This window comes from Melospiza melodia, chromosome 2 (genome assembly GCF_035770615.1).
Source record: "Melospiza melodia melodia isolate bMelMel2 chromosome 2, bMelMel2.pri, whole genome shotgun sequence".
Taxonomy (NCBI): domain Eukaryota; kingdom Metazoa; phylum Chordata; class Aves; order Passeriformes; family Passerellidae; genus Melospiza; species Melospiza melodia.
In genome coordinates, this window is record NC_086195.1 from 57,936,784 (window position 1) to 58,964,505 (window position 1,027,722).

General features: G+C 42.5%; 18 protein-coding genes, 1 long non-coding RNA gene and 1 gene segment (V, D, J or C); 12 read left to right on the plus strand and 8 right to left on the minus strand.

The window, feature by feature from the left end:
• Positions 1-6,311: 6,311 nt before the first annotated feature.
• On the minus strand, positions 6,312-17,467 carry LOC134414973 (cell surface glycoprotein CD200 receptor 1-B-like). The gene is made up of 3 exons (XM_063150300.1): positions 16,886-17,467; positions 15,829-16,083; positions 6,312-6,373 (listed from the first exon to the last, which is right to left on the minus strand). The coding sequence occupies exons 1-3, from the start codon at positions 17,175-17,177 to the stop codon at positions 6,312-6,314; spliced, it is 609 nt and encodes a 202-aa protein (XP_063006370.1). The 5' UTR covers positions 17,178-17,467.
• Positions 17,468-26,280: 8,813 nt separating this feature from the next.
• Positions 26,281-31,087, plus strand: GTPBP8 (GTP binding protein 8 (putative)). 4 transcript variants are annotated; one of them, XM_063148304.1, is made up of 7 exons: positions 26,281-26,594; positions 26,899-26,997; positions 27,475-27,605; positions 27,940-28,039; positions 28,443-28,561; positions 29,009-29,132; positions 29,734-31,087. In XM_063148304.1, exons 1-6 carry the CDS (start codon positions 26,301-26,303, stop codon positions 29,091-29,093), a joined length of 828 nt encoding a protein of 275 aa, XP_063004374.1. In that variant the 5' UTR covers positions 26,281-26,300; the 3' UTR covers positions 29,094-29,132; positions 29,734-31,087. The 4 variants fall into 4 exon arrangements, with proteins under 4 accessions (XP_063004374.1, XP_063004375.1, XP_063004376.1 ...); XM_063148305.1 differs by having other exon boundaries at positions 29,737-31,087; XM_063148306.1 differs by having other exon boundaries at positions 29,836-31,087.
• Positions 31,088-32,458: 1,371 nt separating this feature from the next.
• On the plus strand, positions 32,459-34,763 carry TAF13 (TATA-box binding protein associated factor 13). Its single transcript, XM_063148309.1, has 4 exons — positions 32,459-32,544; positions 32,669-32,747; positions 33,208-33,305; positions 34,141-34,763. Exons 1-4 carry the CDS (start codon positions 32,518-32,520, stop codon positions 34,309-34,311), a joined length of 375 nt encoding a protein of 124 aa, XP_063004379.1. The 5' UTR covers positions 32,459-32,517; the 3' UTR covers positions 34,312-34,763.
• A 541-nt stretch (positions 34,764-35,304) lies between these two features.
• NEPRO (nucleolus and neural progenitor protein) lies at positions 35,305-40,786 on the minus strand. The gene is made up of 9 exons (XM_063148308.1): positions 40,660-40,786; positions 40,347-40,501; positions 39,500-39,576; positions 39,261-39,392; positions 38,823-38,900; positions 37,616-37,977; positions 36,962-37,023; positions 36,254-36,504; positions 35,305-35,797 (listed from the first exon to the last, which is right to left on the minus strand). The coding sequence occupies exons 1-9, from the start codon at positions 40,769-40,771 to the stop codon at positions 35,401-35,403; spliced, it is 1,626 nt and encodes a 541-aa protein (XP_063004378.1). The 5' UTR covers positions 40,772-40,786; the 3' UTR covers positions 35,305-35,400.
• A 2,012-nt stretch (positions 40,787-42,798) lies between these two features.
• Positions 42,799-58,227, plus strand: LOC134414974 (protein spire homolog 1-like). The gene is made up of 14 exons (XM_063150301.1): positions 42,799-43,033; positions 43,810-43,841; positions 44,273-44,437; positions 45,210-45,335; positions 45,622-45,687; positions 48,587-48,748; positions 50,950-51,018; positions 51,492-51,627; positions 52,061-52,185; positions 53,878-53,956; positions 54,503-54,651; positions 55,716-55,847; positions 57,174-57,238; positions 58,065-58,227. Exons 1-14 carry the CDS (start codon positions 42,799-42,801, stop codon positions 58,186-58,188), a joined length of 1,665 nt encoding a protein of 554 aa, XP_063006371.1. The 3' UTR covers positions 58,189-58,227.
• Positions 58,228-124,178: 65,951 nt separating this feature from the next.
• Positions 124,179-178,616, plus strand: BOC (BOC cell adhesion associated, oncogene regulated). 2 transcript variants are annotated; one of them, XM_063148310.1, is made up of 19 exons: positions 124,179-124,708; positions 155,803-155,970; positions 156,339-156,617; positions 164,200-164,346; positions 164,629-164,772; positions 165,179-165,472; positions 166,294-166,566; positions 167,116-167,414; positions 169,862-170,024; positions 170,608-170,718; positions 171,923-172,129; positions 172,955-173,136; positions 174,251-174,356; positions 174,540-174,662; positions 175,294-175,515; positions 175,891-176,117; positions 176,699-176,778; positions 177,416-177,609; positions 177,935-178,616. In XM_063148310.1, exons 2-19 carry the CDS (start codon positions 155,886-155,888, stop codon positions 178,117-178,119), a joined length of 3,321 nt encoding a protein of 1,106 aa, XP_063004380.1. In that variant the 5' UTR covers positions 124,179-124,708; positions 155,803-155,885; the 3' UTR covers positions 178,120-178,616. The 2 variants fall into 2 exon arrangements, with proteins under 2 accessions (XP_063004380.1, XP_063004381.1); XM_063148311.1 differs by having other exon boundaries at positions 169,865-170,024.
• A 1,170-nt stretch (positions 178,617-179,786) lies between these two features.
• CFAP44 (cilia and flagella associated protein 44) lies at positions 179,787-221,066 on the minus strand. Its single transcript, XM_063148312.1, has 33 exons — positions 220,961-221,066; positions 216,610-216,677; positions 214,771-214,942; positions 212,502-213,757; positions 211,968-212,184; positions 210,462-210,576; positions 209,783-209,947; positions 208,557-208,712; positions 207,877-207,924; positions 206,991-207,090; positions 205,673-205,767; positions 203,812-204,018; positions 202,776-202,886; positions 201,011-201,163; positions 199,048-199,266; positions 198,449-198,591; positions 197,322-197,592; positions 195,388-195,443; positions 194,802-194,964; positions 194,338-194,468; positions 193,186-193,403; positions 192,641-192,806; positions 191,163-191,340; positions 189,653-190,138; positions 188,035-188,238; positions 187,114-187,309; positions 185,993-186,103; positions 184,384-184,514; positions 183,131-183,247; positions 182,353-182,554; positions 181,511-181,671; positions 180,613-180,747; positions 179,787-180,109 (listed from the first exon to the last, which is right to left on the minus strand). Exons 4-33 carry the CDS (start codon positions 212,629-212,631, stop codon positions 179,975-179,977), a joined length of 4,920 nt encoding a protein of 1,639 aa, XP_063004382.1. The 5' UTR covers positions 212,632-213,757; positions 214,771-214,942; positions 216,610-216,677; positions 220,961-221,066; the 3' UTR covers positions 179,787-179,974.
• A 1,207-nt stretch (positions 221,067-222,273) lies between these two features.
• On the plus strand, positions 222,274-239,896 carry ILDR1 (immunoglobulin like domain containing receptor 1). The gene is made up of 8 exons (XM_063148313.1): positions 222,274-222,328; positions 225,194-225,364; positions 227,307-227,456; positions 228,086-228,205; positions 228,349-228,495; positions 232,783-232,914; positions 233,899-234,704; positions 235,850-239,896. Exons 1-8 carry the CDS (start codon positions 222,274-222,276, stop codon positions 235,889-235,891), a joined length of 1,623 nt encoding a protein of 540 aa, XP_063004383.1. The 3' UTR covers positions 235,892-239,896.
• A 1,711-nt stretch (positions 239,897-241,607) lies between these two features.
• On the plus strand, positions 241,608-244,811 carry LOC134415102 (apovitellenin-1-like). The gene is made up of 4 exons (XM_063150409.1): positions 241,608-241,728; positions 243,149-243,246; positions 243,617-243,776; positions 244,378-244,811. The coding sequence occupies exons 2-4, from the start codon at positions 243,186-243,188 to the stop codon at positions 244,475-244,477; spliced, it is 321 nt and encodes a 106-aa protein (XP_063006479.1). The 5' UTR covers positions 241,608-241,728; positions 243,149-243,185; the 3' UTR covers positions 244,478-244,811.
• Positions 244,812-247,953: 3,142 nt separating this feature from the next.
• Positions 247,954-265,215, plus strand: LOC134415104 (uncharacterized). 2 transcript variants are annotated; one of them, XR_010026937.1, is made up of 3 exons: positions 247,954-248,088; positions 249,022-249,117; positions 263,699-265,215. It is a non-coding gene; the product is annotated as an uncharacterized LOC134415104 (long non-coding RNA). The 2 variants fall into 2 exon arrangements; XR_010026938.1 differs by lacking the exon at positions 263,699-265,215 and adding an exon at positions 252,646-252,721.
• GPR15 (G protein-coupled receptor 15) lies at positions 257,569-258,693 on the minus strand. The gene has a single exon (XM_063150410.1). It carries the CDS (start codon positions 258,667-258,669, stop codon positions 257,569-257,571), a length of 1,101 nt encoding a protein of 366 aa, XP_063006480.1. The 5' UTR covers positions 258,670-258,693.
• A 907-nt stretch (positions 265,216-266,122) lies between the features above and the next one.
• On the plus strand, positions 266,123-274,046 carry CLDND1 (claudin domain containing 1). Of its 2 annotated transcripts, none has more exons than XM_063148314.1 (6): positions 266,123-266,139; positions 266,526-266,703; positions 270,539-270,833; positions 272,057-272,164; positions 272,559-272,696; positions 272,788-274,046. In XM_063148314.1, the coding sequence occupies exons 3-6, from the start codon at positions 270,545-270,547 to the stop codon at positions 273,006-273,008; spliced, it is 756 nt and encodes a 251-aa protein (XP_063004384.1). In that variant the 5' UTR covers positions 266,123-266,139; positions 266,526-266,703; positions 270,539-270,544; the 3' UTR covers positions 273,009-274,046. The 2 variants fall into 2 exon arrangements, with proteins under 2 accessions (XP_063004384.1, XP_063004385.1); XM_063148315.1 differs by lacking the exon at positions 266,123-266,139 and adding an exon at positions 266,339-266,389.
• A 19,236-nt stretch (positions 274,047-293,282) lies between these two features.
• Positions 293,283-304,680, plus strand: LOC134415106 (phospholipase A2-like). The gene is made up of 4 exons (XM_063150411.1): positions 293,283-293,405; positions 296,522-296,687; positions 301,275-301,381; positions 304,453-304,680. Exons 1-4 carry the CDS (start codon positions 293,363-293,365, stop codon positions 304,614-304,616), a joined length of 480 nt encoding a protein of 159 aa, XP_063006481.1. The 5' UTR covers positions 293,283-293,362; the 3' UTR covers positions 304,617-304,680.
• Positions 304,681-306,970: 2,290 nt separating this feature from the next.
• On the minus strand, positions 306,971-313,942 carry LOC134415107 (Ig kappa chain V-II region 26-10-like). The segment is given in 4 exon segments: positions 306,971-307,093; positions 308,120-308,261; positions 309,780-310,223; positions 313,878-313,942. Coding segments are annotated over 4 exon segments (600 nt in total).
• Positions 313,943-316,923: 2,981 nt separating this feature from the next.
• GRAMD1C (GRAM domain containing 1C) lies at positions 316,924-368,395 on the plus strand. 6 transcript variants are annotated; one of them, XM_063148316.1, is made up of 18 exons: positions 316,924-317,097; positions 318,351-318,479; positions 334,186-334,270; positions 337,018-337,121; positions 338,875-338,970; positions 340,122-340,202; positions 346,482-346,600; positions 347,806-347,926; positions 351,712-351,871; positions 358,288-358,434; positions 359,213-359,331; positions 360,422-360,564; positions 362,150-362,253; positions 362,943-363,122; positions 364,583-364,640; positions 365,394-365,504; positions 366,328-366,433; positions 368,185-368,395. In XM_063148316.1, exons 1-18 carry the CDS (start codon positions 316,924-316,926, stop codon positions 368,260-368,262), a joined length of 2,115 nt encoding a protein of 704 aa, XP_063004386.1. In that variant the 3' UTR covers positions 368,263-368,395. The 6 variants fall into 6 exon arrangements, with proteins under 6 accessions (XP_063004386.1, XP_063004387.1, XP_063004388.1 ...); XM_063148317.1 differs by having other exon boundaries at positions 316,924-316,998; XM_063148318.1 differs by having other exon boundaries at positions 316,958-316,998; positions 368,137-368,395.
• Positions 368,396-369,456: 1,061 nt separating this feature from the next.
• Positions 369,457-376,786, plus strand: ZDHHC23 (zinc finger DHHC-type palmitoyltransferase 23). The gene is made up of 4 exons (XM_063148323.1): positions 369,457-369,578; positions 369,799-370,494; positions 371,171-371,338; positions 372,159-376,786. The coding sequence occupies exons 1-4, from the start codon at positions 369,472-369,474 to the stop codon at positions 372,424-372,426; spliced, it is 1,239 nt and encodes a 412-aa protein (XP_063004393.1). The 5' UTR covers positions 369,457-369,471; the 3' UTR covers positions 372,427-376,786.
• A 3,042-nt stretch (positions 376,787-379,828) lies between these two features.
• Positions 379,829-401,062, minus strand: CCDC191 (coiled-coil domain containing 191). Of its 4 annotated transcripts, XM_063148324.1 has the most exons (16): positions 400,964-401,062; positions 398,798-398,939; positions 396,418-396,546; positions 395,337-395,515; positions 394,606-394,829; positions 393,679-393,826; positions 391,671-391,861; positions 390,688-390,934; positions 388,954-389,417; positions 388,366-388,460; positions 386,763-386,845; positions 385,586-385,687; positions 384,415-384,558; positions 383,191-383,343; positions 382,649-382,803; positions 379,829-381,149 (listed from the first exon to the last, which is right to left on the minus strand). In XM_063148324.1, exons 1-16 carry the CDS (start codon positions 401,060-401,062, stop codon positions 381,017-381,019), a joined length of 2,688 nt encoding a protein of 895 aa, XP_063004394.1. In that variant the 3' UTR covers positions 379,829-381,016. The 4 variants fall into 4 exon arrangements, with proteins under 4 accessions (XP_063004394.1, XP_063004396.1, XP_063004397.1 ...); XM_063148326.1 differs by lacking the exon at positions 400,964-401,062 and having other exon boundaries at positions 396,435-396,546; positions 398,798-398,928; XM_063148327.1 differs by lacking the exon at positions 400,964-401,062 and having other exon boundaries at positions 396,435-396,541; positions 398,798-398,913.
• Positions 401,063-401,125: 63 nt separating this feature from the next.
• QTRT2 (queuine tRNA-ribosyltransferase accessory subunit 2) lies at positions 401,126-414,327 on the plus strand. Its single transcript, XM_063148328.1, has 8 exons — positions 401,126-401,423; positions 402,398-402,453; positions 403,675-403,751; positions 406,362-406,571; positions 407,496-407,695; positions 410,213-410,364; positions 411,852-411,969; positions 413,011-414,327. Exons 1-8 carry the CDS (start codon positions 401,227-401,229, stop codon positions 413,249-413,251), a joined length of 1,251 nt encoding a protein of 416 aa, XP_063004398.1. The 5' UTR covers positions 401,126-401,226; the 3' UTR covers positions 413,252-414,327.
• Positions 414,328-420,719: 6,392 nt separating this feature from the next.
• On the minus strand, positions 420,720-434,677 carry DRD3 (dopamine receptor D3). 2 transcript variants are annotated; one of them, XM_063148331.1, is made up of 7 exons: positions 434,607-434,677; positions 432,105-432,396; positions 427,077-427,189; positions 425,733-425,875; positions 424,497-424,693; positions 423,286-423,631; positions 420,720-422,456 (listed from the first exon to the last, which is right to left on the minus strand). In XM_063148331.1, exons 2-7 carry the CDS (start codon positions 432,384-432,386, stop codon positions 422,260-422,262), a joined length of 1,278 nt encoding a protein of 425 aa, XP_063004401.1. In that variant the 5' UTR covers positions 432,387-432,396; positions 434,607-434,677; the 3' UTR covers positions 420,720-422,259. The 2 variants fall into 2 exon arrangements, with proteins under 2 accessions (XP_063004401.1, XP_063004399.1); XM_063148329.1 differs by lacking the exon at positions 434,607-434,677 and adding an exon at positions 433,178-433,325 and having other exon boundaries at positions 432,105-433,090.
• A 45,458-nt stretch (positions 434,678-480,135) lies between these two features.
• Positions 480,136-954,818, minus strand: ZBTB20 (zinc finger and BTB domain containing 20). 22 transcript variants are annotated; one of them, XM_063148343.1, is made up of 13 exons: positions 926,295-926,410; positions 913,002-913,082; positions 868,333-868,389; positions 865,458-865,669; positions 834,371-834,492; positions 793,812-793,887; positions 711,863-711,926; positions 642,783-642,883; positions 597,324-597,379; positions 515,884-515,980; positions 509,009-509,196; positions 486,804-488,411; positions 480,136-481,640 (listed from the first exon to the last, which is right to left on the minus strand). In XM_063148343.1, exons 12-13 carry the CDS (start codon positions 488,389-488,391, stop codon positions 481,222-481,224), a joined length of 2,007 nt encoding a protein of 668 aa, XP_063004413.1. In that variant the 5' UTR covers positions 488,392-488,411; positions 509,009-509,196; positions 515,884-515,980; positions 597,324-597,379; positions 642,783-642,883; positions 711,863-711,926; positions 793,812-793,887; positions 834,371-834,492; positions 865,458-865,669; positions 868,333-868,389; positions 913,002-913,082; positions 926,295-926,410; the 3' UTR covers positions 480,136-481,221. The 22 variants fall into 22 exon arrangements, with proteins under 22 accessions (XP_063004413.1, XP_063004412.1, XP_063004406.1 ...); XM_063148342.1 differs by having other exon boundaries at positions 868,333-868,392; XM_063148336.1 differs by lacking the exons at positions 865,458-865,669; positions 926,295-926,410 and adding an exon at positions 954,763-954,818 and having other exon boundaries at positions 868,333-868,392.
• Between the last annotated feature and the right edge of the window lie 72,904 nt (positions 954,819-1,027,722).

The window sequence follows — 1,027,722 nt, forward strand, 5'->3', positions numbered from 1 at the left end:
CTGGGGGGTTCCAGATAGTCCAGAGGTAAAGGTCGCTCTTCCAATTTTTGTACAGGCTCATTCTGTCACTTTTACTTTTTATTGTGAATTATAAACATTATTTTTGTCTCAGAGAAGCTCCACTCCCAAGGCTACATATATTCCATACGTACAATGCCTGTGCTATGATGGAGACACATAAATTGGAAATTGAGAACCCATGGGCTTCTCCCATGTAAGCAGACTTGCTAACCCAGCAGTTCTTTATTTCTGATAGTAACATACAACAAGAAATCAGCCCTGCTTGCTACAGCAGAGCAAATGAGGCCTATCTGGCACCTACTGGTGGTATATGCCATTTCTGTGATCTGGAAAATAGAGCCTGGATATCCCTGAAAACTGAAAAATAATTTCTCAGCTTGCTGTCCACTATTCATATCATTGCCAAGGAAATGCATTGGCTTGGGTTTTGCTCATTGTAACAACAATGGCTAAAACATGAGCTCTCAGAACCATATGGCTCCATCTGGAGCAAAATTCCTAATATCACTTAATTTGGGAACTTGGCAATACTGACAACACTTTGGGTGAAGAAAAGAACATGATGGTACAACGCTGGTAGTGACAATAAATTTGGGGTTTTATGTTTTAATCAGGTACGAATTTTTAAACTAGATACTGCTGAATATGAGTGATGACATTTGACATTTTCGACATCCTAGCACTTGGCAAACTTGTCTGAATAGCAAGAAGAAAAAGACAGTGAGTCAAAAGGTCAAAAATTGTAATTTGGGGATGTGCTTCCTCATGCTGCTCTGTTCTTTCTTTAGAAACTGCTGTAGCTACTCTTTGAAATAAAAAAAAATGCTGAAAGTAGAATGAAACAGCACTAAAATCCAGGAAATGCTGCAACATTAATTTTGATGAGACAAGTGTGGTACTGAGTGAAGCATTTTAAGCTTCCCAGTTTGGGCTGCCTGTCTGAACCCTGTGCCATTTGATTATAAAGGGAACTTACTGTTTACCCTGATAAGCTATAAATACCAACAGTAGCTTACTAATGAGTTTTGCATGGCTTTCAGTGAGTAGGCAGCAAGAGCATGGCAGCTTTGTTTTCTCCCCAGATCCCCTTTTCAATATATTATTGTGATCCAAATAATGTCTGAACAGATAATTAAATCTTCTGTGATTAAGAATTCTGCTTGCTTTCAGGGTATGTTGGGATGCATACATTTACTTCATTACCCAGACCAGCTCAAGCTTCCCAATTTTTCCCTGACAAGATTTGGCTCAGTAATACCATCTAGAAAAAAGAATGACTGTATATGAAATGGCATAGATAGTTAATGCCTTGAAACCACAGAGGTTTTTCGGCACATATTAGTATTTGATTTCTTTGAGGATCAAAGATCTAAACTTAAGTCCAGAAGGATCAGAACAAACAGAACAAAAGTCACTGGAGAACACTTGCAACATGGAGTTCAGCCCAGGCTCTGTACCCTACAAATGCATCAAATCTTTTTACAGGTACTGTCTTGAGTAAAAAAAATTATCTGAGAACTCAAATCATGAAACTGTCTTAAAAATACCTGGCCCAGGCAGCTGAAATAATTAATATTTGTTGTATTGGACTTTTAACCTGATGAAGTTGACCACCCGTATAATCTGTGAGAAGGAATCAGTATATTTACCCTGCCTTTTCTCCTTGCTTGATATATCTGCTGAGAAATGTGTCACTTGCTCCTGTTTCACCAGAAATACTGAAAGACCAGAAATTACTTTAAAATTAATCATTCTATGTTGCAGAGTTCTCCCATTGTATCTATTTCCATCCCATCCTAGTTTTCAGCTATTGTAGCAGCAGGATCTGAGAGATGGGTCTTTTGTTTGTTCCAGAGGAGAAAACTAGACTTTTCCCTCTGTTCTAGCCCCTGGGTATTGCCAGAATCCACCGAGATCCAAAATGTCTCTTTCACAGCTGTTTCAAAACATGTTGTCTGATAATGCTTATTTTCCTCATTGTTCAGTGCATAAGACCAAGCAGTTGGGAAAACACACATTTGACTTGAGGTTGATTTTAGTAGATTAAAAAACCTATTCCAGTTACCCTTTCATCACCACCTTGTGGTCATTCCAGATGATGCTGTAATGTTTCAAATATACATTAAAATGAAATTGAAATAAAATACTTTATTCAGCCCAGAGCCCAAAATTTTATTTGTTCAAAGGAGTAGAATGTGGTGAAGGTTATGTGGTGACAAAATATTTTTGAAGGTCTACTTTTTGTGAAACTTTAAGAGAAAGAATGTACCACCACATGATTTTTACCTAATGTAATTGCTTGAACAGATATGGCATAATAATTGGTCATCATTATATGCAGGTTTGTCTTAAAGTATTTAAATTGAAAATTTTAATTAGATTTTTTTAAATCCATACAGACAATCACCCCTATTTAGAGTACTGTGAAGATTCATCTTTTTAAAGTAAGTTTATTCTTCTGTACATTTGAGAATAAGAAAAGTGACAAAATAGAATTTAATGAGAATTCTTTTCACATTAAGTCTAAAGATTTAAGAATTTAAGCATTGTAAGAATTCATGCTTCAACCCTATGGCATAAGATCTGAAACAAGCAGAATTGAATCAGGGGAACATTGTCTCTGTACTTGATAGCTGTAATTTAAATCATTGTTTTCAAACAAACATTGAATTTGTAGTTACCTCTCAATAAATGGGCCAGAACACAGGAACAGTTTTTATTGTGATAAGGTACATATAGGAAGGAGTTTGATAATTCAATATTTTTCCTGGTGTAATGGGCTGAGACTCATTGGTTTAGAGGGTTGTTTGTTGCTTGCCCTGTCTCTTAACATGTTGTGTTTAGATGACATTTTCAGGCAAAACATGAAATGAATAAACTTTACTTGATTCAATGTAAGATAAACTTCTGATGTAAAGATATTAAGCAAATCACTTAATAGGGAAAAGTTCACATGCATGAGTTGAAATACCAGTTGCAGCAAAAATAAGCAAGGGCCAACAAGCCTGCCATTGAAAGACAGCAGTAAGAGAAGATTAGGCAGGCACCATCATTTTTGTATTGTTCCACCAGGTGCATTGTGAGCATTTGCAATCTTATCCTGAGGATTTAACACCAGAAAGTTCCAAATCTCTGAGATCATCCCAGCCAGATCTTTTGCACTGTTTGTCAGGCTAGAGCTTGTAGATTTTTAAATTCTTTTGCACAGAGATAAGTAGGGCTCTCTCCAGGCTGATTATTATCCAAAGAATAATCCAACTGAAGCCAAATCCAAGTATGATTGTGAATAAAAGTCTGGATGCTGACAAAGTCTATATGAAGCCCTAGCATTATGTGCATTTTAAATGCAGCCCTCTGAACCAAGGATGTCCTGCTCAGTGGTAGCCATGAGTGACACACAGCCCATTTTATGATCCTACAAACAGCAATTTAAAAAAACCTAACTCAAATTTGTTATTAGCTCCCTTTTACAGCAGATATTTGTGTAGTTGAAATTCTGACCTTTTATTCTGTTGTAAACAGGAGCTAAATCTGACTCCAGTAGTGTTACTGTGTTTGCAGTCTCATTACTGAGAGAAATCCAGATGAAGGAGATATATGGGTGTCTGCAGACCTTGATAGATACCTCATAGCCTTATGGCTGTTCTGCCAAGCTGGGCACTATAAAAATCTTTTAATAGTAGCTAAAATCTTCACTGATAATGCAATAAAGGATGGTGGCTGCATTCTTATGACATTAGTTCTTCAGCAGTTCTTTTTTTTTTTTTTTTCTAAAGGGAAAAAAAAATGTCTAAATCACTGATACAATTAGGACAAAAGTTTCCATTGGCTGTTAGAATTATGTATCTGAATGAGATTTCAAGGCTGAAGACAGTTAAATTCCAGAGAACTTAGATCTCTAGTCAGCCTTTTCTGTCATATCATCCAATTATCCTGGAGCATGTTTATCTCTGGAAGAGCAGTTCCAAAGAATAGTCTGATGTGCCCATTGCACTTGTGCTCCTCTCATACAAGGCACAAGCAGCTTTTGCACTTCATATTCAGGCTTGATCTTGTCTCTGTCTCACACAGGTCTTCCATACAGATGGCTTGTGCCATATTCCTGTTGTGCAGTACATCTTCAACAACCAGAGTCAAGGCTCTCTCTTCACTTCTGTGCCATGACAAGCCCATTGTTCTGGTGGATTATTAGGTCCTTGAAGCTGGGCAGCTTCCACCCTGTGTCATTTTGCAGAGCTGGGCTTCCTGTACCTTCTTTGCCCTGCCTCTGTTATGGGGCTGATGTGTGGCTGATAAACCCCACAGCAAATCTCAAATGGGGTAGCTGTTTCTTATCTGTGTTTCATCAGAGAGATTTTTCTTATTCTGAGCTTGTGGAAAAAACATATTCTTTCTTTAGGACTGAAAATGTGAAAATTACACAGCTTCTCTCCAGTTCTTCTACAAAATGGTAACAATATATGGTTTCTTAAGTTTGTGGTGTTGATGATTTTGCAGGCAACTGGTACTCAGGCATTAGCAAGAGTGGAGTTCTGAGCCAGTGTCCTGAAACTGAAGGCCTCCCAGATACTTCAAGAGAACCTAAGGAATGGAGCAGAGGCCATGGACACTTGGCACATTTTCCTCAAGCTTGGCAACTGGTACCAATCCTCTTCCACATGCCTCTTCTAGTGCATACTGTCTACCTCTGGAAAATTCAGCATCATCAGAAGCAAAATCACACAGCCTGGGGGAGCTTGGAGCACTTGTCAGGCCTATTTGTCCATTGAATACTTGCCTACGTGAGAAGCTGTGCTGGAAAGAACCCTCTGTTATTGTAATTTGCTCCTGCCACTTCTGGCAGTTATTGGCAGGCCTGACAGGATATCCTAGGTTTGCATTCTTTGCTCCCCATCTCTAAAATACTAAAACAATCTCATTACTTTTCCCAATGGTAGAGAGTTAGTTGCTTAGATACATGCTCAGCATTCCCATTTATAATAATCAAGCACCTTTTTGCTGCAGCAAGACCGCTTTCACTGCAGATTTGATCTTCATGTTAATTTAAAATATATTCAGGGCAGTGTAGCTTTCTGCTACAGGATTCTTTGTGGCTTTCAGTCACGCAGTTGCATTACCACAAAGAACTAATAGCAACCCCAATCTAGTTTTGTGAAGTACTTACTGTGCTACTTCTCAGTGCAAAAGGAAAATGTTCTCTTTGCTCTGATGTCTGATTTACACACCACACTGTCTTTTTTTCAAGAAACTTTCAAAAACCCACTTTTTAAAAAACAGTTTACATTGCTTAGAAACTCTAGTGCCGACACAGGCACACATATAAGCCTGCATGCCTAGCTGGTGCCTCTTAGTATGTTTATAATTTCTCAAATTATTAATAAAACACAGATGGGTCTGTGCAGAAGCTTCTTTTAGCTAACAGTCAACCTACCAATTGTATTAGGTGGAAATCTTACTTTTGCCTGTGCTCTTCAGATGTACTGCTGACAACAGAGTGGCTGTGAGCGGAAAAGCGTAAGAAATGTCTGGGGCACAGGGAATGTCAAAACCTCCAAAATCAGACCACAACAGGTTTATCTCTGTCTCTTGCTGTATGTAGTCATCAATGTGGTCATTCTTCTGGTCATAAGAAGAGAGCTTGGTATGTCAAGGCATGCAAAAAGAAAAACAAAACAAAGAGGTTTTTTATCCAATGCAGACATATTATGGCTTCTGTGAAAATTCCCAACCCTGGTTGCAACTTCATGTGGCTCAGTGATACAGGACAAAATAAAATGGAAATAAACCTATCCAGAGCATCTGCGTGTTTCCAAAGAACAATTCAATTCATTTATATCCCAGAAGCAAGAACAACCATAGAATTTTTCTGTAGAAAAAGCATCCTTGCAATGTCTCCCTTCTGGAGGTGCACACTCATTGGCAGATTTGAGGCCTCCCAGAGAGTGAGTGAGATACAAAATACTTAATGAAATTAAGGTTTTCACATGGACACATGTAATTCCAGTAATGAAACTGTGCATTGCTCCTTCTCATCAATGGCTAGAAGGGGCCAGCTAGAAGTAGTTGCCACTGGTCATGGTGTTGACACAGCTAGAGGCAAAAAGCAGAAAGAAAAGCTGGCTCATGACTTTCTGCTTCAACCACTGGCGCTGCTGGTTTTGACCCATTTTTTGAGAAAAGTGTCTCTACATGGAATACCTCTGTAAAGTGGAAGCCAAGGATCTCAGTGCCACAGGCTCTCAGGACAGCGACTGACCCACATAGGGCAGGTAAAGTTAGACTTTGTTTTTTCACAGCTCTTCATCTTTTTCATCTTTCTGGCACACAGAATTCTCTTTCAGGATTATTTGATCTACAAGGAAAAAATTCATAAGCAAGTTCCTAAAGCAAGTTCATTCTGCATGGGGCATATGGACTAAATGGTGTGACAAGAGTGACACTTGCTTGTCACTCTTCCTCAGTTTCCTTCCTGCTCTTCATGACTATTTGGGATTTGGTTTGATGGTCATGGCTATAGGTTTCTTCTTGAGATATTCCTATGGGACTTTTCCTCTGAACCCTGGAGGCTCATGACAAATCTAGCAATCCCAAATCCCCCTGACTTGGGAAATGCAATGAGTCTTGTTCTCTGCCCTGTTACTCACCTAAGGCTGTGTCACTCTTGCTCCATTTCCCTTTTTGGAAATGGCAGGCCTAGCCCTTTGTTTTAATTTGCACCTAATTAAAAGCTTATAATTGGCTTGAATTTCAATTTATACAGATATCTTCCTGTCTCCAGTAATCTTTCTGTTTCAAAATTATATAATTGCTTTTCCCAAGACTCCTAGGATCTGGGTCTACACTCACATATCTGAGTATAAAATCTTATAGCAGCACTGGACTATACCTGTGCTTTCATTCTCTGGATGTTCCTTTGGGAAGAAAGGAACATACAGGACTGTCTTCTTTGGGAAGAAAGATTCAGTGAATAGTGCACTGAATATATGAATTGTACAGTTATGAAGTCTTTATCTGCTGATTAATTCTGGCCAGGCCTTTATGAGAACTCAGCACTAATAGAAAGGCAAAGACTACAAAACATTTACCACCAAATCTCAGATATGTCACTACTTCAGGTTTTCAGATGAAATATTATCCACACTTTCTAGTATGAGAAAAATGTTAATCTAAATGAAAAAGTAAATGAAAAAATATCAGGCTGAGGCAGATATTTACCACAGTGAATTCCAGCCCAGACTCATAACATTTGATAATAATATAAACTGAGACTTTTATAACGGGAACTCTTGCACAATCTTAAGAGTTGATTGTTCCCATCCTATCTACAAGCACTCACTCATGATTCTTCACAGGCTTGCCTAGAGCCTACTTGTGAAAAGAACATGGTATAATTTCACCAGACTAAAAGGCTTTTTCTCCTATTCATGTTTCAGGACATTCTTTTCTGGAATAAAGCTTTTTAGCCTCTCCTTTTTAATCTAATCTCTTTCCAAAGTGATACATTTCACTAAGCAAAAGGTCCTGAAGCCACTTCTATGACTTCCATTAGGCCCACTGCATGAAAGAAAAGGGTCCCTGGATCAAGATGCCACACTCTGTAGCCTAACCTAGGCTCAGCCTTGTTTCAGATTTCAGACTTCCTGTTTTCTATTGAGCAGGTAATTGCATGTAGTTTTCTAACTATAATCCTATGCATATTAGAAGTGCTATTGTGAGAGTAAACATGCTGAAGATTAAGAGGTGCTTACCCAGCAACGTATTGCTAACGTAGGATAAATAGAACAGAGCTCTCTGGAGAGCTGACACACTGAAAATATGGGGGTGGATTTCTCATAATCCCCTGATGGACAGATACATTAAGTAAAACTTAAAAGAACCTGTGGTCACAGATTTTCTCCCTTGCAAATAAGCAATCTGTGGCAGGGGAAGATTTGAAACTTACTGATCTCTCTTTTGGTAATGGAAAGTTAGAAGCAATGGCTTGTTTTCTCACAAGAAGCTCCACCTACTCTTTGTTCACTTTGCACCATTAGTGTGAACATACTATATACTATATCAAGATGATGATAGGAAAAAATAGCAAAGAAAGTTATATGTTAAATGCACATTATTAAAGATTTGAAAATTAGGCAATTAGAAGCAGTAAGAAAAGGCCCAAACATTGCATAGCACATGTGCATTATTTTACAGTCAGTAATTAGTCAGAATGTGGCAGTGTACACAAACCACAGGGAAAGACTATGCAGAAAGAATTAACAAGGGACTTTGTTATTTTGACCATCTGTGGCTGGGCCTTCACTGGAATGACCTGCAGCTGAGGCAAATGGTGTCTGTAGGAGAAAAGAAACTGCAGGGGAAACAGCTTTATTAGAAGGTCTGGTGATAGCCTTTCACTTGCTTGACACTGACCCCGTGCTGGAACTTGGAGTAGTGTCTTCTCCTGGTCTGAGGTGCACTCTCCTTCCTCCCGCAAGAGAGTTCAAGAATGGATTATCTGCAAATGGGCAAAGCTCCAAAGTCTGTTTGTGATCCTGTGGGTTCCAGGATGTGATGCTGAGCCTTGCTGTCATTGAGAGAAGCAAAACCTGTAGCTGGGTTTGTAGAAAGGAGCTTCTAAAAGAGATGCTACTGCTTTCTTTTCTCTCATGCTCTGGCTGGATACCCCCATCTGCAGTGATGATGTTACTGCTGCAATCTCAGCATGACAGGCCCTAGCAGGGAACGACCAGAGCAACTTCTCTGTGGCACTTGGAAATTTTGATCCAGACTAGTGATGGCTCCTGGCTGTACCAAGTTGCTTGGGCTCAAAGTTGAATGAAATGTTCAGAACAAGTACACTTGTTAATGAGGTGAGTCCTGACAGGGTGTGCAAAGCTCAACTGATTCAAATCTGTTGAGTGGCTTCCATTGTGCTATATTTGTTTTCCTACAGAAGCTCACTCACCAGGGCTACTACAATACATTTCTTTTATTTCTGCACATAAGGGTGAGGTAAAGGCTAGGTTTGAAGAAGAAACAAAAGCAATGATCCAATTAAAATAAATTCCAAGATTCTATATTTACATGGCTATTTCATTTGTCTCAAGTCTCAGGCTGTACACTTCATCAGAGCATTATTAGGAATGACTGTACCATAGAAAGTAATTCACCCAGGACTACATTCACCAGCATAATGCCAAGTGCTACATGAGTACAATATTTTGCGGCTGCATCATGAGTTGACATACAGAACAATTAAGCAGCTGGGTGAATGTGGGCGAGAAATTATGTTCTTTTCACCTCCAACCTTTTTTCTGCTTCAAAAGTGGACTGAAAATTCTATTTCTCTTACATTTGCATGGGAATACATTTATTGGTAAGCCTCCAGATATTTTTTAATCTGGTTATTCATATCTTGGTGCATGAGACTACATAGACTTGCCAGTGTTCTTTCTCATGTGTTTGTTACATGTAAAACCAAGGTAACAGTTCTAAATATGCTATCTATTCTTTAATCTCTGTCTTATGAATCAGGCAAATAACAACACTTATCTTTAAGGGCAGACAGAGAGTTTAAACTAAGCTAAAACAGTACTTGATTAACTGTGGGATTTTGGGGTTTTTTGGGGGGGGGTTGTGCATTTTTTTATTTTTTGGGTGACTTCAGGGAAGATTCAAAGGTCTTTCTAAATGTTGAATCTGAATACTTAATTCTAAGGCATTTTTGGTTGAAGTAAATTGAGGAATTCATAAATTCAACATTAATCATAAGGGTGTATTTCCAGCTCTGCAGCTGTACATCAATGTCACTGTGCACTTATTTGCCCTTATTTTTCCAGCTTGTCCATAGGAAGGCTGTAGAAGATCACGCCAAAAGTCTTTAGGAGAAGGCATACAACATTGCCTGCTCTCCCTGCTGCCCAGAGCAAGTCAGTCCCTACCTTGGTTACACAGTCACTGCTGAAGGCCATGCTACCACTAGTGAGAGTGCTGCAGGGGCATGCATGAAACACCAACAGGCCCTCACAGAAGTATTAATTTCCTGGAGTGCACAATTTCTCTCACTTAAAATGTGCACCTCTTTTTGTCCAGAAAATGCTTTTGTTTTTCTGGATGATTCCCAAATCTGGTATGCCTTGTTGAAGGCATGTAATTCAGCCTGTGTCTCACTGGGCAGGGGCCCCAAGCAGCCACTTGGATCTGCAGTCTGCTCCAGAACAACCTCCTGTCCTCAACTTTACATGTCAGTAAAAAGCACAGTTTGATGCACATTGCTCTGAGCAGTTTCAGTTATGAGATTTTATTAATATGAATCTTTTGCCTACCTATTTTTTTTTTTGAGGAAAATCTAATTATGAGTGCCCAAACACAGAGAAATCATCAGTTTACATCAGGCCAAAAAGTCACATAAGAGCAACTGGCACACATGGATATGTCGCTGGGAACCTCTAGATTTGGGGCTTCTTGTTTTCCTAACACAAGATGAACATTTTCCTAAGCTGCTTCCTGCCACTTGTTGTCCCAAAAACAAACCCTATGACATTAATTCCTTTTTCCCATTTCTTCCAAGAGCATATGAATAAAGGTCATTGTGATACTTTCTCTGCTGTGAGTTTGCAGTGTGACCTTGTGACAAGGAAATCTGAAGTCAACACTCTGACTGGCCCTGTCCTTCTGGAAGACTTCCAATTCTTGGAGAACACAGGCCAATATCATCATACTGTAGCTCCTGCAGTGAATATTCTTCTTTTATTTTTCCATTGAGCTGCTGATTAGCAGCCTGGTTCTGATGCAAGTGTCCAACAGCAGTGGGGACCACAATGCTAAGAAGCAATTGGTGTGCATTTCCCTGACCTCCAGCTCTGACAGCGCCTTGCTCCCAAACAGGTCAATCCACGGGGTCATGGATGAAATAGCAAGGGGCATCACTTTTGCCAACAACCTGAATTTATTAGAACCTATTTCCTTTAGTTGGTATTAGGGGTTTTGGATAGTTTTTTGTTTGGGTTTTTGGGTTTTTTTACATTTTATTTTGTTTTGGCTTTTTTTTGAGGAAGACAATAGTTTAATACTGGTATATGTAAAAACAACAACAACAAAAGACAGGTACCACAAAAAAATGCATGCAATTTTTTTCTGCTGTTGTGATTTAACCCTGGCCAGCAACTAAGCCTTCTGACAGCTACTTGCTTATTAACAACTTGCCCAGGTGGGATTGAACAGAGAATTGGAAGGGTAAAAATGAGAAAATTTGTGGGTTGAGAAGAAAACAGTTTAATAGTAAAGCAACATTACATGTGTAGAAAAGCAAAACAAGGAATTCATTCACTACCTTCTATCAACAGATGGCTGTTGAGCCATCTCCAGGAAAACAGGGATCCATTAGGCATAACAGTGGCTTGGGAAGACGAATGCCATAATGCCAAATGTCTCCCAGGGTGTGCTGCATGCTGATTAACAGCTGAACAGCAGTCATGTCTATAAACTCAATCTAGCACATGCCAACCAAATTTGTCATCATCATGTAATGAACACACCAGCAAGAAGGGCAGTGTTCAGTGAGAGGAAGGAGAGATGCTCTTGTCTGCTCTGGGAGTTGCCCTGGAGCCTGTGCTGGAACTCTGACTCCAGAATGCTCAGGTTGTTGTATGCTCTCTCCGGCAGAAGGATTTGGAATGGCTTTGAGAGTAAATAGAACAAGGAGAAGGGGTAAGGCTTGTTACAGAGCCCTGTGGACTCTGGTATGTGAATCTGATCTCTTTTACCCTCATGGAGGAAAGAGAGACCCTGACTTATTTGAATGGAAACTGTAACAAAAGCTAAGAGCTATTTTTCCTTCGGGTTGGAGACTGGGCCAGTCTGGAGAAAAGCTAAAGACACCCAGTAAGTGGAGCTCACAAAGAACATGTCCTGAATACCACGGACACTGATGGCTGTGGCTGACCTAGGTCACATCTTTTGCTGATATCTCTGAAACTGTGACGTGCCCTGGAGCCTGTGAAGAGAGGGAAGGGAGCTGACCCTCTCTGTGTGGTCCCTTTGTGTGTAACACAGCCCGTGAGAGCCGTGAGAGCTGCGGCTCTGCGGACGGCCCAGCCCCAGGGCGAGTCTGCCAGCAGAGAAGCTCTGAGCACCAAGCTGTGCAGGGGCAGCTGCTCAGAGCTCTCAGCTGCTGCACAGAGGAGATGGAGCTCAGCACGAATTGCAGGCAGGCAGCTGATGAGAACTCAGAACCAGGAAAGCTACAAGTACCTGCTAAAGTCCCTGTGGTTTTCTGCTTGCTGGCCTCCAGGTAGTTAGGTTATCATAAAGAATTAGCAGTATTGTTTTTAGCTTCTGAATTGTTTATTCTTCTAGCTCTTATCTCTGGGTGCATTCACATTGCGTGTCAGCTCTGCAGAATGCAGACTGTGCTGTGACCAAACAGCTCCATATGTTAACAGATGGACAGAATGGAGCTGGGTCTGTAAATGTGAAAGGAGCAATAACATGGTGCTGAGCCAGCAGAATCACCGTCTGCATCCTGCTGGTGTCCTGCAAAAAACCTCCTCAGGCAGGGATTACAGCAGTGTATTGGCTGCACCAGGAAAGGGTGAGAGGCAGCAGGGCAGTGGTAGAAAAGCTGCACAGGAGAGGGAGTGCAGTGATACAGCATTTCCTCTGAGGTATTAAGCTGGATAACTGTTGCATACGTTACTGTGCTGAGGCTGAAAAGTAGGATTTTTTGATCTTCGATGTTTAGATGAGGGGTTTGGCCCTGAATCCTTCAGTAGCTGATTCAGATGTGAAATGACGCTCACAAAGCTTGAGAGATGGGGTCAGGCCTGGGTAGAAGCAGTGAAGGAACAACAAAGATCTAGGTCGTGTTCCAGCTTAGACTTCTCTGGTCTCTGCCCTCTCCTCCTCCTTGCACTTGTCCTGCAAACTAACTCAGCCTTAGACAAGTATTCTTCCATGGTTCAGAGGCCTAGCAATGGCAGTATGTCATCAGATGAACAATTAAACTCGAGGGTTCCTTTGTGACAGGACCAGTACGATGTGTTTAAATAATTAACATTCAAGACCTGTGTTCTGTGGGCTGCAGCTCTCTGGATTATGCAAAGGAATAAATTAGAGTGAGCCTTAGATCTCAGGATTGGAATAATTTCTGTGCTTCGTGTAGCACAGTAATAACTGCTCAAGCTCAAAAAGATTCTCTCTTTTTTTTTTTTGTTTTTGTTTTTGTTTTTGTTTTTGTAGCTGGTGGTGAAACACTTCAAAATTTTTATTGCAAAAATGAGAGCTGTTCAAATTTATCTTTAGTCCTGTGTGGTCATCCTGGGAAAGCTGCTGCTCAATTACTACACTGTTACGATGCAGGGGAAACTTGAGATGCTCAATGAAGAATTAGCAAGCTTCATTTATTAATAAGAGCATCAGACATTTATGCACAATAAGTAATAAGTTCATGCATATTCTGTAAATTAAGCAGTCTATTGGTTATACTACAATATCAGCTCTTCCTCATACCTTAGGAGTTACATCTCTCTTTTCTCATATCTCTTTCCTAATTACTGCATCTTGTTATCACGATACAGCCATGTTTCAAGGCTACAATGGCTTTGCAGGTGTAGGAACTAGATTAGCTGGTTTCGGTACTTTTCCAGCCCTGAGTCAGCTAACATGAAAATGTCTAGGTGACCTCTGTCATGTAGTCATTCCTCCACACTACACACAAACATTTTTTCTGGATTTTTTTTTCTAGAAGACATGCTACTTAAATACTAGAATAAAAGGTACCTGAAATGGAATGAATTAATTTAATACAACATGAGTTAATTTCCAATTGCATATATGTTAGATTTGACCTTATACAGAAAGATTGATACTTGCATGCATGGTAACAGCACCTGTAGTTGCACTAGAGAGAGGAAGGAAGACAGAGCTGGCAGGGTTGGGGAGGATCCAGCTTGCAAGCTGTGCTTCTGCACAATTACACTGGCTGCACTGTAGATGTTTGCTTCCTTCTTCTGAGAGCTCTGGTTCTTGCTGAGTTCTTGCTGCAGGCTGCATCACTGACATATAACAGCACTTTCTTTCATCTTTGCTCAAGCCCAGACACCTCTGCAGGTGGGAGCTGCCTTGATTTGCACCAGTTTGACATTGTCCTAGGAAACAAGGCACCAACACCATAAATGTGAGGACAAGGCTGTTGTGGGAATGCAGTTTTGGTTTCTAGGACTGTAAAAACAGAATTCCTCCCTTTTATTTGTTAGAGAAACCCAGTATCATAAGGCTTCATGTCTGTGGTCTCACATGAGCATGACCAGAGCTGGTCATGATCCAGCCAGCACCCAACGGAGAGGTGCCAAGAGCCCTGGCACAGAGTGGAGCTAAATTGTGACTCAAAGACAGCAGTTAGTTCTGCCTCTGGTGTTTGCAGAGGAATTCGAGGCAGCAAGTGCACCTTGTGCCAGAGGCCAGCTTAGACAGACTAATCGGCCAAGCTGCCAGAAATCCCCAGCAGTTACAACAGCAGCAGACCTGTTCAGCTCTCATGCAGTATTTCCTGCCTTTCTATACTGACCCTGCCTTCCCTGGCTTGCTTTGCCTAGCAAAAAGGAGGCCAAAAGACTGGCTCTGAGCTCAGATGGGTATTTTGCTGCTTCTTTAATCTTCATTGCCTGGCAATGTTTATTCAGATCCCTCCATCAGGTGAAAAACCCCTAACCATTCCCTTTGTACTTTTTCTTCTGAATGATTTATGGCAGCAGGAAGAGCCAGGTGTGGACTTCCCTCCCTCCATGTCTGCCTCAATGGAGCTGTCCCAGTCTTCGGACAAAACTCCATGAACATGTACAGGACTGATGGGTTTGGGACAGACTGAGGTGACTGTGCATGCCATTAATTAGTACCAGAAGTCCTTCGAAGCTCCTCTGGACTGGCCAAAGGGGTTTATGTGTATTGTGTCCCATACATACCTATTAAAGAAGATGTAAAGCTCAAAAGCAGCCAGCAAGAACAGGAGACTCAAAAGGCCAATAAGGCTGATGACACAGGGAAGAAAGAATCCAGTCTTCCCTAAGGAGAAACAGATGCTCTTTTAGGTACATCTCACAGACCCTGCTTCCCTTGTGCCTCTGCCAGGATGGCATCTCCTGGACAATACTCTCTGTGTGCTGTACTTCAGAGCATGACCTAAGACAGCTCAAATACAGTGCCAGACACACAACTGGGACCCCCCCAAGTCCTTCATGGAGGAAGCTTGTCTTTCACTGTAAGGCCACTCCTGCCCCAGCACTGCTGCAGGCTTTGCATGTGCATCCCAGCAAATCTCAGCTCTCATTCTCTTCCGGATGAGTATTTCAGTCAATTACATATGGCTGCACACAACTTCCCAGTCACATCTTAAGATTCAGCCTCTAAAGCCTTCACCTACCAACCAGCTTTGAGAGCTGTAAACTGGCTTTCAGTCTTCCTATCACAACCCATACGTAACCAAACAATTAGCAACACGTAATGGCACCACTGGATTACAATACATTGATCTGGGTGATCGTACCATTGACACATTTGTGTGTCATGACCTTCTGAATTAATCCCACCTTTCCATTCATCCCTGGAGGTGGATGGCAAATCCACTGCATCCATCTTTCCTACAACTTCACAAAGGGTTTTATAGTTCTGACAGTACCGTGTTTATCCTTCCCCTTCCCAGCAAATTTCTTACTGGAAACTCAGCTGCCACATTTCCTGTTGCAATCCTGCCAGTGCCACTCATGTTTGCATGGTACATGAACAGAGGGCTGAACAGGGCTCTGAACACTAAAAGCACAAAGGGAAGCTCACCTGAGGGACAGCAGGCTATGGACTGGCTCCAGTTCCCAGCTGGGTGGGACACCATGCAGGTGGTCACACTGGTGACACTGGTGCTACATGCTGTGAACTTGCTGAGAACAGTCACTGTCCCGTTGTCGTGGCACCTCTCCTCTGCAGTGGAGCTGCCCTCTGGGGCCCAGGAGAGCTGAGCCGGCGGCTTCCCCGCCGCTGCCTCGCACACGGGGCTGCCCTGCTCGTCACAGGACAGGCTCAGCCTCGGGGGGGCTGCAAAGCACCAGCAAGGGGACAGGCATGCAGTTAGTTTGGCACAGCCGGGCTGGGCTGGTCTTGTCCTCTGCCCAAAATGAACCTGAACTGAACCCAGTGAAAAGAGGAGAATAAGGCTGGGCTGTCATCCCATCCCATCCCATCCCATCCCATCCCATCCCATCCCATCCCATCCCATCCCATCCCATCCCATCCCATCCCATCCCACCCCATCCCATCCCACCCCATCCCATCCCATCCCATCCCATCCCATCCCATCCCATCCCATCCCATCCCATCCCACCCCATCCCATCCCACCCACAACATAGGCCAAACACACACGAGATGAAGAACAGCTCTCTTTTCCCTTCTGCCCAACTCTCCCCCATCCAGCTGAGCCTCATCACAGCCATTCATATCCTCTGTGTGTACATGGGAAATTCCTTTGCGCCTGTCATTTCTAACTGGACAGTGGAAAAAGGGAGCAGCAGAAGGGAGAAGAGTGATGGGAAAGGAGACACAGAGATACTCCCAATGAAATACATGCGTTTATCCCAGCAAGAATCACAGAATGGCTTAGGTTGGAAGATCCTCTAGTTCCAACCACCTTGCCATGCAAAGGGGCACCTTCCACAAGACTGGGGTGCTTCAAATCCCACCCAACCTGGCCTTTAACACTGGGATGCCGACAGCTTCTCTGGACAATCAGTGTTCCAGTGGCACTATCCTCACAATACTAAATAGCTTCCTAATATCTAATCTAACCCTACCTTCATTAGTCTAAAAAAAAAACCAGCTCCACTTTTGCACATTCCTTACCCTGCACGGTCAGGTGGTACCTTGTGTGCAAGTTCCCTTCTGCTGATGCCACATCACAGCTGTAATTTCCCTCCTGGGCTAGTCCCACTTGCCGTATCTCAAGGTCAGGGGGCAGATCTGCTCTGAATATCAAGTTTATGTTGTCACTGCAGGTTGTTCTGTGTGTCTTGTTCTTATCAGCCCTGTATACCAAGGTGCACAGGCCTCCAGCCTTGGGGGTTATTGTCCATTTAAGCAGAGCTATATTTCCTTTGAAAGAGCAGTTGAGAACTGAGCTGTTACCTACAGTCATCACTAAGGCTGAGGAATTGTGCCCTGAGGAGAAAAAAAAGAGAATATGTGAGAGGGAGCCCAGGAGTTGCGATCTGGACTTCACAGGGAAATGTCTGCAGTGCTACAAACAAGCGTGAGGCCATGGCTGTGCTCATCTGCACGTTGTCTGTCATCTCTTCCTACAGCCGTGGATTATGGATCCAGTGGCCTGTCACAGCCAACCCCTGCAATACAAATTTCCCACTGAGGATCATCTTAGTGGATAAGACTGGATACTGGAGCAGGACCCTACTCCTGCCCATTGTCTTCAGTGGTTCCACATCCAAAGGCTGTGCTTGTGTGAGCAAATCCTCCAGTGGGCTGCTCACGGGGCCTGAAATACAGGAAGGTCTCTCTTGCATCTGGCCACACGACAGTGGCTTTTCTCTTAACTGTTGCTGCCAACAAAATAAACAATTTTTACTTCTGCATTCATGTGAAATCCCATACAGTGGGATTTGGCCTTGTCTACACCTTTCAGGCATTACACAGGTGCACATAACACTGGTGGAGCTTTGTGTGGGAGGGAAGGAAGGATTTTGCCTCATGGCACAGGGTTTTCTTATATGTGCATTAGCGTTGCCTACATGTACACAGGCAGCCTCTTTTGTGAGGTGCTTGTGACACTGAGAGAAAAGAAGTCTGAGAGCAGGTTGTAATCCAGTGTGAAGAGTAGCTGAGGGAATGGGACTTTTGTGTCCTCTGGCTTCTGCTGAAGTTAAAAGCAAGCAATCCCTAGATTTCACAATGTTTGTGAATGAAACTTCACAATTATTGGGTTTATAGGAATAATACCCACAGCTGTAGTCCAAACAAACCTCTCTTTATCACTTATTTCCTCTTTTAGTTGGTGGCCATTAAACTTTGGGACAGTAAACCACTGATCTCTCAGTTCTCTGTCAGTGGTGTAAAATGAATTGCTCTTTCCTTTGGCTGAGTAATGGCTTTAGTGACAGTCTGAAAGCTGTGTATGAGGAGAACATCTCTCAGGTTTCCTTTTCCTTCAACATCATTGCCCCGTACAGCAGAATCAAAGTTTGAAAACATCCACCCCACTTTTGTTCTGGACATAGGCTGTCCTTTTAATGTAGTCAAGCACAGGTGACAATTTCTGCCCTGATGCTCCATAGCTTCTAGTAACCAATTTCCTTGATTATAGTGGTGACAGATTAAATAGTTGAGGAGTCCAGGGCATTCCACTGGAGAGAAAACCCATTCCTGTTTGCTGCTAGGTGCAGAGATCCTCAAGAGACTCAAGATCACTTTGTGACCTGTTCCACCTGTGCTAACAAAAGCAAACTAGAAAAAGAACCAGGAATTTGCATAATTAATGTAGATCAAGGAGGGAAAAGGATTATAGCTGCATTCTCAGATCCCATATTTTTGGAATTTGCTCTTCTAAGTCTTACTGAAACTTTCATTCTGAATCTTGTGTCATAAAATCTCATGATACCTCACTTGTCAGCACAAGTCACTAATACCTAAGAGTAGAGCTTGACAGGGTGATCATACTGATCATAAAACCTCGCATCAATTATGTTTGTAATAAATTTGTTAATTATAATGAAAAATATTATAATCCAAGAAAATCATTATCAGTTTTCAACAAAGCATTGAAAAGCCCAAGTTCAGCACATTATTGGTCGACAAGTGAAAAAATCTATTTGCAGCTAGAAACGTTTTGATTTCCAGATTATTGGTTTTTCCATCAAAAAGTCTCTTCAGCAATTTGTAAAGATCCCTTCAACCAGGCTTTTCTTTCCCAAAGCAAAGTTGAGTACATATCATTCTGATACCCTGCCTTTTCCTCCCCTGCCCTTAACAGAGAGGTGGTGCCAAAGTACCACCAATACCTGTAGTTCCTGTGACTGCAGCAATAGTGAGAAGGACAATGGTGCAAATGCTCTTCCTGACAACTTTCAAAGTAGCTCTTGCTTTTGTGGATGAGAAGGCTTTCTTGCACTGTCCAGCTTGCTGTGAGCTCCCCAGCATTCCTGCCAGTAATCCTGAAGCCAGAGCCACTGTTCTTCCTCTACTCCTGAGAGTCCCACAGTGCAGCTACAAAGAGCTGATTCTTCTTCCTAGCATGAGCCTTTCTCTGATGAGAATTGGTGAGCAGAGAGGAAGTGGTATTTGTATTTGCTTTCTTCCCAGCAGTCTTCCAGCCCACCGTCCCCAGTGTTACTGTGGAACGACAAAGTCTACAGCAGAACTTGCGCAAAGCCTGACCAGTGTGATTTTTCATGTTTCGCTTGGATCTGGCTGTTAACAAAAATTTTAACACAAGGCTCTCGTCTACACTTGGCAGGATTATTGGCACAGATCAATTATGACATCTGGCAGTTCAAGCTAATGACCTCAAAAGAGGGTCCAGGCACAAAGACACTCCTGAGCAATTATACCCTTACAATTTGATTCCCTATCCCTCACATGACAGTCTAGACCCAAAGCCACATTAGGGTCTGGGATCTTCTCACTCTTTACTGGCTCTCCATTTCATTACCAAGTGGTTGCTACATGATCATCTTCACATCCTCCCACATCAGTGTCAGTGGGGATTTGGGTCAGCCTCATAGTCCTTGTTGTAATATGGCTGTTACAGTTCATAGCACAGAATCATGGAACAAATTAAGTTGGAAAAGACCCCCAATATCATCGAGTCCAACCTGTGACTGATCACCACCGTGTCAGCTACACCATGGCACTGACTGCCATGTGGTTTCTTCATGCCCAGTGGTTTCTTCAACACCTCCAGGGACAGTAACTCCACCACCTCCCTGGACAGTCCAATTCAATGTCTAATCACCCTTTCTGTGCAGAAATTCTTTGTGATGTCCAACCTGAACCTCCCCTGGTACAGCTTGAGGCTATGTCCTCTTGTCCTGTGGCTTGTTGCCCAGGAGAAAAGGCCAAACCTCACCTGGCTACAACCTCCTTTCACATACTTAAAGAGAGTGATAAGGTCACCCCCAAGTGTTTTCTTCTCCAGGCTAAACAACCCCAGCTTCCTCAGCCTCACATGACTTACTCTCCAGAGTCTTCACCAGCTTTGCTGCCCTGCTGTGGACACACACCAGCGCCCAATCTATGGGCTGGCCACTCTTGCTATTAATATGAAAGTAATATTTAAGCTCCTAGGCTTACCAGTCATAACTACCTTGAATATTCAAATTATTATCTCCACATTTCACTACAATTCTTCTTCAATTTACACAACATATTTGCATAGTTCAGAAAAAGCTCAGTTTCCAGCCTAACAACTCTGTGTATTTCAAGCAAACACCTATTTCAAACAACATAAAATTTTCAACACTCACATAAGAATTTTATCATTGAATTAGGGGAAGGATATTTTTAGTTAACCACTTTAAGTATGCTCAACATAGTAAAAGCAAAATCTCTTGACAAAAATCCTCAACACAGCTTCTGCTCCAGCACCGTGTGGTTTAGCAGTGAAGTGCAACAACCATTACTCGTGATTCAAGGCAGGTCCAAGGTGCAAAGATCACATGTAGATCCCTGTGATGTGAGACATACCATAGTTTCAACCATACAGTCTGTGGTTAAGGCAGTTCAGAACTATCTGGCAGAGGCAGCCTGAAATAATGGTCCAAGTCATGAAACTCAGAAGATTTTAGGGTCCTAATCACTGGGGGTTTAATCAGGAGCAACAGACCCAGGCACCTGGAGAATGTTAGGGTCATTTTAGAAACTAAGGCAGGAAAACTCCTGATAAATGGGGAGAATTCCTTTCAGTATGGGAGCAACCTAGTCTGGTTATTTTGGGGAAAGGCCTAACGGTTTTGGGTCTGGGGCTTTTTGATAAAGATTCTCCCTCATATCTGATATTCAAAGTGATAGCTGGAAAATCATGTTGGTCCTTCTTTAATTAGCCTTTTGGGATTTGAGTCTCTGGATTACAGTCTGTCCACATCACAGAAACTTATTGCATGACTGTGGACAGTGGAAAGGTAGTCTGTGTGTGATTTAGCAGGGGGAGGACTGCTGGGAGGTTTTTGGTTTTCAAAGCCCAGACTCTCAGTCCAACACTCAAACTGGAGCCAGACAGCCTGGCAGTATTGTTTCAAGAAGACCACTGCTGTGTCCTGGGCAGTGGATCCAAGCAGCTGTGCTGCTGGACCTGGTGGCTCTCTAATCACCTCCAGCACAGCCCTGGAACTGGTTTCAAGTGTCCTTTGCTGTTAGATTGTTTTGGTTTCAGCTCAGAAGGCTTCTGCGTTCTGAGACCCTGCTTTAGTTGAATTCATAGCTCACAGTCACCATGACATCCTGTTTCCTTTATGTTTTTTCTGGCTCTGGACGTACATCACACCTCTGGGAGAGTGACTTAGCCTCCCCCTGAACCCCCCATAACAAATTCTAGTTTTAGCTGCCATCCTGGACATTTCAGAGCAAGCTCCTAGCAGTCATTAGTGATTCAGGCCCCAAGAAAGCAGAGTTTTGCAAAGATTGGCTTCATGCTGCTGCTGACCCATGTTATAGCTGTGCTCTCTTCTCCATCTCCTGCTCAAAGCAAGCAACAGCACTCACCTTGAAAAGTTCTTTTTCTTTTCACTTAACAGCCAAAACCCCCAAAACATTTAACTTTCAGTGTCACTGTGATATTTTCTAAAAAATCTGTTTACCAGGATTTCTTCTCCTGGGAAGTTGAGAAGCCTCAGAGAAAAATGTAAATAATAGTTATCTGATTGCTTCTCCTTGTATTTTCCTGCTTTGGAATGTGGTAGGTGAGTCTTTCATTGCTTCCATGTGAATTGTGTTTTCTTAATGACCAATCACAGCCAGCTGTGTCAGACTCCCTGAGTCTGTTACAGGTTTTTATTATCATTCTTGTCTAGCCTTCTGATGTCTCCTTTCTCTTTCTTTAGTATAGTTTTAGTATATAATATAATATAATACAATATAATACAATATAATACAATATAATACAATATAATATATAATATATAATATATCAGCCTTCTGAGAACTTGGAGTCAAATTCTCATCTCTCACCTCGTCCTGGGGACCCTCACAGCACCACAACACTTTCAGAGATGTTAATTGGGTTTTCTCTAATACTGATGTTATAAGTTTGGGTCCAGGAGGAAAAAAAAGCCCAACAAATTTAACAGATATTGAAAAGAGAATTTCGGTTCTGTAAAACTGGTGGAAACGACTCTTCAGCTGTGGCTAGCAGTGTTAGCTGCCATATGAATAATAATGACTCTCTTTCATTTCTTTACTAAAGAACCTTTAAAAAAGCATTTTCCACTAATGTGTATAATGAGCATTTTAATTGTTTAACTATTTTTTGTTAAAGTCTCAGAATATCCTGCCCTTGAGACATCTGTGGCCTTGATTTCTTTCTTGGGACTAGAGACACTTCACCCTGCCCCCAATTGCATAGTTTGCATAGAGGAAAATGCAGAGCTTCTTAGCATTTTATACAAATAATTTGGCCTTTAAAACTCCACACCCTAGTAGATCTAGTTCCTAAACCACCTTCCAAGTGAAAAAAAGATAAGATGTACGTTAAGAGGAGGCACAGATTCAGACACAGTCAGTAGTGCTGTTAACGTCACAAAAGAAAGCAGGCAGGCTGGTGTGTTCGCCCTGTCCTTTCCAGCGTGCTTCCTGGTGACGACATTTGATTCACATTTAAGGAAAGGGAAATGAAGGGAAGGGAAATGAAGGGGAAATGAAACTCAAGAACTCGGCTAGTTTAGGTTCACAGGACGTAAACCAACTGTCCCAAATGCACCTCACTGCTCTCCCAGAACTCCATCTCCAGCTGGTCTCACAGCTACACTTCTCTGACACGTATCTGAAAGCAATGATGATTTGATCTGTCTGACAATGCTGGGATAGACAAGATCAGACCAGACAAGACAACTGGGGTTGCCACTTCCTTCCAGCTCCATGCTCTTGACTATTGTTTGGGATTTAGGTCAGTGTCAATGATTATAGATCCCTCTTTCAAACTTCAGAGGAATGATTGTCAGAGTTTTTAATGTGGACTAAATTACTTTTGTAGCAATTCCCTAACACTTGAACTACATAACCAGCAACTGAAAAGAGACATCTGCTGCCACAGACATGAGCCATAGGCAATGTCAGTGTAAATGCCTGATGTTTGGCAGTAACATGCACAATAAAAAGCAGAGTCTTTCAGGGGAGATACAAAGCAGGCTTAAATGTTGGCAATTTACCAGCTCTGTCCATAGTAACCTGCCATCTTCCATCTCCATACGATCTGCCCCAGAGAACCTAAACTGCAGTTTGGTCCAAGAAAAAAACCAACACCTTCTACTGAAATGTACAGTTTCAGTCTACAGATTTTAGATATGGTTTTAGTGGATGCTCTCAGCTAAAATTAGAAGTACTCAAAAGGTCCTATACCACCTTAATTTGTTCCTTTTACCTATATAGTCACATTTAAAAAAGACTTAATTAGTGGCTGGGACCCTGGCCAGTGTACTGAGCACCTCTGTTCTCACCATCACACCTGCAGATGTGGTGTTAAATGGGCTGAGCAGTTTCTCTGTGCTGCAGAACATGTGCCTGCTAGGGGAAACTATTGCAAGGTGCTTTGAAGCTGCCCACAGCTGTGAGCTGCGTGGGACTTTGAGGCAAAAGTAGCTGAAAGCACTTGTTCTGCTTCATGTGTCACAATTTGGCATGTGGCACAGAAATGTGGAAATCTACCTGCTGGTGTGGTTATGAACACATCATTCTCTGGGCAGCGAATTTTTCTGTTAATAGATTCACCACAGATTTTAATCCAATTAAATTGCTGCTTTAGTACCCCCCCCCCCCCCCCGCCAAAGGATTAGAAGTGTTCCTGAAGTAATTCTTGAAAGTTTAGCCTTTTTTTCCTGCATCTACAACTATTTGTGCCATAGGCAGTGACAGGAAAGAGGCCTGTTCTGTATAAATAAAAGTCATCTGTAGATTTATTTGGGAGCACTCTTCTAAGCATGCATGTACAGCCAGTGATTGCTATCTGTCCTGAGCTATGCACATTTGAGTTCTGTCTTGCTGTAAAACAAAGCAGGTTTTAAGAGGACTTAATTTACAGGACTGAGGTACAATACAGGGGGTTTTCCCTAGGCTTACCCTATTAACCTTCCACTGTTAAGCACTTTCACTGATCATAAATTTGAGAAGCAGCTTAAGGATTTCAGTAGAAGTTTGTCTTACTAGGAATTATTCAAAGCTATCTCTGAGAAACATGTATGTTGTTAGCGGCCCTTAAGGGATTCTTAAGGGATCAAAGTTCTCTCCCTATAGCTTTGTAACTGAGCTCTATAGCTTTGTAACAGAACTCAATACAAAGAAAGTAGGATATAGCCTCTGTTATCTTCTAATGGTCCTTCCTGGCCTTGAATCTATTCATTGTAATAATGGAACCATCCAGACTTACAGGGGGTCTCTGTCTCAAAGGAAAGGCAGTGTTCCACAGGATGTCCAGGCTGGCCTGGGTGTGAGGTTGAACATCAGAATATTTTCACTTATTACTTTTATGAATATACTGATGAAGTTTACTTTCATTTGATAGTGTTAAAATTACAGTACTTTGAAATGGACATACATTTATTTCTGTGGTTTTACAGCCCTATGAACTGCAGTCATGAAGGAGAACAATGTAAAAAGCTTTATGTGTATTTTTTGATAGGAAAACAGCACTCTGATACATATCAATGAAGTAGTAAAACTTCAGGGGTCTTCTTACTGTGCCTGTGTGAACACAGGTGACAACAGTTTTATGGTTGCTTTGGGTTTATCTTATTCAAAATAAAACTGACCTCTACATAGTTGTCCTTGAAAATATGTTTTGTTGGTTCATTGGTTGTTTTTTTTTTTTTTTTTTTCCTGAAAAAACTTAATTTTTTTACTTATCAGAAGAGCTCTTGGAAAACTGGGGGCTGCAGCCTGGAGGTGGACAGTGCTATAGAACAGGGCTGCTTTGCCCTACTCCCTGGCCAAACAGGGCATCAGCACATGGAGCCCTCAGCAGCTTGACAGTGTGGCTGGGCTTGGCCTGAGAACACACATATGAAGACACGGAGCTGAAAAGATGATACAAAACTTGGAGGAGCTCTTGACTCCCTCAAAGGCAGATGTCCTGCAGAGAGACCTCGATAAATTAAAGGACAGGGCAATCGCCTACTGTATCAAGTTCAGCAAGGGAAAGTGCCAGACTGTGTATCTTGAATGGGGCAGCCCTGAATGTATGGACAGACCGGGGAATGAGTTGGAAAGCAGCACCATGGAAAGGGACCCGGGGGTCCTGGTTGATGGAAAGGTAAACCTGGGCCAGCAGTGCCCTGCAGCCAGGAGGGCCCTGTCCTGGGGACATCAGGTCCAGCATCACAGCCAGGCAGGGGAGGGGATTGTCCTGCTCTGCTCTGAGCTGGGGCGGCCTCACCTGGAATATTGGGTGTAGCTCTGGTCACAACATAAGGAGTGTATGAAGCTGTTAGAGAGTGTCCAAAGTAGGGTAATGAGGATGGAGGAGGGGGAAGCTGTATGAGGGGCAGCTGAGGTCATTTGGGCTGCTCAGCCTGGAGAAGAGCAGACTGAGGACAGAGCTCCCTGCAGTTACAGCTTCCTTGTGAGGATGAGAGGAGGGGCAGGCACTGATCTCTTCTCTGTGCTGAACAGTGACAGGACCCAAGGTGATGGCCTGAAGCTGTGTCTGGAGAGGTTTAGGTTGGATATCAGGAACAGGTTCTTCCCCCAGAGGGTGGCCGGGCCCTGGAACAGGCTCCCCAAGGAAGTGGTCACAGCACCAAGCCTGGCAGAGTTCAGGAAGTGTCTGGACAACACTCTCAGGCACATGGTGTGATTTGGGGGTGGTGCTGTGCAGGGCCAGGAGTTGGACTTCATGATCCTTGTGTGCCCTTCCAACTCAGCATATTCTGTGATTTTACAAAGAGCCCGGCCTGGGCAGCACCGGCGGCTCTTGGGTGCGGGTGCGGACGGCGAGCGCTCACCAGGCCCCGACAGCCGCCGGCCCGCTGGGGGCAGCCGCGGCACCGCCCCGCAGTCCCGCCCGCCGCCTTCCGGGGCCGGCCGGGTCCCGCCTGCAGCCGCCGCGATGCTGCTGCCCCGGGTGGGTGGTGTTGCGGGCCGGGTCTCGCCGCCCCTGGCCGCTCTGTCCCAGGTGCTGCGGCTGGAGCGGAGCCGCCGCACCGCGATCGTGTTCCCGCTGCAGAAGCTGGAGCGGTACCTGGCGCCCGGCACCGACACGGCGCCGTTCCGCCTCTTCCAGCCCGGGCTGGCCACCCTGCAGCGCGCCGAGGCGCTCTTCAGGTCCGACCGCGGGCACCCCATCGACTACGTGAGCTCCGCCGTGCGCATGGACCATGCCCCACCGCCGGCCCTGCCCGAGGTCAGGCGAGCGCGGCCCCGCGGCCGGGACCGTGCCGGGGCAGCGCCTTCCCCCGCGGCCGGGCCACCCCAGGCTGGGCTCAGCTGAGGGGGTAAAGGGGTGGTGGGGTGGTTGTGCAGCTCTGTCAGAGCGCTGCGCAATGTGCGGGGCACTTAGTGCTGCTTTTTAACAAATCGTTTATTTGTTGTTGTTATCCTTGTGCATCTCGGCAGCCTGGCATGTCCGTGGCTGGGAAGTGACCAGGACTGGCTGCAGCGAGAGGTGGGCAGGTGTACATGTGCCTTCTCTGCCTCTCCCCCGGCAGGTGTGCTTCATCGGCCGAAGCAATGTAGGGAAATCATCTTTAATCCGGGCCTTGTTTTCACTGGCTCCAGAAGTGGAAGTTAGAGTGTCAAAAACTCCGGTGAGTCACGTTTTTAACTTCTCTCCCTTTGGATCATAAGCTGGTACCAGTCCAGAGGATAGGGCTGAGAAGGGTGGGAGGGAACAAGCTCTTGAGTAGCCTGAAATGACAGAAAGTGCCGGCTCTGGTAGCTGTCCTCATGGCCGGCACTGGCCTTGCTCTAGCCCAGGAAGAGGCAGAAGGAGCCCAGCCTAGCTCTTCAGGCAGATGAAGGAGCTGCACTACCTGAGTAGGTGTGCTGTAAAGGCCTTTGAGAAGAACCAAGCTTAGAGAGCCATTAAGGTATTTTTAGTCCATTTTATGATTAGAGCCATGTAGGATTGCTACACGGGTAGGAGACTGGGCAGTTTAAAGCATTTGGGGGGGGCAGGAGTCTGGTATAGAGATATTTTGCAGAGCACCTCCTAGTACACTGCTTAAAGCAGCTTTTTTGGAAACCACCCCTGTGCTTCATCTTGCCTCAAATCCTCTCTTCAGGGCCACACCAAGAAGATGAATTTCTTCAAAGTAGGGAAGTACTTTACTCTGGTGGATATGCCAGGATATGGCTATCGCGCCCCGCAGGACTTTGTTCAGATGGTGGAGGCCTATCTGCAGGAACGGCACAAGTAAGGGACCCACCTGTACCTCAGCACAGGGAAAGCCAGACTGACACCCCTGTACAGCATCATGTAATGACGGGAGAAAATGCAGAGGTGTTGCTGCTTCCATCCATTAGTTCTGACATCATTTATGCCTTGTCACTCATTAATGCTCAAATAGGTCAAAAGAGCAAGAAAGATTGAGGTGCTGCTCCATGCTGACCCTTAGTTTCCATGCATGACTTTTCTTGGCTCTTCCTATCCCCAGATCCCATGTTACTTGTTTTTGCTTATGAATTTGGAAACAACAGAGCAGGCATGAAATAATGGTGACAATTACTGTTGCTTGTATTTCTGGCAGCTTGAAGAGGACTTTCCTATTAGTTGATGGTGTAGTTGGACTCCAGAAAACAGATCATATTGCAGTAGAGATGCTGGAGGAGTTTGGGATTCCTTATGTGGTAGGTAATGGTTCATTCTTGGGTTGGTTATAAGGTACGGGTAATCTAGAAAGGTACTCTCCACCTGAGCTTATGCAAATTGACCTACCTAAGCAGTAACCCTTTATCGTTAATAAAATAGGTTTATAATGTGTTGAGGAAGACAAATGGGATTTAAGAGGGGTTTTTATGTGGTTTATTAAATAGATTTTTTTTTCAGTGCTCAGCTTGAGCAGCTTGAAAAGGTGCACTCCTTATGCAAGCCATAGTTTTGGTGAACTGTGTTAGACTATTTTTCCCCTAGATATGACCAGGGCTTTCAGACTGCTTTGTAAGACAATCTAGGACTCTTACAGTTGTTCCAGCTTAGCAGCAAAATAATCTTACTTTCTTCTCTGAATCCTCCCTTTCTGGATCCATGCAGATGGTGTTAACCAAAATTGACCGAGCATCCAGGGGATTATTGTTAAAGAATGTACTGGAGATCCAGGAGTTTGTAAAGGAGAACACACAGGGATGCTTTCCTCAGCTGTTCCTGGTCAGGTAAAGTTCCTCTCCACTGCTGCTGTTGCGTTTCTGGTGATGAGTTCAGTAGGGCAAGATACCAGCACAAGTCTGTATGGTCTACAGGCAACACCTCTTTGTGCCCCAAGGACAGAGGGTGGGCTGCTGAAAGAAGGGAAATGTCCTTTCCCTTCTTTCCCCCTTCTCTGCAAGTGAGTGAGGTTTGTTTCCAAGGGTGCTTCTTCCTTGGGCCTTTCTCAAAGCAGGGCAGCAATTCCTGTGCTGCATGGTAGCAGGCTTTCCCATTTTATTTGGAGCTCTGGTAACAGTAAGAGCTGCAATTGTTGGATTACATAGCCAAAGTGCAGGCTTTTCCCAAGGTGTACTCTGAGACGTGTGACTGAGCACAGCCAGTGGCTGTTTGTCTTTATTACTCCAAGACACATCAATATGTGGCACTGAACATCTATGCCTCTGTTTCCACAGTTCTGTGGAGTTCTCGGGGGTTCACTTGCTCAGGTGTTTTGTAGCCCATGTTACTGGAAACCTGCCCACTGTAGAGGCCAGCTGAAAAGACCTGCTGATCTGCTTGGCTCATCAGGAACAAAAGGTACCAAAACCAGAGGTCTGGGGTTTTTGTTGCAAATAGCCCAAGTTACTATATGGTATTTTTGAATAAATTAGTATTTATAAAGCTATTTTTTTTTCTTTATTAGGTTCATCAGTTCAGGAAGTTTGCAATGTGAATTAATCCAGGTTATTATAAAACTGTTTCATAAAACCTACATGATTGTGCTAAGGAGAAAAAAAGTAGGTAACCTCCATAGAGAAGGGAAGTTTTAATACAGCATTTCCTCTCCCTACACTGAAATGTTCAAAAATCTGCTACTCCATGCCTAACCTCCACTATATTTAGGGTACTAGAGACAGTCTAGTAATATCATTAATAAAGAGGCATTTAATCTAGGAAAGAAAAACTACAGCCCTAACATTAAGCGAACTGCGTTGCTCAGTTGAACTGTATGATACACAGAGATTTACTTCTCACAGCTGGGGTTAGGGTTAGGATAGCAGGGGCCACAAACTACCTCCTGTGCAACCTACCTGCTCTAAGGCCATGCAGAGTGCAAATAGCCAACCTGTTTTCTGTGAAGGTGTGTTTGATGTCTTGTATATTTTACTTTTGTAACTCTTCTGTGTCCTATGTTCAGTAGGTGCAGCAGGATAGCATGCCTTGCTTGCAGACATTGAGTTGTCCCTGTTCTGCAAGGATGAAGGAAAGAACACATCTTTTATGGGATCTGCTTTTCTAGGAGTGTTGGCTTGAAACAGAGTGGAATAAAAGACTGACATCTAGAGGAGCCCTATCCTGCACACTGTCATGAGTCAGTGCTGCATCTACCTTCTGTTTTGAGATCCAGCATGAATTTCTGCAGCTCCACGTGGATGAAATGCCAGATCTGAGGCACATCATCCATGATCTGTATCAGCTCTACCCTGGCAGCTGAAGCACAACACTGATGTGTCCTGTACACTTTAGGGGAACTGCTTCCCACAGCAGCTGTGTCTGTCTAAGAGCACTCCAAACTGTCCAGTTACAAGGCAGAACTGGACAAAAGGACAGCCGTCAATAGCAGCACTCATACAGGAGAACTGAGTCTGAAGCTATGAAGTGCCTGTGTCAAACCCTGGCACTCAGTCTTTGCTATGTCTTAATGTGGCCAAGGCTGGTTATGCAGTTGTCAGTTACTTGCATTAAGTGTTTAAACCTCAAGAAAGGAAAGTGCTTTTCTAAATAACTCTGACAGTGCAAAAGGACTAGAAATACCACTTTCTTTCACTGTGCAATTTCTTGTAACGCACTAGACACGAGACAAGATCTGTTTTCAGCATACATGTAGGAACAGGAGCATGTGATGAATGCAGTAAATGTGTCTCTCTAGCTTCTGCATCTTAGTGATCAAACTTGTAATTCTGTAATCCTAAAATGCTGCAGGGCAAACCAGCCAAGAGATGCATGATCCTAGAAATGGAGTAGTGGCTATACAGATGAAACAGGTGAAAGTGAACACTTCAGGAAGGGCCTTTTTGTGGAATCTTTAAACCACAATCTTCCAGAAACATCAATCTTGTCAAGGCTGTAATTTTCAGGGCCTCAGCCTTGACTGAAGAGCCTCTGAAAATAACCCTGAATTTGCAAAAAAGTGCAGTTCTAGTTTAAGTCCTTCCTCAGAACAAAACCCCTTAAATTTCATTACAACCCCTTACAATGCTAGGAAGTCTTTTACTAATCGCTTAAATACATTAAATATGTCCTGTTAATCCATTTGTACAAACAAACTGGATGTGTGTGCATGGAACATTAGGTACCATCTTCTCCAGAAGAACCAGTTTTACCTCCAGACACATCTTGGTTTTATTCAGAAGTGCTTCAGATACTGGAATAACTCCTGCATTTTGGTCAGCCATTTGCAGGAGCCAATACTGCAGTTTGATTCTTGAGTGTGACAATGCCCCTGTGACAAAACAGTAAATAAAATCAAGTCCTCTCCCTAAAGAGTAAAACTTGGATTTAAGTGCCTTTATGGAAATGGGCTTTGGGAAAGCTGGTGTCTTGACACACTACTGGACTTTTTTTTTTGCCAGGTTCTTAAGGAACCAGCTGAATTGCAAGGTGAGGAGCTGCACTTTCTCAGGCCAGGGACACAAAAGATCTCCCTTTCTTTCCCCCTCATGATGAGTGGGGGGGTGGCCTGGCAGCATACAGATACAGTAGAGCTCATTTCAGTTTTAAATTCAAATGTCTTTAGTTGTTAGCAGTGGGCAAGCTTTACTTAAGGCTCCTGTCATTATGTGGTAAAGCTACGCCTATTCTGCAGCTGTTGTTTACGGAAATTATGTTGCGTATTAGCTTCATTGGAAAAGGATTTCACCTTGTGCATCTTTCCTGGTCTTTCAGCAGTACAATCTCCATTTTCTTCCTCTACTCTGTCATGTGTCTGGTCTGGTGTGTCGTCACAACCCTGACACTACAAAGACAGTATTTTTGCAAGTGTCCAAAATGAGAACGCTGCAGTCTGGACAGGTGCGCTAGTAGCTCAGTAAAAACTGGTAAATAATTGAGCTCAGAGCATAGAAGCCAATGGGTCACACACCTGTTGCATGGCAGTTACAAGTGGAACACAGCCCGAATGTATTTTGGAATGTGTCCAATTTAACATCTTTATGAGAAATCTGGAAGAAGTGCATTGCTATCAACGTGCCTAGGGCACCAAACTGGGGGGAACAGTGGACCTGCACAAGGGCAGGGCTGGAGCAAAGGGGTTGACAGCAACTATGAAATACAACAGGTCTGGAGCACCTCCCCTACAAAGACAAGTTGAGAGAGTCGGGTGCTATCCAGAAGGTGGAAACCTCATAGCAACCTTCCAGTACGTGAAGGGAGCCTAAAGAGAAGCCAGATGGGGCCCATCAGAAACTCTAGTGCTAGTACAAGGGGGAATGGGTACAAACTGAAAGAGGGGACTTCCCTTGGGCAACCTGGTCTCATGGGAGGTGTCCGTGTCCACGGCAAGGGGGTTGGGATTAGATGGTCATTAAAGGCTTTATCCCTACTCTTTTACATTCTATGATTTTGTGAACATGGGCAAGTGTGCCTCGCTGAAGGGAAGGAAAAGCCCCTGCCAACCTTACAAACCGACTGTGAAAAGCCACCCTTTCTGACCTCGTGGCTGACCCTCTTTCGAGCAGAGGGGTTAACAGACACCTCCCGAGCTCACTTTCAAACCACGCTATGCCGATCCGGCAATCCAACAATGAATGTCATATCCAGGTTTGGGGAGGGCTACCAGAGCTACGCCGCAGCCGCACGGCGCTGCCCCCCGCCCAGGCACGCCCCGCAGCGCCGCCCGCTCCGCCCGTCTGGCCCGGCGCGGCTCGGCGCGGTCGCGGGGCGGGGCCGGGCCGCCGAAGCTGTTCCGGGCCGCGGGGCAGCCATGGCGGATGAGGAGGAGGATGTGCCGGTGAGTGGTGGAGGGGCTGCCCTTCCCGGGGATCCGCAGCCCAGCCGCGGTCGGGGGAGCGGCGGGAAGGGGCCGGGGCCAGACGGGCGCTGACCGCGGCCTCCCCGCCGCTGTGCCCGTGTAGTTCGAAGAGGACGCCGAGGACGCCGGCGGGGGCCTGGACGGCGGGCAGGGCAGGAGGAAGCGGCTGTTCTCCAAAGAGCGTAAGTCGGGCCGGGTACCCAGCTGAAACCCCGAGCTGACAGCTATGGGGTCCCAAAACTCACTTCTCCTTAGCAAAACAGCGGCTTTCATAATGTGCCTTGGCTGCAATTGCAGAAATCTGCCATGTAGACCCCCTCAAAAATACTGCTAGCGTATGCTCTGGACCTAGCTGTGCCCAAAGTTAGCTGCGCTGTCACTATGCAGTGCTTTGCAGCCTTAATGAATATTCAGAGAGCCTGTCCTCCGACATGCTCTTCTGTATGCACAGTTCCTGTGCCTACAGGAGGACTTTTGTTGGCTTCTGTTTGTTGTAATTTCCTGTATGTTTCCTCAAGATTTGTCTTGCCTGACAGATGAGAGGGCCGTCCTGGTGCAGGGACGTGCAGGCTGGTGAGGTCTAACTAGATGCATGCAGCACTAAATGGATGAAAGCCTCATGCTGAGTGTTTCTTTGTGCAGTAAGATGCATGATGTATGGATTTGGAGACGACCAGAACCCTTACACAGAATCGGTGGACATTCTTGAGGACCTGGTAATAGAGTTTATCACTGAAATGGTAAGTCAGCTCTAGATGGCATGGTCAAAACACCCTCAGCAGAACTTTAGCTTTTTGAAGGTTAATGCTTCTGACTCAAATACTGCATTATACCAGGCCCCAAACTCATGGCATTAGTAGGAGAAACATAAACTTGGATTTTGTTTTCCCAGTATTAAAGCAAAATTTTATGCACCTCACTCCATGTGGATTTAGAACACTGAAGTCTTTAAGTAGCACTTAGATTAGTATTGTAGCAGGGGAAATACCCACCTGACTTTGGGGTTCACTGTGGCATCACTGTATGTGCAGCTGACAGAAAATTTGGCTCACATTTGAAAGGCTGTCAACTTTTTGTGTTTGCCCAGTGTCTGTACATGGATGGGAACTTAGCTCTGCCCTACAAAAGGAATGCATTCTTGGGCCTGAGACCATTTCTCTTCCAGACTTGGATACCATTTCTAAGTATCCAAACATTCCCCTTTCTGTTGAAATGCTGGTCTTTCCTATGCTTATCAAAATGCCCTACACTGTCCTCTGATACAGTTACCTCACACTGCTTCCAAATCATGCCTAATCTTCAGCCATTCTGCAGGCTGGGTGTCCTATGTGTAATCTGGCCTTCGTTTTGATACCATTAAGTGATGTATATGTAGTGGTTATGTTCAGGGTGTAAGTGACAGCAGAGTAAGTCCATGGTTTACTGGGAAGTTCTCTTGTGACTAGGATGATGGTGCCCAGAACCTGCAATTGCTTACTTTTTTATTATAAAATGACAGGAACTAAAGTGGAATTGAGACCTTAAGAAAGCACCATGGCAAAGGAATACTGCTGACTTTCTTTTCCCCTCTAACAGACACACAAGGCCATGTCCATTGGGCGGCAGGGTCGGGTGCAGGTGGAGGACATTGTCTTTCTAATACGCAAGGACCCCCGGAAGTTTGCCAGAGTTAAAGACCTCCTAACTATGAATGAAGAACTGAAACGAGCCAGAAAGGCCTTTGATGAAGCAAACTATGGGTCTTGAATCTGTGCACAAGCTGCGCTGGGGCATTATTTGGCCACCTGCTGCCCACTAAGAAGGAAGATCATGCATGTTGTTTGGAAGGGTTTTTTAGGATGGAGGTCACTGCTGGGATGTCTGCCCTCACTCCCAGCCTTTTCTGAGAAATATTAGTTGAAACATTACCTGATTGTATGTGGTATACTTAGGTATTTTTATACCATTTGAGGAAATGAGGAAAAGACCTCTAAAAATTCCTGCAATCGGAGGAATCTGTTTCAAGTGTTGCATCAATTGGCTCAAGGGCTAATGATTCCTGATTCTCTAAAATTGTTTCAGTTGTCACTGGGTATTCCTGTGACAGGAAACCTTGAAAATGGGTCTTGGTTATGTGTACAAAGACCTTAAGCCCAAACTACTAACAAAGTTGTGCTCTTTGCTCTGTGTATGCATTTTGAATAAAACATAAGTCTGTGCCCACGTTTCATAACTAAATGTACATCGATCAGTTCATATAAGGCAGGTAATACAGGTCACAGCTGTGCTTTTCCCTACTTCTGGAACAGCTATGGGGAGGTAACTTCAGTTAACTCCTCATTTCAGAACAAGCATAACAAATGCTGAAACAGCAATAATACTGCACATCAAGGCTGTCCCCTCTACAAGCAGCACAGAAGGAAGAGTGTAAGGGTTGGAAAAGTTTTGGCAAGTCTTTTGTCCAAAGCGGCAGTGAGTGATCAGCTGCAGCCTTTCTGCCATGGATGGGAACTGTTTGCACTGTGGATTTGACAGCAGCACTTAACATGTGGTCAGGCAATAGAGAGGGAACATTGAGTAAGGGTAACAAAGTCACTGTTCCTGGACAAGGGTAGGTAAAAGGAACGTGACTATTCAGTTATTTGGAACACCCTTAAAAATGTAAAAATCAGCCATTAAAAAAAAGCTGGTTTACAAAAACATAATAAAATAGTTGTTACTTTCTTAACAGAATTCACAATGTGAGTTACTGAGACACCATAAGGGTTCAGAGGGGTTTACTTAAAAATAAAAACAAAAAAAACCAAACAACAAAAAACTAGAATGACTCAACCCTTTCCTCCTTCAAATCCAGGATCACACACCTATTGCTGCAAAAATAGAATCAATATCTGTGTTTTCAGCAGGTTCTTTCCACACAAGGCCAGGGCTTCCTTCCAGCAGCAGCCGCTTAGAGGTCCCTGTTGTGCTTAGTCTGACACGTCCTGTATCAATGCTAGAATGTTCTTCCTGACTTGGAGACCCATCTTGGTAAGCTGGGAGGATGAGTGATGCACTGTTCTCACAGACCCCAAAAAGCTCAGGAGGCTTTTGCCCACCAGTCTTTGGAGCTGTCTTCAAGAGCGCCGACGACCTGATCCTCCTTCGGCAGCAGCGTGCCTGGAGGTGCTGCCTCGGCCAGCGCGTGTGTTGGGACCCGTACAGGAGGTGTTTACAGACAGATGTTTTCACACAGCGCAGCTTTTTCTTCAAGCTTAAAGGGAGCAAAGTTAGAAAACAGAACTTTATCAGCTACTAAAGTGTTACTTCATTTGGAGTTTGGAGAGATTTCATCATTACCCATCTATAATTTTCGTTAGCATACCAAGGAAACAGAACAACACCTTGTACAATAGTAGCCAGAGCAGTCTGAATAAACACAATCCTTGCCTCATACATTTGTTACCATAAAACATGCAGATGATTTAAGTTGCATTTTCATCCTCCCTCCTAAGTAGTGTACATTTGATAGCCTTTTAAAGCCTTTTGAAATCACAAGTGACTGAAACTAAACAGAATGCCCATGGTCAGAGCACCCAGTAACCTGAACTAGTGATCCTGAGTTTTAAAATAATGGCTTAGGCCACTGTGTTTCACTATACTATAGCAAAATACATAATACTAAAATACAAATGTTAGACTCAGAAATCCCATACCCATGCAAAACTACCTGCATCCTTGAGCCTCCACATGGTGTAGCCGGTTGCTTTTCAACAACTTGTTACGGAGAAAATAAGCTTCTGATTTGAATTTGTTGGTTTTGCACCACAGAATAGCTTTTCTGAGTGCCTCTGACAGCTCCTCAAATGATGCAGCTGTTTGGACCATCTGTACAAGAGATCCAGTGTGCTGTGATTTTACTATCTGAGATGAAAGTGGCGATGACTTTGCTTGAAGAGGTGTTGATGCAATGCTTAGACCCTGAAACAAACAGTAACAGAAAGAGTGTTTTAAAAAGATGATGTGTTTGATCCTTTCTGCTGGAAGGGAGCAGAACACAGAATGTTGTGAGAATATTCCTTATTTTCTAAGGAGAAAAGGGAAGAGCAGTCTTGTTTTGTGGAATACAAAAAAGCAGAGGCAGTTATTTAGAATTTGTATTTCTGTCTACTGCTGAATTGGTCTCTGGTCATTTCACTTGACAAACCAACAAATGCCCAAATTCCCAAGCAGAAATAAGTAGTGATTGATTTTCTGTGCAAAGCTTCCACACTAACCTGAGTTGAAAGACAAGGAAAAATAAGGCAGGAAAAGGGGACATTTTCAATCAGGGATATCGTGTTTTAAGTGTTAGAGTCTTTACAATACAAAAATAAAAAAACTTGTGTACAAAAAACCCAAACCACCAACCTAACATGTGAAACAATGCCATACAAACCTCTTGTGTGGGATGTCTGGATGGCCTAAGCAAGCTCTTCACATCAAACCCTGGGTGCTTCCCTACAGAGAGAGAAAAGAGTTCCCATTAAAACACTGAGATAGTTTTATTTCTTTGCACAGAGACACCACAGAACTCTCAGCACGCTCACAAGGGGACTACACTAGTTTTGCATTGCAGCTGGCAAGGAATGAAGAGCATGCAGAGATTTACAGATGGCTACAAAGGAGAACTTAATGGATAAAAGCTTCACACAAACACATGGATGGCTGCAGTAACTGGCCATAGCCCTGACTGCAGAGGAAGACTTGGGCACAGTTCAGAACCAGCAAACACAGGATACTTGCATCCTCTTCCTACAGACCTACCTGCTCTTGTATGGGCTATAACTATTTTCAGGACCTGTATACTGTATTCATTACCTGCTTCTCTTTTAATCAGGAAACAGCCTTGAGAAACACCCCCCCAAAAATCATGATACTGACATTATCCACAGCTTTATAAAGGCAAGGGCACATGCAGCATTCTCTTCCAAGGACAGGGAGTTTGTACAAGAACCACCCTGTAGGTAGTAGAAGTGCTTGGCCCTGTGGGACAGAAGTTGCAGTCAGTCTCTGAGATGTCAGAAACCATTACACTGGCACAAGGCTTTACCTCTCCTGGCTGTGGGCACCACAACTGTCTCTCCAATGTCCACGGGGCATAGGATGCTATGGTTTTTCACAGCACTTGTACAGGTCTCAGATTTTCTCTTTTTCCCAACCTTTGATACTGCCTCTGGCATTGCTGGGAAGAACTTTGTCATCCAGCTGGTAGATTTTTTTGCTGTAAGCATTTTAGCCTTTTGCTTCTTTGCTTCAGAAGATACATTAACTCCAAGGAAGTCACCAACATCAGAAGGGAAGGTAAACCCCTTGATATAAGGGGTCTTCTGGGTTTCAGATACCAGCTGAAGCATTGTTGACAAGACACTGTACAAGGACATGAGGGTCTGCAATACACACCTGTACTGGACCCTGTAGACAGAGGACAAAAAGGAATGAAGTCTCCTCTAGCAAAACATAATGCTCACTGAACAACTACCTTCAGCTCAATGGTCCTTTCCTGTTTCCCCTCAGTACAAATTTACCTTTTTACACTCCATCACCCTGCATTCCTTAAGTCTGAGCTTTAAGGAACTATTCCAGATCAGAATGCAAAAGTGACTTGAAAATTCCTGAGCCCCTCTATTTCCATAGAGTTTTGCTGAGTGCCACACTTGGGACCCATCAGGTTGTTGGGTCACATCCGAGGTGCCATGAGGTCTTCCCACAAAAGCACCCTGCACCAGCTCAGGCCTGATGCCATACAATTGCCTGCTCTACGTTTCCTTGAGCTGGAAGACTTCTTGTGTCACAGAAAGTTATTCTAGCAATGTTGTTACTCCTTCAGCTACAGACAGCAGTTATTCTCCGAGACTGAGAGAAACCAGAACAGCCAATTTCCCTAGAAAATTCAGTAGTATAATAGAACATGTTTAACCCAGCCTTCCCATTCCAGCATGAGGCAGGACTTACTCCTTGGTGCCCAGAGTACCAGGTGTTTGTGGCAGACTGACACTAACACTGTGATTTCATTAGAAGTACATATAGTTTGAATAAAGAAGAATAAAGCCTTCCATAAGAGCATGTAAGAAGTCTGTCTCCACTTGCACAACTCTGCAGGTTCTAAAATCAAGTCCAAAGGCATGGAGGGACCTCCCTTCTCCTACTCCCAACTGAATAAAGCTCCCTTAGCAGCAAGGCCTAATTACAAGCCCTTCTCCCTGACAGGCACATCAAACAGACAGACACAAACCAGACAGACTTTTGAACACACAAACCAGAGCCGGCTCAGGAGCCCTGAAGCCACAGTATTCAGGAGTATGAATTCCTTCGAGCAGAGGTGTTTCACGGACAAGCTGAAGATTATAGCAGTTAAGGTTAAAAAAATAAACAGCATGTAATGAGAGTTGCTGAACACACCAACTAGGGGCAATTCACAAGGCAATATCCGGGAATAATCTGGGAGATGAGTATCCAAACTTTGTTTGGATGCTGTGCTGGCTCAAGGCCAGAACAGCTGCTCGCCAGACAGCCTGAGGTTTCCACATAATAACTTGAAATGAAGGTTTCTGGCTATCAAAGAAATTTCAAGTTGCACCTATGAATTGCACAGTTGAGTCCATCAGCAATGCAGGGCCTACACAAAACCTCGTTTTGGTCTCCTGAGGTGCTACTGGTGAACTCTAAGATAATGTTTTTGTGGTAAAAAAGGATACAGAAAAGCTTTACAGCAACAATCCAGTAGACGTAGTATGAGCTTGCAGCCTCCCAATACCTTCAAAGCCACAGTTTCCAGAATAGGTTGGCTGGGAACCGAGCATTCTTCCTGGGCTTTAGATGCGTTTTTCCTGTGGTGATACAAGGATGAACAGTTGGTTACAATCTAGCATCCTCTTCCTTTAGCTCTGCAGACAGATTTAATGGACAGTACAAGATATGGGATCATGCCACTTACTTGGGAATCAGTCCTACCAGAGTTTCCAGGCAGCCCACCAGATTCATTTTCCATAGGCGCTTTAAACATTGCGCTACCTAGGAGAAAAGAAAACTCCTTTGACTGGTCTTTTGAGAGACTGGTCTAAGAACTGTAACAGATATATTAAAGTGTCATTATATCATCAGTTTAACAGCCCACACTGGAGCTCTGTGTGATGGGATGTTCTGGGACATTTCTTTATTTGCACAATGATGAAAAACATCCCTTCATCACTCTGCATTCTAAATATAGAATTAAGTGAAGGACTGGAGCAGGCCATGTTTAATTGGTGCTGCATGATTTCCCTGCTACATACAAGGGCCTTTACTCTTAGATATCAAGAAAAAAAAACACATAAAAACTCAAGAAGGTAAGTGCTATTCCTGGTCCATTTCAAAACAGTTATTTGAAAATGCTGACAACCACTTCCCTGGAAAACTGGCAAGGTGTTCACTTTTCATCTTAAAACAGAAAATATCTAATAAATAGGATAGGATTTTTATTCCTGCCTCCTATCATTGCAATTATTTAAGAATGACGTCCCTGTATTATTCATGTATGCAAAGGTATGGAATAATACCTATTTCTGGTCTCAGCGTGAGTATCGAAGACCAGGGCAGGAAAACTGAAGTTGCAATTGCTGCAGAGGGCCAAGAAACCCACTGGGCTCAACCATGAGAAAACAAAAATGCACCTGCTCACAAACTTTTTTTGCACGCTGCGCCGGGCGCTAAGTGCTACTCGAAAGGCCTTTCGGGGAGTGGTGACCGGGGACCGGGAGCACCCAGCGCCGGGTCCCTGCCGGCCAGGCGGGGTTGGTGCTCACCTGCTGCAGGGCCAGGTAGGGCCGGTGCCGGAGCAGCCGGCTGTGGTACACGTAGAGCACGGCGCGCAGGACGCGTCCCTCGGCGGCCAGGCCCGGCCCCGACAGCCGCTTCCCGGCGATGTCGCAGCGCCGCCGCAGCGCCGACAGTAACCCCACTGCGGGCGAGACCCGGGCAGCGCCTCAGCGCCGGACAGCGGCACCAGCGCCCGCCGCCGCTCCGGCCGCTGCTCCGGCTCCCACCGACCGACCACCCACCGCAAACACCCGGGAGCGGCTTCGAACACCCCCCAACCCCTCGGCACCGCGCCGGGACCTGCGGGATGCTGGGCCGCCAGCGGCACCGCGGCGCTGTTCGCGGGCCAGGGCACGTCCAGCCGGTTCCAAGGCTCGTCCCGCCCGTCCCACGCCGCCCTGGGCGCCGCCATCTTCCCGCTGCGCGCGGCAAGCCCCGGCGTGGGCGGCACCATCCGGGCGGGCCGGCGGGGAGAGTCGCGGGCCGGACCAAGTCACCCCGCGGGGGTGCGTCGTGGCCCGGGGCCTGGCGCTGGTGCGCTGCATTCCCAAATGCTATAAGCGAGAAGGGAAATAACTATAAATCATGAGTGTTACTCACACTTTCTAAACCTCGCAATTGTCCACTGTGCGCCTAGGGATCTGTGGTCGTTGTGAGCCAGCGCAGCAGCAGCCGTGAGGCGGTGCAGGCGTGGTCCTGGGGGTGAGCCCAGTCCCCAGCCCTGCAGCTGTGCCCTCCCATGTCACAGACAAGCCTCAATGTGCTGAAAACGCTGCGTGATCGGCTTCACACCAGGAGCAATTCACATCCAGACTACGGGATATAGTCTTAAAATGCACTGGGGAAGGTTCAGGTTGGACGTTATAAAGAATTTATTCACAGAAAGGGTGATCAGACATTGGAACAGACTGCCCAGGGAGGTGATGGAGGCACCATCCTTGGAGTGTTTAGGGAAAGAGCAGACGTGGCACTCAGTGCCAGGGTGTAGCTGACACTGGTGTTCAGTCACAGGTTGGACTCAATGATCTCAGAGATCTTTTCCCACCCAACTGATCCTGTGATTCTGGGATATTGGCATTCTGGGCAAGGAAGGGCCTTGCTGCCCTGCCCCACGGCCATCCTGATCGCTCCATGCTCACAGCCCCTACTACTGGATTTTGCTATGGGAGGGGGCCCATGGAGTTTGTTATAAATAGACCAGCTCCTTTTAAAAAGCCTTTAAGACATGTCTGTGTGAGGAACCCGAGGGGTCATGCACACCACCACTGCTCCCACTGGACAACACTGAGGAAGAGTGCAGCTTTGTCTTTCAACAAAGCTGGAGCTTTCGTCCCCAGACAGTCCTGAACAAGGCAATAGTGGCTTGTAGTCCAGGGCTATCCTCTAAGCTGTGTACTATCAAATTGTGGTGACAGGACGGGATCCGGCTCTAGTCAGGAGTGGGTGACTTAGTGTGGTTCTAGAGGGTTAAAGTCAAAGTTGATGTGCTGGTTTGTTGTTTTGAGAGGGTTCATATAGTTCCCACAGCCTCTCACTTGAATTCAGTCCAGGTGCAAGGCCTCCTGGGAGCAGGGGCACAGGGGAAGTGGTTCCCGACGGGAATGGTTACAAATCCGGGGTGAGACAGAAAGGGGTACAAATACAGAGTATGATGGGGAGAGATACAAATGCAAGGTAAAATAGTAACATCTAACAGCGGCAACTAAAGGCAAGTCTTAGAATTCTAACATTTCAGGTTTAACAACAGACTAACACGGGGTACAAATACGGAGTATGATGAGGAGAGATACAAATACAGGGTAAAATAGTAACATTTAACAACGGCAACTAAAGGGAAGTCCTAGAACTCTTAACATTCAATGTTTAACAACAGACCAACGCTTCAAATTAAGACCTTATCAGCTTCATTAACATCAACTACCAATTACTACTCTGAAAAAGAGCTCTCATCTCCAAGATTTCATTCCTCGCAGAGTTGATTGCTCTGTAATTTATTAGTGCTGTTGGAATAGTTTCCTATCAAAATGATTTTTATAGTGTTCTCAGTTCTCCTCCCCCAAGTACATTTCCTGCCTCTTTCCCTCCCTGCCTGAAGCTTAATGTACTCTTCTCCTACTTGGAAACATTGGTGCAATTCATATATTTGTGAGAAACAATGGAGTTAAATTGAGCACAATTTTTGTACACTTACCTTCTCTTGATTCCATTTTGTTGTACACTTATTCTGTCCTTTTAAGAAATCTCGTACAAGTACATATAAAGTCATGTGCCTTTAAAAAGACAGAGCAAAAGTTGACATTAATGGTTGCACCTGTAGGGAAGGGAGACAAGAGCAAATCAAGAGAACCAATAAAAAGCTGCTGTGAAGGCTTGCCTAGCCTGGGGAAGGAAGTTTTAAGCTTCCTAGGCTAAAAGTGGAGGCTGGAGGTGAAAGGAAAAATGGAACCACCAGGGTGTGAGCAGAGGATTGCAAAGGTCTCTGTAGCTGAGCTCCTGAGGTGTTTTGAGCATCCTTTAAGTGAGGAGCAAGCCTGGGCTATCTGCTTTCAGTGTTGCAGAAAAATAGAGCAGTTGGCCCACAGCCTACCACTCCGTTCTGTGTATGTAAAGGGTTCTGAGAGCATCTTTATCCATGCTGATGGTACTGCTTCCTTCCAGGTCTACCACAAGTCTGGTAAGAGCATAGGTACCTGCAGATGCCAAGGGAAATTTCTTCTGCTTTTTTTGTTTTGCTTTTCCCCCTCTCTTTTCTGTGTATGTTGTCATGAAGCTATTCTCCTACCTGTACTTCATTTCAGAGGACTGTGGATGAGTGATAATACAGATGCATGACCTGCTAAATTCTCTAATAGTGCTCTATTGAGTCATTTGGTTCTAGGGAATAGCTGTGATGAAAGCTTTCCACCACTTATATTATTTGAAATTAATAGTCTGAGGTTTTGCTATGTGTTCTGCTCTGTTCATCTTCCAGTGTATGGTTCCTTTGTTATGGTAACTCTCACAGCAGATTTATGATTGGTACTTTCCCTTTTTTTGGTCACTATGTGTAGCCCAGCAAGTGGTAATAACTCGGTGTTATGTAGGGCTGGGTTGGGCTGCAGCAGAGGTCAGTGCTAGGCTAACTCTGTAGGGACTACAGGGGGTAGTAAAGAATAAAGGTAAAGATCCTGTGCCTCCCCTGGAGGGTGGATATCAATTAGCAAACAATAAAATGCAGTATCTGTTACTTTGGGCTGATGCTCACAATAACATGAGTCTCCCATGGTGTTTTCCAGGACTCCCCAAATACAGGCCTACTTTCCCCAGGTAGGACTGACTTTAGTCAGAGGAGTTAGTTACCTTATTACAAACAATGTGTCCTGTTCCCCTCTCTTGAAAAGGGTTCTAAAAGCTGTTTATCAGTGCCTGTACAGCTGTCTTTCTCCCCTGATCCTTGTTTTTCCCTTTCAGATTTTGGCAGCATTCAGCAGTCAGAGGACAAGGTAAGCCTGTGTATTTACCTTCATTGTGTGTGCAGATACAATCCTGTTGTAGTAGAAGGCCTGCTCAGGAGATGCAAATGTCTTGGAAAATTATCAAGGTGCTTGAATTTGCTGTGGCCTGTGAGAGTGACTCCCCTGCAACCTGGAAAAGGAAACAAAGTGCTTGGACTGAACTCAAGACAGTGGGACTGGGAAACAATGTGCGCAGATGTTTAGGCCACAGTCTTGTTGTCCTAATGGCATATATCTTAGGGCTGCCAGTTAAGGCCATTTAAGAACTTTAAACCAGCTTAAATGGAGGTATTTCTCATCCTGAGAGATGTGTTCAGTCCTCAGGAGCAGAGGAGTATGCACACATGGCTGGAAAATAAGAGCTGTGATGTTCTCCACAGCGCTTTGTGCTATATTGCTTCCTTGGTCTCTGCCTGCAGCTGTTGGAGTACTTGGGAGGGGTGATCTATGAAGCCCTGGACTGGGGAATCGACAGCCAAATGGAGCAAGAACTGAGTGATCCTTTGGAGCAACTGCTATGCCTCATGTTGAAACTGGATGACAGGCCAACAGAACCTCCAGTCACCCTGCAGGATGTTATCAAGGTGTTTTCTTCCCCCTTAGTAAATACAGCAGCTTTAGAGGAGTTGGAACGGCACTGTTGGCCAAGAGGCAAGACTGTTTCTGGGAAAAAGCTGGGTGGGCTGTTGGAGGACAGAGAGGGAATATTGGCCTTTTCCCATGAGAGGGAAAAGGTAAAACTATTTAAGGTATTCGTAAGTGTCCATGGAAAATAATTAAGAAGGAAGACTGAGTACAGCTCTCCCACAGCTGTACCTACAAAGTCCTTCTGTACACAGTCTCCAAATTCAATACCTAGAACACTATGGATATTGAAAAACTCCCTTTCCATAGTATTTGGCTTCTGCAAAGGCTGGGATTTGAATGTCTCAACTCAAATAGATATTTTTCTCTCAGCCATAATGTAAAGGTATGAGAAACTTCCCATCTTCTGTCTGATCAGGACAGGGAAAAAGAACAGAGCAAGTGACTCCCTCTGCTATGAGTTGTTGTTCTTTGAAGTGGAGGCTTCCTCTTTCAGGTGCTTGTTTTGAAGCACACCTTATGGAAAACAAGATAAACAAATTACACAGCTACTTCCATAATTGTACATAAAAGATTGACTGTCTTCCTTCTTTGTTCCTCTGTATCTGCAATAGAAAAAAAAATATAAAGGGGCAGTGAAGAAGAAGATGATTTTTAACCATGGATTGAGGAAACAGAATGTTGCTTTATTCCATCCTACCATGTTTTGTTTTTGTTTTTGTTTTTTTTTTTAACTTTAAGATCTTTTTTAAATAGCTGCACTTCTTTCAGGCCTGTGAGGAGCACTTCTCCACGCCTTCTGAGGCTACCAGCTATTATGAAATGACCTGTAAGAATCTGTTTACTGACTATATGGAACTACAGAAGCTTGTGACCATCATCCAGACCTCCAAAGAAGTATGTTTGGGATTACCCATTAGCTGCTATTCCCTGTACCTTCACACACTCACCAAGTTCTAAAGTAACCTTCTCATTGCACTAGAAATGGAGCACCTGGATGAAGTTCTGTTTTCACAATGTGAATAGCTGCTGTCTCTGAACCATTTTTATTTATTGTAGCATTTGAAAGTTTAAGTGTTTGTAGCTTCTTGGCTTTTCAGATAAACATTAGTAACTTATGCTGACTAGACAGGAAATCACTGAAGAGTGTAGAGTGATAACCTCATATGCTTGCCTTTCTCAGAGGCTGAGAAAAATGGATGTGGAAGATTGGGTGCAAAGTCCCATTCAAAAGAAGAAAACCCATGGTGTAAGAGATTTATCTTCTTCATTATGGGGAACTGGGGTTTTTTGGTCAGCGTTGGCTCTCTGAGGCTTTCTGTTGATTCTTCTATGAAAAATAGAGCATGAACACAAATTGAACTACTTAGGTTGTTCAGGAGCCTGAGTAGTTAAAGACTTGTTTGCAAAACAAGCTGGGGAGTGAACTTGAAGTTAAACTATTTCATATGTCAACCTCACGTGGGCTTTTATTCTACCCAAAGATTGTCTTTGTGGTACAACTTAAACCACTTCTAAAAATGAAGTTGGAGGCAGTCTTTGGAGTAAATGCCCACAAATAGTTATGCAGGCTGTTTCTTCCCGCAAATGAGCCCCAAATTCTAGCTCTTGGCAGGAACTGACACCTGCCAAAAGCAATCTGCTCCTTTCTCATAGCTGGACTGAAAACTCCTGGAAAACTCCTCTGTTGTTGATAGTCCTGGGGTGGACTAGTTCACTCTTATTAGGTGGGATCTCTGTTGGTCAGGACTGGCAGGGACTGAAGGCCAGTAGCACTGTCCATCTTTGTGGTTGTGCAGCTCCAGCAGCTCAAATAAAAGAGTGAAAGAGAGTGAGATGATGTCACTCCTACCTTCTGTGCACTGCTTTTCTTGTCTTTGCCTTCTGTGCTTCCATAGATGTTGGACTGTGTGTTTGGGGCAGGGAAGGCCACTTACTGTGCTTTTTTTCAAGGCCCTACACAGTCGGGGCTCAATCAGAAACAAATAGCTCTTCAGGCTGGAGCTCTGCCCAGCATAAACAAATGCTCTGTAGTCTGGAGTCTGTGGAGACAAACAGCAAGCCCCGAGAGACTTGTGGACTCGCTCCCTTTGTCTAAATAGCACTTGCTTTGAAGCGTGCTCAAACTATTCGTATTAAAATGTTTGTGAAATGTGTGTTTGGGCATATTCTCAATTTTGTGATCTATTAAAATAAACTGGCAAGCTATCTTAAACCACAAACTCATCAACTGCTGTAGCTCTTTTCTGCAGGGAATACATGAATAAGTACATGGCTTTGCCATGTGGCCTGAAGGCCAGTGTATTTGGCCTCTGCTCCTTCAGGAGGCATGAATTCCAAAAGCTGGATGTCTGTTGTGAATCCTCTGCCTCTAATTTCCAAGTCCCCAAGCACCAGCTGATTGCATTGCTCTGACAATATCTTAAGTTTTAAATAACCAGGATGCCAGCTTCTCTGGGGTCCCACAGATTAGAGCTGGTGTCTTGAGTGGTGCTAAGCAGGTAAAGTGCTCTATGAGCCACACTTTTTCATGCTGACTGATATAAAACAGATCAAATGCAGACCACAGCCTGACAGCGTGCAGTGTTGTACAGTTTCAGCAGAGCTTACGTGTCCCAAGTTGATGGATGTTCACCTTGAAATCTAAGCAGTGAGACTTGTTAGAAACACAGCTGTCTTAGCACTCACCTGTTTGAACTTAAGGTAATGGGTTTATAGTATTGTAGCATTTTATGCTCTACTTAATAGGTTGTGGAAAGTTTAGGTGGTTTTTGACAATACAATGGATGGCAAAAATAGAGTAATTGCAGTGATCCAGTCAGTAGGGAAATAGAAACATGAGGGATAATGATGTCACGAACATCTGAAAAATGTTTTGGGTGTTGCTCTGAAATGGTCAGCTGAAGGCAGTTCTTGTCCCCAAACTAATGTGGCAGTATTACAGTACAGAAGTCTCTCTAAGTCAGGTCATGTCTCTCAGTCAAGTTCAGTCACCATGTGAAATACAACTCTATAAAGTGCAAATGTCTTGGGGTAAGCTATTTCGAAAGACTCTAGTACTGATGGGTTTGCCCAGACACTTTTGTATGTTCTCCCACACAGTATTAAATGTAGCCTAGGAGATATGGCAAGTGTTTAGTCATACTTTGAGAGTTCTAGTTTTCTGGAGTTGAGGTACAATTACCAAATCCAGACTAAAAGAATCCAACAAAAATATCTGTCTTCTTGAGGGCAGCCATCAGTCTGAGCTTGCATAAGACTCTTCTGTAATTATACCAAGATATCTGAAGGGATAAGTAGAGAGAAGATGCTTCATGCTGTAAGTAGAAAACAGAGAGAAGTCTAAGTCAGATACTTTGTTCTGAGGCAGTTTTCTAAAATGCTTTGCTTCCCTTTCACTGTTTATAATACACTGGCTTGTTCTTTCTCAATTTGCCACTGGGATCCAGATAAGCTGTTGATTTAGCACTTCCATTACAATGTTGTCTAAACATGCTATTGAGTTGATTACTTTTTTTTCCTGTCTTTAGCTTTTGTTGGGTTATACTGCATGCCTGAACATCCTCAGATACTAGTACAGAAACAGGATGAGCAGATGTCAGGGTTTTCAGCTTGTGTCTCTAGGCTGAGACTGCTAACCTATGCTGCTGTTAAGTATGAGATCCCTTGCCTAATTGTCTTCCTCTTTTTTTTCTGCACACTTCAACCCCTTAGTTTTCTGAAAATTTGGAGGATTTTAATGGTAAGATTTGGGATTTCATTTCCAGTGTTTCCTAGGAACCAGGAATAGGAAAACACTCTGGCACTTGGAGCACTTGCAGAAAGAAAATGGGTCTATTTATTTACCTGGCAGCAAAAGCTGTATTTTGCTGAAGTACATCCATAAAGTTAATGACAAATTTTGGGAATGAGCCTAGTGAGCCAGCTACAAGTTCCCTTGTTGTAAATTAACATCTGCAAATAAAAGCAATTCTCTGCTTTGGTACTGCACCCTGATCTGGAAGTGAGTAGAAGGGCATGTTAAGGACACCATTCTGTGTTTCTGAATGACTCCAGCTGCTAAGTGTGCCCTGTTACATGGAAGGGAGGGGATGCTGCTCTGTGAGTTCTAGCCAGCTACTGACTTGGCCCTTGCTGGTTTCTCCAAGGCATCCCTGTTGCCCAGTGTCATCTGTGAGCTGCAGGCTGGTGTGAGGCTGCGCAAGGCTGCAGAGCGACCACGGCGCTGCGTGTCTCCAAAGGAATGTCATCGCTCTCCCTATGAGCTGCTTTTGGATGACATTCAGCACAAGAGGTACACCCTGCGGAAGGTGAGTGACTGCAGTCTGCTTTGGAAACATCCTCTTTACTTCCTTTCTGAGCAGTGTGTGTTGAGACCTCTTCTCCAAAGGTGTGTCTTTTTCAAAGGTACATGGAAGTCCAGAAGTGTTTGGGCCTCCCTCTCAGCTGCAGTTCAACATTATATCACTCTGTTTGTCTACCCAAGTACTTAATTTTCAGTAACTTTTCAAGTCAGGAGTAGCCTCAGTTTCATGAATTGGAGCAGTAAACCTCTTCTCCCACCAGGGTCAACCACTCACTTCCCTGCAGCAGTTATTCTGCTTTGCACATAACAGTTTCATGGAGCACACTCTTGCTGCCTTGTGCTTTCTACCTTGGGCACTTGTGTCTTTCCAGGCTCCTTTAGCTGAGCTGCACCTGGAATCTTTTACTTGTTGCTTTGCCTTCCCAGATGCTGTGCTGTGTGTGCAAGGGCAGATGCACTTCTGAGACAGTTCTCTGCTCAGCCTAAGGCAGAGGCCTCTGGGCAGTGTACTCAGCTACTGCAGGAATTTAGGGTAAAAAATGTTGAGCCCGTCACAGGGAGGAGCAGAGACTTCCACCTTCACCACTTGGTTGGTGAAGATGACCAGATGCAAAAACGTCTGGGATGTCTCTAAAGGCTTGTGGTGCTTTTTGCTTGCTGCAGCTTGAGCTGGGAATGATGAGCAGATCTAAAACGTTGGCACAAGGCCTTGTGGCATTGGCGTGCTTTGCAAACAGACGTCTTGGCAGAAGATGAGACACAACTCTTGTAATAAAGAGCGGTATTACAAAAAGTGAAAACTTTGCATACTGCTCTAGACATCAGCTTTTTTTCCTCTTTGTTGGTGCTGCTAGAGTGTAGCAGGTTTAAAAGCTTCAGCTAAACCATGCACCTCTATAAAATCCCAGCTCTTACCAGCCTCCAGGTAATGCTATGTCATGTGTTTGCAAATGGTATCTTGATGGATATGTAAATAAATAGTATTGGTAAGGAGAGAGTGCATCATAACTAGCTTGTATTCCTTGCAATGTACTATGTATCAATGCACTGTGCAGTACACCACCGTAACTCAAGGTGGCAGGATGATCTGGGTCTTGATTTTCCTTTTTTTTTTTTTATTTTATTTTTTTTTTATTTCCCTTTTTTTCTTTTTAGTAACTTTTTCTTTGGTCCACGAGAAGCACAAATATGTTTGAAGAGTAGTAGGCAGAAATGCTGAAAAAAAGCAGAGTGCTACTGCTCAAGTCTTTGTGAAGGCTCTTAAACGAGGATTTCCCCATCTGCAAAGCTATTTTAAAGCTTCTCTAGCAAACAGTGGTCTAATTTGCAAATGAATGAAAGCAGAGCTACTGTGGGGAGCTGAAGTGTTGTTCTACCTGCACTCCCACGTGTTCTGAAGTTGTACACACAAGTGAAAGAAAATGGCATAGCCTCAAAATACGAATTAGTGAACAAGGCAGCTAAAGACATGCATGTGCAATTGACTTTTTTGTTAGTTCTCCCCTACGCAGCAAGCACAGGGCTTGATGCTTCACATGAATATCTGCCCTGCAATTCTGTCTTGCTATTGTTCCTAGTTTATGTCAGACGGTAAGCCAGTCTCTAGGACTCTGGCTTAGGCACACAACTGCCTGCTGCTACAGTTCCTGTTACAGCCTTGTTAACCCGTTCACTTGCTCTCCTTCCTGGACCTGAGCTTTTACTGATGAATTTGACGTGACCATGGTGCTTTTTGGGATCACTCCTGACACTAATATCTATCTGAATGCAGTGTTTTCCAGCTGCTTCTCAGAGCAGTTGGGGGTGGAAGGCTTTGTGCTCCTTGTGCAAGCCTCTAAGGGCTGTGCAGTATTTCTGATTGCCTCTGGTCTGCCGCGGGCAACTCTTTCCCTACCAAAACCCCATACGAGGAAACATCATTATTCCACACTTCCCAACTCCTTGTTTTTGTTTTGGGGGGTTGTTTGTTTGTTTTGTATTTATTTGGTGTTTATGGTTTTGTTTGTTTTTTTTAAGGTGGGGTTTTTTTGTTGTTTTGGGGGGATTTTTGTTTGTTTGGCGCTAGTTTTGTTTTGTTTTTTAGTGCCTTCCCCATCTCCCCTGTTCCCAAATCCTGACTTGTATCATTCACTGTGCCGCTGAATTGCAGAGTGTATAAGGAGCAGACAAAGAGCTATTTCCTAAGCATCACTTCTGCTCTTTCAGGTGACCATCAAGCAAAAACACAGGACCCCCAAAGCTGATGTAGCTTCTCTCAAGCCTCACCAAAAGCTGGTAGGTGACCTGGTGCTGCATCTGATGATAGCAAAACAAGGTAATTCTGGAGGTAACAAGACATTTTGAAGCAATATAAAGCTAATACTTCATCTACTGGTTTGTATTTGGGAGGGGGTTATCTTAACCATACTTAACTTTTGAATTGACCCTCCTGCCAAACATGGTACTAGAAAAACGAGAGCTGACATCTTTGTAGAAGATGATCAATCTTCCTACTTACTCTACTGCTTCCTTAATTTGCAACATTTTTTGGTCTTCAAAGAGCTCCTGGAGTTCTTGATTTCAAATTTGAGAGTTGCTAAGGTATTCCGCTATGCATAGTGCTGAAGGCTGTCTCATGTGCAGGGCCCAGTGCCCTCTTGGGTGACAAGCACTTGTAAAATGGGGCCATTGCTGATGCAGTCGTTCTGTCACCACTGGTCTCCTTGCTCTGTCCAATGGCTCTTTGTGGTGCTGTGCTTTGCCTGCAGATGTTGAAGGTGAAGCTGGAACAGTGTGTGCCACAGGAGCCCAGGTGGCATGAACAGCTCATGGCAGAAGTAAAACAACCACTGAAGCCTTGGGCAGCAGCAGCAGAAGCACAGGAAAAGAGGAGCAGGTCCAAAGGTACCTGCTATAGAGTGACCTGGCAAGCAAGCAAGTGAAGTCTGCGTTGGCTAAAAATAATAGATGGCCTTGGAAATTAAATCCCACTTATCTTTTCAATAGCATTTGTAATGTGACAGGTGGTGAGAAATACAAATGTTGTGTGATAGAGGTAGTATGGCATGAGAATAGTTATTTCTAAAAAAATCTGTTTGTGGCTTATTAAGTCTCAAAAGACATTTCAACTTGCTCTTTTTTTATGGATGTCCACATTTCTCTGTCAACTAAATGAGATTACAGGACTTTGACCTAAGAATAAAAGATTACGTAGCTACCAGGACAAAGCCTGGTTAAATCTTAAATTCCAATGTGTTCCAAATTTGTCATTTTCTTGTCCCAGATCTATCTCACGTAGTCTGTGGGTATGGGTTTTTTGTTCTCCCTCTCGCTGCAGAAATGCTTGTGGCATCAAATACTGCCTTGAACTCTCAAAGTGACAATTTCTTACATCTCCAAGATGCCACTACTGAGTTTGAAATTGCCAACACTAAAATGCAGCAGCTGGGAGCAGGAGCTCAGGTAAGGCTTTAGTGGAAGGACTATAGAGAGACATGCCTACTTCAGGAATTAGAGCTGCAAGCATATACATAGCCTGCCTGGAAGGGCAGGAACAAATCCTGGTGTAGGAAATCTTGTCTCAGAAGTGAACAAATGTGGTACTACTGGGTTCACTGAAGTCCTTTACTCTACAGAAGCTCATTTCATTCTCAAACACTTCTGTTTGTGGCATGACTGCAGCCTATAGGTACTGATCTCTTCTCTCTGACCAGTGACAGCATGCAAGGGAATGGCCTGAAACTGAGTCAGGGGAGGTTTAAGTTAGTTATTAGGAAAAGGTTTTTCACCTGCAGGGTGGTTGGGCACTGGAACTATCTTCCCAGAAAGGTGGTCACAGCACCAAGCCTGCAGAATTCAAGAGGCATTTGCACAATGCTCTCAGGCACATGGTGTGACTCTTGGGGTGGTCCTGTGCAGGGGCAAGTGTTGGACTTTGGTAATCCTTGTGGGTCCCAACTCAGGATATTCTATAATTCTACAGAACTGACATCTGCTCTGGTCTCTTAAAACTAGATCCTGCAGAAGTTATAATGGCAGGGGAGTCTGGCCAATGTGGACCAGAATATTCCTACTCTTACCTCACAGTGAGGCATTTGATGCTAGATGTATTGACGTATTTTGATTTCATGTGGTATATGAGCTCATGAAAAGAAAACTTACTAATGTATTTTGAGGAAGGAACTTGATGGGTGAATTCCCACTTGTTTGTCTGTGGAGTTATTTTGGGAGCACTGTTCTTGAGTAAAAGAACCAAAGGACTGTGTATTATGGTTAACTCCTGGCTCTGTCATGAAAAGCTTGACTGCTTGGTTCTGGGATTCAGTCTGAGCATATTCCGAAATTCTGTGGAACAGAACTTAAGCCATAACACATCATGTCTGGCACAGATGCTCTGGCATACAAACAGGAATCTGTTTTCTGTAAATATTTCTGCATGAAATGCAGTTGCCTAACTGAGGAAAACAGATAATCTGTTTTAAACAGATTATCTGTTTTAAACAGATAATAAAAGCAGAAAATCTTAGCTTTACTTGCCCAGTCTGAGCTACCTGGAGGAATGTTCAGCATTGTGGTTGACATATATTACTGCTGAACTAGAAGGACTTTCATGTAGACACTAATATAATAAAATTTGAGGGGTTTTTTTGCTTTTCTAGACAAGATAGAAACAATGCTGTTGAGATAAAGCATTGAGTTTGAGTTGAATTCATGAGTTGGATTAGTCACAGTCTCTTGAACTGTTCTCCAATATTGCTGTGTGTGAGCTGAAGCCAAGAAAATGGTTCTGATGTATTCCATGGGTTGTGTGGGGATGATTATGCCAAGTTGGCTCCTGAACAGATGCCACTTTGGTACTAGTATCCACTGCTGGAGTTGGGCAAGAGAGAGAAACAGGTGAATTGGAAACTTCACTAGCTTAGCTGGAATTTCCTAGCTGTGGAGTGCAGGGGAATTAACTTTATATTCCAAGAAGAAACAAAGTTTGTAAATACATCCCACTGATTTTTCACTTTCCTCCACTTCTGACAGAGTTTTGAATATTTCTGATCAGTCATGGATTTCCTGGGTTTTGTTAGGCAGCAGTACTTCTGATGAAGTGGCCTTGGTGTCTCTTACATGCAGATTATGAACATCCTGTCCTCTGGTCTACAGGAAACCACTCCCAAGCTGCCTGCCAGCACCTGCCTTTCTTCCACCAGGCCATCAGGAGTATCCAGGAGTATCAGCACAGGTCAGTGCACTTCTGGCTGCACAGCTAAACCAGGTGACAGAGTACAGCCAGTGGCCTGATGGGCTCCCAAACCCTTTGGCTGGGCTCAATATATACTTCATTATCACCTGAAGATACTTTGCAGGACAAGCTCTAATACTAAATAAAGAGTCTGGGGAGGTGCCCTTAGAAGATAATTTCTCTGCAGTTGACTGAAGCTTATGTAGCTCCTGCAGCTTCAAAACAATGATTGCATGTCCCCAAAGGCCTGACTTGGAATTTGCAGTAAAAGCTAAATTAGTGGTTTGAATATTCAAGTAGAAAGTGCAGCACTTCATTTTATTAAACTAAATGGTGCTAATGAAGCCTCATCAGTTACTACTGACAAGCATAATTACTGTAACCTCTGCTTTTTATGTGATCTGAGCAGATGGGTTGGAGGGGGAGAGCTGTATGCTGTGCTACCTTCAGAAGGCAGTGTTGTGCTTTTGACTGTCCAGCCCCAGGGTGAATACTTAGAAACTGATAATGGGTTTTCTGTACCCTAAAATTTCTCTTCCTACCCAGGTCTTGCTGCAAATTGCACTCCTCCCATGAGTTCACCCCTACCAGGAGACATTAAGCCCAAGTGTTTCCTGAGCACTAGCCAAAGGCAGCTGCCTCCTTACAGAGGAAGGTCCAAATCTTTAGAGAGAGGCCTTCAAAGGAAGGAACTTGTAAGTCCAACATGTCAGCAAGCAACCCTGGTCTGATGTATCTGGTAATGACTTGCACCTTGATCCTCATGAAGGCAGTAAGCATGCTCTGTGGTTTTTGTCTTGGAACATATGATATATCCATCTGAAGTTGGTATGCTATTCTCTCCTTGGAGACATCTTAAGCGAAGACTGGATGCTGCAGTGTCCTTGTGGTGGCTTCCCCCTTTTAATGATGTGAAATAAAGTTGTTTCTCATACAAGAAGAGGGAAATACCATGCCATACTTGAAAGTGTCCACCAAGGCTTCCTCAAGCAAACTGTAATTGAGAGTGGAACTATCCTGGTTTCTTCATGTCCACTTCTTTTCTCTAGATTCTGATATGCTCACAAGTATCTTTTAAGACGCAGTAAGGGGCAATAAGTAGTTAACAAAATGTGGATAGCACAGCATTAGTGACTTTTAAATGTATAATATATGTAGAACTGAAGTTATCAGGCTCTGAATGAGGGTTGTGGGAGAAATACTGGAGTTGCATGGTGCTTCCGTGCAACCCTCTGAATTATGGCCTCACCCTGTTCTGCTCTGATATAGTATGTTGGTATGGTATGTTGTGCCCTTGTCTCTTTCTTTCCTTCTGCACCCCTCCTTGCCCCACCTTGGCAAGTCTCTAACTGACCTCCCTGATGCCTCTTTGTTCAGCAGTGTGGTGGGGGATGCAGGTGTGTTGGGGATTAAAGCACAACTGTCTCCTGGCTGACCACAAGCCTACAGCTTCCATTTGTATGGCACCAACAGGTCTTGGCAAAGAGAAGGGCAAGAGAGTGTTGTGCTGTGGAAAGCAATTTTGTATCCAGGAGAGGCCAGGGCGGCGTGTGTTCTGGAATCTGCTTGAAAACTGTAGCAACCTGCCCGTAGTAGTTTGTCTGCTGGTATTGTCAGTCACCTGATACTCCCCAACACAAGCAAAACAGGGTTTTGGACAAAAATGTTCCTGATTCTTTGAGACCCAGTTTTGAGATGACCTCCCCAAGTAGCTGCTTTCTTCAGCTTCATCTGATGTTTAACTTCTGTCGTTCAATAGGGCTGTCCCTTTCCTACCAAGTGGCCATCACCAACCATTGCTGAGCTGCTTGGAACCAGATGTGCAATGATGGTGCTTGAAGAGCGAGGCCTCTTCCGAGGAGGTGGTGATGGTGTCTTGCCAAGAGCAAAGGTACGTTTCTCCTCCTTCTCTTGGTGCTGCCCTTGCCTTTTCAAAAGCTGGCTGGTTTCATGGCCCTCTGTGCTGAACTGCAGCGGCACCTTCTGCCTCAGCTTATCCTCTTCATAACAGCTGATCTGAGTTTGGCCCTGGGCTGGAAAACTTTTTTAGTATTTCTGCAGTGATGGCTTCTAATCTAGTTTAAGCTGTATAAATTGCCTAGAAAGTAGCCTAGCCCAGCCTTTGCTTGTTGCTTCTTGTCTGATTTCCATGCAAGCAGAGCTGACTGCCATGACTACTGATCAGCTCCAAAATCCCAAAATAAATAGCTGCAATTTGGTACTCCTAAACAGTGAAACAAAGGTGCTTGACTCAGGCTCCCACACCAGAGTTGTGCTGACTCAAACCACCTTGCCAAGTGGACATGAAGGTAGGGGAAATGAGGGGGACAGGGAAGGAGCTGTATAGCTCAGGACTGTTGGTGGTTTGCATTTATCAACTTCTGCCTTATCCCTGACTCTCCTTTAGAGGGAGTGAGGCAACCACTCCTCCTGAGCAGATGTCCTGAGTACAGGCCCTTTGCAACACAGATGTGAGAAGTCTGTGCCTCTTGGCTTTTGGGTCACTTTTTTGCCCTCATTTATTTAGCAGTATGGACAGAGTCAAAGGTTCTACTAGCAGAGCCATGCTACTTGCACAAGCTATCTGATGCTCCTGAGACTGAATCCTTGTTTTCTTCTCTTCTTACTGACCCTGCTTTAACTTGCCTGCTCTGACTATTCTAAAATGGCTTTCTTACCCACTGCTGTTTTTTTAGCTTTCTCAAGTTCTGCTTCTCAAGATAATATCACTTCTGACTGCCAGCTGTGTATGAATGTGCTCTTTTTTATAAAGTTCAAGCGACTCATCAGCTTCCTTATGACTCATTTTTTGCTTCAGGATTGAATTCAAATTTGCCCTGATTTAATCTCTTTGGGATTGCTGCAGTCTACCTCAAAGAATGTCTCTCTTCTTCCTTCTCTCTTAACTAGCTACTGTTACACTCTTGCACAATACAGCTATTGTTTGCTCAAGAGCCTTTTTTTAAACTCCTGTTGTCTGGCAGCTGCCCCAAACCTCTGCATTATAAAAACACTGGCCTACAAGTGAGAATTTTTTTTGCCTTTTTAGCTTTTAAGTCCTGTGTCTTTGCTATCCTTTATTGGACCTCTGTTATTGTATATGAATCTAAAGCCTTTAGAAAGTTTGTTTATGTGCTTGCTTTTTGGCAGGCAGTGGGATAGTGTTGGTACAAAGATGCTTCCCATTTGCATTCACAAATAACTTTCTTTTCCACAGATTTGTTTCAGCTGCCATAAGCAGATGTTTCTTAAGTGGCCTTACAAATGTTACCTCTGCAGCAGGTGAGCTGGTACAAAAGGACTGAATGAGGAGGGAGGGAAAAAGTGATAGAACAGGCTGAGAATTCTCAGTAGTCACTGGCTGTACTACTGGATAGGACCAGGTTGCTGAGCCCTTCAGCTTTGCCTTACTGCACAAGCCAGGCTAAAGTGTCTACAGCTGGGGAGGATGTGGAAAATCTTGTCTCTGAAGTAGTATCTCAGTTTTAACTCTTAGTGTCAACTCAGCAATAGCCAGATTTCCTGTGCCAGTATGAAATTAGTTTCTCTGAGATCACCTTCTGAAGGTTTGCTCTAACTTCAGCCCAGGGCTTGAAGAGGTTCTGAGACAGGGTCTACACCAGAATCTTCTATTAAGGACTGAAAAAGAGAACTCCAGACCTTGTGACTGGGAAAGGAGTTGAGCCTACTTGTATCCACTTATTTGTCAGAGGCTTTCTGTTCATGGGAGAGTGAGAGAGGAACTTCAGGCTCATTAAGGCTCACTTAAATCTATTTGAAGCAGTTGTGAAGCACTGAATTGATTATAAGCAGCAAGTAAACAACCACTGGAAATTGAGCAACTGTCTGGTGGGTGAAGTGTAATGAGCATTTGCAGATAAAGCCTTGAAGCTATGAATGTTGATACATTTCAAATTATTTAAACTACCAGAAATAGGAAAGCTGGCAAACTGAATAGTGGAGTTCTCAGCTGCTTCACTTTGCCATCGAGTGGTTCTGCCACAATAATGGATTCAGACTTACTTTGGAATTAGCTACTTTGTAGCTGCAATATTGGTAGCTGCTGAGCTTTACTCAAATGATAATGCTGGAGATTTTTGTCTTTCAGGGTTGTCTGCTGTGACTGCTGCATTAAGGCGAGTCTAGTCTTTACAACAGTGTATGGGATTTTTACATTTTCTGCTTTCCCTCCTCCTCACCTAGTCATAAGAAGCTTTCCTTCATCCCACTGATAGCTCAAATCTACCCTCCAGTTTGTTTCTAAGAAAATAGAAGAGGAAATAGTATGACATGTAAAAGTAACCAGGGTGACACAGATATCTCTTGTCATATTCAGCTAAAACAACTCTAGTTCTTCTTTCTTTCATCCTGTGTAAAGTGGTTTGGATTACACTGGGCTCTGTTTATACATGGGTCAGAAAGTTCACTGCATTAATGTCTACCTTTTAAGTGCTCCAATAAATCGATTGCATGGCATGCAAATTGTCCTGATAAGGAGGAGGAGGATGTGTTTCCCTGAGAACTCAGGTGACTTGTGTTGTGATTCCAGATGTCCATGCCCTTCAGAACATGTGTACATCTCCCACTTCATTTCCTAAAATTTTTGAGACTGTCTGGAGAGGAGGATCCAGCTACTCAGGAACAGAAGAGCTCCAAGTTGCTACATGAAATAGAGCAGCGGCAGTATTTTGGGTAAGCTGGGACAGGGTTGTTCTATTTTTACCTTGAAAGATGTCACCATTTACTTATACAAAACTGCAAACATGCAGCAGTATGTAATATTGGGCTGGTCAGCAGAATGCTCTGTTGAATGGCTGGTTTTAGCCACTGGTCTAACTAGTCCACAGTTCTCTGGAAGTGTTGTTTATTTTAGATGACCCAAAGGAAGGAAGTGTAGGTGCGCTGAAATGCCTTTTCTGTTTTAACTGTCAGGTTTGTGACATGGATTTAGAAGTGTCTAGAAGTGTTTTATGCCCAGACATAAAAGGTTCCTTGCAATAGCTTCATAGTATGAGAATTTCCAGACCCCATCGTGTTCTATCCCCCACAGCTGAAGGTCTGTCACTACAACCCAGAATTAGCCCCTTTCTACCTAGACGTGAAATACTCTAAGTGTGGCTCAGGTGTAACTGACTGAACAATGATGCCACAAATGGTTTCTCAGTTCCTCCATGTATATACAGACCCTTTCCTTTTTGTTCCCTGAAAATTAATTATTTCAAAAAGTTCTTGACAGTTCTGGATGATAAAGACAACATGCATATAAGTGCAATATACAGGACTGAGAACATTTATGTTTTCTTCTTTCCAAAGCAGTTAAATCTTCTATTGGGCAAACTGGTACCTTCTTTTTCTTCCTGTGAAACCATTCTTTAATGTAGCCAGAATAAAGACACAATTGTTTCTGGTTCTAAGGCTGATGCTTCAGTTGCCAAAAATCAGGAGTAGTATTCATTGCTGAAGTTAACTGCATGGGGCAGGCAGTGGTTTGGTCTGTGTTGTAATGCAAGTGCTGCAAAAGAGGCCTAAGACTGCATTACTGTCATACTGCAGGATGGCAAAAATAAATCCTACTGCATAAGGATGCAGCCATAACCTTGGACCAGACACAGATATCCATTAGCCCTTTGGCTGACACACTGTCCATAGAGAGAAGCTGCCAGCTGTTCTGGTGCTTTTTAACTTTCCTAAGTGGTGCTGATGGCTCTTTTGAACCTATGCATTTGGCTAAATCACTTAGCAGCCTGACAGAAGGATGGAAGAGCACCATGCCCTCTAACAGAAACCTGGGTCAGCTTTCCTGCTTTTGTTTTTCTCTGCCCCTCCAGTGTACCTGTTGTTTTGGAGCCTCGTGGCCTGGCACAGCCCCTGTGCTGTTACACAAGGACCATGGCAAACTGGCTGACTGCAGACATCTGTACATGGTGTGAGCAATACTTCTTGAATGTGACTTCTAGTCAACAGCACAGCATCCATCTAAGGAGATTTTCCTGGGCTTGAACCAAACTGTAATGATTCTACAATACATTTCTCCTGTCACTCCTTACGTACCTGAAATAAATGAAACAGCTTTATGCACCTACTGACATAAAGGACTGAATGAAAGACCTCCCTGCTGGTTAGTCTAAGCAGGAAGCACAGTTAGCATTTCTGTATTGTGAAGTATTCTAAAACCCACAAAGCTTTAGAAATGTTGTAATTCTTTCTGTGTCTTGGGGAAAATAAATGTTGAAGCATTATCATGCTTCTAGCATTTCTTTCTTTGCACCTGCAGCTGTCATTGTTCTGTGGCACTTTTTGCATTCATTGCTGAGCAGACTTCATCCAATGTACTGAGCACAGGGAAACTTTTACCAAAAAAACCCATATGTGAGAAGCTTGTAAAGTGGAGCTCTCAGTTAATATGATCACTTCACCCTGCATTTTGCATACACTCCTTCCTTACTACTCATAGCACTTAAAGCTCATAGCTTTGGTACATGTAAAATGACAGTGATAGCCGTTCTGTCCACTTGCATCAGGAAGCTTGTTTTGATTTTTTTTTTTTCTGTGCATTATTGTGCTTTGGCACCAGACCTTTCTGTGCATCTCACAGAAATACCTTTCAATGCTGGTATCACCTGAAGGGCAGAGAGTTGTTCTTGAGAGATTCTTGCTCATTGTCTTGGCCTTAAGCCTTTGCCTTGGAATAAACTGGACTATTGCAATATTCCATAGATTTTTGTGTGTGTTTAAAACAAAACATGAAAGATTGCACAGTAGATTTATTTATCCCCAGGAATTGCCTGTATGGAAGGGCCTGATGGAGTTTACCTTGGTGAGTTTTGCAGGGCCTGGATAGTCAGCGTTGAATGGATTGTAGCTGGAATGAGTCATGCCGAAGAAAATAATGGCTGGGAAGGGCCAGTTCTAGATAGAGGAGAAGGGAAGAAAGACATGTTTAAGCTGAGCCCAAAATTTGCATCCAAACTGCCAGAAGGGTCAATACCTCCAGCTGACTTGCACTGGCCTGACTCTGCTTCCTTCCAACTGCCTGTCTGTAAGCTGATGCCTCCTTGCAGGTTTAGGCAAGCTCTGCAAGTAAATGAATGTGGGGAAGCTGGAGCCTGAGCTTCCTTTTGGAGCAAGCTCAAGTGTTCCTCTTCCTTCATTCAATTAGGAGGGGTTCAGCCTGCCTGCCCAGGTCCCCTCCTGTATGTGCCAATGGCTGGTGCTGCTGGGAGGCACATCCTTATCAGGCAGGTGGGCTCCCTGCAGGCTGCAGGGAATGGCAGCCAAGCCACAGGTGCACTTGCTGGCACGATGGGCACAGCGTGGGGCCAGGGGCATGAGGTGCTTAGAGACGCTTGCTGACTGGGGTAGTTTAGAGAGAGTAGAAATGAGCTGAGATCAGCCTGCTTTGGGTAATGTGGAAGGCCAAAATGCTGCTCAGAGCCTGCGTGCAGCAGGGAGAGAAGGTGTCCCTAAGGCATTGAGGTAAACTTGAGTTCACCTGTGGAGCAAAGGTAGTTCTTGGTTCTGTCTCTTGCATATCTGTTGTGGGGTCACATGGGCTTGGTTCACTGCCTTTCCCTACTTTGTGACAGTGACAGGGGTGATTAAATGCCCTCACTTGCGAACAGACAGGCAAAGGTGAGTGGGGGAGTTTCTGCTAAGGAGCAGCCTGACCTTAGCTGATCTAGCACGCTGGTGGGATAGCCCCTGTTCTCATCATTCCTGTCAACGCCAGCGGTTGCAGTGGCAGCGGGACAGTGGCAGTGGCATCTCTGTCCCGTGCCCGGGTGCCATCGGGGCCCATGTGAGCCGGGACACCTCCCGTCCGCCAGGGGGCAGCCGCGGGCCGCGCCGCCCGGGGCCGGGGCGGCAAAACAGGGCTGCCTCAAAAATAACAGGGATTTACCTCTAAAATAACACCGGTTTTACCGTCCTCATTTATTTTTATTTAATTTTGTCCTTCCCACGGCACTTTCCCAAGCGGGGCAAGGTCCTGCTGGCACACAGGGCCTGGGTGACAGCCGTGGGGAAGGTGAGGGTGTGCGGGTCAGAGGCAGCTGGGACAGAGACACAGCACCACAAAAAGGAGATTTTAGGCGCAGGGGAGAGGTGGAAGAGCCTGACTGCAGTAACTTTGTGTGGCTGTCAGAGTAGTTCAGTGTTTGCTGTTTGAAGCCAGCTGGGGAAACGTGCTCTAGTAGAATCACAGAATGGCTTGGGTTTGAAGGGACCTTAAAGAACATCTCATTCCAACCCTCTGCCATGGACAGGGACACCTTCTACTCGAACAGGTTGCTCCAAGCCCTATCCTGTCTGGCCTTAAACATTTCCAAAGGAGGATGGTGGAACATCTGGAGGGGAAGCCTTTTGTGGAGTGGCTGAGGTCACTTGGTACAAACCTGCTTGAATAAGCTCACCCAGGGCGCTGCTGCCAGCACTTTCTTGTCCAGGTTAAAGCTGCCTTTGAGAGGGTTTTCACCCTACATCTGGTTCAGTTTGGCTTAATTTTTTGGTTATGTTTTGTTATAAAGGATAAACATATAGGCTTCCATTTTACACATGAAATAAAACTGTAGAGGTAGTGTTGAGCAGGATTAGAGTTTAAAACTATGTGGGCAAATTGCAGAAATGGTCTGGAAGAAACAGAAGGCAGTTGAATAAGGAGAAGTGGAAAGTTGTACACTTGAGCAATAATATGAACTCCCAGAGTACAGAGGAGGGAGTGATGGGTTAAGCAGCAATTCTTCAGGAAAAGGATCAAAAGCTGAATGTAAGTCAGCTATGTCATGGTGTTGAGGGGATGGAAAATAAGCTAAGGGAAGATGTGGAATAATTGGATCCAGCCCAGCAGAGAGTAAGGGAGTAAGCGGAAATGGAGAACCCATTACCTACCAGGGAAGCCTGAAAGAACCAAAATTCTCTAACCCAAAGGAGGAGAGAACTGAAGTCTTTAAGCACATAAAAAGGCATAATCATTGCTCCTTGTGTGTGATGGAGAAGGGGAGAGAAAAAAAAAAGAAAAAAGAAGGCTTAAGTCACAGCAGGAAAGGCTCAATTTAGATGTTAGGAAAAACTTTCTAATGACAGGGATAATAAAGAATAGACTGCCTAGGGAGTGGAGAGCTTTAAGATAAAGTTAAGCAACATCTGTCAGGGATGTCCGAGGTTTAGGTGATCCTGCTTGGGTTAGTGGAATGGACTGGTCTGACCTTTCAAGGTCCCTTTCAGCCCTAATTTTTCAGTGGTTCTGTGGGCTGACATTAATCTTCTTAATGGTATTTAAACAGTCAGCAGCTTCTCTTAAGTAACTGCTAGCAAGTCTCTTCTCTTGCCTGCGGTTTAAAATTAACTTAATTTCCATGCATCACTTTCGCCCTCCAGCTCCCAAGTCCTCTATAGCAAACCAGCAGCTGAATTCCTTGACTGCTTGTCAGTACCTTCCTTGTGGCTCTGCAGCTACACACGATAAAAAAGAAGGGGTAGAAATGCTGCATATTGGTGGCTATGCCATCAGTGTGAGGGTGCCCTCATTTTCTATGCAGCAGATATGGTCCCCCTTGAGATAGCCAAGCCTCATATGTGGGTATTTCATTTTGTGTGATCCGGGGACCTGCACTTCCATGTTGCCTGCAGCTTTCTGAGGCAGTTTGTCTTGCCCTGCCTCTGGCCAAAGCTGGCCTGTTTCTGAAAGGAATCATGTCAGACCATGGGCCTTTGCTGTCGGTTTGTCACAAGGGTCTGGAGCACAATTCTTATGAGGAGCAGCTAAGAAACCTGGGGATATTTAGCCTAGAAAAAAGAAGGCTCAGAGATCTTATCACTTTTCACAGCTGCCAGAAAGGAGTCTGTAGCCAGATGGGGATCAGTCTCCTCTCTGAGGTAGCAAGTAACAGGACATGAGGAAATCACCAGGAGAGGTTCAGATGAGGAAAAAAATTTCTTCACTGAAAGGATTATTTAGCCCTGGAATGGGCTGCCCAGGGAAGGGGCAGAATCACCATCCCTGGAAGTGTTCAAAAGCCGTGTGGATGTGGCATTTGAGGTCATGGTTTAGTGATGAAGATGGTGGTGCTGAGTTAATGGTTGGACTCGATGATCTCAGAGAACCTTTACAATTCTATGATAAGGTTTGAGTATCCAAGCCCAGACGCTGCCCAAGTGTAACAATATGTACAACAACAGGCATTATAATTAACACATAGTCCACAAGTGATCTCTTTCAAATGGTTCAGACTCAAGAAGGGCCTGAAGTTGGCCCTGGGGCTGGGTCCCCTGAAGTTACTAATGAAGGTGAATTACATTTTTCATGTGCTAGCAACAGCGTTAGAGGGACAGAACATGTCAGGCCATGATGAGCAATATCTGGCCCTTGGACTAGTACTGTTGGAAAACAGGAAAGGTGGCAAGTGTGTCCTGAAGGCAGCATGTCTGCAATTTTGTTTTTTGCTGAAAACAGAAAAGATGGCATTTCCATAGCTGGGGAAAACTGTCCCAAAAGAGAGAGGGAACCACTGCCTGAAAGTCCTCTCCTTTGAAAAATAACTCTCTACCAGGCACTGAACTGCATGTATGGAGTGTGGGGGAGTGTTACCATTAAAGCTGGGTGAATATAGCACCAAGAGGATCAGCAGTACAGGAGATAGCCATAAACCAAAACAGGTTATCCGTAGTCAGGAAAACACGAGGTTTCCAAACCTTTGTTGCATACTCCTTAATTACTTATCTAAACCAGAAAAGCTGACGTTTCTATAGCTGAGAAAAATCATCCTTGATGAGAGAGGGAACCACAAATATTTGCTCACAGAGAAGCAGTCACAATTTCTCCCACTAATCTTACCCAGTGGTTTTAACCAGCCAAGATAATTGTGGGCCCGATACAGGTGCCTTCACATTTGCTTTTGTTAATAGAGCAAGATCTGTCTTATCTCTGCATGACAAGCATTAAGAACTTTATTTCATATGTATGAGTAACATATAAAGAAACGGAGTGGCCACCATGCAGCAGGTTGGAACACAGGGCCTTTCTCTCTCGGCTCTGAGCTCCTTCTCCAGACTGGGCTGCAGCTCCCAGACGCGGCGCGCTGTTATTTATACGTGTAGTAAAACACCACCTGGATCAGCTGGAGTCCTACCTTTGAGCAACGTTAGCACACCAGGGACTTTATTTACAGCTTTTTCACTTTGCCTCTCTTGATGCTGGGAATGAGAGCTTCAGGTGTGCTCCCCTTCTAAAAAAACACTGTGAAATATGCATATGTTGAAGCGGGTTGTGCTTTTGTGGAGCCTATATCCCAAGCTATATAGTAGCTGCTTTGTGCACAGATTTTACAATTCCACTCCAGTGAAAATGTATTTGTCAGAACCACAACAGCATGAATCTGACTCATTAATAAGACCTCATTTTTTTAAGGGAATGTTGGGAGTAATACAGACAGCAAGCTTATAAGGGGCTTGCGAGGAAAGGGTGAAGCAAGCTTACTCCTTAACTGCTGCAATTTGGGAGAGGTGTTTTTGGAAGTGCTGTAAAAATTACAACTTTCTAAAGATATTCTGAATGCTGCTGTATCCCACCAGATTTGGGGAAAGGATGAGATTAGCCACTTAAATGTAAACTGATTTGAACAAAGCAATTTATGTGAAATGCAGCATGATTTTTCAAGGTAAGAGAAAATCATCACCTTTTTCATTTTTTACCCAGACACCTGGGAAACTCAGGACCAGCTACACTTAAGCACTATGCATTTCAGGCATTGCAAACTCAGAAGTTTTCCAAGTGAGGGGTGCTGCCAGCTGCAGTGAGCTTGATCTGCGCTTAGCTCTGGAGCTGGAGCCAGACGGAATGCTGACGCAGTATGGCTGCAGGCCTTTCTGCTGTTTTTACTCTGTGGAGTTTTTATGAGACCATATCTGTCAAACGTATGTGTGAAGATAAATCAAACAAGCACAGCCACGGCTGTTAAATAAATGTGAAATCTGAGTGGCTTCCACCAGCCCCTCGGTCCCTCCCCCTCAGCTGCCGTGTGCACTGAGTGTTTTATAGACACAGCACGGTGAAGGATGGCTGGTTGTGAGAAAGGGAAAGCAGCGGGGAGGCAGCTCCAGGGAAGGAGGTGATCTTGCAAGGGGAAGCAGAGAGCTACGAGATGGGTTTGGGGCTCATGCTTCTGAAATATTTGGGTCTGGAAAGAGCCTGGTTTGAATCTTGATGGCTTTTGAAGAAGGAGAGACTCAATAAATTCCATCAGGGATGTGGTCTGACTGCTGTGATGGCATCTAAAATGCAATGAAGATGGGGATTCAGCAGAGCAGACAGGAAGACACTCCATGGAGAAGTGCAATAAGATAGATCACGTTTAGAGCTAATGCTGTGTGAGCACCACTAGGTTCCTGCACCTTGTGAATGCTTGAATACCAAAGCATGAGCAGGACATCGAGTTTCTGCATGCCTCACAGGCTGTCTTCTCCTGGAAAATAAAATAATCTTGACCTGATCACCACTAACATTTTCCCGCTATTCCCCAAACTTTTCTTCCCCAGGGAAGAGGGATGGTGCTTCCAAGGTCAGGGTTGAGGTTACTGACAGGTCAGGGAGGGCAAGGTCAGGCTTGAAGCTGACTCTCTGTACCAAAGCTGTCCCACATAGCGAGAGGGCCGTGCAGTTTCCAAAGCCATCAATCTCTTCCCCACTTTCACCAGCTATTCACCTCTCCCAGTTTTAAGTGGAAGAAAATACAGCCAACCTCTTCAAGTCCTTGTGTTGCGCCTCTGGGAGCTGCATTCCTGCTCTCAAGTGCTCAGTCACCGAAACAGAATAGCCAATATATCACTCCCATTGTTTTATTTGGGGGTTGAAGTTGGATCCATGTATCTGAAGGCTACTGTAACCAGGAAATGATTCTTCTGATTTCTGACAATGGGACTGCTTCTGCCATGAGAAAGCATTTGTTACTTCTCCCTGGCTGAACTGGGGTTTGGCTGAAGGTGCTTGTTGTTCCTGGCACGCAGGGAGAGCATCCTTGCCGAGGGGATGGGGGCCCAACAGGAATCAAAGCTCATGAACCACATGGCAGCAAAGTGAACCAAGCTGGTGCTAAGGGTGAAGCAGAAGGGGCTATGCCATGTGCTCTGGACGTGGCCTGGAAGGCAGGAGCGTGGGACAAAATATTTGATGAGGCTCCTGTTATCTGTGATAACATTGTGCCTCCCTCTGTTTTTAATGCTGATTGACATTAGGAGAGGACTTGACTCATAGTAATATAGTATGCTGCACATAGCAGCTTTTAGGGCAGCTCCTGGTCCTTCTGTGTATATCACCAATGTTGAGATGAATGAAAATAAATACTCAGACATGAGTTTTGCCAGTAAAAATACACAAGGAAAGAGAAGGCTAATGTACTATCAAGTGCATTTCTGATGATTTGCTAGTGCAATGTAAAATTATTATTAGCAAAAATTATCAATGCACATGAAATTGCCATTGAACAAATAATCTGTTAACACTCAGAAGGCCAGGAAAACACTTACAACAAATCTTTCTTTGAAAGTAAATAATTTAGATTGGATTTTGTGAGCTCATAGGACCAGGTTGCTTTGTTGATATGCTGGCACTGTTACTTTCAATAAAATCTAAATCAGCCAGTTTACACAAGCAGAAAATCTTATTCTAAGTTTTCTATTGATCATCAGAGTCATCATTAAAGCTGAATATTTAAGAGAATAGCTTTTCATTCACTGTTGGATTTGGGGTTTTTAAGAGTGTGCTGTAGGTCCTAGTGTATAGCATAAACCTGCAGTTCCAAGTGATTCAGCTGAGACTTACCAGCTGAAAATCTGAGTCTATGCCTTCATGTCAATGGGGAACAATGAAATTCTGATCCCAAGTAACAGAAACACAATCCAAAAGTCCCAGAGCATCATCCTCTGTTGACACTGCTGCCCTGTAGCCATGGTAGGAACCTGGCTGAGATCAGGCTAGAGGTACAGGTTGGCTTTGACATCTGCTCTCTTGGTTACTGGGGGAAAGCCTCTCACGCTGGGATGTGTGACATCCCTGAGGCACAGGCAGCACGAGCAGTGCTCGGGTGCCAGACCTGCCACCTTTCTCTTTGCTTAGTCCAGAGGAGACGGGCACTGGTGGTGACACGGACCACGAAGGTGAATCACTGGTGTCTCTCCTCCGGCAAGCCTGTCCCTCCATTCCTGTCACCATGGGCAATGCTGGCTGCAGGCAGCTTCCCTCTACAGCAGCAACAGCTGCTTCCTCACCCAATCTCTCTGGCAGCAGCAGGCCCTGCCTCCAGAGCTCTCAGTGCTCTGCCATCTAGCCTTGCACCCTTCACCTTCCCAGGACAAGGTTGGTCTGGATGGGTGCCTCCTGATCCTCAGGCATTCGGCAGCAGCTGGAGAAGTACAGAAATCTCAGTGGCACCTGCTGCAGATGAGGGACTGCAAGGGGAGTAAGGGGAAACAGGCCCTGTGCAGAGGGAAAATGAAGGTTTGGGGGGCAGACTGAAGAAGGAGGAAGGAGAAACACCCTAGTATTCCTCCCTTCCTGTCCTAGTGAATACTCCTAACAAGCCTTCCACATGGCATGGGCCCTTACCACCCCTCCCCATCAGCTCCCCCAGGAGAGATTCAGCCTAAACCCAAATCTCTGTTCCCTCTCCAAACCCCCAAGGCAGGACACTGCTATCATTCCTGACAGCTACACCATGTTCTTGAAGCTCTCCCCTTAGGGAGCCTTCATGCCTGGACACTTTATGCATTGCCTCCATCTATTTGTCCTAACTTTCTTGTGACATCAAGTTCGAATTTTCTTGCTTGAGTTTAAGCCTGTTATTATTTCTGAGTGTCTCTGTTTTGGGCAGGTAGACGTGACTGGCCTTTCTCCCCCTGTTGCAAACTTTCCTGAACTTACAAGATTTGCTGTTCTTATTACAGTTTTTTGCTTAAGGTTAAGCTTTACCAAGACTTTCAGATTTTCCTCCCAGATCACATTCTCTAGACTCTGATGATTCTTCTTGGTTTTGTCTGGATTGTATTTATTTAGCCCACTTTTTTTTTCTTTTTTTGCTTTTCTTTTTCCAAGAGTACTGCACTGATGACAAACACTTCAGGTTTTAATCTGCATTAAATCCTAAACCTAACCATGACCCTAAATCTTAGCTCCAGTAGTTCCACGTCCATATTTGTGCAGTCAGTTATTCCTCAGTTTGGACCCTCACATGAATTCCTACTACATCCTTTCATTTTTTTCCCTGATCATTTCTTGAATTTGTCAGGCTGTTGTTTGCTTTTTCAAAAAATTCTAATCCCATCTTTGATGTCCCTGCAAATCCTTCCAGCTTTGGGCATTCTGCTAATTCAGTCATCTTCTTGTCCACAGTCCAAGTCCCCAAGAGACTGCAGTTGGAGGCAGAGACCTGTACACCTCTGTTCAACAGGTTCCTGTCTGTGGAGAGGGCAGTCCTGCTCACAGCCTCCTGACTGCCAGTGCTGTGTCTGCTCTGCATAGATAGACCACACATTCCTTCCAGGCTTATGAGAATTCCATGCAAGACAGTGTCAAAGAACCCACTCGAGTCAAGATACTGACATCTGCTTCTCCTTACTGGCCTGTGAGGTCTGTCTGCTTGTTTAAAAGGAAATGAGATGTGTTATTCAAGACCAGACTATGAAGCTAATATTGGTTGTTACATTCCAGTTTCTTACAAAAAGCTTTTTTCATTACTAATTCCAGAATTTTTCCTGTAATTGAAATTGAATTAATTAGCCTACAATTCGACATATTTTTTTTTCCTAAGGACTTCGCTATTTTAACTTGCCTGGCTTTTGCTATGCTTTCATATTAACTCTTAGTAAACCAGCCTAGATTTCACTCTGTATAGATGTCTTCTTTATGCTCAAGCTCAACAGTGTCATTCTAGTCAATCTGTTCTTTTCTTGTATATTCCTTTCTCTACACTGGTGTAGAGCTTGCTTGGGCACAACTTGTCTTGCTGCCTTCCTAGGTCAGCATCCAGCTGGGTGCAAAAAATCCCCTGAAGTCAGGGGACAGGACATTTGTCACAATGATGAGGCCCACACCTGGTGACCTGTAGGCCACCCTCTGCTGTTGATGTTCCTGTTCTCTCCCTGAGCTGTATTCACTACAGAATTTCACCTGGCAGAAGTTCTGGGTCACACACCTCAGTGCTGGTGCCATCTTCTTTCTCTCTTTTTTTAGGCCTTGTCAGAAATTATTGGTACGAATAAGACAGCCACCATCTCCTGCCATGCCCAGCAATTATCCATTCCAGTTACTCCACAGGAGAGGGAAGGAATACTGAAGACCACTGGCAAACTAAAGTCTCCCCACTCAGTTACTTTTCTTACCCTTCAAAGCCAAGGTTAGATCTGCATGACCATACTGGCAGCGAAGCCCTAGTTGAAGCCAGCTTTGGATAATGTTTGCTCAGGTGTAGTATCTTGGAAGTGAAATCATTGCTTCTCCTTTCCCAGAAAATATAGTCATTGTTTGCCACATTTAATTAAGTTTCCCCCTCTGTTCACACACCCTCCACCACACAGATCTGAAGTTAGTTTTACAGTTTCCTCTCAGCCTTCTCCTTTGATCCTAAAGTAGCTGTCACCTCAGTACCTACAGCCCTTTCTTTCTCACCTTGGCCAGCATAAAATGTGTTTGTGTGTTAATGGCTTTCTCCTCGGGGCAGCTGACTCTCTTTACCAGTCATCTGGATGCTGGATGAAATCATTCTCTCTGCTGCTTGAAATATGTCACACATCTATATTTCCCTGCCTATGTTTTATGTTCCATCCCGACTTCATTCATAGGAAATGGTTCTGTTTGAGTTCATTTTGTTTTGGAAAGTGAATCCATTGCCAGGGGAATGTGAGAGATTTCCAGAGACTAGGTCCAAGTTTAGTGCAGGAAGGTGCTACATAGACTTTGCCACCCACAGCCTGCTGCTGCCACGCTGCAAGAAGCTGTTTCTTTCTTAGAGCCTCCTCAGCACCAGCCATACTCAAACCAATGTTTCTTGGGTTCTGTAGAGTCTCTGCTCTGGTCAGCTGTGTCTGTGACCTGCTGTCTCCACCTTATCTGGCTTCTGTTAGCCAACTTGCCCTAGACCTGAACTAGAACTAACCCTCAGGTCTGCACATCTGGGAAAAACCTGCTTCAGTAATCAGAGCATTATTACAGCAACCAAAGCAGGGCAGGATCAAGCCTTCAACTTATAGTGAAGAAAGTTTAAAATAGAAAAATAAGGCAACACAAACCCACTTGACATAAATAAATGACAAAATAACCCCATGCTCAAGATCTAAGTGCAATTATGAGTAGTACCATTTTTAGACTGTTGGGATAAAGTTCTGTAACAAAAGTTATTAATAAATGCTTCGCCACGAGTGTGGCTTCAATAGCGTGACTCAGAAACCTCAATCCAACGACAGCCTGTCTGCTGTAGAGCCTAATATGGATGCTGCATTTGGCCATGCCACAGCAGGCTAGATTCAAAAGTGCTGGATTAGTTTGATTAACCCAAAGTATAAAGCAAACTGCATTTTCTCTGGTATGCCGTTGAGTCAGAGCTGTTCAGCTCTGGTACTGGGATGGGACAGATCAACAGGATCCGTCTTGTGGGCATGATGTATGAAGAGGGCTAATGGAGGAGAAGGCTGATTTGAGGTTTGGAAGAGCAAATCTGGAAGGGAGGAGGGACAGCATGTGGAGTGAAGTGCCAGAGCAGAGCTGTGTGCGGCTACACACAGGGACCCCTGTGTGCTCCCCCTCAGCTCCTCAGAGGTAAAACCTTCAGCCGCTGTAATCAATGACAGATGCCGGCTGCTGAACCAGAGCTCTGCTTCATCTCAAGAGAGGGAAGAGAAGAAGGCACAAAAGATGTATGTTGAGTGGTACACAAAGAACTGCTACAGATTGCTGTCTCTGAAATGAACAAATGTTGTTCTCTAGTGTTTGCTATAGATTAACTTTCAATAAAAAAAGAACTCACATTTATAGGGAGGAAAGTCTAGAGGAAGTCTCTGTGATTTTGCTTTTTTTTTTTTTTCCATCATTTTAGTTTATTACTATGTCAACAGGCTAATTAAATCCTACTTCTATGGATCATTTTAAAATTCATGCTTACACTGCGACCCAAAAGAATGAAGGAAAAAAATACTTCCATCCAAAAAATGGCTGGCAGAGGTTGAACAAAATGTCTGCTTTGGGAATGAGCACTGCCTCTCCCTCTCTCACATGTACGCACACATACTCTTGCTGGGCAGATCACTGCAAATCAAGATTACTAAGAAGAGTTAAGGCCAAATCTGAAACAAGGAAAAACTCTGTCAGTAGAAACAGCTCAGCAGATGCACATTTATTACATTCACTGCAGCAGCACAGAAAACAAAACAAAGCAAAACAATTTCTTGGTGCCTGTGTCTGATTTGCCTGCAATGACCTCTCTTTCCTTCAGTCCAAGTCCTTTCTTTCTGCAGATCTCCATGTATGGTTGGCATTCCACAATTAGGGAAGCATCAATAAATCAGTGACAGACAAGCAAGGACCTCAGCTTTCCCTACAGCCTGCAGTGCTAAAAGTTCATCTCCAAGTGCTCCCTCTTCATTCCAAGCAGCAGCCAGGGTGCTTAAGGTTTGCGAATAGGGAGAGCCTGGGCTCAGTGCTGGCCAGGCTATGAAACTGGACTGGGAGGGGGTAGACATGCAGATAATATTGGGTTGAACTGAGCACCATTAGATATTGGGCTACACAATGAGCCAAGAACTTGGGTGGTAGCTGTTGTTGTGAATCATGGTCAAGAAATGTTGTTATTACATCGGGCTTTACATTGGGCTGGGGCCTGATGCAAACCTTGGGGATTCAGCTTTGCAGAACACAAAGACCAAAGAAAGGCTCACGGAGTAATGGGGCAGAAATGCCTGTAAAGAAGAGGGTCCAGTGTGGCAGAGAGGATCCTGTATGAAGCATCATTGGCAGGGTTCAGGTGCATAGGCAGCTTCTGTGGTACAGTACGCCTGTCATAGAACACCTCAGGTGAGACAGGACCTTGGCAGGCTCCTACTTTGGCCCCCACTCACAGCAAGGCTGTTTTCAACAGGTTGTGTTGTTTAGGTTGTGTTGTCCAGGACTCTGTCCAGTTCCATTTTGAAGATCTCCAGGGACAGGGATTTCACAGTCTCTCTGAAACCTGTTCCAATGATGAAATATCCTTCTAGACAAGATTTTTTTTTCCTTAGCCTCAATGAATATTTCTGTGGTTGCAACCTGTGCCTGTTGTTTCTCGTTCTCTCACTGGCCTCCTCCAAGAGTAGCCTGGCTTTGTCTTCTCTTTAACTTCTTTTAGCTAATTAAATACTGCAAGGATTTCCTTTTTCCTCCAGTTTAAAGAGGTCCCTTTCTCTCAGCTTTTCCTGATACCCTCCTTTGTAGCCCCCACATGTCTTACTGGGAAGAAATTTTCCTCTGTCCCATCTATTTGGACAGTAAGATCTTTGGGATGGGTATTATCATTTGGTACATGCATCACAAATGGAGTGGGGAGGCATGAGACATGAACAATCACTTTATAGCCTTCTCCTTGGAGTAATCCTATTGCCTTGCCTTGCTGGGGGTCAGAAAGGGGCTGTAATTAAAGCTGTGGGTTCACTTGGGGAACAGGACAGGGAAGAGGTGCAGTAGTGAGTGCTTGGTTATGGTCTCGTAGATGCCCTCGTCTTCTGAAGCAAGATTTGCTGTACCTGAACCCTTCCTGACAAGTGTATCTCCAGCTCACTGACACTGCACCCATGAATGAGAACCTGCAGTGTCCCTTATCAGCTCCAAGGTTTCCCTGTTGGCCTAAATCTTTACTGCAAACCAGCCCCAGCTCTCCTCATGCTCCTTCTTGGACTCTGCAGTCTTCAGGACAAGTCCTTATGAAGGGCTGTTAATGCTCCCTCTTAGTTTTCTCTTCTCCAGACTAAACAAACCCAATTCTTTCAATCTGCTCTCATAGATTTTCCAAAGCTTTTGTGGAGCTTGCTCCTGCATCTCAGAGGGCTCCCTAGTTTGTTTACCCAGTTAGAAGAGTCCTGTGCCCAGCATCATCAGGGCCAACTGCAGCACAGTCATTTTCTCCTATGCCTCCCCTATGAATCTCTCATTAATGGGTCCCATTAACCTGTTTTGAAACAGCATGACACTGTTGACTAATTTTTTGTCTGCAATCCTGGGAGCCTTTCCTGCAGCACTGCTCTTTATCCAGTTAGTCCCAATTTTACATTTGAGTTCCAACACCTCACTGTGGTATTTTATGCCTGCTCTTGTGTGATTTCCATCCTGCTGATTTGAGACCAATTCTCCAATTTATCTAGATTGTTTTGAAATCTGCTGCTGCTGCCTTGCCCTCCGCACAGAGCCCATGGCTGCAACTCCTCCCAGCTCAGTGGTGCACATGAATGTTATCCTGATTTCTCCACAATATCCCTGACACTGTAGTCCCCATTATCTCCAGTTCTGTGGTCAGGCAAGCTGTTGAATCGCCTGGGGCTTGGGGCTGAACCCTTTTTGCAGCAAACACAGTTGTTAACCTTTTGGGACAATGTTACAGAGTGCTGAGCACCTGCTTGTGGCAGGATTTCATGCACCACACACTGCTGGTGGTTTATGAGGCAGTTTTGCAGCACACTGGGTATTGCTGAGCCATGGTCTCTCCTGCTGGGCCTCTGGGACCAGCACTGCTAATCACAAAGGATTGGGGAAAAAAAATACCTTGAGGTCCACAGCTGAGAGAAACTGAACTGAGAAAATTATCCAGAGGGAAGTATCAGGCAGAAAGATGTACAGAAAATCAGGCAGACTTCTCTTTATATGGCTTCATAAATGCCTGAAATACCCTGGCCAGCTGACCAGGGAGGTTATCCCAGGGTCCAGCCTCAGGACCTGGGGACTTGCACCAGCCCTCCTCTGGCCTCACAAACTCTTGGATGACCCAAGAGCCCCAGGAAGCACCAGCTCATGCCTGGGACCAGGGGCTTCCCCACAGCTGAGCCTGGATCAGGACCCCTTCCCCGCACTCCCTTCGGTGCCTGGCTGTCTCCAGGCCCTGGCTGCCAGGCTGGGATGTGGGTTAGCAGATTTTTTCCACGCTGTTTCTCTGGGATCCCTGACAGAGCCCATCAGAGCTGCCTTTTATCAGCACTGCACGCCTTAGTGAGCCTGTCATGACTCACACACAATGTGCTCTGTGCCGGATTAATCCGGCTGGCTTTCATGCTCAGGATGTGGGCGACGGACTGGGGGGCGGGGGGAGATGTTGGGGGGCACAGGGACAGATGCAGGGCTAGTGGGGGCCCAGGACATGGGCAGACTTGAGGGCAGTACTGGGAAGGAGAACTTTGTTTCAGTATGATCTGGAGGGACAAAGAGACAACAAGCCCACTGGCACAAAAATGAAAGGAGAGCAACAGGTGGCATGCTTCCTTCCAGCTGCAGGTCCTTGTTGCTCTGACTTTTTAGCAGGAGCCATGTCAGGGATTTGTGCAGAGGTGTTCAGCCCCATCGGTGAGTTTGTTTGCTCTGCCACACCCTTAACTTCCTTCCCTTAGCTTTAACTTCCAACTTCCCAAAAGTATCTGAGTTTAAGCCTGAGGGAGTCAAGGGTGGAAGGCAACTCCTGCCACATACTTTACATTCTACTTATAGAATGTGCTGAGTTGGAAGGGACCCACGAGGATCACACCATATCCCTGAGAGCATTGTCCAAACGCTTCTTGACCTCTGTCAGGCTTGGTGCTGTTACTACTTCCCTGGGGAGCCTGTTCCAGTGTCCAACCACCCTCTGGATGAAAATTCTTTTCCTGATATCCAGGCTAAACATCCCCTGACTCAGCTGCATCTTGTTGCCTTGGGTCCTGTCACTGGTCACAAGAATGAAGAGATCTGTACCTGCCCCTCCTCTTCCCCTCACGAGGGAGTTGTAACTGCTATGAGCTCTCCCCTCAGTCTCCCCCAGGCTGAAAAAACAAAGCGACCTCAGCTGCTCCTCAAAGGCTTCCCCTTCAGACCCTTCACCATCCTCGCAGCCTTCATTTGGAGGTGTTCAAAGCCGGGTTGGATGGGGCTTGAATAGCCTGGTCTGATGGAAGGTATCCCTGCCCATGAAGGAGCTTTAAAATCCCTTCCAACTCAAACCATTCTGTGATTCTACGATTCTATGAAGAGCAGCAAATATAAGACATTGCATGCAGCTACTATTTATTTACACAGTATTTTATAGGTGGAATTGATTAAGAGCACAGTTAACATTTTGTCCCAAAGCCATGAGTATGCTGTCACTGTCTGGCTTTGATTGCCTCCTGCCACTTCTTGAGTCCCTCCAGCTCCTGGCATATCCCATGTTATTTCTTCCACCAAATCAAGCACTCAGCCAGCCATAACTTATTCCCAGCTTGTGGGCTCACATAGTACTAAGCATGTATGGAAGATTTGCTGCAGCTCTGCTGCTCCAGAAGCTCAGTGTGATACCGGTCCTGCTGGGATCATGCCTGTATGTTGCTGCAGGTACATGAGTATAGTTTGGTGTTCATCTCCGTTACACAGATCTATCCAACCCTAAGAGAAGGACAGATGGATTATTTGCTAATTCATGTGCAAAAACTTTTTTTTGAGGCTGTTAATACTTTTAGATGTGACATTTCTTTGATATCGAAACGCATCTGTTAAAGCAGACCACTCAGGGGCTTATATATCTGTCAAACAGGTATGTCTGAAGCCTTGGTCCATGAACTGAGGGAGGATATTTTTTTCAGCTTATCTTTCTTCTTTTTTGGACTGCATTTCCAAAGTAACATTTCTCAAAAATGTACTGTTTATGAAATGGATGTCTTCAGAAAGCGCTGCCACAACAGTTCTCCCTAAAATGCGTGGGAAGACTGAGGCAGGCTCTTCCACTTTCATCCCAATTATTGTATGCCATGCAAATTTTGGATCTTTCTGCTTATTTGTAGAGAATTATTTTGTCTCTGAAATAAAGAACTGTGAAGGGGAGCTGAGAGAGTTCTCCTAAAAGTCAAAAATACTCAGTAATTTATGTTCCCTGCATAGTTAATTTCTGTGATTCCATCATCATGGGCAATCAACATGTCTCCTAAATCATGTTCAAGCTATGGCAGTTCAAGAGGAGTGCAGAAAAGTCATATTTGCATCTTCCAGACTTCTTTGGAGCAAGTATTCCCATGACAAGAGCTGGAACCCGACTACTGCCTTTTGGTGACAGTCACAGCAGCTCAGCCAGGCACAGAGGAGGGAGCTCGACCCACCTTCCTGGTACTGACACACGTTGTAGGGCAGGCTGTGGGCATTGCTGCTGCCTATTCTGCTGGCACCTTCCTAGTGGGAACACCACAAGAGGCAGGGCAATTACAGCCTGCAGTTTTCCTACAACTTATCACATGAGGGTTTGGGGGTATCAGTCCAGCACTTGGTTAAATGGTCTGGTTGCTTTTTATATGAAGAGGTGTAAATTTGCTCAGGGGGCCCTGATCTGCACTGACATCTTGGTTAATGGTTTTGAGGTATGCAGAATGGAAATCAAACATTACTGTGCCTTTCTGAATAAAGACATATGCTTCATATCCTAGTCCATATAAAGAAGAAACAGGAAGGAAAATGCAGGAAAAGTGTATATATTTCTTGCCAGTTAAAGGTATTCATCACCACATAGCTCTTTCTCAGTGGTTGATCATTTCATCTTTAGTCACCAAGTAACAAGGATTTTCATTCATCTTCATTAACTGTAGAATGGAGAACCTAAAATGGTTCATTGTTCCAAAAGCTGCTCTTCTGTTCTGCTTTGTCAGCTTATCCCTTTCACTTTCCTCAGGTGCAAGACCATGATGCAGCAAGGTGTTTAAACATCTCTTTAAGTTTAAGCATATAATTAAGTTTATTCCTGCCCAGCAGCGCCTCTAAGCATGTTCTTAACCATGTGGTCTAGTTGCTCCAGTCACAGTGAAGTAACCGAGGAATTAAGCAGGTGCTTTGCTGAAGCAGAACCTCAATGACTACTTTTAGTGCTTTGTAAGGAGGGGTATAAATCCTCCTCCTGACAGGGGTGGGAGTGGGGAGGGATGTGTTTTATTATCATCCTCCTCTTTAAAGCTTGGCTTGGTCTGGCAGACTTACCCAGGTCCTTCCTTGTGCTGGTGGCCAGCTGGTAAGCGGCTGTCACCTCTCTGAGAGCTACATGGCCGTGTACAAAAAATTCAAATTTACAGCAACAGTGACAAGATCATCATCCCTTTTATGGAAATGCAGGCTGGTGGCAGGGATGTTGTGAGCTGGCTTGTGTTAACCCAGGCAGGGAGAGGACAGCAGGACTGCCCCAGTTTACACCTGCTGAGGATAGGGCAGCAAGGGAGGGAAAGGTTTTCCCTGGTTTTGTTTTGCACCACCTTCCCACAGGGGCCGCAAAGCCCTTCTGTGGTCACTGTGCTGCTTCAAAATGAACACTGTCTCTGTTCAATTTTAATGCAGCCCATTAACTAAGCTGCCTCACTGCACTTTGTCCATCTGGGTCGTCCCATGCCTGCCAGAGTTTCCCTTTCGTATTATTCCCCATCGATTCAGGAGGCCCTTTTGACTCACGCCCTCCCCTCCTCCTCTCCCCAGCCCATCAACATTGTGTTGCTCAGCCATGGAGCACAAGCTTGCAGCCATCCCTTGTGTTCCACTGCCAACACAGAGAGGCATCAACCTGTGCAAGCAGAAATTGTTCCCCCTGCCCCAAGCAAACAGCTCTTGCTGTCATAAGAAAGGCAAAAAGCACGACGCAGGGAGAGACCACAGCTGTAACACTGCACACTTGTCAAGCAGGAAAAAAATGGAGAAGGAGGAGGAGGAGACAGAGGAGCGTAGATGTAGCAACACCAGGGGCTTGGGCAGGAAGGGGTCTGGCAGCAAGGGAGGCAGCCAGACAAGTGGGGTCCCTCTGCTGATGCCATCAACCATAGGGCCCAGGGCCTGTTTGCTGCCATTGCTGGCAGCAGGGAGAATCAGGGTTTGCTTTTTTGTGTTCTTCTTTTTGCCTTCTTTTCCTGTTTTTGTTTGTTTGTTTGTTTGTTTTGGTTTTGTTTGTTTGTTTGGGGGTGTTTTTCTTATGTGTGTCTGTGGTTTTTAGATTGCTTTTTTTTTTTCCCCCTTGTGATATCTGGGCTGCAGTTCAGCCAAGGAGGGCTGGGGCCGGGGAAGGAAGGGTGAATATGGGATTTTGCCCAATCTGCTGATTCTCAATGGAGGCTCTAAGTGACACTGAAGGCGCTGTGAGGCAGCACTGGCCTGAAGAAAGGAACCTTCATGTGCTGTGGGCGGGAAGGCAGGCAATGGCAGGCATCCCTCCCACCAGGTGAGTGGGAGCCCAGCTGCTGTCCCCTTCCCTCAGTCCTATTGCCCAGTCAAATCTCCCCGTGGAGACTTTGGCCCCTGAGCTCCAGCCAGGCAGTTGTGCAGTTCTGTAAGACTGAAATGGGTAAATAAATAGAGTGTACAGAGCAGACCTTTGGCTGGAGGCAGGCTGGTCTATGCCAACTGGGGCTGTACGTGTGAAGCTACACATATACATGTGTATATATATATATATACACATTCCTGCATGGATCATGGTCTGTAAGGCTGGTGGCAGTGGCAGCCACTGTGACTTTCCAGCTTGACCCTGCATGATTCCTTCCCTGAGCCTGCCATGCCTGGCTAGGTGATATCATCTCTTCCAGGAAAACATCTGGTCCTGATTTCAGGCCTGCCGGCAACCAAGCCACTGCTGGCCTCCTAGGCAATATGCCCTACAGATTAATTACTTTCACAGTTGAAAACGTGCACCTTGATTTTCAGTCTGAATTTGTCTGGCCTCAGCTGCTGGCAGCTGGTTCTCATAAATGCCCTTTTCTGCCAGATTATAGAACCCTTTGATATCAGGACTCTCTCCCTTAAGGTGCCTGTAGATCAAATCGCTCCTTGGAAGAACCAGGGAGATAGTGCCTTTTTAAATTGCACACTGTAGGGTGGGTTGTCCAGACTTCAAACCTTTCCATATTAAGCCATATGGCATTAAATATCCTTTGGCATCCACACCTGTTCCTGCAACCCTCACGGGCACTGTGAAGGGCTGCCTGCCAGCCCGGGATGCCTGATGCCTTCAAGATGCAGACACAGCCATGCATGGACCAACAGAGGAGCAGAGATTTGGGGGAGACCCGACTGATGCATTTGGCCATAGAGGGGCTGCTCTTCAGGTGTCAAAGGAGCAATGAAATAAAAACTTCCACTGTGTCTGCTGCTTAGGAAGTCATGGCATGCTGAGGGGGTCAGACGAAGTGAGGCTGAGCCTCACTAGTGGGAGGGAGATTGCAAACTGGCCAGCACACTGTGTACCAGCAGCCTTGGAGGAACAGACTCATCTCTTGGTTCGAAGGGTGTTTGGCCACAGAAGTCTGTATATGGAGAGAAAAAAAATTTGTTGTCTTGCAACATTGATTTTTCAGATTTAAGTTCTTGTGGTAGCATAGCATAAAAGTGGGAAAGGCTTTGAATGAAGCCTCAAGCTCACAAAGTGCAAAAACTATCTTCCTGCCCAGTTTTGCAATTAAAAGGTGTTTGTGACAGCAATGGAAAGGAGACCTTTTGTTTGTTTGTTTGTTTGTCAGCTCTGCAGCCCAGTATCATGTGTTTATTACGCCCAGAGCTCATGCAGAATTTCATATGCACCTCCACTCGGCTGCTGAAGCGCCACAGTCTGTAACATGCAGAGTCTGAGATGCTGAGACACTGCAACTCCACCACACTCACAACTCCCTGAGGCTATCACCAGCTGAGATTACAGCCAGTTGGGTACAACCAGCGCTGGCTACAACAGCTGGGAATATGAAACACTGTCCTTGGCTAAGTCATTTGCAAAAGGTCACCCAGAACATCTGTGGCATGGCAGGATCTGAACCCTGATCTTTTAACTCCGGCTCATCATCACAGAGCCCTCTCTCAGGTGAGGCCACTCCTCAAATGCTTTAGATTAGTCAGAGCTGTCTAGGCAGCCTTTCCCACTAGACTACATTTCTAAAAAACAGGATTAATTTCTCACAGTTGTGTATTTTAATCAGAGCTTAAGCTGAGGGCAAATCAGGCCCCCACTGCCTATCTGATGAGACTGGGAAGTAAATCCATAGTGTATCTCAGGAGAGCACCACAACAGACTAGTCCAATGCAGACCACAAAATTTTTCATCAAAACCTGGATTAAAATTCACCTTTTAGGAAGATTTAACTTATTTACAAACTTGGTACAGTCTCCCATTCTGCAAACTAAAGCAAATGGTAAAAGTCTCTTTTACCATTTGCAAGGACTAGTGCAATTCTCCATCCCACCAGGGTGCTAACTGGTAGGATCTTTCCAGCAGGCCTGAATCTCCTTCAGGAGAGCTAGGGAGAGCACTTTGGTGTTGTGACAGACATCAAACTTTTTTCTTCCCATGTGGTGCTCAGTGCTAATCGGAATGTAAAGGAGAAGAAAGATCTTCTTTCTTGCCTCAAATCCTCCTACCCCCCTGTCCCAGTCCCAAGGGTCCTGTGTGATACGTGTTTTCCTTTCATCCTTGCCTGAGAAACTCATGTTTCAGCATTAGCATGCAAGATGGAAGAGAGCCAGCATTTCTGGAACGATTTCATCCCAGAGATTGCTTTCACTTTTTCCTGACTGCTTCCCCCACACTGACTGCAGCAGAAAACCCTGTCAGTTTGTTACCTGCTCACGCCCCGAGGTGGTGAGCTGCATCTGTCACTCTGTCAGTGATGCACTAAGATACAGTGACAAGCACCTCTCACCAGAGGCCGATTCGGCAGCTCAGGTAAGAGGGACTCTATGGGGTGCATGGCAAAGGAGGGTAGAGAGAGGAGGTGGCTTCTTGTCTCAGCCAGTGAAGAGGTGTTAATTAAAGGAGTACTTCAACATTTTCACGCCCTGACATTCTTTGTCAGCCTGATGAGAACGCCCATGACCCAAGTGGCCTCCCAGGAAGCGCTGTGTGAGATCCACTCTCCTCGCTGGCCACTCTTCATCCTCCCCCCTGCACCATCATCTCCCGCCCACCTCCCACCTCGGCGCAGCTAATGCGTTTCCATTATTTATGAGACATCCCTTGGTGCTTCCAGCTCAGCCTTTCTCATTCTTACGGCTTTTTGCTTGGCATGTTGAGGTCCATGGCCCAGAAGTCAATATGGCTCAACACTCATCTACCAAACACGAATCCCTTGAACTTTTCCTTTCTGGCGCGGTTTGTTTTAAATGAGTGATCATTGTACGTGCTTGCACAAACAAAGCAAAAGTCACAAGTTTTGGATTAATGGAAATGAAGGCCAGTGCCTTCTCAGGCTGGCTGTAAAATTTGTAACATACTATCAGCAGCAACACAGACCAGAATCATGTCAAAAGATGGAAAAGAGAATTCTTTTTTTCAGACGCACTCTATTTTTTCGGGCACTCTCATGTTTTGATGGTTTATCAGTGAGGCAGCCAGCTGGTGCCATCATGATTACAGGTTTCTTCTGCCTTGCTGTGCACAAGGAAACCACCTAAGACATGATCAGTTCATTTCTCAGGTGCTATCATCTGACAAATCCTTGGCCATCACCAATCCCTTGCTCAGGATACAGAGCATTTTGTTACTGAGTGCTTGCTGCGTGAATAACCCCTTCCGTGCAGCACAAGTAGGTTTGAACTCCTTGTAGTGAGATCACTCACTGCAGTACTGCTCTGCAGGGAAATGGGGACTGTATTACTGCTTTTCTCAAGGCCTGCAGTTGCATGCTGACAGAGGAGGCCCAGAGGAACACTTCCTCACCAGACAGCAGCCAGACCTTGGCTGTATGACCTTATGGCTCGCAGACAGCAGTTTTACTAGCGCATCCAAAACAAACCTATCCTTTGTCCTGATGCAGAAACTGCACGGAGGCTGTTTCATTTAGAAGCCATTCCTTGGACAGCTTATTCCTCCAGTGGCCTGGGAATGTTGTCAGCCTCTCCTGTGAACTATTTACCACATCTGCCTTTTGTAACACCAAGTTATTTTGCTGCCTTGTTCCCTCCCCAGCCCCCACAGCACAAAAGTAATAGTGCACACCCAATTTAAGCCACACACAACACTCCCAACATCTTCTGCTGGCCTTCAAGGATGTCCATTGGTTTTCCTACTGCGAGTGAAGGTTTCTCATTCCCACTGTAATAGCCCAGAGCTTGTTCTCTAAATCTGATTTTGAATTAGGCAAGGGTCCATGTTCCATGTCAATGCCAAGATGTGGGTGGGAGTGGAGAGGAGGATTTTTTCCTAGGGATTTGAAATCTCTTCTTATGCTGTTTCTGAAAGATTTCATCTCTCCAGGAAGCAGAAGTCTCTTGAGATGAGCTGTTTGTGCAAGACTCTGCCATGTGGGCTTGAGCTGGAGCCTTCAGATGCAGCCAAACCAAAAGACTGCTTTTTTTCTGGGTTGGGACCAGTCAGGATCCAAACTTCAGGGGAAGGAATTGAATCTGAGCTGCTCTTATCTTCAAGTGTTTCAGATTAAAGGATTGTCTGAGCCAGAGAAGGCATGTGAAATGCAGTCACCCTGGCTTAGTTGTGGCTCCAGGCAGGCAGATGTGATGGGACAGTAAGGGAAGCTGCTCATGGCTCGGGTGGGCGCATGATGAAGTGACTTGACAAGGGATACACAAATAGCCCATAGCAGAGACAAGGAAAAAATTATCTAAATATTGTTTTGTTATCCCTCTTTGATCCAGAGAGACTACTTTGGCTGGGCCAAATCCACAGCTGGCATAAGATCCTCCATATTATCCAAATGTCTAGGAAAGATACAAACATAAAGATTGAGTTAGGAGTGAGTGATCCCCATTTCTAACTGGAATTTATGACAGGAGCCAAAGCTGGAGTTCACATGAAACACATCCCATTTCAAATCACCAAAGCCAATGCCTGCGTTGGATTTTCTTCCATACCAAATATCAAGGCTGAAAGCGTGGGAATGCCTTCTCTTGAAATATATCTTATTTCCACGGTCTGGCTAAAGAGGTCCCTCACTCCCAAACCATTACAGCTTTTGTTTCTTTCCGAAATCTCATACCACCGACGTTTGCCGTGAAATCACTGGGTCAGCGTCCCCCTCCTGGCTTTACCCCCCCCCCCCCCCCCCCCATTCTCTGTGAGCTTGCTGAGTTACACTCCAGGTTACGCACAGGAGATGAGCTGAGAATCCCCAGAAGCAAGAGATAAAATGCTGCCAAGTGAAACCCACACTTGTTGCAGAGTCGTGTTTTAACCTCGTCCCATCCCTCCCCTTCTAGAAAGCCAGCCTGGGTGGGAAAGTCGAGGAGAAATAAGATGTTATATTCATCCCAGGGAGCGGAGAGACGGGGGATTTGTAACTGGAGACCAGGATGGAGGCGGGGGAGAAAGAAACACTCAGAAATATTGATGACCCCGTACGCGGGCAGGTCGGCTGTCCCCGGCGCCCCTTTCTCAGCACGTTTGGCATCTCTCGGCGCCACGCATCCCTCTGCGTGCCTGCCCCTGCCTGCAGGCGCGGGCGGTGGGACCGGGGGGGCGGCTCAAAAAGCCTCGCTGAGAAAGGTATTTCTTGTGGGGAGAAAGACGCGGGGGGAGAAAGAGGGCAGGCCCCTCGCTCCCCACTGAGTCCATTTCTCCTGCTTTGCCGGAGCTGTCAGCCTTGAATCCCGGTGGCGTCCCGTAACTAATTGACAGCAATGGGAGCCTTTGGGAGCCGAAGAATACGCATCCTTGCTGGGCGAGCGCTGGAGCAGGGGCTGCGCGGGCAGCTGTGGGGGATATAAAGGGCGGCTTTGAAAGCCTTTGTGCCTGCCCGCAGAGCTGCGTGCGTGTGTGTGGCGGGTTTGCGGCGAGGTGAGCGAGCCGGGCGGGGGCAGCGCCGGGAGAAGGGAGAGCGGCTCTCCCGGGAAGACGGGCGGGCGAGGAAAAAGCCCCGAACGGCGCCAGGAGCGAGGTGCCCGCGCTCTGCGAGCGGGCTGCGGGCTCCGTGCGAAGCCATCGGGAAACTGCATCTCTGATCTCATCGTGCCCGGGCCCAGATGTACAACACGACCCGCCGGCACGGCCGCCAAGCTGCAGAGCGAGAAACAAAACCCTGCCGTGGTGTTTCGGGGCTTGGGGAGCGGGCAGAGCAATCTCCCCTCCCAGGTGTAACCCGGCAACTTTGTCCCTGTGGTCATTCTACGCTTTCCTGAGGATGCTTTGATAGCCACCAGAGGAAGGGCTAGATTTTTAAATTTGTTTGGTCCCGAAGCCAGTTGCACAAACATGTCCCAGTGCCGCAGACAAAATATCGTCTGGGAGACATTTTTATGTTTCTGGCTTGACTCATGCAAAAATGCCCCATTGTCTGTGACATTTTAAGAAACAATCTCTGATAAAAGTATTTGCACATTTACAGCTGGAGAGAAATAAATTAACTGCTTGCATTTCTCTGGGGTCTGTCACTTTTGAATTTATTAACAGAAGCAACCAAACAGGGACAAGTGTAGAAGGAACAGCTCCCAAGGCATCTGGGCTAGGGTGCAACTACAAGCAAGCCCAGCACAAATGTGGGGACAACAAGGGACATTTATATTTTAGACTGAATCTGTACCCAGTTTTTGAGAGAGAAAGTGAAGTGTTTGAAAGATGAGGCATCAGTTCATAGGTTTGAAGGCCAAAAGATATTATTAGACCAGCTAGTCTGATTTTCTTTGTTATAAAGACCCCAGGATGATACCCAATTAAGTTTATATTGAGCTAAATGACTTGTATCTGACCAGTAGTCACTTTTTGTTTTCTTTGTCAGAGTCCCTTTGTCTCTTTATTTCAGCTAGGCCCTATGCAAAAAATGCTTGCACTCAGCCAGTCAAGAGCTCCTGGGAATTTGGCAAAATGCATTTTCATTCTGCATTTGCTTCACTTAAGTAGATGCTCTATTTTTGCTAGCTCCTACCTGTGGCAATACAGCATGGGAAAGCCAGACCCTCTCCTGTGTGCTGGCTGAGCAAGGCTAATTGCCCAGCTCTAGGCTAAAAGAGAGAGGTGCCCAGCTATCTCCCAGGTCAGCTCCAGAGGTCCCCGAAGTGCCCCAGTTCCCAAAACTGTTGATGCTGTGGGTGAAGCAATGAGTCCTCACTCTTTCTGTTGCCTGTGAGTTACACACTACAGGAAATGGGATCTGCATTTCCTGGGAATGATAAATACCTTTTTGCTTAGCAGTAGGTTAGTGTGCTAAAGTTTCTCCATGAAGCCAGAGTGGGCATTTCAATGCAGGGAGAAGAGCAGGCCCTGGGCAGGTGGTTGGGCTTGCTCAGAGCATCCAGCCTCTCTGGTACCCACTCAGCAGCTGGCTAGTGTCTCTGCTCATTTGAATTAATGGTGTTAAAAGGTGGCTGATCAATCTGTGCTGTTGAAAGAGGAGAGATCCTTGACTATCTGGAAAAGCAGTTCGTTGTGTTGTTGTTTTTTTTTTTTTTAAGAGGTAGAGAAAAGCATAATTATTAGAAAAGCATATTTATCAATATTTTTGAAACCTTTTTTCCTGGTTTGTTTTTAGTCACATGGGTGATGGTGTTTGTTTCTCCATTTCCCAAACTCCCCTGGGGCCTATACAGCCCTGTCCAAGCTCTGAAAGATGATGTTTGGCCCATCTAGTAACCGCTGTCTGGAGCCCAAGCTCCCAGTGAACTCAGTAAAAAGATTGACTCAGCTTAAAAGGGAACATGACCTTAGTCTGTACCCTGAACAATAGTTCAGGAATGGCTGCAGGCTGCAGTGACCTGTTGCTGCTTGTGATAGTTGTGCTGTGGGCAGCTCTGAGCATCTCTAGGCTCCATGTTTGTAGAGCACCCAGTGTGGAATCAGTATCAGTTTTCCGATGGATGCTTCCACCCGTTGTGGCAGCAGATAAGTGGTATAGCAGAGCCTCTCAGTGCAGTGTGCGCAAGGATGGCACTGCTCTTCCCCTGGGAGCTCTGGAATTTCAGGCAGCTGTTTGGTCTGCGGAGGGGTCGCTGGTCTGTGTGGGAAGAAAGACTGTGACTGCTGGCAGAGGCATCAGTTCAAGCCTACTGATTGCTCTCTCTTAGCTGACAGTAAAAATAATTCAGTTTCAGATAATACAGCGTTGTTCTTTGCATGTGGAAAAATCAGAAAGGCATGCAAAACTCTCCCTTTTTTTCCCTTCTAATTGCCTTGATTTCTGCTTCCACATTCCCAGCTGCTGCTCCTCTTCAGGTTGCCCTTTTTGACTCCCCGATTAACTTCTTTGTCCACCCGTTTACCACTCAGGACATGGCGACCTTTGGATGTAAATCTGGGCTGACGTCCCTCCCATTTGCATGCTTTTGTTGGGCCGACATCTGCGGGACTCCTTGTGGTGGAGATGGGAGGGAGCCAATGTGGGATCTGGGCAGTGCCCTCCCCTGCCAGGACAGCTGCCCACCTCCACTCTGTGCTGCTGGCTTCCATCCCAGAGCTCAGACCTTAGCCTGGCATGTAAGGATCACAGATTTGGGTCTGCAGCTCCCAGATGAGACATGACTGCAGCCTTCGGCCTCTGCTGGCTGCTGGCTCAGGAGCTCCTGGGTTGCTCATGGCACAGCTGGTTCTCACCTCCTCCAGACACAGACAATCTTTATTTCAGGTTAATTTGGACAGGCATTCTTGTGAGAAAGCCCAGCCCACACACAGTGCCCCTTGTTGTGCCCTGGAGCTGCTGCTTTTTGAAATGGGAGGCTTGTTTGGAGGATACCCCCAAAGCCATGACAATGCATTTGCTCCTTGTGTTGCCTCAAGGGGCAAGACGTCCTCCATGCACAGCAAATGTCTGACAAGTTTGCAGCTATGAGGGGGCCACAGAGCCTGGCTGTGCACCTCGTATCAGAGCTGACAGGTGGAGTGGACACAACACCATTTTCCAGGAGCAGGGCCTTGTAGATTTTTGAAGCAGAGACATCTTTTTCCCAAATGATGTCTCAGCTGCAGCATAAAGGCCTTATTTGCTGTGAAGTGGGTTTTATTCTACACAGAGTTTGACCACTGGGATGTGGAATGCTGCCTCCTGGGTCCGTTGTGACTTTTGGCAGTATCTCCTGAATCCTGCTCTGAAGCTTTCTGCTCTGAAGCTTTTCCGAAGTCCTGCCCAGAGCTTCCACCAGAGATGTGAGATTCCAGTTAAGGTTCAGCTTTCCAGCACTGCACAGGGCTTTTGGCTTTAATTACACAGAGCCCCCTTCCCCCAGCCTTCCCCTTGTTCCAGCACAATGAGGTCAGACACCTGCAAACACTGAACTTCTGGGGAAATGGCCCTGGAGCAGGACAAAGGCGTTAGGCAGTGGGGGACGGGGACGTGAGGGGCAGGCCAGCAGCTGCAGCGGAGGAGGCACAGCTGGATCCCTGCACAGCTCTGCCTTCCTGCTGCCCCTGCCCCATCTCCTTGGGAAAGAAGAGAGGTTTCTCCTTGAACTCCGTGGTAGCACCATAGCTGCCATGTGAGAGTCCTTGGACAAGCTTCTTGCTGAAGGCCTCTTTGAACAGTTAAGGCAAGTGGTCTTGTTTAATATTTTTTCGCTGAGCCCTTTTCTTCTTCTCAGTTTTACCCAAATGGAGAGAGACAACTTTGTGGGGGTTGAAATAAATGAGCTCTCCCCATCCTAGTATAGATCCTAGGAATGGGCAAGTTCTGAATCCCTGCCTTGCCTCGCTTAGATCACAGTCTTTCTTCCTTCACTGGAGTTGGAATGCAGATGGCATTGCTGAGCTGTGTCCAGATGCTTGAAAGATTTGGTTTATATAATTTCCTAACAAAAGGAACAATAAGCATTGCAACTGTGCAAAGTGATATGAAGTTGTACTTACATGCTCAAGAAGTCTGTGAGCTTTACAGAGCACTCTGGGCAAATGAGTTTTAGTGAAATCATACATGGGTTCAGCTGTACTAGGGGTTTTTTGTCTCTTCCCACTCAAGAGAAAGGAAATAAGAGGGCATATCCATTCCTTAAAAATGGGGGGGGGGGGGGGGGGAAGAAAAGGATTTAGAAAGAAGCAAAGAAAAAATAGAACAGGACTAAGAGGTGACCTATGTTCCCATCACCAGTATCACCAGTCCACTTCTCTGTGTTCCCATATGTAAAATGGGAAGAAAAACAATTAGTAGATAATGAAAATGGGATGACAGATAGGGTGGAGTAGGTGGATAATGAGGGGAAAAAAGATTAAAAGGGTCATCAGCTCTCATGCTTATGGATTCAGCTCAATATACTAAGTGCTAGGAGAAAATCTGTAGATTTTCTGTAGCTGCTTCCAACAAGATTTCTCATACTTCCTATTGACATCAGGCAAGTGGATCTTGCCCAATAGTACCTGCTTTCATACAGCACTTCTCCCTAGGCGATGGAGGGCATTGTATGAGCATCGCATGAGTATAAGAAAGCATCTCTTTAATAAGAGATGACTGCTTGGAAAGGCCAAGTGAATTCCCCACCCCACAGAGGCCTCCAACGCAGCAGTTACAAGGCAGTAAGTTAAGCCAGACCTTGGGACAGTGTTGGGTTGAGGATTTCCAGTTTAGTCTCCTTCTCCTTTGGGAAGGGTCTGTTCTGCCCTGTAAGGGTGTCAGGCTTAAAGCCTTCTCGCCTCCCTGGCACACTGTGGGAATGCTGCTGAGGGGGTTCCGTGCCTCCCACCATCTCTCCTGAGGTACAACCCACTGTGTTGCTGCCTGGGCTGAGAGGTGGTGGTGAGGGGCAGGGATGAAGGGGAGGGGGCAGGGGGAGAAGCTGGTGAAGAGGGTAAAGGAAGCAACTTTTTAAATAAAAAAAAAATAAGTGATGAATAGATCGGCTAATCCCGGGAAACCTTGAGAATATAGAGCAGCGTCTGTGGAGCCTCCCTTTTTTCTTTTCTTTTTTTTTAATTTTCCTTTCTTTAATTTCGCTGCAGCACGTATAATCAATTATGGCTTGAATTGGGGATAAGGGGAGGGAAAGTACTTCAATTCATAAATCAATTTTATACGGTCATCAGTCAGGTTGTGAATGCAAATACCTCTGTCGGTTTAGGTTATTCAGAATTAATTGACTCCCACCGGGCTGGGCTGCAGATGGAGAGAAGCTTTCTCACAAAGTCTGCTCAGGCTCAGCATGGGGGCAGGCAGGCGGGCTGGGTTCCTCCTTCTCCTCTTCCTCCTCTTTCCTCTCCTGGAGCATTATACTATTGGCGTTGAGGAGAGTTTTGTGTGTGCGTGTGTGTGTGTCCCCTCTGTGAGAGGGAGAGATGCTTGAAGAAAGAAAGGGATATGCAAAGATTAAAGTCACAAGCCCCCTCTTCAGCCCTGGCCTGTGCAGACACTTTTATGTGATTAGGAATGCTTTGCTTTCAAGGGTTTGCTTTTAAGCCTTGAGCTTCTCTTGAACTTCTCCAATAAGAAAACAAACAGCAGTGTCAAAGCCTCCCCTGTGCCTGGAATTTGAGCTCGAGTTGTGTCATTAAAAAGCCACTTTGCTACTGGGACTTTGGCATCTGAGTCACTGTTTCAAAGCCAGTCTGGGGCAGGAGAGATCGAAAGTCATTAAACATCTAGTGGTTGTTTTGGTGGCCTATTGAAAAATCAGGTTTGGAGGGTTTCAGGGCCACCGGGAGGACACAGAACAAATGCTGCCACCTGAATCCTCCCTCCTCCTCCTGCACCTTCTCTCCAAGGGCTGCATGGCTGAAATATCTGGCAAGTGGGGGCTGATGGAGAAACCCCAAAGGATGGATTTTCTGGAGGGTGAAGAAGGCTGTGACCTGCAGCCCCTCTTTTCCTCCCCCATTAGCAGTAACCAGGTCAACAAATTCTGGGCTAAATGGTGGGGCAGAGCTGGCAGTGCACTGCAGAGGGGGCTCTCAATTTCCTCACACACACCCCTACACCCCAGTCCTCTCATGGGACTGCACTCAGCCTGGAGGCTGTCACGCCACGTGGTACCCCAGGGCTATCACTCCACTCCTCTCCTGGCCCCATGACCCCTTCCCCCCTCCCTGGCCCACTCCCTTTGTCTCACTGGGTAGCTGATGCCATGAGTTCCCCCACACAAGGGACAGTTGTCCTGGTTTTTGCATGGTCTCACCAGCCAGTCCAGGGCTCAGACTGGCTGGCATGTCCCCCACATCAGCCTCTGGATGTTTGTATCTGGTGTTGCCCCTTCCCGGACATCACACTGATGGAATGGGTGGGGAACACCACTTCATGACACCCCCTGGGAGAGATAATTGGTATTAACAGCCAGGTACATGCCTTTCCCTCTTTGTTTTGGCTTGTCACACCTGGGCTTTTTCAGACCAGGACATATCAGCATCAAACTGCAGGAGCTCATCTTGAGAAGGAGGCCATCAGACATGCATCAGTAGATACCTAACTATGAGATCAGTTGCCAAAACCAGTCAGAGTATATAACCCTGTTTTCTGCCTGGGAAACTGAGGCACAGGTAAAGATGTGGCTCAATCCAAAGCATCCTACTTTAAAGAGTGGCATAGCTGGGAATAAAGCCTAGGTCCTATTGTCTGCACTCTTGTAATGGTGCACACCAGGACTCGGAGAGCAGACTACCAGAGCTGAGGACGTGGGGCACGTCCATGCCCTCTGCTGCACAATTGGCTAAGCACATCAGGTTTCAGCGGGGCTGGAGGCACTGGCACATGAGTCAAGTGCTGGAGATGACCCAGTGGAGCTGATCCCCACAATGCCATGGAAACAATAGGTCAGAAACACCAAAAGCTCAGAAGAGGTTGTGGAGGTAGCAAGAACTGGAGAGGAAGCTTGGCTATGCTTAAAGCACCTGGGAGGAGGAGGAGGCTGCAAAGGAAAATGAAAGGAGCTGTCTGTAGCTGTCTGCAGTTAAGTGGGGAGGTGGGAAACAGCTTTGCAGTTCTTCAGCAGGAAGCGTGGGGAGCAGGTCTTGGCAAAGGGAAGCAAAAGGGAGAAGCAGAACAAAAGAGCTCTGCAACTTCCACTCAATGCTTTCCTCCATTTTGGTCAAATCTGCTATTTGAACAGCAACCAAAGAGCCAGGTGCTTTGGATGGTGTTCTACAAGGCTCTGCCAACTTTACAGCACCCCTCAGCTGCAAAATTCTCCACGAGTTTTCACAGATGCAATTTTGTCAAAGCCCCTTCCCACGGCCCACTCTGCCCCCTGTGCCTCTGCTGCAGTCACGGGTGCTCCTACTCACACCATGCTGCCACCCCATCTCCCCTCAGTGCTTCCCCTTCACGACACACACTGTGGACAGTCATTGATGAGAATATGAATGCCCCGAATTCCTCATCCTGTATTTTTTAAAATGAACTTGGCCCATAGTCTAGAGAAGGGAAACATGGGATTGTTAGCTCCAGCACCAACCTGGAAGCCTTAGGGAATTTACCACCCCTACCACATGCCAAAGTACAACCCATTAGGAAGGATGGGCCTTGTGTTGGCAAGCCTGTCAAATCTTTCACACTGAAAATGAGAATTATTCAGATGAATCAGGCTCTCTTTTGCTGAGGCTGTTGCACTTTGTAGGTTCACCATGGCCAGCATGTTGTCTCTGCTCCACTTTCTCCATATGGCAGTGCCAGGGGATGTCCTGCTCTGGGGCTGGCAGTGACTGGGGGCACAGGACAGGAGCATATTGTATGTTTTGTGCATGGTGTGGGAGTACTAAAACACTCTTGCTATATGGCTCTTCACATGTGAACCCTGTGGTCCCTCTTCCTGTGACAAGCACCAGGAAACCCATGCAAAAAAAGTGTCATGATGGCCTTCTGCACATCCAAGTCTCATCCACCCACCAGCCTGACAGTAATCAGGTCTGACTCTTGCTAAACACAGGTCCCTGGGCCAAAAGCTGGAGTCTGTGCTGCCTCTGCTTTGTCTAAATTCCCTGCTGAATATCTCTGAGAAGATCTGCTTGGTGTTCATCAGGTTGGAAAGCAGTTAAAAAAAAAAAACAAACATCCTTTGGGATCTTCTAGCAAATCCTTAATATGTGAGAATTAACCTATTTTTAATGCACTGCCTGCTTTCCCCACACTCCCTCGCTGGCCCGAGGCTGGTTCATCTTTCAGAGCTGAACAATGCTTCGTGTGTTTCTGTTTGCTCAACATTTAGAGGGGAGGCTTTCCTCTCTTCAGTGCTTTCTTAGCATTTTTAAATCATGTTTATAAAGTCAAATACCTAAGTGACCAAAAGACCGGCAAGAACTGCTTCTCTGCTCTGCAGGGTACTGAAATCTCCCCTTGAAGTCAATGGGGAGGGCCATGCTCTGCTGAAATCTTGATCAGAGCTGGAGCTTTAGCAAAGGGGAGGAGTGAGACCCTTGCTTTACTACACAGCTCCTTTCACAGAGGCCCGAGGAAGGAGGGGAGAGCTGGCGGGGGGGGAGAATCTTTACACCCATGGTGGGACTTCTGAAGAATTTACAGTCATCTTTCCTAGAGACACTAAAGATTTTATAGCCTTGGTACCAGTGGTTACAATGCCCTATGGAGCACAGAGCTGAGTGTATGCCAGGGACCCCTTCATCTCACCAGAGGCTGGAAGGTGGCCAGGGGCTTCACACGGGGAAGTTTATTTCAGAGAGAGAAGGGAGTGAGGAAGCGGGAGGGAGAGAAGAGGGGAGAGAGGCCGAGCAGAGGGGGAGAGGGAAGGGAAAACAAAAGCATGTGAGACGGGAGAGCGGGGGAAAGAGGCAGGATGGAGAGCAAGGATGGGAGAGCAGAGGGAGGCAAAGAAATGAGAGGATGCCAGTGTGGGAGGAATGAGACGAGAGACCTAGAAAGGAGGAACAGAAGGGAGAAATGAAAGGGAAGGAGAAAAATATTTTAGAAGTGGCAGAGGGAGGAAACATGAGACGAAGGAATGACAGAAAAGGAGTCCGAAAGAGGGAAAGGAAGAAATAGCAAATATGAGTAAAGTTAGAAAGCAAAACGGGTTCTGAGAGCAGGTACAAGGGGGAGGCTCAGAAGCACCTACAGTCCAGTCTCCCAGACAAACCCAGCACAGAAAATGAGGCTGTCCTCACTCTTCTGCCAAGTCTCAAAACTGAGAGGAGCCAGGGAGCACTTCTGCAGACCCAGTTCTTCTCAGGCCTACAGACCCAGGGTCCTCTTGGGCACATATTCACAAAAATGAATATGCATCTATATATGCATGTTTGTGTGTGTGTGTGTATGTGTATGTATCCTTACACATATGTGCAAGCATGTCATATACTCAATGCTATGACATCCATGCTTTCCTTCTCTTCACAATACTGTGCACCTGCTGTGCACATGCAGACTATCTCTGTGCCTTCTCCTGCCTCCACAGCCATCCACACACCCAGCCTGAGCTCCCCTCACTCCTCGGCTGGCTGCAAAACAAGGCTTACACTTTGTGAAAAATGCTGAGGTTTGGCTCTTTGGGTTCATTCCATGCTGGGGAGAAAATGAGCCTTTAAGATTTTGGTTGTGCTTTTTTTTTTTTTTTTTTTTTCTTTTTTCATGAGGGGAAAAAAAATCAAACGGAAGAAGCCAGCAAGTGCTCCACCCCAGAACAAGAAACATAGACATACATTTAAGAAATGGTTTCTCTGACCTGGTGATCTGTGAATGTAGATTTAATGACGATTGTGGTGGTCAATTATAGCCTGGTCATTTACAGCCCTGTGAGGCTATGCTTGAGGCCCCATCCCAGGATTTTCATTGCTGTCAGAACATTAGAGAGCTAGTTCCATGTTCTTTGTCGTAAGTCCATCAAAGTCAATATGCTGGCATGTCTCTGGGTGCAGTGGGGTGATCTCTGAGCTCTGCATCTGCTTGGTTTGCAGAGGGGGAGTGTTTGCCCTGGGCTCCCACAGAGTGCTGTGCCTCCTGTGAGGCTCTGGGGCCAGAGCGGATATCGAGCTCCTGCCAACAATCCCGTGCCCATCCTTGTGTTCCTAAAGCACAGGGCGCCAGCTCAGCCTCACCGAGGGTCAGTGGCAGTCCCTTAAAGTGAACATTGCCCTCATCAGGCCTCTCTCTCATTATAATGGACAGAAAGGGGCTTGTAGCAGAGATTTTCTATACTTTTCTAGGTGTTGCCAGAGCCTAGAAAGGGTAGGGAACCAAAGAGCGAGAGACCTAGCAACTACACATTGGGATGAAGAGGCAACAGTGGTTTAATATTCTATTAAAATCACTCCCCACAAGCTGTGCAAACTTTCTCCTGTTAGAAAAACACTGCACAAGGGCCCTGGGTGATACATTGTTAATGGGTCTCTCTCCTCGGGACAGTAACCACAGCTCCATGCTGGCAAACCTCCAGACTCTGCAACCCCCCAGAGGAGGTAGATCTGTGCATGCCACCACTGCAGGAGCATGCCCTGACAGCTGAGCACCATGGCAGGGCCGTGAGGATGGCAGGGGAACATGCTCTCCATGTCAGTGTTAATGTCACACCTCCTGGGGGACAGCTGCATGTTCTTGGACACTTACGGGCATGCTGTCCCCTGCCATAATTTGGCACCAGTTGAGTGTATTTGACTTAAGATAGATGAAATGTAAAGAGGCAGACCTCCAGTCAGACAGCTCTTGGGGAACAGCTTGAGGAAGGGATGTATTTATTTCAAGACCTTCCAGAGGCACAATTCCTTCAGCTTGCAATTCAGCCTTTCACTTGTTTGGTGGTGCTAATATAATGCCAGTGGTTTTTACAGCCTCCCTGTGAAACACCACTGCTTCAGAAATGCTCCTGTCCCTTCTCTCCCCACATTTTCTTAGAATTATTTTGCTTTCCCATAGAATAACCAAGAAATGCATAGGGTATAGTGCCTCTGGCAAGGCAGAGAAAGCACGAATCAATAGAATAACAGGAGTGCAAGCTGAGCACATCTTCTATACCCAGCAATGGAAGTCAAATTTACTCTACTTTTTCTGTTCTGATTTGGTCATCAGAAGCAGCCGTAAAGTCAAGGCCATCTGCTTTGGAGATGTGTGGTCATTTCTGCTAGGAGAGAGTACTAGCAAGCCTGAGTGCCAGGGCAGGAAGAGAAAGGAGCTGGCCCTTGTGCCAAGACTTTCTTGGTAATCCAAGGAATTCACGCACAAAAAAAAAAGCTAAATTAGTTCAAAGTATTGTTCAGAGGTGCTCTGGCGTCCTCAAGCTATAAACAGAGAAGAGAAATGGGTGTGATAAAAAGCCACATTTCTGGTAGGCTTGGAGGAATGCAATGTGCTCAGTACACGAAGGGAATCTGCATGGCTGTGCACAGGTCTTTACTCTGGGGCCATGCACTGCTGACTGGTTAAATCTTTTACTCCTGCTGGTGAATAATTATCTGCCTGACCTGTTCCACTGCAGGCAGCAAGAATACCCCATTAGTGACTTCTTCCCAAAAAGATCACTCCTCATCTGGCTCTACCTGGCCTTTGGCAATGATGCTTAGGCCAGAGGTTTCAGTGCCAGGTGCTGGGTGCTGACAAGAATGTCCCCAGGTTCAGGGACCCCTGCGGGAGACCTGGCTCTTGCAGGTGGGGAGAGCACTGGCTCCCAAAGGAAAGAGCTTGGCACCTTGGGAGGTGTGGCCCAGGGCCTTCGTTCTGATGTTATTCTTTTCCTTGATTTTGGAAGGAGCAGTGGAAACAATTAGGTCTCTTAATTTCTCTGAAGCAAGATCCAAATACAGAAAAGAATACATCTCCCAGGCAGGGAGAAGTGGGGAATTAACTGCCTTTTTTTGGATGAGATCAGAGAAAGCTGATTTATGAAGCAAAGAGAAAGCAAAGTGCTTTTATGGGTAAAATGTTCCCTGCTTATTTCCTTTCTGTCAGACTACGTTCCTCCCACGCTTCTGGCTGCAAGCTTACTCCTTGGAAGCCTGTTTAAGCATTTCAGCATGTGATGATTTAACTGGGCACGGATTCTGACAGATCTTTGCAAATAACATCACAGGAGTTGCTGGAGGTGACAGCCTAACACCGACTCGGGGCACGCTCAGGAGGACAAGGCTGGCAAAGAGAAACCCAGCCATCCCTGTGTGTCCCCAGCCCCTGCCAGGGCCCCTCTGAGCATCAGGCCCTGGGAGACACCCCTGGCCACGCGCTGAGGTGGGGTGTGCCTGGCAGCCTGCTCTATCTGCCGTGTCCTTGGACAGACGGGGAGATGCAGCACCGGGGGCTCCAGAGCTGAAGCCTCACGGAGAGCGGGGGCGTTTGGTTACAGCTCAGGCAGAGCGAGGGAAAGCAGAACAGGACAGAAATCCAAGAAGTTGGGTGTGGAATGAGAAAGTTTCTGCAATTGAATTTCCACACACGAGGCTTTCAGCTCCTGCCAATGTATATATAGGAAGGGATGAACTCAGGGGAACTCAGGAGGCTTATTCCTACTAAGGGAGAATGTAGCAAGCAACTAGCACTGAATTATAGGGTACCAGACCTACACGTGGGACATCTCAAGTGTTGATGGCCAGGCTGTGCTCTCTGCCCCGGTGGCATGGTGCCTAGTGACAAAGACACCCACCCGTGACAAATCTAGTGCAAAGCCGCATCTGCTGCGCCCACACGTGCAAGTACAGCCCAGTTTTCACTAATAAAGGTGGGGCATCAATGCTGTCTGCACTGTCCAGAGGAACAGCAAGTGGAACCACATTGGTGGAGCAAGAATGTGGAGCAATTCAATGCTCAGATGTAGTAGGTTTTGCACACCCAGCAGACCATTCTGGGGATTGCTGGAAGGTTTTGGTACCACTGTCTGTCATTTCTGCTCAGGCACCACCCTGTTGATGAGATATCAACCAGAAGGGATTCCAGAGCACCCCCAAGGACACCAAAAGGTCCAGGAATGGGAACAGTCAAACACTTGACATACCTTCACAGGAGAAAATTAGCAAAGGAAGTGAAATGAAATCAACCCCCTATTAAGTCAGGCAAAACAGGAAAATATAGTTTAATAACCAAAAATGATACAGAGAAGCCCCCACATTCAGACCCCAAACTGCGGTAGGTTTACAGGGAGGAGGGGAGGGCAGGGGTGGGAGCTGGGGGTAGGGAAGAGAAAGCTGTACAAATTGACCTCTTTCCCCCCTGCCCCCTCCTTTTTCTTTAAATCCCCACCTAGTCAGGAGTGCTCATTAAGGATGGCTCTCGTTTCCCTAATTAGGCTGCCCCCTTCCCTTCACAGGGCTCCAGACCTCTGCCATTCAGCAATAACAAGAATAACAAGAAACTCATTATTTTACAACCTGGGCCAGGGAGGAGGGGAAGAGGGAGAAGATGGCTTTGTGATGTGCTGCTTGGAGGAAAACAAGTTCAGGAAAACCTGGGTCGAGGGAGGAGTCCCTCCTGTTAGGGATACCTTGTCTCCTCTTAAACACTCTCTTGCCCTAGTGCGTGCCTGCACTAGAAGTAATCTATAAGGAATGAGGATTTCTTTGGGATGGTTTTTCTCCTTTTCTGCAGGCTCATTTGTGAAAGTTGTTTTTCTTCCTAGCAATCATATGTACGTGTACTTGATTTTATATGAAAAGTAACCTCTGGGGACTGTGACAAGGCAGGAGCCACCCCAGCCCTGAGCTGGGGAGGAGGAGGCGGCAGCAGTGGCAGAGGGACACTCCGTGTGTTCTGTGCTCTATATTTGGCATTGTCAGCCTGAGGGAGGCTGTGATGGTTTGTCTTGGGGAGGGCAGCAGCAGCCTGGTCTCAGCCTGGCTTTCCCAATTCCCTTTCCCTCTCGGATGCCCAGGCTGTACACGAGCACACAGAGCCAGCCCAGCTGTGCCCATGTGTGCGAGGTGCCCCTCCAGCCATGCCAGCCTCCCTGCTGCCATGGCCCCTCTGTGACTTGGTCCACTCCGTTCTGCATCCTGCTGCTGATCCCCTCCAGAACGGCATCCCAGCAAACCTCCTCACCAGCAGATGTTTGATTTCCAAAGCTGCTGTGGAAAAGAATTAAAAAATATTAAAAATACAAAGAAACCTGCGCCTTTTTTATACCCGTGGAGCAGAGATGGAAGGTGAGTGAAAGGAGGGCTCCCGGACAGACTCCTTAGGTCCCCATTACAAGGGGACATGTCATCATGTCATCAAGAAATGAACTTTTCTGGGTGTTGTGTTGTGTAGCATCCCACCCCAGAAGCAAACAAGCCAAGTCAGCACGACCAAGCATGTGTTTAAGTGTTGCTCTGGATGAGAGAAAAAAAAATAAATGCTCACTACCTTGCAAAATCAGACCCGCCCTGAGCATTTGGAATTAATTTTGTCAAAACCAGCTTATCATCTCCATAAATTGTCACAAATACACTCTGTTTTGCAGAGCTAAACATTTCAACATTTTATGCACATTACCAGTTGCACCATCTTTGCTCAATTTATGCCTCATTTAAATAACTTATTACATCAGATACAGGGGTTTTTTTATAGCTCAGTTTTAAGTCTCTTTCTCATACTCTCTTTTCTAAGTCTTTCAAGATGTTCTTTCAAGCCCTCAGACCAAATTAAAACATCATTCACTGCAGCTTCCACACTTAGCAGTTTCTCAGAGATCTGGCAAATACTCTTTGAAATACCTTGGAAGGAGAAGAAATGCCAAATAATGTCTGACTTAGCTTACGCATTGACATTTGAAGCATGAATATCCAAAGCTCTGCCTCAAAAGTAGGTGCAGCCAGGTAAGCAAGGGATCTTGAATTTTTCTGAGGTGACAAATACCCCATAATAATGTCTTGATGGATTTACTAGATCAATTACTTGGATTTTGCCTCCAAGCCTTTCTTACAAATGATGGTTCATATTGTTTCCTAAATTCATGTTCATGTCTTAACTCAGTTACATCTGCTAACGGGTTTGGATTGTCCTGGCTGTAAATAGACAAACAAGTATGTATCTGCTGGGACTGAGATTTACTGTGCCAAACCCTTTTTAAACGCTCTTGTCTTCCTCCCACAAAAAAAAAAAAAAAAAAAAAAAGCCAAAACTCTCGAGGTTTAGAGGTTTAGAGCAAGGAAAATTATTTCAGCTGAAACAGTTTTCTTGGAGTAGGATTTTTTGTGCCTAACGCCAAAACTTTGGGTCACCTGAAACATTTAGCAAACTGACATCAATTTTGCTGAATTATTTTGCCTTAAAGAAAAGGAGCCTTTTCTGCAGGGATAAGAAACACCCAACCTCTTGCTTAGTTCTTCCCTATTTTTATGGGAGTAAAGTGTCACAGCATATCTGTCAGACTTAGCAGACATTGTTGTTCAGCCTTTGGCTTTGATCAGCTTGTCCCCCCCAAGAAACACTTAGTGAGTGCGTGGGCTGGAGGGAAGGTGTGTTACAGCTTCACCAACAGCCTGGGCTGCTGAAGCCTCTTCCAGACTATGGAAACATTCAGGACTTTGCCTTTTCCTGCTGGTAAAATACATCTTTGCTTTTCCAGCTACCCTCGCCCTCCAGCCAAGAGGGGAACTTGGATATTTTGTCTGTGCTGACCCTCCAGCTGGGGCCAGGACATGTCTTGGCCACAACAAGAAGGAAGAGAGTGCCCCAGATCACATATCTGCTTTTACATCTCTCCTCACTTCTGTTTCAAGCAGAAACACATGGCAGGTATCTTTACAAAGAGAGGATATCTGCATTACACCAGGTGCATCTGGATTGCACTTGGAGGGCAGCCCCAGTCTTGCTTCCAAAGGCAGACTTGATGGCTGTACTGAAGTAGCGGACGTGGGAGTGCGGGAAGGACACGGCATGCTGATCTGGGAGGCATCAGCGTGATTGCCCAGGGGCTGATGGAGAAAAGCACCTGTGTTGAAGCACAGCTAGTGAGACACATTTCCCAAGAGGCCAAAGTCATGCTTGTGCCAGTCACACACTTTTCATTTTCTCCTTAGTCCACTTGTTAATTATGTGCTGCAATCGCATCTGGGTGGACCAATTGCGATCACAGCTGCTGGAGTGAGAGGCAATCCCAGCAGATCCCACATGTCCTGGAGGTGGAGTTAGAGGTGAGGGAGATCTTACCTTCAGGCAACTGCAGCCCTGGGCTGTAGGGTCACCTATAGCACAATGCCAGCCACGCCGTCTTTCACACATGAGAGCACAACAGGAAGCGAGGCATTCCCAGCTGGGAAAAGACAATTTGCAGCTATTCTGAGCTGTACTGGTTGGAACCCTCTTGTGAAAACAAACTGAGAAGTCCCTGGTCACTATTGACTAGCACTGCTAGGACAACACAGGCAGCTTTATTTGGTGAGAGGGGAGATGGAGGAAAAAGCCCCAAGTTTTTCTTCCGCCCTGCTCTGCTCCATCCCTGGTTCCCTGGGGTGCATTGTCCTGCTCTGTCCCCGAGAAGAAAGTGTTTCCGGTAGCACCACGGTTATTTTTAGGTGGACTTGGCCAGCATCCATGGTGGTGGTGGCTTTGGTGAGCTGGGAGAAGCAGACTTTTCTCTCTCTGCCTTTCAATGTTTGGAAACAGTGAGGCTGCCAAGGCAGCCTGTCTCCTGCTCTGCACTTCCAGCCTCTGGAAAGTGAGAATGAGCCCTGAAAAGCCTGGCAGGCTGTCTGGGAGAGCTTGCCAGGCAGCCGGCAGCACCCTGCCAACACCAACGGCCCTTTGCTGCCATCAGCCAGGGAAAACTGGGGCAGGGGGATGGAGAAGGGGAAGTGGCAGCGGAGGGAGAGGCTGGAAAATTGCACAGGTCCCTCTTGGGAAGAGCCTTTTCATTTCCTGAGCCTGACTCTGCATTTGTTATGGATGGGAGCAGCATGGGAGGCTGGAGCAGGGGGAGGTGGGGAAGGAGAGGCATCCACTCTGGGATTTCTGGTACACGTGTTTGGGACTGGGTCAGTCTTGCTCAGGGGAAGGAGGCTGCTAGCATTGGCCAGGCTTGGAGACCAGAGCAATTTGCAAGTGGCAATGCAGACAGTCTGGGCCAGGACACTTGTGGGGCTCCCTTTGCCTCCTGATCCCTGGAGAGGAGAGACATCCCTGGTGAGAAGGGGCTGAGACATCCCTAGATGGGACAGAATAAAGAGGCAAAGGACTGCTACAGCAAGGGATGCTGCAGGCCATGAGCATGGCTGCATTGTGGGCAGCCCAGCAACGGGATAATGGAGAGGTGTTCTATATCCCTGATGGAGCAAAGACCAAGTCTAACACAGTCAGCAGACCACTCAGTCAGCTGACACTGACACCGCTACTTTTGCCCCAGCTACTCAAATCTCACCTCTGAATGAAACCAATTATTTTCTTGAAAAGGAGCAGGAGGCATGTTTTTCTACCAAAAGCTTTGCAGATACGCTGCCTCAGCAGGAGCAGTTAGGCTCTTAGCAAGGTAGCAGAGGCATCTGGGTCTGAGGGACAAGTCTTTCTGAAATGCTGGCATCTGTTTCACCGCAGACTCTTGTGGGAAGGCCACTCCATGGGGCCAGCAGCCTCTCCTCTCCTGGCTGCATGCCAGGATAGCAGGTCCAGGGCGGTGGCTGGAGTCCCCTTTTTCTCTCAGAGCCCCTCCATTCCTGGCTCTGAGCTGTGCCACTGCCAAAAAGGCAAAGGACTCCAGTGTTTGAAGGGGAGGGAGAAGGAAAGGAGGAGGTGCAAGTGCGTGCGTGTGTGTGTGTGTGTGCGTGTGTGTGTGTGTGTGTGTGTTGGGGGGAGATGGAGACATCGGGTAAGAACAGAGTAGCTTTCAGAGTTTGGCTAACACCCTCTCCAGCCTCTTACTCAGTGTACGCAGGGTCCCATGATCTGAGTAGCAGCCCCTCTCAAGCCATTGTGTGCCTGACCTGCTTAAATAAACGGTGTTATTTTAAGCAAGGGCAGTCGAGCATTTGCTGAAGGTCCTTCTCTTTCTTGCTCCCTTTCTCCCGTCCTCATTCCCCCCCTTTCCTGCTGCTTCAGTTTCCCCTCCCACCCCACTTTCCTTTACACAGCACGATTAATCCATCAAACCGAATGGGGGGGAGGAGGAGGGGCAATGAGCCCGCACTCCACTGAGCACTGAAGAGGCCCCCATTCATGGGTCAACAAAACCAGGGAGGACTCTTGGACTTAATCAGCCAAGGAGCGCTCCAGCCCTGGAGACAATTAACATCAAAGCGGTGCAGGAGAAAGAGGAGACGGGACAGCCAGGAAGCCTGGAAACCCACATACAAATCCCGATTAAAAAGGGAGGGAGGTTAGGAAGGAAGCAGAGAGAGGGAGGATGCTTGGCAGCATGCGGGAAGAACTGATCCATGGCTGCCTCCAGGAGGGGGAAACTGAGGTGCGAGGAGGAGGCAAGACTTGCTTGAGGCCGATGTGCAGGGCAGCAACATGGGCTTGCTAAGGGCAGGGTCCTCTTCCCCTGAATTCTGCTGAAAGCCCCTTACTGAGGCTGCCCTGGGGTAGGAACCGGCATCCTCAGCAGCTGTGGCACATATCCCTTACACCAGCTGAAGTTTCATGGATGTCAGTGGGGCTAGGATTAAGAAGCAACATGTGGCTGGGTGTTGCTAGCCTCCCACACCTCATTTTGAAGGTTGTTTCCAACAGCCTTGTCACAGTATTGTCACAATCCACATAATTGAAAAAACTTAATAATACTTTATAGTTACCTTTGGGCACTGCATCAAAGACTGCGTGCACCTAAACATAATAATCATATTTTGCCTTTGTACCAGATGGCCACTTGGCTGCTAATGTAAACTGGCAGTGGTCCCACTCAGTCCTGGGGAGCAGCAGGGACTCTGTGGCAAGAGCCTGGCGCTCAGGCTGCATTGCCCACGGGGAGGGACAGCCAAGCCTGGAAACTCTCCTTGCACTGGAGCCTGGGGTTTAATTGCAGTTTCCTTTGGAAAGAAAAGCAGCAGATGAAGTTATAGGTGAAGAAGGAGCAGCTCCTGCCCCCATGGCTGTGGGTCCCTACACGCACGAGTGCGCTGAACTGAAAAGAAGGGGATTGCACACTGCTGAGAGGAAAGGTAATGGCAAAGCAGGCTGCAGGGCAATTTTCCAAAACTTTTGCTGCTTCCCCCCTTCATGGGCCTCACTCTGCAGAGATCTTTCCACACCTCAGGAGCACCATGAGGAAATGTTAGGCTGCTAGTGAGCTGTTGCAGTTGCAATTTACCATCTTCTTGAGTTACCATGGGATTATTGAATGGAAAATCAGATCCATGCCACAGCTTGCTAGCACATTCCCACTTCTCAGCCCCAGACTGTTACAATGTCTTCTCCTCAGATCTCTGCAACAGGTAGTGCTGTCGCCAGCTACAGCTGTGCTGAGATCTTACAGTCTGTGTCAAAGTGTCAGCTATGATGGGGTTTGCATTACCTCCTCTACCATCTACCATACTGACAAAACATCATGGAGGTGCCAGAGCCCTCCTGGAAGGGAGCAGGGTCTGTGGGCACTGTCTTGTTAAACGCTGGCATCTCAGGTGTTCAGAGAGCAGAACATACAGTGCATGCAGTGACTCCATTGACATTTCCCCCAACTGCTCTTGCCTGTTTGAACCAGTAAAATATCTGGGACTGGGACTTTCTCCTGTGGTGGGAAAGTATAAATCCTTGCAGCTCAAAAGTCGACACAAACCCACTTGATTAAAGTATGAATAGTGGAGTGCACAATGCGTCACGATGGTTGTAACTCCTGATTTTGGGGGAAGGGGGCATTCTGGTTCATGACGTTTGAGGAAGCTCTTAAGACGTACAATTCCATTGAAGACTGTGAACAAAATCATGGAAAACAGAGTACGGAGACCTGGAAAAGCTGGACAAAAACATTGCCAGCAGGACCTACCTCTTCTAGTTGAAAGATGACTTTCATATAAAGAATTGCTAGGTGGCCCAACGAAGCACTATGTTTCCATACCAGTATTTACCTCAGAGTATATCACCAATTCATATTATGCTTTTCAATGTGTAAATATTTGCTCCATCCTTCTGTACGCTTGAAGCCCTCATCTACACAAGTGTTACTGTTCAGGGGCCAAGCTGACAATCTTTCCTGATGTTGATCTATGTAGCTTTGAACAGGGAGTGAATATCCCTGGGTACAGGAACAGGGCTAAGTGTATCCTTCAAAAAGTGGGACCCTGAATGATGGGCGTGGATCAACATCAGGGCCCTGGGCTGGTTGCAAGTGGTGCACCAGGTTCTGCAGGAGTAAGGGCTCTTTCCAGAGGGGCTGGGGCCACAGACAGAGCAGGACATGAGTCAGGTCCCACCACCTCATGAACACATACGTGGCAGCATGGGCAGGTCCATGCAGACAGTTATGCCTCAGGGGAGAATGGGGAACTTGGAAGCAACCCATATTTCACACCATTAAAATTCCCTGTCCTGCGGGTTGCTCTGGCCGGGTTTGGTAGCCACACAGCAGCCCTGCACAGCTGGGTTCATGCCTGGCATTGTTGCCACCATGGGCAGACAGGCGCAGAGGAGGTGAGGGAGCACCAGCACGAGGGACCAGCTCTGGATGTATCAGTTACATCTTAATTGCAGCTGTCTGGTTGCAAGGAAGAACAGGAAGGGGAGCAGAGAGCCAGCCTTAGCTTTTGTTTCATGCACTGAACTTTTGGGCTCCTCTTTGCTTTCTTCCACCCACCCTCTTTTGCTCAGATACAGCCATCCACATGCTCACATCACACTCACTCATGCTTTCTTGTTTTGTCCTGTCATGGCTCTTCTCCAAGAGCTTGGAGAGTCTCTTGAAAAATAAGGAAAAGGGGAGAGGGGGGTTGTGTGGCGGTAAAACACTATGTAGCACATTCCTTCACCTTCCTCCTCCTCTGCGCTGTCTCCTGAGCATCCCTCCCTCTTCCTCAGCAGGTACCTATGGAAAGTGACACTGTCAACAAATCCCCAGCAGGATCAGCCTTTGGTCATGCTCAGGCAGCTGGTTCCCATTAAATGTTCTCAATCGTGGAGAATTCTTTCTCTCTCATCTGAAATATTTTATTATTGCTTTTCCTTTCTTTCAGTTTCCTAAGGAGAAGGGAGGGAATTTGCATGTGTGCATGTAGTGAACTAAAGGAAGGGAACTTAGAACTCAATCTTACCATGCTCGTTAACCAGCTGCTGTGGCATTTATTCTTTCTTACACACACACACTGAAATATTGCTCAGATTTTCAATCCCCCTCTGTCTCAGGTGGGGTCGCCAAGGATGAGAAAGGTGCTGTTTTCTGAGCACGGGCCCCTCCATCTGCTTGGCTGCAACTAAGGCAGGCCAGGATTTAAATTGGGTTGGGTTACCTGCAGTGAGAGGCTGAGAGCTGTGGCATTCCCATTTTGCCCAGGTGCCACTGGTTTTGGAGGCTAAGAGGAATTACTTTGCTGAACAGTTTGTCAGCACCCTCTCTCCTGAGCTGCCACACGTAAGACCACTGAGTTTAACACATGTAAGCTTGAGAGCTTGGAGACACAGTCCTGGGAAACACAATGGGGCTGAGAGGTAAAGCTTTCCCAGTGCAAGAGAAGAAATATCTCTCAGTCTTTCCCAGGGCACCCCAGTGGTACCCCTCTGCCTTGCACGGTGATTCTTTTGGCCAGCAAGTTCTCTCATTCATGCCAAGCACAGACAAGTGATTTCAAGCCTGAGGCAGCTACTTGCTAGGTGATTCCTCCTCGCCTGTAATTAATTCCCAGAGCTGTCACTTGTTCCTGTGGAGCTCCTGCATTCTGGGGCCTCACACAGGGCAGGAGCCACCTCGCTCCACACCTCAGATCCTGCGTGGGGTGGGCCACGTCAGATTGCCAAAGTTTGCCACAGGCTTCCAGCACTGTGGAAACTTCCAGTTTCCATTGGGAGATGCTGAAAGGAGCAGTAGGATCCAACAAGGAGGACTATGGATTTGGGTGGTTAGTAGACAAAGAAGGGCTCCTTAAGAAGAGAAAATTGTATAAGACTGTGTAAGCCCATGGTTTTTCTGAGACTGACTCATGGCCTAAATGGCACAGCTGATCCCAGGGCTTGTTGCAGAGCTGCCTCAGCTCCAAATGACAGAATGGGTTACGTAAATTTTCCCTGGTTGTTGTTCAACCTCTGTTGCTTTTGAAAAGACAAAGAACACATGAAGCCCCCTGCTCTCTAATGAGAAAATGCCTGCACTTGGTTTTCTCCTCTGGAATTTCCACTCTTTCCCTACGCTGTTTGTTTCCACCCTGCTGCCTGGCTGTGGCCTGGTGTGATGCCTGCAATCTTCCTCCTGGGACAAGAGACACGTTTCTCCTCACAGCTCATTAGTAGCAACCATCATATCATCTTCAGCCATCTGAGAAAGTGTCTTCATCTCCTTGCTTACAGAGAATCCTGCAGCTCTCCTGCCTTAACATGGACACATGAGAAACAAATCAATCCCAAGTGCTTCACAGTAGGGAGGTAGTGCTGGAAGGGATCTCCTATTTTACCATGTCTTGGCCCTTGCTATTGTCAGCAATCACATCGTGCAATCTTCCACACAAATGTGAAGATCCAAACAATCCTAATAAGTTTTAAGATTCTCCCACTACCCCAATTAGTAGACTCTTCCAGAACTTGACAGCTCTGAGGCTTAAACCATTCTTCTTATTTCCAGTCTCAAATAATTCCTGGCTGGAGCATGCCCACTTGTTCTAGCGCCAACATTGTTCCAAGGCTTAAATAGCTCTGCTCTCTCCCTCTGCTTATCCCTCTGATGTGTTTACCAAGAACAATCATATCCATTCTCAGTCTGCATTTCACTGGGCAAAATAAATCAACTGTCTCCTGCCTCCTGATATGCACTCTCTTCTCCTGACCATGCTGCTAGCCTTTGTCAGCATCCCCTCTCAACATTTCTCTTTCCAGTGTAAATGGTGAGAAGTGGAAACCATTCTCCATCACCCGTGTTCTAAATAAGGTCCTGCGCAGCACTCCAGTTTTTGTGGGTGTCCCAGTGGCAAAGAAAGCCTGAGTGTGGGGATTATTAGAGGCACAAACTGTTTTTCCCAATGGATTCTGGTTTTGACCCTTGAATGCTAAGTAAAGTAGTGCCTCATGGCAGTATTTTGACACCACTTAGGAGCCAGCAGCCCCACTCTGCACTGAAGCTGTCATGCATGCTCTTGGTAAAGCATGCAAGACTTGCTCCAAGAACTGTAGGGATAAAGTTATTCTTTATCCCTACAGTTATCCCTACTCTTGAGGTGTCACTCTTGAGGTTTTGACTCATTTGGTGGCACTAGCTGTTGAAGTTGGATCTCTGATTTCCCAGCATAGTGAGGCACCCTGAGCTGCATCACTGGATGGGCTTAGGAGAAGGTTTTGTAATCTGGTTTTCTTACAGTGCAAGAGGTCCACGTAGGTTTCGTCAGTGATGCTTTCCTGCACATTCAGAATTCCCGTGAACATGATATTGAGAGGCCCAAATAAATTACCTGAGTGTGAGTGTGCTTTATTCATAATTTAGTGTGTACCTGATCACTTCATTTCTCACTTATAAAAAGTGTGCCAAGTGCAGATGACAGATTTTTAGGCTAGGATATGCTGCAGTAGAAAGAAACAAATAGGTCTACATTTCAGTTAAGCCAAACCTGGAATTCAGGGAAAAAAAACCCAATCAGTTTTGGCTCTTCTAAGTATGAGAACTCAGCCATGTTCCTAATTTTCCCTTACTGACAGCTGTCCTTCAGTTTCATTCAGTTCTGTTCTGTAGATCTGAAACACCACTTCTTTTATCTTGGTGAAAATCCTTTTTTGACTTTGCTGGGTTCCAAGGTCTCAGCAGATATATTTTGTATAGAAGCAGCACAGCAGAGTGATTTCTCTCTTGATGGATTGACTCCCTGCTTGAGAAAATGTGACTCTGACATAGTACCTGTGGCCCAAACTGATTTGGTTCCTTCTCAGTGCCAGAGAAGTGCTAATGTTGTACCACAGCACGTTAAAGAGAGGCTGAGGTGTAACAGAGAAAAAATACTCTAAAGCTTAAATGGCTTCTTCCCCCCACTAAAGTATTTTGTTTCTGAAACCAAAGCACAGTAAATCAAGGGGTTCTGCCTTAAATGAACTTCAAGTGCTCTTTATTTTAAAAAAACAACCCCCAAAACAACCAAATCCCCAAGTCCCCAAAAGGAAGAGGAGGAGGAAGAAGATGGGACCTCAGGGAGGATTTGTAAATCACGTTGCCATGGACCTGGTTCCTGCCTTCAGCCCACCAGGCAAAGGCAGCACCATGATGGGACTGATGGGCCACGTGTGCATGCAGGCAGAATGCAGCTGACTTGGAGGAGATGTGCTCTCTCTGGCACATACAGCACATGCTCAGTTCCTGCTGTGGCCTCACTCGGTCCCTCCTGCCAAAAAATAAACAAGCCGGATCAAACCTGCCATGGCCTGGAAGTCTTCAGCTCTCCCTTTATTTTAACGTGGTGCACACGGTCTGGTTTCCCAGCACTTAATGCTTTGGCATAGTGCTGAAAACCTGTTAATCTCCACTTCTTGGACTGTGGCTTCCCACCTGGTTGTTCAGGGTGTGCCTGGACCCCAGGCAGCAAGAAATTGGAAGGAGGGGAAGAAAAAGGCCAGGCATTTCTCCAAAGCCAAACCTAGCCAAGATTTTCTTGGGGAACTTCTTGCAGAGCTGCCTAGGAAGCCCCAGAAGGGCAGCACCTAAAGTCCAGAACACCACTGCATGACCCCCATGCCCTGAAGCAAAGCAGCCATGGGCTGAGGCAGCATTTGGACACGCAGAGCCAGCAAGGAGCACTGCGGGCCGTGGGGCTGGGCATGCCCACCCCACATGGATCCAGAGACACATCAGGCTGTGTGCCCATCCCACATGGATCCAGAGACACATCAGGCTGTGTGCCCATCCCACATGGATCCAGAGGCACATCAGGCTGTGTGCCCATCTCCTGGGGCACAGGCTGCTGCGTGCTGCCACCGCTTTGCCTGCACATCAACTGCAGACGCAGAAGCATGGTCTGCCCCCAAATCCTCCATCCCTAAGTGTCCTCATTCCCATCTAAGCATTTTGAGGCTTCTTTCTCCATTCTCCAAGCAACCAAAAAGTCACAGATGTGAGAAGGTAACAGCTCACGTGTCATCCAGTGGCCATGTCCTCCATCTGGGAACAAGGGAAGTAGGTGGCAGATTGAATTAAAGGCCAGATTTTTCTGTGGTTTCCCTCAAAAGTAACTTTTCCTATTGCACTCCTGAAGCCTTAAACGCTTCTGTTATCAGAAATGGCATCAGGATGTTCACAAGGGTTTTCCCAGTGTCCTTTGGTGGACATTCACAACAAGAATATTGGAAAGAAGCTAAATCTAAGTCCTAACTGTTCTGCAACAAGCTGCAGAGCAAGTATACTTTTGTTTCCTGTGCATCTGGGTACTGACCTGACAGTTCCCCATGCACTGATGAGTTCACAGACAGGCACCCCCCTTGCCTTTGGTCCCCCAGAGGCACAGAAACAGGCTAGTGTGAGTGATTTGGGCATGCCAGCATGGGCTATTATATTTTTCTTTCTTTTTTTTTTTTTTCCTTCTTTTCTTTATTTGTCCTTATTTCAGGAGGAAGGAATCACTCTCATTGGGACTGTTTTGTCCTTTGTGTAAGGAAAGGGAAAGACAAATAGGGAATTCCAATGGGTTTTGGGGCAGCCAACACCTGGGTGGTGCATTGTGCTTAAAATGGTCTCCAAAAATAACTAGAAGCACAAAAGGGAAAAAATTAATAAGGATAATTAACTGGTTTCCATCTCCAAGTGCTTCGGAGACATGAGCTAATCAGTCTGTAGGCCCATCCAAGCACACACAATGTCTGTAATTAGTTTGCTCTTCTACTTCCTTACCCCTTCCCCCATAAGATTGCCCACCAAGATTCCTATCAGACAGAACAGGTCTCTTTCTGCCCTTTCTGCAGAGGCCTGACAGTCTTGCCTCCTCTTCTCAAAGTACACTGTCTCTCTGTCAGTCTGTCTACTTCCCTCCCCTGCTGGCCATGATCAAATTTCATTAAATGAATCACAGTCTAGTGGAAACTCCCTCCCATCTTTGCCAAGAATTGCAAAGTTGATGAAAATGGGACTCAGAGCCAAAGGCATTTTAGCACAGTGTCTTACCAGTTCCAACCAACTGGATTCCCATTGCAGTTGGTTGCTTCTGGTTGTCCTGTTTCTGCTTTCAGCTTGGCTCCTTTCCACCTGGAGCATCTTTCCCAGGATTATCATGATGATTACTTAATGCTGAAACACACCTCCAGGGCCCTCCTGGCAGCTGCAGGCTTCCTTCCACCCCAGTGTTCCCTGGTTTTGGAAGTTTTTTCTTCAGTGAAGGGGACTTGTTGAGACCAAGTGCCCATCTATCCCGATCACTGGTGTGGGTTTATGTCTGGTGCAGTTCTGCTCTTGAACCTTCCTTCCTCTCTGACAACTTCATGGCTTTGCTGGGTCTTCATGCTAGACCTTCATGGTCTAACAGAGCAGGTACCCCCGACTGACAACCACAAGTCATCTCCTAGGTGGGACCTGGATTCTTTGTGAAACCCAAGGCAATGTTACTTCACTTTTCTCCACCAGTAAAGTGAGTGTAATAAACTCCATTTGGGAAAGACTCTGGATTTAGTGCTGGAGAGGTATCTCAAAATAGACCAGGAACCACTCCCAGTTCTCTGGGGCTCTCTAGCACACAGAAAGGAGATTTCTTCATGCCACCCTTAAGCTAACTCCCAAGGACTTAGCAACAACCTAGTTCTCAGGCCCAGGCTGAAATGCTGAAGCAAAATCTCTTTGTGTTGGTGTCATCCAGAAACAGACCTGTCCTCAGGCAGTTAAGCCTGGTGAGACATTGAGGAATAGTCCCTAGACATTTATGTGTTGATAGGAAGTTTTCCATCCCTGAGGCTCTGCAGGGAGGTCCCAGGGCTCCATATGCAGGACAGCATGCACAGTTCCCTTTGGGGCTCTCAGAGAGGCTGCAGCCCCGTCTGGCTGCTAGCACAGCCTCCCCAGCCCACAGTGTGGCTCTTGCAAGCTGTACAGGAGCAAAAGAAAACATGTTATACACCATTTCCTTATTCTCCAGCCTTCACATCTCCTTCTTGCCTTTTCTCTTCCGTCTCTTGCTTTTTCCATTTGTGGTACCTACTAGTCTCTTTCCTCTTCAAGCCTCTTTCTTTTCTTATCCTTCCTGCTATCAATCTCCCCAACCCCCTTCCCTCTTGTTTTCTCTCCTCTCCACCTCTGATCCACATCCAATCACTCCAGCTGGCTCCTCTTCTCCTGGAACCCACCAGGGATGTGAGACAGATGCTCTGGATCAACAGAGAGCCACGGCTCAGCCGCAGCCCCCAGCTGGCTCCCAGCTCTCGTGTCCCAGCTTCCCATCAGGAGAGCTCAATCCCTGACCAGTCTGGGAAGTGATAAGGCCCAGGTGTGCCTTGCTGCCCTTCAGCCTTCCCCTAGGAGCAGGGAGCAGTACCCCAGCACAGGCGTGGGCTCTCTGACAGGAGAAGGCAACATGCCTCTGCCGCCTCCATCCCACACACCACCTCGGGGGACAGCCACAAGCCCTTATCAGTATTCAGACCCTTGCTGTGAGAAGGAGGGATCGTTTTCCTTTCTGGGTCTCCCTGCTCTTCCTCTAGCCCTCCTGCTCTCTCCTTCCCTCTCATCCATTTCCTTTGACACTGGTCCCAGGCCCTCTGCCAAGTCTCAGATCCATTAGCGAGGTGCCTTGCTGACTGAAGCACAAATCAGGACGGATCCGGGTGCAATTAGCAGCTTCTAGCACCTCATCTGGAAGGCATTAGCTTGGCGTTTGGGGGAGGGGGTTATGGGTTGGGAGGAGAAGAGGGAATGGATATAGATGCCAAACAGAATAAATAAGCTATTTCTACCACTCCTAGGAACAACCATCAAACATCCAACAGCAATGCCTGAGCACGTGCAATAACCATCTGTGGGGGACACGGTTACTGTACCAAGCTGGTGTGACCCGTAGACCTTCCCTCCTCGAGGATGTGGTTATCATATCCAGAAGGTACTGAGATGGCATGAAGGTATGCACTTAGCCACAGCTTGTGGGTGATATCCCTCCTGGTTTTCCCTCACAAACAAAGGCTTGTGATTATGGTATCTGTAAGTGGACTTGATCTACTTTGCCTTTCATCTGGCTCCCAGATCATTAAAATAACACGATAATGTAGTGTCTTATGTGTGAAGAGCCAAGATAGGCTACCAGGTATTAGTTATCATGCCCTGTTTGTGTGGTCAACACAGTCCCCAGATAAAATAGTTCTCATCAAGATCAAGATTCTGTACAAAATATATTTGCCTCTGTTTTTTTCACCCAGCATTATAGATATCTTTTAGGAAAACCTTGGCATTGCTCTCTGCAAAGACCCAAGGCATCCCCTGCTCTCTTGCCAGCTTGCTCCAGGTTACAGCTTGGGTGCATGGATGCACAGGAGGCTGTGACTCTTAAGTAATCTGAGTCCCAAACAACAGGACAGAATAAACATACACAAAGTGCGGCCAGAAAGGTCCTGCTCTTTCACAGGCACAACAATACTGTCACACAATATGTCTCTGAGGGATTCCAGTATTACTGATCATTAGAAAAGGTGACTGTCAGAATGAGAGAACCAGAGCCAGCCTGTTCATTACCTTCACTTTTCCTTTCTGATGGATCTCAGTTTGGGAGGAAGGCAGGGTGGGAGTGGGGCACTTGGGGGCTGTCCTGGATCCCTCTGTGGTGACTGAGCAGTCTGCTGGGACATAGGACCCTGAGGGAGACAGGGCTGCTGGCAGCAGGTGGCTGGCATGAAACAGTGTGTGTTGAACTGGGAGCATTCCAGGGGAAAACCAAACACCGATCCCAGTCAGCTCTTGCATGAGAACTCCCCAGCCAGCAAAGCAAGGGGGCTGGCTTTTATTTATTCATCTGTGTATGATGCCCATGCCCACATGCCAGGTCCCCCTTGCCAGAGCACGCACAGGCCATTCCACTGCCCGGGGCCACCTGCTGATGGCCAGGGGCTGGGGAAGCCAAGGCTTCCTCTGAGCCAGTGATCTCATGTTATTTCTGTGCAGGCAGCAGCTGGAAGTAGCTGGAAACATCTCTAACAGTAATTTTTCCTACACCGGCTGTTGCCAGACGATGGTCTGTGAGGCTCTGCTGGTGAATGAGCTCATGAAAAGTGAGCTGCACCTGGGCACCAGGGCCAGTCATGTCCTGAAGATTTCCAGTCCTGAAACTGTGGTGACATAGGTGGGGGAGTGCCTTGTTGAGGGCTGATGAAATTTGTTGGTTCAAAGAGTTGGGCATATGTTATTACCTTCTCTGTTCTCTGCTGGTTACCCCAGTAGGTACAAGGTAAAGCTGGTGATGGTTTATCCTACCAAGAGAATGGGGACCAGCAACAGATGATGCTGGGTTAAGTTGGAAGGACAGTAGCTGGAAGGATCATGTGAGTGTTCTCTCTGGTTTTTGTACAAAGAGGCAAAATTGCAAGGCATGAGAGAAAGCCTGCGCATCCTCCCACCCCATCTATGCCTCTTGCTTGCAAGCTGTGGCCAAAGTCAGGGATGGAAGAAACATGGCATTCATCCTTTCAGCATCCTTGTTCACTGACCCAGTGTGACAAGAAGGCAGCCCAGTGGTACTTGGTGTTTCCCAAAGAGCAGATGCACAATGCCTGGAGGATAGTGTACAACAGCATGTGGGAGCCTCCTCTGGGTGACAAACACTGCACTAGATGGGAGAGAGGCAGAAAGGGGCAGCGGATGTGCAATAAAGGGTGTGTGGGCAAGGGTGTTGGGAAGTGCATCCGTGCCACTGCCCTGGGGGTGCCACATGAGCAAGTGTCTGCCCCCCCTCTGGCTGTGAGTAGCTGTGCCTTGCCTCCACCCTTGGAGGCAGAGGAGGACAGCCGTGCACGCTCTGCCGGTGGCTGCCTGCACGTCCTCTCTTGTTTTCCTGGCTGAGGCAGAGGGAGAAGGCCTGGTTTCGGTTAAGCCTTGGTCACACAAAGATGCCTTTCCTATTACTCTTTTGTTTTTCCTTCTAAGCAATGTTCCCATTTAACTCTTCCAACTCTCCCCTGTTAGTGTAGCCTGCCCTGGCTGAGGGCTGGCCCAGGTCAGAGATAACTCAGGAAAGGAGTTGTTGGGCTGTGGGGCTGAAAAATCCTCAGCCCTGCTGAGAAGCTTTGGGAACCTCAGCGTGTAAGAAGGATAACACTGCTGAGATCTAGGAGGCCAGGATGAAGATACTCCAGTGGTGTAGTGCTGAGCATGGTAGAAATACCTAAAGAGTCAGTCATGGCATTATCATGACTGAATTTGGCACCAAACTTCAAATCCACAGAGGGGGAGTGGGGGAGGCGGAAAAGAAAACATGCAAAGGCCTTTTCAAAACTCAAGACCACAAGAAAAAACTTCCTATAAACAAATCAAATGGAAATATTTTTTTAGTTCTATAAACATTTCCCCTTGAAGCGTACAACCCAAATATTGCATCACTGTGCTAAGACATAAACAAATCTTGCAGTGAAAGAGATGCACACCAACAATAGACTGGTCTGTTTGCCTTGTCCGGGCTGAGAGAAGTGCAAAAAACAAACAAACAGGGCAAAGAGTGACAAGAAAAAGAGAGATGTCTTAGGAGTACTTGTCTGAATATTCAAGGGAAAGAATCACACACCCCACCCCCCAAATCCCACTGAGCTTCAAAGAGGGAATTCATCTCCTTCAGGGTCCCTAGAAAATCACAACTGGCAGGTTAAGGACACCAGCCAAACGTGTCTTTCAAAAGCAAGGTAGCTTCTGATTTTCCCCAAATATATTATTTTAAAAAATATATATTCTTTGACATGAATATCTCTTGGTTAAAGATGTATTTATTTTTGGAGTGAGTATAATGGGACTAAACTGGCGAAGCTGTCCTGTGTTTTACACCAATGTTGTACTTCCTATACAAGGAGCCAAGCCACATACCTATTGGAAGACTTGCTCTGAGAAGTAGTTGGCAGCACTTCAGCAGGAGGCAGGGGTCTGGGTCTCGCTTTCAGTTGGCAAAAGTCTTTAGAGGCACTCTAGAAAGAAGAATTTGGTGCCAGATTAGAAAATGTGAAGTACCCCACAAGAAACACCCCTCTAAGGAACAGCAGCAAAAGGTGATTTTGCTCTATCAGAACTGCCATTTGCCCTACCTCATGTGTAGGTACCTCTATCTGGCTCTATCTCCTCCATTTCTCCCATTTTTGGGATGCAGTATGACCAACCCTGTAGACATCATACCTCTGAAAGCACAAAGAGATTTGTCTCCAGCCTCTTCTCTTGCTCTTGTGCCAGGGAGAGCACTGTCCCTGTGTGGGAAAGGAGAGTGGACAAGGACATGCTGAGTGGCAGTGGCAGTGAGGGACATGGTGTATTCACCATGGCATAACCGCACTCAGCAATTTTTGTGCTTCCTGGTGTCGTGTATTTCGAGTCATAGTACCGTGCTGGGACAACTATTTGGCTCATATCTCAAACAGACACTGTAAGAGCTGCCTGGGACCTACTGGCTTGGTCCCTCTCATCATGAGACACAGGCAAGGAGCTGCACAAGACACTGGGATGGGAGGGAATTTCATTCTTGTTCCAGCTCACACAGGAGACACTGTAGAAAGGGCGACCAAAAAAAGCTGCTTAGCAGTTCAGTCTCATGGGAAAGTTTCACTACCAAAAAGCTAGTATGAATTGAAACCTCTTGAGCAGATGAACTGGCTCTGTATTCAGCTGAGATGAAACAGAAACAGGGTTATCCATGGCTCTTTGGCTGGGATCATACTGCAACAAGTAGGCACAACTATGGTTTCTCTGGTGGCTTCATGTCCCCCTTCCATGAGCCCTCCTGGTGTTGAGCCACGCTGAGCGTGTTCCTCACGCTCAGAAACCCTGCCTGAGCTGCCTGCAGCACTGCAGGGAACAGCAAACCTTCTGAGACCATTTGATCTCCCTAAGCTCTTGAGAAAACCTTCTCCATGCATGCTTTCTTTGGTCTTGAGAAAATGACTTCAGGTGCTGGTGTGAGAGCTGATTTATGAGGGGAGGCTGACAGAATAAAGGGCCTCACACACTTCTCATGTTACATTGCATCTAGCTGGTGTGAATTCAGAGACATTTACACTCAGCTAGCTGAGGGAGAATTGTGCCCAGACCCAGTTTATCTGTCTGACAACAGAGAGGATTAAAGACCTGCAAATGCTAAGCAGGGGTGGTCCAAAAATATTAGAATCAGAAGTAATGGAAAGAAGTATACAACAGTAAAATTTAAATTGTAGAGAAAAGATTACAGCTGACATCCATTCCCTAAGCCAAGTGTTCTGCCTTCCACAAGATGCTTCTAGGTATGGCTTACATCAGTCAGAAAGGGGGATTAAATGGGTTTTGGGTTAGCATGGTCTGGCACACAGCAGGCAGACTAGAATGGGAGTATTTTGAGCACTGGTGTCTTGCAAGACTTCAGAAGGCAGTCTGCAAGTGGATTACAGCATCCTTCTCCAAATTCCCACCCATACAGTCATGCCTCATGCAATATCTAACACATGCAGTCAAATGAAATGGTGACAAATAAAAGCAGCTGGTAGAAATGAAAAATGAAGAATTTCAAAGCTTTGCCTGATTTTTATTTGCCTATAACCACTGGCTGCTGCATTGTATCACGCCACAAAAGAATGTGTGGATTTCTTTTTTCCTCCCTGAAAGGTTAGTTTGTTATTTGGATTAAAAAAGGACCAGAAACACTAAGTTATATAACTTTTTAAAGTTCACCTAACCCTTGTTCTCAGAGGCTGTAAATTCCTGAGCACCATGGCCTTGGTATCAACCATGATTCTAAGAGAATCCTAAAGTTTCAAAGAAAACTCCTAGTTTCGAAGAAACTCCTAAAGTTTCAAAGAAATGATTGGTAGGTGCTCTGCTATCCTGGTCTTAAAAATGCAGTAGAAGTGTATTTGTGCACAGCCTAATGAAAAGACAGGGCATATATGCCCAGAGGCACAAAGCTGTAAGACCAGCTCTCTCTTTTTGCCTTTGCCTGAGTCTCCAGATTGCAGTAGGGTGATGGCATTCAGTGGACACCATACACAAGAAGAGAGGAGAGTATGAAGAGGATACTGCAGATAGGCGATGCGTAGCCTGGCTGACCAAAAGGAGAGGGACTCATAATCACTCAAACATCTGTGAGTGTCTGCAAGGCTTAACGCCAGAGAGTTGAAGGTACTGAGGAAGATGATATTAAAGGGTCATATGAAAAATAAGGAACAAATAATGGGAAAGTACAGCTTGGTAAAATAACACTGTTTTGAGAGACATGTTCTCCAAGTCAGACAAGAGCAGTCTCCTTCAGGCTCCCCTAGCAGGGCTAGCCACTGGGGCAGAGCAGGGGAAGGTAGGTTTAAGGAGAGTGACACCTCTGACATTGGAAGTCAGGACTGTCCTTTGGTCAGACGGTCAGCTGGGCAGAGAGAGGTTATCCCAGGATGCATCCTCACAACCTAGAGGCTTGCATCAGCCCTCCTCTGTCTTCATGAGCTCTTGGATGACTCCAGAAAGCACCAGCTCACACCTGGGACCGGGGGCTTCCCCACGGGCTGCGCCCACAGTGGGACCTGCCAGCGGTGCAAGGCTTCCCTGCGCTCCCTTCGGTGCCTGGCTGTCTCCAGGCCCTGGCTGCCAGGCTGGGATGTGGGTTAGCAGATTTTTTCCACGCTGTTTCTCTGGGATCCCTGACAGAGCCCATCAGAACTGCCTTTTATCAGCACTGCACGCCTTAGTGAGCCTGTCATGACTCACACACAATGTGCTCTGTGCCGGATTAATCCGGCTGGCTTTCATGCTCAGGATGTGGGCGACGGACTGGGGGGCGGGGGGAGATGTTGGGGGGCACAGGGACAGATGCAGGGCTAGAGGGGGCCTGGGAGACCGAGGAACCCCAGCCTTTTCACTTCCTGACATTAAGGACTTGTTTGAGGGCTGTTGCAGAGCACAGGGTGAGCACAAGCCTTAAGCAATGAAAAAGAAAGATGGAAAGGCAACAGGTGTGTGGGAAAGTGCTAAGGGAAGAGAGATTATGGGTGAACAATAGGTGAATAAATGGACAACAACAAAGAGAGAATGTGATGTAAAGGGAGATCTGTGTGCCTTAAAAGGTAAGCTCCCTTGTTGACAGACATGACAGGTAGCTATTTCCTGCAGATATAATTATCCAGGGACTACACTCAACCTAAAGGGATCTTTTCAGTCTTCAGCATTAACCTGGAATACCTTTAAGATGCCTCCTCATCTTCACTGTTGTTGTCTGTAAACTTGCACCAACCTACTACAGATTAGGGAATCATAAAAAGTGTGAAAACCTAAACCAGCGGAGTCTGTACTGATTAGAATAAGATTCCCATCAACTACTGTAGTACCAGGTCTCCCTGCATAGTCTCCACAGAGAAAACGAATCTCACATGAGAAGAAAAAAACCTGCTTTTTCCAACACACCTCTACAAAGCTAAAAATGGATACCGGGGGAAAGGATCAGTCAAAGCCAACTAAGCCAACTCCACTAAAACATCTCACACTCTGCCATGATTTCCAGCTAAATGGGTTGCACACACACTAAAAAAAAAAACCCAAACTGATTCTTAAAGAGCTGGTAATGCCGCAACTTTATTACATACATATAATTTGAATGCATATGCTAAAACATTATATACATCTTTCCTCCAATTTGAGATTCATAACACTCACTTGAAATGATTCATTCTATCTAATGCTTTTCACCCATGAAAGTTCTATTTGCAGCACCTACTGCCCAAGTTCCTATCTCCACTTGGAAAGGTGAACTACTTTATAGCACCCCATCCTGTCTATCCACTGTACATGCATTCAAAAGTTTCCAAATAATTTCCTGCTCAAGGATGAGAATAAGCTTGCCTGCCACTGAAATATCAGTGTCTCTGGATAAAATACAACACCTATTTAACAGCACAGAGCAACATTGTCACTGCAAAACATGACATACATGGTCTTGGTTTTACATCCTGTCCATCAGGGGAGCATTTCTTATCATTCTGAGATGGATTTTGGCAGTGAACCAAAAGGCAGGAGGGCATGTCCTACATCTTTCTGCACACAGCAGGTTCATCATGGTTCTCTTGTGTTCAGTCTCAGGACTTCCCACAGCCAGCACTGGCAGTGAGGTGTGTGGTCATGATCACAAATGTGGTTATATTGGCTTTCACTACAAGAGAAGTCTTAAACTGTAGAAGAGGAGTTGCTAAGTTCTGAGGAAGGAAAGCAGGATTCTAGAGGGGTGGAGGGAAAGGCTGTTTATTTAGGGCATTGTCTGATCTCCTTACTCAAGCAAATAGTTTTACCAATTGCCTTTGATAATTTCTCATTAACAAAACGTTTTCTTAAAGACCCCGTCCTCCACTCAAAATATTCAGTTGTAAAACATTTGCCAAACACAAGAGGATCTCTCTGACTGCTGATCCCTGAACATTTTAAGACAAGGAAACAAATGGACCTGAACCAAATCTCCTCATAGACTTGGGAGCCCACTAACTCTCTGAGTATTTCCTATTAATGACCTGACTACAAACAGAATAGTAGTTCTTTACAACATCCCCTGTGCATATGTGGCATAGAACAGGCACAGCTGTACCCATATATAACACATTTTAAACCAACATATAATATGCTTTATACCAATATATGTATCACTGCAAGAAAAGAGAGTGATACCTTTGTGGGGCTGTGTTTCTTTTGTATTGTTTTTATTATGTTTGAAGCAGGGACAGTACTAATAAAACTACCTTGCTGCCAACCCCTCTCTCAGAGGGAGAAGCTAGCACTGGTTCACTGCGATTTTTTTATTTCAAAATACTTATGTTATCCCTTGTGTGTGCTTGTGTTGATGCATGAGGGGTAACGTACATATTCTGAAATAAAAGAAACACCAGTGAACATATGATATTTCTGTCTGACATCAGGATGAGCTTGTCACAACCAAGTCTATGTCCCTGACTTGGAACCTAGTGGTAAAACTAAACTGACATCAAGTTCGTTTAGTTTACACCAGCAGAGATTTCCTAATATAGGCAGGCATATCTCTTGTCCTTTCATCCCACCCCCCTCTTTAATTTGTCTAAGTTCTGATGACTGAATCACTTCCCCTTTGTTTCTCTGATTTCTTTCTTAATCTTCTGCTCCTGAAAGATGCTTAGTTCCTGAATCCCTATACAAATACACTTTCCTTTCTAAGCTTCTCACCAGCCAAACAAGGTTTTATTTGTTTATTTAATTTGACATGCTGTAGAGAAATGATCCCGTTTCCTATGGATTATCAAAGTAACAAATAGCTTTACAAGAGGGTAAACAAAGTAAAACTCATGCTGAAACTCCTTTGAACAGGGGGCTTCCCTTCATCATGTGAGTCTTTCCCCTCTCCTCTACACATTACACAAGATGACTTTCTGGTCACTTTGGACCATGGCCACTCCTGGAACTGAGCTAGTCATCAATTCCTCATCCATCCTTCCACAAACTTATCTTGAATTTATCACAACATGGCCAGACAGCTTTGAACTCACTCTATGATGGAGCATTTTATTCATCTTGCCTTTGCTTCACAGTGCAATTCACCCCATCAAGTTTTCATTTTTGCAAAAATGCAGAGCTGGAGGAACCTGGTGGTGAGCCTGGGAGGCTCTGTGGAAGCAGGCATACCATGGTGATTTTTACTGGCAGTTTGCCTAACTCAGGCGGCAGACATGGTACGCCTAAAGCAGCACTCTGCAACACATCTCCTGCAATGCACATTTCTGGAGAAAAATAGACAAAACAACACAACTCAGGTTTGAATCTAGGCTAAAATTCCAAAGGACTCAGAGTCAGAGCTGCTGAAGAGCAGCTCCCAGGGCAGCAAACCCCAGCAGTGTGCAGCTGACATTTTTTCAGGGCACTTAGGGTTGGTGGCTAGGGACTGGCTGGCTTCCCCCCACCCCCAACATCCCTTTCTGTTTATTACTCCTGCTGTAATTGGGAGGCATGTGTGGATGAATTAAACATAGCAGGACAGATGAGAAAACTCTCCCTCTTAGCTGGCTGAATGAGCAAATTTAACTGAGCCTGTTACCCACTGAGTATCGCGCCGACATGCCAGGGTCCGGTTTCCTTTGAGCTCGCCCTTTCATGCGGAGTCCCTCTGTGCCCCCTGCCTTGCTCCTCACAATATCAAACAGCTGGAGTTTCAGCAGCCCCAAGGAGAGCCTTTGCATCCGACAGCAGCAGCAGTGGGAATTTTGTCTGGGATCAGAGAGGGACAGGGCAAATATGGGCAAATTGGTAGCCAAGGATCAGGGGCGCTCTGGCATCTCCAGAAGGAAATGGGACACCTCTACCCCCCAGCCATGGGCTGTGCTTGGTCAGTGCCCAGAGTAAAAGTTTTCTTATGCCTGAGGAACTGGGGTTAATGAGGGGGTTTTGGTTTTCACACTACTTCGAGCTGCAGACAGGCCAGGGGCATCCAGAAGTCAGTGCTGGCAGTGAGTTTGAAACAAATGCCTAGAGCAGGCACTCCCAGCAGAGCAGCAACAGAGCTTCCTGAGAGCAGGACTGCCACTGGCTTGTCCAGGGATGCCAAGGGGACGTGGCTGCACAAACCAGCACCCTGCTGTGTCCCAAGGCATTTCTTTTGGGAGGCAGATGAGAAAAACAGTATATGAAGGGCACTGCTGCATCCATCTATTCCCTCAGGCCCAGGGATAAACAGGGAATGTAATCCCGCAGGGCTGCAATCTTTCCTTTCATACTGTTTAACAAACCCTGGGGCACTTCTTTGCACATGGTAGCTCTAATTCTGCTCCCTCACCTTTTTCTTCCTACCTCTGTAAGCCTAAAACTACTCAGGGCTAATTCAATTCCTGCTTTAATTTAGGAGAGTTTATGACTGCTTTAAATTAGGAAACCAGCATTTTTCAGACAAGGCAGGTGCTAGAGGTCTTAGCACTTGTAAAAATTAGGCCACTTAGTGAGGTGTCTACATATGGATTTAGCACCTGAGGAGTGTGTTACTGAGCAATATAAGGAAAAAACTTGGAACCTTGGAAACAATACTTTAAAAGATAATTAGAGAGCAAAGTTAACATTTCAGAGGAAGGAAGTTTGTGTTCAACCTAAGTCTTTGAGTTCAACGTCATAAGCTTACCCACTGAAATGAAATTTGAAGAAGCCACCTTCACACACTCCCTTGGAACACAAAAAATCCTTCAGAAAAATCAGTTTTAATCTTTTCAGTACCTGTGCAATAAACCAAGGAAGTAAGAACCCCAAATATAAATAGAAAAAAATATTAAATCCTTTGCATCATTCTTATGAGAAATGAGTAAGGTGGGAGATCAGAACTCTTCTAAAGTGCCACTAAGCAAGAATAACTCTGAAACTCAATGATGACATGATTAAAAACTTCAACTCTTTCACCTTCTTTGAAGACTGAAAGACTTCACATTTAGAAACTACAGATCATGTTTGCCATCTGTGTTCTTCTGTACATGGCAAAAACATGAGAAACCTATCCTGACCTTTCAGTGACAGATTTGTTTCAAGATAATCTTTACTGAAGGGCCTTGAAAGACCAAAGATTTCCCTGCACCTCTGGGTGAACTTAAGTTTTGGGGCATAAGTTCACTCTTTGGTGCAGGGAGATGCAGTGAGGAGGAAGTGATGGGGTTTAATCTCAGGGAGCGGTGGCACTGCTTTTCCTGAAAATTTGTATCCGAGACACTTTCCGTAAGAGCAAGCACCTGCTAGGAAGGGATGGCTGGAAGAAAAGCCCTTTTCATCCTTTTGGTATTTATTACAGGCGATGACCGCCGAGGATGGGGCGCCCATGAGGGGCGGCCGGGGGGCTCCGTGAGGCGCCGGCGCCGCTGCAGCGGGCGCTGCCAGCCCGGGAGCCCCGCGGCCGGGCCCCGCAGCCCTCGCCCCGCGCCCCGGGCCGGCGGGGCCGCCTCCCCCGCCCACAACAAACTGTTCGTCCCAACTTCGCCGCTTCCGCCGGCCCGGGAGCGTGGGGCGGCGGGGAGGGCCCTGGGGGCCCGCGGCTCCCGGTTCGCGGTGCTGGGGGGACGGGGATGGTGCGGGGAGGGAACGGGGCCGGGCCGCTGCCCAGCTTTGGGGAAGGGGTTTTGCTTGGAGTTTTCTCCCTTCTCTGGCTCCTCCTCTTCTTCCCTCCTCCTCAGGGGGAGGGGAAGGAGGGAGGCTCTTGGGGCAGGAGTAGCCAGAGCAGGGAATTGTTTGGGAGTTCAGTCATCCAAAAGCCGTCTCCCGTATGGAGGGTCTGGCTTCCCGCATCCCGGCGCCTCTTCCCTCCTCCTCCTCCTCCTTCTCCTCCTCCTCCTCCCGCCGCGCCTGAGCTCAGCGCGGCCCCCCATCCCCAGCGCCAACCAGCAGAAAAAGCACAACCACCACCCTCAAACCAAGGGCCCCCTCACTTTCCCCTTCCCCCCAAAACAGGCTTTCCCCCCTCTTTTTCTCTCTCGCTCCTTTTTTTTTTTTCCTTTCTGTGTGTGTGCGTGCGTGCGTGTGTGTGTGTGTGTAGTGAATTCCCCGCAGATCCGGCCTGGAAGTTCCCAGCTCCTGGAGTTAAGCCTCTTTGTTGCTTCCCTTCGTTTGGGGCATCTTTGTGTTTCCCCCCGCCTGCTCCACTGGAGACCGCGGTGAGTGAAAGAGAAGGGGGCCCGGGCCTGGTGGCCCTGGCGAGGGGCTTGGGAGGACGCACGGTGGTGGCGGGCGATGGGGCGCAGGGCTTTCCCCCCATCCATCTTCAAGCAGCGGCAGAGTTTGGGAAGTTGGTGTGGAGATGTAAGGAAGGGGGTCTGACCAGGGATGTAGGATACGTGACAAGGGAGTAGTGGAGACCCGCTGGTCCCCACTGGGCGCTTGTTTTGGCGCAGGCAGGTGAGATGTGGGGGCTCGGATGTTTCCCTCCAGCTCTTCCTCGTCGGCGGCTCGGCCAGAACTAATGGAGGGCCCAGGGCACGCACACGCTCCCGGGCTCCCTGGAACTTCCCCGGCAGCCTGGTCCACGACCTTGCCCCGTCCTCGCTGCCGGCTGGGCGAGGAGGCACGGTGAGCAGTGAGGGAGAAGGAGAAGCTGTGCAAAGTAAGGCGCAGATCCATCCTCCATTGCTCCAACTCTTGTCAAAAGCTGCTGGGAGTTTACAGACAAGAGCTGTCTCTGGCAGATGCGAAGGCATTTCGGTTTGTGCTCTGTGAAGGGGCTGCTGCTGCAGCAGAGAAAAGCGGGAGTGGGTACTCTGTCTGTTAGAATTTTTGTCCTCTTCCGTGACCGTAGAGTTCTTAACGCTGGTGCAAGGATGAGGAGTGATTTAGGTCAGGGGAAGTAATTTTCTGCCCAGCAGTGGGATGTTGTGGGCTTTGTGCACGCGTGCCTCCTTGCTTGGACTGCAACTTTGGCAGATTGTCTGGATGGTGCCTGTAAATAGAAAACAGGGGAGAAAGTGAGATGCTGAATTTGTAGCTGCGTCCAAACAAGACTTTTTCAAGTGCTCTGAAGATACTTTGGAAAATAATAGACTTTAACCAGTACCCCCAACTGGCAGAAGGTACTTAATACAAATCTGTGTTTGGGCATTTCCCCAACTGATTCTGGTACCCCAAGTGTTATTTCACTGGCATTGTGTGAAAGGCAGTTCACATCTATTAAAGATGGTCTTTTTTGTCCTTGCTTGTTTTAAAGAAACTCTCTTGACCTCTCTGCAGCATTATGTGAGTGGGATAACAGGAATCCATACACACACTCAGAGACCAGCATGTAATTCCCAGCATGTCTTAAATGTTTTTCTTGGTGCCCAATTCTCTTAATTTCTACATCTCTACATTTCTACAATTTCAGTTGTTGCCAGAGTGTCTTTTTGATATGTCCATTTGCAATCTGCTAAAATCTGTTACAATTTCTTTTCCCATGGGCCAAAAAACTACCATGGAAAATATTAGAAGAATGTGGGCGTTTTGTAAGTAGAATTTTATCTTAGTATGTTTTGAAACTAACTGACTTAGTGTGCCTGCGATTAAGAGGAGGGTTCCTCCATATTTATGCCTATGTACTTATATGGTAGACACTTTGAATTAATGGATTGAATATTGAGGTTCGTGTCGTGGGGAAGGATTTCAGCAGAAACACATCATGGGTTTTCAGTGAAGATTCGTTCTGTTTATTTAAGTGACCTAAAGAAATGAAGGTGAAATAAATTCCCATGCTGCTAGGAGTCATGTGGGGATCTTCTGAAGTAAGTAGGACAATTAGGAAGGGCTGTGAGCTTCCTGCTGGGTGCATGATATTCTCTTACAAGAAATGAATGGAGTTTTGTTCCAGGTCCTTTTCTTAATTCTCCCCTTCAGATACAGGGACTCATCCTGCATATACCAAGCAGAAGAGGTCCCAGTAGGTGTTTACTGTGAGGGTTGAAGTCAGACACAGTGCAGTCCTCCCTGCTTCCTGCTGGGGAATGTGAGGCAGGTTCATATGAGCAGTGCACAGAGGTTCTGTGCAGCTGGGAAAGGCAGGGTCAGTTTTCTCCCACTCACACACACACACACCCACAGGACCTTTATTTGAGAGATATCCCAGCACAAGAATCTACACATTTCTTCTCTGCTTGACACAACGGAGAAGCATTGGAGCTGCATGATTCTGCATGTGTGTGCTCCAAACCAACATGTAAGTTGTATGAGTTCTGTGTATCCCTGCAGTCTGAAGAAAGCAGCTTTTCTGTGCCTTCTACTGACATGATACAGAAGCACAGAGCGAGAGGTTCTTTGAGACTGCAAAGTGAAACCCAGTGTCTGGTGTTTGCAGACGTCTTTCCAGCCCTCAGAGTGGGAGACTCTTGGCTTGGAGGTTTGCTCCATTGAAGGACAGGTGAATCATTGCTCACTTCACTGCATGCAATTCTGCTGTGCCCTCAAAACTACCAGCACACAGATCCCTCCAAATCTTCAGAACCAAACTGGCAGCCCTGAAGTACCTTCATGATGCTGGTACAGCTCCTCCTGGCTTACAAGGGCCAGCAGAATTGCTTCTTTGGAGCCAGCTGGGGCCTCCTGCCGAGCAAGGAGCATCACGGGTGGGGCTATGAAGCAAGCAGCCTGCTTTGTCCCCACACTCCCCAGTGCTGCAGTGGAGAAAGTGCCTTTCCTGAGCTGAGAAAAGTTATTCATTTAGCGCAGACCTGATTTTTTGTAGTTTCTTGTGATTGTTAGTGAAACACTCGCCAGATCTACCTGCCAGTGTTTCCTGGCCTATTTCTGAACCACATGCCCTTAGGAGCACAGAAACCTTGCAATTTGATAACAAGCATAGGAAAAAAAACAAATATTGCTTCTTCTGCCTGGGCTGTGGGAGGGAGCATGGGTGACAGGACAGGAAAGGCACTGCAGTTGGAAGCGTGTGTTGGGAAGTGGAGGTGTTTGGGCTGGGTCTTCAGCCCATGCACAGCATGCCCTATTATGAGCTTGAACTTTCTCCACAGCCCTGTGCCTTACTGTTCCCGTGCAGAAGCTGGAACTGGGCCCTGTGCTGATGGGTTGAGCACTGGGAGGGGGGGCAGGTATTACTCTCTGTGTTGGCTCTTGCCAGCTGACCTGTACCTATTCTAATCTCTCTCAGAACAGAACTCGGGTGCATGGGGATTACCCTCTCTGTTGTGCTGGACCTCCTCAGGACTAGCACAGGGCTGGAGAGGCCCTGTGCCTCCAAAATCACTCTTTTCCCAGGCAAAGGCAAGCTGTCTCCCAGCACCCCACCTTGTCTGCCTCATGGAGCAGGGGAGCACTAACAGGGAAAGGTGTGCTGGGGACCATGCTGGTTGTTTTAGCCTAGGTTGGCCGGCAGGTGGGTTTTTGGAGACTTGAGCTCAGCTAGCTGGACTCAGTTTAGTCACTCAGCCTGCAAGGTGTTGCAGCAGCAGTAGGCTGAGGTAGCTCGAGGTTAACAGAAGTTCCTTTGGCAGTAAATAATGGTGGGTTGTTCATTTTAATATCTGATGCCGAATGCCTCAGAGATGTGAGGTACATTTCCCTTGGACTTCTTTAATGTGCAGAGGTGACTTTGGTATATTAATACTGGCATGTTATAGACCAAGGCTTGCAGATCTCTTGCTCTAAACCATTACCTCCCAGGCTAAAAATCTTCAGTGTGAATTCTACAGCTAGGATGGGATATCCCACAAGGGAAAAGTTCTCTTGCAAAATCTTTGGAGACTTCCTGTTTCTGGTTAGACTGAAAACATCCTGAGGGAAAAAACCTGCTGCTGTGTGTTCTGGTGCTCCTGTGGTCAGTCTCGGTTTAAGAGGTTGTTATGTATTCCAGTTCCTAGGCCACAAGAACAATTTAAGGTGAATAATGACTAAATGAATTGCAGGTCCTTAGGTGGAATGGGGGTGAATATCTTCCTTCAGGTTTCTAAATGTACTTTGGGAAATTGTTCAATGCAAGGTATTGCATGCTTCTTTTTCTGTTTCCTGATGCTGGGTTTAGTTCCCCTTGGCTCCAAATCATACGACATCATATCTGCTGCTTCACTGGCTGAACACAGTGCTTGAAGCCGGTTCTCTGGAAGGAATGCTTGCAGAAAGGGAAGCTTTCAAAATTTGCTTTGTATGCATATTTGTGTGTAAGTCTTCTAAAATCTCTCCACAGGAGCGTGTGCTCCAGCAACACAGCTGTCTGAGTGTCCATGGGAAGCTAAGACAAAAGGAGTATGGATGCAGTGGAAGCAAGTTGGCCGAAAAGCTCAGAAGGATATTTATTGCAGGGAAGAGAAACCACTTGGTGCTTACACAGTCCCAGAGCTGCTGCAGGCGCTGCAGAACTTTCTTAAGCTGTTGTTCCCTGCTTAAACAGGGAGCCACAGATCCCTGCCCTGAGGATGTTACATGCTCCTTTTGTTAAAATGGCCTCTCTTCCCTGCAAAAGGACAGATGGGATGGGAGACTCAGCTCTGGGATGGGAGCCTGATGGGGTTGGTAGCGGAGCACCTGGACTGGGTGCCTGTGTGGGGCTCTGAGCGCTGCCATTGTGTGTTGTAGGAGCTCTTGAGTAAGAGGCAGTGCCAGTTTGTTTTGGCCCTGGTGGCATTGATGGAGAGAAATGTGCATCAGGGAGCGTGTGGGACGTGCTCGAGCTTCTTTGCCCTCCTTGTGGGCAGTGTGCCAGCACAGAGGTGAGAGCCAGACTTGCTTTTTGCTCTGCTGCTCTTGAGAGGCTGCTGCCCTGTGTCCAGTCATCTTCCCTGAGCAGCCATTAGATGTGAGGATGGTGACTGTGCCTTGTGCCTTTGCAGAGTGTTGGAGGCTCGCTGGGCAAAGTCCAACATGTTGCCCCTATGGAAACCCACCATTGTCAAGTTTGCAGAGGTTTTGGGCTGTGGTGTCTCTAGATGTGTGTGTGAAAGCCAGATGGTGTTTTGGAAAGCGATCATTTTTCATTAACTTCTGTGCCTGGCAAAGGCAGTCAATGTTTTCACCCCAAGGCCTGCAGCAGCAATACCATTTCAGCTCTCTCAGGTCCACTCTGGCAGAGAGATTAGCTAGCAGGTTGTACTTTCATGCACAGCCATAGACCCAGGGCCCTGCCAAGTGCAGGGATGTGTTCACTGGTTGTAATGTCAGCGAGTCTGAACAAGCTTGTATATCTGAAGACTGTGCATCAGTCTGCCTTCAGATATATGTCCTTCTGCTGTTCTTTAAATCATGAGTGTAGGGGGAAAGGGTGTAAAGATTCCTGTCAGAACTGTGTTGTCACCTTTCAAATACAGAATGAGGTTACTTTTTATTTTCTTTTTAGTTGATAGAAGGACAGGTTAGACAGATCCCAGTGAATTAATGTGTTGAGTTTAGTGTGGTTTAGAAGGCCTGTGGTAATACAAACATAGTGAGGTAGTCTTTTGAGAAATACACCTCAAATATGGATACATTGGCCTGGAATACAGCATTTATTTGCAAAATTCAGCTTCTTCTGGTAATGTCACTGTAATTTATCCTGGTAATTTTAGGGAGAGCAGCCACCTTGCTTAGTGATGCCCATGTTTTAGGTTGCAAGCCTGGGACGTGAGGGCAGCTGCGTTTGATTCTCCTCTACACCACAGATTCCCCCCCAAGCTGGGGCAAGTTGTTCTTTGCCTCAGCTCTCCACCTGCAAAACTAAATGGCACTTCCCTGCCTCCTTGTGGTGTTGAGGATAGATCTGCTGGAGATCAAGAGAGACCATAGATTTGCTGGCCCTCCAAAACCCCTTGGATGAGGAGCACAGTTGGTTTCAGCAGAGAGCCTCCTGTGGCGCTGACAGCCCAGTGGGCGGCTCCTGTGGTTGCCTTTGGGACGTGTGCCCCTGCTTGCTGGGTGGATGGGGGCTCTGTAGGGAGTGCAGGATGCTTTTGCTTTGGAGGGCAGGCTGGTGTGCAGCTACAGCAAAGGCCCTCTCTGAGCGTGACCCTCGGGGAGCCTGGCGTAGGTAGCAGCAGTGCAGCTGCAGCCAGCTTCTGGCTCCAGCCAGTGGTGGTACAGAGAGGCCATTGTAATCCTATGTGCTGTGCACTGTACATCTCAACAGGCTAAGTGGCTCCAGGGTTGGTTGTTTTTCTTATTTTTCCCCTCCTCCTCTCCATCCCTTCAAATCTACTTTATGAAGTTCCTCCCCTTAAATTGAAAATTTGGCCTTATCTTCAAAGAAGCCCTTTAGTGCCAAGCTTTTAAAGGTGGGGAGGAGGCGAGAGCAAAAACATCACATCCATTAACAACCCAGTTGCCAGAGAAAATGTTTTTTAAAACATAATCTGAAACCTTAGTGTTTGGGAGCCAAAGCCAAGATTGAATACAAGTATGGGCCTTGTCCCTAGAGAGTCGCAGTGCTGGGAGTATGCTGGCACAAAGACAGACCATGGAGCGAGGATTCTTGTGCATGCACGCACACAAATAGACAATTATTTGGAAGCCGATAGTGTTCTGGATGTTGAAGAAATTTATTCTGGTGCCTTCTGTCCCAAGTTGCTCCTTGAGCTGTAGCTGATGTGGAGAGCATTTTCATTGCTCCAGCACTTTTCTGGATGGCAGTCCCTGCTGGAGCAGGAAGATTCCTGCTATTTGTTGACCGTGGGTGGTAAAAAGAACTGTCTGGTCCAGCTTCTTTAGAGCCTGCTGCTGTCAGTGTGAGATTTCTTTGGGAACCCTGAATGGTGATGGGCATATGATTTTTGTGTTTTATTTTTCCAGAAGAAAGCTGCTTGTTCGACAAACCCAAGCACTGTCAGATTGAAGGGTTGGGTTTGAGTTTCAGTGTCAAGAGATGTTTTCAGAAACATGCTGGGTGGGATATTTCAAAAACACCTGGGCCGACTTTGATGATACAGTGAGGAGTCAATGGGATTTGTGCATTGAGATCAGCTCCCCCTCTTCACTTTTCAGTACAGGGTCTGAAAAGTGGTGGGTTTATGGGATGGTCCCACTGTCACCAGTGTAACAGCTGCCCAGATTTGCCCTGACCACGTAGTCCTGCATGGAAGGCACCCTGTTTTGTTAGTGGCTATTCAGGCACATATCCAGGCTTGCAAGCACTTGAAGTGAAGTTTCTAAGCCAGAGTTATCTGGGCAGAAAGAGAACAAGATGGCCCCAGTTAACCAGTTGCAACGGGGTTTGTATCCAGCGAGGAACACCTCATTACTAACTTCTTCTGGGCATGGCTAGCCAGACCACAGCAGAGCTGTGGGACCCTTGCAGGAGGAGGGCTTGATATCTACTGGCTCTTGAGTCCCTCTGGGGACTTCCATACCCCTCAGCTGGCCAAGCAGGGTATCAGGCTTGTAGCTGTCAGGAATTTCTGCAGCTGGAGGCTTGTAGGGTGAGACAAGCCTGGGAGAAGCTGGTGCATGAAGAGCTCCTCAGAGAGGTACGCCAGCTGCTTTAAATGTATCCATCATCACCTTTTGTTACTCCGACTACCCTTGGGGTGTCTGGGACTGGCCTGAAGGGAAAAGATGTCTACTTTGCAGCAGATGAGGAGGTGAGCTCCTGGTTCTGTGCCAGCTTGTGCCTGAGCACCTTTGTAATGCCATAGAGAAAGAGTCCAGGGCCACACAAGGACTGGTTGGCGTTGAGGACCTTGCTGCTCTGGGTGCCTGAAGTGCTGTAAATGTTGCAAGAGTAGTTCAGCTATTGTCACCCCAGCTCCAGATCCTGTCAGAGGTGTCTGCCCAGGCAGCAGAGAGGAGGAAGGGCTTGGGATCATGATCAACTATGCCAGATGACCATGCAGCCCATTAGTTGGATGATGGATGCTGAGAAAGGGAGGTCAGTACCAAGGTACAGAGCTGGGGCTGCTGGAGCCTGGGTGTGTTTGCTGACCCTAGCCACCTCTTGGTAGGGAGATAGGGAGCCAGTTTCAGGAAGCCTTAGGGAAGAATGATCTGGTTTACATGGCTACAGCAAGACAAGCCAGCCCTGTGTCTCACAGGACAGGAACCAGTCTACTCCAGCTTCCACTAGAGCTGGCTGTGCTTGCCTGGTGGGGAAATGTGCAATACAGGCTATGGGATCCTGCTGATGGCATCATGAAGCCTGTGGTCTTTTCTGGAAGGAAGGGTCTACTACTTACATCATGTAGCAATTTAGGCAGGAACATAGTTGCTAAATATACAGTTGTCCTGTTTTTCTCACAATTGCCTGGGCTGCAGGTTTGGGGAGAAGGGAGTAGGAGCACAAAGACGCCAACATCAAGAGCGAGTGGCAGGCTGTGTTTATCATTGATGCCTGACTCTATAATCTCCTGGGGATAGCTTTGGACATCCCTAACCTCTGAGCCACTTGAAAGAACTACCTTAAAAAAAAATTCCCAAACTAGTGACCAAACAAACAAGTGCAAATTTCATCAGCCACAAAAATGTGAGTATAACCCAGTTTTAGCATAGTTTTAGCACTGAAGTACAGGTTTCTTGACTCTCTGGATTAAAGCCTGGGAAAGGCCTGCTATTGCCATCTTCCCCCATCACCATATTCCATAACCTAAATTACTGTTTGTATTACAGTTGTGTCTACAAGTTTTAACCAAGGTTGGGACACAGCTATGACAGATACTATGTTAACTGGTAGCGGGAGACTGTTCCTACGTTCCCATTCAAAACAGTGAGGCAGATGTGAAAGAGGAGATAAAAATAGAGCATGAAAGGACACATGTACCTTGGAGTGACTGGCAGGTCAGGACTGCAGCTAAGTACAGACCCCACCATGCCTGATAGTCAGTCTCATGTTGCATCTTCTATTGTGCCCTGCTCAGAAGAGTCAAAGTCCAGTGTCAGTAAACCTTGACTGAAAGTTGTCCGCCTTGAAGCTGAGTTGTCATAGCAGAGGCTCATCTTCCTTAGCTTTCAGTTCACATCAGTGGCTGCATGTGCTCCAGGGAGTGATTTCCCAAGGGGCACTTGGCACTGCAGGTGGTGTTGGTTCCGTCCTGCTGCTGTGCATGCCTTACATTGGGGCAGGCAGCATGTCTTGCGGGGCTGGGGAGCTGCAGGTGGACAGCAAGATTTTGTGGCTGAAGGGAAAGAAAAGGAGCCAGTCATGTCTTTAATTCTTTCCTGTCAGCCAGTTTTCAGTTGTGGCATTGTGCTTTGAAAGGTAGCTGGAAGAGGAGAGTGCCAGTTTAATAACAGTGCAACGTGCAATCTCAAGTTAAACCGTACCATTACATAAATACTGCGTGCCTTCTTTCCACAGGGGGTCTGGGACTGTGCTCCTCCTGCTCTGAAGGCATTGCCTTGCAGTGCACAAGCCAAGAATAAGCTCTAACAGATGCTGCTAAGGCCAAGTCCATGGCTTGTATTGTGCCCAGGTGCAAGAGGAGATGTTCAGGTCAGCAAAGAGGTACCTTACACTGTAAGGAGGTGCAGGAGCAGCAGGGAGGGACAGCAGGGTTACTGCTGCTAAAGAGCTGCTCTTCCTGAGCACACTGAGCCCATGTCTGGGGACATACAGGGGTACCTGAGTGCTAATCTGACCCCTACAGGCACAGGCAGCCCAGTAGGGAGCAACTGTGTGGACCCCAGTGGCAGGACATGAGCAAAACTTGGCTTGATGCATTAACTGGGAACTCTCTCAAAGAGGATAGGATTGCTTCAGTGAAACCTGAGCAGGTTCTTTCCCCCCTCCTTTCTTGTCTGACTTAGAGCACTGTTTGGGTGAGCGGGTGGGGATTCAGATGCATCCTCTTCTGGTATCCATTTGCAAAAAGCTGCAGGCAAACTGTCTTGGGGGACTGCTCATGGCCATGCCTTTCTACTGTCTTATTAACAGCCTGAACTGCAGTCAGAGGCTTCTTGCTCAGAGGAATGCTTTGAAACATACTGTTTTTAATGGCACTGTTGCCAAGGGCTCTTTGTGTCTAAGTGAAGGGATGACTCTTTGCTCTACTCTCCAGGAAGAGGAGCCTATCTGTAGCAGGACTCCTCCATTTGGCAAGTGTTTTGATCTGCTCTCTGCAAGCTAAATAATTGAATTACAGAGGAGATCTCAGATGAGGTGTTTGTGCCCTTGCAGTCAGTGCCTTGGGAGTGGAAGAGTGGTGGGAGATGTCAGACAGCTGCACAGTTACAGTTTTTTCTTCTCTGTTGATCCCAGGACACTCCCTGTGCCTGAAAGACTGCGAAGAGGCCCTAACATAGCTGCTGCCTTCACTGCTGTCCAGCTGAGTTAGACAGGGCATGGGATGGAAAAGGCATTAAAATGGATTTGTGCCACCCATCCCTCCTCATGCTTACTGTGTATAATCTCTTTCTCTCTCCCAGCACACAGCCCCCTTTCAGTTTTGCCTCAGACCTTGCAATGAGAAGGGAGAACAGGATTGCAGCTGAGGATTCTAGCGTGGCCCTGTTCCCTGCGTGCATGCTGCCTCCCAAAGGATGTAGGTGCCTCTGCCAGGTCCTTGCACCCCCTTTTCTCCCTGTTTTCTGTCTTTAATTTCCCCTTCTCTGCCTGAAGTCCCAGCGCTGCCAGCAGCAGTTGCTGGGGCTGAGAAAGGCTTGTTGGGCCATATCCTGTGTGCCCCTGCCCTTACTTGTTTTGGGGAAGGCTGATAAGGAACAACCAGGGGTGCCTCCCCAGGCACCAGCCCGCTGCCGCAGAGATGCTCCCAGGCCTCGCCGAGCCAGGGCAAGCGCCGCACGCTGCGTGTCGGAGCGGGCCCGGGAGCCCTTGCCTGGGCACGGTGGCTGCCTGCAGACACAGGCTGGCTGCTGCCTCCCCACGGGTTATTCTGGAGAAACGCCGTCCTCAAAGTGAGATCCACGCCTCTCCTTCCCTTCTTTCCCTTCAGCTGGTGGACTGCGGCTCGAGGGTTCAAAGGCAACATTTTGAAGTCCCCACCAGCATTTCTGATCTCACAGCACTTTGCGGGCTAGGAGGGTTTTGTGCTGACCTGCCTCCTTACAGGCAGCCAGGGAAGCAGTGGACATGGCATGTGCTGAGCTGCCAACATCTGCAAGGGGCGTGTAGGAACCAGGCCAAAAAGGATCAAAAGCTGTTAATGAGCCACAGATGGTCAGCTTTATCTTGGAGCCTGGTGATTTGGGCTTCTAGAGCTTTCTGACGAAGAAATATGTGAGTAAAAGCTGGTAGCAGGAAGGAAGCTGGGAAGGAAGACCCTAAAATAAGATCCTTAGACATATATGGGGGACCTCAAGAGATCATCTCTCCTAGAGCTCATCATATTTTTTCTGAAGGTCTCCTTAACTACTTGAACTACTTGTATGCTGCAAAAAAAAAAGACTAATTTTCCATGGGAGAATTTTGTAGTCAAGAGGTAAGACCAGCAGAGGTTTTTCTGGGGCTGTTACAGAGGAGGATCTCCAGAGGCTTTGCTTGAGTACAGAGCCCCAAAGGCTGCGATGGATGTGTTCCTCTCTTGCACAGGGCAGGATGCTCCCAACAGATGTTTGTTATCGGCAAAGTAAAGTGAAGAAACAGAAAAACTTCAGCTGGCAGTAAATGCAGAGGGAAATTATAATTGTTTCCGTGTTGTGCTTGCTGAGAGAATTCTTGAAGCTGCTTTCTGTCCCATTTTTAACATTTTATGTTTATATAGCTTATCTCTTTCATGAGGAACTATTAAATCCTGCAGCACGTTGTGGATGTGACTATATGAAACAGCTTGTTTTACCCATCCCAGGGAGAGTGTGCCAGCTGCACAACTGGATTCTAAAATTATGGAGCAGTGTTTTCACAAAACTGAGTGCTCTTCTTCCTGGAAGAGTTTATTTTATTTTCCAAGTTAAGAAATGGTGAATGATTTCCCTAATGGTATTTCTGAGATTGTATTTCCCTTAGATAGGTGAGTTTTCACAGTTGCTAGAGGGAGAGGAAAGACCTTATTCCTTCCCACTTCTAATGCTGCACTTGTGGTCTGTAGCAAGTGACAGAATTTAATGTAATTTGTAGGGTAGGTACTGCCTGAGCTGATCTACATATGGCTTTGCATTGAAGAGTGAAAGGTTTTTCTGGTGGTGTTCAGTGCTGTGGGACAGTCACAGATTTCCCTTCTCAAAAAAGGCATTGACAGTCCCTGTAAGCAATTAGAGATAAATGTCCTTGAGGCAGAGCTTGGCTTTTGCTGAGCACCTGCGTTCTTAAAGGAGTCTCTGTACAATAAAGGAATCTAACACTCCTTATGTTCCTTTACTGGATGGTAATATAAGGATTTTTGGAAAATCCAAAGAATTCTAGATTTATATTTCCTGTAGGCAATCGAATGTCAGGGGCTTGCTGTGTCCTCTCAGAACACTGCTTGGGTGAGTCTTTAGAGAAGGCCATCTGATCTTTCCTGTGAAACGTTTGCTAAAACCTCTCAAGCAAAGGTGATTTCTGCATTGAAGAGGCATTCTAAAATGATAAAGCAATTCACAACACAAAAGCTTCTTACTCCTTTGCAGCAGAAGGCAAGTTAGACTTCTTCAATTAGATTATTAGCATATTAGACTTAGGTTTTAAAAATGTTTTAGGCTGAGCAGAATGCATTGATAGATGGAAGAATAGATTAGAATCTCCTGTTGTCAACCCCAAAGCCCGGGAGCTGGTGTCAGTGTTTATTCCTGGTCTTTTACTGCTTACAGTTTTCTCCAAAAATGACTAAACATAAAAAACAAGGATTGGGTTTGGGGTTTGAGGTTTCTTTTTTTCCTTCCCGTGTTCTAGGCCAGACTCTGACCACAGTCATGTATTTGTTTTTTCTCTCTCTTACTTCCAAATGCAGTCACATAACAATAGCCTGGAAAAAAAGTACTGGAAATGATTTGTTCATGAATTTATTTCCTTTTTTGGGCTACAAGGAGTGGGTTAGCATTTGGGTAAGGAGGCTGGGAGCTCCAAGCCATCTCTTTCAGGATTGAAGAGGGTTTAAATGGGAACCATCCTGTTAAAATGAGAAGTACTGTAGAAAGGCAGCCTTTCTGGAGCAAGCATTTCCTCTGCTCCATGTGCAAAGCCTCACGCTTGGGGCACCTCTTCTCAGCTGAACTTCATTTGCTATTTATGTAACAGAAGCTTCTCGTACAGACACTACTAAACAGGCTTTGTCTGCCACAGCCAGGCAGGGAACGACTGGAAGAGAAATGCTCCTCCTGTCTTGGGCTCCTTCAGAAGTGGGTGATTGTTTGCTTTCCTTAACAGTCTACTAATAGGAGGTAGTGGGTGGTGTTGTCTTTCTTATTTATTTTATGTAGGATGTCATGACAGATGGTGATTTTGACTGTTGTCCTCAGCTGTAGAAACTGCTTTCTAAACCAAGCTAGCTATGATGGAGGCATTGTAGCAGGATGATCTGTGAAAGAGGAAAGCTTATCAGAGACATTAGATTCCCAACTGATTGTGTCTGTCATCTCTCTCCTAAGAGCAGGAAAAGAAGTGTTTTGCAGACAGGTTTAGGAAATAAATTTTTAATGTCTGCATCTTAGGGTCCTGGCAGGTGACATCTCTGATTGCAGGGAAAATTAAAAATCATCAGGTGGGACAACAATGAATATGTGACTGCTGTGCTGGTCAGGAGGGTGGTTGTTAAAATATCAAACAGTACAGGCATTGAAATCTTGATATTTTATAGATATTTCAATGGATTTGGTCCTTACAGGAGAGAAAGCAGAAGCAAGTAGAGTTTATGCATACTGGAGAGGGAACATAATCTGATAAAGGCCAGACCAGTCAGTAAAATTTTCAGATTGCAGGAAATTTCCTCAAAGTATTTATTTATTTATGGCTTTGCTAAAAAATTTTCACCCAGCTGTGTTTAAAAATATAACAGTAATGAGATACTTAAAAAAGGAGTTAATCTCTCCCTCTCTTTGACATGCTGCAGAGCACCAGCTGTAGCACAAGCAAGCCCTGGGGAATCCAAGTGGCCTGGCCATGCAGCCTGCAAGCTGAAGTCACACCTTGGGAAGCCAAATCCTGGAGGGAAGCACTGGCCTGTGGCAGGTCATGGGGATGTTGACCATTTGGCCATCCTCCAGGGGCAGCAGGTTTAGCCTTTGCAGCTCTTCAGCTCCTCAAATCTCCCCAGTTCTCTTAGATCCCAGTCACTTGTTCTCAGGGCAGCAAGACCCAGTTTTGTCTGAAGTACTGGGAGGCCTTGAACTGTCTCTGACACCCCCAATGGGGAAATGCTGGAATGAGGAGGAAGGGAAACCAAGGGCTTTTGTACTGAAGGAACAAAAAGCATGCTCTGCGTGTCCCTGGGTTCATCTGTTACAGACTACAAACCAGACTGGGTTTTTTGTTTTGCTTTTAAATGCTTCTTTGGCCAATGTGGTTTTTTAAAATTATTTTTTCTGTCTGTCTTTTTTAAAATTATTTTTTCTGTCTGTCTTTTTGGGAGACAGAGCCAGTCTGGGACTCTTCATTTGGCCCATCCAGCCTCTGCACAAATCATGCACAAGCCATCTTCTCCAGGCTCATTTCCCCTAGGATTTCCTATGGCTTTGCAATGGCCAAACCTTTGTATTTGATATCAAGGTGGAAATGGCAGGCCAGCTGTGCTGTGTCCTCTGGTCCTGTGCCAGCAGGGCTCAGTGCTGGGCGCAGGAACTCTGTGAGAGCTACAGCTGTGAGAGTAGTAAAAAATGTGTGTGGTGATTGGCAGAAATTGTTTTGAGGAAGCAGATGCCTCCTCCTCTGATGACGATGATGGTGTGGCACATGGTAGACTGGAAAGGCAAAGCATGTTAATTTTGGTCCCAGGTGGAGGATTGTGTGGAGAAGTCTTGTCTCCTCTGTGCCTACTGGTTTCAGCTTCAAAAAGCATATCTCAACAGAAAAATCTCCTCACCCCTGCTTCCTTTTTCCACCACTGGTAGGTAATCAAGATTTGGTTTTAATGACTTCCCTCTACTCTCTTTGTTTCCTCTCCCCTGCCCCACACATGCCTTTTTTATATTTTTTTATGCATTTCTTTTTGGCAGAAGTTGAAACGCAAGAAGCATTTGGAGCAAGATGAAAACAGTGGAGGAGCATGTTGGGCAGTGCAGTGCTTTGTTCTGAGTTCAGGGGGACGCGAGGGGGGGACGGGATGTCATTTCCCAGATGGGGACCCTGCCAAAGATCTTCTTGCTTCAGAAAGCAAGGAGTGATTTTTGAGGCTGTACCAGCTTAACCCTTTGTTCACCCGCTTCTGCCATCAAGGGAAACAGCAAAGGCATGGACCAAAAGTGGGATGGTGTCGTGCTATGTGGCCCAGGTGATGTGAATGATCTCAAACCAAAGTCTACTGTTGTGACTAAATGCTGTCAGTGGTCTGAGGTTCTTTTTCTCCCGTTGGAAACCCTAAGGAGTGGATGAGCAGTCTGCACTTGTTTATGAGTGAGAGTCCAACACCAGTGCCATTGTGGTTGAAAAAATGAGATCAGCATGTTCCTTACAGGGGTTAGGACTGCTGTGCCACCTCCTGCCCTGCCAGAAGCACCTGGTCGGATTTGGGATGGTGCTGAACTCTGCTTCAGCCATTCCCATTGCAGGACAGGGAGCACTTTTGCCTCATGATGCTTGGGAAACACCTTGTCCTGTGACCAAAGCAGCCCTGCACTGCTGGGACTGCAGCAGCAGCAAGCCCCAGGTAGCTTGTGGCTGTGCTGGGGACCACTGGCTGGTCATAGCACTGGCTCCTCCTGTCTGTTTTAAGCCAGTCTCCCATGTGAGAAAATTGAAAGTTTGGAGGGTATGGAAGGCAGAAAACCTCTGTAGGCATGTATTTTCTGCCATGTTTATAGCTTCTTGGGCTTTAAATACTGCATTGTGTAGGCTGCTGATTTAACTGCCCAAGGATTGCTGCACAGTAGCAAATTGAGGGTGAGAATACAGGAGGGGAGCAGAGAAGAGAAAGTTAAAGCAACTCTGCCTCTTTATTAATATCTCTTCCAGGTTATAAATACTTGGAGCATTTATGTCAGGACTCTAGAGGAGGTCATTTAACTCCTGATGAAAAAAACCTCAAGGTTTTTGTCTGTGGTACTGGACTGTTTCTTAGTATGGAGGTTCAGCCTTTTAAATCTGGATGGAGTTCTCCTGTGGAAGGCCACCCTTTTCCCTCAGAGCTGGAGTGAACCAATGCTGTATGCATCAAATGCATCAAATCCCTTTGTGTCAACTCAGAGTCACTGTTTGTCACAACTAAACCTGCAAGCCTCTTTTTCTTTGGAACCAGCAGCCTCTCTGGGTCCTTTGATCTCTCTCAGTCCTTCTCTAGCTAGGAGGAGGACAGCTTTCCTAACTCCCCCCCGTGAACCTCCTGCACACAAACACAGTCTAGGTACAAAGGTGTCAGTAATTTTGGGCTGCAGAACCACAAACTTCCCAGCACCTTTGCAGCATGAGAGTTTTTGATCACTTGTGCAGAATGCAGGTGGCCACAAACATGCCAAGGAATGGTTTTACCATCACTACTGTTGGTGCGTCCATGGCCAGTGACTCATAGAAAAGTGATGCATCCAGTGCTGGCCTTGAAGCATGCCCTGTGTCTGTTACTCTTCTTTCAGACAGCCAAGAGAGGTCTGATCTATAGGAAATTAATATAATGTCACTCTGGTGTCATTGTTGGGACGAGGTATAGAAGAATAGGGGCGTGTAGACAAAAGGTACGTTTGTAGGATTGCCTGAGATGGGTTTCAGCTTTGTTTTTGACATGTTCAATCTTGAATGCTTTCCCAGAGAGGTCAGCAGACCTGGTTGGAAATTCCACGTGTGTCTTACTGCACAGCATGTCTAAACTTGTGTATTTTTCATCCATTTTCTTGGATCCCTTAAGTCATCCAGGTGCCCCTCCAGCAGTCTTGTGAACCATGGGAGTGAAGGCCTGACAGATGGATAGGCACTTAGGTGGGAAGCAGAGACCAGTGTTTCCCCTCACTTGCCCAGTGCCACTAGGCACCCTTGGCTTCAGGGCTGGGATCAGCTGGTTTGCCCTCAGATCTTTGGCCCTGGTTTCTGGCTCCTCATAAGTACAGTAAATGCCACTGCAGGCTTTCAGGTGAAGTGGGACTAAAATGCATGGTACCAGAGCTGTTGGGTATTGCTCACTGTCTTGGAGGACTAATTTCAGCCTGGACCTTGTCTTTATTTCATGTGCCCAGGTAGTTGCATGTGTGTGGTGCAGGAAGGTGTCCACTGAACCACACAGACTGCTGTACTTATACCTGCCCAGTTCTGCAAATCCTATTCTAGATGAAAACATTTTGAAGGTGTGAATTTCTCGCTGTTTGTCCACCCTGGTGGTGGGTCTTCCTGCAGTAGTTCATCCCGTTGGCTTCACTAGTGCTTGCTGATGGGCTCAGTTGGCCTGTGACTGATGATCATGGGGTATTTGCAAATGGTGCCACATTGGCTCTGCTACTTCTCCTTCTCTGTTTACTTAGTTCTTGGCAGCTGGATGTTTGAATGTTTGCTTGACAAACGCTTTCCCTAAGTCTCTGATTTCAGAAAGTTTAGTCTGACAAACCCCAATGAATTATCCTGTTGTCAGTGGTATCTTGTCTCCCTTAACCACAATATTTTGTGTGCGCTGCAAATTCATATTTTCCCCTTGTTGCAATCAGCATGCCGCTCCCTGTTTGGTTCAGTTACTGAGGCAGCATCCCCAAGATGCTGACATCTGTATTTTACTAATCCAAAAATCCTGGGGCTACCAGGAAGCAGTAGAGATAATAACACTACATACCTGTCTAGCACCTTTCTATGAGAATCTGAAATTATCTGACTCATGTTCATCTCGTTACTGCTTGTACCAGCTGGAGTTTGCTGTTTCCGTTCTTGCAGCCTGGAAATCTGAGACACAGGGAAGGGGTATATTTTGTCCAATAGAGGAGGCAATTCCAGAAATGTGGCATCATAACCTCCAAGACTATAAGTTTCTATCCATCTCTGTCTTGCTAATTTGCCTCCAAAAGGGAGAGAGATCGGAGTGGGGTGATTGAGCAATGCTTTATTTGCAGTGATCCATGGCTGTATTAGGTGTCTCAGTAAATTCCACTCCAAAACAAAAAGGCAGTTGCAATATTTCTCCAGGGTAGCTACCTTCCTTGCCCGTGATCAGGGGTCCATAACGTAGTTCTCAGGAAGAAAACTATCCCAATACTGTCTCTTGTTGTCAGTTTGGTGGTTTGGAGTGATGCTGAGGGACAAGTGTACACGGCTGGCCTGGAGAAGGTAAAGTCCTTACTGTGTTTCAGGGGTGGTAATGAGACTTGTGGAAACATGTCTGCAGGTGTCTGGGTGGTCAGGCTGGGCTGTTAATCCATCCAGCTGCTGGCCTGTTTTGGACAGGGTCCAAGACCAGGTAGGACACTGCTGCTTTTCTTACAGCCTCCAAACACAGCTGAGGACCTTCCAAGCAAACCTGGGCTGGTTTATGGTTTTGGGTGGAAACCACAAGCAAACCACGTCAAATCACTGGATTCTGCCCCAAACCAGGCAGAGTGCATACGTTTGTTTCATTTTGCTTGGAGGTGATAGGGAGAGGGAGGAAAACCTGCATGGGTCCAGTGTTGATGTAAGGCCATAGGTGATCTATTCCTAAAGCCTTCCAGTGCCATTCCCATGGCTAGACCAGACAGATGAAGGCAGAATAATAAATAATACCCGAGCTAACGTCTCCTGGGAGCTTGGGTTTAAGAGGAGGGATATTTTGTCTGAAACCCTTCCAGAAAGGGACAGTTGGGAGAGGGATTAATGTAAATGTGGACCTTCAACATATGTAATCTCAGCCAAGGTGATGGGGCAGTTGGGTCAGGGTTTCCTGTGCTGTGGGGCCCTGCAGCATAATGTGCAATGGAAATAGAAACCCTAAGAAAGAAAGAAAGGGGGAGAATTGCATGCCCTGGGGGGTAAAAGTGCATTTATTTTTCACATGTTGCATCAGAACACACTAATTTTTGCCCAGGAGGGAGGGCAAGCACATGCAAAAACGGTTCAGCTTGCTAGGGAAGGGGTGTGGAAGTGTGATGCCAAACAGCTCAGGAAATGTGCCTGTAGGACTGTCCCCCCCTCCAGTTCCACGCAGGGCACAGGACCCTGCAGCAGGCATGTGCCAGGGCTTTGTCCTGGAGTCGTGCTCTCCCCTTGAGCCCAGGGCACCCCCGGCTCCCCAGTCTGTCCCCTTCTCCCACTCCCTCTTCTCTCATGTGCTTTTATTCATTCTGCAAACAGCGTATGCCAAATCCAACTTCACAGCTGGCTCTGCTCCACGTGTTTGTTTTCTGTGCCTGCACGGCGCTCGCCAGCTCCGCTTGCGCCACGGCTCAGAGGTGGAGGCAGCGGGGGGAGAGCAGGGCTGGTGGGGAGGGAAACGGGAGCAGGCTGCTGCTTGCCAAGCCCTTATTTGTTTAAAGCTTAAGCCTGTTTGAGAGAGCCTTTTTGGAGTGAGGGGTAAGTGGCAGGGGTGGGATGCGGGGGAATGGAGAAAGTAAACTGTGTGTCAAGGAAAGCAAACTTTACAGCTGGAATTGCTGCTGATGCTTGTTGTGTGAAAGGCCCCGGGAGGGGCCTTGGGCTCTGATCTGGTGCTTCTGGCGTGGGTTCGAGTGTGAACGGGCAGCGGTGACAAGTGGGGAGCCAGGGGCAGGTCTGTGCTGTGCCCGGTCCTCAGAGCCGCTGCTGCTGCTTGTCAGGCCTGGCTGTGGCACTTACTGGTGTGTCCTAGGAGCTGGCTGGGACACAAGCAGGTGAGTCTCCCTTCCCAGGCTCGGAGGCAGCAGCGTTTTGCCATCCTTTTGTCATGGAGCATCCCCTTGTCGACAGAGAGAAACCTTATGGCAGCCCTGCCCATCTGCATCTCTTGCTTCATCTCCTGCCGTGTTTGGCTCACTGTCCTCAACGGGACTGTCATTTTTGGAGAGGTGTGTTTATTGTTGTGCTGATAAATGGGGCAAATCACATGCAAACACAACCTTTAAAAAAGCCTAAACAATGCAGCCCTCTCCTCTTCATCTCTGGGGAGAGGGGAAATCTGTAACCCATCCTTAGACCCCACTGTGAGTGTGTCCCACATGATTTTTCACCTCAGGGTTGGCCCCATGGGGGTTTGGAGCAGCGTGGCAGCTGCTGATCAAAGTAGGGCTCTGGCTCAGCCCATCTGGGTTCTGGCACTCGGTGCTGATCCCTGCACCCCACCTTAGGCATTTCGCACAAGCCAGAGCATTTGCTATGGTCATTTCTGTCCCTTTGTTTTGCTAGCCTTGAGCTTCCTCTTGTGTTTTTTGGAGTAGTGACATGTCTTCCAGTGGAAATTTGTCCCAGCAGAGAGTTCTAGAGGCTCTTGACCTGCTCCCATAACGAAAATTATTATTGTTAGTGAAAAGCAATTTAGTGACAGCTATGGAGAGTAAAAACTCCCATTTATTCTCAAATTTAGGAAAGAAAAAAAAATCCCCAACTTTTAAATACCGTCTTCAAAGGGCAAGAAAAATGGGCTTATGCTCTTTTGCATCCCAGCAACAAGTCATTGCTGAAAGGAGTGCAAACTAGAAGGCAGTTTCTCTTTATGGTGGTGATGGGGATGTCTCTAAAGCCAGCCATCTGGGGATTAAACTTTGTATTGACGTTACTGGCAAGTACTTTGTCCTGTCTCTTTTGTGTGCTCTTCTGGATTTTGATGTCAACTGTGTTAAACTAGCCTTGTGCTTGTTAATGCAGTTTCTGGGCCTGCTCCCATTGAAGTCATGGCAAAGATCAGGCTGATTTTGGTGGCAGTAGAATCAAGTCCTCTGTTATAATCCAGGGGATGTGTTGTTTTAGCAGGTATTTCTCCTGTGCCACTGGCTTAGGTTTATGATAAGCTTGGCTAGTTTTTGCTGCAGCGGTTGTAGGCACCCTTGCTCTTCAAGTACATACTGGAAGAAGGTTCAGAGCCTAGGAAAGCTACCCAAGTCTCTGCTCTGCCAACAGGAAAATTTCCCCATAGCAGCTTCCCCCAAGGAGAGCTTAACAGTGTCACTGGCAGTTTCTGTGAACTTTTCTGGTTTGTGGTTTGGTTTTTTTTTATTCATGTATTTGTTTCGCTCTATTACTGTTTCTAATTGGACATGGACAAGATTTTTCTATTGTTCCTAGACAAAGATTATTTGGATTTTTTTTTTTTTTAGTTTGACACTTAAAGGTACCCCATAATTAGGCATATGAAGATGTGGGCTGCTCTTAAAAAGTGTCCATAGCTGCTGTGTCTGGCTTGTGATCTATTCTGCGAACAAGAGCTTCTGAGTCTCATTTTGCAGGTGGCCATAGCTGATAGACACTGAAGTGTGCTTGCTCCCCGAGCACTCCTGCTGTGCTCCATGCAGATGCTGACTGGTGGGGTTTGTCCCCCACTCCTCTGTGCTTTGGTTCATGTTATACAGAAAGAGGAGTGTTTCAGCTGGTGGCTACCAGCATGAATGGATGCTGGGATATTTATTGTCTGTCCTGTTGCAAGCTTGACCCCATCACGTGACAGAAACAATAAAATAGAGATGGGTCTTTTCAGGGCAGCTCCATGTCCCACCTTTGCCATGATTTGTGGCCTTCCTTCCCATTCTTGGCCACTGCTCTGGCTGCAGGGAGGCCATAGGGTGATATTAGGTAGCCTAGGGTTTGGGGTTTTTTAGTGTTGCTGCGTCATCAGTGGCAAAATGATTGTTCTGGTCAACATCTTGATGTCCTGTAGCCAGGGAGTGAGAGTTCAAGAGCTGCTGGGGAAGCGATGGAGAGTGAAAACAGCTTTGGATAAGAGCATCCTGAAAGGAGTGCAAACTAGAAGGCAGTTTCTCTTTATGGTGGTGATGGGGATGTCTCTAAATGGCCATTTTGGACATTTAGATGTCCATTTTTCCATGGAATTCTCGATGGAAGAATGCTGTTTCACTGAGACCAGGGCATGCTGCAGAAGTCTTAAGCTTTTGTCTCTGAGCAGCAAGGGGTTTCTGGTGGAGAGCAGGAGTGGTTTTCCTGCTATTCCAAGCAGACCACATTTAAATTAAGTGGAAGAGTATCAGCTGGGGAGAGAGAATTGTTTGAGAGGTGATGGTGTGAGGTGACAGCCCCTGCTCAGAGGAAACCAGGAAAAGGACTTGAGCCTGGATATGCATCTGTCGAGTGAGCTATGGCATTGCCATGTCCTTGCCCTGAAGCAGTGGGGACAAATGCAACATGAGGAAATCTGCCAAAATCCAACTCCTCTGTTTCTTCTTTCTTGACCCTGTAATCTAAATTTAATTTTCCTGCGCTTTATTTTCTGTCATCTTTATTCCACACTTCCCTTTAGTATCTCTGAGGGCTTTTGCCTGGCATCACTTCCTCTACATCTGCCAGGCCTGCCTTCTCTCTGACCTCTCCCTAACCCAAGAGGCAATTAGAATCTCAACATCAGATTTCAAAGTTTGGGGTTTTTTTGTTTGCAGAGGATGAGAAGGGAAAAACAAAAGCAGTGCCCTGAGTAATTTAAACTACCCACAGGCACATCTGTGCCTGTGTGATGACAGCTCCTGGTGGGAACTGCCCATTGCTCCCTGCACCCTCCTCCACTGCAGCTGCTGACTGGGAGGGAACAACCTGAGGCCCAGCTCATTTTGGTGTTAGGATTCAGAGTGGTGGAGCCCAGACCAGAGCCAGCTGCATCAGTTGGCACTCGCCACCCATCCTGTGGGTCCCACTGCATCAGTTGCCAGCAGAGCCATTCTCTGGGCTTTTCTTGTCCAGATGTACATTCTCACTTACTCCCAGCTCTCTCTATTACATGCTTTTCCTCTTTGTCCAAAGAGCAAAAAGGTACGCACAGGTAATTTTTTTTTAGTGCTTGTATCAAGCATCCTGAAATAACTAACTCTTCTACCCAATGGTGTGAAGTCTAGAGGACATGGAATTGTTCTTCTGTGTTTAGTACAGCATCTGACTGCATTGACACTGATCTCCAGCTTTAGTTGTGATGGAATGATAAAGCAAGTGTTGTTTTGATGTGGCAAGAGAGAATGCTTCAGGCAAGCAATACAGTGCACTAAATCCCTTTCTTCTGAGACTGAAGGTGTGTTTTCACATCATACAGGTATCAGTGGGTGACCCCTTTCCTGCTGCCTCCTCTGAAATATTTCTTACAATGAAGATTCAGTGTTGTTCCATAGCAAAGCCTCAAAAAAGGAAGACTTTGTTGCTGCACATCAGCTGAGTTTATTGCAGTTGTGAGGAAAACTGAAAACACTCCAGAGCAAATAACTCATCACAAGTGTTACTACATTGATGTGGTTTTCAAGGGGATCCTGACCCTTTTTTCCTGACACCAGCCTTGGCAAGAGAGTAGGTTGAGCTGCACCTCTGTGGGGCCTTGATCTCGCACAATCTTGATAGCAGCAATTCTGCTGGTTCTGTGCCATTTGAAAATCAAGCTCCTGAATGCAGGGCCTGGGCCCTTCTGTAAGTGCTGCAGATGTACACCCCTTTCAGGATTCCTCCGCTCCCTAAATTGGGACCTTAGCTGCGAGGCAGGAGAGTCTGCAGGTGGATCAAGAATGAGAAGGATGGAGAGTGCTGAGGAAAAGTTGCTGTAAAACTGTGGCAGCTCTCCCAGTTTGGGAGTGATTCTGGACTGAAAGGTTTTGAGTGGAGACACAGCCTGTCCCAGCCACGGGGGCAGCCCTGGCAGCTGCTCCAGGGCCCCTTTCTCCCGGCACACACTTGGGAGAAGGAGCCAGAGAGCAGCCAGTAGTTCCAGGCTTGTTGCAGCAACAACATCTGTTTCCTAGGTGCACTTTGTTTCTGAAGAGGCTGTGCAGCACGCTCCATCTGCGCCCTTCTCTCTTTTTTTTCTTTTTTTTTTTTTTTTTTTTTTTTTTTTTTCTCTTTGCCGCTTGTGCCGCGTTCGGGGCGGCCCTTAGGGGAGGCCGGCGCTTCCCGGGAGGACCCTGCGCCAGCTCCGTGCCAGCGCTGCCTATCGGGCTCTTTGCACCCGGAGCAGTATTGTCAGCATCTTGACAGCTGGCCGGCTGCATGCTTATTAGTAACTACTTTCCTCTTGCCCTCCACCTCTCCTTCGCCTCCATAACCACCTCCACCCTCTCCCTTCCCCCTTCCCGTTCCTGCCCCATCGGCTGGCCAGCCCTTCGGGGAGCCCCCAGCCTCTCCAGATTAGAGCTCTCCAGGGACTTCGTCCTTTTGAAAGGAAGAAAGAAGGAGGAAAAAAAAAACCAAAACAGAAGGAAAAAAAAAAAAAAAAGGAGGGGGAGAAGGAGGGGAGGAAAAAAATTTATTAAAAAAAAAAAAAAAAAAGAGAGAGAGAGAGAAAAGAAAGAGGGGGAACAGAAGAATGAAAACAGACCCAAGGGGCAATAGTCCCTCGAGCCATTTCACTGCATTACAATGAATATGGACTCTATTAAGCTCCGTTCTGCCTGTTAGTGTTTCCCAGGGCAACACAGCTCCCATATGGCAAGCATGCAGCAGATTAGGGTAGGCCTCCGGGCTTCATTGAGGGCCCGAGGCTTGACTGGCAGTTGAACCCCATCCTTCCCCCCCCCTCCTCACACTTGACACTGCCTGTGTTTATCTAAAGCAAAAAGGGCCCGGGTGGGAGAAGGGGGCATTTGGGGGGTTATTGTCCCGGGCAATGGGAGAGGGCAGGGAGAGGGGTGGGGGGGTGATGAGGGAGGGAGGTGGGATGGAGGAGAAAAGGGGTGGGGGGGCGCAGCCCCTCATACATATTCAGGAGGTGTCTTGAATGGGCAGAGGAGAAATAAAGCAGATGGAATTCATGTTAAAGAACAGCCACAATCGCCCTCCAAAAACAAGGAGAGAAAAGCGGGCAGCCTTAAAGGAGCGTAGGGAGCAGCGTTTATCCAATTAGCAGGGTTGTCAAATTGAATTTACTCAGAATGGAGGGGGAAGCCGGAGGGGGGGGGGGGTGAAAGAGGGAAATTAAGTGTCTAGGGCATGGGGGGAGCATGATATTGAAGAAAGGAGGTGGATTTTCTTTTTTTCTTACGCTTTAGCCTTGTCTTTTCAAGGACTGGAGCTGCTTTCAGGGCACGCCAAGGGGCAGCAAAAGCCAGTGTGTATACTCTGTTTTAGCACAGGCTCCTCTCCCGGTAACTGTGGAAAAAAGGACGTGTACCTGTGGGGCAAGGCCATCCTTGCATCCGTGGCCTGCCCGCACTAGAGCTGTCCCCAGCTGGCAGGTCATGCCACCCTGGGACCACCATGCCACAGGCAGTGCCCAAGGTGAGCCTCACCCATGGCGGTGCCACTGCTGTGGGGACACTGGGGAGCCTGTGGCAGATGTGAGGGTGGCATTTCTTCTTCAGGCAGCCTCACACTTGCTGGCTGATGAAATGCCAACGTGAAGGGGTTTGCTGGGTCTCAGCAAAGTCAGCCTGATCAATGCCACCTGGAAAGTGGCGCTCAGTTCAGAGGAGCTGTTGGATGGAGAGCTGCCAGAAACTGCAGGCCTTGGGTCCTCAGGGATATGAGCAAAAGTCAGACAGGCTATGAGAAGGCTTTGCATCCTGTTGCTAATTCAAAGCCAGCATGCCCAGTCCTCTCCCTGGTGATGCTGCAGGCTGTTATGGAAAGAAACTGCTCAGGGAAGTAGCTTCATCTTGAGGAAGACAAAAAAAGTTACAAAGATGTTTGCATGTTTGGTTTGTTGCTGGTTTGGTTTGCATGAGCAGTTCTGTTCAAGGAAAAGAGATGTTTTCCCTGCAAGTTTACTTTACTTTTTAAAGAGGTGTCTGTTTCTCAGGACTTGCTTGAATTAAAACTGTGATTCTTTTTAGGGTCACCCAGATGCAGTTTTTAGGCAAACTCACTGATCTCTAGTGGTTTCGCCATGCCAGGTTTTATTCTGGATATTTTCTTTCTGAGTATGAGCATGAATTTATCCCAGGCTTTCTCTGTTGTGGCTTTTTGATGGACTCTCTGAGCTCACAAGCAACTGCTGAGAGAGTCTTTTTGCCTAATCACTTTAGAAAAGGGAGAAGGCGACCCTCTCATACAGTTAGTCGAGGGCTACGTTAAAAGAGCTAATGCGCTCTGAAATCAGCTCTCAGTGCTACAAGAGAGAAAAACAGGCAAGCTTTTATCCTTGTTTCCACAAACACTGTGCTACCTCCTTGACTTCAAACATAGCAGTATAATATTGGTTTCTGCCTTTCTGCCCACTCCTGATACCAGCTTTTTCCCATTTGGGATCCTGCCACTCCCTATGGCATCTGCACACCCATCCCCATCAGCGGCCCATGATGTTCTGTGGGAGAGGAGCACCAACTTCTGTCCTGCACCAACCTGTCCTTTTTCCCAAACCCTTTCAGAGAAAATGAGCCTAACTTATCTGTGTGAAATTAATACTTTGAAATGGGGACAGGGGTTGGGTAGAGGTTAATTTTGCCCTGTGGGATGTTACTGTTTGATGGGTCAGGGAGAAGCAGTCAGGGATGTCCAGATTGCTGTCCATGCCCAGGAATCCTGCAGGGACTTTGCAGCTGATCTGCTCAAAGATGTCACCTGGACAGTATTTTTGCACCTAGAGGATTATACAGTTGTACAGTGGGATTTTTCAGAGGGGATGGAAAGCATTTAGCATCCAAGAACAGCTTGCTTGATAGGATGGAGGTTCCTATCAAAGAGCTTTTGATTTCCAGCCCCACTTGCCACTGCTTTACTGGACAACCTTGGGCCAGGTTGGCTTCCTCTTCTAGCCCTCAAGATTCCTCAATTTGTAAAACAAAAGGGTGCTGTTGCCCTTTTCTTTTTCACGTTTTTTTTTTTTCCAGCGGTTTTTGCTTTAGGCAGGAAAAAACTACTGTGTTGTATTAAAAAGTAATGATTACAAGTAAAATTGGCTCATAATACTGTGTAAGACATTGATTTTTCTGAAAAGCTGAGGTCTCAATGTATGAAACAGAGAGCTGGGAGTTTCACTGTCCCTACTTGACCTGCTGGAAACAGAGAGCAGCTGCAGTGAATTCTCCAGCGTCACCCAGGGTGTCCCCAGCTGGTAGCGGGACTGCAGTTGCTGCAGCCTTTCCCTGGGTGCAGAGCAGTCCTTGCCCCTTCCCGCTGTTCCTGCCTTGCAGGAAGGAGTTCCCAAGGTCCGTGTGAGTGACACAACCCCACCCGCTGCCACGTGCGTCGGTGCCTCCACACAGCTCCCGGCCTGCCTGGGCATTCCCGCAGCCTTCCCACCATCCGTGCCTGGGATGTGTGCTGCGGGATGCTGCCCCGGAGCTGGAGCACGGGCTGGTTCCTATTTGGGAGCCTTGTAAATTACCGGCAATGTGGCAGTAACAAGGGCTGCTTGGCTGGCCCTTGTTAAGCAGGAGGGGGCTTGGGGCTGTGAGCTGCATTTCCTCAGTAAAACCTTCAGTTTCTAATCAGCAAACACCTCTCCTGCGGCCTGTGCTTAATTCAAGTCCCTTTTTCCTTTCGAGATTTGTCACCCCCCCGCGCAGGCGCGGGCCTTTCTTCCCTTTTATATCCTCACCTCTGGTTTTCCTTGCTCGCTCCGCCGCCTTTGCCGTGCCCTCCGCCGCCGTGGCACAGCTGGGGCTGCAGGCAGGGGCCTCGCTGGCCTTAGGTGTGTGGTGGGAAGCTGAGCCGACAGATTTTACACCCCCACCGCCCCTCCTTAACTGATTAAGCTCTCGTTAATTTTGTTCTCTTAATGGCCCCTCTTTTGATTTACTGGGCTGTCTGAAAGGGACTTAGAGCTCCACCGACAGGAAATTGTTATTTTAACCTGGCAGGAAAGAATTTAAAATAAATAAACAAACAATTTTTTTTTTTTTGTTTTCCCTCCCTCTCGAATCTCTTTAAATTAATTTAACTCTTTCTTTTCCTAGATAGCAATTAAGCAGGAGCTGTCAGGAGTGGTGTTATTGGTGGCTGCAGAAGTGCTGCAGCCAGGGACACTTCACAAGGAACCTGCCTTGGGGAGAGGAGGCAGCAGAGCAGGACCCTGGCATGCAGCAGCCCTGCAGCCCCTGGTGCAGCCTCTGGGAAGTCAGCTGGGGTGCCTGGGGTCTCCTCCACTTCCCACCTCTGCCTTCTTTCCCACTGCAGTCCACTCTGGTGCTGCTGGCAGGACACGAGGCAGATCGAAAGCTGTCTGATTGATAAAGTTCCTTGCTTTGCATTATTGCAGCCTGCTTAAGGACAGCATTTTCAAAAGAAGTCAGCTCCCATTTAGGCATCGAAGTAAGTTGGTTGCCTATTCAGGAGTGCTCAGCATGTCAAGAACTGAATGCTTTTGAAAATCTGGCTTCAATTGTAAAAGCTGAGAATTTCAAAATCTGGCCCCAGATCCTAATAGTTCTTTTGGAATTGATGTTTTCATTCATTTTCCTCATTATTTTTATGCTGGCCATTTACTTTTTGTACTTCACTCAGCTGTGAAAGAAATGGCCACATGTCCCTATTTAGAGCTTGTACTCTTGCCTGGAGGTTTGGGGAGGTACCATGCATACACTTGTTGCAACACACCTTCTCTCCTCATTCTCTGCTCAATACTGTTCAATCTGCCTAGTGCTGTGGCCAAATTTTTTGAGCTCCCCTTTTTTTTCTCCCCACCTATTGCTCTTCATCTTTTCACAGACCTGGGGGCAGCCAGTTCAATCACTGCATCCATGTGCCTGGGTGGTCCTAGCTCACGAGGGGTCTCATGCACAGTGCTGTGCCTTTGGCTTTGCCCTTCTGGCCAGAGGCTCTGTGCAACGCAGAGCTGCGGGGAGGTCTGGTTGGGAATATCTTTTCCTACCCCCTCCCTCAGCCTGGGCTCTAGGGAGCAACTCCTTTCCATCCAGCATTTTTCCATCCTGCTGCCAAACCCATCCAGATAGGGGGAATGAGTCAGCTTTGCTCCATAGGCTTCCAATGCTGAGGAGCCAGACAGTAAGTCCTACCCCAAAATGTTTCTTCTGCATCAGTGAAAGGCTTTCAATCTCCAGTAAACGTTAGGGTGTGAGGTGTTTTTAAGCCTGAACTACCTCAAAGTCTTTTCCAGATGAGTGTAATTAGTGTGACCATAACTTGTGCATCAGCAGTGGTGTCAACAGTGCATGTTGTGGTATGGACAGACCCAGGGCACTTTTACAGCCACCATCAGTGGGGACTCCCCGTGGTGGCTGTGGCATAATGAAGGGTGCTTTGGTGGCTGTCTTACATGGAGAAATAAACTTGAGCAACTCAGATGGGTCTCCAAGTCAGTCAACTAAAGTGTTCTGATTGACTTGGAGCTGTCAAGTCACTATGTGCTGGTTGGTGGGGGAAATTTTGAGACTCTTCTCAGGTGAGGAGAGTGAACACCAAGAAGAATGAGGTGTGTGGGAGGGAAGTTGCTGTCTTGTCTCTGGCACTGGAGTTTCCCCACAGGGATTTCCACATGTAACGGGGCTGTGGCCTGCAGTAGCTGGAGTATGGCCTAGGTTCTCTCTGGATGCCTTCAGGATATGACCAATGTCTGAACTCCATCCATGCTCCTGGATGCCTGCAAGCCACATTGGGCCATGCCAAGCTTGACTTAATTTATTCTGCCTCTCAGTAGGGCTTGTCATCTTGGCCTCACAGCTACTGTACCCATGTTTCTGTAACTCCTGTAAAGAGCTGCCTTGGGCCAGCCAGTGCCATGGATTCATACTGGCCTGCAAAGGGCCATGTAAAGATGCTCTTTGTGGCCTTTCCAAACTCCAGCAGCATGTTGCTTTGCTTGATGTTTCTTCCTTTTGAAATCACCAGCTCTGAGGAGGTTTATCTTTCCTCTTCTCAACTTTATGTGTCTCTTCCATAACTTCTCCTTCAAGCAGAGCTCTGGGATGTGGTGGGGGGGAAAGGGGACAGCTTGTGAGGCTGTCAGAGGGACATCCCAGTTTGCAGAGAGGCATGCAAGCCAGCCCGCTGGGTTCTTGCTGTTACAGTGTGCATCCCAGCATGCTGGCCATGGACATTGCCCTATGCTGCACTTCTGCACCTTTGCTGTCACCAAAAGCCAAACAAAGTAATTTGAGAGTAGCTTGGTGATATTTCCCCAAATATGTGTGGTTTCCTTGCTAGCAGTAATCAGCATTGCCTTGAACAACTCACCAGGCATCTCAGGGGGAGTATGTGTCAGTCCTTACTTCAGGAGTTAGGAGGTTTAATTTTGGGGGTTATGATTGAAGGAGCTTGTGCCCTTTTTTGACTGAGATTGGTATGGAGAACACATGCTCAAACAGGTGATAGCTCAAGCAGTGACCATGGTGGAAGTAGGAAATACCACCCTGCAGAGTCAGGTGCTCCTGAGGATGGTGACTGTGGCTAATGAGCTGTTTGCTGCAGGGGGAGCAGACAGTGTAACTGCTCTTTGGGCTGGCTGCCATGGCTGCTTTGGGTTTGGTCTTGGGCTTCTTCCCTCTAGACATGCCACGGGAGCAATTCTGCAGTGCCCTAAGGCTTGCAGGTTGTCTTGGTGCTGCAGCTGAAGAGAGCTCAAAATCCTATGGCTGCATTGTGATGCCAGTAGAGGGAAATCTCCTCTTGACTTCAGCCTATTGCCTTTGATTAAAGATGAACTCAGTCTGACATCTGAGGTGTCTCTTGGGGCCGCTGCTGAGGTCTTTAGTCCCCCTGATCTGGCTTGTCTGCTTTAGTGTTCCTTCATGGGTCTCCAAAGCAGCTGCTGCAGTGTGCAGCTCTTCACAGCAACCTGGGTTGTGACAGGTAACCTTACATTTCTAGTTTTTTGGGGCTAGTTGACACTTTCAAGTATGAGCCTGGTGGTTTGTGTAGAGTTAAAATAGGTGGTGTGTTTCAGGCAGAACTGTTAATCTGAACTATTTTCATAGGTTGAGTCTCTTAGAGTGGACTTGTACTGCTCATTTACTTTAGTGTTCAAAATATAATATATTCCAGACATAAACAAGAAGTGGCAGCAACACTCAGTGGATAGCTTCAGTGACACTTTGTTGGAAATGTTTGTGTTTTGCTCCTGAAGATTGCCCGGTGTGCATCACTGTCAATCACTGTGCCAAGTACAAAATGGGGCAGGAGACTGTGTGTCTGTGTGTGCCTGTGTACTTAGGATGGGATGTCTTGGGAGACTCCCAGCTGTGCCTGGGCGAGAGCCTGGAGAAGAAAATTGATTGCATCAGCATCTGTAGTCTCCTCAGGCCACTGGCTTGGTGATCTGGCAGTTTAGGGATGTTGGTAGAGAAGCCAGGCAGGACTGCCAAGCAGAGGGAAGCCTGAGGGTTTCATCCATCCTATCTCTCTTGTCATCCACAGGAATCCGCTGCCACAAGTCCACTGCATCCCCTGCAGCAGCTTATGGGACCCTTCCCTGGGCAGCCCAGGTCACAGCACATGGGATGGCAATGACACGTGGAAGGAAGAGGCCCATGTTCCCCGTCCCTTGCCTCGTGCTTGTGGCTGCCAGCTGTTTTGCCAAACTGAGTGAGTGTCTTTTCTTATCCATTCTGCTTTGCCTCAGTGCTGTTTAGCGTAGCCATGCCTCACAGACAAAGAGGTTTCCTCTCTCTGCTGTTCCCTGAGTAGCCTTGACCAAAGGTCTAGGTTCAAACCCTCTTCCAGAGGAGGATACATTTGGAGTCGAACATTTCTCTCAGGCGGTGCCAGGAAGAAATGGGCTGAGGTTCATCTCTAAGAATTAGGGTGGGTGTATGAGGACTCCAGGGGATGCTGCAGCACAAGGAAAGGCCATTTGGAATGCAAATAGTACAGCACTGCAGCTTTTTCATCTGTCCATTCTATTGCTGAGTCTCACAGAGCTTTCTTATTCCCGTTTTTTCCCCTCTGTGCAGGTGAATCTCTGCAGGTCACAGTGCAACCTGCCTCTATTGTCCAAAAGCTTGGAGGCCCAGTCAGCCTGGGGTGTGTGGTGGACCCCCCCCGAGTGAACCTCACCTGGAGACTGAACGGGAAGGAGCTGGCTGGCTCAGACGAGGTGCTGGGAATCCACGTGGAGCGAGGGAAGCTCAGCATCACGGCTCTCACCAACCGCACCGTGGGGCGCTACCAGTGCATCGCTCGTGTGCCTGAAGGAGTCATTGCCAGTGTCCCTGCAGTGGTGACCTTAGCCAGTGAGTAGCTTCAGTTCTCTGACACCCCTGCCTTGCTTGGGCCATCGCTCACACGTCTTGAGAGCTCACCCATTCTTGCTTGCTCGTGCTGCCATCAAGGGATGACTCCTTTGGCATAGGCCCTTTTGTAGCATTTTTGTCATGGACTGGCTGACATGGTGTGGCCCAGTCTGACCCAAGCTATCCTCCTTCTACGTGATAGGCTGCAGATCTGGCCTTCAGGGAGAAGTTCTTGCAAGACCAGGGAATGCCTGAGCTGTGGGATTTGGTTTCCTGTCAGTTAGGCTGCCTCCTCTGGTTCCTGACTTATTGATGGAGTTTGTAAGTAGTACCTGCTGGAGCTGATGGCCCAACTGCTGCTGGGGCTGATGCCCACACAGGGTCAGTGTGTGCTAAGTTTTACTGCCTTCTTGAGACACAACTCTGAGCAAGGGGCTTTGCTCCTATTCCTGAGCTTACACGCTCCTCACTGCTGCCTTCTGGCACTGGGAGACGTGTGCATGGCCAGAGGTGTCTTAGGTGGGCAATTTTTCTTACAAGCACCTGGTTTTGGCCAGATGTTGTATGTATTTGGGCAGAAGGGATTGTATCTCGATGCATGTGCAAAAGAGCAGTGGAGAGCCCCACCTTCTCAGAAATCCACACAGTGTTTGGTGGAGCAAGTGTGTGCAGAGGAGGCTGCCATTGCCTTGCAGTGACAGTCCCTGAGTGTAGAAAGGGCTTCATCTTTCCCAGCAAAAGGGAGTTTGGGGCTAAGTCTTAAGAAAATGAAAATGTGAAGATGTTTGTGCAAAGTGGGGCCTGGCTTTGCTTTAAAGCCAAGAACTATTGGCTTGTCACTGTTACATTAATCAGGAGTGAAATGTTTAGGCCAGACAGGGTGGGAGGAGGAGGCCAGGGAAAGCAAGGAGAGAGTTGCTGAACTCTGAAGCAGGGTGGGAGGGGGGGAGTTGTCACGGGGCCGAATCTGTTGGGGGATTTGGCCTGAGCCCCATGCTGAGATTAAGTTTCGGAGAACACATTCCAGAGCAGAAAAGGGGCTGTGTGTGCTGGTGGCCTGATAGAGAGAAGGAGAGGAGGGGAGAGGCGGATGGGATTACCAAGGGCATGATTTGAATTTAGGAGAGCAGGGTGTGCACAGCTCCTCAGCCTGATCAGCTCCTGCTTAGCTGATCCCCTTTTCTTTTTTCACTCGCGTCCCAGCCTGCTACCACCAGCTCTGTCTCCTGGGAAAAGTATGTCTGACCTATCTGACTGCTTTAGCAGGGAATGGGGACAGGTCCTAAGGCACCAGAAGGCCCCATAATGTCCTTCAGGACGAATCAAAGCCTCTGAGTAGTGCATGAGCCCTCTCCAGGAGCCAAATCACCTTTGCCTAGTGTGTGCAAAAGAGAAGGACTTGGCCATTGCTGTGTCCCTGTCATGGCAAACGCAATTCTGGGAGGAAGTCAGGAACACCACTCAGTGGAGCTCACAAAACTGGAGCCAGAGGCTGGATGATCAAGCAGCTAATCCATTGTGGAAAACCCCTGTGCTGTGCTGTGCTGCACGGGTCCGTCATCCTCAGGGGTAGCTGGGGATGGCAGAGGCTGCATCCCACACACCTGGATAACCTCGGGTGATAGAGAGCACCCAGATGGGAAAGATATAGCAGTCAGTGAGTGAAGAGAGATAGGGCATCCCAGTGAAGGTGTGGGACTGAAGGTGTGGGAGGAGAATCTTCTGGAGAGGTTCAAATAACCAGTCTCATGTTCATGAGCTGGAGTCTGCTTGCCGCAGTGGTGTTGCTCTGAAAGAACAGGGAGCACCACTTGGTGGTGGGACTGAGTTTGAAAGCTGTGGTAGCAGCTGTGGCCCAGGCTTTCTGTCCTGCTCCAGACCTCCTCTATAGGACCTTGCTCAGAGCTGATTCAGTGATGACCATGGTGCGAGGAAAGCTCCTGGCAGGTCAGCTTGCAGTTGATAAATCTCCTCCAGATAACCTTCAGGGCTGAAAGAAAACCCTCTGAAAGTCTTAGTTCCACCCAAAAATTATTTTGGGGTGGCAAGGAGAAAGTGAAACTGGAATGTGTGAATGAAAGCGGTGGGGGGAAGGAGGGCGATGGAAACATTTTCAAGGCTTGGGTTTATTTTGGAAGAGGACCTGGAGTCATTGGAAGAAGTGACTTGCTAGGTTTTGAGGAGTGTAGGTAAAGTTGTCTGGCCAACTTTTAGGCTATTTCCCCTCCTTTCTTTGGGCCTTGTTTGAAGGAAGGAGTCTGGAATGCCCCAGGCTCTGTGTGCCCGGTGCCCTGGGGCCTGCTGTGCTTTGCTGATAGTCAGCAAGCAGATAGCCATCACTGCAGTGCTGGCAGCCACGGTGTAGCCCTGGGACTCACACCTCCTTCTCTCATCTGAGCCAATGAGAGTGATGCTGAGGCCATCTCTCTTCCCCCTGGCTCAGAGTGCTGGTTGAAACTTGCACTTAATTTCTCCAGCAGAGATAAAATAACTGTTGTTATCCAAGAGGTAGAGGGAGGAGGGATTTGCAGAAGGGAAAGATTTCACAAAGTGACAAAGGGAGCAGCACTTCAGGCATTACTTGGGCACCACTAAGTCCAGTTAGAGATGAACTGGAGCTCCACAGCAGTTGGAGCACCTTGGCAGCCCATGGCATGTCAGTGCAGGTCACACCTACTGATCGGTGCTGGCCTGATTGTGGTGCACAAGATCAGCCCTGCAGGCCCCAGGGCAGCACTGCAGTCTGGGACAGGAGTATCCCTGGTTTTCCAAACCAGGCTTTAAGCCTTGGTATGAATGAAAGCTGCAAAGAAGAAATGTTTTCTGTGCCTGATTCTAGGTGGCAAAGTTGCCATCCTGCCAGAAAGCCCTGCCCCAGCCCCTCTCCTGGGCAGAGGTGCTGTATGTAAAAGGCACAGCTGCAGTGGGCTCTGGCGGGGCTGAGTGATTCCACCATGGACTTGTACGTGGTGCTGAGGGCTGGTTCTGTAACAGCCACAGGCTTGGAAGGTCAGGAGCTCTTCATGGAGCTCACAGGGGCTACTGAAGTGCAGGGCTGAAGCAAGGCTGATGAGCAGAGGTAGCTGTGTAACTCCCAGAACTCATCTGTAGGCATAGAAGATCAGGGCATCAAACACAGCAGCAAGCCTGACCTGGATAGACATGATATTTGAAAACAAAGCAGAAAAATAGATGAGGGGTGCAGTAAAAGAACTCCACCTGTTCCAGTGTCCCTGTGGCCGGGGGTGTGGGGTTGCAGGTAGCTGTGTCCCAGGAATGCAGTGGGCAGGGGTGGCTCATTGCCCTGTTCCCTCCATCAGTGCCATGGGTGAGGTCAGTCCTCGGCCTTGTGGCAGCACGTGTGGGGAGCTGGGCCTCACCATGTGGAGCTTGTGGGCAGTGACCTTGCACGGGGTCAGGCTGGGCATCCCCCAGGAATTTGCAGCTGCTTTCTGAAGACAGCCCCATTCATTTTCCTCCGCTAGGGCCTCTTGGCAGATACTCCCCAGAGGGAGGGAGGAAGGGAGGGAGGGAGGGATGGAAGAGGATAGCTGCCTGTTGGAAAAGCATATGCAGAGCAGGCACGGGAGCTCTGGTCCCGGGGGCAGAGGTGATGTGAGGAGGGGAGAGAAGGAAAACACAGGTGGAGTTTTGTGAACCATCAGAGCTGTGGCTCTGAGGAGTGAGATGGCCCAGGGCAGGGGTGATGAGCTGGGGTGGGTATCAGTAGGCTGGAGTCCGTGGGGCTGTGCCTGTCTCAGCAGGGTGGGAGGAATCTGGTGATGACAGCACCAGTGCCCAGGCTCCTGTGGTGCTGGCTGGACGGGGAGTGAGAGCCATAGCCCTAGGCTGCTCTCACAGCTGAGGGGGGAACAGTGGAAGGTGCCTGCCCCCAAGCTGGAGGACCCTATTCCTGCCTATTCCCCTTCCCTCCCTTTCCTCTTTCACTCTTCCCTTTGTCAGGGAAACCTTTTACCTTGGGGCCATCATTTCATTTACTTTTGCTTCTTCTCCAGATTTATTTATGGTCTCCCATTCATTTAATCAGCTCTGTCTTGCCTGCCTCGTTGCTTGGCCCCCAGCCCTGGGACTCAGCTGGTTTCCCTCCCCAGTGACAGCAGCACAGTTGGCTGCAGAGCTGCACCCCAGTTCACCCCATCATGCCTCAGAGCTGGCTGCAGATGGACATGAGCAATGGCCTTTGGTTGCACTCCCTCCTGAACAAAAAAAGGGGGGGGAAAGCCCTCTTGTCCCAGCACAGCTGGGATTGGCACTGCTCAGTCTGTCTGTCCGCAGCACCTCCCGGACAATGGCTGGGAGATGAGGATTTGCTTCACTGTGGTCAGGCGTGTCTTTTAAGGACAAGAACATGGGCTGGCACGCTCGGTGCTGCCATGCGAGAAGGAAAACCCAGCCAGTGAGAGGGGATGTGGTTTCTCCCAGCTGCAGTCGTTGTTAGACTCCAGTGCAAATTGCACGTTAGATGTGGGGCCTGGCTGCCACTGACTGTGCAGCTGAAGGGGCAAGTGCTGCATATCCCCCTGGCATGGATCCTGTCCTCCAGCCCTCCCTGCTGGTGGGGGACATGCATGGTCCCCCCACAACTCAGAGGCAGCTTGTTTGAACCCCCCAGGATGAAGCTGGTTGTCTGAGCTTGGCACTGTGCCCTCTGTTTTGCTGTGCTGGGGCCAAATGCAACAGGATGTGTGGGGGAGCTTGTCCCATGCACAGAGGAGGACAGGGGTGACCCTGACCACCCCTCACCAGCTCTGGCTGACCCATTGGCCCTAAAGGATGGCTCTACATGCCCATACCAGTGGTGAGCGGGGCAGTTGAGATTGCCTGTGGCCAAAATCCACTGGCAAGTCAACCAGTCTTGTTCTCTGTGGGGAAGCAGGAATTTAGGAGAGTAGTTTGGCAGGAAGCTCGTACACTTGGCATATGAGAAAGTAGTTTGTCCCAGTTCTGCTATTTTTCCCCTCTCCCCTGCCAGCTTCACTCTGCTTCTCCAAAGGCACCTGGTTCTTGCTCCCCCAGCCACCCCAGGATCCCTTCCTTTCCTCTGTTCTTTCCCCCATTGTCTATAGTTTCACCCCTTGTCCCTCACTTCTGGGCTTGAGGGGAAGCCAGGAAGAGCTGCAGCTCCCCACTGTGGGGCTGCACCACGCACAGCTGTGAGATGTGGGCCGAGCCACCATCTGGGGGGCTGCCTGGGAGAGGCCCCCACGCCTGCCCAGCCCACAGCCACCCCAAGGGGTGCCCTGGCACAGGGTCATCATTTTCCATCTTCAAGACGGCTCTGCTATGCCAGGCCCTTGGGTTTGCTCTTTTTCCAGGCTCTTGGGCCCCTTCTTCTCCTCAGGGTATGTGTGCATGTACACGTGCTCGTGTAAGTGTGTGTGTGCAGATCCCTGCCAGCATTGCTGGAGCCTGTGCCTTGGCTCCAAAATCTTAATTTGGCTGTGATGAATCCAGACCACCAAGGCGCACATTAATTTTCCTGATGCTCGTTTATATTTTGTTGATCGGCAAAACATGCGCAGTGTGGGCAGGCAGACCCTGGGCTTTCGCCACTTCTCCACCTCTTTCCATTTCTGTGGCTCTCACTGTTTTATTCCTTGATCAAATATAAAAAGCAAAGAGGAGAAAATATCCATCATCGTTCCCTGCCCTAGCAGTAACTTTTGTTGGAGGGGGAGCATGAGGCGCTGCCAGCTTTTCACAAGTTAAGAGTTAACTTTCATCTGGCTTTAATATCCAATGGAAACATGGCTCCCCTCCTCAGCTTGTCTTAAAGGATTAATCACATTTCTGAAGTTCACCCGTATCCCTTCTTTTTATTATTTTTTTTAATTGAACAATGCCAAGAAATTCCAGAAGTATTAAGCATGTTCATTGCAAATCATTTTTATGACATTGCAAAACCTCCCCTTTTCTTTTCAACCTCCTCTCCTCCCCTCAGATCTGGGCCCGGGACCGCTGGCTCCCCCAGCAGCCGCCCGACAGCCCCTCCGCACCGCGCTCGGGGAGGCTTTCTCGATGCCTTGCCAAGAGAGCTGGTTTTTATTTAAACTCCATAAAGGATCTTGCTTTAATCAGAAAGTCTGCTTGAGAAATTTCATGTCACTTTTCCATGACTGTGGGTGGGAGAAGCTTGGAGCCAGAGTTGTCTTTTGCTCTTGGAGCGCTGCTGCATTTCCCAGAGAACAAGCCCCGCATTTTTCTGCTGGCTGGGGCTGCCAAGGGAGGCTGCCTGCCGCCCGCCCGCCGCCAGCTCTCCTGCTGTCCCCCGGCCCCAAACTGCCCGAGGGCACGGCTGCCACGTTCTGGGATGGGTTCTGGGGCCGAGGGAGCTGTCGACAGCACGAGGCTGTGCCCTGGCTGCAGAATGCAACACACTGCATTAGACTGGGGTCTGATCCAGAATTAGTGGCATGCCATTCAGGAGATCTGTTAGCCCTTGATCCTGGGAAGAGGCAGCAACCTGAGCCTCGATACGACAGTGTGACCTGTCACCTGTGACAACAACCAACTGCGGGATGTGCTGTTTTCACTAGGGGTGAAAACACCTGGGCTGGTGTACAGCATTGTAAAAATGTACGAGGGACAAAACCTCCTCCCTCACAGCACAGGTGTCTGAGACAAACTTCAAGCTTGCAGTGCATCTGCAAGATTTGCCATCATGCCCAGAGAGAATGGAAACTAGTTTTCTCTCTGAAAAGTTTGTTGGGGCCAGGTTGGCATACTCCCTGCCCTTCCAGATCCGTGGGGTTTTGCTGCAGTCCTCTCCTCCTGCTTTAAAAAAACTGGGAAAACAAAATGTTAGGTACCCCTTCTTCTTAGTTCCTGTGCTTCCAGTCCTGCTACCCACATCAGCCCAGCCAGGGTGGGAACTCCCGTCACAGCATGGGCAGAGGGATGTGGTGAGACAGGGTTTTCACAGCTGCTTTAGGGAAGGAGCAGCTGTGCCATGTTGTGGAGGAGCTGGTTTTCCTTGCAAGTCCCTGTTCTGTTAACTGGAGTTTGGGCACATGTGTGGTTAACCAGCTTCCAGCTGCAAGATATTTGATTGGAGCAAGAGTGCCTGGAACAGAGATGCTGATTTCTCAGGTGTGGGAGGAGCTCAGGGAGCATCACACACTTCCTCCCACCTGGCATCTGTACACCCTTGAAGCAGGCTGGGCTTCCTGAGTTATGACTACAAAGTCAGCTTCTCAGTAGCAGGACAGCAGCCATGTGTGAAGTAGCAGGCGGCAGAAGGACCATTTTTGGCTGCCCTTCAGTGCTACAGTAAGTTGGCTTATTTTTTACTCTCAGGCCAGGATTTTTCACACCCAGTTTCCCAGCCATGGAGCAGGCAGTTTCTCCAGAAGCTGTGTTTTAAGTTACTCATTTTGTAGGAATAAAGGGGGGGCAGGGAGGGGGAGTCGTGAAAGGAAGCCAGTTGCCCTAGCTGCTGGGGTCACAGCAGTCCTCTGCCGGCACCACGAGGAAACAGCCCCGAGTTCATGGGGAGAGCAGGAGCTGATGCTGAGATGTTTAGCCAGCCACTGAGATGCCTTGTCTTCTGCTCTCTTTGCAGATCTCAAAGATTTCAAGTTTGACGGCCAGCATGTGATCGAGGTGGATGAAGGGAACACAGCTGTGATTGCCTGCGACCTGCCTGAAAGTCACCCCAAGGCTCAGGTCCGCTACAGTGTGAAGCAGGAGTGGCTGGAGGCCTCCCGAGGTGAGCGCACAGAGGTCTGTCCCAACAGGACCCTCAGTTTCACCCTTCCTTACCAGCAGTAGCTATCTCTACCTGCTGCCTCCTTGTCCCTTTGCCACCTGTCTGAACACAAGTTACTTCAGGGTCCCTGGCATGATCTCCCTGATATCCATGCTGCCTGGGACATCATGGTTTTTTCTTTCCCCCTCGTCCACCTTTTCTTCCGGACACTGCATGTGTTCCAGGAGGCTGGACAGGAGTATATCTTGTGATCATGTGCCACTTTCTCTTCTCTCTCTCTAGACAATTATCTTATTATGCCATCTGGAAACCTTCAGATCGTTAATGCCAGCCAGGAGGATGAGGGGACTTATAAATGTGCTGCCTACAACCCCGTGACACAGGAGGTGAAAACTTCAGTCTCCAGTGAGAGGCTCCGTGTGAGACGTAAGCCATTCTCCCTTCACCGCACATCTCCAGCTCTGGGGGCTGTCTGGTACAGCTGGCTTTCTGTGTGAACCATTATCAGTTGCTGAGAAAACTCCTTTCCAGCAGCAGAAGGCCCCAAGGGCTGCTCCTGGAGTATGTGTATGCAGCCCTGGGGTTGCCATGCTTCCTTAGGATTGGTTCTTGGTGGTAGGCGGGCAAAGGCCCTTAGCCCTTTGGCAAAGTGGCTTTGGTGTGTGCAGAGAACCCTTACAGAATGTCCCTCTGGTCCTGCATTGCCATTTACCATCCCAGCAGAGGAAAACAGCCTGCCCTACCATTGTCCCTTCTTACCCACTGCGCAGGATGCCCTCCCACCATCCGCCTTCTTTCCCACGCACCTCCTTCCTCCATCTCTCCTCCCCAGGCTCCACAGCGGAAGCAGCCCGGATAATTTACCCTCCTGAGGCTCAGACCATCATTGTCACCAAGGGCCAGAGCCTGATCCTGGAGTGCGTGGCCAGCGGGATCCCCCCGCCACGGGTCACCTGGGCCAAGGATGGCTCTGGCGTCTCCGCCTACAACAAGACGCGCTTCCTGCTCAGCAACCTCCTGATCGACCCCACGAGCGAGGAGGACTCGGGCACCTACAGCTGCACCGCCGACAATGGCGTTGGGGAGGCCGGCGCCGCGTTCATCTTCTACAACGTGCAGGTGTTCGGTGAGTGCTGCTGGAGCCATTGTTTCAGAAAGGACTTGGACATCTCATCTTCTTCTAGGGGAAGATACTAGCGCTGAAGCACTCTTCTTCTCCCTGGACAAACCACAATGTAATGCAAACCCCTACTTGTGGTTCCAGTTTCTGGGAGACCAGACTAATTCTTTCTTCAGGGCTGTAGTTCCTCCTTCTTGGCTCCCACCATGGGCTGAAGATGATGGATCCTCCTTTCCTCTGCAGAAGCTCTTACCCTGTCATTTGTGGCACTGCTTTTGTTCTAATACTTTCTAGTGGAAGCCTGATTGCTTTTTCGACATATTTGACATTGGCATAAGGAAGACACTGGAGTGTCTTTGTTTTGTTCTGTTTTTTGTTCTTTGTAGGGAAGCTCTATGTGGAGTGGAAAACGTAAGGGATACTACACCTCAGATATTTCTACCAAACATAACTTCCCAGTCTCACAATTTTTAGGGAGATTAAGCCTATGTTTCACAGATTGCATTTCATCAGGTGCCAGTGTGGTGTTGTGGCACAAGCACAGTCTTGGCAGAGTAGCATTTCAGCTCAGAAAAATGGCACTCGTCTGATGTCATGTGAGAGGGCAGATGGCCTTGGGCTACCTCTCTTTGCAGCTTATGTGGATGCTGAAGGGGAGGGGCACTGAAGCAGACCCATGTGGGCCCCCACAAAGGGAGTAGTGGGACTTTAGGGTAGGAAACAATCACTCTGCTCTCATTCCTGTCAGAGAGGAAAGTGCAAAGCCATGACCGTGCCATGCTCCCAGCCAAGTGGTGCTCAGCTGTCTGTGTTTGTTCCTCACACAGAACCCCCGGAGGTCACCATGGAGCTATCCCAGCAGATCATTCCCTGGGGCCAGAGTGCCAAGTTCACGTGCAAGGTGCGAGGGAACCCGCAGCCCTCGGTGATGTGGCTGCGCAATGCGGTGCCGCTGTCGGGCAGCCACCGGCTGCGGCTGTCGCGCCGGGCACTGCGGCTGCTCAGCGTGGGGCCCGAGGACGAGGGCATCTACCAGTGCATGGCCGAGAACGAGGTGGGCAGCGCCCAAGCCATGGTGCAGCTGAGGACAGCCGGCCCGGGTAAGCCCCTCTCCCCAAAGCCATGGCCATTCAGTCACAGCCTGACAGACAGGACAAAGACACGGGAAGGAAGTTGGGGTGTTGCCCCTGCTTCTTATTTAACCTGCGCTGCAGGCGCTTCTCTGCCTGAGGTCTCCATATCTTTCTGTGGGAACACGTGACACTAGTTTTGCTTCTAAGGGTGGGGCTATGAGTGCACATTTGGGTGATCTCTACAGAAGAGACACAAGACATCTAGGTGTAGTGCCTCACCCCATGGCTTAGCTCTGTCTCTGAACTTGCACTGAGCAAGAGCCTAAAAACTGAATTTACCTGGAGTAGGAGAGGCACTACCCGATTCCTTGGACCCTGTTGAACTTACACAGTTCAACTTACCCGAAGAACTGCAGAGAGATAGAGAACCCTGTGGTTTATAGCAGGGGAAGGAGGGATTGTTGCCAATACCTTTTTGAGTGGTAGAGCAGGCAGCACCGCACAAGGGGCTCACAGCTGTGCCTTAACCACAGACTGGGATAGGTGTTTACCCTGCTGTGACACCTTGTCTTCCAGGAGCTCCACTCAACCCTGGGCAAGGTGCCCAGCTGGACTCAGCTCAACCTCCAACACCACCTTCCAGGGACAGTGCCTTAAAGCTGCCCTTGGATACAGCTGGACTGCCAAAGCCTGGGACAACCCCTCTAGCAGCATCTCCACAGTGTGCAGCCAACAAGGGGCTGGTGACTCCAGCCGAAGCCCCCATCATCCTCAGTTCTCCACGGACATCCAAGACAGACAGCTATGACCTGGTGTGGAGACCCCGGCCTGACAGCAGAGCCCCCATCCTCTACTATGTGGTGAAGCATCGCAAGGTATCCCTGTTTTGCCCTGCTCCCATCTTCCCTCTGCACCATTCCTTGGGTGGGGTGGTGGCCTCACCACGTGTTTCATGCTTTGTGGGCAGGGGCACCCATCGCTCACTGGTGGCACTGGTTAGTGGGACCTCCTGAGCTGCAGCCTCAGCCTGCTGAGGTGTGATGGATACAGGCTGTGACAGGAGGTTTGCTGAGCTATCCAGAAAGAGCCCAGTGGCAGTGCCTGCCTGCCTAAGAATGCAGAAGGCACATGCACACACTTCCCAGTAGCTTCCATGCCCAATTCCCAGTTGTGTGTTTGCACAGGTAGGAAGCCCTGAGGGCAGGTTGCACAGTGACTTGTTCTGCACAGTGACTTGTCTTGGCACAAGCCACTGGAGCACCTCTGCCTTGAACGGGCTGCAGGACACAGAGCAGCAGCCTCTCCGCTGCATGTGGCTGCTCTGCTCAGCAGCACTGAAGTGCCCATGCTCAGTGAGTGTGAGGAGCCAGCAGAGAACTGTCATAGCCGTGCTGAATCCTCTGGGAAGGTCCTTATCCCCCAGATTTATTGTTGTAGCTGGAAGCAGTGCATTGTAGTGTGCATTGCTTGCAGGTGGCACAGTGTGAGCACATGGTGCACGGCCAAGTCCTGCTGGAGCCCATGGGCTCCTCCCTCTAGGATGTGTCATGGCACCACAGGCACAGTGCAGGCACAGCTGTACCCCAGCAGTTTCTTTAAAAGGTGGAGCATTGTTGAGGGAAAAATTCTGGTTTTGAGTTCTAAAGTATCTCATCCATTTTGCTGGGGATAAGTGGGAAAAAGAGGCTTGAATTTTTTTGTCTGCTGCTTTTCTTTCCTTTTGGGTAGCTAGGGCATTTTTTAATTAAATAATACTCAAATAGGGCAAGCTTAAATAAGCTTAAATAAAAAACAAAGTTGCCAAAAGCATCGCCAGACTATTGGCTCTGGTTATCTGCCAAGGAGAGATCTATTCTCCAGTGGTGTATCATGTAACTACCAATTCTGCTTGCAATCCTAACTTGCAGCCTTGGAGTTTGTCCATATTTGATTTGTTTTTCAGCGCTTCACCTGGAAGGGGCTGTGGGGCAGTGAAGGTTACCATGGGTCACTGCAGTTTGCAGTAATATGTTTTCAGTGTAGTCCAAATTCTCAGCTGGAGACTCTTTCTTGGGATGCTTAAGGATTGTGTGGGAAGGAATTAGTCCCAATAACCCTTAAACGTGTTTTAAAAGAGTCCCTTTCTATCCAAGATTCTTAGGATCAAGTAATGATCTGGTTTTGACATTTCTGACTGGAAAAGCATGTGTGTGGAGAGGGAAGGAATCAATTTAGCAACAAAAGAAAAGGCTCTTTGTGTGGAAGACAGCTGTAAAGAAAGTTAGACCTACTGACAGGAGACCCGCATTTGTGCTGGGCAAGGTTCTGCTTCTTCTCTAGAAAATGTCTGTGAATGTCTCTTTTTACCCTGTTCCTACACTGCCCCAAACTCTCAGCAGCCTGCAAGCAGTCAGATGCCATGCAGCCCTTATTTTTGTTTCTTAAGAATTTCTCTTTCCCTTTCCTGGATATTAGCAGCCTTTAGGGCTCCCCTCCTTGGCCTCACAACTTTGCAGGCTCAGGAATAAAAATAAAACAAGGCAGGCATTAATCAGTCAGTGTCAAACGCTTGGGGAAGATGAATGATACAGCAGAGTCTTGGCATTTCCGTTCTGTTGCATTGCCTGCATTACTAATTCTCCTTTTGGCACCGGGTCACTTCAGTGTCCTGCCTGTTTGCCTGCAAAAATATTATCTTTGCAGCTGGGGAGCAGGAGGAAGGTTCCACCTTCCCTCCCCCTCTGCATGGGGCACTAGGGTATCACAAAAAAAACCCCTTGTGTTTCCAAGCTTTTCTGAGGGCTATGGCCATGCAGTCTCTTCCCTGCAGAAACCTTTGCTCTAGCATTATGGTTCTTCATTTCAGCCCCAAAGTAGCAGGGGTGAGGCTCGATAAAACTCATTAAAACAAAGTTGTGTCTGGGTACCTCATCCTACAGAAATGGCCAGTGTCTAAATGAGCAGCTCAGCAGCTGGGCTGCAGGAGAGATTTGGCTCCTAAAGCAGCTCAATCCTGTGGCTGATGCTGCATTTTGGGGGCCGCTTGTGCTCTGGAGATTTGCACACATAGAGTGTGTAAATGGTGGTATCAAAGGGAACCAGAGGATAGAACAGGGCTGACTGAACCCTGGGGTCAAGAAAACACTCTGGGGCTTGGGTGACTTGTCCTGCTTATACCTGAATTGCTTTGTAAAATCAGGCTGGAAACATCTCCTTCCTTTGCCAAGAAGGACGAGAAAGGAGATGTGGTTGGTACACAACTTACTAATAAAGTTTCTGAGCTCAGTGCCCACAAGAAGCCCAGCCTGCCCCAAGCTCTGCAGCACCTGCATTGGTCTCTCAGCAGGTCACCAACGCCTCGGACAGCTGGGCTGTGAGGGATGTCCCAGCCTCGCAGCACCGCCTGACCCTCACCAGGCTGGACCCTGGCAGCCTCTACGAGGTGGAGATGGCTGCTCACAACTGTGCTGGCGAGGGACAGACAGCCATGGTGACCTTCCGCACCGGTAAAGGACAGACCTTCCCTGGGGTCCCTTTTGCTCTGAGTCAGGGAGTGGCCCTCTGAAACATCCTGTCCCAGCCCTGAGGCACAAAGCACCAGCCTTTGGACAATGGGAGTGTTTCTGCTCTGGAAACCCATCTGTCCTCAGCTTAGAGCAACTGTCAGAAGGGAAAGTGGAAGGGTAGGATGGGGAAAATTCTAACCCATCCTCTGTGTGAGTTGGAATAAGTCCCTTCTTGCCTTGGTGTCTCAGTTGAACACCTGCAGAACTGTAGAAAATGTGTCTTGCATAAATGTCAAGAGATTGTTTAATTCATCCTCTGCCTGGAGACAGAAATCTAGCAACATTTCAAGAAAGCCAATTAAAAGTTGTAGAAAATTAAATTTGAGGGGTATTATTAACAAGTCTGCCCCTTTAGCTTTTGTTCTTGCCAGCAGGCTGAGTGCTTCGAGCCCCTAGGGCTGTTAGAGTCCAGGAAGTACTTACCTCCACATCCTGTCTGGGAACATTTGCTTTCCTCATCACAGCAAAAGTTAATTCTGAGTGTATCTCTCTGTTACTGATGCCACCTCTCCTTTCTGCACAGGCCGGCGCCCAAAACCAGAGATTGTTGCCAGCAAAGAGCAGCAGATCCAGAGGGATGACCCGGGCACGAGCACGCAAAGCAGCAACCAGGCCGACAACAGCCGTCTGTCCCGTAAGGCCCTCCCTGAACTGGCACCTGGGAGGGTGGGGGGTGCTGGGTCTCTTGTGGGTGGCAGTGGCCAGGCATGTTGGGGTTGAAGTCTCCGCCGGGTAAATCAAGAGTGCAGTGCTGGATGAGTGGTTTCTAGCTTCTGGCAAGGAGAGGTCCTTTTGGACACCCCTGCTACTGGCCTTGGCAGACAGCAAGTCCTGGAGCGCAGGCAAATCCCACTGCCTGGCCCCACCTTTAATGCAAGGACGTCTCAGCAACTCTCTGCCTTTTTCTGAGTTCCACACAGAGAGTTTAGAAAGCCCTGTCTTGGAATCTGTGAATGTGTGAGGCACAGATGAAGCTCAAACTGCACTGCACTAGTGGTGCTGAAGGAATGTGAGGGAGGAACGGGGACCAAGTTCCATCCTGCATGTCCTGGCATCCTCCTCTCTCAGCCAAGCCCTGGCTAGGGGCAATTAGTTCCCATTCTACAGGTGCAGAGTGCTCCATTTGGGTATCTTGCTGCACTGGAGAAACATCAGATCCCTACTTGTCAGTCTAATTTCTTGTTTCCCACCTTGTCTGTATCATGACTATTGCCTTTATCATTTCTGTGAAATTCTCTCCTTCAATCCTAATCCTGTGAGGTCCCATCCTTCAATCTCCCCCATACTTATTCATTTGTTGTCTTTATTTTCATATCTTTAGCTCCATTCATCTGTTTTCCTCCCATCTTTTGATTGTTTTCCTGTCAAATTGCATTTCCACAGTTCAGAACTTTTCCTTTTTCCTTCTCAGCTGTTCCTTCTCAATCTCTTCTGTTTCTGTCTCCTACGCTTGGTTGTCCCTGCATCAGTCTCCCCCTGCTCGCTGCTTGCACATCACCCAGGCTTTTTGCTCTGTCTCCAGCCCTGCATCCACCTCTCACACTGCTTTCCCTCCCATGATGGGTGATCACACCTGAAAGTTTGTGTCATCCCACTTGAGCCGGGAGTGCAAAAGCAGCAAGATGTAAGCAGGAGTAAAAGGTGCTTGTGGGCACAAACTGAAAGGCCTGAGAGTTTGGGGGTGCCAGCTCTAATGAGGAGCATTCAGGAATTGCAGAGCATGTGGCTGGGTGCAGTGTAGGTAGTCCTTCACCTGCATACCACTGAGCCATAGGATCCTCCAGACAGGGTGAGCAGAACATGTTTCACGTCCTGATGTCCTTCTGGGTCCCTTTCAGCTCCAGAGGCACCGGACCGTCCAACCATCTCCATGGCCTCCGAGACGTCTGTGTACGTGACCTGGATCCCCCGTGGCAATGGCGGGTTCCCCATCCAGTCTTTCCGCGTGGAGTATAAAAAATTGAAAAAGTTGGGAGACTGGGTTCTGGCCACCAGTGACATTCCACCCTCTCGCCTCTCCGTGGAAATCCCAGGCCTGGAGAAAGGTAGGCAGGTGCTCTCCTCCCTGCTTCCTGGAGGTCTGTAGGAAGGCTGCAGGGTCCCTGTAGGATGGTTAATGATCTGTCACGTCCTGCTCAGCCCTGGCATGTGTGAGCAAAACAAAGCTTCCCTGACTCCTGCCCTAGGTGCATGGGGAAAAGGCTGCAGATGCTTCTCCAATTTCTCCAGCTGCAGAGACCAGCATAGGTTTGACCTCCCTCAGGGAGGCTTAGGCATGTTTTTCTGTATTACAGGATACAGTTACTAAAGGCATATGCTTTTGCCTTTTACAAGACAGGACAGAACTTTCCTTAGTTACAGGCAAGACAGATGGGCACACAAATCCTGTTGCACTTCACATGAGAAAAGATTTCATCATGGAGCTGAACAGCTTAGAAGGGGAACATAACTACCCCAAACTAAAGATCAGTAAAATTAAGTTTGAGTAAAAATTACGTAGGGTTTGAGTTTTGAACTGATGTTTATGTACTTAATTCCCATGGAGTAGAGGAAGAAGATGATGTTTTCATACCTGCTTTCAGGCCAGGATATCCTATCAGGCATTTCTTAACTCCCTGCACACCTTCCAAAACTGCTGTCTGACCTTTGGACCATCCAGACAGGAATTGGGGAAGGTAAATAAAAGCAGGCTGCATCTAGAACATGGCTGAAATGTGGCCATTCAGTGTATGTACTTCCACAGCAAACTTGCTGTAGGCTCTCTGCTTTCTGGAGATGTAGCCTCTCTTCACAGTCAGGGTCATGCTGACAGTAGAAATCTTGGAAAACTCCAGTCCCTGCAACCGCTTCATTTCCTATTTTCCCCACAGGCACATCCTATAAGTTCCGTGTCCGGGCGCTGAACATCCTGGGAGAGAGCGAGCCCAGCGCGGCGTCTCGGCCGTACGTGGTGTCCGGGTACAGTAACCGCGCCTACGAGCGCCCCGTGGCCGGGCCCTACATCACCTTCACGGACGCCATCAACGAGACCACCATCATGCTCAAGTGGATGGTAAGGCTCCTGGGGGTGGAGAGCGCTGCAGGGGCAAGAACCAGGTGTGTGGGTGCTCCTTGCACAGCTTACACATCCTCCAGGTTACCACACTGGGGCTTGTCACCAGCACAAATGGATCTGAGATCCAATAGCTGTGTCCGCCAAAGGAGGACTGGCCTTGGGACACATAAAAGGGCGGGAAGTCACAGAGCCTAGGAAACCCTTTCCATCTGAATCCACGTAGTATACAGGAAGATTTCAATGGATAACTGTGGGGTCTCGACCATTTCGTTCAATAAGCACAGTTGAACAATGCATGGGGCGGCTGCTTGCTCCATTAGCACCTCCTCTCTCCTGGTATTTTCCAGCAGATATGTCCTTCACTCTCATTTGCTAGGTAACAATCCTAAATGTTGATAATCATTTACAGCAGACCACTGCAGAGGATTTTTAGGAGTGGGTAGGATCTTTTGGATAACAAGACCATATCTGAGAGTTTTCAACAACTTAGAGCTTATTCAGAGGGATGCGCTGCTCTCCTCTCCTAGCTGCTTCTAGCCAGAAATTGCCACAAGGCAGGATGGGCACTGCTGTTCATTTAAACTCAAATAGTAGCTGGTAAAGCACTGGGTGAAAGACAGCAAGAGCACACGGAGCTGGGACAGTACTGCCCTGCGTGTGGGGGAGGAAGAGAGCTGACTTCAGAAACACAAAGCTCCTGCAGTGACCAGTTCATGGCAAGACCCAGTTTCTCTGGAAGCCATGAGCCTGCTGAAGTCAAGATGATGGTGTGCTTGCTCATGCCCAGCTGAGTCACTGTTGTTCAGGAATTTTTTTTCTCTTGAATCATTGTCTGAGGCTGCTGAGAGGGAGCAGAGCACTGGTTGCCTGGAGTGACAGGCCCAGATTCACGGCTTGTCTGTTACCTGAGAGAAGCAAAGCTTGAGAGTAGCAATTAGCACTGAGCTTTTGTAGGGAAGCCCTCATTGTGCAAACCAATGGCAACACAAAGAAGGTCCCTCTGCTAAGTTATCTTCCTGTCCCATCCCATTTATCCCAGCTGCTCCTCACCTAGTACAATACGAGCATGGACATCTCTGCTAATTTCTGCTCTCCTTCCCATTCTCTGCAGTACATCCCAGCCAGCAACAACAACACTCCCATCCATGGATTTTACATCTACTACCGCCCCACTGACAGTGACAATGACAGTGACTACAAGAAGGACGTGGTGGAAGGTAGGAGACATAGAGAGACTGGGCCCGCCACTGGTCCCTGCTAGAAGACAGCACAGCCAAAAGAACCCTGTGCACAAAAGGCAGTGACTGTCCAGGCTGCTTTACCAGGCACTGCTGCAGAGCTGGGCCAACTGTCTGTTCCCTGAGGAAGTTCAGAGCTCCATGTGGTTTTTTCCTCTTCAGGAGATCGCTACTGGCACTCCATCAGTCACCTGCAGCCAGAGACCTCGTATGACATTAAGATGCAGTGCTTCAATGAGGGAGGTGAAAGTGAGTTCAGCAACGTGATGATCTGTGAAACCAAAGGTAAGTGGATTCCCAGGGCAGCTCTGGGAGTACAGCTGCTGCCTTCCCTGCCTGCAGCTGTCAGAGCACAGCAGGGCAGGAACCATCCCTGCCTGACAGTACATTACCCAAGCTCCAGTGAAGTGGTGGAGGCAGCACTGAAGAGAAGAGAGACACAGGGTTGTCCATGCTGTTGATCAGTGTGCCCAGTCTGTGCTCACCCCTTGGGCAGAGTCCATTGCTGTCCCTCAGAGCAGCAGTTACCTTTTGTTTGCCTATCGCATGGGTGGTGACTGGAAGCAGAAGGGTTCACTTTCCCTTGCTGTGCTGAATTCCATGTTGCACTAGGAGCAGGCCCCATGTTGTCTTTGAAGCAGTCATGACAGTAACAGCATTAAGTCCAAGTGTGTGCTTTGGAGAAGCTATTTTGGATTTGCTTTTTCTTGAGCAGTCCATCAGCAGATCTGGCAGAGCCATGGGCCAAGCACAGAGGCCTTGTCTATACTGCCATATGCATCAGCCTAGGATTCCTGTCATCCAGCAGTGCTTCTTTAAAGCCACCATAGAAGTCTGGCCGCTCCACAGCAGCATTAACATCCCTGCACTGCTGTGCTCTCTGCCATGTCTCTGACATTCTCTCTTCCTTCCACAGCTCGGAAGTCTCTTGGTCTGCCAGGTCGTCTTCCCCCCTCCCCAGTGCCCCCTCAGCAGCGTCCCCCACTCAGTGGTGGGCACAGTGGCCTGGGGACAGGAGCCATGGTGGCCCGTTCCAGCGACCTGCCGTACTTGATTGTAGGCGTTGTGCTGGGATCCATCGTCCTCCTCATTGTGGCTTTCATCCCCTTTTGCCTTTGGAGAGCTTGGTCCAAGCAGAGTAAGCCTTGTTCCTTGGGGGCTGATATGGTTTGCCTGTGGATTAAATCTCACCCGGGGTGTAGTTGCATCAAATACCCAAAATGTGAGGGAGTTGTGGGAAGCAGGGAAGGGATGGACAGAGGGCAAGTCTCAGATGTCCTGTGGAACCCCATAAAGACAAAAGGCACTGTTTGTCCCTTGTCCTGCTTGCCTTGTTGCAAGGAACCTCTGGGATTAGGGGGAAGGGCTCCTTTTCACCATTTATCTCCAAGAGTGCTTTGGATGCCAAAATAGCTGCCTGATAGGACAGCCTAACCCTATACATGCTGAGCTTCAACAAGCTTGACTTCACCTCTAATTTTTGCCTCAGACTTTCTTTTCCTTCCCTCTGCAGAGCAAACCATTGACATGGGCTTCCCAGGAGCCGGGCTGCTGGTGTCATCCTGCCAGTACACCATGGTGCCTCTGAGAGGCATCTCTGCTCCTCGTGCCAATGGACATCCCTTTGCCAGTGGGCAGCCCTATGCCAGCAGGGCACATCTGAATGGCATCTGCACCTCTGCAGGAGTGGGGTACGCAAGCACCAAGCCCCGAGATTACAGCCCCGATGAAATGCCACAGGTGAGTCCACACCTGGAATCAAGAGCTGCTTTGTCATTAGCTGGAGGCCACACTTGCAGTGAGAGGGCTCTCCAGGCGTGGTGGCAGACTTTGCAGCATGTAGAAGTGGCAAGGCTGGTTTCCCAAAAGAGATTTCCCCTTTGTAGTGAAGTCTGAGACATGGGGGGAACAGGAAGGACTCCAAAACACAGATGAAGGGGTTGTTTCTCGGGCCAGGTGCCTCTTAAGGCAGGAGGAGGCAGTGAGGAAAAGCAACTCTTATGGGAACAGTTCCTGTCCCCTGAGCAAAGCTCACAGGGAACTGACAATGCTGAGGACTCTGTCTCTAAAAGGGTAAGAGGCAGTGCCAGAGCTGAGATGATAAATTGCTTATCTCCCACTCATTCAGCAGTAAGTGTAAAATGAGTTTTTCAGTGCTCAGTTTCGTTGCCCTCAGTAGCAAAAGAAACAGTTTCAGCTTTTTCTGCCTTCTGCTTAAGAGCTTCAGTGGTTTGCCCCAGGGCTCTGACTCACAGATCAGCATGTGCCTCTTAATGCTGCTGTGTGCCAGTGCTCTGCTAAGAATCCTTCTCTCCTTCCAGTCACATGAGGAGACCAATGCCTTGCTGCAGGCAGGAGTGCTGCAGAATGGGAGTGCCCAGCAAGACTACCAGCCCTCCAGGTGAGTTCTGGCCTGTGCAGAGAGAGGGTGGAACAATCTACTGGGACCCATAAGACTACATCCTTACAGAGGCCTGCCATCAATACACTCCTGTCTGTCCCAGCTCTTGAGAAACAAGTCCATGCTCCAGCACTAGGACACCTTGGTCTAAATTCTCTTCACACAACTCATTCCTCTTAGGATTTCAGGAAGGAATAATTTAATTGTAGAGGTGGCCAAGACCTACTCCCCTCTGTCCCCTTTTCCTCCTCCTGTTTCTAAGTGGGAAACTGAAAAGCAGGATGAGAGAAGCAAATATCTGTGATTGACGCTGATAAACAGCTGCCCCAGAATCTGCCCTCACACAAAGTGAGTGCTTTCTGTCTCACTGTTCAGACATCCTTCATTATCGTGCTCCCTCCTGTGTGAGGCACTATTCCTCTCAGCTCCTGTGGCATTCGCCAGCTCTTGGGTCATGGATACCAGGTCTCACATCACCTCATTCCCATACCACTGGCACATCCCATTTTCTGCTCTTCCCTTCATTTAGGAATGTTCTGTGTCACAGCATTGATGAACTGGCTGTAACACATGAGTTAGATCTTTCAAGGAGGAAAGATCTGTAAACAGCACTAAACCTCTTTGCCTGCTTCCCCAGATTGTCCAGTTCCAGAACAGAAGACAACTCTTTCCTCTACAGTCTCCCAGATGACTCCACTCACCAGCTTCTTCAGCCACAAGATGATTGTCCTCACCTTCAAGAGCACTTTGTTGGCCTCCACCATCCAGTGATAGGAAGCAAAGTGGGAGGGCCTAGCCTGGATGCTCGACGGGATACCCTCTTCCACCAAGGTCAGTGGTTTGGGAAACTCCATGCCTCCTTCATCTCATCATTTTAGGCTGCTCTTGAGGGGAAATCTCAATGCAGAGCCTTTCTGATGGCTTGTATTCAAGTGATATGAATCAATCTCCCTAGGACCTAATCCACCCCTGTAGTGCAGATCAAACTTGTTTTGTGTGATCATGGCATCAAATTCCCACACAGACTTTCAGAATGCAGATCTTCCTCTTTGATCAGAGTACTCCTCCTCATAAAGTGAACTGTTGACCTGAAACCTCCCCTGCATGTCCCTTTCCAGTGTGCATTGTAATAATTTCTTGCTCCTTTCCCCCTCAGGAAGCCCTTGCTGCTTAGGGCTAGTGCCAGTTGAAGAGGTAGAAAGACTAGACTGCTGCCAGTCCAGAGGAGATCTCCATGCACAGAATCCAGTGATCACATCTTTGGGTCAGGAGCTACCAAGACATCTGAACAGCAGCCCTCCACCACTGAGACCCTTAGAGACTCATCCTCCCACCAGCTAGGGACCAAGCTGCCTTTTGCAAAAGACTTATTCTAAAGAGAAAAAGAGAAAGGGTATTTATTTTTGTATAACACCTCTATTTATATATTTATGCACTTGTATATAGATGTATATGTGCCTTTTATAATGCTATGGAGACAGAAGGCATCCTCAGCAAGGTCACAGGAGGACCCAGGAAACAAGGCAGCAGCTCCCAGTGGCACCATCAGAACATACAATGGAAATAGCTGGACAAGGGACACTGCAGGACATGGGTCCAAACAGAGCTGCCAGCATCCTCTTGCAGCGAGGGTTTCACAGCAAATAATGCTGCCCAAAAGGTCTTTTCCTTTCCCCCACAGGAAAAGTTTGTTCCAGGAACATGCTCCTGTGAATGGACTGGAGTTATGCACTCTGCCTAATCAACTTAAACAACCTTTCACATACACGCCATGTGCAGCTGCTTATCTGTAAAGACAAATCCACGCTTTAACATCTAAAATAAAGGCTTTAGTCTTTGCTGTGCCTGGCTCTAAGCTGATTCCTCACACAGAATGAGCCCTTTCTTTTTCACTTGCAGACATACAACAAGCAGGACATCTGGGGAAAGGTGACATTTTCCTGCAGTTGGAGTTTTCCAGATAGACACTGGTGATGCTGACTCTGGGGTCTTGTTCCCTGTCTCCAGCTGAGTCTCTAGGAATGTGGCTACCCAGCTGGCACTGTTTATGTCCTTGCCCTTTGTTAGGCAAGGGATTGGTGCCAGACAGCCCCTCGCCTGGGCTCCAGCCATTTCCTACCTCCCAGGGCACAACCTGCAGCTGCACAAGAGCTCCCAGCACCAGGTGCATTCCTCAGCAGGGACCCCCTGTAAGGGTAGGCTGCACGAGCACCATTCACACACTTGTGCTGGGACCAGCAGGAAGTTCTTGTGTCTGGCTGGGATATGGCTGGAGGCCTGCTGAGTGTACACCAGACAGAGACACAAAGACCTGTGGCAAGAGGTGGGAAATGGGGAGGAACAGCAAGAGCAGCTGGAGGTTTTTTAATTTATTCAATTAAAAATTAGCATCTCAGGAGCCTTGCATGGGAAGAACACAACCCCTCCAGCCTGGGGATGAAGGAAGGTTTCACAATCAGGCAGGGTAAGTGCTGTAAATGATCACATACTGCCACCACACCAAAAGAGAGAGGCAAAAAAGAGCAATACCTGGAAACACAGAGCTTGGCCCTCAGACGGATCAGGCGGCTGCAAGCCAGTGGAATTACGAGCTGACTTTCCATTGTTACACCCTCCTCCTGCCAGTAAATGCCATGTCCTTCCCTGAGGAGAAAGGCCCCTTTGCTTTCTCCTGGCCAGTAGTGTGTCCCTGGACTAACTAGCTCAGTTGGCAGAGCAGGGCCACTGCTGCTCAACAGTAACAACTGCTTGCTTGAGGCAGATTTCTTTTACCATCTTTGCGAATAAATATTTGCCCCAAGGAAACTTCAAACCAGCTTCCCACAGCCACTTGTTTGAAGATAGACACAGACATAATCCACACACATGGACACACACAGCACACCTTGTCCAGTGCAACCCTCTGCAATGAACTGATAACAGTATTTAGTAGTTTTATTTGCTATTTTTTATTCCAAATATGTTGTTACAGTCATATTTTGATTAAAAAAACACATATAACTCTTTACAACTAAACCCCTGGATAGCCAAAACAATTATTTTTGCACTTCCAGGCATGACTGCTGCCACAGTTAATTTTAAGGGTGACTTGGATTGTTAGTTACTATTTCTGAACAGGGAGTTTGAATCTCAGAGTCTTGTGCTAAAGCTTGTAGAAAGAGGCACCCACCTTTTCTGCTAAGGAAAGCAAGTTCTTTCACATCTCATCTACTCTGCCCTGGCTGACTTCCTCTCTCAGAAGGGCCACCTCACAAGTCATGTGCATGAGTCGTGACTCCAGCCGGGCTGTCTCTTTGATGTCAGCACTTCGGGTGCCCTCAAATTCTCCACCCTGCAGATTAAAAAAAAATTGAGAGGAAAATAATGGCTCCTAGAAAACATGGAGAATTAACAGTGGAAATTTATTTCAAATAGGGAAAGTGAAGCTTGCCAAGAACCAGGACATACCCATGACTTTTCCCCACTTTAGTCAGAACTATGTGAAAGACTGAAGGTTCACTACTTAGACTTCCTCCCTGGTACAGAGCAATAAATCCAGTTCTCATTGTAATGCTGTTACATGATTGTAATATGACTGTTTCCATGTAACAAAGGAATATTCTTTTAATTCCTTCAAGGCATATTTTAATTAGAAATTAGTTTGTTTCAGTCTTAGAAAGCAGCAAAGTGAGCAATTGCAGAGATGGTAAGGTAATTCAGCCTGTCCACTCCTAGCCCAAACCGCTGACTGCAGAGCAGGATGTGAGACTGGGGAGCTGGGGAGGGCCACATGATCACTTACCCATTTCTGAACAGTCCCAAACCTGCAAGCACTGCAGTGGCTACAAGGCTCACCTGACCAGTTGTCAGTGATTCCAGCTCAGTTTCAAGCTGATGCTTTTCATGGCAAAACCTGTTCAGCTGGTGCAGCTTGCTGGTGTTTTCCCTTGTCAGCTTTGCTAGCTGATGCTGCAGGACCACAATTTTTTCCTAGAAAGATGTAAAAAGTCAATCTGGGAGGAGAGAGGACAAAAAGTGTGGAGTGGGGAAGAAGTTCTAGGCACAATGTAAATGTCACAGGTAAACAACAGACTGATCCTGCCACACCACCAGGCAGGATCTGACGCACAGTACCTTTAGTGCCATGTCATCTTTTTGTTTTTAATATATCTAAATTACAAATGCCTAAGTAAGTAAAGCAGTTAGGCAAAAGTGTAAGGAAAAGAAAGCTATTACATACATAGTATTTCTGTACCCTCCTGTGCCCTTCTGTAAAGGCAGCATAAGTGTGTTGCCTGCTTGCACCACAGCAGCTGAGCCTTAGGCCCCACCAAAAGAAGACATGAACTTTTCAGACTGCACAGATTGGCACCCCAGGCATGAGCCAGAGCCTGCTCTGTACTCAAAGTCTCTCACCAAAGGCAGTAAGAGAAAGCAGGAGGTGCTGAATACCACCTGAGAACCAGAGAAAAGCACTCTGCAAGAGCTTCATGTAGGGAATGTGTTTGAGGAAAGCAAAACAGAGAGATCAACTACCTCCATGAAAAATAGGATGTGCACCAGCAACTGGAGCAGAGGTAGTAATGATGATGGGAAATCGGAGTTGAACACTATGGTCTATTAAGGATAAGTGAAAAAAAATCAAATATGAGCAAGTTGACAAAAGATTTTAGTGTAACTTTTCAGTCCCCAGGAAAATGAAGCCTTAACAGACCATCACAACACGTGTCTTCTTCCTCTTCCTGCTACTTACCTCCCATTCTTTGAGCTCCACAAAATGCTCGTACTCTTTCTCCATTATTCTCACTTTCATCTGCTCCCTAGGTATATTAACAGAGTGTACTTGAACTTCTTCAAAATCAACCAGCCGACCAAACTTCTCCATCATCAGATTATTGCACCTCTCCTCCAGTCCTAACAGAGGGACATGGGCACAAATGGCAGCACTGTCATTCATTGGTTTACAAGAATTTCTGCCTTATCTCAGCTTTTTGTCTGAGCACTTTGGTATTTGCTCTGTAATAAATAATTCACATAAAACCACACAGAGCTCACAGCTGAGTCATGCCATTTGTCCTTGCCCATGATGATGCCTGTGTGGTCACTAAGCCGGTCCTAGTAAACCACTCTCACACCACAGGCTGTATAGGGCCTTTGCAGGTCTGGTGGTGCTAGACACAACTTTGGGTTTGCCTCTTGGGAAACTGTTTTGAATAGGCCTTGTTTCCTTCTTCAGATGTTCCAAAGGGGAGGAAATTACCCAAAAAAGCTTATGTATCTTTGGAGAAACTACTTTTATCCTAGGAGTTCTGGTTTACAAGCAGAAATAGCAAACATGTGTCCAGACTTCCAGTGTCTCATCCTAGTCAGCTCTACTTATACTAAGTTCCCAAATTGGCACAGCCTGATGACTGTGCAATGCTGGAAAACCACTACTCCATCAAAACAGTCTACTTGATCTGTTCTATTTTCTGCAATTACTCTCTGTGACATCCATGCAAGTATAGAGCCAGATGCTGTGAGTTACCCACAGCCAGTGAGAGGGACAGAAGGAATATTAGCAATGCTGTATTGTTCAGAGTCTTTGTTACTCACCTTGAATCTCCATCTCCATCTCCTTTTTGTCCTGGATAAGCTGCTTATGTTGCTCCTTGGCCTTCTTATGAATCTCCCTTTGCATTATCTTTTCATTACGTAGGTCCACAATTCTCTTTTTCAGGTACTGCAAGGACTGATTGGTAAATACTAAAGTCTGGGAGAAATCACGGGGCATCTCCCCATCATCCAAGCACTGCACCTGCAAAAGCAGCCAGAAATAAGCAAGGCTGGCTTTACTTCTTAAGGGCGATGGAGATGTCTCTTCATATAAAATGTGTGAGCAATAGAGAGTTAATGAGTGGGGTGGGCATGGGCACAACTCGTTTTTTAGGCCAGGGAATTGTGTGAATGAATGCATTGTACCCAATCTGGCATTATTGAACTGGGCAGAATTCCCATTAATTTCAATACTTTTTGGGGATTTTTTGATTTGTTTTTCTGGGGAGGTGTTTCATTTTTTTTCCCCCAGGAGAATGAATATCAGTAATTATGGACCTGAAAGATAATACCATGCCAAACCTATACAGCACTTGAAGACTATGCACATTTCAACTATAGGCCAGCCTGCCTGTCCTTACCTCATTTCTGTCATTACAGGAGAAGGGAAAAAAAAGGGAATTCTAGAGGAAATAGCAGCATGAAGTTCAGTTAATGGCACTTCCTTCCCAGGAGACTATAGTGAATCAGGAACTAAGAGCCCCAAAGAACAGTAACACTGTTGTTTAGTTGTACACAGGCTACTCTGCATGTGCAGATGCACAGCATCTTGAATTACCTGATGGAGTCTCAAAGGCACAACTACATCCAGCTCATTCAGTTTGTGCAGCTTTTCCCACTGAAAGGCCTCCAGTTCCCTGTTTTTTATGTCCAGACTGGTTTCTATTTCTTTTGCCTGCAGAAAGACAAATTGTGGACAAACAAAATCCTGTGATACTTAGAATACACAAGGCAACAAGGTTCTGTTAGAGTTCCTGATCCAAAGAGGAAAAAAGTATATAAAAATGTGGGTTTATTTAAAACTACATATAATAATTTAAAACTACATATAATAGGGGAGTTTCATAGGCAAACCCAAGGATTATCTACATATATTCAAGCAAAGTTCTAACCTGAATACCTCTGCACAGGTGTACACTTGTGAATGTCTCCTTAGAGCTGCTCTGTATGTATCAAGAGACAGCTGCTTTGTTTAGCATCTAAAACACTTGTACATCTACAGAGCCTGCAAGATAATTTTTATTGTGTTATGCCTGGAAATGCTTATTGATTCTGCATGAGAAAGAAACAATTCAGACTCAAATGTCATGCCCCAGGGTGAATATGTGGCAGCTGGCACTTAGGAAAGCTTTTAAAAACTAAAAAATTGTTGTATGTTAAGCATGCTTGATGGAACATCTTTGAGACAAAAAAAGCACAAGACTTGCACAATGCTATTTCGGTAGCACCCTCTCTCTTCCAGATAACCCTTCAAAATAAGATATTTTTTAACGAGTAGAAATCAAATTTCTTAATGAATGCAAGAGTTCAAAAAGGCAAAATGGAAAATTTGTACCAAAAGTTTATTCAGTGGTTACCTGTGACAAAGAGCAACGGAAAATAACTAAAAGCAAAAGAAATAGATGGAAGAATAGAATTTTTATGCATTTATTTTAACCTGGATTTGTGTTAGGGTAAGTATTCTTCAATCTCTGTTCCTGTACACACACACAGAGGATAGGCCACACCACACCATGTGTTTCATCAGAACCAGAGAATCCAGTTCCTGCTGCTGCATGAGGTTAGACAGCTGGGAAGGAACTGATCTAAAGCCTGGATCCAGCCCCATGAAAGCTAGGGTTGGACCAACTAGATTTACCCTTTCCAGGTGACCCATGTTGAGCTGCCTCCTGCCTCTGTGCTTCCACAGATATCTCTTCCCAAACGGAGGCCTCTCGGAGAGTTACGGTTCTGTTTTTAAGTCTTAGACCAGCACTAATCACTAGCACTACATTGAACATGCTGATGCTTTCTGAGAAAACACTAAAATACCTTTATGGCCAAGGCATTATATTCCTTTTTGAGGTCAGCAGCAGCTTTCTTCTCCTCTTGTAAAGCTTTCTCAATGCCTATGCGCTGCTGCCGGAGCTGGATGGTGTTCAGAAAGAGATCCTCACTGCAGCCTGAGAGGGAAAGGGTCAAAGAAGAGCTTACTTTCACTGTGACTACTCTGGAATTACTGATTAGAGCTGGTACCTTCTCCTGCTGTGCACATTCCCAGCATTGCCCATAATAACACCATGGGTTTGGTTCCCTAGAGCTTCCTTAAACATAAACCCATGGGCCACGTGCCTCCGTGAACAGGTGACTGTCTTGGATGGATCTTTTTCTTCTTTACATTCAGTCAAGGCAGCTTGTTTCCAGAAGTCAGATTAAATGCATCAAAGCCAGCATTAAAGGCAAGTGCTCAAAAATGAGCTTTTGTAAGCAATGCAGTTCCAGTAGTTAATATGTGTTGCAGTAAAATCTTCAATTATGTGCGCACATAGTTGTTTCTCCATAGCCCCCTTCACTATAAATTATGAACTTGCTGTAGGGATCATTTATAGCTCTACTTGTAAACAAAGCTGTATTTCATGGAACCTGTGTCATGGTAAGGAAGATACGTGAATTTCTATCTAATACTGTGATTTCAGTAATGCTTAGCAAATGCATAATTATGCCCAAATCAGCAGGCATAATAATAAAAAAGAAAGCCCAATAAAGGCAAAAAAAAATCCACATAAAGGGACAAATATGAAGGTACTAATGCAACAGGTAATTACCCTATTAAATTAGCAATCTGGACGTTTTAAGCGAGAAATAAAAATCTTTATTTCTTCCCAACATTCCATTGAAAAATGAGATGAACAAGGAGTTAATAAAAAATTCAATTTGTGGAAATGATTTTAAAATCCAATTTAAAAAAAAAAGGGAAGGCAAATTGTTGGTAAGTTAGAACTTGAAAATGAAGCAGTGCTGTTGCACGGTCATTGACACATCACTCAAAGATTTAAAAAAAAAAACACAAAACAAACATCTGAATTAGTTAAGCTTGTACAAAAGAAAAGGAGAGAGAAAGATTGCCTGCCTTTTTTGAATGCACAAATGAAGAGGATTCTGCAAAGTAAAGGTACTTACTTTTCAGAGCAGCCTAGCAACAGGCAATTGCTGCATAAATCCACGAGGTGGTAACAAAGAGCTTCAATTACCAGTATGAGGATCTCCTCAGAAATTCCCTGAACAGAGAGGGATCCAGCCAGGCCACGCAGCTGGTTTCCAGAGAGCGCAGCCATGCCACTGCTCCAATCCAAAAAGGAAACTTTTCTCTCCAGATAACAGCCATGAATGCTGTTTACCCAAAATAATTAATTCTTAGTGCTTAGTTAAGTTTTATTTTTCCAAACTTTTTTAATTAGGGTAGTCTACACTACCAGCAGTTTTATTGTCTTGACCAAAGTTTCCCAGGGAAAAATGCTGCACACAGAAGGGGTACACAAATTCCACCCCTTCATGACTTTACCATGCAGTGAATAATTTTAAAAATCTGTGTTTTCTTTCCAAACACATGATGCTGCCCCTAAAGCTAAACAACAAGACAAGGAAATAACAGCTTAGGTACCTTCTGGGCAAACTGAGTCATCAAAGACTATGCGTTCAGATCCACCATTTTCTTCATCAGTCTTTAAGTCAGGCTTTTCATCATCCTCCTCTTCATTCTCATTTTGTTCACCTGAAAGAAACAGGCACTGGCTTGCAAAATGCTCCAGACTCACCAGCCATGCATTATGCCAATGTGCTGGTGAACACAAGCCCAGCAACCCATGAAAGATCACTCTGGTAATATGTGAATCCAGGCCCCTTGTGCCTATTGCTTTGATCTGATGTGATGTTTTCACAGAAAGGAAAAAGAAAAAAGGGAAAGGGAAAGAGCAAGAGAGAGAGAGAGATCACCTAGTAGTAGTACAGGCACAGATGCAGCCCATGTTTTTGGGACTTATCTTCAACATATTTTCTCTCTTTATAGGTGTTAGGAACTTGAACAGCGTGGGTTTAGCATTCTACCAGAGAGATTAATCAACCAAGCAGAATATGGAAGCACAAATCTGTCATAAAACATCACCATTGCCTGCACTTTTTGCTAATCATGTCCCACTGGAAATCAAAAGCCATGTCAGAGAGAGCACAAGTATTTTAGCTCAGTAGGACTGCCTAGCTTTAACAGCTTAAAACTGAGTCACTAAGATGAATGAAATCCTTTTGTAATAGGTTTAGTCCTGTGAGTAATAGATGATTGCAGATTAGGTTTATGATCTCTCATTAGTCAATGGACAGATTAAAGCAGAATGCCACAAATGTGACAGACTAATCACTTATCCATAGCTCCCATTGATAAAGCATGGGAAGCACCTATTTAAAGCTGTGCCTCTTCCTCTTACCAATTACCAGTCCTCGGTATTGACTTACAGGATGTAAATTGCAGGAGCTGTTATCAGACCAACTGCATCATAGTTATCATTCATAGAATTACATCATAGTTATCATTCAAGATGACAGCCACAGAAGACATTGTCAGTCTATAAACAAATCTGGGTAGATTTGACCTACGGGCTTTTGAACTGACTGGAGTGTTGTGTGTACTCAGGGCTCCAGCTCAGGGTTCCAGCTAGACCGAGAGACGTACTTGACCACACGGAAATATGTATAACAAATCCATAAAGCAAAAAGAACAAAATCTCCAACCTGCTTTTCTTCTTACTTCTTCTTTTTCCACATACACAACTTCCTTCTTTAAAATATCTGTCAGAACATCAGCAAATTCATTGTTTTCTCCAAGGGATGCTTCGAAGCTGGCATAAAGAGCTTTCTCACGTTCCTCAAGCATTACAATCTCAGACTTTCTATCCTCCATTTGTGCAAGGCAGCTCTTCAATTTTGACTAAACAAACAAAAATCTCTTTCAGTTAAAAGGTACAGCTCATGTGTACCTATATAGGATGCATTTGTGAAGATCTGGAAATGCAAAACTTGTCTGTCTCTCTTGATTAAACCCATGGTTCAATCAAGCATCGCCTAGGAATATGTTCTTAAAGGATGTGATTAGTCACTTATGACATATCATGAAGGATCTATTAAAATACAGATGTTAAGATTATTAAAAAATTAAGTATTGGAAGTTAGAATGTCACTTTAGGACACGAAACAGATGGGGACACTGGATTTTCCAAGGCAAAAAAAGACTTTTAATTTTTGACTCCAACATTTATAGATTTCTAAAAGTGACAGCGGATTGGAGGGTAACAGTGACACTATCACTCTCCAATGAGACTGGATAAACTAACAGTCTATCAAATTTCTTTTCCTCCGTAAAAGAATGCGAAACAGTAAGTTATTTACATAAAGTGTGCAAGAAAGTTCATTACAAGAATGTAAACATCTAGAAGGCTTAGAAAAACTTAAAAAACAGGGCGACATCAGAAGTGACCATCCTATTAGGCTGATCATCAACAGTTTTTTGTTTTTCAAAATTTAGCACTAGTCACTGGATTGGTGCTAAAACAAAGCCAAGGGATGTCACCATTTAGTTTATGGTTTACTTTTGTTTCAAGCCATGCACTAATGGTACTGTTAAATTTAAATTAATGTTACATGTGATCTACTTACATGTATGTCCTCCTGTTTACTGATGATGGCACAAATTTGCTCCTCAAGAAGGTCCTCATGTATCTCAAGTTTCTTCAGGATAAGCAGCTCTTCGCAGCATGTGATGCAGCGCAGATCAGCACTTTTCATCTGCACATCCATCTTCAGTTTCTTGTGCCGCAAAAGGCGGAGTTCAGCATCGAAGTTGATCACCAGTGTGTTGATCTGGAGCAAAGTAGTGTGAAATCAGAAACAGGAAAAGTATTTCCAGTGCAGTTAAACATGCAAAGCCAGAGAAGGGAGCAGAAGGGAAAAATTCTCTCTGCCAAATCAACAACTCAGAAATGCTATTTCCTAGAGAGTAGCGATGCACTTTGAAACACAAAGTTAATCCCAAGTCTTCGGCTTTGTTCTCAGCATAATAGTAAAAGAATCACCAGGGCTTCACAGGAATCTTTCACTGGATCCCCTCCATCCCTGGAGTATTTTAGTCTTCAGAGAATGTTTTGGAGTAGTCTGCAGTTTACAGTAGTTTATATAACAATCCCAGATCCATCAATAAATAACTCTTCCGTCTTGACAGACTTCTTTTGAAACAGCTGCCAGCTCTTCACTTAGACATTTACAGCAAAATAAGTACTAGCAGCTGCTAACATTAACTTACAGGTGTGTGATGTTCACAGCAGAATTTGGGTATTCCCTCATAACCTTCATACACATAAACACAAGGGTGTCTGTGCTGAGGCAGACCAAAGAATCAATTCCCAGTAGCAGATATTAGAGGAGAGATGCTAAGAAATGGAGCAAACAAGCGAACAGTGGCATACCTCTGCTATACAGCTCTCTTAAACTCTGACTTAGGTGCATCCTGAGCTTGAAGCAGTATACTTGTGTTCAACAGCTTTGAATGGATTTTTTTCCACACTATCAAATTATAGCTTCCTCATGTTCTAGCGCTGAGCTCCAAAGCTTAGCTAATTGTTGGACAGGAAAACTATTTTCACTTGCATGCTTCAACCTTTCTATGTAACCATTTCATTTGATATCTCTCCTTCTTTTAGGACATGATTCATACTCTCCTTTTCTATGCTATTCAGAATTTTATCACATCTCTAAAACCATTTCAGTTGCCTTTTTTGCAGGCCAAAGATACATTATCCACTTAGATGTACCTTTTAAAGAATGTTTTCCATGACTAAGCATTTTGGTTACTCTCTTTTGTACCTTTTCTAATCCTACAAAGTAATTTTTAGACCAGAAAGTTGAGACTACAGTTATTGAAGAGCTGAGAACATGAATCTACAAAGTTGTAGTGATGCTGCTTTTTAACTCTGTAATTTTTCAAGTTATGTCTAACATTTTACTTTTCTTTTTTTTCCCCTTTTTTTTGGCCACTAAGATCACAGCTTCATGTCACAATCAGTAAGAAATCTAAGATATCTTTCAAGTGATAATAGTCAGAACACAGGTTATAGTTATGGATTTATACTGATTTCCACTGTAAATTTGCAATAGTTAGCATTTTCTGGGACTGCAGAAGGGCAAGACTAGCTGCAATCCTGAGACTGAAGGGGTTTTGGTTTCATTTATGAACCAGTGGGATTTTTTAATCTGACAAAAATAACTTTCAATTTCCTACCTTTTTAATCAAGGTCTCCTGCAAGTACAGATTTTTTATCTTCTCTCTCATTAAAATTTCCAGTTCCATTTCTGTTGGCTCTACTTTCTCCATCTCATAAGCCTCCTGCTTCCCTGTGACCACAGCTGATGCATCTCCAGTCTGTACCATGGCATCACCCTCTTCCACAGGAGGAGTTTTTAGAAACACGTGCCTAAATGCGCGGAACGAGGCACATCCTTCCAGCGGCTCCTCCTGCTCTGCCTTGGCCTCCTGCTCCTCTTTGAACTTTAGGAGGACGTCACTGCTGCACTCAACTATCTTTTCAGGAACCTCATCTGGGTGTAACTGAGGGATCGGGGGAATAGGAAGATGTTCTGATACATCTAAGTTTGCCTGTATGGATTTGACTTCCTTCACTAAACTTTTGATTTCATCAATAGTAGAAACCTTGAGATCCCTCAAAGACACAATCTCTTTGTTCATATTCACTTTCGTCTTATGGATCTGCAAAGGGAAAACTATTTTAGTAGGATTCTCCACCACAGGAAGCAGTCTTACCCAACTCAGGAAGGCTAACATTAGGATTATTAAACATTCTGTGATAATGGGACACTCTATTAGTTGACTCTTTTTACATAAAATAATAATTGTGATCTATTATCATTAGATCTATATCAATATAGATCTATATCAATATATATATATATCTATAGAAATCGATCTATTTGATCTATCATCATTAATATTCTTGGGAGAAACTTCTCTGATCTTTATAGAAGAAAATAACACACCATCCACCTGAAGCAACTGGAATTCCTCATCTGTATAAACCCAGAATTTATGACAAGAACTATTCCCTTTGTTTGCTCTAATGAATTGGGTTAATCACTGGCTATCTGACAGCATCAGAACTACAGAATGAGACTAGTATCACTCTTTTGCACTCCAGCCAAATACAATTAAAAACTATTCCTATGAGAAGGATAGGGGGGAAAATCACAGGGAAAGCAACAAAAATACTGCACAACATTTGAACTTATTGTGTCTTCAACGTTGAAAGATGCGTGGTGACTGAAGGAGTTCCACCATAGCAAGGTGGGTACAAAAAACCTGGTTTCTCAGGAAGATTCCAATTCCAGGAGCAGCGACTGCCAAAGTGCAAATACAGAGAGGCCACACTAGAACACTTGTCCTCACTCATATCCCTGTTTTTGTAAAGGTATTTCATGGCCCGGGTTATTTAGCTCAGTGTTTTTACTAGATTATAAGACTTGTAATTAAAAGAGACAGATGTTCCTGCTGAAACACAAGTAAAGGTAAATTCTCTTTCTGGAATGATTCCGTTTTGGGTTTGCTGAAACACAAGACAGTTCACAAGAAAAGGGCTGATTTGTAACTAAAGCTTACTCAAAACAGCCAAGGCCTATTCCCACACTCACTTTCAATTCCTTTAAAAAAATTTCTTCAGTGATTAATACACTATCCTCACTTCCTCTCAAAAAATGGGGCTATATACAGTTTTACATACCAAGTCTTCCAGGATTGCAAGCTGCATCATCTTCTTTTCAGTGTTTATACGCTCATCTTCAGTGAGTGTGTAGTTAGTGGCACTCTTCAGCCTGTAACATCCTATAGTCTCCCGTGCTTCTTTGATGTCCTCAGCATCTTTGGAATTCTCATGGCTACGTCTAGGTTTGCTCTTATATCTGGTAGGTACAAAATAAAGCTGAACTTCAAGACAGAAAACATACAAATGAACAGTCACTTCATACCCTCTTACTTGTGCAGCAAAGTTTGGGAGGTGAAAGACTGATAATATCTCTTTCAGAAAAGAATGGCTACTTTGGAAAGAATATCCTGGCACATTTAAATGAAAATCCCAGATATTTTTTCCCCCCTAAGAACTCTTAAACAGCTCTGCCATGGGAAAATTTAAACCTTCACACTCAGACTGAGTTCTGGGTTAAGTGAGCACATGCTGCTATCAATTTCAGGGAGCCACACATCAACAATCTACCAGTCTGTAGCACAGAATACTTGATCCCACACTACATTGGTAAACACTCAATAACCTTAAAAGCTTTGTATTCTGACTCTACATTGGTCCTATTCCCTGCCATTCATCTCCTAAGGAAGAACTTTTGTACTTCCATGAGCATAGAATGGTTTGGGTTATAAGGGACCCTAAAGATCATCTCATTCCAGTGCCCCTGACATGGACAGGGGCACCTTCCACTAGACCAGGTCACTCAAAGCCCCATCTAACCCAGCCTTGAAAAAGTGGTCATTCAAAGATAAGGCTTAGGTTAGATATTTGGAAAAGGTTCTTCACTCAGAGGGTGGTTGGACACTGGAACAGCCCTCCCAGGGAAGTGGTCACAGCCCCAAGCCTGACAGACTTCAAGGGGTGTTTGGACAATACCCTCAGGCACAGCGTGTGACTCTTGAGGCTGCCACATGCAAGGACAGGAGTTGGCCTTTGATGGTCCTTGTGGGTCCCTTCCAACTCAGGAAGGAACTATGATTCTGTGAAAGATGTCCTGTCCCCTTTTCCTGCTGCTCAAGATAAAGACCAGCATGATGGAGCTGGATGACATATCACAAACACTCCCATGAAGGCTGAGACGCTAAGACTGCTGACCTAACCCAGCTGTTACAGTGTCTGCTCCATGAGGGGCTGGCAGGATTCACTTTGAGTTGACTGTAATGGTGTAGGTGTCCCTCAGTCATGAGCAATTTAGACACATTTTACTCCCTATCTGAAAATACAGCTACCGAGCTGGATTCAAATTTGATAATATTTTACAGGAACCATAGAAACTAAATATATTCTAATGCTCTCTCGAGACTTGGAAATACATGAAAACTCATCTGTTTTAATTACAACCCTTAGGAATATAAAAACCTAAGCAGGGAGATTATAGTGCCATGTGACACCTAAATGGCATTACTAGACCTCAACAAGAAGCAGAACTAAAAGGGAACAGAGTCCAGTTCAAAACTCACAATTCATGCCATTCTGCCCTCCTCTTCATGATCTTGGCTTTCAGTGCATCATATTTCTCAATGAGCCTTCTGATTTTCTGACGTCTGCTTTCTATATAACGCGTGGTTGGCTTTTGGATGTCTGGTGTCTTCAGCCTTTCAGCCTCATTCTCAAAAGCTACACTTCCTGAAACAAGATATAACCATGTGAAAATGTAATACCATGCAGCACAGTGCAGTTCCAGCCACTGGAAACTCCCTCGGACAACTCCTGTAGAACTGATGTAAATTAGTTCCATTGTAGTGGATGTTTTGTAAGTATTCGGGTTCTTTGACTGACTTTTAGTCACATTCTACCCACACAGCTGACAGACAATTGCTGAGATTGATCTAAACATGGAAAACTATGTTTGAGTGTTACTTTGTACGTAGGTACTAAAAAAACACATTACAGCTATATTTCTTTACCTGCACTTACATGTGTATTTTTAACTTGGACTCAGGAACACAAACTGAGTTGAAAGACAGAAACCCTATTACTGAAATATTTAAATAGTTATCATTACCTCTGTGCACAGGGCTTGTCTCTCTGGAGATCTCCTCTTCTGCTTGTTCTGCCTCTTTAAGTCCTGTCCATTTCTCTTTATGTACTGCCCCCTTGCTGTCCTCCTGTTTCTTATCTTGGGCGTATTTCTCAGACACTGTTAGAAGGCTGTAGGTCGAAATCTGATGATTGCTTTGAATAGCATGAACAGTGAGAGTAAATTCCAGAGAGTCCTGAAACCTGGAATCACAAATTAGACAAAACTGTCTGATGTCAGTGGGCACAACATACCATTTTACCTTGACCAAAAGGGCATGAATAGTGTAATTTACTTATTGCACATGCAATCCTTACATATAAATCCACAAGTCAGTAAGTAATTGCATAGCAGAATGACATATGACACTATCTACTGGCTTTTATGCAATCTAAGAATGGAGATGATCAAGAATAAACACATGAAGACTTTTCCCAATATTGAAACTTATACCAGGTTCTTCATGAGAGTAATTTTCATCTTCCACTAAGGACTTGTCAAAAACATGCTCATTCTATCTTTTTTCCCAGTTACATACTCTGTGTACCTAAGGTGGTTTTTTAATTGTGTGTTTATTTTATTAATTAATGTTTTGCTCTTACCTAGATCTATGAAAACCAACTCAAAATGGACCTCATGCCTAAACTTTTGTTCTTGAGAAAGTTTGTTTTGTAACTTCAAATTGTATAGAGAACATTGTGTTAGCAATGACATTAAAATACCTGACAGACACACAACATGTCTTAAAAACAGGCAGTCATTTCCCAGGTTGTTTTTCAACACTTCAGTAAGAGTTCTTGGTTCTTATTGAACTTACTGGTAAAACCCCAGGCAAATAGTCTCAACCAGCTTTCTTCACACAGAAGTGAATCCAAATGAAGTAATTTCCTTCATTTGACTATCTGCATTTTTACCAAAGATTCAATAGAAGTAATTACAAATAAATATGAACATATACTCTTGTGTATGTCCCAAGAATAAGTAAGATTCTTAAATAAGAACAGAATCATAACAGAACAGATTAAATACTGATTATATGAGAGAGAGAGAAAAAAAATCACATTCTTTTTTCTTGTGGGAGGTACAACTTCATAGACAATTAACCCCATGGAAGGTCAGAAGAAAAGTGGTAATTACTGTTTTTGTAGTTTCTGCAGTCCAATGAATTGTTTCTCGTGCTCCCAAGCCAGCTGCTTTTGCACTAACTGGATTCTCTGTAGTGTCTGCCTGTCCAGCTCTTCAAAGATCCTACGGTCCATCTCAAACTCCTGCAGGAAGACAGAAAACCCAGCATCACATTATTTTGGCTACTAGATCTTCATAATAAATATTTTTACCTAGGTGCCTTAGTTGCATGCACATCAACACTATCCTTTATTTCAGAAGCTATCTCCACAGAGAACCAAATTATTTTCCTGTGCTTCTTGATTGGCACAAATAATCAGCTGTGATTAAGCTGTGATTCAGAAGTCCATCAATTTATATATTCTTAAAACTACCTTAATCCAAAGCATCGGACATCTTTTGCCCCAACATGGTATGTAGCAACATTTTAGAAGGTGCGTGTAAATGTAAATGATCCTAATAAAAGCCAGGTGTACCTCTCTGTGCAACTGCATGTGCTTGGGCAACTCCTGATTCTTTTGAAGGAGCAAAACAAAGTCTTGTCTCAGTGCACTTAACTCCTCTCTTTTCTTATTTTTCTTTTCTTCAGCTTCCTTCATTTTCCGTTCATGCTCCTCTTTCTGCTTGTATTCCTCAATACTGAAAATGCATAAAAAGGAAATTATGTTATCTCAATGCAAGAGTGGAAAGGTTACAGTTTATATGACCTTTTAGATTTCCTTGATAGTCTTAAATTCCCAGTGAACTCAATGGTTCTCAAGGTAACTTAAAAAGGAATAATCTTCCTGTATATTTACACACTCTTAACATCAAGAGGCTTTGACTTTTTGCTGTCTCTGTAGTACGAAGTTAACTGCCTCATAGTATGATATTTGAATTACTTCCAGAGAAAAATAGATGAAATGGAGAGAAAGCATGAAAAAACTGTGTGTTTCACAAATAAATGACCCAAATTTTGGGTTGATCAATTTGTCCCTCTTCTTTGTAGGCAAAAAGAAATACATGTGAAAAGAGCTACCAACACTTGAAAATCCTTTTCATCATTATCTATGCATCTCTTACTTGTAGGCATCAGGATCCTTAATGTCTTCAGTAGCCTTCTCCTTCTCAAGACCTCTCTGGAATAAAAACATTGTCTTGTCTTTAAACAAGCAGTTATAGTTCAGCTTTCATAAAGATTAAGACAGAGCTTTCACCACCTCTCACAAAAACAAAAGAAATCTTCATTTTCAATATTACTATCTGGCCTTAAATATTACGTTGTAATGTTTCAAGCAGAAAAAGCAATGAAGTTGGTTTATATGTAAAAAGAACTAATGAAACATTAGGGACAGAGAACACAAATCCTATAACCTCCCCAGTGGCATAAATCATTACATCATTGCTTGTCCTAAGTTCACTCTGTCCCATACCATCTTTGGTTCTCTACCTCCCAGCCCAGTTCTCTTGTCTCCCCTCACAGCCACATTGACAGAGTCAGTGTGTCACGGGCTAATTCCAAGTTACTTCTGTAATTAGTCTGGTTGGCTTTTGCTGACTGCATAATGGATTCACAATTATTAGCTGTGAAGAATGGCAGATGGATGGACATTGCAGTAGCACAAGCCTCATTTCCCTAGGCAATCATTCTCTGACAAAAGAGGGGGGACTATCACCCAACAATTTAGCTGTACTTAATTGATCTGTAATTTAACTCAATTAGTTTCAGATGATTTGTATTTGATTCTCTAAGAATCTCATTAAGTTTAATGAAGATAGAATTTTTTAAATCTTTCACATGACTTAAAACTAGAACAGATACTTCATGAAGATATACTTTGAAAAGGAAAAACTCTATTAGAATGTTCATTAAGAAATGTTGTTAGCCTGAACAACAGAACTGACCATAAAGGTCTTTATATAGAGCTACTTACATATTTAAAACTATAAATCTGAACATATGCTTATAATTGTATATTAATAACTTCTTGTAATATTGGAGTTAGTAAGGCTCTGATATCAAAGGTTCTAATCATTCACTTATAGAAAGTAACTCTGGCTCTATTCTCAGTGCCATAACAATTTAGCTAAATTACCAGAATCACAATTTCCTCTGTCTCCGTTGCCAAGCATCCTTCAAAATGTAGTTACTAACCAGTACTAAAACATATTTAAAAGTTTAATTTGTTTTATGTTGACACTTTCAAGATTTTTTAACACTATTGAATATATGGCCACTGTAACATTTATTGTGCACAATGGCATTTCTTTACTCAACAGGTCTCACTGCTTCTTTCAAGTTATATTTATTTAATTCAGACACTCTTAAGACTTTTTAAAAATTCAATGAAGTCTGAACATTTTAGTTGACATCCCTCTTCCTGTGCATTATCAGTAGAACTGCTTCTGAGTTCCAGCGTCATCCATTTAAATGTGCTAAAGATGATCAGTTCTGCAGTGAGCGCAGGACACCTGTAAATTCATTACTACTAATGCTGCCCAAGAGTGAAAGAGCAACAGCATCAGCATCATGTTGTGCTCTTTTGCAAATGTAAAAAAATCCATTGTGAATTTTAGATGAATGGAACTAGATGTATAGAGAAAGTACATATATGATATTTGCCAATAGTATTTCTAGAATCCCCATCCAGAGCAGAATCATACTTTACTGGAATTAAACCCAAGAAACGTATGAAGTATGAGAAATCCTTGCAATTTTTAATTCCAGGAATATGCATGACTACACCTTTGAGTGGGAAAGCACTAGCAGAATATTACGCATGAATAAGACATACTATGTTTATTTGGAGAAAAACACAAAACACTGAGTAGGAAGAATGCAGTCCCAGAGCCAATTTATTAGGGAACATTTTGTAAGAGCTATTCTTCTAAATAGCTGGGGAAACTTCAGCTTTTGCTGTGAAAGATCTTTAAGAAAAATAATTGAACCACGTTTGCCCATCTGGATTGCTTCATTCCAAATAGGCCTAATTCAGTGAAAGAGGGTACCAACTTACCCTAGGAGGGGGGATCATGACTTTTAGCTCTTTGGGAACCTCTTCCTCTGACAAGAGGTCAAATGTAAAAATGTTTCCATCTCCACCACAGGTAATCAGACACCCATCATCATGGCTACAACAGATCCCCCGGATCTGCCCATTATCGTTGTCGTGCACATTCAGGTACCAGTAGTCCTTGAGGGCACCCTCAGAGATGCCTTCCTCCTTGAGAGGATAGGCACGCAGGGAGCCATCCTGCATCCCACAGAACATCAGCGGGGGCTGGGTACTGGTAAATAAACAACAAGAAAGAGTAATAGCAGCAACTTCTAACAAGCAAGCTCAAAATATTGAAAGAGCTGATCTCATTTAATAGAAATCACTTTCCCAAGTCTGGAAGCTGAAAGCAAAGTATTTGGATCATTTAAAGTATATGTGATTCTACTATGAAGTGTTTTGCAGCTAATTGGCTGCACTTGCTATGTATCTTAGAACTACTCTTAGCCCTGAGCTGGGCAGTGTAGCAGACACAAAGTTAAAAACGAGAAAAGCAGATTTTTAGCCCTTGCTCCCCATTTAGTACAGATGGTGGTGAATACAGCCAGCAGTAGATTAAACCCTGAATTAAACCTGCCTCCTTTTGATGCAGAACATGCATATTCTTACAGAGAACCTAATATTGGGAGTCTGAAAAGAATCCAGCCTTTCCATTCATACAGTTCACAGAATGTCCTGAGAAGCCTATATTCTTAGCACTAGAGGGATGGACTGACTGCTCCATGTTCTAATTCTCTTTGTTAACTATGATAAAGAACTGCTGTTCTGTTGATCACTATATGCAGGGACTTCTAAGGGTTCTCCTAGAGTTCTACAATGTAGGGTGGTTGAGTTCTAGTCCGTACTTACTTAGAAATCCCACTTTTTCGTCTTTGAAGGTCTTTTCAAATTATTCTATCGGACACATGGCTCAGCTATGTCCATTAGGAATTTTAAGTGAAACTCAGTACCAGGAAAATCAGAGAGAGTTCGTGTATACTAGAGTTGAGCCACAATTGAAAAGGGACAAAGGAGCATACACTCCCCCTTCCAAGTTAAATTTCATCAAGCTTTATCCCAGAGCTATTTCTTACATTACAGTATTTTACCAGAAGGAGATTCGGTGAATGGGATTGTTCTCAGTGTTCTTCATAGGAATCACTTCAAAAGGTTCATCCTTCCTCTTCTCAGGGTCTTCTTCGCCACCATGTGAGAATTCGCAATGATAGAGAAACCCTGAGTCGTATCCACCCTGAAGAAGAGAAGGACTATAAGGAAATGGTGACAAAAGAGAACTGAAGCAACTGACCAGGAAAATGCAAATTTCAGAATAATTCTTCCTTTCCTAAGGACCTGTGATAGGTTAGAAAATGCTACCTCCAAACACCTATAGACCCTATTTATCCACAGACAGAAGTCTGTCATGATCTCTGGCATTAAAAGCCATTCTACCACTATGCTAAAATTCTACCTTCTGCTTGTGAGGGAACAGCTCAGTCTTTGTGCCCATTCAGCCACCACCAAGAAGGGCACCTACTGGATATTAACCAAACAATCTGAATCAGAGTGGTACTACTGGTATACTTCACAAAAACCAGTGAAACCAGTCAAGGATGAAAGGAATTGGATGTCCTAGGGATGACAGGTTTCAAAAGGAAAGGATGTCACATCATGCAACCCAATCAATACGAAGTAAAAACTGATTTACCAAGGAAAGCCAAAATTTTCCAGGTGCTGAATAAAAGCCACAGAGGATGGGACTGGGCTCCTCTGGTATGTAGACAGGTGGCAATGGCTCCTCTTCAGCTTCTTCCTCTTTAGTTTCTTCTACCTCAATTCCCAGCTCCTTTTGCTGCTTTATCCATTCAAGCCTTGCCTTCTCCTTCTCTTCCTTTTCTTTCTCTCTCCGAGCAATCTCATCTTTCAGCTATTACAACAAGCAGAGAAACACCAAGACATGAAACCAAGGCACTCCACACATCACTGACTGAAGGAGTCTCATACATGAAATCCAAGGTGGTCCTGGCATTATACATACAAAATATCTACAGAAATCTCCTGTCAACTTAGCAGAGGTCAACCAGAATTCAGGGGACTCGCCAGTGAAATTCCCCCCTTTCCCTCCTCTGAAGTATCTACTCTTGCTCCTTTGAAACAGAAATAATTTTGAATGACAAGTAGATTTCAACATTTTTTCAGAGAGATTATTCCAAATCTTCACCACTATGCTTACTCCTGCAGAAATCCTAAGTCTTGTCCCCTGCCTGCCCTGGAGAAAGAAAAGAACTGGAAAGCTGAACTCGAATAAGTTCTAGTGCATGATTGGTATGGAGCAAAACAGAGAATCTGTAATTGACTTAACTTCTGAACAATGAAGGAAAGATTTAGCAAACCTTCAAAATTCTCTTCCATCCAAGCCTACTATAGCATAAACAAATACCAAACATTCTCTGAAAGAATAGCTTCCTAAGAAGATATTAGATAGCTGAACCAGCAAGCCCTTAAATATTATCAGCTGATCTTTGTCTAATATACCTTTTAAAAAATCTCCTGTTCTAGAGATAGGAATAATAAAAATTACTTTTTTTATCACCACCCTTACTGGGAGAAATCTTTCCTTGCATTAGAACATCCTTTTTGTAACTTATTAATTATTTATCTAATTCCAAAGTAAAAAGAGAGCCATTAATATTCTTTCTCTCTGTAGAAACATTTTTTATTTTTAGTGATTGTTTCTCAACATTATTCTTCTAATTTGACTAAAAAACAAAAAGAAAACCAACCAAAAAACAAACAAACAAGAAAACCAACAAAACTCAATACATATTATTTTAATCTTTCCTTTCTCATGCATGCTTTGTGATCATTCTTATAGGTATTGCTGTGAAAAAGCATCTAGAGATCTTGCTCCTGCATGCTGACTTCCTCCAAATTACAACACAAAATGAAGCTTTGCCTGACCTTCAGTAATATAGGAGCAGTTAACAGAGAAGGCAGAGAAATCACAGGTTAAGAACAGAACGAGAGAGGCTGTTGCATTGTAGTGGATTGAGTATGGAACTGAGAGCCTGCTCACTGGAGTTCTCCTTCTGAGTCTAACATCAGCTTGTTTTTTAGTTTCACAAAATTAACTGTAGCTGTGACTTGACATAACTCTATTCCTTTGGCCCCACACAATCTTTTTAAATACTAAGTACCATTCAGAAATTAAATGCACACCTTTAAACGTAAAAGATTTTTTAAAAGCCAGAAACACTGCTAAAAAAAAAAAAAAAGATGTTTCATATTTGCTTCAAGGTGACTACCTGGCAGTTTAATAACTGTTGAAAGAAATTTCCTATAGGGTGAATATCAGCCACAAGAAATAGTGCTTTTTGTCAAAATTACCAAAATTAAAATATTTTGAGAACTAATGCACTACCTTTCCCTTTCTCTAATGCTGTCTTCTAATTATAATCAAAATTCACATCATGCTTTCAGTGTCATGTAGGTTTGAATAAACCAAAAACAACTTGTAATTTCAAGCCACAAATGGCTTTCACCTTCCACTCCTTTTCAAGGAGCTTAGCAAAAACCCTGTGATGACATACAGGGACTAGAAACTCTTCTGTGTAGTTTGGTCACCTGGCACAATGAAGAAGATGAAATTCTGCCACAGGAGAGTTTTTTACCTTGATTTGGGATTTAACACTATAAAAATGGAAGTACTGTGTTGGCAGATCTACTATGTGATAGGTGGTCGCTGTATACAGCTTCCCATGGTGAGGGGCAGGAACCTGGACAGCAAAGCCATTCTCACAAAGGATGAGCAGCGTGCTCTTGTCCTGTACAAAAACACAAAGAATGGGGCAGATGTATAAATGGAATCGAGACAAACGGGAGGAAGAGTTGGTTAGGCAGATGCATAGGCATAAAGCCAAACTCCAGCCACACTTACCGTGCTCTTATTTCTATGTACACTTTTAAATGGACATCAGAAGTCAGTGAGCTTCTTTTATGCTAGGCAAAGCTAAGGAATTGAGGAAACACTTGCTGTGTCCAAACCAGCTGAAATTCTGACACTGCTTAGCTTGAAAGCAGTAGGATGATCTTTTGGAAATTTGGTTAAATTAAAAGATGGATTTGACCCATGACATAGTAGGTTTTTGGTTGATAATTTCATATTTCCATACTAATAAATCCTTTATATCATCAAAACTTGGCTCAAAGTCTTGCCAAATGCTACTTACCTTACAGTTTGTTTTTTGTTGGCACGTCACAAGTCCTTTAAAATGGGAAGTTAGGAAGAATAGGTGAGGTGAAGGTAATAATTATTCAGTGTTTTGAGTTTTTAAAAGAAAAGTCTGTATTTAGTTTCAATTTTCATAAACTAACTGGAGAAAAGAGAGAGAGGCTTATTTTATCTGACCTATCATTAAAAATGTGCAAAGAGGACATTTTAGAGTTGCTATGGAAACCCTAACTAGGAATGATATGGTTCCTGTGTCCATAGGATGTCAGTTTAAAAATGCATTCATTAAATGTAATGTATTTAATAACCAGTGCTTCTTTAAAACAAACCAAAAAAAAAGAAGAGGTGTGACACTCAGATGCTGGCACTGTGTTAAGCAGATGTTCTTATCTAGCAATGGAGGCCAGATACAGGTAGAGAAACTTACTCAGGCAGAATCCAACGGCCAAGACACAACAGGTGCTTGTTTTAGTAAGAAGTACCTTGTCTTTAAGGAAAGGACTCAAAATACAACTGTCAGATCTGTTGTTTCTGCAGTAAGATAGAATTCATACCGACAAGACTTATTTTGCCAGCTTTTAGAAGTGGAAATAACCACACTTTGCCACTATGCATCTGCAAAATGTATCTTGCTAGAATTTTAAAATAATTAATAGTCTCTCCTCTAAATAAGGTTACTGGACCAAATAAAATTTCAAATGTTATCCTAACCCTAGAGCACTTTTAAATATTAGCAAAAACCTACATTGGTGTGTCCTGACACATTTCAAACACAGAATGTGAATTTCAAGATCCAAAATCTTTCTTAATGTCAAAAAGCTTTTCAAAAGCCTGTTTTAATAGGGGCAAGAGTCACAGACAGTAATGCCCAAATAACTTTTTGACAAAGAGAATCAGTTCTTCCAAAAGCTAAGGAATAAGATTGTTTCCTCAAGTCAAGGGCTCAAAAAGCATACCAAAACCTTGTAGTTTGCATTATCCAAAACCCAAAATATGTCCATAGTGACTGAACCAGAGATTTCGCTATACAGAACCTTTTGTCATGCTAAAGCAGCATGAAGAACAAAGGAGCAAAACATTATTTGTATTGTCTATAGAGGACATGACTAGAGTCGTGGATCTTCATCTATTTTGATTGGAAATTCTTTTTAAAATTATATGTTAACACTGCTGGGAAGGAAAGAAAACAAATATGTGTGACTCACATGAGAAGGTGGAGACCACTGTAATGCCTGTACAGGCCCAGGGACACAGATGAATCCAATAGGCCTGTATTCATTCTTAACAGCAAAAAAGAAAACTGTTTTGTCTTTACTCTGAGGAAAAACAAGCAAACAAGCAAAGATGATGACTGAATCACAGCTGACCAAAAATTCAAAAGACTGTAAGTACTTCATAACATAGGCACACACTTCCATTCTTTTGTGTTTAAACAGGGGAGATTTAGGACTGGATTTCCATGATGATTACTGGGAGGAAATAAAAACCCTGCCCACACTATTCCAAGAAACATGTTGCACCCATATCTCTTAATGGCCTCTTTTGGCATCACCTGCCATGTGCATTCTGCCCATTGCCCCAAGAGCTCCTTTAAATATCAGGCTCAGGCCTGATTTTTCAGATAAGGCAGCACAAGCTGATTTCCCCAGATAACAAGAAGTTCAAAAACTGGCACACAATATGATTCATTTTACCTTAAATCCTACACTAAATTAAATGCATGGGAATTCAGCTTAAGAAACGTGTAACTGCAAATGCAAACTGATCATGGCTAAGGACAAGCTTTTAAAAAGAGACACCACATTAACTGGAAACCATCTCAAAGACCACCAGGCATAATGACTGACCGACCCTGTGGCAAGGCCAAGCAGTGCTGGGTAGCAGCTGGATTGCTGCCAATGTGGTGTACCAACGGACTTGCTTTTACTAATTCCGAGATCCTAGTAAACTAATTCCTGAACCAAATGAACCAAATCCATTTTCAAAGGGAATTACAGAATTCACACTAAACAGTCCAGTAATTCACAAAATTAATTGTGTGAATTGCATGGTTGCTTTCCTTCAGAAAAACAGGTGTGAATGCAAACAGATCCTTCTCCCTGCACAGAGAACTACAGCAAGCAATCAATAGCAGCAACAGAAGTAAAACTGCATTGTCAGTAAACAAACTTGTACCTTATCTCCTTTTAAATGCTCTACATTTGTGGCTTAATAAAACCAACCAAACTGCATGATACATACCCCTGTGGCAAACACATATCCCTTTGGTTCATATGCCAGGGCTGTGACGGCAGCAGCATGAGGTTTGAAAACTTGTTTCAGATTTATCTCTGCAATCTCATTGGCCTGTCCTTCATGACCGGGCAGCAGTGTGGGATCATAAACTTCAATCATGCGGACAACACCATCTTCAAACCCCACAGCAATTAGACCTCCCTCAGGACTTACCTTTAAGTGAAACAAAGAAAAAAAAAATCACAGCGTACATCTGAGAGCTTCAAAGAATAATCCATATTATGCTCTGTTGTTTACCTTTAAACTCACCTTATGTGGAAGTGTTGCTAAAGCACAAAGAATATTGCATACATGGGAAATGTCATTTATCATCTCTAATATGATATCACAAAGGAAGAGAGAGGACTGGGGCCTATTTTCGGGTTGGATTGTGTTTTAGTTTTTTTAGTGATAATATGTCACTGAAACTGAAGACGTTAATGAGAATGTGGTTGTAATGTCAGAGGAAGAGGTAATTCATACTGACATAAAGATATATCAGTAGCTTCTTAAGCAAAAGACCTGAAACTCAAACCAAAGAATTATGTTTCCCTGAATATAATATGGGGCACCAAACGTAAGTATGATTTTTTAAGAGCTCAGGGAACAGGCTTGGGTCTGGCTGAGTCCATAGAAAGTACAGCAGTCAACAGGGAATGCCACTTGAGATGGAAAGGAGGAGGAGTCCTTACTGTAAGTCCTGTAGGTAAGCCAATTGCTAACAATTAAGAGAGGCTTGAACTGTGATAAAGCTTAGCAGAGACAGGCCTGTGTTTTAGCTGGATATAGCTGGACTTGTGGATTTAGCTGATATTTTGGCATACGTGGTAATGTTTTGAAGGCGATTACGAGCTGACATGTCACTATTCACTTATCTAACAAAGACACTGCTAGCTTGCCTATGAGGAGATTATGGTATACAGATGCTTCAAAGTATGTTGGACTAAGTTTTCTTAGATTAATAGCAGAGATTTGAAAATACATTTGCACTTTTTAAATTGTGACCAAGTACCTAATGCAATTTTAAATGCAGCTGGATAGACTAAGTGCCTTTTGTTTTTCAGATTGTGTCAAGTAATAAATTTCATAAAACTGAACTGAGTCAGTTTTGTGATGCTGTACAATTTATTGTGGCAGACATCTTGCCTCATGAAGGTACAGGTAACCACTTAACAGCATCTCTGAAAGCCTGCATGGCCAGAATTACATTTTTATAAAATAATAACTTTTATAAAATGAAGGCACTCTCCCAGTGGAACCCTCACTTTGAACATTCAAGTAATTATTTGCCTCCTAAATTTGCTTGTTATTAATCCACCAGGCTGCTATGTTTTCTCAAGAACATGACTAGACACTACTTTAATTAAAATTAGCAAATATGCCTACAAGTGATAGACTCCACATTCCACAAATGATCAGTTCTGGCAACAGTTTTTAATGATTTATCTCCAAATGTTTGTGATTTGTCTGGGCTGTCATTTCAAAATGTGTTAACTAACTTATGTTAATTGACATTTGCTCTGTGTGGGTTAAATAGAAGCTGTTAGTCTAAAAACTCAGACTACTTCCCATACTGCACACAGAAATCTGATTTTAAAATTTTAGGAAGGCACAAAGCAGGATACATGAAAACCCATAGTAAAGTTAAACTGTTCCCATACTGTATACAAACATACTACCCCACAAACTTATCTATCCTGCTACAGTGAATTTCACCATGGCCTAACAAGTGAGCTCTAATGTCTTGTTTGCTGAGCAGCTTCCTGGATGCTGGCAGGCTCATAGGCTCCTTGATGAATTTTTGCTTAAGAGGCTAGGAAACACTCACAATAGCCGGTGCCCATGCCAGCGCTGTTCCTCCCTGTTTAAACTTGATTAAGCTCAGTTGGCTGTTGCTGCTGAAATCATAGATGCGCACTGTCCCTGTGTGGAAAGGAGACAGTAAGAATTTATTTCTTGCAATGTCACTTACATGTTAGGATTTATGGAGAAATGTCTATTTATTTGAATTAAAATCTGGATTAAATGTATGTTTTCTCTTTTGAGTAACAAAATGTTGGCATGAAAGATGACTGATGGTTACAGAGCACCATAGCTAACATGGTGCTCATGAACAAAATACATGATTTCTTCACTCTTCAACTCATACAGAACAAAGAGTTTTTGAGGCTGAGGGTTGTAATAAGAAGTCCCAGGCTGACAATCTACATGTAATTTTCAAGTGAGCACAGAATTGTGGCATACTCTACAGAAAATCTGTACTGACAAAATAGGAAAAGATGATAGGCTACTATTTAGAACTGCCTAGGGAAGAAAACATGGGAGATTGTCCACAAAAGACCCGATTTCATTAGAGGGAAAATAACCAGATTCATAGGCACACATACTGATTGCATAAAATTCCCTTCCAACTAGCATTTATGTGAAACGTAGTTTGCTCAACTGGTAGGAGTTAGTCCTCAGGCTAGAAGAATATCTGCATTGCATAATGCAGACGAATTACAAGACAGCACTGACAAGAATTTAATTAAAAGACCTTGTAATGTTTTCTGAACAGTGTAAATGACATTGTTAGTGTTCTGGCCAGTAGTTCTTCTTTCAAAGCACAATAAAGCTAACATTGAGAGGCCTAAACAGCAACATCTATACAAGTTAAGTGAATATGTCTGTAATTGCTTGTTATCTGTTCATGAGAGCATAATAGGTATTGCATTTTCTAAGAAAGGCACAAACATTAATATTTGCAATGGCTTACACAATGCTGCAGGTGCATGTAATTCCTTACAAGATAAAAATCCCAAAACTTATTGAACCCCAGCATTGAATACAAGTACTGTTACTCAAATCAGATGTCTCACCTTTCCAGCCATTCCTTCAGAACAAACAATTCATGAAATTTCTCATTAAAAACTTCCATTGCTACAATCCCAGGTTTTTAGGATGAAGGAGTCTTAAAGTATTGTTTCAAAACATTCATGGTTTGCCTTAACTATTAAAGAAATGATCCCAGGAATAACAATTGGATGTACAGTGACTTTGCAATAGCAAAAGCACAAAACCCAAACACAGTAGCTCCAAACCAAGCATCATTGCCCTTCAAAACCAATAATGGCAGTGGCATGAGAGGAAAGGAACAGTGCACTCACGGTCAAGAGCTGTAGTGGCCATCAGGCATGTAAAGGGAGAGACACCGATGGCCTCAATCCCCCCAGAGTGGAAGGTACACACACGCTCTGGGTCATGGCTCTGCGGTGCAAAACAGAAGAGAAATTATGCTGCATTTTACACTTGTGCTCACCAGTCTGAGCTTATGCTGCCTGGGAAATAATTTAATCATCCAAGACATTACAGACTTTGCAACTTTTTTTTTTTTACATTAAATACAATTAGTTTGTATAGTATGTGTATTTTATTTACCGTAAAATTCTTGGAACATATTTTACTTTTCACATTAGAATTCTATTCCCCACAACGGATTGTTCCTATTAACTTTATTATGTTCCAGAGCAAAAATTAAATACCACTTTTTCACCTCTGTCATCTATTTCTCCATGAAAAACATCTCCAGCAGTAACACTAGTTACTAGTAGGATAAAACCCTTCAAATGTGTTTCATCTTCTTATTTTTTTCTAGTTCTTTCTGTCATTTAAAGACTACAGTAAGGATTAGTTCTAACACCTGTCTATAGAGAAAATAGCAACACTCCTTGAACTCATTTCTTGCATCCATGCAGCTTTCATTACCAGTTTACAGAATTAAACTCCTTTAAAGTAACTTGAATTTGACAGCTGAAATTTCAGGATTCAAAAATCAAATTCCTCTTTACCATCCTGCACAATCATTACAATCAATTATGTTTGAAAACTTTAGGAAATAAAGTATCTGTTTCAATGCTACAAGTTTCCACCATACAACTTCACAAAACACAAATTTCATTCCCAATGGAACCATTATAGTTACAGGATGTCATAGGACATGGTTCCTATTGCAAATGAACTGAAGATATCAGAAGAAATAAAAAACAAAATTACCATATTTGAAAAAGTCAAATCCAGCTTCCATATTGATCCACTTGTATCCTGAAGAAAAAAACACATTAATTGAATATTTTCAGACTCAATTTGGAAATAAAAGTGCACATGGTGACTTCTTAAAAAGTCCTTAATGATTATCACTGTGAAACAAAAATTACTAAATGCAATTATGTTGGTCTTAAGAATCCCATTAATCACTTTAAAGTAATAGAACTTGACAATACCTTTTGGCATTCTCCTATTCTTATACCAGAGTCTCACACATTACTATACACTAAAAATACAGCACAGCATAACGTAACATAATTCAATTGGAAGGGACCTGCAAGGATCATCTCATCCAATTGCCTGATCACTTCAGGCCTGACCAAAATTTAAACTATATTATTAAAGTCCTCTATATATGCCTCTTAAACATTGACAGGCTTGGAACTTAAACAACCTCTCTAGGAAGCCTGTTTCTGTGTTTAAAAAAAAACAAAAACAAACAAAAACAAACAAACAAACAAAAAAAACTGTCGGTAGGTAGATAAGAAGATTATTTTCTATATATCTAGAAGACTGAATTCTACTAAAAAGAAACACTCTGATTTGTAATAGACTCCTACTATTACTTACCAGCATGTTCCTCATTTTGTGTTTCTCCACAGAGATGCATGTACCTGAGTGTGTCTTACCTGAGCCAACCAGAAGGACTGTCCCTGGTCATGAAATTTTGTAATGAAATTCAGGCTGACGTTCTTGCCAAGCCAAAGTTCATTCATAGGCTCCATCTCCACTAACCCTGTGTCATCCACAGGATCAGCAGTATCTACTATCTCAAAGTTCCACATCTTCATGGCATTGGAAGCATTAAAAAAAGAAAAAAAAAAAAAAGCTTTTTTTATAAGACCCGGTGGTTTTCATACACAATAAAGATGGAAAATCAAAATTTTAAGAAATCAAAATCACTGCTTTGAACATAACTAGAAGAGTGACTGGAGCTTCAATTCAGCCTTGACGCTAGCAGAGCTGTACATGGCGACTTCAGAACTATGCAGAATAAATGGTATCTGTGGGCACTCAGCATGGCTCATACTGAGGCAGCACAAAGTAATGGGAAGTCTAACCCTTCCATGTTCGGCTCTGTACGATAAGGACACCACACCAGTTAGCATGCTTATAATCAAGTGAATTTTCCTAAGGGAAAACACCAACCTATAAAATACAACAACAACAGTGTTTGTAACCCTCCACTGTCTATAGGTCAGTATACCATTGATTATGCTGGCCATTCCACACATCAGCAGAAGACATATCATGTTCTCCCTTAAAGAGCAGGGAAATAAGATTGCAAAATTCTTGATCATTGACAGATGAGATCAGAAAGTGGTGTGATGCATAAGGAAAACATTTTGACCTTAATTTATAGAATTATTTGTTAACTTCAGGATGCTTTTTCTTTAATTTTCTGCCATTTTAGGACATGTATCTTTGAGATGCTAGTTAATTACTGTGTTATTTTAACATTAATAATCTGAGCTTTTAAACATGCAGAAAATTAATCTCAAATATTCCTGTAGCTTGTTTTTTATCTTTTAGATAACACCACATGTTAATAGGCCTGGAAGTTATACAATGTTAGAATGTAGTCAGGAACAAAGCTGTTAGAAAACCACTGAAGATTGTTTTGATTTACTGAAGTAAAAGCTGATTTATTTATTACTATTAAACAAGGAAAACTGCATGCCATGCTATCCAGTTCAAACACATATACTGTGGAGATATGCTCTTATTTTCTTCGTTATACCAAATAATTTTCGGAAATAAACTATCCTCCAAAAATCTGGTAAAGGAAATACATAATACTTACCTGCTGACCATACATGTGCACACCTAAAGGCAGAGCAAAAGAAAAACTCACCCGAATGACACCATCTTTTCCAACAGAGTAAAGGTCTCCTTCATCAAAAATTAACTGGCTGATAGGGCCCTCATGACAAGGCTTGTGTCCAACTTGACAGAGCTCTACTTTAATGAGGCCACCTTCCCAAAGCAGCAAATTGCCCCACTCAGTTCCCGAGACAACCTTCAATGCAAATGAAGATAAGTATGTAAGCACCTGCATGTAATTGTGCAGAAGCAGGCAAGAACCCAATCAACATTTGTGGCTTCCTTCCATGAAAGCATCAAAGCAGTGGCAAAGTACAGACATTTGAAAGAGAAGATGTAAAGGGTGAGGAGGTTCAACTTTTTAGCAATGTGACGTAATTTGCATGCACTGAAATTGGTGAAGATTGGGACCAACAGTCTCTTTGTATTTCTGTACACTAATGTTTTCAAATTAGAAGACACTCTGCCCTAAGCCAACCCAGATCTTTTTTCTGGGAATTACAACGCTAACTATTTTCCAATTATTACAAAGCAAGACTGGGATTTTGGGCAAATTGATGGCAATATTTTCTTCTCAGAACAGTGCATCACAGGCCTGATTAAAAACATTTTAAAGCAAATAGTAACTCTCTAACTTACAAAGCAGACTTTATATCAAAGCCTAAAAGGGTACATAATATTTTTGCATTTGGCCACTTTTTCTCACTTACCTTCCCATCAGGCAGCTCCACAAAACCTATAATGTCAGACACTGCTGTTTTCCCAAACCTGCCCAAAGCTCCTTGCAACTTGAGACCAGTTAATGTGAGAGCCATCTTCCAGAACCTGAGTACAGAAAAAAAACACCCCCCACTGATACAAGATTTCCTAAACACTGTTCAACCGCTCTTAGACATTGCAGTACTCTTACCAGGCATGCCTTGCTCATGTATTACTCCTTTTTGCAGGAGAACTTGGGGTTGTTTTTTTGAAAATGACATAAAGCTTTACATCTACACAAACATTTCCCTATCCCACTCCTACGAAAAAGCTAGGAAAAGGAATAACCAGAATGAAGATTAAACTACTATTAAAAATTAAGAAGTGTAAAATCCACATCTACATCTTTCCGGCTCATACACATACTTAGGAATATCTATTTTATCTTTGCTGTGGGGTGTATAATGCTCAGTTTTGTAAACCCAAGGCACTAAGGACTTCATTAAATGTCATCCAAGTCCTCTTGTGGAATTAAACTCTACTATAAAATCTCACTGAGGCAAAGGCTTTATCCTAAATGTTAGTGTCTCCTGTGTGTGCAGGAGACATTACTTTTAAGATGACTGTTGGAAACTGTAATTTGAGTCCACATTTGGGTGAAAGGTCGTGTTTATCATGTAATAAAATCTATATCAGAGGTTATTTGTAGTATTTCAGCTCAAAAGAAAGTTTATAAGAGATTTTGTTTAGTCAGATTTCTAAACTACACTTGTTCTGTGTCTAAATAAATCATTTGCTATTTCAGACCCACCTTCCAACCAAATTATAAAGCAAATCTCAGATTTTTATCTGATTTCCCCATTAAAATACAAAGAAACTTAAGATGCATTATCATTTTAAAGATATCATTTTTATTACAACAGAATCTCACTCATAGCATAAGATTCTGCTGTGTTAACATTTGAGTACTGGCTAAGCACAGAACACAGAAAGAAAGTTTAAAGTCGTTGGGTGTTTGACCCTGTTTTATAAAAGAAGCCATGAACTAAGCAGGGAGGGGAATGTATGGAAACATCTTTTGTAGGCTTTTGGTGTGATCAGAGGGTTTCTGATCTATGACTTGGCAACCAGCTCCAATGGCTGCCCAAGGAACAGATCTCAAAAATCAAAGACAGAAAGCCCAGAAGGCACAAAAGGTAAATATCCTATGTTACCAGCTAGAAGACATACATACATTAAGAATTTTTCATTACTTCCCAGTGCTTGTTGAAATTTGAAGAATGGAGCCAGAGGCACTGACATTTAACATCAAGCATCATCCTATTTGGACAGCAAAGATATTGAAAGACTTGTTTGACTGGCTGAAGAATTTGAAAATCCTAATTTTTGTAATTGTAAGGGCCAGGTAAAATAGCATTCCTCATTGGTATGATTGCTAATGATACATTCTTGTTAATCATCTACTATGTATTATGACTGCAGAGGTGTTATGTATTAATCCTAAACAGCAAACCTACTTGATGTGTCCTAATCCACCTGTAGTCAGATGCTCTTCATTCTCAGCAGAAAACATGACCTTGTAAACATCCTGGGCAAAAGCTTTTGACCTCAACAGAGTCTCCTCTTGTGTCCAGTCCCAGATGGTCAACATGTAGTCAGGGCTGCTCCCAACACTGGCCAGCAAAGAGCCAGTACGGTTGAAATCACCAAAAACATAAGCTACCTCTGTTCCACCTAAAGAAATGTACAAGACCCAAAACACATGCACAGGAAAGAGGTAGAAACAACACAAAAATCTACTCAGAAGGAGCTCAACATTCACTGAAATTATTTTTTTATTCAATAGGTAATGGCTTTAGGTTGGCTATCTCTATCAAATAGAAGTTTCTTCCCATGCAATAAAAACTTGAAACCAATGTTTTCTATTTTTGCTGTGAAGGACCAGAAGATCCTATTTCCTTCTAAACTAAAAATGATCCACTACTCCATCTGCTGGGATCTTTAAACACTAGTCCATCTGTATAAAACAAAAATAGAACGTTTTACACTACCTTTCAGTATTCTGTAGGGCCTCACCAAAGGATATGTGTAGATGACAATGTTTGGCTTCTTTCCTTTTTCTCCTACTGCAAAGTACTCCTTACTAGGGTGTGCCTTGAAAAAGCAGAAGTCTTGTTGCATGCTGTAATAACACCTTTGTCTTTATCCTGATAGTTACTGAGTTATTGTATTCACCCACTCATTAGTCAAAACATACTGCCATAAATACTAGATTGCATTTTTCCGTGTGTTTATTCTGAACAACTGTCAATCTATTGCTCAATATCAGAGTGAAGCCACTATGCACACAAAATGGTATATCCCACATATACTGTGGAATCATCACAAATGGTAAAACAATCTACTTTGTGATGCATCCTTTTACGATTCCTACCTCACTCAACCCACTAGCTAATCTTTCCATAGCAGCATTTGTGTCAGCAGCCATCTACTTCAGCAGACAGCTGCAGAAGAGCTATCCTGAATGACACTACTCTGAAGGTCTAAATATGTACACTGATTCCCCAGAAAAGGCTGCTTATGATGAAGCAGGACTACCAGTCTGAAGCTGAAAGCCTTGCTCATGTGCAATAAAACAGAGATAGCAGAGCTTTCACATGGTAAGGTACTTCAGAGACAGAACTTGATACTTCAAGCTTTTGATAAGTTTATTAGAGTGAAACCAGATACTTTTTCTCTTTATTTGTCTGGGAGCTTGATTTTCTAAATTTTAATTGCAAGTAGGACTCTATATTAGTATCAGTTTTGATTAGGACCAATGAAGTGTTGAAAAAATAAAAGAATTGCTATGAGCCAAAAGATTTAAATAAGAATGTAAAAATAATCCCAGCTGGACTTGTCAGTCCTTTTAGGTAGCTGAGCCTGGGACTAAGGTGTGCAGATACTTGTTCTCTGCCAATTATATAGATGGGATGAGAAGCCCATGCTGCATGATCCACACATTCCTTTAATCAATACCATATACTTTCTAATGTATATTAAAGTGCAACTGTAGAAGTCTCCCATACCTGGCAACCACAACCAAGCAAACATTTTCTCTCTAGGAAGTGACTCAAGTTTTTAAACAAGAAACAAAAGCCATACTGTGATAAACCCAATGCCACCGCCACAGCTGCTCCGGACGTGTTTCTGATGCTTAGTACTCAGGTTCTGGAGGATCACCTGGTTGCCTGCTACATAACCTACAGTATCTCTATCCATTACCATCAGGTTTACAGGTCTGGTACAGTCATATCCAAAAGAATGTCTGGGAACCGTCCAATAAGGAAAAGATTAGACACTGGTTTTCTAGACAGTTTACTAAGTGGATAGAAATGCTTTAACTGAAACTGAAATGGGAATACTGAAACTAGTGACTAAGCCTGATGGCAGGAGATAATTTTCTTCAGTATACAGTGAGAGTAAAATATATCTTGACTCTATAACTGAAAGGAAGGCACAAGTAAAGGCTTTCTGAAGTTCATAGTCCATCTTTTCACCTCCACTGTGGAGGTGTACACCTCTTGCTTCTGATCATTTGGGGCTGTAAGGAATTCATATTTTATCTGTGTTCTCTTTTCAAATGAAATGTAAAAGATGTGCATCAGATTACCAGGAACTGTTATACAAAGATCAAGCAAGTTTTCAAACTCACTTCTTGTTTACAGGCAGATGTAAAAAAGGGAATAGCAGTCTTCAATAGCAACTGAACTGTGTCTGCAGAGAAAACCACCAGCATAAACAAAAAGTCACACATCATATCCTACCCTACTTGACCATACCTACCCAAGAGCTTATTGTAGCTCTTAACTGATGGGCACCACTCCCGTCATTCTATGAGTTTAGATCTCCCGAGCACCAGAATACAAATCTACCTGGTTCTTTCCCCACTTCTCCTTTATGAGGTATACAGGAGCTCTTCTGCTCTCCCCTCAGCTTCCTGGGGAACACCAGCGTGGCTACAGAGAAAGGGAGAGTTTTGCAGGGTGTATTCTTATGCCAGTCTTGTGCCTGCTCACATTAGCTTCTCCATGATCTAGTTCTACAGGAGTACTTATGACAGGAAGCACTATGCCCAGTAAGAAATCTTTATGAGGTCAAGACAATACTTAAGATTAAATTCACTCAGGACCATAACTGGCCAGGATTTTTACCTGTGTCTCAACCAAAGGTATCCCACTAATGCCACATAGGCTACTCCAAATTTGACCAATACAATTTTGAGAAGGTATATTAAATATCATTAGCTTTGAATTCACCCAAGCTCAACAGAAAGGATACTTAAAAACAAGAAGGTCGGTGGATATCTCAGTGTCATTAGTGACATATGGTCCTGAATATACATCTTCATACGTGTAGAAGAAGTTTTCATTTATTTTCTTTTTTACCTCCGCAGGACTTTTTTCTGGTTTTGAAGATATTTGAGTATTATCTTGTTTGTCCAATTTGGCTTCTGCACCTCAGAAGTGAGAACATAACAGAAATTCATATTCACCATATGTTTTGGGTTAGTTGCTGATATTTGCACCTGACCATAAAAAGGGAAGGAGTCACAACTCTTTACCCCCTTTGATAAAGCAATCAATACTTCATAGCTCAAAACAAGGGTTCCATGTCTTAGCAACTACTTGTCCTGGAACACTGCAACAAACACTCCCTCAGGCTTTTAAAAACTTTACTGTAAATATTCAAAATTGAAGGATTTAAACAAAAAAAAATTTGTTTGAAAAATACTGATTTTAAAACTTTAATACTTACTAAAGCAGTTCAGTTGAGGTTTGTTTGATATTTAGGTCTCCACTTTAGAAACCAAACAACTTTTAAAGCGTCTGTTTTCCGTAGCTATTGAATGCACATTTTTTTGTTACACAAAACAAGTATTAAAACCACTTATAATGGACCACCAGAAGACACCCCTGTCCTCAAGAAAGCAAACTGCCAATGTGTGACCCAGTGTAGCTCCTCACTGGATTGCAAGGCACAATTACTGTCAACTTGACTTCCAACTAGTCATAAGCACTTGCTAAAAGAAGTCTCCAGTTGGTTATCTCAGGTTAAATCTATTTTGTAAGCACTGCATACTATCCTGACTGTTTTCTCTTCTGGGTGGGCCATGAGAAACAAGCAAAGGGGGCAGAGACCAGCCAGGCAAGGAGCAAAGTTAAGCCAACTGACAGGGAGCAGAAATACTCAATCACTGTAAATGAATACAGTCTGAGGTTGTTAGGCTGTTCCTAATAATAACTGTAAAAACAATGAAAACTAGAACATACAGGGGGTTTTATGTTTGTACCACCATCTCCTCAGTGAACACCCATCCTCAGCAATGCTCTCAATGTCCAATTCCACTTGCTCCCCTTCTTCCTCCTGTTCCTCTGCAGGTGGTGATTCACTTGAAACACTAGTTTTGTTTTCTTTTGCAAAGTATAATTGGTATCACTCTCTTAGGTATGAATTCCTTTGACTAATTTGCTCATACATGCCATATTAAATAAATATTTAGTTCTGTAGTAGTAAAAGAACCTCCTCTGTCCAACAACAGACTTCCTGATGCTTAGCACTAAGTGTCAGGAGAAGTTTACTTCCAAAAACCAGTAATTTAAAACTTTGGGCAAGGAAAGAAACAAACCTCCTATAACAGAAAAAAGGTATAAGAGGAAGATCAAACAAAAGCCAAAAGTAATGCAGCAATGCATCAAAAAATCCTTCCAAAGTGGATTTGTTATTCTTGCTACCTGGATCTAGTGTGTTAGATGACATGTAGGACAATTCAAATAGACACTGGACAGCCATTTCAAGATGAAAAATATGTTAAAAAGAAAAATACTGGCCTCTGACTGAAAGAGTCTGGTGGACTTAAAAACCTGATTTCAGTATTAGCTACAGAGACAGGTCTAAGCAGCAAAAATTTTCAGGGAAGGGACTTTGAGAGCTGAGGCACAGCAGAGGCACATGGCTTGGTCCAGACCATCACTATGACTAGAGTGAAAATAAAATTTGGAAACACCAAGAGCAGGAACTGGAGTTGAAGTAAGAAAGGGGTGGTGGAAAATGGTGGAAGAAACCAGAAGTTACTGTAGGTTCAGTACAGAAATCAGGACATAACAGGGAAATGCTCACCACTGGGTTCTGCCTCTGCATCTTGTGCTGGTTCCTGTTCCATTGGAAAAGGTGGATGTTCTCTCTCCCTGGCAGTGGTAAAGACAAACCTTTAGTATTGTTGCTTTTATTTGCCATTTAGACCATTCTCATTTCCTCTCAAATGCTTTGAGATTCCCAAAGATGCTCTTTGTCTTCTGCCTGTACACAAATATGGATAACCTAAAGATATGTCCTACTTAGTAGAGTGAATTCATTGGCTGAGGTTTTAGGACTCCAGGATCTGAATAAATTGCTGCAGCAAGACTTTCATCTAAACACTGTGTAATGGTGGGAACTGACATGATTTAAATGTGTTGAGCTTCTCTTTAATACACTGGGATGAGATCTGCTTTTGAGACAACAAGGCTATTCCTTCATCTTTGTGATGGACTTCACAAAAATATCTGGAGATAGACATTCTGAGATCACCTAATATCTTGAATGGAAAAACAAGAGAGATGAATCCTTGAGAAAAAAAAAGCACTTTCTTCAAAACATTTTATGATAATAGAAAACAAATCTAAAAGTTAGTACCATTTTTTAATTAAACAATTTAATAACACCCCTCCCCCACATGATTTTTATCTTTCAGATCATCTTTTTCAGGGTGCTACATTTTTCACTAGTTACTATTTTCCTCTGAAGTGGAAAAGGTCCACATCTGTCATATAAAAACCACACACATTGACCATTTTTACAAAAGTCTCAAAAAGAAGCAAAAAAGCATAAGCATTGCTCTTACTTTAAATTTATTCTGCCTTTTGATTTCATATGTGTTCTCCATTTTCAAATGAAACACCTCAAAATGCACATTGGAGCAACTTTACAGCATGAAAAGAACTATCCAAAATCAGAAAATTCAGAAGTTGTATATAAAGAAACATGAATACTCAGAATAAGAAATATGAGCAGGATGCAAGCAAATCCCTCTTCATTTGTAATCATGACTTGATACCACTAAGTCCCTAAAAATGCATTTCCTGTTCCCAGCTCTTGGTCAGAATCCATTTGGAAAAAATATTTTGAGGAATTTCAGGCTTTTCCAATATTTCAGGAAATGCAAAGTGTCTTAACAAAATGCCACCCATGAGAAGGACAAAGAGGACAAAGAAATATTTCAGATATGTCATTCTTGTTGTTCTATGGCCAATCTTCATCCAAGAGTCCTGAGCATCTTCCATAATCTGACTTTCCTGCATAATTTCACATAAGAATTATGAATGAGATTTTATCCTTTAGGAATGGTGAGAAAAACTTGAAAACAGACAAGCAGAAAGTTTTACATTTAGAAAATAAATGAAAACAATTGCAATACATCTCAATATATTTAAATGAAATTCATGAGTTTTTAATGAGGTAACACAACTGATATCACTGAAGTTGAAGAAATAGTTATAGACTATTTGCATAAATAGATAGTGGAGTGTTCAGAGGCCTGAATTCTAATTCCAAACCCAATAATGATGTGCACAATTTGTATCAGCCATTTTACCTCTGGCTGTCTCAGTTATCTCCTGTGAAAAATTAGATAATAATACTTACCCATCTTAGCAAAGTGTTTTGATATCCACAGAGAAAAGAGCTATAAAATTTCAAATTATTGTAACTAATTAGCAATCATTTATCTTCTAAAAATTAAGACTATCATAGTTTTCATTATAAATTAATTCCTATCTGGAAAATGCTTTAGGCTGAAAGAGGATATGAACATTTCCACTTGCATTGATATCTGGGTTCTAGTTAAAGAAAGATACTGCAATGCCCACTGTGCACACTTTTGTAATGGCATTCAAGCACCAAAGCAAATTCTGAATTTAAGGACTCAGAAGAGGCTCAAGGGGATAACTTTGTCTACTTTGGCGGCAGATTCTGGCTTTCATGAGTTGGCTGATCCTGAAAACTCTTGTGCAGGCTCACCATGACAAAGGCATGCATTTCTCTGAATGTTGATTTTATTTTCCTGGGGGGAATTGGCAGGTTTTTTTACAACAGATTTCCTAAATCAGAAAGATTTAAGCCTTTTGGTACTGAAAACTGAGATAATGACAAGTAGAACTGGTGTGATAAGTCTAGTGAGAAAAAAAAAAACAGCAATCATAATTTTTCTGCCAATGCCTGACCAGGGCAGTACATTTTCCTCCGGGTCCTGGTAAATCAAGACACTGACTTGAAATACTGTACCAGATCCACGTCAGTTTCATCATTTCCAAGAACTCAGGAACTTATTCCCAGTAAGGACTGAATTCAGGTTATCCTTGTTTCAGTGGAAGTGCTACAAGCTGGGAATTTCAGCAAAGTTTCATTTTCTTTCAAACTGCCCTTTTCTTAGCTATGTTCTCAAAAGCCACAGAATGGAGAAATGTGTTCATTCAGGCATATAACTTCAGTTATTTCAAAGCTAAAATGGTTTTTTGTCAATTTTGCTGCCAAACAGAATCTTTATATATGGAAGCCTCTCAAAAATTCTCAGTAAATTTGGACATTAAGTGATTTCTCATCTCAGATAATTGTCTCATTTATTCAAAATATACCATAATTAAATCAAATGGGTTTTTATTTGCTAACACATAAACAAATCCAGTGAGATCACACCACTTTCTTTCTATTTTGTCATCCTACACTTTTCTTCTTTCCAGAAAAAAAGGTGTTTAAATGTGTAGACCTCATAAATGCAGTTCTTGCCATCATAAACCTTGTGACTGACACTTCAACTGCATAAAATACAAGAAACTAAATAATTATCAAAATGCAGCCTACAGTTTTACTTTAGAAAACAGAACATATCTAACAATTATTTTAAGGTGTCTCTCCCCATCATGAACTGTTTCAGTGTGCTTAAATGACATCACCTATCAGCTTTTACATCCACAGAAGAGTGATCATAAGTTATGACCACTAATTCAATTTGTGTAGAAATAGGGAACTATTACTGCAGAATAAAACTGCAATGCTATTAGTACCAGCAATAAGCAAGAGATTAAAAAATTATCTCTACATTGTGCTACTTCTGCTGGATTTTATTTTTTTGTTTCCTTTCAAAATGTGTTAATTTTTTTGTAGAAAAGCTTTACCCATTGGTGGGCTTTGGATTAAAAAAAAAGAAAAGATAAAAATGAAAAGACACTTGGTCTTTCTTTCAGCAGAGATTGTTATTTCTTTAGCTGTTTTCATTCCACATGAAGGAACTCAGTTTGTCCCAGGACTGCCAATCCTGACTCCTCCTAGCACTGCACTGTGAGCCTTCCAGGCTGCACTCTTTGCTCTCCCTGACCTGGGGGGTAGAACTGATCTAAAACACAGCTGCAGCTTTTGGGTTTTATGGGGGATGTCTGCCACGAGGAACGCCATACTGATCATCTCTCCTAGGGTAAGACTTCTTCTTCGAGTCTAGCTCTGCTTTGGATGTGCCAGGTCTCTTCCCATCTGCCAAGTCCTATTTTTTTAACTCACTTTCAAACATGGTCTCCTCAGCACTTTTTTTTGAATCTTTCATCTGTTTTTGAAAAACAGCAGACCATCAAACATCTCTCTCAGCACTCATTTTTGCCTCAGGACCACATCAGAGTACATCAGCAATTTACTGGGCTGCTGATGAGTGCAAAATGGGCAGGAGAGTCTTGTAAAACTTAATTTCATTTAAAAAAAAGGAAATTAAAGTCTTATAGTGTTTATATACAGAAAGAAAAATATCCAAGTGTAAATCAGGCATAGAAACTAGTGCTGTCTGTATATCATTATCCATCAGCACTAGAAAATTAGTAATAAAAGCCAGTTTAGGTAATCAACCCAAGATCCCATGGAAAAAAATAAAAAGTACTAGAGAATATGGCTGCTCTTACAACATGTTGAAGACTTGAGAGCAAGGAGAATAACAAAAAGTATCAATTCTCATAGCAGTTAAGTATATAAATTATTTACTAGTCAGAGACCAAGACAGCAAGGATAAAGCAGGATTTAGACACATTAGCTTTATCATAGCCCCATTGTCTCCTTTCTTCCACATCAGAAAGAAAAAAAGAGATGGATTGGAGCCCTGCTATTTTTCTCCTCACTATTACTATGTTGTACACATGCAAAATATTTTCCTATTTCATAGGAGAAATAAATCTAACTCAAATTTACAATCTTACACCTAAAGTAGCCCTCTGTATGATCCAGGTATCCTAGCTCTGACACATGCAAGCAAAAGTTTCAAGTCTATTAAAGCTGTCCCGTGAATAAAGGTTACCAGGTTTCTACTAAGCAGAAATAACAGCAGGTGACATCACTAGTTACTGATTAACTTACAGCGTTTAAAAAAAATTCATAAAAATGAGTATGAGAGGATTACCACAAATGCAACAGGCAATAAAATTAACTGCCTCACAGATGGCGAAGAAAACCCAACAAGTCCCACATTTCAGATGAAGTACGGGACGGTCTATCCCTGTTGTGGGACATTCCTTGCTGTTTAGTGGGGATAGCAGAGGGCAGGCAAGGGACACCAGGTGCTCCGCGGGGCTCAGGGGAGGGAGCCTCAGCGGGGCCCTGGGGAGAGTGCGGGCACAGAGGGGGCCCTGAGGAGCGGGGCTACCGGCAACAACCCACGGCACCCGCGGGCCCGCCGGGGGCGGCTGTGCCCAGAGCGGCCGCGGCCTCCCCACAGCCCCGGTACCTGGCCCCGGAGCGGCCGCGGCCTCCCCACAGCCCCGGTACCTGGCCCCGGAGCGGCCGCGGCCTCCCCACAGCCCCGGTACCTGGCCCCGGAGCGGCCGCGCTCCCGTCTCCAGGCAACGGCGGCGGCGGCGCAGCGCCCCGAGAGCGGAGCCAGCGGGCGGGTCGGCGGCGCTACCGGGCCAATTGCAGGGGCTGGTGGTTGTTTTACTTCGGGTTGTTCGGTTTTTTTTCTTTAAAGTAACCTCTGCTTTGGCCGCGGTTGCGGTCCTTTCAGCACTCAGCGGGAAAATTAAATTAGCGACAGATCTAGAGGAGACGGTCTTGAGCTGCGCCAGAGAAGGTTTAGGTTGGACATTAGGAAGAATTTCTTCACAAAAGGGATGATCAGATATTGGAATGGGCTGCCCAGAGAGGCGATGGGGTCACTGTCCCCAGAGGTGTTTAAGGAAAGACTGGACGAAGCACTCAGTGCTTCTAGTTGACATTGCGGTGTTTGGTCAAAGGCTGGCCAGGAGGATCTCGGAGGTGTTTTCCAACCGAACCGATTCTGTGATTCCGTGAATTCCCCAGACGTTCTTCCCGTTCTATACTTTATATATATATATAAAGTGTATATATATATATACTTCAATTTTGATGCAATAAATGCATGTTTTGGAATATATATTTTTTCATTATATGTATATGTATATGTATATGTATATGTATATGTATATGTATATGTATATGTATATGTATATGTATATGTATATGTATATGTATATGTATATGTATATGTATATGTATATGTATATTAAAAGCAGTTCTTGAAACTGCCGGCTGGTATTTTGTCTGGCGTTCCGGCGGAGGGTGCAGGTACAGAGGGAGTGGACTGCAGCCGGCGGCAGCGCCCAGCCCAGGGACAGGTGCCACGGAAGGGGAGGGACAGTGGGTGCGACGTTCCCGGGCGGAGGAGGAGGAGGAGGAGGAGGAGGACGAGAGCGCGCCATGGCCCCGCGCGGGCGCTGCCGGTGGGCGCTGCTGCTGGCCTGGCTGCCGGCCGGTGAGTGCGGCCCGGGGCTCACGGCCCCCTCCCGAACCGCGGCCCGCCCTGCCCCGGGTCACCCCCGCGGCGCAGGGGCCGGGACTAGGGAGGCGCCCTCGGGTTTCGCCCGGGGTTAAGGTGGCGCGGGGTCGGGGGAGCGGCGGCCGCCCCGCGGTGAGGGGAAAGGGCAGCTCGGTCCGGCCTGACGCTGTTCCCCCGCGGTGCCTTTTCCCGCCCGCGGGGCTCTCCCGAGCTCGGCGGGAAGCCGTGCGGAGCCAGTTTCGCTCCCCAAAGGTGCGGCTGACCTCTCCTAGGAGGAAGTGGCCTCCCGCTTCCTGGCAGCCTCCAGTATCGGTCGCGTGCGGCCAGCTCGGCTGGGGCCTGGGCGCTGGGCTCGGACATGGGGGGATCCCCTTTGGCCTCTCGCAAACGCCCAGCCGAGCTTCTGCTGCTGGCTCGGGAGCCTCAACCTGTTGGGGATTTCTGGGGTAGCTGCAGTGCTGCTGCACCTGCTGGGCACCTGCAGGAGCTCCCCTCGCTGCCCACTGGCAGCCTTCAGCCGGCAGTGTTCACTCTGCCAAGCTTTGCGGGTTGCCTGACAGCTTCTAACCTCCCCTTGGAAATAAAGCAGCCATTTGGCTTCTTGGGTGCCTGGGTCTTGGCTGATGATACGGCTTTAAAGTTAATTTTTTCACGGAGAGCCACTGAAGGAAGCAAAAAAGTATGGAGGGTATGCTTGTTTATTGTCTTGCTTTTTAGCTGTGTTCCTGGGAGATGCTCTAGCCAAAACTTGGCTATACTGGCTCCAGAGCTTTGTGTCTCCATTGCAAAGCCATAGATGTAGCCAAAACTTACTAGATTGGTGGTGACCATATTTATTCTTTCCAACTAGAATAAGAAAGATACTGTCCTGCAGCGGAGTAATGCAGTCCACATTTAGGACCCAGCCTTAATTTCAACAACTTTTTCGTTTTCTTGGAGGAGGTTAATGAGAAACATTGAACATGCAGCAACATCTGGAGAGGAACAGTAGATTTTCAGTCTCTTTAGAAAATAAGGAACTTACCCTTCAACTCTAGCTGTTTTGCAGAACAGAGGTAATGAGAAAGCATCCCTTCCATAAAGAGATGTGGGTCTTGTTAGTAAAAAGCACACAGTGATTTTGAGTGTTTTATTCTTACTGGTGAGATGCTGTTGTAGAAAATCCATGGAAAGCTCTGTTCCCATGAGCCTTGACAAGTCAGAATTCATACGGGTTTCATTTAATTGACACTCAAATCACGGTTTTGCCGATCTTGAGAGTTTGAATTGGTTTCTTGTGATTTTCTTCATTAAGACCCCAGAGTCAGCTATTTCACTGTGAAAGCTGAAACAAGATGAGTAGAACTACAGAGCTTTTGAATAAGAGCAACTGTAACTACCTTTCAGCAGTCTGGACCTTGCAGTGCTACAGCATTGTAAAAATTTCGTTTATCAAAGGTTTGTACATCTGCTGCTCTGTGTTTAAGTGCATGTGTGTATATCTTATTTTTCAGAAAAGCCTTGGATTCAGGGGTGTCCCTGGCTTTGCCCGTGTTTGTGTGGTATTCTTAAGGCAAATGAATTTGCTCTGCTTGTGCTTTCAGTTGGCTGACAAGGAGTCCCATTTCAAACTAGAAACTGAGCAAGTGCTGCTTTGACAATACCCTACTGCAGAATGACTTGCTGAGGCAGCATGCACCTCTGCAGCATCTTTTCCACAGTGTGGAAACTGTGTGAGCTCATATTTGCCTGGAATGAAGAGTGGAGGTGGCAGCCTAAAAGGACACTGAAAGATGCTTGACAAAGAGTGGTGTTTGCAGTTGTGTTCCAGATGTTACTACATAGCAGTAGCAACTTGTTCTCTTACTCTCATCCTGAAAACATGGACTAGAGGGAAAATCTTTGAATATATGATAAAAATCAAGTGTTGGTTCATGGAGACCTGTACAGTTGGTACCTTCAAGCATCTCACTTTCCTTCCTGCCTTTTCTTGTTGTCGTTTTCCACAATTAAGAAGCAACTAGTACAGCACTGCAGTGCCTGCCTGGTTCTCTGGCATGTATTCCAAACAGGGCATCCCACACTTGCCCTGCACTGTTTGTATTCCTTTATCAAAGGCAACTGGTGATAACTTTGCTATTGTTAATGACAAGCACAACTTACTGTACTATCAAAGTTTAAATAAGATAGATATGTTTCTGGAGTATAGCTGAACTGCAGCATAACTTATGAGAAACTTTGCAAATCCTCACTGAGTATGTTCAGCTGCTTGGATGGAAAGCGCTGTGGAGGTTGTTGTAATGAATACATAATGATAGCTTTATTTAAAAGGGTAAAAGGTTGATGTGTACTGTTCTGAAGTGGCAATAAACAATTAACTGCAGTGCTACAGCCTGAAAGTTGTATTGTCTTAATCCTCGTCACCACTAGATAACATTTGATGAGTGTCTGAGCAAGACCTTGATAAAATTAATTTGGTGTTTATACAAACATAAGGCACTGCAGAAGTTTTCTGATTAGGATTAAAAGCCAAGGAGGTCCCATCCCATGTGCTTCTGGGACAGTTTTCCCTATGTAGAAGGAGAACACAGAGTGATGTGCTGCACAATGGCTACTCGTGCTTTGGAGAAAATAATTCAGTGTGTAAAGAGGGCCTTTCTTCTGTCAGGGGAAGATGGGGCTCCTGTTCCAACCAGGGTTTGCAACCCTGGATGACTTCACCAGAGGCACTGGGAGGTTGGCAGGTGCAGGTCCTGCATGGGGCCAAAGGAGATGTACTTGGCTCATTGCTCTGGTGCAGATACTGTGATGGGAGGCCTGAGGAGTCTGAGAGCTGACAGCCTCCTGTGTTCTTGTTTGCAGGGTGCCTCTCACTCCTGGTGACAGTGCAGGATGTCGAGCGTTACACCACCTTATTTGCCACTGTCATCCTCAAGTGTGACTACACCACCTCGGCACAGCTGCAGGATGTGGTGGTGACCTGGCGCTTCAAATCCTTCTGCAAGGACCCCATCTTTGACTACTACTCAGCCTGTAAGTGTTAGGCTCATCTTGCAAGGAATCCCCCTTCAAGTGGGAAGAAAGTGGAAGGTAGACTTGCTGGGGTAGTACAGGTTTTTCACAGTGACCCCTTCCTATGCAAAAACCAGGTTGTGACATTTCCCTGCATTCCAAGGAAATGCAGGTCATACCTGTGATTTCCTTTGAAATGTCAAGGCCTTATGAGATGACAGAAATCCCAACCAAAGCAGCTCTTTTGTCCTCCTTGTCATCAAGTCAGAATACAGGACAGTTCAGCTGTGGTTGACACAAGTCAACCACAAGGGCCTGCAACAGGTGGGCTTTAGGATTCCATGGGGGTCCTGTGGTTGGAGCTGCATACCTGTGACCAGATGTTACTGATTTTAGGAAATAGAAGAAACACGTGCATTTTGAAGGGCATGAAGACTTCTAAGCAATAGCATTTAGTAGTGGTGGGAGCACTTCATGTGCAGATGTTCTGGTGCAGGCAGCATTCAGGGGGGTTTAATATGGTATACAAACTGTATCCCAGGATAACTACTTGGTCCAAAATGGTGATGATCCCTCTATGTTTAGTGTTGGTGTGGCCTCAGCTGGAGTATTGTACGTGATTCTGGGTCCCAGGATTTAAGGATAATAAGGTACTTGAATGCATCCAGAGGAGGGGAACAAAGCTGATAAAATATCTGGAAGACACATCTGGTGAGGAGCAGCTAAGAACTTTGGGCTTGTCTAGTTCGGGAAAAAGGAGACTGAGGGGTGACCTCATTGCTCTCTACAGCTCCTTGAGGAGAGGAAGTGAACAGGGAGGTGCTGCTCTCCTCTCCCTAGTATCCAGTGACAGATGTGTGGGAATGGCTCAATACTGCATCAGTAGTACACTACTTAACATTTTAGTCAATCCTAAAGTGATCAGACAGTTGGACTAGATAACCTTTGTACATCCCTGCCAACTGAACTATTCTGCTCTGTTCTATTGTTTGTAAACCCTGCAGAATGTTTAGCTAGCCAGCCATAGCATAACCGTACACTTAGAGCTGAGCTCACAGTGGGTACTGTGCCCAAACTCTCCTTTATGCAGTCTGGATGGGTTGGGTAGGCACGTTTCCAAGTGCTCTAGAGCCTAGTTCACAAGCAGGTGGGTCCCTGGCTCAGCTGATCCCAGAAGAATGTGAGTGCTTTAGGCCCAGGCTCAAGCTAATAGTCCCCAAAAGGGACTTCATACTCCATTTTAGGTATAGCAGTGAAATAGCCTTTGACAAGCTTTACCCTCATCTCTCTTCACTGTGAGCTCTTTACAGAAAATGCTGAACTGAATCAGCCATTTCCCCAAATCTCAGATCCTAAATACTTGGAAATTCAATGTTGGTTTATGATGTGAGTCTGTCAGAACAGTATTGTATAGAAATTGCCTCTAGCTCTCCATTAATTCTCTTGTGCATCTTTACATTTAATCCTTAGCTGGAATCAGGTGATGGATTGTTTTCTGTCTTCATGAGCTCCACAACATGTAATGGGATACAGGAGGGAAAGGGAGACAGTCCACAGAGCAGTTCATGTATGTGTGGAGATTTTGCTTGGTAGATAAACACCCTTTTGTTTTAGTTCTAGTACTCCTGGGTGTTTTATGACTTTTTCTTTTCAGCTTCATACTGGGAGCTGCCTTCCAGGCTACCACCATTAGCTTCTTTCTGCTGTTGTTCTTTCAGTTGTGAGTACAGGAGGCATCTCCTCTGCAGCTCGTGCATTCTCAAAATCTCTGCCATTCCTGTGGCTCTACCTCTGTTTGTTTTTGAGTACTCCAAAGCAACTTTCTGGTTTGAAGCCATGGTTTGTTTTGCTAAACTAAAGCAATTGCACACAATGTACTCAAGAATTTCTCTACTGCTCACAAGAGGATATAAATTGCCCTTTTGAAATAACTTTTGCCATCTCTGATGATGTGTGTTTGTAGCATACCAGGCTGGTTTAGCCCTTGGCCAGGACCCCTCAGACGACTGCAATGACAGCCAGCGGAAGGTGCGCATTGTCATCCAGAAATACGGGCAGAAGGACCCTGTGCTGGGCACCGACTACCAGCAGCGAAAGATCACCATTCAGAACCGTGAGTGACTTCCCAGGCAGGCAGTGAACTCAGGAATTACCCAGTATCTGGGTCTGCTAGGTGAAGAGAAGCGTATACATGGCTAGTGTAATCTGTAGCTTATATACTGCACATGGAAATTGAATAAGAGCAGGGAGGGGCCCTGTCCCCAGCTGGCCTGAGGGTGTTTGGAGGCACTACAACCTAAGGCTGAGCTGAGGATGCCAGAGCATTTTGCTGAAGAGCACAACAGCTGAGGAGCTCAGAGGCTAGAAAACAGTTCATTCTTCCAAGTACTGCATAATTGTCCAGGTGTGTTATATGCTCCCTGCTGTCCATGGAGCACTAGATATTGCTCCACCACAAGAGCCATTGGGATTGCTGACCTAAGAGGGACAGTGATCTGTGTTCCAAGACCAGTAGGGTTGGCTTCCAGCAATACAGAAAACGTGGACTGGCAGTAAATGCTGTTTGTAGGAGTTCTCAGTGGACTGAAATGAGATAGTTTGAAGGTGAATGGCTATGCTTGGGAAGAGGGGGGATGCAGTACTCTCTGTCTCCAGCAGGCAGAGGGCTCTTTTTAGGAGAAGCCTGAAAGTAGTGTCTGTCAGTCACAAAGAGCCCACTGACCTCTTGGTCCTCTCCCACAGGAGCAGACCTTGTCATCAGTGAGGTCATGTGGTGGGACCATGGCATGTACTACTGCAGCGTGGAAGCACAAGGAGATACCTCAGGTGATGCGGACAAAGAAGTTAAGCTGATTGTTCTCCGTAAGTGCCTGTGCTTTGTTTCCAAGATATCTCCTCCTGTTCTCCTCCACCCCAAGACATCTCCAGCAGTGGAGAGGTGCTCAGTAAGCTACCATGGCCAGATGCACCAGGATCAATCCTTTTTCTCTCTTTTTTTCCCCCAGACTGGCTCACAGTACTCCTCATCATTCTCGGTGGTCTCCTCCTCCTTCTGCTGATCAGTATCTGCTGGTGCCAGTGCTGCCCCCAGTATTGCTGCTGCCACATCCAGTGTGGCTGCTGTCCAACACGGTGCTGCTGTAATCAGAAAGGTGAGGTTCAAGCAAATGTGCATCCATTTATAGCTTCTGTCAAGACAAAAGCTTGGCTGGGAGCTTGCTGAGCTCCACTTCCTTTCTTTTGTTTAGCATCTGTATAAACTGAGACATTTCTTTGGCCAGTGTGACCTCCAAGACCGGCTAATCTGAAATTCAAGGAGGGGCTCTCAGATAGATGGAATCTATCTTGCTCCTCTGTGTCCAACTATCAGAAGTTTCTCCCCACTCACACCTTGTCACCATCCAGAGCACAATCAGTTCCCTTGCCTGAGTAGTTCAGGACTTTCTTTCATGTCTTGTGGTTCATATGCCTGTGCATGTGAGAAAGGCAAGAAAATACCTTGGTACTAGTCTCCAATCTAGTCTTTCTTTCAAGTATGTTGCTCTGAGAAAAATTACATAAAAATTGGAAATTTTTTATCTGTATGTTTCTTCAGAGCTGTTCCTTCTACTAGAAAAAGGTTTGGTTTGGTTTTCCTTGGAGAAGGAAGTGAGAAGAAGGTGGAGAAAGATGGTTTCTCTTGCTGGTCAGCCTTGCAAGTGCATTCTGAAGTTTTGAGGGTCAAAAGAAATTTTCTTGTCTTTGCTTTTATCAGTAATAAAGTTTCTGAAGCCAGACTCTGTTCTTTTAGTAAGAATTTAGTAAGAATACAGATTGAATTTTGGCTGTTAATTTCATATAATCTCTGCATTCCTGTAACTGAAACTTGGTTAGCAACTAGTAGACTAGTCACCTTGAAGCTTATACAGTCTGACAGTAACAAAATGCAACAAATGTTTATTTATCATTGAAATCCCCAGGTTCTTTCCCAGATGCTACAAGGAGAGGATTTATGAACAAGGATCTCTGATTCATATTTACCTTTACCCTCAAAACAGCTATTTTAGCTTGGGTGTTAGTAAACTGTGAGAGTTTTAGATTTAAGCTTAATTTGCTGAGCCCTTGCAAAGAGTGAGCAGAACATCCCTTCTGTTGCTAAAACTGAAACTAAACATTGGAGGCCTTACAGGTTATCATGTAAAATGTGTAGTGTTGAGAAGGCTATGGAAATCTGGCAGAAAAATCAATTTCTGTGAAGGGGGAGAGAGGTGATGGAGATGAGAGACTCACACCTCCAGAATTCCTAGTTCTCAGCAAAAAAGAGATTCAGAGTTTGCATGAGCTCTTTTCTGTTTTTCTGTGCTGCAGATTATAGCTCACTCCATACTGCTGCTGTTATTTCCTCCTGCTAAGGAGGAGGAATTCTTGCAGGGTTTCTAAACCTCTCCGTGTTCATGAGAGAAGGTACAGAGAGGTCCAGCCTCCTTGACTGGATGCTGGATTCTGTCTGTGATTTCCATCCAAGCTGCCTGCCCTCTGAATCCACTTGGCAAAGGATCCATGTGTCTGCTCCTCCCTGCTAATACTGCTAAACTGCTTCTCTTTCCTTCTTCCTGCCTCTTACTTTTTTGCACTCCAAGAAATGAACTGGAGGCCTTAAAAAACCACAAGAAGATAGACTCAGGGGAATCTTAAAAACAGTGCTGAGGAATGACATTCCACGCAGCTGAAGAGAAGGCAGAAATCCTCACCTGTGTAGGATCACAGGGTGAGTATGGGTGCTTCCTTCCCCGCCGTTGGCCACTAGAGGACAGCGTGGATCTGCTGAACAGTCACAGGTGCCAGTGAGGCAGGCGCAGGATAATCCTGGGTGCTGTGAATCACGCCATTAACGAGCATGGGTTTGAAGTGAGCGATAAAAGGAGCGCATTGTTTGAGTAATTCAGGATTGATGTACAGAACTATTAGAAATGCCCAGGAGCAAGCCAATTACATTCCCTGTGGAAAGCTCTGAGAAAAGCCCATCAGAGTAAATATACCTACAGACCTCCTTCTGTTCCTATTTGTTGCTTTTCTGCTGTGGACTTCTTCCAGTAATGAATCAGGGGAAAATAGGATATACTTGCACCTGAGTATCACTAAGTTGCAAAATATTTTATTTTTATAGTTGGCCCAGCAGCTGTTAAAGTCTGTCAAAGGTGGAGAACAGATTTTTCCAACACAGTAAATGGAGGGAACAACACAACTTTCTGGCAAAGCAGGGTAGGAGTTTTGGAATTAGGGTGAATCTGACCTTCCTCAGATAAATACGTTCACTTCAAAAAGATCTGTGACTTCTGTTTTGAAAATGGGAAATCAGAGTATATATTGGATTCAAATTGGAAGGCAAAGTATCTGGGGAAGGAAAAGGGCTGATGGTAGTGAAGGAAGACCAGGGCTAATTCTGGATTTGTTCAGCTGTAGGGAGAAATCAGGAAATGACAGGGAGAGGATGACTTTGGTCCTAGTGACAGCCTTCCTACCTTAAGAGGGGGAATGCTAAGCAGGTGTGCCCACAGGTGCTGGGTCTCTTACTCCTCAGGCAAAGACCAAGGTCAAAACCCCAGGACACACACTCAGCAGGCTCTAGGGTATTAGAAGAATAGGAGAGGGAGAGATAAGGCCTTCCCCTTCTGTTTATCCCACTTCTTTGTATTCTTTCTCTCATTCTCTAAATTTGAAATGTAAACTGGAAGGATATCCCTTGGAACAAAAAAAAAAAAAAATCAACTTTGACATAAAGTTCTTGGAAGCTCCTACCTCAGACCAAACAACTTTGAGGATACCAGATTATTAGGATTAAAACTCCTGAACCTTCCAGCTTTGTACTTCCCTCTGGTTGAAGCCAGACTGGGCAGAGTGAGGGAGTTTGCAGTGGAGAATTAAGTGGAGCTGGAAAAACTGTGGAGAAAAGGAAGGATGTGTTGAGGGGCATGATCAGTCGTTTTGCTGCAAGTGGTGCTCTGGATAAATCCAGTTAAACAGCTGAAGGAGGACATGTTTAATAACTGGAGTGCTACCTAAAGTGGAGGGCTCAGTCCCAAAGATTGTGCAGTCTAAATGTTGCCTACTGCAGTGAACCCAGGGGACAGAATTAATTGGAGCTTAGCTGTAGCCTGGTTTCTTAAAGAAGTAAATCTTACGCAGTCAACCTGTCTGTCTATCCCTAGTCTCTTTCCCTCCAATAGCTTTTAATTTCATCAGCCAGCTTCAGCCAGATTGATCAGAGGGGTAAAAGTCTCAAAGGCAATTATGTTCCTATCTGTTTCTTGACCTGTAATGTTTTGTTCATGCCTGACCAGACAAGAGGCTGCAGTAAAAAGTCTGTCACTTCTGAAACTCCAGGCATACCATAAAAGAGAAATTTTTTAAGGCACTGTTGCTGAAAAGCCAGTAATAAGAGACAAACCAGGCTTTGTAAGATCAGGGACTTGCAGAATTTACTTGCTTGTAAACTTAAGTTTTGATTGATTGTGGTAAAAGAAGTAAGTTTCTGTAAGATGTTTTTAGGTATTCCCCCAAGAGAAGCAGCAATGAGCTATGCTCTGAAGGCAAGTGAGCAGTTTATTAGTTACTTGTCTGTGTTGAGGAGGTGAGATAGAAATGATGAAAAAAGGGAAGTGAAATTGGAATCTAGCCCCACAAATAGATGTCTGGAGTTAGCAGTGGTGGAAACTCTGTGAAAGAGAGAAATTTCCACTGTTTGCTCTTTTGGCACCCTGGACATTGCTGTTCAGAGCAGGAAATTTAGTTGTTCACCCCTTTGACCATACTGTCTTAGAGGATTTAATTTTAGCAGTCATTCTGAGGTAAATTATGGAGTGACAAGAAGAGTGGTCAAAAGACTAGAAAGGGAAAGCTGGACAGTGCACCTCTGAGTGCCCTCTTTGTGAAACAGAGAGAAAATGATGAAGTGTAGAGTGGAAAATATGATCTGGACAGAACCCACATAATGGTGGCAAGGAAAGGTCTCATTTACTGGGAAATCAAAGCCAAACGGGGAAAGGACCAGTGATGAGCAGAAAGAATTTTGAGAGAAAGAAAACTGTTGCATGTCTTGATTTAAGAAACATTGTTTCCCACCTTTCTGCAGCTCTACTCTGTAATGACAAGGCAAGTAGAAGTTTTAACTTATTGTGTGCTGCATACTTAATCATAGTGTTATTTGTTTCCCAGTTGCTACGACTGGAATCAGAATGTTGGGCAGTAAAGCTTTTCTTCTATTTTTGGTACTTTTTTGAAGATATACAACTTTGTATTGGAATTCCCTGTGCTGTTTTACCTTCATCATGGGGCGGAGAAAGATTTTAATTTTGTGAACTTGCTGTATCCAAAGGCTACAGCCTTTAAAGCAAAGTGGTGTGTGATCTGCAAGCTGTGCCCTGTGGAGGAGTGCTGTAAGCTTTCTTTTTCTTTTACAGTGCTGGAACGGCACCAGTTCATGAAGCGGGCTCAGGCACTTGCACCTTGGTTATCACACAACATGTTCTACGGAGCTGGTGACAGGAACTCAAAACTTTCCTCTTACCAGCTGAACCCCCTGCTGCAACAAGGTGAGACCGTGGGCATCATTTCAGAGAGAAATCAGGGTGAGAAACAAGTAACTTCTTTGGGCAGTTGAGGCTTTAGCCTCTACAAGAAAAGAGAGAGAGATGTACCTAGCACGACTGCATGTCCTAGAATGACAGCTCTGCCACATCTGCAGCGCACCATAAACTTGTCTGGGTACATAAAACCAGCCTGTCATCTTAAGTGTCTTGCTGGGCTCAGTGCTGGGTGGATCAGTTTAACACTAACTAAGGTGTATCTGTGCTACACCCCAGTGACTGCAGGGTAAATATACCCAGCTTATCTTGCTTTGTGTGGCAGAGGAGGGTACTGTCTCTTTGTTCTGCTGTGCTGGTCACGGTCAACTCCTTATAGCCAAAACTGACAGGACAAGTGAGGTGCAATTTGTTTGAGTTCTTATCAAATGTCTAGTCTTCAAATGATTAAGGGCAAACTGCCTTCTGTGCAACAGATCTAGCCTGCATGCAGCAAAAAATGAAGGACTCTTTAATGAACCAGGAAGAATTTTCTTCTCCATTTGTTGCTTATATCTGTACGTATGTGTATGTATGTGTGCATACATATAAACATTTTCTTATTTTTGCAGTATTTCTCCCAGTTCAATGAAATGCAAAAGGAAACACTATGGTCTTTCTTTGATTATTTGTAAATAAAATATGGTTTCTGTAGCCTGGAGGAAAAAAATGTTCCTCTAAACACACAGACTATATTTCCAGGTTTGCTGGACTTCTTACCTCTGTACTGCCTAAAACATGTTAGGTCATGCTGCAGTTTATTAGTTACTACTCTTTGCACCATACCTCATGTGGTCTGGATGTGCTGGTTGTGGTGCCTGAGACTTGTGCAGTTCTGGCAGTGAGGTGGAGCAGGAGAAGAGATGCAATTCAGCCAGGATCATGAGTGCAGAAGGGCCTTCTCTTCAGTGTTTCCTGTTGACTTGCTGTGTTCTCCTGTCTTTTTATCCTTAGATGTATCTCTGCAGAACAGTCTTCCAGTGGTGCAGCCACAAGCCCAGCTTTCCCATAACAACGGTGTTTTGGACTATCTGGAGTCTGAAATCCAGAACCTGAACATGTCCCAGCTGCGGCCGCCCTCCCACCAGCGGCAGGCTGTGCAGCCCAGCCTGCTTTCCTCGCTGGGCTCCGACATCGTGCCCCCTCCTCTTGCCGACCACATCTCCTCCATCCATGGGAGCAGCAGCTCCTCACGGCCACAAAGAGCTGCCCGCACCCCCAGGCTCTGGGACTCTGCTGCAGAGGACAGAAGGGAAAACCGGAGGTGGCCCTTGCCTTCCAGTGGGGATTCTCATTCCAGCTACAGTCAGGAGCCCTGGGACAGGCAGCGAGAGGATCATCCTCAGAGGCAGAGGGCAGGGGGCTACAGTGGCAGGCCCCAGCACTCCAAATGGGATGTGTCACCCCCACGCCAGGCCGAGAGGGGCAAGGGCAGCAGCAGTTTCTATCCAGAGGAGACCAAGGAGCGCTCCGGCCACCATCGTGGTGGGAGGCAGGAGCCCGGGGCAAGGCGAGAGTACGAGCACCATGCTGGGAGGAGCAATTACTCTGGCCAGAGGCGGCACAGCTACTCCCCGCCCTCGTCTCGCAGGGGCTCGTGGAGCTCCTCAGAAGAGCACGTCCGGGTGCCGGTGTCAAACCGCAGGCGGAGGAACCGCAGGTCCCGGGAGTGGCCAGAAGAGAAACCGCCCAGTTACCGCTCCCTAGAAATCATCCCAACTCAGGACAAGAAGCACAAAGGCAGCGCAGGGACCCGCTCAGTGAGTCAACTGCCTTTGTGCTTTCCCATCTGAGGGAAAAGGTGGAGTTTAGGGAGTGAGAGGGAATGTTTTCTACTTTCTGTAGTCTGTTGTCTTTCAAACAGAGGTGAAGGAGCAAGGAGCTCTGCACAGCGTGGTTCTGAAGAGGCTGCTGAGTACCCAGGCTGCCCTGGCTGCCTTTTGACAGGCACTGCCTCCATGTAGTGCGTTTAGGGGCAAAGTAAAAAGTCAAATCCCTGGAAGTATTCCATGCCAAGCTGGATGGGGCCCTGAGCAACCTGGCCTAGTGGAAGGAGTCCCTGCCCAGGGTGGGGGAATTGGAACTAGGTGATCTTTAAGGTCCCTTCCAACCTAAGCCATGCTACGATTCTGTGATTCTGAAATAAATTAAGTCCCCTACAGGGTGACATGTTATATTCCTGTCCCCATCCAGAGGCTTTTGGGAACCTGTGTATATATTGGTGTTAAAATAGCTGTTTTGGTACTGACTGGGGAGAAAGCACTTCCAGACTAGGCAGCAGCATCCATCCCTCTGTAACCATCTCTGGTGCTGGTTTACTTCTGATTTCTTTTAAAATGTGCATGATATTTTTAATATGGCACATATGGGAAAACATCCATAAAGCTACATGAAATAAGCTTTAAGGTCATGGGTGGCATGGATGAAAAATGTGTCATTCTGTAGGTGAGGTGGAGAGGATGACTCCTTTGTTTGGACTCCTGAGAATTGGACATACCTTTTGTGGGCAGTCAACAGCTACTGTTCACAGCTCTTCTTGTCAGTTTGCACTGGGATTATACTTCAGGTAGCAACCTAAGTCTGAAAAGCTTCATATCCAATTGCTAATCTCCAAATTAGACAGTGTATTCCTCCTGAAAAAAAATGAAGATTCTTTTAAATCAAAAAATGTTAAGTGTCCCTTATCACACGTATGCAGAATTTTACCAAGTGGGAGTATTTTGAGGGGCTGTATGTTGCACATTACCATTTTCCTTTCTGTGTTGTGGAGGGAAGAGCAATTCTAGTTCCAGCTGGAAGGTGTATATGTATAAATGGTTTCTGTTATGGTGCTCAGAGCAGGTAGGAAGACATAGGATTTTCTTTCATCATTCCTTGTTCCTGAATCTTTTTTTTTTTCTTGCAGGACAGAGGAAGTTCCCACAGTGGAAGAAGCATTGTCATTTAATGTCAGTACGGGAAGAACTAAGATTCCCATTGGACTCCTCCTAGTTTTTCTACTATTTAGGTTGGCATGGCTGCCTTTGATTGAGCAAATAAACAGCAATAAAAGGTTGGGCCAACGAACCCAATGGTTGGGTTTGTTGAAAACATTCTAGTAGAAACAGCAGGTTTTTAAAGTAAACAGTATATTCCAGTCTTTAAAGAGAGATAACAGTTCTCCTGATTAAGTGCAGTGGCACTGCTATGAGCCCAATCTGTACAATGCTGGTGCAGGTTCCAATGTTCATGGAGTTGTAAAGTCACAAGACAATAGAATAATTTAGATTGGAAGAGGCCTCTGGAGGTCATCTGGTCCAGTCCCCTGAGAGCTTTGTGGGGGGAAGCACAGCATCTTTCTAAGGCCCTTTGTTGTGCTTCAGAATGTGTCATGTTTGTTGCTTCTGCCTGGCTGCTCAGCATAGCTGGGACAGTGGCTTCCTTTTGTCCCCACTAAGCCTCTCTCCCAAACAGGAGGATCATGGTGTCATAAGGTCTCACTGGCATGTCTGCAAATTGTCAGATATCTGCTCTTTACTGACTGAGAGAACCTGTTCTACTTTGAGCCTAGACCTTGTGCCTTAAAAGATACTTGTTCTATCTTTTCATCCAGACTTGAATTTATTTGTAAACTTAAAGGGCTAACTTTACAAAGATTTGTTCTTCCCTACAGGGACTGAGCAAAGTATGACTACTGTCCTTTACACCATGGACCACAATTTCCTTTACCTCAAGGAAGCATGGTTTTGGTGAATATATCTTGCCTCAGCCATGTACTCTTTTCCATACATTTTATATTCTCCCTTTCCTCTCCGTGCCATGTATCATATACATGGGGTGGGATAAAAGACTCTGAAGAAGTCTTATATCACGATTTTTACTACTGTCCTTGGTCTTTACCCTGACACACCAACCCTGCATGGGTGGTGCATCTGATCTGGAGCTGCACTGTAGGGTTTCCTCAGTTCTCACCCTGACACTAGAATAGAGAATTTCTCTATGCTTTGAGACCACTTGTGAAGGAGATCTTGTCATTTCTCCTTGATGAGATTAATCCATTGTTTTAATTTAAAATGTGCTGAGAAACAGAAGCTGTGTGGATGCTGGCTGCTTCCAGGAGAAACTGTCTTGCCAGAGGCACTTCTTGGATTTAAGAAACTCCAGTTTGGCAAGGAGCTTTTGAAGAATCTCGTGAATTATTTTGTAACCCAGAGGCACTGGAGATTGGCCAGTACTGGTGACTGTCTTGCCTAGATTATTTCCCAGCCAGTGCCACATGGGACCCTGCTACTGTTTGTTCTTTAATGTCCTAATTACTGATGTGCTTATGCTTTTCCCTGGAAAACTTGGAGAGACTTTCACTTTGTCCACCTCCTTTTTTTTTCTTTTCTTTGGACAATGATGGGAAACATCACACTTTGAACAAATGGTCCTAAATGGATATCCAGTGCAGTTGCTGGTTGACCAGGGCCACTCCAGGGTGCTCATCTTCCTACAGTTTCTTGGCTGGACATGCTTATTCGTAATTCCTGCCTATGGAGATAAAGCAGAAGGACGAAGGAGCTTCTCTGGTTGACTTTGTATCAGCACTGAAGGCCTACTTTTTGAAGACAGATGGTCTCTTTGCCCACAGCTGATGACTATTGCAATTTTTTTTAAAAAGAGCTAAAAGAGTAGCTCCAATGTTTGAATTCAAGAAAGGAGGGCTGTAATTAGCATAGTACTTGTCTGCATTAGGTCCAGACTGAACAATGTGAATGGACCCATGAGTCACATTTGAGATATAGGGAATTGTGTTTGCAGAACTTGCAAAGCTAGGATCACTCTTGAGTCTATCAGTCACTGTCTGTGGATCATTTTTTTCTAATTTTATGACGTGCTTAGGATTTTATGAACTACCTTTTTGTATGATGGACTGGTATTTTTATTAGTTAAGAGGCATTTATGATGAGTAAAATGACAGAATATTATATGGGGTTGCTTCTTCCAAAACTAGCAAGCAGTTTTGACATTTTGACCCTCTGCTGACTTTTAGCAGATAGCAAGGGCCCTGCAGATTCTACCCTTGGAAGCTGAATTGGTTACTTGGAATTTGGCTCTGTCCTTGTGCCTCCAATAGGTTCATACATCATGCAAGAGAACTTTTTCCTGTCCTAGGCCAAATGTCCAGGTTTCAGGAAAGGACTGCCCCTTTCTCCATCAAAGAGCAGAGGCTATTTGAGACCTGTGGTGAGATCCCAAGATAGTTGCATGGTAGGAGGTCACTTCTTCACATTCAAATGTGTACAAGCCAATACATATCCAGCAAGTTTTCCCAAGAGCAAGAAGCTGCTTGCACTGCAAGGAAACCAAGATGACTCTCTGTAACAGGAGCAGTTGCTGGAGTATGAGCATGCTAACAGCAGAGGTGGTGCTTTCTAATCCACATCTATGAAGGAGCCCTCCATCTTTATTTGTTCCTCTACTTCCCATAATTGAGATAGGGTGACTAATTGTGGATTGTGAACACAATTCACAAACTGTGAAATATGTGAGATTTTATCTATATCATACTTGATTTCCTGTTCAGTCACTTTGTTCATGTTTATAGAAACACTAAACAAAACTCTTCAGGGAAGATTGATTGTATCTCTGTGTTAATTTTGTAATTTCCTAAATTGTGACAGAAGTAGATTGGGTGATCCAGCAGGGAAGCAGAAATGATAGCAGGCTCACTGGTCTGCAGACCACTGTGGTTCATAAAGCACCAGTTGGTGGGCTGTGAAATAACGACAAAGGAAATGTGTCTTTGCGTGCTTTACAGCTTCAAGCAGACAGAAAAGTGGGAAGGAAATAGGCTCAGCTTTAGATGCTTATTTCTGATTTTAATTGGCTATAAATGAAACCCATTGTGGCAGCATTGCACAGTACAATGTGGACCCTTTTCCTGTAAGCTCACAGGGTCTTTGACTTTTTAAGAGAGAGAGAGAGAACTGAGCAGCTCCAGTACAGCACATTGAAAGAAATAACAGTAGGAAATATCCTAGCCTCATTCTTTCTACATTGCAATTTATTCATGATTCATTTTTTAGCCATTCCAGAGAGCTGATGTTCATATGTCACCTCATTTGTGATGGAAAAAGTTGAACATTTCACATATGGGAGTTATTGCTGTTCTAAACTTTTGTTCTTCTATTCTTGTTGAAAGAACAAGGAATATATCTTACTCCCAAAGAATGAATCTTCTGTCTTAGATAAAGTGCCTTCATAGCCACCTGTTTTTGCCTAATTTAAAATAATGTAATGAGTAAGTGACCATACCACGCAGGGCCAGATAAGGTCACCCATGCTGCAGTCAGCTGCTTTCTACCTCAGACAAGAGATGCACAAGAGAGATAAAGAATCATGTAATTTTTCTTTGAATAAGAAAATACTTGCAATATCTGGCTTTCTTGCTTATTTGCAGAGCACCCTGCCGTTCTGGAATGCCATTCCAGGAATGGGGGGCAAGGGCTGCTTCTGTGCAATCATTGATATGATCTTGGCAACTGCCCATTTGGCAGTAGAAAGTGCTGAAACACCCAGTTGCTATCTCTGGGACTGTATTCATGATAGCACTGCCTAAAGTTAGGGAGACTTCAGGGCCAGGGAACTTGCCTTGTATGATGACAGCCACAATGCAAAGCTCTGCAGCAGCATGAATCACCACACAGGGCAGCTGAGTCCCTTCTGTTACTACCTCCTGCAGCACATCAGTTTAAAACACCCACTCAGAGCTTCCCATTTGTTGACCTGACATAAGAAATAAATAACACTTGAGGTTTTCTTAAATTAACCCCTCCAAGTAATGACTGCTCATTTCTGTTTCTGCTAAGTGTAATGTGCCTTGTGCTGGTCTTCTGAATGTTATTGCAGCTGTAAAAGATTATAAATCTGTAGATTCTCTTCAATGACTGTAAAATGTATAATTGAAATATAAGAGGACTTTCAACCAGTTGCTCTAGTGTGTTCTTCCTAGGCCATAAATTGCTTTTTTAGTGTTTGCACCAGAAGTGGAACTGAAAAGTGTCTGTTCTTATTTCTTGAGTTAACCTTTTTATACATCAGTAAGAATCTTCTGTTGTTAATTTTTTGGACAAAAATGCAAAATGGTTTGTTTGTATGTAGGATTCCCCCCCCCCCCCTTATTTTGGAGACTTTTTTTTTTTCTTTATTTTTCTAAGAAAAAAGGTCATTTGGATAAATAACTAGAGAGTGGAAAAATGTGTGGAAATCACTAGCAGCCCTCTTCAATGATGTGACTCATTGTAGCTTGGCTGCCATATCTGTAAAATGTTTGGTTCTAATGCATTTGGAGCACCATGAGAGGAAAAGTCCTCTAGAAATCTTGTTTGGTTGATAAATGAAGGTACTGGTTGAGCTTTTCACACTTCCCACATGTGAGAGTCACCTAAAATAAGTGGTCAACATAGGAATGGAAATCTGTTTGGTCTCATACAGTAGGCTTAATTTGCGTCCTCCCGTTCCCCCAGCTGATGCCCTTTGTAGTTCAGTGTTGCAGCCTTTCTGTCTCTTGCCCCTGTCTACATGTGCCAAGCACAGGTGACAGGACCTACTGGAGACCCAAGGGGCACTTGGAAAATGAGCTATGGGAAAACATTCCCTACTGCAGCAATGCAGCCACTTTCTGACTGGGACTGGGGAACCTCAGGAGATGTTACCATAGAATCTTAAGAATGGAAGGGACCTTACAAGATCATCTCAACCACCCTGCCCCTGCCTTAGGCAAGGATACCTTCCACTAGACCATGTTGCTCAAAGCCCCATCCAGCCTGGCCTTGAGTACTTCCAGTGTCCACAACTTCTCTGAACAACCTGTTCCATTGTCTCACCACCCTCACAGTAAAGAATTCTTCCTTGCATGCAATCTTAATCTACCCACTTTCAATTTCAATGTTTTCCTTTCTCCTGTCAATACAAGCCTTGGTCAAGTCTTTGTGTTTCTAATAAGAACCCTTTAAGTATTGAAAAGCTGCAGTAAGATCTCCCTGGAGCCTTCTCTCCAGGCTGAAGCCCCAGTTCTTTCAGCCCTTCCCCACGCGAGAGGTGTTCCAACCCCATGATAATTTTTTGTGCCACTCTGGATCCACTCTAACAGCTCTGTATTTCTTGGGCTGGGGATCCCGTAGCTGGATGTTCCTCCTGGTGAGGTCACAGAATTCTCAGAATAACTAGGTTGGAAGGGACCTTAAAGATCATCAAGTCCAACCCATAGTTTTGACAGCTGTCTCAGGTGTATTCTCATCTAGTCAGCCTGTGCAGAGTCGGTCACAGGGAAAGAAGCATGAGAGGGGTGCACACCTCTGTGCACCATTTGGTTAATGCATTTGCTGCAAATGGAGACGAAACTGATTGTAACAGCTGCAGGTAAGTGCCAACAGAGCAGTGGGGTTAGAGCACAGGAAGAGTGGGAGCAAAATTTAGCCCAGCTGTAGCTGCTATTAATGTGGAGTCTGGTCAGTTTATGAAAGGGGCCTCTATGACATGGCTGCCTGCAAAAGTAGGGGGCTCAGTGACCCAGAAGCTGCCTTCCACAACTCTTGGGCTCAGGTCAGACTGACCCTCCATTACCAAATCTCAATAACAGGTCCAGAGTCCTCCACAGCTTCTTGCCTGTCCCACTGAGCTGGATGTGCTTGCAAAAGAGCACATGGGGAAACAAAGCAGGACCTTTGACCCCTTGCTACCACTATATTAGCTCTGCATAAATGCCAGGGTCTCACATGAGCACCTACCTCAGCCTGAGAAAAAGAGGAAGCAGGACAGGTAAGAGCTGAACTCTGTTCTGGTGGCTTGGACTTTGTGACTGGTGTATCTAGCTCATAGACGAGTGGAGGTATCTTCTAATGTGCCCCATCTGCTACTGTGAACTGAAGTGTGAGCCCTGCTCACACTCCGTAGCCAGGAATGGTGCTGAAATAGAGGAGGGTGGGAGTACCTTCACCTGCTCTGAAGCTGAGTGATGGATGCTCCATAAGACATGGATGCTCCATCAGACATTCACAGGAGGGTCAGGCCCATGGTGGGAGTTGCAGAATTTTAGTGTTGGGAGATGCATTACCTTTTCCCAGGTGCCTTCACCACAGGGACTTCAGGTGCTAAAGCGGGTAAGAGCATCTGTTCATGCTCCTGGGAAGCAAATTTCTGCCTTTTGTGTGCATGGAGAAAAACTGGCTTGGGGATTAAAAATCAAGGAAGAGTAATAAAGGAGCAACTGTGCAAACATCTAGTGAACTGGGTGGTAACTTTTGGAGGTAATCTGTGCAGAAGGAAATAAAAATGAATGGAAATCTCCTTACTGGGGGATAAGATGGAACACTGACTTGTAACCACCTGGTACAGGATTTAGCAAAGCAGTCATATATAATAGACTTTCAGCCTATTTTGCCTTTACAATTCCTATGCTCAACGTTTCATTCATGTTCCTCTGAGTGATGCAGCCCCCTAACTGGGGGCATAAATAAATTTTAATTTCTAAACAGCTTTTTAAATGCAGTGTGTTTGGAAACTTGTTTAGATGTAATGTCATATTTTCAGTGTGCCAAGTAGCAAATTCTGACTTTTTTAAAAGACAAAAGTAAAGGAAGTCAGATGAAGCTAAATTTTGCATTCATTCCCTTTTGGGAATTTGTTCCACTTAGGCTCCTGTCTGCTACATTAATCCCAGAGTGAAAAAGACAAGGGAACCTAGTTAGCTACTTGGGATTTTCCTCAACTAAAGCAAGACAAAGTACTCAGATCACTGGGTCACTAAGATGATCATTGTATGTGATGCACTAACTAGCACAATGTTCTTTAGAGCAATTTACCAAAACAAGTCAAACGAAGAAATCCCACAATATGAATTTTTCAGTTGTACTTGAGCATTTTGGAAACCTATTCTGACTTCTAGCACTTTTACTGGTTTGCTCAGTGCTGAAACGGGATTTTAGCTCTCATATAAAAGAACTAGCTTTAACTGCCCGTATTTTTTTGGGTTCTGAAAGTTATTATTGGGGATATTTGTGAATATACAAAGAAAAGATAACATTTTTATACTGCCTTTTCCTCACTTCTTCAGAGGAAATGTGCATGATCTTTCTGTTCTGATCTTGTTTATTGGTTAGGTTTGTTGCAAAAATCTGGTGTTTAACCAATGTTTTATTTCTCTGAAAACAACCCAAACACTGTATGCTGATTCCTGCAGGTCTCTCTGCGTAGAGAGCAGAACTGGTACTCAAACCATGCTGCAATCCAGGGCGCTGGTGATAGCTCTGATTCTGCTCCTTAGCACCACTCTCCCCGGTAAGTCTGAAAAGCTTTGCGGTTTATCTGAGACAAAGCTCAGCTCTACAGGTTCTCATGCATCATGAAGTAGGAATGAAGTCAAATAATTCGGTTGAAGACCATGAACACACAGTGCTTGGCAGCGTGGAACCAGTCAGTAGAGACCTGGCATGGAAACTGCCCATACTTGGTGCAAATACTCTGCCGTGGAAGGTCTATGACTCAGATACCCATGACTGGGTGAAGAGAGTGTGCTGAATGCTGTAGAGCAAATTCTGGGAGAGGTTCTGAATCTCAGAATTTCAAATCTCTTCCCCTGCAGCTGGGGGAAGATACCAGAGACACAAGAGACATGAGAAACCTCATGGGCCTTTACCTTTTTTCTCAGAAGTGCAGTCAAAGTCCATCTTTGAGAAAGACCGTCGTGAGTTGCTGGCCATTCCTGAGACTATTGCGTCTTACTTCTATGAAGCTGTGAACAAGGTGTCCCCTAAAGTCAGCCAGTTCTTGTTGGATACTGTCCAGAGTCCAACAGTTATTGCGGCCAGGTATGGAAAGCTCTGTCCTAACACTCCCACAGCCATGTGTGAAAAGGGAGAGGGAGGTGTGGGAGAAAGAACAGCTATCTCTGTGGAGAGATCCAAGGGGAAATTAATCAGCAACAAAAGCCTGATGTACCAAGGGAGCGAGGTGCTGGAAGGGGGGGTGAGGAGATATGGTCTGCTGGTGAAAGCTCTTCCCAGGGAGGCACATTGCACGCAGTGTTCACAGGGATGGCAGGTACTGCTCTTTATCCATGGGTAGTGAGAGAGGAGGCTGCTGGCTGCTGGGCAATCAGCTCCCCTGGAAGGGTGCTGCAGTGCTGTGAGGGGCTGAGTACTCAGTGACAGACCTGGCTCTAGCTGTGCATGTGTCTTGCTCAGCGTAGGGGAATGAGTTTCCTCACAAAAGGAAGAACATATCACCCTAGAGACAGTTCCATGTAACTCATGGCACACAGGTACTGCCTATTCCTGTCTTCTGAGGAAAGCCCCTCTAGGACTGCCGGAGCTCTGCACTCCTGGTGAGAGGCAGAGTGGTAGCTGCAGCAGACGGGAATTACCCTCACATACTTGTGTGTCTTACCACATGCTCTGTTGTCTCCTGCAGACAGAGAATCGCCAAAGAAGCGACCAAAGTCAGTATAATGTTTGAACAGCTGATTGAAAAAATAAAGAACCTGTGGTACACAAGAGTCCTAGGCTATTAGCCAAATTAAGACAAGTCAGCGTTTCCTGATGTCAGCGTGTAACACCTTCCAGCGTCCTCTTTCCCCCGGCCCCCCCCTACGGACCAAGATCAGTCAATAACACAGAATCGATGCTCCCCTTAGTGCCGCTAGAGGGAACCCACCTTCAAAGACCAAAAGATGGAAGGCATCTGCCGAAGGCATCTGCTGAAGCCTCCCCAGAAAAAAATCAAGCAGCTGGGCATGGGGAAGGCAATATAGAGATTCTTCTGTAGCCAAATCTTGAAAATTAATTCCTCCTGAATGGCTTGGTCATTGCCCCTCTAATAAAAAAAAATGTTGGTTGTTACACTTCCTTAAGTCTGTTGTTTGTATTGAGCATTATGGAATCTGACTCGCCTCGGCAGCCCATTCTGCTGGGAATGTAGCTGTGATTCACAAGAAGTGTTTGCAGGCGATGCTAACAAACCCTGAGTGTTCAGGCACTTTTAACTAAGCTCAGATTTATCTTGGGTGGAGGAGGCACTACCTGAGCATCTCTTAGAGTAGCCACAACCGATTGTGCTCCTTGGTTAGGTGGGAAGCAAATAGGTGCACCTGTATCTCATGTCTGAAGATTTCAGATAATTTGGGAAAACAAATGCCAGTAAATTAAACTGTCCATCAACCTAAACTGGACTTTGGAAGTATATCTCATTGGTCAGAGAGGCTACTGAATGAGCTTTTCCAAAGGAGAAATGAATGGAAAATTTCTCACTATCTTGACCAGTTTATGAGAGGCATCTATGCCTGGCACTGTGTGTGAAGACCTGGCAAGTCCTCGTCAGTCCTGTGTAACTGCATCGGCCCAGATGCCCACACTGCACAGAGAAATCTATCTTCTTTCTCATTAAGCAAGCAGAAGCAAGTAGGCAATTTTTCTGAATCACAGCAGGAGACTGTGGCATAGGCTACAGCAAGCCAATTGTTTTGTTGTTTTGTTTTGTTTCTTTAATTATCAGTCAGATCAGCTATAAGCTTGCTCTTAACCACTTGCCTGGAATAAAATCCCCTAATTTTCCATTTTCTTTGTCCCAGCAGCTCCTTTTTACCATGTGCAATCATAATGAAATCAGGGTTCCCGTGCAGTGCAGCAAGTTCTTCCTTCTCTGATGGCTTCACCAGTTCTGCAGAGATGTTTTACAGGTTTATTAATTGCTGCTTGTATTCCTTAGACAGTCTTTGCTTCTCTGGCCCAATGAACAAACATGTATTATGTAAATGGACGTGTATTTAGGAGGAGATTCAGAAAAGCAGACTGTTTTGCTGATAAGAATATTTACCACATGAAAAAGCCAGGTGGTTTAGCTCTTTTGCTACAGGGATGACTTCCTGCTTGTTTCCCATGTGTCTGTTCAATCTTTTCTTTTTTTTTTTTCTCCCTAAATATAACACTTAAAAGGAGAAGCCCTGCAACTTAAATCCTCTCTTGTCCCAAGGAATAGTTCAGCATTCTGAATTTTCTCAGAATAGAGCTTGTTATTCTGTCATTTCAAAAGCACTTCTTTCTGACAGAGTGAAAGTTATGAGTATATGAAAAAGCCTGAATATTCTCTTAAGAATTTGGTGTCCTGGAAATGGGCATTTCAGCCTTTTCAATCTACTTGTATGCCCTGCCAAAAAGAGTAGGAAAAAGTTTGGAGAGCATAGGGGTCCTCATGTAGCATTTTGAGCCTGTTGTGCGACTTCACCAATGCAACCCAGTGATATTTCTGTATTGCATCACAGAAATGCTGGAGCAGCACAGTAGCTGGTATGAATTCTGTGCTAAAACATTAAAAAGTTGACATTTTGTTAAGTGCACCTTATTTTATCTTTTTGCTTCTTTGCAATATGACCTCCATAAAATCCACGCCAGATGAATCCGAAAGAGCAGTTTGATGTCTGATTTTAGCAGATGGGCAAACAGAATCAGACTGCAGATCTCTGTGTTTGTTTGCACTCAATCTCCTCACCATGTAGTTAGTTATCTATGCATTTTTATGCTTGAAAAAAACAAGTCGAAAACCTTCCAGGTCGTTAATCTCTTGTACAATCTACAACGTGGGGAAACTTATAAAGAGCAAAGTAGACAACCTTCCACTGCCACTTCTACCCCTATGTTACCAGCATCCTTTAAGACAGAAACTAGCAGCTGAGACAGCATTCAGGCTGGGATTGGGTAGAGGAAAAAAAGATTTTTAGCCCAAAAAGGACCCTGGGGCAAATTCATGGGACATGTAATGAGTGGGCCATTTTATATCTCAATGTTAAACTATTTAATATCTACTCTCAATTCTCAATTGGAATAAGCAGATTAATCTGTAATTTCTTTTTAAAATATGTACAGAAATCACTTCCCAAGTGATGTCTGTTGCAGAGTTCACTGAGTGCTTCAAGATTCTTGGAGAGGATTTGTGAGTGAAGCATTCATTTCAGTGAGATTCATGTCATAGAAACTTTCTTGTTGAGTAATTATCATTCACTTTGCAGATTTGGAAAAGCTTGTGGTGTAACTGGTTCAACTGAGTCAATTAGCATGAAATCTTAAGAAATGTCAGATTTCTGTTGTTTCTGAGATGGGGGAATAACCCCTTGCGTGCTCACGATTTCTGCAAAAAACATCCTTTCTTGAAAAATATTTTTTATGGTGGGTACTTTACACCATTTTCAGTGGCTCGGATTGTTGATGGCATTTACACTTCCCAGCTCCCCTCCCCTCTTTAGCGCTTGGAAAAATCACTAATTAATGCTAAGGGAACGCAGGCCTCGGGCTCTGTGCTGCTTTGAGCAGTGGTTGCTGCCCTTATCGACGAACAGCCCGAGTCCTTCGGCGGCAAAAAAGTCCAGTGCAGGATGTTTGAGAAGGCAAGGACTGGAAAAAATGTTGTAAAATATTTGAGACCTCCGGCTGGTACTCACACGCAGACATTCCATCTCAGTACCGCAGTTTTTGTCCCCTCGTGAGGGCCCTGCGGCCAGGCACAGCGAGGGGAAGGAGCAGGCTGCGATGCTGGACGCGCACTAAGGCGCAGAGCTGGCATCGTTCTGACGGCTCTGCCCTTCCCCACGGGCTGTTGGCAAAGAGGCTTTCCCAGGTTTTAAACATGAACGCCAAAATCACAAACGGGGAGCCGTGTGTGCATGGGTGCGTGAAGTCAGTAAGATCAGAGGGGCACAGGGCTGCGGCGGGGGCACAGGGATGCGGCGGGGGGCACAGGGCTGCGGCGGGGGCACAGGGCTGCGGCGGGGGCACAGGGATGCGGCGGGGGCACAGGGCTGCGATGGGGGCACAGGGCTGCGGCGGGGGCACAGGGTGCGGCGGGCTCGGCGGGCAGCGGAGCCTTGCGTGCCGGCCGGGACCGCTCAGCGCCGCCGCTGTCGCTCCCCGCCGGCCGCAGCGCGGGCGCTGACTCAGAGCGGCACCGGCGCTTCGCACGCGATGCGCCCGCGGCCCCGCACGGCACGCTCGGGGGGCGGGAGCTGCCCGGGAGAACATGGAGCGCCCAGCCCGGCCGGGGATGCTCGGGGAGGCGGGAGGCGGGCAGGAGTGGCTGGAGGAAGGGAGGAGCAGTTTTACAGCCGTAATTCCACTCTTTGGTGAGGCTGGACAGGTAAATTCCCCCCTGCTGGCCGCCTGAGCCCGTGGAATGGGAAGTGTGTTTCGGCATGGGCCGGGCTGGGGCTGACGGGCTGCAGCTGGGCCGGCGTTGGGTGGGGAGGGTTTGGATGTTGTTTCCGTAATGCACAGAAAGTTTTTCTCATGTGTTTGCTCGCTTACCTGCGTGCTCACCCGAGAGGTGGGGGCTCCTTTCATCTGGGTGTGTAGTGACCGCGCTGCGCTTTGCAGACGCAGTTTTTTTGTGGGGGAGAAAGGGTGTGCCGGGCTAGATGATCCCGTGTTGCAGATTTGGGGCGATATGCGATTAGGCCACTTGTCAAAGTGTTTATTTGTGAAATGTTTCTTAAAGTGTTTTTGAGTCTGCTATTAAAAAACCTAGAAAATTGCAGTATAAGTACAAGCTAACTGTTTTGACAGCAGCTGTGTTAAAACTGCTTTATTAAAGTTTCCCAGTGCCGTGACACGGTGGTGTTCAGATCTGCACCACAGCATCGCGTACACCCCGTGCTTCGTGGGAGAAGCATTAACCTGCCCACTGCCACACAGGAGTGTATCTGGAAATGGTTTAAAGAACATTTGCTATCGACCCTGACATGCACTGATTCCTAAAGATCTTAACAGAATAAATATTTACAAGTACAGCTGCTGTACATGTCAGTGAAGAGTGCAGATCATTTATATTCACCTTTATACTCACAGCTGCCTATCTTCAGGTTTACAGTAGCATCCTTGTTAAATGGATTCAGATGTTGGTTTTGCGGCTATTTTATTCTCAGTTCGCTTGAGAGAAAAAAACTTCAGATGTGAGGGAAAATGTGTGAGTGACCCAGTGTTTGAAAACAAGTAGATTAAGTTCCCTGCTTAGAAAAAATACTTCAAGACAGTTATTTTTTCCTGATTGTAACATTTTCTCTTCTTTCCAAAGGCTTCCTTGTCTCTTGCATTTCTCAGGGGTGCCTGATGTTAAAAGTCCTGCCAGTGAAGGATTGCTCTCTTTGGAGTGGAGCACAGATCCTCCCAGGTAACCTTCCCTTCAGCAGCGGCTTCCCAATGCTGTGCTCAGATGGGCTTTGGTACTTGGAGGGCACAGGACTGTAAAACAGCCAACGTGGCTGTGTCACCTGCAGGAGTAATCTGTTCTCAGCTGTGGTCAATTAAATCCAAAGTTGTGTTGTTTTGTTGGTTTTGGATTTGTTTGTTTTCTTTCTTTTTTTTTTTTTTTTTTTTAAGGAAGGAAACCCACATAAATCAAACCTTTTTAATGGCCACTGGCTGCTTTGTCCTTAGTTTAATTCTGCCTTTTGTCAGTTAAACTGCCACTGAGGCTGTTGGCTAATTCAGCCTTTCAGGTTGCCCATATTTCTGAGCAGCTTTGCTCAGCATGAAAATGGGAAGTTTCCTATTTCTTCTTTTTTGGTGACAAAAATAGTTGGAGCTACATACAATTATTTTAGCAATCTAAGTAACTAATTAAGCCTTTTCTGGTCAGGAGAAGGCTTGTGGTTTTTAGATTTCAAATGAGCTTTTATTATTCTAATAATAAGGTTGACTTGATAGAAATCCTATTTTGTAAAAATAACTGGTAGATTTTGCTAGAGGGAGAAAATGATAATTTTATTTGGAATTACCTATTTTTCCAAATAGTACTTTGATACCCCAGAAAACTAAAATCTATTATATAAAATTAACATATGTATACATGACACGTAATATTTAACTATTTATTGAGAAGCAATGCTTCATCCAAAACAGTCATTAATCTGATTAACTGTGTTTCTAAAATATTCTTTGTTCATACAAACTCCATTCTTCTTCTTTGGACTTCTTAATAGCAGTTAGGTTTAAAAATTTTCCACTTCAATTGTAAGCGCCTTTTGCTCCATAATATATTATTTAGGAGGGTTCACTGTGGGGAGGAAGGAGTGAGGAAAAGAAATATTTCTCTGTTGAATTGACTCCCCATAGGTCAATAATTTTTGCCAGCTCATGTGCAGTGTTAGAAATATGGTGCAGGCAATTGTCATCTGTAAACCTAGAGAAAAATTCTTGTATCAAAAGACAAAACAAAAGAACAGTAGGCACTGTTAGAAGTTTTTTGGGCAGCTCATTGGCAGCTATCCACCAGACAGGGCTGGCAGGTAATGCAGACATTGCAGACTCTTGTCATAACATAACATCAAAATATGGAGCACGAATGCAGAAAGTACTTCAGTTTTTGACATGCATTTCCCCCTACAGAGTACCAGGGTTTATGACTGACTCCCCTGATGAAGCAAATCTCAGACCTGACTTAAATAACTGAGTAAATAAAAAACCTGGTTTTGAAGCACCTAAATTGGTATGTGGCAGCATGGCTGTTCCCTGAGTGGACTGACTAATAGGTGGTTTTACCCTCAAAACTCTTCAGCTTTCCTTTTAAAGGAATGTTTGTTTCCCTTCCAGTGTGTGTAAGGAAAGTGTGTGGTTAAAGGGTAAACCTACAGGCTAAAAACCATGTAACAGGAACCTCTGAATAGATTTGGCAATGCATCTCATGATTTTCAGTGAATTTGGTGAGTTCTGAGGATAAAGGACAGCTACCTACCCTTATGGGTTTTGACAGATATGTGTGAAAAATAATCTGTTAAATGTGTGCTCTTAGTGAACCAGATGATTGCCTGCAGTCTTCTTCAGCTGTGCTGGTAATGGCACTCGTTAGAGCACGAGTCAGAACACAGGCTTGCATTTTTCAGATAAAAAGGAAGATGCACATCGCTATTTGTGCTCTCCGTGAACATGAGACACTCTATGTCAAAGCCCAGTAGTTACCCTGCAGCTCTCAGCAGACACTTCAGCTGCTGTGTTGTTATCCCACACTTTATCCTGTCCTTACAGCCACGGGAGAAGAGCAGGGAGCAGAGGTGCCTAAAGCAGAGAACACAGATGCCCAAATCACTGTGACCTTGTCCTGTGCTTCATCCAAGTTGCTTGAAGGCACTTTAAGGAAGGTGCAGCCTGCAGCATCAGGAAACCCAGTCCAGCAGCACAGCTGGGAGCACTATTTGGGTGGCTCCTCTCTCTATGTGAGGCCACAGAACTACGAATTTCATGGGTCTTCAGAGCTTTTGGAGATGAATCATTAGCATGAATTCTAGGAGACAAATCAATCCAGTTGGGTTCACTACTGGGTAGGTAGTTTGTGAGTTAGGCTTTTAGTCTTCTCAGCCAGCCAAACCCCAGCTTTCTTGAAGTTAGTCATATAAAATTCCAGTTAATTTTCAACAAAACCAGCAGTTTCCATACTGCCAGTAATTACTTATTTGGACAACAGTGGAAATAAGGACTTATAAGCATCACCAGTCTATTTGCACAAGTACTTAAAAATTAGAAGAGTAGGAGAGTTACCTCTAAGGAGAAGGTACGGTTGAAATTAAGGTTGAATCAGCAGGGGTTTCAGACATTTTTAATAGCTTCAGGAAGGTCACAGCCTCTTGAGTGGCTGTGCAAAAGTGTGTGTCAGGGCACCATCAATGTGGTTGCCAAAACACGACTCCTGGAAGCTAGGGGATTATAAGGGTTACTCAAGGTTTATTCTCTTCTCTTCTCTAGCTCTAGATTTTTCCAAAGCCTTCTTCTCTCTTCTGGTGAGGCATCTGAAAAAGTTTTTAAATTACTTGGTTGTGTTCCTAAGTGGTCAGAAGTACCATGTTCTCTGATCAGAGTTCATAACCTCTGACACCCTATCTAGAGCTGAGGTTTTGGGCACACCACTGCACTTCTCAGTGCATTTGTTGCCCTCTTTGCTTCTCAGCACCTCTCCATCCATAGTGTCCTGGCTGGTTACGAGGAGAGCAGCAGTTTATGTATGTATATGTGTCTCTTGAAAGCTGCCAAGCTTTTACTCTTACTTGCACCACCTTTTAGGTGGCACGATGGCACCCATGGTGGGTAACTCCCACGGGTTCAAACACAGGCAAAAGCAAATACACACCTGCCTGTATTCTCTCTTTTTTTTAATCTTCTTTTTTTTTTATAATGGCTTGCATGTTTTCTCTGTGTGAGACATAGGTAGAAGTTTCTGTGGCTGCCAGAAACTTCTGAGGAGTGGGTGACAGGGGAAATGGTGGTTGTGGTCAAGCACTTGTTCAGGCAGCGCACAGAGGGAAGTCACATGAGTGGTCAAGTCAGGTGCATGGTACCATATATGGCAAACATTTGTGCTGTATTTAATTATACATGGTGTTTCTCAGTGCAAAAGCTGCTCTTTGCGTTTCAAGTCTGACTTTTTGGACATTTTGTGTAGCAGTTTTAAAGCTAGACTGAAAATTTTGATGGATTTTAAAACCACTGATCAGGTTTCATTCTCTGAGCAGATGCCACACAGTTTCACAGTCTGGTTTTCTTTGCCTCAAACTGAGGGTTAAAGAAAGGGCATTCTTTGAGAAACAGCTGTTCTTTTATATTCATATTAACTAGTTTTATCAATGGAGAAAGAAAGAGGGCATCAGATTCTGGGAACTCCATTGCACAGTAAAAGACAGAGGGTTGCTTGTTTGGCTTTTTTTTTCAGAATTGACTATTAACTTTTGGATGCATCCAGTTATTTCCTGATATTATTGAATCCACTTCGCTTTTGAAGAATCTGCTTTTTAGAAAGTGAGTAGTCACCTTTTCTCAATATCAATGCTAATACAAATGAAAGCCTCTGAATTTATATTGTGGGAAGCATTTTCTTTGACATAGGATTCTCACCTTACCTTCCCTGTGACCTCCTCTAGTCCCCAGAGCAGCTAAATTTAGTCCAAATTTCAAGAGAAACATTTGCATTTTCTTTTTTGAGGGTCTGGTGCTGAATTGCCTCTTGTAAAATCTCATGTACTCTAGAAAATGTGAGAAGTAAACAGCAGAGGATGTATATTTACTGATTAGATTTAGGGGGAGATTCTGACTAAGAATGTGGTCTCTTACTAATAATGAAACTGTTTTGAAGTTTGAAAATATGTATTTTGGTCACAATGCATTATTTAGATGATTGATATTGATCATGTTGGCTCTCAAAACCAAAGTGGCCTCAGTTTCCAAAGCTGCTGCAATCTGTTACAGAAAGATAAATGAGGTGAATTGGGAAAAAAATCCCTACACTTTAACTCATATGTAAAAAAAAAATATGAACACAAACAGCCTCGATTTGGGCAGCAATTTTTTACCAACCCAGAGGTGGAAGAATGCCTTTCTTCTTGAAGGCTGTTGGTTTTTAATCCACTTGCTTTCTCATCTCCCATATTTTGCATTCTTTTAGTTCATTATGAGCTCAAGTCTTAGCTGCCCAGATGCATGGGGCCAAAACCCCTCTGTCATTTAGTGAGACTGGGCTATTCCAAACCCTCCTGTCCCTTGCAGCAAGACTGCAGCAGTGTACTGAGCACCTGCACCTGCAAACCGAGCAGCTGCTTGGCTTGTTATTGAGAGCTAGAGTTCACTAATTGCAGGCTTTGTGGTACAGTATTAAATGTTAGATGAAATGCCATGGGCCCTTTCTGGTTTTCTAGGGGCTCCCAGCCACCTCTGTGTGTGACATTTGGTAGCAATTGTAATTACTGCTGAGACCATTTAACTCACTGCCAGTTTCCATCCGTTGTGGATTTAGGTAGCTCTTTCTTTGTTCCTGTTCATGAGCTTATCCCTTTCTCTGACAATATGCAGAATGCTGGCATATTTGGTAAATAGCCTGAGGTGATGGATTTTCCATTGCAGGATTGTGGGTGTCTGCTTTCTGTTCTTCACTTGCTGCTTAACTCGGTGAAGCCTTTTAATCCAGAGAAGAATCATCGAATCATTTTGATTGGGAAGGACCTTTAAGAGCATTGAGTCCATGTGTTTCAGTTAGACGTTTTGGGACACGCAATGATTTGTGCTCAAATCAGTTTGCAAATCTACTCACAAGTTCCTGCTGACCTCAAGAATAGAAGTGATCCTGCAGGGATAACAAATTAGTATTCCAGTAGTAATAGTAACAGTCTATCTGTTAGAAGTATGTGTAAGTGTCCCCACCCATGAGCTGACATCTCTTTGTACAATATAACCTGCAAGCACCTGAGGAGAAAGCCTCAACCTTCCTTTGTCAACGACCTTACTGTCCGTGTGTAGCAGATGACAAATATATCATTGCAACATCATTACAAAGTCAGGAAATATTCTTTTTGTAGTCCACCCTGTTAGAAACCTGAGGCACAGACAGGCTGTGAGGGCTTTTCCTCCCACCAGTCTAAAGGAGCCAGGACAAGAAGCTGCAGATGAAATCTGGATGCATCTAAGTCAGTGGAAGTTTTCCTCTTGGCTTCCAAGAACCAATCTTCACTGCACTATTTGTGGAGGGTCAGTCCACACAGTGCCTACACCACTTTTCTTGTTTTGTGGGCTGCAAGTTTGCCCTGCTTATTCTGGGTCTGAGGCTATTCTCTGTGTGACTTTCTCCTCAGTACTCTGCAACTCGAAGTTCCATTTAGCTGTGGAGCAGTTGTGGGTGTTAGCACATCTGCTGCTCAAATAAGGTTGCCAAAATTCTTTGCTTATTTAAGCAAGCATCAGGTCTGGGTATAATTTTTCTTTGTGTTGAGATGAAATACTTTATTTCTGAGAATTCCTGATTCATTCAAGCCAAAATGGAGATCAAGAGATGTATCTAACAGGCTCCTGATTTATATCAAGAAGAAAAGGCGCTTCAGCTTCAATTGTGCACACCTCAAGAAAGTGCACCAACCTCTAGACTGGAGGTGGTACTGGTGGTGTAGTTGTTTTCATTAAAAACCTCAAAAGGTCTTGATTTAATTCTAAGGCAATATAAAAGTATCTCTGAAATAATGAAAAGGGTTGTGGGATGGGCAGATGAATGTTTTCATCCCGACTCACTGACAGATTTTCTAGTAATGCTTTGCTACTTCTTCATGACAATGGAAGCAGAAGTTAGATTACAAAAAGCCAAACCATATTTATTAGCTGCAGTCATACTGAATTTATTTTAAAATAATAAATGTTGTGGGGGAAAAAAAGCCCAATCTAAATTGCTTGCCAATGTCTTTTGCAAGTGTCATATCAGAATTACACTATTTCCATTTTACATAGCAAACCAATTTACTGTTATTCCATTCTTTTAACATTGATAAAATAGGCATCCTGTTACATTATTCAAGTCTACCACATTAAACACTTTCAATCACAATAATTTTGGTATCATTCTAAGATATGTAAATGCCAACAAACAAATAATAAGTGTTAATATGGAATAGTAAAAGTTCCTGAGGTAAAGCTGTTCAAGTATAGGCTTTCTTTTCTTTAAAAAAAAAAAATTGAAAATAATATTTACCATGTCATGAAAGTGCCAAATGACCTGCGGTTCACAAGAAAATAAATTACACTTACTTGGGTGAAAGACTGAAAGAAACTGGCAAGTTGCCTCTTATATATTTTAATTCTTTGCTCATGTGGAGCATTTGCTGTGGCATTTATACATGATTCTCCTCAAGCCTGACAATATTTATCAAGTATATTTGTTATTTTCCAGAAAGTAAATCTTTAGGTATGAGATCTTGGTGGAGCTCCTCAGAAATTTTTCCAATTTGATCTGGTGTTTTGAAGTATCAAAAAAAAAAAAAAAAAAAAAAGAAAGAAAGAAAGAAACCAGCAGCTCTAACTAGAATTATTTAAAGTCTTGTGGATTGGACATATTCCAAAGTATTGTAGTGCTTTCAGCGAGGATTGAGGAAATAATGAACAAGTCTGACTTACTGGTTTTTTCTATAATAAAAATTGTATCTTAGTTGAAAAGCAAATCTTAGGCTTACTTTTCTAAAAAAAAAAGAGTCTCTTGTTGTACACTTTATTTGCAGTTTCTGAAGGTCACTGCAAATACATTTGAAACCTTATAACTTTAAAATTGGAAGTGACACTGGCCTCATTCTCAAACAGTGGCAGGTCTAGGAAGAGTTGATGCCCTTCATGCAGCTGTAAGCCTGAAAAAGGAGTTTGGCAGTTAGGAGGGGGTGGGAGGGAAAGTCTGTCATGTGGAGGAAAAAAACCAAAATCTTTTAGAAGAGGTAGTGAGGGAGGAAACAAACACATGCAGTGAAGGGAGGGGAGAGCAAAAAGCTTGTGTGTCTCAATGATACCCTTGTTTTAGTATCTCACTGTGTGCCAGAGAGCACTCCGCCACCAGCAATTGCTGAAAGACACTTCTGCCTCCCCCGAGGCTGCAGAGCCAGCTCTCCACCTGCTCTGCTAGCCAGCGCTCCAGTGTGGAACTGGCTGGGGAGCTGGGCAGGATGTGCAGATGTGCAGGTTTCCAGGTTTGCGCTGCCCTTGCGCGAGGTCTGCTCTTGTTTCTCTGCAGACATTAAACAGCTCAACTGTTCAACAAGGTTCAATGCAAAATGCAAATACCAGGATTTATTTGTAACACTCAGAAGAGTCATTCCCATTTACAGTCATTTAGAAAATACAAAGGTGTGAGAAGCCATAGTGAATGTACACGTGCTGCAGTTACATCAGAGGGATGGCACTTCCGTTGTCCAGTCTCCAGGGTTTTTTTCCTTTACTGTCCAGACAGTTTTTTCATGAGCTGTGTTAGCTGACATAGCTGTCTTCCCTTTGAAGCCTTTAGGCAGGTTTGCATGTGTGTAACCTTTCACTCTAGAACTCACTCCTTAATAGAAGGCAGTGACTCTTTAGTTCGAACCCAAGAAATCAGAAATTGTGTTGGGTCCTCAAAAAAGTCTTAAAAAGCACAAGTGTGCTTTTGTTGGTCTTGTTTTCTTTAAGAGAAAGGTTAAGTGTAAGGTTTTGCTTGTCTCCTGGTCTCTCTGCCTTCAAGTTCTGTTTTTTTCTGAAATCCGAGGGGTTAAGCACTTTCATTATTACTATTAAAACTAAAGATTTAATGCTGTAATAAGAAGCTGAGAATTAAAATGCACAAAACTCGAGTTACGAGAACTGGTAAAACACAAATTCATTAAAATATTTGATTTTTAAGTTCAAAAAACCTCCAAAAACCCAAAATTGATCATGTTGGTTTGAGGACATCGCGCACTACTTGTGGGCAAACTAGGAACAAGAAAGAAACACCGGGGTTGCTTTTGTTGCACGGAATAAAAACCTGTATATGCATAAGTTCAAAGCTTGTCTTGGAGAGGCCCTGACTGAATCATATGGTTCTTTTCTGTAGTTTGTAGCACTTGTACTGGGGTTCCAGCATAAGCATTTGCACCTATTCCTTGGTATGAAGGTTTCACATTCACACCATGCATTGTCACAGCAATCCTTGTGAAGTAATTCTGTAGTTAAGGTTTCCATCTACCTGCATTTAAAAGGAAGCAACATCCCTCCCACCTGAAGCACTGGTTGCATTACACTTGCACCTGTCTCTGTTGCTTGTTTCTCCTTTTCTTTTCCTGCTATCTTTGGGGGAAGAAGTCCCTTCCTCTGCAGTCCCAGCCCGCAGTCAGAGGGACACAGAGCGCTTCCTCTTCCTGGCGGCGTACTCCCCTGCCACAAAATTGGATAGGGAATGGCTCAGGTGGCTGTCCAGGGTATCAGAGCTGTTGCTGCTCATTTTCACCCATGGGCGCAGGCACTGGAGCATGGCTCTGTGGATGTAGTTGTCAAAGAAAAAATAAATGAAAGGGTTGGCACAGCTATTGGCAAAAGCAAAAGGGCTGCTCACCTTCATGCCCAGGTGGGCAACCGTGCCAGAAAAACAGTCGGGCTGGTTTAGGAGTCGCAAAAGGATGGCCATAAGCTTGAAAAGGTTGTAAGGGACCCAGGAGACAACAAAAGCTGCCACTACAATGAAGACAATCTTGATGGATTTTCTCAGTTTCTTATCACGTTTCCCAGCCTTCTGATAGTGCACACAGAGTCTCTTGGTGATGGAGCAGTAAAAGGTTAAGATACTAAACAGTGGGAAGAAGAAGGCCAGGATTAAAAGCGTCAGTGACATGATCTGTTTGACTTCTGTCACGTCTTTGTCTGTACAGTAAGTCTTTCCATACTGCGTCTTCAGTTCTCTGGACAAAAGGGTTGGCACCCCTAAGCAGCAGGATAATACCCAGACAGAGATGCAGAGTGCTCCGAAATAGGATCTTGTCCTGATCCGTCGTGCGACAGAGGGGTGCATGATAGCCAGGTACCGGTCAGCACTCATGCAGGTGAGAAGCAGGATGCTGCAGTACATGTTGACTGAGATGACATAGGAACTAGCTTTGCAGAGGAAAGATCCTACCCTCCAGCTCTCACCCGACACCTCCATGTCCACCCACAAAGGCAGTGTGATGAGGAAGATGAAGTCAGATGTAGCGAGGTTGATGATAAAGATGTCAATCAGCCTCCGGACCCGCCGCTTGAAGATCAAGGATGCTATCAGGATTGAGTTGCCAACAATGCCAACCAGGAACACGGCACTATAAAGGACAGGCAGGAAAGTAGACAAGTGTTGGAGGTGCTGGTACTGGCACTGGTCATCGTAGTAGTAGTCATAGTTGAAGGTGACAGTAGGCATGGATGACAGCGAGGTGAGTTCCATTTCTGGCCCAGCTGTCCTCATCCTCTCTCTGAAGGAGGCTCTGAGCCTCCCCTACTGATCCCTTCCAGATCTTTAAAAATATTATATCAGTGAGCAGGTAGGAGGGGGAGAGCCGGGAGGAGGAGAAAAGCGGTTTTTGTGGGGAGATAATTTGTATGCTTTTAACCGACGAATGAGAGTATCTGATGAGTCAAAACCCTGCCTTCAGAATAAATGCATTGTGGCTTTTTTTAAAATCAGGTATAGCTTTACTGATTCTGTCTTCCTTTTGTGTTTTTCAGCTTCAGGTTTTGCTTTTCTTTCAGGTGGAGGAAAGGTATTTTTTGAGATTCTGAACTTTTTGGTTTTTAGGAAAGTATATTGGTAGTTTGAAGAAATTTGAGATTGTACTAGCTTATAAGAAACCCAAGAACAGTGAATTCAGGTGCCCCAACCTTTATCTATATTCAAAACATTTTGTATAAATTGCTTGTCAGGGCAAGTCTGACTTTCCTGAGGCTTGGAGGTTTTTACTTTATTTGACTCTTTATGATTGTTGCTTTCTGTTTGAAAGCAATTCACTCATATGAATATATATAGGGAAAAACATTTAAAACTCCTATATCCATTCTGCCCTGTAGCTGGTTGTTCTTTATCAGTCCCAGGTTCTTGGCTGCCCTGCCAGTGCCCCCCTCCTGCCCTGCAGCCCTGCCAATTCCCCTATGCCTGGACTTTCCACACCCAACTTAAGGAATGTATTAAAAACTTTGAAAATAATGTTCCAAATTGTTGTATATTCTTCTATATATATTGCATATTGAAACTTGATGCTCCCATCCCCCACACAGGCTTTCTCATCAGCCACAGTCCCGGACTCTAGAGCAGTGGTTTGTTCCTTCTCCTTCTGGCTGCACAGCCTGCGTGACTCCTGAGCTGTTCTCATAAACAGCACTCACTTGTCTTACCGAGCTCTGATTTCCTTCATCTTTCATGTGCAGTATCAGTATTGCTCCAGCTGTGGCTTACCTTACAGACAGCCCTTTCAGCGTCTCATAAATCAAACAGAAATTCTCATTTTTAAAACTACTGAATTCATTACACCTTTGTCAGTGCATACTAATTTGAAATCTGCACTATTGGTCTTCATCATCCCTCCTCTCTTCTGAAAATAAACTAATTTTCTCCTTCCTCTCCCTTCCACCAGTACATTCACAGACCAGGCAGGCCTCCAGGGTTCTCAAGGCTTTGAAGAAATCGCCTCCTGCTGTGTGCTCCATCCCTGGGCAGACAGATTGCATCAGTTTGTGTCTCCACATGCAAAAAACAATTCCAAATTGCGTGCACAGCGAGCTAGTCCCTCCAGAGCGCTCTGGATGCACTCAGATTCACTCTCCCAGTGCTCAGGTTATACCTCCCTGTGCAGCAGGTTCCTGGTAGACTTCCAGGCACCTGGAAAAGCAGAAGCTGCTGTAAAACGACTGGCTGCTGGATGGAAGAGAATTTAGGTGCGCACTGGCTCATGTGATATGTTGATATCTAATAAGTACTCACCGATACACAACTGCCTTCCTAACTGTAGAGCACTAGTGGACTCCAGCTGACTAATTTCATGGAATGTGTAAGCATTAAGTTAGTGAGTGTAATTCAGCCATCACAAACTCTGAAAAAGGCTCAAGGTGTATAAAAACACCCCAGCTAAGACTATTTGTATGCCACAGAAGTAAATGTGAACACTTAATGAATAACAGGCTAAAAATCATCTTCCTGCTAGGTCAAAGTGGGTTGTAAGCATTCACCCTAAAAATGATTATATTCTCTTCTAAGCAAGAGGCAGTGACTCTGTTCAGAGTAAAAAAAACTCCATAGATTTGTAAAAGGCCTTGTTGTTATTCTAGAAGTAACCTCCTGCACCTGATTGCCTGAAATACAATTCTTATTTTTAGTGAAATGTAAAAGTCTCTTCTGTGGTGATTACAGTGAGTAGGTACTGTTGCTGCAAGTCTTTTTCTTTATGAGAGACTTGTCAGTGGTCAGTTACAGAATGGATTTGTGTGCCAGCTTATTTCTTCCCTGGCAAAGCTGGGAGAAGGAAGCACAGAACCAAACTCCTAAAATTCTAAAAATCAGGTTGCATTGAGGACATTGCAATTTGCATGCAAGTGACATCAAGTGTAAACCTGCAAGAAAACACAGGCTAAAAATCATCCTCTCACCATCTGAAAAGTACAAAGAGTTTTCAGCCAAGACTTGTGTAAAAGTGCCCAAGTAGCTTACACTTTACAAAAAACAATGGTTGATGAATTCAGTGCAGCGGTGAATTTTGTGTGATCTTTGCTTATTGCTGCTCCAAGGAATGTGTTTTAGTTTTGGTTTGTTTTGGTTTTTGTTTTTTTTTTTTTCCAAGAAGCACTGGGAAATAGAGGCATTCTCTTTCTATTAGTACTAGGGCAGGAGACCAGCTGAACCCTACAGTCAATTCTATACTTGTTCTGCCTCTCTTGCAAAGGTGGATCTCCGTCTTGTTTTACTCTGCAGTTAGAATATAACAGCTTACATGCTTTAGAAGTCAGACACAAACTTCTCTTCCCTCCATTGCACACTACTTTATACTCCTTGAAATTCACTCCTTCCCTCTCTATCTCATCGCAAACAAAAAAATTAATAACTTAAAAAAGCTTAAAGGCATCATAAAGATACTTTTATATATGTGTATTCCTGTGTTTGTTTCTTACTTTGTTGTCTCCCTTTAGATTAATAGCCTTACTCACTAAAATAAAAAATTAAATAGTAAGCCTTTTCCAACAGGGACCAACTCTTCTGTACTGAATTTGCTGTGTATTTCTTGAATGCTCTAAGCAGACGTAGGGATGTCACTGCATGTTGCCATATTCCACATGTGACACTTCCTTATCTGGGCAGAAGAGTTGTGAAGATAATCTAAAGCATTCTTATGAATAATAAAGTGATGTGTAATTATCTGAGTGGAACAGCAGCAGGCATATTTGTCCGTAGTCTGGGGTGTTTTTATGTGATAGGGATTCACTTAGGGCATCATGTAGGGTCTTACTCTTCCCACATCTCTTTTTCCTGAGACAGAGCCAAGCTATCAAAAATACTGAGTACATGGAAATTCCTCTCCTAACACCCCTGTATAGATATTCCAGAAAGTTCAGGAGGACAGACTCCATCCTCTCCTCATCCTACTCCAGTATTCCCACAGCATTTTCCTCCTCCCAGGATTCACCAGATACATGTAAACACTCTCCCCCCCCGAAACTTCTCGGAGATACCCATCTTGTCCAGCCCTTGATGCAGATCTGGAAAAAAAAAAAAAAAAAAAAAAAAAAAAAAAGAAGCTTCTGGGTTCTGAGTACTTTTGAACCTGAGAACCAACTTAACTTTTGTAACCAGACATTCAGAGCAGGTATTGATGGTGGCCCTGCATTTGGCCAGATCTGCCTTTGGCTGTGTGTTTCTCTGACAGTTCTGCCTCTCTCAAATGCACCTGTGAGATTTGCCAGGTCAGAGTTTGCATCATTCCTCAAATCTTCCTCATATGAATGCGGAGGTATTTCCAACAGCAGCAAGGGAAAAGCTTTCGTGTCTTTGTTCATGGTTCTGCACTGCCTGTGATACGTGTATTGTGGTAAGAAGTCATATAATTTGTGGGGAAAATATCTTCACAGGAAGTAGGCAGTGTTGCTGATTTTCTTTTTTACATACACCACCCCCCCTTAGAAATTTCTGCAGCTGAAGCATTTCAGGTAGCAAGGTGTGGATTTGGTTTATTTGGTTGTTTATTTTTTGTTCTTTTGTTGCTGTTGTTGTTTTACACCCTCTGTTTTACTGATAATTTAAATGTCATTTTATTCCAGCTTGTACATGGACTTTTATATAAGCACAGTCATCTAGATAAAATAAGCTGCATATCTGTAAATTATTAATAGTGATAAATGCTGAGAAGGACAGAGGTTCATTTGGCTGTACAATAAAGTGTAGTCGTTTCTGAATGATTTTACTTAAAAACCATGTAAGAAACAGACTTAATTAAAAAAAGAAAAAATCAAAAAGCCTACACTAAATTGGCTGAAACTGTCCTATTATGCTATGACTAGTTAAAGGCATGCTCAGAGGCAACCACATGAAGGCTAACCAATGGAAGTTTCATCCCTCAACAAATAGGAAAGGGTGGAACCTATTTAGGTAAAATTGTGGCCACCGAGGGCAATGCATCAGGATAGACTGAAATAGTTTTGTGCTGAGAGCAGCGGTCTAGAAAATGCAGTGCAGGAATAAAATATTTTTGTACACTTATTTTTTAAATATTAATTATTGTTTCTTGCCATTTATCTCATCCTTTTTTAATTTATTTTTTATTGTTTTATAATGTACATTATATATTGGTGTGGTAGTACATGTGTATACTTAAAAAAATATTTACATTATTAGGAGTGCCTGCTCAAAAAGATTTTACTGATAAGGTACATGACAAAAAGATGTGGAGACCACTGACATAGAGGATGAGTATCATTATAATGCCCCAGTGCTATTCATGGTATTTGGGAGAAGTACATCTAGAAGGCTTTTTGTCTGTGAAAATTATACTACTGTGTCCTGTGCCACAAAAAGAAAAATAAAGAAGGCAGAAATAAAACCAGGCAAACTGCATAGAGAGGTCTGAGGGGAATCAGAGGATTTTCTGCTCACTCAGGCTGTGTAAAATGCTCATAGACGGTACCTAAAACTATTTTTATTATTGCCAAAAGAATATTTCTTGTGGGAGGTGGCATCTTGTAAGTTGACTCATAGTTTTGGAAAAAACAGGCAGAGACTTTTGAATGCCTTTTCAGATCTGAATCAATAACCCCTGGTGTGAATATGATATATGAAGAGGGTTTTGTTCTTTTTTCATCCTATGTCAGCTTCATTTAATACAGACAGTGCCACCTCCTACAAATGTTTACTTATTTCCTTAGATTGTGAGAACTAAAATTACAGACATTTTGTACTAAACAATTTAATTATTTTTTGCAACATATTGGGGTTTTGGTTTTGTTTGTTCTGTTTGCAGCACTCTGATGTTAACCTCTCTGTCAGTGCCTGAGAAGTGAGTAACGCTTGTGATCCAGGTCTGCTAGCACAGGTACTTTTGCAAAAAGCAAGAACAGCATTTATGCTATAGCCCTCAGTATTATTCCCTTTGTGCTTGTAAATTAAGCAAACTTTTACTTTTAAAACTTTCCCAACTGATGCTGTTCTGTAACTAAACAGATCAGCCAGCAGTTCTGCTGAGGCACATTGAGGAGGTGTGAAAGGAAGAGAAAAAAGAAAAAAGATAGTTGTTGCAAGGAATGACCCCGTGCATTCACTTGTAATGTTTTTACTGGCTTACTCTTAGATATAGAAGGGTATTTTTCCAGCAAAAAACCCATCCATGTAGAGAGTATTTGATTATAAGTAAATAAAATGAAAATGCATCTCTTCAGTCTGGATGCTTTTGAGCAGCTGCACATTTCACATTGATCAGGGCAGATTAAGAAAAAGAAGAGGTCACTGTAGCCTAATTTAATAATGCAAGTAGCAGTGGCTGCAAAGTTTTTCAGAATTGATTTTCATTTTTACGAAATTAGATCTTTTAGGAGAAAAACTGAAGATGTGCCAGTGTTAGATAATTCACTGCACTTTACAGTAAATGGTTCAGACTCTGCTTTTACCATGGCTTAGAATACACAGGGGTTTTGTTGAATTTTTTTTCTTTTAATGTTTTCTGGCTTCAAGCTGTGATAGCTTTTCCAGGTATACAGAAAGAAGTTCCTGGTTTTTTTCTTCCCTATTGCTACTACACATATTTTATAGTCTTGCAAGTCCTTAGTTCAGTAACTTAGCTCCTTAAATAAACTCCAGTAAATAAAATTGGCCGACCTTGGTGATATATTTCATTGAGAGAGATTTTCTAATTGCTCAGTGATTTTCATATCCCTTTTCAGGTTTATCTCTATTTTGTCAACGTATCAAAACTAGATGTGCTATTTCAGAGTCAGCAGCAATTCTAGATGTGATACCACATCTTTCCTCCTTGTGATTTTTCAGTTTGTACATCTGAGGTTACAGGAAAGTTGGGGTTTTTTGTGGGAGGGCCACTTCTTGGCAGTTGGTACTTCACCAACATTTTTCCTTTTCATTTTTCATTTCCCAGGATAAAATCTCAGGTCAGGTAAGTATAGACTCCAGTCTTTGCTTTTAAATTAATGAGCTCATCAATGACCTTATTGAAATGCATATTTGCTTGCCCCAGCTGCAACACGATCAGGTCACCCTGTCCCAGTATCTTCTCCATGTCATTATTTACCCTTCCCTCGTGTCATCTGTGAGGTTTATCAGCAATACTCTGCTTTCTTCCAAGTCACTGATAAATATATCAAGTATTTAGAGTCCAGGATTAATCCCAGACAGACCCAAAATATGCCTTTGTAGACAGCTACGTTATGAGGTGGTGGTGAGACAGCTTCATGTTCCAGAAAGTGGGGCATATAGACAGAAATTTCTTAAATCAAATGTAATTTCTGATTTTTTTTAAATTAAAAATTAATGTTGCATCAAACCCAAGAAGTTTCTTCTGTGACTGCTTTCACCTTTGCATTGTAGTTGCTAACCTGGCTGCAACAATGCTCCCTGGCTGTTTGGTGGAGGAGTTGGACGGGATAGTTCCCCAGAACTCCTCAGAGGTGTGAAAGCCTCAATGTTTCTGGGGGTTTTTTCTGAATATTTCCTTGTTTGGAGATTTGTAAAACCAAGACTGGGTGGGCTGGTCTCTCAGCCATGGAAGTTGTTAACCACTTCTAAGAATCTCTGGTCATTTCCACGGCTTTGTGCATCGGGGTGGAAGGAAACGGCCACCTTGGGGCATGGAGCCAGTGTTGCCAATTTTTGCAATTTTTCCCGATTTTTCCCCCCCTTACTTGGTGTTTTCTCGAGTCATTCAGCCAGGATGTCATATCACCAGTTTTTACAAGCAATCAAGAGAAACAGAAAGAACTAGAAAGGAGGGTGCAGCCAGGTGGGGATCAGCCTCTTCTCCCAGGTAAACAGCGACAGGAGGGGAGGACACAGAGCCGGGGAGGTTCAGGCTGGCCACGAGCAAGAATTTCCCCACAGGACGGGCGAGGAGCCATGGGGAAGGGCGAGGAGCCATGGGGAAGGACGAGGAGCTATCAGGAAGGGCGAGGAGCCACGGGGAAGGACGAGGAGCCATCGGGAAGCACGAGGAGCCATGGGGAAGGACGAGGAGCCATCGGGAAGCACGAGGAGCCACGGGGAAGGACGAGGAGCCATCGGGAAGGACGAGGAACCATCGGGAAGGACGAGGAGCCATGGGGAAGGACTGCCAAGGGCTGCTGAGGCCAGCGCCTCCAGAAGAGGGCAGCAGAACTACATTGCCCAGCGTGCCCCGCGCGGGCGGGCGCGGCGGGCGGAAGCGGGGCCGGGCCGGGTGCGAGGCGGCGGCGATGGGCGGTGGGTGCCGGGCCGGGCCGGGCCGGGCGGTGAGGGGATGTTGGGCGGAGACGGGAGATGGGGCTGAGGGCTCGGGCCGTTCCCCTGGGGTTTGCTGTCGGTCCACAGCTGCTGCCCCCCGCGCGGGGCTGCCGCCTGGGAGGCCCGAGACCCCCGGGGGCGGTGGCGCTCCGTGGGGATGCCCGCCCGGCCCGGCCCGGTACTGGGCCGATCCTGCGGGACGGGAGCTCTTGGCCTGAGAGCTCTTCAAGTAATTTCCCCTCTCCATCTTAGCTTTATTATTTATATTTTTTTTCGTTAATGATAGCACTGGGAGATGTGTGTGAAGTAATTTAAGAGTAAAATGATGATGATATCCAGCCATTCCGTTTGCTCTTTGCTTGTAGGTCACTTGTTATGAACTGGTGGTGTGGAAGAAGCTGAATGAATGGAAGAGTCAGGGCAAAAGGGAAGTTTGCGTTTCATGCTCTCCGCTGGCCACAGGACACAAACAACGCTGTGCATCTGAAGAGACCTGGAATCATCGGAGCTGTGTGTCCTGAGGGACTCTGAGCATCTCTGAAGGTAAAAAAAGTATTTGGTAGCAATCTTTCCTAACGTTTTGTTTCCCTGATCCAGCTTGGTGTTGTTTCCAGCCCTCTCCCCATATTTGCCCCTCTTTCAGGCCTTCTAATCCCTTTCTGATTGCTGGCATGTTTCCTGAGAGAATGCCAGCGAATGCACCAGGGACTCTTTTGCAATGTCACGTAAAAGGAGTTTCTTAAATGTGGTGACCCACTGTTGGCTGAAAGGAGTGACCACAGCAACAAGATAAAAATATGCATGTTTTTGTATTCCCTTCTGCCATGGTACAGTAACTTCTTACAAAGACTGTCCAGTCTTCAGTCTTAGAGTTGATTTTTTGCCAGAATACTTGTTTTTGTTCTGTTCTCTGTTTTTTCTTCCCCAACTCTACTGACTTGTCTCCTTTGTTTTTCCCTTCTTTGAACTGCATGCAATTTAGTCATTCTCTTGAGTATTGCTTCCAGTTTGGCCTTTACCTTCACTTTTTTGAGCTTTTTTCAAAAATTTTCTTAAAATGTAAAAATTTTTATGTGTCTCATTTCTTGTAAAAAATTAATATAATTGCAGTATCTCATTAAGCACTTTTGCCTGTTTACAGCTACCTAGTGTTATCTTAAATTCGTTGCATAGCTTAGTTTCAGCTGTAATTTGTCTAAAATAGCATCTTCTGCTAGGCAAAAACATGCTGTCAGAGCTATATGAACATACCTCTTAAAACAATGAAGGTTCTTGTTGACAGCCTGTGGATAAAAAGCATTTTTATTTATTATCAATCTTTATGTCTTCATAATTAGTGTAATCTTTGGTAATAGTAATGTTATTTTTTTCATAAGTAAGTTTATTCTAAAGCACCTCCTACACATTGTTCTGCACAGAATCTTTTGCAAAGCGTGGCATTAATCCCATAAACAGGCAGTGTGTTTCTTCATGGTCTTCTCTGGTCACTATTTCTTACTGACTGTGCTCACTGCTTCCTTTGAGCTCAGCTTGGGGCTGGCAGGATGGTTTTCTCTTTTAAAGGACAACTCATTTAAGGCAGAGCTTGTTTCCTGTAGATGAAGATGCAATGGATATGCACAGTGGATGGGCAGAGTAGTCAAGTCTTCTCCACTGACAGGAAAAACTGGTTCAAGCTTTGCATGAAGTGTTGTGGAGTTCTTCATCTTTTATCTAAGCATTTGAAGTGTTTGGCAGAAGCACTGAGGGGACCTTTGTTGTAAGGAATTGTGGGCCCACTCTTACCTTGCTTGTCACTGTCCTGTCCATACTGAAAGTAATTTTGGGACAAAGGCCACACAAAGCCACTCGCTAGATTTTGGGGTCTGTAGCCCCCTTGGCTGTTCTCTCCCAATGCCTGCAATAACATTACAAGAACTGAGTGTCACTAGAATGCTATCTCCCATTTACCAAGTGGATAATGAACACAGGGCAAAGCTTTAATTTGCTGTTTGGTGATTAAGCCTTCATTTTGAAGTATTTCACTTATGAACTGTTCTTGGTTGCCAGCTGACATCAGCTCTGCCGTGTTCACAGCACATCAGCTCACAGAAGGCTGGTCCAGCATGTGGTTGTTTTTTAATGGTGATCTGGCAGGGATAATGCCAGCAGCAGCGCTCTGTATGTGGCAGCAGGGATATTTAGCTGAAAGTAAGACTTTTGGGCCAGTTCTTTTCTTTCTCTGTCTTAGGTATAAATTTGATAGGGCTTTGTCATTGTCAGCATTTATATTGAAAGGTAGTGAAATCAGTGGCCCTGATTACATTCCTTGTCACCAGACACTACTCTGAGGATGGAGCTTGTGAGTTCTTGTGATCCTTCCACCCAGAGAGAACCCTTCCTAAAGAAAGGAGTGTTGCAGAGAGTTCCTCTTGCAGTAGATGTGATTGCAGTATAGTGGAAGATCCAGACCAGCCTGCTCAGCAGCCTGTTCTGCTGCTTGCTCAGAGAGTGATCTGCTCAGCTCTGAGCTCAGCTGGGCAGCAGCTTTAGCCCTGCAGGTGCCACTTGCTCTGTTTGCTTCGGGGGCAGTGTGTGAAGGGGCAGGGATCCCTCAGTTGACTCAGTGGGGCTGAATGGTGAGGTCAGATATATACAACAGCTTGCTCTCCCTGTCCCATATCCTGTGTGCCTGGAGCAAGTCACTGGGAAAGAGAAAGAGAGTGGAAATACATAAACAGGGATTAAATACTGCACAGAGAATTTGCTTCCAAGTCTGGGCTTGATTCTATGTTTTCCACGTAAATAAAACTGGATATGATGTGTTCTCCCACCCAATATTTCTATTATCTTATAAAAGTTCACAGTTTGTAGATTATTATTTAAGTAAGTTGTGGTATGCAAACTTTGCAGTATTTTAAATGGATGGTTTTTGTTAGTTCACCACAAATCAGTTCCATTCCTTCTCATTGCTAAGGGTGCAGTTCAAGGATGGATATTGCAGAGAGTGTGGCTCATTTAATATGGAAATGAAGCATAGGAAATGATATGGGAACACATAATTTCTCCTCCTTGCAAGCCAGTTCCAGACAAATAGAGGAGCAGATGGAGAGGAAAAGAAATAAGAATGGTGCTGTTAACAGCAAACATTGATGCCTTTGAAATTCGCTTCTTTAATTTGCAGTTTGTTTCTTAGTTCATAATTTCTTACTGACAAGTCTGACTTGAGGCCCTTCACTGTTTTTTCTTGTGAATGTTGAGCTTTAAGTCATTACTGTTTCCAGTTGCGGTTTCTTTAGTTGAAAGAAAGTAGAGCAAAATATTTTGATCAAAGTGTGTGGGAGAAGGGAGGAGACAAGCAAGAGACAAGCTGATTAGATAGTAGCTCCTACCACAGCCTACCTCTAGCTGCTGAGCTAGTTTCAATTTTTTTTCCTGTCAAGTGCCTCAAGCCTGATTCATAGTAATCCATAAATTTAATCAAGCACAGAAAGCACATGAGAACAACTGGCGTCTGAGAGGAGTCCTTTGGTGCATTGCAGCCACAAAACATTTTTACTCATTAAAATTATGGTGTTGTCATAAGCATGTGTGATATTTGTGTTTTCCCCATGCCTCCTTTGACCCTGAATCTATGCCATTTGGGAGCACGACCCCACAGAGGATCCTAAGAGAGGGACACAGAGCAGAGGCCTTGTGGGAACATATGAAGGCCTTTCAGTTTTGTCCCATTGTTCCCATGAAACAGGGCACCCCCCTGTGTTGTTCTAGGTCTTCAAAAATACCACAGTATATATTGTAGCATTATTGCAGCATTTACCATTATTTCCAAGCCTGTCTTCCAGTGCTTCCTTCATGTTCTGTCTCTAGTGCCTAGATACATTTCTCTCTTCCCTAAAGGCATTCCAGCCCCTTGGCATGGCTGCCCTTTGTGAGCAGCCTGGAAGGGCTTTTTCGGCATGCCTGTGGTTCTTATCTTTGCTGTAAACACAAGCTGTGAAAGCCGTATGTGGTGGCAGGATAAAAATAACTTCTACTCTTGGTAATCTCTTAAGGAAAGCTAAGTCTTCTTCCTGGGTGTTGTGGAGGGAGTCTCTGACGTTCCCTACAATCAGGATCACAAATGGCAGCGAGCTGTGTCATCTGCTTTGAGGATGAGTTGGTAGGGCGGGCAGCCAGTGCAGCGTGGCTGGGAGAGCACGCTCTCCAGGATATCATCCCTACTTGGAACGGGCAGATCCAGTGGATGCTGGCCAGCACTCAGTGTTCCTTTGGTTCCAGCAGGTAGGAAAAGGAAGGCCTGCATATCCTGAGGGGACCGTGCAGCAGGGGCTGATGAGTATGGCACTGGTGGGATAACACTGTAGCGTTGCTCACTTGTCCCTGTGTCCCCGGCCAGGGCGCCATGATGGATAACCGGTTTGCCACAGCGCTGGTGATCGCCTGCGTGCTCAGCCTCATCTCCACCATCTACATGGCCGCCTCCATCGGCACTGACTTCTGGTACGAGTACCACACCCAGTCCCCAGCCGAGAACGTTAGTGAGGCCGGGAGGAGCATCTGGGAGGAGTTTGTCAGCAAAGATGCAGATGAGAAGACGTACACGGATGCGCTCTTCCGGTGCAACGGCACGGTTGGATTGTGGCGGAGGTGCATCACTGTACCCAAAAACTCTCACTGGTACAGCCCACCAGGTATCTCCAGAGCAGTTATCACTTCCCTGGCTTCCCTGGGGTGCTGTGTGCTAACTTCCTCAGAACAGACTCATGCCACTTTGTTACTCCAGAAGGCTTATTTCTAGCTTTTGTTTTGGTTGGTTGGGTTTTTAATAAAGACAGTCCAGATTTTTAAAGAAGCAAAGGGCAAAATGGTCTGTGGCTGTCAGTGCTGCAGTTTCTGGGTTTGACACATGATACTTGATCTAAATTTAGTCTTACGAGCTTGATTTTTATTTTGTCTCAGCTGTCCAGTTGGGGATACCTTTATAGTTGCTCTACCAGTTACTGTCTTTTTAGGATAGATCCTGGGGTCTAGTAATGGAATAAAGACACTACTTTATCAAGGAGGTGCTCATTCCTTTTAGCTAGTCATTCACTTGTTTCACATCACAAATATCCCACCTTTGCATCAGCACACTTGGAATCCTTGAATGGATATAGAGTGAAATATTTGTATTATTTTTTCAAGTCATTGGGGGATAAAATGTGTGGCAAACAATTATTTTAATTGCTTCAAAGTTAATTTTGAGTGCTTGCTCAAAATTTTGAGTATATGTGAACTCCTTCATTTTGAATCTTCTTAAAGACGTACTTTAACTACATTTTGTGGAGAAAAAAACATGGATGAAATACTTTTTTTTTTCCTCTCTCATGCAAATACTTATTTTGGAAGACAATTAAACCAGTTCTGCTCAATAGTATTCTCAAAGTAAAATCTGAGGTAGAAACTTAGTGTAAAGAAGCAAATCCTTCATGTTCTTTAAATAGGCCTTTCTGTCCCACTTTTGTCTTTAACTGTTAGTATGAGACCACATCCTGCATGTGGAGATAAGCAGACCTTAGTTAAGGGACCCTGAGCTCAAGACTAGGTGACAACATAGTTCAGCATCATATGCCACCACATTACTTTGCCAGTATGTTACACATGGCACAATTATCTGTGGATAATCCATGGAAGCTTGAAGATTCTGCATGTAAGAATGCTTATCCCTTAGTGTAGTACCTCATAACAGACACATTGTGCCAACTACATCATAGGGAAACATGTACAGATCTGTTTGGAGAGGTAATTTTTTTTTACAAATGGAACTCTGAGGAGCTTCCTAGCTCAAATTATTGGGAAAGGAGGATTTGAAAGCGGGGAAGGAGGGTTGAGGGGAGACACCTAATGGCAGCTTTTTCTTTTTTTCCACCCCTAGAAACTGATATGACTACAAACTGCATCAGTTTCTCCCTCTCTGATCAGTTTGCAGAAAAGTACATAGAGCCTGGAAATCACAACAGTGGCACGGACTTGAATCGGACTTGTAAGTGTCTTTCACTTGTAGTAGATAAACAAGTAGAATTAAAAAAAGTTGTTTCTTAAATTCAGTCACTAGTGAGGAAAGATTCTGTCTCCCTTGGTCTTGCTCACCATTTATTGTTTTTTACAGGTGCACAGGCAGTAGGTCAAAGTTTAAAAGGAAGACATAGATGTGTTAGCAAGGGTTTTGCCTATGAAGGCAGTACAGGGATTTGTGAGTTAACAAATTAGGTTCTTTCTGTTTCAATGGAATCTTTGGTCCTTTTTGACTATGTAGAATGTAGAATGTCTGATGAGGCAGAAACAGCAGCGTAGAAGGGAATGTTAAGATGGTGGGAGAAGATCTTTTTCCAGCCCATTTTCAGCAGAAGTGACTGGTGTGTTTTGTTCCCATGCAGATCTCTGGCGGTTGCAGTTTCTCCTGCCCTTTGTCAGCATCGGCCTCATGTGCTTTGGGGCTCTGATTGGGCTCTGTGCCTGTGCCTGTCGCAGCCTTTACCCAGCCATTGCCACTGGAGTCCTGCATTTGCTAGCAGGTAAGTATCCTGCCATCCTCCTCCAGAAGCTCAGGAGTAGCCCTGGAGCTCCGTGGGTGAGCTCACTGTGCTTTGCTGCTTGCCTCCCCAGGGCTGTGCACGCTGGGCCTCGTTGGATGCTATGTGGCTGGGATTGAGCTGCTCCATAGGAAGCTGCCTCTGCCCGAGGATGTGAAGGGTGAATTCGGCTGGTCCTTCTGCCTCGCCTGTGTGTCAGCACCTTTGCAGTTCATGGCAGCTGCTCTTTTCATCTGGGCAGCTCGCACCAACAGGAAGGAATTCACCCTCCTGAAAGCCTACCGTGTGGCTTAAGGGCTGCTGGTGCAGTCTGGGCTTTCTGTATTAGAACCACTTCTCCCCCAGCCCTTACTACTTTTTTCTTTCAGTCAGAATTTTATCATGTACTGCATGCTTCTTGCCAGTCAAGACAATTTAGCCTGCAGGCCCTGAAGACAAAGACCTCTGGGCTAAATGACCAAAGCCTGCCAGAAGTCTGCAGAACTTGAACAGGTTTTTTAATTGGGTTTTTTTAAGAATTGTGATTATTTTTTAAGCTACCTTTGGTTCTTAACAGTTCCCCTTAGTTAGATGTACATGCCCCTTCCTAATTTTATTACCCTGTCAGCCTGGAGGAAATAGAAGTGGTGTTGTGTGTTGTGGGGTGGAAGAGAGACAAGAGAAGGTGCAGGTACGAAAGAATGGGAACCTCAGTGCACAAATAATACATAATCAGGAGCTGTCTGCTGTGTGACTGAAGCAGGCAGTACCTACAGGGAGCACCCAAGAGACATGAGGGAATTCAGAAACCTCTGTTATGGAAATACTGTAGCTGAATTAGTCTGTAGCTGGGCTCTGGATCTCCTGTTATCACTAGTTTGCTGCATTTTGTGGCATCTGCCAAAACTGCTGGAGGCAGAGCAGGCAGCTGGGGCACTGCCTGTACAGCACACCCTTCTGAAGGCACACTCTGGACTTGCTTCTGCCCAGGAGTGGGATTAGATGGCCCTCATGGAGCTCTGTCCTGCTGTAGCTCCACTGCTTCCAGGACCCAGGCTAGTTTGGTATCTGCACTACATGTGATTGTGCACTCTAATCTTAATTTGTGGTGCTTTTGCTTGATGTGGAATAAGGCTTTCTTCTCTCTTGTTGAAAATGACCTCCTCACTAGATTTTTGGTTTTAATTTGGTTTAGTGTATGTGTGTATATGTACATATATAAACTTAACTTTTCTTAAACCTCACCTGTTTATCCTGTATAGCACACAACAGGGTTTTTTAAAAGGTGCTGCTCTTTTCCCCTCTTGTTTAAATTAAATAATAATAGTAATAATAAAGACTCAGAAATTTTCAGCATTGCATGAATCTGATGGGAGGGTGAGGGAATGGTCTAGAGTGGATTTTACTTGGGGAAGGAAGAACCAGTGTCTAGATCTGTTTTCATGGAAATGTCACCAGAAACAATGACATTAGATCAAATATTTTAAATTAAAATCACTGCAACTTTAGCCATACTAGGTGACATATCATATCTAGAAAACAGTGTTCCAAGACTGAAGTGTTTAATTCTGAGGCCTTGGCTCACCTTGTTTCCTTATTTCAGGCTTAATAAATGAAGTGTGCCTTAGGAGAAATAATTCCTGACAAAATGAGGGATGGCAAAGATTCTGTGAGATACTGGTTGATGAGTATGACACAGAAGGAAGCATTTTTGTCTCATGGCTGTTTTTCTATTGTACCTTCTTGCTTTTTTTTCCTTGTAGGTGTTTCTACCCAAGCTATGTTTGCTGGGTCAGCAAACAGCCCTAGTCAAGATTTCCCTGAAGCTTGGGTATAACTGCTTGTGTAATTTCTTGTATTTTTTTTCCTCAAGTCTGTGACAGGGTTTTATAATTATCACTGTTGAAGCCTTTACAAGTAAAACAGAGATGATGAAAACCAGAATCACTGAAAAGCAGTGGCAGGCCATTCAAGATAATCCTCTTTCTCCTGCTGTTGAGTAGTTTTTTTATTTTTCTTCCTTAAACAGTCTCTTTCCTTCCCTACAATGTCTGGGTCAGTTGTAAGCTTGTGAGAGGAGGTGTGGTACTTTTGTGCAGTATCTGAGAGTAAATGAAAATCTGTGCTGCCTGATCTGTACTGATAGGCTGTTTTTTCAGAGTAATTATCCTGACTTAGATAGATAAGGCCTAACAGCTCAGCTTGTCATGTTCCTCATTTTTTAGAATTACTAGGGCACGCAAGCCTCAGCGTGGGTCAAAAGGACTGCAGTTGCTATTCTGCAGTTTGGGAGGAAACACTGCTGCTGATTTTATCTAGTACACTTTATGAGGTTTTTTTCTTTTTTTTTTTTGTTTTCAGGAGCTGGCAGAATAATTGTATTGTGTGATTTTAATCTGAGCAATGGAAATCCCATGCCCTCACTCTCCTCTTGTATGGGACACTTACTTTTCTGAAATGTAAATCTCAGTTTTCAAATTTTGGCTTTCTTGCTTTCTGTCTATAACAGAAGACTTGTTATAGACAGAAAAGGGGATGTTAGAGGTGCTGTCAGTTCTCTCTTCATAATTTTAAATACTAGCAAAACTAAGATTGCCTGCTTGTGTCTGTGCCTGAGACAAAAGAGGCTTTAATTGAGCCTCGATTTGGATCTTCTTAAGTAAAATGAGAGTTGCCTTTCAGATTTTGTGGGGGTTATTTTCTGTTTTGCCTTTTTGTAAAAATTTCTTCATCAGAGTGGGTCTTGGTGAGAGGCAAATCTCTCCCAGAAAGAGGGCTGGCTCTCTCTCTTTGGGGTGGTGGATCTGTGTATTGCTGTCTTGCTTTGTAACTGTGTGTTTTGCTCAAGGTTCTTGAGCAAAGAGTTCTTGGACTGCTGGCTTGGGTCCAATAAATGGCATTGGAGGAAAGAACAACAGAGGAGATACTGAAGATGGAGTAATTCTGTAAAAGAGGTGATTCAGCACATTAACAAATAATGAGACCCAGAGTGTGTGACACAGGCCCTTCACACTGACATGACTTGTGTTCAGAGGCTGTCTTCAAGAGGAACTTGAGGCATGTGTCTATGTTTGTGGTCATGGACATGTGTGCAAGTGCAGACACCCTTGCTCAAAAAAGGAAAAATTGCTTCAACTCAGGAGGATAAAAGGCTGTACTTGTATTCCTCAGTCCTTTATGGTCTGACCATGGAATATGTTTGCTGATACTGGTTCAGTGCTGAAGGTAGGGATGGGGCAAATACAGTCAGATGAAAATAGGAGAAAAAAGGGGCTATTATGTGTCTGTGTGCACAGGGAAAATGGCACACACCTCTGACACTGTTGTATGGGTTGGTGAAAGTGAATAGAATCAGTACCAAAGGAAAAGGAAAAACAAGAGGAGGAATCTGGAATGAATGTAAGAACTGAGGACTCTTGGCACTAGATGGGAACAAGCTCCCAGGACTCCAGCATGATCCCCATGTGGAATTGTGTAGCCAGGATTGCCAAGGCCAGCTGCTGCTCCTGCACCACTCACAGCACCGTCACAGTGGTGACTTAAGTGGGTGAATTGTCCTCTTGTGCTTATGAGAAGCTCCCAAAGGTTCTGTTCCCCAAATGTGAGGTCAGGAAGCTGCATTTCAAACAGGCCACTGTAGTTGTTTCTTCCTCACAGGCTTGGGTTTGTTTTCCTGCCAACTCTGAAACGTCTGGGAAAGCAGGACTAGCAGAAAGCTTCACAGATCAATTAAGTTTTTAGTCTTGGTAGCAGCCTCTTCTTTTTTTTCCTTTTGTTTCCTTCAAATGGATGTTTTCCCTATTCTCTCCCCATGCTCCAGCACTTCTGAGGAGGAACTGATCAATGAAGTTGCAAAGAGGGGGTTTATTACTGTGTCTGTAAGGACAGCTCCTGCTGGTTTTAGAGATGGCTGAAAACAGAAAAGTCAATCCCATTTCCTTAGTTTAATAAAAAAGTAAGGAAATAAAAAGTAGTATAGAGCAGACACAAAATACTGGTTTGTTGTGTAAAGAGGACAGTTTGTCACATACAGAAGTAATGATATATTTTGGGTGCAAGTAGTACGAGAATCTGGGATGACCCAAGAAGCCTTTCTAAATCTTGTCATGCCAGAAACTGTCTTAATCTGGTTTTCCTTCTGGATCATGCTGGCCTAGTGATCTTTCCTCAGAGCAGGTCTGTTGCAGTCTTCTTGCTATAGTGATAATGAATGCCTCCTCTCTCCTCATATGAAATGCTCTGAAGTATTTTTTGATAAGGATTTTGGTTAGAGTTTTATTTTGTTTTGTTTTCATCTGATTTTTGCTGCATAGGGCTGGCACCAAGTTGTGTACCAGCTTGCAGTCAGCCTCTTGCAGTGTTGTTCTGTGATCCAAGGCAATGACTTCTGAAAAGCTCTCTCCCACTTTTTAGCATTGTGTGTACTCAGCCAGCACCTGTTATTCAAAGGAAAATTCTGAAATGTCAGCAGCTTGTTATCATCACATCTCAGACTGACTATCCACGCACTATTTGTGTGTATTTCCTGCTTGAGTGGATTGTGTGTCTCAACTGAGAGGACAACATCTTGAAGCTGCTTTTTTTTTTTTTCTCATTTCCTCGGGAATAGCTAGAGTTTGTGCTATAGAACTTTATAAACTGGTTTTAAATAGGAAAGGATCAAAAATTTGCATGCTTGCTTTTAACTTTCCTATTGCTGTAGAATATTGCCCTAACTTTTTAAACTGTGGCTTTCAGGACTATAGAGTGACAAATGAAGCCTTTGTTCAGGTAATGGTTTAGATATATGGCAGTGGAAGAGTGACTCCTCCATAACTGGAAGATTGCATAGGTGTCTGTTGTGGCAATAACAGCCATATGCAAAATTACCATTTAACAAGCACTTGTCTGCCTACTGCTACATGCCAAGCCTTTGTACAAACCAATGAGCACTGGAAAAAAAACGTGAAAGTAATAATATATTCCACTCCTTTGTCTCCTCCTTCCTTCTAAATTTACCCCTTTTAAAAATAGCTGCAAGGGACAGTGTTTTATTTATTCCTCAGGTTAGAGCCATGAGTGTCAGATGTCTCTGCTCCACGCTTTCTGTGTACAGACAAGGGTAAAGATAATGCCTGATTTTTGTAGGGGATCCAAGCATCTCTATTGCACTGGGTTTCCTGAGGTGAAGACTGAAAATCTTCACAGAAGCTAGAACCTTTTGTTTAATAAGAATTGTTACTCAATCAGAATCCTCTTTTTAAAAGATAGGGATTTTTTTAATAGTTTATATTTTCACCCACCTTTCTCACATCTTTCATGTGCCTCTTTTAAAGTCTGTCTTACATTAAAATGCTTCAGAATACTATATTTTTATATATTCCTGTCCCTGGAAGCTCAGCCACGAGGAGTTGCATTGCCTGTGTTAGTATGGAATGTCCTTTGCTCTGCCAGGCGAGAGTGATGAGAGCCTGTCCCAGCAGTGTCCATCCACCACGTGCCATCAGTATTTGTACTCTTGGACTGAGCTACAGAGTCAGCCCTGCAGTGAATTTGGGGCTTTTCTCATCCTCTGAGGCCAAGTACAGATTCCATCTTTAGGTGATGGGATTTTTTCGGAAATTTTTCTACAGGGCCAGGTAGCTGATGCTGTTGGCTTAGTGACCATGAAAATACCTTTTTTACGTTAAATAGTTTCCATGTGAATTTCCTGGGAAACTTTCTCATTCTCAGAGGATTTGCCTGTGACAAACAGTGTAAGGCCACCTGAAGTGTTTACACTAACATTGATTTCACTGTTGACTGAGTCCACTGGGTGATCACTAAGTTGGTGGGTTTTGGAGCACTGGCTGGGTGAGAGCAGGAGTGTGCTGGACTGGCAGTGCAGAGTGGATGCTAATTTTCTGTGGTGCCTCAACTCTGCTAGAGCCTTCCTGCATGCTGGAGAGCTGTTTCCACAGCCTTTCCAAGTGCTGGGTCTCAGCCCTGCACTGCCCAGTGCTCCTTTATGCATGCTAATTCCCTAATTTAAACAAACTGCTTTGTGTGGGTGATTCTGTGGTCCCGGTGACTTAAGTAATTTCTCCAGCCCTCATAAAATTGCTTTGAAATTAAGAAAGGCATGGGGTTCTTGCCCACAAATCACATCTACTTTCTGAATGCTCTCTAGGGCTGTAGCAGTGGTTTCTTCTGCAAACAGATACCTTTTGTCTTGTGCTGAAGTGACCCATTCAACCAGCTGGCCTTGATTTGCATTTTGATGTTTACTTCTACACAATACAACAGCAGCAGTGGTGTAGAACCACGGTGTCTGCCCAGCGCTGGGACTGCTCGGGTTCACTAAAGGTCTTGGAGTTCTGGGAAGTGGTGACCCATCCACAGATAATGAGGATGTCACCAGCGGTGGCAGTAGCACGGTGCTGCTGGCAGAGGCATCCCAGTGTCCCGATGCAGAACTGGGAGGTGAGGCGGGACAAGCTGCTGGACTGGTCAGGTTGCAGTGTGATGTGAGCAGCCCTGGAGAGTGTGTCCCAGCTTCTGGAGCAGCTTCACCATCCTGCCTGAGCCACTGCAGACCAGCCTGGGAGCAGCACTGGGACAGCTGCGCCCCTGGGGTGAGGGATGGACAGCACGGACCACGCTCGCTCTGGGATTTCCCCTGCGTGCCCACCGGGGCTCGAAGGGGCTGGAGCAGCCAGGGCTGTCCTCTGCTGGGAGCGCAAGGAAGTGCGCAGCATTGTGGGGAGAGGAAGCCAGACCTGTTTGGCGGCAGATAAATTTGCTTTCCCTTCAGTCACCTTTGTGAGCTGACAAGAGTGGCATCATCCAGGTGGCAAACTTGTTCCTTCCCTTCTGTGTCTCCTTGCTTCCTTGCCCCAGCTCCTGAATGTCCTCTCGCTGATTATCCCCTCCTTGTCTCTCTTTTTCACCACATTAAATAAACTAGCTACTCAGGTCAGAGACACTTTGGGCCATCCTTGGAAGACCTTAAATCTGTCCATATTACCATTGCACACCCAGCTGGGTGCATCTGGAAGCCTAAAACCAGCTAATTGGAAATGTGAGGCAGAGGGACATGTTAGGCCAGGCAACTACAGCCACTGGCGCTCAATTTAACATGGACTGGATGCTGTTGGCTCTGCTCCGCCAGTTGCTCAATTTACAGTTTAAACTCTCTGCATCCACTGTTTAGACAATGAGAATTAAGAGCTTCATTTGCAGTAAAAGATAAGCACTGTACAGTCTGGGCTCTGCTTTTGTTACGCTCCCTGCTCTGGGTCATCTTCAACCCAGGAGATGCCAGCAGGCAGCTGATAGCTTCTTGGTCCATGGACATTGTTGGTGTTCAACAGGCTGTCAGGAAAACAGAGATCAACTGATGGAGCACTAGAGAAAATTGCCATGGTGGTGTTATACACAATGCAAATATTCTGGTCTACAGATAAAGACAGTAGGGGCTATTTCCCCCCTCCATTTTTCAGCAGCTGTATCATATGTTTAGCTTGGGTTTTTCCCCTATTGCAGGTAATTTTTAGATTAATTGGTAGAATTTCTAGAAATTACAGGAGTCACCTTTGTCTTCTCATTTGAAGAGAATATTTTCAACAAAGATGTCACAAATTTCAAGCTCTCTAACTTAATAAAAAATTATGAACGTTAGCTGAAGCAGTGAGAATGGACAAAGAAAGTCACTGAAAAAGAAGATTGAGGAAGTTGAATTTCAGGGAAAGATTATGTTTTCTCTAGGTTTCCTATTCTGGGGCATAGTGAATTGGAATATGTGTAAAAAATGCAGAAAACAATTGTTCATCACTTGACCACATTCAGCCTTAAGTGGCATTGTGTGTTGAAGCTGTAAATAGCTGGGGGTGTCCTAAGAGGAGTGAACGCCGCCTCTAGAACTTTTAGAAACCATAACCTACAGAATAGGGAAGGAAGGATTTTTGTGTGGGTCAGGTGACATTTTTTACAAAGGAAATTAATGCAGATAATTGTTGGTAGTTGTCCACATCCACTGGTGAAAGGACAGAAGGTAACCTGTAGTAAAGGAGCACTAAGCTGATGGACTGGGAAAAAAATCTCAGTTTTGGTGTGCTTGATTCTGGGTGGATGATTGTTTGTCCTTTCAGCCCTACGTTGTTCCTCATCCAAGCCATCTTCAGGAAGATGTGTCATCTACCCAAGAGCTCATCTCCTGAGTGTTAGAGAGAAAGTCTGTGGGACTTCCTTTAATTCTGTCACACAATTATTTGTGAAATACAAATACCAAAACCACTAATTAAACATGGACCCTCAAATGAGTATTGTGAAATTTGATGAAGATTCAATTACTTATTTTACCCAAGATACTGTCTCAAGATGTGTTCCAAAAAGTCTCTTACATAGGTGTTTCTTAAAATCTTTGTTTGTTGTATTTGTTTGAGATGTGTTTAATTTGGGGCTTATTTAATCTAGTTATTCAGTGAGGCAAACCTGAGGAAATGATGATGTCTATGTGTTTGTGATGTTGTCATTCCTTCCCCTTTAGAATTTACTGGCCAGTTCAAGCCATAGGGGCTGAAATACTAGTTCTGTTTCTTGTAAAGGAACCTCATGGAGGACAAGGACACTGGTGGTGCCTCTATTGAAGGTGACATCTGCGTGCAGACTAAGATATTCTAAGCAGAATAATCCTTTGTCTAGATGGCAATTCATGGTTATCTTACCCTTCTTTTTTAATCCCAGATGTCACTGTTACTCAATGAATGAGAGGTATTAAGTATCTAGACTTTTTAAAGTGATTTTGCAAAACATTAAAGAAATGCACTGGGGTTTGCTCTCCTGGATTTAGAACAAACAAAAGACCAGCCTTGAAATCCTGCAGACATTAGAGTGATGCCATGCAGATCTGGTCTATAAAATTCACAGTAACTGATACATAAGTGTTTGGAACCTTGATCCAGCATTCTAAGTCTGTCACTTACTGTAAATGGAGCAGCTCTGTTTAACTCTGACATGATACATCTCACCATATTCCTGTCCCCTTTATGGCATTTCCTGTAGGGCTGAAATGAGACCACACATATCATTTGTAGCCAAGAACAGCTGTCTCTTAGGCATTGCTGGATAATTCACAGGGACTTACATTAAAAATTTGTCATAAATAGCAGAATAAGGGCAGATGTTTGATATGGGCAGTGAGATGTCTTTTTGATGTTTATTATGCTGAATCAGGGTGAAAGTGATCAAAGAAAAGCATCAGAAATTAGAGGTGATAGAGAACTAGACAAAAGAAAAATTTGGAAAATAAGTCTGAGCTGTAAATAATAAAGCTGACATTCCTTCTGGCCGTGCAGGAAAGCAGACAGCTTCATACTAGTGACACAGGCATATCTGTTATGAGATAATATTCTTCTTCAGCTTATTCACACAGAAGTACTCATCAGCAGTTTCCCCACAAGCTTCTTTGGAATTTACCTCTAAAAATGATGGTTTTTGAGCACGATTTCTTTGTTATAGATTTCTCTTTCTTTTTACAGATTTCTAAGGCAGAATTCTCTTTCAAATAGGAAATAACTTGTTTCTCATCATACTGTTCTTCTAATAAGAGATTCTGCCCTATCTGAAGTCATTGTGTGCTTCATTCTTGAGCTCCCCTTTGTTCTCTGTGTCTTTATTTTTTAATGAAAATTCTTTCTAATGTGTGACTGATTGCTCTCAGATGAGTCCTTTGAACTGTTTCCAGCTGTGTCATTGAAAGCTGTACAGATCTTTTCATAGTGACAAAATTTACCAAACAAGAGGAAAACATTAAAATCATGAGCAGGTAAGCCCATGGAGATAAGAACTGGTCCAGCTGGAAGTAATCAAATTTGAAGAGGGTTTCTAGCATCTCAATGCCACTTTGGATCTGTGATGCTGATGTAATAGGTTTCGTATTCAAAACTTAGAAGGAAATGCTGTGAGTTCAATTCTGGTATACCAGAGTTGATCACACACTTAAGGGTTTAAAATAAATTTTTAAGATTTTAGTATTAGATGTTAATTTTGCTTCAACATATTGCCCTGCACTTATAGAAAAAATAAGGAGAGACTTTGGGACTTTGTTTCTTGCCTAGACTCTGTGTTATAGGGAATTTGTTTTGAAACCACGTTGTGGCTTTCAGCTCATGGGGTTTGCTTTGCAGCTTTCTTTGTTTTTGAGGCAAACAAAACCTTAGTAAGAGAACTGTCTCCCTAGAGATCACTGCATCAACACTTATAATCTCTAGGATTATGCTGCTTTGTAGAATGTCAGACTGCTTCAAGGTCGACAAATTTACTTCTTCTGAGGCATTATCCTATGAAGAACTACAAAAATATTAGGTTAAGAGAAAGTGTCAGCCAGCTGAACATTTCCAATCCCTACTTTTTCACAAAGCCTGTTAATATCAGGCTTCCAGTTAAAGCTCTGTAGGATGGTACAGAGACAAGTGAGCAAATAGCACAATGGAGCCCTGAATATACAAGTTAAAGTAAACACACAAATACACTATTATGCCCATGGGCAAAATATCAGTCTTGGCACTTCTCACCACATGTAGGTAGTAAGAAATGCAAATTCAGAAATCTTCTTTTACAAGTCAAATATAGTAATTATAGTCAGAAAAGGTTGGCAGAGAAGAAAGTGAAATATTTTCTTTCAAAGAAAATAAGATGTGACTCAGAAAACAATATTTTGGTCATTTCTGGCATTAACATAAGTTGATAAGCAAAAATTAATTCAGCAGTAGTCTCAGAAAAATACTCTCTGTATGAACAGTAAACAAAGCACCAAACACATAACTTGGCAGTGGTTGGAATGTGTGAAGACGTGCTCAGCGCTGTGCAAGAGAGGATAGCACACTTGCCAAGCCAAATTTAAACTAAACAGTGGCCTAACTATTGCTCTGCCAGGGAAAGCCAAACTGAAATGCCAAGGAAAATATAAAGGTTAAAATATCAGGGAATATAGTGATTACTGAGAAACATGTTTTGATTGATGGATGTATATATTTACAGTTAAACTTGCTAAACAAGTGATGCCCTTGGTAGATCTACAGACAAAACAATTGCTAATGGAAGCGCATTCATGTGATTTTGGCTTTTCTCTAGCAAAACTGCAGAAAAATTGAATGTTTTGGAAACAAAACAAGTAACATCTTCTGTATAACTTACTCGAAGAATTAGATTGCTTGTGTCACTCAGTCCAGCAGAGCTTGATGGAATTCTGTTTGAAGAAAAAAACCTACAATACATTGTATTCCTAAAGTAATAGAAGACATGGGCAAATAGACAGAATCCTTGTACTGAAGTACATAAAGCCAAGGAACCAACTGACCAGTGCCTGGATCCCTGGCAAGAAAATGGAGCACCTCACTCTGGAGACATCTCTATTCACGTGGATGAGAAGAAAATCAGTAGTAGTCAGCATGGATTCACTAAAGGTAAATGGTTGTGTTCTACAATGAAGCAATCACCTGGGTGGATGAGGGGGAACAGTGGATATTGTCCACCTTGACTTCAGCAAGGCTTTTGACACTGTCTCTCACAGCATCCTCATTCTCGAACCCAGGAAATGTGGACTGGATGAGGGCACAGTGAGGTGGATTGAAGTGAATGAACAGCAGATCCCAGAGGGTCGTAATCAGTGGCACGGGGTCTAAATGGAGATCACTAGTGGTGTCCCTCAATTCTGGACCTGGTATTAACTTCTCCGTCAGTGGAGACTTGGGTGAAGGGGAAGAGGCCTCCTCAGCAAGTTCACTGATGACACAAAGCTGGGAGGAGTGGTCAATACCCCAGAAGTCCGTGCAGACCTCAACGGGTTGGAGGGATGGGCAGAAAGTCCCCACAAAACAGCCCATGTTTGGAGCTCTTGTCATGCTGTAATACACTGCCTGCCCAGCAGAGGAGTTTGAGAACCAAAAAAATCTGTATCCTCAATCCAACAGAAGTAGGAGTAAATATTGATGGAGTTGCCCCTCAGCTAATTTCCAGGCAGAAGCCAGAGAGAAACTGTGAGTAGCCAAAGAAGTGGCACAAGCTTTACCACTGTTCACACTCATTCTTCTGCCTTCATCCTCTCACAGGTCCCAAATAGATTGAGTATTCAGTATAGCTTTGCTTGTGAAGATACTGAAATCTTCAATAAGTCTTGTGTCAAAAAGTTCAGGAGCTGATTGCAACACATATCAGAGGTGTTCAGAATGACAAGAATGCCTTCAGGCAGACATGGATGCTGCTTACTGTGCAAATATGACAGTGATAGAGATCAGGGACTTGATGTCCAGGGGGATATGCACGGATAGGAACAAGATGCAAAAAGAGACAAAATACACAAGTTCCAAACATACAATAGAGCAAAGTGGGAAGGGTGAGTGTCTAGACTGTGAGAAAATGCACTGAAGTAGAACACAGACATTTTAACTAGGGCTATCTGGAGCTGACCTACTCTGTGCTACCCAGCCTAAAAGGCCACACACCCTACATCAACTTACCCAATTTATCATTGCAGATCTTTTTTCTGCTAACTAATCAAGCATTCTTATTGAAGGCAGTTTCTTGGTGTGTTGGGAACTGGGTGAACTCCTGAACTCTCAAGTGATGGCTGGCATCCATGAAGTGATAAGACATTTCATCAGGCACAGCTTGTTATCTCATTCCACCACCTCACAACCAACAGCATTCTAGTCATACATTAGCACTTAAAATTATAAATATACTGTGTTCTTCAGTGCAGTCTTAATTTTTCTGTAAGCACTACGTCTGGTATGAGATACAGGCAAGAGAGCAAGGTAGAGATTGAAAATTTCCTATACCTGTAAGCAAAAGGCTACATGAAGTCATAATCAAAATGCCTCACCTGAATTATTCACTGACTATAAGAGAGACAGCTTGACTGAGAATTGAGATCTCCATGGGGCTGGGGACTTCCTGTGTTGGCAGCTCCTTGCTGTGTCTCAAGGCACAAGGCACAAAGTTCTTCAGCATTCAGATCACAGCAGCATTCAGCCCTCTTGTGCCCAGGACCAAACCTGATCAAAGTTGTGGGCTTTGGTCTGATAAACCCTTGTCATGTAAGGGAGGAGAGGACTGGCACTGGCACTGCAAATGTGGTCATTTACCTGCCACAAGGACAAAGCCTGAAGAGGAGATATAATACAGGCAGCATGCCCTCATCTAGGGGCTGGCCAGACAGCAAAAGCCCACAAACCTGCTGGGTGACCATAGTGACCAGCCCAGAGCATTGTGTACCAGCAGAACAAATCGCAGAGCCATCTCCTCTCTTCTTCCTGAAGGGTGGAGCTCTTTTCACTGTCCTGATGCTTTTTTCCTTGTCTTTTTTTTCCCCGAAACCTTTTGATATACCCAACATGGAACTCAGAAAACAACAATTTCCAAAGTAGCAGAGGTGGTGAGTCATGTAACAAAACAAGGTAGCAGTATTCAATATGAATGTTGGTGCAGATGTGTACATATCTATAGAAAGAGAGAGGTTTTGAAGGGCCTGTGGATGGAATGCACTGTGCGAAGTACAGTATTTTGAACTTGGGCTTGAAAATTCAGACTGGCATTGTGGAAGTAGTGAAGAGGAGTTTCTAGGGTACTTTAATTAATACAAGTTCAATTGTGTGTCTCCATGTAGGTTAACAAAATCCTGGTCTGATGAACTGCAGAGGGTTTCCAGGAATGCTTAAAAGCTTGCTGTCATGGTTTCACTTGCCATATGCAGCATTGGTTGTTGTCAAGAAAAGAGAGTAGCTAAACCTTTGCTATGCAGTGTTTCTTCTACTAAGTCTGTAGCAGTAACCTTGAGTTCATGGCCAGCCTTCAGAAGGAAATCTGATAGCAAATCATCATAGTAGCATCTTCAGAGGAAGATTTCATATTTCCTGTAGAAGTAGCAACACCACCTAAAATTTAGCCCATTATTGACTTGCTCTTTCTATACTGAGGTATCAAATATAGGAGACATTAGTCGGTACACTTGACACATCCTAATTTAGCAATCTGAATAATGGAGCAGAGGTAGTGTGACATACATCCTCTTTTCTTCAGGAAGTCCCTAATTGCCCTGCCTCTTAAAAGTGGAAGACTCAGAGCTCCCAAGTGCTCCCTAAATTAAACAGGAACAAACTGCTGTTTTGAATGGAAGCCTTTAGTAAAAAAGCACTTTTCTGTGTCTCTAGCTACCTGAGGGTGGAGACAGCTACCAGCCTGAGTCTCCAAGCGATTTATGATATTGAAGATGGAAGTGGTGGATTGAAACAAAAGGCAGAAGGAGAGAGATATGACATGGCAAGTGTAGAAGCAGGAAAACTTTTAGCAATTGAAAAAAAATGAAAATGAAGCCTGAACAGTGGGAAAATGAGAAACTAAAGCAGACAGTGCACACCAGACTACTTAGATAGGAAGCACAGGAATATATTGGCAGAGCTGAGTGAGGACAGTGGCACAGAATTGTCAGGGTTGAAACGTACTTGCAAAGGTGGAATAAGAATTTCATGTGCTGATTGGTATTACACCTTCCCCACTCAGGTCAGCCCCTCCTCTTTCTCCCAGGAGGATCTATGAACACACCTCTGTTTACATTAACTTTACGACCAGAAAAGAAAAAAAGTACCATTTTGCTCTGTTGAGAACTGCCCATGAATTTAAACAAGACTTCAAAACCCTGACACATCAAACCAGGTATTTTAATGGGCTTCTGAGTCTAGATTAGTATCATGAATCTTGGTGTCATTGGTATGAATTCGTGTCATGAGTCTTTCAGTTTTGTCTCTAACAGGGGTTCCTGTTAAATGAGCACAAACATTTATGTTAGTAATTCTTTTTCAGGGAATTTAGAGGCATTCCAGGAACTTGTTTTGGAAACCAGACTGTATGTTCATCTCCGTGTGTGGGTGTTCCCTGGTCTCCTGGTGGATGAAGCAGCCAAACCTCTTGGTGGATCTCACACACTAAAGCAGCTTGAGGGGGTGTTGGTATTGGAAGAAGACACTTTTATTCAACTTGTACCCATGTACTTTATCTTTTAAGTGGGAAATGTCATCAGGGCTCTAAATGGAAAGCCAGCTGTCTCAGGGTGCTCAGCTGATCATGTATTCCTGGCTTTTGCTACAGGCAATGCTCAATGTGGTTCCAAGGAGATGCATTTGTGGTGGTGATGGCAGCAGGTTCTGCACTGCCCGGGCATGCCGTGTTCCTGATTTCTGACTGTCTATGGCCAAGGGACATTGACTGCAGTCTTGAAAACCTTTTGGGAGTCATGGTCCCCTTGCCCTGACAGTTGCAGTGGGTTATGTGAGTTCCACCAAAGCCCAACAGTTCCTGGAGGACACAAGAACCTCTCTGCTCCTGGGCGAGCCTGTCTCTCAGGCGGCCGGCCGGCTGCTGCTCTAAGCAAAAGGCAGGACAAACAAGGAAGTGGGAGCTTCCAAAGGCCTCACCATGAGAGTGTCACTAACACCTGGGAGAAGAAGGCTGGGAAAGTCTTGATGTTCCCAGTGACAACAGGAGAAGGCTGCTGGGGCCTGTCACCACCTGCAGTGACTGCACAACAGTGGGACATCTGCACCCCATCTCTCTTCTGTGGATTGCCCCTCCGCTCTCCATGGCTTGTGGAAGGAATGTGTGAAGGGATGCAACTCTGTGTGTCGTGTGAAATGAATGGACCTTTTGTGGTCACAGACCCTCAGGAGGGCTGGATGGAGGCAGCCGTGAGGGTGGCAAGGCAGCCTGCTGGGGTGGTGTAGCTCTTCTCTAGCACACAGCCCACAGGGTTTGCCTCACATTCCCCAATGCTGACAAGGAAGAAGCTGCTGCTCCCTCAGCATATCATATTACTCTCCTGCTTCAACTCTCTTCATTTCCTGACCCCTGTCAGCTCCACCTGCCTTCCACTCCAGCAGGTTATACATGCAGACCATGAGGTCCACTCCTTCATGGGAGGAGGGCAAGAAAGTGTGCAGAAGGGGAACAACATATGTAGAAATTACTTCAGAGAGGAAGGTCCTCCACAGTCAGCTCAGAACCTTCTGAGACTGCTGGGAGAAAACTGTGACAGTGAAATCTTGAGAGAGGTGGCCTTTCACCTTTCACCAAAGGGGGATGTGTGATTATAGACATAAGCAGGCACTGACTTTGAGAGGGTGCTGCAGGCTGGAGCCATCCAGCTTCACTATTCAGAAATGACACCATCAAGAGGAGACCATCACACAGCAGCAGTGAAACTCAAGGAGATGCATACTAGATGCCCTCAAACCAGGAGGCACTTCTAGAAATTGTTTTGGGGCTAACTTAGAAACTGGAGACAATAATAATAATAATAATAGTAGTAGTAGTAGTAGTAATAATAATAATGTCTTTCCTCATTAAAGACTGAATGGGCTTTATCAGCACTAAAATATGTGCAGACCTTCCATCCAAGACAATATTAAGCAAGACTATTTACTTTTTATATTACTCTGTTAACTCTGTAACTGGTTATGTCACCAGAAGTCACATGGCAGTCTTAGATTTACTTTCTTCCTCCAGACAGCTAATGTGGAGTATGCTTCTCTTTAGAACTGATTTTCTCTTCTAATTCTGACTACCCAAACAGTCATTCTGTATCCTCCAGTCTTCAGTCTCCTGGTCTTTGCAGGGGCAGATCCTACAGGGAATTCTAATGCTCATGGTACTGCAAGAAAGAGTCCTCTGCCTCTCAAGGAATCTTGGAAATCAAGGAAAACCCTTTGGCCTGACAGCAAAAGCACCATTGATTCTTCTGGTGCTGAACAGAGAAGTCCTCTTGAGGTTGGTGGCAACATCCACAGTGGTGGCTGGGTATTTCATTTGAGGAAGCACAGCCTCTAGGGGATGAAGGACAGCCCATCTTCTACAGGAAGATCTGATAGTTTGAACTTCGTTGGGTAAGCCTTATATAAAACTGTGGATTCCTTACACTCCCCTTCAACTGAAGACTTTTCCCCAATACTGTTTTTCAACAACAAGCCCAAGAGTATGCACTGCCACCATCCCTGAGGGCCAGCTGGTTTGGCGGTACACACCAAGGGAACTGTTTTCAGCAGAGCCAGTTTATCTGAAGAAACAGCCCCCCAGCAGCACGGATCAATTGCCCCACACAAGTGACCTGAGGCTCAAAGTAAGTTTATTTTGCATGCAGTTTGGGACAGACAGTAGTGTGAGTCTGAGTTTGATGAGGTGACATCCAACACTCTCATGTGCTGCCTCTTGCTACTAGTGAGAGTGGACCTCAAACAGGTGACATGCAAAATTCACATGAACAGGTGGGATTGGAGAATTAATTTTATTTCCCTAAACAGTACTAGAAATGCCCTCATGATCCCAGTGTATTTGTTGTAACATAGTAAGAACGTGATTAGCATTTAATGCTACTTAACAAATATGCTAATTAATTTAGGCAACAGTAATCAGTACCTGCACAGATTAACAAACTTGACCAGTCAGTGGTGTGAAACAACCATGAGGATATGATATATTAACTCTGCTTTGCATTTTAAGGTTGAATTTGGGCATCCCTTCCTAATACCCTGAATAAGTCTTCTTCCAAAATTGAAGATACATTTGGCTATGACAGGAGTCTATTTCTTTATTTTGTATTTGATGCTGAATGGGGGGCAAAAAACTAATCTGTTATTTGGGGTGCTGTGAGAACATAACAAATAAAATTAATTTGAGATCTAAAACTTCATAATATCTTTTTTGATCAGGTTTATAAATCATCAAGGCTTTGGAAGAAAAAGATTAAGTGTCATTGTAAATCCAAATTATTCTGATAAATCCAAAGTAAATAAAGCAAAATATCTACCAGAATAGATACTTTTGGTGACAGTTCCTCTGGACTTGGGGACCCCAGGAATCCTGTAAAGCATCTGCAAAGGTTCCTCACAACTCCCTCTGGTCCCCAGTTAAGAACTGGGCCAGCCAGGTACCTGTCAGGGGTGGGGTTTACTCTAACAGGGTGTAGTTCAGCCCGACCCCACATGGTGTTTCAAAGCCTGCCTTTGTTGCACTTCTCCTGTGTCCATAGAGCCTTTGATCACAGCACATCTTCCTCCAGCATCCTCTTTCCGCAAACTCTCATTCTCAAGGTCAAACGTTTGCCAGCAACAGCTCCCACACACAGCAGCCCTGAGCACAAACTCAGGCTGGCTGGGGAATGGCTCGGGAGGAGCCCTGGGAAGGACCTGGGGCCATTGGTGGATGAGGAGCTCAACATGACCCAGCAATGAGCACTCACAGCCCCGAATGCCAGCTGCATCCTGGGCTGCATCCCAAGCAGTGTGCCAGCAGGGTGAGGCAGGTGATCCTCCCCTCTGCTCCAGTTTGGTGGGACCCCACATGAGGTGTTGCATCCAGCACAAGAATGATGTGAGCCTGCTGGAGCGAGGCAGGGAGGGCCATGAAGGTGATCTGGGGGCAGGAGCACCCCTCTCTCCTACGAAGACAGAGTGCTGGGGCTGCTCATCATGGGGAAAAAAGGCTCCTGGAGGTCTTATAGCAGCCTTCCAGTATCTAAACGGGGCTGCAAGAGAACTGGAAAGGGACTTTTTACAAGGGCTTGTAGTGACAGGACAAGGGGCAATGGCATTTAAATGAAAATGAGTAGGTTTGTGTCGCCCTGTTCTTCTAAGTTCTTCTAAGCCTTCTGTTGTTTACATTTTTGTAATGGAGTTTCTCAGGCACACTTTCATGTAAATAATGATTGTTTTGCATTCTTTTCTGGAGGAAGAGAAAATTGATGGACTGTTGGTTTGACCGGTGTCATTGGACTGTTGGTTTGACCAGTGTCATTGGAGAGGTAGCAATTTCATCCTCCAATACAGGGTCACTTTTCAAATTCTGTATATATCAAGGCTGAAAATAAACTGCCCTTCTTTTTTTACCTTGGAGGTTCCAGCATGTGTGTCATTTTATTTTGTGTCCAATTGTAACAGGTTTGGATTACATATTAGGAAGAAATCCTTTTCTGTGAGTGTGCTGAGGTACTGGGACAGGTTTGCTCAGAGATGTTGTGGATGCCCCATTCATGGAATCATTAAAGGTGAGACTGGATGGCACTTGAAGCAACTTGTTTGAGTAGAAGGTGTCTCTGCCCATTGCAGGGGTTTCAAATGATTTTTAAGGTCCCTCCCAACCCAAACCATTCTATGATTCTGCGATTCTATGTGATTTGGCATTATGACTTGAATAAATGAATAGTTATTGAAGGGGGCTTCGAAGGGCAGAAGCTTTGCAGCTTCTCCTGAGCCCCTCTGAGGTAGTGCAGGGCAGGGAGCAGCGCAGGATGCATGTTGTGCTCAAGCTGCCCTCCCTCCTCCCCTACTGCCAGCACATGGCCCATCACTGGGGTGCTGGTGGAAATTTCAGGCTGGTAATTGTAATGAGATTTACTCAATCCTGCTGTCTTGTTTGCCCTGTACCACAGGGCATCTCCCAGGATGTTCTGTATCTTGAAAACTTGCTTGGCAAAGAGTGACAGCAGCTGTACTGGGGCAGGTCTCAGCAGAAGGGAGCTGCATAAACGACTTGCTGATGAACTTTGATTCACTACCAACGTGTAGCAAGCAAATATTTAAACCCCTGCCATTCAGAAGGGAAACACAGCTTTAGCAAGGAACAGTCAGGCAAGGAGTGCTGCTATGATAGCCCTGGGCTGTGCCCAAGAAGGGGCAAGCAGCCCCCTTCCCCTCCTGTTCCACTCCAGCAGAGCAGCCCACCGTGCCCACACCAGGGAAGGGGCAGATGCTCAGACCCCAAGTGGCTGCTGTACCAAGGAAGGAAGGAGTTTAAAAGCTGTTTCAAGCCCAAAGACAAAATAAGTGTGGCCATTCCTCCTGCCCACATTGCCTGTGACCTCATACAGGCAGAGGCTGTGTGACAGGGAGGCCACCTCTGGATTTGGGTGCCTGCTGTGACCAGAGCCCCAGGGCTGGACCCAGCTGCTGGTCTCTTTTCTGTGGCTGGCAGCCGCATACTGACGAGTCTTCAAGAAATCTCTTGGTGTTAGTCAGGTGCAGCAACAGGCCAAGAGGGTATTTATCCCTCAGCGTGGGGCCAAATTAGCTCTTTTGGTCAGTTTATAATTAGGTACCTGCATTTAACAGTATTCTTTCTGTTGGATTTTTATAGTTTTGTCTTTTCTTTTTTAAACATGAAAATAATCAGTCTTAAAATAAAATCATTTATAAAAAAATACCCTGGGAAGTGATCTATAAAAGGACAAAATCCTTGCCAAGGGAATGCCACAGCAGCGGGCCCAAGCCACAGAAAGCCCGGTTGAAGGCTTCGCTTTGCCGCAGCTTCTCAGAGGTTACCCAGGGTCTGTAAGCAAACAGCTTAAAGGAGCCCGGCTTAGTGCCGGGCTCTCGGGCTGTCCCGGAGCCTAATGCCCTGGCAGCAGCCCCTCCCTCGCTCCTGCCCGAGGCGATGCTGGGCAAACAGGGCCAGGCCTCGCCCTGCGCTCCCGCCGCGGGGCCGGGCCGCGCTGGGCTCGGGGGCATCGCAGGAGAGGCCGTGCCAGGCGGGCGGGCGCAGAGCCATGTGCATATAAAGCCCGGGGCAGCAGCCCGGCAGGCTTGTTCAGCACAACCACACCTCGGCTCGCCTGGCAGCACGGCTAGGTGCTGATCCCCGGAGCACCCGAGCGTGGGAGCGATCTGCCCATGGGCCCCCGCCGGCTGCTGCTTCTGGCGCTGCTTCAGGCAGGTGAGTAGCACCCCTCGGTCCCTCTGCCCTGCCGTGCCGCCCCTGCCCGGGCACAGCCTCTCCCTGCGCCATCAGCTTTGCCTGCTTCGCGCCAGGACCGCCGTGTGATGCGGCCAAGTGAGGGGACAAAGTGTCACTAGGCAATCTTCAGCTTTACAGTGAGGGACAGTGTAAGTGAGCTGCCTGCCTGCCTCACTTCCCAGCCCCAGCTATGGTTTGCATAACCTGTATAAACACAGATCACCTTCTTTTTCAGTAGTTTTCTGCTACAGAGCTGTTAGTGTCTGTGTTCCGTTGAAATACCTTCCTTTTATACCAGTGTCCATGGAGTGAGCAGTTTTCATGACATCTGAATTTAAAATAGATTTTAAAATTCTGTTTATAAAAGCCATAAATGGCCACTAACATAAAGTCCCTACAGACAAAGGCAACAAAACTCTAAACTGGCACATCTGAGGTTATACCTGCAGTAGAGTTTTAAAAGAAAAAAAACAACCTCCTACCTCCATTTACAGCAAAGGCTGCCAGTTTAAGCAGGAAATAGTGCTAAGTTGTCAGATTCACCTCTGCTCACCTCTCTGCAGGTATGTTCTTCTCTAAGGTGGTCCCTTAGTAGTTTAACTAATGATTGGACATGCTGCTAATGGGACGTTTGGCTAGGAGCAGGCTGCTGTGGAGACTTCAACTTTTTCAAGGCTTTCCTGGCTGTGTTGGCTCAGCTGCCTAGCATAGAGAAAGCAATTTCAGTTCTTGGTCAAGTTATTAGCAGTGCACCTGAATATTAAAAATGTACTTGCTAGGGCTGACCTCTCAGCTGCAGCAGCGCACTGCTGGCTCAAAACCCAGACAGCTTTCAAAGAACAGGAACATCAGAGGCTGCCTGGACGCCTCTTGCAGAACACACAGCCCTAAGCACACTAATTGAGTCTTTTGGACTCAATTTCCTTTGGGGCGCTCTCTCCACTTTCATAGCAACTCTGCACTGTAATTACAGTTCCTTGATCTCCAGAGATATCCCCAAAAGAAGAATGGCCTTTCTTCTTCTGGGTGAGGTAAAGTTACCTTACAGCAGCCTCAACCATTTTCAGCCAGCGGCCAAAAGGCCCAGCAGTGCTGGCTTAAGAGGCCAGTGAAAGAGCTAAAAACGAAGTCAAGCCGTTTGTCAGAAGGCTGGGATTCCTACAAAGACGTTTTTGTCTCCACTGGAATATTTTCAGGGTCAGCAAACTGGAACAGGTTGAAAAATCATGATTTATACCCCCAAAGCCAAAGCAGCTCACTACTTGTGATTTCCCCTGAGAGCAAAGCCCCCTTCTAACTCTGGAGCCTTGCTGTTTAGACAAGGAAAATAAGTGGTCTCTTTAGTTCTCATTAAAACCCATCCAATGTGTTTTTAGCACGAAACCTGAACACTCAAGTAGTGTTTAGCTGAGCCAGCTTACTTTTTTAGGAATGTGCATTTAATCCCTGAGGAATGCCCCAGGGAGCAGACTGAGGCTATGCTGGACAGCCTGAGGTGAGGATCCCTGGGGTGAAAATGGTGGCACCCTCTCCTACTGGGGGGTCGGGCTGGGAGAGGGAGCAAAGCCCTGCCTTGTCCTTCGTGGGGAGAGGCCCTCCTTGTCTTCACTGGCATTTGGATTGGGCTCGGAGGGCAAGCTGGCCCAGGAGATGTGGGAAGAGGCCCAAGCAGGGGGATTAGAGGCTAGGTTTTAAAAGGAAAGCAACTGTTTTAATAATAGTATTGAATCCTTGGGTGGTTTAGAGGATTAATTAGCCCGTGTTTGCACAACACTTTGAAGAGGTCAAGCATGCTGCAATAGCCAGGGGCAGGTGGCAAAGCAACTTCAGTGGCCAGTTCCCAGTTCCCAGGAGTCACCTCCCTCTCCATCCAAGCATGCTGGAAAGCCCCTGTTTGATTTTGGAGTGGCTGTGCATGGGTGGGATGAGCAGATGGGTCAGGCTTTCGGGCTGAGGATTTTGATCCTACCAATAAAGCAGTGCAAAGTGCATTTGGTCCTTCAGTAAATCCAGGCATAAAATGCTCCTGTTTGTCTCTACAGCAGGATAAGAGCAACATTTGTGACTGAGCATCACAGTGGTTTGAGTATTAGGGGTAGGGTACTCTTGGTTTCCATAACAGCTACTGCAAGAATGAGCCTGTGGCTTCTAAAAAAGTTCCAAATTAACATGCGAAATCACGAGACTGATCAAAACACTTGTAACTCAAAAATCTCCAGACTGGTTTGGGTGGCCATCCACACACTCCAGCTGACACAGAGCTCCTTTCTCCTTTTTTCCCCAAATTAATGGGGCCTACCTGTTACGACTTAGGTGGAACATAATAATGGAAGCGGATACAAGTGTTGCCAGCACTTCCAGAGTCCCAAGAGAAAGTGGCTGTACATGCATCTTGGCTAATGGAGGCACTTTGTCCTTGACAAAGTATGTACTCTACAGGCTCTGGGGCATGTAGCCGTCCCTCTATGCAGATTAATAGGATTATCAGTATGTTTTGCCACCTGGAAAATGGGTTAAAAGATCCTGAATAATAGAGAAACTTGGATAATGTAAGAAATCTTGAGCAACATAGAAACTTCATTTCTTTCCACAGAGTCCTGGTTAGGTCTGGTTGCCTGGCTGTAGTCTGGGGCTTCATGTCCCAGTCAGGAGCATAGCATAGCTGGAAAACTGTCCCAGGTTTGGGAGCTCTGGGGTGCAGTGAAGCACAGGGGGCCTCCATGGTGCTGGCACAGACCCTGCAGAGCTTGTCAGCTTGGGCTCCGTGATGAGCACAGCCACGCACACTGCTCCCGGGTGCAACACAGCTGCAATCACACACTAGCACACCAGAACTAACAAGTCCCGATTGAACTAAGCTCCTGTGGAACAAGTAGCATGCTTGGGCATTCCTGCATCCAACTTTTGATTATTCCAGACACAGGCAAAGCTCCCTGCAAGACTACCTTTGGTCAGCTGAATGTCATGACTAGTTAGATTGTCAGGGCTGCCCCCAACCAACCAGTCAAAATCAAAACCCTCTCCCTTTAAGGACTGTAGGAAGATCAGTAGGAGGATGTTTAATCCTTGTGTGTAACCGTGTCCTGTCTTTGCAGTTTGGAAAGGTGCTCTGGGAAAGTCCCATTCACTGCACACTCGAGGAATCATTGAACTGGCTGGAGCCATAACGTGTGGCACAGGACGGTCTCCCTTGGCATATATTGGCTATGGGTGCTACTGTGGACTGGGAGGACGAGGTTGGCCTAAAGATAAAACAGACTGGTAAGAGAAACCTTGGCTACGTGTCCAGAAGCAGTGCAGATCTCCCTACTTTTCTCTGTTTGTGCTGCTGTGACTCCACTGACAGATTTGCTGCCTTGTGGGCAGGGAGCTTAGTATATATGAACATACTGGGGATTTGGGAGTGATGACCCATGTATCACTTGGGATTTGAATGAGGGCTTAACCTCCTTCTGGATGACACCAAAGCTCTTAGGACCTTGTAATATGTGGGGTAGAGGGCAAAGGAGAAACCAGGATGTAATTTTTTGAAATAGCTGTTTGTTTTTTCATAGAGAGCACACTCTGCCTGACGAAAGGAGTGTAATCCAAGGTATTTGGAGGGTTATTTCACCTAAATCCTTAAAATGGAAGTGATGCAAATATCACTGTTTATCCTCTTGAAGAAATCCATATAATTGCAAGGAGTAATCAAACCTGTTGCCCTAATTGGCTGTTAGTTCCCACTGAATCAAGGCAGAACAATAAGGGAGAGCATGGTGCTATTTCTCCTTTTCCTTGTTAGTGGGGAAGATGTTGGCCTTGTTACTCCCCACAAGTGTTGGAGGTTTTGCATGCCATCAAAGGCTTCTTTCCTGTACTGTGCAATGAGCATAAGAGAGTAAATGAGAGTAAAGCTGAGGATAGTGGACTCTTGTTGCTCTGAGCCTGGTATTTGCAATCCCGCCAGGTTTGAAATATCAAAGTCAAAGCACACAAGTCTATCTACAGTCTTCAGACCAGGTGCTACTAGTAAGCAAGCTCTGCTTTTAGCTGGGGTGAAGGCAGTCTGCAGCTCACTAGGAAGGAAACTGAGCTTTCCAGAATACCTTGATGCTGGGGACATTGCAGGTTGCTACAAAACCAGATTTTGCTGAATTAGAATGACAGAAAAAAGGGGGGAGTGAAGGAAGAAAAGGTGTCAAAGCTAAAGATCTCTGTGGGCATGAACGAGAAGACTAATGGAGCTGTCTTCATTAATGCAGTGAGATGTTTCACTCCCAAAGCCCTCTCATCATGTCCCTTTATTTGTCTGTGAAATATTTCATCTATGAAACAGTCAATATGGGCCTCACAAACGATGAGTAACTGCAGTAATATCTCCTGACCTCCTTATCACAGCACTTATCTACAGCAGCGTATGTAGGGTGTTTAATTATTTCTGTTATCCTTTAACAAATTTCATAATAAAGCTTTGAAAGTAAAACTTTACTTCACTAATTTGAAGCACTGCTTTTATTGAAGGGCTGAGCAGAGTGACTTAAAAGCTGTTTTCCATAGAGACTGAGTGACATCCAAATTTATGTGACCCTAGGAGATGCAAGAAGTCATCACTCCTGAAAGAGTAAAAGACGGCCACATGTTCGCCAGCCAGTGTTTCTGCTGTTGTTTAAATTGCATGGAGTATTTTAGGATTTTATCCTAAAGGCAGAAAATGAGACTTTGCAAGTAGAAATGCTTCAAAATATCAGATAGTTTGTAAAAGGGAAGCTTGATCCTCTAAGTACATTCATTGTTATTCTTTAGCTGCAATGCTTGGCTGCTGTAGAAAAACTTAAAAGTTTTATTTAGGTTCTTAGCTAGGACAAATCAGCAATGCCACATTAGATTTAGGTCTAAAAATTTCCATTTTCTGTTTGTAAGAGAAATATTGATATCTGTTACTAAGAACTACTGCAACGATTTGAGTGGTTGAGTACCCCACACCTGTCAAAATGACCACATTATTTTCCCTATTTGCCATTCTAAAAAGGAAAGGGTGGCAAAACTACTGGCTGTGAGTGACAAATACTGTTTGAAAATTATTCACCTCCTTGACCTTCTAGGTTTTTACAGAGACCCTTACAAAAGGAGTAATTTTCTTGTGTGTAATTCAGTCAATCTGTCTAGACAGGGCTAGAGTGCTTCTAAGCACCTCTCTTTTATGTGAAAAAGAAAAAAAAAGCCATTGAGTGGATAATCCTTTTATAAGGTTTATTCCACATACTGACTTTGATGTGGTGTTGTCACAAATTACCTTTTCCCTTTTGTTCCACTCTTCCACTCTCACAGTTCCATCACTTCAAGGTATAATGACATTTCTTCCACATAGACTCAATCGATTTGTTTCTCCTTTCTGTTCCCCTGGATTGCTGCAGCACCTAGGTTGTAAAGCAGGACCTAAGGGTGCTCAGCACTTCCCTGAAAACACCACGAAAGGCAGGGTGCATCCATGACTCATCTAAGTCACAGGATCCTTAAGGCTGGCAAAGATCTCTATGATCATTGCATCCAACTGTTACATCCTGGCCAACTCGTAGGGAAGAGTAAGATCTCTCCTCTGTCGCAAGGTTAAAGCAAAAGACACACAGCAGTGAGGGTGCTGTTGGTGTGACAAACACAACGTGACAAATTCCTACCTCACTGGCATTTGCTCAACAGCAGGGCTCTGGCCAGCTGATCCCTGCGGGCCGGCCGGAGCTGCCTGTAGCCACCAGGGCTGTCTCGTAGTCCAGCCGTGACCAGCAGGTTGTTGAGTACCCAGGTGACACAGTTGTGTTTGTTTGCCATCGCTGATGATGACCAGTGCTGCTGGCTGCCTCTGTTTGTGTTGCTGTAACCGAATGTTAGCAGGTCATTAAAAGCTTAGCACCACTCTGACCCAGGTGCAGCAAAGGGGGACCGGAGGGGACCATCTGAAGGTGGCAAAGGACAACAATAGCATTCCTTAGTCTTCATGCCTTGACAGTTCTTTCAGATGTTTGTAAATTAGGAGCTTTGTGTTGGAGTAAGCTACCTGTTACCCTGCTGCAGCTGTGGGGATCATCAGGAGGAATGCTGTAAGGGGAGGCAGAATTATGGCCCAGACCCTGTGGTTCTGCAGAGCTTATGTGACTTCCCCTAGTTTTGCCAAGCCAGATAAGGAGCAGCAAGTTCTCACTGCTAGCTAGAACACCATTTGCTAGTGCAAATTCAGTGCTCATTTGCTTGTCCTTGCCTGATTCACAGAAAATCTTTTGCCCCCTACAGTATCTGTCCTCACTTCTCCTACCTCTCTTTCTCTTTGTTCCTTGTGGCTCTTCATAAAGCGCAATTTCTTTCCCTTGGTACACAGGGCCCTAACACCTCCCTCTGCTCGTCTCTCTTCACATTGTTCTTCTTCCCCATACTCCCCCATCGCTGACTCATCAATTTGGCTACTGACTCACGCCCCAGACCTCAGAGACCTTTGGTTTCTATAGCTGGCACTCCCCTCCACCACAGCCTCCGGTGCTCAGTGTCCCATATATGAGACACTAGGGATGGGCCTGCTCTGCTACCTATCATTCCCCTGAGGATGGATTAGGCTTTGCTGCAGCTTCGGGGTTTTTATGTTAAATCAGCCTGCCTCAATTTTTCCCAGTTAGTAGAGTGGTTTCTCTGTAGAGTCAGTTCTTGCAGGGATGTCTTCTGGAAATACAGGAGATCACCGTTCTCTGGCTCCAGCCTCTGACCTTGCATCCTTGCTGAAACAACCTTTGTTATTCAGCAGAGAACATCTTTTAAGTGCTGAATCTTTTCTTGGTGGAATTTGAATCCCTAAATTACAAGAATAAAATTCAAGTGAGGTCAAATTTTCCATAAATTCAGAAGTAATTGACAGTGAGAATGATCTCACTGACTAGTCCATAGGACAGATGTCATCAGCTGAGCTGTTCCTCCTCATTCCCTCTCTGGTCAGTGAAACACAACTGCATTTTTCAAATCTGATGCTTTTCACCCTGTGTTAGATCTCTGCAGCACGAAAAAGTGAACTGTGGTGCAGATGTGCATAGAGAGAAGATAGGTGAATGCCTTAGATGTAGATGGTTTTTAAGGTTCTTAAGTTAACTCATATGAATTTCACCATTGAGACTAATTAATTTGTAGCCTGCCCTCAGAACCTTTATGTGCCAAGGAGCACATGGCAGGTGAACTGAAGAGACTAAGTTTCTTGGTGATACTGAGGAAGGCAAGAAACACTCCAGTTTCAAGTTTTGGGATGGGTCTAAGCCTAAACTAGTGAGCCACAATATTGTAATCTTCACAGCAGCATTGTTGTTGCTTCTCTGCCAGAGCTCCTCTCTGACCCTCTCTGAATGCCTCACCCCTTTTTATCCCAGCTACCTCCACAGGCTACAGCTGCTGCCCAATTAAGCACATCACAGTTGCAGCCCATTTACAATAACTAGAATCAGGGCAATACAATACAGAGATCTTTTACTGCCATACATATGTTTACAATACATATATTTACTCAGGCCCCTACACCACAGTAGCACAACTTATAGGAACACTTCCGCTCCTTTTCAGCCAGATTACCGTGTCTTGACCACAGATGCTTTCATGAGGGTAAAAGCTCAGAGGAAGAAGCGCAGTGGTCATGGGAGCAAATATGGCATTAATGAGCTCCTGAGACAAGCGAGCCTTCCCAGAGATGCCAGGATACTTGCACCATCGACAGATGATTTACTGACGGGCCGGGGTGAACATTGCTGTCATGAGCTGTGTGTGAGCAAAGCTCCCCTGAAGCCTGTGCCAACAGGCAGGATGCAGGAGGACACCCATTCTCTCTCTTTCTGTGTCTCCCAGGTGCTGCCACAGGCATGACTGCTGCTATGACACGGCAGAGAAGGAAGGCTGCAACCCCAAGGTGCAGCGCTACCAGTGGGCGTGTGAGCAGAACACCGTGCGGTGCGGTAAGGAAAGGCTGGCTCCTGTCTTGGGCTCCCTCCCTCCTTCCCTCCCTCCCTGCTCTGCAGGCAGCAGGCTGACCACAGAGCTTTGGAGGCCCCAGAGGCAGGTTTGTGCTTGCCAAGCTGGTTTCAAAGCTGCTTTAGGCAATGTCCGTTCTCTTCCAAGCTCCCTGCCTGATCCTTGCCAGGAGCTGGGAGGAAAGCTGAGCCCCAGCACAGCCCATTCCAGGTAACCTGAGATCCACCCAGCACAGCCCATTCCAGGTAACCTGAGATCCACCCAGGCTGAGGAGCAGGACTGGGGGCCATGGAGCCCCCAAACCGTCCCAGTTTGACAGGGATGCAGATGACTCTCTGGAGACTTTCTGCTCACTGGCATTAAGTGTGCCTCTTCCCACAGCTGTGGGTCTTCAGGGGTGCTCTTTCCATTGCAGTTCTGGCCCTCCCTCCAGCAGGGCTGTCCACTTTTTACTACCCTTAAGCACTGCTAGGGAAGAGCCAGGCTATTTAGCATGGCTGCAAGATAGGTTAAACAGGATGCCAGCCTGCACCTCTGCCCCGTTTGGGGCTCCAGCCTGAAGTCTTGGGGTTCCAGCAGGGATTTGGAACCATGCAGAATCAAATGCTCTCAAGTGCTTCAGGCAGACAGCAAGTGTGGGCTGTACTCAGCTCTACAGCTGGTACCCAGTCAAGAGGGTTTGAATTGCACAGTCACAGCCCGTCAGTGTCTCGCACAGTTTGTTTTGACATACACCAGATGACTTGAGTCTTAGAATTTGTCACTTGTGCTTCTAAGTCTCCAGAAAGCTCCTGGTAGTAAAATCCATTGTAGAAGACTTTGAAAGTTTGAAAAGAAATCGTGAGAGTAAAACTTATCCCCATAATCATCTAAGTTACTTGCTGGAACATTAAAAGACTATTTCTACCTTATCAGAAAACCATATTTTACTGGTGCAATCCTCAGCTTCACCAGCAGCTGAAGATCTGCCAGGAGATAGGGGATGGGACACAGCACATCTGCAGTTGCTCTTTTCCTAGTTCCAGAACAATCTAGTAAATACAAAGTCCTGGCAAAGGAATGTGTCGCTTTAATGTACAACTGCTCTCCCTCCTGCCATATTTCCATAGCTGACTGATATTTTCTGCTAGTCATTTTACAGGGGAAAAGTCCTGTTTCTCTTTGCTGTGAAGGAACAATCCAAGTTGCAGATATGAGATGTATCATTCAGTCCATGGCAGTGGACATAGGAGTGCAGCAGGCTGCACTGACTTGGCCAACAAGCATGAGTTAAAAAAATGTCATTAATTCCTTAACTGATGTCCAGGCAAGACCTGATGCATCCATCAACTGCTCTCCACAAGCCCTCAGCAGGCTACACTCCCCCTGATATCCCTGGTGAGGAGGAACAATAGAAATGTGTTTTGAAGGCAAATTTCCTACCCCAGGATACAGCACTGGCAGGTCTTACTGGGATGTGAAGGTATAATGTCTGATCCCATTCAAACAAAAGAGATGAAGAATTAAATTTCCAGGCATGCTTGCTGAGCTCAGGGTAATGATGTCCAGAAGTGTTATAAGCAGAACTGTTTGCACTGTAATTTCAATGCAACAGGAATTAGATGCCTGCTGCCTGACACTGTACCATAAATACAGACATTTTCATGTAAAATAAACAGAAACTCATTTTACTTGGTATTTCTCCTCTTTTTGCTACCATTAGGTAGTTTTCTTTGTGAAATGAAAAAAACTGGCAAAACTATATTCTTCAGTCTAGATATGCCATCACCTGTAGGCAAATTCCATTCAATAGATATCTGGAATATTGAAAAGGCTGTTAGTTGAGGGGTCTGGTAAAAAAAAAAAACAAACATTCCTCTTGAACAAATGTTACAAATCCAGACTTTTGTACTCACATTTGAGGAACAGTTGCTGGCACAGCATAGGAAGAGCTCAAGTAGCACAGGGGTAAGGAGAGCATCAGGCAAGACTGGTAGCTAAGAGAAGAGTGGCCTTAAGTCCTCATTGACCCTTAAAGCACTTTTAGTAGTAAATACGTGATTATTCTGAACAGCTTAGGAAACTAGGGCTTTTCTTATTTTTCTCATACAGGGTTGATCCATCAAAGTCCAGTGAAATCTGGAAAAATTCCTATACTCATTCCAGTTGGTTTTGGAGTGAAGCCCAAGTGCACTGGCACATTAAACTTTGCCTAGTGCAGGGTTTTGTGGCTGTTAGATAATCCATGGTAGCAGCCCCAAAGAAGCAAGGTACTGTGCTTTAAAATAATATTAACCCAACAACTGCATTTAAGCCACTATAGGTGGGATGAGGTTCATTAACCCAAACTCAGTAATTTGCAATGTAGCCTTCTAAGCTAGTGGCTTTGATGTTATTTATGGCCACGTAGTCATATATTTGCATTCCTGTATAGTTCCATGTATGACTTTGATCACTTTGTTAGCTGCTAGCTCATAAAAATCAGGTACCTGGCCCTGCTGCAAAGCTCCTTGGCTCCTCTGCTGTGATCAGAGAGAGACAGCAGCAGCTGGTACAGCAAGAGTGAAGGATGCCTGGTGGGTGCTCTGACGCCCTCAGCTTTCTGAACATCCCTCTGGGAGGCTCCTTCTTTCAAAGGAGTGTTTTTTTCTTTTGAAATCAGTCTGTTTTGCAGAGGGAGGAGTTAGAAGGGAAATTCACTGACTGAGGAACAGTGGAATATTTTTACCTCAGGCTAAGATTAAATAATTTTCCTTTTCAGCTTTGACTACTGAATTAAATCCTCATAGTTCACAAAGATCTAGAAGCAGGGAGTGCTCTGTGCTGAGCAGATTTTTATAAGCATTGCCAATCTACATTTAGCTGCTAATTTCTGATGCTCTTTCTCACAGTCAAGGTCAGATCTGTTGACAGAGAGGGCAGGGGAGGGTCAAATCCACCCACAACACAACATGTTAATCTGCTGCCACCAGCCTTTGACCCCCAAGGGCTGCTTTTTTCGGGGATTTTTCCCCCTAAAACTGTTTCTTGCCTTTGATACAGAATGTCTCAACCTCAGCTCACATTTTTTTTGCAGATAACCTGACAGACCGATGTGAAAAAATGGTGTGCCTGTGTGACCAAGAAGCAGCCAAGTGCTGGGGAGCAGCCCCATACAATCCTCACTTCATCCTCTGGCCAGACTTTTTATGTGGACAGACGCATCCCACCTGCCATGTCAGATATGGGGGGCCAGAATAGTCTTTTCAGGACCTTTCTTCCAACAATTTGAACTTGAAGGTAGTGGAATAAAAATTTTCCTCATTTTCCAGATCTAACAGTGGTGTGAGAGCATTTCTATCGGTCCAGGATTTATGGGGAGGAGAGACAGACAGAAAGGTGCGTTGGTGGAGTTTCCTCTCTGTGAGAGAGCACTTGGAACGTATCGAGCTCTGCCTTTGGTGGACAACAAGCAAGTCAAGATCGCATGGGTAAGGGAAAAAGGGCAGACTAATAGAGGTAACACTGTTGTGGGTGTTTGCTACAGGCCACCTCATGCAGGAGAAAGTGCATGAGGTCTTCTACAGACAGCTTGAAGCAGCCTCACAGTCACAGGCCCTGGTTCTGGTGGGGGACTTTAACTACTCTGACACCCACTGGAGAAACAACAGGTGACAAAAGTGATTAAGGGTCTGGAGTATCTCTCTTTTGAGGAAAGGCTGAGGGAGCTGGGTCTGTTCAGCCTTGAGAAGAGATGACTGAGAGGAGACCTCATCAGTGTCTATGAATAACTGAAGGGAGGGTGTCAGGCTCTGCTCGGTGGTGCCAAGCAATGGAACAAGAAGGCATTGAGTAGAAACTGATGCACAAGAAGTTTTACCTGAACAGGAGGAACAACTTCTTTACTGTGCAGGTGACTGAGCACTGGAACAGGTTGCTCAGATAGGTTGTGGAGTGTCCCTCACTGGAGATATTCCAGACCTGTCTGGACACAATCCTGTGCCATGTGCTCTGGAATGACCCTGCCTGAGCAGTAAGGTTGGACCAGATGATCCTCTGTGCCCCTTCCAACCTACCCAGCCTGTGATTCTGTGACAGGTAACATATATGATGAAGCAAAGGGAAGATTCTGCTCTGATCATGCTTTTGCAGAAACAGAGGGTTTGGTCTGTGGTGCAGTGGGAACACCTCTCCTGTCACCAAATAGCTTTTTTTTTTTTTTTTTTTTTTAATCATAGACTCATAGGGTAGTTTGGGTTGGAAGGAGCCTTTAAAGATCATTTAGTTTCAATCTCTGTGCAATGAGCAGGGACACCTTTAACCAGACCAGGTTGCTTAGAACCCAGCTGTCTTATCCCTCATGCTCCTGCATCACAGCCCTGGAGATACTTCTGAGCTGTGTTCAGGGTAAGCAGAGTTACACTGGGCTATTGCAGTTGCAAGGTCAGCAAGGATTTCTGACTTCTGCTTACTAGAGGCATACCCACACTTTGCAAAAGAATATACTCACTGCTCCACAGGCTTCAGAGCTGATACACTGCTTTCTGATACATGTAGAAGAGGGTCTCCCATTGTAGCAGCAGCAGACCCGCCACAGGAATTATGTGCATTGACTCCACGATTGCAGGAGGCTGAACAAATGCTTTATTGAGCTACACTACACTATACTATACTATAGAAAAACCCATCACCCTTGCCAGACAGTCCGATATGCACATGGATCCAATTGGTCAATCAAAACACCATCACCAGAGTCCAGTTAGGAAATCACTCTTTTGGTAAACAATCTCCATAACACATTCCACGTGTGCACAATAATAGGTGCAGCAAGTGAAGATAAGAATTGTTTCTTCTGAGCTTTCTCACAGCTTCTCAGGAAAATCCTGGGAGAGAATTAAGTCTCTCTCTGTTCAGAGGATATGTGATTACCACAGTCTCCTATATTGGCATGTCCCCCAGTCACTGACTGCCTGGGAATCAATTATTGTCACATCAGGAAACAGAGGCTGTGGAGAACATCAGTCATGTCAAGCAAATCTTTCATCTCTCCTTTTTTTTTTTTTTTTTTAAACAGTATTAAAGGCTTATATTCAAATGCAACATTTCCTTCTGGCAGGAGAAACCAAAATCCCATTCTTTCAGCCAGGAGTTGCTATGTACCAGTGGGCCCTCTTTGCACCTTTGTTACAAGCATTTAGGCTGGACAAGCCACCAGGACAAGAACCTCTCTGGGAGGAGGCACGGACAGGTGGGAGCTGCTCCTGCCTCCCCAGAAGCAATGCTTTTGACTTCCTCGGGAAGGTGCTAGCACTACCTGGATACCTGGAGCACCTGGGTAGTCTGGGCTCCTTCTGTCTGCTGAAACTCAGCTGACAAACTTTGAACTGCACTTTAAAATAAGATGGCACAGAGAGACCCAGGGTGCTTCATCAGAGTCTGAATTCAGAGATACGTGGCCAAATTAAGTGGAGTTTTTGCAGGTGATAATAATAATTTCATCACAAAAAGCTGTTTTGCTTTTTGCTGCAGGAGGATGGTAAATATGCCACTGTGGCAGACAAAGCTGCAGGAAAAAGAAGCTTGCTAACAAAAACAAAAATGCCAAAGTCAACATGTAGAGGCAAAGGCTTTTATTCCATCTAGAACTCCATTTTTTTTTGTTTATGGGGTATCAGAAGTTGTTCCATCTGCAGGCTTCGCATATCCCAGCGACTCCTGTAATGCTGTACCCTCAAGCTCTGCTGAGCAAAAAGGAAAGGAGAGAGAATGAGTGAGCAACAGAGTCAGGACAACACAATAAACTCCTTCGAGGCTTTCTGGCAAAAGAAGTTGTGAATTCTTAATATAGAGCGTTTGCAGAGGGATGCTGCCGCGTGGACAGCATCAGCCTGTGGAAGGGAGTGCGCTTCCCAGCGAGGGCTGGAAGATCCTGCCCGGAGAGAGCTCCCGGCGTGTCCCTGTCCATCAGGTGGCGGCAGCGCTCCAGGGAACTGCAGGCACAGCTCTGCCTTCAGCCCTCCAGGGAGGGGATTCTTTCATCAGGCTCAGCAAGATTTCTGAGCGCCAGGAGAAGAGGTGCAAATCACACGTCTCCTCAATGAATGCAAAAAGTCAGCTGAGCTCGCTCTGAAACGCATACCACATCTTGGGTTGCTCAAAATGGGAACTCAACTTGTTTCAAAATGCAGTGTCAGTCTCCTCAAATTAGATCAGTTAGTTGACAGAATAGAAAAAAGTAGGCGAGCTTTTGGGTACATCAGCCTCTTATTGAGGCATTTCTTTGGCTCATGTATGGTGGAAATGCCTGGTTTTCCCAACGTTATCAGCTGATCTAATAGAAGATAGGTCTTTAAGTAAGGCTTTATAAACCACACCTGTCACACCTAAGCCGTCATAGGTTTTCTGTACAAAAGCATTGCAAGAATACAGATGTAAGCACGAAATTGGCAGGAGGAAGAACCATCCTTCAGTATAAACATAAAAGAACTGAATGAGTCCTTGGTCTTTGTTAAAAGAAGCTGCAGCATCTCATTGAAAAACTCTTAGTCCAAAGTGGCAATTAAAGAAGATCCTATTATTCTCTTTATAGGTAACTCATTAGGCCCATTGGTAAAGCTCTACCCAACATAAACAAAAACCTATTTGAAAAAGTGATGGAACACAGAACCAGCTCTGTTAGAGTTTTGTTCACACTGCTTATTTTCTGAACCAGATCCCATGTCTGACCTAAGTAAATGTCTTGTCTTTCAGTTAAACACAGGTACCTTTGGTGAGACTCCTGTCTCATGCAGAGGACGCACTTCCTCAGCTGTGGGGTTAGAACAACGATCAGAACCACAATGCCTCCAATACCAGCTGCCACAACCCCAATGATTGTTCCAATGGATTCTTCTATACCAAACAAGCCTGGGGGAGAAAGGAAGGCAGAGAGAGATGTAAAATGTTTTCCAGACAAGTATATGCAATGTAGCCAGCATCTTTTCTGCAGTGGCTGCAGAGGAAGCTGCTGACTATGATGATGCTGATGTCTTGTCTGACATGAAATCCCTTCTACATGGAAGAGTGACTTGCACTACAGAGCTACTGATTTTTTTAATTCCTGTGTAGGAACTCCTAAGCAGCATTCCTAAGCTGCTATGCTATCTGGTGCTTTAGGGACAGGGCAGCCCCATCATCCCAGAAATCTCCCTCAACAGCTAGACACTGTGGGATGGTAAAGGAAGCTGCTGCTTGAGTTAATGGGACTCAGGCCTGTACACTTTATTTTTGAAAGGAAAAAAGTTATTCTGACAACTTCAGGAAAACCATTGGTCTGCCTATCTACTTCCAAGAGAGACAGCATCAGAGAGCAGAGACAGCTCCACTGGAGTCCTTTCTTTGCCTGATTGCTCTTGGGACTGTTGCATGACAGAGATAGCATAGTGCTGAAATTATACATTTCATCATCTCAGGAACACAGGAAGGCAATTATGCTGGCCAGAGTGCAGACATTTCAAGAGTAATCTGTGCTACCAAGACTGTGAGATCAAGCCAACAGGAGACCTCATTAGACACACAACCAAAGCCCTTGCAGAGGGGCATAGTTTGCTTGCTTTAGTTGTACAGTTTAAACTGAGTAATGTTATAAAAATTAGTAAATCAGGCTCAAGAGGCCAAAGGCTTAGTGAATCTTGGTGAGATAGAAGCTTTGGCGATGAAAAAGAGGAAAATGGCACTTGCATAATTTACTCTTGACACAGAAGGAGGCATTTTTTGTTAATTAGACAATAAGATAATAACCCTTCTAATGTGTTGACTTTTTGGGACTGGAATCTGTTTAGCCTATATAAAAGGAAAGTTTGACATTTCCAGCTGCTGCAGACATAGCAAGTTACCTCTTTACTTAATATGCCTGGTGTGTATCTGTGGGGCTAAGAAAACATAGCATGGCACTTCTAATGCTACTTTAATGTGAATGAAGTTAATCAGAAATTATATAACGATCATATTACATATGATCCTCGTGATTATCGTGGGATTACTTATGTCATTCAGAGTTCAGGAATGACTATGCAAGTTAGTGGGTTGGAGAGAAATAACATCAAAAGAAAGAGGTCTAGAGCTGTTCCTTGAGATGGTACCTTGTCACCTGTCACTCATGGGGGTTCTGTCAGAACTGTGAGTACAAGGGGAACTTGTCTGGCTGCTTCATTCTTTGCAGTGACTTTATTTTTATGGATACCTGTGATTGTTTATAGAGACAAGCTAGTGAATTTTAGCTGGCCTTACAAAAACAATGAGAAATGTTATAGAGCAATTACACTCCATGACACCAGGCCCTTACTGCCAGAGGACAAACAGGGCAACTTCTCTCTTTCCACCAGTGTGCAGACCAGCTTTGGAAGAAAAACAAATATGAAAAAGGTAAATAACTCCAAGTATTACCCAGAGCCCTCCTGATCCTGAGCTTTGTGCCATCTCCGGTCACCACCTTCCCGTCCGGAAGTGTAACCTCACAGAAATAAATGCCATGGTCACTGGTTGTCACATTGAGGATAGTCAGGGAAACATCCCCTTGGGACAAGTCTCCACTCATGAAGATCCTGGAATTATTTGGCAGGATGGTCACATTCTTTTCTAGCAGGTCCATCTGCCCCTTTTCATCTTCTTTGTACCATTTCACCATCAGGTTGGTCAGGGAGGGATGCTGTGGACTGTTAAGATGACAGTTCAAGGCCACAGTTTCACCCTCTTTGGCTTTCTCCTTGGCTGGTGTTTGAGTCACCAAAAGGTTCCAAGGCTCAGGTGTCAACCACACAGGCTGTGCTGTTACATGAATCACAGCTGCTGCATTCTCCTTGTTTGCACCTCCACCAGTAACTCCTACATCTGTACCAGGGAAGAGAGAGAAGAGGACAGCTGAGGCAGATAGGATGATAAATGTCCCTGCTGCTCCTGACCTCTAACCAGCACAAAGAATGGCTCCTGGCATTAGCACATGAGAGCAGTCACTGTTATGATGATAGGGATTTTCTTCTTAGTTCCTGCTTAGATTATGTTTTTGTGTACAGACAGGTCTTTTCCTGAATATCAGCTCCTTTCTACTGCCATACTAGAGGAAGGAAGATTAATGCCATTGTCTAATGGCTTTGGGTAAAATTCAGAGTCCAGCCAGCCCCATTTCCATCTGCAACACTAACCTCTTTCTTCCCACCCCAAAAAAGTCTCAGGGCCTGATGTTCCTGCCTCAACTGCTTCTGAGGCAAAGCAAAAAAAATGCATGTACAGTTTTACACTGGCAGTTCTATTTTGGAAAGTGCAGTGAATAAGTGTGCATCTAATGCAACTGCCTGTATCCCAAAACCTAATGTGGTTCTTAGAATTTTTGTCATGCACTTTCAGTTACAGGACAGGAAATCTTGAAATCATGGGAAGCACATCTCCATTACCAGAGACTGAAGCCCTAGCAGATCCCATCAGCAGTCTGGGGGACAGAACATCAGCCTGATGGCCATACTGAAGCTGAGGGTTACAGCTATTCTCTGTGAAAGGACTGTCTCCAGCTAGCTTTTGATAGAAAAACATGAACATGCCTGTAGCAGACATTTCAACCTGCCTTCTCATACTCAAGTGCTAATCATAGTATCATATCCTTGAGTTAAGAGTAGTGAGAGGGGTCTCACTTCTGGGAACAGGCCTGGGCACAGAAAATGAGAGGAATAGTTGCTGTCTCAAAAAGAGGAAAAAGCAAACGCAAAAAAAAGCTTTTGCCAAGAAATAGTTTGGAACAATTTTTGGAAAAGGCTCTTCTGTTTTATTTTCTTCAAGTGAAATAGTCTCCCTTTGAGAGAGTTGGTGTCTTCTCAAGGACTGCAGACACTTTCAGAGTGAAGGTCCTGATTTTCCATTGTCTTGAGTTTTTCATTGCCATCCACAGAGTGTGCAATGCTATTGTGGGGGTCTGGTAAAGCATCACAGTGACAATAGAAACTCTCTGCTCAGGAACAAATGTCTCGAGGCAATGGAAAACCAAACCCCTTTATGATCAGTTTGAGAGTTACTTGGACGGCTCCTCCAGGCATGCTTGTACACAAAAATCACAATTGTGTTCACAGTTATTATTATTTATGACTCATATGGGAGTAGAAGATTTCTGTCAGACAGCATGGTCCTCTTTTTCTGGGAACCTTGCAAAAGGCTGGGGTATAGAGCTTACAGTTTAACTATGAAACAAGAGAGAATTAATGGATGCAAAAATACAGGAACTATAAACTAGCTGTGAAACTAGGCAACAACAGAGCATGTGAAATACCTTCTGAGCTGTTTTGGCACTTTTACCTCAAAGTGAAAATTTTTGCCTTAGAACTGAAACAGCAACCCATAGAAATTGCATGCCTGAGAATTAGGTACACAAACACAGGTTTTAATCTAGTCCCTAAAATTAGTTCTTATTAAAGGTACCAGGCAGGATATTATCCTTCTGTTCATATCTTATCTTACCAATGAGCCCACTGGAGCTTATTGGGGAAATCTGAGGTGCAGATCTTCCCTGTCCAGTTAGATATGTGCATTGAGGTAGCAGTCATAAAAGTTGAAGTATCTTGACAAGATACATTGAGGAAATGTAAAGTATAGTTGAAATAACTGACAAAGCTTGACATACTACAGTTTTTGTGCATAAAATATTCTGAAGTGATCTATTTGGCTATTTATTAGAGTGAATTTGAGTAGTTTCATAATGAGTACTCTTATAAAATCTCAGTTTATTAATAATTTTCTCCACTGGATAACTGCTGCTTTAGCTAATGTGTGCTACTGCTACCTTGTTTTCGAGGAATGGCCACAAAATTTCTTTTCTGCTACAAGTATTCCAGTCTTGCCATATGCACCCCTGTAACACAACTGTAATTTTTATTTCTTTTAGTGATGCAAAAGGTATACTTTTTACACAGACAGTGGCATAGAAAATGTAGCTGAGTAGAAACAATGTGCTTTGATGTTGCCTCTGTTCATTGTGAGTTTTATACGCCCCTCCTATCATGAAATAATAGTCATGATATAATAATTGTCATCTGTTTTATTTCCACATCTTTTATTCAATACAAATCATGTAACTTAATTAGGAAAATTAAAACAGGAGAGGAGTAGGCTGTCTTGTTTCGTCCCAGCTCTCTTTGGGGATTTCACTGAGAAGGTCACAGCACTGCCTCTATTTTTCCCCCTTTCTTTTCTTTCTTTTTCTTTTTTAAGGCTGCAAAACTGGAACATATTAGTTCACTGGTATTCGATTACACAATGCCCTTATCGTATTGGCATCTGGGAGCATACCATGCCAAATGCTTTGCTGACTCTGCTGCAAAGCTCTTTTAAAGTCAATTGCTTCATTAGCAGAGTGATGTGTAGCTCCCTTGTCATGCGGGTTGTGGGGCTCAAGCCCATGGAGAGGAATGCAAGGCTTTGTGGTGAAAGCACTTGAGCTAGACAGGGTAAGAGAAATACAGCATGGATGATCTTGTCTAGACCTGGACAAACGATTAGATGAGCTAATAGGTCATTGTCACATGAAGTCCTTAGTTCACATCCAGTTTTCAGCCATGAGGGGAGAAAGCTCTCAAGGACTCCCTGCAATGTGGCAATGTGCTCTGCATTTGGCAGTACTAATAGGGCACCTACAATGTGCTCTGCATTTGGCAGTACTAATAGGGCACCTACCGAAGCCCTCAGCCTCTCCTCCATGTAACCTGCAGGTTGATACTTCCCTGTGTAGGGCCTTAAGTGAGAAATTCCGCAAGGCAGGCTAGAGGGGCTGGGGCGACAAAAGGAAAGAACAAAATACGGTTGCACTCTCTTCCTGTCCTGGAGCCTCAGTTAAGAATTTGGCGCCTGCAGTAAATCCGAGCGGCCCTGCAAGCTTCTTCTGCCAGCTGCCAACAGCATAGGGAAATCACAAAGGTGTGGGGAGGTCAGTGAAGAATTCTACCTTTCCAGTTTAGCCTCCTCTCCTACATTCACACTCAGTAGCTGGAGGAGGGGTTGAGGGCAAATAGGGCTCAATTTCCAACCCACAAAAAAAATCCTCTCCTGATGAAATTACTGTCTTTCAGATGGTTTTGTTTGCTTTAGATCTCAGCTTCACACTCATACCATGCTGGTGCCATGAAGGTGCATTACAAACTGTATCCAGCTCTCAGACATCTATGATTAAGTGATCAATGACTGCACATTGCTGCTTTTAATTTATATGACTTTTGCCTTGGGCTGAGGTTGGCTCTCACAAACAGATATGAATATGAACCTTGTGACAATAACTGGTGGCTAATATATCAGAGAAACAAAACAGAAATGAAGCTTCTAGGAATGACGAGACACATCTGGGAAAAGACAGGCAAATAAACTCTTTCTGAACACTAAATACAATTTCTGTGCACCCTGAGGAAGCTCACAATTGAAAGTTGCATTTTGAAAATAAAGAGAACTTCTCAAGCCAAGCTTCCAAGAACAACCCGTATTTCTTCTAATTAAGGAAGGTGGTTTAGTACTCACCCACCATCAAGAAGAAGATGAATGAAGAGATTGCAGATCTATAGAGCTTCCCAATGTGCTGGTCCATGGTTACCATCTCTCCCTCTGGTAGTATGGGTAAAAAATATGTGTGTGTGTATTATAGCAATGGGACCTCACATTCTGCCTAGTGAATGTCACACTTACTAAAGTTACCACAGCTTTGAGCTCACAGTGCTCTGCCTGCTCCCTGGATGAGAGCCACATTGTAAGTGACAACAATTATTTCCCCAGCGGCTGTTCTGATCTCTCTCTGAGAACATGTTGAAAATGCTCTGAGAGCAGAGGGAAGATAATTCATTGTTTTTTGCTTTTGGCTTGTATAAACCACAACTTTGGGCTGAGTAGAGAATATCCAGATACTCCAAAGGAGACCACTCTTGTGCTGAACCCCTCCCTAGTGATGGTGAGAACACAAAGAGCATTGGCTTAATTTTCTGAACAGCCAGACTCTAATGCACCACATTATCACCCTAATGCACCAAAAAAGGAAACTTCAGGAACTCAGTATCTTTGTGGCTATACGCACATGGTGTTTACAGGTTAAGTGTATTCCCCAAAGTGTTTTTTTAGTGCAGAACAAAACCTTTTTCATCAAAAGTTGACTACTTAAACTCTACTTATATTTAAGTAGAGCTTGTCTATGCAACTTGGGTGGAGGGGGAAACTGCTGGAGAGGGCGGCCTATCTGCAAAACCAGCAGGTGTGCTCTGAAGTAGTCTGTGTTTATAGAAAGCCCACACAGAGCAGGACCCTGTGAGAGGAGCTACAGCAACTCCAAGCCCCACCTGTACCACCCAGCCCTGCCAGCTGTGCTATGCCTGTACCAAGCATGGACTACTGTCACTATCCGGCCGACACCTCTTCCCTCAACTGCAGGATTAGGGATTATGGCACACTTTATCTAATGTCTTCTATCCATATCTTCAAAGCTCTCCAGGTAATGGAATTGTGCTTGAGGGTTCAGTAAAGACTCAATTCCATTTCTCTTAAAGCACAATGCAGCTGAGAGAGGCATGAGTATTTCTGCTTTTCTTTGCATTTGAAAGCCAAAAGAATCCCTAACTGATTCACAAAAGTTGGCTGACCAATGTCAAGAAGAACAGCCCATTCCTGGAGTCACCAGTTGTCACTTAAGCTTTGGTGTGCAGATCCCAAATCAGTGGAAGGAGTGAAAGGAGGATAGGCTAGAGGGAGTATGGTTAAAAGAACCTAGGAGACAAATACTTTTCTGAAATGGCTTGGGAGAGTGGGAAGGCCTGTGATTACCAGGCAGGAATCATATTAGGAAGGGAACTGGGACCAAGTGCAGAGCAACAGAGCACTTCAAAAGGAAGATGGAAGTTTGTGAGGGTCTTCCGAAGGAAGTACTGCCAAAGTGTTAGTGAGCAAAGCCAAAATATTGTGAAAGGAAAAGTCAGAGGAGTAAAAAGCAATAAAGAGTTTGATGAGGGAACAACTGGTAGAGTCGAAGGCACCTGGCAGATCATGAGGATTTTGGACTGAGTTACTGGTTTAGAGTGCTGATTGTGACTGTGTCAGAGGAGTTAGCGTGCAAAGATGGATTTGAACCAAAGGCAATCCAAACACTGCCTGATTTAAACCAAGTACTTGGTGTGCTTCAAAAAAACCCTTCAAGTGTGTTGTCATGGACATACCACCACTGCTCCTGCAAATGCTATTTATGTTCATGTCATCCGGAACTAGCAATTCTCTTGTGAATCCTCCATTAAGTAGGTCATGCCTGAGCCAAAGTGCCAGGGCAGCCAGCTTTTAACTGAGGGAATACAAAGGAGGTTGGTTAGTGTCGCTGGCAGCCAGTAGCTGAGCATGAAGTTTCTCTCACTTGAATAACCCAGTACGATTCAGTTTTTGGACAAGAAGAGAAATAAACTGGTACCCTGAGTGTTGTTGAAAAAAGCCCCCAAAATTCAAGTTTCAGGTGCATATCAAGAAAGCAAGGAACAAAAATGAAACAAACCACACATTCTTTTTTACACTCTCTTGTAAATTTAATTAAGCAGTTACTTGGATTAACACTGTCCTGTCTGGGCCAACAGATGGAATAGGGAGTCACCCACGGGACTTCAGGTACTTTTTCTAATGTAGCAGTGAGCAGGTATCACAGAACCCTGAGATGTCCAAAGGGAGCCTCCACGCATTTCCCAGGGAAGAGGCAGAGAGAAAGGGGACAACAGAAGGAAGTAGCATTGACACAACAGGCTACTTTACCCATCCATACTTCATCCATCCATCCATCCATCCATCCATCCATCCATCCATCCATCCATCCATCCATCCATCCATCCATCCATCCATCCATCCATCCATCCATCCATCCGCCAACTACCTAGCAATGTGATTTCTTTGCACATCACAGGGCTCTCCTTTTTCCTGTGAGGTGAGCTGAGGGTGCAAATCTGCGAGCCATGGTCGCTCTGGCTGCGTACCCTGATTTGAGGAGCCCTCCGGGTGCTCAGAGATTGGGGCAGGAACCACTGGGCGCTGCTCAGCAGCTTCAAAACTGAGACCCGGGGTTTCTGGGGTGAAAGCCCCTCACCGACTGCCCCTCATCCTCCGCTCGGCCCGCAGCCGGCCCTTCCCCTCTCCCCCTAGGAGTCCCCGGGAGCGGCCTCTCGGCAGTGTTTTCCGTCGAATCCCACGAACCCAGGATCTGGGAGCAGTTTCGCTGCCCGGGCGCTGTTTAACCGGCTGCGCTCACGGAGGGCGGCGGGCGCGGGCTCTCCTCGGGCAGGAGGCAGCGAACGCTGCCCCCCCTCACTCCCCGCAGCCGGGAGTTTTTTCCTACTACAGCCCTTAAACTTTCCACCGGCGCGGAGGCTTCCCAGTTAACCCGTGCGGAAGCCGCAGAGGGGCTGCCGCGGCCGGGCGAGGAGGGCACCGTAGGCGCCTCAGCGCTCTCCGCCCCCCATGACGGCTCCCCCTTCTCGGGAGCAGCGGCGCCGCTCGCCCCGGACAACCTCCTCCCGCCGCGGGCCGGCAGCGCGGCCGGCGCCGGCCCCTTTAAATGGCGGCCGCGGCCCCACCGTGCGCCCCGCGCAGGCAGCTGGCGGGCGCCGCGCGGCCCTCGCCCCCCTCCATGGTAAGCGCCGCGCTCTGCGCTCCCCGCCCCCCCTTCGGCGGGCTCCGTGCCCCCGGCCGCCGTCCCGCCGCCCCCCCGGGCCAGCGGAGGGCCGCCCAGGTAGGTGCGGGCAGCGGCAGCCCCGCTCCCTTCCCGGGCAGCCGCACGGGCGGGACCCGGACGGGCGGCGGCGGCGCGGCCCCGCGGGCAGCGCTGGGAAGCTCCGCCGTCCCCACCCACCTCCCCAAAGTTTTTGGGGCGAGGCGGGGCCAGGGGCAGGGGGGCCCTCGGGGAGCCCCGATGAGGGGGGCGGCGAACGCCCCGCGCGTCCCCGCAGGGAGGGTCTGGGCTCCCGGGAGAGCCGGCGGGGAGGCGGCCGCGGGGCTGCCGGGCTGAGCCCCGGCGTTTGGTGGGGAGGCGCGGGCGGGCAGCAACTGCTGGAGGTTGCAGCGAGTGCGGGTGTTGGCGTGGAAAAGCCCCGCGGGGGCCGCTCTGCTCTCAGCCCACGCTGCCCGGAGTGTCTCTGCCTTTGCCTCGCTCCGCTGTCCCCTCCGCAGCCTGTCCCCAGCCCGGGCCGCGGCCCCGGCAGCGCTGGGCGGGGTGGCCCAACACGGTCTCGGTTCTGAGCTGGTTTGGAGTTGAAACCCGGCGTTACCTCAGCCCGGCGGATCCGGTACTGCAGGCGGGGTTACTGGTTAGGGCCCTGGGCTGGTTTTGTACCGTTTGCTAGCTGGGATGGCACAAGTGACATTCCGTGGCTCAGTTTCCCTTCATAAAGTAAAACTGACTTCCGAAGTGAAGAATACTGATAACAATGGAGAGTGCTACAGAATTAGAAAATAGTGCTGCTTATTATCTTAATAGTGTTATGAGTCAAATTACTTGTCTCTGCGGTGTTTGTATTTCTGTACAATTTATAGTGTAACTAACAGTAAGTATAAACACTTGATGTGTCAGTATTATATATGTCAGTACTCTGGTAAAAAGTCAAACACCTGTATGACTTTTCTCAAGTTCTGAAAGGTGTCACAGGTTCCTGAGATGTGCTGCATGTTAGGCACCGATATCTTGTGTTGATATTATTTGAGTTCTAGATATCTGTGCAGCTTCAACATGCAAGTTGGGTGGGGGGGCTGCACTGGAAATAAAATACTTTGATAAAAAATGTAAAATATAATTAAATATAGTGTAGTCTAGGGGGAACAAAATAAAACCAATGAAAGAGATGTCTGTGGAAGTGTTTCCATGCCACTCACCTCGGTGAAACTACCATGTCAGGTTTCATTTAATATACAGCTGTTAAATGGACTAACCATCTTGTTTCACCTTTCTCCACCACTGTTGGATTACATACCTTACTTCTTTGTTCACAGGAAGTTCATGAAGTGGATCATGGTCTTATTAACCAGCTACTTGCTGATTCAGAGGAGACTCTTAATTCATGCACAGAGAAAATGCAGGGTCCTGCTCAGTATAGCTGGAGTGCTGACTGGAGCTTTTGGGTAATCTCTGCTAACTTGGCTTTAATTTATAAATATAATACCTGTCTGTTTTAATTTGCATATGTGTGTATATGTACAAGTTTTATATCCACAGTTCTCAAGTTGCTTTGTAGTCATGAATTACTAAAGTGTTCTCCACCCATGTAGTGAGGCAGGTAATTTTATCATTACTGGCTTACTGAAGTGTAAGGTGAGACTGAGAGGGGGTGAAGTTGTTTATCTGATGTCTCAGATCAAGTTAGTGACAGATCTTGTGGCTTCTATGCCCAGTCCTGTCTCTCAGGTCCTGACATGAACTCATGCCAGCCAACCTATGCCAGTGTTTCTTATGCCTATAGAAATACATTTTTGATGCTGTGATGCTTTTTAAGCATAAGGACTGAATTTTGATTCTTGGTGGTTGGTGGTTCTGAATTACGTTCCTAGTGTTCATTTTTGTCAAGTAAACATATTTGTTTTCCACAAGAGTAAATAAACTTCCTGTTTTCTGTAAGATTTGACTTTGTGAATAAAAAAGGCAGAAAATAAGTAATTTGGATTTTTTTCTTTCCGGGGAAATGCCTGACTGAAAGCATAGTGTGTAATAAATAATAAGTGCCTATTTCAGTACTTTTCTTTTGGTAGATTTTTTTTTTAATGCCTTGAGAGAAGGTGAATTGTTTGTCTAGACTTGGAGTGTATGTTTTGCTGTTAATTCAGTGCATGGATTGTTATTGTTTGATAGGGAAGGAGACCACGTGTGCATGGAGCCACAGGCAGGGTAACAGCTGATCCTGTGGGAGACACAGAGTGCCAGAGCTGTGAGGAAGGGAGTCTGACTCAGGTTCTGTATCAGGTGTCCCCAGTACATCCCTGTGCTTCAGCTCATAGAACATCATCTGGTCCACTCTGTCCTTTTCCTGACAGGGTCATCACAGTGTTCATTGTGCTTAGCAGGTGAAAGATTGAGTAGCTAGTGAAGGCCAGAAGGAGTCCATGGCAGAGCTGTGAGCAGAAGCAGGGGATCAGATTTTCCAACTCCTTGTTTATAAGTCTAGCTTGTATGTTTTCACTCCTCTTCACAAGCGGATGTTCTAATGATCATGACATCTGGTTTTGCACCTCAGGCCATAGGGATAAATCCACTCTAAATGTATGTGTACTCTTAAAAATGCAGTAGTAATCTGGAGCCAATGGAATGGGACAGGACTAATAAAATCCCAGCAGGTCATAGACTTGTGTTGCTAGATTGAGTTCTTGGGGTGTTCAGTATTTTCTTCACTATCCCTGCAGAAACAAGGATGATCCAGGGCTGTCCTGCCTGTGCCCAGCTGTGTTGGTACTTGAGTCCATAGGAAGTCATGCTGTGCAGACAGTGCAACTGCCAGCTATGTTCTTGTTAGGTGGCACATTGGATTGTGTAAGCTTGGTTTGTATACAACCACTAATGCAGGTGGTATTTTGTGAGAGGAATAAACTTGTTCAGGTCTTGGTGCCAGGCTGTTGGACCTGCAGTTAACAACCCAGTGTTTCCTTGATAGGCCTGGTGATTTAAAATAAAGTTATTAGAGTATTCTATGTGGAGAATGTAGATGTGCTACTGGCTTTGCACTCCTAGGTTTGAGACGTGCTGAAGGCTTGAAGTTTCTTTTCAGGAGAGTGGGATCCTTCAGTGCAGTCGCAGCTGCTGCCTGAGGTGTTTTTCACTATTATTAAATTATTATCTTCTGTCTTATTTATACTCCAAGACCTTAGTATGTGTTTGATGTTGGTGTTTATCTGGCTCTGCAAACATGACCTTGCAGTTAAAACAAAGTAATTGCGCAAATACTTCCCTCTTGTAAGATAATGCTGTGGCTGGAAATGTTGTAGCCTTACTGTCTGTCACTGATTAGTTTTAAAAGCTGTACCAGTCTGCTTGCAGGAAGCCATGGTGCTTATTTTCTCAGCCTCAAGGCAACTGAATTGTAAAGCAGCAAGAACCGGGAAATCACAAATTCAAGATGAAAATTAATTAATTCTATTTAAAATGTTATTGGCATCTCTCCTTGCTCTTGACAGAAGATGTTTCAATAACTTGCATGGTTGATGATCAACTGCTGACTATTAAACCAAATTGTTAAATCTCCCTGAATTGAGTCATAGTAAATGTGTAGGTGACAGCATGGAAGGCAGTGTGTGAGGTATGTGTCACTAACATTTGACAAAGGTGATCTTAGTGTCCTGTGGCAGGACCTGTTGTGCTTGTTCTCACTCTTGAGTCAGTAGAATGGAGGAATTGCTACAACAGCAGAACTAGCCTCTGGTAGCATCCAGGGATCAGCTTTGTTGCCAGGGTTATTTGCTTGGAGAGGCTGCATGTTTCCAGCAACTTAGGTGTGCTCCAAGGGTTCATTTCTTCTGAGAGTGATATACTCTTGTTTTGCTGATGATAGAAACCAGATGTGGCTGTTAGAGCCTGGCTGGTTTGACTTCAATTTTTCATGGATTGAGTGGGAGTAGGCAGTTGTGCCATGCCTCTGGAAGTCAGGCCAGGTATCATGCATGCACAATAGGTGCTGTGAGCACATGTAATTAGCAGCAGGCTGGGGTTGACAGCCTCTGGGACACAATCTCTCTCCTGGCTATGGTGAGTGGGGAGAAGGAAGGGTAGACAAAAAGCTATCGGGGAGGGAAGAAGAGTATCCTCCTATGTGGATTTTTTCTTCTCTCTTAAAAAAAAGAACACTTTGGATATCTTTATTGAATAATTTTGAGAAATAATGAGTTTTCTCTGTTACTGTTAGCAATTCTTAAACTGATAGTATTACTGACTGCTATTTTTAATGTTGGTGGTGTGTCATGGGATATCTTTTGGTTTTTGTTTTTGGGGGTTTTTCCCCCCCCCTCACCTGGAGGTGGACAAAGCTGGACTTCTATAAACTCATTGGAAGAAGAAAAAAAGATTGCTTACAAACTTAATCTCAGGGCTTTCTCTCTCCACTGGAAACTGTAAAGCTTTTATCTCCAGTTGATTAAATAGTCCTAGTTTTGGCAACTGCAAATAGATGATGAAAGTCAAAGATGATTGGAAATTATGTCTGGAATCCCTATCTCAGGATTCTGAATTCACCTTTTTATGCATTTCATACTGATATATGGTTCATTTTAATATCCTTGGAAGAAGAAACCTGTGAAAGCCTTAATTATTTTCCTACCATAGTGAAGAAGGTAAAGGTGAATGAGGAGGCTAATGGAAAGGATCCTTGCCTCAAAAGTGAGGATGTTGTGTCTGGGAACTCTAGTTTGTATTAATGAACAGTCAAAGAAAGGTCATGTTATGCTCACAGTAAGAAAAATGCCCATGGGAAAAAACCTAAAAAAGTAAGTCCTTCCCTTGGTATGAAAAGGTAGGTGGAATCAGTGGAAATCAAATGAGCATCTCAGAAAATTGCTTGTATCTGGGAGGCTTCTTAAGGAATTTGAAAATGTGAGATATCAAGGTGTTGAAAAAAAGATAATAAAAAAGGCTTAAAAAGGCAATTGATTGGAGTGCAAGTTGGATGCCAGTTTAAAGAGTTGGTCAGTGTGAAGGAGTTTGAAAATAGAGGCAAATAATTGATACAGTGAAAATAAGCCTTTTACTTTTCATAATATAAAAGCAACTGAGGTTGCACAAGATGAAGAAAGTATTTTGAATTTTTACATGCATGGATCTGGTTTCTACAAGAAAGAGCTAGTCTGTGAGTGTGTGACAATATGTATGGCAAGAGTACAGTTAGCATATATGACTCAAACCTGCACAAGGAGGGATGCAGATAGGTATCACAATTTGCAAGATAATTTATTGAAGCACAGATACAAATTGAGGCCCTTTGGGGCCCAAGACAGGTAGGGTTAAATGAAATATTTATTGTATCTATAGTTGTTTGAATCTTCCTTCCACCTTTCTCTGAAGACTCACCCCATTCTTGGAATGGCTTACTGGGCTGCTTGAAGTGGGAGTTGTTTTGGAGGCTGATATTTAAGGCCTTCTGACAGTAGCTCTCTTACATTATATACTTGGTATGTTGTTCTTATTTGTGTGTCCAAATGTTTGGGTTGTGGAGGAGATACATAAATTCTCTTCACATTGGAGGAGGATTTTTGGCCTCCTCATTATTTGCTGGTATGAAGTGGTCTGCTAAGGAGGATGAGAATTGGTTAAATTAATTGCTATAGGTCTACAAAGAGAATAAAATTCTTTAGCACATTAATGCTGCATTTTGGTGTATTGTTGGTGGGGCTTTTGTTTTTTGGTTTTTTTTTGTTTGTTTGTTTGTTGGTTTTTTTTAAAATGCCCTAGCTTTAGTACAAATACCTTTTGCTGTGGTTGTAGGACTGTCATGTTGTTTGTTTACCTGCCTGGAATCTCCAGAAACAGGTACCTTTTTTCAGCCCTGTGATAGCCCTGATTATACAGCAGCAGTATTTTAACGTGGTAGGAGGATAGACTGCAGTTGTATCCAACCCTTGAACATGGGTGATTAGGCTAAAGGGGTTTTCTCCCTTCTTTTGGTGCTGGGAATGTCTTTGGTGCTGTTGATGCAGCTCCAGACTGAGCACTGAGGTAGATCTGGTTGACATAAAATTTCAACCAATTCTAAGCAAAGACTGCCAGTGGTGCCCTGTGAAAATTAGCTTTTGCCAGCTGCAGCAGTAGATAGTTCTATATATATTAATTATTACTATACACATGTAAATTAGTCTAGAACCTGAAGATTAAGTATAAAAGGTCAGAAAGAAAATACTTCAGGTTTGTGTGGTGTACTTATTTTTTTCTAGCCACTGGGAGAAAAACCATAAGAAAGGCAACATGGTTCAGGAAATCTGCATGGATATCCTTTTAATGAAAGGGAACTCCCTAATGCAGAATGAGAGCTTTAAAAGTCAACTCTAGGAGATGGAAAGAAGATTTTTTAAAGTTTTATTTTGGCCTTAGTTGTTCATTTACAGCTTGTATTTCTGCAAACAGATAGTGGTGTAGCACTGTCTTTTTCAGGTGTGCTATGGGTGAACCAATTGTATATAAGGAGAGGAAAGAGGACAGGTAGATAAAACTGTGCAAGATGTGATTGTTTTGTGGTATATTAAGTCATTAGCAGCAGCCAGGAGAAGTTTTGGGGCAATTGCTTGGTGAGTGCCACTTTCCATAGAATTTCAAATGCAGCAGGGCTACTGGCGGGCTTAATGAGATGACCAGAGTAATTTATAGCAAAGCAGTTTATGTAATTGGCCACAGTCATTCCTGCATTATTATCCATGTAGTGTTGTGGTTTAATATGCTCCTTCAGGTTTTCACTGTAGTCCTGACTGAAAGTATTTATGTCTCCTTGTATGAGTTGCTGAAAACCAAATGGCACCAAGGGGAATTACTACCATGGTGATTGTTTCCTTCATGATGTTGTTTTCTGATCCTTGTTTGGGCACTGTTACTAAACTTAAATATAGATCAGAGGTGCAGTTACAGAGAGACAGATTTTACTGGCAGGGTAAGGAGGAAAATGTTTGCTGAAGGGTGCTGTTCATTTGCTTCTGTATTTGTCTACTTTGGTATCACATAATCTTGGTGGGACTTTGTTGCAGGTAAGGAGGATGAGTTGAGAAGTTAAGTCTTGTATTTTCTTTATTGTATAAGGCATTTTTCATCACCCTCAAAACATCTGGATTTTCCCTGTCTCTGTTAAATGGATCAAATAAGTCTAAAGACAGGCAGTTTGAACTCTTTTTGGATTACTTGGGCAGCGTGCAGCAGAAGATCAAGTGAAAAAACAGATGTTCTTAACCAATAACATTGGCTACTTGTTCCACACACGTGATATAAAAACAAATGTGAGTCAGATGAAACTGCTGTTCAGAAAGGAATGTATTTTGTTATCCAAAAGGAAATAATCTTGATTGGGCTCTTAATTGCCATTGCATCATAATACTTAGTACACTTATGGCTGTTGAAAGCTGGACAACATAGTTACAAGACTCAAAATTAGCCTGGAGAGTAGACAGATTGACTTGAGCAGAAGGGTAACTTTGTGCTGGAGGATGACAAACTCCCTTCAAGTACACTTAACTTTAAGTGTTAAGTTAGTGCAGAGTTAATCCAAACACACTTGGTTTATTTGTATTGTTTGTTTTAGAAGTTGGTGTATTACAGGACTTTGTGGTTGTATTTTGATTTACCCTTTATCTTTTTGGGTAAATCTTCATGGGGTGGACAAAACTACTAAAATAGAACAAGAAGAATGCTTGAATGCTGCATTTGTGAAGTCAAGACAGTAGATACAGATCCGCCATTTTCCCCTAAAAAATGAGAAGGACTTTGGCAGTTAGGAACCGTGTGAACTTGGCTTGTGCTAATTCTGGGGAGGCAACACGAGATGTGGTTTCTGGTGAGGGGCATTATAGGAATAGTTTTACTACCAGGTTCAAAAGTGTTATTGCCAGCTAGGGAGGTGTTGATGAAGATGCTGAATAAATCTGAGATTGGGACACCTTAGCTCTTAAAAGCAGTTTAATTTCTAATTCAGAACTGAGGAAGATGTCCAAAGTTCTTGAACTTTTTACTTAATTTTCATATTTAAAATCTAAGTGTTTGTTTCATCCAAACTCATAGGTGCCTGGTGGCAGTTATATAAATAATTCTTTTTGAATCTGAAATAATCAGCCTCCTTGCTAATTGCCAATGTCCACACTCAGGTGTTCAATCAGCTGCAGATGGTGTTATCTTATAAACAGGAAATGCACTTAAAACAGTCTGTGCTAATGCTATTTTTGAGACCTGAGTCACACTGGTACCCAGGCTCTGGTAAGGCCTTTCTGAGATCACTTTGAATCCTCTCACTGGCTTTCTGATGGAAATAAATTGTCAGTGAATATTTTTCTGTATGGATATACTTCTCAATATTCTCCTATTCCTTTCAGAACAGGAAGATTACCCTTGATATATCCTATCTTTGCTTTGGGAAAGCAGAAGAGTTACCTTGTTTTTCTGGTGAAACCAGTTCCTGCTATTTACATATGTAGCTGATCTTGACAGCAGAACTGCAGGTCCTCCAAAGCCACCACCCAGCTAGGTGCGCAGACAGCTACTTACCCTAGCCAGCAGCTGGGGCTGCAAAATGACTGTAAATACAACCTCTTTTTGTTCCATTATCTTCTCCTTCCAGACTTTCAGATTGAAATCCGAGTGATTACAATGCCTTGACATGCATTTTTCTGTTTCTTCTGTCAGTTTCCTCAGTAGGGCTGTGCTGGGAGAGGGCTCTCTGCTGCTGACTCCATGTAGTTAGTTGTGAAAATGTAGCAGACAGGTAAGGCCGGTGGAAAGGGAGAGCCAGTGCAAAGACAGCAGAATAGGTGCATGGCTGCTGTTCCCCTCTCAGAGCAGGCAGAGATCTGTTGGGCATGCAGAACCCTGCATCCCTTGCCTCTAAGTGCCTATGAAGAGCTGAGCTCTGGGTGGCTGGTAATGTACACATTTTGGGGAATTTGGGTGTACATGAAGCATGCCCTGATGTCCTGAGCTCCTGCTCTAAACCTCAGCCTGACTTAAAACAGGGAACAGTGGCTGAGTTTTGATTTGGCTCCATGCTGAGCTGCCAGGTGCAGATGTACTCTTCAGGCTGGTTCATGGATTGTAGCCTTCAGCAATGCAGAGAGGAGAGGGTGCTAGGCATTAAGTGCTTCTTTCCAAGCTGCTGTTTCCCTGGTGATAGTAGTTTTCCTCTGCTGTTCCCTTTGGGACTTCTGTGAACTTGAAGTGATTTATGCTACTGCAGTCTGCTTCCCAAAATCAGTTTTGGTGATGGTGGTTTTAGGTCAGAGCTGGGCAGTTCTTAAATGTCACCCCTGCATAAGTTTTCCTTGCCCAGTTGCTGCAATATTTGTGTGCCTGTTCTGCAAGGCTGGGGTGTTTCAGCCTGTTTTCCAAGGCAGCATGCAAGCAGAGGCTGGCAGAGTGCTAGCTAGCACTGCTGGAGGGGGGCCAGCGCCAGCTCTGAGCAAGTGGGTGAGAGAGGGGGGAGCTGTAGAGGCTTTGGCCAGGGATTTGCATGGTTTGGAACAGGCTGCAGGCAGCTAGAGGAGGTATGTGTAGGGGGTGTGTGTCTTCTGACTTTACATTAGCTTCATGTCTCAGTCAGTTTTATTCTGAAATGGGGCATATGCTTTGCTCTGCACTGTACATGGCAAGCTTGAGATTTTTATCTCCAAATCAGAGTTGTTATGAAAGTACATTGGCTGCGCTGTTAAAATGCTTTAAAACACTTACTTGCAGAAAAAACCAGGACTGAATACTACAAAACCATTGCTTCAGAATAAGCAGAGGATATTCTCAATCCAAGGTCTTGTTTTTCAGGAAAAAAGATATAGTACTAGTAATGGCAGGAGGTTTTCTTATAATTGATAAGAAGGTTATCATTTTGTTTCCCAAGCACCTTCAGCTGAACCCTGTTTCAGTGAAATGGGAAAATGAGCTAATTCTGGTGTGACCTTGCAGGAGAAATTTGTGAGAGTTCCTCACATGTTCTAAACTGAAATACTCTGTTACAAAATTCTTCCCAGTCTGTTCTACTGTTTTGGTTTGTTGGGTGTTTTGATTTTTTTTTTAATTTGTTTTGGGTTTTTTTCCTTGTTTTCTTTTTATAGAACATGAAAAATGTAATCTCTAACTGGTTATGCAACTCAAAGTTCTCTGAAGAAATACCTTTGTATTTTCAACACTAAGTCTTTTAATTTTCTTCTTGGGAAGGATGCCAGATTTTAAAATTCTTCACAAAAATGTTACCTTTGTTATAATTATATAACCTGATGTTAGCAGCATAGTATTTCATAGGATGTTAAATTTTCTTGTCTGTCAAAATCATAACTGTAACAACTTTGGTTGTGGATTTTCTAGGCTGTTTTGATAGTCATATAGGGGAAGCTGAAGCATGAGACCTTCATTCCTGCTCTTGAAAGAACACAGTGACTGGTGAGGTGTGGGAAATGACCAGGCCTTCTGTGAGCAGTATTCCAGCTCAGCCAGGTTCATTTTCTACATGGGGAAACATTTGTGATCAGGTCTCCTGGTCAGTAGTTGACCAGAACTGCTTTTCAGGAAAACAGGCTTTCACCATGTGCTAGGTCAATGCTGGCTTGGTGAGACTGGTGTCCATCTCACTTGGTGAGAGCTGGGCTACTCCTGTGGGACAGTGCTTTGATGTGCTCTACCCAGTCCACAAAATAAATGGAAATAGTCTTCCTTTCACAAGCACCTCTTTCAGTCACTTCCTTGACACTGAGTGTCAGATGTTTTCTGAGTGGGCATCCAGTATTTCAGCAGCTCTCCATAATGCAATAGTTCTGAGGAGTTTCCTTCTATGTGGATTTTTGGAAGCTCCTGGTGTTATTGGCAAGGCATAATCTGCCTAACATGTTCAGTGTGCCTGCCTGTGTGAGAATTGTGAGAACTATTTAATGGTAACACTCATCTTGGGAGAACTAGGGCTCTGTCTTTAGCCTTCTTTATGGGGTCTCGTAGGCTTAAAGAAACACAACTACCACCCCTCACTCCTCCATTCACCCCAACTCTCCTCACCCCCAATGAAACTAACCCCTGGAAGATACAGTAGCTGGAGTATTTGCCAGTGACCTGTATTTTAATGACCTTTCTTTAAATTATACATACTGTATTTCCAACAGAAGAAAGACATACTTTCACCAAAGTTCTTCTGGGTGCCACTGAAGGAGGATGCTGTTGTTTTTCTGCTCAGTCAATAAGAAATGTTAGAGTTCCTTTCTCGTTCAGCTTCCACAAAGAAGATGGGGGCTGGGCCCCAGGAGTGGGCACATAATGGCTTTAGTGCACAGCCCTGTGCCTGCCAATGGCCCTGTGCTTACGAGACTCCCCCCTCAGCAGGTAAGGGTGAAGGAAAAACAGCATATAATGAATGTAAGGAAAATATCTGTAGGTCCCTAAACATTTCCCCCTCCCGTTGTGACTAGGAGCTTGTTCACATTTCCTTGAGAGCATGGGAACTTTTGAAAAGCAGGCTTCTAAGGAATACAATGGCTGAGCAAACCCTGGCAACAGTTGCAACAGTTGCTTGGTTTCTTTTTTTTTTTTAATTGGTTGACATGCCTCTCATGACCTATCAATTAAATACAACTGTGTGGATAAGCAGATGTGATCAAATATCTCCTTACTAAAAAAAACCAACAACCAAAAACTCCCAAATACACACAACGCCCCTCCCAAAACCAACAAAAGTGAACCAAAGTAGACAGTAAGTCACCCTAAGTAATGTCATGGTCCTGTGAGTGGTTCTTTCCCCATGTAAATTAAATGCTTTTGTCCTTCAAGAGAGAAAAGAACATAAGTCACTGCTAGTAAGGCTTTTGAGTACTTAATGATTGAAAATTGTTCCTAAACAGTTTTTTTGTAATTTTTTTCAAGAAGTGGTTAGTGAAAGGAGATCACTATAACAGAGTAGATCTGAATTGTTTATGTACAACAAGATGAAGTGAAAAAGTCTGACACTTCCAACATACAGCCTAGTTAGTGCTTGGTGTCAACAGAATTGGGAAACCGTGCCCTGTAACTGCAAAAAGATAAGGCAGACTGGCAGTCATGTGGATGTGAGCTTTCACTGTGATTCTGTGCCTAAAAGCAATCTGTGATTCAGATTTATGTTTGTGGTAATTCCTGCAATGCTATATCTAGCTTTCAAGAAGGACACTGAAAATGAGAGGATTCAGAAAAGCCAGAAGAATTAGTCTGAAAAAGAACAATCTCTTTGCTGATAGGCTTGAGAAGCTTAATTCCTACCTCAGAAGGAGATATGGAGTAACTTGCTTACCATCTAAAAATAATTCACAAACTAAAGATGAAGTTAACCAAATATACTAGCAGAAGAACTATCCATAGATAGGATGGATTTTTCCATCCAGAGTAACTTTCAATTTAAAAAGGTAAAATATATATTTTATTTTTTTCCAAAAAGAAATTTGATCATTGCAGCTCTGCTTTTAAAGCCAGAGACTTGTGGCTTGTGTATTATAGATCAGATTGTATGATTAATGAACTTTTGTGGACTGGAGAAATGGCTGCAGTGGGATGAACATTTCTGTGATGGAAAGGCTTGTCAGACCTGGCACCTTTTACAGGCGAGAGATCCTCTCAGTGTGCCATAGAAAGTGTTCCTGTGATAATAAGGGAGTCTGCCTGAATCTGTCCTGGTGTATGTGAAGTCTCAAGTTTGTCTCCTTTACACTGTTAAATGAGGCTTTTATTCAGGGCTGTTAACTTGGTTCTCATCTCCCCTAGTGAGTCTTTAATTTCACTATTTCACTGAAAGTGGGATCTCTAGTATGTTTTGTTTAGGTTCTTTTTGGGGTTTGTTTTTTTGTTGGGTTTTTTTTTGGTTTTTTTTTGGTTTTTTTTTTTTTTGTAGGCTTTGGGTTGATATTTTTCCCTACTTTCACTTCCCCTAATCAGGTGCGTTTAAAGAACATTTGCAGTATAGAGGAGTCCTGTATAAAATCCAGACTTCTCTCTGACTGGGTGTTGTTCTTCTGGAGACTGTGTTCTTTTTCTTTCTCCTGATGCTAAGAAGGGTTTTATTGTTCAGTAGAATGGCAACAGCTTTTGCCAGAATACTTAATGTTTGTTTTAATAGGCTTATGTAAGATTAAAATGTACTTTTATCGTAACCTCACTAATACTTCCAAATTTGTTTTTGACCATGTCTAGAAACGTCATAGGAAAGTACAGGTCTTTGGGGAATGGTCAGATGATCTTCTATTTGGGGTTTAGAGTTAGTGGCTTGGATTTACATATTAGACAGAGGAGCAAAGCTTTAAGTTCCACGGGCAATATTTTGATGGTTAAGTGAGGCTTCTGAGCATAAAAGAAATGGTAGTTTGGGCAGCTTCCTTATAGGCTTGTTTGATTCTGGGACCCTGAGCCTGTGGTGATAACTGATTCTGAGGCTGAAGCTCAGTGGGAGGCATCTCTTGAAATTAGGTGATATGAGAGTTATTACCCTACTGATAAGTTCAACTTCCCTGTGATTTCAGCTGTTGAATTCATAGCTGCATGTCACAACTGTAGAATGCAAATCTTCAGGTTACCTGGGTTTTGTGGTCTCTCAAAACAATGGGAAAACACTAACAAAACAAATGCAGAATTATTGCGGTCATTAGTGATTGTTAAAAAATGTGCACACCATTCTGCTGAAGTTGATTGCTTATTTGCATGCTTAGTGATATCTGCAATCAAATAATTTCCTAATGATTAGGATTTTTGATGTACTCCTGAGAGAAGTTGTTGCTTAATTTTCCTCTGCAGTTTGCTAAATGGCTCAAATTGTTTGCAGTGGCTACACTTTGAAGATGTAAATGTGCAGGGAATCTGTTTTTCTTACCAGGCTTCTATCCTATAAATAACTCAGCTTAGTTCTATTTAAGTTTACATGTGTTTTTCTGGAACATGACTTTATATAGTTGAACCGTCCATTTCCAAACAAGGTATGAGAATCATTTGGTTTATGTGTCTCTAATATCTGGTTCTTACATAACTGTCTTCTGTAAAACTTCTTAGTTGTCACTGAAAATGGTTTTCTGTTGATGCTGTTTTACAGGTTTCTGGTTTATATTGTGGCTTCAGATGAAAAATGCTTAATAAATTGTTGGCTGCACTTAATAATTTCCTTGGTGATTAAATATAGCATGACCATAAATGCCTAAGATTATCCTCAGGCCAAGTGTTTGCCTGATGATTTATAATTAAACTTAGAAATGTGTATGTATTAAAAACAAGTTGCTGTTTTCATCTTGTGAGTGCCATGCTACGACCTGTTTTATGCCTTTCCTCTTTTTATATTTGGTGCTAGATTTCGTAACTCAGAGGTGGCAATCTGCTTCAAATACTGCCACATGTTGGACATTATAGTAGAGATTAGGAGAGATGCTGTATTCATAGAAATGTGTTGTTTTCTTCACTTTAAGGAAATTAAAGTTACCAATAGTGTTAAAATTGCCCCTCTTGTTTCCCAAGTTTGTTGACGGATCTCTACTCAATCACCAAGCCACCTGCTGAGTAGGTAAAAAGTACCTATTTAAGTGAGCTAGCTTTCATGCAAAGTAGGGAAAATATAAGGTTCAGAAGTTTCAATGTGCTCACATTTTTCTGCTGATGAGATAAGGATTCAGAGCAGACTCTGCCTAAGTGTCCTAGGAGCTCAGTAGAAATCTGCCATTAATAAGGTTTTCTTATAGTCCAGTCACTCATGACAATGCTTCTAAATGCCAGCAAGGGTTTCTAAGACAAACTGTAACAGGTTTTATGCTCTAGAAAATTTCAGTTCTAAGTTAAACTCAGTATCCAGAGTCTGGATTCATTTTTTCTGTTGAACTGGCTGATTCATGCACTAGTATAAATATGTCTGTGATGCTGTGATGCTTCCCTTTTCTTTGATTCCTTTTGTCTTATAACCACAAAGATGCTGAACTTCAGTGTAGCTCTTTGCTCTTGTATACATCATGTTTGAGAAACTACATTTCTCCTTAAAAGCATTGCTTCCTAAATCATGATTTCAGAAATTGTGACTTTTGTTTTCCTCTCATGGCAAACTAATTCTTTTATTCCCTGTATGCTGGTGTTGGCAATGCAAGTCCAGACGTCAGTCAGCTGAGGTAGGACTGTGTGTAAATCATAGGGACTCTGGAACTACAGGTGGAAACTTGACAGGTGTGAGTTAATTTTTCATTTTTCCCTATGTCTCTTTCCAGAGTAATTGCAAAGAACTAGATTTCTTCAAAGCAGTGCAGATATTGGATGCTTTTTTTGGATGATCAGTTAAAAGTGTGCATTTCAGGGCTGGATGTTGCAAGCCAAGAAACCATAACCCACCTACTTCAGCAGATTACGTGCTTTCCAAATGTTGTTTTTATAATCACAGAAATAACTGAAATATAACTGGAGGCATTACAGTTTAGAGACATGTCTAACATGTTTCTCTTTAGCTACACCCAAACCTTTCATGTTTACTTTTCTCAAAAGGGGAGGGGTGAATGCATTTTCTGTCTCCATCCCTTGCTGCCTTTTTGCATTACAATGCTCAGAATATCAGTGGACAGGAAATATGTACTCAAACAGAGGTCAAACATATAGACTTTCTTTTATTCATGGTGTAGATGGTAAATTGACTTATTTTTTAAGAGCTGATCTGTGTCAGAGCAACTTTGCGCTCTCACATGTTACATGCACTTGATCACTTGACTTTGAGGTTGCACTTGAACTTGCACTTGCTGTGGCCTAAGAGCTCAGTTCTCAAGTATAAGATGCCAGACAATTGTAAGATCTAAGTGTAGGGTTGTGTTCAGGGAACTTTTGAACTGCAAGAAGCAGGAATGTCCTCAGTGAAAAAGAGCAAAATGTGGGAATCTTGAGGAGGTGGGAGCAGTGCATTTGTTCTAGTTTATTAAAAGGGCCATCAAGCTGAAGAGAAGTCTGGTTTTGTCCTGGGGTTTTTTGGACAAGCACAAACATAGTGAAAGGATAATGCCAACTAAGATGCTGCAGGAGTGTGTCTAAAGTAAGGTCATACAGTCAAAATTAGTTCTTTGCCTCCTTTCTTCCTTCTTCCCCCATCCTAAATATAAATAGCAACTAATCTTATGATGGAGATGGGTTTAATGGTGAATGTCAAGTTTTGGAGTAATACGGGGGCTCAAGCAGAGAATAGCATCCATGTGCTTAAGATCTTTAGAAAGGTAAAAAAAAAAGTGTGAAAGAGGCTTTTGTAGTATATTTATACCTGGTTCTAGGAACGCTTAAAAGTGATTTCTTCCTGTAATAGTTTTAGTCCAGCTGAGTCATGGCCTTATACAGCATTTAGTTAAGACTGCCTCTAAAATAAGTGTCCAATATCTGTTAAGGAAAAAAAAAATGATCCTCTTACAACTGAAAATGAATAGTAGGACTTCTATGCAGAATATTTTCTGGAGAAGGTGCTAAACTCTTCATTTGTGTGGGAGCAGGGACATTGGTTTATAGGAGTAAGGAGTTAAAGTCCATTGAGATAGTCCTCTGCCGTGAGTTTACTGCCCAATTTGAATCTTAAGAAAATCCTAGACAATGATCTCTTTAAAATGGGGTGAACTGTAGAACATGACAGAAAATCAAGAAGTGATGGTGATGCTGCTATTCATTCTTACTGGAGGAAACTATTTTCTTTGTTCCTACAGTTCTAGTTACAGCAGCTGTTGAAAAATCCAGTGCATTGAAGTATTCCTGAAGTAATATTCCAAGGAGACATTGACGTTCTCTGTTGGGTCCTTTTGTTCTATTGGCCTCCATGAGGGCTTGATTTTTTTTCTGTCACCTCTGTGTTATGGCCTTGCTGCCTTTTCACTTGGTCTGTGCTAGAATATTTAGTCCCAGAAGGGCTCTCATCCCCTTATAGGGGGAGCAGGTTGCTATCATAGCACTGTAATGCCTTGTGACTGGCATCTGGCCTGATACAGGGAATAGTTTGGCCCATGCCAAATAAATACTCTTACATAAGTAAGCATAAAGTTACAGTGATGATCACATTTAGATACCACCTATTCTTTATTGCTCTTCTGAGGTTCATTTGTTCTTCAAGATAAAATTACACATCCAGTGTGAAGACAGTTGATGGCTGAAAATAAATCTGTTTGCATAACCTTTTACTGTTCTTTGTTGCAGCTCTCAAGTTCCACTTACAAATATAGGAGTGAGGAATTCAAGAGACAGTTTTCTCATCTGCCAGACTCAGAGAAACTCATAGTAGGTAAGAAGTAAGCACAGAAAAAGTCTTTGTCTTCTGTTTGGTGACTTCAGATTGCAGTCATGTCAAAGCATTTTGTGTTTTTTTTATGGCAAATTCTGACTACAGGTGATAACTCCCTATTCTCCTGTCTTTGAACTAGCAAAAATACTTTCAAGGAAAGCCAGGTCCATATTCCTCTCTTCTACTGCCTGCTTTGTGGGAAAAATAAAAAAGGGATGTTGTTTCTGAGACCCTGTTAACTAGGTAGATCATCTTTAGAAAAAGCTTTCCCCTTGCTCCCTGGAATTAATACCCTTTCCCAAGGCACCTTGATTAATGTGACTCCCGGGACAGAGTGACACGTGGGTGGTTGTAATTTAAAAGACTATTTTTCAGATGAATGGGAGAGGAAAGAAGCAGGTGTCAGAGAATATCAAACTATGATGCATTACTTTTCTCAGCACTGAAATACTCCTTTTCCTGCTCTCTTTCACTCCACTGCAGAATCCAAAGAAGGCAAGCATGTAACCCTGCCTCCTTTGCATAGTGATGCACCTTATTCCCTTCATCATCTGCCTGTGTTGTATTTATGTAACAAATACACTGTATATTTTCATACAGAAGTGGCATTGTGACTGTTTCAAGTTCATCTCTTATTTTATGCAACTTTTAAGGACGTGAATATTGAGAGGCTGTTTATTGTATGCTTGGAGTATGCAAGCAACAGCTCTGAAGCAGTTAAATCCCTGTGTCTTTTTCCAGTCTCAAGAGGCAGTTATCCTCTGAAATGCCTTATGCATTTTTAAAATACTTCAGTTGGGATGTGAAACAGAAGGAAAGGATATTACTTCAAAGCATTGTTTTGATGTTTCTCCTTCTGTTGGGTTGATGCAGAAAGCCATGGAGCAAACTCTGAAGCACAGTTTCAAAGGGACTGCGTAGGATTTAGAGAAAGATTTAGTAACGGGTTAATCTTAATCTGCTCCATAAGAAGCAAAGCCACTACTTTCATATAAATTTCTTTTACTCCATAAAAAGCAGTGTTTCCTTGAAAGGACTTTTTGCATCCTCCAAGCAAGGAGCTCTTCCTTTGCTTGGTGTAGAGAAACTTGGTCCAGGCTTTGCAGTGCTCCAAGAAACCACTGCTTGCTGCTGTTCATGAAAAGAATTGTTACTGCTTCTGTTTTTAAATCAACTGTTAAAATTAAGTAACTATTCCACTGTACTGAGCACTGCATGTAAATATTATAGAAAATAGTATTTTCTTAGGGAATTAATAAGGAATTACTTAGAGCTTCTAAATGGGAGCTTAAAGGAGTGCTATTATAATTTGCCTGAAAATGTTGTTTTCAAGCAACATATTAAGTTACAGTTGTGAAAACTTAAAAGGAGAAATGTTAATCTCTTCCATCTGTTTTGATATTCTCTTTTGTGTAGGTAGGTCAGAGTGGGATTGCTCATCAGTTGTCCAATGATGACCTCTGTAGGTCTGAATCCCTCTCCTAAAAAACACAGAAGTCAGATGCAAGCTTCTTAGTAATGCTCTCCTCAAGTCCTTAACTTCAAACTCCTGTTGTCTTCCTCTGTCAGCATTTTGATATCTGAGTTCTCAAATATGCACTTAGTTCTTTGGATTTAAGCTTCTGTAGTTCTAGTTGTAGTTACATCTCCAAGGGCTTGTATACATGACTCATTCTTGTTATAAGGAAATTTATTTCTGCTTGATTATTTGAGGAGGAAAATAGAGAACTTTTAAAATCATAATAAAAGCTTCTGTAAATGCAGATTCAGCTTGAAGTTAGGATGTTGGGGACTCCTGAAGTTCTTGATATTTGAACAAGGAGTCTATTAATTATGTTCCTGTAGTACACAAAATCAAAATTCTGGCTCAGACAATACCAGATATAAAGGTATTAGATACCTCTAAGGGCAAAATCACTAATATATATTGTATCAATACATACATTCTGCATATTTTGTGTACATTAGGTAGCCTTCTTTAGGTTGGACCTCGCCAAAGAAGTCCATCTTAATTATCTAGCAGCAGTTCTTCTGAAAAGTCCTTTTGTTTGAATCTTCAGGCTCTGAAACTGGGAAAGCTCTGAGATTTTTAAGAAATGCAACTAAATCCTCTGCTCTTGTTCTTATTTAGCAGGTATCTGATTATGGGTAATTAAATTGTAGATGAAATCAATTTCTCAATAGGGGTGTTTCAGTCAGAGACAGAATGATAAAAATGATAGTCAACTTCAGGAAATACCCCCTGCCTCAAGAACTGGATAGCTTCAATCTGCCTGTTAGTGTCTCACTCTGCAGATAGTTTTAGCTAGTGAAAGGCTCTGTTTAGTAGAAAACTATTATCTTGCTACAACATGAACTACTGTTACGTAGGAGTTGACAGTATAATCTGTTTTACTATAAAATATTTTGTTTAGATGCTTTGAAGTTTGACTAATGAATACTTCTCCCATATACTCCTGGTCTTGCCTGACACCTCTTCTCTGAAAACCTAAGATAGTACACAGGGGATGGAATACATAGATGGAATGCTGTCCTCACATGGATGTACCATCAGCTCTGGCTGTGGGCTGTTCCCAGAGCAATGGTCTGGATGCAAGTCAGTACAAGTCTGCCTTTGTAGACTTCTTAAAAGTGAAAGAAATGGCTTTTTATTGTATTGTAATACCCATTTCATTTCAGTTAACAGGTTTGGGTGAGCTGTGCTGCAGTCAGTGGGTGAGTAACTTGCTCTTGCTCTCTGTACACAGATTACGCCTGTGCGCTCCAGAAGGACATCCTGCTGCAAGGACGCCTGTACCTCTCTGAAAACTGGCTCTGCTTCCACAGCAACATTTTCCGATGGGAGACCACAGTAAGATCTCTTAGCTCACTTGAATCCCACCTTTTCCATGTCCTATTCTCTCAGGATATAGGATTAGATTCTCTCAGATATCATACTAGTAACTCCGGGCTGTGAAGAAAGAGCCTGCATCCCTGAGTGGAAATTCAAATCCTTGATGTAAAATAAGAGTAGCAGTGGAGGCATCTGAATGCTGAAGTAAGCCTGTTCAGTCTGTCATTCAGCAGAAGTAGTTTAGGAGTTATGCTAAAACTGGCTTTTTAGTTCTGGTAATGACAGTTTGCCTTTCCTTACCATGCAAAATTGTCCTATAAAGGAATGTAACACATAACCTCCTACTGTAAGTCCTGGGGCATGGCATGGTACATGGTGTTGCCCTATTCAGAACTCTCCAGTATTAAACCTTACTTGACATAGCCTTACATGTAAATATCAGCATCTAAAAATAGCTGAAGGGAATAGATAAATGACTTCTGCAAGTTCTCATATTGTGGTCTATGGCTTTTGAACAGTACAAGCAAAGGTAGATAGGTATTTGTGATATGTTGGCCCTTTATTTCTATCAGATTAGGTTAATGAGTTTAAATTTATTCATTCAGATGCAGTTGTTGCATCTGCTGCAGAACTTGCATGAAACAGTGAATAAGAAAATTAAGATAACCTAGCAAACAGAGGAGGGACAGGTCAAAATGTTCTGTGAACTATGAGACTGCTCATAACTTAAGTCAGTATCTCACATTTGAGTGCTCTGAAATATGCAGGACAAAAAACAAATAGCTTGTGTATTTAAGCCCGTGAGGGGCTGTAGAAATACTTAACTGAAAACCAAGCTTAATTTCATCAGATGGATTTGATTATTGAATATGTCTTATTTTAGATGTAAAATTAATTTAAAAATAAACTATAGTCTTGAATATATAATCTGTTCAAAGACTGATTGGTTTTTTTTTTTAATCCAAAACAGCATACATCCTGGTAACCTGTTTCTGCCTGTCTAGCAGGGTGATATCTTCAGCAATAGCTTTAGGCAATCTGAGCTCATCAACTACCATGATAGAGCCAAGTTTGGGACCTCATTAGCAGGCTGTGTTATTGCAAAGAGGGAGGGAGTAAGTGGAGAACTTCCTGCTCACACAGGAAAAAACAAGTTAGAGCTGTACCTTCCTCCTTTCTCTATGCTGAATGGCAGCACAGCCTTATATTCAAGAGAAGAGGGGGGGTAGGCTGGAAGGAAATAGCTTCTTGCAACCAGTCAGACCATGTTTTTCTAAACAGAAACATTTCAACTACTAATACACAAGTCAAATGTGCCTAGAAAGGCAGAATTTCTTGCAGTGACAAGACTGCAAATAAAATTTTGAAAATTGACTATATTGTAAACATCTGTGAGATAGATGAGAGAGATCAGGTAACAGACTATGTCCTGCTTGATGTATAGCATCCTGATTGGGATTGACTTTCAGATCTGTGATTTGTGTTTGGTTGGGATTGTGGCTGGAGGAGTGGAAGAAAAGCAGAAAGAACCACTTACTTCCCCAGCCCCAATGTGAAAGAAGAGGAGATGACTCTTAAGTCACCTCAGCTTCTACTTTGAAATGCTTGCTGTTAAAGCAGCAAATGGAGACAGTAATTGCCTTTGTGATCTCACCTGAATTGCATCCCAGAGTTTGGAGTTAGTTTGAGTTCTTCTTGCATGTTCTGTAACTTCTAAATTTTTAGTCATAAGTTATTTGTAATATGTCTTATTAAATGTGTTTCTGCTTAGATTTCTATTGCTTTGAAGGATATAACTTTCATGACAAAGGAGAAGACTGCTCGTCTCATTCCAAATGCCATACAAATAGCAACAAAAGGAGAGAAGGTAAAAATCTGTTTTTAAAAATATTCTTGCTAAATGATAGAGTCCTGAACACAGTACTTGTTCTAGTCTATATTTGCATAAGTACTTCCCTGTCAAATGTTTAAATGTGATTTGGATTAGAAGGCGGACTTAGATTTGGTCCCTGTGCATGTTTGCTTGCTAATTCATCTCCAGTTTGACTGCAGAATCCCTTAGTGGTGTTGATACAGTAACCAGAAAGTAAAAGTTTGTCTCACCTATTCAAAGGAAAACTAATTCAAAGCATGAATTCAGAATGTGTATTCTTCATACTGGAAAAATATCAAAGTCACTGGATTTCAAGTACTCCTTGAAGAAAACTACTGAAAACAAAAGGACTGTGATGTCATGGGTTTTGAGTAATGGAGAGATTTACCCCAGAACATGTGCTGGGAAATGAAGTTTTTAGGTGTGTATTTGAAAAACTAAAAAGCATGATGCAGAGTCTTATGTGTAATACACTTTGTGAGTAGTTCTTCTATAAATGCTTTAAAAATAATAATTATTGGCAAAGAACAGAGCTTTCCACTGTGAACCTGGAGCTGTTCTTTGGGAAGCAACTGTGATTCATCCTATTTGGCTGTTCCCTCTCAATTCATCCAGCATTAACTTTCATTGACAAGGAAGAGAGACCTCTTGGCTAAAAAAGCCCCAGCTTTCCAATGGGAAAGATTCTAATACTTGAAATGATGCATATAATTTGATCTTCTATTTTAATTATTTTAATTTCACATCATCTTGTGTGAAAAAGTTAGTAAAAGGCTTATGGGGCAGAAGAATAGAAATAGCTGTGGCCTGTGAGAAACAGGCATATGTATTTCTGATTTGTTCAACCTCCTGGGGGAAAAATTTAAGTGTGTTTAAGTTGAGGAGGGAGCTCTTCCTTTATACCAAGGGTAGTGACATGGCCAGAACAGCATGTGTCTTCATTTACTGTGTGGACATTGGGGAAAATCATCACTGAAAGTGATTAAAACTGTGGAACCTGAGGAACATGACCCCAAGTTTGTTGAATGTGAAATGAGTCAAGCTGTTACTGATGACCTTGGCCTATTCGAGATACAAGGAAGCATTCTGGGATTCCTGAAGATAGCTACATGTGAGCTTATGTTTTACTTTGTTTTTTTCTGCAGTTTTTCTTCACATCATTCAGTGCAAGAGACAGAAGCTACCTCAGTATCTTCCGTTTGTGGCAGAATGTGTTGCTGGATAAGGTAAGCTTGTCTGCAACACTACCTGTGGTTAAGCAGCCAAATCAACTTTTTCTAATGTTGACAGATGTACCTCTGGAGAATAAGAGACTAGAATTTGCTTTTCTTTTCTGACTTAGAATTCTAATCTGATGTTCTGCTTTGGTTCCTTGTACTTTAGATCACAGACAAAATTCTCATCTTTTCCTTCTCAGACTGCCACCTACAACTCTGCTGTTGAAGGAGCATTTTGTCTTTCCATATAGTTTGCATGCTTCTCTTCACTATGAGCTCAAGCATATGTTACTAAATTGATATGCATTTGCTTCACATTTTCTATGCCTAATTTGTGATCAAAAAGGCAAGACATTTTCTCAGTGAAAACTTCAAGGAAAAGAGGCCAAAACTCCTTATTAGATAAGTTAGCTGAACCTTTGCCAGCCTACTCATTACAACTCTGCTGACCTTGCATAAATGCAATAAAAGCAGGCTGTATGATATGGAAGTGTATTTTGGCAACTTTGGCTGGTTAGCTTGATTTATATTGCAATTTGTGGCTACTTAAGCTAATCTTTCTAAAAATAGACTGACACATTTGCAGAACATCATGAAAGACAGACAAGACAATTTTTTGTAAGAAAGACAATTTTGTAAACCAGTTCCTTCCTGCTTGTCTCTCATTGTTTAAATATTTCAATTCAGTTGCAATTACACACCAAAATATCCATATATAACACTGCAACGATCCCCAAAGGTTTAAAGCTGTTTTGCTACTTACACATAGTAGCTACACTTTTTTTTCTTTTTGTTGGATGAATTTTAGGGCAGACTAGAGGCACTTGTTGTCAAAAAGAGCACTGAAAATAAAGGCAAGTGCTATTTAAGGCAAAACCAATGTTTCTTGCAAATCCCTTGTCCCTCAAATCAAATACTATTTAATTGATTTGAATCCAGCCACAATGTACTTTGTCACCTTTTGATAGAAACAAGCAACTGGAAGTAACCTTGCTTTCTTTCATTGTGCAGTTTGTCAGAAATGGCACTTATGTTATTCACTTATTTAGTTTGTGGTGCTGGAGGGTCAATGTATGGACATCCAGATATACAAACCTATCCTAGGACTGGAACAGAGGTAACAAGCTTTGTGCTGTTCAGTATTAATTTTTCTTGTGTGTTTCTTCTCTGACACTGAAATGAGTGTCATGTTAGGATCAAATTTTCACTTGAGAATAGTAGCAAAAGGATAGATAAGAAAACAGGAGGCATGGAATGCATGCAAGATGAGATTAATTAAGCCAGCAGGTTTTAGGGACCAGTGCATTAGAGTAGCTTGGGAACTATCCTTATTATTTATGTCAAATCTTACTGTTAGCTTGCTTTCATCCTCACTGCAGTATGTTAAAAGATAAACCTGTTTATGAGAATTTCTGCTTGGGCTTCTTAGTTGTAAAATGGAGCATGGTCATGAGGTGTATCTAGAGCTTTTTAATATAGTATGTTTAGAACTATTATTGAAACAGGATTTCTGTTAGGTTGAGCTCCTACTTCTGAAACATAGTAATGACTTCTGATTCTCTGCTAGAATGTGTTTGAGTCACCTGTCAGCCTTCTTTATATTCTTTACTAGCTAAAGCTATAGAGGGGCACTGTGAAGTTGAAAGTAGAAACTGAAGTTGCTGGAGCTGGATCCACTGACACTACTAGAATGGCAGCTGTCTACTGAAGTAATACTAAAAGAGAGCCCTTGGTGTTTTCAAGCAGTTTTGATGTTTTCTCCCCACCACTCCAATGTCAGGAACCGCATACCTTTGGAAAATGTCCCATGCACCTGAGGCCCTGCCATGGTACGCAGCGCCTGAGTGTGCGGAGTTTGGTGTTCCTGGCTTCAGTGATCAAAGGGATGCCATCAGAATTTGTATGGCTTTTGACAAAAAACAAATGTCACTCTGGAACCAGTTCCAAAAGGAGCTGGTTTTAATGTTTCCTCTGCCAATAGCTAAATGTTTTGAAGCCTTTGAATAGCTTGTTTATATTCTGGAGCACATCTTCTAGACCTGGAGATGACATCCAACAGTTAAATTATGAAATAAAGTTGTCATCAAAAGTACAAATCTTACTTTGAGTGTCATAGTGCTGGTTTGCACCACCTGACAGTGAAGAATCCCCAGTTTTCAGGATTTGGATCCAGGGGACTGGAATTACATTTGCTTCAAATCATGGTTGTACAGAGGTAAATTTTACTCCCTGGCCTCCTCAGCACTTCTGGGCACAGATTTTGTGCTATGAAGTCTCACCTCTGAGGAGTGACCTGTCTGCATTAGCTGATTCACCTTAAGCTTTCACCACCTGTGGAACTTGTTGGTGGGGTCAGCCTCATACCCTTTCCCAGATCTCCATCTGGTGGCCATTCTGCCTTGTACCTCCCAAATATTGCATGTCCTAGGTGGTTGAACAAGTAGTGTTTTGACAAGTCTGCCTTTCTGTCAGAAGTTCTGCACTGTGCAAGAGAACCAGCAAATGGTTACATGCTATTCTGTGCCCAGACTTACTTCATCCATCAAGATGGTTCCCCGCAGCTTTGCACCACTGCTCTGACAGGACTCCCAGTCCTCCTCAGCTCAGTTACAATTTTGTAGCTTGTAACTTCTTCAGACCTTGCTCAGAATACACTATAGTGTGTTTGGTGCCCTTCAACTCTAGTTCCTCTGCAAGTCAGTGGGTACTTTCTTCTTAACACGGGTCTTTCTTAGGCTTTTTCATTTTTAAATGTCTGTGGAAAGACTTTTTTTCTTTGAAGGAAAATTACACTTTATTTGTTTTTCCATCCCTGTTGCAAAACATGTGCAGAGTGAGTCTTGTAGGCTTTTACCTTGCCATTGTGTTTTAAATGATCCAGCATCATGGAAAATAAGGAATCATTAATGCAGGTCTGGAAGAGACATGACACCGGTCTTGATAAAACAGATAGCTGCTTCCACATCCACTGCAGCTTTCAATAATACTTCAGTTTCTAAAATCAGCCAAAAATCCTATTTTGCAGTGGGCTTTCCAGATTGGCACAAGAAATTTATTCATGGCTGCTATTGACAATAAGAGCAGTGCCATTCACAGTTTTGCTTTGTTTTCCTAAACCTTACAGGTGTCAAATATCCTTCAAGTTTAAGGGAGAAGGAACAAATTAAAATGTAATTAGGCAGGTCATTCAAATCCCAAACAAACACAGCGCTCCTTATTTCTAATGGAACAAGATCTTAACTTAATCGGTCTCAATTCCCATGAGTCCTCTGCCTTAGAGTTGGATTTATTTTCCTATTGTTCTTCTTATGCTTTGCTGGGTAGAGATTTGCACCTGTCTCCGAAGACATTGTAGCAGGTAAGTCTAGAGGTGTGAGAAGGGACCAGAATTTCTGATCACCTGGGCTTCCTGTGGCAAGCATCTTCCAGGACAGCAGTTCTGCCTTCCCCAGCAGTTTCTCAGGGAAGGTTGTGAAAAGAGAGATGTTTATTTGCACCTTTGTGTACAACAAGATTAATTTGAGAGATGAAGGAAGACTTGGTTTGATTCTGAGCTTCATGTTTAGGCAATTAGAGGGGGAGTTTGCTGTTTCCCTCCCCTATTCTGCAAACAATCAGAGTTCTGTATCAGAGTTGCCTGGTATAAGTGTGGTGTGTGGTGAGGGCTGTCTCTTTAGTCAACCTGTATGGCAGGTCTTGTTCTTATTTCTGCATTTATCCATAGAGGGTAAAAATCATCAGCTTTGCTTCTGTCGGTGGTACTCTGTAGTATTGCTTGTGCCATGACACTGCTTTGTCTAGCATTAAGCAAAATATTGATGATCTGTGCTCTGCTTGAAAAGACAGAAGTGTATCCCAGCTGCTTCTTGTAGCCTTTGTTTTTGTATACAAAGAGAACTGAGGGAAAACGTGGTGTAGACCATCACCTTGAATGGGCAAAGTAATGAATGTTTAGATTCTGCCTTTCAAGCTTCAGAGCTTCTCTAAGACATCTCTCAGAAGCAGAAGTCTGACCCAGAAAATTTATGCCCTTTTTTGTTTTCAAAACGGACTGGTTCTGATACAATAAAGCAAATCTCCTTTGATCTTGGCTTGTGACCCTTAAGAACTTACTATATCTAGCTGAGCTAGGAATAATTGAGCATAGTGGAAGAATCCTGTTTTAGAAGCAGAAGTTTGTAACATTGCTTTTACAAAACAACAGGAAACAGCTTTATAGATTCCTTTATAGAAGCTGAAAAGCTTCTCTGCTTTCCTCGAACTATTGAGCTGACTGTAAAAGGGCGGACTGATTTGCCCATAGAAAGAACATACTGGCCAAATTATTAGCAACGTTAACTCTGTACCATTATGACTGGGAATCAAGGCATTGGCAATATTGGGCAACAGAAATGAAAATGGCTTTATTTCTGTCCTTTGATTCCTAGTTGGAAGGTGTGCTAGCTAAAGATTCACCTCAATCGTATTTTGAAACCATGTAATGCCCACCCCTGGTTTTGGCCATTTAATAAGAACTGTAGGCAGTTGTTTGTGGTTATGAGTTTATTGTTTCAGAAGACAGAATGCCTGGGGAAAGTAAGGCCAGCTGTAAGTGGATGCATGTGTTTCAGCACTGCGTTGCTCTGTAGAACAAACCCGCGTGCAGAGGGAGGCTGCTATGACCCTTGCTTTATAGCTGTGTGTTTTGTGTTTTAATGTTTACTTTGCCCTCGCTAGGATTAAATACCTTGAAACCGATCTCTGCCAATAGGGTTCTTGTTGCCAGCTGCTTTCTGAAAAGCCCGAAACCGTGTTGTGCTGGAAAATACCCGAGGGAAAAACCCTTCCTGGTCCCCCGAGTTGGGCTGTTTGTCCCGGCCCTGGGGGGAGCGGTTCCCGTGCCATGCGATGCGATGCAGCGCGGGGATGCCGCAGCGGGGGCGTGGGGACAGCGGGATCCCCGCGGGGCCCGGCGGCCGAGATTGGCACTGTCCCGCCCCGGGCGGGCGGCGGCAGCCGAGCAAGGCGCTGCCCCGGCCCCGGCGCCGCCGCCCAGCAGGAAGTGGGAGCGCGGCGGCGGCTCCCGGCGGGAGCGGGGCCGGCCCGGCAGCGGCGCTGCCCCGCGGGACGCGCCAGGTGGGTCGCGGAGCGGGACGGGGCGCGGGCAGCGCCGGGGCTGCTGCGGGCGCGAATTTACATCCTGAGGGCGGGTCAGCTCCTCCGTGCCTGTCTAAAATTGCGGGTGCTGTAACTAACACTCTTCAGGTGAGGCAAGCGGGTGGAGAGGATCATTTAAAGGCCTGTTAAATAATGCATGGGTATTTAATGTCATCATTTCATGCAAATAGTAAGCGCTACTTGTGTTACTGCCTCATTAGCGCAGTTCTGTTCCCTTGATCAATATGGATGGTGGCCGAGGCACATTTTCCAGTGTGGTGTCTCCTGTTTTAAGATCGCTAGTATTTCTCTCTGAGCTCTGTTAAATACAAAAGCCTTTGATTTCTTTTCTTTCTCTTTCTTTTTTTTCACACCCCCTCCCCCCCAAGTCCTTTACAGCTAAGGTGGACTTTGAAACTCATTGCTTACTTTGCAGATATGAGTGTGTCATACTACTTTCACCTCCAAGCTTTCCTGACAATTTAAGAGAACTTAAATATGTCTCGGTAGGTGTGGGAATTCTTGGAACAGGATAGAGATATTGTAGAGAAGGAGAAGACTTAGCTAGTCCTCAATCAAGGTAATCCTGAGGAAAAGCAACTACTTTTCATTAAGAGGATGCTGGTGGTACAAAGTGAGGACCTTCTGTCCCACCTTGGCGAAGTGGACATTTGGCTGACCTAGACACCAGTGTAGTGACTGAAATGCTAGCCTCCCACAATTTGTAAAGTACTCTGAGCATCCTCAGGAAACAGGTGGGTATCTATTAAACAGTTTGTTCAGAATCAAAGAGGTAATTACTTACCTTGTGCCATATCAAGTGAAGTTCAAGAGGGAGGTACCTTGAAGGTATCTATGAAAATATTGGTGACATGTGAAGAAGCAAGTAATGGCTACAAGTGTGTGTTTTCTTAAAATGATGATTTTTCTTACATTGGTATGGTTGGTTGAACAGCAGTGGGAGTGTGGAGTAGACAGGAGTACAGTTGCCCAAAATGCTGAAACCCAATCTCGGAACGTGATACCTGAATGCTTTTGGTCCTTGTCAGAATTGAGGTTAAAGGCTGTGGTGTAATACAAACTTGTTGCTGTTTTTCCTCCAGTGCCTTACTGTTCCATACCGTGGTTCTTGACTAGCCTGCTTTGTTTCAGAGGCTGACCAAGCAGGAATTCTGGCAGCTGGTGCACCAGAGCTATGGCTCTGAGCTGGGCCTGAACAGCGAGGAGATGGAGAGCTTCCACTCATCGTCAGAGGACAACGGGCAGTCTCGGTAAGGAGAGGCTGAACAGCCTATTGAAACATCTGGGGAGAAGCAGTGTCCTCTTTCTTAGAAACTCAGTTTCTAAAGAGCTGCTGTAGCCTTACCAGAATGGTTGAGCCTGTAGTATAAGTGTGCAAAGGTCTGAACTGCATAGACTGAGTGGGCATGAAAACTTAACTGTGTGAATTTGCTAAAATAGTAGCAGTGCAGCTGAGGCCCCTTAGAAGAGGAGAGAGGAACACCTTGTTCTAACCCTAGATCTGCTTGGGGACCAGCATAGGGTAGCTTAAATAGGAGCCTTTTTGCATGATGGTGCCTAGTCCATCTAGCACCTTTATGCCCTTCAACAGTTTGGAAGGTTTGCATACAATGGACCTATATTATGGTTCAGATGCTTGCTTTCTTCCTGTCCTCTGTGGAGACTGAAATACTTGTTTTGCCTTGTTCCCCCGATATCTGATGTCTTAGCTTATTTTTGTATTGTCCTCAGTTTGAATTAAGAAACAGGAAAAATAATATAACAAGCCAGAATAGTTGTAATAATAATGATGTGGAGTTTGGAAGTTTCCTTGATTTTTTTGAACAAATGTGAACTGATTTATGACCTGCCAGTGTCAATCTAATAACAGCACTTTACATATCTCTGTGTAAATAAGTATGACTCTCCAAAACGGAACAATGTAATTTGACTCTTTAATCCTGTGTTATCTGAGTATGTTTGTGAGAAAAATGTCTTGAGTTCATTACAGGCTTCAAAAGATGTTCTATTAAGTATTTTTGAGGTGTTTTTTTTGTTTGATTGGTTTGGTTTCTGTTTTAGGTTTGCTTGGATTTTTTTTTTTGTTATGTTTTGGGTTTTTTTCTGTTAGAAAGTTGCAACTTTGGAATAAGCTATGCAGGAAAAAAATTAATTTCTGACACTTTCATAATGCTTTTTCTTTCCAAACTAGGTAAAAGCTGTATGTTTCCTCATTTCTCACAGCACTCACTTTCTTGGTGTCATTAACCTTATGATCAGAAGCTGAATGTTCTAAGAGGTGGCTGAAATGAGGAAGATGGCTTGGTATTCGTGAGCTGCATGTAGGAAGAATGACTTGGTAGTTTTTAATGTTATCTGAATAGCCATGTTTTGCAATGCGAAAATCCCACGAGATGCTTTCTCGGATTTCTCAGTGCTTAGATCTCCAAAGATATCTTCTTTTTGCTTTGGACAGATCCAGCATTTGTGATGATTCTGGAGAAAGGGATGAAAAACTACCCAAAATGATTGGTTTAGTTCATGAGCCCACACTTCAAACAGAAGGAGAGTCACTCAACAGACACATGTTGCCAGGAGTAAGTGCTGACACAGCCTTTCTTACTGATAAGTGTATGTGCTTAACGTGTATGTCTGCAAACATAGGCTGAATGGAGATTGTAACTTCCAAGGAAGTCTTTGAGAACTCAAGAATGTTTCTTAAATTTGAAAATGAGCGAAATTCTGTGTAAGAGAATATTGTTGGTATGAGCTTCAGCAGTGCTCTGTCACTAATTCGCTGCGCAGCCTTGCTACAATGCTGAGGCTTATGCCCTGGTCTGTTTTTTTTTCCCCTTTAGAAACAAAACTTCTTGGTTTTTCTTATCCAGTTCCCAAGGGGACCATATTTGTGTTTTATCCAAGTGCTTTTTGAAAGTAATGCCTTTTTCACTTCCAATGCTTTCTTGCTTGTGCTTATTTGTCATTTAAAATGATATCTTCTCTTATTCTATCTCCTATATATAAGGCTTATTAAATGGTAGTTACACTTTGTCTTCCTTGCCTTCAATGGTCAGTCTGCTGTTGTGAATATATGAAACCTTTTTTAATGCTTCAGAAGGAAGGGGAAAGACCCTCCACGTGCTATAATAAAGATGAATTTTACCTTGACCTTGATGCCTTGGGTTAGTACAGCTAACAAGCATGAATGCTTGCTCGTGTTCACTCATGTTGTATGAATTTGTGAATGTGTTTGGCTAGTGTGAGCAGCAAGTGCATTAGTAGTGATATGAGATGGGCACAGTGTCTAGCACAGCTACTGGGGCTTCTGTGTGCAGCTGTAGTCCTAAAAAGTTGCAGGTATTTTCTCTTGGTTATTAGGTGTCCCAAAGGTCTTGGAAAAGAAAATAAACCGCTAATGCATTTTTTATAAGCTTCACTAGGGTTGGGTACTTAATTACCAGTTTTGCTTAGGAGAATATGTGAAGGAAGAAAGGAGATTATTTTAATAGTTTTTACTACCCTACCTTTAAATCTTCTGGCTTTTGTCACTTGCTGAAACTGACCTGGAGGTTAAGTAGGATTTAAATAATTTTGCCAAAATCCAAGTTGATGGCTAGAGATTCATATCCAGCAAAGAATATTGGGGTTTCTCAGATGTTAAAAGCATGGATGCTTGAGTGATGGGTACTCTTCATACTCCATCACTCAAGCAGTATGAAACAAGATTTTTGGAGAGTTGTAGGGGAGGCCTGAGAGTACTGAGGATGCTGTTGGAATTTGGACTGTTTGGCATAACTAAAAATCTACACAGGTAGCCTTAGTTTGCACTTGTAAATCTTACTTGCGCAAGAACAAGCCATTTAAAGATAATTGCTGTGCCTGGAAAAGAAGCCACACCCCAAGATGTCTCTTGCAGGTGCTAAATCTGATTTGGCATCTTGGTAAGGAGGAATGCCTGGGGATTTGGTCTGCAAAAATGCCAGTGTTCTGCCTTGAATAAACTGCTTCTGAAGTCTTTTAATGGTAGCGTTAAAGTGTGGTCTTGATAAATGTGTAACTAAACTGTTTACTGTTTCAGGGTAGCTAAAGTGCACAATGATTTTGTTTAGCTGTATGTGTCACTTGGCATTACTCAAGAATATCCATGCTGTCTCCACAGCCCCAGGATTGCAGCATATTTTGTAGAACCACAAGGGCAGTCGGAGGAGGCAGTAGTGCTTAGAATGTATTTATCAGAAGTCATCACAGTGATGACACAAAGCACACTTAATCACCTTCCAAAGACTGGAGGGAAACAGGCTTAAATTCCCTTTACTGCTCTGATAGACAAAGTAAGGCCCAAAGCTCTCCTAAGATGAAGATCTGAATAGTGGAGGTCTAGTATTATGCCCATCTTGAAAAAAATATTGTTAATGGCTGTCTTGTGTTGATTGACACAAGTGTACGTGGCTTACCTGCCCTCTCAGTACATGTGAGTGTGGGAGCCACCTTGTTGCCTGTTTTTGCAACCATCATCTTCCCTCCTCCCTTTATAGGGAGGCCTTCCAGTCCCAGATCTTGCTGTTCACAGGCTGAAAACCAAAAAGCCCTTGGCACAGAGCTTAGCACTACTGGACTAGCTCAGGAGAGAAGTGTATAATTGGCAATAAATTATATATCTCTAATTCCAGCTGACAGATCTTAAAATCTTTACTCTTTAGCGTGGAAAAAAATGCAAACCAACCCAAACCCCCATGAAATCTGTGTTAAACTCAATCAGTTATTATAAAAGCCCCAGCTTGAATCTCTTCTTCCATGACAACATGAAAAGCTTTTTTTTTTTTCTAAGAGCTGTTGCTTTTGTCTAATGGCTTGAGCCTGGCTTCCCTGCTCTGCTTGTGCCATAGCGGGCTGCTCTTATGCTGCTGGGGAGAACCTTGCTTCACTAGATTATGATTGTTGTCAAAATGCTATGAGAGTTCCTTGGGTTTGTGCTGGATCAGAGTGTCAATTTTTAGGCTGTTCTGTTGCGACTAGCTCCTTTTGGACTTCATCCATCTGTATTGGTATTTTGACATTTAATGTTGGTTCTGTCCTAGATCCTGTTATGTGACTGAGTATAACTTACATGGCAACTTCTCTCAATAGGAGCATTTGTTAACTGATGTGTTTTTCTGATTCCGTCTTCCTTTATATTTTTTTGACCCCGAAGGAGTACTTTTGTCTGCTTATACTGCAGTCAGATTTATGCCTGTCTCTGTTTTCCAGCCACCCACACCTAATAGCCCTTGGCTGCACAAGAAAAGTAGCAGGGTTTTATTTTTTAAAATACCCAAGAAGTACAGGAAGTACATGATGATTGTTCAAGCAGTGGATGCTTTTGCTTTCTTGAGTCAATGCTGAATACTCTTTAGGGGTGATGGTTTTGCAGATGAGTCAGAACAACTCAACTGAGGAGGCCTGATCATATTTACTGTGGTCCACACACTGCTCTTCCAGGGCTGTGCTGCTCTTCATCCCGCATGTTCCACTGGTGGCAGTGGGGCCTTGAGGAGAGGATTAGAATGAAAACTGATTCAAAGCTGGTAGCCAAACTTTTTGGGTGGCATTTTTAGATACACAAACTTTGTCCATATAGTTTCCCTGTTGATTTACTTATTTAAGTGTGCAATGGCATACGTGCTTAGCTGACAGTTCTTGTTTAAGGTGAAGAGCTGCATCATTGATTCAGTGACTGATGTTCAGAGGGATTTCCTTCTTGCTTACATATTGGAGATGGCAAATGATACTCCATTGCTTTGTTTGTGAGAAGTAATATTTTATAAGTACGATGGCTCTAGACAGTATTGTAAAACTTCTTTTTTCAAAGGGTGATGGTATCCTACAAAATAAAAACTTTTCAAATATGTAATTGGGTTAATCTAATTTTGCTGAAAGAGGGGCACCCTGCCTGTTTCGTTGTGCTTCCCCTCTGGGTTGTTGGACCCTTGCTAAACTGCTAGGAAAAACTAACCTGATGAATGTAAAGTAAATCTGTGTAAGGTTAATTAATTTATCAATGCTGGTGTTGAAGCAGGGAAGGGGTCCAAACTGTGCAGATGGGTGCAAGAGGACTGTCCCATTTAAGGGAGCTCTTGGTACCGTCAGTACGTACAAGTAAGTCTATTTCTTGTTACCAGAGTTTAGTGAAATATTTAAATAAAGGGAAGAGAGGTTGGCTGGGGTGGAGGAACAAGGGGGAAATTAGTGCTTGACTGTGTGGTAATTGAGCAGATAGAACTTGTGGCTTACTTTGTATGGCTGTCTTCTTTTATAGTAACTTTCTCTTTTTTGTTTTGTTTTTTTTTTTTTTTTTTAATGGTCTCTGATTGCTGGTATTTTTTTCTGCTCTTGGTTGTTTCAGGTGGAGGAGTCCTCAAGTGAGAAGCAAATAAAGAGTCCTCTTCCATCTTCAGAAAGAAAACCTGCTAAGCTAGTCAGAAGCAGGTCTTTAGAAAAGTCTTTGGACCTTAACGAGAATGAAAATCTTCCAGAGAAGAGCAGTGCTTCAGATAGTGAAGAAGGTATAAATCTCTTTCTTAACAGTTGAGATCTGGAAAACAACATGACTTTGGTGTTCTATCTCACTTGTGGAGAAAGTTAGAGAACTTTCTGATCTTTCGGAAGTTGTTTGCTTATTTGTTTCACAGAATTGCAGCAAAAGCATTTTTTAATCTTTGTTTCTGTGAGGGGAAAATGTTGTTGGGTGTTTAGAATGAAAACAAAGAAATTGTGGTTTTCTTTCTCTCTTTTGGTGGGTAGAGAGTTGCCAACAGCTTAAACTAAAAGTTTCTTGACAATGGGGTGGTGCTAATTTCAAAGACGTTTCTTTCATTTGTTTGTATTTCTTGGAAACTGAGGAGAAACGTTTCAGGCTGTACTTAAGTTTCTGAAAGTTTCCCCCAACCCCCTTCTTGTACTTGCTTAAGGCTTATGGGCTTCATTGTTATTGGTGGAGTAAACTGAGGAGCTTACTGAAAGCCCAAGGTTTCAGGAGAGTATAGTGCATGCTCTGAGTCTGATCTGAAAATGAAAAACCTTAGTGGATATCTTACAGAAGCTTTCACTCTCTGTGCTAACAGTGGATCCTAATATACCAACCTCATATCTCATTACCCAGTACAAGATAGAAGAAGCACAGGTACCTGGATGACAGACTTGTGCTGAGATTTGTGGGTGCTTGTGCTGAGATTTGTGGGTGCTTGTCCTGTGGTTCCACAGTAGCCCCTGACAAGCTCTCACTTTCTGTGATGAGATTTTCACTTGCCCTGGGGAGGTTTTCTGTGCCAAAGGGCTGTAGTTGTTCAGACAGCTCATTGAACTTTGGTGGATATTCTGTAATATCTGAATCTTGGGTTCTGTAAATGCTTTTAATGTGAAGTGTGCACAACCTGTATTGGTTCCAAGGTTATATGGTGGTGAGACAAAAAAGACAGAAAACCCCAACAGTAGTACCGTGCTCAGTAGCAGCTGTATATTTCTTTCATGTGCAAAGAGAACTTACTTCATCACTTGTTGGCAGGAATAGAACAGTTTAGTTAATTGAAGGCAGTTCTTAATCTCACTGAGAAATTTTGTGACTTGTTGTTTTCAGAGCTGACAACTGAAGTTGTTTGCAGGTGTTGTCACAGGGGAAATTGTTGAGGTATGCAGGAAAGCTTTCAGAGTTACAATTTGAGTTGGCTGCCTTCAAGTTGTGATTTTTGCCTGGGGATATGGTTATATTCAGTTAACTTTGCTGTTGCTCCCTCATACTGCTTCTCTGTTGGCTTGAGTTCAGATTCAACTCAATGTATGTCAGGCATTATCATTTTTGTAAATATACCTACTTAAAGAGGCTGTTGTTTATGCCATACTCCTACACACTTAACAAGCTTCAAAAATTAATTTATTCTTTCACAGGTGTATCTCTTAGAGCAGCAGAATGTTCTGGCTTTTGGATGTTTTAGATATTTTGCAGCTTTCCTATTTTTCTATTACTACATCTCTCTTCTGTCTCTGAATTTTATTTTTTATGGCGAAGGTCTCCAGTTAAACTGATTAAAAAGTAGTCCTGTTGTCTTTCCTGCTGCTAGTGCCTAAACAATAGCAGTAAATATTCCCTGTCATGCCTGCATTAATGATGTTGAATAAATAGAGCATGTTAAACTGGAGATATCTCTTTAATAAAAAACAACTGATTTCATGCTGCCTTTCTTATTTTTCTTCCCTTCCCCAAGACTAGTCTTTTTTTGTTCGGAGCAGGATTTTCTAGACTCACAACATTAATCTTTTCTCTCAGAATCTTCATGCTTAGAATTTTTTTCTTCTGTTTCTCTGTCTGTTTTCTGTTGCAGTTGCCCCACACTCTTACAAGGTGAATTCCTTCACGCAAATGAAACTAGCTTTCCTACATGGCAAAGGTTTACCCATGCGATTAATTTCTCTTGTGTCCTCTGGCTCATACTCAGGCTGCCCATGGAGGTGTCCTGGCAAATAAGGTGAGGGGCAAGCTCAAGACTGTTGTTCTTCACAGCAATAATTCCCTTGTCCTAAGCAGTTCTCACCTTGGGGATGGGGGTCTGCATCCCACTGTGCACCACTGGCCTATTGACCTGCATTTTGGTGTTTTTTTCTTCAGTTTCAAAAATCAGAGTGTAAATCCTGAGCCATGACAAACTTTTGGCTAAGCTAAACATTAATATCTGTGGCCTGAATTCTGAATTTCAGAAAACAGATTTTAGTTCAAGCATAGAATACATGTTTCTAACCCAGAGCCAGGAGATCTTTATGATTTCCTCAAGACTCTTTAGTATAGTTTGTTTGTTTGTCCGTTTTCCATGACCATGTTTGGCATGAAGTACTTCAAAGTAAGAAGGGGGAAGCAGGATATAGGGAAAACAGTATTTTCTGCTAGAAGGCTCTACTGTATGCAGGGAGATCACACATTTCTGCTCTCCTTGTGTAACATGACAGACTTACTGTGTTGTTTCTATGTGTAGTAATAACCACCTTAAATGTGTGACCTGCAGGAGAGCATAACTGCCTGCATCATGGTGCTGCAAGATGGGCACAGCAGAGGCTTGACTGCTTGCAGATACTGGTGTAGAGGGCATTCCTCTATTTAAAATACAGGACAGTTGAAATTAGGTTCAGCCCTGTATTAGTTGTCCTCCTCTTCCCCCTAATACAAAATTTTGGATATACATTGTATGTAAGGAAGAATAGCCCTGTTATCTTATTGGCATTTTAATCAAAATACTGAAAGGATATACTTTGTTGAAAAACAAAATTCTTTATTTTGGTGTTTGGAGGATATATGTTTAAGTCACCTGAAGGCGAAAATTGGTGAGGTTCTTTTATCTTGTGAACTGGAAAAAGCTAGCATTGTGCAATACTTACTTAGTAGTTCCCCAGGATGATTCTGTACTTCAAGTATAGGAGAGTTCTCTGAAAATGGTTAATACTGCTGGTACAGTCTTTAAATAGATGATGTCTGGAACATGTTCACTTCTAGGAATTGGTTTTATTCACTTGATTTCAGGTGTATTTGGTTAAAAGCTTCTACCTACATATCTTTCATGCAGCCTGTAATTTTTCCCTATCCCAAACGGTATAGAAATGTTCAACAGTGCCAAGATTTGCATACATACTTTTTAAAATCCTGATCCTCCCCCAACTCTGTGGAGTGGAAAATCAGCCTTCTTACTAATTTGTTTGATAGCCTGTGCTCTTATCAGTTCGGCTTTCTTAATTTGCGTGTGGTATGTTTAGCTTTTTGCTGTTCCTTGTTGAGGGGAATTTTAATAACAGTGGTTTTCTTACTGCCCCATTCCCCCCCATTTTCTGTCTCTTTTTTTGCACTGCAGATGTCTTTAAACCTCTACCATCTCTGCTGCATAATGGTATTATATTCAAATATTATTTTGCAGCTTGCCTTGCAGTGATGAAAATGACCTTAGGAAGTGCAAAGTAGTAGTGGGGGAGGGAATAGACCTGCTGTTGTTAGGCTGAATCAGAACACTCTGGGTAATATGCTTACTTCTGTGTTTTTGGGTCCCTAGTGATCCTTACCTAAAGTCAGAATAATCTCATGTTCTTTTAGCAGACAGCTCCAATTTAGCTATAAATGTATTCAGGTTGAGAAAGTTAGTGTTGATAATTATATGTTGCTGAGGGGTTAGAACAGCTCTCGAAGTGAGGGAGTTAAACTGATATCTCTCTATTTGCACAAAATACTTTGTTAATAAAGAGCATTCCAAGCCATTCTTAGGGTAAAATGCTTTGTGTTGCCCTACTGGTGTGAAAAACAAAGGCAAAGTTTACCTGTGTGAAATGAAACCGTAGACAAACATGCACCTTCACTTGTAGCAGAGATAAGTGGTTAAGGCTGCCTGTTCTGTTCAAATGACAAGGGTGTAAAGTGTATGCTTATTCATTGCTATGCTACTGTTTGTGCTCGCTGCTTCATTAGAATTTTTACAGATAAATTTTGAGAAGCCCAGATGGAAGTGACTAGAAGCTTGTCAAGTTCTTGGTGTATCCTGCTACAGATGTGGAACTCCCAGCATGTATGCACATATGCACCTTCCAGACTCATTGTCCAGAAAGTTTACAGTTTTCTTGGAGAGCAGCTGTTTGAATCCCAGCATCTAAAGTAGCTGATGGGCCTGATGTGTAAACCCAGGTTTAGCTTGGATTTTCTGAAAATTACTGCTGTATGTGCTAACAACATTAAAAAAACTCCTTTGTTTCTTTCAAGAGCTGAGAAGGATTGTAAATAGAAAACATATTTCTCAGTAGGTGCTCATGCACTTCATTGGCACTTAATTGACTATTCCTTATTAGAGACATGACCATATAGAGCTAGTGTAGGTAGATTAACTTAGGGGAAGTTTTGTTTAGACCTGTGGGTGCTTTTTGTTCAAACTCACTAGAAAGAGGATAGACTCAGAGTAATAGAGCTTGGTAGCAAGATCTGCACTTTGAGGTAGTAAAGCATGGACTTTGTGCATATCACAAGTTGACCTGGCATACCAAATTACCTTGCATCAGCAGAAGAATAGCAGCTGTCCTCCGCAGGTGAATGCAAAGTTGAGTTGTTTAGCTCAGGCTCACTGGGGCAAAGGTAACTTGTGTTATCTTGTGTTTGCTAAGACATATACAAGGAGCTGACAAAACCAATCTGATGCTTATCTGGTGGCTTGATCATATGTCTCGGTGTCTTTATTTTTTTTTTAAGTGGTAGCAGATTCCTTGGGCATGTCAATGTCCAGCTGAGTAACACTCAACCACAGTAACTAGGTGTGTATTGCCTGGTAGCTGATGCACAGTAGGAGCGGGGAGGTCAGCATCAGTATCTGAAACTTCCTGTCTCTTAGCAAAAGAGAGGATGTGGGTAGTGCACTCTGAAAGGAGAGATCTGTAATGTTGAGGTCTTGTTAAATTAGGTCAAACTTACAGTTCACTTGGCCTGCTTTTTATTAGAGTTAGATTCAGTTAGGAGAGAAAATTCAGTGAGTAAAAGCTGAAAACTCAAGCTGAAATTCTGGCTTCCTGCAGAATGTTTCAGCACAGCAGAATTCATATTCTACGTGTAATGACTGTGTATTGACTGGTTAAATAGACCTCTTGAAATGTGTGTTTGCTTTCTGTCCATCTCATAATTGTTTGGAATTACAATTGCATAAGCAGAACACAGCATGGAGAGGAAGTCAACCTCTTGTGCAAGCACAAAAACACAGCACTCACGCTTCTCTTTTGGGGTCCTTTGAAGTCTGATGAGATCAAGGAGAGCTTTTTTGGAGGCAGATGTTCTAGCAGGCTAGGAGCAGCACTAGAGAGGGAGTCTGCTCAGTCAGAACTGGCTTTCCTTGGGGACTGCTGTGGTTGTTCAGTCAGTGCATTTGCCTTATCAATACTGACTGCTACCAAGCCAGTAATGTTTTAAGTGCTGTAACCTTAGCCTGCAGGCAGCTTGTGAACTACAGCGTGATATTCAGGCTCCCTTTGCATTTGTGGCTGGCACTGACCTTTCCTAGCCCTGAGCATTCATTTGTATCAGTTGAAAGGTTGTGTCTGTCTGCTGCAAGATTTGCTTTTGGGCTGCTTGTTTCATTTTAGTGATGTGTGGTGCTGGGGGTGCTTGTTTGTCTTGCTGGTAATTATAGTTTAGGATTGACTTCTTTCTAAAGCATAAGCAGATTGAGTTGGGATTGGCACAGGATTGGCCTGCCCTCCAGGATTATAGTTCTATCCCTTATCTCTTGCAAGCGTGGCTGAGAAAACCACAAAGCTGAGTCATGCCAGCAACCACCAAAAAGCAGAAATAGCAAAGATCAGTGCTGCAGTCACAGAATACCACTGGGGTGCTCAGTGGCTTTGAAATAAATGGTGGCATTTGAGCCTCTCCATGCATTTTTGGGAACTGCAAAATGGAGCAGGATGCCCCTTGTGTTCCTGTTCAATGGGTATGGAGGGAAGAACTGCTTGGGAGTCTACCTGATCCCTTAGACTGTGGGCATTACCAGTATTACAACTGTTAAAAGCAGAATTCTGGAACCAGTCATAAGAAGAAAACTGTTACGGTTTTACTGTCCTTCTTTCTTGTCTTTTGTACAATAGACATACATATTAATGAAAATTATGCTAACTTTCTTTCCCCAGTGTTTCTTGCAGGATTAGTAAAATACTGAAGGCAAAATTAAAGGGATGGTAGCTTTTGCTGTTAACTTATCAGTTTGCACGTGGTGGTAGTGGTGTGTATTTGAAAATCAGCTTTGGACTTTGTTCCTGAAGGCAACCTATCTACCAAATCATTTGCTGCTATCCTTACTGGGTTTCTGAGAGCAAGAAACAAATGCTGATGCAAGCTTGGGAGAGATCTAAGCTGTAATAAAACCTAGAATGCTATCAAGCTTATGTGTAATACTGTTCTTAACCTGATTTCTGTCTTTCTTAGCAGTGAAGGAGACTGTCTCTGACAATGATCTCTATGGGAGACTTTTTATAAACAGAGTTTTCCACATCACTGCAGACAAGATGTTTGAAATCCTTTTCACCAATTCTCACTTCATGCAGAGGTTTCTTAATTCCAGGAGTATAGTAGGTAATAAACTCTTCTCCCTTCTGTCTGTTACAAGCTACCCTGAAAAATTTTAGCTCTGAGAATTGCTAAATAGGGCTGAGTTGAATTTGTTTGAAGTTTTTCCTTGCTTTAAAAGAATTTTTAAGCTTTTAAGTTTCACTATGAGAGAGGATATCTAAAGCTAGACTATTGTTTCCCTAGGTATGCACATTTTGGAGTAAAAACCTCATTTCAGTGCACCACAAAATTGCACCTTAATGCCTGAATTTTGAGTAGGTTATTAAGTTGATGCATTCTGTGGGGTATTTCTGGTTACATTGTGTCCCAGAAATAGTGAAATTTGTATGGTTGGTACACAGGCAAAAATCATTGCATCCTCCTAAACGATACTCACAGGCTTTAATTTTCTGGGTGAGTAAATTTTATTCACTGAGACCGTAAGAACAGAAAATCAAGTCAAGAAGGATAATATTTATTCAGTGTCAGCTGGGAAGGCAATGTGGCAAAAGCTTTTGATAATGCTAAAAGAATCTATGCAACTCTAAGCAAATGGGAAATGACATATTTTCATTTAATTGCTTACTCTTTTGTCAACCCTATTTCAGTAGATTCAGGCTCAGCTATCCAGAGCCTCACCTTTGTTTATTAGCAGACTACATGGGTATGGTTTTTCCTGGAAAAGCCCCACAATTAATTGGAACCAGTTTTCTGTCTTTCCCCCTACTCCTGTTCTCAAACTGTTAAGACATGATAAGATGGGTAATTTTTTATGTGAGATCTTGCATAACTTCTCATCTAGATGCTGTATCAACCCCTTGGAATAGAGACTCCAATGGCAATCAGTTGAGGACTTTGACATACACTGTAACGATTAACAATCCCCTCTGTGGGAAGTTCACCACTGCAACGGAGAAGCAGGTACTGTGTGTGTGTGTGTGTCTGTCTGTCTGTCTGGTGCCCTTTAGAGCGAGGGACAGATCCACTCTGTGGTCTGTCACAGTTCTCACTGTGGATTAAAGTTCAGTGAACTGAATGTGCATCTGGAGTTTAAACAAAGCATCTCTCAGGTGTCTTGCTGTGTCTCTCACCATTACGGAGCCAATGCTTATGAAATGAAAGAGGCTTTCTGCCTTTACAGATGTCTGTAAATTCCCGTGAAACATCTCTTAGGAACTGGGGGGTGAAAAGGTGCAATTAAAGGCTTTCAGTGTCCGCTTCTGGGCTCCCCAGTATGAGAGGTGAAGGGCTTAACAAAGGGCCACTAGGATGATGAAAGGACTGGAGCATCCCATGTGAGAAATGGCTGAGAGCTGGAAATCTTCAGCCCAGAGAAGAGAACACTCAGGGACATCTTAAAATTTATAGAAGCATTCTGAAGGAGGGTGCAAAAAATTCTGAGTCAGGCCCTCACTATCAAAGGCCACAGATTTCAGTGGTGCCCGGTGACAGGACCAGAGGTTTGGACACAAACTGAAACACAGATGATTCCTTCTGAACATCAGGAAACACTTTTTCACTGTGACGGTGACTAAGCAGTGGAACAGGTTGTTCACAGATGTTGTGGTACCTCCTTCCCTGGAGGTATTGGAAAGCCACTTGGACATGGACCTAGGCAACCAGCTCTAGATAGTCCTGCCTGAGTTCTTGACAAGACAAGCACCAGAGGTGCCTTCCAATCTCAACCCTCCTGTAATTCTGCTTTGGGAAAGGTCTCAAAGAAAAGCTGTGGTCATGAGGCAGTGGCCAGCCTTATATCTGGTACTTGAGGTGGCAGTGGGGAAGTCCTGATGCTGCTGATGTTGGCTCTAGCAGGAGGCATCTTCTCTTTTCCCACCCCACCTATACTTGATATTCTTAACTGGTTTTTATAGTGGTTCTTCAGGCTTTCTCTCTTCTTGAGTTCACTTGGAGTTGGTTGATCCAGCCCAAGGAACTCAGGCTGAAAGGTGGTGGGGGAAATTTGTGTACCATGAGTATACCTTCTTAATTGTCTTTTCTTTTTTGATAGATCCTGCATAAGCAGAGCCAGAAAGGTCAGTCTTACCAGGTAGATGCTGAGGTCCTGACCCACGACGTCCCCTACCATGATTATTTCTACACTGTGAACAGATACTGCATCAGCCGCACGTCCAGTCACAAGTGCCGGTTACGGTGAGCCTGCGTGCTGCGCCGGGGAGGGCACAAGCCAAGGCAGGGATGTTCTCATCCCTGGAAAGTTGAGATTTTCCAGCAGCACTGAGAATGTTGGCTTCTTTTATGAAGAATAAGCTTAGTTTATTTAGTTTATTAGTTTATTTAGCTGTGCTTGGATCTCATTAATGCAGTGAGAAATTATTGAGATGTTGACTCTGAGGTACAGAACTCATCTCCCAGACTGAACTGGGTCCTGACCAGCCTTGTGTTTTTTGAGTGCAGCTGTGTGAGTGGGAGAAATTGGAAAAAATTGAAATGCTTTATTAGAAGGTTTCCCAGTCATCCTTGCTAAAGGCTTGTAGAGGAGAATGTTTTCACAGGAATGTGCAGAGAAGATAGAATGTACTTAATTTTGCAAGGAGGGTACTCAAGTGAACTCTGTCTAGATATGGAATTTCCTCTCCCATTTGTTGAAAACAATGTAAGTGGTGCTGTCTTTAGTAAGAGCTTTTTTCTCAAACTTAATCAGTGCTCAGGAAGGAAAGGTTAGCAAGCCTGGATTCTATTCTGGCTAATCTCAGGCTACTGAAAACTCCCTCTCTACTGGGAGAATGGAATGAACAGTTGTCCTTGAACAACTGCTTTGGATTTTTTTTTTTTAGTGAATCGCTGTTCTTCTTTGAGACCTAGACTTGCTTCTTCTGAGACATACCACAGCCCAAGGATAAGAGCAAAAACCTAGGTGCACATGCTGCACAGAGCATACATGTATAGAACAGAAAGGCACATGGTGATGTTACAGCTGGCCTTACTAAACTGTGTTTAAAATTGGTCAGAAACTCTGTTTGAAAGGAGTTGTTTTGTTATACCATGCACAGTGGGCTTACGTTGATTTGGAAGATTACTTAAAAAGTTGAAAAAAGTGTATTCTAGGATGGTCAGTCTTCTTGACTGAAATCAAGTACTTTGTCCTTTATGAATAGCTTTGGGATTCACTCAGTTAAAGCATGCCTCTGAAGGATTCTAGTCCAATTCATTTTTATTCTGGAAGCAGTATTGATTAGCTTTACTTGAGGAATGCAGGGAATGCACAGTAGGAATGGAGGTTTCCCCTCTGTCATGCTCGTGGAAAGACAGATTTTAATTTCTGTCCACTCAGGGTAGGATGTGAGCACTTGAGTTGTGATAAAGAATTTCACTTTCTGCTATTGTAGTGCCTATGTAATATATCATGTGTAGTCATACAAAGTAAAAATCGTTACTTTATTATCTGGAAGCCTGAATCCTATTTTAAATATCTGTTAAAATGAGAATGCTTCAGAGGATAGAAATCATCTGGTAGTCTGAGCCTGAAGGAAAACATTCCAAAATGTTTCCCATAATTTGGACATTTAGATTTTGACACTTTAGCTAGAGATGTCTTTGCTACTGTCTGTTTCTTGCATTTTTTCAATGAAAGTGCTGCCCAGCTGGAGAGCAATGGCAGTTCCAGTTGGTATTGCAGATTGTAGACATAAGCTGGAGGCTGCTTCTGATAAGAGATTTCTGCTATCACTGTGCCGCCTAGAAGAGCACTTTTCCATTATTGCATTCTGTTTTCTAGGGTTTCTGCAGAAGTGAAGTACAAAAAACAGCCTTGGGGCCTTGTCAAGTCTGTAATTGAGAAGAATACCTGGGGAGGAATACAGGAAAACTTCAAACAACTTGGTGAGGCATTTTCTTCTTTGTGCTGGAGTGAGGAGCCTACCTTTGCTATGTACTTTTTTTTTGTCTGTCAAACCTGGCTCCTCAAAGAAAGGCTTGGAAAAAAAGGCAACACCTAAGCAGTCTTAAAGACAGAACTTGCTGTCATCAGCGTATCTGCCAGTTCTGGGGTATGAAAGAAGCCTTGTGGCTAACAAGGGGCTCTTGTATACCTGGCCATAATGGCTTTCAGAAGGAAACAAGAGGAGCAGCAGGAAAGCTGTTATTCTCAGCTGGATGTGCTTATCTCTAAGAATTTCCTTGACTGTGCCTATGAGAAGAGAAGCAGTGGCACTTGGCAGGCTCCATGGATGTCTGTTCATAGCCTGGCCAGCCACTGCTGCAGGCTCACAGTCTAACACAATTTCAAGCCTCAGTCTAACAGTGTCTTGCAGTGCTCTTCCAACTGCTGTCTGGCATAGCATTGAACAATCCTGCCTGGGGCTGAGTGTGCACCACCTCTGCAGAGTGTTCCAAATGCCCTCTAGAAAACAGAAAAAGGGTGGAGGTCAGGGTGTAGTTCGCCAATTACCTGCTTTAAGTTCATGTATTGGAAGGTGTGCTTGTTCCTCTCACTGCCACCTTGCATATCTCACAATTTGTCTTCAGCTTTCTTTTTGACACTTTGGTAACCTTATTTTTTTCCACTGCAGAATCAGATCTCCTAATGGAGGAATATGCAATTAACCAATCCATAGAAGATTCTGGGAAATTACTTGCTCTGAGACGAAGGCGACGCACTTTACACCGGGGTTTGGCAGAATCACTTCCCAAACGCTCTTCCCAGCATTCCTCTGGTGACCTGGGAGTAGAGTCCCAGGGCAGCTTAATAGGTAGGAATTTTTTATATCAAGTGTTTTCCAAAAGGTATGTTCAAGAAAGCATAACTTTTAAAATAGTGCAAGAGTAGCACTTGTGTATGTATTGCTCTTTTCTGTGATAGCAAATGCTTTAGCAAGTTCAAGCTTGCATAAAGTATATTTGGAGCATGCATGATCACTTTTATCATAAGTATCTCGTGAAATTAAGGCTAAGATCACCTTTAGTTTTAAAGCAAACAAAAATCAACCAAAATCTTAAATACTGCTCTGTATCTGCAAAGGTTTGAAAATGAGATTGGATCAGGGAAAGTAAAACCTGATCCATGTAAAGTTTCTGAAAAATTTTTTTCTTCAAATAACCACACACACAGGTGATGAGTTGATTGAACTTTGCCACTTGCCTCTTAGCCCTGTCATCTCAGTTTTGGCTATTGATTTTTAATGTTAAGAAGTCTGTTTCCCATATGCTTCTGTAATTACTGGGTCACTGAAGCATTTCTTGCAGTTCTACTGCCCTTAGGCAGGACAGACTTGGCCCCCAGCATATACAACATTTGTTTCACCTAGGGAGATGAGGAACATCTGTGCACTAGTTTGCACTAGGGAATGGTGGATTCCATGACAGAAGTTGGATTGTAAACAATGAGGTAGGAGCAAGTACACTTCCCTAAAGAGGGAGACAATGCTGAGTATAGATAGCACTGAGGGAATATTTGGATCAACAGCATGTGTAAAGAACTCTACCTATGTGAAATTGCTTCCTAATTACTTAATTTTGATACTGTTGCTCCACCTTTTCAGATGGGTGTGCCTCTGTGTGCATTACAGCTTTTATGTATGTCTATTGAGCAGGGCGGGATGTGCAAAATCAATTCTATTTAAAGATAAGTGTGCCCACAGTGATAACTGCTCGGTTTGGAGAGAACAGGTGCATTCTGTCCCTGATGCCTGCAGAACAGCAGGTGGCCTCCCAAAGAGCTGTTTTCAGGACAATAGATAAACCAAGCCAGTAAGAATGGGACCAGTTACAGGAAAATGTGACTGACGCTGGTTGTCAGAAAGATGAATGTGAGCAGGAGCGCAAGCAGCAGAGAGGCACTTTGCAGCCTGTCTCTGCAGTGCATGACCAGCAGCACGTTTGTGTGTTAGTAATAGATGGACTTCAGCCTTCTCAGGCAATTCAGGTTTAATGTGACCATGCCCCAGTATTGTGTTCTCCCCAGCACAGTGGGTAGCGGGAATTCTGATGGAAGAGCTAACTGTTCAGCCAGCTTCTCAGAGATGATTGCAAAAATGCCTTGGTGAATGTTGGAGGTGGTCCTATGCACCTACATGACCTGATTTTTTTTTCCATCAGAAGTTTTTGGGCTATTCTGTGTGAAGTGCTGGGCACTGACATGTATCTATCTGCAGACATCCTTTAGGAATAGTCTTTAGTACTTTTTAACCTTCTTCTCTTCCCTGCCCTATAGGAAGGAAAAGAGATGCAGTAAGTAGGACCACCACCATCATTGTAGTAATGAGTGTCTTGTAAGTACTCACTTGCATTAAAGTGTTGCTTGACTCAAGCTCATCTTGTTTTTTATCTGAATTTTTTTCTCATTTTCATGTTAAGGTTGCATGTAGCATGATAAACTAATTTGAGTGGAACATGGGGGTGTAAAAGAGGAATGGATTGACTTGGAAATGACATGTGGGATGAAAATGCTGACTTGTCAAACTAGTCTACCTTACAGGTTTACTTAGGTCTGATCCTATTAAAGTCTATAAAGTCTAGAATCTACTCATTCCTAATTTTAAAGTGTTGCTTGACTCAAGCTCATCTTGTTTTTTATCTGAATTTTTTTCTCATTTTCATGTTAAGGTTGCATGTAGCATGATAAACTAATTTGAGTGGAACATGGGGGTGTAAAAGAGGAATGGATTGACTTAGAAATGACATGTGGGATGAAAATGCTGACTTGTCAAACTAGTCTACCTTACACGTTTACTTAGGTCTGATTCTATTAAAGTCTATAAAGTCTAGAATCTACTCATTCCTAATTTTAAAAGTTCCAAGAAGAGATACTGTTGTTATTTTTTGCTATTACCCAGCTTAATGGCAACTGCTAGGAATTGTTCAGATAGATACTAATTTTCAGTATAGTGCTGCCCCACACTTTTTTTTCTCCCAGGATGCTGGGAGGATTCTGTTTCCTTAGCTATCTTTAGCCATGATCTTGTATTTGTAGCATTGCAACTGAAATTGTTGAAAAATTGATTGTTGTTCTCTTCTATCTACAGTTTGCTGCTCTTGGTTTTGCTGAATATAACACTGTTCCTCAAACTCTCAAAGATAGAGCATGCAGCTCAGTCCCTTTATCATGTCCAGCTTCAGGAGGAAAGCTCTTTGAAGTGAGTTCACAATCTTTGCTTGCTTTCTTCTTCAGCTTATGTGAGAATCTGATCTAAAAAATAAATTATAAACAATGAAATTGAGTGGTAAGTTTTCAGAAGTGACAGGGGCTTGCTGTACTTCTGTGGTCTATGCTGAAATCCAGTGACATGTCTGACTACATCTTGCAGTAATAAATTTCTTCTTTGACAAGCTGTTTTGGGAGAAATGTTAACCTTAGTTTGCATTTATCAGCCTGCTGTGACTCATCTTCTGTGAATATCATAGTGCTGATCACAGAACTGAAGTGTTTGTCCTGTGTGAACCAGCATGTTCTCAAATGGAATGTTAAAGATTCATTTAGCTTTTTAGCTTCTCTCTGTGAGTCCCCTAAATCTCCTCTCCTTCACAAACTTCCATGTTAGGTGCTTTTTGTACTCAGGCACAGAAAGATGTTGCTTCCTCTTGAATACAGTATCAAGAAAAAAGTTAAAAAACATATCCTGATTTTGAGTCTGGAAGGGATGTGGGGACCTCCCATAGTGACAGAACTGGTTAGAGTGACGTTCTTCTTAAGAAGGCTCTTGCTCCCTCAAGTGTGGACTGTACATTGTGAACATAATGTGAGCACAGTTTTTTCTTGGTGGCTGTTGCCTGTAAAGGTCTGAGGTACTAGCTTCAAGCAAACAGGTATTGGAATTCAATTGCAAGCAGCTTTGTATGTGGCTTTTGTAAAAGGATGCTCTCAGCAATGGCAGAGCAATGGTGGCAGAGAACAGTTGCTTTTAAAAAGGCATTGGGGTGCATGTTTCATGTTTCTGATGTAATCTCAATCTTTTTCAGCATATCCCCAGAAATTGTATCAAAAGAGGAGATGCCTCAGTATGATAAGGAACAGGTTAAACATGTGAAGGGAGTTTTAAGAGACTCAATTGAAATGCTTGAGCAGGTAGGTCTGAAAATCTTTCCTGGTGATGTTTGTTCTTGTACATCCTGGTGATGTTCTTGTACATCTTTTCTCCCTTGTGTTATCATAGCTTGATGTGGTCTGATGCTAGATAAAGTTTTCTTGATCTGTTTTGCCCCAGGCTTGAGTTTAGTTAACAGGCAGTGCTTATGTTTCTGATGTTTCGGATCGCTTTGGTTTTGAATTTGAATTTGTTTCTTGAAGGGTTGGTTTTTGTTTTTTTTTTTTTTTTTTTTTTGATGGTTGGTTTTTGGTTTTTGTTTGGGTTTGTTTGTTTGTGGGTGGGTTTGTTTTGTTTTGTTTTTTATTTGACTAAGATGTAAGTACCCATGTCAATGTTCTTAAACTTGTCATGTGCTTAAGAGGAGATGTGTTAATGCAGTTCTGAATCATGACAAAGCAAAGACTGGACTATTTTAAAACACATTCCCTTTTCTAAGAACACTCATATTAAGATTTGTGAAGTGTTTTCCCATCTTACTATGGAATTTCTTCATTCAGGTTTATGCTGGCATTTGTTCCCCACTACTCCTCTAGATATTGGCAAGAACTTCCTTTAGCTTTGATATCAAGGGGTTACCTAATCTCCAGTGAAAAATAAATAATTTCTGCAGACCATATGTTTCTGAGAGACTCCACAGAAGATAATCCTCCTTCACAGTAACTTAAAATTTCAGGCTCTTGTATACTACAGACAAAAAAAAAAAAAAAAAAAAAAAAGTAGAATATTGTTGTGTCTCTCTGATCATGAAGCCCATGACTGTTAAATCCTTACAATCCCTAGACTGAAATTTCAACTCAGTACCTGAAGGACAGTAAATTCATGCTTTAGTTTTTACTTACTACTCAGGAATGTTCTGATTTTAACTTCATTGATTATATCTTGAAATGTGATGGAATAAATTATTAGTTTAGGAAAGCTGAAGGGGGAGTTCACATGTACCTTTCTCCATTGTTTGCTCTTTGTTCTTCCATGAAAGTACCCATGTCAATTTTCTCCACTAAAGGAGGTTAGAAAAAGAAGCCATTTCTTACACTCCTTGTTTAGAGGTGTCTCTGCATGCACAGCTGCTATTAATCTGTTAATTAACCACCACTTTGATCACAACTTGAAAAAGCCTAAGTGCTGCAAGTTTCACTTTAGAGATGAAATTTTCTGGTTTTCATGCCATTTTTATTTTCTCGGCTTACTATTCAAACAATTCCTAATTCTGAAGCGTTAAGTGCTTTTTGAACACACAGTGTAAAAAAAGAAAAGTGAGAATTTAGCCACCTTTTTCATCCAGAATAACACTTTTTGTCCGGAAGTCCTGAAGCATCTTAATGCTTGCTGCCTTGTGTTTTCTGAGGGTTGTCAATAACCTAAACATGTTTTGTGCACCAAAATGCACTAGGAGGGCCAGGTAGTAAAAGAAAATTCATGTTGTGCTGCCATGTTCCTTGGAGTATTTGCACTGAACATTATCTGTGACTAAAAATGAGTGGAGTGGTTTATCTTCTGTGCTGTTGTCTGGTGAGGTGTTAAGACTTTATCATCCTGGACTGTTAGTATTTATAAACTCTACAGAGTGTAGCTGTTAGGAGAGCACAGTAAGCTGTTTATGGAAACAGGGAGGAGGAAATCACATGAAATCTTTAAAAGAAAATGAGGAGGGAGACTTTATTTTCCTGTCTCACCCATGCAGGAGACTGACTTAAGTAATTGGTGGCGGGGGTGGATTGTGTCTCCACAGCTGAAGATTTCCCTTTCCATGCTCCAAAGAAGCTTTGACCACTTGAACAGGACACAGAGCAGCAAGACTGAGAGTTAATAGCCACATCAGCTTTTCATTCAAGATGCTGGAAGAACAGATTTGTGTGTGAGGACTTGTGGGGTAGGGACTGTAACTGTCTCCTCTGGACTCTTTACTGTTGCACAGAATAAAAGGTTTGTGGAAGAAGTAAGTCGGGTTCTGCATTGCCATAGCTTGGCAGTCTTGTCTCTCCTGCCAGCCTTCTTCCCTGGGGAGTCTCAATTCCAAACAGTGCAGAGCTCTTGGATCCATCCCAGGGTGAGTGAGTGAGGGCAGTTGTACTGCTGGTGAATGGATCTGAACATTTCAGAGGGAAAAACACCCTTGGCAGAGAACTGGGCTTGTCTCTTACAAAATTGCAGCTTTTTATGTCAACGTAGGAAAATGACCATCAGTGAAGAGTGTTTTGGAGAAAAAAGAATGTTAGTGGATTCACAGCCACAGGATCTTCATAGGCTTTTTTTAGCCATGGGGACCTTGTGAAAGAAGTCACCATCTTAACGATGAATATGCCTAAGATTAATTAACAGGAAAGGGTTTGAGATCTCTTGCATGCTGCAAGCTTTGGCAAGCTGCCTTCTGCCATATGTTTCTAGCTCTCCCAGAGAAATTTCAGCCCTCGGTGTTTTCCCTCTATCAAGGGCTGTGCTTCAGCGTGGTGTGCCCACTGATGATGAAACTCCTTTTCATGTGCTTCAAGCGTTTTCCAAGCAGTTTGAGGGAAAGAAGATGAATACAGAAAGAAAATCCCAGAAAATGCAAGGTCCCCCTCCCTCGAGCTGTGCTAGGAGGGCAGCGCTGGCTCGGGCGGTGCGCAGCCCGTGGGGCGGTGGTGCAGACACAGGTGTGGGGAGGGGGTGCAGGGTCGGTGTGGGGGTGTGCGGGGGGCAGCTTTTCCCGGCCCCGTGTCCAGCGGGGGCGGCCCGGGCCCGCGGCGCCGCCCCGCCGGCCGCCACCTGTTGCGCTGTCCCTTTAAGGCAGGTGCCCCCGCGTGACGGCGGCGCCGCCCCCCGCGCGCCCATTGGCGCGCGCCGCCGTCAGGTGGACGGTCCGGGCGGGGGCGCCGCCCCCCGCACACCTCGGGGCGCGCGCGGCCAATGGCGGGCGGGCGCTGCGGCGGGGGCGGGGCCGCGGGGCGGGGGCGGCGGCGCGCGCGGAGCACCTGAGGCGGCGGCGGCGGCGGGAGCCGCTCCCGGCCCCGCGGGAGGGACGGGGCGGGCGGCGGCGATGGAGGAGCCGCTCTGCTGCTGCGAGTACGTGGACCGGCGCGGCCGGCGCAACCACCTGGCGGCGTGCTGCTGCGACTGCGAGGAGCTGGACGACGGCTGCGACAGGTACCGGCTCCGCGACCCTCGGGGGCCGCCGACTGTGGGACACGCTCCCGGCGGCGGCGTCCCCGCGGGGCTGCCGCCCTGAGGGCGGGATAGCCGCGCCCCGCTTCCCGGGAAACTTGTCGGGAGAGAGGAAAGGGGAGGCGGTGGGAGCGGGACGGGGCGGGGGGCGGGAGCGCGGCCGTCCCGGTGCCAGCCGGCGCTGTGCTCCCCGCGCTCGCAGGTGGCTGACGTGCAAATCCCTGCCCCCGGGAGCGCTGGAGAGGATCGCCGACACCATCGCGGACCGGCTGCGGGTCCCCTGGTTCTCGGGGGCCGTGAAGATCAACGTCAGCCTCGTGCCGCCGCTCGTCCTGCTGCCCGTCTTCCTCCACGTCGCCGCCCTGCACTTCCTGCTGGGGCTCATCATCCTGACGTCCCTGCCCGTTGTGGTGCTGTGGTATTACTACCTCACCCACCGGAGGAAGGAACGGACTCTGTTCTTCTTGAGCCTGGGGCTCTTCTCCTTGGGATATATGTACTATGTGTTTCTCCGGGAGGTGGTTCCCCGGGGCCACGTGGAGCATTCCCAAGTGGTCACTCTCACGTGCGGGTTAATTCTTATGCTTGCAGCCCTGTCTCGAGCCAAGAGGGACCCTGGCTACCTTCCCTTCCCAGCAGGCAACGAGAAGCCATCGCACCAGGGTTTGCACAACAAGAGTATTAGAGGGAGCTCCGGCGGGCTCCATGGCATCTCGGGTGCTGCCAGCAGTCGTGCTGTGAATGGGGAGGCTAAAGGTTATTGCAGCATGTCAGCTGAGCAGCCAGCAGGTGTGAAAAAGGACTGGTGCACTAAATGCCAGCTGGTCAGGCCAGCCCGAACAGGGCACTGCCGGCTTTGTGGCAGGTGCGTGAGGAGGCTGGACCATCACTGTGTCTGGTAGGTTTTGCACGGCTGAGGCTCCCCGTGTTCTCTCTCTGAGTTCCCTCCTTTTTACAGTAAGCTTCTTTTTTTACAGTCCCTGACAAATAGAGTTGCTTTTGCTATGTGCAAGACCTTATGACACTCTTTAAATACAAAAAGCTTTGTATTTACCCTTTAAAAGAACAGTTAGAATAACTGTTTATTCCAAGTGGGTTGAGCTTCTACAGCGTACTTCAGAATTGCTTTTACTTCTCTACTGTTTTTCATCAGTTTGGGATTGGTTTTGCTGTGGGTTTTCTTGGATTTGTTTTCTTTTGCTTTAGACTTGGTCTGTAGAGCACTAGTAATCCTGCAGTTAAGTTGCGTTAGCTCTGTCCTGGGGCAAGGGACCCCAAAGCTACCTTTTGGGTGTTCTTGTAGGGTGTCGTGTATCTCAGCAAAGGATACTACCCCTGCTAAAAATTTGATGCAAACAGTCTGCTGCTATTACCCTACAGGTCTATTGTCTTGTGCTTGTAACCTTTCTATATAAAGTTATAAAGTTTCCTTGAAGATTTTTCAAAGTTCTTAGCCTGTGTCGACTGCAAGTACCTTGGAAATCAGGTTCTCTGACAGCTGGGGGAGGAAGAAGAAATAGAACACCGTTTCTTTTCTTTTTTTAAGCAAAGTAATCTTTTCTTTCCTTTTGGAGGATTAACAGCTGCGTAGGGGAGCAGAACCATCAAGCTTTCATCCTTGCACTCTCCTTCTTCATGCTCACCTCTGTGTATGGGATTACCTTGACCCTGCACACCATCTGTAGGGGCCGAAGTCTGTTTGTGGCATTGTTCTACTGCCCCGGGGCCTATTCTGACTACAGGTGAGATGTCTGTCTGGGAGAGCTGTGGTGGGAGCAGGCTTGCTCAGGCAGCTTAGCTCCTGTTCCTCATTCTGCTGGTTGTCAGACCTGATCACAAAGTGTTCCCTAAAAAACTCTGGAAAGCAAAGATGTGTTTCTGCTTTTGCCAAGGTGGGCAGCCTGAGAGTTGGAGAGAGCTCGCTATTTATGTGGAAAAAGTAGAAGGAGCTAGGATTTGAAGTATTTATTGTGTTATGTATAGATCTGCTTTTAGATATGTATGCCCCTGCCCGATGCACGTAATGGTCTGACAGCTTGGAATCCACATGCTCTCTCTCTCTCTTTCCCTCTCATTCCTTACTATTTATCTAGTGAATGTCCTCCAAGCTGTCTGCCTAGAACATGCTGTCTGGCAGGGAAGGTGGTGGGAGCTATTGGACATGAGTTCAGAGACCAGCACTACCACAGATGGGCAGAGTACTGATAGTACTCAAGTGACTCTTCCTTCCTCTGCTCCATCTCGTGACCTGTAGAGTGAGAGCATCCTGGGGTCCTTAAGTAAGGCCTGAGCACCATTACAGCACGAAGAGTAAAGAGCTAGGTTGTGTGACAGCAATGTGTAAGAGTAGCTCTGCTAGCAGTAAAAGCTCTCATTAAGTAAACCCTGAAGCTTTAATTTTGAGAAAGCCTTTAAGGATTATCTGATGAAAGCAGCAAAGTGAGATCACTGTGGCAGATGTAGACAGGGATTTGAAAGGATAGTGATTACCAGGGAAAGTCACTTTAAAGCAGCTGCTCCTGTACTAAATGGCTTCCTTCCCATCTTTTTCCCTGCTGCCAGCTCTGCTCTGTCGTTCACCTGTGTGTGGTACTGTGCCATTGTAACAGCTGGCATGGGATACATCCTCCTTATCCAGCTGTTGAACATCAGCTACAACGTGACTGAGAGGGAAGCTCGGCTGGCTCTGCGGGACAACACTGGGCGCAGGCTGCTGGGTGGGTTAGTGATAGACACTGGCCAGTACAACAGGGGACTCCTGTGCAACTGGGGCCACTTCCTGAGCCTGGGGGCTTCTCCTCCACAGCGCTCTGCCGAGGACATCGTGTGACACCCTCGTTCTGCAGATGGCGTTGTGTCATGGCTCACTGACTTTGTTTAGCAGGGGAGCAGCCCCTCCCGCCAGGACTCCTCCTCACACAACCTGTCCTCGTGGTCATTATGTGGGCTATCCCCTCACTGACAACAGCAGATGTTTTTCCCGGTGGAATGGTTCTTCACATGCTGTCAGCCAGCAATAGGATGCAGAAAGCAGCAAGCCATATGTGCAGGTGGGGAGAGGAGGAGCCTGCTGCCTTTTTCACCGTGGGAAACAGCAAGAAGAGCACAAGGTTTTGAGAACTTGAGTTTCCCTTAGATGTGAATGCTGGCATCAGGAGGAACCTGCTGCTGGGCTTCAGAGAGTGCACTGCTTCCTGCAAAGGTTAAGGAATCCCTGGATTTGTACCTATGTGTGCCATTTTGGAGATGTCAGAAGAGTGAACTTTGGACACAGATAACAGATGGAGCCCTGCAGAAACCGGTCTCTTGGGCTAGAAGAGACTGTCTAGGCAGTCACTGGGCAGTGCTCTCCTCTCTGGTGCATTTATTTATTTATTTTTACTATCTCTGATTCCATCCAGCTGTGTACATGCTTCTATTAAGTGCCTTTGTGAGCTACATTCCTGTAGGACTTTGTATGATCTCTTCACGTCTTGACTCCTAAAGTTGTTATTCCATCCCTGTCTGTCTAAATGAGTGAAAAGAGATCCCGTTGTTCTTTCTGCAAGCCGGGTCTGTATTGGTTTGAAGGCTTTGCTCATCTCCCTCAAAGTGTTTCTGCTCTGATTATGGGTTGTGACACATGACAGCAGGTAAATACACCAACTAAGGAGCTTTGAAGCAACATGTGAAGTGAACTTTGAGGGCAAAACAAGAGTGCTGTCTGTCTGGTATTAGTGTAGCTTTACCTTCATCCTATGTGTGTGGGAGAGCAGGCAGTTCTGCTAGCAGCATGTTTGGTAGGTAGCATCTTGGTTGTATTGCTGTCAGCACAGTGATCTTGTCTCCTCTCGGCCCGGTTACTGTGGAGCTGCCTGACTATAGATCTGATTTCTCAAGCCAAGGAACAGATCAACCCTAAGGTACATAGGAAGAGATGGAGGATGTGTTGGAGGTGTTTGTTTTGGGGATAGATGACCTGTACTGGCAGGTAAATGAACCTGTTAAAATGTGCTCTGCAAGAGTGCCGTTTTTTCCTCATCAGCCTGCAACTGTATTATGGCCTGGACTCAAGCTTCAGCCAAAATAACAAGGTTTTGGTGGCAGTGGTTTCTGGATTTCAGGGTGGAATTTTTTGTGGTTTTTTGGTTGAAGCCCTTTATGTATGCTGTTGGCCCTACAGTAATAGGAGAGGTCTGGCTGGAAGAGCTGGGGACTGTGGCACAAGAATTTCAGGTTGGGCCTGAGTTGCAAAAGCAGATATGGAGCTTTGTTCCTAGCTGTGGTGTTTTCAGGCGTGTGCAGTGTGCATGGGTCATGCCTGCCCCTGAGTGCACGGGCATGGCAGGCAGCTGGGGGATGTTGGACTGGTGATGCACATTCACTGTGCTGCTGTGCAGTAGCTTTGAAGAATAAATGGATGGTGCATGATGCCAAAAGAAAGCAGGGGCTGTCTGTTGGGATCCCTGCCATATTTTTGAGTGCTTCTCATGATATGTCCCAGTTTAAGGTAAAGACTGTGTTGCTTTTGGCTCTGTTTGGTTTCCTCAAGTGGCATATTTTATAACCAGCAGATAATTAAGGAGCAGCTGCATTTGGAATGTGGCTATACAGTTACTGAATTTCCCTTATTTCTTTCTCCTTTTCATCCAGTAAAGCAGTTCTCTATAAAGAGGTAAAGGGACAGCTCTTTTGCTTCCTGCCTCTAACCAAGCACAGCAGAAAGTTCTGACTACTTTCTTGACTCTAATGTTAATAAAGAAGTGTGCAGCTGGACTGTGCAAAGTGTTACTTTATGACCTTCTGTTTGGAACTTGAAGCATGATCCTAGGAGTTCAAATTGAGACAAAGTTGCTTTCACTTGAGTTGTCTGTAAATGTTTTCATGGCACATATGTATGTTGTGACACCTGCTGAGATGATGTTAAGCTTGGCAACCCTGGAGATAAGGGTGCTGTGGTCTAGGAGGATCTTCTTAGATCTTACTCTGCTGGCACTGAGGAAGATAAAGGCAGAAGGACCTCCTGGGCTAAATGAACCCCTGCAGTGGAGACAGCCAATTTGTCCGTCCCTGTGTGCTGCACACACAGGAATCAATCATGCACCTACAGGCTGAACAAGCTCTGGGAGCTTTTGCAGGTTTGAGATAAGTGATTTCTCAGAGTCCTGCTACTCCTGGCTGGGAGAAAGTAGAGCAGATCACAGGGTGCTTCCCTGGCACTGCTAACCCTGTGGTGCTCACTTACTCCCACAGGCAGAGATTTCACATGTTTCACCTTTGCAGCCTGTCTGTCACTGTAGCTGTGTCCCTTGTCTCTTAGTGAGTGGGAGGTTTCATCTGAGCTGCTTACACTGAGACTCTCTCTGTTCTCCCAGGCAGTGTGGAATTTGGACTGCAGATTGGAACAAAGGACCTGAGACTGATGTAACCATTCCATACCTTGGTCAAACATGCTACAGTAGAGTGGGGGCAAAGTGCTAAAGTAAATTTCATTTTTTGCCCTGGCTCCAGGGAGAACTGAAACCATTCAGGACACTAAAAGATTGCAAGGGTGGAGTTTTTTTCTAGGAGGAAAATGCAGTGCTGTTTCCTCAGTGAATAGGAGGTTCAGGCGGCTGTTATCTGCATAGTAATGGTGACTGTTTCTTTAACATCATGGCATTGGTTTACCTCTTCTTCCTGAAAGGATTTGCTTTGTGAATGCATTGGGAGATGAGAAGCATAAAGTAATGGGATATTTTAAAGGCATCTAAATGGGCGGAAGAGTTTCAGTCCCTTCAGATGCATATGTGGGAACTCTCCTTTTAACATCCCTGAGAATTAGCAGGAAACCCTTGGAGGGTAATGCTTCCTTTCCAGTTATTGCAAGGGCAAACTGTTGTGATCTGGCGTGCTCAGGAACACTTTATTCTCTGAGTAATTTCCTGTTGAGCTTGGTACTGACCATGCTGGTAGAAAAATGTTAAAATCTAGGCACACACAGTCACTCCTTAGGCACCCTGTGTTAGTAGCTGCCTAGATCCATGCTGCCTGGGGGTTGGAGCGGTGGGAGCAGCCTGCATGTGACAGGGGACTTGTGGGTTGTGTGTGGCCTTCAGGCAAGGGCCAGTGTCTCACCTGTAAGCTGTATGCCTGGCAGTGCAGAAAACAGTACCCTGCTGGCTCTTGATTATTTTCCCTGTGTGTGAAGAGAGGACCTAAAGCTGACCAAGAGCAGGGAAGGATTTTGGTAACAGCCAGCCCTGATGTTTTTCCACCCAGAGTCTGAGAGTTAGTTTATCTTGTTTTACCCATGACCTTTTAAGAGGCATTTGTTGTTTCACAAATAGTGTGGACTTCTGCAGACCAGGCAGCTCTTAGGAGCCCAGGATTCTGGTTTTGCTGGTGTTGTAGTGTTACACCCTCCGTGTCCAAGTGCCATCACCCCACTGTTTGGTGTCTGTAGTAGGAACAGTGCCTCATTAGATACATCCTGTAAGTGGTGGCTTGGCACTCTTTAACTGTGTCTTCCTGCATTGTGCTTTTTTGTAGGCGAGTCACAGGTCCCCACGTTGACTGTTTCTCCATTTAACTTGTCCTCAAATGACAAAAGTCACTGGTGAGCCTGAGCTGGTGCTGCTTGTGACTCCTAATCACATTTCAGCCTTCATGCTATGATGGTGCTTTTTTTTTCCCTTCAAAGTAGGTTGCTTTCAAGTGTCTTAATGAAACCATTTGCTGTAAAATTTCTTCTGAAGATAAAATGGATACTGCCTCACTGCCTAATGTCTTAATAATGTGCTTGGTTTTTTCCTCCTATATGAATGTATATTGCCTCATTAGGGCAGGAAGTGTGTGTGATTATGGATGTGTTTTCCTGTATTCCTTTCAGTGAAAAATTCTACAGTTACCTAGGATTTCTTTTTTTGCCACTACCAGGAGGATCCTGCAGCAAAAATCTGTTTGCAGACAGGTGAGCTTCTTTGTGAAATGTGGGAATTCAGCCTCCCAAGATCTTGTCTTTGTGGAATTCCTCTGCTGATAATGTGAAGAGCGATGGGCTCTAGAAGAAAGTGGAAAGTATTTTTTTTAAAACCTGAGCTTTAGGAAGAAATTTTGTGAAACATTTGTGAGCGTTTTTGAAGAGACTGATGTGTGTGTTTATGTCCATTTTGCATCATGTTCAGTGTTTCCAAATGGGTATCAAGTAAATAAAAATAAATTAATGGAAATGGTCTGTGGAGTGGCCTGTTGATTTATGCTGACACATGCAGGCAAGCTGAAAGATCAAAAGCTGCCACTACCTCATGGCTATTCAGCTGAGAGCTGGACTTGGCAATAAGGGAACAAAAGGTTAAGGAAAACTTGGGAAACAAACGTTCATCCAGTTCTGCAAAGGCTGACCTTTGGCATTGTTGGTGGTGAGATGAGAGACCTGCTGGCAGTTCTCAGCATCCTAGAGACATTCCCTCATGGTAGCAATTTGAATGGTAGCAATTCATCCTGTGAGCAATGCATTATCAGTATCTGAGCAGGTTCCACGCCTTTTTATCCTGGGTCTTGCTTTCCCTCTGACACCTGCCCACATAATACACCCAGAACCCCAAAAAGGAACAACCTCTTGCTTTAAACTCTTTTCTAAGCCATATTTGGAAATTATATAGGATATTCTCCTTGTAGATAGTGGGAAGAGATGTAACCTTTAATTCTGTTGGTATCTTGGGACTGCTGCTGAAAGTCAAGATAACTTTTAATGAGTAGACTCACAGGTGCCTTTGATTTGTTGTGGTACTTCTGTCTGCTGCTCAGCTGTTTGTTTGAAGATACCTTTGCACTGCTGACAGCAAGGACCTTCCAGCAGGGTTTTGGTTGGATGAGACTGGTGTTTGCAGAAGGTTGTCAGACTTGGACACCCAAGCATGACCAGTTTTAACTCCAGTGCTGTTGATGGGGACATAAGAAACTTGTCTCCCCCTAGCTTTTATTTTTACCCTGTTGTGGCTTGCTGTGCTGGCCCTGCAGAGCAGGGCCATGCCTGGGATGGCAGCTCCTGTGCTGGGAAGGCCAAGGTCCACTGCTGGGGCAGGTGCCTGTAATGGATAACAGATTTGCAAATATGTGGGCTGTGTATCACACTGCATGGTCCATGGACCCCTCCCAGGCTAACTATTGTTCCTCCCTGCCTGGGGGGAGGAGAGGAAATTGTTTAATATTTCAGGCACCCTTTCAGATCCAGTTTGTGCAAGGCCTGGGGGACTTCGAAGTGACTGGTGCACAGATTTAATGAGAAGATGGTATTTCTGTGGTTGAGGTTTTTGGGAAACTGTTAAAATGCTGTAGGGGCAGGGGTCTTGCTAGAGGATGGGGAGTTTGCAATCACTTCAAGGTTCTGTATTTGCTGTTGTACTGCAGTAAAAGTCCTCCCCCCACCCCTGTGCAAGAGAAGGAAAGCCTGGCTGTGCAGCCACCTCCCCCTCTTGCTAAGAAAAGCAAGGAGCTGACAGGCAGGAGTGTGCCTGAGCTGTGAGTGTGGGCTGATGACCAGCATTAAGGCACTGACATCTGCATCTAGCCAAGTGTTGGAGCAGGAGGAATGCTCTGGCACAACTGCAAGCTGAAGCTGTTTCCTTGGTCTGACAAGCTCTCATGTCACTCTCCTGTGGGAGCCCAAATTTGCTCCAACATTGTGCCAGGGATTTTAGGGGTATCCTGTGCTTCATCTGGCATGGCCTTGCTTCTGCCAAGGAGATATGAGTTGTTTCAGCCAAGTGTGCATCAGTAAGGAAGTCAAGGGGCTTTTCATGTCCCTTTTGATTTAGACCATGTTCAGTATGAATTTGCCTGATCCCTGAACATCTTCCCTGTCCCTCAGCTGGATCTAGCAGAGGCTTCAGCTCCATGCTTGCACTGGCAGTAGGCCAGGGCTGTCAAAGCACAGCTCCTGGATCTTCTTTTGGCTTCTTGCTGCTGCAACTGTCCAACCAAAGAGCATCTTGTCAGGAGAATCTTTCAAAGCTACAAGGAATAGAAGGAAACCCTGGAAGGTAAGAGTATTGGAAGCAAAGGACAGTTTCCAAAGTGTTGACTGTATTTCAAATTCTTTGGAGGCAACAAAGCCCCACATAAGCAGCATTATTTTCATGGATGGTGAGTGGGAACTGAGATGAGTGGGAGCTGTGGGCTTTGAGGACAAAATGTGCATTGCTGGGGAAAGAATCTGCAGTTTAGTAAACTGGATACACCCCTGAGTAGCCAGTGGTTTGGGGCACCTTTTTAGCTGTGCAAGATGTAAATTCAATGCATGCCCAGCCTGTTACTAGGGTCAATTCCAGGCTGCATGTGGGCACATCCACTCTTCTGCTAAAAACTCCTGTTCCTCCCCTTACAGCTGCAGCATGTCCTGCCTCTGGCTGGCTGGAATGCTGCCTTCTCTCCACATAGAGATGCTTTTTCTCCCTCACCTTTTGTCCTCTGGGTCACTATTGTCCTTACACAAATCCAGGTGGAAGGTGGGCCAGAGGCCTTCCTTGCTGTGTTCATTGTCAAGCCCCGCTAGAGAGGAAAATTCCAGCAGAAAAATGGGAGTATAAGGGCTGGTTCAGAAGTTCCATGAGCTCATTTTGCACTATATGGCAGAGACTTCCAACAGGAAAGAATGTCCCAAGAGCAAGTGGATTGCTGTTAGCAGCAGGTATGGTTGCTGGCTGCACTGGGGCATTACTTTGGGAGCTCAGCCCCAGCTCTGCTCCTCCCTGGCTGTTTGGCTCAGTCCTCTGCAAAAAACGCTGCCTGCTCTTCCCCGCAACACGTGTTATCCAGCCTCTCCCAGCTCGTGCTTCCTCTCACAATCTGCCTCTGAGTGCAGCCAGATGGTCTGAGCTCGCCCACGCTCCGTGCAGGCACCTTCAGCTCCCTGCATTCGGAGAACGCGCTCGTCTGACCTGCTGCTGGTCGGGTCTGCGCCGCGCCTGTGGGAGACGGGGAATGTTTGGGTGTTGCAGAGGATGGTGTGGGAGGTACCTGCAAGTGACAGCTGTCTTCAGACCTGCACCAACAGCCTGGCTTTGTGGGCAGGGTCCTTTTTCTGGCCACATCCCTGTGTCCACTTGGACAAATTCCTGATGCTAAAGCTCTCGAATGTGCTGCTGTGCTTGGGCACCCACCCTGTCCTATGCTACTTTGTCTGCAGCACCTAATGTTGGTCTAGGTCCTGGCTCTGGCCTTTTGTCCAGTGCCATTCAGTTGGCTTGACACAATCTGCACCAACAGCTCAGTTGTATTAATTTCAGATTTGGGTTTATTGGAAACTTCCAGTGCATATATGGGTTTTACTAATGATCTGTTACAAGATAACAGTAAACTGTTGTCTTTCTGGTGTTACTCAAGTACTTCCTGTACTGCCAAATGCTTTTGGAAAGCTTTGCCTATCTTGCTGTGAGAGGGAAATGATTCCAGCTTCCTGCCTTATGTTGTTACAAAGACATAGTGTACCTGAATGGCATTACCCTGTCTGCATTATGCTGCAGGTTAAAGTTAAACAGTAGTATGGAACTTCCATTTTAATCATGTCAGCAGCTTCTGTAAAACCTACAATCTGCCTTTTTCTTGGAGTCTTGTCTTTTTTCTTTGAAGTACTGGATCAGGTGAAACACTGGATCAAGACTTGCACAGTACACCCTGAAATATTAAACAGCTTGGGAAGTGTTTAAATTACAATTGAGGCTCATAAAGTTGGGACCACTGCTTGGTACCAAAATCAAAGCACTGTGCTTATGAACTGGCCAGTGGGCAAACAAGACAGCCTCTTGCACAAGAACCCAGGTTTTAGACTTTCCATATCCAATGATATGATCTGGATCATTAACAAATATGGTTTGCATAAAAAACTCTTCTCTTTCCCCCTCCCATTCAAACCTTCCTGGCACAGTTAGCTAGAAACTGTGCTCTGGGTGGCCAAGTTCACAGCAGTAGTCAGGGGTCAGCTGACAGCCAGGTCTGTCTGTCCTCTGGACAAGCTGTCACCCTACATAGTACTGCCAACAGAAATGCACCAGGTTACTGCTTCGGCAAAAAGAGGTATAGTTTAGTTCTGTGCTTCCTTGGATGGTGGAGGATTCATGTCATTGCTGCAGCTAGCTCTGCATGTGGAAATGGCCTTGGCCTCAAAGACACCCTATGCTAGGCTTTGGTTATCTGGGCTTCATAGCCACCAACCAAGACACCCCTACAGAGGCTTAAAAGAACTAAGTTCATGAAGTGCATAATGGAATTGATGGAACTGTCCAATAAGCTTCCAGCTCTGCTTCGTTTACAACAGCAGTGACCACAGGGAGCTCCTTTTGGCTCTAAGATCCTCTGCACTTTGTAAGCCTTCCCCCTGGACTTGTTTCAGTCTGCAGGGAGATAGCACTGAACTGAACTGGTCTTGTTGCCTCCTTCCCATCTCATCTGGCTCTCTTCTGTCATGTTTGGAAGTTGGGGAGAATTTCAGCTACTCTCCTGCGTAGCTGGTTTCTTCTTTCTTCTCTTTCCCTTTCCTTCTTCATCAGCAGTGGATACTGCCTCCATGCCTTGAATGCCTTCAGTGTAATTCTCCTGAAAGAAATTAGGGACACAAGGAACAAAGTGACAACATGCAGAAGTGTACATGACATAAGTGGCAATCAAAAGAGAACTTCTGTTTGAAGGGGGAATTCAGATCTTGAAGATTTGTCCTTTCTGCTGTTAGTCAGAGCTGTCACATGTTAAATATCTACATGCAGACCATTTCATTGAAATGTCAATCATGCTGGGGAAGAATAACATATTGCTCTTTTCTATTCCTCTCCACCAAGAATTCTGCTCTCCTCTCTGACAGGATTCATTAGCTGGTGTTTGCTTAGCACTCTAAAGATGAAAGAGGTTTTCTGAAGAATAAATAGGGCCTCTGAAAGAAGTTTCTTTTCGAAAAATGCAGGCTCATTTGGTCCAAACCAACCCCTTGAGAGTGCAGGCAGCTGGGCTCATTGGGCTCCAATTCTTACCTGATTTTATTCATCCCACCAAAGGTGCCCTTGCCCTGGGTTCCCATACAGGCAATAGGGAACCACAGTCCTGTCTAAAGAAGAGTTTGTTATGGCAAGGTCTGAACTGCCTTTTGCAAGTCAAGAGAGAGATAAAGAAGAACGTCAGGTGATTATGCTCTTAATAGGAGGTCATATATAGAATGAATCCAGTCTCTTCCTGGGTCTAAACTTTCCCCTAGTTCCTCTAGTTTGCTGGCTTGTTAATGCTAAACTGTGCGCTATTCAGACCTTACTGACACAGCAAGCTAGAACAGGTTTACTCTACCACAAAAGAGATGAATTTCATTTCATTCTTCCTCTAAGGTGCTGTAGATCCTGTTGCGGCTGTGCACAGGCACAGCCTATTCATGACTGCATGCAGCTACCATGCTTCCATGATGAAGCAGGTGAACAGACTTCTGTTCTCTGCTGAACTTTGACAATAGTTTTTTCTTCCTGCTAGAATGCATTTTATGGGGCAAGGAGTGGACTGGGTGTGTCCAGCTCCAATCATGATTGGTAGAACTGACTGCTCTAGTTTTAGCTGCCAAGTCACACTGGTGATGGCATAAATATAAAGACTCCTTAAGTAGGATTTCTAGTTGATCAACTTTGGATTTGTGAACTAAATCATCTGCTGTGGACAAAAAAGTACTATGTAATTCCTACACAATCATTTGGCTTGCTATAATTGTACTTAAAGATTTTCCTAAGGCAGCTTTTCGTGGAAGCCGCATGGCCAGATCTGCTAATCAGCTTAGAAAGTTTCAGCCTCTTATCCTTACTTAGGCTTTCACTGTATTCTCTTTTTTTTCAGATTTAGAAGTCCTGTGAAGGGTGCCATTACACTTTCTTTTCCAAGCTGCATGGAAACTTAGCATAAACTTCTGCAGATGCTGTCTGTGCATATCACAAAAGCAAAACACCAGCAGTACAGAACCTGTTCCATGTGTTCCTGGGGACAAGGTGACCTGTCAAAAAGTAGCCCCTAAAATAATCTACAGAGTATATTAAACTAAAGTAAAAAGAACTGCTAGTAAGGGTATGCACCTCTTACTGTGTCCAGCAGCAATGTTCAGCCTCTCCCATAAGGCCCTTTTTTCCTCCCTGGTATGATCAAACCATGCCCAGAAGCACTTCCTCATGAGGCAGACTGTGCGGAAGGTACTCGCTCTCTCCTCCTGAGCACAGAGATAATCCTTGTACTGAGGAGGAGGACAAAGAAACAGGTGAGAATGGCTTTTTTCTTCTTTTCTCTTCCAACCTCTGGCCCAATAAATAAAACAGTGCTGAGACTGTGGCAGTGAAGGGTGGTGGGCACACGAGTGGAGGAAAATCAACAGGGAGCAGGGTGAGACAGTAGATGGTGGAGGAGCAGTGTGTAAGAGAAAATTCTGTATGGAAGAGAGTGATGGAGAGTGAGAAGCTGAGAGAAGGTCTTTGAAAAAGGGAATAATGTTGCTGGAATGGGGAGATAGCATTAACTTGGCAAAGGTTGTGCTACAGGTGAGTGAATTGGGACTGTGGTTACAGGAAAGTGTGGCAGCAGCCAGCCCTTTTGGTATCATTTCTCCACTGTGGTGCAGGCCAACCTTTAGCCAGTTCCTGAAGCCCCATCTTAGTAACATGTGGGAATAGAAGTCCTCAGCCCGAGACATCTTCTCCTTGAGACTCTGCTGGGCATCCTGCAGCCAAGTCATGAGGCATTTCCTCTGCAGGCCCAAGCTGTGGTGCCTTTGTGCCACCTTGAGTGAAGACAGCAGAGACAGCAGCTGGTTACCTGAACTGGTGACTACCTAAGTATAAAGCCACAGAAAATTGAGTGCACTAGAAAATCATCTCAGCTTTTCTGGGGCCACCCAAATCCAGATTTCAGCTGGAATAACTTAGAGGATCCAGCCAAGAGGGGTCAGCATAAGGAACAAGCGCAGTCTCTCTACCAGGCCACTGCTGCATCACTTGTAGAGAATACCCTTTTGAATGAGATGCTCAGTGTAACTGATTGTGAAAGGGGCAGAGGCATGGCCTGTAACAGCTTGGTCCAAGCCTGTCCATAATGCCGACCAGCGGGGAGGACATACGGAACAGCTTCTATCCATCTACTTCTTCCCAGCTGGAGGCCTGTGTGCATTTGGTCAAGTACTGTGAGTAGCTCCAGTTCCAGTGACTTAAATGGAAGCTTTCCAACTTAGCCCTGGGCTCTGGCTGCATTTTCAGGATACAGCTGAGTGTTATCAGTCTCTCCCTGATAAGGGATGCTGACTCAGTCATGTGCAGAAACGGTTTTTTAGCAACATTCCTGCATCGAGGTCTCAGAAGCTGCCACTCGCTGTTCTGCACTCAGGACAGGGCCAGGATAGAATCGATTGCTGGATTATCACCTGTAGTGTCCTGCCACTAGCAGTGGCCTGCTCTGTACCAGGAACTTCATAGAGAGTGAAAGCCCTGATGATAGGTTGGGGTTAACTCCTGCAGCTAAAGTTGCTTGGTGGTATCTCACTGATAAGGTTTGCTGGGGAGTAAGAAAACTGGCAGGCACATGTCATATGACTTAAAATTTTTTTTTTTTTGCTGTTTAATCCTGTTTAATCAGCTATAAATGAGGATGCCATCCCTGCAGGTTTTTAATGGCTTTTCATGATTATTGTCAGATGGGCTTATTTAAAAACTAATATAAGGTAGGGTATGCAGGGAGAGTTTTGCTTTTTTCCATCTCTACCTGGCCTAAAAGCCTATTAAGGCTTCTGCTAAGTGCTGCATCTACTTTTTCCCTTCCTCCTATGGCACCAGTCATTTCCTTTACCCTCAGCACTTACCACTAGGTTTTCCTTGGCTTGCTCCCTCAGCCTTTTCCATGGCACTATTCCTAGCTTTCTGAGAAGGACCCCCTCATAGTGATCTCTAGCCTTTTTCTGGAGCTGCTGCTCTTTCTCCAGCCTTCTCTGCTTCTCCAGTTCTTTCTGCAATACAAAAAGCAGTAGTTTTAATTCCCTCAGGATGAAGGGGATATTAAGCAATGGCAATAGATTATCATATTGGAGCTGGAGGTTCTGACTTGACAGGAATTAGGGATCTGCATCAGTTTTAGCACTGCAGACCAGACGTGACCCCATGCAGTAGAACTGTGTCCTAAAGCATCTGTCTTCTCCTGGGAGATGATGGTATTCCTGGACACTCCCTTGGGCTGTGTATCAGCACTGCAGTTTGGAGTTACTGTAACAGACATGTCACCTGCGGCTACCACAACTGCTGATGTAGCAGGAACCTTCTTTGACATCCAAAACATGTCCAAAAATTATTCTGAGTTGATGCATGGACCCCACCACTTAATCTAGCCTAAACAGCAGGGGAGGGATGTGGGTATTTCATAACTGTGTAACACTGCTTTTGACTCCTACTCAGGAATGAAGGTCAAATGTTCTAAAACACTCAATCCAAGTAGAACAGTAGTTGTAGTTGAATTCCTGTAGGATTTCAAATGCGCTATCTGGGTTATTAGGAGAACTCATTTCCAAGTAACAATAATGAAGTGCAGCTATTCCTAGGTTAGCTCCAAGAGAAAAAGGTGCCCTTGATATAACTGTCAGGCTCGTTTACTTCTGAATCATGTGTTTGTGACTGGTATCACTGCGTACATTGGAGGGGTGACAAGAGTGGAAGGAATCTGAGAGTAGGCTGAACATGCTGCCACTGTGAGGGACTTATGAGGCTGTATTTCAGCAGAGAATGTCCAGCAGCTGGGACCTCTAGTCCTGCTGAGGAGACAGACAGCATATACTTCATAGCACATTTGGGACACAGCTCTACCCCTCACACTGCCAGAAAGAGGGCAGTCTGTGAGTCTGTATTGTGGGTACTGTGCTGTGGAACTCTCCTCTACCAATGAAGACCTTCATTTCACATTACTCTGGCTGCTGACTGAGTACCAGTGGGTACTTCTTCCCTATCCCTGCTAAAGGGGAAGAAACAGGTGAGGCATTTGGTCACCAGCTTCTGCTGCCTTCTCTCCTCCCGGCGTTTTTCCCGCTGTGCTTCCTTTTCCTCAGCTTCCTTCCTCTGTTGTGCTTCCTCTTCAGCCTTCAGCTGGGCCTTGAAATGGAGAAAGGTGAAATTCAATTTGTTTCATGTGACCTTTTCCATGAACACAGATCTTAAAACTTTCCTAGTATTCCTCTAATATTGACCAGCACCTGAAACTTCAGCAGGTGAGGTTTCACATACTAGACACGATCCGTGCTCAAGAGCGAACTGTGGAAAGGACAGGGAGGAGGGGCTATCCTTTTTACTGCCTAGATGCATATCTATCTATCTATCTATCTATCTATCTATCTATCTATCTATCTATCTATCTATCTATCTATCTATCTATCTATCTATCTTTCTTTGCCCTAAGTTATAGTATTTGTCCACTATTCCTCAAAAAAAAATGTAAACCATACCCCAAGTCATTTATTGAGAACTGAAGTCAGTTCTGAATCCCTAGGCTCTGCTCTCAAGTTTCCACATGCAAAGCAGCATTACAGGTACCCAAACATTTCTTTCCCCAGACTCTGAAGATCACACTTTCTAATCCTAATGCAATTTACTAGTAATATTTTCAGTAACAGTTTAATACCCTGACTTGAAGAAGGCTCCTCTGTTGTATGTGTATCACAGAATTTGTATATTAACTATACAAACACTGTCAGTATCTTCCCTCTTCAGCAGAGATTTGCCAGAAATGTGCAGATTTTTACTAGGTGAGACTGCATGTCCTCAAGCTGCACGTGACCAGAGAGGAAAGGCAGGGAGGGGAACCCCACCACTGCCAGGTCCCATCAAGTGGATCTCTGGGTGCATTTCCACCCTTACCATTCTCAGCAAAGACAAGTTACAGTCATGGGGTAGGTGTGAAAAAAAGTGTTTGGGGGTGGTAAGGGAGGCTGTTTCTAGAACTGCAACTTCAAGATGAAGTACCTGTCTACGCTGCAGGAGGGTTGATGCTGCAAAACCAGCAGTAATTACTTCTTTTGATATGTGATGCATATTTGCTTTCTCACAAGTCATAAAACTCCTGCTTTGGATAAAGGGCCTTTTCTCAGTCCCTGACTCTGGAGTTAAATCAATATTTCTTGTAACTGGAATGATGTGAAAGACACTTTGTTTCATTTTCCACTTCCCTTACCAATTTTTCCTCTGCTTTTCGTTGTTTGGCTTCTTCTATTTTCTTCTTCTGTTCTGCCCGCTGAATTGCTCTCTCCTCCATCCCTACAGAAACAAGGATAAGGCTTAGTGGAAATGAGCTATGGTATAATGGCAGAAGTTTGGTGAACAAGGATGCATCACTCTAAGCCATGCCCCCACTGCCCTGGCAATGCCAGCACAAAGGGACTTGCTTCCTGCTGGCCCTTGCAGCTGGCAGTGTCATCAACAAGGGACCTTTAAACGTCTGTGAGATGACTCAATACCACAGCAATTACATAGGCTCAGGTATGAAAGAACGGCAGCGTTCAGAGGGTTTGTCCCTCCCTGCCTTGCCTGAGGCTCAGGGCACATGATTTAGCAGCAATTGCTCTGAGGTTTCCAGTAAGCTCTAACTGCTTATTTAAAAGCAATTTCTTGACAGCATCACTGTCACAGGGACATACAGGTACTTGGTCCCACTAGTAAGAAACTACTGCTTAATGCTTCTTTCGGAAGATAAATTGCAATGGAGTGATCTTGCTGGCCAGCAGCAAAGGTGTTACACACAGAACATGCAGAGGAGTTGGGAACCTGTGCTTGCTTCCTCTGCAGCTACAAACAAAGCACAAGCTGGAGCAACCAATAACTGGGAGGCATTGAAGTGTTTTGACCACAGTGTGTTTCCTCAGATTCTTTTCTCCTCTCAGCTGTCCCAGGATTCTCAGCCAAGGGAAAACTATTCAGTGATAACTTCTTCACTGAATTTTTTTGGGATCTTAAAACACAACTACTTGAATGCTCTGAAAAATATATTTTCTGTCTCGAAGGTGTACAGAGTTTAGGCAAATCAGGGTGAACGATGGCTTGGACTAGGTAGCACTGGAGATGAACACAGGTAGTAGAAGACAACTATTAATGCCCAACTGTCATGGCCAAAAAGGTCTGCTGATTCCAAACTATTGAAACATCACAATGATTGTATTCCAGACAACTTTTCATGCAGACTGACCCTAGGCTGCATTGATACACAAGAACACGACTGAGGGATATAACAGAACCCTGATTCTAGTTTACTAATGAAAAGGCTATGTTGCATGTTTATTGTGTCCTAGTGTAGCCAGAGAAGGAGAGATATCTTACAAAAGGCAGGGATGTGGAGTTCCTTCCCATCCTGGCTATTGTTGTCTCACAAAACCTTGACTAGGCATTTAATTCCCTCTGTCAAAGTTGGATGAAAATGACTGGCTAGTTTAAGTGTTACTTGGATGCATAACAAAGGGAATGAGACTGATGGCAAAAACACCTGTACAGCTTTTCTGAGTCTTGTCATGGCAGAGGCAACCACAGGTGTTGCAACAGCTGCCACAACAGTGTACTAAGTGTGGGCATGAGGAGCTTGCAGTGTCCCAGGTTTTACAGATGCCTGACTCAGACAAGAAAACAGCTCACCCTCTCCTCTCACAGCACTGTTAGACTGAGAAAGAAAGTGCAGAATTTTACTTCCACCATATCATCAACCAGCAAAGTTGAGGCAAAGACTGACATTTCCATACAAGCTGTTGAGAAAAATGGTCTGGAATGGTGTTTGCTATCTAGAACAATACCTTTCAGTATGGGATGAGGTGAGGTCAGCCGGCTGGAAGGCCTCCTGCCTTGCATTGCTGCCCTTGTGTTTTCTGGCCCATGAGAATCAGGTGTGCTATGAAAGAAAAAGAGTAAGGAAATTCTTCAGTGAATGTGGTCAAACTATGTCTCACACCTACCACCTATGGCCTTCTTGTTTCTGTTCTTCATTGTGCTGCATTATCCCTGATACACTTTTCTTCTGCTTGAAATGGGACTGATGATGCACCCTTACAATGGAGTTCCAGGGCTCCTGCATGGTCTGAAATAAGGGAGGATGATGCTCTTTTTATTCATAACTAAACAGATCCCTGCTGCTGCTATGGTTGACACTGGTGTTGCTGTTTCTAAGTAGATCCTGCATGGATCACCTGATGTTGAGCCAGTGCAGGGAGGCAGAAGGACAGAGAACTGTGGCCAGTCTGATACTTCCTTTGAGGCTAAGTCACAGCTGAGAGAAACAACAGATAGCACTAGCATGACTGAAATGTGCCTGGCAAATTCTGGCTCAACTTGAGTGGGATTGAGACATGATGACTAACTGACCTTGCTTTATGGAGGGTATATACCTCAAAGGGATTGTATTTGTGCATCTGGGTTCTTTTTTCTCCACGGATTGAGAAACAGAACTGTTAAACATGTGGGTTACAGCCATAGCTTGTGCTCCCCCTTCTTTATCTCTGCTCAGCTTCTGATTTTCCTGCAGTTTACGGATCAGCTCTTGATGTTTCTGCAGCTGCTGCCTCTGCTCCTCAATCACACGTTGCTGGAAGGCGTGACGGTGCTCAAATCGACTGCCATAAGCAGGAGATGTCCTTGGACTGGGTGCCTGAAACTGCTGGAGGACTGTGGCTATTTGATTCCTGTACATAGCCTGGTCCTGGGCACTCAGGGCTGCATGTTTAATTGTAATCTCCCAGGCGAATTTGGGATTTCTGCAGAAATGAGATGTGTGAACAATATCCCAACAAGACTGGTCTCTGGTCTGATCAGGCTCTTTCTGCTCTTTCTGTATAAGGCAAGTTTCAGTTGGCTAGGGAAAAACCAAAAGAAATGAGGAAAAATTGGCATTGATTAAAACCAAGCATTCTTCTGCCCTTCCTGCATAGTGTTTTTTTAAAATGCAAATCTAGCAAGATGCCTGAGAAGTAGGGTAATCTCAGCTATGCAATCCTTATCCAGTCAGGCCAGAGGGGCCCCATTATGTACAAAGTGGAGGCTGTGGGAAAGAACTCTTAAGAAGCTGTGTGCCATTTCACCAGGAGGAAGAAATCCTGATTAGACAAGAGCTTTAGCAGAAATACATCCTGACTATTTTGTTAGGGAGAACATCTTAGGACAGCTCATTTCACAGGAATTAGCACACTACCTTTTGGACTGTGCTGTCCCTGCTCAGAGCTCAGATGGAGAATAAAATTAAAATCAGTTGTTGAAGTGATCTACACAGCTGATCTACTGAACAGTCCCCTTTTAAATGGAAGAGAAGTCTACAAGGTCCTGCTTCCTCATGCCTCTTTTCCAGCTTTGATAAATGTTACCACAAAACAGGTGCACAGTGGGGAATAAGGGTGCACCTTTTTGACACATGGTCATCCTCTGAGGAGGCATCAGCTATAAGGTCTGCTTTCTGATTCCTAGGTCAAACCCTAAATTCAGTCCCATTCCTAGAGCACAAATATTACCAGTGCAGCAGAAGAAAAATACATGCCTACTAGGATAGTATAGGCACTGAAAGAATCAACATTTGCTTACACTTAAGCAAACAGAAAGCTTGACCTGTAATATGTGTGTTTGAGCTCTAATGCTGACATTAGAGTACTGATGTGGTACAGGTTTCATAGACAGAAGGGAAGGTGGGATCCAACCTGACAAATGACAAGTTAAGCCAGCAACCTCTGATTCTCCTCTCTTACCTTCCTGTGATGTGCATTATCCTGAAACAGCCAGTGACAACCTTTTTTTTCCTCCATAGTTAAAAGCAGGAAAAGTGCACTGGCATGAAAAATGTAACTAATCTCTCAGTAAAAGTGATCTGGGGGTGGGATGCTCATTGCGATTCAGAGTACATGAAGGGTTGTTCTTTGGCAGCACTAGAGATTATTTTTAAAACTCATTCATTGTCCTTCACATTTGCCTCTGATTTTTAGACTTCTCTCCTGAACAGTTGCAGGGAGGTATTTAGGGGTCATCCTGGGAAAGAAGCTTTCCTCTGAGACAATGTACTCTATTTCAGACTGCAAAAAGTAAGTACTTTCTAAGAATACTGCTATGCCAATAGGCAAAACTACATGAGAAAGATTTACCTTGTCTTGCTGTAAATCTTGATGATGGTTTACTTCTGCTGTCCCAGGCTTGTTAACCTCCAGTGGCCTGTCCTCACCTGTCCCCTGTGATATAGCCTCCAGCAGCTGCTGCATCTTTCTCTTTGTCTGCTCCCTCTTCCTCTGCAGCTCTCGCTTTTCCGTCTCCACTCGGCTCCAGCGCTGCCAGGCCAGAAAGCAGCAGCGCAGGAGGCGTCGCTGGTTGTGCTCCACAGCCACTTGGGTTTTCCTGAATGAGAAAGTGTTTGTGTTATGGCAGAAGTGAGGCTTCTGCCCAGGAACAAAGCCACATCACTTCCTCAGTCTTTTGGCTGTTCAACTCTGAAGGCCCTCTGAAAATGTACAGAGCTCCTCCAAGGAGGAGTAGGAGGGTAGAAAGGATGCCTGCTATTCTGAATTAAGTTTCACTACTTCACACTTTGCAATTTCCTGTGGCATCTCTGGGATGCAGGACAGCTGCAAAAGAGGTATCATGTTCCCTGGCCAGCAGCATATGGCAAAATGACAGTGTCTCACCACTGCAGCCTGCCAGACACCTGCGAAGGGAAGTATTTTCTCTGGATGATAGGGAATTCATCCAACAGCCTCCTTAGTGAAAGGCACTGGCCAAAATCATCTCTGTTATACATCTACTGAAACAGCAAATACATTAATCAGGAATAAATTTGGCAAGGCAGATTCTCTGGAGTCCAGAGCAAGCCAGGATGAGTTTTCTAGGAAAGACACCTACAGAGACTCAGACACAGACTTGTTGAAAAGTGCTGAAGCTCTTGTTTATATCTGTCCTCCTTTTCATCTGTGCCACAATGCCTCTGGCAGCCTGCAGGCAGTATAGCAATTTTCTCAGAAAGCTGCTGTTTCCCTCCTGCTGGATAACTGACAAGCTCCTTTTACAGTCCCTGATCACTGCTCTGTCCAAGTACAGCTGCAGTAGGAGGAATTCCACAGTAAAGGGTCACCACTACCTGTTTTGATCTTGGAGATGAGCTTCCAATTGCTCTGTCTCCTGTTCTACTTTCTGGGCCCAAGTATAGTTTCTCCAAGCTCGCAGGGCCTTCAGCTGGCATCTCCAGTCAGCAAGGGCTCTGGCTTTTCCCATTTTAATTCTGTGCTCCAGAATGACTTTCAGCCAAGCAGAGAAATGTCGCTGCAAGCACTGCATGGGAGAGTTCCAGAAAACCAATGAGAAAGATACAACCTCCTTTTTGAGATTCTTTTTAGAATCCTCTTTTTCAATAATTACCTCGAAGATTAAAAAAAAGTATTGCAGAGCATGTACAGGTCTTCTACAAAAAGCAGAAAGGGTCTAGAAAGAGACATATCAAGGGGCTTTATGCTTTGGAGTGAAATGCACTTAATTCACCAAGTATAGAGGAATGAAATGGGTGAGGAACATAAAATTTCTAGAGACACGGAAAATATTTTCTAAACTAGAAAATGTCTAAGATGCTACAGGTAAGAACACGTCTGTAAATAACTGCTGCTTTTTTTTTAAAAAAAGAATTTTTAACTTAGACAAAAATCGAGACATTTCCTAGAGTGAATTTATGACACAGCCTCAGCTCATCCTCGTTCCAGTAGGAAGCCAAACCTTTCCCCTATTGTGTAATTAGACTTGCTGCCTTTGGGAGTAATTTACACTGTACAGAGCAGCAATTTGCTGTCTAATCTACCCCATAATTCTAGTCCTGTCACTGCAGATACTGTTCATTTTGATCCTTCAAGTGGGTCAACTTACAGGACTCTGCTGTTCCCCTTTTGTCACAATGCCTTGTGTTAATTGCATTCCTCTCTCGCTGAAATCTTCAAATGGAGACTTACAAAAAGTCAATCCATTAGCTGTTTTTTTGTGCTTTAGGAAAGTAATCAAAATGTCACTATTGCTTAGCTCAGCCAAACTGTTTCTTCTTACATTATGCCAATCCTGAATTGTTCTGTGGTTTCATTCAGGCTTATCTTCACAGCTTAGACTGTGCTGGAGAGAGGTTGTGTACTGCTAAACAGCAGCCAAGCCCAAATCCAGCAGATGGGCAGATGGATTGAGCTGTGAGGAGAATCACCATAAAATCTATAGGATTCTTCTGCTGAAAAAACCCCCTAGATGCAGATATATAGACATCAACAATGATGACTGCTCTATTAATTAAAAACATTATGGGATGGATGGCATTCATACCTGCACTCTGGAAATTTATTTCCTTTGCTGAGACTGTTGAGATAATAAAAAATTATTCAGTACTAAAAGATCACTCTTTGGTAGTGAATATTTGATACACATTTAACCCAGAGCTGACCATTGTATCAGAATAATGAAGGTGAAACAAAGGAGTTCCTACTAGGAATTACTTAAGTCTGTTTGCATCAAAAGAGCTATTGCAGTAAAACAGAATATCCTACTTCACCCAGTGGAAGGGATCCTTGAGGAACCTGTTGCTGTGGATGTACTGGCATGCATCAACTCTCAGAGCCACTGCTCAAAATTCATCCCAGGTTGCAGCATTTCTCCTTCCTTTCCCTGCTCCTGAACTAGAGTGTGCAAGGCAATCTTTAAAATGTCTTCCCACGCACACAATAAGGGCTTCTCAGGCCTTTTTTCTGCCACTTTCCCCTGTTATTTCCCTCCTTGAGGGAAAATAAATCTCACTTCACTTCCTTCTCTGTATATGTCTTTATTTCTTGACTGCAGAAGCCTTTATGGTCTTATCTGTCTTGAGAGCCCTGTCTTTTCCACAATTCTAAGTGAAACATCCCACTGAATACACTTGAGGCACAGGCCCAGTGGGGTCAGCACCTCAGGATTTCTTGCTCATAGTCTTGTAACACACTTTTGGCCCTGCTTTCCTACTTTCCTGGTATCAGGAAGTCTTTGAAAAAGTAAAAAATTCTGTATAACCAGGACTTTTTACTTCAGGTTTGCAAATGGTAGACAAGGCAGGTAGCTCAGAGTCTCAGATAAAGAAAGGTGATGCTCACTCTCTGCTTACTGGTGTGAATCCTGCGAAGCAACTCCTGAGTTTTCCTCTGTTTCTCCTCTTCTTGCTCTTCTCTCTTCAGGGATGGTGACACAGCAGCCACCTCCTGCACTGACAGCTTCTGAGTTTTTTCTTCTCTCTTCCCTGCCCTGCAAAGTGAACAAACACACAGATCTAATATCATGATATACAATCTAACACTTTCTCTTTTTGGGCAATTGTAAGAGAACCACCTCTACAGCTTAGAAATTTGCTGATTATTTTAACTCAGCCTCCTTAAAAACCACCTCTGTAATGGTTTGGGGTCCCAGAGATTAGACAGTCCAGTGCATTTCCTAAACATAGAAGGCAGAAGAAAATAGTAAATGATTCCAGTAAATATTTCATTAAAGCACTTGTATAAGATTTAGGATCTCAGGGCTGACTAAGTAAATAAATGGCATCCCTAAAAGGGACATCTCTGTGAGAATACAAGCTCAGCAGAAGAAAAAAATAATGTCTCTGCAGAATTCTCAGCCAAGAATGCTCTTTATTCTCTCAGAGTAGGGAAAGTATTGCAAGGGCTAGACTTTCAACACAGACTTTTTTCTTTTATTTTTTTCTGTGTACTGGCTTTCATGTGGCATTAGATGCTGACAAGATTAGATGTAGCCACAGTTGATGGAGAGAATGCACAGTGGTGCAAACACACTGCTACTTTGTGATTCAGTGCCTATACTGTAATAATGGCAGAGGGGAGGATAACACTATCCTTAGCACACCTTCCCACTTATGAAAAACTCTGCCACTGATGTTGGTAACAGAGGACTAAAAGGTTTTGGGAGAGTTCAAAGTCAGCAAAACAGTTGTTTTGTTAGGGATCACCACTACTCTTATATTTAACAAAAGGACCTTATAAGTGGTTTTCATCTCTCCACACCCTGCTTACATTCTCCAAACTTTTGCCACAGTGCATTTTTTCTCAGCCATTTCCTTTCTCAGCTTCACTATTTCCCTCTGGATCTCCTCTTCCTCCTTCTTAGCCTGCAGGGCCTTCCTTCTCTCCTCCTCCTGTGCTTGGAGCCTGGCCTCAGACAGAATTGCTTTCTTCAGGGACTCTTCTTGTCTCTGAAGCTCTAAAGCCTTCTGATGCCTCATTCGGTTTTCTTTCACCTGGGCAGGAGAAAATTGGCAAAAGTCAAAGCAAACACCAAAGGCTGAAGAATTTGAAGTTCACTGAACACTGCCAGGGTGGGCCACAATCCACCTTTCACATTAAGCAAGAAACCTTATCTGTAGCAGGCGCTGACTGGAGAGAATTGTTCTTGACCAGCAAAACACTCCATGTGAGAGAGTGAAATTAAATCAATATTCCTTAATGGGAGCAAACTCAGATCTGACAGCTGTGGCAGCTCTTCCTGTCAGTCTTCAGAAAAAGGGGGAAAACCTCAACAGTTTTAGTGAAAGCTGATATGCAAGCTACTGCTGAATGGCTGATGTGCACACGGAAATGCAGTAAAGTTTCAGCTGAACTCTGGAAGAGTATCTTTGGGTAGTTGCTTCCAGGTCAGAGATTATTGCAGGCTCTGAGAGAATACTGGGGAGATATCACTGAGCATTTACTCTAATCCTATAATCCTCCACCTTATTCCTTTTAACTGAGCTGCCTTGCCTGCTCACCTGCTTATGTCTGAGCTCCATGATTATTCGTGGATCTGCAAGTTTGTTTTTTTCCTTGATCTCTTCAAGTCTAAGATGTTTTGCTATCCCACAGTTCACAGCTTCACTCTGCAAAAGATGCTGGAGGTATTTCTGGACAGAGGAACTTTCCATTTCACATTCCAGATAGCTGCACAAGTCTGAAATGAGAAATTCAGATTATCTCAGGCTAGTCTGAAATGAATAAACCCTTCTGTCTCAGATCACAAAGCCTAATGTAATTAAAGGGATCACTTCCCCAGACTGTGAATGCATTTCTGATGAACGCAGACACACTGACTGCACTCCATTTATCCCCAGAGTCTTAATCAGTCTCCCACTGAACAGGCTAGAGCAGTAACAATGTTTCATCCATTTTTTACAGTGCCTCTGAGCATCTCAAATGTCTGTATAAACTTGACAGGCCTCAAAAATACCTGTTCACAAAAGAAAAAAGAAATCTCTTTTACAAAGGGAGACATTGAATGTTTATGAGTCACATTTATGCAGCCCTACAGCAAGATGCTGTAAAGATCTGGGGGAAAAAATAATCACATTTAGTCTTGTTTCTACTGAGTCCACTGTCCTGGCCTCAAAACAACTGTTACCTTTCAGTCTTTCAGACAAACCATAAGGCCTGACTGTGGCAGCAGCTCTCTGGCCACAGAGAGCAACAGACAACTTCCCCAGGCATCTTCCTGGGGAAGGCCATGAGAAGATGAGGGAAAAGGAGGAGAAACAACTCTTATCTCCACCTGCTGCACCTGTTGTTGTGCACATGCGGAATGTGTTATGGAGATTGTTTACCAAAGGGTGATTTTTTAATTGGACACCGGATGGTGACTGGGGAGATTGACCAATTAGGTCAAAGCAGTATGGGACTGTCTGTAAGGGTCACGAGCTTCTCAGTAAGTATAATACAGTATGGTGGAATAAAGTGATTGATCAGCCTTCTGCAATCATGGAGGCAATGCTAATTATTACCCAGCTGTGGAGACACCTGACCTCCTTCCCCAGCACAGCCTCAAAGAGGAAACCAGGACCTGCTCTGCAGTGCTCTCACCATCAAAGTGCTCATACTTTGGAGGGGCTGCAGAAGGCTCTTCCTGAAGGACACAGTCAACTTCCTCTTCTTCATTGCTCAGCTCCAGTTGCAACTGGGACTTCATCCAGTTACTGAGCAGCTCCTGGGCTACCATGAAGAAAGAGACTGATGACTTCACTTGCTTAAAAAAACCATATGGCTAAGTGTAAACTAGCAGTAGTCTGGGATAGTATTCTAGGAATGACTGAAACCAGATCTGCAACAGGAAATGGGATAAAGCTAATAGTTCTGTTCTTATCTTCCTGATATGTAAAAGAACAGGAAGAGAAGGTGGGAAATGTTTTCCCTGTCATGTATATCACAAATTAATTCTTCTCCATCTCATTTTTACTATGATTCTGCAGGCATTTAGATCACTTTCTAGCATTTATCAAGGAGATGGAATTCACATGAGGTAATTCATAATTTAGACAGCTTTCATATGTTCTACTTGCAGACACTTAGATGGTTTCCACACGTGCAGCCAAGGCTGTCATATGCTAAATTCAAAAGAACCAAAAGTTTGGACAAACTTTTGCTTCATGTGTACAGGTTAACCCTTTGCAAGTACCACAGAAACAACTGGTGAGTCTAATTACAAGTCTGTCAGGTGGCAAACTTCACCTGGGACTCAGGGTTAAGACTGCAGCTACAGGAATGCACTCATGATGGATGTGGTACTCCTCAGTGAGCTCAAATGCCTAATGAACAACTGGGTATGAAGTCCTGCAATTCTTTTCAAGTCTATTCTTTTCTGCAGAAAAATGAAAAAAAAATTTTTTTTCAGAATTTCTTCTCAAAAGCAAGGTCAGCTCATGGGTCTGCTGCTTAAAACAAACCAGCTGGCTTTGCTGCATGGATGGCCAAGCTGCTCCTGAAGCAGGACACAGGGCTGTAAACTGCAAGGCATCAGGAGCAGCCCCATGAGAAGCAGAACAATCCTCAGCCATCTGTGTGGTGAGGATGGGCAAAGAGCCGGGATCTCAGCAGGAGTCATGGCACAGTGTGAGACACACAGTCGATGGACAGGAGCAAGCAGCTTCTCCTCATATCCACTCCTAACACACACTGAAGATGCTCCCTGGTATTTGTAAGGCAATAAAGCCTTTTTCAAATTTTCTTTGAAAATGGTGAGTTTTTGAAGAAAACATAAATCTAATGTTTGTTCTCCTTCAAATCACTTTTATTCTCTTTCATAATCTCTCCAGCAAGATCAGGAACAGGGAAATATATCTGATAACAGAAAAAGAGCAGAAAACAACTTGCCACTTGGGGAAGGGTTACTTTTTTCACTGGGATTTGTGATCTTCTTGTAACTAGAGTAAAAGTCTTCTGGCACTTCTCTTTACAAAGTTGGCTTTGTGTAGTTACTACCATTAAGTATTGTAATAATGGATTCCAGGTAAAAGAATTTTATTTGAGTTAGGAACAATTCTGAGGGACTGGTAGCTATAAAAAGGAAAATCCTAGCAGAAAAGGGCAAACAAAAATAATTAAGAAACATGAGGAAAGCAAGCAACCTTTCCACCAAAAGAAAGACAAGGCTCTTCACCACAGCAAAGACAGCTCCTTTGGAGCCATTGGCTGTATAATGCATTCAGACAGGGCACTGTAAGCAGGTAAGTGTATTCCATGCTGTTAGCTGAACCCTTGATGATTACAAGTGAAAAAGCTGACTTCCTGGACTGAAGTGGATGCTCTTAAGATGTGTCATCACGTTGTTCTGTAATGCTCACTTTTGATTCTTAAAATAATGGTTCACTCAGTTTTTAAAATACTGTCTCCTATCAGCTTTTTACACTGCAGACATACTTCTAGCACTGATGGGTAATAATCTCCCTCCTTTTTGTTTTTTAAACCTACCACAGTTTACTTTCAAACTTCAGCAAGCACTTTTGGCTGCAGGCTTTACAAAAGAAATATTTATTTAGGTAACTAGTAAGGAAAATTTTGCATGGGAATCAAAACAAAACCACACAGTTACTCATAAATGTGAAATTTACACAGAGCAAATTTCCAGAATTAATCTGCTATCATAAATATGTCACGTGATTTCACCTGGCTTCCTGCAGTGCACTAACTTGGCTTTGAGCATACAGTGTATCTTCAAGGGCAGCTCTTATCCTTGTCTTGCCCTGGTATCTCCAGGAGACAGAGAGTTTATCCTTCTCCCAGGAATGCCCTTTAAGATCTGCCTTGAACTCCAGCAACTGATCCTTCTCCATTAGATGAAAGACATCTTACTATCAACTGTTTCTTGTGAACTCAAGCTTTGCAAGAGCCTGTTCAGGTTGAACTGCAAGCTGGATCAAGAACAATTCATTTTAGGCATCTTGTGGCAAGCAGAATTTTACCTCACCTTCCTCACAGGCCTCACGATGAACTTGCAGCCGTTCTGCAGTTTCCAAACTTGTCACAGGACCCCAAGGCCTCTGTGGACACCTTGACTTTTGAAGGGAAAAAGCTTCAGAGACAGCATACTCAGAGGCTCGGTCCACTCTCTTAAATTAAAGAAAGGAAAACATTTCTAAGGATATTCATTTTTACACTTCCTATATCCACATTTTTCCTCCAGAGAGCAAACATCAGTGGGAATGTAGCATAAAAGCATGTTATAAAAGAATAGATTGTTTCTGAAGTGCATTTCTACAACTGCTTGATTGCATAAACTGGACTTAGAAGTCATTAGGCAATGAACAGTCATTTGCAATTAGTGCCAAACACAGAGACTGGAGAACACAGAGAGAACAGAAACACCCAGCCCCTAGGGGCTGGATGGAGACTTGCTGAGCTAGTGCCCAGCAACCAGCAACTATGAAATTTGATATCAGCTTTTTGTCATAGCCAGGCTGAGAGAATACCTGTCCCATATTCATCTTTCTGAAATGCTAATGGTCCTGACGTGTCACTGTGTTTTCACAAGTAACACCTGTGCACCAGACAGTCCAGATTTCCAAGCTCCTTCCCTCTGTGCTGCTGCCAGAAGCCCAGGATACTGCCTGAGGAAGCAGATACACACTCCTACCTGCCACAAGAAGCATGCTGAAGGTTGAGAGCATGGGTGTGCCCAAGGAAGCAAAACAAATAGAACCTCACCCTAGAATTAATTTTCTTTGATGTCAGGTGGTTGCAGGTGCAGGACACGGTGCTTTGGGGTAAAGCTCTTTTATTACTTGCCCAAAAAACCTGCAGCACTCCTCAACAAAAAGTTTTTTTGTGCTGTTTTATGCATAACAACACCTTATTCTTCATGGAGTTTGGATTAGAAGGTACCTTTACAGGTCATATAGTCCAGCCTCCCTGGCACGAGCAGGGACATTTTTGATAACACCAAGTTGGATCGGAATGCTGCTCTGCTTGAGGGCAGGAAGGCTCTGCAGAAGGGTCTGGACAGGCTGGATTGATGGGCCAAGGCCAACTGAAGTTCAACAAGGTCAAGGGCCAGGTCCTGCACTGGGGTCACAACAAACCCAGGCAGCACCACAGGGTGAGGCAAGAGTGGCTGCAAAGCTGCCTGGCAGAAAAGGACCTGTGGGTGCTGATGACAGCAGCTGAACACGAGCCAGCAGCGTGCCCAGGTGGCCATGAAGGCCAATGGCATCCTGGCCTGTATCAGCAATAGTGTGGCCAGCAGGACCAGGGCAGGGATTGTCCCTCTGCACTCAGCACTGGTGAGGCTGACTTGAGTCCTGTGTCCAGTTCTGGGTCCCTAAATGCAGGAAAGACACTGAGGTGTCTATTCAGAAGTCAAAGCTGCTGAAGAGTCTACAGGAGCAGCTGAGGGAACTGGGATTGTTTAGTGTGGAGAAATGGGAGGCTCAGGAAATGTCACTCTCTACAATCACCTGAAAGGAGGATGTAGCTAGGTGGGGGTTGGTCAGTCCCCCCAGGTAACAAGTGACAGGATAATGGAGAATAGCTTCAAGTTTTGTAATGGGATATTTAGATTGGGTATTAGGGAAAATCTCGTCACTGAAAGGGAGATCACGCATTGAAACAGGCTGCCCAGGAAAGAGGCTGAGTAACCATCCCTGGAAGTGTTCAAACAACCTGTGTATGTGACACTTGGGGTCATGGTTTGGTGGTGCTGAATTAATGGTTGGACTTAAGGATCTTAGAGGTCTTTTCCAACTTTAATGATTTCGTGATCTTCAACCACCTCAGGTTACTCAGAGCCCCGTCTAACCTGATCCTAAATGTCACTGTGCAAGTTATTCAGCCTTGGCCCATTGTTCCAAGCTACCCAAACCTCGGCAGGGACTAAGGAAAACCACAGCGTTCCAAGCTCCCGTGCCTCCTCCTGCACCCGAGTTTCACAATGCCAGCTTCAGCGCCTTTTCACTCGAGTCCAGCGCAGATTTCCCACCCGCCGGCAAACCGCACGGCCCCGGGCAGCCTCATCCGTGATCCTGACCCTGCCGTGCTGACCGCCCGCGATCCCAAGGAGGCGGGATCCCAGGGAAGCGTCCCGTCCCCGGCGCCGCTGAGGCGAGCGGGCCGCGCTCCCCCCGCCGTGCCCCGTTACCTGCGGGAGGCGCTGCCCGCGGTGCGGCCCCGGCCGCTGCCCCGACAGGGCCATGGCCGCGCCGGGCACCGCCGCCCGCCGCCAGCCCCGCTCGGCCATGGCAACGGAAGGGCGGAGCCCGCCCGGCGGCGCCCGCTGATGACGCTCGGCCGGGGCCGGGGCTGGGGCGGGAAGGGGCGGCCCGCTTTCCCCGCTTTCCCCGAATTCTCCGCGTTCTCCGCGTCCCCTAGCCCCGCGTCCCTCGCCGGCGCCGCGGGACGAGGATGAGGCTGCAGCTGCTCGGTGCGGGCGGCGGGCGGCTGGGCTCGCTGGCGGGGCTGGGCCGCGGCGGGGCCGGCGCGCTGGCGCTGCCCGGCTGCCTGCTCTACACGCGGACGGGCGCGGCGCCGCACCTCAGCCACGACACCCTGCGGGAGGTGCGCGGCGTGCCCGGCGTGGCGCACATCGCCCTGCCCGCCCTGTGAGTACCGGGCCCGCTTGCCCAAAGCAGGGAGGTGCGGGGGCGGGCTAGCAAAGGTGAGGGGAAGGGAGCTGGAGGGCTGCCTGATTTTTAGCGTCTTTAGGCCAAACCCATCGTGGTGACTTCACAGTCATCGTCCTGAGGTGGGCAGCAGGGCGAGAGGGGTGATTCTGCCCCTCTGCTTTACTGACACCCCACCGAGAGTGCTGCATCCAGCTCTGGAGCCCGCACCGTGGGAATGATGTGGGCCTGTGGGACCAGGTCCTTTGGAGCACCACAAAGATGCTCAGAGGGCTGGAGCATCATTCCTGTAACAATAGGCAGAGAGATTGGGGGTGTTCAGCCTAGAGGAGAGAGCCTTTTACCAGGCTTCTGATACCTAAAGGGGGATTAGAGGACAGATGGGAACAGATTTTTAACAGAGCCTGTTGTGGTAGGATTAGTAGTAATGGGTTTAAACTATAAGAGGGTATCTCTTGTAATGAGGGTGGTGAAACACTGGACCAGGTTGCTCAAAGAGGTGGTAGGTACCCCATACCTGAAGACATTTAATGTAAAACTGGAGCAGCAAGTAACTTTCAAAACTAGTTAAATTGCAACCAAAAGAAAAGATAACATGGTAAAGCTTGTGCAGCTGTTGAACAATGTGAACACATTAGTGATGGTCCCCAAAAAGTCACAGTATAGCTTCATGCTCTCCCTCCAGTCAGTGGTCCCTGGTCAGTGCAGGTGAAAGCTTTACTTTTTTGCCACAGAATTATGAGTGCCCCAGGTTGTGAGCTGTGATTCTAGAGCTCTGTGACTCCGGCATTTCATTCCATCTGGCCCTGCTTCACTTCCTGACAGCTGGATGGCAAATACCAGCTCAGTGTCAGACAATGCATAAGTATAGGAAAAAACCCTTAGTTATGAAACCACCAATCTCTCTAGACAGTTGCCTGCTTAGTTAATGTGTTCCTATATCTGGATTGCAGGGCAGAAATTCATGACGTCCTAGAAGAATATAAAGAAGGAGCTGCAAAATTTATGGGTAAAGTACAAGTACTTGCTTGTATATCTGAGAGATGATGCAGGTGGATCCCACTAGAGCATGTTCAGGTAGTATAGTAGGCAGAAAGATGTAGGCTTTGCACATTTAGGGATTTTCTCAATCAAAGTGGCACTAGGGAAGACTTGAAATTGTATGTTGTCACTAGTATGGCAAAAAATCCTTCATTTAGGCAACAGAGTGATGATGTGTCTGTAATTTCTATAAATTACCGACAGTTCTTTGTGTATGGAATCTAGCACATTTTACAAGAAAAAAAATGAGTTGCCTAGGCTTGTTTTGTTTGTTTTAAAAATCACATAAAATTTTGGGACATACATTTCATTATGTATAAAAAAAAATTATGGGTTGGTTTTCCAAAGGAAGTTTGCACCCAAATTTCAATAAACCATACCTGTTTGGAGCAACTTACTTCTTCAAGAAAAATTGAAAAATGTATTTGTCTGGAACTTCCTGGAGGCTTTACCAGTTTCAGTGACTATCTCTGAAGAGGAGGCTGTATGTCATGGAGGCATACTGTCTAGCTCTCTGACATTTGAAACCTCCAGTCCAGCAGGGATGATGAATTTCTCATTTGTGTAGTTGAAACATTCTCTAACCCTCCTGTTCTCACTCTTCTGAGGGTGGTGAGCCACTCAAGTTGCTCATGAATGTCTCATCCCTGGAAATGTTCAAGGCCAGGTTGGATAGGCTTTGAGCAGCATGGTGTCCCTGCCCATGAGGCATGATCTCTCAGGTCCCTTCCAAGCCAAACCATTCTATGATTCTACTTTGTCCTTCCTTAAAAGTTCTAGGCTTGGGATTGTTGCTAGTTTGTCTCAAGTGTCAGGTGTCTCCAGCAGTTATCAGTTGAGTGGCCAAGTGAGTCAGCTGTTGGATCTGGAAAATTTTAATAGGTAGAGTATTAATCAAGAAGTAACATAAATAAATCCCAAAGCAGCTATGCAGGCTGCAGAACCAAAGAGTGTTGTTTCATGGTTAGTGCTGCTGCTGCTGCACTCTTCTCCAGGCAGTCAGTAAAGCTGGGGAAGAAATCTCTCTTCTTTGGTGCTGAGAGATGAACAATATTTTCTTCGTCAGAAAGGGTGTATTTGTGTGGGGGACAATACCCTGTTCCCTTTTGCAGATCTGCAAGCCACATCTTTGTCTTAGCTTTGCTGTGGTTCATGGAACTCTGCTCTGGACCTGTCTCTCTGTTTTCAGGTATGCCAGATGCTGTGATCTACTGCTCCCTCCATGACCCAGTCACTCCCTGCCCCTCTGGCTACAACACTAACAAGGTACAGTAGCTGTAAAGACTTGAAAGGGTCCACCTAAAGTTCCCAAAAGAAATCTGCCCATCCTCCCTTCATCTTTGTGGGTGTGCTCAGATAGCCATAAGATTAGCAAAATAAATCTTTGCACAAAGAGGATTGTCATTTACATGCTCATACCTCTAACTAAATGAAGCTTTACATGTTCTTATTGACAGCATGTTCCCTGGATGGTTCCTGAGCAGTTGAATGGCAATTCAGGTAGAAAGGAGAACTTTGGGCTACCATGGTGTTGTGGTTTAATTGGCAGTAAAAGAAAATACCTGTGATTTGGCATGTTTGCTGTACAAGCTTGTGCTCATGCCACTGATAAGCAGTAAATCTGAACCCCTGTGTGTTTATTTACATACAGCCTGCTACAGGCCCACAAAGGGGAAGGACATCAGAATTTTTGCAGGAGGGTGGCTCAGCAATCCAGGAGTGCATAGTTGCAGGCATTTGCCTGTTCCACCCCACAGGCACACACTGCTGTGAAATCCACACATAGGCTGTTTGGGTAGGGCCACGTGTGGTGGAAGGTCACTGAGTGATGGAGGATAACTCCTGCCAGACAGCTGTCAGTGTGTATTCCTTGCTGCTGGGATCCAGGCTGAGCCCTGTCCCTCTGCAGGGAAGGAATTACCTGAAGCTTGTCCCACTGTTGTGCAGCTTTGAAGTGAGAGCAGCAATCTAAACCTGGGTGTTGGGAGTTTGATTCAGAGGTTTTTTGGGTTTTTTAAATAAGCTGGTGAGGATATCTGTCACCTTGTTGTAAGGCCTCCTGCAGCTGGATCTGTGCTGACAAATACTTATGAAAGCTTTTTGAAAGCCATGGGACAGAAAGCTCTGTGCTAGAAAGCCTAGCACTGGCTGGATTTAAATAATCACAGGATAATGCTCAGCTCTCTAAGCTGCATGGCTATTTTATTTATTAAAGCAGCTTTTTTCCTCTCAAGAACAGAATGAAGGTAACTAGATGTGATTACACTCTGCCCTTTGGCTCAGACAGCTCTGACTTTCCTCTGCCTGCCTTCACCAGCTGTTCCTTGATGCTCTCATAGTAAGAGTCAGCAGGTACTGTCTGAACATCATGCTGCTGCAGAGAAACATACAGCTGCTGTGTTTCAGTTATTCTGTAGATGCAAATTTTGGAACTCCTTTTGGAGTTGCTCTTTTTTTTTAGTTGGAAATTTGCAAAAAAATTTATTGCTTTGGAGACTTCTGGTTTTGTTCAAATTTGGTGAAATTGGCTGATAAGGCCAGAAGTAATCAGTATGGATGGATGGACAACAGGCACGTGGTATACTTGTGCAGTCCTTTTGGGTCTTTGTGGGGACCAGCCCAAAAAAACAAAAGGGCTTCTGCTCATAATTTTTGCGTCTGCTGATGAAATTCAATTTGCAAATTAGTATACATGAGAACTGCTCTGCTTAATCTGTCTGGCACAGGCTAAGAGAATGTGTTTATACCCTCAGGCCCCAAAAAGTGCCCATAACACTCCAAGCTATATGCTGTTCCTGATAGCTGAAAATCCCTTCTCATTTTAAAAGGCATGAACGGAATTGCAGATGAAAAGAGCTGACTTCTGAAGGGCTCAAGCCCTTGACCTAACCTACTTGAATACCCCTTTAAAGTTTTGGAGCAGCAGTGTCACAAGCCAATACAACCAAAGCAATGGCCAAGCTGCACTCACAGATTAATTACAGATTCTCCAAAATAGGCTAAAGTGTGAACATTTTACGAATCTGAATGTTTAGTAAATTGAATGGTGACATATGCTAGGTGTTGAGGTAAGATAACCTCCCTGTCCACATGCTTTTGTCTTGCTGTAAGTTCTTTTGAAGGTGTCACGGAGTAGCGATGGAAGATGGGGTCCCATGTGTGCTGGCACGATGGGAGGCATGCGAAGAGACAGGGAAGATCGTGTGTGAAATCCTCATGAGCCATTCCTTACATTGACTTGGTTTGGGTATTTCAGTGCCTGCTAGAGTTGCTGGATTTGGGACCTAAAATAACATGGGGTTCTAAGACTGAGTGTTTAACAAGCTTTTGTATTATTCCCAGACTGCATGGTTTATATAAATGCAAACATTCACATGTGTTCACATTCACATTATACACATTCACATGTGTTGTGAGTTAAGTGCTCAGAAGAGGAAGTAGTTTCTTGGGTTTGCATTTTGTACAGAAAACTAGCAAGTTGTATTTGCCATTGCAGCCTTTGCTGCTTTTTATAAGCTTTTGCTTACTTGACAACAAGTTTGGTGGTAATTCAAGCTTTTTTTTTTCCCAATTCTGCCATTAATTTGTATGATGAGAGGCCAGCTGCTCTATCTTGGATTTTTAAATATGGAGAAGTTAGTGTTGAGTGGGATAGTTTCACCAAAGAGTATCATAGACATTTCAGTTCAGTCATTTATCTCCTTTCATTCATTGTACCAAGTGCAGCTGATTATCTGAGCCATGCTCCAGGGGAACTTATCTAATGAGCTATCATTCCAGTAGCTGGTGTGTCACCAGACCAGTTCCTTCTCTCCTCTCACCCTTAAGATCTGCTGTCATTTGGAATTGCTGTTGGTCCCTGTTCTCCCTGCACAGACAGTCTCCCTGTGGGGCAGCTCAGGGCGCATGGAAGTGACAGCTTCCAAGTTCATGGACATCCAGCGGGCCATCCAGCCAGACTGGTTCCAGTGCATCTCTGATGGAGACACCATTTCTGGGGAAGCTGGCAGAAAAAGAGCCAAGAAGTCTGTGGATAGGTCGCTTTCCTTCTTGGATATATGCCTTCAGCTGCAAGAAAAATCACCGGTAAGCTCGCCAAGATACTGAGGCAGTATCACTGCAAGTGCTTCTTGGTCCATGCTGTGTCCTGGACCAGCCCCAGGAAATTGTAGTAGGAAGTTGGGTCACTTGTAAATCAGAGAATGCCCAGCTTACAGTCCAGAGTGGGTATAACCAGTAGCACAGTGAGTTTTCCTTCCTTCCTTTAGTAAATTGTCTTCTGCACCAGGATCACCTCTGATCTCTACTTGTTGAGGGGAACTACATTTTAAGATTTTTCTTTCTGCTTTTGGGTTGTGATGCATGTCTTTCACTTACCTTATTATTAGATGCATTGGCAAAGTGGGATCTTCTTGTTCAGATTAAGAAAACCCATCTTTTTGCTCTGAAGTCCCCTTGGTTCCAAGTGAGGGAGAATTAGTAAGTGCTATTCTTTATTTCTTCCAGCAGATTTGAAACTTTCCTCCCTCTTAGTGAAAGGAGACATACTATTTGAGTCTGCACTACAAGAGAAAACATGTGACAGGAGTTAGTGTGTGGGTCTCCTGAAAGGGAATTCCCTGTGACATCTGGTGTCTGTGAGAACCAGGATAATGGCACCTGCTTTGTATTTTGCACTGACACATCCATTGCTGAGACCCCTATCCATAAAAAGCCATGTACAAAAATGATGTGTACTTATTGCCTTCTGTAGGGAGGTGGGAAGAGTGGCATCAGAACTCTCAGTGAGTTAGTGTCAAGGCAAGGAGCAGAACCTTGTCTCTACTAGTCTCATTTCTGCCACATGGACTTGTGTGGGGAATAGTTTTGCCTGAGATGAAACCCCATGGCTCTGGCAAGTTCCTGGGAATGTGGGGCTTAAGCAGCAGGCATCTGAAGTCTGGGCTGTGAGATGCCTTTCATGTCTTTGGCAGAGCATGCTCTAACACTTGTAGCTTTCTCCTGGGACAGGAACTACAAGGAAGTGTAATGTTTGGGGCAATTGAAGGCGGAGATGTCTTGGAAGAGAGGCTCAGATCAGCCAGGGAGACTGCCAAGCGGCCTGTGGGTGGCTTTCTGCTAGATGGCTTCCAGGGAAGTGCCATGGCCAAGGAGACCAAGTTGAAACTGATAGCTTCTGTCACAGCAGAGCTGCCAGAGGATAAACCAAGGTAAGTTGTGTGGGCAACATCCCAAGAAATCCATCTGTTCTATTATGAGGAGCATCTACAGGCTGCTGTGCGGTTTCTCTGTAGGAAATAATCACTGTATTGCACAGCTCTATGTGTGCCAGGCTGCATAAATTTTACCATTGTCAAGCTGCAGTCTTCAACACTTGTTTCAGATTTTAGCTGCAGCTGGCACCAGGCTTTGCTCATACTGTGGGTTTGAGGAAAAGTTTTTAGGAAGAGTTACAGGTAGGATATATCAGGGTTACTTGCATTTGGAGGCCATGGTTTACTTGAAGTTCATCTCAAACGAAAACATTATTATCAACGTATTTTACAGGGACTTCTTCTCAGTAAGAGTGTCATTTTTCCAGTTCTCTCTGGCCTGAACTGGCAAATAGCAGAGAGGGGGCTGGCAGAACCAGCCAGTGTTTGCTACACGATCTTGGTAGCCAGCTCTGTCCTAGTACCTGAGGCACTGAGCCTGTGTGCTACCAGGGTGGTACAGGCTGGCCCAGAACAGTGCTATTCTCTTCTTTGGACAGTCTGGGGTTCACTGCCTATCTGAGTTGTTAGCTGTGTCCATCACACCCATGCCAAGGACTGGACAGGAGTGGCAGCTTTCTTAATCCTTATAACTGACTTACAGTAACTAAAGATTTCTTGAAAATGTGTGCTAATATTTGCTAGTGGTTCAGAAGTGTAGGAGTTTCTTTATTGGTTTGAGCTCGCTGGATTGTTCTTACCAGAGCAACCAATACAGAAATAATATGGTTGCTTTTTTCATCATTTCCTGTAAAGAATGACTGAGGCCCCACTCTGTTCCTGCTTCCCTCTTCTTGCAGACCATTGCTCTGACCTAATGGTGTTTAAAAGGAAATTAAATGCAAGAGCACTGTGTCTGGTGCTGTAGCTTGTTTTTGCTCAGGGGTGCCTGGGGTTTGAATTTTCCTGACAATTAGGAGGCTTGCTGTGTTGTTGCTATTCTGTCTGGTTGAGCTGCTTTAAAAGATCCCCTGGGAGCATTGGAGTCCAATCTGCTCAGCTAACCTCAGTGTCTACCCGTGCATCTGGCTCATCTATCAGATAGTTTGCTTGTCTTGTTAAGACAAGTGTTTCTGACCTCTTGGTAGGAAGAGAGCTGGTTAGCCCCGGGAATCTTGGAGGTACCTCACGTGAATTTCAGGCAGCCATTGCTCCGGAATCACCCTTGCCATTCTGGCTGGAGAGGTTGTTCTTCATTTCTGTTCTACCCCAGCATGAAATGCTCTAGAAGACAAGCAGTTTTTGTGCTCCACTCAAGAAGTGGCTGCTTTTTGTGTGATTGTAAAATGATCTTATGAGTGTACTCTTTATAAAAAATCCTTTCATGCACCTAAAGGGGCTCAAGTTACTTGATAAAATTTGTTTTCCTTTCCAATAGCATAGGAACCCTTGCAAGAAGAAATGTTTGTCCTTACCTGTGCAGAGATGAGTTTCAGCAAGGCTTTGATCATATATGCAGAGCTACTGTTTTGACTTTTGCATTTCATTTTCTCCCTGTCATGGGAACCTGAAACATAAAACACTCATGCTGTAAACTTCTCTCCTTATCTGTGCTCATCAATTTAATTGGAGTACTTAGAAAAGTGACTAAAAATGGCACCTTGTGACTTCATTTATCAGCCCCTGTGTATTTTCCTAATTATCTGTTTAGCTCATTGCCCTACATTAACTTCTACTGCTTTCAGCCTATGCACCTGCAGGGGAGCAGGCACTGCTCTACTCTCTTACACTTCACCCACCCTCGGTGAAGCTGCCAACTAAATTTGGCTGCCAGCAGGATCTCTATTACCACTGATGGCAATCCAGGAAGAGCCTGGCTCTTAATGCCATGTCTCAGGAGATGTTACAGCCCACGTTCTTGGGTAAATCATTTGAGCAGTTAGAGTGTAAACTGAAGGGAAGACTAAAGCAAGGATGTTTTCTCTTTCTAACAATGTTTTTCATTAGTATGTTCTCTCCCAGGCAGTTTTCCAAGTGCTATAGGATGTGTCTGTCACCTGAAGGAATTGTATCTTTGACCAGCCATCTCCTGCTGTCTCTGTTGAGACTCTTTTTAAGCAGCTAACAAGCAAAAGGGTCCATGTGTCTGGGAATTGGTAGCTCATTGGGTCACAAACATGATTAAGGAAAATATCTGTTCTATGGCACAGATGTTAAGAATCTAATGGTATTTATGTGTATGTGAAAAAAAATCACATACAAATCACTTCAAACACAATGAACAGAATGGGGTTTTTCCACAGTAAGTGAGGGGTTTTTGCCTGTCTCCCAAAGGGCAAATAATGAAAAGCCTGTTATGTGCTGGGTGTGTGGGAGGCAGGGAAGCAGAAGCACATGGAATTCTGAGTGATGACTGTTAGCAGTTGCAGAGATAAGCTGCATGTGCTGTGCATGACGTGGAGGTCTTTTCCTTCAGGTACCTGCTTGCTTCTACTCAGAATATTGCAGATTTTTCTTCCTGTGTGTCTTCTACAGAATCATTCATGGTGTAGGCAAACCAGATGAGGTGCTTGAGTGCATTGAAAGGGGAGTGGACATTTTTGAGAGCTTCTTTCCCTTCCAAGTGACGGAGCGAGGCTGTGCCTTGGTTTTCAGTTACAACTTCCATCCAGATCCTGAAGCAACAGGTAGGCTTCCTGATGGTTGTTATAGGGTTTGCATTTTGTATTGTGGTAAGCATAATTCATACTTGGGAGCAATCTGTATTTGAGGGCTTTGTTCCTGAAAAAAGTGCAGTGACCACTGGAAAACCTGGGATTCCACTACCACATGTTGCTTTTGAAGACAGGGTGCTTTGGTGTGATATCTGTTGAGTAAAACTTGAGGATTCTGAATGTCTCATTAGCCAAAATATGATGATTAAATATTTCTTAAGCACCTCCTGAATAGAGGGGTTTTAGTTTGACAACGTTGGCAAATTTTATGTTACTGTTAGCAGTGAAGGCTGGACCTATTAAGTGATCTCTAGGATTAAATTATTATGTGTCTGTTGTAGTAATATATTTTTGAAGTTCTTTTTTCTAGCTCTCAGAAGTTTCCCATTTATTTGGGCAGTTTTCCTCTCTGTGCTTGCATTCATAGGTTTATATCAAAAACCAAAATGCTCTGTTCATTATACTGTGAGATGGGAATGTGTATCACCCATTAAAGCACCTATCAAATGTGTTTCAAGCAGCTGTTTTGTTTTGGCCTCTTAAATGTTTTTAATACAGGGAAACATTTCACATTTTTTCTCTTGGGTAGAACCTAGTGGCTTTTCATGCCTGGATAATTCAGAGCCAGCTGAATAGAACAGAACACCTTGTTTCTTCATGCTGTCTGCTTTTTTTTTTAACCCTTTTCTTTGTTTGTTGTTCTTTATCTTGTCTTACTTTATCCTTAAGTTATGAGGCTCTGGGTAATGGCAGTGGTTTTGTCCCGTGTCCATTTTAAACACGGTAGGCATGGATTATGCAAACAGTAATATTGGTATTTCAAGATACATCTCCTTCTCCTTAAGAACAAACTCAAAAATGCAAACCTATAAAATCATGGGATAATTCTTTATTTTTCAGATAGATGCTGAAAATGCAGATGTTGACCCACCTCTTCTGAATTAGTGCTACCAGCCTCTTTTGATTCCAGGGGTTTTTTTTTTAAAAACAAACCAAGAGGTATCTAAATCTCTGAATTATCACAGCATGGAAAGTATAATGAGTGAATGCAGATGAGTTGCCTGTCTACTCTAACAAAATCTCAATAAAATCCATTTGTTCAGGTGATAGCATTCTATTCAGCATGCAGTTCAGACAAAATACTTTTGACATTTTATAAAGAATTCAGCTCAGTAGAGCAGCAAAAAGTTATACTGTTGTTTCAGCTCTAACTTTTGATTTGTTCTAGTTGATTAGTTTTCACTTGTCTCTTGCTGTTTTGATCATCTAAAAGTCTATTTGTGTTAACTAACCTACAGCAATTAAAGTAAAATACCTGCTTTCTAGAAAAGAGAGGTGGAAACTTGTGGCAGGAGTTTTCAGCTGGTAAGGAAGCAGCAGAAATATCTTCTGTAACGTTGCTACCCTTGCTCTGCTCTTGCTTTCTGTTCTAAGGCTGTTTTTTTTTTTAATTTCATCAGTTTTAACACAAAATGGGATCCAGGACCTGGAGAAGAATGGTGCTCAAGAAGACCAGGAGGAAGTATCCAAAGCTGATCCAGAAATGACACCATTTGAGATATCTCTGAAGGATAAAAAGTATGTGAGTTTGTGAGGAGGGTATGTGTGACTAAATATGATACTTCAGTCCTCTGTATTTATTTGCAGCTGGTCAGCAGCTGGATGAGAGACTTCATAAAACATGAGGCTGTTAAAGAGAGTAATTCTGGACACTGAGCAGATAGTGTTGGACAAGCATTCTGGCTTGTTATCAGGCAACAGCCTAGCTCTGAAAGCTCTGTCTTGCCTGACCTAGAGCCAGGGGTTTTCTGATCATTTATTCAGCAAATGTGGTCATCATTATGTCTCAGCTGAAAGACCATAGGTTCACAAAGGTGGTCTGGGAATCACTTTGTTCTTCCACATCTAGCTTGGGTTGTCTTGAGATACTAGATTTTATTTTAACTATGGAGACCCTCTACTCTCTGACTCAGTTTGGGCAGCTGCAGAGCAGTTCTGCCGTATCTGGATACTTCACAAAAACTTGGGCCATTGTTACCACTTGTCCTTCCTTCTCTTTGTCACAGCTACTTCCAGGCTGTCTGAGTAGACAGTGGTGCTGCTTTGCTCTCCCTGTGAAATGGTGCATCTCACAGTGGAGTGGAATACTGTTCTGTGAATAGTGGGATTTCTAAATCTGTGGTTTTGGTGCCTTTCCCCTTCATACACTGTGTGATAGCTGTCTTGCGCTGCAGCTTTTCTCCTAGGGAAGGCACAGATGGGGCCTCTCTGCTGTTAGCTGTGAAGTAGTCAGAGTTATTCTGGCTTAAATGTATGGCCTTTGGGCTCTGAGGTGAGTTCTGGCATGAGGAGGCCTGGGGCTTTCAGCAGCCATGGCCCCACCATGGAAGGTGTGGGAGTTACATGATCTTTAAGGTCCCCTCCAACCCAAACCACCTCTGATATCTGATGTCCTTTGTGCCCATGGCGCTCGTCTGAGTTGTCAGCAAATCTGGATTAAGGACCTCAGCACTTTAAGGCTTAGGTCCCTGCAAAAGGCCAGGTGGTTACAGGGGAACTCTTTATTGCTTGGATGGCTCTTCTTAGCTGTGATGTTACCCACCATTGCTTGTTCCGTAGGTACCACGATGATTTTGGCCCTGTGCTGGAAGGATGCAGCTGTTACTGCTGTCAGAGGCACACCCGTGCCTACGTGCATCACCTGCTGGTGACCAACGAGCTGCTGGCCGGTGTCCTGCTCATGATGCACAACTTGCAGCACTACTTCGGCTTCTTCGGTGCCGTTCGGGACGCCTTGAGGGACAGTAAGCTGGAGCAGCTCAAGGAGCTTGTCTTCAGGCAGGCACTGCAGAGACACTGAGCTCAGAGAGGACAGAGGAGCCTGCAGGCTGCATCCTCATCCAGTGGGACTGCATCACCTGGACCTGGCAGTAGTAAAATGCCTTTAAAATGCCTTTTTTCCTTCCTGGAGGGACCTGAAGGAGATGTGTGAAGGAGATCTCACTTCCTGGTGGGCAAGGATGATCTTGTTCAGATGCCTCTTTTGGTTAATTGGCTTGGTGCATTCTTGGTGGCTGGAAGGGCCTGGACAATTCACCAGTAAGACCAGTGTGGATGGGTTTGCTTCAGATACTCACTGTTGGTTTCCCATGTGCAAAGACAGAGTAATTGAACTTGTGATTGAGGATAAAGCAGGGCATATACTTAAAATTAATCCAGCTGCATGGAGACTCAGCAGCTGCTTTGGGACTCTTGTTCCATACGCCACAGTAATTATTTTTCTAGAAAAAGCTAGTGGTGTCCTAGTCTCTCATCATGTATCCCCTTAGTAAGAAATCCCACCTCAGTCTTTAAATACTGTCCTTGTAACCATTGCCAGCATCTGTGTCCTTGTAAAGAACTGACTGGAAGTGCTGCTGTGTCCAGTGGCACAAGGGACTTTGTGTGTGCTCCTCTCTCAGGCCAGCCGCAGTGCAGAATGTTCCCTGGGCCTGGAAGAAGTCTGCAACCTCGTCCTGGCCTTGAACACCCCTGCCTCAGGGGTCCTGTTCAGTAACATTAGAGCCAGAGAGAAAAGAAAGTGTTTAATCCATGTCCTGCTGTAGGGCTTTTTTTTTTTTTAACTCTGCACTTTTTTCAGATTTCACTCCTGTGTTAGCACATGGGTGACAATGTCTGTATCATCCTTTCCAGCCACCCTAGCACTGGTCACAGAGCAGGCTGCACAAATGTCACTGTGCAATGGAGCTGTGGAAGGGAAGTGTCATAGGAAGGGACTTTCAGAAAACATTCTGATGGGTCCTTGTTTCAGGGTATGACTTAGTTATGTTACATTCCTCTTACTCAGTTGCGGTTTTTTACTGTCCCTCACTGTGGAATCATGGATTTAATAGTTTTATATTTCAAAGCAACAATAAAATACATTTATTATTTGTTTCACTGGCTCCTCAATGTGTGACAGAGGTGGTGTACCAGAGAGTTTGAACTCAAGAAGGTATCTTGTGAAAACTAGACCTAGCAGCCTGATGGAGGACATTATCTGGGAGTATCCTGCCATGGAGCAGGTTTCCAAGTAATTTGCTTCAAAAGAATGTCATAATAGACTTGGAAGTGTTGAAGAGAGCTGCCTGTCCTTCTCCCCATAAGGACTCTACTGCCTTAATTAAGCTTGAAAAAATGCTTTACAGCCTTAAAGCCATTAAGGATTAATCTGTAGTTTGCTCTTAACAATACTTTCTGCAATACTTTAAGATTATAGTACCTCCCATCAGAATGACTTTACCATAGAGTATAAGGGGTTTTTAGTTTCCCTGTCCCTTTGGGCAACTACACAAGGTTGTCATAGTCCTTTATGCCATTCCAGCTTTATATCCAGCCTTCTCTGGCAGTTTCCAAGTCTGCTCCTCTGTGACTCTACAGGATCACAGGAGATGCCCAAGACTGGAAATGTTCCAGCAGGGTGTTCAATTTATTTCTATATAAAACTCAAGGAGATACCTTCTTGAGTTCTTATATCTATAAGGTCCAGCGGGTTTTCAGATCATGGGATTTATGTGCATAGAAAATTTAGTTCCAGGTGTTTCAGAGGTGCCTTTAAGCATTGAGTAGCTTTATTTTTTCTTCATCCCAAACCCTGTTGGGTTTTGATTCACAATGTGAGGTGGCAGACAAAGGGCTCCAATAAAATGTTTAAACCATTCTTTCAGTAATTTCAGAGCTGTTTCCTCTGTGATGTGGAAGGCATGCATTGAACAGATGATGGTGCAGGCCAGTTAAATGGTTTTATTTGTAATTCTCTGGAGTGATCTACATAATGTGCTAGGGACCTCATCTCTTTCTGGTAATGCAGCACTCCTTTTTACTACTGAAGATATTCAAGCACATTACCATCCTTTCTTTTGCACATTCTGTAGGCATGACAGGACTTTTCAGACAAAAAGAGAATGAATTTAAATCCCTTCAAGAAGTTGGATCTAGACTGGTAAAGTTGGTGCTGGGACAAAAATGGTGCACTAAAATGTTCTTGCTTTGCTGTTGCTGTTGCCAATGTGAACGATGTCTGTCACAGTACACAGTCTCCTCCCTGGGAACATATTGACTTGGAAAAGCAGCACCTTTCCTGCCTCACAATGAGGTGATGATGAACTGCCTGGCTAAGTCTACATCTGTTGTCTGTATGTTTCAATTACATTGGTCACGTGAAGGAGCAACACAGTGGGATGCTCTGTCGTGCTGACACAGCTCCTCCAGCTCCTGGCCTTGCTTACTGCCCATCATTGCAAAGTCTTTGGAGAAAGCATGCTCTGTTCCCAGCTATCTGTGTGTCTGAACATCTTGCAGAGCTCTTTGGGAAGCAGTTTTGGATGAGAAGGGGTTATGTGGTTAACCAGGATTATTTCAAGCCTCTAAAGCATGAAAATCTAGGCATCTGTTAAGTGAGGACCAAAGGTAAAGGAATTATAAATAAAGGCATTTGCATCTGCCAGACAGCTCAGGATTAACCAGCCTTCTGTCTTCCCTATGCTTCTGCTGCTGTGTAAAGCATGTTCTGGCTCAAGGGAGTGGCCAATGCACTGGGAGAGGCAATGGCAGTGGTTCATGCAGAGGCTCTGCAGGACAAGGTGTATCTTACTGCCCATACCTGCAGAGTTGGTTGATTTGCAGGGTGCTGATCAAGAAAAGACCTAAAAACTACGGCACTTCTATGCAATGGCCCAGCACAAACTTTCACAAAGAAAGGAGGGTTCCAAGGCCCTTTGGCCAGAGTTCCTGGACCCATCGCTGTGCTCTATGTGTGACACCTTGTGCTCTTGAGCTCCTGGATGTGTTGCAATGCATGACACGAAGGTGGCTTTGTAGCAAGGCTTTGTCTTCACAGCTCCCTCCTTCCACAGGAGAACATCTGGTTTGCCTTTTGATGAGGCAATCAGGGGAGGTATTGAAGCAGCCAGCATCCTGCAGGAAGTAAGCAGAGTCTACAAATCTGTCTTGAGCTTTTTTGTACTGCCCTTCCTGGGCCAGAATGGAACCATCTACAGAGTAATGTCAACTGGTACTGTGGTACTGTGTGCTGAAAAACAGCTGAAGAAACCAGCCCTTAGGAAAGCCAGATGCTTTCCTCAGACAAAGCTGAACTGGGATGAGAGAACAGACTGGCAGGGAGCCGAAGCCTTTAAAGGGATGCAGCCTCTTCAAGAAAGGGAACAGGAGATGGAGTGTCTAGGAGGAAGGAACATAGGCAAACAGGATGATTAGGATTTGGCAAAGCCAGCAAAAAAAAGGAGTGGGAGCTGTACAGTATGTCTGTGGGGAGCACTGCCAACATCAAGTTGCAGAAGCCACTGGCATGTGCCTTTACCCATCCCTTGTTTTGTGCACATCTTGAGGAGGAAGAAGCACTCTGTTGTGGTTCAGGGAAGTCAGCAATGGCTGCAAAAAGGCAAAAGGCCACGGAGCAATGCTGGTAGCCTTCAGAGCTGAGGCTGACAGAGGTACTCAGTGCTGGACTCAAATCTGGTACCTGGCTCCCCTGTTGCCCACAGCCAGTGCCATCTCAAATATTCCAGGGAGTCCCGTAGCAACAACCATCTGCTCACATCCCTTGACCTCACCCCCACAGAGAGACAGAAGTGCTGCTGCCTCTCACCTAAGGCAGAGGCAGGTGAGCAGTCCACCTGCACCACAGCCCCTCTGCCCTGACATGGGATGGCAGAAAGAAATGTATTTTTGCTTCTGTCCGGTGAAAAGTGCTCTTTATTTGGGCTGTTCAATTTGCCATGCTCAGAGCTGTGCAGTAAAACTTATTAAAACTGACAGGAGTCCCCAGGGCAGGAAGCCAGAAAGGTCTTCCCCACATCACCAAAGATACAACAAGCCTAATGCTTGTCTCACGGAGATGCTTAAATTATTATACTGAAATTAATTTTTAATTATGTTCATTTTCTTCTTTGGCCCCAGGGGTTTTCTTTGCCTCACATTTCCAGAGGCATTCAGGGATGAGACCGGTGTCTGGCAGGAAGAGATTTACTCCCAGAATCACAAAGGAAGCTCAGGAGAATTCCTGGCCTGGGCCTCAGAGAAAATCTATCCCTGTTGAAGAAAGGTGTGGTTGGCATCAGAGCTGGTGGGCTCCTGATCTGACACTTGAGGCAGTAAGGAACCAAGGAAAGGTGGCATGAGTGATGCCATGAAGGCATAACAAGAAAGGTCACTGCTATGTGTTAAGATTGACTATGTGGGGAGTAACAGAGAATAACAGGATCAGTGGCTTTTGAGATTGAAAGGCAGCGTTGCTCTGGGATGCATCTTCTACATCCTGTTCAATGCCATTCATCAAGAAGTACTTAGCTGATGCTGACTTTGAAGAAATAGAGTTTTGAATCCCTCACACCTTGAAATTCCTACAGTCTTGTGAGCCTTCCTTTGCTCATAAGGCAGAAGGACAGGTGGAAAAATACTGCCAGGAGATGACATTGTTATGTCAATAAGAATTCATTATTGTCATTAGATAAGGAAAAACACACTTCAGGGGCTCATTCAAAGGCTCATGCAGATTTGGGGTACTTGCATTGGTCAGAGAAAGAACTGATGAGCTCATTCTTCTTGTTGGATGAGCCAGGGGTATTTGACAGCCAGGGTCTGTCACTTTGTGACCAAATCATCACACACTTAGCTGAAACTAATCAGATTGCGACTGCTGTCCTCTGGGTTGTCCACAATTCCTATTTGTAGTGCTGAGTGTCACCATATCAGCAGCCTGCAGGCTGTTGATCCTGCCTTGAAATGCTGGCATTGATTAGACATTCTTCAGAAAACATCACAACAGCAATAAGCTGCAGCCAAGCTCTGTCCTCCAAGGAAGCTGCCATCCTGAGCAGGTTGTGCTGGCCCCAGCTGGGAACAGAGAACCCCCTGCCACTCCAATTCCTCTCAGAGAGGCAGGCTCCAGGTGCATTCCCTTCCCTTCCCAAGGGGGAAGCTCCCTGTGCTTAGCCCCACAGCGGGGTCCAGCTGAGCTCGGCTGAGTATCTGGCCAGGCCAGCCCAGCCCCCAAGAGACCTAAGGAGGGTTATCTGGAGAAGTGAGATTTTTCTGCAAGGTTTTGTTTGTCCTTGTAGTCTGGCAAATGTGGATTTTAATATCTGCAGCTGGGACTGTTAAAACAACGTGTCCAACAGCTGCTGCAAGGTACCTGCAGAAAACTCACTGAGCAGTATCACCTGCAGAGCACTGGTCTTTGACCGTAGGTGAAACCTACCTCCTCCATAAATTCGTTGCCTTTCCAGGAACCAGCTTTTTTCTCATGGAACATTGTTTTATCTTCTGCCCCATGGACCTCTGTGCTCTTCTGCTTAAAGATTCTTGTATGGTCTGGTGCCTGTTGTGCCTCTGACAAGGTAGAATGTTTCATGATTTCTTCTCTGTTTGTATTTTACAGTGTAAAACTCAACATTAGGGCTTTTAGTTTTAACTCTGGATGGCTCCAGTTCAGTGTCTGGTACCATTTAGGATTTTAGTAACTTGGGTAACCTGCATTTTTGGTCCTAGACCTGAAGTTTAACACATGCAACATGTGGCACATCTGTCACAAATGGGGAGCCCCAGGTACAGTGGAATAGCAAACTGAGGGATATGTGGGCTCAGTGGCTCATTGATCTGGGTTCCTGCAGCTGAGCCACAGCCCATGGCTCTGTGAGCTGGGAGATGGTGGATGCAGGGGATAAATGGTGTTTTTCAGTCCATTTCTCAGGCGTGCTGTAAATGTGTCTAGACTGGCAGCACTTGGATGGCTGCCTTGTACCTTGTGGGAGGTGGGGCTGCTCTTCCCAGTGAGTGTTGCTGGCTCTCCTTCATCTCCAAAGGGTCTTAACTCTCCTCAGCCATGGTGGAGCTGCTTCCTGGCGGCTCTCATTCACAAATGTCTTGCAGCACAGGGGCCCTGGGGTGCCCCATTTCAGCTGCTGCTGGGGCAGGGTGGAGGTGAGCCCACCCTGCAGCGCTGCATCTGCTCCCTGCCCAGCCCTGCATCACCTGCACCCTGCCCAGCCCTGCATCTGCACCCTACAGTGCTGCATCTGCACCCTGCCCAGCCCTGCTGCCACAGCACCTGGGGCTGCCTCCGAGCTCCCCTCTCCTCTCTGCAGGAGGGGAGGCTTCTGCGTTATCCCAAGGCTCTTCTAATGGGAATATCAGCATGCAAATGTGTCCCCACAGAATGCAGAGCACAGCGTCACAGCTCACCTCTCACAGCCAGTTGTGGAGTCAGGGAAAACAAAACACCAAGGAGGAAAATGTAGAAAATTAAGGCTAGTAGGAGACATTGAGCAGTTGGAGAAGGAGAATGCAGATTACTCTGCTGTAAATAATGAGTGGGGGTGTGTCTTGGGGGGGCCCTCAGCAATCTCTCTGGCTTGCTGGAGACGGTGGAGAGGCATCAACTGCCTGTGCCTGTAATTGCTTCTGTTCCTTGGCATTTTCTATAGGATCACCTATGATTGTATTGACAGAGGAAAACTGGGCATGGTGCTCAAGCTGCACTTGCGGGAGGAGACAGAGATTGTTTTGGTTCTGAGTTGAGTTTTTGAAATTGTGTGAGGGTTTTGTGCTGTATTTATTTATTTATTTATTTTTGTCCCTAGTCAGTTCTGTGATCTGGTAGTTCAGATCTTAGTAAAGAAAGGACCATTTGTTTAGATACAGGATTTTCCCCATCCCTTATTGTTGTGTGGACACGAAAATGCTGCTTAGTTTTCTGCCACACCTCCTGTTCTTACCTCTATCCTGAATCATCTTGGGGATCAATCTTTGAAGAACTGGTTCAAATTCAAGTAGGATCAAGCTGACCCCTGAGAGATGCCAGGCCAGATTTTAAAATGGACCTAGTCATCCTTTTAAAGATCTTTTAATTTCCTCCTTACTGACAATTGTTATATAAAGCAACTGGACTGGTAATCTCTGTTATGAAGCATCTTAATGAGAATTACTTGAGTGGCAATCTGTCCACAGGTTGGTTCACTTGATTCATAACTCCTCCATCCTGTGTGCTAAGTGCCTCCTGTGCTATCCAGCATTTTTGAGCAGATGGAGTAACACTACTGCAGGTCTGCCCGGTGTAGCTGGGAAACTAACTGACTGTATTTCCAGAATTAATCTGCTGGAAGTGCTTACAGAAGCCTTTGATTTCTTTCCCAGTTGCAAGGAAAATGCAAGTAATAATAAAGACTTCTTGCAGGTGTCCGGGAGGATGATAATTTTTTTACAGGGAAAGTGTTAAGAGTGCTACAGATAACAAAAGGAAGGAGGTACATTAATCACAAAGATACCAAAACTTCCAATTACACTTGTGTTTTATTGGGTTAAGGCAGTTACAATGCAGTATGGAAGGCACCTGCCCAGGCAAATGACACATGCTCTCCACAAGATCCTCCTCCCAAAACCCAGACAAACCAAAGCAGCAGCTAGAGCTCTGGCATGTGCTCTGGAGGCAGAGAACAATGGCCTAGGCCTCCCATTAGGAAGGAAAGGAAGGCCTTCCCAGATGGAGAAGCTGTGGCATGGACACAGGCAGGAGCAGCACACAGAGTTATGCCCAAAGCTACCAAACGAGCATGGCTGACAGCACAACTAAGCCAAGTCCTGGCAGTGAGAGCTGAAGACTCTGATCCAGTACAGCAGGGGAGCAAAAGGCGAGAGCCAAGCTGAGGCTCTCTGGCCCACGCCAGGTTTGTCTATATGAGGGTAAGAGCATTAGAATGCCCTGACACGAGACCAGCTTACGGTACATCAGGACTTTCTGGTTTTTTCACCCAGGAACTACTGGAGATGGCTTTGTAGAATACTGCTAGGAAAGGAGACAATGGCCAGGCTGTATTTGTCCAGCTCCTGGATGCTGGGATATACAGAAGCCATGTGTGATGACAAGAGTATTGGCAAGGGGCGTCAGGGAGAGTCCTGGAGCTGATCCCAAGGCAAATGTCCCTTCTTACTGGGAGGAATGTTATGAAACAGCTGTCCCCCAGGTATGGGCTGTAACTGGAGTTATTGCAGCAGCCAGGTGGTACAAACCCCAAATCTAGCAGTGCTCCTGTCAGGAGAGGAGCACAGGTGAAGACTGTGAACAAGTTTGGAGACAGGGTGCATGCAACCAGCTGAAAAAACAGGTTTGAATCTATGGCAGCTATCAAGAGCCTGTCTCTCTTGGTGGCCCCTGTACATCACTGGCGTGTGTGGTAGTTAAGTAATGGCCAATCTATCACTGGTCCTTGGGTCAGGAGGAGAGGGGACCCTGGGGTAGTGCTGCACTTGTCATGTGAGCTGACTACCAGAGGGAGAGCAGCCACCTCTCTACCTTGCAAGGAACAGTAAAATACAAGCTGGCAGCACAAAGGAAGATTTCATTTGCAACTAGGGCGATTTTCTCAAGCACTTAGACTGACCCAGTTTTACAGGCAAACCTTTTGATGGAAACAACAGGAAAGTTGTTCTTCTTCCATCAGTGCTCCTTTTCCAAGTTTCGTTGTCCAATTTTCACTCTTGGCTCCTGACTGAAGAGATCAGGATCCTTATCAAAGAATTCAAATTCTGTCCTCTTATTAGGACTGCTGTGCATGAGCTGGGTGCCTTCTGCAGGCTGAGGCTGCAGCTCTGGGAGGGCAAATGCATTTCCAGCATTTAGGCAGCAGAGATGAGGGATGCCATCTGCGTTTGGGTCGCGTGTGCCCTGCAAGCCTGTCAGCGCCCAGCAGCGATGCCCTGTGCTGGCTGATGTGCTGCACACCCGGGGCTGTGTCCAGCACTGAGGGACTCACTGCCTTGTCCCTGGCTGCTTCCCCTCCCAGGGCGCTGCTGCAGAGCCGTGCAGCCCCACAGTCAGCAGCAGAGGATCTTGAGGAAGGCTCTGCGGAAGTCAGTGTTGAAGGTTGTGTAGATGATGGGGTTGAGGGCACTGTTGACGTACCCGAGCCAGGTGCTGGCACTGTAGAGCCCTGGAGGCACATGGCAGGATGGGCAGTGGGCATTGAGGATGTGAATCAAGAAGAAGGGCAGCCAGCAGACTATGAATGCCCCTGGGTTTAGAGAGAGGCAGAAAACAATCCGTGAGTTTAAAGCAGCAACTATTTGGAAAGGGGCCTGCACGGGTGACCTCTCCCTCCAGCCCCTCACTATTTCTGTGTTTCACAAACACTGAAGGCCACGTTTATTCCTGACATAGAGAGATTTGGCAAAAGTTTGGGCTCCTTGGGACCAGGTTTGTGAATGTATGGGGCTTCAGAAGTGGTCTGATGACAGACAAAAGCAAGTGGCCACAACTTTGAGGGAAAGCCTCAGCTGCTTTAATCAGTTAGGATGAGGGCTGCTTTATTTTCCTGCTACTACTGAGTTAATGGGGGGGAACAGTGCATCTGGCGACCACAGCAGGTGACAGGCACAGCAGTGTCCTGGCTTCTCTACCCAGATGTATGAACAAGTTCCTCTGTGGCTCCTTGCCTCAGTTTCCCTGCTTCTCTGTAATCAGATTTAAGAGCTTCTGCATGTATGGAAACTTAGGATTGTTCCAGCCTTGCAATAGTAAAACAAAGGAAAAGGAAAAGCAAAGGTATTGGCTGTTGTTCAAGCAGGGCTTGTTGGCCACTGATTTTAAACAAGGGTAACAAAACATAGTAAATAAAACACTAACATACATGGCTCTCAACATCTGGGATCATTATTCTAGATCCCTAAATGTTCCACTACTGTCTCTCCTGAGTTTGTGAAGCAGTAACAGTTGAAGCCAAGGCCCAGTTTGCATTTTTTTAAAAATCTCAATATTGTATTAGGAGGTTTTGTATTAGGAGGCTCCTGGAAGTCCCAAATCATCACCCCCTGCACCCCACAGGCAGAATGGCTCTCACTCACCCAGGACAATTGCCAGCATCTGCGTAGCCTTCCTCTCCCGCAGCTGGATCAGCCGGGGCTGCTGCTGGGCCAGCCTCAAGCTGCTGATGGTTCCACCATTGCTGAGCCTCCGCACCTGCACTGCTGCCTTCGCGCTCCTCCTCCTCTCCTCCCACCGGCTGGGTTGGGCAGTCCCTGGTGCCTTGGTGAGGGATGCCTCGTGGCAGAAGCTCCGGTACCGCTGCAGGCCGAACACAGCGAGCAGCCTCCTTTTTGTGGACATCTCCTGGCCTGCGCATTTGAGCGAGAGACGGGGGGGAAAAGTGCCTTGGCATCTGTTTGGCAAAGCTTTCCTCTCCATGTGTTCCTGCAAAAGATGATGCCACAGAGGATCTGGAAACCATCCAAACTGCTCATTGGGCCAGAGGATGATGAGGGAAGTTGTAGGAGTTATCCTTAGCCTCATTTGCCTCTTATATTGCACCACGTCCTCTGCACTGACCTGGGGGTTAACCAGCAGCTGGCAACACTTTGCCTCCATCCCACCAAAGGAGAAGCATGAGAACAGCAAGAGCAGGAATACCTGCTCTGCTAACCTTCCATCTGTATTTTTGTGTTGGCCCTGCTCACCTCAGCATCCCCACCCTTCTAATGTAGCTTCACTGTGCAAAAATGGGTAAAAGGAGTGGATATGCATGACCAGGTAATTCCTTTCAAACCGTTGTGTTGGTTCCCATGGTTGCAGATATTTCATCTAGAAAGGTCAGTGGAACAAATGTTGCATGCACCATGAGTATTTTGACCTCTTAAGTCTGTCAGATGAAGAGGGTTTTTTATTTTAATAACAGATGTTAAAGCCTGTGAAGCCCTGAGAGTGAAGCTTCATAGAACAAAAATCAATAAATGAAGACATTAAAATCAATAAATGAAGAAATTATGCAAAAAATGAAGACTTATGCATGGCTGAGAAAATCCTGCTCTGAAGAAATACTGAAGTAGGCTGTGCTCTTTTCTACTTGCCACTTCTAGAGGGCAGAGATACACAGGGGTCTGAAAAGGATTTAACGGGAGCTTCTGTGCCTCAAATATCATGGTGTATGAGCAAGTGATGGGATGAAAACATGTCAAGTCCCTCCTTATGCTTTCTGTTCTGTGTTTTAACCCTTTGAGGAGAAGAGATGATGCATTCCTCTCCTTTTTGACCACTCCTAGTGGGTTCACGTGGCTCTTACTTGGCGTGCATAGCACGGTTTGGTGCTGGCGCTCTGGCTGCCCTGCCACGTGAGGGTTCGCTTCTTCTGCCTCTGTCTGAGCACGAGGTAAATCCGCACATAGAGCAGCAGGGTCACCATGAACGGGAGGTAGAAGGACACCAAAGAGGAGTAGATGACAAAACTAGGGTTGGATATGGAACAGACACTGGGATCCCCTGGGGAGGAGAAGAGAGAGAGAGGAGTGGCTGAGCTGATTTCAGTTTAGTACAAGGAGGCTCTGGTGTGCTGGCAAAGCGAGACAAAAGGTGGCTGGGGGCAAAGGCAGTCTAAGGAGTGCAGAGTATGCTCTGGCTTACCCAATTACCTAAGTGATGCTTAAAATGAACCCAACACAGGGCCAACAAGCATTAGCAAACATGCATCTGCCTGCTTTTCTGGCCAACAGCTGTTCTCTCATGTCTATTCCCACCCTTTCTCCTATTCCTTTGACAGCCTCTGAGCTGTCTAGATGCAGAGTGTGCATTCACTCCTATCTGTCTGAACCAGGCAGAGGGGGGCAGCAGAATTTCCCACTCCCATCCCTTTCCTGCCTCAAGCACTGCAGAGAGGACGGAGGGGGGCAGAAGCTTCTGCCTGTGACTCGGTGGGAAGGAAGGCTCCCCTGCTCCTCTGCCTCCAGGGAGATTGTGCTGCCCTAGCTAAGGGGAAGGAAATAGACCAACCTGCTTCCAAGGTGGAGGCTAAGTTGTTTGCCCTCCTCAAAGGATTAGTTAAGGAAGCAGGCAGCCAGCTGGATAGGAAGGAGGTCTCTGACAAGCAGTGCTAATATGCAATCCTTGCTGTTTAGAAATGTGTTCTGTATCAGAGTCGAAACTGTGATTCTGAACCTGTGGATATGAGCAAGATGCCATGAAGTGTGTGTGTGCACTGTATGTGCTGCACGTTTTGCTCTGTGTGCTCAAGTGATTGTTTGATGGGAATCTGAAGACCTCGACACCTTGATGGGCATTGATTTGGCAGTAGAGCAGGCAGGTTTGCCCTTTAGAGTGACAGTCACTGTCTACCTGAGCAAATGGCAAGTTTATAGACTTGAGTACATGCGGATTTTTCTCTCCCTTCATAGTGTGGTTTTCAGTTCCTTAAAATTTCCTGTAACTTGGCAAATCTGCAGACCCATGTTAAATGATCTGGCCATACACAGGGCAGCTCCACTGCCAACCCCTCCTGCATGCTATTGTTCAGGATATCACCTACCTGTAGTATTGAAGCCAAAGAGGAGAGGGCATGACACTGCAAATGCCAGCATCCAAACTATCACAATCATGAGAGAGACTCTCCTGCAGGAGCTCTGCCCAGTGCTGTACTGGTACTGAACTGGTTTCACCACTGCCGTGTATCTGCAGACCAAACCAGCTCCGGGAAGAGGAGATGGAGGAAGGAGGGAGGGAAAGGAACAGGTTTTTAAAAGGAGAAGTGAAAGCAGCACAGGGAACATGATGGTGAATGTGGTGAAGAAATAGAAAGAGGAAAGTAGAGAAAATCAGATGATGGGATCAGCAATTTGTAGAAATGGTAAGTGGGGCATTGGGGGGAGGAACAGAGGAAATCAGAGTTAGTTGGCAGCAGTGCAGAGAAACGCTCAGCAGAACTCACAGCATGCAAAGCTACAAGGTTTGGGCTACCAGATGGATCAAGAAACCCTAGGGAATCCCTGACCCTCAAGGCCCTGGAGTTATATGGGCACTGCTGTGAAAGAGCACTCTGGAGTAACCACAAACTACTAAACTCTGTCTCAGCTGCCTGGTCTGGTGTTACCCTGACAGGCAGAGGGTTGCCTGGGGGCAGGCTGTCAAGGACCTTCAGTTGCTGGGGTGCTCCAGGAGATGCAGGTCATCAGGGCAAGGATTTGGAAGGTACAGGAGTCTCATCTTTAGGAGAGCCTGGGGGCTGTATCTTGCAGACAGCCAAACTGAAATGGGGATACAGATTCCCATGGAGTAACACCGGACCAAAGCAGCACTGAAAGCTGCCTTGCATTATGATCCTTGAACTACACATTACAAAGGTACAGCATGCAGTATTTTTCCCTTCTCTCATTCCTTGGTCCCAGTAGGATCACATGTGACAAGGTTTTGGCTCCCAGCCCTCAGCATTGCTTAAAATAGGCGCAGTTTTAAAATGCAGAAAACCAGAGCAAAGCTCAAGATTACACAGCAATAATCTTCATCTCTGTCTGTGAATATGGCAGGATTTTGTTTATTAAAGCTTCATGAGTGAGATCTCCAGAAGGAGAAATCCTATTTGACACTCAGTGGGAGCTAGATGATCAATTGTGGTTCCTGCCTTTAAGAAGCCTGAGGATGTGGTTGACTATCCACTGGGGATGTTTTATTGCTTGTGTCTCCTTGCCCTCCAGTGCAGGCCTCCTCTTGCACAGCCACATTAACAGCAGCGGTGGCAGGGACAGACCTTCAGGGGTTTGCTGTCCTGAGGACACCGATGCTGTCTGTGCTCACCCCACTTGTTGGTCCCTGCCCCACTGGGGCACAGGGCTGACCCCCTTATCCAGGCTGTCCCCTGGGTGCTGCTGTGTCTCACCTGTCAATGCTGATGGCACAGAGGTTCAGAATGCTGGCTGTGCACATCATTACATCCATGGTGACGAAGATATCGCAGCAGATGCGGCTGAACGTCCAAACCCCTCCGGTCACCTGCACCAGTGACACAAAACTGTCAGCCTTGCTCTGCACCAGGTCCTGACAAGTTATGTGTGAGAAGCTGCTCTCCTCCAGGTATCTCAGCAGCTTGGAGCAGCTCCACAGTGATGGGCAGAGGGAAACTGAGGCACCAGTGTTGTGCACAAGATAACACAGCAGTAGGTCGTGGAGAAGGAGCCTCACTTTAATTTCAATCCTTTATGTGCTCTTACAGAGGGAGGCAGGGAGAAGAAACAGCAGCTATCCCTTCTCTCAAGGCCTAGCATGAAAAACTGATTTAAATTTGCTATCACTGTATTTATCCTTTGATTAATGATTATCTGAGAAAATCTAAGGGCTGAAAGTCTTTCTCAGCTTAGCTGCCAGAGTGCTCTTGCAGGCAGCGAGCTGGAAAAGTGCTGCAAATTTTTTGCATTTATGTATGAAACCGAGATCTGAGACTGAGGCTTCTCAAAAACCTTATTTGAATTCTTATCTCAGTTAAAGATTTTGATTATTAGATCTGAGTGCGAACTCACAAGCTACTCAGATAAAGAGATCTGAGTTGCTACCAAGCCGTTCTGGTTGTTCTGAATTTTTAATCTGAAGTGTGTGGTTGTGAAAGCTCAGCCGCAGCCTAAGCTCAGACTTAGCAATGGAGAGAAGTGGGTTTTGGAGCAGGCACCAAGTTCTTGACAATGAACTTTTTGATTGACAAGCATGTTCCAAGCACTGTGTGGCCCTGCTGTCCTTGGGATTGGGATGACAGCCTGATTCTGGGGGAGGTGGTCTGCCTCAGTGCCCACTGCTTGTAGGAGATGGAGGGCAGGCTGCCTCCTTGTTCAGCTGCAAACAAACCCAGTCCTGTGCCGAATGGGGGAGCAGGAGAGAAAAACGGAGGAAAGTCCATGCTTGGGAGAGAGCCTGGATTTTAGCCTTCAGCCCTGAAGATCCCGCTGTTTCATCTGGGTCCTGGGAAGCAATCAGAAACTGCCACTAGTTTCTGGTCTCTCTGCTCACATTTAGACAACATCTGGAATACTGCACCTGGTTTTGAGGCAGCAGTAGAGGAAAAACATTGATAAACAGGAGTGAGTCCAGTGGAGAGCCACGAAAACAACCCACAGGGGCTGGGGCAGCTGTGAGGATCAGCTAAGGGAGCAGGACTTTTTCAGTCTGGAAAAGTGATGGCTTTGAGGGATGGGAGACTAACAGCCCTCTGGTGCAGTGGGAGGATATTGAAAAGGTTGAAGAAGATGGAGCTGGGTTTTTCACAGCAGTGACAGCATTAATGTGGTGGGAGGACAAGAGGCAACAGGAATGAGCTGGAAGAGAGGTGCAAACTGGTTATGAAGGTTACTTTTCTGACTACAGGGACAGTGGAGCCAGTTGCTTGGTAAGTCTGTGTAGGATCCATCCTAGGAGCTCTTCAAAACCCATTCAAAAAGAAGTATCCCAACCATACTGGAGAGGGTGCCACAAGTAAGCTTGGCTTCTCAGCCAGTGGGTCAGCCCTGCAAGTGTTGGTGCCTAGGAAGGATGCTGCCCCTCTGCAGAGAAAAGCACTTGTACAAACACAAAATTCACTCTGTGAGAATTGTTTAAGAAATAATCCAGAGAAATGTAAATTATTTGATAGTGGCAGCATTCCCACACACGGGCACAGAAACTTGCTGAGGTGAGCTGTGTCTTTTGGGTGTTCTCTGCTGGACCCGGCTGCTACATTTCAGAAATCAGGTATTGAATGAGTCAGTCTTCTATTACACCCTCTGAGCCTGAATGAAGGCAGGGGAGGGAAATGGGAATTGGCTTGCAGAATGCAGAAGGGAACTGTGCTTTCTTCTCCAGTTCTCTTGATAATGGAGGTGCTCCTTTGTTTTCTAATAAAAGTAATGGGAAAAAGTCAAACCAAAATTATTGAGCTTTTCTACACAGATGAGCTACAAGACAGGCAGTCTGAAGGCTGTCCATCTGAGATTAGGGACCTGAACAGGTAGGTTCAGCTTCCTAAGAAACACTACACTGGTTTGACTTTAGTTTCAGACTTTGAGATCTGCTTGACCACCTCAAAATATATTAAAAAAATGCTGGAAGCCTTTGCAGTGGGACCCAGTAAGGGATGTTTCTGCAGTTTGAGGTAAAAAGCAATGCAATCTTTATGAGCTGTGGAGTCTGAAAAATATTTCACCAAGCCAGTGGCAGGTGTTCACATGAAAGGCAGCTGCTGCTAACCCAGCAGATGAACAAGCACTTAACTGAGGGAGTTTCCAAGGTCCTGAGCATGTTAAAATGCTGAGGTCAAGAATGGGAACCATTAAAACTGAAGAAGGTGCTGGTGGGGATGGCTCAGAATTGAGCCCTCTCAGGACGATGCTATCACATCACACCACCTGCATACTAGACTGCAGCTTGTGTAAGAGGATGCTTGACAGATCAAAATGTCTGGGCTTAAAACCCATTCTCACTTCCACCTGCCACTTCTGAAATGGGGAGTAGCTCTGCTGGAGTTGGTGAAGTAGTTAATATTTACCTGTGGGGTATATGAACCCAGAATTTATTCCAGAATTTAACAGTGAAGAAAAGCCTTTTTATTATATGCCTTGTTCAACATTTAAAAAATTCTATTTCTGATCTTCCTTTTATTGCTCTGTTCTAATCATCTTTGCTACAACAGCTAGAACCTGCTAGTCTGCATTCCTGGTTTTCATGTGCTGGCAGGATACTTCTCCTTTATCCCTCTGGCGCTTTTTGTCCAGGAATCTCAAAGGGTATCCCAGGTATTAATTGAATGAATCCTCATATCTGCCTGGGTGAGGTGGATGGTCAAATATTAATCTCTTACAGCTGATGAGAGCAAACTACAGAGAGATGAGCTGATACAATCTCTCATTACCACTCAGTGATTATGCAGCAGAAGTGTCCAGGGTGAAATCTGGCTCTATCAAACACAGTGCTCAAGATCCCTATAGACTATTCAGGTCAGGTTTTCACCTAATCTTCCTTGACAACCAGTCTGCTTTATCTGCAAAATTGTGGTGTTATTATTTTTAACTTCCAAACTCTATAAGAAGCTTTCCAGTTAATGAATGCCCAATGATTATTTTTTTTAACTTATGCTTATCCACCACTCCTGAATTCTTAAAATAAACAACAGAATCTCCACAATTCAGATACGAATGGTGATGCTGCATTGAGGAACACACAGATGGGAAAGTAGGAAACCAAGCTGCATCAGGAAATGGCAGGCATGAAAGCAGTGGTGCACCTAAGCAGGCTCCCTGCAGGGTTTTGTGCTTGAGAGCTGCCCGGGGCTGCTGCTCGCTCCTGCAGCTGTGAGATGGCTGCTCCTGGGTTTGCACAGTACAGAGAGCACTCGTGTGGGCAGCACTGCTCACAGCTCTGTCCCTCCTCTGACACCAGTCCAGCAGAGCTCCTGGAGCTCACAGAGCAGCTTAGGTCTCACTGCTCCTGTGTGAGAGACAAGATGAGGGACAGTGTGACTCCCAAACAGTCTCAGCAGACTAGACCTCAGTGACAACCTTCTCCTGAAGCTTTCTTCCCCTTTGGAGGTAGAACTGGATGTTGTGAGAAGCCTGAGGAGGGTGTTCCCAGCCATGCTGCCGCATGTCCTCCTCCATCTATGCAATGACTACATGGCATGATGGTGTTTAATGCCCTCAAACTCCAGTGGGGAGAGTACTCTGATGCCACTGTGCTGGAAACCTTGGTGAGCTTCAGCAGCCACAGCACCAGGGATCAGTAAAGAAGAGGGCAGCAATATTGGTGTGCCAGACCTACATGTTGGCCCCCAGAAGATTGCTAGACACTGCTAAATAGCACTTCTGAGCCAGAAAGCTCCTTGAGATGAGGATTTTGAGGCTATAAAATGTTCCTGATGCTGCTCTGTCACAGCCTTCCCAAAAGATTTCTCAGAAAGAGACAGTTCTGGTTTGCATGATTGATAAAATAGCACATTTCATGGCCACTGATGACTCTAAAAATGGAGTGCAAAGCACAAACTTCACAAGCAGCATTTAAATCTGAGGCATTTATCCACCTTAAGCTTTTCCATAAATAAGGGCCAGTTCTGAAGTCTGGTTTGGCAAACCCTCAGTAGATGAATAGGTATTCTACAGTTTTAGGGACTGAATGATTTTTTGGCAATTTCCAGGCTCATGGTGTATTGAAGCATGATGCCATTTCTGCTTCATTGACGGCATTGCTGATCCATAAATAGCAGCAAATATTGAAAAACTCTGGGGCTTTTTGGACTGTTTTTTAAATCTTAGTTTTCCTGGAGTCCTACAGCCCAGTTTGATAGGAAGTCCTGTGCAATGCTAGGATTGGTAGTTTGGTTTGGGATGTGTATGAGTTCTTTTCTTTGTTGTCTGGATGACTCTTGCATCAGCTGCTTTGATTATCCAAGCTCCTCAGACGGAAATTAGTCTTGAATAGGTCTACAAACACAACTAGGAAATGGACCTACTGTTGTGCTCACAAATCATGACCAAGGCTTTGTATGGGGCAGAGGCTGCTCCACAGATGTGCCTCAGTCCCACCCTGTCCACAGCAAGAGTGAGTGCCAAGTGTTTTCTAAAGCAAAGCATAATTTGATTTCATTAAGGATTGGAATGCACTTGAGCTGATAGACTATTCCAGTCTCAAATAAAATTTGACTTTTAATAATATTTTTTAGTTGCAATCAAACTGAAGAGTCGAACTCTATCTTTCTGGGATGGCTTCCCACACACACACAGACTCTTATACCTTTTTTTTAATAACTCCATGCAGCACACCCAAGCAGTACACAGCCTGCAGGACAGCTCCAGGGCTGTTCCCCACAGATCAGTCTAAATGCTGCTACAGCCTTCATTAGCACGCATGCAGTGATGTGGTTAAATTCTGCTGATCATTCCTGAGAGGTACTCACCTCCAAGTACACCATCCATGGCATCACCAAAGTAGCCACCAGCAAATCTGCCACTGCCAGGCTCACCACGAGGTAGTTGGTCGTGGTTTGCAAGGTGCGTTCCCTCAGCACAGCCAGGCACACCAGCACGTTCCCAAAGATGATGGCCAGAATCAAGATGCAGTAGCAGAGGGCGTAGTAGGCGTGTGAATGGGGCAGCCCAGGCTCTGTGGTGCTGTTTGCCCCACAGGGAATGGGGTCTGTTGCGTTAGGATGGCTGCTGGCTCTGGTGAAGAGGGCCATGGGGCTGCCACTGCAAAGAGAAAGAAAGGACTGAAAATCACAATTCTGCAATGACTGTGGAAAACAGAACCCCCTGTGGGTACCGGGATGATTTTTATACTTTCTGTATGAATTCTTCTCCAAGCCAATCAGAAAGGTATTTTTTCCACTCATATACAGGCAGAGCTTTGCTTAAAGACTTCCTTGGCCTGTTCTGTTCTTCACTGAATCTAAGCCCAGAGAAGAATGCAAGATTTCACCTCCTGTGTGCATGTGAAAGATGGATCTTACCAACCAATGCAGCTGTATGGAAAGTGGGCAGTGGTTTTGAGAAATAACAAAGTCGCAGCACAGTATAAGTCAGCTGGGCAAGAGTGCAGCCTGAAAGACAACAATTTGAAATGATGAGCAAGACCCAACACAGCTACCCAAACATACTAGGGCTTGGCCAAAATTTGGAACTTATATATTTTCTTCTGGGAAGTATCCTCTTCTTTCTCTCATCAAAAAATGTCTTCAATAAGTTCACACACTCAAGTGCTTGGCAGACTGGCAGCAAGCACCACCTCCAGAATTCCTCTTCTCCTGTAGCATGTCCCAACCCCTGCCTGCCTTGTAAAGGGTTGACTGCTGGTGCTGTTCCCATTCCATCCATACGGTGCTCTGTTTTCCATGCCTGGCCAGAAGATATGCTTCCTGTGCTGAAAAGCAAACCAGCTTGATGTCTGGGATGAAATAATGGGAAGATGCTTGCAGGGTGCTCTGCATTTCTTTTTCTTACAATAGATTCAAGTCTGTTCTCAGTAACCTACCCTTCCTTGATTTAAGAGGAGGATCTTTTTCCAGAAATATGAAAGCTGCTGTACCGAGGTTGTTCCATGACATTTAATGGCTTGTATCTTCTTTTTCCTTTGCTACTGCTCCTGTTGCTGAACTCATCATCAGTATGACAGGTACGAAAAGCAATACCAGTGGTATAAATATTACTCTGTTTCACCTCACCCCTTGAATAGCAGCATCTGTGATGCACAATGGGTATAAATTGCTCCAACCCCTTGGCATAAACTCATCCTTAAAACTGTTGCTACTTTCCCCTGATGATTTGTAGCTGGGAGAGGGCAAGGGTTGAATGAGATGGAAACTGAACTTCCCCATGTCTTGTAAACACAGATCCCTCAGAACAGGGGTGAAACAATCTCTTATGGCTTGTGCTTGTCTCCTCTATCTTTCTTCTGCCTGACTCTGACAAAGAAGTTAAGCTTTCCACTGGATCACAAAGCTCTCTTGTAGCATGAGCACTGCTGCTGGGTCCAGGACTATTCATAAAACAGTTGAGCTGCAGCCCCTCAAAGACAGGATTCATTTTACTGTGTCCCTTGCACAGACACAGTTCCCACTCTGGGAATTCTGTATTGTCTGGAGCCAGGAAAGGCTGGTACTGTAGTGCAGGAAAAAGCAGCTGCCTAGGTGATAAGCAAGGCCAGAACAGGGAATAAACAAAACATCACCAATAATATACATAACCAGAAGGCGTAAGGCATCCCAACACACAGTTTGGCTGTGGGTTTCCTGTCTTGTCTTCTGTTTCTAATATTCACAAGCCCTATTTTTGACTCTCACCCCAAAGTCAGTCTTCCCTACTGAGACCCCTCCCAGCCCCGTCAGGTCCCTCATCCCTGGACTGTCTTCAATTCCCCCCCCACCCCCAGTCCTGCTCACTCCACACCTGGCCAGGGTGCTGCCTGCCCAGGCACGTACCAGCGTACCTGGATACCCTCACAGAGAGAGGGGCGGCAGGACATCCACCACCCCGGCTAACGGGGTGACGACCTGCCATGGGGACAAGGGTGGCAGCCGTGGGGAAGAGCCGAGGGAGGGGAAAGGGGGGGAAAAGGGACGCTCCTCCCGCTGGTCTCCGCTTCGGAGGGGTCCGGGTGCCTGTCCCGGCCCTCACGGCAGATCCGGGTGCGGGAAAGGGTTCGGGGTCCGAGCGGGGGGTCCCGCTGTGGCGGTGGCTTTGGGCTCGTCTCCAGCCGCGGGTGCTGCTCCGCTCCCGCTGTTCCGAGGCTCCCGCACCCGAGGGGCAGCGGGAGCTGCGCCGTTCCCCGTGGTGCCCCGGGCCCGGCTGCCGTGTGCCCCGGGGGCTGGGGAAAAGCGGGCAGGGAGGGCGGCGGGAGCAGCGGGAAAAGGGGCTGCCGGCGCCGGGCGGGAGGGGAGCGGGAGGCAGCAGCCAGGACTTACCCCCGGCCCGTCGGGCCGTGCCGCCGCCGAGCAGAGCTCGGTCCCGCTCCAGGTCCCCGGTCCCGCCGACTCTCGGCCCGACCCGCTGCCTCTCGCCGCCTTCCCGGCGCGGAGCCGCGGGGCGGGACCGGGCTGGCCACCTCCTCCCGCCCGCCCCCTGCCCCGGGACCCCGCGGGGCCCGGCCGGGGGCAGCGGGGCCCGGGCCGTGCCCGCCTCAGGTGGCCGGCAGGTTGCCCTTCTGCCCAAGGGGCGGCGGAAGGCGTCTGGGCGAGTTTTGGCGCCGGGGTCCGCAGCAAGGGCGTGCTTGGCTGAGGGACGGAGCTGCTCCTGCCGGGAGGCGAAGCGGGGAGCTGGGGGCCCGGGGCGCCGGTGCTGGGCCGAGCGCGGGGAGATGCCTCGGCCGGGGCTGCTTGCCCAGCGCACAGAAAGTTGTCGCTTAAAAAACCAGCAAAAACAAAAAACCAAACAGTTGAAAAAAAATATCAAAGCAGAGATGATTTTAAGAAGGTTTAAAAAAGATATCTCTTTAAATAAACTGCCCTAAATCTGAGATGAAGGAGTGTGGGTAAGCGAGGAGGAAGTTGGAAAGGAGACTAATATTGGGAAGCATCCTTCTCCAGGGACCACTGCCAGCAGGCACAGCACGAATGGCCAGGGCACAGCTACAAACCCTGCCACATCTCTGCGATGTGGCTTCCTTTGAGGTCTGAGATCGAGTCCTCTGAGGCACAGTTCTCCTCAGACTGTGGTCACTGGGGTACGAGTGATGCCAGTGGATTTTCTCTCTTGAGGTTGGGTTTTGCCCACCACCCACTCTGGCACAGCAAATGGGGCTTGCAGGGAGTTGTCAGGAGGGTACAGGAGGCTCAGCAGCAGGGCTGAGGTTTCCCTTCACTGTATGTAGGACCTGTGGCCATAGCAGGAGGAGACAAAGTGCCCTTCCTCTTTATGCACCCACAAGTCAGAGTGGCCACAGGCTGGCTTGTATGTGGGCAAGGAAAAGAGGAGATCCTGTGGAGAGCAGAGCTTATCTACCTATTTCTAAGAATTTACTTCAAAATGATGTGTTGAGGCTTGGGCTTCCTGGACCATCTCTCCTGCCTGCAGCTTTGCAGGCTAAGCTCTTTGTGGGTGTGGTACGAGAGTGGTACAAGGGAGAGGCGCTGTAGAAGGACCTCATACCCATCAGGTGTGAGGGATGAGAATACCTTCTTTAGCCTGGCTGGGGATGGTGAAAGTGCCCCTGCAGGCTTTGATGGGACTAATCAGCACCACTGCCTTTACCCAAGGCTGTGACTGCCCCATGGCTGTGGATGGCACTGGAGGAGTGTGATGAGTCACTGCCCATTCCCTAGGGCCACACATGCACATGTGTCCTGCTGGAGGATATAGCTGCAAGGCTGTGAGACCAAGTGACCCGTGAAGGGCTCTCCAGCCCCTTCATTCCCTTGGGAGCCCCCAAACGGTGTGACATGGACTACATTTACCGTGCTTACATTTGTACAGTCAAACTTCTGCTGCCAGCTGAGCCATACTGCTCTCTTTTGGGGAAATGCACTCGCTGGCGGTGTCTGGGGCAGTCCAGGAAGGGGGGAAGTCCTCCTACCCATGTCCAGCAGAGGCTTTTTGGCTGTGAGCTTGGAAAGAGTCCAACACAGCCACACATGTGTGGTTAAAGCTGGAGAGGAAAGCACACACCGTGATGCTCGTCCTGACTGGCGAGGGCTGTGCAAGTCACAGGCCGGGTGCAGATGCCCAGTGAGCGTGACTCATCACAGGGGGGCTGGCATTTTAACTTCATTTTAGCAGTTTTTAAATGCAGTTTGTTTGTGGGCAATTCCCCAAGGAGTGTGGCTGGCAAAGTGCTCACACTGGCTCTAGGGTGATGGGGCCTTGCTGCTGCCAGCTGTTTGATGTAGCAGCTAACCACAGATCGATAAAGAGACATTGCCTGGCCCTCCTAGAAGGAAAGGGAGATGCAGCAGGGGGAATGAACTGCTATAACCAAAAGACCACCATTGTTTTGTCTCACATTTTTTTATCTTCAGTGCTGAAATTTTCCCTTTGCCTCACCTTGTGTGTCAGTGGATCCCCTAGTTGTGTCTCCCTTGTGAAACTTGTTTCTTGCTTTTAATTATTTTTATCTACTTTCTTAATATTACTCTGACTCCAGGAAGAAAAAAATGATGCACTCACAAAATCATAGACTGGTTTGGGTTGGAGAGACCTTAACACTCAATCTTCAAGATCAACAATCTTGAACACTTCCAGGGATGGGTCATTCACATCTTTCCTGGGCAACCTGTTCCAGTTCCTTACAATATCTTCCTAATATCTAATCTAAACCTACCCTCTTTCAGGGTAAAGCCATTCCTCCTTGTCCTGCCACTAGGTGCCCTTGTAAAAAGTCTGTCCCCATTTCCCTTTTAGACCCCTTTAGACACTGGAAAGCTTCTACAAGGTGTTCATGGAAGCTTCTCTTGTCCAAATGTAATTGTCCAAAAATAATCTAGTTGTAAATGCTTCTGTTCTACTGAAGTTCATTATCCTAAATACTCCCTACCCACCTCCTTCCTGGAATGGCTCCCTTCACACCCCCTTGTCAGGTTTTCCCAAGACTGGAAGCTCTTTGGGGAAGGGACTTAATGACTTTCTTGTGTCTGCTTTGCAGTAGAGGTCTTCTGGAGCAAGATAATAATCTTTGTGATCATTTAATTTAGACTAGATTGCACCACGCACAGAGGCAAGGCTGAATTAAAATTGCATAAGCAATCTAGATTGTGATATTTTCGGTGGGTTTTATTAACAGTACAACTTCTTTAATACAGTAGTTAGTGCAATGTCTCTCTCATAAAATTCTCTCCTCCCTACCTCAAAATCAAGTGTGTGGTGATATTTGGCCTTGTTAAACACTGGACATGTTGCAGGCCTTGGTTGTCACATCATGGTGTCACTGGAGCAAGGCAGAGAAACAGGTCAGTAGTAAGTTGTTAGAACCTCCAAATGAAAGAATATGCCAACGGGCATTGCTGAAACTCCTGGTTCTCCCACCCCTTCACAGGCTTTCTGTCTCATGTGCAGAAAGGGGAGAGGTGCCGTAGTTCCCAAACCTGATTAATTCCCAGCCTGTTGATTTGCACTCACCTCTAAGAACAACTCCTTAATTCTCCTTTTCAGTCCTATGTGCCCTCCAGCTCTTTGGTAAAAATTTCAAATAACTTGGATAAATGCCAGTGTTCCCTCTCAATATTTCCCCACCCCCTTGGCTGTCAGTCCTGATGTTCCTCTGTGCTGTTTGTCCAGTGAGGGTTTGTGCACTCCTGTTCCCTTGTTCATCTCTCCAGTCTGTGTTCGTGTTTCTTCCTTTGGTTTCCAGCCACAGTCTCAGCATCCTGTCCAGTCCCCAAACCTGTCTGTCCTTCCCTACTAATGCTGATTCCCAAGCTTCTCACTCTTCACTTTGCCATCTCTGGCTGGTTTGCTATGCCCTCCACTCCCACAGCTTAAAGGATTGTTTGCAAATTGTATTTATTGTGATTTCACAGTTGCTGTCACTACAGCCAGTATTTGAGGTGCAGTGTCTAAAATGTGCCACTCAGCTGGAATAAATCCTCCATCCTACTTCCTGCAAGCCAGGGTGCCCTCATGACATTATTGTTAAAATACTCTGCATCCATGGGGTTTTTCAATACCTGACTGCATAAAGCCCTAATTTGACATCATGGCTGACCCTGTTTGGAGCAGGATGCTGGACTAGACACCTCCTGGGTACTCTTGCCAAGCTGAGTTATCCTACACTGACATAAAAATAACCTTACCTGCTGAATGTGAAATAAACAGAACCTTTTTGGCTGGCACAACCTGCAAACTTCCAACAAAACTTTAATTCATACCCATTCCATCTAAGGAGGATATGCCTGCTTGGCCTCAGTAGCTTTACATTTTTTACAAGACTCACCTATTTTCACAGTGGTGGCCAAAATGGAGCTCAGTCAGCTTCAGGATTATCTGTGCACAGCAGCTTGCAACATCAGTACAGACTCCTCGGAGAAGCTACTGCAGCTCACATCGGTTAAGGTTCATGTGAGATTCAAATCCTGCTGATATTGATTCCCTTCTGCCCAGCATTTACCTTCCCTGTTCCCCTCTGCCAGCAGTATGGAAAAAGGCCGCTCATCCCAAACCTGCACAGCCCACAGAGATGTGGGTTTGGTCCACAGGGAGTTTTTTGCCATGCAAATCACATCTGCAATGGATTTTTATACAGCAAAACATTCTGACTCCAAGGGTGGGTGGTAGCATAATAACTCTCTCATCTGCTGGTTAGGTATTAGACTGGGGCTTTCAGGTCCAAGTCCTCCTTCTGCTTTACCTCAGGCATGATCTGGTTTAGAGGAGCTCTCTCTATCTGGCAGAATTGTGACTTCAGGCACCGTATCCCATAAAGCAGGCTGACTGAATAAAGCCAGCATCCTGCCAAATTCCTCTCTAAAATTACTGTTTTGGTTCTGTTTTGCTTTAATTAAATTTTGGTCACGTTAGAACACAAGTTTTGCAGTGTGTCACTGGAAGGATGGATCCTGCCACCGTTTTCTTCTGCATCAGTATTGGGCAATTGCTGCTGCTCATGAGGAGAGGAGATGGGGGTTTTTAAGTGATGAGGGCAACAGGGATATCTGACAGAGGAAGGGCTGTGGAGGGGGCCAGAGGATCATAATATCATGCCTCAGCTTGTGGTGTCTCCCCACAATCTTCACACTGCACCATGCCCAGGGAGTCCAAGGGGCTCATCCAGGTGAAGCAGTTTCAGGAGATAAGAGAGAAAAAATATCCATGTGAGGAAAAGGGCATCAATTTTCAAAAGTGCCTTTATAATTTTTGGAGTAACCCATTCATATTTTAATGCCAAGAAGCCATGTGGAGCAGCAGGGCTGTCATTATCTCTGTCCCTCCCTCCTTCCCCAGAAGATGATCCTGTCTGCTCTGTGAGGAGCTGTGCTGCTGGGGCTCTCGCTCCGTGAGGCACAGCCCTTCAGTATCTGGGGTTGTAAAGGTGGCCCTACATCTCAGAGAGGCTGGTTATGGTTCAGCGCCTGCCACAGACACCTCTGGGAGCAGGGAGGGAGGAGTTCTTTTCCTTTGGCATGGGACAGCTCTGCTGGAAGGGAGCAAAGTGCCCTGGAAGCAAGGCTGGTTGTGGGAACAGCTGCTCAGTTTGAACAGGAGGAGGGGTTCTACAAGCCAAACCCAAATGCTAATGCTCTATTATCTTCTCAGGCCAGTGCCCTTCCTTCCCCCATTTCTTCCCATCGCCTTAGCCTGAGGATCCTCAGCAAACAGGATCCCTTAGCAACAGTCTGCTGCAGCATCAGCTCCTTCTGTGGTGTCTGTGCCCCTCTTCTTCCCTCCCACCACCTCTATCCTGAAGGGCTTCTGTGGTCTTGGCATCATCAATACTGATGCTTTTTATTGAACATCTGAGACTCCTGCTCCAACCTGGCTGTCTGGCTCAGGGGTGTTCTCAGCTGGTGACAGGAATATGCTCATCTCACCTCACATCTTTAAACTTCTTTTTCTGTCTGAGGCAAGAGGCAGTGTGCACACATGTGCATGCAGGTGAGTTGAAAGGGGTGTTGTGGCTCCCTCCTGTCACTCACTGGCCTCTGGCCCAGTGTCCACCCAGAGTTACCTCTCACTTTGTGTGGCAGTGTTGTCACCCCGCAGACTGCTCTCACCAGGCAGTGGCACTGGCCACCTCTCCTGTGGTGTGACTGAGCAGCAGGCCTCTGTGTCCCTGGGGAGGATGCTCACTGGGGAGACCCAAAGCTTCCTAAATGGACTTGGACAATGTTAATTGCCTCTGACTGAAATGCTTGTGTATCCCACAACACACACCAAGCACTTAAGTCTCACTCAAGAATGTTGCCTCTGCCAAATTTTGACTTTCTAGCCTGGAGGCATGACCCATGAGTAGAGCAAGAACACTCCAGGAGATTTAGTTTCTATTTTAAGAAAGACAGCAGAAGATTCCATTTCCACTTTTTTTTCAGAAATTGTTGTTCCAGAAGCCTGAGCGGCTGCCTTTTTCTTCCTCATGCTGCTGGTTTGTGTGGGGCTTGGAGTAATGTCATCCTCTTTAGGTTTGCTGCTGCTCCCCCTGTCGGACTTTCGTCACTAGGCTCAAAGTTTTCTCTACAGTATGATTGAGATGGTTCAAAGTCATGTTTCCTTCAAAGAGCAATGAAGCTAAAAAGGTCTTAACCATTTTTACTTCAAAGCGCTGTAATGCTGAGCTGAGGCAAGGCTGACAAAATTATAGCCCCAACAGTGAGCCAAGAAATTAGGCTGCATTCTGGTACTCTTCATTATAGCTTTCAACTGCTATATACAGACAAACCATGAAGTGATATCAAGTGAAAATTGTTGGGGTGGATGCAGCATTTATGCATTTCCTTGGCTGTGGACCAAAGTCTCTCTGCTTTCTGTCTGCCTTGAAGTCTTATCTCCTCCAGACCTCCCCTTACTTTCCTTCACCCCCCCAGGTACCTGCCATGAGTGTTACTTGTCAAAGTTCGCTTGCCTCAGTGAACTTTGCTTTACCTATAGTTTCTTGTGAACTTTTCAATGCCAACCTCTATTCTGGGCTGTCTGCTGGGACAGAAAATGTTGACAACTGCTGCTGCCTCCCTGGTTTTCTCCCCTGCATCCCTGGAGCTCACTAGAATACGCGTAGCAGTGTAAGGTGTCGCTCAGAATAGCATCTTCCTGTCTCACTGCCATTTACATGCTGCTCAGGTTTTAAAACCTCACACTAAGTGCTTTTTCCTGAAGAAGCAAACAACAGCTTCATCAGAGTCATCTGCAGTGCACTTGCAGTCGCACAAGTGTTATGTTGCTCCAGGCTAATTTATTTATTTCTCTTAAGCCAAGCCTCTGAAAGCCAGAAATCAGAAATTCCTGTGTACAGTTATTTTCAACTTTGGGGCCAACTTAGAACTTAGTTGTGGAGCAAGTACTGTGGGCCCAGGGCTGTGGTGCTATGGTAGCTGGGCCATCACAGCTCCTTGGGGCCATGGAGTGGTTCCTTGTGGCTGGTGTGTCTGGTGAAGAGGAATAAAGAGGTTTTGTGAAGGAATATCTCACCATGGAAAATGCCCGAAAGCCAAGAGCCCAGAACATCTGGCTTGCTAGATCTGATGAAGGACAGATATTCTTTCAAACATCTGAAAGCCTGTAATACTTTCACTGTCCTCCTCCTGCAGCAGCACTTACTGCTGATTTGCCCAACACCACTGCAGAAGGTATGACCTTCTTCTTCACTCCTTTTAATTATGCTGCACATAGCAACTTTCCATGCCAGTGGCCTGATTCCCACTGAACATTTTCAGAAGTGTTAAACTGGAACTAGAACACAGGGGAACAAAATTCCTTTGTTGAAACTCTGCTCCTTAAAATTGAAATCTCCTATGATTTAGAGCTCATACTCAAAATTTGTCAAGGAATTCCTGCAGGAGGAGCCCTCTTCTTCTTGGGCTTAGTCATTTGTGTCCCAACCCAGAGCTGAGGTTGCACATACAGGTAACAGCTCATGAGCAGGTTTGGGGACTGAGGGCTCTGACCAGCCCTGAGGGTCTGTGGGCCCTGCTGAGCTCCTGTGCAGTAGCAGGACAGATCACTTGGATTATTTCAGCATCCAGGAGAGCCAGCTAAGATGAGCACCATCCTGAGCTGGGCACTGAGCATACCTGGAGTAAGAGGAACCTATTTCCCAGTACACAGGCAAGACCTACAGTAAAGGATGACTGCAGCTAGAGTGGCAGAGACTTTGTTCCTGCTGGTAGCAAGGGAGATGGGGAGCCCAGAAGGCTGTCACAGGACACATGGGGTGGTGGCACAGAGCAGTGATGACAGCCCACAGGCCTGTCTGTGGGATATGAGGGGTCAAAGTGTTGCTGCTCAGAGTGAGAACGGATGCACAATGGCTCTGGAAATGTATTTGAAAAGAGATTTTCCATGTAGCAGGTACTCCCTGGTGTTTGATACAATCTCCTGTCTTTATCCCTCCTGCCAGTGGCAAGGCTGGATTGTATCCCACAGCAGAGGGTGGCCCTAGAGCAGCATCTCCCCATTCCCTCCTAGAGCAGTGCCTCTGCCTCGTCCTGGTGGTGGTGAAAAAATCTGCACGTGGCTGCAAACCAGGACACTGGGAAGGTCTGAGCAGCCTGGCCCCACAGCCCATGGACAGCCTGGGACAGCAGGAGGGTCTGAGCAGCCTGGCCCCACAGCCCAGGGACAGCCTGGGACAGCAGGAGGGTCTGAGCAGCCTGGCCCCACAGCCCAGGGACAGCCTGGGACACTGGGAGGCTCTGAGCAGCCTGGCCCCACACAAGGGCTGTGCTCCCAGGAACAGCCTCTGCTGTGTCCTGGCAGCTGCCCTAGAGCAAACCCCAGTCCTTTGGGTGGGAGCACAGTGAGCACCCCTGTGGCTTAGCAAGAGGGGCAACTCAGAAAATGGAGAATTACAGAAGAGGTTCCTAATCCTGCTCATGACCAATGCCCCAAGGAAAGAAAGAGGTATCCTGGTTTCTCTGTCTAACACAGCTGTGTACAGTCTTCTGACTCATATAAACACCATGTATTTTTTTTTAAAAATCAATATCTACCTTCTTGGTAGCAACGATAACGGTATGGCAGTGACTCACACAGGATAATGATGGTGTTTAAAAAACAATCTTTGTCAGTGCTGAGTGTTTTCCCTTTTAATTTCACTGTCTTCTTATGAGGGAAGATTAATGCCACTGAATATCCCTAAAGAGAGGCGTTCTCAGGAAGGGGCTCTGTATGCACAGCTCTTAAGAGGTCATGACTGGACTATGGTTAGGGGTCTTTTATTCACTGCTGTGTTGTGGCTCATCCCCAGCCTAAAGTAAATCCCATACAGCCATTCACTCTCTTCCCTCCAGTGGAATAGGGAAAGAATCAGAAGAAAAAACAGCAAGAAAACTCATGGGTTGAGATAAAAGACAGTTTGATAGGTAATGCAAATGCTGCATATGCAAGCAAAGCAAAACAAGGGATTAATTCACCACTCCCCATGGCCAGGCAAGTAATCAGTAATCCCCAGGAAAACAGGGATCCCTCACATGTTTTGGGAAGATGAATACCATGATTCTTAATGGCTCCCCTGCCTCCTCCTTCCTCTGGCACTGTATGCTGAGCATGATGAAATGTGGTCTGGAACATCCCTGTGGTCACCTGGGGTGAGCTGTCCCAGCTGTGTCTCCTCCGAGCCCACTCAGTGGTGGGGCAGTGAGAGAGGCAGGAAAGGCCTCAACTCTGTGTAAGAGCTGCTCAGCAATAATTTAAGCATCCAGTGTTAGCAACACTGTTTCCAGCACAAATCCAAAATACAGTTCCATACCAGCTACTGTGGAGAAAATTAATGGTACCCTAGTCAAAACCAGCACATCCCATAATTCAGGATCCTGAGCTGGTCTGGCTACTCACAAACTTTCCCTGTGGTTGGTCTCTGGGGGACATAGCCTCAAGCTTTTTTGGTGCTTTCAGAACCAGCCCCCTCTGTAACATGTAGGGCCTGAAAAGCATTTCAGGTGCTGCTCATCCCACAGGCTTGTCCACTTGACTTTGTCCAGCAGCCTGCAGATCAGCCAGCCTCCCAGGCAGCCATAAAATCATAGAATGGTTGGAAGGGACCTTAAAGATCATCTAGTTCCCCAAGCTGAAGCCCCAATTTAAATTCCTGCTCTGGAGTAGGGTGATTACAGTTTCACTCCAAAAGGCAGAAAAAAGGAAATAAAAATGCTAGTTCCGTGTGGTTTTGCCTTTGGCATAGGAGAGACACAAAATTACATTAATGCTTCTCAATGCCTGCCCTGTTGCCTTGTGCTTATGTTACTGTTCAAGTGAGATGTGGACTAGCTATAGTGTGTTTGCATGGAGCAGCTTTGCACTGATGGGATGAATGTATTAGTCAAAGGAAGGAAACTTTCAGATACGCAGGAAAAAAGCTCCAACTTAGATTTACTATAAATATATCCCAAAAAGTCAGGCAAGACACCAAATGCAGTGAGAGAACTAGTTGTTTCTCTAACCTTTTCTCTTTCAATGCAGAACATTAATCTTCTCAGTCCCTCATTAGAGGTGTCTGTGTCTGAGTTTGTTCCAGTGTGCCTTCTGGGAGGGGTCAGAGCTCCTTCACACCAGTGTCACAGCTGTCCCACCATCTGCAGCTGTGAGGAGACCTGGGGCACAGCTGGGCTGGGAGGCCATGGGGTGTCCTGCAGCCCAGCCTGGGACTGTCACACCAGGGCTCAGCAAGGTCCCTACTCTATGCCAGAGTAGAAGCCTGGCTGTAACCTCAGTGCTTTATTTCTTGGGTGGTTTTTCTTTCATTTTTTTCACATGAGCTGTTCTTTCAGTAAAATAAAAGGCTATGAAACTTCTAAATGTCCAGAGTTTATTGCAGCACTGGTGCACCACTGTTCTTCATTCTGGAAGGGGCTGGAAAGAACTAAACTGCCCTTACTTGTCCTGCTTGCCAGCTACTTGTGTCTTGATGGGTCAGTGCTTGTCACTGTAGGCCAAGCACGGTAATTAATTTCTTGCCTGGGCCTTCCTTGGGATCCTAAATATTTCCATAAAAGTTCTTGCTGTCTGTATGCTTCCCTACAGATTCTGAAAGTATGTCAGCTTATTAGAGGGAAAGTTTAAATTATTTCAAGCACTAAGGACATTTGCAGTAAAGGAAATACATGCTTTGGTGCATAGGAGTGAGGAGTGGTCTCCTGTCATTTGCTGACATGGATTTGTAATGACAGAAAAGGGGAGATATTACTTTAGAGAATTCACCTCAAGCTTTTAGAAACCACAGGAGATGTAGTTGATAAAGATAACAAATATATGTTAGGTTCAGGAGAGGCTCCTCCAAAGGGGGAAAATGGGATGCTGCCATGCAGAAGCTGCTGGCCCATTTCTGTTGCCATCAGGAAGAGGTGCTGGTGCTTTGGTCCTGTCTGGGATGGGGCTGCATGTGAGGCTGGACTTTGCCACACCAGGGCTCAAGCTTGCCCCATGAACTCATGGCACTTTGCTGCTGCCCTGTTGGGTTTTTTGCTGGAAGAGAAAGCTGGTGGCTTTCACCAGACTTCCAACCAGCACATACATCAAGTGGGCAACTGGGGAATTAAAGCTCTGAGTTCAACGTGCACATCAAATGAAGACCACTCTCATAGGCTGGCCAGATAGGTCTATAGCTGTTTTGGCTGGAGGATAGTTTGAGAGTAGGTGCAAAAAGAGAGATATTTCTTGGTGGCCTTTCCCAAAGAGTCTTCTCCAAAGCATGCTCAGTCATATTTTTTAGAGGAATGCTTTGGAGATCAGGCCTCACAGGGCCAATGGCTTATGAACCGTTCATGTAGCTGACAAATGTGTGCTTGCAATACTTGAGTCCCTGCACACATCCTCACTCCAGACACTCAAGAGAGAGAAGGTGCAGAGGGCACCAAGAAGAGCAGCAGCTTTGCAGTACCACCATCAGTGCCAGGAACTTAGGAGGATGCCAGCACCTAAATTTCTCTGATGTTTATTCAGACATCACTCCAGGCTGGTGCAGGGTGGTTTCATAACACTTTTCTGTCTCACATATAATTGCAGACTAATGGCCTTATTAAAATACTTGGGCTTGTGATCTGATTTTCTCCTAAGCAGCTGTTTATACATTTTATTAATGGTTACTAATTAAGTTGCTTGAATGAAGTCCTTTGGAGACTGTCCAAAGATATAAACCCAAATAAGCCTGGGCACTGTGATAAAACACAGTCATTAAAATATCTTCCCAAAAGCCATGTAAACAGATTGAAAATTGACCAAAGAAATGTCTGATGAAAAAGAGTGGGTGGGAAAATATATGGATTCAGGTAGTTGTCATCTAAAACATAGGGAGAGGAAACAGGACTTAAAGGAATTGAAGTTCCTTTTATGCATGAGATTGTGAACTCAGCAGCCTGTATTTATGGTCAGCTCAGGCTCCTAATGCAGTTCTGAGCCAAGGGGCACTTAGGAGACCTCAGCCCTGAGCCATCACACCACAGCTTGTGAAGGCCACGGAGCATCCTGGAAGCCAAAAGCAGCTCTGAAGTCAAGCTGTTGACCTCAGTGTGCTGCATTGTAAATCCCCTTGGAGGCAAGACTGTCTGGCTTTATAAGGAGCTTGTGCAGGCTAGAGATAAAAAATTAAGAGCAGGAAAATTATTAGCACGTGAAGATTTGGCTCTGGTAAGCCTGGAGAAGGAGGTGGTGAGAGGTGTGAGCAGCACAAGCTGCATTTGCTGTCAGGACCAAAGGAGCCCCTGTCATGACTTTGCCCAAACTCCTGTCCTGGAGCTTATTTGGCAGCATGAAGGGGTGAATGCATCAAAGGATATGTAGACTGAGAATTGGAGTGAAGAAAAAATATAATTTGACTGATGTTGGACAGCTCCCAACTGGCAAGCCCATCCTGCAAAGCAGTGGTCACTCCCTGAAAGTTTGGAAAAGCTGCCCTTGGGCAACCTGGAGCAAGCCTTTCCAGGCAGGACTCAAAGCACAGGCCTTGGGAAGGGCTGCCACAGGTGTTCAGGGCTCAGATTGTGACTGACTTAGCAGAGATGTGCTAACAGCTTTTCTTCTGTAAAGCTCTGAGGGAATTTCAAGACCCAAGAAAACACAAGAAGCTGAAAACTTTAGAGGTGCCTTGCCAGCTTGATAGGGCCAGGACTTCGGCAAAGGCAAAGCAACTGCTGCCCAAATCCCTGGGGAAGGCTGAACTCCTGTGGGTTGCAGAGTTGCCCTTGCTGGGAGCTGCGGTGGGCATTGAGGTGCCACAAAATCCAGAGCTTTGTGACATGGGGTGGCAGGTCCTAAATTTCAGAGCATGAGGATCTGTTGGGCTGAGAGACTTTCTTCCTCCCATCATCATTAAAGCCATGAGCTTGCAGATGCTTCTCCACTATTCCTTCCCCAGGAAAACACCAAAGTGATTTCCTTACAGCTTATTGCCACCACAGGGAATGCAGGAGGGGTGGTCTCCCTCCCTGTAGCTGCTAAACTGGAGCCTAGAAAAGCATTTGCAGACAGATGCAGCTGACTGCAGGTCGGTGGCATGCTTGTTTATGTTTATTTCAGAGAACAGTTTTTAAAATATTTTCCTGTGATAGCCATGTCTGCTGGAGTGGGAATTGTGAGAACTATTGCTTGTTGCTTTCATGGCTTGGTGGCAGAGTGGCCTGGCTGCTCCTGCCAAGGGGGCTGTGCTGGTGTGTGACCAGCACCTCCATGCTTGCTTGTCCAGGTATGGTCCTAGGAGGGTTCTGGGTTATGATAGCTTTCCTGGGGTTCGGACAGGGAAAGAGAAACCCTGGGGTTTGTCTGAAATGCTGCAGTTCATCTGCAGTGGGGGCAAGTTGATTTTATCACTCAGTCCATCCCTTAATGCTACAGGCCCTCAAAATCATGCAATAAAAAAAAAAAGGAGGGCTGTGCTGTTGTCTGGGGAAGTTTGGCTCCTGTTTTATTGTTTGTTTTCTTTCCTTTGATTGCTTTGTTTTTAGTCTTTTCCAGACAGCTGGCTGTGCCTTATTCATCAGGCTAATTGATGATGGACAGTGTGGCTATATGGAAAATAGAATCTGTCTGAATAACAGGATTCTTCTTTGCTTGCTTATTTTAATGAGACAAGATGAGAGAGATGGGACTGTGGTCAGCAATACTGCCAGTGCTGTTATCATGCATTTCTTCTGGCTTGGGCAGAAAAGCCTGGCGTGAAGTCCCTGTGAAACAGCCAGGGAATTTAAAACTGGGGAAAGGCTCAGCCATGCTTTGGAGAGAGGTTCATCAGTGCTGTGCTACAAGGACAGTCCCTGGGTGAAAGAGGTGCTAAAATGTTGTTGCCTACAATTTTCTAATGGCACAAGGGGCCATGTGAGCTGAATACTTTTCTCCACCCACGTTTGAGTTTGAAGCCCATAGTGGGGTGGATGTGGGTAAGGAGCCCCTTGTCTGCTGGTTTGTAAGGCATAGAGAGCTTTTTTGGTACAGCTGAGTTTACAGCTCTGAATTCCTTGGATTAATGATATTTATGTCTTCCTTCTTATGTAATGACTTGGTCTGCAGGATACATTGCAGAGTGTTTGTATGAGAGTCGCAGAGTTGTCACTGATGATGATGAGGATAATGATCATTACTAAAGGAAGCACCTATGCCAAGGCCTTGAAGCATAGTCAACCCGACTTCACCAGGGCCACAGGGAATATGTCTGATCCTCAAAAAGATGTGCAGTGGGGGCACTGATGGCAATATTTGTTTGGTCTCTCTCCATACAGTTGTGTAAGGGCATCCTCCTGTGTCTCCTGAAGGAAATCACATTTTTTGTTCCTTTGTGAAATGATACCTCATTCTCCTACTGTGCTTCAGCCCTGGGTTTCAGTGCACAGACTCACCAGTGAATAGGTCAGCCAAGGAAAATTGCAGGAAAGCAATGACAAGCAAGGCAAAACCAGCTACATTCCACTTTCAAAAGGGGTTTGAGTTCAGCTCTGAGGAGCTGTGTAGATGTTTTGTCTCCTTTGAAACAGAGCTATGGTAGAATCACAGAATCGTCCCCATGGGCCTGGCCTTGCAGCACTCCATAAATCAGTGTGGGCTCCAGAAATCAGAGCTACTGTTTGCAACTGTTCTGCATCCCATGGGTATCCACTAGGAACATTAGGACTGCAGCCCTCCTGAAAAAACCAAGCTATTTTTAATGAAATTTGACTGTAATTTAATTTAATTTTTTTTATCAGCACTTAGAAAAAGTGGCAGGTTTAATAAAAATTACTTGCACTTTCCACATTTTCCTATGGGGATTATTCACCCTTGTTTTGGCAGAAGGAGGCATTTCTAGTTTTGTGAGAATGTTGGTCCAAAAAAATATGAGTTTCCTCTTCTTTAAAAAAAAAAAAAATTATGTTCAGTTTTCTGTACTCTGAGACGTGCAAGTGTGAAGCTTTAAATATGCATTCCTGAAAATCCTGATTTGGGAGTGGTGCTGTAGCCCGAGCATTGAGCCACAAATCTCCAGGTATGGATCTTGCATTTCTTTCTTAATATTGTAAACAATTGTACATTAATAGGATTAATTTTTTTCCTATGTGGGCAATTTAGCTATTGACTCTTAAAATGAGGGGTCTTTAGGAAATAAACAACAACAGCAACTTAAGACTGATCTTGACAGAGCTCAGCTCTCTCTGCCAGTTGCAGTGCAGCTTTATCTCCCTGCTGGTGGGCTGGGAAAGGCTTTTGGCTGCTTATGGCGACTCTGGAGGGGGTTCTTTGTCATGGCTCCTGCCTTATCACATGGCTGGGTGTACAGCCCTTGCAATTCATGAGCCATCCATCCCTTCTGCATGTGCCTGGGCACACAGGCCTGCATGGAGTGGCCTGCATGGAGGGGACTGCATGGAGAGGCTTGCATGGAGGGGACTGCATGGAGCACCCTGCATAGAGCGGCCTGCATGGAGTGGCCTGCATGGAGCAGCCTGCATAGAGCGGCCTGCATGGAGCAGCCTGCATGGAGCGACCTGCATGGAGCAGCCTGCATGGAGTGGCCTGCATGGAGAGGCCTGCACGGAGCGGCCTGCATGGAGCAGCCCGCATAGAGCGGCCTGCATGGAGAGGCCTGCATGGAGCGGCCTGCATAGAGCGGCCTGCATGGAGTGGCCTGCATGGAGCGGCCTGCATGGAGCGCCCTGCACGGAGCGGCCTGCATGGAGTGGCCTGCATGGAGTGGCCTGCGTGGAGGGGACTGCTGTCTCTGTCTTGGCTGTTTATGGCCTGGAAAGGCTCGGGATGGCCTTGGGCAACCCGCGCTCCAAAGGACGAAAAGAGTCTTCGGGTTTTTTCTCCTCGGTCTCCAGTGTTTATTAGTTTTTTATCTACAAGATTTTCTCTTGGCCCGACAGAGGTCCGCACAGCAAGCCAGCCATGAGCACACTGAGAGCCCCCAGGGCGGTCACTTATCTTTATACTCAAAACTACGTATACAATATTTACCTATTTTCCCTAATACCTTTCACCCTTATTGACCAGTGCACTTTTAGTAAGGACCAATCCCAAAGTGCCACCACCACCACAGAAGATGGAGGCTAAGAAGAAGAAGAAGAAGAAGGACAGGACATGCCCCAATTCCTCCATCTTACTTCTCTAGACCCCCCTGTACAGAAATCCTAAACCCTGTGTCTCACACTCTAATTAACTTATCCCTTCACCATTTATCCCAGTGAAATCCTCCCGTCCTCATACAGGTGTCATCTCCCGTGCAGGATCAAAGTCCAGCCACCAGACGCTTCTGGCAACATTCCAGGACCTCTGAGCCCCCCAAGGGTGGTCTCGGTGACTCGGCACATCAGTCCTGCTGTGCTGAGATCCCACAGCCTGCATGGAGGGGACTGCATGGAGTGGCCTGCACGTGGCTGGTGCTGTCGAGCCATGCCTGGTGTCAGGCACACATGGGGAACTGAGGTTTCAAGAATGGATGCTGCCACTACAAATAACATCCACTGCTCAGTTCCATGGCTTCAAGGAGCTCAAAGGTTGAGGGAAAGGCCTGCAAGGAGTGCACTTGGGACTGTGTTTAGCTTAGGAAAATGGTCCTGCACTTCCTTTGACATTCTTGCAGTCTGGAGAGGGAGTATATGCACTGCTGGTAGATTCAGGATACTGTTTCATTCAGCAGGTAAGGGAGAGCTCTGGCCACAGCCCAGCCCATCTCTGATTATTAAAATCAAGAAATACACAAGGATATAGGGCTCACTAATATCTGCCACCTACCTCTGACTGAGTGAAGTGCACGGTGAGGTGAGGAGTCCATGCAGCCACGTGGCTCTTACATGCTGAGGACAACTGGTGCAGACCCAGCATCCCAGGCTGGGACAAGGAACCAGCCCAGACCCTGGCTGAACACACCCAAGTCATGGCTGCTCTCCCTGGAGTGGCACCTTGCCATCCCAGCTCTTCACAGACAGCTGGAGTTAAGCCCTGCCAGCAGGCTCTTGGTTTTGCATTTCAAACTAAAATAAATGCCTCCTGGCCAGAAGTTGCTGTCCTTAGCAACTCTGAAGGATGGTATTGAACCCACACTAATGCTGTGCTTCTGCATCGTCAGATACAATCTGGGGTGTGAGATCCAAGTCCCCAAGAGGGCTGAGCTGAGGCCATGACTCAGGGTCCCCTGGAGAAACCTGTCTATGACGGCAGAAATGAATGTCCACATGTGCATGCCCATAAGTGTCCATGTGAGATGTTTTACATCCTTCTAAGTGTTTACTGAGGACATGCAGTGGCTCTCCAGAAGCCTATTTCTAGGCATTTTCCCAGTTTTCCCACTCTCACCTACTGCAGGTGTGATTCTGAGGAGAGGGTCATGTTGGGATTCTCATTTTAGGCTTATCTCGTGTGTGTAAGTGTGCTGGAATATCCAGCTGCATTGACCCTGTCCCACAGAGAAGCCACAGGGGAGCAATCTCTCCCTCACCAAAATGGGAAGGTACAGTCTGGGAGACTATTTCTTCCTTGAGTGGTGATAGGTTTCCTGTAGGAGCTTCTCCCTCACGGACTGTGTGACACCACTAAGGAGCACTCCAGCCTGTGGTGTTGGGATAGAGACACAACCCACATCACTTCTGCTCCATTTCCTTCTTACTGTTACGCTGAGTTCCCATCCCAAACCTCCTCCTGATACAGTAAGACCCTTGGTGTGGTCATACCAGCCCATCTCCCAAACTCACTGAAACTCTGGTCAGTAGTGGAGACACTGCCACAAAAATGGGCTGGTTTGGTGAAGAGGGAGGAAGGTGAGGCTGACAGGGGACAGCGTGTGAACGTGAGATCAGCCCTATTGTTCTAGCACAAGTTGTACTTGGGCCTCTCTGGCTCCTCCCAGGTCTGTCACAAATGAAGGTGACAACAAGGTCTCTCAGGTAGGAGCTCAAGTTCTTGATGTCTCAGCCCTCCCAGGGTGACCACTGCCAGGGACACATGGGGGACATGCCTGGGAAGGCTGTGGCTTGTGACCCCTGTGGCCCAGCAAACCTCGGTATCCAGAGTTGATTTTCGTGCATTTGCCCTCGTGACTCAGAGGGAGGTGTGAGGACTTAGACATCTGCTAACTTGGTATTTCTGCTAATGGGGGCTGACAAACAGCATTTTAGTTCCATGCTAAAACTTCCCTTGTAGCTGTTCATGCAACAGTTTATCCAACATGGTTTCTCCTAAGGGAGAGGATCCTTTCCCTTCTAACACTCATGGGTCAGAGGACTATTGGGATAGTTGTTCTTCATCTATTACGGAAAAAGAAGAAGATCATTGTAGGAAATAAAAGGCCAAATTTGGTCCTAATTTTCACAGGGAGAAAGAGCTAATAGAGGGTACTGTGGTCTCCTCTCAGGGGTCTCTGCTCCAAGCACAAAGCTGGTTATCCTAAGGTAAACCTAATTGTTTGTAGTATATGACCTGGAAACAAAATTAGGGGCTTTTCTGGATCCAGCATGGTTTGGATTATGTGGGAGCAGTGTTTGGGAAGTGAGAAGGCATTTAGCTGCATTTTCAGTTCTGGTTTGTGTAACAGTAATCATTTTCAGAATACATTTCTGGTACTGAGTGGGCTGGCAGTGGAATATCCTGCATTCACAGACTTGGTGCAGAACTGCTAAAAATCAGAAGAATGCAAAGTCTCTGATTTTATCTCTGAGCAGTATCTTGAACACCAGAACCCCAGACTGTCAGGCATGTAGCCCCAACATCAGCTACTGTTGATGTTCAGCCCTGACAATGATCCCAACGTGGCAATGTTTGTGGCTGACCCTGCAGACAGGGGCCAGCAGGACTCCTGCCATGCCCCATCAGAGCTAAGACAAATCCAAAGGACACTTGCCATCCACCTTCCATGTTCTCCACAGACAAAGAAACACACAAAGACACCTGCCACATTCTTTTGTCTTTTTTTTTAATTATTCCTTCATATTCAAACTTCACAAACAGTGTGAACTTGTACAATACCTCAGAAAGTGAAACTTACAAAAAAAGTGCTGGTAACATTAAAAAAAAACAAAAACAAAAAACCAAACATCATTCTTAGCAACATCAATTACTCTTCCACACAAAACAGAAACCTTGTAAAATTTATTTCCGTATTTTTTTAAGGCGTAATACTTCCGTATAAAGTATATGCAAGAGATAAAACTTCACAGTATTCCAAAATGTCACAATAATAATAATAATAATATAGTATAATGAAGCGCTACAGTTAATTTTCTTTTTTTATTTTTTTTCCTGTTTTAAATAACAAATACAAGTCACAGGTAAATATACGTGAGAAAAATACGAGGCTAATATTAAATGGCAGGTAAGGATACTCTCACTGTAAGAAAAAACTGGCAGGATGTGTGTATTTATTCTATATTTTAAAGCACTTGATAGAAAAGGCGTATGCAAGGTAATTTTTTTAAACAATTTTCTATTTGCTTGTTTTTGATAACTGACATACCATTTACAGAGTATAATGAGAGAAAAAAAAGGAACTTAACCCCTCAAAACTTTCGACCTGCTCTTCACATTGTCACAAACCATGTTTCTGGAGAGATGCCTGTACAGCTGGGGTGTGTGTGTGTGTGTGTGTGCACAGCGGTGCGTGCAGGGCTGTGCAGGTGGGTGGCTGTCTCATCACACGGGCAGAGAGCCATGTCCTGCGTGGGGACCTCGGCCAGCTGCAGCCAAATCCTGAAGTCTCCACCTTGGCAGGACAGTGCCCGGGGTTGCCTGGTTGCCTGCATAAAGACTTTAGGATTTAGGCCTGGCTGCAGTTTCCCATTCACTCGGCATCTATTGTCTGCTGGGAATTCCTTTAGCTCCAAGATGAAAATGTCCAATTTTTACCTTTTACATCCGCACACAAAAGCGTGTGCTCTCCCCTCCACCATTTAGCTCCCATCCACGCCACAGAGCACAGACCATCTGAGAAATTTCCGCCTGGGTCCCAGCCAGCACCGCGAGCAATGGGAATGCGGATGGCAGCACCCCCGGCCCCAGCCCTGCCCGTGCTCACAGCAGCCACTCGGCCCACGGGGAACAAAAAGACAGCAGATAGCATTAACACATCAGTAAGGTGCTCAAAGAAAAAAAGGCAGCTCCCACTCCTGGAATGGGAAGCCACATAAGGTGCTTCAAAAAGTTTTTTTTTTTCCTTTTTTTTCTTTTTTTTTTTTTCAGTTTCAGACATTTTAAAAAAAGGATTGATTGAGCATGTGGTATGTGAGAGCAAGGCCGAGAGTTTTGAGATTTCTAACATCCTCCATAAATAAGCGCTTCTTCAGGGCAGGATGCATTTTTGTTTGCTTGCTTTGTTGTTTTGTTGTTATCTTTGTGGTAGTTTAGTTTAGATGCAATTTTATTTTCATATAAACAAACAAAAAAAAAACGTAACCAACCCAATGTGTAAATTAGCATAAAAGTCTAACTGTGTTATTGGGCTGAATTTTTGTTTTTCTTTCTTTTTTTTTTTGCCCATTCATTCATTTAGCACCGTTCCTTTTTATTCTGGTTACAACCCAATTCCTTCTGTAATTATTGAACGTACAGAAAGGACCAAGTATTTGTTTTTATTTTTTGTGATCTGTTTCAAGAGCCCAACCATAATTCCTCTGCTGCTGCTGTGTTTGTGTAGCATGTGGTTTCATGAGCTTAAGGAGAAAGGTTAGTCTGCTGATTTTTAAGGTTGACATGTGTTTGTATGCATACACATTGTTCTATACATACACACTGCATGGAGTACATTGGAACTGGAGATAAAGTCAACTGGGTTCAACCACATATGCACTGTCTTCCCCTATGTATTTGAAACAGTCTGGAGCTTTGATTTGATTTTTTTTTTTTTTTTTTTAAAGTGCATTTAAAGCAAAATAACTGGCATTCACATACCCCATGGAAAACATGATTGCAGTGAAAAGCATGACCATGCTAAACTCCTTGGACGTAACAATGCCAAAAGCAAATGGGGCAGTGACAGGCCTCGGTGTAGGCAGCTATTCTTGGGCAGCACCATTGGCAAGGAGGGAAGGCAGGAAGTGGTGGAAGGGAAATTGCTTTAGTGGTTGAATATTTGAACTGTTTCCAATTCTGACACAGTCGTGTCATTCCAAATACAGCTTCCTTTATGATGATTAATGACCTCTGTCTTATGGATGTACCCATCTGACACTCCCTAGTTCTGTCTTTTATTGTGTGTGTGTGTCTCAAGTGCCAGCATCTATTAGGAATAAGGCACTGTTAAAATTACAGTTTTACAAAAGATGCAAAATAATCCAACCCTAACAATCCCAACTGCCCACACTGTTCTCCTTCCCCCTTCCCTTTTGTGGGGGGAAATATTGCATGTGCTAAGAGTCTATTCTTATGTTCTCTAAATGTGTCAAATGTAGGCTTTGGACAAATGTTTTAAGTCCCTCAGCACCAAAGATGGGTAGGAATGCACCCTTTCTCTTGGACGTATGTGCACACATGCAGACTTGTTAATTGGGAGAGGGGGAATAAAAACACCATTCCCATGCTGCTCCTCCCAGGCTTTAGAGCTGAGCCTAAAAAATAAACTTCCACTAGTCCACCCAGAATATTTACATTTACTGGATCATTTGTGGAAGCAATTGAGGGGTTTTTGATTCCACCACCCAGGTGCTACAGGTTTTAGAAGTGGATTTCTAGAAGGGCAAGCTCCAGGAAAGCCTGTATGGAGCTTCCTGCTCTGCAGGGAAACAGCACAGGTGAGCACCCACCCTTGGCCTTGTCTGCCAGACAGACAGACACCTCAAAGGGACTGCTTTGCACTGACTCTTACAATCAGAAAAGCTTCTCCAGCAAATTTGGCTCCTCTGTGGAGTCAGGGACACTGACTGCGCAGTGGGCAAGTGTGCAGAGAAGCTGGGTGGCATTTGGGTCCCTGTCTTTGCCCATGAGCAGCTGTGGATTGTGAGCTGCTTTTCCATTGTGCCAATGTGCTCTTTTCTCTCCATGGTTCTGACCTGGGAACAAGTGATGTTCCAGTAACTGGGTGGTTCGTTTGCCCTAAAACGCTGCAGTTAGCCCATCATAATGTGCATTTGCTGTGGCAGCTAATATATCCTATTCTTGCTAAAATGTCCATGAACTACCTTCCCTGTGCCAGGATCCCACTGGCTCTTCTCACCTTTCACCAAAGGCTAGGCTGCCTCATTAAGCAGAGTATAGTTGAAAATGAGAAAAGCAAGCAGACAGTAGGGGTAATAGCAAAGAAAAAGTGAGATTAGATGGTCCAGCATTTAAGTTCTAGGCTAGTCATTTTAGCCACCATCATCAAAATGGACTGAGATTAAAGGAGTCTAAACTGCTGTGGACTGGGTTTTTAGAAATGACAGAAACCTTGGGAGCGAAATGAGTTGCCTTTTTTTCTTTTAGTGGTTTAAGTCATCTTGATAAGGCCACAAACTGCATTTGTCTTGTCAATGTGACTGCTTGAAAAAGGCATGATTTGAAATCAAGTGAGTGCTTCACAAAGCTAGGATTGAAATGGGAGAGAAGAGCCACCACATGCTCACTACGGCTGCACTGTAGGAGAGAGGAGTGTCTGAGGAGGTGGTGATGGGTGTCTCCTTGGGAAGACCTGCTACGTGTGGAAAGGGAAAGGAGCTCATAGCTCCCAGCTCCCCCTCCTCTCACCACCACCTTCCTGTTTTATGGGACACCTATAGACAAGTAGCACTTCTAAAGAGCCTCCTCCTGTTGTCTCTCACACGTGTAAGTTGGGGAAGGGGAGGAGGCTGGTATAATTACAAAAGGGGGAAAAGAAGGCACATGATTTTACTCAGTCCTGACTGAACTCACATTTTGAAAGCAAGGGCAGTTTAGGTGGAGGGCAAAAAAGTGCTCAGTGGAGCAGGGGCTCACTGAGAAGAAATCTCAGGGCAAAGGAAGTGGGGGAATAAAAAGGAAAGGCAGGAAAAATGAAGGCCACATTCAGCTTTCTGTCTGCTTGACAGTCTCAAGATTTGGCTGCATTATTGTCCAGGAAGGAAAAGTATCTGGTTGGTCTCAAATATAGCCCAGTTACATATCTCCAGTTTCTGATATGGCTGTTGGTGTCTTCCTCTTTCCCTTTTCTCCAGTCCCATGAACACCTGGAGCACTGCTTTAGTCTTTGAAGCCTGTTCTTGAAATATTGAGAACATGGCACACCTCTTTGGTCACTCTCAGCCTCTACTCCTCCTCAAATCTGGACCAGTGATCAAACAGAGTAGTGCTCCCTGCTGGTCACTCCCCCTGCATGGGTGCCCAAGAAGGCTTGATGAAAAATGCAAACCAAGCCCATGGTTTCAGTGGGGTTGGTGAGTTGTTCACAAAAGCCACTAGCGGGATGAGGGCAAACCAAGGGAGCTGTTGACTGAGAAACAGATGTCATTTACAGAGGTCATTATGAGCATCATGTCTCTTAATCACTTTCCCCTTGCACACTGCCACATCCAGGTACCATAAGGCCTTTCTCATTCCTGTAGTAGATGGGAGAAGGAGTAGAGTTGATGGTCCAGCTTTAGAATTGCAAAACACTGTTTCCTAATTTTCCCCCAACTCTCTAAGTAAAAAATGCATTAAGTTTCTCTCTCCCCCTCCTGCCATCCCCTCCAAAGTTGCTCAGGAGATCATAAGGCAGAGTAATGAGAAGTAGGATCACCAACAGCTCTATGAAGACACAGGGTGGTAAAATGCTTCCCTACAAACTCACAGTCCAGTGTTTGTGACATTTCATAAATAATTTTTTTTAAAAAAGAATAACACAAGAACAATCCCTTTACTTACTCATCTGAAACAAAATAAACAGCAGTGGCTACAAACTTCTTCTTGTAACAATTACAAAAAAACTCCCAACAATACAATTCCCCAACTTTTAACACGCGCCTTGAATGTTTTTTTCATGTTAAACCTCAAAACTGCAGCATATCCTTAAGGGCAAACTTTTCAATTAGTTTTTTCATTCTTTTCTTTTTTTTTTTTTTAAATAATGTGTTCACCAAAAAGAAAAAAAAATTCCACAAAACAGTCTTGTACCAAGAAAATGCGTTCAAAAATAGAAAATACTACACAACAAAAATATGTACCCTTCCTTTCCAAAAGAGTCTTCACAAAAATGTAGAAAAATGCCAACCATTTTTTTCCTTTCCTGAACACTTAACTTTCAACCTAGGGCACAATTATTTATTGACTTATAATGTCTGTTTTTGCATAAAATATGGAAGATAAAAACCAACTATCAGGACTGTGAAGTTACAAACAACACCTCATTATTCTCCCCACCCCACATTCCCTCTTTAGAAAACAAAACACAGAAAGCCAATGTTTCAACAACTGATTGAAAGTCGTCAGGTTAGGGAAACCCATCAGCTGATATGGGGATTTGAAGATGCTGACATAACAGGAAAATCATCTGTCTTTTAAAATGTATGCTTTTTGAATACATCTCAACATGAGTCTCTGCCCCGCTGTACTCAAAGACCAGGCACTATGGAGACAGGACACTGCCGGGCACAGAAAGATCCGGGAAGAATTTGGGGTCAGGAGCCCAGGGACCACACGTGGGTGTGTGCGCGCACGTGGCGTTTCACTTGCAAAGAACTCTTTCCATTTTGAAAGACAGAGAGGATGTTTCCATATGCCTAAAAGTGCAAGGGCCATTTCTGGATCATAGTAGTTAAATATGCGAAAGTTCTACTACGCTTAATAGTCAAGTCCATTTTTCTGGCAAAGGCAAGCCAGAGATAGATCACATCAGTTCACGGCTGGGAGTGGGTAACAGCTGAAAGCTCGTAGGCAAAAAGTGTCACACCAAGGTGCATCCAGAACTGATTTATTCACTGGGAAAGTGTTTTGCCTACCTTGAAAAATATCCAAGGGATATTATGCAATTAACACAGCCAAAAGACCAACTGTTTTGAAAGTAATAAACTCTAGCAGTGGGGAGTTGGGTACTATGGGGAAGGCAGCTGTATCTGCACGCATGTGGCTAAATCCATCCTCTGTGTACCTCTTTTGACTTCATTGCAATAACATCTGCTTGCACCAGGGATGAATTTGACCCACGTGGTTCTGGATTTTATGCCTGTTGGCCATGTAGGAGACCAACCCTGCAGAACACTGTGATAGAATACTCCAGATGGCAGAGCTAGGAACAAAAAGGCTTCTCTCTTCTTCTGTTTGAGATTGTTTTCTTTCTATCATATTTTTTAAAGGATGCTTCCATCACAAGAAGGAAGAGGGGAGCTTTTTCTTAGCCTTTTCCACTGCGTGGCTGTGTGTTTTCCTTTTTTTAAATGGCAAAATGTGTTTGTGTTTACTTCCAGTGCATTTTTTTCTCATAAATTCAAAACAAAAAGGAAACATTACTTTTCCCATCCTTCAAAAGGAAACAAAACCAAAACAGACCGATAAAGTACAATACAATAAAAATCAGGCATTATAAAAGACAACATGATGTGCAATAGCAATACCAAAGAAACAAAAATTTAAAAAATTATTTATATATATATATATATATTAGGATACAGGTACGAATGAGCCAAGAAAGCTATCTAAACCCACTACTGGATGATTGGTAAGCATTGGTTAAGAAATACGTAAGGCTATTCTGAGATTTCTAACTTAACACAGTTAACCACTGCTTCTCTCACACCTTCACTTCCTAAATTTTTCACCTTTCACTCACTGGTATTTTATGTCTTGAAATTGTTTTTTTTCTTTTCATATTTTTTGGTCTACAGTAGAATTACATGTTAATTACAACAGCAAAACAAAACTCAAGCTTGTTGTGAGAGTAAGTTGGTGCCACATCCATGATGCAGAAGGAAGAAGACAGACAACAGAACAACTGCATTCAGTTTTTCACACACAAAGCGTATATGAGGGCAACAGCATAGCTGACCAAAACAAGTTTGGAGGGGCAAGCAGCAGAAGATGTAGGTTTACAACTACACCACCAACTAGAGCCTGGTCTTTCACCTTTACCAATATCCTTGAGGACAACAATAGCTCAGTTGTCGTGGCTTTGCCATTTCTGTCATTTGGAACAACAGCTAACCTGACATCTACTTCACCACTAAATGCACACCTAGTTTGATAGAAAACCAAAAGGAAAAGGTAGAAAGCTCCTAGGTGAGGCCAAGTGTATCTCTTGGTCACCTTGGCTGATGTGACAAATCCTCAGCCAGTGGGATATCAGGATCAGTGAGAGAGGGCACATGGATGGCAGGGCATTGGGGAGCAGTTCTGAAGCAAACTCAGACTGTCTAAGGTGATGTGACAGTTGCTTAGCCTCCTCCATTAGCAGAAAAGTGATGAACACCGACAGGTTACCCTGGGATCATTCCATTAGTATAATTTTTCTTAGTTCAGCAGGGATGAGAAAGCATACATTCTCTGCTGCTTTTGAATTACCTTTGTAAATGTCAGCATCTCCAGTCACCAAAAATGCATTCCCTACCAATTTGGCTACAGCACTGTGGCTGAAGCTCCATCGTGAATCCTGACATTTTCTTTTTTCTGCGGAACTTCTGAAATGTAACATTTTCCTCACGGGTAAGCTCTGAAATTACTATAATGCTGAAAATATCACTAGCATTTTCTTGAACCGTAACTATGCCACATCCCAGCAAAAACTCAAGCTGATCCTCAGTAGCACTTGTCAATGTTGAGGAAAGGAACATACAGAAACAAGATGATCAAACAGTACAGGAAAGTTCTGTTTTGGATCTAGCCCACTGGCCAAAGGGATTTTCATTTGGGATAAAAGGTGCAACAATGAAGTAGGATGACAAATGGAGAAGAATTACGGAAGTTAGTGTTTCTCCATCTGGAGAAAAATAGGGCATTAAGTTATGCGGCATCTCTAGTCAGCAACATATGTTTTGGCTTCTTAAAATAAACCTCAAGTTATCCTTGGTTTCTCAGTCAAGCACTGTCTACATGGGGCTATAGTACCATGCTGAAAAAAAAGTATTTGTGCTATATTTAAATGTAGTTCCAGCTAAACTAGTTTCAAACTGACCATGTAAAAAGGAACAACTTTCTTAAAAGCCATTGAAACTATACAATCACACTTTGCCCAGGAACTGGTGTGGTTGAGCACTGTAACCGAGTAGGAACATAAGCTAGAATTTGGCTTTTTAAAAATGGTTTGGTTCCTGTTTACATGGACTAGACAGTTCTGTTGAAACTGAGTCAGCTGGAATCTGGTTTAAACAGGCTGAATTCAAATCCAGATTTGGAGCATGGCTCAAAGCCCACTTCTTCAGGTTGCAGTACTTTTAAAAAACTAGTGCAAATGGCATCTTATCACAGCATTGCAAACATGCAGTGTTCCTCTCCTTGTCCAGATATGGTTGCCATCAGGTCAGACCACAAGGGAGGAATATGCAGCAATCAGTCAGCTGGAACAGCTCAACCTACAGAAGTTCTTTATTTTACCACAGCAGGAAAGGCACTCTGGACACAGCAGGCTCAGTAAACCCTCAGCTTCACTTTTTTTTTTTTGGAGCAGTCCACTATTCCTCTTTGACAATGCAAATCTACTCTGACAGTAGCAATAAATGCAGCTGCCTTAAACAAGGAAGCAAAGAAAAACTTACCTAAGCAAAAAACAGGAGTATTGGCTCATTACATGAATTAACGTCAGCAGACAGACTTAATTTCCTCCCATATAACAGCCCTGTAGCTGTCACTACTCTGGTGGAAGCAAATGCCACTTTACAAAATAAAGGTGCTCTCCTGCCTCTGTATTATGCTAGCTCTCAAATGAACTGTGCTTTTGTTGGGCATCCACTGATTCATTACTGGAAGTTGACCTTCCGGTGGTTTTCATCTTAGAGGGTTCCTGCAGATGGCAAAGAAACAGGCTGCATGTTCTACTGTCCCACTTGCTTTCAAGGGAAGAGTCATTCAGTAGTGAATCTAACAGTACATCAGGGCATATCTCCAGTCCTTCTCTTCCAGTCCTTTCAAGCCAGGATGGCTGGAATCTAAGAGTGGAAATCTTAAAGCTCACCAGAACAACACATCCTTAACTCCAAAGTCTCTCCTTGTTCCAGACTTGTTCCTTCCCACCCAACACCTGCCCCTTGCATACCACTCCTTCTCTAGTTCTTGACACTTTTGTCAAAGGAGGCAGCCGAAGAGACTGAGCAGCAGCAATCTGCTTTGCGTTGTGCACTCTGTGAGAGGTCTGTACTACCCATGTCTTGGTACCAATGAAGGCAAAATACCTTAGTTTCAAGTCTAACTTAAAATTCGGGGCATTAATAGATTTCTAGTCCCCCAATTACTCTAGCCTTTTCTTAGCAATTCTTTTCTTAGTAATCCCCTTTTTTGTCCTTGAAACCCCGTGGTACATTTGGCAGGTGATCCCTCCACTACAGGACCAAAGCAGATGAACTCATGTTTTACTCATTCTTCTCCCAGTTTCTCTAGAGAATGTTTTTCAGGATCCTGTTTTACCATCTGGCTAAAGTTGCAATTATAGTCTTACTGAAGAGATTCAACACAAATTTTTGAGAGTTCATAGATCACAAAGAGCTATAGCAGAGATGGATCTTGCTGCACATTGCTACTGTTTTTATTTTTCTCATAGTATGCTTGTTACAAAATTAATGACAAAGGCATAAGCCAACATGCATCTTGACTGTAAAAATACTTTCCAATTTAGGATTCTATTTGGTTCCAGCTGAAAGCCTTCACAATGCTAGACTATCTGTTTAAGGAGAGAAATCAGAGAGAAGAACTTAAAATGCTAGACAGCACCTTTGTCTAAGCAGGAGTATTTCTGTATGTACTGAATTCCACACCACCTTTTTTTTGCCCAAATGTCCCTCCTGCTTCCTCTACCCCAAAGGCTTGAGTGGAACACCTGTAATTGAGTGTTCAGAATGACTGTTTATTGCACTGTTCCCATAACAGCCTCAGAAAGACATGCTTTATTTCAGTGACCTTCCCCTTTGGTAAAGTCTGCTTTGAGACTTCACTTCTTGAGCTGAGAGATCCTGCTTTTCCTGAAGGGATACTAATCATAGTCAAACCTCTGCAAGAGATTCTATCCAACCACGCAAGTTTTGACATTGGAACTGGGAATTTGTGTCTTTATGGTGAAGCCTTATGCAAGTTACACAATGAGCAGTTCTCTTAACTTTCTCACAGCTCCAAACAACACTCTCTATAAAAAGGGGAGAAAAGATCTGTTGCACCAAGAAACTTGTGATGCCTCTTCAGTTTCTATTATAGTGCTTTTTTTATTTAACAGAAGGTATCCAATGCAGCTGTCTCAGTGTCTGACTAGTTGCTTAAAATTAAGGTAACCTCACTTGTCTTTCAACCCGGTCAGGTTTATGGTACATCCTGTTTTCTGTGCCTATCCCTTTCTTTCCTCCCTTCCTGCTTAATTGGCCCCTTCCAATCCCACCACATGTAAATACATTTCAGTAGTGCAATGCAGTGCAGTGCAGTCATACTTAGTGCAAAAATAAAAAGCCTTATCCAGACCAAAAAAGCGCAAACTCCCTCCCCACCCCACCCAGCCCCCAAGAAAACAGCTAGTATATGAATGCCCCTAAACAAAGGGGGATTTGCAGTCTCCCAGCCACACTTTCACATGCCTTGTTTTCTCTCCTCCCAGTCAATGTGGAGATCTCATTAACAGATAGGACATTTATCAAAACCAAAGTCAAATGACAGAAATCAGAAAGGAGACAAGCCATTGTTTGGGGGCTGCAGAAAGGAGAGAGAACCAAATGGATACAGCAAAAAAAGGTCAGTAGTGGTTTTACACAGAGTTGTCCGATGCAAACTTTGCAAGGGTACATCTTGCAAAGGGCATGTGTGTGGATAAGAAAAATGAAAAAACTTCCCTGTTCCAAATATACAGTCCCTATTTTAACAGTGCCCAAGCTAGGGTTCTGTAGTGCAATCAACTTTTCAAAGTGGCAGCTCTTTTTGGCCACCCTAAAACAATTGGACAGATCAACACTAACTTCAGTTTTCTTCTGCTCATGTAGGCACAAACGTAAATGAACAACTCCCTACACCATCCTGCAAATATTTGGGGATATATATAAAAAGCATTTTTTCACAGCCCATCTAGGGCTATGGTGGGAAAACCAGGAATTTTAATGACAGGCATATAAGCTCTTAGGTACTTCAAAATGAAAACTTAAAAGGAAAACAAAATAAAGTTCACTAATTACAAAGGCAAGCAGGTTACTGAATCCCAGTCAGATCATACCTCCCTTAGCCTATCTATCTCTTTTAACAAAAAAAAAAATCAACAAACCATATGCCAGGGCTTGCCACTTGTTAAGATATCACTTGGGAAAACACAGCAAAGACTTTGGGGTATTCACCAGTTTGGAGGTTATAACTTCAATTTGGACACCCACAAGAGCCTCCATCAAGAGCCTCCTCTCCTTGTAATTACAGGAGAGGAATGTGGGGAGCCATTAAAACAGTGTAAGAGGCCATAACAGAGAAGGAGGAGCAAGAAAGGGAAATGTATGGAAAATGGAACACAACAGGGCAATGCTGCTGCTGCTGTACTAATCTCATTGTAATTGCTCAGTATATAGAGGAATACTGCATGCTGCTTCACTTGGGCTCAAGCACATGCTTCCTCTTACCTTGTGCCTCTTCCCTCGCTCCCAGTCCCTTGTTGAAGATGGCAGTCCACCCCAGAATGTAAACAAAAGCAGATACCAACAGATATACCAAATTACAACCAAGAAGCAATTTTCTCAATTTTCTTTTTCTTGCAAAGATACTGCATCCTTCCCTCCAGGCAGGTGCACTGTTTCATCCCCATGCATAGAAACAAGGAAATAACCTAAGAGAAAGAATCTAAATAGGGGTGGAGGGATCCTGAATATCTACCTCTAAACCATAAAAATGCCAGACTGCAAGGACTTTTGCTGTTTATCTTTACCAATGAGCCTATAATGAAAAACAAAGAGCACATAATGGAATCACTAGGCATTGCAAAGGGACAGCACCTAAACTCACTGTCTCTGGGTGCAGAGCTACAGTGATGCAACCCATGGCCAAGCATACTTGGGACAAAAAATGAGTAACACTTGCCAGCTGTTCTGTAAAGCCTACAAACTTCAATTTAGCCACAATAATCAGCAGCAATGAGGTTTTTTGCTGTTCAGCTGCATGTACTTCAAGGGGGTCCTACCTTTTTGCTGAAATGCTGTTCATGCTATCTATCCTTCTGCACACCAAATGCAGTAGCACTTTTAAAAAATGTACCAAAAAAGTTTGTTGTATAGCCTGAATTTGCAGTTACATAATCAGATATTATAAAGAAACAAATTTACTTTACCCACATAAATATGTGGCTACCATAATAGCAAATGTGTGGCCAGAGCAATTCTGGGTAAAGCAGTCAGAAACCTGGAATCAACTCCAAACATGCAATACCCAAATGCTTTTACACTGTTTTGGCAATTCAAAAGTGACACATCAAGGGTGTAAATTAGGGAAAAGGGATTGCTATGAATCATGTATCTACACTACCTGTTGTGGCTCACTATTTGATTATTTAAAATAAACATATAATCATCAATCAAACCCAAAGAAAGATTCAAAGCTACTTAGGACTCTATGAAAAAAGCAAGTTCCAAGCCTTGTATAAAGGCAAGCAACTGTCACGCTCTGTAGGACATTTTTTAATTAAGTCTCTCAGTGAGAAGGAGAGAATATGAGACTATGTAATCGCACAGCCCTCAACACAGGCAAAATCTGCCTGGTAGAGTGAAATCAAATCTTGAGTCAGTTTTATGAGTAGTAAAAACTTTGGGCAGAAACAGGCTAAATTATGGGGAACAGTTCTGTGGCATCTTAAATAATGTACATGAAACTATTTTTCAGGACTACAGCTTTCTGTAGGAGTACATATGCTTTCTCTGTCACAGAAAATGGACTCAAGTCAACAAAAGGGCATGCGAGTCCTGCCTGCAGAATTTGGCCCACAGATTATTGGTCCAATCAGTTTTCAGGATTAAGCATGGACCTCACTGCTGGCAAGCAAAGTCATGCAGTACGTCCTGCCTGAACTGAGCAGCTTTTTTTATTATGTTTGACAAACAGAAGCTCATTATTGGTGGAGGCAATGGGAAACCAGCAATTTTCCAATTTAACTCATTGGGAGAATTTCTTTGAACCTGAACTTTGGAGCAAGGATCTAGGGAACGGATTGTTCAGAACATACAAAATTGGGAATAAATTCCACATTTAAAGGACTCCTGTGGGTTTCACAGCAGTCCAAGCTACATCCTGGCATTAGGACAAAAGAAACAGGACACCCCGAAAGACAATGAAGATACTTGTGAAGACACTTGTGAAGAAATAGTTCTGACTCCAATAAATGTGGTGACACTTCTTTCACCAATAAATAGGAATTATAAATTGTTTACAAGTTATTCATATTAAGAAGAAGAAGAAGAAAAAAAAAAAGAGCAGCAGCAGATACTGGAGATTCAGTCTTTTCCTCTAAGTGGAACAGGTGAAGAGCAAGTCCCTTGTATGGAGTTCAAGCATCTCCCTCTCCTGGGAGGCCCCCTGTCTTTGGTGCAAACATCCCCAAAGTGGGGGACTCTCCTCTTAGTTAACTTTGCAGCAAAGAGCTTTAAAATCCCTTTCTGTACCAGCACAGTAGCACAGAGTAACATTCTCTTGTACAAGGCTCTCCCTCTCGTGGTGATAGTGTTACCTACTTCAACTGTTGTGTTCCTCAGAAGCTGTACAAAACACAAAAGAAGTGAATATAAATGCTGCTGACCACTGAAACGTGAGACCATTGCTTGCATTAGCCCTGGAATTTCACTTGGTCAACAAGGAGATGGAAAATGAAAGTAATAATGAAAACCACATCCTAGAATAAAGCTAATATTTGGACAGTCTTCCCTTGATGTTAATATCATTCAAGGAAAGTTGCCAATGCAAGAATCTTTAGAACTTGATATTATAGAAATTGATATCACCTCCTGTTTTCTCTCTCCTTAGAAAAGCAGAAAATATGCACATATGAAATGAGTTTCTTAAAACATCACAATTCTCAAGATGAGTATTTCTTCAGAGAACAAAAAAGAAAGGATACATGTTCAAAAAAAGCAAGATTTCTGGAATCACAAATGACTGTCTTTTATGTAGAAGATATGTTAAAATAGTGTTCACCAGCTGATTATTTGTTAGTTTCACTTTCCCTTAGGCAATTGTATCTGTACACACTGCGTTCTAAAAGTACAATCTCTAGTGTGGATAATCTACCTGTTTGGTACCATCCTGTTTGTAAAACCACTTCTTAGCCTAAAAATATAAACTGTAAACTGTATAACATGCAAAATGAATCGAGGTGTTTAAAAAAGCATTAGGAAAAATAAAAGGCAACAAAGAAATTAAATCAAGAAACACATTAAACTAGTATTTATGCTAAATGAATTACTGAACCTTACAAAGGATTAGCAGGGCAAGTGTGGAATAGGTATGCAGCCATTTAAATGATCTGGTATTCTCACTCAAGTGGGAACACTCTCTACAAAAATATGTATGATTCAGTCAAAGGAAAAGCAAAGAGCATGGTCAGAAAATGTGGACCACTGAATCAGCACTCTGTTGCAGCAGCTAACTGGAATTAATTTGGGAAATGGCACCTGTTTGGCTTAATGGGACAAAGCCCATCCTTCACGAAATAATCTAGTTCTGTTACTTGTGTAACTAATATTGAGAGGATAGTCTCCTCCTTCCCTTACAAATGGGTATACACAGAGTAAAGGAAAGCCAGACTCAGAAATCACTGCTGGAAGACCATAACTTTTAAACTGTAAGTAGAAAGAAAAAGAATGTGGTAGTGGCCTCCACGTACGTGCAAATGGCAGATGACAGGAGACTGTTAGGAACGCCGGCACTTGATAATTCCCATTCTTGAAGTTCTCATTTTAATATCCCAAGATGTGGCATAGGTAATTCTTTCCCTCTCTTCTTACTCCAAAAAACCTTTATTGATTTGCAGTGACACAGATTTGCTCATTCTCAGTGAAAATGGTTTGTAACTGACGTGATCATCTCTCATTTCTTCCAGTCTTCACAGTTAGGAGAAATGAGACAAAATTAATACCTCCTCCACAACCCTCATCCACTTGATTTTAAATGTTTTCATTTAGGAGTGATATGTTATCCACCAAAGAATGAACATCAACCGAATTAGATGTTCCTGATATATAGAAAAGCCAACATAAAATTCCACGCTCTCATAAGTTTGCACTCTTACTAATTTTGAACCAAGGCTTGCTGCCTGAGCCATCTGTTGCAAGGTGAGAATACAGAAAGGACACCCAAACTCATGAGGCTTGGGTGTCAATCAGCTGTTTCGGGGCTTTTGGATCTAGACGTTGACATATCCCTAGTGACATCTTTTTCAGCAGTTCTGTGGTGACAATTGAAGTCCAGTGGGACTGACCCAAAATTCAACACCAACAGGAATGTACTATGAAGATGGTAAAGGGAACATTCATCTAGAAGAACTTATGAATTGAAACTAAAACTTTCAGAGGTTGTTTTCATTTGAAAAAGGGGTGATCAAGTGGATAAATAAGGATCTAATTGGAATATATAGTAGTCATGGATGGAGGTATTTCTTGTTCAATCCCTGGCCACATTCTTTGTATCTATATAGAGAACAATGTTTCTTCTACCCCACCCTAGTGCAGAGGAGAATTTTAAGAAATCTTAAAACTTAAGAGAAACAGGATTTGGAAGGAGTGAGAGACCACTTTCGGCATCTTTCTCCAAGGCTAGGAATGGAAGAGGAAAAGTCTGACATATACTTTTAGAAATGAAATAACAGGACATCATAGGAAGAGAGCTAATAGATATTTGTCTTGATTAATTGTTCTTTTGATATAAAAGGGTAGCAGGGAACAATCTCTAATTTTTTGTAGAGCCTAATACTGTTTTACCTTTTCTTAAAAAAAAAGTTTTCTACATCTTACTACATAGAGATTTAAGAAAAGCCTGAAAAAATGCTTGTGAAGACAATAAAGAAGCTAATAATATGAAAAAGCACAATAGAGCTGTAATAATTATTGGTAAATGCTTCAAATAGCTGCAGCAGTTGATTGGGTTGTGAATGATACATGTGAAAAATTATTTTTCTATGATCGTAGGCAGATGCAAAAGTTAAATGATTATACTATGTATATATATTGATATAGAATTGCTATATATATTGTGTACTGTATGTTCTAGCTTTCAGAAATACTGTATTGTAGTGTACTGTACTTAACTAAGCAGATCTAAATAGCAACTTGTCATTTTCCACAAAGTCACTAGTACTGTTAACAAAAACCAAAAATCTATTTTCTCCAGTAAAAGAAATACATACTGTTACAATCACAGACATTTTGACTATAGAGAGACAATGTACATTTAACCAAAGGAAAACCCCAAACCAAAATAAAAATCTCACCCAAAAAACAACCAGCCAAAACTGTTGCATTAAAGTCTTATTCAAAAGGGGAAGGGATATGCCACCAATCTGAGAAGAATATTTACTCACATTTTTATGACTGAAAATGAAAGAAAAAAGGTATCCCATTAAATCTTTAATTACCCTTTATGGAACAAGGAAAATCCCCTAGTCAGGCAAAAGACTTAAAAGAATAAAATGCTGCTTTCAGGGCTAGCATGATACCAAAATAGGCAGCAGTTAAACATATTCATCCCACTAACTAAATGGGTGCAAAATGGGTTCTAGAAATCCTGCAGCTCTCATGGATTACATACTGAATAATCTTACAGACAAATTTCTTCTCCTCCTGAATATCTGCTAATCTTCTAGACACATTAACCATGATTCTGAAAAGATTTTGGCAAAGACCAAGGCAGAGAACATTACTTGCTATTTGTTAGTGATTGCACATTTGGAATGGATTACTCAATCAATATGTTTCAGAGTACCTGAGGTGGGGAAAGAGCTGTTTGACACGGTGTTTTGGAAACTAGAGATTCCAGACCTGGAATATTTTAGAGTCTATCAATATATTGTGCTGCTAACTAATTAAAGGCTTGATAATTTTTTACTGTTATTTTAAGGGAGCAAACAGGCAAGTTATTTTGCTTGGACTTTATTCCTTTGCAAGGTAGACATGTTGAAATTCAATGGAAACAAGTGACTGAACTCAACAGTATTGTTCCAGGGCTGTCATCCCCCATGGATGCCTCTCTCTGCTAGTGAAGCCTGCTGAGATGAACTGTTTTATTTATTTTGTGGCTGAAAGACCACATAGGGCCCTGGGAGGCACACTTCAGCCTTCCCTTCAGAATGGATACTCACAAAAATATCCTGGACCAAATTTGGGTGTCACATTTTTAATGAGGGCAAACATCTAATTTGGGCAAACATCCAACAAAGAGCATCTGGTTAACAGACTGCTTTTTATGAATATACGTGTGCATATATAGTGTATGAGTAGTACACCTGCTTTTCATTAGTCACCTGCCAATGCTCCAGAGTTAATGCTGTAATTCTTGTTTCATCTAAAGCCTTCCCTGCATCAAAACCATGCATGTCCACACACTCAATTAGCAGCCAGTATGTAAAGGCAGGAACAGGTAACTGGCTGTCCCTGCATATGCACACATCCACATACACGCTCATACAACTGCACGCATGCACGCACACACACACACACACACACACACGCAGGCAATATAATGTGATTTTACTCAAAGATCCCATAGGTACCAACAGCCTACATGACAAATGAAAGTATAGGACTAAATGGGAAAAATTAAAAGAAAGCTGGGCAGTTAGGTAAATGTAATCCTGTTTCTTGAATGTGATGATACTCTCTGATCAAGTATACATTCAACATGAGGGCTGAACTTCTAGGGGGCTTTATATGGTTTAATGAAGAATATGGCAATATCCAGGTGGCAAAAAGAGAAGAAGCAAAATGAAATAGAAAAGGTGCCTATTTAATATCTAGATCTCAGAAAGGTATCTGTCCAGTTTGTAGGAAAAAATCTCAGAAAGATACCTGCCTGTTTTGTAGGAACAGGACACTGCAGAATCAGACAGGTGAACACAACAAGTACCTAACTGAGCTCTGCACATTCCTTGAGTGCCACTGTGAACTTGGCAAAAAAATCACCAATAAGTCAACAGTAGAAAGACTGAACACTGTAGAAGTCTGCAGTTCTGTCTGGAAAATACCTAAAGTAAGCAATGCTTTGTTACACTGGTACCAGATTTTCCAGCAGGAAAGGCTCCAGTGGGGAACTCATGAAAGCATATGGAGTACTGCAATACCTGAGCCCAGTGTGACAGAGAGCATTTATGAGGGATGCCAGTGGTGGTTGCAGGTCAGAGAGGGCTCAAGTGCTAAGAAAGTTTGCATGAGGAGTGAAAACAAAAATAAATGCCCCTTTGGGCTGAACTGGGTAGAAGTTCTCACATATGATGGGGTATTGGTAGTTCGTTTGTTTGTGTAATGGTACTGCTGTAGCAAAGGATATTTTTAGAATATGCTTTTCTTAAAAGGAATCACAGCTAAACTATCCAAAGGGGCTGTATTTATCTGCAGTGACATGCATGGAATCCCAAAAGTGCCAATACGGGTTGCGCTGATGGAAATTTAGAACAGAATTTTTCCCTTGAAAGTAGCTTTTCACTGGATTTTCTTTCATGAATTTCACTGGCACTGGAGAAGCTAGAGTCAAATCACATAGCCGTGCCCCCATATTATTAATTTGATTTAGAAAGAACATTTACCCTCCAGTGTTTTATAGGGAGCTGATGCCAACCAACCAATCAAAAGGAAATCACTTTGGAAGAGGAACAAAATTGGAAGTGTAACAAAGTAAGAAACAGCAGAAAAACACCATCCAATATGAAGAGATCACTATGCCTCACTAACATTCCTTCTTCCCTACCCTTTCAAAGAAGAAAACATGATATTTTTTGTAAGAAGGGAACATTTTAGATGAAACTTTGCTACAGATACCAAACATAAACACACTTCATACTGCTTAGATGTATTTCTGTTTTAAAGCAATTGTCTATGAGGCTGTAGTGTATTCAAGGCTGTAGTGTATTTACTTCCCAAGGAAGTATCTTAATGTTGCTTTTTGAAAAATAGTTGAGGAAAAATGTGTAAATTGGGGTGTTAAAATACAGTTAAGAAAGTATTTAGGAAGTTCTACAGAGGGATCTGGGAAAAAGGGGGTTAAAGAGGAACTCTCTAAAACTACCTGAAACGAGATTGTAGCCTGGTGGGAATCAGGCTCCTCTCCCAGCTAACAAGTGACAGGATGAGAGGATATGGCCAGAAGTTGTACCAGGGGAAGATTAGATTAGACATTAGGAAAAATTTTTTGACTAAAAGGGAGGCAAAATTGGAACAGGCTGCCCAGGGAAGTGGTGGAAACACTGCCCTGGAAGCATTCAAAACAAGTGTGGATTTGGCACTTGGGGACATGGTTGAGTGGTGGGCTTAGCAGAGCTGGGTTAATGATTGGACTCGATGATCTCAGAGACCTTTTCCAACATTAATGATTCTATGATTCTGTGATTGGTTTGCTTACCTCAGTGCTACTCTCCTTTGCCTATGGGAAACATGAAGAGTGTCTTTGGGCATATGTGGCTGTGCACAAAATTCTCAGTTCACTGACTTTGGGGAAAGTCAGTGAAGTTCATGTAGGTAGTGGTAGTGGAAGCTATGATCATGTGTAACGTGAAGAATTGTGTTAGAGCATCAGAGTTCTGCTTATCTTGAACTGGCCTCTTTTATTTTAAAAGCTATTAATGAACAATTCAAGGGGAAATTGGCATTTAAAAACCATGATTTACTTTTCTCCTGATATGACTTTGCTAGAAGGATGTGTAGACTATATTTGTCTCCTTTTATTTTAAAATAAACCTGGAAACTCTTTAGTTGAGTTTAGTTGTAGCATGAATAGCGAATTAAAGCACATTAGTTGCAGCATGAATAGCGAATTAAAGCACACGGGTTCAATTTACTTTTCAATCTTCTTCACAGTACATCAGTAATCTCTGCTTCTCCTGTCTTGAACTCTCTCTTAATGCTTGTGAGTCAAATGCTACTGCAGAGGCTAAAATACAAAAAGATCAGCAACACTGCTAAATATATAATGAAAAAATATTGATTAATATTTAACTTTGCATTTTTTTTCACTAGAAGCATAATTTTAAAATTAAAATTATCTAACAGTATCCTGTTAGATATACAGTTAGATATCCTTTCTAACTCAGAGAGGATATTTGTCCAGATACTGGCACACCTACACAGGGAAATAATTCTTTTGTTCATCAAAATTTCTCATTTGTGTAGCTCTTTCCACCTTAGGTACTCCTGATCTATAGCTGAGGGGGAGCAGAAATAACAACAATGAAAGCATGATATTTTCTCTACTCTTAGAGGCACTAGTATAATTGATTAGTTATCAGCACTGGGAATAATTAGATAGATACACACTAATACCTAACACATCTTGTTTCTCATTTACATATGTTCTTAGAAAAACAAAACAAAGATTCCCCCTTGTGTTGCCTTATAACAATAGGTCTAAGAGAGTTAAGTGTTGCTCTCTTTCAAACAGGCTGTGTCCCTCGTGGACCAAATTTCTCTGTTCTTTGCTAGAGAAGGCATAACCCACATTTTTATTTTGTCAGTTTGAAGAATATGCATATACCTAAAACTCTCTCTATATTTTCCAGCTTAGTGATCTGTGAAAATATGGGGGCTTTTTTGCTCTGGCTGAAATGAACTGGATCACTGAGTAGCTTTAAAGGAAACCAGCTGAGAGCTTATTAATTCTTGCATGAAAATAAGGTGAACAGCAGCAAGAACACTGACTTGGCATGGCTAGAACCAGCCCCTGTGCATGTGTATCCAGCATCAGGCCACCTCCATACACTTGCCTGTCTTACTGGCCATGCTGCAGACCCTTGGCATTTTCAGCACCTGCCCCTCTGCAAGGCCTTTCTACCTGCATTTGGTTTCTGTCAGCAGGACCGCCAAGTGCTGGAAAAGGTGTTCATTGCATTTACAAACTCAAGATTCCAGACTTAATGTGTTATCTGCAGTTTCCCTCATAAGCCTTTTTTCAGCAGAATTCTGATTATTTAGTGGTCAGTTGAAGACAAACCTTCTGGGAGAAGAGGAGGCTCAAAACCTCTCAGGGCCAGGTTCTCATGACTTTATACCTCCTTCATGAATTTTCACAGCCAGTAAAAGAACAAATCAGGGAATGTGAAAAGCAGCTATTTTGCTTCAGGCCAATCAGATACTGCTTCAGCTAGGCTACCTGCTGACTCTTTACTATTGTGTTTATTCCAATGGCTCAGAGGACCTGGATGCTGAATTAAAAGGGTTGATTATCAAGTCGTAGTCCTTCTTGGCAGAACAACCACTAGGTGCTAATTTGATATTATCATAGAATTATAGAGTGGTTTGGGTTGTAAGGCTCTTTAAAGATCATCCAGTTCCAAGCTCCCTGCCATGTGCAGGGGACCTTCCACTAGACCATGTTACTCAAAGCGCCATCCAGCCTGATCTTGAACACCTACAGCCCACACCTTCTCTAGGCAACCTGTTGCAGTATCTCACCAGCCTTATCATAAAGAATTTCTTCCCAATATCTAATCTAAACCTACACTCTGCCAGCTTAAGGTCATTCCTCCCAGTTCTACCACTACATGCCCTTGTGAAAGGTCTCTCTCCAGCTGTCTTGTCAGGCTTTTGACGGTCTACCTGGACCCTTCTCTTTTCCAGGTTCGTGCTATTTTTTTCCTTTTGAGCAGCAAACAATTTTCAGGAGTGAGAGCTAGAGGATTTCCTTAGCATAGGACTGTCAGGAGAGTCATAGATCTATGACATACTGATTATGTTTGAAATTATTTGGGTGCTTCTGATTTTGGATTGGACTCAACATCCCTACAAAGACTATGTCTTGTACCTTCTCCCTATGGGACTTGTTTCATTACTAAGGGAGACAGGAGATGTTGGGATAATACTCACTAAAGGCAAGAGACTAGTTCCTCCACCATGTCAGTCATGCAGCATTAATCAAGTACCTCAAGGTCAACTGAACCCAGTCAGTGGGGTTGACAAGAAGTGGGGTGCTGATGGTATGTGGGTTAACACTCAGCTCTCCTTTGGATGAAAAAGAAATCAAAAGAAGAAAAACAGGCTCCACTTGGGTTCTTTGGTCTTCGAGCAAAGGGAAGTCTCATTCACTTAGAAAGTCAATTAAATGCCACTCTTCCCTGCTACCTTACTGGGAACTTGAGCTGTTTTTGAAGATAACAGCATGGGCCAGAAGTGGGCCTAGTAGAAGCATGATGGATATTGAGAAAGTGTCCTCAGAGCAGTTCCTGAAAAACACCTTCATCTATTTCCCTTAGGAGAGACCATTAATGTGGATTTATAAGAGGAGGGACCAGACTGAAATATGATATTACAATTTACAGACCAGTTACTGTGCTGCTAGGTTCCCATTATTTATGAGTTGTTCCTGCCAGTAGCCTGCAAGAGATTGCTGTAGGAGAACCTTGCTAATGCACTTGCCCCAAAGACACGCGGACATGCTCAGGAGCTGTCCTCTCCTTGCTATTCAGCAGACACTGAGCTTGTGGTCCTGCATTCCTTGTGGATTCAGCTTCCCAGAGAGAGGCAGATCTCAATGCAATAGGCAAGATAAGTTAAATTTTGGTTCTCTGATTTGTGATTTCATATAATACAAGAATAAGGGTGTTTTAATGAACAACAAAAAAAATTTGAAAGGCAATAATTTCAACAGTGTGGTAATTAACGGGAGGAACTCACTTTCACAGGACATCACGGAGGCCATCTAAAAATGAATAAGCTAGATCTTTGAAGGACAATGAGAATTATCTGCCACAATACATAATTTTTATATGGGATAAAAAGGTAAAGCCATGAATTATTATGCCTTTAGGTTGTAGGCAAATACATGTTTTATTTGTATTTATATGTATTTTATATGTAGAAATAGCTAATGAGGATTATATAATAAATCTTCTCCCTTAGGCTTATTGCTTTGTAATAATCCAACACTGGTCTTTCATCTTCATTCAAATCATCTCTAACTTGCCACATGGCAGAGATGCAGTATTGGGTGAGATGGACAACAGGGGAGATCTGCTTCTAGCCAGTCCGACATTTCCAATTCACTTCACCAGCCTCAGCAGCAGTACAAGAAGGCACTTCTCATTCACTCCAAGGCTTCCTTTATTGCACTTATGCCTTGCAGAGAGGCCTTGACTTGTAAGCTTGAATTTATGTTCTATTTAATGGCCTTTTCCATCACCAAAGCAATATAAAGAACTTTAGCAAAAGTGAGAATCAAGCTCAAGGAATGCAGGATATTGCATGCTTCAACAAAAGGATGTGTGCTACAGTCTGCATTTTCTCATCTCTATCATTTCACCAGGTGTTTTGAAGGAAGCCTTTCAAGCATACTGAGAGAGATTCGCTCAAACATTGTCAGCAGCAGTTTCCAGATCACCGTGACTGCTATTCCTTTTGCAAAGGCATATTGTAGCAATATATGAAGCTTGAATATAGCTGTACATTCCGATATTATAGTTGTTTCCAAGTAGCAAATAAGTATTTCAAAGATGGGAGAAAGAACTGCCAAAGAGAATCTAACACTTTAAAAGATAAAGGGGACTATGTTTGAGCTTCTAAATTCAGAATGACCTGACAAGCACTTTAAGCCACATTTGCAGTCATGCTGCAAGTTGCTCCATGTTTTACAAGATCAAATCTGGAAGTCCAACAAAATCAGTTTGTATTACAGGCACTCATTTCTAAAGACCTAGGCCTAAATTCTTTGACAAGTGTTTTAGAATTCAATCTAGTTAGTATGCCTTTGCTTTACTTTAAGAACTATGTTTATTGTTTTTTTTTAATTGGCATCATTCATTCATTCATTCATTCATTCATTCATTCATTCATTCATTCATTCATTCATTCAGTCATTCATTCACAACTTATCTTTAATTCACTTCAAATTTATTAGAACTTATAAAAATTGGCATTTTAAAGATAATGCTTTGATTTAGGGAAGGATGAAAACTGAAGGATTAAAATTTGGATAGTATTTGCATTTTGGTGGATTTAGATCCTGATTCTTATTTCATGTTTACTGGCATACCTCTTCTGGTATCAGAAGTATATGCCAGAATATGCTACAACTTGACTACAGTTCACCAGGTTTACAATGGCAAATTAAACAGCTTTTCCCCAGACCTCAGATGACAAATAAGCAGCTACATATTTGTAAGTTGGGTAAAATTGTTCACTAGTTCATCATATGGGAGAATATTCTTTGATACAAACAATCTCAGGAAAAAACCTTCCTTTCCCCAAAGAAAAATCTTCAATCCTTTTGTCTAGGTTCACCTTCCTCATTTTCTTCTGCATTCTAGTCTCCAGAACGTTATTTTCTGTTTAGATTTAGTGTGTCTAAATGGCAGATATCAGTTCTCCCTCTGTGTCTTGGGCTTTGTTTTTTCATGTCTTGATTTACATGCCAGTGTTGCTTTTACCAGTGCGGTTATTAAAACAATATTTGTTAAGGAACTTGTGCTCCTTCTCCAGCTCCTTGAACTACCCAAACAAGTTGGCAACAAAGAAAGACGTTACCTTATAAAAGACTGAATTGCTCTGGCACTCACCTCAAGGTCTCTCTATGCTGCATATTGCAGCCAAGAATCTGAGCTTCAGCATTTAGGATCTCCTGAACAGTATCTTGCAGGGTACAGAAAGATTCTGAGACTGAACCACCTGTCAGGTTTTTTCCCCCAAATAAATGGTAATGGAACAGGCACAGAACATATGGATGAAGTTACCTGTACTGAATCACAGGCATCTGATAGAGAAGCCGCAGGTGTAAAGAACATGCAAAATTGTATATGGAGATCTACCAAGTCAATACTCAGAAAGCTGTCCAGCATAAAAGAATGTCTCATGTGAAATGCTCAGTGTTCACAAGCAAAAAGTTTTGTAAACTTAAGAAAGCTTAATTTAAATATAGACACAAATAAAAGCTAAACTAGCAATTTTTCTTTTTTTTCCTTTTTGCATATTTTTGTTAGGTGCTTCTTCTCTGCCTAAAATATGAAGTCCAGAGTGCAGTTGGTGTAAGTCCTCATATGGATTTCAAGCAAGACAAAGATAGTGTCAAACACTGATCCAACTGAACTAAGGACCCATGTACTTTGGGAGTTGGCTTTGGGGGAAAAATTCGTACACAGATACACAGAAGACAACTAGGGAGAACATCAGTCCAAACACAATAAAACAAAATACAAAACACCAACATACATATGCAGATCAGGAATCAATCTTTCACACTGATCCTACATTCCTTTCATAGCTTTGTCTATGCAGAGAATGTGGGATGTGGCCCTTCAGTCAGACTTTTTGCAAATGAAGGGAAGATTATTTGCAATGGTAAGGTTTTAAGTTGTTTTGGCATCAGCACAAATTACTGGGGGCAGGATCCGATTCCCACACAAATACGGAAGCTCTCTAGTGAGCAAGGCAGGGATGAGAGAACAATACAGCAGATTAATTCTTGTCCAGTGACCAAAAAGAAGGGAAATGCTAGTTATTACACACTTCAAAACTTTCATTACTTTTTCAAAGAAGAAAGACTACAGTTTATATCATCCCCAAAAACAAGGGAACATTGCTAGAAAAATCTCTTTCTCAAAAGGAAACGTCCTTCAGCAGAAATAAATTCTGAGATGGAACCAAAAAAGAAACAACAGAAGCTTGGTAAGAGCCAAAAAGAGAACCATGTAATTCAAAAAAACAAAGTAGCAGTTCAAAAGATACTGCAGGATGCACAAAACTAGTAGATAATCTCACAGATGACTTCACAGAGCCCCTCATCGACCCAGGTAATTCTTGATTCCATTAGAAAACAGAGAGAATAATACTAGAAAAGAAAATAAAGAAAACATCCTTCCTCTTTTTTAAAATAAAAATCAAGATCATCTCCCCTCCCCCCCTCTATCTGGAAGCAGGTTAGCTAACCTTAACAGTCTCAATTTAAAATAAAATATATATTTTTATATATATTCATATATATAATAAAAGAGAAGATATTAGTGGCAGTGTATGCAAAACAAAAAAGAAAACAAAGAAAAATTACTTTTAACAATCTCACTTTTTTTGTTTTTTTACACAAATACTGTTGTAAATATATTAAAAAAATCAGCATTCTATCTGGTAAACGTCACTTTTGCCCCTCTATAAAATTTTGAATTAAAAAAGTCCCAACAACTCTTTTTTTTTTTTAATTATTATTCCCCTCCCCTCCCACCCTCTATTCCTCTTTCTTCCACAAGAATAAATCCTGATGCAACTTTTTTTTTTTTGCAAAGATTGTGGGAACTAACCCTTCTCTTGTACCTAGATCCATAGGTTGCAACCTCTGATATCTTTGATTTTCCTCTGTGTTTCTCTTTGCCTTCTGTGAAAGTCCCTCTTGATTGTGCTGAGGCCCTGTGCTCAGCGAAGACACTGAATAAATTACAAAAAAGCCACCGTTGCTCGTTGTCTGAATCTTCTTGGTTTCTGCTATAAGGTGGTGGTGGTACGAGAAAAGCAGCGGGGAGGGTGCGCTGGACAGCGAGGGATGGAGCAGAATCCTGGTGAGGAACCTCTGATTCTTTTTCCTCACCCTGCAGGGACTCCACACTATCCAAGCCACACTGCCTCACATTCCCCTCAGCCCTTTCTGTGTGTTTGTGGATGCGTGTGTGTGTGCAAAAGCAGACACGTGGTGGAAACCAGCAGGGCCTTGTTTCCTCTGGTTGCTGCTCAACCAGAAGCAAAATATTCCACAGTTCTAACTGGATACTGTGAAGTCCAAAAGCGGTCAGCAATGTGAATCATGTCCATTGAAACACTGCAAGCGGTGTACTTGTAACGACAGTAGGCCTTGTAGATTTGTAATATATTTTGTTTTGTTTCTTTATTTGTAGTGCTCTTCACAAGTGAGAAAAAAAGATTTTTTTAAATTATTTTTGTCTGTTTTTTAAAATTTTTTTGTGGTTTTTTTTTTTTTTTTTTTTGTTGTTTGCTTTTTGTAGTAAAGAAGGGTTGTATTTAGAGGCCAGTAGCTAGAGATCCAACCAGTGGAGCTCATGAAGCACTACCTGGCCTTAAGGCCACCATCCAAGGGAGACTGGGAAAATTATTATTCACCCAGCCTCCGGAAATGTAATGTACCAGCAGGCAAAAAACAGTTCTTCATGTAGTACAAAAAACAACAAAACGAAATGAACCCAAAAAAAGGAGGAAAATAAAGGTAAAAATGAAACAAAAATAATTTCTTAATTTCTAGTGCCATAGCTTTTTTTGTTGTTTCTATTTTTGTTGTTCATAACAAAGAGAGAGAGAGAGATTCTACTTATCCGTCTGACACATGCATCCTCATGTGGTCGTTGAAATGCTCGATTTGGTCAAACTTAGCTGGACAGACAGAGCAGACGTACGTGGTCCCCTCCGTGCAGGCCACCACACCGGTGGGGACAGCCCTCGCGCCGGTGCCGGTGGCTCCAGGCGTGCCGTTGGTGGCACTGTGCAGAGCCACATGCCTCTCCAGCAGGGTCTTGTGGGAGAACTTCTTCTTGCAGATGTAGCACTCGTAGGACTTCTCCCCGCGGTGGAGACGCATGTGCACATTAAGGGAGCTCTTCTGGGTGAAGCGCTTGTTGCAGATACTGCACTGGTAGGCCCTCACGCCAGTGTGTGTCACCATGTGTTTGATTAGGTAATCCTTTAAAGAGAAGGAGCGCCAACAGATGCTGCATTGGTGTGGTTTCTCACCTGCCCAGTACCAATGAGAGAGAGACAGAGAGACAGACAAAAAAAAAAAAAATCATAAAATTAAACCAGCTCAGTAGAACTCTTTGCAATAAACTAATGGTAAGCCTCATGGGGGTCTTTGGAGAGGTGCTCTGGCTAACAAAGAGTAAGTCTGTTAATCAGTGTGTTTTGACACACAGCATTTTTTGCAACCACACGTTTCAAAATGCTTTACAAAGGGGGAATCAGGAATTCCCTATCCACATACAGCAAAAAGGAGCTCAGGTGATTTCTTCAAGTTCACACAGTAGGCAGACACTGACAAAGACATGACTAGAGTTAAAAGGTCCTGGCATCTGCACCCAGGTTCAATGGCACAGCCTCTCCTGTCTGTGCTCCTGTCTTGCCCCTCATGCTCATTTTTAGACAGAAAGGTCTCAGTCATGTTATTTCACCTTCCAGTGCTTCTGTTTCCTTACCAGCATGCAATAAAAAAGGGACAAATCAGTGATTACCAGACAGCTGACCTGGGCCAGACTCATTTCAGTCAAATTGCTTTCAATTTCTCAGGAGAGCAGAGACAGAGATTGTCAGAGGAATCCAACACTTTATAAGAGGTTTACATTTGTTGCTCCCTTTTCTGGTCAAATGTCACAGCTGAAGCATGTACAAGGAGTACTGGAAAAGGGAACCTCAGGATACAGAATTGCCTAGGCCAGTCAGCACCATGCAAAGGGTAACCTAACAGACAAACTTCCAGTGTAAGACACAGGAAACTTGAATGATTTGACTGCCAGTTAAATCAAACACTTTATGAGGTAAACTAGGGAGACAGTATGTATGTATAACATGTATGTAATCTTCCACATTGCCTTGTGTTCCCGGGACTGTTGTAAAATTTATTACAGAAACTCGTATAATTAAACTCTGATCATATTCAGACAAGCCAATGACTACAAGGATAAACTGGGAATAATACTTAGCTGAGCACATACACTGTTTTTTTCAGACTACACTTAAATCCTCCTCATGCCCAGAGTTCTGAAAGATAAGGCATGGTCTCATGTTTCATGGTATCAAGCAATGTTTTCGTGATATCAAGCAATGTTTTCATGATATGCTGCTGCACTGATAATGTAGCCAACAACTAACACCCTGAATGCCCCATCAAAAGCTACTTTTAATTTGCTTTCTGAATCACTTGCGGTATATTTCATGTGTGGAATCCATCATCCCCAAAGCTGTCAGGGATAGAAATGGTACTACAGCTCTCTAAGAATCAAAATGATCCTCCCTTTCACTGATCGAGAAAATGATTTTCCTGTGGTTATTCTGCCATTTCTCATATTTTTTTTCTCTACTAGACATCCTGCTTCTTTCTTTTTACAGTCTGTTTTGAACTGTTTTAAATCCTGAAGAGTCAATCTTTAGGGACCAAGACATGCCTGTGGTAATATATAATTCACTCATTGTATAGTGAGATTACCATATGCTACTTAAACTCAATTTTAAGAGGAGATAATTAAAATGGATTAGATGTGAAAGACCTACTTTTTTATCTCCCTCAAGTCTCTGTTTCTTTTTATTTCATGGTTTGCATGTATGACGGTGACATCCATGAATGAAATCCACTTGCTGTTCTTCCTTGCACTCGTGAGGAGTTTGTCCCTACTTGGTGAAAGATATTTGCTCAAAACACTAAGTCCTTGCTTTCCTGATGGCTTTGCCACACACAGTACTGTGTTGTGAGTAGACAGGTCAACATGCATGACACGTGATGTGGAAAATGATAGCGTGTCAGTTAGAATAACGTCTGATTAACTTACAAGAGGCTGATTGTATTTACAGAGCTCATTTTTGCCTTGGGCAATATATGTCCCAAAGTTTGTACTAAGTTGGTCTCCTCCACTCTAGACCCTGTTAAGATTATGCTACAAAAACATGTTAATTTTGGCCTGCTTATGTTTCTAAGATACATTGGGTTGTGGCTTTTTAATCTCAGCTTCAAAGTCTTCCTGGGATTTCTCCTCTCCAAAGAATTGCAAAACTTCAGTTTTTCTTTTTTGTATGCAAATTTTTGTGCTTCCTAAGTGAACACTGTAGATTCTTTATTCCCGTGATTCTTCATTTTCAAGTCAGAGAAAACTTTGCTCAGTGAATTAAAATGTGCATGTTCTTCCTTTTGCTTCTTTATTTTGTATTTGGCTGGTATTAAACTGCAATATGGGATGATTAGAAGAATAGGATCAGAGCATATCCTGAGTTGGAATGAGGAAGAAGCAACATCAGCACCTGGCCATGGTTCCCTTTTCTAGCCCCTGTGCTCCTGGTGATGTAGGCTCTGCGGCTCTCTGAACCGCAACAGTAATGGATACTTAGTGCTGACACTGAGGTCATGGAATCATAGAATCCTGAGTTGGAAGGGACTCCCAAGGATCATCAAATTCCACCTCCTGGTCCTGCACAGCACCACCTCAAGAATCACACCATGAGCCCGAGACCATTGTCCAAGAGCTTCTCAAACTCCGCCAGGTTTGGTGCTGTGGCCACTTCCTTGGGGAACCTGTTCTGGTGCCCACCAACCCCAACCAAAGAGTGAAGAACCTTTTCCTAATATCTAATGTAAACCTACCCTGAGACAGGTTCATGCCATTCCCTTCTGTCCTATCACTGGACAAGAGAGGAGGTCAGTTCCTGCCCCTGCACTTCCCCTCATGAGGACGCTGTAGGTCACAATGAGGTTTCCCCTCAATCTCCTCCAGGCTGAAGCCAAGTGACCTCAGCCACTCCTCAAATGACTTGCCCCCATCCCATCACCATCCTATCACCAAATTAGAAAGGTGTGGAGGCAGCAATGTTAGTGCTCTGCTGTGATCCCCTTGGCATGTGATCCTCTTTTGCAGCCTTTAATCCAGTACTAATCACAGTGTGATAGGTGGGAAAGGCAATGGCGCCTTATAAAGGGCAGACACTGCATACACTCTAGCACTGCATTTCCACAATATTGTGGGATATATTAAAGTGAGTCTACATGGAACATGGAAAAATAGCAATCTCTAATATGCTTGCAGCCATGCGAAAGAAGAAAAGGATGTCGGTTTCTGTTGCATGGGAAGTTAATCAGACTAGTTTTTGGAAGCATAAAAACATATAGAGATATAAAGGCCTTTAAGTTACTGAATTCAGGTTTATGATTAGGCTCTTCCATGACTTCTCTCGTGAGTCCTCCAAACAGAAAGATTAATTCAAACATTTGCATCTCCCAAACCTCTCATTTTTTCTGTGGATCTTTTCCAGGGCCACTTTGCCCGGCTTCTTTCAACAGGCCTAAGTAAAAGTCACCCTGACAGTGGGAACAGGTGTCTCCCCTCTATTTTTGTAATGATCCTGTCCAGCACTAGACAAGGTAGCAGACAGACTTTCTCTGGAGCAGCACACATAATTATTTTCATGAGGGTTTTTTGAAGCCTTGCTCTCTGTAGGTTAAGGTGAAATTATTCTCCCAGTAGCCAGTTAGCTCCTAAATGAATTTTGAAATGATTTATCTATCCAAATCTTTCCTTGCCACTACAGTTCATTTTTTAGGGCATTCTCAGACCCATACAAATAAAATATTAATTCATGATTCAAGATGCCTATCTATTTCCTCAGTTGGTATTACTTGTAGTAGCTAAGAATGTTTTAGATCAGAAAAATACTTCCAGTATTATTCTTTATCTGACTCCAAAACCAAAGTGCAGTGGTAGGGGAAATACAGTACCTAATCTCTGTGAAGTTATTTGTAAAACAGTCTTTTTAGCTTTTAGAACAAGAATGCAAGCAGATATATTTGACTGTGTTATGAAGGGGAAATTTTTCTGAATACCAACACTACCTATGTTGCATTTTAGTTCCTCATCCACAACAGAGAGATGGAGAACATAAACAGACACAAAGGTAATACTGGGATTCAGGACTCTTGATCCTTGCAATTATACATTTTGTACCAGTTCTGAGAAGTTGATCTTTTTGTATATGTACATGTCTGCTGTAGATGTCTAGAGGAGTTTTTCATTTAAGTGATAAATACAGGTAAATTGAAGTTAAAAGTTTACATATACACATGGAATTGAAATCTATTGCATCCAACAGAGGAATTTGGGCAATGTTTCCAGGTTCTCCTCCATGTATCACAAACCCATCATTTATTTTAAGATCTGATGTTAACAAAGGCACTGTTTGGTGAAAGAAATATTTACTCTTTCTCTAAACTAGAATGTTTCTCCAACAGCAGGAAAAGCCAAGGGCTAAAGCAAGCAAAGCACTCCTGAACCCATGACAACTCCATGTAAAATACATATCCTTGCTTTGAAGTCTCATAACTTGGCAAAGCTAGAAAAGGCAGTTTTGGCTCAGTGGCAAATATGGTTACCTATGTTATCTCAACAGACCATAAACCGTGTACTAAAGCAGCTGTAGTTTTAAACAGAAAGATGTTGATATTGTGTTCCATTGTGCTCCACATATATTCTTTAAACATTTTCTCACTGAATCCTATGTTTCTGTATGCACAGCTAGTGATGCCTCTGATTTACCAAGAGACAAGGGATTACAGCAATTAGCCTCAGTGAAGTACAGAAAGACTTTCTGACAAAACCCCACATTTAATTTCTTATAGTAGTATGTGAGATCTAGAAAATCTGTGGCAGTGTGTGTAATGTCTGGGCCTGGACCTACTGGTGCAGCTCCACCAGTAGTGAATTTGCCCTAACCTCACCATTACTTTAGCTTAATCTGTAAACCCCATATCTGTAAAACCTACAGAGGGATGCCCTTTCTTAGTAGATAGTTTTTCTTATGACCAATTAGTTTCCTCTCTTACACTTAATGTTGCCTGGTCAGCTTGCAGGGTACAATGAATGCTCACCATTTCCTTGGATGGATGCAAGATGCCTTTTACTCCAAGAGAAATGAACTTGTTTCTGCACCCTGCACAGTTAGGCCCCTATTTGGGATCTATATTTTTCTGCAGGGACTCAACTTCAGTGCAGTAAGGCTAGGAAGTGTTCAGTGACACCAGCTCCCTGGATAAGCCTTCCTTCCTGTTTATCCTGGGGCCTGGCAGGCTGGTAAACAAAATCTAAGTACATGGTTGTGAAGGGCTTTCTGTGTCTCCACATGCAAGCCAAAGGGAAGCACTCTTACCTGTGTGTACAAACATGTGCTTGACGTAGTTCTGTTTGGCGGTGAAAGTCTTGTTACAGAGAGTGCACTCGTAAGGCTTTTTTTCGCCTTGCCCACCCGCTGTGCTGTGGCCCGCAGATGGGGCCAAGGGCTGCGGGGCTGGCAGCTGGGCAGTAAAGGTTGACAGGCCGGGCTGGGACACTGTCACAAACTGTGTCTGTTGGCCAGCTAAAGGCTGGGGCAGGCTGAAGAGAAAAGGCTTAGGGCCACTGCCAGCAGACTGCGTGGTGAAAAGGGCAGGCAGGTAGGTGTTGCCAGCTGTGCCAATGACCTGAGTGTTGCTGGTCAGAGTCAGTGGCATCCTCAGATTGCTGGTGAGGGTTTCTGTCTGGCGTAAGTAGATCTGTGTGGTTGGCAATGGTTGGGCAACAGATGTGTTGACAGAAGGCTGCAAAGCCCCCTTTTCGGTGCTGTTATTGACTGTGAGCACTTTGCTGTCCATTTCAACGTCATTGCTTCTCTCTGGTGAGGAAGAGTTGGCATCTACATGTTGCTGCTGCTGCTGCGGCTGAGTGCCATCAGCAGGGACATCATTTTGATCTGCTTGAGTAGGTTCTTGCTGCCCATCCCGGCCCAGACCAGCTATAAACTGCTGCTCCATGGAATCAGGCTCAGTGCCAATGGAGGAACTGACACCCGAGTCAAAACTCTCCCCTTTGGGCTCGCTCTCAGTGCCTTCTGCTTGGTCAGTGTCCTCAGTGCATTCCTCAGACTCATTGCGCTCAAGGATCTGCACCCTCTGTTGGCCGTAGTAGTCATAGTCATCCTCCATCTCCTGTTTAATATGGATGTTGCCCATCAGGGTTTGGATTCGGACAGGGCGGGGTTGCTTCCGGCAGTGTGTGGTCTCTGGAGTGGTGGAGAGGTACCGCTCCATCTGCTGCGACCGTTCATGGATCCGGGTAATCCAGCTGGGGTCTTCTATGTGATGGTCCCTGGGGAGTCCCAGGGCTGTCTCATGGTGGCTGACCACAGCTCCACTGTAAAATGAGCGCTCCCCACTGCCATTTTGCATGGAACAGGCATAGAGGGCTGAATAGATCCTGTCCACACTGTGCTGTGAATGGCTCTGCAGGTAGCCAGACTCTGTGTCAGTGCTCTGCCCCGAGGTGCCTGATTCAGGTGTCCCCCTGGGTGTCTCTTGGCCAGAATCCTGAATCACTGGGTAGACATCGCCCACATTTTGTGAGACAATCCTTGTGCACTCATCAATCACAGTCTTGATCTGCAGGATGCTGGCGGCTGTGAGGATTTGGAGGGCCTCTGACTGGGAGACCCGCAGCACCCCGCTGTACATGAAGTCAATGAGCTTTTGCACAGACTGGACCGACACCACTGAGGGGATCTCGATGTCGCTGTAGCCCAGCAGCAGCTTGTCCTGGAAGAAGGGGCTGCCAGCCGCCAGCACGCAGCGGTGGGCGCGCAGCATGCTCCCGTGGATGCGGACCGTCACGTCACAGAAGTGGCCACGGTTGCGCTGCTCGTTGAGGGTCTCGAGCACAGAATTGCTGAAGTTGTGAAGGTTGATGCTATGAATGCGCTCTGTCATCCCCTTGCAACTGATGTTACCTGGAGCAAAGCAGGTGACAAAAGCAAACAAAAAAAAGAACAGAATGAGTCTTGTCCTCTGCAGGGCCAGAGTGAGAGCGCTGGCAAAGGTAACTTCCCACTGTGTAAACAAAACCGATCGCACTGGAAAAACCACACACAGAGGCATCGGCAAGAACGCATCATTTTGTAAGGCTACAAATAAACTTCCCTACTCATTTCCAGAAGCTCAAGTCCTGAATCTTTGGACAAAACCAAATGAAGACAGGTGTAGCTGGACCTGAATTCCAACCATACTCCTGAGTCTTGGACTTCCTATCAGTTTATCTGGCTTTAAAAAGCGTAGAGCCAGCCAATTGTAAACACTGAGCACACGGATTAAAGCTGGATTTTAGGCTGTGGATTGGATTTACGCCAGAAGAGATCAGAATCTGTAATGACCCTAAGTTGTTAATGCAAAGATTCAATGCAATGATTTCAATCTAGATTGGTATTTTAAGGAATTTAGATCATGTGTTTCACAGTATAGTTACTTGTATCAAAAAAACTGGCAGCCACTTTGTAAAATCCAAGTCTGGTTCAAGATTTAAGCTGTAAATGTTCCTAAAATCCCACGCAGAGTTTTGTCTGGGGTTGTGGTTTAGAACATTTGCTACCCAATAGTGACAAACAGTTCTCTGAAAGAACCCAAGGCAAGAAGTTAACATGAGCTGTCCCCTTCATTTTTAGCATATCCCAAGTTCTGACTTGCACCAGACCGCCATCATATAAAACAAATGTTCTCCTGCTGTTATTTACTTGACAGAAACTAGAAAATTACAGACATTTACTCCAAGGAAGATTTTGTCTTAGTTTGACTGAATAATCTAAATAGAGAACAGTTTAGAAAAGCATCTAACCAATTTGGATACAGAGCTAACATAATCAAAATTTACAAGTGACTAAAAAGAAATTTCCTAATTTCCCAATCCATCTTCATCTTGCTTGCTTTGGTTTCAATGCTTTCTCATTTCCTTTCCTGTTCTTTACCAAATTTTTATCTATTTGGATTTTGACAGGCAGAAACTATGGTTTCACATTTTAATGATAAAGTATCAATTGTCCCTTGAATGGTAAACAAATAAAACACTATTAATAATTCTATTAAGCATTTCTAGTACATGTGGCACCTTGGTTTCTAGAAAATTAGGGAAAGTAATGCTAAATCACCACTGGTATTACAGGCATTTTGTCATGCATATTCCCACCAAAGATCTAACCACTATTGCCACAATAACTTGGTAATGTGTGAGCATCCAAAAATAGAAGTTGGTAAGTGTGAGTACATTAAACTAGCTTATTGTCACTGTCTAACAAATGTAAGAGCAAATAAATAGCACTGGAAGCAGTTGATAGGCATACACAGGCCTTTTAGCCCAGCAATGTCTCTCTGCCCCACCTGAAGGAATGCTTTACATCTCATCCACAGGCAGTTGAACACTTCTCACTGCAATTTGCAGGCAAATATGGCATGTTCCCCGCTCTGCCTTTTTTTCCCCATTTATTCACTACCAACATCTCAACATCTCAAGCACCAAGAGAAACCACCAGGGACACAAGCGGTTATTTTAATTCTCTGAAGTAGCTGATGATTAAAGGGAAGCACAAAGGTCAGGAACTGGAAATCACAAAGGGGCCAAGCTGTCTGAAGAAGTCCCATGTTAACAGATGTAAACCAACATGTACCAGAAGGTTACTAATTTCCACATGTGATTAGCATGCTGAGGGGATGCTCACATAGAAGAAACAAGGAGGAAATCACTAACACCACGATGGAGGTTGTGAAATACATCTGTCTTGTTCATGAGCTTAGCCAGGAAACCTGAACTTCTTTCTCTAATGGGACTGACCATAGGACTAGAAAAATGTCGTAGGAACAGGGAGACCTTCCTTCAAGGGCATTGTAACTATTATCACACAAAATAATGTAGAGAAGAGATGTATTTCCTCCTCCTTCCTGATACAGTAATTCTCCAGAGGCCTCCAGGGCAGTTCCAGATGCTTCCCTGTCAAACATGTCAGACCATACAAGAATCCAAAATCCAGCATGTATTTAGACACAAAGTCAGAATCCTTGGCAAAAACTTCATAGATGTGGGGCAACAGAAGGGTGGAAAATTATTGATAAATAGGTGACACCTCTTTTCAAGACTTACTACAGGCCATAGCAAGTGACTGTACAGCTACCCACTATCTTTGAGTAATACCAGTGACTACCTGGTTTGCTCCTGGGACTCACTTTCACAGAAAGACATCTCTGTGTTCAGGTCTGTCAAAGGAGGTATTTGATAATAAGAAGAAATATGCAGCAGTCTAACCCAATAACCCAAAAATCCTATTGTCGGTTTCTCGGCTATTTAGGTGGCCTGGAAAGGCCCAGGGTGGCCTTGGACAGCCCGGCGCTTCAAAGGACGAGGAGAGACTTCTGATCTTGTTTCGGTCTCAGTGTTTATTAATTGTTTATCTAAAAGATTTTCTTTCAGCCCGACAGAGGTCTGCACAGCAAGTCAGCCATGGGCACACTCTGCAAGCCCCTGGGGCGGTCACTTATCTTTATACCCGAAGTTACGTATACAATATTTATAATTTTTCCCCAATACCTTCTACCCTTATTAACCGGTGCACTTCTAGTAATGACCAATCCCAAAGTGCCACCATCACCACAGAAGATGGAGGCCAAGAAGAAGAAGAAGGACAGGACACGCCCCAATTCCTCCATCTTACTTCTTTAGACCCCCCTGTACAGAAATCCTAAACCCTGTGTTTTACACTCGAATTAACTTATCCCTTCACCATTCACCCAGTAAAATCCTCCCAGTCCTCATACAGGTGTCATTTCCTGTGTAGGATCAAAATCCTGCCACCAGACACTTCTGGGAACATTCCAGGACTCCCAAGCCCCCCAAGGGTGTTCTCGGCCACTCTGCACCTCCATCCTGAGGTGCTGAGATCCCACATCCTATCTTGAATACGCACAATGTGGACTGTTCTACACACACCAGAGATGCTACAGACAGGTCACTTGATTTGAGAAAAGAAATCTACTTTGTTACTATGCTCCTTGGCAGATAAAATTAATTTTGTGAGCAGAACTCTGAAAAATGCATCCTTAGTGTTACAGATGGTAATGAGATGACTGGCTGCCGCAATTAAGGGATAACTATTGTGTGAATATTAAGAAAAGCTTTAGTGGTGTACAGTTATGTTATTATAGTTTAGATGTCCTCTGTTCTCCGCACGGTTCCCTTTCCCCCGCCCCGTGTTGTGACCATCAGAGGGCCAGGGCTGTTTAGGACAGAAGCTGTGCCATGTGCCCCTTGCATGGGCAGCTGGGAATGGAAAAGCTTGGCGCTTAGGGGGCAGCATGGCAACACCTCACCTCCAATCAGGTCACAAGAAAGCAGTCTCCACCGATAAATGGCAAAGAAGAACTGACTGACAGACTTTGGGAGGGGCCAGGGCTGGCTGATGCAACCCCCGGGGGTATAAAACACTGAGCATCCATCTTGAAGATGCACTGGCCATGTGGTATCTACAATAGCAGTTCCCAGTGCTGCAGCTTTTTCCTTCTGTAGTCCTTTGTTGTATTTTTGTTAAGGTTTAATAAATCTTTTTAAATTTTCAAAGTGAGCAGTTGTTTCTCACGCTTAGGACAACTCCTTTCCAGAAAGGTGTGACATGCATCATGAGACTGAATGACTTCCTGGGAATGTGAATTCTGCCATTTACCCACAAATCATGTACAGAAAGGAGGAAGGGCAAGGTTCATCTATAAGTTTCAACAGCCCTTCTCAGGTCCTGGCTGTGGGAACCAAGAGTAGTATAGCCACAGAGTATTTGGTCCTGTCATAGTTTAACATGGGACGAATTTAGGGAAATCCTTAGCAAACTTAATGAAAGCAGGCAGTTGAAATTGATCCTGGCTACAAAAAAAAAAGATTTACATGCATTTCCAAGAGTGATGTGAATAGCTCTCCTACAGGAACTGAACTAGAATGCTCCTTGTGGTGTAGGAGCTGGTCTGAAAGCCAACTGAGCCACTTCATAAATGGCATTATTTTTTACTGATATTAGAGTTTGCCCTAAAAAGATCCTCTCATTGTTGGAACATCTACCACTTCTTCAACTGAGAAGCAACTGAAATGTACTCCTTGAGTAGAAAGAAGAAGAGTGGTTGGAAGAGATACACAATAAATAGTAAAAAAAGCTAATACAGATTTTGAGGATGATTTTTCTAGGCCACCTTCCTTGACATTCAACACTGTAAACTATATTTATCCCAAGTCCAGGCAAAGGAATAATTTGCATAAGTGTCAGAACCACTACTACACAAGCCACATCAGTATAAAGAGCAGTTTTAACAAATTCCAGGGACTGGTCTGTAGCAAAACCTTCTGTTTACGGCAGATCCTTTCCCTCTTTGCATGAAGCTGGGTCCAGATCCAAGTTTTGTGGTCAACCCCTACTTCATGTTGTTCTAAGCTGAAAGTCCAAAGGTGATGTTGCCCACAAAACACGAACTTGCCAATGCAGGTTTGATTCTAAGTAAATGCCACATTCTGACAAAGACTCCTAGAGCCTTGGACAAGCCAGAAAGTGTGTCAGCTCCTCACAAGGCCCAGCTGCACACACACACACTCACCTACTCGTCACTGCACAGAATGCCCAGCTCAGGAAAAAGACTCCTGTCTAGGGCTCTCCTCAGGCCTGCCACTCTTTTAAACTCAAGACAGTGGGAAACTTTCTGTGAAATTCAAGTGGTCTTTGTTAAGTACTCGCTCTTTTTTTTGTCCAGTAAACATGATGTAGAGATCCCAATGGACTTATTCTGAGAAACTCCTGTAAAATGGTTTTGTCCCCTTTCTGTGAAGCAAGTTCTGATTGGAGGAGTATTCACAAACCATATAGGAAAGAATGGGTGTGAAAATGCAAAGGCTATTCTTACCCAGATGGGCAATGAATAGGCATTTGCCAGTTAAAAAAAAAAAAAAAAAAAGGCAGAAGAAAAAGAAAGGAAAAAAAGCCCAGACAACTGCACAGATTATGCACATTTGAAATCCTCCTGGGATACAATTTGAAGCTGGCATGGTATAAAGGTGAAACATATTACTGTGCAACTTTGAAAAAAGCTTCATTTGCCCGTATGCAAATGTACCGATTAAACTGTCAGGCTATTCACAGAAACATGCGTGGAATTCATCCTCAACTAGTAAGAAGGAGCACAACGTGGATGGGAAAGGAAAAAAACTTTTGTTGTGTAATACATGACTGGATGCTTAGATTAGTGTTTCCCTGAATCTCATCCACCCCTCCCGCTGACTTTTATGCTATGGGCATTCAAAATAAAGTAGGTTTTACCATGACAATAACAATGACAAGCTCTCCAAGTACAGTACCAAAGGCAGAAGGAAACAGCAGGCAGTGGACTCCTGGAAGATGCCATAGAAAACTGGAAGTGCAGCAGTGAGGTACATCAAGCACGGCTTGAGGCAGTTCGCTATTTGCCAGAGTTACCATATACAGACCTACATGAAGCTAGAAAGTAATGCCTCAAAATGGTGATTTTTTGTTTGTTTGTCAAAACCATAAAAAATTACCCCAGAAAACACACGATGTAGTAGAACCAAAAAGATGAACAGAATATTGAACACTACAGGCCATACACAAATGGCTACGTTGTGCATTTGAAAACGTGTTTTGCAAGGTTTTTTTTCTGTACAGCCACTAGATGTCCCTTTCTGCAAAGCCAATTGCTGAAAGTCTTAATGCCCATAACTGAAGGATATAGAGAATTTGATTTTCTCTAGTGTCTTTTAAAACCATGGCATCTCAAAGCCCATTGCACAGTAATGACTACCATTTCTGGAAACACAGTAGCGATGAACCCATCACAGTTACAGCAACTCAGCAGTAGCTCAGCACCTCAGCACAGCATTCACCTGAAGCAAAACTGCCTAGGATGCTGGAATCCAAGCTTTTTTGGAAACTTACCATGTGCTCATTCACAGGAATGACTAGCAGAGTGGAACCCAAAGGCTGTATTGCTGCGGTGTGATGTCATGGTTTGCCTCAGACACCCCGGGTTTCTCCCTGAAGATTTCTTCCCCAGGTGTCTCAGCCACCTCTCCCTCCCCCTTCCCTTGCCTCCTGCTGAGCACTGCCTGTCAATCCTGGCATTCCAGAAGGGTGTCGAGCGATTGGCAGAATTCAAAAGATGCCCTCCACCCCTAGACGACATTGGGCCATCCAGGTGTCATTTGTCACTTGAGACTCCCCCCTGCTGTACCTGGTTGGTGGTCCCCCTCCCGTGTTCCTTCCCTCCCCCCGGGTAAAAGGGCGAGCAACCACGCAGTTTGGGGAGTTCTGTCGGAGCTGCTGCTGGGTTCAGAGGCCTGTGGGCCATGAATAAAGCTCTGGATCGAAAACCCTCCATCAAAACTGACTCCTTCTCCTTCACCATCACCTTAAAGCTTCTCCACCAAGGTAAACCGGAGCTCCTGCATGTCTGGACTTGTCTCCATGTGCCCAGCTGCAACATCCAGCTAGCCAAAGGTGTCTCTGAGGTGAAAACGCCACAGCTGCTGCCTTTTGGTCAAGCAGCAAGGGCCAGACAAGCTCAGGCACATCCCGTCTGGCTATATTGGTAATTATTCCAATACGATATCTCGCTTTCATACTTATGGGGAATACAGAATAATTGTTCTATATCCTTGAGAACTGGTGGGCTTGCTGAGACAGATATAGATTTAGTTTTTGCCTCAATCTTCCACAGGAGAATTTAGAGGATTGTCCGGCAAACATCTCACTGATGTCTCACTTACACAAGATCAACTAGCTTGGTATTTTTGCCTAGTTTCTCTTTCTGACAGCCTTCCTAAGCTTTGCATTGAGAAGAATGCACACTTGAGAGATGGTGGAAAAGTTGGAGACATTGTATCTCATACAGAATATGGTTTCTTCATGTTTTTATTATCAAAATGACAAGTGTTTCCCTAGTTGGGAGAACACCCTGGGCTAGGACAAAGATGCAGAAGTTAGGCTTGGTAGGTGGCCTTCCTATTTCTGGAACTGCTTTTCTGTGCATTAGTAATCCAGCCACTAGTTCCTGGGAGCACAACAAACCTAATAACCTCCTGCTGCTGGAGACAAGCAGTATCATCTAGTCCTTACTCTCTTCCTCTACCATGTGTGGTTTTGGAAATCTTTAATCCTTGGTTTCCACACCAACTGTTGGACAGCCTCCTGTTTGTATAAAATGGACACATTAGGTTCTTCAGTCATCTAGTCTACTATTTCTCCTATTGTGGGAATAATTTACCTACACTAGTTCTTCAGAAATTTGTCTACCATGTTTGCAAAAACAACACTGTGGATTTCCACTCCCTCCCCAAACAGACAGTCTATTATATTTCTAGCAAGAGAGATTTCTTAGTATTTAAATTTGAAACTGATCACTCAACCCCTTCCCCTAACACATAGGGAGAGCTATTGACCATTTTCTTCTTTAGAGCACTCCCTTATATACCAGAAGGTGCCTCACTTTTCTTCTTTACACCTGTCTTTTCTAGAAAATACAAACTCAGGTCTCCAAATCATCCTCATTGTTTATAGGTATTCTCCTCCTTATCTTCTTTCAGTTAAAATGCAGCCCAAACACAGATAAAGTATTCTAGCTGAAGGAGGTCAATGAAGGAGTTGTCTATATATCATTGTCTATGATACTCTTTAAAGACCTTACAGAATAAATAATCCCAAGCAAACAAAGCCCTGTTATAAAAACAGATCTTCCTTAAGAAAGATGTATGTGAGTAAAGAATCCTTATGTTGGAATGAAGATCTCAACTCTTTCATAAACACAACAGTTCACTCAGAATGCAGCATGTCCATCACAATGTGAAAGCTGCTATAGCCCCACAATTTCTATAGGAAGTTCTCATTTCCATACATTAGTGCCTCGTACTCCAAACTTTGCACCGCAATGACTATGGGTTGTTGTCAACTTCAATTACCGATTTATCCCAATTGATAAAGCTTTATTTTCTGTTGTTATCAAGTTAGTTACTATAAAACTGGATTAACAGAGCAAAAATTCCTATCTAGTGTTTCCATACACCACATTAGTCCTGCATCAGCTTCCAATTATCTGAGACCAATTTACTGGAGTAGCATTTCTTCCACTCAAGGAAGTGACCAGAATTCAAATGCTGAAAATGTGGCAATGTGTGACTTCTCAGTGCATCTCGAAGATGGGCAGAGAGCAATTCAGCCACGTCTGCTCAGGCTGATTCTTCTGAATATCTGGCCTCATTCTAAACAGGGGCCTGCAAGAGGAAAAACTTCTATGGAGTTTCAGGAACACAGAAGAACATTTGTATCCTCAGCAGGAGATCTGACCAGGAGTAGCCCTTGCTTTCTGTTGCTTTAAAGGTTTGCTGGAGTTTTCATCCAATCATCTGCTTGAACATCTTGAAAATCAGTATCTCCTTCTATAATATCTATCCAAAACAAACACCAGATGACACTACACAAATTGCCCTAACCCTACCAGATTGTTGTTAGAATCAAAATATGTAGCAGTCTACATTTAACAGGAAGTACTGTATTTTTACCAGCACAACATCTATTAATGTGTCAGTAATACACTCTATGGAAGCAAAAAATCACTGCGTTCTGAAAGCTGTCAAACTTCTCTAAATTTTGTAGCTAATAACTACATTTGTTTCAAAGACAGAAATGTGTGCACACACAAACACAACCTTATTCTCCAAGGAGAAAACACACCAAGGAGATAGCAAATAAGAGTTTGCCTAAACTTTTTTTCAGAAGACTTTTTCTGCAGACTAGAAAATGCTCAGCACACTCCTAAAGATGATTTATTTAGTTAATTGCTCTGTCCTTTTTAGCATTTACTGAAAGATGAGATATCCATTTAACATAAAACTGAAGACTAAACCATGGCTGTTCTGTACATAAATTGGCTTCTATACCCAGTGGATATAAATTCCTAGTGTCAAGGACAAAACCTTCTATTTCAGCCTTCAGGCCTGGGGGGGACAGGCAGAGAGTCCCCTTCCTGTGCTTTGCCTGACACACCTCAGGAGGTGTCCATTGGCACTAATCCTGTTTGCTCTGAAACCACAGGTGGCAATGTCTGTGCCTCAGTTTGCCCCACACCTAGAACAGGGACAGCACTGTGCATCCAACCCTGCAGGACTGCCTGCCTCAAGGAATTGTTTTGCATCCTTGGATAAAGAATATTACAAAAGAATAAAGAATATTAATAAAGAATATTAAAGAAATATCAAGAAATAATTGAAGTTTCTTCAAATTTTATTCTCCAGGCTTACAAAAAACCTAGTTTTCTTCTCCAAGCACTCTAGCACCTTAATTCTTCCATTCCTCTTTATGGTCAGCACCCTACTTAAAATTGTAAAACACCAAGTAAAAACTGGCTCCAGTTGACAGCAGTGCAGTGACCAAAGCCAGTGTTACAGCATGTTCAGCTATTTTTTAAGTTAGGGAAGTATTACATTTTGAGCCAGGATATTTACTTTCCAACTTTTAATCCAATTTGTATATTAGCTAATTTACAAATTCCAAAGACACTTTGAAGAGTGCATAGACAAAAGCCATTTTCTATTCCTAGGCACATATCTGGGGTCCAGTCAAATATACCTCCACACAAAACAGTGTCACACATATACACACACTCCCATTATCTCAGTTCCTCTCTCAGACCTTGTCTGCAGACTATCTACAGCCATGCCATTGTTATCTCCATAGCACAGAAATGAACTACATCGATGGGGGATGCTTCTGTGGGTATCTACACCACCTCCAAGCAACATATATATCATTACAGAAGAAGGCCTGGAGGTGTCATCACAGCTGCATTAACAGGGATTTCAATAGGATGTGGCCATATCACTTCAAGTGTGTTAATTCCTGTGCCCCAATCAGTTGTAATTTATTTGTGCTAGTGAAATATAAGTTTGCCAAATGGCATTTTAATGCACTTCTTTAAAATGTAGAGGGAGAAAACCTCACAACTGCCCTCTTAAAACAAGAAACAGAGAAAACAATGTCTCCACATGATGGCACCATTTCCTAGGAAGAAAAACAACGCTGTGCTCATCCCTTCTTCAGTAGGGAACATTTTCATGTTCTACACGAAATCTGTTTCATCTACACTCTCCTGTTCCCAGAGAGCTCATGCATGATCCTGCCAAGCCCCAGCATGGTCCAACTGTTTTAACTGGCTATAAGTGTGAGGCAGCTTGGCTCTTTAAAAATCTAGGTGCATCTATTGCTCTTGGCTCTTTAAAAATCTAGGTGCATCTATTGCTCGTTTCCCTTCCCAGTGCCAGGTGCTGTAACTTGGAGTGCATGTTTCACTGGTGGACCCACAGCAAGAGAGTCACTGAGCAGGGACAGGGGGAGATGGGCCAGAAATGCTGGTGTGAGCACTCCCTACTCAAAAAAAGATTAGGGGGATGCTTCTTGAAAAAAAATAACACTTTGGAAAACATAGATAAATAAGGTGATTTGTTTTGCTATTCTATGGTCCTGATTAAAAGATTACTCCTTAAGAATACCTCCACCTGCTTTACAGACTTCTGTTTAAATCTTAATAGTGTATTTCAGACTGAATCCCCATAAGGAAAGTGGATAACGATTGCTTTTGACTGTCTTGCTGTGGGAGACTGTAAAACTTTTATCCTCTCTCAGAAACCTTGTTTAGGGAAGAGAAGAGGCTGGGGTTGGAGGTGGGAGCTGTGTCTGGAGATAAAATGAATTAAAAGGCTAACAGGTGCAAATATATTAAAATTTGTCTCCAAAAGAGACACCTGCTATTCCATGAACTCCTTCATGTTCTCCCAGCAGTGTTAGGTGTTCCCCCAGGCAGAAAGACCAGGAGAAGAAGCTTATCAACCTGAGTGTGGTTAAATACAGTAAGCCTGAGAGCTTGTGGGCTTTGGTTAAAAGCAAAATATAGATTAAAATCTCTTAAGATAATTACCTCTTCAGAAGGTTTCCATTCAAGCTAGAATCCTGTACAGGGAGTGTTTGTAGCAGTCTGTTAGGGAGAGGGTGCAGTTATGGTTGAATTTTGTGGGAGAGCCTGTGGAAGAGCACTGCTTATTTCCTCCACGATACACTGAAAGGCATTTCTCTGGAAAGAGACTTTGTTCTGGTCCCAGAACTATGGCTGATGGGAGAAACAAGGGATGGATGAAAAACTGTAAATGCCAGTCCTCAGGGCTGAAAAAGATTCTTATCTTGTCCAGTGCCTCTGTCTCAGCCCTGAGTAGAGGAAAGCTATCACATGAAAATGCTAGATCCTATTTGGTTATTTTTTCCATTTGTCTTTTTTATGTACTAGTGAAAGGGAAATTGTTAACTAGTACAATTGGGTGCTTTTTAACTAGTACAACTGGGTGAATATTTCAACTTGCAAATATCATGAGACACATATTCATAATGTTTTGGACTGTGGTTTCTTTATTTTGAGTTTATGGGACAAGTGGTCAGGCCTCTCTATAATTCAGATTTAAATATCAGTGGGAAACTGAACACACTCATGTCTACAATACTGAAGGCCACAGGAAATGTTTCTGTCCTCAGTGAGACCTCTGTAATCTCTGGGACCAGACTTATTTCCAAAACCCCCAACTTAGCTTTGACAGAAACAGAAATGTATGGCAGAACACTTTAAACAAATAAATCAAGGCAATAAGCAACATTCCTGGATGGCTTCATACCATCAGAGGGAACTCTAGTATTAAATACACATTGTCAGTTCCAATGCATCCCCCCATTCCCTGGGGAAAAGGCCCTGGAATTACATGTATATGCAAGCACCAGACACCAACAGGTGATACTAGTACAGTGCATGGGAGTTATTTCTCAGGTCTGCCTTAGGCACATTCTGCCCTCTACTCATCCAAAACCACTAGAGATGGCATCTGGGAGTTTTACTTTTGAATACAGGGAACATGCCCTGCTTTGAAATGTAGCATAGGATCAAAGCACAAGGTATTTTTGTTGAAATTGACATAGTTGCCCAAACAGGCATGAAACTACGAGAAGTCCCCTTCTCTGTTTTTATTTCCTGTATCATACCCCTTTTCACACAAAAATTGCTACTTTGTGGGTTTCTTCCTCTATCGTTGTAACATCAATAAATTACATGTTACCACTCCTATCATCTAGTTATAAAGAGCCTTTCAAGATTTTTAATAGATGCACAATATTGCTACACTTACATTTTCCCTGGTTAAGGACGTAAAAATAGCTGCTGTGAGATTACTCTTAATTTATACTACTTCCCTCTCGTGGGCTTTCAAGAAGAAGCATTTCACCACATGTCACAGATGGATACAGAGTATATACTGCACATCCCAGGCAGAGATCCTTTCAGTGCTCAACACAACAAAGCTGGGATGAGTAGGGGTGCTAGGGTTTGTTTATCTCTTTTTCATAGGTGCAGTTAATTCCTCAAGGAGGTATTTGTGCTGACAGATTCTTCAATCCTCATTGTACGCTATTTCCTGAGTGGGAGACACATTAAGACTGGATCTCATGTTATTTTAGCCTTGAGAATGACTCCATGGACAATGAAAACAGCCACAGAAAATATGAATGGATGGCACAATGATATCCCCTCTAGGAACAACAGCACTTGGTGTCCTTGGGAATTCAAATGCACAGTGCCAGCCAGAACCTGCTGCTGTGGTCTCCATGTGCCGGATGCCAGGCAAGCAGCCTGATGCAAATGAAGCTCAGTGACATTCTGATGGCTTTCAACTGACTCTCACCCATGGAGTAGATCAAACACCACACTTGTTGTGAACATGATTTTACTCCGCAACACCTCCTAGCACTCTTTATGAACATAAGTAGGTTTATAAATCCTTGGTTTTATGTTTCAGGTTCTCTCCCACTACCATGTTAAGGCTTCAGTTCAAAAAAAGGTTCAAATTAGAGAGCTCCCTTTGTTCAGTCGTTCAGTGGAGAACAACGCAAGAATTGTTTGGGCTTTCTCTAATTTGAATACTGGTTTGGCCATACCTTGTTCTAAAGTTACTGAGGAGGATCATAGCACAAAGATTACATGGCTACTCTACCACAGGTAAACAAAGGAGGAGAAAGTGACTATGGAAACTTAAGAGGAAAAGATCAAAAAGCTCCAATGCTAAACAGCTCATAGTGGTGAAAAGGAGCAGGAGGTGACCAAGTATGTTTTTACACCTGTAATTTTGGAGTTGTGTAGCTGCAACAAACCAGGCCACTACAACACCAGTCAATGTTTCTCAGTGCATGGAAGGTGTCTCCCTACAGCACACAAGGAACTAACTGTGAGAGATGCAAGCACTGAGCTGCACAGGATTGTAACAACCCACACTAGGACAAAAGGAGATGGAGATGCAGCTGCTTTAGTTTCCTTCAAGCAAGAATCACCTGTCAAACACTGAAGTATTCCTCTGAAGACCATATTAGGAAAATGGCACATTTGGTTTAGTCTTCTCACCCAACTAAGATAGAGGAGATGACAGCAGTAGCATGTATGGTTAAGACATGAAATAACAATGATTGGCATGATTACATTTGACATGCTTCAAGCAGATCTCAGAGTGACAGTTTTGGTATGTGCAACTTCAAGAAGAACAACTATTGAAAGGAAAAAAAGAAGAGGAAGTTAGTCAGAAAGGGTCTGAAAGGAAAAGATAAGGATGTAAAATCCCTAAGAACAGCAGGGAGGAGGCCTTAACAACACTTTAATAGAGTTCATATGCATATCCAAGGACAACAAAAGAAAAATGAGGAAGTAGAAAATGCTACAATGGTTAAATAACAAGGTATAAGAGTTCATAAAGCTGAAATTTTTTTCTTCCAAACATGGAAATCATGCCCAAGTGACTTTAATAGAACTGAGCATAAACTATAGCAGACTAGATGTAAACCAAAGATTAGGTAGGGTGAAGAGGAAATTTAAAATAAAACTCACTAGAAGCATAAAGAGAAATACTATAATAAAACATTATTTAAACATATCAGACAGAGAAAGTTAACAGAACAATGACTGGTATCTATGAAGTGTTGCAGACTATGTGGATTGAGAGATCAGGTAGGCAAGTAGTCGTGTCAGTGTGTTAACAAGACTACTGTCTAAGAAAGCAGTAAAGGTAAGCTAGGACATCACAGGAACTCTACTGCAGAATTTACATTATTGGTTCATTTTCAGGATGGAGCACGATGGAAGAAGGTAAGCCAGCTCTAGGGGAGAAGAGGAAAGCACTGCTCTGGGACTTAGAAAAAAAACCCTAAACTGAACCAAACACAAACCCCACACATAGAACCACACAAACAAAATCCCAAATGTTAAAAAAAAAGTACTAGAACATCTTGATACATTGAACAGTGATAGATATTTGTACGTATCCATCAGTCCCTCACTTCACAAGTGAAGCAGCTGAAATACATACAGAAGAAGGATTTACTGAAGACTATGAACATAAAGAACATGAATTAAAATCTTGGAGGGGGCTGACTCTGAAGACACAACAAAGTAAACTCAGAAGCTGACTGCAGACATCTTAATGAACAGTGAGAGTGTCCCTCACTGGCTGCAGCATGACTTATAAAGAGAAACACTACAGCATTACCAACTCAGTCACCTCAAGAATGGAAGCTATGGACCTGTGAAGAGCAGTACGTCTCATCCTTTTCCCTAGTACTTAGAAAGGATAGATACACTGTAGAAACATCTTCAAGATGTACCCTGAAATCATGGGAGTTAGGAGCATGCATGGCAGTTTTAAACCAAAGCCAAGACTATGCATGTTATCACTGACAGTTCTTTAAACAGAGAGCAGTAAGAAAAGCACTGAACACCACAACCTAACACCAACACAGTATTACAGGGGCATCAAATAACAGAACCTAATTAGACAAATTTTCAAAGGCATCTATGTGTTACAAATATAAGTAGTTTATGCATCAGTTAAAGTTGGGCTCCACAGTTGCTTCTGAAAACATACTCACTGACTTTGTAACTGAAGTACCATATGTTATGAGTCATTTCTCAAGAGACAAAAAGCCCAAGAGACCAACCTGACAAAACTCACTTAGTGCACCAATTAGAATACAGAGACCAGTTCCTACCATTAGCACATTTTTCACTGCCAGTTCTTCAATGTATTATGATGGCTTTTTCAAAAGGCAGGGTGAACTCAGCTTATAGTTTTGCATACCTGTACTTGTACCTACTTTTGTCTTTACACAATTCAAGCAACACATATCTGCTTCTATGAAAACACAAGTAATTCCTGACTCATACTCCTTTGATAATTTTACAAACAAAAATAAAAGTGCACGGGACATAGAAATTACTTACAACTACTAAAAAGAGAAGCAGTTACCAAACAAAATTTCAAATGTTGTGAAAGATGAAAGTATAATTAGTGTTGTAACATCAGTATTTGAGAACTATGGATATCCTTGCTTTCAGTTTAGCTTTCTACAGAAAAGGCCTGTATCATTATTATTATATCATCTAAAATAGATATCTAAACATACAAAATTTCTTAGGTCACCAAAAACAACCTAAAAATATTCAGCACTAGCTAAGACATGCCATACATAGATTAGCAAAAATACAGCTGGAATTACTATTTCATACTGCCTGACTGTCTAAACAAGGAAGCTGGTAGAATCAGGGGGCCTCCTGTCTTCACTGAGGGTGAAGACTATTTGAAAGCTCCAGAGCAGCTCCTAGGGAATCACAGCCACAAATTTCCAGGGAGAAGAAGAAGACCATCAGTGCATGCAACCATTCCCTTCCTGCCACAGAACCTCTAAAAGAAACACAGGAAACCTAAAAGGTAAAGATGAGGCCAAACCATCTTCAGAGCTACCCAGCCTCTACACTAGCCCCAGGCAAACTGAACTGGCAGATTCATGGGAAGGGAATGGTGAGTCCCTCTAGCTGCTCAAGAAAACAAAACCCCAGAGTTTCCATATCCACTCTCAATGCTCTGCGGAGTTCAGGAATCTTGTGAGGTTCCCACCCTGTCTTTCCCTGTCATGCTGGAAGGCTAAGAAGCTACAAAAATCAGTACTTAGAAGAGAAAAAAAGCATATACTCTGCTTCAAAGTTCCTGTCCTGTGAAAGCTGAAAAATGCTGGAATTGGACCAAGTCAGCCATGGTACTTGAGCGTGTAGGGGCAAAGAGCTCAGATGTGGTCTATCACTGACACTGTTTATAATGTGCATTCTATTTAACGCAAAAAACCAGCCCCATCCCCGGCTAAAACATAACTTTAGAAAGTCCTCCCTTATTTCGACAACCTGCCAATGATTGTTTAACAGATTAAAAAAAAATATTCATGGCTTACTTTTCTTCTCAGCTCATTCCTTACCAGAGTCTCAGGTCTCTGCAAGAATTCTGTGTTCTCTAAAATCATAAATACTGCTTCAGAAGTTTTTCAGTCATTGTCCAACCTGCCTCTCTGTCCCATGGAAACTCTCTGCAAAGATGTTGCTTTTGTCTTGTCTGGAACAAATTCCTTCACAGATGGACCATCCAATGTCTAAGAATAACTCTTTTAACTATCAATAGAGACAAAGAGATTCAGTTGCACTGTTCCCGTGGGATTCCTTTGAGTTTGGACACATCTGTTAAGATGCATACATCAGAGCCTGAATGAAGTTTTTGTCTGATTGTATCTTTGAGAACTCGTGAAAGTTTCTGCCAAAATGATCTTATCTCTTGGCATGCTTGCAAAATATATACAGTTATAGATGCTTTCTGAAAAGCTCCTGAAATAAGTGGCCTATGCAGACCAAACCAGTTTAAATACAGCCAGCTCCTGATGACCTTCTTCTTCTCACTGAAATCTTTAGAAACTTTACCTGAGGCTGTTCAGCCTTTGAACTACAGCCTTATTATGCACTTTATGCATTCTGTATCCAGAAGCAAGGAAATATGTGAAAAAAATGTGAATAGAACAAATCTCATTGCTTTCCTTTGCTTTTTTATAACCTTTCCTCAACTTGTACTTGTCCTTGCACGAGCACCTTTCTTCTGGGTAAGCAGACAGATCTGTTTGTGACAGCTGAGAAGCTCGATGCATAACTCAGCTGGAGTTCTATCAGCTCACTCTTATCATTTAACTCCAAATTAATTCAATTATTAGTGGTGGTTTTGAATCATGAGGGCTGCCAAGCCCTCCATGAAAACAGTTACCTCAGGAAGCACCTCTTCCTCTAACTTGTTTCTCCAACTGTATTGCATTTGCCAAGACTAAAAGAGATGGGACTGGACACAGCGCATCCTGTGCTCTGGATTTAGCTTCAGGGATTCATCAGTGCTGGAAATAGTGTTCAAACCCAGAAATCTAGGACCTAGTCCTACAAATTTGAGGAATAATGCAATTTCATTTTGAATAAGTGGCACCAGAAGCAGCATGTAGAATATATGCTACAGAATGAAACCTTAAATTATGTTGTGCATCACATATGACTTTACCCAAGGTTTTTTTTTTTTCCTAAACATTCATATCAGTAAGACTGGCTTTCAGACTATTGCTTTAGGCTTTCTTCACCTCTGCCTTTTACAGTTGAGGAGCAGATGGCTATCACAGAGTTTTTATTTCCTTTGCTTGGAAAAAAAAATTATCTGAATCATTCCAAAAGCACCCTGATATTTTAAAGTAGATTGGCTTCTGAACATTTCTCATAATAATAAATATGTGGTGTTGTTTTCTGCCAAGCACTAGTGACTGTGCATGCAAAATGGTCAGTGAAGATTTTAAACTGATTTCAATAGGTGGCCCATAAAATCCAAGCCTTTTTTTCCCCCCAGATACATAAATGAGGCCTTATGAAACCATCTGTACATCTGTGCATTTTTCCAAGAATTGAGACACCCTACCATACTGACTCTTTCTGGGTGCTTCTGGTATTTTCAGAGAAAATTCCTCCCAAACTTTCAGTCTAACTTTAGTTCTATAGTATTTCTGTACTATTTGCCATGCACTAGAAAACCCCTCAGCAGAATGAAGAATGTCCTTTCAAAATGAGGAATCTGCCCAGATGTGGGGGTACTGCCCAGGCAGTAGGATGGTCTGGGCAAGGGAAGAAAAACAATGTTGTGCTGTCTGAAGGTAGAGGGAAGGACAGAAAGTCTTGCTGGCCCAAAGAAGAACAGCATCACCTGGGTCCAAAAGTTGAGAGGAAGAAAGATGCGGCAATGTAGCTCTGAGGGGAGAGGAAGAGAAGGACAACGAAAGAGATTGTAGAGTGAGGGGAAAGAATTGACCCAAAAGACAGGGCACATCAGAGGTACGGAGAAAGCATTTGTAACTGCAGGGAGACCCGTTTCTAAAGTTGGGTGCCACAAAAATCAATCTTTTGTGTCCACAAACAGATTCCAGCAATCGAAGGATTGAGGCCATATGAAAATACCATAAAACATGGTAGAGAGCTACAGTAAATATGCAGTAAATATTCATCACGCCTCATTTCAGTTCATGTGGGTTCTTGCTGTTTTGCAAGGGCATGCCAAACACTAATTATATGCATATATGCATACCCTAACAAATACAGCCTGATAAAGGTCATAACCCATAATAAATAATTGTGAGATTTTCTATTGCTTTCAGCTAACAGAGATAATACCACCAGAGGTCTTACTATTTCCTGAATCTTTGCAGGACTTTAGCTATATTTTGGGAACTAAATTTCAACAATTCACAAGACAGGACAATGTTAATGCTGGAATTGCTATTAAACCCATTTTCTGAAAAAATCCCCCACACTTGCAGTGTGAAAGGAACATCTAACCTGGGCTGGCAGTTTTCCAACCTAAACAATTGTATTATCCTGTAAATAGGAGTAAAGGCCTTTGACATCATCTGGAAGGTGACTTGGGGACAGTGTCTCCTAAAAACTTAGGAGTCTAAAAGACACTGTGCACAGAACAGGTAGAGCATGAAGAGCTGCAGGCTCCACCTTCCCCTGCTGCCCTCTGCCAATATTCCTCACCCTGAACTTGGCCACTTCAGAAAGCAAAAGCAGGAGCTCATTCTCCAACTTCCCAACAATCCCTGCTGGCCTCTGTCCTAAGGTTGCTTTCATGGGTTTCCATTTGTACTGTCAAAAAAATCAGTGTGAGGTTTCAAATCCCATTTACTAATGAACTCTTTCATCTTTGTGAATGGGATAAAGGGATTCTTTGTTTGAAAATAAGGATTATTTTTTTCTTGTTGTTCTGCTCATTTTTTGCATCTTTTCACAAGCTTTTTGCTTTCAGAAAACATTACAAGACAAAACTGCACCCCAGTTTTAACAAAGAGTCTGACATCTCCAATTTGAAAAGAATTCTTGTATATACTAAATTGCATACTGCCTGCTGTTCAATTGTTTCACAGCTCTTTCTTCTCCCCAAATCACCAGGTGAGATTTAGGAAAGTCTCCCCAATGTTTACCAGCTCTATTAAAATCAAGATTTCTAGCAGAAGCTCATAATGAATAAAGTCAGAAGCCAACAGGAATGAATTGCAGCTAAAGTGATTTTGATAGTGATGATCCCTATAACCCAACTGCTTCCAAGCTTGGCCCTGAGGCAGGATTTTTAAATTAAAGAAAGAAAAGGATACACATACTTTTTAATCTGATTTTTTATTGTCATGCCCTGATTTTTCTTTTTTACAGGCTATTGCAAAATCTGGTTGGCTTCTGAGCTGTTGAAACCTGGTATCATCATCTTCTTCTCTTCCCCCCCACCTTGCAAATTTACATTATAAACCACTGCAGAAGAGGTAAACTATATATTCAAAAACTAGTGAGTGATGAAATTCACATTACCCTGCGCATTCTTTGTCAAGAGACTTCCAGGCAAGGACCTCTGTGAAATGACAATGTTTTGAAGAGCTGGCAAGGTCAGGTGACTTTCCAAAATCCAGTTTTAATACTCTCCTCCCTTATTTTTTGTATTTTTTGGCAAAATGCAGAAGAACATTTTCTAAAGGGCAATTAACCCATGCTGAGTAATCTGGAAGTAAATGCCCTCAAAACAAGGGCCTTAAGGCTGGTACAACCACACAGGTCTACAAAGATTTTCCAGCCTCTCACAGACTGATCCTCTCCACAAAACGCTCCCCTTTCTTCATGGAAACTTTACAGTCCTGGGCTGCAGAGCCAGGCCCATGTTTTCAGCACAGACTGAAACCCCTCCGATCAGGAGATACGGTTGGGTAATGAGAAGCTTGTGACTACCTGGAGCAGAGCAACAGTTCTAGTTGGACAGGGACATGCTTGAGGGGTCTCTCCTTTTTAATTTGCAATAAGCAGCAACCTGACCTAACAACACGCTCTCAGTTTTTCCTGGCTGATTGCATTATCACAATCTTACCACAAAAATGTTCTGCTTTAGATGTAATTCCCAAAGAAGGGAGAAGGTAAGCCCTGAGAAGATCCTCTTTATGACATTATGGGAAGAGCATCCAACTGGAAAACCTGGTGCACAGTAAGGGAGGTGTTTTCAGGAACCCCAGCAGCATGTTGGTGTACTCACAATCAGATGACCCTGTGTGTGCGTGCAGGTTTGTTGGTGAATGTGGAGAGTGGATGAGGGCTGGGCTCAGAGAAGGAACAGCTTCAAGGTTCAGGCAGGGAAGGCCCGGCTTGGCGCTGCATGCACCCGTCTGAGTAATCTCATTCTCCTCAGACGCCTTCTGGTTTTCAGCTGTCTTGGGTTTCTTCCTGAAAATAAACAAAGAGACCTTTGAAGGGACTGACTGCATATTTGGGAAAAGGCATTTTTAGAATCTGTTAAAGATAACTTTCTTCCCCCACCACCACCCCCCTCTCGCCTCTCTTTTCCCTTACAGGGAAGGAGGCAGAGAAGACTTTCCTCCATACTTCTTGTTTGGAAACAAGCTGCTCCTTGTTTTGACTCTGATGCAATGGCCCTGAGACTGTATTACAGCAAATAGGCCAAGCATGAAGCTCCTTATTCTGCCCCTACTGATGACATATAAAATGAAACTCGTCCCAGTAGTTTAGACAGTCAAAGCACCATTTGACAAATATTAACCAAGGCTGTAGCATTCTGAATAGAAAGAGTTATACAGAAATATAATAGAATTGTCTGAAAAGCAAACAAATATGCAAGTTCAAAACTAATCAGTGCAGAGACTTGATTGTAGGGAACAGCACTGAGGCAATTCTGAGATGCAGAGTTCATCTAAGTAAAGCATTAAGACTTGGAGCCTGAAACAGCTGTCTATGAGCACTGAGCACACGAGCTCTCAACACCTCCCTCCATCCAGAACCTCCAAGGAATTAAGCCTCAGTGGAACATCAAGCAGGTAGTGAGTCACCACCTTAGCTTCACGGCTGGAGAAGCCGAGGCACCGGGCGAAGCGGCAGGCTTTGAATCACACAGCGAACACCTGCCTCACTTCCTCCCTCCGCTACACAGGTGCAGGCGCTCCCGCGGTGCTCCCCGCGCCAGGGAGCTGCGCCGCCAGCCTCTGGAGGGGACACTGCTGCCCCGGGCCCGGGATGCGGCTGGGCACGGGGCAAACATCGGCTACTGCCGCCGCATGCCGGGGGCAGGACCCTGGGCACACAGCAGGAGCCGGGCAGGCTGGAGCCCTGCCGCTGGAACCCGTTATCTCCTGCCGACCCTCGAACAGTGCCGGGGCACCCCGGGCGCACGTCCTGCCTGCCGGCAGAGCCCCTTCCACAGGCCGGGACTCTCCTCACGGAGGGCCAGGGCGGGAGCCCCTTTTCCCCGCGTGCCTTTGCCCTCCTGCGTCCCACCCGGGACAGGGTTTGAGGGCTGCACTGGCCTCTCCATTCTTAAAGCGAGTGTCCAGCGCGGAAAGCGCCGATCCCGCGGAGGGCGAGGAAGGGCAGAGCGGGCCGGCCGCTTACATAAAGGCCTTATATAAGGGCGGCACGCCCGGCCGGGGGCAGGGCCCGGCGCGCCGCCAGAGCCTGCGGCCGCCGCCGGGAGGCAGCACCCGCACGGCCCGGCCCGACGAGCAGAGCGAGGAAGAAAGAGTAAAAAAATAAGTTAAACGGGCCAGAAGTAAACAAATAAAACAAATCCTTTCCCCAGCCTTCGTCCCGCAAAGCCCCTCCAGGAGGCGGTGGGCGCGGAAGGGATGCCTTGGGTCGGCCGAGGGGCAGCAAGAGGCGCCCGGTGGCAGCTGGCCGGGCCTCAGGGTGCGGCCGGGAGCTGAGCTGGGCTGTGCAGGTGAACCACGGCCAGCGAGGGGGTCACACTGATCACCCCGCAGCTTCTGGCAGCCCTGGTGCGTTTTGGGTTACCGGGACTGCAGTCTCCACACCACGGGATGGGCGGATGCTATTGCTGCTGTAAACTATAGCTTGTACGTGGGCACGTATATTTTAAAGTACATGGACTGTTGTGTTTGTAACAGTTTGTATGGATCTTTGGCATGATCCAAACGAACTCTGGCACACCTTCACACACCTCATTTCCAGAGCCCAGGATATTCCCATGTGCAGCCCGCATGCAGTGGGGACTGCAGGAAATCTGTGAATAAACCAGTGGGTTTTTACAGCATTGCTATCCAAGCAGCTTTCAGATAGCACACCTTTCTGGCCTGGGAACAAAGGCTGTATGTAGGCTTGGACTCTGGATGCACAAGGCAATGAAGTTCCTTGTACCCAGGAGCTGAACTGCTGTATTTAAAGTCTGTTTTCAGCTCAGAGTTAAGCCAAGTTATATGCTTGGAATACAGCCTCTGACTCCAGGTCTATTCACACACAATGCTGCCTGGCCTGGGCAGGAGACTGCTGTTTTTTGCAGAGTGGGGGCTAAGTCTGAGTAAACAAGACTTGTCAGTCAACTAGCACAGCTATAGTTCTGTTGTTAAATCAAATACTGATTGATGTTTCATCCTGTGGCTGATCCTGCCTGTGCCTCCCAGGCCTTCAAAACTCATTAGAGGGACAGGTTAAAAAACACTATAGCAACAGGTAGTGACACCAAGAAGGCTGTGCAAAGCATCCCCTGCTTCTTTCTATTCAAACCCATATTTTTTCTACTTTGCTCCTAAGGCTGACACTGTGTTATCAAGCTCTTGTGTCATCATTTTTCCACATTGCAGTCCTGCAGCTCGATGACTTTTGCTCACTAGGATGGTAGGAATATAGTAGTGGTGCTGACTGGCGCTGGAGATGACACCTCTCCTCAGGATCTCATTTCTCTCACTGTTCAGACATGGGCTGTATGTCACTACCACCTGAAAGGGATGCAGGCTTCCACAGGAGGGAAGCTAAGGAATCAGCAAAGTCAGCTAAGCATCTAAAGAAAGCTTTCCAGAAAAGAAAAATCCTGGGGATACTGTGATCAAAACTACCTATGAAGAAACCCAAACAAAGTTCTCCAGTCTGCAATGTCCAACTACTGTTGCCAGCAAAGGCAAAGTCACAGAAATCCTGCTGTTACTGTAAGTATATTGCTGTTCTTTTGTTCTACCTTATCACCCAAACAGAAAGCTCCTATTGCCATGATCTTCACCTATATATTCTAATTAAATACTCTTACATTCTCTTATATGGTCTACTTCTATTGCTATCTTTTTCCTATAAGTCTTCACAGGGAGAATTGTTAAGTACTCAATCAGGTTATGGCATCTCCATCCTTGGAGATTTTCCAAACTTAATTGAACAAGGCCCTGAATAACCTAATCCAGCTTGGAAGTCAGCTCCGCTCTGAGCAGGGAATTGGACTACAGACCTCCAGAGGACCCTTCCAACCTAATTTTTTTTCTGATTGCACACTACTTCTATGAACACTTCCATCAGCAAGCTCTCTAATATATCTCCATGGTCCAGAAGGTAAAAATGACACACAAACTTTAGAAAACTGTGAATTGTTATAGCAACATCAAAAACCCTGAAAGAACAAGGGTAGGAGCAAGAATGAAACAAGTAATAAAAACTGTTTGTGGAACCTTCCCAAATTACTCCTATGTATGTCCCATCTCTGGACTTCATTGATTGGCAATACTATGTGCTTATTTCAGTAGTAAGGGTTAATCTACCTTGCTGCTTTAGTTCCTGTGACTACGTTCTTCTCTATATACTAATCTTGGAAAAGAGGTGTTTGCTATTTGCTTGTTAGTAAGGGCAACAATGGCCATGTTTGGAATGCAAGAGACTTAGGAATGTGCTTTTGGAGTAAGGGGCTCTGTTCTGATCTCTGGTTATCTCCTTCTCTATACATACCTGGGGTGCAATACAAGTCCTTTCCAATACTGAACTCATTCTTAACATTATCAAAGGGCCATCACCATCCTTGCTCCTTGTGAAGAATGGCAGAAGGGCAATACAGCAAAGAGATGGCACTTTGGTACATGGACTTGATGCATTGAATCCCACAAGCTGGGAGCAGAAAAGATACTGACTTTCAAAATTTAGAGGGCCCATGCAGAATTTATATTCGCTATTGATTTACAGGAGATTTATCCACTTTATTTCTAAACATCCTACCTACTCTATCACTTTACATTTTCTGTCCTATGTCCACGTACTTTCCATTTGTTGGTATTCTCTTTTAGCATTCCCTTATATTTATTGTGGGGTTTTTTTGTGATGTTAATTTACACCACTTAATATATATTATCTTTTTTCTTCACTGTATGCTCTCCAGTACCTAACAGTAGGCTAACTGCCTCCCCTGTCTTTCCTGAACTGAACTGTGTGTATCAGTAGTTGTCAGCTCATGTGTAAAGCAAAATGTATACAATCACTGCCATCATATTATTTCTGTTTTCTGCCAGCATCCTCACTGCACTGAGGCATTCGCTCCTTTCCTTGTACCTTAACACCGCACTGTCACGGAGCGAGATCTCAAATGGTGGCCAACTCACAATGATGCAGCGGCTGCAATGATCTGGGCTCTGGCTGTAAACTAGAATTGGCTCATTTCTGTTTCATCTGAAGGCAGAATGGGTAATATTTTGGATGTCCTAACCTCAAAGCTATCTAGAAACTAATTACTACCTCTGAGCTTTGGAATGCCTTTAAAACCCCTGCCACACTTCCCCTTTCTTGCTGCCACTCTTGCATACAACTTTCTCTCCCTCAACCCTCCACTTGCTCTCCACAGTTGATTTCTTTGCATGTACTCCTTTGCTACCATTACTTGAGTTTGGAATGAATTTCCCCTGGATGAGTTAGCACGTTTTCACAGTGGGGCCAGCAAACCAGGTCCCTGTCAAAAATAGACAGTATATGTTGTACTTCTCACACAGCATCTATAACTAATACTTGAACCTTCCCTTACAAGGGGAATAGCTCTCTGTCCTGCAGAGACATCAGGTTAGCACTGAACAAATTAGCTCAGGTATAGGAACCAGTGTAGCTGTGCAGAGCCCACAGCAGCATCCTGGCTCTCAGGGGAAGCTATGATAATGTGACTGCATGAGAATAATACTACATAATGAACAATAATGAGGCAGTTTTCAGCCTCTGAATACAGGGAGGGCTGGGTTACCAACCAGACCTTTGTTCGTCGCATATTAAGCAGCACAGAGGGAACATGCCACAGGGCTGCTGATGTTGTTGTAAGTGCTGCTGCTGGCTGAGTCTGCCCACCCATGTTCCAGGCATTATTTCGCCTCTTCACAGCTATGGCATCACCTTATACTAAGTGCCCTCAGGTCAGAGATGCCTGTAGTGTCCAAGCACTGCACTTAACTTACTGGTGCACAGTTAGTTTGTAACCTTAGTAATTCACAGGGTCTGTGTAGAATTGAAAAAAAAAAAACCCTGAAAAAAACCCAACAAAAACCAAAACCTCCAGCTTTTCAAATCCTAAAAATAAGAGTGTGAAAATGGTTCACGTCTGATTTTAAGCAATATTTTCCCTGAGTGTTCTGCTGCACATTCTTTATCTGCCTGTGTGCGACTAACACAGCTCCTGTTATCAGTGCTTATCACTGCCAGTGTTGTGTCTCTTCCAGACATGACATTGACAATACATATTTAGAAACTGACAAAGTAAAGAGAGAGAGATGAGTACAATCAGTGAATATAAAAAAATAGGACTGAAAGAACAACAAAAACCCACTAAAATCTGCCCAGAGACCTCACCCCAAAATCCCAAAATTCAGGGCACACTGAGTGCCAGAGCTGAGGGTGAAGCTTCCCAAAACAAGCTCCCTTTAAATCACCTGAGCCATCCCTGTTTTCCTGCCAGAAGTGTTGCTTCAGTAGTTAAAAGTCCTGCACAGGCTGACTGCCTGAATATTCACACAGCTTCTCTGATGATTTTGCAGCCACATTGATCTTCATGCTGTTGCAGCTACATGACTGGCAGTTTGTTTAAAATCTCTGATTGCAAGTTTTTGTCATACAATGGAAAACACAAACTCCTGAAAACATCACCATAAAATGTAATATGAAAGAGAAATCCCAGCAGAACACTGCAAAGCAAGAATGGGAGGCACAGAAAACTGACAAGAGAGACCCAATGTTCTAGTGCAATAAAAGCCTGGAAAATTTAATCAACACAGAAAAGTAAAATAAACTCCAAAATCCCTTACAGGAGACTGATTAACATAATTAAATTAAACTCAGAGATTAACTTAAAGTAAAATTGAAATTTTCTGGGTCCTTTTCAGGCCTGAGGTAGGGTTTATACGGCCCCAAATTTGTCCATTTATTCCATCTAAACCACAAGTCTCATGAGAGCTGGGTCCTGACTACAGAGCTTGCCTGATTTGTAACATCAGGGCATGTCAGCTATGCTAAACACTGGGACAGTACTGACAATTACTGAGCATTGATCAAAAGAATTAAAAACTATTATATTTATGGGGGAGAAAGTACAAATATCAGGCAAATGGTCATTTCAGAGCATAATGAAACCACAATGCAAAGTCAGAATTCTCTCAGGCAACTTTACCTATGTAATCCAGCCAAATCTACCAAATTGTAATGGCCTTAAGTCATAAATGTCTCAGGGCCCAGAAAGAACATTGTTAACCTTTAAGAGGTTGCAGTAGATTCCATCTGTATTGCCTGAAACACCAATGAGAGATAAGGTGTCTCATTAAAAAGTAATAAGAATAAAAAAGAAGATAAACACTGCAAAGATAAACATGGATGAACCAACTAGAACAGCACGAACTAGAGCAGTAAGTAGGGAGAACCTGCCAAAGTAAAAAATACAAGCAGATCAAACCAGCCATTGCTGAACTATGCTGTGAAGGTATGACTTAAATATTTAACAGTTTTTTACTGACATACTTTTTGCCCACATATTTCCTTGCAAATTTCAAAAGCAAAACTTAGTTTACCCTCATCAGTAAGGCTCACAGGTGCTGCAGTTTGTTTTTGTTTTTGTAAGATGTCTTATTTTGCTGAACAAGAAGTCTTTTATAAGAGATAAAATATACTTACAGTGGTTTCCAAATGGTATCACTCTTCAGGTAAATTACTCCAAGCCTTGGACCTAGTGCAGACGTTCATTGGGGCAGGGAACAGAGAGAGGCTGTGTCTGTACCAGGAAGAATCAGAAGGAAAGGTCAGGGGGAAATAATAATTATTTACTGAGAGCAAGAAAACTTGCTACAACTCTAACTGGCATTCTGTGCTGTGAGTACAGCTGGCTGCAGCCTGGTAGTGCTGAATTCTCACTTCAATCCCTCCAGCCCTGGCTGCAAATGACCCCAGTCTGCCCAGGCAACCTAATCCAGTGAAGCAAGGAGGAGAGGGAGGATTGGGCTACCAGTAGGACTCCTCCAAAGGGCTACCAGCAGGATTCCTCCTCAGAAGTCTCTCACTCCAATGACATGAGCACGGAGCACTGATAGAGAGCTAGCACAAACTTGGCATTCAAGTGCATCTCATCAGAACAACAAGGCCAGTCCTGTTCTGAGCAGCAACAAACACTTCCTCAGGACTGAAGGCAGGAAAAGGAAGGGAAGAGTCCTACTTTGTGTCTTTTGCTGTCTTTACATCACAAAAAGCATGGCTTGTATCAAAGCAGAAACCCTACTTTTCTCTCAGCCACCTGGTCTACTGCAGTGACACCAGGGAAGTAACTTATTGCCAGCCTTGCAGGAAAGGTTCAGCTCAGCAGCAGTTTTATCGCTGAAATCTTCTGAGATAAACAGATAGTTGGAACCAATGGACTGAGATGGGAAGGGATCCACAGAAAAACCTCCACTCCAATATTTACTAGATGGTGATTTCCCCATCCAGATCCAAGTTTTTGGGAGTATTTACATTTTTGGGGGACTTGAATCCCTCTCTAGACTAAGAGAACTCCTCCTTTGCTAGCTTCTTATTATCCTTTGGTGGGTCACTGTGGGTATGTTGGGAGTATGTCTGAAGTTGACATCCAGGGACAGAATTAAATCCTGCTCACTTCACTTATGCAAAGAACTCTTGAGACATCAGCATATTCAGTCCTGTCCACAGAAGAGCCACTGGTGCCCCTTCCATGAAAATTGATCTTGCCTACTCTGAGCAGACCAGAAAAGCAAATAGTTGTTTTATCAAAGAAATCAAGCAGGTGAATGAAAATGGTAAGAGATGTAATTGTTATTTCACAGGTAGCTAATGTCACTGTGCAAGGTGGAATTTATGTCTGAAAAAGCAACACAAAAAACCCCACTGTTTGTGCAGCAGGAACACTTCAATAAGCACCAACAGACACAATGAGCAATTTTAGATGACACTGTAATAATGTACTTCACAAAATATACATTCAGTTTTACGTTCAATTCACACATTTTGTAATGCTGATGTTTCTTAGTGACTGGGATATATACAGGCTACATGAAACCTGGCAGCTACATTTTATAGGGGTTCAAGCAAACATTTTCTTTGATTCCAGTTTTTTTAGGTTCTCCCCTCTTGGAGTCTGCTTTGAATTGCAAATTAAGTAAATTCAAACACACACAAAATTTACAACTTAGTCTGAACCTCTGACTTTCACCAGGCTTGGAAGAGGAACCACATGCATCAGGTTAGTTCGAAAGAATTACATAAAATAGTGACACTTTTGACCAGAACTAAGGATTGAATTTCAAAGGTGCAGTAACGCCCAAGGATTCTGTAGATTTAAGTCCTTGCTAACACTCAGCATGGCTTACTTTCAGGCTCTCCTTCCCACCTCCATGTATGCTCCATCTGTTCTGTTAACGCTGACCTTGGCTTCTTACATCCACTTTGCACACATCAGTCTGTCTTTTATCTGGCTATTACTCACCTTTTTAAGGCACAAATCCCACATGCCTTAGAGACTGCCTAGTACTTCAGATAACATTTTAAACTTGTACTAGAAGCAGAAAAATCACAGGATCGGATCTTTAGTCTTTACTTCAGCAGAACTCCTGCTCACTTCACTCCTAATTTCACACGAGAGAAGCCTAAGAACTGCATGTACTAATCCTGCATATTTTGTCACCTCTCTTTTTGTGTCATTATTGCTCTTCCAATCTCTGGGATCCCAATCCAAGTGGCTCTCTCTTGTAGCACTGCCTAGCACTCAATCTGGCTTCCCAACAAGGGTCAGGCAGACAAGTTATTAGAGATGGGCTGTTGGAAGTCTTCTACAAAATCTGGGCTCAGAAATCTCTGTGAAAGGCAATACTTAAAATATCTTCATTTTTCTCCATGTTTTTTGCTGTGGCCTGGGAAGATATCTCTCTCTGTTCCAGTGTGATGGGCACAAAGCACTGAGATCCTCAGCAGTTTTTAGGCACTTTTTAAATACATAAAATCAGCAAAGCTGATGGTACTTCTTAAGACCCTAGTATTGCAACAGAGAATGAAATACTCCAAATTTTGTAAGACTTAATTTAACTTTGGGAAAATGAGAGGAAAAGGGTCTTTGACCATAAGAAGATTGGGCAAAAAGAGAGACAAGCAGGACAACAAAGGAATGGGATGTGTGACATTGGATTGAGTAACTTCTCCTCTGCATACCTGGGCTCTTCTATCCAGAGAAGGAAAGCATTATATTTCTGTTCCATGGGGTACTGTGTGCTTAATTAAGATTTTGGAGGATAAATGTTCTGCATGAATGCATTCCAGAAATGCAGACTTTATTACTTAAAATTCCCACTAATGATAGTAACTTGGGCATTTTATATATGCTCACTTCTATTCCACCTTGCTCTTTCCAAGTTTTATCTGGTAATTTAGAGGGTGTGAGGAACATTAATTGTATCAGTGTTTTTATTAAGGAAGGTCCATTTTATGAGAGTAGTGATGTACTACAGATTGTGATTTAAGATGTACACTTTAGGTCACTTTTATACTGACTTCAGTGCAGTTGCAATGGGCATTAAGTCAGGAGAAAATGTGATGCTTTACATAATAATGCTGATGATTAATGGGCTCCCGGACCATAACTCTGTATTCTGAGGCACTGATCCTCCTTCTCCCTCCTGAAATTTGTGTCTTGACCCTTTCATCTCTTGTTAGCTACCTTTCCAGGGCTGTTCATTAATCAGCACCATTGATCTGATGTGGTCTGTCATATTGTATTACCTAAAACACACCGAAGCAAGCACTGGCCTGACTCTGCTCTTTACACAACACACCATCATATTTCCTTTACAGATGACTTAAATATTATAAGCATCAACTTACTGCTGTTGCTTGGTCCTGAAACTGGCTTTTTCTAGATTAGTTCCCTGCAGGATATTTCTCTCTCTTCCCCTGGTTGTACTTCTGTCTGCTCAGAGACGCCATCAAACACATTGAGTATTCCCTGCTTGTTAGGAACACTACTATGTCTGACCAGCAAGGGACAATCAACAAAATAGGTCCTTCTCTTTGCTTGAGACCTGGCACCACAATCTTCTCTTACTGTTCTTTAGTGATTCCCAATCAAGTAGACTCAAGTTTTTATTTAATTGCTATTTATTTTATTCTTGCAAGAGTCTTTTCCCTAATATCATCAGAATGCTTCCTTCTGCCTTTCCACTGATCCCTAGTAATGAAAAAATTAAAAGATGAGCTTCTTGTGAGCTTAATTCTGATTACTCTTATTTACTATGCTGGAACAATGCTGTCTGTCATGAGGCAATAGAAAGTAACTCGCTAGTGACTCGGAAGTTAGCATGTACAGCTCTCTTGAGTCATGTGGGTTGAGTTTTAATTGATGTTTTCACAGTCATGATAGATTTTCAGACTGGGCTGTCTAGGCTAAATTCAATTCTTTTTGGTCACTTTTTCTCTCTGGGAGTAGGATTTTGGATTAAATTCTTAAGGCCATAGCAAGAAGGAGGAGATGAAAACATCAGCAAGCACAATTCAAGAATCAACTTTCTACATAAAGTGGGTTATTCCAGATATATTTTACTGTTTATAAGGAGAAAGTACATTGTCAGACTAGGACTGACTATGGCATTTACATTGTATGAACAAGGTTAGGCCATTGGCTATCTATAGGTAGATACCCAACCCCAATGTCTTAGAGACCAAGATCAACAACATATAAAAGCCACTGTTCAGCAGAAGCCAGAACTTCTGCTAAAAAAAATGACAAAAATTTAGCAACACAAGACATGTTATGAGAAGGCCATAAGCATGGATTTTTCACAGTAGTCAGGGCTTTATTTCCAAGAGGAAATGGCTAATTTCTGTATTCCACTGGGAATGCTGTATGTCCACTATCAGTACAGCCTAAAAGTCAGAAATTAATTTGTTAATGGATTAGACATTTACAGAAAGACTGTTTAAAGAGGCTGGACTGCTCTAGCCTGGTAAAGGCCAATTTCCCACAGGGACATGTTTGCAATAGCACTTGAGGAAAAAATCTCTCCCTGAAGTCCCAGAGGTACTTACTGAAATCCAGAATAGCAGGAAAGTCTACATTGTAGGAAAGTCTCCATTATGTTCCCAATATTTCACTCAGAGGCCCTCTATTACCTGTCTGCATCTGTTTATTTTTCCCTTCTTTCATGGCCTTTTATCTGATACTATAGAATTTCACTGATCCTAAGCTGCAATTCTTAAGTTTGATTTTGGCACTTGGAGTAGGCATTTTTGAGGTCTCACTTTTGTTCTGTTGATTCTTCTGATATTTCTTTCTATTTGCAAGCAGTACTCTCAGTGTAACAGCTAACCATGCCAAAGAGTTCAGGTTGAAAAGGATGACTCTTCTCCTTCTGACTTTCCTTTCCACTTCCCATGCCAAATCCCCTCCTACCTGGGGCAGTGGTACAAGGCCTCAGTCCAGAACATTCTCTCTCATTTAAGATCTAACTCTGAGTGCAACCTATTTTCCACTAATGAAGATCTCTACACGCTCAGTGTGTTGAGCGTGTAGATTCCACACCTGTGGGTGTGGCGGGTGCCCATGCAGAACGTGTGCTGCCCTCTTGGCTGCTCCTTGCAGGGGGCAGAGCAGGATAAAACCATACTTGGCAATGTTAAGCAACTGTTTGGACTTTGAACACCTGATTTGAAATGAAGATAACTTCTACTTGGAAGAGGAAACTAAATGTAAGTAGTTGGTAGGCCTAATCAGAGCAGGAGCAGGTCACCCTGCGGTAAGATTCAGCTAATGGTTTAAATGAATATAAAAATCTGTGATGCCAGACTGAACCATACCAGTGTTTCAGAGCACTTTTCACATGTGGGAACATGAAGAAGCAGTATTGTACACATACATAGATATATACATATAAGTAACCATATATTTATATATGTATGTAGAGTTATACGCATTATCATTATTTTAAAATTATCTTGTTCTGGCAGAACATTGCTGGGTATAAAACACGGAATTCTGTGTGTTCCTACTTTGGAGCCTTCACAGTTGTATCTGAATGCTGAGTGAAACCACGTAATTTTCAAAGCAATTCATTAAAGTGGGGTGTGACTGAGGCAAACAGATAAGTCCTAATTTTATTGATGTTGGTGTGGGAATATGGAGTAAATCATCTGTGCTCAGTGGAACTGCACCTACATAACCTTTCTCAGGAACAGACTGATTTGTGGGTAGTGCTTGTATACTGCGAGTGTTGTTGAATTTTGAGTGCTACTTTTCTACACATACTTAGTATTAATAGAAGCAGTTTGAGGGTATAAACAGCCTCAGGCATTTATATGCTGATGCTGTAGGTTCATAAGGCACCAGCATTATGGCATGAAACTCAAAAGGTTCATGGGAGGGGAACAAGTAAGAGGTTCAGGTTTCGAAGCCATGGACACTCAGGATGGCCAGTGCAATCAGAATATTGTCTTGTTAACAAGAAGGCAGCACTCAAACAACATAACATCGCCTTGCTGTCTTAAGCAAGATTCTCACAAAACTAAAGGTATAGTTGTGCTGCAATTAATACCAATGTTTCTGAAGCTGAAATATGAATTGCCATCACTGCAATCACCAGAGACGAAGAAAATGTGTAGAAATTAAATTGTTACAGTAATATATCCGCCTAAGCTACTGCTTTGGCTAGATGAGCCAGATTAGCTCATGACAGATGAGCTTCATGAACATTTCATTGCCAAGGAACCCTGTCAAAATATTGGTGATTTCTCTGAATCTGTTCAACATCATGGAGATGTCAAACGAAATCTGAAAGGACATTATTTTTCAGGAAGAACAAAAACAATGAAAGCATACAAAGAAAATGAGCTGAGTTTCTTCCCCTACATGTTGCTTTGGTTTCAGGAAATGCTGTCCTTGCAAATAGTTGGGCACAAACCCTGAAACCCTTTAGTCCCATAGATACTGGTGAATTGTAGAAAGTATTGAATGTCCTCAAAGAATAGATCTCCCTATTTCAGTAACCAGATTTTCAAACAGACAATGTATTTTCACTGAGGTGCAGGGACTGTGTAATCTCAGCACATAACAATTTAATCAAGATTTACACCATTGACACTGGTTCTGCCATACCCCCATCCTTCTTGGTCACAGTTGTACAGCACTTGATGCATCAGTGTCTGGCCACTGAGCTTGTGGTTCTTATGCTGAAAAATTATCTCAATCATAAGTTGGAAGTACCCTTTGATGAATATGGAACATGATACAAAATGGTAAGTGATAAAAGTAATTAAATTTTTTCATGGCTTGTTGCTTGCAGAAACTATGACATACTGTTTACATTAATTAAAGGTAGAATTCCATGTAGGACAGTGGAAATTTCAGCTATAAATTTCAATAGATTTGCCCCCTTTGTCACGGGACTATCCCCTTCAAAGTAAGAAATAAAAGTTTCTCTGATACATCTGGTTTTCTCAAGCACCAAGAACCAGGTTATCAAACAGATAAATAGAAAAACTGAGCACCCTCCTTCCTCCCAAAAAACTTTAGCATTTTTGTGATATAATTCCTTCCTCTCCCTGAGCTTTCATTATGTGACTTGTTTTATAAGGAGATGAAAATACTTACATGATTTTTATATGCCTTTACTAGAGGAAAATTTATATTGAAAATCACAATTGCATGGATTCTGAGGGGTGAAGTCTTAAGCAGGCAATCTTTTCCTTAAGTTTTAACATTTTTACCACCACTGCCTGGATGCTGAGCTAAACAAAACTGTGTTACTGTCACTTACGAAAAAATTTAAATTATTTTTAGTTTTTTTTTGTTTTGTTTTGGATGACTGTCTCCATCTCTGAAGATTTCCCTTGCCAGTCATTCATTAAAGAGTCTGTAACCAACACAGTGAAAAGACAAGGTAAGAAGCATCACGAACGTGTTTTCCCCTACCATTCTTCCTGTGTGTTTGCTGCCTCTGGCCTCAAACTGTACAAATGAAAGCTTGTTTGATTTATGTCAAAAACTATATATAAAATATCACATGGGATCCACAGAGAAACCGAGTCACTCTGGGCTTTAGTTTCACTATCCATTGAGGAATAACTGACTACAGCCTTGGAGTACATAGAACTGATCAAAGCACTTGCTTCCTCACAAGCAAAGAGAAAACCACTGTAGATTTCCTGTTTCATGCTTCAGTGCCAAAACACAATGAAAAAAGTTCTAGATGAGCATGTGAATTATTCTAAAACATTGCTCAATCAAATCTGATGGTTATGCGCATTTGAGAAACTCATCATTGGAAATGTCAAGTCACTGACAGCAGTGTCCTGAGGTGTGATATATATTTGTGATAATTATTTGCTTTTTAAAGTTATGTATCACCTGCATCAAACCAGGATTTTTCTTAAGTGTGCCTGAAATGTAGAGATGTCAGTGCCAGTTGTGTTATTCAGATCTGGGTTTTAAACACCCTGTGCCAGGAAAACACAGAGTCACGATATGACTACAATGCCATTTTTAAGCTATTCTGAGTTATTTTTCACTATTCCCTTAAAACTGTATGTGATGTGGTATGTGATGTGGCTGATGGAGAATGATTACTAACATTAATAGTAGCTGAAGTGACTTCCATGCAGTATATGCAGCATGATGCATTAAGGAAAATAACTTAGCAATAATTGTTATTCTTACTTCAGTATTAGCAAATGATACTTTTGGGATTTATCTTAATTCAGTATTCAGCTCTCTTCTGTGGCTTTTAGAGGCCTCTTCTCTGGTCATTTCAAAACTTCTTTGAATGAAACTGAAGGCAGTTGGCTCTGTTGTTGGATAAGTTCTGCTAACGTAGGAGGGCTGTCTCCTGAGTGCTAAAAAGACCATTTGCAAATCTTCAGCGTCTCTTCCTTGACAGCAGAAGTTACTATGCAGAATGGTTTAGATGATGCTGAAATGAAATTTTATAGGAGATCCACAATATTCCAAGAGGAGGCATTGTAGGGAATGGCAGTGACTTGAGGGGACCTGATAGCAACTTTCCCACCTTTTATTTCTGGAAAGTGACTCTGTAATAAGCACCGCACCAGTGTCTGAACTCAATACTTTTTCTTATCAGGAAAGAAATTCTGTGAGGAGGTGATTTGAGTTTTTGACTGTAGACAATCTGGCAGCTACCTTACTCCTGCTATTTTGTGACAGAAAATCTTATAAGAAAATGGCCCAGATGAACAAAATTATCAGGGCTCTTGCAGATATTCTGATTTCTGCCATGATCGGCAAGAAGTACCATAGGAGATGGATCAGGAATCTTAGCTGTAGGGGAGCTTAGAGCTATTCTAGTTCAATCAGATTTCACAATTTGCTCTAATGAAGAGTGCTGGCAGAAGTTCAAAGCTACTCCAGGTCTCGACTCTCCCTCCACATTACTATAAAAATGTCTGTAGAAGTGTTAACTGCAGAGGAGCCAAAAGTTGTTTTGGTTCCAGTCTTTCCCAGCAGGAGTAACTGAGAAAATAGAGTAGGAGTGCTAGTTCTGCTCACAGCTCCCTCAGCCTCCTGCAGAACACCAGAGACATTGCGGGGAACATGGCAAAGTGTGCCCAATGCTGTCACCCCCTCACAGCTCCTGCCGCCTCAACCACGCCCTGCAAACACCATCAATACAGATGTACTGGCTCAGTAACTCCAGAACTCTTTGGAATTAGCATCAGCCTCCACAGCTGATAACCTAAAGTCTGTTTGCAAGCAGAAGGTATCAGGAGGATGGCTGTGTTCAGCCAGCATTGATTTCTTTGGCCTTTTGTCTGTGTCTGCTTTCTGTCTCCTTTGGAGGTGGCTACTGTTACTACAAGTAGCACGAATCACGTCTCTGTTAAAAAACAGAGCTCCAATTGTCTTACATAACCTCTGGTAACTGCATGTCTAATAATAGCAAGCCATTCCCAGGTAGGGATTCTGTGTCCCAGACCCAGACACATCCACATGCACACACACACATATTCCTATTACTTTCTGTGCCTTGTTTCTGGTAAGGAGTGAGCTTTTCACATGCAGTATGACAGTTCTGAGCTGCAGGACATGGCAGCTATTATTTTAAAATGCCATTTTCACTTACTGCCTTGAGAAGCCAGTCTGGTATGTGCAATTTGCTTCTCAGGCCAAGCAGCAAGAAGGAGTGAAAAAAAAAGCCCAACAGTTCTGTTTGGTTTTGAGAGAACATTGAATGGTGAAGGCTATGATTGGATCCTGTCCTGAAAGCTTGAGCCTTTCTAGGTGTTAACTCTCCTTCTGTCTCTTAGGGAAGGCCCAAATTTTAATAAAGTACTTCTCATAGTTCTCAGAAACCCTTGTTTTTACACCTCTCAGTTTCCCCCTTGGAAAAGTAAATGGCAATATGCAACTCCCTCATTACTTGAAGGCTAATAGATAATGCTGCAAATCAATAATGAGGTCTTCAGATAAAACTTCTCTATGAATTGAAAATAGTATTCTTTTCATAATCCGTGAGTGGTCTACAGACAGAAGGAGTTTCTGAAGATTACTCTGGTGTCACAAGGTTCTGAACTTTCATTCAGTAGGAGGTCATCCTTGCATGACTATCTACAACTAAATCATATAACTGAGCACTGTCCAGACATTTCCTGAACTCTGACGGGATTGGTGTCGGACCACTTCCCTCGGGAGCCCCTTTGCAAATTGAGTGATTCTGGACTATTTCACATGGTTTGCCAAAGAAACCAGTTCCTTCTGACCTCTCTTACCATCAATCACCATTTCTGGGCATCTAAACCTGAATTATATGCTATTACCAATGTAAGAGCGAGATTTCAGTCATCCCAAACCCCTGTATTCGCTCATTTTAAGAGATGTCTTGGAGCCAGGGATTTAGAAAGTCAGTTCACTTCTGAATTTGTTCAGCTTTGAGAGTTCAGTTTAGGTTCATCTTTTCACACTGTGTGAATAGAGCACATGTGTGAAGAAACAGCAAAAAACGTAGGTGACATAATAAAAAATGTTCTTTGGCTTTTATTTATAAATCTATTATCTTTCTTAGTTCAGATAATCTTTCTTGAAAGTTTGTTAGAGTACTTGAAAACATCAAAACTTAGTGATCAGATGTTCAGACTCTGGTTCTATGCCTACCTCTGACCAAGGCATGTCATGCTGCATGCCTGGCAGTATCTTTGGAGAAATCCTACTTTCTGTTTTCTTGGGATCTATGGACAACAACTGACAATTTGGTATTGTTATTATAGGATCAAGTGTCTTATTTCTTATGAATCCCTGTGTCTACAAATCACCTTGTAGTAAAGTCAGACCTAAACTAAACCTTGACTGTGTTTGAACTCACAAAGTGACTGCTCTGGCCAACAACTGCAGATCGACTTTCATGGCTGCCCTCCCACTAAGTTAGTCTACAATACTCATCTGATCTCCCACAGATTTCTGTGGGTGCAATGGGGAAAAAAATTGGACTGATACTTTTATTTTTTATCAAATAAAAGCCTACAGTTCAGTAGCAATAAGACTGTACTGAAAAGTCCAAAGACCTGAGCAAGTGAAAAAAAACTAAATCAAACAAGAAACCCACTGAGTTGTAAACTGTAGTTTATCAGTATCATGCAGTCATGAGCTGGCTGTGTTACTGCCCTAGGGTAAGAAGTTCTTACCTTCTCTGTAGGAAGTCAAATTAATTTGCCTTCACTATCTAGTAATCCCTTTGTCAAGCAGTAAGAAATTCAGATATTGGCCCCTCTGTGTTACACTGCATTCTTTGGAAAGTTGAAAGAGAGAAATGAATGGAAACCATAGAAGATGCATCAGATGCTGAACTTGCAGCATTCTTGCTAGAAGAGCAGTATTAATATTTTAATTGCTGATTATAACACCATGTCCCAGATTCCAGCTAAGCATCTGAGAACACAACGGATCTTGTGCAGTCAGGCTATTTTTATTAGGACTGAAACTCCAGTAGGAAACAATTTAACTGCTTACCCAGTAAAGGGTTAAGCAAAAGTTAGACTCAGGTTTCCAAAGTTCCATCTGAACTGGCTTCAAGAAGACATGAAACATCTATGCATCTGGAAAATGGAACTTGCAATTGACTTTTCTTACCATCTGCTCTCAAGAACATTTTCTGCTTGGGAGTTGCATAAGCAATGAAAAAAAAAGCACACAAACAACTTCCTGTACCATGTTTTCGGTCACTTGTAATGACGCATTACAAAGCAAACCAGCTAAATATGCACAACTGTGCCTCACTCCAGATGACAACATGTATTATATAAGAGCAATGCCTGACAGAAAGACACTTATTTCAAGATATTGCAACACAAAGAGCACCCAAGGGGAGATATTCACTACATGTGAGAATTGGGGGCAAGAGCCAGGGAGAGTTTTGCCTCCATCTCAAAAGGCCAACAGTAGTTCAGAAAAATCAAAAAGCAGACATTTTTCAGTTTACAAAGTAAAATGACAGAACTTGTTGTGCCTCTTTCTGTAAAGGGGAGTTTAACTTGTAATTAATGGATTTTTTTGTTATTTAATGTCACTTTAATGCATTTTAGATTCAAAATTATTCTTATTCCATAAGTTTTCAAAAACATAATTTGTTTATACTCGCTTTGTTTGTCTGTTGGGAAGCCACGGCCTGATTTAATCTTGTATTGTGGCATAAATAAAACAATATCCCCAGGAATTAAGAGCAGTTTAATCAGAATAAAAATATCTACCTCTCCAAATGCGTCCCAAGCTTTTAAAACTGTGCATGTATGTATGTGTTGGCCTTTCTCTTTCCAGTGACTGCACTAATGGAATTGGACGGAGACATATGGGGAAATCCCAGTATCTGTGCAAAATGCAGGGAACTGCTGAAGAGGGGCTCTAGCCTTGACTGAAGCAGGGTGTGCAGCTAAAGGAGGTAGTTTGCCTCCACTTGGGGGTGTTTCTGAAACTGAAGTCAAGATGAGTTTCCTCACTAATGAACAGACTCAGCTCAGTCATCAGTGTAGATCTGACCTGGTTTGGGCATGGACACATGATCACGTTACTGTTGAATTAGCCTGAGTTTGTGTTGCTGCAGGAGAGCAGACGATACCTAATCCAGCCTGAAGTCACAGTGGCGCAGACAGGTGACACTTGATCTGACATCCAGCCTGCCACATAAAGATAATCCATTTGTTCTGAAAACATTCAAATCAGTGTGTGAATTTATCCTAGACCAACATTTTCTGTTACACAACTATAGCGGTTTTGATATGGTTTTATGACCGAGTTCCACTATGCAGTCAACCTACAGCTTCAGAAACTGATTTTGCATAGAAACAACCAAATCTATCAATCTACAGGGTAAATCTGGGGATGCAAACAGCTCCAGGGGAGACACAATTCCCCAACTAGGAAGTACATTGTCTTTGTAAAGACTAGCCATGGAAGAATAAAGGAGTTCACTTCCAAATCAGTATCTATTGCTTTTCCTGGGCCAAGAGGACTTAGACCACCAAATTTTCTTCCTGCCTTCAAAATACAGTGGTTTTATTGTTAATATATGGTTTCCCTAGATAATGAACACTGTAGTCTAGAATATGCAAGATTAGATAATTCTCAGGAGACTAGTCTGTCTCTAAGAAAATATCTCAGCCTGTGGCAACAAATTCTCAGGTTTATGAAAACTTCCATGATTTCAACTGAATTAAGGAGATGCACAGTTCATACTAGTCACCTCTGCATGGGAGGGAACATCAATATGTTTTCTGTGTCTGCTGTTCATTAACAGCAAAACCTGCATATCCTCTTTACTACAGCATTCTTCCCTTCCTGCCTAGCCCCCTTCCTGACTCTAATGCCTTACACCTCCATCCATCAGAAGGACAGCATATAAAATTTTGTTCATAATTACATCGGCAAGTCTCCTCTGGTTTTCATGGAAGTTACATCCTCATAAATGAGAGCAGAATTTGGCCCTCTGTCTTTTCAAAAGGAAGACTAACGATCAAATAATTTTCTCACATCTCTGTTTGCACTTTCACAGTCTGGTCACATTGATTTGTGTCCTATAAGTAGACATTTCCTTTGTTGGTTACAAATCAATGTTATAGACCTAGCCTGCCTGCACATTTTTCTCTTCCCTCTTACAGTGAGAAAAACAAAGTGCAGCTTCAATTCCTCTTGCTTTATAAATGTGAACTTCCTTGATGAAGCATGAGAGAAAAGCAGATAAAATTCCAGCTCTCCCTCAAAAAACAGGAAACGTCTGTGCTTAAATTTCTAATTACCAAGATGCTTTATGGTATGATAAACACCTTTATCATTCCAGTCCTGCCACTGCTTTGTTAACCTAGCTATAATCCTCTCTTTCAGATATCACAAGACTTCCCAGGGCAGCCCACTGTGATATCACAGACAGCTATGACTTCATGGCATGAGTAAGGAAAAAAGAGGCAAAGGTTTTAATCTGCAGCAGCACTGAGCTGCCACAAATCTCCAGGAAAGGACGGAAAAGAAAAGGGTTTGCAATTGGTGCCTGAGAGGCAATGAGATTTTTGACTGCAGTGTGAAAATACAACAGTGAAGATAGATGGGTATTTCACTGCAAATGGATACACGTGATAATAGAAAAGGAGTAGTAAGGAACAGAGCCATCAATCATATCAAGTAAAAGAAGGTATAGGTGTAAATGTGGAACGTATCAGTTTGATTTTCATTTATTAAAAGAGAAATAGTAAAGTTAAAAAAGAAGAGTCAAAGCAGCCTCAACTCAATCTCATCAATTGTAATGCTATGAAGAAGTTTAGCAAGTGACAGTTCCACCAATTTGATGGAAAACTCGTGGCTGCCAAAATGAAAATAGAAATTGTTTAGAGCTGTCAACAACAACAACCACCACCATCATCACCACTACCACTAATAATAATAATAGTAGTAGTAGTAGTAGTAATAACAACAACAACAATAATAATGATAATAATAATAATAGAATGTGAGATCAAAAAATAAAAGAAAAAATTTATATATATTAACACAGATGCCATCACCATCAAAGAACATCCTCACAAGTTAAAAGGGAATTCTATTTATTTTAAAGAACAGCATTAGGAATCAAAAAATCTGGGTCCTACTTACACCTCTTCTGGGGAATCTATGCTTGGCCTTGAGAAAGATATTTCTGTGCTCTGTGCTTCAGTTTCTATGTAAGACCAATCAAGATAATAATAGATCAACTTCTCATGCATCTTAATTTATGGGTGTTGAGCAAACACTTTAAGTTTTTTATGTAGAAACCATTAAATGGCAGGAAAGACAAAAAGGAATGTGAAGATTTGGGGAACATTCGAAAAAGAAATTCCGCAACTCAGTCACCTCCTCAAATCACAGGAAGAGAACAAATAAGGTCCTTTTTAGCATTTTATTTCCAAAGGAAGAGTTAAGCTTCCCAGCCAAATGGGCACAGAAGTTGCCCTTGCAAACATAATAATCTAAATGGTGAGAGGGATCCCTGGCTGGCTGCAGCCTTACAATGCTGTGTACATGTGCCCATTCCCTGCGAGATAACACCACACTGCTGGCCTGATGGGAAGGGAGATGAGGAGTTACGACTACTTGTAGAGTTGTTTATTCACACAGACTCTTGACACACAGTTCAGGCAAGAAACCACATTGCTCTAAGACTTTGGGCACCAACCATTTGGCCTCTCTGTTCCACCAATCCACAGCCTCAGGCACCAACCTGTTTTGCTTGTGTTTAAAATAGGCCTGGCTTTCTAAAAATTTTGAGTTTTGTGATAGCAGATATGGTAGAATAGGCCTTGATGGAGTGAACTAGGCATTAGAAAGAAAGAGAGAGACAAAATAAGAACACTAAAATGAAGAGAATTATAAAAGCAAAACAATTATTCTGGTTTGATATAACTTGGATACAATTTTGATACAACTTTTCCAAACTCTTTTATTTAGACATAAATGACAAATAGAAAATACTAAGATGCCACAAATCAGACCTGCAGAATCAGATATAATCATCAGTGTTTGCTGCAACTTCTGTCTCTAGTAAAAGTTAAGAGAACTCAGAAAACAGAACAGCTAAAACCAATTGACTGACTAGGAATATATCTACCAAAACCCCTAAGCAGTGATGTGTTACCAACCCAAAAAGACTAGCACAGCCATGCTCAGCTACAGGACAGAGAGAACTCAATATGCATTTCAACACAAATATATTTATAGCAGCTTGTTTACAGCTCATGGTGCCTTCCACTGTATTCTGCATATTTTTTCTTATCTTGCCCTATCAAAGTTACCAGACAGTGGAGAGGTATGCATCTTTTTCTTATCTTATCCTGAACAGGATTCACTAGCAAGGACATAAATTCTGTCTTTTCAATACCAAGCTACAATTAGCACAGAGGTCAGGACACTGCAGTGAGCACAAAGGTCACAAGTAGTGCTGCTACCCAGAGCTAAACATGAACCCAAAGCACTGTGGGTATATGAAAGTGCTAAAGTTTTTTTTATATGTGCATATATGCATGTCAGGGGTAAATATTTAAGGAATGAGCAACATGATAACAAAGAAACACCCCTACATCTGTAAGCATAACAAAGATCAAAATATGCAACTGACAGGTGGACAAAGTAGGTTTACCTGGTGGAGAGCACTGGAGAGAAATGAAGCCTTGCCTTTTACATTTTACACATTTTAAGAAGCTGCTCAGATTATTTGTTTACTTTAACCTGACATCCGCTCTTTTAACAGGAAGTGCCAAAGCAAAATTTGTACTGAAATACAAACACCTTCAAAATTCCAGAGTATCTCAACATGGCATTTCTTTTTGGTTCTTTCTATATAGTTGTATATATAAACATCAGAAGTGAAATATTTAGGCTCAAGTCACCCAAAGACTGGGAAGTGCTCACACTGAGTGTGCATGTTACTTTAAAACCTAGTCTCATGAAGATTTTTTACTGGCATGAAAATTTTCAGAGAAGGCTTGGATAGACTTAGCTAGCTAAAGGTAACTGCCAGCATTTCCTACACATTGGAGCAAGCAGCCTCAGAAATCCTGGCCCCACAGGACTGGCTCCAAAATCAGGTGGAACCGAACTGTTAACTGAAGTATTTGAAACACACCAGCCCTGAGAGGATTATACTGAGCTTTTTGACAGCTACACTTGAGGAAAAAGAGGGAGGAAAGGGGCTGAAGGAGCCTGAAAGGAAAATGAACAATTCAGATCAATGGAACAGGCCTGGAGGCTTCTAAAGAGAATCTTTTAAAGAACCACAGACAATGGCCACAGTCTAGACTGAACACACAGAGAAAAGTCAAGACAAATCATCACCATTAAAAGCTAAGTAATCACATCACATAACAGCAAGATACAGCAATAGTCTCTCTGTCTCTGCTCTGAGGTGAAAGCACCTGGAATGTGACATTTGTTTCTGGGCACCTCCTCATCAGTGTGATAGGAGACAGTTCAGAGAAGAGCCTCATAAGCAACCAGTGTGTGGAAAAACTGAGCTATTAGGGAAAGAAATTAAGAGCTACATCTCCAATAGCCTGGTTACATACCACTGACTATCAGATGAGGGCAAAGGGATGAAAACAAGCTGCATATAATTGAAAGGTGTGAATGACAAACTAAAAAAAAAAAAAAAAAGAAGGTATATGGAAAAAATTAAGACCAGTAACATGAAGCTGAAATTCCAAGGAGAAAAATATTATAAACCTGAAAAATAGTCTCCTTAGGGAAGGAACTGAAGTTTGTGTATTTAAAACCGACCTAGACAAAACACACTAGACATGCAATGCACACATCCTTCATTGGCCCTGGGGAGATGGGCTGAGCAGGTTTTGATTGTTTTTCCAGTTTGATGATGATGACTCCAAGGTACACTGTTTTTCTGGTCTAAAAACCATCCATAAAAATATGGAAACTCATGAAACACATTTTGGTAGGTTAGAAGATGATTAACCAGAAGGAGACTTAATTCATGTTCATTGGATAAGCCTGTGAATTAGGCAGAGTTGTATATGAAGAAAGAAGTAAAACAGTGAGGAGTAAAACCTACCACACTGAGGAAATGGCTTTTAGCATCAGGTTCCCAAAGAGGAATAGCCACACATCGTGGATTATCCAATGCATAAAAACAGAGCATTATATATGGATCAGGCAACAAGATGTGATGATGGATCTGGGGAAATTACTTTAAAGCATATGTGACCTCCTGAAGCATGAGTTGGCTAGTCTGCGGAAAGGTTAAATGCTTGTGTCAAAAATCCAGAAACCTGAGTGTGCAAAAAAGGAGCTCGTGTCTCAAGAAAGTATCCTAAGAAAGTAAACAACAGACAGAGTGAACTTTGTACTCCTTCATACTATGGACCCATGGATATAAGCCTATAAAAGAAAAAAATAACACTCCACTTACCTGAGTATTGAAACACTGCAAAAAGCTGCACACACAAACAGAAAGTATGACAGAGACATGCAGGGGATGGCAGTGAAGGGAGTGCAAGTGTCTGGACACAGAGAGATGTAACATTGCTGTTGCTTACTATCTGTAACCTCCCCAGCAGCAAGGAGTGCAGACAGGAAAACCACCAGCTAAACCCAAGACATCAAAGTTACTACATCAAATAAATCAGATCCTGACTGATTTTTCCCCGCATTGGAAATAATCCTTAGGTTTTTTTAAACTGGAAAGTAAAGACCTTATGGGTGAGAAGCAAGGGGAAAGTAGAGACAAAGAAATAAACTTTTTATTGACAGTTTTCAGCAAGAAGAACAGTCTGTCTTTGCGGCAGTCCTGTTATCAAAGAGAAAATTAGGTTAGTGATATCTTCATTTGAGTGGCGTCTGGTTTTATATTTTCTGGAAGCAAGGGGAAAAAAGACAACCTTCTTTGAGCCAGAGACACTAAGTGATTTAACTCCTCTCTGGCCTTACATAGGAGGGGCTACTTCTGATTTTATGCTGCCATGTAGTCCTGACAAGGCAGCACCTTCCTGACACTGCAGCATCTTCCTGACACTTCACTCAGCCCAAGGTCTCACAAGTACAGCACTGCTGACTGTTGGTTCCTCCCACGGTGTGAAGGGAGAACATCTCACAAAGTTTCAGGTGACACTATACAAAGATCACATTGGCATCTGAGTTAAACTTCTGCTAACTCTCCTCACTGGTCAAGACATCCAGAAAACTTTCCCTTTGCTCTACTTTCAGGGGCCCAAATCCAAATTCAACACTAGGATACATTTATGAAGAAGTTAAGCTGGTTGTACCAGCAATGGTGCTTCCTGCACACAATGGTAAACATAAATGCAGTACTGATTGCATTGCAAATCATACCCCAAGGCTGAAGGTCCAATGAAACAGTGATTCAGAAGCAATATCAGATAAGGTATTCTCATTACTATCCAGGCCATTGCTTGGGCAAAAAATTACTAAAAAATTACTCCCCGATCCCTCCAAAAATTCATGATTTAAAGAAAGATTGGTGATCACGGTTTCTAGCTTGACTCTACAAACATCTGTGCTGAGTGGGAGAGTTGTACAATATGTTGGCAAATCTGAGCAGCCAAAGAGGGAAATTTATTCAACTCTGAAGCCCATGTATTGACCAACCACAGCCTGTGCTCTTATTAGCTTTCTGCAGGTCCCTGATAAGAGTATAATAGTAACCTGTCCATCTGCAGAGCCAAATATAGGTTCTTTTAAAGAACAGAAGGAATTCCTGCTGAGCCTGACAGAAGACAAACCCACCATGCATCTGCCTAGTGCTGAGGAGTCTTGTGACAAAGGTGGCTGTGGGCTGGGTGTTTATTTTCCAGCTGATGTGCATGGATAACCTGACCTCTACACTTACAATATTCCTGTAGTAATTCATGGCCTACCCCAGCTTCCAAAGGGCCACCATCCTGAAGCCCCATGTATGTCACAGAGGACCTTCCAAGCAGCTGACAGACACTTCCAACATCATTCTGGCTAGGAAAACACTTAAATATGAGGATGAAATACAGTGTTGCTCACTCCCCTAAGTGCGAGCTAATTTTAGAGTTCATTGTGTGAGTCCTTATCGAGGGGATGTTTTAATTACCTTCAGCCTGTCCAAAGCAGCATTCCTACCCCTATGTGTATGCTGGTATGACTGACAGTTGAGAGCTTTTCTAAACACCAAGCATAACACTGCAGTCACTAGCGACTCAAACTGCCCAAAGTGGTGTGATTTTTATCACTTTGACAATACTTATGACAACTTTCTTTAAGTGTATAGGGATTGTTAAAGTTTACTAAGATTTATAAAATAAGCCTACCTAGAGGTTTCATGTGTGTATGCAAATGTTGCCTAAAATCATATACTAGGAACAGTCTGACTTTGCCTCATACCAACATTAAAAAAAGGCCTCTCAGCTCACAGAAACAATCTTGGCTCTCCTCTCCTCAGTTTACATAGCCTTCCACCCAAGCCTGGGAAAATAGATAGGGCTCTGCCGCCCAGGAAAACAATATTGGACTTTCCCCAAGGAAGGGTGCACCACTATAACCAGTGAGACAAGGCATGGAAGAGAATCAATGGCAGAGCTAATCAGACTAATTCAGATGTTAAGAAGGCAACCAAACCCCATAAAGTCCCTCAAAGGTCAAAAAGCATCTCTGAGATTCTGCCTGAGAATGACCTAGAAGTCAGTGTTATCCAAAGAGCACAAAAATATTAAATTCTATGCAAGCAAGCACTTGCTTTATATATGAGCTGAAGTTTTCAAACCATCCCCCACAGGGATAATCATAGTAGGATCCACAATAAGAACGATCTCATTATGATACCTCCCAAATACTAATGCAAACAACACCATGCTTCTATATTCAGAAAGCATCTACATCTCTGACAAGTTTAAGATTTCTCAGACCAGAGCAATAAGAGACAGTCAAATGCAAGTAGTTCCTAATTTCAAAATACAGGTATCTTGACATCCAAAAGGTGCAAAGAATTTTTTTTTCGGGCTCAGAGTGTATTAGGTACTAGAAACCTAATCTCTATTTTATGTCTGACTCAGCTCCTGCTAAAATAAGAAATGCTGGTGGACTCAAATGGGAGTCTAGGACATTTAAAAAAAATGTTAGCCCTTACTGGGCTTGGCTGGACATGATACATAAAGATGATTTTTGAGGCAGAAGCAATGAGCGTGGCTCCACCCAACACAAGCTGTGGCTCTGCTACAACAGTCCCTTCAGCAGAGATCTGCAGGCCCTCCCCTGTGTACCTGACTGCATATTGCCAGGGTAGGTGCACCTACTACTGGTGCAACAGATGTTAAATCAGACAAACCTGACTCCCAGAGTAGAGGGATTAATGGGGCATTAACATCAAGGCCCCAGCAGTCGTGGCCATTTAAATGCTAGCAGCTTTAAGTAAGTATGCAGAAATCTCGAGTTTACCGTGTGAGCCACTAGCACTTAATTATAGAACATGTGGGGCCAAAACTTGCCCCAGGGTATGTATGAAGTCATCTCAACGATGCTAATGGAAATCCATGTGCTATATATTAGAAAAGCAACTGGTTCTAAATAGGGTTAACTTAAAGGTTATCTTTTAGTGAACATACTTTTATTATTTACATTTACAAAAACAAATCATATGACAGTTGCCAGGATTCATCAGCTGGGCTTCAGTTTACATTCCCACGAAATCAATTAAAGAAAAGCTTGGTTTTAAAGCCTAGCAGATTGAATTAATGTTCTGTTAAATTTGACAGATTTTGTCCATGGTTCTTTATTGACCCTTGTACTTTTTTGACAGCCTTGTGATGCACCTTTTCCCAGCCAAAGTGTATTTCATGGTCTGGGGATGGTTTCTGACTGAGGGAAGAGTATTTTCACCTCCTCTTCACCTCCCAGAGCAGTATTTCAGGGCTCATCAAGAGGTGTGCCATTAAACCTAAAGCATGCTCATGGCTCCTCTGGCATTGCAGCAAACAGATCTGTCAGACTTCAAATCTACTGAGCAGCAGCAGGTAAACACAGCTTTTGTTTTAGCAGCTCAGTTACAGCTAAGCGAGCATCTGCCCTGGCTGTACACAATAAACCTTCTATTTCAGAAGAGTATAATTGTCATTGTATTCTCTTGTCCTTTGAAACTTCGAGTAGGAGGCTTCAGCCTGAGGGGCCACCGCAGTCTTTAGGACATTAAAACCCCCATATTCTTTGCCACTTACTATAATGTGCAATTGTAGATACCTGTGTAAATGAAAGGAATATATCTTACTATGGAAAGCCTCAAATGATCACTTGGCTTGGGATTCATCTACAAGAGGCAAAGCCATACAAGTTCAGTATTTTTACATGGCTGTGGTACTTGCTATGTGCTGTATACTGAGTAAAACTCTTTAGAGTTGCTTTAAAGATTTTCCTATTCTTGTTAACAGGTTAGGGGCCTCAAGAGAAGTGTCTTATCAGATGCTGCTTTTCAGTTCTAATGAAACTCCTTGCTAAGTGGGAGCTGAGCTGACTCCATTTGCCACTTCTCTTGTAAGAATTTTACTTACGGAAATTATGGGCCTGTTTTCTTACATGCAGCCCTTTGCTTCCTCCAAAAAAGACATCTATATCTCAATTTCTCTAAGAAATGCATCAGAACGTCTTTCTGGTTTAAGTCTCAAGGAATGGCATAGATGCAACTTTGAAAGCAAAAGTGTGGTGAAATTCAGGACAGGAATGCAGCATGTATGTGTTCCGAACAGTCTTTCCATGGTATGAAGACTGTAAAGTAAGTGGCAACTCATCCAAAATCTTAGAATGAGTAATTTGTGGCAATTTCATCTACGTGAAGTTATCTATAGCTTGTAGGGAACAAACATATACACACTTTTGAGAAAAAATACCCAACCTATTGCAATACACTGACATTGCATAGTAGATGCATAGGAGTTTAATGAAGTGTTTGGGGCATGCTAGCTTTGATTTGTAGGGCTCTAAGTCATCCAGCTCATGCTGATGTTACTGAATGCTGCTATGAATACAGAGAAGAATTTTTAAGACCATCTTGTGTTACACTCACAACCCTCATTTTATTTTAGTGCAAATTGTGTATTTAATCTCTTTTGAAGGTTTCAAAGATCCTATCACCTCTATTTTTTTGCTTACAGAATGTCATGAGAGGATGCAGTATAAATGATACCCATTCATTCTATAGTGTTTCTTCCTTTTCCACACTTTCCTTTCTGCCTGTGCCTTTATCTGCCTTTTTGGTTCTCTCTTTACTCATTTCTAGTCAGCCCCATAGCCTGCCACTTGTTCTTCACTTCCACATATTTAGTTTGTAATACTCTGTAGTACACATATTTTTTCTGTTTCTCCTACTTACTTCTCCTGGCACCATTAATGTTCCACGCCATCACAGTACCTGGGCTTTAATTTGTGTGCTTACTTTTGTAGGATAGTAGGATTGTAGGATGTACATTTAGGAGGATAACTCTCTTGTCTGACACCCTCACCTTTCATTAACTCTGGTTTCCTATCATCTTCAGTTCCTGCCACTCCAGAAAAGGCGGGAGGGGGAATGAAGTGCTTGCGGAGGCAGTGCTGGCTGTCACAGACTGATTGACAATGAGCACGGTGCCTCCAAGTGCTGAGATGTTGCAGTTTGTGGGGTGAAGTGAGACCTCGGTGCCCCGAACACCCTCCTTGATTGAACAGACATTTTGAGTGCGGCTTCTGATCCCTGTTAGCCCAGTGACTCCCTGCATTCTCCTCACTTCTTTCTCCCAAGCTGTCAGACTGGCAAGGCGCAGGAGAAATCACAGGTTTCCTAATTGCATTTGTGCCTGCACAGAGAGAAAGCTTAAATACAGGCTGGTCAGATCTGTACAGATGATGGAGAGTGTTTCGCTCCATTCTGTGCTAGTGTGGGCTCTTCAATTTGTGCCTGGCAGCTTCCTTGTTCCTGAGGACAGAAAGATAAACTGTGGCTTTGTATGGATGGGAATATGACAAAGCAAAAGGAGAGAAAAGGAAATTCATTACATTTATCTGTGCAAACATTTTTTCAAATGATTCCTGCAATTTCACATATCAAGCTCCCTCCATGAGCACATCTATCCTGGGTGGCTGTATCTTGGATTTATAGAAAAAGCTTGTTCCTATATCTACTCAGTCAGATTGGAACTCTTTATTTGTACTGATCAGTCTATTCAGACTCTTCTGACTGTTCTTTGCTCAGAGCCAAGACATCATGCACTGTTTTCAATGGCTGTTTAAGCATCAGGTGGGCTCTGGTAGCTAAGGAATCCAGAAAGAAAAGCACAGCAGCAGCCAGTCTGGACCATGACTCTGACTCAAAAGTGGTCAAGTTTTTCTTTGACTGCACAGGATAGGGCTCATTTTTAAAAGGTCATTTTCTTGTCAAACAAACACAAAAGTTGGCTAAGTCAAGATGACCCAGTGACTCCTAAGAATTCCAGTGCCTTTGGTGATGGAAGAGAAAGCAGGAGCCACAGACAGTCTTTCCCCCAGGTTAAGGGTGGCTCTATGGGCAGCCTTAGTTTATTTGGCTCAGTGGCTCATGATTACTGAAATAACAAGAAGCTTTCTTCTATTTTATTGCAAAGTCTCACGGGAAGCTTCATTTGCATACAGTGACTCAGAAAGCTGCCTGCTGAGCTGCACGTACTGGATGTCTGTCTGGAACAAGTCAGAGTAATTTGTCCTCTTGTTTACAGCAGCCTATTTATAACAGCACAGAGATGACCCACAGATACACCAAGTCTATCCCCCAAACACCCAGAAAGGGACTTTTCACACTCACCACAAAGCCCCAAATACTATAGCTCCCTCAAGTCCTCCTTCCAGTGAAGATGATCTCCAAGGGCTACAGGGAGCACAGTGGATTAGAGCATGTTTAGATGAAATACATGAGCAAGAACGTCTGTTGCATCATGATCTCAGTAAGAATCCATCTGCTTCAAGATGATACAAGGACCAAAGGATGGAGGACAGGTGTCCCTGAATACCTGTGGACTATGGCATCCATTATTACTGTTTTCCCCAAAAGAAGTTATGCACAGCCACTCCAAGATGATCTGCAGATTTCAGGATTTTTTTAATGGCTTCCAATGCTCAAAACTCCTAGAATGGAGTCTATAAAGCCACCACCTTTCTCAATCAGATACTTTCAGCTCTTTACCAGACCAAGTTTCAGAAAGCACCATATGTCATGTATGTAAAAGAAATAGCTCTGTAATGAATCATATACATGTATTCTAAATTAATTTTTCCCAGGAGTAATTTGAGTGTCCTACATTAGCATCTCCTGCTGGCTAAGGCTTCCCCCTAAGAATTAGATAAAGAATTCTCCAACCCATGCACCTTCAAACAACTGCTTCTTCCCAGACAAGGAAACAGGTTTTTCCTCTGCTACAGATATAATATTCTTCATTAGAACCACAGAAACCTAAGGACCAGTCTTTATCCAAAATTCTGTCTCATGTGCAATTTCTATTTTGCATTAGAAGAAGGTCAATGTCACTGCTTTGCAAAAGAGAGTAGGTTTCTTAATCAGACATGCCAAGCTTATTTTTGACCCTGTTACTAGACTGAAATTAGTGACTATATGAATATATCTCATATATTTAACATATATAACATATATATGTCTGCACATACACCCACCAAACCTCAAAAGTTATACATATTCATGCATGCATATATGCAAGCAACTATTTAATTTTTACATATATATATTTACAGGCATGTTTGTATACATATTTACACATGACATTTACACTGACATATGCAACTTGGAAGCATCTGACAGTCATTGAGCACTCCCTGAGCTTTGTGATGTCTCTTTTGTGATATCTGAAGAATGTGGTTGAAGATGAAGGGATAAGGTCAATTACTCTTGTAAGTACAGAAGAGAGACCCATTATGCCCAAAGCTTACCTAAAGCACTTTTCTGTTATATATGTATGTATGTATGTATGTGTGTATGTATGTATGTATGTATGTATGTATACTCCATTACAGGACTCCAAAACTTCTCCCTGCATCCTCTTTTATGTGGGCTGAGCAACACCGCTTGGAAATGGGAGATTATGTGTATCCCAAGCTCATATCAGCAAAACCATCTCTATCTTGAGTATGCCTGCCATTCCTACCACAGCACTCTCCCAAAACAGAGCTACAGGAGGTAGTGATTCTTCTGCGTTTGCTCACAAGCTTCTCTTCCACAGCACAATTTCTAATATCTCAGGTTTTTAATGCTTACAAAGAAAACAACCTCTTCTCCTGCTCCCTAATTAATTTTTCTTCTTTCTTTCCTTATTTATATCTTACCAATATCACAGGCCATAAACTAAAATGGTCCAGAGTGCCTTAGTGGCAATTTTGATTCCTGGAGCAATGACAAATACAAGGTGTGAATTTTGCAATTCATGATGAAAAGAAAGAAAAGAATTCTGTATCGAAGCAATACAATTCCTTTGATTTTCAATGAGGATATGCAGAATAGGGTTAAAGGTGGCTTGTAAGGTCCTGAGAGATCAGCAATGCTATTTATAGCAATGCTATGTACAGAAAAGCCATATATGCAATTATTCCATTATTCTGACATATGTTTACAGCTGTTCCCTATCTCTAAGGCTGGTCAAGAAGGATTAGTAGAGTTGACTGTACAACTGATTCAGAATGGAAAAATTTACCCCTTTTTATTTTTGGTAGCCAAGTCTTTATTTTTCAAGTGATGTTTTTGTTCAGTTGCATGAGCTCAGCAGCCTGGATAAATGGTATATTTCCCTTTGGCAATATACGAAAGATTCTTTTTTTACCATTTGTTATTTTTATGATGAGTCTGGTCATCTAAGTCATGTGCTTCCTGTTTTTAAATGAATGACAAACTTTTCAAGCAGGAGGACAGATTCCAAATGATGCACAAGTACTCAGAATCACAAAAATCTTCACCTGAACATTTTGGAAATGTTCATTAGGAGAGAAATATGGCAGAATAAAATAGAATCTGGACAAGTATGCATGGATGCCATTTTCTGGTGCCTTTCTGGGCCTAAGATTAAAGACTCAAAATATAAAAAGGTGAAATAAGGAACTCTTAATATTTTTGCAAATGGTTTTACTTCACAAAGAATTGCATGTCATGAGTTAGGGAGTGAAACAGGGTGGGATTAAGGCTTTCTGACACTAACATGGGCAGACTTATAATGCTAACTGATCAGAGACCTTACTTTCCAGGAAAATTTCCCTAAAATTAAATGTGTTACGCCAGGAGTCAAACATTCTCTAGCTACATCACAGCAGTGAGAACAGAAGCCTCCCAACGAATCACTCAGTGTAACCTGTGGCTGCACTTTGTTGTTTTCTGGCAATCCCACTTCAGGTCCTTGAGCCTTCTCAATCCAGAAGGAGTGGGAGAGAACTGGAGATTGGTTGAAAGCAATATACAGCTCTCTCTTCCCAGAGCAAAGATGTGTACAGCAGAATGTGACAGTAGTGTCAGCAGGGAAATACATCTTGGAGTGCAGGGAGTTTAAATGATTATTCCTTGGCCTTGTAAGAAGCAGCCTTGGGGCCCATTTGTGCTATGCTCCCTGAGCATTTCAAAGAGCTGTTTTCCCTCAAAGACCTCAGCAGGATGAAAAAGAGCAGTTTGTGGGGAAAACACTGCCCAGAGTGGGTATGGGAGGGGTGGGCAGAGGCAGCTGGCTCTGGTGCTTTGGACAGAGGAGTCAGGAGAGTTTCTGCTGGGGAGAAGCAACACCACTACATCCATCATAAATGAAACCTGTTTCTTTATAGTTATGTAGAGCGATCAGACCATTTCCTTGTGCTGCTAATGCATGGGTGGGTATTCTCAACAGAGGCTCTTAGACACTGGCTTGGAAGGAAAATTAGGGAGAAAAATACAGAACATAAAGTCCAGCCTGTCAACAATGATTTCCTCTGTTTATGAGCAGTGCTAAGATTATATGCTAGACATCAGGGGAATTTTACTTATGCCTCAATATCCATTAGATTCCAACATTCAATTGTGTGTTTAATGCATTCTGATATGAGTCAAATCTTTTGAAAACAATGCCTGAGATTGGGAGGAGAGCTGGACATCACCTTACACCTTATCAACATTCTCTTATGATGGAAGAGCATTTTGTACAACCAAATCTACATTCCACTGCTCTCAAGTTAGGTCTCACTTGTGATGTGAATTTTCAATATTTCTTTCTTCTCTAGAAGAAGAAAGGTTCACATACTTATGTGAGCCATACAGCTGAAGCCTCATCTTCACCTTCACGAAGACCTTTTTTGAGGTATGACCTTCAAATATTTTGTCTCATAAAGTCCTTGTAGGTTACAAAAGTAGAGATATTCCTAACTTCCAGGCTAGAAACTAAGGCTTGGAGATGATGTTACTTGCCAGGCTCACAGAAGAAAGCAATAAGCAAAAATCTGAAAATCAGGCTTTACAATTCCAAGCCAATGATTTAACTCTTGGAATAGTTTCACTGTCCACTTTGTGATTGAAGGCCCTGAAGACCCTTTTCCTCCTGCCCTCCCACATAATTAAATTGGACCTTGAAGCTTTTCCATTTCTCATTAGATTTTGTCCTGTGCTTTTACTTAACAAATTTTTTGCTTTGAATACTACTTTTTTTTTTTTTTTCCTTCCAGCCACTTCCATTATTCCTGTTCTGCCTTTGCTTTTCCTTTTGCATCCACTTGTTGCAACTGAGATTGGTAGAAGGTGCTGTGTTACAAGTCCCAGGAGCCAGAAAAACTACACATCTACACATGAGATTTTTAAACTTCCAGCCCTATCTTCTCCCTTTGCTTCTTTCCAAAGTTGCTTAAAATTTCATGCAACATGAAAAGCAAGTCTAGTTTCTCTGTAGGCAGCATAGACTATAGTTTGTTATGGCAGCATTTTCTGGGGCTCTCAAGGGGAGATGCAGACTTCTTGCTATTGAATTGTGTATTTCTGATTTGCTTCTGAATGCTTAGAGGGAACAGGATATTTACTAAGTCTTTCATAAACCTGAACTCTTTTGGCTACATCAAGATCAGTTTCACAGACCAGTTTGGAACATGACTGTTCCTAGTTCTGCTTCTCCTTTCCCCCCTTCTCTGCCATTCAGTCTTCAAGAGGTCTCACTATGTTGTGTTTTCCCCTCTGCTCTACTGTCTTCTGCTTGGTGGCAGACTGTCTCATGCAGCTGAGATCACTCTGACCCCATAACTGAGCACTCTTGTTTGTCAGCAGCAAGAGTAGACTGGGAACATCTCAGTCAGGTATTGTAAAGTGTGTCTGGCAGCCCCAAACTTCGTTGCACCCCTAGCAAAGGCCTTATACAAAAGGCCTCCTGATGCAAGAACCTAGACTTCCCAAATTTCTTTACAACTTCAAGTACAATCCTAGAGCCAAATTCACAGCAAGTGAAAAGTAGATCGAGGGATCTTTTCCTCATGGAAAGAAATTGTGAATGCTAGCTACTTTCAGTACCATGCACACTGTGCCTTGGCATTTGGAGACATCTTTAAGCATGGTTTTCTTGGTTTCTATTGTTTGTATGTTCTGCCCCAATGCTATTTCAGTGTATATTTTAATGAGTGAATTTATTATATAGCTCACTGCACAAAAATTCCAGTTACATTATTAAAAACTACCTAGTACTGATTTTTGAATCAGATATTTCCTGCATGTATTTTGAATCCACTCTTGGTTATTGAGCAGCTTTTCTCTCTATATTTTTTTCTTTTGGTCCTGTCTGGGAATAAAGCCTAATATGGGTCTGCCCTCAGCACTACTACCTTTTTTCCTCCCCTGTATCCCAGACTACAACATAGACCTCTCTTAAACCCAGTGAGACAAGATAAGCCTTTTCTGCCTGGCAGCATTTCAGAGACATTAAGTGTAAGAGAGAAGGTAAGTAATTCACCATGCCTCCCCATTTCTGTAATGGGGGAGGACATCTTGATACATTTACAATACTCCTCTGGGGATATTTCATCAGTTATGCCTAACTCTAATGGACAAGAATTGATTTGAACTTTCTACTTAGCACAGAGCTGTAAACAGTTTCATTCCAGGTTGCAGCAATGAACTGGAGTTTTGTAAAATTGAGAGAATTTTGGAAAACTTCTGTGTCAATCTATTAAGTAAGCTATCACTGAATGATGCAGGGTTTGCTAAATTGTCTTTTCAATTTTTTTTAAAAACAGAAAGAGCAATTACTAACCTAGGTTATACATTTTTTAATTCTAACATATCTCCTCCATTTTTTGTCAGGGTATTGGCATGATCTATCTCATTTACTTTCAGGTGAGATTTGTCAAATCACAATACACTTCGGGAAGGTATTTTATTGTTCTATTTAATGTCAGACACTTCTTTTTGTAGTTCTCAGTGCAAAAAGTCCAGAAAACTCTTTTCCTAATGTAATAATATCTGTTAATGTCTAAAGTCTATCTGTCTATCAAAAAATAGCATACAAGGATCCTGTGGTATTTCCCCACTATCAAGTTTTCTATTGGTGGTACCTTAGGCAGTTTTAATCCCAGGCATGAAAGCAAAATTCCACAATTTAACAAAAATTGGCATATATAGTATTATATCTTTGCCAAGGTTTGCAAAGTGAAAATACAGAGCTCTTCATAGCTCTGCTAGGGAGCAAATAAGCAGCTCCTGTTATCACATGGTCTATTTTTAAAAGCCTGTTAAATTAGAGATTATCTAGAAAGGTTGCATCTGGGGCAAATGATCACATCAGTAATTCATATTTTAAGATCCCTATTTCCAACTCCATCATCATGGTGAGCTATGAAAGCATTTTGTAAGGCATTAACAATTCTTTACAAATAATACAAATAGTCACAGAAAACAGATGAGCCAAAGGAGATATGTTTCACATTAATTCTAAAGTTAGAAATCAGGCAAGCATAAGCAAGAAAAGACAAAACAATGACCTTCCCAGCTCAGCCTTTTGTTCCTCTTAACTAAAGATGTCATTCTGCAAGACTGTGTTTCTGTGCTGTTCCTTTGCACTGCAGACAGAAAACTGCCCGTTTTTCGTGCATCATCATCTGGAACTGGTGCTGGAATGAGACACTAGCCCTGAAAGCTGTGCTCTGGGGCCACAGAATTGCCTCTAACACAGGCAGGGCAGAAGATGTCGGGTTTCAAAATCAAGCAGCAATAGCTGCCACCACCATCTGACATTTGAATGGGATCCCATCCTATTTCCAGCTGGTGTGAACACTGAAGCCTAATCCTCACAAGATTCTATTATTTTGGTACTCTCACTGACATCAGTGAAACTGGCCTTTTGTTAACAATTTTTCTAGTTTCTAACAAGAGATGACTTAGAGATAAATTGAAACAAAATGGCAAAATGCAAGACTGTCACCAGACGACTGTAACTTTGATACTGATTGGAATAAATAATGGAAAAACAGCCTATATACCTTCAGGAAGTTGAGAACCACAGTACTGGATGTGTAACTTCTAGATCTCTGGCATTTTAAGAGAGAAAATATTTTAATTTCCCATTGGTCCCATGTTTGAACAGAGTTTTTGGCATTCATCCAGCACAAATTTAAGGAGTTAGCTGCAAAACCTAGATGCAAGTCTAAATTTTACTCCCTGGTTTGTACTGGTACATGTTACAAACATGGCAATAGGGCAACTGGACTACTGCTGTTAACAGGTTGTGCTCTTGTCTTCAGTTTTCAAATACCTGGTTAATTTCAGTATTTCCATATTATGAGGGTCATGTGAGCTAATGTTGAATGCCAATATATTTCTGCTTATTACTTTGGTGCTTTTATTCTCTTAGAGTTTTTGTTATAGTTCAGTTTTATTTGATTTTATAACAAGAGGCACAGCTGTATATTAAGTGTTTTCTAACAAGTTGCTCCAAGAAACACATTTCTTGACCCACTACCTCAATTTAGCATCTTTCTTGAGACAAATTTGCAATTTGGGAATGGCAGAAGATGAAGAGAGAGAGGTGCTAGCACAAAGGATTTCATCTGAACACTTCTCATTCCAGCACATTTCAGGGAGAAACTGCTAAAAGGAACTGGCTCTTCTAATACACTCCTTATCGTGAAACCACAAAGACAGTCTGGAATGAATTTTTAACTTCTGTAGTGATAACATTTGCCCCATCTCTTCTATCCTCATGGATATCCTGGGAAATGGATCCTGGATGCAACACAGAACATTGCTGCTTCACAGACCAGCATCGAGCTGGTAGCAGGAAGCGGCAGAACCTCCTGGCATTTTACTGCTTCAAAAGGTGCCCAGGCACAGAGATGGCACCTGGGACCAGAGGGAGGGGCTGCTCAGCACAGGAGGCATAGGCATTGAGGCACTCAGGCATGGACAGGTTCTTCCAGCCAAGTGGAAAGAGTCATTAAAGACTAACCAGCCTACAAAAAATTGTTTATGGCTTTAACTGTAATGGTAAACAATTTATAAACCACTGAAACAGGGTCTGCCGAATTAATTCATAAGACAACTGCTTGGTTTTTCAAAGTAATTGAGCAATTTTTGAATCTCCTTGTTTCTCTGTCTAACTTTCAGAACAGATTGTGTTATTTGGTTTGTTTGTTTGGAGTGGTTTTTTTTTTTGTTTTTTTTTTGTTAGCAGCACCAACACCACTCATCCCAGCTTCCTGCATGCTCTAGGATTCATACACAACATGATCATAGACAATATGCCACTACACCCTCTGTGGAAGGTGTCTACAAAGACTCTTAATTGGCTGAAAATCATAAAGGTCTTCAATACAAACAATGATGACAAATGAAAATAAATTCTTTACAATGCTTTAGTATTCCTGTTCTTATATCCTTCTTCTTTTCTTTGATAATGTCCCCATCTATTCCCCTGCAAACTCAAGTTAAAGCACAGAACCTTTTCTTTTTATGGGATTGCTTTTTGCTTTTCCAAACACTGTACCCTTTTCTCTGTAACTTTTATCAGAGATTTATAAACCTTTCTTAAGGATCTCCTTGTCCTAAACTTGAGCTCAGTGAAAAGTGCTTTTTTGACTTAAACAACCTCTTCCACTTTTGCCCATTTAAGCACACTCACCTCTCTGCTTTCCTTCTTGCACTTTGCAATACCATGTCTCTGGTATGTGTAAGAAGTCTTTGTGAATCTTTCAATTTTGTCACCTGAATTTTATGATCTTTCTTGTATTATCTTTCTTTCCTTCTTTTCTTTTCTTTAAGCCAAAATAAAAAGTGGCTTTTCTTTAAGCCACTACGAATCTGTGCTGGTATTCAGAAACATCAGAAGTATTCTTGAAGCAATTTTTAAACACTGCAGAGTGGCCTGGGCCAAAGAGCAGTTCTTAAAAGGCATATCATAAATGAAAACCCTCTCCATAATAAATGCTATTTGCACAACCACTTGACTTCTTCCTTTGAGCCATTCACTAATGAAAACAATAATATTTCTAATTTAACAAAATAAATAAATAAATACAGGTGCAACTTCTAGTTTCTGGTGATATTTCCATTCTTACTAAATCATATTAAAGGAATGTATTGAAATGCAGTGTGATGAATTCATTTTCATGAAAACATGGATGAGGACAATGAATCTGGTAGGAGAAGATGCCAGCCTCTTTATACACAATGTCCTTGAAAACCTATCTCTTCTCATTCTGTATCATATACAAATTCTGCATTGAAATGACTTAACCCAAGGTGCTATAAGCTTTGGAATTGAAACTAGATTACTACTTTTTCAAATAATACTTAGATACAAAAAAATCTTACGTATGTTTCCTAATCATGGACTCCAATATAACACACCAAAGAAAGCTATAACTTCTATTGCTCTTGCTTCAAACCTTTTCCCAAGATGCAACCCACACATCCGATCCTGATATTTTCACTTGTGATTCTGGATACATGCAACAATTGTCTGGGAAATATTGCAAGGTCCCTTTACACAGGGTGAATTGGGTAAAGACTCAAAATAAGTGGTGCCAATCCCTTATCCATCTGGTTTATGACTGTTCCAGATGGAAGGAAGCTATTAGAACACCACTCTTAACTCCCAGCAAAGGCGGAATATAGTCTCCAAATTAATGATTTACCATATGAGCGACCTAAGCTTCGTCAGAAGGCCAAGAAAGTATTTGGCCCACTCAAAAATTTTCATATCCATCTTGAAACAGAAAAGACCAGATTAACAGTTCCTGAAATTTAGTAGCAGAAGAAGCTAGGACATCTTGACAATGGCTGACAAAAGCAGGACAGAAGTCAGCCCTTCCACTCTTACGCAAGCTGAAAATGCAGCTCTTCAGCCTACAACATACTGTAGGATGACCACCCTCTCCTGTGGCAGAGTTTCCAATTCAATAATGCAGGGGCAGCCTCTGACATCCAGTTTTGCTGGAAATGAGAAAAGCTACCAAAATGAATTACTTTCATTTTCATTCAACCTAATGTTGTGCAACTCGTGTAGACAAGCAATGAAACCACGAAGCGAGGGAAGCAGTCGCTGGGGGGTGACCAGGGGACCCCCAAGCTGCTGGGGCAGCTGAATGGCAGGGCAGGGCTCAGCACACAAAGGCACGGATGAACAGGAGGAACCCAAAGCTTCGAGTGACACCTAAAGGCAGCTGGAATAATAGAGACCTTTAAAGAGGTCTTTGAAAGTGGAATGTGGAGCGGGGATAGCAGGGGTACAGAAAAGGCATTGCTGAGGATTTTTCTCTTCGTTAAGTGAAGTAAAATACAGCCCTCGCTCATTATGGAGGCAGGCAGCCTCGCCAGGCTGATACATCTCATCAGCCTATTAATAAAGCTCTGCTCGAATCTAGTTTCACAAGGCAACCCATCAGAGTCTGTGCTTCCAACGCGTGCTACAGACACAGGGCTATGGAAAATCTCACCCTCCAGAGAGACCTGAGTGAGGCAGTCTTTTTCATTAATACCAAGTCTGCACAATGAATCAACAACAGATTCAATAAGGCCAGGAAGAGCAAAAATAGAGCTTCTGACCAAATAAAAGACATGTAATGAGATCAGAGTGAATTTAATGGGAACCTCTATTCCACTGAATAGGCAAGGTCCCAGACATCCTCCTTCCTGGGTCTCAGGAGCTAAGCCAATAGACTTCAAGTTGCATCATTAAGTTCAAAATCAGACGAACTGTAATTGAAATAAAAGTCTTATTTTTGGCTTGTTGATCAAAATGGAGCTCAGATGTGCCTGAGGGCATGATTTTCATCAGGACCTCAATGCAATCCTTGATTTCCCAAGCACTGCACCTGCAATGAATCATGGGCTCAACTAGTAGCATATTAATACCCAGTTACCTGGTGTGCAGGTGGAAATAGAAAATGCAATATTTAAATGCTTTAAAAGCACCTGCCATTTATAATGAACACAATTCTTTCCAGGCACAAAATTGCATCTTAACACACGTATGCCATTACTGAAAATCATGCCCAGTGATTTTGAAATACTATATTCACATTTGTGCCTACATCCTGATAGCCTTTCATTTCCCCTCCCTCCAATAATTAGTCTAAAAGACCCTCTTCCTGACTAAGGAAGTTAGTAGAGTCTCCATATAGTGTTCATAGCAGATCCCTGAACCTTGTGGGAGAGTATCACAAAGCCCACGAGAGCCAAGCAATGATCCTACACTGCAGCTCATTGTCAGAGACCACTAGTTAAAAACAGCAAGTGGGCCCTCCTTTAATATGTGATACAGCAGGTGATGGAGGGCTGAGAGAAATGAAAAATCTCATTCTCATGGGTGAAGGGACAGCCTGTCATCTGTCCAATTTTCCCCACACATGAGTAGGTAATAAATACCAATTAGCATCCATTGTCCTAATGTCTTGAAGCTTGGCCTCCAACTTGGTGTCACACACAGATTCAGCAAATCCTGTGAGATATTGTGGTACCTAGGCAGAAGAGAAGGTAATTTGGGAGTTTGGAGAACTGGGGCAGACAAATGAAAGAAATAAATGGCTTCTATGTTATGCTTGTTTCCTGCAGAAGAAAGCATCTGCATCAAAATGAGTTTAAACATAAGGGAATACATTCTCAATGGGTTGCACAGGGATTTAGCCACATGACTCCCATTGATGTTTATGGGAAATGAGTGAGCTAAATCCCCATGTAATAGGTTGAAATTTTGAAATTTTAGCCCAAGGAGACTGACTGTGGAGGAACTCATCAAGGTCTCTGCTTACAAAAATTGTGAGCGTATCAACCATTCTCAAATGCCATCTCTTTTTACTGGTATATAATCAAGTGGACCCCTTGAAAGGGACCAGTGAAATTAACTCTGTAAAAGGTTATTGAGAAACCTATAAAACTGCTCTACAAGCAAGTGCATGAACATGATCTGTGGGTGCAAGGGCATGTCAGAGGATGACTTTTGTGTTGATCATGTTGCTTTTTACAAGCTTATACTCTCCTGGAAGACAACAAGGGGTTATTGAATAATTTAATGCTTCAGACTTCAGCAACAAAAGGTATCTAGCAGCATGGACATCCTGCTACAAAATGCATCAAGAAGAGCTTCTAACCATAGTTAATCTCAGTAGGTCACAAGAAAACAAGGAAGATGCTAAATCCCTTGGCTGTTCTCCTGCCTTAAGGAAGATGGAGATAAGCATCAGATTGAAGTGAATCTCTTTTGTCTTCCAATTACACAGATACAGGCCTACTGCAAGTCAGAAAATTTACAGCCAAATTTGCTATATGAATATCATATTAGAGGTTTAACCAGAACATACATGTCTAATTCTTTCCTCAACTGCATGACAGCTACTGCTCAGGGTAAATCAGCAAAGGACTAGCCTATTTCTGACTAAAATATAAAGTCTGAGTAACAGTCCTCTGTGAGACCTGCATCCTTTCTGCAGCAATGCCAATGGAATTCTGCAGATATTTTCCCTCCCTGCTCTCCTGCCTGCCCACACCCAATAGGGTTTTATGGAGATAATATGGACAAAAATGAAGGGTTTTAATGTAGCAGACTAACAGATTTTATTCTATCATCCAAGTGCAAGTTTAAAGGAAAACTAGTTCAAGTACAGTTATTATAGAAAGCAGGTTCTTCACAGATGTGCAGCCAGAAAAATGATTGTTGCATGTCTTTAGTTTTTTTTATATAGCCACTAAAACCTCCTTCCTAGAGAGGCAAGTATTCATGGTTATTAACATAGACTTGAAAAATCTCTGAAGGTTGTGATTACACAATAGATTTTTTTTTTAACAATTATAAGCCATCAGTCAGTGTCGTTCCATAAAGTTTGACCAATACACACCTATTCTTCTCTGGCCATCACACTACAATTTCAAAAGATAAAATGTATTCCTCTGTGTGTTTCAACTCTGAAATACTGTATATGTGAAAATTAATCTGGCAGACTCTTCTGAAATCACAGGCTTCTGAGATGAGCAAATGGGTACAGTTTTCTTTTAACTGTTTTTTGAACCCCATGTGTTGAGAGAAAACAACAGAATGGAAATTGCTCATCAAAATGTTAACTTGTGGCACGGCAGAGCCCCAAGCAGGTGTGTGGCACGCCGTTCCCCGCGCTGACATGCCTACCACATGGCACCCAGTTCTGCCACCTCCGTCCCTTCCCTCTGGAACTCCTCCTCCTGCGAGCGCTGAAGCGCGGCTTGGCTCTGAGCTGCACACAAGTGGTGTGACCTTTCAGAAAGCAGGCGCTTTGGGAAACCTTCCTTTAGGATAATCTGTCATGGAACAATCCTTTGGATTAACTGAGGTGGCCATGGATCTCCCAGCCCAAACAGAACTGTCTCAGTGAATGTGTTTGCTGTTAGGAGCACAGCTAGTGGGAAAAGAACATGATCTTGCTAATTCAAGGGGAACAGCGAGGATGCTGACCTATCAAAAATAACTGAATTTTTCAAATTAACAAGCAGTTCAACAGACAATTCAAAATATAAATAAATAAATAAAGTGTCACAGAGCATACACTGTTCATTTATTTTGACAACTCCTTAGGTTTAAATTGTGAAAATACTTTGCAGTGTACAAGTAAATGTGCTATGATGAACTTTCTAAAAATAATGAAGCCTTCATCATCTTTGAATGAATGTCTATCCCTGTAGCTTATAGCTGGAACCGAGAGCTAATGGAGAAATTACTGTACAAAAGTGGCCTTTTTAGAGAAATTATGGGAGCAGAAATGTTCCTTTTGACTTGTTCTTCATTCTTCACAGTGTTGTGTGTATTTCAACATCACAAACCTCAAGAAGCCAAAAGATATTCTGTGTCCCTTGGATTCTTTAACTCTCTACTAAACCTTGGGGGAGGCTCACTCAGATTTCACCAACATCTCTAATGAAGAACACAGTATTGTGTCCTGGTATCTTATCCACCCCTATTTGCCTTGTGTAGTCTTGCCAGACTTTCACAATCTGATATGCTAAATTTCACATACTTTCTCACAACCAGGTTTTGGACAAAGAAATTGATTTGAAATAAAACTCCACATGAGCCTAGAATAAAATTTCACTTGCTCCAGAATTCCACATTTCTAAACATACTACCCACAATTTTAGAAGTCACTTCTGAAATATAAGCTTAAGGGTATAAAGTGTTTATCTTCACACTTTATTTTCACCCCTCTTAAAATGCAAGAAAATGTTATATTTTTCTAAGGCATAAAGACAATGTACCTCCATAAACTAAAGAGCTATACTCTTCTTCCAGCCACATCTTTGTCTTTTTCTCCCAGTAAATACAATGGAAGCAGAGGATACGTTATTGATGTTCTTTGGAAAAATGCTGTAAAACCAGTGCTATGTGAATAGTTGTCTCAGGGCTTAAACTATCCAGTAATTTTAAGAAAATCCAGATAATATCAACTGGCTGCAAGAAAGTCTGTGAGCTACAGCAGCCCGTCTTTGGTGGCCCTGGTATATTTGCTGAATTCATGTTTTCTCTTAGTTCTCAGTATGAACAACTACTGTTTCAGGTGGCAAAGAGTTACCATGCCCGGGGACACATGTGTGACACTCTTTCCAAATCTTCAAGAGGAGAAAAAAAAAAGTTTGGAGCAAAAATCCTCACAGATTCTGCCTCTAAAGAAATATGAACTCTCAACTGTTTCAGCCACTGGGTTCCAGCAACCGCTGTTTATTCCTTTCACCCACAGAGTGAGAACTGAATAACAAAAGGCGAAAAGATGGAGTTTTGTGAGTGAGATGGTTTGAGTCAAAGAGTTACTCTGAATGTAAACACACTACAGATGAAGAGGGGAGTTAGTGCGACACCTTATGCTGATAGAATGTGTATTTACCACAGTACAGGGCTGACTGAACAGGCAGCTGTCAGGGGAAGTTTTCACTCATGGGACTGGGCTGGAGAATGATAGAGGGCCTGATCCAAATTTATTAGGAAAAGCATTGCTAGTAAAATATAATGCAGCAGAAACCATTGTTATAATAGTTATTACAGAGTTAGTGTAGTTTGCTACTCAGATGTGACAATATTAAGAGGTGAAAAAGGGGCAGTTCTTGCTACATGGACAGCAGTGATGGGATTTTTAAGTTTGCCATTTTCCTGTGGCCAGAGAGGTAAATAACTCAGAGACATAGCTTGATTTCAGCCATGGAATGGCAAAGGGAAAACCAAGTCATAGCTCTGTAGATACTCAGTTGCTCCACTGGCGGCCTCAGCCTTTCCTTTCTTCTCAGGATGGAATTATTTTATGATAGCTCTGAGCTTTGACTTCATTCTTAGTGTCTGAATTTGTGTCCAAATGCCTCTTTTCTGACTGCTTAGACTAGGTGGGGGAGGTATTGCCCTAGAGGATCATGCTGTTTGAGGACAATAAACAGCTCTAAAAATTCATTACTTTCTTTAACCCCCACCTTCTCATTATCATTTTGCAGTGATAAATACAAAGTGCAGATAAGCAGTGAAACTAGAAGATGTGAAATACCCATGACAAAATGCAGGAGCATTAAAATGACACTTCCTCTGCCTTTACTTGGAACAGCAGTTAGCTGACATGACAGAAATCATAAAACTGAAAAGCAGAAGTCTTTTCAGCAAAAAAGGGCGATTTGATAATTTTTAAAGATTATTCATAGCTGTACTTCACTGGAGAACCAAAGTCCCCAGGATTTGTTAGGATACATCCTGTGTGGCTTTCAGGATGGGTACCAACATCACACTGTCAGCTGAGATGCATTAGGAGCCATATGATGCCCTGTGGTCTAACAGCAGGGTATGCAATGCAGATCAACCATTCCTAAATTTGGTGGGCATTATCTTCTCAGGGCAAAGCTCACTCACACCCACAGCATTATCCAAGACAAAGCTTAAGAGTCTTTTCTTCCCTATGACTTTTTAAAGAGTCATGAGATATGTCCTTAGAGGAAATGTTGGGATGAAAATGTTTAAGTATTATTCAGTACATTCCTGAAATTTTCCAGTGCTGCTCTTATTCAGGATTAAGTTCTACTTTATTGTGTTGTACCAACAAACAAACAACAAATCCAACCCCAAGGCATTTAGTCTTAATCCACTGGATTTTTACTGCACTACTGCTTAAGTGGGAACAGACCTCAAATGCTGCTACTCCTTTTCTGAAGGCAGAAGACCATAGCACTTGAGCTCAGAAGCTTGACCATTAATTGTTTGTATTTGCAGAGCCTATGACATACTTAAGTAGCTGAGCACAACAATAAACACAATAGCCAGTTCATTAAATCATTCTTTGTTAAGACTTTCCAAAGCTTTGGGCTTAAGCCTCTTAAAATTGAAATCATTATGCTATTTTTTTTAAACAAATGAGCAAACATAACTCACATAAAAAGGGGAAAACACAACAGAGTCTTTGATGTATGCATCATCACTGTGATGTCTTACTGAGATTAAACTATACGTCTCACACCGCTAAGAGGTTTCAACAGCTCTTTCCAAGGAGAAGCTGAAATCAGGAAGGGCTATAAAGTGCTGCCGTTGCTGTCACCTCTCCTGCAACAGCTTTCCTTGGCCTGTCACATCATGAGAGAGGCTATCAATAAACTTTGTAGAGTGGTGTTTGTGGTCCCTCTTGTGTCTGTAAGTTCCTGTCAAAACCCTGACTTGCTGACGCACCCTGACAGGCTCTGAGGATGACTAGAAATGACAAAAGGTGGAAGCAGGAATGGAGGTTTGCTGCCTTGGGCGAGTTTGTTCTTTTAACACCATGTACTAATATTCAGGCTTAGAAAAACAAGCAAACTATTCACAGCCATGAGGTATTAGGCAGACATTTTAAACAAGGCTATTTAGATATGGATAAAATACCTTAATAAAATGATACTGTGATCAGTGCACCAAATTATGCTCCTTTTAAAATTAAATAATAAACCTCACCCTTTATTTTGCTACACAGCTCTGGCTGCCTACAGCTTGTTTCTTCTCTCTGTGCCAACATTACAGCCACACTGCAAAAGAACTCGGTTTATCTTTCTCCATAAAAAAATCCTGCCCCTTTACTCACATAATATGCCATGTGCAGAATCTCTGCCTCTCCCGTCCTGTAAACACTGTTAGTATGTGAAATCACACACTATTTGCATGAGAACATATTCTAAGGGAAGCAGAAGAGATATGCAGATCTAAGCAAAGACTAAAAAGAAGAAATTGCCATTTCCCCCCCACTGTTGCTACTACCTGCTTTTTCTCTTCCCTCGCCTGTGATGGTTATGACCTTTGTTGTTAGGACCATGTCAGACTAAGGGCCAGTCTTTGATGGGTGCTGAGTGCTCCCTGGTTTTGATGGGTTACTCAAAGCTTCTAGGGCCCAGTTTCCTTTCCACAGGTATCCCTAAGCAGTTTCGGCCTGGGGAGTGTTGCTTACAGGCTTGACAAGTGACATGTTGTTCTCTGGGAACAATGAAGACAAACAATAACGGGTGTGTTGAACATCCTACTCTATCAGGGCATTTTTTAATTGCTTTTTTACATTTTTCATCATTTCTTACAATTGTTCCTAATACAAATTTCAAGACAGAGCTTACCCTGATATGGAAGTTATGGAATCATAGCCAAGGATTCTTTCTCTGTGAATTACCAGCCCCCAAGGCAGTTCTTCCTGACAAGATGAGGGTGAAGAAAAAAGGTGGGAGGGGGAGGACGCAAAGCCCAGCTTCTTTTTTCCCATGTAAGGTACCTCAGCCTGAGCATAGGGCTGCAAAATACCTGCCTAGGACAGTTGTGGTCTCAAATCTAAGACCAGGGTCTCCTTTCTGTGCAGACATAAAGCACTTACAGCTTTAAAATACATGTATAAATGAATTGAGAGTTAAAAACTACTAGAGAATACTCCATGGGATTATCTGTACTATCAAGACAGGAAAACTTTGCAGATGCTAGTGTCTCTCTAGAGGAATAAATGCTTGCATTTTAATATTCTCAGCAGCTGGTTCCTGTTGAATGCCATCAGGATGATTCAGCCACCCACCAGGAACACCAGTAGCAAGTGCACACACAGACAAATCTGCAAAAGTTTCTGCTCCCGATGCCACTGTTGTTATTTTGGCAGAGTCTGATCTGTATTAGCTGTTCTTCATTACTACCAGTGGCAGGTTTAACTTCACCCCAGGATGGTGAAAGAAAAACAACTAGTCCCTGGGGCTGCCCTAATCAATCCAACTGTCTGCTTCCTATCAGCAGTGCTTCCCACAATCCACATCATTAGCAGCTTACTCTGCGGTTACCTCACTCACTTTCAGCCTCGCCACAAGTCACATGTGCCCTGCGAGCTCAAAGTGATGGCCCAGGCAGTCTGATGTCCTTCCCCCCACCGCGGTCCACATCTGATGAAAGGGACACAACCTTATAACACACTTGGTTTCTGCATGAGACTCAACTGCAATAGATTACTTCCTCACCCCTGCTGATGAACAATTTATGTCTAAAAATACAAGGTCTGCTATCTCTCCCCATTTAAAAGGAAAAAAAAAAAATCAACCTCAGTGACGTTCTGTCTGTGGTCTGTGGACCACTTCCAGGTGTTTTATGGAGGTGCATCTGTCTAGCAGCAATAATGAGGCATTTACTTTTCCTCAAGCGGCAATGCTTCCTGACAGTTGTTGACTGGGTCAAATCACTCAATGCTTCCTCTAATTCTACTGGGACAAATTTCTGCTTCACTTTTGTCTGGCACTTCTTGGAAGTAGAGTAAACTGTGATGCCAATCTGCAGAGCCCTACCTGGAGAGGCAAGACACCACAGAAGACAGAACTAAAGAGCACAGACACTCCTGCAGACTTGTGGACCCATGGCTATAGATCTTGCAGTAGAGACAGAGCCTCTCAGTGGTAATTCATGTGATGACTGACAGCCGGAGAGTGAAAATAAACAGCTCAAATGCAAAATGGTGGGAATGCAACAGAACAGCTGCATCCATCTGGTCAATAACACCCGCTTAAGTTTTCCTCCTTAAAGCTACTGCCATTTCACTTGGCTTCATAGGGAAGATGCTACAGGTGGACAACAATGCTGTATCAACATCTATTCTAAAATTATGAGGTTTAATTCCATCATTACAGAGGATGCTAATTTCAGCATTATTCAATGCTTTGAAAAAAAAAATCATGCTTTCAACATGGAGATAAATATTAGCACTGAAAAAAATCAGTGGTGTGTTGGCCTTCCAACAGGAATGACCTCAAATACTGGTGCCATACATATAGATAACTCCTCAAGTAGTCTGTCAGAAAAATGTTAGAAATTTAGGTTTATCACCTGTGCCAAGTTATCCTGACATGGAAAACAAGCCAAAATAGATAAGTCAGAAATTGTTCATTGGGTAAGTGACAGAAACATTATGAACACAAGTGTTCTCGTGTCAGATCCCTGATGTACCCATACAGCTTGTGACACCTACTGCTGACTGCAGTGATATTCATCCTGGTTAGAAGAGATGCTATAATATTCCTTACTGGCTTTACAAAGAATATCTTCAAGGATTGGTATAATTTCCAGAATCTAGAGTCATCTCTACCATGATCTCAACTTAAATCAACGAAGTTATGGAACCACCACTTGTTCTCTCTAATAAGTGAACAGTTAAGTGCCATTCAGAGTCAGCCAGGAGTGTGTATGACTATGGAAAAGAGAGACAGGAGGGCAGCAGAAACTGAGAGAATAATCTTTCATACCAAATTAAGAACAAAACAAAACAAAACAAAACAAAACAATCAATGAAAATTTTAATGGCCTGCCCAGTTTCCTGGTATTTCATCTCATGTGAAAAACAAGAATTGAAATTCACAGAAAGCAAAATCACTGAAAATGAGGATTTAATTTAATTAAACAATAAAAAACAGTGTTTTGCACTTTTTTTCTCCTTTGGAAAAAGAATGAGAGGAAGGAGAAACAGAACATTCAAAATTTTGTTACTTTTCTTTTATTTTTCTTCCCCTCAATCAATATTGAGGTTTTTTGACCAGTTCTTCCAGTAAGCTATATCACTGGATGCGATGTGGCAACAAGGATCTGTAACTGATTGTGGTTTCAGGGCTGAGAATGCATTGGATTGCCTTCTCTGTTATTTTAGCCCCAAAGTATATTTTAAATAGCCTTAAAGAGAATGAAAATTCTTCTCATACCAGTGACAGGGAGAAATAGTTTTAGAAAGGACTTTCATATTTCTAACAGTTTTTGGGTTTTTGTCCTTTTGAATATTTTTTCTTTGCTTGCACAGATGCAACAGGATAGCCTTTTAAAAAAAGAATTTGGGATACGACACTCAGTAATCCATCCATCAACAAGAATATCCAGATATGTGTTTCTTTCAAGCAGTGAGTGTCATGGCATTTCCTTCCATGCACTTTGTTCACATCAGAGACAAGTCAACCTCACAAAACCAGTTTGAAAGGATGGGGTTTTTTTTAGATATTTTAAAAAGGATGTTATTGTTCTACAAGTGAGTCTGAATGATCCAGACTGGCCCCATTTCAGTGCTTGGCCTACAATGGCCAGTTTTGAAATCATCATTTCTCTTACTCTATTTTGCCAGATTGGTTAGGACCAGTCATGCATTTTCACAAGCAAACCAATGTCCTTGAGAAAAATATTTTTTCTTTTTTAATAAAAACTAACCAGACTTTTACCTTGGCCAGAGGATTTTATCAAGTTTTAAGAGGAAAACATTAATATCTTCCAAGCATGAACCCCTCATTACACTCACACTCAATAATAAGCATTACCAGAGATATTTCACAGGTGAAGGAGGACAGGAGAGAAATGCTACAATATTTGAAGATGCAAGAATTCTTCATACTGAACTGTGCGAAATCCAGAGACAGCCTTGCTAATTGCACCTAATTATTTTGTAAGCATTTCACAGGCCATGCTGGTGCCATCTTCTCAGCTGCCCCTGAGAAAGGAAACCACCAGCTGGTTTTAGAGTTGGCTGGAGTAATCTGAAGCCAGGGGCTAAGTGACCTGTTCCAGGCTGCACCATGAGTGGGCAGCGGGTGAGGAATGATTCCATTCCGTGGTGTTCCAGCCACCAGAGCAAAGGGAGGTGCTGCTCTGGAGAGGGCTGGAAGAGAAACAACTGGAGAAAACGAACAGTACACTTACCGTAATAAAGTGTTACCCTATTCTTTGTTCCTTTGTTGGTAGGGAAAAAAAAAAAAAAGAAGGAAAAGCTATGTGTGAGAGAAGAGCTTTCTCTTGCCTAATTAGGCTTCCCCTTTCGTTATGCCCTGAACATTGGAGTTTTAATCCTGAGCACAGAGCGGCCTTGGGCAGAAAATTTGGCCAGTCTTTTTCACAAAGTTTGAATGTGTTCAGACCTTTCAAAACTGAACCAACCCCTCTCTAACCTTCAGATTAAGTAGTGTGTTTTCAATGCCATAATGAGCTAAGCCCGCTGGCCTCCTGTGAGATGGGAAAGTACCCGCTGCTTGAGAGGCCCTAATCCAAGGTGAATTATTGCTACTTTTTGTTACATTCTTAACATACTCTGATATTTTACCATTTGTTCCGACCTTATTGACCACTGCAGACTAAATTTGTTTCTTTTTCCTGTCTTTAATAGCTTTATGATTTTCCTCTTTTCACATTTCTTTCTGTGTGTATTCTCAAGACCTTTTCTCTTTTGTTCCCATCTCTTTCCCTCTTTATGACTGAATCTTTGACTTTAGCCGCATATTTCTTTCATTTCTGCCTATATATTCAAGTACAAAAAGAAACCCACTCTGCATACTGTTTCTCTTCTCTATTCACCCACTTCTGCCACCAGTACCTCCTCACCTCTCACTTCACATTCCATTACTCACGTCCCCATTCCCTCTAACTCTATTCTGGATGTCAAAAATTTACCACCTGTTAGCCAGACCAGCAAAGTTTATTAATCCAAGCATGGGGAGAAGATTTCTGACAGTAGAGGGCTCCTTAATACATCAGACAAAGGCATAGCTGAAGCTAAGTCAAATTCAGACTCAAAACAAGTAGAACAGACTTTAAAATCTTCAGAATAATTGTCTTAAATATGTGGTCATTCCTGATAACCACATGTCCTGATTACTTAAAAACTTCAGGATTATCTCTTTCAGTCTCTGAAAGATATGTTCCAGCTCAGCAGAACAAAAATGCTTCCAGAAATTCAGTAGGCTTCATCTTGTAAAAGTAACTGGTTACGACTATTGGAAGTGCCCTTCCTGCCTGACCATCTTCAGAGATGAAAAGGCATTAGTGTCCAGTCTGTCTCAGACTCTCCCTGGCAGCGTCCCTGCTTTTCCACCTGCTAGCAGCCATTGGATAGTTTGGGACAATTCTTTCCCTCCTCAGCTACAAGGCTATTTCCCCCTGTTTGCAGGGGTTACCCCTTCTCGAGCCTGGGCATCACAGCTCTTTTAAAAAGGGTGACTGAGAGGATCTGAATGGATGTATTCCCCTAGCAGCCACCTGTACACTGAGAGAAAAAGCTACTTCTACTTTTCAAAAGCCTTTTCTCATTTTCAAACTCCAGTCCCCACCCCAGCTCCTGCTCAGGGCTTTTTCAGACTGCCTCCAGTACACCTGCCTAGTTCTCCTTGGCTCACTGAGGTCCCCAGAAGCATCACTAAGAGTCCAAGATTAGTACATTTTTCCAACTACATGTTCAAAGGACCATAGCAGCCACAGAGCTATTAGGCCCAAGATACATAAAGTTATCAAGCAATCAATTTACTTTAAATTACCATTTGGATATTTATGTTCTTAATCATATCAATGAGAATATACAGTCATATCTTAACTGAAGTACAACTGACAGACATGGAACCAATCAGCATCGAATACATGGATTTTTCAAGGTCTGTTTAAATTCAGTCTAAACTGTGGGTTTATGGCATGGCAAAAATTTACTGAAAAAACATGAGTTAATATTTGTCCAGTTCTTTCACATGAGAAGCGCTGTTACTGTTGTCAAAAAGTCTACTGTGGGCTTAAGTAGCTGTAAGAATGCAAAACAGTTTAAAATTTGAATAGCTTTCGTAACTAATAGCAAGTAGGCAATATAACAGATGGCGACTCACATGAAAGATAAACCACATCTTAATAACAATAACTTACATTCAGAGGGGTAGTGTTTCCTAGTGCTCAGAGCATGAAACTGAGAACCAGGATTCCCAAATTATTCTTCTGGCTCTGCCATTGATTTGCTGTGTGCATTTAGAAAAGTCACTTAAACATTTCTGTGCCTCAGTTTCCTCATCTGCAAAATAGAGATAGTTCTTACAGACATCACCGGACCATTGAGGGGAAGAGATCCAAGCTGTCAGATTTTATAACAAGCATTTTAGACAAATGAAGGTATGGAAGAGACGTGTTGACTGTTGTCATTGTCGAGTCAGTCATTGATCAAATTGCAAAGTGATTACTTTGAGCTGAGCTAATACAGCCGTCACAAGAGTGGGAGGTGGCAGCTGCTTAACTGTGCTCCATACCCCTGTGGTGTGGTTGAGGTCTGGAACTGAACATTGCTCTGCACAACCGACACTTCAGAGGGAATCCAAGGAGGCCAAATACAATTGCCTTCACTGAAATTTAGCCAGGACATTATGAAATCTTTAGCAGCAATCTGAAACTCTATTTTTATATCTCTGATAAAAAGGAGCACCTTAAGCTCTCCAGGTTTCTGTCATAACTAGTTGGCAGATTACTTCCTTTTGATCAGAAACAAGATTGCTTCTCACTGACTTTGCTTGGTGCAGTTCTACAGAGTTTCTCAAAGGTTCTCCAAAGCAAGCACCAGAAAAGTCTTATGGTGTCTGACATGAGCATAATACAAAATGAATATGCTGAAAATCAATGCTCCCCTTAACTTTTTACTATATTTGTTCCTTTGATGTAGTAGTTGTTGGTGTTATTTTTGTGTTTATGAGAGATGGAAGTTTTAACTGCATGAGAAGTAGAACCTACTTAGAGAGGGTCCATGTTTGCTGAGAATTTAATGAAAATAGAAGTTAAAGAATTGGATCAGGATGTTAAAAATGATTACAGAGAGGAAGGTTCCTTGTAGGGTACACCCAGGTGCTTCAGCAGTGTGCAGGCAATGGCACAAAGTAAAGCCTGGAACCAGCTTGGTGGCTTCTCTCATTAGCAAGGATGTCTGCCTCAGATCCACCCTGCTTAGCACTCTCAAGCTGTACAAGGTTATTGTGGCAATGATAATTTTCTGTGCCTTCTGAAAATTGTGGGGATATATTTCAACAAGAAAAAAAAATATTATCTATCCATTTCTATCTATCTATCTATCTATCTATCTATCTATCTATCTATCTATCTATCTATCTATCTATCTATCTATCATCTATCTACCCATCACAGTTGATCTCACTGAAGAAGACTCTGGCATCTTCATTTCAAAGAGCTTTCACTGGTATTTCCTGATTCTCCAGCCAAAGAAATTATTACTAAATCCTTTTCTCTGGGAGCACGGAACAAAAATTATTTATCACGCTGGCTTGATGGGATATGTAGTTGAGATTAACAGGTCAAAGAGTTATAGGAGTCCTATTCAGAGGACTGCCTAAAGAATATTCCATGTAACTAACTTAAATGCTCTCCAGATGGTCAAAACTGAAAAGGCCATCTGAGCAAAAATCAAGTTTTGGAAAGTGCCATGAGAAATTTCAGCCAGAGGATGTGGATTCTGCTTGGGCTGGCTTCAATGGAAACGGACTCACTCTAAATATTAAATTTTTTTTGTTTATTTTATACCCTTAATTTCTTACAAAGAAATGTCTGGAAATTCCATGTTGTTATTTTCAAAAATGATGAGCTCAAATCACAAAATCTGGATCTGGATGCCTAGCAGTGCCAGAAGTTCAGGAGAGTTTGGACCAAGAAGGCTGGCTCAGGCAAGTGTTGAGTGTTTTCCCAGGATTTTTTGAAGGCCAAGACAAGGGTTTCAAAGAGGAGAGAGGCATGTGCAACATGGCAGAGTTACAAAAAAACATCGCTTGGAATTTCCTGGGTTTTGTGAGATTAAAATTGTGAGTCTAATTAGTTTAAGGAAATTAGCTCTTTATAATTTTCATTTTGTATTGAAGAAGTAAGAAAAATTAAAAATAGAAAGAGAATGGAAAAATTAATGGGTTTCAGTAATTAGTTAATCAGAAAATGCTCCTGTCTTAGTGTGGCTGCCCAACACATTAAAAAAGAAAAAAGAGAAAAAAAAGTAACCATGACTTTCCTCATACTTTCCAAAACAGTATAAGCTTCACCTCTGAGCTTGGAACAACTACTTGACATTTCAACTCAGCTCATTTTCTAGCAGTAAGCCACTGAAATTGGTGTTTAGGTTGAAATACCATCTCACCATAACATTAATACAGACATAGAGCAAATACATATGTCCTGGCAAAAAATAAGCCAGAATTTGTTGCTCCTACTGGCCACATCACATTTACATGACTTGCATGCACTAATGAAATGTTAAATGGAAAGGAAACCTCTTCTGAGAGCAGACCTTTTCACCAAGTGCTGAACTGGGGATCTCTGACATCTGAAAGCAGCAGGACAACTTATTACGCTGTAGGAAAACACATTTCTCTTGACAGTGGTGATCCAGTCTGAGGCCTCACAAGCCACACACTGGTGCACTAAAGAGACATGTGTTAGACAAGCTGTTTTGTCCCTTGGCTATCACCCTCCCGAGCGCTGAACAGATCTGGATTGGACTGGCTTAGAAAAAAAGTCAGATGAAAGCAGTGAAGTTAAGCCAAGTCAAAACACAACTCTGGTGCAATTCCACCAAGTCCAAGTTATGCTAACAAAACTTCAGCAGCAGAGAGCCTGTCCTCCTCTGCCCAGCCCAGAGCACTTTCAGGCATTAGCTGCAGCACTTGGCTTTCAGCTCTCAGCACCTCTTTGCTATATTTATTTTCTGAGGTAGCTAAATACGTCTTTTGTAATTATTTAAGCTTGTAACATTTTTGAAATGAAAGAATCTACTCTGCAGGGATGATGTTGAAGAAGTCTGAAGAGTGTGGTTTTTTTTTTCCTGTAAATAAAGATGCTGAGCAATAATCCATTGAAATGGCCAAAAACTTGAAAGAAGCCTTTTAATTCCCACTTACATTGCTCTCTAACTTCAGCCTTATCGTGGAGCTGTTTACTGATTGTCAAGTCAACTAAATTCATGGGCGGCTACCAGAATGAGCTGACAAATAAATACAATACCCACAGCAAGGACTGCTCAGAGGGCTGGAGCACGCGTAGAGTACCAGGGAACATCACGTACCGTGCACGCAGGGCACACAATTCTTAAACATTCGTAACACTTACTTCAAAACCAGATTTCTTCCAACAAAGTCTGTAATTGCTTCCTCAGGAGCATGAACGTGCCTAAGCATGAAACGTTACAGTGAAGCTGGTTTTAAGTTGGTCAAGGAAGAGAGAAAATGAAAGAAGCCTGAAAATGTTGCCTCTTGTCAAAGAGTCTCTTATTCCTCACTGGGACAACTGGCGAAAACTAAATAAAAAGAAACGGTGTGCTGTTGAGAGCAAAGCAGACACTGGTATTTATCTGGAGGAACTGGAGGCATATACAAATAAAGTTTCAGCCTGCAGCAGTCATCTCAACTCAGCTCTAGCACCTCCACTAAAGTGAGTGCACCCTGCAGGCTCCAGAGGGATACTGTGCTGTGCAAGCACACACTGAGGTTTCTGGTTTCCAGCACTGATTCAAGGGGACTACCCTAAATTCTGACCTTCTAGCTCTGTTTTTCATTACTTTTCTCAGGAAAACCTGCACTGACTTCAGTGGGAAGGTGTCTTAGCTGAGAAGTAAGAAACATCACCAACTAGCCAGGCAACTTCAATTTACACACCTACAGTACAGCTGAAATGCAGTTGTTTCTGGATTCTTAACAAAAAACCCTCTGGTCTGTATTTGCCTCACTTACAAGATTGCTTTTGTACACTGGCCTAAGTATACACTGGAGAGGAAGGGCTAAAACTTAAAGTTCTTCAGCTGTGTTAATAGGAATATCAGCCCAAAATGCATATAAATCACACCCCAAAATCTGTCCATACTTTTCCCCGGAGCGTGGCGATCGGCCCGCACACAGCCACTGCTGAACAGCGCAACTTGGTAGAAGGACTGGCTGGCCAAAGCACCTACCTCTGGCAGAAAGTATCAGTAACTCCTTTGTGTCTCTACAGAGCAAACAGGATTTCGGCTTTGCTGATCTTACCAAATTCGGACAAATAAAGCACCAAGTTCCATAAAAATACAGCAATAATTACAGAGGGAGCAAAGTTGTGAAAAAAGCTCATTTACTGGTTTGCTTGACAAAGTATATTATGATTCAGGTTGCAAAAAACTGAAGGAAATGAACAAAAACCCGAACGATTTAAATTCCTCCGATAAAACTTAAATCTCCTTCCTTCAAAACCTCTCACTCTGGAATATTTTAAGGATTTTCCTTCCCCCACAGCTTTAAAAACCAATTCTTAACAATTCTCAACAGAAATCCTTAGTTCACAAAGAGAAATTAAAACATTGCATAGGAAAGTATCAAAACATTATAAAAACATTACCTCTCTTTTGGAAAGACAGACCTTTCTCCTTGCTACGATTTAGTAAATTTGATTTCAATTCAGTGCTTCTGTTGACATGACTTATCATTTTCAGACAAAAAAGTTTTGCAGCGGTGTTTTTCTAAATAATGCTGTACTAAAGACAGCACAAACAGGGAAAAATATCATCTTAACTAAATGTGACTCGGTATCAGAAATGCTGCTGCCACAAGGCTACTTCGCTACACACCTTCAATTGTTGGCTGCTGTCTGGCTCCCCCCATCCTATTATTAGGCACCAGAGTTCTGATGCAGGAAACTTTTACGGGCGGCGAACACAAAGCGTGTCTAATTTCTAACTCGCGCTTCATCCTCTCTTCCTCCAGCACAACGTTTCATTTTCTCACTGCCCTAACTTCCCCATTTGCTCACCTAAATGCAGAAAACCCCAGTACAGGGATCGCTGCCTGACGGCTTTTCAAACTCGGTGTGGAGAAGGTGCCCAGATGAAATAAATAAACAAACAGAGGGAAGTTTATGAAAGTGAAAGGAACGGCACGGAGCAGCAGCAGGCAGCTCTGTACTCCTCCTTAGACTGACACAGGTGTATCCCAACTTCACCCACGCAGGCAGGAGACATGGGGAGACACGGGGAGACATGTACGGGTACATATGGACACACCGAGAAGTGCCAGAAAGGGCACAGGAAGAAGCAAAAGAGAGAAATAAAGCCGAAAGGTGTTATTTATTTTTACAACTCGACAATGAACTTCAATTTTGGCAGAGGATTAAAAACAGCCCTGGGAAATGATTAAGGTTTTTTTTTTTCTTTTCTATAAAGCTTCAGCACAAAAAGAGAGATTATAAAGGGGATACGCTCACACGGGCACACATAAAATAGGGGGGAACTAAGGAGAAGGAAATGAAAGGGAAAGAAAACAAACAGCCTCCTAACAGGCCCATACTGCTAACGGGAGTCCAAATAAAGAGTCATATGATATCTGATAGTGCAGGACACGTCGCCAGGAGCTGGAGCGGATTGCCTGCAGGAAGAAAGAGCCAGTGTGTTACTGCTCAAAGAGCTTTTCTTTCCCCATTTTCTAAATTTTTTTCCCCCTCTCTCTCTTTTCTCCTGTGCTGTGAATGTGTTAGTCTCAGGTCAGGTCCACGGAGTCCCCAAAAGACAGCTATCATCCTCCCTACTTCTGGATGCAGTGATAGTCACTGGAAGATGCCTTCTAGTTGAGACTGGGGGGGCTAAATCTAGGTTTCAGCTCTGTTCTGACCTCTCTCGTATATTACCATTTCCAGGGTTGCAGATACAAAATTCTCACCAAAAAATTGTTAGATTAAAAAAAAAAAATAAAGAGGGGATGGAGAGGTCGGATGGGGGGAGAAGAAAAAAATATTCAGGCAGAAAAAACTCGAGACTGCTTATCCTATGGAAAACTTCAAAGGCCAAGTCCCATTTCTGCTCTCTTTTGCTTACTTTTCCTGTGATTTCTTTTTTTTTCTTTTTTGGAGAGAGCAAGAGAGAAAAGTCACAGAAAATATTCAGACCATGAAAAACATCAGGAGTTGGGAAAACTCTCTGGATGAATGAAGAAAGCAAGGATTTTAAGTAAAAGAAAGGCATTTGGAATTTGCCAAAAGTTTTTCTATTTGTTATGGTAGTCCATCCCTCTCGGCCAAACATTCCAGATGAAACTGGGGAGCCTGCTAAGTACTTTTAGCTTGGCATCACTATTGCTGCTGCCCATGGAAAGGCAGAACAGCTGGGTTACCTGCAGCACAGGAACCTGTACTCGGAGTGGGGGACTTCAGCCTGTGATGAGTCCCCAACTTCTGCTGGGAGAGCTATGCCCACCGCAGCTTTGGAGAGGGAAGAGTCCCAGTGAATGAAGCTGTGGGGGTGCAAGCCCTCAGTCTAGATACTGGTATGAAAACAAAACTGTGTTTAACTGGTAGTTTCACTTGTCATGGACAGTTTCCCTGTTCCCCAGTTTCTGCACGGGACATGCTGTATCCTGCAGGATGTTTAGGCACTGTAGGGTGCTGGGATTTCTAAAGCGGTGCAAGCAGAGCCCAAGGATGGATATTTTTCTCCCCCTCATCATATGAGGAAATGTAAATGGACTAATTCCCTATGTACACTTACACAATGCATAGGTGTTGCTTAAAAGCAGTGTTACAACAGATATGCGATGCCTACGAAGCTGTAACAGACAACCTCTTCTGAGGAAAGCCTGCAGCATGAAAATAAAAATCAAGGTATTGTAGTAGTACTGCAGCCAGAAAGAGCATCGTAACTCTAATTATTTTATCTAGTTTTGTGTTTTGTGTGCTGAGGATTTTTAGGGGGGATATAACATGCAGTTTCCTCTCTTGTTTTCTGTACCTCTGCTATATGATGCTGTTCTTAGATTGTCAATTTGTCAAAGCCAGGAAAATACAAATCAATATAGGAAGGAAGGCAGAATTTGGCTGAAGAAGGCACTTCCTTAAGCTACTGGATTTGCAACAGTATATATTCTCAAACATTCTAAGCACTGCACAGGAGATGCTGTAGAGAAGATCCTGTGTGCTATACACTATATGCAACAAAATTCAAATCAAACATCTCCTTACACGTGATGTGCTATTTCCTTGTAAATGACATGTGCCTTTTTCATGTACAAATAGACAAAGAGTGTATCTGTAAGAAACACATGCAGAAGAACAAAAAATCTACAGCGCAAGAAAGTCTATCCTGAAACCCTCAATCTGGGGCTTGGCTGAAGAAGTAAACTCAGAAGGTGAAATGGAGCCATTTAAAGAAGGTCCCACCTAACAAGAGGAATGAGGAAACAAACAAATAAACAACAACAAAAAAAAAAATCCCTGAGCTCCTACTAATCATTTGAGCTGCCAATGAGAGGTGACTTTTAGACAGATGGTCAGGGGAAAGCTGGGTCCGTGGACACAGACGTTAGTGCCCCATCTGTATTTTAGGATCCTAGCTTCAACAAGCCATTACCAACTTTTTTTCTAAGTGACAGAAAGTGAAAGATTTCTGTTCCCGCTAATTTGCTTCTTTTTTACTGAAACCACCCCACTTCCATCTTTTTTTTTTTATCCCAGTAAAAATTTGTTGGTTGATTTTTTTAAGTAATCAGAAACTGTTTGCAGTATAACTTCTATGCCAAAAAAAAAGAAAAAAAAAAAAAAGATGCTAGGTAAGTTGGCAAAACAGCAATTGGAATTTAAAGAGAGAGTTTAAAAAAGGAAGAAAAGAATGACATACCAAACTCACTTCTTCTTGTCCCCCTTCCATTCCTGTTCTTATTATTTCCAAATTATAATTTGGAGGTAAGGGAACTGCATTTCCTTTCAATCTATTTTGTTGCTGCCACACATTCTGTGCTTTGCTTCTCTCTCATTCTTTTTAGGAGGGGGGAAAAAAATCCCTAATAAAAATAGAAAAACATATCTCAGGCGTTAAGCTCGCTCTCCCCCTTCCTTTGTAAAGAACTCTTTGTTCTCTAGTGAAAATGCTGAAAAAAATCCCCGGGCTCCCTGAAACAAGTGCAAAACACTTAGAGGCTTTTGGGCTGGCGAGGAGCCAGAAACCCTCCCGCTGTCTGGTTAGGAGGAGAGGAAAGAGAGAGAGAGGAGAGAGAGGGAAAAAATTGGAGCTTCCTTTAATAGACATAGGAAGCAGGTCCTTTTTTTTTTTTTTCCCTTTTTTTCCTTTTTTTCAAAACTGGCGGTCAAGCGTTAAGTAACTCCCTGTCTAAATCCACCTGCTGGAAATGAACTTGGGTAACCCCCCCAGGGGTGCACAAAGAGGAGACACAGTAACACACTCCCGGCTCTTCTCCCAGCCGCCCCCTCCCCGCTGCCCTGCTTCCATTCTCCTGCTCCCAGCACACAAATGCCCACAGCTCGCACTCCCCCTGCCACCACCAACCACCGAACCAAAATAAACGCTCGCTCCATCTACTTAAAGAGCAGAGACGGCTGAGGGGGTGGGGGGAAAAGAAGGGAAGAAAAAAAAAACAAACAACCAAAAAAAAAAAAAAAAAAGGAGGGGGGGTAAAGCGCTTTTTCCATCTCGGTTGCGACAGTGATAAGGGGTAGGGAACATCTCATACCTGGTGTGAATGCTAATCAGCCAGGAGTTCTCCTTTTTTCCCAAGACAGGGAACTGTTTCCTTCCAAATTTATTAGAACCTCCTCCACTGCCTCTTTGAAAAACCTTCTTTGTCACCCTCTTCCCAAGTCCTGATACTTCTTTAAAAAAAAAAAAAAATGGCTTCGGAGCTCCTTCTATTCTTGATATTGATTCTCTCTCTCTCTCTCTCCCTCTCTCTCTCTCTCTCTCTCTTTCTCCCTCTCTCTTTCTCTCCCCCCCCCCCCACCCCTCCTCCTTTCTCCTGTCTCTGTCTCTTCTGAGTGGTCTATTGATAAGTCCCTAGAGGCACTGGGTCAGCCTGCCCGTAGGAAACCAGACACAATGCACAAATCTCCGAGTGCCATTCTGCCATCAGCAAGCAGACCACGTTTAGGAGAGAGGAAAAAAAAAAACACACACACACACACACACACAGTAGAGCAAAAGACAGAGAGAGAGAGAGAGGGAGAGGGAGAGAGAGGGAGAGTGTGAGAAAAAGACTGATTGGAACAGGAGGGAGGGAGGGAGGAAGGGAGGGAGCGAGAGAGCGAGGGAGAGAGAGCGACACTGCCAGTCAGGTTAATCATCCCTACTTTAATTAGCTGTTCGGCTTAGACATAAAACAATTGAATTTGAATGATCTGTCAGTGGGCTCGGCTGAACCAAAGGGGAAATGCGAATATTACAAAAAAGACTGTTGGTGTATTCAGATAAGCTCGCAGGGAAAATCCTCAAAGGATAACTATTAAAACTTAGCACCAAACAAAAAGTAAGATTCAAATGGCATTATACAGAGGCCATCTCCAAAAAGCTGGGAGATCCCTTCCCTCTCTTTTTTTACACATCACTGCAGCTTTTGCTGAAATAAACACCTGCACCTTCTCACAATCTTCAAAGACTACCTGTCCTGCGGGGTGGGGAAGGGAGTGCAGGTTTGCCTGCTACCTTGGCTCGCTTGAGGCAAGACCATGCTGCCCTTCAGTCAAATTCTCCTGATGGATCACCGGAATGTTATGATTCTGGAACTGCACAAGCTCCGGGAGCAAATCCTTGCCATGCATGTCTGCACAAACACAGACAAATCGAGCACCGACAGGGTACAGACGGAGATGTTGTGAAAAGGCAGTGCTAGGTATTGGGGTAAGACAAGTCTCAGGCACCAAGGGGGTGGAGAAATTATCCCCCCAAATAGGTGGCAAAGTAATCTATCTCTTCTACCCTGGGCTGCAAAATGACGTGCAGTTCAAATGGATGGTTCCTGGTGATACCCAGCGCAGTGGCAGCTCTGTGCAGCAGGCAAGGCAGAGATTTATGACACTTGTGCGAAGTCTGCTTCTTAAAAGGTGTGGGCCAGTCGGCCTCTCCCCCTGAGAAGGAAGGCAGCAGATAACACCCTGCTCTGGGAGGGAGCTGTCAGCATGTTCAGTCCCTGGACATCACACCCCTGCCCTGCCAGAACTTTCCCTTGTCAGATGGAAGGGAACTGCTTTGGGTCTCAGGACACTGAATGTCCCCTCATCGGGGGCTCAGATGTCCCCTCCTGAGCAAATAGCACCAAGAGAAGTGTTTGAATTTATTGTGCAAGGCAGGTATATTCTCTGTGTTCCAAATACATTTTCTGTATTTCATACAGGGCTGCAGCTACAACAGCAAATCCATAATTCCTGGTCAGCTCCGTGAACATCTGCTGTATATAAACTTTTAAATGGGCATGACTAACCTGCCAGTGCCACTCAAATGCATGGGAAGAAAGTAGAGAAAGAACTCACAATGCAGCTGACTGCTGGCCTTTCAGAGGGAGTGCTGGGATTCTCCCCTCACTCTGTATTTTAGGTATAAATGCTTAAGGAAGGAAGAAACAAAAGACAGAAGTTCTATCAATGTCTCTATATTAATTTCATCATTTTTTTGACATAGGTCTCCAGGCAAATCTGGCACCAGCTTTTATGTGTTTTGCTTTTAATGGAGAGCTGATGGGAGATGTCACTATTATTCATTCCTTCTATCAACTTCTGCTATGGGAAAAGGTGGGCTCCTGCCCTTTTTCACCTTTTTAAATGTTACATGCTGGCTGGCTGCGTCCCATCTGCCCACCAGCCCCACTGGGGCCCATTGACTCAGCACAGTTTACAGAAGACCCAAACAGTTAATAGGAGAGGGATGCATTGCAGAAACAATTGGGATATTGGGCTTAATGAGGTTATGCAGGAGTTCTCCCCTCAGCCTCCCCAAAATATGCATTTTTCACGAATATTAAGGAAGGTAGACATCCCAAGGAACAGAAAAGGAGATTTCAGAGAAATACAGCACCATCAAAAGCCTCGACTCCTTTTCAGATGAGATTTTGTAGAGCACAGTGACACAGACAAGTCTCTTCCCTGGGTCAGTACCAAAGTAATAATCCAACAGAGTGAAAAACAGCTCTGGGCTACATTTCTAATAAAATATGCAGAGGACCTGACCACCTTATGCAGGGATTCACTGAAGAAACAGTGCTGTCATGTAATTACAAGCTATGGTAATGGTACACGGGGCCCTCCCTAAGGTTGCACAGACAACATTAGCTGTGGCATTTCCAAACTTTTAAGTGTTTGACTTAGTAACATTAGCATTACAGTAATGCATTTTCAGTATAATTTCTCAGCGTTTTCTTTAAAAGTCAACCTAGAAGCTGTTGCAGGCTGCTGCGGAGGCTGGGGCGGGCTGGCACCTGTGGAGCTGTAATACAGGACTCCACCACTCCGGCCGGCAGCGCCAGCAGCAGCTCCACTGAAACGCCGCTGACGAGGGCATCAACCACTGAGGACTGTGAGGACACTTCATTCAGTGACTTGACAGTGTCTTCCTGACGAGGAAAGTTCTGAGAAACAGGAGCCCCAAGCTGACCCTCAAGGAGGAGAGCAAAGTACACTGCCACGGGAAGAGACTCTTTGGACCCTGGCTCCCCAAACCCGCACACCTTCTGCTGCTGTTGGATTTGCTTCTATTCCATTGACTCCACGGACTGCTGCTCCTCTTGCTTCGTAGCTTACTTTTTCTCATGTTATTTCTCCCTCCCCAGACTACTTCTTGTCACAGTCTGTTCATTATCCCATTGCCCTAAAAGAGGCATTTTCTCAAATAACTCTTCCCCCTCTGCTCTACCCCAGGCATGAATATACCCTGAGCACAGAGGAAAGCAAACTGCTTAGCATGGTAAATTAGGCCACGTGGTGTTTCAGGCTGCCTTAACTAGACCACTCCTTGCAAGACTGTTTAAAACTAACTCGGGTATCATAATTTGCAATCCACAGTGTAGACATATCAAAATGTCCTTGTTCTCATTTCCACTGCTTGCTGCCATAGCAACCCCTGGTCAAAAGGAAATTTCCATTGATATCAGAAGGAGCAGCATTTCACCCAGGTGAGTTTTTACTATGTGACACATATTTTATTAGCATGTGTTCCTGATGCGGAGATCCTCAAATCTCCTATAGCACCTAATGTGGAAAACACTACTGTTAAGTCCTGCTCTTAGCTGGTCCCCTTCTACTGGAAGCTACAGAAGTAAAGGACCTCCTGCTATCTACATGAATATCATCCAAGAGCTGATTTGTAGTCTAAATAAATGCAAAAGGCCAGGAGGAGCTCCAGAAAATGTACATCACCTTCCTCTCCTGAGATTATTATCACAGATTTAACTCAGATACATTATGATGATTTCTAGCTTTACATGGTACCCTCTTGCTTGCTCTTCTTTCATATAAATTATTCCATGTATCAGGGAGATTTAGCCAAAGGATCAACAACTGAAAGCTTAGTCTGTCTGATCAGTTGAAAAAAGTTTGCTGTTTGCTATGGAAAAGGCAATCAGTGCTGCAACAAGTTTTCAGACTCATATGTATGGCAACCTTTCTGTATGTTGCTACAGAATTGGGAGAGCTCTTTATGAGAACTGTACCTGGATTTGCCATTGGCAAATGGCAGGATTTATGAAAGGAAAAGCTTCCAGAACTGCTCCTCACTTTCTGACATACATGTATTACTTAAGGGCAGCCAAAAGCAGGACAGGGAAATGCCAGAGTACTTACTGCTTTAATGTATATAAAGTGATCTACAATGCAACTTGTAGCACTCAGTACAGCTGACAAGGGCTGACATTAATGGCAATCAACAGATCTGGGTGGCACGGAGAGGAGCTTGGTTCCTTTACAGAGAAGGAGCTCTTGTCTGTTAAGGGGCTCTATTTGAAAAAATGGAATTTAACTATGTAATCTAAGGATGAGTTGTATAAATATATTCCTCTAGATTTATTGGCTTGTCTTCATAAACAGCTGTGAGTCTGTGCTTTTTGTTCAGAGATGTAAACCAGCACAGCATGTTGGAGAGGGTGAATACACAGTTATTATTCAGTATGTAAGAAATTAGAGAAAGAGACTGGGAAGTCCACTTGTTACAGAAATCAACTCCTTACTTATCTTTTGGGAAAGCATCCTTCCTAACTTGCACCACTGTGCTCAGTAGATACCTCTGCATGCTAAAGGGAGAAAGGTACCATGCCTTGCATCTGGGTCATTTCTGTCATATATGGCATTTGATTTTCTGGGGCAAAACAAACAAGCTTGTTCCTTCCTGCACTGATTACCAGAATCAGCCCTCCCCAGCCCTCACTTCTCCCCACCTTCACCCTCCTCCTGCCCCAACTATATGGAATGTACAGGATTGTTTCCTAAAGCACCTTTTACCTACAATGTACAGCTCTCAGTTCCCAAGGCAATTCCATCCAGAGATTTGTTGACAACAGGGAAATGTAAAGGGAAACATCAGAGGGTCTCCATATTTTTACTCTCTCAGACAATCCAAATATAATGGCCTAATTTGTGGAAGAGCTTCTCTTTTTAAAAAAGGAGAAAATACTGCAAACTGGTCTATGAGAGACATGCTTCTTCTTTTGTTTTAGTGCACTACCACTGCAGTAAGATGTGCTGAAAAGTGAGCCATACCCTCCTGGGCACCAGTGCAATCCCCTTGCCTTCACTGGAAAAACAACAGCGCAACCTAGGAAAGCTCCATAAAACATCTGGTTGAGAAGACATGAGAAGAGCAGGACTCTTCTCCCTTCTCAGAGGGAGAAATGCATACTTTTTGCATTGGGTCAAAAAGTAATATTTTGAAAGTGTGATTTTACAAAAAATTAAGGAAATCTGATCACTGGTTAAAAAGCAGATCAATGAGGACATGATTTTTGCAGGTAACGTCTTCTGTACATTTATAAGGAAGTTTATTGAAGGCTCACAAAGATTTTTAAATGCTTGAAAACATTAACTCTCTACCCTCTATCATGATCCATACTATTGTTACCAATTGCATCTCTGCTCCAAAATTAAAATTATCAAAGCAGCATCTTGTGTTATATTCAGCCTATTCTGCTCTGTTCTATTATATTTTATTCTATGATTTTTGAAAGAAGCATAAGTATCTCAGGATGTCAGGAGGTTTAATTTTCTCTCATACCTTCATGGGTAGACAATTATAATTCTGATTTGAAGAACTTTAAAGCGGACGCCTGCCCCACTTCTGTTCTAAACGCTGACGGGAAACATGCTGCATATCCCTCTTGCTAACTTTGGTGCTGTCACATAGTCACAAATCTTATTTCCTGCATTTGGAGGTGACAGGTATTGTGCCTCTGCTTCCAGCCTTTCTTATCTAAAGATGCCTTGTTTCAGGAGGCTTTTCCATGGGCTCAACAGCGAGGAAAAATTGTAATTATTTTCATATTCCTCATCTAGACAAAACCTTTGTAAGAACAACAACATCGCTTGCAATGTGGGGAGCTGTACAGCCACAGCATGCCAAAAACATGAGATTGCCACCAAAATAACCCCACTGAGGCCTTTTCTCTTCTCTGTCCAACCATTAGTTTTGTCTCAGGGACAGCTGCAGGAGGGTCTCTATCTGCACATACCACTCCATCTCTCAGACTTGGATATAAATAGAGTGGGAAGACAAAAACCCAGAGGAGGGTGTAGAGTTCTGACTCTTTTCTGCAGCAGAAATAACCGTCCATCACATTCTTCACATGGGTGAAGCCATAGGGGAAGAGGACACACATAGGGTTGATTTCCATCTCCAGTCTCTCCACAGACAGAGCTGCAGCTTGCACAGTGACTGGAACACGACCGGCTCAGGAAATGAAGAGTAGCACATCACTCATTTTTCCTGCCTGTTTGCTCCTAATTATCTTGCAATACATCTCACTGGTAGTTTTATCATACAGAAAGACAGAAGGTCTTTCTTCTGGTTACAGCACATAATGAATACTTTTCAAATGGCTTTCTATTCATTCCTGGGAAAACCTGAGTCTCTTTCTCCCTGCCTCAAGCTCACTGCCTCTTCTTCTGGGGTTATTGTTTTGGTTTTGAGTTTTTTTGGGGAGAGGTAGGATGTCAATTCTCTGGTAATGTATCCTGATTAAAGGAAAAGAAGGGCCAGCAGAGGTGGCTTTCCCTTTCTTTTGATGACTGTGGCCACACTGAAAGAAATGTCAACAATCTCCATAATTTAATTTTGTCTAATACAACACCTCTTACAGGCTTGAGCTATGCAGCTCCTGTGTACCCCTTAGTACAAATCAACAGAACCACTTTTATACTTGTCTTCCAATATTTCTCTCCAACCTCAGAGAACCAGAGAATTGCTAGAGGGCAATGAACTCTCATTTTGCCACTGACATTTCTGCAATCCATCTCCCTCAGTTGGGAGACCCTTTCACAGATCCGGAACCTCACTAGCATAAGGAAGAATTAGTATAATTAAGAATTAGACTCAGGGTCTCTAAAATGGGAATCATAACAATGACTAACGTCACAAGAGTGTTTTCAGAATTAATTCATGTAAGTAAAGCACTTACAAGATAAAAATGTAGGAGCTGCCACATCAGATTAGACCAGTGCTCCTTCTAGTAGAACATCCCATGTGCAACAAACAGCAGCAATTAATGCAGGGTAGCAGATCTGAGGTCCCCCCTCTGTACAGGAAAAGGGTTCAGTCTAAGAATAGTCAATGGTAGTCCTTGGTAACAGCATTATTTTATCACTTAGGTGAGATTTTTAAGCCCCTACAACTGATTGTCACTAAAAATTAGTTGTCTTGCAATGAAAAGGAAGGAACCAGGCTCATCAAGAGTCAGGTACAGTGGCTGCACATCTGCACATGCATTTCTGTGCAGGCCAGTTTCTGAACAAGAGTTCCTGCTTATCAGTGAGAGAACCTAAAATTATTCTAAATTATTCAAAATATCTCAAGTTTCAGAAAGAGTTATTGAAAAATTGGACAGTAGTATATAAGTACTTCTAAAATTGGTATAAAGATGTATACATACATACATGCATAGATGAACAAGCTGGTTAAAAAAGTAACCTCATCCTCACAGGCTCTGCTTTGTGCAGGGCCAGGGTTGGACCCAGATGACTTAAGAAGGTTCTTTCTGATTTTTATTATTCCAGGATTCTGTGAATCCACAATTTTCCATGGCAGAGCTCTGTCATTGAACATGAAACAAATTGTGATAAACATAATTTCCAAGGCAAATATTATCAGGGAAGTTTCTTGGGTTGAGGACAGAAACTAATTCAAAGTTAAGAGGCTGCCATGCCCCCTCACCCACTGGCGGGGTCCTAGTCTTAGTCTTTTAAAAGCTAGTTTCTTTATGGAAAAGTTTCATAAGGTTTCATTCTCATACTCCAAAACTGCAAATATTTTCACTGTCTTCTGGCCAGCTCACCTATGTAACTCTGCATTCTGCAAGTACCTCCAGACCTTACATCACTGCCAACATCTGTTGGGTCAAGGGCAATGACAATCTTTCTGTGATATTTCACTGTCTTAGATGGTTTGACAACTTTATTTTAATTCTTACCGATTTTTCACTTTATGAAACAGCCTTATCTTAAAAGTAAATGGATGGGTTCAGATGAGTTTGTCCTAATCTAAGAGCTAGATTTTAAATTTTAGTTTTACTTTTGTATTAATCATTCAGTGTTTAATAGAAGCAATCTATACAATGCAAAGCCCTCCTGAAAGACAGAGCCACAATATGTTTCTGTTCATGATTCTATTCTATTCTATTCTATTCTATTCTATTCTATTCTATTCTATTCTATTCTATTCTATTCTTGCTATGCTATGCTATGCTATGCTATGCTATGTTATATTCTGCTTCTGGACAGTGTAATGAAAAAACAAATAAATTAGAAGACAATCTGTGAAAAAACAAAATCCCTCATAACTGACCGAACCATAAATGAGTCTTACATTACTGGGACTGGATGAAGTATCATCAGTGCCAGATTATTACATAAGAATATGTTAGTAATGTAGCAGCAGTCTAGTCTTTTAAGATGCGAAAGAGCGTTATCTAACCTCTCTGCAAAGTTCAGGAAGAGGAGCCATATGTCCAAATAATAATTTTCTTGCTGGTGTTTAACATGTCAGTTTTTTCAAGGGGCCTATTTCAAGTTAAAAAAAAAAAAAAAGGCGTGAAATGCATTTTGATTTTTTTTTTCCTTTGGCAAAAGCAGCTCATTTTCAAGCTTGCAAGGAAACAAGAAAAACAAAATCAAATGTCAAGTAGATTTGCTCTTTGTTGTAATTAATACGCAAGCATTTGCTCGTAGATGGTCCTGAGCCTGAAAACAAGTGTTGCCAGTTGTGATGCTATTAAAAGTAGTTCTCAGGGCTTTAAAGGGCCAAATGTAGAAGGAGTGAAAATCCCAACTCCAACCAGCAGCCCTAGGCCAGTGTCCATCAGCTGAGGATGTGACCACAAAGAAGGGCAGCACAAAGCCCTGTGGCTGAGGATGCGGCATGGGCTTGCAGCACCGGACTCTATGTGCAATGAGACAACAAAGAAAGGTAGGGCAGATTTCTTCAGAGCAGGAGGAGGGGAATGACTACCTGAAAATAAGGAAATTCCAAAGCCCCACACTGCAGACTATGTGTATGCTCAGTTTCTGGTGGAGGAAGCTACGTGAGATTTCTCTTTGAGTCAGAGCAATGTAGTGGATAAAAAGGCCCTGTCTAGCCAGGGGGATTTCCTGAGGCCATCACAGACCAGCTCCACACGCTGTTAAGAGGCTCGTTTTCATAAGAGTTCTTGTTGCATTTGTATCGCTGGCTCCAGGCCCCTAGAGCTTCAAGTGCCACATCACAGTGCTACAAGCCCAGCGCCGAATGCTTGGCACACGACCAGGCATCTTCCCTTCCCTCTCTCTGTTCCCTCAAGTCAGCAGGTGGGGCTCCAGGGCTCCATCTTGTTTTGATTTGTGTGTGGAATTTTTTTCTTGAGAAGAAAAAAATAAAGACAAAATTTCCCATTGAATATTTGCTATTCTTCTTTCCCCCAAGTTTTTCTGTGGAGGGGTTTGGAGATAGAGAAAAAAAAACCCAACATTTTTTTTTCTTCCTCAACAAAGGAGCTTGGTATTTTTCCTGAAATGGGATGCTGGAAGGGCTACTGGCTTGAGATCTGCTCCTCTTCACATCAGGATGAATCAGTAGCAATTCCAGTGAGGTCACCAGGAGTGCTCTGGCAGGCAGCTCCCCTTGCCGGATGCCAAGCCAAAACCCTTCCACAGGACCAGCCAGGGCCCTCGCCCCGTGCCAGGTCACTGAATGGTGTAAATGCATGCAGGGCAAAGAAAACATAAACCTCTACCAACTTTCCCTGTGAAATAATCATAAAAGTGCTGGAACTCAAATGCTGGAGGGAGGAATTGGACAAAGCCAGCACCACCAAAAAACCCTACCAAACAAAAGTGTGCGATACTGGCCAGGATAACAGAGAACCAGGGCAACATCTATTATTTTGTTACTTGCTTTCCCACACACTGATGTCCAATGTGTAATTCTCTCCTGTCATTTAGGTCACTGCTGGATTTAGCCCTATAGGTTTGAACAATTAATTATTTTCAGCGATAGAACTATTCAATTTTCAAAACTGGTTTGAACAGTAGATTAGTTCTAGATTAAATAATTTAACTACAGATCAGTAGTAGGTATTTATTCTACATTAAGTTGGCAAATCATTGAGCAGGTATTACTTTTTAAGGTTTCAGTACACTTAATAATTTATAATACTACATTGTAAGCTGGCTGAATAACCATCACCTTGGAACACAACAGCCAACACCTCCAAATTTAATCTCTTCTCCAAAAAGCCTTGTTCAATCTTTAGCATGGTCAGCTACATGGAGAAAGGAAGGAATGTAACCATAAAGACTAAGAAAAGAAAGCTGCTTAACTCTGTGAGAAAAATCTCTCAGGTTGCTTGACCTTAAAAAAATTGCAGTGCCTCAGTTTCTCCATCTCTACATAACAGTGGTACCTAATTAATTGATTGCTATAAACACCATGCAGTTATTTATAAGATGCTTTTCAGCAAACAACTTGAAGCAGATATTTCAAATGACTCCTCAGAAAATCTCATGAAATGACCCTTAAATTCAAAGAACTATGTGCTCAGGTATTCATATATGTTAAATCCAGATTCATTCTATGTCTCAGTTTCCCCTACAGGTAAGTGCTGAATACATGACCTTCCTACTTCACAGAAATCCAGGGAAAGCTACGTCATTAGTAACTGCAAATCCTTGGGCAGAAAGTCTTGGAGAATGACTTAATATTAGATACTATGGATAATTGAGGCAGAAGAGGCTCAGAGCTCTCATCATAGGAAGTTTTGGGGCTCATCACGTCAGAACCAAAAAGATCTGAAGTCAGTTTTGTACAGAGCATCTGGGAGCCATGAGGATGAGTTATGCTCCACTTTCAGGGGAGGGAGAAGGGCTTCAGGCTGCTCCCTCCCATTCAATTTCTCACTCACAGTGAGAAGGGCAGGCTGCTTCTCTCTGCTGTAAGCAGGGACACCACACAGATACCTCCTTTCCAAAAGGAAATGCAAGAGTGAGAAGAAGAAATAGATGGAGAAGGGATGAAGGAAAGGCAGATTTTCAGTTTTCATCATAATTTCAGAAGTGGCTGTTGGAGAATTTTGCTCAGAAATGGCTTATAGAGTTTTGTTCAGACATGCCATAATCATATACAGCTGATGGAAAAGTAAAAGGCAGCTGTGAGGAGCAAATTCTCACAGCCTGTTTCTGAAAACAACAAAAGTTTTCAGGCATGTTTATGTAAACAGCAGAAGTTCTCAGGTTGTTTTTAATAACAAGTAAATATCTTGTCCTTGGATAAGTTTTGGGAAAGCAAAAGTTGACAAACATGGAGGCCTTGAGAACTTTGATAACAGGGTGAGAAAATAAATCTTGGATTCAATAACAAACCACAGGTATTGAAAACAAAAGGAGGGGTTAATGTGTAATCTGTGACCTATGGTGAGCTCGGGTTTGCAATATGCATGAGCCTAATTAACACGGTTATAAAAACCTGCATTTTGGATCAATAAAACGGAGTTCGATGCTGATCAACAAAGATGGGTCGTCTCCCTTCTCTTTGATAAGTGGCAAAATTTCCAGAAAAGGAGAATACTGGAGATACATAAACTAAATGGGCTGCTCAAATGCCATATTTAAGTTCAACCAATCATATTATTAAGGGCCAGGGATGATCAGAAGTGTGCAATTGGCCAGCTGCACTAAATATGGCCTTTACCCTCCTGCAGTGCTTAGGTGGGCACAAACCGAAATCAAGGCATTGGAGATTAAGTTCTGAAAGAGAGCAGAGAAACTTGTCCTCCCTCTTATTATTATTATTGTTATGAGGTGTGAAAGGTTACAGACAGAGCACTCATCCTTGGAGAAGCCACGGTGTACATTATGGAAATAAACTGGAAACCCAGTTAAAGGTTAGCACATCTTTTTTCCTCCAGTTGCCATTGATATGAATGAAGCCCATTCTTGCACTGGCAAAGGGAAAGAAAAGATGAGTTAATGTCACCTTCCCTTCTCTAAGTTCTCAGATTTGATGACTAACAGGCTACCACATTTCACCATGAAAAAGGCCTGGTTTTTACTTAAGAGCCCCAAAAGTATACAGAGAAAGTAATTTTCAAGGTCAGAGGGTTGTTTTGACATTTAAGAAATACTAAAACAGAATTTGGCTTTTAAATTTGTAAACGAAAACTACTTCCTGACCTGAGAGACAATCTGCCAAATTTCTAGCTGACCCTAGGCTCTACAGACTAAACCAAAATTATCAGATATATTGTGTTGTCCAGTTACGTGCCTCTAATTTTAAAACTAAATTTTGATCAGCCTTAAAAGAACACAGTTACTGAGACCCTTTATAGCAGTAACACTCAGCCCTTGTCACAGTAACTGAAGAAGCTTTCTTTAATAACTGCTTTAGTAGAGTTTTTTTGCTTACTATTGGAGAATTCAATTGCTTAATATACACTAATAAAAAAATAAGGGAAATAGAAGCATTTCAGCACACAGAAACCAAAAACCTCCTTTTATTTTACACCAAGCCTTTGATCCTCCCACCAGTCCTGTTGCAATACAAACCAATTTCATTTAATGTTACATCTGACGAGCCAGACCTCTGTGAGATTTCAAATATCTGCTAAATTCCTGGGCAAATTGTAAGTGGGCTGAGGGGAAGGTTCACAAATTCACAAACAGCACATACATACAGGTGGACTGTGCAAACAAAGTAGCACAACCTTGCTGTGCCAGCTCAACAAAACTTTGTGCATATATGTAGTATCAAAAGGTCATCCTGTTGCTTAAGATGTGCAAGAGATTGCATTGCTTCTCCTTGCAGCCTCTTTCTGTCACAACCCATCCTGCCTGCCTTCCTGGCTCACTTGTGCAAAGTGGTCTGTAAAATAGTAATTTTATTTTAAATGGAGGCACTGTGCTTTCTGCTTTGCTCTTACACCAAAACAGCCAAACTAATTTTGCTGTTTCAATTAGGCAAGAGAAATGAAACTTTTACTTGCCTTTTCTGTCTCCTTTTTTTTCAGCAAAGTTTTCAGTCTGAAAACTTTCAGCCCAAACTGGTAACAACTTAAGATGCAGTCCTGCAAAGGCAGCTGAGCTGAAGAACATAAACCTGTTGGAGTGGAGTGGGAGCAAAGAGGATTCTGTGAAGTGTCTGCTGCTTCCTAAATGCATCCCATATGCACCCACACTGTTTAAATTATGCCAGTTCTTGTATGGACTACAATGGGAAATTCTAACACTGTTTACTAGATTTGTTTCTCCTACTTCAATCATAGTTGAAATGTAATTGCAATAAATCTTCTGTTTGTTAGGGTTTGTTTTTTTGTTTTTTGTTTTTTGGTTTTTTTTTTTTTTGGAAGTTCTGTTCATAATAGTTAGCAGGAAAGCAGAGAATTTGTCAGCCTGCAATGCTGTTATATCCAGCTGACCTGGGCATTACAGGATGCAACCTTTTCTCTAGGAAAGGATATCTTCAACAGACTACCCAACTCACTGGCTTCTGCCTTTTGGTAGTTCTTCTCCTCTTTTCTCGATGCAATCATCTTAACAGATCATCCTCTAGCCAACAAATATTTAAAATTCATATAATCTAAAAGATGACTCAGAAAGCAAGAACTGATGAGTTCTAACAAAAAGATCCATGAACCTGACACTTCCTGGTGCTTAGGATATTCACATACAAGAAGAAGAGATACACATAACAACACTGCTCAGCCTTTGAATTGTTTTAGGTATAAGACTCACAAAACACTTAAAACACAATAGTGGAGAAGTTTTGGATCAGATAATACATTTGTGAAGCTGAGGAAGTGATACTGCTAGCAAAATGAGAAGAGTGTCATTTCCTTTTAATGACCAGTTAAAGGCTGGCTTAGGCTGTGATTCTGGTTTTGGCAGTAATACAGGGACAGCTTCTTGTGAGAACCACTGCAACACTAGACAGCTCAAAGTGGAAATGATAAAGGGAAAACAAAACTGAGGCCCTTCGTGAGCAAAATGGTCAATATATAGGGCACACTGCCAAAACTTTTGAAAAGCTGAGAAAAGACTGATGACAACTGGTTTTGCCAAGGGAAGTCTGTGGAATTAGGTGCTCCTACCTAGCTAAATTCAAGTTTTTCCTCATGTAAATTAATAGTTTAGGTACAGAGATTAAATCTAACGAAATCCAAGGCTACTGCAAATGTACCTGCAGAGATGGCAATGCCTCATGATTACCATTTCTCAAGAAGCTCAGATCAACTGTGGTAAGAAAATGAAATTATGTCCTACTGAAAATATCAAAACCAAAGTCTTAATCTGAGGTTGCTACTGGAAATCTGCATAATGCACAAGGCAGCACTGAATCTTCGCTCCCAGAACTGGTGACTTTGCCAAGTGAAAAAAGTGAAAGCCATAAAAAGCCTTTTTAATTGGGAAAGTAAGACAATGACAAGGAGTGGGTTTGTTGAAAAAGTTAGAAAAGTATCTCTACAAAACCTCTGCTAATATCCAAACTTCAAGAGGAGTGGTATTCTGGTGAGCTGGGTCATGGTTCACACCATGAAGATGAAATGAGGTGCAACAACAGGACATCAAGTCATTTCCCCACCATGGGGAGGGAGCTTTACAGCTGGGGTTAAAGGGAAAAATTCATGTTCTTGCTCCTGTTAGCAAACCACAAGCTTATATTGCTTTTATACAGATTTCCCTTCACCATACTGTACTTTTCTTCTTGCTGACTGCTCAGTGTGACCATCCAAAACCACTCCTATTTGTGTTATTTTTCACACACACCACCCTGAAAAAAAATTCAGTATGAAAGTAGAGCAGTTTCCTCCAATACAGTTCAACATCCAAACTAAGCAGCAGTAAAATCATATTTATTCAGTGACTGAGGTTTCAAACAGTAAAGTTTTTGTTAGAGAGTTATAGACTGAACCATGCACTGAAAAAGACCCCAGAAGAGGTTTCTGGTGACAGGTCTCTCACCTTGACAGTCCTCAAGAACAGGGGGAGAAGGAGGAGTGTATGCACACTTGAAATGGGGGTGATACCTGAATGCAGTCAAGTTTCACGATCACAGCAGCCAGAATCTGGCAGACTTTGCCTTTGGGAATGAAGTGTGGGGACAGAGAGAAGGGAGCAGGGTACCTGAGCCCAGCCCATGTGTGTGAGAGAGGCTGTTCACCCACAAGCTGGGCGTGCCTGAAGCGGGAGTCAGAGGGAGAGAGAAGCCAGGAGCTCCCTGGTGCCAAGCACGGTCCCACACTGCCAAGCTGAGCAATCCAAAGGCACGGGTGCTAAACGTGGTCTTCTCTTTCTATGCAGACTCTGGCAAACCCTCCACCTTTCTCTATGTCTTTGTTTTCCTGTTTGAATATGAGATATTCCAATGAAATATAAATATTAATATTTGATTAGTGCTCAGCTACAAAACTTAATTCCTTAAAGTCTAGTATAGATCTTTGAAATCCTTGAAAAACTATATAAATATGAACCCTTTTATTTTTATAGCGTTACATTAACGACTGTACAGTGGAAGTTGATGAATTAAATAATCTCTGTCTATATTTGCTCATACCTTTGTGAAACTGTTACCTTTTCAGCTGCTATTTCTCATGCCTTGTCTCAATCCAGAAATGTCATTTTTGGTAAAGTTTTGCAAAAACCCATTCAGCTGCTTTTGAGTCATCCAAGTATGTAAAAAACAGTTTCCAGCTGTTAAGTTTTCCATAAGCCTTTTTTTCTCAAACATGCTTGTATAATTATAACACAGCTTTGTTTTAAAACATCAAACTTGACACGTACATAGTCCTGAAAGAGAAGTGGTAGCACTGACATGTTTGAAACCATTTGGTTTTGGAATAACAAGGTTTTTACCATATTAAAATATCTTTATTTTCTTAAAAATTCTTCCAGACACTGGACTACACATTTCTAACTGTAGACAGCCAATTGTGTAAATGACCAGTAAAAAAAGAAAAAAAAAAGAAAAAGGATTAAAAAAAGATACTATTCTTGCAATCTGTGACTGAACTGTAGCAGGAAGACTAGGGGACAGTTTTAATTACTGCATATTTGCATTTTGGTATAGAAAGGCATCAAATCAGACTGGAGTCAATTCCTCCCTTGTATTCTGCCTAGATAGAAATGCACTGACCTGATACCAAGCAGTGAAGAATCAGCAATTTCACAGAATCACAGACTGGGTGGGTTGCAAGGAACCACAGTGGGTCATCTGCTCCAACCTCCCTGCTCAAGCAGGGTCATTCCAGAGAACATGACACAGGAGTGTGTCCAGATGCTCTGGAGGATCTTCAGTGAGGGAGACACCACAGCATCTCTGGTTCCAGAGCTTGGTCACCTGCACAGTAAAGAAGTTGTTCCTCATGTTCAGGTAGAGCTTCCTGTGCATCAGTTTCTGCCCGTTGTCTCTTGTCCCATGGCTCAGCACCACTGGGCAGAGCCTGGCTCCATCCCCCTGGCACCTCCCTTCAGACACTGACAGACATTGGTGAGATCCCCTCTCAGGCATCTCTCCTGGAGGCTGAACGGGCCCAGCTCCCTCAGCCTTTCCTAAGAGGGATGCTCCAGTCCCTTAATCATCTTTGTCATTCTGCTGCCCTGCCTCCAGGAGCTCCATATCCCTCCTGTCCTGAGGAGCCCAGAACTGGACACAGCACCGCAGATGTGCCTCACCATGGCTGACAGAGGGGCAGGATCAACTCCCTTGACCTGCTGGCAGCTCTCTTCCTAATGCCCCCCCCGGATCCCATTGGCCTTCTTGGCCACAAGGACACTCTGCTGTTCTTATATAACTTTATAAGATTCCCTCTCAGTCATCTCTTCCCAAGGCTGAACAGACCCAGCTCCCTCAAACTTTCCACATAAGAGGCATCCTCCAGTCCCCTAATCATCTTTCTATCCCACTTTATTTAATCTGGAATATTTCAGGTTCTAATGTCTTAGGGAAGTAAGTGTTGATTTTGAGAATATTAATGATGGCTGAAACAGCAGCTGTAGTCTGAGGGATTATTGGATTACATGGGTTTCACTCTCAGAACTGTTTTTTATATATGAGAATATAAAGGCATATGCAGCTTTTGTGCCTTGCATGAACTACTGGCCTCAGCATGAACTCTTCTGTCAGACTGGAGGAATTCTTTCTAAGGATGAAAAAATAAAATCACTGCATGTGTAGGTTTTTATATGGGTCTCTACAGTGATGATTTGTATAGACAACAAGAGACTCCACAGTTGTTTCTTATTCAAAGTAAATAGCAGCATCTCCTGCTCCTGCCTTTCCTGGGACACATCCTCCTACCATGCAGGTGTGAGTCCACAGAAGCCACCAATGTCAGTGACATGGCAGTGAATCTGAGAGGACAGCCTGACTCATTCTCATCTGGAAGCAAAAGAGGCAACTCTGGCAAAAGCGTGTGTGTGTGCATACACTCTTCCTTACCTTACACTATTTGTGCTGCTATCAGTACACCCATAAATCAGTTGTATGTCCACTACTTAGAGAGGTTTTCTGGATGGGTTTCAAACCACATCAAACATACAAGCGGTGCTCAGCAAACAAATGCCACTGGAATACAGCTACAGAGAAAAAACCTCATGCAGTTCTCCCTGTTCTCCCTGTCTTCTCTCTGTACTGTCTGCCTTGGAAAGCCAAGGGATCAGTAAGAGACCTTATCATAAGCAAGGGGCAGAGGCAAGGTTGCTCTGGGAGCTTTCACTCTAAATTTTCTGAGTTTAGGGAGATTAACATTGCAGTCGTCACATCCATTAGTGTGCTTTTTTGTGCACACAGAACATGGCCCTAAAGGAAAAAATGTACTATTGGGTAAATAGTCTGTGCACATTCTGGTAGCTCTAAGTTACATCATGCAGTTCTAATCAATGCTACTGGATTTTGAAACTCCCCAGTATAACAATGAAGTGGGAAAAGCCATAGAAAAAGTCCAAACAAAGTCCCAAGTTACGCTGTATGCTCTCCTATTCTGAGTTTCAGTGTTGAGACAAAAGAAGAGTAAGAGTTTGCCATTCGCTAGCTGTTAATAATCAAGAGATCTGCCAGACACACTCTTTGAGAGCTCTGTCTGTCTGGACCAGGTAGATGCTGCAATGCACAAAGAGCTTCACACACAGAGAAAGAAAGAGTGTTCATGGACAATGATGCAGTGTTCTTAATTAAGATTTTCATTACTGATACATACATTAGTATTTTTCTAATGCAAGTGTCCAAGCACTCTAATGTGCAGGTAGATGTCTCTGATCCTATCTCTAGAAACCCTTTTGCACATCATTGCAAACATTCCCCAGCCAAGGCTCAAAATCAGCCCACCTGCCCTTTGCTATAATGACAATGAAAAATAAAATTGATGTTTTACTTGTCTGCCAGATGAGAACATAGCTTTTTGCAGTCATGAGAATGAATAGGCTTTTGCAAGGCTGTACTACAGTGTATTGAAACTGATTCTGATCTCACTTACAACTGTTTGATGTTGATGTAACATCAGGAGCTTCAACAGCATGAGTGCAAAAAATGTTGAAGGAAAAAATAATGGAAAAGACATGTAGGTAAACGGAAAATAGGATGAAACGAAACATGAGTTTGCCAAAGGTAGTTTGTAGTAGACTAACCTGATAACTTTCTTTGATAAGGTAACTGATTATCCAGACAAAGGAAATGCAGTAAATTTAATTTATCAGTAGAGCATTTGATACAGTATCACAAGGGAAATTATGAGTTTAGATCAAGATTTGCAAAAGAACTGGAAGGTGAGCCACTGCTTACCTGAAGGGGAGATTGAGCAGTGGTGAAGAAAGAATTATTGGGCAAGGTGAAGGCTGTACTTCCACAATTGTTTAGGTAAATAAAATAGCTTTTTCTATTTAATAATATTTTGGTGGAGCAGGTAGCATTTCTTTACATGGCCCCTCAAAGGTAGGGAGCACAGATTAGGAAAAAGTGGGGGCATGCTTAACAGCTATAAAAGGATCAATCAATACCAATAAATTGCTCATTAACAATATTTAGCTCTCATTCACCTGTAATGTTCAAGTGTTATTTTTCTATCTCAGTTCTTTGGGATGTTCCAAGATGCTGCACCTCTCTCAGCAGTTTACTTGTACATTTTAATTAAATATCTAGTTCAGTTTCGTGCTTTTAAAATATTCTTATTCCCAGAACAGGATGCCCATTCATCTATAAAATCTTGCTGAATGCCTTTGAATTCTGGACCCTGCCTCCCAAGAAAAGGCTGCTGGAGTAAGATATGGAGGAGAAATATTTGGTGATCAGAAGTGCTTACAAAAGCATTGCTTCTCCCTGAACACACTATGCACTTTTCTAAATCCAGTTAGGCTATGACACTTTGGAAATACCTGCAGTAGGAAAAGCTGGGCTGTCCACTAGCAGAGTGGCAATGCTGCACTGGCACAAGGCAGGATAGAAGGTGAAGACATTGCCACAGAAGTCACAATATCAATGTGAGATTAAATTGCAGGCTCCACAATAAAAGATTTGCCCAACGATTTTCAACAAGTTAAGAAAAAACAGCATTTTTGACACTCTTCCCTGAGGCATTTTTCAGTCTGCAGGTATTTGAGTGACTAAAATTGCTACCTTTCCATTAAAGTTCACTGGAAGAGAAGCTGCATTTTTGTTTTAGCCTTCTGTGGCATAATTTAAGTATTTAATGTCATGACTGGACCACGTTAAGGATGCCAGACATTCACTTAAGAAATTTGCCCTAAACCCCAAAATGTAAAAGATTTTTTACATGCAAAAATTGAAAAACTGTTGGAAAAGCTTCATTCTTCAGAGCTGGTTATATGCTGATCACACATAGTAGGTCTCCTTTACAACCTTCAGTGCATATTGCAGAGCATCCAGAATGTTGCAAATTATTTTTGGTCTTTTATGTAGAAGTGGATTTACTGCAAAAATTGAAAAGCAATTAATCTCTTTACAGACATCCAGGATAAGTGAACACGGACAAATATGAAATTTAAATACACTCCCAGATCCAAATGTTGCAACTGATCCTTACTTTGGTGATTGGGTGAAGCACGAATACTTCTAAATTGCATGCTATTTGAAGTTGGGATTTCAATTTCGTCCTTGAAAATTCAAGCTGTTTAGAGTATGCTTAAGAAGCTAAAACATTAGAAAACATAATTCAGAAAACTGATACAGCTATTCTATTAAAATTAAAACTCAGTACGATGGAATGGGAGAGAGCAAGATCTATTCAGATCCAAAAGCTTTTGCTTTCGGTGGTGCACAAAAATCTAATATTTTGGGCATGCAAACACATGAAATGAAAGTATTAGCTGGGGGGTTGAATTTGTGAACCATATGCAGCACGATATTATCCAAAATGATGGAAAGCTTCAAGCTGAACAAGAACTTCCGAGGAAGGAATCATTATTTTTCAATACACTGTGATCTTTAATGTCTAAGGGTTCACGTTCACACCAAGAAGCAAAACAGCCTTCACAAAGCACAGCCTGAAGATTACTCACATGTGTTTTGACATGTGCACCTGCGTAATGGCACACAAATGAGCTACCTGGCAGATGATTTGCTTCTTTTTTTAAGTGGGAGTGGTAGAGAGGAAAAGAAGATGGAGGAAATCCTCTTACGAGCTCATTTTCCATTGTGGCGTCTCACACATAGGACATTCAGCATGAACATGGGCACATGGGCAGGCATTTGGACCTCCCTGAGTATTCATATCTCACTGCCAGCTTCAACAGACAAATCTACAATGTCTTGATCAGAAGGTGAATTTTGGGAAACATCCTATTTCTGTATGTTGTTTTGTAACAACTACTCCTCCTGCCCAACTTGTTCTTGGTGCCATTTTTACCCAATATCTGAAGTGTGCACTGGATGGAGGCAGATGCACAACATGATGATAAAGCAGAGTGCAGAGAGGATTTCTGCACTAGGAGAAGGACTCAGAAGAAAGCTCAGACAAGAAAAAGACATGTGGTGATACAGCTGTAAAAGAGCAATGGGCTTGCCAAAGTTGGAAGATAATTTACCATAACTACAAAGGGAATATTCTGAGAAACTCCGCTGCACTCTAGTTGTTTCCATTTTGCACAGTGATTTTGACCTAACAAACTGGTCTGTCTTAATATTTTGATGGCCGACATTCAAACTGCTGTAGGAAATGCTGCTACTGCTTCAGAAAGGTGGTCTTTTCTGTCCAAATATATTAAATTATGCCAGTGTGGGGTAAAAGTGCATTGAACAACTCAATTTCCTCTCTGCCCCCTTCTTTTTTTTAGTTAAACCAAAAATATTATGTCTACAACTGTCTAGGTAAAGTCCATTGTTTTTACCGCTGTACTGTGTAATATTTCAAAAATAGTTAACAGTCAATGCGTTATTTCACACTAAGTAAATGAAAAATAACTCAGAACAAAGAGATTGCTAGTATGCATAATGGCAGAAAGGTGTGACATAATCAGCTGTCATGCTGTCCAATCTTGAGTTCAATCTCACCCAGCACCAGTGGATATATTGTAGGTATTGCAATTAGAAGGCAGTTTGCACACATGCCTCTACTGTAATCCACACATCAACTTCACAGCTATGTGCAGTCTTGATTACTTGCTAAACAATTTGAACGCCAACACTTAAACTAATGCCTGAATGAAAAACCGGGACCAAATTTTGCCCCTTTTTGTAAATCTGGCTACGTCTTGAGTTTTATGGATATTTGGTCTATTTTCATGACAGATGTTTTAAAACAAACCTGTGAACTTTGATAGATTTGTTTTAAATAATGAGGGTTTTTTCCCATGCACATCTATTGCTTAAGTTTATTTGATGGCTACATCTTTAGATAAAGAGTAAAGCTTAAAATTGTGGCACTGCTCAAAGACATTTATCCCAAGGTGTAGACTTGGTTGTACGGTTTCATGTCTATAAATACACCAGAGTATAATTTCAGCTCTGCTGCCATTTTGAGACTGTTTCACCATTTCTCTCATTTGCCTCTGCCCATGTTGTTTTCTTTTTTGGAACATTCCCTTCCCTTCAGGAGACACGTAATAGCTGGGGAAAAAATATTCCTTGCCTGTCTCAGATTGCTGTTTAGGTGACCATTCCCTTCCTAAACCTCCTAATTTTCATAAGCAGATCAACTGATTCTTCTGGATAATTTACATGCCTATTTATTACATTAATTATGATAATTCTTGAAAAATGCTAACTCTTGAAAGCTGTTGTAAACATAAGGCTTATTACATGTAGACTTTTTTGGCATTTTGCAAATGTTCATTTCTGATTCATGAATAAGCTTGACATGGAGGTTATTATCCTCTTCTCAAGTAAGGGAGAGCTTCTTAAGAAACCTGAGAAGAGAAAAAGATGCCTCCTCCCTGTTCCTGATGTAGCAATCACTGCTGTTGTTCCTTATCTGCAAAGCAATACTAAGCACAGAACCAGAAAACGGGATTCAGAGGGGGCTAATTAGCTGCTATTTGATGATAATGGCTCAGAGTGGTAACAGATGACAGTTTGGTGGTGAACAAGTACCAAAGCAGGGACATATACATAGATATCAAAGACTATTTGAGCATCATCACGTCTGATAAAGTCAATAAGGATTCTCAGAAACTGGCTACTGGCAGGCTGGAATACTGCTGGGTGTCTTTTGACATACAAATATCACTGACCATATGATGGATGGTTCTCATAACTATGATGAGATCAGTAAGATGCCTCTCAGCTTCCCTTAGGTCATCATTACTTGACCAAATACGTCTTCATGAAGCTGGAGAATAAATTGCACTTTTTTTGCACTTTTTCCCTTCTTTTCTTTTTCTTTTTCTTTTTCTTTTTTTTTTTTTTTTTTTTTTTTTTTTTTCTTTTTTAAACCAGGATGTCAAGTAACAAGAATTAGAATCAGTGCTCACTCTGATAGGAATGATGCTGGAGCTCAGTACAACCTAGTTACATCAGAAATCTATTTAAACAAGATGGACAGATATCCATGGAATTATGTTAACATGTCCTGCAACTTCCTTGTATCTGGATGACTTTGGCACACTTTTGATTTGCATTTACCAATGCTAACAGCAGGTAACTTTTCAATTTTGTATGGGTTCCATCTGAACAGGGAGTGCTCTGCAAGTTGAAGAAGTGTCCTGCTGTTGCTATTTATCCTCTGTAGCTATCTCTCCTATTGTAAAGCACCTCAGTAATGTCCATACTGCTACAGGCTGCTTGGAAGACTTCTTCCATGGAAAGAATGATTTTGACAAAGAATATACCTGAGTCTCTCGAAGTCCTGAGGACATTCAAGAGGAGCAGAGATCAACTGTATTCCTCTAAAGTGGGAATACAGTTTGAGGGGGAGATCTATGAAATCCTTCCACCTCCAAAACCCTGATGCCATATAATTAGGCAGATGTGTATGTAACATCTGGGAGAAGGATGAATACTGAATGAGCAGCAAGTTGTGGGAAGTTCTGCTACCAAAAAGAACCCAGACTATCAATGGCCTGAAGGACCTGCCCTCCAGAAAGAACGGGGAAGGCCAGTACAGGAAAAGACATGTCTGAGACATGGTAGGGCTCCTATGGGGCTTGCTAATTTAGGAATAGAAGAGCACCAAGAAGACCTTCTTGGCTGTGCAATAAGCCAGACCCAAAGAAGCAAGAGAGCATGTGATTCTAATCCTACACGTCAAGAAACAAAGGCAGCCAGGCAGGAAACAGCAAATGCATGGTCACACAGCAAAGCACTGTTGAAGAGGGATTTCAGCTCCAGGTTTCCACATGCCCACCTATCATGAAGCCAGCTTGCTGCTTCCACCTAACTGCCTTGCCCTGCAGAGGTAGAACCATGTTAAACTGGTGCCATTGTGCAAATGTTGAAGGCACATGGTGTCTGCCACAGACATAACTGGTTTTGCCACTGCTGTGGGAAGTGTTAACACAAGCTGTGTTAACGCTTCCCGTTCCTAAGTATCATTAATGCTTTTTATTGATATTATGAAGTACTGCAACAAAAGTAATAGGATTTGTCAGGGGCCGTTATAAACTGCCCCTGCTGGATAAATACATAATACATGATGGCAAAGGTCCGATGGGCCTTTAATCAATTGCCTTTCTGAGTCAAATAAATGTCACATTAGACATAAGCCGTGTTGCATTCTGTGGGGGCCTCTGCTCCCCTCATCTCGCAGGCCTGACACCGCCACGGGCAGCTATGGACACGCATAGGCTCCTACTTATTTGTAGCAAATATATCAGAGCAAACCTGGAGCAGCATGCTGTAAATTACAGATTTGGGACACCTTATAATGAAAGGCAAAGGAGAAGGGAAAGAAATATGGGGACACCATAGGCATGATAGGTCAACTCAAATACGTCTCCTTGGGAGCTGGCATTGTCATACCACCTTTTGCAGCCACTGCAGCAAATCTCCTCTTTTTGCCATCGGGGCGGGGGAGAAGGCAGCATGCCATTTCCTTCTGCACTGCAAAAGTAGTGGGTCAACTTTAAATGTTAAAGCCACATATTTTAGGTCTAGTATTGGGAAAAGGAAGCTTTTTTGTGGTTTCAGCAAGCACCTTGAAAAAATTATACATGTCCATTTGCACATTCACATCCCTTTAAAGAAATCCCAACAATCGAAACACAATTTGACCATAAATTTACAGATTTGCAGGTTTAATGCCCCCCCCCCCAAATATGAAAGAGCTATTTCTCTTACTGTGCTGTCTTTTTTTTTTTTTTTTAATTCCAGGCACCATTTTAAAAGTCATCTACTTTTCTCTCTGAACAGGTAGGAGACATGAATTTAAATTGCAAAGTAGAGATCTGAAGTAACACAAAGTCCAGGTATATTTGGACGTGGAGTTCTAAACCTAAATTTAAAAGCCCTTATTATTTTTGGCATTCACTACATAGCTTCAGCAGCTTGGACATCCCAAAACAGTGGCTTAAAATGCTGGTGGACATTTGGAAAACCTTGGTCTGTCTTTACTTAACTATAGTAAATATTATGAAGTGGTAGTGCTATATTTCCCCTTATATTTCAACAAGAAGAGTCATTGTTTCAAAAGCACTAGATTTCACTGCCAATATGTATGAAGGAATCCCAGAAAAATGTGAGTTTTTGTTCCAAATGCGCAAAACCATCGTGTGTCAGAACCTGACAAAATTAAAACTCAAATGATAACAAACAAACGCTCCCAAAGGCTCTATCCCTTATTACCCCCAAAAAGGAAAAAAACAAAACTCAAACCCTGAAAAAATTAATTCTTCCTGTTCTGGGTCTTGAAAACACAATTATCTGGATAAACATAGTATTTTCTTCAGTTAAAAAGGTCAGCAAATCACCAACCTACAGAGCAGCAGCCAAACTCAAGTGAATGTGACTAGGTGAGAAAAGAACCCTGCATAACACCTTCCCAAGAAATCGCTGACAGATCTTTAATCCTGATACTGCTGGATGTCAATAAGAATACAGCACATTTAATCTGCTCAGACAAGAAGAGCAGCTCAGAGAGCAGCCAGGACTGGATAAGGAAGGGTCCCTCACCACAGGGTCAAACTTCAGCATGGATAGGTTGCAATGCTAGTTGAGTGTTTTCTGTACTTGTTTTGCACTTGCACAGCATGGAATACTTTATATTTCATTCTGAACTAGAACACAACAGCACAATGTCCATCAGAACATGTATATCCCCACATATAAACAGCAATCTTCCATACTGTCATCCAGAAATGCACATATAAATTCGAGATAAATCAATCACACAATGTCACTGAACTAGAATCTGAGTCCCATAAGGTGACACTGCATTAAAATCTTGGACTGCATTGAAATAAAAATTCAGTATTGAGTCCTGTGACTATGGGAAGCAACAGAGGCCCCGGGCTGACTTTGATGGAACTTGAAGAAAAGGCACAACTTATATCAATGAAAAGTATAAAATGTTATAAATACTTACACAAGAGACAAGGAAAGGTTCCTCAAGAGAAAGGCCACAAACTGATTGTGAGTGATCTGAGAAGAGAGAAAGAAAAAAGGAAATCAAATTGTTATAAACACGCGAAATGATACCAATGTAACAATAGAAAAGAGGGATCAAGGAGATTTACAGATGGTGGCAATTCCCACAGGAGAGGAAAAAAAAGAGTTTTAAATTCACAAACATAGATCTTGGAAGTTTTGAAACTACCTGACCCCAGAACCATGTAGCTGAGAAAACTGGTAATGGCTGAGGAGCTTTTCAGTCCTGGGATGATTCCAGGCCAGCAGAGACTAAATATCCTCTGGTGGCTGTTCAACAGTCTCCGTGAAATAGGCTTGTGGCTCCTATGGACAAATGCTCTTATCACAAAAACACTGCCAGATTTGAAAGGCATCCTTCTTAGCAGTCATGCCAGATGATACAGGACTCTGAAACAGAACTCGCCTTCTTGATCCTGACCTCCACAGAAGAGGGGTTAGACTTATTATTAGGGCTGAGAATGCTTACATTACAGCTGATAGCTGCACAGAAAAATTGTGTTGTCTTAGTTCCTTCTGTCAACACAGTATCTTGGACTTGATTGATTTGTTACCCTGAGACCCCTAAGAAAAAAACGAGTGCATGAAAGTGGAATGGCTAAAGGTTTGCAAACTTCTGGTAGACTACAGGTCTACTATGGAGTATCTAAGCTTTACTGCCAACATATTTATTTCCATATTTATTTCCAAAACATAATAACCTGGGATGAAGCAATAAACAAAATTAATCAAAGCCTGATGCTCTGAATTGTAACAAGAAGACACACTCCTGTTGGACACAGAAAACAAAGGCAGATGCTCCCCAAATGTTCAAAGCTACAAATCAGTCCCGTCTCCCCTTCCCTTTGCCAAGCTGAAAAAAATGTGGGTAGTCAGACCAGACAGTGCTCTCCAGAAGATTGTTATCAGGGGACCGGGAGCACAGTGGAAAACGACCATGGGATCCATGTGGTGTACTCCAGCACTTAAGACATGGCCCTCAGCTTCTGCTTCCTGTCTAGTAACAGGGGGAGATTAGCTCTGTCATTCCTCAGAAGAATTAAAAAACCTCAGAGAGATATAAACCTGAATTAAGAGAGTGAAGGGAAAGAGAGGAGCTGTCACAGGAGAGAGAGAGAGGGAAGGCAGGCAGAAAATCTGTTCAGAGTTGTAGCTACTATTTGTGGGAATTATGGTCCTGGTAGAGGAGGGTGGGAAAGAAAGCATGTGTACAAATCCAGCGCTTGGTTTGCAAGGGAGGTGGAGAAAATACAGCAAAGAGCAGAGACAATCCTAAAAACTGCAGGGCAGGAAACAAGATGCCTATAGCATCTTTTGGACAGGCCACCCAGAGAGGCCCTTTTAATAGCAAATTTCTCTGTAAAGGAGCACACTGCTCCCACATGTAAGGAAGATTTGCATGAGACAGAAGACAGGATGGATTCTGCACAGACTGAAAAGCTGAAATGACATAAAATGAAAGGAAGGGCAAGATCAAGCTGGTGAAGAGAAGGTCACTATCTTGCTTCCAAGAATCCATTATTCTAATGAACTGTAACAGGGAAATTCTCCTGGTGGAGAAAAATTTCCTTTCCTAAGCACGTATCCCTTGTTTTCCTCTTGCATTTCTCCTGAAGACTTAACCATGGAAGTCCATGGACTCATCTGTAGTAGATGATAGTGAAGTACTGTTAGGGGCTGGTAGTTGGGTAGTATTTCTTTCGGAGTTTTGGGCAGATAGGACAGTGAGCCACAAACTAGGGAAGAACCTGAGACAAGAGGCCTGAGCCAAAGAATGTGCCTTAGAGTCCCAGAGTTGAAAAAAAAAGGAAAAAAAAGTGGGAGGCATCCAACATGGAGAAAAAAACCAAACCAGAATGGAAAATTTTAGGCTGAGGTTAGAGTTTGGCTCTGTTATAAGCAACATAAAACAAGGTCTCTTAAGGGAAAGCATCATGCAATTTTGACAACATGGATGCCAAAGAATTCTACAAATTATGGCCTGAGATTATGGAGGTGCTGAGTAATGACTTACACAAACATTACCAAGAAATTTGCTCAAAGGAATGAACAAGATTGTCCTGCCTAATTAAAACTGTAGGGTAATTATAGACAGGCACAATACTAGAAGCTGCACACTAGAATCCGGCAAAATCACCAGAACTGAAACACTGTACTTTTAAAAATTATTGCAACCGGTCTGGACACTTGATTATCAGTTTTGTTCAAAAGAAAATATATGAAAACAAAACTTTCCCTGTAAAGTACTGGAAAAACAAGATGTGTCTATGATTCATTCCAGGTTAGATAACTGCAGAACATGTATGTGGGAGAGAAATGGGCCAAATCCTGTTCTCACTGCCTTGTGCAATTATGCTGACTTAATTGAAACCATGAGCAGAACCTGAACCATTAAAATGCTGGGGTGAAAATTCTTATCATATGGCACTGTTGGTCACTAGAGACATTTAACCTAATTACATTAGATTAACACAGTAGATTTCTTCAAGACATATATTATATAACAACATAAGAAAATGAAGTTGAAGAAAGCAGACCATTTTCCCCCACATCTCTATGTTATAAACAGAATAGTTACCTGTCTCTGTTTATGTCTCTTGCTTTCAACCCACTATGGCCCTGTTTGGTGGAAGGGACAAATGGAATCCACTGAACTTTTTTTTTTTTATATTGAATTCCTAGTGTTAATTAATCATTATTACTTGGAAGATGTTTTGGCCATTGAACAGAACAGCCAAGGGCTAATCTTAAACCTCTCCTTGCTTCACTGTGGTCAGATTTTTCTCCTTTTCTCTTTCTTTTCTATATGAATAAATTCCATTAAATCACAAAGACTAAGAGACAAGCAAGGTCTACATGTTACGGCTATTTAGGAATCTAGTACCCCCATGCTTAATGAGAACAACGTTCCTAAACACGGAAGAATTTCTATTTATGGGAAGTTAAGATGGTGAAAACCAGAGGCATGAGTTACATTATATAAGCAGATAATAGGTTTATGATGCTAACTACAATTTTAAAAAGTGACTGAGGCATTCATGTTAAAGTCCACTGAAAGTCAGCAAAATTTTGGCTGTAAACTGAGATGAAATATATTACCTTTGTTAGCTTAAGCATTGCTTCCTTTCAACAACACTAACATCTTAGGTGCCAAAGTAATTTCTGCAATTGGCATTCAGTTGCTTCTTACACTTTATTCATTAAGTGGCTTGAGTTAACCTGCTTCAAGTGCCTTCTTAGCAGTAAATTGGGACAGCGATTCTGCTCCATTTTTGCAAAGTGATTTAGGATCTCTCTGATGCAATGCAGCACACCAAGGTGAGCAATGCTAGTCCTTTAGCCCCAGACTGGGAAGAAGTAGGCTTGAAGAACTGACAACAAATTTAGATAATCCTAAAATGACTGTTTTGCCTCAAAACATTTTCACCCTTTACTGATACAGAGCCAGTGAGGGGTACAGCTTTATCATGTGTAATATACTCAGTAAACCGGATCTAAGATCTAAGAGTTTTGCCTCTCCTCCCCTTCTGGGTGCACTACACCTGCTCAGTATGAAAACTAAAATTTAATCCCAGTGGAAGATAAAGAAAATAATTTACTAGAGAATTCCTCAGTTCAGAGGGAGCCACTGCCATTCTGGGGGGAATGAGCAGACTGGGCTGAAATTCAGTGGAGCCCTTTAAATTATCTGTGGGGGCAAAGAGACTGCACTGCATCTCTGACACAGCAGAGACAGATTACTGCAAAATTAAATTGAGGATTTTAGTGGATATAATTGTTGTTTTTATATATTAATGAATAACAATAATACATGATTCTAAACTGAATACCAGGTTTGACATTTAATCTGAGAGCTTATACCATCCATAAATGTTCATAAACGTCACACGACCCCTACCCTTTGATTGAATTACAATCTAGTATGCAATTTAGGAACCACGGATTAATCTACATAGATTTATATTTCTGCAGGTTACACAGTTATTTGTTGATTTATACCCTTTCCCCCTAAGTGTCCTTTCCATCGAGAATCCAGGAACGCACATGCAAATATTTAATAGGAGAGCAGCTCAAAATCCAGTGACTAGCAACAGATGGAAACTTGGCTCAGTGAAATCTATACTAATTATCATCTGCTTTTTGAAGTCACCTCTGCTAATGGCCAGCAAAATCTTAGTGGCTGTGATACCTTCTATTACCTTCACATTACTTGTTACTACAGCCAGCAATCACCTAACATGTTTCTTGGCAATGCTGTGCAATTAAATTGCCTTTCAATCAGCTTGCTGAGGAATCCAGAGATGGAAACTGCTTTAATATTAGGAGTTAATTACAAGAATGCAGAGCAAGGCAGTCAAATGTTATGTTAGCATACCAGAAATATGACAACACCTTAGCCACAAATGTCACACGCCAGGTAAGGGGCCACATCAGGAGAAGCAACGCGGCAACGTAGAGAGGAAAATGACCTTCAAGTTCCCCCTTGTTTTTTTCTCCCTGCGCTCATGCTACTTGAAGTGACCACCTTCTGTAGCAGTCAAAATATCTGGAATTTCAGTGACCTGTATTAACAGGCTTCACTGCACATTGGTGTCTGCCTGGGGACTGACAGTGACACTAGCAGTGTGTCACAGCACAGATGTGGTCCAAAAGGCACACTGAGCAAAAGCAGTTCAGCCGGAACTGACCCATGCACGGGCCCCATCCTGCTCCTTTTGAAATCCAGCAAGTCTTTGCAGAGGGCTAACAGGGCACATTCCTTTGTTGCTCTGCATCTTCATCTCTGTGTGCCCACCAAAAGAGGAAGCTCCACAGTCCAGCCCTTGTCCTCATGCACTCCTTCATTCACACACTGCTGAGGGGAAGGGCTGGCCACGCTGTTTAAGAAGACAAGAAATGAACATCACTCAGTGGAGCTAGTGCTTGGAAAGGTTTGAACTGAGGAGATGGTTTTACATCTGACAGTTTATTGCAGGGAAGGAGAAAGCTCATATGGGAGAGGACGCTGCAAACACAGCTTGAGAGCCAGTTACATGGCCATGTATAAACCCTTAGTCTGCAATACTGGAGAATCAAAATAAAATGATCTTTAGGAAAGGACAAGAAGTTTTTCTATACACATTAGAATGAACATGTCTGTATGCATTGCCACACACACATGTATTTTTGTTACGCATCATGAAAGAATTTGAAAAAAAAAAACCTACTTAACTACCACTGCATATGCTTTATTAAATTAAATAAACAGCCAAACTGTGGTTCTGTGAAGAATGCAGTGATGACTTGACAACAATTTTGAATCAAAATTCATTCATATTTCCATCACTCATTTTCCAAAGACATAGTTTGTTTAGAAGCTATAGTCCACCAAAGATAATAGAAAAGGTTTCTTCTCCTGTTTCCTCCCCCAAATTTGAAGACAGAATGTTGTAAAGCAACTATGACACAGCTCAAGCTTACATTTTCTTTCACTAGTGTATTTAATGTCAGTAGTGTCTTTAAAATCATTTTTAAATTTGGGCTGTTAAGGGTAGTAAAAGGAGACTTTAAAATTTTCTTTTATAATTAAGAATGCCTATAATTTTAGCCTTGTCTTTTTCACATTACCAATATGTACTCGGAAAAACAGACTTCAAATGGGCATTACAAATGCACACACACAAAAATGCTTTTATAAACCAGAAAACTCCACAGACCCAAAACTAGAAAACACAAACGAAAAATCTTTATGGAATAGATTTTTCAGCACACTCTGCCTGCCAGGAAGGCTGGATAATATGTTTTGATAAGACAAAAGAAATTAATCCAACCCAAATTTGGACTTTCATGTATATGTAAGCTAATTACAAAAGACATCAAGCTGACTCATTCCACAGGTAATTCAGCCCAAAGTAAGTCCTAACAGCTGTTCTCAGTGAAAACAATGAGACAGATGAAATAAGAACAGTAATCTCTTGCATCTGCAAACTGAACTCTAATTAACATCCATTGGAGGTCTCTTGCTCCCTAAGAAGAACTTCAGTCAAGAAAACCCTCTATACAAAGCACCTCAGAGGAAAACATCTTTAAAGGAAGAGCAGGAGAGTTCTCTGGAAGCAACAGCACATTGCAGCTTCAGCAGCAGTTGCTTTAAGGGGCTCAGGGTGAGGGCAAAGCCAGCAAAAAGGTGAGGAAGAAGGAAGGTTAAATATATTCTTGTTTTATAATGTAAATGTAGCATTTTGAGCATGCATCTTGACTTAAAAGATGGCCTGGAATAGTACTTCTTTTATCTTTCTGTAACTCTAAGGACTGACTACCTCTTTGAGGGATGTGTTGCAATGAGTGAAACCAGGGCATTTTGTTGGCAGGTGCTTGGCCAGGGCTGGCAGGAGGAGGCTGCCCAGCACCACCTCCCAGAGCCACAGCATGCCCTGCTCCTGCTGCCCACCACCACCCTGGACAAGGAGGGCACTGCTGGGGACTAATTCTGGGAACAGAATACCTGGGAAGGGATGGCCACTGCCAACATCACTCCCAGTGCCCCTTTCTGACTGCCCAAGGGGGCTGTGCTGTCAGCCAGCTTCACAGCTCTGGTGGCAGCTGCTGCCTGCTCCTGTCTGTAATCCTTCCCAGGCTCCTGAGCCCCTTCCCCATCACCATGTGCCTGCTCCCATCAAGAGACCATGAAGGAGCAAAGACGGCACTGGAAAAATAATGGTTGCATTGAGACTGGGTTGTTCCCGCCCAGCATACAGCCAGCTCCCTGTTCACTCTTGCAAAAGAGAGAAAAGATAAGTCATAAATCAGCTGTTGACCAGATGCGTTCTCTTTGTGGTCCAGAAGCAATTTGGGCATTTTCATTTTATAAAATAGTTTGTGTTGGTTTCTCTTGGCACTTAGAATTCAGCTTTGAAACCCTAAACACAAGAAAATAGAAAAATCTACCAAACTATACCAGGATACAAACCTAAAAGTTCTGTCTGCCTTTCAGGATCAGACCTTCAAAATTATGTCTTGGCTCTGATCACAGCTGTAGGTGAATTTTCTATTCTGAAGGAGTGTGGTTGAAGTGGCAGCTCACAAGTTGGATCTGTTGTATTATACCACAGCCACATCAATTCATGCTCTCCTTACTGCAAGGTGGATAAGCAATGAAGCATCTTTGCTTCCCTGCTTGGAGGTTTGCAGTCCTAGCGCATGGTCCCTGTTCCCTACACCCCCTCAAGTACCTGTCCTGAATTCTGCAGTTCCAAAACTGGACTGCACAGTATGAGAAAATACAATCAAATAATACCAAATTATTTAGACATATGACACTTGAGTAACCAAAATGTTAAACTGAGAAAGCAAGGTTCTAGGAACTAAATGCATCTTTATTAATAATAGCAATTAGTGAAGTTGCTATTAATAAGGAGATAATTACTATAAAATCTAGTGATACATACAAATAGGCTACTAATGTGAGGAAGTGACCCTGAAAAATGAGTTTAAGTTACTGGTTGGGCGCTTTCTACTGCTAATTATTATTTGCTTTCTGGATATTAATGTTTCTTTATCATGAATTGATAAATCCAGTGGTGTTGTGATCACTAGTCTAAATGGTGTCTTTGGATCATATGTGGTCCCAAGAGGCATGACACTCCACTGTATGTAATTTATTTCCACAGTGAGACGTGCTGACTCTCCATAATATTTCTTTCATTTTAACATCTGACTAACATTCAATTTGGGACATAAGTACTCTGATATATAATTTTCCCCTGATGGCACTGCAGAGCAGAACTAAAGGGCACTGGCTGAGTGTGTGAGTACTGCAGAATCTGGAGAACAGGCTGGGCTGGAGTGCTGGGTGGGAACGCTGCAAAGCCTGACTGGAGGGCTGTGCAGGGATTTGGGGCTCTGCATCACCCATGGCTGGTGGGCCACAAAGGGTATCAGCAGAGTTCTGGCAAGCCCTAGGCTGGAGTTACATTGGACTTCAAAAATCCAGCTTGCTCTCTCGGCTGAGAGCTGCATGGTTTAGGACTTGACTGTGAGGGTGTTTGTTAAAGCAGAAGCAAAGTGGCAGCAATATCACTGTGGAAAAGTGTGAGCAGGTCAGATCCATTGCCACGATAATTTAAAGAAATTCTCAGGATGTTTTCTTGACTGCCTATCCCTAAAGAAATCCCGACCTGACTCTATGAAGACCTATAGGAATATCTTAACCTGACAAGATATATGGAATATCTAACCATAGACAAGAGCAGCAAATCCTTGAAAGATAAGAGAGCATGTGACTTGTACTCAATGTTTAAAAATTTTTACTGCTTAGAACATGACCTGTGTTCTTGGGAGAGCACACAACACTTGGAACAAGACTAAAAGCATTACAGAAAGATTTCACTTGCCTTTAAACACCTGCAGACACACTGAAGTCACCAGGGTCATGCAGCTGTACCTCTGTGAGCAGTGTTAAGCCCTCAGCATCTACCAAGACAGGTTAAGTATGTGTTTCTTTTGAGTTTTCCAGGAGAACCAACTGTTTTCTCCTACTAGGCCATTATCAACACTTTGGAATTTATCTTTCACCTGTTTCTTCTCACTTTATACCTGTTAAAATAAATCAAAACTCCCTTATAAAGCTCTACTAAAATGGCTTCTGGGAAAAATACTCTCCATTTCATATTTGGTATGAGAAGAGTGTACTCTGTAGCATGCACTTACTTCTGTGATGCATGCCCTGAAAACTGAGTTTCAGAGCAACCAAACTTTTCATTGCTCTTTTACATGGGGATGAGTGGCTGAAGTGTCAAGAATGCAGTCTCTTACCACAGAATCTGATCCCTCTTATCACCAAACATGATGTTGTTTTATAGGAACCAGTTCCTAATTCTAAGTTTTACTGCCAATATATTCAAACCACCTCCCCTCCTGAATCCCAGTTATATCAGTTTAACCTTGATTTGCCTCCCTCCCTGACCCTCACCACCAAGGTGATGCTGCAGGGAGTTTAAGTAGTGCAACAGCAGAGAAGCTTAGATGGAATTTTTCACCAATTCTTCTATCTTAACGGGAGTATTAATTTGATAATATAGATAGATGACGAGACAGGGCTGTCAATTTAATCAAATTATTGCAAGATATAATTGAAGGGAAAAGCCAGACGTAATATAAAAGAAACCACACTGCAAGTACCTAGCACCTTCTCTAGTAGGACTTAGCTTAGGAGTGACACTCTTGTTCCATTCCTGAACTTCCTCTCCTGAACATCTTGGGCTATCTCAGCCTGGTAATTTCCTTTGCTGACCCAGTCAACAAATAGAAACAATATTTATAACGAATTGTGGGATATGTTTCATGAAAGACTGAATTTTTTCTCAGATTTTCCAAGCTTCCTAGTTTTCCCTAACACAGCACAGTTTATCCATATATATACAGCTCATCCAGAGAGCAACCAATGTGACCTAAAGTTGTGGAGTTCAATATAGATAATTTCAGGAGCTTTATTTGTAAAAAAAACTAAAAATCCTCCCTACGAGCTAAACATCACCTTTTGCTTTATGGGGGTAATTCTCCTTATTCCAATTTATGGAATGAAAAAAGGAAAGAAGAAAAGCTAAACTGATCTTGAAGCTGATTGATACTAAGGCAGAACTATGAAATGAACTCAGATCTTTTGGTGCCCAGTTTAGAACCTGCATCACATCAAATGAGAAGAAAAATCCTCACAGAAACCTGAAAATCCACATGCATGCTCCTTTCTGTGAAGAAAATCCCTTTGATTGCTGAAGCCCAAATCAAACAGCAGACACTAAGATTTTACCAAGTCTCTTAGTGGTGAGACATAGTTTGCACTACTTATCAGCTTTTCTGCAAAGCTAAGTGTCCATTTCACAAGGATGAAACCAAAACCAAACAACTCCAAGAACTCATCTACACTCAGTTTACACAGTTCACTGCATCCATTTGTTCCAGAAAGTAAAGCCCTCTTTGAGAGTTGTATTTAAATAGAATCATTATACCATTTTCCCAGTTATCCAAAAATGCAACAGCTTACCATGACCACACAGAGGTTTATAGGTGAGCCAGTTTGAGAAGGAGCACAATTGAAATGGCTTTGCAGTTTAAGAACATGTCACTTCTATAGATGGACCTGTCTCATAAGTGACTGCAGAGTTGTACTCAGAGTTAGTTTGGGAGATGTGTCGGTGGGGGAGGAAAGTCTGGGATCCAATGGACACTGTAGAGCATGAGAGCAATGCTACCTTTGTTTTGCAACCCATTATTTTCATATGAACATGAATCAGAGAGATAAACTATGCCAATTTCTTCATAGCTGACTTGTTACAGGATATTGTTTGAGTCTTCACTAATGACTCCTTGAGGTTGGATATTACTGTGATTAGGAGTTGGGAGGATAGAGGTCTGAGACCTTTCAAAGGAAACATTTTGTTCAGAACTGTTACAAGAAAATAAAGTCAGCATTACAGTAACTTTAACAACCTAACCAGGATAATGGTCTGTTCATGTAGACAGTGCTTTTGCTATTTTAAATGAGGGAGATAAAGTTCATGTAAGATGGGAAGCTGAGATACACAGCTATTCAGTCTGGGGGATCAGAAATCTGTCAGCCTGAGAAATAGGAGTATCTGTGGAAATGCACCAGACAAGGTAGGAAGGTGAAATTATTAGCAGTTGGAAAACAAACAAACAAACAAAAGAAGAAACAAACAAACAGCACTTAAAATTATGAATTAATGAATTTAAGAAGCTTCAATGCCCTTGGAAACTTACTGAGATAGATTTTGGGTTTATGCTAAAGCAGGCTGTAGGCAATGCTATTCTGCACTGACAATTATCCCAGAAAGTCTGGTGGTTGTGCCCATCACTGAGGCTGGCATAAAACATCCTACTGGCTTTACTGAGTGTGAAATAAAGAAGTAGCTCTACACCATGTTCATTTTTATCCAAAGTAGATAAAAAAACACTCCTTGAAGACAAACACAGGTTTTGTGGGATCTTATTCCCCTCTAGTCTCCTATCTGCTTTAGCCACAAAATGTTAGGTTTCCTTATTGCCAAAAACTGATATTAAAATAACCCACTTAGAAAGTAAGCTGTGAGAGAATGCATTTTAAAATAAAGCATCCTTTTCTTTCATTTTCAGCTCTATCATTTATCAGCTCCAGTTTTAATCACCAGCATCTAGAACTTGCCATTATGGCAGGATCAGAACTACCAGTGTTTCTCCAGGCTCCTTTAAAGCCTCCAGTAGTGCAAGGTATCCAGCAGAGGTATCACCAGACTATGGTGACCTTCGCTGGAGGATTTTGAGTAAACCATGTATTTGAGAAAAACTAGAGAGTTTTGTTATTCAAAGCACTCAACTATTTCCATTTCAGTGCAAGTAGAATGGCAAAAAATACTGAGAAATGTCTTGTGTTCAGAGCTTTTTAATGCAAACCTATCAACAGACCAACCTACACACTTAAAGAGCTAAGACCATGTCTCTGTCCTAAAAGAGCCCTAAAGAAAAGTCAAGGACTATACCACAGAGAAGATTCATTTACTAAGAGAGCTACACTGTGTTCCCTCAAAATATGTTTTCCTGGGGACAGGAAAAAGACATTATATGTAACCTGAGAGATGATCACTGTTTCCTAGCTTCAAAGAAGGGAAAACCATGTGAGCAAACAATCTCTCCCATGTGCACCACACAAACGTGATCACTGGGAAGGGCTTAATGGAATCAGCTTGTCAAAATGATGAAGCTGAAAAAGCTTTTACAGATTGTGTCCATGACAAAAACTTTAGCATAATGTATATAGTGCAGAGTGGTTTTTGTCATGGCAAAAAGGAAGGAATATCATTAATTTAGACACTAACCGTAAGGTTCTGCTGAAAATCTCCATGGGATAAATTGCAGAAATAGAGCCTTGACCAGACAAATGGAGCCAGGCAAGTCCCAGTTCTTGTTAGAAGTTATCGAAAGTGCCATTGAGTTTTTAAAGTCTGTCATCTCTGGTAGATGATAAGAAAAGGGTTGGGCTGTTTTCCTCAGATCTACAAGCATCTGGCTACAGTCTTGCTGGGGCATATACATGATTGGAATCGAAAATGAGCTCGTTTAAAAGTGCTTCTTAAAGGGACCCTATTCATACACAGTACTTTCTCCCCAAATCTTTTATGGGAAAAAAGCTCATTACGGTCACACAGACAAATGCTGTATAATCTTTCACCCTGTCCACTAGCAACGTGTTCAATCCAATTTACAGCACTTCCCGCTATTCTACTTCTGGACTCCCCACACAGCTCTCCTAAATGCATACCCATCCTGACCCACTGCTCCCCACCTGCTGCTCTTTCAATTTCAGGCTTCCCTGGAGCACTGACTGCCATTCATGCCTAATAGCAAGGTGGAGCAACTTGATTATACAACTCTGAAAAGTGAAATTTCTGAGCCGCTTTTAGACACAGGAACACCATAATTAAGACACACATTACTGTATGTTGGAATGCTCTGGATAGGGATGAGAATGGCCTTCACTTCAGGAAATGTCATTTTGTACCCATGACAATATATATTCATCTGAAAAACAAAACTTTCTGATTGGAGTTCCTTTAAACTCCTTCTCAGCTTGCTGACAGATCTATCCTTTCTCTTTGCATCTATGTCAGCACCAAGGGAAGTAAGGGCTGGCAATAAGAAGAGAGAAATTTTCAAGGATTCATTTACCTGGCAAGTTCATACCCCTATATGCCTTTGGAAGATGCACCTGTAGATTTCAATTTTTTTTCCAATAAAACCTATTTTTTATCTACCTTGGGCAATGCTGCTCACTAAGCACACCCAATCTGCTTCAAGTACTTGACATTTGGAGCAGGGGTGCATAGGTGGCATCAAGCAGTGCAATGAACCACATGACACAACTGATGTACAGCACTGTTTTGTATCCTGACAGCATTAATGTTAAACTTTGAGCCTTCAAACCATGTACCCAAGCTTATGCTTAAATTCAAATGTGTGAATGAAATGGGATTCAGGGATATAATTAAAATTCAACCTTTACTTCAGAATCCTTTTAACAGAATTGGACTTATGCATGTGTTTAAATGGTCTGCCTTGTAAAGACATTTATTGGGCTGAAGTAAGAATTGGGAAGAAGAGATGAAGACATCATTCTAAGTTAGGTACACACAGGACTAGAGGGAAAAAAAATGCTACTATGAAATTATAGAAGATGGTGACTCCTTTTAAAAGACAAAAAGCTTTTTTGTTGCAAGTCTAGATTTACTGATACTCTATAGCTTCCTGGTTTAAGGATGCAGTTAGATTTTCTCTCACTATTTTTCTTTAAGCTAATCCATCACCACGTGGAGAAGGTCAAGCCAACTCCTGGGCTGATTCCTTTACCTGCACAAGAGGGGTGAGAAGCATGTGCAAAAAGCCATCTCTCACAGCACTTACCACTTAGAGGGTGAAACTGAGCTGCTGATAGTTCCCTGCCTGAAAGTGTAGGAAAACCTGATTTTTCAAGCCTGCCCACTTGAATGTTTGGCCAAAGCAAACACACAAAGAGTGTGACTGGATCTGGAGCAAACTAATTTGGAAAAGTAAGCGAATACTCCTGGACTTTTTGCCTGTACATGCATTAATGTCCACACAGTTGTTCTTTTATTAGGCATAAGAGGCCTTTCTGGTTGACACTGTGAACCAGAGCATCAGTCTCATCCCAAGGAAATATCTGGCACATGTGCCAGCTTCCCTCGTCTGTCAATATGCCCGTGCACAGGGTAGGAGCAGGGGTGACTCAGAAGGACTGAGCAGGACTGACAATAGGGCTTGCATCAAAGGTAGAATTTCCCTGTCTCTCTGAAATGCAGACATTTTACAAGCCTTTCTCCCTGAAGGAATTAGGATTAGACTTCAAAGCTGCAGAACAAAACAGAGTCATACAGGCACACAATTATTGGACTAAGTCCATGGACAATGATACCAAGGGGTTTAACGTCCATGAGATCTTTTCAGGCTATTGTAGTGTCCTTTCTGTTCTGAGAGCTCTCCTGCCAGAGGAAGCCTCCGAGCCCTCTGGCAGCACTGCACAGGCTGCCGTGACAGCGCCGTGTGTCCCCAGCCTCACCGGTGGTATCATATTCCCACCAGAGAGACTCAGTATGCATCTTTCATGTTTCTTAATAAAGGAAAGGATTACAAGGTACTAAGAGTATCAGACTTAACCCCACCAGGTCCTCTTTCACCCCAATTCTCTTCTTCCAAGCTGCTCATTACATCAACTCTAAATTAATTTATCTTAGGTAAACAGCACAGAAATATTATAAACAGAAGCAACTCCTCTTCAACTTGCAGCACTTTTTTTTTTTCTTTTAAATTCTTTAGAAATAAAAGTGGGAAAAAATAATATATGTATGTAACAGAAAATGTTCTCTCACTACTTTTCCTTTTTTTGGTTTTTAAACTGTTTTTATCTTATATAAACAGTGGTGATGGAACTATAAACACCATTATTCCACCTCCATGTTAATACTCTTATTATCTTGCATAAACAGAAGTGAACGAATACGTACATGACACCAATCAATCCTTAGGAAAAAAAAAGGAGCGAGAAGTTTTTATCTTTTATAAACAGCGGAGGAAGAACTTAATGAATTCAAAATGTAGTTTTCCTGTTTATATTATTATGATCTGAAAGTAGAAACCAAATGATGTATATTCAACATCGTGCAAGCAGCCAGTTATGAAATACTTTCTGCTGACTTCAAGAGTAAACGCAGCACCAGTGAAATCTGCAGGTCCTGGGGGTTTGAAAATTGGTGGTCTGACTCAAATAACAGAGAAAGGAATCTCCTGTGATACTTTTCCAAAGTTCTTCAGCCCCTTCCTTGAAGGGCCACCCAAGACAAAACAGGACAGCTCAGTCTCTATGATGAACCCTCAGTACTTAGTCTTTCTGGTGAGATTCCCAGATATAGGGAGGCAATTAATACAGATGGGTTTGTGTAATGTGGACACCTGCCACTAGAAACTGGGCTCAAACCCCTAAGTCATTTCACAGAGGCCACCCAACAGCTGCTCGACAGTAATGACTTTGGGGCATGATTGACCTAGGTCAGATTTAAACATGTAACTTCAAGCTGATAGGCTCCATATGTCAGTACTAATCCCCATAACCACCCACGCCTTCTGCTTTCTTATTTTTGTGTGTGCTTTTTTCTGGCTGGTCTTCTAAAGCCCATCTCCAAGCCTGAAAGATTCTTCCCTCTACCTCATACATCAGTCTTAACTAGGATGAAGTGTAGTTGCAAATTTTTGCCCATTACCACAGTTTTCTGTAGTGGATCCTCCCACCTTTTGCTTTAGTCATGCAGAGTTTACCTCTTTCTCATCCTAAATTGTCAGCAATGGCAGCTGGGTTTCCCACAGAGGATGAGTAGAGGAGATTTTTTTTCCTAGGGCCTGTCTGTTTTCAAAAAAGGGGCTGCTCTTTGGGTTGATGATGCTGTTCTCTGCTCTTGTCCTTTGCAAAAGCAACATGTATTTTGTTTCAGCCAGTCTGGGCATAAAGACAAGCTGGGGTTTCCTACATAGCTCGGTGCAACGGGCAGACCAGGTGGTCAGCCTTGCATTTCTTTCAAAACCATTAGCGCTGAAGTTCCAAGACTGAACACAACTTTAACTTGTAACCTGCTTTCCCAACCCTAGCAAAGTTGAGATCTGTGCACACAAAGACAAGATCACTTGAAAAATTAGGACCCAATTCTATTGTGCAGATTTTAACAGGATGCATGGTCTGAACCACCTTGCTTAAAGGGCATAAGTCTCTTCTATGGGTTACTGTATGTACTAAGAAGATCACAAAGAAAAACTTCTGTAAGAAAATACAGAAAATCCAGGATATTTGGGCCATCCAGGAAATGCAAATCCCCCCTGTTCTAGGAACTAGAAAAAAGAATTTTGCTTGGCGGAAATCTGCTTTGATGCACCTCAGACTGTGAAAAAAAATTTCCTTAAAATTATAATTGCTCAGATAATCATGATGCACTGATCATAAATGGAGAAACGGCGTTGTCCCACCTGGTTTCCCTACTTTGATTTCCTTGTATTCCACTTATTTTCTTACAAATATGTCTATATATGTACATACTCTGAGACCCACTTAGTGACCCTTCTGCTTGCTATTAGAGAAGATCTGTGAGATTCACAGTTCTGGTCAGCATGATCCATGTCTGAATTTTCCCTCCTCACAGGCACGCTAAGTCTACATTTTGCAGCCTCTGTCTAAAAAGGCTTTTTCAAGCACCAAATTAAACACACAGAGAGAAGTAAGGCCTTTCAGAGGAGGGTAGCCAGAAATAGAAAAAAGCCCCATATTTCACCATTTGTTTTGAAAACACCAAAAATGATTAAAACATATTATAAATGAAACCAAACTAAGAAAAAAACATATCTTACCATATGAACAAATTCCCTGCCAAGTTCCATTTTTAAATCAAAGCCATTTTAGGCTCATATGTCGAAGAAGAGAGTCTTAAACTAACAAACTTATGTAATGGATTTTAAAAATCTGCACAGACGTGCTTAACTGAAATTGCCAAATCTGTTCGGACTACATGAGGAGAGAGGAGGAGGAAAGAAAGAGAAGGACGTAAAAAGGTTTGGGATTCATCTGTGCAACTGCCCCCAAGTTGAGGCTCCCTTTGAAGCTGGTTCCAGCTTCCAAGGAGCCAAGAATGCTGACTCACTCCAATTTAGTTTCTCTCCCTGCCCCCTTTCAGTAGATCGCAACATTTTGGAGAAATACAAACAAGCTTCCTCACCCATAATAAAAATTATGAACTTACATGTAGATAGCTAAGGGAGAGAAAAGGGAAAGAGGTGAGTGAATTAAAAGTAAAATACAAATCCACAAAGAGGTCAAACAAGAAGTAACAAAGGTTAGGGAGCTTTTGGGGTTGGCAGAAAAATGTAGACTGTAAACCAGGACAGAAATGAACTGAGTGGTAAGCTAAACACTGTTAAGTAACATGAACAGAAAAATGTGAATGACAATTAAATACTTGTATATCTAATCCATCTTTTGGATAGTTCTTTTTACCTAAGAAATACCAGGTTTTGCTTTAATGAAGAGGCTATCATTGTATTCTTCTAGGCAAGTAAAAGAAAATATAAATAGTAAGAGAAAGCATTACTCAGCCTCTTGTGTAGCAACTGAAAAGGCAAAACTATCCTGATACTCCAACCTCATGCAACAACACTTACACAACTTCTGTGACCTTCCCTTTGTGAAGAACCAAGATGTGAGACCTGCCTTGTACCTGTCCATTTGAAATTCTCCAAAGGCCAAGTGAACACCCTCTGATCTACTCAGAGGTGCACCTGCCTCTCTGTTCATGCCAAATTCTGGGTGGCCAGGAAGGCCTGCTTACCCTCTCTTGGACTGCCCAAGTGACCTTCCAAGTCTTCCTGGGGGTCGTTTGCATTCCTTCACCTGACATCTGCCAAGGTCAACTACTAGCAGGCATCTTTCTTTCCCCTTCAACAGATTCCCCAACTAAGTTTTGTTCCTTTCGGATTTCAGCGTTAGCAATAACAACAAAATTACATCTGCATCGATGACGGCACAGCCTTGCTTCCCTGGCACGTTTCTGCGCTTGCTTTCCGGTGTTCAGACAAGATTGTGTCTGGATCCGGGCTTAAAAACCCCTTCAAAGCTCACAGCTCGTGAGGGGTTCAGGGGCAGTGTCCTGATTTTAGCCTCTCTCTGTACTAATCTGACAAGAATGCTGTGAAGACCAAAGGGTAAAGAGTTATAATTGCTTAGTATCATAATCATAGGAGAGCAAAGGGAGTTCTGCTGCTTTTTAAAAATTAAAAATGTGTTCAAGTTCAAGAATGCTTCTCTGTTAAATTTACACAGAAAAATAATCTCAGCTCATAATGATGAACAATGACTTAACAGGAAAAATAAATCATAGCCAGAAGGCAAGTCCCAGGATTGTGCAGTCACTAGAAGATATAAAATATATGATGTTACAATAGGGCCACAATAAAATATCCACATTTGGTGGTCTAAATCACTCTCTCTATTAACTCCTCTACAACCCAGACATCCACAGATGTTTCTTCTCGTCATGCTTCTGCAACCACAAGGCCTAAGAAACACACTATCAGTGGTGCATTCTCAACTCCACTGCCTTCTGTGAAGAGCATGGGTGAGACCTAGGGAGAATTCACCTGACTGGGACAAAGGAGCTCAGAAATCACCTCAGGAATGTCTCACTACAATGGGATTTGCAGACTGTTTATACAGGCACATGCAGTACTCTTCTTTAGATTCTTGGTTTGGATTGAGGTCCCTTCATGTGAGGCACTGAAGATCTGGGTTCCAGGGAGCCTTTCTTTCCCAATGGCACAGAACCACTGCCACTTGCTGCCAAGTGCATGCAAAGGACATGGTGGTTTCAGTCTATTTTTCCCAAAAGAAAAGGCTGGATCAAGAGTTTCTTTAAAGGTCCCAACAGTAAGTGGCCGCCAGCTCAGACTGAGGAAAGTCTAATCAGAGTTTCAGTATTGCTTTGTGCCCATAGCTTTAACCTAGGAATTACCAAATGATATTATGGTTGGAATTGATGATCTTGGAGGTCTTTCCCAACCTTAATGACCCTGAGATATGCCTTCATCATCATCCACAAAGGGATGATGACCAAACCTTTAAAACAGACTGGGAACCCCTAAGGCAAGTGGCAGTGAAAGAAAATATCCATGCTAAATCAACATATTCTCATGGTCTTCCACAGCAGGAAACTTCCCTTACCTAAACTTCCTTATTTACTTCCCTAACCTATAAACACAGTGCTTCAGATTAAGCGCCCCTGAGATTTGTTCAATAGCAAAAGAAGATGGACATTTGACCTACATTATGCAACAAAATATCAGCAAGACAAGAGACTGAAATACATCTTCGTTTACACTTCCAGTTGTATAGTTGTATGAAATTTTCTATGTTGTGTGAGTAGAGGATGACTTTTGTTTAAAAGGTCTTAGATGACTGATTTTAGAAGGTCCTAATGCTTTTGGTATTTACCAGCTTCCAAGAAAGTTGTGAGTGCTCAGCATCTTATCATAATGATATGGAAAGCATAATGCATATTCAGATCTTCCAAATTTAGGAAAAAAAAATAAATTTTCAATTTTTAAATAAATGAAATATTAACAATAAACCAAAACTACAGCTCCCTCACCTTTTCTGCATGTGTAGAAGTGTCTTTCTAGGTAGAAAACCAAGGCTGTGTTAGGAAAATGAGTAATTTCCAGCTGGGGTAATGTAAAAATAGAAAAAAAAAAAAAAGAATAAGATCTGATCAAGGGAGTGATATCTTTGCCTTTCTCATATTGGTATTTACTGCCAGATATGGGAAAGCTGTGACTCAAATCTGTAAATGCTTCTGAAAACATGATGGCTTGCAATAGCATGTGCAAGCCTTTACTTACAACCATCTCCTTAAAAGGAAATAGAGAAGGAAGGATGGTCCAGGGACTGGTGAAGCTTTGCAGAGTTACCACAAAATTTCACCAGTCCTGTTATCAATGGCTACTCCAGAGCTGTTAGCTTGCCCCAGCTACCTGACACCACTGGCCTGATAGGTCAGTGCTGAGCCTTTTAAGCCCTCCACCCTCCAAGAACCTGCCAAACCCCAAACTCCCCACATTCCTGCACCCTAGAGAAAACCGAGATTATGCAAGACCTGTTTAAAACAAACTGCTAAGAAACAAGAACACTTGGGTAGTTTTCTCTGAAATCGGGGTGACCCATAGTGAGTCCCACGGCAAGTAAGTTTGTATGAACACTTCTGACCAGTTGGAGGAGAACTTGGTTTTCCACAGAGCTGAAAAAGCATGAAAAAGTACAGTAGGAGACAATTAAAATGCACCACCACACTACAGCAACACTGTGTTCTTTTAATGGGCCCATTCCTTCAACAGATGTTTGAGCAGTGGGCTGCAGCCTGCTGTAGCTGAACCCACAGAAAATGGACATGGGCATTGTTCAGTTTTTGGAAAGTGCTCTGGGGCCTTTTAGAGTTATGGTACAAATGCAAGCCATACCTGATCCCAACTCCAAGGAATGATTAAGAGCCAGTGCCAGCAACTATTCCAATTCTGATTTACAGCTCTTGTTCATATAAATACAACTGTCCTTTTCTGTCATGGGGAAGGGTGAACTGCCTTACAAGAAAAATGCAAACCAGCCTGATCTTTTACCCAGAACACTGCTGAGTAACTAATCCTTTAACCATGCCAGTCTGGGAGGGAACAACAAAGGCAACAGGCATTTTCTTCCGGGAAATCTTGCATATTTGCACTCTGAATCTTCTTCAAACTTTAAAAATGCTGATAGAATTTCTGAGCTAACTATTACTAAAAACATATAATGAACTTTTGAAAATACTTTGTTTAGACATACAATGCATTTTGCTAGACCTATGATGCTAAGGGACAGAAAAATATCCTGTTCAACACAGTTCTTAAATGACTTATAGTCCATTTTTGAAAATATAAATATTCAAAGTAATTCCTACAATTTTGGATACTTAGCTAAACTCAACTTCCCGAATTTAAGCCATAAGTACTCAAAGGTGAAGCAGACAGAAAACAGATGAAGAGTCTGGAGCTATCCTCAGAAAAGCTGGTTCCATCAGTCAGTTTTGCCTTGGATTTTGAGAAGCCATCATTAAATGTGGGATTTCATTCTCTGCTTTGATACCCACTCCATTGTATGATTTAGTTGTTTTCTGTCTCAGTTTTTCCTTGGCACTAGGGAATAAATTCAGTTGTAAAATAAACTGTTGTTTTAAAATGACAATATGTGTCTGTCACAAGGAAAAGACCTGGCTCCCTGCAACTCAGTTCAAAGAGGGTAGAAGATCCAAGTGTCATCAGCCCTAAGACAGTCAATACCTGAGATACTGAGTGCCTTAGCATAAAGGTTGTTCTTCGAATGAGCTTTCTTGCAACTTCTGTTCTTATTTCTGAGAACCAGGAATCCTTTGGAAAAGGAAAACCAGATTAAAGGAGGGCTCTAAAGGGTGCTTAAAGAAATCTTGTTTGCTGCAGCTCTCCTGCTGACCATTGAAGTTTAAATGTTTTCAGACAAACCTTTAAAAATACTTATACATTGTGGATGTCCTCAGGGCCTTTTGTCCTTTTTATATCTAATACCATGACAGATACACTGCAATAGGTACAGAACACCAGATCAGCATTCTTGCTGAGCAGATGGAGCACAGATGGAGGATGCACCTGACCTCAATGCTAGAGCAAAAAGAATTGGTATGACTTAGAATCAGTCCTAGGCACTGGGATGTCAAATGTTGCTGCCACCCAGCTCTCTATCTGCCACTGCTTAAATGCTGCCTGAAATGCTCACAAAGCAGATTTTAAAGGGCTATGGCTCAAAATTCAAGGTAGTAAAACAAATCGTAACTGGTTATGGCTTTCTTGAAAATGTTTGGTAATAAACTGGTACAGTTGAGGGGTTGTTGCTTCAAAAGAATGTCAGATATCTGTAGAGTTGGGATAGAGGTTGGGCAGCTTGGCCAGGTAGGTTTGCTTACCACACCAGTGCAAGTTGTCTGCACCAATGAGTCAAAATATACTTGGCTTTTCTGTCCACCTGAAGCGAATCTCTCCCCTTTAACCCTAGTGCCATAGCAGAAACTGTACAGCCAGAGAAATCTGGGCTTTCTTACCCCTCTACACTCCCTCCCACCCTTGCAAAGGGCCCCAGACTCTGGGCTCATTCTCTTCACCCTTTTAGGTACTTGCATAGCCCACACTTCTCAATTTTGGCAACAAATATTTTTAAAGTACCCTTTATAAATTAGAGAGATGTATGTACAGGTGGGAAATGGTGGCACAGAAAAACTAAGCCTGAGGTTTGCAATGCTATTTTCATTCCTGTTTCCTAGGAATTCAAACCAACTCTATCATCCACTTCATCTGCTAAAAAGAATGGAAGATCAATTACCTGAATATCATGCAAAAACACTAATAAGTATCTGGCCAGTAAGAGACTCAGATTATGTAGGCATTTTTCATTGGAATAAACAGGCTATAAAGGAAGCAACCCAACTTGAGATAAATGGAAATTATTCTGTATCCTAAACTAAAACAAAAATGACTGTACTTGAAGCTTTAAGCAGTGCTTGGACTCCAATCTGCTTATTCTGAAGTGCAAGCACAGGCCTCAGTGTCATTTCCACTATCACTTTCTTGTTTTCCTCTCTCTGCACCACATAGCAGACGACGGAACATATCATGAAACTGAGTATCATCTGGGTGCATACAACTAGGACGACTTGAGAATTTTCCAATAGAACATATGGCCATTGGAAGATGCCGATTTATCAAAAGTGAAGCACTGAAAATACAACAATTTCAATGAAATTTTGTTTAGGGAAAGAAAATTGAATGATCTGCTACAATCAAGTCAATATTACATCTCAATATTGCACCTTCTAGAGGGTTTTTTATTCAGATGGAATTGCACAATAGAAATTAAAAATAAAAGTAGAAGTCAGAACAAATGTAGGAAGTTTGTAATGGACTATCAATTAATTTTTTGGAGCAAAACCAGGGGCACTTATGCCAGAAAAGGAAGAAAACACACACCAACCCTCCCTCCCCCTGAACCAACTCACAGAATCCTACAGTGCTCTGAAAACCTGAAAATGAATTCTCTCTGTTCGCCTCTCGTTCTATGCACATGCTAAAAGAAATAAAAATCCGTTCAGCTTTGTTACGCAAATGATAGTGGGATACTTGGAGACAGGTCTGTATTTCCTAAATGCCATGGGGCTGCAATGTTTCAGACCATCTTGGCAGTGGCAAGTGGAGGAAGTAACAGGGAGGAAATACTGTGGCTTACAGGATCTGCTGCCTGAATGCTACATATACAAACTTAAGCACTATCAGTGCAGTCCACTGAAGTCCACAGCCACAATGGTTTCTGCAGTGGCATCAGTGTGTCTGAGGGCTGGAACAACAAAGCCCCTTGCAGGAGCTGGTAAATGGGCAGAGGTTACACAGTCCCTCTGACCTTCTGCCCGACACTGCAAGACTGGGTCTGTGAAACAGTCTTGTCTGAAGCACACAGCCAGAGGATGAGACTGCCTCCTGATGCAGATTCCAGCGTGGCCCAGGCTGTGATGTGCTGCTCTGGGTCAGGGCCAGCTGGGTCGGTGCTTCCCAAGCCACGAGCCCATGGCTCTATGCAGAGTTAGCACAAGGATCAAGGGAAGTACTCCCAACCATGGAAGCATGGCAAATCCCATAGAGAAATATAACCTGAGATTAAACTCTGCTATCTAACTCTCAAATCTCCATCCTTTAAATGTGCTAAGACTCCAGCCCTGCATTCATCTAAGCACTATGGCTCTTGGAGAAGAAACATTGTGTTCTGCTCTGACTCCATGGGGGACAGAACCACCATTCCCACAGCAATCAGAAAATGAGAGAGGACATAGTTCAGGCCTGAGAAAACCTTACCCTAATTGCTGATTACTAAAGTACCATAATGTGCTAGAGAAGAAAGGATTCCTGAGAACATCAGGACAGGACATTAGCAGATTAATATTAATCTCTAGAGTTCCAGATTCATTTCCTGTCCATGCTAATGTCCTTTTGATTACTGCAGAAAACAATCACACAAAAAAGTTCAATTACAAACATGAGACGAGACTTAAAATATTAACATTTTTGAAGCTTTCAACCAAATATGTGTAATTAAATGAAAACCTAGGCTAATGCAATGTTAAAGTTGAGATTTTAATTGTGCAAATGTCATGGCGTTTAGCATAAAAATTCATCAGTACATCTAATCATACTGGGCCAAATTCTGCTCTCAGTTACACTGGCATAAACTTACAATATCTTTACTTTAGTAAGTAAAAGTTCTATATTTTCATGCTACATCAGTGTGCATAAACATTAGGACCTTTTCACAATGTATGCAACACACAAAGCATTTACATGTGTACTAAAAGGCACACTGTAGACATGAGACAAAGCATAGTTGAATTTAATTACATTGTCTATGCAGAAGTTCAATGAAAGAAAAAGAAGAAAAAAAGCACTGCCTTTTCAATTGCACATGACTTTATCACTTGTCAAATTACTGCACATTGTCCAGGACAGCATGATGAAAAATTGTCTCCAATGCCTGCAAGACAGCAGAAGTATATTCAGTGTCCTGTTGCACAAGCAATATCTGAATCTTCACACTGAGTTAGCATCATTGCACAACTAAAGGCCTATATTCAAAAGACGGCCTCATTTTGTCTATCTACCCTTGCACTGTGCAGTCAGACTTGCATATGCAGTGCCAGCTATCCACCAGAACCACAAGGGACTGAGCTGTTGTTTTCCTGCAGAGAACAATGTGCTGAACTCCAAAAGCTTTTGCACCCATAAATAGTCCTGTTTGTGAGCTCAGTGCAGCAAACAAGTGTGCTTGCCTGCACAAAACTGCATGTGAACAAACCTTCCTTGAAGCCCGTCTAAAATCTGCTATAAAACATCCTCATTCTCTTTTAAAAGAAAACATAATTTAAAACAGGAGAAAACAGAATAATAATGCACTTTATTGGAATAAGTAGGTCATCAAAAAATAAATGCGCCTACGTTTATTGGAACGTCTAGTCCTCATAAATGGCTTAATGGATTTTTTTCAACCTTACTGAAACATTATTCACCTCTGAGCTTAGAACAAGCTTGAGAAATTTCAGCCAAAAAGGTAATTGTTTCAGAAAGTTATAAACTACCAAAGATAGGGGACTTGCAATAAAAGTGCTGTCTCAACCATAACTACAATAAATACAGCTAATGAATAAATGTGGTCTGGCAAGGACAAATAAAATATGAAAAGTCTAATGTGGCCTGCACAAAATGCAGGAAGGTAATTGAGTGAGTAAATGCCAAATGAAGGATGATCCTGTCTTCTGAAGAATTCATCTCAGGGCAAGATTCAGTGAAAGACCTCAGGACCCAAAAGCAAGATAGCTACATTTTGAAGTGAAGGAAAACCTCTCCTCATTTATTAACAGCAGTTGTCTCCAGAGCCTGCAAGCAATAATGATGCATCAAAGATCACATATTTGAACTCCCTGCACTGGTTATGTCTAGCTGAAACACTGACAAGACCCTACCTTCTTTCTCTTCCGCAGCCTCCTGTGCTCCAACAGTGCCAATCTGCACAAATACCCAGACAGTCCTTCCAGATGCAGCTCCTTCTGTGGCAACCCTCAAACCTAACTCCTGCCTTAGACGTCTGGGGTACCTGCAGTATGATCACATCCTTGTGCTCTAGACCTGTACACACAGACAGACTCAGGCACTGCTTCCCAACAACTTTACCATCTTATGACACAGTCACAAGTGCCTGTCTACATAAATGCATATCCATTCTCAAAAATCCCATACAAAATTGGATTTCAACTGCCACTGTAAACAACCAGAAGGTGTGCATTCCCTAGTGCCATCTAGATACCACCAAAATTTTCCTCCATCAATATTTCTTGAGAAATAGAGTGTAGAAATCTTGGGAGAAAAGCTAATCCTACATCACTTGGATTCAAGATACGCAGACAGAAAATTACAAGAAAAGCTTCAATATGACCATTGATTCTGCCCTGAAATCCAGCCGCCTCCATACTTCAGAGTGACCTGTTTTAGTTCAGCTGTGGAATGTGGTATTTCAATTAAAACATCGTTCTCCCCATCCTAAGGCGTCATTTGAGCAGGATTTGGCAACTGAGAGAGGTGTTGTTTACTCCTCAGCTGCCTGGATGTTATAAACTTCTCCATCAAAATAAACTAACAAAATCAAACAAATTCCCAACTGTGATAAACTATAACAAGTTGCTCAACTTGTGAAATTGTGAGTGAAAAGGAACTAGAACTCCGTTTCACAGCTGATATTTATACCTTCCAGGTAGGGAAGTCAAGGGAGAATTTGAATGAGGAAAAGATGGTGGAGTCCATGTATTATCTCAACCTTTACAAGAAAGATGTTGTTAAGGATGCTAACATTTCTTTAGACAATTCTGCTAAACTTCCTGTATTGCAGAAAAAGAAAAGTACATAACAATATAATTGCCTTAATGAGTGTTGTACTAGCAAACAGTGCCACAGTTATTGAAATATGAAAGCTTTAGTTCAGTCAAGGTATTCCTGAAATCCTACATGTAAGCAGCCTTTTTCAGGTATTTTACCAGCTAAAATCCCACAGATGTCTCATTCTGCAATTTACTCTGCCATACACTTTGTGTAGAACACCACCTGCATCTCTGAAAAACGTGCATTGGCAGTTGTCAGAGAACTAAACTGACTCTGTCAAACAGAGTCTAGGAAGAAATGTAACTCAATGCTCATGTTGCAAACATACTTTTTCAATTAAACAGTGCCCAAAACCTATTTCTTGCTATTTATAGGAGTTCTGAATTGCCATTAATGTGATTTAAGGCTCAGTGAACTTGGTGGGAATTTCTCCATTAACCCAACATTTCTTATGTGGTCCTTCTGGAAAATATCAGCAAATAAAAAAGACATATATGAAATCATGGTATTTCATCTTTTAACTATTTCCTATAGCATGCCACGTAAAGCATTTCCAAAACATTTTCTAAACTATGGAGACTCCCAAATTCTTGCAAAATGTCAAGTGTGTTGAATTCCTCCTTCTGTAACTGCAAGTATTCTATTGCTATTTGAGAGAGCTGCTTTGCTGAAAAATCTCTGGATTTTTGCTTCAGTCACTAGAATAAGGGTATCTATGGCTTTGCAATTTTTAGATTCAGATTTCAGGGGTTTTTAAAAGATATTTTGATAGTTATTTAGATATTCTGCAATTCAAAAACCCCAAAGAATGAGATCTGTTACAAGGAGTAGCATTTCCATTTGATTTGGTTTAAAAACCTGTGTTTGAAACTTTAGAACATCAACACCCCTACAGAAATAGTTAACACACAGGGATAAAGCTCTTACTTTCATGAATTATCACAAACAAAGGGCTGGATATTTTCAAACTATAACTTAGCATGTTTCAACTAAGATCTAAATAATCATACTGATTTTACAACATCTAAAAATGTGGCCAGACATTCTTTTGGCTAGTCGATATGCTATTTCAACAGCTTGGTGTTCTATCATTTCCTTCTTGCTTGATACTTAGAGCCATCTTTTCCCTATCAGTGTCACTACATGTACCATTTGGAAGCACGTAATAGTCAAAACACAGCATAAAGGAGAGCTTTTCTCTCTGCCTGGACTGGTGACGTAGGTATCCTCTTCTGAGGGGCTGTTTATCAAGCCAAGCTATGCTGACTGTTGGATGGCTCACGTTCCCGTTGCAGCTGATTTGTCTGCTCAGTATTTTGGTGTGAACATGGAGCCCACAGCCAGCCTGCTGTCCTTCAGCTGCAGCTCATCCCTGCTCAGCAAGCACAGCACGATGACAACACTGTGGCTCCCAGTGCAATGCTCATTGTACAGGCTTTCTCTACCCTTTGCAAAGTTGGTTCAGATTTCATATTTTTCTAGCTCCCTCTTAGTTATGCCCTCTTCTCAATACTTTTGTGCTTCTTGGTACTTTGAAAGAACCAGGCCATATCCCATCCTCACATGCTTCATACAGAAGAAGCCTGGAGGGCACTCACAACTCAGGTGGGTGAGCTGGCAAGCCTTGGAGGTGGCAACGAAGATCTTTAGAGAAATTCTTATAATCAAACATAACAGCAGGCAGCCACCAGAATTTTAAAAGGCACCCAGTGACAAAGGAACGGCCCTAACCTGCTAATGTACTCTTGAAAGTACCTTCAGGCAATCAGTGACATCTTTAAACATCTAAATGCTTTTGATAATCTGGCAACCAACAATTAGATCCCTCCACTGCAGAGTTCTGGAGATGGGAAAAGTGAAAACAGTATGCATGTGTTGCCAAATGCAACATACAAAACCCTGCTGTAAGGGCTGACATTTATCTCTCCTCCTGAATATCAAGGTATGATCAAGAGAGGCTACACTGTCCATCATGCAGCCGTACACTGTCTGGTTCTAGGTACCAGATCATCCCTACATGCTACAGAAATAACTGCAATCTATTTCTTTTCTGTATGAAATGAGGGTGTTTGTGGAGCTCCAGACATTATTTGCCCAAGGCAAAATTTCCATTTACTTCACGGGTTCAGAAAGCATTGTTCGTTTACTTTAGTATTGTTCATTTGCTTTATTGTAAGCATTTGTTCCAGTTTCAAAATACAGCAAATCTAAGAATTAGGAAATATGCCTAGTCAGTCAGATGTCTGGGTATCACCACAAATTGGGATGGCAGACCATTTTGAATCCCTGTTTTACAGAAAAAAAAATCACTGGCCAGGAAATTGTTTCCTTTAGCAAATAATGTTTGCAATTCAAAGGATCAAGCGAAAAATAAAACAAAAAAAAGAACAAAGCCTAAAAACCAATGATTAGTTCAGATAAGCAAATGGTTAAACCCAGTCAGAAATCGGTGTTGTTCTCCAGTTTAATTTGATTCTTTTCTCTAAAAAAGAGCACTGGCCTCTTCTCTTACAGAGAGCTAACTACCAGCTCTTCCTGAAGCATTATGAGAGTGAAGAAAGGATTCAGGAGAGCTTTCTTCTCTGAACCTCTTTATTTATCTGACTGGGATCAGGTATAATAACACTGTCATCAGCACTTGCTCAGCTCTGAAGTCCTGGGTGCATCGTGCCCACTGGCATCTCCAGACTCCCAAGGGGGATGACTGTCTGTTGAGGAGCAGTGCCAGCCTCCTCCTATTCCCCCATTCCTGCTGGCACCCTGAGGCAAGCATCTGGGATGTACGCTGCCCCTCTCTGAAGCAGGTGCAAAGAATGGTAGTCAGCGTGTTTGCTCCCCATGAGCCTGCTGCAGGCAGACAGAAAAGCCTGGAAATCCCTCCAGTAACCCTCCCGGGGGAGAATGAGAATTTAGCCAAGTGCACTTAAGACCAAAATTGTTGCAGAAAGGAGACACATACACTTGTAAAAATCCGTCTGTAACATTCCCTCCCATCCTCCTCTTACTGTGGACCGATCTGGATTTCTAAAGAGTATAATTATGTCTTGCACAATGATTATGAGCTTTGGGAGCTCTCAGAGAAAATTTCCTCACTGCACATGTGGCCATTGGCTGACATACCACACACATATCACTCTATTTTTTTTTTTAACTCTGCATTTTGCTGAGAGAAAGAGGCCAAAGAAAAAGGACAGACGCCCAAGCCCAGGCCCAGGTTCTGCACAAACCTGATGTGTCCTGAAAGCCAAAGGGAAGACCCATTAGAATGGCTTTTGTTCCAAGCACTCCTGTTCCTCTGTCTACCTTCCCACTACCAACAGCAGGACATCTAATCTATCTGTACATTACCAACAGACCCTATTCCAAGGATAATTGACAGATTCTTGATCTACCCCACTTATTTAATGTTTTCCTTTAACAGCCATATGAAATAGAGTCTGTCTCCCCTAAGGCAGATGCTTGAAATTCACTGTAAGCCCATGCAGTGACATCAAGGTTTACAATCATTGTAAAGCTACCTGGAAGCTTTAAAAAAACCCCACGGACTGACAAAAGGCTAGCAGCAAAAATTACTGTAATACACTATCCTCCTCTCTGAATGCATCACTGATGGGCTGGACATGAACTTTGTCAATGGGAGATGTCTTTGTACTGAGTACAATTAATGTTTTTATTAAAAAAGTATTTCCTGAATGAGGGAACACATTGTCCTCTCATGTGAAAATGGCATCACTATTTATCACAAATGATATAGCCAGTCAAGAATAAAAGAAATTATTTCACCTGCAAGCTGTGAAAATTTCAAGGCATGTAAAAAATAGCATCAGTCAGCTTGCACAGCTGAGGGTAATGGACATCATCTTTTTCCCATCCCAGTCACCATCTTTCCCATTTCCAAAGGGCTTCCAAAGATGAAAATGAACTTGACAATCGTTCTGCAAGGCAAACTGATCCTGATTCTTCCAGTCACTTTGTAATTCACTGCAGATGGCAAGAGTGAGATGTTTACTGGCTGGCAGGTAATGAGCCTCGTTGTAGATAATAGTGATGGACGGGCAATCTCGCCTGCTGACAAGGAGGCAACTCAACATGGGCACATGGCATTCATCCATGACTTCATGGAAAAGGATAGCTGTGACAATGCACTCAGGTTGTGAACTACCCTCCTCTGTTAATGTCAGCATGCAGCCACACTTAAGCCTTTCCAGTTCACATTTAAGTAGCATAGAATTGATTCTGATTGTCCAAGAAAGTAGAACAGTCAGATTTGTGACCTAATGTTTACTCTTCCATAAGAAGAAATTTGATCTGTTTAAACATCTAGATATTCCCTCTTCCCAGGTAATGCCATTCATCACAGCTGTCAGTGCTTCTTTAAAAGAGAAATGACCCTCAGGCACAGTATAAAACTCTGTGGAAGAACTACACACACCTTTGCCAAAAGAACAAATAGCTCCTTTTTTTTTTTCCACTGGGCTTGTATACACTTTGTGAAAGGCCTACACACACTGAATTACAAATCAGTATTTCCATTTCCCCACCCCCATATAAAGCAACTCGTATTAAGACCTACACACTGCCCTGTTTTATTTTTAATCTCAGACATAAGGGTAGTGGATTTGGACAAGCTCAGCCATTTGATGAGATATACTTAAGCAGCTGGTTCCAAGGGAAAATCAGAGTAATTCAGAAATGCAACAGAAGATAACAGAAAAGCTCTAACTCCGTTTCTCCTCTCCCTTTAACTTTATGAAGTAAAAATAAAAAAAGTCATACTCTCAACCAAATACCACTGATATTTTTTTGTTTCACCAGAATATATTCCTCCTGAACAAAGTGGGTATAGCTAATATTAATAAAATATACATTATAAAAATGCATTTGTTCACACACATACATGTAAATATACACACATTTAAACATGGATATTGTTATTCTACTGATAGAAACTTGGGCTGAGTTTTCCTCTTCAGAACTGAACATCTTTTTACCTCCTTCCCTGGTGAAATCTGATCATTTGTACTGTACCCAGGCTTCAAGACATGATAAACGATCCCAGTGCTATGCAAGTTTCATCCAAAACCTGTCTCTTCATAGATTCACTCCACATATTCTTTCTACTTTAAAGACTCATGTGATCATCGCTTTGATCCCTTCTCCCTCAGCTCTATTAGGGGCACCATCTCTTCAGGGCTTGCAGCTTATAAAGAGACCACCATATTTTGATATGCCTTTGATGTTGTCTTCCAAAGTATCTTTGATTTTTTAGTTCTGTTCAACTCTTTCACCATTAACCTTGATTTCACTTAGGAATTAATAGATCTATAGTTTTATTGGAAGGCTAATTTAGAAATTCTGTTTTCTCTGGCACTGTTTTTCCCTTCTTAGCTAGAAAGGTAGGGGAAACAGTACAAAGAAACTGACCAGTGCTTTAAAAAAACCAAAAGAAACTATAGATAAGCTAATACTTTCCTTGAGTTTTGAGTTGTTCTTTTCAAGCAAGTCTCTTACTGAATCATTAAGCTGCCAGCAAATGAAGTGGTTCTGCAGGATGATAATGAGCCACACAGACCCTCCACACGGCCACTGGTGACTGAGAGCTGTTACTAATGCATGACTACTCAGTAGGACTGGGGTCTCAGTCCTGTGCTTGAAGACTGCCTCCTCCACACAGGACACTTGCATTTCTCCTTCTTTTGACACTCAGCAAAGATACTGAAACTGTAGAGGCCAAAGGAACCATATAATTTGAAGTAAACTAAACAATAGAGCAGCAAAACACATTCTCAAGAGGAGAAACTGGCACTGTCTTTCGAGTCTCTTTAGTAGGTATTTTCAATTTTTAGTTTATGATAGTTGAAATTTATTCCCCCTCCTCAGGCACCACTAACTGTGACGGAAGATTCATTTTTGCTGGTATAAAGAGACAGATGAAGGGTAAAACCAGGTCAGCCATATACCCATGCACACTCCCCCCACCCCCTGGTTTATTTATACACCCTAACTATGTTCAGGTGACATTCAGATGCATTTCAGGTTCTTGAAAAAAAAACATCTTCTGTAGACAGAGTTTTGTATTTCACTGTGCCTTCCCTTCATTTAAAACTATCCTGCTTTTCCTCCACGACATTGTTTATTCCCTATTTTTCTGGAGAACAACTTAGTAGAATTTATCCTCTCTCCTCAGTTAAATACAATTGCTTCTGATGAAGACAAACGCACTAAGTGCTCGCAGCAGCTGGCATGGGCAAACCCACCCTCTGCAGTAACTGCACAGGGCCATCACTGCAGCCTGTTGCCTTTGCTAAGGCACCGCCACACAGTTGAAGGGTTCCTTCCCAAGAGCACTCGTAATGCCGCCACGATTATCGTGCTGGGCTAACACTCTAACACCTCACCCTTGGGACACGCGGAGCTTCCGATAAGGCGCTGAGAGGAGAGAATCCAAATGCAGCTCATCAGATCCGTGCCCTCTCCAGCGATCCCTCCTATCACTCCTCGCACTTGCTATCTCAAACATCTTTGGCACAGAAGCACAGGCTGGGCGCTACATGACCCGCTCACAGCACTTGTCACCCTCCACGCTCAAGTGCGCAGTCTCACGTTGTAGCGAGAGAGTCCCAGCCCGGGCTCTCCGCGTAGCCCCGTGGCCCTGCACAGCTCCGACTGTATCACGCCTTTCCCGGAATCTTAGCCCCGCTGGAAAGCATTCAGCATTGAGAGGACCCATCTTTATGCTGATAACACTAAAATATAAAATAATGCCAACAGCTGGTGCTACAAATGGCTTTTAAAAACGATGTTCATTCACTAAAATTCCTCTTGCTACTTTTGACATGAAACACGCAGTCTCTAATTATTCTGATCAAGACGGTGAAATACAAAAACAAACTTTAATTGTGTTTAACAGATATTTAATCAGGACTCACTGAACTACAGATTAAAGCTGAAATTCATAAACCATAATTACCCAATTGTCGCAAGCTTTTTGGTCCACATTCTGCTTCCGTCTGGGCGTCTGGCACTTTGCCCCGAATTTCTTTTAGTGTCTTCTCAGTTTCATTGCTGTTCATGTTTTCCAGCAGAGATTTAGCACAGATTATAAAATATCTGTTCTTGGCAACTTTATTAGTTGTTTTTTCTTAAAAAGATTATATCCCACCTATCCCCATTCTGGGGCTGAACGAATGGGCATATATACCATGGATATTTCTTGTCATGAGCTGTCCTTCCCAACTGCCAGGGCAATCACCCATCCTGCTCTGGGCCTGATTCCCTGACCACGGCCCTGCCACCAGAGCATCACCTGGATATTGCTTTGAGTGTGCCACGCAACACGACTACCATGAATTACTCCTCCTTTTCTCCAGAGACAGAACTGGGTACAATACTGTTTCCTGTTCTGGTAGGGGCTTTTTTAATGTGCTTGATGCTCTTTATTTATATTTAAGAAGACATGATAAAAGAAGTACGCTTCCCATGGGAAGTAGGGGGTGGTAAGGTACACATTAACCACCAGTTCCTCAGAGATGTAACTGCATGGGTTCAGACTGCCTCCCAAGCAAGTGACAGATTGTCCTTTAGCATGGAGAGAATGATTGTGCCAGAGAAGCTTGGCTGTTGACTGCAGTTTTCTGGGGACCTCCACGCATTGTGTGCAGGTTCTGTTGGTACCCCTAAGGCAAGGATTCCCTCCCCAGAAAGCATTCTCAGGACCTTGCAAGGGAAGGTTATCTGGCCTTTCAGACATAGGAAAAACAGTTTAACAAACTGTGGGTCAAGGTGGTGAAAACAATGACACTCCACCTTATCAGAACGGGGAAAGGGGTTCCACACACCCAGCCTGGTCTGTTGTGGGGAAACACAGAATTCCTCTCAGTCTTAATGCCTCAGAAATTTGTGCTGTGAGACAGAATAGAGTGAGATATGGAAAACGTGACAGTGGGAAGAAGGGATCTTAGTTCTCTGTTAAGGTACAAAAAAGAGTGAGCTTGATTAAAAACCAGGATGGCCTTCTATGTGTACTTGCCCTTGCTTTTTCTCTTAATACCCAGAGTGCTCTTGAAGAATTCCTAGTCTGTGTGAAGATATATGGAACCACACACTGAAGTTCTAGCAGAGGTGCTAGACCTTCATGGCCATTCATAAAGCTTAAACAATTTGCTAACAATAAGTATGAGAATAGAGGGTGAACCTTTACCTATTTATTTGGACTTGTTCTTAGCTAGTGTGCAATACGTACATGTCTTTTTTTTTTCTGTTTTGCATCTTCCAGAAATTTTCATCATTAAAAAAAAAATAATGCATTTATTTCTATCATGGTCATTGTGCTCTATCTCCACTTTCACTTCTTTTGAAGAGCCAGGAAGCGAACCAGTCACATATCTTCCTCATCAGCTCCGCCAGAGCAAGTCCTAAACAAGAAGCAGCCTACCACCTTAGTAGTCACTGCTGCATGTATATCAAACTGGTTTTCTGTTTGTTTGCTTCTGAAAGCTCCTCCAAGCTTGCATGACTTGACAGTCTCTGCAAGAACCCATATCTCACATTTCACAGCAGTCAGATACCAGCATGTGAACACAGAGAGACAGGGAGAAGTATGCTATTTCTTTTGTTTCTTTTTGTACAGAAGAGAGATTTGATTCTTTCTGTCAGCCACACAGTCTGAAGTCCAGTCACAGTTAAGTCTTTCCAGCCTGTGCAGAAGTCTGACAAGAACACAGGATGGCTGATGACTTGCCATACATTGCAAGCCTGATTTTTCACAGGCAAATTGTTTTCCAGTTTGGCACAGTTGTTTGTCCAACGGTTTCAAGCTCCGTATTTACACAGTGATAAAGAAATTGCCATCCAGTGTTAGTGTCATTTTTCATTCAGACTGTTCCTCTGAAAACAGCCTACAGCCTTTGAGATGTAAAATGTATCGTTTTAATGTAGTCAAGGTCCCTGCCTGCAACATTGCTAAATCTATTTAGCTGATTCTTCCTGCTATAATCTGTCCCCAGACCTGAAGAAGCTCAGTGATTTTAAGTGTTTTAAGCTAATGATAATGGTTAGTGCTGAGAACAGATGTACCTGGCTGTGGTGTGATCTATTCTATTAGACTGTTAGGAGCTGTGTATTCATATTGACTTAACATTTTATGTCTATTTTCAAGGTGTGATGGCTGCATGGGGTATAGTCTGGGTTTTTGTCCTCACATATGATATATTGTCTGCCTGTGCTTTTGATACATGGTGACTGCATGGAAGGATGAAGAACACGTGCCTGTTTGTTCTGATGCTTTCCCAAGATTTTGTAAGTCTATTCTTGCTGTCCACTGGCACGATTATGGGAAGCAATAATGTTTACCTGTATTCACACTAGACCTGAGCCCAGGAAACAGTTGCACAGATTAGATGTGCATGCAGAGAGTTTGATGACTATGCTACGTATTACAGAAATTTACTTTCCCTGGTGTGCAGGCATTGTGCATGACTGAATTCCCTATGACTGGTGGTTGCACTGATAACATGCCAGGTAGAAGCTGTTTTACTCTTCTTCTCTATCCACAACACAACAGAGTGTAAAACTCCTCAGTTGTGTCAATAAATGGTGCCTCACTTCCCTTCATCACAATGAAGTGAAATTTCCACTGAGAATGATTTTGCTGATCATGTTGGAGGCTTGGTCTTGCCATTCACAGACATTGCCACCCTCTGGGGACAATGCACTATTCTGGGCTGTGATGTAGAGGAGGTTTTGTATCTTAAGACCTCACCACAGTCTTCCAAAGACTAAGTAAACCCTTCCTACTTACGTGGACCCTGATCTTCTGCTAGTGGGGATTACAGTTCAGCTCTTGCAGAATAAATGCAACCTTAACTGTTGCACATTATCACTGTGCAACAGGAGATCTGTCTACTGCAAATGAATGCAGCCTCCTTGAACAAATCTCATGCCACCTCTTCCCTGTGAGAATCCAGAAAGCAGACACAAATGGAAACCCATGTGGGGCTCTGGCAGAGGCACCATCTCCACACTGACTAAATGAATGGGACTTTTAAAGGAAGATCCAACAAATTTAAAATCTAAAACCATTTAAATAACCTTAATCATGGGCAGGTTGAGAGATATACAAACACATGACAAGACACAAGATCTCAAGAGACATTTAAACTACTATCCTGATCTGGAAGGATTAGTTGAAGGTGCCAAAGTGCAGCTCTGGACCAGCATATCACCAGTTCAAGTTCAGAACAATACTTTGAACATTTCTTGTGCTACAGGGCAGTGCAGTGATGTGCGGTAGTGCTAGAAACAAGAGGTTAAAAGGTTAAACTCATAAGCATAATTTTCTCTGATAGTTTGGCCAACTTGACTAAAATAGAGCCCAAGTAAATGACAGGCATTGTAAGCTTAATTCTATAGCTTCATGTCTCTTAATCAAAGAATGACAGCAGTATCAAAAATTTAATTTTCATTTCAGTACAAGCAACTGTTGCTCATATGTAACTGCTACACATTCTCTCCAATCCCTAAACCATGTCCTGTGCTCTTTGTGTCTTTGAAAATAGGAATGCATTCTTATGAAAATATTATAAGCTAAATACCTAGGACATTGCTTCATAAAGCAGGTAACTTTACTATGAAAAGAAAGAATATAATCTAATTCTGACCTTTGAGATTCTGCCTGTACATTAATTTCTCATTTTTTCTCTCATTACCCTATTCCCCTCCTAAGCCCATGTACCACAGAAGTCAATTTTCCCTGCACAGCCCCTCAGAACATGTTCTATAAACACCTTCCCTTTTCCCAAACCCCTCTTTCCCCTGACAGGACTTTATACAGATGAATAGGGAAAAAAGGCCTAGCATCTGACATTTAATAAGAACCTCAAAGAGAATACACACAAAGTGCATTAAGATTTTCTCTCTGGTACTCAAAAGGAGGTGGATGATGTTAGCCCACTGCTAGGAGATTGGTCTGTATCTGAAACTGGGATCTCTGTTTCTGTAGCCAGTACAGCCACTTCTCTGTTACATTTTACATTCCAGATAATAAGGTTCATATTTTTGGTTTGGGAAGAAAATATCTTTGCTGGAAGTCATGATTGCAGAATTGGGTATTCCTTAATTAAAAAAAAAAACCAAACAAAGCAGCTTAAGTGGCAGTAATCTGGGATCCTACACACTGGGACATGACACTGTACCAGCTATCCTCAGCTCATATTTTTAAGGCATGTTCCTCAGCTATGATGTTAAGAAATTGTTATAGCTTAGGTTTTAAGTGCAAAATGCTGTTGATAGAATTTAAACTGAAGTTCATGATGCCAAACACTCTATGACAGGCTCTAAAAATGAGCCTCTTACCTCACGTCACTCTAGTGATCCTGCTCACCTGCCATTTGTTTCCTATATGCACGCGTTACCTGGGTGTATTAGACATGGGTCTTTGCAAGAGGCAGCCTGGACTCAGCCAACAGCACCTTTTAAACTACAAGGAATAATAGGGACTAGAAGCATCCCCTGGAAGCTGCAAAATTCATGACCATAACCTCTCTGGCAAAGAGAATAGCCCTGTACGACCACCCCAGGCAAGGGGTAGCATGGGGGCGTTTTGGGTAGACCAGCAGCTAAAGGGACATGTGGGGACAGTGGGAGAGGAGCAAGGAGCTGGGGGGTGCTGCTGAATTACCAGAGGCCTCAAGGCAAAATCAAAAGACAAAGAGAGACACCTTTCTACACCTCCCAAAACAGAGCTCCTGCAAGGCAGTGATTTCATCTCCACACACAGGCAAAGGACTGAATTTCTTCTCCTCACAAGGACCACAGCCCACAGAGGAGGAGTGAGGAGCACGAGGTGCATAATAAAAAGGACAACAGAAGAGACATGAAAGTCTTTCTACCCCAAAGTCTAACATGAGAGGGAAAATACTCAGCTTCCTTAAACATAACTAGACATGAGCTCTCTCCAGCAGGCAGTGAGGCCAGAGCTCCTCACACACAGATGGGGCAAGTGGCAAAGCTGGCACTGCAGCTAGCTGAGCCAGGACCTGGTCACAAACAACACATATGTGCTGTGTGGCAGGGAAGGTGATCCATGGCTTGCAAGGTACCTGAACATCTGCCTTTTCCCACTTTGGGAAGCAATTGTGCCAATTACCACCGGTGGCAACTCATGGACCAGAACTAAACCAAACCCGATGGATTCCACGACAGGGAAGGGACCAGGGGAAAGATGGTGCCACACCCACAGTGTAGGACAGGGAGGATGACGCTATTCTGTTAAGCAAAGAGGAATTGCTTATGTAACCGAAAAGGAAAAATGTGAAAATGTCAAAAGCCTATTCTGACATGAGGGAGAAAGGAAAGCATTCATTAATTTCTAATAACAGTCTTTACTCTTGTAACAAACTTCATAAACTGACCAGAGTTCACTTGTAATCTGTTTGTCAACCCAACACTCTGAAGAAACTTTTTATAAGGGAGGAGATAATCCCAAATTATTAAAAATAACCCCAGGCTGTGCTTTCAGGTTTTCGTTTGAATCCAGTACCCGCAAGAGAAACCTTTCAACAGAAGGCACCAAGGAATTCTCATGGAATAGCTACAGGATAAGGACACAAATTTCCAGTAAAAGCTGGCCTTTCTTTCCCCTCCTCCCAATCTCCTTATTCCCAAAAGATACCAAGAAAATAGAAGATTGTTGGGATTTCTATAAGAAGATTTGGCAGGTTTTTCATATTTGTTTAGATTGTAAGATACAATTTGAATTTGGGTCTTGCCTCTCTCTCTCTCTGAGAAGAAAAATGAGTTATTTGTTCTCTGAGTAAGTATTTGTTATTAGTGGATCAGACATGGATAAGGTATATTATTACAGCCACGTTTGTTAGGTATGATTTACATTGTTTGCTGCATATCATCTTAGGCTGTCTTTAATTTTGTTATACTTTAGGGGTTTTTTGTTTGGGTTTATGCATTTAGTCACAGTTGGTTGTGTTTTGAACTTTGAAAAAAATTAATACAAAGGAAATTAAAAAAAGAAAAAGAAAATATTTTCAAAATGATGTGGAAATCAAATCTATCCCTGAGTAATTTGATTTGTAGGAAATGGAGAGCAAAGCATTACAAAGCATTACAAACAGAATGCCTTGAAGTGCATCATAATTACTTACATGTGCAAATACATTGTCTACGTTTAGGAATTCAGCTAATAATAGTCATAATAATTCCATGCCCTTACACCAGGTCTTTCAGGCAAGCTTCTCCAGGTTTGTGTAAGCAATCATTAACTAATGCCTGGGTACCCATAAGGACTCTGCTGCCCTTGTGGATGGAGAAATGGGGGCAAAAGCTCTCCAGGGTCAAGGACAAACCGTGAGCTGCTCCACAAGTGGGAGACAGATGCAGATGATTGACTTCTAACTACAAGTGATCAGAGGTGCAGGAATTTGTAGCTGATCTGACATTACTACAACTTTGTGGCTCTCTAAGAACAAAGGAGTGTAACAAACATACATCTTATACCTTCTGTTCCACAAAGTCTAAAGGTTGAAAATAGACATAAATCAGATGCATGTTCCATCCTTGGTGGAACACTGGTACATACAGAAAACCTACCGATGTTTTGTATCAAAGCACAAAGATTAACAAATTTGCCTTGTTTGGAACTGTTTACCAGTGCAAATAGTTTTCATCTGAGGCTACACAAATGGTTTTCAAACTAGGCATCCTTTGTGGAAATCTGGGTTGAATGTGGAAGAAATCTGGAAAAGGGTAGCCTAAAATGTTCAATTGTTATACAGAATCCCAAACATCAATTTCATGCTTGTAGACTATTCTCACATTGATCTCTCAAAGTTTCAAGAGATCTTAACAAAGATCTGAACGTGCCATATTACCCAAAAGCTTTTCCACAATTCCAGGCTGTAAAGAAAGGCTGGATTTTACACTCTTCTGCTGTTTAATACCATGCCACTTCCTACGTGCACTCCTACATTGCTCTCTCTCACAACTCATGAGAGGAACCCACAGTTTCTGCAGCCCAGGCCCTTAACACTCCTTATTTTACAAGAATATAGGTTTTCATGCTTTTCTAGATAACCAAAATCCTAAAATGCCACATATTTTTGCTGTTTCATTTAGTCATGCAATAATTTTAATACTTTGAACTGGTACCTGCTGAAATAGCAATGTTACTGACCCACACAGACACTCAACTGCCTGTTTGAGGGGTTTGACATTCACACATCCCATTTTCTCTTATCATGCATTTCTGTGCTCCCTGTAGCTGCAACAAGAAAGTGTGTCTCCGTACATTTTTATTACCTGTTATGCTTTGCACTAATAAAAACACTGGATATTATTTATTTGTCTGGCAGACTGACAAAGCCAGGCATCAAAGCATCATTCCAGTGTCACATACTTCAACGCTCTAATCTTTCAGAACTTGTAAAGCAATCTCTTACGGCGCTTTGTGGGCTGTGAGATCACCCTGACAAACTGTGATAATGTTGGCAATCTCCAAATGGGTGTTCATTTGCAATCTTACTACAGAGGAATTGCTATGTTTCCAAATTTGAGGGCTTGACATAATCTGTCTTCACAAAGCTATCAGGGTCTGTCATAAGGCTGTCTGTGACCCTGGGATTTTATGGGGTCAATATCCATCCCCAGTGAAACCTCATTGCAAGCAGTGGAATTACCTAGAGTATGACTTTCTCTATCTATTTGCTTTCTTTCCCTTTATTTAAAATACCCCTTCTTTGTATTATATTCTTTGAAGTGCAAACGGCACCTACTCATAACATCAGAGCCAGGCAGGAGAGACTGCTGCTCCAAATCATGGCCAGTTTCTTACAGTTCATGCCAAACCCTCTGCTCCCCTCATCACACTGAGCGACTGAGAAACAATGCAAATGTCAGGTCAAGCTACAGAGCTATTGCCATCATCTCTTCCCTTCCGTATGCTCCCAGCACTGGCAGTCTCTGGGCTGCAGTCCACAGGATATCCACAATTATGGCCCAGATTGAGGGAGGGGTAGAAAAACGATGGTACTCTGCCAATTATGTCAGAACCCAAACTTGATCCATTTTAAAACTGAAGCTGGGGACTGTGGGATAGCACCGTGTTTGCTATAATTTGTGTAAGGAAAAGAAAATAATTTAGCATCTAAATAAAAAGGAAAAAGTCAGAGCTAGAGCAGAACTAATAAATGTTTTATATTTGCCTCTGAACCTTATCTTTAAGTAAAGGCAATGCTATCTGGACATAGAAAGAAGATTTTTAAAATGCCGTAAGACTGTTGAACACCTCCAGAAAAAACAAGACAGGGAGTGTCAGGCTTCACCATATTCATGAGGGCCACACAACTGCTAGTGAAGTAATTCTGTTTTGAAATGACTTAGGATTCCTTTAGAAAAGCTGGGAACACAGGATGGAAATAGAAAACTAAAAAAAGTCCATCCAGTGTTTCAAAATACGCTCCCTGCACAACACCCTTTCCCTGCTATCATCTCCTGAGGCAAATTTCCCAGGCAGTTCCTCACACTTTCCGAAAGATGTTCCCCAAATCCTGCTGAGGGAGGGGGTGAGCAGCTGGAACCTGGCCATGGTGGGGTCAGAAAGCCCATGCCAGGCAGAGGCACTAGAGCACAAGCTGAGATTCACACACTGGCTTAAATACTCTGCTCTATTTATGTTGGGATGCTTTGCTATGTTTACTATGGTTTTATGAACAAAGTTCTCTTCCTTGGATTATTCCATCTAATCGAAACAAAAGTAGCTAAAGATGCACCATCCTTTGTTTTGTCCCCATTTAAGCTATTTTCTGCATTTCATTCTCTGTGAAAAGGAAAGTCAGTGTCACTATCCAACCTCAGGAATAAGGACTTAGCTGCAATTCTACTGGGAAACTCTGGAATCCAAATAAATTCCAAATTTCTATTTTGGCCTGAATTTACAGCAAATTTGCTCCTGCTCTCAAAATGCCTACTCCTTTTACCAGAAGCAGCAATTATCCCTCGTGTTTCCTTAATCTTTCAGAAAAGAATGCACAGCCCTGGAAGGCCAAAGTGAATGTTTTAATATGTGTACTACCTTGCTGAAGTCAGTAGGTTGCATGGATATGAAAAAGAGGCTGTAAAGTACAAGGATCCACAGGCTTCAAAAGGTTAAGCAGCTTCACCAATACAAACACTGCAGTTGGGACAGTCCTGAACAGAGCAATGCAACTGGTATGTGCTTTTCCTTCCTAAAAATTCTTTCTTGAGGGTGAATGTTTTCATTTTACAGTAAATGGAAAACTGTTGACTTGCACACTAGTTTTTATTTTACTCTTTTCTACAAAAAGCTATTTTAAGGACAAAACAGCCAAAGCAAAGAGCCCTACCTCTCTGCTAGTGCCACTTCAGAAGGTTTTTGCTAGCCACAGCTGAATTACAGCAATGTTTCCCCTTTTTAAATTCCATGTTTTTTCTATTTTCAACACTGACAACAAAATTTTCCGAAAAATAAAGAAAACAGACTGTCACTGGTAGATCAGTATTTCTAGATGGAAAGAACACAGAAACATTTTAAATTTACCCTAAACAAGGGGGCTTATACCATGACAGCAACTTCTAATGTAATTAATTTGTCTTATAAATTACATTCCTGGGCATATCCCTAAAAATTAATTAGGCTAGAGAGGGAAGGAAAACAAACTGAAAACTCCTTAAAACTCCAAGAAACAATAAGTTTTAAACACAGCCGTGTCAAAAATTTCATTATAAAGTTCTTCTCTGCACTTCCCCTGTTCTTTTCAGGAGACCAAGATCCTCAGATTGAGAATCATTCCGGCACACCAAGGTCAATGAAACCATATACATTCAAATACAGAACATTTCTGAAATTGAAGATTTTGCAATCAGCTCTGTCTTTCCAAAATGCAGATTCCCTGAAAGAATTCTGAAATATAATTTACTAAAGACATTCATTGTGCTAGTGTGGCTTTAAACACAAAGCTACAGTCAGAAGATGTGGACATGGTACATTCATCACACAACAGAGAAAAGCAAAGGGGATGAAGGCAGAAGAAAACAATAAGAATTTTAGACAAATTTTAATATTGGCCAAACCCATTCTCAAATCAAAACTTGGAAGTTTTCTCTGTTCATTAGTTTCTCTACAACTTAGGCAAAAAAGAATTTGGCCATGTACTTTTTCTGTAGCACCCTGTCTTCATTTTGTGCAAGAAACAGCACCTAGATTTTTTCACTCTTCTCAACACAGTTCATGGGATTGGAAGTGCTGGTAGACATATACAAAATCCACAACATTTTCTGATTTCATTTGTAACATAAATCAAGGTTTGCACTTCCTGATGCCTGTGCCACCTTCCAGGACTAAGGGAAGAATCAAAAGACAACAAAATGCAGGGAAGTAACTGAGTTGATAGTGCTTTATCATTGAAACTTTAACAGACTGCACTAATGTATAACTCCACAGTACAGACTTCACCTGGATCATGTGAGGGCACGAGATGCCATTTCTGCCAGCCCTTCTATGTGTTAACACTAGCAGCAAGGAACAAAAGCTATCAGATAAGGAACAGAGCTTGCTGCTAGAAGTCAACACATCAAAATATATTTTTAAAACTGCATCAGAGAATTTATAATGGATCCGTGCTTTGCATTTTGAGGTGACAGAGTTCTCGATCTGGTAGAAAGTTCCCAAAGCTCAATTTACTACATTGTCAAAATATAGCCTGAGGGGACAATCTGACTTACAGCATCTTTATGACTGGTGATGAAAGAACCTCGCTTGGCTTTTAGATCCCAAGTTTGGCTCAAGACAGTGCAGTAGAGAACAGAACATCTTCTATTTTATGCTGGGTGTTCACAGTGTTCCTCTTCAGCACAGAATTAGGTTTTACTCTATAGAATTCTCATGCAGCTCGCTGATGGGTTAGAATTCACACCTTCAGATTTTGGGGATATACTTCACACCCTGCATTGTTACTGCTACTAAAGATACAGATTACACTGCTCTCATGTCATTGTAGCATCTGTAACGGAAATCTTTAGAAAATTCAGGGAAAAACTGTATCTTTTACAAGGCCACTGCATGTCTTATTCAGCCTTGGAGAGACTTCAGAGCACAGTAACCGCATTAATTGGACATTATATGGACAGCCAAGTAAAGCTCAGTTACTGTGCAGATTTTACTGCTCTTTGTCATGTTGCTTCAAAACACATTTCATGTTTTAACCAGTCATATATACATATGAAAGCATTCCGCAACACTGGACAATGCTACAGATCCACAGGAAATAATTGTTTCACAAACATGAGGCAATCTGCACAAATATAAATAGCATGGCGCAAATCTGTTCTAAATTATGGTTGTGCAAACCCATGAAAGTCAACTAGTACCACTAAGAGAATAGGACATATAAGAGCATGTAAAACTATAAAATATGGCTCTACTGTTCAGCTATTCATGGTCCAAATCCTGCCAGCCTGCCAGCACTTATATTCTACTAGTTTACCAGCATGGCTTTACAGGAAATAAGAAAAATTATGGGATTTCTTGTTCTCTCATGCACTGGAGGACACAAGTCCAAGAACATATGGGCTTAAATGTGTCAGCATCCTACATCACTCTTGTTTGAAGAATGTTATTAATTTTTGTGGGTGGAGTCCAAAATTGTAATGCCATAATAAAACACAGTGGCTGTTTCTGTAATGCGTATGTCACAGGGAGCATATGTGTAGCAGTTCAAGGACAGCATTTTAACTCGATTTCAAGTGGTTTTCTGAATTGTAATACCCTCAAAAGATGAAGCACTGATGCTGCCGGCAGGGTATTTCACAACTTTTGTCTTCACAGTTTCATCCAGTCACCTCAATTGTGACCTCCAGGATATCATGCTATTGCAGATCTGGACTCCACACAAAGCTGTTTCAACAAATCTCATTTTTCTCTCTAATACACAGCATGTGACTTCAGGATTGGTATTTTCAATTCTGAACTGAGTTGTACGAGCGATGCATGCTACTCCAGGCAAAAAGCAAGACTAATAGCAGAAGATTCTTTGCCATGCTAGCTCTAACTGAATTTCAATCCCAATCTTCTCCAATGAATTAGCCTCTTTACCAAACTCGCAGGTACAGACAGATACTGTGGGAATCAGCCATGTAACTGTTCCAACTGGATACAGTGAGGAAAGTATTGCCAAAGGCTTTTCGGCTGCAACTCAACAGGTGGTTTGGCACCGAGATTTCTACCTGTTTGTGGTTTTCATCTCTGGTTTCAAGACAGAAAATGAGATTATACCTTTCAATGCTGCATCTCAAGCAGGTTGTACGCAGAGCAAGGTTTCATTCCAACACAATCTCTCTCTCTCTTGCAAAGTTGAGGAAAACTGCCAACCACTGCTGCTCTTGACATCAACATGCGATGCAGATGTCAGGAAAGGGAAAAGAGAAAGGAGAGAAGAAAAAAGGAAAATAAAACTGTAAGTTTTATGTAAACAAGAAACTGTACTTAATGACTACATCTAAGGAAAACAAAATAAAAAGTACTGGCTTTAGTATAAGGAAACAAATAAACAAAACCTTGGAACAGCTTCATCTAAGAGGTTGTGGGGTTTTTTAACCAGCATTTTTTGGTTTTTTTGTTTGGGGTTTTTTTAGTTTATTAGAATTTTTGTTTACATTTAGTTCCAGGAGATAAAATACCTTTACGTGATACACTTAGAAAAAGAAACAAATCTATCATAGCATCAAAACTAATTACTCCATTACTGAGAGAAGAGTCTAAGCACCTTTAACAAACACCCTGAAAAGCAGCAGAAGCACTCATAACATATGTTCTTGCCTGCAAATAGCCCAGAGTGCAAGAGGTGGGTTTCATTTTCAGTTTTTAAAGCCTTCTGCATAGGCCTAACTCTGCCTTTGTTGAAGGTAGTGTTAACACACATTGAATGCAGAAAGAACCAAATGTGGGTAACTGCATATTTCAAAAAATCACACCCAATATGTTCAACTGATGCCATCGTTTCCTGAGGACAAGAGTAGGCTATGGAATACTACAAATAATAGAGAGCAGGAGTCTAAAGCAAGCTTCCCAGAACCAAGAAAGCATATTTCAATACTTTTTCACAGATAATTGGGAATGTGCATCTTCAAAATAATAGTCAAGAGCAGGTAAAGACTGTCAGGAGATGCTTACTGTGACAGAAGTCTCAGCATTTTCATAAAAGAAGAGCTCTCCAAAGCAAGTCCCAACAACCATTAAGAGAACAGTCAGTGAATCTATGCTTTTCGTATTAAATCAAGAAAAGAAAGAAAATGAAAGTGCTTCTCCACAGACAAAGATGTAATGAGAATGATTTCAATACATCAGCATTTGAGCCATCAAATGGGCCCACATTGACCGACGCAGAGAAAAGCAGAATGACCAGCAAAAACCTTGCTTTGCCCTGATAAAAACATTTCAGGAAGTTGTAAGTACTTCCATTTGTCTATGGAACATGAGACCCTCATAATGAAACTGTATTAAAACATCTATACTAAGAAAGACTGAGCTGAAGAGAATATGGAACTATCTTATCATGATGATTTAATCACTTGAGGGAAAAGGACCTCAAAATGTTCTATTCTTAAGCTGGAAGAATTAGTGAAGTGTGTCTTTTTTCCTCATGAGAAGGGCTTTCCACAAAAATACACCCCTCAGATAACCAAAACAGAATTTTGTCTTCAACTACCTGGAAAAAGGAGGGACAAAAAAAGAGTAATGAGTCTTTCAGAACCAGCAGTTAGCAAATATTTATTTGACTTTTCTTGGGTAAAACAGTTATTCCCCAAGAAAATTTTCATTTCAAGAAAAAGCATTTCCACTGAAAGACCAGTCTGATGGAAAAACCCTGGGCCACGGCTATGAAGGATAAGACCACTGGCTTCAGCCAGGGGGAGGTGAATGCCAAGGCCAGTGGACTGCGTCTGCCACAGTCCTCTTGCAGAATCATGGGCACAACGCCTCCATTTGCTGTGATGTTTGCTCTGCTCCCGTTTTTTGCCTACGTGGAGCTTCTCCTTTTCAGGGCAGGAACCGTCTCTCACGGCATGTTGTGCACAGCCTACTGCAACACGTGTGCTTGATGACTTTTAGCACTACAGCACCAACAGTGCCTTTTCCTCCTACAGCAGCTACTCCCCAATATCAGGATGAGGAGAAAAAATGTGACCTATGTCTGCAACACACTGCTAATCAAACACTATTGTATAGCGTGGGGATGTGGGGGGATGCCTTTTCACCACAGAACTAATCAGGGTTTATACACACAAAATCAGTAAACTATATAGTTCTTTCTTGTGATCTGTGTTCCAAGCTGCCAGAAATAAGGCAGGAAAGAGGGGTGAGGAAGGGGGAGTAGGGGGGAAGCATCTCCTGTGCTCATAATGAAAGAAGAGAGATGACTGGACTGAGAGCTGATGAGGTTACAAGGCAACAGCAGTGCCATGAGTTGTTTGGGCTTAAAGCCAGATGTCTTGTATTTCCTTTGATTGTTTCTAAATAATTAATGGTATTAATTTCATCATGTGACCCACCCACCCCCCTTTTAGTATTTGGCTCTGTGTACTAACACTAAATATAAAGGAGGAAAACGGTACTGTCTATAGCATTCTGCTGATGCTGTGTGTTTGGACTGCAGCAACAGCTGATACTCATATCCCTAGGATTCTATATTCCACAGCACTCACACAGTGTTTGCACGAAGGAGATGGAGTAGTATCCTTCATTCTCCATCCATAAACCAACTCAACTATGGCATATGGACACTGCATGTTTGAAGTAGTAAAAGAGAGGGTACATCGCTCCCTCTCCGCCCACACTAAGATGAACCTGCCACTACTATTTCACGTAACGCTTTCTGGCAAGCTCCCAGTTTTCAGTCATGCTGGTTTGCTTGAAAGAAACACTCAGAGGGGACTCTGCTTGTCTTGCTGTTCGAACAAACAAAATAATCACGCATCTTGAGTTAATGGCCCAAAGCTTAATGAAGATCATAGAAAAGAGGCTGCCTGTGATGGGAGCATTCCCTTCTGACTTAGCCACATAAGCCACTGCTGTTGGCAAAAGGAAATGGATTATGAGGAAAATAAGTAGCCCTGAGCTCTGGTCTAGACAAACCTTTGCTTGGTACTGTAGCAGTAAGCGCACAATGAGAACAGTAACAACCAGAAATAAAAATTTCACTTCTCCACAATTTTGTACCCCAGGCCACTGGCAGCAACATCAGGAGGACCTGTGTTTCTTTTTCATGGGAATGTTTGGGTTGAGTGCTAGGACCACTGGAATCTAACAGTGGAGTTCCAGAACAAAGAAAGACTAGTAGAGGCAGACCCCTATATGCATGATTCCAAGTTATGTACTAAGGAAAAATGCCTGCCCACCCTCCTGTATATTGCAGCCTACTTTCAGCTCCCCATGTCAAGTCTCACCCATCTTATCTACCTTTTTTCCTACCACATTCTCACTTATCTTGAATCCCATGGTACCTACCATAGAATTATAATCATAGAATTGTCTGAGTTGGAAGGGACCCTTAAAGGTCATCTAGTCCAACCCTCCTAAAATGAGCAGGGACCCCTCTCTTCAACCAGATCAGCTTGCTCAGAACTCTGTCCAATCTGACCTTGAATAGTTCCAGGGATGGGGCACCCATCACCTCTCTCAACAACCTGTTTCAGTGCTTTATTCACCCTCAGATATTCACCATCAGCCATATATTAAATGGGGCAGCTGGGAGGTAACGGAGAAAGAAATCTGACAGCTTGGAGCAGACCTTTGTTTTGTCCAGTAATGTCCCAGACTTCTGAAGGTAAGGACTAAATAATATGAGGCCCTCACAGACGTCAAAATAAGTTTCCAGAAGTCCGCATAAAGCCAACCTCATCAAAGCATACTTGTGGGGAGTCAGAGAGGGCTTGGTCAAGTCTCATTTCTTAGATTTTATCCATGGCTCCCTAGTTGGGTGTCATTCTGCAGCTGAACCATCAGACCAAGACTGGTGCAGTGACAACTCTTCAGTCAAGGGAAAGTGAAACTTGAAGAATTCTCCACTAGAAAGCCTGATCCTAATCTTGAAGGACTTGACCTTGAGATTAGGCCAGCTGGTTAGAGTATAGTGCTAGTAATACCTAGATTGTGGGTTTAATCCCTGTGTGGGCCATTCACTTAAGAGTTGGACTCGATGATCCTTTTGGGCCCCTCCCAACTCAGAAAATTCTGTAACTTGTGTAAATTTTGACTTGGCAGTCAAGGCCTAGCAATCCAAAGGCATATTCCTTCCCCACACACCCACTACAGGTTCATAGGAAGAAGTCTGTCTCATTACATGAAGATCATATGAGAAGTACACCTGAGCCCTTCAGCTGGGACTGGAGCAGCACCAAAACCAGCATTGGCCCTGCACACTGCAGAGAAATCACCTGGAGGGAGCATCACCACTGCCAAATCACAGCATGAGGCACTGCAGACAGGGTGGCAGAGTGCCCTGGGTGCCAGAGCTCAGGCTGTACTGCAAGAAAAAGCAGCATGAATACCACACTGGCTGTGTTGGGAACAAAACATCTCCCCCTCTACTATTAGAGCTTCTCTAACTTGGTTATAAGGCTGAATAAATGTATGGGTTTATTGCTCATGGACACATGCAAAAGGAGAAAACACCAAACCAGCTCAGTTAAAAGATGAGGAAGAGTAACATACAGCCAAACTTCAAATGACTCCTTCAGCTCCTACCAGCTAGCTACAGTAGAGTGGCCAAACTTGCACAAGCAAACACCACATCAGGAATACCTGATGCCAGAGTCCTCTTCCTTGGAAGCCATTCACAGAAAATGGGCTCTGTAGCTTTGAACTGGAACAGAGGAAACTGCTTCTAGACAGGAATGATCACAGAAATGACTACACTGCTTGCAAGGTAGAAACACTCCAAATAGAGAAAGATACAACTGAACAGTCACAGCACTTTATGAGCAGCCCCTGTACGTAACTGCGTGGTTTTCAGGATTTTGGGAGGTCACGGTAGAGTGTGAAAACAGCATTTTTCCTATGGCGTCAAGGATCTCTGAAAGTGTCTACATGTCAGCCTTGGCTGAGAACGTATCCTTTGTTCCTTCTTCTGCATTATTTCCCTTTAATGATAGCTTTGCAGTGAATCTCATTTGTGAGTTGCTCAAATAAATGCAAATTTTATCTTGTAAGCAATACCCTCCAAAATATAACTACCACTGCAAGTAAAAATCTGAAGAGCTAAAAGGCACTGGGTCTTCCCTAGTGCCCCCATCTCCCCAGTGCACTTGACTGCTTGCTATTATTATATATGGAGTACCAGGCAGGGTACTTGCTATTATAAATATGTACTGTATTGAAATATATAGCCCAAGTCCCCAGGGCCCAACATTCTAATTAGAACTACAGTTGTGCAAATAGCTGATTTATTTGGCTAGCTGACCAAACGGAGAACATGGAAAGGAGAAAAAAAAAAACCAACCCAAACAAAAATCACCTATGTGTTTAAAGAAACGGGTTAGTTTTTTTGTTTGTGTTCAATATATTTCAATTAAAATTGACTAAGTCTCAAAAAAAAAACCAGAAACCTTGTTCAGAAATATCAAAACAAAACCAGAAACCTTGTTTAGAAATATCAAAACAAAATCTTCTGGCTTTCCATAACTTTTATTTTCTTCTTAGTTTATCTTTTTTTCCTTGCATAATTTTGCTTAATCCATATCTGAGGTGAGCATCTTTCAGCAAATTAAAAATTTAATTCAACAGTTTTACCCAGATTTAAATCTAAGGGCTGAATTGTGAGTCAACCAGCTCTTGACTTAATGAAAGAATAGGGAAACAGGGGATGTGCATTCTCTTCTTGATACAGCCCCCATCTTTGCACCCAAGGTGAGTTATTATTTGATTTCTTTATGGTGGTCTCTGCCCACAGTTTGTCTCTGCAGTCTCTGAGTTTGTTGGGGTTACATGCACCTCCTACAGCAGGTCTGTGCAGCGCCTGAAACAATGATGAGACTGCTCATCTCAGCTGGGGCCTGCATGATTTACTAAAATATAAATAACTCCTCAACTGCAGTCAAATCTCTTTTTAATGCCAATAGTTGCACTTGCATATATTTAGCAACCCATCATGGGAACATCAGTTTCTTTTTTAATTAATTACTTATTAATAGATGTAAAATATGAACGGACAGCAAGCCTGGATTTTTCTTGCTTCATCAATTTCAGGACTCAAAGAAAGCATCTCGTTTACAGCTACCAGGAACCAACAGGGACATGTAATGAATGAAGCCTGAAACCCAAGATCCCCTCAGCACTTTTGTACCCCCATTGTTTGGGGACAAATCCTCTCTTCCCTCCAGGGAAGGAAGACTAGTTGGATTGAAAGAACTTGAAAAAGTGGAAAGCCTCACAGGCAACCTTCAAATTCCCTGTGCAGGGCTTTAGGCACACAATTGTCACCAGCAGGAATGGGAAATGAAAGTTCAGTATCTGCAGAGAGGTGGAAACAGCCGTGGGACTGCAGGGAAGAGGTGTGCCTGCCTCTCTTTTGAGGACCCCATGCATCTCACAAGGCTAGACTGCCTAGTTGAAAGACAACTGGAACTTGTTGGAAAATAAATACCATAGAAACAGAAAGGACTGCGATACTATGAACTCTTCAACACAGAGCACTCGGGGCTGGGGGTGGGGAGGCTTCTCAGAGCATACATGGCTGTCACTGACAATAAAGTCAGTCACGTTTTTGAAACACTGGGGACAGAATTCAAATGTGCCCCATTATGCCTTGAGATGTACTCCCTGGGTACACAAGGTGTGTGGGTTACGCTGAGCTCGCGTGCTCCTCTGCTGAGGGTGTGAAAGGCAGCGCAAAGCGCGCTCTGAGGAGGAAGGAACTGTGGAGCACATGGGACGAGAATTCCTGCCCTCGGGGCCTGATCGCGGGTGCCCCCAGAGTCCTGGACTCCCATGGCAGCTTTAACCTCATGCCAGTTTTCTCCATGCCTGGGGCTGCTGCTCAGCTCCAGGAGACCCCAGTGCCATTTCCCAGCCCCGAGGCTGCAGCTCAGCCACAGCTCCTGCGAGGGGCTGGGAGAGAACAGCCCGAGCTGGACGGTGCCAAGGCAGGCCTGCTCTGCCCAAGGGCAGCACCTGCAGGCCACCACTCCCCTCAGCATACATGTGTGCCCCCCACCATACTACAGGAGAAATGATTGTCATTAAAAATAAATCCTCCTCCCTGTCGATTGACTGCACTTATTGGCCATTGCTGCCATCTAGCCAGATGCATCTCCAGCATGCTCAGAAACCTTCAGCCTGTTTATTTTCTCACTGCTGCTCGGCCTGAAGCAGGGATAAATGCATCCCTTGTTACTCACTGCCTCTGCAGAAACATTTGTAAACTTTCACAGGGTTTTCCTTTTTTTTCAACAGGTGACAAAATACTCTATAACTGCAGGTGCTCTGGGACACAAACAGGAAAATGGAGATCAGACGCAGCTGTAGTCAGAGTAAGGGAAAAATCAAGATAAAGGCAGCAGATGAGACAGCGCTAAAACAAGCAAAGAAATTATCGAGAAATGGTAGTTAGCTATTTTTGCTGCCAACTTACTCTTGTAAGGTAGGTACAACACGATAATTTTGTCTATTTTGTTATCGTGCCAAATTTTTGCAGGTGCTACCAGGGAAAGTTTGTTGAAAAAAAGGTTTTTGAACATTATTGGAAAAGGATGAAGAAGTTGTCCAATAGCATTGGAGGATGTGCTGGAGGTCACAGCTAAGGAGCACTGGCTGGTGTTACAGGACTTGCAAAGTAGGAAAGATAAGGAAGTGGTTTCAGAGATCTTCTGATTCAGATATATTTGTCTAAGAATTTGGTCCCAAAATTCAGTCAGGAAAATGTTCATAATGAGGGGCTTACTTTGCCTCTATCCCTTAATCTCCTTTTAGTATATATGGTATAAAATAGCTTGAAAAAAATAGTATTCTGAGGAGACCTAGAAATGGAAAGATTCAGACAGAGTTTCATGGCCTGATTTCTGTCCAGAAGTCAACTCTAAGAAGCCAATGCAAACTTCCAGACACCGTGGCCTTTCACTTCTCTAGACAACCTGGTTTCAAGAGCCATATCCAGTAACATAATAAGCAAGACATAATAAGCACAACGGGTAAAGAGAAAATAAACATGGCTGTATCATAAAATACAGTGATTGCTCTCTAGCCATAATGCTCCAACCAAACAAAAGGGGGAAGGAGGATATCAATAAACATCTGTGAACTCAAATTTATTTTACTGTACTTCCCATTCCACCAGAGAAACAAATAAAATGTTGCATTTTGCTTCCCTGGTTTTCTTAACTCTGAGAAGGGAGGTTTCATGGATAATCCAGAGTAATATTCAGCTGTGAATCCAATTTATGCAGTGGGATAGGATTAAAAAAGGAACAGAAGGTCTGGATTCTGAACCTGCTGTAACAGTTTTGATTTGAATAGAACCCAAGTCTTGAAATGGCTTGTTTTCCACTTCTGGTTTGGAGCTGGTTGAAATACTGCCACAGTAGCACTTCCTGTAATATTTTAGTCCAAGATCCTCATTATTTGGAACTGAACTCTAAAGATTTTGGCACCATGAAATCCAAACAAAACTCTGTTCCTGACTCAACTGGCCCAGAAGTCAACCCAAGCTTAATCTGGTTCTGGGTCCAAATCCAGCTTCAGCCCATTTCCATTGTTACATAGATAATGCCATAATACCACCTCTAGCCTCAGGATTTATGATGCCCCCTCACAGGATGCATATTTGTGTGTAAATACATAAATCACATCAGATAAACAAAGCAGACATGCCAGAAAACAGGAGGGGAGGGAAGAGGAGAGATACCTACCAAGCAGTTTGTCTCTAAAGTGTTGCCAGTAGTGAAAGGACTCGTCGTGCTAATATCCCCTCACTCAGACTCTCCCGGGCGCGCTAGGAGCGTGACGGCAGGCAGGCAGTGCATTTAAGTGCTGCTACTGAGGCCCCCAAATATTGACAGAGTGCCAGACTCTGAGAAACTATTGATGTATGCAGCCGGCCGCTGCTCCAGACACCTCTCAGACAGAGTCTTTAAATGTCACAGATTAATGAATTTTCATGAAAGGGAAAATGAGAGAAAGAATTAAAAAAAAAAAAAAATATCCCATAGCACCAACATGAAAGCATCTTTTATCCCTACACAAAATTCTGCCCTCAAGCCTCAAGATTCCTAATAGATTATAACAGATTGTAAGTCTGCATGAGATATGGGATGGAGGAGGTTAGACCCTCTGGATCATGCAGAGCATCCTCAAACAAAGCCAATATGCTTTGTTTGTAAGTGAGATGTTCACTTACAAAAAATAGTGAGAGTCAAGGACCACTCAGACCTCTGTTTCATTTTAACCCAAACCACAAGTTACAAAGCTGAAGGGAGAGAGTTGGTTAAATATTTTTGATCTGAGGTACACATGGTGCCAAACTGCGAAATTGAGCTGTTGGCTTTGAACAACCCTAACTTTAGAGACATTGAGATAGAGAGATGTACTTGGATCCTCTCTTAGTATTTGATCTTGTGCTTGATCTTAGTCAAGAAATTGCCAAAGTTATGATAGAACATTTTTATGCCATGAGATAAACCAAGTATGCTGATTATTTCTCTTTTTTCATTTATATCAGGAACTCAAATATGTATGCAAGAACTTCAAATATCATTAAAATGTAATAATGCAAAATGCAGTTGGAGTGTAAATGACAAATCTATGCATAACACATCACTTAAAGAGGAAGGAAGTGAAGGGATGATGCAGATGATGTATGCAGAGGTAAAAATGGGTCATTTATACCCAACCGTGTTAAAAATACAGCTTCTGTGACTCCTTCTGCACAGAGCCACTTGTAGGTGGGGCTCCCAGAGTCATTTTCTCCCTCTTTCCCACAGCTAAGGATTCCTGCAAGGCTTTACTGCCCCCACTGCCCTGGGCTGTCCCGTAGGATTTGTCTTCAATGCAATGACAGCAAGTGGGGTGAGCACCAACACTGCCAGCTCCTCGCTGGCTGCCTCCTCCCACCTCAGAAGCACAGCAGTCTGACACCAGGAGCAGGGAAATGGAAGATGGGGACACCATAACAGCCAGGCCTGCTGCAAGAAAATCTGGGGAAGCTGACAGCACCCTGGCAAGCAATGGGAGTGCTCTAAGAAAACCAAGCAGCACGACTCTGTGGTTTTCCACTCCATTGGAACAAGTCAAGAGGAGAGCCATGAAGATGTTCAGAGGGCTGGAGCACTTCTGTGATGGCAGACTGAAAGAGCTGGGGTTGTTCAGCCCAGAGAAGAGGAAGCTCTGTGGAGACCTCAAAGCAGTCTTCTCCCCTAAATGGGGCTGACAAAAAAGATGGTGAGGGACTTTTTACAAGGGCATAAAGTAATAGGTCAGAGGGTAATGGCTTTAAACTGAGAGAGTGTAGATTTAAATTGATATGAGGAAGAATCCTCTATGATGAGGCTAGTCAGGCAGTGGCACAGGTTGCCCAGATACATTAGTCCCTCCCTGAAAGCGTTGAAAACCAGGCTCGATGGGGCTTTGAGCAACTGGGTCCAGTAGAAGGTGTCCCTGCCCGTGGCAGAAGTGTTGCAATTAGGTGATCTAGAGACCCCTTCAAACCCAAACCATTCTATGATTCTGTGATTATTGCTGCAGAAGAGTCAATGTTCTTCTGACTGAAAACTGTTCTCCTTAGTTCCCTCTCTGGCCATATGAGTCTTTGCTCACCACAGCATCTATAAAATCTTACCATAAGAACAGGGACTAGCATGTACAGTGTTCAAGAGGTGCTTGTTTTCACATAATTTTACCAGTCAGATTACTTGCATCAACCTTTGCCAAAGGGAAAAAAAAAACCCAACCAAAAAACAAAGTTGCCTTTTTGTATGTGAAGCCAAGTGGAAACAACTGCAAGGACTCCGATGTTAACCTCCAGCTCATTTAGGAATTAACTGTATCAGCCATTTGTGTTAACCACTCTTGTCAACACCCAAAGCATGTCCTCCCTCCCATCACAGATGCCATGACCACCAGAGTTGTAGCAGGGTCTCCAACACCATTATCCATTAATCCAGATGAGGCAGCAAGTTGCCATCCTTTTCCAACAGCCAGGGAGAAGACAGAGCACATGTGTGTGTAGGAGGGGACGACACAAATGACTTATTAAGGACAGGAGAAGGCAAAATGTCAAAGCCTTTCTATTCTGAGAACAATTTCTATACAAACAAAGCAAAAGAAAATCAATATGGATTTTCACACAGAGAAATATTTTACACATCATTGCAAACTTACTTTAAAACAGCTGGTACTCTTTCTTCAGGACTTTTAAAGAGCCTGTCCAATGTTACTGCCTATTCTGGCCTGTTATTTCTCCTCACATAGCCCTTTTCCTTTCTCCTTTCTTTCCCTCTTTTAAAAAAATAATATCTGAGGAGCTATCACAAAACACTAACACAGCATTTCACTCTTCAGTCCAGTAATCTTCAGCAAAGGCCAGCACTGATTAAACTGAAGGAAGATGCAAAAAACCTCTGCATTTCCTTTTTACAAAGGCCTTCATGTACCTCAGCAGAGATGACCTTCAGTCTGAAGACTGAAGTTCAGTGTTGGTTGGGATAATGTCCGAAGCACACAGAGAAGCCCAAGTGCCCAAGCTGTGAAGTTGCTATGAACTTATGCAAAGCCCTTCCTCAGTTTGCAAACAATAGAACACATAATAAGCCTTGTCCCTGTTCCCTTTGCATGCCAACATATGAACAGATGTTCCAGTTCCATAAACTCTGCACCATCTCGAACGCTGGGACAGCAGAGGTGGGCAAAAATCTAGAAAAACTGGAAGTATTAATGATTGCACAAAATTTATCGTAGAACAGAAAAAAGCAGAATAGAATATGCACAGAAAACAGCAGGTGCAAAGTAGTGAACAGACACATATGTGTTACAAAATTAAAATTATTAGGTCTTAAGGGGGGCCCTTGGAAGTTCCTAAGATGAACTTCCCTCACCAGTTTTAGGATAGTACCAAAGGCTGTTTTCCTTTGTCTCATCTTGTCCCTTTGCTTGTCACCATAAACTTTGCATCAGTTATTTAATTTCTGGTAGTAATTTCTGATTGTCTGTCTTCTGTCTTTTTCTTTCCTTTCCTCCTTGTGCATGCCTGTGCATACATCACAGATCACAACCAGCTCACACCCCCGCCTCCTTGTTAGAAGTCCCACCTCTTCTGCTGACTTACTGCACTCTTAATCAAAAGGGCAGGAGGAAGCCGCCAGGATTCATTCTTCCCCCTCTCTCCTCTTCTCTCCCTCCCGTTTTTCAAATGGCACAAATGTCAAACTTTCTAAAAGGATGTTTGGCATAGCTGAGTTCAGTCGTGTAATGCACAAAGTCGGTATGATCAAAAGGTTGCAGGGCTGCCCACTGCTAAAGAAGAGAGGGAAAAAAGGAAACGGGGATCTTTTCTGATGTGTGAAAGAATGCATGAGACAACTGTTGCCACTGGAAACACCATGTCTATTAGCAGCAGTGGAGGGTCTGAAACACCAAAACCAATGTCCACAGTCCAGATTCCCTGAAAAACAGAGCTGTTCTGATCCCATTTTCTGTCCGTGAAGAAACAGAGATAGACACAGCTATGGAATTGAAGAGTTCTTTTTTTTTTCCTATGTGCTTTTCATCATTCTATGGAAAATAACTGAATGTATATGGAAATAACAGCAGTTAGTTTTGTAGTCAAAGTTCCTGAAATTAATCAGATGGAACACAGATTCACCTATCAAAAATACATTGTCTCTCTAGTATTTTTATACTGCTACTTTTCACCACAGTATTTTCATTCTTATTCTATCCACTGCTGAAAAGGAGAGCAAATTATTCCTCCCTTCTACATAGCTAAGATTGTTATGATTTCGTAAGGTTTGCAATTGTAGAGCACTTCACAATTGCACGCTCGCATCCTCCTCTACATTTCAAAGCAACTCTTCTGGTTTTATTCATCTGTTTATTTGCTCCACTTTGCTCAGCCTTTGTGAAAATGTTTGCATCTCCTCAACCAACATCAACATTAGAGAACAGTCCAGTTATGCCACCAGCTCTTGCAAAGCATCTGCACCCCCAGTGGCATGAAAATTGGTGGTCAGAATACTCAGCATGAAGAATTTCTCCGTGAGCTCAGACGGAGTTTGCTTGCCAGAAGACAACCCCAAAAATGCAGACGAAAAAGCTCATTGTCAATATCCATTTAATAGAAAAATCTTAATTATAGATAGCTTTCAGTCCCAGAACAGTAGACGGGAACTTGAGATTAATTCCCCCTATGACAAAGTATGTGAACAATAACCAGAATTTGTAATCAATACCCAGAGGAGAGAGCATCCAAATTGTAATGGGGATTTGGGATTCATTCCCAGAGGGTGTAATATATGATTTGGAACAGGTAGACTGGGATTAATTTTTGATTATGAAATATTTGAACAGCAATTTTCAACTTTTAATGAAGAGAGGATGTGGACACCACAATTAGTATAATTTCTAAGTCTCTCCATCATATTTCAGAAGACAGAAGATAGATCACAAACAGCTGTTCGGGTCATAGACAAGTTAATGTGGGAGTGCCACCTAAAGGGAAGTGCACTAGGATGAGACTATGGAGAAAGACAGGCAAAGAGCAGAGTTGCACTTTCCCCATTTCTAATAAAACTTGCTTATTGCAAAGTCTGCATTAGAAATAATTATTCCATGTTTACTGACTTTACATGGACAATTGTAAGTCAGAAAACATCAGTATGGGCACATGGCTTTTCTCTTACACAGGGAAAAAATATAAAGGTGCTCACAGGAGAAATAATTTTCACTCTGAAGGAAAATTTCAAGGTAAGAGTGTAGAAGGTAAAATATATAGAACCTCACCATGTCCTGGTGGGAGAATACAACCCAAGTTTCTGAAGTCCCTTAGAATATAATAAAACAGATAATTGTTTGCCTAGAATGAAGATAATGAGTAAGCTGTGAATCTTACCCTTTTCTGTTAGCTTTCCACAAAATAATTTTCTTTATGTTCTCCTCATAGGCCAATGAGTAATTTTAATGATTATGAGCTGCATCTGTAGCCATGTAAGACAAGACAAATTTTGTCTATCTGCATATCTTGCCATTTATGAATGACTGTAACAAAGTGATTTTTCAGGACACAGGTTTATTGTCACAGAGGTAAGCAAATCTAGCCTCCTAGTCCAGCATTCAGTACTGCTCAGTTGGAAGGAAAGTATACAGAAGGAAAATGTCTTGCCCTGAAACAACTGAGGGCAGTTGCTTCAGAAGCAGGAATAAAGATGAGATGAACCAAAATCCTGTTTCAGCTCGACACATAATTCACTCCTAATTTATCTTTTCCACCTTGTAAAATATTTTAAAAGATGGTCTGAATTTCTGAAATGGAAGATTTACCTCCTCCATTTTATGCCTGCTATGGTAAACTTTTGGGTCTTCCACTGCAAAGAGATGAAACACCTCTGCTTCCCTGTGGGCCCACTCCTCCCCTTTCCCCTTAAGCCCCCAGACCCACATCTACCCAAGGATCATTTCCTAAGTCTCCAAAATTATATATAAGTATGCTGTCTCTGCCAGACCCTATTAATCATAAACTTCTTCTCATTTCATTTCAGTATTAAACTCATCTTGTTCAAATCTCTAATTTTCCACACTGACAGAGAAGTTCTCTATACATCATTCAGTTCTATTTCCTAGATACGTTCAGAATTACAAAATTCATTCAAGCCCATCTGATCTCTTCTCACTAGACCTTCTGCCTTGCATTGACTGACAGAGAAGAATTAGCCTTCCTCCTGTCAGGTACACACCTTTTCCCCACAAAAGTATATGAAAACATCCAAATACAGCCAATGACTCAGCTTGCCCTTGTACTTGTGTCTTTGCTCTACAGAGCGGTCATTTTACAGAGCATCAAGTCCCATTGACACAATATCAGACAGACTACTAATATTTTTAAAGCAAAACCAGCTGTAGCTGCATGGCAGGGTACCACACACTGAAAGCAGCAATAGGGATGAAGTGGCACCATCAGGACCCCTCATTCTAGTGGAAGCAGGAAATGTCACAATGAAGTCCGCTACAGAGTGACACTGCTGAGCCTAATACATCACAGGTCATTTAAAGTCATTAAAAGGTAGAATTTGCCAACTACAACCTTCCTCAGTGATCCTATCTAATATTAAACCCAGATGCAGATCTTATGCTTGGGAAGAAAAAGCATGTCAGATATTTTCTGCTCCTTCCCTGCTGCGGCAATGTCATCTATCTCATTTCTAACCCAGTGCCACAGCTTCTCTCCAGTTTTGCAAAGACACTGCAGTAGTATGCCAGCAAAACAAATTATGGTCTTGCTGTTTAGCAAACAGGAGATGGGACTAGACGAGCACTCAAGCCTCTCTCTGTGGTTTTTTTGTTTGGTTTTCTTTTTTTTGGTCTTTTTTTTTTTTTTTTTTTGGTTGAGGCAGACATTCAGCAGAAAGGATTATGCCTTCCCCAGAAGGTACGTGTAACAGTAAGTTTGGTGCTTCAGAGCTGGGACCAGTCCCTGCTCTGCCCTAGGGCCAGGTGCTGTTGCTCTGAAGGCTCTGGGTCCCAACAGCGAGCTGCAACCCACAGCATTCCCGGGGGCCTGCAGAGCCCTGCGCTCACACATCACACACAGGCTACAGCCGCCCTTCTGGAGAGCTAATCACAGCAGCTATGGCAGGCAACTCAGAGCCAGATGGGCTCCATGAGGACATGGTGTTAGATTAGTCACCTCACCAATTTCTGCCTCAGTATCCCCAAGTGTGAATTAGTTTTTGGCACTTACAAGTTAAGAGGGCGGCAGCTTTAGAAGAACTGTATGTTAGAGAGACAGATCGATATTTCATTTTAAAGAACAGTTTTTGTTCTACTATACTTTTGCTGATTTGAAAGAAAACAGACTGTTGCAGTATTTTTTGACTAAAAACCTGTAGAAGAAATTGTTACAGTCTTTTACAACCAGAATCTGGAAGGGTGTCCCATTGTAATATTTTCAAAGAGAAGTTGTGCATGCAGTATGTATGTGCATATGGTGTTTATGAATTGTTTTTTAACTTTAGATATTTTATTCATTTTTCCACATGGTACAAGTAGAACACACATCTTTGTTGGACAGACACCAACACAGTAACATAGCTTTAGATTTCAGGCACTCAAGACTCAGTGGGACAATAGGCTACTCTATCTTCATGCCAGGACATCACGTCCTGAAATTAGGATGCATGCCATGAGGCAGTTAATATCTCACTGAAGATACGCAGCCCTCAATACATTCAGTTATACTAAACGAAGGAAACTGTAACCACTTCCAGTTATTTCATACAGAGATAAGGACCATGAGAACTTTGTGTCTTGGCATACAACATCCTATTTTGATTTCACTGTACTGTGGGATCTGCTGTTATCCACAGTTTGTGGACTTCATTTTTTTTTTTTCTTGGAGCATGCACATAGCCAGCATAGTAACTCCAGTCATAACAAGTTTCAGAAGTCCCTAAAGCACAGGGAAGGGGGTGAGGAATGGCACAAAAAGACCTGGCTAGAGCTCCTCAGGACAGCAGCAGAAAGAGCACAGATGCTACTGACACCTGCAACCCTACCCCCAGAGCCAGCAACATGGAGTTCAAAATCCACTTTTGTTTGCAATGTGTGCATATGTGTAAGCTGCTTTTGCAGACTCATGGAGAACACTGAAAGCATTTTCCAGGATAACTGCCTATCCAAACCCACTAGTGCTCAAAGTCAGATGAAATGCAACTGTGAACAGTGTACCTCCACAGCTACTGCAGACTGCCATGTCTGATAACTATATAAACCTTGTTTATTTAATTTCAAAGCTCCCATTTCCCTTAAGCTGTACCATGGTCTCAGGAATCAGAAGATGGTGACATTTGAGAAGTAGAGGTAATGATTTAATTGCTTTTCCAGGAAAAAAGCTAGATTGAAAATCAAAATGAAGTTTCTTTTATAAAGAATGGAGATATTAATATTATAACTGAACACTTTATAAAAGTTTACATTATAAACCATCATTCTGTTAAATTAAATGTAAGAAGGCACGAACCAGTTCAGAGAAAATACATAAATAGTAATTTTGTTCCCAGTGGTCATTCAACACCTATCTAGTACCCCAAGGTCTTGAAAACATTGGGTACAAAAATAGTTCTTTTCTACTGTCTGGGAAAAAAGATGAGGATAAGGGAAATTAAACCTTTACAGGAACTTGAGATGCATTGGTTTTGAGACAGACAAACTAAAATGCCTATGCTGGGTATCTATGGCACACAAAACTTATCCATTATTCTTCTAAAAGTTTTTTCCAGTGCCTGGCTTAAATTTGAGGTTTCTTGACAAGGTCTAATGAATGGTTAACCTTGCTTTCCTGATAAAAAAGCAAATGCTCCCCGACTTTATTCTTTTCTTGAAATAAGTCCATATGGATGAAATATACGAACTTCTGTCAAGGCGACTGCTGCCTGTGCATTATTTAAATGCTAAAATAAAATAAGGGATTTTTTTTTTCATACTCAGGTGCAGCCAGTCCCGCCACGGAGAAGGTCAGCCCTGCTGTGCCGGGCACAGACGTGGGGCAGTGCCAAGCCCTCTCCTCTCACCCATCCCCAGCAGCGGCGCTGCCCCGGGGCTGCAGGAGCAATTCCAGCGAGGCGGGGACAAACAGGGGATGTGCTGTGGCCTTGCGGATCGCAGGTGGCACAGAGCATTCATCGTCACATGTCCGCAGCTCAGGAGTGGGAAAGGCCAGCTGTGCCAGCTGCGATGGCAGCAAAGCGCCGGGCAGCGGGCACGGGCGCGCTCAGCTCCCGCCGCAGCGGCGACCCCCGGGCATCTCCCGCCTCGGCCTGGGGATCCCTCTCCTTCCCCGGCTGCCGGGAACGCGACAGGGAGGGCGGCAGATAACGCCAGTGCTTTGGAAACGCTCTCTTGCGAAGCCACTGAAGAGATTTATTATTTATAGGCAGAGGGATGAAAACATGAAGTGCGTTCATGGGGGCCCGTGTGGGGAGGGCCAGTTGCTGCCAGGCAGTAATTTCCCTCTGAAGTTCCTATGACTTAAATAGCCACTTGAGCTCTGCTCTTGCAGTTTATGATGTCAATAGAACCCCTAAATGAAATTACAGCCTTCTGATACGCAGCGGGGTAGCTTTTCTTCACTGTGTAATATACACGGCCAGAAGAAATTGCACTATACACAGAGTTTCACTAAAGCTGAGTTTATCATAAGAATGTTCCCACTAAAATATGATTAGGCTTCTTGTTTGCCGGATAACACTTCTAATGAATCAGGGTATGCGTGATAGCCATGTTTTGTGAACGCAGACATGGACCCTGAGGTGAACTGGGCACTCCACCGCCTCCAAGCACCAGCTATTTCATTTCCACTGTAATTTGCACCTGCTTTGTTTTGCCAGCAGCACAGACCCATGCTAGCTCTGGAACTTGCCTTGGTTCCAGGAACTCGAAGCTTGCAAAGATGAAAAAACAAGCATAGCAGCAATGGGGGGGATGTACATGCTGTATTTCCAGACACATTTTTAAGCATGCCTGAGCCTGGCTAAACCTGATCAGTAGTCCTGTGAGGGTGGGGAAAAAAATTCCACTTTTCAGATGGATGAGAAATAGACAGAGGTAAAGATCATAATGATGCAGCTGGGATACAGATTCAAGTCTCCTAAAGCCTTTTCCATTTCTCTCCATTCTCATTATGTTACCCCTACATTCCCCTTCTCAGCCCAGGACAGGAAGAAAACCCCTTCAACTTACCATTCATAAACCTTGCTATTTCTTTATCCTTGAGGTAAGCACTGACTGCAGCTGATAATTAGTTATCTCTGCTTAGTGGCTGCTTTACCTCAGTAACTTGCAATCCCTTTTAGTTTCCTAACTTTCCTCATCATATGACCTAATTCAAAATCAAGTTTCACTTTCTTTTCTGAATTACAAGAAGGCAAATTAGGGCTGTTTCAATGTTGTTACCCAGGAAAACAAGCTGTTGTTCAACTTTTGGAAAAGAGAGGCTTACAATAAAAACAAGAAAAAAAATTGAGAATACCTTAAAACCCGAAATGTACTCAAAACAAGGCAGTTGCTTTTATGTACTTTATTGCAAAAATTGTCTCTGGATACTGCTTAAATTCTTGTACATCTGAAGCATCCCAATACCTATGAATCTGCCTACCTTTATCATTACATCTTTTTCTGTGCTTTGTTCTTGTCTGATGCAGTTAACACTCACAGAACAACAAGCATATCACGTCAAACAACTGTTCTGCAGAAAACGGTAGTTTTCATTCTACTACATAAATATATATTCTCTTCCCCAAAAGCACAAACTGGTGGTTTGAACATGAGGGAAAGAATAGCATTTTCTCCTTGCTTGCATCAGGCAAAGGAAGATAACTTTCCCACTTTATCTATGGGTAAAAGAGAGAGGTTTAACTTGGCAGTGGGTGCAGAGCACTTTGAGATTACTAGATAGAAGGGATGCTGTAACTAAAATGGCTACTGCTAGAAGCGAACAGTGAATGTATAAAAGAATGACCTTAAGTATTAATTTTCAATTTTTTTTAAAGCAACTATGATAAACTATTACGCAGTAGATAAAGGAGCTACTACTAATGAGACAATTTATCATCTTGCCATCCTAAAGTGTTTAAACAGACAGTTAGAATATGATTTGAAATTGCAGATTTTCACCGTAATGATTTTAGACCATAGACAAACCATTATAACCTTGGCCTACTGTCAATAAGCAGCTTATACCATAATAAGAAAGACTGATGAATTTTTCCACATCGCTATAAATAAATACCAGCAAAGACAAGTTCCTTTGCTACCAGAGAGATTTGGAGAATAAATAAATTAATGAAATAATTTAAACATGGAGACGTTTGGAACAACAGAGAGACTCTTAAAAAAAGAGATTAAACATTGTTTTTCCTTCTTGGTGAAAGATGCCAGAGTGACAGCCCTTGACTTCAGTATATCCAGAGAACAAGTGTTATACAGGCAGAAGTTTGAAGTTTCAGACATTTAGCACTGTGCTTTGAGAACTTTCCATTTCAGAAGTACTTATGTCTTTCAGACTTACACTGCCTGGAGGGAGAAAGTAAATCAGAGATAAGCTTCAAAGATCAGACCCAAAAGTGTGTGTGGGCGTTCAGTATAGCCCATTCAGAGAAGAGAAAAAAAAATCCATTATGTTTCTATCTGTGATGTGAACTGCCTGAAAGTTTGGGATGTTCTGATCTGTCAGCTGCTTTGAGTACACTGCAGAAAGGTGATGCAACAGCCAAGTTTGGATCTTAACATCAATTTAGTGAAAAGCTGGGACCATTTGGATTGAGGCTTTGATGTATGTAAAGGTTATTTCTATGTGTATGTAATACTCTTTACTGAAGGGATCAGCCAACTTAATTGCGGGTTTTGTTGAGAGCTGGTGATTTAGTTAAAGTTCAGAGAGAGGTCTGCAGCACCAGGGAATGAAGAGAAACAGCTAACCCTTGCTGCTCAGTGCTGAAAATCGTCTGCAGTCAACCTGGGGGTTGGTACATGAAAAAGGAGGAGTTCTCAGTTCTTTACAGTTCGAATGCAAAACCAGATGGAACTCTGAGGTTCTGTCTTCCACTTGAAGTTTTCAGGCTTAGTAAAACTTGAGGCTCAAACTGAAGCATGGGGAGGGACTGAAAACCCCACATGGGTCAAAACCAACAAAAACACTTGCAAAAAATTGCCGGGGAGTAAAGCCACCAAATCCTACATTACTTGCTGGTGATAAGAATTAGCAAGGACCTTAATACGGGCTGGACGTGACTTGACACTGAGCTCAGTCCTGGAGTCAGTGTCAAAGCTTCTGACAGCCCCAGTGGAGGACTGCTCACCATCAGCCCCTATGTAGAGTTCTTAGGACTTAAAATGGGCACAAAACCAGGGAAAAGGTGACTGGAATTCTCTGTATGTCACAGGTGACCAGCAGTAGTCAAAGAGGGGCTGACTCCCTGGGTGTCACAGAGACAAGCTTGTTGAAACAACTGCTGAATAAATGCTACTCAAAAGGAAGACAAGGGTGAGAAGAATGCTGCCTAGTTAATACCCTGTGTGAGATATGTTGATTCCATTAAAGATCTTGGTCTTTTGCCAGGGACATGTTTCAAAGAACAGGATAATAACTCAAAATACAAATATTTTGACTGCTACCCTCTGTTTCTTATATGCCTACTTTGTTAGAAGTAGAAAATGTTAGTCAAGAAATGATTCATTTCTTCAAGTCAGATAATATGGAAGATGATGAGGGATGAATGGAACAGCCCACGCATTGCCCGGGCCTTCTTAAGCATTACAGCAAAAAAATATTAACAGAAGTGATATGTTCAGCAGGGCAGGAGAGGACAAAAGGAGACAATCTGGGCCTGGAGCTAGAGGTGCTCATCCTACTATTTTTTTTTTCTTTTTTTTTTTTTTTTTCTGCCTTTCCCATGCAGCCGTTAGCAAATCCCTGCAGCTTTCTAAGCCTTATCTTCCCTATCCAACAGCTGAAAATAATTCCAAGTACCTTGATGTTGGCTGAGACACTCAGCTCTTTGGCATCCAAGATTTTGTATATGAAGTTCTACAAAAGTACATTTGTTTTCCTGATTCCCAGTTCCCCGCACAGACACAAAGAGAACAGAAGGGAAGCGAGAGAGTTAAAAAAGAGGAAAAAAAAAAAAAGAATCCAACCTTTCCCGCTCCCTCAAATGGACCAGCAGCCTATAAACCAACTAGTTCTTGCTATTCCCAGAGGTGGCTTCCACAGAAGCATTTTCTTTTACTATGCATCCGCTGTAGAGTTTCTTTTCTGCTTGGCTGGGCAATCAGGTATTCAGAGCATAATGTAAATGCTCAGAACACAGAGGCATGAAAACTTGCCAGACAGAAACTCCGAGCGAAGGATTAACATTCCCCCCCGCCCCGTGTCCCCGGCCGGACCGCCCCCGCCCGCCGCAGCCCGGCCGCGCCGCCCGCCCTGAGCCCGCTGGTGGCCGGGGGGACACCGGGGGGACACCGGGGGGGCACCGGGGGGACACCGGGGGGGCACCGGGGGGGCACCGGGGCGGCGCGGCCCCCCCGCTCTCCGCTCCGCTCCGCCCAGCTCCCCGCACTCGGCTCGGCGGCCGCCGCGCTCCGAGCTCCGTATTCCTTCTGCGCTCCAAGCTGATTCTGTTTTCGTCTTAAAAAAAAAAAAAAAAAAGAAAGAAAAAAAAAAAAAAAAAGGGAAAACACAACCAAAAAAAAAAAGAAAAAAAAAAAAAAAAAAAAAAACAACCGCCAAAAAAACCTTTATTTCCTGCTTCGCCGCAGCGGCCCCGAGAATAGAAGGCTTGACACATCAAATTCTGGGAGCTCACCACTCACCAGGGCTGTGGTTCCTGGTCCAAGCAGTGACGAAGGAGAATCACCTCACAGTCTCTGGAGAGTGGCAGGGCTTGGCTGCGAAGCGCGCCCTGCGCCGATGGGCTTTTTGAGTTCGCTCTGTTCCAGAGCGAGTGCCGAGGCAGAGAAATTAGGGAGGGGAGAGGTGGGAAGGAAAATCACTGGAGCCTCTTACGATCAAACTTCCACTAAGCAAGAGGAAATGTCTTATAAATAAACAACAGCAAGAGAAACAAAAAAAATCCATCCCGTCCTGCCAGAGGAATGTACATTATTGTCTCTCGACGGAAAACTTTACACCACACCAGAAAGCAAGAAAGAGCCATTTCTCCTGAAGCTACCCTCCCTTGGGTGGGGAGGAGGAGGGCAATGCAAACTTGAAAAAAAAATAAATTGGGAAGTTCATTCGATTTCCCAGTAGACAAACAAAACTGTCCACATTCAACAGACGTCACTATTCCAAGGTTTCACGCAGCACTAAATTTCTTTAGATCTGACGGTCGTCACTCCACCATTAGGACACATTCAAGGAGGAAGTTCAAGGCAAGGGGAAGGAGGAGAAGGTCACAACATATGTATGTGTGAGTGTAGATCTGTATGCATATGCTTCTATATTTGTTTATGCATAACACTGACATTTTATTAATTTTATGATTCATATTTATATGAAAAATTTTATACATGTATTAAAAACTTGAGGTACATGAAATTCTCTTCTCTTGTACCCCCCCATAATTTTTGAGATTTACAGGTCAGAGTTCCAAGGCCTTCATTCTCAGCTCACAGGACTGCAACTGTAACCTACTTAAAGCTGACTTGTTATTGTACTGCAGCTCACAAGTGACACGAGTTTGGTGATTTCAGTACAGTCCCTGGCTTTGCAAAAAACTATTGCGTGATTTGGCACAATGCACAGCAAATAGCAGTCTCTTTATGAGGAACTACAGATGGCAATTGAAAGAGTAATTCAAATAATTTATCAAGCACATTTGGAGACCTAGAATGGGGGATGGCCCGAGTCTACGAGAAACCAGTATGCTACAAGTCATTATTAGCAAGCTTATTAAACCTGCCTCAGTAAAAGATCAGAGATTGCTGATGGGAACTGAGGTGCTTGGTAGTGCTGGGTTTTGGGTCATGAATAGAAAAGCAGAGTACAGTAGGTGAGAACCTACTTGAGAGGAGAAGTGGGACACAAGACTGAAAGACCATGAGATAAGTGAAAATGGCTTGGCAATCTCAACCTGCAGTTCTGTTCTAGGGTACTTCACCATTTGAGACAGAGATGCACTGCTGAAAGAACGTAGTGCCACCCCAGAATTCAAGTCTCAAAAAAATTCCTAATCTGTTGAATTCTTGAGGACTACTGTATTCACAAGACACAAATGAAAACATGTTTTTTAAACTAATTAGTTTTACATCTGTGCGTTCTTGCTGGCAAAGTAACACTGTGATAGATTTTGCTAGCAACAGTCAGTCTACAATGCAGGTGGGAAAGGCAGAGAAAGCTTAAAATTGAAGTGTGGCTGAAAATAAAAGCCAAGAGCTTTAATGCAAAATTTACAGTAAATCACAGCTTCTTCAGGCTCAGATCTTTAGGAGAAGAGACTGTTAAAGCATTTGTAGCTGTACAATACCACGATGATCTCAATAAAATAAAAGAAGGAGGCATTTCCAAGAGATTTCTTGAGACAGAGCAGTAGAAGTGACATCACTGACACAGCACTGGGAGAGCTGTGGGAAGAACGGGAGTGTCTGATCTTGCCACATTAATTGGCAAATTGTCAATCTGACCATCCAGCTCATATGAGCTGGTACCAAAGAAGTCCTTACCCTGGAAGGGCGCTGGGTGACAGAGAGAAGCTGTCAGCAGATCTGACCTCACTAAGAAATGCTTTGCTCATTTACAAATCAGCTCAGCATTTGCTTCTCTACCTTTATGCTTACCAGCACTGCCAGAAATACTGAAGAAAACTGAGACAAATGTGAGCTCTTGCAAGTGAAACCTTATTAGTGAGAGGTGTCCAGAGAGCCGAGTGCTCAGTGAGCAGAGAGGCACACAAAGAATAATGGAACAGAATTTGAAATAATAATTCCTGTCTGTGATGAGGAAAACCTTTAGCATTTCTAAGCAGGAAACACAATTAGGAGGCTGATCAACTGACCTTAGGTTCCCAATACTTTAGGAGGTTTACATAGATGGAAGTGGGGGCAGTATATAGCCCTCTGTGTTTAGTAAGGCATTTGCTAAACAGTCCAGAGATCAATAGCAGACATTAAATTAAGCGCTTTGGCATTCTTATTATTTAGTATCATTAAGCATTAAGGATGGCTGTACTGTAAACACAGGGAACAGAAAACCAAATGAAATCTTCTATTAAAAAAAAAAAGCCCATGAAGTTTCTGAAAATTAGACTAAACAAAAAAACACATGCAGTGAACAGATCACGCAATTGTAATCAAAATCTCAGCAAATTCCAACTTCTGCCTATCAGTGTAGACTATTTCCATTACAGACTTCAGCAGACTGAATTGTGCCATTCTTGCTTCACTACCATTAACAGTGGCCACAGCCTCAGAACTGCAAAATAATAAGAGCCAGGAGGACAATAATTTTCCTCAGATTTTTTATTTTGACATTTCCCATTTGTGCTCTTTTTCAAAGTTTTAATTTGGTAAAGGCACTTTTCAGCCTGTCTTTTAACAGGTCACTAATAACTTGGGATGCAAGATCTCATATTTCATTTTTTGCTGCTGCCACCACTAAATATTTCATTTACCTTGGGTACAGCAGACCACTCTGGAAGGTTAATTTTTTTTTTTTCTTTTCACTATACTGTTTACAGACTAGTTTTTTTGACTCATTATTTGCATTAGGCTAGTTTGATTCTACCTGTTAAAGTAAATTAATAGACTGCCTATCAGAACACTTTAATTCTTTAAGTAGCTCAGTGAGCTAACTGTACTGACTTTGCTTTTTCTTGGGGATTTCCATATTTCCTATATGGAAATAACTGGGAGTCTTGGAGGTGGTACCTAGTTATAACAGAAGCTTCTTCTATATAATATTTTTTAATATTTGCAACCATCTTCTATATAATATTTTTTAATATTTGCAACCATGTTACACCCACAAATATAAATGTATACATTTGTGGATGTACGTCTGTACATGCACACATACATATAAATAAAATCACCAGAGTTTCATTCCTTGCCCCTGTCTTGGCTGTTAGTCCTTGAACCAGAAGACCAAATGCATTTTGCAGCAATTTTACATATGCACACACAGAGAATACAGGGATAAACTCAATAACCCCTAAGGGTTTCTCTGCCTGCCTTGTGTCAGTACAGAGAGGACAAGCCTCAAAAAGGGTGATGCTTTTCCCATCTCAGCAATAAAGAGAGAAGAACCCCAGCAGAGGAAGGAGAGTGCTTGGAGACCCTGACTTTTCTTTCCTCTCCTCCATGCATCCCTCCACGAGCCAAAGCTCTGCGCTTAGAGAAAGGCCATGCTACAACCAAGCCTTGGGAGGAGCTGCACATAAGCACACCGAGGTTAATTCTTCTTTTTGCTCCATTAACCTCTGCTCCACCTTTGTGACACCCTCGAGGAAGAAAGACAGGAAGACAGCGTGGCCAGGACAGCCAGGCACGTGCCAGTGGCCAGGCAGTGCTGCAGGGGGATGGTCCCAGGACAGGGCTGCCTCTGGATCCTGGGCTTCATGGAGACCTGTCTGCTTTGCTCCTGCCACTTCTGCCCCAGCACTGAACACTTGCAGGATGCAAGTATTGCCCTTCTCTGCAAGGAAAGCTTCATGGCAGTGCCCTGCAGCTTTTCCCTCTGCTCTATGTTCCTCTATATAGCAGGAGACACACAGCCTTTGGCAGTGGGTGCTAACAGATGAGATAAACAGAGATGAAATAAACCTAGTGGAAAAGTCTTCTCCAGCTGTAGTGTCTCTACCTATAAATAGATATTCTCCTGCTGTCCTCCACATGCAAACACAGAGTTGGGAATTTTTATTTTGTTGTTTTCTTGTTTAGTACAAAGCAATTAAAATGTAACAACCTCTCAAAATCTTCCTTTATTTAAAAAAAAAATAGGTCATGGACACAGAAGCAGTCAGTCATGCTTTGGAGTGGGCAAGCAAACAATTTTCATTTGATTGTGCCCTTGTTTTTGTAACTAGCTTTTCTGCTGTGACCTGCTATACTTACCCTGTCTGCTGTGCTAACCAGCAACATGCCTTTTTAATCTGCCTTCCTGGGGTCTGCATTTGATTACAGCATTCATGTTCTATTTAGATTCTTTTGAATCATGCCCTGTGGTGCTAGCACGAAAGGTGTTATTTATAAAATGAAATTCTGTTGTATTGCAACTTGGATTCAAAGAGGACAAGCAATATTAAATACTTACTTTATTTAATAATATCTTGGATTTATTAACTCAATTTCATTACAAGATTAGAGACGGTAACCTGGAGGGGGTTATTAACTAATAAACAGGCTTGAGGCAACTTTGCCCTATATAAAATAAAATAAAAGTTCATATATATGCATTTAAATTACTTCTGAGGGCCCAGATACACACCTGTGGCTTAAAAGTATGGCTTTCTTGATAAACAGTATTGCAGAGAGCTCTTGACTGGAACCCACTAAGCTCATAGTCCCTTCAGGACAGTGGGCATCCAGACTCAACAGCTACCCCAAGTGACCAACCCCATTTAGTTGGTTGCATCCCACGTGGGATGAAGTCTACCACTCAGCTGTGACAGAACTGATGCAGGCTATAATTACTTCAAACCATCGTGGGCAGCCCACCAGAGACCAGGAAACTGTGCCAACCCCTCTGCCCCTCCTTGACTTCCCCAGCACCTCAAGGCTCATGTCTGTGAGCTGTTGCACGGCTCTTTCTCTCCCAGCATCAGTCCTGCAAATTGCAGGACACACCAAAGGAGAAGCTTCCCCAAAGCATCTGGGGAGACTCGCAGGCAGCATGCTGTGTCTCCCAAAAAAACCCTCCTGAGCTATTGAAACCTTCTCTTTCCAGAAGACGAGGTGATGGAAAATTCCTGATTGTGCACACAATGTGATATGAATCTATATTCTGATGCTTGCCTTTTTTATGGTAACTTGAACAACATTTCAAACCAGTACATATTCTGTTCATCCAGATATGGCAGTTGAATTGAACATCAATCTCTTGCCCTGGTAAGCCACAGCACGTTTGTCAGCACCCCAGCCTAGGACGAGGGCAAGGTTAGGAAATTCTCCGAGGGTTGAAAGCTCCCCAGGAGTACAAGAATACTGAGATGCAATTTTTTCTCCATTTCCTAAATAAAACCAACAAATGCTAATACACTATTAAATGCCTTCTCTCTGAAACACTCTATGACAAGAAGTAGCTTCTGTGACTTTGAACCTGTCAGGTCCACAATAAAGCCTGAGCCTGACATGGGAAAATAGCACAGTATCAATGTCACAAATACTACAGGCAGGGAATTCCCACTTGGAAGTGCATGGCTGCTAAAAGCTTTCACCCCACATCTGTTGCACAGTTAGCTGTGAGTCACCTGCAGTCAGCTTCATTAGACCTGAAGTGTCACTCAAATAAGACAAGCTTATTGCTAGAACAAGAGAATTCAGCTTTTTAAGCATTTGATAGATTAAAAGGAAAGTGTCACGATACGTTAAATGGATATTCAAATACTTTAGGTCTCAGTTTTCATCTGCTTACTGATCATATGCCTTTGCTTAAAGCTGCATGGTAGGCAGAGACCAAAAATAAAGGGCAAATTATTTTTTTCACTCATGTGGTGTTGTTCATTGCAATGACTCAGTGAGGGATAAAATCCAGTGCATGAAGATCATGAAAAGACAGAAAGACTAATGGATGAAACCTGATCAGAAACAGATTTGAATTCAGAGCAATCTCTAAAATTCAGGGCAGAACACCTGGAGCATGGAGGCGCATGGATATTCCCAAGTGGAACTGTGGTTAAATAACAGAACTGTATAGAGAAGAGGTTAATTTGGGTCAAAAATGAAGGGAGATTGAGAAACAGATTTATGGTAAAACTTTCAAAGGCAAAAGCAATAATTGCACCCGCAAAAGGCATGTGCATCATTGCTACAAACAAAAACACATGCTTGGACTCTCTACAGGCAATCTGGCATCTGTCTCTCATTCCCTCCCTCCTCCTGACCCTGAGACCTTTCTCTCTGGAATTTTGTTCCATGAATATTCCATAATGCTGCACTCAGCTCCTATTTTCAAGAAAAGTCAGCATTAGCTAATAAGTGGAAGTTCACAGCATTACTGTCAATCAGTGGTTGGTTTCCATGAGAATGGAGACAGAGCTCAACAGAAAAATAGTGAGGTTCAGGCACAAGTGATATTCTGTCTACATATGTTATGTATGTACCACTTTGAAACTACAGAACTAACTTGTTTGGCACTTCATTTATTAGCAGACTCTCAAGGGTATCTACAAAATAAGCCAAGTTTAAACAACATTCTTTTGGGTCTTTTTGAAGTGAGGCAGAAACAAAATGTATTATTTGGTAAGTTAGGAATACTGCAATTTATTCTTGCTCCTACTCTCCTCACTTCTTTCTACATGCTTAAAACCACCATTAAGAAACAGACTAAAGCTTTTTCTTTTAGTGAGAGAAATTTCTAAGTGATTCTGTGGATTATAAAGGGAAACTATCTGTGTTTTAATAAAAGTATGCTACTATTCCTGAATTGTTAGTCTGTTTACAAAAACAGACTAGGCAATATGATGCAAGGGCACAGGGTATACATGGGGTAGAAATTTACACAGACACATTTATCTTCTACTATTTCTACCCACTCATCAAAGGTTTTGGCATATTCTCCCCAAGAACTAAACAAAGTAAACAATGTAAGAAAATAAGGAAGTCAGTTATTTCCTTTCTTAGGGAACCAAAACCCAGAAATCCCATAAAATGTAGATACATTTCTAAATTTCAAATGTCATTAAAATTTCATATGATTAGGTTAATTGCTTTATAAGGAAGTGCAATGAAAAGAAGGTAGCTTCATAATTTTAACATAAAGAAGGATTCAGTTTTAAAATACATGCTAAATTTAAGACTATTTAGATAAAAGCCCTTGGTCTTACTTCTGATTAAATTAATGGAAAATGAGCTCATGGTGATGGGAGAGAAGCAAACCCAAACTAGCTGACAAATACAGCTGAAAACTCTAATTCGATTCAGTTGTTTCAGTGTGACTGATCTCAAGAAGAATGAAGCAGTTCTGCTGGGACAGACAGTCTGAGTAGTGGATGGAAAAACAGGAAGAGACTCTGGGGAGAAAACATCACTTGGGTGAAGCCTGTACAAGCCAGAAATCACTTGGCCTCTCCAAGACCCACCAAGATAGCAGAAGGATAAATGGAATGCCATTTGTATGCATTCTTCCAAGTTCCCTCTCTCTCAATTTTCTTCAACGATAATCTCTGCATGTATCTACCTAAAGAAAAACTTATCTTTTTTTCCTTAATGAAAATCTAAGAAATTCATGGCACACACCTGTTTCAAAGGCAAACAAGAATCACACAATGGCCACACAGTGGGGGAATGTTCTCCTTCTTGGGATGCTCTCTTTTTGCCCCTGTGAGGTCAGCCTTTGAAGCCCACTCACACAGCTCTATAATATAATGTAAGGATTCTTTAATCAACCAGACACTAATATAAAACTGATACTTGATTTTTATACCGGGATTCAAGTGTGCACTGTACGGAACTGAAGGACCTGGGCCCAGAACAGTCGTGCTCCTGTTCTGCAGTATCTAGTGAAACCATAATTTTAAATTTTTATCCTAGCATGTTTTCAATCAGCATTCTGTGGATGGACTAGGCCCATTACAGCCATATTACATGGTAGAACAAACCAGCCTAACTCCAGGCAAAGGCTTCATCCTCCCTGTATCTCAGTTTCCCTGAGTGCCAGGCTGGAAGAGTCATTCTTTTTCACTTAATAGGGATGTCTTGGGAATTACCTACTTAACATACAGATAAAAAAAGGCTCTGAAAGGCAAACTACAGTGGGGCTGAGTGAGTAGGCTTGCTGCAGGAACATGGCTGTTGCCAGCAGGCAGCAGGTAGCACAGATCTCATGAAAGATCTCTCGTCGATTTTAAGTTATGTTCATTTTTGTGCCTGTTCCGTAGGCCCCCAGAGATTAAATACAGCTGAGTGCTATTATACAGTTAGCTCCAGCGAATGAAAAATATACTCTTTTAGCAGTTTTATTCCTTTATCAATTACTACTTTAAGAGACTTGTACTGTATTATTTTATATTGGCCAGTTGTAAAAATAATTTATTCCCTGAAGAGTTTTATTCCTTTAACATTTCAAATTTTTTTGTTCGATGTTTAGCATGTGACCATTTTTTTGACAGAGAATGAAAGAAATACTTTATTAAAGCAGCTAATATAGCTCCTTTTCTTATGTACATTTTGACCATTTTTAAAATAAAAGGTCTGAAGAGGATTTCCAGTAACACAGAAATTCCAGTCAGATTTTTCTGTTTTCAGGTTTCTTTGCATTATTGCATTATCACCCTGGGGGGGAAAAGATGGAAATCTTGTCCAGATTTCTGGTAAAGTACTGGACCTATTGAGGATCAAGTCCCTTTTCCTCCTTTCTTCTAGGTACATCTTTTTTTAAGCTTGCTCCCACCAACATGTGTATAGAAGAGAGATGAGTTCTTTACAGACTTGAAACCCTGTAGAAGAGCCATTGGCATGAAAACCCATCAAGTGAGCATAGAGAGCCACTAGAGAACTAACAGGAAAGCAAGCTTGAACACTATTCAATGACTGACACTGCCAGGTAGCTCTGTGACTTAGTTTTCTCCCTGAGTGGCTCAAAGCACAATGAAAAGAGCTGTTGTGATGAGGAAGATGCCCAGTTGGACTGAAAGGGCAAACCTCTGTTTGATTTGAGAGCATGGTATCATGGAGGCAGGAGGCCAGAGCAGCCTCCAGCTCAGCAGAGGTGTGTGGTATCACAGAACACCGTGGCATCAGTACACATGCCTCGGTTGTGGTCACACACAGTGCAGTCAATCAAGGATGAAGCCATCTGGGATGAAGTTCATCTAAGGATGAAGAGCAGAATGCACAGGGTGTGCAACAGAGCAGAGCTGGTGTTTGAGCACAGCTGAAATAGAACTAAGCTTTTGTGGAGACAGAGCTGCACAGCCTCATAAAACCTCTGCTGCTCAGCAGAAGATGTTGACTTCCTTGCCAATTCATAATTCAGATCAGATGAAGGATTTCCTGAGGTTCACAAGCCCTGTTAAGGATGGGGAGCTCGGCTCGGAGTAACCCTGGAGCTGTTAAAGTGAAAACATGCTGTATACAAGGTTTTGTACAATTTCAGTGCAAACCCTGGAGGCCCTGAAGACTCACCTGAGTTTCACTTTAGGCTACTAAACTCAAAGAAACTGTGGGAGAAAAGACTGGCAAAGCTCACAGCCAGCATCTTTCATCAGCAGTTCTCAAAATAGTTTACAAAGGGATATCCTTTTTTTATGAGGGCAAAACCACTACAGTGTGGATGAACACCTTGTTCTCATGGAACATAGTGGCAGCAGAGCAGGGACAGAACATGAGTTACTTGTGGTCTAGGCCACCATATTTCCCACAAGACACAATGCCTGAAACAAATGAGTACTACAAATTAGCAGCAAAGTTTTGTACAACTCTAATCAGCAGCCACAGAACACCAGTCCTCCACAAACATCTTCTCAGTCATATAAATTTATTCACTTGATGTGGATGAAAAGAAGTCCTTCACTAACTGGAATGACTTGTGTCAATCTTTAGCCCTTTAAAACATTGACTAATTTTAGACTTTCTGTGGCTAAACACATTTGTAAACTATTAAAAAAGTCTCCTGGTACATGGAAAACATATGGTTCCAACAGTATTATTCCTTCATGATGGCCTGTTTCTTCAAAGTTTCCTTTAGTTGTACACTAAGCTTGTTTGTTGTTCAGAATTCTTGTTTTTATAACTATTTTCCCTCCTTTACACAGCTAGTTACTGGAATGATATATATGTGCATGAGTAAATATATATATTAAAGACATATACTTTTATTGACTGAAGATGTAATGATATAGTGCTAGTCAGAAAAGAGTATAAAAGATGCATTTCCCCAGGAACCCATTTTCTCTCATAGCTGGTGCACTGCAAGTTTGCTGGGAGGAAATGCTGCTCATTGTGCAGTTTTAATTTCTCATACATTTGATGAATACATTAAAAAAAAAAAAAAAAAAAAAAAAGGGAAGCAGACACTCTGCACAGGCCAAGATCTAAACATCCATTCAGAAAGAATTCCTACATTTTACTGAGGCTACAGCCTACTAATGCAGAATGTTCATTGTTTCCTCCACCACTCCTAACATATTACGCTGTAGTTGCTCCCTGTTTTAAGTGTTCTTCCTGGGACAATTTTCCATGTCAGGCTGTAATCACCATGCTTGGCTCACTCCATAGCCACCCTGTATTTGCCTTCTCCCTCTGACCCCAGCAAACCTTCCCTGCTCTGTTGGTTTGTGAGCTTGAAGGAAGCCGTGCTTCTCTTGGGCATCCAGCCTGGCACTGCAGACTGCTGTGGGTAAGCTGGTAATATTAACTTTATGTTGCACTTCATGGTTGGAAGGGAGAAGTACAGCAAACAAGACCAGGCTAGTGTGAAGTGGGAAACAGTCATCCTTAACCAATGCTTGGAGCAGGCTGCAAACCCAGGAACTCCATGAATTCCATCAGCCTTTGGTGGAGAAAAACTAAGTAGAAGGCTGTTTCTCAGCAGCCAAGTGGGCTGCAAGGAGCAGCACTCATCCAGTTCTAAAGAACAGTGGCCTAACACCAGGCCTGAAAACATGAGAGGTGGACAAGAACAATGTCACTTACCTAAGAGTAAAAAGCCTTCTTTAAAGACATGGAGATCTGTGCCTCTTGGAAACAAGCTAGACCTATAGTGACAAACTAGGGAAAATAGCTGAGAGAAGTGAGTAAACAGGATGGAGCAGAAACAGAACTGGAAAAGGTATGGTGACAGAAATGCAGGATATAAGTTTGGTACTAGATTCTATTGCTGGATGAGGAAAAGCAAAATCCAAACAAGTCCATAAATTCATTTCAGATATTGACTGCATTGCTTAAGGAACTTCTGTTCTATTACGAGTGCAGAATAGTAATCTATAAAATAGATCTAAAAACTTTCTTCAAGGTGTTTTTTTCCCCTCACATTTTACTGCTCTTAAGATCAAATTTAGTTTTTCTGTGTGAATTTATGCTGCCAAGGCTAGGACTGACTGATGTGTACCCATCATGTTTGTACAAAGAAATCTAGAATATTGCTTATGCAAACGTGCGGATGCAACTTCAGAGGCCAGAGAGAAAACATTTGTCCACGGAATCAGCATTAATAAATTAATAGATTTATGGCTCAAACAGTTTGCCCAAGTAGCACTATTTTACCTCCAAGCCACAGACTTTCACTTGGTTATGTGTGCATTCATTCCATAAGGCAAGAAGAGTCTTTGAATTGTGAAAGCAGAAAGGAAAAAACTGGTAAGAGAGAGACCAAGGAAATGAGAACTAGACCTGGCATGGGAGAATAATTGTCAGTTAAGAAGAAGTAATGGAGGGAGAGAAACACTTGAAAGAATATGTGCCTGTACACTGACTGGAGGTACTTTCAAAAGATCTAATAAATCTGTAATGCAAATTACAGAGAAGGCAGCACAAGGATAACAAGGGAGTAAGGATATATAAAGATAAGATTTCCTTTATGCCTAAAAATGACCAAGGACATAGTAACTATCATACATACTTTTTAAGTGAGCACATTTAAACTATCGTGCTTGAATTCTGACCTCTTGTTTGATGTAAAATTAAGTTTCAAAAATGGAAAAAGAAAAAAATGAACTTGGCTTCCCAATGGGATGCTAAAAGAAGTGCTGCTTGCTGTATTTGTCCATGCACCTTTTTTGCCACTCCTGCTAGAACAGTGTGACGGGCAATTTCTTCAAGTGTAATGAAATGAGTGCCCTAATGTGAACACTTCTCAACAGGAGATCCATGACGCCTTGACAAACTGAAATGCCAGAACCCTCTGCCATCACTGCTCTGTCCGGAAACTGCCCTCAAATATTTGAGACATTCCTGGAATTAATAAATAACTGCTGATTTGGCCTGGCTGGTTGCTGCCTGGTATCCCTGGCTGGCACTGCCTTACAATGGATGGCATTGTTTTGTTGCAGCAATTCTTTTGATTTTCTTCTTAAATTTCCCAGTGCCAGCAACAGGAAGACTGATTAATTTCAACTAATGTGACTGTTGAATCAAAGATATGACTCATTTTAAGGAAGCTTTTGTTGGATACTTAGTCTATCAAACCATGCATACTTTAGATTATTTGGTTATGTAGACAATATGATCAGACAGACACAACCGTTTTTGTTGAACCCAGGTACACATTACTTTTGTACTGAAAAGCTGGACATGAACAAAAGTTATGGTGCAGCCATGTAAAGTCTACAACCTATCCTTTCTGTGCCATCTGGAAAGACATGTATAGTATACAGCGTGTTGAACTTATCACAAAATGACAAAAAGCAAGTAAAAGGGAAAAAAATGTTTGTCAGCCTCAAGTCAGTGAAGCTGTAGTACTCAGAATTTGCTTTATGCAATATGCATAAATGTCAGGTCACAATGCAAAAACTGGGAAACAAAAAGAGAGTATTTTCTGTTGTTATGCTTTTGTGCCATGGAGCAGCCCATAACACACCATTTAACTTCGGGCTCCTTGCTGGACTAAAGAGAATAATGCATTTCAAACGTTTCTTTAATGAATAAAACTAAATGTAATACTAGAGATATTGTCTCTGTTTTTTGAAGCTCACATATACACAGCTAAGTTTCAGGGGAAGTTCATCAGAATGCCTTTGGAAAACACTCGCCTAGGATAATACTGTTTGCTTTTCTATCTGTGCATTTTCATAACCAGCTTTCATTTGCAAAAATGCTTCCAAATGTTAGTTATTCAAGACTCACAATGGCTGAAATGGAAAAACAGTGGTAAAGGGCCATTGTGATCTACTCAAGGCCACAAAAAACCCCCAGAATTTTTTTTTTGTATCTGAAACATGCTTTCATTATTATAGAAATAACTGCTTGGATCACCCACACTTCTGTAAGAAAAATACAGTCCTGATCCTATTATTCAAAAGTATTTAGAAAGAACTAATTTGCAAGATAGATAAATATAACATTTATGGTCCTTTTGATACATGTAACATTCATAGTCCTTTTACAGAAAAGAAAGGAGGACTGCTCTGGGTATCCAAATTACCTTCAAGCCTTCACTACCAGGTAATTTGGCTTGAAGCTGCAAAATACATGCATAAAGTCTCCTGAATAAAATGGGAATATATGGGGGCAGATGCTCCATTTAGCCCAGTCCTCCCTCTCCAATGGAGGTCAAGAGTAGTCATCTAGAAGAAAATGCATAAAACAAGAGCAAGCCTCTTATCATCCCTCCCAGAATATTCTCCTTCTCTTCAGTGATACAGCTGAGATAACAGGGCATTTGGAAATGCAGAGAAACAAACAAAAATTTAAACAGTCCAGAAATATGGAAGATTACCCTACATTAAAACCTGTGTCCATGTCAAGCAATGTCAGCTCAGAGGAAACCCAAGAGGAAAGCTCAAATCAGAAATAAAGATCTGTTCTTTTTCTGCCTACAGACAAGTGTGGCAATGTTGGGTAGGGTTCAACCCCCTTATTTAAGCTATCTGTAAAATAAAATCTGCATGTAGACAAGAATCTGTAAAGAGAAATCTATTATATCATAACAGAACTATCAAAGCAGGAGAATAATTCACCCTGGGCCAATTTATCTTCATTTATTTTAGAGAAAAATCTAAAATTCTGACTTTCAGATTTTCAAAATTAAGCAGGAAAAGGTTTTTACCCTTAGCTGTAACTTTGACCTGTCAGCTAAGAAAATTGCTACAGGTTAGACCCAAAGGCTGAATTCCTGAACTTCAGAGCTTGGAGGAAGTTTAAATCCCAACTCACAGCAAACTTGTCAGACTTTTTCTGTACATACACATTCCTGTTTTCCTGCAGGGGAGGTGTGTGTTGGGGGAATTCCTCTAATACTTTTCTGCTGCAAACTGGTACTCTTTTTTACCTTCTCACCTGATTGCATTCTCAGTATACAGATGGGAAGACTCAAACATTTGGGATCCCTTCCTCTGTAGCTCCAGAAAGGATTTATGCATGAATCCCATTAATATTAGCAGAAGTATTGTGAAGAAATCTGCACTAAGAAGAGAAAATTACCTGAGTTTAAAAAAAACCCCACAAAGTTCTGACATCTAGGAATCCCTGTCACAAAGACAAAGAAATAAGGAATGCAGGACAACTTATTTGCCCAACTGCAGGACATCTAGTCTGATAAACTCAAGCTGCCTTAATTCAGAAGCAGAAACTGTAACAAGTTAAACATTTTAAAGGTAGTTTCACTTTTGTTTATTATTGGTTTGAATATTCAAGAAAACAAAACTGGAATAACTGACACATACACAGGAGGGAAAGCAACCCAAATCCATTCATTGTTTTAAATACAACAGAAAGTAATGTTATTCCCACTAGCAGAAATGGATCATGAAGCTACTCTTCAGTTTGTTCAATCTCTGCTGCACTCAAAGGAGAGATACAGGGGGGATCCCTAAGCATACTTTCCTGTTTTTCTCATTCCACCTGGAAAAGAAGGCTGAGCCTGTGCATGAGTTACTCCCAGTGCATCCAAAGGCACTGCCTATGGGGTTCTGCAGTGAATTGTCTGCCTACAGGGAAACCTTATGAAAAGCTTTTAACAGATTCCTGCAAGAAGAATTAAGCAGTTCTTCAGAGAACAGATGGAAGGAGAAAAAAAAAAATTTCCATTGCCAGCACCTGCTCTAGCCTCATATAACTAGATGATTATAGCATTCCTGTCTTAAATCATTCTCAAAAGGGGACCAAGTTTAAATTTTACAAACCTCAAACCCTAATTTAACCAAATAAAATACTACTCAGCCTCGTCGAATGCTTTATACAAATTCTTAAATAAAGGAGGTAGAGTTCTTCTCAAGTGAGACATCATATTTATTTTGACTTTAGACCTAACTCAAATCCTGCAACTCTGTGAATAAGAAAGAAAGAAAAATAAAAGTATTTCAAGTGCACTTGCCAGATTCCAACCTGGGTAAATACAGTTTCCTCATTTCAGCCCATTTTGCAGTTTCAACAGTCTAAGTTTTCTGCCTCTATACTTTAAGTTTGTAATGCTCTTGTTTCTTATTCCAAAAAGGGTCCTGGTTTTTTGAAGCAGATGATAAGATTCCTGTGCAGTTTCTTTAAAAATTTAAACCTGTGATTATGAAAACATGCAGTCATATGCTTAGCTTACAGCTGGTTAGCTATTCCCCTGGATTTTTAGTCCTACAGGACTAGTCACATGCTTAAATAACAAGCAGTTAGAAGCATTCACAAGAGTTTATAAGTTCCATTAGAATTTTTTCAGGTAGACAAACCTACCAGAATTCAAAATACTAATGCCAGGATTTGTATTTCTGTCACTGCTCAGAAAATATAACAAATATGTATAAGATAAAATGCATATGTAAGGTAAATATTTCCATGTTTACAAATGCAGTTCCCAGTAGAACTGAGACATCTCAAAATCAGTGACAGTCTCAAATTCCAGAAAAAAACAAATCTTTCTGAGTCATTACATATTGCAAATTGCAGTGCCCATCATAGAATTTTTATAATTCTTACTGGTAGCTTTTCATGTTGTTACTACTTTTTCCATAAAAAAAAAAAAAAAAGTATTATTGATCAGAACATCTATTTTGTTTTACATCCTTTTTAAACAAGAACATAGACTATTTTCCATAGCACTCAGACTAGAGGTAGCTACATGTACAGCCCAGCCCATGGCACACTGGAAGAATTCCCACTTAGATAAATGGTTTTTGTTGCAGACTTCTTGGGAAAGTTCCTGGAGCTGCAACAATAATTGCATTGAAGCCAATGAAAGTTCTGGGTGTGCCATTAAATGAGAAAGAAATAGGTCCACACAGGCTTGTACAAATTAGAAATAGTCTAAACAGACTGCAAATCTCCTGTTGATACTTTAATTTGGATTTTTAAACCAGAAATTCCTTCATCTGCTTTTCACTTAGCAACATCTCCATTTTATCCTGCCTTTCACTCAGAAATCTGGTCATATGTATGGTCAAGACCAGAAACATAAAAATCTAGCACTAAATCCGGAAGTACTACTTGCTTGTTTCTTGGTCAAAATCCCTGCTGAGATCTATAAAAGAGTATGGGCTAAAAAAAGCTGCTGAGAATTTATCTAACTCAAAAAAATGGATGACACATTACAACACAGTCCTGTGACAGTCCACCCAAACTGGGAGAAGTGGCACGCAAAAGGATTTCTTCCATGACCTGCCAAATGCACTTTGACCTCTTTTTAGCAATTTCCTTAGGCCTTCTGCTGGAATTCAAAGGAGTTCTCAAGTCCATTGTCAAAAAAGCAGACACCTTACAGTGCTCCAGTTTTAAATCTCAGGAAGACACCTCTGCACCTAAACCATTCTCCTCAGCCTGCCAAATGCTTTGTCCAGTAAAATGATGCAAAAGGACTGATTTGACAGGATAGGAACTGCATTCTGCAGCTGAAATTATGTATTGCTAGACATCCATAAGTAACATTAAGATTAACCTAAAACCAGTGCTCATTACTTATTTAATTTTCTTTAAGAAAAGGTATAATTCACAGAAATTATTTTATGTCCCAACAAGTTCTTAAAGTAGCCATCCTCTCCAAAGCTGCACAGTAAGAATGTAACATTTTGTTGAGTGGTACCTCTGCATTTCACATTAGATGCCACAGAAAAAGCCCAGGCTAAAAACACTTGTGGGGACAGTGGATCTCAAAAAGCAATTACAGAAACAACAGAAAATAATATTTAAAAAAAATTCAGCTGCTACCAGATGAATATATAATATATATATACGCTGAATAAATATATTAATGATATACACTGATTTAAATATATACACTGAAAATTTAGATGGCACGGTCTCTAGTCTGTCATGGAGTATGCATGAAGGAATTCTAGTGTTTACATACAGGAAGTAAAAAAGCACATTTTGCTCTTTGTATAGTCTTACATAAACTTCATAATGTCAAGGACAATACATCCTCCTGGCTAAGGGACAAGAAGAGCTGCTATTAAGGAAAGTTTGCTGAATGACACTCATCTCCTGTCACACAAAGTGTACGTCTGGAGAAGAGAATGGTGTCTTATCTGCTAAGGGAAAAGACCTGGAGTAAACAGAAGATTTCTATGTACTTCTCTCTGTAGAGAATGATCTGTTGGACTATGCAGAAGTGGGAACAAAGTGCCTTTAAACTATGAAGATCATTCTCTGGAATAAGATAATAAGGTTTCCACTATTTTTCTCCTTGGAACTTTCCTGTACACAGTTAAAAACAAGCCTACCAGTCTACTATGCCACCTGCAGAAAAATTCCATGCAGCAAAAAGATCAGAGAATCATTTAGGTTGGAAAGACTCTTAAGTTCATTGAGTGCAGCTGTTAACTCAGAACACCCAAGCCCACCATTAAACCATGTTCCCCAGTGTCAAACCCACATGTGTCTTCAGTACATCCAGGGATGGTGACACCATCACTTCCGTGGGCAGCCCATTCCAATGCCAAACTACTCTCAGACAGGACTGCTGACCCAGGATGGAAAGTGGCTTGGTGAGCACTTCAGCCAGTACCTCCACTCAGTAGGCTTGGGTGGATTTCATCTGGCCCCACAGACTTTTGTGTGTCTGAGTGGTGCACTACGTTGCTAACTACATTTCTTCTTGGATTTTGGGGCTTCATTCTGCTCACCATCCCTGTCTTCTGCCTCAGGGGGCTGGATATCCAGTGGAACAACTGGTCCTACCATTAAAGACAGAGACAAACCTCTTAAACTGCATTCAGTCAACCAAACAAGCATGCTTTGCTTCCATGGGAATCAGCATCTTTTTTGACACAATCTAGAACCTTGAATCTCTGTTTGCTGTCTCTTTACCCATTTAAATGTGCAGCTGTTATCTGTTTGCTCAGCAGACAGGGCAATGAGAAGAGACCCAAAAAATCAATGCATGTAACATAAATCTCCTAACTCTAACCTCAGATCAGTGCCAGGCCCATGAATCAGGGTATCTCCTTCTGAAAACACCAGCATTCTGGGCAGAAATACCACCTTTCTTTGGAAATGCTAATGCTATAAATACAACCTTACATGAAAAAGCTCACAGCCCCGTTCAGGTCAGTACTGTTCTGACCTCCTCCCTTACACGAGCAGTAATAGTCTTGGGCGGGCTGTCACAACTATTATGTTACATCAGACTCTATCAAGTAACACAAAATATAATAAGGATCTTGTGAATATTCCCGAGAAAACAAAAAGAAGACATTGCAAGTGATCTCTTGCTCTCCTGTAGGTTTCATGTCTCATCTGAAAATTCCATTATAACTTCTAGATAAATACAGGACCTGGATGATGATGATTGTGAATGCTGCTCTTGTGGAAGTAACACTGACTTTGCAGATCCTTAACACCATATCTGGAACAAAACAATCAGGAGTTTCCTTCTACATGGTGCCCCTTTAGTGTGCAATGCTGGGAGTGCTCATGGTGTCTTCTCAGCTGCACTCCTGAGCCATGGCAGGAAAAAGCCTCCAGCAACAGTCAGAAACCCATGGAACACAAGCAAAAACCTGTGTTTTGGAAAAATAGGCCTCACTGAACCTGGAAAGTATTACCATATCTTGCTCTCCTGTGTAGGAAGTTGTTCACCTCCATTTTAAGCAAGACAGAGCAAACAAAAGCCTATTCTGTCTCCTGTAACATGGCACCATGTGACTGCCCAAGTGTTTGCTTGTGTCTCCTGGGAGTGGGTGATGCAGATTAGACACGGCTGCAAGGGAGAAGAGTGGCTCAGAGCTCAGGATTCCTTTCAGGGGTGACCAACAGAAGATGTGAGTTTGCTTATGCACCACGTCACCCCCTTGGTCTGATGAAAGGCTCCACACCTCCCCTCCCTCCCCTCTCCTTTAATCTCTGCGTGCTGCTATGCGGAAGGTGCCAACTTGAGAATAGACAGTTCTGAAAAGAAGGCAATTAAAAAAAAAAAAGCACAGTACTTTAGAAATTTAAACAACAAGCCCTGTGATCAAAATAATTCATAAAGGGAAGGATTTTATGAAGTCATTTCACGAGCACACAATGCCTTTTTTTTTGCTTTGTTTTTTAAATAAATCCGTCAGTACACATGCCAAGGCAACACATCTGAATACAATATCAGTAGACACACCCTGAATCCCTGCGCCTGTGCTCTCCCAAGTTACAGCAAAGGCTAAAAGTTGGGCTTTTTGCCCAAATTTTAACAATTATCAATTTATTTCTTTTCATTTGGGTGCGTTAGTTAAAGTCTTTTTCTTCCCCCTCACTCCCCCTTTGTCCTCCTTTATGAGAGTTTCTTTTTCTCCTCCCTTCACAAAAAAAAAAAAAAATTCTGAAAAATAGATTTTTCTCTTACTGACGGTAAGTGTGTCTGCTTTAAAAAAAAAACACCTAAAGAGATCTAACTTATAATGAATCCCTCTGGCATAAGGAAGCCTGTTCTAATCTCTCTTTATAGGGCTTGAGTGATAGTTTTGCTCAACGAGTATTGACAGGGCCGTCCTGTTTCTCAGGCTTTCATTTTCCCTGAGTTGGAAAAAGGATACAGTGCATTTTCACATTCTCCAAGTCTGCAGTTGTTTTTATATAAGAAGCAATTTGCTTGGGTCACATCAGGTCAAATGGGAAGCCTGCCCAGCTCTTGGTTTTAAAGGAAAAACATACAGAAAGACACAAAAACACAGCAGTTTCCTTCATTAAATTCCACTCTACCTGCCATGGGCTTGCAGCCACAATGGAATTTCCCACCCTGGCTGACCATAGCTAAACTTTTTTTTCCTTCTCTCAGTAAAAAGTCTTACTAGTTTTCTTTCAAGTGAACTTTGAGGTAAGGGTTATTAAAGTCGATGCAATTGTCCTTTATAATAAATAAATAAATTAATAAAGGCTTTCATGGGACTGTGGCCAAATGCTGAAATCCTTATTGAAGCCCAGATTCTGATCTTTGTTACAATGCTGTAAGTCAAAAGCAACTCTTCTAAAGTTGCTGGAATTGTGCCTGGGTAAAAGATCAGGATCTTGCCTCAGTTTTTAACTCATTTCTTACTCAGGGAAAACCTCACTTGACTTTGGTATGAGTCTGCCTGAGTTAAGACTGCCTGTGAAGCACAGAGTGAAGCCTGTCTCTGCAATGGGTTAGGCGCTCTGCTGGGCTCTGCCAAACTTGCACTGCCTTCAACACTTGAAAGGCATGGCACCCAAATAACTGCCTTGTTTATTACTCAGTAATTGCAAAAGTTAGCTGAACTAGGAGAGCTTACTCCCAAGGAAAGGAAAGCAGCCACAGTGCACCCCCAGCCTCCCAAATGACCACGGGAACCTGAGGTGAAATTCTACCCAGAGCTGCACGAAGAGGAGGCTGAGGAAGTGACTCAGTGTGAACACTTTTACGAACAATAGATCACCAAGATGCTTCATTGATTGCAACGCAGCCCTTAGGAGAACCAGAGCTGCTTGCTTTGCTTTGACTATGAATTTATTGTACACCAAAACAAGGGGGGGGGGGGAAGAGAGAGGGAAGAGAGAGAGAAATAATGGATATATCCTGAACCAGAGGTGAGATTGCTTCTTTTAAGGTGCTAAAAGGGTGTTTAATTCGAATCCATCCAAATGTCAAAGCATTTATACCTGGCCTCTCTCTGCTGAACACCCAGTTGTTCCCACTGCTTTGCTAGTTTGCATTTAACTGCAAATGCTATAATTATGTTTGCAGAGCAGTTTCCATTCAGACTGTTTGCTCATAACTTTCTGCAAAGTTCTCCTTTTGGTCCGAAAGAAGACCAGTTCTTGCGAAGCATAAAGCAGATTGGGGGCAGGTGGAAAGAAAGCAGTGGAGGATCTGCTCAGCCTTGACAGGGCACCACAAGTGGGTGGCCCCTGCCCCTTCTCACAGTTTTCTCCACGCTGAAAAGCCATTCAGATTGCTTTTTTTTTTCCCTACAATAAATAAAAAAAAAAAAAAAAGGAGAAAAGGAAAAAAAAAACCCAAGCCCAAAACCTAAAAAACCAGCTGGCTCAGTGCCCCTGCATCCTCTCTTTTCCAGACACTCATGTGTGAAACAATGGCAGTTTTGCCTGAATCAGGGCTGAGGATTGCTGGACTTGGCCTCTGATGGATTTTTTTGACTTACTATCGTGACTTTCATCCAGAGATCACAAAGGGTTTGCTCTATTTATCACACAGGGCAGACCTTTGAAGCTGTCTGAGCCGAATGAGGGCAGTGTCCCTTCTTGCACCTCAGTGTCCTTTCCCTGGCTGTCTCAGAAACAAATGAGTTTTTAAAAATTTCATATACTCTCTTTGGCTTCACAGGCTGGCTAGTAAGATACTGCAAAGTTCTCTATTTTGTTTTCCTACGGTCAGATGGTTCTTTTCTTTTTCTTTTTCTCCCTGCTCACTCTGGTGTCTGTTTTTCTAGTTGATTCATCTATTATCCCTCTTTATGTAATTAAATTTCTCTACTCAGTGTGTCATTGTGCTCAGGCTGTATTGTGCTCTGTCACCTCCAATTCCTTTCCTTCAGAAACTCCACATCCCAATTCCTCTTAGAAGTTGCTTGCTGAAGCATTTGTTCTTTCAGCATCCCCATACGTTTATAAACTGGAGATTAGTTCACTTTGTCTGACTTCCAAAGCCATTTGCTGCTTGAGACCATTTCATGAGCTTGTCTGTTCATGTGGATAAATAACAACAACAACAAAAAATAAAATAAAATTCATCTGTATGTGAATGAGGAAGAATAAACAGCAATTGCATGGAACAAATACCAGTGAGGGTGAAATTAGTAACAGTCACAGTTTTTGCTGATGTTGCCCCTGCCTGAACTATTTTACTTTGACATACCTTCAGACAGTAGGATTTCACAAGTTAAAAGGATGATATACCTTTTTAGTAGAACCAAGTGATGTACCGTAACATTGAGCTCATGATTCCAGCATTTCTATGCTGAAAAGTCCCTAAACTCACAAACTTCTGTCTAGATGATTAATCTGAATACTCTGCAGTTCCCCAAAGCAGTCCATTATTTCCCACAAAGCCTTTAAAACTTCCTACAAAATTCAGGATTTTGAAGTGATGTCTGGCTAACAGATGTGCTTGTTCTGACACTTTCAGATATCTTCCCTGAAAACAAGAGTCCTTTCAACAATTCAAATTCAAGTCAATGGCAAAATTCCTATTGATTTAAAAAGATATGCTCAACTCTTGAAGTAAGGAACTGAGCCTGTCAATCACTTTGTGTGTAAAATCAGAATAAATACAGAAATTCCAGTCTCCATGTGTATCCATCAAACTGTTTTCAATATCTGCAGTTTAAAAATACGGCAGAAGGGGGAAAAAAAAGTTTTGAAATGGTTTACAGGAGAAATGAAGGCTGAAGTTAGATGCAGCCCAAGAAGCTATCATGAGCAGCAGAAGGGCTGCAAGAAGGTTTCCTTTCTCTTGAGAATGGGGCTTTGAGCACCCTGGTGTAGTGAAAGGAGTCCTTGTCCATGGCAGGTGGTCTGGAATGAGATGATCTTAATTTAAGGACCCTTTCAACACAAACAATTCTATGCTTCTATGATGAGATGAGACATTTATGGCAGTCTCATCAGCAGATTTCCACTCCTCTGAAATGGTCTGACTCAATTTGCAAGACATCACACAACTTATTTCTCTGCTTGAACCCCCTTGGATCTGCATTTCTGCTCACAGAGATGTACAGTGCTGAAAGCTTCCAGGCTTTAGAGTCTATACCCACAGTCTGCAGGACTCAGGGGAAAACTGGGTCATCTGTATGTAACCACAAATAGTATAAAAGCAGATAGAGGTGAGAACCAGAACTTTTTGTGTCTCTGGTACAAACCTCTACATGGTAAATGCCTCATCAGAGACTAATGATCTGTTGGAGAGAGAATCAGGAGACCAGGTGTACCACTGAAGTCTTAGAGAAACATTTGCCAGCAGAGCTTCAATTCTGGTCAGGGAAACTTAACAGCCTTAAACACCACAACTGACTAAATAAATGTCTTATAATTTTATAAATGACAGCAGGAATGACTGCAATTATGCTTATTAGCAGATAAAAATGTCTCTAAAGGATTGGATTGGGGGGGGTTTATAAAGCAAAACAGGAAACAGGCTCATTGAATACATCTGTGGTGCATGGTTAATCTAAGCCTTGCATACGTTCATTTTCCATGCCAAGCATGATCAGTATAAGACATGATTATAGTCTACCAGTTCTAGGGGTTAGAGCTTGAACTACTATGGAAAGCTAGCTTAAATTTATAATCGTGTTAAGATATTAGACGTATTTTCCTAAATATCTGCTTAGCAATTTTGTATTTTGACTGCTTCAACAATGTTCCCAGAACCAAGCCTTTAAAATTAACTACATCAATATTTGCTAAGGATTTTTCTGAAGTCAAACTAGGAAAAAAGTTGCAAGTATGTTACAAGTTCTTCTCTATAACTTGCTGGTGCTGCATTCAGTTTAATTGAAATTCCACATAATTTATGATTTTTACAGCCTTCAAGAGTGGTGGGAACAGGAAAGAGAAAGTAAGAGATATTAATCAATCATACCTCAATGATTTTGATATTTAGGATAAAATCAGAGACCCAGAAAGAAAATATTTATGATTGATTTCAAAGTCTCTAGGATTTAAGATTTCTTATTATTTATTTGCTTAAATTGTAGATAATTTAATTACTAAAGTACCTAATTGATAAAATAACTGGGCAGAGGTAAAAAAAAAAATCACTAATGATATGTTGACCACTACCAACCACCAAAAGCAATATTTATCTTTTTAAAAACACATCAAGAGCAACTAGCTTTCATGCCTTCAGAGCCACGCGCTATTCCTAATTTCTATACAGAGAAAACCATAAAACACATTTCACAGGCAAAGAAAGGTACGAGGTACGGGACCTCCTTGCAAAAAGCAATCTGCAAGCTTGGAGATCACCAACTTGCTCAAGGATTCTGCTGTTTTACTGCTCAGCTGGGCTGAGCTGGGCTTGCAGCTGGGACCTGGGTGAGCTGCTAATCTTGGCCTCCCTGGTCATCGCAGCAAGAGGGACAGAAATGATCGAGCGGCACCCGGTGCCAGCACAGCCCCCCTGCGCATCACACTCCATCCTCTCATCCCATTCCATCATCCTCCCATCACACAGCATTCATCCTCCCATCCCATTACATCCATCCTCCCATCACACACCATCCATCCTCCCATCAGACTCCATCCATCCTGCCATCAGACTTCATCCTCCCATCAAACTCCATTCTCCTATCACACTCCATCCATCCTCCCATCACCTTCCACCCATCCTCCCATCACCCTCCATCCATCCTCCCATCACACACCATCCTCCCATCACATTCCATTCATCCTCCCATCACCCTCCATCCATTCCCCCATCACCCTCCATCCATCCTCCCATCACCCTCCATCCATCCTCCCACCACCCTCCATCCATTCTCCCACCACCCTCCATCCATCCTCCCATCACCCTCCATCCATTCTCCCACCACCCTCCATCCATTCTCCCACCACCCTCCATCCATCCTCCCATCACCCTCCATCCATCCTCCCACCACCCTCCATCCATTCTCCCACCACCCTCCATCCATTCTCCCACCACCCTCCATCCATTCTCCCACCACCCTCCATCCTCCCCGCTCAGCCCTGTGGCTGCCTGAAGCTCGGAGCGCTCATGGACCTCAGCACAGCTCAGTGCTAAAACCTTCCCTACACTGGTAGGGCTGATTTTGTACAGTAGGTAAGGATACTCGGATTTCTAACTTAAATTGTACCCATCACCACAACTGAAATACTTGGATTTTTTTTTTCACATTTCAAAACCTGCCAAGGTCTTGCTTTTTAAAAATGTATTATTATTATCATTATTTTCCCCTAATGTGCAATTCCTGCATGGACAGATCTAGCTAGGTACTATGTTTGAGATGCCAAAGCTGCATGAATTCTCTAGAAAGATTTGGCATTCACTTGCTCAGAATTCAAGTTTCAATGAGATTTTCCTTGCTTTAATCGGTTTGAGCTAGCTCTTTGGCATTGTCTTATAAATAATAGAAGCTACACACTGCACTGTTATAACATCACTCATCTAAGGATCTCATAACTTAATTAAGAGGGACACTGTCAGGTTAAAAATCATATATTTTTTATTAAGTAATTTCCTTATCTATGTTACTAATAACATTTTAGGCTATTAAGCTGGAACAATTTCTTAAAATCTAATTTAACATCTACTACTAGCATGTATATATTATATATACACACATCTGGTTTACTCTCTGAGATATTAAAACAGATGTGCTAGCTTTACTTTTGCTTTAAGTTGGATTCATTTACAGATTTTCATGTGTGAACAGTGTTCTTCCTTCAGAGTGGTATAAACACTTCACAGGAACATTTATATGCAAACAAAAAACTGTATTAACATCCAAGAAAATAAAACATATGTTTTTGTTAATATAAGACTTGCAAGGATTCAACAATAAAACTTTATTTTTGGAGAAAACTGCCTAACATTGTATGGTGGTTATTTTCACTTTCTCTAAAGGGAAGGTGACAAGTACTATTTCTGTAGTGCTTAATTATGGGAGAGCACAAATCTGTTTGCTGTGAGGGAATACATCATTAATAAATTCATTCCGCTATATTTGAGCCTCTTCAGATAACCAGAAATGAGCTGTTACTTCGCTGAGGCTTAAAGCAAGGCTTGCTTTTTGATGGGAGAAGCTAGTGGTGGGGAAAGTTAGCATAATGAAGTTTCTACCTGTCAGAGTTCAGCTCAGCTCCAAGTTGTTGAAGCCTACGTGGCACTGCCACAATAGGGGACAGTCGCTAAAGCACGGCGGGGTCCCTGGGAATCTATAGACATAAAGTGGAACATCGAAAACCACACTGTGTATTTTTCCAGACTTCACTTTACACAGGGTAAAGCTAAGACACATGATCAAAGTCACACACTGAGTTGATGATAAAACCAAAACAAAAATCCATAGCCTGCACCATTCATTCCTCACTGAACTACTTAGTTTCTTCCTGACGTTTCAATGTATTTCATATGAAGAACAAGAAAAAAAGCAGAATTTTTCACTTTTATTCCTATTAGCTAATACAGCAAGAAAGATGGGGATTTCACTTTCAGTAGGCCATTTTGAGTCTCAAGAGATTCCTCCTCTTTCTTCCCTTCCCTAGGTTCAGTGATCAGCAGAGCAGGTGTTCACTTGCAGATCCAGAGCTCCTGACACAAAAGGAGTTTTATATTTCATTTTGCTTTTCAATGGTCCATTGCTCAGACATCAGTCCCAGAAGACATTCTGCCAACTACTAAACTTTTTAAGCAGGTGGGGGTAGAAATGAGAAGCAGGTCACGGAGTCAGTAGCATGAGTCTGCTCTGTCTACCATTTAAAAAGAAATCTGCAATATGACTGGAAAAAAACCAGAAATAATAAAAATATACAGCCAAAGGGCCTCTCAAGAACAAGTGAGGAGCCATGGGACCATGGGAGTGCTAAAGCTAGCACTGAAGAATGGTGGTGCAACCTGACAGTCACAACTAAACGCAACGCTGTTGTGCACAAGACTCCCTGAAATGACAAACACTAAGGTTCTTGAGCTTAAATGAGACTGCCTCCAAACTCAGCTGCAAATGCTACATGCTCACGGCTAGCACTTCACATCGCAGAGACAATATGAAACTAGGCCAAGGACCACCTTCTATGACAGGAATAATTAAAGAAACATTATTCTGCCTGAAAATGTGTTTTATGCAGTAAATGTGTGAGCTTTCAGAGGCACCCTTTTGCTGGCTGGTTGCAGCAGTGGGACTTCGGTGTATGTTTGCTTGCTCACAGCAAAACCTCTGATAACCTCTTCTAAAACCTTCATTATTTCACATTAACAGCATTTCATGTCAGGGTCAAATACAACTGCATGAGAGCCACAGTTTTCAAAAAGGGCAGGAGAGTGTATCCAGGCTGCCACAAAATACAGATCCCAAGGACAGACTTTTCATGTTGTATCTATTCAGGATCCAGGACATAATAGCTTAGAACCCATGGCATGGGTCCGAATGGTGGCATTCCTGTATCATCCACTAACCAGAAAGGTCCTTCACAGGCTTGGTTAAGTCTTTCAGATTACTGGTGTTTCAGTTTTGCAATTAGTTATGTGGGGGACTTGTTTTGAGTAACAGTGTTTTAGCACTGTGAAGTCCAACCATCATTATGTACACTCAGCCAAGCCAGCCAGGGACAACACAAAGGACGATGCTTTTCAAAACTGTATTTGTGTCTTTGTGTTGTTGTCTTAAAAGTATGAGGTCTGATTAATCTGGTATTAATGTGTATAATTGTCTCATTAATCAGCACAGACCTTTTTCAGCTCTATGTATGCTTCACCAGTGAATAAATTGAAACAGTGATGGTATTTTTTCAAGTAAGACAATTTTTAAATGTCACACACACATATCTGTGTCTGAAGATATTTGCCTTCCTCCCTGGCTTTTTGTAAAACCAGAATATCGAATTTAAAGGGAGCTTGTCCAATACAGCAAAGTCAAGCCTTGGAGGCAAGTACAGCTATAACCCTTCATGCCCACTTTGCTTGCTTTAAGGCTATATTAATGTCCAGAAAGCAAATTTAGTTCTGTGTTTCTGTGCTTAGGGATGTTTCTCTTAAAATTTAGAAACAAATCCTTAGTTCATGGATTTATAAATACTGCTGAAGTCAAAGTAAAAAGAAAAACCCAACACCTTAAGAGTTGATCCAACTTTAAGTTCACATTTACTGTAATTACTGGGGAAAAACATCACAGCAAACCAGCTGTAGCTATTTAAAAAGGAATTTAAGACTGACTCTGGGGTCCGATACCTTTCTCTCGTGGACAGCTGAGCACACAGGGAAGATGTTCACAGTATGGCATACTCTCAAACTGCTAAAACAATTAGCCAGAGTAACCACAAGCCAATGGCCTCAACCCTTTCCACATAAAGATTAACAAATTCAAGGTGACCATTACCCTGAAATTATTGCCATAACATGGTGATATTCATTGCATGTGTCCAGTTCAAAGGTGTTGCAAAACACGGGTAGAAAACTTCATTTTTCAGAGCTGAGCACTAGCAACAAAATACTTGGGTTTTCAGTGCTGATTACACAGGAAACAAAATGAGGTTTTGTGTTTGAATAGCTGAAATCAAATATGATTGCATTCCACACCTCTCTCTCCTTTGCCCATTCTTGGGCTCAGATAAACACCAGCTCATTTATGTTCTTGCTTCCTCTTGCATTCCTCCAACCTCTGTGTCCATAAGCAGTTCCCACTCATGGTTTTACAAAGTGTTTATATTCTCCCTTCTTTCTTTAGCCATGGCATGAACCTGCAGAAAGGCTTTTTCCCTCCAGCCACCACTCTGTCAGGTTGTGTCAAGCCTGGTAAGGCAATAGCTGCTGCAAAAATGCCCTGTTGGGAATGGTTCCCTCTATGGTTCATGCAAAGGACTAAAACTCCAGTCTTTTGGTCTATGTTTTACTATCATCAGACATTACAACCACTAATTATAACTTTGCCTTGTCCCTCACCTCTCCCTGAGCAGTTTCCTCTCTTCCCTGTGAGCAGAGTTAGAGACAGCAGAGTACATCCTTTGGGTATGAAAGGAAGGCCTCCTTCATTAAAAGCTATGAAGTGCTTTGCTATCCTCAGAAGTGTGGTGTTATTTAAGTGCTAATCACTCTAGTCTCCAGTATGTCCAAAATTATTTCACTTGTTACCAAAAAGCTCCATTGTCACACATTACATTGCTGCTGCACTGAAAAATAATTAACAGCCTACATTTTGGGGTCCATTATTTTAGCTGTCTGCCTGATTAGGGAATTATCCAGCATTCCCAAGTTTTCAACAGAGAAATTAGAAAACATTAAAAAGGTAGGCCAGGGAACAGCTCTATGAAACAACTCATACAAAGAATGAGAAAAGAGACCTTTCCTTCCAAACACTAAGACAAAACAGTAGCTAAAAGTCAAGGAAATCTGACGTAGCAAGCAATCCATATGGTAATTTAAGAACGTAATATTTTAGATAGAGTCCCAAAGATTATCAAACTCAAGTATTCAGTAAACCATTCCTAACCAGCAATCCTAAAGTTATGAAGAACAGCATGTAATGCTCAAAACAGAAAGTGTAACATATGGTAATCAAATTTTTAAATTTCATGCAACATATAAAATGGGATGTATACAAGAGAAACAATCCCTAATACTTGGAGCACTAGAAAATGAGGAATTTGCTGTCTCCTCTCTTGTTCAGAACCTCTTCAATTCCTTGCCTCTCTAGATGCAACCAACTTGATCATCTTGAAGTCTAGCTCATACACTGGTGTAAGTCAGAGAAATAATACCCTTGACAAAACACAGCAAAACCAGGTGTGGCTGAAACTGCATCCAAACAGACCTCAGACTTCACTGCCCACCAGGGTAAGACCTCCATCACTTCTTTATTTCTTTATGCTTCAGAGCTTTTTTTTTTGTAATCCAAGATTACAAAAAAAAAAAAAAAAAAAGGCAACAAACTTTTTGGATTACAAAAAAGACCAAAGAAAAGCCAACAAACCCATCAAACCACCCTTCCCCCTAAAAATCTCCAAACACCACAACAACAAACCCAAACCACAAAAACCCTAGGTACCAGTGATACAGAAGTACTAGTGATACAGAAAATTCAAAAATAAATAAATAAACCAACCTCCAAAGATTTCAACAGATATATAAGTAAGCTGCACAAGAACAAATCTGTAGTTGGAGGTAGAGGAGCAAATGTCTTCGAAGAGAGTACAGGTATTTTAAGAACCTGAATCTCAAGATCAAACTCAGCCTCTGAGGCACAGGAGTCTGGAAAGGGGCATCTTCCAAGGACTCTTTCCTTACATTCCAAACTGGTGGTTTGGGGCTTTTTTTTTCCCTTACTGTCTCAAAGCTGCAGAAAGTCATCTTTCTTTTCTTTCCAGCTCCAACTCCTGACTTCCAACACTGCCAGCCAGGCCAGCACCCAATGCACTCTGCCTCCAGCCACTGTGGAATTTCTCACCCTGGCACCACATGCCCAGCTGTGCTCATGGAAGTGGAAAATCTGACAACATTGTCAAAGACACAGCTTGGGATAATTGTTCCTCAGAGTTCCTCTGTCAGTGAATATTCTCATATTCCTCACACAGGAAAGCCACTATACCTTTCATATTCCTCTGCTCACAGCCACAGAATTCCTTTTTGCCATGAAAGCAGCAGTTAAATATGTTATAATGTGAGAAAAGATTTAAAAATCTTGTGCGGAGTAAAGCCAACAATGCCATAACTGTATCTGGTTTAATACGTTCTTTGTGCAGCATAAACATGGGAAGGAAAAGAAAAAGAAACCAAAATGTATCTATGTTTATGTAATACAGATGGATGTGCTTCATGCCTGTAAAATCCTTATTTTCTAAATCCAGTACATAGCTTACAGTTGTGTTAATGCAAGAAAGAAAAATTACTATTACACTACAAACACTTTGGGGTAAATTTTAAACAAAACATAGCAAGAAAAGCTGTGCAGTAACTCACAGCCAGGCAGAGATCTGATGCTCACAAAACAGACCCCAGTACAAGAAATCATTTTCACCTCAGATTCGCAATTTCCACCTTCAGATCAATCTAACCTTGGTACCTGTCTAACCTCAGTAGAAGGTTACTGTGCCTGAGCTGCCCTCCATGCCCAGTGCCTCCATCCCATCCCACTGTCCCTGGGAGGCAGAACATGCTGCTTCCCCAGGTCCTCTGGGACAGTGGTGCCAAAGTGTGGGATAGCCCAGGGCTGAGGTGTTTCAGTCTGATATGGTGTTCAGTTTTCTTCTTAAGTACACTTTACATGGGTTTGGGATGTTTTAGGGACACAGAACTGAAAAAAAGGATGCCAAAGAAGTCTTGCTCACTCCAGCAGGTTAAGGGCTGCACTTTCTAATGTTTCCCCACTGATTTTCCTCTGTTTTTCCCTGTCCCCTGCCACAATCAGTGATGTTGTACCTAATTACTTGCAAGTCATCTTTTTTTTAGTTTTTTTCTTTTTTTTTTTAATTTTTATTTTTTTATTTTTTGTTTGTTTCTTGGTTCCCACCCCCCCACCCCCCCTCATGCTATCCCAAAGCTTAAACTGTCAAAACCAGAGTCATGACTGGAGGGACATTCCCCCTGCTGCTTCCTTCTGTTCCTTTTGCTACAAAGTAAAATGCCATTGCTATTGGAAGCAGAATAAACAACATTCCTACTTTACCCATAGAACTGAAGTGACAGTTTCTCTGAGAGATTTTCCATCCTCATACCTGTGCATGCTCCTGTAAAGGCAAGTCTTATGCTGACCTCAACACTTTAGGGTGAAAGGTTATGTTAATAGAGCAAATTAAGCTACCACCCCTAGCTGGCTCCAGACCAGGCCTGATCTCACATCAGAAACAGAGATGACTTGAAACCAAATTAATTTAACCAAAGCCACTCAGGTATTACACTGGTATCTCAAAGTAGCTTCGATGATCCAGAAAACATCAATAAATAGCTGATGCTCAGTGTGGGGAGCAATGTGTTTGGCAATATATTAATACTGATATTCTTTCTTTTGATTCCACAGAACAATGCTCATAGTCTCCACCTCTCCTAGTAACCCCAATAAGAGTCCCCTCTATTTATTTCTACACAGAAGCAGGTGTACCCTATTCACAAATCAGTTTGTCTCTTCTAAAAATTCGTCATGATTTGAGGTGATTAAAAATACCTTAATGACTAAATGGAAGTGCACAAAATCCTTAGACACTCAACAAAATTTAGGCCAAAAAATATAAACCATGCATAAATAATAAATGTATTTAATTCAATGAATGCCTTTTCCTATACATTTTGTATGTTATGAATTGAGAGAAATGAAAAAACATGAAGTAGATACAAATACATGCACACACAGAGAGAAAATTATGTGGCCCTATCTAGCATGAAAAGGAAATTATTAAAAGTTGGATAAACAACAATGGAGGATATGACAGGGGCAGCTGGAGAACCACACTAGGGGACAGAACTTCTAAGTGAATCCACACAAAAAAATGTCTCCCCTGACAATCCGTTGTTCTTCAAAGAGAATAATGATTCTAGAGATGAGTTTGCATTTGTCTTCGGATGTCACAATAAATGCTAAGAAAGCAGCTGAATGAGAGTTATTATTTCCTCTGAGCAACGAAGGATTGGGGTAGACTGTCAGAACAGCAGCACCCGCAATCAGAGGGCAGACACAAAGCAACAGCAAGCTAGCAGGGAGCTCAGAATCTGTCCAGGGCCCGGGGAAAGGAAGATGAAAGAGGCCATGGGGCAAACTGGAGATCTAAGAAAGGTAGATCTAAGGATCACAACTGCAAGGCAGCTGCTAAACCATGAGGGAAACAGGAACTCTGTTTGAGAACAGGAGGCATAATGTTTTCCAAGACCAACAGAACACGAATGCCTGCAAATTGGCGGAGAATGTGCTCTGCAGAGGTCTACGCTACTTTGTTGGAATAACTCAGACAGTTTGGGGGTACTGGGGCTGCTTCCAAGTCCTTACCCTATTCACACATGTGCTACTCTGAGCACAGCAGAAGGACTTGTAACCCATCGGTGCTCAAGAGTATCGCAGCTACATTATGGGCTATCTAATCCTCCCTCTCTAATTGAGCGGGCTGGGCACAACATAAATCCAGCCCTACCTCTCAGTAACAAGATGCTTTTCCAACTGGCCTGATGGAGTACTTGGCCTGATGATGACTCTCACAGTCAGATGTGCAATCTACCCTCTGGCTCCCTGTTGGTTTGGACTCATTGCCTATATAGTCTAATACTCAAGACTGCAAGAGATAAAAGAGAGATTCCTGTTTGACTGTATAAGACAGTATGCTAGTGACAATAGGTAAGCCATGTCGTTGGCACCTACTGTTGGCAGAACTGCACACTCTTGCCTGCAGTGCTCCTATATGGAAGAAGACAACTGTAAATTACATTAAATTATCTTTCATGACACTTTAGGGCAGCTGGAAAAACATCACAAACTGACCTAACAAAGTAGGGTGTAACCTCCCACCTGGTCAGGCTGCTTTGGAGTGTAAGTGTCACAGTACTGAGGAAGCAGTTTCACTATTTGCTAGCTTTCATAGCACATCTGAATATCTTTGTTTAATCAGAACTTAGTCTAAAATGGACTGTGGATTGTGTTACGAAAGCATAAAAACATCTTCTAAATCCACAGCCCTGCCCCACGCCCCCATACCATTCTATCAAAACATACATGGGAAACTGTTTACAAGTTACAGCCTTCCAGCTAAGCTTAGTTTCCTGTATATATTTCAAATGCAATGTCTCAAGAACACACACACATACAAAAATCTAAAAATGCAGGTGGGGGCTGCACAGTGCTGAACTTCAAATTTTAGATTTGAACCATGTTATCTTCTTATCCACTGGCTTCAGTCTTTAAGTTTTCTCCACTACAGCTGGGTTACAGGATGAAGTTGAGACTGTAAGTGAACAAAGAGGAACACTGCCTTTTCTGTATATCAAGGTGCTCACAATTACAGGGAACTCAGAATCACAGTTTAATTTGGGATTTTCAAAGTTGAGATTTCTTAATTTCAAAGACTGAGGTAAGTCTGTAAATTTCAAAATATCTAGCAGATCATCAAAAACAAGAGAACAGAGCAATCACCAGAAGAGAATCAAGTGCTTAAACTAAGATAAAGAAATAACTGATATGGATATTGGATTTGCATGGCAAGGCTTTGGTAGCAAGGGGGCTATAGGGGTGGCTTCTTTGAGAATCTGTCAGATGCCTGAAGTTTCCCCTACATCCAAGAGATCCGGGGCCAGATGGCTCCAAGATGAACTCACCACTGGCCAAGGCTGAGCCCATCAGTGACTGTCACAGCTCCTCCGGGACAATGAAAAGGGGTATAAAAACTGAAGAACAGCAGCAGCACAAAGGAGTTAGAATACATGAGAGAAACAACTTTGCAGGCATCAAGACCAGTGGAGAAGGAGGGGCAGGAGGTGCTCCAGGCATTGGAGCAGCAACTCCCCTGGAGCCCCTGGTGCAGACCATGGTGAGGTAGAATGTACCCCTACAGATGGTAAGAGGTTCATACTGGAAAAAGATCCACCTGCAGCCCATGGAAGACACTAAAATAGTGCCAGAGGATTTGTAAAGAAGACTACATCCCCTTGGGAGGCCCATGCTGGAACAGAGTCCTGTCATGGCCTGTGACCTCAGAGACAGAGAAGTCCACTCTGAAGCAGGTTTGCTGTCATGGCTTGTGACACTGTGGGAGATCCACACTGGAGCAGCCAGCTCCTGAAGGGACTGCACCCTGTGGAAGAACTACAGTTCTTGTAAAGAACTGTAGCTTGTGGGAAGGACTCAGGTTGGAGAAGTTCATGGAGGGCTGTGTCCCACGGGGAGGACCCAATGCTGGAGTAGGGAAAGGGTGTGAGAAGTCCTCTTAGGAGGAAGGATGGGCAGAGACAACTCGGATGATCTGACCTCAGTCGACATTTCCTATCCCCCTGTGTCACTGCAGGGAGGGGTTAAAGAAAATCAGGAGTGAAGACAAACTCAAGGAGAAAGGAGGAGTGCAGAGAAGATTTTTTTAGGATCTGGTTTTATCTCTCATTATCCTACTTCGATTTGACTTGTAAAAAATTATATTAATTTTCCCCAAGTTGAGTTTGTTTTGCTCATGATGGTAATTGTTGAGTGATCTCTCCCTGTCCTTATCGTGACCCAAGAGTAGTATTTTCACTCCCCTGTCCAGGTGAGGAAGGGAGTTATAGAGTAGCTTTGGTGGGACCCTACAGACCAGACAGGGTCAGCACATCACAGATGGAATTGGGCTTTTCGTCACTTCACTCTCACAATCCTGTGGTAAACCATTTCACTTCATTTTTGGTTTAATTAAGGAAAAAATTATTGAAAACTCTCCTGCTCAGAATGAGAACATATTAATCTTTTGTTCTGGGTAATAAGGTGCAAAGAAATGTAGTCCTGGCAGGATACTAATTTTTGATGTTGTCAATTAAAAAACTTCTCCTGGTGCTTTGAGTGGAAAAATCTCTCAGAAAGTGTTTTTATTGAAGCACCCAGTTCCAAGTCCTGGATTATTAGGTAAAGCTCCGTCAGCAAAGAGACCAATATAAATGCTTTTCATACCATCTGCCTTGATGCCTTGACAAAAAAATAAAGAAGAGAAAATACATAAGTCCAAAATTCTCTGATTTTAACCTGTTTCCCTTTAATACAAAGCTGGGAAATTCAGGTCCTTAAAATATAAAAAACATGTGATTACTTTTTTCTTTTTATCTTTCCTCAAAACCTTACAGAATATCCCAAATACAAATCACCCAGTGCTTCCAGGACTTAATTTCTTTTTATTTTTTGAAATCAGAAAAGCAGCTTTAAGTAAGTATAGATGCTAGCAAATCATTTGCTCCACTCCCTTCTGCTGTTCTGAAGAGAGCTTGTTACCATGCATACATTTTACCTGGTGTTCATTGGGAGGCTCTATACAATTACCAGGCTTTTGATTTTCCTGTTTAAAAACAAATTAACGTGGTGTGTAGGGCCTTGCAATATTAGGCAGCAACTCCAACAGCGAATGATGGAAGACAGTGCCTCAGTGAAGGTGTTAGCAATCCATCTGGCCAATTAGAAGAGAAACTTAGGCAGAGTCCAACACTATTTCTCAGTTATGGTGGCTGTGACATCAAGACTTGAGAAGCAGTGAGATTTGGTGTGAAACAATCAAGTGAATCCATCCAGAGAAAAATCAGGGAAGAGCTGCTGGAATCCCATAGCAGATAGGAAAGGGAAAACACTATCTGCCAGACATGTACCTTGACTTATCAACATGAAAGAGGACTGGATTTCAGTAAACCAAACCAGCTCAGACATAAAACAGATACTGATAAAGTCTGTCTTCCTACAGATTTGCAATCAGAGCTGCAATAAGCAGCAGAGAAGAGGAGTACGATTGACTTTGGTTCTCTCTCCCAGAACAAAGATAATGTTCTCGGTGAGCAGAAGACAGCCTGTGCTGTGGCTCTTCTGTGCTGACCAGACAACTGTCCTCTGCCAAACATGCTTAGCTGATAAGTTCTGCTTGTTTTTCCCTCAGCAGGAGCACTACTCTGGGTTCTTCTCCACTCCTTAGATACCCATTCTGTAGAAAACAAATCAGCTTTTCAGTTCTTTCCAACTCAACTGAATGGTATCAGCACGCTCACTAGCTACGTATGGGTGTGACAGACGAGAACTGGGACAGGCCGTCCCACAAACTCAGGTGAGATAACTTGGGAACCAGTGCTCCAGAAATCAGAAGTGTTTAAAATATGAAAGTGGATCCAAACTTTATCTTAAGCCATGCCCAAGGTAAAGAGAGACCAAGGTCTTGTTCTGCTTCTGCCTTCCCATTTGGACCTTCGTGAAGCCTGAACATGCACTCCTTTCTCTCGTGGGTTGCTTCTCATGACTGCAGAAGCAGGCCAGCAGGATTGCCCACCGCCTAATCTGGAGATGGATACTGCACAGGACTACACATATTTAATATCACAGACTATTTTAAAACTTTTTTCTTGTTTTTTCTTGTCTTGCAGCTTCAAGAGCATCTTACTTGAACTCAGAAGTAAACAAAACTATTTCTTCCTGTCCTTTCCCACCTGAGAGATAACTGCTGCTCTCACTTCGAGGAGGTTAGCACAGCCCTTCTTTCTCATACCCAGTCTCCCATGTGCGCTTTTATTCCTTCCTCTCATCTTTCAGCCATGACAGAAGAAGGAGTTAAAAATCTCATGCTGTTTTCTGGCCAGTACCTTCTTAAGTATGTCACCCCTCCCCACGCACACAGGAGTTGCACTGCCCTCTCCCTGGATGGTTCCACATATCTGTTCTCTGAAGTTACAGAGATGGGAATGATTTTCCTCAACATGAAATACTGTATAAAGAGTGTGGGTGGGAAATATGCAGTGTAATGGAACTGAAACCCCATAAGGGAAATCAATGCAGGCAGCTGCTGATACACTATTTACTTGGATAAATCATCCATTTTTCTCCCAGGCCAGATGACTTGAGGTATCACCTAACAAGGATGGCAAGTGCAAATATAAATAATAAATAAAATTAACTCAGGAAGAATTCTCACTGTAATGGGGTTTTGCAGAGAACTGAGTTTCAGTTAAACTTAATCCTTGCTGTCTTCTGTGTCTCCAGCAGCAGAAACATCTGGTCGGTTTTAGATTCCCCTTGGATTCCCAACTTCAAAGGGAGTTATAAAGAATAACAAATACATGTACTGGCACTGAAAAAAAAAATTAGAGCAGCAGGAGAGAATGGTAAAATTGTCCTTATTTGACTGCTAGTGACAGGCGCCACAGGCAGAACTGTGAGAAAAAATCTTAACGGCTCAGGCAAATAAGCTTTTTGTTTTGTTTTTTTAATGACTGGCTCTCTGTACTAATGACGCAGAAAATCTATGGGATCTGCCCCATAATGGCAAGAAGCACATGTGCCAACAAATATGCACGCAAGGGTATGCAGAAAATAGATTTTAAATCAGATATGTTCTAAATAATAGCCAGGCAACTAGGAACTAAATTTTATTCCCAGCCTTTTTGCTGACAGTGCCCTGTGTGTACCACTGGCTAAACAATGCAGGTCCAATTTTGGCCCTTTAAAGTCAGTAGTTTGTTGTAAAGTATGGCCAGAAACAATGACTGTCACATGCACTTTTCAAATCCTGCTTCAAAACCTCCAGGAACAGGGGTAGGTAAGCAAACACAGTAACAGATGTCTGCAGCTCTCTGTCTTTCCTTTACTCTCTGGTGGCTGGAAAGTGAATGCTGTGCTTTTTTCATGAATGCAGCACACCAGCAACTACTTATGACATGTTTCTGCCCTTATGTGCAGTGAAAAAAAGCATCTAGCTTCACCCTGAGCTTCTGAATCAGGGCACTCATGAAATTATCACACCCTGTTCCTCACTTCATCCATGCAACATCATGACCTCCTTTTTCTATTTATTGTTTACCACTTCAGTCATAGGGTTAATAAAATAAATATAATATAAAGGACATTTGAGAATGCAGACACCTGTGTGAAGCCTCCTATCTGCTAAACATTAACTCTTGCTGCACAAACATTAACTCTTGTATGAAAGCTGAACTTGTTACTACCTTTCATCAAAACTATAGACTCCTAAATGCCTGGCATCATGTAATGCAAATTTATAAGATGGATGCCAGAGAGGAAAATTACAGAATAGGCTTTTGCAAATAGTATTAAAACCACAGCCATCCTTCCTTCACCTCCCTTTACAGAGAGTCCATAGAATATAAGTTTTGAAAGCAGTCATCGAATAAATTCCAACGATTCCTGAATCAAAAAGACTGATCAACTTGTGTATATTTGATGGGACAAGAAAAGCTGCATTTGGCAAATAAATTATTTCTTACAAATAACTCATTCAGTTCTGTTGCTGGAACTGCAACCATGACTTTTTTCCTGACCTTATTTTGCCTTATTATGTCATGAGGTAAGCGGCTTCTCATTGTTTTATCTTTAAAGATATTTCAGGATTTCTTAAATGCCTCACATAACAGCAAGATGATATCAAGATTTTCCCATAAATACAGCAATCTCATTTTTATATGAATCTTTCAGAAGTTTCAGTTGCAAAAATCTGACGTTCTTGTACAATGCAATGACTAAAGGACTTAGAAACTTCTGCAACAGGCCCCTTACCTGAAAGACCCTATTCCCAAATTTATTTCTCACTGAATACTAAAAACCTGTAAGTGAAGATGCTTTACAAACTGCTATAGAAATAGGAATTAAAGAATATACTGTGAAATTCGTTATGCCTGAGACAGGAATCAGCAATTTTTGAAGCTGCTGCCATATTTCTGGTAAACAGTTGAGTCTGAAAAGGGAATCCAGAACTAACCTAAATGCACACAACCAGGAAGACAATTCTATGGATGTGTACTGCTAATAGCTCTTTCGGAGCCAGTAGGATAAATTCATTTCTATTGCCCAAATTAACTTTTGGGAAAGTCTCTGACTTCTTGACCTGAGGACCATTGATTCTTGAAAGGGAGACTGCCTTCTTAGCAGGGCTTCATTACCTGTGTTGCTAAAATCCTCCTATGAGGAACCCTTTTGGAATTATGCTTACAATTGCCATTTCCAAGCAATATGGCCCATTTACCTCTACAAGGAAAGACTGAACAAAAAGATCAGGAGATCTCAGTGTTCTCCAAACTCATATTACCAGAGGTGATTCCATCAAGTAACACTTAAAACCAAGTAAACATTGGACATTTTCTAGCTTCTGTATCTGCAGCCAGGAGAGCTGTACTGCCAGTGCTGATCTGGGGTTGAAGGCAGCACAGGCTGCAACAGCTGGAACAAGAGTCATGGGTTCTGACAGCAGTGTGAATTGAGAATTTCCAACATGAACTTGATCCCCAGCCTGCTAAAGCCAAGGACAGAGCTTAGATGAGGCTCGATACACATTCCAAAGGAACTTCATCTGTTTTCAACAAGAATTGTGGGGACATCCACTAATAAACATCTCATGAGTTACATGCCAGAACTTCTCCAAACATCTTCCCAAATGGTTCTTTACATCCTGTTTATGGCCCATTACATTCTCCTGTGACTAAGGCTGGTAGACCAGCCATGGTCTAATAGTTTCTTGAGTACCTTTCCTGTGCTCTTACATATCTGCAGGCATCCAGGCACAATGCAGCAATTGAATAGAACCATTATAAACACAGTTCAATTCCTGACCAACCCTCAGCATGCACATATACATTTGCAAAGCATTAATGGCATGGTAAGCTGAAAACAACCATCCCAATAATATCAGCCAGCAAGGCAAGACCTACAGATGCTTTCTGTTTGCTTGGGGTATTTTACTGCTTATATTATTATCCTTGTGATGTGCGCTGCTCCACCAGTGTGCAGGAAATACTGAGAGTGTGTCCACAACATAAACTGTTTTATTTCTTTATTTACTGAACTCTGAGGTGGGGGAGCTTTTATTTTTGTACTTTTTAAGGCCTAAATACATTAATATCCCAACCCTTTATGTCCAAGACCGGTGCAAAATGTATTCCTCAGGTAAAATCAGTCTTCTTAAGACTAAATTTAATTTATGTTGATACAGTAGGTTATGTGATTAAGCATGTAAAAAAATCCTAGTGAATACAGGAAACAGGTGCTGTTCAAAGCATACCTTTCTCTCTGTCTTGCCACAGGCCTGTTTACAGAGAAATACTGAACCAACAACACTATTGCACTATTGCTCCAATATATATTTACTTAAAGCAGCTTTTCTGTATCACGAAATACCTCTTTTCTGGTTTGAAAAACATAAACAATAGGTTAGGTGGTCAAATGAATGGGGAAAAAAATGTTCAATTGGTATTACTTTGTCACCTTCTGTTTACCTCTAATGGGAGTGAGAACTCCAAAGTTAGCAGAACCACAACTTCTATTGAATGGGTGATCAATTGTTCACTGATCTATCCCAAACTTACAGAAGTTGCACTGCTGATGTTTTCAAGGAATACAAACTCATTGTATCTATCCATGCTCAAGGCAGACAGAGCTGAATAACCAAGGTATCACAAGTGGGTTAAGCAGCTCAGTCCTTCGAAAAATACGGATCATCACACTGTTCAGACAAGGTCAGATGCTTTATATTTTCCGGCAAGAGAACAATTCTTAACCATTTTCTGTGCTTTTAATCTTCACCCTTGCCCTTATGTGTCTAACACGCCCCCCTTATATTCATGTTTTTCTTTTGTGGAGTGCTCTCACTGAAACTGATTTAGGCCAATCCTGAAGAATTTAAACTTAGACGAAGCAGTAATCTATAAAGTAAAATGTCCCCAAGGCATCTACCACATTGTGGCCCTTGACAAGACTGCTGCCAGAAGAATTTCACTATTTAAGTATACAGCCTCTACATGAGGAAGAAAAATAGATAATGTGTTATGGGTGTTATACAGGATAAGAAAAGATGCAAAGCAATAACCAGAATGTGTTCTTCTAAGGGAAGGTCCCTTTTAAATCAAATCTAAGAAGTAACAAATAAAGAGAATACACTAATATTAACTAATATTAGCTTTACACTCACACTGTCATTACCTTCAACTGTTTGCTCCCTTTGCAAGCAGCTGGACTCAGATGGGCACTCAGAATCGGATTTGTAACCAGCCCACAGAGATGGCAGTCAGGAGAGCTGACACAGTATCAGAGACTTCCCAATTTGCTGAGCAGAAACACAGAATACATTTCCAGGGGAGATCTACATACAGTTAGAGAGATGGATTCTGATCAACTGTTACTGAACAAAGATAGAATAACATCAATACAAGAAGATTTCAGCATAGTCTAAGGGTCTGAGAAATATTTAGGTGGGAAAAGACCTCCAAGATCATTGAGTCCAACCTTTGACTCAACACCACCGTGCCAATTAAACCACAGCATTAAGTGCCACATCCAGTTGCTCTTTGAGTGCTTTCAGGGATGGTGGCCCCACCACTTCCCTGGGCAGCCCACTGCAATGCTTTACAACCTTTTCAGTGAAAAAATGGTTCCAAGGTCCACCTTGAACCCTGGCACAGCTTGAGGCCTCCTTACTCTCGTCCTGTTGTGTCCTCACACTTTTTATTATTTTTCTTTATTAAAAAGATTCAGTAGAATTCTAAAGAAGCACTCCTTTAAGCACCATCTAGAATAGCCCAGACACAACCCAATATTTTTGCTTCACAGGATAACTAGACTTTGAAATTTGCTTTTGTTTCACAGTTGAATTAAACACTGCATTGCAAAGTTACCAACGAAACAAAAATAAAAAATCATTTCAATCAATTGAGTGTTGTTTTGACAAAATAATTTTGTTTTGATAGCTACTCTCAGTTTTGATTTAAATTTTATATTAGAACATTAAATACATTTTTGAAATAAAAGTTTGAAACAAATGCATTTCTGCTCCACAAATGCCAAAAAGCTTTATCTGGAAATATGAATAGAAAAAACAAATAAGAATCCTGGAAGTATTTTTTTTAAATGTACTAGTATTTGCACACAAAGAGAATACTAGTATCTATTTTTTAATACTTTTAGTCCAGACCTTCAGTACACTTTAGTGAGCCTCAGAAGCTTGTGATACCTCTGCAATACTACCAATATATCAGTGACAATCTAATTATTATTAAGAATCCAGCTGATATGCTGCTCTTGTCCAAGAGCTGGTGGAGCTTACTGATGTAGGAAAGGTAAGAGGCTTTTTCAGACAGCCAGTTATGTAATAACTAACACACATCTTGCTGGGTCAAGTACCATTCATTACTGCTGCCATTTGGGGAAGTATCAGAAGCAGTTCTGAGCAGGTTAAAGCAGCAGACTGAGAGTCACAGACTGTCCTACTCCTACAGAAGAATCTGAAGTGAGGAGAAAGGAGGGGAATATCAGTTGTTTCTGCTCTGCCCTTTAACCTCAAACTTAACCAGTAGAAGAATGTAAGAGTAGTTGGGATTAATAAGATATTTAACATCTAAAATTCCTTTAACTGTTTGTTTTACCTGCCAAGAAGTCTCTTGATCACTGTTCATACATTTGCAAATTACTAAAATGCAAAATACCATGAAGTCATGTGAAGCTTGACTGAAACTATAAGACAAGTCTTAGCCTAAACAGGGAAGAACTGAGGGCTTTCACCCAGATCAGATAGCAGCAGGAGTGCCAACACATGAAACTGTTCCTTTAGGAAGACCAGAAGGAGAGCTGAAGCCCAGCCCATCATTCCCAGTCACCCCTGGCTGTTTCAGCACTGAGGTGCTTACGGGAAGTGGTTGTCTCCCATGTCATTTGGTGAGGGGTTTCTGTAACATGGTCAGAATATCAGTGAGAACCAAAAAATTTTTGTTTCTTATAAAGTGAATTTCTGAATGTAGTGCTTGGAGAAGTATTCAAACAACTGTACTGCTTAGTTCCCCATGAAAGCATCAGAACTTGAACCTGCCTACTACAACATCAGATGCCACACACTTGGCAAGGTTGAGATGGGCAAAATCTTGGAGAAAACTGTTGGGATTAACTTTCTTGTGGAGTTTTTAGGTATTAGATTTGGGGAGAGGTACTTGGGAGGAGATAAGAGTGGCTAAAATAAAAGGAGTTTGGCTTGCATATCCTCACCAATAGGTTATTAGCACAGGAGAAAAACACAAAGGCTTGTTCAAAAGCTTGAACTACAATTTATTCTAACAGAGCTTTTCCTGTTGCACACCAAGCAGACTGTTGAATTTGTGTTCTGCATACTGGACCCATGTGCTGACACTTTCCACAGTCTGAAAGGAATTGAAAACCCTGCCCTTCATCTCGTGTGTGCCTGCAGCAAAGGCTGCCTGTAACCCTTTCCTAACAGTAGAATTTCAGAGGAACTGCCTAAGGAAGATGACTGAATCCTCAACCTGCACAAAATAAAAATACAGATTTAGAGACCACAGAAGACGAGAAATACCCAAATGCATGTCCGTGCCTCAGCATCCTCACCACTAGCAGTCAATGGTCCTTGGGCTAGACCCACATCAAGTGAAAAAGGTTCCCTTTACAAAACAGCACCTCTTCTGAACAAAGACTTTCAATCCTTTTACCAGCAGCTTCCCTCTCCCTTAGCTGGTCTTAGTTATTAAAACAAACAAACAAACAAGAAAACCCCTCCCTCTGCTAAGCATCCCTCCACTCTTCTCTTTTAACTTTCCTTGTGTCTCCCTTCACGCCTCCCTGGGTTTGTTGTTTTTAAGCCCATGCACTAACCTGCTCTCTTTGTTCTTTCTTTCTTTCTTTCTTTCTTTCTTTCTTTCTTTCTTTCTTTCTTTCTTTCTTTCTTTCTTTCTTTCTTTCTTTCTTTCTTTCTTTCTTTCTTTCTTTCTTTCTTTCTTTCTTTCTTTCTCTCTCTTTCTCTCTTTCTCTCTCTCTTTCTCTCTCTCTTTCTCTCTTTCTTTCTTTCTCTCTTTCTGTTTGCTTAAAACTCCCAGCCCCAAAAGCAAATTTGGAGAAAACTGGTTTTCTCTAGTTATCCCATTGTTCTTCTCAGGCAAGATCTATTTCAGATGTTTCTATTTCAAATATTTAATGACAGACCTATTCATACAAAGACATGCCAACACCACTCCCCTGTCTCTTTGGCATGATGCAAAGCACAGAAAAAGATGGTCACAAGATACAAGGACTCTGTTAGTCAATAAAATCAAGGTCTAACCCATAAACAGTAAGTAGCAGATTCCATACATTGCCACACTTCCCAGAAGCACAAGCCTAACAAAAAGCAGTTTCAAAGGGAATGCCATGGGCCAGGCTCATCCTTTTAGCACTACCACAGTGGACCTTGGCTGGCTTCCCTTCCAAGAGGACCTGTAGAGAAGCCAAAGACTGTATTGAGCCTTGGAGAATTAACTTATTTTTGGGGTCTTGTCTTCACTGCAATGTTGCTTTTAAGTACAATGCTAATGTTGCCCCCAGCATGACTCCCTCCCACAACAGAAGCCTCTTGCTCAAACTAAATACTATTTTAAATTGACTCTTTGGTCTAAAAGCAGCTTACAAGTGGCAGCCCATGTGTTGTAGTTACCAGTGTCAGCAACACAGTGGCAACTCATCAGTTCTCTAGTTGTGAGTTCAAAGCACTGATCTAAGATCCTGCCTTGTAACTGGGGTCTAGATTAAAAACACAGAACCCTTCTTCCCAGTTATCTGCACTAAGCTCAAGCAGGTGGAGGTGATGGTCAGACATGAATAATCTGCTTCTCCTCTCCTCAGTCTCGCAGTACATTCTGACAAAGAAATTCTCAATATTTGCAGAAGAAATCGCATGCCCACAAATCAGGGTCGGATAGAACTCTTACCAACACCAGTCTGTAACCTTGCTGTAACAACCTGAGTCAGCATAGCTAAAACAATACCAGTGATAATCACTTTTACCCACTACCTCTGCCTGCCCAGGCCATTGTTTGGAGTGAGGATGGCTTTTTGCAAGTCCCTTAGAGTCACCATCTGTGAAACACAGCACAGCTGCACCAACAGGAAACATGAACACAGATTTTAGCTTTGTGTGAATTGCAGGTCTTACAAATACAGTCAAAAGCATTTTAAGGTACACGTGGCATGTGAGAGCAAGTTAAGGCGTCCATAGTCAGTTGCTGTGTGGCAACTCCAACCTTTTGCATATTGACTGTTACCTACATGATCCTTCTCTTCACTCTAATAAATTGGCATGAGATGAGCAAATCTAAGTACTGGCAACTATTACAAACCACCACAAAAGTGGCCATATTATAATCTGAACGTCTCATGCTCTACTTTATTTACAATCTCCAGGGCTGTAATCCCAGCTGGTAGTTTTAATTAGAAGTGAATGTACTTTCACAACAAATTGGACCTTCTCCTTCTTGGGCATCAGAGATCCCTTCCACAGATGACTGTGGATTATGAAGAGACAAATTTTGGGGATGTTGGGCAGACAGTTTTCTCATATCACATATCTGAAAAGCTAGCATCATTCTCTGGCTCACAAGAGGACTTGGCAGCAAGTCAGACTATGACTATCCAGAAGACTCTTCCCTCAGTGTCAGAGTAAGAAGACACATAATGGAAACTTGCAACAAAGCACAAATAATTCTATTTAGAAGTCAATGCAAAATTGTGGACTACAAGGCCAGCTGCAGGAGCTGTCTTCTTCTTGTGAGTTTTGAGCCAAAGCATGGGACAACACGGCAAGCGCCATTAGAGTCTGTAAATATCTACTCTGGCTTTTCCCAGTCTGTAGCCACTAGCAAATGCCTCACTGTGAAACTGCAAGTGCATTAGGGATTTAACAGCCTTCTTCTTCTCTTTGCTCTGGGATTTTTCTTTTCTTGGCTGTAACTAGTTGTAACCAGTTGTGAATAAGTCGTTATCCCTCTGTGCAACTCACAGCAACTAAAAGAAACCAGTGTCATTATGCAATTTAAAAAGAAAAAAAAAAAAAGAAAAGAAAAAGAAAAAAAAAAGAAAAGATTTGTTTTATGGTTAATTATCCATGGTCTATTTACAAAATAAATCAACCCATTGTGCACCACCAGGATTTGTGGCCTCATTTGAACTTTGCTTTTCATTAATCACTTTAAAATAAAAGCTAACTAGTTGATTTTTTTCTTCATTTTGGTTTATTACTTGCATCTGGGTATAAATTGAAAAAATTATGAAAGAACAAAGTATGGATTATTCACCCTCAGTTTCATGACTTACATGATCTCAGTCTTGTCTTTCTCCACGTGCCTAAACAGATGCACAGTCCAAAAATTCCAACATTCTGTAAGAAATGTAATCACAAGAAGATTGAAATATTTTTTATACCCAAACTTTGAGTTATTAAAAAAAATCATAGCAAAAAGCTTGCCTTAAGAAATTAAAAGGTGGGCAAGCATCTACAAACATATTTAAGCTACTGAAGGAGGCAAATGAAATTACACATGTAGACATCCAAGTAATACACAAATGTTTGTGACAGCTGAGTACAAAGCTATTTTGTTTAGACAAAATCTACTTGCAGGCAGGCTGAAGAAGGCAAAAAATGGATATCTGATTTCTTTACGGTGCTTACAGTTTATACAAGAAACCAGAAATATTTTTTTCTGAAAATGGTTTAATTATATAAGAAGTTTAGATCTTGTCCCTATGAGATGACAGAGGACTACTGTATTTTTGAAAACTAGCCAATGGAGAGGCAGGCAAAGGACATTTTTAGCTGCTCTTTTAATAAAACCCAACTAACTGTAATGACACTTATTTCATTCTGACAGGAAATAAGATACATATTAGCATAAAAGTGAAATTCTTAACCAAGAAAGACTGAACAATTTATTTTTCTCTACTATAAACTGTTCAAGTAAAACTGAAAAATAAGAAAGGGTGATAAACATACATGATAGAAGTATATGCAATGACAGTATAGAAAAAAATGTCATTCCCCCTTTTTTTTTCTTTTTATTCACCAGTCAGCCTTAAGTGTTCTTTGTCTTTACTGTGACAAACAGAAAGTCAGAGTGCTCCACTTAACCTCTAATGAAATGGTACAGAAAAAGTTAGGCTGTCTGGAGGTCAAAAAATTTGATTTTGCTGCACTTCAGACTACAACTTTTTGTTTCTAAACTCCTGAGCTGGATACAAGTATAAAGGTGACTGAACTTACCCAACAGGTATATCTTAGAAACTAAGACAAAGAACTGAAGCTAAGAAATTGGATCATTAATACTATGTATTATTACTAATAGGAGCTCTGAAAGATAATTTTTGCTTGCCTGTTGATGTGAAAAAGGATTGTAGAAATTTGAAAAGTTAAAGAAACCCACTGCTTCCTCCTCCACTTTGCAGATGGTTGAGATGTTTTAACTTTCATTTCCAAACATAAATTATCTCCTACTTAATGAAAGTAAAAATTTAAAGCTGCCTCCACCTGATTGCAAAGCACAGCGGCCGGGCTGGGAGGCTGGACAGGCCTTCAAAGGAAATAAAAGCCCTTTTAAGAACTCCTCGTATGAACGCCTGCCCTTGCAGCAGCAAGCTGTGGCCCTACAGCCGCTTTCCATTATAAATGCTAAATTGGGAAATGTTTAACATTCTTTGTTTAATCTTTGCAGTATAAAGAAAAAACAGCTGATTCTCAGAAACATGACAGCCTGAGCAACCATTAGTTATCTGCCTCCCCCTTCCTCAAAGCAGAACAGGCCATTTCCAGCCTCAGCGGCAACTGACCCTTTCTGATCAGGAATGTATATTTGGATGGAACGTAGAAGATGGGATTGAAACTTTGTCATTTTTTTGTTCCAGTGGTGTAAGGGGGTGAGGGCAACCAAGATATTTAATAAAAAAATGTGAAGAGAAAAACAGTTTAAGAAATATATGTAGTGGGAACTATAGACAAAGGTGGTTTCAGATGCTTTCTGCACTGTCTTCTGTTAATATCCTTTCACAATCCTTCCATGAAGGAGAGCGTCATTATTTATTTTGATTTAAAACATTATCAACGGAGTGTATTTTTCTCTCATTCACAGTGCAGTCAGAGCAGCCAGTCCATCTATTCTGCTGCAACCAGTCACATATAAATCAGCACAAACTCAGGAACGAGCAATCCTCTCAGCTGCTTACACACACAAACTCTCTTTGTATCTCATCTCTGCCAGAACTTCCCTAAAGGGGTGACTTTCATCACGAGTCCAAAAAGTCACACAAGTCAGAGGTTTCTTCGGTTGAAATTATGAAGTAATACCTCAAACCGAGTCCCCACAGAAACTGAACTAACTGAAATATTTAGGTTTTTTTACAAGATTTTACCCTGAAGCACACTTTCCAGATCATCAAGTCCAGCTCCCTGCTCTCTTCTACTACAGATATTCAAGGTCACTTCTTAAAGAGTTGTTTTTAAGCCTCTGCATCAACAAAGTGAAGAGAGCTTAAACATCCTCCCCACGCAAGCCATGAGCATTCAGTAGCTGGCAGCGATGAGACCAGACGTCCAGGGAACAAATCCATGAGCAAACAAGGATGCTCTCCTTCGCCACAGGGGTTCTGACAGACAGCACAGCACGGAGCATCCCCTCCTGGGGCTCCCTGATGGAGGCGCTCAGCCCAAGCAGAGCCCTTGCTTCCTTTGGTGCCAGCACGAAGACATTACCCAGGGCACAGAGGCAAAAGCAGGAGCAGCTAGGTGCTGGCCCTGCTCGCAGCACTGCACACATGCCCACAGCTCCTCCGCCCTGCTGGACTCGGGTGACCCTTCCCCACAGGTGTCACAGCCCACCTGCACGCAGGGGTTAAACAGCAGGGGCAAGAGCTCCGGGTTCTCTCCAGGAGAAACGAGCCAGCTGTGCTGTTTGCTGTGAATGTGGAAGATAACAGACTTGAAAAGGAGGGCTGCAGGAACATTCAGTGCAGCTAGGCCTGATAGTTCTGTTACAATTACTCCAAAAACATTGCTTCTTGCAGCATTTTCTAGGGACTTCTGCAAGGCAAAAAGACCAGTGGAACTACTGAAGGTGCTAGCAATGAATTACTGATAGTGAAGGACACAAAATTGTCATAAACTTCAACCAAAGTGTGAGAGTTGCAAAAATGACTGTTCTGAGGAAGGGAGGGAGGGAGGGAGGGAGGGAGGAAGGAAACCTTGCAGAATAATTGCTAGATAAAAAGCCTACCATAGCTAATTCAGCACATTGCTGGATACAGCAAAATAATTTAGCTAGCTATTTTTCAAAAATACCCAACCCTAAGTATGTGTCAGGGAAGAGAAATAATGAAATTTTGAAATAAAAATTAATGTAGAGCTCTTTTCATTTTTGTTGCTGTTTTTAAATCTTTAGGGTTCATATTTAACCTTTTCTCTAAAATAACAAACTTGAATTTAAGAAAACTAAGGCACAGATCTTCACAGAGACAGGACTCAAACAGCTTATGTTTAAAAATAAAATAGCAGAGTCTTTTTAAGTTGTGAAGTGAAGACTTATTCATTAAAACTGAATATTAACATCTCATTTGAGAAACTGTTCAAACCATCCCTTTTGCCTATTTTGCCTATGAATTTAGGCAGACAGAAGTTTCACAGGTTGCATGTCTAGCATCTGGTCAAGTCAAATCACCCTCTCCTCCATAAATTAAAATTAGATTTCCATTCTGCAGAACACACAAAATTCCCTCGTTCTGGTTGCTGTTCAACCGTGCATATATAACCAGAGTTTTAGCAGCAGGCATTTACAAGGGCTTTTCCCTTTTTAAACGAGAAAATACTCAGGAAATAATTAAATGTTTGTTTGACCATTAAGGAAGGTTAGTGTCTTGATAGCAGCCCACCCAAGCATACAAAGCAAAGCTGGGGACTGAAGACCTGGGAAGTTAGGGGTAACCCAGTGACACGCAGAGAAATGTCTCAGTAACTGAAAAGCAAGCAGATGCCTTTAAGAGGGAAAATTGCTTGTCTGCCATTAAAAGTTATCAGGTTTTGTACACCAATTCCAAATAAGTCTCCCATTGCAATCAGCGCCGACGAAAAACTTACAGACTGAGACTCTGAAAAGACAAGCAGAAAGTAATTTTCACTCAAAGACAAATGATCACTCTTTTGATTAAGTCAAACACTGGACTCATTACTGAGCATGTTCTCTGTAAAGTTACACCATTTAAATCTTCCAAGCATTTTATAAAGGGCTGACAGCTATGAGGGACCAGGATAAGGGATTTTAAGGAGGTTCTCTCCTCTACTGCATGCATGTTATAAACTGCTACGGATATGCTGATTCAGCCACACCTTACAAATACATAGGTTTTCAGGCCCTATAATTCCTACAGGATAGTGTTCCAGAATTTAATCATCTGATGACCAAGGTTATTTTCATTTATATATTGTCATTACATTATATAGGTGTATATATATAGGGTTATTAAATCTTATATATGGTTAGTGCCCACAGTTTGGTCTGTGTGGCAACACAGGCCTGAAATTTAAATAATTTTTTAACCTCTACAAAATATTTCAATGCCTTCTCCCTATGTATCTGAACTGATTTCACAAGAACTAATAAAATAGGTTTACTATTTTATAGTAATACTTCTGAAAGGCACAATAGAACAATATCTGTTCTATTGTGATTCCCTAAGTGATTCTATACTGAGACACAAATGGAGGCAGAAGTTTTCCTTGCCCAGAGCCAAAGCAAGGGCTGGTTTCAGAATCAGGTGTTCCAATACATTTCTGAATATATGTGTACTCCCCAGGAGTTTGGTGAAATATATTTACACAGATAAAAACATACTTACAGAGCTTAAAATATTCCACTTCCTGTTTTCACAAAACCCTGTTTCATTTAAAGCTTGTCTCAGGGATCACTATTGAAAGATGTCAGCTTCAAAATTTTTTTTCTATTATGCCTGAAGTGGGCATAATTCACAGGCAGACTCATTTTATGGCTCTTTTCTAATGCCAGAGAAACACTTTAAAATAACTGAAGATTGAGCCCTATAACTTTAGAATTGACCTAATAGACTCCTGACATCATATCAACAGAATTAGTAGCATTACACTGGGGAAGAATCTGTCCAAGAATGTGCACGCAGACAAGAACGATTCATAAAGGGCAGAAGAAAACAAACCTTGACACAATGCTCACAACCACAAACAGGTCAGATCCTCAGAGGATACAACTAGGAATAAATTGGTTGCAATAGCTACAGGAATAAATTCTTCCTGTAATATGAACAGAAAAGAAAGAAAAAATGAACTTTTCTTTATTACTGACCCATTTCTTCCCTTTCTTGAAGCTGAAGAATGCCTATTTTTTCTTTTTTTAAAATTATTATTTTAGCAGGGCTATATGTACTTTTTCTTGCATTTGATGGAAGTAACTTAAAATATCCCCACCAATTCTAATTAGAAGAATCTCTGGATCTTTATGGACATCAATCACTTAAAACAGAAATTATTAAAGTTCAACACAGCCTACAATTTCACTGTTCTTCTGCACTTGCTGCTGTTACACAGAGACTGACCTGACACTTGCATTAAGGTCAGGAGAGGAAAGAGAAAAAGCTTTCATTGTATACATCCAAAAGTTGGAGGGAGGGGGAGAAGAGAGAGGAGGAGAGAGGCAGAAACACTGTGCAGAAGCCAGGGATGTTCCAGAGCACACTGTGACAAGAAAATACTCAATAAGAATTCCTCCAGCCAAAACCAGATCTTAAACAAATCCATTGTCTTCTAGCCTGAAGCCCTTAAAAAGGCTCAAAATTAAAGTCTGTGCTGTGGGCACCCAGTCATTCTTTCCTTTCATCAGGATTTGCAGGTTTTAATACAATCTGTCGTCAGGAAAAACAGTGGAGCTGTACAGTCCAGAGAGGTAACAAAAGCGAAAGGCAGCCGAGAGTTACATAACTGGCTTTTTACATAAATATTACAGTGAGAGATATTTTGCTTTTCAGAAAGGAAAAAAGATTTAAAAATAAAAGAGCTCAAACTAATGTCAGAGAAAGCAATCCAACTTCACTTACTCCTCGTTCCTCTTTCACTTTGCAACATGTATCGAATAGCTGAAGTGAGATGTTTCTTTTTCTTTTTCATTATGACTAAACAAATAACCAATTCAGCCTTAAACACTTCATAACAGATTGTCTTGTATTACCTGAGAAGTGCACCACATCATGGAAGCTGGAAAAAATTCTTATTTTCAAGCATAAGCAAGACTGCCTTGCTTATCTGCAGCACGGGGCAATTAGAAATGTCCATGGAAGTTAAACAAGCTCGCCTCTGTTCAGTCTGAGAAAAGGGAAAAAACCCTGCAAGTCTCTCCATCTGTTATTTCCCCCTTTTTTTTTTTCCCTCTCTTGGGCTGTAGAAAAGCAAAATTATGCAAGAGCTTTTGAATGTAAAGCCTGTGTGTGCTTTTTCCCTTTTTGTCTCTGTGTACGCGGTACGAGCTATTGCGTAACCCAGCACGGAGTGGGCGGCCAGCATTTACTATCGATTTACACTACTCCTTCCTCACACTGAGCAGCGACACACACGCAAAGCAGTGCACAGAGGTGACATGGACGTGCACTAAGGCATGTGCCATGGAGAGGGGGAAAACAGAACTGTGCTTTTCTGACATAAATGCAATTTCCCCAACCTTTTTGTTTTCATGCCCTTTGGTAAAAGAGCGGATGCTCAACAAACCCCACAAACCCCTCTGTCCAAAAGTAAGGTTTCCCTCCCATACATCCATGACCAAATCCTTTTACAAACTACAAAAAAACTACCAATTAATGTCATTGTGACACTTGTGCCAGGTATAAAGATGCCTAGCAAGCTCTTACTGACCATGAAGGTCCATTAAGGTTACAAAGAGAATTATTTTTTAAAGTCATACTATATATGAACCTTTTACTAATTTCTTTAGGACCTACTTTAGGCTTTCAGGAGCACAGAAATCATAGACACCATGCATAGTATGCAATACAAAGTCTTGGGTTTTTTGAGATGATTGGGTGACACAGAAATATGAGAATTAGAGACCAGAAATGAGGGGAGTTCAACCTATTTTGTTATCTTATTAAGCCTGCCAAAATATCCATGTTGATCTCTCTTTTCCACACACCCAGAGTCATCAGTCTAGACAGACAGGCCTCTAGCTCATTAATGAGAATAATTTTGAGTCAGTAGGAGGAATTGTCTCATTCACACAGGTGAATGCCCATCACATTGCTGAATCCTCTGCCTCCAAGGTGAGACATGGTTGGGCAGATTCTGCTGGCTCCCACTAGACACTAGGTCCCACAAACCAAGGGAACACCACCAGGCTGGCATAACACTGGACTCCTGGGCATCCATTTATTAATTGGGTGGGGGATTTCTCAAATGAAGTCAGTGGGATTTCAAAGCATGTTAACATACTTTAAAGGATGCTGAAAGATTGAAGACTAAAAGGAAGTTTATTACAAGCCACAGCAGACACTGAGCCTCGTACCAGAAATGAAACCGAGTGTGCTGATTAAGAAAAAAAAATAAATCAAAAAATCAGGTATCAATGCCCTTAAAACTGCTTTTGCATTATCTTTACTGGAAAACACACATTCCCCATATTATTTTCTTCAGATTGCGTTTAATAGGCAACAGGTTTTTTCTTCACAGATCTGACATCGGACATTTTTACAGGTCCTAAAATAGCACAGTGAGCAAACAAAAACTCCATGTTATAAGACAGGCAAACCCTATTTTAGGGAAATTACACAGATATGCAATGTTTTTGACTATTCTGTTTATTTTTTTTTCTTTTACCGAGGTCCACATCTACTAACATGGTACTATCAGCCAGCATGCAGTCAGGATCTCTATCAGGCTGTTAGGAAAAGAAAACATTCATTCACTGTCTTGCACATGCTTATTCATTTTGTTTGCACATAACTGGAATTGCATTGAAATTACCCAGAAATGTTTTACACAAAAAGTCACGTGCAGCCTAACTAGTCTGATCTGTCTTAAAATGAAACTGACCCTTAAAGGAAAAGAATAAGGTCTTCATTAAATGGCACCTAGTCATGCAACCTGAATTAAGCACTTATTAATTCAGATGGGGCCAACTCAAAACATGCTCAGGCATATTCCCTCTGCTCACCAGAGGAGTGCTGGGGGAAAGAAATGAGACCCAGAAGGCAAACTCTACTTCCCTGTCATGCAGCCATTAGAAATGATGCTCCACAAGCAAACTTGGAGTGTTGCTATGCAAAGTGAGTTATTTCATGAAGGCTGAACCAGAGGACCAGCACATCAAACAATGAAAGCCTGAACTCTTCTGCCAAGACTGCATGTGAAAAAGAACATATTTTTCAGCACCATTTGTACACTTAGTCTTGATGCTTAGTATACCCTCATCTTATGGGATGCAACTTACAAGCACAAAATGCTTTACAGGATGTTATACAAAACAGATACAGAAAGAGACTCAAGAAAGAAATAACAGCTAAGAGAAGCCAAGCTCAGATATTGGTAAGGGCAGCTCCAACACTGCTGTGCTTGCTTTATCATTGTCCAGAGTACACCTATTTTTAACCCCTTCTTAGCATGTCAGATTCTAAGCAACTAGCTGTGGACTCTACAGATCAGGTTCAAACAGAGATCTGATTCACCTGAAAATATGAGGATAGAAGTAAGGGAGTTCAGAGCTGGTATATTCTGTTCTTGAGGGCTATCAAGTGAAGCTGAATAAAGTTTCCATCATAACCCATTTGCCTTCAGTCACTCAAAAATGTTGGAAACTTCACTACACAAATTTTCTGCTTCTAATGTTTACCTAATCTTAAATTTCACGAAAACTTGAATAAACAAAAGTTCATCTGTTTTGCACATACAGAATGAGAAAAAAACATCAACATCCAGAGATTTAAGGGAAAGGGAAAAAGAGAGAGCTGAAACTATCTATAGAAAAAGCACAGAAAACAACAGAAAATACGAATGGACTTGTAAAGTCAGTACTGGCTAGATTTCTTGCAAGACAAACGTTTCTACTCTCATGAAAATACTTCAACTTTTAAAATTACACACACCTACAAAATCCTACCAGACCTTTTATGAATACCATCTTGGATACACATTTAGGTCAAAAAATCCTAAAAGAACTCCCATGTGGGTGCTAAAACCCCTTGTATTTGTATCTAATTGTATATTACATTCTTTAATGTCTCTGGTAGATTCTCTCCCTACCAGAGAACATAGCTACAAAGTAATATTATTTTTCACTACGTTAGACAGCTGGTTTGGATAGATTTTTTGGGTTTTGATTCGTGAAACACATTAATAGCAGATGCCTTTTGCATGTATCAAAGATACTATAGCTCTGTATTTGCAGAAAAACAATGTGACTTCTTATTAAAGACTATCATAAGGGAGAAACTAAGGTTATAAACAAGTTATTACTCTAGGATTTCACGACTTTGTATGTAAACTTAATGTTTCTCAAAACAGATTCTGTCTTTTTAATGACTGTAGGAGGACATAAGCCCAGTGCTGGGTTGCCATGGGCTTTTAATGGCAAATTGAATAATAAAAAAATATTAAAATGATAGAGACAAAACCGAAATATACTAGGGATGCTTGCCAACTGTTCCTGCTAGTTAAAGAATCAATAAACCTTTGCAGACCTTGTGCAACATGACTTTACTTGCAACAAAAGTAATTCACAACAAGAATGCTTTTCTTGGCAATTTACCTTTACTTTTCTCCTACCAGCTTCTCTTTCACATGAATCTTTTGGACTCCACTGTTTTGGAATGACCATGACACAGCAGAAGTTGCTAAATTTTCCCCACCCCTCCGCTAACCTATTAAACATGTGTAATGGTGTTACTTCCTAATGGTTCCTACAGACTGATATATTTCCAAGAGGGTTTTAGTCAACATGAATGGCAATAAAATTGGCGAAGACTCAGAAAGCAAAGTCCAAGGAGACTAGAAAATAACTTCGAAAAAATGGTCTCTGGATAGTTTTGCCATGTCTGCCAGAACCAAAAGAATAGAGGTTATGTCAGTGTTTCCATAATAAACATCAGTTTTCAAGATTATAACTCAGCTGCAAAGATCTGATCCAGACTGAAATCAACGTGGGGTTTTAGATCAAGAGTAATTTTTTTATTTAAACTTATATTTCCCCTCCTGCAAAAGCAATCTAATGTTATAATTTAATCTGGTAAGTAGTTACTAATTTATCAGAATTAGGGAGAGGAAGCAGAAAACAAAATTCATAATTCACAGTAAATGCTTTCTGGGATTGCATAACTTTCCTTCCAGATATTCCCTGTGAGATTTTGAAAAGAGTGTATTTCTAAAGTAATTGTTGGATCAGTATAATCCTCGTCCAACAACCCTTAATATCTGTTTTGCTCCCTAAAAGCAACATCTTGTTTTGAGGCAAGTGTGACTTTTATACTGTGCAGCAGACACTGGAAAATACTAGGAGGGATTCAGAGGAATTTACAGGATAGGCCGGTTAATTTTTGAAGTACTGTAATTTATCACATTAATTCACCTGCACCACTCCTAAAACACACAGGTTTCATCTTGAGGCAGCCTGAATAACTCAAGGATATTCAGACAATGGGCAGATGACACACCTGAGGCATCCCTGAAGTGCAGAGGGCACTGGAGGTGTCAGAGCTGTGCCCAGAGCTGAGAGCATCCCCCAGCCCAGGGGCTGGAGCTGCTGCTGCCAAAGCCACACGAGCTGCAGCACCCGAACCAAGGCTGCAGCTCCTTGTTTCAAGAAGCTCAGGGACAAGAGGAAGTGCCTGTATCAGTTAGGCATTTCCCAGAGCTTCTCATTGATCATATGCACATGACTTCAAACTCCTCTTTGAGTTTGATACAAGTATCTCCACAGATACAGTAAAAACAGGCACCTTCACAGGACACTTCATGTGGCTCAAAAATCCAATTTTCAAGAAGCACCTAGATGAGAGGAAACTGTGGTGTAAACTGAGTTTGTTAAAGTATACCTGGAAGAGTTTATTTTCAGATATCAACATAAGAAAGCTGAGCAGAAAATGGCTTGCACCAAACCAAGTAATAATTTCAGGAGCAAAACCCAGATATTCTGAGCTGCCTTTTCTTTTTTTATCTGCAGAGAAAAGTGATTTTAAACTGGATACTTCAGGAAAACCTGCATTACATGAGCTAAATACCACAGTAAGCCATTCACCACTTGACATTTTAATTTTCTGTCTTTGGTTCTGTTTTGTCATACTAAGTATGGCTCGTCCAAATATGAATATACACACGCTGGTGTTTGCCTTTCCTCTGCTTTGCTGCAAGTCCCTCAGAATACTGAAACTTGACAATACTCACCAGCCAATCAGTTTATTTTGAACACAAATAAATTAATAAAATAAATAGTAAATAAACTCAGAAAGTAAATGTATTTTGAACACAAATAAATTAAGAAAAATGAATTGTTCGTAACACAACACGAAACATCATCAGCAGTATTTCCTACTGAAGTTATCCCTTCATTTTCACTCAGGACTGTCAGAGCACTTTGTACAAAAAGACAGACTATTATGAACATCCTGCCCTGTGAGTACTTCCAGTGGAATCATGACACCGATTAACCAAACAAGGTATTACTCAATTACCCAACTCTGTGACACATTTACTAAAAATTCTACTCACAAATGGGAAAATAAGTTCATAGATTCTAAAGAATTTGTGCAAGTTCTCACTCTAAGCAAGTGGTTAAGCTGGAAATAGAATGCCAGACTCAGCCACCAACCTCTTGCTGCAAACTGCTCGATTCTACCTGTATTATATAGAGAAAAATAAAACACAGCATTGACAAGTTTCAGGCATTTTGCAGCAACCCTGATTTATCTGAACAAGCTCATCAAAGAGCTATAGAATAAGAAAAAACTGACTTTTCATCCTCTGAATAGCTGTAAAGTTTTCTTTATCCCTAGTAAAGACTTTTCTGATTTTAACTACCTATATTACAGATATGGATTAGCCAAAGAGAGAGAAAGATGTTAAAACAGGCATCAGAGACTTACAACCAGAACGTTTACACACACGTATATGTGGACACACTCAACATTATTTCCGAAAATAAATTTTGCACTTAAATGCTTTCCTCAGTACTCTAGCACCCAAGTTCATCTGGAGAGACTGTAGGACCTGAACCAAAGAAGATTGGTTGTACAGCCGAAGCAGAAGGCTGACAAGCACAGTGTGTGAGGCTTATTACAAATTAAAATTAAAATAGAAACTAGAGGTAGCACTTCTTCAGACTGTGGGTCAGGATTTTTATTTTACATACTTATTTTAAGGTAAAAATTACAAATGCTATGCTTTAACTTCAGAAGAAACTACACACTGACTTATATTAAACAAATTCTTAGATATAGTAAATCTTCTGTCACAATTGCTGCTCATATTGGAAGGAAGTTTTCTTACCTTTTTACTTTGTTTGCTGAGAGTCAACAGTGTCATCCCCTTAGTCAGTGTCAGCTACTCTTTTACTACACAGAAGGCAAGTAATAGCGAAACTGTGCTGATCTGCCTGCTTTCACTCTATATAGTGTCTATATTTATAGGCTTTTGCTTCTATCTGAATCTATATTTATCTGCTTTTTCTGCCTACAGTGCATCTGCTTCTCGTACACACAGACATATATACATACACATGTGTGCATGCACACAAACACACAGACACACACAAACACACATACGGGCGTACCCAGAATATGGGTGCTTACAGCAGGCTTCTGTTCAGCAGCAACATTTGTATAAATATAAACATATGCAGTGCACACAATATAAACCGAGGCATGCACAAAGAAAATCATCAGCTATTGCATGAATATGCCTTGCTAGCTTTGGGAAGGTTTATTATTCAGCAGGCTGCCTAGTCAAGAGGATTGTATACAATTAGTTTCCTTTACATTACTCTGCTGTTGTAGCTTTGCAAGCAGTAGCAATTTATGCTGTTATTTTGCTGGGAGTTTTTTTTCCATGTAAGCATAGTTGGCACAGTTGTGAAATCACTGCCATCCTGTCAGGGGATGGATTCCCTGTTGGTACCACTAACAGTTTCCCTCAGGCTAGTCATCAAAAGGCAAGAGTTAGGCCACCCTGTGCCAGTTCAGGAGAGCATTCCCTAGAGGGAAGGAAGAAGGTACAACCTCAGACCCAGGTCAATCTGGCAAACTCTAAGACCAAACATTCCTTAAGCCTTAAAAATAAACATCATTTCCCCAAATTAACAGAGAATAAATGGAGGTATTCATCATCACATAAGGAGAAACCATCATGCCACACTTCCCCGTATCACCAGACCAAGTTGCAGGTATTCTGTTCTGTTACTTAGATTGGAGCTATATCTCACCTCAACCTTTTTGGTTGCTGGGAAGGCTTCTTTTAAGACAATGAGAGCTGCCAGGGGAGATGATGAAAGTGGAGTATGTGATAGTAATGCTCTCTGTGTTACCATAATGTGATAAAGCTTCCATCAGTTGTATAAACAGATCATAGCATGTTTCTGCTGGACAGCCTTAATTCAATACTTGATTAATTCACATCCTACTAATCCTAAGTTGCAACATGCCTCTAAGAAGGAGGAGGAGTTTCCACAATATAAGAGCAAAGCCAGGCAAGAAGTCACTGGGGATTTCTTTCTGTCCCCCTCATTGCAGAAGAGGGGACATTTTGGCTTCCCAGTTGTTCATAAGGCAGTGAAAATGAACTGATTTAATACATGACCTCATGACTCTTCTGAAAGGGACAGGGATCCCTAAGCCAAAAACTACTGCGTACATAGGCTAAAGAAATAAAATACAAAGGCCCCTCGGGGTATCAAGGGCAGCTGAAGAAGACAGTCTTACCCATAATCCTTTCTAAATCCTGCAAAACTTCAAATAGGGTCAAACAACACATCCTGCCATTTTACAGAAGTAAGGAACTATACTTAATTCTAAAAACCCAGTCTCCTCTGAAAACCAGGTAATGAGTACATTAACTTAAGAATTAACTTAGAATAAGTACATTAACTTAATGAATAAACAAATTATAATTAGGATGTGTTTAAAAACCCCAAGCAAGTTCTGTAACTCAAAATCAGAAAAAAAACCCAACCCCTTAAGAAGACTTTTTATGTCAAGATCATGTTTGATAACTAAACCAGAAATACTACTACAAAATCAAAGACTTTTGGATAATTCTTTCATTCACTTGATCACACTGAAGAACATCTCCTGTACTAATTTTATGCTTATCCGGTATTAAAGGGTCCATTTGAAAGGGTTTTTAGAAAATCTACTGACAAGATGGTATTTAAATATAATATATATAATTTCCACACAGATTTTCTATGTATCTTCATTTAATTTCTTTTAGTCTTAATATTCCCATTTCTCAGTCATTACGCTGAACTGCTGCTACTGAACAAAACTCTGTTCATGTTTTCCTCACTGTTAAAGTTATCCTTACTCTGATGGCTGACACAGCCGTCTCAACATTTAAAAAAATGTAATTCCATCATCTTAACTTACTAGGTTTTTAACTGCCCATCTCAATGTACTTAGTAACAGAGGATCCACTCTACTTGAAAACTTTTGCTGTTTTGCCATCTACAAATAAAATACCAATTTGAAAGAAAAGAGAAAGGATTTTTGTTAGCCCCTGCATTACCCAAGCACCATCAGTCTGATAGGATCTGTTATGAAAATACTAAATACTGCTAAAAATGACAGTATGTGATAACTGTAATGACTCTGCATTTATGATATCTTTAGCAGTGACCATCTAGCAACTAGTCCATTAATTTTTTTCTCAGCAGGATATTTTACAGTTGTAGAGGGTTTAAGAGCATTTCTAAATTGGAAAACATTATTTAATTATTCACATGGAGGCAGATTGATTACAGAATATAGTTTTTCTTTGAGGGTGCCCTACAATGTACCTTTATATGTATAAGAAAGTGTTCAAGCACTTCTTTGATGCACAAATGTACAAACTCCTGCCTCATTTGTTCAGCAGTCTTTGAAATTTTGTGGGTAGAACATAAAAGGAACCTGTTTAATGCAAACTCTCTCCTTTCTTATGACAAAGAGAGTGAATATTACTGGAGATCAAGAAATGTACCCTCCTCTCTGTATATATACCTTGCACTGAAAAATATAGGCTGGGACAAATGTCTAATACATCTTATATTGCTTAAATGAACTCAGCATCTGATATACATCTATCCCTCCTTAGGAATCCTTCTTTTAGATAGCTACTAACTGATAGCTAGGATCTTGCACTATATTATTAAGAGGAGCAGCTTTAATGGTATGTTAAAATTGAAACTAAAGTAACACTTTATTTCCAAATAAATTGAAATAAACAAATTTAAACCCTATCCTTTTTTCCCTAAAAAAGGACTTATGTAATTTTATACTGGTGCAATTCTATGGGTTTATAACTCAATATTACATTAATATAACCATATACATGCATGAAGTTGAACTGGTTTAATTACTTTAGTAAAAACATCAATTCTTTCAAATAGAGCAATTACATTAGCTAAAATCTAGGCACATATTGGGCCTCACTAGATGTCTGAGACCTTCTAAGAAAAATGGTAAAGACCAGCTGTCCATTCCAATGTTCACATTCCTGAATAATCTTTAAAAAGCTGAAACTGCCCAAAATATGTCAGTTTAAAAGTAAATAAATTACATGGGCCATGCACTAATGTGTTGAATCAGAATTTCAAGGACCAACGATAAGCATTTATATATTAGAGGAAAATATTTGCTCAATTTATCAACACACAAACAGTAACGAGAAATAGTAAAAAAACAGTAATGAAAATTATAAAAGAGAATTCTTTCAATGAGCTTGGTGAAATTCAAAGAATGACATGGACACTGTAAACCAACCAAGTCTGTTTAGCAGCTCTGCACAGAAGGGGCTGAAACCTCATCAGGAAGGACTGATCATTGCTGCTTTCGAACAAACAAAGTCTTAAGCCTCAGATACACAGGTGCAATTTGGCACCCTCATCATCTCTTCATGCAGTAGAGGCTTCCACATGGTCAGCAACACTTAAAGATGGAAACAGGGTGGGAGCTCCCGGTTCTTTATAGCTCTTAAATACTCTGTGGTTCCCTGAACACAGAAAACAGGCCTGTTTTTCCTTAGAAACCAGCAGAAAAAAGTTCTTGAGAAACAGAGGAAAAGAAAAAGAAAAGAAAAAATTGTGTAACTCTGTAGATTATCTTGACCAAAATAATGAATTACCTCAACAAATGCTGACAAAATCTTAAGGAACTGACTATTTTAATCCTGGCACTGATAAGTTAAATTGGTCATCCCAAATTTCCTTCAGAATTGTTGCAAATTATTTGTGTCCTAACAGCATGGAAGAAAAGTATCCTAGTCACTGCTATAAGCACTAAAAGCTATTGAGCAGGACTTTTGTAGATAATTATCTCAGAAAGTTTTCTTGAAGGCTCAGGGGGAACCAAAGGAAATACCTGGTGTGGGCCAGTAAAGAAGACCATGTTTTCCCATGGAAGGATGAGAGGATGGGTGCAAGTGGAAATACATGAAATTCTGTTTAAACATGAAAAAAAATGGTCTTGAGGGTACTCAAACACTGGAATTGCTACTCAGAGAGGCTGTGGAATCTCAAACCTTGGCGATAATCAAAAATTAACTCAGCATGGCACTCAGCAATGTGCTCTAGGTGAAGCTGCTTTGAGCTGAAGGATTAGACTATACCTTAGTGGTTCTGTGAAATCTTTGCAGATAGGAATTTAGAAGCTACACCAGAACAAATTAAGGTAAGGCTTTATTTGACTTGGTCCTGCTGAGAAATATAAAGCTTGGCTCCAAGCTGCACAGGTTAACAGAACAGATGGTAGAAGTATCGGTATGCTTTTATAAGACCTTCAGTAGCAGCAAAGGCACATCCTTCACCATGTATTTTGTTTGTGATAGCTGCTGGAGACTGATAGAGACTCAGATCACCATCATCTGTACACTATCAGATCTCCCTATCTCTGAATGACACCTTGCTTTAGAGATCAGATCTTCATTCTGCATCTCCAAAAAGCCTAAAGACTCTTTGATCCATCTGATGTAAATACATCCAAGAAGAAAGTAACAGTTCTCTGTGCTCAACTGGATGCATTTTCCTAGACTAATAGATACTTTTGCAAATCCAACCTGTGAATGAACAGACCTGACTCAACTAATGCACATCATTAAAACTTACAGTTTCAGTAAAACTTAAAGTTCTCAGTTACCCTAAATTCAGTTTCCAAAAAGTATAATGATACTATAAATACTAAATAGTATATATAAATAGATATATAATTATATATTTATCTATAACTACATATAAACAGATATATAAATAATGATTTACAAACCAAAGTTAACCAGTGATACAATTCCTGAAAGTCTTAAAAGTATTTCCATTATTTATTTTTATTTGGTATGATTAAGAATTAGAAACAAGCAATTGCAGCACAAAAAGAGATCAAGCAGTAATCATTCAATCGAAGTTTCAAAGCCAGAAAGACAGACAAATACCAACCACCATGATCAGAAAACCTGAATCTGGAGAGCCACAATTTGATGTATATAGAGCTACGCATATTAAGAATAAAAACCAGTCAAAAATGCCAAAGCAATGAGAAGAAATTTAGCAAAAGCCAGTTTCCTCTCATACTCTTGACCTCCAGTGCTCTCATCTCCTCAGAAATACAGGGAAAAGTAATAAATGGTAAATATAATAACACAGTCAGAATCCTTTGGCCATTCTACCAGTCTAGAAGATTTAATTATAAAAGACCGTGTTCTGAGTCATATCAATCTTTAAAAGCTTTTACTAGAGCACAACCCTACTGAATTTTCAGCTGCTCAGGATTAAAATTAATTTACCTTCTTATGATTTCTGTAAGTATCTACAAGTGAGAATTTTTTCAGATGTGATTGCTAAAAGATGTGATAACGCTCTACAACAACCGATTAGAAGAAATGCTTGGACAGCAGTGTAACTTAAAAAGAGTTTTTATCATTATTGTCCAATTCTATTTTAGGAAGAATTTGCATTTGGACTGTCCATTTTTACTCTCCACTCAGAACATACAGATTTCTTACATAGTCAGTAGTCATACTTTCAAGAATGCTCCTTCTGAAAGTTTAGAAAATTATTAATAAAGGCTTCAAGAAATGCTTATTAGCTGTTATAAAGGATTGAGTAGAGAAGCCAATTGATGTTTATAATAACCTACAGATAGATCTGTGATGTGCTTACAAAACATGTAATACTTACTATCCATCTCAAAAATGTTTTCAAAATGCTGATAAATCAACTATAAACTTCTATGAATTGTTTATAAAGTGTGTCATCAATATAAGTGTAGCTGGATAAACAATGCAAGATAAAACTTGCGAGGGGGCTATTCACTGTAGCTGTAAACAACGGAATACTTCATTGTGCAAATACTTGAGAAACAGTCTTCTGCTTTCACAGGGATTAATCCTTCTCATCCCTCAGCTGGTGATCCAAATCTTACCTCCCTCTCCTGCATAGTGCCTTCAGATACCTCAAACACCCAGGAAAACAGCAAATTGTACCCACGGAGACATGGGCCAGAACTCCCTCAGCATCAGTAGGGAGTATGGCTTCAGATTTTCAAAACCTTGGAGGAAATTCCAACCTAAGGAACACCAGGGAGTACATACGTAGGGGGAATATGTGAAACTCCTTAAGGAACTTAACCAGTGAATGTATTAATACTATGAACACAGGCAGGTGCTATCTATGTAATTTTTTTCCCCCCTTTACCGCTGTGTAACCATAAATTATGCATTCTGCTGTTAAATCAGTAAAAATCCTTTCATATCAGTCAAATGACCTCATATTTCATTGGAAGCAAAACCTGTCCTGAATGTCACATCAGTGAGAACACAACAACATGAAATTATCTTCTGAGAAGTCAATGCAGAATTTCATGGCATATTAATGAATCTTTGCTGACTGTGGTAAGGCTTTCACTTATTGACACATGCTAAATAGCATAGACAGCTATCAGTCCTTGCTGTCTTTTTTTTAAAGTAGTTTCCTGGTGACAAAAAAAAGGCCTATCCAGGAAGTTACACACTGTCAGGAAGTTTGCAGGAGGGAAATAAAGATATTGTGCATTAGTTCTTGAAAAAATGTAAAAATGAGGGTAGAATTGCTAAAAATGGGATTTTACCAACATTGGCACTAGAGGTCAATCTTCAGCAATGCCATTCCTCATTCATATTTCTGCAGAAATCATAGCTGTGCTTTAAGAGTAATCTCATATATTGACTGTTTTCAGTAGAAAGTATCAAGAGTATCATGCTCCAAGTATTCTACGTTTGCAGTCCTACAAAGTGAACAAGCTTGTCCATTTTTCATTGCTTTTCCCCTACTTCTATAATTTTAGGCAGTGACATGAACTGTAGTGTCTGAAATTCAAGCCCAACTTGCTATCTACCACCACCGACTGTGCCAGTGTGCTTCCACAGGTTTTCCCAGGAGCACGACACAAAAGAGTGCCATGGTTACGCTCAAGAAAAAATACCGATAACGTATTGGTTTGGGAAACATTGTCAGGTGAACACATTGCCCCACGTCAGCTCTGGTGGTGTCAGAGTAGCACATCAGGAACACATTATATCTCTGATGGGAGGGTAATGAATGCAGCAACATATTGCATTGAGTACAGGAAAAATCTTAGGGCATTGTAGAAAATCAGTAGAGACTGTTTATATAGGCTTGGGGGGATACCAGCAATTCTGAAAAGGACATTGCCAGCCATAACTGAAAAGCAAAGAACAAAGCCAACAATATGGTATTAATCACACGCTCTGTCCGTGTATGATGCCAAACTATTCAAAGCACAGAATGTTCTTTATTCACCTCACTTTAAATTGCTTGAATGAACCTAGCACTTATGAAAATGAGAGATTAAAAACATTGATATCAACCAACCTTTGGGCCAAATCTTACTTATCTTATTGATGCAAGTAGTTCCACTGATTTTAGTGGATGTAATTACTATTGACTTCAACAGAGCTACTCACAGAGTCATGAGAGCAGGATGTGGCTCATTGCTTAACCAAGCTTCCCTGACCACCATGAATGGTGCCAACTCATCATTGCTGAAGCAAAGCCCCCCCTTTTCTGGTAATGGATCTCTTGAGCAGAAACAACTGTACACACCAAATTCTGTGACCCTTTTTTATGTGAGCACAGCACCAACTGGACTGAAATGAACTATTTCACTTTCTTCTTCAGAAGCCACAGATAGAACTCCCTGACACCTACAACTTCACAGCATGGTTTCATTGTTAATTTATCCAATTTCTAAAGAATGAAACATCTGTGTGGGGCTGGAATTACACTTCTGCAAGGACTGCCTATTCTCTGATATTTATTGTGTGTTTGAAAAGGATAGTACAAACCAAACTGATTTACAGTCAGCCTCCTGGGCACAGGAATAGATTGCTTCCAGTAGCAGGTTTCTAGCAGTGGACATCCCTTCTAAATAAGATTAGACTTTTCCCCTTCTCCCTAGTTTCAGATTAAAATGCAGAGTCTCATTTATGACCACACCAATATTCTTCTGCAGTATCCCTAAGAACCATGGCAGAATGGAGGAGATTTGGGGGACAAAAACATAGAATGCAAAGAACAACATGACTGAGAGAAATAGAATGGAATCACAGTTTTTGACATCTTAGGAGTGATGCTAAGGATGCCATCTTTTACAGGCTCATTCTTTCCTCAGTCATATTGCTTCAATGGCAGAGGTGGGAACTATTAAATGTGTGAGATAGCATGACAGACATGCAAAACTCAGGAAGGCAGAAGCCTGGAACTCTTTCTTAAAGGACTCAAAGAGGCAGCAAACCAGTGTTTTATGACAGTTAAACCCAGTGGAATATACTATAAGCCAAGAATGTCTGTCTTCAATCCCAGCTTTCCACAATCCACTTCCTATTCTGAATGGCTATTTATGGTAGGCACCAATTCTAGTGTCTTTCTTATTTCATTATAAAATCTGAGTTATCTCCATCAATCTTAAATTCCTTCGTGGGCAGCTGAGATAAGAACCACTGTGAAGATGTTCCGCTGCACTAGTTCTTACTCATCGTGGTGAGACGTTATTCATTGCCCTCTGAAATTCCTCACTGGCTCTGAATGTAGTTACAGATTCAAAGATGACACACATCTATATATGTAAGGACAGAGAGCCCAGATACTTTAAGGAAAAAAGTGATCTTTTCTTACAGAGCAAAGCTCTGCATGTAGGACATTATGAAATTCTTCCTTTATAGAAATAATACAACCAGGCTTAGGTCCTATTACGTGCACACTTTTTAAACGATTATTATCTCAAGCACACAGAATAATAGTTAATATTTCAGATTTTAAAATACAGTGGAGCCCCAATTATCCAAATTCAGTGAACCCAGACAAGGTTTTGCCCCTTGTCATTTATTAATTAAATGGTAAATTGCTTCTATTACTAATTATTTCCACAGATCCATGGGCATGCAGGGCATTCTGGTTACTGGTAAACGCGATTATCAAGCCCTATTCAGTGTTCTTCCCATGTTCTTTAGATAATTGAGATTCTGGTGTACTCTGAAACCCACTTAAAATATTTTTACAGTGTATTTCTGGGAGGGCTTCCAGGTCTTGTAGGTCCTCTGGGGTAGAGGCATCCCCAAGATTGTGGGAGGCAGGAAACTTGATAAGCCACAAGACAGGGAAATGTGTCAGCCAATACATAACATAAAAGCAAAACTACTTTGTGAGCTCAATCTGACAAATTGCTAATCCCAAAAATGTATTAGTTTGAATGAGTGACTGGTTGAATAGGATGCTAGCAACTCAGCTAGTACATAAAACTTGTTCTTTTTGGAGGCTGGCCTTTATTTAGGAGAAGTTTAGCTTAAGAATCCTTTAGATGTGAGGGATCATACAAAGGAGAAATGCTGCTAACTAGGGAAGGTGAGGCAGATTAAAAATGCTGAGAGATATTAAAGGGAGAGATAAAGAGCTGTACACAGACCAGAAAAATGCAACAACTTTGGGTGAAACCATGAGAACTCTGTATCAAAAGACCATAAATTGATAAAAATCAGATACCAAATACAGCAAAGAACTGTCTCAACAGTCAAAACAAGTCTGCTTGTCACTCTCAGTAGAGTCACTTAAACAACCAACAACTCAATACAAAAACTAAGGACTAAGAGGAGTGCAAAATTAATAAAAAAAAAAAAAAAGGACATAAAAGACAAGTTCAGCAACTGGAGAAGATGTTGTACATTCCAATACTAGGATGCACTTCATAATAATCAGAGCAGGATATACAGATGAGGGATTGCTGCGGTAAATTAAAATATATATAATTAAATGGAATAGGTAAAAATTAAAAAGTAATGAAAATCTCCATGGGTTTGAACTCCATGCCTACAAAGAAAGAGCATGGTGTTAGAATCATACCACGGACCATCCTACTAAAATGTTGATAGTGACTATGAAAAGCAAATGGAAGACTTCAGAGGCAGAAAACCTAAGGAAGAATGAGCAACTTTGATTTAGTGCTAAGATAACTAAACCTACTTTAATATGTGCATATTAAAGAACCACTTTGTAATAATGAACATAACACAAGAAAATTCAGTTCTCTATAAGATTGAAAAAAATACAACAAATAATCCACTACAACAATATACAATTTCAGGAACAAAATTCTATTTAGAATAAGGAACAGAGAAGAAAGGAAATTAAAAAGAAACAGCTAAAGGTAAATGTTTTAAGATGCTACTGTTAGAAGATATGTTATCAGAGATTGACTTCTCTTACAAGTAACAGGAAAGCCTTTCTTTAGAATAGCTGTAATAATCCTGACCCCCAGTCATCTGCCTCAATAATTTTGAGGAACATCTCAGCAGTTTGTCTGGTAGACACAGCCTGAGGTACTAAAGAGATCCCTAAACAGTTCTGACTTACCTGAATATGCTGGGTTATAAACTGCCATAATTCAGTTGCCACTTTAGATGGAAAATCCTTTGCAAGAGGGCAAAAATCTCCAGGAGAAATGCAAAATATGGTTCCTCTAAATGCAAGAACCTTGCAAGTTGTACTGCAGTAATTAATTTCTACTTATAAATCACAAAACAAATGTATAGCCACGTGTGAAAACAAGAAAATAATAGGATTTTTAAAGCAAGCCAAGTGAAAGGATTTGCTTGAAGGAAAAAGACACCATTCAAAAAGAGGAAGTTATTTTGAAACACAGAAAGCAGAAAAAAAGTGCATATTTTGTTGATTTTTTATAAAGAAAATGTTGAATCAGGCAGGCACATGAAAATCTTGAGGAACAACTGTTTAAAGCCATAAATAACCTTTCTGGACACCTTACATAAAATCTGTTTCTGCCAACAGATGAGGTGCAAAAGGAGTGTTCAAAGCACAAAAATCCCAAATAAATTCCTTGCAGTACTGTTCACTACAGAGTAGTTTTAAAAGGTTTACCAGTTAAATCCCTCCCCTGGAAGGTTAAATCTCAGAAAATGTGCAGTGGAAAGAATAAATGGTTCCCATCTAACAGTTATAAAAGAAACTGTTATAAAGAAACTCAGTCACGAAAGAGCTTAACTAATAACTCTTGCACAACAAAAGAACAGAAAGTGATTTAATGGCAATAGTAAAAAAGGGCTTTAGGAAGATCCACATAGATCACTTGGTCTATAGTCTATGCCACAGAAACTGGTAGAAATTATAATAAATAATAACAGACACTTGAGTAGATAAAACAGGGAAGATACAACATGAATTTTTGCAGATGGAAATTTTGATTCACAAATCCATAGAGTTCTCAGAAGGAGGCAATGAACCTATGCTGCTAAAAATTAAATAATATGACAATCCTCACCAAAGTAATTTTCTAAAAGAAAGTTATCATGACATAGAAGAAAAAAATACTAAATATTCATACAACAAAATAGGATTTAATTTAGGTATTGCTACACTGGAAAGACATGGAATCCTTGTGGATATACCTATGAAATAGAACCAGTTCAATATTCAGAACTGATAATAAAGGAGGAGAAAAACCCTTAAAAAAAACCCTTGGGAATTATTAAGAAAGAACTAGAAAATAAAATCATAATGACATCCTTGCATTAAAATCCATTGTAGACTCACATACTGAACACTCTAAGTGGGTTTCAACTCTCAAGACAAAAGAGGAAATAAGCAGTCAGAAAGATGCAGAAAAGGGCACAAAGATGTTCAAAGCACAAAACAACTTCTGTGCAAGGACAGATTAAAAATAGTTGGGTTCTTTGCCCTGGAAAATGAATGATTGAGAGAAATATAAAGGAGCCTGATAAAATCATAACAAACAAGTACAAGGTGAACTGTTAATAATTGCTCCCTATTTCTCATTACACATTTCTAGAAAGCATCCAAAGAAGTTATCAAGCACCAGGTTGAAAGCAAACAAAAGGAAGTATGTTTTCACACAGTCTGTAATTAAATTGTGGAATTCATCAGCACAGGATGCTTTCGATGCCAGAAGGAAAAACGGTTTCAAAAAGCAACCGGACAAAATCAGAAAATAGAGCTTAGGCTTTAACAGCCCGTTCCATTAGGGCTATTAAACACAATGATGCAAAAGCAGAAAATGCTACTCCACACTAAGAAATGTGCATTTCTGTAGAGCAGAATGAACCAATCTGGTGTGCATCAGACAGCAGCTAAGCTTCTACATGGCTAACACATAGATCACAGAGATTCTGGCTTCAAAATGAATTTATGGAGCACATGGATTATGGCTGCCACTGATGATTTACTATTGCACTGTCAACATACTGGATGTTGATTAATATCCTTCCCCAGGTACAACCATAGTTAAAGTGTACGTTAAGGACAAAATGTTAAGAGTGAAACAGAGAAATGTTTGGAGAACAAGATATTCTTTTGAGAGACTTGTGATATAGAGATACAACATATTTTCCTAACTGGATGAGATTCCAATAGGTGATATTCATTTCTGAGATGAAAACCACCAAACTTATGAAATTACCAGTGATGATACCCCCTTTGGTTCTAATGGCTGTTCAGCATTCACACTATGGAGTGATTTGTGTGGGAGCTGCACTTATTCTATTGTGCCTGTTATGCTCAAAAATGCCTCTTAAAACCAAGCAAAAACATTCAGGTCACAGAGCAAAGCACGCAAAAGTATGAAAATATCAAAATGAAGTCTGTCACAACAGCTGTAGTGTTACAATACAATCTTCCATGTTATGATTGTATATTTTGTGTTCTGTATAATGGATAGCATCCAGGGAATGAGACTAATTCAAATACTCTTTTTTTTATCCTCTCTGTTCAGTGTGTGGCCTCAAGCCTTGTTTACTGAGTGGCATCCAAGTCTTGCATGAAATAAGATGGGGTTTTGTTTCTGGATTTTCTGTGGTACTCATCAATATAGCCTCTGAATATCTCAACAATCTTGCTGAATTAATCCTCACAATGTACCCTCAGATGTCTGGAATTATTTTAATTCCTCATTGATGAAAATTATGAGATAAATTATGCTAAATTTTTTGTGGCCACACAGGGAGCCTGTATCCAAGGTCTGTTCATTCTGAGGGGTGCTGAGCATCTCCTGAACGCATCTTACAGAAGGAGCACTCCAAGAATTCTTGCTCTTCCATCAGATCTGCAGCTCATCTGTAGCATGGACCTCTCCAGTGGGGTGGGATACCATGGACAGGGACCTCCTTCCTACCACACCATCTCTCTAACGGTCTGAATTAGGAACAGTGTCTCAAAGGATACATTGCTGCAAGATTTGCAAAGCCCTTGGAGGCATTCAGATCATTGGCACAATGAAGAGTGAAGTTATGTCGTTCTGTTGTTACAATCTTATGCACAAATTTCTCCTTCTGATTTGCACTCTCTAGGATTCTTGCCAGCATTAGGTATTTAAAATTATATTTTTCTAAAAAGTCTCAAGGAGGGGCAGTGGTATGGATGTAAGAAATCAACCACTGACTCACAGAGTGTTTCTGTAATGTTAAAGATTGCAATTTATAGTTGTGGCATAGGAATGACAACTTCATGAAGCACTCTTTATATACTGCACTTTGTGTTCAAAGTGCATGAAAACACATTAAAAATAGCCTTATGTTCTGCTACCTTAACGGTCTGTCTCACACCTACCACATCCAAGAAATTGAGAATAAAGCTCAGTGTCTGTTCCTCTATTGTGTTCCCTATTGTGCCTACATATTGCAGCATTTGTGGTCCGTAAGATCACACACTGTAGGAACAACTTTCAGTTCTCTGTGACAATAGGGTGAGTTGAGGACAGACTGGCAATGTTTGGAGATGAATTTCCTGCCCTTTGTGGGTTTCATTTAGACTCTCAGCATTATTTGAACTTTTGTGGTTTAATTTTCTTTGTTGTTGTTTTAATTCTAATGGCAGAAAACTACATCCCTCTGGAAGCAGTGAATCTCAGGATCTGAGGACTAAATGGCCACGTTTTCTCCTTCTGGCATTTTAAGATACATCAGCAAACAGAGAAAGGACATAGTAGACCTGTAGAATGGCAAAGGGATGTAGAGCTTCTTATTTTTTTAGTAAGGATATCAAAAGGCCTAGGATCTGTTGATGCTTAATGGTCTTCTGAAGAAATTTCTTCCCATTAGCATACAATCACAACCACAGGCTCAGAAACTGCCCACCATCATGGGGCAGAAGTTTGTTGCATGAAAGCTGCCCTTTTCTCTTTATATGTTTGAAAAAGAATCATAAAATAACTCCATTGTAAAAATAAACAAGGGACTAAAACAAATAACAAATGACTCTTCTGAGAAGAAGAACTGCCAGTTATGGGATAATAATCACTAACTACTGCCAGGAGTTTTCTCAATTCCAAGGAACATCAGCATGAGAGAGTTTTATTTAGGTCTACCTTGACTAACATATGTAGAAAGGAACATTTCTGATTCTTCATTTCCTCATTCTCTCAAGTGTCACAGCTTCCTAGTCTTTGCTTCTGTTTATAGTCATCTCTCAATATGTATTTCAGGAAAAGAAAAATCTAAATAAAGATCATAGACTGCTCCATTATGTGCCCTTCCTCTTCTTCTTCTCCTCCTTTCTTGCGTTTGTGCAGTGTTGTGGCACCTATTAACTACCCATGTTTTCAGAATGACATTATACAAGGTGCAGGATGTACCACTGTGCCCTAAAAATATCAACAACTGCATTAGTCTCACAATAATTAATGGCAGGCATTATGCAAATGACAACTTTTTCACTGCAAAATAATGACATTTCTTCATTTTGAGCAGAGTTATGCAAAACAATGAATTGGGGATGATAAATCACACAGGAGAATTAAGAAAGCCATAACGTTCCTGCCCAGGCAGGCAGAAAGACAGACAGACCAACAATTTAGAACACATTGTTTGTTCTCAAACTGCTATTAAGGAATAAATAAAAGCACAGCCAGCCGGTCATTAGAACGTATGTATAATTTAGTTTCCCCCCTTTAGGCAACTGTGCATAAGGGAACGTTAAATTCTAGCAATCGAATTATTACAAGTCCCAAGCAAATTTTTTTTTATTAACCTTAATAAGTCATTCACTCAGAGACTACAGTCATCAGGCAAATAAAATATATCACATGTCATTCTCTTACACATTAACTAATTTCTTATGCAAACATCACAATGTATAGCAATTACCACTGCTCAAAAAAGCCCCAAAGTCAGTTTCAATTTATTTTATTGCTTTTGTTCGTGGTCATTTCCTGTAGAGCTTTCTTCTCTAACTCCATGTTTAAGGTACAAAATGAATGCAAGTAACAAGAAGCTACCTCTCTGAAATGTTGCTGCACTTTATTGTGAACACTGTTGGAAGAAGATGTCGGACATCAAGATCTTCTTGTGAGCATCAAGAATCTTCTCAAAGGTAACATTGCTTGTATCTCCCAAAGGTAAAAAGCCAACAGTGACCAGAGCACCGTCCCTTCCCCACCCCTTTCTCCACTGAATGCTTCCCACCTCCCGAAAGTGCAGCCCCAGCCCAGCCCTGCCCGTGGCTCCTGCAGGGAGCCCGGTGCAGGCCAGCCTGTGAGCTCCCCAGAGCCTCCATTCCCACACTGCTCCCCAGGAGCCGGCTTCCCAGGGACAGTGGGACTGGAGGGGAGCTTTGAACTCCCCCTGCGCTCCACACTCCTCCACTGCTCCTGACAGTGTCTCCTGATGAAGCGGAAGTGGCTCTGAGCTTTTAATAGACAGCACTCCTGGATCTTTCTTTTCAGTGATTCCTGCTGGGAGAGTCTGATGTATCAAAGAGTTACAGCGATTAAAGCTGGAGAGACCTGTGGTATTTAATCATTTAGTCCCTCCTCCCCCCTGAGCTGGGGTATTCCTTATGCTATTTTCCCGATGCTCTATCTAGTCTAACTTTAGAGAGTGCCAAATAACTGGGCTCCCACCTCTTCCCTGGGGAGGTTATCCCACAGTGGCACACCATGAGACTGGAAATTTCCCAAGGTATTTGCTGTAATTTTACTTCTTTATGATTAGTTTTATAAAAAAGGCTTTAGTTTTCAGACTCCCAATACTGCGATTAGATTTTGTTTCTGTGTAAGTGTAGAGACTGAAACTGCATCAGACTTCCTCACATCCATAGCTCAGCATGACACTTAACAACAATATCCACTGAAAAATAAAGCTGGATTTGGAGCACCTAAATATTATCCAAATCCTCTTTTTATTCTTCATGGTGACTGCTGGCGAGAACTGGTATGAAAAGGGATCCAGGACAGGACGTTTACAGCCAATGCAGTGTCACCTCCTTCTAGCCGCATCAGCTGCTCCCCTCAGGAAGCACTGATGGCCATTCCAAACACACATAAAGCAGAGCATCAGCAAGGATTACATATTCCCCACGAGGAGGTTAAACTGCAGAGCTCTTGTGAAGCATAGTGAGGGGCCTGGAAAACCCACAATTCCTGTGTCACAGTGAAGAGTCAATTCCAGCTTTATCTGAACCAAGAGGAAGATCATCCATCCCTTTTTCTTCTCCCCAAATGTTAGTACCCTTGTCTCCAACAAAGACAACTAAGTCAGTCACAGAGACAGACAGAGAGAGAAGGAAAGAGAACAGTAGTGCTGGAAATAACTGGTGTCTTTGAAAACAAAGTGGTAGCAGTTGTTCACCCCCTCCCATTATCTATTTCAGGACTTTTAGGATTCAGTGTAATTCACCCTGCCTTGGAACACTGCAAAAAAATTCTCCACCTCCAGCCTCTCATCCGGAAGTTAATAACATTTTGCAGCTCTCCTTAAATAAAATCCAGCCCATCCTGGATCAATAAGACTGATGCCTATTTCCCTAATGGCAGCCGATTGCCATTTGCTATTCAAATCAGACTAGATAAATTACAGTACATGCCAAGGAACAGGCCAGTGAATTAAGACAGGCCTCCTGAGGACCAGTGATATTATTAATCTTTTAAGACACTATCATATTTCTTCTTGACAGTGTGCGTAGACGCTCAGACATGCTGCACTCAGATTGAAATATCAGCTGCTGCAAAAAATCAATAGCGTTAGAAACACAATAATTTTCTGTCTGCAGGGCCCCCAATAAGCAACACTTGTGCTTCTCCTCCTTTCCACATCTATGCTCCAAATGCATTTGTTTTAAAATCCAGGCTTCAATTCTGAATAGTCATTGTGGTGGACAACATTGCTTTTGTTGTCATCCTTTGCCCCAGAAGCCACAAGTGTGCTTCTCGATAAGGTTGTGGTTCTCAGAGACAGCAGAAGGTACTCCAGGGTCAGATACTCACCCAGTATACTTCACCCTTCTCCCCACACCCTCCTGCTCAGTCTCTTGCTCTCTCATTGAAGGCTTTATAAAGACAGATATTGCTAGAGCTCCTGTTATCCCTAAGAAAAACATCCTGGATGTGAACTGACAAAGGGAGACGGTACATGACAAGAAAGGAGAAAGCTTAAGGGATTTCTCTTCAGACTGGCAACAGATAGGGTCAATTCAAACAATTTTGATCTCTTTAGACCTGTGGATGAATTCAATAGCGGCTCTGATAGTCAAGTAAGCTGCCCCTGGTTTCTCAACTACTCTTTATGCTGAAGGGGAGAAAGAGTCTATAACTGATAACTATTCCTAAAAGGGTATTTTATGATTTACGAGACAAGTGGGCTCAGGGAAAAATGTGTAACTTGGGGGATTGGCAATAAGATGCTAAAATAAGGTTTCTCCTCACCCTTGACATGATATCGTTTTACTGTGTGGAAAAGAAAAAATTCTAAAACACAACAAAATCAGGAGTCTCCACACAGTTCTAAGCTTGAGATTACTCTGCATATAGCTGTATAAAAAACCCCAAACATTTACAGAAACAGACTAGACTAGATAAATTAGGTCCAGGTTGGCTAAGTTGCGATTTGAGATTGCCAGATTTCTGGCATCCCAGGTCAACAGTGACCAGGAAGAGTTGATGAATGTCCCAGTAGGGTGAGAGGAGTGAAGCGATGAAATCATTCAAGTTACATCACAATTAGCAGTTGCCTTCTGCCCTTAAAACATTGTTAACAGCACTGGCAGGACTGGAGACCAAAAATATTAACTCTCCTCTGACTCTTGCACAATTGTGAAGGCTTCAATTCACTTCCATTTAAAAAATGGGGCAAGCACAACCTGCAACGCAGACAGAGCCCCACCTTTTGATGAATGCCAGGGTGACCTGGCTGATGGACACACAAGGCTGGCTGATATCAGCAAGGTGCTCATTAGTAAATAGGTGGGGAGCCACTCTGTGCAGCTCTGGGGTATGCTTTACCTTCTCTATGCTGAGCAGAGATCTGGCTCTCCTCCTTCCTTGGGATTCTTAGCACCCCTCTCTCTGGTGCACAAAGTGACCAGCTTAGACAAAGAGAAGAGTGAGCTGCCATCAGGCTTGCTTCTGGGGAGAGGGCAAGTTTAATTAAGGCTGGCCAGCTGATAAGAATTTTCTTCATTGAGACAGAAATACCAGGTCTCAAACTCTCAAATGTTAAAAGAAAAAGCAACAACTTGATGAAGTACCTTCAGATCTAGACCCCCAAAGTTTTCAATCTTGATGTCACCAGAAGTGACCAGTGCTCCCATCAGCAGCATGGTGCAATTTTCCTGCAGCAAAAGAGGCTCAGGAAACACCTTAATGCCCTCTACAGCTACCTGAAAGGAGGTTGTAGCAAGATGGGGGGCAGCCTCTTCTCACATGCAAGTAGCAACACATGAGGAAATGGCCTCAAGCTTGTGCCAGGGAAGGTTCAGATTGAACATCAGGAAGAATTTCTTCACTTAAAGGGTGGCCAAGCCTCGGAACAGGCTGCCCAAGTAAGTGGTGGCGTCACCATCCCTGGAAATGTTCAAGAAATGACTGAATGTGGTACTTAGTGCCATGGTATAGTTGACATGGTGGTGTTTGGTCAAAGGTTGGACTTGATCTTGGAGGAGTCTTCCAACCTCAGTGATTCTGAGAGTCTATCATTTTCAATTAGAAAAGTAGTTACTTTGCACACATCTGAGGAACAGACTTGAGATTCACTCTTGTTCCTGATTGTCCATGAGTTGGATTTGTTTCACGCACCTGAATGGAACTGCTCCAGTATATACAAGTCTTACTCTACTTCCAACAGGTTTTGGTTGTGCCATGTGGAATCTAGGAACGTGTTGATAACACTTCAAAGTACTTGTGAAAATGTCATAGTGAGCCATGTGCATGTGGAGCTCAGCCTAAGCTGTGGGGCTAATATGAGCATTGGCACAAAACTATGCGTGAGCAAGCAGTATGAGGGCTAAGGAGTAAACATGAACAGACAGCATCATGGGTGATGAAGGATGGGATATGAGTCTTCTGCTTTCCTCTCCAATCTTCAGATTACTCCTCTGCCTGCTGCTCCTCTTTCTCCTCTAGTCTCCTTCTATCTGTGCCATGTCCTCTAACTACGGATCATTGCTGCTTTGATTTTGCACAGCAAAAATCGTTAATTCACACAGTACTATGGCTAACAGCACCATAGTTTTGCAGAAGGTGCCATGGTATCTAAGAAAACAAACCTACACATATCACTGAATGATAAAAAGAAGATGAATTCACTTCTCCAGAGCAGGTAAGGGACTAAAATAATCTATACCACCATCAACATTTTGAGATGGGTCTTCTGACAAGCTCCTATGTCAGTCCAAAGAATGGGGTGGTAGACTAAAGCTACCCCAGAACCTGTGCCACATCTATGCAGAGATCCCCAAAGGTATAGCTGGGCTGCAGTACAGCATCATGCACACAAAACTCCCCATACCAAAGCTTGTGAGAGCCATTACATTAAGCATGCCCCATCTGTGTGTTGGTAAGCACACCAAACACCTGAGTATGAACTGAGGTCCTTAGAAAGACGTGAATTTCACATCACTGTTTATTGTAACAAGGTGTTTTCACACTAAACTCATACTCCACCTGCATGTAGCTTTTTTCTCTTAGAAACTAACACAAGTTATTCTGATCAATATAGACTAATTTCTTCTTTTCTTCTTAGGCACTGTTATATGCTACCCTATGTCCCCCTTTATCCTCGCATTTGGAAAGGAAATAATTCCTGTAGCAACTGGCCATACAACTATTGTTCACATTTCCCTGATACTTTTCCCTTGGGAAGAAAGACACCAGTGGTTGTTGCAAGATGATGTAACTAAATGGACTTCTTCATGCTGAAAAATACTCTTGAGATTTAAAAGAAGCTGTGCACATCTTCCTTCTGACATTTCTGTTTCTAACAGAAAGGATTAGATGGAGGGTGGAAGTACACAGAGCGCTAGGGCCATTGCTGCTGGTCAGAGCTGCTTCAGAGAAGATTCTCTAGACAGCCTCCTCCGGATAGATCCTGCTGGAATGGAATCTGCAGACTGTAATGTTTAAACACCATTCAGAAGTTAAAACAGTAGTGACAAACCCAGTTATGTTTAAAGCCAGATTTCCATTGCAAAACACCCTGCATGCCATCCCTGCTGACAGGCAATGCCAGGCATTGCTGTCAGCCACAGGCTACAAAAGGAAGAGGAAGAAAGTAAATGTACTGCAAGTTTAAGGCACAGACACATACTGCTAACAACTGCTGTCTGCTATCCTTCCTCACCCCCAGTCTCTGCCCCAAGACATTGCTCTGATTTTGCAGTATAGAGAACTGGTCTATACACAGAAATCTGCCTGCAGGCTAGAGCTCCAGGACACCCAGGGAGCATTCACTCACCCTGTGCTTGGACCCTGCAGGTAGAAGTGCTGAACGAGCCCATTATGTGAGGAGGAAGTAGCACAGGGATTATTGTCAAACTCCAGTTGTGATTCACAATAATCCACCAGCTCATTCTACAGAAAAACAAAGGGAAACTGGGAGTGCTTTTAGGGCAGAAGAGCTGGGAGAAAGTGACAATGTTCGAACTCCATTCTAGATGGGTGGAATAAAGAGTTCGAAGAACAACTGAGATGGTAAGGAGTTGAATCACTAGATCATGTAAGAAGAAAAAGGAAGATCTGTGTGGAAATGGCCACAAGGCAAAGAAGGTGCAAAGGGAAAAGCAGAGAAAACGAAATTATAAGAAAATACTGTGAGATAAATGAGGATTTTGAAGTGGTTGGGGGAAGAAAACCTAAGCAATGAAAATATGTCAGCAAATCCAATCACACTTAACCCAACCACAGGTTAGGAGTGCCCTCTCGAAAGGATGGAGCTAGATAAAAGGTGTGTTCCCTTTTCTGGCCATGAGCATCTATGTTTAGCAATAACTTGAGAACAAACCATTTTTGAGAGCTTTGTCAGCTATTCTTTCCACACCACAACTGCAACCTCCCTCGCATGGCCAGAAAGATAACTAAACAAAACATTTATTCAAAACTTTGGATCTCTTCACCTCTTGCTAACAATCCAGCTCTGCTGAGGTCAGAAGTGAGAGGAAGGCACCGCTGTTCAGACAGCTCTGTCAAATGAGCCTGGAAAAGGTAATGAACTTTTCCAGAACAATAGTCTCTACATTACATTACATGTACATTAAAAATAAATTCTACCAATGCTCCCTGGTTGCACCCTTAATAAAAGATGTGCAGGGAAGAAGGCTTGACATCAAAAGATCAGGAGCATCCTAATTTCTCCCACTGCTTTCAGTGTGAGTTGGTGCAATGAGCTGACACAGCTGGTGGGGGTGAGCCATGCACCAGTGCAGGGCATACTATGTAATATGTTAGAGCAAGCCATGGCCTCTCTCTTTGTGCGAAGGAAAACTCCCTCCAAATCATGGCTAAATCTGCTAAGAGGGGTGGGAGGAAACACCTCCTACTGTGGCAGACCTGCTGCCTTTCTCACATGAGTAGAAATTTGATTTCTCACACTCACACGACTCCATCCCTGCACTGGAACCTCTGGTGGAGGCGCTCCCAGCTCAGTTACAGGTTTTAATTACGAAATGACAATACCGAAGGCTGGCTTTGCTTGAACCAGCATGTGTCACCAAAGCTGATGGGAAATATGTAAAAAAGAGACCCAGTTTAATTAGCCTGAATATTTTACAATGATTATTTTCTACAAGAAAACCATCCCACATCTTGATTTGTCACCTGTCAGGTTGCTGTTCTTATCCACCATGATCTCTCCTTGCTTCTTCGTGTCATAAAAAAACCAATGGTGAAAATGACAGACAGATGCAAACAAGATTTTGGTAATTACAGCCCTGTGGCTGGTGGTTGTTTGAACATCGTTTTATTTCTTCCAATCAAACAAGTCCTTGGACTTCACAGCCCTAGAGCTTCAGACAGGGGTGAGGCTGATTATATTATGACATTACAGTGCAGACTGGCAGATCAGACAAAGTGGATTTCACTCAGTAATTAAACTGCAGTATCTCTCGTCTAAAGTCCAGGACAGGATTAATCGAAAGGTAGCTCTTTATCATTGCGATTAGTGCTGGGATTTGAAGAGTGACTCCACAGATTTATAATTTGATAGCTCATCCTGGGTACCAGCTTATCAGAGACTGCACATCTGTCTGACTTGTAAAAATAGCATGAGGTCAAGATCTATTTGCCAAGTCTCATAATTTTCTTTATTTTATTTTTATTTGGAGGAAACTCAGATTGATTTAAATATTACAGTGTCCTTTGGCTTTCTGTGGCAGTACAAAGATTTCCATTTAAGACCAGCTAACCTATAACCCTGCCCCAACCCTAAACTGCATTGTATCTACTATCTGTAGTCTGTAGTCCACAGACTTACAATTTTCTCTGTACCTTTAAATTTATTCTTCAGGGTCCAGGAAAACCCACCTGATTGTCAGAAACGAAAAAGTACAAATTTTACATACAATAGCTTTTTAGCTGCTCTAAAGTGGTCTAGCAAAAGAAGTTCCAAGCTTTCAAGGCACTCCAAAGATTTACTGGATGAAAATATAGTCTTAAGAATTTGGTTTTTTGTCAGTATTGTATAAAATCCCTAACATAAAATGCCAGCTAATGCTTTTTCCCCGCCCCCCCCCCATAAGTTTCCAAAGAGCTTTCAATGCTTCTGCTTCTCCTCACAAGGCTAATAAACACAGAGCTGGGAAAACTTTCTCAGTACAGCCAGACAGTTTTCTTATGCTGCTGGCTGGGGAAGCAGCACTCCTGGCTGGCACCTGCCCTGATTTACTCACTAGAGGAAGGAGAATTTCTACAAGTAGAAGTAAGGCAGGGAAAAGCAATGGACATATTTATTTTTCTACTGCAAGAAGTCATTATCTTTAAGAAACAGAAAAATCAAGGTAAGACAAAGAAAAACACTACTTCTCCCTCCCATCAACAAAGTACAGTTAGGAATTGACTTACAATTCTGGACATACTCTCTACCTAAAATCTCTTGCAGTCAGTGCTGTTTTGAATTACACTCGATGGAGAATAGCCTGGTAAGAATCCCAAGAGATTCCAAAAGTGTATGGGAGTGGTTTGGCACTTGCCTTTAGGAAATCATATACATTTTTAGGTTCCTTTCAACAAGTTTTCAAGGCATGGCAATCACAAAACATGATGCCCCAAAGGCCACTATTACTAGGTTCCAAATTTTCCCCAACAAAGGCTGATAAAAAAAGAAATGTATTTGTGAAAGCCTCAATAAAAATTTTACTTGCAGCTGAATGAGGTTTTTGAAAGACAAATACTTTTACTGGAAAGTGAAAGAATTTTTTTGTGGAAAGAAGTTGAAAATCAAAAATATTCTATCTGAAGTCAATTCTCAGCATAGTTTCTTTAAAATTTTCAGTCTTGAAAAAAAAAAAAGCCATAATTTACACTGTTTTGTTTCATCCACAGAATAGTCCTGTGCTCACCACATTCTATACTATAATTCTATAATTCAGAATTACTTGGCCCACCTGTACAAAAGGATAATTGCCACAATGTCCTTTGCTATTTTGCCTATAGCAATGTTTCTTCTCACTTGTACGAATCTCTGATGCAGATTATGAAGATCTAAAGCAGGGGCACTCTCTTAATTTCTACCGAAGCATTTATTAGAGACAGACCCTAATTCTGTTTGGGGAATGGGTAGTATTACAATCCAAATAACAAACTAAACAATTCCCAAGGCAAAGTATTTTATTTGGAGTTTTATTGTTATTGTTATTTTTGTAATGGAATTTACAGAGAAAAAAGCCAAATTATTCATAACCATTCATTTTAAGTCTTGAAAGCTATTTCACAGCTCTTGGAGTCATAGAAGACCCTCAGTATCATGAACTCTGATTCCCACACAATAAAGAACTTATAATTCCACCCAGCAATTCCCATTGCAATTCTAATGACTAGCGTGTATGGCTACACAACATTTACAAACAGTGATGATCTTAATTTAAGGAATTAAACCAGCAGAACATCAAAAAATACCTTGGAAATTTGTTTTAAGTAAGTACTTTCTCTGCCCAAACACTTACAAGTGGAGAGAGAAGAGGAAATCTAGCCAAGCAAGGAGGCAGATGCAGAGAAACATCACACAGATGAATGACAAACAGTGCATTTCTTGGTCAGCTAATAAAGACACAGATAAGTAATACCAGACAGAACAGTCTCAGTAATCTTTGTTTAAATGGCTAGCTAAATATTCAATAAATTCTCACTGCTATACTTGTTCTTTGTAGAGGTGTGAAGGTGTGAATTTTATTCCTAGTCCTGCTGCTGATACTGTAGATACAGATTCAACTTGCATAGGGATTTCAAAGCTAGTATTCAGACCACTAAACTATTCCTCAGACCAAGCTGAAAACAAAATGCAAATGAACTACTGCGGATCCTGAGCTCATGCTGTTTCCCTCCTGCCTTTCAGAATTTTCCCCATTTTTCCTCTGAAAATTCTAAAGTTTTAAAAATATTATTAAAGAATCAAATAAGCACCAGCCTTTATATTTATATTTTTTCATTTCAGAGTCTTTGTGTTATGCTTTGATCATAAATTCAGTATCTTCCCTCCAATCATGAGGACTAGAAACTTATTTTATAAACAAAAAACAAAGAACTTGACATTATCTGTTTACTTCAAGAGTACAATCTTTAAGAAAAACATCAGCTATTATGACACTTTCAGTAAAACAGCAACCACTGCCAGCAAAGTGAAACATTAATCTAGGTGTGCACATCCTTCTGGTTTTCACATCATGCGTAAACACTGAAATTCCACAAAAAGAGCCTTGTAGTTGTGTGTTGCTCTGGAGAAAAGTTGGATAGCGTAACACGTCCATGACTTCACAAAGTGGTCAATCAGCAAGTGCTTCCCACTAAACAGGAAAGTACTCTTACATGCCAAATCCTGGCTTTGGTAACAGAGTGGTAAATTTCATATTAACGTAAACCAGGGAAAGATTTGTCCCAGTGTAAACAAAACCAGAATTAATGTTATGCTTTACAGAGTTCCTAAACAACTACAAATTTCTTCCACCTGGAAAAGGGAGAAGTACATGTCTTGCAGCATGATGTTTTTTGAAATGAAATCATAGCTGAAAGCTTGGATAAAACTAGTCAGGAGAGGAAGAGAAATTCCCAGCCATCAACACAAAAAGTGACTGCATTTTTTTCCCCAAACTCTAAAGATGCTGCCAGCACCCAGCTCCTAGGCTGTATGTTAGTAAAATGAACGAAATCGACCCATAATACTAACCAGGAGGTTACCATGAGGCCTGAAACTGTGATGCACTCAGTAAGAATCTGTTCTTCTTAATTAAAGAAGTAGTCATACCTACTTTCAGTTGAGTCACTCAGACTCATAATGTATCTAGCCTCAAAAGATATTTAACAACATATATTAAGTATGTCAAGCAGCTATTCCATTAATAACACTTTGCACTTCTATTCTGCTTTCTATGCCAGTAGACCAAAGCACTTTGTGATCATGAATTAATCAATGCTACCACCACCTGTGCACTGGAAATAGTTGGCTGGCATCCACTTAATGACCCTGGATGATAGCTGGAGATGTGATCCTCATTTTTCTACCTCCCAAACCAAGCTTTAACCAGAAGACAAAACACCAAGTAAAAACATCAAGTAATGATGGCTTCCCTAAATTCACCAAGCACTTAGTACAATCAAAATAAATCTGTCAGAGTAAGCAAAGATCATAAACTTTGCTTTCACTAAGGTAGAACATATGAAAAACAGAACTATCAAGGAAAAAAAATGTACAGATTGCAGCTTCCTAAATTAAAATCAAGTTTGCCAGGATAACAGTTTCTTATTCCACTCATGATCATTAGGCAGGTTTACATTCCCTCTCTCCTCTGCTATGCTGATAGGCAACACATAAGACAATGCCCATTGTGGAAGACTAAAAAGACTGGAGAATAAAAGAAACAAAATGATCTTGATAATTTCTAAGTTTGGTTCTAGGATTGAGTTTCATGAAACGAAACCTGTCAGTGATGATTGCCAACAACATATAGGTTTCTGTAAAAGGTTTAAACAGGACTGGCCATATTCAAAAGCTCCTCAGATTTCATCACCAAATAAATTTATGACTTCAAGTCCCTCTAAATAGAGCTCATAGTCCTGAGCTGAAATACTTTGCTAATTTTTGATTTGGTTTCTACTTAGGTAAAGAGACTGAAGTCAATGGGAGCTTTGCTAGAATAAAGTCTGAGAAAAGAGTTTGCAAAAGATTTTTTTTACAGTAAAAAAATAGTTGCAGAAAACATCTGTGCCTGAAGTGGAAGAAAAAGGTTCAAACTTCACAATGTTGCTTTTAATAAGGATTATGTCTTCAAAAAGAAGACCCAGTAGATCAGACTGATCATATCTGCTTAGTTGATATATAACCTTATGTTCCCAGCTTAGAAAAAATAATGCCCACAGACTAGGACAAGATCAACTCACGCTATACACTATCTAGATTTTTAATCCAACTGTTTAAAACATATGCTATCCACCCTGAGTAACTTCAGATGATACATATTTTTCCTTTGTGCTTCAGATTTTACCAAACTGCAGATATTTAATACTTCCCTCTCATATCCTGCACAGATTTCAGTAATAGGGATGTAAATTGTTTTTCATTTTGTTTGATATGCCTTGCAATTAATACAGAGGTTAAACAAAACAGTTCCACTTCCAAGAAACTTTTCTATGACCAGTAAGCATGAACTCATGCCAATCTGGAAACCCAAGTCATATTCATGACACTCAGCAAATGTGCTGAGGGAGCTTTTATACTGTCAGGTATAAACCACATGTTAATTATTCTTAAGTGCCCATCACACCCTCAGTACATGGTACAGGTAGAAAGAGCATTTAAAGGTAAAAATTTTGGCCTGTGGGCTCACCTAAATTGCCAGAGGGCAACTGATGTTATCAAATCAGCATTAATGAAATCAAGTATTCTTTATATTATACAGCATTTTAACAGAGTCCAACATTTCATCTAATAACCACTTTAGAAGGATTTGTCCTAAAACACTCTATGGTAGGATTATCATCAATAAATCATACCCTAGATGTGGTTTCAAGTATGTAAAGTTTGGGGGACATGGCTCAAAGCATTTGCTTAAACAGAGCTTTCAAGTGCCATCAGAGGAGCACTTTGATTTAATCACGTCTGGACACGGCTAGCAGATAGGACTTAGCACTTCTGAAATAAATGTCTTTTGGGAAAAGCAGCAGAAGGCCAGGTGGTGTATCCTACAGCATCTCACGTGTTAACAAACACCCACACTTGAGCCTTTATGGTGCACCCAGTGCATGGCTACCTTTCCATCTACTTTCAGAACTTCTTATCCTCAGCAGAAATGTTATAAAGTCAGATCGCTTCTGTCTCCAGCTAAACATAAAAAAAGACATTAATGAAAAACTCTGGTCACAAAACTTCATGTTATGTCCTCCAAGTCATAGTTGAGAAAATTCATACTTTGTCTCTACAAATTAAACTGGCTGTAATGTATGCAAAATTTCCTCTGAACAAGGGAAAATTTGGAATCGTAAGAAAGAACATCCCTTTTAAGTTTTATAAATACACTGAGGTCAATCCTGACAGGAATTCACAAACAAAGTCCTGACTGAACAAATTGTGTTGGACTGCATTTCCCCTGACTCTTGAATTTTCCTTTCAAGATTACGTGATTGAATTTTCCAGACTAGATCCTGACTCTACACTAGTGTCTTTCACCAGCCAACAGATTTAACCCACTGATTTCAAATGTTTGCCCAAATGCTGCAGGAAGAAGGTATTATTTGCCCTAGTTCTTACCTTCCTTCTTCACACACTGTGAAAGCTACCAAGAAGACAAGCTGACATGAAGAGGCTTCTCTCGCAAACCAGAAATACCTCCCTGTAAAGCTCATACAATGCATTGTCAAATTTCAAAATATGAATTTAAAAACACAGAGACTTATCCATATTTATTTAAGATCTCAGAGTTGGTAAATATGCTTAGACAGGGATTTGAAGATAAATAATATCATCTGCTGTCTCATCTTCACTCTAAAATAAGAAGCCCAACAGTGGTGGAAGCATTCAAAGTGCAGTCTATATTCTTATGACTCTACAGCTTCTTTTTATTTCACCCGTACTCGCTTTTTTCGCTGGCAGTGGTGGCACTTTTCCATGGCTGTATTTTCCCCAGTATGGCCATTAAGAGCAAGACTTTTGGTTCAGAGCACTGAAGCACTCAGCAGGGCACTGGGCACCCACAGAGGAGACATAGGTTTGGATTGGAAGCAGCCTCGGGGACCTTGGTCGGAGCACAGACAGGCTATAACCACACGCTTATTGAAATGGGACACTCCTCAAGCAGAGGGCTCCTCTTGAATTCTTCAGTGTTTTTCTTTCAGGGGCATTATACTGTCTCTGAATTCAACAAGAAATCAAATTAGGACTCCTGGGTTCCATTTCTGGCCTGCCACTTACCCATGATAAGATATTGGGCAAATCATTTAGCATAAATAAGCTTCAGTTTACAGAGCTGAAATACTGCACATGGGTGTAGTAAGGCTGATGAAAAGTACCATTATGGTATTATGAAAATGCTTTCTCCCAGATTTTTAAAATTCTTTACCAAAGGCTGTCTTAACCTGCCTTGCTGAATTTTAAAGCCTACTCACTTTCTTAAGAATCTCCTTTTCAAAGAAAAAAAAATTTCGACTGTCTAAAGATTTCCTTACAGACATTAGCACAAGACTTCAGAATAAGGCTACGTATGGTGCAAGTAGACAAAAACAATTTAAGAAATTAGTGCCCCTAATTTCCAACATAGAGTAGCATAATATGCTAGCATCTCTTTACATGTCTTTTTTCTGACTTTAGCTTATAGTTCTGGGTATGTGACAAAGGGCAGCTGTCTCCCTCTCTGTCATCTCAGTCCTGTCCCAGGAGCTGTTCCCTTCCACTTGGTTTGGTTTGTACTTGAGCCCTCTCAAGCAAGTATTGGTATGTGTGGCTTTTCCAAACCAAGGAAATTAACTTAAATTCAGTCTTTTAATGCACAAATTAATGCTCATCAAAACCTTGGGGATCAGATACAGCAGATTAGAAGTACTAACGGGAGTCAGGCTACATCAATTAATATTTAAGACCAATAATTTCATATTCAGCCAAAGTCAGGAATAGTGTAAGGTACCCATGCTGAGACATATCCACTCAATGCTAATCTCTACGTACATTATGTACATGGGAACTGAAAAGAGCTCATAAAATGTAAATGTAAACCATTTAGAACCTAACACGTAGTTGCATCGTTACAATTATGTACCCAGAGAAGTCCATCTTTTCATAACCTGTATAACCAAACATGCACAGTGCCCCCATTGCACACACAGAAACAGAAAAGTGAAGACTAACAGCTTTAGGGGAACTCCCTCATTTTGCTTACTAGGCTTGTGACAACATGCATAGAAGAATTTCCGATAACTTTTGAACTGCTTACAGTCTTCATCCAGACTTTCTGACCTATGAACAGAAGTGACCCCTTATATGAGGAAGTATTTCAGATGCCTTTCTTTGTGACAGGCCAAGTGACACCTCTAAGTGCCTAATATTCTTCAGCTGACTGCAAAGGAAGCCCAAATGAGGATGGAGGTACCTGTACCACAGGTTAACTAAATGCCAGCCTTTGACCCTGGCATTCAGAAGCTCTGAGCACTTCTGAATTTCATGAGATCCATAGAACCTGCAAGTGCTTAGCTCTTATGTGAACCAAAGATGCATAAAGAGAAGCTTTCCAGAATTAACACACAATTAATAATTGGGAGACCATGTTGAGAATTCATTAACAGTTTGTTAATTCAAAACATTAACATCATAAGCACAGGGTAGGAGCCTTACTGCTCCTGCAGGTTTGGGGTTTTTTTTAAAGATGATGTCATCTCCCCAAATAACAATGCTCAGACTAGCTATGAGGAAGTCTAATATAAAATATCCCTCTAGAGACAGCATGACTTCAGCCATGATGGACTTCTGATGCTACCAGGAAAACTTTCTGATTAGCTATTCTGCTGTGATTGCACACTCTGTACCTGCTTTAGGGCAAGAGCATTCTTCAGCAAACAGGATTGTCACCAAGGGGTTTTCTTCAGCTTTTGTGAAAATGTTGCAATTGTCTCTTTTCCCCTTCACCAGTGTACTTGTTCTTTCTTCCCTGTTCAGTGAAAAAAGAAATCTGATCTTCACAGATGGAAACTTAAGTATTGCCAGGATGGTCAATATACCCAACAGCCATTCAAACTGGTCTGATAAATGAAAGCATTTAAATAGTTGCAACCAAAATAAGCGACAGAAGGTGGGAAAAGAAATGCATAATTAAGCCAGCTACTAGGGTACTGTTTATGTTTTTTCCTTTGGAGCATTACAAAGTACAGAACACAAACTATTGCTAGAATTTTTGTATATCTTAATATCTGCATATTAAATCACAGGTATGTGGGATACACAAAATTTAGAAAAATTATAAATTACCTTAGCTTCTCCAAATGATGCGCCAGGGCTGTGAATTGGTCATTCAAACCCACTGCCAGGAAGATTGCCCAGTAATATAAAATGGCCAAAGCAAATCATGACACCACACAATCACTTTAACTCCATTCCTTATGTGATACTTCTGTGTTTGCATGCAGTACATGCTGGAAATACCAGAGGTAAACAAGATTACACAAATTAACAGAATCATCCCTCTCTTTTACATGTCACCTTGACCTCCAAGGGCCAAAGTAGCAAAGAAAAGACAAAGTAATAGTGGAGGGAAGGTCTTCACTGCTGTCCTTTCTTTCCCCTTCACTAAGTGACTTTTCAGGGACTTTCCTGCATGTTAAGCATCTTTTTTGCATTGCTTAATATTGTTATTAATAATTCATATTTTTGTCTTTCTCCTCTCACTCTGACAACTTTTATTTTTAATCAATGGGCATGTGTCAAATTGCTTTGTTATTTATTTATAATGTAAGCTGACAAAAGAATGGGATATGTGGTATAAAGATGAGACAGTGTTTCTTTCCTACGGCTGATATCCTCAGTAATAACTATGTGTCTTGTTCTAATCAGTAGGGTCCAAAAAACTAATTTTGCCACAAATAATGGGGGACATATTTACTATATTTGTACAGCTGGATGTCTCTCCTCTGTCCCCACAGTCATGCACTGACATAAAAGTTGAAAATGTAGGTTTATTTGTATGCATGCACATTGTCTTTGAGGAAGAAAAGGAGTGCACAAAGGTGTTAATAACAATGTGCCAAGTACTGATGTGCTTATTCAGACAAATGTATTACTAAGATCAATGTTCTTTGTCCCCTAATGTATCAACAATTCTCACAAGTTGTTTATAGCAGAAACCTTCCTACTCTTTTCAGCTCACAAAACCCAAACAGAATCACTAACTCACCCAAGACAGAGAGGAATTCAGTGGCACAATGCCTGCTTCAGCCCCCCTTGCCACATAACACATGGGAAACCCCTCGTGGCAGAATGCATGGGGGAAATGCATCACCAGGCACCTTCCCTCATAAAGCTGGGAAAACAATTAAATGCTTCCTCACAGAACATGTGAGGAGTAAGCTGTTGATTACAATTGGCTTCTATGTTACACACTTAGAATTGGACTCTTACACCCCCTTTCATGCACACATATTTTACCTCAACTGCTACTTGAGAGCTCATTGAGTTTCTCTCTGAATTTATTTTCGTCGAATGGTAAAAGTGTCTCTCAGCTCCAGTTGAATGGAATTCACTGTGGTGACTGCCTTGGTGTGTCCCGAGGCAGGAGGCAGCCCTGTCTGGACTGTGGAACGGTTTGGTGGGACTTGGGATTGTATTCCGCAGCAATGTTTGCCTGCTAGAAGAATACTGCCATACAGGGTGTAATTATTGTAAAATAAAATAAAGCACAAAGCCATAGTGGGGAAAAAAAAGGGGATTAGACACTTTTTAAAAATTTTAATATAAAAAGGCTACTGTGCCACGTGACTTCTAATTCAAAGGCGGGTGTAGACTGAGGTTGTCTGCTTAAGACTCCTTCTTCCTGAAAAGCTCCTACTTCCCATTTTTCTAGTCACCACCACATCTTGTGAGTGGGGGTGTGTTTGAACTTTTTCTTTTAATGCCTGCTGAGACTGTTGGTGCAATAAAGTGACATCCCTTTACGTCCTATTCCAAGCACAATGTAAGATCAGCAGAGATACCAGGTGTAGCTCTGAAAGTCAACCAAGCAAGAGGACACCAAAAATCTCAAAGCCACCATATAGGCTGGCCAGTGAATTTGAGGAAGCCCATCAAAGAAAGCAAGGTAGAGGATTAGGTTGTTAGAGAATTACGTCATTAGAATAATGGCTTGGAAGGAGGAAGAATTTACTTTGATTTTCAGAATAAATTGTCACAGTCCACACATACACATTTGCTTTTATTTTTAAGTTTGCTGGTGTTTCACTCTGTTTAAATTTATCTACTATAGAAGCGAGAATAAAATCTGAAGCATTTTCTTTGATGTTATCCTAGCCTTAATACTTTCTTTCAATGCCTCCTTCACCATACACATCATGCTGAGAATAAGCACGGCATTCAAAGTGAGGATTGTCCCTCCTGATTTACAGCTCAGGGACAAAGAATGCAAATGTCTGTTTCTTATTCTTAAAGACCAGTTGGTAACCAGATCTCCTTGTCTTATGCCTTCTTCCGATACAGTTATCAGAGAATCCAGACTCCAGTGTGGCCATAATGGAGTGGTCAGTTCACATATTTGTCATGAACACCACCAGTGAATTTCCCCTCTCTACCACCTAAGGGACCATTCGGATTTTGAGTGCCTGGGGAAATGATGGCCATTTAACACACTTTGAACAACATAAATAAAGTAAAATCAGGATAAATCTCAGTTATCATAACTAACCCCACTGCATAATCAGAGTCAGGCACATAGGGCAACTAGAGAACTCAAGAACTGGAGAATGCTGTCCTGGAGAGTTGCCCTTACCCAGGGAGAGCAACTAAGCAGCCCAAAACTTGTTACACTGCTGGGTAACTGCGATTTCTGATCTCAGAAGTCAAGTGCTCCCCTCATCAACCCTCCTCTCCCAGAAGAACCTCACAGAATTAGCTTTTATTTCTTTTTGTTACCAGCTAGGAATTGCATAAGCAAGTAGAAAGAGAAGAGTGTTCTATCCAGTATTCCAAACAACTTTGTGGACTTTAAAAGGCCAGAGGAAAATCCTCTGGGTGCACAGATGAGGTGGGCTGCAAAACAATTAAAAATCAAGCAGCTTTTAAATAAGGCTAGTGTGCTTGAAAGCATAAACTCTCACTGAGTATGAAATAATGCCCATTTCTGTTCATTGTCTTTTCATATCTTATTCAGGAACACACAAGCAAAGGTGTGTATCAGTTATTCAGTTGTTGTCAGGCTTGGTTTTTCTTGCTAGTTCAGTTTTTACTTTCATATGAACTTGGCTTTATTTAGAGGTGAGATTTTCACAATGTGGAGTACTGGTCTGTTTCAGCTAAAGTGCACAGTAAACCACTCATTGACTTCCATGAATATAAAGTAATTGCTGACTCTTGAGAAGCTTACCCTAAAAAAAAAAAAAAAAAGCAAAACCAGCCAAACAAATAGAAATCTAAAATAATCATTGAGCATCAGTATGTATCCAATGCTTATGGGTGTTCTCTTTTCTAACCATAAATTTTTCATTTCCAACCAGCTGAATCTTTTATTTTTCCTTGATTTATATTATGCTTGACTAACAGATGTAGTTACAAACTGATCTGATATAAAAGTCAAAATGTCTACCAGGAGAAAGGGATTGCCACAGATATTATCGTTACCTATTCAATACATACTGGTACACACACAGCCATATGATTACAATGTCAGTAACATGGAGTGAATGCAGCTCAAACTGTTGCTTCATGTGTTTTCAGTCTAAAATATACTAGAGATTAAAAAAAAAAGGGGGAGCTTTTCATGGTAAAGAAAGGAGACTGCCTAGAAATACTGATTGAATGACTTGGATCTTGGGATGACAGTCAAAACAACTGGATCATCTGAGGTTACACAGAGGCTGAGAGGAAAAAAACAGCTTTAAGTCTATGGACACGTGCATACTTCCAAGGACTGTGGATCTTCTGATTCTGAGCGGAAAAGGTTGGGGCATCTGAGGTTTGTTTCTTCCTCAATTGCCACTTTATTTGCTGTGTGGCCTGCTACATTTCTGTGTCTCAATCTCCAAATCCTTAAACAGAAATTGTTAATTTCTACACAAAAAGTAACACCTTGAGATGTTGTGGTGCATTTTGCTGAAGTTCTTTTGCCATTGACTGAAGAGACTGGTGTCTCTTATGTAAAAAGTAATGGCACTACTGCTGTCGTGAAACCAAAGGAAGCTTATCTTTTCCTGTAGTCACTTTTCAAAGTATTTACTTCTGCTCTACAAGCCTGCCTTATTCAGTAAGTACATTTTGAAATTAAGCATACTAAGAGGTAAGTATCCTGATTGTATTTACACCATGAGCCAAATTTAATAGCGCCATAAACACTGAGTAGATGCTTTGACCTTCAAGAGATGCCAATCAAGACACAATTTGTCTCAGAACCCTTCTCTTCCAAAGTTTTCCACAATCTTGCTCATGTGTTTTACAGTAATACTTTCTTTTTTTCCCTGTTCATTAACTATTAAAATAAAATATTCACATGACAGATTTTTGCCTCAGTTTTCCCACAGCAATCATATTTCCTCACCCAAGAGGATGTCAGGAAGCTTCATTAATTGTTTCTGAAACATTTACAACTTTTCATGGAAAAGGTAAAGCATCTGTCTCCTAAAGGAGAAAAATAATTTCCAAATGGATGAAGCATCGCAGCTCCCCTCTGAAGCACATGTATTTTAATTCTTCACTCGGAGATAAAGAATTCAAGACACAGACATTACAATCAGTTTATCAAGTTCATGTGTATTATCTGAAGACCAAAGCTTGTGTCTTTTTCCCTCCAACTCCTCTTTAATGTTAAAAAAGAGTTTCTTTGTTGAAGTGGCTCTGCAGATGGTGACAGGCAAGAGGTTATGCGAATTAAGCCAGTCATCCCACAAGTAAGAGCATCAGTGAGGTTTGGCTTCCTTTAGGTTTGGGTTCTCTTCCTCTGTTACATTCTGGTCATGATATCCATAGCGTTCCCAGTTATGACTGCCCTTTCCCACTTCTTCCTCTTTTGCTCTTCACCCTGGCCAACACTCAGAGCTCCTCCAGCTCCCTCTCCCACACTGAAGGGCTGGCACCGGCCGGTGCTTGGGAGGAGGAAGCACCAGGCCCATCTGGGAAAGACGACTGGCCCAGCTGGAAGGACAGCCCTCACACTGGGCTCTGGAGTGCACACTGCAGCCTCTCTTGAAGGCAGGAGTAGTTTCTGCCTCTGCCTCATTTTTGGTTTTAAAAAACCCCGTAGGAATTGGGCATTTCTGCCAAACTTGCTTAAACTGAGACAGTTTGAAGCCGACAAAGGAGGAGGAGGGTGGTCTGCTAGAAATGAGGCATCTTCTCATATCAGGAACCTAGGAGTGCAGACACCCCTGTCACCTTTACTTTTATTTTTCTGGATTCGGGTATTGGTATAACGAGTTTTTTCAGGCCACAATGGCAAGCCCATGAGTAATACAAAGCCCACCTAAAGTACAAAGAAATTACCAGCTGGCAGCAGCTCACGTGAGCTCATCTTACATGAGTTTTTTTAGAATTTCTTTTAAAAGTTGAATTAGAAAAATAGAAACTAAAAATGAAAACTTTGTAAGATATCTAAACAAAAAAAATCTAATGTAAAAGCATCAGCAGTTGATGCAAATACAGAAACACACTAAAGAAAGAAAAACAAAAATAAAAACACATGAACTTAAAACATATCACCAGGGATACACCACCAGAGATGCCTACCACAAAGGCTGCATTTTGCCTTTCAGAAGGTAAATTTATTTTCTTTCTTTCTACACATTAGAACTGTAGAAGTATTTTAACACTAGGTGAAACTAGTAATATAAAAATTATAAGTTGGGAATAAGCTCCACAGGTAGGCACTGAAATAGTTCTCTGCTGCCAACTAGAAAAATGGGGATTGAAGATGGAAGAGATTAGGGATATCTCAGGATTAGGGAAAGAAAAAATCATGTCAGAAAGCTATGCCTTCAGGATAGGAAGCCACTGGGAGTTTGGGGAGGATATTGAGCCACTGTTTGCTGAGAACTTGAATTAATGCACTAAGCCTCTGTAATGATCAACTTCAGTGAACATATCCAGCCTGAGATCCACTGAAGGAATGATTAGCACTGAGTTACAAATCTGAAAGCAAGAGAGCATCATACAGATATTAATCTGCCTTCATGCATAACACAGGTCCTAAAGTCCTGCCTTCTACACGGAAATCAGATGAGCCCCATGGGGTATAAAAAAAAAAAAAAAAAAAATTTGGTTTCAATTTCACAGTCACATTGATATCCCCTCATCCTACCACAGTCCTGCAGATGCCCAGTGCAGTACAGCACCACCTGTGCAGGTTGCCTGGTGCCCCTGGGCTGGGGAGGAGCCATGGCCCCCACTGCAGAACAGCTGTGCTGCCCTGATGTCCGCACATTCCCAGTCCTTGCCGTCCTCTGCTGCCATGGGGCTGGTCCCAAGCAGACTCCTTGGCTAACCTGGCTCACGACCCAAAGAGTGAATATTCTCCTGCCCTCTCTGTAATGTGACCCTGATGCATAGCTCTCATGTGCTGGGCCTGAAAGCAAACAGAACATTTGGGGAGCCTTGGATTTATTTCAAAATAGATGAAGTCCTTTTCCAAAAGAAACAGGAACATTAAAGTCTTTGTAATGGAAACACTGAGACACGGGTTTCAGACTGATCAAGCTGAAGCAGTCTTCAAGGCAATCCTTTGTCACAAACAAGCAATATTTTCACTCCACACCCCACAGCAGACCCCTGTGATATATTTTATTTCCTTTGCAAGTGGCATCGAATCATTTTCCAAAGTCAAATACATCTACCTTCCTTGCTTCTCTCTCTTGGGACTCTTTGAAGGAGAAGGAAAACATCAAGACTAGACTGTGTTGTGGGATTAAACATGTCAGGAGAGAAACAAGAGAAAACAATCACAGGCATGATACATAATACAAAATACATTGGGAAAAGTGTGAGAAAAAGAAAAAGCACAACCAAATCATCTGAGCATAAATTCCCCCTATGATTTGCCCACTCACCATCCCTTGCCTTAGGATTCTGCTGTACTCTGTTTCACTACTGTCTGTCATTCACACACAAAACCCGTGCTGCTTTGAGCTACTCTGCTTGATCATGAAAAGCCTTCCTACCCTCAACACCTGTCCTCCTGCCAGCACATAAATCCCAGGCAGATCTGCCATGAAATATCACCTCTCCACAAGACTTGAGCTTCTGTCCTTCTTTCTGCACCTTTTATACATCTCACTACTAACATCATTTTCTGAGGACTGACTCACACCACAACTTCCTTTATTTCTAAAAAGGCAGGATAATCTGCCCTGTGTAGAACCATCCATTTTTGTCTAATTTCTATTCTTCTTGGAATTTCATGATGTCACATGAATTCTGCATCACAGGAGAGTAGGTGAACTGGTGTGAGGGGGAAGATCATCATGGGAGGAACAAATGCCTTCACAAAAGGACACCATCACTGTCTTACATTTATTTACATTTCAGATGTCATCAGAGTTTTGAATAGCTGCTGTCATTCTATCTCTGACACCTCTCTATGTGGAGATGTTTGTGGCATTTCCTGCATCATTTATGCAATACGCTAAGAACAATCCTAAATGTATACATTCTTTTTCTCTCCTTCAAAACTCCTGCCCCAGTAATCCAAAACCTCCATCCCTGACCACCTTTCACATCCAAGGTTAAAGAAGCTCTCTGGAACTTCTGTTTGTTTGCATTTTCTACATCTGCAGAGGGAGGGGATTGTATCACCTGAGTGATGCCTTAAACACGCAGAAAAGAAGTAACACCTTTAAAATGAAAAGGTGAATCTTCTAGGGCGAGAGGTCACGTCCCAGCAGTGATGTGCAAAGAAATGCTAAGGCCTCATTACTACTCACAGCTGTAAGGAGATCTCACTCAACTCAGCTGATAATTATGTGGAACAGAAAGACCAGGACAGCTAAGGCAATTTGCCTGAAAACAGGAGCAGGAAAGCAGGAAATCTTTCCTCTAACAGCATCACAGATATTCACAGTTGGCTACAGTATTCTTACAGCTTAATTCTCCAGCAAGACCCCATTTTTTTTAAACAAACGCAGAAAAAAATCTCCCTATTACCTTCTTTTCTCCCAACTCCTCAAAAAGTTTTCCATCCTATTCATCTTTTCATTTTAACTTTTCAAAATGTGTTTTAGTTCTTATGACTTGTTTTTCCAATTTTTATAAACTTTGCTCCAACCTGATGACTAATGGAAAAATGTTTTTACGGAAAAATTGAGAGCGTGATGCGCCAGATTCCATAACTCCCAGAAAAACTTTTACATAAGATTATTGATTTATATTACTTTCTTATTCCTGTATTCATTAATTTTAAAATGTGATTATGGTTATGAATCTGTTTTCTAATTGGACTAAACATACTGAAACACTTTCCTTGCAATCTAGATTTTAAGATGTTAATATATAATGCTTGGGCAAAAAGAGCCCAAGATGCTCATTATATGCCCTTTCCTTGTTTCTTGCTAGTAGCTAAAATTCTGATTAGGTGTCTTCCTGATTTTCTTTTCCTTTATTTTGCTCTGAAGTAGAAGACCAGTACTCCAGGACTCAAATTAGAAGGTAAGAAGTTGGTGTCTCCGTTTTTTCCACCTCTAGCAATGCAAAAAACCTTATTTTGTTGACTGGTATAAGTTACTTCCTTCTGCAAGGATAACTCTTCAGACCTCTAGGTACCACTTCATAGTGCTCTGCTATACCAAGACCAAATGTGCTTAAGAGCACCCACAGCAATGAAGTGCTCCCAGCACGGATTCAGTAAGCACACCCCAGGGATTTTCAGCTGGATGGCTCAAGCTTAAGATCACAAAATCAGGGCCTAATGATGTTATTAATAATGAAGCATTGATATTCTCATTTTCATTCTGAATTAGGATTTATGGCAGTGTGAGCAAAACCCAGTATAAATTACATCTGAAGTTATCAATAGCTGCAGAAGAAGTGAAAAAGTGCAGACATAGCTCCTGCACCACTGGAAGGCTGACTAGGTACTTTGTCTACTCCATATTAAATGTGTGAGACAGCACAGATGTGACTAGAAACAGGTAATGATGATGATATGATTTTTCTTTCTTTGTTAACGACCTACATATATTGTTTTGCTTGAGGTATTCAACAATTTGCTCTCTGTATTTCAGAAACATGCACTGAGTTGACTCAGTATCTAGCATTTCAACACGATGATACACTTTTCTTTCCTTAACCTTTCCCATACAGGTTTCACAACGATCTGTAGAAGGATATATTAGTTATTCCTCTGCTACTGTCCGGCTTTTGTGTGGGAAACAGACGTGAAAAGAGTTTTGCAAATGGCTCAGCTCATCAATGGCCATGATGGAATTCAGTGCAGTCTCTACCTTCCAGCACTCTGCTTTAGCTGTGATGCTTGCCTTGTTCTTCATAAGGGATGGCTATTTACAGCACACATACACTGTGCCTGTTTAACCTACCATAAACATGATTAAAAATATATATGTATTTGGACTCTAAAGCCCATCTTATTGCTGGTTTTCCTGCTTTTTTTCTAGTTTTTCTGGGATACAGGACTTTTTTTGCTTTGCAGAGTCTGAATAGGGAGCTGCACCTGTTAGCTCTGTGATACCTTAGGGCTCTCTAGTCAACCATCTGCTTTTCAAAATCTATTTGTTCTCTCTTGGGCAACCAAGAAGGCATAAAATATGTTTTATCACCTCAATGCTGAAAGTGATCATTTACACTAGAAAAATATGCCATGCCAGGTAGAATTTTGACTAAGAAAAAAAAAAAAAAAGAAAATTTCTGGTAGAAGGCAGGGAGAGGCAAAAAGAGGAGGTAAAAGATGAGAGAAGGGGGATTAACTGAGAGGAGACAAGCAGGAATAAAACTCCCTTGCTTCCAGCAAAAGTCAACTTGATATGCTCCACTGTGACCCAGGGACTTTCTACTACATATTTCTATAAAATGCCTCTTTATATCTGCAGAAATAAAAGATAAGATTTGACAATCTAAACAGAAAAATGTTTTTTTTTCAGACAGGTTTAAGTGACTGCTGGTCTGGAGCTAGGGCTTGAAACACGTTTCAAAGGAATGAAGTATTCCAGTATCACCCAAGGAACAGTCCTGGGCTTTGCATGCTTTTTCCAGTAAGAGTAGACCAATGACTGATTCATACCTCCATTATATCACAATTGTGCTTTTATTTGGCACCCTCTCATCTCTTGCAAGTCACTTGCAGATGGTCTACAAGCCACAGAACAAGCTGTACTTCCTTTCCATGTCAGCCATCTCTATCTTATGGAATCCTTCCAGTTTGCTGCACACAAGGTACAAGGATACTTCTCCATAGATACCTCTCTTCACTTCAAAAACCCTCACTTTCTATAGGATTCTGTAGCTAGCCTTTCTATTAGGAGAAATAAAGAAACAATTTGCACTGCTTCCATCTCCTGTAGCTTGACAAGCTCACAGAAGCCAAGACAGCAAAGGAAATGGAGGGATTTAGTGGGGCTGTTCTGGGCCTCACACTGAACAACAGGGGGTCCAAAGGAAATACTTGTGAGACTTCCATAATGTGGTTATGTAAGTTGCTGTCACGCCATCGCTTTGGGTTTTGCAGTCAGTGCTGATCACCCCGCCTCAAATAGGATAGGACAGAGGAGAAACAAAAAGGGTTCAGAGAGTAAAAGCCTCATTAAAACCCTCAAGAGCTTTTCATATGGGGAAAGTTTAGAAAGCGTCAAAATGACAAAGAAAACAAAGAAGACTGAATGTAGTGGAAGTGATATAAATATAACTGCACAGAGAAAATAAATCTGTCTTCCCAAGAAAAGAGGGGACAGTCATTAAAAGGCAGAACACTAAAACCAATAAAAGGATTTTTACTTTTCATTCACATGCTATATAATAAACTTGCAGTACTCTGTACCCAAAACCCCAGACGGGCCAAGATTTTACGAGTTTAAAAAAGACTAATTACTGCAATAATAATAAGAAAGGTCTTTATAATAATAAATATAATATAATTGCAGAAATAGCATAATACTGAATAAACAGAATATCCACAATTATGGTACAATAAACTATAAAGACTAAAAACTACCTATGTTTAAAGACATAATTCAATTTTAATTTGATACCTATTAATCAGAAATTACCCCTGTGTTAAAAGTTAAACCACCATTAATCTTTATGGTGAACTTGGCAATTTTTTCTGAAGGGTCTGATACTGTGACGCTTTCTGTGTGGCTTTCCAGAGCTGTGTCTCCAACACACATATGCCCCCATCAATCAAATGTTCAGCTTGTTCACCACTCCTGAACATATTCAGTACAATCAAAATAAACCCCCTGTAAAATCAAGGGAACATGTCTGTTCTTCAGGAATATGTGCTGTTTTCATTAACTTGTGAGAAGTGAGATTGTTTTAGCCATTACTTTTTATGCACATGATAAAGTAGGGAGAAGAAATGAGGGACAGCATTCTGTTGGTTTGATAAAAAATGGCAATGTTACAGTTTTAATTGATGATTAAGATGTGAGTAAGAGTCATATTTTAAGACAAAGTATTCTTAGCCACCTATACATCTCCATGCCCTTTTTAATATTAGAAAATGAATTTTGCATGTGGAATAAACAAAAAAATAGTCCTCCATAAATTTGAGCCAGCTCCTGAAGAGTCAAACAAGCCTCCTGTGTTATGGATTTCTGTCAAGAGTTTTGTATCTGATGTATAATTTTGGGTTTAATTATGAGGCTGCTTGTCCCACAGAGAAGTGTTAAAACAACTTTTCCCCTTTAAACAGCTGTCTACTTAAAAAAAATGTGGAAGCTCAGGTATATTGGAAACTTTCACCCATTAAACTTGGCTAAAAGTGGTGAAATTTGGGAGGGAAAAGAGTACAAAACAGGTAGGCAAACTGTAGACAGGAGGAAAGAGAGCGGGTTCCCAAAAGTCTCATCTCCCTGGGGATGCAGGCAGTCCCTAGGAGTCCCTTACAGAAAGTTCCTTCCCTGCAGCATCTCACAAGCCTTCCTCCAGTGAAATCAGCGTGGCAATACAAGCACATACAGGCAGTAAGTTCCTGCCCCACACTAAGCTGATGTGAAGTCCTTTAAGTAGAGGCACCTTCCATAAAAGCCAGCACCCATTTAAACAAAATAAAAGCGGGCCATATACTTTTTCCCAGCTTGTTTTGTTTCCTTGTCTGTCGATATCTCTGTGCTGACAGAAAAGCACACACTGCAGCCTGCCTAAAAGACTGTCTTCACTTCCCCAACTTTCAGACGAAACAGAGCTGTGAAACCAAAACATCAGTTCTATCGGAGGCAGAGCAAAGTAGCAGTCCTGTAAAGGATGGCAATCTAAAGCTTTAGAAGAAATATAGGCAGTAATGCACACATTCTTACCTGCACAAGTCTGCACCATCAGCCTTTGAGAGGTTTTTTTACATCTACTCTGTAACGATGCATTTTTTGAAAATGGTTCTAGTGCTCAGGAATGCCAAGAATTTAGGAAGAGAGCCACAGCTTAAGAGAGCAATTATTTGCCAGTAAATACTCAATTTGCTTGTCCTGTGATTTTTCTTCTCCTAACTCGCCCTCTCCATAATCCGTCTCTTGCTGCGTCATGAGCACAAGAAGTCTTTTCTTCATAGCATAACACTTCAGTTTGCTATTTTGTTAGCATTAATTAAGAATTCCCTCTACTGGTCATTTTCTATACTCTTACAAACAGCACCTTGAGCCCCGGACATTAGGAGGCAGTGAGTCAGTGTGTGGGATTCAGCCACCATTTATAAACACCTTCAACCACATTCACCCAGTTTACAATATTCAGGACATCTCAGCTGAATTACTGCTTTGTGTCCAGTTTGTATTCAGATGGGGGCCATATGTTCCTTCATGTATTAGAGCAGAGCTCATTAGCACTGCTCCAGTCACGCCACAGCAAACATTTTTTTTCTATCTTGCCTCCATTTTAACCTGATTAAAAACATTTTCTCCAGGGTAGGTTTCTGGAAAGGAACTGCTCAAATTCAAAGTACTGGTAAAAGGGATATGTGTAATTTTAAAATTAGTTTTAAATTAAAATTTGCTGAAAAAAACCCTCAGTTGTTACTTAGGATTAAACTGCTTACTAAAAGCACCTTCTAAAAATATGGAAGAGTCTTCACAAAAACTCTGTTGCAGTAACCACAAGGGCTAAATATTCAGTGAGCATACAGACCTAGCTCTCCCATAAGGATTTAGGCACACAGCCTATTTTTAAAGAGGGTATGTATGTATGCATCTGTGCAAGCACCATCGTACAAGTAGATTAACACTTTACAATAATGGGGAGAGTGGGTGTAGTCAGAAATCTGGATGTGCAAATTGTATTTCCTAAGAAATTTTGTGTAGGCAAGTCCCATTCTGCTCAATCAACAGTAGGCAGAGAAATACTATATTTGGAAAAAATTCATAAAATACAGAAGGAGTGACTTGAATCACGCGCATTAATTGCTAAATGAAAATCTAGGTTCTGAAATACAAAACAGGAACACCCATATTGGGAGCAAAGGAAAAAAAAATTACACACCTGGGATTGAACAGTATGATAAAGAATCCCTTTGAATCCATTTTAGGATAGAAGTGCATCATCTGTTAAAATCACCCTGGGTCTGGCTACTTCTTACATAAGTGAAAACAACTTTTGGGCCCCAAATTGAAGTTTACATCACATCATAAATGTTTCATTGCGTTTACAAGAACTGTGTGCATTTCATATGATGCGGTGATATTGTAGGAAACCATGGAATTCCCACAAATCCACACCATCGTATGATAAAATGTGTTAACAATTCCTTACATACAAATAAGCATTTCAAAACAACATGTTCAGAGCACAAACTACATCAGAGGCATCAGACAACCCCTAATAAAATGCATTTATGTTATGCATATCCTATATCTACTGCTAAGAAGCACGCAAGTTAGAAACATACTGAAACCACTCAATCATCTTTAGGAATATCATACACACACACATTATACACACTCTCCTACAGTGCCATATGCCCAAATTGATTGTGAGTTCATGTCAAAAATTATTTAACTTTTCTCCCCCAACATCTAGGGTCCATTTTTCTGGGGCACTGACTATGTCCTCCACAAAAGACAGTCCTCTCAAAATCCAAAATAGGATGGGGAAACAAACAGCATGTGAAAGGTGAAAACCCCACTTCAAGAGAACTGCTCCCTTCTTCCCTAAAACTGATTTTCCTCTGACAGCTCTAAAACCAGTGCATAAATAATAGATCCCATGGCTAATATACCTACCTACACAAGTGCCTTGGAAACAAGAGAACTTCCAAGAGCCCAGGTAGGGCCCATCCTGGATGCTTTGAAGTAGTCAGGAGTTCAAGGCTGAGGTTTCAAGAAGGCAGCAGTGGACCTGGCTCCCCGATGCTCATTTGTGAGGGAAATACACTGAACTTCAGCTAAAGAGCTATATATGCTAATTGTACATAAGATGAACTGTTTTCCCTCAGGCTTTGAATTACACTGCCATAAATAAAGCGTTTCAGAATTAAACATGACTATTGTCAAGTTTATGTTATACATAATTTAAGGAGAGGGCAAAGGAGAGTAGATCAGTCTTAGGAGGTACTTTCAGGTTAGATTTTCAATATTTAGATGAGAATCTGAAAATGAAACTTTAAATCAACTCCAAACAAAATTAAAGTACATTAAAGAAAATGAAAGTGGCAAGTATAATTCTGCTGTTAAGGTTTCAAAGAGAAAAGTAAATATGAACAAAAAGAAATTTAATTTTTGTAAATAACTGTAAGCAAGCAGAGTTTGTTGCAATATTTTGTAATGAATAACTCTTTCTGAAAAATTGGATAAGGGCTTCCCAATTTTTCGTTGTCTTAAAATTACGTGCTTCCACATTAATATACTAATTTGCCTTTGCAGAGCAGAGCTTTTAAAAGAAGAGCTGACACACTTAATAGGAACAATTGGGTTAAAAGGGAATTTCCTGGATAAAGTCAGAACATAACAAATTCTTATCCAGTGTAGTTAATGTAAAATCATACTCTTCTCAACAGGGACTGCACGGTGAAAGGGATATCTGGTTTGTTTAGGAGGTGCCCCCATTAATTGGATTTTTTTTTTTTTTTTTTTTTTTAATGCTCTAAGCAATCAGCCAGTACAGCCAGACATTGTCCTCAGGTAACCCCACACAGCTGCCTCCAGTGCAAAACACTGTCACATCTCAGCCTTCATAGGCTGTGATCCGCTTCCTTCCTTCCTTCCTTCCTTCCTTCCTTCCCGCTGCTCCCCGGGGGCCGCCAGCCCAGCGCAGCCCGGCCCGGCCCAGCTCAGCCCAGCTCAGCCCAGCCCAGCGCAGCGCGGCCCAGCACGGCCCGGCCCGGCCCGGCCCAGCGCGGCGCTCCCCGCCCGCCCGCCCGGGACCGGGCGCTGCCGGGGCTGCCGGAGCCCCGGCCCGGCGGAGCGCGGCCCCGTCCTGAGGCGCCTCTTGGGGCAGGAATCCCTCCCAAAGCCAGCGGCACAAACCCGAGTGCGTGGCCGCTCCGCCGGCTGAACCTCGCGTTTGTTCCCCCCCGCTCGCAGGACCTATTTGCTTTCACTTTCCAAGGTACTTTTGTTACCCAAAGCTGGACAGACGTTCTGCAGCGGTTTTCTCTAGCAAGGGAAAATCTCTCTCGAAACAACTTAGTGCTTTTGTTTCTGTGTCACAAAGGCTCCCAGCACTACCATCTCCATCCCATCTCCACATAAAATTAACTCTCAGCATTCACTATGTAATGTGTACCACGACATTAGACACAGATGAGCATCTTTACCTACTTAGAAATGAAGAAAGCAGAACTCCGAACAATAAACTTCAAGAAATCATTAATTTCGAGGAAAAGAGAAAAGCAAATTAAGCCCACACTTAGGTATGCTAACCTGGTAACATAAAGGATTCAGCAGGTCCTGAACAGTTAAAATTCAGCTGCTTAATGATACATTTTTTCCCGGGTAAATTCCTACTGAAATCAACAGACAACCTTCTGGACAGTAACACTGATACAAATCTGAGCTACTTCTACAAAAATCCCACAGATTTAGAAAGGTGTGATCATGCCCCAAACCTGCCCCAAGGCGGCGATGCCTTAGGGAGGACTGACAAGATGATTAGTAAGAACCAGCTTGCTGTAGAAAGCTTTCCACTGGAAAGCTGTCTCCTGGCAGATACCAAGGTCTTCTGCAGCCGAGTGGGGAGATAAAGGTTGTCACTATTCCCATTAGCAGTGTTAAGAAGCTAAGAAGGTACGTGGTGACATGTCTCTCAATCCAAGCTCAGCACATGAACTTATTTTTTATTTTGCTCTCTGCACTGACATGATATTTTCACTAAATAAACCTTGTCATTTATTTAGTAAAGAAATTATAATTATTCATTATAATATCATGGATCTTATAACCAATTTTCTGTACACATTCAACAATAGATTATTCCACAACATGGCAATATGATGTAACTTAGGTCAGGCGTGGAGGCGTAGTTTGTAGAGGCTGTTACTAAGTGACAAAGGAATTTAGGGCATCAGTGAAAAGGTTGCATTTGTTAACTGTTCATTTCCAAACAGTGATGGCTCCAAGGGAGTTGCCTTTTTTTTTTTTTTTGGCTTTTTATTTTTTTAGTGGGATTTCCTGCCTACCTCTGCTGAAAGTTGCTGAAGAAGAGCTGGTTGGGTATTTTGGTGAAAGAATTATTCTGGGAAGATTTTACAAGCAGACATCACTGATGTAAAGTTTCAGCCTCTGCTATTTCACAAGTTTGGGGTTTTTTGTTTTGTTTTATACCTCTCCACTTAGAGTTCATGCAGCACAGTTATTTCCAGTTCAAACATAAAAACTCACTAGGAAAAAACCTGTAATACTTTATCCTATCAGACTAATAATATACAGCTTATGTGCCATTTAAGTCAGAATTGCTTTCCCCCAGTGAATGGTGGATAAAATCGTTCTAGACTGCAGCAGATGGAACTGGAGACTTTGTCTTCCTATTTGTATCTGGGGCACATACGATCAGCCTGTGTGAATAAGGTTACAGCAAAACATGTAAAAAGAAATGTATCAGGGACATACATAATATACCACAGAAGCAGCTCTACACTGCTGCTCTAAAACAACCACTTTCACTCTGCAAAGGTTATCAAAAACTCCAGCTGAGCAGGCTGGGCAGGCTCACTCGCTGTCCTGCAAGGGTGAGAGGAGCACACGGGGTGAGAGGAGCACGCAGAAGTCTCCTCTGTGCCAAGGGCCTGTGCAACAGGGGGGGGAGATGTGGACATTTCCCAAAGCAGCTGCTGACAAAGTGTGCTTGGGAAGGAGTGGAAAGGCCTGGAAGCGTGGATGATGTTCTGGGGGACCTTCAGGACCATGTGCCGTCAGGAAAATCCGGCACTGTGGCAGGGCTGTGAACCCGATCCACGCGCGCATTTTTCCGTACTCACCACCAGAGAGTAGCTCTATCTCCAAAGCACCTCTGCAGCAGGGAAAGAGCATCCCCTTCCTTTTACAGCTGGGGAATGTAGGCACAAGTATATTATTGACTTTTCCAAGGTTACTGAGCCAGACAGGAGCAGCCGGATCTTGGTCTGGTCTGCTGATCAGAGCCTTAATAACACCAAGCAATCCTCCCTCCAGCTTCAAGGCCACAGCGTCTGCGGTTTAGTATTTTCACAGAGGGCATAATCTGGGCACACGCAAGGATGTGCAAGACAGGAAAAAAACCTCTTGTTTGATCTTCACTGGAAACCTTAGCCCTGAAGTAACCTTGAGGTAACAGAAATAATGAAAACCATGATTTTTACTTGCAAGTTTAACACACGAGGTTTGAAGGTCATCAGAATGGTTTTGTCTCTGAAGTGAAAACTGGTGGTTGTACACTATACTTTCAGCACAGCGGTTTTAAATTATCTCTGCAAAGATGGATACAAGCAGTTTGTTTACCAGGTTAGGAACTGAGGGGAAAAAAATCAACAAGGTTTAAAACTCTCGTTGGCTTAATTATCCTTAACATTTTATTCATTTTATCAAAGAAAAAAAAAATCAGTGTGGCTTTTTTTTAACAGCAGAATCAAACCAACTGGAAAATTCACCTCCTACAAGAAATTTTGAAAATTCCAGATAGCAATATGCTAGAGAAACATCTTCAGCTGCAGACAGAATTGTATTGTAATGAAATCTTGTATTTTGACTTCCTATCTCTCCTTTCCTCCAAAAGACAGGGAAAACAGATGGATTTGAATACTGGTTTAGACCTTCTCGTGGGAAGGACCACTACATATGATACGGACATCCAGAATTATATGACTGTAAATTTATTTTGCAGACTACCTGCACACATAAACGCATAAAAGAAATTATGATAAAGTTAGAGAGTATGACTATTTCTTTAAAATTATTTTTTCCCTTCCCTAATGCATGTTTCTAAGTTATATAAGTAGTTATAGATTAATTTCAGAAGCAGGGATTACTGGAGATCACGAATATTTTTTTTCAAAACATACAAGAAGCAACAGCGATGCTGGAAATGGACTGGAGCTGCGAGGTCCTCATTCTGCATCTTCATGGCACCTTTCTGGGGCCCCAGAGATATTCTGTAACCACTGGGAAACAGTGATTTTTATATCTAGAGATCAAAGGGGCAGGATCTGTTCTCTGGGGACATGAAGTCCTAATACCCGCTAAAACTAAATGCTCTTAAGTTGCTCACTGTGGGGAACCTGGAAAAGAGACTTTGTTTTGCACCATTTATAGTGCTCTGCAAGCAAAAGATTTTGGAAAAAACAGGAAAACACAAATGTAAGTTGAGAGAACTGTTCCAGACCTCATCCTAAATTGACATTATACAGAAAAATAATAAAATGGACATACATCTCTTTCATATCAAGCTTTCAGTTTTATTTGGTTCTGTTTAAACACGTATTTTGCTGTGGCAAACTGTGTTCTCTCTGGTCTCTTAGACAGTGGGTTTCATGCATTCTTGCATATATTTGAACTTTTGATCGTTTTCCAAAATTTCACTGCTAGTATCCTAGGCAGCCATCAGTGGGCAGTGATATGGGTCATTCTAGTTCAGAATTAAAAGGAGATGAGTGTGACTGATCCTTTTTCTCAAGGCCAAATCTTATAACAAATCATCTGGAGAACTGCCAACGACTTCAATGAGACCAGAAATTGTCCCTACTGCTGTTATCGAAAAAACTTCATGTGCTGTATGAGAAAATCAGGATGCAAATTCTCCAGCCAGATTAGACTCATTCTTCTACAGACTAGGAAAAGGATAATCAGACAAAAGAGAAAAGGGAGAGACTGCAGACTTCACTGATGCCTATATGCTATTGCTCGTCACATTCCAAAATAGATGGAGAAAAAGTAGGGAAATGTGAGCAGTGCTGCATGAGTTCTTTCTGAGCAAAACTGGAAATATTACTTTTTTCAGTACAATTTAGAAGAGGTTTTATTATCCAAATAATGTATATTATAAGTAAATATAATATACAAATACAAATGGCTGCTCTTGTCGTATACCTTTATGCTTTGCTTCTGGCAAAGAGTGAATAGAAGAAAATAAAGCTGGAATATAGACAACTTATGAAGTTTTTTGTGGGTTTTTTTGGTTAGTTTTTTTTGTTGGTTTTTTTTTTTTTTGGTTTTTTTTTTTTTGTGTGTGTCAGAAAGTGACAGGACAAGGGAAAAAAATCCATGCTTTTGTTCCCTTTTTTGAATTTCATGCTCTGGAAAGATGTCAGTACATCTACACAAGTATGCATGTGCATGTATGTATGTCGGATTTACTAGAATGGCAAGGAAGAAAATGAGGCGATCTCAAAAGAAGGCAAGAATCTGGGACTTTGAATTCCCTGACTTCAATAGCGTTTCAAGGACTTGCAGTGTGACAGATACTGGCATATTGTGTCTTGCTGTGAATGAGGGGTCGACTGAAGCTTTAGAGCGTCTCTGTTCCCCAACAGGAACACGCACAGCTCGTGAGGCACATCTGAAAGCTCGGGATGTGATGAGGCATTCTTGACCCCTCCCTTTGCAGCGTGCAGTGCTCACCCCAATGAATGCCTGGCCTTTTACTGACCTTTAATTTCATAACAGGCTCATGTTGACAAAACACTTCAAAATGAGATCAACACGGATAGGTAGCTTGTGCTGTGACACAGAAAAGAGTTTTCAAAAGCAGGGGAGCAGAGGAGATAGGCAATAGTGGCACACATAATGGGAGATACATGTTCAGCTGTTTGCATGTGGGGCTATCATCTCCAAATACTGCATTATACTATTAAAGCATCTTTTTCCTTTTTTTTTTCTCCAAAAGCCTATAAAACTCTGGGGTTTTTTTCTTTTGTTTTTCTTTTTGCTGGTGCTTTTTGTTAGTTTTGTTTTTCGAATTTCATTTTAACTAGTCCTATAGTCCACTGAGTTCAATTAGGCAGCCACCTCTAAGTCAAAAGACAAAGGCAGATGGAAGGTGGAAAGAGTTTGAGAGGAGAATGAAAGAATATCAAATTTGAGCTTCAGACCTCATAAACATCCATTTTAGCAAAGTTACCTTGTCTCACTGCTCTTTAAATCTCAGGGCAAATACTTAGAGTGATAATTTAGCCACAGAATGTTTGTATTAAAGAGGGGCCTCCTGCTCTCAAGTTTCTATAGTTTACAACAAAGAGTTTATTAAACACAACTCTTTCTGTCTGACATTCAAATCCATCTCTGCAACACACTCTCCTCTGGATTTGCGCCACCGAATGAAATGCTTTGGAAAAACAAAATAAACCAAAACCCTGCTGTGGAAACAGGACAAATCTAGTTTCACATCCCCTGCAGAGAGAGAAACAAGACGGAAGTAAAAAGCACCAAATGGAGCTCATAAAGCTTCACTCTGATCTCAGCCTCCACATTCTGGCAGAGAGCACTACCTAAGAGATGTGCTCTGCTTCAAGTGAGAACAGCCTCTGATTGCACCGTGAGCACAAAAATATATTGTCTGTGAACAATTACCCTGAACAAACTCTGAATAAGGGAAATCTGACTACAGAATAAGGGGAAATGTGGTGGGAGGCAGGCTAATTGTCCCCCTCCCTTGCCAAGACCTTATCTTGCACGCCAGCCATCTGTAGTAGCTGCGCCTGCAACTACAGTTCTGTGGGTTACACTGAACCTCCTTTCCACAAACTGCACCACAATGAGGTGCAATCATCTTGCCCACCAGACACCATCCACCACAAAAGGGAAGTGATTTGAGTGCTGTATCAAAACCAGTTCGTGCTGTATGTTCATTTTATCACTGGTAGTTGCTCTTATTCCTTCTAATATTCCATGCAGCAATGAACAAGTGGAAGGAAACTCATCCTAACCCACAGGTTCTATGGACAGTCAGTGAGGCTGGTGTTAAAATTCACTACTTCTTTCTCTGTCAGCATAACTACAAATAAAACCAATATATTTATTTGGAAATCATTGGCTAAAATAAGCGCATGTTCTGAAAACTGTGAGACCAACATGACAGAAGGAGAAGAATGCACACCTGGGTACAGGCTTTCTCCATTCCTGGATCCTGGACATCTCCTCTTTAATTATATATTGAGGACAATCAGCAACTTAGAAAGTGCATGGTGGGTCAGGACTCTTTTTCAGGTTTTTGGTTTGTTTTCTGCTTTTATACAGAATCCATGTGCACTTGGTACCTATACAGGCAGGCAGTTAAAAAAAAAGCACACTAGACACAGGGAGGCCACGTGGTGATCAACCAAGTTCTCACCTTGCTTGTAAAACTGCTCTGAAATTCAGGTAGGAAACAGCTTTTTCTTCACAAGAGCACAGCAGAATGCTCTGCCCAAATATGGGAGTTTCTGTAACACAAAGCATTGCTGACAGCTTTCTTGTGAACCCCCTAGGATCACATTCACTGCTGGGACTTTGAGTTGGCTTTATTAGTATACTGGGCACTCTGCACATATTCATCACTGGGCTTTTACAGCAAGAACATCACCCATGTCATATGACAGTCTCTGTTTTAGACTTTAGTCCATTATTCCTTCAGAAAGCAATGTTCTGCTGCTATTTCTCCTTTTTTTTTTGTTGCTAATTAATTCATTTGAGACTATTCCTTAAATTTTCTTTGTAATTCATTTTTTTGTGGGGGTCTATTAGTGACTTCTAAATCTGCATAAAACTGTCACTGATTTAAAGTTTTTGTTACCATACATGTATGAACCTCTTTGCACTATATGTGCACATGCATGTATGTACATGTGCACGTGTATGCATGGATTAAAAAAAACCAAACCAAAAAACCTTTCCAACAGCATCTTCCTCCCTCCTTCCTTCTCCATTCTGAGCAGGTTCCCGCTATCAACTGCTGGAGTGTGCTCACTCTACACCTAGAGCTATAATTATTTTGCTTTAATTTTACAAAACCTTTTGTTCCATTCCCACGAGCCCACCTGATCCTTATATTACACTTGCTCTATTAAAACACTCATGCAGAACAAAGCACAGTTGTACTGATTCATAAGTAACTCACCCCCCACCCCCTCTTTTTTCTTTCTACTAGGCTCATGCATCTTACCAAAGATTCATGACACTGTCCCTGATACCACTCCATGGTCCCATGTTTGCCTTTTTCTCCTTTCTGTAAAACCATTATTTTTATGTGCTTAGGGTCCAATTACACCATTGTGTGCTGCTGTTTTGAATTGCTGTTGTTCTCAGGCATTTTATGTTACGCTCTTTGGCACAACCAATATAGAGCAGAGGGTTTTACGGAATTTATTTGTTGTAATCAGACTCTAGAATTCATTTTTATTATTATTCATATTCATAGAGTACAAGCAGCAGGGCTAGCCCTACATTTTCTCAAGGCAAGCCAAAGGCCATTTCTGGCCAGCCTCTGACACCAGCCTCCCCTGTTTGCAGAAAAAGGGCCCAGCAGCAGCTCAGATCAAGCTGATCACTTTTATTTGGGCATGGCCTGCATGAACCACTAGGCTTTACAAAGACACCAACAACACTTGTAATAGGATCTTTACAGAGGCACTGGTCATTTCAGATTTAAAAAAAACCAAACCAACCTCTCATAAATTCTTCCTGAAAAATGGAAGGAGAGTCTGTCAGTGAAGATGGGAATAATTAAAGGGCTGTTTCATCTTCTTGTCCGGTACAACTTCCTTGAGCTGAGACAGCCTTCATTTTCTGGCTTATAAAGGACTAAGCAGCAGATAAATAATCATCAGCCTGAACAGTGCATGTGAAGGCAGTGCTAGGAAAAAGCAAATAAAACCAGAAGGTAGACGCCTTCTAAAGATGGAGAGCAGGACATTTTGTGTGCTCTACTGAACACCAGAGAAGGTTGGTGAGCACAGGCCAGGCAAAGGGGTGAGAGAAGACAACAAGAGGAAGGAAAATGGGGTGTGTGTATGTTTTTCTGGGTGACGTGTAACAATGGTGAATACCAATGCTTTGCAGCAATTAAAGAGAATAACAGGAAAAAAGGGGAATGTGGCAAGGCAGAGAACAAACACATCTGTACAGGGTACAACTGAAAGTTGCAATTTACCAAAGAATAACCATTCTGCACATTTTATGTAGCATGTCAAATCTATCAGATTTTTCCCTTATTAAATCATCATTCTACAGCAACAATCATTCTCTCAATCAATCCCCCGTGTTAACAACTCTTAGTAATGACTAACTTGGCAGGAACTGATGTTTACATATATTTTAAAGTCCTGAGCACTGTTTTGTATTTTTTGGATGCTAAATTTCCTTTACATTTTGTCTCTTATTTTTTAACCTGTTTTTAAAGGATGGATGCATTCAATTGGAAAATAAAATTTTGTGACACACACTCCGATTATGTTAGTTCAGGAAATTGGCAGTGGGATAAGAACAAAACCATTCACCTCCTGATTGCTGATTCAAATCTAGCCCAAGTGAGATAGTCACAGAAGCTAGAAGCCTCCCATGGTGGCTTTGTGATTTGAGATTATTTTTCATGAATCTCAATCCACTTTAGGCCAAGAACCAGAATCACAAATCCACTGCCTGAATGAGCATTAAGCGGCACCACTGCACACAGTAACAAGGGAGATGCCAAAAACCAAACTGGTTCTGGGGACAAACTTCCAACCTTATCCTAGGAAACAATCATTAAAAAGCAGGGTATTTTGTTCCACACAAATATGGAGCAAAGGAAACGTATCTATCTACCTACCAGAAAATACCCCCTTATAGTCACATCAGCTGGTTGTTGCAACATTTGCTTGAGGTGTCTTATGTTGTGGCCCTGCATCGCTTGAGAGCTGAGAGACAGGGAGGCCAGGAGGAGAGAATACAGCAGAGGTTTTCCATCATGAGCCCTGAGGAAGAAGCAGCAAGCTCATGCAGTCCTTAAACCTTAAAATCAAAAGACCCTCAGAGCTACTGAAGGCTTTGGTCACTATTTGCTACATTTTCCCTGCCTAGATAAAAGACACAAACTAGGCATTTAATTTTGCAAAAGACCAAACCTAAGGAGGGTTGTGTTGCACTTTTTATTTTATTTGGGACACGACTGATTAACGAATTCGCAAAGCCATTTCACTAAACAAACATCCTATAGCACACAACAAAATAGTGATGCTCAGGCACATTTCCCATGGCTCCTTCTTTTAGGGAGCATGAATCATTAAAATCACTTGGGAATTAGCTATTCCAGCTTCCTCCCTCAGATACAATTGCTCACCTGAGAGAGGTAAAGATCTCAGGACTCATGAGTAGATTCAAGTTTTCCCACTGTCTGTGCTGAAATGGAGCCAATGCAGATTCCACCTTCAGATCTGCACTCAGGTGCCTCTCTGTTATGTTTCATTTCACATTTGTGATCTTTATTCCTTAGAAACGGCAAAAATGCACAGCTGACACACCATGTTTGCATGCAACTTGGAATTTTTCTTCAGGGGCTGTAGCTTGGACATGCACTTGACTATCCAAAAGGAAGTGAGATGAGAAAAAGAGCTGCCTTTTAAATGGCCAAATATTGCTAATTTTACATGGGGAATTTTGGGAGCAAGTAGTTATTCTCAAATTTTCAGAGACATTACTGAAAGTATTCATGTACAGACAAAGAAAAAGTTGGTGGGAAGGTCCCCCATTTTCTCCTTCCCTTGTTCTTTATTAATTTTTTTCCATTTCTCTTTTTGGCAAGAAGAAAAAGGAGGACACTGACAAATGGGGGGAAAGAAAAGAAAAAAGTATTGATTTGATGATCCTTGCCTGAAATAAAATTTTTGAGAAGTATCCTTACAGCTTGTAAAGTATAGCTGTAAATACAAGCACATGTAAATGCTTCTATGACATAAATTTCCAGTAAAATGTATAAAAATTTTAAGTATACCTAAGCAGACAGATTAAGTACAGTTAAAAATTCAGCTGCTGAACTGGAAGAAGCAGACAAACAATAGTAAAACTATTAATAATTTGGGAAAAAATCACATCTTTTATATGATTTTACTTAGGATGTGACACAGAGAATGTTGATTTAATTTAGGAGTCATAAGGTTAATAATGCTGATTCACTGGCAGAGAATTCAAATACAAATTGCATCTTCCTAAAGCTTTTAAACTGTTTTGAGTATTTTTTGGGGAGGCTCTGGAAGGAGCCAACTTGTCAAGGGAACCTGTATCTGAGTGAAAACCAGTGTGCAGTACATGACTCAAAATCACAAATTACAAGCATTAGATGCATTAGTCCAGCAGAGCAAGGAACCACTATTTCAGGGAACAGGTATGGCTTCACTGAAAATAAAAAGAAATAATTTTCAGAATATGCGGTACACAACTTCAGCTCTCATTTAACATGAGCTTTATGAGTTTTTATGGACACTGACTACACTTCAGGAGAGCACTTGTGGACTTGCTCAGTGTTTTCAGGAGAGCTGAAAGCTCCAGGAATCAGAGAGAACTCAGATCTAAGTCAACTTCAACGTGCCTTGCCTATTGTGAGGAAAAAGCACTGTGATGACGTGCTGTGCACCAGTGTGCTTTTCAAACTGATTTTATGTGATTGATCATTTCAATCGTGAATCTGGACTCTTGGAATTCTTGGTCTCTGTGGAAGGTCAGATGCTTACTCAGAGCTGGTTTATCTTGATAGATGACATGCTGGGCTTCAAGCAGTGGCATTTAACCAATGCCTTCAGTGACAGCACGTAGGCTGGAACCAGACCATCACTTGGTACCAAGTGACCTGCAAGCTGAGAGCCTTTACCAAGAGTCAGGGGACACAGGCGTGTACTGTGACATCCCCATGACAATGTGTTCACCAGTATGGAGAATAACACAACAGTAAATAAAACCTGTTATTTTCTGCAGGAAAAAGTCTCAGGTGAAGAAAGACTACCTCAAGTGAAGATGCCATCACTTATACATGCTAGATTTGGCCTTGACTATGTATGTGAACCTACAGCAAGATTTGAATTTTACTATTAGCTTCACATGCTCCAATTAGTTTCTCAAGCTGCACAGAAAGCAGAGGAAGCTCAACAGTACGACAACAGTGAGCTTTTGAAAAAACATTATAGGGAATAATTGTGCTCTGGAGAATTTATTTATTTACTAATGCAAACAGTACACACTGAGATAACATCTGGCAGTGTTTATTACAACGAAACCCAATCAATACTTCTGTCTACTACAATATCTGTCCACAAAATAGTCATTCCTCCTGGCATCCACAATAAATACTCAGCTATATATTACAGTAGCCTTTGTCAGCAAAAACAGAGGTTGGCACCCTAATTCTTCTATTAGAAAGAATTAGATGCACCTAGACACAAGAATGATGGTAGAAAATTGGAGAGAGAGATGCAGTTTGTAGCATCATAAAGAACATTAGAAACTAATATAAAATCACAGAAATGAAATTTCAAACCAATGAAATGTTTTGGGTTGGAAGTGACCTTCAGGATTATATTGTTCTATCTTGTTCCCCCTGCCCCAGGCAGCGATGCCTTCCACTAAAGCAGGCTGCTCAAAGCCCTGTCCAGCCTGGCCTTAAAAATTTCCAAGGATGGGACACCCACAACTTCTCTGAACAGCATCCCCAAAGAATTTCAAAAAGCAGCAGATCTTTTCTCTTGTGTCTCTGAGGAGGGTCCTGGTCCATGGAAAGGTAAACCTGGGCCAGCAGTGCCCTGCAGCCAGGAGGGCCAGCCCTATCCTGGGGGCATCAGGTCCAGCATCACAGCCAGGCAGGGGAGGGGATTGTCCTGCTCTGCTCTGAGCTGGGGCGGCCTCACCTGGAATACTGGGTGTAGCTCTGGTCACAACATAAGGAGTGTATGAAGCTGTTAGAGAGTGTCCAAAGTAGGGTAATGAGGATGGAGGAGGGGGAAGCTGTATGAGGGGCAGCTGAGGTCATTTGGGCTGCTCAGCCTGGAGAAGAGCAGACTGAGGACAGAGCTCCCTGCAGTTACAGCTTCCTTGTGAGGATGAGAGGAGGGGCAGGCACTGATCTCTTCTCTGTGCTGAACAGTGACAGGACCCAAGGTGATGGCCTGAAGCTGTGTCTGGAGAGGTTTAGGTTGGATATCAGGAACAGGTTCTTCCCCCAGAGGGTGGCCGGGCCCTGGAACAGGCTCCCCAAGGAAGTGGTCACAGCACCAAGCCTGGCAGAGTTCAGGAAGTGTCTGGACAATGCTCTCAGGCACATGGTGTGACTCTTGGGGTGTCCTGGGCAGGATGAGGAATTGAACCTAATCATCCTTGTGGGTCCCTTCCAACTCAGGACAGTCTATAATTCTATGATTACTTTTGCTAGTGAGCTACTAGGCCTTTTGAGGCATTTTAAAGCTATAAGTAAAGGGAGAAAATTTGACTTTTCATTTCCTTTTGAAGTCAGGATTCAAAAGACGTGATACTGAACCTTTCCACATAATTAAAAAGCCTAAAATAAATTTGTTTTGAAAGTCCTGTGTATTAGAATTTCCAAGTAAGCCCTTTCATTTTTTGCTACTTCTGTATTTGCATTATTGCACATAGCTGTAGAAAAATTAGCAGTGTTTCGTGCAATGAAAAAAGTCACTAAGCATTAGCTTAGTTCTTACTGAACCTTCACCTTTCTGAAATCTAGGTGCCTCTTGCAGTCTAACAAACAGATTGACGTGCAATAAGATATGCATTACTACTTACTTGTCACAGAATTAAGCAAAAAATAACAAAACCACACACAAAAAAATCAATACTATTATTTCCTCCTTACATTTTTAATTGCTATAATTTTGCTTTTGTTGAAACAGTCATTTCCAAAGAAAAATTATATGTCTGATTAATGTGACTAGACATAAAATAAATGTACATTTGCCCCTGTTTAATTTCACATTTTGTTGGCTCATTGTACAAGGCATTTTTATTTGTACAGGACCTAGAGGTGAAATAAGAGCTTCTATGCTACACTAAGTCCTGAGGCATGGGCTATGTTCAGAAGTTATTGTGGTGATATGTTACCTTTTTTCCCATAAAAACTTCACTTTGACAAGATAATTGGGATTGTAGTTATGAACTGGAGAGCTGGGAGAAGAGGGGATACAATTTCTTTTCATATCTCCTGGTCTAGATCTACTGGGCAGAGGAGAGCACATTTTAATCTGGACTGATACACTGAACAGCCACTATATGCCATTATATGTGATACCTGTTTCTATAATTTGTGTTTGGTAAGATTTGCACTAGGATTTCTTCTTAAGCTTCTTCCTATTTCTTGCCCTCCACACCAATAATGTCTTACTCGAACTAAAAAGTCCTAATGACATGGCCATTAAAAATGAACTGGGGAGGCATCAAAACAATAATACTATATTGGCAAAATGGTAAAAGAAAACAAAGCCTGACCTTCCAAGCACTGAAACTGGTGAAAATCCCACTAAATCTCCACTAAATGGAGTCCCTATTTACAGGGCACCAGTACCACCCCCACTGTTGTCCATTTAGCACATGAATTTGTACTACATTTGAAAATACACAGAATATTCGACCTAGCTTTAAGTGAGAAGACTGAGATTTCAAAAGTGCAGAGCAGGCTCCACCATCTCTTTCTATTTTTAAAGAAACACAGGACAAATGCAGACTGGGTTCTGAAGGCTCTCAACACTGAGAAAGATCAGCACAGGAGCTTCCACTTGCATATCAGTGATGCAGAGGAATAAAAAGGCCAAACTGGGACAGAGACTGAGACTTTTACATCTGGATTCAGGGCAAGCAAGAGCCCAGCCCCAGTTCAATGAAGGACCAGTTTGTCTGAAGTGTATGTGAAATTTGGCGGTTCCTCATCAACTCCACAAAATGAAGAACTGTTTCCTAAGTTACTATTAAAGTTGGGCTAGATAAAATGGGGGAAAGGGAATAATTTTTAACTAATATAGTCTTGTAACCTTTCACAAAGGAACTCCAAACCACCTGAAAACAGGAATAAATCCAAAATAAACCTTCATTTAACCACGACTGGGCACAAACATGCATGTGACAAATTTTATGTCACTTTGGTATTAAAACAGGATAAATCTAGTTGTTTCAAGAAAAAAAAAAAAAAAAGGCTCTCTAAAGAAAGCAGGATGTATTTATTTTCCCACCTTTTTTACCAAAAGATAAAACCTTCTCCTCTCCATCAGTTAAGGAAAGTCCTACATTTCCAGCAGGACATCAGCCAGAGTAGTTGGTGTCTGCCCCTCACCTGGGGCAGGACTTTTGGAGAGGGGAGAAAAGATGAATACATAAATGCACCAAAACCCAACTCATGTAAAGGCCCAGCTCAAGCATATGTTGGCAATGATTCCTGTCTCCACTGAAAGGAGTGCGGAAGAATCCTAGGGACTTCTTTTGCGCCAGGATTTCCCTCTTTATCTGTGAAAGAAATTATCAGAAAATGGCAGCACTTCATTCAGAAATGGTGTGCAGAGATCTGGAGGGATCACAGGTGATGATTATGTCTGCAGATCCACTCTGGGTACTACAAATAACACTGGATTTGTCACATTGTTTACCTGCAGCCCTGAATTCCTCCCAGTTCCACAGCCCTGAGTCGCCAGCTCTAGGAAGCAGCAGAAGGGAATTACAAAGTCCTATCCCATTCAGACAGTGGGACCAAGTACTGGCAGCAGTAGAAGTGAGACTCAAATTTTTCACAACATGGATATTCAGGCTTCCTACCATGTCAGCAAAGAAAAAGGAAGAAAAGCCTACTACTCCTTCCAAACTTCCACCAGTGCACTCATGGTTAATCACAAAACAGCTTTGAGAATTAGTTCAGCATTAAATAAAGAAATTCTATTTTTTTCTACAGTATATTTATTTTACAAGAAATAGAAGCATAAGGAACTTAAAGAATATCTACTATATGGTATGGATACATTCTAAACATTATGACAGAGATAGTGTGAGGGATTTTTAGAAATGAAATGCTTTTAAATGTAATTAAATCATAATGAAGACAATCACATAGAAAACTCTGCCACTGACAGTTTGACAATGCAGGGACATCGGAATTGTTTTCCACCATTCTAAGGCACAGGAAAATTCTGGCTATCTCATGTTGATGAGAGGCAAATTCTATAACGGGACAGAAAACGCATTCAGAAAAAAGTAGAATGTACCTAGCAATTTGGAATTCTCTAGGATATGAATGGATTGCAGTAAGGAAAAATATCTTGCCGGTAAGAAATCCTGTCAATGGAAGAATCACCAAGTCTTTAGTCTCTAGAGCTTCCCTCTGGCTGCCTCTAGGCTGAACACCGTCCAACAAGATGCTTCCCTTTGCCCTTAATACATCCCAATTACTGGACAAAGCCCCTGACTCTGGGGTTTGAATTCCACTTGGAGTCCTGCACCTAAATGTTATTGCATCCAGCTTTGGACCTGGTAGCACAGTGTCCTCTCACCACCTATTTCCAAATCTTTGCAATAGTCTGAGACTTACATATGAGAAGAGAATGATGTTTTGAGCATCACAGAAGTCCAGGGACTATCTGAATGCAAAGCTTTGGTTCAGTACTAGTCCAAAAACATATCTATTTCTTTTTGTTATAGATTATAATAATAACTATTAGTTGGCATTACCTTTCTGCACAAAGAATTTTCCTGAACTCTTGCCAAAGGACAGTTCCCTGGGCAAGGCATGAGGTGACCATGACTGGTATTCTGAAGAAAATAAGCCTTTGCTATACATCTAGAGCTGTATTAATGTCTGAATGCTCATTCTGGAGCCATGACTATCAGCACATAGGCACAAAAACACCACAGCATAACAAAGACTGCTAAAGTGAGCAAGCATTTGCCATGGTAAAAGTGTTCCTGAATGGCAAGCATGATCAGAGGAAGGGCAGATATAGCTCTAAAAGAGCAGTATTTTCTAAGCCACACACACAAAGAAGCTGAGAAGTAGTAATACACCAATTTCTGACACAGGAAGAAAGTGCAAATGGGATCATTTCTGGAGTGATGTCACATGGCCAAGAGGCACCAAGACAAATTAAACAGCACTGAAGCCCTGGCAAAAGTAAAAAGAATAATCCTTTCCTTCCTGCAGGATTGAAACAGTTATGAGGAATCAAAACTTTTACATTCAGCTGCTATCCATGAGCATCACTACCTATAGCAAACTTGCCTATTGACTCAGGGATTTTTCACTTCTAGTCATGCTACACTTCCAGTCGAGTTGATAGACTAATTTAATTCTGTACCTTCCTGGTCACCTGGTTCCTGGGTCCTTCAGCATCCTCTCTTTGCATTCCTCAGGCTTTTGTCATGTCCTGACCGCTGGAATTTCCCTCAGGTTGCTAGCAACATGCAGGCTAAAGCTGTCAGCAAGGCACTAAATTCACCCCAAAGGATGATAATTTTAGAGCTGTTGGCTTCAGGAATCCAGTATCAATTGTTCTGGGGAAGTGACAGCCACTCAGAAATAAGAAGGTTAGTTGTGTATTAAAACAGGGCAACAGGCATGACAAAAACATTATCATCTTCACTCGAAACCCTAATGAACGGAAAAAGGAACTGGGAAGAAATGAGAATTCATCTGTCTCTGACTCCAATTTTTCCACTGATGGTCTGATCTTACAAACTCTATACATAGGAACTGTGCCACTATACCCAACCTAAATGAACTGGGGCTGCTGATCATAATCCAATCTGGTTTGTATTCAGAGAGGACATGCAGTGATCTGGTGCACAACTGCTATCATTGCTGTTGAAAAATATAACACCTTATTTCTTGAAAAGGTTCTGCTGGTAAGAGTCACGTGATTCTTGATTACTTGCTGCAAATTTTGGAAGAAATGAGATAACACTCTTCCATTCTACAAAAGATTGTTTTGTTCAAAATTTCAATAAGAACACTGCATGAACTAGAATGAAATTTCTAAGGAAATATGATGAAAAAATATCTGCCAAAGAAAGCAACAGGTTCAAAAAATTGTTAATGCAGGTTTTGACTCAGAGATGCCTTCAGTTATTGCTGACACCAAAACATTTTGCACAGTCAAATACTTCTTTTTGGTTATTGTTTAAAAATAAACAAATAAAACAAATATTCTGATCTCTTTCATGCCAGTGGAAACTGTTAAAAACAACAGACCAAATTTGGCACAACAGATTAAAATCTCTTTCTAATCTATTATCTAGATACTTCAGGGGCAATGGCAGGAAAGAGTGCAGTACAAATGAGATCCTCTTTAGCCTAGTGAAGAAAACAGACCAGAAAATTTGGGTAACTTACATTCATCAGACTGCCCTACATCAGACTCTGAAATTTGAAATGATTCAGCGAGAGTGTCCTCAGGGACACTGATGTAAATATGGAGTAACCACAATGCCTTTCTCTGGAGGCCTTCCCATTATACACTGGTTTAGCTAAACAATTTCATTTCAGATAGAACAAAATAGGAGTCCTTCGGTAAAGGCCAGGTCTGTGTTGCTTTTTCCTTTCATGGTTTATCAAATGACATCTCTGGTCTGATATAACCTTCCTTGCTCAATAATATTTAATCTTTATTTTACCTTGAAGTAGAGTAGCAAATGCTTTGATAAATGGAGTGAAAGATTTTCCACTTTCACCATAACATCTTCAGGTGCTGAAATGCTGAAGTGTTTTACTGCAACTTGCTACAGCAGTGCTACTCAGGGAATCAATGCTTATATTCCCATGCCTTTTTAACATGAGTGAATCACAGCCCATACTCCTTTATATACTAAAAACAACCACACACCAGAGAGCCATTTTCCTATCCTCATCTATTGTGGCCACTATTCTGCAAAAACAAGAGCTTCCATCTATGAAAAATGCCATGATTCTACCCATTTGTACACTACAGCTGATGCTCTTAACCTCCAGACCTACAACACACTAACAAAGCCCCACACAACCCCTCCACCTCCCAAAAACCCTTTAAACATTTGTACGAAAACAAAAAAATAACCCATGAGAGATTTAATAAAAAATAATTCCCAACTCCTTTTTTGTGCTAAGTTGTGAATGAAACTGATTAAACCCAACCTGAGAACTATGAAAATTTTCTTAGTTCTTGGCCAACTGCTTTTTGAGATTTGCAGTTTCATTAAGTGAAAACATCTTTCTAGGATGTTTGCATGAAAATTCAGAAAACAGAGGCAATCATAAGAAAAGAGAGACAATTACAAAGCTCCTAATCTCCTGAGACATTTACCTTTTTGTAGCAGGCTTTACTCCAGTCTCATTACATATTTGCTCTGATCATCAATCCTATTTGCAACTTTCAACTGCCTCCATGGTCTTTATCAGAGGAGCTTGTATCAGGCAATACCTGGAGTGTCTCCATTAATCCAAATTTTGAAAACCAGTAACTGAAACAAATCAGTATTTGTGCACTGACTGGAAAGAAACCCCTGCAGACTCACCACGACTGAAAATATCTTTCTGTGGCTATGTGACTCCCTCCTCTATCCTTCTCTAAAAAGAGAAGGGTCAAAGCAAAATGCTGGCAGCCCAGTTAAATCTTTGAAGACAGTGTGCTTTCCAGTTATGAGAGGATGGAAAAATGAGAACCCTGGAGATCTTTTAGGAACATTAGGCTTTATTAATCAGGAATGTACTTGCCACATACCAACATTCCCAAACAGTACACTGAATCAGATAAATGCCAGGGAGTAACAGAACCCATCTAGTTTGGTCTTCTGTCTTATGGGAAGTTCCACTATGCTCTGGGAGCTGGTCTTCCAAGCCATTCCTTTAAAAAGAAACCTCCCCTGCTTCCATAATACCTATAGGTTGTGTGTTCCAGCACTTTACAACCCCTACAGTCAGAACATGTCTCCTAATATCTAACTTGGTAATTTTCACTGCTCATTGAACTGATTTCTTTAGGTCTTTCTCCCAGTGGACATGAAGAACAATTAATCACTGTGCTCTTGATTATAAATTTTCACTCAATAGATTTTTTAATTTTATTTTTTTTAGTTTATTCTCCTTAAGGTACAACAAAAGCAACGCTTTCAGAAGCATGTAATGCCAGGTAAGGCTCCGACATATTCTCTAGCCCCTGGGCCAGATAACAATCAACCAGTTTCTGCTTTCTTCACAATTTTAACTCTAGGACAATTTCTGCCTTGACAAACATTTTTGACCTCTCCACATTTCCACTGGGGTTTCACAGGTAGAAATCAGGGCAGAATTTATCTCCACGGGTTTCTGGATTCATGCCTTGGTAAAGGAAGGGGAAAAGGCAAAATTAATTCTCTTTGTTAGTGCTAATGCTATTCCTCAGGGATAGTTGGTCCCAAGACATTCATCTTTGTTCAAAGCAAGCACACTTCCATACTCATTTCACTTGCAGCTCAGCTTCTACAAGCCAATATCTGCATAAAAAAAAAAAAGGCTTAAACTCATGAGAGTCTGCATTCTGTCAGAGGAACAGGAACTGGGAATGGACTCAAAGCCCATCTTCGCCCACCTGAAGTTCTAGCTAAAACCTCAAGTTATAGGAGGAAAGGTCAGGTCCCAGATCCATCAAGAATCATGAGGATTCTTGCCCTGAAAAGAACATGGTAGTGCATGTAGTGCTTGTTTGTTGCTTCAAAACTCTTCCTTCATCTAAAAGCAGAGCTGTGATGGACGAAGGCCTTCCCAGCCCTGACATCCTGACGCTACACATGCAGCCTGCACTCTGGGATGCCAGCTCACTGTGTCACATTGGCTTGGGTTCTGCCTCTTCCTTTCCTTATGCCTGCAAGCTCAATTGAACTTATGAAAATTCAAACTGTCTTCTGTCTGTTTCATACATCATCAGCAAACAATCACTAGACAAAATGAATTTGCTCTCTGTAATTTGGAGGTTACACAAATGCCTCGGCTGTATAATGCAAAGAAAAAAAAAGAAAAAAAGTTTGGTATGCAAGGTTAACTCAGCATGGAGGAAAGTAGCAAAGAAACAGAGGGAGAACACGAACAATAAAATACTCAAAAGTGAGGAGAGTGACATGAGAAATACTTCTGTAAATTGGAGTTGGCCTTGCTACTTTTGAGTGATGGGATTAAACAAAGGCTCAAGCGAGTTGTGAAAGATCACCCCCAAGAGTGGCTGTATCACCATTCCTCATGATTTGGACACACAACATACTTATTTATAATAACAATGGTTACTATTTATCCCCTAAGAGCTCTGCAAACGCAAATTCACAAATTCAGTAGTGTTCACAGAGCTGTATCAATTTGAACCAGATTGAAAGAGTGATCTGCTGAACAAGGCACAGTGAGGTTAAATGACTTGTCCAATGCCACTCATTATCCATAATGAGTATCAGTATCCACTCAGTACCCATAAAGATTAGAACACCAGATCTTTAGGTCACTGATCAGATCAGGCTGTGTAAAGCTGAACCCTTGACAAACCAACCTCTTTTTTAACAAAAATAACATGGCATATACTCCTTACTGCCCTCAGCCCAGGGCAAGGTAACTAAAACTATTGCTTTGAAAGCACATATTTTTCTTCCATACACAATATGTGTGCTGTCATTGTCTCATTCCAAAATCATGCAGACACTGAGTGTGAGTAAAGGTACCTCCTTGTGCTTGACTTAATCCTATTTGGGGTTAGTTGCAAACAGCAAAGTACTAAACCACATCCTTAAAGTTAAGTATTTGAGAAGTCCCATTGACCTCAAAAGATCTGCTTGCCTATCAACCCAGATGACTTTAGTTAAGAGAACCCAACATACCAAGAACCCAGCCCACAGACCTTTTGCATTGGCAGAATATCTGTCCCACATTTAGCAAGAGGAGTTTTTCGTGCAGCTGTCTGACAGATGTTCAGGTGATGTGTATGTTAATGCTTCTTCTAATGCCATCTACCAAGTATTTTTTATTAGACCAAATTTGGCTCATCTTATAATAATCATTCACTTTAGGGACATTCCTACAATTAAAGCAAGATTTCCACCCTTTAATTAAAGAAATAAATTACAAAACTACCAGGATATGGCTTGCCTTTTCTCTTTGCTGTTTTTGGGTTAATACAGGAAAGCCCAAACAGCAAGTTCACCTTTTTAAGGATCTTACAATTAGAAACACCTGATTAGAGCAAACATAGAGGAAACAAAAGAAGTCCTCAAAGTATACCTTCCTCTATCAAAAGTGCCACTACTGTTATTGTATCAAGCAACTATTTTCATGGACAAGAGGTATAGCAAGAACACATCCTCATTTTACAGGATTTACATGCCTATGTAAAACTTTCCTCACCTTTTTCTTCTGTATTCCAGGGACAGGCTATGCCAAGGCTACAGAACTCAAAAGCAGCTACAAGTTTAAAGGTGGGGGTGTTCGTGAGTTTCTTTGTTGCCGTTGTAGTTTCTTTTGTTTGTTTGTTTGTAGTTTTTTTTTAAACTATTCTACAAGAAACTCAAGGATTAAAAATATGAGCTTTTACTTCATAGAATGGAAAGAAGACCTAGGCAGAACAGTCTTAGGAATCATGATCCCATGCTCCATTCCCAGTTTGACCACTGATTTACTTGGACCTTGAGAAAGCTGCTCAATATCTCTGTGTGAATGCACTTGACACTCCTGATAAAAAAATGAAACCAAAAATATTTCCTGAACATGAGTTTTACACTTGTGTATTTATTTTCTCTTCAAAATCTATAGTCCCATATAACTTTAAAAAGCTCATCCCAGCCAGCACCAATTGCTACTCTTATTTTGTCTTGGGCTCTCCATGCAGGACTTAGTGACCATCTGGATCCTGAGGATTCAAAGAACTTGCCTTAATTCCTCTTACACTGCTGCTGCATTTTGGAAAGAGAAATACTCCTGCTTTCCAACAAAAATTTTCCCGGTTGTTCACACTGAATTGCAAGAGAAGCATGAAATTTGGTACTCACAGATTCAGAAGAGTTCCCCCATTTTTCCCTGAACACCTCCCTTTAAATTGCTGCTGAACCCAGCAAATCCAGAACTGTTTTCAACTTGGCTCACCAGTGTAATTGCAAGGTTAACCTCTGGTGGCCAGGGAAGCTGCTCACATTCAGCAATGAAGAGCAGAAAATGTTAAATACCATTCACTGGCCACAGCCTGCAGTTAATACACAATATTTAAACAACACAATGGCATGGCCCTTGCCAGTAATGTAAAAACACAGTGGAGTAGAGCCAGAATGGCACAATCTGCCTGTCTGAGTCATGCTTGGCGCTGTGTGCTGGAGGGGAAGGCTTTAGCTGCCCACAGTGTAACTGTACCCTCCAGCTAGTTTACAATAAAACATTAAAATATATTAAAAAAGGGGGATGGGGGGTGGTGGTAAAGGCATGATAAATGCTCTCTAATAGTTAAAATATTTTAAAACTGAAGTATAAAACTACCACTTTGGAAGAAGGCTCTGGATTTCATTACAGACTGCATTTTGATCTTAAACAAGAAAACAAACTGACTTTGCTTTGTAATATTCCACAGCTTTGTACTGTTCAACTGAAATCGATAATTTTCCTTTTTTCTACAAGCTTCTGGATTTTTTTCATATATTATTTCATTTGATTAAGAGTATCTGAATCTACTGTATTTTCCAATCCTCTTTTGCATGCCTGTTGTTCAGTCACTGAAGTTCCAAATCTTAATTATTAACCCAAATACATTCAATAAACAGATTCTAAATAAGGGTAAATCAGAGTGATGTGCAATCTGACTTGCATTTATGGAATAACTATGCTCTTAGAAAAAGACTCCTTTCTTGCTGAGATGTAGATCTTATTTTGACTGTTTTGTTGTGTCACAGCAGAGATGAATTAGGCATTTCTGCCTTCATCTGCACCCTAAAGCAGCTGAAGTCCCCTGTGATGTCATGAGAAAGTTGTTTGTTTTTTCCTCATACAAAGGAAAAGAATTTGTTACGACATCACGAGAAGAGAATAAACTGTATTTTGTGCTATAAGGAATCTTCTGCTACTTTCTGTTATCTCTGCACCAACGTGCAGAAATCCTCTCTGACAAAGCGACAGCAACTGTAAGTCAACAGAGATGCACAGTATTCCTAATACTATCCAAAACAAAGCAGAAAAGAATGATCTATTCAGTGCTCTGAAATTAAAGATCTGCAAGATGTAAGTTCCTTTTTAATTTTTAAATAAAACATCCTTTGAACTTCTAAATCCCATTCAAGGGGACTCTGACCTTTATCCAAGACCAGCTACTGTGCTAACACTTTGGATGCATATAGAGGAAAAATACGGACAAAAGGTACCGGAAAAGCTTTTACTTACAGGAATGCAGTGTGGCTTAATCTTTTTGTTTTTAAGGTGCAGTGATTTCAGCATCTACAATGTAACTTCAGGCAGTCTGAAAAGAAACAGGTTAAAATCTCTTTCAGTTATAATTGGTATTTCAGATTTAATTAAAAATTAAACTTTCATAATGTTTCACCATCCAAAGCAATGCATTATCAGTCAAGCGTAGCCTTTTTTTTTTGTTAAAAGAAGCTCTTCCCAGAGTAGTTTGCAATGAAAGAAAAAGGGAAAAAAAGCAATTGAGAGTAGCAAAATATATTTCTTCAGCAAAAGATCTCTGAATAATTTGGAAAGAAGCCTTCTGCCACTTAATTTTAACAATCAACCTTATACTAATTAAAAAAAACCCCACAATTAAAAAAGACAGAAAAACACCACCACATACCAAAGACTGTGAGGATAAAAATGTTAATTTCAGCAAAACAAGGACACTGCTAGGACCAGAACATACGCACCAAAAGGGAAAATATGGTTTTACATAATGCCAGCCAACAACATTTTTTACAAATTTGTTCTACAGCATGCAGCACTTTCAGACTGTTGCATGGAGAAGCAGAGGAAGACAAGTTCAAAAGGAGTAAAGCTGTTTTTAAAGTGTACAAGGCAAAAGGTCCCTTGCAACCCTTTGTTAAGGGATATGAAATAGCTCATCTATAAAACTGTATGGTTTCTTATCATGTAAAATAAATGTCACATTACTGTGCAAAACAGATGATCAAGAAGTGGTAGCTGCCGACACAGCATTCGAACAGATGCAAAATATATTTTTTTTTCAAAATGCAGTTGAAATAGTTGGAATGACAATAAAACTCCAGGGGTTGTACCATAAATATGAGTTTAAATGTTAGACTGGAGTTTAAAACCTGTGGTTTTAATTATATCTAATTATAAAGGCTCCAAAACCAGGAGAAACGAGAAAAACAAAAAAATATTAATAATAAATTAAAACAATTTTGCAGTAAGTTGTCAGGATTTGGCCTCGTAATAACAAACCATACAGCAATATACACAGACACATACAATGTACCAATGACTCATTAAAGGAACAAATCAAAACTTCATTAAATTTTATTTTTAAAAGGTGACAGCAGAACTTGCCTAATTTACCCCATTCAACGTCAAAGCTATTCTCCTCACCAGCAGCACACTCGCAGAGACGGTCAAATAAATCCCGGTGCAAATCTAATACTGTTTTTAAATGTACCACTGGCTGGGAGCAATTCCTAAGTGTAATTTTACATTGTTCTCCCATAAGTAAAAATACAATTCCTCAGATGTCAGTCTTATATGAGGCTTCTCAATCCATCCTCATGGATCTTTAAAATAAAATGCACCATACCAGACAATATACTGTCACACAAACATGTTCATACACACACCTATACCACAAACAAAAATAAGCTCACAAACTTATTTGTAGGTTTAGGTTTTCCACTCTGTCAAGATCAGAGGTATTGAAGAGCAGGAGGCAAAACAGAGAGCACAGAAGTGGACAGAACAGGAAGAACCAGAAACACTTCTTGAGCATTTGAATGAACAAGAGCCCTCTCATAGAGGCACCAGGATGATGCTGCCACGAGATAATCTTTATAGGCTTGGATGAAATTTTTCCTGAAGGAACCACCTGACACACATGTTCCTCTGTTCCTCTTCCTTTAGACAACCTTATATCATGCAACTTTCCTTCTTTCTCCTGATTGACACCTAATAAGGTAGAGAAACCTAATAAGGTAGTGAAGAAATCCAGGCAAAAAACTGCTAACTCCATCTGCAGCAGGCAATAGCACAACTGCCACATATGGGATAACAGTTTCAGCCTCTGAACTTCCATTTCTTTCACTCTCTTCCCCTTCCAAATTTACCCCTTTTCAACATTTTCAGGACTGTAAGGCTGGCTTGCTGGCAGGGCAGGAGAGGGGCAGCAGTATTTAAAATCCAATGCTATTTCTTCTAATGAATGCAGTGAAAAACTGACCTCAACTGGGAAAACAAAGAGCATTCACTGAGGGTAAAATGTATCCCTGTGTAGAGAGCCAGTATAGAGAAGCCCTATTCCAATGACCTAAATAGGAATAAATTGGTGCATGGACTTCACCACAGTGAATTTTGTCCAAAATTCCTTTTTTTTTTTTTTTGTAGAGAACGAACATGGGTGTCTCCTGTCAAAGCACAAAGGCACAGCACCTCCTTCCCATGCTGGGCACAACCCTGACAACTGCTCTTCAGTGTATCTTCCTAGTGGTTTTAAGATGAAGTCTCTTGTGCTTTTCCCACATTTTTCTGACTGGGCAGGGAAAGGGGGGAATGCAACATTTGGCATTACTCTGCAAGTTAGCCTGAGGACATAGTGCCTGCACATAAAGTGGGCCCTCTCCTCAAGGCAGGCATAATTAGCACACACCGTGATTCTTCTAATACAAGAAATAGAGCCTTGGAAAAAGCTCTCTGTAAGAGCTTGCCTTCCTGTGCACAGGTGAGGATGCTTAACACCTGTGGGGCAGGAGATCATGATTGTTACATGAAAGGGGTGCCCGAATCCCCTTGTGGAAAGAAAAGAGACGTGGCTCAAGAACAGTCAATGAACTTCTCCTTGAGGGAAGCCCAAGAGCTGGAATTGCAAGAATGAGGAGTATGGCAGGTCAGGAATGAGGCCCATGAGTAAAGTGTTAAAAACAAGGCAAGTGTTGCCTCTTAGTAAAGGCTTGAAAAACAAATATCAGAAGGTAAACAGGTTTCACTTTGCTCTCTCACAATTCCTTCTTGCCACAAAGCTTATGCAGAGTGTGAAAACTGTGAGATTTCCCCTCACAGTTACCAACTCTACAATGACTGGAGTTCATTAGCAATATTTCATGACCCGCATGACTGTACTTTGCCTGACTCATGGTTATGGTCTAATTCACCACTTTGATAAGGATCAGATTCCTTCAATCTAAAAATTAAAGAGAAGGGAAAAACGTGTAATTTTTAATTGGGAAACATTTCAGAAGATGTCAGCATTCTGCAAACTCATAGCAATAAAGAAGTTCCATATCTGTATAGCTCTGATTTTCCTTGAGTACCTTAACTCAGCTGGAGCAGGTCAGAGTTGTACACAGCTGATTAGTTATGAGGAGAAGGAAGACTAGAGGAAAATACATTATAACACTTTTAGAATATCTTTAGAAATTTCTAGATATAGAAATTACAACCTCAGTCAATTGATCTTTTTCAAGCTCACTTCTTGAGCTGGAAATCAACAATGAAGCCACTGCCACAAGTAACTATTTAAAGAAGGCAAAATACTGATGTCCTTCCTCAAGGAAAAAAAACTCATTGATAATATTAAGGAAGTTGTCTTCAACAACCAGGGAATGAGGGAAAGGGAGCACACTGGGAAACAAATGGACACACAAAAATGAAAAACAAGCCCTTTACCTTCAGGAGAATATTCAAAAACACTCATGGGCCAGTTAAGAGACCTCAATCCAACTTCAGAATCGAAATAATTACTTAAGATATGGCCTAGAATAATTGTGTCACAGAAATGAAAAATGAAAGTCAATTGTACGGGTACCTCATCTAGCAACAAATATACAAATTCAGGAATTGGAACCAGTATAGACACATCAGCACAATGCTCTGTTCAGGCTCACTGGTAAAACAAAAGAGCAAATCTTATTAACACAGATATAGCACTACTCTACTGCTTTTTTTAGGTGAATGCACTTTAGTTGGTATTAACTGTCTATAAACAGCTTTACTTTTGCCACCCGTTCCTTGTACTGAGTGGAGAGAATAAAAAAGAAAAAAAAAAAGTAATAGCAGTGATTGAAAAATCCTCTCAAGAAGTTTGAATTGGAGCTCTTACTACACTTTCAAAAATATGCTGGAATTTAGGTTATTTCCAGCTCTGCCTTCAAACTCATCACCATTTGTGGCTCAAACCAGAGTCACAGGGTTTGTGGGGGGGCTTTGTAATCTGGCAGAATAGAAACAGAGGACAACCTACAGCATTGTGCTGGGATCAAGGGTTCCTGCCACTGCAGGAATGGACAACAGGAGACTGAAGGTTTCTTTGTCAAAATGGTAAATCTCTATCTGTTATTGGTTCACTGCAAAGATGAATGCCCACAGAGATTTTGTCGTCCTCATGGCATTCATCCTTCGAGTTTACTTTCTCAGTGAAGATGACACCCATTACAAATTTTAATTTCCAAACCATGGCTGTTTCAGCTAGAAAAGCATTTTAATCAGGAAAAAAGGTGTATTTTTGGCTGCAATTCACACACACCCCACATCCCCCAAAAGTATTTGAACTATTTTTGTTCAGGTATGATAAAACCTGCCTTTGGGTGAAGACTGAGACTCCTTGAAATCTCAGTTTCAAAAAGTTAGAGAGAATCAACTGTATAAAAGCTGCAATGCATAATCCACTCTAATGGTCACTTGGAAACAGGTACTGGATGCAATTTCACCACAAGGGCTCTCAAACCTGTTAAACATGTTGGATCCCTCAACAGCACAGTCCATCTCCCTCATTTATTCCTCCTGCTAACAGAGTTAGCAACAAGCACTTGAGAAGCCCAGCTGTGAAAGCACATGAGAGCTGAACTTCTCAACCCACAGAAGAGTTGGTCTCTATAGCTGCACTTAGGATCTGACCTGGGCTCCCAATGTTTAGGAGTTTAATGGATAGTTCTGTTATAGTTAGGTGGGACCCAGCATCCTTCTAAATACCTCTTGAAGCTTTCCTCCTACGCAGGGGCGATGATGGTAATCAAGTTGGCTGCTGAAAACCATGATATTCCTTATTCCAACTGTTTTCTTGCACAAGCTGTCCCTAGATCCTGTTTATGTTCCCAAGGAACAGGAACAGTGACAGCATGCAGCTTTCATGAGGCCTTGCCCAAACAATTCTTTCTCTAAAGATACAGCTTTTTGTGAAGCAGCTCTGAAGCTGATATTTGCTGAGCATCTCTTGGAATACAGCTTGAAGACTTTACTTATGCCCTTTGCAAGCTATTGTAGCATATAAGCTTCTCCCACTTCTTTTCAAAGTTCATAATGCTTTGATCTTCACAGCCTCACTGCTCCTGCTGAATGGTATCATCTCCCATGGCTCATATTATCTTTAGTGCATAAAATGATAATACCTGTTAAGAAGCAGGCTCTATCACATAATCACAGCAGAACCTTCACATTTATTCTGGTTTAACAGAGAAACTTACATCAATAAATGTTTCATTGTGATGGGTATTTCAGTGCGGTGACAAACTGGGCGGATAAAGGAAATGTGGTGGATATAATTTGTTTGGATTTTAGCAAGGCCTTTGACACAGTACCACACAGGAAGCTCATAGAGGCACTAGAGAATTATGGTCTGAATACTATTACAATAAGATGGATAAAAACTGTCTGACAGATAGGAAGCAATGAGTTATTAATCAATGGTATTACAAAAGAATAGAAAGAAGAATCTACTCTGATGCTGAGCAATAGGTGCTAGGATTATTATCACTACAGAGATTCATTAAAGATGAGAAAAAGAATGTAAATATTGACAGCATCCAAAACAGATGATTCAGAAAAAAGAAATTCATCAAATGCGAAAGGTATCAAAATTGTAAGATTAAAATAATGTGCAAAAGCCAGAAAAATGTGGTATTTAATGTATCTTAAAATGTAAAAAAAGTTATCCAAAACCAATACAGAATTTTGTTTCAAATTCAGAAATAGAAGGTTTTCACTGTGTTGGCTTGAATTCATCATGTTACTATGCACTGGTATGGCTGAGTTCTGAAATTTGCTCCCTTGGAAAGCAAAATAAAATAATATATATCAGTCACTGTGGTAAGGGACAATCATCTGGCCTATTTTCTTAGACTATCCATACTAATGATTAAAATTTTAAAGTTTAGAGTAATCACATATGACATCCTTAAAGTCTTCTTTGGAAACAGGGGACTTTTTTAGTTGTACTTCCTGAATTTCCACTGCCCTGCACAGCTAAAGCCATTTTGTTGCTGATTTCTGGTACAGAAGATGACATTGAGCTATTCCCACAGAGATACTGTGTGCATTCAAATGGGTACTACCTCTCCACTTCCTTCACAGATCTGCCCCCAGAAAATTCAGCCTGACCCTTACTTGTGAAAGGGCAAGATCCTGGATGAAAAGTAACATACTTAGATGAAATGAAAAACCCCAGGGCAATGCACATAAATCTCATGGGACATATGGCAGGGAAGGTCCAAGTGATAAAACTTTATCTGGAAGTCTAGCTATTCCAAAGTGTTGAACAATTAAACATAGCAGTTGACCATTTCCAGGATAAACTCATCCGTATCAGCAGGATGTGAAGTTCACTATATCCTGCCTCTTGCTCTTTCCTTGAGTGGAGAACGCACCCCCAGCACCAAAGACTCTGCCTACCTGTGCCCCTTCAAGAATAAGGCCAAAATAACTTCTAATGCTCTCTTTCTTGAGACAGCAAAACAAGTGAGTGAGTGAGTGAGTGAGTGAGCGAGTGAGTGAGTGAGTGAGTGAGTGAGTGAGTGAGTGAGTGAGTGAGTGAGTGAGTGAGTGAGTGAGTGAGTGAGTGCTACACGTTTTAAACTGTAAGAAATTTAGGAAAGTTGTCACAACTCCTCCTCTTGACTTACTGCTCATGGTCATTGTCTTGACATGCGACATCAGGAGACTGTACCTGGTAATCTCAATCACCTATGAAATCCACCATCTGTGGTTTTGGGACCTTTGATCTTCTCCCAAGATCTCCAGTATTTCTTCTACCCTCACACAGCAGCCTAAGCTCATTTCTTCTCCCTGACCAGCACCTGCTTCCCTCCATCTTCACTGTGAGAATCTGCCTTGCTTGCACTCCAAAAATTCAATTTTCCTTTCTTGCTGCAGGTAGAGAAGGGAATAGGATGAAGGTGTGACACTTCCTTCACAGGAGAAAGAGACAGGGAGGGAAGTGTATTTACAGAGAGGCATGAATTTGTGGGTCTCATGTCAGAGAAGTGGAAAGAGTCAGAGGTGGCATTGTCCACTTCAGGTCTCTGGAGCAGCAGTGCAAGTGTGGCTTCTGTGGCTCCAACAGACTTTAGATGGACAGTAGGTCCAGCACTGTCATGCTGCCCTTAGCAGAAGCCTTATCCCCACAGGTCTATCTTGGGAGGAACTTGCGATTCTGATGTGTAAGAAGGCCCATGCTATCTTTTAAGAGTAAATAAAATTAATAAAAAGCAAAGTCAGGACTACAGGCTAAGTTTTGAGTTCATACAAGCAGGTGCATCACAAGTGGTATCAGGCCTCTTCCAGATTACACATGGACAGATTTTATTCCACCATATGCAGAAGCACAAATCAATGCAGTCTTTTACTTCAGCACATTATTTATGGTTTTTTGCCAGAAGGCCATTAACCTGAATCCCAAAACCAGCTCCATCTTGCACAACGTCATGCACAAACCATGCCCAGAAGTTTCACATTATTTCAGTTTATGTAACTGCCATATTAAGCTCAAGGCCCAAGGAGGATACTGAACAATATCTTATTGTACAGGCTATTGAGATTCAATATTACAAGGACAATGCTACCAACCCCCTCCAATTTCATTCATCTCAGAAATCTTTGCAAATTTAATACCAGAGGACTTGGAGACCTTTAGACTGTACTGCAAATCTGCTGCTTAAACTTTTAATGTAACATTGATGCAAGCTCTCAAATATCTCCCAATGAAGTCCATACTTGTAATTCTTGTTTAATTAGACATCATCCTACAAGAAGAGAAATTCAAACCCAGCTGGAACTATATAAAAGTTCAGGGAAGTTCAGTTCCTGCACTGTGATTTGGCAAAGCTCTATTGTAATTTTTTTTCCCCAGAAACAATGCAGAAGAAAAAAAAAGAGACTATATCAGCAATGATTTCAACTGATCACTGTGTCAGGACCGGAAATAATATCTGGAAGAAAAAGGAGAAAACAATCTTCCATTTACTTTCAATATTAGTAAAAGCAAGAAAAAGATTTTTATACTGTCAGCCACATCCTGCAAAATCTAGGTAATAAAGCAACAGCATAATGACTAGATAAGTTTAAAATGGATTTTTAAAAAGAATGGCTACGATCTTCTGAAGACAAAGTATATCTAAATACACTGCAGGACTAGATTCAGAGACCTCAGCATCCTTGAGGTCCATCCCTGAGGTTGGCCTGGTCCATTACAAATTATATTTGTAGTTATTCCAGGGACTTTGAGATATAGAGTGCATACACTTAAATCTATGTAATATTTATCTTTGCTTCAGATACTTAAGATGAGGAGTACATGGTATGAGCCCAGGTTCGTGGGGCTTCTGCAACAATTGAATTGCTCGAAGTTCCAAGACTAAAATTCACTCTGGCTCCATTTGCCCAACAAAAAAAACCAAAACACACCTAACATATAACAGAATGCTATTATTAGCAAAAAAAAGTTTGGGTATTCAACTTGTTCCATAACCTATGTTTAAACAGATGAGACCAAATGTATCCTCCTGGTGGTCAACCAAACTACAGAATTAAAACTGGTACATCATTTCTTAGCAGTAAAAAAAAATTCTAACAAAAACCCATGTACAGAAAAACACAAAATTAAGTTCCATCATGTTAACACTAACTCTGGGCAAAGTCTGCAAGACCATACGTTAATTGCATTCCAGGTAAAGAAGATGAGAAGTTCAGATATGAAATTGGTAACTAAATTTCTAACAAAACAACAACTTCAATCTTTTTCAAGTCTTTTCCAAAATACCAGAAGTGATTAGAACACATTGTGGACCAGTCACTTGCCAAGTTTCATGTTTGAAATCAAAGCTGTTTTAAAATTTCCTGAACAACAAAAAAAAGCATTTTAAAACTGGTAACATTCAGTCATGGTGATATAATCAAATACTAGCCAATCTGAATTTTGGAACATTCTTGATCTAATGCCTTTATGTTGCAACAAAGCCCAGAAAAATATTTCAGGCCCAATTGCTGAGACAGTGAAAATAATATTCATAAATAGAAAAGGATCATTTACATATTATACAACTAAATTTTTTTATTTCTTCAATATGCATTGAAAGAATTAAAAGGATAAATCCTTCAGGACCTTTGTTGTCATAACTGAGATGCATCTACATTTACCACATTTACCAAATTGGAACCCACCTGTAATTTGTATGGAAGAGCTGAAACTCTTCTTTTCCCCTCCTCTGCACCTCCCACAGAAAGAACTCAACACTCTTCAAGCATTTTCTCTACCAATAACTATAAAAAAGAAGTGGGTCTATCAGGGAGGAACTGCTTCGTTTCTTTGCATGTGCTGAGGAACTCTTTCTGAATTAATTCAGGCCAGCACCACCTCATACTCCGCTGCCCCCTCGTCCCCTTAAACAATGCATAAGGAACAAAATTTGAAGCTGTACCTTCCACAGTAAAAGTACTTGTGAAATACATGAAGCCTGCCAGGATACAAAACACCAACTGCTATTCCACTCTGTGCTACCTTTTTAAGGATTGCTGGATATTTATTCTAATGTAAGCAAGCAAAAGAATCAAATACTGTAAGAAGCCAAAATTTAGGGAAAGAGTTTACAATACAAAGAACACTCTAGGAGTCACATGTACCTATAAATTCTCATTATGCATCTGTGTGTACTAAGAGAGACTATTATATAAAATACCATATTATTTAACATCAAGTGAATGGAGGTTTGGTTTCAATTACCTGTAGTCAACTGTCCCTGTAATCAATTGGTACAATATCAGGGCTAAAATTTCCAAGCAAATTCAGCCTTTCCTCCTTGAATCTCAAAATTCTTTAGAAATACGCTTTCTTTTCCATTAAGAGGTTCAGTGATGCCAACAATAGATACATTACTCTCCCAGCAGATCTGGAGATGCTGTAGCAGAATTCTGAAGTCCAGCTGCCAGATCTTCTGCTGTAGCCATCTGACACAAAACTCTCCCTCATGCATTTCTCTCCTGTAGCTGAAGTTTTTACACTTTAACAATGCCCTATGACATTAATGTCTATATTTTCTGACTGAGCTTCATATTTGGGCAAGAAAGAAACTTTCCATTTCCTAAGCTATAACTGAAACCAGCCTAAGGTTTTATGTAGTCAGTGATCTCTTTTCTGTTCTCATTGACTGGAAGTCTGCATTAAATATACTACAATAAATAACCATTACAGAAGGGCCTGATGTTCACAGAAATAAATAAATGTATCTCTAATGAGAATTACAGGAAAAAATTGTCTTTTTCTTAGTTCTAAGCCACACTAAAGTTCCAAAGGAAGGAACTACTACACAGTAAATGCGTACAGAATTATTTCCTAGCTCTGCAAGCCACCATCTTACATAAGATAGTACCAAGGCCACTTAAACATATTAGCCTATTAAATCTGCATTCCCTTGTTGTTCTTAAAATCCTAATGAAATGTTCCAGACTGCTATTTGTAGGACTTCTGAAGAGTCATACATTACTACCATTTGTCTGAAAGTAGGATGACAGTCCACATTCCATTGGTGACATACTTGCTGATGGCCTGCAGAAAAACCATTAGTCACACTGCTCTGGCTCACCTTATTTCCAGTTCCTAAACTTCACCTGAAAACAACTCCACCAGCACCACCCCATACCCCAAAATACAAAACAACAAATCCCCCACAAAACCAGCTAAAAGCACATTCAAGATTTAATTTTGCACTGAAAGCAACCCCAGTTAGGTCCTGAATAGAAAACTACACAAACGAACCTGGAGGGGAGAGAAGCCTCACGTCTATGAATAAGAGGAGAATTGTCTCTCATTTCCTAGGATGTCTCCCACATTAGACATAGATGTGTCCGTATCAGGAAAAAAGAAAGAACCCCGTCCTTAAGTTGCTAAAAGTACAGTTTCAGTCAGGAAGGGTTCTTAGCTTTGAGCTATCACTGTGCTAAAAATAGAAATGGTCAGGAAACGCATTACTCTTGAAAATTATTTCACATACAATCTGTAAACATGTTGCCCTTTTAGGTAAAATGGCAATTGTTTGAAAGCCAGAAACCAGAAACATTAAAGTGGAAGTGATCTTCAAAGAGAGTTTGCAGCCCAAAAAATTGAAATCCGTGCCTTTTTTTTTGTCTAAAAACGAGTCTGAAAGGACTAAGTAGGGACAGGTGAAGAAGACTGAAAAGAAACTTCTGCACTTTTGCTTTGGAGGATTTTGTTTATACACACACACATATATATATATATACATATATAAAAAAATGCAGGTGTTCTTTTCTTTTCATAACATTGTAGGCATCTCTGAGGGACAAAATTTGTAGCAATCCCAAATTTTGTCATGTTTAATGCAAATTTTGTGCTTTCATTTTATCAGATATGGCTTATAAAAGAAAACTTAAAATTCACACAATTCAGGTTACAAGTATAATGCTGTCATAGTTTCCTTTACTATTTTTTTATTTTAAGGAATTCTTATTTTTCTTTTCTCTTATCCGGTCCCTTTGCAGTTTGAATGCTACAATACTATTTGATTGGAAGGTATGGTGGACAACTTCTGGTTTGGTGGGTGCAGAACACTGGATGTTCATATCTAATATTAAACTTAAAGGTGTTAAGAAACACAGCGATTTTTATTCTTCCAGCTGGTCAAAATACCATTTGTTAATTTTCTAGATGCAAGTTTTTAAGCAATGCTTGGAAAAATACGGGATCTTAACAACCAACTATTTGAATATGCAGTGGTAATAGCTAATAATGATTAAGAACTATTTGCTATATGTATTGCTAACCAATGCCAGTCTAGTAAAGGTTTGCTTTTAAGCTTTAAGCTGGCTTGACTTACCAGACTTTTAAATACTTGTTTGCTGTAACTGATGCCAACACCCAGCTTCTCACTGCATGGCTCATGATCACTCCCGTGATCAAATAAGAAAAGAAGGCTCCAGCATACATTACAGACAGGTGGCACGAATGAAAAAAGCCTTCATGCTTTACTTTTCACAAATTTGCCAGTGTATGACCAAAAAAACACCCCAAGCAAGTAAACTTAAGTAATCTGTTTCTCTTGTGGCAAATTTCACTAAGTCTCAGATAGCACAGGAAGAGTTAAACAAATCCCTCCTAATTTTCTGGATATTTTATTAATGGGAAGGTAGTGTTCAGGTAAACCTTTCAATCCCACAAATGATTTTAGGTCTCCCTTCTTCAAGCAGCACAGTCCAAATTGTCCTGGAATCAGAAAAACATTTTCACCTGAATTATTCAAATAGCAGAACCTGCCTAAATCTTTCAGTATGAATCATTATCAAGGCGAATGACAGCATATCTTCAGAAAATATTGACAGCCTGTTTACCACTACCTTCTACCTTCTCAGTATTTGGCCATAAAGAACCTTGAGATCTTCAGTCAGGAATCTGAAAATTACCCTCATCCCACACAGAGATCGATTCAATCAATCAGTATTTTCTTACTGCATAAAGAGACAAGTGGTTTGCCAAAGGTCATAGAGCAAATCATTGGTTGAGCCTGGAATAACTAAAGATATCCTGTCTCTGGACACCAGCTTTTTCTCAGGCTAGAATTGTGCTGCCTGAATACAACCTCTCACTAGTACTCTTAATTTACCAATTTCAACCAGATTTGTTAAAGGCTTATCACCCTGAATAAAAAGGCTGATTCCTATAAACTTCATAAAATTTAAAAAAAAAAAAAAGGAAACAAGCAGGGGTAGAGAGAGATATTAATTCCCCGCCCCCCACAGAACCAACAGTACAAGTTCATACCTTAAGCACCACAGAACTGGATTTATAAATACACCTCAGAACCCAGGAAATACTTCAGTGAGAGGTCACACCTTGTTAGTCAAGAAGTCAACCAACCACAACATAAATCCATAGAAAACTTAAATTCCAATGCTTCCTAACTGTTTCTAGAAAATTACTGGAAGTGTATTCTTCTCCTCGATTGCAACCTTCAGCAGTCCTGATAAAAATGAACCTCATGAGAAGTAGTCTTCTCATTACCTTCTTGAGGTGGAACAAAGATTATGTATCACCAAGAAACATCAATACACATAAAACATATGTTATTGAAGGATTCTCCTAATATTTTGGCTACCCAGTAACTTTACCTACTAATGTCTTTAGATATCCAGAGTATCCTTCTGATTCGAAAGTAAGGGGAAAAGCTAATTTCTACATTATTTCTCTTCCTGCAACTTCAAATCAATCTGCTTCTGGCCTCAAAAATCACATAACTGTGTCAATAGTGCAAGGCACATTCAGGCGTGACCATCAAAAGAGAAAGGTTAAATAAGTGACTTTAAAACTACATAAACAATCTGAAGGTGCTAAACAGCCATTCATTAGTACATACTGCAATTGCTTGAGGTGGGAGAAGGACTCACCATAATCTGAAAGCATTAATGAATTGGTTAGCAATGGGCTGGATATTGGCTCGGTCAGCAAATAATTTTTCCCATGGAAAAGGCAGCATAGAGGAGAGATTCTCTTATAAACATCACAGGTGGTCACAAAAACCTAGGCTACAGCTCCTGCACCAAAGAGTAATTTCTGCTGAACAGTGGAGGAGGAATGATGCAGCCACTGTAGGAGAATGGACAGGGTAGAACATACCATGGTCTGCAAGAGAGGAGGCGGCCTAGGATTTAAATGCAGCCCTGGAAACTACCAAGTTTTGAGTAGGAATCTAAAAGAGTAGATTGGGAGTGAATCTGTAGTGTCCTTTCCACATTTTATGAGATTTTTTTTTTTTTACTTATTTCTGTTGGAAAAACAGGGTATGTGAAATAACAGTTTGACTTCTGTGTTGCCTCTTTTAGGCATCATCAACCATTTCAGGGTGTTGTTATAAAAGACAAGTCTAAAAATAATTTTTGCTCTCTGACAAGCAGTATGATTGCTCCATTAGCCAATACCATCACTCTTCCAGAAGCTGTCAGTAAAAAGGCAACTGATACCTACATAGGAAATAACTGCAATACCTCAGGTCACGCAGTGTGACAGCGATGTGTGAATGCTGACTACTATGTACACCAAACTTCACTTTCCACTTCCATATTTCTTCTCTTTTCCTTCCTAATCATGTGACTCAAAGGATGGTAATGTAGTAACCCCCAGCCTGACAACACATATATACCTTAATCAAACCCACACCATGTGCTTCAAGATGCCTAAAGAACTGGAAATTAAAAAGAAAGAACCAGTCCTTCCAGGGCTTCTGCGTTTTCCACTTGCACTCTGGAAGAGTACTGTGCTTGAAGTAACTGCAGACATTTTTCCTCTCTGCTTATTCCATTACTGAGATCAAAATTCTGGCCCATAGCTCCTGTTTACAGCCAGTACTGCAGAGTTTAAGCACTTCATTACAGAAGGAACTGCTGGCCTTCCGTGCAACCTTCATGCACAGAAGTGGTGCTCAGGTTCTGATAAGCACAGACAGAACAACGCATTCCAACCATGCTGGAGAACACCCTTCATTGTCTGAACAGTTTCTTTTCGCCTTTCCTGAGTCACCACCTGTGGATTAACACTCAACAACATCTTTTTCTGGGAAGCAGTGTTTCTGAAAAGCATCTTGCTGTGCTAAAAATCTTAACAGGCTCATCACACAGGTAGTCATGACACTCCCTCTTACTGTGATTTTTGTTCCCCATAATTAAGCTGCATAATAATAATTTGGGTACCACTGGTAAAAGAGTGAAGAAAAAAAAATAATATACTACCTCCTGCACTAGCAGGATAAAATAATTTAATCCTCAGGCCAAATTAAATTAAAAAAAAGTATCTGAATATCCCCATCTAGTACACAAGTTCAGTGTTTTATCTGAGCGTGAAGTTGGTGGCTTAGGTCCCTCTTTTTTTGTTTTCTCCTGTGCTCTACTTTACATCCCAACAGTGACTGCATTCAGCAGCACACATGAGTGATTTCCAAATCATCAGCTCATATTTAGTCCCTATTTTCGACTGCACACTAGAGACCTGCACCTATTCCACAAATAGAAAAAATCCTAATGCTTTCCCCTAGGCTCCTGCTTAGGATTTCATTATTAATTATATTTGAAGGTTATACAGTTAAAATACTAACTTTTTTATTTGAACATTTATATTAAGCTGCTGAGATTTCTAGCAGCTTAGCAGCATTATTTCTGTATAAGAAAATAAGCCTCTTAAATTCTGCACGCAGGCCTCTCGTCTAAAATGAAGATTTTAGAAAGGCACTGAAAGGTAACACTGAGTTAATGATGCTTTTTAGACTGAGACCTATAAGACTGATCCCACAGAATTCTATCACTTATGCACCCCCTTGACCTCAAGCCCTTTCACCTGCTCTGCCAACAGCATCTGAATACAGATAAAGTTTAGCAAAAGTTACTTCCAGAAGATGCCTCTCAGATTCATTGCTAGTTACAATTCATTACATGGATGTTCTATTTCCAATGCAATAAGAAGTTTAAATATTTGGTAGCAAATCCCAGAAGACAGTATTTAACTATTTTCTCCAGAGATTATCAAGGTTAGGCGCAAGAGTCATCCTTTGGGAGTCGTGCATATTATGGATAATATCAAGGAAATTTTCTTGCAGTGTGGATTTAGGCAGACAGACCAGATAACCTCAGCAAGAGGAGGTCAATGCCAACCAACTCCTATTTGACAACACAAACTGAAACTCCCAAATTTTCAATAACAGGCCAAAATTTGATTTTAGATATAATCTACAGTAAATTCAGAATATTGACACTTGTACAAAAATCCAGGATAATTTCTCATTTATGACTGTGTAAGAGAAGAGAATTTGTTTCACCAAACCAGTTTAGTTCCTAGTCTTCTTTAATCAATGGATGTAAGCCAAGAATTAGATACTTAATGGGTCAAATGCTGAAAAGAATCCAAACAAAGAAAGGACACAGGTTTTTCAGATACATTATTTTATATTTATTAGTGACAACAAGACAAGCACCATCTTACATGTGTCAGAGACTGAATTCTAACCTGCTGATTTTTTTTTTTTACCCTTTACCTCTTGGTACAACTCAAATAGATCTTTGCTCTTGGAATTTTCAGCCCATGCTTTTGATTGTGATGTACAAAAAGTTCATTTTCCTTGGTCCACCTCAGATTTTATAGCTGGACCTATCGACTTACAAATCTGTACAATCTCATTAAGCATTCCCACCATTCACTTCCTCTCTTTAAAGCATTCTTGCTGGTCTGCAGCACTGAAGGTGCTCCCTGATCACCATGACCAGCTACAAAATCAAAAGTATCCCAATGGCATTGCTTTCAAGATGACAACACCATAAAAGCACCCAACCACTTTGAAAAATGAAAGCCCCTTCAAAAAAAGAGCTGATCCTCATGCCTTGATAAATGAGACTATACAAGTACACCAACCCATCCTCTCTTCACAAGATCACAGCATGCCTTGTACCAGGTGACTGAGTCAAAGCAAAGCTTGCATCATGATAACTACTCAGCAGTTTGAGCTGTATTATAGTCTGGAATCCATCTCTTGGAAAATATCACTGGAAGCATTGAAAAAATACATTTCATACACCTAGGGCTTCTTATTATCACCCATGCTCTATATAAATACCAACTAATGACAGCTAGCTAAAATGAAATATTCAATGTTTAAACCTTAAAGCACAGCAAAACAACGCTGCATTTAAATCTCATTAAAGGAAATGTATACAAAGCCTTTGATCAGTTTTTCTCCACGTAAAAATAACGATAAGTCAAATAAAAATTCAAATAAAATTCTTTCCAAATTTAAGACGTGCAAGAACACCGAGAGGCATCAGGGTGCTCCATCTAAACAAGGCAGAATCCAACAACACAATTTTTAATCAGAGGCACAAAATGGTGGGACTTGTCCTTGCTCTCTCTTGTCTTTTGAAAGCAGCCATACACACCCCTTGTGTCTTTTAACACTATCAGGAAGCTGCCTGAGGACAGCCTAAGTTTCAGCATAACTTGCAGAGACTCCATCTCGTGTGCCAAGTTCCAGCCTGGAGTGAATTTTTAACAGTAGAGTTATAAACCCGTGAAAATGGGGGCTTACAGCTGAACTGCCGACAAACCCTTCACTGCGTGGTGCACATGGCGCCAATAATAGACAAAACTGCCCCATTTTATAGCATGCAAAAAGGCTGGAATTCAGCTGCTATCAGGCATAATAATAAACTTCTGCTAGGGACTCAGGCTCTCAGCCTCAGATTTACATTCCCTCTGTCACTAAGAGTTTTTAAGTTAAACAATTTTACATGAAAATGCAGCACACAACATTTATATTACTCATGGCATTTGTTCCAAGTGCTCTTGTGCTAAAATGCTGTGCAACTTTCCTCCTGCTCTCCACCTCCTCCTCCCTATCCTGAGACAAGAGAACTGGGTATCGACCCACTCACTCCTTCTACTCTTGGGCAGGGCTTCATTAAAAAAAATAAATATCCCTCCAGATTGCCTTCTTGCTGCACTCATCAAGCCACTCCAAGAAGGAGGGGGAAAAAAAAAAAACCCAAAAAGCTAGCTGCAAAAAAGCTGTAGGTTCAAACTTTCCTCCTGCTAAAGAGCTGAGGTCAGATATGGAAAAACTAGGGAAAAAAAAATAAAATAAAAGGAGGCTTGCTTCTCACGCAACAGACATGAGGGAAAAAAACCCCATCTGGTCTAGAGAATGTAAAAGATCTTAAAGAGATGTCACCCAAGTTGCCCCCAGTCACCAGAACAGAGATCAGCTATTCAGACAAGTTCTTAAACACAACTCTGCACTCCTTTGAAGTTTCCTTTTCTCCAGAAAACTACCCTTCACTCCCCCTAAGGAACAGAATTACATCAGTGACCACCAAGTTTAAATTTATCTGCCCAATGTCTATATTTTACTTTTTAATCTATCTCTCAGGAACAGCTTTTAACGCATTTGGATTTTTTTTTTTTCTGTCATAAAATATTCTATTTATTTCCCAGCAGCTGGTGTCAAAAAAGTTGTTGTTTTCTTTAAATATTACTCTTAAATAAATAAAATCTGTTTTCATATCATGTAAAATTAGTTTTGCCTGCTGTGAGTTTGTGGCATTACGAAGTGATCATTTTCCCCATGAATTATTCAAAATTAGGGTAAAAAAGGATAATAAAAAGATGATGGACAATAGCCTGCCATTCAGTTTGTCTAAATGCTGCAGTCATACTAATAGTTCACTATGTGCAGCACAGATGAAACACTTTTTCTTTGTCAAATGTAGCCACTAACCTTAATTTAGTATTTCAGAGAGAGATACTGAAAGAGATTCATTTCACTCCTGTGTCCCCCTGTGACTTATCTGGTTGGTCAAATAACAGACACGTCTCTTTTTGCCAGCAAGATATCAATATTTTGGACAACAAGTTTTTGCTTGCTTATCATCTGTTCCATGGCTCGACTAGTCCTTGACGGCCTTTAAGTTTCTGGGTTTTTTATTTTAACCTATTCTTTGTTTAAACCTCTGGTTTGACAGTGTCTCTCTGTCTTTTACAAAAAACTATTAGAATTGTTAACATTTCCTCTGGAGTCTTCATATTACCCTGTCTTTCAGAACTGCTGTAACTGCACAGCTGTAATTATTCTCATTTTGAATTCTGACTGTCATATTTGGAAGGGGGTGAAGGGTGGGATTTTAATAAATCATTCAGGCTCCCCAAGGTATATAACATCTTAACAAATCTACTGAGAACTTTTAAGGGAAGGGCTTATGGACTGAATGTATAGATAAACTAAGACAAAAAATTCATCAAGAAGAATGAGAAAATGATAAATTTGTGGGTAATAAAACACAGTTTAAAATGAGTTTAAAATGCTATTTCAATTGGTTTATCACTAAGATCTTTCTTGTAATATCTTGAAAGCAGAATGTTTTTATGAAGCTTCATAATATGGCTACTTAGTAAAACAAGTTTACTCTAAAAGAGTAGGTTTAAGACTGGAATTTTATCTATCATTAGAACACAGAAATCAATTACATTCCATTTCAACTTCTACAATCTATACATTATGGCAATTAAAATATTTCTATTACAATAATGCCCAGAGTCAGATCAAAAACAACAATCCCTTTTACCATACAGAAATAGGGATTCCCTACCACATATTTTAAACACAGTGTTCTCCAGAAACACCAGCCATTTTTCACCATCCTTTGAGCAGGAAGAAGTTTCAAAGTTCAGAAAGAAAGTGAAGATTTTTTGAGGGAGAAGGAGACTGGGTGGAGTTTGTTTTTCAATAATCAGAGCGAATCTCCCACAGAAAACAATGCAAATGGATTTAAATGAAAATCCTGGACCTGGAGATTGGAATCCTGGACTGCTTTCTCTGACCAGTATAATAAAAAGTGGAGTGCTTCATGCAGCAATGCTATGTTGATCACAAAGTCCTTCCACAATAAAGCACAAACACGCCTGTTGTCAATTAGAAGTATGATTACGATGAAGTGTCCCAAATTCCATTATCCCATAGCTACAAGCCATTACTCTTTTTTCCAATTTAATTTTTTAAGTAGGTCATTCTGGTATACTCAAATTCCTTTTCTTTTTTTTCTGCCATCCATGCCAGCCCAATTTTGGCCAAGTCCTCAGACCCTCGAGAAAAAATAAAATCCACATATTTATTTCATACATAATTCAAATATTGTTATACACAACTCTCACCCACATCTTGCAATTTTGTATACACTAGACAGTAAAATGCAGTAGTCCAGGAATTTTGCTTGCATAGCCTCTCAACATTTTTCATTTGGAGGTTAATGTAAATAGTAAATATTTCAGGCTTACTAGACACAATAGGGTGTTTAAAGCACAAAGCATCTCAAGACCTAATAGGAAAGAAAATCATGTCTCAAGCTATCTGAAAGGAAGACCCATCTGTTTCCAGGAGTCATCAGCCTCCTGCCTCCACACCAACACAGCTGCTCCACAGCCATCTCAGCAGTACCTACAACACTGTGATGTTTGCAGAATTTCCCCACTAGATTCCCTTTGTGAACTTGAGGAAATTGTAGAAGGGACCAGCTCAGGAAAACCAACCTTTACTCTGAGCTTCAGCAGAAACAAGAAAAAACTGTGGGAGTAGTGTCTCGATGCCCACAAAGCAGATACATATGCTGGATGCAAGGTAAAAGACTTCAGATCCAATTCAAAATTTTGTAAGATATCCCATAAACATTTTGATGGATTAAAATTCGAGTTAGGAACCTTCCCCAGTGTCCACTCTGCCTATGGGGACTGCTGGGACTCACCAGCGCATTCCATCCACAACCACACCGAGAAGTTACAGACTGCTTCTCCAAATAAAGAAGTGCCCAAGTACATTGCAGTATCCTTAGCACTGACTTTTGTTTTGGTTTTTGCTTTCTTGAGTAATACACACTCATTAGGAACACTGTAAGAGAGCAAAATGTACAAATCTACTGACACCAGTAAAATTGCACTGACGTATGCTGATTGAAATTATCGATAAAGATCTGAAAGGTAGGAAAGGGATTAATGCTAGCTTTAACAGTTTTATGGAAAATAGGTCTTGTCAAACAAACTTGATTTCATTCTTTGGTAAGAGTATGTATTTTATAAGCCTAAGAGCTTATACACTTACAGTTTTATAGGCATTTGACTTAGGACTACTGCAGAACATTCTAGTTCCATCAATGAAAGTGTGTGTTGAACTGCCAACTAATGGAAGAGCCTCAGAAAGATATTACCCTAAGGGGTCTTCCAACACAGGTGGGTTGAAGGTATAGGTAAAATTAGATACAGGTAAAATTAGTAATAACAACAACACTATTCAGCATTTTGATCAATGACTCATAAGTTATAAAATCACTGCTGATAAAAATTTCCAGGTGATGCAAAGACTGATATAATATCAGGAGAACAGGATATCAAGAGATGAGGAGAATCAGATTTTTCAAAACTTGCGTTCTTTCAAAAACTTTTTAATAGGGCAAGCCTTCAAGAAAAAGGAACGCATTACAGGATGGGACATGGGTGCAGGTGGGGCGTGCTGCACCCTGAAAAACAGAGATTCTGAGAAGGATTACAACAAATAAACAACTGAGCATGAACAAGAAGTGCAATGTGGCAAAGATGGCCAAAGCAATCCCTGGAGGCATAAACAGGAGGTAGTGGGTAGGCTTTAAAAGACATTTTTACTTTTCTCTATTGCATTGTTTTCTAAAGAGATCTTCAGTTGGGTGAAGAAAGGCGTAACAAGAACCAAAGTCTGGAACGTGAAGCCAAGAATGAAAGAAAGAAAAGTCAAATCGAAGCAGAAAAAAATCTCCCATTTTTAAACAGCAAGGGAATTGACCAGTGGAACAAAACCATCAATGGAAGGGAGGAGCTTTACCCTCCTGATGGGTTCAAGATGGAGAGAATCTGTTTGTGCAAAACTGGGTTCAAAACACGAATGACCTTTCTGACCCCAAACCATACAAAAAGAAATTTCTGACATTATGTTTCATGTGACCTTCAGAGTCAAAAAGAATATTCTTCCTTTTGAGAGACCATAACAAGCAGTCCACCCACAAAAGAGGAGTCCAGCACAGAGGAAAGGTTTCAATGTTTCTGAAGATTTCTGAGAAGAATTCTGAATTCTGGAGACAGCCTGGAAAGACACTGCTCATATCCTCTGAAAAATATGTGTGGCTTTGTTTGTTAGTTGAGTGACTGCTTTTTACCAGAATAGAGCTCAGCAGAGGGCCATCACTGAGAGCTCACATTCAAGCAACTCCCGGAGCTGGAATGTTTGGAGTCCTCTCTAGGTCTGCTTCTGGATTCAGCTTCACCTTGTACTGGAAGCCAAGTCAGGTCTGCTACCCACACAGCATGTTTGAAAAAATCATAGAACCACAGAACCTAATTGGAAGGGACCCTAAAGACCATGTAATTCCAACGCTCTGCCATGGGCAGGGACACCTTCCACTAGAGAAGGTTGCTCCAAGCCCCAGCCAGCCAGGCCATGAACACTTCCAGGGATGGGGCATCTGTGATTTTATGATTTTTTTTATCTGTAGCAGTATTCTTAGACCATATGTCAACTTTCAGTAGCACGAGTGGTGGGAAATATAGTAGAGGATAAGACATAATGGTTTCTCTGCAGTCTGTTCCAATGTCTCACCACTCTCATAGAAGAGGTTTTTTTTTCCTTATATCTAATCTAAAACTGCCCTCTTTAAGTTTAAAGCCATTATCCTATGTCCCTATAGGGTTGTTTTTCCAGTTATGACTCCTGGAATTCACAGATCCTGGAATATGCTTCAAGCTTTACATTCAAGCATACATGAGATGACTCTGAAACCATTATGTTTTATCTTCTACTATATTTCCCACCACCCATGCCACTCAAAGCTTACATATGGTCTAAGAATACTGCTACAGCTAAAAAAAAAAAAAAAAAAAAAAAAAAGGCAGCAGATAGCTAATTTTCAAGTCCCACCTGAAAGCTAGAGCTGAAGAAACAAACAACCCCCTAAACACCCTGCTGGGCACAGCATCAGAGCTGGTTTCAAGGGAACAGCACCACCTACTGAATTGCTCCCAAGGGTCCCTCCAGGTATTCCTGGTGATTCTCTTGACCAAGAACTGACCAGCAACTCTAAATAAGTCACACCCCAAGATGGCACAGCTGCAGGCACTCAGAGTGATGAGATGTTTTCCATTCCTAACTCTAGCTTTCAATTTCCCTTCTACCTGCTGTAAATGGTTCAGCTTATAAATGCAATCATTTTTTTGATGTCACTAAAACTATGTTTTAGTTACAGTTACAAGCAAATGTCACTCATCTACACACTCTACCTACTGCCTGAAAACAATATGATTTAAGGAGTATGTCAGCAGTAAGAAAAGACTCTTCCCACTGGATTAAAAATGTGCATTTTAAGAAAGGAAACACTTTTAGAAAGAAGGAGAGGGAGTCTTCTGTTTCTGTAGTTTATTTTTCTGCTTAATGAAACAAGGTTTCCAGCTTCTACAATAGCAGCTGCAAAGGCACTTCATTAATCTCCTGAGTGCACTGCCTCTCCCTGCATACCTGTAGCTGCCCTGCTCGAGACTCCTGAAAATTATCTGTTGGCATCGCTTCAACATTCTTATGAAATAAAAAAAAAGTTTAAAAAAAAGTACAGAACTACGTGAATTCTACAACTCTCAGAAAGAACACCATCAAGTTCATGGTCTGTATTCTCCCATTTTTTGAAGACATCCAGCAGCACTGAACTCCAACTTGCTCCCAATTGAGAATAAATCATAAGACCGTCTGTAGAGATCTACTCAAGTAAATGACAAACAGGGGAAGAAGTCATTACTGCTATCTCAACACAGACTGCGTCAAATGCCAGATGCTTGTTCAGGCCAAAGCCTTCAGGGATGATTAAAAAAACACACAAGAATTTTCAGAAGTGCTCAAGTATGCTTGGAAAACAAATGGTATGGGAAGCAAAGACTGCTCATGTCTCCTAACATCATCTAGATGACCCGAAAACCCCGCGTGATGAGATTTGGCCCAAGGATTTAGACAAACTCAAGTTTTCCCACCTTGTTCTGGAGTATTTAACTTGACTCACCTATTGAAAATGGATGGATATGCTCACATTAATGCCCTCTATTTTTAGAGGAAACAGCATCAGTGAGCCCCAGACCTCACCATCTGGGGTTTCTTGGTTTAGAAACTAAACATTAATTATGCAAGGGCTTTACAGGGTTCTCAGATCTGTAATGGCAAAGCTACATAGAGGAAATAAAAAGCTGGCGACAGGGCAGTACTCACAGGTCTGATTACTAATTACATTTGCTTCCTTATACTTGCACCTGCCATAATTATGATAAAGGGTGGAACTTGAAGTAGAGTTGATAGAGGATTTTATGACAGAATTCCCTCCAGAACACTGGAGGACACCATACGTTTTACAGTGCAATATTTGTTAAAAACACAAAGATCTTTTGTGTCATCCACATCATGGCTAACCCATAGTGATTTCCCTCACAGATGACCAAAATGGTCTATACTGTGCAAAGTTTAGCTGACTCCAAATATAGAACTCTGCAGCAGAATGGAATGGAAAAAAAATCTTTGCTTACAATTCATTTCATATATGGATTTTAAAAAATAAAATCATTATCCTACCAAGTGAAAATCCTGGCTTGTGTTCCACTCAAGGTTTGGAAATTAATATGTATGTTTTTGTCTATTCATCCAGTTAAATTTTAACTCTGCAGTATAATCTCTTCTTCTTTACAATATCACAATATTTTTCCTAATTGATCTCCAAGCTTGAGCTTCACTTCCACATAAACCACGACATACTGTTTTCCACATGCATACACTGTACACAGTAATAAGGAAATCAAACGAAAACTACGGAAGTGGCCAAAATGGAGGTAAGAGTGAGGGCTTATTTGCTTTGTATTTTTTCCCCATTCGTGGAGCAACTTCCACAATGAAGTCCCTTCATTCACTGAAAAAACTGCTCTTCATTTCAGCATCCATTCTAAAAAGTGCTTGATAATACTTATTAATGCAACAAAACAATAAACACCGTTTTGGCACTCAGAGAACAAGCTAGTTAAGCCCATTGCTTTATTTTTGAATTCACAGGAAACTCGCCTCTTCTACTAGCTACCTCACCCCTCCAAGAAAAAAAAATAAAGGTAAAGAAAACAAGACCTTAGAGAATGGGCAGCTGAGCAGAGGACTAAAATACCCCATGCATCAGGCAAAAGTCTGTAATATTATCTAGAACGACAGCCCAGCCATTGTTAGTGCTGCCAAAGCACTGCATGTTCGCTGTATCACCCCAGGTCCCTGGAGGATAATAAACCAAGCAGATCAGACAGAGACGGATGTCTCTGCACTGCTCCCACCTCAGCCGAGCAGGGCGCCGCTCCGCGCTCCGGAGCACGGGCAGGCAGGTGAGCCCACGGAACGGGCACTCGCGCCGGCAGGGCCGGGGGCCGCGAGCTGCTGCCAACAACCAGGGCCTGTTAATTATTAAACAGTTGGTATTGCTACAGGCCTGGCACTGCAACAGAGCAATCTCTGTTTCAGCAAGAGTAAGCCTGATTACAAGAGCGCAGCAGCCAAATCATGTTTACCATCATCGGCGAGAAACTCAGTGCCCCCAACAGGCACTTACTGCAGAGTCTGTCTGTCCGTCCTTGGGCCGCCTCCCTGGGGCACAGTAAGGAAGAGATGGCGGTCCTCAAGAGGGACAGGGAGGTAAAGTTTTTGACAGGATGGTCCTCAAAACTGTGGGGTACTCCCTGTACTGGCACTGCCAGTCCATGTCCTCCTCTCCACTTTTACGGGCCCGCACGTAGCTTCAACTCACCTGAACTCACCACCTCAAGCACCTGATTTCACCCATGGCTAAAAAAGAATCTTCCACCTCTGCACAGGGCAGGAGTCAACAATGCTCTTGTGCATATAATCTATTTCACCTCCCAGCAAGGACAGTGTGCCACAGAGAAAGCATTGGAACACCTTCTCATGGAAGTTGTGGATTTGCCCAACTCTGTCAGGGTTCAAAGTCAGGTTGGATAAGGCCTTGAGCAGCCTGGTCTAATGGGAGGTGTCCCTGGCAATGGCAGGTGAGGGACTGGGTCTAGAGGATCTTTAAGGTCCATTCGAACCCTTTACCGTTGTATGATTCCATGACTTCACCAGTCTAACTCCTATGATTCAATGAAAGGAAACACTGACAAAGAACTTGGTATTAAAAGTTTTCTTCACCCGTACTGGAAGTTATCCCACTACACAAGAAAAATCTGGAACACCTCCCTACAAACACACACATGAATTTTGACTGATCTAATTTAAAAAAATTATTTACAAGAATGCACAAAAATTCAGTCACACTCTATAACAGAAATTGTGAAGTATGGAATCTATTGAGTAAATGTAATTATCAAGAGCTATGAATAAATAATACTGGGTCAACCCTCAACAATCTATTGCAATCATAACAAAGGAAGATCAGACCATGTAGGTAATAAGAAACCTTCAGTTTTAGCTTGTTTGTTTAAATGTACCTCATTTTGGTAGCCACAAGAGGCTAATTGCACCTGATGGCTGCTTTTCAGTCTGCATAAAAAAAGCTCAATGATCATTTACTTCCTGATGAACAGGTATTTCTCCAGTTTTGGTGAGGTCCAGTGAAAGGGTGGGCAGCTGTAGTCACATAGTCAATTGAATTGCCACCACTGGTTTGTTATGACACTGAGACCTGGTGGAAAGTGACTTTTCTCACATCCCCCCTTCATGAAATGGCAAAAATGAAAAGCAATGCATGTAAAAACTAACAACTGACTCTTTAATATTGATGAGGAGCTTAGCAGTACTGACATGGTACGTGTGCTTAGAAACACAAAGTTTGATTTTATTCTGCATCACTACAACAGACCCTGCCTGGTCTCATCAGCAGAGGGACAGCAAATGCAAAAGCCTGTGAAAACTAAGATTTAATTCTAAGTTGAGGTCACTCCCAAGTTAGGACACCCAGGAGCAGAGTAAAGCAGGATCCTTCAATGAACTCATTATGGTCTCACCATGAGGAGAGCCCTAGGCATCACGAGGGATCCCACATCCAGGGAAAACTGGAGCGTGCCACAGCTTCTGGGCAGCACAGGAAAGCGTTACTCAGACAGGTGGTTAGAAGCACAAGCCACCACCTGCTCCTGGATCTCCTGTCGCTGTTTTCTCCAGCTGACTCTGGCCCTGGCTGCTTTCAGCTGGCCAAGGCAGCTGCCCGTGCTGCTGGAGGGAGATGGCTGCGGGCTGCTCGCAGGAGAGGCGGGAGCAGCAGCTGTGCAGCCCTTCCCTGCCACCTCCTGCACGGCCCTCAGTGCCCAGAGAGGGGCTCCCGGCTGGGGCTTCTATTCACATGCTCTAGCTCCATCAAAAACCCTTGGCTGCAGCACACAGGATCAGCTTAGCCATGGGAGAGTCTGGAGCAGACCCTCCAAGGTGACCAGGAGCGATGGCTGGGCACGACTCCGAGGCGCAGCGAAGGGAGGGCACAGCGCGCTCAGCCACGGGACCCACCCTATGGATGTGTATGGCAGACTTCAGTCCCCAGAGCTGCCAATTTGGCGCTAACACATAATTTGTACTAAATAACCTTTCAAGAATTCAAACATAAATAATGTAATAATAGCAATTAGACCCTTTACTAAGCATAGCTGTATGAGACATGCAGTCCAGTCATTTCACAGAGGGTAAAAAGCACTTGACAAAGGAATCTGCACCTTCACAAGCACTAGAGGTGTGCAGGTATATGTAATAATTGCATTCCTTGTGTATTAATGTTTGCATATAAGAAATGCATGCTGAGCTAGCATAACACCTCCTTCCTCAAATAATAACTAAGTTCCATACTGTGCCTGAAGTGCTCTTTATATAGTACACAGAAATGGGTTATGTAAAGATTAAGAGCTGTGAGAGTTGTTCAAAACATAACTAAAAATCTAGCAACAAAATCCAATTCTAACCTGAGTTTCCCCAACACAAAACTCAGGCCAGTTTTACAGAGAGATCTGTGAATTTTTTTATAGTTTTGACACTGAAATCATACTAATCTTATACCAATAAAGAGAATGGAGAAGGAAAAATAAGAAAAGGATAAAATGCCATGGAAAAAAGTGGGAAAAAAAAAAAAAACAAAACAGGAGGACCAAGGTTTTTTCCTTCTTCCCATGCTACTGCCCTTCTTTCCCATGGTGAAAAGGGAAAAACCAGCCCCCAGCTTTCAGTGAGTGAGTCTTGTTATAGTGGAGCCATGGTGCAATGTGTGGAGCTCAGGGTGTTCTGATGCTTTTGTATGTACATGCATCGTTACTAGGAGATGACTAGATTTGGTACCAGGATAATATTCCACCATTGTGTGGTGTTTTCCCATCTGATGTTGCCTTTTCCCCAGTTTAAAAAAAGAGAAACTAATAAAAAAAGAAAATTAAAAACGATACAATAATTGTTACTGCACACTCTAATGAATTATTGTGTTCAAGGTTCCTACAAAAAAAGTAATATTATACTCGGCTTATGTTTTAATTGATTTATTAATATTTTATCACAGGAATGTAATTTAAGCTCCTCATGATTTAGATCTCATAAACCTTTAGCATTTTGCAAATTCAAATTCCAATTTAAAGCCAGGGCGAGCAATTAACTTTTCTATCATCTTGTCAGGGGAGAAGGTTCGTGTTTAATTTGAGACAAAGTGACAGAAATATATATACACTGTATGTATTACCCCAATTTAATTTATGAGTCAGCACCATCCACCTTCCAAATGTAGATTTAATGGCAGGGGAGGAGGGAGTGGGGGGAAGACCCCCTGCTATTGTGCCACTTGCTGCAATATCTGCCCCAAATTCACTATGAAATACTGCCCCTGGCTTATTGAGATACAGGGCTAGATTGATTACAGCTCTATTTTCAACCCTTTTGTTTTAATTTCCATTCACTCGTCACTTTCTCATATAGAGTACGTTCTCTCAAATGTCAATTAGCATTTCCCAGCCAGCAATGGGCAGTTGAAGCCACAGCAAGTACTCCCATTGCCTGTCCCAACCGTGCTGCTTCCTGTCCCCAACAGTCCCCCTAAAAGGCAGATAGCACACAAAGAAAGATTTCCATAGGATTGACAGAAGGTAATACCTGAGGGGCCAAACCCCATAGTCCTCACTGCTGTATCAGTCACACTGAAGTCTGCGTGGTTCTCGTTTGATTAAGGAGCAAAGCGAATAAAAAGTGGTGCTACTGAACTATCCTGGCTATTATTTCCCACTCAAAAGGACATTCCAACTTCTTTATGTGTAATGAAGGAAACCAGCAGTCTAAATTTGCATGGGCAAAGATCTGCATGAACAAAACAGTTGGTTAGCATTTGCATGTGCTGTTTTAATAAAGTAAGGGAAGGGCTATTCTGTGGATACCTGCCAGGGACTTCCCAGATCTGCTGTCCCCAAAACACAGCACAGAAGTTAGCTCAGGAGCTGAATATGTGACTGAAAACATGGCCCACATATCACCTTTTGGTCTTTGCTGTGTCCCTAAATACTTACACAAAGCAAGCTGTTCTTCAGCTTTCCAAGGGAGGAGAGGCTTTACTGACACGTGAGATCTTTGCCATTACTGTCAGCAAGCCTGACAGCCCCATTGTATCTGAGAGAATCATTGCAGAAAGGAATCAGGGGCGCAGTTCCAACGCTTCTATACACAACCAAGCCCAATCTCAAGAATCACAAAATCTTGATGCTGCAGACTCAGGCCCCCACAGTCCAAGATATTGGAATAATCAGGTCTCATTCTAATTTACAGAGTTGTCACACACTGTATGTGCAGATTCAGCTCTACATCCTAGCCTGAGGAGTACAATTTTAAGTTTCAATGTTCAACAAGCATGTCAGATGGAGCCAAGTCAGAAACATTGTTCCTCTTTATGAAATGAAAATTTTGACCCTCATCTTTAAAACATTTGAAAATCAAAACTTCTCTGAAGTAAACAAAAAAATCTCCACCAGTTTAAATTAAATATTTAAATTTTTTTTTAAACTTATTCCAGCTCACTTCACTGGAATTCTTAGTCATCTTTAGTATTATTTTCTTTCCTTAGAAATCAAAAAAGAATGCTCTTGTATTGAAAAATCATGATTCCTTTAAGCAAGCAAACAAGCAAACAAAAAATGTATCTGTATATATGTAATCAGATGAAAAGTTCATCCAAAGCTTTTCTACAGAAATTCCTATGCAGCCTTATAACAGCTCATAGCAGAAAATGGACTTGGGGTACATCCATTACACAAAATCCAAGTTGCAGAAGATCTGGTATCAGCCATATTTCACTCTCAATAGACACAGGACTTAAAGACAAGCTTGGAAATCTTGTTTCATGCCTGATTCATTTATGAAGCTTCACTCTCATTTAAAGCCTTATCACTCTCTAAACTCAGGTAAAAAAAAGACCTCTGCTGTCATGCATATTTTTAGAGAAATTATAAGAGGGTCTTGCAATATCCTTTGTTCTGTGGTGTCTGCACTGCTGTTAGACACCATCCTACACTGACATCAGTGCCGAGGTATCCTAATACTTGTCTGAAAAATACTATCAACAGCACATCACAGGCATTTGAAGTGCATAAGAAAACCATAAACTTAATTACACTGGAGTACTGGTGTGATCTCACATGAAATTTGAGCTTCTGTTATTAAAAATAGGGAGATTGCATTTACTTAATGCTTCTTACAGTAAACCAGTCAATTCTAAACTTTCAAGATTGTATAATCAGACAAAACAATACTGGGGGGGGGCAAGAGACTGTCTGTGGAATTTACTAGCACAAACATTTCACATGTCAAGCAGCAAAAATTTGTTTATTCTGCTAAAAAGAATATTCCTTGAATTACTATTGTATAAGAAACAGCATAGCTAGTCAGACTGCACAGCATAAAGACTCAGACTAGAAAAATTTACAGAAAAGAATGATTGCCTTAGCCCATTCCCCAAATATCCCAACATGTTCTGCATTTCAATCAGCTTTTAAATTCTTAGATCTTTCTTAATGCTCCATAGCCATTACATCTACTCATGACATTGGGAAAACTTTGTCCCTTTTCCATCCACTTCTGTGTCAAGAAGAATTTTGGTTTTGTCACTTCTCTTCTGTTATCCAAGATTTCCCTGTCTGAGCCTATGAAGTTTATCTGGGAAAATAAAAACAAACAATGAGGAACCCTTCCACTTCCAGAACCATAGCCATGAAAAGAAGTGGACTGTGCTTGAAGTAGGATGATGAATCCATGGTACTTAGCAACAGCCAGATTTTAGCTACTGAACTGAACGACGCTCCTTGGGATGAATCGCATCCAGAGACCTGATATCCCTGTGGGTACCCTGCACTTGCAGGTCTCCATTTAGAGGCAGTGCTAATGGCAGGGGTGGAGGGGGGAGGAATTAAATAGTCTACCCAATCGTTCCCTAACCCTCAGAGTGGCAGAAGAGCTGTGTTACACAATGCCATTAAACCACCCCTTTGCTTGGAGAAAAGTAAAACCACCCCCCTTTGTTTCTCTTCCAGTGCCCACCAATGTTACTCCCACCTCTTCCCTCTCTAGGGCTTTGATTGGGAAGGTGTGTACAGAGCACAATGCTTTCCAGGCAAATGCTTGCCAAGCATGCCTTCCCCACAGAAATCCAGAAGCTTCCAGATGGCAAAAAAATTCTCCAGGAGTCTTAAATCTGCTCATGACATGAACCTGCCATGAGAACACACCAGCTAGACTCTGAAGACATGGATGCTGAATCTTGCTTCTGAACATTACAATTTACATATTTAGATAAGAAAAAAAGTTTAATTTTTAGTTGTTTTATCATCAAAGATCTCTCCCAAGGGTAATGGCTCTGGCAGGAATGTCAAATCTTATATTGTGCATTGTCAGAGCTATTATGTAGCAATGTTTGCTGTTTGTGGTGCCTTACTTCAGACATACTCAACTAACTTTGACTTAGGCATAAACAATCCTACCTTTTTGAGAATTAACAATGCCTAAGGTAGCACAAGAAAAAAAAATCAGATTAACTTGACTCACACCTGCTCCTTCCAGCAAACAATGTGCAGTTGCTCCAGTTGAACAGAAGCACTGCAGCCTGTAACATGCAAGGTAAAAGTAAAATTGTCTGTACAGAAGTGCATTGCTGTAGTAGCATCCCACCTAGAACCAAGTTCCCCTGAGTTATACTCATTTGAAAAGGGAAGAAGAACCTTTAGGGTGCACCTTTAGGGGGAAGAAATAATCTTCTTTCAGTCTTCTTGAAGACTGGCATTGAAAAATACTACCACATAGTCTTGCAAAACTGTATGGTTTTGACTTCTCTCCCCCCACTACCAAATTACAAAAAAACCAAAAGACAACCCAGAATGACACCTTAAGAGATTAAAAACAGAAGTAGCAGAATAACCTGAGAGGCAGGGCCACTCTTTGTGAAAGGGCGCTCTTCAAAAAGTAGCCTCCGAAGCACACCTACACAATTCATACACTACTTTATTTAACGTTCCCTTTCATGTTTGCCCAGGTTCACGTCAAGGGTACTGCAACCGAAGGTGCTTCTACAGCAAACTTTCATGTCCGCTGCAATTTTCCCTTTCAAATTCAATACAGTAAAATGAAATGAAGCAAAATGAAACAATCTTTATATACCAGTTCAGCAAGCATTCCCTAGACCTCATTGTGCAGCATCTCTCATCAGCTCTCATTTACTCAGACAAGACAGAAAAGATTTGCAGTTCCTATTACATTTTCCCACCCTATTTCCCATTCTGGGTGTAATTTTTTTTCCTTCAAATAATACTGATTGTGTCAACTGGAGGGGAAAAAAAAAAGAAAAAGAAAGAAAGGAAGAAAGAAAGAAACAAGCACTCTTTGTATTCACTGTGAAGTAATAAAATATGAAAAAAAGAATTTGCAAGAAAACAGCTGAATTCCCAGTGCTTAGAAAATGGACCTGGCTACAGACATTCTACTTAGTACTGTATCTCCCACTAAACTGTCAAAGTGTCAGGAAGAGTTGTGTGCACTTTTGTCAGTGAATAAATGTGGAACATAGTGCATTTCCTACCAACTGAAAGTCAAAATCCTGGAAACTGCAATTTCATAGGGAGAGTAAAGAAAAAAAAAACCAAAAAAGGAAAAAAAAGTTTTTCACATACCAGAAAAGTGATGCAAGATCAGGGTAGGCTGCAACTACTGGTATTGACTTCATTTATTTCTTTAAAGGAAATCAAACAGAATGTTTTAAAAGGTAGAAGTAGTGAAGAGTTAAAACAAGTAAGTGAATTGGTAAGAGAAAGCAGAAATACTAGCTTGCTTTGCAGCCCACCAAAAGATGTCTGATTTTACAAGCAACTCAATTCAAGCATATTTTTTGCTTTAAGCACAGGCATGCTCTCACCGTAATCTTGAGAATAAAAGCACCTTTTTCTTTTCTGCTATGTTCTGCCTCATTTACTAAACAATTTCCAGTGTTTGCAGTAAGTGAGGCAACTGGCCCTAAAGAAAACAACCTCTTACTAAAAAACCTCTTGAATTATTCTACCACCTACCAGGTCCTTCAGGTGTTTTATGAGAAGACTGGTTCCCACCAAAACCAGCATGTGATCACATAAAAACTGGAAAAGCACAGGAAAGTTGAATTAAGGTTGCTCCGTCAATTTCAGTTCCAGTGTTCATAGGTGTGACTTTATGTAAATGGAATACTATTTCACTTCTTTTTTCCTCCCCATACATTTAATTCCCTGAATTTCCAAACAGCCAAGTGAAAAACAGCATCTTCCACATACCAATATATCAGGGCTTTGTGGCCATCAACAGTATGGTGAGCTGCAGGACCACCAGACAGACCTCTGCCTTTTGAGAGGCTTCATTAAGAAGCTCATAACTGCAGTAGGTCCTTCTTATTTTCATGGAACAGCTGTTGTCAGGGTGGTGAGATGCACAAGCATAGAGTAAAATAAAAAAACAAAACAAAAACAAACTTCCCTGCCACAAAGGTCCTTCAGCTGATTTCATTCCAAGCCATGAAGACACAAGAACTCTTAGATGCTATCAGAAGATTTAAGCATGGGCAAAACCAAATGTTTTTTCTAGTAGCAGATTTATAAACAGCCCACCTGAGGCAGAAGCAGCTCTCCTAAAACTTATGTTTAAAGCTACTAAAACTAATTAAAATTTTTACATGTTAACAAAGCTCATACTCAATTGAGAGTGGTTTCTGTGATGGTAACTACAAGGCAGCAAAACCAGCATCTAATAAATGTAGACAAAGTACATGAGAGAGCAGAAAGGAAAGTGCAAGGCAAGATGGAACCTCCAAAACATGTAATTTTAACTTCCACAAACACAACAGAAGCATGGGTTCAAGGGAAATTCCACCTAATAGGAGAATAGGTGACTGATTAAGCTGAACTCTTCCTACACATTCACTATATTCAGGGAGCTATGCTCATTCAGTTCAGTGGAAGAAAGTGCTTGCATCATTCCCCAAATCTTCTACATAATCCCACTGCCCTGGGAATTAAGATGCTGATAATAATGATAAGTGAGAAAGGGAAGATTTTTTCAAAGACTGGCGAGAGAACTGTGAAACAGGAACAGAGGGGCAGAAGGGCTCTCAGCCAACAGGAATTTTGTCATCTGTACCAATCTCAGTCACTTCCTCCTGAGAGAAAACACACATCATCCTCATCATCACTGAGGTGAATGACAGTGCAATAGAGTTATTTGTTAATTAGATGAAAACGTAAAATAAACCCAACAACTTGATGCTACCAGACAAATCCTATATGGCTTTCCTCATGGACCTGAAAGTCCTGCTTTACTGAAGTTCCTGCCACCACAGCCATCCCTTTCACTGAGAGCACAAAGACGAATTCACTACTTTGGAGGGAGGAGAAAAACAAACCACCCACGAGTCACCTGGTAGTGGTCATAAGAGGCACTACCCTGACTGCACTCCCCAAACTGCACTGCTCCTGTAAATGTATACATTACAAACATGCAGGTCTGGAATTTACAGTCAACAAACAGCGTTACAAACAACCACCAGAGAATGTATAAACATTTGTAGGAGCAAAAATACTCAGTCTGGCTGCACCACACACAGTGTTTATTTATCTTCCTTAAAGAAGATCAATGGGAGAAGACATTCGAAACAACTTTTTAAACAATGTGTCACTTTGTGTTAGTTTATGTCAGTGGGGCTTCTTCCAAGTACTGGTGTCACAGTAAGATATGGATATGTTTAGATAGTTTTCTTGTTCCTTTACTCCAGTCATAGCAGCTAGGCACGAGAGAACAGAGAGGAGAAGGGCTGCTAGTCTGATTGAGTTACTGATTTAACTGATTTAGAATCTCTGCAGCTCAAGAGAAAATTGCTGTGTATTTGTAACCTGAATGCAGGTCAGTAACTTCAAAAGGTCAGGCTGAACGTTTAAAATCTTGTTGTTATTAATTCTCCACCAGCTCCCAGTTGTGTGAATGCCAATGAGCAGACTCAGTTCCTACTGGGCTGAGTAGCTGTTAGCCTGCACCTCTCAACACCAGGCCCTCAAGAAAATGCAAAAGGAGTTTTTGAAGCAATGACTTTCTGCCATGAAAACAACTGACTTCCCTGTTCACTCAGGGCACACTTCTTCAAGCACAGGAGGCACAGATTTGCTTATTGGGGTTTCCTCATTTGTTGCTAACTCATTAGCTTCATGTCAAGGCAACTGAGTTTTCTCCATCCACTGATTTCACTCTTTAGTAATACACAAACTATTTTGGCGCCATCTTGCACTAATTTACACAATATCATAAGACTTGGTGATGATTCTTAATAATACAATTCCCCACAGTACTCAGGATTTCTATAACCCCTTTAGTTCTGAGAACAAACAATATGCTTGTCTCACAAACCATCTCCTCTGCCTTAGGTCTGTGTCATTAACCATATTTGCCATCAAGGTAATGCAATTTATCAGGGTTACAAAGACAGCAGTAGGATTAGCAGCAGAATGTGAGTTTTGCCTTTCTAGTTCCCCAATTCATCAGAAGGACAGCCATCTGAGATGGTGAAATTCAACAGAAGTTATGATTATGTCTCAGGTAGATTTAAATTTCTAAGATGCAAATACTATGTGGTGGAGTTTATGCTGCTGGCCTTCCAAGGGTCTTCTGACTCTACAGAAGCTTTAAGATACTATAGGGAAATACCCACAGGAAAATGAAACCTTCTGAGTTTTCTTTCTCAGGATTTGACTCCCACTTGAAAAGATGTGGATGCTCAGGCAGCAAAGCACGCAGAGTCTCAGGACACTGTGTCTGGTGTGTCCCCCCTCGCTTAAGTTATCTGCATCACATACTCCCCTCCTCCAGATCTAAGGCACTAGACTTGATGCTGGATGATTGATTTGTCTAGATTTCCAACACCAGAAAGAATTTATAAGAATAGATGAACATCTGTAACCACAGATTTGGTAGTAAACTTGTTTTAAGGATTAGTGTCTTGCAGAGTAGTCACAAAGCCAAGAGGAAATATTATGAATTTTCAGGCTCTGGTTTAAGCCATATATTAGCGACTCTTTGCTTTACTTCCTACACTAAATGCACATTAAAATTTGTCATGCCTCCCCATAAGTTAGTGCCTTCAATGCTTAATTTTTAAAAAAATTTCTCTTGCATTTCTGGTGTAGTAACCTTCTAGTACCGATGGCCTTATATGAAACAGTCTTTTGTTTTAATGACTTCAAAAATCTCTTAAGATCCTTTACCCAGGACTTTTATGAGCAAGTAGCTTTCTGCTCTGGGAATGTCATCCCCATTACTAACTGAAAAAAGTACTGCTTATGTATCCCACACCAATACTGAAACATAATCAAATAAGGAATGCTGGTTAGATATTAGACACTGAGCATAGTAAGAGAGACACACTGAATCTTCTGTAATTGATGGGAGAACATAGCTTAGTGAAAATAGATCTTGTTTCACAGGAATCCAAAATTCTAGTTTTTAATTTAGTGCTAAAGGGGAAGAAGGAACACAACCTAACATACGTTCCACTGATAAGGAACCCTACGTTCCTGCAGCTTTTAAAGGCATTACACTGAAAGAAACACATTTTATATGCGCATACAGGATCCTCAGCCATAATAACACAGGAACAACTGCCATCCACCTCACATTATCACTATCCCACTTACCAGTGCTTAAAAGGTGACTCTCTTAGATTGACCAAACTCTCTTAATTTGTGATTTTTCTAGTTATGCACCATGACCTATTAAGTGGGCGCACCTTGCACCCTTGCCATTAAAAGACTCCCCTGCAATACATTTGCCCAAATCAGTGCACTCAGACTCCTACAGAAATTATCCAACAGCATGAGCTGACTTGGAAAAAAAGTCTGCCTTGCTGTGAAAGAAGAATTACCCCATCAGAACTATCCCCCTCATGGCTTTCTTTTTTTTAATTATTTACTTTTTAATGGAAGCAAAAACCCCTATCATCTCACCTACTCCTCTTTTAATAAGGAATGACTGCCGTGACTACCCCCATCTAGAACCACCATTCACTGCCAGCACCTCTGCTCTCCTCGTGTGCTTAGAGAATAACTGATTAGCACTTTGCATAATTAACCTGATTAGCACTGTGCATAATCAAACTGATTAGCACTTTGCATAATTAAAAAGAAATAATAATAATAACAATAATAAGCAGTAGGTAATAGCAAAAGCTGCTAGTCCCGATGCCTGTTCTTTAGCTCTAGGATTAGTTTAGTGTGGCATATTTTATTTCTTAAAACTATTTCTTTAAAGTTGCACAAGCTCCTGAGAGGTACAGCTTTAAAAATTCTCATTTACTATCAAGATCACTAATGAAAAAAATTAGTTGTTCCACTATTACAACTTAGGATTTCTTGTGCCTCCCATTGCTGAAGGTGAAGACATTAACAGGATGGATGCCTGATCTGAGGCACCAGGGGTTTGGTTCCCATATCTGTCTACAGTACTGTTATTGGATTCATCATCACAATATACAGAAGCCTCACATCTTTTAATGCATATATATGCTTGTAATGTACTTCAAGAGTAGGAAAGCTGTATTATTGTTGAGATGGATAAGGCAGCAAGATGCATATCCTCACAAGTAGGTAGGCACTGAATTCTCTCCTGCCCCAAACAATTATTCCAGACCACAGGAAGCATGGGAAGGAATGTGGAATTTGTCAGATCCCTGCCCTTAAGCCTACATTGTTCTTCTCCCATGTGAGTATCACTCATCTACGTCTATTTTTTGCAACCAGACCAATAATGTCAGAGACAGAAGATACTTTGTTTGCAGCCTGTCCCATGTCCAGTGTAAATCTCCCAATTAGGGTTTCAAGATTAACCATCACCTCTAAAAATTTAAATAATGTGCATATCTATACTTACTTAGACTGCAAACTCTGTGTAAAAATCTATATTAAATGCCTGCATCACTTATGACTCAGATCTTCTGGACATTCAACACCAGACAGCTTAGAAGAGTGGTGCCCCAAGTGAGTCAGTAAAACACCAACATTTTCTGCTTGCTAACGTGGGTTCATCCCTCCGAGTCACCTTGTTACTCCTCAATTTAACTTCATCTCTCTCTAGCTTCCTTATATTACAGCTCAGATTTCCTTTGCATTCCTCACAATCTTCACTGTACATATTCTATCATGCCTTCAAGATTACCTGAAATATTCACTGCCAAACCTCCACCATGCCCTATCAATCACCCTGCCTACATTTCCCACTGGGTAGCAGACACTTTATGCCTTCTCTGCTGACTGCCTTGGCCAGGGTGGTTGGGACACGGGGCAGCTGGGGGTCAGCTTGTTCTGAGTGATCAGTCTGACTGATCTTTAGCTGTCTAGAAAGGAATGCAGTGCCCACACTGCACTGCTCAGATGCAGCACACAGCATGGACCTGTCCTAGAACTGTGGCAAACATATTCCCACTATGTCCAAGCTTCCCTTGTAAGAGATCTCTCATAAAGTAAGCCAATGAGGAACTGAGGGATGGAAATGGCAATAAAAGATAATTTTATCATAATTAGCTGGAAATGAACTACCCATGCAGAGAGGTCTCTCCATCAGTCTAAGCTAAAGAACCCATATGAACAACGAAGGGTACAGAGCGAGTTACTCACTTCACAAGTTGTTTGGTTTCAGTAAAAATGTGTTGCTGTAGAGATTTCTCAAGTCCAAATGTTCCTGGGGAAGGTAGTTCCAGTAATTCTGGGAAGGAAGCCAATCCTTTGGCTTTGTATGTAAATATTTAAACAACATTATTTTTATATACATATATTTTATACACATATACATATATGTCTTTAGACTTCCAGACTTGCAAAATTGCAACAGAAAAAATAGGCAAGTTGACATACAGCTATTGTCTCTGCCTGAAACCATGCTAACTGCCCATCAGAAACAAAATACAACAAAGACTTGAAGATAATTGAGCCATATCACCTTTGTATACTGGCCCATTCAAACTGAAGTGCTGAAAGATCAGGAGTAGAAATTCAAAAGGTAGAGAGAGACAAGTCTCAAATTTCATCTCCTTAAAAGAGGCAAGAAAATAAGGTTCATGTATTTTAAATCTTTCAGAACCTAGATGGATATAAGTGCTCCACCCATAGGTGTGGAATCTCCAGTTTTGGATGACACAAAGCTTCACATTCTGAGCATTTTAGTGTTATGACACCTGACAGTAAAGCTGCAACTTCATGTTTAGAAAGGTCACTGCTGCTTCAAGCTTAAATCAGGTCCATACCTCAAAAGGGATAAGTTGGCACAAAATGTAAGTGAAAGAATGGAAATGCATCTGGCACTGAGCACTGGTGAATAAATAAAACGGGGGGAAAATAAAGCTTTAAAATTGTTGAGGAAAGGGTTGACAAAATGGAGGAAGATTATTTAGTGGGAAAAGGTACCCAGTCAGGGCATAGACAAATAAATCAGTCTATGAAAATAAAATTTACCACATGAATTCCACCTCTCTATACTCAGTAAGTCGAAAATACACCCTAGTACAAGGTACATGTGTGTAAATTCATAGCTATATGATTTAAAGAAATAAAATACTTATGAGTACAATACTTACATGTCTGTATGCATAGCACAGCCAGTGAGTTTTAGGAACACAGAAGTGCACGTACATAAAAACACACACAGAAAATAGGACCAAGAGTAGGGCAAGCCTTTTAGAAAATATTTTAATGGCTTTATAAAAAGCCTTCACCCAAAGTTTGAGGGGCTTTTGCAATCTCACATTTTCCTATTGCAAAATACACCTGCTTTCTTCTCTTTTTTCCCTCTAAACTAAATATTTCTTCCATCTAATGACTCTCTTTATTAGACAGCATCTAATTTGCATACATTTACATACAATTTAACTGCTAGCTTGTGAGAACAAAGAAATGGCTCTGTATTGCACTGAAGGACAATACTCAGAAAGGAAGGTATAAAAACCAGCTAGCTCGGTGGCTGTATATTCTCTTTGTTTCAGAAATACTAGGAGTTTTAAACACACTACTTAAAGGGTGAAAAAGATTATTTCATCAAACAATGAAAAAAGATACAGTGCAGCTTCCTTTTAACGCATTCTCTCTCTGGCCTGGTTAATGGGATTTAAGGGTCCAATATTTCTTTGCTTTCTTCTGTTTCTTTTATTAGAACTGATGGATTTAATTCTGTCACATATTTTACTTCATATTTTATTCCTATAACAATCTATGCTGAAGTTCAGCTCCAATGCTAATTCAATACTATCTTCCTTTCCTTGCAGTCAGCCTGGAATACAACTGAACGGTCTCTGATGGGCATGAAGTGCTCTGCCCTCAATGCCCAGTGCTAATGGATTTTAGAGAGAGTCTGCCAGAGCTTTACCTCATGGCAACAAGTCTAGAGATAATGAAAACTTACCATGTAGCTGACTGGGAATCAACAGGAAGGGAAGCAGGGCTGAGCTCCGCTCGTGAGAACAGGGAGGGACTGTGGTCAGAGTAAATGCAGGATGTAAAGGATGCGTCAAGCCCTCTAGTTCCCTGAGGAGAGAGCGGGGAAAAAAAGAGGAGAAAATTATCTTTTAAGACCTTGCATGAAGGAAAACCCTTCAGAAACAGTTGTCAGGAACTCCAGCACATGCCCTACCAAAAGCATGATACAATCAGCAAAGTGTTTTTCTCCAAAGGTTCTGCAGTTGAGGTACCAATTGCTCTGGACAGCTACAGGTCTAATCCATGTAGACTTCACATAAAAACTTTGCAGAAAAACAAAAACATTTCAGGTTGCATGCTGCAGATGCCTACATGCTGTCATGTGTGCAAAACCTAGGGATACAGAGCAGTTTTCCCATTTGTCCTGTCTGCATAGCAGAGCTGCTAGCTTCACTTGTGACCTCTCCTCCTGACATCAAACTCAATGACTTGTGCACAGTGGGGCAGAAAAATTAAAATATCACTGATCGGTGGTGTAGGGATGGGTGAAAGATGACCCAATCACTCTGGTGGCATGCTCAAAGGGTCTGTCCCATGGAAATTACAAAAGAACATTAGAGATTTGCAGAGTTACAAGAGAAACCTCTTCTGGTGTAAACAGACTTATTGCAATGGAATGGAATAGGACTATTCTTGGTAAAAAGCACTAGACCAAGCGAGCCTGCACACAAAGCAGGTGTAGAATTCAGGACCCAGCACTCATCTGCTCCACTCAGTTTGCCCCACCCAGCCATGTGGCCTGGGGCACACTGGCTTTGTATGATCAGCACAAGGCCAAGTGTTAATTCCATGGGAATTCTTGCTCCTGCATGAGGGGTGCACTGACCATACAGGAGCCACATCACAAGCTGTAAGCACAAGAAACTTGTGCTGATACTGCTCTGATATGACTCACTGGCACTCAAAACACATTATGGATTATTTTCAGATGCAAATTTTAATTTAAAGCTGGCTGAAATGTTAATGAAGTTTTAGCTCTTTTTCAAAGGGGAAAATTCCCTATTGCTTACAAAAATGTTTTCATTTTTTTCCCCTCTGCCTGATCTGCTTCTAGTGACATACAGCAACCAAACCTCATAAAAGAAATTAATCAAGCCTTCATATCATTTTCCCTTTTCAAGGGTGGAAAGGTTGAGGTGTGTGATCTTCAGCATTTCTGATGTATACCAAAATGATGCATTAGAAAACAGGGGAGGAAGGAAATTCCAAAGCCACAGTTCCCCTGATTATAATATCCTAAGCTCACAGCTGTATCTTGCTGAGACCACTGGGTTATCATTTCCAGAACCTTACAAGCATGGCTGTGTTATGATGTAAGCTGATTTTAACTGGAGCTGTCACAATCCCATCCTTCCCTCATCTCCTTCCTTTCCTTGTCGCATGTCTCCAAGTCCACCCTAGAGCAGGATTGGGCAAGTACCTGGTTCAGGGAGCTTTCAGCTGGATGAAGGCTTCTTTTCCATGTGTTTTTAGCCACATCAAACCCTCATTGCAGCTCAAGACCCAGGCAGAAAACTTGGGGGTCAGAGCTAGGGAGGCAGCAGAACTGTTCAAGTGGAGGAACAGCAACAGAGCAGCATCAACATGATTAGATCAAGCTGCTGTAGACCTACACCGTGTGATGTCTAGGGCTGCTTTGGTATGACAAGGGAAAAATACTCTTTTTGCACAGCTGGAAGCCAAACCCATCACAGCTTTAAAGGTAAAAAAAAATCCTACCTCACATGCTAACCTAAAATAAACTGTTGGGCCACACAGATCATACAGAACAGATGCAGTCTGCCTCAGATGAAAAATAGCTTGAGATAATGGTGCACTGCTACAATCTGCACCAAGGGCATTTTCCAAGTGGCAGGTTGAATTAGCCTCAAGTGACATGCATTACAGAGTAACACTTCCCCGAGGCAATAAGGCAAGGTCCCACATTCAAATGGAAAGAATTGAGCATTCTTGCCAAAGGCAAATGATAAAGCATGTGATTAAGAACCACTGTTACCAGACGATGACGAAGCTCCTGAAAAATCTTTCAAGGACTTCAGAAAATACACCTGGAGATACAGAGCAGGAATTTTCCTTTCCATCTCTACAGTAACCATGCTACACATCTTTTTGCTGCTTTCCAGGGAAGAAACATCAATTCTGTCCTGACTGGAAACTAACTTTGTAACCCTCAGTAGTTCTAAAGCCACTCTGTGCAAATGGCTGTGCAGGATGGCTATCTGGATTTCAGCTGAATACAGAAGACTCTGAAGTTCCCTTCCTTTTGCTTCCCCGCTCCAGGACATTGGAATATTTTACATTCTACAAGAGAGATCCTTTGTTGGTAGGGGATCACCACCACCCACAATATCTTCAGGAGAAGGAGTCACTAAGGAAGAGCTTCACTAGCCAGTTAGCACCCACAGGGGATTCAGCATCTTTGGAAATTAAAGGAACTGAGAAAAAGAATCCATGCAGATACCTGATCTTCACCTGTTTTCATCAGCTCAACAACCAACACACACCTTTTCAGCACTGCAGTTAGAATTTGCATTGCCAAGTTACAACTAGGCCTCAGGGGTAGGACACCAGAGCAGGCATAAGAACTGGTGACTTTTGTTCAACAATAACAAAACAATGCTTTCCAGCATACATGAGTCTGAAGCAATGGCATCCACACAACTACTGTTTTTCATTCCAGCCTTCCACACTCTCTCAAGATGGTTACAGTTATTTTATCAACCACAGGCAGCTGTAAGGGTTGTTACACAAACCTATACATGTTCAAGTTATGCAACCCCTAGACAAAAGGCTCGGCTGGTTTCCCCAACAGGAGATTCCCATTTTCCTTCAACTGCCCTTAAGGTACAGTTACAAGTACAACCCATTTGTGCATATATTCTTCCTGTGGTGTCACTGAATGTGTTTCTTTGCAAAATAACTGTCCATTGGAAAGCTTGCATACTTAAATATACACACGATAACATATATGTGCAGACACACATATAAAATAAACTTGGCCAATACCTGTTTGATTGAATTAATTTTACTCTTTCCACATAACAACAGGTACCCACATCAGTTTTGACTGTTTTTAAAACAATGACAGGAAACTAAAATTTTAAATTATGCCAACATTTGAATACCTTCTATTCAAGTGCTCTTGATCAGTTGAAAAGTGTATTACCACAACACCAGCCTCAAATTTTATCTTCTTCTTAACAATTCTTCTTGGAGCTTAAAGTTGGTTAAGCAAATCGTTCATCAGATTTTTCCCTTCCCTTTCTTTTGTTGTTATATACTCTACTGAAGCTGAGAGATTAAAATGTAAAAGCTGGTTTAAGCAGAAGAATAATTCAGTGGAAGTCCTATTGCACATAAAGCATTGGCTATTATCAGGTTCCACTCTTTGTACATACAGGTGGGATTATCCAAAGGAACAAGGGTGTGATTCTCTTTCCACTTAAATTAGGGCAAAGAAGTCTAAGTTAAATCCATCAGCAGCATATTCAGACCAGTTTTGAGCATTTTTGAAAATCCTCCCTGTTCTAATCTGCGCAGAAAGTGGGCATAAATAAATAAATAAACATCCACCACCTTGTGTCCTGGAAGCAAGATCCACAAGCTGCAGTTTGTGCAGCTCTGTCAAGTTAAGGATGCTGTGAGTTTCTTCTTAAATACAACCAATATTTCTGAAGTTAGTTCTTTCAAACATTCACTTAGATTTGATAAATTATATTAAATACAATTTGCCTGAGCAGCATTTCAAAGCATGACAGCCAGAGCACGAGCAGGTCATTTTTACACGGCGTGCACAATCTCCTCAGTTGTGCAGACAGCCTGGATTATGTATGCAGGCCCACACTCCCCGAGATAACAGAATTACCCGGCTCGCACTCCAAGCCAGGCAGAAACTGCGGAGTCGCAGAGAGCAGAGTCAAGCCTGAGCCAATCAGTCCTGCTAAGCAGCTGCTATCTCAGTTGCTTATTAGTTCACCAGTACACTGGCCACGACCAAAGGCTTCAGATGGGCTTACAGTATGCACAGAACAAAATTGTCTCTGCTTTCAAATACCACAGAAACACAACCATGAATGAATACTATCAAAGGGTAGAGGCAGGAGAGAAACCTCTTGTTAAATTTACTCAAAACATTATTTTTTGAACACTGAAGAGAAAATCCTTACTCTTGAATACTGTATAATAACAGAACCATGCTGTTTGCTGGCAGAATGCTAAGTTTCATTTTCAGCAGAAAAAAAAAAAATTGTATTATAATTTTTCCTGATTTAGATGGGGTTTAGGTCAACCTTAGCTACATACAAATGAATGTTTTGTTCAAATTACAGGGTAATTTTAATTAGGACACCCTGCTAGACATCCTGTTGTTCTATTTAATGGACTTTCTCAATTATGAGAAGAAACACCTCCCCACCCGCCTGCGACTTAAAGTAAAAATTATGCTGAAAAAATATACAAAGACAAAAATTATTATTCTGTATTAGATCTTTTTATTTCTGTTAATCTTTATTTGGCAATTGCTGTATCAAAAGGGCAGAGTTCAGAATCCCACAACCATTAAACACCTGTTTAAAAACCACTTGAAGCACTGGAACCAGCCAAATATGTCCCAATTAAGCAGAAACGTTGGCACTGCTGTCTCGGGTAAGGAACACCCATTGCCATTTGCTCTCATTAGGTTAAACGGGTTTCTTGGGACATAGCTGAATTCCTGATTATGTGCATTGCAAATGGATGGAGAACACCAGAACAATAAAATTTAATTCAGCATAGCCTTTGTCCAGTTGTCAAGCACAAAATTTTGGGAAAAGCAAAAACTGAAGCTTTGGGAAGTAGACAAGAGTTCTATGTTCTAAGTATGTATGAGACAGCTTATACTTTTAAGAAACTGCCCAGTCAATGTAACAGAAAGAATTGGGTTGAGATTTCTTCTTGAAAATGCTCTCTGATTTAGAGCCCATTTCATTTTTGTTAGCATCTCCTCCTCTGCACTTTGCATCAGTTCGATTCGCTTACACAGTTTTATTTGTTAGTGAGAAGCACAATACAGTATCTTTTTGTATTCACTTCAGTGTTAAATTGGTCACCAATTTCTTGACTTTGTATGTTTATGAGGCAGGGATGGAAGGCGAAGCCTGGACAATAAAATATTTGTTTGTAGATCCGACACCGTACTGCAAGTTTTCCAAACATTTTTGTCAACTTAAATAAGTAAAGGCTCTTCTAGAGAGGCCGACTGCATGGTAAACAGAAGAATCTTGCCTGCCACTCATTTAACCTCTTGACCCCTGTCAAGGATGTGGACATGCTTGCCAGTAAATGACTAGTCAAGTGGTCTTTTACCAAATACTCAATAATACATTTCAGGGTGGTGCCACTAGACAGAATCAGAGTAGAGTGGTAGTGATTAAAAAGTATGTTTGAAATGGTTCTAATATCCATGCTCAATCCTCTATAATCCTGCTTCATTATCAATTTATTAACTTCCTTTGTTGTCCTTTCTGTCACCCTCCTGTGCTAGTTACTAATACATCTTAGTTTGAAAAGAGCTGTACTCCATAGGCACAAAAAGCTAGCATGCTTCACATAAAATTGATCAGTTATCCGTATCCAAGTAAGAGATGTACAGTCTCTGAATGGATACCTTCAAATTAAATGTAGAAAAGGAACGGTTCAGTACAATAAACACCACTTCATTTGCAACTCATAGTCAGGATGTTAGCAGACTGAAAAGAACATCTATATATTTTTCTCTTTGCTTATGCCAGATAGACTTCTTCAGAACATAAATCCTGCTGGTTCTCTACTACCTCTTGTACTTAGTGTAGAATTCACAATTATTTAGTGCCTACATTTTTAAAGTAAACTTCAGTACATAAAAAAAAGCATTCTAGAAGTAAAATATATCAGCTGTCACTTGCTGCTGACCTAAAACTGTATTTATTTTCAAGACAACCATAAGAGTGGCAGATGCTTTCTTGTTCTGGCTGGCTACAAATGGCACTAAGAAATCTGAAGATAGACACCTGCATACTTACTCTTTGCTTGTTTCCCCTCCACACCCCCGAATATTTTTGCATACAAACGACATTTTCTAATTTTCTATTGCTATTCATTTAGATATTCATGGGTGCTATGTTCATTTTGGTGTCAAGAACAGCTTCCCTTCTATAATCCTACTGATCTCACCAAAGGATGCTAGGTACTCAAAACATCTGAAAAAGATAAGATATTCCATGTTTACTCTTCAATATTTAATTCACAAAAAGTGTTGCTTATAGAAAAAATATTTTAAAATAGTATCTCTAAAAACTGAGACCCACAGTCCCTGTCTGTTTCTTAACTTAAGCCTTAGTAGCTTTCCCTCTTAGAACTGGTAGCTGACATTTTATTCAGTAGATGATATCTGCAGCTGCAACACTTCCAGACTACAAAGAGTGCAAAAGCTATCATTACAGATGGATGTTTTTATTGGTAGACATTTTGAGACTAACCAAAAGGGAATAGGAAAAACAGAGTGTAGACTGGAAAAAAAACAAAAGTCCACAAACAAACAAAACACTACAAATCACAACAGGACAAGAGAAAAATCAAGCAGTGACATTATCTCACTGGATTAGTAAAAACAATTCCGTCTTGATTGGAATTCCATTTTTCTTTTTTCCTTTGCAGATCCATCAGACAACTATTAAAATGTTTAGCTGCACCACTTTCACCATTACACATTATAGAAGGTAGTTTATCAGGGTATCTAAGCACACAATGCAAATTAAAAGGTAAAACCAGGAGTATTTTGTACTGTAAAAACAAATAATTAAAGGGAAGCATCTCCTGTACACTGCAAAAATCCCAAACCCAATTAATTCTATATGTTTAAACTGGCATTTAACTTCCACTGAATTGAAATTATATTTTGAACCCCAGAGAAGTTGCCTTCAGTAATACCTTTCAAAAGCCTGAGCTCAACAAACCACAGAGAGCTGTTGATTAACACATGTGCTGGAGCAGAGAGGGAATATTCCATGGGAAGAGACTTTGTCTACAGCCCAAAGATCTACAGACAAACCAAAACCTTTCACAATGTGATATGAATACAAGATGTGGATTAAAAGAAAAGAAAGAAATAAAGAAACAGCTTCAGAACCTGGAAACTTGTGAAATTGACTTTTAATTCCCCAAAATAGCAGTTTTTAAAGCTATTGCAGGAGGCAATCAAGTCCCATACATCAGCTGAGGACAAAACCCTCTCACCTTAGAAATAAATGGTGATACCCTAAAAAAGGTGTGGGAGGGAGAGAGAGCAAAAGAGCAAGTGAGATGTGGGGCTAATACCAAATATGAAAACAGCTGGAATTAAAAATCCATATACATCCTTTATCTCTAGGGCACGGAGGAACAAAATAAAAGGGAGGCACATAAACTATATGGACAAACTAAGGGGAAGTCAATAGAGGGATATATTAAAAAAATTAACGTTGCAATATGCCATCTTGTAATATTACATTGAAAACCACACCACTGTGTGTTGTTACTGTATTTGGCCAAGTGCACTACTGTGTTTAATTTGAACTTTGATTACAATAATTCACAGGATACAGAGAGGCAACCAAGTGACTCACAGTCCCTTCTGAAATCTTACCATATTAAAAGTTAGACTGGAGCAGGAACACAGTAACCAAAATCTATGTACACTACCCCAGAGGAAGGGAGCAGAAGTATTGAACAGAACCTCCCAGGGCTCCTGGGTCATTTGTTACACATGAAGAACAGGAACTTTGCCGTGCCAGCAGTGAGACTGTTAGAGCAGCAGATAAATTTGGTGCTGCCTGCATCAGACACAGCAAACCATGGGCTGCCCAATTTCCTAAGGAGGGCACAGACGCTCTGCACACCTGAGCACGATTAAGTCTTACTGCTGATGAAGAAGAGAGTCAGTGTTGGCAGTGCAGTGGCTTGAAGGGGAGGGAGGCAGTTGGAGGGGAAGCATAAACCTGTTTCTGCTTGCTACCAACAACATTATTGCAGGCACCAGTAATGAGGTGTCTGGGCTAGGAGGGGAAAGGGATATAGGAGCTGGAGTGCTTTATCAGCTCCAAGACCAATGCTGGTTTTGGCACTATTTTCACTCTAGTGAGTTACAAACAACAAAAAAACCTAACCAAGCAGGTGCTAGCAATCTGAGAGACCACATGCCAGCTACAGCTGCTTCAAACTGTTTCAATTACATCTGCTTGAATAGTCCCAGGACATTGAATCCACTTAAGGGAACCACAGGTCAAAAGGAGACCCAGTACTTTGGGATCTTAAGACTCCATTAATTTAAAGTGGAAACACTCCCAACTGAAATGGGAGGAGGGTATTCATATAGGGTCTGAACCCTATAATAACACTCAGACTAGGACAAGATGGACGAGAGCATATTCATGACACTGGGATACACAGTAAAAGCCCATTAGAAATAATGCCTGAAAATTTTCCTGAAGCAGTCCGAAAGCACTGCCTTGTCTCTCAAAACACTGGGTGCAGTACATTTGCTTAAACATGCTCTTGGGATTGGGACTTCACTCCAAACCTTGTTTGTACAAAAAGGGGCCAAGCAGCTGGGAAATTCTGGAGTGTAGTGTGTCCTCATTAGCTTCCATCTGCCATCAGAACTCAGCTCATGGCAAGTTTGGCTAAGTCCTGGTGTTCTCAGGTCCAAATCTGGGTCAGTTTTAATTACACTATACAGAATTCAGTGTGCAGTTTTAAAATCCTTATTATACAGCGCAGAAGAACGGGCAGCTCTCCAACTAATCAATTTTTTAAAAGTACATATATAAAAATTTTAAACCAGGCTAGACAGACAGTGGGTGGAAGAGAAAAAAAATGTATAAGTGAGTACAGGGGTTAGTTAAGAGAACTGTTAGCAAAAGTGGGTCACCAGCAAGTTCTGCTTTAAAACTTCAAAGGAAGGGGAAGAAGGAAAAAAAAATTCTTCATTTTTTAAGACACTGAAACTGATGTGCAAGATGTATACAATTCATACTGCTTTTAGAATCAGCATGGATTACACACAATAATACTGCAGCCAGATTTTTATGAAGGGGAAGATGGATTACCTTGTGGCTACAGGACAATAACAGGCACTGGCTGACCTATTCCATATCTTTAACTGTGTTATTGCCAGGGTTGGGGAAGTTATTTTCCTCAAGGGCAAAGCCTTTAAGTCCACAGGTACAAAAAAGTGTGGTGGTTAGAAGTATAGTTCAATGTCATTCTTGAACGTGACAGGGAAATGCAGGATGTTAGTCTAAATCCTCACCTAATTAATGTGTTTTGGACTACTTTGACTGCTATTTATTTCCTCTTTTTCTATGCCATCAAATAGCCATCAGCCAGGTCAGAACTTGAAAAGAGTTTTTCTTGCCAGGTTGCTGGCAAAAAAAATGATAGAGGCACAGATAGCTGCATGTTTTTCACTGAACAGACACTCGGGACAGGATAGCACGCCAAATCTTATCTATGCAAATTGGGCTAAAATCTACTCTCAAAGTCAACAACCAGAATCTGCCCTGTTTAGAATCTTTGTCAGATGCAAGGGAGCAAGCAGAAGCCTTCAGTGACAGCTACCGACATAAAGGTGGATCAGAAATGGAGAGGGATGATCAAGGAGCAGAGAAAATAGCAATGAAATGATAGATGCTTGTTAGATGAGCATAATATCCTGCCATCTCCTTACACAAAAACTACACCTTCAAAGATTTCCAACGTTTTTTTTAACCATTTCCATGAAAAACTCCCATTAAAAAAAGACGCCCCTTCATGCACCTTGTTAGCATTGTCATAGTTTTCATTTCAGATTTACAACATAGCACAAACACAACAAAATTCTGCATTCTCCCTTGTACTTCTTCACTTGGTGGCTAATCCATGCCTCTCCAGCTGCTGGATGAATCTAGCACATTCTGACACAGCATGAAATGCACTACTAGCTATTTCAGAATCAACAAAAGCTACAAGGCTGGAGTAACCACTCAGTGCTCTTTATTTGAAAGGAAGCTTTTTCTTTATGGTAACCTCCTTCTCTCAGATGTGGCCTCTCATATCCAAAAATCCATACAATCAACACATTCACAACAATTCAAGCATAAATTAAAGACAAACTAAAAAACTAAAAACCTTATCAGAGGAATATCACAGTCTTAGGGATCCCCAACTTCTCCGTTTCACTACCTAGTTCTCAGAAGAAGGAGGTTTTTTTACCAATACCACCTGACTGGTCTCAAGTTCTATCCCCACCTGGGCCCACTTGTATTAATTAGGACAATTAGCTTCACTGTCTCCAAATAATTTTCAATTTAGTTAAGCTTGGAGAAAAAAATGCAAGCTGAAGCCACAGACCAGGCAATGTGACCCTCAAATACTGAAGAAGAAAATTACCCCATGGAAATTTCTTTTCTGAGGGTCTGGCTTCTTAAGAGAACTTTTTGCTATGAAATTTCAATGCAGATCAACAGCAAGCAGCGCAAAAGGGAGCGGGAGAATGATAACAGAGGAAACACTGTAAATTTAGTAAATTTAGCCCAGACAGTGTTACTGTAACAGAATGATCACATTCTGTAGCAGAAGTGAACTTTCAGTGCTGAGAGGTGGATTATTTTATCTTTTAAAGCACTGTTATGAAGCGAGGCATGTCTGATGGACTATTTGAAGACGCGACTGTCCAGTGACTGGGCAGAACTGCCAAGCTGTGAACTGTACACAAAGAAGAGAGGAGGAACAATGCAACCTAGTGCTGCATGTCCCCTGAAACACTGACAAGGAAACTCAGTGATGGAACAGGTGGCAACTTGGGAAGCCCAGAATGAGAGGGCTGTGTAATTTGGAAGGAAAGTTCATCTTCTAATTAATTTTTTAGTTTTATATCATGTACTGATGTTGCTTTATTAGATGATTTTACATTCCTCTTTCTATGGCTTCTCTTCCTTTTCCTTTTCCTCCATTTGACACGCATTAGAATAAACCAAGCCAGAAGGTAAAAGTCAAAGATGGCTAGCATTGTATCCAAGCGCTAAGGTGGACTTTTTCTAGACTCTGAGTAAACTTAAGGACTAGAAATATGACAATAGGTATCACTCACTACCTGCAGCAATGGTGGAAGCACAGAGTAGAAGGAACACTATCCCTTCAAGTGTCTTTACATATACATCAGTGTCTAGACATGTGGAAGATGCAGCATTGGAAACAAGCTCTCCCTCGCTCCCCTCGCAAAACAAAAACCCCACCACTAACAACAACAAAACACAACAAGATGAGAGACTACAGCATGAAAGGAAAGGGCCTGCCCATGCTCACAACTCTAGAGGCAGACTTCCTTCTTTCCCTTCCTCCTTCTAAAATCATGTCTGGATGCGACCCAAGTTAAACTTGTAACCCAAGTTAAATATGTAACTCTTCTGTCTTCAGCTTCCAATGCAGCCACTTCCCACTTGTTTACTGTCACCCTGGCTGGCTCAAGATGTATTTGCTAGCCCCAAAATCTCACCAGGGAGCCTATGCAAGAGGAGATTGTTTGGTATTTCCTGAACAATCAAAGTTGTTTGTGTGTAGCAAGGCTCCCAGTGAAGCACATCATCTTGCTACAATTCTGCTCATGAGGAAGCAGTGAAAGACATGTCATGGTATATGAAGGCAGATATCATCTATGGCAACAAGGCAAGGACACCATTCTGAGACAGGGGACATTTTATTTTGCAGACTGTTAGAATCCAGGGATGTTAAAAGCACAGGAGTCACAAAATGAATTAAAATATGGTGGTAACAAGTTAGAAACTAAAGAGAATATTCTCAGATGTACTTCCACTGGAATTTCAGGCTACTGTGTTCCTCTTACTGTACCTACATGTGGCATCTCACATAATCCTCTTTTTGGGGTCTGTCCTCCCCACTGCATCAGCTGGAATACCTGCGACAACAGTATGATTTATAAACTGAGTAAGTCTCTCAACCTCATTGTACTTGGCTGCAAGAGCTTTAAGTCATATCCTTAACATTTGAATGCCATTTTTGTATTGCACTTTATTTTTGAGTGGGTGTTTTTGGCACTATACAGTTTATGTAAAATGAAGCAGTACATAAGAAAATGCAACACCTATTCTCATGTGTTTCATAAACATCCAGCTCCTGACTTGCGTGTGCTGTGTAGCACAGTTGCTATTGCCAGCTAACAACATGCTCCAAACTGACATAAGTCCTACAGATCTTTTTTTTTTTTTTTTTTAATTTTAGAAACAATGGAGCCATATTAAAAGGAATTTGCCAACTTACCTGCAGAGGAGGAAACCTGCAATTTTCTCATTGCAGTGATGAGATGGTATCAAGAACAGTGCTAAACAAGCTCAACCAAAGAGACCACAAATACTTTCCTAAAGAATAATACTCCTGTATCTTGTTCTTGAATAAAAACTGAGAGTTCCTACTAAAGGGATGTCAACTTTCAAGTTTTTTTAGTCCTGCCTGCATGACAGAAGACAGCAAAAACAGCACACAGATTACACACATATCTCAGTTTATTCCTTTCAATGATTTGATGGCCAAACTAATGTCAGAAGATGAGTTCAGAAGGCCCTTTATGGCAAGACAGATTATAACCCAAGTTTAAAACAGAAAAGGAAATTACAACAGAAAAACACAGGGACGACCATGAAAAGAGAGTTTACAACATAACTGCTTTTGTACAGCAATATGAGATAAACACCAATTATCACAATTTTCTAGATGAGGAAACAAAAAGCTCTGATCACAAAATAAATCAAGGGACTCGTGCAGAATGTACATGATTATGTCATACTTTGGTTTCTATTAATTTTATCACGTTTACCCTCAGTACCTGACAACAAGTGCTTTCTTTATTCGGATAAAGAAGACAACAACAACAACAGATGAGCACTGAAGCATGCATTTGGAGCACAGTTCAAATAAAAACCTACTATGCCCACATCACATCCCTCTTCAGACCAGCAGACAGGCTCAAGAGCAGGTCCCTGACCCTAGCCAGGACAGTTACTCACTGTACCTGTGGGCAGGACAAATGAGAAGTCTTGCTGCCTGGCACTAAATCTTTCTAGTTGCTGGTAAGCCTCTGGCCAGGGATTTTCTGATCAAGGGGTTATATATGTCATATATATATACATATATGTATTTGTTAGATTATCATTTCATTAAGTGGTCCTTGATAAGCTTTTTTTTTTTTCATGAGTGTATCTAATTTCCTTAGTAGCCAGACTTCCTTCTGCATTTTCTTCATCTTGGGATAATGACTTCCATTGTCAATATTAGCACTATGTGTCTAAAGGAGATTTTCTGGAGCTGGAGAAAAGAGATCAGTCTATAGATCACTCCTTGGTTAAAACCGCATAGGGTGCAAACAGATCTCAAGACACTGGCAGATCTGTTCTCATCTCATGATGTAGTTTTCAACAGATTGTAAGGATGCTGTAGTTTTGTGGTTTGTTTAACTAGATTTATCACATACTAACTCCTTTTACAAGAGCAAAGAGATGCTTTATTGAGCCAAGAGGCACAAACTGAGTAGATATGAAGATGAAATGGTCTGAAGTTGCCAGTCAAACAGTGTGACTGCATCTGCTGCTTGGATGCTGCCTAAATAGGCCAAGATCAAGGTTGTAAGGATTGATTTGATCCTGATCCCTCAAAGTAAACGAGACCAGAAATCAAAGCTCATAATAAAATTTAAAATTATCCAATGAAGTCATCTTGTATTTCCCTACTGTAAGGCATATATAATGTATCCATGCGTCTGTGTGCACACTTTCACACTCAAATTCATCTTATCCCCTGCATTTCTATGTTCCACCACTGCAAACACAGTCTGAAAAGAACAAAATTGCTGGAGGAAAACAGCACCCTTTGGAGCAGAGAACCTGTGTGCCACCGTTCCCCTTTTCTAATCAGCAAGCACCGATTCACAACTCGTTGCCTCACCTCCCTGCCCCTGTACCAAGGAGGAACTCACCTCACATCCCTGTAATGCTTTCCTTGGCCAAGGCTGCAACCCCAGGCAAGCCGGCCTCGACTGCAGGCAGCAGAGGCGGCGAGCTGAGCTCAGGGTTTGACATGCTTGGTGCATGTCACACAACACAGGCAACCTGCTAACGAGCTGCTCTGCGCTCTCTCAAAGTCACAGCTGCCAGCAACAATTGAGCGAGTGCAGCCTAGCTTTTCAGGATTCCTGCCTGTTGCCCAGGAACCACACAAAGCACTGGAGATTTTAAACAGGTGCAAACAGTGCTTTTCTCCCATGTCACACCGCACAGCCTCTGCTACAGCCACACAAGAAGAACGAGAAAGCAGGAAATGAACTTCCAAAATGCGATCAGAGTTCCCAGTGATAATGGAACACTTTGATGACCTGTGAAAAACAGGTTATACATAGCACTATAAGCAGAAGCAGGAAGGCTTGGTCAGGCTTAGTGAAACCAGCTTTTCCCAGAAATACGCAACCATATTATAATTCTGGTTACACATTTTTAAAAATTTGTCAGTGTTTCTCACCTGCAAAATATTTTGTTAATTTAGGAGGTAACATTTCTGAAGAAGCAATGATTCAGAATGTGTAATGAGCACCAAAAATAAATGAAAAGGGTGCCTTTCAAAGCTTACTTTTATAATAATTTGATAGCTGCATAGGAATTCTTAATGCACAAAACTGTCTTTCAAATAAGTGGCTTAAAAAGCATAATACAAATCACGTACATTATCTAATTGTGTGTATGTACAGAAATTCTACATGTACCATCTGTTTACAGCTCATTGCTTAACATTATAACCTTGTACATACACAGCTCAGTGCATAGGTGGTACCATAGGTAAACACAAATTGTATCTCCTGAACTGAAAATCTGTGAGTCAACTTTTAACAGGCTCGTTAGAAAAGACGGCACTAACTCCAGAATGGTTTGTTTTGTCAATATTGCCTACGCTGTGTTAAGGTCATCAGTACGAGTTTGTTACTAGCCACGTTCCCACTCTGGTAATCAGGCGAATTCCTGTTAATTTCAGGCAGAATCTTGCCTGAATTGGAAGGGAGTGGGAACTGGTTAAGGCCATTAACCAGATGGCCACTGAGATCTGGCATTCTCACGCTGGGATCAGCTGCTCTACCTGCTACTTACAAGCCCCCTCACAAGCCCAGGCACAGGTCAAGCCCTGAGCAAGGCTCTTCTGCTTTTCCTTCAGAAATGTAATGTTACAATGCTGACATGCATGCTGAGGGCTTCTGGCTAAAATGGAAGCACTCAGATAGGTTTTACCTTCCCTTTTGGATCCAGCTTTTCACTTGGATGTGAGGCTGAAAAGGCTAAAGGGTTCTCTTGTACAGACGCCAACAAAAACAAAGGTAAACTTAGAATTTTCATTAACTGTAAATTACAAAAGCAAACAGAAATAAGGATTGATGTGAGCAACAGGGAATGCTAAAGCTTCACCAAATGTAATGTGTAATGCTTCAACCCAAACATATTTTGGGATGACTGCCAAGAAGATGGGTATAAATGTGGGAGGCTTAGTGGAGTACAGTTTGAGCTAAAATGTGTAAAGTTTTCACTTGTGCTAAGGAAACATTCGTAGCTAGGTAAAAACAAGGCCTTATGAAAAATCCAATTTTACATCTAATCTAAATTTCCCTGGGCAAAGCAACTGCTCTCTTGCTAAACTGATCCTCGAGATAGCTGGCGTAGCATATAATTATTGTGGATAGTATTGCCATGGGCTAGGTACTAGATGAATATTGTAAATTCTAGAGGTGTCTTATCCAGCACTACATGGTTTGATGTATTCTTCTAAACCTGACTTGGAATTACTCATCATGATGCTTTTGTTATTTGGTGATCCAATGACATCTGTAGAACCAGGAGACAGAAGCATTGGCTCTAACAAGTTTTCTTGTGCTATCTTAGCTTACACTGTTTTATGTTAGCTCTTCTGACCTAGAAACTCCTAGTGGTGAAGGACAAAGTATTCTAACCATCAGAGTTTCTCCAGTGAAGCACATTACAGTATACCACATGTTTTTGGGGCATTAGATAACCCAATAATCTCAATTTGCTGCTTAACATCCCCCAGCACAAAAAGGCCAATGTGGTTGTAGTTTGGTTATCTACTGTCAGAGCTGTGCTCAACAGTAAGAGTAGGAGGTTCTTCTAGCTCTACAAGAAGACTAGCCCATGAACTAAGATTTAAGTTCACTTTCAGTGAGATAAACAATAAATAATTCTAGTAAGGGCAAGAAGCTGGAGAGTAAAAGGCCATAAATGCTATAGAAAATTTCAACACGGGCTCATTTCTCAGCTTCTCTAAAGCTACTTTCCTCTTGAGTTGATAGACCAATTATTTCAGGAAAAAATAGTCAGTGTTAGTAAAGCTTTTTACCTATTTTTTCTGCATAGACTTCAGACAGCTTATACAGTAATGAAGGTCCAAGAGGACATTTTACTGGCTACCACTTCAGCTTTCTTCGTCTGATTAGTTCCAAAATATTTAGACAGCAATACAAGCTACTTCATGTTTCTCCATGTTAAGTGCAGGGTATATCCTTCCCTCTCTTTGCCTGAGATGACGTATTTCTTAGGCTCTCCAGATCTGCAGCTGACAGATACTGACAAGCTTTGGATTCCTCTTTATGCACCTCCAATTTCACAGATGTAGAAGTAAGAAGTTCCTATGGGAACACAGTACAGGAATCATGCTAACAATACTCAGTGCATCCCAATACTTGGCAAATAAACACAACCCTCTGATACAGAGGTGGTTACAACAGGAACTTATCCCATCTAAAAGAGAAAAATCTGAAGATACCACCTATTGATTCCATTGCTCCACATGCAGATCTATTCAGCTGGGAGGGCCAAAGGTGACAAATAACCCTAGGAATATATACACATAATGCTACTTGTCACCAGTTGTTATAACACAGCCTCCAGTGGCAGGGGAAACTGTGTCCTTCCATTCACTGGGGAATGTCTTTCCTAAGGCTGACATTGGCATGAGAATGATGAGAGCATGTTGGAAGGACTCAAATGTAAGTGCAGGTCAGATTTGTTTCTAATGGCTTAGTAGCAGGGGAAGTAGCAGGCTTAGTAGCAGTAGTAGGTTGTCCAAGAACAGAAAGCACCTTACAGAAGTGTGCAATAAGGTTTAATGACAACAGTGATTCAATAAACTCTCTTCAAACTCTAAGTAGGGATCATTGATGTTATGGAACAGGCCAGGATTCACTATTTTGGCAACAACTGTAGGATGAAGCTATGCTTTTTGTAAAGTTAAACTTTCCTTCAAATTACATCATACGTGTGCACCTCAGCAAAGCTTTGAGGAGCCTGAAAAAACAATGTGTCCTTTCCTGCAGTGACTTCTGTAAAATAAGAAACTGGATTAACCACAGCCTTCACTGGTGCCAGCCCGACCACAATGTGTAGCATCAACACTGTGCTTGCAAGGTAAAAGCCACTGTAATTTTAAAGAATATCAATTATACATTGTGCCACAGAAGTACTATAATCTGACTGCTAATTTCTTACAAACTATGTCTTCTTGCACTCCTACATAATACCAAAATAAGAAACATTGAATTACTTTCTAGGAGATATTTACAAAACTCTGAGATATTCTAAGCAGATACAAGCTAATATTATTATTCTGAATAGCAGTACAAGCTGCCCTCCATCCACAGCACCATGCAGGCTGTCATTTTTGTAGTTAGGATGCATTTTGCAGCAAGACATAACTGTTCTTTCAAGTGCACTGTACTGTTAGTTGTTGTCACAATTATTTATAACTGGGGACATCTATCTCCTACTAACCTTCTGTTCTGGTCCAATATACAGGAAACAATTCTTGAAGCATTAAAGTACAATTATAAGAATTTAAACTCAGTATTTCTTAGCTAGATTCTGCCCTCTGGTTTTGACTCTAATACCAGGCAAGCCAAAGATGACGTTCAGTCTTTCACTCTGTTGTGGGGTTTGGGTGTATAAAAATTTAATTTTGATGAGAGGTCAGGATAGAAGATGAAGATATACAGCTAAAGAAAAGGGCTTTCAAAGAGACCTGTAAACATGAAACCACAAGTTGTGTTTCTTTTTAAAACGTATCACAATGGTACTGTAGCATTCTTTAACACAGAGGAAAAGCAGCAGAACAGTGCATGACACACTCAATGCCAAGAAAGAATCTTCCCTATTTTAGCCATGAATTATCCTACAACCTTGAGAAAATTACTTACCTGTTCTGTGTTTCTGTTTCCCCACCTATCAAATGGGGACAATGCTACTTTGTAAAACCACTCTAAGATTCTTCTAAAAATGGATATAAATTGGAAACTTGTAAAATACATGCAATTTCTAAAAAAGCCCACTGAGAATATAAGAAAAAATATGGCTTTAAACATTTGTTGCAATATTTTAATACAATTTATACCTTTCCGATAAGTACTTTACAATATTTTCAAGAGTTTATATGAACTATATTATTACTATTATCAGCACATGGGATTTGAAGATACTACATGCTTTAAGTTTAAACTTCCAACTGTTGGCTGAAACACAAATATTTTCCAGTATTTTTTTCCTAAAACAGGCAACAGTCCTCCAGCTGAGGTAGCACTGGATTCTTTGACACCCACAATAATCAGCAAGCTAAAAGAAAAAGAGGTTAACACTGTGTCCTGCCTCCCCAGCACTCTTTTCAGCACTTACATGATACAGATGCTACAGAAGACTCACTCTTACTTTGAAGTGCAGGAAAATATATCATGGTAAAAGACTGCGTGTCATTCAAAGCATCCTTTGAAACTTCTTAAAAAACAGAGCTTTGTATCTGGAGAGGTTTTAATGATTAGTTTATTTTTCTATACTTTTAGACCACAGCATAGAAAATTCATTACATATATAAAACTCAACAAACTTTGCAGGCTTTTGATATTCAAATACCCCTACTTCTGAAAGTTTATCTTGCCTAAAAATGTATTTGTAGGGTGTGATCCAAAAGTGGCTGGACGTAACATTGTAGGTCCAATTCCAGGTCATCAATCAGTTTGTTACATTTTCAAGGCAGGTATTTCAGTGCAGAAGAGAAGTGTCTTCTCAACTTTGCATTACAAGACTGGATCACAGAGCTTCTTGAATAACCTACATTACAGATGGGACCAAGCATGGAGACTTCCAGGACCAAAAGATTATGTTCTCTGGGCATTGTTAAGACTACATTCTCTAAACCTTGTTAACAATCAAAAACAAGGTATCAGAACTGGGGGTGGCTCACAAGTTTAGCACTCATTATAAACCAAATGCTAAAATGGTTGTATTACTGAGGGAGAAAAAAGTTGGGGAGATTCTACAGCCATTTCATCTTTCATAAGTATTTCATTCACTAGCTTTGTAATACAGGCAGGAGAATTTCTATCCTTCAAATGATTCAATCATATTTATAGCAGATAAAAATTTACAGGTATAACATTAGGTACAGTCACCTTATCTCCAAGTAAAAAAATTACATACATAGTTGAATACAAAGGCAGCAAACTGGAATTTTTTATTCTTATCAAGATTAACATAATACTCAAATGCAAACAGAACAACTAGATAAGAATTACAAAAGACATGAAATTCCTCCTATTTTTAGGTGTGATTAAGAAAGCAACACCAGAAATATAGGCAAGAAGGAAAAAACACAGTCATCCAAATTAAAATTATGTCGAAAAATATGTATGGCCCAGAATCTGTGTAGACCTCTGAAGAGAGATTGCCAGCTAGAAGAACAGGAGTGATGTGGGATGCTTTCAGATATTTAAGAGCACAGAGTGTGGAACAGGGTGCAAGAGCACAAATGTGCCCACAGAGGCTGTGCTAGAGCTTCAAATATCTCCAGCTCAAGTGACTAATGGGAATGTGCAAAGAGACAACCACTTCAAGCAGAACTTTTTACTGATTAAGTCACTACCATAAATCTCAATATGTTCCCTGCCATATTGGCAGCCTGTCCCTTTTTTCCTTTTAACTGTGGGCCAGATCCTCAGCTGGTATAAGTTGGCATCGCATTTTGTTGCCTTCAGTGGAGCTAAGCCAATTGATGCCATCTGAGCATCTGATATTATATTTCTGAAGCAGTTAAAAATGATACAGAAGCATTAATTACTACATAGTCATTTCTCATAACCTCATGGCAGGGGTGGAAAGACTTCTAATTTTTAGTCACCAGTCAACATACAAAGTAGAAGGGTCAATTGGTCATTCCATGCTCAGTTTGATGGCTGTAAAGCTACTAGTCATTCCAAACACAGGAAAAAACACTTTTCATTTTTCTATGTGATTTAAATACTTAAATTTTGTTAACTCACAGGCATGTAGCAGCTACTCTATGTCCTTAAAGCACCATAATCCACTGCATCTAAAATGTAATGGATCTGACATGCAGAAGAACAGGCAACTGGAGCAAAAAAAATTCATTTAAGTGAGAAACCCAAGTCCCACTGCCAATAGTAGATGCTAAGGGAAAGAGGGGTAAGAACACTTTCATTCGTAAGCACTTTGCTACAGCCTAACAACACATCAGAGATGCAGACACAGAAAGTCTCCCATTTTGGTAAGAGAGAAAGTGGTCAGGGTCTTATTTTCTTTCAGCAAAGGGTGAAATGAAGTACAGGACTAATTATGGACAACTGCATTTAGTTTGGACAATCTCTTACAATCACCTGACATTTATAGTTTATACCTTTTGTGTAAAAGGCCCATATGTTCCATTTCATGGCAGTAAGAAATAATCTTAACAGAAAATTGCAACACCCAAATAAAATCCTTCTTCTACAATGAAATAACCTTCCCTACTTTCTCCCCAACACAAAAGAAGTGTAACCTGGGACTCCAAAGAACCAGGGTGGGCTCAGAGACTTGGATATCCAGTAGAAGCAATGCATGCACATTTTAGATGCAGCAGAATGTTCACCAACTCACATAGGATATTGAAGGTATTGTCTGTGTATTGGAGGGAGGGGTAAATGGGGAGTTTGTCTGTGGCACTGAATCTATCTTGGCCTGCCTTCATTTGCATTCTTTGCCCTTCCCAGTATTTCCTCTCATATATAATTATCTCCTCAGCTCCCAAGTTATTTTGTTTTAAGCACTTCACACCCCCTGGACACTCAACATTGAGATCTTACTGAACATCACACAAGCAGATTGCCATCTATGTCTTTAAATGGGTACTAACCTATCAGACAAAAAAACTTATTCTCCACCTACTCATTAGAATTTGCATCTTAAAGCAGCATGCACATTTCTAACAAGCTTCCAAATGAGGTAGTGGAAGTAAGCAGATTCATTCTACAGGTAAATGTATAATTAACTGGCCTTAGGCTGACTGAAGCCCATGTCCCAAAATACAGAGGGTTTGCTATGGATATAATGTAATTACTCAATAAATCAAAGGCCAAAACACAGGAAGGTAAACCCATGACTGACTTCAAGAGGTGTTTTACTTGAGTAAGGACAATGAAATTCAGGGCTTTAGTCACAAAAGAGCAGAGCTATTGAAAAACAGAAACAGAGAAAGAGACATCAGAGAACACAATTTATGGGGGAAGGATAAGAATAAACAGGAAAATGAAGAGGAAGCAGGAGAAGCAAGGAAGCGCAGGTTTCAAACCACACTAGTATTTAACATGGCAAAAGAAGTAATTGAATGTACTGTTACCTACTAGGAAAATGCCAAGATGCTGGTAAAGTGTCCCCACAGCCACAGACTTTTGCTCTTAGGTTCTGATAGGAGGACAATGACACGAGCTCTACTACTGTCATTCTTGAGAGCATTCCACTGGGAACAACTTCAGATGGAGAAATAATGGACTTTCTCTCAGACCTAAGTGTATCTGAATAAAGATTTGAAACCTATTACATACCCAGCACAAAATGGAAGAGTGTTTAAAACAGACACATTCTGCCTAACTCAAATAAATTTAAACCAGTTGATTAAGAATATGACTTAAATTCATACAAAAAGTATCATCCATCTTTTAAAGCTTGGTCTCCTATTTCTACATTGTACTTGGCAAAAATATGTCCATATTCAGTCATTTTATCTTGAGTCAGTCATGGGATCCTGCTGTCCAGATATTGATGAGAATGAAAATTATAATCTTCAAATACTTCATTCTACTATTATTTAAGAAATATTATTACTTAAATGAGATACTCCCTTCCCAAAAGAATGCTCATAAAAATATATGCCTTAATTAAAAAAAATTGATTTTCTGTGTCCAAACTTTCTAACAATCTAAAAGTGTGTTCAGTCATCCTTACCACAGGGGAAGAAAGTAAGTAGGATTTTATGCCTGACAGAAATCCTGTAAGTGACAAAGCTCCTAATTTTGACTTCAGTGTAAATTTTGCCTCAGTATGAATTCACAGATTTGGCCAATTCTTTGCAGAGTTGACTGGGTTTCAAGTTTGTTATTACTTAGACAATAGTTTTGCTAGAAGCTTAAGAGCTCTTAGAAGAACTGGAGGGAATGAGTTTGACAAGAGACCAAAAAGATAAATTACCATTGTGTCCACTGTACTTTAAGTATCCAGTGGACACCAGCTGGCTGGGTACAAAATGAGAATTAATACAGTTTAGTTTTAGAATACTAACATACAAAGTAGAATAATTATTTCCTCCCAAAAAATATGGTTGGAGTTTATATTCTCATTTCTTATGTAATGGAGTTTTCCTAATGTTTATTGTTTATCAAAAATACTTGTTTGCAAAGTTTCCTTACAAAGCTGATATACCCAATTTCAAATTCTAATCAGAAAAACCATGCAGACGTTACTAACAGGCCAAATGCTGGAATGCCTGCCCAGGATTTAGGCTGTTCACTGTTACAGACACAATGTGAGTAAGACTCCCTATGACATTTAGCTGAAAATTCTGGAGAAGTCTGGCCAGGAACCTTGATCATAAACAGAAATTTACAGGCTATGAAGCCTCATAACATCCATGTCTCCAGTCTATTTCTCTGTTTTCTATACATTGACCCTTTTTGTCTTCCCTTTGAAAAGGAAGGGAACCAGGAAAAAAAAAGAAACCTGCCCATAACAGAGTTGTTCTAAATCTCTCTGAAGAAGACGACACAACAAATAACTCCTCAGATTGAATCCCAGGTGAAAGCTCCTTGCTCCAGTTGTGTAGTCCTAAACAAGAGAAGCCATGCAATTTTTTTTTTAATGCTGCAACAAACTAGCCTTTAAATTTGTATTAACTCCAGTAAATTGTTCTTACTTTAACCTGTGATTTCGCTAGCTAGCAATAATTTTGGACTGTTGCTCAGAGGACATCTCTTCGCTCTGCTAACTACCTGTTATAATGTGTAAGTCACTGCAGAATTTACCCATGTAAATTTTGAAAGCAATTTGCAGCTCTGAAACAATTTTGAAATATTTCTTCAGATTCTATGCTGTCAAAACTCAATGAAACTGCAAAAAGCACATAACATCTATAAACACTGCTGCTGGCTACACAAAAAGCTGCAAAGAGTAAGGGTTATCAGAGCAGGAAAACACTGTTAATACATAAGCATTGTTTCTTGAAGCATAATACCCCTACCTGGAAACTACACATTCCTACATATACATCATATCAATATCACAGGGGTAAATATCTCTATGGAAAAAAAACAAAAAGAAACCAAAAAGATAAATTAAACAACTTAACAAACAAGGTACTCACTGTTTAGAACCTATCTGTTAGTAGAACATAACCACTTCACTTTTCCCTCCCCTTCTTTCAGCAAAGCGTGGAACTGCGAGCATTACATAGATTGAATTTCTTTTCATAAAAAGTTAAAGGCTAATACTCAGTAGAAGCCAATAATAATTTTGTGTTAAAATATCTACATAATAAGAACACCACTGTGATGGTAAATTTCCACCTTGCACATTAAATACTAGTGTACTCAAGCTTCTCCTATGCCTGTGGCTTGGGCAATGCCCTTGTCAGGACACTCAGGATAAATCTCTCCTCAGATTATTCTGGTGTGAGCTAGCCCAACAAAAGGGACTTTTATTCTGATATGGCTCAACCAAAAAAGTACTCCAGACAGATATACAAGGAAAACAGAAAATACCCCACAAACAACAATCACACCACCATTATGTATTCAAATTTAAAGTATTTACCGGATTAAGCAGTAACAGCACTGACATGACAACACATAGTATGGCCTCATCCTGCAAGCCTCTCATCTGAATAATCCTAAGTGTGTGCAGTCCCTTGCAGCAATTGTTAGGTGCAGAAAACTACGAAATTTGGGAGGAAACAGATAAAAAAGCCGAAGCACAGAGCAACAACATGACTCACTTAAAAATCTACAGAAAACAAATAGAAATTCATAAATTAAACTGATTCTGACTTTTAATCTTGTCTGTGGGACTCAAGGTCTATCCCATGAGAATAAGTATAAAAAAGCAAAAGTAGCCCCTCCCTTGACATTTTATTATATCCCTATAGTCATCTCACTATACCAGATCAATTGCATTTGAAAATGCAGCTATTAAACCATAAGCAGACCATCTTTGGAGCCTTTGTTTGTCAATTGCATCAAACAACAATTCTTCTGCAGACAAGAAATCAGACTGTATTTTTACAATAATTGCAAGTCATTTCTAGGAAGAAAGAGGTAGCAACAATAGCCAAGGAAATAAAACAACACACTTTTGTGCTTTCCCATCAAACCCGATAGTGGTAGGGGTTTAAATCAGTCAGAGGCAGCTACGCATGAGAGATTGCACTCTGCAGGCTCTATCAGTCAGAAGTCAAGGATACACGTCCATGATTTATCATACTTTTCATGGTAATTAGCTAGAGTGCCATTTTGCTTCCAGTAGCATCACTCAACTTTCTTTTTTTAATTTGGTCTCTTTTTTTCTGCAAATGAATTTACATATTTCTCAGTCTCTCATCCCCTACTATGTTTTATTTATGAATATAGGCCTTGCTGATGGTAACTTTAATGTGAAGAAAGTAGTAATTAGTGTACCTATCTGCTAAGTTAATCCCTTTCCCACAATGTCTGCAGAGAAGTTTAAGGTAAGTAACAGTTTGCAGTCAATATTAGGTTTAATTATGCTTAATGAGGGGAACTATCTCTGTTTACTAACTGCACCTAGGTGTGTAGCTTCTATATGAGTTTTTCTCCCAACCTCATTCCACACTGTTAATAGTGCCACTGTGCAGGGTACCTGTGGTGCTTTAATCCATAAAATTTCTCCAGGAGAGCCAAGCAAGTGAGGCACCTGTTACAATACATGTTCAGAGGGAGCAGAATGGCCTTACAACAATGACAGCTTTGTGGAAGGAAAAAGTTTTACCACCTCACATTTAGTGGATGCAGTGCACTGGAGAAAAGAAGCTGAAACCCCCAAAAAGCCCACAGATATTCCTCAAGGTTCTCCTCTTAAAAACTAAACTAAACTAAACTAAACTAAACTAAACTAAAATCTTTTTTCCTGGTTTCCAGGGATAATCCACTTGAATATTTCCTGTAAGAATTACTCTGAACTTTTACCTCATTGAAAGCTGTGTTACGAATTAATACCCTGAAGTTGTACAAACGAATGAAGAATTCTAGTGTATTTCTTGGGCAGATATCTTCCATAACTGAAGAGATTCTAGAGGCAACTGAAGACGACATCAGTGTTGTCTCAGAACTCCCTACCAGCAAGAGGTCAAAAGCAAAGCCTCAGATTGAAACCCAGCTCTACTTCAACTGCTCTGTTTTCAGCATCTGAACAATGTTGTTACTTCAGTCAGTCTTCCTAATGTGAAGATCTAAATTTCAGTTTGCTTCAGTACTTTTTGCCATAACATTTTCCTTTGTGATTTCATGTATTATCCCCTTAAGAAACTCAAGCAATGGGAATTTTTAATACATATTTATAACTACCTATGAAAAATGTAACTTCCAAAATCTTTGATTCCCTAGGATGCATAGATTTAGGGGGTTTTGTGTGCGTGCACAAGGGACCAGGTTTGCAGGAGAAGTGCTGAAAAACAAAGCTGTTTGATTTCCAATAAGAAATGGAAATGGAACACAGAGAGAAATTGTTCTGTAAATGGAGAGGTTACTTCATTTGATTTTTTCAAAGCAGTAAGAAGTGAGTTCTGCATTTCATTCATATCAGAGAAATGTGACATTTCCTCAGACATAGCTTAGGGGTTTTATTTTTTCCCTTTTTTTTGCCCTAGTGAGCACTCTGCATGAGTCCACACATTCCCTCCTTATTTTTGCCATTGGCAAGACTTCAAGAAAAAATCTCTGGTTAGAAAATTGGTCAAAAAAGCAGGAAAAACTTCTGCTAAATCATGGTTTTTGTTTTTAAAAAAACCCACACATTTTATTATTACTTGATTTACAAAATAGAAGTAAAGTAACATTTTAATTAAAAGCTAAACTGCAAGCTATATCCAGATCAACTGTACATAATTTTGACTGTACAGGTTTCAAAATTTAAGCTCAAAGCTTATATGTACTTTTCCTACAATATGCCAAACTAACCCTAACACCCATATCACCAGATATTAAGGAAAAGGTTTCTAAAGGAGAAGTGCAATTTTTAAACTGATGTTTTTCCCTCTCAACACAATATTAAAAAAAAATGTGATCTGAAAATGTAAGTACAAGTTTAACTACTCTGTTAATAGCTACATAAGAAAAAAAGAAAAGATACCTGTTTTCAAAGTGAAAAAATACCTATTTTCAATATATTTTTCCTTTTGCTCTTTAAGGCATCAATATTCTGATAAACATCGATTTCATTATGAGATGGAAATTATTTACAGGCACATATATTCTTCAGAAAATTGATGAGGTTTTGTACCCAAGAAGAGAGAAGAAGAGGTCATGCCACTTCTTGAATACAAAGTCCAGCATCTTAAAACACTACAGAATGACTCTGGGGATCTGAAGCACTTAAAGAATTCATAATTTTAAAGCTAGATTATAGAAATCCTAAATGGAGAATGAAAACAGCACTTAATACAACACCAGGAGAGGGCATATTCAAGTTACTTCTCACCTGCTGCTGCCTTTCAGTAGTGGCATAAACAAAGCTTGGGTAACTGAACATTAATCTATTTTACTAAAGCACAGTCCCAGAGATAACAGGATTACCTGCAGGCCATGGATGTTCAGTGTACATACACGAGCAACTGTCTCCTCAAAAATCCACAGGCAGCTCTCCAAACTATAGGAAGGAGATCTGCCTGAGAGGTAGATGGATGAGGGCATTTTACAAAAATCTGTGCAGCCCCAGAGGAGGAGGAAACTTCTTGGGAAAAAAGTTCCACACTTTTCTGAAGAGCCTGAGAGGATGGTGGGCTTGCATATTTGGATCAGTCTGGATAATAACTAGGTTTTTCACATTGCAGTGTTGCCTCCACACGTCTCTCTGCTAAGAGTCACCAATTATAAGGAAGAATAGTGGGAGGATGAAGATTTTTAAAACTAATTGCAAAATAACCAAAGAAAAGCTGTTTCTCAAACATAAAGACTTTCATTAGGTAAAAAAAAAAAAAAAAATTCCCAAGATCTAGAAAGGTTTAGTTACCCATAAATGAATGAATTTAGTATAATGTAGAATAATGTCTAGGCAAAGAGAAAGATGCTTTTTCTTGATGACGTTTGAAGTCATGATAAGTGTCTCCAGTCTTGGTAAAGGAGTTAACCTGAGAGTGATTCAGTCTGGTGGCATCCAGAATTTCAAGGAAGCTTAAAGTATACATGGAAAGAGCTCATCTCACGTTTATAGCCCAGCCAGGCAGGTGGGATTGGAACATTGTGTTTCAGCCACACACCAATCAAACTGTTAAAACGCAACTTACGAGAGAATGCTTAGACAGAGATACTGACATCTTGGGGCAGTCCCTTCTCATAAAGAAACCCCAAACATTTAAATGTGCCTATAAACATAATTGTAAAGATATTTGAATTCAGAGGAAGGAAAAAGTTTCAGAACAAAGTTCTGCAGCTAATGACCACAATTCAGATTTATAAAAACTTACGTCATTAAAATGCTCTATAAGTGACTAAGAAGCAACATTTCTTGCTTCTTTTTTTTTCTTTTTTCAATATTGATTTCTTGCCAGAAAAAAAATACAAGTTTTCAGCTGCTTTTCTCTCAGAAGAGCCTCTGCCTACTTTCATGAATTCTCTCTGCCATCCTAAAGATATGCCTTTGGAAGGCATAGAGACTTGTATAATCCCTCAAGTCCTATTAATATCAGTAAGAATGATACAAGTTTGATTCCAAAGATCCAAAGTGAATGACTGAAATGGCCTCAAAGATGTTTTTCAAAGTCAAAATGGTCTAGCTCATCTTCTTGGCACTAAAATGTGTTGCTGCCACAGAAGTGGTCCAGCTCCCATGGCTGCTGACTTCTTGCTGTCTCTCATGTTGTTGTCTGCCATTTCACTCGTGGTGCAGGAGAAGTAGGCGTTGGTCTTTTAATAACCCACACTTCTGAGAACTCTGAGCTATGCAGGAAGTTATGCAGGAATGCTGCTCTGCTCATCAAACTACTGTACAGCGAAACGCTGGCTTTCACTGGAGGGCTTACTGAAAGAACAACAAAAGCACCTGGAAGGTGTTCAGCAGCAGCATCACAGTGTCCCCACACAAATGTCTGATTCAGGTCTGACAGGAAAACAGATGTCCATCTACTCAAAGAGCAGACAGGGAGAGAAAGAGGGAGATACTACCACAGAAAAGGAGAGAGAAAGAAATAAAGAGAAGGAAAGAGAAAGGAGGGAAAGGAAAGAGAGGGAGGGAGGGAGGAAATTATTTCACCATACTACTCAGTGAAATATCTATCTCCTGAACTTTGCAGGACACAATAACATTTGAAGTTAAAATCTTGAACCACCAGATGGAGGATTTAGCCGTCTCTTTTACAATTAAGTACTTGTCAAGCCACGTTCTACTTTTACAGAAAAATAGAGAAGCCAAGTCTTCCCTGTTTTAAAGACAATGGAAGAGAAATCTTCCAGGAGAAGAAGCACAAAATATCACTGTCTTGAGCTATCCACTGAAGAAAATTAACTTTCCCAAAACAAACACCAGAGATATTAAAGATCAGTACTTTAATCTGTCTGGACACCTGAATGTGACATCTGGACAGCAAAATTGCTATTTATCCTTTCTGACGAACGTAAACTGAGTCACTGGCACAGAACAAAGATTCAAAGTCAAATTATGTTCCATGTGGCAAAAGTGCCAAGTGTCACCTGTGCCATCATTCAGATACTACCAGATGGTCTGCAGTTCAGATGAAGAAGAAAATGAGAATGACTAAAGTTTCTTCTTGGCTTTGACCCTGGCACATATCTTATCAAAAACCATGGTAGCTAAATACCTTGTTCTGAATCTCAAAAAACTTTCATGGCATATACTTCTTGCCACCACTTTTTCACTCTCAGTGAAGATGGAAGTTATCTTTTTCATAGAGGATCTATCAGCTCATGGCCCTTGGCAAAACAACATGAATCACAGGCCACACGATTCAAATGTGCTCTAAGAAACAGAATTTTGGCATAATGAAACTCCATGCTAAAGAACTGAATGAGGAAACCAGTGTGTTGATTTAAGAGGCCAATCCTTTCACATTCATTATCCAAAACACTAAAGGAGGAAGAGTAAAATATTACCTGTGATTTATATCTCAAAGCAGGCACACTGTTACTTTTACTAGAATATCTGCTGGTTAACACAGCAGACATGCATGCAGATAAACATAAACACACATGGACACACATAAACACACAATACTGAACTTTGGGTTCAGGCTCTGGTAACCCATGTCCCCTTGGCACAAATCAGCTATGAAGGAACAGGAAAAAGTCAGTGTAATGGTTAACTAGCCCAGTGGGCCATTACTCATCCCAAGCAGAGAAACAGCAGCGCAGGCTGCAATGCCAGTCCCCTCTCCCTCTGGATGCCTGGATTCAGCAGTGAAGAAAACCAGCAAATGAAGTGTCAACATAAGAAAGACACTGAATTTCACCTCCTGAAGCTGCAAGTAAAGGAGGACTTCTGCATGGAAGCAGAGGTTTCCTGTGAAGCTTGATGTTGAAAGAACATGACAGATTCCAGTATCAACATTTATCAAACATGAATGCATAGGTTTTGGTAGGTTAACAAGGTTATTGGTATCCAGTCTAGGCAACTATTCCCTATACAGAAACAAGTGATCAATTCTTGTGGCAACTGGCCAAGTGTCAATGTTGGAAGCTGCAACCATGGCACCAGGACTGCAGCGGAGGGTTAAAGTGCATCCATTCAGGTGAAAGACTAAACCAGGAGAATTCCTACAGCCTATCAGGAAAATTCCCTCAAATATTTCCAAATCTTTCCAATTCTTTTACAGCAGTGCATTAAAAATGAACATATCACAACACCCACTGAATCTCTTCCAGTGCTACCTCAGTAAGCATTTTGCTGAGTCCATACACTACTGCCTGGACTTCAGCTTGAAAAGACAAATTTCATCTGTTTGTTTTTTTTTTTCTAGTTTTCAATTATTTAATTTCATCAGCCACAGCAGAAATGACAATCAAAAATTCAGGTTTATTTTTTATATTTCAACAAAAGCATTGGCTTCTTATTTAAGAAGACCTTGAAATACATGGTTCAGAAGAAACACACCCCAAAAAAAGCAGGTTCTTGCTTTCCTTAAACTCACTTTCCCTCTGAAAGGGTTTGCTCTGTATGTGGATAATTCATTTACTTTAATTATTTTGAAGTGCTTCCGTTTGAGTGGGTAGGAATCAAGTATCCACAACACCAAAGTAGGTCCTAGAATTAGTTGTTGTAAACAAAATATTCTGTTGCAGTGGCCCAAATCCACAAAAGCAGTAGGACTTGAGTATTTTGGCTTTTTCACAAAGAGCACCCAGATCCATGAGAATATATTATAGGACTTACATTTTATGGACAGGTCATATCTTTCCAGTCAGGAACTTCAGTTGTTACCCTTTGTTGGATGTTTTCAGTCCAGATAGCTTTCTGGTTAATTAGGTACACTCACTAAAACTAACAACAAGAAGAAAACAATCCAAGAAAGTCCTGGGAAAACTTCAGATGGAAGTGTTTGGACATAGTTATGTGCACACATCCACAGAGAGAAGAGGAGGAATCTAGGGAAAATGCACAGGATTGTCACTTTACAGTCAGTGCACACTGACTTGAACAAGGATTCAAAAAATAAACACATCTAACATTTAAATCCCAGGCTGCATATTCACCCTTTTTCTCATGAGTGTATGTACACTTAAAACCAAAACCCCAGCAGCTAAACATCTACAGCTTTGAGGAATTTCAGCTCTCAATCCCATGGCAAAGCTGCCATCCAAATGTTCCATTGTATCCACAGGCTTCTACTACCACATTCTGATTTAAGGACACAAATGCAAGAAAACTAAAACCAAAGACAGAGCAAGCAGTTGAAATGAAGAGTCTGTGCTACCCATCCCTTCAGAGATACAAAGATGTGATGTAGGCATCTGGAGAAACAGAAGATATCTCCTCTGGTGCGTCTCATTCCTTAGGTGTCCCCATTTTCAAACTGCATTCCTGTGCTTTGCACAAACTTCCACATTCCTTTGCAGCTCATCTGCACTGTTGCCCATAGTTACACCCAGTATTTACAGGTAAGCCTGCAGCCTTGTTCCTCCATGGAGGTAAAAAAGAGAGGAAGGCAAATTGTATGAAGGAAAGTAGTAAACAATTCTGCACTTACTTGTCTGTAGTTGGTAGCTATGTCTTAGGAATAGTTGCTTTAAAATACAAGTTGTTATTCAGGTTTGGTTTAAAAATCTCTGCCAGTTTTGACATTCAGGTGAAGGTATTGCTGCTGGCTCCAGAATAATTTGCATATCTTATCACTAAATAAAATGTCTGAGGTGTGCACCAATCTGATGAAATTATAAACAAGAGTCCACACAAGTACACATGCCTTCCTGTTTGATTTCTGTCCTGTTCACTCCTCTATAATAAATCATATGATCATCTCATTCTAGCTGGAGGTTTAACTGTTCATGCAAAAAGGAAAATATTAACACCCTATTCTTACCCATACTTTACAGCTGAGAACATGACAAAAATGTAATTTTGGGGAGCAAGCAGAAAGCTTATTTTGCTACCATCCATCTCCTCTTTTACTGTTACAAAATTAGTGGAAAATCCCATGTATTTATGTATTTTAAAAAATAATTTCCCACCCTGAAAGAAAATAAATAAATTAAACTACACCTCTTTTACTGCAAAGACAAATATACATGCCTAACTTTATGTCCTGCAATTAATCTCATGTATTTCAACAGGATTACTCATAATGCTGTAAGTGAAATACACGTGTAAATCCTTGCAGAATCATGGCCTGAATTTCCAAAAGTTATATGGCCCAATTAAATGCCTAGGTCTAAATGTCTCTAAAGAAAGATTAGAAAAAAAACCCTTTAGGCATAGTAAGTAACAAAATCGACTCCAGGGAGTAACTATGGGGGAAATAGCAGCATTGAGGGTGTCGCCTTCCCCTGGGAAATTCACCTGTCACCAAATCTTTTCATAAACTCATCTTCCTCCTCTACCAGTTACCACCTTCACTCACCACTCTGTTCTCTAACACCAAATATGACTCTCCCTTCCCACACTTCCTCTGCTGCTACGTGAGGAAGGAGGCAGGAGATGCATCTCACTCATTCAGGATGACAGCACAGCCTGGCCCTCACAGTAACTAGCAGGGTAATAAAGAGCTCATGTGCTAATTAAGAGGCCTGGGGTGCACAGCTTTGCTCCTTAGCCAGTTGCTGAACTGTTCACATGCCAGTGTCTCACTGAAAATTGTCCAGCAAACCCTTTAGACAACCCTGAACCTATCACTGGAGTGATCAAGCAGCAACAAGCTGCTTGATCAAAATGTATATAAATTACATACTCAAACTGCCATAAACATACATAAATTACATACTCAAAACTGCCCAGCCCTGCCTCCTGAGGAGTACCCTACCAATGGCTTTCTCCTGCAAATACTCATGAATGGCATGTGAGAAGTTGCTTGTGATCAGGTTTTTTACTAAAATCCACGGCTTACGCAAAAACTTCTGCTTGTAAATTAACTCAGTTGGAAATATTAACTAAAATGCCAGGAAAACAAAGTCAATCCCTTAAAAGTTCAAATGACTATTTGTCACAAACATTTCACCTCTACTAATGAACTGCAAAAATGAATGATAGAAATGCAAAACTGTATTATGTTTAGCAGTTAACATTTTAATAAGAAGGAGATTAGCAATTTTTAATACCTCCAGTGCTTTGTTATATACAGTAGCACAATAACTGAATATTTTAATTGCTAATTATTTAGACCTCATTCAGTTCTCACTCAGGCAAAACTCCCATTGAGGGACTCTTGCCTGAGAAAAGAGCTACAGGATTTGTTTTACTGTAATTTGAAAAAACTTTATATATCATAAAAACTATCAAGTAATAGTGAGACAAAAATCATTAAATCCTTAGCAATATTAAATCCTACTGAAATTCCCATTGACTCTCAACACCAATGTTTTCATATTAAGTAAAACAGATAATTGCAGTTTACCAGTTGTAACTTACCTGTATAATTTATGCCCAGATAGGCTGGTGGCTCTTAAAGAGGCCTAATAATGTTTTGATTCCTCTTACTATATCTCTGCTTTTCTCCTGTGGGAAATCTCAGTTTAGATGTGATAAGGAAACAGCATTTCCAAACAATTATGATGTCAACACCTTCGGAAACACAAACATTAGCATTTGGTTTTACCTTTTGACTTTGGCCTCCAAAAGGGTTAAGATCAGCTCTCAACACTTCTTTCTTATGCTGCTGTAAAGAAAAGAAATTAGTATATTTAGGGATTTGCACACAAAAAACCTTGAGTTTCCATAACAGTCAAATAGCTGGTGTTCAGTGGGTGGAATGCTGTATATATATATAAACATACACCTATCTGAGGGAAGACAAAACAAAGTCCTACACATTTGCATGCAGTGCACAGGTGACAAAAAAGTAAACTAAATGCACTGGTATTTCAAATGTTATGCTATGCACATGCTTCAGGGAGGGAAGTTAAACAGCTGGACACAAAATAAGTAGGGAGTGATTTCTAAGACTCCATGCTTCAAAAAAGTATTTTTTTTCCATTAAGTGTAGTTTAATTCATCTTAGGGATAAAACCAAATGTGTGTCACAACCAAAGTTTTGCCTGTTATGTTTATCATTCAAATGCATTTTGGAGAAAGTTAGAGGTAAGTTCTCAAATAGGTTGAGTCTAAAGAGTTTCTTTTTTTTAATGAAAAACATGTATAACATTTTCATATTTTCAGCTAGAAATGGCTTTAAGGACTAAAATGTTCAAAAATCTCTCCACAGGCTGCATTGAAGAAACAAAGAACGAAAAGCAGACCTAGTACCATACACTGTTAACTACCAAAATGCTCAGAAGTGGCTATCACACAGCCGAGGAAAAAGTAAGCATTTTGAAGACTGAAAGAAGAAGTTGGGAACCCTCCTCCACCAATTCAGAATACAGTTCTGGGACCAGATTGGCACAGTTTCCAATCCCTGTTTTAAGAGGCTCACTTAGATTACAGTGCCAAATCCATTCCAGTCAAACTTCCTTGCAGGAGCATTGAGTTCCCTTTGTTCCTCTCAAGTGCTGACTTTCCACATAAGAACCTGTGTCCAAAGCTAATGCCAGCTTGAGTGTGGCAGGACTAACTAAAATGACTGGTATTCTTTAATAATATATATATATAAAAAATTTCAAAAAATATAATTTTAGAAAAATTACTTAGGTAATTTAAAAATTAATAAATTGCTTATATATTATAAAAATAACATATCTATTTTGCTCGTGGTGGTTTTTCATAGCTAGCCACAAAGATATTTTAACTACTGGGATTATAGGTGAGAAGAGATTACTCATGAGAGCGAACTCATCTTTGGAGAGCCTTTACAAAGTGTTGTTTTCTCAAATAAAGATATTACAACAGTAGGCTTTCAGGCTCATTGTTTCCAAGTCTGACTTCCCACCAGTTCCTGGCCACTGCAGGGATGCTTCTGTTTCTTTTTCTCAGACATGCTCAAAATTTCCTTTCAGATCTTGCCATTTTCCTTTTGTTTTCTGGGTGCTTTCTATCTGTGGTCATTGCAATCAAACGATGTCTCCAGCAGCATTTGCAGAAATTTCCCTGTGACAATCCCCCCAGCCTGTGTGGCTCAGTCCTGAGTGTACTCTGCACAGGCTGCTGCATGGCAGCTTCCACTGTTTGCAGGGAACAAGGTTTATTTTGCTTGATCCAAGGCTGTGCAACAAATGCTTCAGCTTTCCTATGGTGTGCAGTTGCCTGAATGGAGAGAGACTTGCTGAACAGTGGCTGTTAGCACTTTCCAGCATTACACAAGGATGGTCTGGAACAGTCTGTCAGATCTGCACAGACAATGAATAAAGCAAAGCAGAAGGCCCAGATATTGAGTAATGAGGATGGGGTTTTGACCTTTAAATGCTGCTGGATGGATTGCACGAGGATGTGTTTGATTCAAGCGATACTACTAGGTATAAAATGGTACTGTTTGCCTAATGTCTACCTCAGCTCCCAGCTGCACCACTCTGTGCCCGCTGGCACACGACGTGCTGCAGGGAGAGATGCTCTGCTGAGTGAGCCCAGGAAGAGAGGGTGCTACTGGGGAGCCTGAAAAGCATGGAAAGAGCCTGTGCGAGAGAAAACTTTTTATTTTAAAACACATTGATCAGTCAGACCTCCAGCAGTGTTTAGACTCTACAAGTTCTGCAAAGGATTAAATCCAAGTCAAAAGTGTCAGTTTCTCTTCTTTGGCCTACTGGCATTTGAGCATTTGTGCAACTACTCATGATGACATGCTACCCTCTTGTCAGCTGTAATTTTTGCCAGGAACTGCTGTACAAGAGTCTGTATAACTGTTACAGTTACTTTATTTTCACAATCATTAATTGATCCTTTCTAAACATTTGAATGCCTGAATTTAATTAGAGGCAACATTTCTGCCACAGTTTTTATAACTGTTTTTAGACATGATTTAAATTAATCAAGCCTTATATTTGAGATGGTAATTTGTTGGACCAAACCAGCTGTTTCCAGGCCATACACTTTGTCTTCAATTCCAACCTCCATGTTTAAACCTTGTGGTTTAACTTAGATCAACAGCGTATTGGTGATTCAAAATATATCACATCAAGTAATACCCTCAAAATCTGATGCATTTGTATGACACCAATGGAGTGAAAAATTCTGCATGCAATTCAGGAAACCACTTTGTTTTTTTCACTTTTACATGAAAGTTAACTCCCTGTACAAAGCAGAGGTGAATACTTCACAGCATAGGCTCACTAGAGGCTTACTGGGCTCAAAGCTGTAAGTCTATCAGTCCTCAGAGAGGCTTGAGGAAGGCCATGGTGATTTCCTAGCAAAATGTGCTTTTCAGGATGAAGTAAATGAGGTACATTTATTAACTCTGCTTTTTAAATATCTAACCAGAATGAGTTAGATATTTAAACCACAAAAGATATTTATACCACAAAAGTAAGAAATAAGAAATGGATAACTTAAACAATCCTAAATTAAAAATGCCTCTTCCACTATGCTAATTGCTTGTACAGTAACAAGAGCGTGCTGTACTGCTGAAAATGCAAACAAGAGGAACTATGCACACTTTTTCATTTCCTTATGTTGATACCTTATAGGCTGCATGACCCTCTGATATTTGCTACTAATGAAAAAAGCACTGTTCAGTGACCTATCATCAGATTAGGTGAAACTGAAATAACCACATTCCATTCAAGAAAATGTAAAGAAGGTGTCAATTTTATTTACATTTTCTCTTGAGGTTATGGTGGGAGAGGGAATATTGTAGGATGGTAAATCTTCTCTTTTTGAGATCCTACATTTAAGAACAAAATTCAAAGAGTAAGATAAATTATATTAGCATCACTCCAGTTCAATTCCTTCCAAACACAGTCATCACACATACAAAGTGTGTGACTAAAGTCCAGCAGCAAGTGAATGAAAGAAATCACTGTTTATGAATGCTAAGAATATAGGAGTCAAAAAGAATCTCAGACATGATTCACTGTGAGACTACTCATAAATCTCTTGGTCTCTTTTGAGATTCAACCTGGCATGAAACTTGGGCAAAGTATATTCTCAGCAAAATGGTCACTGCATGACCAAAATGCTCTAAAAAAGAAAAATAAAATTGTGTGAGAATTTAATGTCTGTGGAAAAAGCTTGAAATCCCCTCATTTTCAGGACAGTATTACTAGCAGAAGAACAGATTGTCTCACACAGGCTCACCACTACCCTCAGCTTTGAACTAAGGGACCATGTTGAATTAGCAAGTTTTGGGGCTGCTTCAACCCTTCACTGGACTTACAACCAAGTTACTGTAGTAATGGTTTTTTGTGATATTGACTTTGGTCCACTGAGAACTAGATTTGAGATATCTGTAACTTGTCTCAAGAGTCAAGCTTGTATGTCTGGGGGAAAAAAAATCAAGGGAATAGCATTAAATTCCATGATAAAGACATTGTCTGAAGAATTTCTGAAGACAACTGTCCAAAGCAGACCACTGACCTGGTCTAAAGTATAAGATAATGAACTGGATCTGCTTTGGCTTTTTTTGTGGGGAAGGAAGCTTTGTACATGTACAGAAAAAATTTAAAGAAACAACTGTGGTACAGTTACATCCTTCACACATGAAGAAGTCATTCAGGAAACAATTTAAGTTCCCTGTGCACTACTCAATTTTATTTGAAAAGTACTGCCTGCCCATATTTATCTCTGGGAAAGATTTGGATTAACTGTCTAGGCTCAGGACAAAATGATCTTTGAAGGCAGCAGTCACATGATGGAGAAAAAGCAGCATCTGTAATGCTGTCTGAGAGGTTCATATGCCTTCACTTCAGGTACCATAAGTTTACTTAAAAGAAATCACCACGTGGAACATGAGAAGCAAATGGCATTTTTAATATCAGAGCAATGAGCCTGTGTATTTCTTCCGAAGGAAATACCAGTACAGACAGGGAATTAAAACATGCCATGGTAACAGCTGAAGACTTCAACTGTCAACAAAATCAGGCTATTAATTTTCACATAAACAGTCTTTTAAAATCTTTGATTTTTAATATACAGTCCAAAGATCAGTCTCACATTTCAGCAGCTTTTGTCTTTTAATGCCGATCACTTCAGCTGACTTTTCACACCACCCTGTGCTTTGTCTCCCCTTTGGAAAAGGTGAGTGAAAATATCAAATGATATCTTATTCTGCCAAGACCAAAAGAAACAGTTCAAACATTCAGAAATATGAGGCAGTGGCCTTACTTAAGATAGGAAGGGAATGTGATTAGCAGCGGGCAAGGGAGGAGGGGAGAACCAAATCTCTTTCTCTATTTCAATCTATGCTCAGGGCTAGGCTATGTAAAACAATAAACAAAAATTACTGGACAGAAAACAAAGAATCATTTTGCTTCTCATCACATTCTCTTCTCAAGTCACAGATACTGAGATTCAAGAGGAGCCTGGGAAGCAATTTTCTTGTTCACTACCTCTGAAATCTGCCCAGACTGATCCACTTGGACTGAACTACCACTTGCCACAGGATGCAGTCTCTCAATGGAAGGTTCCAAATGTGGCTGGGAGAGCAACTCATGCTGCTGTGGCCTCTCTGTACCTCCTCAGAAGACAAGGATGTCAGACTTTACAATCTGTCAATTTACAGCATCTCCACAGACTGTATCTCACTCAAATAACAGGAAAACAGCCACGTGATGTGTTGTTACCCATCTTTTCATTCAAATTTCTGAGCTATTTCTGAAATGGAACACGACTGGAACTTTGACTGAGATGAACCAGATGTCACCTCCTAACAAAGAGAGACCTCTCTGTCTCCAGAAACACAAAGTAGGAATCAAAGGTGCTGCTTTTGTCTGAAAAATCATTACCACCTTTAAAATTTAATTCCCTTCAAGCACTAGAGATTAGTCTGGAGGAATGCAGAAGGGAAGTGAGAGATGACAATTCTCCATTCTCTCCAGAGATTATGTGTCCCTACAGATTTTGTTTCCTGTGCAGCACTTAACTCCTTGATGCCTTTTCTCTCATGATCTCTTCCTTGGCAGAAACTTCTTCAAATTTAAAAATCAGAACATGAGCCAAGTAAATAAAAATAAATAAATAAAGTTCAATGCCTATAAAAAGTACACAGACTAACCTGCTTAATTATTAACAAGTAAACATAACAAATTCTGAATTATTTACTTAATCTTTTTCAGCTACAAACCTCAGACTTTTAGAGCATGAAATACATGCTTTATTTTAGGACACAAACCAGGTATTTTATAAGGCTGTGGACATTTTTTTTTTGAGGTGGGGGTGCTTTGAAGAATACACATTTCTTATTAACCCCCAAATACCTTCCCCTCACCAAACCATGCTGGAATTTTAAATATAGAAATAGGAGCTTTAGTATAAAGATCCTGTATTCACGTGTTTGCTAGTGAACAGGATGGCTGTTTCTGAACTGCAGCTGAGCAAAAATAAAGTTCCTGTGAGGCATATGCATCTTCCTCAGCTTCTGTACATCTGCTAGGAAGATGCTAAATTCAGAGGGAAAATCTGGTCAAAGTTCCAGACAGAAATTCTACAACAAAGGATAAAACAGCCCCAGTACAATGACATTTTCTTTACTGAATAAAGCTACCCTGCCGAAGTGAACCTCATCTGTGCCACAAACAAAAAAAGGTCATCAGCACTGGTCCCTGAGGTTCTGACAAGATGCTGTTGTAGGCCAGACTTCCAGCTGGGCCCATCTTTATGTTCTCCCTTCTGACACATTGTTCGGCCCAACACAGTGCTGATGTGACACAGCCTTCCCAGGTGATATGCTGAAAAGGAGGGAAGTTCAAGGTTCCCTTCTGGATAAAACAAGCGACATTTCTTCACCTGCTGAAGTTAGCACAGATCCTTTGAAGTCCCCAGCATTCAGCAGTGTAAAACAACTCCCATCTCCTCCTCAGTAACCTCAGGCCATCACACAGTCACAACTTCTTGTCTGAATGGCAGAAACATGGTTGTGAATCTCAGACAACTTTTCTCAACTAGCATTTCATAGAAATGACTCTGTAATATTGTTCTGAAGCCCTGGATTAATGAAGATGTATCATAAAATCACAGAATATGCTGAATTAGAAGGGACACACAGGCATTATCAAAGTCCAACTCCTGGCCCTGCACAGAACACCCCAAGAGCCACACCATGTGCCTGAGAGCATTGTCCAAATCCTTCTTGAGCCCTGTCAGGCTTGCTGCTGTGACCAGTTTCCTGGGAAGCCTGTTCCAATGCCAAATCACATATTATTGTTCCCTCAGCCTCGATACAAACGTGTACAATGTGATAACTGATAACATATTTATTAATCTACTCTTAATTGCTATAATGGTCAAATATAGTTTGTTTTTTCTCCCCCTGGTTTTAGTTCTTAACAATTTTGTCAATATTTATATGTTATACTTCTTTTTTTTCCCTACCAAAGCCTTCCATAGGTGCGATATAGGAATTCAGGAGATGAGACAGTTAATCACAGAGTTGGCTTAGTCTCTAATTTAGGTGGCCTACTTATGTTAGCAACGTTTTATTAGTACATTATGCTGTATATTTAATATTTAGTACACTGTATGAGAATGGTTTACTGTGTAGTGCTCACATAAATGACTTACAAATTCTGTTTGACACATAGAGAAGAGTGCATAAGTAATACATGTATTTCTGAGTATACCTAATGCTAGAGAAAATAAGGATAAGCAGAAGACATGTAGAGAAAACACTGAAATGTATCTTTGATGGACTTAGAGGCTAGCTTACAAATACTTCAGTAGACAAAAGATGCAGCATTAGCCGTATATACACAATGCCTATCCCTTCTTTAACTTTTGATTTCAAATCTTCCTCTGGAAGCCTCAGCTGAAGGAAAAGGACTTTGATTCAAAATTGCTGAAGTTTCACAACGGAAACAATTGCAACAAAACAAACAGCAAATTCTCCCAAAACCTTTTGTATTTTACTAGACCCAGAAGACAAAGTAGGATCTTTCTTTGAGTTTAGAAGTGCTTTCAGGACATTTTTCAAGAGGCAGATACGTTAGCTATGTCCTCATGAATTATGCAGCCTTTCCAGTGTGTACTTACACAATGCTAGCTGGAAGCCCCTGGGAAGGATGCCCAGTGCATATGAGCAGCAGGTGGTACCAAAGGAGAATCACTCAGCCAGAGCAGATCCAAGCTTTGAAGAGCTGGGGAGCAGCTCTGAGCAGGGACCCCAGTTATCTTGCTATTGCTATAGCTGTTTTGGTTATATTGGTGTTTAGAAATTACCACTGAAAAGGAGATTTCGACTTCAGTCCTTAGTGAGGATGAAAAGTATACTCGTTTTCATGCTCCTTCTATTTACAAAGTGAATCAAAGCTCAGGCATCTGTACAGGCCAGAAAAGGGAAAATCACAGAATCCTTTTGCCTGACATGAATCAGCCCTATGTCAAAATGCCCATAAGCCGTCCTGGTACAATTCTTACATTTGCTTTTGATCTCTAGCTAGTGAAGCATTCACATTTATCAGAAACATGTTTTTCTGGTATCAATGGGCAGGTGAATGTAACAGAGTGAGGAAAGGATGATAATCTCCCAAGACAAGCGTTCTCCAGTTGACTCTGAAGCTCACAATACTCCAGTTAAGAACTAAAAGATCATCAAAAGGCAAGAAAACTTATTTGTAATCAGTTTTAGCTTTTTGTATTCTGCTGCGTAATTTGTCAATATATCTATCAATCCTTCCACAATGAGGTTGCTAAGACAGATGCTAAGACTTCAGTAAATATCAAACTTATTTTCTGCAAAAATAGATGATCACAGCAAAAGCATGGTTTTTTTTCTGCTGGTGAAGTATTTTCAGTATTATTACAAAGGACTCTTATTGTTTATTAAAATCCCTGACAAAATATCAGTTCTAAAGCTTTTTCCACTGTCATCAGTTGCTGTTTGTCAAGTGACATTCAAAACATTTTTATTTTTAAAAACAAAAACAAAACAAAATTGAGCCTATTTTCCATTCTTTTTATTCTTGCACTTTACTGAATTTTTCAATATTACTCCAGTACATGTATAAGACTTATATGGCATACCTAAAATGCCTCACAATAGAAAAATTTAGTTCACATTTCCTCTAGGAAAAAAAACCCACAAAACAAAACAATCTACAAAACCTCTTAGAAAATGTGTCTTTCCTCAGTTATATTCAGTAGGGAACATTAAAAATTCAATATTTGCCACTTTGCAATGACTTCTGGACACAAAACAGTTCCTTCATGCTGCAATAGGTTTGTCTAGTCTAAACATAAAGGGAATTAGAACAAAAATACACATTTGAAACAGTACTAAAAATGACACCCACAAAACATCTTCGATCCTGATATCATTCTTCCCCTTATTTTTTCTGGTCATTCCTACCATTTGTTACAGATATTTATTTTTTATAAAGATTAATGTATAAAAACCAGCACATAGAAATCAAGTAACAAGAATGGCTCTAATTAAAAATTTATAATATTACAAAAATAACTATTATATTAATCAATATGAAGACTGAGATGTTCAATCAGTGGCACATTTTTAGTTCTAACATTCATTCTGCTTTAAGGACATGAGGACAGTTGATTAAGTAAAAGCTGTAGCCGAGATAATGTCAATATACAGCATCTGGATTAAAACCATGTTGGGAGCTATACTGCAAGCTAGCAGATATCTCCATGCATCATATCTTATAGAACAAAGTTTGTACAGATTAAGATTTGAAAAAACAACCCAAAAGGCTCTCCTCTTTTAGCTGAAAATGCACCAGCAAAACTGCAGGGATGGTTGTTGATCAAACTTAACTATGCTTTAATCTTACTAAAATCAATAAGAATCATTTAACTCACTGCTTTTACACAGCAGAGATTTTAAATTAAGAAAGCTTTAGTACAAATACTTTCCATAGCAAAATCTGTTTCTTGAAGTGATACCCCTCCAAACATGCAATCCACTTGATATTATTTTAATAGAACCTACATATATAACTTCTATCTATATTTTTCTAAAACTTGCACCGTTCTTTCATTTAATACAGGTCAATGGATTATGTAGGGTTTTGTCCTGTTATGTTAGGAACGACTAAACAAAGTTTCTGGAACATGTCACATAATACAAAACTACGTTTTCTGATAAGAAACACTTTATATTGCAGTAGAGTTTTGAGATCACAGTGAGATTGATGTATTAGGCACTGCAGTGCACAGACTGGAAGACAAGTTGTCACTAGAAAAAAACTTTTCAGACAAGCCAACCAAAGGGTGAAAGAGCAGGAACTATTTTTTCAGATGAGTTGAGACACACAGATTGGAGTTATTCAGGAAATCTGTGACAAAATTCAGTGTTGAACTTTTATCTCAGGTTAAACTCCACTGCTTTAACAACAAAGCCTTCCTTCCTCTCTATTAACTATACGAAGCAAAAAATCCCAGACTTATATCTACCCCATTAACTGAGCAATCCCAAACATCATGCTACTTCAGATTTAAAAAACTCCAGCAGCAAGCATCTGAAAGGACTTTAAAGAAAAACCAAATAGAACTAGGTTATCCTCACTCTGCAAGCAAGGAAATAAAAACACAGAGGCATTAGGATAAAGTAATCTCATCTAACTTTGGCCATCTAAAAGACACTGTGGCCTAGGCTGCTCCTTTCACCACTGGAACAAGGCAAGCATCTTGAGAGGGCAATTCCTTCTCTTCACAGATACCCAGCTATGTCTATCACCAAAGAATTGTCACCCTCCCTTCTGCCTATTCCTTCCACCTAGCCTAGATCTGAGACTTAATGCCTCAGCTTAGCTGAGCGAGGTACAGATCTCTATTCCATCACAAAGTACTCCTGTTTCCTGTTCCCTTTTTCCTATGAGACAAAACCAGTGATGGGCCAAGGTCTGTATGTGCTGACTGGTGAGCACACCCGTGTGGAAAGTGAGGTGCACATTGCCAGACCTGTGAGTCTACTGACAAACTACACAAACAGAACTCACTGCTTCTTGGTGTCCAGATATCCAGACATTTCCAGAGGTACTGGCAACCAGACAAACTAAGTCTCTAGGTCTAGCTGAGATTTGTGCTGCCCAAAAAGCACGCCCAGAAAGAATATCCACGATGCTGTCACAATACAAATAATGCTAATAAATAAAACTCACATCAAAATGAGATTTTTTTAATACAAGAAAGGTGATAAAAGTCTGCTATCAGATTCTGATCACAAGTCCTACTATTCAGAAAAGGAAATACATCTGAATCTCAGTGAAAATGAATCTGTCTGTGGCTGAAACAACTTTTAAAAGCCAGAAATGATTGTATAGTTTTCTCTGTCAACTCAAAGAAGAGATTTAGGGTTCCAAAAATGTTTGACTTTGCTACTGCAGATCTGCACGCATCAGAAAAATCTGGCACTACACTGCATGATAGGACCTTGAAGCTCTGAAGTAACTGTGAAGTGGCATTTCAAATAGCTCTCAAAATGAAAACTGGTTAACACAAAATTAGAGTGATGCCTCCTCCAACATTAAAACAGACACTGGGAATGAAAAATTCGTTGTCTTGCCTCTCCCACAAAAGAATGACTTTGACTAACAGCTTCCATTCTATGTGTAGAAAGTTAAGTAATGTATTTCAGTGTTTTTGCCAAGTAAAGCCTGGGAAGGAGTTCTCTAAAGAAATCACAGGATACCAATGGAATCGCATGAAAAAATACCAGCACTTTCACTCAATCACTTTCAAAGTTCTAAAGGGAATGAGACTCAGACTTTGCAAATTCAAGCTTCTCTTTCTTCAGTCCCTGGCAAAAAGCACCCAGTCAGGTACATGGAAAAGCACTAAAGTCTTGCTTTTAAACAAGTACTGCTGCGTGGCGAATGGGCCTGAATCCTACAGGCTCATCCCAAGCAGAGCAGTTCCCAGGGAGCCAGTGCTAGGAACACCACGCTCCTGCCTCCCTGCCTCTGCAGCTCCCTCTGCTTAGAGTGAAAGCAAGGTGCTCACAGCCATGGGTATCTCTTATCAGCAGAGAACAATCAGCGTTTAAAGCAGCAGCTGAAGATGAACTCTCACTGTTTCACTGCTGAGTGGAGAGAAGGCAGAGGGATGGGACGGAGCTGGGCTCCAGCTCCTGCCACTGGAAGCACAGCAGCACCCCATCAGCTCCTTTGTCAAAGATCTTCCAGGGCAAGAGCAGTGGAATGGCCTTCCCTAGGAATAAACGTGCATTGCAGACCTTACCATCCTCTTGCTTACACACAAAATTTATTCATTTGACCTGCCCATTGCAAACAGAGCTGTGCTCAACAAAAAATACCTATGGAAAAACCACAGTGCCTTCGAGTTTTTCTCCAGGTAAAAGGATGAGAAAACGAATGGAAAGGCTCACAGTGATTATATGATGCCTATATCCATGACACTAACAATTTCTCCTGCAGGTACAGCCCTGTCAATAACACCTCTGGACAATTGTTTTACGGGCATGAAAGTCATTTTAAGCCTTTGCAGAGTAATAGCTTCACATCCATCTAGTATGGTTAACTTTGGAAATCAACATTATGCATTAGGAATTAGACTGATTGTTAATGTTTATTTTTATGGGAAGGAAGAATACCTCAACTCTGAACTTTCCCCTTCTGTTAATGATTAAAAATTTAATTAAATATTAACTTTATTAAATTAATAATTTATATGACACACCTAAAATTTACCTACCACACATACTAGCCAAATCTATTTGTTATTTTGGGGGCAGGCAGACGGAGTGGGTGAAGGATCCAGAAAAAACAAACAGTTTCCATAGAACTATATAGAACGTCTTCTATTTTTCTGAGAATAACATCTATTATTTAGTGTGGAGCAAATATGTTCAGAGGCTAAATGGTCTCTTCCAAATGACAGAGGTATTTTTTTCCTCTTTTCGTTTAGTACAACATGCCTCTGATATACCAAAATAGCTTTTATAAAAGGCAATCTTTATTAAGTAATTTTTAAAATGGGAATTACAATATGTACCAGCAAAAATTGCTTGGCTGTTTACTTACTGATTCTTTACAGAGGCCAATTATTTTGCCAATGGGCAAGATGAAATCTGTTACGAAAAATAAATGGGACTTATACTTTAAATCCCATGCACAGCAGAGAGTTATTTTGTTTTTAGGTCTGGTCACCTAAAAAAAATTGGGACATTAAATTGAAGGCTGTATCATACTTCAGCAATAATAACTAGTGCCCCAAACACTTTCCACCACAAATCTCACTGGCAGGATTCCTACTTTACAAGAGAGCAAAAGCTATCAGAAAAACAAGTCAGGTTGAGACAAAAAACAGAAGAAAATAAAAAGCTTCATAACTTCCAGTCTTTTGCAAGAAATGATTAAATTTCTGTTTCGAACCCAGAGACATTACATCATCTTATTTTTTAAAGAAAAAAAAATCCTGCCTTTTTAACATCTCTCTTGTATATCCACCTTTGCATCCATATCTATGTAATCCAGTATCACGACTAAAATAATCCATCAGATCAGTATCACAGCCATTCAAATCTGAATGTGAATGTAAAATTTCAGTCCTTACAATATTGTTTACCTGTGTGAGGCCCTTAAAACACGGAGTATTTCTGTTCAGCAGAGTCCCTCCAATGCCCACACTTAAACAACCCTCCCTGTGACACCACAGGCAGCACTTTCCAGTCACGTAGAGTCATGCCCAATTAGAAAAAGTCAAGAGTTAACAGCAGGATGCTGTGGAGAAAAAGCTAAACTTATGAACATGTTCAGATTGCCATTGCCCAAAAATCTGAGTAATGTTACAGATATGTTATGTTAATCTGTTACACAAGATTGTCTGTAATGTATTTTTTTAAAGAGTACATGAGGGTGGTGTTGGGGGTTGGATGAAGGCATGTGGCCAAAGTTATTACGGAATTGAAGAGGATTATTTTAATTAATATTTTACCATTAACCCTCTGCATGGTCCTATTTAACCAATGCCATTGTGTTTACTACTCAAATGATCTATAACCATTCATTGTACTTGAAATTACTGTTGATCACTGAGCATTTCAGAATAAAAATAGGTATGATTAGATGTGTAAACCTCATCTGAATGCAGTTTTATGCATAGAATGGATTTCTATCTACTAAAAAACAGCCCTTAATAATAAGATATCAAGAAAAACACAGTGAGAAATTATATTTTCTGAATGTGATCTGTGTATTCTAGATACACCTCATAATGAACGTGACCAAATACTGAACACAAAGTGAAGAACAAACCCTTTGTGTTGATGCAAAATTTGAGTGGCAGGAAAAAAACATTGCAGAAGATAAGGGTTTTCATTCACAATGCAATGTAAATTAAAAAACCATGGATACAAAAGAGTAGAAACAAGAAAGGTAATATAACAAACTTACATTTCACCCTTCATCTTTACAAGGATCAAAAGAGGGGCATACATCTTCATTCTAGTCGAATGGCCACTATAATAATAAATTACAGCAGCTCATACAAGAAATAAAATATGAAGGACTCGTTTATGTTTTAAATTGAAGGAATGCAAACCATAACAAGAAAAAAGAAACAAAACAAAGCGTAAAGTCTATGGGATTTCATTTTTTTCTTTAAACGAGGGGCAAAATATACATTCAAGTAAGGTGTATCTATATTTATGCAATGACTTTGCTGTTGACTTCACTGGGAACCACACGAAGCTCAGAAACTTCCCTCACCAAGCCTACTTTCATTCTAAATAGGTCTTGATGGTTGTAGCTGCAAAGCCAGAAAAAAAAACGAGGCCAAATTTTATGTGGTCATGCTAGCGTGGTGGAAAAGCTTTTGTGAGGATTTGCTGCTGTAACTGCATTTGTACATCTGGACCCCCACAGCCCTTCAAAGACTTAGACATCCACAGATACTTACACGGATTATTAAATGGCCTGTTAGTAAAAGAGGTGGATTCAGGACACTGACACATTTGAAATTGGTATCTGCAACTGGACTCTGACATTTCATTTGGATACTTAAAGCATTAGTGTTATTGTATCCTGAGGACCTATATTAACAAGTTTGACGTAACAGATGGAAGCTTTTTCAGAAAAATGTAAACAGCTGATCTGAGAGCCAGCACTTTCTATAGACAGAACTTACAGTGAAATATAGCACTCTACTGTTTATTCCAAACACATCATGGCATTGTAAGTAGTCCACTTTATGCAGTGGAGAAATACAGTTTAATGTAAAAGGAACACACATCAAGAAAAGAGCATTCTCCCACAAATTGTCTGCTTCTGACCTATCAAAAAAAAACCAAAATCAAGAAAATTATTACCCTCTATAAGCCAGAGCAGATAATTTGAACCAAACCACACTGATTCTTCTTGCAGGGCTACTCACCACCCATTCTCAACATCATCACATTTCTGAATTTTACTAATTTAAACATTATTCTCATTTTAATAGCTAGTAGACTAGATCTTACCGATTGTCTGTAATGTGAGTAGCTTTCTAAACATATACTTGCAAACCTGATCCTCGATAAAAATAAACAAACTACTTAATAAATAAGAGAAGCACAAAAAAGCAGGATTTTTTGTGGAAATGGGGTTTTAAATATTCTTCTTGGATTACCTTCTTTGTTCTTTAAGTTGAATTATTGTTTTTGCACATCTATTTTAGGGCATATTAATGATATAAATGATTATAAACACGGGACCATCTAGTTTCTGAATTGTTCGCATTGCATATTTGCTTTTGCACAATGGAAATTAATAACAATGGCTGCATCTGACTGCTGTTGCTTCTTGCATGATTTCTGTGATGCACTAATAAAAGAAACTGAAAGTTCAGTGCTTTGGAATGATAACTCCAGTTACTATAATTTTACCATGGGAAAATACCTATTGGACAACCCTACCCGGAATCCTTAGATTGAAATAGGACAAATTTCAGTTTGTGGAGATAAAGAGCCAGCCAAGGGCATCATTAGCAGCTGTGCTCGTAAGCTGTCCTCTGTTACAAAGAATGAAAGATGGAAAACTGCAGATCCTACATGAATGAAATATGCAACAGATTCCCACAACTGTATCTGAACATGGCTTTGGAGGTTTTTTTCCCTTGGAAAATAAGGAAATCAAATTGTTTAAGGCAGCATTCCCAAGTAATTGACAGGATTATCTTAATAACTCAGGTAAATAAGTAAGCAACAAGAAAAAGAGATGCACGTTCACAGGAGGCAGAGAAAGCAGTGCAGAGCTGCAGGATGGGAACGGCTCAGAAGTGGCACTAAGGCTCTGTGGTCAGAGCCCAACTTGCATACCCTTGTACTCAGATGCTCTTCTCTTCCTGGGAGCCCATAACACATTTTTAAAATATCGCTAGCATGCATCAGAGAAGAAATATCCACATTTATTAAGCTTATGACAATGTAAACACCATTAGAAGTGGTTCTGGTATGACAATTCTCATTTTGCACTTCTCTATTTCTAACTTCCTTCGTCAATGCTCTCTCTCATCCACTCAACACTTCCATTTATTGTCTCAAGGCCAGATTTCAGTACTTTCTGTTCATCTCCAGCTCTCTGTCTGCAGCTTTGTATGACAAACTGACTCCCCTGCTGTTATTTGGGATACTTTAACTGGGCAAAGTCCACACTCAGTTACTTTAAATATTTCTTGAGTATCTATTCACTCTGGGCTTTAGTGATGTCCAGACTTTAGTTTACATTCTTTAAAATTTGATTTTTGCCCCAAGTCCAGTATTTTTACAATATAACCTTTATATAAAACAAATGTTCCAGTACATGCAGAAGATTAAAGGAATGAAGGAAACACTCAGCTGTCCTTTAATTTTACATGTGTTTAATGTTATCTTGGAGAAATGAACCTATTTTCATTTTGAATCTGATCTACAAACTATGTTGGATTATTGTGCAAAGAGTTAGCATGCTTAAAGAAATAAAATGGAGCCAGGAACAAGGACAGGGTGTTCAGTGGCAAAATCCACTGGATAACGTTTGCTTACTCTCTCGGTACTTTTGACTTTATTTGTCATATCCAGAGGATTGGAATCCAGAGACCATCAGGCTGGAGGGTTTTGTCTGCCCTCTTACACATGGAATGCAGCTAGACATTTCTAGTCTGGGTTCAGCTACCCAACTCTTCTTCTAGTCTAGGGAATGGAGATGAAAGCAGGCTGTTTCAATTAGCTTGGCTATAGAGATGATCTGGAGCTGTGAATTAATTGATTTGAAGACCAAGAGGGACAGCTCCTGCATAATAGAGGCCGTGGAATTTCACTCTGTAATTACAGTTAAGTTCAGCTCCAAATCCAACAGAAATCAAAGGTGACCATATAAGGCCTGTCTTTAATCAAAAGTGGCTCTTTTCCTGAACCACTAACTGTAAAATATTCCATGTTTCTTTCTATTCCAAAAAGCCATCTGGATCTAAAGTGAACCTGTGTGAAAGATCTTTATTCCTGCGCGGACAGGAACAAATTTTCCAGTGCTGCATGAGAAGACTAGAACAATGAAAGTATTGGGAAGTGGGAGGGGGGAGCAAAGCTCTGCCTTTTTGGCAGTACTTGCAGAACATTAGTTAGGGTAGGTGGAGTCCTGCTGGGTCTAGCCAACTGCTCAGATTCCCTGTAACATTTTAGTGGCCCCCAGCTTTACACGGTACATCTCGGGACATGGAGGAAAAGCTCATCTATACGTATATTTTAAAAGACACAAAACTCTAGAGTGTGTATCCAAAGCAGATCAATTGCCTTTGCAATATTCTCAAAACAAAATGTTCCACCAGCAGAACTGATAAGGAGAGCCAAAAAATGGAAAACACTTGCTACCAATTTACTGCAGTCACCCATAAACTATTACTAGAACATTATGTATTGGGGTTCAAGCCAGAAAGCTATTAAAGCGGACTGCACTAGAGTCTTTCCACTATGCTACTGAAGCATTAATAAGTCTTTAGAGAATTGTGTTTATGTTGAAAGAATAATCTTATAATCAAATTTTCACACACACAAAAAATGCAGCTCTTTCTAGAATTACTGTGTGCCTTTGCTCTCTCCCCCACATTGGCTGGTGTCTCCACAAATACCATCATTTTCTATGTTTCTGTCTGGCCCAAACCCTGATCTACATACTTTGTGTTCCAAGCTGGACAAATTTCAAGATAAATGGTGCTAATTGACAGTGTTAATGGGCGCAGGATGTACCACATCCTTTCCCCTGTTGTCTCTAAGTGTCTTTCACAGTCCTTACAGCCATTCTTTGTACAAGATGAAAAAGAGTTAAAAGACAACGCTTTTACTTAGACACACAAATAATAAACATACAGTGGTATTCTGTGGGGCTGTGTTTCCATCCCTGTTACAGGAAAATCTGTAATAAATCAGAAACCTCCTTTCCCATTTCAGAGACAGCACAATACCCAGCAAGACAATTATTAACCCAATGATTTACTGTTTATACTTCAAGAATTGATGTTCCCTTTGAAAAGGCGTATGCTTTCTTTTCAGCCACTTTCCTCTGATACCACCCAGGTGCAAACAATGTAACAGAGCAGGCCAGGTGGAATTAAGGCAGGTCCTATATCCCTGGAAACTCCTTAAAACAGTACAACTTGAGTTTAAATGTACTAGGCCAGCTCACTCCAGATAAGACTTAAGATTCTACTTGAATAAAGTAAGAAAATGACCTAAAATTCCAAGAGGGGGAACCAGGTCTCTTGTATGAATTTATTAACATTTTCCTAAGCAACTAGTTAAGTTAAGAGCTGAAAACTGTGGTATTCATTGCTATCATCATCACCACCACCACAATAACCAGATAACCAATTCAACTGATATTTCCCCTTGAAGTCCTAGGGAGTCCAGGCCAGGAGAACAGTACTATGTCATGACAGGTTTATGGTAACATAACACCTTTCCTGATTTGCCTCTTCAGTTCCTGGAACATCCTTAAAGTTTGAGAGATGACTGGTAAAGCACTCCTGGCTGCCAGCTGGACTGTAGGCTGTTCTCGCTGGGCAGGAAAAGTTAAATTTCCTTGCAAACAGGGAGAATCCTTGGCAAGAGAATATCATTGTAATGGCTCTAAATACTAATTTTGCTGTTTTCTGAACTTGTTGGCTAAATGCCCTTAAATTGGATCCGACAGTTCTGATATCCTTGACAGCAAATAGTCTAATTTGAAAAATAGTAAAACCTTGCAGCTCTCTCTGTCAAAAGAAATTGTAGAAACTTAGTATCATTCCTTGACTTGGGCCTTTAGAATAAACTGAATTGAGGGGCCAAATGTATCCCTTAAGTAACTTCACTTGATCCCATGTGTTTTTTTTACCTCTCGATTGAAGACTCTGGGATATATTGCTTGCTCAGGCAGCACATTCATGTGTGGAGCTTTTCTACTTGCTTGTGGAATTAGCTACATTTCAATCAAAGTTACAACAAAAATAATAAGAAATCATTTCTACCTGTGCTAATGCACAGGATGCCAGAGAGTGATTTTGCAGGAGATAAACAGGCCACATTTACAACTAATACTCTCTCTAGGATTTGCCTCTTTGCAGCCTGACTTGGACTCTGATGCCATCATTCGGGTCAAGAGGTCCTTTTTGATTCTTCAAAGAAAACAGAGTCATGTGCCAGCATGACAACGTGTCAGGGAGCCATTTTAGGCGAAACCCTTCACATACTGCTTAAAAACTCACTCTGTGCCAGGAAGGGGAATGAAAATATTTAATCACAAAAATCAACACCCCAGAAAAGCTTGGAAAGTGCTCAGGTCTCCAGAGAAGATTTCTTCTAGGACCTCTGCCACAGCTGAGTTACTGCACCTTCTGCTCCAGCCCCATTAGTCCACACGATTGCAAAAAGTTGTCCAGTGCTCCAGTGAAAGGTTTACATTTAAGACAGGAGTCTGGTGCCCAGGAGAAATGTCCTAGATGTTTTCTATGCTTAAAAGGCAAGATGTGCCTAATATGATTTTTCTGTAAAGAGCAACTGAAGTATGGTATTAATAAAAAATAAACTATGTTAACTTATGTTAAATCCTCCTCTCTTCTCCAAAAATACACAGCTGAAAAAACCCTACCACAGCAGTACTAATGCACAAGCAAGTCCTCTCCATCTGCCAAATATGTAGGTCATTTCAACGAGTGACAGAGACAAAGAGGCCTGATTTTAATTCATGAAATATTCCTGCTAATAGCAAAGTTATTGAGACATCTGTTAAAAGCCTGACCTGTAATAATGGGGGGATATCTAAAGTTACTGAAATTTCTATTTAAATTAATGCTACAGTATTTTATTGGGCATTTAAAAGAGGTATTGCTATTAACAAAAACATTATATAAATTAGAAACAGGCCTACAATAATCCCCCAGATAAAATCTGGTCCTGTATTCTAATACTACGGTATGAGCTTTTATTTGTGCGTGCGCTACGTGTATATAACAATATAGTAAATATGTAAAAAAAATAATTAAATCTTAAGAGCCATGGCAGCCTAGTTTAAAGTTTGGCAGAGAACAGTTGGCAGACATTAGAAAAAAAAGTAAATATGTTTCATGGCCTGTATATAATTGAACATTCTTCAAATTCCTGTACTGGAAATGTCAATACCATGGAAATCCTTGAAATGTGGACACAGATAGATAAATGTGACTGGAGCCAAACACCTCCACCCAGAATGAATAGCAGACCTTCAGACAAAGAAAATCTATGTAATAATAAACTACCTACTCAGTAACAGTAACTAAAGTAAGGTTTTGCCTTTGGGGTAGCGGCGAAATGAGCAGAGGTGGAAGATAGGATTGCCCTGTGGAGGCAAGGCACACACAAATCTGTCTCCAGCAGCACTCAGAGAAAGGCAGCTGAGCACCAGGGAGGATCTTCCAACACTGCATGCAGGGCTGGGCCCTGGCTCACGATGAACACAGAGCTCCTGGGCTGTGGGATTACACAAACCAGGACCAATGGGTGCCTTTCTTTGTGTTAGGTGACGTGCAAGAGGATGCCTCACACACAGGGCAACCACCTCAGTCTTGGAGGCTGAACCCGCATCTCTTTGCTGAATGCTCTTCTTCCTGCTGGCTTGCTCCCAAAAGTTAGAATGGGGAGGCCAGATTTTCCCAGGCTCAGGGATATGAGCTAGAATGAGGGGCACAGATCCCAGGTCTTCATTACAGCTCCTAAGAAAACACTCAGAAGAACATCTCAATCCCAAACCAAAGTGAACATGCAGCAGCCTTTCTTCTCTTTCCCACCCACATCCTGGTTCCCTCACTAGATGCCCCATGCCCACACAGGTGGATGTTGCAGGGCTTTCTACCTTTCTGCCCTTGCTATGGATGCCCTGTGGACTGATGAAATACTGAAGTGTAGCCAAAAAGTATGTGAATGACCAGATACAACTGAGGAACAAATCCTCAAAAAGCTGCTAAAAGACTTGGAATCACAGTGCAGGATAAAATATAGCTTGGAAAGTTTACCAGTAGACCACTTACATGTATTTTATATTTAATTCAAGGTTTCCTTTTCTCAATCTAAAAAATGCTAGTAGCAGATAAATGTCTTTTCATTAAAAATGCTACTTTGTTTCCAAGAGACAAAATGCAAAGGTGTATATTTTCTAAAAAGTGCGGGTCAGCCAAGGTAAGCCAAATACCTATGAAAAAAAAATTCTAGCAGGTGCAGAAAATACAAAGTCTAATATATGCTCCTCCACTATTACAAGATATCAGGCATCCCACTGCAACATCCACATAAGTCATAGCATAAAGCCATTTGATGTACAACCCATGTGAAATCTATTCCTTTTTTATGAAATTAGCTAGACAGAGGTCTGGTTTTAATGTACCTCCTGAGATGCTCTATGAATGTTCAGAGTTTTATGAGCAAGTCTTTACTTTTTCCTTCCATGATCAATATTTTACCACTTTTCCTATTGCTTTTTCCTTCTTCTACAGCTGAGTGAGACATCAATGTATGGTGTTAAATACATAAAACAAGGGGGCAAACTGCCTCTCCTGAAGGTCTACCAAACATACATAACACGTTATTTTCTTCAGCACTCAGCTGTAAAAGCACTACACACAATTAAAAACAGCAAGGAGGGAAAAGTGATTTTAGACAGCCAGTCTCCCTATGGCAATGAAACGTCCAGTCTTCACTTCACCACTGACTAAACTCTAAATACTTCTCTGTCCAATCCTAGTAACTTCTCAGCTGTATTTTGAATGGATTATGAGCACACCTTAAAAAGCAAATTATCAGCAAACAGTGCCTAGACAGGTTATATTCTACTTTGCTAAGACCAAGAGATATTTTCATATTATTTCATTGTTCTGTTTAAATTCATGCTCTTCTGGCACTGACAGTAACTTCAAGAACAATTCTTAAAATCTCTACTTAGTAGGATCAAATGAATGTCACTGAAGGAGCCTAACTGTGCCTTTGCTTGCAGTCATTATGAAAATAAAATGGGGTAAGAGTCAGATTGTTCAGAAGATGCAAATGTCTATCATCACTTGGTAATACTTCCCGTCCTTTCAGCCTTATTCACAACCTTACTTGACAGACCTTTCTCTAAGGCCATCACTGCAAACAACAACAATCCTACAAAAAGTACCACTGTCCTACTGTGGACTTCAGGAAGGACAGAAGGACAGTGGATCTGCACTACAGATACTGGACTCTGGGTAAAATTCCCTATCAGAAAACTGCACTGCCATCTGCTCAGCCCAAGGAATGCTAACAAGCAAAATGGTACTTAAGAAGTAGATTATTAAAATAATTGAAAAAATTGGAAAAATAGGTTTTATTTTTTGCTCAGAAAAATAAAAATTTCTCTGCGAGTTTTTGTACTTAATATGGTTAAAAGTTACAGAATTGAAAGATGCTAGTGGGAGAAACCATTATTCAATTTTCAGTGCACGAGCATTTCAGAACTAGTGTAATAAAAAGATTCACAGCTGTTCCATGAAGTCAGGAGGTCCCAATCCTGTGAGTAGGTCTGTCTCCTCACACCCTGCACTCAACTGAATTCACTGCAGTTCTCTATAGATTCCCTTCAAGAAATACGTGTAAGCTCAAGGACTTAGTTATTTTCTCTCTCTTTTACTTCTAACTTAGTGTTGGAGGAAACAAAAGTCCTTATTCACTACAGTTTTGCTTTTTAAAGAATGTTGACTCTGCTCCTCATGGGCAGCATAGTAGAAGCTGGAATTCTCTATTTTATTTTAAAATACAGTAATTTATGAAACTTTGTTTTCCTTTAATGCTGAAAGCATTGCCTCAGCATTTTCTAGACCAGAGCAGAATTCTCCCCCTATTTCAAGAGACTTTGCTGCTGTCTCATTTAAAAGGAGAACTTGTTCATGTTGGTACCCATCTCATGTAAAGTGACTTGACCATACAGCAGCTGACCATTCTAGGGTTTTTGGTTGCTTTTTGGGATTTTTTGGTGGGTTTTTGTTTGTTTTGTGTTTGTTTTGTTTTGTTTTTTTGGTTTTAGTTTTGCAGGTTTTGGTTTTTGGGTTTTTTTAATGAATGCTATAAAACCCAGGGAATCGTTAATAAGATCTGGAAAAACGCTGGGAATAAAACTGAACCAGTAAAAATCCCACTGAAACCAAATTCAATCTTCACTAATGGCAGTCCTACTATATATTATCATTAAATGACAGTTTCTCTGAGGAGATCCCTTCATCTAAGTATATTTGCATGTAGTTGTCTGCAAGTCCTTTTTCTGGATACCAAGCTTCACTGGCAAGTTGATGAAACTTTAAGGGAAGTATAATTTTCCTTAAAACAAGAAAGGGACTCCAGTGGAAGAGAGAGGTCCAAAGAGACCTTCAGGTGGCCCAGGAGACCTCAGGCTTGGCCCAGCTTTCTTTAGCACTCTCGTAAACACGGGGAGATTGAAGGAGAGGGAACTGAAAGGAGCGGCTGGGGGACCAGCTGCCATAACAAACCATCACCAGAACTTTTAGGCATCTCAGAAGTACCACAAAGGTTTATACCGGGCCCATTGCTACTAAAGCTAAATCAGAAGTTTTCACTTCTGCAGTGAAAGCTGGAATGAGGCCTTGGTTACAAATTCAGAAGTTGCAGAGACAACCTTTCACCAGTTTACAATGATTCCATAAGTGGACTTCTACCAGATCTAATTTTTTCACCATACATTCATTTCAGAGGGATATAGTGGAACAAATCAGACATCAAGTTTTCTGATTTAGTCTTTAAACAACACAATTGAAATCTCAATTTCTTTTTGGCTTCTTGAAAATAAAAGCCTTGGGATGCAAAGGGGAGGTGGAGAAAATGAAGCATGCACGATTTACATTCCTGGTTTGTCTCGCACCTTGGAGGATAATGAGAATGCAGGGACCAGGCGCCTCCAGTAAAATGCATCCTGCTGTGACTGCTGCACCCACAGCTGGCAAAATCGTTATGAGTTCCAGTATTTTTATTTCATAAAAGATAGTAAGAGGATAAGTTTCGGTTTCACCTCTTCTTTCACAGGCATGAGGTGTTTCCAAGAACAATGCCTGCCCATATCCTGAACTTGCCCTCTAGGTGTCACCTGGGCAGGAAATTACTGCTCTCAATCTCAGTCTGTTCCTTTTTATAGTAAGTTCATGGTGAATTTTCACTCAAGAAGGTGTATGCTTGAAAGGGATTCTGTAAAGGTGCCAAACAGACCTCTGAAGTTCAAATCTTTGCAGAGATTAGAACTTTTCTGAAGTTCCACAACACAAACAAGTTGGGTTTTAACATATAAACACAGAAACCTCACTTCAAAGCAGACGAGACTTAAGATGTTTTTTTTTCCTTCCCTAGGAAGAAAAGGAGTGAGAGAACGGTACAAAAGATTTCCTAAGTGGCTGTGATAGATCTCTCCACAATGGCTTGGCACATGCTGTCTGTACTAATAGCTTGTCATAAAAGGATGATCAATGCTCTGGAGCACCAGCCATAGGCTGTGGAGCATCAGGTTCACCCAGAGGCTCTGCACAAATGCTGTGGCAAGTGGCAACCTCACCAGGCTTCAATTCATCATCTAAGCAATGAAAACAACAGCTCTGCCTCTCCATCAGCACTGCACAACCCAGCATGTTGGAGCTGTGTTAGCAAATATGAGGTAAGAGAGGTATCACTCCCTACTGCTGAAGACTGAGTTATTTGTTTTCAGCCTAGCTGGTAGGGCTTTCCTTGCTGAAAGCCAAGGGTGAGTTGGGATTAAATTTATGGTGTATTGGACAGAACCTACAGGACACATGCACAGAAGCTACTTTTCTCATCTGTGCTTCTCCCTCTCTTTTAGACAAATGCAGTGAAGGGAATATTGTAGTTTCAATCCCACAAAAGCTGTGAGACCTTCGAATATTATGCTAGTCATAAAACAGGCATTTAAACAGTTCCTGAAACTAGAAGAGGCTTTTAGGGAATGGAATGCAAAGAGAAAACACAGGATGCTGGAAGGCAGTATGGAGAAAAACAGATTGAAAAGATTTAACCTGAAAAATTTCTTAATTTATTTTCTTATTTGCCCTTTGAGCTTTCATATTCAACCAAAGCATTCCAGAAGTTTAAAATGAGAAAGAACCTTTAAGACTTCTGGACTACAGCCTGAATTCAAAGCTTTTGTCCTTTCCACTTGTTTTCCAACTCATTACTATCCTATTTACCTTTAAAAAAACCCCACTTAATCCATCAAGTGGGGTTTAATTTATACAGAAAAAAAATTATATATTTCTCTGAACATCAGACATTCCTATTTCCAAACTCTAGACCAAAATTTGAAGTTAGACCTTAATGTGGACTTAATGTAGACTTAAAGCTAGCTGATTTTGGTTAAAAGAAAGTACAATGAAATGTAAGAAATAAGGAGAAGTTACATGAGAGAAACCACTGGGGGTTGGATTGTGTTGGATTTCTGTTCATGTTTATTAAACATTTCCCAAGAAAGAAAACATTTTTACCACTGAATGACTTCCACAGGAACCCACTAAAGAACATTCCAACTAGTCTAAGAAACAGCAATATGTCAAAGAGGAAAGAAAGCAACTGTGCTCACAGGATCAATCAAATTCTCTTTTCTCTTTCCCAGGCAAGACAAGTAGCCCAAACACACATGAACAGGAGGGATGCATATAGGCCAGCACAGAAACCTCACATTTCAATTACAACTCATTTTTAAAAGAGACTTTGGGTATTTCTGATCCCAAGACAAATCAAGCCTGGGAAAAAAAATGCAGAGGGCATTATATCCTAACAGATGATCCACTACTGAAAATGGATTGTAAGAACTCCAGGCGTGATTGAATCTACTATTGAAATACTGAGCTGACATTCGAAAAAGACACAATAAATGTGTACAAATGAGACCAATTCTAGAGTAAAGCTTTTGTGAAAAAAAATTTAAGGAGGTTCAAGGTGGTTTTCATACAGGATAGGCAGATATAATTGAATAAGAACCAATGAGAAAACCCTTTCAAATGCAAACATCAACTACCTAGCATATAATTTTGTTCTTTTGGGATTACTGAAAAATCCTCCACTTACTAAAGTGATAATAGCACTGAACTTTCCATCTCAACTGACCAATGTCATGCCATCCTCAATTTATCTCTCACACAGAAACCAGTTTCCAGTAAAGAACCTCTACAAAATACTGTGTTGAGAACTGTGGGCATAAAATTCTGAGGGTGCCAGCAAACTCAAAGATTGACAGAGCTGGGATCAACACTGGCAAAGCAAGCTGGAAGACAAAGTTCAGCTCCTGTCCCAGATATAACTCTGCAGGAAAAAGAAAATATTAACTAACCACAAGTAGAAGTTTGAAGTCTTTTGATCTGGAATCATAATTCTGTATTTAATTCTGGTTTATGTAATGCCTTCTTCCCTCCCCACCCCAATTTCAAATTTATTTTTTTTTTACTCTGGAAATTGGAGTTTAAGTATAGTTATCTGTTATTCTTGCTGATCAATACCATCTGTAGCAAAAGACTAGGGAGTTATACTGGACAGATTAGACACTGAAAAGCTTTTAAAATTACCAAAAAAATCAAGTGCAACATACAGTTCTGTTGACTGGTCTGGATTAACTCCCAAAATTGGCTGATAGAAAGATGTGAGAATCTTTCCAAAAAGTTAAAACCTGTAGCTAATAAAACCAGCTGTAATATGAAAAATTAGGTCCTTCTCCCTTTAAATCACAACCCATAGAGGCACTGAAGTAAATCCCTTAATCTCTTTTTAAGTAGCTATTTTATCCCAACTTCCTCTGTGGTTTATACCCTCAAAGCATCTACACCACAACGCAAGAACAGCCTAGACAAGGAGCTTCAAGTTTCTTTTCTTCAAAAAGCATCTAAAATAAATTAAAAAAAAATAATAAAAAAGAAAAAATTCACAAGAAACACCACCAAAACCAAACACAAAATCCCCAACCTCTCAACAAATTAAAAAAGTCTCAGCAACAAAAAGACCACAAAACCACAAGAACCACTAACCTGATTTCAGCCTTCCTGATCCTTTAACCCCTTTTCCAGGACCATGCATCAAAAAGAAACATTCACAACTCCTTAAGCCACATGATATATTCACTGAGGTGGGTAAATGATTAAAACACTATAGAGATCATTATTCTCTTTTCACCCTTGTAAGCAATTCATGGAGAGGAAAAGTGGCACAGCAATTTTAAGGCCTCAAGTTTGTATCCATGGGCAAGTTTTCAGCTTTCTTCACCACAGTATTCAATAGGCAGGTCCAAGGAGATCTGTCAAGATTTAGTGCATGGCAGCCAAATTAATTAACTTGCTCAGGATTTCTACCAAGCCAAGGATGGATTGACATGCAGACCCAGAAATCTACATCTCTTAATCGCTTGCTGAAACATAACAGCTTATGAAAAACCTTAGTAAAACATTTCAGAGGAAAGATTCAAAAATGTTTTAAATGATGATGTTGTTTCTCAGGGAAAACCAGAAAAGTGTATTTCAGATGTTGGACCATGCCTTCCTCAAACAACAGTTATACCACAGAGTCATAAATCTATGCTTTACCCACTAAACAATAGCGTAAAAGGTGCTGGATTATGAAGATGGGAGTGGTCACTTAGGCAGTCTTCAGTTTAATGGTGACACACAAACTTCACAGGAAGGCAGATGTCGTTACCTGCACACCACAGATGGGAAATCCCAGGCAGAACAGGTGGGTGACACACCTCAGACCACAGGAGAAGTCCTGTCAGGAGCCAGGGGAGCAGACCCGAGCCCTCAGACTCACATTCACATCGTGCCTCTCAAACTGCACAGTCTCCCTTTGCTAACAAAGGTCACTCCTACCTTTCAGTCTTTATGAAGAATAACACTGCAGATGTTGACAATTGTGGGATCTTGATGATAACAAAGGAAACACCAGTGTAGCAGTGAAGGTTACAGACTGAAGTGCAGGCTCACCAGATTTTAAGGAACATGCCAGAGGCAGATGGTTATATAGTTATGAAGGGGGAGCATTGTAAACTAAAACCACATTCTATAAACTCCTTCCTTGTTTAGACATATGCACCCTGACTATTTACTAAACACATGACACATCTTTACATTTCATCATCTGCATCAGCTCTGAAATATTTTGTGTTTGTTTTTGCTTAAATGAAAATAAACAGGAATCTTCACACCTGGTGTTCACATTTAAAGTCACAACACAGATATAGAACCACTCATGAACTGGGACACTTGATATTTGAATTATGGGTTCCCATAACATTTCATTCCTTTGGTTAATGCATTTCTTTGAACTCCTCTGTCCTAAGTGCACAGGATATATGAGCATATCAACACTTTCATGACAGCCCAAATCACCCACTTTCCATTGCAGCAGATTGACATGTCATGGAGAGTGTGATTAGGAGGTCATCAGAGTACACAGAGCACCAGATTAAAGCTCAAAACCAAGACATATTTGCTCCTTGGGTTATTAAAAAAGATCAGCAGAGGAAAAAAAGCCCTGTTGTAATTGAAAAATATGAGGCTTAATATATTGTTAAAAAGCCTTCTGTGCAAGGCTGTTGGGAATTTTTTTTAAGCCAACAGTATGGTATCTTTTGATAGTGAAAATATGCATTTATTATAATGTGGCTCCTACTTAGGCTGGCATCAGGCTGACAGACCAGCACCACTTGTTGCTGCACTAAACTCTTAAAAGAGAAAGCAAGGGGGGTTGGGATGGGAGGGGAGGACGGGGGATGTAAGCAGGAGGACGAATGTTTTCCTAAGTCTGAGATCTTTTTGATTCTGCCTGTAGATCAAACTGCTGATTATGTTACAAAACAGAAGATAATTCTTTGGATCACCCTATTTCTCTCAACTCTAGCCCACTACAATCCAAAGTCTGCTTTTTTACATACAGGAATCCGAGTCTGCCAGTTTGCTATCCTTTCTGAGAAAATCCATCAGAAAGAAGGGAAGCAGGCAAGCTATCATCATATCCCACTGATGTCCAGGAAATGCCAGCCTAGCAGCTGTCACAACAAAGGAACTTCAAAGTCACAGCAAAAAAACTAACAATTGCCCTTACTAACACTGTATCATTAATGAAAAACTTTGTAAGAACAAGAAACAGCTTAAGAAGAAAAAAGAATAATAATAAAATAAAATCTAAAAAAAAGGGTAGGCAGAGGGGTATTTGGTTGCTTATTTCCCCCCCTCTTTTTGAAGGAGAGATCCAAACGCCTACATTCTCCATAATGTCCTTGATTAAATTCTTCAAGAAAGTTATCATTCATGTCACCTCTAACCTTATGTCTTCTTACTTAAAATTTTCAAGGAAAAATGCTTCCATCACGTCCTTGGTGCAAGAACTCAAGGATGTGCCTTTCTCATGAGCTCAGAAAATCTTAAAACCCCTTGTCTCCTTGGATGAAGTAAACAGATGTCTGCCAAACACTTAGGTTTACACAACATTTCTTCTCCCTTATTTTTTAAAGGCTTTTTAGAAAGCATTTCATATTTTGAGAACACTGGATGCTTTCTTTCCTTTTTTTAGTATTTTTGGCAAAGTACGTTTTTGATTATTTAAAGATAATCTCTATTCTAAATTGCATCTGACTCACATAACCTCCATACTTTAGAAACCACAATAAAAGTGCCACATATTAGCTATAAATGAATAGGGAGTGAGTCAGTGAACAGTTAAGGACATTCCATGAAAATGCATGAACTGCATACTAAGTTTTGAAAAATATTCTATTTAACTTTTAGAATTAGCAGTATAGATTAGCTGGAACAAAGAAAATACTGCTTTTTTTTTTTAAATCTCAGATGCAATGTGCTTTATTTTCCTTATGTTTCTTTGTCTACTGTACAAAGAAACCTGTAGTGAAGTGACAGAAACAGTGGTGTTTTCAGAGAAAAAATAGTCGCCACTTCTACATACCAAAGGATTTCTGTAATTATGGGGAGTTTCTGACTCTTTCATTGGGAATACCTAATTTTTTGGCCTTTGTAAGGCCATCTTACAACGTCAACTTACAAGAAATTACTTTAGGGAAATCGCATGTTTTCCTCTAGCTACTGAGTTCAAGTGGGCTTAAGTTCAGTGCTTTGAGTATTAAAGAAAAAGAAGCAAAAAAGCTGATACTTCTACTTGTCAAGGCCTGTATTCTCAGCAATGTCTTCATACTGAGTATATGAAGAAGTTCGTTAAATATAATTTTCCCCGCACCACCATGCTTGCAGATCCAAACACTGCGGAGTCATGCTCCTTCCACATGCATCCCAGATCCAGGAGACATGGTATAAATAACTACATAAAAATCCTCAGTAGGGGACATAAGACAAACAGAATTCTTACAGCACAGGGTTATAGTCATAGTCATTATGGTAACTCCCATTCTATTAAACCCATAGCTACTGTCTGAAAAACAAGTGTTTTCAAGATGAAAATCTGACAGAGGTAAAACATTTACTACAGATGAACCTAAGACAAAGGATCTCCATTATAACTTCCAAGCAACAAAAGCTGGCTGAACCATAATCTGAGGAAGAATTCCAAACATGATGTGGAAACATATCCAGGATAGGGCCTTAGCTATCCTGACAGACATAATTTACTTCCAGGAAAACCATGCAGGTGCTGAGCATTCTGGAGCACAAACTAGGGAAAAACAACAACAAACTCCCCGTGGTAAGTCAGGAAATGCTCAGTGGGCCCAGGTGTACTAAACCCAAAGGCATGCAATATTCTTTCCCACTGCCTTTCTTGACTTAGGCTGCACTAAGCGTTTGGATGGAGAATGAAGGTTGAGTTCCTACAAAATTATCCAGCCACATCTCAGCTATCCCCCTGGAATGGACAAGGCAGTTGGGGACACCCCAAAAATGACAGAAGATAATATTATTGATTAGTTATTAAGCGAACATTGACACATGGACAGTGAAGAGAAGAGGCCCTTGCAGCCAGTATTCTGCAGACACAAATTAAGGTCATGCAGAGCTCTGGGGACAGACCACGTGCTAACCCCAAAGCCTGTGTTGGTGGAATCTCACCTCATTTCAACCCCTGCTCATCTGTCACTACCACACAGGGCAAGTTCAGGGTTCAAAAGACAGTCCACCCACCTATACCTTTGATTCCCAGCAACATTAAGCAATCGTGTCTATTAAATGACAGTTTGGGACAGCAGCTCTTTGAGCTGAGTAACTAAATAAAGAACCCCCAGGCAGGCTACTAGTAACAAACCTTCGTCAGCAGCCATTTTCTAAACATAATAAAATATGGATTTCCTCAAATGAGACTGGTGTGGAAGATCCTAAATCCCTTCCTACTTAATCCCCATAGGAAAAAAATGAAAAGGTGTTCACCCACACAGTTACTGCAAATCTTTTCACCTCTTCTCCAATGGAGATGTACCCTCCCCTGACATCTCTGCCAATAAAACGAGAAGGAGGAGCGAAACTTAATGAGATATAAAAATATAACTGGATTCCTTTTTGTATCATTTGCTGGTTTTATTTTTGGACTGTTTACCCACTGAGGTGACATGATCTGTAGCAACACAGCATAACCCCAAAACCCAGCATCCCTCTCGGCAGCACTTGCTCTGGTGCACCCGGGCTGAAGCCACACAACGGCTGATGGTGCACAAGCGGATCATCCACACTCAGAAAATGAAACGACTGACAGAAGGACAAAATAATTCTTATTCTTGAGGTTTTAGACTGTAGGTGGCCACATGTGCCAGATAGCTCAGGATGGAAAGGATCTTCCCTAGAGTATGACTGCAGCAGACAGCCCAGCATTTTCAGCTGGGAAGGTATCAGCTCTAGTGAACCTAAGGAAAACAGCAACTGCTTTCTAGCATGTAACTTTTTCAAAGACATTTCTCAATAGCAGAGGAACTAAATAGGTCACAGCAACACCTCACCTGCTGTCAGCAAAGACTGTAGTGGTTTCCTGGAACAAATCTCCTCTGTAATTGAAAATGGCCCATCCCTTCAGCCTTCCCTCGACAGCCTTCCTTTGTGACCTCTGTCTTACAAAACAGTCTCCTGTTTTGCCCAACCAGGTACTTTTACAAAGCAGAACAATGTGCTTTTATGAAATCAAAATCCCCAGTCTAGCATACTGAAGACATTTCAAAACATATCTGGCTCACCTGGTGTAATTCCCCCATTCTCCTCCAGCAACTGAGAGTTTAAAAATTACTGAAGTTGGGTGTGCTCCCAGATTTCTATCTGGAGTACTATAAAGAATGGCATTTGGTTTGCTTTCTCCTGTACATACCTGTGAAGTAGGACCTCCTCATATTCAGCCACTCCAGAACCGAAATATTACAGTAACCTAACATCACACAAGCTTAAGGGCCGAGCCCAGATGTTTCTCAGAGATGTCCAGTGAATTCAAAGCCACAAACACAAACTCATTCCATGCACAGAAAACCCTTTAACAGAGCTGTTGCTTCCCAGTGAGTTACAGTATGCATGCAATGCTGGGTGCTGCTCTGAAGTTGGAAGCAAGCACTATTTATACTGCAACAGAGAGCAAGTTTGGTCTTAACAGGAGGCATGCCAGCTTCCCAAGCTGGCATGCAGGATGGTTTTGCACACAGGAAAATAAAAATGAGGAACAGAGGGCAGAGGGGGGAGCAAGAACTGTAGTCCTCACTCCTTCTGTCTGTATCTGTTACGAGTGCAAAACCAGCTGTAAACAGTAAAGAAGTCCCTATTTAGCAAAAATGCCATCCCAATTATACAGTGGTCATGACAGTTTAATATTTTTAGACTTAAATTAGTCCACTACAATTCACTAGAACCTCCTAACTAAACTAACCTACAGTCTAAATTTCCAGCTTTTATCAGAATGAATACGTACATGTTGATGACTCTTGAGTTGCAGGGAAAAGTCTATGAAAAAACAGTTTTTAATGTGATTGCACCAACTTACAGAGATGAAAGAAAGAAGAGGATAAAAGGAAAAAGAAAACACCTAACATGTCATGTTAATCCTTTGCCAGGATATTCCAAAATGCTATTTCTCATTACATTTCCTTGAGTCTCCTGCATATATTCTGCCAGTGACAGCTTTATTGTTCCTGCACTTATCAAATGGCTGGGTGCATGTACAGCCATACAATGGAAAAAGGGATGGAAAAAGGGCTTCTTCATGAGAACAGCAGCTGAGGGCAGCTTGCTGCCACCAGAGTGAACCCTCCATGCTGCAGCTCATCCTGCAGGAGCCCCTGGGAAAGCCCCACTTGGGTGGTTCACACAGGTGAACCCGCCTGCCCAGAGTCCAACAGCCACCACTGAAGCATCCCTTGGTCTCAGCAGCTCTCAGAAATGGCTGGCACCAGACTGGAGAGCTTTTGTGTGCTCTTGTGTGTGATCTCTGGGCTATGTGAGACTGTAGGCTTTTTACCACCTTTGTGTAGAATACACACCAGAACTTCAGCTCATGCAAGTCTCAGGAAGTTTTCCATGATTCATGCTGAAATTTTTCCTTGCTGAGTTTTACCCCTCTGAACATTTTAAAATAATTTCTTTTTTGTCTTAATATTTTACACCCTTCAAATACTTGTAGATTGTTATCATATGTCTTAGTCATCATTTAGTCCAAACTGTACATATTAAAATCTTGTAATCTTTGCTCATATTTCAATCTCTTCAGCCTCTTAACTTCTGTTGCTCTTCTCTGAATTCTCCACTAAATTCTTGACAAGTTTTTGGCAACAGAGTGGCCAGAATAATAGTGTCATGGACACCTTACGGCTGTACAGAGATGAAGAGGGAAACTTGTGCAACACCAAACTGACATTAGCTCTTCCCCTAAAATCAACAAATATGTCTAATCTGTTGTTCAGGATCACTTATTTTTAGTGGCTGCATCATGAAATACTCTCAAATACAAGTACAAATATCCACCTAAAAATACTAACTCGGAGACAGAGTTTAGTATTCTCAAACCTGTGTTTAATTAGTCTTCATGTCATCTGTGAGGAAGGTGACATGGAACTGAATTTACCTGCAATACTCAAGAGCAAATGGCTGAAGGGAGGTCTCAAAAGACAGGGTCCACAGAAAAGGGACCACACAGAAAAAAAGAATCCAAAGTTTCTTCACCAGAAACCAAACTAAGGAGCAAATTACAATCAAAGATTCAGGAGACAAAGCAATATTTAAGAAAGGAAATATTTTAAAGTAGATGCAACTCTTCCAAACTCTGGAAAATTAAAGCATACAAAATCTCTGCAAAATAAGAGAAAGCATGGTAGGTTCTGTGTTGTATATTGGGACTGTAGAAATAATCTTCAGGTAAATCTCATGAGACATGGGACCAAGACACACATAATCTAACTATTATCTTCCTAAAAGTTAGATATCTAACTGAAGCAACCATAATCATCTCCAGAGAGCCATTAATCCCATCCTAAAACTGTAATATATTTAGGATGAATAGCTCTCTAGAGGTATTTCTTCTCCTCTCCACTGATAACAGAGGGAGACTAAATAGCTGTCTTGACTGTATTTTCCCTGAAGATGACTAAAGTTAAGTAACCTGTACCCAAACATCATTTATAGCAGCTGGTATCTAAAGGAATTAATGTAAGCAATCGGGTTGTGCAGGCATTTTAAATATTATTTTCTCCAGAATTTTCCAATTATTTGGTATTATAAAGCAAGCAATCAACTAACCAACAACCAACAAAAAAAAGGGGGAAAAACTTAAAGATTCATATTCAGATGTCCTCCCAACTTTCCAAGTGCTAAATCAAAGACTACTGAATATCTGCTTGCATGGAAGATTTCCTCCCATAAAAGCCTGTGAACATTTGTAGCTACATGACAGGTTCAGGATGACAGAAAGCTATCACTGCCTTTAGAGGAAGGGCTCAATGGCTCTGAAGTGGCTATTATGTGACTAAAGTTTGGGAACGAGCATTCAACTTTCATCTGGTTCACAAAAGGCTGAAACAGAAAATAAACATGAACGAAGTTACTCAATAGAGAAGACTCACACAAAACTGGGACAGAAATAGGGCAAAAAAGTAAAGTTTTACAGGACAATTATAGGAAACCATATGGTTGCAATGGCACTTATCTGCAAAACTTCCAAAAACTTCCAAAAAGTTATGTCTGAGGAAAAGTGAGAGAAGAAGAGTGAGTGTAGTAAGACTTAGCTGACACAAGAAAACATAAACACTTGCCACAAGGAATGTGCAATCTAAGAGAAAGGAAATCATTTTAAAGAAGAAAAGAAGGAGGAGTTTAAAAAGAAAATTGAAACCAGAAACCTAAGAAAAGAAATATAATATATTGATACTAGAAATCACTTTTAGGTCGGTAAATTCAGATTACAAAGGAATTAAGTGGCTTTTAAGTGAGGTCAGGGTACTCTTCTGAACATTCCAATTCAGAAATTCAGAGGCAACACAGGAAGAAGGTACAACAAAGAGACCCTAAGGAATAGTAATAAAAAAGATCTACAAAAAACCACCTGAGAGATATCAGGGCTCAAAAGTGACTACCATTTTCTAGAAACAAGGCTGAAGGAATCAGTGTTCCTCATGGTCCTCACAGCAGAGGCAGGGATCAGGCAAGGACACAAAGACTAGAGATAACTGCATCCCATATGGATACAACCAGCACCTCTGAGGAGAGATTTTACTTATCAGACCATGGGAAATGTGGTTAAGGACAAGAGGACATTCACCTCTAATAAAAGGAGGAGAATGCCTGGGCAGTAACTTGCCAACCTACTGGAAGGTCCTTTTACAAGGACTAAAAGGGACAGGTGGGAAAAAAAATCCAACAGCTAAGTATAAACAACGATTTGTAATGAAATATAACAGCAGCAACAAAAAAAACCAACAATAATAATGTAATATAGGAATAATAAAAGCACAGGTTATCCTAATAAAGAGGAAATAAAGAGAATAGCAGGGTTTTAACATCACTAAAGCACAAGCTCTTTACTGCTACCAAGACAGGAAAAAAATCCTGAAGCAAACAGGGTATCAGAATATGAAAGTAAAAAAATTACACAAACATGTAGAGACAAAATCATAATGGTTCAAAGCACAAAATTAACAAGGAACGTCAAGAATAGCAAGAAACCATTCTATTAGCACATTTAGGTAGATGAGGAAAAATGTGGCTCTGTTAATCAATGTAGAGGAAGTTCAACTGGCAGATGATGTGAGGGGGCTGAAATGCTTAACACCTTTTTCACTACCATTCATTCAAAATTTCAAGTGGAGAGACATGGATAATTCTTCTCTAACCACAAAGGGGGGTATGGTCTTACTCCAGAAGAAATGGCAAAAAAAATAGAGAGTACTAAGCTAAGTTAAATATTTTTCAAGTCATTTGTATATTAATTCATCCTGGTCTCCAATTAAGGAATTGTCTGAAGCAGACTTTGTGACTTTGTAGAACACACCAAGAGACCAAAGAATAAATCTAGTACCTACCATGCAAAGAGGGAAGAGAAAAAAAAAAGGAGAATAGGGAAATTCCAGACCACAGAATTTAAGCTTAATTCCCAGAAAAACTAGTGAACAATGAATCAAACCAGCTTTAAAGCACCTAAGTATAAAAGATGAGTAACACTCAACACTGATTTAAGAACAAATCATGCCAAAACAGTCTAATTTCCTTCTCTACAGGAAAAAAAAAAACCCATAGAAAGCAAATGTCACATACCTTGACTTTATTTTGGCCTTTGACATCTTATATATTTTTCTATGTAAGCGAGGAGCAAAACAAGCATATCCACGGTATCACACAAATGTAAATCTATTTTGGGTAAGGGAATCCAAGCAGTAATTATCAAAATACAAGAATGCATCGGCTGGGTTTCTGCCCTAAGTTTTGTTCTATTTGACATTTTTATTAATAACCTAGATGATGGAATAGAAAACATTTTTATTAAACCTGTAGAAAAAGGAACCTAGGAGGGCAATGAGTGGCTGAATAAAATTCAAAATTACCTTGGCAAATAAAAGAAACCTCAAGAGGCACTGGATGAGATTCAACAGGACTACAGGTAATGTACCTGGGCAGAAATTATTAATGACACTAATACAAGATGGTGATAACCGAGCAGGCAGCAGTTTTTCAGAAAAGGACTTTGAGTTCCTGCAAATTATAAGCTTTATATACGCTAGCAATATTTGACAAACAAGGAGTCAATCATCTTTTTAAGGTTTGTAACTCCAAGGACAGAAGAAGTAATCTTTCAGCTCTATGCAATTTGGGCAAGTTTCAGGCTGTAAAAAGACAAATTATGGGTTGTGCTTTTGAATTAGATGTGAAACATCCACCAAAAAAACCCCTATATTAGAGAGTAACAGAGTCTTTACAACAGAATCCAACACCTGCTAGACCCTTCCACTAGCCTGGTGCCAGCAACAAGTCTCACCAAAGTAGCAGCAGCAAATTCAAAAATATTGGTCATCTGCTCACTATCAGGGAAAGAAAAATGAATAAAAGTTATGAAACTCCTTGAAAGCAGCAGCAAAGGTAGAGTGCTGGAAATCAATTGCACCAGGGTACAGTATTTTGGTTTTTAATAAAAACTTGACAAATTTGTTGGCACATTCATCAAGATTGTACTACTGTATTAAGAGAGCAGAAAATCTAATAGGTGGGCCTCAACTCCATTTACTTCCAATGCTTTTAAACTCTTCCAAAAGCAATGAAGTTTCTTGGTACCAACACATGGGCAATGGCATCTCCCAGTTCTTTGTTGAATCCCAAGTGTGCACAGGTAGAGACACGTCTGTACTGTTCCTTCTTTCCCTTCAAAACAGACCTCCTCTACACCCTGTCACCTTCCCATCCTTCTAATGCAGATTCTACTTACAGCAGCTATTTACACAAATCACTGTCCACGCCCTTCTGCCATGGCTAATCCCATGGCACTGGTGCCTGCTTCACTGCCTCCCTGCCTTCCTCACCCCCTCAAAACCCCCTGCTCTCACCCTAATCCCACTCCCTGCTCTGTTCCCCACGGCCCCTGCCCCATTGCCTGGGTTCTCCTCCCCTGCCATGAGGAGAAGGTGCAGACCCTGCCAGGGTCAGTGTTTTGGCAGCAGCTCTGGGGTGGAGCAGGCTGGGTTACCACCACCAAGAGAACCAAGTCGCCACCTGCCACGTTACTTGCCTGAAGCACTTCTCAGATGTTCTGGGCAAATACCTGAGGAAGAATGTTTATCATGTGGTCAGATAACAATCTTGGCAGGAGGGCTGGGAGCTTCTAGCTGTTTGAGTGGCTCAAATGTCTCAATGGATTGCTCCAGTCTGTGGCAAATACAATTAAAGAACACTGCAGAGACATGATTTCCCAAGTCAGACATCATAGATTTTTGCCTGCCTACAAGACAGGCACCTCAGCTGTCCTAATGTGTAAGACTTCACACAGCAGTTCGTGTTACCTGGGCTGTCACTCCAGACAAAATGCCTGCTGGCACACAGATCTCCCTGAGCTCAGGACTTCACTTGGAGGCACAAAACCCGGCAGATGCTGCTAAGCACCACGGTGTCTGATTGCCAGGATCGCACACAGAAGGCACAGCTGGCCGGCAGGGTGGTCTGATGCATCTCAAACCCAGAGACCCTGAGCAGGAGAGATGCTGCTGTGCTGCTTCTGCCAACACCTGGGTTGCACACAGCATGGCTGAGAGGGGTAATGCTGACAGTGACCCTATGGGCAAATCCCAAACCTCCCAGTGCCCTGCACATCTGAAAGGCCTTCACATAAAAGAACACAAAGACTTCCCACTGCTGAAAGTCCACCTGCTTGACAGAGAGCTATAAAATAACAATGACAATGTCTCAAAGAGATGTAAATACATAGTATCTACTGCCTCAGGAAAGACAGGAAGTTTGCAATTCTTTCTGAATAACAAATACAGGAATAGGTATAAAGACCTGCTCCTACTAATGTGGTGGCAGTACAGTTTGGAGAATGAGAACAAGATTAAGTTTTAACATTTCTTAAAGAAATTCAACCATTACTCAAACTCATTATTCAAATACTTCTTATACATTCAGCCTTTTTCCAAATGCACTGCTAGTAAACACAGGCATAAGTGTAGGAGTAAGCACTCATATAAACTACTCTGAGTATTTCTGTGATGACTGCAGCTAACCCTGAAGCCACTGAAATTCTGCTAATGACAAGACACAGGTCCACATTATAACAAAACTGAAATACCAGGAAGCAAATCCATGCCATAGTGATTCATGTTTCTGACTCTGACTAGTTGCTCAGTGCTGTCTGCTTCTACATTACTTGAAGCCTCAAATATCCAAATAGCTTTCCCAATATCCACATATAAAATTTCAGAAAAATGAAGCCATTTCCTTTCATGTGTGAATCAACCTGTAGATTGCATAACATCTAGTGCAAATTAACAGTGAGATAAAGAGCTTATTAAAAATAAACAAACAAAAAAAATCTCTTTCATATGCCTAAGTATGACTATCCATTACTAAGTCAAACAGAACTCAAACTGATTGAAAACATACACTGTTCAAAGACTTGGCCAAATTTGCCATGACAGAGTAAGGTAGGAACTTCCTCCATGGCTAGATTTTTCCAGTCTTGTTCATGAGAAGGCTTTTCCTTACCTACTTCAAAAGTGTTTGTTACTTTCAGAAGCTGAGGCAACCAAAGCATGCACACAACTTGATTTCTTGAACAGTTCCTGCCTTCCTACAGATAGCCATAGTTGTTACTTTCATGTAAATGTCACACTCTGCAATTACACAACTTCTTAAAACAACATTTTTGGCAGAAATGTCACACTATTTATCTGGAATTTCTAAGCTCCCTAGACCAAAGAGCCTTCTGGACAACTATTATCTAAAATGGCCTTTAAGTGCATACACCAGTAGAAGTTCTTTGCGTCCAGCACCTTCAGCAGGTGCTTCTGGGCATTAAGAACTTTGGTAGAAAAGCGGCTACTTATCTAGAAACATAAATACGGAATTGGGCAAGCAGGATGAGATAACTAGTTCTTCCAGAGCTTAATTCTTGACAGTTTCAGGACATATGTTTTCATATAAAAAATCTCAGAGCAGTTAGCATACCTGAACAAACACCCCTCTTTGATGCTAGCAGTGGACTATCTCCAATGAAGCTTTCAAGTCGGATTACTTACTTTCCGTACTAGCCTGATCCAACTAGACCCTACAGATATTTTCAAAATCCATCCTTATGCAAAGTTTTCCCTGTGCAAATCCAATGTTGTTTAGTATGGAGATTTTATCAACTAACTTACAATTATTCATTAATTATGAAATTTATGAATTAACAGTGCTTTAACCTTATATGTGTCCTGATGAACAAAGTCAAATTAAATAGCTGTAATACAAGTAAGGTTGGCAAACGCACTCTAAAAGATTCTTCAGAGCACAATCTCAACATGCAATTATGAGCTCCTGTTTGCATGCTGTGCATAGGACTCTTTAAGAGAGAATGAGTTTCTCCCAGGCAGCTTGTCATTACTGTGCTTCCACCATATTCTGTTCTGCCATCACAACCAAACCAACCTATCCCAAAACCCTCTTTCTCATCTTTGAACTACACTGGAGTAGTCAAATACAAGTAAAGCACAAACAGAACTTGTGAATACACTTGCTTTTCTTGTAATAATTCTAGCATTCATTGCAAATACACAGTATTTGGTGTTTTGGTACCAAATACACAAACTTCGGTATGTTTTACATGGGAACTTTTTGATGCACGAACTGACTGTAACAGAAAGCCATCCTCAGTATCTGTGGACTCTTCAAGAACTGCACAGGAAAATAACAGTATCCAAGGAGAGGGAGGGCAATCAGTACTGCTCTGTCAACAACAGGGTAATAGTTGGCATTATGATATTTCCCTCAAAGCAAACAAGCTATTGAAATTTGTTTTGTTTCAGATCCCCAGTACAGAATTAATTGCTTGGGACGGTTTATCTATCTCTTAAGCCAAGCCTGCATGGGGACATTGAGAGTGTTAAGGCAAATCAACTAAAGGTTTGACACCAATGTGCACACATTTAATTGTCTTGAAGCTGTGAGTAGATGCTCTAATTCAACAGCAAAGCTCCCTGTAGCTCCTTATTCAGTTAAACTAGATTGGTCTAAGACTAATTTACTCCTGAATTAAAGCAGTCCCCCAAGGACTCAGCACAACTCATTTTTGCATACTAACTTCATGCACTTAACCAATTTGCCTCAGCTCTTCCTGAGCTCCCCAAGCCTTATGGAGTTTTCAGCCCACAGCTAAAGGGAGCTTGGCTACTTCATTTCCGACGCTGGGAACACCAGAGTGTTTTCCTCAACATGTTACTTCCAGAACACAGAAAAAAACACAAATTTAAGGAGAAATTCCTTGCAATGCTTAGCTGCTTCCTGCTCCAAGGTGACAACCCATTGGATTTGGAGTCTATAATTACCTTGTTCCTCTACTCTAAGTCTTCTACTTTGTGGAAGCCAATTCTTGAAAACTGGCATATTCACACATATACAAAAAAAAACCCAGAAACAGGCAATGAAAATAATGCAGGTGGACACTGATTCCAAAGTTAGATTTGAACTGTCACATCATCTTATTCAGAGGCCTCAAGCTGATCTACTGATACTGGTTTTGTTCCATGATTTGGAAATGGCAATCATATCACCAAGTTCTATTGTTTCTCATCCCAACCACTGCTGTGGTACCTCGGCACTCTCTGGGAATGAATCATATCCCATTAATTCAACGCTTTTCAGTTCAATACTAATCCTAAACGGGGGTTGAAATTTCTCAAAATATTCTAATAAAATTAGCTATAGAAATGATTGATTCTTTTTAAAACAAATTAGTTGCTTCCTTACTGTGACAGCTCAGATTGCCATTTTATTTAGGCCAAAATGTAAAGCACTTCTCAGACTATAAGCACTTAGGAGAAGTAAAGATGTCCTTCTTCTATCCAGGGTCATTAAAACTTACCTGGATGGTGGCAGTAGTTGGGGAATACTTTGTTTTGGCCTTACTGCATGGATGTACATGTTTCAGTGATGCTTTGAATGTACCCACACAGAAACACTTGTGCACACACTTGTGCAGACAATGTCCCAAGGCACCTCCTAACAGTAAGTTCATGGCCTGAGCTATCAGAATGATGAACAGTGTTAGAGGCCCAACTGTACAGCAGCTAGCTGAAAGGAGCGTTTAGAGGAATAAACAAATATACATAATGCCCGCTGTTTCCTCTGCCCAAAATAAATTCATTCATTATAAACGAACATCATCTTTAGAGACTTCAAATCCTATCAAAGCTGTATTTACTGACACTGGTTTTTGTTCAGCATGATTTGGAAACTGCAATCTTATCACCATGCTCTAACATTTCTCATCACGACTGCTGTTGCAGTACCCCAGCACTTTCTGGAAATGAACCATATTCCATGGATTCAATCACAGATCTAACACTTTAAAACACCACTCAAGCCAGGCACCACCAAAATCCAGTGGGTAGCAGGCAACATGGGATGCACTGGAACATGGATTGTTCAAATTTGCATTTTCAATTCTAGATGTTTTTAAAACAAAGTACCTAACCTGTCAGTGTCAATTAAAAAAAATCCCAATCCCAAAGGGATTAATAACAAAAATAAGTATGCAAATGGAAATGAAGCCCTCTGGACAATATTTTCATTGATTTGCTGGAGAGAAGGACCCCTAGTGTCCAGCTGGATTTTAGCCAGCCTGGAGTCTGGTGACTACACAGGATCCAGGATGAAAAAACATCCCAGCTTGTAAAATATTTCCTGCAAACACTTTCCCATCCTTCTTATTTGGAAATTGACTGATTAAAGGAAAAAATATATAAATATAGTTCTGCTTTCCTAAACTAATTATTTCAAAATATAATCAAGGTATCATGTGATCACCTGGACTCTGAGGATTCATCATTACTGATGAACAGGAATATGCCTTGGCACAATAGTTTCAGTGGTTGATTATGCACTGCAGACACCTATAGATAAACATCTCTATTTGTAAAAAATGAGCACTGTCTCTGAGAGCAGTTGCTGATGAGGATTTAAAAGCAGCATCAAAAAATGTAATGCTAGAAGGATGAGGCTGCCCAGCCTTGTCATGCTTTGCTCTCTAAGGGGAAAAAAAATCTGCACGATTCCTTATGATCAGGGGTTTACCCATTGATTTGGATAATCATTCAAATGGCTAAACAGACCTCTAATTTGAAAATAAAAACCGATTGATGCAATCACAAACAAGTTCTGAAATTGTGATTTATAAAAAAGAGGGGAAATCTTGTTCTAAGCCAAAACACACACACAGTTACCTTTTTCTAATCAGAGCATTCATTTCTCCTCATTATGATCTCACAAGCACATTAAAATCTTATTAACATTAATTACTTCTGAGCGTCTATGCATGAGCAGCGACAGGCTTGCGTGCGCGCGCGCGTATGTGTGTGTGTCTCTGGATCATATCTACATTTATATACCTTGCTGCACTTTGCTTATAAAACATGTGAAAATATTGCTGCTAACACCAATTAGCTAATTTCACACACACAGATAGTAAGCTGCTGTCTCGCTGCACAGCTTATTATAGACCAGCAGACAGATGGACAGACAAACAGACGCAAAAAGCATCACGGCTCCTCCTAAATGCAAGATCTAAAATGCCTGGCACCCCCAGGAGTGTTTCATCCTTGTAAGTCTGAGGGAACAAAATGACAAAAATAATCAAAAAATAATAATAAAAAAAAACAGGAGACAGCCAAATATCCCATTTTCTACACAGATGGGTTCAATGATGAAGTGATAGAGACAAAGAAAAAACTGGCAGGCAGACAAGCAGCAGGCGCACAGAGAGATAGACAGAGACAGATAAACAAAGCAACAGAGAAAGAGATGAAAGCATATTCATACATATGAAATTGGGCTAAGCAATAGTAACTTCAGCCCACCAACAAGGTGAGGAAAGAAATGGCAGAGGCAAGAGTCACCATAAGCATGACTTCACATGCAAAACCCTGACACTTTACAAAACTGTTTGGGGATTCTATATATGCCCAGCCACTAAATGCAGTGGTGCTGCTGGTGACACTCAGCTCCACCACAAACTCCAGAACAAACACAGGAATCTACATCTACGCACCACTCTGGAACCACGCCTTCCTCTTCTTCCTCACCCTTTGTTTCCATCTAACTTCGATCCACCTCTATCCTGCTTCTAAATCTCATCCTCCTGAACCCTTCTCTCTGCCAGGGGTTAAGACAAACAACATCAGCATCGCTCATTGTGCCAAACCCATGTTTATCCATCACTGGGGAATCAGCCTCTCCACAGGGCCCTTTGCAGAACCCAGGTGGACACTGGTCATTTTCCTCTCTAACCAAATACCCATCTCTGCTCATCTTCTGCAACTCTGAAAAGAACTGCAACCCTGAACTGGAATTAAAACTTTCATTGACATCAGTAGGATGCAAGGCTTAGAAGTGCCAAAATTTGCCTTTCAGCCCTACTACCCTTTCTTCCACTTGTGTTTTCTTCCACTGATGACATCATCAGGCAAAACACTATAAGGAGGGAAATTATTAAAGCCAAGGAAGATGGTTTCCTTATTGGGAATTTTTTTGAAATGAACATATCTTAATTTCTCATGGTAACATATGTGTTTGCATTTTCCACTCACTCCTCTCAGATCAAGAGAAGTTAAATATGGCAATAATTACTGTGTTATCCCCAGCCTTTTTTACCTAAAGGTTTCGGAGCATTTCACAAGCTGTTCGTGAAACTTCAAGGCATGCAGAAGGTTCTCCCATCACTCTAGTTCACTGCTAGGGAACAGAAGAGCAGAGGTGAACTCAGATCTGTATGAAAGTCTACAGCATACACAAAACATCCTCTTATTTATATTTTTCATATCTTCTCTTCTTGCACATGCCATATCTAAGGTCATTAAAAACAGGACCTGAATTAAAAAAAAAAAGAATAAATTCAGTATCTGAAGACTGTACTCAGGATCCTTGATTTGTACTTATCTCACTCATGACTTTCTCCTAATGCTGCTTATTCAGAAGAACCTGCTCCCATAAAAACCCAGCACAGCTACTGAGAAAACTACCATGAATTCAGTCAAGCAAGTTTGGGACATATTGGGTATATTCCAAACATCCAAACCAACTATGGTGCATTCTCAGTAAACCCGGCGATTCCAGGGAGCTTTGGAGCCCCTGAACACGGGCATTATTACAGTTGTTGTCTGGCACACAAGTGGTAAGTTTGGTGCACCTTGCCCGAATTCTGCCCAGCTCAATTTTACTGTGTACACACAGCAGATCTGATTACACTGCAGAGCAGGGACCGTGGCACATGGCCCTTTCTGCCACAAGGAGCGGGTTCCTGACCTGCTGAGGCAAAAAACAAGGAAGCAAATTGAACACCAATCCCTTTGCTTGGCTGACTGTGCTTCTTTTGTTATGGTTAAATATACAGGTGTCCAGAATAAGGATATAGAAAAGTAAAAGCTTTATAAAATAAACAAAGAGCAATAAAGATTTGAAGCTTTACAGTTTTATACATATGATAAAGTAGGCTTTTTCCTGCATATTTCCTAAAAAATGGACCATTAAAATCTCTCTCAAATGATGCAGAATTACTTCCTCTGAGAGGAGGCAAGATTCCCTCTGACAAGGGAGGGAGCCTCAACAGTTCTGGTTAAGAGAGGTTCACTTAGAAGTTCAGCTCATTTGCTCAGGCTTCCCAAAAAGTCTGGAGAAATCCGTGGCCTGTCATTCTTCCAGATTCCAAACTCTCCGCTGTGTTCCCACTTCACTGATCTTTAGGCACATTGAAACTTAGGAAAACAGGACAGCCAAGCAGAACTTCGCCCTACACACATCAGTGATCCCCTTCAAAAGATGTGAGTTCAATAAAATGGTTAAGAAGTAAGTATCTTCTAGATTTGCTGACTTAATGACTACATAGTTGTTGGCTCTTTAACCCATCTTTCCCACAAACCCATATAGATACATAAAGGTTCATGGGACCCAGAAGGAAAAATGGTGCATCCTATAAAGCACTGCTTTGGCATTTTTGAAGACTATGTACATCCTAATTAAATATGGTAAATGTTGCGCCTCAGTAAGTTAAAAAACAAATCCAGAAACTGATTTATTAAAGTGAATGCATAACACTGAAGGTGTTTAAATACAGAAAAAAGCTAACTCTATTACCACAACAGCATGTAGAGGTAACTGTGCAGTAGGGAACATTTGTAGAATATCCCCGTGTCTGAATTTAGCATGTAAAATGGACACAATATCTTAAAGACTAAGAGGACTCAAATACAATAGACTTGAGGATCTCTCAAAGGACCCGTGCTTATCAGCAGAACAAATCTGAGAGACCATTCCATCTAAAAGAAAAAAAGGTCATATGTGTGAGAAAGGGGAACAGGGGAAAGACGTCTGCTTAGGGGGGGAAAGATATTTAATGCCTTTCCTGTACAAAAAAGCTTGACTTGCCTTTCTCAGGTGGGAACTATCCCAGTAAACCTGGTCTCCATCTACTCTATTCATCTACTTTGTGAACCTTACTGTGTTGTGTCAGCCAAAAGTTCCAGCAGGCCAAGGCAGCATGAGAGTACTTAAGAGGTGCACTTGGCATCCCGAGCAGCCTCAAGATCCAAACCTCTTTGTGTCCCTTCGGAGGTTAATAAGACAAGGTTTTACTGACTCCATCCTGGCTCTTATAAGCTTCTTGGAGATTACTGAAACTGGAAATTGCATATGAAAAAGCTGGTTCATCCAGTTTTTAGGAGAGACATTCATCCAATTTGCCCTTTGACCCCTGAAATGTGAGACATGCCTGAGGAGTGTTCTTTGTTATAGTCTCACAAATACATCCAGTGATGGTGAATCCATATGTCTCTGATAAAGGCAAAACCTTATTGTGCATTCCAGTTTTTTCTTTTGTAAACATACTAAACTAGATGAATTTGGCTCTGAAGAAAGAAAGTATTAATTGTGCTGGCTAATAAAACTTTCTGTTGCTGTCCTTCCAATCTGGTCTTCTAAGCATCAACAGACATTAAAACTGGCTCTTGGGAAGCGAAAAAATATCAGAGAGTGGTACAAACCCAAAACTTGTTTGCAAGTTTTCAAGAACTGAGATCTCAAGATCTTGAGAATCTCATTCTCAAGGAACAAAAAGTTAAAGGCAGCTATTCCTTGTACAGTTTTCAGGCGGAATATACAAGCAACCCAGCTCCTCCCACTGTTCATTCTCTGAGAGACGCCTCAGCAGCAGCACACCTGTGCTCTGCCCAGATCCAGCACCTGCAGGCTCCCATAGGCTTTGTCCCCAGGGACAAGTTTAAACAGACAAGTAACAATCCTCCTTAAATGCCTGTGCCCAAAGGATCCTTAGGGACTGTGCTGTTCTCTCCTCATGGCACTTCTCAGACATTAACAGCCATTGCAGAGATACACTCAAGAAGTTCAGGACAATGTAACTATTTGAAGGCACGTTTGCCTTTATAGTGTCTTTATAGGTGATAGGGAGCTCCTGTCTTCTCTTGATGACTATTTAATGGATCAAGCAACACCACTATGTAATTCAGCCAGATATAACTTTGTCTTTTGGTTATTACTGTACAAAAAGAGGTGGTAGACTGGTCCAGTTTTTCAACACCTGCTTCTTGGACAAAGCTAACACTGGAGCTCATCAGGATATATCCAGCTAAGAGAAATCCAACCATTGGAAAACAAAAAAATTGAAGTTAGTTTAACTCAGTTAAGAGAGTACTTACAAAAAGTAAGCAAACAAAACACCAAAAATATTTTTATCTTTAAAAATTCTGCTGTTAAAGACTGCGTTGACATGTTGGGATATTAAATGTATTTGGCCTCAATATCCAGTTACTGTAGAGTCTTTGTATCTCATTTTGGAAGTAGAAATAAGACTTTAATGGCAAAGAAGTCACATATGTGTTACAATACCACAATGGTGTAAAAAAAAAAAAAAATAGTCTTTAACATAGCCAAGAATCATCTGAGCTTCCTTTGTCCATGGAACATGGTCTTTACTTTTCCAACTCCCATCTGCATGTACAATACACTGAGGAAGGAAGAAAGAAAGGCCTCACTTCCTTCTTCTCTCTATGCCTCGATTGTTTCTGATTAAAAATTGGAAATAATAATGTTGATTCAGCTACTGAAATTAGGCAAAACTAAATTAGCTACTTTCATTAAACACTGTAAAATATTTGAATAAGTTTCTTCAGAAATGCAAAGTGCTATTTATCTGTATCAGCAGCTATCTATGGCTAAACTGTCCTAGAACCTTTTGTGAGCATTCTCTCCTCCCGCTGAACTCAGCTGATAATTGTTCTTTGTTTTGAAGGACATGAGTAACTCCTTTATCTAAAGAAGCCTGGGAAAGACTTGGACAGAACTGGCAAATCACTTTTTTGGTTAATGAGAACAAAGCAAACCACAACAGCAACAACAACATCAAAAAGAAATCACACAGGGTCTCAGGATTCAACCTTTGCAGATGAAAAAAAAAAAAAAAGCATCATTTTGAATGCTAAATTCTTTGCTGCCTTTGCCTGAGCATTATGAGAATAATCACCAACAGCTCGTAAACGCAAGCCATTTCATCAAGTGCATAAGCTGAGATTTCAAGGAGAGATCTGGAAGAATCTTATTAATACACCTATGTATGCTGCCACAAGGGAGACAGTATCTAACACAGCAGAAATGAGGTCAAATGCACTGTCCTAAAGAAAAGTGTCTCCTGGTCACAAATCACTTGTGGAGTACCATGCATCATCTTTAGTGCTTCAGACACATGCCAGCTGCAGCCAGTAGGGAGAAATACAAAGCTAAATTCAGCTCTTGGTTCAAGGCTGTTCTTCTAAATTTCATGGAATTGGTCCACTTTTATAAAAATGTAACATAGGGCAAAATACGACCCATAAACATTTTAACAGATACACAGACATTCAGAAATTTCACGTGGAACCTCTTATCCTAAGAGTACAGTCCTCTGAAGAGGATTACTGTATGATGATTATTCCAGCCCACTGCTCCTATGGAAAAAGGAAAGGGCTGTGGCCTCGTCCCACTCCTCTCTGGTTCTACTCATACAGAACCCTGCTGCTGAAATTTTCTCCCTCTCTTGCCAGTGGGAGCTAAGTTAGCCCCTCTTTTTGCATGAAGTTCAGACTTTTTGTCCTCATTTTCTTTGAACAGCTCTGCCCCCTGCCTGCGTCTCAGCTTTTATTTCTTCTAGTTGCTCACATTCTTCACAAACCTCCTTCCTAAATGCTCCATTTGTATCCTTCTACAACACTGAAGCCAATGTTCCATAGTAACATTACTCTAGACTCTAACAACTCTTTGAAACTGCCTACAGTCTATTAAACTGTGTTCCTGCACAAGTAGACTTCCCCAAGAAACTACAGAAAAGTTCATTTTAGCTCACTTCCTTTTTGCATTCAACCTTTTTTTACCTGCAAAAGATATGGAATGAAAGTTAAATAAATTCTGGTAGCAGAATAAATTATCACAGGGCTGGATATGGATGTGATCTAGACAAGAAGGTTCTCACTCCAGCATAGAGACAGCTTTAACTGAGATAGCTCAATAGGAGTTTGGTCAAGACAACCTAGGGCTGAATGCTGTGAAATTACATGGCTCAAAAAGTACATGCTAAATTCACCTGAGATACAACATAACACAGCCTGCATGAGAAGGGCAGACCAGTTTTACTGTCATCTAAACTACCTAAGTAAACACTAGCTCTTAACCTCCATGTGGTAAAAACCTTTCCAAAAAGAAAACAAAAAACCCAACCAAAACCCAAACCCCAAGACTTCAGGTGTCAGTTCTAGTCTGACATGCCAGAAAGACCACAAGTATTCAAAAGCTTTGTGGGGAGGCTAAAGGAAACCCATTAGAGTAAAGAAAGAAGCTGCAGTGCACTTCAGGGTGATAACAAGGCACAAACTCAAGAAGGAAGGATAAAACTTGCTAGTACAGCTATAGCTAGCACCCTTCTATCTGCTTTCAGAAACTGATACTGCGCTACGACTTTGTGCTTGCAAAAATATTTAGGATCCCTGTAAAAACATTGGGAAAAAAAGTTTGTCTACCAAAGTATTAAGAAAATCTTGGATTGGGATCCAGTCCCCTGTAAAGAAGGACTCAGAGACTAGCAGAAAGAGCAAGTTAATTTGAGAATCCAGAAATGCCCAGCACTAGGGAAAAATAACTGAGCTTTCTCTTGTCCGACACAAAGTTGTGCATAGCTGACTGTACTGCAAAAGCACAACTGGCTTTTAATCTCATTCAGGAGCAGCTGCTTTCACAGCAGTGAAATGTTTCAGGATGAGTCTGACTGACTTGGTGGATAAATGATTTGAGGCTGGTATAGTCAAGAAGGAACCAGCTCTTTTAGGATATATCACCATCTTAAAAACACTTTTTCTATCCAATTGGAGCAAGCTTTGAAGCTTTCCAAACTTGGCCATGGCTTGGAGAGGAAAATAAAAGCAGCTTTTTCATGAAATGCCAGAAATTACACAACAGGGCTTGGATTTCAAATGGTTCACCAGGACGGGCTGGGCCTTCATGTCACTGCTAATCACTTGTATTAGTTTAGCACCAGCAAAAGGTGCCAGATTGGTAGCCCCAGGCACTGTACTCTCTATTTATCCCCAGAGCAGGTACAGCAGGATGGCAGGCTATCACAGAGATGCCAAACCCTGCTTCAATTCCTCCCATCCAGGGACCTGGTGAGAGGAGGGTGATGAGGCCTCAGCGCTGCGACTGCCCCAGTACCCTGCACTAGGCTTCAGAAGGATGGGATCCCAAACTGCAGGGCCTGTGAAAGGGAAATAAAGGAGTATCCTCCAAGACACTGAGATACAAGGACCAGGGATCCTTTCCTTTGCATTGCATTCTAGATGTCTCAAAATGAATGAATACTTGAGAGAGCGACGAGGCCAGAGAGAGTCAACGTAGTGAGTACAAATGAGATTTATACGTGGCTTGAGTCACTCCAGACAATTAGCTACCCACCAGGCTGTTTGGTTTATTGTCCCTACTGGATAAAGATTTAATAAGCAGTCACCTAGATGGGAAACACGAGACTTGCAGAAAGGAAACTTTTCATTACCCTCCACGGAAAACTTGAGCCCAGTCCTGCAACAGCTCTGCACAGCTGATTCCCACTGGTGTGTCAACGGCTGCAAGATGAAGCTCTTTTTCATGACAGCCCACATAGGTGGGAAATATGGGAAACACAGGACCATCTTTTATTGAATAATTACCATATCAGAAATCTTCCACACATCAAAATATTCTATGGAAATTAAACAGCTTTTTTCAGGTTGTTTTTTTTTTCTCTTCAGTACTCAATCTCACCCAGGACTCAGACAGTTTTTCATAGCATAAAAGCACAAAATGCTGGGTTTAAAAAACTTATCTACTGGGGAAATATGCTGTGTAGGGAATATATTAAACAATTCAGTCTATGTTTGGAAAAGAAATACAGATTCATCACAACGAGGAAGGATGTTCAAGAGTATCCTGAAAAAACAGCCAGTATTCAAGCCAAAGGACAGGATGAAGTGGGCACAACAGTATAAAGCTGACAAGCAGATTCAACTGACAGTGACAGAAAGAATTGGAAGCTGCCAAAGCCTAAGCTACATTAGGGCTTCTTCAGCTACTACACATATTAAAATTGAAACTAAAATCATCAATGAGAACATTTGATGAAACACCTTCAGATGGGAAAAATCCCAGAAGCAGCCACAGCACAACAGAAAATACAAACTTTGGGAAATCATAGGAAAAGGAACACCTATCAAATGTAAGGCTGGGGAAAAAAAGGCTGAATTACAGACTGAACATTTCACGACCTCTCAGTAGTCATGCCTGGTATCCAAGGCTTTAACACTCTTCATCAGAAGACTTCTTTTGCTGTTAGTACTGCTCGTTGCAAGAGAGCTCAAAGCCATTCATTTGGCACAATTTTTGTCAGGCAGTGTCCCAGAGGGTGTGGCCCGGCCTCCTGGGAATAGCATTTGTTAGTTTTAGAGAACCAGCAGAGGGAGCACATCAGCAATTAAACATGGTTTTCTTGTGTTTGTGCCTAAACAATGAGATTTTTTGGTTGACTTTTTGTTGTTGTTTTGTTTCTATTCTCAGCATTCCTCTGTCACTAATGCCTGTGACTCACTTAGCTCTCAGATTGCTGGGAGTTCAGGAGCCAGAGCCATGGAGAATAGCAGGCTCCACATCCAACCCACATAAAATGACAGTGGACACAAGCTTTCACCTAGTTGTCTTTCTTCACTTTTCTCCCCATGTCAACCTCCATCTTACACATTCCTGACATCCTGCCCATGAAATCTTGCACTGCCACATGACAATTACTTTCACATTCCTGCACTGTGACCACTAACTTTCTAGTCAGAAAGAGAGGCATATGGATCTCTAGGGAGGAAATAAAAATCAATAATTAACTTTCAGTCAGCTGAAAGGACAACTCTGAAGTCCATATCACAACTTTCCTAGTCCTACTTTTGTATCCTCAAGGGATTCATCATACAGCTATGGATGATCTTAGAAATAAGATATTAGAAAGCATGTCTTTTAGTTGAGAAGGAGAAAAAAAAGGATAATCAGTAATTCCCATGCTATATTTACCTCCAAATCAAATGACACATTATACCTGCTTGCATTTTTAGCTCTGCCATAACCCCGAGATAAATTCACTCTGAAAGTGTAACATTAAGAGGTCATCTACAGGTGTAACTTACAGAATGGCACCATGTCTGTCCTGAGAAGGATTTCCAGTAAGTGCTCTGCAGAGGTTTGGAAGCACTGCCTGTTCAGGTTTCCTTTCTTCTTTGCTGCAGTTACCAACTGGTTCTAATTCTGACTTTCATAACCACTGTTTGATAGTAGCTCAGAGATTCTGGAAAACCCTACAGATTCTGGTTCACCTCTGGTACTGTCATTTACACCTGTGCAAACTGGACATAAAATCTTGCCTAGTGACCTGTGTCCACCCGCTGCAGAAAAGCACAAGGAAAGAACTGTGACGCGAGGTACTGAAGAAGGAAGTCCTACAGACACTGCTAGGGTTTGATCAGGTAGGACTAGTTTGTGTTAGAGTCCCTATCTGCCATCAAAGATCTTGAGCAGCAGTGCCTGAGAACAGTAAGGACAGCACAAGCTGCAAATCCACCCTCCATGAGGCTGGCAGGGCAGGTTGTCACCGATGGGATGAGGCCATTCTTGGCATGAAAGGATTTTAGCCTTTGTTCTGGAATAGTCCATGGCCTTTCCTCCCGTAACAGCACCGAGTGCCAACTCAGCCAGCGGCCTGCTTCTCTGCGAGGTGGTCATCTGCCCCTCAAACAACCTGGGACCCTCCACACTCATTTCTCCAAAGCCAACAGCCAGCTGTGAGAAGAACCATGTTTCCTTTTCGTTAAAGACAGCTTTATCCCATTAGCCCAATTTCCCATTCCTGTATTCTATCTACTTCTAGATACAGTCTTCCCTGCACGGGGTAAAAGCTGAACTTCTTTGCTCTTGCCAGCCTCAGGATGTGTAGCAACCTGCCCTGTGGCAGCGGCAGCCCTGGCTGTCCCAGCAGCTTTGGAAGAGGAGGTGGCACATGGCCCTGTGCCTCTGGTGACCATTTTACAAGACCCATCTGCAAACAGAACTCTTGCTAGCACTGGGCGGTCAAAATGCCATCATAGCACTCGACAGTGCTGGAGGATTAAGTACAGAAGTGTAAGAAAACATGAAAGACATAAGCAGTAGTCATTCTGAAATGCTCCTATTAGAGGAGAATTGGATCCGTGCCGTTAGAACTAAACATTAACTTTTATAATAAATACTAACAAAGAATATAGTCAACACTATCAAAGGAAAAACCACCTGGACAAAAGCCTTTGCCTTTATTTACTCCTCACTGAAAGTTTAATACATCTGCAAAAATCTCTTCAAGTTAAAACAGTACTGATCTTACAAAAGTATCTCAAAATTTGGTGTATGGTCAAACACTACTTTTCACCAAGAGAAAACTGGCATTGATAAATTGTTAAAAAGCCAAGTTATTTTTCACAGTTGATACTGTTTGTTTACTTTCTAAAATTTCCTTGGACCAAACTAACCAGAACAGAGAAGTCCGTTTCACTGTGATTTGCCATCATTTTCCCTCTGCACCACAGTGTGAATGTCAGACCCTTCAGAGGGAACAAGTTATTCTTTAACAGTAGCTATTTCCAGTGCATTGTTTCAGTTAAAAAAAAAAAAAACTTTTACAAAGGATTTGGATTCTCTAAAAGTTTTGTTAAAAAATATAAGTAACATGAAGTTAAATTTCAGTCTTTAAATTCCCATTAACATTTATGAATCTCTTTCAGCAGAAGCTCTTTACCATACAGATCGCAGTTTAAAAACAGACTGGAGTGAAACCAACTGAAATCTATAAGGCCACAGCATGCCATCAATTTCTAAACAGAACTTCTATTCAAATTATTCTGCTTAAAACCTCATATGGTCCGCAAAAATGAGCAAGGTTTTTTTGAAACGATTTAAGTAACAATTTATCTAAGACTGTAATCTCTCTTGTATGGGATTTGTAAGCCATCCCACAGAATTCTCTAGCAGGGGACACTATTCCCTATTTACATCAAAGTTTTATATAAATAATATTACAATTTTTTTTAATATTCTGCAGCTGTTTTCCCTTATGAATAAACTGGGCCTATGAAGAAAATGTGAAAATGGGGAAACTGTGAGTAATATTTATAATAATGATATATTCAACTCAGGAAATTGCTACAACTGTCTTTATCAAAATAAACAAGATGGATATTTTTTCCTCCTTTAAGAGAAAAACAACATCCTCCACTATTAAAAGTAATTTGACTCGGTATTTGTTTGGTATTTGGATTTAACTGTCTTATATCCCATCTTTGGTCCTGTTAAAAAAATACAAAACACAAAACCAACAAAACAACAAAACCCCAGCACAAAAACATACACACAAAAACCCCCAACAGCACTGCTTCTCGTCTCCCAGGAGTGAGAGCGGCACTTACACACGCCATTCAGCCCAAAATTGCTCTAGCTACAGGGCATGGCAAGGCATGAAGTAACTGCTCCAGAGCACTTCCTCGTGTGGGTGTGTTAGATAACTGTCTGCTCCAACGCTGCAATAAAGCACGGTGCGCCCCGAGGAGCAGCGCCAGCCCTGCCCCGCACAGCTGCCCGGGACCCCGCGCACCCCGCGCCCGCAAACCTGGCCCTGCCTCCCCGGCCAACGGGCCTGGCATTCCCCGAGTTCCAGCCACAGCACCATATGCTGGATTTAAGTTTACTCAGGCATACTTTACCCTTTGCTGCTGTATCCAGATTGCAAACGGACTTTGTGCTATTGAAAGAGCTAAGATTTGTTTTGTTTGGGTTTTTTGTTTGTTTGGTTGGTTTTTTGTGTGGTTTGGTTTTTCTCTTTTATTTTTTGATAGAATATAGTTGGGGCTCAAGAAAAATTACATCCTCCTAGTGAAAAAGATTTTACTATTAGAACGAAATCGTACCGGATAATGAAAAAAATGTTTCTGCTATAGCGACTCTCTTTCTCTGCTTGAATTCTTCTGGCCTGGAGTTTCTATAAAATCAAGCGGTATCTCGTAGTCATTTTTAAAGTTTTTCAAAATGTTCAGATGAGCCTGGGCTCACATCCACCTGCACTGGTGCAGGAGAAAATGACAGGTGCCTGCCAACCCCTGACCCATCCCACCACGAGCAGGACGGCTGCAGACTCTCCTGCTGCCCCACTCCAGGCTGACCACCATCTAGAGGCACCAGAAAATCCACCTTTAAGACCTCTACATTGTTTTTGGCGTAACTTCAGCATCCCCTCTACGACCAATCTGAGTTTTCAAAGCCTGAGATTCAAACTGTAGGAGAGGAGGAAATACCTTGCTACAGTTAACAAGTCATTTAGAGCAACATACATATTAAAAGTCTATCAACAAAATATTAATTTAAAAGTTTGAATGAAAATAAGGAGGGGAAAAAAAAAAAGTAAACAATAAATGTCCCTCCCCAGCTAAGAGACAAGCCACCAAATTTTGGCACACTGATATATAAAGCCTTGAAAAGTTTCACTCATGTTCTGGAAAAGCTGCTAATAAAATGGAGCAAGTAGTTTCTGTAGTTACAGTGCCAGTGAATAGGTCTCCTGCTTTGGATTTCAATTAACTTGGTTTGTTCAGCGAGGAGGCACTTCTGTAGAAATGGGGACTCGTAACTTAAAGGACAGCTAAAAAAAACCACCAAACAACAGCAAAAAAACCTGTTGGCAGCAAAAGTTCTTTCTGGCTGCAAAATAATGGATTTTTAAGAAACATTTCAAAGGATTTGAAGGTTTTGGAGAATCTCCTAGGCAGTCTCAGGTGGGTTAGGAATATTGCATTATGGACTTCTTTGTGCTAAAAGGAAGGCCTAATGCATGTTTTGAAGAAGTCCGCCTCTTGCTATTAAATAAATAATTTTCTATTAAAAAAGGTGATTGTTAGTGTTCAGAGATCTCCAGCGATCAGCGTCCATTTTATATAATTACTTAGGATTCTCCAGAACACTTTATGTAACTCATTTCCACTATCCCTTCTCTTTTTTCTTTTCTTTTTTTTTCTTTTTTTTTTGTTACCAACAGAGTAGCAGTTTTACTCTCCAACAGAAATGGCAAGAGCTCAGATAAAAAGACCATTTCAAATGGATCAGTTTAAGCAGTCTTTAGAACCCATGATAAATCTGGGCTCCAAGAACTCGACAATGCTAAATGGGCTATGAAATGCATTCACAAATCCCTCCCCAGAAAAAAAAAAAAAAAAGAAGTAAAAAAAAAATCAATTCAGAGAAAAGCTTCGATGTTTGAAAATACAAATAAGCAGCATGTTTTTGGAATGAAAAATGGTAAATAAATAGTTACTATTTCTGGACAAAATGGCTCGATAGATTTCATAATTTGCCACCACTGTAAAAAATATCTATTCCCTTCCCCCCTCCCTTCCCCGTCAGTACACACGGAAACACAAGCATAACCATGCATAAAGTGGGAGGGTGGGGGGCAGCCAAGGATACAAACTCCCTCTTAGAAAGTTTGAATTCTTATTAACCCAGTGATGCCTCCATAATGTTACATCAGATCAGCAACATAAAAGTTAGAATATATGTCTCCTTTCTTCCTAGCAAAGGAAACTGCAAAAACACTAATAATGAAAAATAGATGTTAAAAATATCCAGGAGGAAAAAGTACATGTACAATAACCAAAATTAACCCACTCTGCCCTCACACCAAAACAGATAAACAGCAAAATCTCTGAATAAAAATCCTGTCAGAAAGAGTAGAACCTGCTTTCTCTTTTTTTGCTTTTATTTACTGTATGCCAGGAATGGACTTTAAACTTACAGTGTGCATATATATAGAAAACAAAGAACGAGACTCCCCGTTAACCCTGGCCACCGGCATTACAGTTAAAAGTCATTGGCAAATACTAATAAACCCCCATTTAGCAGTAAATAAGGAAAACATGATATATGGACGGACAGATGGAACTGCATAACAGAAAAGAAAAAGCAGAGAGACCCACAAACATACGGAGAGAGCTGTTTTAAGAGAGTGAAAGATATTGATTTACTTGGAACTAGTGTTGGAAAACAAACGTATTTGTTTCCTTCATGATTAAAAAAAAAAAGTAATTAAAGTGAATCATGAGGGGGCACACCCTTAAATAAGTCGGGGTGGGGGGGGGGGAACATTTGTAGAGGGTAAGGCCTTCTATAGATGTTCCGAATTTTGAGCTAGCAAATAGGTCTGGCAAACTTACATCTCTAAATTAAAAATCGAGGGGGGGGGCGGGGGGGGAAAATAAAGAACTGGTGGTGGTTTAAGGAGAGTAGAGGCTTTATTCTTTTATGTTTTATAAAAGTTGGCTGGCCTACCTTGTTCCCCAGTCCTCAGTTTGTCTCCTCATAGTCGCTGTCTCCCTGGAAGTACAGTGTGAGTGGTAATGACTGCCTGCCTCCCTAATGAGTCCATTTTCCTGCTCTTGATGTTGTGTATATACACACACTGCAACCTACCTTACAAACCACAGAGACGGGAAAGGGAGAGCGAGCGAGAGAGAGCGAGCGAGAGCGAGCGAGAGTGCGAGAGACAGGGAGAGCGAGAGAGGGAGAGAGAGAAAGGCGCACACAGACAAAGCCCTCCTACCAGACAGCAGACAACCCTCCTTCCCCTATCTAGCAAAATACAACTCGGCTAATGCAGCAACAGGTTCAATACCGCCAGGCTGAGGCAGCGTAGCAAAGGTATACGGGGCTGAGCAGGATTGCTGGCAAATAAACACTTCGGTGCCGGCTGGCTCCACCTTTCTTATTTATGTTACAGGATGTTGGAATGCATTGTTTCAGACAGTCCATATGATTATCATAAATACATTTTTTGTGCATATTAGCATGAAGCGCCGAAACGTATCAGCCATTCTGCTCCGTAACCTTATAGCTCTAACACATGCAGGGAAGGTGTAAACATATCTCTTTTGACAGGCAGACTACACAAAGCCCACTGATGATTTTAAAGTCATGAGATCTTTCAAGAAAGACGCTCCTGGAGATAGGTTTCCCCAGACAATAGGGGAGCAGGGAAAATTGATCTTGATGAGGAAGAAGTCTTCCTAAGAGACTGCTCGGTAAACAATTGAAAAGAGAGGGCTATTCTCCCCAGCATTCCCTCCTTTCAAAAAATATATATTGGGAAGCTTCTGCCCCTACAGCTATAATAATGTGCTGTGCTTATGTCTGAACAGGTGCAATGCATATAGTACATGGTGTTACAAGGACAGAAATAAATCTCTCAAGTAAAAAAACATTTTCCCAGTTGCAAACAGGCCAAGGTTATTTAAAATACAGGTCTAATCTGAAGAATGTTTTCCCCACTCCCTATATATTTTTGCTGGGGGGAGGAGAGGGGACGGACGGGTGGTGGAAGGTGCAAAGGAGAAGCAAAGACAGGAGAAACAATACATGGAACCAGTTACTATATTTTTATTTTTACAATATTCTGTCACATCTGAAGAAGATGTATGCTGCTTCTAAAATAATTTTCACTCAGCTCTGCTTCTCATCACGCATAAACTTATGCTGTCACAAAAATTCTATTTATTTTAATGACAACTACAGACATGTCAAAAAAGGAAGACCAGGGAAAAAAAACATTTTGCACCTGTATTTCATCCTTGGCAAATGCTCTCCAAGAACTTTATCCATAGGGTATTTTTTAGACGGAGATAATAGGTCCAAAAAAAAAAAAAAAGTGATATTACCAAGGTTATGCTGTAAATCAGTAGAAAAACAGATGAGAACTCAAATCTCCTGAAGCAAAACAGACTTTTCCTGGAGTAACCCATACCCACCTAAAAGTTAAGTGTCCTGTCTAAGCCAGTTGAGTAGGCTCCCTCTATTGTCAGTGGAGAGACAGGCACCTCCCAAATGCAATTCATCCCAGTTTTCTCTGTCTCCCCACTAAAGAGGGAGCCTACACAACTAGATTAGGCTAAGCAGCTAGCTTGTAGTTGGCTAAATTAAGTAAAATGAATCTCACTTTTGATCTAAAGCTCTATTACAACATCCTGCTTCCCAAACTACATTTTTATTATCACATTTATTATTAGGCAATATATGCCTAAATTGTAGTGATGGAAAAGGGATAGTCTGCTGACTAAAAGAGACAGGTAAACTCCCTAGATTCATGGATTTGTACCCTCAGGCTGGCTGGATATTCATGATTCACAGAGTCTTTATAATATTAACCAGCCTGGTGACTGGTGAATTTGATTAGTTTTGTTCACTGGTACACATTTTTGTATTTCGCTTATAAACATTCTGTTTTTATCCAGATGTACATTAAATACAGAAGGATTAAGTAATTTATTTCAAAAGGTTAATTTTCATTAGTTTTTTATCAAAACACAGCCTCTCTTACCTTAGGGTAAAATATGAAGAGTAAAAAGCTCTAATAGATCACTTAGTTCAACTCCTTCTGTAATATTTAGCTATGTACACACCTGGCATACGAAGAGACAGCTCTCCAGGTTACTCTAAATATATATTACAAAAATGTAGTTATATTACATATTTTCTTCTCTGGACTTTATGACCATAATCACCTTATTGAAGGGTATGTAAGGTCAGGAAAGCAGAAGGGGCATTTGTAGACTTTGCTTCTAACTGTGGTAACTCGATCTGGCTGTGTAAGTACCAATTGAGCAGTCATTGCCTCAGTTTTTCCATCTGTAAAACAGACTCAACTGTAGTTCCATGAGTAGATGGTACTGTAAATATGTGAAGAGCCTTCCCATCTTGGCCTGGCATCTCTCAGAGTTTTACGATGGCAAATATTATGGGAAAAAAATAAATTCTTTGTCAAGAGGACTTGTATCAAAGCCAGCTGATGAAAATCACAAGTTTTCATATCCTCATATTCAGTTCAAATAATAGGAATAGTCTCTGAAATTTAAAATTTAAAAAACAGGTCTACACCAAAATGAGGATATCAGAAGTGAGAAGTTCTTAGCAGCCTGGAATATATGACCCCAACTAACATTAATTCCTTTGTCCTACCAATCCACATACAAATCTGAAGAGATATTTAAAATGTACCAACTTTGCATAAAAAAACACACTTGAACCCTTCAAATGTAAGACATTCAGATTGAAATTGGCATACTGAGTCAGGAACACTAGGGTTTGAAAAATGTTCAGACTTGTAATTGATCCAGATCCAAAACCTGTAAGTGGAAGGCACCTAGATCCTTAACTTTTCTCTAACTTTCTAGAGATGCCATATATGCATCTGAGCCAGGGTAACAGGCCAAATTTCCTCATGTTTTGAGCAAGTCTGAATCTCAGTAAGAACACTAGAACTGAGCCCAGTTCCACTCACTTAGAACAATGCTTAGGGCCAGACCCAAACGGGAGCCCAAAGCCACCCCTTCCAAAGTCGCATGGGGTTTGTGTACTCATAGAACTATAGAACTAAACCAAACACTTCTAAACCTCAAGACTGTTGGAAAGCAAATATGGAGTAGATTCCAACTTAAGCTAGTTTTGGCCTTCAATCAGAAATTAATCAAATTAACCATAATCTTAATAAAATCCAAATATATGTTTGACCTGAATGAAAAAACCCACAGGATGTGATTTGCACAACTGGTTCCTTGCCTGAAAGTCTTTTTTAGACTTAGGTCCTTACCATCAATGGCTCAATTCTGGGTTGTTTTATTAATCATTTATTCCATCTAAACCATTTTTAAAAATCCTGAGAGGTGTGGTTTGAATGGAGAATTCTGATTTAATGTTTTGCCAACATAAAACTGCCCATTTGCTTGATTCAAAATACTCAATGAAAGCTTGCTCACCACCATACCACACTCCTGTGGGCCTGCAATTCCCCCTCTCCATTATATGAGGAGGTCAATGGCTATGCCCTTGGATCATTTGCAAGAAGCAGAAGGAGAACGTGTGGCTGCTGGCAGCTTTCAGCTCTGTCACAGGACTGGACACAGAGCTGCTGTGTGACAGTGAGGGACTGCATGGCAGTCACACGGCCTGGCCATGCAGCACAACAGGCAAGCAAGCCTTGTCGTGTGCCAGGATCGTACATCTCCCATGGCACAGACATCAAATTTTGGTTAAGCCACACATGGTGTCACCCCCCGAGAAAGAGGCTGAAACAGAGGGCTCCTGGCTGGCTCAGTAAAATGCTGCATTATCCATCCTGAAAGCAAGAACAAGCAATGCTGGTCTACCCAGTAGATGATACTCCTGCTTTTCTTTTTCTGCAAACTTGTCTTCTCAGTTCAGAGTTAGTTTCTAGCAAGTGTCATTAGGGAGGCAAGAGAGCCCTAACCCCTCTAGCAAAGACTCCAAAAGAATGAAAAAAAATTACTAGCACTGTAAAGGCAGGTGAAAGATTGGCATGTTTGGTGCAGCTGGAGCACCCATCTCCAGAGCCCTGATTTTCAGGAGCAAGGGGAAGATAGGGAAAACCAAAGTGCCCACCAGAACTGTGAATGACTTTGTTGCAAATGACTTTGTTGCAAAAAGATTCTTGATGACGGACTGAGAGGGAAGGAAGGTACTTCAGTGCCAAATAACATATTCTAGACTGCTTTAGTCTCTCCTCTCCACTTCATGTCTCCAGGCGCACCAACATGCTAAGTTTAGACATATCTTGTTGGCAGCCAAAACTGGAAAAGGAGTCACGGCATCATGTAAACATGTCTGAGGATAAGAGCTACTTCCTTCAGGAAAAAAAAAAAAAAAAATTAGCCTCTTAGCAGATACCTAAGGATTGATTTTCAAATGCTGAAGAAATTTAAGTAAGACAGACTCCATGAACTGGTTGGGTGCCTTGCCTATCCCTGTGATGGGCTAAAACACTGGTTTTGATGTACTTCACATATTTGCCCTAGGACATTTCCATTAAAACCTTCAGGGAGCTCTGCATTACCAGAATCCCAGGAACTGTTCCTAGAAACCAGGCTGGTTTAACAGCATACTGCTGTTAAAAATCCCAGACAAGCTTCCATGACAGTTCTGTTTCAGATGGCATAGGCAGGATCTCGAAACAGTCACAGCAACATGTCTGAACTTGATTGCTTCCACTCTGTCCCCTTAACCACATCCACGGGTCTCTGAGACTCCCCTGGTGTATCACACCATCTTGTTGCCAGCCCAACAGGATTGGTGATTCACATGTCTCTACTGGTGTCCTGCAGTGTCTCTGCAACTTTGTGCAAATGTAATGAGAGAGATGCCAATTAAAAAAGCTCAAGAGTCCTGCAGTGTGGCAGGCTGATTCAAATTAGATACCTGTATGAAGTGATTAAAAATAGGTTTTTTAAACCTGAAGATAACAGGAGGACAGTATGTTTGATTTACATCAGCAGGGGCCAACAGAAATGTAGAAGGACCACACAAAGCTCTTTATTCCTGCGGATTTACTGGTGATGATGCTGAGGACAGGAAAGGGGAAATACAGTGCAATTCTGGTGCCTTTCAATATGCAAAGAATCTCAATTGTTCTCCCATCTCAGCAGTCACTACTTAGTGCCAGACCTCCAAATAAGTAATACTTTCCTTTAATATAGCAACTTCGGTCCATCATACCATATTTCAGGTGCACGTAATCATAAACAAATCAAATCTCACAACTTCTTTTGGCAACAAAACTACTGTCAGTCTCATTTTACAGATAGCAAAAAAAAAAAAAAAAAAAAAAAAAGGAAAAAGGTTTTGAGAACAGAAAGTGGAATTAGGATTTTAGCCTTTGCTGATCAGAAGTTCAGTCTAAGCTGCCTCTATGGATCTGACTCCCAGACAGCCCAGCTGATTGACAAGACTGGGATGCACTTACTGAACCAGAACTGGCTTTTCTAATGTTTGGGGTTTTTTTTTAATCTCAGAATGTCCTGAATAATAAACCAGAAGCAAAGCTGACATGTCTCCAACAGTTTAAATAGATTTGTGTAAATCTGTGTGCAAGTAGTGTGTACCAAATACCCACTTTCCTTTGTGATGACACTACCTGTACTTCAGTGGAGGAACACTTTGCATAATGACTGTTCCCCCAGGCCACCCTGCACTAAGGCTGCAACGTGGTGTTTCTGTTGCATAATCATCCCATGTCATACATTTCTCTAAGGCTGTGTTGGGCAAATGTTACTGCTACATCAGTGAATTGTGAGAGTGAGATCTCACAACATAACAGTTTTTGTCCCAGCAAGGCCAATCCCTTGCTTTTATATTCATCAACACTGGTGTATATCAATCACCACCTACAGGGACTGAGTCCTCATCAACTCCAGAAGACAGTATCATACCAACATATCACTTTCCAATTCAAAAACCACAACCACACAAAAAGCCTTTAGACATACATGCACACAAGCTTGGGATGTCCATGTGTTACTAGCTTTCTGCCCCTGGGAAGCTAATTCAGCTTTCTGTGTAGATTGTTGCAATTATTTAACTCCTAACAAGGTGCAGTTATCTGTAGCCTTGACTATACATATATGTTCATCCTCTCCACTTACAGGCTGCTTGGATATTGCCTTTATTTGCATGGGCAGGCCATTAGTGACCAATTTAGCTGTTGAGCTAACATGCCAGGCCCTCATGAAAGCTGGGGAGTTACAATGAAGTCAGATCTTGTTACATAGCCCACTGCATTGTAGGGGGTGCACCCTCTATTATATAACTATATGGTTCCCAAAGATTACCTCTGATTCCACTATAGAGACATGCTGCAGTTCAGCCAACATTTAAGGAGTAGAAATTTGATTAATTTCTTATGAAAATTCACACTAAATCCATCCCAAACTGAACAACAAATACTAAAAAGTAGTTTTATCACATGAAAAGAGCTTTGGTAACAAACAAATCAGGATGCACATTCATCGTTCTCTTCTGCCAGATAACTAGGAAAACCAAGAAAGATTTCTATTTTTGCCACAGAAAGTTAAGGAGCATGCAGACTATTAATTGCTGTCATAATGATTTCAGAAGTGAAAATTCTGAAGCTCAAGGTGGCCAGCATTTCTACTTTTACCTTATTTAAATAGTAGGGGGAAAAACTGCAAACAAACTCACGCAAACTCCTGCAACTCTAGTGATTGTTGTAGCAGTTGAGATGCACTAAGTTTATTGTGAATGAAGATCTAGATGGGGGAAATAAGTGAGACACATCACTAGCAATATTTTGGAAGCTGTTATTTTACCCTCTGGGTACAATTGAATATTTTCATAAGCCTATCAGCATGAATCCATTCTACCTGGAAAATATTTATGTCAGCATTTTCAAAGATGCTACTCATTCAAGAGGTAATTATCTCCTAGTTTAGAATATCACATCTGAGAATACTGTCCCCCAAATGAATAGCCATTTCTCGAAAAATAAAAACAAAAATGCACTGTAAGTATACCAGAGGTATGAAGATGGAAATTTCGTATTTGAACATTTATTGACTATGTATGAAGTGGACAAAAACTTCTCTACAGAAAAAAACAATGAAGAGTGTTGAAATTTCAAACATTCAAAAACTTTTCAGTAGGCTCTAAAAGTCATGTAATTCTCTTAAAAGACAGGGATTTTTTTTAATCTCTGTTATGATCAGTGCCATTTTTAAAGCTTTTTTACTGAAATTATTAAAACTAGAAATTTCTTCATGTATTTTCTTAAAGCTAAGGATGTATGACCAAAAAAAATATCATAGTATGTACAATAATGCTGTAATATTTGAAAGAAGAAACACTAAGTGGCATTATTCATCTAATATGAATAGTACTTTACCCTGATATCCCTTCAATGGATGTAGGATTATTTTCCTCAAATACAATCATACAGTGGGAAAGTTCCTCTGTAAGATTTTTCTTCATCTATTCTAGGCAAGGTTAAACCAATGCTTTTATCAGGCAAACTGAAGTTGCAAATTACTGAAAAGGCTGGACTTTCACTCAAACTTCTTCAGCTTGTTTCTCACTTAGAAGCAGTTCATCCCAAAATTTCACTGTGGCACCCAGTGTCAGCTGGCCCGAATTCCTGCTGAGTCCCTGTGCTTAGTGTTTCTGGATGTGCACCCCTAGAATCCCACTGCCAGCTAACAGAAAACATAAAGCCCAGGGACTTAGGGGCATTTAGGCCACGTGGCGCTGACCTGTGAGCACAAAATGTGCCTGATTCTGTTGCAGGGCTAACTAAATATTGTGAGGCCATTCAGTAGAGTAATGGAAAGAATTGTCTTTGATAGCCTCAGAAGCCCACTCCAACAGCAAACAACTGCTGAGCCTGTATCAAACACACAGGAAAGACTAGTAAGGATGTAACCTTTTTACTAAAAGCAGTGCCACCAACTATAGGTAAGAAAGTCTCACATTCACAAACCTTGATTATGTGCAGACCACCTCAGGATGATATTTGTGTGTATGTGGGCAAGATTTTTGGCTTTGAAACATTTAATCAAAGATGTTTCTGAAGAATAAAGAACCAAGATGCACTAGATGTAATAAAGAAAAGGAATGTCCTGGTCTCTTCTTTTTTTTTTTTTTTTTTCCCTTTATGTAAGCTAAGCTCTATTAGAAAAACTAGACTGGGTCCAATTAGTCCTTTAGTTTTAGCCTAAAGGAGAATATTTTTTGATAAAGTGAACACAATTTGCTCAGCTGTTTTAAAGGACACATTTAGAGGTGCATTTCTTTTCCTGAAGTATTAATTGAAGTTCATTTTGAAAGGAACAGATGAGAGAGTTTATTATTTAAAGCCAAAGAAATTAAAAGCAAAAAGTTGTAATAACTGAAAATTAAGCCTCAGGTCTTACTTTACACAAGAACAGAGATAAGAACCTTTCTCTCAATCAACATGTCAAAAATTGGAAGATCTAGCAAGGTTAGTGGTGGTTTAAGTCTGGCAGAAATGAGCTTTGGTATCCTATAGACAAACAACTCTTTTATTTTGCCTGTGTTTGAACAAAAGGGCCTTTCATTACAGAACTAGAACATACAGAACAAGGTGACATACTATTTTCAAAATGATATAATAGAAACAAAGTGTACCAACTTCAATGCCACTCTTCAGTCAGATTTTGTAACAGGCCCAAGTCAGGTACTAATTTTATGGTCAAAGGGCTCTTCTTCTATAACTTTCTTTGCAAATATTAGCTAGGACTGTAAGATTTTTTATTGCTACCAGGATTATCTATGATTATATAATGAGAGATCCCTTTTGTAATATCTGTGCAATTAGGCATAATTAAGTTTGTCAGAGGAACGTTAATTTCCTGATTTTTGAGTAAATAAAGAATCAATGTTAACATTGCACTAATCAGTACTAACTAACACTTAATTTGTTTTGTTTCAAAGTCAGAGGTCATATTGTGAAACCATTTGATAATATGCAACAAAAAACTCAGCAAGATAAACAGAAGTTGGAATAAAGATAACTTTATATTAACTGGTACTTTGCTGTCCTACTGTTCCATTTGTTGAGTTGTCCTGAAGCCAAAAAAATATTGGTAAGAATCAGGATACAAATACGACTTTAAGTAGTCTCTGTTGTAGTCTCAGAATGCATCGACATTTGTTTTTAACACACTGTGATAATATCACAGATGTTAGAACCATAAATGCCAGTATACCTTTATGCTTTCTGTTTCAGAAACAAAGGTACTACCACTACAGCTACATGGAATTCTCACCAGCTTCAGGAAATCATTTGAGGGCCAGGCACCGAGCAAGGGAAGAAAATCACGTCTGATAGAACCCCCACATAAATATCGAGCTGTACATCATACATCCATCCAACTGAGTAAGCAAATGAGTTTCAGCCTGAAATTCCTAGGGATTCCCAGAGGAAAGTTGCAATGTACCATAAAAATTCACTGAGGATTCTCAGATATGGGATTATGGGGGCAAACTGTGAGCAAGCTGTTAATGGTTACCTGGTGCAGCACAGCTATTCTCAGTCATGAGAGCTGAGACTGCCTGTTTAGGCACCATGTGCAGCTCATGTAAGCATCTTTTAAACAGGTATGAGAAAAGTAGCCACAGGGTTATAATGAAGATAATTTATGGGGCATTACTCTTCCACATTGCTGTTTCAACATAAACAGTACTCTGGGCTCCAAGTATCAAAATGTGACAATGCTGAAGCTCTATGTAACATCATTATCTCTCCTTTTTCCTGCCTTATTTCTTGAGTAAAAAAACTCAGTAAAGCAGTAAATAGTTTCTACATTGAAATGACTGACAATAGTCTTCAGAGTCAACACTGCTTGACACATCCAAGAATTCTTGTATTAGGAGACTGACTGGAAACAAACAAGTGTCAGCTCACATCTAATGCAATCTTTAATTAGAACCTCACAGTCAGGCAGGCTACAAGCTTTTTACATCCTAAATTAAAGCTGTAATTTTGGAGCACAAGAAGTCAACCACCAGGGAACAAAAGCACCAGTTCACCATACTGCTAAAAGTCAACTCAATCTGACCCCTGTTTCAAAATATGAAGATAAGTGATAAATTACATCATTTTCTGGAGCAGAAAAGATCTAACAATTGCTATGGATTTTTAGTGTTAGGTACTTAATGATGCTGGAAGTTCTTTGGGATAACTACAGGCTACTCCTCTGAGAAAAGTTATGTGCAAGACAAATAAAGCCCAAAAATCTGACTTACAGGTTCTATCCACGTTCATGTTACTACACCATCCACAGGTCTCAAAGCTTAACATTATCCATCCCTATCTACAACAGGAGTTCACTTTCAGAGGGATAAGAATACTTGTTTCACAACAGCTCAAAGGTGTTCAAATCCCTGCCAGACACTAACACTTCATTCCACTCATTTTAATGGAAAATAGATGTCCAAATTCCCAAAGACATCCCTTTTACCACTGGGCCTAAAGAAGGATATTACCTGAAAATATCTTTTTATCACAAGAGAAGACAGGAAAAAAATTCCAATTAAAATTGGTGGAATTGATCGAAGAGTGAAAGCCATCAAGGAACAAGACAGGCAAAATGGGGAATAAAATAAGGGAAAAGTGCATAAAGTTATCTCAGTCTCCTCAAGGAGTAAAAAACAAAACTTCCTACTAGAGTAAAAGAAGATGTTCAAGTTTGTTTTCCAACTGTTAAAAAGAAGTGTAGATTAAAGACTAGGAAGAGGATTGAAAATTGTGGCAAAGGCAGACCATAAAGGTGGAAGTAAAACATTGTACCATGAATTACTCAATTGTCACAATTAAATGGCCAGAAATTGCTCAAGTGTTTCAGGAGTAGCCATAAGCACCCCTAACATCACAGGTTTTACTTTGAACTGAAATCCTTCTGCTCAAAAAAACATTTCTAGGCAATAGTACTTGGGTTAAAAAAGTATTTCCAACAGCAATCTTAAGGCTTATCATGGAAATCTGCACACGTCTGCGACAGGCAGTGGATTGTGGCAGGTAATTTAAAAAGTACAGTAAAACACCCTGGCTGAGTTGCAGCTTTTACCCTGCTCCTCTTAGCACCTTCATTCTCCAACTCCTCCCTGCTAACTCAGCCTTTCAGGCCTCGCTCGTCTCACATGCACTCAAGATTAGATCAAGTCCTGGGAATTTCTAAGCAGAGCTCTGAGCCTAAGATGATCCCTTTGGGGACAGGGAAGGACTTGATGGATAAAGAGCCAACCATCCCACACAGTTACCACTCTACACATTTCTCCCACTGTGGCCATGCTCTCAACCCACAGAGAGCTCCTTGGAATTTCCTGCGGTACCCGATACGTCCTTCTCACTCTTAAAGCAGTATATGCACTTCCATCTTGGAGAAAACGTCAATAAACAGTTTAAATAGTCATTTGTAAAACTGATAGCTGGATTTTCATTTAAGAGAACTACAGCTAAGACTGCACAGAGAGGCTGATCATAGCATCATAGAATGGTTTGTGTTGGAAAGGACTTAAAGATCATCCAGTTCCAACCCCCTGCCTTGGGCAGGGACATCTTTCACTAGACCAGGTTGTTCAAAGCCTCACCCAACCTGGCCTTGCACACTACTAGCACATGGATGCACAGTACTTTGCAGTGGTGAGAGAGACTAAAACAAACAAACAAACAAACAAAAAATCCTCAGAGGCAAAAAAAAGCAATGAACTATCGAGGACCACTAAATATGATAAATACGAACAAAAGCAGCACAAATTGTATGGTACTGGTAAATTCGCATATTTTTCTTTTTTCAGCAACTGAAAGCATCTGAGTTGCACTGGCTTTTAGAGAGGTGCACCCCACGCTCTCCCATGTAAACACCAAACCAAAACTCACACAGATGTGATTGGTGAGACAAAGTCCTGACAGACAAAGCTAGAGGTGTTTCAAAAACAGAAATACATTTGACCAAAGATGGCCTGCTCAGCCCCTCACAATAGACCCAGGGAAGATGTTATAACATTTTGCTGCAGGGGTTGCTTATATATAGTCTGGCAAAGAGTCCATGAGTCATGTTACCTATATTTACAATGTCAGATACAGAAACAATCCAGTGCTGACTATTCAGGATCTGACACTTAAAAATGTTTACATGAAAATAACAAAGAATAGGAAGAAGTGATGCTTGAAAAATCAGGCTCTATTTTCTATCTGCAAATGAGAAATTTAAACATTCTAAGACTCAACAGGAAAGTGACACAAGTAAAGCAGTTCTGAGTAGATTATAACAAGTCTAACAAAAGCCACCACTCTCACACAGGTTTTCCATCCTAACTGTTAAATCCGGACAGCAGGCTTCTTGCTCTACTGTTAATATTAAAGATAACAAACAATATTACAAACTGGAGCTTAATGGTTAAGACACATAAATATATTCATTTCTCTGACTTCAAGAGAAGTTGGAGAAAGCAACAAGTACCAAATGCACCTACCAAAGTAACAAAACCGAAGATAATTCTTTAACAGTATAGTATAGGCATTGTCAAAATTGTTCAAGAAGTTAGGATGACTTCATATCCATCTCAAAAAATGCAGACAATTCATTTTTGTAGACTCTTCAAGATGAGAGGTTCTTTTAAGTGAAACTACTGAAGCAGGACTCTGATGAGTTTCATGATCCCGAAAGTGAGATGTTTTAAGGCTGTCATTATCATTATTAAACATAGCTGCAATGATTATTTAAATCTGTGTTCCAAATCTCCTAGATGCTCTTAAACATTAGACACCTTTGTGTCTTGAAGACCCAGAAATAAGCTTACCAGTTGATTATGCTGCAAAGAAAATCTCTGCTTAACAAGACAGATGCAACCTTATTTTGTCTTAATGATGTTGCCTTCAGTGGAACACAAAAGGAGCAACTGATAGCAATGATTGAAACATTTCTTTTAGAGCCTTGTAAATTCAGCTGTCCACTACAAGAATCTCCAAGAGAAAAAACAGGAGGATAATAAAAGAAAAAGTAACAGCATTGAACAGTGACATTAGTGCAGGTTGGCTATCTGAACGTGACAAATGATCTAATGACCACAAGTTTATGGACAATGAAAGGTATGTCTTTGCATGCTGCTATTTAAAAAAATTAAAATCACAGATATTGGTACAGTGTTACCAAAGATATCATCCAGCAATGAGAAATGCATGAGAAAGCTGTCCTTACTATTTGGTTCGACAGAAAAAAACAAATTTGAAACAAGAATGTTAAAAACTATTTCTTCTCCTTCGGATGTATGGGTGCTCAGTGCTGTATTTAGGCCACACTGAGTGAAAAAGTAATGGCCAGATTCTTCCCAACCTGTACTATAGAGACTAAAGACACATCTGCTATTACCAGCAGGCTGGATAACTCCAGTGAAAAAGGGTAACCTGAGTGAAAAAGTGCCCCTGGTTCCCAGGGACACTCAGTGTTCCTCTCAGGAGCACGTGATTCTGCATTTGCATCAACAAGTGTCTTGAAATTTGCACTGAGAACAAGAAGGACTTTGATCAAAAAATAGCACACATTTTTCTCTGCAAGGAACTTTACAGAGAGGTACTAAATTTACAAAAGCAGTTGAAGGAGGTTTCAGAGGGACTTGACAGATTACAGGCTGATGACACTACCATTACAGCCTCAGTGGAAATGTGGTTTGATCTAATTAACAACAAAGAACTAGAACCACTGAAGAACAAAATTAAAAAATTATTCAAAGACTCTTGGAAGCTTTCCATTTCATAGCCACCAGGATGGATTCAAAACACAGACGGATGGGATTAAACCCAGGATAAGACATCATTGAACGTATTCCAGGTATCGCCAACATTCTAAGATTAAAAACTGAAGATACATATTTTGCCCTCAATATGTGATTAAAAAATTGATTTGATTCAACACAAATAATTTTATCCTGCAGGTGGAAAATACAGATGTTAAATTAGGGCAGACAAGATGGCTGAACTTAGAAATGCTGGATTTTAGAACAGATGCATTGCTGTCCAGCCAACTCAGCATCACTTTTTACACATTTTTAGTTTATTCATATCGCTTTCTTTGAAACTGTGTAACAGCATAGGTGCTAAAATCAAAGAATCTAGTGAAGCGCACCAATATGCAGAGTTAGACAGAAAGCCTCATAGACCTTAATTTTTTTCACAAACTACAGAGACTCTGAAGATGTTCTTAAGTACAGAATCACACACTTTGCATTTTAGATAACCTGTCTTTTTGTGTTCAAGGGATAAATACACCCATAAAATACATCACATAATTTATGTGTGCTGTTTTAGTGGATAATATACTGCATTTGAGTGTTTTCTCCAATAGGCTTTTGCAGAAAAAACCCTAAAAAAGTGATGCTGGGGCGAAAAATTCAACTTTGATACTTTGGCTGCTGTTTCCACATACAAGTTTTCTCTCCACACCCAACAGAGAACACATACCTCAGCTGAACAATTGTGAGCATATGTTAGCTATGCCAATATCCTGTGGAAAGTAACAAAAGGCTTTAACTTATTTTTAACTGAGAGAATCACATAACTACAAAAGTTTTTCCTTGAGAATTTCAAGTCAAATTGGGATTACTGCACTTCCCTCTTTGGGAAGTTGTATGATTATTAATCTTATAATTAAAAAAGTAGAAGTTAATGAGGAAACATGTTAACATCAGATGATTTACGGGCCTATTAATACTAAAAGTGTGTTGGGAAAAAAAAAAGAAAGGGGGGGGGAAAGGAAAAACCCATTGTGTAATCCAGGTCTGATGAAATGCTGGACAATTTTGAGACTGATAAAGTGAGTCAGTGCCAACTGACTCAGCATGACAACGGGAGTTCATTGTTGCCTTCGGACTGAAGGAAGCAAGCGCGCAGTTGGTTCGAACCGGATTTGCTCTTTCACTAAAATGTGCTATTTCCACCATCTTCTTCTCCTCCTCTCACGTCTTCCATCAGACCCTCTGGTGTCTCCACTACACACTGCATTTATTAAGCCCTGCAGTATTCAGCTAGCATTGGATACAACACACATTAAGCCCTCAGATGCTGCATGTTACAAAATTAACTTAAAAGGCTGGAATGCAGCTCCATTTTTAAGTCCCAGTATATTTATATTTCACATATGGTTTTCGCTAGGCTATTCACAGGGGGGACTATAAAGCATCTCAACATGTGAGGTACTCTTGTAAACCTCACCATGTCCTCAGTTGCACTTACTGTCCTCAGGCATGGGGGATGTTGTACTGGAAGCATTAATATGTATATACGTGCTGCTTTTTACATCCACATTTCCTTCTGCTTGTAGGTTTGGCAACAGCAGGACGGCTGAATTCAACTCAAAAAATGGAATTCCTGTTTGTCTCCAAGGCTTTCCAAAGATTAACTTCTGCCAGCCACTTCAACTTCCCCCCAGCACCCTCTGAAGTTAACAAAACAAGGAGAGCTCAGCAGCTCCCATGGGGCTCGGGACCCTCCAGGGTCTGGGCAACAGAACTAAACAAAATGTACTGCCTCCATCCTTGGGATCCCTCGGTTATGTGAGAAGGGTTTCCTCTAATATTGCAATAAAGTGGATTTACATTATTAATATACACAAGACTGACCAAGAGAAAGGCTCACCTGTTGCACAACATTAGATGGAGTGCACAGGGTAATGTTACAAAATCTGGTTTATGGCTCTTTACCTTCTCCATACCATCATTTGCTATTTTTGGCTTTTCCAATTAAAGCTGCTTCTCCTCAAGTCTGAAACGTGAAAGTCATGTTTTGAGGTTTTTTTACAAGGGATTATTAGAGTCTTAGAAGTCTACAGATTTTACTGTAGTTTAGAAAAGACTCTTAGAAAAAAAATTAAATTATTTTTGAAAAGAAACAAGCAACAAGAAAGGTCTACATTTGTTCCAGCAGCTAAAGCATATCCAGCTATTACAATTTTTTTAAATGCATATTTTGCCAAAGGGAACTATGCCACATCAAAAATTGTGAGAAAAACTCAGAACTGAAGGGTAAGATAAGTAATCAGCAAATATGGGTTATATCCAACTTGATATAACCCATACTTGACAGGTCACTTGAACTAAGTCAGTCAACGTCTCTAAATATGAGTTTATCCAGTGCAGGAGGCTACTAATGCTTTCCTATTTCAGAAGGGTATCTTAAAGCTTAATTAATTGTTCATAAAGAACTCAGATTCTCAGATGAGAAGCATCAGAAAACACCAAAGTATTATTAATCTCAGGTGCCAAAGAATTATCCCTGCTCTTGCATGGATTAGGTCTGAAATATTTGTAATTTCTATGATAGCAATATCCCCAGTCCAGTTTGCAAATGATGAGAGTTATCCAAGTAAAATAAATGTCTGGCCATCAGAGTAAACAAAGACATCATTTTACGAGTCCAATCTAAATTGTAGAGATAATCAATATGAGAATAGCAGTGCCCACAATGAAACCTGTATTAATTATGAAGAGAGTTTATGAAAGAAATTAATCATTATTATGGAGTTCGCTGTAGGAATTTAATAGCATGAGCCAATTCTACATGACTCTTATGATGCTTGAGGTCAAATATGCTGAGTTTGAAATAAACTTTAATCTACTCTGAACTAACTTTGTATAAAAAAAGAAAGCTTCTCATAAGTTCCACTGTACTGCCCAAAATAATAAAACTGTTCTACCCCATAAGTGCGTGTGGTCTGATATGCCATCCTGAAAATAGATTCTAATGCCTCTCTTCCCTCTCTTTTCTTTTCTTTGCCTTATTTTGTTTAGATTGGTGCTATAGGAAAACTATATACACTGATTACAAGAGAAAATTTGATATGGGAGTCAAGCAATATATTTTTAAGCTTACTTTGTTTTTTTTTTTTTTTCCTTAAGTAACCACTCTTCCAAAACAAACAGAGAAATGTTTATGGAAATACAGAAACAAATTATAAAAATTTTAGGTAGCATACCGCAGTCAAATAAATACCATTTTCTAATAAAACAAACTGGGAGAAAGCCTAGTTGAACTTAACCCATAGTAACCAAGAAAGCAGCTTTCTGTTCCAGAATTAGAACCATTATTGGGAGCAAAAGATTCATATCCTTTGATGAGCTTCAGAATCCCTTTTGTAGGATTATAAATTTTTCTATGACTGCATGCGTTGAAAATGCTCAGTGTGGGCTTAATTCCACCTCCAGTCAAGTCAAGTCCCAGTTGTGTTCAAAGGGAGAAGAGTGAAACTGATGCTGAGAGCATTTGAAAGACCTATACTTTGCATTTATTTGTTTTTGTGAAGTTCATCTTACACAAAGTAAAAGAAGGAAGACATAAGTAGTACCCAATCTCACTGATGTGAAGTCCATACATGGCAAGAAGTGCATGGATCAGAAGTAGGCAGGGAATTCTCAGGGGGTCCCTTATTTGGGGTACTTCTGAGCTTATGTGTTTGTGTGTGTGTGTTTGTGAAGGGAAGGAAGCCAAATCACTGGGATGCAGCCAAGATGTAGAGGTTGACTACCCCTCCATGTGCATGAGAGATGCAGCAGTAGTGTCTTCTTGTTTTTGCAAAATATGGAATTAGCCATTTTGGAGACTCCTAATAATATATGCAAAACTCACAATGTGATCAATAATTAGGTGTGCAACAGGAAGAATAAACCCTTAAAATTTAACAAGAACACTCTCCAATTAAAAGAGTCAAAACCAGCTAAGTGTGAATATTTATCTGAGCTTGCTTTGTTGATGCTGTAGGATTTCTTTGTAGTTGTACAATTCTGCTTGCTAAAATTCTCTTGGCAACTACAGACTTCCCTACTTCTGATCTCATCACACACAGATGGCTCAGGCTTGTAAAATATTATTAGGGGACGTGTTGGAGTGGCCTGAACATGGGTCACTCCAGCAGCGTAATCTGACTCTCACGATTTCTCTGGATTTGTATAACCTTGAGTTCTGCCAGGGTTTCCCAACCTGCAAAATGGGAAAAGAGTCTACCTCCTAACAAAGTGATGAGAACGTGTGAGTGAATATACATACAACCCTATTGAAAAGGAAGAGTGTTACTGCTGTTTGGGGAGAGTGAGATAGTGTCATGTGGACTTTTATTCTCTTCTCTGAAACAAACACCGACATAGATATAAATAGTGCCTGCAGAAAAGCAAGGGGTGAACTTCTGTATGTTTTTTTAAATGTTCTGTAGCTTTTGCATGTAAAGTCTGCTTAGAAGAGTTTTGAATAGTTTAATAATTAAACCAAAAATCTTTCATTCTAAAAGTATTAACATTTACCAGAGTGGATTTATTTTTCCAGTGGTGTCATAAATTCACAGTATTTACCCACCAGTTCTGGTTTTCATAACAAGACTGTGGTTTTTATTTTGATCCCTGGTTAATTTATTGCTGCAGCACATCATTTTGCTTTTCTTTTGGAGGTTCTGAGGAAAAGTAATTCTTTACAGACACTGTTCAGATGGTATTTTTCAATTAAAAACACTTTAAGCAGAAAGGAACGATTGTCTGGTGGGGGACTGAAGATCAGAGTTCAATGCTTGGCTCTACAATAGACTCCCTGGGGACATTTTCAAAGGCACAAATGGCAGGTTGGCACATCACTCCCATACTTGCTTTAGTGGGAGTTAGTTGCCTCTGAAAATCTCTATTTCCTTTCCCTGGATTACCCCAATAAAATCATGCCATTTTACCCTGTGTCTTGGTCTGCAACCACAACAGTGGAAATTCTAACATTTTGTTCCTCTCACCTCTCTCCTGACTTGCCTTTTCAACTAAAAGCTTCCTGAGGCAGCACTGCTTTTACAGCATGTAAAATACTCAGCAGCAGTGGATGGGGCACTGATCTCATCTGGGGCTCCCCAGTTCCTGTTAGAATTACACATGCAAATAACATCACTACTAATTGGGAATCTGGAGTTAATGTGCTTCTCAGGTCAGGTCCAGGTTATCATGCTCTCCAGCAGCAGGGCTGCCCAGGTAAAAAGCGCCACATTGTCAGTCCAAGTGAATGGCATCCACACAACTGGGGCTGGACAGCAAGGCTGGGTGAATGTCTCCCAGCGGCACCAAGATGAGCCATCACTGAAAAAGGGGAGTTATTAATCCTCTTCATCTCAGTCCTTGGTTTTTTTGTAACTTCTGTTCCATTTAAGTCAACACCCTTTGACCAAAATGTTACAATTTACTGGAACAAAAGCTTTAACAATGCAAAGCTTTAGCAAATGTCCACAGGGCCTTTCAGAAAGCAAATCATGAACCTGAGTACGTATTTGCACCACAAGAGTACAAGTACTCAGCCACGATGGTAACAAAAACAGGTCTGTCGTATTTATCTTGCAAGACAGGATTAGGCACAACAATTTATGTTTTCAAACCACAAATGTAAAATTCCCAAAAATGTGATGTGGAACTACTTAAAGGGAGTGAATGGCAATATAGTGAATAAATATGCATGACCAATAAATTCAAGAAAATATTGATCTGTATTTGTTTATTCAAAAAGTGGAGTGCCCTACAGAATTATTCTACTAAAACTAATATTTCTTTTCTACTCTCCTGAACTTAAATGCATTGTGACCGTGAGTTAAAATAAAATAAAAAAAAAACCAAACCAAAACCAAAAAACCCAAAAAAACCCCCAATTCCTATTCCATGTGCACTTGTTAATTATCTCCTATCCTACCAGGAAGTACCATGTTTGCCAAATGAGATGAGCTAGTGCTCATTATATTCCAGAACATCACCACTGAGCAATGATGTCTTTCAGATACCACTAGTAGTTAAACCAGGCTTTTTATTTTCAACCTATTGCATAAGTAATTGTCTAAGCCATTCATGTTTCTCAACAATTTTTTTCTGGGTGTAACCAAGATCCTGAGTTTTGTGGGCAATTTTTTCCCCCTGAAGTTAACACAGCAAAAGCCAGAAGCATTACAGTAGGAATTATTTTTATGCAATATATTCATGAGTCTAAGGCATATCTTTATGTTCTAGGCACATCCTCCATTTCCATCTGCATCATATTGTATCATCTATGCAATCAGCCCAGTATGCAATGCAAGACAGAATTCCTACAGTATATGTAAATAATTCAAGAAAGTTTGCAACTCCTCAGGGAGATTTACTCACAGATCACCTGTTCACAGAGTTTAAATGGATGTCAGAAGAACTCCAGGATTATTACAGACCTACGATGGGAAGGGTTACAACAAAGTATCAGTATTCTTGGAGCGTAGAACTGAAAGCGGCTTTGATTTTGGATACATTAACAAACTTCAAAAGGATTGGTCTGAATCCGCCAGGGGAGGAATGCAGTTTGATTGCATCATGTACTGGGATGCTGCTGCAGTCGGATCCAGAAAGAATGACGCATCACTGTCTGACATAGCTCTGATAATAGATAAGTAAACTGTAGGATTGCCAAATGAAGAGGTCAAAAAAAATCCCAACAAAAACAAAAGAGCTGATAAAGCAAATTACACCAACAGAATTTGCAGTGCAACATGAACAAAAGAAACCCAAACAAACCCCATTCCTATTACTGATGGGATGCCCCTGCGTCCCACATGGCATCCCTGCAAATGGATTCTACAGAGAGCGAGAACGACACAAGTCCACAGTTCTGCAGTAACAGCAGCCCACGCAGAATATCTCCACTTGCCAGCTGAGAAACCTTGACCTGCTGGCCATGTGCCTGTATTTCTACCCCCTGATCCACTAAATCAGTCATGCCTTAAGGTAGATTGCAATCATGGGTGACAAAACCCAAATCTTTCCTATTTGCAACAATCCTTGTATCTTCCTCCCAAAGGCAAAGCATACTAAGGACATTCTTTATATGTCCAGAGGCCAACAGCCTGTCACTCTCTTTACACAATGCACCACATGTATCTAGGACATAGAAAGGACTATTTAAAACTCTAAAGGAGACATTTATACCCAGTACACTTCCAAAATAAGGATGGCAAGTTGCTGAAATAACTTATTTAAAACTTTTTCTCAAGTACAGAGTGATAGAATTAGAGTAAAATCATCTACAAGGGGTTGGAAACACTTTCTCATGAAGTCTTAAACATCACTTCGAGTGACATTAACTTGAGCTACACGTCCCATCGGAGAGCAAGTGTCAGCAAAGTAAATGCATTAGTTAAAGCTTAATAGTAGTTTGGTGTTCAATATCCTGAAATATTTAATATGTTTTTTCCCAAAGTAAACTGTTATTCAGTTTTAATGAAGACATTAACCTGCTTGATTTGTAAGCTCCTGTGGGAAGTCAGTCTAAAACACTGTCACAAGAGGTAGGCAGATGTAACAAGAGCTGTGACAGGAAATCAAGCATATTTTAAATGTTAAAAAAGCAGCCAGACAATAAGTCTCAATATGCTCTTGTTTTCTTTTAGTTTTGTTTATTTTTTGGTAATATGATTTCTGCCCTTTAAAAGATGCCAATTAAGGCAGGCTGTAACGTAGTCTGAAGGTAACTGTGGGTACTGAAATCTACGTTAGTCCTCACCAACTATGTCGTAAACAAGAAGTGGTAGGATACAGACTAAAAAAAAAAAGTTTGGGTCCTATTCTGAACTTCAAGACACTTGCAGTCTCCAGCACTGTAGGCTGACAGCTTTAAACTGGAATCCACTGTAACACTTTTAGTCACAGTTTGAATTTTCCAGACTGACTTTGAATACAGTCTACACTTCATGGGAACAGCCGGTCTTGTGAGTTTTCAGCTTGAAATGATAGTGATATAACAAGATGAGCAAAAATGGTGAGACCCCAAGCAATTAAGGTGGGTGTGTACTCTTCCTGAAATGCATATTGGTGGTTTGACGAGGGAGACAAGCTGGCTGCTTTGTTTCACAGTAGCTGTGTTTAGTTCATGCTGTCAAGCGTGGATTCTGACACTTAACAGTATTAATATTGCTATTTCTATTGATATAATTAGCACTTCTATAAATAATAGCTAAGGCTGCCATAGCTAAGTATATTACTGCAATCAGCACCATCAGGCCCTTCTTCGTTACACACCCTCCTGGAAATGCAAGCTGATTGATCTCAACAAGAAGATCTGTTGCTCAGCCACGGAGCAACGCTGTTGATTCTAGTGGCCCAGCGAGGAGCAGCTCCCACCACGGAGAAGTCTCTCCTAAACAACTAGTTTGTATGTGTGAGACTAACATTTCTCACCAGTCTTGCACCTGCCAACGTTTGAATGCTATAAATAGGGACTCTTCTTTTCAGCCACACGATATAAAAACCCTCACATTGAGTTCAGTGGGTGTTATTCACACACTACAATGGGGAGAAGTCCTACAAATTGTTTTGGAGACAATCTGGAACCCACATTTAAACTCCACTTAAACAGCACAAATATTTTATTTATTTACTTTACAATTATGAAACAGAAAACTGCTTAACAAAACAGATATTGCTGCTTTTAACAGAAGAATAGCAGCACCTGCCATTTCAATCCCTAATTCCATTCTGGTACATTTAAAAATAGAGAAGAATGACAGTTTTTCTAGAGGCCCAAACCTCAGGCACTTCCAACCTGTTCCCCGGAACTTTGCCTTGTTTTTGCTGCACCTAAAAGCTGTAACTTCTACACGAGTTTTGACAGTGTTTAATATCTACCTTGAGGTACTTATGCTTAATGACTGCAACTTACATCCAGCACCAGTGGGAGAGGGAAGTGTACAGAACCAGTGTTGGTGGAAATAAAGCCTCAGGGTCTCAAAAGATGCATGCAAAAATACAAGTAGTTGAAAATTATCACCAGTTTTGGAAACAGTGGGTATTTTCTGCTTTCTTCGTCTTCCATAAAGCGATGTGGGTAAACACTGCACAAAGCTATTCTGAAGGCCAATATTTACAGTGTCTGGAAATAGAAAGTGTTATGTATAAGAAAAGCAGCCTAGATGTCTGACTGGAGTTCGCTACAAAAATGCTTTAAAACTTCCACTTTCTTAAGCTCTAGTCAAACGGATATGCTGAAAGTCATATGGGAAATTAGGCAATTTGTGTGCACAATTTCTATGGGGTAGGAGACACACAGCTTCGAAACCTGGAAGTTCTTCCAGAAACAGTACCTGCTAGCTGCAGTACTTGAAAACTTAAAATGGTAAAGAGGAGACTACAATTCCAAAGGAGCTTTGAACTCCGGTACTACTAATACAGCTCACTTTGTACGAGGCCAAAGCACTCAGAGAGAACTATGTCTTTCAGCAGTATCAATGCCAAAATCATTCCTGTATAATTCCACTGATGTCACTTCAGTTATTTCAAAGAGGAAATTCATGTCTAAGCCACCTTCTGTTTTCTGATGTAAACCCAGAATAACTGCACCAAAGTTTATAAAACTACTGACACTGGCATTTATTGTCAAACCAAACAGCCAATGGAAAAACTGGCACTTACCATCTGAAATTATTACTTTAGATATTATTTATAATCCTGATGGCTGCATTTTGGAATTCTCCACGTACATACCTTTGCAAATATTCATGATGACAGCACATGGTATTATTCTTGTTGCACAGATAGGAAACAAAGAGTGAGCAATTTTTCCTTAAAGTCAAATATGCTATTCGTGGCAGAGAACTTCATGAGGCCCAAGTCTTAAGCCAGGAACCCAGACCAGTAAACAAGTGCTCAGTCTTCAATATGCTTTCAAGAAAATAAGAAACAATAACTCACTTAGACCCGATATTGAACTTTTAAAATATGGAATGATGAAGGAATAATTATTTCTTTGAATAAGCTGTTAAAAAGTCAAAATCAGAACTTTTTCTTACAAAGAAATTTGATAACAAAATGTCTTATTCTGTATTCCTTGAAGCATCTTTCATTAATATCTGGGAAAATCAGAGTATAATCTGAGATCCATTTATATCAGTAAGCACAAAATTATCTACACACCAAAATATTTTTATTTCCTGATCACCCTACTCAGGCCACAAGCATGGGACTTCCTAAAGCAACACAGACCTTCCAAAATCACCTCTGGTTGTGAAAAATAGTCAATGGCAACTATTTCCTTCTGTTTTAGAGATGCTCAATGATTCCTCTCAGTAAATATACTGCTCATGAAAATTAAAGAACTGAATTTTGACTTGCTTGGGTTGCTGTGATACCCAAGATCAAGGGTCAGCATGCTTATGTAAGGGAAAACAAGCAAAGTTTACTAAAAGCTGACAATTTGAGACACTGTAATTTTTTTTGTTTGTTTATCAATAATGTAATGATTTGTGCACACTCTCTGCAATACCTCTTCAGAGAGCCTAAACTGCTGGTAAGATTTCTTGGGCAATTACAGATGAATTCTGCTTACTTAACATTAATTTGGTACTTTGAGCAAATTAAAAATAATTATTTTTCCCCATAGCATCTTCTACATTAATATCTGCAGTCACTCTGGAATCTTAATGAGCTAAACTCGGTAAATTCTGTCCATTCTTGGCTAGAGGACTGCCTTCTCCTTCATGATACACATGCAATCATTTGGGAACAGTTCGCAAATCTAAAATTCCACCTCGCTGGAGGGGATTTACAGCCTCACATGACAAACTATACTGAACAATACTGAGGCCCTGTGAAAAATAAACAGAAAGAACACACTTATTTTCTAATACCAAGATGGAAATAGTAAGTCTTGAGGGCCGCCTGGAATTTGACCAAGGTTACCCAGCAAGGATCAAATCCTATTTGTTTTAGGCAGGCAGCCCTGCCGAAATCAAATAAGCCTACAGCACAGATCAGTATACTAAGGCTATGGTTTAACCTCTGAGGCATGCTATAAATCCTGTGCCACAAAATAGGTGCTATGGATTAATTTCTAATCCCAAATTATAACTCGTCATTGAAGAGCTGGAAACCCAATTCCCCTCACAGATTTACATAACAAGAACAGAACCATGCTGAGATTTAAGACTTACAAAATTTCTAACAAAATATTTTCCAGGATACTCAATTCATGCGGTGACAAATAAATCACACTGAAGTAACAAACCATACACTATGACACACCAACTTTTTTAAAATTTATTTTTAAATCTGCCTGCATATCTAGTCATTAATTTACCCAATAAATTAATTCCACAAGTGACTCTCCGAGTCATCAGTTTGAATTATCAAGTTTCTGCTGTATTTCCAAAACAATGCCAGGCATGCATGTGCGTAGGAGGGATGGGACAATGAAGCCAATAGGTGCAGCTGAGGCCTGGGAGGCAGAAGGTCTGCTCAAACTCTGTCACTGACTGCTTTTTGACATTGGCAAGTCATTTCACTGCTGTTTAATTCAAAATCTTTCTAGCATACAACATTTTAGCAATGAAGTCACTCCTCAAACATTTGGAATGCAGAAACAAGCCTTTTTGAACTTTATGAAATCTTATTATCCCCTGAAAAATCAGTAACACTGGGGGAAAGGGGTGTGTGCAGCCAGTCTGTTTGGATTTCTGGCCTTTGTATCATCCCCCCGTGTAAAACAGAAAAAAAATGGACCTTCACAATGCATCTTTGTGCAAGTACAGGCAAAAGACCACCTCTGTAAATCCAGATGATCAAATGGGCTAGCTGGTATCTCATACATCTGGTACTGCTGCTGCACAGGATCTGAAAAGGTTTTCACTTTAATATGAATGCTGGCAACCCTGATTTTAAACCAGAGGGCTTAGGTTCCATTCCTAATGTTACATCATAGTAAGACCAAATATTAAATCCTCAGGCAGAAGGATTTTTCTTGTATTTTACTTCTGTGCTACCACAACAAACAGGATACAATTTAAGACTCATAAACCATTTCATTTTGGAAGACACGAGGCATTCATATCTTTAACAACTGACTAGTCACAGATTCTACATGCTATCAGAAAGTTTTCTTCTCCTAGAAATGAGGATTTTTAAAAAACACCTACAGATTAAATGATGAGATTTAAAATAATGCTAAAATTTTCTGTAATGTTCTTCCTGCATTACAAATGGACTATTAAATCAGTGAAGTGCCAATCAAATGCTTTTGTACTTTGAAAGAAAGGTTTAAATAACAAAAGCAGTTTTTCAGGCCTCTCTCTCCCTCGGTAGTCATTGTCACCTATGCACTAATTACAACATATTTACTCGCTTTTCTAGTAAGATCACGATTGAATAGATTTTTTTTAAGAACATGATTTTAAAGAAAAGTTGCAATCAGAGCCTCATGGATTCTGCCTCTTATTAATCCAGCTTGTCTAAGAAAAATATAATGTTGTACAGTAAACTTCAAGATATATGACAGGAATGAATAATAACAGCTCTGGATTCAGTTTCCAGCTTTAAAAATCAACTCGCTGCATGACCTCGAGTGAACCATTAATTAACTAGGGCCAAATCCTCTGTGGACTAAACACAATGGAACTAGCCAGTTTGTACAAGCCAAAGATCTGGCCCCAAGTTTCCAGAAGTTTTGAATCAGGCTGGCCAAATACTGGAATTTTTGTGCTGCGAAAAAAAATTTAGTTCTATTTCAGAGTAAGAAGTAAAGCTCTCACGTCCTTTGTGGAATAAAAATTCCAAGCAATTCTTTTAAAGGGGGTAAAATAGGAAAACAGGGGGAAAAAAAGAAAAAAAATGGTGGAAGTCTCTAAGGGGAAGATTTTATTAACTGTGTTTTTTCTCTGTAAGCAGAAAGTAGAATTGACAGAAGTCTGCAAGGCAGGTAGCCATGAACCATCACTTTAATTTTCCGGTCAGAATAATGTAACTTTTTTTTCCCGGTAAAACTGGAACTTTCTTGCAGAAAACTGCAACTTCACAAATACCACATTTTCCACTGGGGAGGGAAGGATCCTCCCAGTCGGCTCTAATACTGTGTCCTCATTGCATCCTCTGAACAGCTGAAAGAGCTCTTGCCTCTGAGGGGTTTTTGTGTGTGTAAGAGAAGGATACAGTACTTTCCTATCACAGATTTATTTTTGTCTTGAGTTACTCGTTCTCGTAAAGCACTCCGAGACTCAGGGATGCCAAATGGTTCTGCATTTCCACAACCTTAGCCCCGTAAATTCCAAAAACTTCATTTCTGTATGAGAGCACATCCCAGGCATTCAGAAAGACCCAGGAAGGCGCTCGGGTTTCAGGACTGTGATCCAGTAGCTCTAGACAATAACAGCTTTTATGGAGATCCTTTTTGCTCCTAAAATAATTACTCCGCTCGAAGAGCCGAGCTTCAGGCTTTACACGTTAATTTGCTTTACTGGACAGCGAGTCTTACTTTCTCACAATTTCCCATTTGCCACTCAGCACAGAGGGCTCCAAGGCTGACAGGAGGGGTTTTAACCTGAAGCACCGGCTTGCTCGGCTACAAAAGGAGGCGAAGTCTGGGAACACGACGGGCGGTGCGGCAGCCCGTTTCCTCCTCAACCTGCAAATCCATTTTTGTTTCCTGCGCTCCGACTGCCGAGCGCCGAGCCCCTCACGGAAAGCCCGCCGAGCCCCTCACGGCAAGCCGAGCCCCTCACGGAAAGCCCGCCGAGCCCCTCACGGCAAGCCGAGCCCCTCACGGCAAGCCGAGCCCCTCACGACGCCGTTCCCTGGGCACCGGCAGCCGCCCGGCGCCGGGGGAAGGACGGGCACCGACGGCTCCGGCAGCGCTGAGGGACGCGCGGTGCGCTCGGGCGGGACGGCGCTGCCGGAGCCTCCGCAGGGAGAATGGGCAACAGCTGATTTGCTCTCGGGGACGGCATCAAAACCGAACCAAAGCCCCAAAAACCCCAAGCAGCCGAGCTCTAGGTGCGGGAGGACGAGCAACTCCCCCCCAGGCCGGCTCTCCGCCCGCATCCCGCGGGGCATCCCGGGCTGGCACTGCCTTTCTCCCGGGGGATAACCCGACCTGCCCTGTCAGAACCCCTGGATTACAGGCTGGGCAAGGTTGGAAGGGGCCACACTGGATCATCCGGCCCAAGCTCTCTGCTCGAGCGGGGTCATCCCGGAGCACACTGTACGGGATTGTGTCCAGATGGTTCTTGGGCATCTCTTCCCTCCCCGACCCTCGCTCACAAACGAGCGCCGCCAACTTTTCCCAGCGGCGCGGCTGGAGAAGGAGGAGGAGGAGGAGGAGGAGCAGCGCGGGGGGGGGGGGAAGCGGGGGGAATGTCGGTGCCAAGTCTCCCTCTCCGGCCGCGCGCACCCTCAGGGGAGTGGCCCCGCCGGCTCCCAAACTTTTTCGGGACGGCGAAAAAACTCCGGGAGGCGGCAGGTGCGAGCCGTTCCCCCTCCAGGACTGCCGGCTCCGCTCCCTCCCGGAATACGCGCTCTCCCTGCCCGCCGGGACGCGGGAGCCCCTCGCCCCCCGCCGCCCCTCACCCGCCCGCCCCGCCCCCGGTGGGCGGAGCACGCCCGGGCCCCGCCCCCGGCCGCGCGCTGACCCCGGAAGCGCCGGTACCTCTCTCATCTTCCCCTGCCCCGCGCTGGGCGCCGCCGGCTCGCGGCACTTTCAGAGGCGGCCGCCGCCGCCTCGCAGGGCCCCCTCATTGGCCCCCGGCCCCCCCGCCCCGCCGGCCCGCACCCATTGGCTTCTAGCGCCGCCACTCAAAGAGGGCCCCGCCTCCCGCCGCCGTCTGGGCCCGCCCCCCTCCTCGAGACTCACGGATAGTTCTCGATAGGCGAAGCCGGTCCGCTATGCGCCCCTCCTATTGGAAGGCGCAAACGTCGGTCAAACGGGCGGCGCCTCTCATTGGCCGGATTTTAGAACGCTGGGGGGCCGTCTTCGCCGCTCGGGAGCGCTGACTGGCTGGGCGGAGGTGTCAGTCGTGCCGGCACTCGGGTGCCGATTGGCCGCCGCGGGCCAGGCAGCAGGTTAGGTTGCGCTCCCCCGCGCCACGCCCCCCCCGCCTTCTACGCATTTCTATTTCCCGCTTTATTTATTTATTTTCCTCCATAAACTTAAATGACCCCGGAGGGGGCGGGGCCGGGGCGGGGCCCTCCAAGGCCGAGCGGCCAATGGCACAGCGTCAGCGGGGCGGGGCCGGCGGCGGCGCAGGCCAACGGGAGCGCGGCAGACGGGCCGCGCTCGGCCAATGGGGCGGCGCCCCTGCCCCCGCCGGGAGCCCGCGGCGGCCCCGGGGGGACCAGGCCAGGAGCGGGGAACGGGGGGGCGGCCGGGGTGTCCCGGGGCGGGAGGAAGGGACACGGGAGCGTTTCCAGAGAACGGGGGGGCGGCCGGGGTGTCCCGGGGCGGCAGGAAGGGACACGGGAGCGTTTCCAGAGAACGGGGGGGCGGCCGGGGTGTCCCGGGGCGGGAGGAAGGGACACGGGAGCGTTTCCAGAGAACGGGGGGGCGGCCGGGGTGTCCCGGGGCGGCAGGAAGGGACACGGGAGCGTTTCCTTCCTCGCACGCAGGGGCCGCGGCAGCGCACGCCCCCTCGCAGCCTGTGTGAGGCCGGGAAGCGAGGGGAAGGCGATTTCCCAGGAGCGCTTCTCTCGTCCCTGCTCGGGCGCAGGCATCCCTCGCCTCCCTCTGTCGGCAGGGCTGGGCAGAGAGCTCTTCAGGCAGGGCCGGCAGGTGTGCTGGCAGCAAAGGCGGCCTCTGTAGGTGCTGGGTGTGCAGGCATGTCCGGAGCGAGGAGCACCGGGAGCGTTCTGGAGCCCCAGGAGCGCTGGTGCCTCCAGCAGGGCCCGGAGGGCAGCGGGCTGTGCCAGTCTCCCTCCTTTCCCCTTCAAGGGAAGGCCCAGGCCTTCCTTTGTGGTTACACCATTGCTGTATTTATAGAGTTTGCAACTGTTCTCAACACCTCTTGGAGGTTTTTTGGGTTTTGCCGGTGTTGGTGATTGTAGCCCTTGATGCTTGCGCTGTTCTTTCAGAGCTCTGCACATCTGACCTACCTTCCCCTTTCTGTGTGCTTCCTTCTCGCGTCCGATCAAATTAAACTCACACTTTATCAAAACTATTGGCTTACTATCCTTCCTTCCTGTGCACTAGGTTAGTTGGGATTTGGTGGTTATCATTCCTCTGAAGAACACTGAGCTTCCTACTTGCCTTTTTTGCCTGCCATACTATTCCCGTGTGATCGAGCACAACACTTCTCCCATTCTCTTATCCTAATGATTGGTTATGTTTGCTTTTCTGTGTCGTTCTGTTAGCACGGACCACCCGATGTAAAGTTACCACCCTCACCCAACGTTCTTCCCATGTTCCCATCACGAGTGTTGATTTGTGTCTCTTGGAGCGATGCAGGAAGCACTCCCATTCCAGATGGTTTCTCCATCTTCCATGCCAAAGTTTGTTACTGGTGTTCCAGGAAGCGTCCCTTTTGTGGTCCTTCCTGCACAACCACGTGTCCCTTTGCCATGAGCTTGGTTGGTTTCACTACCTGTTTGGAGAAAACTCCTCTGTCCCGTGAGTTGGGCTTTGTGAGAGGTCCTTGCCAGGACAGGCCTGGCTTCTTTCCTCTCATCATTCTCAGGGGCTTCTCTTGAAGCAGCCCTCACTGCCTTCACACATTCGATTTCAGAACTGGTGTATAATAAACAAGGCCATCTCTCTTCCTCCCCCATTCCCTACCTGAACAAGGTATTTTTATTTTTATTTTTGTTCCTTTGTATTTTTATTCCACTTACGTGGGTTACATCTCATCTGGTACTAGAAGAAGCTGAAGACCCCCATCAGACTCAGATCTGTATTGTAGTAGAGCACTGAGATTTTAACCACAGGCATATTCTGACTGCATAGCTGCTTCAACATAAGCATATGCTGAGGTTCTGTGCCGAATCAAAGCTTTAATTTCCTTCTCATTTCTTGTGGCCTGTTCTGTATTTTTAAGATGAGACAGAGTGTGAAGTAAAATACTCAGAAAAATAATTTCTCTAGGGCATATTCTGTTTGATAATGTCATACCTGGATCTTCATCTGGGCTGTCAAAACAATGTCGCATGACAGTAAAACTGAGCACTCTTCATATACATAAATCTTTCACAGTCTGTAGCTAAGTATCAAGAATGAGCTGAGGGCTCCTGTAGCTGAGCTGTTCCACTGGGTGAGAAATGATGTGACCATTAGGGAGCAGATACCCCCCAGCCTAGGAACTGCAGGTAGCACTGTGTGCAGGTGGCAATTAATGAAATGTGCATTTCTGAGGTGTGCTGTGGAGGGACAGGGCACTGATTTCGAAGAGATGCAGAAGAAGAGGTTCCCCTTGAACACTGTTGCCCACCATGGCTCGTAAGGCCACATTTCTGGTGGGAATTGCAGTTGTATCAGTGATGCCCAGCAAGTTAGTGGTGATTTCCTCACACAAGAGGGAACAGTATTTCCAGTGGTGATGTGGGTCTGCTTCTTTTGATGTCATCATTAACAATTGTAGGATAGTGAGCATACTTTTAAAATTTATGGTTAAAAATCATGCTCAAATATGTTACAAACCTCTCAGAAGCTGTGATGAGAACCAATTGTGTTGCTTTCAGGAAGTGATCCAGCCAACGACCTGGTATTTAATAGAATTGCTTAGCATGGAATGTAAATCAACTGTAGAATATAGTTAAGAATTTCCTCCTTGAGGAGGCAAAAAGATTGCATAAGAGGACTAAAGAGGTCAGGCTAAATCACAAGAGAAATAAAAAGCAAAGGAGAAGGGGGCAAATCTCATGCTAGTGTATCCAAACACAAGTGTTATACCAAAACTAAGCCCAGGGAGAAATAGTTCTTTATACCCAGTGCCAGGGAAGCCTCAGCTGAAATACTGTGTTTGGTTTCATATATTGCATTTAAAAGAGGTTATAAAGATCAGGCACTAAAATCTTTGAAGTGGCAATGGTAAGGGTCTTAGAAAACATGGCCTACAAAAGAAGAACAAAGGAACTACATTTGTTTAGTCTAGAAAAGGGAAGAATGAATGAGGGGAACAATACAAAGTTCTGGCAGTAAACTTCTGTGGGTTCAGCACTGTAATAGTCTTTGGAGGCTATATGATCCCTGATGGTGGATGCTTTTAAAATTACAACAGACTGGGGTCAACTGCCCTCTGGGCAGTTGCCCAAGGCAGGAAAACAGGAAGATCCTGAGTGGCATGCTGCTTTGCTGGGACAGGCTGAAAACTGCAACACTGGAAACAGAGCATCTGCAAGGAACAACCCAAACCTCCCCAGGGCTTCCTGCTCCTCCTGAAGACATGATAGCACCAGTCAGCTCCGTGGTAGCATGTCACCTCTCTAAGCACATGTGCCAGCTTCTGCTCAGCTTTGTTGTTGGATTTCATGGCAAATCCAAGATTACAGATACAGTCAGGACAACACTCTGGGAGGCTACCAGGCACTAGGTGTCAGATCCTGTTGACTGTTGTCTATGCTTGTCCCTACAAGACCTTTCAGGTCTGTCCTAGCATTCCATTCTTGTGAGCAGGAGTTTGGGTAGAAGAGCACCATAACAAAAGGCCGCTCTATAGATCCACATTTTTGTGCTATTTGAGTTCAAATCGCATAGGGAACAATTCCTTTCACACCAATGAAATTGCAAGCAAATGCCTTTATTGGTGAAGTAAAATTGGACTCTTGTAAATAGCAACATTGAAATGTGTTGCGTTTTTGTGGTAGCTTTATGCATGTGAATATCAAATTCCATATGGATGTTTACAGAATTCAAGTTTTGGGGGATGAATGCCCTACCTTAATTGGCAGGAATGAAGAAATAGTCTCTCATCAGGCAGAGCTCATAGTGAAAGCATAAAAAGTCTAATTTATTGCATATTTTCAATATGACTTCATTTTCGAGCGTTTTGTGACAATCTGACCTAATATTGCACTGATTCAGACAATAGAGCTGTTCTATTGTACTTTAATGACTGGAAATGTAATTTGCTTCCTGTTTAATATTTAAGCCAGCAATAATACCAAAAAGGCTTATTGCTCCTAAGAAAAGATGAAAGGGGCATAACTCTTAAGGTTTTTTTGTGTTCAAAATTTGACCTACTTTAAAAACACTAGAAACTCATGGGAATGGTCCTCAGAATTAAAAATACCAATATAAGATTGTTGCCTGGGAATTTTAAGATACATCACTTCCAGCTCATAGAAAAGCAGAATTTCCTTCCCGAGGGAAATCCAGATAATTCAAAATTAATTTTTGTCCCAAAATACTGAATTAACAGAGTTTTTCCACAGAAAAAAAAAGAAGTTTGAAAAGAAAAAAAATATATTCTGAACTTCAGAAATATTTAATTTGGTTTTGATGACTGTCTTGAAATTTTTCAGTCTGGCTTAGCTGAAGAGGCATCTGTGCGTGTTCCAGCTGCCCCTCGTGACTCTCACATGACCAGTGCTCTGTGGTCTTGCTTCATGGTGCTCCTTGGAGAGAACAGCTCCATGGACATTCCTTCTTGCCCTTACAGCTTTTCTGTGGGGAGCAAGCAAGACAAGTTTTGGTGTAACATGCAGGGAAGACAACTTGCAAAGGCTGATCTGAAGAGGATAACAGGAAGGTCCATTATCTGAACTGCTACAAAAGTGGTGGCTCAGACAGGAATGCAGAGCCATGGAAATAAGGCAGCTCAAATGGAGAAGCGCACAAGTAAGGCATAACCTTCACATGGGATGCAGTGGTGAATCTGCCCCACTGCTTCCCCCAATAAAGGGTCATTTCCTTTTCATTTGGCATTACTGCACATCCCATTATGCTTTTGGATGATCGTATTTGGTAGCTCTGACAAGCCTTTCTTTGTCACCTGTCCCCTCACTTCCTCATCCCTTTGGAGACTTCATTCCTCCTTTTTTGGTCTCTTATAAGGCTGTCTCCATTGCAGGCCTCCATGAGCTGAGTCCCACACCTACATGGAAAGGAAAGCTGAGATCCCAGGCTTCGTGAAATTCCTCAGGGACAGAGCCATTTCCAATAATGAACATATTACAAGTAGTTAGATGTATACTGTTAAGCCACTGTCATACTTTCACTTGACAGATGGGTATGCGGGTCTCTGCATAAATTTACATTGGTAAATATACATTAAAAAAACCCCAAACAATGCAAACTACCACAAGTGATTCCACAGAAACATCTGTATTTTGCCAGGCTTGACTGAACTCACTCCTCTAGAAGCACACACAAGAATTACAGGTGTCACTGAAAGGAGGACAGACAGGAGACAAACACTTTCCCATGTTTTGTTTCACTTGGTTTTATAAATAAGAGTGTGGCATCTCTTTTTAAACCATGAAATTTTGACAAACGATGCTTTGTGTTATCCTTGGGTGAGAAGAAATATGAACAGAATCGTTTTGGGCAGTCTGAAAAGCAGCTTGGGAAGAAGGACTGCTGTGAGCTATTCCCAGATCAGTCATTTACTTGCTCCATATATTTGGATAAGATACTTAGTCCTTATCTATATACCAAGGTTGTACTGCTTCAACTTTAGTTCAGTAAAGCTATACAAACTCTAGTATTAACATTGGCATTTAAGTACTTTTATCAGAATAATGTGCTCCTGTCGGGCAAATCTTACCCCTGTAACACACCTTTGTACCATTACAACTGCTGGCACAGCAGGGAGCACGGTTATAACAAAAAGATAAAAATCTCACCCTTTGCCAAAATACTTCTACCTAATACTGAACTGTGCACAGCCCACCTTTGCTGCCTCACTTTCCTCCATCTAGAAAAGACTTTTAGACCTTACCTTGCAGGGTTGGTGAGCTTTGGTTCCTATCTGCAACTGGGCTTTGCAAAGTCTGCGCGAAATGTGCCAAGGCCTATTTTTAGCCAGTCACAGAGCTTTTTTAAGTCTCTGAAAAGTGTTTACAAGAGGTAGCTGTACCCCAAAACACACCATAGCAGGGATGTTCAGCTGGTTCATTCCTTTTCCTGTGAAAATTTCACTTGGCATTTGACTCAGACTTTTCTGACAGCTATTTCATGACATATTGACTGTGCAATTGCCCCTGATATTTCATGCATTAATGTGAAATCCCGTCCTTTTTCTCTGGACTTCTGGAGATTGGCTTCTTTCCCCCACCACCATTAGTCTGACAAGCGAAGGTTAAATCAAGAAGGACAAAAATCTTTCATGTTCAAGGCAAAAATACAGTCAGGCCGTTTTCCCCGCTGCCTTTTGCCCAGCAGCTGAGCAGGAAAAAGCCAAATCAAGAGGCTGCCATCTGTGGGAGGAACGAGGCAGGACAGCAGAGCCTCCAGCCTTGCCAGCACCTGAGGGGAGTTGGGAAATGTTGAGCTAATTGTTGGTGTAAATGACATCAGCATTTGGCCTAGGATCAGTAGCTTCTCTCCGAATAATTTAGTAAGTACAAATATTAAAAATACTCGAAGTTAGACATTAACCAGATGAAATGTTTAGACAGCAATAGTAAAATGCATTTGATCAAGCTTTATGGACTGAAACTCAAACAGAGTTTTATTTAGCAAAAATAATGGGGATGCTGATGCAATTCCTACTTAATCAAACAGGAAAAATTCAGAAGCTGTCTTTTGAAATTAAAAATGTAATTTCCAGGATGGCTTTGGACCTGTTCACAAGAGATTTCCTAATCCACAAATCCATTCTGATGGCTGTTTTCCCACAGGCATTCTCTCTAAGCACCAAGGCCACTGAAATTTTCGCCAGGTTTGCTGTGCATTTGAAGCTATGGAGCAGGATACTCTGCAGCAGGGTTTCTGCTCCATCTTCCCTGCTCAGCCCTGCGTTGACTCACCTGTCTGCTACACTGGATATGAGAGACTCAGATCCAACATTAGCAGGAAAGTCTGGATTACATAGGCCCCAAAAGATGCCTACACTGAATGGGATACATGGGAACAGGATCCTCTAGCTTGTCAGGTTCTAAAGGTTTACATGCATATGTTTTCCAAGTATCCAATTAGAACATAATTAGACCAACATTATTGGCATAAACCCCGCCTCATCTGCTTTCTTCCAAGAAGGACGGTGTTTAGGCAAAGTGCAGGGACACCAGGACAGCCAGCCTGCCTGTTGGAAGATAGCCTGGGTGCAGGAATCCTGGAGGAAGGGTGAGACCTTCAAGAACCCCACTGGATTTCACGTGCTGGAGCTTTCCATGAGACCTGCAATCCCAGTCACCTCCAAGAGCATGGAACTCCAGCCCAAAGCTGCTTGTTGGTGTCTAAGGAGTGGGCACATCTGGCTTGAATTTAGCATTTGCTCTTTGTTAGCCCTCCACAGGCTGTTTAATTTATGCTCAGGCTGTGTGTGTGTGCATGTGTGTATGTATGTATTAAGCAAGAGACAGCTGGTCCTACACAGGCAAGGTTGACTGTTACCCCTGAGGCAAGAGGCCCATGGAAAGCAGGGTGGCCAGTGTTTTATTATTGCCCTCTACTATTCTTTGACCTCCACTTGATATATTTTTCCATAACCCTAGGCAGCGAGCTCTCGGTGGGTGGGAACTGTCTGCTTGTTATTGTCTGCTAAATGAGGACCTCACTGTGGAATACAGCTTCTGAACACAGACAAATATTACCAACAGGCAGTGTGGCCAGCATCTGTCTTGACTGGTCCATCACCACAGGCAAGGTGGGTATCACCTGAACCATGGGAATCCTGCAATGGGAATAAAATGCTGCTCCCTTACAATTGTGACAACACCAGTGAAATATGAAAGCTATAATACACATGAATGATACACATCTCAAGAAGCAATAGCTAGACAGCAGCAACAAAGGTGACCTGCAAACCTCTTGAGAAGGACAGTGGGGAAACAACAGCAATTATAGTCCAAAGTAATAGTGTGAGAAAATGCTGCTTCCCACCTCTGGCATACCAGAGGCACATACTAGGCACTGGTGTTGCCCTTTCAGTTGCATTTGTTGCTGAAAAGTGAGTGATGTCAGCACATCAAGAGAACTTCCAGGAGACTTGTACCTGCATTTCTGACCCTCTAATATTCCTTTGTCATGCAGAACAAAGGAGATTCTCCCTTGCCTATGGTATCTGATATGTGACAATGCTCCGGATATCAAAGGAGCAACAGTTAGAGTGGTTGCAATTGCCCCATCAGGGATAAATGAAACAAAGCTGTACCAAAATGAAGTTGAGAAGCCATTAACTCAAAGTAAACATGACCTAAAGGGCCATGGGTATTCCCTGATTCCCCTGGAATAGCATCCATCATTTTGCCGTGAGACTGCTTCAGAGTGCAAGTCTTTCCTGGGGAGGCACTGAAAGCAGGAGCTGAATGTACCTGATGCAGTATTGCCTAACTGCTTCAGTGGCCTCCAAGGCTTAACTTGGGAGGAATTACAAGCGTTCAGTTCCTCTCCAGGGGACATTAACTCTGGAACATAATGCTAGGCATTAAATTACAAAGCATATAATCATTGCACTGCTAATCAACTGATGCTCATACCAGAATTCTTACTTATTCCTTACACCTTCCCAGATCCCACAAGCTCATGTTGCTTTCTACTCAACTGTCCAATTTGGACTGACAATACACGAGTCCTGTCTGAGTGGCGACAGGATGAAAATGTTTGGCATTCTGAAAACTGAAAGTGAAGTGATGAAACAAACCTGACTATAAAAATATACCACGTGACCTAGTGACCTCAAGATTGTATTTATTTTCACATTTAATTTTGGTAAGCATGTATCTTTAAGATTAGAGTCAACACAATCAATGTCTAGTCTGCTGCACTGACAAGATAAAAATCCAAGAGGCTTTCTAAAGAGACTGTGTCTAGCTGCCTGTGAATTTCATGGCAACGAAGGGCCCTGATAGTGCACAACATTGTTCATGAGGCTGAGAACCAGGACATGCAGGTACTGCTTGTTTGTGCTATGCATTTGGTCAGGGTTTTTGAACAAATTATTAATTTGTTGTGCCTTTCACCACCAACCCCCGGCCCCTGCCAAGAGGAAGTAGTAATAGCAATATTCCTAACTTCTGCACAAAAAATTAAACCGATAAAGGAAGAGGGATGGAGTTATTACTCATACTATCTACTATAATGAATCTAGGATAGTAAGTACAATTGGTGGTATAGTGAACATTACTAGCAGTAATGGAGTGAGATTGTACTGTATTAAAGTTAGAGATCTATAAAAATGTTAACTTTCTTACTGCTTCCAAAAATAAGCTCATGTCTCTCTGGACTGCTGACAGCGCTTGCTATATCTAGTGACAATGCTGAAGTGACAAGTCTCATCCCTGGCTTGCTCGCTCATTTCTGTTCACATTAGGTTAGGACTTAGAGGGTTGCAGGACACCGTGTTGCCTGATTGCTGAATGATGTCATTCCCAATCACTTATGTATCATGTTTCTGGGGCACTGAATAATTTCCCTTTTGGTGCTCTTTCTGATGAAGAGGAACTGGAACTAAGCACTTTTGCCTTTTATAGCCCCTGGCTAGTAGTATCTGGCATGGCAGCCAGTTATATTCAGCAGGCTGTGCTGGAACTTCACATTTCAACCAGAAATGCTTAGAAATTATGGTGCTTGCATCCCATCTAGTGGAGGGATCAGATGAATTCATCAGCTGCTTGTTGCTAAGTAAGCACATACTTCTGCTGTGAGTGTAGGAGCAGAGCTATCAGCCTCGTCAGGATGCAGGCAGTTCACACAGCACGCTCACAGTGGTGATTCACCCCATGCAGAACAGATTGGGTGAATTTCTTGACATAAAATTAAGCCTGAAAGTTTACCCTTATGTGAGGCATTTGCACTAGGAAGGAACAACTGGATGCCTTTAACTGTGGGCAACAGCTTTGCTGCTCCAGGGCATCAGCATGGGAACCAGCTGTAATTTCTGAGTTGCTGCCAATTATTAAAACTAATTAGCCATTTTGAGGCTAACAAACACTTTGCAATTCCCTCTGAATCTGCCCTACAGCCCCATAAGGATCATGATCCAGCTTGAAAGAACTTTCATCTGCTTCACAGGCAGAATGGAGAGTGAGATATCCTTTCTTCCTCCATGGAAGAGGCTGCAGAGCCAAAACCTGTTCAGTTGTCCTAACCTGAAAGAAGGCACTGTTCACCAACAGGTCAGGTGAGCAGGGCATGTCACAAACCACCCTTGTGACAGTAAACAACAGATCTGTACAGATTATTTTGACTTGCACTGAAGTAATTGGGGGGTAGTTTCTGACAGGTTTGAAAATGAGCTTGAGTGGGTCCTTCTTGAGAAGAGTTCATTCTGCCAGCCCCTGAGCCTCATTCCCCACTGGCCCCCTGCAGCTGCACCGTGCAGAGCTCAGCTGTCTGCCACCAGGCAGACATCTGCTGCCTCTGCCACATGCAGCCATTTCCCACCCTGCATCTCAGCATCTGGGAATCTTTGCCAGGGCAAAAGAGTTGTTCCCAAGCAGGGGGAGGGCTGCCACTTCCAGCTTTAATAGAGCATATCGTGCCACCTCTTCTTAAAAAAAAGGAAAGTGATCCAGTTTTACAAACAGGAGCTTCTTACAACAAGGAGTTTTGCTGTTACACAGAGAAAGCCTGTGGACATGGAACAATCTGGGTGCAAGTGAGCACACGAGATAGGTGAGCTTGCCACCCTCCTGACACATTACCCACTGGCAGCTGGTGAAAGCCTGTTTCATAGATCAAGCACAGATTTCAGCTAAAATAATTTCTTATGCTTAATGAGAGTGTTAGAAGAGAGTTGTTCCTCTTTATCTTCATACTTAGTGATCACCTGCAAGTTAAAATGCTGTTTCTCTACACAACAAAAATACAATGTCTTCTCTTACCTGGCAATGCCTCCAGCCTTTGCACAAAACAGATGCAAATCATGCTTTTTTGTATGAAAAGTGTCTGCTCGAAGTGCACTAGATGGCAGTGTTCCTTTTGAATCACTGCAGAACCACTGCTCCACCATGATCACCTCCTTCAGAGAGCAAGGCCCTAACAATTGTTGATATTTCCACTCCCAGGGTATTCTTCTGTATTTTGGGGTGTCTTCCACCCTAAACCACCAAACTTGGTGTCTTTCCAAGGTGAAAAGCTGCATCTTTGAGTCCCTTCTGCCATTGCCTCTTACAAAAGTTTCGTCTTCAATTGTGCACTGTTGCTTCTTGCTGTTCAGCCCTCAGAGTGGACCCAAATTGTAGTTGTGTTTTCTGCACACAGGGGCTATAGCTCGTATGTTCCTTACTCTCATTCAGACTGAGTTTAAACAGTAAGTTTTGCAGTAATTTCCCAGTACAATCTTTGATCCATTGTCTGTATTGTGCTCCATATTCTTTGTAAGAGAAGGTGCTTTGTTGATGTGTTGATACAAATTTGAAACTTCCAAGTAACACATGGCTTTCCAGTGTGAAGCCAAGGAAATATTAGCTCCGGGAGATGCTGGGAATGCTTTGAATCAGCACACCTTACCAGGGAAAACTACATCTAACTGCAGATTGGGAGAGGAGTAAGTAATTTTGACAGCTTTGTATTTGAGCTTGCTCTGTCCACTCACAGTGGACAAGAGATACATTAGGATTGCTCACATCTAGTGATAAATTTAACTTCAGCCAGCTCTCTCAACTGTGCTGTCTGCCCCCTTTAGTCCTCAAAGTGAGGCTCCAACTGATTTACCAACTTTTTTAGGAGAGAAAGAAACTGTAAATTGCACTCTTCAGCTAAGGTTGAAAGGATGGTGAGTGTTGAGAGCAGCTTAGAGAAAGAAAAGAGCAAAACAGTGCTCAAACTGTATTGGTTGACTTCTAACTGCTCATAATGAAGGAATGCAAGAAAGCAATAATTTAGAAGGAAAGTCTGATGGTAGGGTTAAACAGATCCCAAATGGCTGAAGGACAGAAATCCTGTCACCATGGACTCTGCTGTAAAGGGAGGTAAGAGCGGCTTCCCTGGACAGTAAATTGCACTGAGATGTGTGGCAGAGCTACATCTCCCCTTCTGTGCCTGCACTTGGCCCATTTTTGCACACACTGGAGGAAGACAAAGGAAATGAACCCAGTCCTCATCCCTGCACAACTGCACTATGGAAACAACACAAGCATTTCCTTTCCAGTAGACCTGAGCTGAGTCCCAGACCCTTTCACCTATAGGAGGAAAACTGATCTGGTGTAGCCTTCACCCTGGCTCTGGCCTCAGAGTTCAGTCCAGGCAATTATGTGTAAATGGAGGATATGAAGACTTTTTTTTTTTTGTTAAAAAAAAAATTAGAAATAGTGTTTTCTGTTTAAATGCCACTCCACTGACCACTTGGATGGAAACCCACCAAAGCTTTTTGCTGCCTGCCACCCTGCCACCAACCCTGTACAGCACGTCAGATGACCTGCCTGGACTGCATTAGTGGGGAGCTTGTAATCTACATCTCGATGCCCCACCTTGGCAGCAAGCTGGTGTCCTTCTGGTGGCAGGAACAGCAGCTCCTGTGGGGCAGTTTGGTGGCAAACATGGCATTGTGTCCAAGAGAGGGCAGCATTCTCCCTCCGCTGGGAAGGCGGGGAGGAGGGAGCTGCCTGACCACACGCCTCTTTCTAGGAAAATACAGGCTTTGTCAGGTGGCATTTCAGAACAGACTTTCAATTTAAGGCTTCATGCATCTTTTTAGGGAGATAACAACTGATTTTACACCTCAGATTTGCTAGGGACAATTTATCACACACCTGTAAGTAAAATCCAAGCCAGTTCTTGGTGTGCCATCCTCAGCTGCCATTCCTGCCATTATTCCAGCAAGAAGGCGTGGCAATCTCCTGGTAACCAGCATCCCTCTACAGGTGGTGGCAGAGTGGGAAAAGCAACTGCATCTCTGTTTCACAACATATAGCTTTATACTGCAGGGTGGAGGAAGGAGGGGGAAGAGAAGAACAAGTGGGCAGATTCCTACACTTTTGTTACTGTTTTATATTCTTGCATAGGTTATACCAAAACTGGACCTCAGAGAGAGCAGCCAGTAAACATAAGAGGAGACTCCAGACTTTTCAGTGGCTTGCATACCAAATGGGGCCCTCTGTTTCTTAGAGCTGCATCTCCACCAATTACCTGGATAATCCACCCAGGTGGGTACACTGATGCTCATACTCTCTGTACATCTGGCAGCCTTCAAGCTCTGAGCTCCTGATGATCTCAGTGGAGTTGTGGTGCAGCTAAGAAAAATCCAGCCTGTGCTGCAGTGAGGGAAAAAAATACACAAAAGCCTTTCACTTCCCAGGTTCCTTCTGCAACACGTGAGAAGGAAAGAGAAAATGTAAGTAGCTACATTGCTGCACCACTCCCTGAAGTAAAGAAGACTGATCACAGAAAGGTTTTCTATCACTAGCATGCTTGGGAAAAGAAATGTTCCACCAGCGTTTAATATCAGAGCTGCATTTCAGAGCTCCTGTGTATGCTTCTTATTGGCCTAATTAACAAGCTTGAAAGACTAGGAGTCACAAGGTTCATATGTAAAACAGATGGTAGACAGGACATCAATAAAGCTCTTTTAGATTATGCTGGAAAAAAAAGCAGAAGCTTTTCCTTGAAATAGTTTCAAGGAAATGGCATTTGATTTACAGCCCTAATATGGCGTATTATTTATACTGTTGCAAACCTTTATGAATGTGAGCTTCTCACTGAAGATGAGTTTAACTACAGCAGTGGATGAGGGTGCCTCGGATGTAGTGCTTAGAACATTGAGTCATTGCTCTAGAGAAGAAAGTCTTACTGCAGTCTCTGCTATTGACCTGCCACACAGCACTTCACCCCACCCTGCTGCCAGCCTATTTTAAAAATGGGAATACCTCCTTTATATTATGCTTTGAGATAATTTTAAGCTACATATTATTATCCTAACAGAGAGAAGAAAATGGAGGGTTGTTAGAAGTTCAAATCCTTCAGTTTCTGAGTACTGCTATATTTAAGTTGGCAAGTGTTTTCACCATTTTGATTAGAATAATTTCAAGGGAAAGGCAGGATGAGCCACTCTGCACCAATGCACTCAAATACTGCACAGTTAACAGAATCATCTCTGACTCAGTCCAATCCTTCTATAGAGCCACATGGAAGAACTTAAGCCCTGAATATACACGTGAGAGCCAACAACACTGGCATTTGTCAGACTCTACTGGGTTCATACTGTTCCCAGTACAGTCCCCAGTTTAGTCCATAAGTTTAAGGTTAGCAGAACTCAAAGCACCATGCCATAGATGGCAGGAGGGATCCAAAGAGCAGTGAAAAAATATGATTATGGATAAAAATGACCTAGCCACTAGACTGTGCAAAGGCCAGGCACCAGTTTGTTCTGTGTGCTAGCTCTTACTGCCACATCTCCACCACAACCAGACATTTACACTCCCAATAGTAAGCAAGTACTAGGATTTGAGCACATGCTACATTTCCACTTTTTATTTAAGGGAACAGACATGGCTCTCAGCTTCACTGTTGCTGTGACATTGGAGGCTGGATTCAAGCATGAAGAGGAAATCTCTCTGGGACAACTACAGTCACTGTATAACAAACCCAGCATGAAAACCCCGTGGAAACCATGAAATGTGAGTTTAGCAAAAGCTTGATCTGATCTATTGACCAGGCCTATTGAAGGACGACTGGTAGCTGAAAAGCAACCGGGAGCATTCAGAGCTTGGTCTCAGGGAAAGCTGACAATGAGCAGAATAGTGCTTTCTGCAGCCTGTGCATGCTGGGGTCACAGAGGATGCTGGATGTACTCTCTGTTCTGGGGGAAGAAAAGAGCCCATACTCAGCTGTCTGTCCTTACCTGAAGCTCTGACCCTGACTGATAGATGGAAAGATGGAAGAAGAGGCTCACCACACCCAATTAATTAACTTTTGTCCCAGTTGTGCCAATGGTCAGAACAGAGGTCATCTGATATGCTTGTCTCCTGTGAAGCATTGAGACATGTGAGGATTTGCAGCTCTCACACCTGTTTCAGTGGGAAGCAAAGACGTCTGGTCTGCTGAACGCAAATGGGATCAGTCGTTTTCCTGTATTTCTTAAATGGGCTAAAGGGACCCAGCTCATTCAAGCCACAGGGAGGCCCATTAATATCCAATAAGCTTTTGGCAGAATGCAAGCAGCAGTAAAACACTTGCCAGAAGGATTGAAATGCAGACTTGGGACTAGGCAGATCCAGTAATAGGCTGGAGCACCTACAGTGGCAATTAGACAGAAATGCAAAGAACTAAAAATGCAATTCAATACCCCTAATCTCCCTTCCCATCATACCCCCACCCTCCCCCGTTCACCAAGCCTGGAGGCCTCAAGTCCACATCCCTTTAGCCCAGAGGATGTTGACAGTGCAAAGCTATGGGCTTGATAAACCCCTCCACAGACAAGCCCCTCCTACTGTTTTTTTAATAGAGGGAATGGTCAGTGGGAACACATCTGCATTCCTGTGTAGGTGACACCTGCACATCATGGATTTCCAAACTTTGCTTCTCTGTGTGCCTGATGGGAGCACTTCTGTGCTGAGCTCCCACCTCTCCCTGACTGGAGCTGAAGTAGTGGGTACAAACCACTCAAACCTGGATTCCCCCACATCATGCACAAGTGCTGGCCATGGGGCTGTTCTAGAGAGCCTCCCTTCGGGATACATTAAGGGACAAGAATTGCTTGCTTATTCCTTTGACAGGCACAGCAATACACACCTGCAAACAGCAGAGGATCTGAGAGCTATGCATATGTTAGACAGGCCCTGCCCTCTGCCACAACTTTATTTGTCCCTCAGTAAAAACAGAGGGACTGTCTTCTTTGGGGCCATGGAAGAACTGTTTGCATTTCTCTTAAAATCTCTCCTACTCTTGTCTTTTTGTTTCCTGACATGAGACAAACCAATCCAGCCCTTAAGCCAACACACCTGCAGAAGCTCTACACTCAGCATTGAGGGAGCAGCAAGCTCCACAACACAGCATTCCTGCTGTTACTCCCACACCGTCAAATCCCACTCTCAGAGCAGCAAGTCCTAGACAAGCAGATGGGCCTCACTGTGTGTAATGACTGTGTGGGCAGGGATGAGGACTTGCTCAGCCCAGAACTTCCCAGTTGCCTGGGGTTTGCCAGTTGCCAGCTGACCCTGAGCTCTGCCCTTGCTTAATGAGCAGCTCTCTGTGCCTTTTATCTTCCCTCAGACACTGCACAGGGAGCCTAAGCCAGGAGCCTGGGCTCCAAGGGCCACAACAGCTAAGCACTGCAGCACCCACATCTTATGGGATGTCATGGGCAGAATGGAAGCTTCAGAGGAAGTTCATTAGGGAGACCATCCCACTGAATAATGAGCTGCAAAAAAGATCCCCTTACTTTCTAAACTCATTCTCAGGGATGAGTTTATGGTGCACCTGAATACAATCTTAGTCCAAGGCTTGGTCAATATTTTCTGTCTAAAGCATTAGGGAGGTGTAATTGATCCTGTCTATGACTTTGTCCTGCAGGAATAAAGATAGCAACCCAAATATATTTACATAAATAAAATAAATTATTGATTTCAACTCATTATAATGATTAGATCAAAAGATATTAATCAGAATTATTTGCTTCAAAGTATATGATAGCTAAAACTGCTAGTATAGGTCCTTATTTGTGAAGCAAAATAATTATTAGAGATTGATGTCACTTGCCCATACCAATGACATGGGCAAATCTCATTGAGGAGTTATATTGAGGGACAACTCTATGTCATGCAGGAACCTCCACACACACTCTGAGAAGGGATATTTTAGAAGACCCTACTGTTAAAAAGTGGGACTGGGCTTTTGTATCAGTTATGTCTTCAGGCCAGCTATGATGCTATGGCAGCTCAACAGCTTTCCATAAGTTATCAATGCTATCAATACTTGATCAGATCAATACTATCAATACTCACCAGAGCCAGTGCCAGTTCCTGTCAGGAAACAATGTTCTTCCTCAGAGAGTTTAACTTTGGGATTGATGAGTCAGGCTGGTCTCAGCATTCTTCAACACTAAAAGCAGCATGAAGCCCATTGTCTCTGCACAACTGATAACTTTGGCAAACAGGATAAGCTCTGAGCTGTTTTACCCACACCTAGGCAGAGCACTCTCCTCCACAGGATCCAGATCTGCTCAGTGGTAAGCCACATGGTCTGGCGACTAAAGCACAGACTCAGGCATCAGTTTTGCCTGCTGGTTCCAATATTGACATCTTGTGTTGTTGGTTAATACTTCCAGACAAAAAGGACATCGATGGCTTGTTGCTCAAGCATGCCTAGCACTTAGGGGAAGGCTATTCTCTAATGAGTACTCCCAGCCTCCTACACATCAGACCAGGCAGTTCCCAGTTTAGTAACATTTCTTTGCATGTTTTCAGTTCCACTCACCTTTCATTATAATTACTGAACTTTATTTTAAAATAAGATCTCTGGTGTAATGGTGGTTCATCAGTTGCAAGCAGCAATACCCCTTTCATTCCTCAGAAGATATTTGTAGCACCTAATTCTTATCTGTGGAATGCCATCTTTCCCAGTCCAAAATTCTCCATGAGGTTCTATAGGAAGCCGTGTTGCTCACCTTGCAGCGTGGCTACTTCCAAAGCAGAGCACTTTCTCAACAGTTTTAACACTATAAAATTTCAGATAAAAGCTGACAAATAACTTCATAACAGATTGAAGTGAAAGAAAAGGTGTAGATTTGTAGTGCCAGTGCTTTATAAGAGACCTACAGGAATCAATGACTGTACATGGTCAGGAACTCCATTTTAGGTTTCATGCAAGAGATGGCACTGTTAGCACCAGCAATTTATTTAGAATCAGGAGGAAGTGTATGTGGGAGGAGACTGATGTATTTTTAAAGGTAGATTACAAAAATTAATATTAGAGAGATATTTTTATTTCTGTTTTGATTAACAGAAGGTTATTAATTTTTCTCTGAAAATGCATTTCGTGGCAAGCATATTGATATTTCACTAAGACATAGGAAACAGAAAAAAGAGTCAACTAGAAAAGAAAACCCAGAAATCCAGTGCCAACCAAACTAGGAATGATTCTTGTTCAATTAAGAATTTATTTTTCTCTCCCCAATGAAAGAGATCTATGTATACAAGCATGCCAAGACTAGAATTATAAAATTGTAATAGGTGAGGAATTTAGATTTTTCTTGGCATGCATCACATTAATCTTCAGTTGCTAGATCTACACATATTAGTGAAACATTTCCAGATTTAAAAACCAAAAGAAGAATTAAATAATCACAAAAATCTCAGCTGAACAAGGAGACTACCAATGCTGAAACACACTACTCACAGCTTACAGATGTTCCTCACTAACCTTACACTCCCCATAGTTGTGGAGGCATCAGTAAAACTTCGGACCTCTGCTGTTCACTACAGCAGCCCAAAGCCAGTGAGCTGCTCAGTGCCTTCCAAACCCCGACCCTGTACTGGTGCTGCAAGTGATGAAGAAGAGTTGCCTCCTTGGTGGGGCCTGGCCTGGCAGGGGTGCTGAAGTCACACAGGGGTAACACAGCACAGCTGCATGAGGCCATGCTTTGCTCTCGTAGGCAGATTTGTACCCAGTACTTAAGATATTCAGTATGATGTGAGACGCCCAGACTCTCTTTTCAGGTAAGGAACGAAGCAGAGGCTACTCTTGAGATTGGCATTTAATCATTTGATAAAAGCCCTCTTTTCCTCTTTCTGCTTTCATGCTAAAGCCTAGTAAAAAGCCTTTAATCACAAAATTTTCTATTAGTCCTTTGGGAGGTTTGCTGCAGCATTTCCTATTAGTTCCTTTGAGTGGTTTCCTGTCAGGCTGTGGTTTCCTAATTGGTGAAGCTGACCAAAGTAGAGTCTGGAAACCTTTCCTCCCTTCAGTAACAGCCTGGCAGCACGTTTCAATCCCTGCCCTGTGCCAGTGCAAGCTCTTACACTGCCAGCTTTTGTGTTTGGTCAGGTTGGTTTTCAGCTGGTCAGCCTCGTGATCCATCTTCCTTATGCTCCATGCACATTTGTACAGAACAAGGGATGGAGTTGGGAAAAAATCCAATAAATGAGGCTAAGGCTGCCCCTTTTGTCAGCAGCTTGCTTTTGAGGGACAACTGAAACCAAGACAGCACTCACGTGTTGCTTTTTCTGAAAGGCTGTGTTCTGAATGCACCTTGCCACAGAGAGTCTGAGCTATCTCAGCATCTAGCTCAGTTCTTTAAAACAAAATGTTGTTGGAGTCTCAGTGCCAATGTGTCCCAAGCAGTGCATGTATTCATTGTACAAGAAAGAGAATAATTCATAAGAGAAATGCAAGCAGACCTTGTTGACAATTAAGTTATTGGAAAGTGGTGGTTTCAGCAGTCTGATGATGTCTCAGTGTTTTTAAGACAGAAAAGTACAGTAAGAGTAGTGGTACATGATGTAAATCTAGATCACTTATTTGTAATGAAGGAAAGAAAGAGAGATTGAAGTTTCCTACTCCTAGCCCAGCAGTAGATACCTTTCACTGCTGAAATCCAGATGTGTCCACATCTGCCATAAAGCAGCTTTCCTTGGCATGTCAGGCAATACTAAAATAGTACTAGATAACACAAAATGCACACTGTAAAGCACTTTAAACATCTTTCAGGCAAGAATCCCTAAAACTAATGTAGGTGAAGTCACAGCAGGTTGATTTTGCACTTTTTCAGCCAGGGAACAAGAAGGGAGAGAAACATTCAGTGCCTGAAGGTTTCCTCCAGTGCCATCCCCAGACTGAGGGAAAGGGAGCAGAACTATGACACTGGCATGCATACCAGAACCACAAAGCTCCCTGAATCTCTGAGGAGAATGGGACTATTGCACATTACTTAGAAAAAGCAAAATCAGATGCTGATGGGGTGCTGGTCAACCTAAACAGACAGACTGAGGGTCTGCATTTGTCCAGAGATGTTTTGGGGTGTAATAAGGCAGGCTTGTTTCCACTAAATATGGGATAGATGTGCTAGAAAGACTCAACGTTGTGAGTGTAAGGTAACTGAGAATCTGCCCAGGTATGAAAGGGTAAGGCTCTGTGCTCAACTTGTGGACAGAGGGGACTTAAATGCTGATTATTTGGCTGGCAAAAGTTGTGGGAGGATTGTGGTGCATCCCCATTACAGAAGCTTGATTAAATAAGCAATAAGAAGCTGTTAGCTCAGTGTGCTGAGATGGACAAGTTTCTGCAGACAGTAGCACCAAGGGACATATTTGTCCCTAATGTTAGACCTGACTGGTTTTAAAAATGCATTCTGAATTTTGAGGTGAATTTTGACCCCATTTTACTACTGGGTGTATGGGTATGACACTACGCTGGAGAAAGACTCAAACATTGCCTGTGGGAGCAAGAAACTCAAATGACAGCCATCACACCTCTAAGGGACTCAGTGCTCATCACAGGTACAAGTATTTGATAGATCCTAATGGAGTACTCCACTGCTGTCCACAACACTGAAGTGATAAATAGGGATGTCTTATCAGCCTGTTCTATCATCTCTTTCCAAGGTTCCTGGAGTTATGAAGTCATTGCAATTCAGGCAGAAGGCTTTGCACTGATCCTCCAGACAAGCTGAGAGAGACCTTTGAGTTGAGGTGCTGCATCTCAAACATTTTCCACCCATGTGCAAACCCTTACTTCACTAAAGAATGGAGATACAGTCTTTCCACTTCCATATGCTCAGGTCAGCTGTGTAGGAAAACACTGCCTTTTCCATGCCAAGGCAATGCTCTTTGCAATATTCTTTGCTTCTTCACTAGAGCATTTCCAAAAGGACTGGAGAAGAATTGGAAAGAAACCAGAGCTTGATGCTGTGACTTATTAAACAAAAAAACCAAGAAGGTTGACTGGATAGCCAAATGTTTCTCCCCCCAAAAATGCCATCATTTTTTCCTTCCCCAGCACAGGACCCAGATGGGACCAAAATAAAAATCTTCCTACTTTGTTTCTGGTACATGTCATTAATTTAACACAAGGGATGTTGTTGATAGACACCAGTTTCTCAGCCTTCCAATGTTATTAGCGATATGGAATCTGCTGCAGAGTCTGGTACAATGCCTTGTTTGCAGTAGCTTTGCTGCATGAAAAGAGAGAGTCCAGTCACCAGAGTTACAGGGATGTATGAAATGCTTGCTCTTTAGCATGACTCAACACAGAGCATGTGTTCACAGGTAAAGATATATCTTTAATATGAAGCAACATTTACTCAGCATAGTGGGTTTTGCACCATAGAAAACCTAAACAATCTTCAATGTTCTGTGTTTTGCTGGTGATCCCTCCTGCTTTTGAGGATGTAGGACATCCATGTAGTTTAAATACATAAGTCATCCATCATCAAAATGATGAAAGAAATCTGGGATCTTCTTCTAGTGAGCCTGGTTTGAGGCAGTGACTGAGAAAAAAACCACATCATTTCTTCTCTGGCTGTGGATGTAAAAGCAGATGACATACCTGTTATGAAAGACTTTTTCTTTCACCAATGAACAGTGGACCTCCCCTGTTCTCCGAGACTAAAACTGGTGCTGTACGTGCCTCTGATTCCCTGGATGTGTCATGCCCCACTTTGCAGGCAGCAGCCTGACACTGCACCATGGACAGGCTTCAGCAGCAGCCTCGCCATGCCCATGTGTCAGACTCCACTGCTCCCCACCTCCTGCTTGCCTCCCAAAGCGATAGAAATGGATTGCTATCGCTCGGTGCCGATGCCCTCTCTGCTAATGTTTGTTTCGTGCATGCTAATGAGAAGACTGGTAAGAACAGATTTATGTTTGGCTCAGCCCAGAGGTAACACGCATGAAAACGCTGACACAAATGCTGAATAAAAGGGATTTGAAAATCAACATCCCCTACTGTTACCAGCTACAGTGTAATCCTTTTCCAGGCCTGTTGGGAAATGTCCTCGGAGAAGCTCTGACATCAGTGCAGCTGCTTCTCTCCTCAGCAGTTCAAGCTTGTTTTCACATCCTTGACTGAAGCAGAAAGAAATAGCAGGGAGTGAACACATGAGAGAGGAAGAGATCATCTTCATTTCTTCAACTTAGTTGTGGAGATAATGTTCTTTATATTTTGGAGGATTGAATGGCCAACCAAAGAGGATAGTGGATGGAAGTAGCTAACTCCTAGGCACTGCTCTTGCCTTTTTTCATTCTAAACCCCTCACCACTGAATCTTTTGTCTAATCTGGTGTGGTTGTTGGTACAGTTATTCACACAGTCACAGCTCTGCTTTATTGTAGTCAAGTCTCTCAGTCTTTCAGGCCACGTGCTGAAACACAACTGGGAAGATGTGAGGATATGCATGATCTTAACTTCTTTTTCCCACTGTGTCTGCTCTTAATCCCCTAACGTATCTACTTACTGCCCCTAGCACATGGCTCCATGACACACGGCTCCAGCCTTCCCCTTGAGCACAGAAAGGAAAGCTGGGAATGTCAGTGCTGGCCTTCAGCCGAGGAAGGCAGCGCAGCTCCCCGTGAGTCTGAGCAGCTTCACATCTGCGCTCCTTCAGAGACAAAGCCCATGGGATTAGATGAGCACTGGCAAAAAACATTCAAAAATGTGAAGGGAACTGGAGGATCGTGCAAAAGCCCAAGTCCATGGCTGCAGTCCTTTGTCTCAATCAGCCCAACTTGCACATGGTCTGAGGTGAGACAGGGAGGCATGGGAGCTTCAGCATTTCTGGATAAAAGCCATCCCAGTAACTCATCCCTAGCATGGAGATATTTGGAGGCCTTGTGTACTTATAGTTCTTCTGCATTTGTCTTTGCTGAGAATATCACTTAGACTGGGCTATAAATTACCCAATCTTTCCTTAAAAAACAAAGGGAGAAATAAATTAATTGTCCAGGCTTCCCCTACAAACTACAGAAAGAGATGGGAGAGCGTTGCATGCCCATGTCATCCCCAAATAATTTTACCTATTCCTCCTCAGATGGAATGAGCTACTCTCAAAAGATGCTTTGTTCACCACCTCTTTTGCCTGTAACAGGCATCTAGGCGGTAGCTCAGACCTATTTTGCTTTCAGGTTGCATCCCCTCCAGATGGGAAGGGTGTAATTGCTGTGAGAAGCACTGCACCTTCACTACAGTGATGGCCAGTGAGAGCCTGGATGTTTGGAAGGCCATGGCTACAGTCAGATTTATTTCTTTGCCTCACTGAAAGTCTCAGTAAGTGTGTACACACAGCAAGTATGTTTTGGACACTGAAAAGTAAGTGTCAGGTAATAACTCTTAGCAGATTACTTAAAATTTATAAGTGGTGATAAATAATGAATGATACTCTTCAGCTTTTAAAGCTCTCTATGCACTCTGAAATTTAAAGCTTCCATTCAACAAATGTGTTTGTTTAGTTTCAGAGAATTGCACCCCCTTTTTTTTTTTTTTTTAAGTTTAACAGATAACCTATTAAAGAATGAATTAATATTTTAGGAGCTGCAACAGCCCTACAATAACATTGGAAACCTAGTTGTACTACTGCACCTGAAGGGGGTTTTTTTGGTTGTCTGTCACTATGACATTGATGATTGATCCTGGCTCTCTTGCCAACAGGAGGATAAGGAGGCATTTGTGCCCATGGAGACAGCCTGTCTTGTCCATTCAGTCACGTGTGATTCAGATGGCCTTGGAAAAGTCACCTGAAAAACAAATAAATTACTCACTGCATGTCATAGTGGATCTAGAGCCCAAATCTATAAGATACCTCTGGAGATGCTGACTACTATAATTTCAATGAGACCCGGAGGTACTCAGAATTAAAAGTTAAATCTTCATAGAATTGACCTTGTGGGTCTTGATAGAAAGCCCATTAAAGCCCAGTGGAAAGTCTGACCATCTTCACTGGGCTCTTGATCACTTTGCTTGAAAGGAACCCAGAGATACAAGATAACGAAACAATGCCAAAGAAAGGACCTTAACACAGCTTTGACATTGTCAAAGTCCAGTGCAGTGATTTCTCTACATGCCAGTGTGAAAAAAGACCCAAAAAGAAGCTCCCTATCCCAACCACGTCTCTTGCTTCTGCAGCCTTTTTCTGCATGTCTTTAGGGATTGCACTTCAAACTGGAAATACTCTGTACCTAAGGCTTCTGTACCAGTCTCCAGTTCCTGGGAATTTTATGTGATTTAGAATCTACTTGTGCAAGCTGAGCTTGCGTGATCTCTTCCTGGGATCAGCCAGGGTTCAGAGCTACTCATGTTATTCTACTGAGCCAAAGCCTGAGATCAACAATGACACAGACTGAGAAAAAATAAGGACCTGTTTATACATACTATGTTATTGCTAGCATGTTTTGAGGTAAATATTGATTCACTCTAATAATTTGAATATTAGGCATTTGCTTCTGCATCTTTTTTTTCCTGGTTGTTTGAAGGTTTTTTTGTTTACTTTGGTTTCTCTTTCTTTCCTTTTTTTTTTTTTTTTTATTTTAAGAAACTTTCTGGGTTCTCTAATTTGCAGAATAATTACTGAAGTAAAAATGAATTCTTAAAGTTAGCCTTAGCTAGCTGTAATTTTCACTCCCTGTCTGGCTTGCTTTGCACAATAAAGGATGTTCAGAAGTTGTGAAGGATTTTGCCAGACCTGTAAATACTGCTGTTACATAATTGCCTCCTTCCCTCTATCTCCATCAGTGTCCTTAAGCAGAGGGACTGGCACCACTTACATAACCCACTCTCATTTCCCTCTCTCTTCTGGCTTCAGTTCTTAACAGAGAGGTTCCTTCAACCCTTCCTGTTTTCCCAGCCCTGGCCGTGTCCCAGCAGAGGTGACCCTTCCCTTGGGGCTGGCTACCAGCTATGGCCTGCTGGGTGCAGGCTCTGGCATGTGTTTTTGGGTGGCCGGAGAGACTGGGGCTGTTCCTGCTTTGGCAAGTGTGGTGCATCTTCCTGGGCCTGGTCAGGGATGGGTCTGACTCCATCTGGAGCCCATGGCTTGTCCAGCTTGGGCACCACTGCCATGCTAGCTCAGGAGGGTGCTGTGCCCCCTGGGGCCAACACTGAAATCCATGGATGTGGTGGGTCTGCCCCAGCTCCTATGGTACCAACCTTTTGGTAAAGCCCAGCTCCTGTGGACAATATCCTTATGGTAAAGATAAGGGCTGCCCTGTGCTGAAAGCCTGAGAGATCACATGTTGGCTGCTCTTTCCTTGGAGCAAAAGGAACCCTTTTCTTCCAGATGTTTTTTGTTGTTAAGCTCCACTAAGGATTGTAGGCTTGGTAGGATTGTAGGCTTGGATGAAGCCTGGTGTGTGGCTTAACTCCAGGTGTGGGCTCTGCAGGACCCCTGATCTGACCCAAGGACCTGGGCAGGATGCATGGAGCCTGTGCTGCCCCACTCAGTCCTGGCTCAGGGCAGGTTCTGGCAGGCATCCTCCAGGCTCTGCTCCTCTTGTCTCTTACTGCTCTGAAAGGGAAGTCAGACATCCTGAGGGAATACAACCACAGGATATTACAAGCCACTCACGCAGGCTCTGATAGAAGCAGAGTATTGTAGTAAAATGATCCTTTATGGTCTCAAAGGTATTAAAAAAAATCTGCCAGGGAGAGTATTTTGACAAATACCTCATTAAAACCCCCAGAATCTCACACTGCACCAGTTTATGTAAATCCCAAGGACAAAAGAATATTTAACTTTTCACATACCATAAATAAACCTGTTAAACTAATACATCTCCAAGGAATAATAAAATAGGCAAATACAGTAAATACATTAGTTCTGCTCCACTTTTATGTGAGAGGTGCTTTCCTTTGTCTGCCAAGAGGCAATTCTTCCTGAGGAGGAAAAAAGGGAAATTGTTATTGATGAAAGGTGGCAGCCTGTTTGAATCTTGGGAAGCAAAGTCACAGCCTTCAGCTGAAGGAGTGGTCAGAGCAGCCAGAATACTTGGGAGATAATGGGAAAATTGAAGGGAAAGGAGGGAATTCTAGTGGTGGAAAAGAGGAATGAGGGGGATGCCAAATACAGCTCCAGGACTGGCAGTTGTCGTTGTTCAGAAGAAATTGCAAAGTTAGGGTACACTGCCTCTCTTCTCAGCAAATGGGGAAGAAGACTTGGACTTTGTAGTTTTAAAATTCTCTATTTCTTCTCCATTTCTGTTTATAGCCATCTTAGTTACCGCAGAAGAAGGTTTTGAGACTTGTGTCACAAATGGCAGGATGTGGATGAGCGTGGGAAGGGTGTCCGTACTCCCAGCAACACACCTGGGGAAGGACCACCATGCCTTAGTGGTCTAGTTCAGGAGATTTTACAGAACATTTTATAGAACATTTTAAGGCCAGTTTGGATGGGGGTCTGAGCAACCTGGTGTAGTGGAAGATGTCCCTGCTCATGAAGGGGGGTTGGGATGAGATTATCTTAAAGGTTCCTTCCAACTCAGCCCATTCTATGGTTCTGTGATTCTGTAATTCTATGATCTGCTCTGCTCACCATAATCATACAAATCCCTATGCCCTTACAATAAACTCCTGATCTATTATAAGATAAAAATGTATTAAAATATTCCATGGAAGGCAATGGGAAGACAGGTCATCACCATTAATATGCTAGATTGCTGATACAGTAGGGCATTTATTAAAAGCCAAATAACCTCTTACCCAAAGAAAGAAAACTTATGAGGTGAAAACCAAACACCTCACACCAGGTGGTTCTAAGCAGTCTGACCAGTGGAAGGAATCCCCTGCTCCTGAATCCAGAGATCAGTTTAACCTTGAGTGCGTGTGTGGAAAACAAACCAGCCAGGTAACAGAAAATTCAGTGCACGTAGGCATGACAACACGCCCTGCCTACATTGAGCCACTGGTTACAGGCAGTGTTAATTCTGTCATTCTACAGACACGTAAAGTATGAAATGTGGGGAGAGAATTCCTACATTTTGCCCAGACAGGCCACCAGAGGAAGACAGATGTATGAAATTAATACAATGCAAATGTGATGCAAACACTATTGATCCAGGCTCCTCTCAGCCCCTCCAAAGTACCAAAACATGGGACACCCAAGAGTTTTATCACAGGCTGGCTTTCCCAGCTGCAGGGATTCTCCTATGAAGCTGTAGATTTCTTTCCATAGGCTTCCAAGTCTCGGTTTCTCCCATGGAGCTGCAACTAAAATTGTTCCAACTAAAAGCTTTGCTTTTCTGGTATACGGATGCTTATCCTCTTCCCTTTCAGCAAAAACAAGCTTCTATTTTTTTTCTTTTTTTGTTTTTAAAGTCTTGCTGGGGGTGGATAGTGATGGGCTGCAAGGGCTTGCTTGGTGCTGCTCTGTTATGTCTCTTCCTGTATGTGAGCCAAATCTCAAGCAGTATTTCAGTTCTCCATACTGCCCTGCATTGTACCAGGTCACTTCCCTTCATCTTCTTTCTGCTTCTGGAAATGGTGCCTTTAAGTCCATCAGGCTCTTACATATTGCCTGACACAGGGAAAGGGGCTGGTAGTAGAGTGGCAGCTGATGATCTCCCTTTGGGAGGCCCACATATGACAGAGGAATGTAAGAGCCAGAGTGCTGGCTAAGAGCAATGTTGGCCAAAAGCAGATAGCTGAACAAACGTGTCAGACTAGAGAAAGTATGTACAGCACTACCTCTGACTATACCTTCAGCTCTCTTTGCAACTCAGGGACTTCCTGAACCAGGTCCCATTTCTGTCCATGTGAATTTTATTCTCCACCAGTTTTTCCAACTGCTCTCCAAATGTTAACTATGGTCACTGCAGACCTTGTGGTAAGGAGTTCTCCTGTTCAATTGTGTGTTTGAAGAGAAGTACCTCCTTTGGGTTTTTTTTTTAACCATCTACCTCCCAGCTTAATTTGGTATTCAAGGTTCTTGTTTCAGATAAGACAGGTCACAGTCAGTGTGTTTTTACCATCTTCACACCACTTACTGCTCTACAGTCCTATCAGATGTCTCATTTCTAGGCTAAAGATGACTTAGTCATCCCTTATATGTAAGCTTTTCCATACAACCTTGCTGTCTCTCTCTGAACCCTTTCCAGCTCTGCTATGTCCCCTCCTGAGGTGGGAAGGCCAGAGCAGCAGACAATCTCCAACATGGGAACAAAATGTGAACAAATTTCTACAATAGACTGCAGATAGTCTGCACTTTCTGCTTGGTTCATCTCCTAGGAAGTCCTAACATTTTAAAACACTGCAGGCTGCCATTCTCTGAAGGACAACTTTGAGAAGAAGCATACACTAATGGATCAACTTTGGAAGGTAAGAGCCACATGTAAACAATTAATGCAATGTGTTTTTTCACTGACTTTTGTCCTGAGTCCTGCTGTAAGGATCACTTGGCCACAGCTGCTAGCTGATGTGATAAGCAGCTTGCAAATGAAGGGAATGTGGTGATCTAGAAAGGTTAACAGGTACAAAACCAGATAAAAAATTTGTGGATTTCCTTGAGGAAATCTCAGGTACTGCAGCCAGAAAGGACAGGTTCTCTAAGACAATGCCAATGCATTCCATGATCTTGGCACTAGAGCTCCCCTTCCTATTTTAGCCCCATAAGACCAAAACAAGATAATCACTCAGTAGAAAACACAGGCCTGCTGCTTTAATACTTTTTTTGTATTACCATTGGAACCCTTATTTTTCAGCCATCCCATGATCCCAGACCATTCTAGGACTTTTCTCTTTCTGTGCTTTCTGAACAAGCTCTTTCATTCCTGATCCCTCAAAGAGGCAGCAGGTGCAGTCCTGCTGTCCACCTGAGCCACTGGGACACTGTCCAAAGGTGTTAATCCAAAAAAGATGTGGTAGAGCATCAGAAATGAACCTTCAGAGGCCAGGCTCCATCACCCGCAAGCTGGAGTTTTAGTTTTCTTGGAAAGATTGATCAGTGTAAGTGCAGGTCAAAAGAGGCTTTGGTGCTGGCATTTAAATGTTAATCAGCCACATTTTGATTAGGAGTTTAGAGGGACTGATGATGTGTGTATGTCAGTGTGTTTGTGTGGAGCAGGTGGACAGTGAAATCTGGCCATGTCCGGTCAGGCAGCAAGGCGGGCTCTCTTGCTGCTGCACAGTAGGATCTCAGTGCCACAGTATTGGAATATGATCCCAATATTTCCAGATAGATTGTGCCTGGGCTCGTCTGACCCTTGCTGCTGGGCCAAAGGCGGCAACTGTGGTGTTTCACCTCAGAGACACTTTTGGCTGGCTGGATGTTGCAGCTGGGCACTGAAACAAACCCAGGCTTGTGGAAACTCAGTTTACCTCAGGTGGAAGGGCTTCAGGCGAAGGTGAAGAGGAAAAGGAAATGGATTCCGTCGGAGGGTTTATATCCAGAGTTTTATTCCATGGTCACAGATGTCTGAATCTTTAGGTAATAGCTCCAACAGAATAGAGAGCACATGGTCTAGGCTCAATTTAAGCCGAGGGACAGGGGGAGGGGAAAGGACAGGTGAGCACCAACCAGGTGGGAGGAGGAGGGTCTCAGGGTTCAAGAGACCTAGACAGGCCAATGACCCTCAGGCCTGAATTGCATCCTTTGAACTTGACCAACCACACGATGGCCTTGCTGGAATGTTAAAACTGATTGACAGCCCAGCAGGGGATGAGGCGGAAGGGGAGGAGAGGTATTGCCACACCTGAGAAAGGGGCTGGGAAGTTTAAAACAGGAAATTGCAACATACTGCAACACCACAGCAAAGCAAAGTGGTGCTTTCTAGACTTACACAGAACAGAGAGAGCAGCGCCCTGTGTGACAGCTGAGAAACAATGCCTAGCTGTGTGTATGAGCTCTGTGGCTATGCACTGACTACCTCCTTGGCTGGTAGCAGGAGGGTCAAAGTTAGGACAGGGGGATATGCCTTGAAGCACATGCCAGCACACAGTGACTCTGCTGCAGCCACCCCCACTTGCACTGCTAGCCTCCACCTATCGCAGGGGCCTTGGCTGACATCAAGTGACTGACCTTTTCAGTAAAAAAAGAAAGAGAGAGATGCTTCCCTGCAGGCCTCCAGTATCATGGACTGCAAGGGGACATAGTGCATGGCCAGCTCAGGTCCATGCTGCTTGTCAGCAAAATGTGAACAAGGGGTCCCAGGCTGTGTGGGAGGGCTTTTGAGAACACCTCAGGGACTCAGAGAGTTAGCTAAGTATAGATGTGGCCAGTGCTTTCTATCCCAGTAATGGGCATGTAGTACCTGGAGCAGCTCTTTAAGGCTTTATTTCTCTTACCTGAGATACAACCTGTACAGCCAGGAATTTGATAAAAGCCAATCCAGATGTAAAATATCTATAAGAGATTGGAAATCAGGACTACAAAAGGTTATTTCGTGGCTGCCATATTACCTACTACTCCCTGAGAGGTAATGCCTGACTATTCTCCACTGTGCTTTGAAGCTGCTGAGTAAATGGGGCTGTGTGCCACGCAGCCACTCCCTCACTACCCATTCCCCTGCAATGGGATGGGGACAAGAATCAGAAAAAAGCAAAACTTGTGGGCTGAGATAAGAGCATTTTAATAACTGAAACAAAATAAAACATAAAACTTCTACTAATGATAATAATAATAGTAGTAGTGAAAGGGAGAGAGAGGGGGGTATAAACCCCAGAAGAAACAAGTAAAGCCCAATGCAGTTGCTCACCACCTGCTGACCAATGCCCAGGCTATCCCTGATCAGCCATCAGTCCCTCCTTGCCCAACTCCCCCCAGTTTATATTCTGAGCATGGTGTTGTGTGGTGAGGAATGTCCCTTTGGCCAGTTTGGATCATTTGTCTCAGCAATGCTCCCTGCCAGATTCCAGAATCACAGAATCAGCTAGGTTGGAAAAGACATCTGAAATCATTGGGTCCAACCTATGACCAAACACCACCATGGCAACTAGACCCAGGCACTGAGAGCCCCATCCAGTCTTTCCTTAAATACCTCCAGGGATGGTGACTCCATCACCCTAGGCACCCCATTCCAATGTCTAACCACCCTTTCTGTGAAGAAATTTTTCCAAATGTCCAGCCTAAACCTTTCCTGGCACAACCTGTTCTCTCATCCTGTCACTGGTTGCCTGGAAGAAGAGGCCTAACCCCTGGCTACAGACTCTTTCAGAAGGTTGTAGAGAGTGATAAGGTCCCCCTGAGCCTCCTCTTCTTTAGACTAAACACTCTCTGCTCCCTCAACTACTCCTTGTAGGAAATGCACTCCAGACCCTTCACCAGCTCTGTTGGCCTTCTCAGGACTTACTCCAGCCCGTCAATGTTGTTCCTGTCATGAGGGACCCAGAATGGGACACAGGATTCAAGGTGTGGCCTCACTAGTGCCAAGTACAGGGGGACAATCCATGACCTTGGTGGTCCTGCTGGCCACACTATTGCTGACACAGGCCAGGATGCCACTGGCCTTCTTGGCCACCTGAGTATATGCTGGATCACGTTCAGCAGCTGTTTACCAGCACCACCTGGTCCTTCTCCACCCATCAGTTTTCCAGCCATTCTGCCCCAAGCCCATAGTGCTCCATGGGGCTGTTGTGCACAAAAATGCAGGACCCAGCACTTGATCTTGTTGAACCTTGTGCTTTTGGTCTTGTCCCATCGATCCAGCCTGTGTAGATCCCTCTGCAGAACCTTGCTACCCTCCAGATCACAGATCATCAGATCAACACTCACACCCAACTTGGTGTTGGGTGTTGTCCCTGAATTTACTAGAAGGAGACTTGATCCCTTCATCCAGATCATCAGTAAGATACTGAATAGGACTGGGCCCACCACTGATCCCTGGGGAACACCACTAGAGACCTGATAGCCAACTGGATCCAGCATGATTTCCCACTACTCTCTGGGCCTGGCCATCCTACCAGTTTTTAATTCAGTAAAGAGTGCACCTGTCCAAGCCATGGTGCCAGTTTTTCCAGGAGAGGGCTGTGGGACATGGTGTTAAAGGTGCTGTGGGAGGCAGTGTTCAGCTTTGCTGAAATCCAGCTAGACAACACCCACAGCCTTTCACTCATCAACCAGGTGGATCACCTGATCACAAAGAGAGATCAGGTTGGTCAAGCAGGACCTGCCTGCTAAGCCCATGCTGGCTGGGGCTGATCCTTTGGTTTTCCTGTATGTGCTCTGTGATCACACTCAAGAATCTTGTGCACCTGCTCACTGGCAGAGCATGGGAAACTGAAAAGTCCTTGGCTTACGGTAAGCCCTGTTTAGCAACAACTGAAACACTCATGTGTTATTAACATTGTTCTCATACCTAATCCAAGTCACAGCACTGTACCAGCTACTAGGAAGAAAATTAACTCTGTGCCAGGCAAAACCAGGGCAGGCTGTAAGATGTATCTACTACATGTGCTCACTATTAAGCTGGAGGGATGGGGCAGATTTTGTAGTTCCCAAATGGCTCTGCTGATCAATGCCAGAGTGAAAGCTGAAGCAGAAACAGATGAATCAAAGGAGCATTTTAGGAGGTAGAAATCTGAGGCAGTAGGTACATGATAGTTTGAACAAAGTGGTATAAAGAAGACAGATAGCCAAGAGAGGCAGAGAAGAAGGCAGAGTATAAACCCAGGGCCTCAGAGAGGGACTGTTGAGTTGAAGAAAAAATCTGGAGTATATGAAAAAAGAGGCCTTTTACTGGGACTTCTATGACATCTGGATCAATGAATGTCTGAACCAGAGATAAAAATCTCTAGAAAGAAAAGTATGCATCCTTCCCTTTATAGAGATGTAAAAGCCCTCTTGGAAACTTGTGTTGAACTGTTGTTCTCCTGTACCAGAACAGAAAGATTATCACTGGGAAAGGGCAAGGCTCTATTTCAGGATTATATTTCCCACAGAAAACGAGAGTGAAATATAACTGTGGATGCAATTTTACTGCCTTATGCAAGAAGTCAGACATATGCTCATGATTATTTTAATTGTAAAAGAATGGCTGCCTTTCTTGTGTTGAGGGGAAAGGAAATTCCTCTTTCTCCTGATTGTTTGCAAGTCTGGGTCTATATCAGTAAAGGTTCTTAGTACTTCCAGAACTTAGATTACACGTGCTGTGTTGGGCAGCTGGCGTGGCCACCAGTTTCCCTAAAAGCTGGAGGGACAGCTCTGACTGAAGGGGACACTCATGCTTCCAGGGAGCCTCTTCCAGGAACTTTAGCTGCCACTACAAAAAGCTACACCTTAGATCTGGCTTCTCCTGGAGATCAACCTTAAGCTGGCAACTATCAGGGCACAGTACAGGGATCAAATCTGAAGGAAAACATCTTTCTAGTTAGGGAAAACCACCACACCTTCATTTGTCATATTCTTAAGATAATTCTAGCTGTCTGCTGTAGAAGTGTGTGCTGGATGTGTGCAGTATCTATGCATATAGATAATTTGCTGCTGACAGCTCAAGTCAAACCATCTTTCCTGTCTTTGATAATACCTGTAAGCAGCTCTGGATACTATAATGATTGGTATTTTATGTGTATCCAACAGAGAAGGAAAACAAATTGCAAGATAATAAGGGTGAACAACACTGTCATGGTTTGACCCTGGCACAATGCCAGTGCCCCCATGAGAATACCCTCTCCCTGGTGTCTGCTGTGAGATGTGACCAGGAATAAGCAAAGCAGGCTCCTGCTTAGAAAAAAAGAAAATTTTATTAACTAAACTACAAGAAAAGGGAAAAAAAAAAAAAACACAAGGAAAATGAAAACCTTACAAAAGCTTTTTCCTCCTCCCCCCCCACCAAATTTCCCAATGCAATACATTCCCCCAAATCACCAACTCTCAGTCCGGCACCACCCTTTAGAATACTCAATCTTCGGTTCATGAAGAGGAGAGGAGTCCTTCTTGCACCATAGGCTTCCCCTGGAAACACGTTGAAACCTCGTGTGCTTCCATGTCACTCAGCACCACCCAGAAAGTCCTTTTGCCATTGTGACACCTTTCCTTCCATGCCCAGTGCTCTCACCACTGTGCATGGACCAGAGCTGCTTTTAGGGTTGTCTTTCAAGGATGCCTTGTCTCATTCCAAAAAAAGGCACAGTCTCTCTTTCGGGACATCTGTCCCCCCCCAAATTTTCACCCCCGGGGGCCGAAGGGTACCCACACTGAACCCTCCTGGTTCTGAGGCACTGCCTCCCCCTAAATGCAGTCTCTGTGTCACAGGGAAAAAAATCGTTCAGTCTATGGCCACACAAGAAAAGTCCAGCCAAAAGGCCACTCTGTCTCCCCCACTCAAGAGTCTTCTGCACTTCACTCGTGGCCCATCCCCTCTTATCTCTTAATCTCTCTTCTCATTCATCTCCAGGAGGATCAGCATTTGCAAGATTTCAATCATGGAAGAAAAGGGTTAAAAATTTCAGTCTTTGCCTGTCCGGAGCTCCGGCACTCCCACGACGCACTCCCCCCTTCTCCTCCTCGGCCAGCCACTATCAAATTCAGACGCCGGCTCTCCCTTTCTCTCTCCTGGGGGTGGGGGGTGGCTGCCAATGTCTCCTGGTGCTCCTCCACCCTTCCATCCTCAAGGGCCTCCTCAGCCCCCATCTCTGTGCAGGCCCAGGCCTACCACATGGCTGCCCCTCCCCTGCCCAGCAGGAGGCAGATCCAACCTCTTTGCCTCCAAGTCCCAAGAGAGCCTCCCAGAGCCGCAGCTCTGGTTTTAACCCCTGTGCTCTCAGAAGTGTGTCCAAACTTCAGTGGCTACATCAGGTGCCAATATTAAAATCTGAGCACCTATTGGTAACCACAGCATATCCCAAAAAAACCCCTGCTTCCTGCCAGTGAAACCACGACGATTACTTTCAAAATAATGGTCAGTTTGTCCCATGGGATATTTCAATGGGTATCAGGACCCAGAAGCCTCTGAGATTTCCTGAGCTTTTGTTCAGTCTTTAGCCCTGTTTTGAGCCACAAAGGTGGCCAAATTCAATTATTATCACTGAATGTCCCTTAAGTGTACAGACTCACTTGAAACTGAAACTCACAGAGCGACTTAGTTTGCAGAACTAACAGGTACAACAATGCCTGCTCATCCTTTTCACTGAACTGGAGAATGGTTTTGACTCTCAAATACAGTACTGGACCATGTTGCCCCATTTCTTTCTAATATTCTGTGTCTACTTGTTATGTAGCCTTGGGGAAGATTCTGATTATCTCTATGCCTTTAGTTTCCTAAAACATAAATTAAAATAATGGTTAGCCACATTGTGGTGAGGTCCTGACTCTTCATCCATTAATGTTTTTAAAGTACTTTGGGATCCTGCATAGAAAGCATTAGAGGACACCACTGTGGTTGTTTATATGCAGGTGAAAGAGCCTGTGTTAGCAAGGTGGAAGGTGTAGGTGGAATAAGGCCAGATGCAGATAAAATGACTCAGACCTTTAGAATTGAAAAGTCATTTGTCTACCTGAGGACCTGATGTCAACTGATAAATGCCTTGCCTGGGTCCTTAAAAAGATCATCTCTCTGATAAAGAGAAGATTCATCAGCTGGCCCTAAAACGGGGCTCCCACAAGGATGGAGCACTCAGAAGCCCAGGGTGTCATCAAGACATCAGTGTGTCACAGGCAGGTGGCTGGATTTCATGAGTCTGTGCTGAGTTACAGGCATGCTGCCCATCACAGTGTTTGAATCTTGCACCCCAAAGAGCAGATGTAAGCAATGCAGGGATCTAACACAGAACAGCTTGGGTGACTTCAGAGTGGCTGTGTGCTTCTGATGGGAAATGGTGGTATCAGGGCAGAGCAGGTGTGAGTCATCTCCCAGGAGAGAGATGCAGGAAAAGGGAGATGGGGAGGGGAGGAGGAAAGCAAGAGAAACAGATTAGCTCATACAGACATATTCCCCATCCCCTGCCCCACCCTTTGTGCACCCCCCTCTCTCCCCCACAGCACGCGTACATAAGCACAGAGACTTTGTTGCGGCTCGACTCCAAAGCCCTGTCAGACAGATCATTTGCTGCTTTGTTGTCTTGCCTTGCCCATCTCTGCCCCAAATTCAAGATCATTTAATATGTGGCTAGATAAAACTTGAGCAGTTCTTCAATAAGCATTTACTTTCTGCAGTGCATTAGTCCAGTTCAATAATTCCCGTGGCAGGGACTCAAATAAAAGCGGGATGGGGATCTGGGCAGCATTGGCTGCAGAGTGCTTGCTGCATTTCTTGTATGATCAGCTTTCACCACAGCCCCAGTGTGCACCAAGAGCTCTGAGGACTTAAATATGCAAGGCCATGATGGGGGCAGGAGGTGCCTGGAGTTTATTAGCTGGGTATGACAGATGAGCAGTGCAGGAGGTGAATGGGTAGGAGGGAGAGTCTGTGTGTTATCAAGACAGGGGAAAGGACACCCCAGTGCAAAACGACTGATGTTGCAAATGTTTCTCACCACCATTAAGCCCACAAAGAGCTGGATGTGCTCTCTCTAAACAGGCAGGAAACACAGCTAGCAAATGAAAGCACAGTCCCACTCACCAGCACTACAATTCCTTCTGAGGCTGTAGCACAAATAATTAGGGCAGTGGAGAAAATCATCTGTCCAGAAAAGGAATGGTACTCAAAATATTTGTTAGATTAAAAGCTAAAACAGCAAAAGAGTTCCTGGGAGGAACAGATTAATAACAAACAAGACAGTCACAGATCCCTATGGTTTCCCTGCTTTACCAAATGACCTCACCCCTGTGCAGCGTGCCAAATTCTGCCAGATTGTTACCAAATACAGAATCAGTGATCTTAAACTGCATTCAGAGATGACAAATGTGCACCCAGAGTAACAATGGGGAAAAGAAGCAGGGCGACACTTTCTCATTCAAGTCCCAAAAGGCCAGGGAGGGGAGATGAGTATTTCTTTTAATTATGAGGAGAAACACAAAATGTTTTGCTAAAGACAATAATGGAAAAGTGCCTAGTAGTAAAGAAAGAGGCACTACAGAGTAAGTAGTGTATGAATGAATACATAGAAGAGGTCATACCTGAAATACACTAGAAAGCCTTAATCAGAAAAGATGCATGTGTTAATGTACATACCCCTAACTAATCCCAAAGGCTTTTCTCGTGATGTGTCTTGACAACATTTTTCTCATCTGTAACACAAGTGGAAGATTTTATGTTTAAATGCACATTTGTGAGTATATATGACAGGGAGTAACAATTAATAAATCAAATGAGAAGCCTGAGGAAATCTGACTATTCTCCATGATCCTGAGAGAGCCCCTTTTTTTTTCTGTGAGCATTGAATGCATTCTTTTCACACCATCTGAAATGATGGGGTGAAGAAATTATGACAAAAATAAAGAGAATCAAACCACTGAGAAAGTCTTGTAATGCCAAAGGTTTAGTGTTCCATAACTGACCAGGATGACTCATATCTGTAAGCACTCTGAAATCCTCCTGCATGTTGACACAACTCCATTGTCCTGCTGTTCACTGTCAGTGTTCCAGTTGTCACAGAAAATGGAAGGACAACAGTTATTGTTATGTTGCAGCTGGGTATTGTGACTGATTCATAATTTCCCTTTTGGGGAGGAACACAAGCTTGAATGTTCTCAGGTATTTGCAGCACACACATGCAATTCTCACGTATCTGAAGATGGTGAATATTAGACTCCACTTGCTGCTAATAAACCATCATAGGTAAATGGCTGATATAAGCTGTTGTAGAGGTGGTATGGATGTTTCAAGGTGTAAATGAGGTGAGGTTTTTCGGTGGGAAAGTCTCCTTCATCAGGCGAGCTGAAGGGACATGTTTGAAGGGAAAAAACCCACAGCAGAAAAGCCATTGGGAATCCAAGACTTTCTCCAAGCTGAATGCTTTCCAGCAGAACCTGAAAAGACAGATGTGTCACCAAATTAACATTCTGTTTTAATAACGAGTTTGCAATTTTTGTACAAAAACAATACCCAAAAAACAACCCAACAAAATCTTGTGTTGTTTTTCATGTCAGGAAGCCCCAATATTTCAAAACAAATGTGACACCTGTCTGTCTTTCAACAGTTATATTTTGTGGAGAAAACAATCCTTTCTAACATTGGAGAGCATGCGTGCTCTCTCTCATTTACATAAATACATATTTTATTAGCTGTCAGTACAGGACCAATTCATCATGCAAGACATAAACAGCTGATAAGTAAACAAGTTGGATCCTTCACTGGCATAACTCAGCAGATCCACATGAGTTTAGTGGGTCTCCATCAGTTTACATCATCTTGAGGTCTAACCTGGATGTGGGTAGAAACACAGACAAATTCTGTTTTTCTCAATTTCTCTAAATATTGCTTACATATTTCTCAAACAAATTCTCAATTTCATTGTCTCCAGTTGTAGATGACAGACAGCAGAAAATGAGGGGGAGTGAGCCTATGCACAGAGGCAATGCATGTGAGACTGTGTACAACAACAATCTCTTTTATTAAGCCACTAATAAACATGGATACAAATGAAAGACAGCACCTGGACTGAAAGAGAGAAAACCATAGATGCTGCTCCTCTGACTTCCTCTCTCACTGCTTGTCTGTGTTTGCTCGGGTGGCAGCCACATGGTTGCCTTTCAATAATTCAGGATGTGGTTTGCTCGCATGGCCGCTCCTGCTTGTCGCATTTTTTCACCTGATCACAAGTTCATCTCTCTGTAAATGAAGCAAGGCTTGTAAGGAGTTGCAATATCTTTTATTAGACGGGCTGATACTGCAGGCAGGAGAAGGGAGGACAATAAAAAGTGTTTGCATGCCTGAAAGCTTTATCATTTTCTTAATTGTATCAACTATTCTAAGAAAATATATTACTTTCCCCAACAGCTTGTCTTGTTGATTTCTTTAGATTGTTGTGACCATCTTTTCTGTTACTTCAATGACCCTATATTAAAATTTGTGTGGACCAAGGGCTGCATTCATTCTAAGTGCACACCTCCACTGAAACCCATTTTAATAACCTCTCTTGCATACCACATTTCATAAGGATAAGGGAACAAACAAAATTAATTAACATTTGAGTAAAGGCAATTTAAATACTTGCTTGTCACTTCAGGGTTTGAACCATTGATCTGACCATTTACACATGAAGATGTAAGCGCTAGAATTATTAAAAAGTAAAGATCAGTAACAAAACTGAACAGTAAAATAACTCAGTCTGAGTCTCAAGCACGTTTTCCTAGTGTAATATGCAATGCACCACTAATGGCCACTGTGCTTTGCAGTTTCAAGTAGGAGCGCTTGCACTAGGAAGCTCAATAGCTGCATCACTTCCAATCTGTTTCTGCTTAAAAATTATTATTCTTTGCTTCTTCATATACCACTCTTTAAATGAAGCTTCAATGATTTCACAATCAGCAAAGTCAGGGTATTATCTTTGCTAATGTGGTTGTGAATATAACGCATATAGAGGCATTTGAAGAATGATCTGAAGTCACACACACAGATAGGTACAAGCTACTACAGATCTTCTGGGTAGTATGACCCCCTTTGGGAATTGTAGATTGCTGTGTGGAAGAGACTGAAAAGAGCCAAAACAAATATTAAGGATGTTGTAAATGTCACAGCCACCTGTATTTAACACGACAAAGGTCTCTTTGTCCTGTCGCTCACCTCCATATTTTCTTCTTTTTTCCTTACCTGGTCCAAGTGCTGTGCAGAGGAAGTGTTCCTGCTTCCACTTCTGACCACCTCTTTCTCAGTCCTATGCACTCACACAACAAGAGACTATGACTGTCCCCACAGAGATCAGTCCTCAGAGTTTAAGCTAATAATGTATTTTGAAATAACAAGGTTTGAGTTCATTTCACTTGCCTTTAGGGTACAATTGCTTTGTGTTTCCAAGTTTTTATCTGCAAACTTGAAGAACAGATGGTTTTTCAATTATTATTTTTTTTAAAGAAAGCTGAGGGTCTCCTTTAATGTCTCAGTAGTTTAAGCAGTGTGAGGCAGCAGAGACAGTTCTGATTGCTGAGGTCTTGGCTCCCACTCCTTGCTTTACTCATTACACTGGTGTTCAGCAGAAGCTAAGATGCCAGTAACAATTTACCTGTGTCTCTCATTAGCAACTCCAGGACATCTCTTAGGTTGTCTTTTAGGTCTGTTAAGATTTATCTTTTTGTTCCAATCCCATCTCTTATTATGTATGAATATTTATACATACATTTAATCTGTTTTGCTCTCCTGTCTTGCCTTGGGTTATATTTTTTTGCTTGGTACTTTCCATTTTGATTGAGGTGGTGACTAGATGGGCCTCATCTTGGTTCAAAGAACAATTCATAATTTGCTCATGTCTGGGGAATGAATGCCTCTGTATGATATGTTGGGAGACAGGGATAAACATCCCTCCTGGCTGATTGATAGCCATATTAAAGATTGCAGTAGGTGAAATAATCCCCTGTAGCTTCATATGGGTAAGTTGCCTTTCTCTTTTCCCTTCAGACTGGCTTTGGGGCATGCCTGGGACTTGGCTTATGCTCTGTCCAATCTTAGAGCATAATTTAATTAGCCTTTATTGAAAGCCATTAGCATTGATCAATGGTGGCATATTTTTTTTTTTTACTAAGAAAGATGATCAAAGTGTTTGTCCACTAAAATCTTACAAATGCAAGTTGAGTTTGATAATTTTTTTCTATTCTTGCGGTTGTTTTATAATAAGTTTAATCAACACACAAAGATTTGGAGCTTTTAGTTGCTACCTGCAATATGCAGGAGGAGGAAGAAACAGGGGTGGTAGCTTGATTCCCCAGTTATGTATTCCTTCATGGAGGTTTGCATTTTGCTTCCATATTGATCTCCTCTTAAGGGGCTTCTTTGCACATTTCCCCCCCTGTGGTCCATCGCTGGTTGCATTCTTGGCACTGTGAATGCATTCAGCCTTGTCCTCTTCTTCCTTACAGCCCTCTTGCCCTCTCCCACACCACCCTGGCTACAAGACACAACCTTCTGGACTCTATCCCTCTCATTCCATAAATCATTCTCGCTCATTTTTTCCAGACAGCTCTCAGGGACATTTCTCATCCAGTCCCCTCCCTGACTGAATGTCCTTTCTAAATTAATAATTAGAGAGCAAACAAAATGTGTATATAGCCTGCAATGAGTCTAGCTATTGTAGGCTGCGGATGCAAAGCATGTGAAAATCAATGTGGACCCCTCCCTTTTTGATCAGGGTTTGATGCTACATTCCTGATCCTTCCTATAAAATGAACTTTTTTTTTTTTCTCTTGTAATGCGCTGCTGCAATCCATATAATAAATTAGATTATAATCCCCTCATGGGCAAGGCCCTGTCTTTTCAATGTGCCTGTGCATTGTTGATCTCACAGTGCACACACGTCTCACCTCCCGCTTACATCCAGCGCACCAGGATAGCAGAATGAAACGAGAATAGAAGTGGACAATGTTTTTCTAATTATTAGCATGCAGATAAGCCACTTTAATTAAAGAAATTATATAACCTGTAAAAAAGAAAGCTTCTCTGTCAGACTGCAGTCTTGTAATGGCTTTGTGTTTGTGCAATTAGGACCAAATCTTGAAGTCACTGAAGCCAACAGTGGCCCTTAATGGGATTAAACCTTCATTTGTGGGGTGATGGGCTAGATGATCTAAGAGGCCTTTTGCATCTTGTGCTTCTCTAATCTCTCTCAGGGTGAATGACATATAATGGAGAAGACAGCTTGTTTTGAATAAACTGCATTAAGTGTCCGCATGTATTTCCTAATGCAGGTGAAAAAAACCCCACCCCAGTGTCTCTGCTGGTGTGCGTGCCCCTGTTGCAAAGCAGGTCTCTCCAGTGCTGCAGCCGGTGTAGGAGCTCAGCTCCCCATACCCTGCAGGTTTCCCCGGGGTGTGCATCTCTGCACTTCCCGAGATCCTCTGGGAAAACTCCCCAGCCAGCGCTAATCAAATTGCACCACTGTCAAGACTTCCTGCAAAGCTTCGAGGAAACATTTCTGAATATTAGAGGTACAGAAGAGGAGAGTGGAGGTTGGGGGAGGGAGGCAGGACAGTTTTAGAGCTTAAGTGGATTACATAGCTGCATAACCCAGTTATGGGTCCATGGACTCGAGTGAGCTGTTTTCTCCCCTCCTCTGGCTGTCTGCCTGTCAGATAGTTCCCCTGACAGGCAGGCTTTATTAACCTCCCCCAGCTGGCTCCCTCAGCATTTTTTATTTTCCAGTGCTTGCATCCCCTAGCAGCTCATCTTAGCCCTTCTTGTGTCTCTGAGCTCCCTGGGGTCCTTCCTTTAGTGCACCAGCTGTCGGCACCCTCCTCGCCAGCCTGCTCCACCGACATTTACCAAACCTGGCGGTGGTCTCTGATCTCTGCCCACACAAACCCCAGGTAGCCAGCAATGGGTGTGTGATTTGCCTCAGATCAGGAGACCTATGTTTGAAAGGTAACCTGCTTCCTGACTGTCTTCTACTTTCAATCGCTAAAAGGGCTATGTTAAAAATAAACAAATACCTGAGCACCAGTGTTGGCTGATGTGAAGGAGCAGCAAGTGCCTGCTGCATCTGGATGCATTCATGTTTCCCCATTTTGCAGGAAGGTTGGGTGGCAATGAGTTAACCAGAGCCTGGCTGTTCAGCCCCAGCCCTGAAATGTCCCCTCAGGACTGAGGTGTGAGCCTGACACCTGCTGGGGACAGAAAACACCAGGCCGTCCTTCCTCAGGGCTGCTTTGTGAGGAGGGGCGGTGGCAGGGAGGCTGCTGCCTGAGGACTCTGAACGGGATCCATGCAGCCTGGAGGAGGCAACGTAGCCAAAGAACAGAGTAAGCTAACTACAACCCAGAGGGAGGCAAGAGCTGAAATCTCAATTTATGCGGAAGGGCTCCAGTCCCCCTCTCTTACAGATGTAGGAGAGAAGCCAGCCAGCATGTGTATCCAAGTTTAAAAATGGCTGCATGGGTGTCCATGGCCTCGTGAGAGACAGAGTTCCATGTCTGACAGCAGGCTGAAATCTGCTTTGCCTTTCCTTTTGAGGCATTCACCACTGTCACTAGGTTTTTGCTTTGCTGACACAGCTGGTGGCTTGTCTGAGTCTTATCCAGCCCTCTGGGCTTTAAAGCTAAAAATGCTGCAGGTAGACTCAAAAAATCCCTACTTGGTGTCCACCATCTGTGCGTCTCTGTTGCTCCTTTCTGTCCTCAGCCACAGCCTCCTTCCCTTCCCTCCCTGCCACTATGATGCATCTGCATGGGACTTCTGTCCAGTCTTAGAGGAAAGGATGGTTTCCAGGGCTGACTGTAACAAAGTCATGTATGAGTGGCTCAAGGCCATGAGGAGTAATGGAGAGCAGAAGCAAGTGCCACTTGTTCTGACTAAATCCTGATCTGATGCCTTGAAGCCGTGTTGCTGTGTTGGCTCAGATGAGGAGTGCCACCAAGGAGAATGCTTGGCTGCTGCTGGCAAGGCAGCACCCCATGGCATTGCTTTGTCAGTGAGGGCCTTTGAGCAGCCTGGCCTAGTGCAGGGTGCCCCTTCCCACGGCAGAGAGGCAGCGTTGCCCACAGCAACACCCCTGCTCATGGCAGGGAGGTGGGAACTACGCAATCTTTAATGTCCTGTTCAACCCAAGGCGCTCTGTGATTCTCCCATGAGAGGCTGCGCTGCTTCTGGGTCTGGACACAGCTCACCCTGTACCAGCAGAGGCACTTCAGGCCCTGATCCTGTGGGCCTATTAAAAAGAGGGATCCTAAGCAGTGTGCAAACAATATGGTAGCCTGGGGGTTTGTTGATAGCAGGGCTACCAGCAGCATCTTTGGGCTCTCTGCCAACACCTAAATAATTGGAAGTGTTACTTTCCTCTGGAAGTAAACCTGGCCTTTGTGCTGCTTTGTTACAGCATTGTATTTTTTGCTGTCAGACATGAGCAGATAAAACATATATTTTAAACCCTTGAGGAGAAGAACAGAGTTGGCAGTTCTCATGGCTTTAGCTCAGTTCTTATGACAGTGTATGTTGCTTTTTTTTTCCCACAGATATCATATGCTAGAAAACTGTGACTATTTGAGGATCTCAGAGGGTTTATTAATATTTTTTTCAGTGTTTTTAGAGCTTCCGACATGGAGGAACACAAAGAACTTGATGCCAGTTTAACCTAATGATACAGAAACCATACTTCAAATAATAATAAGCTAACACATCTATTCTTAAACTCATGATTTAAGCCACTGTCATGATTTTGATAGGGCCTGACATGATTTTGCAGCCTTGGGACGGGTAATAAAGCTTTTGTGTACTGATTTGAATGGAAAATCCTTTGAAAATCCTCCAGCTTGCTTGCCTTAGTCAATACTTAACAAGGACTCAGCCACAGCAGCAAAAATATCCACTGATCAGTACATTTTTTTGACCCTCTCTTTTTCTTCCCTCATAGCAAAAAAATCTGACACCCAAGAGTCATGATTCATTGTAATCCCAGGGTCCATTCTGAGAAACAATGGAGCAGGGATCCTTGTACATGGGAGCCAACAACAGCTTCCCAGGAGTCTGAACAGAGGACAAGAGCATCCCTGTGTCAGAGTTTTCCATAGGGCTAAGCAAGGGCTGAAGAGAGAAGAGGCTCAGATCTACACAGATGGGTTGGGCTCATGTTACAGTTAATCCATGTCCCTATGAAGTTGTTCTGGGATGAACAGGAGTTGAAGCTAGGGTGAGATTCAAGGATGCAGAGAGGGCCAAGCCATGGCACAGAGCCTCTCTGCAGCCTCCTTCAGTCCTGGCGTGGGCACATGGAATAAATTGCTTCTCTGGAGGCTGTGTCCATGGAGGAGGGGGAGAATGCCAGCTGCTCCCTGTGGTATTTAATTTCTTCTCAGGAGCTGAGCGAAGTGAACAGTTTTTGGGATGAAGCAGCTGAAAGCAGGAAAGACAAAGTGCCATGCCTACTGCCCCCAGCCCCCTGTGCTGTTGCAGGCTGGATCCAGATATCAAACCTAGTGAGAGACAATGGCACTGCTGTTTATACCTCTAGATGCTCCACAGTGCTTTCCAGCTCATCAAAGGCATCTGGGAACAAGTGAAGGAGCAGCAGGCTCTGAGCAAGCCAGACCCATCTCAGTGCTATTTTGAGGCACTTGGCTTTCTGGCCAGTGGGTATGCTGTTATTCCTATAATACAAGAAAACAAACACGTGGGGATATGTATGAGAAAAAACAGGTGACTCATGAGTGAGAGTAGCCTCATTATGTCATTGGAGGAGGATAATTTGCCAGATATTTGTATCAATTTTGCAAATGTCTGCGCAAAGCTACACTGCCCTGTCACACACTTTGGGATGCGTGTGTGGCCACAGCCACCTGCAGCAGGGGAGCAGGAGAGAAGGAGAGGGGCCACACTCAGTTCCTGTTTGACCCCGATTTCTTCTTTTTTGTCTGAAGAGTGGAAGAGACCTGCTGCTTGGCCTTGAATCTCCCAGGAAGTGATTTGACACTTTGAGTAGAGCTTGGCCTTTTCTTTCTTGCATTAAAATGGTGGAAATTGATGTTTTATAGGTTTGTTACGTCAGCGTGTATGCACTGATCTGTAGAGAATGATGTGAATAGCTTTTTGTATTACTGCTGGACACAGAACTGTCAGGAAAAAGATTACCTTAAATGAAATCTCAGACACCAAGTGAATGGCCCTCAGGATTAATAATAGCCCAGTAACTGTATTGGGTTTGTGTAACAAGGCTTTGGTGGGGGGGGCTGCAGGAGTCACTTCTGTGAGAAGATGGTAGAAACTGTGCCCAGTGGAGCCAGTGCCAGCCAGCACCAAGATGGACCCACCAGCAGTCAAAGCTGAGCTCATCAATGATGGTGGTAAAACCTCTGAGATAACATCTTTAAGACGGGGAAAACTGCTATTCAGCAGCAGCCAGGAAGGAGGAGTGAGAAGATGTGAGAGAAACAACTCTGTGAAAGAGACGCCAGGATGAGTAAAGGAGATGGGGGAGGAGGTGCTGTAGGAGCTGGAACAGAGACTCCCCTGCAGCCCATGGACATCCCTGGTGGAGCAGATATTCACCTGCAGCCCCTGGAGGACCCCACAGGGGAGCAGGTGGGTGCCCAAAGGAGGCTGTGACCTCATGGGGAGCCCACGCTGGAGCAGGCCCCTGCCAGGACCTGAGGCCTCAGGCAGAGAGGAGCCCAAGCTGGAGCAGGCTCCTGCCAGGACCTGAGGCCTCAGGCAGAGAGGAGCCCAAGCTGGAGCAGGCCCCTGCCAGGACCTGAGGCCTCAGGCAGAGAGGAGCCCAAGCTGGAGCAGGTTTGCTGGCAGGAATTGTGATGCCATGGGAACTCACACTGGAGCAGCCTGTTCCTGAAGGACTGCACCCCGTAGGTGGAGACCCACACTGGAGCAGTTTATGAAGAACTTCAGCCTGTGGGAGGGACTCCCCACTCAGAGGATGAGAGTGTGAGGAGTCCCTCCCATGAGGAGGAAGGAGCAGCAGAGACAATGTGTGATGAACCAGCTGCAAACCCCATTCCTGTGCCCCTGGCCCTCTGTGAGGAGGAGGGAGAAAAACTTGGGAGTGAACTTAAGGTGTTTTAAGGTCCTGTTTTATTACCCACTCACCTACTCTGATTTGTTTGGTAATAAATAAAATTCATTTTCCCCAAGTTGAGCCTGTTTTGCCTGTGACAGTAATTAGTGAGTGACCTCTCCTCATCCTTAACCCCTGAGCCTTTTGGTGTATTTTTCTACTCATGTCCAGCTGAGGAGGGGTGTGACACAGCAGCTTTGGTGGGTGTTGGGTGTCTAGCCAAGGCCAACTCACCACACTGTTAAATAAAGAAGAAAAATCTTTCTTACCCTGAAAACATCTTTCACCTCTGGCCTACTGAAGGAAAAGTGATTTGTGATGAAATAAAATTTCCTTAAGTGACTTAGGAGCCTCAGATCCATTTGTTAAATCTCCTGACCTATTTACTTAGAAAAATCTCATCATAAGGCTGTATTTTTTCTTGGTTTTTTGTGGCAGAGATTTTGGTGGGGCTTTTTTTTAAAACAGAACTAAAGCCAACTATCTGCATATATCTGGAACTCTCAGGTCTACTGCCAGTGGTGTGCACACCATCTATTAATGACAAAATGAATGAATTAATGTGAAAAAGCTGGATGAGGAAGGATTGTAAACTCCTAATCCAAGCCTAGAGCCCTGCCAGGATGATTACAGAAATAGAAGGGATGGCGCAGTTCCCTGCTTACTCCCTGGCACTGCTGCTGGGGGCAAAACCAGGGCATTACCTTTTCATTGGAACTCTTCTCTACTTCTTCCCTTCTCGTAAGAGAAAAAGAAACACCAGTCACAAAAAACCGTTTATGAAAAATCAGAAAACATGAAGAAGCAGGAGCTAAGCATCTCTTTGGAGATAGTAAAGCAAGGCAAGCTTTACACTGGCATTTCTTTCCCAGAAGGAAATTCCCATTATTTCAGGGAGAAGCAGCTGGCAGCTTGGTCTGGCTCTCAGCACTGAAGAAACAAGCAGACAAGCGGTGCTGAAGATGGGAATCCCCTGGTGCCCTGGCTACCCTCGCCCCCACCTTGCTTCCTCCTGGATCTCGTTTTGAGGAAAGCAGGTGGCAGTCCTTCAAGGATCTTAAAAATCTGCTTCATTTCACAGTGCGAACTGTGAGATCAACTGCTCCCTGCTCACCCATTTGCAAAGTCCCAAGTGGAAGAGGAGTCTTTGTTGCAGGAGAGTGTTTGCTACTCATTCTTCCAACCAGTGTTCTGATCTACAGCAGCTATGGCTTTGCCAGTGTCCTGTTAATTTAGTTACCACAGTAGGAAAATATCTCAAAAGATAGCTCATTCAAACTGCAATAGCTGCAGGCAAGAGGGCTGCCAGCAGGGAGCTGCCTTACATCTGGGCTTGAAGGAGCTCAAAGGTAAAGGCAGGTTCAGTAGTGACAAACAGGGAGCAACAAGCACCTCACTCTGCCTCCTGTTTCCTGAAACATGATGTTTTCACAAATTAAAAAAAAAAAAAAAAAGGTGCCTTTTTAGTGGAGTAGGTGTGTCTGGGCCTTTTAGGGGTCAGTGGTGTGCCAGAGCAACTGGCAGGGTGGTACACCAAAACTCAGAGAGGTGGGATGGTGCAGAGAGGAGGAAGTGGAACAGTATTGCTGCTCTTTTCTGGCAGCAGAATAGAGATCATTGAATCAGCCAGAACTGTGTAAGACATGGGAAAATCTGACACCTGACACAGGGGTGCCAGGATCACAAAACCTGGTCCTGTAAGAAGCAGCATTCTACGTCCTGTGCTGTGCTTGTCCCCCTGGCTCAGAACAGAGTGAGAGATGACCGGGCACTGTCACAGTTGCTCTGTGCACCCACTCTCACATCTGGCTCTGACACATGTGGTTTCTGAAGGATGCAGGTTGGTCTTCAGCAGACCTTATCAACAGACATCTGCCCTCGACATAGGCCAGAGGGATGTGGGAATGTGCAACCATTCCCACCAGCCTAATGGGCCAGTAGGAGACCCCACACACCTGGGCAGCCCTTGTCACATAAAACCGTGCCTTCTCTGCCTTATTGTTGATCCATTCCAAAAAGAGCACATTTTACAAAAAGCACTCCCTGGTGTAAAGGCGTTGTGAGTGTGGGGTTTGGGGTTGTGTCTGTGGGGAGGGTAGAGCAGAGACAGCACTGAGAAAGAAAGGCAGGGCAGGCTAACTCCAGGTACTTAAAAGTGCTTAATGCCTTGCATGGACTAAGAAACGAGATTTTCATGTATTTTCTGTGAGAGCTGTGTTGCCAGCATCTCCAATGGTCCCAGGGTGGCGAGCACCACTTTGGGCATAGTAAGGAAGAAAATTGCCCATGAACGTCTCGGGGCTGCTTCCTTTCCTTATCTGCAGGCCGGAGTCTGTGCCCCTCTCACCTAACTTCCCACAGGGATACGGGTGGTGCTAAAGCTCTGCGTGCGTTTCCAGAGCACCCCTCTCAGCCGGCTGCCCGAGCCTGCAGCGCAGCCTGTGCAGCGGTGCCCCCGCCCTGGAGATGCCACGGAGAGGACCATTCTCCGCACGTCGCTGTGTGAGCGCCCGGCACGGCTCGGCACGGCACGGCCCGGCACGGCCCGGCCCGGCACGGCACGGCACGGCACACACCCGGCGGGGCTGCCCTGCCGCTCCCCGCAGCCCCTCCGAGCGCACCCGCTTTCCCAGGGCTCTGGCATCGTGGCCACCGAGGCAGCGCCTGCTCCCTCTCCGCAGAGCAGGAGAGAAAGGAGCAATTTCAGGCGCTGCAGTGAGTGGATGACTAGTGCACATATTGGTAATAGCACCGTGCCGGGGTCTCGGTGTGATCTTCCTGTTGCTCATTTGCTGGCAAGTGTGAAATGCAAATCCCTCCGGGCTTCTGTCTCCGCTCAATATTCGCAGGAGCATGAAGGCTCCTGCGCGGAGGGGAGGGTGAGAGCCGGCAGACAGCGGGGAGCTTTGTTTCCTCCTTTGTCTGGAGTTTACGGGTTTAAAAGATCTGCTTATTCGCGGGGCTTTGCAGGGGATGTCAGCCCACCGCACCCGCCCTGAGCCCAGACTCTGCGCCACCTCGGGCCCGACACCAGCAGGTTCCAGTCGGGGTGCAGAGGCCGCAGCACCAGCGCTGCGGCTCCCCCGAGCCGGCGATGGCGGGGCAGGGCACTCGGGATGCGGAGGAGGCTCCCGGGAGCGAGGGTGGCTCGGAGGGCTCCGAGCAGCTGCCCCCGCCCAGCACCCCCCGGGCGATGGTGCCCACCCTGCCCCTCTCCTGCGGTGCGATGGTTCCAGCCCAAACCCGGTCAGAGCTCTGGAAATGGCAACTGAGACACTTGTTGCCATGGTGATCCTTAATAGTTCTGACTCAGATGTAGCGTTGCTACGGCAACCGCATCCGCAGCCCTTGGGAGGCAATGCCGGCACATTTTTTTTCTCTCGTAGCGGAAAAGGGCTCCGAATCCCCATTTTGCTCACTCCTTGCTGCAGTGCAGTGACGAAGCTTTGGGGCTGTTTTATTATTCCCCTAATGAACGGCGATCCTGATCCTTCACCAAAGGATCTGCTGCGGAAAAGTGCTCTGGACCGCCTGAGCACGGGCAGCGTCAGCGCCACAAAGCGACCCGAGCATCTGCCCCTCTGTGGCTCACCAGAAAAGATTTTAAAAAATATATTTATTTTTAAAAACGAGCAGTAACCTTTCTCCTTAGGTAGGAAATGCTCCTTTCATCTCGGGAGCTGAGGATCTATTGGGGGGGGCGGTGGAGTGGGGTGTGGTAGTTCTGAGATGAGGAGCGTCTGTGGCTGTGGAAGGCAAGACAAAGGCAGAGCGCATGTGAGGCAGTGGGTGTGCCCGCGGGGAAGGAGCGGGTCTGTGCGCAGGGAGCGTGTCCGTGGGCATGGCTGCGAATGGGAACGGCAGAGGGGCCGCGGAGCGGAGCGCGGGTGTGCCCGCTCCAGGGGGCGACAGGGGACGCTCGGCTGCCCGGGCTTTTGTTCCCCGCACGGCACGGGCAGAAGGGGCTCACGTCATGCGGAGACACTTGCTCACATTCGGTCCTGTCATCTGTGCAAAGTCAGACACACGTAATGCCTCAGAGGCACCGCCGTCCCAAAGGGGCAGATAAATGGAGGGAAGGGGGAGTGTATATTAAGTTTGCTGTTGCAAACCTTGGAGAAAAGACTTCTGCAGCACTGAATAATCCAGCCAAAGTAATTTCATGGTGTCCTTTCCTGGCAGGGGCAGGTGGGAATGAAGAGGATGTGAATTCTACATGTGTGGACCTTCAGAGCCAAACCCCTGCACCGAGGTACCTGAGCATGGATCCCAAGGGAATCGGTCCGTGCTTTTCCTGAGTCAAATGTCTGACTGCTCAGTCAGGCAGGAGGAGTCACTGGGGAGATGCTTAAAGCTCCCAAGGCTTCTCAGGGGTTTCATAAACTTTCCCCGTGTTTTTTCCAACTTGTCAGAGAATCCCACCAGGCTCTCTCCTGCCTGACATTCTGGACACCATTTTGCACTGGTAGGACACAGCTGTATGTCCTGGAGCAGACCTTCAGAGAGAAACTGGCATGACTGAAGGAAGGAAAAACTAAAAATTCACTGTGAAGATGGGAGATAATTTTACTGCAAGTAAATTATCTGGGAAGGACTTAAAAGTGGCAGGTGCAAAGGATAAAGGATGTTGCTAAAGAAATCAGCCACGTTCTGTAATGGGAGAATATCCAGGGTGACTCTTGTGTGCCTGGCTTAGATGAGGTGAGGACAGAAGCCTTATTAACAAGGGTAAATTAGTAACACAAGTCGTGGAGAGAAAATTTTGGCATGGAGCCTGGTGAATATAAACCAACCTTAAAGAGATTGGGCAGGGGCACACAGACATGAGAATGAAAATTTTGGGGAGGTCCAGAATGGAGGAAGCTATCTCAAAGTCCCTGAATGAAAGTCCCCTGCAGGTTAAGTTAAAAAGGGAATAAAAGAGCTGAATTAAGGTGAGAGCTGTGAGGGCTCCAGCAGAGAGAGTCTCTCAGGAAGTGAATGTACCTGTAGTATCTGCAGGATTTCAGGAAGAAAAGTCTTGGGACTCGGTAAATAGCAAGTGCAGGGCTTCTGCATGAGCAGTTTGTGAGGCTGGAAATGCTAAAAGCCAGATGGAAGGGCTCCAGGAACAAGTCTAAGGCTCTTCAGAGGTTAATATAGCCTATTCAAGGAGTTTAGGGAGATGAGGAGTTGTGAAGAGACTTAGTCAAAGGGAACTTTTAAATATGTACAATGACTTACTTGGCATGCAGAGAGAAACTCATCCCTGGATTAAGTCTAATGAACTCAGCAGCTCTGGCTTTAGCTGTGTCTGCTAATTCCCCGTGGTGGAGGCAGAATGAGGGGAAGTGGCCCTTTTGCCCGCCCATCACTGGGGTGGTGCTTGTCAGAGGCCACAGCTGTGCCTGCCCTGTCACACGAGGAGCTTTGTCACATGTGATGGCCAGGGCAGTACCTGTGCCCTGTCACTGCACATGTACGCGGCTCAGAGCTGGGACACTGTGTGGAGCTTGCCTCCATCTTGCAGCCATCCCCAAGGAGCAAACTGGATCTGGATTTGGGTTCTTCATCCCCCTGGGAAATCACAGGTCCCTCCTTCCCAGTGCTCATTCCAGTGACCATGTCTGGGTAGCACATTTTGACTATGACACCTGCTGGCATCAAAGTGAGAGGAGGATCACACCAGGGGCAGCAAAGGCTGTTGGAAGAGTGCCTTGGATCTAAGACTAAATGAAGCATAGGACTAAATATTGTAATGTTTTCATCTCCATTTTTGGCATGATCAATTACAGAATTTCCTGGATATGATTTCTTGCCTGGAACCTGTAATAAAACAGAAAAATAGGGCTGAATTTCTGTTTGGAGTTTTGTTTGTTTATTTGGTTGGTTGTTTTTTTCTGGAGAAGACAATCCAAGTAATTAGTTGTTTATTCACCCAGACAGGATCTACCCTGCTAGCCTTTGCTCTCTTTGCTAATACCTAAAAGAAAATGACGAAGCCTTTGTAAGGACACTGGTGTCAGTAAATACTTGCCTTCCTTGTAGGTCTTTGGGACAGCTCAGTCTCTCTCATAGAGCAGCAATTTTAATAAACAAGAATTAGTGTAAAGCACGGAAAAACAAGGTAATTGTTGTTGAGCCATTAGTCTCGGGATCCAGCAATTACCAGGTGCATCAAGATTGTTTCAAAGAGAAAATCATGCCAGTGCAGGGAGAGGGTTTGGGGGTGGTAGGGAAAGAAAGGAGAATAGGCTGAAATACTGCAGCTGTCTTCTTTGTTGTTTCTTGCTCCTAAAAGCAGTAAGTTGTTGCTCAGATGTGCAGGTTCAGCCTGACCTGAGCTGCAGACCTTGTAGTAGGATTTGAAATCACCACCCAGGACAAATGGTTGATGATGGCTGAGGCATGGTACTGGGGAGACACACGTGCTGGGGCAGCAGAAGGAAAGAGGGGTTTGTAAAGCAAGGAGGGATGGAGTGAGGGCTGCAAAGAACGAAAGAGGGAGGTCTGGTGGCTTGGATGCTTAATAGGGTTTTGGGATAATGTCTACTTATTCTTGTTGATAGAGATTTTGTTTAACAGAACTCATATCTACACAATAAATCTCCCCTAGAGCAAATGATAAAAAAAGAAGCATAAGCAGGCAGTCGGAAAACTTGATGCCTCCCATCCCACACACATTTTGAAACTCACTGTAGTGAGGGTCAAAGCACAAGAGCCATGAAAATTTTGTGATTTTTTTCTTCCTGTGCTTCTTAAGCAGTGATGTCTCTGAGATTAGTGCTTGCCTTGATTTAATGTCTCATCAGAAGCATGACTTCCCCGGCAGCCCTGCTGCAGTGCTACTAAATGAAGCATGCCCTGTTTTCTCAGCTGGGACTTAAACCTCTGCCCTTAGAGACCTGAGGGGTGGGGAAGAAAGATGGGGACAGAGTGATAGATATTGACCCACCTATCATGTCCGTTAAATTTAATAACCAGGCTTTGTTTTTTAACCTATTTAAAGCAGTTACTGTTCTCTGCACAATTGATGTTTGTGGAGGTTGCCAAGGTGGCAGCACCACAGAGTGAGCCTCCCCTGCTCTGTACCTTCCCCCTGACTCACATTCTGCAGGTGACCTTCAGCACTAAGGACAGACACTGTCTTAAGGAAATAGGAGAGAGAGGGAGAGAGCGGGGGAGAGAGAACATTTTCTCTGCCAGTTAATTGAATTCAGGTCTCCCCTTCAAGAAACGCTGGAAAAACCTTATTGCTCTTTCATGGTGAGGAGGAAACATTTGCTCATGGGGGAGCAGAACAGATGAAACCCTCCAAAGTCCCTTTGCTGAAGATGTCAAACTAAATTTGGATGCATCTGCTCTTAAACCAGAACTGACCACGGCCTGTGGGAGAACGTCACTGATTTTAGTGCTGCTTTACAGTAGGCAGCAATATAGCTCAGTGAATTACCCAGCTTGATGACCAATTTTTCAGTGTATCCTACCTTTTTCCTTTTTCCTCTTCTCCTCAGCAAATCTGCCCCATACTGAGTCCCTAAGAAATCCCACTCATTAAAAAACCCATCCTTTGAGGGCCTGTTGTGACAACCCTTTGAACTTCTGTGCTGGGAGAGCACAATGCAGAGGACATAGAATAACAGGCAGTTAAATTGCCTCATTAGGAGAATATTAGGCCCTATTTGGTTTTTTCCATCGAGCACTTTTGAATACTTTATCCAAGCCAGTTTTATGTCAGAGGATCCCTGCCATTTCCCCTGAGAGATTTTGCTTTCCTCTCTTCTCTTTGCATCTGAGTCCTCACAAGGGCTGAATGTGAAGTGTGACGTGGAGAGGGTGCAGCATCACAGCCATTGACAGCATTCCCAAGAAGGGAGTGTGGGGAGGACACTCTTCTTTCTCCACAAGAACATTTAGCACCTGCACATCACAGAAAACATCTTCACCTTTGCAATTAAAGTTGCCTTTTTTTTTTTTTAAATATCACAAAGATGTGTGCATCCCTCCTCCCTGGCCCCACTAGGGTGTTGAGTTTGGTTTAGCACTGCACCTCCAGCTAGGAACCATAGGATCTCCATAACTCCAGTCCTTTGTCCTTTGCTGCAGGGATTTTCCACACTGAAAACTTTCTTCTTTCTTACCTGAAAATTGCACATTTATATTTCACAGAGTCCCGGACATGTGGACTTTCTAGGCACAATATTCTTACACTTTACTCATGTCCTGACATCTTCCCTCATTTCCTAATAATCTTTGTCACAGTTCAGAATTGCTCCTGTAATTTCAAGAGCATTTGCCATTATATTTCTGTCTTTTTCTGACTCTGGCCTCTTCCTTGGCCCTTACTTGTGGCTTTCTGCAGCTGGCAGTGCTGTGCTGGCACCTGCTGCTTCATCCTCTGCTCTGTCCTTTGCCATCTCCTTTGTGATGCTTTGCCTTTTAGCATTACTGTAACCTGTAGAAGAGCAGCTTACCCCAGCCCAGCAATCTGTGTGTGCTTGTGTGCTTCTGACTGCTTTCTAATTAGGGAGACCTTAATTTACAGCCTCCCATGTTCCCTGCAGTGTGCCCTGCAGTACTGTTTATCATCTCTCTGCCACAGCCAGGATCTGTGCTGGCTTGCCCTCACTGAGGGAGCTGCCTGCTGTGCCTGTTGGAAAGGTGCCTCAGCTGCTGGGGCTGGGGTGGGAGATGGGGGATGTTTTACACATGAGGTTACACAGGGTTTTCTTTTCCCTCTGTTTCCCACAGCACATTGAAATGCTACTTCCTGGATTCATCTCTGCTGCTTCCCTCCATCCAAAGAGCCATGTTTGATGCCTGGTCAGCTTGAAAAAATGATGCTTTTGTGCTATATGCTGAAACACATGATGTAACTGATGGCCAGGATAAGAGTCAGATGCTCAGCAAGGGTAAATTGCCATGGCTTCAGTCAAGTGAGTAAAGCTAATCCATTTTCTTCCAGCTGAGATTCAGGGAGCATAGATTAACTATACTGTGTGGAATCAGCCTTGATTGCAAACCTAGACATAATGAAAGATGTGGCTTCAGTGACCCCCTTGTTCTGCAGCACCTCGAGCTTCTCCTCTGCATGGTGGGGCTCAGTGGCTGCTGTCCCCTGCCTTCCTGCAGTGGCAGGAGAGCAACTCATTCACAACGGGGATGAGCCATGAAAGGGAAAGGAACTTACTGTTCTTGTGCTGAGATGCATGGCAAGGCAGCCTGGGTCCTCAGAGACTCTGATTGATGTGACAGGGAGGGAGTGACAAGCCTGCTGATGTGCTAACAGCATTTTACTCCAGCGGTTCTTGCCAAAAAAATAAAAGACCTGTGACAAAAACGGAAGCAGCTCACTTGCTCGGGGCGCAGATGTACAGGACCTGAGAGCCACCACCTGATGTGAGTTATGAAGCCCGGCCTTTCTCCAGGAAGATGAGTGTGATAACACTTGACAGGTCAGGCTCAGGGTGCTCTGTGCTCTGGTTTAATGCAGCTTGGCTTGGCCTGTCTCTGAAGGGCTGCCACCCCTGACTGCCAGCCCTGGCTTTTAATTCAGTCTTTACTGCAGGTCAGGAGACGAGATCTATGCACGTGAGCCTGCATATATAAAAATATAACACAAAGCAGCAGGGATTGGGGTTTTCCTCAGGAAATGTGATTTTCCTTGTCACTCTTACCAAAAAAGCACTTCACTTGGACTGGGGGGGGGTCACACTGAATTTTGGTAGAAGGCTGCAGAAGCTGAAAGGAGACGAGACCATTTGCTCAGCCATAAGAGGAACATAAATGTGTAATACCTAATTTCTTGTGATGTCCATCACCCTTTTCCAGCACCAGCCCACATCATCAGGGCTCTTGGTGTGAGGGAACAATGTCTTCCCTTTTTACACCTGCCTGCTGGACCATAAACTTTTCTGTCATCACGTTTCCTGGGTTCCTATAACTTTGCCTTATAATTTCCATGGTTAAACTTCTTCTTCTGAGTGGTGAAACAGCAATACCTCTTCTCCCTTATATTTGGTAGAGTCTTTATCTTCTGTCATCTTTTTTCCCCTGTTCCTGCTTGTGATGGCACAGGTCTCTGGGCAGCTGGGTTAGGAAGCACGTCCAAAATCCATGGGGCTTTTAAAGCACAGCTTATCTTCTGCCAGGTTATTTTTAAGCCAGGTCTCTGCTTCCCTGCCCTGGTTCACAGTGTGATGGTGCAAGTGCAAGAGCCAGATGTGAGAAAGCAAGAATACTTAATGTTCTCATTGCTGCTGAGAACTTTGTCACATGAGGGCCAAGTGACAAAAAGTTTATTTCTCTCCTCCTCTGCATGCCAGTGCAAAGTGGGACAGCCTCAGCCAGGAAGACCAGCAGTAGCCTAGTTGAGGGTAGCTCAGCCCTGCTCTTTGGGAGTGGAAGCAATGTGGGTTCCAACCCGAGCTGATGCTGTGTCAGGGCCAAGGGGAGGCTGTTGGGGAAGGAGGGTGGCTGGCTGCTCCTGCCATAGCACTTCAGTGCCTCCAGGCTTCCCTTGCTGTCCTGTTTAGGAGATGAGCTTACCAGTAAAAACTGGAAATGTATCGCTCTTCCCCCTACTGACATGGCCTCTTTCCCCTCAGTCTTATTTCACATGAAATTATTCAGCAAGTTCAGCTTGAATTTGCTGATCGTTTTGGCGTCCCAGAAAATGCAGTTCACAGGAAATAAATGATTCAGCAAAAGCAGAGAAAAAATTTCACCTGCCTTCTTCCTGTCACATTTGCTCTACTCAGCTGCTGATGTATCAGTAGCAAATTCTTCTTGTCTGTGACAAGGTTAGACATAACACAAAATCTGCCATCTGCCTCAGGAAGTTTTCTGTCTCATGAGGCATTTTTCTTTGGGTTTTCCCTAATTCCACCAAAGTCAGAAGGGGGATTCTTGCTCATGTGTTGGGGCTACAGATTAGTGTCCTTCCTTACCATGACACTCCCAAAATCTATTGCATGAACTCCCCATCAGCTGGGCTGAAGATGTAGTAGGGAGATCTTTCTGTTCAAATACAAATAATTTGTAGGGGTTTTTTTGTTTTTTTAAAAACAAGAATGGTAGACCCATGAGAAAATGATCCAGCCCTAATTGCCCCAGTGACCTTTCCTTTCCTGTCCACTGACTCTCTTTTGTCCAGTCTGGCTTCAAATGCTGTGGATGGTGAATTTCTGTCACCTTTTCTGGACATTATTCCACTGCCTAGAAAATCCTGCTCTCACAGGTTACTCTCAAGTAGTATTTTCATTAATTTCATGTCAATGCATTCTCTTATGACCATCTGCTTGCTGTCCTTTAATACTCTAAATCATTGCATTGCTCGTGTTTCCATCTTTAAGGCTTGTGTAAGCCTTTAATCCTCTCCTGAAATTATCACTTGATTAAATTGTAGGGAATGACTTTCTTTTTAATTTTTCTCTCCCTTCTTAACCATTTTTATTGTTCATCAATGAGCTTCTCTCTAATGCTGTCAATCTCTGCCTGGTTTTCAACATCCAAAATACAATGCAGCGCTCAAAACACCACACAATGTTTTCTATTTATGCCACAAAATTGTACAAGGAGATAATTATTTCCTGAGATCAAGCAATAAATCTCCAAGCTCTGCCTTTTTTCCTCCTTGGTCTCTACATTTTGTCACCTCTTCCTCTTAAAATGTGAACTGTTTATCTTATCCAGTAAGATCTGAAGATCCTTATGTGTATTCTGTAAATGCCATACTGCCAAAAAAAAAGGGCAGACATCAGACCTCATTTCAGGCTATAAAAAAGAGACATGTAAGAGGCCATGGTCTGCTCTGTGGGGATACAGCCTTGCTGAAGCACTGGGAAGCCAGACTGGAAAGACACAGGCTATTTGGTGGGAACAGCAGAGGAGAGGAATAAAAATGATCTGAGGTCTAGAAAACACAACCTGTGAGGGAAGACACAAAGATTTGTGGTTGTTTGGGCTAAAGAAGACTGGCTCTAGAGGGAAGCAGTAGGAAAACAAGTCTTTAAATATATGGGAAATTGCTACTAAGACAAAGGAAATTAAATAGTCTTCTTTTCCACTGAGGGTATAAAAAGGAATATTGAGTTTAAATTGCAGTAAAGGAGACTTAGGCTAAACACTATGACAAGTTTTTAGGCTGACAAAAATGTATGTGAGGTCAGGAATATATGGCTTGGGAACTGCCAGCACCAGGGAGTTTTCAGAATAGTCAGACAGTCATTAGGGAAAGTTTATACAAGCACTGACCCTGCTCTGGGGCAGGGGGAGCACTGAATGAGCTTTTCTTCTCTATGATCCTGAGGGCAGAAAATGGGTACAGATGTCTGACCTTTTCACAGTGCTCCCTCCTTTTAGGCAGATGCTCTGTGTGTTTGTGAGTATGTGTGGGTGCAGTTGATGTTTGTGTGAGAGAATGCTGCCTTATCCCCTTTTCTAGCAAACAATTGCCTTACCCTGACTTTAATTTACCCTTAGGTTAATGGGGCAGACATGGTATCAGGGAGAATGAGTTTCATAGGCTAAGGTTTATTTCACTTCTTCAGCACATCTGACCATAACTCCTTCCTACACACAACTGAAATTAGGCTTAGAATTACTCCAGAACTGTAGGTACTGGATCCTGTTGTGCTGATCCATGAATAGAGATGGGGAGAGAGAGGTGTTCACTGCTCAGCTCAGCTCAGCTTACTCAGCCTTGGAGCCAGCTGCAGCCTTTGCAGCACCTTCTTGTTATTCCCTAACAGGAGATGTGTCCTGTTTCTCCTTGTTTTCTAGTGACATGCCTGCCTGGGACATGCTCCCACCAGGTGAACAACCTTCAGCACAAACAAAGAGCAGTTGGAGCTGAAAGGAGGCAGGGGACAAGGCAAATATCTTTGGGGCCTTTGATTTTGAAGCACAGGATGGAGTTTAAAGTACATTTGTAACCTCATGGTACATCACTGACAGTGGCTGGCACCAGGATCCCAATGGCCAGGGCTGGGCAGGGTGTCAGAGGGGGTTAAAGAAGCAGTGCCAGTGCACGAGGAGGGTCAAGAGTTGCCATGAGCCAGACCAGCAGTCAGGACCCAGATACCCTGACTCTGCCCTTTCACCATGTTCACACCTCTCAGACTTGGATGTGACTCAGAATTTAAGTGAGCTCCTGGTTTTGGGATGCATGTGGATGGTTTTGTGGCTTTCTGTACCTACTGGTACTGAGAGAGAGAGCTGTGCCCAGAGGTGAGCCAGGGCCCTGTCTGTGCTCTTACTCATGGCACAGAGAATTGTTGCTCACTGGTGGGAGAAGCAGGGACACTGAATGAAACTTACAGCTGAAACAGAGCCATGAAAGGGATGTGGTTCTTTGAATATGTGATTCATGTGTGAAAATCTTTGCTGCAGTTGTTGTAGGTGCTATATGCTTGCTCATCTAGGCTCCAGAGGGCTCTGGACTCTGAGTTTGAGAGAAGGGAAACCCACAGAGGGTTATAGAGACATCAACAATGGCTCGTGAAAATCCGGTTGCAGTGTATTGGAGGGAATTTTTGAGGTTTTCTGGATATTCCAGATATACATTTTATATTTGGTCTCTTAAGAACAAGCACCTTCCAAGTAATTTTTTCCCTTCAGTGATGGACTAAAGGGTCCTGGCTAGATGGACCTCTGATGTAACCAAGGATAGCCAACCATAATTTCTTATGTCAACTTAATCTGCAATTATCACATCAGAATTTTTGGCATGAGCTGAAGTTAGTGTAAAAGATGACACTGTTGGGTTTATCTGGGTGAAAGCTCCAACTGCAATTTCTGAATATGGACTACAAAAATCTGCTCCAAATATAAATTCCCACCTGTAAAATGCATTAAAATTCTGAGCCAGAGCTCGGCTTGTCTTTGGTGATTTTCACTGTTTCAGCTTTTGCAGGCAGCAGTTTATAAAAGGGGCCTTTACATGACATTGTAAATCCCACAGTGAGCTATTGCAGGAGTAGGGGAAAAAATACATTAATCCACAGTAGTAAATCCAGGATCACCCAACAAGCACATGCTTCCTTCTTGGGGCTGCCAGTTGTACATGGAGCTGCAAGTGACTCACTGTGAGCCATTTTGCACTCTGCATTGCTTCCTCCCTTGCCTGATGGTGTTGTTAAAGACCTTTGCACTTGCTAGTGACAGTCAGGTGTGAACAGAACTGACAGAGGACTTGGGTTGTGCCTGACCCTCCTCTGAAGTGTGATTAGACAAAATGCAGCCAAAACAAATCATTTTTCATATCTATAGGGCAGCTTAATCTGCTTTTGAACTCTAAAAAGTGCCTTAAAGAGCTATGCAAAAATCTCTAGCTCTCTTAAAATTTGAGCCTGACATATGAAAACTGACTTTGATACTACTTAAGGGAAATGCTCTGTAAACCCTCATGCTCCACACAAAGTTGTGTGCTGTAGGAACCAGGTATGACTTGTCTTCATAGGAGAAATGTCTGTGGATTGGGATTTTTCCCTCTTTGGGAACGGGCTTTTCACACACAGGTTTTTTATCTTAGGTAAATAGCTGGTGCTGTGTTGTTTGTCACAAGCTGAGAATCAAGCTGTCACCTTTGTGATCTCCTCAGCTATTCCTGGACAAGTCAAGGATGACTGCTTCCATTAACAGTTTTTCAACAGTTAGGTCCATGCTGTGCAATAATGCTGCAGATTGATTGAGGTGTTTTTTTTTTTTTCTCTACTGCTCAATTTTTAATTATTTATTTAATTTCTATTTGCTATTATTTGCCTCTTTCCTTTGTACCTGATTGCCTGTACTTTATAAATGCCCATAATCAAAGTTAAGCTGGAGCACCTGTTTGTGACGTGTGATCTAAGGCATGCTCCCGTGGACAAAGGCATTTTGGTGTTAATCTTGCACAGAGCACTTCTGGGAACTGAAGGAGTACAGGCTGCTTCTTAGCTGATCTGATTGTTTGCTATTCTGCACGAACAGTGGAGAGCTGTAATAACCTGCTTATTGTGCTAGAAGATCAAGGATCTCTTAGGGTGATGGAGGCTGCCAGAGTGATTTTCTGTAGTGACCAAGGCCACAATATAGCTAAGGACACCTGATTACCAAGCTCCTTTGTTTGTGATGTGACGCTAGCTACCTTTGGGATTTTTTTTTTCTTTTTCTATTTTTTTTTTTGAGAAGGACACATAAAATTCTCAGTCATAATTGAAGCATCTGACTGAAAGTGGCATCTGCGTTTACCTGTATGTGTTGTTGTCCAAAATCTTGCTCTCCTTGAATCTTGTTAAAGGCAGCAGAGGTTCCAAAAATAGTTCTCACATTCACAAGTTAACTACTTTAAAAATAAAATATATGTGTACCAAGTTCAAGATCAGAATGAAATCTGAATGTCCCAATAGATCTGTTCTCTTCATCCTCTCAGTATTTCTATTTGCCTGAAGCATTAAGACTTAGATTAAAAAAAAGTCTTGTCCACTTTAAAAAATTTCTGCAGATCTCAACAGATTTTAAAAATACAAGTGATATCTTGCAGGTTTCATGTGTCTTGTCATGTGCATCTCAGGGATGGAGCTCGGGAACACACTTTGCCCTATATCCTACAATGAGCCAATGCTCAGACCAGTGCAGGCCAGCAGTGCTTCATAGCATCCTTCCACCTCTACAGTGATACACAAACTTTACACAATGTCAAGGAATGTTTATATTTGTGTTGACTTTACCTCAACAATAGATATGAGCATTTTCTCCAACTTTCTGGAGGGGAGAATACATTTTTCAGGGTATTTCTCAGAGCTGCACATGCCCCTGTCAAACTTGGGTAAGTTTCTGAATGCACCAAATACAAAGGGCTCTAAAACCAGGCCTGGGCCTGTGATCTGTCTCACTGCTGCTTTTTATTTTAAAGAGCAGAAAAATGAAGTCTGTAAAAAAGATAAACAGGAAGACCTGATTCACAGCTTCTTCACAGATTATGCAGAATTCAGTTCTCTTATTGTGCTTCCCTGTACCACCCCAGGAACCACACTGCTTTCAGAAGCACTTGCTTATACCCCACCAGCACTCATGTCCTATTAGGTAGAGAGCAAGTTTGGTTTCTGGACTGAAAGGAATGAGAATTTCTAGCAATAGTGGAGAAGAAGCCTCCTTCAAATCACAGTCTGAGCCACTACTTCTTAGCAGTATTTAGAAATCTGTACTATCCTGCTGCAGTTCCTAAACTCTACTTATCAAGGTTTTCCATGGCAATGTTTGCTGTGGGACAGAAATAGAGATACATAGGAGAAGGCAGTGATGCAGCTGGTGAATGACTTGGGTTTTCAGCCAAGGAGGAGAGGAGCTGGACTTCTGCACTGCTCTCAGTGGAAATGAACACTAGGGAAGAGTACCATTTGAAAATTAGGAAAGTGTTCCCACAGGTGAGATCCCAGGGCTGAAGAACAACCTTCTCATGAAGGGAACCGCAAGACAAGGCTTCAGGTTTGTTTCACAGCGGGTGAGCACTTCAGACTCTAGAAGGACCTGTACCCAGGGGAAAATGGGAAAAGAAACAGGCTCTGCTGCATTATTTTTGCAGGCCTCCCTTGCATAGTTGCATTATCAGGAAAGTCCAAACTGCAGAGCATAAGCAGTGGCAGTGGCAAAATGAATTTGCATGACTTCTGCTACCTGCCTATGCAAAAATGACATCTACTGAGTGCAAAATGACAACTATTCCTGCCAGCCTAGGAAAAATGTAGCTAGATCCTACTACATGCAGTGGCCACAACCACTGCTACCTGTTACTGAGATGCTTCCCAGAGTGCAAATTTAATGTGGAAAGCTCATTCTTCTGAATGCCTTTGGGTGCAGATGCAGAACAAGTTATACCAGACAAAAGGTTTCTCAGGTTAAGGGGTGATCTGCAGAGAGTGACAGCACAAAATCTTCCCATAGACCTACTTCTGCCCCACAGTCAAGTGAGATAGTTTATTTGAAAGTGGGATAAGTGACTCCACATGCAACATGGGTAAATAAAGAATATACACATGGGGCCATTGCAGCAGAGTGGGTGATGCTCTCCTCATGATGAAACCATAGCCACAGATACCAGGGGTAGCATAGTTCAGCATGGATGATTAGCAATAAATGGGAAAAGTACAGAAATGGAGAAAAAAATAATGTCCTTACAAACCATGCAGTCATCTCTAAAGAGGGAGGACCAGGGAGTTTATATGGGGACAGCACTGAGTGAAACCACTGTTGTCTTGGAAACTCAAAGGGAAAAATTAGCATACAGAAGGGTTTGTTTTTCAGAGACACTCTACACACACACACACACACACATATGATAGATAGATAGATAGTCACAGTCTTCTGCTTCTTTGCTGATGACTTTCTTGCCCAGAGCCAGTCATTACAAGAATTCTTTGTCTGATTTTAAAAGAGTGAATAGGAATGAACCACTACACTTTTTCTTTGGTATAATGAGAACTGATCTTGTGTTAGCAATTCCAAGATACAGCTGTTACACATATAGATGAATTAAAGAACATATAAGGATAAATGAGCAGATCAGCTTTCTAATCCACCCAAAGAAGAAAGGAGACCTGTATTGGATTATGAAGAAGGAGAGCTGTGGGCATAGCTTAAAGGCTGCTTCATACATCTCACTGAAATCTGAAGCAGCCAAGACCACTCACGTGCCTCAAGCAGCTGCAATCACAGGAACTTGGGGCTTTGGGTGATGAAGAAGGCTTGCAACCATAGCTATTCCTACAGAGTACCTCCTGGCCAGTAAAGCAATTTTCCATGTTCTGGGGATGGAATGGCAAGAGGGACATGCAGAAGACTGGCATCCTCTGGCACACATTGAGAGCACAGCCTTGCCAGGAGGGACGAGCTTGTGGCCTCCTGAGGCTGGGGTGGTGACAGCGTGCTGGTGTGTCTATCTGTGCAGGCACAGAGTGTGAGACACCTCTCAACTTCTGTGGCTGAAGGCAGCTCCAGCTCAGATAGCTCCTGTTCTTCTCTTGCACAGATGAAATGAGGTGCTATCAAGAAGCAGTGGAGCATTGGGTCCCTCAGCTCAGATGAGGCTCTAAACCTCAGTGGCAGTGAAAGGAGGAAGAGACTCTGTCCAAGGGAGAAGACTGCTGTCTTTGCTGGTTCTGTGGCTTACTGAAGAGGTAAAAGAAACATGCTGGACTTTCCCTTCTGAGGAAAAATTTGTTTCCATTTTCCAGAATCTCAGGGAAATAGATTTTGTCATTTCCTTCTTGCTGTGTTGTGCATTGGTTTGGGAAGGCAGCCAGCAGCACAGATCCAGGCTGTGACATATGCATACACTCTGGCATGGGCAATGAACTCCTTCAATATGGATTTATTTTGCTCCCCCCCAAGACATGTCTCTTTGCCCACGCTGATAAAATACCACAGTGCCCATAACATCTAGCTCCTTTAATACATAGCCTGCAATTACTAGGCCTGTATTGAAGACCTGGAGTTTGCTCCCCCATCTTTAACGTGCCCATCACTTCTTCCAAGATCAGCAAAAAGCTGTGGTTTTAAGACTGAGTCAAGTCTTTTGGTATCCTGCATTCTGCCCTGTGTGGGCCTGTATCTGCCTTGGTCCATACCAGCCTTGGTCTGTTAGGTCAGTGACAGTCCACTGCAGCTCCAGAGCTTGGCATGCCACTGAGCTGGAAACCCCTGGCTGAGTCCACAGAAACCTCTTGTTGTCTTTTTAGAGACACAGATCTTCTCAAACTGCAGACCTTACGAGAGGTCTTGGCTTGCTGGATGAAACAAGTCCCAGCTTTATGTGTCCTTCTACTGTCCAGGCTTTCAGTTGTGGTTTGTTCTCCTGAGTGGCCTGGCTGAGGAGGGTGTGTCCTAGGGTGACATTATGATCCTTGTACCTCCATTCATGTGTTCTGTTTATGCTGGATATTATGTTCTGTGCCTTTAAGACTGGCTCCAAAGAGTGAAAGTTTTGTTTGGATTTTCTTATCAGCCTGGTGGGACACAGACAGGCAGTACCTAGTGCTGCTTTTGCTTTTTTCGCTTTGCTCTCTCACTCTTGCTTCTGCTTGCTTTTGCTTCTGCTCATTAGCTAGTTTAGCTAAACAGTCCAAATGTCTTCCTGGACTGTTTCTTCTTTCCTTTTTTGAACCAACTTGAACCTGCTCTGGACTGGGACCACGGAGAGTTTGCACCCCGTGGCTGCAGCAGCTGCCCCAGCGGGACTGAGAACAGAGCGACCACACCCAGAGAGACTTTCTGATTTTGTCATCTTTTTCAGAGCGGTGAAAGAGTGGTGTCATCCAGTATTGTTCATTTTGTGTGCTGGGGGATGCTGTGCCAGTCAAATAAACAGGTGCTTTCCACTTCTCTCTGAGGAATCCTTCCCAAACTGGTTGTGGGGAGGGGCCGTGTGGGTTTGCTTTCTGGAGGGGCCCCTTTGGAGATTCTCTACCAAATATGCCCTAAACCAGGACAGGGTGACAGACAGGGACAGCATGAGACCAGCTAGCATGTTACCAGAGGACAAAATGCAGTCCACTTGGAGCCTCATCTACCCTTAGAAAGAACCTGATGGACATGATAAGGAGACCATACCCTGGTGTCATGAGAACTGCAGTCCTTGTGGCTGCCTCACACCAGGTCATGTGAATGGAGGCTGTCCTGCTATTAAATTCAGAACAGCAGCATCCAGCTACCCCTAAACCACTGCTATCTTTCTAACACTCTCCTCATCTTGGGAGAAAGATGTTGATGAAGACCACATGAAAGTAGTCAGTGACCAAACAAAACAGTCTTGGCAATCAAACAGAACCATCACTGAAAGCCAGAGTCAAAGGCTGATTTTATTTGTGGTGGTTTATGAAGGTACATCAGCTTCATTGCATGACCACAGAAAGGAGAGTTTCTAGTAGCACTTGGGTCACGGTTCATCCCTTCCAGTAAAGGGGAAATACATGTTCTATGCCTCCCCTGGGGTGTTGCCCTAAGGCATCCCATCAATTGGATAGATGGGCTGACTGACTCCCCGAACTACTGGTCCTTCACTCCAGCTGCTGCTTCTTGAACTGCTTAAGGAACAGCCCTTCAATGCCCTCCACAGTGCCAAGTGGGTGTCAATTAAGCAGCACACTTCATAGCTTACCTAACACCACACTTGGCCATGCTCTCTCCTGTTGTATTCATATTGTTGTTATCATATTTCTAGAGTCCCATACCTTCAGGGTGGTTTTACTCACAAGCAACTCTTCACAGCAGTGTTGTTCCCGCTTCTTCATCATGATTCCTTCAAGGCTCTCCCTGACCAGCCAACCTTTTATCCCAGTTATCTTCATTAGCCACAGCTGCCACCCAATTAAGGATATCACAGCTGCAGCCCATTTAGAACAACTAGGATTGGGGCAAGGCGACTTATACAATACATATATTTTACTAGGACTTTTACTATACTCTCCCAGTGTAAAACTGGGACAGAGACATTGGACCCATGGTACTAAGTTGGCTTATGCTGACAAGTGCCTGGCCTGTGCCTTCTGCCTGATCCATGTTAGCAAGTGGATCTTGCAATCTCTACCCTGGGAAGGGGGAGCTGTATGGCGGTGGCAGAGGAAAATCCCCAAAAGAAACCCAAGAGAAAGCAGAGTTTGGGGCTGACACATGATTTCTGCTGGGCATTGGGTTTACTGAGTTTCCTACAACACATTTATGCTAAGGTGAGTCAGAGTATTAATTCATACCCTGTGCTTTGCCATGGATGGCAAAGTGCTCAGCCCAGGCACTCTTGTGTAAGACTTGTGTGTGTTTGTCTGAGGATTGTTTCCTAATGTCACCTCCCTTCTGGGTGCACCAGGGGAAGGAGGGGCTCTCACTTCGACCACACTAAATCCAACTCATCCTCACAGAGCATCCCTGGGGACTGCAGCTGGTCAGAGCTCCTGGAAACCTGCTTTGCATCCCTCTTCTCATGTGGTGGTTTGAGCCTATGCTCCAGATGTGACCTTTGTGTAAGGGACAAAAGAAAGTCTCCTTTGTAAATCTAATGGCATCCCTTATCCAGCCTGCATATTTCCAGAGTTCAGAGATAGATCTTTGTGCATCAAGAAACAGAGAGCTGTGCTTTCTTCCTGAATATGCTTTTTTCTATTTTGTACCTTTTTATCCCCGACTATTTTATATCAAGGGTTATTCATCAGAAAGACTATAAAATGAATCCTCACAGGAGACAGAGAAATGTCTTGGCATCAACAGTTTAGTAATGGGTTAGACAGCCTTTTCATGTGGAGTTTGCCAATATGAATCCAGCCCCCACAGCAGCAGGGACTGCAAATTTCCATCACGTGCTGGCTGGCTGTCAGCCGATAGGAAATGAACTTAGTCCCAGTCCAGCTCCTACTTGTACAGTGCACGTCAGAAATACCATCACTGCTGGAAACTGTCTCCCTCTTTCACTGGCAAGCCTGGCAGAGAGGTAGGAAGTGAAAGAGAGTCTCTCATCTCTGGGGATAATATTGGAGACACATTAGCATCAGAACCTGTATGGAAAAAGCTTATTCAAGCAGTGCTGGTACTCAGCCTGCTCTGTGTTGAGGCCTTTTGCTGTTAATGTGAAACTTTTCACCAGACTGGCATTTAACACAAGCATAGAGCGATTCTCATGAAGAAATAATAAAAAAAAAATCGCAGGTGGTGCCTTGACTATAAAGGCACTAAATGAGTAATCTAGACAGAGTTTTAACAGGTGAATGTGCCTTCACACAAGAGCTTGAAGATTTCCCAAATGTAAGTTTTGCATTCTGAAGCTGTGCCAGGGAGAGGCAGAACTGCTCAGAGGTCACAGACACTTCTGCTTAGGAATTCTTCAGCTGCATTGATTTTATTGGAAAAAAACCCACCAGGTTGCTAAAATCCAAAACTTCTCTGTAGTTAAAATTCAGCTGGGAAGGTTTTCTTTCAGATTAATGATTTAATTCCTACCAAATATGATTTTCTGTCTTGCCCTGAGTGGAGACCACTAGCCAAATGCCTTCTGGTGCTAGACGTACGTTCACATCAAAGAAATTCACCCAGGGAGCTGCAGTGGAAAAGGAGAAAAAAAAGCCAGATGCAAATGTTGACAGCATGCCACCCCACTGGTACAAAGAGGGTTTGCTTCTCCTCACACCTGCACCACTGCAACAGCCCTAGCACAACCATCTTTCATGTGCCTTTTCTCACCACACCCCAGACTACAGGAACAGGTATGGAAGAGACATCCAAAGTTGTTTGAACTTCTGTGTTGGGAACTCTTCAAAACACGACAGAACAAAGAGTGTCTCTGTGGAAGCATGGAACACATGAGCCAGTGTGTGCCTGCCTGTACAAAAGTGTGCGTGCACCATCTGCCACTGGGATTCTGCTCTCACACCACAAGCACGGGATGCTCTCACCTGTGGTTTTGGTACATTCTCAGGGCTCTTTTTTTTTCCCCTGAAACAATTTCTCATTGGATTCATTGCTTTGTGAAGTGGAAATGGCAGGAAAGGTGATGGCTGGATTCATTTGTCACTTGAGATTGCATTTACAGCACATAATGCTTCAGAGGCCGGGTGAGCATCCCCATGTCAGGGCTGTGGCCGAGGGAGTCGGGACACAGGGTCCTGTCTGCAGCCCTCAGAGGCAGCAGCAGAACCAGGAGCAGCATTTTGACCTGGTGCCTTACCCCCTGTGCTGACTGCTCAAATGCTGCTTACTCACTGTGCTTACAGCCAGGATCCTGCTTTCAGTGCTGCTTTCACATTCTTGTTGATCTGAGCTCTCCCTTTAGCTATGCCTTTCAAGTCTTAGAAGCTGTAATGAATATGTATCAACATTTCAAAGCCATAGATTCTGTGGTGGGGAAACAGAAAGGGGACGGGAGAGACAGACACACATACAGTCTAATTCATTTTTAAATGTCTGTAATTCATCCAAGAGCATTATCAATAATTACTAGAAGAAAGCAGTAACTCACATCACGAGAAATCAGTGCTTTGACAAAAAGTTGGCAGCAGGCCTTACAGATATCTTGCACGTGCAAAGCCTTCCTGGAGCATGATAATCAGCTGGGGGGCGGTGTGGGGGGCAGACCTTTCTGCCTGTTCACAGCTCTGGTGGCCTCACCAGGGAACCCTGCTGTTCTGTCATCCCTCTGCCTGCGTCAGGCACGCTGCAGCTCCTGCAGACAGACTCAGTGGGTGCATGCTAGATCTCATCCCTGCAGGAGGTGTGGGCTTCCAGAGGAAGTTTATGGGAGCTGGATGCATTGTAATCTTAAGCATCCCCTGAAAAAACAAGCCTGGATGCTCACTGAATATCCTCTCGGGTCTCACCACTGCCTCTCCTCAGCTGTGGCCATCGCTGTCCTGTGCTCATGGCAGGGCAGTGGGCATCTCCAGTTATCCCTGTTACACCTCCTCCATCCAAACTCTTTCCTCTTGAAACTCTGACTAGGACATAGATGGTGGCCTGGGACATAGAACTGGGAACAGATCCTGAACTGCTTCCAGCTACCTCCCACCTACAGATCAGAACCCCCACCATAAAACCAAGGCAACACAGAGAGGGGAAAGGGGCAGGGGCCCTCAGAGAAGGGAGGCTGTTTGTGTTGAAACTTGGATTTTTTTTCACCTGAAGACAATCCTGTAAGGAAAAAGCTCACAGAGAAGGGAGGCTGTTTGTGTTAAAATTTGGATTTTTTTTTTCACCTGAAGCAAGTCCTGGCTTCTCACTTTCTGGACATGAAGCTACAAGGACTGTGGCATTTAGATCCTTTCCCAGCCATTCCACTTCTGTGGGCTGCCAAGACCTGCGTCAAACATACAGGCCTGGCAGGGATGAGATATGGGGATGCTTTGTCATCTTTCAGACCTTTGTGTTAGTTTGTGGAGTATGAGTGATCCTCCAGCTCCTTTCCCTCACCACCATATGACCCATGTGATGCTCCCCTGATTTTGGGTCTGGTGCAGCTGGGGGCTGTGGCCTTTGCTGCTGCCACACACTGCCAGCCATGCTGCTTTCTTGTCTGCTTCTCCCTGGGTTTGCCAGCACCATGGGAGCAGAAACGTTGGCACAAATCCCATGGAGCATCCCTGCTGTCATGTCAGCCCTCAGGCAGAAACACAGCTGGGACCACAATATCCTAAATCCAATGGCTAGATCTGCTGGGACTCACCAGTCTGAGACTCGAGCCTCCTCTGAGCTAAAGCTGACCAAAATCTCATTGCAGCAGAGAGAGTCACAGCATTTGGGTCACCCCAGTACAGTCCTCTGTGCTGGGCTACAAGTGAGGAACATTTGGCACTTTCAGGTAATACAACAGCAGCTGCTGCCTCTGTGGTGCGTGTCTCATGAAACTGCCAAACACCTGTACTCTCCAGTTGGCATCTTGTTAATTAATGGATAAAATTCAAGAGATTAGCTTCCTGCACAAAGACCTATATGCTTTAAATCCTGCAGGTGCACCTGGCACTTTAACAGATACAGAGAAGACCTGGAACCACCTGTCCCAGCAGCCTGAGAGGGCAAGGACAACCCATGGTCCACCGATCAACCAACAGCCTTCAAAGGATGCCTGGAGAAGCTGGAGTTCTTTGTCTTTTGCCAAATGTTGCTGCTGAAATCTTTATTTGAAATGTGCCAGGGTGTTAGAAGATGGACTTCTTTCCACTTGACAGAATTTCTTATCTTTACATGCACCTCACTGGCTTGATAAACACATTTTATTTAATCTCATAAATCAAAGGTTTGTAGTGGCCCTTGCTGCTTCCCATGGAAAGTCTGCTGCTCTGTGTTATACATGGGCCATGTTGCACTGGCCTGTAACTCAGGAGGCCATATATCATAAAGACACACAAAGCAGGAGCATTTCCTTATTGAAAATTACCCATGTTTCCTATGGAGAACTGAATTGGGGCATTTTCTGAGTTTTTTATGGTTTGGGCTTTATATTCCTTAAATCAGGCCTAGTTTAGCCCTTCAGCACTTTACCAGCCCATGCCACAGCCTGATGCTGGTTGCTGAGAGCACCTAGTCCTGTGATGTCCTCACTGTGCTGGCTAACAAGAGGTGACAACACCTGTGGGGCAAGTCTGGCTCCCAGGACAGGGACTGAAAGTGCCCAGTGCTCTGCAGATGTGCAGCTGCTTGGACAGGCTGGACATCCACCCTGATGGACTGGACAGGAAACTGGAAATGGAGTGTTTGTTATTCCATCCCTCCCTGAAATTGTGGCTCCAGTGCCACAATGGAGGCAGTGAAATGGGGCGTGGAAATTTAGCACTCTCTAACTTTGTTATTACAGCTCAGTGAGAAAGCCAGGCCAGAGCTGTGCTTTGTGAGTAATGATCTGAGCTATAGATTAGCCAGAAAATGAATCCTCAACTGGTATACAATGATACTGTCATTCCAGAATTTATTCCACACAGAAGCATATGTAAAGCCGTAATACTGACTGCATAATCAGTGGGTGGTGTTGCTATTTTTTTCCCTTAAGCATATGATGGACAAACAGCTACTCCACTGTACATTTAAACCACTTCCAACATTTCTATTCATCTGTCCAGGACAAATTATATAGGAAAAAATGTGTAGGTGATGAAATTGCCCTCCATTTTTATCTGGTTTTTTATTGTTTTATTTTTAACTGACAAAAGAGAGACAACAGATGAAGTGCATGTTGAGAGGTGGGTGGAAATCATAAATAACTTGTGTCTTCAGAAACAAGCCCTAAAAGCCAGCTTGACTGTTTGGGGGATAGGGCTAGGGGCAGTCTGTGTGATAAGGTGTTGGCGTTCTTAAAGCTTTCTATCTAGCTCTACAATCTCTCAGCTATTTTTTATGGGCTTCTTAAAACAAAAAAAAACCCTAAGATCTCATTTCCCAGGGATTAGAGTTTCCATGGAGAGCTGTAGCCCTTTGGCGCCTGTGGTGGCTTGTGGCGTGGCTGTAATGACAGTGCCAGCCCGGTGCCACTAGGCCTGAGGCAGAAAGTGTGCATACAGAGAAACACACGCACTTCATCTCTAATGGGGATTTAATTTTGTGCCTGTGGGAAGTGCCAGATCACCACTCTGGAAGCAGAAGCTTGTTGATCACAGATCTGGTATGGGATTTAGGTGGCACCAACGAGGCACTTGTGACGTCTCAGTCTTGAGAAAATGACCAA

Excerpts from the sequence above, each read along its gene's own strand:
- LOC134414973 (XM_063150300.1), bottom strand. The coding sequence starts at position 17,177 with ATGACTGTAGGTAACAGCTCAGTTCTCAACTGCTCTTTCAAAGGAAAT. Across the intron at positions 16,084-16,885 it reads GTACCACCTGACCGTGCAGG|CCCCCCCGAGGCTGAGCCTG; the intron begins GTAAGGAATGTG and ends GGTGCTTTGCAG. Across the intron at positions 6,374-15,828 it reads CATAGCCTGCTGTCCCTCAG|ATCAAATAATCCTGAAAGAG; the intron begins GTGAGCTTCCCT and ends TTTTCCTTGTAG.
- GRAMD1C (XM_063148316.1), top strand. The coding sequence starts at position 316,924 with ATGGCGGCCGCGGCCCCACCGTGCGCCCCGCGCAGGCAGCTGGCGGGC. Across the intron at positions 317,098-318,350 it reads GCCAGCGGAGGGCCGCCCAG|GAAGTTCATGAAGTGGATCA; the intron begins GTAGGTGCGGGC and ends CTTTGTTCACAG. Across the intron at positions 337,122-338,874 it reads TTTTCCGATGGGAGACCACA|ATTTCTATTGCTTTGAAGGA; the intron begins GTAAGATCTCTT and ends GTTTCTGCTTAG.
- LOC134415106 (XM_063150411.1), top strand. The coding sequence starts at position 293,363 with ATGGGCCCCCGCCGGCTGCTGCTTCTGGCGCTGCTTCAGGCAG. Across the intron at positions 293,406-296,521 it reads TCTGGCGCTGCTTCAGGCAG|TTTGGAAAGGTGCTCTGGGA; the intron begins GTGAGTAGCACC and ends CTGTCTTTGCAG. Across the intron at positions 301,382-304,452 it reads GCAGAACACCGTGCGGTGCG|ATAACCTGACAGACCGATGT; the intron begins GTAAGGAAAGGC and ends TTTTTTTTGCAG.
- ZDHHC23 (XM_063148323.1), top strand. The coding sequence starts at position 369,472 with ATGGAGGAGCCGCTCTGCTGCTGCGAGTACGTGGACCGGCGCGGCCGG. Across the intron at positions 369,579-369,798 it reads CTGGACGACGGCTGCGACAG|GTGGCTGACGTGCAAATCCC; the intron begins GTACCGGCTCCG and ends CCGCGCTCGCAG. Across the intron at positions 370,495-371,170 it reads CTGGACCATCACTGTGTCTG|GATTAACAGCTGCGTAGGGG; the intron begins GTAGGTTTTGCA and ends TTCCTTTTGGAG.
- CCDC191 (XM_063148324.1), bottom strand. The coding sequence starts at position 401,062 with ATGGCCGAGCGGGGCTGGCGGCGGGCGGCGGTGCCCGGCGCGGCCATG. Across the intron at positions 398,940-400,963 it reads GCGGGCAGCGCCTCCCGCAG|AGAGTGGACCGAGCCTCTGA; the intron begins GTAACGGGGCAC and ends CTTTAATTTAAG. Across the intron at positions 384,559-385,585 it reads AGAGAAGGCAGCAGAAGCTG|AAAGAACTGGAGAAGCAGAG; the intron begins GTGACCAAATGC and ends TTTGTATTGCAG.
- CFAP44 (XM_063148312.1), bottom strand. The coding sequence starts at position 212,631 with ATGCAACAAGACTTCTGCTTTTTCAAGGCACACCCTAGTAAGGAGTAC. Across the intron at positions 207,925-208,556 it reads AGTCCTTCTGGTTGGCTCAG|GATACAAGTGGATCAATATG; the intron begins GTAAGACACACT and ends TTTTTTCTTCAG. Across the intron at positions 205,768-206,990 it reads GGCCACTACAGCTCTTGACC|GGACAGTGCGCATCTATGAT; the intron begins GTGAGTGCACTG and ends CTTTCCACACAG.
- CLDND1 (XM_063148314.1), top strand. The coding sequence starts at position 270,545 with ATGATGGATAACCGGTTTGCCACAGCGCTGGTGATCGCCTGCGTGCTC. Across the intron at positions 270,834-272,056 it reads TCACTGGTACAGCCCACCAG|AAACTGATATGACTACAAAC; the intron begins GTATCTCCAGAG and ends TTCCACCCCTAG. Across the intron at positions 272,165-272,558 it reads CACGGACTTGAATCGGACTT|ATCTCTGGCGGTTGCAGTTT; the intron begins GTAAGTGTCTTT and ends GTTCCCATGCAG.
- BOC (XM_063148310.1), top strand. The coding sequence starts at position 155,886 with ATGGCAATGACACGTGGAAGGAAGAGGCCCATGTTCCCCGTCCCTTGC. Across the intron at positions 173,137-174,250 it reads CCATCATGCTCAAGTGGATG|TACATCCCAGCCAGCAACAA; the intron begins GTAAGGCTCCTG and ends CATTCTCTGCAG. Across the intron at positions 175,516-175,890 it reads GAGAGCTTGGTCCAAGCAGA|AGCAAACCATTGACATGGGC; the intron begins GTAAGCCTTGTT and ends TTCCCTCTGCAG.
- GTPBP8 (XM_063148304.1), top strand. The coding sequence starts at position 26,301 with ATGCTGCTGCCCCGGGTGGGTGGTGTTGCGGGCCGGGTCTCGCCGCCC. Across the intron at positions 26,595-26,898 it reads CACCGCCGGCCCTGCCCGAG|GTGTGCTTCATCGGCCGAAG; the intron begins GTCAGGCGAGCG and ends CTCCCCCGGCAG. Across the intron at positions 27,606-27,939 it reads TATCTGCAGGAACGGCACAA|CTTGAAGAGGACTTTCCTAT; the intron begins GTAAGGGACCCA and ends TATTTCTGGCAG.
- ZBTB20 (XM_063148336.1), bottom strand. The coding sequence starts at position 488,391 with ATGACAGAGCGCATTCATAGCATCAACCTTCACAACTTCAGCAATTCT. Across the intron at positions 481,641-486,803 it reads GCACATGTTTGTACACACAG|GTGAGAAACCACACCAATGC; the intron begins GTAAGAGTGCTT and ends GGTACTGGGCAG.
- LOC134414974 (XM_063150301.1), top strand. The coding sequence starts at position 42,799 with ATGGAACCACCAGGGTGTGAGCAGAGGATTGCAAAGGTCTCTGTAGCT. Across the intron at positions 43,034-43,809 it reads CCAGGTCTACCACAAGTCTG|ATTTTGGCAGCATTCAGCAG; the intron begins GTAAGAGCATAG and ends TTTCCCTTTCAG. Across the intron at positions 48,749-50,949 it reads AGAGGTACACCCTGCGGAAG|GTGACCATCAAGCAAAAACA; the intron begins GTGAGTGACTGC and ends CTGCTCTTTCAG.
- GPR15 (XM_063150410.1), bottom strand. The coding sequence starts at position 258,669 with ATGAGGACAGCTGGGCCAGAAATGGAACTCACCTCGCTGTCATCCATG.
- NEPRO (XM_063148308.1), bottom strand. The coding sequence starts at position 40,771 with ATGGCGGCGCCCAGGGCGGCGTGGGACGGGCGGGACGAGCCTTGGAAC. Across the intron at positions 39,577-40,346 it reads CCTACCTGGCCCTGCAGCAG|GTAGCGCAATGTTTAAAGCG; the intron begins GTGAGCACCAAC and ends CTTTTCTCCTAG. Across the intron at positions 39,393-39,499 it reads CTGGTAGGACTGATTCCCAA|GAAAAACGCATCTAAAGCCC; the intron begins GTAAGTGGCATG and ends GTATCACCACAG.
- TAF13 (XM_063148309.1), top strand. The coding sequence starts at position 32,518 with ATGGCGGATGAGGAGGAGGATGTGCCG. Across the intron at positions 32,748-33,207 it reads GCGGCTGTTCTCCAAAGAGC|TAAGATGCATGATGTATGGA; the intron begins GTAAGTCGGGCC and ends TTCTTTGTGCAG. Across the intron at positions 33,306-34,140 it reads TAGAGTTTATCACTGAAATG|ACACACAAGGCCATGTCCAT; the intron begins GTAAGTCAGCTC and ends CCCCTCTAACAG.
- LOC134415102 (XM_063150409.1), top strand. The coding sequence starts at position 243,186 with ATGCTGCAATCCAGGGCGCTGGTGATAGCTCTGATTCTGCTCCTTAGC. Across the intron at positions 243,247-243,616 it reads CCTTAGCACCACTCTCCCCG|AAGTGCAGTCAAAGTCCATC; the intron begins GTAAGTCTGAAA and ends CTTTTTTCTCAG. Across the intron at positions 243,777-244,377 it reads CCAACAGTTATTGCGGCCAG|ACAGAGAATCGCCAAAGAAG; the intron begins GTATGGAAAGCT and ends TGTCTCCTGCAG.
- QTRT2 (XM_063148328.1), top strand. The coding sequence starts at position 401,227 with ATGAGGCTGCAGCTGCTCGGTGCGGGCGGCGGGCGGCTGGGCTCGCTG. Across the intron at positions 401,424-402,397 it reads CACATCGCCCTGCCCGCCCT|GGCAGAAATTCATGACGTCC; the intron begins GTGAGTACCGGG and ends TCTGGATTGCAG. Across the intron at positions 407,696-410,212 it reads CTGCCAGAGGATAAACCAAG|AATCATTCATGGTGTAGGCA; the intron begins GTAAGTTGTGTG and ends TGTCTTCTACAG.
- DRD3 (XM_063148329.1), bottom strand. The coding sequence starts at position 432,539 with ATGAGTGGAAAAAATACCTTTCTGATTGGCTTGGAGAAGAATTCATAC. Across the intron at positions 425,876-427,076 it reads TGTGCCATCAGCATTGACAG|ATACACGGCAGTGGTGAAAC; the intron begins GTGAGACACAGC and ends TTTGGTCTGCAG. Across the intron at positions 423,632-424,496 it reads AACCGTGCTATGCACGCCAA|GAACACATGGAGAGGAAAGC; the intron begins GTAAGAGCCACG and ends CATCTTTTGCAG.
- ILDR1 (XM_063148313.1), top strand. The coding sequence starts at position 222,274 with ATGGCCCCGCGCGGGCGCTGCCGGTGGGCGCTGCTGCTGGCCTGGCTG. Across the intron at positions 227,457-228,085 it reads AAAGATCACCATTCAGAACC|GAGCAGACCTTGTCATCAGT; the intron begins GTGAGTGACTTC and ends CCTCTCCCACAG. Across the intron at positions 228,496-232,782 it reads GTGCTGCTGTAATCAGAAAG|TGCTGGAACGGCACCAGTTC; the intron begins GTGAGGTTCAAG and ends TTTCTTTTACAG.